This window comes from Schistocerca cancellata, chromosome 5 (genome assembly GCF_023864275.1).
Source record: "Schistocerca cancellata isolate TAMUIC-IGC-003103 chromosome 5, iqSchCanc2.1, whole genome shotgun sequence".
Lineage (NCBI taxonomy): Eukaryota > Metazoa > Arthropoda > Insecta > Orthoptera > Acrididae > Schistocerca > Schistocerca cancellata.
Genome location: NC_064630.1, coordinates 424,101,864 through 425,255,296, shown reverse-complemented (window position 1 = coordinate 425,255,296; position 1,153,433 = coordinate 424,101,864). Strand labels below are relative to the sequence as shown.

General features: G+C 43.1%; 1 protein-coding gene, 1 long non-coding RNA gene, 2 other non-coding genes and 1 pseudogene across 4 annotated transcripts; 4 read left to right on the top strand and 1 right to left on the bottom strand.

The window, feature by feature from the left end:
- Window positions 1-85,641: 85,641 nt before the first annotated feature.
- LOC126189421 (5S ribosomal RNA) lies at window positions 85,642-85,760 on the top strand (annotated as a pseudogene).
- A 381,261-nt stretch (window positions 85,761-467,021) lies between these two features.
- LOC126188579 (fork head domain-containing protein crocodile-like) lies at window positions 467,022-467,891 on the top strand (the record flags this gene model as incomplete). Its single annotated transcript, XM_049930181.1, has 1 exon — window positions 467,022-467,891. A coding segment is annotated over one exon (870 nt), but the record flags the coding sequence as incomplete, so codon positions are not given.
- Window positions 467,892-467,941: 50 nt separating this feature from the next.
- Window positions 467,942-1,083,552, top strand: LOC126188239 (uncharacterized). Its single transcript, XR_007537836.1, has 3 exons — window positions 467,942-468,080; window positions 938,979-939,027; window positions 1,082,731-1,083,552. It is a non-coding gene; the product is annotated as an uncharacterized LOC126188239 (long non-coding RNA).
- On the bottom strand, window positions 807,925-807,999 carry Trnat-ugu (transfer RNA threonine (anticodon UGU)). Its single transcript has one exon. It is a non-coding gene; the product is annotated as a tRNA-Thr (tRNA).
- Trnat-ugu (transfer RNA threonine (anticodon UGU)) lies at window positions 808,233-808,307 on the top strand. The gene has a single exon. It is a non-coding gene; the product is annotated as a tRNA-Thr (tRNA).
- Window positions 1,083,553-1,153,433: the final 69,881 nt, after the last annotated feature.

Here is a 1,153,433-nt window from a genome sequence, read left to right as displayed (position 1 = left end):
ACAGTTATGTGCACTGGTCCCACTCCACATGCTACCCATGATGGACATGTTGCAGTGGGCACAGTACATTAATGTCTACTTAGCTCCAAAATTAAACAATTTCGCGCAAGTGCTGCTGATGCCTATTGCAAATGCTACAATGCTACAAGCTGCATTTGGACATTTTGTGCATGCTGACCTTGTTCTCAAAATTCGTTAAGGCGCTTGGATATTGCCCTCACATGAAGGTGGTGCAGGTTTGACCAATATCAGGAACAGAGTGTAGGCACTGTTTCTTGGAACAAAGCACTGATTGTGTCATTCTGAGCATATCAGCCTGACAAACATCATGATCGAGAAGGTGGCACCTCAGTTATTGAACCCTCCAGTTCTTGTCGATCATATTACACTGCCACTCAGTCATACTCAAAAGTTCCTCTCTGACTATAGTTATCTACTGGATAATTATCGCCAATTACAGAGGCACCACCACACCAACATGGTTGAACGATGCCCCCCTGCTGTAAGATGGGAGAAAGGTAGAAGTGCAGGCTATGTGTTACTTGGTAGTGAATGACAAATTTCCTAATCACCAATGACTGTATTCCATCCATTTGGCTGACATGCCTTTGTTTCTAGATTGCATAATAATTGATTCTGATGCAAACTGATTGACATGTGGCATGGTGGGTGCATGGTGGGTATCCATACAACGATTGTTGGCCCTACTCTTATGACAGCTGCCCATGTCGATCGTTTTTGACGCCCTATCCCACAGCGATGGCGTCTACTTCCAAGCTCCCAGGACAAATGCAGTCATTTGCATTAAAGGAACGGAGCTGTACTATTTCTTACACGATGGTGTCAAAGAAGTGATAAATTACTGGTCCTTCCTGCTGGACAAACATATGGACTTACTATTCTGAGTGAAATACTGGTCCTGTTTCGCCAACTGTCTGGGTTCACTGTTCATGGAACCTCCACCTAACTGGGATGTTCCGTCTCCAGTCTGTGTAGACTGGGGACAGTACTCCCCATCATATGAGAAGATGACGTGGACAATCTGCATGCTCAGCTGTTGTAGTAGGGTTTTCTTTACCTAGTTAGTATGGTCTCTACTTTGTATATGTATATATAAAGACCACTTATGTTTTTCCCCCTTCGATGCCTGTTCCAGACATGTGAGCAGAGTGACACAAGGGCTAGGCCTCAGGTGGTGACCCCTGGCGAGAAGTGGTGCCATGATCGCATGGGCAGAAGTGATATAAAATCGACAAAATTACGAAAATGATGGAAAATACGTATAAATTGAGGAAAAAATACGCCGAAATGCGGGAAAATTGAGGGAGTACTTGCATGTCTTCTTCTTGGGGTACGACAATTCTTGTAGATGGGAATGACTACTAGGCAGAAACAAGAATACGAGAAAAAATTGACATGCAAGCATCGGGAACCATGGGTATAGTCATTTTTCGTCGACAGTGACATGACGGCTAAAACAGATGTTTAAAGTGGATGACCACCACATGTAGAGTAATAAATTTGTATATACAGGGTGAGTCACCTAACATTACCGCTGGATATATTTCTTAAACCACATCAAATACTGACGAATCTATTCCACAGACCGAACGTGAGGAGAGGGGCTAGTGTAATTGGTTAATACAAACCATAAAAAAATGCACGGAAGTATGTTTTTTAACACAAACCTACGTTTTTTTAAATGGAACCCAGTTAGTTTTGTTATCACATCTGAACATATAAACAAACACGTAATCAGTGCCATTTGTTGCATTGTAAAATGTTAATTACATCCGGAGATATTGTAACCTAAAGTTGACGCTTGAGTATCACTCCTCCGCTGTTCGATCATGTGTATCGGAGAGCACCGAATTACGTAGGGATCCAAAGGGAACAGTGATGGACCTTAGGTACAGAAGAGACTGGAACAGCACATTACGTCCACATGCTAACACCTTTTGATTGGTCTTTTTCACTGACGCACATGTACATTACCACGAGGGGTGAGGTACACGTTCGACGGGCGTTTTATAGGACGTGGAGGACGCATAAATTGGCCAGCCCGTTCTCCTGATCTTACACCTCTGGACTTCTTTCTGTGGGGTACGTTAAAGGAGAATGTGTACCGTGATGTGCCTACAACCCCAGAGGATATGAAACAACGTATTGTGGCAGCCTGCGGCGACATTACACCAGATGTACTGTGGCGTGTACGACATTCATTACGCCAGAGATTGCAATTGTGTGCAGCAAATGATGGCCACCACATTGAACATCTATTGGCCTGACATGTCGGGACACACTCTATTACACTCCGTAATTGAAAACGGAAACCACGTGTGTACGTGTACCTCACCCCTCGTGGTAATGTACATGTGCGTCAGTGAAAAAGACCAATAAAAAGGTGTTAGCATGTGGACGTAATGTGCTGTTCCAGTCTCTTCTGTACCTAAGGTCCATCACCATTCCCTTTGGATCCCTACGTAATTCAGTGCTCTCCGATACACACGATCGAACAGCGGAAGAGTGGTACTCAAGCGTCAACTTTAGGTTACAATATCTCCGGATGTAATTAACATTTTACAATGCAACAAACGGCATTGATTACGTATTTGTTTATATGTTCAGGTGTGCTAACAAAACTAACGGGGTTCCATTTAAAAAAACGTAGGTTTGTGTTAAAAAACATACTTCCGTGCATTTTTTTATGGTTTGTATTAACCAATTACACTAGCCCCTCTCCTCACGTTCGGTCTGTGGAATCGATTCGCCAGTATTTGATGTGGTTTATGAAATATATCCAGCGGTAACGTTAGGTGACTCACCCTGTATATATGTTAGATCACAAGCCCAGATGTGACCCCAAAGTTATTGGCAACCACCTTATAGATTTTTATAAAGTGTCCTTAGCTTAAGAGCGTTATATTACCAGCTGAGGGACTGCAATTTACAACTACAGAAAGGATCGCGTTTTTCACCTGTGCAAGACTGATTAAATGGTTTAAACCCTAATAAAAACTATTTACCATGTGTTTCTCTACACTCTCCACCAACCACAAGCTTTCGGCGTCAGCTAACAAATACCTCACAAAGCAGTTGCTGTATGGCTTTTTTAATAACATTCTACTGTGTGTCTATTGAGGTAATAGTAGTACATGAAAGTTGACTGCTGTCTTTGATGCTTTTTCCTGAAAAAGAGACTAACCTGCATCTAAATTGACTTTCATCAGCCTTAAGGGATGATAGAAAGTGGATGAACTGATCAGATGAGATGGGGTTGTAACGAGATATGGTTTAATGGTAGACTGATGATGCATTATAGAGAGAGATGGAGATGTTGCTGCAGATCATTTGTCCATATTTTTTCCATTGTTCTGTCAGGGTGCATTAGTTGTGTGACATAACCTGCTTTTGACTCGTACACAACTGCGTGTTCTGTGTGTGATTTAGAGCACTGTCTACATGCAATCATTAACAGCAAACCTCTCCATACCACAGTCATCAGAGGACTTCCAACTCATGTGTGATGATGAAACATGTCAATCGGTGGAAATCCTGTTTTAGCACCCTCCTCTAGGTGCATGAAGATTTGTGCGACTTACTCCATTCCCCTGCCACATCTTGGGCATAAATCGAGTCTACAGTTTCATAACTACGATGATTCTAAGTTAGTAGCAGGTTTTTGTGAGTTTTTGCAGTGTCCTGTGTATATGTCTACTTGACAGGTGTTCTGTTTACAGAATTAGTGACAGCAAGGCGTGTAATTTCACATCTCAAACAGTGCTGCTAGGTGTTTGTGTGTTTCCTTGTAAGAGGCACTCTGCATTGCAAACGGTTATGTAATAGGACTGATACTGATGGGACCATAGTATAATTTTCTAACCATGATCAGTTGCAAACAGTGGACGCTGTACACCTTTGGAAAGCTGCATTGTGCATGTACACAAAGACTTAACATTTTTGTCTTTGATGTACAAGGAAGTAATTTTATCTTCTTAAAGTTTGTCACCGCAGTCAGTGAGATAGAGAACTTGAGGGTAGATATACATCAGCTGTTGGACATTTATGTCCTGCATTAGAGTACATGTGTTTATGTTCCATGATCATTTCTCTCTTATGAATACCTTCTAGGTACTGACCCCAGACACTAGAAGTATACTTCAGAATTATTAGCGCAGTTGATTTACGTAAAATGCTCCAAACTCCGTTCGTTTGGATCTCCATCATGCATAAAACCACAGTTTTCTTCTAAACCATCTGTTATACAATGAAGCGCCAGAGAAACTGGTATAGGCATGCGCATTCAAATACAGAGATATGTAAAAAGGCAGAAAGCGGCGCTGCAGTCGGCAACGCCTATATAAGACAACAAGTGTCTGGCACAGAACTCTGGTAAAACATCAAATCTCTGACATCACTGCGGCCAGGAAAAGATCCAGCAAGAACGGGACCAACGACAACTGAAGAGAATCTTTCAGTGTAACCCTTCCACCAAATTGCTGCAGATTTGAAGGCTGGGCCATCAACAAGTGTCAACGTGCTAACCATTCAATGAAGCATTACTGATATGGGCTTTAGGAGTTGAAGGCTCACTCATGTACCCTTAATGGCTGCAATACACAAAGCTTTACATCTCTCCAGGGTCATTCAACACCGACATTGGACTGTTGATGACTGGAAACATGTTGCCTGGTTGGACGAGTCTCGTTTCAAATTGTATCAAGTGGATGGACGTGCATGGGTGTGGAGACAACCTCATGAATCCATGGACCCTGCATGTCAGCAGGGGACTGTTCAAGCTGGTGGAGGCCCTGGAATGGTGTGGGATGCATGTAGTTGGACTGATATGGGACTCCTGATATGTCTAGATATAGCTCTGACAGGTGACATGTAAGTAAGCATCCTGTCTGATCACCTACATCCATTCACGTCCACTGTGCATTCCGATAGACTTGGGATATTCCAGCAGGACAATGCGACATCCGCCGGCCTCGGTGGCCGTGCGGTTCTAGGCACTTCAGTCCGGAACCGCGAGACTGCTACGGTCGCAACTTCGAATCCTGCCTCGGGCATGGATGTGTGTGATGTCGTTAGGTTAGTTAGGTTTAAGTAGTTCTAAGTTTTAGGGGACTGATGACCTCAGATGTTAAATCCCATAGTGCTCAGAGCCATTTGAGCCAATGCGACATCCCACACGTCCAGAATTGCTACCGAGTGACTCCAGGAACACTCTTCTGATTTTAAACACTTTCGCTGGCCACCAAACTCCCCAGACATGGACATTATTGAGCATATCTGGGATATCTTGCAACATGCTGTTCAGAAGAGATCTCCACCCCATCATACTCTTACAGATTTACGGACAGCCCTGCAGGATTCATGGTGTCAATTCCCTCCAGCACTATTTGAGACATTATTTGAGTCTATGTCACACTGTGTGGTTGCACTTCTGCATTCTTGCAGGGGACTACACGATTTTAGGGAAGTACACCAGTTTCTTTGGCTCTTCAGTGTATATCATCACAACACTCTCATATCTTCTATACACCGCAAACCTCTCGAAAAGCGCACATCTGGAGAGATCTTGTGCATTTCGATGGGTGCTGTGAGTAAGATAGGCGTGAAACAGTCTTTTCTGAGCACCAGTTATGGACGCGGTCTTCACTAAACAGCAGTTATGGACTCGGCTCACTCTGTTCCTTTCTGACACATGGAGTGTAGCACATATAGTAGCCTCCTACTTCAATTCGGGTGCAAATTAACTTGGTGACAGTGTTGCAGGGAGGATGGTCAAAGTAATAGGAAGAGACCTTTCAGTATCCAACTTTATCCTAAGAGTGCAAGAATGCTCTGCGACCCCTATCAGTATAGGGAAAGATGAGGAGTTGTAATCCTACTACAATCTAAGTTCTAGAAATATGTAGATAAACTAACTACATTGGTATAGGATGCTGTATGGTATATTTCGGTATATCTATGTTTAACAATCAACAATGAATGAATGTACTGTACAGACATCTATCTACATTCGCAATCTAGTATATAGTACTCGCAAAGTAGTGGAGGGTGGTTTAGCGATGATACAGACACTGGGAAGCATGCTGCCATGTCATTGACTGGTGTTGCAATTACGGAAAAAATGCTAAAATTGATTGCACTCTCAATTGTGATGCATATTACACTACATTGTCTCGTATCAACCATGTCTTTTCCATCCCATCTGTCCGCTGGTACACTGTTGATTACCACATGATGAATGACTGACTTAAAAAAAAATGGTTCAAATGGCTCTGAGCACTATGGGACTCAACTGCTGTGGTCGTAAGTCCCCTAGAACTTAGAACTACTTAAACCTAACTAACCTAAGAACATCACACACATCCATGCCCGAGGCAGGATTCGAACCTGCGACCGTAGCGGTCGTGCGGTTCCAGACTGTAGCGCCTTTAACCGCTCGGCCACTCCGGCCGGCTGACTGACTTCACTTGTTTGAAATGGCGAGAGGGTTGTGGTAGGAGCAACACCTTCCAGGGATGGCCAACACCAAAACAGTGGTCACATACATGATACGATATGAGAAATGAATCGAAATGGAACACCAAGACATCTGTTAGCCTGTCACTGTGAGAGATGAGTTTAAATGTAGAAGCCATCAACACCTTCAGACAGCTGTTTGGAAATCCTCCAAAGCGCCGCAAAACTCTTCCATATATTGTGATGTCTTTTGCATTTTGGTAAATAAGAAACTCTGCCTTTGTCTTTTATTTCAGCATAATTTACACTGCGTGATGTCCAGTTTTCTGTGAGAGCCAATCGATCGAAACATGTTAATGTCAGTTTATAACCAGACACAAACCTCGAAGTGGTGGTGGAAAAAACAAAATGTATGGCAGTGTACAAAGCTGAAGTCAATCACTGGTTGGATGTGTTACAGTAGAAAAAGGAGCAGTATATCAAACAACAACACAGGGACCACTCTCTTGTGACTGATAGTCTGTGGGATATGGTCCCTCTACGGTACAGGTCATGAAACTTTACACTGATCTATTCAAGCGACTTCAATCACTGGCCACCTTCTGCAATGGATCAATACCTGTATGCTTAATAGGATCCCCACAAATGCTCAATGCCAGCATACACGCAGTATTTGTTTCTGATATATCAGGAGAGAGAGATGCAGTAAAATCTTATAGAATTCTCTATTGGACGATGTGAGTAGAGATTTATAGTTTGTAGTTTTTCTCGGTTGGATGGTACAAATTAGCAAGGATACAATATTTGGGTGTCAGATGCGAATGCACGCTGAGGGACACAGTTCTTCTTCAGACTGTAATACCTGTATGTAATTTGGAGATGCACCACAAAGCGATAGCAAAATCCTCGTCCTTCTTCCAGTTCCTGTAACTGCTGGTTCAAAAATGGTTCAAATGACTCCGAGCACTATGGAACTTAACTTCTGCGGTCATCAGTCCACTAGAACTTAGAACTACTTAAACCTAACTAACCTTATGACATCACACACATCCATACCCGAGGCAGGATTCGAACCTGCGACCGTAGTGGTTGCGCGGTTCCAGACTGCAGCATCTAGAACAGTTCGGCCACCACTGTCGATTAACTGCTGGTGTTGTCTTCTCTACTGCCTAGTGTTGCAGGAGAAAGATTCATTTACTGCTGACGTCACACAATGGACACATTTGACAGAGCTATGACAACATATTCCCATTTCCACCGAGTGGTCAGAACATGGTCCTGTCGCATTAACTCAGCTCACCCTGTTTCTCAACAGGTTGCAGAAGGTGGTAGATGTAGCACTCGCTGACTTCTTCTCAGTTCTGACTTAAATTGGGTCAATCACATGGGCAAAGATGTAGGGAGGCCAGGGCAGAGACTGAGGAGTAGTTACTAGATGTAGAGGGACTATCTAAAATTACATTGAAGTTTTGCTGTAAAGGGTCCTTAGCAGACAGGTTCGAAAAATTTTACTTCTTCAAGATATGAGAGTGCCACAAATATGATTCTGTAGTGGACTGACAAGACAGCCAGTCCACAGTGACGGGTAACCGAAAAGCACGCGTTTACACACGCCGGCTGGCGTTAGGTCTGAAACAGGATACGTAATGAATGCTATAAAGAAAAGTACGTAGCTGCTGGAATACTTAACTTTAATCCATCATTTGTATACAGCATTCTTGATAATACAAGTGAGACTCTCTCTAGAAATGGTTAATGGCGCCTTGCTATGTCGTAGCCATGGACTTAGCTGAAGGCTATTCTAACTATCTCTCGGCTAATGAGAGAAAGGCTTCGTCAGTGTAGTCGCTAGCAAAGTCGTCCGTACAACTGGGACGAGTCCTAGTACGTCTCTCTAGATCTGCCGTGTGGTGGCGCTCGGTCTGCAATTACTGACAGTGGCGACACGCGGGTCCGACATGTACTAATGGACCGCGGCCGATTTAAAGCTACCACCTAGCAAGTGTGGTGTCTGGCGGTGACACCACAGATTCACTAGTGGCTATGATCATTAAAAAGACATCGCCACAGGATCCAACCCAATTATGTGATTAAATGGAGAGGCTTGATTCCAAATCACGGACATCATATCTATCAGAAATGATATGCTATAGATCTGAAAAGCTAGTGTTTTGGTCGTAGGGTTTTGTACATTCTTGTGACCTCAATCTAGCGTTGGATTTTTTAAAGTGTATCGTCAGATACCACACCATCTACTCCTGTATGTGATCATTCTCAATCAACTATCATCCTCACTCGACTATGGCCTAGTGGATATATCGCAGAACCTTTGACATTGCGTTGAGATAGAATGCATTGCAAATACTGTTTGTTAGTGCAAGAAATATCTAACCCGCCAGGGTAGCTGAGAGTGCTAACGCGCTGCTTCCTGGACTCGGGTAGGCGCACTGGCCCCAGATCGAATCCGCCTGGCGGATTAACGACGACGGCCGGTGTGCCAGCCAGCCTCGATGTGGTTTTTAGGCTGTTTTCCTCATCCTCCTAGGTGAATACCGGGCTAGTCCCCACGTCCCGCCTCAGTTACACGACTCGCAGAAATCTGAAACACATTCGCACTGTTTTACGACTTACCCTAGACACAGACAGCTGGGGTACACTAATTCCGTCCCGGGGTGTATGGGGTGGCGGCAGGAAGGGCAACCGGCCACCCCTGAAAATTAACCATGCCAAAATCCGTACTTAACTCTGCCGACCCTACGCACCTTGCGGGATAAAGGCAGTAGCGAAAGAACGAAAGAAAGAAAGAGAAATATCTAGTGGCGCCATGACGGTGTGGCAAATATCGGCTCAATAGCACGTTCCTTTGCCCCATCACATTCTAAATTCGGTGGGAATCATGATTTTATTACGAGCGTAGACTGTTGACGACGTTCACACGTGCTTACAGTCTGATAATACACACCCCTTTGATCACCGTCTGTATTCAATGTTATGGTAATTGTGTGGAAGACCACTTCTTTTGGAAGCAACACCATATCTCTATTTATAAAGCTAGTATGGGTATCGTTTGCGATACTTGTGTGCAGGCCCGGATCTTTGGGGAGCAAACTGGAGCATTTGCCCAGTGCGGCAATTTCAGGGGGCGCTAAATTGATATTAAAAAAAAAAAAGATTAGTGTACATTGGTCTATCTAGTATTCATATGATTTTGAAAAGCATCCTAACTGGTTTAATAACATTTTTGAACACATTCTAAGTTGATTACTGAACGAATCATAAGTTGTTTTCTGAATGTGTGCATAGTGTAAATGATGTCTCTGTCAGGGTAATCCGCATCGTATCTAGAAATAAAAAGCTTTCCCGCAGACAAAAGAGGATGGGGCTGTGTGAGCTGAGCCGAATAAATCCGAATGGGTGAATACAAATCACTGCTTGTTGATGTATGTGACTGGGTGTATGAATGATTACCATTGTTATAATTATTAGTGAAATCCATAGATTCAGATTACCAGAGTGGAAATAAACGACTATCATGAATAGCAAATAAGAAATATTATATATTATCGAAAGATTAATATTATCTTCCCAGTCTCTAAGAAAGACGAAAGACAGAAAATTTTTTGCCAGATCGCTACACTACCAATAGTACAGTCCCCTGTTGGCAGCCGCTTGAGGTTCTATTCACGGAATAGACGGAAAACTTAATAACGTCTGACCAGAGAATAAACATACCTGTGATCCTGTCAGGGTTAGTGAAGTTAACTGGAGGATACATTCTGAAAATGGCAGAAACAGTTACAGAATTAGTGATGACAAGACTGTTTGTTAGAACGAGGAAGAAACAAGGACATAACACAAATTATATGGAAGTATATGACGATTCCAAATTTATATAAAAAAATCATATGACTACTTTTCTTTTTCATGCTTGGGAAACTGGAGCGTCTGAATGAAATGTGAAATTATTTCCTAACATAAAACTTTCTACTTATAGTAGGACTAAAAAGCATTTGATATTCGTATGTGGTGAAGTATGTTCTGTCGTGTTACCCATGTAAATGAGGTACATAAAAATGACCATTTGTACCAAAGAAATCTCGCATATTTGACGTGTGATGCAACTGCTGCAGTATTAGAAAGGCCTATTTCGTTTTATGTAGCGAACAGTGACAAAATAGACGTAATTAAATCGAGAAATTACGTAACTCTTGGGTACTGTCCGTATGAACAGCTTTTTCAGTATTAGACAACGACATTTTGATTTTTCATGTAACACAACGTTCGATGAATTTTGACGAGGTAAGAAATTCTTTCACAGATAGGAAAGCATGCCGTGTAAAGCTGTAGCAAGAGTAGAGAAACAAATGCTGAGACCCAAGGACTGAATAAGTGTGTACTGTGGCGTCTTCTGTCACCGTCCAGCGCCGTGGCATGCTCGGGTGTTTGAAAGTACAGTGCTGGGAAACTTTCCCGCTGGACGCCAGAGACGCTATACACAAGCAACATTTGTTCTGTGTTTTATTCTTTGATTGTTGATTTCTGTTCCACGTTCTACTCCGTGGCGAAAGCGTGAATCCAAGTGTGTTAGATACAGAATAATTTACCGTACTGAACTTTTCTTACGCCTTCGCACGACCTATCGGTTGCAGTGTATTATTGTCTATTCCGACCGCAGGGTTTCGTTAATAAATTATTTCATCAAGCTGCGACAAGCCTACTTCTCTTATTCAGCCCACAAGCACACGCAGGTGTTAAACCGTCGATCGCGGTGATTCAAACCGGTACCGACAAGCTGGTGACCCCGACGTGATCTCCTGCGTGCACGCTGAATTTACGAGAAGTCTTTGCAAGAAATTGAGATGGCGAATCCACCAGAGCCGACAAATACTTCTGTGGCGCGTCTAGAGGTGCGACTACCACCCTTCTGGCCGCACGATCCATGCCTGTGGTTTGCGCAAGTCGAAGCAAATTTTTCCTACACGGGTATCACGGTCGACGCCACGAAATTCGCGGTGGTGGTCAGCCAACTAGATCACCAGTACGCCGCTGAAGTTCAAGACATCATAATTAGCCCGCCGGGAACGAACAGCTACGACCGATTGAAAGCAGAACTAATTCGGCGCGTGTCCGCTTCACAAGAAGAATGAATACGGCAGGTGCTTACCCAAGAGGACATCGGCGATAAGAAACCTTCACAGTACCTACGTCATCTGCGGAGTAAAGCAGACACAGGTACAGTCCCGGACAGCTTACTGCGCTCGTGGTCTCGCGGTAGCGTTCTCGCTTCCCGAGCACGGGGTCCCGGGTTCGATTCCCGGCGGGGTCAGGGATTTTCACCTGCCTCGAGATGACTGGGTGTTTGTGTTGTCCTCATCATTTCATCATCATCCAGGAAAGTGGCGAAATTGGACTGAGCAACGGTTGGGAAATTGTACGGGCGCTGATAACCACGCAGTTGAGCGCCCCACAAACCAAACATCATCATCATCATCATCTTACTGCGCACGATCTGGAGCAGCCGGTTACCACCACCAGTGAAGGCAATCGTGGTGTCACAGACTGACGCGTCTTTAGATGCAGTGGCCGAATTAAGATCCAAGAGGCAATGACGCCATCAGTAGTTAGCTCCGCCACCGTGGCGTGCGCCTGCGCGGCGACAACTGTCTCGCACGCGGATTATGATGTTCTCGCCAACAAAGTGGACTTACTGCAAATCAGCGAGCTGTTACACTGCCGCGACACGGAGAACAGGAGCCGACATCGATTCCGGTGTCCCTCACGCAACCGATCATCGACAGCCTCGACTACGACAGGAACAGAACAAACAGTCTGTTGGTTCCATCGCAAGTTTGGAGAGCAAGCACGTAAGTGTACGACGCCCTGCGCCTACCCAAACGACAGCGGCGATCGGAAGTGAGCGCCTCCTCCGGTTGCTGTCCAACATCCAGGCGCCTGTTTGTAAGTGACCGGCGTTCCACCTGGAAGTACTTAGTAGACACTGGTTCCGATTTGTCACTCTTTCCTCGAACCACGCTACATCAGAAGCGACCATCTACGCCCATATGCCTCACAGCTGCTAATAACTCCAGGATTACTACGTATGGCACGATGCGCTTGAAACTCGACCTCGGGTTGCGGCGCGCTTTCGCGTGGGACTTTACCGTCGCGGACGTCGCCGAACCAATCATCGGAGCCGACTTCGTCGCCCACCACAACCTGCTGCCTGACATAAGGAACTCTCGCCTGGTCGACAACGCCACCAGCCTAACAACATCCGGATTCCATCGAGATGCCGCTGTCCATACTGCCAAGGTAATTCAGGTAGTGGATGGCGAGTACGCGGAGCTGTTGCGAGGATTTCCAGCCCTGATGCGACCACCCGGAGCACCTAAGGAGGTAAGACATGATACTGTCCATTATATTGACACTACTGACGGACTCCCTACCTGTTGTAGGCCGCGACGTTTAGCCCCAGATCGCCTCAAAATAGCAAAGGTAGAATTTGACTGTCTTGCTTGTCTCTTTTCTTTACTGGTTTTATGTTTTCTATATTTAATTTTATGTCACAGAAAAGAGAAAGTTATTAGCTAATAGGCAATAAAGAGTGCAAATTTTCTGAAGAGTTCTTAATATCCTAGTCACAAATAATCCCATCCAGTATTAATTGCGAGTTTCTTTTTTTAAGGTGATAGGATTTCAAACTGGCTAACTGGGAGCAGGAGAGGCACCATAGGACATTTTAATTTCCTCTGTCCTAAATTCTGGTTTGATGGCTTCCACTACAAAACATAAACGTGTGAATTCCACAGAGCGAAGTACTAAGACGAATAACATGTCTTACATTTCTTCGGACATATATGTTTAATGTATCGTACTCTTCAGAATGACGTGCGCTTTAAAATGAACATATTTTTAAAAAATCGATTTTTAAAAATTTTTCACGTTCTACCTCGGGGAACGGGGGAAGCGTGGTGAGGGCGCCACCATGAACTTCTTGCCTCGGTTCGGAAATGTCGATTAGGCTGCTTGTGTGCGCCTGCAGAACCAAGACCGCTTTTTTTTGCAGGGTGATAGTAGTATAGTCTTCGCGATTATGTTTTTTTGTTTTTGTTTTTTAATTGATCGTTGCTTATGAGACGATTACATCTCTCTTCTGAATAAAGTGCCGATGTGATAAGGAATGCCACCCAATCCATGATAAGAAGATTGTAGCACTGCATTGATAGCAATGGTCATCACTTTGAACACCTTCTGTAAATGGACGTTCATGCCACCTTTGTGACCTTCGTTGACCTTCCAAGACCTTACTGTTAAACATCATTGTATTCGTCTCGATTGCCGCTATCAGAAAATAAGTACCAAACTATAGCAGTCCATAAAAAAAGTTGACCTTCATATCTCTGAAGCGACCCCACCTAGCAACAAAAAGCCGTCTTATTATGGTTCCCGTTGTGCCATGCAACTTTTGTCCCACAAACTTTTCAACTCCTATCATACTTTCGGAGTTACTCTTGGTGGCAATAGTTAGTGACTCACCCTGTATAATTTCCACTCTTTACATTCGGAGTTATACTGTGCAAGCGATCGGTAGCATACTGCTATGCGTTTGATATCGAGAACTATCGCATAAATGGTATGGTATTATGACAAACCATGTGAAAATATATATGTTCTTGTAATCCCAGAGTGTGGAGATGATCGCAGCTCGTTGCAGCAACCACTGCAGCAAGCACACCAGATCGGAAGGAGAACCATCAACGGAATCTGTGCCGTGGGAACCAGTCCAGTCTTTGTACACCAGTTCGGGGAATGGCCACGGTCTGCCGAGGGGGCTCTGACCTCACTTCAGGCCAGTGCGGTGGACAGTTGACTCATAACTGTTGGCCGTGGTGTATGACCGACCGACCTCGAATGTTGCGACTATATACGGTACTTGTGCTCATGTTTTTTGGGATCTGTCTGTTTTCGCGGTATATGTATGGTCGATAGCTATGTGCAGTGTGTAGAAGTGATGATTTTTTTATTGTGCAGGAAACAAACTGTGTTTACTACTCGATATGGTATGGTGGTACAATCGTTTACGATGGTATAGCCTGATTGGAGATCCGTTTCACGTTGAAAACTTTAAGCTTTCTTCGACAGTGGCAGAACAGGGTAATTGAGGAAGTGTCTGTGGCAGTAATTCACGTATTTTGTAATATGTACACCACTTTTGCAGGGTTTAACTATCAGTGAAATACGACTGCTGCATGTTTTTCTGTTAAATTCACTAAGAATAAATCAAAATGTAACATTTACAGGAAGTTCTATGACGTCAGTGAGCCACAAGACATCCTTTGTGCAGGGCATAGGAACCTCTACAGAATGGTTCGAACAAGACAGAGGCAAAGTATCTACAGAAAGTTTTGTGACGTCTGTGCGTCATGTGATGTCTTCTTTGTTCGAGTATTCAGAGACAAGTCCAAGCAAACCAGTCTCCTGTGGTTTAGGAAGACGAGATGCTATCTCCCACCTGCTGTTGTGGCTTTATAGAATATACTCAGACCAACAGTTGTAGGACATCGAAAATTCACCGAAATTCCAGCCATTTTTCACGTCTACAGGACAATAGGTACTTGAATTCTGTTTGTGTGTTTTTTCACGATCTGCTGTGGGATTAGGAATATGTCATGAACTTTTAGATACGTAATTATTCCGATTTCCCCATCTGTGTTTACACACTAGAGTGCTTCGAAAAATGAGGAAAATAAAAAATAAGAGCATTAACGTCCCTGACTCCAGCAGCAAATATAAACTAAGTCCACTCGGCGTTTCAGAAAAGTGATGAACACCACAGCAGATGTAGGACTCAGAAATCTTTTCTGTCTCTGGGAGTGCCTTCATAGAAGCAGCTAAAACTCGAAAAGTGTTGAGCGTCCTGTTTAGAGCTACAGAGATATTTATTCCGACTTCCAGATATCGTCGTTGAGCGTGTAAAATCGGACAATGCAGCTGATATCGGTTTCGGGATCTATTTCTCACTTGTGTGCGCGAAGTGTCTCAGGGAGGAATGCTGGGAGGTTTCACAAGTGTGCCGTGATCCTTTTAGAGGCTGTGTTCGAGTGTGACGGTATACACCGCAAAATTGGACCAGACTACTGTGCAGCGATCTTTCTGAAAGTGTATTTAAGGACATATTCAATTGGATTTAATAACTTCTGAAGTATCTCATTCTCTGGAGAAGGGAAGGATACGGTATTTTCCACAAAAGCATGCAAAGTGTCCCAGGGAGGAAGTATGGGATGTTTCACATCTGTCTGTGCCACGATTTTTTTAGTCTCTATTCAAGTGTGGCAGTATACACCGCAAAATTGAAGCTAACGACTGTACAGCAACCTTTTTGAAAGTGTATTTAGAGACATACCCAATTGGATTTAATAGCTCCTGAAGCAGCTCGTGCTCAAGGACAAGGGAGGGATGTGGTGTTTCCCACAAAAGCAGGCAAGGTGTCTCAGGGAGGTTTCGCAGGTATGCCGCCATTTTTTAGAGTCCGCGTTCAAGTGTGGTGGTGGCATTCCTCTGAATAAAATGTGTAATCAGGTCGCAATTTTTTAAATATTCTTATGTCATCTGCAAACCTCTTTCTCTCTTTGTCTTCTGTCACATCTTCAAGATGTGTATGTGACAATATTCTGCACATTCATCTCTGCTCATCACCAGTATTTCCTCAGTTGTGAACATGCGTGCTTGCGCCGGAGAGGGTGAACGTCTTGCTTCTTGCGCTTCAGAAGACTGACTGGACTTTTACCAAATGACCTACAGTTTACAGCACATGCATTTATCAGCATGAGTTGCGAAGTGTAACTTAACCCCATCCTGCTGCATCTTCATTATTTGATGAAATGTGTTCGTCTTCTCAATACATTCACCAAATATCATCGCTTTCCAAGCATCATGCAAACGACTGTGGACACAGTCCTTAGCTGCACGATTACAGTTAATATACCTGTTAAACTCGTTCTTCTCCAACACAGACATCTGAGCTATTGAACACATAGTACACAGTAAACAATTATGTCTGTCTCCCAGTCCAGTAGCCAGACACAGACCGAATTTCCCGCCATTTTTCCCCAGTCCGCCATCTTGGATTACGTCATCGGAGGGAATGGGGGAGGGCGAACAGCGTCTTTTGGCAGTGGTGTTGTGAACTAGGTCAGCTGGACTCCGGACCCCAAGGTGAACATATTGGATGGAGCTACTGTCTAATGCTCAATGAATGATGACTCAAATTGTTTAAATAAACGATATACCACATTGCATACAAAATTCTTAACATTTGTCCTATCCAGTGACCCAGCACAGATAGTCTTTTTCCTGGCAATTTCAAGATGGGGGTGGGGAGGGGGAGGGAAAGGCGAGGAGAGGGGGTCAAGTTAGGTTAGTGGGGGTAGCCTAATTGACCTATTTTCCGCCAAAATCTGAATTTTCTGCCTTGATGGCTGTGTGACGTTGCCACATCTATGGCCATCATGTTGGATCCGCCATGTTGAATAAATATGGCAATAATGCAGCGTGCGGCGACGCCACCATTGCCCCACTACTCTCGTTTTCATTTGACTATCCATTATATATGATCTGTACTGAAGATAATAATGATTAATAGTGTGAAGTTGGTGAATAATGAAGATGAATTCCTGTGCATACTGTTTAGAAAGAATCTTGTTTCATTCACTCATGGCACTTGCTTTTTACAACAGTAATGCCTAGTTTACTCTCCCTCCTCAAACTTTTTTTCTGTGCTGCTCGATATCTTGCACCCTTTAAAAAGACACAAAATTCGACTCGTCGGACTGAACAATACCACGATTCAGCTCCTGTCCAGATTCTGTGTTGTTTGGCCCATTGGAGACGACCAGCTCTGTTTGTCACTGTGACTAATGGATTTCTGTGAGGTGTACAATTCCAAATGTTCACTGCATGCAGTTCCGTTAGCAATGTCCGCTCTGAAACTGGTTGAGATGGAAGTGCTCTCACCGACATGAGAGATTCTTGTTGTGTTTGAAAGCAACAGTCATTGACAAGCGCGACACTTGCCTCTAGTTGCTGTCGGTCAGGATCTCTATACGATCACTAGTCTTAGATCATATTACATGACAGAGTGGTACACTATTCTTTGCAGACAAGCTTGGCAGTTCACGTTCATCAACAAATCAGTGGTCTTCATTCACGACGTAGTCAAGGGCCCGTCCTAACATGATATCTATACTCTGCCACTGTGTCCTGTCTCCACTTTGACCCATCTTGCTCTGATGATTCCATACAGCCGAGTGGCGCACACCACTTCAGTGCCATGACTTTCGTCAGCGACGGAGGGTCACACGTCCACCTGGTACCAATTCTACGCCATCTATACCTGTTCAGAGCTACTAATTTGGTTTCTGAGATGGGTGAGGGAGGGGGGAGTGAGCTTACCTCTCGAGCTAAACGCTGTAGACACTGTGCTGTGGCATGTGACCACAGCAGGTAACACGAGAGAATAAATGCTAGAGTGTTCATAAATGTCACGGCGATTTAGTTGACGATGCCATGTCACATATGGTAACAAATTTAAGCCACTTGTCCTACATACATTTTCCGCAAGTCACCGTTTGGTACGTGGTGGAGGGTACCATGTACTACTACTACTCGTTTGATTCCCTGTTCTTCTCGCAAGAAGAACGAGGGAAAAACAATTTCTATATGCTTCCGTACGAGCCCTAATTTCTCTTATCTTTGTTGTCCTTGCGCGAAATGTCTGTTGGCGGTAGTAGATCGTTCTCCATTCATCTTCAAGTACCGCTTCGCCAAGTTTTCTCAACAGAGTTCCGCGAAAAGAACGTCGTCTCTCTCTCCAGGAATTGTCATTTGAGTTCATGAAGCATCTCCGTAATACTCACGTTTGATGGAACCCGCAGGCAACACATCTAGCAGCGCACCTCTGAATTGCTTCGATCCATTCCTTTAATCCGACTTGGTGCTGGTCTCAAATACCCGAACGGTACTCAACAATGGGTCGCACTTGTGTTCTATACGTGGTCTACTTTACAGATGAACCACACTTTCCTAAAAATTCTCTCAATAAATCGAAGTCGACCACACACCTTCTTCATTGCCACCCCTACGGGCTCGTTCCATTTCACATCGTTTTGCAGCGCTACACCTAGATATTTAATAGACGAGTCTGTGTCAAGCAGCCCACCACTACTGCTGAATTCTAAGAATACTTCCCATCTGCATTAACCTACATTCTAATACATTCGGAGCAAACTGCCATGTGCCACACCAACTTGAAGTTTTGTCTAAGCCATCTTGTGCTGTACTGTCACTCAGCGATGACACCTTCCCATACACCACAGCGTCATCAGCAAAACAGCCGCAAGTTGTTGCACACCCTATCCGTCAGATCATTTGTGCATATAGGGTACATAGAGCGGTTCTATTACACTTCCATCAGGCACTCCTGACGATATACTCGTCTCTGACGCACACTAGCCGTCGAGGACAAAGTTCTGCGTTCTATTACGAGTTCTGCAGAAGTCTTCGAGCCACTCACGTATCTGGGAACCTATTCCATACTGGTTTCCAGAAATCCTAAATATGAACTCTCCCTACTGCCCTTCGTCCATGGTTCGCAGGATATCATGTGAGAAAAGGGTTCAAAAATGGTTCAAATGGCTCTGAGCACTATGGGACTTAGCTTCTGAGGTCATCAGTCCCCTAGAACTTAGAACTGATTAAACCTAACTAACCTAAGAACATCACACACATCCATGCCCGAGGCAGGATTCGAACCTGCGACTGTAGCGGTCACTCGGTTCCATTGCGGCCGGCTGAGAAAAGGGCAAGCTGAGTTTCCTATGAGCAATACTGTCTTAATCCGTGCTGACTTGAGGATCTAAGCTTTTCCGTCTCAGGGAAATTTTATGTATTCGAACTGACTATATGTTCAAGAATTCTGCAGCAAACTGATGTTACGGTTATCGATCTGTAATTTTGCAGGTCCAATCTTTTGTACGCGCCGCGTTGTGCCTTATTTAGTACGTAGAACTTTCGAGTCTTTCATGTGGACGATCTTCTTCATTCTACTCTACAAGAATGGAATGTTATTTCATCCGGTGGTCCTCATCATGGGAAACGAGGACACTTCTTGAGCTCGCGGTGCCACGGGAAGGGCAGCTTTACGTGGCGAGGGTGCTCTTCTGAGCTATGCAGGCAGCGTGTGTGCAGGATGATGGAGGCGGAGCTGTGCTCAGGGGTGTCGTGACGTCGCCCCACTCCCTTTGTCGGTAGCCACTATTAATGGAGCACAGGTGGGCCAACACGCCTCCTTGGCTTTCAAATTGGCCGCCGCGAGTACCTGGCGGTGTGGAAGACTGCCATCCATCCGCAGGGATTAAGTCCGCGCCCAGCAGGGAAGATCTCTCCAGTAGTTCTTAACATACCAGTGGAGGATGACTACATACTTCAGCCTGTCGACATACCAGTACTTAGAGGCTTGAGAACAAGAGATTGCCGACAGCCATCTGTATCGAGGAGGAAAAATTGGATCGGTAACATACACCAGTCCTCGGATGGCAACTGTATTTTGGTTCACACACACACACACACACACACACACACACATGTGTATATATATATATATATATATATATATATATATATATATATATATATATGTCACTGCTTTAATAAGATGTAAATTTGTTGAAAATAAAATATTAATTACGGTGTGACACTAGTTTGACAGTTCCACTTTTAGGCTCTGAGCACTATGGTCATCAGTCCCCTAGAACTTAGAACTACTTAAACCTAACTAACCTAATGACATCACACAACACCCAGCCATCACGAGGCAGAGAAAATCCCTGACCCCGCCGGGAATCGAACCCGGGAACCCGGGCGTGGGAAGCGAGAACGCTACCGCACGACCACGAGCTGCGGGCTCCACTTTTAGGGCGCTATATGTTTACATATGTGAAAATATAGCGTCGTAACAGTGGAACTGTCAAACTACTGTCACACCTCAATTTTATTTTCAACCTAAATACATTACTTACTGTCTTATTAAAACAGTGACAGTTATAATACAGTTCACTAACAACGTAAAATGGATGTCACATCAATCGAGACATACTTGTCATTGGCGATAAAAGCGAAACAGTCTGTCCCGCATAAAGATTACTTATTATAAGCAGCTGCTTGGTGCTTCTAATAACCATGTCATTATCAGATATTTGCTGCTGGTCTTAAAGAAGAAAAATTGTTGACTGTAATATTGATCACGAAAGTTACTAATAACTACTGTTTTCTCAAATACTAGCATTAACCCATGACACAATGTGGTGTGGGTTACAGTTTGTGAAACAAATATGCGAACAACGTCTTTCTCACATAGCCCACCCCGTACACACTCATTTTATACTACACTATGTGATCGAAAGTATCCGGACACTTGGCTGAAAATGACATACAAGTTCGTGGTGCCCTCTATTGGTAATGTTGGAATGAAATATGGTGTTCGCCCACCCTTAGCCTTGATGACAGCTTCCACTCTCGCAGGCATACGATCAATCAGGGGCTGGAAGGTTTCTTGGGGAATGGCAGCCCATTCTTCACGGAGTGCTGCACTGAGGAGAGATATCGGTGTCGGTCGGCGAGACCTGGCACGAAGTCGGCGTTCCAAGACATCCCAAAGGTGTTCTATAGGATTCAGACCAGGACTCTGTGCAGGCCAGTCAATTCATTAAAGGATGATATTGTCGTGTAACCACTCCTCCGCAGGCCATGCATTATGAACAGGTGCTCGATCGTGTTGAAAGATGCAATCGCCATCCCCGAATTGCTCTTCAACAGTGGGAAGCAAGAAGGTGCTTAAAACATCAATGTAGGTCTGTGCTGTGATAGTGCCACGCAAAACAACAAGGGGAGGAAGCCCCCCCCTCCTCCCATGAAAAACACGATCACACCGTAACACCACCGCCTCCGAATTTTACTGTTGGCACTACACACGCTGGCAGATGACGTTCACCGGGCATTCGCCATACCCACACCCCGCCATCGGATCGCCACACTGTGCACTGTGATTCATCACTCCACAAAATGTTTTTCCACTGTTCAATCGTCTAGTGTTTGCGCGCCTTACACCAAGCGAAGTGTCGTTTGGCATTTACCCGCGTGATGCATAACTTAACACTTCTGGAGATTAAAACTGCTACACCACGAAGATGACGTCCTACAGACGCGAAATTTAACCGACGGGAAGAAGATGCTGTGATTTGCAAATGATTAGCTTTTCAGAGCATTCACATAAGGTTGGCGCCGGTGGCGACACCTACAACGTGCTGACATGAGGAAAGTTCCCAACCGATTTCTCATACACAAACAGCAGTTGACCGGCGTTGCCTGGTGAAGCGTTGTTGTGATACCTCGTGTAAGGAGGAGAAATGCGTATCATCACGTTTCCAACTTTGATAAAGGTCGGATTGTAGCCTATCGCGATTGCACTTTATCGTATCGCGGCATTGCTGCTCGCAGACTGTTAGCAGAATATGGAATCGGTGGTTCAGGAGGGTAGTACGGAACGCTATGCTGGATCCCAACGGCCTCGTATCACTAGCAGTCGAGATGACAGGCATCTTATCCGCATGGCTGTAACGGATCGTGCAGCCACGTCTCGATCCCTGAGTCAACAGATGGGGACGTTTGCAAGACAACCATGACGTTTGCAGCAGCATGGACTATCAGCTCGGAGAACATGGCTGCGGTTATCCCTGACGCTGCATCACAGACAGGAGCACCTGCGATGGTGTACTCAACGACGAACCTGGGTGCACGAATGGCAAAACATCATTTTTTCGGATGAATCCAGGTTCTGCTTATAGCGTCATGGTGGTCGCATCCGTGTTTGGCGACATCGCGGTGAACGCACATTGGAAGCGTGTATTCGTCATCGCCATATTGGCGTATCACCCGGCGTGATGGTATGGGGTGCCATTGGTTACACGTCTCGGTCACCTCTTGTTCGCACTGACGGCACTTTGAACAGTGGACGTTACATTTCAGATGTGTTACGACCCGTGGCTCTACCCTTCATTCGAGCCCTGCGAAACCCTACATTTCAGTAGGATAATGCACGACCGCATGTTGCAGATTCTGTACGGGCCTTTCTAGATACAGAAAATGCTCGACTGCTGCCCTGGCACAGCACATTCTCCAGATCTCTTACCAATTGAAAACGTCTGGTCAATGGTGGCCGAGCAACTGGCTCATCACAATACGCCAGTCACTACTCTTGATGAACTGTGGTATCGTGTTGAAGCTGAATGGGCAGCTGTCCCTGTACACGCAATCCAAGCTCTGTTTTACTCAATGCCCAGGCGTCCGTTATTACGGCCATAGGTGGTTGTTGTGGGTACTGATTTCGCAGGATCTATGCACCTAAATTGCGTGAAAATGTAATCACATGTCAGTTCTAGTATAATTTATTTGTCCTATGAATATCCGTTTATCATCTGCATTTCTTCTTGGTGTAGCAATTTTAATAGCCAGTAGTGTATGAGCAGCCGCTTGACCATGAAATCCAAGTTTTGTCACCTCCTGCTTATCTGTCATTGTACTTGCAGTGGATCCTGATGCAATTTGCAATTTCTGTGTGATAGTCTGAATAGATGTGTGCCTATTACGCATTACGACCCTCTTCAACTGTCGGCGGTCTCTGTCAGTGAACAGACGAGGTCGGCCTGCACGCTTTTGTGCTGTACGTGTCGCTTCACGTTTCCACTTCACTATCACATCGGAAACAGTGGACCTAGGGATGTTTAGGAGTGTGAAATCTCACGTACAGACGAATGACACAAGTGACACCCAAATAATGGTTCAAATGGCTCTGAGCACAATGGGACTTAACATCGAAGACCTTCAGTGCCCTAGAACTAAGAACTACTTAAACCTTACTAATTAATCTAAGGACATCCCACACATCCATGTCCGAGGCAGTATTTGAACCTTTGATCGTATTAGTCCCGCGGTTCCAGACTGAAGCGCCTAGAACCGCTCGGCCACAACGGCCGGCGACACCCAAAAACCTGACCACGTTCGAAGTTCGTGAGTTTCGCGGAGCGCCCCATTCTGCTCTCTCACGATGTCTCATGATTACTGAGGTCGCTGATATGGAGTACCTGATAGATGCACGCACAATGCACCTAATATGAAAAACGTATGTTTTTGGTGGTATCCGGATACTTTTGATCACGTAGTGTGCTCCCTGCCGCCGTTGGATAAGCAGCTGCAGCAGCAAGTCGTATACTCCTAGCTCACTCATTTGTTACATAGTTTAATTCTTAATTTCTTTGCGTGTTTTTGGTACTTGCATTGTTTAATTCATAAATTTCGGGCGTATTATAGTATTTGAGAGTTGTAGCATCGCGCTTTAGTACCAGTGTCGGTTGGTCACAGTCAGTGTGCTCCCTGCCGCCGTTGGATAAGCAGCTGCAGCAGCAAGTCGTATACTCCTAGCTCACTCATTTGTTACATAGTTTAATTCTTAATTTCTTTGCGTGTTTTTGGTACTTGCATTGTTTAATTCATAAATTTCGGGCGTATTATAGTATTTGAGAGTTGTAGCATCGCGTTTTAGTACCTGAATAGTGTAAATTCGCGTAGTCGTCTGTCATCCGTTTTTGTTTTGAATGGCCAGTGTCGGTTGGTCACAGTCAGTGTGCTCCCTGCCGCCGTTGGATAAGCAGCTGCAGCAGCAAGTCGTATACTCCTAGCTCACTCATTTGTTACATAGTTTAATTCTTAATTTCTTTGCGTGTTTTTGGTACTTGCATTGTTTAATTCATAAATTTCGGGCGTATTATAGTATTTGAGAGTTGTAGCATCACGTTTTAGTACTCGAATAGTGTTAAATCGCGTAGTCTCCTTCCGCCGCCGAGCAGTGTGTCAGCAGTGCACAAGTGGCAGCATTACTGCATTTACTAGGCAATCTTGTATTTTAATAACCGCTTCAATTTTGTGTCGTTTTGTTTGCGCTCTCTGTAGATTAGTTCAGACGTTCTTTGCACAAGTTTTTAGCATGGATAGGGACTGCAACTGCTGTGTTCGGATGCAGGCTGAGTTGGCATCCCTTCGCTCCCAGCTTCAGGCAGTGTTGGCTTCGGTCACACAGCTTGAGGCTGTTGCCAATGGGCATCACTGTGGGGGTCCGGATGGGGGTTTGTCGGGGACGGCCAGCTCGTCCCACGCATCCCCCGATCGGACTACGACTGTGGTTGCCCGGGATACTGCCCGCATTGAGGCTGATCCCTCACCTGTGGTAGAGTGGGAGGTCGTCTCAAGGTGTGGCAGGGGGCGAAAGACATTCCGGAGGGCTGAACGGAAGGCCTCTCCAGTTTGTCTGACGAACCGGTTTCAGGCTCTGTCTCAGGCTGATACTGATCTTCAGCCTGACATGGCTGCTTGTCCTGTTCCAGAGGTTGCCCCTCAGTCTGCAAGATCCGGGCAGTCGCAGAGGGTGGGCTTACTGGTAGTTGGGAGCTCCAACGTCAGGCGTGTAATGGGGCCCCTTAGGGATATGGCAGCAAGGGAGGGGAAGAAAACCAAAGTGCACTCCGTGTGCATACCGGGGGGAGTCATTCCAGATGTGGAAAGGGTCCTTCCGGATGCCATGAAGGGTACAGGGTGCACCCATCTGCAGGTGGTCGCTCATGTCGGCACCAATGATGTGTGTCGCTATGGATCGGAGGAAATCCTCTCTGGCTTCCGGCGGCTATCTGATTTGGTGAAGACTGCCAGTCTCGCTAGCGGGATGAAAGCAGAGCTCACCATCTGCAGCATCGTCGACAGGACTGACTGCGGACCTTTGGTACAGAGCCGAGTGGAGGGTCTGAATCAGAGGCTGAGACGGCTCTGCGACCATGTGGGCTGCAGATTCCTCGACTTGCGCCATAGGGTGGTGGGGTTTCGGGTTCCGCTGGATAGGTCAGGAGTCCACTACACGCAACAAGCGGCTACACGGGTAGCAGGGGTTGTGTGGCGTGGGCTGGGCGGTTTTTTAGGTTAGATGGCCTCGGGCAAGTGCAGAAAGGGCAACAGCCTCAACGGGTGCGGGGCAAAGTCAGGACATGCGGGGACCAAGCAGCAATCGGTATTGTAATTGTAAACTGTCGAAGCTGCGTTGGTAAAGTACCGGAACTTCAAGCGCTGATAGAAAGCACCGAAGCTGAAATCGTTATAGGTACAGAAAGCTGGCTGAAGCCAGAGATAAATTCTGCCGAAATTTTTACAAAGGCACAGACGGTGTTTAGAAAGGATAGATTGCATGCAACCGGTGGTGGAGTGTTCGTCGCTGTTAGTAGTAGTTTATCCTGTAGTGAAGTAGAAGTGGATAGTTCCTGTGAATTATTATGGGTGGAGGTTACACTCAACAACCGAGCTAGGTTAATAATTGGCTCCTTTTACCGACCCCCCGACTCAGCAGCATTAGTGGCAGAACAACTGAGAGAAGATTTGGAATACATTTCACATAAATTTTCTCAGCATGTTATGGTCTTAGGTGGAGATTTCAATTTACCAGATATAGACTGGGACACTCAGATGTTTAGGACGGGTGGTAGGGACAGAGCATCGAGTGACATTATACTGAGTGCACTATCCGAAAATTACCTCGAGCAATTAAACAGAGAACCGACTCGTGGAGATAACATCTTGGACCTACTGATAACAAACAGACCCGAACTTTTCGACTCTGTAAGTGCAGAACAGGGAATCAGTGATCATAAGGCCGTTGCAGCATCCCTGAATATGGAAGTTAATAGGAATATAAAAAAAGGGAGGAAGGTTTATCTGTTTAGCAAGAGTAATAGAAGGCAGATTTCAGACTACCTAACAGATCAAAACGAAAATTTCTGTTCCGACACTGACAATGTTGAGTGTTTATGGAAAAAGTTCAAGGCAATCGTAAAATGCGTTTTAGACAGGTACGTGCCGAGCAAAACTGTGAGGGACGGGAAAAACCCACCGTGGTACAACAACAAAGTTAGGAAACTACTGCGAAAGCAAAGAGAGCTTCACTCCAAGTTTAAACGCAGCCAAAACCTCTCAGACAAACAGAAGCTAAACGATGTCAAAGTTAGCGTAAGGAGGGCTATGCGTGAAGCGTTCAGTGAATTCGAAAGTAAAATACTAGGTACCGACTTGACAGAAAATCCTAGGAAGTTCTGGTCTTACGTTAAATCAGTAAGTGGCTCGAAACATCATGTCCAGACACTCCGGGATGATGATGGCATTGAAACAGAGGATGACAAGCGTAAAGCTGAAATACTAAACACCTTTTTCCAAAGCTGTTTCACAGAGGAAGACCGCACTGCAGTTCCTTCTCTAAATCCTCGCACCAACGAAAAAATGGCTGATATTGAAATAAGTGTCCAAGGAATAGAAAAGCAACTGGAATCACTCAACAGAGGAAAGTCCACTGGACCTGACGGGATACCAATTCGATTCTACACAGAGTACGCGAAAGAACTTGCCCCCCTTCTAACAGCCGTGTACCGCAAGTCTCTAGAGGAACAGAAGGTTCCAAATGATTGGAAAAGAGCACAGGTAGTCCCAGTCTTCAAGAAGGGTCGTCGAGCAGATGCGCAAAACTATAGACCTATCTCTCTGACGTCGATCTGTTGTAGAATTTTAGAACATGTCTTTTGCTCGAGTATCATGTCGTTTTTGGAAACTCAGAATCTACTATGTAGGAATCAACATGGATTCCGGAAACAGCGATCGTGTGAAACCCAACTCGCTTTATTTGTTCATGAGACCCAGAAAATATTAGATACAGGCTCCCAGGTAGATGCCATTTTCCTTGACTTCCGGAAGGCGTTCGATACAGTTCCGCACTGTCGCCTGATAAACAAAGTAAGAGCCTACGGAATATCAGACCAGCTGTGTGGCTGGATTGAAGAGTTTTTAGCAAACAGAACACAGCATGTTGTTCTCAATAGAGAGACATCTACAGACGTTAAAGTAACCTCTGGCGTGCCACAGGGGAGTGTTATGGGACCATTGCTTTTCACAATATATATAAATGACCTAGTAGATAGTGTCGGAAGTTCCATGCGGCTTTTCGCGGATGATGCTGTAGTATACAGAGAAGTTGCAGCATTAGAAAATTGTAGCGAAATGCAGGAAGATCTGCAGCGGATAGGCACTTGGTGCAGGGAGTGGCAACTGACCCTTAACATAGACAAATGTAATGTATTGCGAATACATAGAAAGAAGGATCCTTTATTGTATGATTATATGATAGCGGAACAAACACTGGTAGCAGTTACTTCTGTAAAATATCTGGGAGTATGCGTGCGGAACGATTTGAAGTGGAATGATCATATAAAATTAATTGTTGGTAAGGCGGGTACCAGGTTGAGATTCATTGGGAGAGTCCTTAGAAAATGTAGTCCATCAACAAAGGAGGTGGCTTACAAAACACTCGTTCGACCTATACTTGAGTATTGCTCATCAGTGTGGGATCCGTACCAGATCGGGTTGACGGAGGAGATAGAGAAGATCCAAAGAAGAGAGGCGCGTTTCGTCACAGGGTTATTTGGTAACCGTGATAGCGTTACGGAGATGTTTAACAAACTCAAGTGGCAGACTCTGCAAGAGAGGCGCTCTGCATCGCGATGTAGCTTGCTCGCCAGGTTTCGAGAGGGTGCGTTTCTGGATGAGGTATCGAATATATTGCTTCCCCCTACTTATACCTCCCGAGGAGATCACGAATGTAAAATTAGAGAGATTAGAGCGCGCACAGAGGCTTTCAGACAGTCGTTCTTCCCGCGAACCATACGCGACTGGAACAGGAAAGGGAGATAATGACAGTGGCACGTAAAGTGCCCTCCGCCACACACCGTTGGGTGGCTTGCGGAGTATAAATGTAGATGTAGATGAATGTAGTGTATATACCATGCATTTTATGACATTGAGTTTGAGACATACATATCACAAATGTTTAAATATCTCTTGAAAATGCCTCCTCCAAATTGTATGTAGTTCCTTAATAGACCAGAAGTTGCTTCACAATAATAAACGAACTAACTGATAGCACAACACATCAGTAACTACATAACGGCTGCTACACGTCTGTAGGGCGTACACTGTATCATTATTGTTTTTGTTGTTGCTGCTTCTGGTGTCGTTGTTATTAGTGGCAGTGGTAAGACACAAAGCACTTGTAGCCTGAAGTCTTCGAATTTCTGAAAGTTCATAAGTAAGGCGTCCATCAATAAAGTGAATTACAAACGGTAGACTTAAGTATTGTGCAAACATTTTAATTTCGTTGATTTTAAATAGAGGCGCAGGGTGTAGGTGAAGCAAGTGTCGTTAGGGAGAGGAATGGCGCAGAGGAAGCGTGTTAGCTTTGTTTTGTGAGAAATAGTAGGTAGCAATCGTGAAGCACTGAGAATTGCTTCATCATACTACGGTAAAAGGTTGTTAAAAATAAGCAATAGCAATTTTCTCGTTGATTTTCTAGTTCGTGGTTTAATAAAATCTACAAAAACTATACGTCATTTATCTTCCTACATTTTAAAAATGAAAGTATTCAAAGAAAATTAACAGCAATAGCAGCCCTCGGTCGAATAAAGATTCTTTTGACGCAGGTTTCGGCACTGCTATTGAAACGTCCCCTTAGAAAACTTTATTAAATGACAGTGCCGGAAAACCTTTACGTTATTTGATTTTCAAACAGCTGAGCAAAACTGAACGTACTCAGACATTTCTAGTGCAACACAATCTGACTTTCAATAATCCCTACAAAAGAATGGCCCTGACTAACAATAACCTATACCTTTCATGAATCACTTACCTCACAAAAATCTTCGTTACTCGAACTAATGCAATACAGCGAGCGCCAATACTGCCAGCTAAATGAAAGATTCTAACTACGAAGGCACTAACTACTGATAGGCATAGTTGGCAAATGAAAGATTTTGATAGAGAACAAACTATATATATATATCAGTTCATGATATCCAGTATTACAATTTCCTCTTTCTGACGGACACACGTCCATATCGTCCGCTCTCAAAACTCCGCCATCTCTCTCCCCACATCCACCACTGTTGGCGGTTCACCTCAACTGCGCAACGCTACGCGCTGTTCACATCCAACTGCCCAACACTACAATAGCGAATATTCCTATAATGCAAACTAGCAACAGACTGTACACAGCACAGTCAGTGATTTTCATACAGAGCGCTACGTGGCGTTACCAACAAAAAAACCTAAACAGCCTAGTTACACTATGTGTGCCTTCATCAGAAATAAAGCTCTCTAATTGGCCTATAACATATTTACAAAACTACAGGAAGGAAAATTTTTTTAAAGTGTATGTACTGGCTAGTAGTACCTGTCACATATTAAACTAAAAATCAAGCGATAAAGCTTCAGTCACAACATTTGTAAAACAGAATACATAAAAAGCAAGCCACTATGGGCTGCTCACACGAGTCGAGCACGGTAGCATCAGACTGGGCACTCTTGGAGTAATGTTCACTTGCCCGCAGTTACTAATGCGGGCGCCTCAGTCTGATGCTACCGTAGCTCGACTCATGTGAGCAGCCCATAGTGGCTTGCGTTTTATGTATTCTGTTTTACAAATGTTGTGACTGAAGCTTTATCGCTTGATTTTTAGTTGAATACGTGACATGTAAGAACTGTTTCTTTTTTGTACTACTGGCCAGTACTTACAATTAAAAAAAAATTTCTTTTCTATAATTTTGTTATTATGTTATAGGCCAATTTGAGAGCTTTATTTCTGATGAACGCACTCATAGCAAGAGTCCTTTTTTGCGACCGATGGCTGCTATTGCTGTTAATTTTACTTTGTAAACGGTCGCTGACCACGCAGCCACGTTAAACAAAAAAAAAATCTTTTATTGTAAAGTTTAGTTAGGTGCTAATGATGATGTTGGGAGACCAAAGGTGGGGGGGGGGGGGGGGGTACTAGCTAACATCTGATTACGTTCAGGGATAACGATCGCAGAAAGGTTGGGAGCAACTATGCTTAGGAAACATCGCAGGCTGTTCCGAGATTGAAGACGGGCAAGCCCTTCCTGGTAGGCTACGACTCGGGTCAACGCAGCTTGCGATGACCGTTCATCTACACCAGTACCCCGCAGCCGCCTGGCTGTGTGACGGAGAGTACTTCTGGTATCACTACTGTTCCATTCGTGAATGGCGCGTGCGAAGAATGATTGTTAGTAAACGTCTGTCTTAACTGTAATATCTCGAAATTTCTCGCTGTCGGCATTTCGCGAGAAGTATGTGGGACGACACAATATGTCGTCCGATTCTTCCTGAGACGTCCTCTCTCAGAATTCCAGTAACACACCACTCCGTAATGCACGATGCCTCTCTTGCACCGTCTGCCACTGGATACTGTCCAGCAACTCTGTAACGCCCTCGCGCTGACTAAACGACGCTGCGACGAAACGCACTGCTCTTCGTTGGATCTTCTCTATCTGTGCTACTAGTTCCGTCTGGTAAGGATAACAGAGTGATGAACAGTACTCAACATTCGGTCGAACAAGCGTTTTGTAAGCCACTTTCTTCGTGGATGAGTTACTTTTCTTGAACATCCTTCTTATGAATCTTAGTCTAGGAACTGTTTTTCCTACTATTTGTTTTAAGAGGTCATTCCACTTACGGTCGCTCCCGATGGGTACTCCTTGATATTTCACGGTACTTAGCTGTTTCGAGCAATTTGTCATCAATACTGTAATTGTACAGGAGTGCATGTCTTCTCCCATGCACGCACAGCATGTTACATTTACGTTCAGTGTCAGTTGCCAGTCCCTGCACCATTCATCAATCCGCTGCAACTATGGAGGCGAATAGGTTCCACAAATTAGAAGAAAAATTACAAAAATGTCATTAACTGGGGAAACTACAGGCTGTTCCAAAATGATACAACTACGATCACGCATATTTCAGAAACAGGGACAAGCAGGAAGGTGCGGGATACGTTCACGCACACCTAAAGTTCTAGTAGCCGTTTAACAAGACTTCAATGTGTGCGACATCTGTAGCAAGCAGGATATCTCAGCGATTTTCTAGTTTCTCCAATACCCGGCCCAGATCTCCACACCCTGTCGGTTTACCTTCCAGGACACATCAAAGCAAGCTTCGTTCTTGAACACCATACTTTTTAGATAGTCTGGGTCATCCTCGATGTGACTCAGAACCTCAGTTAATAATACGTTAATAATACCTACTGTGATTTGCATGGTCACTTATTGATCGTGTGCTTTTAGTACAGAGTTCCAGATGGTAGCGACTGACTATTCAATGGCACAGTTCATAGCCACACATTGCGTTTGGTTCATGATACGTGCTGTTGCAAATAAGGTGGTGGAAACATGGACTGCCGTCCTGGTGGTCACATGTCTCTTCTCAAAGTCTTCCTTTGTCCATGTTCGTTCAATCGTGGCACCTGTGCTGTAAAATTCTGGAGGTATGTCTTCTCTTTTTTCCTTCAATGTTTTTAGTGGACATTCCGAAGTAATGGTGCGGGGTAACACCAGGTTTGTCCGTAGATCTTCAATGAAGACGGATTCCCTCTACAGCAGATATACGAGTCTGGATCGTGCTGTTCTGGACATTCCGATCGCTTTCTTTACATAGGTCGCTCTCACTCTTTTTAGTGTCATTAGATTCTTCATTATGAGATGTGGTCTATTCGGGGTATTCTTACAATTTCTTCCGCTGCAAGTATAAATAACAGAGGACGTAGTGGGTCTCCGTCTCCGTTTTGAGTATCAGCTGTGGCAAGGAGAAGCTATCTGAGATCCTTATTTCGTTCCGTTGCAGTACTGCAGTTATGATTCGTGTTCATATGTGACAAAATAAAACACCTACAGCTGTCCTAATGATTTTATTTTATTTTGTTGAGGCAATATTATCATGTGGTAATTTTGTGCAGCATTACTGTAAAAGCAACATAATCAGTTTTAATACAAGTTATTTTATACAGGATGTTCCAAAATAATCTTTAACAAATTTTATCGTGTACATTTCAGAAATGGAATAGGTAGAAACGTGAAGTTTGCGGCACAATTTTCAACACACCTAAAGCTTTCTTTTTTTTCTGACGAAAATCGCCACGCCTCGGCGAGTAGCACAGCGTATGGAACGGTTCATAAAGACCATATCTGCATCCAGGTCGAGTGTAACATCCGGGCACGTTACAGAAGCACACCACCATCACGTCTGACCACCAGACAGTGCTAGAAGAGGTTCTACGAATCCAGAAGTGTCATAAAGAGGACGAGTTCTGGGCGCCCGAGAACGGATGATGCAGATGTGGAAAGGGTGCAACAGGCATTTATCCCAATCCCAGCCAAATCAGTACGTTAAGCGTCTCGATAGTTACAGCTACCACCAACAACGGTGTGCAGGGAGTTGCACAAGAGACTGAAGCTTCATGTTTATAAGGTGCAACTGTTGCGTACAGTTCAACCGTATGACAGGCCAAGGCGCATAGCATTTGCAATTGACTTTGCTAAAGGGATATGACATAGCAATCGTAACAGTAACATTTTAATCCGAAAACTGGCACTCATCTACAAGCAAATCAAGGCGACAGAGAAACACCCGTGGCAGGAATATCTATTCTGATAAAACCTGAACTGACACCAATAACTGCAACTATCAAACAGGAACATACACTCCTTATAGAAACGAAACACATTAAATAATATCAGCGTACTTCCAACCGAAGAAAACAATCACTGACATAACAGATGAAATATGTCAGCTGATCACTCAGAGTATACATGATAAACGACTAATTATTGCCAGAGACTTAAACTTCAGAATGGATATACACAACTACAAAGCATAAATAATAATGAAAAAGTTGCCGGAAGAAGTCTTTATCCTATCAAACAATCCCAACAGATCTACATACACTCCTGGAAATTGAAATAAGAATACCGTGAATTCATTGTCCCAGGAAGGGGAAACTTTATTGACACATTCCTGGGGTCAGATACATCACATGATCACACTGACAGAACCACAGGCACATAGACACAGGCAACAGAGCATGCACAATGTCGGCACTAGTATAGTGTATATCTACCTTCCGCAGCAATGCAGGCTCCTATTCTCCCATGGAGACGATCGTAGAGATGCTGGATGTAGTCCTGTGGAACGGCTTGCCATGCCATTTCCACCTGGCGCCTCAGTTGGACCAGCGTTCGTGCTGGACGTGCAGACCGCGTGAGACGACGCTTCATCCAGTCCCAAACATGCTCAATGGGGGACAGATCCGGAGATCTTGCTGGCCAGGGTAGTTGACTTACACCTTCTAGAGCACGTTGGGTGGCACGGGATACATGCGGACGTGCATTGTCCTGTTGGAACAGCAAGTTCCCTTGCCGGTCTAGGAATGGTAGAACGATGGGTTCGATGACGGTTTGGATGTACCGTGCACTATTCAGTGTCCCCTCGACGATCACCAGTGGTGTACGGCCAGTGTAGGAGATCGCTCCCCACACCATGATGCCGGGTGTTGGCCCTGTGTGCCTCGGTCGTATGCAGTCCTGATTGTGGCGCTCACCTGCACGGCGCCAAACACGCATACGACCATCATTGGCACCAAGGCAGAAGCGACTCTCATCGCTGAAGACGACACGTCTCCATTCGTCCCTCCATTCACGCCTGTCGCGACACCACTGGAGGCGGGCTGCACGATGTTGGGGCGTGAGCGGAAGACGGCCTAACGGTGTGCTGGACCGTAGCCCAGCTTCATGGAGACGGTTGCGAATGGTCCTCGCCGATACCCCAGGAGCAACAGTGTCCCTAATTTGCTGGGAAGTGGCGGTGCGGTCCCCTACGGCACTGCGTAGGATCCTACGGTCTTGGCGTGCATCCGTGCGTCGCTGCGGTCCGGTCCCAGGTCGACGGGCACGTGCACCTTCCGCCGACCACTGGCGACAACATCGATGTACTGTGGAGACCTCACGCCCCACGTGTTGAGCAATTCGGCGGTACGTCCACCCGGCCTCCCGCATGCCCACTATACGCCCTCACTCAAAGTCCGTCAACTGCACATACGGTTCACGTCCACGCTGTCGCGGCATGCTACCAGTGTTAAAGACTGCGATGGAGCTCCGTATGCCACGGCAAACTGGCTGACACTGACGGCGGCGGTGCACAAATGCTGCGCAGCTAGCGCCATTCGACGGCCAACACCGCGGTTCCTGGTGTGTCCGCTGTGCCGTGCGTGTGATCATTGCTTGTACAGCCCTCTCGCAGTGTCCGGAGCAAGTATGGTGGGTCTGACACACCGGTGTCAATGTGTTCTTTTTTCCATTTCCAGGAGTGTATATTTCTCACAACGGCAGAGGCACACTAGATACCGCATTCGTAAGAGGGCCAACCAGGGGCAATATAACCCCTCTCTGGACTGCTAACCACACACCACATCGGAAACGTATCTTTCTGGAAATACATACACAAGGAAAGTGGCGAAAAACATAAGAAAGAGAGGAACAAGCACCTCCGAGAACAACAAACTGTAAGCAAAATCAGACGATATGAAACATAATGAAATGCTAATAGACAACACGAGGCTAGAGAAAGCAACAGAAGCATTAGGACAAGACCTACGACAAGTCGCCAATCCCAGGAACAAAAGAAGAGCAAGAAATGGTTCGACACGGATTGCTGTAGGCCAAGAAATGATGTACTAGAAGGCCTACACCAAATAAAACGGTGAGCAGAGAACCCTGCACTCCTCAGAACATATAACGAATAACGATATATCTATAAGAAAACTCTAAAAGAAAAGAAGAGAATATTCTGGGAAAGATAAAGAAAGAAACAAATGGAGCAAGACACAAGAAACCCGTATTCTACGCTACGTCCCAGAAAACGAGCGGAAATACATTACAACAGTATGAACCATACTGAACAAGAAGGGATTAAGAGGCAGACGAGAGGGCAAACACTGCCACAAGCAGTTACGGAATGAGTCCCGTTGGCTACAGAAGAGTTCAAAGGTGTTATTAACAGCACCGAGAACAAAAAAGCTGCAGGCGCTGACAGACTGTATAGCGAATATTTAAAAGACACAGCCAAATACTAACGCCAACGAGGACAAAACAGTGCGTAGCAGCAGCCTCCATTCCAGAAAAGTGGAGACTATCAATAATAAAAGTGCTATATAAAAGGAAAGGAGACCCCAACGACCCTAGTTAATACAGAGACGCAGCACTAGAAAACTTACGTTTCAAAATAGTCACAAAACAATAACCGAAAGAATAAAGTAAACAATAGATGAACACCTACCCATACGCTAAATGGGATCCGGAAACTCATATCAATATCAACTCTGACCGAAACAGAACTCCTACTAAAGAGCATATTGGAAGTACTTAAAGAGAGAGAAAAGTTTTATGTCGTACTTATAGAATTCAAAAAAGCCTTTGACTTTATAAACAGAAAACTAAAGACAAAAACAAAATTAAGGAAAGCTTAAGTGGAAACAACATATGAACAACAAGTTTGTGTATGTCCATCGTTTTGGTAGAAGGTCTCTGGGACGACGGCCGTTTACTATTGTGACAAGATAAAACACCTACAGCCGTCCTTATGATTTTATTTTATTTCGTTGCCACCGTTGTTGGTGGTAGCTGTAACTATCGAGATGCTTAAAGTTTTGATTTGGCTGGGATTGGGATAAATGCCTGTTGCACCCTTTCCACATCTGCATCATCCGTTCTCGGCCGCCCGGAACTCATCGTCTTTATGACAGCCGGCCGTAGTGGCCGTGCGGTTCTAGGCGCTACAGTCTGGAACTGCGCGACCGCTACGGTCGCAGGTTCGAATCCTGCCTCGGGCATGGATATGTGTGATGTCCTTGGGTTAGTTAAGTTTAAGTAGTTCTAAGTTATAGGGCACTGATGACCACAGAAGTTAAGTCCCATAGTGCTCAGAGCCATTTGAACCATTTTTGTCTTTATGACACTTCCTGATTCGTGGAACCTCTTGTAGCACTGTCTGATGGTCGGACGTGATGGTGGTGTGCTTCTGTAAAGTGTCTGGATGTTACACTCGAGCTGGTTGCAGATATGGTCTTTATGAACCGTTCCATACTCTGTGCTATCCACCGAGGCGTGGCGATTTTCGTCAGTAACTAATCTGAAAAAAAAAAAGAAAGCTTTAGGTGCGTGTGAAAATTATGACGCAAACTGCACGTTTCTACCTATTTCCTTTTCTGAAATGTATATGATCAAATTTGTAAAGATCATTTTGGAACATCGTGTATAAAATAATTGGCATTAAAATTGATTATGTTGCTTTTACAGTAATGCTGCACAAAATTACCACATAATAATATGGGACCAGCAGTCTGTTTGCATCATCTGTACACACTTTCAGCAGACAACTGTGTGTTCGACAGTAGTGTCTGAGGTATCATTTTCCGGAGCAATGGCCAAAATTTGCTACTGTGTGTTCAGATAATAAGACTACGAACCAGTGTCAACTGTAGGGTACACTGGCTGTAAAAAGTGAGTGGGAGATACTCTCAAGCATTGCGCACAGTACCTTCCCAGAGGAGCATCTTCGCTGCCTCTCCAGCGTGCGGCCGAGAATTGTCATGAAGAAGGAACTGCACGACAGTTGTGTTATGTGGGCTGTATGAAGTCAGGCAAAATCTGTCACCAGGCCCTCATACTATATTCTAGGCATCTATATGTGCTCACTGTGCACTCAGGACTGAAAACAGCGACGTGATGCGATCAAAGGACATACTAGAGACACTGCCCAACACATCTGTGCATAGCTGCATCAGATTTTCACAGCGGTTTCCATTTCGCAACCAATCGGAACTTACTTTCTGAATAGTCCACGTATTTTGTCAATTATTTTTATATTAAAATAAATTAATTATTCTGCATTATAAAGCACTTTCACAAAATGGAACATTATTTGAAACAGTTTTGTATGTGGGCAACAGTACAGTCTTCTCTTCATGTTGTCAATGTTACAAGTTAGAGATAAAAGCTGCATAAGTTTGAAGAGTACGCAGTTACGGGCAAACAATCTTGTTTCTCCTGTTCACTCAAAGGAAATGGTCTCGAATATGCTTCAAGTAAAGGGACAAGCTCTCTTTTATTTCTAGTTGTGATCTGAATTTTAGATAAATCAGACTGATCATAAGAGTACTTACAACTGAATCAAGAAGATTTTGATTTATTAAGTCTTAAAATTTTGATTCTGGAAATCTTCGTTATCTTTCAGAATCTTAGCACAATCCTTTTCTCCACTGAGTCGTTTTCTTTGCATTTTAAATTGTTTTTCTAGTACCGAATGATCGGCATCACCTTTCTTCTGCGTGTGTCTACAGATCGAGTTACTCTGTTTATTTTTAGTGTCTTCATGGCATGTATGAATAATAAAATAATGTATTTATTTTCATTTTATCCACTGCAGTTATTCACAGGCAAGTTCCCATCTCATTTGAACCGCACTGACCCTCATATTGCCGCGTGGGATTAGCCGAGCGGTCTAGGGCGCTGCAGTCATGGACTGTGCGGCTGGTCCCGGCGGAGGTTCGAGTCCTCCATCGAGCATGGGAGTGTGTGTTTGTCCTTAGCGTAATTTAGGTTAAGTAGTGTGTAAGCTTAGGGACTGATGACCTTAGCAGTTGAGTCCCATAAGATTTCACACACATTTTGACATTTGACCCTCATATTCACTACAAACGTAGCATATATCACTACCTAGCTGACAAATAGTAAAGTTATAATAATTAATCTTTTATTTGTAGTGAAATAGAGAGGTTACACCTGTAGGACACAGCATTACGGCCTGAAGATCGATGGTAATCACGATGAAACTGTTATTAATTTGATGTTCATCATGATCTTTGGCTTGATGACTTAAAACCTTCTCTCTTGCGTGTTCATGGAACTTCACTGTCAGTGCTGCATTGTCTGGTGCATTTTTGTATACCCTTCTTTCGGTGCGAAGAATGAAATGTTGAACTCATTATTAAAAATTGGTGGCTGGTTGATTCTTATTTTCATGCAGTTTTATGTGGTCTCGATGGAGATCTGCCAAACTTTTATCCACCGAAATATAGTCACCATCAGTCTTAGCTCATGTATAATGGCTCTCCACTCTCGCTACTGCATCTGTGTGTTGTCTTAAGGAGTATTTAATTAATGGGTCGACTTATCTGTGATGCCCATGTTTTCCCCTCTTGTCATTGCCTGCGAAGCCGTTTACTTTTTTGCTGGGAACCTTACGAATAGGACTATCATTAATACCCAAAGTGTCGGCCAGTGTGGCCGAGCGGTTGTAGGCGCTTCAATCTGGAACCGCGCGACCGCTACGGTCGCAGGTTCGGATCCTGACTCGGGTATGGATGTGTGTGATGTCCTTAGATTAGTTAGGATTAAGTAGTTCTAAGTTCTAGGGGACTGATGACCTCAGAAGTTAAGCCCCATAGTGCTCAGAGCCAGCCAATACCCAAAGTGTTTAAAAAAAACTGTTTGCAGACACGTAGCTTGGTATGTTTATTACAAAGATAAAATGCGTGGTTCACTTGATGATACTTACTTGGATTACCGTATCTATACTTGGGAAGCACTGGCTCAACTTTTCCAGCTGTGAAAGAAAGTTGTTTCTCCGAATCACCTATCCCGAATAAGTATGGAAAATTACTTTTCGCTCTTTCTCGGTGAACTTAGTACCACAGTGGAACCTACACTTTGACATACAAATTGGAATACTTTTCTTTCGGAAAACATTTTTCAGTCTTTGAGGAAGAGCTTTACTTGAGTTTCGCTGGAGTTCTGAAATTTGTTTAATCCAAACGGATTTTTTTCGATATCTTTTTTTTCTGCGCTTTTTGGGGACGAAATATTTTTCCCCAATGTGTTTTCTTGATCACTCTATTGAGAAGATGGAGCTAGTGAAGAAAAACTAGATCGCCCCCCCCCTCCCCTCCTCAGCATCTGGAGACATGGGTTTGGCATCAGAGATTCGTGATGTGAGAACCATAGCTGAGGGGCTATCGTAAAACTGGGAAGCATTTTTATCCTCAGCTTGAGACAGAAAGTATTCTGTATCTGAAGATTCACTCTCTGAGGAAACTTCCTACTCTGGATCACAGTCTGAGTCATGCACAGGTGCTGATGAACTTGGAAACCAGCCGTGTGTTTGCTATCGTGGAACCCTTAATTGATGTGCAAGATAGGGTGCAGATTCACGACCTACATCTACGTAATTACTCTGCTATTCACAATAAAGTACCTGGCAGAGGGTTCAATGAACCACCTTCAAGCCGTTTTTCTGCCGTTCCACTCTCGAGCGGCGCGCGGGAAAAACGAGCCCTTAAATTTTTCTGTGCGAGCCCTGATTTCTCTTATTTTATCGTGATGATCATTTCTCCCTATGTAGGTGGGTGCCAACAGAATGTTTTTGCAATCGCAGGAGAAAACTGGTGACTAAAATTTCGTAAGAAGATCCCGTCGCAATGAAAAACGCTTTTGTTTTATTGATTGCCACTCCAATTCACGCATCGTGTCTGTGGCACTATCTCCCCTATTTCGCGACAGTACAAAACGAGCCGCCCTTCTTTGAACTTTTTCGATGTCATCCGTCAGTCCCATCTGATTCGGATCCCACACCGCACAGCAACACTCCAGAATAGGGCGCACAAGCGTGGAGTAAGCAGTCTCTTTAGTAGACTTGTTGCACCTTCTAAGTGTTCTGTCAATGAATCGCAGTCTTTGGTTTGCTCTACCCACAACATTATGTATGTGATCGTTCCAGTTTAGGTTATTTGTATTTGTAATCACTAAGTATTTAGCTGAATTTACAGCCTTAAGATCTGTGTGACTTGTCGCATAACCGGAATTTAGCGAATTTCTTTATTCAGGGTCAATTGCCACTTTTCGCACCAATCAGATATCTTATCTAAATCATTTTGCAATTCGTTTTTGTCATCTGATGACTTTACACGGTGGTAAATGAGAGCATCATCTGCAAAGAATGTAATAGGACTACTCAGATTGTCTCCTATGTCGTTAATATAGATAAGCAACAATAGAGAGCCTATAACACTTCCTTGGGGAACGCCGGATATTACTTCTGTTTTACTCGATGACTTTCCGTCCATTACTACGAACTGTGACCTTTCTAACAGGAAATCACGAATCCAGTCGCACAACTGAGGCGATATTCCATAGGTACGCAGTTTGGTTAGAAGATGCTTGTGAGGAACGGTGTCGAAATCCTTCGGGAAATCTAAAAATATGGAATCAATTTGACATCCCCTGTCGATAGCTCCCATTACTTCATGAGTATAAGAAGCTAGTTGTGTTTCGTAAGAACGATATTTTCTGAATCCGTGATGACTATGTGTCAATAAATCGTTTTCTTCGAGGTAATTCATAATGTTCGAACACAGTATATGTTCCAAAACCCTAATGCAAATCGACGTTAGTGATGTTGTTGTTGTTGTGGTCTTCAGTCCTGAGACTGGTTTGATGCAGCTCTCCATGCTACTCTATCCTGTGCCCAACTTCTTCATCTCCCAGTATCTACTGCAACCTACATCCTTCTGAATCTGCTTGGTGTATTCATCTCTTGGTCTCCCTCTACGATTTTTACACTCCATGCTGCCCTCCAATACTAAACTGGTGATCCCTTGATGCCTCAGAACATGTCCTACCAACCGATCCCTTCTTCTAGTCAAGTTGTGCCACAAACTTCTCTTCTCCCCAATCCTATTCAATACTTCCTCATTAGTTACGTGATCTACCCATCTTATCTTCAGCATTCCTCTGTCATTTCGAAAGCTTCTATCCTCTTCCTGTCCAGACTATTTATCGTCCATGTTTCACTTCCATACATGGCTACGCTCCATACAAATACTTTCAGAAACGACTTCCTGACACTTAAACCTATACTCGATGTTAACAAATTTCTCTTCTTCAGAAATGCTTTCCTTGCCATTGCCAGTCTACATTCTATATCCTCTCTACTTCGACCATCATCAGTTATTTTGCTCCCCAAATAGCAGAACTCCTTTACTACTTTAAGTGTCTCATTTCCTAATCTAATTCCCTCAGCATCACCCGACTTAGTTCGACTACATTCCATTATCCTTGTTTTACTTTTGTTGATGTTCATCTTATATCCTCCTTTCAAGACACTATCCATTCCGTTCAACAGCTCTTCCAAGTCCTTTGCTGTCTCTGACAGAATTAAAATGTCATCGGAGAACCTTAAAGTTTTTATTTCTTCTCCATGGATTTTAATACCTACTCCGAATTTTTCTTTTGTTTCCTTTTGCTGCTTGCTCAATATACAGATTGAATAACATTGGGGAGAGGCTACAACCCTGTCTCACTCCCTTCCCAACCACTGCTTCCCTTTCATGTCCCTCGACTCTTATAACTGCTATCTGGTTTCTGTACAAATTGTAAATAGCCTTTCGCTCCCAGTATTTTACCCCTGCCACCTTTAGAATTTGAAAGAGAGTATTCCAGTCAACATTGTCAAAAGCTTTCTCTAAGTCTACAAATACTAGAAACGTAGGTTTGCCTATCCTTAATCTATTTTCTAAGATAAGTCGTAGGGTCAGTATTGCCTCACGTGTTCCAATATTTCTACGGAATCCAAACTGATCTACCCCGAGGTAGGCTTCTACTAGTTTTTCCATTCGTCTGTAAAGAATTCATGTTAGTATTTTGCAGCCGTGACTTATTAAACTGATAGTTCAGTAATTTTCATATCTCTCAACACCTGCTTTCTTTGGGATTGGAATTATTATATTCTTCTTGAAGTCTGAGGGTATTTCGCCTGTCTCATACATCTTGCTCACCAGATGATAGAGTTTTGTCAAGACTGGCTCTCCCAAGGCTGTCAGTACTTCTAATGGAATGTTGTCTACTCCGGGGACCTTGTTTCGACTCAGGTCGTTGAGTGCTCTGTCAAACTCTTCACGCAGTATCATATCTCCCATTTCATCTTCATCTACATGCTCTTCCATTTCCATAATATTGTCCTCAAGAACATCGCCCTTGTATAGACCCTCTATATACTCCTTCCACCTTTCTGCTTTCCCTTCTTTGCTTAGAACTGGGTTTCCATCTGAGCTCTTGATATTCATACAAGCGGCTCTCTTTTTTCCAAAGGTCTCTTTAATTTTCCGGTAGGCAGTATCTACCTTACCCCTAGTGAGATAAGCCTCTACATCCTTACATTTGTCCTCTAGCCATCCCTGCTTAGCCATTTTGCACTTCCTGTCGATCTCGTTTTTGAGACGTTTGTATTCCTTTTTGCCTGCTTCATTTACTGCATTTTTATATTTTCTCCTTTCATCGATTAAATTCAATATTTCTTCTGTTACCCAAGGATTTCTACTAGCCCTGGTCTTTTTACCTACTTGATCCTCTGCTGTCTTCACTACTTCATCCCTGAAAGCTACCCATTCTTCTTCTACTGTATTTCTTTCTCCCATTCTTGTGAATTGTTCCCTTATGCTCTCCCTGAAACTCTGTACAACCTCTGGTTTAGTCAGTTTATCCAGGTCCCATCTCCTTAAATTCCCACCTTTTTGCAGTTTCTTCAGTTTTAATTTACATTTCATAACCAATAGATAGTGGTCAGAGTCCACATCTGCCCCCGGAAATGTCTTACAATTTAAAACCTGGTTCCTAAATCTCTGTCTTACCATTATATAATCTATCTGAAACCTGTCAGTATCTCCAGGCTTCTTCCATGTATACACTCTTCTTTTATGATTCTTGAACCAAGTGTTAGCTATGATTAGGCTATGCTCTGTGCAAAATTCTACGAGGCGGCTTCCTCTTTCGTTTCTTACCCCCAATCCATATTCACCTACTACGTTTCCTTCTCTCCCTTTTCCTACTGACGAATTCCAGTCACCCATGACTATTAAATTTTCATCTTCCTTCACTATCTGAATAATTTCTTTTATTTCATCATACATTTCTTCAATTTCTTCGTCATCTGCAGAGCTAGTTGGCATATAAACTTGTACTACTCTGGTAGGCGTGGGCTTCGTGTCTATCTTGGCCACAATAATGCGTTCACTATGCTGTTTGTAGTAGCTTACCCGCATTCCTATTTTACTATTCATTATTAAACCTACTCCTGCATTACCCCTATTTGATTTTGTGTTTATAACCCTGTAGTCACCTGACCAGAAGTCTTGTTCCTCCTGCCAGCGAACTTCACTAATTCTCACTATATCTAACTTTAACCTATCCATTTCCCTTTTTAAATTTTCTAACCTACCTGCCCGATTAAGGGATCTGACATTCCACGCTCCGATCCGTAGAACGCCAGTTTTCTTTCTCCTGATAATGACATCCTCTCGAGTAGTCCCCGCCCGGAGATCCGAATGGGGGACTATTTTACCTCCGGAATGTTTTACCCAAGGGGACGCCATCATCATTTAACCATACAGTAAAGCTGCATGCCCTCGGGAAAAATTACGGCCGTAGTTTCCCCTTGCTTTCAGCCGTTCGCAGTACCAGCACAGCAAGGCCGTTTTGGTTAGTGTTACAAGGCCAGATCAGTCAATCATCCAGACTGTTGCCCCTGCAACTACTGAAAAGGCTGCTGCCCCTCTTCAGGAACCACACGTTTGTCTGGCCTCTCAACAGATACCCCTCCGTTGTGGTTGCACCTAAGGTACGGCTATCTGTATCGCTGAGGCACGCAAGCCTCCCCACCAACGGCAAGGTCCATGGTTCATGGGGGTGGGGGGTGGGGGGACGTTAGTGATACGGGCCTGTAAATCAACGGATACTCCTATTTCCCTTTTTGGGTATTAGTGACTTGAGCAATTTTCCAGTCGTTAGATACGGAACTTCCTGTGTTGTATATAATTATTAAATATGGAGCTATTGTATCAGCATACTCTGAAAGAAACCTGACTGGTATACAATTTTGGCCGGAGGCCTTGCCTTTATTAAGTGATTTAAACTGCTTTGCTACACCAAGGGTATTTACTTCTATGTTTCTCGTCTTGGTAGTTGTTCTTGATTGGAATTCAGGAATGTTTACTTAGTCTTCTTTGGTGAAGGAGTTCCGGAAAACCGTATTTAATAACTCTGCTTTAGTGGCACTGTCATCAGTGACTTCACCGTTGTTATCGCGCAGTGAAGGTATTGATTGCGTCTTGCCACTGGTGTGCTTTATGTATGACCGGAATCTATTTGGGTTTTCTGCCAGACTGCGAGACAGTGTTTCGTTGTGGAAATTATTAAATGCATCTCGCACTGATGTACGCGTTATATTTCGAACTTCTGAAAAACTTTGCCAATCTTGGGGATTTTGCGTTCTTTTAAATTTGGCATGCTTTTTTGGTTGCAAATCACATCCAAGTGGGTTTATATTGAATCTGCACAAGGTGTGTAACCCAATCTTTTAAATCCTGCGTGGGGTGGCTAGCCTCTCACATAATTTTTCATTAAATTAATTGATAGAAGTTTCCCTCCAAAAATGATGATGGGAAAGGATTCTGGTGAGTGTGACTGTTTAACAGGTAAATGCCGTCCTACAAATTTACAGTTTAATTTATTTTCTTTAAATGAAACACAGAATTGATCAAGAATTTGTACGAGGAACAATCATGTAAGTTAATTAAACCAAACATGTAAATGATCCTCATTTGATAAATGTGTTGGCAAGAACGTAGTACAAAAGACACTGCATATAATCTAGCGTGCTTCTCTATTACGAGAAGGGGGAGCAAAGAGAACAGGTGAAATGTACGAGATCGATGCCGTCGCTGATAAACCTCAATTCGGATTTTCGGCAGCTGTAAAAACAACTGAAATCCTAGAGGCCGAGGCTGCGTATGTTATCGACACTACGGCGCAATCGGCGTGCTGAAGACAGCTGCTACTCGTGGTCATCCACTGGATGGAGATGGGCTGTACCTTGGAGACCAATCGAAACGCGAATGTCGAAGAGACCAAGTGTTTGTCCGCGTGGTCGGACAAGTCAAACTGCTAATGAAATTACTCTGCACCAAGGGCGGTAAAGTAAGAGACGGACTCCTATGGTGCCAGGAACTAATTCCCTCATTCTTTTTCGCCCCGCGCCCAGAGAGCGACCGCTACGCTGTGCCAGAACTCGGCCAATCGTCGACGACAAACAGAGCTTTCGCCAATTATGGCCTTACAACAGAATTTGTTTAGACTACCTTACCTTACAAGAAATTCGTCTAGCCTCCCACTTCCGTATTCCACCGACCTAGGCACCAATACCGTTGCTTCCCGCCAATTCCCGACGGGACTGCACACGTGAGCTGGCGTAACAGTTGAGGAGCGTATCATAGTCTCTGGACCCTGAAATCCAACATCAAAAGGGAAAGCTGCCAGCTAGGGATCGGGAGTCTGTCCGCAATTCGCAGAGACCGGATGTCTCCCCACCTTCTGCTATTGTGAGCGGTTGGCCTTCTCACAGCCCATAAGTTCCCGCTCGTCACCTACGTGAAATGAACAGAATTACGATATGCACGCATCCTACTCCCGATCATGTACATGCCGGTAAAAAGCATCCGATTACCTGCTTTTGGTTTGGTTTTATTTTGCTTCAGGGCGCGATAACAACTGGGGTCATACGTGCCCAAGTCAAAACTATAGAACACGAAGACAGAGAGGAGTTAAAAAACGACTATACGTCAGTCCCAATTGACATAATAGAAGACAGCTAACAACAGGCACGTGGAACAAGGGATAAAAAAAGACACCATACAGAATCGGAAGTCCAAAACTAAAAATTGAATGGCCTTCGTCATATTGCTTTGGCGGATACAAAAGCAAAACGCGGTCGACAGCCCGCCCGTCATTTGTTAAAACGGCGACAAATCAGAGGGCAAACCCAAGCAGGAACGTAAACGGTTAAAAAATTTACATTCCATCAGGAGGTGGCGGACAGTTAAAACTTGAGCACAATGTGTACAAAGTGGTGGGGTAGCGCCACTTAGCAAATGACGATGGCTACCTACTTTGCATGACAGTGTAATACAGTAGCGAGATGACATTAATGTGCATGTATGCAAATTCAGATTTTAGAAATACAAGACAGGCGTATGAGTAAGCCAAGAAATAGAGGTAAATACCTAATAATAATATTAAAATTATAGTACTCACCTCTATGGCAATAATAATAGCTGCAGATTTCAAAGTTACATTCTTCAAAGATACTCGAAATGTGACTTTCTCTATTTAAAATGGCGCAATGAAATGCTTACCTCATAAACGGGAAAAGTGTCTTAATTCACGAACTGACACACGGACCTCGAAAACTGCTACAATGAAAATAGGAATACCGCTACAACTAAAAATGTGACTCTATTCTTGATTCACGCAACACATTACGCCTGTGAACGTCCCAACACAACTAAGACGTGCTGTTGTTCTTGTTCCAACAACTGACGTTTTCTGTGGTGGCAAATTGACACATAGCGCAATCTAGTGGATTTGCAAATAACTACAGTAATGAAACTTTTCCCGTACCAAGATGCAACTAAGTCAGACTTATCAGTGGAATAAAATGCAAAACTATTTTTTAAAATTATGTCCCTTTTGTTGCTGCCCCGTTGCGCATGCGTTATCTGCTATAGCTACGGCAGTGATATACATTTCTCCAGCCACCTGGCCGAAACTGTCAAATTTCAATATTTTTTAAAAATTACTAGCTTTGTGTGTCTCGGCAGCTAAAATTTTGAAATTGTGTTTGTTTCGGTGAGTTCTTTCTCTAAAAAAAAAAAAAATTAGGTTGGGTCCGACATGACGGATTGGACAGTTCCCTTGTCAGGTGGCTCAACGGGCATGCGAAATGGGAGGTGTTTTTCCCTTAAAAAAAGTGTACCTAACAGGTACATGGTTCTGAAATAACGTCATGTTATTTTCAACGTACCTCGTGCTCTCCATTCACTGAAATTTAAGTGGTACTACATCTGTAATTGTCTGCACTACGCAGGTCGGAATGCACTCGAAATGGTAGTAATTTATTTATTTTTGTAAGATTTTTGGTATATTATGACAACGTACACTGCACTTTACACACTCTAAAATGTTTACTTGCTATCAGTTCAGTACTCGTAGTTTACTTTCAATTACAGTAGATTCACTGACTATCGTCACGATAGCTACACGTTCAAGTCGTAATGAGATGCACTGGAGCAGGCAAGATGCCGTCGCATTGGTACCATAATGATAATCATTACTATTCTTGTTCATTTCCGGTAAAACACGATTAGTTTTAGTGGTAAGAGTGTTGCAGAAGTTTAAAAAAATGAAATGGCTCGAAAGCAGTATGGGCACTCTGCCGCAGTCTGCCACCTTAGCCGGTTGCGCTAAAGTCACTGCTGGACGTCTGAGGCTCTCGTGTGATATATACCGGACTCGTAAATCTTCGAACCTCAAGTCTTAGAAAATGCTTGAAAAGGGCATCGTAGCAGCCCAACATTTCTTACATCTATATGTATACTGCAATCGAACGAAAGATGGCCGGTCTGGTAACCGGTTGTTTGTGTGCTTCCGTTGTTAGCGCCTCAGGAGCTGGACAGCAGACCGGAGAAACTGAAAAGTGTGGGGGCAATGAAGGGCGCCACGCACTGGTTCCCGAAGAGGTCGTTGGACGTTGTGGGCGCCCGCCTAGGATCAATATGAGCCCAGCCCTCAGACCTCAGCCCTCAGCAGCTGACAGCACGCGCCGCTGCAGACGCACCCGAGAGAACCCGCTTCCCGCCCGGGCCTAATGGCCGAGACTTAAGTCTGGCGCCGCGCCTCCGCAGTTATTGGATGTCACAGGAGCAAAAAAACCCATGCAGGGCATTTCAACCCTAATAAACCTGCATAAGTAGACAGTTGATGATGTTACGGCAAGAAAAAAGGAATAAAAGTGAGATAGTGTTAATACTTTCATCCTTCTTTACCTCTACATCTACATCTACATGATTACTCTGCAATTCACATTTAAGTGCTTGGCAGAGGGTTCATCGAACCACAATCATACTAAAAACGAACATCTAAACCTTTCTGTTCGAGCTCTCATTTCTCTTATTTTATTTTGATGATCATTCCTACCTATGTAGGTTGGGCTCAACAAAATATTTTCGCATTCGGAAGAGAAAGTTGGTGACTGAAATTTCGTAAATAGATCTCTCCGCGACGAAAAAGTCTTTGCTTTAATGACTTCCATCCCAACTCGCGTATCATCTCTGCCACACTCTCTCCCCTATTACGTGATAATACAAAACGAGCTGCCCTTTTTTGCACCCTTTCGATGTCCTCCGTCAATCCCACCTGGTAAGGATCCCACACCGCGCAGCAATATTCTAACAGAGGACGAACGAGTGTAGTGTAAGCTGTCTCTTTAGTGGACTTGTTGCATCTTCTAAGTGTCCTGCCAATGAAACGCAACCTTTGGCTCGCCTTCCCCACAATATTATCTATGTGGTCTTTCCAACTGAAGTTTTTCGTAATTTTAACACCCAGGTACTTAGTTGAATTGACAGCCTTGAGAATTGTACTATTTATCGAGTAATCGAATTCCAACAGATTTCTTTTGCAACTCATGTGGATCACCTCACACTTTTCGTTATTTAGCGTTAACTGCCACCTGCCACACCATACAGCAATCTTTTCTAAATCGCTTTACAACTGATACTGGTCTTCGGATGACCTTACTAGACGGTAAATTACAGCATCATCTGCGAACAACCTAAGAGAACTGCTCAGATTGTCACCCAGGTCATTTATATAGATCAGGAACAGCAGAGGTCCCAGGACGCTTCCCTGGGGAACACCTGATATCACTTCAGTTTTACTCGATGATTTGCCGTCTATTACTACGAACTGCGACCTTCCTGACAGGAAATCACGAATCTAGTCGCACAACTGAGACGATATCCCATAGGCCCGCAGCTTGATTAGAAGTCGCGTGTGAGGAACGGTGTCAAAAGCTTTCCGGAAATCTAGAAATACGGAATCAACTTGAGATCCCCTGTCGATAGCGGCCATTACTTCGTGCGTTGCACAAGAACGATGTTTTCTGAAACCATGCTGATTGCGTATCAATAGATCGTTCCCTTCGAGTTGATTCATAATGTTTAAATACAGTATATGCGCCAAAACCCTACTGCAAACCGACGTCAATGATATAGGTCTGTAGTTCGATGGATTACTCCTACTACCCTTCTTAAACACTGGTGCGACCTGCGCAATTTTTCACTCTGTAGGTACAGATCTATCGGTGAGCGAGCGGTTGTATATGATTGCTAAGTAGGGGGCATTACTACAGATGACGTGTCACTGAGCACATTTGTACTGTGCATGCAGTACACGTGAGGTGCCTAGTTGTTTCCACTGCCCTCTGTGGAATACATAAGTTGTTGTACACTTCACTAACCTGCTGTCTTCATGATGATGATGTCCCCAGCGCAGAAAGCAGCACGCAGGTCGTGGATCCTTTTTCTTGAGGCTGAAATTAACTTCGCAAGGAACTGCTGCTACGAATAAACTATAAGTCATTTGGGATGCCACTCGCGTTTTTATTGATATAGACACGAGAAACTATTCTTGATCACAACGTATTGAACATATCTTTCAACAGTCATTATATCTGGCTAAAATAACATGAAATACATCCTGCCACAGACAACATGTCTGTCTACTGGAACCGTCAGAACTGGAGAATAAAATTACATGAATCAAATACTACTATTACAGACAACATGTCTGTACCTAGCGACGGTCGGAACTGTAGTAAACAAAATTGCATGAGACAAATACTGATGTAACAGACAACATGTCTGTCTACTGGAACGGTCAGAACTGGAGAGCCGGACTGCCCGAGGCACTTCACGCGCCAAGCCAGCAAGGCGTGACCCGAACGCCACCGAAGTGCATCGGCAGTAATATCGTCAGTCTTATGTTTTAGTAGTACTTTGATTTTAATAATTTTTAAATGACTGATTGATAGCTGGGTGTTGAGAGATGTTTATTTAAAAATTGAAGTAATGTGGATGAAATGTTTAATTAATAATAGCAACTAAAGTTTAACGTTTTGGCGCCCTACCGCCGAACACAGCAGCCAATCACAGACAGCAGCATCATGCAGGCGGTCTTTCTCACGGGAATGGTACCGAATCTAACATCTGTCACCGGTAGATGCTTCTTGCATCTACACTGCCCTGGGAATAGCTTCATGGAGCCTAATATGGTGGCTGAATAAGCCAGAAATATTACTATGTGAATGTGTACTCTGTGAAATCAAGTGAAATACTTAAAGAAGTATTCTGAATTCATTGCACTCATTTGTACGGCTTCTAGTCAGTACCGGAAAGAAGTACACTTCTCCTGACACAATCGAAACGCTGTATATATATGGAAGGGGGATCGCTGCTGTCAGCTGCAGCGGGACATTAAGCGGAGTCAGTGGCGACGAGCGAAAATGTGTACCGGACCAGACAGCTGATAGGTGGCGCTCAGTGGGAATGTGGATCGCCCTTGAGGCTACCGAGATAGTCCGTGCCGTTACAATAACACAGTGTCACGGATGGTGCAGTGGTCACCGCACCTGCCTAGTAAGCGGGAGATTCCGTGTTCGAATCCCGATCCGGTAAACATTTTCGCTCGTCGCCGCTGATTCCGCTTAATGTTCCGCTGCAGCTGACAGCACTGGTTCCCCTTCCATTTACATATAGTGATTAATGCTGCGGGATCTGCATGGTGTCCGTTGTTTTAAAGAGACACCTCGCATTCATGCAATTAAAACAGCAGGGCGGTCAGAATGCGAAGACCACATAAGCAGCCCTGTCGAAATACAGTATCGTGTACGTAGACTGCAGTGAATACGCTATTGACTGGTGTCTTTAATGTCCACGTTCTTGATGTGCCACGAGACGCTCCCGCAGTTAATGACTGCTTGTTGTGCAGAGGAAAGGACACACTTATAAATCACTCGCACGATTGTACCAGCGTTTCGTGCGTCTACTGCGACCAGAAAATATAGGCAAACGATTGCGCTGTTTCTACTTTTATTTTGTGACTGTCGATAGATACAGTTTTCCAGTGAATAAGTACTTTTCATTCCGAGATGTACAATCCACAATGGTCTTGTGGCACAAAGCTCCGGTTCACGGGTGGCGGGGGGTGTCAATGGCGCGCAGTATCGCCGCGACGCGGATGAATGTAGAATGTAGTAGACTCTACGACACTATGAGGAGGCGACATGCAGTACCTGATCAGAAGTGTCCGGACATCCCTTTGCAATGCGGAACTGACCACCTGAAGCCACGAGAGACGAACCCGCCAGTACAAAAGAAGGCGGAAAGTATTGTGTTGTCAGTGGAACAGCAGCAACAGCAGAGTGGGTCGGCAGGGAGAGCTGAGTGATTTCGAACGTGGTCTTGTTACGGGATGTCACCTGGGTAACGGATCCATCACGAACATTTCAACCCGTATAAAGCTGCCTAAGAAAACTGTTGGTGATGTGACTGTGAAGTGTAAACGAGAAGGAACAGCCACAGCTAAACCAAGACCTCAAGTACTGACGGACAGGGATCGTCGGGCATCGTGGAGGCTGGTTGTAAGAAATCGCAGGAATCACGTGTGACAATAGAGTGTTACCAGGAGCAGCTAGCACAGTGACTGTATGCAGGAAGATGAGAAGAATGGGGTGAAGTGCTCGAGAGGCTTCTGAAAATGCAGTCATGGACTGTGTGGCTGATCCCGGCGGAGGTTCGAGTCCTCCCTTGGGCATGGGTGTGTGTGTTTGTCCTTAGTGTGGTGTCACCGCCAGACACCACACTTGCTAGGTGGTAGCCTTTAAATCGGCCGCGGTCCATTAGTATACGTCGGACCCGCGTGTCGCCACTATCAGTGATTGCAGACCGAGCGCCGCCACACGGCAGGTCTAGAGAGACTTCCTAGCATTCGCCCCAGTTGTACAACCGACTTTGCTAGCGATGGTTCACTGACAAAATACGCTCTCATTTGCCGAGACAATAGTTAGCATAGCCCTCAGCTACGTCATTTGCTACGACCTAGCAAGGCGCCAGTACCAGTTACTATTGATACTGTAATCATGTACCGTCAACAGCGACGCTCATGAATTATGGATTAAAGTTAAGTATTCCACCAGCAACGTCCGTTTTTCCTAAGTCTAATTTCCTTGACCTGTTCCAGACCTCACGCCAGCGTGCGTGAGCTAAAACGCGTGCCTTTCGGCTTCCGCTAGTCACACGGTGTTGGCTCTCCTGCCAACCCACAACACTTAGGATAATTTTAGGTTAAGTAGTGGTTAAGCTTAGGGACTTCTGACGTTAGCAGTGAAGTCCCATAAGATTTCACACACATTTTTGAGCATCTGACAAGCAACACTTTCCTATGTTTAATACTTAGCGACGCTACTTGACAGAGGACGACTGGAAACGAGTGTTTTGAGTGATGAATCACGCTATATCCTATGGCAATCCGTTGGACGGTTTGGTTTTGGCGAATGCGTGGAGAACATTACCAACAACTTTTTGGGGATTGCAAACACAGCTCATTATTATTGTTATTCACTGGAGAACGTTACCTGTCATCATGTGCAGTGACAACTATAACGTACAGAGGAGTTGGTGTAATGGTATAACGTGTTTAGGATGTGATCCCCTTTGAGTCGTGCGCGGCTCGTGTTCATGCCTTTTCTAGCTTGACAGTTTCTCTTTACGGAACTGTTGCCTCGTTTCTTAATCGATTTACTGGCGTCACTAAGTTACTGGCTTGCCTGCCCGTGAATGGCAGCAGCAGCGCGTATCGATAAGAGCACTGTCGTATTATCTTTGAAGCGACCGCTAGTATTTCCGGGTCGTCGAGTCTCGTGGGTTCAGTCGGGACGGAGCGCCAGTGGGGTGCGGACAGCCAGTACTCGCCGATCGCTGGCGACACACATGCACTGTCCGACGGGAGACTGGGAGCGGGAACGACCGTCGGTTGGTCGTTCGGTCTGCCGTCTCATTAGGCGACGTATATTTGGTCTTTTGACCGTTTCTGGGCCTCGTCAGTCGGTCATCTTGCCGGACGTGGGTCGGTTCCTTCCTTGTGCAGAGATGTCGGGTGGCCAATAGGCAAGTGTTACCTCTGCTTGACTGGGTCCGAGCCAGTGTGCCCGGGTCGCCGTGTCTCCGAGTTCCGAAAGGACATGGAGTTGAGTCGGGATGCAGCTGCAGTGAGGTCCGGATAGCCAAGATTCGCCCGACCGTTGCTGACACACATGACTTGAGTCGGGACGACCTCCGTTGGTTGTTCGGTCGGTCGTCTCATCGGACGACGTCTATTTGGTCGCCGACTGCTACGGGTTGTCTGTGTGTGTCGATTTCTGATTCATCCTTGTTGTTCCACAGTGATTGCTTTTAGCATTGTTCGAGTTCTTGTGGAAGTGTTTTCGTGAAACTATGTCTAGCTTGTGTGATTTCGACTGAGCAGTTAATTTTGTACTAGAGTAGGCAGTCGGTCGGTTGGGTCACAGGAGCGAGGAAGTCTCCGCGGTGAGGTCACTAGCGTAGTGTTCGGCAGTGTGTTTTTCCTCGCCGTATGATGCTGTCCGGCACGGCGTGTAGTTCGACAGCCTTTGGTGTTTGTTCATATTTTTGAGTGGTTATTGTGCCTTGTCTGTATTTAGACGCCAATATTGGAAGACGTAGCACTGCTGGTATCTTCGTTCTCGCTGACATTTTACGTTGTCGTGCCGTTGCTCGGCTGGAAAGGAATTGATTAGGTTGTTAGTTGGTCCTTCAGCCATCCCTAGGTCGTGTTGCCATCCGATTATTTAGTTTTACTCTTGGCTGCCTGTCCCACCTAAACTTATGTTAGAGTTACCTCTTCAGATCGATCCTTGGAAAACTTCTGAACACCATTGTTCTGTTGTTTTTAGATAGTGATTTTTGTCTCAAATACGATTCGAGGCCTTCAGCCGCCTGTCAGTTTAGTTTGTTTTAATTTTAAAATAAGGCCTTCTGCCGTCTTAAGTTAAAAGTTTGACGGTTCTTGAACTAATTTTTTTTAAAGAAAAAAAGGGGGAATTTTGCTCTGTCGCAAATCTTTGTTATCCAGGCCTTAAGGCGTGAGTTGTTCTATGTTCAGTGTGTAGCCTTCAGCCGAGTTTTTATGTAGAATTTTGTAACTAAGGCCTTCAGCCCTGTGTATTCCTTAAAGCAATTGTAATAACTTGTGTTCGGGCTTTCAGCCGTATTGTTTTGAATCCTTTTAAGGGCATGTGTGATTAAGTGTTTTTAGAAAAATAAAGTGTTTTGTGTAACTGATAGTAACTGATTTTGGCCCCTTTCCACAACCACAACCTGATCCGCTCTGTCCTGCGAAACCAGGTTACACCCTTATTGCATTAAAAACGCGAAATGTGGGAAGATATGAATAGATTTTACATAATGATGCCCGGCATACAGTACAGGAACATATAGAACGGAATGATTGTCTTCTGATGCAATGGTTTGTGGACTATAGCATTCCTGAAATGGACTGGCCCGACCTGGAACACTTTTGAGATGAGCTATGAGATCGACTTCGCTCCAGACCCCACAGTTCAATGTCACTACCTTGTCTCATTTCGGCTTTTGTGGAAGACGGGCCACCATTCCTCCACAGTTGTTTCGACACCTAATTGAAAGTGTCCCAGCTGAGTTGAAGCCGTCATGAAGGCGAAGGGTGGATACGCCCCGTATTAGTCAATATTATTCATCTAACTGTTCATACAATTATTGGGTACTGAACATGTAGTTTTCGTATCTCAATATTACGTCCTTTGGCATGATTACGATGGTTTGAAAGCGATTTTATTGTACATGACGCATTGACTTTTAATATGTCCTATCGCGGACACAGATCAACATCTTCTCCTTACTAACGACGACTGCTGCTTTCAACAATCACTTCGCGCTACCAGAGGGAGCATGGTACTCATGTGGGCAGCCGACAGTGATACGACTATATGCTCACATCTACTCTATGGTGATAATGGGTACCCGATACGGTCCAGTGAACAGATTAATGATCTGCAATGTCTCAATATCTTTTCTTTTTCTTCATATCCAGCATTAACGCAAGTGGTCTAGGCAATTGTCATTGTGATCTTCCTACATTTATTCTACCTTTGGGCTATTATTTGAGGATTCTTTTAGCAGCAAAGAAAGTCTGCCCGCTCTTCATCTGTAGTGTATGGTCTCTCCAAGATGTTCTGTAGTTCTATACTGTGTTAAAATTGATTTTACTTTGAGATAATACAAGGTGAGTCACCTAACATTACCGCTGGATATATTTCGTAAACCACATCAAATACTGACGAATCGATTCCAGAGACCGAACGTGAGGAGCGGGGCTAGTGTAATTGGTTAATACAAACCATATAAAATGCACGGAAGTATGTTTTTTAACACAAACCTACGTTTTTTAAATGGAACCCCGTTAGTTTTGTTAGCACATCTGAACATATAAACAAATACGTAATCAGTGCCGTTTGTTGCATTGTAAAATGTTAATTACATCCGGAGATATTGTAACCTAAAGTTGACGCTTGAGTACCACTCCTCCGCTGTTCGATCGTGTGTATCGGAGAGCACCGAATTACGTAGGGATCCAAAGGGAACGGTGATGGACCTTAGGTACAGAAGAGACTGGAACAGCACATTACGTCCACATGCTAACACCTTTTTATTGGTCTTTTTTACTGACGCACATGTACATTACCATGAGGGGTGAGGTACACGTACACACGTGGTTTCCGTTTTCAATTACGGAGTGGAATAGAGTATGTCCCGACATGTCACGCCAATAGATGTTCAATGTGGCGGCCATCTTTTGCTGCACACAATTGCAATCTCTGGCGTAATGAATGTCGTACACGCCGCAGTACATCTTGTGTAATGTCGCCGCAGGCTGCCACAATACGTTGTTTAATATCCTCTGGGGTTGTAGGCACTTCACGGTACACATTCTCCTTTAACGTACCCCACAGAAAGAAGTCCAGAAGTGTAAGACCAGGAGAACGGGCTGGCCAATTTATGCGTCCTCCACGTCCTATGAAACGCCCGTCGAACATCCTGTCAAGGGTCAGCCTAGTGTTAATTGCGGAATGTGTAGGTGCACCATCATGCTGATACCACATACGTCGACGCGTTTCCAGTGGGACATTTTCGAGCAACGTTGGCAGATCATTCTGTAGAAACGCGATGTATGTTGCAGCTGTTTGGGCCCCTGCAATGAAGTGAGGACCAATGAGGTGGTCGCCAATGATTCCGCACCATACATTTACAGTCGACGGTCGCTGTCGTTCTATCTGTCTGAGCCAGCGAGGATTGTCCACGGACCAGTAATGCATGTTCCGTAGATTCACTGCCCCGTGGTTTGTGAAACCCGCTTCATCGGTAAACAGGTAGAACTGCAACGCATTCTCTGTTAATGCCCATTGACAGAATTGCACTCGATGATTAAAGTCATCGCCATGTAATTGCTGATGTAGCGACACATGAAACGGGTGAAAGCGGTGACGATGCAGTATGCTCATGACACTACTTTGACTCAGTCCACCGGCTCTCGCAATATCCCGTGTACTCATGTGTGGGTTCATGGCAACAGCAGCTAACACACCAACTGTACCCGCTTCTCCTGCGATGCCCCTGTTATGGACCCGTTTGCGTGCTACGACCATACCTGTTGCATACAGTTGGCGGTAGATGTTTTGCAATGTGCGGCACGTTGGATGCTCTCTGTCCGGGTACCGTTCTTCATACACCCTGCAGGCTTCAGCTGCATTTCGTCGACACTCGCCATCGATGAGTATCATCTCCGCCTTTTCAGAGTTCGAATACACTATGGTCACAGTTCCTACAACACTACACTATCACAGACGTCTGGTAACACGGTGTACTACAGTTGGTCTGCGTGCGGAGACGAATGCAGAATAACAATAGCAGCAAGCGCTACATGCGGACACTGCGACAGCTAGACCAAACCACAACAGTGCACTACAGCCTCACTCGTAAACACGGGCGTCATCGTAAACATGTCCATGCAGATGCTGCTCGCCGACCGTGGCCCGTGTTTGTTACAACAAGCAACTGAACGTCGGAGGTTTCAAGCGTCAACTTTAGGTTACAATATCTCCGGATGTAATTAACATTTTACAATGCAACAAACGGCACTGATTACGTATTTGTTTATATGTTCAGATGTGCTAACAAAACTAACTTGGTTCCATTTAAAAAAACGTAGGTTTGTGTTAAAAAACATACTTCCGTGCATTTTTGTATGGTTTGTATTAAACAATTACACTAGCCCCTCTCCTCACGTTCGGTCTGTGGAATCGGTTCGTCAGTATTTGATGTGGTTTACGAAATATATCCAGCGGTAACGTTAGGTGACTCACCCTGTATAGGACGTCATCAGATCTTTTCCTGTATAGCTCGCTGTTCTCGTAAACAGCAACTCGCCATTTATTAGTCTCCTTTCCTCATCTCTACTAAGTGTCCAGGCTTCGCTGCCATGCCTGGTACCTTTGCTCGCAACCAATTAGAAGCACTAAATACACTGGAGCGCCAAAGAAACTGGTATAGGTATGCGTATTCAAATACAGAGATATGTAAGCAGGAAGAAGGCGGGCTGCGCTTTGCAACACCTATATAAGACAACAAGTGTCTGGCGCAGTTGTTAGATAGATTACTGCTGCAACAATGGCGGGTTATCAAGATTTAAGTGACTTTGAACGTAGTGTTACAGTCGGTGCACGAGCGATGGGACACAGCATCTCCGAGGTAGCGATGAAGTGGGGACTTCCCTGTACGACCATTTCACGACTGTACCGTGAATATCAGGAATCCGGCAAAACATCAGCTCTCCGTCATCGCTGCGGTCGGAAAAAGATCCTGCAAGAAAGGGACCAACGACGACTGAAGAGAATCGTTCAACGTGACAAAAGTGCAACCCTTCCGCAAACTGCTGCAGGTTTCAATGCTGGGCCATCAATAAGTGTCACCGCGCGAACAGTTCAACGAAACATCATCGATATGGACTTTCGGAGCTGAAGGCCCACTCGTGTACCCTTGATGACTGCACAACATAAAGCTTTACACCTCGCCTGGGGCCGTCAACACCGACATTGGACTGTTGATGAATGGAACCATGTTGCCTGGTCAGACGAGTCTCATTTCTAATTGTATCAAGCGGATGGACATGTACGGGTATGGAGACAAGTTCATGAATCCATGGGCCCTGCATGTCAACAGGGGACTGTTCAAACTGATGGAGGCTCTGTAATGGTGTGGGGTGTGTGCTATTAGAGTGATATGCGACCTCTGATATGTCTAGATATGACTCCGACAGGTGACACGTATGTAAGCATCCTATCTAATCACCTGCATCCATTCATGTCCATCGTGTATTCCGACGGATTTGGGCAATTCCAGAAGGACAATGCGACACCTCAAACGTCCAGAATTGCTACAGAGTTGCTCCAGGAACACTTCTTTGAGTTTAAACACTTTCACTGGCCACCGAACTCCCGAGATGCTTATCTTCCCGTGGACGTCGAGGTATCACAGTAAGTTTGATCTCTGGTAGAACTGCTACCGTTGGGCCTTCCAGGCTTGCTCAGACGGTGTTTCTTTGTTTTTGAACTGCTATCACATAATGACATTCTGGACGAGAAGCATTTTTTATATGAAGGAGTATAACACAAATAAAGAACATAAGTGGACAGGCTATGGAGCCAATAAGTCTGGGCAATTTTGGGATGTGCAAAGTGAGTCTCCCAAAGGAATTAGCAATAGCTGTACTAGAAATACTCATTGAAGAAGACATCGATAGGACCGTGGAAAAACACAATGTCAAGCAAACTGTCAGCATATCTGCATTGTATAGTAAAAGCACTCATTTAAACAGTAACAATCGGTCAGTAATGGAGTCATTTATAGGACAGTATGGAGATCTATATGGTCCAAGACGACCATTGCCACCCACGCCCATAACACAGCATCGGTTTCTAATGTGCAATCATGCGCTGGTACTCCGATAGCCATATGGATTATCAAAGCACCTCCTGCTGCTGATAGAACAGTTCGCAGATCAGCAACTGGCAGAAGGTATAACAGAATACAGTGTACGTACCTAAAAAGTCACCTGACAGGACGATAAAATATCGTTTCTGTTGTAATTACAGATAGTAAAAGAACATACAGAACCGACGTACATCCAGTTAAAAAAAAAGTTCAAATGTGTGTGAAATCTTATGGGACTTAACTGCTAAGGTCATCAGTCCCCAAGCTTACACACTACTTAACCTAAATTATCCTAAGGACAAACACACACACACCCGTGCCCGAGGGAGGACTCGAACCTCCGCCGGGACCAGCCGTACAGTGCATGACTGCAGCGCCCAGACCGCTCGGCTAATCCCGCGCGGCACATCCAGTTCGAAACTGGGACAATGTAAATTGTTTCCCACAATGAATATAAGGAGTAATTATCACCATATTGAAGTGTTCCCAGAAGATAAGTCAAAAAAATCGTTTACAGCACCGTCCGCTCACTAACAGTACCACAGTATGCCTTTTAATATAAAGAATTCACCTGCAACATTCCAGCACTTATTAGACGGAGTTCTTGAGACTGTGAAACCAAAAAAATGCATAATCTATCTGGAGGACTTTTAAGTTTTTGCTAAACATTTAGATGAACACGTAAAACACCTAAAAGAAATAATCGATAGCTCAAGGATGGCTCGTCTTATGTTTAGCATTGACGAATGGTATTTGAACACTCACTGGTCAATTACCTTGGGTATATTATCAGCCAGAGGGAGTGAGGACAGATCCACATCTCGTTCCAGCTGTGTGTGATGTGGTAAGTCTGCAAATAACAAATCAATTGCAGTCACTTCTTAGGTTAGCGAATTATTACCGAAAATTCGTCAAAGGGTTTACAGAAACTGCACATCCATTGACTAGATTACTAAAGATGTTTCATTTCAATGGATATCAGAATGTCAAATAGAATTTCCAAATTTAAAGGAAATACTGGTGTTAGGTTCTGTATTGATTTTTCCAGATTTTACGAAAGAATTTATACTGTTGTGCAACACAATCAATACTGCCTCGGGTTTTGAGCCAAAACGTAGATGGAAAGGAGCATCCAGTAATATATGTATCTTGTCAGCTGAATAGGACTGAATGCAGATATTGTACAGTGGAAAAAGAGACACTAACTTTAATGAACAGTATTTCGTATTTCTGCTATTACCTATATGGTCGTAAATCTAAAGTTGTTAAGATCGCACATCCTTAAAGAGGTTTCTGGTAGTGAAAGACCTTTCAAATCAACTCACAGGATGAGTACCGAAGTTAATTGAGTTTCAGAGCGAAGTAGTTCAGAAGCCTGGAATTAAGCATACAAATGTAGACACACTTAGTGTGTTACAGGTATCGCTGTGTTACAAATAACTGGGTGGAGTCTGACAGACCAGAGGGATGTGCAAGCAGCTGACAAAGAACGCCAGCTGTACAGCAAACAGCACAGTATTTAATGCACATAGATTTTCTGTGCAGGTGAACAAAATGTGGACTACACGTCACAGTTCCTGCAATACCCCAAACCAAAAGTGTTACAACAATCAGAAGACCATGTACTGTCGGGACATGGAGGTAAAACAGCGACTGACGAATTGCAAAATGATTTTGGTGGAAAACACGATATGGTGATGCGGAACATATGTCAGAAACTACATCCCAATGTCCTCAATGAACAGATTTGAGTCACTCGAGAATACAACTCCAAAGGTTATCGGTAACAGAAAAGCCATTTCAAATGGTAGGAACTGATGCATTAGAATTATTTAATAGAAGTTTGGCGGGGAATAAATATTTAGTAACTAAGAGTGTCCATTTTTCCAAATAACTAATAATGGTAGCAATATCAGATCAAAAAGCGAGAACTGTAGTTCAAACCGTGGTTAGCAAGTAGATGCTTGAATTTGGTGTATCGTAACCATACTCACAGACCAAGGAACTAATTTTATGTCTGATCTGATGAGAAAATTATGTCGCCTATTAAAAGTTAAAAAATTGTGTACCAGCCCTTTTCACCAACAAGCAAATGGTCATACAGAGCGACTCTACAGTACCATAGCAAAAATGTTAAGTCACTACGCAAACAACCAACACTCAGAGAAGAATATGTACTTAAGTTATGTGGTGAGCACGTACTGCTCTAAAGTCTGCACAGGAATGAGCCTTTAACCATACAAGGAAGTGTATGGGTGAAAAATACCGTCACCTTTTGACATGATCCAACCAAAGCTAGGAATTCAGGGTAAACACGTGAAACAATTTGCAAAAACATTGAAGGAGGAATGGCAACTAGTAAAACGTGCTCATACGAAAGCTTTGGAGCATCAAGAATGCAATGGATAAGGTACAAACAAGTTGCCTCAAAACGGAATACGACAATGGGTCTAACTAGAGACTCCTTCTGCTACAAAGGGTAAAAGCTAAGAAATTCTTGACAAAGTTCCAATCACCATATTGGGTAGTGAAGATGACTTCACTGTTAAACGTCAAGCTACACTTACCAACCAAAACTTTTGTAGTCCATGTTAGTCGGATAAGACCTTTTAAGATTAGCGTTGACGCATTACCTTCAAGTATCTTTACCATTACAACAGAAAGAGAATGTACTTTATGTGTCAGAACGAACACATGATGCATCATGTTAGTCGGATAAAACCCGGTATCGTTGATGCATTACCACAAGTAATTACTGCAGAAAGAGGACGTACTGCATTGGACGAAATGAATAAACAACGTACCTTATGAACTTAGGTCTAGGGGTAAGTAGCAGAGTATTAGGTTATACGTGTATAACTTTCTGTTAGAGTGTATAGGATAACATTACTTTGATTAATTTGCTATGGTGTATATCATTTTCTTTCGAGATACACCATGCTCCGAAGAAGGGAGGGAATCCATGATAGTTCCTTTCCTCTAGGTAGTGTCGACGATGATGGTCAAGTCTTGGAAACTGAAATCTTATTCTCACGACAACCAGATGTACTTTTCATAAACCAAAGTAGTCACTAAAGCTCCCACTTAGCCTCTCGGAGGTTAGAAATGAAGTACGATGACTAGAAGATATGTTTATGGACTTACCTGGTGGGCAACCGAAAGTGAAATGCTAGTGGCCATACGAAACGGATATCAAAAATTGAAATTTTCCTACAAGAAACTAACAGCTCTGTCACAGTTGAAACGTCCCCTTAGAAAAATTTATTAATGATTGAGCTGATAAACCTCTAACATTATTTGATTTTCAAACAGCTGAGCAAAACTGAACGTACTCAGACATTTCTCTCTTTACTTATTCTGATCAACATTAAACTGACAAACAATATTTTTAGCTCAACGCAATCTGACTTTCAACAATCCCTACAAAAAAGAATAACCTATAACTTTCATGAATCACTTACCTCACAAAAATCTTCGTTACTCGAATTACTGCAATACAGCGAGCGCCAATACTGCCAGCTAAATAAAAGATTCTAACTACTTAAGGCACTGACTACTGATAGGCATAGTTAGCAATAGGCATAGTTAGCAAATGAAAGATTTTGATAGAGAACAAACAATGTATTTACCTAAATAGTGTTCAAAAGTCATTATATATATATATATATATATATATATATACACTCCTGGAAATGGAAAAAAGAACACATTGACACCGGTGTGTCAGACCCACCATACTTGCTCCGGACACTGCGAGAGGGCTGTACAAGCAATGATCACACGCACGGCACAGCGGACACACCAGGAACCGCGGTGTTGGCCGTCGAATGGCGCTAGCTGCGCAGCATTTGTGCACCGCCGCCGTCAGTGTCAGCCAGTTTGCCGTGGCATACGGAGCTCCATCGCAGTCTTTAACACTGGTAGCATGCCGCGACAGCGTGGACGTGAACCGTATGTGCAGTTGACGGACTTTGAGCGAGGGCGTATAGTGGGCATGCGGGAGGCCGGGTGGACGTACCGCCGAGTTGCTCAACACGTGGGGCGTGAGGTCTCCACAGTACATCGATGTTGTCGCCAGTGGTCGGCGGAAGGTGCACGTGCCCGTCGACCTGTGACCGGACCGCAGCGACGCACGGATGCACGCCAAGACCGTAGGATCCTACGCAGTGCCGTAGGGGACCGCACCGCCACTTCCCAGCAAATTAGGGACACTGTTGCTCCTGGGGTATCGGCGAGGACCATTCGCAACCGTCTCCATGAAGCTGGGCTACAGTCCCGCACACCGTTAGGCCGTCTTCCGCTCACGCCCCAACATCGTGCAGCCCGCCTCCAGTGGTGTCGCGACAGGCGTGAATGGAGGGACGAATGGAGACGTGTCGTCTTCAGCGATGAGAGTCGCTTCTGCCTTGGTGCCAATGATGGTCGTATGCGTGTTTGGCGCCGTGCAGGTGAGCGCCACAATCAGGACTGCATACGACCGAGGCACACAGGGCCAACACCCGGCATCATGGTGTGGGGAGCGATCTCCTACACTGGCCGTACACCACTGGTGATCGTCGAGGGGACACTGAATAGTGCACGGTACATCCAAACCGTCATCGAACCCATCGTTCTACCATTCCTAGACCGGCAAGGGAACTTGCTGTTCCAACAGGACAATGCACGTCCGCATGTATCCCGTGCCACCCAACGTGCTCTAGAAGGTGTAAGTCAACTACCCAGGCCAGCAAGATCTCCGGATCTGTCCCCCATTGAGCATGTTTGGGACTGGATGAAGCGTCGTCTCACGCAGTCTGCACGTCCAGCACGAACGCTGGTCCAATTGAGGCGCCAGGTGGAAATGGCATGGCAAGCCGTTCCACAGGACTACATCCAGCATCTCTACGATCGTCTCCATGGGAGAATAGCAGCCTGCATTGCTGCGAAAGGTGGATATACACTGTACTAGTGCCGACATTGTGCATGCTCTGTTGCCTGTGTCTATGTGCCTGTGGTTCTGTCAGTGTGATCATGTGATGTATCTGACCCCAGGAATGTGTCAATAAAGTTTCCCCTTCCTGGGACAATGAATTCACGGTGTTCTTATTTCAATTTCCAGGAGTGTATATATATATATATATATATATATATATATATATATATATATATATATATATCAGTTCATGACATCCAATCTTACAAATTTACTCTCTCTGATGGACACACGTCCAGATCATCCGCTCTCAAAACGCCGCCATCTGACTCCCCACATCCACCACTGCTGGCGGCTCACCTCCAACGGCGCAACGCTACGCGCTGTTCACATCTAACTGCCCAACACTACAATAACGAATATTCCAACAATGCAAACCAGCCACAGCACAGTCAGTGATTTTCATACAGAGCGCTACGTTGCGTTACCAATATAAACACCTAAACAGCCTACGTGCACAGTAACTGGCAGGACTAGTTCCGGAGTCAATAGTGCAAAAGAAGAGAGGTTGGTTAGACGCTGGCGTGAAACCTCTGAAAACAGTATTTGGGCTGGTGGGTAGTGAGGACATCACGAACTTACATAATCGATGGACTTTGTGCATTAAATAGACACGAACAGAGAAACAACTGCGAAGGGCGTTCAATAAGTAATGTGGGACGTGTGAAAGACGCTCAAGGATACTTCAACTCAATAAACACAATTCAATAATTACCAATCAAACACAAACTCTGACTTGTAATTTCCAACAGATTTTATTTAACAATGCTCCAGGATAATATACATAACTGCCCTAGAATTTGAAACATTACTGGCCAGACAAAACGTCTAAGGGCGTCAAAGCCCACCCCAAACAATAAATAGTTTTAAAATCCTCTTTACATAAATCTTAAGAACCATACAAACAATAAATGGTTTACCGAGAAAACTCCCACAGAAGCAGGACACCTTTTAAGACATAATAGCAAAAACAACTCACAATTTCTTTTCAGAATCAGATATTAAAAGCCCAGTACAATGAAAGACATCTTTCTGGTATTACAAAATTTCAGTGACAAGTAATGGCACATCAGAGGTGCGCGGAAACAACAACTCGGATCGAGCCTGAATGAAAGCCGAAAGGAACGGTGAAGAAGAAAAGACGGACTTCTCGGCATCACCAGGAGCAAATAATAAACTACTCAACTTAAATTCGCCCAAGAACTGGAGTCTACTGATAAACACAGCGACCCTGCTATCGATTACAATTCAAACAGGCCGCCGCCAGGGCGTCGTCTCCCAGTTAAATGACCAGCTACAATGGACGACGCGCACCTCTGATTATACCACTGGAACAACAACATAAAACCACACAGAAACTGGGCAGTATCCAGAATAACACAATCCTTAAAACATTAGAAAAATTTCAAAACACGTACCACAAGGGACCCATCAGCCATTCACGTTCAACACTTCCTACTGACATGAAATACTGATATACATAAATAACTCGTACAAAATTTTTCGATCACACTCACACATATGGGACAGAACTAAGTTATGTGCACTTCTACTCGATGCCCGGGTCTGCAGCATACTATACATAACAGCACTTCAGACAACATTGGCTACATTGCTACAAGGCTGTCGCTATTCGCTTGGTAAATTAATAATTAAAATCTTCAAAATATAATCACGTTGCAAATTGCAAAGCTTATAACTATGCCACTGGTTCTGTCCTTCCTCTACTTACAACTACATAACTGACGAACCAGAACTTAATCAGGAAAAAGAGTTGCTAATTGAAAGAATGAAAATCCACGATTATCTTCCTCTGGTGACAGTAACACATTAATAATAAACTTCTCACATTCTCTCACGTCGTTTAGCACCACAGACGAGACAACCGCCCTCTCACGAGATGCCGTACGCACTCGCCGAGTGCATGCACGTCTCCGTTCGCAGCCACGCTGCCCACGTGGCAGAAGAAGGCAGAGCATGCGCAAAGAGCGGCCGCCGACAACCAGACTGCACTCCGGAGGGCCAACCATTCGGCCAAAACCAGCCCTCTCCCCACAGCGTCGTGCGCTTAAATAGCCGAAAAGTGACCAAAGAGGAAAACCGCGGCCACTCGATACAGACTCGATCACAGGGAACTTAAATGAATAGAGAGAAGCGACTGGCGTCAACGGCGCCACGTATCATAATGCAACACACTTCTTTTCTTGAAGCAGGTGGTATTCATGATTCAAATACACCGTAGTATTCCCCACTCGTTACTCCATCCGCATTCGGGGGGCGACGGTTCAATCCCGCGTCCGGCCATCCTGATTTAGATTTTCCGTGATTTCTCTAAATCGCTTCCAGGCAAATGCCGGGATGGTTCCTTTGAAAGGGCACGGCCGACTTCCTTCCCCGTCCTTCCCTAATCCGATGAGACCGATGACCTCGCTGTTTGGTCTCTTCCCCCAAACACCCCAACCCAACCCAACCTCCCCACTCTTTCGGCTACCCAACCCTATTTTTCCACTTCATCTCCATCCAATGCTACAGTCTTACGCCACATGATTGGGACGGTATGTAGGCCGCCGTGGTATCATTCTGCTGGTCGATGCGGGAGCCAACGTCTTGCTTCATCAGTAACCTTCCTATCATCCACGTATTGTTTCCGACGGAGCGTGTCCTTCATTGGGCCAAACAGATGGAAGTTCTAATTGGTATTCTGTTGGACAGCGAGGAATCCATCGAGCACAGTCCTTTGAGTATCCCAACTCGTGTCAGCACTACCAACAGAGAGTCCGGCTGAGCAGCGACACGTTTGATTGTGATGCGTCCGTTACCTCGAATGAGAGTGTCCGCACGTTCCAACACTGCAGGAGTCACAGCTGAGCGCGGCAATCCGGCACGCGGGAGATCGGACAGGTTTGCGCGACCTATTTGCGATCATGAAAGACGCCTACTTTTGTTCACTGCCTGGTTTCCGTAGACATTCTGCAAAAGTCTATAAATGTCTGCGATGCTCTGGTTTTCCGCCGAAAGAAACTCAGTGACAGCACTCAGCTTGGAACGTGCCTCCGTTACAGAAGCCATTTTGGAGGCTACGAACAGCGCCACCATCTATCGAAATATCGTGAAACTGAAGGGGCTGAAGCGTGAATATTCGACGATGTCCAACTACAAATTCCGCATTTGAAATTAGCCGAGAAAAAAAATGTGTTGCATTACTTTTTCAACGCCCGTCGTAAGTTGGCATACGACACAGAATGATAATATGGGACAGGAAATATTGAACATGACTAAAACAATACATAAAATAATAACCAAACAGCAGTATATAAAGAAACTACGGTACACCAAACGAAGATCTGAAGGGGATACAAAATCACTTTAGTACACTAAACGAGAGACTAGTAATAACTAGATTGCTATGAGTACTAGCTAATAGCTTGGGAGATGCCTGAATAGAAATCGAGAGGATATAGGAAGCAGTTCACCTTGCCACAGGGGTAGATAAGTACAATATTTTTAACACTACAACAATTTCTGTAAGGATTATAGAAAGCAGAAAAAATTTTTTCAACGGGGTTACAACACGTCTACCTCTAACAAACAGTAAAATAGCATTTTTCTACCAAATTTCCACGATTTGCGTCTATACGCATCAGGCTAGGATACGCATTAAGATATAATTCCAGTAGCAGACTTAAACGCGCGATACCAGTGGTTTACGATCCATTCATATCGAGTGAAATGGAAACTTATTAATGAATGGATACAGGTACAAACTCTCGAGATATTACTAGTTTCGGAACAAAGGGATACTCACGTTGTTAAATCAATAGGAGATCTCAGCAACTGTAACAAGGAGTTCGTCACCATTTATCCAGCTCAAGTAATGCGAACTGACAAACGATAGTGTGAAGTCCAGCTATTCCTGTGGAAAATGGAAGCACCAGAATGCAGGAGGGTAATATCAATGCCACATCTACATTTTCAACGAATTGACAGTCACTGAATGTAATCCCTATTCTCGCCAGAAACGGAAGTAGTTAATTGCAACGATAATAAAACTTTTACACGTATGACGAAATTACGACAGAGTGCATTCCTGATTAATGGAACCAAGTGTGACATAGCCGGAACGTAACTTCACCTTCACGGTACGATTACAGGAGCCGTTATAATTACAAGCACTCGACCAGCGTTGTATTGTCCGGAGAAATCTCTAAGTGTATTACTCACGCAAAACCTAACCTTTCTAAACAGCACCTTGAAACTCACTTTTCTTCAAACAATTGATAAATTAATTCCAGAATGAGATTTTCACTCTGCAGCGGAGTGTGCGCTGATATGAAACTTCCTGGCAGATTAAAACTGTGTGCCCGACCGAGACTCGAACTCGGGACCTTTGCCTTTCGCGGGCAAAGGTCCCGAGTTCGAGTCTCGGTCGGGCACACAGTTTTAATCTGCCAGGAAGTTTCATATCAGCGCACACTCCGCTGCAGAGTGAAAATCTCATTATGGAAACATCCCCCAGGCTGTGGCTAAGCCATGTCTCCGCTATATCCTTTCTTTCAGGAGTGCTAGTTCTGCAAGGTTCGCAGGAGAGCTTCTGTAAAGTTTGGAAGGTAGGAGACGAGATACTGGCAGAAGTAAAGCTGTGAGTACCGGGCGTGAGTCGTGCTTCGGTAGCTCAGATAGTAGAGCACTTGCCCGCGAAAGGCAAAGGTCCCGAGTTCGAGTCTCTGTCGGGCACACAGTTTTAATCTGCCAGGAAGTTTGATAAATTAATTGTTTGAAAAAGGGCAAATTTCAGTAGATCAAATGCTACAGCATGTACGGCAGTGTCAAGAAAAACGTAGACAGAATATCATTATGATCTGTGTATCAACTACTAATGTTATCCTGATACTAGCACTGATTTGTGGAGTTTACGAAAATCACTTATGGGAACGAAGCAACCGTTCATATATTCACGGCTGTAAGTAAGAAAGTCTAGAAAAAATATATTAAGATACAGACTAGGAAGATAATGTTACACTAGTTTAAGGCCTTTATTGTTGGTTTAACGAATCAAAAATTCAGAGTGAAAGAAATTGTAAACATGTAAGATAGCAACTAATAGACGGGAAAAATTAAAATTCGGAACGAATTTTTTTCAAGAGGTGAAAATTACACACTGAGACAGTGTGAGAATGGGAGTTCCCACTCCCCAGCAGTGCTTGAACGCAGGGATGTGTCAACACAAGCAGCTGCAAGGCGTAAACATTTCGACACAGCCAGTCACCAAGAGTGCGACATCGACACTTCTGTGTAAGTGTGCGAGTGAGCTCAGTGCAAACGTGTAATAAGACAAGCACACTCCAAACTGCCTACACTGGTCTTAACCTCAAGTAAGATGCACTAGATAGGGCACAAAATCGCCTATTGGGGACCTGATGGAGAAGTTACAGTACTGAAACAAACCTTTTAAGCAAATATAGCAGAAGCGGAGACCACTGACAACTTCTGATAAACTGTATTCAGTCGTTACGAATGATTTCTCAAAGCAAAGCCTCTCCTCACTTCGGTATAAATACGTACTCTAGTCAGCTAGCTTGGAGGGGTCGACCAATGGTATCGAATCACCCATGTCGTTCACCCTAGATTCCTCTGATTATTGTATTGCAACATCTTGTGTAAGATTGTTCCAGTAATGTAACACTGTGCTGGTCATACTCTCGCTGCCTGTTGTAACAGAAATGGTGCCGTAACTATGGATAACTGACGCCAGACTCTAGGACTGAAGCTGCCACTGATGGGTAGTCCATGGGTCTCCAAACAGTGTTCCAGATCAGGGCCAAAGCTGCTCAGATACTTCGACATCAGATGGACCAGACGGCCTACCATATCAGTGGGGTAGGATCAGCATATATCATGACATCAGACATCATGGCACCCAACACCGCGGTCCATCTGATGGGAGAATGGGGGCAGAGAGGGACAGAGCACTCTCAGGGAGGGGTGTGATTCACACACACACACATGCTGTGGCCACACCTTCGTAGCGGATCAGCCACATGGGAAGCGCCTACAGATCGGCATGTGGGCAACCCTCCAGACCGCTAGTTGCCTGCCTATGTTACTGTCTGATACAGCGATCTCCGGTCAGCCTTGAGTCTGCCACTGATGAGAGCAGAATCCACTACAGCCTATGCCATCACTGAGGCCACAACTACAAGATGTGTACTGAACAATAAATTGAATAATAACTACAGGTCCACAGGTCACATATCGAGTAGGAGTTTCCAGCCTGGGAGTGAATGATGCCTACAAATCAGTGCAGATACGAGGTTACGCTAATGAAATACACATAATCACGAGGAATAGGAAGGTAATGGAGGACACATTCTTCACAGTTCAGAAGGGCAGTAGGAATGTGGGACTGAATATCAACCAACAGAAAACAAACTGTATGGCTGCTGAGAAAGCAAGCAAGTACAACGTGTCATCCTCAATAACATTGGGCGTTAATACTTTCAAGAGAGTTGAGCAAGTAACTTAACGCACTCGAATGATACTTCTTATGAATTCAAAAAGAGATTAATAGCAGCCAGTATAGCCTATTTCATTTTAAATACTATTTCTTCAAGGTTCTTAAATCGTTTCACCAAATCAATAACGTATAAAACACTTGTGAAACCAGAGCGTATATATGATTTGGAAATATGACCATTAACGTCGAAAGATGTTGGAATACTGAGTGCCATTGAGAGGAAGGTACGAAGAATTTTTGGTCCAACCTGTGAAATGGGAAGATGGAAGAGGAAGTTCAATCATGAGGTGCACAGTCTATATAACGATCCACCTATCAGAAAAATATTTAACAAGGGAAATCGTCAGACAGTCATTCAATTTGAGAAGTTATTTTATTTTATTTTCACAAGCAGTTTCTGCAATTCAGTATGCCATCTTCAGGCCCCATATGCATCTCATGTATAGACAGTCAAAGTATCGATAATGGCTTATTGGATGCATCAGTTTCTGGATGTCACGAATTCTTATTTCAACTGCTTCCTTCGAAGACTTGTCAAGAGCGCCTTCGAAGAAAGAACGTGCAACACGAAGCGTTCTCAGAAGGCGACCCGTCGGCCCAAAACAAAGTTCCTTTGAAACATGTTTTGGCCGGATGGCATCGCCTGTAAAAACTGATTCTGCGGGAGTGCAGGTTTTTGTCGTGCTACGTTATACGACTTCTGTGAATGTATGCCTAGACCGCTTATTGTGTTGGTCGCAGTATGCGAAGAACTGCCGGAATACGGCGTCCAGACGTCCGGCCAAAACAACGCTTCGTCGCATCCCACTCTCTTCCTTCTTTGCAACCAAAGCCAAAACTCCCAGGGCTGTCCGACCGGACACCAAGTCATTGTCCTGGCCCTCTCTACCAATCGTGGCTCATCAGTGACCCAGCAAAAGAACAGGAAATATATCAGTAAAACAGCCACTAGTAAAGAGAGAGAATCAATACAGAGACGTTAGGAATTTAATAATATCTGCCACTTTGCTTAAACCAGTCGTGGTGATGCAGTGTTATCTTAATTATGATCAAGAACGGTCAAAGAACTCATTCGCCCTTAATCTCTTGTCCGAAAGATATTTCAAAATTTATTTACTTTTAAAATAAGGTGAGTTGACCAGTGATCTGAAGGACGGTAGAGTGTGTTTTTCTCTGAGAGGAGTTGTGCTTCATCGTATTCAAAACGAAGAGCCAGTGAACTCGCTATGTTGAAGTCATTTATTGACTAGTGTAGTATATCATGTTGTGTTACGAGTTTTCTGTTCAGCAGGGTTCCTATTGACTGCGAGGCAGTGATATTTCTCTCCCTATGCTATCGTCTGTCAGTCTTTTGTTCGTTATCTAATGTACGAGTATTATGAGGGAACGAAATTAGGGCTGAAACACGACTAGAACTGTTCGAACAGTTTGTCACAGTTCGGGAAACCTCGGGTTCTATTCGATCTTTCATTTGGCCCGAGATCTAATGACCGTTGTTGGTACTAAGTCCACGATCTTACTCATAGTAATAAAAGCAACTATGGAACATGGGCTAAAATGTCGTTTGTGTGCAGGGCATATTTAACAACAACAAATAATAAGTAAAAATGAGGTTGCAATCTTGATTTTGTCCATTTCTCGAGATTTCGTTCGTTCTGCGGTCTAGTGAAGACTGATAGTGCTGCGACCTCCAAGACTGGTCTTGTTGTAATTCATTCCCGCAATAGCAATTACAGTCAGTTTACCACGATATATTTCAATGTTTGACATTTAATTCTTGTTCAATTTTCTTCCTTGTTTCATCTGAATTTTTTTATCTTGTTTTCAAACTGGTTAAAACCTGGTAATGTTTTTATCTGTTATTATAATTCGTAAACAGGGACTGAAACGCTATTTCGCCATCCACTTGGTAAATCATTATTCTGTCACAACCAAATAAAACTTTGTACTTGGTTCAGTAAAGCAATGTCTTTGGAGGACTACATTTTCGCCTTGGTCCGTTAATTTTAATTAAAAATCAGAATAAATGTTTATGCTGTACTTCTATAAATAACGGTACTTTATGAGAACTCTTACTGCAAATTTGTTGAAATACAACAGTAGTTTGTACAGTGGTAAGATTTAACGCTATTTCCTTTTGAGTTTTACGACACTGTCAAATTTTAAGTAGAGCCTTAGCTTGTGTTTTGGCTAGGTCAAAATCTCTTACATTTCTCTTGCACTCGCACCGCGTGAGTCAAATGTCACGTAGTTGTTCGAACAGGCTCGATATTTTAACGAGCGCTGTGACGTATCGCGAAATCTCGAGCCCGCTCGAACGCGAACACCGTTTGCCCAACCCTAAGTGAAACATTAGAACTCTGTATCGATTCATTATGGAAGTTGGATGTGTGTAAACTCGGTCAAGGAGATTGTCGTATTTATTATTCACACATTATATCGAGATTTTTGGACTATAACTGAAGATAACAATTCAAATGTTCAAATGTGTGTGAAATCTTATGGGACTTAACTGCTAAGGTCATCAGTCCCTAAGCTTACACACTACTTAACCTAAATTATCCTAAGGACAAACACACACACCCATGCCCGAGGGAGGACTCGAACCTCCGCCGGGACCAACCGCACAGTCCATGACTGAAGCGCCCAGACCGCTCGGCTAATACGCGCGGCGAAGATAACAATTAATGTCTACACTGGTTTATGGTAAGACTGATCCCTGCAGTGCAGTGTCCGTGTAGTTATTCTCATATTGGAAGATTAACTGTTTTTAAATTTCATGATTGAAATTTTACGTCATGATCCATATTGGCCGTTAATGGTTCGGCGAAAGGGAAAACCTGCACACGCTGACGAGTTCAATCGTATTATTCATACTAACTATTTCGAAATTTTATCCTGCTGAGTCGAGCGAGTTTTGCACTACGCTCCGCTATATGCCAGCCACTCCAAGGGTTGTTCATTTAACCTAAAGAAAAAAGTAATATTCTTTAATGGAAGTATATAGATTAAGTCTGTAATCATGCCAACAGTAACAAATCAACTTGAGCCGCGGTCCATCAACGGTTCTTTGCACTTATAAACTGTGATCTGTTTCAGAACCAACTTTACACCGTTGTTTTCAGTTGTGTTGTGGTAGAAACTGTAGCATCGACGATGACCATGTAATGTACAAGTAATTCCTCGAAAAAATAATTTTGTTTACAAAATTTGCTGATCTTACACGAATGTCCTTCCTGTTGGCCATCCACACCAGTCTTCGAGTATCTAAAGGTTGAAAGTACTTGATTTAGATCATTTCTATAGGAGGACTAAATGCAGAGGAACAGGATAAACACCTAAATCCTTTGTTCAGGGTGCAGCGGTGCGTTGTTTCTGAATGAGGACAAGAGTATATGTAACATACGAGAAACACATGTGGGAAAACTGTGGTGAACTAAGGCAATTTGACGTCACCATCCCGGCCTCGGCTTTCGGTGAGATCAATGGCGGTGAGGAATTTGTCGAGAGGGGATGCTAGGACGGAAAGGAAAGAGGTGAACATACTACACTATGTGATCAAAAGTATCCGGGAACCAGGCTGAAAATGACTTACAAGTTCGTGGCGCCCTTCATCGGTAATGCTGGAATTCAGTATTGTGTTGGCCCACCCTTAGCTTGATGACAGCTTCCACTCTCGCAGGCATACGTTCAATTAGGTGCTGGAAGGTTTCTTGGGGAATGGCAGCCTATTCTTCACGGAGTGCTCTATTGAGGAGAGGTATCGATGTAGGTCGGTGAGGCCTGCCAGAAGCCGGCGTTCCAAAATATCCCAAAGGCGTACTATAGGATTCAGCTCAGGATTCTGTGCACGCCAGTCCATTACAGTGATGTTATTGTCGTGTAACCACTCTGCCACAGGCCGTGCATTATGAACAAGTGCTTGATCATGTTGAAAGATGCAATCACCATCCCCGAATTGCTTTTCAACAGTGGGTAACAAGGTGCTTAAAATATCAATGTAGTCCTGTGTTGTGGTAAAGCCACGCAAAACAACAAGGGGTGCAAGCCCCCTCCATGAAAAACATGACCACACCATAACACCACCGCCTCCGAATTTTACTGTTGGCACTACACACGCTGGCTGATGACGTTCGCCAGGCATTCGCCATACCCACACCCTGCCATCGGATCGCCACATTGTGTACTGTGATTCGTCACTCCACACAACGTTTTTCCACTGTTCAGTCGTCCAATGTTTACGCTCCTTACACCAAGAGAGGCGTCGTTTGGCATTTACCGGCGTGATGTGTGGCTTATGAGCAGCCGTTCGACCATGAAATCCAAGTTTTATCACCTCCCGCCTAACTGTCATAGTACTTGCAGTGGATCCTGATGCTGTTTGGAATTCCTGTGTGATGGCCTGGATAGATGTCTGACTATTACACATTAAGAGCCTTTTCATCTGTCTGCGGTTTCTGTCAGTCAATAGACGAGGTTGGCCTGTACGCTTTTGTGCTGTACGAGTCCCTTCACGTTCCACTTCACTATCACATCGGAAACAGTGGACCTAGGGATGTTTAGGAGTGTGGAAATCTCGCGTACAGACTTATGACACAAGTGGCCACGTTCGAAGCTCGTGAGTTCTGCGGAGCGCCCTATTCTGCTCTCTCACATTGTCCAACGACTACTCAGGTTGCTGATGAGGAGTACCTGCCAGAAGGTGGAAGCACAATGCACCTAATGTGAAAAACATATGTTTTGGGGGGTGTCCGGATACTTTTCATCACATAGTGTAGCTGTTTCTCGACTGTTGGAAGCAGTGGGCTCTTCTTCAAAGACTTCCAAAACAGGAAAGGTCCCAGAAATCTCCAAAATATCTAGGCGGTAGCTATCACCTTACCGTTTGACGATTCCAGTAAATTTTAACTTAATTTTCTTCATCTTCTCCACCTACTGTTATTTCATAGCCATATCGGTGGAATCTAATATATAACCTATTATGACAGAATTTCTCGGAATATCGAAGAATCTCGAATTTAACTGGCTCGAATTAATAAAAATATAAAACATGATGCAAAAGAAAAGTAACGTAAGCATTTATGAGTGGTAGACGTAACTTTACTGTAAATTAGCGTTACATCTAAATCTATCTCTGCAAACGATTTCGACAAGCATGGCAAAGGGTACTTGCCATTGAACCAGTTGTTATGTCTCCTTCCCGTTCCTTTCACGATTGGAGCCCAGGAAAAATTGTTAAAATGCCTCGGTAAGCGATGTAATTAATGTTATCTTGTCCTCACGATCCCTACGGGAGCGATACATAGGGGATTTGAAGTTTATTCCTAGATTCACCATTAAAAGCCGGTTCTTAAAACACTGTAAGTAGGCTCTCTCGCGATTGTTTGCGTCTGTCACTCAGTTTCAGCATCTCCGTGACACTCTCCGAGGGTTGTATCAGCGCTGTTCTAACCGTGACTCGTTGATACCGTAACTATAGGATGCTACGTTTCTTCGTTCTGTAAAGTGCACAGTTTTACATTCAAGAGCATTTAAAGCTACTTGCCAGTCTTTCCTCCATTTTGAATTCTTATCTGGATTTCAAGATTTATAGCGCCCATCATACAATAGATACAATTCTCAAATTACTTAAAACTGGGCGAATACCTCTTCAGTGAATTCATATCACACCTGTTACTCTCCAATGGGTCAGACAAACCTGTGACCATTCGCGCTTTGTTTTCTGTACATGTTCCCTGTTAACTGATACGATTAGTTGAGCAATATTCTAGGACTGGTCTCACGTGTATTTTGTAAGCAATCTGCTTTGTAATTCGATTGCATTTGCCTAATATTCTATCAAAGAATCGAAGTTTTCCACTGCTAAATCTGCGAATGACCCTACGTGATTGTTTCACTTCGTATCCATACAAAGTGATACATTCAGATATCTGTATGAGTTGACCGATTTCAGCTGTGATTCATTGATATTGCATCACCTCGGTTCCGAGAGTTCCAGAACTGTCCAGAAAATTGCAACAGAGATCAAAATAGTATCATTTCCGCCTTTTTTATTGCTCATGGAAACCACACATTGCATGTTGTACCATCATACACTGAGACCTTCAGAGGTGGTGGTCCAGATTGCTGTACACACCGGTACCTCTAATACCCAGTAGCATGTCCTCTTGCATTGATGCATGCCTGTATTCGTCGTGGCATACTATCCACAAGTTCATAAAGGCACTGTTGGTCCAGATTGTCCCACTCCTCAACGGTAATTCGGCGTAGATGTTGTTGGGCCCATCTGTACCGCGCTGCATGGTGTCGTGGTTGCAAAGATGGACCCCGCCATGGACGTCGGGAATGAAGTTGCGCATCATGCAGCCTATTGCGCACAGTTTGAGTCGTAACACGACGTCCTGTGGCTGCACGAAAAGCATGGTGGCGTTGCTGTCAGGGTTTCTCCGAGCCATAATCCGTAGGTAGCGGTCATCCACTGCAGTAGTAGTCCTTGGACGGCCTGAGCGAGACATGTCATCGACAGTTCCTATCTCTCTGTATCTCCTCCATGTCCGAACAATATCGATTTGGTTCATTCCGAGACACCTGGACACTTTCCTTGTTGAGAGCCCTTCCTGGCCCAGAGTAACAAGGCGAACGCGATTGAACCGGGATATTGACTGTCTAGGCATGGTTGAGCTACAGACAACATCAGCCGTATATCTCCTTCCCGGTGGAATGACTGGAACTGATACCCGTCGGACCCCTCCGTCTAATAGGAGCTGCTCATTCATGGTTGTTTTCATCTATTGCCGGTTTTAGTGACATCTCTGAGCAGTCAAAGGGACTTTGTCTGTGATACAATATCCACAGTCAACGTCTATCTTCAGGAGTTCTGGGAACCGGGGTGTTGTAAGATTTTTTTTGATGTGTGTAGAATACTACGTTTTCTTTTGTTTTATGATGTGCAGAGTTTTACATTGCTGAACATTTAAAGCAACTTTCCAATCGTCTCCCCACTTCGAAATCTTATCAAGACCAGACTGAATATTTGTGAAACGTTTCTCAGACAATATTTATTGATAGGCGACTGATGACCTCAGATGTTAAGTCCCATAGTGCTCAGAGCCATTTATTGATAGATAACTGTAATTCTGTCAGAGACAGCACAGGACTTAGAAGAGCAGTTGAACGGAATGGATAGTGTCTTGAAAGGAGGATATAAGATGAACATCAACAAAAGCAAAACGAGGGTAATGGAATGTAGTCGAATTAAATCGGGTGATGCTGAGGGAATTAGATTAGGAAATGAGACACTTAAAGTAGTAAAGGAGTTTTGCTATTTGGGGAGCAAAATAACTCATGATGGTCGAAGTAAAGAGGATATGAAATGTAGACTGGCAATGGCAAGGAAAGCGTTTCTGAAGAAGAGAAATTCGTTAACATCGAGTATAGATTTAAGTGTCAGGAAGTCGTTTCTGAAAATATTTGTATGGAGTGTAGCCATGTATGGAAGTGAATCATGGACGATAACTAGTTTGGACAAGAATAGAATTGAAGCTTTCGAAATGTGGTGCTACAGAAGAATGCTGATGATTAGATGGGTAGATCACATAACTAATGAGGAGGTATTGAATAGGATTGGGGAGAAGGGAAGTTTATGGCACAACTTGACTAGAAGAAGGGATCGGTTGGTAGGACATGTTCTGAGCCATCAAGGGATCACCAGTTTAGTATTGGAGAGCAGCGTGGAGGGTAAAACTCGTAGAGGGAAACCAAGAGATGAATACACTAAGCAGATTCAGAAGGATGTAGGTTGTAGTAGGTACTGGGAAATGAAGAAGCTTGCACATGATAGAGTAGCATGGAGAGCTGCATCAAACCAGTCTCAGGACTGAAGACCACAACAACAACAACTGTATCATCTGCGAAAAGTCTGACGTTACTATTGATAAAGTCTGCAGTAATGAATTTTTACTCTGCAGGGAACTGTGAGTTGATCTGAAACTTACTGGCGGACTGAAACCGAGCGTCCGACCGGGACTCGAAACCGAGATCTTTGTCCATTTTTCCATATCCCCCTCTGCTGAACCCGCGGATGGGAAGAGCACAGAGAGCACAGAGGTTGACGAGTTGCTGGAGGAGGCGACCGGGCAGGGCGACGGCCGGGTCGGCGCACGTGCCCGCGGGCGCTGCCAATTAGGTTGCGTGGCTGCGGCGCTCGCTAATCGGCGGCCATTGCGCGCAGGACCGGCCGCTGTTATTGCAGCGCCGCTGTCACAACACGCGCCGCTCCATTTGGCCGCGTAATTAGCCCCAGCGCAAACACCGCCGCTAATTAGATTATTTCACACATTTCCGGCGCGCTCCTTTGCGCGCGGCCAGACGCAAATCGCACGCGGCCAAACACGGCGCTTGTTTGCGCACTACCTGCGCTGTTTACCCTGGCGCGTACACAATTAGCGCGTTTCTAAGTTAGCCGCCGGAATCCGCGGCCGAAATCAGTTTAGGAAGTTGCGCCGCGGCGGCACCTGGTCGCGTTTCTGCCACGCAGTGCGTCGCCACTGCCGCTGCCGCCCACGCAGCGCCTGTTTATGTTGCGAGACTATAACGCCGATTCAGACATTTCTAGTTGGTGCGCTTCCCTCTGGCGCGCCACGAGTTCGCGTCGCCCTGTCTCCCTTTGTTGTCTTTGAGTATCAGCAGCGATGTTTCTCTTTGTGGTGACACCGTGTGACGTTTCCCGCTTGTTTCCCCTTCCACCTGACAATAAAAATTACAGCTCGACTGAGAGGAGTGAGTGCCTTGAGCTACAACGGTGCGGTTTCGAACTGTCTGTTGCCTCTCCGTACAGTCAGTTGTGCTGAACATCTAGAACCGCCCGTAACAGACGAAGACGTGATGCAACATAAATAAATCGATTGCTTTTAGTTTTATCGTACATACATGTTGTCACATTTGGTGAATAACTATTGGTATTCACTACTGATCAACAGCAGTATAAGATTGTTCGCTAGCGACGCTGTTGTGTACAGGGAAGTATTGCAGAAAGGTTTGGAGACACTTTCCACTTGGTGTAGTTAATGGCAGCTCTCTTTAACCCATTCACCCAACCGCTGTCTCCCGATTGGTCAGGCAGTAATAAGTATGCTCGGACGCACTGGGGCGGTACGCCACACCATGTGAAAAAATAATATTGAAGAACTTCGCAAATATAACAAAACTGACGTCGTAACGAAATAAATACTGTCGCAGAAAAATCACAAAGACTCTATAAGCAAATAATATATTCTGCGAATGTAATTGCAATCTCTTTCCCTTTTGAAAAAGGATCGCCAACAGCTGTGGCCGAGCGGTCTAGGTGCTTCAGTCTCGAACCGCGGGACCACTACGGTCACAGGTTCGAATCCTGCCTCGGGCATGGATGAGTGTGATGTTCTTAGGTTAGTTAGGTTTAAGTAGTTCTAAGTTCTAGGGGACTGATGACCTCAGATGTTAAGTCTCATTGTGCTCAGAGCCATTTGAACCATTTTTTGAAAAAGGATCGCTCTCACCCTTTTGTTTCTTGGTACTGTAAGAAGCCATTTTCTGACGAGGCACGAAAACGTGCTTCATGCAACATGTAGCCTAAATATAAGCAAATTTTTACTTAAGGTTTCGCTAATGTTTTACTGTTGTTGTTGTTGTGGTCTTCAGTCCTGAGACTGGTTTGATGCAGCTCTCCATGCTACTCTATCCTGTGCAAGCTTCTTCATCTCCCAGTACCTACTGCAGCCTACATCCTTTTGAACGTGCTTACTGTATTCATCTCTTGGTCTCCCTCTACGATTTTCACCCTTTACGCTACCCTCCAGTACTAAATTGGTGATCCCTTGATGCCTCAGAACATGTCCTACCAACCGATCCCTTCTTCTAGTCAAGTTGTGTCACAAACTTCTCTTCTCCCCAATTCTATTCAATACTTCCTCATTAGTTATGTGATCTACCCATCTAATCTTCAGCACTCTTCTGTAGCACCACATTTCGAAAGCTTCTATTGTCTTCTTGTCCAAACTATTTATCGTCAATGTTTCACTTCCATACAATGCTACACTCCATACAAATACTTTCAGAAACGACTTCCTGACACTTAAATCAATACTCGATGTTAACAAATTTCTCTTCTTCAGAAACGCTTTCCTTGCCATTGCCAGTCTACATATTATATCCTCTCTACTTCGACCATCATCAGTTATTTTGCTCCCCAAAGAGCAAATCTCCTTACTACTTTAAGTGTCTCATTTCCTAATCTAATTCCCTCAGCATCACGCGACTTAATTCGACTACATTCCATTATCCTCGTTTTACTCTAACGGATCCTATATTCATGAAGTGAATGACTTAAATGTTTGATGCCAATTTTATAGGGGAACGTTGGTGCAGAGGTCAACGCCATCGTTCGAAATGATATTGGCCCAGAGTCGGTATCTGAAGTGAGTGAGCGTTCCACACGAAAATTAGTCTACTTTGATTATTTTCATTCACTTATGTCGTATGGTGTTATATTTTGGGGTAGCTCTTCCCTTTCTAAAAGAATATTTTTGCCTCAGAAACGGGCGGTTCGGGCAATAAGTGGTGAAGTTCACGAACGTCTTGCCGACCCTTGTTCACGAGTCTTGGTATTTTTATATTTGCCTCTCAATATTTATATATATTCCTTACTGTCATTTCTTGTTAACAATATTAGCTTATTCCCAAGAATAAGCAGCTTTCACTCGGTTAATACTCGGCAGAAATCAAACTTGCATTTGGATCGGACTTGCTTAACTCTTGTACAGAAAGGTGTGCAGTATACTGCTGCATCCATTTTCAATAACTACCACTCGAATTAAAAAATCTTAGCAGTAATCCGCGTGCTTTGAAATCGAAACTGAAATCTTTTCTCATGGGTCACTCCTATTCTGTCGAGGAGTTCCTTGAAAAATTTAGCTGATTCTTGTTGTATTGTTGATTGCGTTTACTTAAACTTATGGACCGACTTTTTTCGGGTTTATAAACATTTATTTTTATCTGTTATTACTTATATGTTGTAATTTCATGTACTGACACGTTCCATGACCTTGGAGATTTGCTCCCATGGAACTTGACGTGTAAATAAATTTAAAAAAATCTTAATATTTGCTAATTTTGACATATAAAAAGAAATGTAAATGTAGGTGGATTCTCTTGATTAGCCGTTCTTCCTTTGAAACAGTGAAAGAAATCAGTTTTCCGATAGTGAAACATATTTGAGTAAAGTGACTTTTTAAAATTTATTTTGTCCCCACTTCACTGAAATGGCGAGAATCTCCTTATCATTACATTTTCTCATGAGTAAAAATTAGTTTACAAACACCAACGTATACTATAAATATAGTCATATATCTAGTACAGTACGTGTTCGTCGTGCGTGCCAATGTACGGAACAGGGGAGTGTGTTCCACTTCATTTGGTTGTAGGTTCTAATAGCCTTTCGGTAAGTTTTCCTACTTGGTGGTGCCTCATTGTATAAAAACATCGTGTCGGGCAAACTGCGAGAAATATCACAACAGTCACTGACGTAAATAATTTTTCAGTTGTGAAGCAGCCAGAATAACTCCAACTACTGATAACATATAAATACCAATACATAAAGAAGAACCACCACAGCACGTCGATCCATTGAGCTGTTTAGCTGTGTTCTCGAACCTGGACAATGTGTATGGGTCGTATGACTTGTATATTTCGGCGCAACGAAAGGAAATTATTGCGAAATACACTCCTGGAAATTGAAATGAGAACACCGTGAATTCATTGTCCCAGGAAGGGGAAACTTTATTGACACATTCCTGGGGTCAGATACATCACATGATCACACTGACAGAACCACAGGCACATAGACACAGGCAACAGAGCATGCACAATGTCGGCACTAGTACAGTGTATATCCACCTTTCGCAGCAATGCAGGCTGCTATTCTCCCATGGAGACGATCGTAGAGATGCTGGATGTAGTCCTGTGGAACAGCTTGCCATGCCATTTCCACCTGGCGCCTCAGTTGGACCAGCGTTCGTGCTGGACGTGCAGACCGCGTGAGGCGACGCTTCATCCAGTCCCAAACATGCTCAATGGGGGACAGATCCGGAGATCTTGCTGGCCAGGGTAGTTGACTTACACCTTCTAGAGCACGTTGGGTGGCACGGGATACATGCGGACGTGCATTGTCCTGTTGGAACAACAAGTTCCCTTGCCGGTCTAGGAATGGTAGAACGATGGGTTCGATGACGGTTTGGATGTACCGTGCACTATTCAGTGTCCCCTCGACGATCACTAGTGGTGTACGGCCAGTGTAGGAGATCGCTCCCCACACCATGATGCCGGGTGTTGGCCCTGTGTGCCTCGGTCGTATGCAGTCCTGATTGTGGCGCTCACCTGCACGGCGCCAAACACGCATACGACCATCATTGGCACCAAGGAAGAAGCGACTCTCATCGCTGAAGACGACACATCTTCATTCGTCCCTCCATTCACGCCTGTCGCGACACCATTGGAGGCGGGCTGCACGATGTTGGGGCGTGAGCGGAAGACGGCCTAACGGTGTGCGGGACCGTAGCCCAGCTTCATGGAGACGGTTGCGAATGGTCCTCGCCGATACCCCAGGAGCAACAGTGTCCCTAATTTGCTGGGAAGTGGCGGTGCGGTCCCCTACGGCACTGCGTAGGATCCTACGGTCTTGGCGTGCATCCGTGCGTCGCTGCGGTCCGGTCCCAGGTCGACGGGCACGTGCACCTTCCGCCGACCACTGGTGACAAGATCGATGTACTGTGGAGACCTCACGCCCCACGTGTTGAGCAATTCGGCGGTACGTCCACCCGGCCTCCCGCATGCCCACTATACGCCCTCGCTCAAAGTTCGTCAACTGCACATACGGTTCACGTCCACGCTGTCGCGGCATGCTACCAGTGTTAAAGACTGCGATGGAGCTCCGTATGCCACGGCAAACTGGCTGACAGTGACGGTGGCGGTGCACAAATGCTGCGCAGCTAGCGCCATTCGACGGCCAACACCGCGGTTCCTGGTGTGTCCGCTGTGCCGTGCGTGTGATCATTGCTTGTACAGCCCTCTCGCAGTGTCCGGAGCAAGTATGGTGGGTCTGACACACCGGTGTCAATGTGTTCTTTTTTCCATTTCCAGGAGTGTATAAGGTCCAGTCACACTGACGCGACCACCGCCTACGTTCGACGTCAACGTCCAATAACCACCAGCAGACGTCAGGTGGCAACAGTAGCAGTGGAGGGCATAAAAACGTGGTGGAGGGAACGCGGACTAGAATGGAGTCGTTGTCGGATTGCGGAACTGGAGCGATTTACATGACGTCCAAAATGGCATGATGATCGACCGTAGGGCCAAGGGGCGGAACCATTTCCGAAACTGCTAAGCTTGTAAACTGTTCGCGTGCCGCCATGGTTAAAGTATACTGTGCACGGCAAAATGGCGCTATCCAAAACCGGCGCCGACGCAGCTTTGGTGCATGATGCATCGTAGACGACAGGGGCGAACGACGGCTGCCGAAATATGTACTGGCGAATACACCTGCAACTGGTGAGCAACTGACCGAGGGCTACCAACAGTGTCCCCTCACCGACCGTTCAGCGAACGCTGCTGCTGTTCATCGGCGGCAAAGGCTGGAATTTGCTCATCAGTACCGGAACTGGACCTCCACAGAGTGGCGACATGTGGCCTTTCCAGATGAGTCACGTTTAATGCTCCATCGGACGAATGATTCTTGAAGGCGTGAAACGTCTGAAAGCAAAGACCCTGCAACAATCGTCGGAAGGGTAGAGACTGGAGGAATGTTTTTGTGTCATGAGATGGTTCAGATGGCCGTGAGCATTGTGGGACTTAAGATCTGAAGTCATCAGTCCCCTAGACTTAGAACTACTTAAACCTAACTAACCTAAGGACATCACACACATCCATGCCCGAGGCAGGATTTCATCCTGCGACCGTAGCAGCGCTGCGGTTCTGGACTGAAGTGCTTAGAACCGCTAGGCCACAGCGGCCGGCTTTTGTGTCATCCCCCGGATGATCTCGTCATTCTGGAAGGCATAATGGATCAACACAAATATGAATTAATGCTTGGGGACCGTGTCCACCCTCACATGCAGTGTTTATTCGTCTGCACCATAGCATCTACCAGCAGTATAATACCACCTGTCACACGGTCCGCAGTATATGTGCTTCGTCACCTGGCCTCTAAACTCCCCCGGATCAAAACCAATTGAGAGGATCTGTCGGACCACCTCCATCATGCTCTTCATACATTGGATTCTCAACCGTGGAACGTAGCGCTGCTGACAACGGCACTGGAGTCGGCATGACGACTCCACATCCCCCTCGGCACCTTCCAGAAACTCACTGATTCTCTTCCTGTATGTCGCACAGCGTTCGGCGATGCAAAACATGGTTTTTCAGGCTTTTGACAGGTGGTCCCGTTAAAGTGACTTTGCAGTGTAATAATCAACGGTTGACACAATCAATAATTTTACGATGTCTGGAAAGTAAATAGGCAACGGCCTTGCCGCAGTGGAATACACCGGTTCCCGTGAGATCACCGAAGTTAAGCGCTGTCGGGCGTGGTCGGTACTTGGCTGGGTGACCATCCAGGCCGCCATGCACTGTTGCCATTTTTCGGGGTGCACTCAGCCTCGTGATGCCAATTGAGGAGCTACTTGACCGAATAGTAGCGGCTTCGTTCAAGAATACCATCATAACGACCGGGAGAGGGGTGTGCTGACCCCACGCCCCTCCTATCCGCATCCTCCACTGAGGATGAAACGGCGGTCGGATGGTCCCGGTAGGCCACTCGTGGCCTGAAGACCAAGTGCTGGAAAGTAAATATGATCCATTCATCAGTGAGCAACAATGATTTATTACTTGCAAGTGGATAATGTATCAGTAACAATTTCTAAATTAATACCTATTTTAAATTAATTATATTTTGAGAACACTCGTAGATAACTTGTAATCTTCAACTGTGTGATATTTTTAGGGACAGTGAGGTACATCTACCGCAACTCGACAGTTCTCACGTTCCCACGTCATTCCACTTCGTCTCTCTCTCTCTCTCTCTTTTTTTTTAAATATACATGCTTTGCATGCTCTTTTTGAATGGGTTTGGATCAATATGTTTTGGAAGGTGACCCCAGTGTCTCATTCGATAACATGTTTTTACTAATGCTTCTGTTATTTGAAGTCTATAGTCGGCCTAATTCTGTTTCTTTTCATATTGTTTTTATTGTGTAGAATATATGAACTACAAAGTGCTGTATCAAATATATAAAAATGGATGTTTCAGTATCCTTTCAAGCACGTTCCTCATACACAGGGAACTCCTTTAATATCTGATCTTGGCGGTCAATACCAATCATTCTCCTACTGTAATCAACAATACATTTTTATTTGAAAGGTTTTGTTGACTTCCGTTGCTTTCAGTCATATCTGCACTTTCGTGCTTCGTAGAATGGCCTTCCCTTTTATCCTGCCACTTCAACGCTAGTATGCTAGTGCAGCTTCTCATCATGCATTCCCCTTTTCTGAATTTTGCTTTAACATAACCTTCCGGCATATTTTTTCTGTTAAAACGTACTGTCTCAACAACTTTCGTTTCAACTACAGTTACAAACACTTTCGTTGAACAATGCCAATTATCCATATAAAACGTGTGTCCTTTGATAACTCCATCACAACAGTTTCACATGCACTGTAATGAAGATTGTTTTTTTCGTTTCCTGGCTGTATTTTACAACTAGCTGGTAGCCACTCCTTCGCTCGCATATCAGTAGTTTTGGTATAGCGAGTGATGGTAAGTAAGCTAGTAATTTTACGAGATGTTTGTGTCTGTAGTGATGTAGACGTATGCATAAAAAGTGTATGCAGTGCCGATATGTAGATGCATAATCAATATGTTTCTATTATTTTACAATATCTAGAATCTTAAACTATGCATTATGTTTACTAATATTATTTAAAACGCCTTGATCATTGCATTCGCACAGAAGTAGAGTTTTAGGGGATTCTCTGGCTCGCCTAGTAGAAGAAGTGAGATTCCTTCTTTCCATTTTCATGCGCTATAGTGCCTACATTTTTTATCTGCCCCCCTAAGGTGACTAATGTATGATTTATATTTTCATATTGAAATATAGTCTCACCAAAAGCCTCCCACACACCACATATAAAGGTACGACTCTGTTTGTCGTACAGGCTTTAAGTGACGTCGCCGCTGAGAGTGCTCAAGCGTCTTGGGAGCTGTAAAAGACGCGCGAAGCTCAGCGTCTAAAATGCGACGGGCTTGTGTTTGTTCTAATGTCTCTGTAACTCTTGGGGCCGCCTACATTCAAGTTACGGTGGACTTGAGATTGCTCTGGGATTTGTTGGATTCGAGTAACTTTTCGTAGCTCGAGCTTTCTTAGAACTATGCACTAAACTAGACTTACGTTTGCGAGGCTTATAGTAATAATTTTAACATGGTTCTCGGGCTTATCGTCCGATTTTATTTTTGTATCCCCACAAAAGCTCTCCAGTTATGCCAGGTGATGTGGGAACTCAATATAATAAATCATGCACACAATGACGGATATGCACGGGTAGCATTCATCTCACGCTAGGTGAGGAGAGCCCTAGGTTCATAGTGCCGTAGGCACGCGTCATCATGAGTTTCACGAGTTGTCCTATCGACTGTTCTGTGCATTCTGTATATATCGTCTGTTGTGTGCGTCTTGAATCTGCATTGTTATTTGTTTATATGCTTTCATTGTCCTATTGTCTGGTGTTGCTAGCGTGTACGTCGTTTTGAACATGGACTCTAACGGAGATGAGAAAGCTTTCGAGCAGATCCATGAAGGTAGTCTGAAAGATTTCGCTATCTTTGTTAGTTGATTTACAACACGAAGGCAAAATTAAGTGGAACTAGATGGTTTAATATTTCCAGCAACATTCGAAATTATCTTCAGAACCACTTCAATTTCTCAGTTTAACGTTTCTGCCCACATGAATTATGTACAATTCATTGGATTTTATAAAAAATCGAACCACTTCAATTTCTCCCTATTTCACGTTTTTATCCACATGATTTATTCAATATTAATCGGATTGAAAAACTGACTAGACACTTTTTTTAACTTTCGCTATGTTTATGATTCCTTCAATCAGATATTCGTTACGTTCACGAAACATACAATAACATCCCACATTCTTTGGATTGCAGCTTAATAATTAATTACTTCACTTTTCTGTCCACACGATTTATACACGATTCATCGGATTTAAAAAGAATGACAAGCTTTTTTTTTTGCTTTCGTTATGGCTCCTTCGCTCAGACATTAATTATGTTCATGAATTACACAATAACATCGCAAATTGTTGGGATTAAATTTAACAATTCATTCAGCTGGGATGAGCATGTCACACAACTCCTGCCACTTCCTTTCTACACATGTATTTACGTTTAGCTTTGCGTTATCGGTACAACTGCAAAGATCGATATAAGTACTCATTTAGTCGATTTAGGTTATTTACGTCACGATGTCGTAGCATTACGTCATTATGACGTAGGGTTCTCACCTAGCGTGAGATGAATGCTACCCGATTTGAACTTCGCCGGAATAATCTACAGACACTAAGAGTCGACGACCATCGTGCCAGCGTCGTCTGTATGCCACTTACGTATACCATATTTAAAAATGTTATTAATAGCCGGCCGCGGTGGTCTAGCGGTTCTGGCGCTGCAGTCCGGAACCGCGGGACTGCTACGGTCGCAGGTTCGAATCCTGCCTCGGACATGGGTGTGTGTGATGTCCGTAGGTTAGTTAGGTTTAAGTAGTTCTAAGTTCTAGGGGACTTATGACCTAAGATGCTGAGTCCCATACTGCTCAGAGCCATTTGTTATTAATACCCAAAACGATACAGCTTTCTAATGCAACGAGTGGCCTTCCTCACGGTTCAAGCTATCTGCTTATCAAAACCATCGGAAAATGTAACAGAGTGAGTTACTTTCGCAACTAATAATATTGATATTAATATGGAAGTGTGGATTAAAGACGTTGAGAATTGAATAAACATTGTATTGATTACATTGAATCATATTACGTAGAACATGAAAGCAGTTTTACAAATATGGTAAAATTGAAAAGTGAAAGAGTATGTAACACCGAAAATGCAGATAAAATATCTTCTGAACCATCCAAAATTTTTGCCGTTTAATATTCATTGGTAATTTGTACTGTACTTCCAATTCTGAATATCTAAGCTTTATTTCAGAAACTGTATTTAATACGTAATAGATGTAATAACGTATTTACTTGTGAAGATATATAATTGGTTGTAGTTGTAATGCAAATATTGTAAATTTCTGGGTAACAGCCAAGGGGCTTTATTTATATGCATCTATAGCAACGACGAAATGGCAGAAGCTTTGCCGTTATGTATCTTTGCGTATGGAGGGTCTCTTGCGCTGCGAGCAGAGAGGAAGCACACCAGCTTGAGTCATGGATGAGTGCGGAAGTGATTCTTGGGCGCTCCCGCAGGCTCAATGTGCATCTACTATCGCGCCAGTGTAGGCGCACCTACTTCGTTAACCCGCGAGTACTAAGAGCACGGTAGGACTGAACAGGCAGAGGAAGCTGCAGTTCCAACTGTTGCCTGTCCCATAATTATCCGTGGCTCTGGAGAAGACTCGTGATGCACAACCACCAGCAGCAACACATGCAGTTCAGAATTGTCCTCGACTACATTCTTCGTCGTCCGCACAGCTACAGCATCGTAAGACTGTTAACTGACAGTGTATAACCAATATTGTTCAGGCATTACCCAGCGGGATTTCTTTCACAAACTTTAATGACTAACCTGAATAGTAACCTGCAACAGTTAAAACTTGTAGGGCACCTGTGTTGTCATTCAAATCAAATGTGTGTGAAATCTTATGGGACTTAACTGCTAAGGTCATCAGTCCCTAAGCTTACACACCACTTAACCTAAATTATCCTAAGGACAAGCACACGCACCCGTGCCCGAGGGAGGACTCGAACCTCCGCCGGGACCAGCCGCACAGTCCACGACTGCAGCACCATAGACCGCTCGGCTAATCCCGCGCGGCTGTGTTGTCATTGTCCTCAGACATAATTACCAAGCAGGATCGCCTTTCCTTTCCATGCAGTCACCGAGTGTCATAAAATATGAAAATCACTTAACTATTTATTGCTAGTTTTGTTTGTTTCCTCATGACCAGTTTCGGTCTAAATTTTACTGCCTCAGTAACTGTTCATTCTTCTATTGCACATCAGATGCTTTACTAATTTGAAATTTTAAATATTAACTTCACTCACTTAAAGTAACGTAAAATTTCACTAACAAAACCAATACCTAAAGATACAACTTAAATTAAGAGTGCGTAATTTCACTTATTCTATATTTAGCTTAGCGAGTGACTTCTTCTTGCTTGGTAACTACCCTGTTGTCAGTAAATTCACTTGCTCATTTGCTTATAGTAAATTCAGTTCAATCTTTCATTAATCAAAAGTAAATTATTTGCCATTTTCTAAATTTTGCATTGCGTTACGCTGAGGTTACTGAGTCATTTTTTATGTAACAGAGCTTCAGTTACGGCCAGTCATTTATTTAGTCAACAACTTCATTTAATTTTGCTATCAAAATTTAGCATTTCAGATAAAGCAACTGCAATCTTAGTGCTTTCTGATTCATTTATTTTCTCGTGAACAGTTGCGTAGTGGAAGAGCATGACAGCCTTCTGTTACCACACCAGAGATCATTTGTTTAATTCCCTTTGCCATTACCTTTCTTAAGATTCTGGATATCCGTTGTCCTAGTGGACTTCCTTTTTCTGGTAGTCAGTATTTTTTGCATTATCAGTATTTTTTGTTTTTCCCTGTGTGGTTTGTGAGCGATTGCACTAAATTCGACCCATTTCAAAATTATTATCAGTATTTAGATTAGATTAGATTTTTCAGAGGGGTCTATTGTTCACTTTCCTCCTACTAAAAGGTATTATTTTCCTTCGGTAATGACAGCCTTAAAAATGGTTCAAATGGCTCTGAGCGCTATGGAACATCACGTCTGTGGTCATCAGTCCCCTAGAACTTAGAACTACTTAAACCTAACTAACCTAAGGACATCACACACATCCATGCCCGAGGCAGGATTCGAACATGCGACCGTAGAGGTCACGCGGTTCCAGACTGAAGCGCCTAGAACGACAGCCTTAGTCACTGTAAAAGTTCATTAGGCATAATCGATCACGGTCAATTATATCGCAATCCAGTAGGCCGATTAGGATGGGGGAGGTTACAAGTAAATAGATTTTTCAAAGAATGAGTATTTTTCCTTAACTTGCGTAATATTTTTCAAATCAGTAAATATGTTGTAATGCACACGTTGTAAAATAGCCTGCCTTCTTCATCATGGAGGTTGGTTCAGCGGTTTAGTCGTGAAAACATAGTTACTTTCGTGATTATGATATTAGTATGGAAGTATGGGTTTGCATGGATTAAACACGCTATGAAATGATATGTGCGTTTGGCTTTATTGGCCAGGAGACCCCGGTTGGGATGTTCGGGAGTTTGAAGCAAACGTTTTTACTTAAAGCCACTTCTATAACTTGCACGTCGATGGTGTTAAAATGGTGAAGACAATGTACACATCCAGAAGCGAGCAGAAAAAATAACCAAATAGGGTGAGAACTATGCCCGGTGAACCCTTGGTCGTAAAACAGCAACGCTAATCGCATGATCACGAGCTGTTCACGTAAATTTGAATGCAACAGAGAAGTTACACGAGACGCACGACGCTCAGCGGCCGAAATGAGGCGGGTTTGTGACTGAAATTAGCATGGCAGTACGTATTAAACACATAAAAGTTTGGATAAACATTGTATTCATTATGCTGAATCGTATTATGTAGAACATATCAAACAATAAAAGCATTTTCACAAATATGATAAAAAGTTCAGAAGTCAAAGAGTAAATAGCTTTCTCAAAGAATAATTATTGCAGGCAATGAATATGTTGTACTACACACTTTCTAAAGTAGCCTATGTTCTTCCTTAGCGTCCAGGCTCTATCCATACAAGTTTCATGAAGCTCAATTCAGCGGTTTAGTCGTGAAAGCGTAACAGAGAGAGTTACTTTTGCATTTATAATATTAGTGTGGATTACAGTAATAGTTTAATGCTGACCCACACAGTTTATAATATTTTATCAAAAATCTCGCCCTCTACGAAGGACTAAATTGTTTATAAGACAAGGGTCCCTTCAATTTCATTAACGATTCATCTATGGCAATTTTGTCTTCCATTACATATTCTTCTTTGAATTCTTATGAAAATAGTTTGTAGTGACCTATTTCTGACAATCGATCCCTACTAGTGTACAGTGATTCATAAACATTCCGTGAAGTGTTAATTTAGGTGCAGTGATATAGTTATTCTTTAACTTAGCTTTTGTTAGTTATTCCGTACTGTTCATGTCTACACAATTCATTCATGTGTGTAGTGTTCAGTTAGTGCTAAATGTATGTGGGAATAAAGGAATTGTTTTCTCCAACACCCACATTTGGTGACCCCGACGAACTACGTTAACATCCGCGTCGGCTTCAGCGTTTAACGAAGTTCCGCAACGTTCACGTTTGTAACTTCCGCGCCAGCCGCGTCGCGCTCGTTTCAGGACGATAATGACCGATTCGCCAGTCTCAATTCAACCTGAAGCCAGCAGTGCAATTAACAGGGTGACAATAAAACCTCCACCAATCTGGTTAAATAATCCTCTATTGTGGTTTGCCCAGTTAGAAAACCAGTTCGTCCTCGCACAAATATCGGCGGACGAAACTAAGTACAGCTATGTGGTTGCAGCACTTACAGAAGATCTAGCAGCAGAAGTACAAGATATCCTAGCCGCACCACCGGATATCGATCGTTATGCATCCAATAAAAACGCATTAAAAACGCGTTTGTCACAATCAGAGGCAAAACGGCTAGACAAGCTACTGCGCACTGAAGAACTCGGAGATCGCACTCCATCACAACTCTTACGACGTTTGCGCACACTGGCAAGTAACACTGTAACTGATGTTGTGCTACGAAATATATGGTTGTCTCGGTTGCCGCCAGATACTCAAAAAATTCTCACGGTATGTGCAGGCGATTTAAACGCTCTGGCACAAACGGCCGACAGGTTAATTGAAATGTATCCCACATCAAGAGTCTCAACATTAACGCCACAACAAGAAAATTAGCCCACAGTGACGCTAGTCTCCCTACAATCATAACTGGCAGAGTTGACCGCACAGGTAGCTGCATTACAAACAACGCACAACCGCCAACGGCCACGCCGCCGACGGTCACGAAGTCGCAATCGATCACCATCACTACAGAACTTATGCTGGTACCACAATACATTTGGTAATGATGCACGAAAGTGTACGCCACCTTGCAAGTGGAAACATGAAGTAGACACCGTAGCAGCGATAACTTCCAGTGAAAACACTCGCCGACTTTTTGTGACAGACCGTGAAACAAAACTACAGTTTCTCGTCGATACAGGCGCAGAAGTGTCCGTATATCCAGCAAATCGCCTATGACGCCGGAGCTGCGACGACTGTTATCTATACGCCGCCAATGACTCCAAAATTAGAACATACGGTCGAGTAACATTATTCCTTAATTTGGGGCTACGCCGTGTGTTTTAATGGCAATTTACAGTGGCAGATATATCACAGCCTATTATCGGAGCAGATTTTTTGTCCTTCTACGACTTACTGCCAGATTTGCGACGCCAGCGACTAATAGATTTGACTACTAGTCTGCATACAACAGGAAAAGTCCGTTGTATCACACCACTAGAGGTACGCACAGTCACAGGCGACACACCATATATACCATTACTGAAAGGATACCCCGAGATCACACAGCAATCGCCTACTCTCCCACCAGTCAAGCATACAACCGTCCACCACATTTTGACCACTCACGCTCGGCCTAGACGTTTAACGGCCGAAAAGCTAAAAGTGGTAAAGCAGGAATTTCGCAGCATGCTGTCACACGGTATCTGCAGAGTTTCTAGTAGCAGTTGGGCATCCCCAATTCACATCGTGCCTAAAAAGAAGAATGGATGGCGCCCCTGCGGTGACTATCGCCAACTCAATGCAAGGACCATTCCAGACCGGTACCCAGTTCCACATATAGAAGACGTTTCTGCAAATGTTCACAGTAAGACTATATTTTCTACCATTGATCTAGTTCGAGCTTACTATCAGATCCCTATAGCTGCAGAAGACATTCCTAAAGCAGCGGTGACAACACCATTCGGTATATTTGAATTCACCCGAATGCCATTCGGACTATGTAATGCCGCCCAGACCTTCCAACGTTTTATGGATGAGGTTACAAGAGATTTAGATTTTTGCTATGTGTATATAGGTGATTTATTGGTGATGTCTGCATCGGAAGAGGAGCACTTACAGCATTTGGCACAAGTGTTTGACCGCCTACGCACACATGGACTAGTAATTAATCCTGCCAAGTGTGTTTTTGGTGAGAAAGAGGTCCACTTTCTAGGATATTTGGTGAATGCACAGGGCATTCGACCGCCACACAGTAAAGTAGAGGCCATAAACAAATACCCCCGCCCTGTCACAGTCAGAGAATTACGACGATTCATTGGAGTAGTGAATTTCTACCAACGCTTCATTCGGAATCATGCACTGATAACTGCACCATTGAATGAACTACTTAAAGGCGCACCTAAACCTAACCACAGTGTGCATTGGACTATCGAGGCGGACACCGCGTTTCACGCTATAAAAAAGCTATAGCAGAGGCCGCGCAATTAGCATACCCGGTCGCGCATGCTCCACTCGCTCTCATGGTTGATGCTTCGTCCACTGCCATTAGTGCCGTACTTCAGCAACAAATTGATCAGTTATGGCAGCCCATTGCATTTTATAGTCATAAGTTGTCACCATCTCAGCAACGTTGGGCAACATACGACCGTGAGCTGTACGCCGCTTATGCGCCAGTAAAAAAATTCAGACACGCATTAGAAGGGCAACAGTTCACGATTTACACAGATCATAAACCGCTTACCTATGCCTTTAAGGTAAAGCCAGAGAAAGCATCGCCCAGGCAGCTGCGACACTTAGATTATATCAGCCAGATCACGACCAACATTGTGTATGTGGAAGGGAAGCTAAATGTTCCAGCTTATGCACTTTCTCGCATAGAAGCAGTGTCCACAGTAGCAGATGACATCGCACAGGTGGAAGCAGTGACAAAGGCCATCGATTACGACGCCCTCGCGCATGCGCAACAATGTGATAGTGAGTTGCGTGATCTATTGCAACAAGAGAAAGGATTGAAGCTACAGCTCGTGACATTTCCTGAAGCAAGCATTGAGTTGTACTGTGACGTAGCAAGAGGAAAGATACGTCCATTTGTGCCACAGCAATTCAGAACACAGGCAATTGCATCAATGCACAATCTGTCACACCCAGGAGTAAGAGCCACACTCAGATTGGTCAAACAAAAATTTGTATGCCCATGTATGCATACAGACTGTAAAGCATTTGTGAAGCAATGCTTGGCGCGCCAGAGGAATAAAATCACACAGCACGTCAGTGCACCATTAGGCACATTTCTTCCACCAAATCAGCGTTTTGACCATGCGCATGTTGACATCATCGGCCCACTCTCGACATCGGAAGGCTACAGTCATTGCCTCACGGTGATTGACAGATTTACTAGGTGGTCTAAGGCATTTCCAATGAAGGACATCACTGCAGAAACTATTGCTCAAACATTTTTTCGTGGTTGGATTGCCCGGTTTGGAGTTCCACTGAGAATTACAACTGATCAAGGACGGCAATTTGAAGCCTACGTTTTCAAAGCATTGGCTACGTTATTAGGTACGAAATGCATACGCACCACGGCATACCATCCCGCATCAAATGGCATGGTTGAGCGTCTTCATCGACAGTTAAAGGCAGCACTGAGATGTCACTCAACACCGAATTGGACAAAGACACTACCTATCGTACTTTTGGGTCTACGAACGTCATTCAAAAGTGATCTGAAAGCAACAGTAGCAGAACTGGTGTATGGACAAACGTTACGCCTACCTGGAGAATTTCTGCACAGCATGGCAGATGATACGATCACAGCCTCAGAATTCGCCACAAGATTAAGAGAGCATATACGCCAATTGAGACCAGCAATGCCCAGAAACCAGCTTGGAAGACACTCGTTCGTTTTTGCGGAGCTAGACAACTGCACGCATGTATTCTTACGCAATGATACTGTGCGTAAACCACTGCAGCCACCATATGACGGACCATATCTGGTAGTCAGTAGGGATACCAATACTTTCCGCATACTGATTAACGGTACACCCACCACAGTTGCAGTGGATCGTATCAGACCTGCATTTCTGGACGCAACAGACACCACAGCTACCACTGAACACAAACCAGAGAAGATAGGAGAAGCTACAAGATGTGTTCCTGTACTCCATGAACACCACAACGCTCAGCGAACACCAGTCACTGCAACACCAAGACCGACGTCGAGGACTACTACACCACTCCCTGACACAACCACTGACACACGTGATGCACCGCCCGGTTTCAAGAAAGAAGTAGTTACAAGAGCTGGACGGCGTGTGAAATTTAATCTGCGGTATCGTTAGCATTAAAGGGGGGAGTCATGTAGTGACCTATTTCTAACAATCGATCCCTACAATTGTACAGTGCTTCATAAACATTCCGTGAGGTGACCTAGATTCCGTGAAGTGTTAATTTAGGTGCAGTGATATAGTTATTCTTTGACTTAGCTTTTGTTAGTTATTCCGTGCTGTTCATGTCTACACAATTCATTCGTGTGTGTAGTGTTCAGTTATTGCTAAATGTATGTGGGAATAAAGGAATTGTTTTCTCCAACACCCACAAGTTCATTACAAGTGTGACTTCACGGGTATTCCATCTTTTCAGCCGTATCGTTATTTGCAAAATGTTAAAACTTAGTATTTTGCAAAAACCTTTTCAGAAGGATAGTTTTCCTGCACACCGGTGTTTGTATGATGAATCTTTTTGATCAGTGTATCGGAATATACGGTTTTTTTGTGATCCAGTATTATGCATAATGCAAAGTATATTTTAAATTCATTGCAACTGACAGGGATTCATTTCATTTCAATTTTCTTTCTTGTATTTTCGTTCTTCATCGTCGTTCTGCGTACCGATTCATTTCTGTGACGATATTATCCCAAAACGTATTGTCCAGTACTATATAAAAATGTCAAACTCTCCTGTACTTCCATCTAACCGCATTAAAACTGGTGCTTATATGCCAGTGGGCTGCTTATATTGTCCGATTTTTGTTTTGTTATTTTCTTCTTTCCAAGTCCATTGCTTCGATGATTGATGAGTGATATTGTCTTCATCATCGGTGTCATCTTCAGTGATTAATCTTCTTGGACTTTTTTTAACAGAACGCATAATACTGCTACCAGCATTATGATTATCCCCAGGATCTACCGAATCACTGTCCGCAATGGTGATATACTTACCACTATTATATGTTGTTTTTACTGATATTATTGGTATATGGTTTTTTTTATTCTTTTAGGGAATTATAACTGACGCGTTTGAAGGCAACGAAGGAGTACACGTAACTTTAGTAAGAGAATGTCGAGGTCTGTTGAAACACGAGTCCAACTCTTGTTTTCGTTCGTCCCGAATGACATTCCACGAGTCAGGCTCGTCTTGTTTGCGTGTGGTCGGCACGAAGTACCACGAGGTAAGCTCGTGCTTATTGTTTGTCGCTGAACATTCTTACCACGAGTCCACTCTAGGTTGTAGCCCAATGGGTTAAATGCAGATAAATGTAAGATAATGCTAATAACAGAGTCACAATATCCAATATCATGTGATTACAAGTTAGTGGTGACCATGTTCCAATGGTATAATGTAGTGAGCTGTCCTACGACTACCATCCTGATTCCGGAGTACAGGTGACTGTCACCAGTGTTGCTGGAGAGCCACATATGTCTCCAGAGTGTCGGGCCTGGGGAGCTGTGGATTGGGGCTCCAGTACTGCGACTAGTGCAGAGTCAAGAATGCTTATTCAACAGCAATATCATTCCGTACAAGGTAGGGCACGTTACCAATATGTTCCAAAAAGCAGCACGCATGAATGTGATTTTTCAGGGTGTCGTATCTCGGATTCTATTGATCACAAGTGTTTTGGAAAGCCCATGGATTACCTACCATTTGTAAACCTATCGGAAGAACGGGAATATTGCAACTATCCTATAGTACTTTATGTGCTGAAAGAGAGCAGCAGAGAAACTGAAGGTGGAAGAGAGAGGAAGAGAGAGGAGTCGCTGCAAGTGGGAGAGAAAGAGAGAGAAGGCAGTGATGGCGGGAGAGAGAGAGTGGCGGTGAAAAGAAAGAGAGATGAATGAAGATAGTAGCAGCTGGGGTCGAGGAAAGAGGAAGTAGCAATGGTCAGTGAGAGGCAGTGGCAGCAAAAGAAAAAAAGATGAATGGAGATAGCAGCAGTGGGAGCGAAAGGTAGAGGAGACAGTAGAAATGAAAAAAAAAGAAAGGGTGAGGGGGCGTCTGGACCCCGTCAGACTGTCAGACTGGCGAACTTTAACGCATAGGTATAGGGGAGGGCGCATTTTGGACAGAAATTTTAAACACATGGGTATAGGGGATGTTGTATCCACGGACCCAACCAACTCGCGCACGCGCGCCCTGACCGTGACATCGCTGGCCACAGTTCCTGTCGCGGCCGTCGGCGTCTCAGGGCGTTACCGCCGACGGAAGAGGTCGCGCCATGGATGAGCTCGGGTCCGCAGCACCCTGTGCCTTTTGCATATAGGAGGAGCGCTGGCCCCGAGACGGACAGTCTATTGTCGATTGTCTATTGCTAGCCTTTCGTGGAGTTTATAGCGGAGACATTGCAGTGTGATATTTGCTATTGTATTCGACTAGGCTCAGTACACGGATTACTCTTGGATATTACTTGCACTTGTATTGCTGGCGCACGTTTCGTCAGAAATAAAGATAAGTTATCTCTTCATTATAGCTGGCGCAATTCTTGTCAGCTACATCCTGGTCACTCTATACAATTTGTGGTGGCTGCCCCAAAAGTACCCCCGAGGACCTTGGGTTTGGGAGCCGTCACAAAAAGGGAAAATGTAAGTTGGGCCCATAGAGTTTTTGAGCTGCTGGGGTATGATGGAGACAGTGGCAGTGGGAAACAAAAAAGGAGACAGTGTAAGTGGCAGTGACACATATTGTAAATACAGGAAACAGTGTATATGAGAAATAGGAGGCAGTGGCACTGGGAGGGAAAGGCAGAAGAAGCCATTTCAAGTGGGGGATGAGACAGCGGCAATGGGAGAGAGGCAACAAGTGGTACATTGGCAGAGAAAGAGAGGAGCCAACATATCCGTCAGTCGCCAGTTTGGAAGCTTCACTTTTCTCAATTTTCCCCCCATCGCCCTATACACATATTGTAAGTAGGCTGTTTAGGTTTTTTTAATTGGTAACGCCATGTAGCGCTCTGTATGAAAATCACTGGCTGTGCTGGGTGCAGTCTGTGGCTGGTTTGCATTGTTGTTGGCTATTGTAGTGTTGGGCAGCTGGATGTTAACAGCGCGTAGCGTTGCGCAGTTGGAGGTGAGCCGCCAGCAGTGGTGGATGTGGGGAGAGAGATGGCGGAGTTTTGAGAGCGGATGATCTGGACGTGTGTCCATCAGAGACAGTAAATTTGTAAGACTGGATGTCATGAACTGCTATATATTATGACCTTTGAACACTATTAAGGTAAATACTTTGTTTGTTCTCTATCAAAATCTTTCATTTGATAATTATGCCTATCAGTAGTTAGTGCCTTCAGTAGTTTGAATCTTTTATTTAGCTGGCAGTAGTGGCGCTCGCTGTATTGCAGTAGTTCGAGTGACGAAGATTTTTGTGAGGTAAGTGATTTGTGAAAGGTATAGTTTAATGTTAGTCAGAGCCATTCTTTTGTAGGGATTATTGAAAGTCAGATTGCGTTGCGCTAAAAAATATTGTGTCAGTTTAAACACAGTCATGTATGATTTTTCTAAGGGGAAGTATCAATATGTTGAAACATTCGCCCAATTTATACTATACCCCATACTAAAGTGTTAAAGTTTCTCGGTCTAGGGGTCAAAACCCTGAACAACTCCACCCCAAGGACATGTGTGGAGAGGTAACAGTGGTGGTTGAAGAGAAAGACTGCAGACTGTGAGCAGGAAAGAAAGAGTGGCAATGGGGGAGGAAAAATGGGACAAAGACGGTAGCAGTGGGACAGTGAGATAGTGGTAGAGAATGAGACAGTGGTAAGGAAGAGCGAGAGAAAGAGATGACAGTGACAGTGGGAGTGACAGATAGGAGAAAGTGCTAATGGGAGGAAAAGGAGACAATGGGAGAGGCATGTACAGACACTATAGTGAGAGGCAGGTGTTGAGTGTGAAGTCTTAACTACAAAGAGAGTCTGGGTACAAGGATTTAGAATGTTCTGTATTAAAAGAGCGCAAGTATGTTCATATGCCAAGGTTTTTTGTGAGGAAGGCGGGATGGGGATTGAGGGCAGCTGGTTCACCGCTTTTCTGTCAGCGGCTTTTAAAGAGGAACAGTTTCACCTTCTTTATACTGTGACAGTAGCATTTTCCCGCTGCTTCTTTGTTAGTCAATGCAGCCATACGGGAGGTGGATTACTGCAGCCGACAGTGGCTAGTGGGCTGGGCAGCAGAATGCTACGGCAAATTAACAGCGGCCGGCGACATGGCGGCCTTGCTGCCGCAGCACAGGTCTCCACAGGACAGCGGGCTGACGGCTGGACTGGCATACACTGCACGGGACGCGAGGGAAATGGCAGCGGCGTAAGTTCAACCCAGCACTGACGGAGGCTGGCGGGAGTATCACGAGATGGCACCCAGTGTGAGGCCTCGCCTTGGCGGATCCTGTTTCAATCCCAGAACCATCAGGTCTAGTTGACGGCTCGTAGGCTAATGGCTTCCTCCTAGTTGAAGACGATGCTCGATGAAGATGTAGGTGCTAGGCAACAAATCCACCGGTTACTAGCGTAGAGAATACGACAATCGCATGGATGTCGCCAACGGAATACCACTACCGGCTCAAACGGATGTATACAGGATCATTCAGCTGTCCTACCGATGCCATTTTATGCAACATGCTATGTTATATCCTCCCTTCAATATCACTCGCGAGATTTACTTATTCTCTCGCTCGCTACGCACAAACTATTAGTGCTGCAGAGAAAAAAAATGAACAGGACATTTTTGTAGGAAGTTTAATTTAGTTAAATCTTTAGCGGGACACGTTTTCGCTAGAGGTCGTAGTTCTCGAACTGTTCGAGAAAACTTACAAAAGTGACCTTCAAACGCACCCCCACTCCGATAATGAGCGCTGCGCCGGTCAGGATTTTTATTGTGTTGTTCATGGAACTCCTTCCAACTACCATTGTACGAAAATTTACGACTGCACGAATTATTTCCCATATTCACTGACAGGCCTTACTTCGCCACCGGCTTAGTCGAGCAATTACAAATTGTAAAATATATTTTTCTGTAAATTGTAGTCTAGCGGTTCTAGGCGCTCAGTCCGGAACCGCGCGACTGCTACGGTCGCAGGTTCGAATCCTGCCTCGGGCACGGATGTGTGTGATGTCCTTAGGTTAGTTAGGTTTAAGTAGTTCTAAGTTCTAGGGGACAGATGACCTCAGCAGTTAAGTCCTATAGTGCTCAGAGCCGTTTTGTAAAGTGTACCCACAATTTTGCAAATTTTAACAGCATAAAATGAACAATTATGTCGTTGTAGTCGTCAGGCGTTCTGACTACAACACTACTGTGCTTGTAGGGAGTAAGTCTGGATAGAATTGTCAATGTAATTAGTTTTAGCGTAATGTTTACAAAAGTCATTTTTCTTTCATTACATTCACTAGCACGTTTAAATTAATAACGTTAAGGAAATACCTGACTATGCTGGTGCCGTCGTAGCCCAGTCAATACAGACCAAAAAAGATAGAATACTGGGAGTAGTTCATGTAGTCGGAAATTGTTGTTCAGTGGTAGTAGAAAGTGGCACGAACAGCGTACGAGGAATCTCGACAGGTGAGGGTTGGTTGTGTTGGGGAAGGAGACCAGACAGCGTGGTCATCGGTCTCATCGGATTAGGGAAGGATGGGGAAGGAAGTCGGCCGTGCCCTTTCAGAGGAACCATCCCGGCATTTGCCTGGAGTGATTTAGGGAAATCACGGAAAACCTAAATCAGGATGGCCGGACGCGGGATTGAACCGTCGTCCTTCCGAATGCGAGTCCAGTGTCTAACCACTGCGCCATCTCGCTCGGTGACAGGTGAGGGATGAGTGTGAGGGTGGAGGTGCGTTTGAAGGTCACTTCTGTACGATTTTCTTAAATAAGTCGAAAGCTGTGACTTCCATGGAAAATGTATCAAAAAATGTTCAAATGTGTGTGAAATCTTATGTGGACTTAACTACTAAGGTCATCAGTCCCTAAGCTTACACACTACTTAACCTAAATTATCCTAAGGACAATCACACACACCCATGCCCGAGGGAGGACTCGAACCTCCGGCGGGACCAGCCGCACGAAAATGTATCCCAATTCAAAATTTTATTACATTAAATTTCCTAGAAACTGGTCCTTTTAATTTTTCTGTAGGATTAATTGTTTGAATGTAGCGTGCTAGAGAATATTAAAATCTGGCAAGTGGTTTTTGGAGGCCAGCTCGATCATTATGGAATGTATAAAACGAAATCGGTAGGAGCAGCTGAATCATAATGTGTGTGCTCGTTCCAGCTGTGGATGTTATGACAGAAGTACTGTTCCCACCTCATAGTCAGCTGTTGAGTTGCCGCTTGGTGCCACAACATGTAGTAACCCCTTCAGCCGCTTACGGTAGAACGCCGCGTTACAGAGCTCTACGCCAGAGTTATTGCAGGAGTCACCTGCAGAATTACGTTGTGGCTTGGCCTGCATACGTTTTGCGACTATCTGTCTGAGGTCGGTTCTGCAGCTGTGCTTAAAGTATTTTGGGGTAATATTAAGAAGCGATGACATAAAATCAGTATAAAGGAAGGCGAGTAGAAGACTTACATTTGTAGCGAGGGTTCCGGAAACGGCATCTGCGACAGAAATCGCGTTCAAGACGCTGTTGCGACAAATTATTGACCATTGTTCCAGTGTTTGGAGTCTTTGTCAAGTAGGAGCGACAGAAGACATCAAACTATTGTAACAAATACACTACTGGCCATTAAAATTGCTACACCAAGAAGAAATGCAAATGATAAACGGGTATTCATTGGACAAATATTTTATACTAGGACTGACATGTGATTACATTTACAGGCAATTTGGGTGCATAGATCCTGAGAAATCAGTACCCAGAACAACCAACTCTGGCCGTAATAACGGCCTTGATACGCCTGGGCAATGAGTCAAACAGAGCTTGGATGGCGTGTACAGGTACAGCTGCCCATGCAGCTTCAACACGATACCACAGTTCATCAAGAGTAGTGACTGGTGTATTGTGACGAGCCAGTTGCTCGGCCACCATTGACCAGACTTTTTCAAGTGGTGAGAGATCTGTAGAATGTGCTGGCCAGGGCAGCAGTCGAACAAAGCCCGTACAGGGCCTGCAACATGCGGTCGTGCATAATCCTACTGAAATGTAGGGTTACGCAGGGATCGAACGAAGAGTAGAGCCACGGGTCGTAACACATCTGAAATGTAACGTTCACTGTTCAAAGTGCCGTCAATGCGAACCACAGGTGACCGAGACGTGTAACCAATGGCACCCCATACCATCACGCCGGGTGATACGCCAGTATGGCGACGACGAATACACGCTTCCAATGCGCGTTCACGGCGATGTTTCCAAACACGGATGCGACCATCATGATACTGTAAAAAGAACCTGGATTCATCCGAAAAAATGACGTTTTGCCATTTGTGCACCCAGGTTCGTCGTTGAGTACACCATCGCAGAAGCTCCTGTCTGTGATGCAGCGTCAAGGGTAACCGCAGCCATTGTCTCCGAGTTGATAGTCCATGCTGCTGCAAACGTCATCGAACTGTTCGTGCAGATGGTTATTGCGTTGCAAACGTCCCCATCTGTTGACTCAGCGATCGAGACGTGGCTGCACGAGCCGTTACAGCCATGTGGATAAGATGCCTGTCATCTCGACTGCTAGTGATACGAGGCCGTTGGGATCCAACACGGCGTTCCGTATTACCTCCCTGAATCCACCGAATCCGTTTTCTACTAACGGTTATTGGATCTCGACCAACGCGAGCAGCAATTTCGCGATACGATAAACCGCAATCGCGATAGGCTACAATCCGACCTTTATCGAAGTCGGAAACGTGATGGTACGCATTTCTCCTCCTTACACGAGGCATCATAACAACGTTTCACCAAGCAACGCCGGTCAACTGCTGTTTGTGTATGAGAAATCGGTTGGAACCTTTCCTCATGTCAGCACGTAGTAGGTGTCGCCACCGGTGCCAACCTTGTGTGAGTGCTCTGAAAAGCTAATCATTTGCATATCACAGCATCTTCTTCCTGTCTGTTAAATTTAGCGTCTGTAGCACGTCATCTTCGTGGTGTGGCAATTTTAATGGCCAGTAGTGTAGAAACCACCGATACAGAAGTGAAAGAGGAATGCTTGGTGAAATTAATTGGAATCCTTGGAGGGGAGACGAGGTAGATCTTGCGAAACCGTTAAAGAAAATGTATTCGAGGATGACAGTACCGCAGTTGTAATGCCATCATCCTTTCTCTCATGTAGGGACCATGAAAATGACATAAGAGAGATTTGGACGCGGACAGGGGTATACAGACGGTCATTTTTCCCTCCTTCCAATGCGCGAACTGAATCGGAAAGAAAATGCTGGGCAGCTGTAAATGATTGATTCGTTTTCAAAGCTCCATATACACGTACGAATAATCTGTCTTGTCACATTAATGTAATCACCAGTCAAAAGTCTGAGTGACAACGTTTTCACTATGGGGCGCTGTGAGAGATGCAGGAAGAATGTCAGTGAGGTTCTGGAAGGTACCCAATGTGAGGCCGTGCCGACCCCAGTGTAGCGGCCAGCTGCGCCAGATCTCTCGGTCGTGGATCCAGACTGATCGAGGTGGTACCACAGATTCTCGGCTGGGTTTGAATACGGGGAGTTTGGTGACCGGGGGATACGGTAGAATCTTCCTTATGCTCTTCAAACGACGCGCGTACACTGCGTTCCATTGTGACCACAACGCTCCCGCCTCCGGCCTGACCTTCCCGACGATTTTTGCAGGGTGTTTGCTTCCAGATGCTTCACACCGCACGCGCCAGGGCCACCTGTTCGATGGAGCATAAAACGTGTTTCATCTGGAAAGGCCATCTGTCGGTACTCAGAGGACGTTCACTTGCGATATTGGCGTGAAAATTCCAGCCTTCGTGGCCGAAGTCAGAAGGGCTGGATGAACCAAGCGCCTGCTGCGTAGGCCAATACACAGCAACATTCACTGAATGGCCCTTGAGGAGACACGGTTGATAGCCCCTTGGTTCATTTGGATGGTCAGTTGCTTCGATATGTAGATATATTACAGTGATATGGTTCTTGTGTGTATTCATTTCTGTGAGACTGTCATAATCTTTGACTTACTTGTAACCGTTTTGGCGCGAATACGCACAGAACAGTCTTTGTTTCACTTTGCAGAAGCTAAGTTGTTATTTCGCTTTGTAAAAGAACAGTCGAGTCTTGTGTTTGGTTAAAGTGTGTGGCGAAATAAATAAAAAAACATTTGATTTAATTGTGTTTTTAACTTTATAATTTTTGAAAGGCTTTTCTACGGATTGTATTGACCGGCTTGAATGCGGGCAAATACAGTGCTGCGTGAAATATGCCTGTAATATAATTTACCATTTCGATTAATTACATTTTGCATTCTACGTCATTGTTGATTTAATCAGAGTTCTCACCTTAGACGTAGAATTAGTCCTTCTGCCACAATATTAATTCATCAGTCGCCATCGAAGTTCTTCTCTTTGTTGACCGTGTGTATCTTCCTAAGTCGGCATCGGTTCACTTCACGAAGACGGTGGAAACCAGAGAATACAATGCTACGTTGCTTTAAATAATTTTCGTAACACTTCGATACTTCTCACTATTTTTTATTCACAAGACAATAAGACTTGCTCTGCTCGTCGCACAAACCATAATTACTAACTACATGGCTGCCTTTTTCACAGTCCAAAAATCACGTCCATCCTCCACGAGGCAACAATCGAAAGTGTCCCTTAGCTCCTTCTTGGAGTATGAAACAAAAGAGAATCCAATGTGAACATTACAAAGATTATAATCTACATGCCTCTCAATTTATCTTTGGCGCAGCTTTTAAGATATTGAATGTCTCTGCATAGGAATGTGTCATTACAACTGCCCCCCTACTGTATACTGTCACTAGAAAATTTTATTTGATTGACAGGATACAGTAGTCGACCTTGCAATTGATAGGTTTGGGGGTCTTTTATTTACAACCTTCATTTTTATTGTCTCATTTTCATGGCACTGTGAATTCTTTGGTATTACTGAGTGTGTGTCAGTTTTTGGTATACTTATGCTAATATTTACAAACCTTAATCCTAATATACAAAGTTTTGGTTAACATTGAGAAAACATCATGTGGTAAAGTTTGTACAATAAAATATACAATGAATACAACGTTATTTACAAATGTTTCCTTCCTCATCAGAGGTGAAAATTAAGTCCTTGTATTGCTTTCTGTATTTATTCTGGGGCGACGAGCTTTGTTCGCTAGCCCGTGTTGAATATGGGCGGGTGATACGCGCGCCTGATTGTTTGGTCGTCCGTTAGCGGGCGACGTTGGTTGAATGCGCGCGCCCGTGCACTGAATATACACCGACGTGCGGGTACCGTCGAGACTTCCGAACCTCAGTATGCGTGTGCCTTTTGTAGTTCCTTCCAGTACTTAGACTGGATACGACGAGGTACATTGGAATATGTGCCCCGAAGAACACACCACACTATGTGCGAGGTGGAGGACGATCCCGTCGATGCCGCTCCAGGTAAGAAGCGTACCATGTCAAACTTGTTTGGCATTGTCCTTTCCTATTGTGACGCCATGGGTCGTTTGACGATACTAGCTTCAATTTTTCGATGTCCCTTGTTTAGGCTCGCTGACACTTGCAACGTAGCACTACTTTGCACAATTTCAATTTCTACACACACCACTTTAACCGCGAGTATTGCGATCGAAACTTCCTTTTCACTACTTTTTTCTTCGCATTAACCCCTTTTACCTATTGTACCGAGATTCATTCCCCTCAATACTTCTGGTCAATGTACATAAATATTCACAAATTTGTAAGTCACGGGACTTGGCATGAAATACAAAGTACATCACATACAATGGAATAACACATACAATAACACATACAATACATTGGTTACATTAATTACAGGAAAAAACTATCGACGAAAATTGAAAAAAAATTTTTGACCACTCATAGTGGCTTCTTCGTCTTGGATTTTACTGACACACACACACCTTTTTCCATTAATCAGTTAGAAGGAACAAGTCCTTTGTTTTCCTTCTTGAACTCGAGTGTAAGTTAAAGTTTACCTTCATTACGTATTCTTCATACGCAACGACATGCATCAGCATGCAGAGAATACACCTGTAGCCGCTCCACTGCACCTTGGGAAGGGAATTTTCTACCTTCTACTTAGGGTAATGGCAACGACTACGTGTATGCTACGGTTTTTACCTATAAAATATGAAAATGCACGAAATAATCATTTATATGTAGCATAACCCTAATATGTACAGTGTTTTGTGCTTAAGCACGTTCTGGTGTGCTTGTAAATCATTACCTCTAATAAAATTTCCTACATTAACATAGACATATTAACATAAAATTTTGAAGTTCAGGGTGTAGCTACTATTAATATGTACAGTGTTTAATAATAGCGGCACGCCCTTGCGTGCGTGTATCATTTTCACTTAAAGTGCGCTTATAGGCGTCTTGTGTTATCATGGGAGAAAAAATACAGACATTTTAATGCATCGGTTGTCATGAAAATCTATGTACACGAATAATCAGACTTGCATAGCTTCAGTGCAGCATGAAATTCTGTATGACGTTCTTTTTTTTTTTTCACAGTTTATTTTATAGACGATTCCTTTGCTTACAGGTCGTCGATCACACTACTTACCTGTTTCTCGTACAGCGGCGATATCATTTTCATTCTTTGTGACTGTAAATCGTGATATGTATGTAAGATATAATTTTGACATGATTTATCATTTCATGTTTCAAGTGTGTAAAGTAATTCATATCTTCCTTCTGCATACATGAGTGAAGAATCGCTAATGTTCCACTGGGTATCAGGTATTTCGTATTTTCTCGTAAACTCGTAGAGTCTTACGGTTTTAATTGTTTCTTGACGTTAGGTATACCTGTTTATACGAAGTTGTCTTAGAGTTTAATTTTCCTTATCCACTTCTAAGTTGTTTAAGTTCCGTACATGTACAGAGCTTCTTTCGCCTTTCACACATTCATACATACATTTATACACACAAAAAATATCTACCACTTAATATACACATTGCTGGTGGGGCCCTTTTTCGGTACCCTGCACCATTCCCTCAATATTCCAAAATAATTCAGGGTGTGCTGAGCATTGTCCCTTCATACTAATAATACTTACAACTAAATATTTCTTCCTACATACATAACTGCCTTACGGTCCATTGATGCGCAATCATTCCATATTTTCCTCCTTTACACTTTAGCCTTCGTACATATAACCTCGTGTATAGCTTATATATTCTACAAAGTTGTTTGCTGAGTGTTTTAGGTGTTTCCTAACGTTAATGTGTGTCTCTCTCTCTATAAACCCTAGGTATTTGTTTTGAGGGCGATTCAGTTCGTTACTCACGCTGCATAGATCTGTTTATTATTATCCTATTTTAAAGCTTGTGTCATTCTTTTCCTTAGTCACAAAAATTCACACGTTTACCTTGTTGTTCATTCTGAAAATCGCTAGCTACTGTGTAATCTAAATGTATGCGTTATCTCTTTGCTTTCCTCTTTGCTGCTTTCTCCCTATATGTAATGGTGTGTTTTTCTCGTGTACATAGCCTTTCTTCCGGTTATCTATCTGCATTATTTTTTTTTTTTTCTATTTTCTTTCTCCTTCCGTACAAGCTAAGATTTTACTCAATATAATATAATATTACAATACCGTCCATGACCAGTATGTCCTTGTATGTTCACTTTTATTTACGTAATACCAGCTTATAATTAAATTTTCTAAGCTACTATTTACAAGACTTGAGTATCCTTTTCTTTCTTGTTTTTGAATGGCTCTCGTCACTGTGTCTCATAGTAAACGTGGTCTCAAAACTTTTAAACGTTCCGCGCATGCACGCTTGTGTACCATGACTGGACTGCAGGCGCGGAGAAAACTCTGCATTGTTGGTGAACATTATTCGTGATAGCCGCCATCGTGTAATATGAGTCACGTGTCGTCTGGACTCGACCGCGCATGCGCCTTCGCGCTTTGTATACACTCAGCTGATCGGACAGGGAAGGGGGAAGATTTCTCCCCGGCTCGCTGCCTACAGCGCGGCCAATGACCTTGTCTTGACATGCAGCTATCGCGTGCACATCAGCTGAGCGTTGAATTGCAACTTCGACGCGTGGCTTGTTGCTCGTCTCAAGCGAACAAACCCTAGCCTTCGCGTTAATTTGTCTTCGTTCCTCTCTCTTAAATAACTGAGTTAGACTACAAAAGTACCGTATGGTTTATTTTATAGCGTTAAGACTCACTGTAACACATGTTTCATTAGGTGTGGTTAACTATGCGTTTTTTTAGCTGGCATATGCCCCCAGTTGGTTACTAGTTTCGATGTTTACTTTATGCTGCCGGAAAACTTCCATACCTAAAATACAATTGACGATTAATTCGTCAACGATTAAGAATGTACAGTTTATCGTGACATCGCTAATGGTAACAGGTATTTGCGTCTGCCACTTAATACTTTTTGACTTGTTACCTACAGCTGTCAAGATTTTACAATTTTCCGTTGGCAACACTGGTACTTGTAATGCTGTCGAAACTTCTTTAAATAAACTGTTAGAAATAATATTCGTAGATGCGCCTGTATCTAAAATTACGTTGGTAATTATAGTTCCTATCTTTGCTGTTATTACAGCCTGCACGAGGTCACTTACCTTGTCCGGTGCTTTCTTCTCTTCTTCACATAGATCATCTTCTACGGTCGCATCCTGATCATATCTTAAAAATAATTGTCTAAGATGTAATGTGTGCTTGTTTGTGCCCCTTGTTGTCAAATCGGTCGGCCGGTGGGGGCTCATTACGACCGATTGTTGTTTACCGGGGGAGACAACGGCGTTGCTTCAGTACTGTCCGTTACATCTACAAAGTGTACTGAGTGGTTATTCTGTCGCCAATTAGGTTCCAGACCGCTGCGTGCAACATTTTCTTGCGACCAGCCGTCGCTATTCCTCCTTGGTCTGTCATTCCTATTACTGTAACTATTGTAATTTTCATTTGTGTGCCGCCTTTCATCACGCGGGCCTGACCAATCATTCACGTGATTTCTATCATTTCCATACCGGCGTGGACCGTGATCTGTACGATACCTTCGGTCTTCACGTCTCTGTGGCCCCGAATTCCTCCGATTCCCGTAATTCCAGGTTCCATTATTTGGCCTTGTCGCATACGGATGCCAACTGTGTTGGTTTTGTCCATTGCCATTAAAATGATTCCCGTTACCGTTGTTTTGATTGGTTCCGGAATATTCATTCCGATTACTTGTGCTCGGCTCTTCTTCGTATATTAGATCAATTGAGTCAAGCACGGAAAGAAAGTATTCAAGGTCGTTCTCCGGTATGGTTACCAATTTTTCGCGTAAATTCGCGGGTAGTCTGTTTTTCAGAATTTTGAGAACATCTACATGCGGTATTGGATTGTTCCAATAGCGCGTCTTATTCAAGTACTTTTCGAAATACTTTCTCAACCCGCCGTTTTTTAGGTTGAACGGTTGTGGGTTGAATACCTCACGTCGCAGTCTTTCTTGGACCCCAGCAGACCAATATTTCTCCAAGAAAGCCCGTTCAAATTGTTCGTAGGTGACGCACTGTTCAGCCATGTCTGTGGCCCACAAAAGTGCGTCGCCTTGTGTGAAGCCTACTACATATCTAATCTTCTGTGCCTCAGTCCAGTTTCTTGGTAAGACATTTTTAAATGCTCTTACAAATACGACTGGATGAGTTTTTCTGGATTCTGTGGAGAAAACTGGAAACTGTCTATGTTTCAACAGGCTCTCATCGACTAGAATCGTCGAGATGCAAGGCGACACGCCTACTGCCTGTTGCAGCACCGCGTTTGGCGAATAGCCATTGTTTGCCTGCGCCGGTGCGTGCACATACGCCGGACTGGGCGCGTGATGTTCTGCGTTATTGACATCGTAATCTGGCACGGGTGAATAAGTGTCAGGCTGCCTGTTGCTTGACGTAGGCAAATCATTTGAAACATTTAGTCTACCAGCAATTTCCTTGCGTATTCTATCCTCGGCTACTTTGATTTCATTACCTAATTTTTCAAAAAGTTTTGTTTCCCGGTCAGTTATTGATTCATTTACATTACCGTTTTCTAAAGTTTCATTTATTTTGATAATGTCCGCCTTGATACGTCGAGTCTCCTGTTTCAGAAAACCGACTTCTTCGTTAACTTTATTAACTTGGTCAGGTATTTCTTCACATGCGGACTGTACTCTTGTTAAATTTAATTGAATAGCCTGTACGTTATCATGTATTTCTTTTTGTACGGTTTGTGTTTGATTGTGTGTTTCTACTATTTCTGACAGTTCCTGTTCCTGTTTGTTTGTAAGATCTGACAATTTCTTTTCTAAGTCATTTGCCAATACATTGTATACACTATTGACGGTTTTGATGACTTTGTCTTCGATCTTTTGATCGATTTCATTGGTGAGTTTATTTAAGCGTTGATCGAAATGTCTGTGCATGTTTTCAAATTGCGTGTTTACACTTGAAAACTGCTGTTGGAACCCAATTTCCATGTTTGACAATTTTGTGTTTGTCATGTTGTGGCTGATTTCTAGATTCGCCAGTTTTGTGTTCGTTGTGTTGTGGCTGATTTCTAGATTCGACAGTTTTGTGTTCGTTGTGTTGTGGCTGATTTCTAGATTCGACAGTTTTGTGTTCGTTGTGTTGTGACTGATCTTTAAATCAGATAATTGCTCGCTCACGTTTGACATCAGACTATACAATGCCTCAAGCGTAACTGACGAAGCTTGTGTGTTTGTATTTGTGCCATTATTTGTAGCCATTGTTTCTCTACCACGATCTGATTGAATCGAAACCGGGCTAGGTTCACTGATTTCACACGAAATATTTTCATCTGATCTGGTAATCGATGCTTCATCGACTGTGCACAAGGTTTCATTTGCAAGTGGTTCATTATTGTTAATCCCTGTCGAGTGCAATTGAATTGTATTTACTTCTACATTATGTTGTGCTGAAAAACTAATTGCGTCATCATTTACTTCACTATTGTCAGAATCGGTGACGTGTCCATGAACATTTGTCAAATTAAAGTTCTCCGATTCCATTGTGGAGATATTATTTTTATCTGTACTTTACTGTTAATCTATATCTTTAAATTCTCTCGCAGTTGAATTAATAGAAATATCTCGCGATTGTTATTTGTTGCGCGTCGGAAATTTACAAGATGGCGCACTACGTCTTCTAATTCTGCGATTGTTGAACATAAAAAAGTAATTATCAAAGTGTAATTGTGTGTTGCCACAAACACTACCAGGATTTTAATATGGAAAGGAAAAGGTTCTGCTTTAAGTGGAGCTAAGCCAAGGTGCAGCCACTGCATGCGTTTGCGCTTTCCTACCTTAATTACGGCTGAACTGCGTCACTCTCGATTACGTTAGTTTTGTAAATCCTTGTCCTTGTTCCTTCTGGTTATTGTGCCATCCGTTTATACAGTTAATATTGTTTCACTTTATTCGTCATTTTCCATGTGCGTCATGTAACAGAGAAACAGTAATTAGTACAAGTACATTTGTAGCACAACAATCAAGTACTTACTCTTTGTTCCACCAGCACTGTCCCTGTCAGCGGTCGCCAGTGTGGCGAAATAAATAAAAAAACATTTGATTTAATTGTGTTTTTAACTTTATAATTTTTGAAAGGCTTTTCTACGGATTGTATTGACCGGCTTGAATGCGGGCAAATACAGTGCTGCGTGAAATATGCCTGTAATATAATTTACCATTTCGATTAATTACATTTTGCATTCTACGTCATTGTTGATTTAATCAGAGTTCTCACCTTAGACGTAGAATTAGTCCTTCTGCCACAATATTAATTCATCAGTCGCCATCGAAGTTCTTCTCTTTGTTGACCGTGTGTATCTTCCTAAGTCGGCATCGGTTCACTTCACGAAGACGGTGGAAACCAGAGAATACAATGCTACGTTGCTTTAAATAATTTTCGTAACACTTCGATACTTCTCACTATTTTTTATTCACAAGACAATAAGACTTGCTCTGCTCGTCGCACAAACCATAATTACTAACTACATGGCTGCCTTTTTCACAGTCCAAAAATCACGTCCATCCTCCACGAGGCAACAATCGAAAGTGTCCCTTAGCTCCTTCTTGGAGTATGAAACAAAAGAGAATCCAATGTGAACATTACAAAGATTATAATCTACATGCCTCTCAATTTATCTTTGGCGCAGCTTTTAAGATATTGAATGTCTCTGCATAGGAATGTGTCATTACAAGTGGAAATTAAATATATGAAGATTGATACAAAACTGTTTTCTTGATGATGTGAGAATTAGAAGAACTATATGTGAATTTACAAGAAGTTTAATTAAAATGTGGATCTTGAACACCAAGTCAAAAATTATTTATACCATACCATTGTTCTGCTCTGTGATTGTTTGATCATTAAGAATTTCCTGAAAAACGCATTTGTTAGGTCTTCAAATATTGCTAAAATACAGATCTGGACCTTCTAGCAGTCAAAGTGGAATCACCGTAGAATCAACAAGATGAGCCATAACTACTTCGACGGAATCTACGTGGGAATCCATTCAAGATAAGTGCCAAAATTAATGACTTTTTTATAGTGACTTCATTATTTCCATTCTGACGATACCATCCAGAGTCAATAACTTTGTTGTTGCCCGATAAAGTGAACATATGCTGCGTGAGCAACATTATTAATATAATTTCTAACCTACTTTGCAAATGGTGGTATTATTAGAACGTCTATTCTCCCGTAAACATCTCCGCAGCCCTCGTTCGTCCCGGCCCGTGCTGTACCACAGTTGGCACCGGTTCTGGATGGTGCCATTCTGCCATGCTCAACATTCTTTAACCACAGCGGCACGTGAACATTTTACAGTTCTCGGCAGTGCTTTCACCCTCGACCTGAAAGATAACGTCATGCCCTACTGGACGCCAGGTCAATTGCTTTGTTTCTGTTTGCGGGTATATAAGCACCGACATGTTGGCATTCGTCTCTTTCCAACTTGCGTCTGGTAAATGTGAAAACATGAACTATGGCAACGTTATTACAAAATGCGACCAAACAGGACCAACGTGCTGTTATTCTTTTCTTCGAAGCCGGAAGACAAACACCGTTAGACATACATCGGAGAATGAAGGATGTGTGTAAGGCAGTGTTGTGGAATGGGGCGCGGCAAGGGATGCTAATGTTTCATGATAACACACACATTTTGCAAATGTCGTAATGCAGAAGTTACGCCAGCTCAAGTGAGAAACACTCCGTGTAAGAGGTAGCTGTCACAGTCTTTTCATAGAAGAAAAACAGCCCATACAGCTTTGTCTGTAATACTGCACAGGACACGTTAAAATTTGGCGAATTTCGTTCATGCACCACAATTTCATAAGGATTTTGCGTCCCACACTCTCACACTGCGGCGATTAAGCTTTCCAAATAAATGGAACGTTGGTGCGTCGCTGATTATCAGCTTGAAGGCAAAATGTTCATCCTTAAGTACTTCCTGTACTGTGATACAAAATTGAAGGCATCGGCCATAATCTTCCGGTTGTAATCACCACACGAGCTGCAGATGGTACAGTTTGAGATGTAACCACCGTATTAATATCCTCCAGACCTTTTGCTGCGAAATCCAAGTGGCTTGCGCGTATCTTTGATTTTTTTGGACTACGCCATAAGCTTCCATCACAGTCTCCACTGTTGTATCTGGTATACATGGTCGACCGGTACTTTTCTGTTTACAGAGACAACCAGTGTCGCTAAATTGTCGATACCAAAGCACAGTGCTCTGTTTACATGGCGGTTCTTCCTTCCGAACGCGCGCTGCGCTGTTATAACAGATAAACTTCTAGCATATCCTAACACACAAAAATCTTTTACTGTTTTTTCGCCATTTTGTCAAGGCACTGCACTCGTAACACCATAAAGTGGTCCAACTAAAACATTCATATTTATTTACGTACTACACGAATATGTAATAAGAAATGGGGGTTCATAATAAAAAAACAGCTGATATGAGTTTGACCTATGGCAGCGCCATCTAGCGGGCCAACCATAGCGCCATCTGGCTTCCCCCTTCAAGCTAGACGAGTTTCGTTCTTGCTAATCCCGCGTGGCAGATATCGGTATCAACTTCGCTTTTTCAAATACAAATACGGTAATTTCCGCTACTGTAAGGAGCGATCAAAAGTTTCGGAGGACGTACAATCAAGAATCGGTTATCCAATCATGCGAAATCACCATGAGCAATGAGGCAACCATCCCACCGACGCAGCAAGTTGAAGATAACCGTTTGGTAAAACACCGTGTCCTGTTGCGTGAAGAAGTCCATAACTGCCTGGTGACATCCTCGTCCGACGGGAATCATCGGCCATTGAAGGTCTTTTTTTTGAGAGACAAAGGCGTGATGAGGGTAGGGGTAGAGGTCAGCAGCAACGAGCAGGTGCTCGAACGGCTCCCACGTCTCCTAATGGGTGACGCTGGACTCCCAGATCAGCCGGCGTCTTGTTTCTAAACCCGACCAGTACGGAACTTGCCGCACCATTCCACAACGGTGGTTTTCGACAGACAAGCTGTCCCACACACATTCCTCATTCTGCAATGGATGTCTACCTGTGTTTGCCCTTCAGGCACCAAGAAAGAAATAACAATACATTGGTCCTGTTTGGACGCATTTGGTAATAACATCGCCATAGTTCATGTTTCCGTATTTTCCACATGCACGTCGGAAAGTCACGAATGCCTCACTAATCCCTTGCCTACATGTCGGTGTTCGTTTACCCGCACTGGTGTAGCGCTACGTTGCGTATAAGCTCAGCGGCGCCCTCAAACGGCAACTTTTTGATCGCCTTATGGTATTGTAGTTCTAAACGAGACGAATTCTATGGCGTTTCGCTCTTCAAAATCCGATTAGTGGCTTTTCAGTAATTGAAATATTTAGCAGTTAGGATTCATCTGTTATGAACATGAAAATGATTGCCGTCTTATGCGCACGCGCGCGGTTTCATATCCAAATAACGCAATATCTCATGGCGGATAATGAGGAAACAGTGCTTTGCACTGGCACGATACTGGTATAAAACGGGCACAGAGGAAATTTATTTATCGTTCACATTTGTCGAGTGACGTTTAATTCGCAAAAATAAATGAGAATTTGTGTGTTCTACTTCGTTACTGGAAACGTAGAAGGAACGCGAAGAGAAGCAGTTCACTTGTACGCACAAAGGTATCCTGACGGACGGTGTCTAACAAGGATGACAATTCATGGTACTTGAAGAATATGAAAACTGTTATTACAGGTGCACTGGAGTCCTACTCAGACGGAAGGAGAAGACTTTCAACGAGCAGAACAAACTAAACAGACCATCTGTAACCGTTGCTTGTAATTCACATGTTAGCTCCAGAGAAATTGCGAATGCCTCTGAAATAAGTCAGTCCAGTGTTGTTACACTGTGCGCGCAAACAGATATCATCCGTATGGTGCGTCACCTCACCGATAAATTCACGAGCAGGGCGGGAGAAGACGGAATTCTGTCTCTCATTATGATTCACATTAAGACCGCAGGTTGTTTCTTCAGAGAATTCTCTTTACCAATGAAAGTACCTATACAAATCATGGAAATCTGAAAATAAGAAATGTCAGTTACTGAGCTGCTAGAAATCCGCAGTGGCTAAAGATTTTGTACGTAGGACACTTGCAACTGAGAGGCATAATGATAAATTTAGAGAGGTCCGCTCGAGTTGTACTAATATTTATTTGAACCATGACCTGATTAGAGATTTTAAAATCCCATTTTCAGGTGAATCAAGTTATAGTTTTTGATAATGCGTAACATGCGGTCGAGTCAATCAGTTGGAGAACTCCAGGCATTGCGTGTTGGCGGAAACTGTCCGCCGCTGGGCAGTAGCACGTTAGGAACGCCAACTGCACAATCATTTTCGTAACACTGCCAATGGTGTTGTCCATTAACTGGATGTGTGGCTATGTCTCGTTGTGATGTAATCAATTCTCTGACACCAATTGGTATCGATATTTTCATTCTAGACAGTACCTGCACGCAATTCTAGTTGTACGTAAATGCCATATTTTGTGAATTACTGCTTATATTTAATATGAATAGAAACATAATTGAAAATTTTATAAAGGTATTTACAACATTTTCAATATATTTTGTTAATCCTTATGTAAGGAAAATTACCGAACTATCAGTTTAATAAGTCATGGCTACAAAATACTAACACGAATTCTTTACAGAAGAATGGAAAAACTGGGGAAGATCAGTTTGGATTCCGTAGAAATGTTGGAACGCGCGAGGCAATTCTGACCCTACGACTTATCTCGGAAGATAGATTAAGTAAAGACAAACCTACGTTTCTAGCATATGTAGACTTAGAGAAAGCTTTTGAGAATGTTGACTGGAACATTCTCTTTCGAATTCTGAAGGTGGGGGGGGGGGGGGGGATAAAATAACAGGGAGCGAAAGGCTATTTACAATATGTACAGAAACCAGATGGCAGTTATAAGAGTCGATGGGCATGAAAGGGAAGCACTGGTTGGGAAGGGAGTTAGACAGCTTTGTAGCCTATCCCCGATGTTATTCAATCTATACATTGATCAAAAAGTAAAGGAAACAAAAGGAAAATTGTGAATAGGAATTGTAACGCCCCCTTAGAAACATTATGAATGGCTGTGCTAGTAAACTTCAACGTTGTTTGGTACAGAGACAGCTGAGTAAAACTGAACGGACTCAGACAGCTCTCTCTTTACTTATTCTGATCATCACTAAACTGACACACAATATTTTTAGCACAACGCAATCTGACTTTCAATAATCCCTACAAAAGAATGGCCCTGACTAACAATAACCTATACCTTTCATGAATCACTTACCTCGCAAAAATCTTCGTTATTCGAACTACTGCAATACAGCGAGCGCCAATACTGCCAGCTAAATAAAAGACTCTATCTACTGAAGGCACTAACTACTGATAGGCATAGTTAGCAAATGAAAGATTTTGATAGAGAACAAACAATGTATTAGATTTAATAGTCTTCAAATGTCATAATGTATGTATAACTTCATGACATCCAGTCTTACAAATTTCCTTTTTCTGACGGACACACGTCCAGATCATCCGCTCTCAAAACTCTGACATCTCCCTCTGAACATCCACCACTGATGGCGGCTCACCCCCAACTGCTCAACGATACACGCTGTTCACATCCAACTGCCCAACACTACACAAGCGAATATTCCAACAATGAGTCCAACCAGCCACAGACTGCACACAGCGCACTCAGTGATTTTCATACAGAGCGCTACGTGGCATTACCAACATAAAAACTTAAACAGCCTACTTACAGAATTAAAATCCATAGGGAAGAAATAAAAACTCTGAAGTTTGCCGACGACATTGTAATTCTGTCAGACAGCAAAGGACCTGGAAAAGCAGTTGAATGGGATGCACAGTGTCTTGAAAATAGGATATAAGATCAGCATCAACAAAAGTAAAACGAGGATAATGGAATGTAGTTGAATTAAATCAGGTGATGCTGAGGGAATAAGATTACGAAATGGGACGCTTAAAGTAGTAGATGAGTTTTGCTATCTGGCGAGGAAAAGAACTGATGGTGGTCGAAGTAGAGAGGATATAAAATGTACACTGGAAATGGCAAGGAACGCGTTTCTGAAGAAGAGAAATTTATTAACATCAAGTATAGATTTAAGTGTCAGGAAGCCTTTTCTGGACGTATTTGTATGGAGTGTAGCCGTGTATGTAAGTAAAACATGGACGCTAAATAGTTTGAGAATAGAAGCTTTCGAAATGCAGTGCTACAGAAGAATGTTGCAGATTAGATGGGTAGATCACGTAACTAATGAGGAGGTACTGAATAGAATTGGGGAGAAGAGGAATTTGTGGCACAACCTGACTAAAAGAAGGGATCAGTTGGTACAACACGTTCTGGGGCATCACGGGATCACCAATTTAGTACTGGAGGGAAGCGTGGAGGGTAAAAGTCGTAGAGGGAAACCAAGAGATGAATACACTAAGCAGATTCAGAGGGATGTAGGATGCAGTAGTTATTCGGAAATGAAGAATAGAGTAGGATGGAGAGCTGCATCAAACCAGTCTCTGGACTGGAGACCACAACAACAACACAAGGAATATATACAGGGTGTTCGGAAATTTCCGTTACAAACTTCTAGAACTTGTAGGGGAGAGTGAGTACATCATATTTTGATTAGGAACCGATATCCGGATTCAAGGACGGTTTCGATTCGTATGTGTAAAGCGTACACGTCTGCTGAGAGAAAGAGAAAAGTCTCAGAGTTGCGTCTCCTAATATGCAACAATATAGACAGGATGACGTGTACTACGTCAGACGGTCGCTTGAGGTCACTTAACGGTTACCTTGCAAAGTTTGATTTACGCGACGGAGGATTGTTTGCTGAGACGAGTTCTGGCCGCTGCACAGGAAATTGAAGAGGCAGCAGGTGGGATGGAGAGTGCGTACCACAACATGCTTCGTAGGTACAACGTTGGTGGTCGTTACATCGAGCCGCTGTTGTAAAACATCAGTACTACACTGTACGTACAGAACGTTCGGTTCTTTTTTGTTTTGGAATAATGTAAACAAGTAACGTTGAAGTGTTAATACAAACAAATGCGTTTAAGTGATAAATGGATGTTTCATTGTGTTTCTTCTCGAATTGTTAACTAATAATTGTACTGCGTCACGTCTAATTCAGCTTCTCATGTAGAAGTAGACGAGCTAAACATCTGAAGTGAAGCAGTCGCAGAACAGAAACGGTACGTTTACGAACATGGGTTCTTATTCAAAAGATTATGTACTCACTCCCCTCTGCAAGTCCTAGAAGTGTGTAACTGAAATTTCCGAACACCCTGTATAAGTTAAATTAAAAAAAAAAAAAAAAATGGTTCAGATGGCTCTGAGCACTATGGGACTTAACTTCTGAGGTCATCAGTCCCCTAGAACTTAGAACTACTTAAACCTAACTAACCTAAGGATTTCACACACATCCATGCCCGAGGCAGGATTCGAACCTGCGACCGTAGCGGTAGCGCAGTTCCAAACTGTAGCGCCTAGAATCGCTAGGCCACCCCGGCCAGCTAAATTAAATTAGCTGCCAGTTCTAATAGCAAAGTGGATATTTAATTAGCTGATTTAGTGCCTGAAGGAATTAAATACAGACTATGCAAAATGTTAAAACGTGGGACTCGGGCCGTGCGATGTAGCCGCGCGGTCTAGGGCGTCTTGTCACGGTCCGCGCGGCTCCCCCCGTCGGAGGTTCGAGTCCTCCCTCGTGCATGGAAATTTCGTGGGACTCGTAACACGATTGACACGAATAGTGACACCTGTAACAGACCTGTAAGAGATCGAAATGAGGCACAATATGTTGTGACCCAGTACTCTTGCTATAAAAACCTCGTTAACGGCTCTGCATATCTTATATCTTTCAAAATAGTGTCTGGCCAATGCAAACAACTGGAACTCGTCACAATGAAGCAAACATCGTAGAAGCGCCCTTGGTTATATTTATTATTTAAGGGTCACCTAAGTTCAGGGCGTTGGTATCTCAAAATTTAAGTCAGATGGCGAATGCAAAATTTTAATTTAATCTAATCAAGTGAACAAAAAAATGGTTCAAATGGCTCTGAGCGCTATGGGACTTAACTTCTGAGGTCATCAGTCCCCTAGACTTAGAACTACTTAAACCTAAGGACCTAAGGACATCACCCACATCCATGTCCGAGGCAGAATTCGAACCTGCGACCGTAGCGGTCACGCTGTTCCAGACTGAAGCGCTTAGAACCGCACGGCCACCCCGGCCGGCTAATCAAGTGAACAACTGACAATGAATAAAAGAGAGCAATGTTGAGAAAATTGTTGCAATCTAAAATAAAATTATTCTCATTCATCGAAAGACTGCAGAAAGCAAAAATGAATAATAATCGAACATCTGGGAAGCTCGCAAAAGCAAGATAAATGAGACAAATATTCTACATAGATAATCCTGCCCAGCAGATCGATTGCATTAATGCCTGAGCGAAACTTATATTCTTCGAGTACAGTGAGAGAAAGGCAGTCACCACCAGACTAGAGATGGGAAGTGAACCCTCTCCAATACAAGTTCTCTCCAGAATCGTAACAATTCCCAAGCTCCACTTGGAGAGGGCGCTGAATGTTGCTGTCTGTCTGACGAACGAGTATGTTTCCTTTTCAACGTAAAGACAAGGAAAGTAACTGCAACTTCCCGCTCAAACCTTGCAAAAGTTATCATTGTCATTCATGAGGTTGGTACTGATTTCCAACAGCCTCTCCCCATAGGTCAGCACTGCCCCAATCGTGTTGGGCGGGGTGGGGGAGGGGGGGGGACGGTGGGGGGTAGAGCGGGAGTATTAGTTGGTTTGGACAGTTGTAATTATGGAGGGAAGCGCCGATAGGCGGTTCCTCTTTGATGTGCGGACAGAAAGGCAAATTTCACACTCAAGGAAAAGCTGTGGCGACCGGTGGTATCAGTGTCTATAGCAAGCGGATAAGTGGCAGGAACTGTCCAGAGTAAGAAAATACAGGAAACAGGACTATTTCCGCAAAAACTGTCTGCCACCCATCAGCTGCTCCCTCCCTGTTATTGAAACACTGTGAAAAGCCTTCTGCCAACCTTAAGGGACTTCCAGGCCCTCCGAATACAGTCCCTTCTGGCGAGAAATAGAGTACTTGCCACTCCTAGCAAAACGTACGAAGCTCACGCAATTAATTATCGCGTAATCGGGACAGAGCTGAAACAAAATCGCAAAGCGATATGTGACGGTCATTTCACAAACTAATTAGCTTCTTTGCCTACATATATAATCGCTGTTTCTCCTTTCTTGTTTGGCGGGAAGAGTAGTTGTAGGAGGGTCATATGAAGTTGTTTATAAAAGGTAGGCACGTTTTGTTTTTAGCTGGAGTTTTAGGCTCGTGCTAGTAGATGGACTTTTTTTAACAAGCGGTTGTTTGAGGTGTTTAAGAAAACAGAAGTTAAAAGTATGAAAATTTATCATTTCGTAGTTAGGGATCCATGGAACTTTCACAATCCTGGGAAGTTTCAGATTTTATCGCACAGGAAAATGCGGAGACAAGTCGTATTCCAAAGACAATAAAGACAGCATATAGGGTGTCCCAGAAATGTTGCGACCAACGAGGTGGGGCACATCGTCAGCGGTAAGTGGTAGCAGAAGTCGAAGATCGGAAAGAAGACGAGAGAGAGTGATTCAATTGAAACATTTATTGGACATAATGAGTACATATGGTGTACCACAGAAATACATTTCTAATGTTACAAAAGACGCTCGAAGTTTGCACCATGAGAGGACACGCATGAATGATACCGATGGAGCGTGGACTGTCGAATACGCTCTAACACACCGCGAGTGTCTTTGAATGTAGCGGATGCCCAAACGATCCTTACAACTAAATATTTTTCGGTCCCCACATGATCGCGACACATGACAGATTTTATGGCTCTCCATAGAAGGAAATCAAAGCTTGATAAATCCAGTGAGCGTTGGAGCCTGGGAGCGTGTCCACCACATGCAGTCCTGTAGGGACGACCTGTTCAAATACCTACAAACGACCAGTCCAAAATGAATAAATCTTTCATTTTTCAAAATCCTGTGGATTATGAAATGGATCTCGTTGCATGAATCGCCTGCGCAGCTGTTACAATGAAAGAAACTCCTGGTGTGTTCGAGCGTGTCGAGCAGTCATTGCTCAGTTCGTGTCAGGTATGTGTCACCTCTGATGCTGCAAACTTCGAGCATCTATTGTAACATTAGAGATATATTAATGTCGTACGTCATGGGTACTCATTATGTCCGATGAAAGTTGAAAATGAATAATTCTCTTGTTTCTTTTCCGATCTTCGACATCTACTGCCGCTTACGTTTGCGATCATGTGTTGTTATGAAATTGTCAGTCCTTATAATGTGCACCACCTCCACTAAAAGTTTGTCGTAACATTTTTGGAACACCCTGAATAAAATCAGCTAAGTACCAGATAATAATAATGCTGGGAGCCTCATCTGCGGGAAGCCTGGCCAATGGCCAGCTGGTGCGAGTGTTTCTAGTCGATGCCACTTCACCGACTTGTGTGTCGATGAGGATGAAATGATGGTGAAGACAACACAACATCCATTTCCCAGGCGGAGAAAATCTCTGATCGGACCGGGAATCGAAGCCGGGTCCCTTTCATCACATTCCACCTCGCTGACCACACTGCTTTGGAGGTGGACAAGTACCAGATTAAAAAAAAAATGTTTGACATGAGCGTCTCAGCAAGATAGTAGTGAGAGCTCTGGTCCGAAAATCGCTGACGTCAGTACTTTTTGCTGTTAGCGTTTCAGGAATTTCAGTGATGTCAGCACTTTTTGGTGTCAGCGTTCCAGGAGTTGTCGCTGTCAGCACATTCTATCGTCAGTGTTTTCGATGCTGAGGCAACTGTTCTTATGACATTCAAGGTCACTGACCTCCCCTCCCTAGTTTTGCTCTCAGGCTATTGCGCAACATCAACGTCATTGCGCTCCCAGTAAATCGCCTGGGGCTACACTGCCTTCGCGCAGTTTGTTCTCGATTCAAGGTCTGTGCTCGGTAGTGAGAGAACCGTAATTAATTAGGCATACAGATTGCAAAAATTGTCAGGACAAGCCAAACTGCATATGTACCTGTCTGATGGGTAAATGCATTCATGCACGTAGAAAATGCTGATGTAACTTCCCTTCTTCTTCTTCTTCTTGCGGATCGTCTACGGCTGGTGCCACTTCTCTGCCCCCAGTCGCCGTCTTCTTCTATCTTGACTTTTCTGAACGTTCATATTCCTTGCCTGCGATGTCTCCTCCACATCATTTTGTCAGTTGCGTCGTGGGTGACCCGTTTTCTTCCGCTGAATTGGAGCCACCATGTTATTCTGTTTGGTATCCTATCTTCATTCACCCTAGTCACATGGCCACACCACATCATCCGCTTTTGTTGGATGTCGTCACAGATATCCCTAAGCATTTTCATGCTTTGTCAGATTATGTCATTTCTTATCCTATCCACCCTAGTCAAGCTTGAGGTTAAATAAACCATCTCTGTGGCAACAGTTTTTTCTTATTTCATTTTTGCTAACGTCCCAGGTTTCCGCTCCATACAAAACTACACTCTGGACAATAGTGTTCTACATTCTTCGTTTTTCTTCTTATCTTTTTGTTCCAACGAACAGCTCATTCTTTATTAATCCTGCTAGTGATTTCATTATTTACTAGATCTTATAGACCTTATAATTAAAATTTCCTCAAGATATTTGAGTCTCATCTTCACTGCAATAATGATGAAGCTGAAGAAATGAATTCAAATTTTTGCCCAGGCTGGAACCTGAACACAGGTTACTAGGAAGCAATGCTAGCCATTACACCACCACTACACTACAGCTAATACTGTTACACAGACTACCTTAGTCTAATGCCCCCCATACCACAAACTTCAATTCACATCTTCATCTTATTTTCCCGTTTTTGATCGTCACTATTGCCGAGGTTCTTCAGCATTGGAATAGCACCCCAGCATTGGATATAATGGGGAAATCCTACTGTACCACAGTCATAGGTGATCTATAGATCCTGTAATTAAATATTCTCAAGACACTTGAGTCTCATCTTTATCTACAATAATGATGGAAGCTGAAGAAATGAATTAAACTTCTTGTCATAGTCAGGAATTGAACCCATGTCTATTGGCTTACTTGGCAGAAATGCTAGCACTATAGCTAACATTGCTGTACGGACTATCCTAATGTGTTGAACTGAATTCAGTTGAAGTTTGTGCCATGGAGGTCATCGGACGAGTGTAGTGCATGCAGCAATGTTAGCTGTAGTTCTGTGGTCGTGTAATGGATAACATTCCTGCCTAGTACGCAAGGAGACCTATGATCAAGTCCTGGCCATGACACAAATTGTAATTCATTTCTTCAGCTCCCATTATTACTGTAGATTTCATCATTGCTTGTGCCCTGTTTGTAAAATAATACACCAAGACAATTTGCATTTTCCACACCTACGGTTACATCTCCATCTACCTCCAAATTATTTACTTTTTCTATTCCAACAGCCAAGTTCTCACACTTCTTCATGTTCATTTTCAGGCCAGTCTTATTCTATCCCTCCTTAACCTTTCTTATCATAAAGCTCAGATCATCTTCATCTTCTGCAAGTACTATGTGGTAAACTGCAAAATACGGGCCACATATCTTGCTGTCCTCTATTGTCGCTCCCATAACCAGGGCTGCAAGATTGCTCCTCAATAAAGCTGAAAGAGGTCAGTGGCAGCCTACATCCCTGTCGTAGACCGTTATTCCCCTCTAAATCTCCTGTCCAGCTACTCCCAGTCCTTACTCTCTCTGGATTATTTTCGTATATCTTCGTAACAGCCTTTAGCAATCTTTGTTCCTACCCTATCTCTTTCAACTTTTCCTACAGTTTGTTGATCGGTGCATTATTGTATGCTTTGTCTAAGTCAATCAATGCAACGTGCGTCTCCAGTCCAACCATTGTTTGTTTTTCACATATTAGTTTCATTGTGAAGATTTCCGTTACAGGTCTTGCAGCTTGGAATCCTGTTTGCTCTTCTTGCTGTTTGTGACTTGCTTTTTTCTCTACCAGATCTTTCAGTACCTAGGAGTACAGTCCTGCAACGAAAGGGACCACTGCCAATACCCTATGACTATTTTTATCATTATATGACCCTTCGTACATCACCAGGAATATACCCAGAGATACGACACCGGAAAATCCGTTTTTATGCGCGACGTTTTGGAACATGCAATTATTGAAATATATTTTTAAGAAACGTAAATTAGTTACAAACTACAGCTTGCGCACAATTTATTCAACATGTAAACGTCACTACAGATATTCAGATTTAAGTTATGACGTGTTCAATATGCCGGCCATCATTGGCGGTGATGTGGCGCAGACGAATAGAGAAATTCTGCATGACCTGCTGAAGTGCTGTCTATGATCTGAATGGCTGTTTTCAGCTCAGCAGTTGTTTTGGGGTTATTACTGTGCACCGTGTCTTTAATGCAGCTCCACAAAAAGGAGTCGCATGTTTTCAGATCAGGAGAATATGGCGGCCAATCGAGGTCCATGCCAGTGGTCTCTAGGTACTCCAGAGACAGAATAAGGTCCCCAAAGTGCTCCTGCAGGACGTCAAACACTCTCCTGCTTCGATGGGGTCGAGCTCTGTCTTGCATTAACCACATTTTGTCGAAATCAGGATCACTTTGGATAATGGGAGTAAAATCATCTTCCAACACCTTCACGTACCGTTCGGTGGTCACCGTGCCATAAAGGAATATCGCAGCGATTATTCTGAATATCGCAGCGATTATTCTGTGACTGGACACTGCACACGACACAATCAGCTGTTGAGGGTGAAGAGACTTCTCGATCGCGAAATGCAGATTCTTAGTCCCCCAAATCTGTCAATTTTGCTTGTTGACGGACCCATCCAAATGAAAGTGGGCTTCGTCACTAAAGCAAACCAACACGAGCATACTAATTCCCATCACGCCCCACGGCCAATATTTCAGTTTGAACATCCTAAGGCAAACCTCTGAGAAGTTATGACTATTTTATTTCATATAGTTCAATAATTGTCAGCCTTGTAAGGTGTCAGGCAAATCCAACATCTTCCATGAAAACCGTGACATGATAGCAAATCCGGCAGTGTATGACATAGCTCCGAATAAATCCTGACGTTAAATTAACCAAAGTAATACGATGAACGAGTGAGCAAATGAAATATCACAGACTAACACAAGAACGCCTAAATGCATGTCATACCTTTCCACCATGAAACAGACACAGTTCCGAGGGGAGAAACGAGAACAGAAGCCGAGAGCAGATTCGTGTAAGCTAGAAGGCCCTACGATAAGGGACAGACACCCACATCGCTGGCCGACCGCCAAGACCACCCCCCAGCCCATGTTCAAAGATAGAGCCCTCCAGAAGAACAGTATAGATCTTACGATAACACTAAAAGGGCCACACCAGCTGCAAGTTTTAGCGTGACACTATACGCGTCTCTGTTACATTGCAAACATTAAAAACATTGCCCCACCACGAAAAGTATAACGTTTCTCATTGGATAGACAGAATTTTGTAGGCGGAGCTTAAGGTTAACATTGAGACCCTGATTGGTCAGTTGAAAACACAGCCAGATACCTTTTTCTTAAACCAACTTCGGGAAATTGTAGTAAGGAGAAGTTAGAGAGTTGCTTCCGAGACAGCGAGGTGTGTGGAGCTGCGCAGCCCGCCACCCCGTGACGCTGCCTAACCACCGACAAGGTAATGAACGCACACGATGCCGCATAAGAGCGCATAAGGCTTCACTCAGAACTGCGGAAGTCTCATCTGTTACATCCCTTTTTACGTAATACTAGTGTCGATCGTCAATTAAACCTCATGGTGTTCACATTTGCCACTTGAAGTAAAAATCTGAAACACGATGATTTTTCTGTTATATAGTTATTGAGAAGCCACATCAGCCACTGTAATTTACGACAAGTTAGATAAGTAATTAAAGATAATTGAGGGTCACTGTAGACCATTTTTGATAGTTTTCTCTTTTATGAAACTTAATTTAAACCTAGATTATAGATGTGATATGGCATAGGTCATCCTTCGATCCATTGTAGAACTTGGAAACCCATTCAGGGAATATTCGTTCACATTTTTCTTGAACGTAGTTGGTTTTTATCATCCTGTATTAAAATATTTCCTTTCATCAATAGTGCAATTTATAAACAATGTTTTGTGAGTAGAATAAAAATTCCAAAGGTAAACTTAACTGCTTTTTCGACGTTATTTTACCAGATAACTAAAAATAGGAAAGCCTTGAACCCCTTCCACTAAATTTAGTTAGTATTAAGATTATTTTACAGGGAGTGCAGTGGAGCTGACGCTGAAATCATTAAGTATTTGATTATATCATCGCTAGTCTCACTGAACTCTTCTGAACTCTACATGTCATGTATGGTCTGGAGTCTCCTTATCAGCAACAGATCCCAGGTTCAAACTAGTCAATTCCCTAAAAAACACGCTCAGACCGTCGTTGCGCGAAAGTGGTAGGGAGACACGACTTAGAACAGACACCACGCAGAATGTTAGAGCCTGTATATAGTAAAATGGAATGAACCTTTTTAGTAGAGAAGAATCACTAGTAGTGTTAATCGTGCCCAAGAAACCAGTTGCTTGATGTTAAGGTAACCTCCGCCGCTAATAAACCGTGGTGTATGACGAACAGAGTGTCACTCGCACACACTGCAGGGGCGGCAGAGACCTACTGGCGACACCGGCTGTGGTGATTAGCGCGTTAAAGGAGAGCCGGCCAAACAGCTGGCGGCGCAAAGAAGCGCGGCGATCACCTGCAGCGGCGGCCATCAGCAGCGATAACAGCGTTATTTTCACAATAAACAGATTTGTTTGCCCCCCGCGAGTCAGCCACAGCGCCGGACTCCCGATGAAAATGCACCGGCCGCGGCCGGCCGCTCGCGCCGCTGTTAACGTAAACTGCTCGTTGCCGGTGTAGAGAGGTGACGTCGTTTCGTTACAAAATGTCATATGTCAGTGACCAGAGAAGAACTGCGAAAAATGCCACTGGGTACGAATCACAGAAGCACCGGAAACGTATCGCAGTTTGGTTCTGAAAAAAGGAAAGAAGGAAGATTGAGATTTAACGTACCATCGACGACGATGTTCTCGTGGGGAATTTCGGATTGGACAAGGGTAGTCAAGAAATATTTATTTTTCATGAAACTATCACGAAATGTAACTGAATCTATTTATGATAGCCACAGAAAATCTAAATCATGATATATTGTTTGCTTTACCATCTTCCACAGCAGCTATTATACGTAAATTATTATTGGATTTTCTGGAAGATTTCCATGCAAACAAACTTATTCTGGATGCCAAGGTGTGTAAAAAAAAAAAAAAAAAAAAGGCGGTAGGCCATTCCGGCCCCAGGCAAGCAAGAAATTCCCAGACGCTCTTGCGCTAGATGACTTCACGTAGAGGAGAGTCCAGGGTGTGTATTCAACAGAAAACACTTCTTTTTATAGTAGGAGAAGGAAGCTTGTAAAGTAGATAAGATCGTCTAATATGATTCATAATTTATACACTTCCGCAAAAAATTGCAACATTGAAAAATAATTGACGTAAAGTAACGAAATTTCGGGAGTACATTTGTCTACGTAACATATTTAAGTGATTGACATTGCAAGAACGCAGGTTAATATAAGAGAAAGATAAACCATTGGAAGTTTGAAATGCTGGTACATTAATAACGCCGGCCGTTGTGGCCGAGCGGTTCTAGGCGCTTCAGTCTGGAACCGCGCGACAGCTACGGTCGAAGGTTCGAATGCTGCCTCGGGTATGGATGTGTGTGGTGTCCTTAGGTTAGTTAGGCTTAAGTAGTTCTGAGTTCTAAGGGACTGATGACCTCAGATGTTAAGTCCCATAAAGCTCAGAACCATTTTTGAACATTAATAACCGTTGTATCCGCCAGAATGTTGACTACAAGCATGCAGACATGCATGTGTTGTGTTGTACAGGTGCCGGATGTCAGCTTGTGGGATGGGGTTCCGTGCCCGTTGTACTGGGTCAGTCAATAGTGGGTCGGTTCATACTATTAGTGGACGACGCTGGAGTTGTTCCATATGTGCTCCATTGGAGACAGATCCGGTGATCGAGCAGGCCTAGGCAACAAATCGACACTTTGTAGAGCATATTTGGTTATCCTGTTGGAAAGTACGCTGTGGAATGCTGTTCATGAATGGCAACACAACAAGTTGAATCGCCACATTTATATACCAGTTTGTAGTCACGGTTCGTGAGGTAACCACGAGAGTGTTCCTGCAGTGATACGAAATCGCACCCCAGACCATAGCTCCAGTCGTAGGTAGAGAGTGTGCCTTACGCACAGACACGTTGGTTGCTGGCCCTCAACTGGCATCCTTCTAACCAACACACGGCAATCACTGGCACCAAGGCGAAACCAGCTTTCGTTAGAAAACACAAAAGACCTTGACTCTGCCCTCCGCTGAGCTCTCGCTTGACACCACTTAAGTCGCAAATGGCGATGTTTTGGGGTCAGTGGAATGCACGCTACAGGGCGTCTGGCTCGTAGCTGTCCTTGAAGTAAACAGTTCGTTGTGTCACTGTGGAGAGAAACATTAGGAATGAAATATCAGCAGCCAAGTAGAGGGATGGTGCATTTTCTTACGGCACATGACCATATCCCGTGTATCCTCACAGGGTAGGAAGACCGGAATCAGAACGCTGTGATTGTGGGTCTGATCCAGGCGCCCCAAAGCATATAAAGTTTGAATGCCCTGTTCTCACAGATACTGTCAGAACAGAAAGAGAAAGCTTAAATATAACAAATTGAAAGACTTGATCTATAACCAGGAAATATACTGCATACTGCATACGTTGACAAACAAAATCTCTAACCACGTGGAGATGATGTGCAGTGAAAATGGAAGTAACAGCTCACTAATTAAATAGTAAAGAGGATGGATGAGGAGGCAGGCAAGCGAGATGGATGCTCCCCTCACAACGTCGACGAGCTGTTGTTGTTGTGGTCTTCAGTCCTGCCGGCCGGAGTGGCCATGCGGTTCTAGGCGCTACAGTCTGGAACCGAGCGACCACAACGGTCGCAGGTTCGAATCCTGCCTCGGGCATGGATGTGTGTGATGTCCTTACGTTAGTTAGGTTCAATTAGTTCTAAGTTCTAGGCGACTGATGAACTCAGAAGTTAAGTCGCATAGTGCTCAGAGCCATTTGAACCATCTTCAGTCCTGAGACTGGTTTGATGCAGCTCTCCATGCTAATCTATCCTGTGCAAGTTTCTTCATCTCCCAGTACTTACTGGAACCTACATCCTTCTGAATATGCTTAGTGTATTCATCTGTTGGTCTCCCTCTACGATTTTTACCCTCCACGCTGCCCTCCAATGCTAAATTAGTGATCCCTTGATGACTCAGAATATGTCCTACCAACGGGTTCCTTCTTGTCATGTTGTGCCACAAACTCCTTTTCTCCCCAATTCTGTTCAATACCTCCTCATTAGTTATGTGATCTACCCATCTAATCTTCAGAATTCTTCTGTAGCACCACATTTCGAAAGCTTCTATTCTCTTCTTGTCCAAACTATTTATCGTCCATATTTCAGTTCCATACATGGCTACACTCCATAGAAATACTTTCAGAAACGACTTCCTGACATTTAAATCTATACTCGATGTTAACAAATTTCTCTTCTTCAGAAACACTTTCCTTCCCATTGCCACTCTACATTTTATATCCTCTCTACTTCGACCATCATCAGTTATTTTGCTCCCCAAATAGCAAAACTCGTTCACTACTTTAAGCATCTCATTTCCTTATCTAATTCCCGCAGCATCACCCGACTTAATTCGACTACATTCCATTATCCTCGTTTTGCTTTTGTTGATGTTCATCTTATATCCTCCTTTCAAGACACTGTCCATTCCGTTCATCTGCTCTTCCAGGTCATTTGCTGTCTCTGACAGAATTACAATGTCATCGGCGAACCTCAAAGTTTTTATTTCTTCTCCATGGATTCCAATACCCACTCCGAATTTTCCGTTTGTTTCCTTTACTGCTTGCTCAATATACAGATTGAATAACATCGGGGACAGGCTATAACCCTGTCTCACTCCCTTCTCAACCGCTGCTTCCCTTTCATGCCCCTCGACTCTTATAACTGCCGTCTGGTTTCTGTACAAATTGTAAATAGCCTTTCGCTCCCTGTATTTTACCCCTACCACCTTTAGAATTTGAAAGAGAGTATTCCAGTCAACATTGTCAAAAGCTTTTGTCTAAGTCTACAAATGCTAGAAATGTAGGTTTGCCTTTCCTTAATCTATTTTCTAAGATAAGTCGTAGGGTCAGTATTGCCTCACGTGTTCCAACATTTCTGCGGAATCCAAACTGATCTTCGCCGACGTCGGCTTCTACCAGTTTTTCCATTCGTCTGTAAAGAATTCGCGTTAGTATTTCGTTGCTGTGACTTATTAAACAGATAGTTCGGTAATTTTCACATCTGTCAACACCTGCTTTCCTTGGGATTGGAATTATTATATTCTTCTTGAAGTCTGAGGGTATTTCGCCTGTCTCATACATCTTGCTCACCAGATGGTAGAGTTTTGTCACGACTGGCTCTCCCAAGGCCGTCAGTAGTTCTAATGGAATGTTTTCTACTCCCGGAGCTTTGTTTCGACTCAGGTCTTTCAGTGCTCTGTCTAACCCTTCACGCAGTATCGTATCTCCCATTTCATCTTCATCTACATCCTCTTCCATTTCCATAATATTGTCCTCAAGTACATCGCCCTTGTATAGACCCTCTATATACTCCTTCCACCTTTCTGCTTTCCCTTCTTTGCTTAGAACTGGGTTTCCATCTGAGCTCTTGATATTCATGCAAGTGGCTCTCTTTTCTCCAAAGATCTCTTTAATTTTCCTGTAGGCAGTATATATCTTACCCCCAGTGAGATAAGCCTCTACATCCTTACATTTGTCTTCTAGCCATCCCTGCTTAGCCATTTTGCACTTCCTGTCGATCTCATTTTTGAGACGTTTGTATTCCTTTTTGCCTGCTTCATTTACTGCGTTTTTATATTTTCTCCTTTCATCAATTAAATTCAACATTTCTTCGGTTACCCGAGGATTTCTACTAGCCCTCGTCTTTTTACCTACTTGACCCTCTGCTGCCTTCACTACTTCATCCCTCAGAGCTACCCATTCTTCTTCTACTGCACTTCTTTCCCCCATTTCTGTCAATTGTTCCCTTATGCTCTCACTGAAACTCTGTACAGCCTCTGGTTTAGTCAGTTTATCCAGCCCCATCTCCTTAAATTCCCACCTTTTTGCAGTTTCTTCAGTTTTAATCTACAGTTCATAACCAATAGATTGTGGTCCCATCCGATGGGACCGATGATCTCGCTGTCTGGTCCCCTTCACCACATCAACAAACAAACCAACCATATTTTACGTCAGTCGCTTAAGAGTGGCGCTAGTAGCGCTAGTATAAGGATGCAAAGCGGATTTGCTTTAAATACACTCTGTAACGATCGTGAGCGTTAGTTACCTTTGCGACTGGACGTCGTGAATTGACGTTGGTCAAGAATGCCTTTAAGGCGACAAAGACGCCATTATCAACACCTCACTGAATTTGAACGAGGCAGTGTAATAGGTGAATCATATGCCACAAGTTCTTCTGCAATACTGCAAAAAGACTTGCCAGGAATGTAGCCACTGGACATGACTGCTGGCAGCGGTGGGCACGAGAATATATGGTCCCAATAAGACCGGGCTCCAGACGGCCACGTAGCACTACCGACAGGGAAGACCATTGTGTTGGGCGTATGGCCCTGCCGCATCGTACTGCATCTGCAGTGGCAGCCTGAGCAATAGTTGGATGGGGGATCTTAGAAGTGTAGTTAGTTAGCGCTCAAGTAGCATTAGAATAGAGGTAGTAGAAGTATTGTAGTGGTTAGAGAAGGTGATGGGTTAAATAAACAAAACAAAAAAAAAAAAACCTAAACTCAAGGCAATCGTTAACCTAGTAGTAGACGGTGCGAGTCCTCGCCTCTAGGGACAGTAACCTGTTTAATTAGTAACCAGGGCTTAGTTGGCCGGAAATAGTATGTAGTAAAATTGTAAACAAGTAAAAATGCAATGTAACATGAAAATATATACTAGTAACTGTTGCAAAGAATCAAATAATAAATTAGAAGTAGCACAGTCCATATATGTCTTCGAAATGGAGCTTAAGAAAAAGAAAAAAAAGACAGAATTTACGGTTCCATCTGAACATTATCAGTATTGGCGCATGCTATTTGGGTTTAAAATTATAATTTTCAATTATACGAACTACATTTTAGCGCTTCTCAGACGGAGTATTGTGGACATTAAAGCCAATGCATTTACACACTGTAAATGTCTTTGTGAAGAACATAGAAGAGCATGTCTTACGGCATCTAATACTCAATCTGAAAAAGTGTCACTTTGCACTGGAAGAAGTACAATCTTTAAGATACATATTAGTTACGACGGAGTCCGAATGGACCTCAGGCTAATGAAACCTATAAATGATCTTTTGGCGTGCATACATGGAAACAGATGCAACGCTATTTGGGCCTGTAGAATTATTATGAGAAGTTTGTACCCAAAATTTGCATAAATAGTGCAACCACTCATTCGTCTCTTTAAGGAAGGAGTGAAGTTTCAAATGGTTAACGTAGCGCCTAGATGTATTCAACTGGTTAAAGGAATTGTTACCAACTGGGCCATTATTAGTTTTTTCAGTCACACAGTGGGAGCCACCATTTTCTATCTGGGCAGTAAGTCAAGAGATAAACGGAGCATCTAGTAGTCTATGCCTTGTGAAAATTTAATGGTGCGGAAAAAAAATTACTCTGTAACTGTGAAAGAGATGATGAGTATCATAAATGGAATAACATACAGTGCTCGAAAGAGATTAGTACACTCTTTTAGAGGTTTCCAATTCACTCAAGATTTATTACTAGCCGGCCGCTCTGGCCGGACGGTTCTAGGCGCTTCAGTCCGGAACCACGCGGCTGGTACGGTCTCATGTTCGAATCCTGCCTCGGGCGTGGATTTGTGTGATGTCCTTAGGTTAGTTCGGTTTTCTTACACTACTGGCCATCAAAATTACTACACCAAGAAGAAATGCAGATGATAAACGGATATTCATTGGACAAATATCTTATACTAGAACTGACATGTGATTACATTTTCACGCAATTTGGGTGCGCAGATACTGAGAAATCAGAACCCAGAACAACCACCTCCGGCCGTAATAACGGCCTTGATACGCTTGGGCATTGAGTCAAACAGAGCTTGGATGGCGTGTACAAGTACAGATGCCCATGCAGCTTCAACACGATACCACAGTTCATCAAGAGTAGTGACTGGCGTATTGTGACGAGCCAGTTGCTAGGCCACCATTGACCAGACGTTTTCAGTTGGTGAGAGATCTGGAGAATGTGCTGGCCAGGGCAGCAGTCGAACATTTTCTGTATCCAGAAAGGCCCGTACAGGACCTGCAACGTGCGGTCGTGCATTATCCTGCTGAAATGTAGGATTTCGCAGGTATCGAATGAAGGGCACAGTTACGGGTCTTAACACATCTGAAATGTAACGTCCACTGTTCAAAGTGCCGTCAATGCGAACAAGAGGTGACCGAGACGTGTAACCAATGGCACCCCATATCATCACGCCGGGTGATACGCCAGTATGGCGGTGACGAATACACGCTCCCAATGTGCGTTCACCACGATGTCGCCAAACACGGATGCGACCATCGTGATGCTGTAAACAGAACCTGGATTCATCCGAAAAAATGACGTTTTGCCATTCGTGCACCCAGGTTCGTCGTTGAGTACACCATCGCAGAAGCTCCTGTCTGTGATGAAGCGTCAAGGGTAACCCAGCCATGGTCTCCGAACTGATAGTCCATGCTGCTGCAAACATCGTCGAACTGTTCGTGCAGATGGTTGTTGTCTTGCAAACGTCCCCATCTGTTGACACGGAGATCGAGACGTGGCTGCACGATCCGTTACAGCCATGCGGATAAGATGCGTGTCATCTCGACTACTAGTGATACGAGGCCGTTAGGATCCAGCACGGCGTTCCGTATTACCCTCCTGAACTCACCGATTCCGTATTCTGCTAACAGTCATTGGATCTCGACCAACAAGAGCAGCAATATCGCGATACGATAAACCGCAATCGCGATAGGCTACAATCCGACCTTTATAAAAGTCGGAAACGTGATGGCACGCATTTCTCCTCCTCACACGAGGCATCACAACAACGTTTCACCAGGCAATGCCGGTCAACTGCTGTTTGTGTATGAGAAATCGTTTGGAAACTTTCCTCATGTCAGCACGTTGTAGGTGTCGCCACCGGCGCCAACCTTGTGTGAATGCTCTGAAAAGCTAATCATTTGCATATCACAGCATCCTCTTCCTGTCGGTTAAATTTCGCGTCTGTAGCACGTCATCCTCGTGGTGTAGCAATTTTTATGGCCGGTAGTGTAGTTCTAAGTCTAGGTGACTGATGACCTCAGATATTAAGTCCCATAGTGGTTAACTCGATTTCAACCATTTATTGTTACCGTAGTGCATCTGGAGCACAGGAAATGACTGCATTTACATATCAATAGCACAAGCGGTTCTGAGACACCAGGTATCGACCCACGCTGAAACGTCCATGTTAGAACGCGGTGGAGCCTCCACAGGCGGCAATGCAGTCGCTGACTCTGGCATTCAGTTGACCGTACAGATGACGAATACTGTCGTCGGACCAGGAATACGTTACGTCACGCCTGCTCTATCTGTTTATGTAGTTCTGTAAGAGTTGTTGGTTGACGAGTCGCAAGAGTCACTTCTCGACCCATCATATCCCACAGGTGCTCGATTGGAGACAAGACGAGATTGTGCTGGCCAGCGAAGTTGCCACACGTCTTGCACAGCACGTTGAGGTTCACGGGCAGTGCGTGGGCCGGCATTAATCTGTTGGAAAAACACACCACTTTGTTGCAAGAGCGGCACAGAACGGGTCTAACAACATTCTGCATGTACCGAGAGATGGTTAGCATCCCCTCCAGAAACACTATACGTGAGCGAGAGTTGTAGTTTATCGCACTCCAGACCATAAGGCCTGGGTTGGGACCAGTGTCTCTACGAGACAGCGCTCACCGGGTCTATATTGTATGCGCAAACGACCATCACTTCAGGCAGAATGTGCTTTCATCGCTGAAGACCATGGCGTGCGGTTCCGTATTTCAAGCGATCCACTGACGGCGGCATTCGAGCTGTGCACGACGATGCCGTGGTGTGAGTGGGAGACGGGCTAGAGCTGTGCGTGCCCGTAGTCCCACTGCCAATAACTGGTTCGTGACACTTCGTGTCGACACGTCTGCGCTGTGGTAGCTTTGCGATCCGGCGTTGCTGCACTTACAATACGACAATCCTTGTGTGTGTGTGTGTGTTTGTGTGTGTGTGTGTGTGTGTGTGTGTGTGTGTGCTGCAAGAACCATCCCGCCCCACAGGAGAACATAATCTGACCCCTTTCAAACTCGCTCTGTTGGCTGTAGGAAGTACGAATGCGTCTCCGTGGCATGGTTGCCTGCTTGCTTCACACGTTTGCACCACACTGAGCCTTCTGACTATGAGCATTCTCTATTCGAAAGCAGACACACACTACGCTCTGGAATTATGCCGTTATGCTGTCTATTGGCAGTTTACGTTGACACTATTATCAGTACATCCACTATCACCCAAGCGGCACATTGTGTCATCGGATCAAAAGCGACGTCATTGTTTTCAGCAGTGTATTTTTAATGTTATTTACATGGGAGGGAGTTTAAGATCATAGCAGACCATGCAGCTTAGAAACTGGTGTTAGGACTGAAGACCTATCCAGTGAGTTAACACAATCGTCAATAAAACAAAATGAGTTTCATTTCGAAGTGATTCAATGACTTCGAAAGTCACCCATGCATAACGGCAAGAAGTGCAAGTTACTGATGCAGGCTACCAGCTATTTGGCCACAGGTCATTGTGCGTGACAATTAATTAAATAAAGAAACAAAGCTTGGATGTCATATTGTGGTACAATCTACGTTGTGAAATGAAGTGTTAAATGAAGTGCATCATCAGATATTGGCTGAGCGTGGAGGTTGTAGAGTAACAAAGTGACTTGTAGTCGCATAGTTTTCGTATTGGACACATAAACATGTGTTACAATTTACGAGACACCGTACCATGCACACTACGAGCCGAATTAAGTCATCAGCATATCCCGCTGCAGAGATCACCAGAGTCCAGAAAACTGTTTGAGATTAACAGGTTGGATATCTTATGTCCCTCTGGACAAATGCTGGTGAGGAATCGCATTGCATAAACGAAAATCAATCACTTTCCCCCTATTTGGCAGTGGTTGCAATTCCAAATTAACAAACCTAGCTGGTGACACAAGCCATAGTTGATAACTCGTTACTGAAATTCGGTACAAAAGCGACCTTGATTACAGACCAAGGTACTCACTTGATGACGAAACTGATGAAGAATCTTTGTCATTTGCTAAAAATTTATAAAGTAAGGACAAGCGGAATACACCTGCAAAGAAATGGCGGAAAGAATGGTTTTACAGGAGAGAATAGGGAGGATATTGAGTCATCATATCAACAGTCATCAGAATGACTGGCATACTTTGTTACCTTACATACTGGCAGCCTACAGTTCGAAAGTGTATGACAATAGAGCACAGTTGCCGTACGATATAGCGTCTGGTTGGAAGAGGCCATTACCATTCGAGATAGTGAAAACCAGAATGACGAAAACGTGCCTCAGAGCGGGATTTTGCGAAACCCTATCGAACAGCAAAGAGCCAAAACTAACAAGCAAACTCAAAAGCCCTAGAGCGGTAGGAGCGAATGGGACAATTAGTGCCAAGTGACCTAAGAACGGTGTAAGGCAACGGGTACCATTGATGAGCCGTTACATTCCACGGGGGAAACGAAAGAAATTTATGATCATTACCAAGGTCCGTACCTAGTGGTGGATATCACGTATCTGTAAAATGAGTTGATAGAACAGTCACCTCCCCAGATGCTCGATGTGCAGTCGTGCTCAAAAGTATCCGAACGACCTGAATTGCATTTCGCCTGATTCGCATGCAACCGGCATAACGCAGCTGTCTAGTAGGTCCTCTAATCGCTCCTTGGTACAGTCTTTTGACTATTGAAAATGGTTCCAACAAGTCACCACTAGAAAACACTGCTCTGTATCGCAATAACTCAAGATGTAAAGTAATACCACGATACTACAAATATCAGGGAATACCTTATCACAGATAAGACTGTCCTTAATGCTTGTAAGCTCACATTTATTACAATAAATGACATACCTGAAACTTTACCACTCTCATTATTACGTCAGATAGGTAATGCACGTAGTAAGTTCGTCGTATTCATGATTTACTCTTGGAAGTAACATACCGTACTTATTATTTAACACAAAATGACAATGAAAATTTAAGTTATTCACGAGCAGCTAGTTAAGAATATGTATGAACTTCAAATGACACGACGAACCATCTCGTTCTGCATATGCATTCAAACCCAGGTCATGCAGACTAAGCAAAGATATCGTGACTGACGGAAACTAACAGTCATTCCTGATTAGCCATACAGAGAGTGATATACCTCGATTTTAGACAGTATCAGTGAAAGGTCTCTGTTGGATTCCTTTCATGTTAATTTCTTAAATCCGTCGTCATTTACGGCATAAATTCCTCTTCTAAATTTACTGTGGTGTTTCTGACTATCTGGGAGGAGACTGAGCTTTGAAACATGTTACTTTTACACATAAACAAGAACGGTCTGTCACACTACTACACTTTAAAACACAGTTTATATGTAATTCATGTCACAGAGTCTCATACAGAACCTACATCCGCTTTCTTTTATATACTGTATATGATAAGATACTGTCATCCCCCTTCCCTTCTGTGTGAGAGGATGAATGAGCAAATGTATTTCTAGTTGCATGCTTGAGGGTAACAGAGAACAGCAGGACCAACGTCGGAACAGGTAGCTACGCTTTCTAAAAGCAGAGAGGTTTCTATCCTTAGTATGGTCCTGTCCATCCCTTGTCATGTTGGTATAGGAAGCTGCCCCTCTGGCCAATTCCATTTGTATTTGTGAGCCACCCTCAGGAAGGGACCACGGCAGTCAGTCCGCGGCGAGCGTCTGAAGTGGTAAGATCTCTGGCTAAGCGCGTGTCCGCTAAGTCCATAGGACAATGGATTTCTTAAGTTCAGCCTAACTGAAAATTTAATCACCTTTATTTCAGGTTTAGCTCTAAAATATCTAATGTTATCTTAAATTGCAACGCAGTGTAATTCGCGTGTGAAGTTCAGAATATATTCCGGTAGTTGCTTTGTCACTACTTTGTGAGTAAAGTGGAACCACGTGTTGATCAGTAACTCTAACTAAGTTCATCAATCTTAAATGCGAATGTGCGTGAGATTATAACTTCTCGTCTTGACGATATTTTTCATTATAGCAACTTTTCTTTATGTTCAACCCACGTGGGGTGTACTTTGTGAAACCAGTACCACGTGCTTATACAACTGTTTAGCCCATCAGGTTAATACTAAGACGATAGTAACCAGTTTGAGGTTTTTCTTTTGTAAATTGCTTTTCGATCTAATTTATTTTAATTATCAAAATTATTGTGGAGTTACACTCTTTGTGTAAACCAAGTTGACCACGTGAAGCATGTGGTGTAATCATCAAAGTAGTCCTCAGCTATTGTTTTCGGGAAGATTTCACAAAGAGTTAATATGAATTTAGTATACCAGTGTGTGGTAATTAAATGACGGACAGGATTGTGCTACAAACGTAACTTCTCTGGGTGAAAATTGAATCGGTTGGTTGTGGTTAATTTCCTCTTGCATATGTTTCAACGTTCTTTGTGTGTTATTTTATGAATGCAGTGTTGTATGCAGTCTCCCAATCTTGGCTCCATATTTGATGTGTTCCATAAGATTACAATCTCACATTTTCACAATCCTAAATAATGCACCAGGTTAGTTATGAATCAAGTTTAATATGCTGAAATTTCAATGATCAATGTTAAAATAAATTTCCAAATATAAACTGATTATTTTCTTTTTATTTAATTTCTCTTTATATATATATATATATATATATATATATATATATATATATATATATATGTATCTCACCGGTTATTGTATGACTATTAAAAGATTATAATTAATGTTAGTCTGGTTGGGAATTTGGTAAGCTAGACTGGATACCTGGTGAAACAGTTGCACAGTAATGCAAGGTTAACTTCCCCAGACAGCTCACAGCTTTTAACCCGCTTTTATTGTCTATCAGCACCGCTTACACCACAAATTAAAGCAACAACGTTACACATGGCGACCCTGTTCTGTGATTCCGTTAGACTCTGGAATCTCTGAAACGTTAGATTACGAGAGTTGTATAATCTTAATTTTTTTCCCTGCAGCGCTCAAACAACTTCTGCGTTGTTTCTGAGCAGACTTTCAAAAGATTGACGGCGTTGTGTTGTTTGTCTTGTTTTGTTTTCTATATTTGTGTGTTTTATATGTATGTGTTTTTTTTCTCGCTTTTAAATTTCACTGACTTCGATCAAAGATATAAATTTGATGTGCGTGTGAAAAAGTGCGCACTAAGTAGGGTACCTTTCGTGTGACTGTCGTAATTTTTGCGGGATACATTTATTCTGATTAGTGTGTTGCGTACCGGGCATAAATTGAACTAATGCAGACTCGTAACCAAGCTAAAAGTAGGTGGTCCAACAACTTAAGCAACATGGACAATGGGGATAATTTGATTTCGAATATTAACACGCCGGACGGTTCCGAAAATGCAATGGGGAATACTTCAGAGGAAATGCAAAACAGGACGAACGGGCTCACATCAGAGCCAGAAATTAATTTGGCTCCAACTAACCAAATTGATTTGGCAGAACTCATGAAAGCCATATTGCAACAAAATAAAGAAAATGCAGAGAAATCTGAAAAATCGATCCGAGTGCTAGGCGAACAAATGGCGCAGAAATCTGAAAAATCGATCCACGAGCTAGGTGAACAAATGACGCAGAAATCAGAAAAATCGTTCCGAGAACAAAAAGAAGCATCCGAAAAATCGATCCGAGAGCTAGACGAACAAATAGACGAAAAACTAATCCAGCAGACAAATAAAGTCGACAAGTCGATGCAGAGAGTGTCCGATGATATTCACAAAGAATAAACAATCTGACAAGTGAAATAAAAAGTGATATTATGAAAGAATTAGACCGTACATTTGAACAAATCGATGATCGTCTGCAAGCCTTAGAACAGGGCAAGCGGAGTCGCGATGCGGAATCGAAAGAAGACGAAGAACAGCTACTTAGGAATTTCCAAGCGCTGAGAGAAGAATGCCCAGGGGAATGCCAGCAGGTATTCTCAAGGGTTCAGGAGGCAGAAAAGCATTGTCCCACGTCCGTTAGCAACACAGTAGCGGACAACAGTCAAGCGATTCATGCACTCGAACAGCAAGTAGAACAATTGAAGCAAACTGGGGCGGAGGACTACAGACAAATACATGATAAGATTGTGGCATAGCGGACATCGTAGGCACGATAAAGGTGACGGAAAGCGAGAACAATACTACACCAGTTGCGGTCGCAGGGACCGAAGAAGTGCGTTCGCTTCTTAGATTTCAGAAGGGACAGTTCGAAGTGAACAGGCGGCACAAAGCTGTAACAGGCGAATTACAAGAACGCGTGGCGCATCTGGAAAACCGCATGGCGTGTGATTCCGCACTCGCCAATAGCACTAAAAACAGCCGTACGAACAGTGCAGAGAGGGACTCCGGCCACGAGGGAGATTTTGACGAAAGGGAAGAATGTATTTTGAGGGGCAGGCATGAGAAAAATAGAAACATTCAAGGGCCTCACCGGGAGGAAATGCGGGGATTTGATTTCAAACATTTCCTTACAGTGAGAAAGTTTGAGATATTTCGAAATTCGCAAAAAGGAATACATCCACGAGCATGGCTTGAGCAATTTGAGTTTTATCTTCCCCCCGACTGGGCAAGTTGACATAAGATAGAATATATGTGTGGCTCTTTGGAAGGCGAACCGGCGATTCGCATGAGGTCGACAGCGCGTCACTGCAACTCCACTCGGGAGTTTCGACAAGCCTTTCTGTCCGCCTATTGGTTGAAAGCGGCACACGATAGGGTCAAACATGGCATAATTATGCTGCCAAATTTGAACCAGTCTGGTTTCGGCAGCCCAGCACGGCTATTCGACCACATGCTGCAGGCAAATCAATTTTTATACGACCCATACGGGCCTGCGGAACTAATTAGGATATGCACCACCAAACTGCCGATGCACTTGCGCCACGTCATTCTTGCGGGACGATGCAAAGAGGACGTGGAAACGTTTAAGACACTTCTCCAAGAGTTGGAATACAATACAGGAGAATGCCCGCCTAATCAGGCACAAAGTTATTACGGGGCACAGCAGCGCGATCACAGTCTGGCCGTAGTACTAATCAACGGCGTGACTGGTCGTCGCGACGCGAACGGAACAATAATCAGGACCGGCCGTATAGAAACTGGGGTAACAGTCGCGAACACAGGTGGAACAACGGAAATGATCGAGGACGTGGACAAGATCGTGAACGCTACAGGTACGGCAACCAGAATCGATACTACGATGAATACGGTGGGAATAGGACTGTAGGCGCAGCACCTCATGATGTTGAAATTCGGCCGGCTAACACTAGACATAATCCAGCAAATGGAAATGAACGAAGCCGGCAATGACGAATGATCAGCCCAGAAGGCGCCCAATTGGAACAAATGAGCGACATGGCAAATGAGTAGAAAGGACAGTGAGGAGTAAAGAGGACGGTGAAGAGAAACAATTGATTAGTTTACATTTGTGATAAATGCATTTTGAATAATATGTTGGTAAAAATAATGATAAAAATGTTTCTATGTGACTGATTGAAGTGATGTTTTTAGTTTTTTTTCCTTGTGCAATTAGGATTTAGGTTGGTTCAAATGTGAAGATAAAAGGTTTCAGTTTTTTTTTCCTTGTGCAATTAGGATTTAGGTTGGTTCAAATGTGAAGATAAAAGGTTTCTTTGTGAACGAGTGAAATGCTGTTTATGGTTTTTTTGTGTAAATTGAAAAGAGTCGCTCCTGAGAGAAGTAAGATCTGTGTTGAATTAATGCAAAACTCAGGGGAATATCCGATCTGTGGGTATTATGGGTCTGGCAAACCCAGGTCCCCAGCTGTTAGTAGTCTTGTTTCCGATTTTCTGCTTTCAGTGCTACTGTCTATCTATTACTATTCTATATCTGTCAGTATAAATGAGGATCTCTTACTATAGTATGCGTGCTGTATGAATATTTTAAGATAGGAGAACTCTGAGAAAGGAATGAGTAAGTTTGGAATCTTGAAAACAGGATGCGATAATACGATTGTTTAACAAATGGCTTCCCAATATACGCTAATATGTTAATATTGATGATATATGTCTTTTTTGTTCTTTATAGCTGAGTACGTGAAGTGCTGTCTGTGGATTTCGTAAGTAGATTGATTCCCTTGAAGGTGAAAGAAGAGTTGTGGTTTGCGTAATTTACGTGGCCTGAAATAGTATTATGGCAGTCAAATGAAGAGCAGTTTTCCAGCAAATGGAGAATGGAACAGAAATATGGATCCTTTTTGTAGTCTTCATTGATGTTGAACCAAAGCCTGAAAAATTATTCTGAGTTAATACTTGTCCTAGAAAAGCGACGTTTATGTGTTTTGCTGATGCTGTGAGCATTACAGCTTACTGTTTTCGCTGGTGCGGGATGCACTGCAGCCTATATGATTTGTACTGAGGAAATTTCCCTCTTGAAGGTAGAGGAAGATTAAATAATTTTGATTATGGGACCGAAGGAAAGCTTGGTTTAAGGTAATAAGGATGAAGCAAAACATTTGTCATTTAAACTACAGGAGGATTCGGATCTTTTGTGTCTGTTGTAAATTCAATATGTTAAGATGAAACTGTTTTACAGAATAGAGGAGACCACAATTTTGCCATTCATGAGAAATGAATCCAGAATAACCACCACAGGCGAAATAACTGATATGGAAGCGAAAGGTAACTTAAAGAAGGAACGAAATCGCAGCAAAATGGGTAAGAAAATGTAGTATAACCTGTATCATGCAGATATTTTTAAGCGTTCTCAGAGTCATCTGCGTGATTAATTCTTGTGATAACGTAATTTTAGATGAAATTGTCTTACTGTTTTATGCATAAACATATGAGTATGATAGATGTATAATTGCGAGTCTCTTATCAGGTGTGTCAACTGATATAAATGTTTTTGCGTGTAAATAACCATTGTTCTTTTTACTATGTATGTTTAAGGAAAGTTTCTCCATATTTATCATGTGACAAGACATATGCCACGAGCGTCAGGAAGAGGACGAATTAGAACAATGTTGTAGTGGTATAAACACTGTGTTGGAGTAGCATTGAAGTAGCTTGTTGGATTAACTAGTAGTGGATTGAAGTAGAATTTTGAGTAATGCATGTTTCTGGGTAGTTAGTTTGTAGAATAGACAACAGGTGTGCATGTGTGTGTGTGTGTAAATAACACGTGAACCCTATGCTGCCCTGACCTATACTGGCACAAGGGATCATCCTATTCATTTTAGTGAATTAATAAATAGCATTTGATTTATTAAAACGCAAGTGAACCACATTAGTGATGTGGATTTAGGTATTGTATTGTCAGTTCATTTAATTTTTATTTTTGTACTGTCAAGTCATTTCACTTTTATTTTTAATATTGTCAAGTCATTTAACTTTTATTTTTATATTGTCTGTCATATAACTTTTTTATGTAAAAAAAATTAAGTCTCACTTTTGTTCTAAAAATTGTGAAAAACAATACTAAGTGGTATTATGTATGACATTTTGTAATCACATAACTGTGATGAACAATTTCTGTGAATGCAGTTGAGAACGTCAAAGCGAACCGGCTAAACTCTCACGAGACAGCGGGATCAGCGAGGAGGAGGGCTAGTTGTAGGCTGGCGGGTTTCCCAGCAGAACACGCTGTCAACCGGGCCACTTCGGGAGTGCGGTCAGCAACAAAACAAGGGTACGCGGCAAACACTTTCCCTTGCACCCGGAGCTAATGGCCGGCCGCACCAGTGCGACCCTCTGTCGAGGCGATGACCTGAGATGGCCGAGCGGTCCACTGCGCGGAAACCCATCTGCTGGCAACGCACCACACGCACGCGAACGTGACGAGACGGTTGCGGTGAAACGACAGAAGACAGGGGATAAAGGGGCGTGGAGCCTTTTGACAGGTACTGTCCAGAGAAACTTGCAGGCGTCGACGACGACTATCACCATTTCCTGGTGGATGCCCACTGTCAAGCGACAGTAAATCATAGTTCGATGTTCTCTGGTTGCTAAGGGTGGCACAAAGAAGAGCCACTAAGTGTCATTCTTGCCCAGGAATATCAATCGGGCGTGTCAAACGAGGATACCGCACGAATTTGACAACGCAAACATGGAACCAAATCGTGATGTATGTGACAGGGGCCACCAAGAGAAACTTCATGAGAGGGCAGAGACGGCGGGATTGCACGCAACAGATGGACAAAAATCCCTACTGACAGCTGCGGCGACGATCCCCCCCCCCCCCCTTTATTTTGCAGGTGTTCTATTTATTGTTTTTTTTTTGGAATTTGTCTCTTGTATTTTGCAGGTGTTTTATTTATTGGTGTTTTTTTTTAGACATTGACTATTGTACTTTCAGAGCTGTTTTATTGATCAATGTTTTTTCTTGTGTGATGTATTAGATTTGTGATGTTTTGTTTTGTAAATTCATTCGTGTGGCATTGCTTCGTTTATCAGTCAGATAGCTATTCATTCTCATTGGACTGTGGTCGATTAGCCTTTGCATGGGGCATATTTATTGTAAGGAACCCCTTAAGGGTAACAATCACATAATTAATTGTAGTTTCAGTATAATGACACTGTGGTCATTGTTTGCTAACTAACTGAAATATAGTGGAGTGATTAAATTAGTGCCACAAAGTTATTTTAATTCTACAAATTATTAGTTTTATAAGATATAGAATTTTTTTGTGATAACCACTTTGTAAAACATATTTTTTTTCTCCTATAATTTTTTTGTTTTTGCGGATTGTGCATTGTAATGTTCTGCTTTATAATGCTGATGTTATTTTCATGTTCTTTTCTAATTTCTGTGCCACCTTTGCTATTTTCATAAATTGTACTTGTTAATAAACAGTCATAAATTTTCCTGTGATCAGTTGGCTCTTGCAATGAGCAAATACTGGTGAACTCCATAAGGGTAAAAAAAATGGTTCAAATGGCTCTGAGCACTATGGGACTTAACATCTATGGTCATCAATCCCCTAGAACTTAGAACTACTTAAACCTAACTAACCTAAGGACAGCACACAACACCCATCCATCACGAGGCAGAGAAAATCCTTGACCCCGCCGGGAATCGAACCAGGGAACCCGGGCGTGGGAAGCGAGAACGCTACCGCACGACCACGAAATGCGGGCCATAAGGGTAACAACCAGAAATTGTTTTCATATTAATGACACAGGGACCATTGTTTTTACTTGCTGACCGAATTAGGTTTACACTTTACACGATCTTTTAAATAGGTGTCACAGATTGTGTTCTTTTTCTGTTTGAAATTGGTAGATTTTAAAGATTTGTTGAAATTATTGTGTTTTAGCAAGTAGCTGGTGACCTTTTGCCTTTTCTTTACACTTTTGGTTTAAGTAGGGTATGAGAAGCCTGCTTGGGAATGTCCTAGCATGGCTAGAAAATTCCCTGCACAGTCTTTTCCCGGATCGTTGGGGTTATGAAAGGTCTCTGTTGGATTCCTTTCATGTTAATTTCTTAAATCTGTTGTCATTTATGGCATAAATTCCTCTTCTAAATTTGCTGTGGTGTTTCTACTATCTGGGAGGAGACTGAGCAGTGAAACGTGTTACTTTTACACATAAACAAGAACGATCTGTCACACTACTACACTTTAAAACACAGTTTATATGTAATTCATGTCACACAGTCTCATACGGAACCTACATCTGCTTTCTTTTATATACTGTAAATGATAAGATACTGTCATCCTCCTTCCCTTCTGTGTGAGAGGATGAATGAGCAAATGTATTTCTAGTTGCATGCTTGAGGGTAACAGACAAGCCTGTCTGCTAGAGAACAGCAGGACGAACGTCGGAACAGGTAGCTACGCTTTCTAAAAGCAGAGAGGTTTCTATCCTTAGTATGGTCCTGTCCGTCCCTTGTCATGTTGGTATAGGAAGCTGCCCATCTGGCCACTTCCGTTTGTATTTGTGAGCCACCCTCAGGAAGGGACCACGGCAGTCAGTCCGCGGCGAGCGTCTGAAGTGGTAAGATCTCTGGCTAAGCGCGTGTCCGCTAAGTCCATAGGACAATGAATTTCTTAAGTTCAGCCTAACTGAAAATTTAATCAGCTTTATTTCAGGTTTAGCTCTAAAATATCTAATGTTATCTTAAATTGCAACGCAGTGTAATTCGCGTGTGAAGTTCAGAATATATTCCGGTAGTTGCTTTGTCACTACTTTGTGAGTAAAGTGGAACCACGTGTTGATCAGTAACTCTAAGTTCATCAATCTTAAATGCGAATGTGCATGAGATTATAACGCCTCGTCTTGACAATATTTTTCAATATAGCAACTTTTCTTTATGTTCAATCGATGTGGGGTGTACTTTGTGAAACCAGTACCACGTGCTTATACAATTGTTTGACCCATCAGGTTTATAGTAAGACGATAGTAAACAGTTCGAGGTTTTTCTTTTGTAAATTGCTTTTCGATCTAATTTATTTTAATTATCAAAATTATTGTGGAGTTACACTCTTTGTGTAAACCAAGTTGACCACGTGAAGCATGTGGTGTAATCATCAAAGTAGACCTCAGCTATTGTTTGCGGGAAGATTTCACAAAGAGTTAATATGGATTTAGTATACCAGTGTGTGGTAATGTGGTAATTAAATGACGGACAGGATTGTGCTACGAACGTAACTTCTTTGGGTGAATATATATATATATATATATATATATATATATATATATATATATATATATATATATATATATATATATATATATATATATATACACTCCTGGAAATTGAAATAAGAACACCGTGAATTCATTGTCCCAGGAAGGGGAAACTTTATTGACACATTCCTGGGGTCAGATACATCACATGATCACACTGACAGAACCACAGGCACATAGACACAGGCAACAGAGCATGCACAATGTCGGCACTAGTATAGTGTATATCCACCTTTCGCAGCAATGCAGGCTGCTATTCTCCCATGGAGACGATCGTAGAGATGCTGGATGTAGTCCTGTGGAACGGCTTGCCATGCCATTTCCACCTAGCGCCTCAGTTGGACCAGCGTTCGTGCTGGACGTGCAGACCGCGTGAGACGACGCTTCATCCAGTCCCAAACATGCTCAATGGGGGACAGATCCGGAGATCTTGCTGGCCAGGGTAGTTGACTTACACCTTCTAGAGCACGTTGGGTGGCACGGGATACATGCGGACGTGCATTGTCCTGTTGGAACAGCAAGTTCCCTTGCCGGTCTAGGAATGGTAGAACGATGGGTTCGATGACGGTTTGGATGTACCGTGCACTATTCAGTGTCCCCTGGACGATCACCAGTGGTGTACGGCCAGTGTAGGAGATCGCTCCCCACACCATGATGCCGGGTGTTGGCCCTGTGTGCCTCGGTCGTATGCAGTCCTGATTGTGGCGCTCACCTGCACGGCGCCAAACACGCATACGACCATCATTGGCACCAAGGCAGAAGCGACTCTCATCGCTGAAGACGACACGTCTCCATTCGTCCCTCCATTCCCGCCAGTCGCGACACCACTGGAGGCGGGCTACACGATGTTGGGGCGTGAGCGGAAGACGGCCTAACGGTGTGCGGGACCGTAGCCCAGCTTCATGGAGACGGTTGCGAATGGTCCTCGCCGATACCCCAGGAGCAACAGTGTCCCTAATTTGCTGGGAAGTGGCGGTGCGGTCCCCTACGGCACTGCGTAGGATCCTACGGTCTTGGCGTGCATCCGTGCGTCGCTGCGGTCCGGTCCCAGGTCGACGGGCACGTGCACCTTCCGCCGACCACTGGCGACAACATCGATGTACTGTGGAGACCTCACGCCCCACGTGTTGAGCAATTCGGCGGTACGTCCACCCGGCCTCCCGCATGCCCACTATACCCCCTCGCTCAAAGTCCGTCAACTGCACATACGGTTCACGTCCACGCTGTCGCGGCATGCTACCAGTGTTAAAGACTGCGATGGAGCTCCGTATGCCACGGCAAACTGGCTGACACTGACGGCGGCGGTGCACAAATGCTGCGCAGCTAGCGCCATTCGACGGCCAACACCGCGGTTCCTGGTGTGTCCGCTGTGCCGTGCGTGTGCTCATTGCTTGTACAGCCCTCTCGCAGTGTCCGGAGCAAGTATGGTGGGTCTGACACACCGGTGTCAATGTGTTCTTTTTTCCATTTCCATATATCACCGGTTATCGTGTGACTATTAAAATTAATTATAATTAATGTTAGTCTGGTTGGGAATTTGGTAAGCTAGACTGGATACCTGGTGAAACAGTTGCGCAGTATTTTAGATTCAAACACCTAGCAGCTGGTAATAAAAACCTATACGTAACATTTGATTTTACTTAGTTAACAAGCCGATTACGTGTTGGGTTCGTTTCTCCGTCACAGAACTCCACATCATGCACTTCATCTTTAAATGCGTGCACACTTTGTTACTTCAGAATGGAGGTATATCAGACATCTTTCGTGGTTAGTTAACAGGGACGAAGGGTCTTGATAGGAGTCCCGGTTTATTACAAAAATTGGCGTCCTTTACTGTCAAATTTAGATTTGGTTACTGGAATTGGAAAAAGTTTCGGTAATTCATGACTCTTCATTGCTATTTCTCAATATGATATGGTTAGATTAGATTACATTAGACTAATTCTTGTTCCATAGATCATGAATACATTTCGTAATGATGTAGAACGTGTTATATTAATGAAAGAGTTCTTTACATACCATGATTTAATTTCTTTACAACGATTTTTTACTCTCTCTCATTCTTTTTGATTTCTCTCTCTCTCTCACTCACATTATTTTTTTTATTTTTATTTGTTTGTTGTGCTCGACTATCAGCGACGCACGAAAATTTCTGTGAATGAGTTCTTAGTTTTGAGTACACTTACGAAAGAAATATAAAAACAACTATGAGAGTTACCAATTTATGATGCTTAGTTTGCAGTCAGTTCTGAGTATTATTAGTAACTACGCTCCAGTCCCTAAACCTAGTTACAGAAATGCGAATCAGACGCATTACGTATTCCAGGCCGTAGCAGCCACGACTTGGAGACGCCAGCTATGGTCACTTCCCAGCCCGCTGGAGGGTCACATCGGTTCGTCTTCTTCCTGCTGGTACTGTAACTGAGATTTGGCAACAAGGCAGGGTATGTTTGGCAACTCTGTAATCGACGAGTTACTTCCTGATGTGCACGGAAATAAGCCTCAAACTTCACTTGATTTTACCTGTCATTTCCATTGAATAATCTGAGTTATTATCGCTTGAGGTGTAATAAAAGATTGAAAATTTTCGGTTTTCAGCCAAGAAAAGTCGTTGCACGTGGAAATCGCAACTAATCTCATCCTTTAAGTAGCGGTTTACGAGTTCTAGTAACGATTGACCTCGTTAGACGAAGCTAAGACACATACATCTTCGCCATCTCGTTGGTAACGTTCTGACCTGTGAAAAAGCGTCCGTTATGGTTCGCAGTTCCAGTCTCACTAACTGTAACGTTTTTATCCCTTCTGTGGAAGAGCTTCATGCAGTCAGGTCAAACATCGATAAGGAAATCGCAAGAAAATATTTTCGGCTAATAGTGCAATGGTGAAAAATTTAGAATGCTGCACAACAGGTAACGCCTCTTTCCGCTGCTGGCAAGCAAATTTTGGGTTCTAGGAATATGTAACTTTATCTATGAAATGCCACATTTGTATACCCCTTGAGTATGTCACAGCATACCAATTAAACACAGACCCAATCTAAATGAGTAGTATTTTACTAATTCGTGTCCATAGAGGCACGCTTGTGTACAGATACTCAGTTTTATTAAAACAGACTCTCGTCGTAAGGTTATCGTGGGTAGTTTTATTTCATTTCTTATAAAACAGTGCACAATTTTCGTAAGTTTTCCTTTAGTGTTCTTAAAACAATAGTAAACATGAGATAGATATTAATCATCAAGGATATATGCGAATTCTCTGACGTTATATATGACAGTATGACAAGGCACATGCAGTTTATTGATTACATCATGTAGAAAACTTGTTCTGAGTTAAAGCTGTCAAACAAGGTTTGAAGAAGAATAAAATGCCACTACCGCACGACAGCTAATGTAGAAAATACTTTTCTGACGTATTTTGGCACGATGCGCTCTTCCCATGCATAATACAAAAGTTTCGAGATGCATCTGCTGCCTGGCTGTCTATTAAACCTGAAAAGAACAAAATGTCGCAGAAGATAGCTCTTTTTTGACATGTGACTATTTTGGGTTGAGAAGTGAAGGGAATTATGTTCAAAGTTCAATTAGATTGATAACTTTAGCAGACAACTGAATTGCGTTTTAAAAAACGTAGAAGTGAATGTACTCGAACTCGCGACATCTTATCTACAGTGCGCGACACTTACCATGAACCCAACAGTTCCTCCAGAACTTCTGCATTCCACTGCACTGTGAGATAATGCATATGGCCGGGTCTAGACTTCTGAGAGACAAAGAGTTGCAGCTTTTCTTTTGCACTGCACAACGTTTTCAACAAACAGAAAGCGCAATGCAGTAGCTCAAGTGGAAAAGAACACTTCCATTTAAATTTCTGCATCCTACACTGTTGGCTGTTCTGTGAAGGCGGCAGTTACGTCACTTTATTTCGGTGATCACAAAATAGAGTCCAATGTATGCATTGGGTAGCCGAGGCAGCTAGTTCATGGTGATTCGGTCAACCAAGTAAACGAGTTTACTGAACATGCTGCAAATTACTACAGGGAGCCTGTGTGTAAGAATTCTCATCCAGTGTGGCGCAACGGCGTTACGATAGAAAAATGAGCCACAGAGAAGAGGATTTGGTGGTCTGTTGGACTGATGATAGGTTCATATACCTACGGTCTGGGTTCAATTCCAACTCCTGTCAATGATATTATATGGGAAGAGACAGATTCCTTTCTCTTCTGGCTATACCAAGTGAAGAAGATATAATGGCACTGTGGTCTGAAATTCACATTAAAAAGTAATATTCCTTCTCTACCAAGTAGACGTTAGTTTGAACCACAATAAAGTCTGGAGTGGCGACATGTAGAAACTCTATCACCAGTAACCTTTCCTACACTAGTTATTTATTTCTAGTGACGAAACAAACGTTATGTAGGGTCACAGGACACTTATTCCATCTTTTGTTTGAGCTTCTGTATGTCGATAAAATTGGTTCTGAACTGGGAATGCAATTCAGACCACCCTTAACGCGGAATTTGATCCATTCGTGACAATACAGCTCGGCTGCAATTTGTTGTTTGTTCAAAACTGCAGATTCCTCAACATCTCCACATGTTGCGCCTGAATGGGTTCGAATCCTGGTCCGGCACTAAAGATTTCATTATGTATTTTCAAGCTGTAGCATGAGAACACCTATCTGCTGGTAGATAATAATTTTGATGTTTAATGTATTTGCATTCGTTGTCAACACTAACGGTATTTGACGTTTTTGACTCCCAGTGAGACACAGACCTATTTGCGAGATCACTGTAAGTTCATCTACATCTACATCTACATCCATACTCCGCAAGCCACCTGACGGTGTGTGGCGAAGGGTACCTTGAGTACCTCTATCGGCTCTCCCTTCTATTCCAGTCTCGTATTGTTCGTGGAAAGAAGGATTGTCGGTATGCCTCTGTGTGGGCTCTAATCTCTCTGATTTTATCCTCATGGTCTCTTCGCGAGATATACGTAGGAGGGAGCAATATACTGCTTGACTCTTCGGTGAAAGTATGTTCTCGAAACTTTGACAAAAGCCCGTACCGAGCTATTGAGCGTCTCTCCTGCAGAGTCTTCCACTGGAGTTTATCTATCATCTCCGTAACGCTTTCGCGATTACTAAATGATCCTGTAACGAAGCGCGCTGCTCTCCGTTGGATCTTCTCTATATCTTCTATCAACCCTATCTGGTACGGATCCCACACTGCTGAGCAGTATTCAAGCAGTGGGCGAACAAGCGTACTGTAACCTACTTCCTTTGTTTTCGGATTGCATTTCCTTAGGATTCTTCCAATGAATCTCAGTCTGGCATCTGCTTTACCGACGATCAACATTATATGATCATTCCATTTTAAATCACTCCTAATGCGTACTCCCAGATAATTTATGGTATTAACTGCTTCCAGTTGCTCACCTGCTATTTTGTAGCTAAATGATAAAGGATCTATCTTTCTGTGTATTGGCAGCACATTACACTTGTCTACATTGAGATTCAATTGCCATTCCCTGCACCATGCGTCAATTCGCTGCAGATCCTCCTGCATTTCAGTACAATTTTCCATTGTTACAACCTCTCGATACACCACAGCATCATCTGCGAAAAGCCTCAGTGAACTTCCGATGTCATCCACCAGGTCATTTATGTATATTGTGAATAGCAACGGTCCTATGACACTCCCCTGCGGCACACCTGAAATCACTCTTACTTCGGAAGACTTCTCTCCATTGAGAATGACATGCTGCATCCTGTTATCTAGGAACTCCTCAATCCAATCACACAATTGGTCTGATAGTCCATATGCTCTTACTTTGTTAATTAAACGACTGTGGGGAACTGTATCGAACGCCTTGCGGAAGTCAAGAAACACGGCATCTACCTGTGAACCCGTGTCTATGGCCCTCTGAGTCTCGTGGACGAATAGCGCGAGCTGGGTTTCACATGACCGTCTTTTTCGAAACCCATGCTGATTCCTACAGAGTAGATTTCTAGTCTCCAGAAAAGTCATTATACTCGAACACAATAGGTGTTCCAAAATTCTACAACTGATCGACGTTAGAGATATAGGTCTATAGTTCTGCACATCTGTTCGACATCCCTTCTTGAAAACGGGGATGACCTGTGCCCTTTTCCAATCCTTTGGAACGCTACGCTCTTCTGGAGACCTACGGTACACCGCTGCAAGAAGGGGGGCAAGTTCCCTCGCGTACTCTGTGTAAAATCGGACTGGTATCCCATCGGGTCCAGAGGCCTTTCCTCTTTTGAGCGACTTCAATTGTTTCTCTATCCCTCTGTCGTCTATTTCGATATCTACCATTTTGTCATCTGTGTGACAATCTAGAGAAGGAACTACAGTGCAGTCTTCCTCTGTGAAACAACTTTGGAAAAAGACATTTAGTATTTCGGCCTTTAGTCTGTCATCCTCTGTTTCAGTACCATTTTGGTCACAGAGTGTCAGGACATCTTGTTTTGATCCACCTACCGCTTTGACATAAGACCAAAATTTCTTAGGATTTTCTGCCAAGTCAGTACATAGAACTTTACTTTCGAATTCATTGAACGCCTCTCGCATAGCCCTCCTCACACTACATTTCGCTTCGCGTAATTTTTGTTTGTCTGCAAGGCTTTGGCTATGTTTATGTTTGCTGTGAAGTTCCCTTTGCTTCCGCAGCAGTTTTCTAACTCGGTTGTTGTACCACGGTGGCTCTTTTCCATCTCTTACGATCTTGCTTGGCACATACTCATCTAACGCATAATGTACGATGGTTTTGAACTTTGTCCACTGATCCTCAACACTATCTGTACTTGAGACAAAACTTTTGTGTTGAGCCAACAGGTACGCTGAAATCTGCTTTTTGTCACTTTTTCTAAACAGAAAAATCTTCCTACCCTTTTTAATATTTCTATTTACGGCTGAAATCATCGATGCCGTAACCGCTTTATGATCGCTGATTCCCTGTTCTGCGTTAACTTTTTCAAATAGTTCGGGTCTGTTTGTCACCAGAAGGTCTAACATGTTATCGCCACGAGTCGGTTCTCTGTTTAACTGCTCAAGGTAGTTTTCAGATAATGCACTTAAAAAAATTTCACTGGATTCTTTCTCCCTGCCACCCGTTATGAACGTTTGAGTCTCCCAGTCTATATCCGGCAAATTAAAATCTCCACCCAGAACTATAACATGGTGGGGAAATCTACTCGAAATATTTTCCAAATTATCCTTCAGGTGCTCAGCCACAACAGCTGCTGAGTCAGGGGGCCTATAGAGACATCCAGTTATCATGTATGAGCCTGCTTTAACCGTGACCTTCACCCAAATCATTTCACATTTAGGATCTCCGTCAATTTCCTTCGATACTATTGCACTTCTTATCGCTATAAACACGCCTCCCCCTTCACTGTCCAGCCTGTCTCTGCGGTATACATTCCAATCTGAGTTTAGGATTTCATTACTGTTTGCGTCTGGTTTCAGCCAACTTTCTGTCCCTAGTACTATATGGGCGTTGTGACCGTTTATTAATGAGAGCAGTTCTGGGACCTTTCTATATACGCTCCTGCAGTTTACTATTAGCACATTGATATTGTTATTCCCTGTTGCATTTTGCCTACTCCTACCTTGCCGCGTCTTAGGAGGCGTCTTGTCGGGCCTAGGGAGGGAATTCTCTAACCTAAAAAACCCCCATGTGCACTCCACACGTACTCCGCTACACTTGTAGCCGCTTCCGGCGTGTAGTGCACGCCTGACCTATTCAGGGGGACCCTACATTTCTCCACCCGATAACGGAGGTCGAGAAATTTGCACCCCAGATCTCCGCAGAATCGTCTGAGCCACTGGTTTAAGCCTTCCACTCGGCTCCAAACCAGAGGACCGCGATCGGTTCTGGGAACGATACTACAAATAGTTAGCTATGATTCCACCCCGCGAGCGAGGCTTTCCGCCTTCACCAATTCCGCCAACCGCCTGTACTAACTGAGGATGACCTCTGAACCCAGACGGCAGGAGTCATTGGTGCCGAAATGAGCAACAATTTGCAGTCGGGTGCACCCAGTGCTCTCTATCGCCGCCGATAGGGCCTCCTCCACATCTCGGATGAGACCCCCCGGCAAGCAGACAGAGTGAACACTGGCCTTCTTCCCCGACCTTCCGGCTCTTTCCCTAAGGGGCTCCATCACCCGCCTAACGTTGGAGCTCTCAATAACTAATAAACCCCTCCCCCCGTGTGCCTACTCGGACCTTGCTGAAGGAGCAGCCACATGTCCACTCACAGGCAGAGCGGGCGATCAAGATGTTATTCCGATCAAGATGTTATTCCGAGCTGCTGGTGGAGAAAAATTCGGTAGCTGACGTCTCTTTGTGTGTAGTCAACAACGATATGTGTGGGGCTCTATTCCCAGTCAGCACTGAACTCTTCGTCATATTATTTCTAGTTCAAACATGCTCAGATGTCGCTGCTGTTACAACAAACCCATATTTAACGTTCGTTTTCTCTAGAATATTACAGCGATAGGCGCCGGGTTGAAGTCCTGGGGAGGAAAAAAATTAATGTTTCGTCTTATCATTTCAGTTAAAACATCTATCTACTGCCGAGAAAATCCGATATGTCACAGTTAAGTGTGCTTCGATATCAATCCGATTAGGTTATAGGTTCGAATCCCTGTCCAACACAAAGCTTTACCTCACGGCATTTCAAGTAAGTTACTTGTGAAGAAACAATATTTAGCATCTCTCGTAGTTCCTTAACAGGGACAGTAGATGCTGGGTAGGAATTCGAGTCCGTTAAAAATGTCTGCGTTGTGTAATTTAAAGTTGATATTTGTTAACTGATAGTGTCTAAAATCGAAGTATATCACTCTCTGTATGCCTAATCATTAATGACTGTTAGTTTCCGTCATTCACGAAATCTTTGCTTAGTCTGCATGACCTGGGTTTGAATGCATTTGAAGTTCATACATATTCTTAACTAGCTGCTCGTGAATAACTTAAATTTTTAATGTCATTTTGTGTTAAATAATAAGTACGGTATGTTACTTCCAAGAGTAAATCATGAATACGACGAACTTACTACGTGCATTACCTATCTGACGTAATAATGAGAGTGGTAAAGTTTCAGGTATGTCGTTTATTGTAATAAATGTGAGCTTACAAGCATTAAGGACAGTCTTATCTGTGATAAGGTGTTCCCTGATATTTGTAGTATTGTGGTATTACTTTACATCTTGAGTTATTGCGATACAGAGCAGTGTTTTCTAGTGGTGACTTGTTGGAACCATTTTCAATAGTCCAACGACTGTACCAAGGAGCGATTAGAGGACCTGCTAGAAGCTGCGTTATGCCGGTTGCATGCGAATCAGGCGAAATGCAATTCAGGTCCTTCGGATACTTTTGAGCACGACTGTACATGATAGCATCAAAACGGAAGATGATAAAATGAGTGGTGAGGAACTAAAGTGTATCTTCCGAAACTGCCAACGAAGAAAATCACAGTGCGTCTCCTACTCGTAACCACCACACATATACAGAAATGACAGATACATAGAAATAAATGAGAAATAAGTGAAGAATACCTGCTCAAATAGGTGAAAGGGCGCTTGTTAGGTGGAAGAGCTGGATCCACTTATAGCAAGAGTCTATCATCGATGTAACAATGAAATGTACACTTAAGTGGAAAAAATAGCTGGTTCATCCAGCCCATAATAAAAGTCGCAGTATAGGTACAATGAAATATAGACCTGTATTACTGAAATCAATATGTTTTAGAATAATATAATATACTTTGTCCTCCCCGATGACGACTTACATGGAGACAGAACGACGCCTCTGCAGAAATAAACATAGCTTTCGCAAGCACCAATTGTGTGAAACCCAGGTTGACATGTTTGCGATATCCAAGAGACAGTGAACTCAAGTTGCTGTTTTGTTTCTTGAGATCCAGAAAGCCATCAATAGAACATAATTGTATGCAGAACATCCGAACACAAATATTATTTAATAATTTTTTCATAATGCGGGGCCACAGTCATAATATATTTCTTTAAAGTTAGTATCGCCATTAGACTGTTTTTTATTTACAGTGTTACATTTGCACGATCATGATTTCGCCTTCAAAGTGTCATTATCAAGTGTTTTACTTGTTATACAGTGTTATACATTGTACCTGTACACTCCTTGAGTGATAAAACAAACCAGTAGGCTTTACCAGAAATATCGACCCTTAGACAATGTGTCTAATAGTGTAATTTAAATATGACAGTATGCCATCTTAGGCATTGTATAACAATTAAAAGACTTGATAATGGCACTTTTAAGCCGAAATCATGATCGTGCAAATGTAACACTGCAAATAAAAAACAGTCTAATGGCGGTATTAACTTTAAAGGGACAAATATCATTGCCACGACACTTTCCTAGCAAATAGATCTCAGTACGTCGTTCATAATGGGCAGGCAACTTCTGAATAAAAATTAGCGTTCGGTGTACCTCAAGGTACTGTATTGAGACGGCTACTGTTCAGGATATACGAACATGACCGCACAGACAATGTACAGTTAGGGAATTATTGCGAAATGCGGACAGAGTTGCAAGTGGCCGGCACCGGCGCAGACTGGCAGTCAGTGGTCCCTCGACAGATACAAATATGGTGTAAAGGGCAGAAAAAAAATTAAAGAACCCAATATCCTTTGACTACACGATTGGCGATCAACGACGATTAGTGTGTGTGTGTGAAATCTTATGGGCCTTAACTGTTAAGGTCATCAGTCCCTCAGATTACACACTACTGAACCTAAAATATCCTAAGGACAAACACACACACCCGCGGCCGACTGGATTAGTCACAACTGCCAAGTATACACGAGTATCTTTCTGGACTCGGCTAAGGAGTAACTACACTCCTGGAAATGGAAAAAAGAACCCACCATACTTGCTCCGGACACTGCGAGAGGGCTGTACAAGCAATGATCACACGCACGGCACAGCGGACACACCAGGAACCGCGGTGTTGGCCGTCGAATGGCGCTAGCTGCGCAGCATTTGTGCACCGCCGCCGTCAGTGTCAGCCAGTTTGCCGTGGCATACGGAGCTCCATCGCAGTCTTTAACACTGGTAGCATGCCACGACAGCGTGGACGTGAACCGTATGTGCAGTTGACGGACTTTGAGCGAGGGCGTATAGTGGGCATGCGGGAGGCCGGGTGGACGTACCGCCGAATTGCTCAACACGTGGGGCGTGAGGTCTCCACAGTACATCGATGTTGTCGCCAGTGGTCGGCGGAAGGTGCACGTGCCCGTCGACCTGGGACCGGACCGCAGCGACGCACGGATGCACGCCAAGACCGTAGGATCCTACGCAGTGCCGTAGGGGACCGCACCGTCACTTCCCAGCAAATTAGGGACACTGTTGCTCCTGGGGTATCGGCGAGGACCATTCGCAACCGTCTCCATGAAGCTGGGCTACGGTCCCGCACACGGTTAGGCCTTGGGATCGCCCTGTTGCCGTTCGTCGGTTGATGGGCAGCCCTTTGGTTGTCGGTTCACACATACAAACGACCCTCGCCCCGTCACTGCCCCAACGTGATACACACACGTGCCGAAAATGTCTTGCTGTTTGTCTCCACCTCACGTCACACGTAAGCTTCGCTTCGGAGCACGCACACGTCACCTGCGATTTAGTCATACAGTAAGCATGGCGGCACAGTACTCGTTTGAAGAACAACGAGATATGGTTTTTGTTGTAATGCGCATGAAGCTCGACGGTTGTATGAGGAACGGATCCCAGCAAGACGCCATCCACATCCGCAAATGTTTTCAGCAGTTCACCGACGACTTGGCGAAGCAGGCTCGTTAGCCGGATATCATGGTGATACTGGAAGACCTCAAACACGACGGGATGCTTCATTTGAAGATACTGTTCTCAAGCACTTCGCGGAAGCACTTACGACAAATACTAGAGTGGTTGGACACGACATAGGGGGTTACTCATAGGTTAGTCTGGGAGGTTTTGAGGGATGATGGCCAGCACCCATTTAGTTTCCGCCCTGTCCAAGAACTAAATGCTGTGGCGGATATGAATACAGGCCAGGGCTTTTCCGTTTTTATCTGCGAGTGTTCCACGAGATCCCGATTTCCCCGCCATTGTGTTGTTTAGCAACGAATGCACCTTCCATCGGGATGGCCTTTACAACACTCGAAACGTTCATTACAGGGCCAGGGGAAATTCTCACGTCATGTACGTCCACGGACACCAGGGACGATTTTCGCTCAACATTTTGGCAGGCACTGTGGGTGACCATCTGATTAGGCCGGTCCGTTTACCTCCTCTACTTACCGGGGCAAATTACCTTCACTTTTTTGCAAGAAACTCTACCCGGCCTTCTGGGAGATGTTTCCCTGGACATACGGCTACGCATGTGGTTGCAGGATGATGAGGCGCCGCATGTAACAGTCGTGCTGTACGCCGATATTTAAATAAACTCTTAGACTGCCAGGTAATTGGCAGAGGTGCTCTTAGGACAAGGCCAGACCTCACGCCACCGGACTTTTTCCTGTGGCGATTCTTCAAGGTTCTAATTGACCCACCCGGATGCGAACCACCTAGTAAAGAAGAGGAAATAATGGATCGCATTCACATCAGAATGCCAGAAATCTTTGAAAGAGCTCGGCAAAACACCGTTCGACGTTACCAAGCTTGTATCGCGTCAGAGGGTCGCCAGTTCGACACCTGCTAAAGTAAACAAAGTTCTAGCTAGAAAAAAGGCCCTTTTCAGGGCCGACACAATTTGTAAACGACTTTATGTACGCGAATTAACAGCTGCTGACGGGTTTTTTCCCGGTACGTCTTATCACGAAACTACAATGGCTGTGTCGGGACCTGTGCGGATTCGCCCCCAGAGTGGAAGGCTGGCGCGCTACCACCGAGCGTGCGGGCCGCCTTGGATACATCGCGACCTTCGGAAGGCAAAACATTCGCGGTCGTGCGTTTTCCAGAGCATCAGGCAACAGGGCAATCCCGCAGCCAATCGGAGCACGTGGCGCCAAGTTTCCGTAGTTTAAAATTTGTGCTTTGCCGACCTACACAACATTAGTAATTTTTGTTCCCACTGGCAGCAGCTATCCAGGGTTAAAATTTCGTGACACAATTTTTCAAGAAAATGGTTCAAATGGCTCTGAGCACTATGGGACTTAACTTCTAAGGTCATCAGTCCCTTAGAACTTAGAACTACTTAAACCTAACTAACCTAAGGACATCACACACATCCATGCCCGAGGCAGGATTAGAACCTGCGACCGTAGCGGCCGCGATGTTCCAGACTGTAGCTCCTTTAACCGCTTGGCCACCACGGCCGGCGACACAATTTTTCTCCACTCTGTATAGAGAGGCTACAGTTTCTGTTGCCGCATACCATCCGTTGTTGGCACAGGGAGGGTAAAATCTACATCTACATCTACACAGATACTCTACAAGCCACTATAAGGTGCGTGGTGGAGGGTACCCTGTACCACTACTTGTCATTTCCCCTGCTGTTTCACTCGCAAATAGAGCGAGGGAAAAACGACTTCCTGTACGCCTCCGTATGATCCATAATTTGTTGCATCTTATCTTCGTGGTCCTTATGGGCGATGTATGTTGGCGGCAGCAGAATCGTTTCTGCAGTCAGCTTCAATTGCCGGTTCTCTAAATTTTCTCAATAGTGTTTCTCGAAGAGAACGCCGCCTTCCCTCCAGCGATTCCCATTTGAGTTCGCGAAGCATCTGCGTAACACTTATGTTTTGTTCGAACCTATCCGTAACAAGTCTAGCAGCCCTCCTCTGAATAGCTTCGATGTCTTGCTTCAGTCCGACCTGCTATTGATCCCAAACACTCGAGCAGTACTCAAGAATAGGTCGCACCAGCATCCTATATGCGGTCTCTTTTAAAGGTGAACCACTCTTTCCTACAATTCTCCCAATAAACCGCAGTCGAGCATTTGCCTTCCCAAACACAATTTTCACATGCTAGTTCCACCTCATATCGCTTTGCAGCGTTACGCCCAAATATTTAAACGACTTGACTATGTAAAGCTGAACACTAGTAGTATTGTATCCGAACACGCATTTTTCCAGATTTAGAACTAGCTCCCATTCATCACACCAATTGGAAATTTTGTCTAAGTCATGTTGTATCTCCCTACAGTCACTCAACTTCGACATCTTACCGTACACCACAGCATCATCAGCAAGCAACCGCAGATTGCTGTCCACCCTGTCCGCCAAGTCATTCATGTATACAGAGAACAACAGCGGCCCTATCACGCTTCCGTGGGGCACTCCTGACGATACTCTTGTCTCTGATGAACGCTCGCTGTCGAGGACAAAATCCTGGGTTCTATTATTTAAGAAGTCTTCGAGCCACTCACATATCTGTGAAATTATTCCATATGCTCGTGCCCTCGTTAACAGCCTGCAATGGGGCACCGTGTCAAATGCTTTCCGGAAATCTAGAAATATGGAATCTACCTGTTGCCCTTCATCCATAGTTCTCAGTATATCATGCGAGAAAAGGGCAAGCTGAGTTTCGCACGAGCGATGCATTCTACAACCATGCTGATTCGGGGACATAAGCTTCTTAATCTCAAGAAAGGTTATTGTATTCGTACTCAGAATGTGTCCAAGGATTCTGCAGCAAACAGAATTTGGTCTGTAATTTTGCAGGTCCGTTCTTTTACCTTTCTTATATATTGGAGTCATCTGCGCTTTTTTACAATTGCATGGGACTTTTCGCTGGGCGAGAGATTAGCGATAAATGCACGTTAGCTACGGGGTCAATGCCTTAGAGTACTCTTTGCAAAACGAACTGGGATTCCATCCGAACGTGGTGATTCATTTGTTTTAAAATCTTTAAGTCGCTTCTCTACGCCAGGTACGCTTGTTTCTATGTTGTCCATACGGGAGTCTGTCCGACGGTCAAATGACGGTATGTTTGTACGGTTCTCCTGCGTGAACGATTTCTTGAACGTGAAATTTAGAACTTCGGCTTTCGTTTTCCTATCTTCAACTGCCACACCATACTGGTCAACAAGGGACTGAATGGAAGCCTTAGACCTGCTTAGCGATTTCACATACGACCAGAATTTTCTCGGGTTCTCTGCCAGATCTTTTGCTAACGTGTGGCGGTGGTAGTTGTTGCATGCTTCACGCGTAGATCTTTTCTCAGACGCACGAATCTATAATAACCTTCGCTTGTCTTCGTTTGTGCATCCCCTTTTGAACGTAGAGTGCAACAGACTATGCTTCCTTAGTATCTTACGAATTTCTTTACTAAACCAGGGTGGGATTTTCCATCCTTTATCCACTTAGCAGGCACGTAAATCTCCAGGCCACGATTTACAATCTGCTTAAATTTTGCCCATAATTTCTCTACATCCGTCTTACTGGTACTAAGTGCCGCCAATTCACTAAGTAATATGTTAATAACTGCTTATCTGCTCTATGTAGCAGAAACACTCTCCTAGCCTTCTTGATTGATTTATTAACTTCCATAATGGTTCAAATGACTCTGAGCACTATTGGACTTAACTTCTGAGGTCGTCAGTCCCCTAGAACTTAGAACTACTTAAACCTAACTAACCTAAGGACATCACACACATCCATGTCGGAGGCAGGATTCGAACATGCGACCGTAGCGGTCGCGCGGTTCCAGACTGTAGCTTCTAGAACCGCTCGGCCACACCGGCCGGCAACTTCCGTAATCATAGATGCTATAATGACATGATGATCGATAATCCCCGCGCCTGTACTGACATTGTCGATAAAGTTCGGCTTATTTGTAGCTACAAGGTCTAAGACAATTCCATTGTGTGTGGGCTGCCGAGCTAGAGGCTAAAGATAACCTCCGTCGGAGGTTCGAGTCCTCCCTCAGGCATGGTGTGTGTGTTGTCCTTAGCGTAAGTTAGATTAAGTAGTGTGTAAGCCTAGAGACCGATGACGTGAGCAGTTTGGTCCCACAGGAACTTACCACCTAACAGCCAACATCGCGTGGCGTACCGTGGCGGTTACTCATCCAAGTACCACCCAGGCCCGACATTGTTTAACTTCGTTGATCTGACTAACACGGTGTGTTCAACGAGGGAAGGTTCTTGGCGATTAACTCGAAGGAAGAAAGCATTGCGTAGCAATCGTTTCTAGAAATATAACAAGGTGAATTTCGAGGAGTAACGTTTCCTGAAAATCAAAAATGAAGAATTCTATAACCAAAGTTTCCGCCTAGATAGCCGTCACCGCGAAAAATGTGTCATATTGAAGGGTGAATATTTAGACCAGGACTGACACCATCAGCAAGTTTTATAGTCACAGTTTAATTTTCTTTTTTTCGAGATGATAATTAAAACTGTATGATTGCTCCTCGTATAGTTGTAAATGTGGAAAATATGTGGGAGTAAACGGAAAGAAAATAAAAGTAGAAGATGGTGAGACGATACGGAAGGCACGTATTTGCTGCTACAGTCAACTGTGAACTGTTGCTGGCGTGCACAGTACGAGCTGGACACGCAGCGGCACTTCAGAGGGCTGTACGCAAATGCGCGGCGATTAGCGAGTCCTGTGTCCACCAGCGGCCGGCCGGCCGGCACCTAAGTCCGGCCTGTGCTGGCCGGCGGTCAGCGCTGTGGACGCGATACATATGGAGGCCGGCCCTGCCCCTGCCCGTGCCGCCAAATGCCGTGTTTGTGCTGTATCTCATCGCGCCGCGTGGCGCAAAAACACGGCCTGGCCGTGGGGCGCCTGTAGGCCGGCAACCCGCCCCGCGGCTCTGAGCCACTGGCTGCCGCACAGCGCGGGGGCGCCAACGTCGGTGACGTCTTTCCGCCTGCGCCAGCTCCCAACCACGTCATTCTCACACGAGTTGAATATCTCATTCATACTCCAAAGTGTCGACAGATGTTATAGTGAGCTTAAGAGCATCGCCCTTAGCATTTTTATCACGATTGAGAGCGTAAGCAGCCAGGCAGCATTATGTGTAGGTAGACTCGTGTATTCGAGTATTCCACGGGGGCCAGTAAAGACACTTCTGGAAAAAAAAAAATCGCAACACCAACAAGGAATTATCCGATATAACAGAAAGTTGGTAGCCGTGTGTCTACACCTGAAATATGATGTCTATTCCAGTTTCGCGCCAGTCGCATAAATTCGGGAGGACGACGGTTCAATCCCGTCTCCGGCCATCCTGATTTAGGTTTTCCGTGATTTCCCTAAATCGCTTCAGGCAAATGCCGGGATGGTTCCTTTGAAAGGGCGTGGCCGAATTCCTTCCCCATCCTTCCCCCACCCGAGCTTGCGCTCCGTCTCTAATGACCTCGCTGTTGACGGGACGTTAAACACTAATCTCCTCCTCCTCCCTCCTCCCAGTCGCATAAGAGTGGCGCTAACAGCGAAACTACGAGGATACAAATCTGGTTTGCTTTAAACACACACTGTAACGGTATTAAGCGTCAGTTAATTTTGAGATTGAACGTGAATAGTCGATCGTAGGCAAGAATAACTTTGAGGAGAGACAAAGACGCCATTATCAGCACCTCGCAGAGTTTGAACGAGTTCGTGTAAAAATGCTACGAGAAGCTGGATGTTCCCTCTGCGATACTGCAGAAAGACTTGGCAGGAATGTAGCCACTGTACGTGATTGCTGGCAGTGTTACTCACGAGAATGTACGGTAGCAAGAGTACCGGCCTCCGGAGGCGACGTGGCACTACTTAGAGGGAAGACAGTCGTGTTCGGCTTATGGCTCTGGTCCATTGTACTGCATCTGCAGCAACAATTTGAGCAGTAGTTGGTACAACGAACTGTTATAAATCGGTTATTTCAAGTACAGCTCTTCTGTACAATGTGTAATGAAGCGATACAATTTTGCAGGGAGACTCAGTGCTATATGTAGATCCTGTAAGCAATAAATTTTTCTTCGTTTCATAATTGTGTGTGTGTGTGTGTGTGTGTGTGTGTATGTGTGGGAGAGGTGGGAGGTGGAGGGTCAGCAACGAAAACTTTCGTATACGTTTGAAATTGTTTTTAAAGTTCATTGGAAGTTGCTAAGTGCTCTCATTCTCAAATAGTGGATGAATATAAACTGGGTAATTAGCGTGCCGTGAGTTATGCTGGCTCAAGCCTCATACACAGTTTCTTATCGTAGTGGGTGTTGGTGGTGGGGGGGGGGGCGGGTCGGGGGGGGGGAGGGGGACTGCGGTAAATATACGTGTAGGCAAGTTTCCAATTCCTAAAGCAGAAGTTCACAATTCTCCCATCAGGCAGAGCACACATCATCATCGCCTCAGTTCAATTCTGGAACCTCATGGTAGACAGACGCTTACTACTGGAGAAAATGCAGTAAGTCATTTTTACATGTTTTCTATGTAAACTTTGTTTTGTTTTGGTTGGGTGTTAGGTGAACCTAGATCTATTTAAAAATTTGATAAACTCGGTACCGGAACTGGCGGCTATAAGCTTTCAGTATCCTCCTTGATCTCCACGACTTTAGTTGTGTGCCGAAAATGAAAATAACGAAATGGGGTAAAAGTACGAAGGTCTATTGGGGTAGACATTCGCAGGACGTTTTTTAATCCCATCAAGGAACTATTTGTGAACTTGTGCCCCATAACCTGTACTTTGACTTGTGTAGTTCCTTCTAGTTATTCAAGTTTTTTATTGTGTTTATTTACCTTAGATGCCTCATTATTTTCCTTAGAGTACTTCAACTAGATTTTTCTGTAGGTTTTGCTTCGTTGGGTAGTGATTTTCCAAAACGTACCTTCCTCTCAAACAAACTTTGGATATAATAACGTCTTCCGTACTACCGTTTTTTTTTCCAGAGACCGACCGAGAATGTCAACTCGACAGCCATTAACACAGCCACTCTACCATCAAGCTCTTGGCCTTGTTGAAAGCGGGAGCTTGGTACGGCGAGCATCTAAGACTACCGCGTTTTCAAAGACTTTAAGAAAATGTCTTAAAACTGGCAAAGGCACGGAGAACCTCGTCCGATTCACAAAAGAACAAGAAATAGCGCAGCACCGCATTTTCCTCCATAAATGTTTTTTCGGTCTTACTCTCAAGTGATTACGACCTTTACTTTTTGCATTTGCTGAAAAATAATGAGTTCCCAGTTTTTACCCATGTATTAATTTGTAATGTTTTTTGTTTTCAATACTTGGGGTAAAAGTACGCACTGCGTAATCATACGAATGGCCCACGTACTCTCACCCCACAGTATGGGGTAAGACTAGGCAAAACTATTTTTTAGGAAACTGGATGACAATGAAACTTTTACACAATATTACCAAGACCTCAAACTAGGTGTTCCATGCAAAGCTGATATAATACTGCTGCAAGTTTTTTTAAATATTGGGTTGATGCGTAAGTTCGTTCCCCGAGTTCAATAGACACAACAGATGTACATAACAGAGACTTTAGTTATCCATAATGTATGCTTCGCTATTTATATCAGTCTGACAACGCTTGTGTAACTTTTCGATTCCGTGACTGTAGAAATCATGTGGTTTTATGGCGGAGAACTCATGGAGCGCTTTTTCATCCGCAAAGGAAGTTCCTTGAAGGTTGTTCCACAGAGAGTGGGAAAGGTGAAAATGCAAGGTCGCAAGACCACGTGAATAAGCTGGTGTTTTTTGTCAGTGTAGCAGAATGCGAACGGGCGTTATCGTCGAGTAGCACCGCTTCACGCAGTCTTCTGGTCGTTGTTATTGGACTGAGCCTGCAAGGCATCTCAGTTGCTGACAATAAATGTTAGCAATGATGGTTACGTGTAGGTGAAGCAATTCGTAGTACACCACACCATCGTCGTTCCAACAGATGCGGCCGGCCGGTGTGGCCGTGCGGTTCTAGGCGCTTCAGTCTGGAACCGCGTGGCCGCTACTGTCGCAGGTTCGAATCCTCCCTCGGGCATGGGTGTGTGTGATGTCCTTAGGTTAGTTAGGTTTAAGTAGTTCTAAGTTCTACGGGACTGATGAGCAATGAGCACAGATGTTAAGTCCCATAGTGGTCAGAACCAACAGATGCGCAATGTCATCTTTTGTGGGTTCGCTCAGGTCTTTGTACAGGGAGTTGCAGCTTTGTTTGGGCTCAACGACTTATTTTTTTTCCTTACGTTGGAATAAACACACCATTTTTCTTCACCAGTAACGATACAGGATAGGAATGGTCGGTGCTGTTCACGAACTAATTGATACGAGCAAGTAGAGAGGCACCCACTGATTTTTTTAGTTTTGGTTTAGAACGTGCGGTATCCATGCACCCGATTTTTGAACCTTTCCCATTGCATACAAATGTCGCACGATGGTGGAATGATCATAGTTCATCACATTTGTCAGTTCTCGAGTACACTGACGTGCGTCATTGTGAATTAATGCATTTAAACGTTCGTCAAACCCCAAAGGTCTTCCTCAACGTGCAGCGTCACCAGTGTCAATACGATCCTCCTTCAAACGAGAAGACTATTCTCTTGCTGTGGTCTGTCTAATAGTATTACCCAATACTCGGTGCAAATGTTTCTGTCTACCTCCACTGCTATCACCCCTCTACTGAACTCAAACAGAAGAATATGTCGGAAATGCTCCTATTTCTCAGACGGCCGATGTGGCCGAGCGGTTCTAGGCGCTTCAGTCTGGAACCACGCGACCGCTACGGTCGCAGGTTCGAATCCTGCCTCGGGCATGGATGTGTGTAATATCCTTAGGTTAGTTAGTTTCAAGTATTTCTAAGTTCTAGGGGGCTGATGACCTCAGATTTAAGTCTCATAGTGCTCCGAGCCATTTGAACCAAGCTCCTATTTCTCCACTTTGCAGTCCATTTTCTAGCGTCCACAGCCCCAAACGACAGAATGACAATATGCAAACTCAAATAGTAACAGTGGACTACGAATAAAAATCGATAAATAAACCCGTAGCAACCGGATTATCAACATACAAAACAAAACCGGTACGAACTTATGCACTAACTTGGAAATGCCGTGTTGCTAGGGCCTCCCGTCGGGTAGATCGTTCACCTGGTGCAAGTCTTTCGAGTTGACGCCACTTCGGCGACTTGCGTGTCGATGGGGATGAAATGACGATGATAATGACAACATAACACCCAGTCCCTGAGCGGAGAAAATCTCCGAGGCAGCCGGGAATCGAACCCCGGTCGTTAGGTATAACGTCGCGCTGACCACTTTGCTACCAGCGGCGGACTCCACTAACTTAATAATTAGTAAAAGAAAGAAATGCAAACTTTTACTCCAGCCAACCCTAATTGTCTTAACGTTTTAAACTTTTGACATAAATTTGCATTTCTTAATGAGTAGATTATCACAGTATTTTAAGTTTTTAAATTCGGTCAATAATTACATAAAGTATTGAAAATTAAATTCTTGTTACCAGTGGTAATCGTTAGATGGGCTGCCTGCAACTGTATCTGTGCACCATGAACCATGAAAAGGGTTAGACGTTAGTAACGTTAGTTCGAATAAATGTGTAAAAGACAACATAAAAGCGCCAATGAATACCGCTTAGGCAACACTTTATACGGAGTCGCTCACTCGGCGTGCAGCCGCGGCCGTAGCGAGAGGCGGGCGCCTGCGGCAGCGGGCCTTGTTGGCGGGGTCAGCCTTTGTGCCGCGCGGAATACTAAATACGTTTCTGAGGCGGAGGTGGGCCTCAGCTCCCTAGTGGTCACTCTAATCCCGCGGCGGAAAATCCTGTTTACTCAGCAAACACGAGCGTCCTCCCTGCAGCTAGCCTCGCTTCCACTTATATCGGCCAAAGTGGTGCTCGCCGCGCCTTGTCGCGATTAGAAACTTGTTCGGAGCTACCTCTGTCATCGGACCCCGCTATTGCTGCTACCCTAACCTCAGTGTTCAAGACGCAAAAAGGAAGGAAGGAAGTTTATCGTTAGTTGAGGATGCAGGGTTGGTTCCTTCGTGACTGTAATATTTCTGGCTTAGTCAGCCATCATATTAGGTTCCGAGAAGCTGTTCCCAGAGCAGTGGAGATGCAAGAAGTATATAGATGGCGAAATGTGGTGTGAGGTACCGGTGACAGACGTTAGATTCGGTACCAGTCCCGTGAGAAAGACCGCCTGCACAATGCTACTGCTCTGTGATTGGCTGCTGTGTTCGGAGCAAGGGCGTCAAAACATTAAAGTATAGTTGTTATTATTAGTTAAACTACTCATTGGAATGACTTCACTTTTTAATATAAATATCTCTCAACAGCTGACTATCAATCAGTCACTTTAGAATTATTAAAAACAATTTAAATCAAAAACAAAACGACTGACGAAATTGCAGACGAAGCACTTCGGAAGCGTTCGGGTCACGCCTTTTCTGGTATGGCGCGCGAAGTGTTTCGGGCTGTTCGTCACTCTGGATTAGGCAGTCGAGAAGAACAGACGTGTTGTCTGTTGTAGGATGTGTTTCCAATTTTTATTTAAGTTCCTGTTCGTCACTCTGGATTAGGCAGTCGAGATGTACGGTCATGTTGTCTGCCGCAGGATGTGTTTGCCAGTATTCAGTATTAAAAGATTCACTCCGGTTGTCACGAGGCACAGACACGTGCCACAAATAGTGTAAAGATACATTTTCGTAAACATTGTGTTTGATCATGTACTTTCCTGTATCAGAAGGTGTTGTATTAAAGTCATGTAGTCTTCTCGTGTGGCTATATTAAAATACGCGAGTGGCATCCCAAAGAAGTGATACATTATTTCAGAACAGAACCTCGCTAAAAGTCAGTTTCAGCCTCAAGATACAGAACCTACGACCTGCGTGCTGTTTTCTGCGCTGGGGACATCAACTTGAAGACAGCAGGTTAGTGAACTATAACAGAAACTTCGTATTCCACACAGTGTACTGCATGCACAGAACAAATGTGCTCAGTGACACGTCATCTGCAGTAATGCAGAGGAGGTAAAGGAGGATGATCGTTATTAACACCAACAATCAATACATTCTTCCTTTCTTGCCGTACGACCCAACCGGAACTTGGGCTTTTTACTCAGTCTCTAAAGACCTCGTCGTAGGCGGGACTTTAAATATAAAACTTCGATTGTCTTTAAAATAATCTATTCTTATTTAGAATATACCTTTCCCTTCACTTTTATTTTTTTATTTTTATTATCTGGATTGGGTTTATTTAACCATAACGACAACAGCCTGGTACAAATACTCTGCTTGACAACTGCAAAGGAACAACTAACACTTGCTAAAGAACAACTGCCAATAACTACAGAACACTCGACAACTGCTACGGAACACCCGACCAATGGTAGCGATAGAAAATGTAGAGGGCGGAATGAGTTAATGTGTGCAAGACATCGCTTGAGTGCTTACGATCGTGGACGACTAGTTGGACAGCTCAAAGCCAGTCGAAGTATCACCACTGTGGCCACAATAATGGGTATGTCCAAAAGTGCCATTCCGCTATTAGAAATGATCGCTGAAAGCAAAGCATGCAGGTGGTCGTAGATGGACCACAACACTGCACGATAATCGATACGTAGCCCTCGTACCGGAAAGGAAGAGACATCTGACTCCTAGGCAGATCGCTGCAGACCTTGCAACAGCTACTGGTACTCGTGTCTCTGCCAGAACCAATTCGTGACGTTTAAACCAGTGTGGTTTGTATGCTTGGAAGCCCGTTAAATACAACCCACTTCAACCACGCCGTAATCGAGAAAGGGCTCGTTAATGTAGGAAGCATGTTGGTTAGGGTCAGCCACAACTATACAGAGTGATGTTGTCTGACGAATCCCGCTTCACTGTGGCAAGTGATTCTGACCATTAGTTAGTGTGGAGAGAGAGAGATGGGAACATGTTACACGCTACGTAACGCTCATGAATGCCATCAGCATGACTAGGCTCTTTGATGTGGGCAGGCATTATGCACAATGGTCGAACACCGTTGCATATCTTTGAACGATGTACCGTTACAATACAGCGGTATTGCACGCAGATAAATGTAAATGTCGTGTGATTAGGGCCTCCCGTCGGGTAGATCGTTCGCCGGGTGCAAGTCTTTCAATTTGACGCCACTTCGGCGACTTGCGCGTCAATGGGGATGAAAATGACGATGATTAGGTATCCCCTGAAACACAAAAATAGAGTCCCACTATCGTTAGTATCTTAGTTTCTCATTTATGGTGATAAACACTTGTGTGCGATAGATTTGTGACATTCGTCTTTTCACCCTACGTGCGGTTAACCATAAAGATCTCCATACGAGTTGTTTGTGCTTCAGTCTGTCCAGTTTCTGCGGGCCTACTTATTCATTTTCATCTCTAACACTTTGAACAACATAACAGGTATATTCACAAACAGCCTCTATCTCATAATCGTTTTTTGGGTCGGATACCAGACTGTGGAACAAGTTCCCCCAAAGTCTCAGAGAAATTACACACACACAAAACTGCGTGTGGAGTATGTGACAACTTTTACACAGGGGAGACAGCAAGATCTTTTGGGATAAGATTTCAGGATCCCACTCAAGTGAAAAGTAATAAAACCGCTTTTGGTGTACACTTGCAGACAAGTAAATTCTTCATAAGTTTCTATTAAAGAAATATAAAAAAAAATGATGAAGGCCGAAGTAGAGAGGACATAAAAGGTTGTAGCCTTCCCGTATAAAATAAAAAAAATAATTTTTTTGTTATATTCTAACTCATGAAAACTGATAAATTTTGACGTAAGCAGCGTTATGCCATGGCCTTGTGAAATCAATCTGAACCTGTTCGTGAGAAATAAACTGAAAAATTCTTACCTCATGATGGTGTCGCCGGATATCGCTGTCTATATATCTGCTCGTAAATGGCACAGCTTAATGCAATGCTGGCCTGTCTACTAATACTGGACAACATTTGTCTGATATCTGAATTATTAGAAAAACTGACTTTGCTTACTGACATATCTGCACAGCTGATCGTCTGATTACTAAAGAACACATGACTATGATCTCAGAAAATTTCTGAAATATTTAAATTTAAATAAATGTATGGATCGGGACTGGCAAAGACTTATGGCAAAATTATTCCTTCCTTTTTTGTTGATTGGTAAAAATTTTATTCTGAAAATCTTCTACATTATTGATAAAGATCTGCACTCTATTATATGAAAAAATGAATATTACAAATCTGGGTCAACTGATGCTGACGAATCACAAAAAGATTGAAACAAATTCATATTAACATCTCAGAGAAGTGACTTATCTACGCGCATGCCAATAAAAATAATAAAATTTACCTAACAATACATGAATACGTTGATATGAACTGCGCTGTAGCAGCGACAGATTACAACTGCTCTGTAGCAGCGAGCGACTGCAACTGCGGCAGAGACTGCTCTGACCTGCGACTCTATTGCAGCAAAGATATTTTCTGTCGCAGGCAGCGCATGAGCAATACATCGAAATTACATTTGCTCCACAAGGTGGTGAACACATTACAAGGTGGACTAGTAATCGCAAGAAAAGATTTTCTGGAAAAAATGTAATATAAATTTAGGTAAACATATTCTTGAAAGCAGTTTACGCTGCCTCTACATTTCCGTGCATTCTAATTTTTTTCCAGCTTACGCTACAGAACTTGAATTTACTCTTGACTTGGACGCAGCGTCCACTGCAAATATTTTAGAACTTTATTAAATCCTAACAACTACCTTTAGCTTTTCATTGGTAATGCATGCACTTTAAAACTTCCAACATGTCAAAATCTAATTCCCCTTAGTGCTAAAGCATGGCAGTATTTTTTAATGAATGAAAACGTATAGTTTTAATAATCAAAACTCGCCTGTTTTTCCTACCATATTGCTGAGCACAAAAATTTTAAATCTACCCAACTTTTACTTTCGTTATCATCGCAGTACAATGGAAACTATTTTTTTCTTTTTTTCTTCATTGTACTTATCCGTACATGTATAAAGTTTTTGATGTACTTTTATCCAAAATATTTAGCTACTTATTATATCATACAATTTTATCGATAATGTCAGTTTGAGATCAACTACAAAAAGGACAGTGTACGGTACAGAGCAGGAAAGAGTAGAAGCTTTCGAAACATTCGCTGAAGCGACAAAAGTCAAGGGATACCTCCTAATAAATCGGGCCTCCTTTTGCCCGACGTTGTGAAGCCAATCGATGTGGCATGGACTCAACAAGTTCCCTGCAGAAATACTGACCCACGTTGCCTCTACAGCTGTCCATAATTGCGAAAGTGTTGCCGATGTAGGATTTTGTGTACGAACTGACCTCTAGATTCAGTGACATAAATGTTCGATGGGAGTCATTTCGGGTGATTTGGGTGACCAAATCATTCACTCGAAATGTTCAAAATGTTCTTCAAACCTATCGCGAACAATTGCGGACCGGTGACATGGCGCACTGTCAGCCACAAAAATTCCATCTTTGTTTGGGAACAAGATTTCCATGAATTGTTGGAAATTGTCTCCAGGCAGCCGAAAATAACCATTTCCAGTCAACGATCGATTCAGCTTGACCAAAGGACCTATTCCATTTCATGTAAACACTGCCCACACCATTATGAAGCCACCATTAGCTCGCACAGTACCTTGTTGACAGCTTGTGTCCACGGTTTCGTGGGGTCTGCACCACACTCGAACCCTACCAACAGCTATTAGCAACTGACTCATCTGTGTGGGCCACGGTTTTCTAGTCGTGTAGGGTCCATTAGATATGGCCACGAGCCCAGGAGAGGCGCTGCAGGCGATGTCATGGTGTTAGCAGAGGCACTTGCGGCGGTCCTCTGCTGCCATAGTCCATTAACGCCAAATTTCGCCACTCTTTCCTAACAGATACAAAATGTTCAAATGGTTCAAATGGCTCTAAGCACTACGGGACTTAACATCTCGGGTCATCAGTCCCCCAGACTTAGAACTTCTTAAACCTAACTAACCTAAATCCATGCCCGAGGCAGGATTCGAACCTGCGACCGTAGCAGCAGCGCGGTTCCGGATTGAAGCGCCTAGAACCGCTCGGCCACAGCAGCCGGCTCCTAACAGATACGTTTGTCGTACGTCCCACATTGATTTCTGCAGTTATTTCATGCAGTGTTGCTTTTATTGTTAGCACTGACAACTCTACGAAAACCCCGCTGCTCACGGTCGTTAAGTGAAGGCCGTCGGCCATTGCGCTGTCCATGCTAAGAAGGAATGCCTGAAATCTGATATTCGCGGCACCCTCTTGACACTGTGGATCTCTGAACATTGAATTTCCTAATGATTTCAGAAATGGAATATCCCATGCTTCTAGCTCCAACTACCATTCTGTTGTCAAAGTTTGTTAATTCCTGTCTTGCGGCCATAATCACGTCGGACACCTTTTGATATGAATCAGTACAAACGACAGCTCCGCCAATGCCCTGCCCCTGCGCAATCGGTACTATCGTCATCTGTATATGTGCATATTGCTATCCCATGGCTTTTGCCATCTCACTGTACAAGAGATGGCGATACATGTTTCAGAATGCGCATTCAACAGTTTAATTTTGTGTCATCCAATTTCGGCGTGAAAACGTCCATTCGCTCGTCGATTGAACTTCCTTGTGCGCCAGGATACCATCAGTCTTGAATTGGTAATAATGCGTAAAGGGTAGCTGACCCTACAACTGATAGATCATGCCTGTATGCGTTTGTCGCGCTGTACTTGTTTTGCCAGTGACGTCATGGTACCAGTGTAGGCCCAAGTGTGTGACTGTTGCGAATAAACTTTGTGTAAAGTTATAAATTGGTGAAGCATGTGAACTCATTTAGCTGGGACATTTGATTCGGATGTCATTTGACGGGTTTGCGGAGCGTTACTAGGACTCAAAGTAAGACGATAAAAATATTCGCTGGAATATAACTCAAAATCTATTTTAAACTCAAAACTGCAAAATAATCAGATAGTGTCTCCTTCACGTCCAGTGCCGAGCGAATGCGACAGCTTCGGCAGCGTCGAAAAGGAAATAAAAAGTTGTCGCAAAGCGATTATGTAGCTACCCCATCGGGCATACCACCCTCCAGTATTATATCATGTCCTGTATTATATCATATTACATATCATATCTTGTACGCCTGTGATCTGCTTCAGGCGGTCGTTTATTTTATGAAAGATGCACTGCTAATCACGCGGACCTCATCGGCTATGATATGGCACACGCCGGTAAACACCCCACGATAAACGTATTTGACTTCATGAGCTCACAGACTCATGCTATATGAGATAACTTTTGATTTATCTGTTCTGTAGCCATTGTACTACTCTGTGTAACCATCGCATTCGAGAGAATGATAATTAAATAACATATTATTACGAAAACTTGTTACGATTTTATTCCGGCGTTTTTTAATTCCGCTTGAATTTTTAAATTTTAAAACTTTTTAGGGTATTATACATTCCTGACATTGTCAGTCTGCAATGAGTGATAACTGAAGAAAACTTACAAGCCAAGATGGCTAAAAAAAGTATTTCATTGGATGACTGGTTTCGACAGAGCTATGCCGTCATCATAGGATCTTATGCTTTGAAATTTTTGCAAGATATTGTCGATCAGTGTTACAAGTTGCTTCACCTTGCGTATGCACTTCCCACTACCATGAAGATGTGTAGTTATGCGATTCTTGAGTTTCTCCCGGCGTATTTGATAATCAAAATATCCACGGGTGTACTGCCGGTCTAGAGTGTCCAACGGGCACAATATTTCGGCGATCATACATGTCGCTATCATCAGGTGAATTGACGTACTGAGCTCCATATACTCTCGGGGAAAATCGCCCGCATTTTGAAGAAACACCGGGTTGGAACTGTGTTTTGTCCTCCGAATAAAACTCGTGCAGTGGTGGGGAGCGCCAAGGATGACCTCGGTTTGAGGAAGGCCGGCATGTACCAGATTCCGTGTCAATGTAGCAAGTCGTATATTGGTCAGACGATGGGTACCGTCGAGGATCGATGCCGTGAACACCAGAGGCACACTCGACTGATGTATCCGAGCAAGTAGGCGGTCGCTGAACATTGTTTGTCGGAAAATCACGCTATGGAGTATGAACACACGAGGATTCTGGTACAGACCTCGAGATACTGGGACAGCGTTGTTAGAGAGGCCATCGAAATTCGCACCAATGACGACCTCATAAACCGTGACTGTGGCTATAATCTTATCAAGGCTTGGGAACCAGCGGTTGGGTTAATCAAGAGTAAATCGAGCAAACGTATAGTTGTGACGACCACGGCGGACAGAGCCATCACACCGACGTCATCTCAGACGCCGTCGCAATCTGTTCCACCGCGCGACCGTGGCGCGGGGCGCGGACGGCGGAGGGAGCGCGCCGCGGGAGGAGGGTATTTAAATCGGCCGCCGCCGTGACCGAACCCAGTTCCCTCTGAGAAGCCATAGCGTACGGATCCTCATGCCGGCATGTTCACAGGAGCTCAGTCCGTCAGTTCACCTGATGATGGCGACATGTATGATCGCCGAAATATTGTACCCGTTGGACACTCTAGACCGGCAGTACACCCGTGGATATTTTGATTATGTGTAGTTATGTTCATGTTTGTGAATAATACTTTTATATTTGAGATGCCGATGTGTGGTGATCGTCATGGTAGTGAGAAGAGCATATGCAGAGTAAAGCAACTTCCAACACTGATGCACAATATGTTGCGAAAGTTTTAAAGCATAAGATCCGATGCTGTCACCATAGCTCCGATGAATCTAGTCAGCCAATAGCGTGCTTTTTTAGCGATGTTGCTTGTCCAGTTTTCTTCAGCTACCACGTTTTTAGATTTTTTTCCCTAATGGGCGTCTTTACTGTGTACTGTGTAACTCGTTAGTCTTTATGGAAAAATGAGCTTGCGTGTAACACACACTAGCGAAAATTAGCTTCATGTCCCTACTGCCTCCAGTGGCGGAACGATACTTTTGTCTATCCTCGGACCTGCTGTGGCGACGCGTAGAAGGGGAAGCACACACACTTGAGGGTTTCACAGTGTAGATTGCAACGATTGGAAGCACACGTGAGAAGACACCAGGCAAGTGGAAAGAGTACGTCCGGAAAGGATGGCGCACATTTTCGAAATCACATATGTAAAGAAGTGTCGTGGTACTCTTTCACTTAAACCTTTTTTTTTTTTTGTACGGTTGGTCAACGACCGGATCTGCGGAGTGCTGTTGGCTGGCGGGATGCTTTCAGCTCTTGTCAGGCCAATTGAGGAGCTACTTGTTCGGGAAATCATGTACTTTTTTCGATTGGTCATCTAATTGTGTACCAGGATAAGGTCTCGTGTAACGGTTTTTTAATGAAAAAACTTCGTCTCCAACAATCACACGAGGCAGTCAAACTCTCTTGCCTGGTAATTGTTTTGGGCTTGATATAATCAAGGCATTTGTTTTCAGTTTTGTTGCTGAATCTGCTGTGAAAATCGCGCCTCGCCTCTCTGCTGCAATGCAGTGCAGTCTTACCTTCCACGTGTGGTCGGGATAGATTTTGTCGAGATGCCTCCGCATGGAAATGCGGAAGTGAGCTCGAGCACTAGCATGTACCATGTGAGAATTGTAATTGGCACGCAGACACCCGCAGTTATGATCGCTGGCAATTGGCAGTAGTCGGGAGACTATTTGCTGAAGAGGTTACCAAGCCAGCTCTGCAGCGAAGTGTTAGCCGATGTTGACTGCATTGGCATCTGATTTGTCACTGAGCTGTGCTGTATTTTCTTGCGTTATTTTCAATGTGATTTTTTCGAAATGTGGGGTGATGCGGTTGCTGGCCCATCTTGGGGATTACATTTCACAGTTCAGTTCGGAAGAGGAAGACGGTTGTCAGAACCTAGTGGAGGCTCAAAACACAGGTTTATGTTAGCTGCACTATGTCTCCCCATCCCCTTCCCTCACCCCTAACCGCAGCACACCATATTCTCTCTCCCCACAACGCGCAACTCCCACTAACAAGACAGAGATGGGGGAAAACCAACCGGTTAAAACCAATACCTTATTTTAGTTCTGAATAACAGATATTTTTCGTTATTTGTTTGATCTGAGTTATAACAGTTTTTTTTTCATTTTTTGCTAATAACCGGGTAAAAAGTCCGTGCAGGAAGCGCAGATATAAATGGCTTGTCCCACGAGGCAGTTCTCAATAGTCCCCGCCCACGCACTGAGGCTCAGCCGGTGGTGATGGTTCATTGCCACCATACCACTAAAACAATAGTACACACCAAACAATTCCACTTGCCTGGAGTGTTCTCACGTGTGCTTTCAATCATTGAAACCTACACTGTCAAGGATCTTTTATCACCACCTTCATACGTACCTGTCTTGGAACGCGTTTCCGACCTCACGGCCATTTTACCCTTTTTTGCTCCTTATCCTCTCTGTTGTCGTTTCCTGAAGTTCCTCCCCAGTTAGAAAAACTAGCCTGTGCATGATGTATCACATTTAATAGCGAAAAATGAGCCGCCCGAAAGCACACTATAGTAGGAACAAAATAGTTGCAGTAAACACGGATGTGCAAGGCAGCCGTTTGCGAGACAGTGGCGAATGTGCGCTTACTAGCCGCCCGAGTTTGTACGAAAGTAAAAAAAAATGGTTCAAATGGCTCTGAGCACTATGGGACTTAACATCAGTCCCCTAGAACTTAGAACCACTTAAACCTAACTAACCTAAGAACATCACACATATCCATGACCGAGGCAGGATTCGAACCTGCGACCGTAGCAGTCGCGCGGTTCCAGACTGAAGCGCCTAGAACCGCTCGGCCACACCGGCCGGCTGTACGAAAGTATTCGAACTGTAAACTCTTCCGTTAAGCCACCATTTAATTAGGCTTCAAATGAACGTAGCTCAAGATGTTAATGAGTCACCATAGTAGCAACGTATCTCACTGAATGTTTGGTTAAGGGTACTAGGTGAATATCTAAATGGGTAACACAATCTTCCAAGTACACTGAATGGACGACGGTGTCTTCGGTTTCTGTGGCGAGATCTTCCATGATTGCTTGAAGGTGTTTCCCTTGCGCGGGTCGATCAAGATCTTTCTGAAAACTGAATTGTACAACACTCCCATTGAAGTATCAGTGCAATGCAGTGAACTGTACAGTCTTTATAAGCTTTACTAGATGCTCTGAGGGTACCTGAAAAAAGTCGTAACTTGCTGCAGAGACAAGTGCAGTATTGCAGCCAAATGCAAGGACAACATGTGGAACATATCTGCATCTACATCATACCTCGCAAGCCACCTAATGGTGCGTGGCGGAGGGTACTTTTTCTATCACTAACTGAGCCCTCCAACCCCGTTCCACTCGCGAATAGCACATGGGAAAAATGACTGTCGGTAACCCTCTGTATTGGCTCTTATTTCTCGAATTTTCTCCTCATGATCATTACGCGAGACGTATGTAGGGGGAAGTAATATATAGTCCGACTCCTCCCGGAAAGTACTCTCTAGAAATTTCAATAGCAAACTCTCCATGATGTACAACCCATCTCTTGTGATATATCCCAATGGAGTTTGTTGAGCATCTCCGTAACGCTGTCGTGCCGATTACACGATCCCGTGACGAAACGTGCCGCTCTTCTTTAAATTTTCTATCTCTTCTATCATTCCTACTTGATAGGTATTCCAAATAGATGAACAATACTCAAGAATGAGTCTAACAAGAGCCTTATAAGCCACTTCCTTCGTGGATGAGCTAGATTTCCTTAAGATTCTTTCTATGATTCTGGCATCTGCTTTTCCCACTATTTGTTTTATATGGTCATTCCACTGAAGGTCGCTCCGTATATTAATGCTAGATATTTATGGCAGATACTGTTTCCAGCGCTTTGTCATCAATAGTGTAGCTATGCAATAGTGGATTTCTTTTCTTATGTATGTGCAATATGTTACATTTACGAGTAAAAAGTAAGTTCCGTTTCTATATCTATCCACGGCAGCGCTACGATCGCAGTTCCGGGCATGCGCGGCAGTTACTCTGACTCAAGGAGAAGACATGTACGCCGTTTTCAGATCGCTGCTGCCGACGTGTGCTTTGTAGTGCTTCTTTATAATGTCAGCAGCAATTGAAAATGCCTCCACGTGTGAACTGAGATCTGTGATTCGTTTTCTAAATGCAAAGAAAGTTAAACCAAAGGAAATTCATAGGCAAACCTACGAGGTTTACGGACAAAATGCTATGAGTGATTCAATGGTTAGAACATGGGTTAGACTGTTCAACAAAGGACGTGATCAAGTGCACGATAAAGAACGAAGTGGACGCCCGTCTGTGGTTATTGATGAAATGTTTCACACAATTGAAGAGAAGATTAAGCAAAACGGTAAGTTTACACTTAGTACCCTTGATATGGAAGTTCCGCAAATCTCAAGATCACTCATTCATGAAATTGTAACTGAAAAACTGAAATTTCGAGAACTTTGCCCACGTTGGGTACCCAAAATTCTTACTGAATAATACAAAAAACAACGAATGGGGAGTGCACTTCAGTTTTTGACACGCTACAATGAAGAAGGTGATAGTTTTCTTTCTCGGATAGTCACGGGGGATGAAACTTGGGTATCATACGACACCCCTGAAACAAAACGGCAATCAATGGAATGGAGGCACACTTCATCCCCAAAGAAGGTTAAGCCTAAGCAAATCTTGACACCTCGAAAAGTCATGTGCAGCATTTTTTGGGACAGAAAGGGCATTTTGCTGATTGATTTCTTACCACGAGGCCAAACAATCAGTGCACATGATTACTGCGAGACCATTAAGAAATTGCGCTGCGCAATACAGAACAAGCGCCGAGGATTACTGTCAAAATGTGTTGTTTTTTTCCACGATTATGCCCGACATTATACGGCGAATGTGACCAAACAACTCTTACGGGAATTTCCCTGGGACTCGTTTGATCATCCTGCGCGCATCCCGGACCTCGCTCCTAGCGACTTTCACCTCTCCTTACACCTAAAATCTGCCCTTCAACACTTCAACGATGATGACGAGCTGAAAGAACATGTTACCACATGGTTGAATACACAGGCGGCAACCTTCTATGAAGAAGGCATACAATTACTTGTGCCACGCTGTGACAAGTGCCCTCAAAATTTTGGAAGCTATGTAGAAAAGTAGTTTAACAGTTTTAGATTTTTGTAAAATACATATTTTTTCTGTATCTGTACACGTTTGTTTTATATAACCAACCGGAACTTACTTTGTGAACGACTCTCATATTTACGTTCAGCTTCAACTGCCAGAACCTGCACCATTCATCAGTTCTCTGGATGTCATTCTGCAAATCGTTTCTATCTTCTGGCGTTGCTACTTCGTGATAGACAACCGCATCATATGCGAAAAGCTTTAGAGCATCCCACGCTTTCTACTAAACCATTTATATACAGGGCGAGTCAAAAGTCCTTGGACAGCTTCCTAAGTTGGAGATTAAAGGGAAAATTGAAATGTGATGATGAGAACATAGGTTTGATATGGGGCCGCAACCTTTGGAGTGAATGTCATTCATGGCCGCCATCTTGAAATCCGCCATTTTGGATTCAAGTCAGTTTTTTTAAAATGGGAAGGGGGTGTATGACACATCAAATAACACTCACTTGAGCTCTGGAATTTAGTGGTATAATTTGTTTTTGTCTCTCTTGTACAGTTTAGACGTTATTAATGTTCAAAGTTGGGAAATTACCTTCATACCGACTGCTACAACACGTGTTCTACGTGTTGTCCATCCAGTGCAATGCACAACTGTAGTCGCCACAACCACTGTGACTGCACACGGAGGAGAGAGTCTCCTGCAATTTGGTCACAGACGTGTTGTATGCGTTCCTCCAGATGTCTTAAATCATGGATGCTCTCCGCATACACTATCTGCTTAAGATGAGACATGAGTCAGTATCAAGGTAACTTTGAACATTAATAACTTCTAAACTGTACAAGATAGACAAAAACAAATTACACCACTAAATTCCAGAGCTCAAGCGAGTGTTATTTGATATGTCACACACACCCCTTCCCATTTAAAAAAAAATGACTCGAACCCAAAATGGTGGATTTCAAGATGGCGGCCATGAATGACATTCACTCCAAAAGTTGCAGCCCCACGTCAAACCTATGTTCCCATCATCACATTTCAGTTTTCCCTCTAATCTTCCAACTTATGCAGGTGTCCAAGGACTTTTGACTCGCCCTGTATATTGTAAACAGTAACGATCCTACCACACTTCTTTGGAGTACACCGGAAATTACCTTTACATCTGTCTATGTACCTTAATCAGGTACGAATGTGCAGAAATCGTAACGGGCTGAAGTACTATCGCGTGTTATGGGCCCAGTTAGATGGTTCCTCAATCGAAAACTTGACATTTGAAATATATTAGTTCTAGCTACGACAATATTTCATACTGAAGTCGATAGCCACACATTTGCAATCATCTCACAAATGGATCGTTTTCGGATCCATGTTGGTCAAAACATTTTTGATTCTATTATGGTGTGCTTTCAGCAGTGTTAGTTTTTGCTATTAATTAAGTTCAAAAAAATGTGTGTAAAATCTTATGGGACTTAACTGCTAAGGTCATCAGTCCCTAAGCTTACAAACTACTTAACCTAAATTATCCTAAGGACAAACAGACACACCCATGCCCGAGGGAGAACTCGAACCTCCGCCGGGATCAGCCGTACAGCCATGACTGCAGCGCCCTAGGCCGCTCGGCTAATCCCGCACTGCTATTAATTGTGATACAACATGTATACAGCATACAACAGATCTTACAGCAGGAATTCGGGAAGACGACGGTTCAAACCCGCCTCCGGCCATCCAGATTTAGGATTCCCGTAATTTCCGTAAGTCGCTCCAGGCGACTTTGAATGGGCACAGCCGATTTCCTTCCTTGTCACAATCCGAGCTTCTATTGCGTTTCTAATGATCTCGATGTCTACGGGACTTTAAACCCAATCTTCGTTCCTTTTTACGGCAGGACACCTTGACGCTTTTTCTATATACGAGATGTGTGAGAAAAGTAACGAAACTCGCAACAATGCGAGCTATCTGGCAACGCTGTGATCTTCAATTTGTGTAGACCGGTGGGTTCATCCCTTCCAGATGCTCAGTCCGAGTTTCAGTTCTGCACAGCCATCACGTGTTTTTTGAGAGCGCCATTAATGAAGATGTATTTTTGTTGTGTTTATGAAAATGGACCAATGAAATTTAGGGCAGAGTTATGCCATCAAGATTTCTGCTAAACTCGAGAAAGCCACGAGTGTACTCTTTGAAGAGTTGAAACAGGCCTATGGGGAGCATTCCTAATCAAGAGCACAAGTTTTTCGCTGGCACAAATCATTTTTGAAAGGCCGAGAATACGTTAAAGATGAACCTCGCTCAGGCAGGTCTTCAGCTTCAAAAATCGACGAAAATGTCGAACGTGTGCTTGCGCTCGTGAGATCAGACCGACGTTTAACAATGAGAATTGTTGGTGACCTATCAGACTTAAACACTTGAGCAAACTTTTGCACAGGCGATAGGTTTGTTCCTAAATGGTGTCGAAAACCTTCACAATTGAGAGGCTTGCCAATGACCATGAATGGTTCAGTCGTGTGATCACAGTTGATGAATCCTGAGTTTTTGAGTACGATCCTCAGAGAAAGCGGAAAAGTGAGGAGCGGCACACTGAGACATCTCCTCGGCCGAAGACAGCCCGAATGAGCGAATAAAATATCAAAACGATGCTGATTTGCTTTTTTGACGGCAGGGCATCGTGCATAAGGAATTTGTTCCTCCAGTAGAAAGTGTCAATGAACTGATTTACAAAAATGTCCTCGAAACATTCGGGAAAAGGGTGTTCTCGTGAGACCTAGCACTGCAGACAAATGGATTTTGCATCATGACAACGCCCCATGTCACACAGCTAATTCCATCACGGCATTTTTTACCTGAAAAGTCATTCCCGTTTTCAACAGCCCCCTGTTCACACTATCTGAGGCCTTGTGACTTTTTCCTTTTCCCATGACTGAAAAATGCCTTAAAAGGACGTCATTTCTGCACTATGGAGAACATTTAAACGAATGTGACCGACATGTTAAAGACCATACCAGCCTTGGAAGCAGCACCGAAGCGGTGCATAAATGCCGAAGGGAACTGCTTTGAAGGGGCCGATTTGTTGTTTGACAAAAATAAAAACTTTGGTAGGTAACAAATCAGTCTTTTATTGTTCTCACACACCTGTATGGCTAATTTATTATAAATCACTTTCGGAAGAATACTAAAGAGTTGATTTTGTACTGTTACCAACCGGCTCCTCGTCGATAGAGAGAAATGGGATGCACAAATCCGTATCCAGACATTGTGACACTTTAGTGTGACGGTCTTTTACTATTTATTAAAAACAAATTATCTTTTCCCAGTTGGTTGCTTTGTGAAAGTGTGTAATGATCGCTGATATTTTCCATTATTTTCCCCTTTTAATAGTTTTATGGTGTCTTCCACAAATATAATTGTGAGATGAGTATCCACGTTGTCACCTTAGACCGATAATGTACATAAGGAACGGAAGTGGTCCCAATACTGATCCTTAAGGTACACCACATTTAATTTGATTATACTCTGACAAGTGCTCAGAAATAGTTTAGGGTTGACAGCATGCTTGAAGCTGACTGCTGGTTTACGATTACCGGGGAAGGAACTGATTTAACTGTTGGGCAGATTTCGAATGCTATATTTGTCAAACTTCTATAGCAGAAACATTTGATCCACGACGTAAAAAGCTTTCGATGGATCAATAAATTCTCCTACTGATTGCTGCTTCTTGTACGTCAGGCTTATTATACAATTTATGCACTCATAAATGGCAGTTGTCGTTGACTAATTGTGTTTTTCAGTACTCACTCTCCTCCACCCCAGCTAATACAGGGTTACTTCTCTTTGTTATACGCATTAGCTTACATTTTTCCAAATTTAATAAGAGCTATCATTCATTACACCAAGTTGGTCGAAGTCCTTCTGCTATTCGCTAGATCGTCCAACGATGATACTGCGCTGTGTTCAACAGCATCATTAATTAACTATCTTATAGTTTGACCATCGCACAGAGTCCCGTATGGAAGACACAGCAATAAGCATCCGTGGCGTACTGATACACATGGAAGAGCTGAAAACAAATAAGTCACCTGGTCTAGATGGAATCCCGATTCGGTTTTACAAAGAGTATTCTATAGCATTGGCTTCTTACTTAGCCTGCATTTATCGCGAGTCTCTCACCCAGCACAAAGTCCAAAGCAACTGGACAAAATAAAACGCAGGTGACTCCTTCATATAAGAAGGGTAAAAGACCGGACCGCAAAAGTTACAGGCCAATATTCCTAACAGCAGTTTGTTGCAGAATTCTAGAACATATTCTGAATTCGAATATAATAAACTCTCTGCAGACTGAAAAGCTTACGTCCAAGTATCAGCAATGTTTTAGAAGGCATCGCTCGTGTGAAACCCAGTTTTCGTTTCTCACATGATATACCGTAAACTATGGATGAAGGACAGCAGGCAGATTCTATATTTCTAGATTGCCGAAAAGCATTTGACGCGATGCCCCATTGAAGACTGTTAACGAAGGTACGAACACACGGAATAGGTTCCCAGCTATGTGAGTGGCTAGAAGAATTTTTAAATAATAACTCTTAAGTAACAGGACTGAGCATGTTGTTCTAGACGGCAAGTGCTCATCAGAGACAAGGATATCTTGAAGAGCGCCGCAGGGAAATGCGGTAGGACCGCTATTATTTTCTTTATACGTAATTGATATGACGTACAGGGTGGTCACCAGTCTGCAGTTGTTTGCTGATGATGCTGTGCTTCACGGGAGGGATTTGAAGAAAAGTGATTGTGTAGGATGATACAAGAAGATTTTCAAAAAATTTCTAATTGGTATAATGAATGGCTGCTCGTTCTAAACGTAGAAAAATGTAAATGCAGATGAGTAAGAAAAACAAACCCGTAATGTTCCTATACAGCATTAGTAGTGTCGTACTTGACACTGTCACATCGTTTGAATATCTGTACGTAAAGTTGAAAAGCGACACGAAATGGAATGAGCCTGTGAGAACTGCGGTAGGACAGGCGAGTGGTCGACTTCAGTTAAATGAGAAAATTTTAGGAAAGTGTGGTTCATCTGTAAAGGAGACCGCTTACAGGATGCTAGTGTGGCCTATTCTTGACTACTGATCAAGTATTTCGGATCCACACCCGGTCGGATTAAAGGAACACATGGAAGCAATACAGAGGCGGATTGCTACACTACTGGCCACTAAAATTGCTACACCAAGAAGAAATGCAAATGATAAACGCGTATTGATTGGACAAATATATTATACTAGAACTGACATGTGATTACATTTTCACGTAATTTGGATGCAGAACAACCACCTCTGGCAGTAATAACAGCCTTGATACGCCTGGGCATTGAGTCAGACAGAGCTTGGATGGCGTGTACAGGCACAGCTGCCGATGCAGCTTCAATACGATACCACAGTTCATCAGGAGTAGTGACTGGCGCATTGTGACGAGCCAGTTGCTCGGCCACCATTGACCAGACGTTTTCAATTGGTGAGAGATCTTGAGAATGTGCTGGCCAGGGCAGCAGTCGAACATTTTTTGTATCCAGAAAGGCCCGTACAGGACCTGCAACATGCGGTCGTGCATTATCCTGCTGAAATGTAGGATTTCGCAGGGATCGAATTAAGGGTAGAGCCACGGGTCGTAACACATCTGAAATGTAACGTCCACTGTTCAAAGTGCCGTCAATGCGAACAAGAGGTGACCGAGACGTGTAACCAATGGCACCCCATACCATCACGCCGGGTGCTACGCCAGTATGGCGATGACGAATAGAAGCTTCCAATGTGCGATCACCGCGATGTCGCCAAACCTGGATTCATCCGAAAAAATGACGTTTTGCCATTCGTGCACCCAGGTTGGTCGTTGAGTACACCATCGTAGGCGCCCCTGTCTGTGATGCAACGTCAAGGGTAACCGCAGCCATGGTCTCCGAGCTGATAGTCCATGCTGCTGCAAACGTCGTCGAACTGTTCGTGCATATGGTTGTTGTCTTGCAAACGTCCCTATTTGTTGACTCATGGATCGAGACGTGGCTGCACGATCCGTTACAGCCATGTGGATAAGATGCCTGTCATCTCGACTGCTAGTGATACGAGGCCGTTGGGATCCAGCACGGCGTTCCGTATTACCCTCCTGAATCCACCGATTCCATATTCCGCTAACAGTTATTGGATCTCGACCAACGCGAGCAGCAATGTTGCGATACGATAAACTGCAATCGTGATAGGCTATAATCCGACCTTTATCAAAGTCGGAAACGTGATGGTACGCATTTCTCCTCCTTACATGAGGTATCACAACAACGTTTCACCAGGCAACGCCGATCACTGCTGTTTGTACATGAGAAATCGGTTGTAAACTTTCCTCGTGTCAGCACGTTGTAGGTGTCGCCACCGGCGCCAACCTTGTGTGAATGCTCTGAAAAAAAAAAAAAAGGTTCAAATGGCTCTGAGCACTATGGGACTCAATATCTTAGGTCATAAGTCCCCTAGAACTTAGAACTACTTAAACCTAACCAACCTAACGACATCACACACACCCATGCCCGAGGCAGGATTCGAACCTGCGACCGTAGCAGTCCCGCGGTTCCGGACTGCAGCGCCAGAACCGCTAGACCACCACGGCCGGCAATGCTCTGAAAAGCTAATCATTTGCATATCATAGCATCTTCTTCCTGTCGGTTAAATTTGGCGTCTGTAGCTCGTCATCTCCGTGGTGCAGCAATTTTAATGGCCAGCAGTGTGTATTTGTTACTTGTAGATTCGAACAATATGTAAGTGTTACGGAGATGCTTCGGGACTCAAATGGGAATCCCTGCAGGGAAGGCGACGTTCTTCTCGAGGAACACTTTTGAGAAAATTTAGAGAGTGACAGTAGTACTATTGTACTGGGGCCAACAAACATTTTGTGTAAGATACGAGAAATTAGGCCTCATACGGAGGCTATATCTATGAGCGGGACAGGAAAGGAAACTAGTACTGGTAGAGTGTACACTCAGTGAAGCACTGTACGGTGGCTTGCGGAGTATGTATGTAGCTGTAGATGTACAGGGCTGCTGATCGTGTCTAATAAATCGTTTATGTATATTGAGGAAATCAGAGATCCTATTACTCTACTTCGAGGAACACGCTATACTACTACATTCGCTGCCCTATATAACGTGCTGCGTACTGGTAATCTAAGATTCCTCGAGCCAGTCACGTATCTGTGAAGATGCTCCGTATGAGCGTGTCTTGAATCGTAGTCCACGATGAGACACAGCGTCGGATACCTAGGAATATGGAATTGCCTGTTCACAAAACACGAGTTGTTGTGCAGCTACGTATAGTAATGTAGTGGGATGGAGCCGGCACCGAGGGAAGGGCTGGTCGGGTGGAAGGGGGTGGGGAAATACCAGCAACTGCCGCGCTAATCCTCCGCCGATCCGAGAGGAGGAGGAGGAGGAGGAGGAGGAGGAAGCAAAACACGACGTTATGCAAATGGCGCGCTTAGTGGGTGGCTAGCAGCAGCGCGGGAACCGGCGTGAGGCAGCGCGTTGCGGGCAGGTGCGCCGCAGTGCTATTGGCCCGTCGCGACCAATGGCGGCAGGTAGCAGGCAGCAGGTAGAGGCAGCAGCCGGCCATGGCCCGTCACACCTGGCTGACCGCCCCTCCCACGGACACCGACGCGCAAGGAAGTTTTGTCACGGGGCCGGAGTGTGGGCACAGCTACCGCACGTTCCGATTCGGGGTTCGGTTCTGAGGGATGTCGGAGTTTGCTACAGTCTCCCGCCCCCAACCTCATCTATATGTAAGTCTACGTTACTACTCTAAAATTAGCCCTTCAGTCGCAAAGGAATTACAGACTTCCATTGCGAAGTGGGCATTCATTTACGTCACTGGAGAAAGTTGAAGATTTGTGCCGGACGGGGACTCGAACCTGGGTCTCCTGCTTACTATGCAGATGGTCTGATCGCTGGGCCATCCAAACACAGTGGTCATTGCAACTGCTCGGGCTGCCATAGCACGCCTCCCACCACACCCAGATTCTCATCTTATCCACACACTTTTAACGCAGATGTATGAGACAGGCGAAATACCCTCAGACTTCAAGACTAATATGATAATTCCAATCCCAAAGAAAGCAGGTGTGGACAGATGTGAAAATTACCGAACTATCAGTTTAATAAGTCACAGCTGCAAAATACTAACGCGAATTCTTCACAGGCGAATGGAAAAGCTGGTAGAAGTCGACCTCGGGGAAGATCAGTTTGGATTCCGTGGAAATGTTGGAACACTTGAGGCAATACTGACCTTACGCCTTATCTTAGAAGAAAGATTAAGGAAAGGCAAACCTACTTTTCTAGCATTTGTAGACTTAGAGAAAGCTTTTGACAATGTTAACTGGAATACTCTCTTTCAAATTCTGAAGGTGGCAGGGGTAAAATACAGGGAGCGAAAGGCTATTTACAATTTGTACAGGAACCAGATGGTAGTTATAAGAGTCGAGGGGCAGGAAAGGGAAGCAGTGGTTGGGAAGAGAGTGAGACAGTGTTGTAGCCTCTCCCCGATGCTATTCAATCTGTATATTGAGCAACCAGTAAAGGAAACAAAGGAAAAGTTCGGAGTAGGTATTAAAATCCACGGAGAAGAAATAAAAACTTCGAGGTTCGCCGATGACATTGTAATTCTGTCAGAGACAGCAAAGGAGAATGGACACTGTCTTGAAAGGAGGATATGAGATAACATCAACAAAAGCAAAACGAGGATCATGGTATGTAGTCGAATTAAGTAGGGTGATGCTGAGGGAATTAGATTAGGAAATGAGACGCTTACAGTAGTAAATGAGCTTTGCTATTTGGTGAGCAAAAGAACTGATGATGGTCGAAGTAGAGAGGATATAAAATGTAGACTGGCAATGGCAAGTAAAGCGTTTCTGAATAAGAGGAATTTGTTAACATCGAGTATAGATTTAAGTGTCAGGAAGTCGTTTCTGAAAGTATTTGTATGGAGTGTAGCCATGTATGGAAGTGAAACATGGACGATAAATAGTTTGGACAAGAAGAGAATAGAAGCTTTCGAAATGTGGTGCTACAGAAGAATGCTGAAGATTAGATGAGTAGATCACATAACTAATGAGGAGGTATTGAATAGGATTGGGGAGAAGAGAAGTTTGTGGCACAACTTGACCAGAAGAAGGGAGCGGTTGGTAGGACATGTTCTGAGGCATCAAGGGATCACCAATTTAGTATTGGAGGGCAGCATGGAGGGTAAAAATAATAGAGGGAGACCAAGAAATGAATACACTAAGCAGATTCAGAAGGACGTAGACTGCAGTAAGTACTGGGAGATGAAGCTTGCAAAGGAGCATGGAGAGCTGCATCAAACCAGTCTCAGGACTGAAGACCACAACAACAACAACACGTTACTACTCTAAAATTAGCGCTTCAGTCACAAGGGAATTACAGACTTCCATTGCGAAGTGACCATTGATTTACGTCACTGGAGAAAGTTGAAGATTTGTGCCGGACGGGGACTCGAGCCTGGGTCTCCTGCTTACCGTGCAGATGGTCTGATCGCTGGGCCATCCAAACACAGTGGTCATTGCAACTGCTCGGACTACCATAGCACACCTCCCTCCAGACGCATCTTCAAATGGCTCTAAGCACTATGGGACTTAACATCTGAGGTCATCCGCCCCTTGACTTAGAATTACTTAAACCCAACTAACCTAAGGACATCACACACATCCATGACCGAGGCAGGATTCGAACCTGCGACCGTAGCAGCAGCGCGGTTCCGGACTGAAGCGCCTAGAGCCGTCCGTGGTGGCCGAGTGGTTATAGGCGCTACAGTCTGGAACCGCGCGACCGCTACGGTCGCAGGTTCGAATCCTGCCTCGGTCATGGATGTGTGTGATGTCCTTAGGTTAGTTAGGTTTAAGTAGTTGTAAGTTCTAGGGGACTGATAACCTCAGATGTTAAGTCCCATAGTTCTCAGAGCCATTTGAACCATTTTTAAGCGCCTAGAACCGCTCGGCCACAGCGGCCGACGATTCTTATTTTATCCACTCAATACTATCGTAATGGTCCTCACCAGTTATTCTCATTGTTCGCGCGTGTGAAATCTTATGGGACTTAACTGCTAAGGGCATCAGTCCCTAAGCTTACACACTACTTAACCTAAATCATCCTAAGGACAAACACACACACCCATGCCCGAGGGAGAACTCGATCTTCCGCCGGGACCAGCCGCACAGTCCATGACTGCAGCGCCTAAGACCGATCGGCTAATCCCGCGCGGCTCATTGTTCGCGCAATTTCGCCGATTCACCGATTCCCATACGAGATCGAGCGTAGTGTGCATCTGCACTGAAGATATGGTTGGCCGACTCGCCTTAATTACAGGGTGTTACAAAAAGGTACGGCCAAACTTGCAGGAAACATTCCTCACACACAAACAAAGAAAAGATGTTATGTGAGCATGTGTCCGGAAACGCTTAATTTCCATGTTAGAGCTCATTTTAGTTTCGTCAGTATGTACTGTACTTCCTCGATTCACCGCCATGATTTCATACGGGATACTCTACCTGTGCTGTTAGAACATGTGCCTTTACAAGTACGACACAACATGTGGTTCATGCACGATGGAGCTCCTGCACATTTCAGTCGAAGTGTTCGTACGCTTCTGAACAAGAGATTCGGTGACCGATGGATTGGTAGAGGCGGACCTATTCCATGGCCTCCATGCTCTCCTGACCTCAACCCTCTTGACTTTCATTTATGGGGGCATTTGAAAGCTCTTGTCTATGCAACCCCGGTACCAAATGTAGAGACTCTTCGTGCTCGTATTGTGGACGGCTGTGATACAAAATGTCATTCTCCAGGGCTGCATCAGCGCATCAGGGATTCCATGCGACGGAGGGTGGATGCATGTATCCTCGCTAACGGAGGACATTTTGAACATTTCCTGTAACAAAGTGTTTGAATTCACGCTGGTACGTTCTGTTGCTGTGTGTTTCCATTCCATGATTAATGTGATTTGAAGAGAAGTAATAAAATGAGCTCTAACATGGAAAGTAAGCGTTTCCGGACACATGTCCATATAACATATTTTCTTTCTTTGTGTGTGAGGAATGTTTGCTGAAAGTTTGGCCGTACGATTTTGTAACACCCTGTAAAGCTTACGGACACGTCTATAAGAATAAACACCATATACAAAATTCAAGAGAGACGGCCAACCATCTGCTCAGTACAGATACACACTAGACTCGAACTCTTGCGGGAACCGGCGAAATTGCACGAATAATGAGGATAATGGGCGAGGGGCACTACGTTTGTAGTGTGTGGAGAATTTCGCTCTGCTGGGACGCGTGCTAGGGTAGTTGGTATAGTTGCAATGACCACTGCGTCGCGATGGCTCAGCGGACGCCGGCTCGGTAGCTCAGCATTTTCGGTTAGAGGGGAGGCTTAGCTGCCTTCTGTAATAAAAAAGCTGAGTCAGTGAATCAACAGCGAACTTGAACGGGTGTCATGGGACGTTCGCCCCGAGCGAATGCAGCAAACAACAACTTACATACATATAGGATGTTTCCGTAAGAGCGTGCAAAAACTTAACATGTCATAGACGATGTTCCACTGAACATTTTGGGATAGGGATCTGATGTCGGAGAAGCCAACTTGTAATAGGAATAAAATCACATTACAGTGTGCTTTTTTATTTACATTTGTTACAGTAACTGGAAATACCATCACTAACACAATGAACGTGTATTTGTACTGCATCTTACAAAATGTGCTGAAACTGACGGCTATCAACCTCAATGCAAGCGTGAGATCGACGAACAAGATTCTGGCACAGCCTGACAAATATCCCTAGTGTTAATTAACTTTTCATAAGTGGGATTCACGGTCATGTAAATTTTTTTGAAAGACATCATGTTTACGCCAGTGACTGTTGAACTTTTTATTTCCACTATTGCAATTTTGGCCTTAGGCCATTATCATGAAGTGCAGATGCTTCTGGTTTTAAGCCACGTCAACTTGATACATGCTGACACATTTATATGTCGTTGTTATTAGCTCGCACTACTTAGCAGCGTTACGAATGTATATAACAGCAAATGACAACGACATATAAATGTGTCAGCATGTATCAAGTTGACGTGGCTTAAAGCCAAAACATCTGCACTTGATAATGGCCTAAGGCCGAAATTGCAATAGTGGGAATAAAAAGTTTAACAGTCACTGGCGTAAACATGATGTCTTTCAAAAATCCCTGGTGTATTTCGAATCACATCACATGCAGCTGCAATTCTGGCAACTAATTCCATTTCCGACTTTAGATATCCACATAGGGAATAATCAAGTGGATTCAGGTCAGGTAACCGCGCAGGCCATGGAGTAGGACCTCCCCTTGCAATCCAGCGACAGGAAATACAGCACTGAGACGGTTGCGGACATCCCCACTGAACTGAGGCGGTGCACCGTCATGTTGTAACCACATCCTCTCACTAACACCAAAGGGTACGTTCTCCAACAACTCAGGCAGGACTTCTTGCACGAACCTCAAGTACAAGTGGCAGGGTAGAAGATGTGGCCCAGTGAGGTTGTCGGCTACAATGCCGGCCCAGGTATTCACAGCAAAACGTCGTTTAAGGTGTGACTCCACTACAACGTGTGAGAGTCTCTCATCCAACACATACCCTTCCTGCTGTTCGAAATACCGTCACGATCAAATGAGGCCTCGTCAGTAAACAGAGAAATCTGGAAGACAGGTCGATTACACCATTGTTGGACACAATGCGACCGTTGACGCAAAGTCATTCACAAGCATTGCATGGACTCATTGTGGATGATATGGGTGCTATTGTCGTTCGTGCAGTAATCACCACACGCTATTATGGTCAGCACCCATTTCACTGCAATACGACGAGTACTTGTAGTGGGGTCCGCTGCAACACATTCCAGCACCTCCTCCTCAAAATCGGATCTGCGAGTGGGCCTCATGTTGCCTGGTCCCTCATGTCTTCTTTCTAACGAATCTGTCTCCCGCATTCGTCGATCGAGAACAATGAACACTCGATGGGTGATGCCTGTTAAGAAATCGTTCCCTGTACAGCTATTTAGCAGCGAGAGCATTGCAAGGTACTTCCCTATAGGCAACGTGCATGTCAGTGAGTTCTGGGAAACTGTACCGGTCGTTTATTCATAGCATGTTCTGTCATGGGACGATGTAAATACAACAGAGCCATCTTATGGATAAGTAAAGTAAACAAAATCATGGCTTCCTAATAACCAAGCTCGTTTTCTTTGTTTCCTTAAAGGAAATAAAGAATGTACATGTAAAAAAGCAGCACAGCACGTGTAAACTTGTGCGCATGTTACTTGTAAATAAGCTGGAAAACAGCAATACTAGATAAATCGGTAGGCAAGTTTACTTCCATATCTCCTTAATCTTGCTTCTCCGACTTCAGATTCCCTACAAACTGATCAGTGGAGCATTCTCTAAATCCTGTTACATTTTTTGCACACTCTAACGGAAATGCCTTGTGTGTCACATTTAAGTGCTTGGCAGAGGGTTCATAGAAGCAACTTCAGACAAGGGACTGCGGTTATTGCTGAAACAACCGATTTTCGGTTAAATCGCTTTTTTCCCCTACGACATTTTAGACTGACTGTTAAAATCGCTCAAAATAACCGGTTTCTGAAATAACTGATCTTCAGTTTTTTTCTGTTATCTCCTGTTATAAAGGTAGAAATCGAACAAAGACTAAAAAATTTTGACTTAGTTTCATGACACATAGAATCAAAATATTAAATTAAATAGGGAAATAAGAGAAATCTTAGTCCATCCATTGTTCGCTGTTTTTCTCCAAAAAGTGATGTTTGGTTGAATACTACAAAAAAATCACCAGAAATATTCTATTGATTCTATTTTTTTGAAACTCTGTTCAAAATGGTAAAAATGGCTCTAAGCACTATGGGACTTAACATCTGAGATCATGAGTCCCCTAGACTTAGAACTACGTAAACCTAACTAATCTAAGGACATCACACACATCCATGCACGAGGCAGGATTCGAACCTGCGACCGTAGCAGCCGCGTGGTTCCGGACTGAAGCGCCTAGAACTGCTCGACCACCGCGGTCGGCAACTCTGCTCAAAAACCATGTTGCAATCGAGGGTCATACCACTATTTGGGCACTCCGAAGTGTGAAAACTGAGGTCGAAGAATATATTTCGGGTTAATTTGTCCATTTTCAAGGGCTACAAGCAAATAAATGCATATCATGTAGACACAGGCAACAAATCAGCTGTTTTCTTTTTTATGCGAAGGCTATTCTGAAAATGAAGTCCGATCTGTCGCGAAATGAAGACCAAGACCACAGCGAACATCAAAATTTTTTATTCGCAACAGTTAGCCACACCTCCCAGCTACTTCTCTAAATAGACGGTGTAGACATTTGTCGTGGCGTTGAACAAACATTCCAGTACCCTCGTCACAGAAAGCAGCCACCTGTGCTTTCCGCCAATTCTCTACAATGGTCTGTCTTTCGTTGTTTTGTGCCAAAATGTTGTCTTCGTAACCACCATTTCATGTGAGCAGAGATGAACATTGGAGGGAACCTATTAAGGGCTGTATTGTTGGTGATCAATCGCTTCCCACCGTAAACGCTGCAGGAGCGTCTTCATGCCCCTGCACAAAGTGGCTGAGAATTGTCTTGAAGAAAGAAACGCATGAAATTGATGTTATGTGGGCTGCATAGCTTCAGACGAAATCTCTCAGCAGATCCACATACTTGGCGGGAGACACTGTTGTTTTAGGCATCTCTACATGCTCACTATGCGCTCAGAACTGAAAAGAGAGACTTCACGCGATCGATGGGCATACTAGAGACACTGCCCAACACATCTGCACAGAGCGTTATCAGATTTTCACAGTGGTTTCCATTTTACGGCCTAATCGGACATTACTTTCCGATTTCCCTTCGTATTATGAACGAATTGTTGTTAAATCTTTACTTTATCATTGTTACCATAATTTCCTTGCTCTTTTACTATTTCATAGAAACGGTAGACAAACTTTTAATCTTTCAAACCAAATGAAGCATTGTATTTCACTGCTATGGCACTTTGTATGGATTAGTGCCGTTCTGCAACACAACGGATGTGTGCGACGACAGCAAGAAACCAGGTGGGGGCAAATCTTGCACTCTGCACATACACGCCCTACATTAAACCACGACATGTGGCAACAGTGACATTATTGTCTCAGCAACACTGTACCAATTATTATGCCAAGTGCGCTTGTTCCTCGATCCTGCCGGCGTTGTCACTAGAGCAGCACTGATAGCTTTTCCCTTTGTCTACAATAACGCAACATTCCAAAGCAACGTAAATTTCATGAATAGAAATTACTCTTTTTTAAAAAATTTTTAGCGCTGCTGATCTGGCTAATTGATATTTCTGGTTTTTTACTCGGTTGTTAGTCCGTTCCACTGGGTGTGGTAAAAACGAACTTTTAAATCTTGTCGTCCGAGCTCTGGTCTCTCTTCTCTTATTACGATAGTCATATCTCCCTGTGTAGGTGGGTGTCAACAAAATACTTTCGCTTTCGGAGGACAAACCAGCTGGTTGAAATTTCGTGGAAAGATCTCGCCGCAACGAAGAACGTTTTGCTTTAATGCTTGGCACCCCAATTCTCGTGTCATTCCCGTGACTCTCTCTTATTTCGCAAAACGAACTGCCTTTCTTTCAACTTTTTCTGTGATCTCTGTTAATCTTCAATCGTATCTGTTAAGGATCCTATATGTGATACGGAGAAGCAGTACTCCAAAAGAGGGCGGGCAAGAGTCCCTTTCATAGATCTGTTGCATCTTCTAAGTGTTCTGGCCATGGGGATGTAATAAGGAGAGGTGACGCTATATGTTTTCGCTATATATGGCATTGAGGTGTTAGCAGGCCCTGGACATTAACAGCCTGGTGTTAACATCTGCTTCTTGTTCTTAATTTCGGTCGTGTCCACGAAACAGTTATTCTGAATAGTAAACATTACAATGCTTTCGTGACAACACAGCGTCAGGAAGGCATCTTCCAACGATTTTCTGGTCTTATTACCATATTTGATCCAGTAATACGACGCATATGGCTTCGTTAATATAACTTTCTTTTTGTTACGCGTTTCGAATAACCAAGAAACGAAGTACATGATGTGAAAATCTGCTTTTGTAATCCATCATTTTCCTTAATACGGAATGACGAAACTGATGTTCCACCTGTGTCCTCTTCCCGAAAACTCTGAGTATATATACCGACGAGCCAAAGAAACTGGTACACCTGCCTAATATCGTATAGCGGCCCCACGAGCACGCAGAAGTGCCGCAACACGAGGTAGCATGGACTCGACTAATGTCTGAAGCAATGCTGGAGGGAACTGACACCATGAATCCTGCAGGCCGGTCCATAAATCCGTAAGACTACGAGAGGGTGGAGATCTCTCCTGAACAACACGTTGCAAGGCATTCCAGATATGCTCAATAATGTTCATGTCTGGGGGGTTTGGTGGCCAGTGGAAGTGTTTAAACTCAGAAAAGTGTTCCGAGAACCACTCTGTAGCAAATTCTGAACGTGTGGGGTGCCACATTGTCCTGCTGGAATTGCCCATCGGAATGCACAATTGACATGCAGGTGACCAGACAGGATGCTTAAGTACGTGTCACCTGTCAGAATCGTATCTAGACGTATCAAGGGTCCCGTATCACTTCATCTACACACGCCCCACACCATTACAGACCCTCCGCCAGTTTGAACGGTTCCCTGCTGAGATGCAGGATCCACGGATTCATGAAGTTGTCTCCATACTCACACACATCCAACCGCTCGATACAATTAGGAACGAGACTCGTCCGACGAAGCAACATGTATCCAGTCATCAACAGTCCAATGTCCGTGTTGACGGCCCCAGCGAGGCGTAAAGCTTAGTGTCGTGCAGTCATCAAGGATACACGAGTGGTTCGCACGCTGACACTCCTTGGTGGCCCAGCATTGAAATCAGCAGTTATTTGCGGAAGGGATGCATTTGTGTCACGTTGAACGAGTCTGTTCAGTCGCTGTGGGTCTCGTTCTTGCAGGATCATTTCTCAACCGCAGCTATGTCGGAGATTTGATGTTTTACCAGATTCGTGACATTCACGGTACTCCCGTGAAGAGGTAGAATAATAAATGACATCATCCAAGAAAACAGACTACACGTACTCAACAAGGAAGGACATCACCCGACTCACATCGGACACAACGGTCATTCATCAAACATAGACATCACCCTCGTTAATAATGTCGCCATCAACCACGTACGAGACTGGACCGTACATGACCAGATCACTGCTAGCGACCACAACATCATCACACTAACCTTAAGTGGTACACCAAATGTCAACACGGAAACACTACCAAAAAGACTATTATTTGACAAAACAGACTGGGACAGGGTCAGACAAAAAATACATGAGCACATACCGCAAGACATCACCGGCAGTGTTGATTACAGAGCACACATGCTGACAGATGTCATCACACACACAGAACACCTGCATACCCACACAAAGAATGACAAAACACCAAAATATTCCCTGGACTACACAATTAACACGACTCAAACAAGACTCAAAACGTAAACGTAAGCTTTACCAACGAGCAATTTCAGATAGAGAAAGACAATTACGACTACACGACACCGTCTTGCCAAGGACAAATATAAACTTGAGCTGAATAAGACCAGGTAAGACCACTGGAATAGCCATGTAGCAGCACAAACACAACTAAACATTTGGGGGGAACCATACAAAATCGTGACAACATGCAGCACTGAGACGCGAAGTAGACACAGTATACATCGCACCGACCGTCCCAACCGTCACCTGTCCATTTGCGCAGGAAGAAGTGGCGACAGAGATCTCAGAACTCAAAAACAAAAAGGCGCCTGGACCGGATGGTATCCACTCTGAGGTACTGAAACAAATTGCACCGCAGATCACCCCGTTTCTCACAACGTTGTTAAACGATGCATTAAGGCTGGGCCATGTGCCTGCAGTATGGAAGACCTCGAAGGCGGTTATCATCAAAAAGGCTCCAGACAAAGACCCATCAGACCCCAAGTCATAGAGACCAATTTGCCTTATCAATACACTCGGTAAAGTACAAGAAAAACTACTCTGCAAAAGACTACAAGCACACCGAACACTACGGGGACTGACACCACACCAATACGGCTTCAGGGAAGGGAAATATATAGACGACGCAATTAACAGAGCACTCCAAATAGTACACGACACACCCTCCAAATACACACTTGCAATTATGATAGACATCTCAGGTGCCTTCGACAACCTCTGGTGACCGGCCTTGTTCAAGAGGCTCAGACACCTGCAGGTACCGGAGTCTCTGTATACTAGTTTCATGGACTACTGCAGAGACAGAACGATCGTTTGGCAAATGGACAACCAGAAAGTGATTAAACGAATTACAAAAGGCTGTCCACAAGGGTCGATCTGCGGCCCCATCTTCTGGGACATAGTTATAGAACCGCTCCTACAGTTACTAGAGGAGCACGTCCTGACAGATGGAGTTGTTGCTTATGCTGATGACCTACTCGTCGTAGTTTCAGCAAACAACCGTGCCCAGCTAGAAGAAAGAGCCAATGGAACACTTAGGACAATAACCCAATGGTGCACATATAATAAATTAAAGATAGCAGGAAACAAAACAACTTATACATTGCTAAAGGGTATCCTGCGCAGGAACCCAATAGTCAAAATCGGGGACACAAACATAAAAAGACTAGCAGTCACACTCTATCTAGGAGTATACATTGATGAACGATTGAACTTCCACGAACACATGCGAATATGCACAAACAAAGCAGAAAAGATACTACACAAACTGGCTAGGCTAAATTCGGAACAATTCAGACTACCCCTGTCAGTGACACGAACATACCATTGCGCTCTCGTCGAGTCAGTACTATGCTTTGCTGCCAGTACGTGGGCCCACAGGTTAAATCTCTCAACCAACGTCGAGGCCAAAGAAGTGTTCTACTTCGACTAACAGGGGCATTCAACACAACATCAAATGACGCACTATGTGTCGTCATGGGAATCTTCCCCATAGATATCACCATCAGTACCGCGCAGCAATTTACTGGCTTAGAATGGGGAGAATAGACCAGGTTCGGCTGATCACTGGTGTACCGATTGAGACAACACGCCAACTCAGAGCATGGCGAGTGGATACCTAGCAGAGCGAGTGGGCCAACAGCGATAAGGGCCGCCGTGTATACAACTTCTTCCCTGACATCCGGGAAAGACTAAAACTAAAACATATTGAACCCAGGAGCGGTATGGTACATTTCATCACAGGACATGGCCCTTATCCCACGCACCTGTACCGCGGGAGTCTGCAGCAGACTAATAGATGCACATGCGGGGAAGAAGGTTCCCCTGAACATACTGTCTTCTTCTGCGGACAACGCACGAACATAAGACACACAGTACACATAAATCGCCTGAACACACAGAACGAACTATATGCCATAATACGCGACCCGGAAAGGTGGACTGAACTCAACAAACTAACGGACGAAATCTCGAAGATCCAACAAATAGAATACTTGCGCAACAGACCCTACCGAAGGCAAGTCGGTCCAAACAGACGTCACGATGCCCAGGAGGACACAGATATGATTAGCACCACGAGTGATGAAGAAGAAACAGATACAGACCAGGGCACCAACACAGATATTGAAGCGTCCAGCGCGGATCATCCATAGCGTCAACCACGCCAAATTCAAAGAACAGAGTGGAACAACCGACAAGAGGTGCTCAAGTCACACACACTCCTAAAAACAGATTGTACCTTATATGTAAATAGTTAACAGCATCTCCATGTCTAATAAGAGCTTAAAGCTGGGTACCTCTTCAAGGGACCTACGCCTTCCGTTAAGAGGCAGCGCACAGTCTGGATGGAAGGATCTTAATTGTGGTCCCTCTCTTTTGAGCCCAACCCGACGGATACCTATGGTAGATCAGGGAAAACCACCGTTCAGGCTGTGTAGCTGGCAGGGCCGGAAGGTGCTAACTGCCACACCACGTATCATTGTGAGTCTCATTGGCTCAGCGTGAACTGTTTGTACAACCAGCCTACACAGCCTATACCTCAACGTCCACTACACTAATAACTTCTGATCTGAAGCTTAGGCACCTCTTCAAGGGACCTACGCCCCCTGGTAAGAGGCGGCGCACGTCCTGGATGGAAGGATCTTAATTGTGGTTCCTCTCTTTTGAGCCCAACCCGACGGATACCTATGGTAGATCCGGGAAAACCACCGTTCAGGTCGTGTTGTCGGCTGGGCCGGGAGGTGCTTGCGCCTGATGTACTCTACTAGGAGCCTTGTAGGCTCAACACAAACCGTTAGCGTCAGTACCTTATTACTCTTACCACAAGTACCCTTTCATTAGCAACTTTGAGCCAAGCACAAAATCAGTTACATCTCTATTGTATATCGTAAATAGTTTAGCATGCTGGACATGGAGGTCTTAGTCTTAGTTCCTAGCTTTAACGTACTCTAATCTCTTCTAGTTGAGTTAGTTTTTAGGATGGTAGATGTTAAAGGCATGGTGAGCGACGGCCAGCGTCTTGAGGGTCATTCCAAGACCCGGGCCGCCACCCACAACCAGGTGACGGGCAATATTATACCTATCCCTTCTCTTTTCAGTTCTCTCCCTTCCTTCTTTCTAAATATTTTGTTTATTAATATCTTACTAGATTTTGTATTAGTTATAAGTTTTTCTAATGCTGCACAAAAAAAAGATATCAAATGGATCTAAACAAATAGAGCCCGCCTCCACGCGGCGGGACACGGGAAACGGTGTGAGTGGGGACGGGAGCCGGGGTGGTGTTACTTTCAGTCACTCCGGATCCCGGACCCAGTCACAGCGGCTAAGAGGCAACATACGACCCACCATAAGAAATTAGACGGTGGGTCATAAAATAAAAGCAGCTAGTGAAAAAAAAAAACTCCCGTGAAATGGTACGACGGAAAAATCCCCACTTCATCGCTACCTCGGAGATGCTGGGCCCATCGCCAGTGCGCCGCCTGTAACACACGATCAGACTCACTTAAATCTTGATAATTTGCCATTGTTGCAACAGAAACTGTTCTAACAACTGCCCCAGACATTTGTTGTCTTGCATAGACGGAGCCGAACGCAGCGCCATATTCTCCCTGTTTAAATATCTCTGTATTTGAATACGAATACCTATACCAGTTTCTTTGGCGCTTCAATGTATTTGCAATATTTCCTTCACACAGTGTTCAACCTACGCGCTTTGAGTTGTACTGATACGACATCTAAAATCAAATAACAGATATAAAATCAGTATAGCAACAGTAACAAGCGCAACTAAAATTCATGTACATAACAGGAAATGTCGCTTGAATGAGTCAACTTACTAATGAAATGTGATTCCTTTACACTTTAGGGTATAATCAGAACGACTAGTAAACCTGTAAATGATGTGAGCTCGCATTTACTATCAAAATACTTTCACCAGAAACTAATGTATGGGCATAGTAACATGGTGGGCGTCGCCTTCAAGCTTGTGACATCATAACAACTCCCCTTATTATAACTCCATGTTTCTGGCAAAAATTTCTACATGGTCGTTCCAATTTAAACTTTTCGTAATGGCAATCCGTACGTACTTAGTTAAATCGACAGCCATTAGAGTAGGATGATTTATCGTGTAACTGAAATTTAATGTATTCCTTTTAGTACTCATGTAGGTGGTCGCACACTTTTTATTGTTTAGTGTCAATTACCACTTTTCGCACCATACAGATATCTCGTCAAACATAACGTTTCCTTACACCATGCAAATAAAATGAAGGAAATTTCGTGACATAATATACACGACAGAGAACACAATATAAAACAAAACTGAGCAGGATTTCAAATCGTCGTAGGTGACTCTCTAAATATCCTGATTTGTATCATGCATATTTCAGTATATTGATAAGCCTTGGCGAAGAAAATTACGTATTTCATTATTTTGTCCCCTCTACGCACCGCCAAGTTTCATCAAGATGGTTTATTGAGATTTGGGAGTGTTCCCTTGCAAAGAGCAAATAAAAAAATTGAAAAGTATACCACATATTAGTATATGAAGAACCGCAGGCTATGATTCTATAAGCATACTGAAAAAATGGAACCAATCACAGGTTGAGGAATTTTACGAAACAAAACATCTAAAATTGAAACAGTTGTCTTGATCGATGCAATAAAAGAAGAACTGAAGGAAGAAGTAATAATGCGACTTCATGTATCAGAGAGGAAAAATTTTTAGACAGAATATTCACGTCTAGACATTTAGCTTGGCACAAAAACCCAAGAACACCGGAACAATATGGTCTGACGAGAGGGAAAGAGCGTACCGTGTTCACAGAGTTGTCGATCAGTACGTCCAGGCGGCATTACGCCTACCCACAACACAACACCTGGACCACGAAAACGAACATGTTCATCTTCATATCGCGAGAGGTGGGAGCACGTCATGCACACAGCAACATTATCGAACATCATAGACAAGATAGAGAAGATACAACGAAGACCGACACCTTTCTTCTCAGGATCGCTCATTACTGACATCGTTACGTAGAAGCTCAACTCTAGTAGCAGAAAGTGTAACAAACGAGGGCCATTCAGTAAGTCATGCAATACTTTTTTTGGATAAAAAGCCCTATTTTTCAACATACGCTCCGTTCAATGCGACGGCCTTACGCCACCATAATGGGAGAGCCTGTATGCCCGCAACGTCGGAGCCAACGTCTTGCTGCATCAATAACCTCCGCATCATCCACGTACTGCTTCCCGCGAAGTACATCCTCCTTCGCACCGACCGGATGGAAGTCGAAAGGTGCGTGGTCCGGGCTGTATGGCGGGCAAGGAAAAGCAGTCCAACGAACTTTTGTGAGCTCCTCTGGGGAGCGCAGAGGCCTTTCGTTATCATGGAGAAGGAGACGTTTGTTTGCATTTTTGTGGCGGCGAACACGCTGAAGTCGTTTCCTGACATCAAACAGAATAACTTCTTCAGAATCCCAGAAGACCGTCGTCATGACTTTACCGGCTGAGAGTGCAGCTATGAACATTTACTTCGGAGGAGAGGTGGCGTGGCGCCGCTCCGTGGATTGCCGTTTCGTTTGCGCTTCGAAGTGATGAACCCATGTTTCATCGCTTGTGACTGTGTTCCACAAAAATTGTCACGAGCATCCGCATAACGTGCTCTTTATAGTCTTCTGATAGACGGCAAGGAACTCAGCGGGTTGAGAGCCCCAACTGTTGGATGAGCGTGTCAGCACTATCAATAGAGACGTCCAGCTGAGCAGGGAGGTGTTTGATTGTGATCCGTCGATGATCTAGAATGAGAGTGTCCTCACGAGTGCTGGAATGACAGCTGTGTGCGGCCGACCGGCACGCTGGAGATCGGACAAATTTCCGTCCCCGTCTTGCGATGATGACAGACACCTCGTCTAACGACTCACCGTGGTTTTGTTTACTGGCAGGTCTCCGTAGACATTCTGCAAGCGCCTATGAATATCTGCCGAAAGAAACAATGACGGCTCTTTGCCTCCGTTATAGACGCCACTTTGAAGGCTACTTATAGCACCACCACATGTTGGAACATTGTGAAACTACAGGGGCTGAAGCGGGAGTATCCCACGATGTGGCACAACAAATTTCACATTTTTTGCAACCGAAATTGGCTGAGAAAAAAAGTTTTGCAATACTCATCGCACACCCCTCGTAGATAATGTGTATCATGGAGAGATTTACTGTTGACATTCTGAGACACTGCAAAAGGATCGGACAACTTATTACTTACTCCACATGTCTCCCAAAATGACTCGATCTAGAGTTTAACGTGGATTCTTGACCATAATGAATTTTAGCATTTTCACAATAACAAATGATTGTTAGAAGTGAAAGGTGATACGAGTAAGAAAAAAAGTTCTTGGATTGATTAGGAATCGAACACCAGACTTCTAGATTTGTAGTCTGACATTGACCCAACGAGCAGCTGATATACACAGGACGACAACATTATTAATAAAGTAAGACTCTGTAAATAATTCAACACGTCAACGTAACGTTGTCTAAAAAGGACGTGTATAATTCTATATGGCTGTCTAGTAACTTGTTCGTCTATAGAGATACTGCAGTAACCTCGTTGGATTGTTTTCTTCCTTTTTTTAAAAAAACAAAACTAATACTTTCTTTATCTAAATGATAGATTATGAAAAGATTAATACATCGATACGATGCTTGACAATGTTTACAATGAATGCTTACCCCAAAATAAGTGTGCAGTGTGACATATTTTCGATCAAATACCACAATTCTAGCCACCTTATCTGATGTTAACGTGGCAATAGAGTGAAACGACATTAGGTTTAATGACTTCAGTCTCATAGTACACAGACTTGTGAGTTTTGCGGGGATGTTTCACTGTGATCAATGACATATTTTGTTGCACTGAATTAACACTTACGGTGCTGGTCTTGTACGTAGCTGCCATTACCTTTAGATTGGCTGAAATATGTGGTTTTTTGCAAGTTATAACTTGTGTGCGCGAATGTATTATTGGCACTTCAAAACATTTTTAGGTTTATTGGATTTTATATTTTAAATGTATATGTTCTAGCATTGTTGGCGTTAAATCTAAATCCATAGATGAAGCTTCAATTTAGTAGTTATTAGAAAAAATTGGAAAGGAGTTCTGATACTCAAAAACATTTCCCGGTGAGCAAACAAGTGTTCTTTCTGTTTAAATTTCTTTTACAGCCCATTTACATATAAAGAGACATGCAAAACACATTAACAAACCAAAATTAGCTTTCATTGTGTACAGCGTGATAGATATTGAAACATGCAGCGATACACAGTCCAACATCACACTCACTTGAACTATAATTGAACGGATTGATTTCCTGGTTTACTTGCAGGCAAATCCTTCATAACAATACAATCTGTGAAAATAATACGATAAACGTGTAATCTGACTCATCAAAAATTTTTGTCATTATTCCAGACTTGTCAAGTATTTTGTAAATCATTTTCTCCAGAAGTTTCTCCATTTCAATTAATATTTTGAACACAAAATCAATAAAAAAGCAATAAAACGCACGAAACAGAGAGAATTTGAAAGTCAGCTAACGCCTGCGAAAGACGAGACGATAACAAAGATTTCAAAAACGACGAATTCTTACAGTGATACCGCTACTACCATTCAGCAAAAACTACGAAGCCTGCACACCTAGCAGACTTTTACGGGAACGGTACACATACGTTTGACACTGCAGAGAATCGTCGTAATTCGTGTGTCAAAATCGTCATAATTGATGTGTCGTAATATTACGTCCGCGCACATTCCCATTTCCCGAAGTGCAGTGCTACAGTCGCAGATTCGAATCCTACCTCGGGCATGGATTTGTGTGATATCCTTAGGTTAATTAGGTTTCAGCAGTTCTACGTCTAGGGGACTAATGACCTCAGATGTTAAGTCCCATAGTGCTTACAACCATTTGAACCGTTTTGAACCGAAGTGCAGTAACATTACGTCAAGCGCATGTTAAGCGTTACAAACAAATGTCTTTTTTCACCAACTGCGACATGGTCTTTTTGATTTTGCAATGTAAGGAAGACTACGAATATTAATGACACAGCGAAGCTAAGAGCCTATTGCGTAGTGTTACTTGCGAAAACATGTTTCAATATCTTAGGCCATTCCTGAAATATCTGTGATGGCTACATTGCCTGAAAGCTTCTGTGTGAGCAGCACTTACAGGAAAGTATCATCGTTAGCCAACTCTAGATGGGATTCAGAACGAAGTGATTAAAACATACGCTGGGCGAAATCAGTGCCAGTTTCCTTCAAATATGGACAAATACATGAACCTTTTTTTTTGATACATTGTTAACTATACGTTGCTGCATCCTGTCACACTTATTAAGTATCTAGGGGCAGTTCACCAAAATATTATGATTTAGGACGCACACACAAAAACAATTTCGTTGTTGTCATTGTTATGCTCTTCAGTCCATAGACTGCTTTGATGCAGCTCTCTACGCTACGCTATCCTGCGCAAGCCTCTTCACTTCCGAGTAACTACTATAACCCACGGCCGTTGAAGTTGCTTGCTGTGTTCATCGCTTCCTCTCCCTTTAAAATCTTCACCACCAAATTGACGATTTCTTGATGACTTAAGACGCGTCCTATTAACCGGTCCCTTCTATTAGTCAAGTTTGCCATAATATTTTCCCACATGTCGATTGAGTACTTCTTCATTAGTTAATCCATCTACCCGTCTAATCTTCAGCATTGGTCTGTAGCACCACATTTCAAAAAATTAAATTCTTATTTTCCCTAAATTTTAACGTTGGGTCTTGCACATTCTTTGCGTATAGGGTGCCTAAAGGATACTGCGTACTCGGAATGGTATACAACAATTCCAGCAAATAGCATTAGCATTTTTATTTCAATAAAGGAAATTGACAATAGTTAACTTTATTTACAGCGAAAGTCGCAAGCGATTGGCGACATGCAGACAGTAAGATTCTTCATTATAGACGAAGTCCAAACAAGCAATGGATAGGATCACAAGTAACAGTTCTCGTAGCACTCTCTGCTAGCTTGTGCTGATGCTGTCCACTAATGTCCGGCGGAAGCTGGCAGGAGCGCCGCTTATATTCTCCTCTTGTAGAGGCCGCTCCTGTCGTGGTGCAGTCCTAATCAGCGCACCATTGGCCGACGTCGTTTCACCGCCTTCTCTGGTCTTGCGTTCGTCTTCGTTCCGGCGCTTGTGGTTACGCAGAACATTCCAAGTCCTTTACGTTCTCTAACAGAATTTCAATGTCATCGGTAAAACTAAAAGTTTTTATTTATTTTCGCTGAATTTACATTCTAGTTCGTAAGTTCTCCCTTGATTTCCTTTACTGGTTGCTCAGTGTAAGCCAAAATACCACCTGGGAAGGGCTACAGCATTTTCTCATTCCCATTTAATTACAGTTTCCCTTTAATATCAGGTCTTATAGCATCCGTCTCTGTTTAGGCAGGAACCATTTTAACAGAACATAGACTCCTCTTACATTCTACAAAGACGCATTAGATACGTGGTCTCCATGGAAATGGCATACTTCTTACAAGGGAAACTCCCCATCGCAGTTACCTCAGATTTAGTGGTGAAATTATCCAGTGGATACCCATTAAAAACTGAACACAGATCAAGCATGAAAACAGGAAAAAGATGTACTGAACTGAGAAAAAAGAAGCAAAATAGAAGTAGTGAACGATCCAAGCTCAAGTTGTGAAACATCGAGCGAACTACAAGAATTACATCTTCGTGGTTGTGTGGTGATGGTGTTGGACTGCAAAGTGTTCAAATCACCTTCGTATTCCATTTTCTTCGCAATATTATGAACTTTCTTTCTGGTCATTGATGTGTTTGTTCTCCTCTTGTAGTCCTTGCAACTGTAATACTATACATTAGCTATAGAAATTGAGTCGTGATAAGAATACGTTACAGTCGCAAGTAAATGAGATGAATAGTGAGATAAGGCGAGATGCCGCATAGACCTCTCACAGAAATGAAAACAGCAAACAAATGGGTGTGAACTGTATTGCAACAAAAGAATTCAAGAATCGAAACTTCCAAAACAGAACTCAAGAGTCATAACATGTGGTATTTGTTTAGAACCAATAGGAGGTATGTAACCTCGCTGTTGCAAACGGACTTACACCACGACATAGAGACGAATTTGAGTACAGCGAACAGACACACCAGTGACCGGATGGACAATTCACAAATATGTGAAAAAAATGGGGAATGTGGGAGATTTGAACTCTGACATCGTGACCACATGAACACAACGACATAGCTGTTCAAATTCTCTCGTTGTTGCACAGCTTGAGCTAGGAACATTCGCTCTTTTGATTTCAGTTCTTTTTTCACAGCTCAGTACAGTAGTAGGGTAAGGGCGATGCTATGACACTTTTGATATCAAATTGATATGCAAATTAATGGTATTGATCACATCGCCATGTCCTAGTTGGAGCACAGCTGCGTCGGGCAACCACACGCAGTAGGCCCACCCACAATGCCTGCCATTCTGCTAGGAAAACACTTCACTGTAACATTTGTATTTAACGTCAACGCATCTCTTACAAGCGAGCACCTATTAAAAAACAAGAAAACACAATCGCGACTATAATAAATGTTCTGTTTCCACGAAAATAGGCGCAGTACATTTTCTTTTTGTTTTATGAACAAAATCGCTAAAGTTTGAGAACATTCATTATGTTAAAATTATAAACTGTTGTGCATGAGGGCATTACATTCTTGTAAGATGGCTGACTTATCAATATAGAAAGGCATTTATACAGTCATTCTTTTACGTTCGATTGCAGGATACAATTCGCATATCTCCTCCCCCCACCTTCCGTTATTATGCGACATCGAATAAAGTGAAAAAAAACTGCAAATTGTCGCCTACTACAGATGACCAAACTGCAGAGGTCGGGGTACACACCCCCTACACATGTACACTCAGCGCAATATCGGTAAAGAAACTTCCACTGTTTTACTGCAAAAACTACCGATCACTGCAGAATTTCCTCATTATTTTGAAACAGTAATTGGAGTAAAGAAAAAGTGAGAATTGAATCTCTGAAGAATAAAAACTATCTTAAGCGATTTATTTCAGCTTGATGGACAAATTACATGGTTTCAGGCAGTCCCTCACGCTCAGAACAGTGTCCATAAAGAACTTGTCACTCATGTGTATATTACAAACATTTCAGAGACGTGAAATAGCATTACAGAATACAATCATTCACACCATTTGCTCACATGTCGGAAGAAACATAATCATTTTCTGTTCGGCAACAGGAAGCTATCATTTCAGAGGACATTGCTGTTTTGTGCTCTATGGCATGTCCCGTTTTACCAATGTGATGCTATATCACACTGGCGTTTATGAAACAAACTGTGAGTGCCGTCTGGTAATCAAACCCCCTATAAGACTTTACCGCACCTGTCTCTCTTCCGATACACCGACAACAAATACCGTCTGCATGCTTAAATTTGATGTTTTTGCTCCATAATTTTCCTCAACCGACGTGCCTATAAAGTTTCTGTCATCCAGCAGAGAATCATTTTCAATAGTAGCAGATTCTTGTGTTCTAGTTTTGTAAGCAGTTTGATCATCACAGTCTCTTTGACGCAATCTTCTCGCATGTCGGGAAAAACAATATCATTTCTAGGTTCCACAACGAACTATAATTCAAGTGATGTCTACTTTATAATTGGAGCTTATGAAGTATGAAATAACGCACGACTTTTAGGAACACCTATTTTTAAACATATTAAAACGATAATAATAAAAACAGTTATTTTTCCACGAGAACAGATATAGCCGATTTCTACAGTTTTATGAGCAAAATTGGTGTAGTTTTGAGAGAACTATCTGCATCCAAACTTTAACCAGTTACACCACTCATTGTAATGGAACCTCCTACAAGATTTTACTGCATCTCTATCTAATATATCGAAAATCAAATATCGTCTGCGCCTTGACATTGAGCATATTACATATACACTCATCACTCTACTGGAGTAGGTGGCCAGTGTTCGAAATCGCTTGCACAGACCTGTGTAAAGTTTTGTCGACTGTACTGTAGGAAGACCATTTCCAAAAGACTATCAATCACAAGAGATTGTTCCTGTATTGTTCATTTATAAGCAGTTTAATACATTGTTTTTCAGTTCTAACACATCTAAGCAGCGTATGACTACAGCTTCGTACACTGCCATACACTTCGTTTCTCTACCATGACTTCGAGGTTTGTGTCAGGTGATAAACCGACATTAACACGTTTCGATCCATTGGCTCTCACAGAAACATCGCATGGTGTAAACTGTGCTGCTCCCACAACATACAGCATGGCAGAAATGAAACACAGAGGCGACGTTTCTCACTGACAAAAATGTGAAAGGCGTCGAAAAATATGGAAACTAGATGAGTTTGCGGCATTATAGAGCGTTTCCAAACAGCTATCCGAAGCTGATGACGTATACAGTTAATCTCATCTTCCACAGTGATGAGAAGATGACGTTCTATTTCGAAGAACACTGTTTCCTCATTTTGCAGTCATGCAAATGATTACTGTTCTGGTGTTGACCAACTCCGGAAGGTGTTGCTCACAACAGGGACGAGGTAGTAGAAATAAAAAGGAGTAATGTTATCTTACTAGTGAAAAAATTATGGAGAGCATTGCAGCATATGGCAATAGGACGAGTCTGCAGCGTTGAGGAATGATTTCAAACAACCGTCTGAAGGTGATGACCTGAACATTTAATCCCATGCTCCACAGTGACAAGTAGCACGGAGGGAATGGGGAAGACACCATTGATACGAGACGATGCACTGTAATACACACCGCCGTTGATAGCGTGATTCGGTTTAGGAATTTTACCAGTTGTTCCGTAAGTCCATTGCCAAACAGTTACACAGCAGAATGCTTCCCAATTTCTGTATCATTGTTAAATAACCCCCCCCCCCCCTCCCCCCAGTACTTTGCAACTACCATATACTAGATTGCGAATGCACATAGATGACTGTGCAGTACATTCATTCGGTTATGTACACCAAGGTGTACCAGTTGTTTCGTAATATCAACGTCGGCCAATGATACGGCAGAATGTTTCCTAGTTTCTGAATCACTGCTAAGTCAACTATCCACAATCTTGCAAGTACCATATTCTAGACTGAGAATGCAGGTAGATGTTTGTGCAGTACGCCCATTTGGTCATATACACCAAAATATACCAGTTGTTCTGTAATTTTAACGCCAGAAATTTACACAGCAGAATGCTGGATAGCTTTCTGAATACTGAAGGAAACACTGCGCGAAATACTAACCCCATAACCTCCTACTTCGTCACTGTAATAGTGTTTAGGAGAAGGTCCACCGATAGCATGAGCTTTCCAGCTACACTTAAGACATTTATTAGCACGGCTGGTTTCTTTTAAGCGGAAACAAAAGATATCAGAAGAAGAACGATTTTCGGTAACCACGGAAATGGATGATGGTTCGATAACCACGCCTTCATTACTGTTTTGGTTTCTTCCATTATGGACTGCCATCTCATCTATGCCTTCTGCAGGGAGTTGTGCGTCTTGCATTGATTCATTTCGTATTTCTTTCTTTGTGTTGTCTGATACGCTCTCTGTTATTTTTTCCAGCACTTTCTCAGTCTCTGCGTCTCGAAAAACTTCCTTAGGAAGGGACGACGTCGACAGATCTACTCAGCTTTGCAGCCAAACAGAGCTTCGTACGGTGGTGGTGGTAAATTCCTACGGGACCAAACTGCTGCGACCATCGGTCCCTAGGCTTACACATTACTTAATTTGACTTAAACTAACTTGCGCTAAGGACAACACACACACCCATGCCCGAGGGAGGACTCGAACCTCCGTCAAGGTGAGCCGCGCGAACCGTGCAGGCGCCCGAGACCGCGCGGCTACCCCGCGCGGCGAGCTTCGTGTGGTGACCTGTTAATCCCAGAATGAAAACCTCTGTTTTTCATAAATTGGTCGAACCGCAGTCCATCACTCGAGCAGCTATTTTTTTCATCTTGCATCCAACTGTACAGAATATTTTCAATGTACCGCCTGATTTGCTCTTTCGACGCTTCCCTGACTTTGTGAGTGGCCAATACTCCTTTAGGCTGTTTACAACAGTTTGCAAATTCTCAACCGTTATCGGACTGTAGAATCGTTGGAGCACCAAGCAACATAAATATGTCTATGAGGTTGAGGCTGTAGGCTACTTCTTCCGCTCTCTTTGATTTCAGAGCCCTGAGAACTATAAAGTTAATAAGAGGATCTTGGTAGAACATTATAAGCTTGTACTCTACATCAGGTAGGACCAAAAGTCGATGAGATTGACCTGATGACGGGAACTGAATTCCAAGAAAACCATTGGCTTGACCACAACACCTTTTTTAACACCTTTTCTTCTTCTTCTGGCAAGACTCACAAAGGTGAATGTACAACTCAGCATCATGACAGGTAATGTTCTTATACCGTACTTGGGTGAAAGTTCTTTCAATATCCTGTCCTATCTTCCATGACCAATAGCCAAATGGATCTTGAGAGGTGTGTCAAATAACATGGAACCTGCGACGTAAAATTGAATAGCATTCGTACCTTCTTCAACACGATAATTCAACTTAGTTTATTTCTTGACAATCACTACACTATAGTGTTTCAGAAGGCAATAGTCCTGTGGTTCCTTCTTCATAATCGTCTTAGCCTATTTCACATCTTTGACTAACTTTTGGTAATTATTTGAGATAATGCATCGCAGAACCGTCGTTGAATGTCAGCATGGCGTGATAGTGATTACTGTCCTGACACTAGACTCTCTTCCGACATGGTGATACAACAACAACGGGAAAGGATGACGGGAGAGCGTCTGTGAAACTTCAGCCGGATTCTATACACTGGAGAACTACTGTAGCTATGTACGTGGGGTGATATAGTTGAACATGATACAACAATACGCTGTCTTCCCAACCATTAAACAAAGACCTGAACGTTTGCCAGCAGACAATCCGGTAAAGTAAACAGTGCCTTTACGGTGTATAAAATATCACTCTTTTCATACTTTGACGTTCGATTTTAGGCATTCTATACATTACCTGAGCATTATATAGAATGCCGGATTTCTCACAATCCCGGTAACATATAAATGATATACTGGCTTTCGAAACGTGCCCATATAGCCCTCTCTGTAATGGAATATCAGTTAAGACACTACGAACGTGAGGACAACACAACACAACACCCAGCCACCGAGCGGAAAAAATCTCCCCAGCAATCGAAAGATGACCCCTTCAATTAGTAATTCGTACTTGACCGCGCAGCTACCGAGGCAGACTAAGTATATCTTGAGTCTTCGCAGTTCTTTCTTATATATGGAAGGATACCTAGAAAGCTCGTAAACAGAGTGGAAACTGTGTGTGGATAATCATTAGAATTAATTCAGTTGGGAAAGTTTTCACATTTGCGGTAAACAATCTCATTTAAGCTTATTCAAAACTTAAATATTATATCTCTTCAGATCAACACTTTCTAAAAAGGTGCGGTGACAACTTCTGCGGTTCCACTGACACTGATGTTTTATATTACCTCTATATCGAGTTAGTGACAAATGTAGTTCAGACAACTGTGAGCAAAAGACGGTTAGAAGCCGTATTCCAAGTACGAACTCGTGCTGTACTATATGGAAATTTATGTTATAATTCTCAACATCACCCTGTAAGTATTTTCACACTTGTTTCATTAGTACTAAATAAAAAGCCAAGGGAAGAACAAATGCAATAGTTACTACAGACAGTTTTGTTGGGATGAAATTTTGTCTGTCTCTTTCTCATGATTTTTTTTTTTTTGATCATATAAGAACTGAGGAAGAATAGTTGCAGATAGTAACAGTTTCATTTTACGTAACTTCTTGTCAGCTTACCTCAGGCTCTAACAAAGTAATACCCATTGCAGACGAGAACATATCTCTTATGTTGTGTGTCAGGTTCAGTCGGTCGGATATAGCATTTGGCAAGTATACTTAACAGTGCCTGTTAGTTTTTGCTTTGGCTAATAAAACTGTAACAACTACGGTGATAAATAACAGCAGGAACATATTAATGATGATGGAGTGCAGAGTGATACAGGATGTGAATTCCTAAAACGTGATTTAGAATTGTAACAAATCCAAACAAAATAAATTCTAGGGAAAAAAGGACGCACCAAGAAGAAATTGCCCGAATGGTACGAAACTGGTGGATGTGATGTACATGTACAGACAAACAAGTAATTGGAGTTTCAGAAAAATTTGATGATTTATTCAAGAGAGATAGCTTCACAAATTGAGCAAGTTTGGAACGCGTTGGTCCACCTCTGGTTCTTAAGCATGCAGTTATTCGGCTTTTCATTGATTGAAAGATTTGTTGGATGTCCTCCTGAGGGATACCGTGCCAAATTCTGTCTAACTGGTGCCGAGCTGGTTGGTGAGTGCTGCCCATAATGCTACGAACGTACTCAACTGGGGAGAGATCCGGCTGTCTTGCTGGGCAAGGTAGGGTTTGGCAAGCACGAAGACAAGCAGTAGAAACACTTGTCTTGTGCGGGCTGAAACAGAATCCCAGAATGCTTTGCCACGAAGGAACATGGAATATCGTCGATGTACCGCTTTGCTGTAAGCGTGCCGCGGACGATACCCGAAAGGTGCTGCATCGGAATGAAAAGGCGACCCAGACATGCCGGGATAGTTCCTTTGAAAAGGCACGGCCTACTTCCTTCTCCATTCTTCCCTGACCCAATGGGACAGATGACCTTGCTCTTTCGTCCCCTCCCACAAATCAACCATCCAGCCAACAACCCAGGCCGTCACTTCTGGTTACCGAGCAGTATGCTGGGCGACAGTTAGGTCTGTACCCCGGTGGCACTAGTCGTAAAAGGCGCCGTTCTATGAACCACCTACTAATGATCGTTGTGGTAACTGAAGCACCAGTTGCACGTAGGATCGAGGATAATGCTGAATCTGGGACACGGAGTGCCTCTGTGACGACAGCTCGGTTCTCTCGTTCTGTCGTCTCTCTCGGTCGACCACTTCCTTCTTGACGATGTGTTCGGCCATTCACCCATTGCTGCCAACACCTTAGAATAGTGGCACCGCTCCTATTCAAATGTCGAGCGATTCTCCTATTACTCCAACCGGTTGCTTTGAGCCCAACTACACGTCCTCTCTCAACTGCTGACGTCTGCGTGAATTCTTCACTAGCCTGTGTGCGAGACATCGTTCCGGTACAACAGAGTACACGCAATTAAATTCGCCAAGACTTTATTCTCTGGTTTCGATATATCCCTCGTTTACTGTCCTTGCCAGTTACGTGGTGAAACTGCGCTGCAGCATCACACATTAACCCATCGGCTGTCGAAGTTAACAGTTTCGCATTTTCTGTTGACATCTTTGTGAATATCAATTTATGGCCAATTTGCATACCTCCTTCGTCGTGCGTCGGTTTTTTTGTCTTAGAGTGTATACCAATTATTTAAAAGTAAAATTAACAGATATCACAGTTATTGAAAAATAGCTCACAAAGTGTTCTACCAGTGTTTCCTGCAACAGAATTTGTTGTCCCATTCATTGACCAACATCACCGAAAAATGGAAGTTAAATTCTTTCAGTGTTTCCTGTAACGTAATTTGATGTGACATTCACTGACCAACTTCATCGAAAAATCTACGTTAAGCCTATCTCACGCGGGACGAGTTAACTAACACTGATTTGGTGCTGTACGAGTTTTGTGACGTCACTTCCTGGTATTACCTCGCGTGAAACACAAAATAATGTCTGCGATTTTTCCGCATCATGCTACGAAAGGCTGAACCAATAAGACTCAAGGAGGCTCTGTACGTCACAAGCAGAACTTTCGAGACGCTGGATTGTAGTTGTCGTTTCCAGTTGAAGCCCATATTTTGGAAGATTTCATATTGTGATTTACACCCTACGAATATATGCTGTTTCTAGCACCAGCGAATTGAAGATCTCTCGAAAATGCGTCGTTATTACTACGACTTATTGTAATAAAATGACAGGAAACGTCATACTGGTGATTAAAGTATTATCGTATTTAGTTATTCTCGTGTTATAATAGGAAACGTCAAGTTGAGTTGTTGTTGTTGTTGTTATGATCTCCAGTCCAAAGACTGGTTTGATGCAGCTCTTCATGCTAATCTATCCTACGCTAGCCTCTTCCTCTCCGAATAATTGCTGAAACTTGCATCGATATGAATGTGCTTATTGTGTTGATCTTCCCCTCTGCAGTTTTACCCACCAAACTTCTCTCCAGTACTAAACCTGTGATTCCTTGATGTCTCAGAATGTGTTGTATCAACAGTCCCTTCTTCTACTCGGTTGCGCCACAAATTTCTTTTCTCCCCAATTCTATTCAGCACCTCCTCATTAGTTACGTGATCTACCCATATAGTCTTCAGCATTCTTCTGAAGCACCACATTTGAAAAGATTCTATTCTCTTCTTGTCTAAATTGTTTATCGTCCACATTTCCTTCCATTCATAGCTACACTCCACACAAATACTTTCAGAAAAGAGTTCCGAACACTAATCAATATTCGATGTTAACAAATTTAGGTTCTTCTGAAACGATTTCCTTGCCATTACCATTCTAAATTTTATATCCTCTCCCCTTGGCCATATTTGTTAAAATTGTCGTATTTAGTTATTTTCGGGTTATAACTATCGTGTTATGAAAGTAAGTCCCTATGCCGTTTTAAAGTGACGGCACAATGAAGATTCATGAAAAACGCGTCGTTCTTGGTAGGATTTGTTATTACTAAATGTCAGGTAATAACTTATTGGCGATTAAAGCCTATAGAATACCGTAACATAAAACAGAAGGCCATTGTTTTGTACAAGTTCAGGTTAGTGTGGTTGGTAGAGGTTGCAATACAATGTGAAACAGGTTCACGCCTTGCTGTATCGAATATAAACATATTTTTTATCTTTGCGTTTTCTGAAAAGTTTTGCGACTTATTACATTACTAGAAATATTTTCTGCAATATTCTATGTTACGTAAATGTAAAGGCACTCTCTCTCAGGAGTGTGTCCGTCTAGTTTTGTGAAGTCTTATGAAGTGATCTCCTCACCGACGAGACATGGAACTTCTCTTTTTGTCTAATAAAATGTTCATAGAAATAAAAGTTTTCGTTTAATTATTCTACATACAGATCAACACGACTAACAAAAAAAAATGTGTGTGAAATCTTATGTGACTTAACTGCTAAGGTCATCAGTCCCTAAGCTTACACACTACTGTCCGCCGGGACCAGCCGCACAGTCCATGACTGCTGCGCCTTAGACCGCTCGGCTAATCCTGCGCGGCAACACGACTAACATACAGACAAGGAAGGAAATGAGTGTTTTGGGCACGTCTACTTTTATAAACAAACTGTGCAAATCTCGTTAATTAGCAAGTTCCATGTGACGTGGGCGCCGTGCCTAAGGATAGCGGTTATCGCTGAAATAACGGGCTTTCGGGGATATCGTTCTTTTTTTCTTCACGTCAAATTAACCTGACTGTCAAAACCACTCAAAATAACCGGTTTCTGAAACAACCGATTTTAGGTGTTTATTCCTTTTATTTCCTGTAATGATCGTGTAAATCGAAGAAGGATTGAAAAATTATGACTCTCTGTTTCAAGAAACATAGAATCAAAATATTAAATTAAATAGGCAAAGAAAAGAAAAGTTACTCCATCAACCGTCCGCTGTTTTACTCGAAAAGTGAAAAGTGGCTGAAAGCTACTAAAAAAATACAAGTATTCTCATACTGATTCTAATTTTTTGAAACTCTACTCAATAATCATGTTTTAATCGGGGATCATATCACTATTTAGGCATTACGAATAGTCAGTGATAAATATTGAAAACTGAGACTGAAGAACTCTATTTTTCGTGTTAATTTGTCCGTTTTCAAAGTCAACAATAGATAAAGGCATATTATGTAGACACATGCAGCAGATCAGCTACTTTCTATTTTTGTTCTATGCTATGTTTGAATTGTTGTTCAGTTTTTAATTTGTTACTGGTACCACAATTCCCATTCTCTTTTATTACTTCAGAGAAATGGCAGACAAATCTTTAATCTTTTGAGTCAAATGAAGCTCTTTACTTCCTTGAGACGTCACTTCGTAAACATATTTCCAGACTCGGATTTGTACGAATCTGCATTACAATTGATGTCCGGCAACGGCAGTGAGAAATTACGGTACAGACCAGATGAGGGCAAGTAGACTACATGCGTACCTCAAGCCACAACAAACGGCTAAAAGGATATTACAGTCCCAGCAATGTTGTACCAAAACTTACGCCACGCGTTTGTTGCTCGTTTCTGTCGGCATTGTTATTAAAATACTACTGATCGTTTTTTCCATTTTCTGTAGTAACGAAATATTTGAAACCAACGCACATTCTACGAATAAAAATTACTCCTCTTTTAAAAAAGCTGTACTTAAAAACTTTTTAACACTGTTGCCGTGGCTAACTGATATTTCTATTTTTTACTCTGTTCGCAGTAAAATTTTTTAAAAAAATCTGTTGTAACCGAGATGAAGCAAATACTGAAAAATACGAGTTATTTAGAACTAAAATACTGGTATCGGTTTTGGCCGGTAGGTTATTACAATCCCTAACTGTGCCTCGTGAGGTTCGATTTTCCGTCGGCGTCAACGTTAGATGCCTCGTCCTTTGTATATCAACGCTCGTGTGTCTGTTGTCCAAAGACCATCCAGCTTCAGGTAGATCGGTTGTTTCAAGGTATCTTTGCTTCAAAAATATTTCGTCAGCTGAAGGCTGATGTAGCACTAGTATCGTGACGAAAGTTAATGTGACCAATGTTTATTCCCTTTTATACAGGCAACTCAGCTAACTTTCAGTGTAAATAGCGTATTAAATATGTGTAGCTCATTTATGAATGAAAGGTTTTTTATCGGAAGGGAACTTCGCACTCCATCGCCAGTAAATATCGAAAGCCGCGTTTCCTGGTAGTGGCCTCAGGAATTCCTCGGGGGCGCCGGTGAGGGTGCTAGGCGGTGCGCCGTTGACGAAGGCTTAGGGGGCCAGATATAGCCGGGGTTAGGGCAGGCTAGGGTAGGGGACAATTTGCAGCTTCATAACTCGCACAGCAACGAGGCCGGCGCCGGCTCGAATCCCCGCCGCAAATAGCGGCCAAAGTAAATAGCCGCGTGTTGACTCAAGCTTTATGGCCGCCGCCGTGTCCCGCCTCCATTTTATTCATTTAACTGCTCCTAAATTAATCCGACGCGCCTCGGCGCCGCAGCAGCCCGCCACATCGAAGGAGGTACTTCCAGCTTAATCCCCTGCGACGCGAGGTGAGGCGAGAACGCCGGAGGCAGCTGAAAACAAGGTTCTAAACTGTCGAAATGGATAGCAGCACATTCAATCTGTGTTTCTAATGCGCTGGATTAGCGTCTCGATGTCGGAATAGTTCGCTTGATTACTCGCTTTCGAATGATGGTCGCACTAAGCGTTTGGCTGTACCTGTTTGTCCGGTATCGGGGCGTGAAATTTTTTCTGCCACTTTGCAACGGAACGAGCAGGACTGAAAGATGGCTGTGCTTGCTTTCCAGTTGTTATATAGCCTTGAGCGCACGACAATGGAGGTACACTCTTCCGGAACAGCAAACCATCGGCAGCTGTCACTATTCCATGTATAAACATAAGGTCGTCGTAGAGCATCCATTGGCTGAGAAGTAACAGTAGGGGCGTTCTGTAAGTAAAGCAACACCTTTTTTCCGAAAACAAGTTAGTTTTATTCATGATTCCAGTACACCATATTATTCCCCATTCCTTTCGCTACAAAACCCTATTTTTGAACATAACCTCCTTTCAATGCGACGGCTTTGCGACATATTTCTAGGAGGACCTGTATGCTCGCATGTTACCACTCCACTGGTCGACATCGATGCCAACGTCTTGCTGCATCAATAAAGTACCCATCATCCACGTACTACTTCCCCCGGAGTGCATACTTCTTTGGGCTAAACACATGGAAATCGGGAGGTGCGAGATCCGGGCTGTAGGGTAGATGTGGCAGAAAGGTCCAATGAAGTTTTGTGAGCTCCTCTCAGTTGCGCAGACTTGTGTGAGGCCTTGCATTGTCATGGTGAAGGAGAAGTTTCTTTGCATTTTTGTGGCGACAAACACGGCGAAGTGCTGGTAGTACAACATATCTCCGAGTTGATCGTCACACCATAAGGGAAGATATCGAACAGAATAACCCCTTCAGAGTCCTAATTGTCTGTCGCCATGATTTTAGCGGCTGAGGGTGCGACTTTGAACCTTTGTTCGGAGGAGTGGTGTCGTGGCGTCACTTTATGGATTGCCATTTTGATTGCGGTCTTAGAACTGCAAACAAAATGCCAATGGTGATGAACCCATTTTTTCACCTGTGACGATGTTCGACAAACAATTGTCGCTATCAGTCTTGAAACGTGCAAGCAATTCCGGACAGATGGTTCTGCGTTGCTCTTTACGATCTGCTGTTGGGCAGCGAGGAATGCAACTGATGGACGAGTGTGTCAGTACTACCAACGGAGACGTCCAGTTGTGCAGCTGGGTGTCCGATTGTGATCCCTCGATCAGTTCCAATAAGACTGTCTTCACGTTCCAACATTGCAGGAGTCACTGCTGTTTGCGGCCAGGCGGCATGCAGAAGATCGGATAGGTTTGTGTGCCCGTGTTGAGTTGATGACAGACGCCTTGCCCAACGACTCACCGTGCTTTTGTCCACTGCCAGGTCTCCCTAGGCATTCTGCAAGCGCCTGAGAATATCTGCGATGCTCTAGTTTTTCCGCCAGAAGAAACTCAATGACAGATCTCTGCTTGGAAGGCACTCTCGTTACAGACAACATTTTGAATGATACTTATAGCGTGGTCACCTATCGAAACTTCATGAAACTATAGGATGCTGAAGCGGGTATAATCCACGATATCCCATAACAAATTTCGCATTGAAATTGGTGGAGAAAAAATGAGTAGCGTTACTTATTGAAGGCCCCTCGTACTTAATTCACAATCAACAAATTTATTGAAATACTTGTAAGGAAACTATTAGCCCATGCCAAATTCTCTGGTATCCGAACGGAAAACAGCTGCGTATTACAGTTTCGACAATGTAGGCTTTTCGTTCGAGCACGCACGCGGCTTTTACTGGAGTAAGGTAGTTTTGAATCGTTGTGCCACATGGGCTAGAGTCATGCAAGTGGCGTTGTGTGGGAGTCCACATTGAGCAGTAACTGATATGAAATATGAGAACAACGCAAATGGGGGATGAAAGTAAAACAATTAGTGATATATGTGCAAATTTTGTGATAGGAAATTGTTAAAGAACCATCATTTTAATTAAAATTGAATCAAATAATTAAAGTAAACAGTAATGTGTGCATAATGAGAAACGGCTACATGATTTTCTCCGTTACTTTTGTGGCGTAGAAGACAGTGGGAGTGGAAAATGCGTGTGGATTTTGTGGGCGTAAACCCTTAACAATATTTAAATACGTTTATTAACCAATTTCAACTACTCCGAATACATACACAAGACAACACAAATAAGGAATTCAATGCCTAATTTACCGAAATGCAGATCTTAATGTCTGTCACAAAAGAACACTTGATACAAGAATCTGCTCCTTTGAATTTTACCTACTCTATAGAAGGGGGTTAGAAACGGTATACAAAACACAATAACAGTGAAAGCAGAACGAGAAAACAAACAAAAATCAGTCATATCACACAATATCAAAGCCTATAATATACTCAATCAAAGCCAACAGACTAACTGACACTAAACAAGCAACTAACGAGAGAGCAGAAATCAGCAATAAAATACACCAGCCCGACGTATTTCTCTTCTGGGCGCAATAAATGAGAACAAAAAAAACGGCGAATACCACCATCAAGGAAACATTAAAACTTGACTGAGCTCACTAACAATAAAATAAAGTTTTCCAGTTTTATTACACAAGGCCTTCAGTAGCCTCACCACAATTGAATATTGTGGTCTCTTGGTAACTTAATTTGGCTAACCAAGACCCAATTGTTTCCATTACAAGACTGCACTGATCGCAAGCAGCAAACTTTCTTTAAAGATTGGAGCCAAAAACGCACCGCAGCTGACAACACTAGTCTCCTTGCGTGTTGTGTTCTCTGTATCCACGAAGCCCAGCACAGACCGCTGCCTCAGACTGGGTCGATGCTCGTATTGACAGCACACCAGAGCCACCCCTGACTGTGTCCACCAGACTGCATCCCTGCTTTGCTCCACGTCTCCCTGCATTGCCTCTTCCAGTGGGCTGATCTCTCTGGAGGTTGCTAGATGCGTTGCCATACTGGCTGGCCGTTTCGATGCTGTCTCCATTCCACGGATGCCGCTAAGAGCGGCAGCAGCCACTCCGTCCCGCACACAGGGGACTGCTGTCGTGGACAGTGTCCTGGGCCATCCACACCAGGGGATAAACAAGGTGAGCCCACGTGCCAGGTATGGCCCGGGGCACAGGGCGGACCTCACTATGGTCGCGCAACGCTCCACGCCTCCTCGTGGCGCTAAGAGCGGAGATTTTGCTGTTCCAGGTGCATCCTCTCATGGCGGAACGCAACGGCAGCCGTGGCGTGAACACCCAAGCGAGTTCAGAATACTTCTGTGCTGTGAAACGCTGATTCACGAAATACTTTTGAAGGAGAATTTTATTAGAAGTTAGTGGGTGGTTATACACTGAAGCACCAAAGAAACTGGTATAGGCATGCGTATTCAAATACAGAGATATGTAAACAGGCAGAATACGTCGCTGCGGTCGGCAAAGCAGTGTATGGTGCAGTTGTTAGATCGGTTACTGCTGCTACAATGGAAGGTTATCAAGTTTTAAGTGAGTTGGAACGTGGTTTAATAGTCAGCGCACGAGCGATGGGACACAGCATCTCCGAGGTAGTGATGAAGTGGGGATTTTCCCGTACGGCCATTTTACAAGTGCACCGTGAATATCGGGGATCCGGTAAAACATCAAATCCCCGACATCGCTGAGGCCGGGAAAAGATCCTGTAAGAACGGGACCAGCGACGACTGAAGAGAAACGCTCAACGTGACAGAAGTGCAACCATTCCGCTAACTGTTGCAGATTTCAACGCTGGGCCATCAACAAGTGTCAGCGTGCGAACCATTCAACGAAACATCATCGATATGGGTTTTCGGAGCCGAAGGTCCGCTCGTGTATCCTCGATGACTGCACGACACTAAGCTTTACGCCTCGCCTGGGCCCGTCAACACCGACGTAGGACCGTTGATGACTGGAAACATGTTGCCTCGTCGGACGAATCTCGTTCAAAATGTATCTAGCGGATGGACATGTACGAGTATGAAGACAACCTCATGAATCGATGGACCCTGCGTGTCAGCAGAGGACTGATCAAGCTGGTGGAGGCTCTGTAATGCGGGGCTTGTGCAGTTGGAGTGATAAGGGACCCAGATACGTCTAGATACGACTCTGACAGGTGACACGTACGTAAGTATCCTGTCTGATCACCTGCATCCATTGTGCATTCAGACGGACTTGGGCATTCAGGCAGACAATGCAACATCCCACACGTCCAGAATTGCTACAGAGTGGGTCCACGTACACTCTTCTCAGTTTAAACACTTCCGCTGGCCACCGAACTCACCAGACATGAAGATTATTGGTCACATATGGGATGGTTTGCAACGTGCAGTTCAGAACAGATCTCCACCCCTCGTACTCCCACAGATTTGTGGACAGCGCTGCAGGATTCGTAGACAGGTGTACCAGTTTCTTTGACTCTTCAGTATAATTAACGTGCAGCTACCCACAGAGTTCCAGTGTGGACAGTAATACTTATCGTATGGCAGCGAAACTTGGTAGGTATGCTAATGCGTTAATGCGGAACCGATTGAAGTTTAAAAAGAAAATAGTTCCAGTTTTGGCCGCTAGGTGCAAATGTGGTGCCATAAATGCAAGAAAGACGTAAAGAAATGTTTCCGTATGTAATGGATTACGAATGGACATGGGTGGAATAGGTCAAACAAGTGAGAAGGCATAACATTGATTTTATTAATAAATGTTGTGTTTGTCAAATGACAGTACGGATGTCATATCGTCATAAAAATAAACCTCTGAATAAAGAAAGTAGCGACAAGGTTTTGTGTTGGGAGTGCCGACAACTGAGCACTGTCACTGGTCATTGCACGTCACATGATATAATGCACCCATTTTGGACGTAAGTAGTACATGAGAGTAAACGAGATAATTGATCTAATTACCGGTTATCTCAGTATATAGGAGTGTGTGAAACATACAGACTGATTTTATATTAGCTTAAGAGCCTAACAGCCGGCCGGAGTGGCCGAGCGGTTCTAGGCGCTTCAGTCCGGAACAGCGCGACTGCTACGGTCGCAAGTTCGAATCCTGCCTCGGGCATGGATGTGTGTGATGTCATTAGGTTAGTTAGGGGACTGATGACCTCAGAAGTTAAGTCCCATAGTGCTCACAAGGGAACATCCCCATCGCACCCCCCTCAGATTTAGTTATAAGTTGGCACAATGGATAGGCCTTGAAAAAGTGAACACAGATCAATCGAGAAAACAGGAAGAAGTTGTGTGGAACTATGAAAAAATAAGCAAAATATACGAACTGGGTCGTCCATGCGTAAGATAGGCAATATTAAGGGGACTGTGAGGCAAGGAGCGCCGTGGTCCCATGGTTAGTGTGGACAGTTGCGGAACGAGAGGTCCTTGGTTCAAATCTGCCTTCCACTGAAAATTTTGCTTTCTTTATTTTTGCAAAGTTATGATCTGTCCGTTTGTGTGTGTGTGTGTTGGGGTTTATGGGCGCTCAACATCGAGGTCATCAGCGCCTGTCCGTTCGTTCATTGACGTCTCTGTTCACTGTAATAAGTTTAGTGTCTGTGTTTTGCGACCGCACCGCAAAACCGTGTGATTAGTTGACGAAAGGACGTGCCTCTCCAATGGGAACCGAAAACATTTGATCGCAAGGTCATAGGTCAACCGATTCCTCCACAGGAAAACACGTCTGATATTTTGTATACGACACTGGTGACAGCATGTGCGTCACATGACAGGAATATGTTGTCGACCCACCTAACTAGTACACTTGGCGAATTCTACCTTGCCCGATTTAGGTTTTCTTGTGGACGTAATAATCACTCCAAAAAAAGTGATGAAAACATAAGAGTTTTTCTCATAAACTGAAAATAGAAAGTTGAAATTTTCGGTCGAGGGAAGATTTGAACCAAGGACCTCTCGTTCCACAGCTGTTCACGCTAACCACGGGACCACAGAGCTCCTCACCTCACATTGCCCTTAATATTGCCTATCTTACTCATGGACGACCCAGTTTGTATATTTTGCTTATTTTTTCATAGTTCCACACAACTTCTTCCTGTTTTCTCGATCGATCTGTGTTCAGTTTTTCAAGGCCTATCCACTGTGCCAACTTATAACTAAATCTGAGGGGGGTGCGATGGGGATGTTCCCTTGTCAGAGCAATCTGAATATTTAAAGAGCCGAACAATACGTGTCAACTTTTCTGTAAGGAACAATGCCGCAGACCTGCACAATAAACTGCTATTCGAGGGCAGAGGGTGTAGCAGGTTTTTCCGAATTCTTCAGGGAGAAAGGACTGCAGAAAGATGCAAAACATGGCTGTATCGAGTTGAAAGAAAGATACATTTCCATACGAGTCGGCTAGACTATGTGAAATAAATAAACATTTCTCATTGTGGACTACTTGACAAGGTGATGTATGTTCTGCTACAGCGCATCTACAACGTGTAAACTCTTGTAACATGTTGAACTACAAATGCAACGTGCGCAAGATCGATCGTAATTCAAACTTTTTCTCCTTTCTGTTCTCTTCGCTTAATACTGCTGTCTTCTTAAGTTTACCTAAGAAATTTAAATTACATATCATATTACATTCTAATATCTATTTTCATTTATTGGCTTAATTTATTCCCGAAAAATTTGAGATGAATCACAAGGATTGTGTTAAGGAGTTATATTTCATGCCTGATGTAGGTTTTACTCTGAAGAATCTGAGAAACTGTCTAATAATTTCCGACCACGTTATTCTTCCCAAACACGTCGCTCAAGATAGTAATTTTCCACCTACAATTGCCTCCATTGAGCCTGTTGTAAAGCTGTATCACTTTGACAAGAGAAGAAAACTGAACATTGCTTAGAACCTACGAGAAAATGCTACAAGTCCAGGGCATTACGATTAAATGAAACAGAGTGCTGCTTAAACCTTATTCTTCCAGCAGCAGTTAAGTATGCAGTCGATCAACAAGTACTTCAGTGTTCTGGCATGTCAACTATGTAATTTTCCGGTGGTTTAAACTAATAACCTACAGGAACAGAAAAATTAAAACGTAGAAAACTGTTAAAGGCAAACACGATAATGCTCTGCAGTTCCTGAAGAGGGCTATTACGCTGTCTGAGAATATTAAAAAATTGGAAAAGCGGTATCTGGAAAAACAGTATTATTTCTAGCAACAACCACCCCAACTAACAATCAGAATTTGCTTTTGTACGAAAAAGGTTTCCACTGTATTTTATTATGCTGGATTTCACAAGAGTCACTGGAAAAACTTTTCGGCCTGTTTCGAGCATATAATCCACTATCAGATTTCTTCAGTTTTAAGATAAATTCTGCGGCTTATTGCTGTGTGACACTGTTTTAGTTTCAGTCTCATGAAGCTGACGATTAAGGAAGAAAGATTTGGCTTTTGCTGATCATCTTTTAGCGAAAGACCATCCATATGCTGTAGAACTGTAGAATGTGAGGTTTTACGTTCTGTTAATAATAATAATAATTAAAAAGCAGATTCCAGCTTATCAGACTGGCTGATGGCAGGAGTGATTGCTTGGAAATGGACTTGCGAACCAAAACTAGTCAAAATGAGAGAAAGATAGATAATAAAATAAAATAAACTCAGAGTAAGCTAAAGATGCTTTATTCTATGGTAACCCTAATACCATGATAATTGGTACGACAGCCTGTTTAAGTGTTATGCTCCATGACTGAACCTTTCTGTAGTGCAGAATTGGAAATCAGGTGACTTGGGGTATCTGTTGGATACTTTGAATGTTTTAACTCACAGAGCCTAACATCATGGCGCGCTGTTGTACCAATTATCACGGTAATAGGAGATACCACAGAATTTGCTGCAGAACATCCATTTCCAAAACAAAGTTATTATTATATGTTGTAATCATGTTCAAACAAAATCTCGTTTACTGAATCGTATGTTATTAAATAAAGATGAATAATTATCTAACTCCTGTAAAAAATTATGTGGAATAATCCAGAACGACACTGCCAGTAGTAATAGGTGTATTATGCGAAGAACGCAAGTGAAAACTTGAAATGTTATAGGTTTAGTTTTCATGATTTACAAATAAACAACAACGTCATTACGTGCTCGATTCACTCCGAACTGTAAACAGCCCAGGTAGCTGTGCATGTTAACGTGCAGCTTCTGGGACGGGGAGGCGTGTTGGCCCTGCACGGAACCTGCTCGGCAGATCAGTGATTAGGGTTGGTGTGGTGGGCAACCTGGATGTAGTTATTAGGCGGTTTTCCACATACCACTAGGTGAATACTGGGCTGGTGTCCACGTCTTGCTTCAGTTACACGACTCGCAAAGATTTAAAAACTTTCGTTCACTTTCACATGAGTAGCACTACACGAAGACAGTTGGGGTACACACATTCCACCCTGGCAGGTAATAAAGGTGCTAGGAACAAGTAACTTTTAAGCTTTTGCATGCACATCTATACTCCACAGGTCAACTTACAGAATGTGGCGGACGGTACTGCGTGTACCACTCCCATTTCCTGTTCAGGCACGAATGGTGCACAAAGCGAACGACTGTTGGTAAGACTCCATGTGACCTCGAATCTCTCTAAATTTACCTTCATTGTCTATTAGCGAGATATACAAAGGAGACAGAAATAGATTAGTTGCCTTCTAAGAAAGTACGCTCACAGAATTTCGATAGTGAACCACACCGTGGCTCACTTGTAATGTCTGCTTTTGCACTTACTAAATGAACCTGTGACAGCACTCGCTATTCTTCTTTGAATGTTCTCTATTTCCTCTGTAAGTCCCTTCTGCTACGCGTCCCAAACTTACGAGTAATATTCAAATATCTGTCGGACGAAGATTCTGTGATTAATATCTTGTGGTCGCTCCACTTTAAATTGCTCCGTACGCTTACTCCCAGATAATTAACTCATGTGGCTACTTCCAGTGGTTGTCCGACAACGGCAAATGGGTCTTCCGCCTACAAATGCGCAATTACATTTGTTTATGTTAAGTGTCAGTTGCCAATCCTTGCACCAAATGTCGATCCTCTACAGATCTTTCTGATTTCGCTACAGTTTTCTGGCGTTCGGGCTCCTCTGTATCTACAACAAACTATCCACGAACAGCCTCAAGGAGCTTCCAATGTGATCCACTAGATTATTTATACATAGTGTTTTAGGGGTATAAGTGAAGATGTTTTTCTTGGTGACTGGACTAACAATATTGCATCACTACTTACTTCATCTTCAGACTAATAATTGTAGCTATTAGGAGTAATACGTTTTCGTATTGGTTAGTAGTTCTAGCACATATGGTAAGAGCAATCCTCTGGGCTCTAGGTCAGGTGTTGAAGTGTGGACGCATGGAAGCAAAACGGTTAGTTAGTCTGTATTGACAGCCGAAGTCCACTTAATGATGCAGTTACGACTGTGCAGAAAACATCAGGTAGTGCATTATGTGACGTGTTTGCGGGAAGACAGTTAGACGCAGAAAAAAACAGCTAACACACTCATGTGGGTACATATTAAAGTACCAGTGATCACAATATTTGCACTTATACTCCTAACACCTTGTATAGTGCGTAGTAACAGTCCCACAACACTCCTTTCCCACATTGATTTGTGTGTTAGCTTTATCTCCAAAATAAATAAATTATGACTGCTTTTACGAAACTTGCGACCGATAATGTTATTGAAATATATAATGAAATGGGGTGGTGAGGGGCGGGTGACAGATTACAACTAATTTTCTGCACAGAAGCTAACATCTACTGATGACTCAGTGAATGTCTCCTGGTGGCCTCGTGGCACGTGGCGTGGTTAGAAATTATTCAGGGTGTCCCAGTAGGAATGTTCAATGTTCAACGATACGAGAGGAATGCTAATTTGGAGCAAAAAACTTCATATGAACGCCTACTCTCTTCCGAATGGTTCCCGAGGTTGCTGTTGTTGTGCTCTTCAGTCCAGAGACTGGTTTGATGCAGCTTTCCATGCTACTATATCCTGTGCAAACTTCTTCATCTGCCAGTAACTACTGCAATCTACATCCATCTGAATCTGTTTAGTGTATTCATCTCTTAGTCTCCCTCTACGATTTTTACCCTCCACGCTACCCTCTAATACTTAATTGGTGATCCCTTGATGCCTCAGAATGTGTCCTAATAACCGATCCCTTCTTCTAGTCAAGTTGTGCCACAAATTTCTCTTCTCCCCACTTCTATTCAATAGCTCCACATTAGTTATGTGATCTGCCCATCTAATCTTCAGCATTCTTCTTTAGCATCACATTTCGAAAGCTTCTATTCTCTTCTTGTCTAAACTATTTATCGTCCACGTTTCACTTCCATACATGGCTACACTCCATACAAATACTTTCAGAAACGACTTTCTGACACTCAAATCTATACTCGATGTTAACAAATTTCTCTTCTTCAGGAACACTTTCCTTGCCATTGTCAGTCTTCATTTTATATCCTCTCTACTTTGACCATCATCAGTTATTTTGCTCCCCAAATAGCAAAACTCATTTACTACTTTAAGCGTCTCATTTCCTAATCTAATTCCCCCAGCATCACCCGATTTAATTCGACTACATTCCATTATTCTCGTTTTGGTTTTGTTGGTGTTCATCTTATATCCTCCTTTCAAGACACTGTCCATTCCTCTCAACTGCTCTTCCAAGTCCTTTGCTGTTTCTGACAGAATTGCAATGTCATCGGCGAACCTCAATGTTTTTATTTCTTCTCCATGGATTTTAATTCTAACTCCGAATTTTTCTTTGGTTTCCTTTACTGTTTGATCGATATACAGATTGAATAACATCGGGGATAGGCTACAACTCTGTCTCACTCCCTTCCCAACCACTGCTTCCCTTTCATGCCCTAGACTCTTATAACTGCCACCTGGTTCCTGTACAAATAGTAAATACCCCTTTGCTCCCTGAATTTTACTCCTGCCACCTGCAGAATTTGAAAGAGAGTATTCCAGTCAACATTGCCAAAAGTTTTCTCTAAGTCTACAGATGCTAGAAACGTAAGTTTGCCTTTCCTTAATCTATTTTCTAAGATAAGTCGTAGGGTCAATATTGCCTCACGTGTTCCATCATTTCTACGGAATCCAAACTGATCTTCCCCGAGGTCGGCTTCTACCAGTTTTTCCATTCGTCTGTAAAGAATTCGTGTTAGTATTTTGCAGCCGTGGCTTATTAAACCGATAGTTCGGTAATTTTCACATCTGTCAACACCTGTTTTCTTTGGGATTGGACTTATTACATTCTTCTTGAAGTCTGAGGATATTTCGCCTGTCTCATACATCTTGCTCACCAGATGGTAGAGTTTTGTCAGGACTGGCTCTCCCAAGGCTGTCAGTAGTTCTAATGGGAAGTTGTCTTCTCCTGGGGCCTTGTTTTGACTTAGGTCTTTCAGTGCTCTGTCAAACTCTTCACGCAGCATCGTCTCTCCCATTTCATCTTCATCTACATCCTCTTCCATTTCCATAATATTGCCCTCAGGTACATCGCCCTTGTATAGACCCTCTATATACTCCTTCCACTTTTCTGCTTTCCCTTCTTTGCTTAGAAATGGGTTTCCATCTGAGCTCTTGATATTCGTGCAAGCGGCTCTCTTTTTTCCAATGGTCTCTTTAATTTTCCTGTAGACAGTATCTATCTTACCCCTAGCGAAATAAGCCTCTACATCCTTACATTTGTCCTCTAGCCATCCCTGCTTAGCCATTATGCACTTCCTGTCCATCTCATTTTTGAGACGTTTGTATTCCTTTTTGCCTGCTTCATTTGCGGCATTTTTATATTTTTTCCCTTCATCAATTAAATTCAATATTTCTTCTGTTACCCAAGGATTTCTACTAGCCCTCGTCTTTTTACCTACTTGATCCTCTGCTGCCTTCACTACTTCGTCCCTCAAAGCTACCCATTCTTCTTCTACTGTATTTCTTTCCCCCATTCCTGTCAGTTGTTCCCTTGTGCTCTCCCTGAAACTCTGTACAACCTCTGGTTTAGTCAGTTTATCCAGGTCCCATCTCCTTAAATTCCCACCTTTTTGCAGTTTCTTCAGTTTTAATCTACAGTTTATAACCAATAGATTGTGGTCAGAGTCCACATCTGCACGTGGAAATGTATTACAATTTAAAACCTGGTTCCTAAATCTCTGTCGTACCATTATATAAACCATCTGAAACCTTTCAGTATCTCCAGGCTTCTTCCATGTATACAGCCTTCTTTCATGATTCTTGAACCGAGTGTTAGTTACGATTAAGTTATGCTCTGTGCAAAATTCTACCAGGTGGCTTCCTCTATCATTTCTTAGCCCCAATCCATATTCACCTACTACGTTTCCTTCTCTCCCTTTTCCTACACTCGAATTCCAGTCACCCATGACTATTAAATTTTCGTCTCCCTTCACTATCTGAATAATTTCTTTTCCCTCATCATACATTTCATCAATCGCTTCGTCATCTGCGGAGCTGGTTGGCATATAAACTTGTACTACGAGCTTCGTATCGATCTTGGTCACAACAATGCGAGGTAGAATACATATAATGCACGTTTGAGTTTGGGCTACTGGTGTGTGAATATACTTGTCTTAGCCAACCAACCTCTTTGACATCTTATCCTAGCCCAGCCCACTTTGTTGGTTTCCATCTCTCTGCTCGGGCGTCTTTCTCCGTAGGAATAGGAGCAGACCCGAAATTGAAACCTGTGGGTATCTCTGTGTGATTTCTCCCGTCGCTAAAATGTTCTTCGATTCCAACAGTGTTTGAATTATTCAGCGCAACTTCCTGCATTTTGTTTGTTAAGTACGATTAAAACTAGTTGTGCCTAAAGTTATCAGTTCCAGAGATACCATTTTTTTCGACTAATTTCGTTTTAAAAAATCCGAATGTTGCTGTGGAGCCATTGCGGAATATTCCCGCTTCAGCCCATATAGTTCATGAAGAAGGCGGCTCTATACGTAGCCGTTCTACACAGAGATCTGTCACTGAGTTCCTTTTCGGGAAAACCATAGCAGCGCAGATATTCATAGGCGCTTGCGGAGACCTGCAATGAGCAAAGGCACGGCTATTCTTCGGAACAAGCGTCTGCCATAATCGTAAACAAGGTCGCGCAAATCTGTCCGATCTCCCACTTGCTGGCCGGCTGCAAACAGCTGTGATACCTGCAGTGTTAGAACGCGCAGACACTCTCATTCGAGCTAATCGACGAGAAACGAACTTCTCTTTCTTCGTGACAACGCAAGGCCTCACACTAGTCTCCGCACCCAGGAGGAGCCTACGAGACTTCCGTGGACCGTTCTTCCTTATCTACCCTATAGCCCGAATCTCCTATCTTCCAACTTTCATCCGTTTGGCCCAATGAAGGATGCACTTCACAGGCAGCAGTATGTGGATGACTGTGAGGTTATTGATCCACCAAGACGTTGGCTCCCAAGTCGACTTTTAGTGTGGTACCATGCGAGCATAAAGACCCTCCCAGCAAGGTGGCGTAAGGCCGTCGTATTCAACGTAGATTATGTTGAAAAATAAGGTTTTATCTAAGAATAGTGGGAAACAATATGGTGATTTGGAATCCTGAATAAAACCAACCTGCTTACAGGAGAAAATGTGTTGCATTACTCATTGAACGCCTCTCGTACACTGGATGTGTTTTATCTTGGAAATCATTCGGAATAGAGCCTATAACCATACGAAATTTTTTGCTTCAAACGAGTGTTCCTGTGATATCCCTGAATTTTGACCATTCCTTCTGGGACACTCTGTATAAGCGGAACAGAGACGAATGGCGAATCATTTTAGCTACGATACGAGCAGCAAATGAGCAAAACCACTGACATAAGCGACTTTGACAAGGGACAGATTGTTGTGGCTTGGCGCTTGGGAACCAGCATCTCGAAAACGTTGAAGCTGGAAGGACCTTTCGCATGCTACTATGGTGAGCAACGATGGAAAATAGTTGTAGTACGTTGAAACCACGAGTAACAAACAACGTGTCGGACATGCATGCCTTAGCACAGAATGTAGAGTTCGGAAGCTTGCGCGCTCTGAAAAGCAGGATAGATGACGATCTGTGGCGGATGTGACGCCATTGTACAGAGCTGCTGTAGGTACAAATGTTTTGAAGCACAACGTTCAGCGTACATTGTTGAGTATGGGGCTACATAGCACACGAATCCCATGTTTGCACATGTTGAGCCAACGACGTCATCAATTAGAAGTTTTCCTTGTTTTCAGCATTTGCAAAGTGCTGTTCTCCGCTCTACCGGAACGAGCACATTATTGTGGTATTCTATACAGGGTGGTCCATTGATAGCGATCAGGCCAAATATCTCACGAAATAAGCATCAAAAGAAAAAACTAACAAGAACGGAACTCGTCTTACTTGAAGGGGGAAACCAGGTGGCGCTGTGGTTGGCCCGCTAGATGGCGCTGCCATAGGTCAAACCGATATCAACTCCGTTTTTTAAACAGCAACCTCCATTTTTATTACATATTCGTGTAGTCCGTATAGAAATATGAATGTTTTAGTTGGACTACTTTTTTCGCTTTATGATAGATGGCGCTGTAATAGTCACTAAGGTATAAGAACGTGGTATCACGTAACATTCCTCCAGTGCGGACGGTATTTGCTTCGTGATACATTACCCGTGTTAAAATGGACCGTTTACCAATTGCGGAAAAGGTCGATATCGTGTTGATGTTGCGTGTGCTATGTATGCTGCTCGGTATCCTGGACTACATCATCCAAGTGTCCGGACCGTTCGCCGGAAAGTTACGTTATTTAAGGAAACAGGAAGTGTTCAGCCACATGTGAAACGTCAACCACGACCTGCAACAAATGATGATGCCCAAATAGGTGTTTTACCTGCTTTCACGGCTAATCCGCACATCAGTAACAGAAAAATTGCGCATGAATCGGGAATCTCAAAAACCTCGCTGTTGAGAATGCTACATCAACATCGATTGTACCCGTACCATATTTCTATACACCAGGAATTGCATGGCGATGACTTTGAACGTCGTGTACAGTTCTGCCACTGGGCACAAGAGAAATTACAGGACGATGACAGATTTTTGGTACGCGTTCTATATAGCGACGGAGCGTCATTCACCAACAGCGGTAACGTAAACCGGCATAATATGCACTATTGGGCAACGGAAAATCCACAGTGGCTGCGACAAGTGGAACATAAGCGACCTTGGCGGGTTAATGTTTGGTGCGGCATTGTGGGAGGAAGAATAATTGGCCCCTATTTTATCGTGGGCAATCTAAATGGTGTAATGTATGCTGATTTCCTACGTAATGTTCTACCGATGTTACTACAAGATCACTGCATGACAGAAAGGCGATGTACTTCCAACATGATTGATGTCCGGCACATAGCTCGCGTGCGGTTGATGCGGTATTGAACAGCATATTTCATGACAGGTGGATTTGTCGTCGAAGCACAATACCATGGTCCGCACATTAACCGGATCTGATGTCCCCGGATTTCTTTCTGTGGGGAAAGATGAAGGATATTTGCTGTCGTGATCCACCGACAACGCCTGACTACACGCGTCAGCGCATTGTCAATGCATGTGTGAACATTACGGAGGGCGAACTACTCGCTGTTGAGAGGAATGTCGTTACACGTATTGCCAAATGCATTGAGGTTGACGGACATCATTTCGAGCATTTATTGCATTAATGTGGTATTTACAGGTAATCACGCTGTAACAGCATGCGTTCTCAAAATGATAAGTTCACAAAGGTACATGTATCACACTGGAACAACCGAAACAAAATGTTCAAACGTACTTACGTTCTGTATTATGATTTAAAAACCTACCTGTTACCAGCTGTTCGTCTGAAATTGTGAGCCATATGTTTGTGACTATTACAGCGCTATCTATCACAAAGCGAAAAAAGTGTTCAAACTAAAGCATTCATATTTCTTTACGTACTACACGAATATGTAATAAAAATGGGTGTTCGTATTTAAATAACCGCAGTATACGAGTATATACGTTTAACCTATGGTAGCGCCATATAGCGGGCCAACCATAGCGCCATCTGGTTTCTCGTTTCAAGCTAGACAAGTTTCGTTCCTTGTAGTTTTTTCGTTTGACGCTTATTTCGTGAGATATTTGGCCCGGTCTCGTTCAATGGACCACCCTGTATACTGACTGGGTGTCGATATTATCCGATGACAAAGAGTCTTCATGAGAAATGTTAGTCAACGTTCTGTTGAATTTGAGATTATTAGTGAACGATCACTAGCTTTGGTAGATAAGGCTTGAGAAGAAGTAGGCCAGCATTTGCCTGGTGTGATTTCGAAAACCAAATAATTGTCTTGAGTCTTTGGTGAGATTATGATGGTAGCTAGTACATTCTTGACACTAATACGGTCAGAATGGATGTGTAGGCTAGTAGAAGGATCTTTATCAAAGTTTAGACGTATACACAAGGTAACCAGTGAGGGAGTCGAGAGCTCTGGTGGCTCATTACCTAGTAGTTGCATTTTGTTTGATTTCTTACAGCATCTCTGTTGCACTTAAAATATCTGCTCAACAGTGCACAGTATAAGCTCTGCCTTTTGTTAGGGAACAGAATTGTTGTCTTTACTGACGGTACTTGCTGTTGACAACAGTAACTTCCCCTTTGCTCTTCAGTCTCAGGCCTGCATTCTACACTACTGCGTTCTTTCTCCTGGCTGATTTTTCGGTAGTGTTAGCTTACATTAATATTAACAAGCGAGAGTACATACTTAGGTTTACTATGAGGAATTGGCCGAATTGGAGAATGGGTACACTAAATTCAATGGAAGAACGGTATAACGATTCTGTTACGGTAGCGACGGCAACTATGTCACAATACTTTTACATCTCAGTGTAGACGTATGACTCTGTGCTGTAAATTTGGTAACGAAGTATTACAGGATTTTATTTATTGTTATGGAAATGAATGAATCATAATTACATTACTACTCTGTAACGACCCTCTGGAAACTATTGGTCCCTTACACCAAAATACTCAGAAAATATCAGTAAACAAGCTCCAAAATTATGTCATTCAATTTAGAAAAATACAAGACGAACTTAAAGAATTTGAAAATAAAATTGTATCTACCGACCTGACACGAAACTCTAAGAAGACTTGATCTTATGTTATCTCAGTAAACAGGTCGCAGCCATCTGTGACGGTAATGGCATTGCAACGGAGGATGGCAGAAAGAAGGCAGAAATACTGAACGTATTTTTCCACAAGCCCTTCCCCGAGGAAGAGCGTAAATCATTCCGCCTTTAAATCGTCGCACGAATTTCAAATTGATAGATATAACAATAAGAGCTCCCGGGACAGAAAAAGAGCTGAAATCACTCACCAGAGCAAAGACAGATGGACCTGACGAGGTACCAACACGATTCTACGTAGAGTAATAGAAAGAACTTGCTCATCTTCCAGCAGAAGTCTTCCGTAGGTCACTGGGGGTGCGAAGCGTTCCTAATGACTGGAATAAAGTTCAGGTCATTTTCAATTTCAAGAAGGGTCGTCCAGAAGACGCACAGAACTATCGACCTGTATGCTGACGTCGGCCTGTTGAAGAATTTTTGATGTTTTATGTTAACATATTATAAGGTTTCTGGAGACTGCAAATCTCCTCTGTAGGAATCAACACTCGTAGATTGGAGAAATAACAATCATATTAAACTCAGTTAACTCTCTTGACCCAGGGGATATAGAAAGCAGGATCATGTTGTTAACATTTGCGAAAATTCATTCCAAGGCCACAGTAGCACTCTCTGGTGGTGTCAATATGAACTAGGCTTCATGGTGAACACAATGTATGCCGCCATCTTAAATAACGGTAGTCGCATCATCAGATGGCTTTAAGGGCGACAGCGCCCTCTGGTGCCGGTACTGTGTACGAAGTCAGTTGGAGTCTGGAGCTCTTGGTGAACACACTGTCTGCTGCCATCTTGGATAGCGATACTTGCGTCATCACCTGATGTCACGGTAGCACCCTCTGGCAGTGGCGATGTGTTCTAAGTCAGTTGGGCTCTGGACCTTGTGCTGAACACACTGAGTGTCGCCATCTTGGATTGGGTCACAGATGAGAGCGCCCTCTGGTGGTTGCGCTGTGTACTAAGTCAGTTGGAGTGCGGACCTCATGGTGAACACACTGGATGACCATACTGCATGGAATTGTTTAAATAAAGACTTATGTCCAAGTCCTTTTCCCATGAATCCTTAGGAGGAGGTGGCGGTCGGGTGACTGAGGTTAGTCCAAGTGTCTTTTCTTTCGCGCCATTTTCTTAGCTTAGTAGAGATATGCGAATTGTGTTTTGTTTACTGCCCAAATTCAAACTTAGCGCCAGTTCATAGGAAGAAGTGACAGTCTGTTGACTTAGGTTAGTGGAGGTAGGCTAAGTCAGCTATTTTCCCGCAATTTTCTTTGCTTTGTGGAGATAACAGTGGTGTGATGCATTATCCTGTTGGAATTTAAACTTCCCGCCATTTTTTCTGGAGGGGGGGGGGGGCGTGGCACTTTCCTGCCAAAAGCCGCGATCTTGGATAATGGTACTTGCGTCATCAGCTGACGTCATGACTGCCATCTTGGATGATGGTATCTACTGTTGCCAAGTCTACACGACACCATCTTGGATGACATCATCGCCACCATCTTGGCTATATTTGGCAACAATGCAGAGTGGCTCAGAATTCGCCTTGTCCCAATACTGGCGGTTGGTTGGCTTTTGAGTAGTTACTTTTCAATAGCCAGAGTTCTAAATGGACAGCCCAGTAAATTACAATGAAGTGTACTAAGGGCTGGCTGAACATGGCCTGCGAGTCTCATATGTTGCAACCATTGCATTCGAAAATCCGTACTTCAACAACACGCATTGTTTTAACCTTGTAGAAAATAGGACTTACCGTGTTCGGAGGTGACCTTGGAGTGAGAAAATAACCTTGAGCAGGGATATTGGCTTGCTTGATGGTGTGTCTCAGTCTGAGACAATTTTTCATTGCTTCTTTACTTAGTATTCTTTTTATTTAATTAACTTTATTTCTGTTGTTTGAAACATGTATATTTTATATATGTGTAAATGACGCACATGTAGATTTTTTTTTTTGAGTCATCAGTCTTCTGACTGGTCTGCTGCGGCTCGCCACGAATTTCTCTCCTGTGCCGACGTCTTCATTTCAGAGTAGCACTTGCGACCTACGTCCTCAATTATTCATTGTATGTATTTCAATCTCTGTCTCCCTCTACAGTTTTTATCCTGTAGTAACATGGAGGTTAATCTTTGATGCCTCAATGCATGACCTCTCATCCTTTCTCTTCTTCTTGTCAGTGTTTTCTGTATGTTCCATTTGTCGCTGATTCTCCAGAGAAACTCCTCCTCGTTCCTTACCGTATCACTATACCCGATTTTCAACATTCTTCTGTAGCACCACGACCCAAACGCTTCGGTTTTTTCCACTTTCTCTTGGCCAAGAATGTCCTCTTTGCCTGTGCTAGTCAGCTTTTTATGTCCTCCTTGCTTCCAGCGTGGGTTATTTTACTTCCCAGGCCATAGAATTCCTTAACTTCGCTTACTTCGTGACCACGAATTTTGATACTAAGTTTCTTGTTGTTCTCATTTCTGCTACTTATCATTACTTTTATATTTTTCCAATTTACTCTCAGTCCATATTCTGTACTCAGCAGACTGTTCATTCCGTTCAACAGATCCTGTAATTCTTCTTGACTTTCACTGAAGATAGCAATGTCACCAGTGAATCTTGTCATTGATATCCTTTTACCCTGTATTTTAGCCCCAAAAATGTTCAAATGTGTGTCATTTCTTAAGGGACCTAACTGCTGAGGTCATCAGTGGTGGTGGTTGTTGGGATGTTTAAGGGGGACTAAACAGCTAAGGTCATCAGTCCCCCAACTGAGGTCATCGGTCGCTAAGCCTACACACTACTTAACCTAACTTACGCTAAGGACAACAACACGCACACCCATGCCCGAGGGAGGACTCGAACCTCCGAGGGGGGAGGCGCCTGGACTGTGACAAGACGCCTGAGACCATGCGGCTACCCCACGCGGCCATATTTTAATCCCTCTCTTGAAATTTTATTTTGGGTCGTTGTTTTTTCGACATATAGATTGAACAGTAAGGGTGAAAGACTACATCCCTCTCTTCCACTCTTTTTAATCAAAGCACTTTGTTCTTGAACTTCGAATCTTATCGTTCCCTCTTGGTTTCTGTACATATTGCATACACCTGTCATCCCATTTAGGTTACTCTTTTTTTCAGAATTTCGAACAACTTGCACCATTTCACATAATCGAACGCTTGTTAAACATCGACAGATCCTTTGAGTGTTCCTTGGATTTTCTTTAGTCTTGCTTCCATTATCAAGCTCAAGTCAGAACTGCCTGTCTGGTGCCTTTACATTTCCTAAAGTCAAACTCATCATCATCTAACAGATACTCAGTTTTCTTTTCCATTCTTCTGCATATTATTCTTGTCGGCAGCTTGGAGTGCGATAGTTTTCTCACTTGTTTGCTCCTGCACATGTACATGTTACGTAAAGTAAGTACGACGCCCCTGCCTCCGTAGTTGCTTGGTCGGCACACAGTTGTAATCTGCCAGGAAGTTTCAATATTGCGCCGGCACAGAAGGTCAGCGTGTTCGGTCAGAGAGCTGGCTGGCCTCTGGAAAAAAAAAAAAAAAAAAAAAAAACCCTGAGTTAAGGGATCAACAACGAACGTCAACGGATGTCACGTGACGTGCGCTACGACCAAAAGCAACGAGCAGTAACTAATAAAATGTTAAAGAAAAGGTCACCGTGGCTGGCTGCCATCCGGCGGACATGGCTAGCGATTTTTTTCTCGGTGGAAGGTCTGGAACAGGGTGCACTCAGCCTCGTAGGCCCGCTGAGGAGCCACTCGACTGATTAGTAGAGATTCCAAGTTCAATAAACCCGACAACGACCGGGACAGCTAAGTTCTAACCACATGCCCCTCAATACTGCACCAAATGATGCTGTTGACAGAGGATGAAACGGCGGTCGATAGGGCCCGAATGGCTCACCTAGGGCCAGAACGTGAAACTTTATTTTTCAGTACGATGCTCCGGAAAATTAATATCGACGTAAAAATCAGAGCAACAGGGAAACTGTGAGCCTTGATGTGCAGTGGAGTCGAGAGAGTATTAATGGCGTTCGTGAGACTGGTTGCGGACATGTTGCACTGGAACCAGTTACAGTTGCAACAGAGGACGTTAAAAATTCCTCATGTGTGTGCGGCGTCGTTTAAAACGAGCGTAGACTGTCCGAGTTCGAAGGGAAACTTTTAAGAGGAACAGCTACAGAGCGTGTGGACCTAGTGTGCTAAGCATAAACAAGAAGTATCTTTACAAATAGGATAAAAATTGGCCTGGTCCGAGTGGAGCTCGCGCACTGAGGATTTCATACAAACATAATTATCTATATAGACAGTTAATCCATTCCGGGAGCCGAGAACCTCGACCATTTTTGCCTGATGTCGACATTGATACTTGCGAGATATCGGTTCCAGGAATTCCAAGGTTTTCGATAACGTTTTAATTTCAATAATGTATGTAATAAGTAGTATAAATAACATAATCGAAGAGTTTGAAATGTGGTGCTAGAGAAAAATGTTGAACATTAGGTGAACTGATAAGGTAAAGGACGAGGAGGTACTCCGCAGAATAAGCGACGAAACGAACATATAGGAAACACTGAAAAGAAGAAGAAACAGGATGGGAGGATAGCTGTTAAAACATCAGGGATTGACTTCTATGGTAATAGACAGAGCTGTAGAGGGTAAAAACTGTAGATGAAGAGAGACATTGGGATACATGCAGCAACTAACTGAGCACGCAAGTTGCAAGTGCTATTCTGAGAAGAAGAGGTTGACACAGAGAGGACTTCGTGGCGGGCCACAGCGACCGTTATTACAATAATCAGTAGTTCGGCATTCGAGCTGACTGGATTGCAACGGCAAAGAATGTCTTTATTACTCACATGACGCGTTTCGGAATACGTTCATCAACAGATTTCCAGGTGCGATTGCTGCACATAGATATGGCGTTCCGAGTTGTATGTGGAACAAACATTTGTATACGGTTCATAGGGACAATGCCATATGTGGGTGAGCAGAGTCCTGTTGAAAAATGTCACCACGATACTATCGATCAGAGGATGCAGGATGTCTGTGACGTATCATTGTGCCGTCAGAGCTCTGTCTACCGGCCACAATCTGTAGCAATACCGCTACGCTTCTCCAAAGCATTAGAAGAATGAGACTCCTGCCCTTGGTAACAACCACATTCGACGACGATGAACATCGGGATAGATGAGGAACCACAACTCATCGCTGAACACAAGGCGATGTTATTCATCAGCTGTTCTTTTGACGGTCACAGCATGACTCCAAACGCAGCCGTTTGTGTTGTAGTTTCAACAACAACCTTTGTATGTGACGGTAATTCCCTAGTACGGCTGCTGCTAGCCTCCGGTCAACAATGTGGAACGACACAGAAAGTTGCAGGGAGTCCATTAATTGTTCTCGGATGCCAGCACAGATTTGAAGGATCTGCGATATGCTTTGGTGCGCAATAGGGCGATGATCCCTTGCAGTGGTCAGACGTGGTCGACTGGAACCTTGACATCGAGTACGCCTGCCCTCATATTCCGGTGTACTCCAACTTCGCGATCCGGTCACATCTGAATGCCTCACAGATATACAGTGTGGTCCATTAACAGTGACCGGGCCAAATATCTCACGAAATAAGCATCAAACGAAAAAACTACAAAGAACGAAACTTGTCTAGCTTGAAAGGGGAAACCAGATGGCGCTATGGTTGGCCCGCTAGATGGCACTGCCATAGGTTAAACGGATACCAACTGCGTCTTTTTAAATAGGAACCCCCATTTTTTGTTACATATTCGTGGAGTACGTAAAGAAATATGAATGTTTTAGTTGGACCACTTTTTTCGCTTTGTGCTGTCATTCATTCCAGGCGGTATTTTCCAACAAGATGACGCTCATACACACACCGCTGTTGTAACCCAACATGCTCTGCTGAGCGCTGACATGTTGCCTTGGCCTGCTCGATCACCAGACCTATCGCCAGTGGAGCATATATGGGACATCATCGGACGAATCCAGCGTCATTCCCAACCAGCACTAATCGTCCCTGTACTGACTGTCCAAGTGCCAGAGGCGCCTGTATAACACAATGCATGCACGTTAGCATGCTTGTATTCAACGTTCTGGCAGCTACACCTGCGTTTCACATCTGCAACGGCTCATCTCGCGCTTAGATTAGCCTGTGACCTTGCAACGTTGATCACTTAAGTATGTTACCAATAAAAAATCATTCCTGAAATTTCAATACTCTACAATAATTCTTTTTTGGTGTTGCGATTTTTTCCGTCAGTTTATACATACCAGTGGTGTGTACTTGTATGAAGTTATACAGACATCCGATTACGTCTTCTGGGTTCATCTACATCTACCTTTATACTCCGCAGGCCACCCAACGGTGTGTGGCGGAGGGCACTTTACGTGCCACTGTCATTACCTCCGTTTCCTGTTCCAGTCGCGTATGGTTCGCGGGAAGAACGACTGCCGGAAAGCCTCCGTGAGCGCTCGAATCTCTCTAATTTTACATTCGTGATCTCCTCGGGAGGTATAAGTAGGGGGAAGCAATATATTCTATACCTCATCCAGAAACGCAGCCTCTCGAAACCTGGACAGCAAGCTACACCGCGATGCAGATCGCCTCTCTTGCAGAATCTGCCACTTGAGTTTGCTAAACACCTCTGTAACGCTATCACGCTTACCAAATAACCCTGTGACGAAACGCGCCGCTCTTCTTTGGATCTTCTCTATCTCCTCCGTCAACCTGATCTGGTACGGATCCCACACTGATGAACAATACTCAAGTATAGGTCGAACGAGTGTTTTGTAAGCCATCTCTTTTGTTTATGGACTACATTTTCTAAGGACTCTCCCAATGAATCTCAACTTGGTACCCGCCTTACCAACAATTAATTTTATATGATCATTCCGCTTCAAATCGTTCTGTACGCATAGTCCCAGAAGTAACTGATATCAGTGTTTGTTCCGCCATCATATAATCATACAATCTTCCCTTAATTTGTCAGGCAGTATATTTACTACCTCAAACATGACATCAGGTATACTTTTATTTAATTGTAATCGATCTCATCAGCATGCAGTCGGGAACAGCGTGTTTGGGGGCCATGGGCACAGTGGGGGACGCGTCGCGAGCGCAGTACAGTGCGTGTGCCGGCAGCGGCAGCGGCAGCCAGCAGGCGGCGGCGTCTGTGGGCGCTGGCTGAGCGCGTGCTGGTATTTCCGCCAGCCGGTGACGCGTCGCAGCCTGCCGCCAGACCACATCAACGGGATCCCGGCCACACGGGGAGCAGGCGGGCATTTCTGTCCTCTCACGCACCACTCCGCGCCCGGCGGTACGTTTCAACACACGACTCTAGCTAGTCGCCTTTATGTGGGACAAAACAAGCGACGGTAGGGTTCCAGCTGTCGCAAACATGATGCACTGCAAGAACCCGGTAAGGTAACTAGACTACTGGCCATTATAGTTCCAGCGGTAACCCTCGACCAGATGTTATCAGTGGCTCAGTGATCTCGAGATCGGGCCACCCATGACAACAGTCGAACACCCTTCGTATCGTACTATTGGGTTCGTGCAAAAATTCGCAGCGTTTTTTCATAAGTTTAATAAACACAACCGACACACAGACAGTGACTTTTGTCATCAATAATATATTTTCCTTCATTATTACCATCAGTCTGCCAACGCTAGGGTAACTTTTCGATACTCCAACTGAAACCTTCCCGTCTGCTCTATACGTCTTTTGTTACTCAACCTTCCCTTCTACAATAACCTCTGAAACCTTTCCTTAGGATTTCTAACTCTTGCTTAATAAAAACAAATGAAATCTCCTCTTTGAAATTTATTCTCTTTCTCAATCTTCACATACAAATTTAATTGCTGCTTATTAAAAGTGATTTTCTGATTATTTCGACGAAACATAGAATATGTCATCTTCGTGGCCCTCAGTCGTTATCTGCAATAACCCAAAACTGTTCCTTACCTTTTTTACTGTTACTGGGTCGCCATCTGACTGCTACATCGAACTGCGACATGAATGTACTTACTCTGGTTTACTATACTCTATTAACTGCTAGTGGGCTGTCATAATAAGTGGCTGTATTTATTACCAAAGCTGACGTTATTCTTTAATAGCAAAGCTGACGTTATTCTTTACTTAAATTGACTGAAGTTAAGTAATTCATAGTTACACTTTTTCTTGACAACAATAAAATTTTTGCAAAGTTTTACGGTGATGGTTTTTGGGATGGATTATAATCATTAATGCAACATTACTGGCAAAAATTAATTATATTCTGAAAACGCTTCAAATATTTACTGTTGGTAATGAAATGATTTTACAAACGTTCAAATGGGGCTTACTTTTTACAATAATCTTACATCTAGCATTGCGCAAACATACCTTCACTAGTCTTGAGTTTCGCAAAGAAAATATTTCAATAATATTAGTTCCTCTTATGATAATAGTTAGTTGATGTCTCTGTACATCCATTTATAATCTCCTGTAAATCATAGCTGGTGGCTGGCAGGCACACTACTCCTCTCAACCTCTCGCTTCATAATATATATTTCTATTGTCTATTGTTAAACCACAATTTATGAAAGATATTTATATTTTATTAATAGGATTAAGTAGGAATAATTAATATTTGTAATGTTGGAAATAATTGTGGTAGCAGGGAATGTCTGCACCGAAGTATTGTTGGAAAGAGAGAAAGCAAATTGATCTTTTCTTAAAATTAAACCTACTCCTGCATTACCCCTATTTGATTTTGTGTTTATAACCCTGTAGTCACCTGACTTTTAAAAGTAGATCAATTTGCGTTCTCTCTTTCCAACAATTGTTTACAATAAATGTCAGCAGTGATGGTTACACCTCAAGAAAGCAATTCGTAGTACACCACACTGTCGCTGTTCCACCAGATGCATAACATTATTTTTTGTGGATGCATGCATGTGTTTGTACAGGGAGTTGCTGCTTTGTTTGGGCTTAACCATTCCCTTCTTTTCCTTATGTTAACATAAAGACACCAGTTTTCGTTCAAAATGTTCAAATGTGTGTGAAATCTTATGGGACTTAACTGCTAAGGTCATCAGTCCCTAAGCTTACACACTATTTAATCGAAATTATCCTAAGGACAAACACACACACCCATGCCCGAGGGAGGACTCGAACCTCCGCCAGTTTTCGTCACCAGTGACTATACATGATAGGAATGATCGATGATGGTCTCGAGCCAATTGATGACGAGCGAGCAAAGATGAACGTATGGCCACCCGCAAATTTTTTGTGATTTTGGCTTAGAGCATGCGGCACCCGTACACCAGATTTTTGAACCCTCCCCATTGCATGCAAATGTCGCACGACTGTGGAATGATCAAAGTTCATTACATTTGCCAGTTCTTGAGTACACTGGCGTAAATCATTGTGGATTAATGGATGTAAGCGATCGTCGTCAAATCCCAAAGGTCTTCCTGAACGTGGAGAGTCACTAGTGTCAAAACGATCCTCCTTAAAACGAGAAAGTCATTTTCTTCCCGTGCTCTGTCCAGTGGCACTATCCGCATACACGGCACAAATGTTTCTGGCTACCTCTGCTGCTGCACAGTGGAACATGTCGGGAGTGTTCCGGTTTCTCCACTTAGACTCAATTTTCTGGCGTCCACAGCTCCACTCATAATCTCCAACTGAAAAAATGTAAACTCAAATAGTAAACAGTTAACTACAAATAAGAAGTGATAATCAACAAACATACCCATAGCAACCGGAATACCGACATGCAAAACAAAAACGCTACGAGCTTACGCACCAACCTAATAGGTTACAATAACGTAGACAGCATACTTTCCTGAGTTATCTTACTGAAAGAAGACCTCGAATGTAGCCCACAGCCAGCGGTCTGAATACGTCAGAACTGTAGCGTCCGCTGTCCAAATTACCGTCTACGCGAACGTGTGGTGATCATGTTGCGTCTACAGTGGCACCGCATACCATCGCACCAGGTGCTTGGCGCATACTCGGATGACGTTCACGAATTGCATCCATCTGACAGACGTTCGTCCTTCTCGATGAGTCCACATATGGATCAAGAGCGAACAAAACTGATGGAAACACAAGCACATTACAATTCCTAATGTTGCGTAGGAAACCCTTTGCCAGTCAAAACAGGTTACAGCTTATAATCACTCTTGTTCTCTGTACAACGTTTTTAAAATATTGGTTGTAAAGTATAAGCAAAAGTGAGGAAGGGTGATAATAATGTTGACGGGAGCACTCAAATTCGGCGAAGCCTGTATTTGTAGCCTATCTTTAACACAATGATGTGTGACCATGAAAAGATAATCAAAAGTTTTGTATGGTATTGAGCTTGTAATAAAGTAATACTCTAAAAAGGAATCGGATTTCGTAGTGGAGCTCATTTTAGATAGGTTCTAAAAATGATCGTGTAATAAGCACTTAACCGACGTAGAAAAATTGCTTCGAATAATTTGCTGAAAAGTATTTTTTAAAATCAGATCAGGACAAGGAATGAATCAAATGATAAATGATTAAACATTCTCAACATTTTAATTTAAATCAAATATTACATCATAAAATGACACAATCTTTTATAATTCATCCGATCAGAAGGAACAGTACCAAGAAAGAGAGTACAAGACGATGCTGAAGCATCAAGTAACTAATGAAACACAGTCAGAAGACATACTCACATAAAATTAACACGATCTTTGAGATCGAGAAGCTGTGGGTATGGTGACAAAATGTGGAACTTCAAGCCGTCTGGGAATGGATGAACACAGGTCTCATACTGTTTTCAAGAGGATCTCATACCTTTCCTCCTGCAAAATAGTGGCAAGTTCAAATAACGACGATGAAGGTCGATAGCGATCACCAACCCTTCTCTCCAAAGCAGACCACAAGTGCTCAATAAAACTGAAATATGGCGACTGCGGTGGCCAGGGTAGATGTGCTCACAAAACCAGTCCTGGACGATGCGAGTGGTGAGAACAGAGGTCATGCCGTCTTGGAAAACTGCATCACCATTCGGGAACAAACATTTTACCATGGGACATACTTAGTCACGCAAAATGTTGTTGAATATCGATGTCTGTTTGTTGTCATAGTTACGTGAATAAATGCTCTGTGAAAGTGATTGGCTTGCGCTTCCTTACTTTGGGAACTCGACGGCGACAACGACTATCATGAAGCTGTACGCAGAACGAGAACTCGTCTAGAAAGTGGGCACTCTTGTGTCCATTGTTGTTAGTTAGACGACTAAGTGCCACGCTAATCTCTTCTGCCACGTCAAGGGAAGTCACAAACATAGGCGACTAGCTGACAGTCCGTGGCGCTCCGATTTCGTAGTACTTTCAATGTGCTTACTCATCTCGCTGCAAACAATCCCATTCTCAGACTGAAGAATCGTGATGTGGCTGTTCGATTCTGCACAGGGCAGCAAACAATTTGCCTTCCTCTGCTGACTCATGGTACGTGACATAACTGTACGTTTCTGCACTGCCAAGCTAACAGTTTGTCTGTCATATCAGGCCACATTCCCGCTGTCCCTGGCAGTGACAACATCACTGCTTGTGTGCTCTCCACATGTGATCGTGTTTTAGTGGTTTTTTGTTGATGTTTTCTTCTTGAAACTGTTGTGGGTGAACCTAAACTGAAGGAACTGTATTCTGAGATGAAAATCCTGCAAAAATCTGTGCTTTGTTGCTCCTAGAAGAGTGATTTATGTCTCGTATTGAGTGACGTCTCAGAGCTATGTTTCGTGTTAAACCTAATAAATACAGACTTCCTGGTGATTTTTGCTGTAAGTTAGGTGAAATATTTTCATTAAAATTTTGTCATGTTTTTACAATACCAGTGCATTAATTTAAATACTCTGAAGTAGATTTTTTAGCAAGTATCTATAAATTCTAGTTTTTTAGCGGGAAAATAGTGTTCTGATTGGCTGTATTCAGTGTGTCGTTACAGTGCCGGGAAATGGTGCGATTGGTTGACGGGTTGTTGAGAGGCGATTCGCTGCTTGTGCAGTGACGTCATCCTGGAGGGAATAACATTCATTGGCTGAATACTTGAAGGAATGTGATTTGTCGAAGGGATTCGGACGTAATCAAGGCGGGAAAAATTTACATTGACAAAACGCAGGACTCGGGTGATTCGCTGTATGCAAAAAGATGTGTCTTGGTAGGAGTCCACTATTGGCTGGACGAAAGCTGCTTAGGAAGGAAACACTCCAACTGGCTGCTTGGCTGCTCTCGGGTGATTCGCTGTATTTACAGCTACGTAATTCTGGCGGTAGACATTGCTACTGGCTGAAAGGGATATTCAGAAACAGCGCACTTAGAGTGAGCTAAAGCAAACATCACGGAAAAAGCCGCAGCAGAAACCGTAAGGCATCGGCGGAGTAGTTCTCTGCCGAAGCTGCAAGACCAGGAGGATGACAATCGAAATACATCGCCAGACTTGGGCAAAAAAGGGGAAAAAACCTTAGGGCAGAGTATGGCAACCGGTGATACCTTGAGATGCAAGACAAAAGCAGAAAAAATTGCCGCAATAGAGGAAGTACTAAATGAATTCTCTCTCGAACTTAAAAGTAAAAGAGTCTCAGGTACAGTCTCCCCTAATGTGAGTGACAAAGTATGGTCGCTAGTATTAACTCAGTCGAATCTCGAGGGACAAAAAAAATGGTACAAATGGCTGTGAGCACTATGGGACTTAACATCTGACGTCATCAGACACCTAGGACTTAGAACTACTTAAACCTAACTAACCTAAGGACATCACACACATCCATGCCCGAGGCAGTATTCGAACCTGCGACCGTAGCCACTTCCGCCGGCTCTCGAGGGACAAATAGAGATATTGAACACAGAAAATATAAGACTGAAGCAACAGGTAGAGGTATTGACTTCAACACATGCAATATAGGATTCACAGTCTTTGGAAGCCCTCCGTCAGTCAAACTAGAAGGTCAAATTGATGTATTGAGAAAAGAAAACGAAAGATCACGTCAACAAGTTGAAGAGCTCTTAAATAAAAGCGTACTTAATGCAAAAGAGGAAATCAAAGCCTTAGAAGGCGAACTGAGAAACCTCCAAGAGGAAAACAGCAAGCTGCACAACACTGAAAAGGCTAACCTTCCGCAGTCTTTCGCGACTGTAGCGCAATTGGAAGCTGGAAACAACGCAAAATTGCTGCGGAAATAGAAGAAGCAAAAGAGACACAGGCAACGACACTTTTTATCAGGCCAGCGAACAATCAGACGACACTACAAGTCAGAGGCATACTTAGAAGGAAATCGATGCGAAACAAGAAAAATTGAAAATAAAAGGAATAAGGACAACGCCAACCTTTCTGATAGTTGAAACAGCACACAACAAGACCGCAAAAAGTTTTTGGAGTAAGCAGAAACCATTCAGAGTATAAAATGTGAGGAAACGAAAAAGCGGAGACCTTTAGTAGTAATTCACAGAGTTCCAACAACCGTAACTGACGACGAACTGGTATCCCAGCTCTACAAATTAAACTTGGAACGCCTCTTATCTGCAGAGGACTTTGCGGAACAGGTGAAAATTAAATTCAGAACAGGACCCAAAGGAAGAAGTACGACAAACTTGGTTTTAGAAGTGACACCGAAGGTGCGCATACTCTTCCTGAAACAAAAGAGAATATTCGTAAATTATCTAGTATTGAGTGTGGAACACTTCGATACAGTCACCAAGCGCTTCAAATGTTGCAGTGTAGCCCACTCAACAAAATCCTGCAAGGAGATACAAATAACGCGTGAAAAAAGTGGAGAGAAAGGCCACAAACAAGCAGAGTGCAGATCAAGAGATTGTCCAGTAGGGTGCATCCCGTGTAAACAACGGAACAAAATTTGCAATAAACGAGGAGGACCAGAGTGCTCTACATACCGACAGCTCCGTGACAGATTTTTAGCTGAGACTGAGTAGGAGTAGTTACAACATCAAGAACGGCAAGATGAGGATATTACAATTGAACATGAGCCCCATGGAGCTTGTGAGCTACGAGCTTCCTAAAATTATGGCAGAAGAAAAAATAGATATTGCGCGTGTACAAGAACCATACTCACTCAGTAATAAGCTGATCTGCATTCCCGAAGGTAGTATGACTATAACTGGTAGGCCAGAACCTATGGCAGCCATAATTGTCACAATGAATGTAACAGTCACTAAAATAACCCAGCTGTGTACTAGGCACACGGTAGCAGTCGAGATAAGGACAGGAAACAATACCTGGATAATAGCCTCACTCTATGCCCAGTACTCTGATGATGTAAACCCATATGCAGAATGGATTAAAACAGCAGCCGAAGGTGCGAGAGGCATCAAGCTGCAGATTGCCGCTGATATAAATGCGCGCTCGCATTTGTGGCATTGTGACACCACAGACGATAAAGGTAACATTATAAATGAAACACTCGTTGAGCTCAACCTTTATGTCCTTAAAAAAGCAGGGGAGCCACCTACATTTGATAACGATAGGGCGCAGAGCAACATCGACATTACAGTGGTAAATGATAAAGCACTACCGCACTGCAACACATGGGGAGTTCGGCCAAGTGTACCGCGTAGCCATCACAACGAAATTATAATGCAATTACAGCCAACATACAAATGCGAGACAAACAGCGAGAAGCGACAAAATTTGCAAAGAGCCGACAGGAGGAAGGTCAGACAGTTAATAGGAATACCTGACCTACGGTCGATATATGGCAGCATAGAATATAAAAGTCATGTTCTCACCGAATTGCTGAAAAAGGCGCAGGACGAAGCAATTCCGAAGGTTAAAAACGGATTTAAATCAAGAACACCTTGGATGCAGGAACTAACAGCACTCCGAAGAGAGTCAAGGAAAATGCGAAAATTCTATCAAAGGGCAACATCCGCTCTAGACAGAGAAATAAGACTGCAACAATACCTGCAAGCAAAACTAAAATACAAAGAGCAACTTGTGTCAACAAGGCAGTTGCAATGGGATAACTACGTAAGGACACAACTGGCAGACAAACTACTAACTGAGGAAGTAAAATCTTCAATGGTTTCATCCACGTTGAGAAGAGAGAACGGAGCCACGACAAAAGGATGGCGGTGTACAGCAGAATACCTGCTATTTCAACTCCTTCCGGACGATGACCGAACAACAGACGATCCAAGACACGCAGAAACACGAAGAAATCTCGACGCTGGGTATACAACTGTGACGGAGACTAGTCCATTCACTAACGAAGAAGTATTACATGCAATTCTACAACAGAAGAAGAAAAAGGCCCTGGGTCCTGACGGAATACATTCAGAGACGCTATATGGCGTTGCTCCATTTATAATGCCATTTCTGATAAATACATTAAATGAAGCATTGAATTTAGGAAGAGTACCTCTAGTTTGGAATACAGCTAATAATGTGATTATTAAAACGTCTATAGATGAAGACCCCGTCAGAGCCAAGGTCCTACAGGCCGATATGTCTTTTGAATACTCTAGCCAAAGTTCAGGAGCGGCTGCTATGTGATCGTCTACAATCACACAGAGAAATTATGGGCCTAAGTCAACTCCATTTGGATTCAGGAAGAAAAAGTCCATAGACGACACAATAAATCGAGTGCTTCAAATAGGTCAGAGCATAGAAAAGAAGTATGTCATTGCCATGTTCATAGACATTCAAGGGGCATTTGATAATATGTGGTGGCCTGCACTTTGTGCAATTCTTAGAGAGCTTCAAGTTCCAGCGTCACTATACCACAGCATGAGAGATTACTGCCAGGTTAGAGTAGCACAATAGCGTGCAGGAAACCGACAGGTAATGAAGAAGATAACAAAAAGGTGGCCACAAGGCTCGATCTTGGGACCAGTGTTCTGGGACTTGACCATTGAACCTTTACTTAACATCATGGAGGAAGACCGTGATACAGATGGCATAGTGGCAGACACAGACGGTATTTCAGAAGTAGTATCAGCCAACTCCAGAGCTGAAATAGAGAACAGGGCCGGTAGCACCCTGTTAAAATGCATCAGTGGTGCGAAACCAATAAACTTACCATAGAACCAAGCGAAACACAGTATATGCTGGTAGTAAAAGGGAGTTTGAAACGAGACCCTATAATACGTCTCATGAACAACAACATCGCCAGAAAGAAGATTACTAGATATCTCGGAGTGCACCTGGATGATCGACTTACATTCAACAACCACATAAGGATAATAGCTCAGAAAGCAGTCATAGTGCTACATAAATTAGCAACGATAAATACTGCTCAATACAGAACGCCTTTAAAAACGATAAAAACGTACTATTATGCAGTTATGAGTCAATAGTGAGTTTCTCGGCGAGCACATGGGCACATCGACTCAGCTTATCGACTAATGTCACAACTGCACGCAGAGGCCAAAGAAACATTCTTTTACGACTGTCAGGAGCTTTTAGTACTACCATCAATAGAAGCCCTGTGTTTAGTACTTAACGATTAGGTACAGATAATCAGCGTATTGGCTAAGACTAAGCCAGCATGACAAGGTGTTCCAAATAACAAATGAAAATATACGAAATAAGAAAGAATTAAAGTCTTGGAGGATAAATGTCTGGCAACGCGAGTGGTACAACATTGAAAAGGGCAGGCGAGCATACTTCTTCCCCAACATAAGAAAACGTTTAAACATGGATCATGCCTACCCAAACCGAGGAATGATTCACTTCCTCACCGGCCATGCTCCTTATCCAGTGTACATAAATCGCAAGGACTTGAGGATGGCGGACATCTGCGAATGTGGACAACATGGCACGCCAGATCATATCGTGTTAAATTGTATAAAACATGCACAAGCAAGGCATACCCAGCCGACACACGACTACATCAATCAGTCACTAAAGGATCCAGAAAGATGGAAGGAACTAAATGAGACAGGCGACGCCATCTCGAGGCTACTACACGCGGATTTCAGAGGATCAGGGCAACATAGGGGAGCCGTGCAGAGGCCACAACACGAGGAGAGCGGAGACAGCAGTAATGGCGTAGAATGACCAGAAGAAAGTGAAACAGACAGTAATTCAGAAGACAAGATATATGCCTAACAGAAGTAAACTCTTTGTCGCCTACATTAGCAAATACTATATCGCCATTTGTATTAATACAAATAAGTGGTGTTACTTTAACCTGTTTACTATCTTTTGTATTTTAGAATTGGTTGATGAAACTGACCATTTTAATAATTTTATATTATTTTGTCTTGCACATTTTAAAAACATCAGAGAATTAAATCTCTTAAGTCATAACAATTATTAATTAGCTCACTATATTTTAGTATGGATAATGTGTTAACTACATTAATATTCTTTTAATTTTAAAATTCAGACTGTTTTACATTTGACAACAGATTTATTGTACGCAACAGGAACATTTAAATAATACTGAATTATGAACTTTATAATCAATGTTACTATAATGCCGTTTATGCTATGGTGACATAAAACAGCTGCCAACATATAGACACAATCACTGTAACTAAAAGTTTAGACAACGTTGAAAGGAATATCAATAAATATCCTTTTCCTCTCCGTATATTCAAATTGAACTTAATCAATTTTATTATAACGTTATTTATGCTAACAGTGAGGCGAGAGCCACAACATATGGAAACACTCAATGTAATTATGTCTTAAACCATTGTCTAAAGTAAAATCAATTAGTTAATTATTCCATTCCATTTAAGTATATTGTTAATGCAAAATTTATTTTTTTCCTTTTTGTATATCAGTAGTATTGAACCACTATATTTATTTCAAATAAGTATCAAAAGCTGCAAACAATCCCCATAGATGCGGATGCGCTGGTCCGCCCGCATCTCGTGGTCGTGTGGTAACGTTCTCGCTTCCCCCGCCCGGGTTCCCGGGTTCGATTCCCGGCGGGGTCAGGGATTTTCTCTGCCTCGTGATGGCTGGGTGTTGTGTGCTGTCCTTAGGTTAGCTAGGTTTAAGTATTTCTAAGTTCTAGGGGACTTATGACCACAGCAGTTGAGTCCCATAGTGCTCAGAGCCATTTGAACCATTTGATGCGCTGGTCCACCTCAAGGTGGGGGGGACACGGGCAACGGCATACAGAGCAGGCATGTTCTGTGTGGCGGCTAAGACACCGGTTCATGAGGACTGAAGACCCGTGTTATGCATAAAGACGGCGAAAAAAAAAAAAGGACAAGCATTGAAACAAAGTGTCCTCTCAGGCGCTACTTGCGTAGACCGTTGAGACCAAGTATGGTGTTATTATGGATGTCCCGAATCCATTGCTTTCTTATTCGCACGACAGTCGTAAGACCCTGAACCGGTGTGAGCAGCAACAATGAGGACCGATAAACTCCAGTATCAACAGAACAAGTTACCGCCACTGGAAAACTCTGTCACATGTGCTGGTAGACGTTCCTCCTCCTTGCACGAGGCATAACACGATCTTCTCACAAACATACAACACTCACATACGATGACTGAAAAAAAAAATCTGCTGCGTAATCTTTCCTTGTACACTGAATGCAGGCCAACATGCGTTATTCCTAACCAAGGAATCCGTGGGGAAAGGGGGGGGAGGGTGGCACCATCCTAGCTCTCATGGAAAGGAAAAAAAAACGTAGTGTTGTCAAGTGCTTTTGTTTCAAGAAAGTGATTTAAAAGTCGGGATTACGGAAGTTTCTAACAGGGTCGGAACAGGAACTGTTGTATGGATACTTACGAATCGCCATTCGTCTTCCAAAATATTAAAAACACACTCTCAGGTCTACCCCCCCCCCCCCCTTCCCACGCACCCTTTACAAACTGTTGTATGGGCGCCCTTACTCCTACATATGGTTCAAATGGCTCTGAGCACTATGGGACTTAAAAACGAAGGTCATCAGTCCCCTAGAACTTAGAACTACTTAAACCTAACTAACCTAAGGACATCACACACATCCATGCCCGAGGTAGCGGTCGCGCGGTTCCAGACTGACGCGCCTAGAACCGCTCGGCCACACTGGCCGGCTACTCCTACATACTTTGTACTGTTGCACTGAAGTGCATTTCCAAGCATGCAGTAAACTTAATGCCAGTTTCACATTTGTTATATGCTATCTTCATAAAGTAGCTATTATAATGGTCTGCTGTGCGTTTGAAGTCTTGGAAACTGACTCTGCATAGAACAACCACAATGCTGCTGACACGTACAGCATCTGCCAAAAACATCCGCCACACCTGTGTAACGCGGAATTGACCACTAGATTTCACGAGAGGCGAACCTGCCGGTGTAAAAGCTGGCGGGGAGTATTGTGTTGTTATGACAGAAGTAGTAACAGCAGAGTGGGTCTGTCAGGAGACCTAAATATTATTTTTTTCAATTTACTAGCTTTCCGCACTTGCCCATTCGACCAGCTCAATAAGGGAATGTCAATTATGACGATACAAACATAAGGACAACCCAGCGCCTAGTCTGCGAGCGCAGAAAATCTCCGACCAGGTCGGGAATCGAACTCGGCCCTTTCGCTTGGCAGTCCGCCATGCTGACCGTACAGGTACCGAGGTGGGCTCCTCAGTGACTTCGAACGTAGACAAGTATCGGACATCACTTGACGAACAAATTCATCAGAAATATTTCAATACTTCTAAACCCACCCAGGTCGAGTGTTGGTGACGTAACTCTGACGTCGTCAAGCGAAGGAACAACCAGAGCTAAACCAAGACCAGGCAAACCTCATGTATTGGCGGACAGAGATTACGGATCACTGTGCAGCGTGGCTGTAAATAGTTGCACTAAATTCAGCGGAAGGAATTACTCATGAGCAGAAGGGATACAACGGTTGAAAGGTGGCTACACTGAGTCACGGCGCCAGAGATTGCGCCAAACAGTATTATTCAGCCGCCTCCACTGGCAGTGTTTGTTGAGAAGTGGTAGTGGAGAGTGTTTGTCGAGAAGTTGTCGTGGGGAGTGCTTTTTGAGAAGTGGGCAGTAGGAGTTCTGATGTAGCCGTGACTAGTTGTGGGCATGTTGTATGCAGTTGTTCTGATGGGCTAGACAGCCGATGCTGTTCGATTGCGGATGTTGTAATGATCAGAGTGTATGTTTGGTCAATATATATGAAGGTAAAGAAAATTTTTTTATTTCAAATGTCCTAACTAACAATGTCTCTTGGTCACAGGTTCATTCAACAAAGCATCTGGCTTGTGTTCATGTATTAGAGTGTAATTCTGGTTTCTATGTGCAATTATAGTATTTCTGTTTTTTTTTAATTACTTCAGTGTAAATGGGGCTTAAAATACCTTGTCTTATTGAGGAAGAACCGTGCCAGATGTGTACGTTGAATCACACTTCCACACACAGAACAGTTACACTTGTGTTTTGTTGTTTCGTAGGTTTTATAGTTGCTGGGGACTTAATTAATTGTGTTAACGGAAGTTTTCTTTCATTCTTTGTTGTTATTCTATGCAGTCAGATTGCGTACTAATACTAGTCAGGGCCAACCGGTTACGAGACTGCGTAACCGGACAAACAGCTACTAAAATGAAAATTATTTGCATTTTTTATATTTAATTAAGCCCCCATGCACGGTTGACAGGCTCCTCATAAGCCACAGATTCCTGTATTCAAAGCTAAGCGGCGCTTGAGATGGTGTAAAGACCGACGCCAGTGGAGGAGGATGACAGAAAAAGAGTGATTTGGAGTGGTGAAGCACGCCATACCCTGTGGCAATCCGATGGAAGAATATGGGTGTAAGTAGGCTGTTTAGGTTCTTATGTTGGTAGCGCCACCACCACGTAGCGCTCTGTATGAAAATCACTGGCTGTGCTGTGTGCAGTCTGTGGCTGGGTGGCATTCTTGGAATTTGCTATTGTAGTGTTGGGCAATTGGCTGATAACAGCGTGTAGCGTTGCGCAGTTGGAGGTGAGCCGCCAGCAGTGGTGGATGTAGGGAGTGAGATGGCGGAGTTTTGAGAGCGGATGATCTGGACAGAGACAGTAAATTTGTAAGACTGGATGTCATGAACTGATATATATATATTATGGCTTTTGAACATTATTAAGGTAAATACATTGTTTGTTCTCTATCAAAATGTTTCATTTGCTAACTATGCCTATCAGTAGTTAGTGCCTTAAGTAATTAGAATCTTTTATTTAGCTGGCAGTATTGGCGCTCGGTGTATTGCAGTAGTTCGAGTAACGAAGATTTTTGTGAGGTAAGAATTCATGAAAGGTATAGGTTATTGTTAGTCAGGGCCATTCTTTTGTAAGGATTACTGAAAGTCAGATTGCGTTGCGCTAAAAATATTGTGTGTCAGTTTAGCGTTGATCAGAATAAGTAAAGAGAGAAATGTCTGAGTACGTTCAGTTTTGCTCAGCTGTTTGAAAATCAAATAATGTAAGAGGTTTATCAGCACAGTAATTCAATAATTTTTCAAAGGGGACGTTTCATGGGTTTGGCGGATGCCTTTGGAACGTTATCAGCCGTCATGTGTAGTGCTAATAGTGACGGACGAAGGTGGTATGGGGGTGTTTTTTTGTGGTTAGGTGGTAGTCTCTTTATCGTGCTCAACACTAAATGATGAAGGATATGAATACATTTTACAGCACTGTGAATTGCGTACAGCGTGGGAACGGTCTGGAGACGGTGGTTGTTTGTATCAGCATAACAACGTCCCGTGTCATATAGCAGCACTATGAGATAACGGTTTGTGGATGGAGCGTGCTGACCTGCCCAGAGTCCCAGCCTGAAGCCAATGGCACCACTGGGTCGATCGACTCCGACATCAAACATCACTACATTATACAGGGTGATTCAAAAAGAATACCACAACTTTAGGAATTTAAAACTCTGCAACGACAAAAGGCAGAGCTAAACACTATCTGTCGGCGAATTAAGGGAGCTATAAAGTTTCATTCAGTTGTACATTTGTTCGCTTGAGGCGCTGTTACTAGGCGTCAGCGTCAGTTGATGCTAAGATGGCGACCGCTCAACAGAAAGCTTTTTGTGTTATCGAGTACGGCAGAAGTGAATCGACGACAGTTGTTCAGCGTGCATTTCGAACGAAGTATGGTGTTAAACCTCCAGATAGGTCGTGTATTAAACGTTGGTATAAAGAGTTTACAGAGAATGGGTGTTTGTGCAAAGGGAAAAGTTCTGGACGGCAGAGCACTTCATCACTAGCTTCCAAGAAGCCCTGATCGTACCCCCTGCGATTTTTTCTTATGGGGGTATGTTAAGGATATGGTGTTTCGGCCACCTCTCCCAGCCACCATTGATGATTTGAAACGAGAAATAACAGCAGCTATCCAAACTGTTACGCCTGATATGCTACAGAGAGTGTGGAACGAGTTGGAGTATCGGGTTGATATTGCTCGAGTGTCTGGAGGGGGCCATATTGAACATCTCTGAACTTGTTTTTGAGTGAAAAAAAACCTTTTTAAATACTCTTTGTAATGATGTATAACGTTTCTTTCATTAAATACACATTTTTAAAGTTGTGGTATTCTTTTTCAATCACCCTGTATAGTTTCGGCTCTCGAGGAACAATGAACTGCCATTCCTCCATTGATATTCGCAAGCTTCGTTTGCCCAACAGAGTTCAAGCCGTCATAAAGGTGAAGGGTGAACGTACCTTATATTGATGGTGACCAATAGATGTCCGGTTACCTAAGATCAGATAGTGTAGGTCTACGACGAATGGTTGACACCTCATTTTGGTACAAAGCACGCAACTCAGAAATACTGAAAGGGCCAAGATAGATAACATTATCCATTTACAAGATGTCTCTTTTCGGCAAGTGAATCGTTCCATTGTCCACAAGCGTGAAGTGCTCTGCTCGAGTACTATACCGCAAGAAGGAAGGGGTACAAATACTGAGGCGAAGAACGGCTGCGTGGGGCGCTTGTTTTGACAGAAGTAGGTGCTGTGACGCGAGCTGTATGAAACGGTAACGAACGGCCGGGGAGAGTGACACCCTGCCCTTCCCTTCCCACCTCCGTGGCCGCCGCTGCTTTTATTTTAGCACTCGACGCTGGCTGCCAGACAGCGCGGCCGCGTCGTGACGTGACGTCACCAGGTGCATTAAGGCGCGCCGGCGCACAATGCGGCCAAGACAGGAAGCCGCTGACAGCTGAATGCGCGCAAATGAGGCGGCTGGCCGCCCGCGGACAGCCCACGTGTGTCCGCCATCGCCGGCTCGTCCGTGGGAACGCCTGCGCCTTCCCAACCTGCTATCTGCTATTGTGACCAGACAGATCTGTTTCATTTTGTAATGCAGGATGAATAAAAAGTCTCTATACATTTCTGTGGAAACGTACATTTATTAATCACCTGCAACTTGTAGCACAATAGAACCGCAGTTCAGTACATCTCGTTTTGATTGCCCTCCAAGTCTTAGCATAGCTTTCACAGATCGAAACACTCTGTTCGTGGTTTCAGTTCTACTATGCAGTTAATCTTCGGCTGGTAGACATTAGTCTTGATGACCCCCTACGCAAAGAAATCTGTTAAATACCTACACAAGGAAATCTGTAGGGCTAAGGTCTGGAGAGAGAGGGCCTCAAAGCCTATGAGAACCAAGTAACTTACAAACTCTCTACCGAAATAAATTGCGGTCAGGTAATTACAAACATGAAAGGAAAAATGGGGTGGTGCCCAATCAGGCTGGAAAATAACTGAGTCGTTAATCCCATCTTATACCAACCGTGGCTTCAGAAAGATTTCTGATATATAGAAGTGTATGTCTTTCGTTAATTGCATAACAAAAGGTCCATAGAAGGCAATTCTTTTGTCATCCTTCTGCAGTTGTGTCTATTCACATACCCACATGTCTGGTACGTTGCTACTTTACTGAACAACAAATGTGTCAACATGCCGCGAGATTCACATTTTCCACAGACACAAAACATCACCTGTCCAGCTGCACAGGCCTCAGTTACGACCTTATTCAGAATCTACGGTTGGTAGGTACGTTTCTTCAGTACGTACCGTAGGGTTTTCCGAACTGTGGATTGTGACTACCTACCTCACTTCTCAGTCTCTTCGTAGATGCAGAGGGGATTCGTACGATAGCATTCTGTGCATACAGAACCGCTTCTTGAGTTATGCATGACTACTCAAAACGTTCCTTATCACCAACATTGCCTCTGCGTTCTGGTTTGGTAACAAAGTACTTTTTTCCAACCTAGAGGGTCCTGGCTTTCTAAATTTATGGATGAAATCCTCCCGCACCTTTCGTATGTCAACCCTCGCAGGTGGGTACAAACAACAACGTTGTGTTCTTTTGTGCGAGCAATTTTCCAGATCACCTGCAGCTAAAATGGGTTTAACTAAATCACAGAAATATATACAGACCTTTTACGCTGTACGTGTTAAGCTGGCCTCAGTCAGTGTTTTTATCTGAAAGTCAGTTCTTGGCTTTATAACAGGAAAATCCATTACAGGTTGTATTTCAGGTACATCAATCTCAATTCAAAAACATAAAGAAGTTGCAAAAACTTCGCTCACCTAGCCTATAACATTGCTAATTAAAAACAAACACTTAGCATATAGCCAGTGGTCTTCGTAATTTACAGATACACTGGCCAAAATGCCAAAACCATTAGACTGAGGCAGGCAATGTGTAATTGATCCTTGAATTTACATCTTGAGAAAGCATTTAGACATTCTCCCAACCAGGCCTGTGTTTAAATGATGTCCCTCGTAGTAACTACTGCTGTAAACCAATAAAGCATGGGTTCTCGCAAAATTGGTGTAATTACCGTTAGTAAATGAAAAAAGGGGCTGCTATCACGTTGAGTTTATTGTAAAAAAGTGAAATGATGGTGTGGCATTGTTGGCCGGAGATGCTATCCGGGGAAGTTCGGCCGCCGAGTGCAAGTCTTATTTCAGTCGACGCCACAATGGGCGACTTGCGTGCCGGTGATGAGGATAAAATGAGGATGAGGACAATACAACACCCAGTCCACGAGTGGAGAAAATCTCCAATCCGGCTTGGAACCGAACCCGGGCCCGCTGCATGGGGGGCAAGCACGTTACCACTTTTTTAAAATCTCATTTTGTTCTATATAGTTCGTTGAATTTGTTCGGGACGGACGTCCGATGACATCCGTTCAGGTTCTTTGTTGATCCGTTCACTCAGTTTTTTGTTACAGAGGGTAGCTAACCCTCTGACCCAGCACGCTGAGCTACCGTGCCGGCTTCCACTCAGCTAAGCAGGCGGACGGTTTAATATAAATAGCCGCTATAAAATTTTTGGAAGTATCCTTGTGATATTAACGAATGTAATTAACTCGGTAATGGATTATGTTAAGATCATAGCTAAGACGGAGATCTCAGATGATCCGTATCTAATTGCCGAATCACAGTGTTGATGAGCTACAGCAACGTACTTTTTCGTACTTCTTCGTATATTTCGTGTGATTCTGACCCCGTCATTGATTTGCGAAACTCGAAATTTCCTACGATGTATAGTGGCACAATTATGGCCAATGATAGGCTTTCCATAACATCTTGCGTATCAGACATGAGTGATTTTCCTTAATATTTTTGTTTAATATTTATAATTGAAATCATGTCCGCTCCCGGTAGCTCAGTGAAAAAAAAAAAAAATGTGGCCAGCGCGACAGAATGTCAATCCTAAGGGCCCAGGTTCGATTCCCGGCTGGGTCGGAGATTTTTTGCGCTCAGGGACTGGGTGTTGTTTTGTTCTAATCATCATCATTTCATCCCCATCGACGCGCAAGCCGCTGAAGTGGCGTCAAATCGAAAGACCCGGCGAACGGTCTACCCGACGGGAGGCCCTAGCCACACACACTTACATTTTTATTAAAATCATGACTGTCAGACACCATTTTCCGGGTCATTCCCGCTCTACATTGCATCGCAGAAAAAGTGAAACACCCGGAGCACATAGTCAGATGCCAAAGTAGCTTCTTACACGTACACGCTATCGGTGGGTATGTACTTTTAAATGATTAGAGTTCCAATTCGTCGTAACAGGCAGAAAAGCCGCAAGAGTGCATTAATGTTAATACTGTTTAGCGTTCTTACCAGGCCTAGTAGGGTATACAACGGGTGTGAATAGGGCCAGATATTGAGTGATCACTGTGAAGGACACTGGAATGCCTCGTACTCTTGTCAGGCAGTGTTATCAGCACCGGACGGAGTTTGAAGTGGGCCTCATTGTGGTTCTCCATTTGGCCGACTGGTCGAATCATACAATAGATTTGTTGGATATTCGTATGTGACAGTGACCCGATGTTAGACTGCGTGGGAACGTCAGGGCGTCAAAGTTCCAGTCGACCGTGCCTGGCCACCACAAGGGAAAACAGCCGTACTGTGTGCCAAGCACATCATATCTGCACATGCCGTCCGAGAACAAATAATGGATTCCTTGCAACATTCTGTATCATTCTGCACCATCGTTCGGAGACTAGCAACAGCCGGACTATGGAGTTGCTGTCTGTAACACCACAACACAAATAGCTGTGTTGATGTGGTAGCATAATTTCATAGCATGGGCTGCTAACGAAGAGTGTCGCATTGTGTTCAGTGATGAATCACGATTCTGCTTTATCCCAGATGACCATAGTCGGCTGGTATAGTGGCGACCTGAGAAGGCGTTCCATTCTTACAGTGTTTTGGAGAGGCCCAGCGGTGTTAATCTTGACGTAATGGTGTACGAAGCCATCGGGTATGGCTTCAAGTCATGAATGGTAGTGGCTGAGGGTGCTCTGACGGCATAACGATACGTCAGACACATCTTACGTCCTAATGTTTTACTTCACAAGTGATAGTATTGTGATGCTATTTTTCAACAGGATAGTGGTAGTCCACCCAAGACACTGTCTCTATGAACTCTACGCCTAATGCTGGATACTCCTGTAGCCAGTAAGATCCTCAGGTCTGTCCCTGATAGAATATGTGTGGAACCAGCTAATGTAGTAGTTTCGTCATAGTATTAGCATCTAGGACATAAAGGACCAGTTACAACAGCTCTGGCCTCTGGGCTAACTTGCCTCAGGAGAGGATACAACAGGTTTATGACACCTTTCACAACCCAATCATGAACCCATCCAGACTAGGAGCGGTGCAACGTCATACTGGCAAGTGTGCTCATGCTACCAAGTTTTCTGTAAATTTGACTCGGTTTTTTAGTCACTGATAAAACATCAAGCACTCTCTCAACTTAGGAAGTTTCATTTCGCTTCCAACTCCCCTTCTGAAAGCTTCACTTTTTCTTTTTCAAGCCGCATGTATGTCACCTTACTCCTACTATGGTTCTATAGCTCTTTAAGCTACTGCTTGATAAACTGCTTCTCTGTATAAATCGCCATAACATGTATAAAACCTAATTAAATAAAATATAAAGTGTTCAGTTATGACAAGGCTTGTCACAAAGTCAGTATCCGAAATTTATTACCCTCGTAGACTACGCTAAAATTTTTGACAGAGTGGTTGAGAGTAAAGTATGGGAAATTAAGAAAGAGAAAGGAGTGTTAACCCGCCTGCTAAATTCTGATAAAAGCTTTTATCGAAAATCAAACACTGAAGTGGTGATAACTGAGCAAACAAGCAAGAAAATAGCCATAAACCAATGTGTCAGATAAGAGCAGCAGAATTATTTACGTTTTATATGGGTTACGTCAGCCATAACTAGAAAAAAATACTTACTTCTGAATATAATATAGAGCTACCAAAGATGAACGTATTCTTTACAGATGACCAAGAAACTATAACACCGAAATTTCAAAGAACAGAACACCAAGGTTTCAAGATAAACCTTGAAAAACTTAAAAAATGTAAGTTTCTATTCACCGAAAGAGAAATTTACAGAATGTCCACAATGAACCCAACAGGCCTTAGATTAAGAGACCAAACAAAAAAATATGAAGAGGGTGCACCGACTAGGCCGATAGTGAACTCCATAGGTACCTCAGCACATAAGATATTGAAAACATTACAGACACTATTGACAACAGCATATACCTACAAAATATCTCACACAGTGAATAACAGCTGCGAAGTTGCTTGAAGAAAATAGTAAAATACAGTTACCTCCAAAAGTCAAGCTTGACTCCTAAGGCATAGTCACACTTTAACATAAATTATTGAACTTATCGAAATTTTACAAACTGTACTATTCTACAATTGTTTCACACTCAATAATAAACTATACAAACAAGAAGAAGGACTAGGAAATGGGAGTCACCTAAGAGGCTTCCGTCCAAATATTTTCAGTAATCCCATTTGAACTATTGATTAATAACAAATGCTATGCTGCCAAAACAATTCCTCACTCAAGCTATGTAGAGGACACATTATTTAAAGACTACGTGGAAGAACTCAATACGTTACTTTCTAAATATATCAGTCTGCATAACAACACTAATTCCATAATGGAACATCAAGAAAATCGAGCTAGTAATGATCTGGACCGACAATATCATCACACATTACATCTTCCTTCAGAGTTTTAATAAGAAAGCCAACAACCACAGCCATAATCATAGCCGCGAACTTCGCACATCCAAACTTACATAAAGAAGCGACATTCAAAGACTTTACCCAAAGATACGATAAATTCCTTTTAAATCCAGGAAAATTTTAGCCAAAAAATGAAGGCAATTATACAACTTACAAATAATGGATGCAGCTAAACTAAGTTCAGATGTGTCTACAAGAAAGTAAACCAAAATTCAGGTCAAAAACAAAATAGCACTTAGTTACACAACGAAAATAGTATAAATAAATATACAAGCACACCATACTTGGAAATAATTTCCGGTAAAACTGGAAAACTTTAAATAAACTTTGACAACACAATACTCTTCAGTACTAGCATTAACTTTAGCAGCACAATGGTGCAAAACATCAAGCAAACATAAGATAAACCTGATCAGCCTAGAATGCACAAAATTACTTGTTCCCAATGGCAGTTCCTTTACGTAGGACAAACCGAGAAGAAATTCAAAAAGCTAATTCAAAAATATGTTGGTTGCTTCAGGCATGATAAAGCTCACATATGCGCAGTAGCTACCTACATCCAAAACAAAAGCCACCAAGTTTCGACAAATGGTCTCTTTTTTACACAGTAATTCACAAAACAAGAATAGAATAAATGAATAAATGAAACAGTTTATTTCTGTAAGGACCATATAAAGAAAATATAAATCCGCACCCGTCTTAATGGGCTGGACAGAATCATAGTTTGATATATTGTTAAATGCAATTCTGTTTGTACGGGGTGTTCAAAAAGTCTCTCCGCAGAGCTGTATGATTGTTAGCCACGCGTGCCGTATGATTGTTCGCCTGCCTGGGTTACTTCCCTTCAACATTCCTCTGTTTCGTTTATCTCAGCCAGCGTCAGTAGTATCGTTGGTGTGTGTCGTTACGTGTTGACGTGAACGTTTAAGTTTTTGTCACTAAAAAAATGATAACCGTTGAGGAACGCGTGTTTTTAGTTGAACAAGTGCTCCAAGCTGGCGGTAAATACACTGTTTCAGTTCGTCAAACATTAAATTCAGTTTTCCCGGAGACAACACTCCCACATCGCGATACTGTGCGAGATTTGATTAACAAATTTCGAAGTACGGTTTCAGTGACAGATGCACCGAGAAGTGGTCGTCCTAGCGTTTTGTCTGAGGATAAACTACTCGATATTTCCGATAAAAGGTCCATGAGTTCGAACACGTCAGTAAGAAAACTCGCCCAGAAAATCGATGTTAGTGTCGGAAGGCCCACACAGCTGTAAGGAAAAAATTAGAACTTTTCCTATACAAAGTGACAGTCTTGCAAGAACTGAAAAAATACTGATCATGCAAGAGACTGCATTATTGTCAATTGTTCAAAAATTTCGTCAACAAAATGGAAGGGATATTCTTAATGAAACTTTTTTCACTGATGAGGCGTAGTTTCATTTATCCGGGTAGATGAACTAGCAAAATTATCGTATGTGGAGTACTGCAAATCCATTGTGTATTCATGAGGAACCACTTCATAGGAGTTTGGATTGCAATTTCTAGACGTCGGATTGTGGGTCCCACATTTTTCAACTAAACAATAAACGCACAACGATACTGCAATGATATTCTGTAGCCATTCATAGGAGAACTTGTGTTAAGTGAAATACTTAACAGTTATTTTCAACAAGATGGTGCGGCCGCGCATCCAGCTCGCGTTTCAATGCCATTGCTTGCTGATGGTTTTGGTGATCGCATGATTTCACAGGGACTTTGGCCTCCACGATCGCCTGACCTAACATCACCTGACTTTTCCTTCTGGGGTGCATCGAAAGCAACTGTTTTTAAAAACCGTCCAAAATCCATCGATGAATTGAAAACTGCAATATCCACTTTCACTGCTTCTGTTACGGAAGAAATGTTACAGCTTGTGTTTGGAAACATGATTAGACGAATTGAATTGTGTATTCAACTACAGGGGGGACACTTTCAACATTTAATGTGAAAATTTGTAAGTAAAAATGAATATTCAATAAATTAATAACTTGTATTTCACTGAGTTTCATTTCGGTATATTCACTGCGGCATACGGAACGCGCGGCTCATAATCATACGGCACTGCGGAGAGACTTTTTGAACACCGTAAATTCTTCTGTTCCTCATAAAAGCTAGTTTTTAAGAGAACATCAAAGAAGGACTAGTAAAGTCACGCTGTCAAACGTCACATCTTTGATAAACTTAGGTTAGGAGAGTAGCAACCCTTGGACCAAAGCATAATGTCGTCTGAAAAGCTTAGACGTACAAACACAAGAAGTGTGAGCTGCACTATCTACGCCTAAGCAACTACTGAAAGTCATTCTACAAAGTGTGTCTAGTGCTACGAGGTCGCACTACAAGATGAGTAACTATTCATGCATTACAAACTCCAGGTGTTGCTGCCCCCATGACCTTTTTGGTGAGCGCACTTTTTCTGACGACATTCACAAACATTGCTGTAAAATGTGACTTCAGTGTCATTATACTGAATATGCAGCATCAGCTGAAACTACACATCTGCTGCTGCAGAAGAACAGACATCAGCGACAGCAAACAGACAGCATCAATGAGTTAAATTAGGATAAGCTTTACTTCATTTTATATCATATGCTTTCATTTGTGTTAGCCTTAAGTAAATGAGCCGCCCGATGTCCAAAACGTGTAGTTCAATGCGCATGCAAGCTATAAAACTATTTTAATTAATGTTGTTATATTACTGGTCGCAGTCATAAAAAAACTGATGTATTTTCGTCACAGTCACAGGCAAACAAGAGCCAAAACGGTAACAGTGTTATAGACCTATCTGTCTCCATTACGTGACGCAAAAGATACTTACTAAAATTATAAGGATCCGTATAAAAGAAACATTGGATTTTAATCAGGCAAAGAAAGAAGCCGCCGTTAAGAAGGGTGTATCATAGTGGGCCATATGTGTTACTATATGATTAATTTATTACTGATGTAATCCATTATATTGGTTACCAATAACATTCAAATAACACTTTTCAGTAATAAAACTACAGTAGTTATATCTAAAATAATTTAGAAGGATAGTAAAATGTCTAACAGCATTCTTCGAGATGATGGGCAACAGCCTAGCAGGAAAGACCACTGATATTTTCATTGATGACACCACGAACAAATGCTCCCTAGAAAATATCAATGTATTGGAGTACACAATATGTACAAAAGGTATGTCGATTATATTTTTTATTTTATAAAGGAAATGAATGGTAAATCAATCAGGTAGCACAAAAATTTAAGTAGCATAAACCCAAAAACTGAGATCAGATTTGGGCATGAAGAAGAAGAAGCATTAATTTTTTTGGATCTATGTGACAAAAGGCAAGCATGAATCCAGAATATTTAAGAGGCCAACATATACAGATGCAAAAATTATTGGCAATTTATGTCACCTATAGCAACGAAAAGATTCCTAAATTGTTGTTGTTGTTGTGGTCTTCAGTCCTGAGACTGGTTTGATGCAGCTCTCCATGCTACTCTATCCTGTGCAAGCTTCTTCATCTACCAGTACTTACTGCAACCTACATCCTTCTGAATCTGCTTAATGTATTCATCTCTTGGTCTCCCTCTATGATTTTTACCCTCCATGCTGCCCTCCAATGCTAAATTTGTGATCCCTTGATGCCTCAGAACATGCCCTACCAACCGGTCCCTTCTTCTTGTCAAGTTGTGCCACAAACTCCTCTACTCCCCGATTCTATTCAATACCTCTTCATTAGTTACGTGATCTACCCATCTAATCTTCAGCATTCTTCTGTAGCACCACATTTCGAAAGCTTCTATTCTCTTCCTGTCCAAATTATTTATCGTCCATGTTTCACTTCCATACACACTCCATACAAATACTTTCAGAAACGACTTCCCGACACTTAAATCTATATTAGATGTTAACAAATTCCTCTTCTTCAGAAATGCTTTCGTTGCCATTGCCAGTCTACATTTTATATCCTCTCTACTTCGACCATCATCAGTTATTTTGCTCCCCAAATAGCAAAACTCAGAAACGCTTTCCTTGCCATTGCCAGTCTACATTTTATATCCTCTCTACTTCGACCATCATCAGTTATTTTGCTCCCCAAATAGCAAAACTCATTTACTACTTTAAGCGTCTCATTTCCTAATCGAATTCCCTCAGCATCACAGGACTTAATTCGACTACATTCCATGATCCTCGTTTTGCTTTTGTTGATGTTCATCTTATATCCTCCTTTCAAGACACTGTCCATTCCGTTCAACTGCTCTTCCAAGTATTTTGCTGTCTCTGACAGAATTACAATGTCATCGGCGAACCTCAAAGTTTTTATTTCTTCTCCATGGATTTTAATTCCTACTCCGAATTTATCTTTTGTTTCCTTTACTGCTCGCTCGATATACAGATTAAATAACATCGGGGATAGGCTACAACCCTGTCTCACTCCATTCCAAACCACTGCTTCCCTTTCCTGCCCCTCGACTCTTATAACTGCCATTTGGTTCCTGTACAAATTGTAAATAGCCTTTCGCTCCCTGTATTTTACCCCTGCCACCTTTAGAATTTGAAAGAGAGTATTCCAGTCAACATTGTCAAAAGCTTTCTCTAAGTCTACAAATGCTACAAAAGTAGGTTTGCCTTTCCTTAATCTTTCTTCTAAGATAAGGCGTAAGGTCAGTATTGCCTCACGTGTTCCAACATTTCTACTGAATCCAAACTGATCTTCCCCGAGGTCGGCTTCTACCAGTTTTTCAATTCGTCTGTAAAGAATTCGCGTTAGTATTTTGCTGCTGTGACTTATTAAACTAATAGTTCGGTAATTTTCACATCTGTCAACACCTGCTTTCTTTGGGATTGGAATTATTATATTCTTCTTGAAGTCTGAGGGTATTTCGACTGTCTCATACATCTTGATCACCAGATGGTAGAGTTTTGTCATGACTGGCTCTCCCAAGGTCGTCAGTATTGCCAATGGAATGTTGTCTACTCCCGGGGCCTTGTTTCAACTTAGGTCTTTCAGTGCTCTGTCAAACTCTTCAGGCAGTATCGTATCACCCATTTAAAGTTAGAAGGAAGGAAATGGACGTGTTCAGTCATGTTATAACAGTAAATAATCTCAAAATAGGACAGACTGAGAAACCTTAGAAAATGATTAAAACGGATCTGAAGAGAGGGAGAAAATTTTGCTATCATAATTTATACAGGCACATTTTCCAATAAGAACGTCTAACCTTAACTGATTTAAAAATGCAGATGTGAAGGTAGCTCTTTGCACTTTGGTAGAATAAAAAGTAAATTAAAGAAAAACATAGAAAGGAAATATAACTGGAAGTTTAAGAAATCCTGCAGATAAAACTTTTTTTCAGTTTAAGAGAAACAATGCATCGGACAAAGGCGAAGAAGTTTCGCCACCAGCAATAAAGAGTGACATAAGGGGCGAGCGTCGCCAAGTCTGCTTTTCGTGTGTTCTTGAAAACACTATGACAAGCATTGATGGTAACCATAATAGTTTGGTTTTACAAAGGATTAAATATTGGTATTTAATGTAGTAGCTGGAAGGTATAGAAATTAGATTGGATTCTTTTGGAGACCACGTGCTCAGCCACTGCAATAAACAGGAAAAACGGCACCTTCTGCCGTAAGGGATTTGAAATCATATATTACCAAGAATCGATTTCAGTCACTGTGTGACCATATTCAACGTTAAAAAACTGTAAGACATAAAATCAGACTTGAAGACCATACAACACAGGCATAAGTCACATCGAGTACATTACAGCTATGAAGTCTGGTACACACCAAATGTTAATGTGTTGAAGACTAATGCAGTAAAAACATATACAGCTTCTTCATGGCGTCAACACAGAACATAGCAGTCAGCGAACAAATTCTGAACTGATCTTGCAGATTACAGTCACATGTAGCCAGGCTCGGTACGTGACATAGGCATCACAGTGCCCTTTTTATTCAAACAACAGAGGATATATTTTATCAAAAAAGGGGACAAATATTTTATGCAAAGGAACAGTAAAAACTAATAAAAAATAAAAACCTGAATTTTTTACTCGAAAAATCAATAAATGTAAATGATATGAAAATACAATAATAAGGTAAATTACTCCGTCTGACGTACCATTCACAGGTATTAACAAAGTTTACACGACTGTAGTTTAATAAGTGGACACAGCCTACAAGCAATAACAATTTGCACAGCACCATTTTATATTAAGATTTTTTATGTTTTTGCGTTACCTGTAAATGACGACTTTTAAACCAAATGAGTGCAGTGAGATGAGAAGCTCAACACATTGATTATGTGTACTAGTATCATGAGAAATCGTATCGTTTTAATAAAATATATCCTGTGTTGTGGGTTATTTGGATAGAGGGGGCGGTGTGGTGCCTACGTCATGTACCGAGCTTTGCTGCATGTGACGGTAAGCTGCAAGCTCAGTTCAAAATTTTTCCGTTAGCCGCTATATTCTTCTGCACTGACACCATATTGAAGTTGTAGTATGTCCTATTACACGAGCTTTCAAGACTTTAATACCATGCTTCATAGCTGTAATGTACTCAATGTGGCTTACGACTGTGTTATATACAGGGTGAATCACCTAACGTTGCCGCTGGATATATTTCGTAAACCACATCAAATACTGACGAACCGATTCCACAGGCCGAACGCGAGGAGAGGGGCTAGTGTAATTGTTTAATACAAACCATACGAAAATGCACGGAAGTATGTTTTTTAAGACATTCCTACGTTTTTTTAAATGGAACCACGTTAGTTTTGTTAGCACATCTGAACATATAAACAAATACGTAATCAGTGCCGTCTGGCTCTATTATCTATATATTTAATAATTGTATTGCCCATCTGTTTATTACATTACTTATGAGTCCCTTTATCATATTCGGAGTGCAGATTAACGTACAAAGTAAACAGCCTTAACAGCGTACTATTCGTTTTCTTATGCTGGTTTTTTTCTTCTGTTCAGAGAATACATCGATTATTTACTATTGTTTTTTTTCTACTGTTCAGAGAATACATCGATCCTTTACTAGAGTGTAAGCTGTTGAAATACACAGCGCGAGAAATATTGCTCGTGGTTTATTCACACGGATAGGTTATTTACTCAAATTTCAAGAACTTCTGTCGACCGAGGACGAGGGAGCCGATGGAGAAACAAAATGACGGGAATGGTAGATACAAATAGCGTCGAATCGACGTAGTGCTTCTTGTCGCGATGGTATACGCACTAAACGTTTTGCATGACGATTTAATGAGTGGAGGGCTGTTTTATCCGCTTGCGAGCCAGTAGTTTGTTCGCATGTGCCCGGAGCGAAAGCACAGCAATGCCATCACGCACTGCGTGTGGGTCGCGTGAAATGCAAAACAGGCCAGGCCATATGTGCTAATTGTCGCGTTAATGAGTACGTTCTCTCAAACAGTAAATACAACTTCTGCTGTGTCACTAGGGATTCACCTGTTAAAGGGCGGTGAATAACCTAAGTGAAATCATGGTGCGGTATAGATAATTTGCCGTATATACGCGAACGATAAATAAGTACTCAACAAATAAAGCACAGTACGTGCGTGTAATAGGTTGCAAATAAATATAGAAGACGTTTTTCTAACTGCAGAAATGAGAGTTCTTGCAGTCATAAAAGTATGTAAAACATCAGATTTAGAAACAGTGGTGTTAGAAAAATAGTAACTTAAAACTAAAACCAATGACAGGAGAAGAAATTAATATAAATATATTATAATAACGTGAAGCTGTAGACTACTTCTGCTACTTCTGAAAAATTGTAGACAAAAAAGGCACAAGGGTCTGTGCAAGACGGTAAATGATGGGAAAATATCTCTAACATGAAATGTAAAAGAAGCGTTTTTTTTAACACCATCTGTTGTTACTGTTGTGGTCTTCAGTCCTGAGACTGGTTTCATGCAGCTCTCCATGCTATTCTATCCCGTGCAAGCTTCTTCATCTCCCAGTACCTGCTGCAATCTACATCCTTCTGAATCTGCTTAGTGTATTCATCTCTTGGTCTCCTTGTACGATTTTTACCCTCCACGCTGCCCTCCAATACTAAACTGGTGATCCCTTGATGCCTCAGAACATGTCCTACCAACCGATCCCTACTTCTAGTCAAGTTGTGCTACAAACTTCTCTTCTCCCCAATCCTATTCAATACTTCCTCATTAGTTATGTGATCTACCCATCTAATCTTCAGCATTCTTCTGTAGCACCACATTTCGAAAGGTTCTGTTCTCTTCTTGTCCAAACTATTTATCGTCCATGTTTCACTTCCATACATGGCTACACTCCATACAAATACTTTCAGAAACGACTTCCTGACACTTAAACCTATACTCGATGTTAACAAATTTCTCTTCTTCAGAAATGCTTTCCTTGCCATTGCCAGTCTACATTTTATATCCTCTCTACTTCGACCATCATCAGTTATTTTGCTCCCCAAATAGCAAAACTCCTTTACTACTTTAAGTGTCTCATTTCCTAATATAATTCCCTCAGCATCACCCGACTTAATTCGACTACATTCCATTATCCTTGTTTTGCTTTTGTTGATGTTCATCTTATATCCTCCATCCCGTTAGACCGGTCTTCCAAGTCCTTTGCTGTGTCTGACAGAATTACAATGTCATCGGCGAACCTCAAAGTTTTTATTTCTTCTCCATGGATTTTAATACCTACTCCGAATTTTTCTTTTGTTTCCTTCACTGCTTGCTCAATATAGAGATTGAGTAACATCGGGGAGAGGCTACAACCCTGCCTCACTCCCTTCCCAACCACTGCTTCCCTTTCATATCCCTCTACTCTTATAACTGCCATCTGGTTTCTGTACAAATTGTGAATTGCTTTTCGCTCCCTGTATTTTACCCCTGCACCTTCAGAATTTGAAAGAGAGTATTCCAGTCAACATTGTCAAAAGCTTTCTCTAATTCTAAAAATGCTACAAAAGTAGGTTTGCCTTTCCTTAATCTACCTTCTAAGATAAGTCGTAGGGTCAGTATTGCCTCACGTGTTCCGATATTTCTACGGAATCCAAACTGATCCTCCCCGAGGTCGGCTTCTACCAGTTTTTCAATTCGTCTGTAAAGAATTCGTGTTAGTATTTTGCAGCCGTGACTTATTAAACTGATAGTTCGGTAATTTTCACATCTGTCAACCCCTGCGTTCTTTGGGATTGGGATTATTATATTCTTCTTGAAGTCTGAGGGTATTTCACCTGTCTCATGCATCTTGCTCACCAGATGGTAGAGTTTTGTCAGGACTGGCTCTCCCAAGGCTGTCAGTAGTTCTAATGGAATGTTGTCTACTCCCAGAGCCTTGTTGCGACTCAGGTCTTTCAGTGCTCTGTCAAACTCTTCACACAGTATCATATCTCCCATTTCACCTTCATCTACATCGTCTTACATTTTCATAATATTGTCCTCAAGTACATCGCCCTTGTATAGACCCTCTATATACTCCTTCCACCTTCCCTTCTTTGCTTAGAACTGGGCTTCCATCTGAGCTCTTGATATTCATACAAATGGCTCTCTTTTCTCCAAAGGTCTCTTTAATTTTCCTGTAGGCAGTATCTATCTTACTCCTAGTGAGATAAGCCTCTACATCCTTACATTTGTCCTCTAACCATCCCTGCTTAGCCCTTTTGGGCTTCCTGTCGATCTCATTTTTGAGACGTTTGTATTCCTTTTTGCCTGCTTCATTTGCTGCATTTTTATATTTTCTCCTTTCATCAATTAAATTCAATATTTCTTCTGTTACCCAAGGATTTCTACTAGCCCTTGTGTTTTTACCTACTTGATCCTCTGCTGCCTTTACCACTTCATCCCTCAAAGCTACCCATTCTTCTTATACTGTATTTCTTTCCCCCATTCTTGTCAATTGTTCCCTTATGCTCTCCCTGAAACTCTGTACAACCTCTGGTTTAGTCAGTTTATCCAGGTCCCATCTCCTTAAATTCCCACCTTTTTGCAGTTTCTTCAGTTATAATCTACAGTTCATAACCAATAGATTGTGGTCAGAGTCCACGTCTGCCCCTGGAAATGTCTTACAATTTAAAACCTGGTTCCTAACTCTCTGTATTACGATTATATAATCTATCTGAAACCTATCAGTATCTCCAGGCTTCTTCCATGTATACAATCTTCTTTTATGATTCTTGAACCAAGTGTTAGCTATGATTAGGTTGTGCTCTGTGCAAAATTCCACCAGGCGGCTTCCTCTTTCGTTTCTTACCCCCAATCCATATTCACCTATTATGTGTCCTTCTCTCCCTTTTCCTACTGACGAATTCCAGTCACCTATGACTATTAAATTTTCATCTCCCTTCACTATCTGAATAATTTATTTTATTTCATCGTACATTTCTTCAATTTCTTCGTCATCAGCAGAGCTAGTAGGCATATAAACTTGTACTACTGTGGTAGGCGTGGGCTTCGTATCTATCTTGGCCACAATAATGCGTTCACTATGCTGTTTGTAGTAGCTTACCCGCATTCCTATTTTGCTATTCATTATTAAACCTACTCCTGCATAACCCCTATTTGATTTTGTGTTTATAACCCTGTAGTCACTTGACCAGAAGTCTTGTTCCTCCTGCCACCGAACTTCACTAATTCCCACTATATCTAACTTTAACCTATCCATTTCCCTTTTTAAATTTTCTAACCTGTCTGCCCGATTAAGGGATCTGACATTCCACGCTCCGATCCGTAGAACGCCAGTTTTCTTTCTCCTGATAACGGCATCCTCTATAGTAGTCCCCGCCCGGAGATCCGAATGGGGGACTATTTTACCTCCGGAATGTTTTACCCAAGGGGACGCCATCATCATTTAACCATACAGTAAAGCTGCATGCCCTCGGGAAAAGTTACAGCTGTAGTTTCCCCTTGCTTTCAGCCGTTTGCAGTACCAGCACAGCAAGGCTGTTTTGATTAGTGTTACAAGGCCAGATCAGTTAATCATCCAGACTGTTGCCCCTGCAACTACTGAAAAGGCTGCTGCCCCTCTTCAGGAACCACACGTTTGTCTGGCCTCTCAACAGATACCCCTCCGTTGTGGTTGCACCTACGGTACGGCCATCTGTATCGCTGAGGCACGCAAGCCTCCCCACCAACGGCAAGGTCCATGGTTCATGGGGGGGGGGGGGACATCTATGCTAACAAAATATGTTTTGTTTGCATGACCACATTCCGTAGCAGCCATTCTGAGGTATGAAATGTCGACATCAAACAAGATACTATTAAAATATGCTGCTGTTAGTTTGCATTTTAAACTTGTTTTGGGGGCACTTCTGTAGTACGTTGATCGTGATGACAATGGATGTAGTTAACAGCCGCGTCGTCAGCACCCTTACACGATGTCGACATACACATCTCAAGGTTTGGAAGATGTCTGTCCTCACAAGCGAAATTGCTGGGACGATTCCCCAGGAAGCATATTAGCAGTTTTTTCAGAATGTGGATCTAGACATTAGACACAAATACGTGGATCGTCACTGATAAAATCAATTTATCAGTTAAGTGTTCAGTGAGAACAATTTACGTGTGCATTTACATCTGTTGGATGAATGTTATGGAAACAAACACTACAAACCGACGTTTCACGTAAGTCACATACAACGAAAATCTGTAGCGCAACCATCTGTGTGTGGCGTGTTTATAATTATGTATTATTTATATTTTAGGGCAATTAATCTGTAAAAAACACACCACATGTCATAAAGAAAGTGTGTAAACCGTCTGAGGATGAATCACAACGATTCGAAACCGGTAACGGTATCCTTCGAATAAAGGCACTGAAAGTAAATTTGTGGCTGGTTGTTGTCCCAACACCATCAACATTTGTCTTCGAACAACAGCCACGGCCTCCATCATGTCATAATATGACAAAATTGAATTTATCAGTTATTTTGGCATGTGCTAAAATCCACCAATCGTTTGCAACAACGGCCTTATGACACACTAATTGTTTCCAAGATAGTTGGTTAGTTGGTGGTGAGTTTAGTGTATCTAAAAGCTACATTACCAGTGTCTAGCATACTTTCTTGAAAATATAGATAAAAGATTGCTAATCGTTCAGTTAAAATGGAGGGTGTCGCAAAAACTTAATGAGAGGCTTGGTATCTCCACTCGCTGCGTCAGGTTCGTAGATGAATAAAAGTGAACTGGTCCTGACGTGAGGTTCTACTTAATTGAACGAGAAGCAACTGCGTAAAAAATTCTGAAAGTGCCTCTTAGATTGTACACACTTGACATTAATCTACTCTGGGGTGGCCTAGACTGATATGAAGATAGAAACAACAAACTTCAAAATACAGTGGTCGTTTTAGTAAATCATTTACAGAGATTACCGACTTCGGCAAATTATGTTACCATCTTCTGATTTTATGGACCACACTTCAGAGAATCTTGTTCATATGTACAATAATTTGTCACATAATAAACATACATTCCAAGAACATGCATGGTACAGTATATCGGCATGTCAAAAGTAAAACAAACATTATATACGAGTAAAACATCATACACAGTACACCAAATATACATGCTCATTCTCGCTTAAAAGCCGTATGTAAACTTTGTATACAGTGATATGTGGTGTCTTGTGTATGATATTTTAAATAATAATTGTTGTACTTTCGACATGCCGACATATTATGCCATGCATGTTCTTGAAATATCTATTTATTATGTGGCACAAATTATTGTACACAAGAACGACATCCTTTGAAGTGTAGTGCGTGAGATGTGAAGATGGCAACACAGTTTTCCAATGTCGGTAAATTGAATAAATGCTCTAATAAAGCGATCGTGATATTTTGAAGTTCATTACCTCTATATTCATGCTGGTTGCACACACTTTAGACACAAGGGTCTGTGTTGGTCAGGATGACGGTCAGGTTTCCAGCCAAGCCGCGTGGTGCGCTTATGACAGCATGCGAAACAACATGTAGTCGAAATAATGTGGTACTCTACAAGCTTCATATATTGGTGCATCAGCCCGACAGGGCACTACTATTACACATCATAGGGATTCCACTGCACATATATCTAAATTATATATTATGAAATGGAGTGGTAGAGTATAAAGCACGTGATAACTTTACTCTGATTATTCTGCTGGGGCAGCGGAAAAGGAGACTTTAGTTCAACCAGCTTGTTCATTTTCGAACTATATCGTTTCATCTGTCGGGGATGTATCCGTTTGACCATCATTACTACGAACAGATAAGGGGCCTCAAACTTAAGGTAAACTTTATACAGACGGTATACGTGCTCAAAGCGAGTATTTTTAGACAATGAACCAATTATCATAAATGAAAATTTCAAGCTGTACGACATCCTTACGCCTAACACAAGTACTATCACGTACATGTCAAATTAACAAAAGTAGAAAAATTTTCAGAAAAATTTTCTTTACAGGTCGTTGATTATATGTGATTTCATAGCAAAACTAGTAACCCAGGGACTGTTTTCACTTTTTGTGTTACCCAACATAATATTTCTATTATTGTAAAATGTAGATTTTCAAGGTCAGATGTGTCACACATTAAAAAATTCCACTCTATTGTACCGCGATCAGATGAATTTCTCATTAAAACCCGATATGTCGTCACCGTCTGTTGAGGATACCTTCAAGACGGGTGGTACCTTTTACGAAGGTTCGATGCACATCCCGTCTTCACTGACTGAAGTAAAATTCTGTTTCCGCGTACTCCCGTCCAGACGCATTACGTCACCTTACTTCTGTATCGGCTTGTGGCTGCGTGTCCGAGTCTTAAAAAATCGTTTCCGACGACGTTGAAACGTCCCCTCTGAAAAATTAATGATGACTGTGCTGGTAAACCCCTTACGTTATTTCATTTTCAAACAGCTGAGCGAAACTGAACGTACTCAGACATTTCTCTCTTTACTCATTCTGCTCATCAATAAAATGACACACAATATTTTCAATGCAACGCAATCTGACTTTCAACGATCCCTACAAAAGAATGCCCGTGACTAACAATAACCTATATCTTTCATGAATCACTTACCTCACAAAAATCTTCGTTACTCGAACTACTCCAATACAGCGAGCGCCAATACTGCCAGCTAAATAAAAGATTCTAACTACTGAAGGCACTAACTATTGATAAGCATAGTTAGCAAATGAAAGATTTTGATAGAGAACAAACAATGTATTTAGCTTAATAGTGTTCAAAAGTCATTATATATATATATATATATATATATATATATATATATATATATATATATATATATATATCAGCTCATGACATCCAGTCTTACAAATTTCGTTTTTCTGACGGACACAGGTCCAGATCGTCCGCTCTCAAAACCCTGCCATCTCTCTTCCCACATCCACCACTGCTGGCGGCTCAACTGCAACTGCGCAACGCTACGCGCTGTTCACATCCAGCTGCCCAACACTACAATAGCGAATATTCCACCAATGCCAACCAGCCACAGACTGCACACAGCACAGTCAGTGATTTTTCACATAGAGCGCTACGTGGCGTTACCAACATAAAAACATAAACAGTCTACTTACAAAGTCCTTATTGCGGAGCATATTCCCCAACAGCTGTGTTTCTTTCCTTTTAAATGGTTCAAATGGCTCTGAGCACTATGGGACTTAACATCTGAGGTCATCAGTCCCCTCGAACTTAGAACTACTTAAACCTACCTAACCTAAGGACATCACACACATCCATGCCCAAGGCAGGATTCGAATCTGTGACCGTAGCGGTCTCTTTCCTTTTACAATGGCCATTCTTTTGGTTGTTGTTTCCTGTTTTCTAATAACACCCACGTTCACTTCTCCACAAGTACGAGCGTTCTGTGGTTCCCTCTTTAGGTTCCTGTATTTTCTGGGTGGGTTGTAGATTACAAAGATAGTCTCTTTCGTCTAGATATTTCCTATGGAAACAGTAACGTATTTAATGAAAGGCATAAAAACCTCAGAATTTTTAGACGCCTATACATCAGTATCATCTTTTCGTGGTTGTCTTAACGCTCTGTACATCTCAGAGGTCGAATGTCCACTTTTCAACAACGCATTGGTGAGGTATTCCAATTCCACGTCGATCAGTTCCGGTACACAGATGTTCCTCGCTCCATTCGCTAAAGTATTTTTTCTCTCCTTGGTACCTTGCTTTTTGTCCTTGTGGGCCGGCCGCGGTGGTCTAGCGGTTCTGGCGCTGCAGTCCGGAACCGCGGGACTGCTACGGTCGCAGGTTCGAATCCTGCCTCGGGCATGGGTGTGAGCGATGTCCTTAGGTTAGTTAGGTTTAAGTAGTTCTAAGTTCTAGGGGACTTATGACCTAGGATGTTGAGTCCCATAGTGCTCAGAGCCATTTTTTTGAACCTTGTGGTTATCTGAATCATGAAGTTTGTCCGTGCGCGTGGGTTTTCGGTATTCCTTGTGGCCCAAGCTACCGTCTTCTTCACTGGAAACTAGCACGCCAAGGAATTATAATGTGTCGTGTAGTGGACTGACAAGACAGCCAGTCCACAGTGACGGGTAACCGAAAGGCACGCGTTTAATTCACGCAGGCTTGCTTAGGTCTGAAACAGGATACGTAATGAATGCTATAAAGAAAAGTACGTAGCTGCCGGAATACTTAACTTTAATCCATCATTTGTATACAGCATTCTTGATGATACAAGTGAGAGTCTCTCTAGAAACGGTAAATGGCGCCTTGCTAGGTCGTAGCCATGGACTTAGCTGAAGGCTATTCTAACTGTCTCTCGGCAAACGAGAGAAAGGCTTCGTCAGTGTAGTCGCTAGCAAAGTCGCCCGTACAACTGGGACGAGTCCTAGTACGTCTCTCTAGGCCTGCCGTGTGGTGGCGCTCGGTCTGCGATCACTGACAGTGGCGACACGCGGGTCCGACATGTACTAATGGACCGCGGCCGATTTAAAGCTACCACCTAGCAAGTGTGGTGTCTGGCGGTGACACCACATGTCGTCTACCTCCTCCTCCATACCGAGATGAATCTTCCTATTAATTTGACTGAGGGGGTCATGAAAACGACTTCGTCCCTCTCTTCCATGTCTGCACAAAAGTATCATCCAGGAAAGGGAACAACACAGCCTAATCATTTTTTTTTGTTCCTAATGTCTGTTCTTCAAAGCTTCTCGTAAAGAGATTGACTATCACTGGACTTAAGGGGTACCCCTTAGCTATGACAGGCGGTTGTTCGTAAGACTGATTGTTCCTTTCAAAGTATGTGGTAGTGAGACAATATTAATCAAATATTATTAATTTCTCTGTCTTAAGGTTATTGCTGCTAGAGTATATCTTTCAGCAGACGCGATCCACTTTTATTTATAATGGATCTTCCGTGGTCATTCAGGAATTATGCACCATGTACGTAGTATGTCTCTAGTTATTTAAAGGTTAAGAACAGGACTTGTTTATAAATTTTGCGAACAGTTTACTTACGGTGTTTTTGTCATTTATTGCAGGTATTGAAAACATCTGCTTTTTCTTTAGTTTTTAACGTAGGCTGACATCGAAAAAAACTGCTTGCCTCTTTTGAACCCGCTCTTACTTACGCTGCATTTGTGTTGGAGTTTGAGAGGGTCTGAAACTGTGAAGATGTGTTAGACTTTCAGCAGATTTATAAGTGAAAAGGGGAGGATGGCGAGAGTCGTGGTTAGATTTCGGGGTCCCTGGCACTCTCATAACGAGATTATCTTTAACAAGTCGCAACATTTCCCTATTATTTCTAGGTCTGCGAACCAACGATCTGATTCGTTGTTTTCTTATGAGACTACCTATCTTAATAGTTGTTGCACGGCAGAATAGCAGCCTCGGTATGTGTCGGTCCTCCTGGCTTTATTGAACAGAATCGCGTCTTAGTTTTCTCGACAGCGTTGACTTAACACCACTGGCTGAATATATTTCAGAATGTCAAATCAAATACCTTTCAGCCGTCTAATTTCCAAACTGTTACTTTATTGGGCTACCAGTTTCGGCGATTTATTGCGGCATCTTCAGGCCCCGTGACTGACATGTAGGATCATTGCACCCTCGGTTCCAGTCAAAATAAGGGCCAGCATTGAAAGAGTGTCATATGTAGCTTTCTGCTTGATACAACGATCACTGTGTCATGCAGAAATCTACAGGTATCATTTTTGAATGCTGGCCCCTAATTTGACCGGAACCGAGGTTACAATGTTCTTACACGTCGGTCAGGGGGCCTGAAGATGACGTAATATGTCGCCGAAACTGGTAGCCCAATAAAATAACACTCTGGAAATTAGACAGCTGAAAGGTGTTTGATTTGACGTTCTGTACTGAACAGCCGAGTCCCGCAACCGTCTCTGTAAAGATGGACGTACAGAGAATACCTTTTCCATCTCAGCACGCCGTCAGGTAATTAATTTCCGAGTCGAGGTGTTACGTGTTCGAAATAGACCTGGCTCTGTGAATGTAGTGTTCAGCATAGCTTTCCTCTGAGCCACATGGTGAAAGCTGTGCCCTTTAAGATACAGGTCTGTATGCGTCGGTTTTCTATTTACATAATGGTCGAGTCGTCCATCTGCAATACGTTCCAAGGACACGTCTAAGGAAGGAAAGTTTCCGCCCTTCTCCATCTCAGTCTTAAATTTTATGTTTGGATGCATACTACACATACAGCCAATGAACTGCTGCGGCTCCTCACATATCGGCAATCTGAAAAATCAGGGTAGACGGATGGGGGCGTTGTTCAACGCTCTTTCTTTTAACTCTTCCAAGAAAAACATTCCCAACTAAAATGTACTACATGTGATCCAGATTTACGGAACAAACCAGGAGTACCAGAGACACAGATAAGAAAGTCTTAACGATAATCAACAAGAAAAGCCGTCTCACTCTACAAGTAAACTACCACACTCATAAAAGCATCACGGAAAAGAAATCTCATACTTAGCAAGTTGCTAACTTTAAATGATTACGTATGAACCTACCTCTGCCTATGTCACATACTCAGCACCACCCTGACCATCCTGCTTTCAGCCCACTCATTTCCTTTTGCCCCCTACCACCTCTTCGCAGTTGCTCTTCCTATAATCAGTGTTTCGCCCCACCCACTTCCCCTTTTTCACTTACAAATCTGCTAAACGTCTAACACGTCTTCTCTGATTCACAACCACTCCAAACCCAAACACAAGTGCATCATAGAGCGGCTTCATAAAAGTCAAAACATTACAAAACGTCAACGTGTAACCTCTTTCTTTTCGATTTCAGCCGACGGTAAAAACGAAGGAAATAGCAAATGTTTTCAAAACATGTAACAATTGGCGAAAACCCCGTAAGTAAACTGTTTGCCACATTTATAAATAAATCCTGATTTTAACCTACAAAAACCAAAATGTAAAGACGTACTATGTACATGGTTCCATATTTCCTGCATGACCACAGAAGATCTTTCATAAATAAAAGCGAAATGCGTCTGCTGATAGATATTCTTTAATTGCAGTAAGCTTAAGGCAGAGAAACTAATAGTATTTTCTTTAGTATTGTCTCACGACCACATAACTTGAAAGAAGCAATGAGTTTTACGAACAAATTGATGGCTTAGCTATGGGAAACTCCTTAAGCTCGGTGATAACAAATTTCTTTGCGAAAAGCTTCGAAGAACAGGCATAGGTAACACACAACAAAAAATCCGATTAGGCTGCATGCTTCCGTTATGTGGCTGATTGTACAGACATGAAAGAGAGAGATTAATGCGAAGATTCAGCATCCTGTGGAGGAGGAGGTAGACGACACATTATATTTCCTTACTGTGCTAGTCTTCAAGAAAAATATAGTTCAAATGGCTCTGAGTACTATGGGACTTATCTTCTGAGGTCACCAGTCCCCTATAACTTAGAACTACTTAAACCTAACTAACCTAAGGACATCACACAGATCCATGCCCGAGGCAGGATTCGAACCTTCGACCGTAGCGGTCGCGCGGTTCCAGAATGTAGCGCCTAGAACCGCTCGGCCACTCCGACCGGCTCTTCAAGAAAGCAGATAGTAGTTTCACCATACCGAAAATTCATGCCCATGTATAACCCGACTCAAATCACCACCCACGACAAAAACCGAGGTATTATGAAAAAACAGTTTGCGGATCCAGCGAGGAACATTTGTAAACCGGAGCTGCTCGACGTGGAACTGGAATATCTTACCAATGCATTGCTGAAGAACAGATATTCGTACGCTGAGACAGACGGGGTGAATAAAAAATGCTGCACTTGGTGGTCGGCATGCGATTCTTCATGCCATTTCAAGATAAAGGTGAGTCTAGTAAAACTTAGTCCCGTCAGCAGGTTTAATAGAAATGCAATTTAAAAAACGAATCCCTGGAAACGTAACTGCGTGCAGCGTGGCCTGGAATGAGTAGCATGTACCCTACACCGCGCCGGTGCTGTCCCAATTGTTGTGAGATGATATTCGTGTTGTGTTCCAGCAAATATTTTTCTTCGGTTAAAATATCAAAATGTATCCAATTTACACATCCACAATGCAGTACCTTGCGTATTTCTTTCTGTTACTATTACCTTAATTTAAATATTGAGAAATAGCATCAATTTCTTATAGTCGTAAAAGACCAGTTTGTTTCGTCCAAGACACAAATAAAGCCAATAGAATTTAATAGTAGCTGTAATAACATCGTCTGTATCCAGTGAGGTACAAGGAAACACAATAGGTAGGTTACACTAGGTTGCACATTATGCTACGCACAATAATGCCACTCTGTAGTTTGACATCCAGGCTTACCTTCACAGATCCGGTACGTACTCGTGTGAGAGACGTTCACATTAGAGAAGATGTTCAACTCTACCACCTTGCATTTGCAGCCATGTTGCCTCGCTGCATCATACTTTGATGGACCTCACGCTACACACCTAAATCCATCATTAACGAAGCGCCATGCACACGAGTTATTGGGTCGTGTATATCCATGGCTGAAGTACTAAAACTTGTTCCTTTAAGTGTCGCCAAAAATAAAAATCTAGTGGATTAAGGACCGGGGAACGTGGAGACCAAAACACTGGACCTCCACGACCAATCTATTTCCCTGGAAACTTTTCGTTTAAACAGTTACGCACGTTCATTCCAAAGTGTGCCGATGCATTATCATGTTGAAACTACAGTTGCCGCCGAGCCGCAGGTGGAACCTTTTCTAATGCGCTAGGAAAATTATTGCAAAGAAACGTATGACATAGAGGCGCGTTCAACTTTTCCAGCAGTAGGTAAAGAGCACAAAATCATTCCTCCCACGAATCCAGCCCACAGCGTTATGCCAAAGCGTGTCTGAAAGCTACGTTCACGGGTGAATTATGGATTGTGTTCTGAGTAATAAAGGATGTTGTGGAGGTTGAATACACCTTCACGAGTGAAGCTAGATACGTCAGTCCATATCACGTTATTTATAAAATATGCGTTGGCTTCAACTTGGTGAAAAAAAACATTCCAAAAACTGTACTCGTCGAATGCGGTTTTCTGGTTTCTGGTGTTGAGTTATCGTGTAATGATATGGATGGAGTTCTTCATTGTGCGACTCTTCAACAAACAGTCTTTGAGACTTTTGGAACTGTCTTGCAATATCACAGGTAATTCATGGAGTTGACTAGAGAACCGTTTCTATTTGTGGAGCCTGGTCCTTGAACGACCTCTGTCCATTACTTGTGGACGAGGATTAGCGGTTTTCCGAGGGCGTTTTGCAGGCAACGAAAAACACTGTTATCCTGATGGCGCCTTTGAGGGTACCATGCAGCATACGCACGAGCAGCAGCAGCAGCTTGGTTATCGGACTCCATTGGGGATCCGCCTTAAAGGAACATGACAGGACCGGGTGTGGTTTTGAACTGCGCGGTTAGTAGATACATGCATGCAGATTAATGGATCCCACTATCAAGTGACGGGCTGTTTTCATGTGACAAAAAATGCCCTGCTTATGAACGACGAGAACTAGGGAATGGATGTCTAAAAAGTAAAACGAAACGGACTGTCACTGTCAGCTATAAACCCACCCGGAAAATACAAGAACACATACGGCTGGCCACGGATGTCGCAAACCGCTGGAGAAAGAGAGAATTTGCGGGATATCGTGTGACTGTGGAGACGTGCACATGGGTACTAATAAAAGAATGGTTGAAAATCGACTGGAAGAACACAATGCCAACTGCAGGAAGTCAGAAGCAGACAGATCAGCTGGTCGGAAAATGCTTTACAGCAAGAGGAACACCGGATTGTATTTAGTAAGATTGGTTCAAATGGTTCAAATGGCTCTGAGCACTATGGGACTTAGCATCTATGGTCATCAGTCCCCTAGAACTTAGAACTACTTAAACCTAACTAACCTAAGGACATCACACAACACCCAGTCATCACGAGGCAGAGAAAATCCCTGACCCCGCCGGGAATCGAACCCTGGAACCCGGGCGCGGGAAGCGAGAACGCTACCGCACGACCACGAGCTCCGGACGTATTTAGTAAGACTCCGTAATGGCAGCCACAAGCGAATACTACAAAAGGCCGTAGAGATTGCTACGCATGCCAGTAATTTCAATCGAAAAGAGAATGGGTGGAACTAAATGGTATCTGGATTACGGGAGTGCAGAAGGCGGGTACCAGACTTCCACCATGGGATGTTAGCAATAGCAGTCGACAGCAAACGACAACGATCAGTTCATCTTCTTCTTTTTTCTTTTGATTCATCAGTCTTCTGACTGGTTTGATGTGGCCCGCCACGAATTCCTCTCTTGTGCAAACCTTGTGCAACCTATGTCCTCAATTATTTACTGGATGTATTTCAGTCCTTTTTTTCCTCTACAGTTTTTGCCCTCTACAGCTCCCTCTAGCACCATGGAAGTCATTCCCTGATGTCTCAGCTGATGTTATATCATCCTTTCCCTTCTCCTAGTCAGCGTTTTCTATATATTCCTTCCCTCTTCGATTCTGCACAGAACCTCCTCATTCCTTACCTTATCATTCTACCTAATTTTCAACATTCGTCTGTAGCACCCCATCTCAAAAGCTTCGATTCTCTTGTGTTCCGGTGTCCCCACAGTCCATATTTCACTGCCATACAATGCTGTGCTCCAAACGCACATTCTCCGAAATTTCTTTCTCAAATTAAGGTCTACGTTTAACACTAGTAGACTTCTCTTGGCTAGGAATGCCCTTTTTGTCAGAGCTACTCTGCTTTTGATGTCCTCCTTGCTAAGTCCGTCATTGGTTATTTTACTGCCTAGGTAGTAGAAATCCTTAACTTCATCTACTTCGTGACCATCAATTCTGATGTTAAGTTTCTTGTTATTCTCATTTCTCCTTTTTCTCATTACTTTCGTCTTTCTTCGATTTACTGTCAACCCATATTCGGTACTCATTCGACCATTACATTCAGGAGAATCTGTAATTCTTCTTCACTTTCACTCAGGATAGCAATGTCATCAGCGATTCGTATCATTGATATTCTTTCACTTTGAATTTTAATTCTACACCTGAAACTTTCTTTTATTTCCGTCATAGCTCCTTCGGTTTACAGATTGAACAGTAGGGGTGAAAGACTACATCCCTGTTTTTCACCCTTTTTTAATTCCGGCACTCCATCTTGGTCATCCACCCTTATCATTTCCTCTTGGATCTTGTACATATTGTATATTACCCCTCTCTCCCTGTAGCTTACCCCTATTTTTCTCAGAATTTCAAACATCTTGCACCATTTTACATTGTCGAACGCTTTTTCCAGGTCGACAAATCCTATGAACGTGTTTTGGTTTTTCTTTAGCCTTGCTTCCATTATCACCTTCAGAGGACGTCATGTTTCTAAGTAGAGAAGGAATTAGCATATTTCATGAAAATATAAGAGGTGTTAGAGATAGAGTTAGTGAACTGCTTATGTCAAAGTTTCGAGAACATACCTTCACCGAAGAGTCAACCAGTATATTGCTCCCTCCTGCATATATCTCGCGAAGAGACCATGAGGATAAAATCAGAGAGATTAGAGCCCACACAGAGGCATACCGACAATCCTTCTTTCCACGAATAATACGAGACTGGAATAGAAGGGAGAACAGATAGAGGTACTCAAGGTACCCTCCGCCACACACCGTCAGGTGGCTTGCGGAGTATGTAGATGTAGATGTAGATGTAAACGTCAGAATTGCCTCTCTGGTGCCTTTACCTTTCCTAAAGCCAAACTGCTTGTCATCTAACACATCCTCAATGCGAGCCAAGGTGTCTATCGGACCTTCGGAAAAGCTACAGCCCCTCTTAAGATGTCCTTCGTAGAAGGGAAGAACAATTGAGTTTCAACGAAAAATTCATTTCGACCACGGCATAATAGTCACGAATATTTTAATAAGAGTTATTATTATCACTCACGCAGTATTCAACACTACAAGTCTGACTAATCCGTTTTGTACAATGCGGGTGGCTAATTGTGCCGCCCAGTACACATCTCCAAGATGTTCCCTTTGCAGGCATAAGTGATGCTTCGTTTACCTGTTTATCACGTCAAAAGTAAGGACTATAACTAATGTGTTTCCTTTTCGCAAGTACATTGATGGCCCACAAAATTCTGTAAAGACAGTAAATCTAAACTACTTCTTGCTCACTGTATATTCAGCATTCATTTCGAGGAATATTATGCTGGCCGGATTGTAAACTGCCACTATTTCACTTTCATTGTTACTATTCGGTAATTCATCCGATACCTGATCTCGCGTGCCACAGGTTGCGTTAGCAGTTAGCAGATTCCACGGTTCCATCACTGTATGGAGGAGATGGCACCTCACCTCAACCTCTCGAAACCAGCAATATTCTACTGTGTTTCTGTAAAATAGTTAACATATTTCTGTGACAACATTCAGATTTGATTTCATTAATGTGGAGGTACTTCGATGCATCGATATGTATATATTGCAGTGATATTATTCTTATGTGTATTCTTTCTTTTGTCACTATGATCACTGACGTACTTGTAACCCTGATTTTTGGGCGAGTAAGCGGTTATTAGAGAGTCAAGCTTTGGTCGTCATGTTAGAAAGACGCAAATTGTAGTTAGTTTATGAAATGTGAACTTTAACAGTGAGGAAGATATTTGCAAGTATGTTTTATATTGTGAAGTGATGTTTTGGAACGAGTTACGTGATATTGCAACAAAAGTAATAAAAAAGAAGTGTAACTTAAATTCGGAGTGCAGATTACTTTTTTACATCACCATTGTCCTAACTTGCAAAAGTTTAATCTTCAAGAATGGTTTATGAAACACATCTATAAAACTTTTGAATATCGCAGAATATCACCTAGGCCTCTTTGCATCCGAGCTTGGAATCATCACTACCTAGATTTGCGACGATTGAGCCATGAGTTCACAACGAGACCAGCGTGGGAAACACGAAAACATGATTGCCTAGTTTATCCATTATTTCAAGAAATGACTTTATTAACTGTGCTCTAATGACAGCTGCCACATACTATAACTATGTTGTTGCCCGAAAATGCAATATTTAGCAGCCTGAGCAACGCTACAATCATAATTAATTTTTGACCTTTGTTGTGGTAGGGTTGCTGAGTACTGACAGAAACCGCACCTGATAACCTTGTTTAGTACGAAAGGTGAACGTAGCAATAAACTGTTGCATACAAAACGTAATTTTAAGGGCACATGAACACTTAGCATCAACAAAAGCTTAAATGCATACTCATCAAACAAGAAGAAACTTACGGACGGCGGAGCACATGTGAACCATGTGCTACTGTGATAATCTCAAAGCTTTGAAAAAAGAAACATCTAGTATTCAACGCTAAGTACAGAAGGTGGTTTCCAAAAGTCAACAGCTACCAATGTATATCATCATGTTGCTATCACACTGCTGGTACGTTAAGTACTTGATGTTGTTGTTGTGGTCTTCAGTCGAGAGACTGGTTTGATGCAGCCCTCCATGGTACTCTATCCTGCGCAAACTTTGTACCGTCCCCTTAGAAAAATTAATGAATGACTGTGCTGATAAACCTCTTACATTATTTGCTTTTCAAACAGCTGAGCAAAACTGAACGTACTCAGACATTACTCTCTTTACTTATTCTGATCAACACTAAACTGACACACAATATTTTTAGCGCAACGCAATTTGACTTTTAATAATCCCTACAAAAGAATGGCCCTGACTAACAATAACCTATACCTTTCATGAACCACTTACCTCACAAAAATCTTCGTTACTCAAACTACTGCAATACAGCGAGCGCCAATACTGCCAACTAAATGAAAGAGTCTAACTACTGAAGGCACTAACTACTGATAGGCATAGTTAGCAAATGAAAGATTTTGATAAAGAAGAAACGATGTATTTATCTTAATAGTGTTCAAAAGTCATAATATATATATCAGTTCATGACATCCAGTCTTACAAATTTACTGACTCTGATGGACACACGTCCAGATCATCTGCTCTCAAAACTCCGCCATCTCTGTCCCCACATCCACCACTGCTGGCGGCTCACCTCGAACAGCGCAACGCTACGCACTGTTAACAGCCAACTGCCCAACGCTACAATAGCGACTATTGCAACAACGCCGACCAGCCTCAGACTGCACACACCACAGCCAGTGATTTTCATACAGAGCGCTACGTGGCGTTACCAATATAAAAACCTAAACAGCCTACTTACAACTTCTTCATCTCCAAGTAATTATTGCAACCTACATCCTTCTGAATCTGGTGTATTCATCTCTTCGTCTCCCTCTACGATTTTTACCCTACACGCTGCTCTCCAATACTAAATTGGTGATCCCCTGATGCCTCAGAACATGTCCTACCAACCGATCCCTTCTTCTAGTCAAGTTGTGCCACAAATTCCTCTTTTCCCCGATTCTATTCAGTACCTCCTCATGTGATCTACCCACCTAATCTTCAGCACTCTTCTGTAGCACCACATTTCGAAAACTTATATTCTCTTCCTGTCTAAACTAGTTAATGTCCATGTTTCACTTCCATACATGGATACATTCCTTACAAATACTTTCAGAAATGGCTTTCTGACACTTAAAACTATATTCGATGTTAACAAATTTTTCTTCTTCATAAACGCCTTCCTTGTCATTGCCAGCCTATATTTTATAGCCTCTCTACTTCAAACATCATTAGTTAATTTGCTCCCCAAATTCCAAAATTCATTTACTACTTTGAGTGTCTCTCTAATCTAATTCCCTCGGCATCACCTAATTTAATTCGACTATATTCCATTATCCTCGTTTTGCTTTTGTTGATGTTCATCTCATATCCGCCATTCAAGGCACTGTCCATTCCGTTCAACGAATTACAACGTCATCGGCAAACCTCAAAGTTTTTATTCCTTTTCCATGGATTTTAATTCCTACTCCAAATTTTTCTTTTGTTTGATTTACTGCTTCCTCAATATATACAGGCTGAATAACGTCGGGGCAGGCTGCAACCCTGTCTCACTCCCAACTTGATAGGTGCTTAAAAAAAAGTTGGTTTCACATTGGTAAACAAAGGGTTAAATGAACAGTGCGACACACGTCTGTTCACCGCTTCTGTTTCGTAACAAATAGTAGCCTGTGGCATAGATTGTAGTGCTGCTACATTAAAAATAATACACAATCATCTACGACGTGTCTACGGTGTTTATCCTGTTTACAGTTAATGAGTGGTACCAGTAAGCATGCTTAAAGTATGGTGCAGCACAATTTAGTGTCGGGAAAGCCGAACAAATGCACACATAAAAGTTTCACAGCAGAGATCATCCTACTTAGAAGGAATTTATCCTTGTGGATGCAAACTTACGAGGGAGTAGGACGTTCAAGCTACAGAGGGATGGTAAATTTTCTCGAGATAGAACTTCTCCGCAATAGAACTTGAAGTATGGGAGAAGATTCGACAACAAGCACCCGTCAATTTCCCTGTGAAACGCACTCGTTGAACAATATGATGTGGAGAGTACTTTTGATGCAGCGGTTTCGCGCCTGGCAAAGACAGTTAAGCACCCCGAAGACATGGTAAAATGCCAATATAGCTTAGTACACGTGCACTCCATCTGTGGTATGTAATTGATTAGATTTGCAATTCTCTGTGACAGGTACAAGCGCCACCAGACTGCATTAGTGTTGTTCATGTTTAGCGTTGTTACCAGGCCTGCTAGGGAACATATTGCGTGGAACAGCTTCGGTAGTTGAGTGATAACTGTGGAGAACACGAAGGTGCCGCGTACTCATGAGAGAGAGTCTGTTAACAGCTGATAGAGTGTGAAAAGGGCATCATTGTGGGTCTCCATTTGGCAGGCTGGTCCAGTAGTGTAGCATGCAGATTTGTGGAGTCCGATGTGGCAGAATTGGACTGCATGGGAAGATGAGGGCAAGCATCCTTGTCATCAAGGTTTCAGTCGACCACGTCTAACTATGACAAGGGACGTTTGGCTTCCTGTGCTCCAAATATATCGTTACACCGTCACATATGCGTTTTCCATACGCGGACAGGTAATGGACTTCCTGCATCATTCTGTGTCGCCCGCACCGTTGCACAGAGACCAGCAGCAGGTGGACTAGGGACTTACTGTCCAATGCGTAGGCTGCCATTAACATCACAGCACAAACGGCTGCGCAGCGCGGGATTAGCCGAGCGGTCTCAGGCGCTGCAGTCATGGACTGTGCGTCTGGTCCCGGCGGAGATTCGAGTCCTCCCTCGGGCATGGGTGTGTGTGTTTGTCCTTAGGATAATATAGGTTAAGTAGTGTTTAAACTTAGGGACACATGACTTTAGCAGTTAAGTTCCATAAGATTTCACGCACGCACAAACGGCTGCGTTTTTGAGTGGTACCATGACCGGGAAACACTAACTGCTGGTGAATGGCGTTGTATTCCTTTCAGCGGATGAACATCGTGTGCGAGTGTGACCTGGGGAGGGGTTCCATTTTTCATGTTTTGCAGAGGCACAACTGTGTTACTCTTGGTGTCATGGTGTGGGGAGCCATAGGGTATGTCTTCGGTCACGGGATGTCACGGCCGGTGGTGCTTGAAGGAACTCTGATGGCACTATGGTACGTCACGGTGCGTCCTAATGTCTGACCTCCCATGCAACAGTAACGTGGTGCCATTTTTCAACATAACAATGCTCATACATGGCATGTGTTGCCATGAAGTGTCTACCTGACGTTGGGGTACTTCCGCGGCCAACAAGATCTCCAGATCTGTCCCCAATACAAGGTGTGTGCAAGCATCTCGGACGACAATTCTGTCCATATGCATGACATCAAAGACCAGTTTTAACAATTATGGGCCAGTTTGCCTCTGGAGTGCATGCAACGGTTTTGTGACTCCTTCTCAACCGATTAGTGCATGCATCCAGACCGGAGGAGGCGCAATGTCATAACGCTAAATTCTTTGAAAATCTGATTGGCTTTAGTAGTCATTGAAATAACGTAACATATCTTCTCAAACCGTGATGTGTCATTTCGTCTCCTCATCCCCCTCTGGCTGCTTCAGTATTTTTGTCATGCAGTGTATATACACCATATGTAGCAAGCAAGGGGCTAAAGGATCCTGAACCCAGAGTTATGGTTTGGCAATAGCTTATGTTCTAATATATCCGTTTATACTTTGTTCGTTCATTTGAGCAATTGCCTCAGGATACGATTGTCCATGTCACTTGAAAACAATTTCCTACCATTAACGCCTTTTCTCAGAGTAGGCCTACTTAGTTTATGATCTTCTGCGTTTCACCAGAAGGAGAATAAATGAAATAAACTCTAAGGAAAAGTGAGGCTGTCTCAATCCGAAGACTGGTTTGAACGCCACAGTGCTTAACTATGCTCTTATACACGTGACTGACGAACGGAAACAAGCTAAGGCCAAACAAGAGGCCATTATAATGTTCTTTTTGGATTTCAGCAGAGCTTTCGACACTGTCCATTTTTTAATTATACTTGCTAAACTCAAAAGTTAATATTTTTCTTCAAGTGCTGTGCAATGGTTCCACTCATACCTTACATACCGCCAACAGTATGTAATGATCGGAACAAAGGTGTCACAAAGGGAGAACGTAGAATCACTGGTCCCACATGGATCAGTACTGGGCCCATTACCTTTCTCATTGTATGTTGATGATGTGTCGACTATTATCTCTCATTGCAAACATCATTTATACGCTGATGACCTTCAGTTATACCTAGGTGCAGACCCAATAAATCTGCGCCCAGCAATCCAGAACGTAAACCCTGATTTATTTGCTTTATTGGAATGGGCATAGAACATTGGTTTGAAACATGATCCATTTAAAACGCAAGCAACCTTAGTCGTTCAGAAAACACTTATTACTCATCAATTCAGAGAATCTCTTCCGCCCTTAATCCTAAACAGCACAGAAATAATGTTTTCTTTTTCTGCAAAGAATTTGAGGATTCTTCTGGACCATCACCTAGACTGGACTGAACACACAACCGCAGCCTGTAAGAAGGTGTCAGCACCACTTCATTCATTACAGAGATATCGCACAACGTTTCCTCTCGAGTATGAGAAGAAATTCGTAGAGTAACTGATACGCCCTATTTTTGGTTATTGTGATCCTAATCTCCAAGAAATTTCGTATGGGAGCTCATGTCGGCTGAAAATGGCGATGAATATTTGTGTGCGATACATTTGGGATGTATGCTACTTCGACCACTGCCTGCAAGCAGTTATCATGGTTAGGTGCCTATAAGCCTAGAAATTATCACACTCAGTTTGCTCTATCGTCTTCTCATTCATTGGACTCCTTCCTATTTATCTTCACTCCTTACACTACTTTCTGAAAAAAACAACACAAATACTCGCTCCCAACAAATTCTTTCTGCGCCACTACACGACACTACCATGTTCTCTAAATCATTTTCTGTACCAGGAACCTGACTTTGCAACAATCTTCATGAAAATATTAGAGAAATTTAAAACTTCAAAAGACAGCTCATGGCTCAGCTTCTATCACGACAGCTATCTCTTCTTGTACCCCACTCTCGCCAACCGTCCCTCCCCCGACCTCTTTTTACTCCCCTTGTTTATAAAGTTCTCTACTGAAATTCTCTTCTTTTCTAGCAACCATTGTCACTTCCATTTCAATCCTCTCCTCTTTCATTATCCGATCCACTTCTTCTAATAACAAACAAGGCTTCAAAAGTGTTAAACTAATCAATATCATTCTTAATGTCTCCATTGTTTTATTATTATTATTATTGCCACTATTGTTATTGTAAATTATTGTTTCTATTAACAACGCAAATTGTTATTATTGAATCTGTCACGTAATAACTAATTAATATCATTCTTAATTCTTTTGACGTCGTTATTAGTGTCACTATTATTATTGCTGCCAATTATAATTTTTGTTAATAAAGCACATTATTAGTATTGTGATTGTAATTAAATAATTATAGTACATGTTGTTCCTCGTCTGACTTAAGAGGGGGCCTTAAGGCCCCAATCTGGTAGGGCTAAGTAGGCAATAAATAAATAAATGTACACTGAAAAAAATAGAAATACTTGAAATACGATTTATTTCGAAAATAATGGGTGCAACATAATCCAAAGATATTTGGAAAATGAGAATCAGTATCAGAAGTAATGGCAAAGCAAAGAGAATTTAATATTTCTTAGACACTTCTACTTAATGAACAAGAACAGGCTAACAAAACAAATAATCCTTTATTTCTGCCAAAAGAACGACTCCATGAATTACAGAAAAAAGAAAAAAACTAGAAAACAACATCGGATAATCGAAAATAATAAAAGAAACCTTTTCAAGAAAGTAATACAAAATTTAGAAGGTTTTCAGTGCAGAAGAAATAAGAAATCGCGAACAACGTGGACAGAAGAATGATGTAGTCCCATTGGAAACAATAAAGAAAGGAGAAGTGGTTACGTGATACTAGTTGGTCAATACGAAGATAAAAAAAGTACAACTTTGGAGAGAAATCGCCGTCGAAAAACGACGATTGCATCATAATAGTATGTTGGTGGATCAGTTCGTACTGTTTTTGTTTAGCATGTTGGTATTCCGGTTGCAATTGGTTTATTTATAGATCGTCGTTTTTTATTTGTAGTTCATTGTAACTATTTGAGTTTACATATCGTCGTTTTGCGTTTGCAGATAGCGAGAGGAACTGTGGACGCTAGGATATGGAGCACCAAGTGGAGAATTCGGAGTATTTCTGACATATTCTTATGTTTGAGTTCAATAGAGGGGTGACAGTAGCTTAGGTAGCCAGAAACATTTATGGAATGTGTTGGGATAGAGCTAGCGGACAAAACACAGCAAGAGAAGTGTTTTCTCGTTTTAAGGCGAATCGTTTTGATGTTAGTGATTCTCTACATTCAGGAAGATTTTCGCTTTTTGATGAAGAACATTTAAAATCTTTAATCACAATAATACACGTCAGTGTACTTGAGAACTGGCATATGTGATGCACTGTGATCGTTACATCATCGTTCGACATTTGCGTGCATTAGGGAAGGTTCAGAAAACGAGTGTGTGGGAACTGCATGATCTAAGCCAAAACCACAAAAATTAGCAGGTGCCTCCATGTACATATAGCCTGTATCGTTACTGGTGACGAGAAATGGTGTCTTTATGGTAACATAAGGCAAATAAAGAAATGGTTGAGCCCAAAACAAAGTAGCAACTCCCCTGCAAAGATTTGCGCATATTCAGAAAATATAATGTTTCGTATATGGTGTAAGAGCGACAGTGTGGTGTACTACGAACTGCTTACGTCGTGTGTAACTATCACTGAGATTTATTGTAAACAACTGAGACGTCTAGCAAACGCAGTTCAAGAACAACGACCAGGTAGACCGCGTAAAATGATGCTACTCCACGATAACGGCCGTCCGAATTCTGCTAGAGTGACAAAAAACACTGCACAGGAGCTGGGTTGAGGAAGTCATTCCACACTCACCTTATTCAGCTGACCTTGCGCCTTCAGATTTTCACTTTTTCCCCTCTCTAACAAACAACCTTCAAGGAAATTTCCTGGCAGATTAAAATTGTGTGCCGGATCGAGACTCGAACTCGGAACCTTTGTCTTGCGCGGGCAAGTGCTCTACCAACTCTCTCTCTCTTTTTTAATCTCATTTTGTTCACTTTCGTTCGTTGTATCTGCTCGGGGCGGACGTTGTAAGACACCCGTTTTGGTTCGTTGTTGATCGGTGAACTCAGTTTTTTATTACAGAGGGCAGCTAACCCTCTGACCGAACACGCTGAGCTACCGTGCCGGCAAAACTGAGCTACCGAAGCGCGACTCACGCCCCGTCCTCACAGCTCTACTTCTACCAGTACCTCGTCTCCTACTTTCCAAACTTTACAGAAGCTCTCCTGCAAAGTTTGGAAGGTAGGAGACGAGGTACTGGCGGAAGTACAGCTGTGAGGAGGTGGCCTGAGCCGTGCTTTGGTAGCTCAGTTGGTAGAGCACTTGCGCGCGAAATGCAAAGGTCCCGAGTTCGAATCTCGCTCCGGCACACAGTTTTAATCTGCCAGGAAGTTTCATACCAACGCACACTTCGCTGGAGGGAGAAAATCTCATTCTGGAACCTTCAAGGAACTTCCTTTGCGGATGAAAATGAGCTCCGAACATGACTTGACGAGTTCTTCGCGTCAAAAACATGTGATATCTATAATCGGTAAATCGAAAAGTTACTACGGCGTTGGCAGACTGCTGTAAATAGTGAAGTGGACTATATTACAGATGACTGAAGTCTCTTTTATATGTATTAGTTGTGTTTACTAAACTTGAGTAAAAATACTACGAACTTATCCACCAGTTCAATATGTCCACTATAACACTGTTATTTCTATTATTGGAGACACATTTACTGTATATTTGGATTTAGTTTGTCTCTCGTAATCGTTCAGAGAGCCAGAGAGACGTGAGCGTGTTTGTACGAGCATTTCCTTTGCTGGGGCGACCACCATTTTATTCAGTGCCTGGGCAGAGCAGATGCCGCGACTGTACCTCGTGTGTGTGTGTGTGTGTGTGTGTGTGAGTGTGTGTGTTTGTGTGTGGGCACTCAGGGGGCGCACTCCGCGCACGTTAGCGGTCGCCGGCGGCGTCGCGGCGGCGGAGGCGGAGGTGGCGGCGCGTGGCGGCCGGCGGCGCCATTTTGGCGGCGTCAGTGCGGGGGTGGTCGGGGGGGCGGGGGCGGCGGGGGCGGAGACGCGCGCATCGATCCCGCGGCCCGGCCCGGGTAATCTGCGGCCGGCTGCCCGCGCCGCCTGCCGTTATTAAACCGCCTGTGTCAACACGCGCCTCTGGACAAACACACCGGCGTGACGCCACGGCACGCCGCGAGGCCGCGCTGGCGACGAGAGCCGAACCGCGAACAGGCGCCACTCTTTCTGTATACTCGTTTCCTACGTCTGGGATGCTCACAAAATAGGGCCACAAAGGAAATTTCAACCTTTGTACGTGTGCTCAGGACGCATGTAACTGACTTACAGTCGGGCGATAGTAAACACTATCTCTTACTCTACACCTTGCAAACAGCTCTTGCAACTACGTTCTTTTTTTTGAGTATTTAAAAAATTCATTGCTTTCAATATCGTTTTTTTTCGTTTAATTTATCAGGCACATGACGTATGTGGACACCTTGCTCCATTCGAAATGGGTTTGGTTTGCATTATGAAATCTTAAATGTAGTGTTTGTTTTTTTATGAGCTACAACACCGCTTTGGTAGCTGTACTGCAACACAAACAAACATGCGTTAATTTGTCAGTTACGAACTTTCTTTTTTTGATAAATAAAAATTCTTAAAAAGTATTGCATCTACACAGGGTGTAAACGATAGCTGTTTACAACGTACCACGGTGGTGTAGACGAAGTTGCGTCGAACAATTTGATATAGGGAGCTTGTGATCTATCAAGCCTACAAAAGCCACGTAAACTTAAGCTCATGCACGTCGAGCAAGAGTTTACAACAAAACGAATCATTCACAAGAACAGGTTAGCTTTATCGTTTTTGTCACACACACACCTTACACTTCTTGGTACGCCTAATAATGTAACTGCCACTGGAATCACCTCAGAACGATAAAAATATTCATTCGCACAGTCATCCGGATGCTCATTCACGTTAGGAACATCTGTAATCGTCGTCTAAAACGTCAAAAAGTATTTCATATTCGTTCATTTCCTTCCTTTTTCTGAACAGGGTTACCTCTAAAGGCAGGCAGAACCTCTAGACGATAACAGTAACTATTTGCAATATTAAAATACAATAAAAATGCTAAATAAGCAAACAGCACGTGAAGGCAATGAAGTCTGTTACACTGACTACTGGCGTAAACATGCAAATAGATGAAGTGGTTAAAATATATCAAAACAGATGCCATGTACAGACAACGTGCAGAAAACACGAATTTTCTCGAGATTCGTCCGTAATGTGTTAATATCGTCTTACGTCACTGGCTTATTCGGTCGTAACCCTTTGAAGCTCATTTCTTTTTCTCGCTCAAATTTTAACAGCGTAAAATTAAGAACAAATAGATTTGCTTCTCTGGCCTTCTTACTACGAGGCTGCTGTGCTTCTAATAGTTTAGTACAGGCCGAATAGTAAAAGTAATTAGTTTTGCATAATCTTTACTCATGCCTTTTTTCTTTCATTACCCTCGTGGGAAACTTTAAATTAGTAACACAAACGACATAAGAAATTTCAAAAATCTGACCCTCTAAGCCTATGGAGTAAGAGGGCGAGAGAATATTAAAAATCTCGCGTAGAGCCCATGCGCCATACCATGGTGGCTTTTGTATGCCTATTTGAGGCTGTTTCTCGGATTAACGGACCACAAATATAAAGAATCAAATTGCTCGTTTCGACTTCCCTTACACCATGACGGTATCTGTAAACAGTTATCATTTACAACCTGCATAACTTTGAGTGATTGTAACTTACAGACAGTAACAATCATCTAGTTATTTATTTATTTTTATTAATTTATGTGCTATCATATCTCTGGTTTGCTACCTAGATAAAAATGCAAACCGTACAACTGCTGCTACATTCGTGGGTAAAGGAGAATAATAATACAGGGCCAGTCAGCAGCCCCTACTAATTATGCAAGCCACAACGCCTTCAATAACCAGACACGACATTTCCAAAATCTATCGCTCATCACGCATGAACTGTTGGTCCTACAGAAACAAACATTAATACAGTTATGTTTGTACTGGAATACGGTTTCGCTGGAGGCCACGGTTTTCGAGATATTAAAGAAAAACGAGTTTGATGATCACTTTTGTTAATTCTGCTTCAGTAATTCGAAAGCTATGGACTCTAGCGAAGACATATCCCAGTACCAAATTTAACTACATTAAATTTCAAACGCAGAGGTTACACTCGTCTGGTGTGAGACGTTCCATGGAGGGGTGGGGGGAGGGGGGGGGTCCACCGGGGGCCGAACCGCACATAACCCCCGCACAATAACCCTAAAAGAATGGTTCAGTGTGGGGCGACGGAGGGGTGAAGTGGACTGCGGTAGTCGTCGTGGAGCTGTGGACCACTGTGGCTGCGGCGGGGACGGAGCCTCTCCGTCGTTTCTAGGTCCCCGGTTAACATACAATACAATACATTAAATTTCCTACAAAAGTATCCCGTTAATTTTTCTGTGGGACTAATAGTTTGTGTGTAGCGAACAAGAGGACATGAAAATCCTGAACGTGGTATTTAAAGGTGTTGCAGTTTGCATAAAACCCATCAGTAGAGGCAGATGAATCAGGCTGTGTAATGCAATAAATCCTAGCAATAAAAACTTATGGTCTTAAAAAAATTTCAAATTAATCTATTTCTAAACGAACACTAACATTCATCTCCATCTGTGTATCAGCCTGCAGTTTAGTCGTTTTGTCATTGCATAGTCTCATGCTGTGGTTCTCTGTGCCGCTCTCATGCCGCTGGTTCCCAGATGTGCTACCTGTCTTTGAATACCATGTAAGGTGGCTATAATTTCGCACCTTACAAGCACTCATCTACATACTTTGCCATAATTATAACCGGAATTAGGTATCATTTGATAGGTTGTACATGGTATATATAAATATTTAAAGAAGACTGGCTTTGTCATGTAAACATTGTAAATAGTTGCTAACGCTTACTGCATGAAAGGTGATGTATTGTTTTTATTATCAAAACGGCGTAATGCCTATACTAGCAGAGGTTGGGATGCCAGAGGAACTGAAACAGGCGTAACTCAGGCCCAGGGTGGAAAAGCCCGCACAGGTGTTTTGGTTTGTTTAACGCAGGAAGTATCCAAAGTCGGACGGTCGGGGCACCTGAGCGCTGGAGCACAATACAGCGGCGGCCGGCCAAAATTGTAGCGGGGTCGGAAGTATAACTGGATAATACTTCGGAAACTCTGAAAATCTTGGACGTCACAGAGAGGAACGAGGAAGCGTTACCTCAGAAATCACGCAGGCTGGGTTATTTCCGAGGATTTTTACTCTGACAAGCGTACCATTGTACGAATTTCCTCGTAAACTTTCCGCGCTGGACGACAAAAGTCTAAAAGTTGGTTGGTCGGCGTTTGGAAGAATCTGTAGAGAGGGAGAATATTCCGTGGTTTCGAGAATATGATCCGCCTTTTGCGTTTACGAGGGAGGGGAGCCGCCGAGCTTTGCTGGGAAGCCAGCGGTGGAGAGAAAGAGGTCGTCCGTTTTGAGTACCCGTGTCTGACGGTCGCTCAGTAGCAGCTTTGTTGCTACAGACGGACTTGCTGTCTTTGCCCTCAGGAAATTTTATAGTTAGAACGGCTAGGCACTGTACTGTTGCGAACTTGCACGATTCTGGACTTCACCTCCGGGTAAGGAGTCGTCATTAAGAATGCAGCGTTCAGTGATTGAGAGCACTTCTGCCTATACGAGGTGCATTCAAGTTCTAAGGCCTCCGATTTTTTTTCTGATTAACTACTCACCCGAAATCGATGAAACTGGCGTTACTTCTCGACGTAATCGCCCTGCAGACGTACACATTTTTCACAACGCTGACGCCATGATTCCATGGCAGCGGCGAAGGCTTCTTTAGGAGTCTGTTTTGACCACTGGAAAATCGCTGAGGCAATAGCAGCACGGCTGGTGAATGTGCGGCCACGGAGAGTGTCTTTCATTGTTGGAAAAAGCCAAAAGTCACTAGGAGCCAGGTCAGGTGAGTAGGGAGCATGAGGAATCACTTCAAAGTTGTTATCACGAAGAAACTGTTGCGTAACGTTAGCTCGATGTGCGGGTGCGTTGTCTTGGTGAAACAGCACACGCGCAGCCCTTCCCGGAGGTTTTTGTTGCAGTGCAGGAAGGAATTTGTTCTTCAAAACATTTTCGTAGGATGCACCTGTTACCGTAGTGCCCTTTGGAACGCAATATGTAAGGATTACGCCCTCGCTGTCCCAGAACATGGACACCATCATTTTTTCAGCACTGGCGGTTACCCGAAATTTTTTTGGTGGCGGTGAATTCTGTGCTTCCATTGAGCTGACTGGCGCTTTGTTTCTGGATTGAAAAATGGCATCCACGTCTCATCCATTGTCACAACCGACGAAAAGAAAGTCCCATTCATGCTGTCGTTGCGCGTCAACTTTGCTTGGCAACATGCCACACGGGCAGCCATGTGGTCGTCCGTCAGCATTCGTGGCACCCACCTGGATGACACTTTTCGCATTTTCAGGTCGTCATGCAGGATTGTGTGCACAGAACCCACAGAAATGCCAACTCTGGAGGCGATCTGTTCAACAGTCATTCGGCGATCCCCCAAAACAATTCTCTCCACTTTCTCGATCATGTCATCAGACCGGCTTGTGCGAGCCCGAGGTTGTTTCGGTTTGTTGTCACACAATGTTCTGCCTTCATTAAACTGTCGTACCCACGAACGCACTTTCGACACATCCATAACTCCATCACCACATGTCTCCTTCAACTGTCGATGAATTTCAGTTGGTTTCACACCACGCAAATTCAGAAAACGAAAGACTGCACGCTGTTCAAGTAAGGAAAACGTCGCCATTTTAAGTATTTAAAACAGTTCTCATTCTCGCCGCTGGCGGTAAAATTCCATCTGCCGTACGGTGCTGCCATCTCTGGGACGTATTGACAATGAACGCGGCCTCATTTTAAAACGATGCGCATGTTTCTATCTCTTTCCAGTCCGGAGGAAAAAAACGGAGGCCTTAGAACTTGAATGCACCTTGTACTCACGTTGAGACGTTATCTGAACTCTGTACTTGTGGTTGGGAGTTCGTGTTTCTCATCTATAGAACACAGAGAGGAGAAGATAGTATTAGATTATACTAGTCAGAGGACTGTCCTCTGCCGTCCCAGTATTTGAATGAGATATTTTATATTTTGTGGTTAGAGTTCCTCCGTCGTCGCAGACGTGTACGAGAACAATCACTCCGACGCACCGGTTGCAGTGTACATATTGCTAACTGATTCGGCTTATTAGGGCTATAAAGCTAAACAGCTCTGATCACGTAAATTTTATTTCCACTGAGGTTGCACACCATCATCTTTGAAAGTAGTGTCATCTAGTGTTTGGTACGTAGATGATGTTAGTCATCTCGCGTTATTTGTATTAGATCGCGTAGCCATAAAAAGGGGCAGATCTGGGCAGTTGATCAATCATATTAGTTAGAAAATTTATTTGTATCTCTTTATGTCCGTTGAACATTGATATATAAACATTTGTAATATATAAAGAGGTTTTAATATACAATAAATCTGTGAGCAGAAACAGCATTTATAATTTTGTAGTTACTAGTTCCCTTAATCATTCATTTATGCTTATGTTGTACTATATGTGTTAAAGAGCAGGAAGGAATAGATAATATCACCATTAAGAGATCCTAAGATCTGCTTCCGGGGGTAGTCAGACAGGGCCAAATCTTCATTTTCGCGTTCAATATTTTCCGTTGCACACATGCATTTTACATCCACCTGGAGTAGCATCTTGGAACCATATATCTTTCTTTCGTATAAAAATAACTTTCTTGAATGGTTAAAATGGCTCTGAGCACTATGGGATTTAACTTCTTAGGTCATCAGTCCCCTAGAACTTAGAACTACTTAAACCTAACTAACCTAAGGAATCACACACATTCATGACCGAGGTAGGATTCGAACCTGCGACCGTAGCAGTCGCACGGTTCCAGACTGTAGCGCCTAGAACCGCTCGGCCACAACGGCCGGCACTTTCTTGAACTTATGCAGTGGAATAAGACACGTCATGGTGGTTGCCTTGTACATTATGTGGGCTATCGAATTATTTTATCCGCCCCCCTCTGCGTCAACGGGGGGCTCTGTTTTCATAAAACCGGCCGGAGTGGCCTTGCGGTTCTAGGTGCTACAGTCTGGAGCCGAGCGACCGCTACGGTCGCAGGTTCGAATCCTGCCTCGGGCATGGATGTGTGTGATGTCCCTAGGTTAGTTAGGTTTAAGTAGTTCTAAGTTCTAGGGGACTGATGACCTCAGATGTTAAATCCCATAGTGCTCAGAGCCATTTTTGTTTTCATAACACTCGCGGCCTGCTTCCATAACGTGTCATAGCTCTCATGTTTCCCACTTATAACAGAAGTACGCATGGAGCGATGACTGTTAACTATGCAGATTTCCTCGTCTTTTTTTTCCAACAACATAAACAGAAGCACAAACAAAACAGTTGGAGGCACAAGTTGTTAATCGCTAACAGACAATGAAGGATGATCCCGAATTCTACCGACAAAACTACAGAGTTTGTTCAGCTACGTTCTTTGAGTATGATATTGTAAAGGACTCGTGGTTTCCAGGGATCGTTGCACAGTAATTGCATTTCATGTGCTTTCTTGCCCTCATTTATCTTCTATATCGGCTAGGCCCATGAATCCCGGGCCTTGCCAACGGTGGGGCGGCTTGCGTACCTTAGCGACAGAGATAGTCGTGCCGTAGGTGCTCCCACAATGGAACGGTACCTCTTGAGAGACAGACTTATGGATCCTGGAGAGGGGCAGCAGCCTTTTCAGCAGTTGCAGGGGCAGTATTCTGGATGATTGACTAATCTGGCCTTGTAACATCAGCCAAAACGGCCTGGCTGCACTGGTACTGCAAACGGCTGAAAGCAAAGGGAAATTGCAGCCGTAATTTTTTCCGAGGTCATGCATGGTTAAATGATGATGGCATCCTCTTCCGGAGGTAAAATAGTTCCCCATTCGGATCTCTGTGCGAGGACTACTCAGGAGGATATCGCCATTAGGGGAAACAAAACTGGCGTTCTACAGATCGAAGTGTGGAACGTTAGATCCCTTAATCGGGCAGGTAGGTTAGAAAATTTAAAAACTGAAATGGATACGTTGAAGTCTGATGTAGTGGGAATTAGTGAAGTTCGGTGACAGGAGGAACAGGACTTTTAGTCAGGTGAAAACAGCGTTATAAATATAAACTGAAATAGGTGTAATGCAGGAGTATGTTTAATAATGTATAAGACCATAGAAATGCGGGTTAGCTACTATGAAAAGCATAGTGAACGCATTACTGTACCCAAGATAGACATGAAACCCTCCTCTACCACAGTAGGGCAAATGATGAAGAGATTGAAGAAGTGTATGATGAAATAAAATAAATTATTCAGATAGTTCAAGAAGACGAAAATTTAATTGTGATGGGGGATTGGATTTCGATTGTAGGAAAAGAAAAAGAAGGAAAAATAATAGGTGAATGTAGACTGGGGGAAAGGTATGAGAGTAGAAGCCACTAACGCTTGGTTTAAGAATTACAAAAGAAGGCTGCATACGTGGAAGAGACGTGGAGTCACCGGAAGGCTTCAAATTAAATTTATAATGGTTAGACAGATATTTAGGAACCAGATTTTAAACTGTAACCGCGGGGAGATGTTGACTCTGACCACAATTTATTGGTTACGAACTCTTGATTAAAACTGAAGAAATTGCAAAAAGGTGGGAAACTAAGGAGATGGGAGCTGGATGAGCAGGAAGAACCAGAGGTTGTTGAGAGTTTGAGAGGGAGCATTAGGCAACAGTTAAGTAGAACAGGGAAAAGAAATACAGTCGAAACAAATGAAATAGTGAAGGCAGCAAAGGATGAAATAGGTAAAAAGACAAGGCCTAGTAGAAATCCTTGGCTAACGATAGATATATTGAATTTAATAGGTGAGATGAGAAAATTTAAAAATGCAACGAATGAAGGGGGAGAAAGAGAATACAAACGTTTAAAAAATGAGACTGACAGGAAAAGCAAAATGGCTAAGCAGGAATAGCTAGAGGACAAATGTAAGGATTTAGAAGCATATTTCACTAGGGGGGAGATAGGTATCGCATACAGAAAAGCTAAAGAGGCTTTTAGGGAAAACAGAAGCAGCTGTATGAATATAAAGAGCTCAGATGGAAAACCAGTCCTAAGCAAAGACGGGAAAGCTGAACGGAGGAAGGAGTATATGGAGAGTCTGTACAAGGGAGATGAACTTGAAGGCAATATTATAGAAAGGGAACTGGACGTAGATGAAGATGAGAGGGAAGATATGACACTGCAAGAAGAATTTGACGGATCTCTGAAAGGTCTGTCGAACCTTGGCCCCGTGGGTGGACGATATTCCGTTAGAACTACTGATAGCCTTGGGAGAGGTATTCATGACAAAACTCTTCCATCTAGTGTGCAAGATGTATGAGACAGCAAAATATAGTAATTCCAGTTCCAAAGAATACAGTTGCTGACAGGTATGAAAATTATCGAAATATTAGTTTAATAGGTCACGGTTGCAAAATACTAGCACGAATTCTTTGCAGAAGAATGGAAAAACTGGCAGTAACCAACTTCGGGGAAGATCAGTTTGGATTCCGGAGAAATGTGAGGAACACACGATGCAATATTGACCCTACGACTTATGTTAGAAGATAGATTAAGAAAAGACAGACTTACGTTTAAAGCAGTTGTAGAGTTAGAGAAAAATCTTGACAATGTTGACTGGAATACTCTCTTCAAAATTCTACGGGTAGTATGGGTAAAGTACATGGAACGAAAGGCTATTTACAGTTTGTACAGGAACCAGACAGCATTTATAAGAGTCGAGGGCATGAATGGGAAGCAGTGGTTGGGAAGGGAGTGATACAGGGTTGTAACCTATCTCTGATGTTATTCAATCTGTACATTGATACATTGAGCAAGCACTAAAGGAAACCAAAGAAAAGCTTGTTGTAGGAAGTCAGTGACAAGAAATATAAATTTTAAGGTTTGCCGATGACATTGTAAAATTATAATGTTATCGGCAGAGACAGCAAAGGACTTTTTCTTATCCATTATTTCATATGTCCCCTTCTTCGCCTATTCTGTGGAGAACCTCCTCATTCGTTACCTTACCAGTCCACCTAATTTTCAATATTCTTCTATAGCACTAGATCTCAAACGCTTCGATTATCTTCTGTTCCGATTTTCCCACAGTCCTTGATTCACTGCCCTACAATGCCGTGCTCCAGACGCACATTCTCAGAAATTTCTTCCTCAGATTAAAGCCCAGGTTTGATACTAGTAGTCTTCTCTTGGACAGGACAGTCCTTTTTGCCTGTGCTAGTCTCTTTGCGTATGTCGTCCTTGCTTTGTCCGTCATGGGTATATTTTGCTTACTATTTACTGAAGACCAATTTTGATTTAAGTTTTTCGACATTGTAATTTTTGCTATCCATATGATGTAATAATTAGATTCTTCACTCCATTCAACAGATCCTGTAATTCTATTTCGTCTTCACTGTGGGTAGCAGTACCTCAGCGAATCTTATCACCGATATCCTTCCACTACCTTTTAACTTCACTCTAGAACCTTTCTTCTATACCCATTATTGAAACCACGATTAGGTTCTAATTTTAGCCTGTTTGTATTCATCGGCAGTGGAGTGTGTTTAGTGTAGGAGAGGAGGGATACGTAAACTGATACTACAAGCGGCCTTTACAGGGAAGGTGACGATTGTGTCCTGTTCTCAGTAATCGACAACGCTCGATGAGTCTGTACCCTCAGCAAAGTATACGGAGATTATGGACGTTATCATTGATTATACCAGTAATGATAACGTCTCCACATCTGACAGCGTGGTTAACGGTCGCGAAAAGGAACTTGACGCTTGAGTGAGATGAAGAGAAGAGGGACGATCACGCAGCAGTCGCAATGGAACGAAACAATGCAGTCGTGGAGATAGGCAGACCCGCCCAGTTGTGCTGAACACTATCCCTCCAATCAGCATACATTATCTGGCCAAAAGTTGCCGGTCTCCCCGATGTAATGCGGAAATGACCAATAGATTACCCGCCGGTGTAAAGGGAAGCGGAAGGTATTGTGTTGTCAATAGAGTAACAGTAACAGCAGACTGACAATGAGTCAATCAGGAGAGGTCAGTGACTTCGAACGCGGACTGGTCACTGGATGCCACCCGAGTAACGAATTAATCACGGACATTTCAATCCTTCTAAAGTGGCCAAAGTCGGCAGTTGGTGGTATGACCGTGAAATGGAACGCAAAAGAACAACCACAGATAACCAACAGACAACGTGGCCGAGGGTGGCTGTAAAAAATTGCGTGAAATCAGCAGAGGGATCCATTCGTGAGATCCAAAATATTACCAACAGTCCAGCTAGCTTAATGACTATTCACAGGGATTTAAAAACAGTTGGGTAGGGTAGTCGAGCAGCTCGTCATAAGCCACACATTTCTGCAGGTCAGAGCTAAGCGACACCTGAGGTCGTGTAAAGAGCGAGGCCACGGGACGGTGGATAACTGGAAACTAGAAACTTGGAGTGACGAATCACGCTATCCTCTGTGACAGTCCGATCGAAGGATTTGGGTTTGGCAGATGTCTGGAAAACGTTATCTGCCATCATGTGCAGTGCCAACAGTGAAGTACGGAGAATGTGGTGTTACGATCTGGATGTGTTTCCGTGGTGAGGTTGTGGTCCAATTTTTGTCTTTAAGTGTGTTGCTTTAGTATAGTTCTTCTATGTATTTCTTTCACCTTTCATCCCTCTCTTCTCTGGCTGTTCTAACATACTATTTGAGCTCTTGATGTTCATACAGCTGGTGCTTTTTTCTCCAAGGTTATCTTTAGTTTGCCGGCCGGGGTGGCCGACCGGTTCTAGGCGCTACGGTCGCAGGTTCGAATCCTGCCTCGGGCATGGCTGTATGTGATGTCCTTAGGTTAGATAGGTTTAAGTAGTTCTAAGTTCTAGGGGACTGATGACCTCAGAAGTTAAGTCCCATGGTGCTCAGAGCCATTTGAACCATTTTTATCTTTAGTTTTCCGGGACTCGCAACCAGGAAGTGGACGGTTCAGATTCCCGTCCGGGCTGTTGATTTAGATGTTTCGTGATGTCATAAAGTCACTTATAGGGTATCCAACGATGGTTCCTTGGAAAAGAATATTGCGGTTCCTTTCTTCATCCTTGCGCAATCCGAGCTTGAGATCCGTTTGAAATGATCTCATCATAAATGGGACGTTAAACCCTCGTGTTCCATCCTGATCAAATTTCAAATCACTAGCGCTGGAAAAATGTGTTCGTCTGCATTTTTCCATTTCATATATTGCACATTTAAAGACCTGTTATCCAATGTTTTAAAACATGTAGTACATTTTACAATTTTGCGTGTAATTACGTAGCTTGTTCCACATTACAGACGAATATTGTTTTCAGAAATAAAAAAGTGAAGGAAATGACAATGAGTAACAAAGAAAATTAATTTATTTAAACGAAACCGAGGTCGTTATAAAAAAAGTATGTAATTTAGAAGAAAATATTAGAAAGATAGGAAAGTTAAGTTTTGAGCTTTTTCTTTCACTACTAGAACAAAGCATAAAAAATAAATTATATCTACTGAAAATTTGGAACTTTCAGTTTGCATTTAAAGACGATCGGAAAGACTAGAAGGTTAGAGGTGAGTTGTAGATTGTTTTTAATTTTAATAATCAACAGCCTCAGTTGCACCGTTTACCTAGAATTACCTAGATTTCAGTCGGGCTAACCCAACCTTCTTCAGAATAAGAGTAACTACCGTTTGTCCATAGTGGACATCGTTGCAGTTCCAGTACAGCACTCGTGGCTGTCGCATCGCGGTCGCGAAGTGGGGCCGAGGCAGTTCCAGATAAGTTTTACAGTCTGATGATAATTTATGGATTTGTAGTTTCAGCTTGACGATGTCCACTATGGACAAACGGTAGTTACCCTTATTCTGAGGAAGGGTGGGTTATCCCGACTGAAACCTAGGTTAATTCTAGGTAAACGGTGCAACTGAGGCTGTTGATTATTGAAATTAAAAATAGTATCTATACAGTTTCTGACAGTGCGGCGAAATGTTGAAGATATTTAAGTTGTAGATTGCCTCCCACCACAAAAGTCCAGAAGGGGGGTGGAGGATGGGGGTGGGGTGGGGAAGGGAGATATCTCGGCAGGTCGGAAAGAAAACGAGCCATGTTCCTACCGCTGGTTCGTGTTGTTACTATGCTATATGCTGACTTGTTCTTTACACGTTTTACGTGACTCTAGGTGCAATAATCTGCCACGGCTTATCTACCATGTGATTTCGTAAAGTAAATTGTCGTTATCACCGTCTATATTGTTGTCTGAGTCAGTGTCGCCATCTTTCTCTGAGATGTCTGTTATATCGATTGATTTTGTGTCCTGTGTCTCGTGTCATGTCTGTTTTATCATTCTTTTGTGAACTAAAGATGAACGGCCCTTGCGATCGAGTTCGCGGTATTAGCAACTGATTTACAAGAATTTTCGTCTATAATCTCGTAAGTCCTCCTATGTGTACTCTATTCGTTCGACCTGTGTGAGAGATGTGCAGTGTGTTACACAGTGCTCTGAGGTGCCTCTCTCCCCACAAATACATTCTTCCCTTTCAGTGAGATGCATCCGGTGTAATTTCACTGGGCAAGGGCCATGTACAGTCGGGAAGTGTACGAGAGTTGTACAAAAAAACAGCCGACATCATTTTTTATTGTTGAAACCTACAATGGTACCGGGGCACGCGTGCTCTGTTTGTAGGCACACGTAGTGCGCATGCCTGATTTTCTTCACGACTGTGGAACAACCAGTCGCTGGGTAGCCGTGGTAAGTGAACACATGTATGTGATAGTTGTCGGATTTTGTGTTGTGGGCAAACTAAAGAGTGGAACAACGTTATCGCATCAAATTTTGTAATAAGCTCAGCTATTGTCAAGTTGCAACAATCCGCATGGTTCTACAAGTGTTTGGGGACGAAGCAATGGGTACGACACAGATGAAGGAGTGCTACAACGGCTTCAAAGATGGCCGTCCATCACCGAAGAGTGAAGCATGTTCAGGTAGCCCCTCAACAATTTCAAGCCGGCTGGAGTTGCCGTGCGATTCTAGGTGCTACAGTCTGGAACCGAGCGACCGCTCCGGTCGCAGGTTCGAATCCTGCCTCGGGCATGGATATGTGTGATGTCGTTGGGTTGGTTAAGTTTAATTAGTTCTAAGTTCTAGGCGACTGATGACCTCAGAAGTTAAGTCGCATAGTGCTCAGAGCCATTTTTGAACATTTTCAAACTAGATTGTTATTGATTACATAAGGACCTTGGTGATGCAGAATAGACGAATCACGAGCAGAGAACTTGCAGGTGATGTTAAAATTAGTATTTGGTCCATTCATTCGATTTTAACGAAACATTTGAACCTTAGGAGGATTTCGGAGAAATTTGTGCCAGTGTTACTGACAACTTAGCAAAACCAGTTTCTTTCGGAGATCGCATAAAAAAATGGTTCAAATGGCTCTGAGGATTATGGGACTTAACATCTGAGGTCATCAGTCCCCTAGAGCTTAGAACTACTTAAACCTAACTAACCTAAGGACATCACACACATCCATGCCCGAGGCAAGATTCGAACCTGCGACCGTAGCGGTCGCGCTGTTCCAGACTTAAGCGCCTAGAACCGCTCGGCCACAGAGGGCTGGCTCGGAAATCGCATAGGACATATTGGATAAGGTGAACAATAATCCCAACTTCCCTAACACACTGATCACTGGTGGGTCCTGTGTTTATGGGTACGACACAGAAATAAAGTTCCAGTCGTCGCAATGCAAGCATCCATCATCCATGAGACCCAAAAAAGTAAGGCAGGTCGGCAGCAAAGTGAAAGTCATTCTGACCGTCTTTTTTGTCTGTAATATTGATATTGCACTTGCTCATCGTTATCAATTAACTGTGAGTTTTTTGGGCAACCACAACACGGCTATGGTTTGTCTGACTCTCTGTTCTCCTGACCTAGCACTGGGTGATTACTGGATTTTCTATACTGAAAGACACTCTGAAGGGAGCCAGATTTAAGAACAGGAAAGGCATTACGCAGAATTCTTCGGAGCAGCTACGCAGCATCCTAATGAGGCTTTCCAGTCATGCTCCCATTAGTGGCAGCAGCGTTGGGAAATCTGTGGAGAAGCTGATGGTGATTATTTTGAAGGTGACTAGAACAATTGTATCTGAATAAAGATTGATGTGATGCTTTTTGAACAGTCCCTGTACCATGCTTCTATTGAGATTGTAACACCCCACCTGTGACTTATCTGGTTTTGGTGTGTGTTCACCCCAGGTAATTGACTCACAGATCAACAGAGAGTGCAAAACTGCCGCAATGTAGGATAACGCAAAGAAAGTAATAAAGCCCTGTGACTCCTGATTGAACTGCGGTGGCAGTATTGACATTAATTGATTCAGAATTGATCCCTTTTAATTAAAAAGGGGTGCACATTGATGTTATATTCAGCTATTGAACACCAGATGCAAATGCTGAACATAAAATTAATTAAGAAAGTGACTTGGGATTTCAACTACTTGATTGAAAACAGATGCAGTCGATTATCACAGATTTATTTTAACTCCCGACCTTCAATCATCACATTACATGACTCTCCTAACGGGCAGTGGTAATAAATTGCGTTTGCGTGAAGTAAAGCGCGATAAATCAAAAGTAATTCCTATCGACTGACCTAGGCGTAATGCGAAGTGCGAGAAGAATTCTACAATACACGGCCCATGAAACCCTCGTGGCAACTTTTCCGACGTGATCCAACAAATTAGTGGCCGGAGCGGGCGCAATATCACCGAATTCAGCGTGGCGGGGCGGCGTCGTTATGCGGACGTCAGCCGACCTCGTGGTGCTGCAAGGCTGCACTCGTCTATTCACTTCTAGCTATCTTGATCAGTAGATAGCTGAACGAAAACTTTCTATCTCCAAGCTAAATCGTTCCGTTTGCTAAGTTCTAAACTGCAGAGATGCTCACTCTCTCTCAGGCAAGCTGAGTAGAGAACGCCACGTCCACACTCTAGGCAAGCTCGGAACGGAAGACCCTTACGGAGACTTCTCCCAGTCCGCTCTTCACCTCGGTTTCCCCTCCAGCAAAATCACTTACGCCAATTGCAGCGCAAGTCGCGTTAATTATGCATCGCTTCCCAGCGCCGACCAATGCCTGCTCTGGGAAGTGAACAAATTCCCACAAAATTTCTCTTCCTCTCAACTTCTGCTATTTAGCTCCTCCCAGGCCGTCCATCAAGGTTAGCCTCTGCACAAAACGCCAATTTTTCCGGAATTCTGACTCCCAGGAGAGTACTTCAGATTCCTCGGTCCTACGTTCCCATCGGAGGCCGGCGTATTTCATTCTGTCGCTCTTCACCTGATTTACTTCAGACTCTGCGGACCGTGAATTCAGCGTGAAGTTGCTATAGTCACAAAAACGCATATTTTGGCCTCTGTTGATTGCTCCGCCACAGCTTTGCGCGGCTTTCTTGCATGTTTCACTGAAAACGGGACGACGGACATTTATCAACAGGCGTACAAGTTCTCCGTCTGCTTCCCAGTACACCAGCATGGGGTCAACCACCCACTCACTGTCACTCATCTTACGGCGGCTGGAGGCCGTGCCCCGTTACCGCTTTCTCAGAGCTTTGGCCGCCCTAAGCTGCCTATTGTCACTTCCCTTCGCCACTCCCCAGCTGGCCACGGTCAATTCTGAATACTTCCCTGGGATAAACTAGCCTCCAGTAAATCGACGTGTTTCCACAAAGTTTTCATGTCATGTGAATTACTTTAAAACCATCACCTGACATTAATTATTCCAATACGTCCATACTATACCCTCTACAAGATGCATTGTGCCTTGTCAGTCATTTTTGTTCAGCCCTACTGTTCGCTGAACGTGAGTTAGGTGATCTTCAATGACTTCATGTAAGGGGCATAGTTCTTGGCATCTTACAAGATAAATTTATCTCATCCCTAATTGTTCTCTGATATTGGTATAGGATCCCAGGCCCTTACGCTGCGATTCTGTTCCCGTTGCCTGCTGTTTCACTGCCATCTCTTTAAGTGGTGTTGTCTCTTGTTTCCTCTCCGGTTATTTTGTCCAGTCTTCCCATCTCGAGCCAGTACGCTGCGGCCCGATAACTGGTGTCGACGTCTACTGTGCATATCCGCTTCTCCACGTACAGGTTTCCAGTGGCAGGATACCGTGGCAGCGAGTGGCGGCTTGGTGTGCCCGCTGCTACGGTGTAGCCGGCGGGTCGGCTTAGCCTGGCCGTGTGGCGCAGTATTGATTGCGTGGGCCACGCCGCCGCCGCCGCCACCGTCAGCGCCGCTAATTACTGAAACACAAGTGAGCTTTAATGAGATTGCTGTCTGGCAATCCGCTTTCAGTCGTCCGCCAGCTGCGTGCCCCCCCCCCCCCCACCCCCACTCTGGCACGCCGCTTCGCTTCCCGATCGAACGGCCGCTTCTCCGGCAAGCGGCCAGCCAACCAGGCCGCGAGCACTCCCGGGGGAAAGCCGTGTCCAAAAGCTGGAAACATATTGGCCTACCAGCAACCGACTTTTTGTCTTTGCGCTACGTTGCCGGTTCAGAAAATTTCGTCCACGTTCGTTAAGTGATCCTCAAACCACGCGGTCGAATTATTTTATATTTCTTACTTTTTATTTTTATTTGGCGAGGGCATATTATTAATAACTTTCGACAAACGATGTTGATCATCTGCGTCACCACTTTCGGTGTTTGGAATTTGTCTGATGAAGTGCTGTTTCATGTAATCAGGATGACAGCTTCCGGTGTTAAGGTTGAATAACAGGTGCACCGTTTTCTTTTACTGATTTTTGTTTATTTCGAACTAGTATTCACCTTATTGGGCCATCTGCAGGAAACAACTCGCTCTCGTCTGAAAGGGACACTAGTTCTTAGTTTACAATCATATAAACGAAGATGCAATCCACTTGGATAAAGTGTCGTGCATCAAACTTGTTTCTTAACTTTGAAATTGTACGTTACACAGTGGACAATATAAACACAATAAATAATTAAACTATACAATATGACAGGTTAAATGGTTGTAATGCAAAATTTTCGGTATCTTGAAATTGCCTGAGAAGTTGTTAAAATGAGCACTCTTAATTTACGTTGTGCAACAGTCACGTTTCCAACACAGAAAATTAAACTTTAAGCAATGGACAATGTTATATACAATAATTAAAATACACAATTTTTCTGCATTACAGTTCATATGGGTATGTTGCCATTGTCTGTGAGATCGTAACATTGATAGAGAACTGTCTAACTGAGCGCTAGAAACTCAAGTTGTGCAACAACAATGATTTACATTGTAAATTGCATTTTATACAATGGGCAATGTTAAATACAATGCATGGTAAAAATATACCTTCCGATTTATTTACAGGTTATTTTATTTATACGGAACTTTCAAGCAGTAAAACAAAGATGTTAAAACGAGTAAAACTGATGAAAATACAGGTGAATGAAAGCTCACTAATCCACTATAGCTGTCTTTGTTGAAGTCCTTGTAGACTCTCACCACCAGTTCCGCAACGTTTTTAGTTGCGTCATCTGATGCAACTCTGTATGAAAATTACCAATATTATTATTACAGTGAATAAGTAATTACTTAGTCGGAATACATTATTCATGGATTGAATAATTTTAAAAAAATATGAAATTGGAATTAGATTAACCTGGGAACCAAACAGCTTAATGTTAAACGTGAACTAGTACCCTTTTTTAGTTTCTGACAGGGGGCTAGGCTTGCATTACGATTTTGAACATATACTGGCGTGTTCCGGTCTTCATTACATCGCTGTTCCACGGCCGACGCCGACTTGCGATGTCCTCAGCAATTGCAAAAACTAAAACTTACGTGAGCATTTTGGTGTGTGTCGTACAGGGAGGAATCCCTACAAAAGTGATAAAATTAACTTTGGGGTTGAGGTATAAATATACATGCTTTATTCATCCGAAAATTAATTAAACCAATCCTGTTGAATATCGAATGTGCATACCCTCTATGCAACCAAGAGGATTACTGTTGTAACTTGTAAAAGTTTTATCCAGATAATGTGGGTAGCCCTATAACAAAATTTCTATAATAATATGGTAACTATACAGTCAATTTACAAAAATGTAATAATTTAATCAAAAATGCATCGAAATAAAAAGTTCTTTTTTATTTTCGTCTACATACACTCCCACTTAAGTGCGGAAAATTACCTCCACTGTCTCTGCAGGCAGTTACATTGACCTATAAAGTTCGTGATGATAGTGATGACGCTTTCGCAGACATCTCTGTTGATGTCGTTTATAACACGTTGCTTTTTTTCTTTAACTGGACAGCTGTTTGTAGTTCGTTCTCCTAGACCTTAGACTTCACGTAACCCCATAAAAAGAAGTCACATGGTGTAAGGTCATAAGGTCTGGGAAGCCATTCCAAGGCGTCAGGAAGTGAGGTCACAGACAGAGGGAGTTTTTCATGGATTAGGGTTATTGTCTCGCGGAATGTGTGACACGTAGTCCCGTCCAGCTGAAACCACATATTGTTTGTATCCACTTCATCCACAGCTGCCCAGAAGCTGTTTCTGACCATCTCAGCCGGCTGGAGTGGCCGAACGGTTCTAGGCGCTTCAGTCTGGAACCGCGCGACCGCTACGGTCACAGGTTCGAATCCTGCCTCGGGCATGGATGTGTGTGATGTCCTTAGGTTAGTTAGGTTTAAGTACATCTAAGTTCTAGGGGACTGATGACCTCAGAAGTTAAGTCCCATAGTGCTCAGAGCCATCTGAACCATTTGGCCATCTCACGATAAGGCTCACGGTTAACTGTTAGTGCATTACCGTCGAAATCTTCATAAAAGAAGCGGCCTATCGCACCACCTGCTCCGAAGCCACACCAGACTGTGCATCGCAGTGGATGCATGTGGCTCTCTTGGATCATCTTACACTTTTCTTGATACCAAATGTGGCAGTTCTGTAGGTTAACGAACCCACACTGATGAAAATGTGCCTCGTCGCTAATGAAAATTAGTTCTGCAAAATTGTTTTCCTCTTTTTGTTTTGTGAGAATCCACTCGGCGAAATTTCTCTATTTTAGTTGCTCTGTGAATATAAGATATTGCGTCAAATGAATCTTGTATGGGTGCATATGAAGATCCTTTATCAAAATTCTGTGGAAACAGGCTGTCGAAATTCCCAGTTGTTGAGAATGACGTTTAAGCGGCTTATGAGGGCTCACAGCCACACTACTCTGCACCAACGTAATTTTTTGTTCAGTAAGAACCGTACGGTTTCGTCTGGGCGCTTTTATGGTTGCAACGGACCTGGGTTCCTCGAATTTCTTTATCGATAGCAGAACTGTTGATGCTGTAGGAGCAGTATTACGTCCGAAGATCGCACGTAGCCTACGTACAGTCTCTATGTAGCACTCGACGGTTCTGTAATGGCTTTTCACAATGAGAATAAGCTATAAGGAAAGGCGGGTAATGTACAAGAACCAAGAGGGAACCATACGGGTTGAATACCACCCGCTGTGGTCATGTGGGTAACTCTTCAACGGGTTAGGCATTTCAATCGAAGGGTCAGAACACATATATTCGCTAGTTAAATTCTTCATGTATAATCCATCACAATTCGAGAAGAATAGTGACTCCCATAACTACAACACAAGGGAAAAAATGACTATTATTACCCATTTAAAGGAGTCGGTATCTCATAATGGCGTTCAATATGTAATAACAAAAATTTTTGATCATTTGCCCAATAACATGAAACGTTTGACAATTAGCAGAGCAAGTTTTAGCTCTAAGCTAGAAGAATTTCTCCATTTCTTCTTGACAATTACTGTTCCACGACGAATTTCTATTTAAAGACTAGTAGTCTTTATATACACGTATAAAAAATACCCTAATATTTAAATGTAGTTACATGAATAGGACTAATCAAACACAAAGCCTGACACATTATTTCGATAAAACAGTCGTTCAAATGACGTGTGGAACATGTAACTTGAAGCAATGATATATTGAATACTAACCACTTAGCTGCTCTTGTAAATATTTTATTTAGCGCCCGGTCTCGTAGCCTTGAAGCCACATCATCAGGTTAGGCATGGTAAATCACGACATTAAAGTTTCAACACGGACGGGACCGAACATACATAAGCGGATCGTCAGTTAAGCGGAAAGTACGGGTCGAACATAGCCGGTTAACACTTGAGGAACAACAAACCTGTCGATGCTGAAAGTTTAATCACATGATTTACCATATCTAACGTGATGATGTGGGTTATGGACAACGAAACCGGTCGTTAAATGTTAGGTTGGTAAATAAGTTCGTAGCGCTTTTATTTTGCATGTTGGTATTCCGCTTGTTCTCTGTATATTTATCGATTGTCAGTTTTTATTTTTTAGTTCACTGTTGCTATTTGAGTTTTCATTTTGTCATTCGGAGCTGTGGACACTAGAAATTGGAGTGCCAAGTGGAGAAATCGGAACATTTTCGGTATATTCTTCTGATTGAGTTCACTAGATGGGTGACAGCAGCGGATGCAGTCAGAAACATTTTCGCCTTGAATGGGGATAATGTCATTGGATAGAGCAGGGCAAAAAATGATTTTCTCGTTTTAAGCAGGATCGTTTGGACATTAGTGAATCCACACTTTCAGGAAGACATTTGGGGCTTGATGAAGATAGTTTAAACACACGAATCTACAATTATCCGCGTCAGTGGACTCGACAACTGGCAAATGTGATGAAGTGTGATCAATTCGCCTTTTTCCGACGCTTGCATGCAATGGGGAAGTTTCCAAAAATGGGTGTATGGATACCGCATGCTCTAAGCCAAAAATCAATAAAAGCATCTCTGCTTGCTCGCCATCAGTTGGCTAGTGAACAACATCGGCTGTTCCTACACAAGGAGAAGAAAGGAATATTTGAGCCCAAACAAAGCAGTAACTTCCTGTAAAAAGTCCTGCGCTCATCCACAAAATATAATATTATGCATCTGGTGAAACAACGACGGTGTAGTGTACAACAAATTGCTTTCGCGAGATGTAACCATCACTGTTGACATTTACTGTCAACAACTGAGACGTCTTGCAGACGCAATCCAAGAACAACGACCAGGAAAACTGTGTGAAGTTATACTACTCCACGATAACACCCGCCCGCATTCTGTAAGGCTTACAAAGAACACTCTACAGGACTTGAGTCAGGAAGTCATTCCGCACCTACCTTATTTACATGATCTTGCATCCTCAGATTTTCACCTTTTCCGTGGCCGAGCGGTTCTAGGCGCTTCAGTCTGGAACCGCGCGACCGCTACGGTCGCAGGTTCGAATCCTGCCTCGGGCATGGATGTGTGTCATGTCTTTAGGTTAGTTAGGTTTAAGTAGTTCTGAGTTCTAGGTGACTGATGACCTGAGATGTTAAGTCCCATAGTGCTCAGAGCCATTTGAACCATTTGAACCACATTTTCCGCTCTCTATCGAGAAACCTTTCAGGAACTTCCTTTCCGGATGAAAATGCTTTCCGAACATGACTCGACGAGTTCTTCGACTCAAACTCACGTGTTTTCTGCAGTCGGGGCATCGAAAAGTTATCGCAGCGTTGGCAGTCTGTTGTAAATAGTTGAGGTGTCTATGTTATAGATGACTAAATTCTTTGTTAGGTGTATCTGTTATGTTTATTAAGGGAAGTTGGAACGCCCTATCTCGACAATATTAAATTTAGTGGCTTGGCTTCCTTGTATTTCAGGAACTACTGTAGCGATTGACATGATTTTTTACAGGACATTAAACTGTATGTTCTGAGTCTACTGAACTACAACAGTTGCATTTCAGCTACTGCTTTCGGAAACACAATTTTTTAATTACTCGGTTAAAATTTTGTCTACTTTTTTTGTACGTTATCCTAAATAATTTTAACTATACATAACATTACGTTCTTCTTTTAGTTCAGTAGACTTAGGATATGTATGTTATTACTCTCTGAAAATTTGAATACTCTACTCGAAGTGGTTTCTGAGATTTAGGGAAAAATGCAACAGAAAATGTAAATTTTCAAGGGGCGGCTTCTAAAGTTTCAAAAGACTGTAACTCACTTAATATATGCTTCATTTTTTTTTAGTCACTCACAGGCACCCTGTACCGTACTGTATATCATCCTCTTTATCTTTTTCCATGTTTTATCTTCTTTTCTTATTTCTGGACTCCTCAGTGGCCAACTGTGATGCATAATCTGTTTTATCAATGCGAACCTTGTCCATCAGTTCAAGTTCTCTGATGCAGTTTGTTCCAGGATTAATTCCCATATGCTGTAACACTTTCACCCTACCAATGTTGCCATTATTAAAAGCAATAACAGCATCATTGACCACCGCCCCCCCCCCCCAAATTTAGTGTCTTCGTGTCTTCATTCCAACAAAAGCATTTTTTGGTAAGCGAGTCCATATAAGATTATTGAACGACTCATTGGGATTTTGAGTCTGACCATGCAGACACTTCTTCAGTAATTCAGGATTTGACAGGGCTCTGTAAATAGGTTTTGTGATATCCATGACTGCTGCTGGGATGGAATGTTTATGGCTGTATGAACTGTTTGAGTACTGAGCATTGCGGTAATTGCACCATGAATCAGGTCCAGGAGGGCAAAGGTGGTGTACTTGTTTTTCTTTAGTTGACAGTCTGTGGAAGAAGGTAGCCCATACTGCCTGCTTCATTTTCAACAAATCTCAGTATTATTTCTACTGGCCATCCCATAATACTGCTGTAGTTCATCAACCATTTTGTCTGTCAGCCTGTGTCTTATGGTATTACCATCAGAAAGTTTATTGTTTCTCAAACTTTGTTTCAACTTCCTCGACCTGGTGCCCGTCCTCTTCTGGACATGACCAACACATTCCAGTTTTGTGACAATCTTCTCACCATAAGGCTGAGCGGCTAGTACACTGTTATATGCTTTTGAGTCTCCATCACCTAAGAACTTAGTGTAACGCACTCCCCTTTCGTTCAAAGATCGAGTAGAAATTTCAATAGCTGCAGAGGCCTCCATACTACCACTTGTCCCTTCATACTTTCTGTCACAGATATGAACTTCTTCATTCCCTGATTTACACTTATGACAATGTTTGGTTAAAGTCTGGAAATCTATTACCTTTCCAGTATCCACACTGGTCACCGTAGCAACAGAATTATTAGAACTGTAGCTGCGCTTCTACCAAGTGCCATCAAAAGCTATTGGCATGTCAGTCATACCATCATTTATTTCAACAGCTTAGTTTGCAGCACCCTTCATTGAGTCACATTCAACAAATTCCAGAGCAGCTCCAATAAATGCTGCATACTTGTCGACTTTACAAGGTGGGAGTAGCATGTTCATCACAGCACACATTGTTTCTGCTGCAGTGTGGCCGCGCCGGATTAGCCGAGCGGTCTTGGGTGCTGCAGTCATGGACGGTGCGGCTGGTCCCGGCGGAGGATCGAGTCCTCTCTTGGGCTTGGGTGTGTGTGTTTGTCCTTAGGATAATTTAGGTTAAGTAGTGTGTAAGCTTAGGGACTGATGACCTTAGCAGTTAAGTCAGAAGATTTCACACATATTTGAACATTTTTTGCTGCAGTGTGTACTTTGCCAATAGCTCTCAATCCATAAAACCACCTAGCATTTACTTCAAAATAATTGTTGTTACACTTATCAGAATTCCAAAATGAATGAGTATATTTACAACTGGCACAATTAATGATAAGTTTCCTGGCTAGTCCTTTTGATACCTCATTGTCTTCATCTAAAGTAACTGGCCCTCCACACATTTTACAACACACACATTCACCTAACATCCTTGTTAGGATGTGTAAATCTATCAGAATATGACCTAACCTACCATTTACATCACTTTCGTTTGGAGAAAACTGTGTATCACAACGTTTTATTTTAATCTTCTAAGCACTAATGGGTGTTTCTCTAGATACGGACGAGTTTGCCTGTATTCACTGCCTGTAACTGCACACAGCATATGTTGAACACAGTGTTTCCCTTTATTCGAAACTCTATTACCATGAAACCCACGTTTCTTAAAAACACTTCGTCTTGACGTCATACTTTACTTTTTGAGAGATTTACCAATCTATTTGCCACTTCTCCTCTGAAAAATGTTAGCACTTCGACATACACCGCGTGTTTACACCATGCAACGATACGGTACTGTTTCTGACAGTGCTACATATACAAATATGTAGTTTAACCTTTATAACACAGCAATCCACAGCCTTCTATATAAAAAGAAATTGCCGATTTTATTAGATCTTTAAGTAATGAACGTAAATATTTTAACATTTTCAACTGGCATAGATTATGTGGTGTCACCGCCAGACACCACACTTGCTAGGTGGTAGCCTTTAAATCGGCCGCGGTCCGCTAGTATATGGCGGACCCGCGTGTCGCCACTGTCAGTGATTGCAGACCGAGCGCCGCCACACGGCAGGTCTAGTGAGACGTCCTAGCACTCGCCCCAGTTGTACAGCCGACTTTGCTAGCGAAGCTACACTGATAAATACGCTCTCATTTGCCGAGACGATAGTTAGCATAGCCTTCAGCTACGTCATTTGCTACGACCTAACAAGGCGCCATTTATCCTTTGCTGTCTATCTAATGAAGCATGAACCATCAGACCGATGTACACCAATTATGGATTAAAGTTAAGTATTACATCAACTACGTACTTTATTTATTAGACTCAACTCCTTTAATTGTTCCAGACCTCACGCCAGTCTGCGTGAGCTTAAACGCGTGCTATTCGGCTACAAGTCATAGTGGATTGGCTGTCGGGTCAGTCCACTACAGATTATATTAAAAAAAATAAAATAAAATACTTCCCATGTGAGTTTATAAGTGATATATATAACATTGTATTCGGAAAATGGTAAATTTTATAATGAGATAAAAATCCGAAAACGTGAAATTTTTTTTTCCGTTCTAACTATCCTTAAACTTGTGGAAAAACGCTACGATCTTGTGCACCAACCCAATAAATTATTTACGAGAGGAACCAAATGGTTATTATTCAAGATGTCTACTTATGGCTGTGGTTTTCCCTCATACAAAATAGTCTGTTTACGCAAGGAGTTCACACAGAGCTGAAGTTTGTTGCGTGACAACTTCAGGCGTTACAGTGTTAATTTCGACCAGCATATGTTCGCTACTTCTTTTCCGATCTAGACGTCGCCGGAACCCAAAACTGCAACCTTTGTCCGACCGCAACGCGCAGAATGTGGAAACGTGTGAGATACCGCCCCGGAGCAACGGCCACTGGGCCCCACAGGCTGGCCAGTACAACCGCGCGCTGCAGACAGATACAAGTGCGCCAGGGGTGACGGTCGTGACAGCTGGGTTGACGTGTATGGGGCTCGTGAGCGGTGACACGCGGATCAGCGCCGACGTGGAGAGGCGCGCGGAATTTCGGGTCGGAGCAGAGCGGCCGCGCTGAATAGGAGGCCCATACCGCAGAATGTGGCGACGAGGGTCCACCGACCCACCAGCACCGGGCGTCGCTCGATTAACTGGCGCGCATTTCCATTCCCATTGAGGCGAGGCGAGGCGATGCATTCCTGCGCAGGTGCACACTAGGGCCCTGGGCTGGGGAGACGGGCTGCGGCTGTGGCTGTGGGCGTGGGCGTGGGTGTGCGAGGCGACACTCGAGGCGAGGCGACGAGCCTTTGTGGTGGCCACGAGTGTCGGCCGTGGGCGCAGCTGCCGGCGCGCCGGGGCCCCCCGCGCCACACAGATTGGCGCTGTTTGCCCCCTCCGGAATTAATGACGGGCCGAGCGTGCCGGCGCAGCAACGGCCGCGTCCACCTGTGGGTGGCCACTGTATTCACACAACCTACCAGCACCGCCAAAATGAAGCGTCCCCTTTGTGATTTCAACATCTAAACTGGATAGTCCCGACTTTCAGGCACAGTGAAAATTCCTTTGCGTGACACTGACAAAGGGACCATACCGACTTGATTCATATTGACAGACTGTGTGGTGCATGACTAAGACTTCTTCAACAAATGTAAACAGGAAAGAAAATGAAGCTACAAAATTTTACTCCTGCATGTACACTATGGCCATTAAAATTGCTACACCAAGAAGAAATGCAGATGATAAACGGGTATTCATTGGACAAATGTGTTATACTAGAACTGACATGTGATGACATTTTCACGCAATTCGGGTGCATAGATCCTGAGAAATCAGTACCCAGAACAACACATTCTGGCCGCAATAACGGCCTTGATACGTCTGGGCATTGAGTCAAACACAGCTTTGATGGCGTGTACAGGTACAGCTGCCCATGCAGCTTCAACACGATACCACAATTCATCAAGAGTAGTGCCCGGCTTATTGTGACGAGCCAGTTGCTCGGCTACCATTGACCAGACGTTTTCAATTGGTGAGAGATCTGGAGAATGTGCTGGCCAGGGCAGCAGTCGAACATTTTCTGTATCCAGAAAGGCCCGTACAGGACCTGCAACATGCGGTCGTGAATTATCCTGCTAAAATGTAGGGTTTCATAGGAATCGAATGAAGGGAAGAGCCACGGGTCGTAACACATCTGAAATGTAGCGTCCACTGTTCACAGTGCCGTAAATGCAAAAAAGAGGTGACCGAGACGTGTAACCAATAGCACCCCATACCATCACGCCGGGTGATACGCCAGTATGGCGATGACGAATACACGCTTCCAATGTGCGTTCACTGCGATGTCGCCAAACACGGATGCGACCATCGTGATGCTGTAAACAGAACCTGGATTCATCTGAAAAAATGACGTTTTGCCACTCGTGCCCCTAGGTTCGTCGTTGAGTACACCATCGCAGGCGCTCCTGTCTATGATGTAGCGTCAAGGGTAACCGCAGCCGTGGTCTCCAAGCTGACAGTCCATGCTGCTGCAAACGTCGTCGGACTGTTCGTGCGGATGGGTGTTGTCTTGCAAACGTCCCCATCTGTTGACTCAGGGTTCGAGACGTGGCTGCACGATCCGTTACAGCCATGCGGATAAGATGCCTGTCATCTCGACTGCTAGTGATACGAGGCCGTTGGGATCCAGTACGGCGTTCCTTATTACCCTCCTGAACCCACCGATTCCATATTCTGCTAACAGTCATTGGTACTCGACCAACGCGAGCAGCAATGTCGCGATACGATAAACCGCAATCGCGATAGGCTACAATCCGACCTTTATCAAAGTCGGAAACGTGATGGTACGCATTTCTTCTCCTTACACGAGGCATCACAACAACGTTTCACCAGGCAACGCCGATCAACTGCTGTTTGTGTATGAGAAATAGGTTGGAAACTTTCCTCATGTCAGCACGTTGTAGGTGTCACCACCGGCGCCAACCTTGTGTGAATGCTCTGAAAAGCTAATCATTTGCATATCACAGCATCCTCTTCCTGTCGGTTAAATTTCGCGTCTGTTGCACGTCATCTTCGTGATGTAGCAATTTCGATGGCCAGTAGTGTATATATTTTGTATGGCCGCTGGTATTGAAGAACTCCACAGCTGAGCGTGTTAAGAGGTTAGTTTCAGGACCGCGCAGTCCATGGATCGACTATCACTGGCTAGACTTCCTTTTTTCTTCCCACGTAATTATTATAACTGGCAAATGGTCATTAGTGAATGTTTCATCTCTTATTTTCGTAATAAGTATTCTGAAAAGAAAAACAGAAACAAAATTTCGTAATTAAACTGGAAAAAAAACGGATACAAAAGAACTTTCAATCAAATCTATATAGTCATTTCATTTATATTATTTTATCTACATGTGGGGCAAGTATGATGTGTAACCTATGGAGCACTGCAGGAATCAGGATGATACTGATCATAGAAACATGGGAAGGATTAATTATTGCGACATAGATCACTTGTAATGAGGGCTGAAACTTCGCATTGCGTGGTTTTTTCAGTGTATCTACATCAAAACATATTTGGGTTACATTCGTAAGCGGTGTTTGGTCATCACACACAATTTCGCGGCGTACCATACATATGTATTGTTAGAATTACGTGGGGATTAAATTTTAAAAAAGAGCACCAGAAACGAGATACGATCCACAGACCTCACGCTTATGGAATTAAGCGCTTACTCACTTATCTGCGGAATCCTTGATTACCAGCGACAATGCGAAGTATGTAAGTACACGTAAAATGTTCGAACTCAATTATCTCGAAAACGCTTGAGAGTTGCGTCTTGCTATTTATATATGTTCATATCCTATTAGAGCCCTACACAGCCTGTCAATACGAACAAATCGGTGACGGGAAGTTCGTGCGGTGCCCAGTCCCCTTTTGGCATTGTGTATCAAGGGAATTTGGTTTTACTCTGTTAGTACAAGTCACCAGAAATTCATGTATCTATGAAAAGGTCGTTGTACGAAGCATACAACATCCTCCACCGTCATATCTTAACAAAAGGTCTTTCCAAGAACCTGAGAAAATTATGGTCCTACGTAAAATCGCTAAGTGGGTCGAAAGCTTCTATTCCATCACACGCCGACCAATCCAGTGTGAAAATAGAAGACGGCAAAAGGATAGCTTAAGTTTTAAATTTAGCATTTACAAATTCATTAACGAAGGAGTATCCGACAGACATACCATCGTTTCACCATCGCACAGACTCTCGTGTGGAGGACAAAGAAATAGGCATCCTTGGCGTTGCAAATGTCTCTAGATCCGGAAGGAATCCATTTAGGTTTTGTGGGCAGTGCTCTTGAGCACTGGCCTCTTTCTTAGCTTGTATTTATTGCGAATCTCTCGCCGAGAGCAAAATTCCAAGCGGCTGGGGAAAAGCGGAGGTTAAAAGAATGGGCCCGTAAAATTGCAGGACAATATACTGAAACTTGGTTTCCTGCAGAATTCAAATGGTTCAAATGGCTCTGAGCACTATGGGACTTAACTTCTGAGGTCATCAGTCCCCTAGAACAGAACTACTTAAACCTAACTAACCTAAGGACATCACACACATCCATGCCCGAGACAGGATTCGAACCTACGACCGTAGCGGTCACGCAGTTCCAGACTGTAGCGCCTAGAACCGCTCGGCCACCCCGGCCGGCCATGCAGAATTCTTGAGCATGATATAATATATAAATTTCTTTTTGACAGAAAAGCTTCCGTCCTCGAATGAGCACGGATTTTGAAAGCATCGCTCGTCCGAAATTCGGCTTGCTCTTTTCTCGCAAAAGATCGTGCAAATCACAGATGAAGGACAACAAGCAGATTCCAAATTCTTAGGTTTCCGGAAAGCGTTTGACACAGTGTGTAACCTCCCCCTCACTTATCGACCTTAATGACAGTGAAAAATGAAACCGCGTGTACCTAATGGGAATTTTGGAAAAGCAATCGTCACCGAAGTTAACCTGTCGGTAAAGAGGGAGGAAAGGGTTACGTCTGAATGAAAGGAAAAATGCAAATGAAACTGGTGGAAATTAATTTTGGAAAAGGGGTAAAGTTAATAAAGAAAGTAAATGTGCGGCCGTTACGTTAACAATCAACTAGCGGTAATTAAATATTTGAGATTTGGTGGAAATTACGGTCGCCAGTCCTAAGGACAATTACTATAGTAACTGAAAAAAAAGGTTATTACACATATAATTAGCACTAGAAGCGTGGCAACTGAAGGTTGACACGTGCAGTGTGAAAACTGAAAGTTTGTCAGAAGTAATAAATTTCGCTACACTCCGACTTAATTTAGCAAAAGAATTAATAAAACAGGAAAATCGAAAGTTAATTTAGTGACTGAAGTTAATAGTGAGCTTTCTTTCTGAAGCACATCGAAATTCAGTAGAATACGGTTAGTCTTGGACTACCTCAACAATCATTTCAAAAGCTACTTGAATCTACGCAATTTAGAAATAAGAGATTTAACTTTGAACTTGAATTAAATGATTCTGAACAGTTAACAATAGTAAAATTTAGTACATACCAAGCTGAGCTGCAGTCACAGGTAAGCTAAAATACGGTAACAAAACTCGCACTCTTAATTTGTGCTTGGTTAATCTAAATATTGTAGCCAGCTATGAATGCCTTAACTGAACTTTGAAATTAAAGCAGTGAAAACGAATTAGCTATATTACTTTAATGCTGGCGTTTGAATTTCAACGACACTCGGGTTCATTTCGGAAAAGGAAGGGACTCTGCTTGGTAATGCAATTTGGACAATGAGCAACAAACGTTCATGCTAAGTTGCTGTAATTATAGTGACGAAAATGGAACAGTTTGAAAAGCTGAGGTCTGCCATACAGTTCTAAAACTTTACGTGCTTCCAGTCTTCCTTGTGGTTGGTTGAAGGTTTGAAGCCGTCGATCGAGGAGGTGGCGACAGTCACTCATTGTCGGCCGTCGCTGTTGCAGAAGCTGGATGTTGGCGCGCCTTCTTCTCGACACGGTCACCAGGCGAAACGGGCTCTTGACGTGCGCCAGCTAATGCTTCCCGTCCGCGACACCATGTCAGAAACTATCATCGCGAGTCGAGCGCAATTACATGCTGCCAAACCCCGAAAGCGCGGCAACTCGCGGGAGCGTCACACAACACACCTGCTCCACTGCACTACCCCAGCCAGACTCTCTCTGCTCAGCCCGCGCTCCACGCGGCAGAGTTAACACTACCAAAGATCCTACACACTTTGATTCTTCACACGACCTATCGATGTAATCGTTCGATAGCAGTTTTCCCTAGGCAAGACCCAGCTTAAAAATACAAATAATATTTACGAAACAAACCAATTATACATCGACATAAATGCATAAATATATATATACAAACAGTAAAACAATTACAATATACGAAGACACAGAAATGTTATATATTCAGGTAACAAAAATAAGGAAAACAAATTTTTAGTACAATAAATGGAAATAGGAGGATATACATTTCCGGCGTTACAAGTGCCACACTGCAGACTGTTAACGAAGGTCCGAGAATATGTGAATGGTTCGAAGACTTCTTAAGTGATAGAACCCTTGCGCTGCTTTAGCCAGCCAATGTTAATTAGAGACAGCGGTATCGACGGAGTGCTCCAGGAATCTGTTTTACATATACGTAAACGATTAATCGCAGCGTTTCCCAAGCTGTGTTCTGCGGATAACTGGTGTTCTGCGGGATATGAATGACTGCTCCGCGAAAAACTAGTCATAACGTAGCGTTTTCTCGAGACTATGACGACACTTATTATTTTTTTAAATTTATTGATGATTTCTGAGTTATTAATTTGATTTAAAATGGAAGTAATCACTGAATCAAAAAGTTTTTCTCATTTTTAATAATTTCTTTAACCTTCAAAATAAACAAGGTGTTCCAGCTAGGTACCAGAATTCTCAAAGTATTGGGTCAGAGAAAAAGTTTGAGAATCCCTGATCTAAGGGATGTGGTGAGCAGCAGTCTACGATTGTTTAATGATGATACTGTACTGTGTAGAAAAGTGTCGGTGTTGACTGACTAGGAGGATGTAGGTAGACTCAAAATTTCTGTCTGGTGTAGAAAAATTTTAGTTAATGCAGCTGAGTAGTAAAAATAATCTTGTGATGTTCGAATACAGTGTTAGGGGGGGGGGGGTGTCGCTCGATACAGTCACGTAGATTAAACATGTAGACGTAACGGTGCAAAGCGATATGAAATGGGGAACCACTTAAGGTCGGCAGCATGGGAGGTGACTTCTGTTTATGGGGAGAATTCTTGGAAAATGTACCTAATCTATAAAAGAGATCGCATGTAGGACAACAGTGCGACCCATTCTTAAATACTGTTCGGGTGTTTCGGATCCCCACCAGGTCTAATTCAAGAAAGACATCGAAGAAGTTCGTAGGTTCGATCAACACCAGAGTATTGCGAACTTAAATGGGAATCGCGGGAGAGAAGATGACGCCCTTTTCGCGAAACATTTAGAGAACCGGCATTTTCGGCTGACTATAGAAAGAATATACTGTCGCCAACGTATACCTCGAGTAAGGATAGTCAAGACAAGATAAGCTCGTACGGAAGCGTATAAACAATCTCCTTTTCCCTCGCTCCATTTGCGACTAGGACGTGACAGGGAGGGGCTAGTAATGGTACAAAGTACTGCAACATCCCTTCACTTTACTAAATCTCCCGAAATGTCTACTAGATAGTGAGCCCCAAGAAGTAGGTATAAGTGGAATATAGCATGACTGGCCTGCTTTTCCATCCGAGATTTGCAGAGATTAAGACAACCCGTCCTTGAATTATACTAATGAGTCGTCACGTAGGATTTCCTCCCACCTGTTTTACCGCGAAACTCTCGTGGCTGATGTCCCTCGCAGAAGCGGTAGGAGCATCATCGAATTCTCTGAAAGTGCTCTTCTACACCCTGTAATTCTAACGGAAGCTGCGGGTAGCTATATTACTCGAAATACTTCTATGGACGCCATTATGGTGTGTTTATTTACGAAAACAATTTAAACTGATAATAATGAAAGAACATAACACTTACTAACTAAAAAACGAGCACTTTTCAGGAGCATGGTCTTACGACAGAGCTCGCTCGAAATGCACCCTATTGGTGACTGGCGAATTTGGCGCGCAGTCGAGATCTCCTACTTTCAAGCGTGAAACATCGTAGCTTTGTTAGCTTAGACATTATTCTTTTGTTTATTGAAACGACCGATTTATTGGGTTGTGATATTGTTTAAAGGAAGTGTTTATGACCAGAATGCGTCTCCTAATATCTGTAGTGGGAAAAAGTGGCTTTTATTAGTAAGTATTTATGAGACAAATACACTTGCTTCGCACCAGAATGGGCGTGTTTTCCAAATGTGGCGTGCGGTGTTGTTACTGTCTTTCTTATGGCTAGCCACTGCGCCACACTCCATCATCCACTGACAGCACCATGGTTCGCAGTAACGAATGTATCAATTTGATTTTTTAGAGTAACTTTACACAGGTTTTCGCAGTTCTGTTTTTCTTAATGTGTGTCTAGCATATTCCACTTTTCTGTCTTTATTTATGATGTTCAGGTTTACATTATTTCATATATTTCAGAATTATATAACTCTATTCTCCGGTGTCTACATGGATTTGAAATTATTCGACCGTGGTGCATCAAGTGATTCAAGCACTGCATGTGTACAGGATCCACTACACACCCAACTCTATAAGAAAAATATTTAAGAGGGCACGTGAGTCATCTCCCTCGACAAAATATTCGCTCTTGAACCTGCACAAAGGTTGCTTTGGAGTGTTGTTGTATGGAATGAGATGAATCGACTTGAAGACATGACAGAATGGAATGGCAGAAAGAAGCTACCGTGTTTAAACTTATCCCTGACGACACGGTGAATGAAGACGCCCGATTTGTTAGTGTATCAACGCGGAGTGCCTAACGTCCAACATGTCTGGCTGGTGCACTACTCGCAGCCGTATGACTCAGCATAAACGGTCATCGAAAAATTCCGGATGCGAGTGTCACGTCTTTTCACTGATAGTCAGCCTCTAAAGCGACGAGACTGTTGCTGGAAGCGAATGCAATAAGTCGCCATACGAACATTGCGAAGGGAACTGCATGAAATGGACATAACAAGTCGGGCACCTTGAAAACAGACCATCGCTCACATCACGTCTTCAACGCACCAAACAACATAAGAACTGTAAAGTAACAGACTAGAGGCATGTAGTGTGGAAGGACGAGTCGCAGTTTTACCTCCCATCAAATAATGCAAAGCGTCGAGGGCAACGAACGCACAATCAAGAGTTAAGCTCGCAGCATGTGAGCTATTTGATTCGAGAGGATACCCTCGACGTCTGCAGCCGACGACCTGTACATGTGCCAATGTTACCACCGCGACATCGGCAATTACGACTGCAATGGGCACGTGACCATCGGCACTGGACGTTGGCGCAGTGGCAGGGTGTTGCACGGTCTGACGAAACTCGATTCCTTCTTGAAGATGCCGATGGGAGTACGAGAAACCGTCTTTTTCCAGGGGAACAGTTCCTTAACATATGTGTTGCGGGGCGAAGACAAGCTGGCGGCGGCTCCATTGTGCCCCGGGGAACATTCAGGTGGCCATCCATGGGTCCAGCGGAGCTCGTGAAAGGCACCACGACGGCCAAAGAGTATCGTACACCGGTTGCGACCAAGTAGGCTACATCCCTTCATGACGATCATTTTTCCCGATGCCAGTGGCATTTTCCAACAGACAATGCACCATGTCCAAGGCCAAGAGTGTGATAGAGTGGTTCGAGGAACATAGTGACGAGTTCCAATGGATGTGCTTCCCCCCCTCCCCCCCCTCCCCCCCCTCCCCCCCCCCAGCTCGTCAGATCTGAACCCGATGGAACACATTTGGAATGCGATTAAATGTGGCGTCAGAGCTCATTGCCCCCCTTCCTAGAATGTATGGTAGGTGACCTATATGTGTAGGTGTGGTGCCAACGCCCTCCAGCGACCTACCAATGCCTCTTTGGTTCCATACCACAACGCGTCGCCGCTATTATCCGTGCCAAGGGTGAACATAACGGTTCTTACGTAGATGGTCATAATGTTCTGGCTGATCAGTGTATACAATGTTTGCACTACAAAAAGCTCGCATACCACTAAGTAATTACCCCAAGAGGACGAAAATCAGTAGATGGGATGTACGTGTACAGTCAAACATATGATTAAAATTTCAGAAATATTGCGTGATTTATTCCAGACAAAGAGCTTCACAAACTGAGCAAGTCACTAAAGCCTTTGTCCACTTCTGGCCCTTACGCAAGCCATTATGCGATTTGGCATTGAGTGACAGAGTTGTTGGATGTGACAAATTCCGTCCAATTGGCGCGTTAGCTCGTGAAAATCTCGCGCTGGTTGGAGAGCCCTGTCAGTAACGTTCCAAACGTTCTCAGTTGGACAGAGATCCGGCGAACTTGCTGGCCACGGTAGAGTTTGGCAAGCACGAAGACAAGCAGTAGAAACTCTCACAGTGTGCAGGCGGGCATTATCTTGCCGAAATGTAAGCCCAGGATGTCTGATCATGAAAGGGAACAGAAGGGGACATAGAATATCGTCGACGTACCGCCGTGCTGTAAGTGTGCCGCGGATGACAACCAAAGGGATGCTGCTATGAAATAAAATGGAACCCCAGATGACACTCTTGGTTGTTTGGTCTTTGGATGGACGACAGTTACATTGGTATCCCACCACAGTCCGGGACGTCTCCTGACACGTCTTCGCTGGTGTCGGGGCTCATTTCAAATTCGAATGGTTGAAATGGCTCTGAGCACTATGGGACTTAACATCTGAGGTCATCAGTCCTCTAGGACTTAGAACTGCTTAAACCTAACTAACCTAAGAACATCACACACATCCATGCCCGAGGCAGGATTCGAACCTGCGGCCGTAGCGGTCGCGCGGTTCCAGATTGTAGCGCCTAGAACCGCTCGGCCACTTCGGCCGGCGATTCGCAGTTTACCTTGCTCTTCTGACCGACTGCAATGTAGACTGTAACTAAAGGAACAGAATACACTGCTAGAAAAAAAAAGTACACCTCGAAGGACGACATCGATTTCATCCGATAAGAGCTCATGCCACCTGGACGTTAGTAGATGTACTGATAACGGCTTCAACGTCGTCTGCCAGGAGATAGCGTAGTGTCATAGCTACCAGAGCGTGTGTACACTTTAACAGGGAATGCTAATAGCCGGAAGGCTCAGTTTGGTTCAGACGTGTGAAGCAAGCAGGCAACCATGCTACGGAGACGAACCGTGGTTCCTACAGCCAACTGAGCGTCAGAATGTTGCCCTCCGATGGTCCTTTCGGAGAACTCCCACACAAGTTGGACGAGCCGCATCAGTTGTGCATCTATGCTGCCCGCCAGGATCATATTGTAAGGGCAGCAGTGTCAGATCGTACAGCTACCACAGCACAGATAAGAGTCCCTGTGAGCTCAGATGTGTCAGTACGGATTGTTGCGAACCAGTTATTAGCTGTGGGACTACGGGCACGCACCTCTATAGCCCATCTTCCACTCACGCCACAGCATCAACGGTCACGGCTTGACTAGTGCCGTCAGAGGATCACTTGGAAGATGGAATGGCACAGCCTTGTCTTCAGCGATGAAAGCAGATTCTGCGCACACGCAAGTGATGATCGTTTTCCACGTACGACCTTGTCAGCGCTGCTTCATAGAGTGCATTTGATCAAGACACACTGGCCGCAACCCGGGACTTATGGTCTGGGGTGCAGTAAGCTGTAACTCTCGTTCACCATCGGTGTTTCTGGAAGGAATGCTAACAAGCGCTCTGTACGTCTAGAAAGTTGTTAGACCCGTTCTTTTGCCATCATTCAAACAGGAAGGTGATTTGTTGTTCCAACAGGATACTGTTTGCCTACACTGCCACTGCAAGTCAATATTCCCTGCAAGACGTGCAGCAACTTTCCTGGCCAGCAACTCTGGACTTGTCTCCAATGAAACACGGGAGGAATGTGATGGGACGAGAAACGACTCGTGTGGCTCTCAACCAACAACACAACTACGTGAACAGGTCGAGAAGACGTGGAATAACGTATCCTGGTACAACATTGCCATCTGTATGATTGACTGGATGCCAGAGTCAGCGCCTGGCTACACTGCGTACTAATAGGCATGTTTCAGCATGGGTCCGTACCTGATATCTCTGAACCGTTTATGCTATTGATCTCTAAATGTAATCATTTCATGTGCACTCAAGGTAATGTTTCAACAATAAATCTTTAGTTAGTTGGAAACCTCTAAAAGGATGCACTATTTTTTTTCCTGCAGTGTACACAGAAAACAAACGTAACGAAGAGCATTGTAAAGGAGGACGGTGACCTCCTAAACATCATAATTATCGAAGACACAAAGAAAGAGGAAGTGAAAGAATTACGTTACCTAGCCGGCCGCGGTGGTCTAGCGGTTCTGGCGCTGCAGTCCGGAACCGCGGGACTGCTACGGTCGCAGGTTCGAATCCTGCCTCGGGCATGGGTGTGTGTGATGTCCTTAGGTTAGTTAGGTTTAAGTAGTTCTAAGTTCTAGGGGACTTATGACCTAAGATGTTGAGTCCCATAGTGCTCAGAGCCATACGTTACCTAGAAAAGACACAAGAAGATAGTAGCAAGAAAGAGATCAGAAACTGATTGATGGAAATCTTTGATGCAGTTCTCCAAGCTAGTCTACCCTGTGCAAGCCTCTTCATCTCCTAGTAACTACTGCAAACTACCTCGATTTGAATATGTTTGCTCTATTTTTCCCTCTACAATTCCCCCGCCCCCCTCTTCCAGCGTCCCTCCATTACCATAGTGAGAATCCCTTGACGTCTTAGAACATGCCCTACCAAACAGTCACTTCTTTTAGTGAAGTTTTTCCAGTTTTATTTAGTACCTCGTTATTAGTCGCGCCATCTACCAATCTAAACTTAAGCTTCCTTTTGTAGACTCAAATTTAAAAAAGGTTTGATTCTCTTCTTGAGTGAAGTGCATCTCGTCCACGTTTCACTTCTGTGCAAGGCGGCGCTCCTGACAAATACCTTCATAAAAAACTTCCTAACACTTAAATTTGTACTCGATGTTAACAAATTTTTCTTATTCAAAAATGGTTTTCTTGCTATTGTAAGTTTGCATTTTACATCCTTTATACTACGGCCATCATCAGTTATTTTGCCGCCAAAATAACAAAACTCATCCTAAAACTTTTAGTGTCTCATTTCCTAATCTAATCGCGCAGCTTCGCACGATTTATGTTCCATTACCCGTTTTAGTTTTGTTGGTGCTCATCTTATAATCTCTTTTCAAGACGCTATCCATCCCGTCCAACTGCTCTTCAAAGTCCTTTACTGTCCCTCACAGAATTACAGTGTCGTCAATAAATCTCTAAATTTTTATTTCTTTTACCTGACTTCCAATTCCTATTCCAAATTTCTGTTTGGGTTAGTCTACTGCTTGCTCTAAGTATAGTCTGAATAACATGGGGGTTCAAAAGTAACCATACACCTATCAGTGGCCGTTAAAATAGGTTACGTCAAGCCGACGTCTTAAAGACGGCTTGAAATTTGCCGGCGAGAGTTTCAGTGAGACATCTGAATGTATTTGGAGGAACGACAGCCCATTCTGCCTCAAGAGCCGGGACCAGAGAAGGTAGTATGCCTGACGCTGGGGTCTGGAGCAAAATCGACGTTCTAACTCATCCCAAAGATGTTACATTGACTCCAGGTCGGGACTCTGGGCAGGCCAGTCCATATCATGGATGTTATTGCCCACAAACCATTGCGTCACAGAGTCTGCTTTATGACATGGTGAATTGTCATACTGATACAACCATCGCATATCCTCTGTACTTTACTGTGGGTATTGCACATGATGGCAGCAATGTTCTCCAGTCTTTCGCCAAAACCAAACCCGTCCACCGGATTGCCGCAGGCCACAGCGTGATTCATCACACCAAATTTCGATTTCCTGTCATCCACTGTCCAGTGGTGTCATTCTTTACACCACGTGAAGCGTCGTTTAACATTGACTACAGAAGAGTTTCCTCATGGGTTCAAAAATGGTTCAAATGGCACTAAACACTATGGGACTTAACATCTGAGGTCATCAGTCCCCTATACTTAGAACTACTTAAACCTAACTAACTTAAGGACATCACACACATCCATGCCAGAGGCGGGATTCGAACCTCATACCGTAGCAGCAGCACGGTTCCGGACTGAAGCGCCTAGAACTGCTCGGTCATAAGGCCGGCTCCTCATGGGTCACTCCTATTCTGTCAAAGAGTTCCTTGAAAAATTAAGCTGATTTTGTTGCACTGTTGTTTGCGTTTACTTAAACTTATGGCTTGACTTTTTTCGGGTTAACATTTTATTTTTTATCTGTTATTGCTTTTAGTTGTAATTTCATGTTCTGACATGTTCCATGACCTTGGAGATTTACTGCTCAATTTGGTCCAATGGAACTTGGCGTGTAAAAAAAAAAAAAAAAAGTGTGCCGTGGTGCTGCTTGACCATTGAAGCCATTCTTTTTAAGTCCCTATGACAGCAATTAGCTGTACTGTTGGCAGTACTTTGGAACTTACGAGTGATTCGTTCGCTGACTTCATGCGACTTTTACAACCACCTTTCACAATGCTCGTCGAAGTGTGTCCGTCGCGTTACGAGGTCTGCCTGATCTTAGTTTAGGTGTGCTTGTTGCTTCTCGTTTCCACTTCGCAGTCGCATTATCAACAGTCATCTAGGGCTGCTTTAGAGGGGTTGAAACGTCCCTGATGGATTTGTTATTCAGGTGACATCCAGTGACTGGACCACGTTCGAAGTTCCTGAGCTCTCCTGACCGATCTATTCAGATATTACTGCTGACTGGCGACACAAAACTCCCTGCCTACTTTCATACTGGAGAGTCCGCTTCTCGTGATATCTAATCGTCAGTTTCGCATCACTTTGGGGTTTGCGAATTCTTCCGATCAGATAATATGTATGTCGGGCATGGGAGAGTTGTCAGTTTTACTGACTTGCAAGTAGAATGTCCAGCGGTACAGAAATTCTGAAGTTGTCCTCGTACACGCCTGCTACAGCAACGCTCTGGAATCCAGAGGAGTGCGGGGGAGAGTACGAGCGCCAGCAGGGTGACGTCACGCGCCGCATTCTTTGCGTGGCCCTGAGGCGGGATCGGTTTGCGTTGGCCGCCGTGGCGCGGACCCAGACCCGGCCAGGAATGTTAAAAGCCGTGGGAAGCTCTACTTTTGCCGCTAATTTGTGTGTAAGGCAGCGACGCGGCTTAGGCGCGGCTTATGACGGAGTTGGCCAAACAAGTTAGAGCGCGTGACACGCATAATGAGCGGCCGTTCAGCGGCGGAGGCGGGGGCGGCAGCCGGGGGCGGCGCGAACTGGCCGCCGCCTAGGCCCGGGCATTTAGAGGTGAGCGCGTCCTACCGGCTGAGCAAGAGTGGCCGTGTCCTTCACAGTTGTGGACAGCTGCTACGTCCTAAGGAAACTTTTATGCAACGCGCGCGACAGAGATTATACACTGTCTGGAAAAAAGTGAAGGACCCAGAAGTCACTGCTGGAAGGCAATGTAACTTTGTAAACGTAATAGAGAGTCGGGTAAGTTGACGATATTAAGGTAGACTATGATTTTCCTGGCCTTTAGTCTGAAGTCAAATCGTTTGTTTTTGGAAAAAAAAAATTGCTTCATGTGTGTCCTTCAGCTACAAGCTCTTAATCATTTCATAAAACTTTTTTTTTTCAATAGACCTATTTTTGTTGGTGATGGTACCATTCGTCCACTTCCCTTGCAGGGAGTGTAAGATGACTTTGGGGTTGGGTAACATGAGGAAATGAACATTTCATTTAGAAGACAAAGACATACTATTGGTGGTCGTCTATTTAACGAAAAAGTCGCAAATATAACATTTCTCCTTTACTTCCCTGCAATTTAAAACCCGTACACAGAGCATGAGTCCACTCTTGTCGCCGGCCGTAGTGGTCGAGCGGTTCTAGGCGCTACAGTCTGGGACCGCGCGACCGCTACGGTCGCAGGTTCGAATCCTGCCTCGGGCATGGATGTGTGTGATGTCCTTAGGTTAGTTAGGTTTAAGTAGTTATAAATTCTAGGGGACTGATGACCTCAGAAGTTACGTCCTGTAGTGCTCAGAGCCATTTGAACCATTTGAACCACTCTTGGCGTCGATAACATCGATACCATATTTCCGTCTTTCCAACCTCACCACAGAAGATGCAGTCTCTTTTATCGATATAATCGGAAGCACTGCCGGCCTACTCAATTTCGATGGATGAGTATGAGCATGAGTCGCAGAAGGCTCTTCTAGGATCCTTTCTTTGTTTCATTCCAAAACCTCTCTCTTCATTTGTCTTTCTTGTTTCTTCTTCTCATCGGCCTATTTTCAAGGATGCGCTGGCTTCTTTCCTCGTTTCCTTGGATCTTCTTTAAGTGCAGTCTGAGGTAACGGGACTAAAACAGGGGTAGATGTGAGGTAAGAGATAGGTGAGGGCACTAATAATGCACCAAGTTCTACGTGGGATAATGGAGATAAAATAGATGAAGGACTGTTACAGTTTCTGCTTGGGGTAGCGGAGGTAAAATAAAGGGAGTTGTAGAGTTAGATGAAGGCCCTGGTAGTGCATCAAGTTCTGAAACAGGGTTTGTTGACATCCCAAATGGAGCATCTATTTCTGGCAAAATTTTATTGACGGCATTGTCCGTTGGTAGTGATGGTACGAAGTTTTCATCACTAATATCTATGAATTTAATGCTTAAATTCCTGTGTCAATAAACCCCTTGCTAGCATTATTTAAAGATGCAGCTTTGCTAAAGTCAATATTAACAATCTTGCAATTAATTCTACTGTTATAACTTGACCTGGATTGCTAACAATGCAATCAGTACAAGCATTGCTATAGGCAGTCTTCAGAGGTCCGTAAAATCACCCATCCAGTGGCTTGTGTGAGGTGGGAAACCTAGAACAGTTACGAAATGAGATGTCAAGTATGATTACCCGTAAACAAAAGGATTGGATTTCTTTCTGATGGTCTTACTTGTTTACTGAACTGCTCCAGTCATTTTACAAAATCTCAGCATTCATTCGGATAGACAAAAAGTAGAAGTATGAACTGACCTGTGACACTAACCCAGAAAGCAACGTTAACATTTGTTCCCCTCACTGTATAGAAAACCTGTATTTCCTTTCTTTTGCCAATAGGGATCAGTACAGGTGGTGCCTTTGAGGGGAAAAGTTGAACGCCCTGACTCATCAACATTAAAAATCTAGTGCGGCTCAAATTCACATTTAACCTAGCTGCCGACGTAGGTTCTGGATTATGAAAAGAAAAATTGAACTGTGACATGAAATTTTGAATAAAATATTTCCCTCTCATCTTTTTAGATTGACTGAATTCGTGGTCTGTATTCTATATTTAGCGTAATCGTAGGTAATTGGAACGAAGTCAGGCCTTGTAAGTCCAGAAGCTCTTCTGTCCAAATCGATGACATGTTGTTCCAATTCTTGTAACTGGTTATCATTAATGTGTTTTTAAACCTGCTCGCATTTTGTGGCAAATCTTGAAATAAAGTAAGCAGTGTGAGTTATTAGGTCCACAGTGAGATTATCGAAAGATTAAATGACAAAGATTTTATTTTAATTTTACTTTTAATGAAAATTAAATAGATGAAATATTAATTTAAAATGAGATTTTGAAATATATTTAAATATGAATAAAAGCAGATCATGAACCATGGAGGAGAGAACTCGATCCCGTCTTGGAGAATATATTTGGTTTTGGACTGGAAGCCAGGGTGGGAAGGTGGATCAGAACGAGGGGAGGAGACAAGGGTCCACAGATCCGATGCCAAGGCGCACTGGATACCACATCTCGACACTTCTACATGCACATAGCAAGCATTCCACAGCATCGGCACGAGGAATCTCCACAGTGAATTTCTTTTGCTTCATCACGTGCACACAGCAGCAGCACTCGCTGTCCGATATAACAACATTGTGGTAGTTTGTATCAGGGTAGAGTTCACAATCACGGTCACTTGTGTTACCCAATTTCAGACCGCGTTATCGATTTTTAAAGTTAGAATTAGAGTGAAGTCAACACTCTTTGTTCGATTTTATTGTATCAGAACAGTTTGCTTTATGGACATGAAGAAGAGTATAAAAGAAGTGTTACGTTGACCTATGTCCCATTTAATTCATGTATCTTAGAAATAATCTGTCGTGGTATTTGATTCTATCTGATATTTAAGTAGACAAGATCTCTTGATCATGTTTATTAACCCGGCCGCTGTGGCCGAGAGGTTCTAGTCTCTTCAGTCCGGAAACGCGCTGTTGCTACGGTCGCTGGTTCGAATCCTACCTCGGGCATGGATGTGTGTGAAGTTCTTAGGTTAGTTAGGTTTAAGTAGTTCTGAGTCTAGGGGACTGATGACCTCAGATGTTAAGTCCTCATAGTGCTTAGAGGCATTTGAACCATTGAACCACGTTTATTAATTTTAATTTTCTGTGTGAGAGATAATAGGAGTGGTCTTGGAATATAAATACAATTTGTCATCTTCAGATTCACTCCACGCGGCCGCATTACTTGTCATTATCATTTAAAATCCATTGCTATAATTTTCGCCGTAATGTCAATGAAGAGGTGGTTCTGTGTCTTAAGATATTGAGAGGCAGAATGTCATTAGAAGTACACACACATGTGTCCACCAGAGAGACACTTTGTTTTTTAGGTAATTCTTCAACTTTTTTTAAACGTGATTTTCAAACGTTCTTCGTCGATAGTTTTAGGAGAGGAATCAACAAACGTGGTACCATTTTGAACACATCTTCTGCAGGTGCAGAGCTTTATGCAGGATATTATCTACCCTAATGTTATCCATTCGAGATTTATATCGTTCGTTTCGATTACTCTTAAAATGTCACCTCTTTGGGTGTTAAGAGTGTCCTGCATCAGCAGAATTTTTATCTGGATAGTAATCATGTATGGCTGAAATTACTCCAGGTGTTCCACAGTGTTGCTTCCATATCACCATTTGCCCAGCCGCAGCCTCATAAGTAGGTTTGCTAAGGGTCTATAACCCCACAGTATTTTTCCTACATAGTAAGCCCTAAGTGTACAAGTTTCGTTGAAAATTCTCGACGTGTTCCAGATTCATGTTGTACACGGCGACTTCTTCCTTCCACCAACCACACACCTAATGTGGAATATCGTCACGACCGACATCAAATGGCGCAGGAAACGCAAAAACTATGCGTTCGCCACTATTATCGTTCTTTTTTATTTTATTTTATTTGTTTGTTTGTGCCACCTTCACGTTCCCACAACATCCGTAAGTCTTCTAGGGATGTCATATTGCAACAGCAAACATTATAGACAGTAAGCCATTTGTTTTCCAAGTTTGGTTGAAATTGCTTCAAGCATTCCATCCAGGCTGATCCTGTGAACACATACATACACACACACACACACACACACACACACACACACACACACACACACATGTGGTTCGTTTGTGGATAGTTAAGATACGCCCTTGAGAGATCCTAAGTGAGCAGACAATGATTCATGTAACAGTACAAGATACGAGAAACATAGACACCACCTACAGGAAAATTAGAGATCTTTGGAGAAAGGAGAAGCAGCTGGATGAATATTAAGAGCGCAAATGATAAGCCAGTACTAAGTAAACAAGGAAAAGCTGGCAGGTTGAAAGAATATATAGAAGGGCGGTACAAGGGAAATTAAACATAATACAATACTATAGAACGGGAAGAGGAAGTAAATTAAGATGAGATGTGTAGACGCCATCTTCGAGAAGAATTTGAAAGCACTAAAATACCTAAGTTGTAACAAAGGTCTGGAGTGAATTACATTTATTCATAATTATTCATATCCTTGGAAGAATGCACCACTACAAAACTATTCCATTTGGCAAGTAAGATTTGTGAGACAGGTGAAAATATCTCAGACCTGAAGAAGTATCTAATAACTTCAGTTAAAAAAAGATAGCTGCTGACACATGTGAATATTACCGAACCAACAGTTAAATAAGTCCAAGTTACAAAATATCGCCACGAATAACTTACAAAAGAATGGAAAAACGGTAAAGGCCGAACACTGGGAAGATCAGTTTCGGTTCCGGAGAAATGCAGGAACATGGGAGGCAGTACAGACCCTACGACTTAGAAGGTGCATTGAAGAAAAGTAAACCAACATTTGTACCATTTTTATATTTAGAGGAATCTCTAGGCAATATTGACTGGAATACACGCTTTGAAACTCTGGTATCATGGATAAAATACAGGGAGTGAAAGGTTATACGGCTCATATAGAAACGGGATTACAGGAACAACAGTCGAAGCTCAGGAAAGAGACTCAGTAGTTGAGAAGAGAGTGAGAGAGGGTTGTAGCCTATCCTAGATGTTATTCAGTCTGGGAGTCTGGGCAAGCTGTGAAGGAAAGAAAGGAGAGATAAAAGGTCCGGGAAAAGAAATAAAAACTTTGAGGTTTGTCGATGGTATTGTAATTCCCTCAGAGACGCCCAAGGACTTGGAATAGCAATGGACATTGTCTTGAGAAGAAATTATAAGATGAACATCAACAAACGTAAAACAATTGACTGTAAGAGAATTAGTAATAGAAGGGCGATATCAATGACATTGAAAGTTTGGGTCAGTCTTCGAGGCATGCTCGAATAATGCGAATAAAAAGAAGACTGATTACATAAACAGGATATCTGGAATTAATTACGGCCTGTCAATAATTTTCATTTGTAAAGACACAGTAAAAAGATTTTACTTCCAAAAATAGCACTTATCAATAGTCATTTTTTTAAGAAAGTACCTAACTATTTTATAGAATCTGTTACTTCTTATTTGCCCACTGAGGCATGGACTACTATAATAACTAATTACACTAAAACAGTACGATTAATTCAGTAATTTGGGCTCAATGTCATTAGTACGCGCCAAATAAACCATCTGCAGTGTGTACAAAACCTTACAAGATTAAATGTCAGGAAAGTTGTATGGAAATACAGGATTATCAGGCGATGAAACAAGAGCATTTATAAGGTTATTTATTGAACCATTTCGAAAAAGCGTAAATAGCATCTCAAAACCTTTACAACGAATGACTGACAGAAGAAAAACAAATATAGACTTGAATGAGACAACAAGTTTACTGTTACCAGTCACCGTTTATTTATATCTACAACGCAAGCCTCTATCATGGCATGGATTTATGAGTGCTAGCGACGTGTGTGCGTTCTGTTACGACTTCGAAGTAACCTGTGGCACTGTACATACAAGACGACTTAGACAAGATTTCTAGTTGGTGTGATAAATGGAAACTAGCCATAAATTTGGAAAAATGTAAGTTAATGCTGATGAGTAGAAGGTTCAAACTTGTAATGCTCGGATACAGTATTACTAGTGTCCTACTTGACATAGTCAAGTCTTTAAATACTTGGGCGTGACGCTGCCAAGCGATATGAAGTGGAATGAGAATGTGTGGACTGTGATAGGGAAGACGAATGATGGACTTCGGTTTATTGGGGGAATTTTAGGAAATACTGGTTCACTCGTAAAGGAGACCGCATTTAGGACGCTGGTGCGTCCTATTCTTGAGTATTGCTCGGGTGTTTGGGATCCGTACCAGGTCGGATGGAAGGTAGACATCGACGCTATTCAGAGGCGGGCTGCTACATTTGTTACCGGTAGGCTCAGGAACTCAAATGGGAATCCCTGCAGGGAAGGCGACATTCTTCTCGAGGAACAGTATTGACAATATTTAGAAAACCGGCATTTTAAGCTGACTGGCGAACGATTCTACTCTCACCAACCCTACATTGCGTATAAGGACCGCGAAGATACGAGAAATTTGTTCTCTTACGGAAGCATATAGATAATCGTTTTTCCCCCGCTCTATTTGTGAGTGGAATAGGAAAGGAAATGACTAGTTGTGATACAGAGTGCCCTCCGCTAAGCACCGTACGGTGGCTTGCGGAGTATCTATGTAGATGTAGACATTATGTATTACCATGCAGTTATTCTGGGTTATGCCGTAAGGGAAAGTTAGAAAAAGCAGTATCATTGGCAAGGAGCAAAAACTTAAGTATGAGCACTGTCTCAGAACGAGTGTGTGACGTCAGAGCAGAGCGCGCAGAAGACTTACTCAGTTGTGAGACGTGAATGTGAACACACGCAAGAGGCGTGTACTGTAGAAAGTCGGGTCTGTGTGAGCCGGGACTGTTACTAGCGAGGTACAAAGAGCATGACAAGTGAGGGGAGATGTAAGCAGTTCCAATAACGTCAAGATTCTGCCCCATAATTGGCCATTGCTGATCAACGTGTGGCCACAATATTATATGGAGCAACGGGGGCATTAACAACGACAACGAAGATGACGGCTTATCATCTGCAGCAAAGTGTGAGACCGTCTGATTTGCGTTCATGTTGGAAACTGTCTGAGGCATTACCCAGTGGTATAATTTGAGCGATTTTAATTGAATAATGAGTAACGTACGTAAAATCTGTAGGTATTTAACTTATCACTATCCTGAGTCTTAGTCATCAACTTAAGGCCCAATTCCTTTCCATTTAATTGAATACCCGAGTGTCGTTGTTTAAAGCTAAAAGAAGACAAGACTATCATTGCCAGATCTGTTTGCTTGCTGGGAAGATAACTGAAAATTATTGATGACGAAGCTTCAATATGTTAATTATGTTGTTCAATAATACTCAGAGGCAAAGTTATTCTTGTCAATTATATGAAGACAACGTTAAGTAAAGTAACTTAAATGAAAGTAATTCTGGCAGTCTTAAATCTAAAGAAAGAATAATTTAAGTTTATATATTTAATTTCTGAGTCTGTCATAATAATGCTGCTATGGAGTGGCTTAGTTCGTGTTTCGGCATTGTCAGTCTGTTGAAAGCCAATACGAAGCTGCATATTCAAACCAGTAAATTTTCATAGTAATTACAGTTCACTCAAAGTAAGTAGCCTTCAATATGCAGGAATCTAGTGAATGTAAGTGAACATTAATCTGAGATTACGCAAATTGTAGTCACAACAAAAGAGCTATCGCCGGTCAATCATTTGCTTTTCAATAGCGAGTTTAAATCTCTTTTTCCAAAATAAAATATCAGAGTATTAATGATACAAGACAATTTCTTTCTTTGCTCATTATTATTTCTTTCATGTCGTGTTATCAGAAACCTGTGTATTAATTGTTGTCTGCATTATCGCTTAGATGTTGAAAGGGTTGGTGAACATATTAATTAATTTCTGTATTGTTTCAGTTATACACTGGGGTGACAAGTCATGGGATACCGCCTAAAATCGTATCAGGCCTCCTTTTGCACGGAGTAGTGAAACAACTCGACGTGGTAAGGACTCAACAAGTTGTTGGTAGTCTCCAGAAATACTGAGCCATGTTGCCCCTGTAGTCTTCCGTAATTTCGTAAGTGTTTGTAGCTCAAAATTTTGTGTACGAACTGACGGCTAGAATGTTCCATGTCGGGCGATCTGGGTGGCCAAATCATTCGCTCGAATTGTCCAGAATATTCTAAACCGGTCGCAAACAATTGTGACCCGATGACTATGGCGCATTGTCATCCATAACCATTCAATCGATGTTTGGGAACATGACGCCCATAAATTGGTCTTCAAGTAGCCGAAAGTAACCATTTCAAGTCAATGATCGATTCACGAGGAGAGGAGGACCCAGTCCATTCCATGTAGACACAGCCCACCCATTATGAAGCCTCCACAAACTTGCGCAGTGCCTATTTGACTACTTGGGTCCATGTCTTCGAGGAATTTTCGTCACACTCGAACTCTGCTATCAGCTCTTATCAAATGAAATCTGGACACACTGTCTAGGCCACGATTTTCCAGTCGTGTAGGGTCCAAAGGATATGCTCAGAAGCCGAGGAGAGACGCTGTAATCGACGTTTCGTGCTGTTACCAAAGGCACTCGCATTGGTCGTCTACTACAGTGTAGCCGTCGGCCACTGCGTTGATTGTGGCGAGAGGAAATGCCTGAAATCTGGTATTCTCGCCACACTCTAGGCACTGTGAATGTCGGAATATTGAATTCCCTAACGATTTCCGAAATGGAATGACCCATGTGTCTAGCTCGAACTACCATACCCCGTTCAAAATCTGTTAATTCCAGTTGTGCAGCCATAAACACGTCGGAAACGATTTACGTAATCACCTGAGTGCAAATGACAGCTCCGCCAATGTACGTGCATATCGCTGCCCCATGACTTTTGTCACCTCACTGTAGTGTCCACTAATAAGTTTTCGGATAATTTAGAGGGTGCATTCATCTTATAAAAACGAAAACAAAAACAAAAATAGTTATGTAACTAGATTTATCGAAGCGATCATCATTAGCTTATGACTACTTCTGGTACGTTCACAACATTATCTGGGCCATGTTACAGTGTCAGACGGAGGTGACGATTTTACGTGACTTGGCGGCTTTGCGTACGCACTGGGGCGCGCCATCGCGTCCCTGGAGCGGGCCCCGCCTGCGCATAGGGCAGGCTCTCTAATAGGCCAGCAGGTGGGCGGCATTCCAGGCCGTCGGCGCAAACAGCGGCAGAGCCAGAGGCCAGGAATGCATCTGGCCCGGTATTTGCCGCAGCCGTATCCATTACGAGAGCGCAAACAGGCGCGGGGTGGGGAGCGGCGGTTATCCGCCTCATCTGGCCGTGTTTGCTGCGCACACAGCGCGCGCAGCCGCAGGTGGGAAAACGGCTGTCCGCGGCCAAACCGTGGGAGCCGCGCTATTACAGCAGCACTCGCCACTCGCTACTTCGGCATGCGCCTCCTCGCCTGTGTACAGACTCTCGGCACTCCCGTGCGCACACCTCGCTCTGTTCCTTTCTCCAGCCTCCGAGTCCTAGGCTTCAACTCTGGTTCGGCAGCGTCTGGTGAGTCCGAGAGGAAGCCAGAGCTACGTTATGAGGGGAAGACGACTGCAGACGCCAACGCCGCCATTTATCGGCGTGGGCAGAAGCTTACAAGGGAAGGATCTGGCATGTGGTTCACTGATCTTGATCTAGTTTCGCAGGAACGTTCTACATTTAAAAGAAACAGACATTTCTTTTGGCTTTTAGCTAGACTACTCCCCATTTATTGACAAAAGTCGGAGTTGATGACACAATAGCGTATTTTCAAAGCTAACGTCGAAAGATCGTCTAAAAACAAACATTTTTTATTAATATAATACGGAGTCCAAAGACGAATGGAAAAACTGGTAGAAGCCGATCTCGGGGAAGATCAGTTTGGATTCCATAGAAATGTTGGAACACGTGAGGCAATACTGACCCTACGACTTATCTTAGAAGCTAGAGTAAGATAAGGCAAAACCTACGTTTATAGCATTTTTACACTCAGAGAAAGCTTTTGACAATGTTGACTGGAATACTCTCTATCAAATTCTGAAGGTGGCACGGGTAAAATACAGGGAGCGAAAGACTGTTTACAATTTGTACAGAAACCAGATGGCAGTTATAAGAGTCGAGGGGCATGAAAGAGAAGCAGTGGGACAGGGTTGTAGCCTATCCCCGATGTTATTCAATCTGTATATCGAGCAAGCAGTAAAGGAAACAAAAGAAAAATTCGGAGTAGGAATTAAAATCCATGTAGAAGAAATAAAAACTTTAAGGTTCGCCGATGACATTGTAATTCTGTCAGAGACAGAAAAGGATTTGGAAGAGCAGCTGAACGGAATGGACAGTGTCTTGAAAGGAGGGTATAAGATGAATATAAATAAAAGCAAAACGAGGATAATGGAACGTAGACGAATTAAATCGGGTGATGCTGAGGATATTAGATTAGGAAGCGAGACGCTTAAAGTAGTGAATGAATTTTGCTATTTGGGGAGCAAAATAACTGATAATGGTCGAAGTAGAGAGAATATAAAATGTAGACTGGCAATGGCAAGGAATGCGTTTCTGAAGAAGAGAAATTTGTTAACATCGAGTATAGATTTAAGTGTCAGGAAGTCGTTTCTGAAAGTGTTTGTATGGAGTGTAGCCATGTATGGAAGTGAAACATGGACGATAAATAGCTTAGACAAGAAGAGAATAGAAGCTTTTGAAATGTGGTGCTACAGAAGAATGCTGAAGATTAGATGGGTAGATCACATAACTAATGATGAGGTATTGAATAGGATTGGGGAGAAGAGACGTTTGTGGCACAACTTGACTAGAAGAAGGGATCGGTTGGTAGAACATGTTCTGAGGCATCAAGGGATCACAAATTTAGTACTAGAGGGCAGCGTCGAGGGTAAAAATCGTAGAGGGAGACCAAGAGATGAACACTCTAAGCAGATTCAGAAGGATGTAGGCTGCAGTACGTATTGGGAGATGAAGCAGCTTGCACAGGATAGAGTAGCATGGAGAGCTGCATCAAACCAGTCTCAGAACTGAAGACCACAACAACATGGAGTCCAAAGTTATAATGTTGGACTCATTAATATTTTAATGCCGTATCTAGGGTACCGGTCATTCAGTGCGTCTAGTAGAGCAAGATCAGTGCTGGAGCGATCCAGACGTAAGACTATCAAACCGCTGGTCCGTGTTTGGTTCTTGGTTGCGGCTTTTCTTTTCAATCCATATTTCTTTCAATGGATCTGGTAAAATTCTGGTAATGAGAACACCTCTGTTTACCTTTTTTCTTTTCGACGTACAACATCAGGAAATGTGATTAAAAATCAGACAAGTATGTATAATGTATTGACAGTTATTTTCATCGTGATAATTTCCCCCGACGTACTACGACAGGACTTCCACAGATAACGCTCAACCAACCTTCAACCTGAAAGTGATACTGTCGAAAGGTAACTCTGTTTGCCAACCGTGTGACGTTTACTTTTCCCATCAGGAAAAGAGTTTTACTGTTACGGCGTAAAGTCAAGCGCCGGCACGCCAGTCGGGTACGATAGAGACGAGATGGCTGTGAGAAGACGTCAGACAATCGCACGCTGACCGATCCTTCTCCAGGACGACAACGTGACAGCAGCAGCCCCTATGTCAGGGGCGGGCAAGAATCCTGCTCGTGTGCGGTGCACTTGCACGTGTGCAGTCAACATGTGTTCTGCTGCACACAGGGGCAAGCTGGCCACCCGCTTCTCTCCACTCCCCACCATACCGTCTCTCCGCTCCTTCCTGTGTAAAGAGTTTTGTTTCCTAGCTTGCTTTATTGAATGAAGGAATAAGGTTAGTAGGAGTGCTTGAAAGAAATCATGGTTTGAAAGAGTACCTATTACCTACGATACGTTTTATTAAATTATCACAGGTGAAGTTTACAATACGTTTAATGTCTGGAACAAAATTTCTACATACAGACAAACGCAAACACTTACGTAAATCATTGATTTTTGCTCTTAGGCGAGACTTATTAATTTTCATAATATAAAAAAATCTCTCAGAAACGTATGTCGAGCCAAACATTGACATTATCTTCGAGGCTTCACGATGGAGACGAGGAAACTCCTGCTGTGGGAAGTCGTAATAAAAGACAATTACACGGCTTGCCAAAAGGAATTTGTCTCTCAGAGGAGAATTACACTGTAGATATATTAATTCCATTTGCAAATTCGGATGAATATCATCTACAGAAACAGCAAATGGTCTCGAGAACCATTCAAAAGCTTGGTATAAATATGATATATCCCCAAATCCCTTGAGAAATTCCTCTTTTATCGCACTAAGTACGGAAACATATTCTTTGCAATTCTGTTTTCGTACAGTAGACAGAGTAGGGAAATGCACTGCGTTCCCTGACGAGAGCTGTCGTCCCCACAGCTCAAGCTTGCTAGTGAAAGCTGGCACCTTTTCAGCCATTCCACAAGTTAGCTGATTTTATCCTTGCAAACTTGTGCTCAATGCGTTCATGTCCTCAGTAATGCCCACTAAAAATGCAAGGTCGGCAACCCACTCTGGATCTTCTAACTTGGGGTCGTACCTTCCTTTGTCCTTTAAAAACTGATTTATTGGTATTCTCAGCTTTGGTACGGTATGTCACCGTACTCTTCCCCAGTTTCAGCTGAACATGTGTGAAACTGTCTATGTGTAACCCCGTGGGATCTCAAATAATTAACTGCCAGAATAACCACTTGCATGACGTCCCCCAGTTTTGCTGCTTTTGCACAGAGTACTTCTTGGTGCAAAATGCAGTGAATATTGTACAATGATTATTCTGTACGCTGTAGCTTTTTTCTTAGTAATCCAAAAAATCCCATTTAGGATGTCCGCGCCGGTGGTCGTGCTTTTTAAAGATATCATATCCAAAAAAAATCTTTGTTATGTACAGAGCAGTGTCCACGCCGCGGACACAGATCACTAATTGCACGGTGTCTGAAATATCTGTGGACTCAGCAAGTGCGATGGAAAATGCAATAAACTCCTGCACTGTACTCCTTAACTGACGGTAAGCGTCACCTGCCATGGCACTTATACGACGACTTACAGTTCGCCGAGAAAGAGTGATAGCTCGAAACTGATTTGCATTCAGTGGGCAAACTAAATCAGCAGCGTCACTGATGCACTCCTTTATAAACTCACTTTCAACAAATGGTTTTCCAGCTCCCATTATATTAAGCGCAATCTTATAAATTGCACGTACCGCTGGGCTATCATTGTGGTCGTCCTGAAAAACTGAAAACATTGCTCCATAAAATGTTAAATCAGTTAGATGAGAGACATGACGAAAGAAAGTCGCAGATCTCTCGTGACAACAGGAACTTACGTCAGATTCATCTAGTATCGTCAGACCGCTCTTCTTAAGCTCAGTCAATTTCCCCATCCATTCAGAATCAGACAGTAAATTGTACTCGTCCTTGTGAAATTTATTATAATGGTGTTCAATACTAAACTTCCGCTGACCAGAGAGAATACTGCCACATATTAAACATTTCGAATTTTCACGTTTTTGCACAAAGAAAAAATGATTCTCCCATTCCTTTTCAAAGGATAGCAAATCTCCACTTCTCCGTTTCCTTGATTCACTCTGCAATTTCCGGTTCTTGAAATACAACGTTCACTACGAAGCGGTCGCTTCGCATCAACGTCCGCAACTTAGCCTGGTACTACACTGCCACTACGTGCCTGCTGTCGCCACTGCCCCGATGGACGATTGCACGCGAGCAGCACACGTGCAGCGCTGTGCTCTCATGAGCCGCGTGCAACGTTTGCCCGCCCCTGCCCTATGTGAAGAGCACAAAAGCGCCGTGACCGACTGGCGACGGCCCAGTTGAATAGCAGTTTCAAGACTAGCGACTTGGGTAGAAGTGTGAAAGCTCGTTACTTCGCTTGTACACTCTGTGTAGCACAGACTTGGAATTGCTTAAACTGAAGAAGATTTAATATTTCGTATGTTACACTTTGCTTGCGACACATCTGTGTAATTGCAAAGTTAAATATTGTATCTTCCGTTTTTGTAACAAAACTCATTAATACGATCTGTTTGAATGTTGTCTAGCGATTCGAGTAAGCATGCTTCCTAGACATCCCATATTTGACGACGAGCATGGAGACATAATATTTATTGCACGACTTCAAAATCACGTGACATCACAGCAGAGTAGAGAATTACAAAGTAGGGTGGATGCTATCAAAATTCATCCGTTTAGCTGTCTTCCAAGATAGTCTTTTGTACGCTTGGTAAGCATCCATGTCGATATTTGATAGATCTTCTTTTAGCAATATGTTTTCCGAGAAAAAGTTCGGGAAAACATGTCAATGCGGAGTGATTTCGTTCATGTGCATAGTGCGAGAAACACATTGAAGTGCCAAAGAAACCGGTTTAGGCATGCGTTTTCAAATACAGAGATATGTAAACAGACAGAATATGGCGCTGCGGTCGGCAACGCCTATACAAGAAAACAAGTGCGCTGCGTGTTGTCATATCGGTCACTGCTGCAACAATGGCAGGTTAAGATTGAAGTGAGTTTGAGCGTGGTTTACAGTCGGCGCACAAGTGATTTGATACAGCATATCCAAGGTACCGATGAAGTGGGGATTTTCCCGTACGACCATTTCACGAGTGTACCGTGAATATCAGGAATCCGAGTAAACATCAAATCTCCGACATCGCTGCGGCCTTAAAAAGATTCTGCAAGAACGGGACCAACCACGACTGAAGAGAATCGTTCAACGTGACATAAGTGCAACCCTTCCGCAAATCGCTGCAGATTTCAATGCTGGGCCATCAACAAGTGTAGTGTGCGAACCGTTCACCGAAACATCATCGATATGGGCTTTCTGAACCGAACGCCCACTCGTCTACCCTAGATGACTGCACGACACAAAGCTTTACGCTTCTCGTGATCCCGTCAACACCGACATTGGACTGTTGATGACGGAAAACATGTTGCCTGGTCGGACGAGTCTAGTTTCAAATTGTATCGAGTGGATGGGCGTGTACGGGTATTGAGACAATCTCATGAATCCATAGATCCTTCATGTCAGCAGGGGACTGTTCAAGCTGTTGGAGGCTCTTTAATGGTATGAGGCGTGTGCAGTTGGAGTGATATGTGATCCCTGATACGTCTAGATACGACTCTGACGGGTGACACATACTCGTACGCAAGCATCCTGTCTGATCCCGTGCATCCGTTCATGTCCTTTGTGCATTCTGACAAACTTGGGAATTCCAGCAGGACAATGCGACACTCCACACGTCCAGATTTGCTTCAGAGTGGCTCCAGGAACACTCTTCTCAGTTTAAACACTTCCGCTAGTCACAAAAATCCCCAGACATGAACATTATTCAGCATCTCTGGAATGCCTTGCGACGTGCTGTTTAGAAGAGATCTCTAACCCCCCTCCCCCTCTTACTCTAACGGATTATGAACGGCCCTGCAGGATTCATGGTGTCAGTGGCCTCCAGCACTACTTCAGACATTAGTCTAGTCCATGTCACGTCGTGTTGCGGCACTTCTGCGTGCTCGCGGGGACCCTACATGATATTAGGTAGGTGTACCAGTTTCTTTGGCTCTTCATTGGATTTATTTTTTGCCTGTTTCTATGATAAGTTTGATCCCTTTCATTACGAGAACGCTCTCGAATAGACGATCAATTAGGATTAGGTAATAATATACTTGAGGTTGTAACCTCCCAACAATAATATCATAAATAATAAATAATATGAATATGATTCTAATTTAGTGTAACCTCCCCACAAAATTCTTTTCTCATTTGTAACCTCCCTACAAAATTCTTTTCATATTAACCTCCACACAAAATTCATTTACATTTAATCTACCCACAAAATTCTTTCTGATTTAATCTAAGCTCAAAATTCATTCACATTTAGCGTAACCTCAAAACATAAAAATTCCTAAACCTCTCAACAGTAATAATTATAATTATGTCGTTCACTTATGATTTTTCAATAATTCACTATGAATGTAACCTGGTAAATTTTGGACGACAGCAGTGCTGCGTCAGGGCCCTGAAAGATCATTCTGAATAAAAAAAGGAAAAATTGTTACCTCAATGAAGTCGCCGGATATATCTGCTCTTACAATAAATTTTTCCGGCACAGCTCTGTGCAATGCTGGCCGACCTATCCGTCATTTATGAAAGGGAGCAACTGATTTTTCTATTGCAATAATCGGGATGATCATGGATGGGAGAAATTAGTAAATTCTTTAAATTGAAATGAATGGTTGTTAAAAGTTACTTTTTATGAGGAAGATTATTATTACGAGAGTTTTAAAACATTTACATGTGACTTGAGATAACATTACTACATATGCGCGAGGCTGCTTTTTTACCTTATACAATAATACTCAGGTTCCAGCATCGCTGCACCGCAACCAGACCAGCCAAAACGATACACCAGACCACACCAGAGCAGACTCCAGACCAGACTAGCAACAACTTACTGCTACAGCTACACAGTTCCTACTGCAGTCAACACTGCTCTCTGGTCAGAGACTCTCTTATACCTTGCCTATTGCAGGCAGCGCGTGAGCAATACATCGAAATTACATCTGCTCGGACCTCTTACATAACCCTCCACTGGGGGGGGGGGGGGGGGGGGGCAAAAATTTGGCAACGATCGTGAGTCAGTTGGACTTGCCATGAGCAACAAATTTTTCTAAAATATACTTCATTAACTAAGTTTACAGGCACAAGAGTATATACATATATACAAGTGCAGAACATGAAATGAAACAGAGTGCACATGCACTGAGTACAGAACATATCAAGAAATGACAAAATGTATACGCAATGAGTACAAAACAGATTAACAAATGACATAAAGTGCACACGCACTGTATATATAAGAAATAACAAAATGTATACGCAATGAGTATAAAACATATTAACGAATGACATAAAGTGCACACGCACTGTATATGTCTCTATCATTTTACAAGAACTAGGATACGCAATGAGTATAAAACATATTAATAAATGACATAAAGTGCACATGCACTGAGTATAATTTTTTTTTACCATTTTATAAGAACTAGGAAAGGAAAGGGAAGGATTGCATCATGGTTGTAGCACAGTAGGTTGCACGTAGCTGCACTGAAAGTCCATATCTTTCTACAGAGGCACAACACCAAGTGAGACAATCTGAAGTTCTTTTCCCTGAAGCATTAATCAGTGTAGCCAAGACACTGAAATGTCGTATTAATATTCAATGTTATCATTTTGGTAGTACATTAGGTACACCAAACAGTGGGGCCATAATAACATCTCCATCGTTCAAAGTGGTGGACAGCATGATGTGTCAACACCACACCCTTGCAGAATCCATACTCTTTCACCAACGTAGAATTAGTGCAAAAACCAAATATAGTGCTCCATGATCATGAGGATGGACAGGACAAACAGATATTGCAGTAATTTCTGGTAATTAGGTCAGAAGGTGAAGGACATTAAGTCCTATGCTTGTCATCATTGAGAATTACACTAGTCTATCAACCGATTTGAGTAATTGTTGGCACTCATTGCCTAGTTACTAAATATTTCTGTACTATGTATGGAGTATTACAGAACATTATTCATAGGTCATCTAATTACAGTAAAGATTGGCACTCATTGGCCAGTTACAAACCATTTTTTTTGCATTGTTCAGAAATCATTATTCAAAACAAGAGTTAATTAATGGCATATCATTTACATAATTCATCTAATTATAGTAATCATTGGCACTCATTGGCCCATTACAAATAATTTTTATGCATTATTCAGAAATCATCATTCAAAACAGGAACTAATGAGTGTAGCATCAAGCTACTGGTATTCATATATGATATCATGTGAGTGACATAAGACAAATTTAAAATATAAGAAATAGTGGCATTCATTGGCCAGTTACTAAACATATAGCAAGTATTGAATATTACAAAACAATTTTCATCATTCAAGGGACATATAACATATTGAAAATAATTATTGGCATTCATTGGCCAGTTACAAAATATTCATATCGTTTTATAAAACATTATTCAATATTATTCAGAAGTCATCATTCAAGTGACATAACAAAAATATTATTTACAGAAATTATTGGCATAGCATTTATGCATAGTGGTAGCAATGCATTGCGTTGGGATCGATAATTAATTGCTGGGGCATGAAAATATTTGCTTTTGACTTATTGCTGGAAATAAGGATTAGTAACGTCATTCGTCATGAGTCAGCTGTAGCAAGGTTATGAAACAAGTAGAGTATATGTGATCACATTCATGAATGACACACACAAATGGGTAAAAACAATGCAAGTACTAGAACAGGTTTAATGTCTAACTGCTTATAGCACATTAATTTCATGAATAGCTTCTCCTAGAAAAAATACAAAATGGATTATTGAGCTGAAAGAAGAAACGCATATTATGCTGAAAAGTAGTGAACTTTGAATTAACAGGTAATGAAACGTGTACTCAATATGTATGTACTCTAGCTGTCCTTTCCAAACCATTCAGTCATTATACCATGCGACATAAGACATACTGTCAAAACGAACTGCAACAAATACTTAAATAACTACATAGCATCTCTTAACTAATAGTAAATATATAAACTTCATCATTATTCTCATCTGTAAAAAAAGCTTCATTATTCATATTACCATTTACTTCATTACTATCATCACCTGCAAAGAAAAACTTCATTATTCATATTAGCATATTCTTCATATAACTATTCATCATCATTCATTATCATCTGCAAAAAAGACACTTCATTATTCATATTACCATTTACTTCATACAACTATTCATAGTATAGAGTTTCTTATTTCTAGCATATTTCATCACTAAAACTAAGATGTGTAGTTCTGTCTGACAGCCTGCATCAATCGCCTCGTATTCTGAAAGAAAAATAATTAGTTAAGACTGCTATCATACGATGTGTATAGTGTATTCTTGTTAATTCTGATCCATTTACTCTTCATGACTTTGTATTACAACTTCTTTCGTTCATTCCGAAGGTGAAATTCCCATTTCATAGTAATTCACTGTGGTTTGTTTAAGTTATTTCCTTTACACGTTATTGCTTTCTGAAAATGATGAATAGGGATTAATATCTTGCATTTAAATCATATACTCATTAAATAAAAACTTGTTTCTAGTGATATAATTAAGCATACAACATAGCATGACAGAAAACGTATTATGTCAAAAACATAGAGAGTGTTCAGGTGCAAAAATGTACAAACAGTCTCATAATGCAGTAGCAAAAAGTGTAGAATAGTCAAGATATTGATATATCATAAGGAAAAATGTCAAAGTCAACTGATGTTTGTTACATCTTAAACATTTCATAGTGCATACAGGAAAACAGAAAAACAATCATACATACACGAAAAATGGAAAATGTGCATGGTCTGATATATAACGACAAGAAAAGCAACCTGCTAACCTTACCTTGCCGGGCACTTACCAAGAAAAAATACGGTAATCATCAGTAAGTGTTCATATAAATATAATTGCATAAGTGGTCATATAAAAATCAGGAAATGGCATTACAGTGTGATAAATCGTAAAGTATGTTCATTCAATAAAGGGTTTAATATTGGAGACATAGTGATTGCCTTTGCTTTTACTGGTTCTCAAAGTTTCGACGTGTACTACATTGGGGTGAGGAATGCTGCGAATTCGATATGGACCTGCGTATAGAAGCTCAAATTTACTACATCTACTCTTTCCTCTGTTGGATAAATAATGTGTGCGTACTAATATCTTCTGTCCAATGTGAAAGTCACGGCGTGTACAAACCTGTTTTTGCTGTCTTCTCCGGCGCTCTGCGGCACGTTTGATGTTGTTGAGTGCAATGTCAATTATTTCATGGTGTCGTAGTCGACGATATGTAGGAAAGGATACTAATTCTTTAATTTTGTTAGGTGATTCAACATTTTTCAATACAACAGTCGGAGATAGCATAGTGGATTCATTTTGTATGGAGTTAACTACATCCTGGAATGAGAGTATGTGTGTGTCCCAATCAATATGTTTTTTATGGCAGTATATTCTACATAGTTTACCAATTACTTTCATTAGTCGTTCACAAGGGTTCGAAGAAGCGTGATACTTGGATATATAGATCGGAGAAATGTTTCTTGTTCGTAACATATGTGTCCATATAGCAGATCGAAACTGTGGTCCATTGTCGGAAATTACTTTCAATACATGTCCTACATGAAATAGAAAATGTTTTACAAATGCTTTCGAGACAGATTTAGCAGTAGCTTTGCGTAACGGAGCGAAGGTTACAAATTTTGAAGTGAGTTCAACAGCGACGAAGATGTAGCAAAAACCTTTATTAGTTCTGGGAATCGGACCAAAAAATGTCTACAGCGGCCATTTGTCTCAATTTAACAGGTACAATGGGATGTAACGGAGGAATATGTGAAGTCGTGTCTGACTTAGCTTTCTGGCAGATTTTACATGGCGCTAAAACTCGTCGAATACGTTTCTCCATGTTGGCAAAATAACAGTTCTGTCTCAGTATAAGAAAACATTTTCTGGCTCCGTAATGTGCGTAACTTAAATGAGTATACCAAATTAATTTGTTAACAAGCTCATCAGGAATACATAATAACCAGTTGTTGCTGTCAGAGTGAGAGCGGCGAAACAGAATGTTATTGCGTACAGTGCAATAGTTTCTGATGCTAACATTATTCCTATCTTGCCAAAGGTGTTTAATTTCTTTCCATACGTTGTCTTTGCTCTGCTCCTGTGCTATGTCTCGTAATGACGCCGAAATAAAATTTTCGAATGCAACTTGTTGAATAAACATGACGCTGAAATTTGCTTTGCAGAAGTTGGTTGCGATGTCTTGCTGATTGTTGCTGAGAGAACGGGATAGTGCGTCTGCTACAATATTTTGCGTACCGGGAATATGAACAATTGTAAAATTAAATTTTTGTAAATAAAGTTTCCATCTGCTTAACCTGTCATGTGTAAATTTTGCTGAAAGTAGAAACTGGATAGCTCTATGATCTGTGTAAACGGTCGTATGTCTTCCATAAAGAAAATGCCGATATCTCGTAAATGCCCATACAACACATAATGTTTCAAGTTCTGTGACAGAATAATTGCGTTCAGCAGGTGACAGAATGCGACTCGCAAAGGCGATGTTTTTAAATACTGTAGAACCATCTTCTTCAATTTCCTGAAAAATGTGTAGGCCTAAAGCGGTGTTAGAACTGTCGGTGGCAATGGAAAAATTTCTAGTAAGATCTGGATGTGATAAAAGTGGTGCATTCAACAAAGCTTGTTTTAGATTGACAAATTTAGAATGTGCTTGGCTATCCCAGGACCAAATAATGTTTTTACCCGTCAATTGACATAATCTAGGGGTGTCTAAAGCAGAGTAATGAATAAATTTACGAAAAAAGTTAATTAAACCCAAAAAGCTGCGTAGTTGTTTCTTCGTCGTAGGAACAGTAATGTCACGTAAAGCTTGAAGTTTTTCCGTGTCAGGTGCAATGCCTTCTGCTGAAATTATATGTCCAAGAAATTTTATAGAAGTTTTGCCAAAGTGCGATTTACTGAGATTAACTGTGAGACCTTGTGCACGAAAAGTTCGTAACAGTTGTTCAAGAATCAAATTGTGTTCAGGCCAGTTAGCTTCTGCAATAAGAATGTTGTTTACATACATTGTGATTCTGTCTTTTAATTCTGTCGGAAGTATAGTATTCAAACCGCGAATAAATGCTGCTGAAGAAATAGTTAAACCGAACGGTAATTTACAAAATTGATAACAGTCACCAAAACAGAGAAAAGCCGTGTACTTTCTACAGTTCGGATGGAGCTGAATTTGCCAAAATCCCGATTTCAAATCTAATGTGGAATAAATAGCAGTACCATGAAATTTCTGTAGAAGTTTTTCTAGTGTCTGTGGGCGATCTGTTTCATTAATAATAATGTCGTTGATGTGACGCGAATCAAGTACGAGGCGAAGTGAACCATCCTTTTTCTTAACAATATGGAGCGGGTTTATGTACGGACTAACTGCCGGTTCAATAATTCCTAGATCAAGCATAGCTTGCAATTCTTTCTTAACTTGATCTCTGTGAATGTATCGAATAGGATAATGTTTGACTTTAAATGTATCGTGTTGTTTAGCTTGAAATTCATACATAAATCCGGACATAGTACCAGGGACGTTGTCAAAAACTGGAGCTTTCTGTAAAGGAATTTTGCGTAGTTGCATGCGTTCGTCGTCTGTATTTGCACTGCTCTGTTTAACGTTATCAGAAATAATTTGCATAACGTCATAGTCGGCTTCGTCTGGAGTATTATAGTTGTGTACGTACGTATCTGTGAACAATGTGGAATGACAGTCTATGTTACGTGATGCAGAAATGACCTCTGTACGATTAATTGTTTGCTCTTCTGCATATAAAGAGTGCTGAAATTCTAATGCCAGTTGTACATTTTCATCCTTTAACATTAAATACGAATTTTGAAAGTCAATAATTGCGTCGTGTTGTACCAGAAAATTCGTACCTAAAATAACGTCTGTTGTCAATAAGGGAACAATCCAAAAAATTGAGTAAAACGTATGACCTGCAATACAAAATAATAAGTGTGTCTGTAATTTTACATCTACTCCTTTACCAGATACTGCTCCTTTTACTTTAATTTTGCCTAATGGCAGCGTAGGATAGGTATTCTCTTTGTTACACTCGTTGACAGTTTTCTTATTTATAACTGACATAGGTGATCCAGAATCGATTACTGCTGAAAATTTGGATGATCCAATCTTTACTTCAATGACAGGGTGTGAAATGGTTTTTTGAATAACTGGTTTTTCCTGAAAAAGGGTGTCTCGGATATCGTCAAAAGTAATAACATTTTCGTGAACAAGGTTCTGTGTGTCAAAAGTATTGCTTGCGTTGCTGGAAGATGCAACCTGTACTGTATCTAGTCAAATTCTTTCTGACGTGCTATTATTTGCCGGAGGATGCTGTGGCATTCCAACTATTTGTACTGTTCTGTTATTTCTTCCTGACGTATTACGTTCGGGATGATATCTACAGTCTGGTTCATTCATGATAATCTGTTGTTGCGGATGATTCTACTGCTGGTAAGACCGACTTTATTAAACGTACGCTGAAAATTATGCTCATTACTTTTACGTCTGTCATGATAGTCATTACTATACGGTGCATTGCGATATGAATTGAAATGGTGTGTTTTCTGCACGTACTTATTTCCTTGCTGCTGTGCGTTACTATTTAGTGGAGCCGACGCTATACGTGTAGGCGGCGCGAAACATTAAAGCTTGGTTGACCTTGCAAACTACATTGTTGGTTAGGTATGCTAACCGGCTGGTTTTGTTGCTGTTGTTGGGAAAAACCTCTATTGTTACCAAAATGTGTTTGCTGTTGCAAATAATTATGACGATATTGATGATTAAAATTTTGTTTGTTATTAAAATTACTCTGATAATTCTGGAGTGTCTAATGAAAATTCACTTTCGATAAAATTTGTCATATCAGGTTTTCATTATTCATTTCTAATTCTAGATAGATCGATAGTTGAAGAGCTGTTTTGATAGATATAAAGGATAGTAAAAGAGAAGGCAGCAGTGCAGAAAACTAAAGATGAAATAGCACTACTACGGCTCGGGGCCCTGTGCACGCTACGGCACTTATTCATCGAAGTGTAATGAATCCCCTGAGGTCAATTACGCGCTACAAATAAATTTTAGTTTCTGCGTTACAGGCAATGCCGGTGAAAATTCAAAAGTAAATTGTTGTATCCAGTCCAATTCTAGTTTCTGCATTACAAGCCAAGCTGATGAAAATACAAAACCAAATTGTCGTATCCAGTCCAAAGCGTGACTGTGTTCTGTCATTTTTAAATACCTTAGATTTTTTTACGGATAAAAATTGCTTATAATCAACGTTATCGTCTTTGAATGTGTGAACAGGTTCAGGTTTATGTAACAATCTGTTTGTCTGTGACTGTTCGGAGTCTAAGTCACGTACTCTCTGTAAATTACTTAAGTTATACTGGCTGTGTGGGTGTGACAAATGTTCGGAACGTGGCGTATGCTGTGACGTGTTAGTGACTGAAACAATTTTCATTTCTGTCACTTTAAAACATTCGTCAATTTGGCTGTTCTGTTGTTCAAATTTCTTATCGACTTCCGCATCCAGCGTGTGTGAAAGTTCTGCTGACATTAATTTAAACTCGTCGCGTAACTGTGTTGCATTTTCAGAACATTGTTCAGCGACTGCACTAATTTCATCTATAAGTGATTCTGTTGTGGTTGCATGTGTATTACTTAATTTTTGTGCAACAGATCTAATTTCTTCACTACTGTTCCTAGCATAAGCCTTACTTTCCTCACATAATTGTTCTTTAGTGTCATAACGTTGCACGGAAACGGCTGTAATCTGTTCACTAAGTTGTTTGTTCTGTTCATTAAGGTTGTCGTGTTTTTCGTTCGACTGTTTGAAACTTTCATTAAGTTGTTTATAATTATTGTCTAGTTTTTCATTAAGTTGTTTGCAATGGTTGTCGAATTTTTCATTCCGCTGTTTGAAACTTTCATTAAGTAGTTGTTTAACATTTTAATTAAATTGTAGCAATAATGCCATAACTTGATCCATGTCAAAATTAGCTGCTGTATTCTCTGTGCTGTGCGATGGTGTATGTGCATTTGTCACGTTTTGTATAACCATTAGGTCATTCTCTGATTCACAAAAAGGTTTGCCAATCGGATGTGCACTGTTGGTCACTACACCGGAATCAAATAAATCTGACGTGTTTTGTGAATATTGTTCACCTTCGTTAGAAACAATTATCTGTTCACTACGTAAATTTTGCAAATTAGGCGTGTCAAACTGGGCAGCGTTCATCGTAACGGAAAGTGACACGTCATCAATTGTCGTTAAGTGGACACAATTGAATTTGCTTGCTGATTATTAGGATTAAAATCATTACTAGTGATCGGCACGCACTGATTGTCTGTAAATAGGGGAATATCATTATTACACTGAGTGTCGCAAGTATTATCGGTCAAATTATTCGAGTCGGCTATTTCACTCATTGTACATCGCGATGTACTGTTAACAGTTTTTCGCGGCATTTTTCACAAATCAAAATTAAGCACAAAATGAAACAAAGACAAAGCGAAATGGAACAAACACAATTACAACAAAGAGCAATAAATTGCCGATGATCTGTGAAAGAAAGAGTGACAAATTAGTAAATGTGTTGCGCCAGATGCAAACTACATTTAGGTAAATAAGAGCAGATATATGACTACTTCTCAGAGATTCACAAAGAAATACGATCCTGGCCGGTTGTCGCTAAGTGTAACCTCCCCACAATATTCTTTTCTCATTTGTAACCTCCCTACAAAATTCTCTTCACATTAACCTCCACACAAAATTCATTTACATTTAATGTACCCACAAAATTCTTTCTGATTTTATCTAAGCTCAAAATACATTCACATTTAGCGTAACCTCAAAACAGAAAAATTCCTAAACCTCTCAACAGTAAAAATTATAATTATGTCGTTCACTTATGGTTTTTCAATAATTCACTGTGAATTTAACCTGGTAAATTTTGGACGACAGCAGTGCTGCGTCATGGCCCTGAAAGATCATTCTGAATAAAAAAAGGAAAAATTCTTACCTCAATGAAGTCGCCGGATATATCTGCTCTTACAATAAATTTTTCCGGCGCAGCTCTGTGCAATGCTGGCCGACCTATCTGTCATTTATGAAAGGGAGCAACTGATTTTTCTATTGCAATAATCGGGATGATCATGGATGGGAGAAATTAGTAAATTCTTTAAATTGAAATGAATGGTTGTTAAAAGTTACTTTTTATGAGGAAGATTATTATTACGAGAGTTTTAAAACATTTACATGCGACTTGAGATAACATTACTTACTACATATGCTTGAGGCTGCTTTTTTATCTTATACAATAATACTCAGGTTCCAGCATCGCTGCACCGCAACCGGACCAGCCAAAACGATACACCAGACCACACCAGAGCAGACTCCAGACCAGACTAGCAACAACTTACTGCTACAGCTACACAGTTCCTACTGCAGTCAACACTGCTCTCTGGTCAGAGATTCTCTTATACCTTGCCTATTGCAGGCAGCGCATGAGCAATACATCGAAATTACATCTGCTCGGACCTCTTACAAGTTGTATTTTTGCAATCACTTCTCCTTATGTTTTACTTTAAGAAAGGGCAAAGAAACTGATTTCCATTACCAGATACATCGAAAAAAATATCGAATGAAAAACATAACAGGGGATCAGATACGGTGCTAAGGTTGGCAGTATAATACCTTGACCGCTCGACCGTTGACCTCCCTCTTCCAGACACCTCCTATGAAGGGTTCCCAAGTCACACCATGAAAATTCATAAACATTAATAACTCGAAGAGTGTTAACTCTGGACGCGATATTATATTAATAGAAATGTTTGTTTCTAGTCAGTCTTGCGATGTATAACATTGAAAATACGCCATTGTCTCATGAATTTTGACCTTGACTTTTTTCAAAAACTAGGGAGTGGCTAACAATCCGGTATACACCGGGGTTGCTGCACACTTTAGAAACGATATGGAGCATCTCACGAAACGTGTCACTCATCATGATTTGCGACCGTAGCGCTCTCAAGATGCAATTGACGTCCCTATCTGGACGTAAATCGCACAGTTTGTTTATGAAAAAGAACGCATCCGAAATCGCTTAGTTTGCTCCATTAAAATGCACATTTCCTCCCTTGTTCATAACCTACCCATGTTCTTGTGTTTATAATATACGTAGATAAAATATTCAGTACCCTAAGTCAAAAAGGAAAGTACTATGGCCTGTCAGTAAGATCATCAGCTTTTAAAAGTTTCATTACCATGTTATACAAGAAAGATAAAAATTAGATCATCATTCTCACTTCTTAGCAAAAACTCTTAGAGTCATTCTTACTATATCGCTGCTTCTATTCAGTAGCATAATTTTTAGTACATGCGAAATGCAAGGGTACAAAAAAGAATGGGCAAAGTGTTCTACTGCAAGTAGTACAGTATCTGATATATATAAAGCCTAAAAAGTGATTTATTACTGTAATATTACTGTTAAATTTTCTGTATTTCATATATATGTGTGTGTGGGGGGGGGGGGGGGGCAGGGTAGTACACATTCACGCATATACATTATTGCATGTTTATGCACCCAACCACACACAATTTTTAGAAAGAAATTATGTCTCCTACAATCTGGAAAATATTTTGAATGAATAAATGAAACGGCAGAAGAAACTGTGAACAAGCAGATCTTTAGGAAAAAGGTTGCGGAGGTGAAGGATTTCTTCGAGGAGAAAACGAGAAAGAACAGAGTATTCTCGGCAGAAGAACGTGCACGAGTGAGCCAACGGATGAAGGAGTACTGGCGAAAGAGGAAGGAAGAGAACTTTAGAAAGTGAGGGAAGTTGTGTAAACGTAGCCCACAGATGGCTGTAACAAAAATAAAAAAAAAATAAAAAAATGAATACTGATAGCGATCTTGCAATTTATTGGTCCATATTTCTTGGCATACTCCAAAAATAGAACAAACGCACGCTTGAGAATGAGCTCGAATATGTAAATAACATCGAATATTAAAGAAACTGATTCTCTTAAATTAATAAAAAAGTCAAAGGATCTTATAGTAATGTGAAGGCGAATAACAAATACTTGAATATTGTACGCAAACCCCAGCCCCTTATCTTTCATCTGGATGACCCTACACCTCTGTCCACCCTCCTACCATGAACGTGTGTAGCTTGTAACCATACTTTCACCTTAGGTTTCCTAAACGCTTTGACTGACGATATGTTATTAACCTGCAATTAATTATAACAAATCGTAGCATGAACGACGTGTTTTTGATACTTGCACAACGCGCAGGTTGTAACACGAAAAACATCACACACAAAAATACGTTAATCACCATGATGTCATTTCACATCATTTTATTATAAGACATCGTACCATTAGAGACATATTATCGAGAGGTATTTACTGAACTGGCGTTTTGAAACAGCATATGTTCATAGGGTTATACTATAATATAAAAGCCACCAAATATGAGCTTCAAGTGAAAACTATGAAATCCAATATGGCACCTTCTGGTTTCTGATGGTTACGTAGAACGCGATCTCGCATCTCATCGACCACTTTCCTCTCCACGAAGCAAAAGCTGACTTGTCTTATTCAGTCTTTCACGCAATGGACTGCTGTGAAACGCGGAATTCCATGTTGTGAAGTCACGAAAATCGACTAACTTCGTGCGCACGAATGTTTTCTCGTCCTGAACGGCTTTAGTGCCGGGCTGCCTGTAGCTGGAGACGATCGTAACAGTGTTGAATATAGTGCCGAGAAAGTAACTTACCGAAAAGTGCCGTTATGCGTGTAGGACAGTGAGAGTGAATACGGAAAATTGTGTACAAGTAATGTGCATGGTGAACAGGGTTCCATATGCTCGAAAAAGAACGACTTCATTGCCGAATTTTTTATGATACCCGCATGGGATATCAAATTCATAATCCATTTTCAGTACAACTGATAAACGCAATATCGTCAACAAATGAAATTATAAAAGCAAGGAAACAGAGAGTGAAAAAAGAATGTGGTTTTATTACTGCTTCTCTCTAACTTATTTGAAACACGAAGAAGTAGCAGATGCGTTTTGTCATCGAAAGAGCATCGTGCCTGAAGATCCAATACTAACACAATCCAGTGTCTACTTCATAGAAAATTATGTTGATGACAGAAATGTATCTTTCTCTTCTGTTTGTACAGAAGAATCCCCTGCGCTTTGGATAAATACAAATGCGTACAAGAGTTATTGATATCTAGAGCGACTCACCGCATAATTGACAGTTCTATGTGTAAGTTGAGAAAAGTACATACAGGCACTTAAAGTCTGGTAAATAACGACAGCTCTGATTCCATACCAAAAACTGACAAGAAAACGATAGAGAAACAGGGTGGTTATAGTTAAAGCGCAGCTACTCGGGGGGCTGTAGTGTGGGCTGTAATTATCGATGGTAGCGAAACTTGATAGATACGCAAGTTCGTTAATGCGGAACCGATTTACGCTGGAAAAAAGTAGTTACAACTGTGCCCACTAGATGCAAATCTAGCGCTGTACACTGTATGACGGATGACATCCTCGGCGTCTTTTGACAAGTCATAACGTCAGCGAACAGTATGGCTATCGAAAAGAGAGACCGTACGTTGTTACTGAAACAGTTTCACGTGAGTGGCAGCAATTACAATGCAGCATTCAGACACTATCGCCGACTGAAAGGCCTGAGGAGACGCCCAAGGAAGTTAATGGTTTAAAGAAAACTTTCATGGAATTCGAAAACAGGAGTGATCTTGGTGTGGCACCTGAAAGAGGTAGGTGTTCTATCCCGGTGGATGTTACTGACGGGCTTGCTGTTACCGTAACTGACCATGCAGCACGTGACCCGGGTAATGATAGTGCTCTTGCAATGTCACGAGAATTTTCCATCCCATGGTCAAAAGTACGGAAAGTTTCGTGGTGGCACCCGTGCAAGAATTAGACGGTGCAGCAACTGAAACCTCACGATCCGCAGGAACATTCTAAATTTGCTCATCGATTTCTGGCACGGATCGAAGTTGATGACATGTGGCCGGGTGACATTCTATGGAGTGACGAGGCACATTTTACATAGAACTACCGAATTTGGGATACCGTTAAACAGCGTGCTGTACACGAAGAGCCATTGCATTTTCTGTAAGAGTCTGCGTGGTGTGGATCCACAAGCACATTTAGTCTCGATCCGGTCTTCTTTGAAGAGAAACACACATTGTGACGTCTGCACGTTATCAAGACTTCCTTGTACAGCACGTGATTCCTGATTTGGAAGAGCGTAACTGTGTGGAAACAACTGTTTCCGTCCAAGATGGCGCAACAACGCATGTCGGTCGCCCAGCGAAAGTTCTGTTTGATGCAACCTTCTACGAACAGACGCATGGCCTACAAGATCACCTGATCTGAATTCCTGTGACTTTTGGCTCTGGTGATATCAACCGTAAAAGAACCCGTCTACCATGGGCACGATGGGTCTCCACCTGTTCTGAAAGCCAGTATACAAAAACACATTGGTCAGATTCCATCGGAACTGCTGCGGGCAACTTGTTGATCGTGTCGTTTCATGGATGCAGAGCTCATCGGCGTCTCCGGTGCTCACACTGTACAAACTATGGAAATGGTAGTTGATAATAAAATCAACATTGGCATTTGTCCCTTGCTAAACCTTTTCTGCACACGCCCCGTTCCTATTCCATTACATATGGAAACATTTCTAAACGTCTTTCTTGCATTTGCAGCGGCATATTTGCATCTGGTGGTCAAATTTGGAATTAATTTTTTCCAGCGTAAATCGGTTCCGCATTGACGCATTAGAATATCTACCAAGTTTTGCTGCCGTACGATAATTACAGCCACACTGGACTTCTGTGAATAGCTGCACATCAGTTACAACCAACCGGTACAAGTATTCTTCCAGAACAGAATAGTCCAATGGCAAAACGGACAGACTGCACTTTTTAAGAATTTTTCGTACAAAGCATGAATGTATCATTAGCTCAAAAAAACTAATTAAAAGTATTTTAAACTGAAGCTCGTTTTTATATAATTTTTCCTCTAAAGACGTTTTCGTTATCCTTCTGTCAAAGCATTTACGATAACAGTTAACCTTTTTGTATTAAAAATGTAATAGGACTCATTAGGTTACCCTTGCTACACTCCTACAATAGGAAGAATCATAGGTCTGCTGCTAGTTGCTGAATTAGGTGCACTGACGGTTAAGACAGTTTTGGGCAAGTTGCAGAGTTTGTATGAACCAACCAGCACATACATAAACTGCCTCTGGATTACTAACACAGGTGTCGGGCACGTTAGAAGCAGTCGTCTCAGATTGTTTGCATTTGAAGCCGTCGTTTACCGTCTACAAGTCATCAGACGATCAAAACTAACTACAAAATAATTTAGAATCTACATGCTGCTAAAAGTGAGCATTAACCCTGAACAATTGAAAATGTGAGGTCTTCTATGCAAATAATAAAAATTTTCTTTGTATTTTGGTTACACAATAAATCAACAGATTTAAAGGGTGTCGGTTTCACTAAGTACATAGGGATTACAATTACAGACAACTTGCACTGGAGACATTACACAAAAAATGTTGTGGTGAAGCTAAGCCAAAGACTGCGTTTTATTGGCAGAACATTTAGATGCAACGAATCTACTAAAGAGACTTCCTATACTACATTTGTCTGTCGTCTTCTGGAGTATTGATGCGCGATATGGGATCCCTACTAGATACCGTTGACAGATGACGCTGAGAAAGTTCAAAGAAGGGCAGGGTGGGGAGTATCAAGCATACGATAAGTCAGTTGGGACGGTGATCATTAAAACAGACCCATTTTTCGTTGCGACGAAATCTTTTCACGAAACTACAGTCACCAACTTTTTCTCCGGATACCAACATATTTTGTTGAATCCCGCCCATATTGGGAAAAATGATCAACGTGGTAAAACAAGAGAAAGAGTTAGATGTTAGTTTTTCCCACGTAATATTACAGGGTGGACTGGTGTAAAAATTTGAAACAGATTTCTTTTCCATATCTCACACGGTAATTACACGCAGAAGACAAAAACTGGTATTCAAGGTAATGAGACACATGAACCAGTCAAAAAAAGTCACATTAAAAGTAGATATAATGAAAGAAAGTCAACGAATTAGATATTATCAGGAGTTACGGTGCGGACAGGATGATGTCGGGCAAGATGCGTGTGTTTTGACAAGGAAATGTAATGTGCAAACAATGACAATATAATAGTTGTTGAACCACTAAGCATACTCAAAGACACAAAACAAAGGTGGGAATGCTCCAGGAATTTATGGGATAAATGCAGTGTTAATCAAATCCGTGGGAACTTTCAACTCACATTCCTATATCTTATCAATACCGCTACGGTCGCAGTTTCAAATCCTGCCTCGGGCATGGATGTGTGTGATGTCCTTAGATTAGTTAGGTTTAATTAGTTCTAAGTTCTAGGCGACTGATGACCTCAGAAGTTAATCGCATAGTGCTCAGAGCCATTTGAGCCATTTTATCAATATGTGCTGGCAAAGACGTGGAATGCGAAGTTTGTAGAATGCATCAGTTCTTATCTCTCTACCAAAAAAGTCAATAGATGTGAATGTGGGAACTACAAGAGTACTAGCTTGTTGTACGGTGAGTACCAGATAGATGCAAAAATCTTGAAAAACAAAATAACAGTTCTAAATGAGACACTTTTTTTAGAAGCTCACAAGCGTTTTAAGAAAAGTATGGAGTGACAGTATTTTTACAATACAAAAACGTATGGAGAATGTATTCACAAAGGCCAAATTGATTTTAACATTCCTAAAAGCTTTCGTCCTAGCTGATGGAAGTAAATTTTGGGGATTAATGAGTGACAATGGCTACCCATCATACTTGATAAGGGCAATCGAAAGCATATATTATGAAACAAAATCTCCAAGAAGTGAGACAAGGGTATTCTCATTCACTCACTTCTTTCAGCTTTTAGTTTCACATTGGGCTTAAAATTGTTAGTCAGGTAATAATACAGGAAATAAAATTAGGTACATTAACCTATGTGCATTAGTGTTTTCAGACAAAGTAATAACACAAAAAGTAGATTATCTCCAGTTATGTACACAAAACATAATTTTCAAATTTCATTAAGTAAGACTAAAGTTATGGCCTTTCAAGGTAACTACATCAATAGGGACGTAATAGTAATTAATAACAAAATAATTTTACGCGCATCACATTTTAAATATCTGGTTGAGGTTGAAAATACCCCTTCAGTTGTAAATTACTTTATTTTCACACGACCGGTTTCGGACTGTGTCGTACTGGAAATAGCAAAATACGGGAGATAATTTTCACTCCCCGCAACACACATAAAAAACAAAAAACAAATTTTCCAAAAAGTTTTTAAAAACTTTTAAAAACATTTCGAAACCGCCGGTCGGGCTAGGTGCTATGAAACTTACGTCAACGCGTAAAACTTTTTGGAAAATTTTGTTTTTTGTTTTTCATGTGTGTTGCGGCGTGTGAAAATTATCTCCCGTCATTTGCTATTTCCAGTACGACTCCTGAGGATAGGCTTATAACAGTCCGAAACCGGTCGTGTGAAAATAAAGTAATTTACAACTGAAGCGGTAATTTCAGCCTCTGCTATAATGCTTAGTTGTGGATGTTCCTGCCAACAGGATTGTTTGTAGTTAAATATCTGGGTTGCGACACGTGTTATGATCATCATAATTATATAAATAGAGTGCTGCACAAATTTCAACCAACACGTGGAACAATGAACAGAAAGGTGAATTATAAGCCCTAAAATATACAAAAATTGAGTTTTGTAAAACAATGGCGAAAACAATCTTGTTGCTTGGAAGCGAGAGTTGGATAAACAGGAAGAAAGATGAAGGTAAAATACAAGCACCAACGTGGAGGTATTTCACCAGAGTGAAGCACTGTACAAGAAGAAGTTTAGTAAAAATAAAACATTCGAAATTACTTTAATGTAATCGTACTTGCTATTAATAAAAAATAACTGAATACAGAATATAGAGACAGTTGGAAACAACACATGAACAGAATGAGAGACTATCCAACAAAATCCTGAACTAAAATCTGAGAGGCAGGAGGGGCTCGTATAGGTCCACCAAGGACTCAATGGACATAAACTTTGTGAGACGGATGTGGCAGATGCCTAATCCCCGTATGTGAGGAGAGGACGACGAATCCAAATCATACCTTAGTTTTTGCTTTCGCGTGCAGTTGTACTACAGCATGAATTGACAATGTTAACAGAAACTTTTACTTAATTATAAACGTGGAAACACTTCATTATTACATAGGAATTAAAATACCTGACAAAAAACAGTGAACACACAGAGGACATCGTCGGACATCGATATGACTTCAATTCTATCAAGAACCGACGGAAGATTCTGTTAACATGACTTCAAATCTCCGTGAGAGGTAGAGTGGCCACCAGGCTGCCTTAGTGTTGCTCGAGTTTAGTGTCGTTACTTGACCTGGTAAGGTATATAAGAAGCTAGAACAGCGTCGGATGTTGAGCGATCATTGTGAAGGTCATGGAGATGCTGCATACTCGTATGAGACAGCGTTATCAGCACCTGAAAGACATTGAAAGGTGCCTCATTAAGGGTCTCCATTTGACCGGCTAGTCGAATTGTGCAAAATCCAGATCCGTGAGGCATTCGTATACGACAGCGGTCCGACGTTGGACGACTACAAGGCAACGTGAGAGCAGACATATTCATCGTCAAGGTTCCGGTCGACCAGTTGTGATCACCACATCGCAAACCCCTCATATTTGCACGTGTCATATGAGAACAAGAGGTATACTCCCTGCAACATTCTGTGTCATCTCGCATCATTGATCGGAAACCTTCGGCGCCCAGAAAGGGAAACCGCTGTCCCACGAGTAGGTTGTCGTTAACACCACAACACAGCCAGCTGCTTTTGGATTGGCACCGAGACTGGGAATCATGGACTACTGATGAGTGGCGTCGCATTGTGTTCAGTGCAAAATCGCGATTCTGCCCTATTCTGGTTGACCAGAGTCAACCAGTGTAGCCGCGCCATGCAGAGAGGTCTCGTTTTCCCAATGTTTTGGAAAGGCACAGCGGTGTCACTCCTGCCACTATTGTGTGGGGAGCCACATATGGCACGTGTGTCCCTAAACTATCTGCGTGATGCCGAGGTACTCCCGTGGCCAGTAAGATCCCCATTTATGTCCTCGATAAAATATGTGTGGTACCAGCTCGGACGTCAACTCAGTCATACGAGGTGCATTCAAGTTCTAAGGCCTCCGATTTTTTTTCTCCGGACTGGAAAGAGATAGAAAGATGCGCATTGTTTTAAAACGAGGCAGCGTTCATTGTCAATACGTCCCAGAGATGGCAGCATCGTACGGCAGATGGAATTTTACCGCCAGCGGCGAGAATGAGAACTGTTTTAAATACTTAAAATGGCGACGTTTTCCTTACTTGAACAGTGTGCAATCATTCGTTTTCTGAATTTGCGTGGTATGAAACCAATTGAAATTCATCGACAGTTGAAGGAGACATGTGGTGATGGAGTTATGGATGTGTCGAAAGTTCGTTCATGGGTGCGACAGTATAATGAAGGCAGAATATCGTGTGACAACAAACCGAAACAACCTCGGGCTCGCACAAGCCGGTCTGACGACATGATCGAGAAAGTGGAGAGAATTGTTTTGGGGGATCGCCGAATGACTGTTGAACAGATCGCCTCCAGAGTTGGCATTTCTGTGGGTTCTGTGCACACAATCCTGCATGACGACCTGAAAATGCGAAAAGTGTCATCCAGGTGGGTGCCACGAATGCTGACGGACGACTACATGGCTGCCCGTGTGGCATGTTGCCAAGCAATGTTGACGCGCAACGACAGCATGAATGGGACTTTCTTTTCGTCGGTTGTGACAATGGATGAGACGTGGATGCCATTTTTCAATCCAGAAACAAAGCGCCAGTCAGCTCAATGGAAGCACACAGATGCACTGCCACCAAAAAAATTTCGGGTAACCGCCAGTGCTGAAAAAATGATGGTGTCCATGTTCTGGGACAGCGAGGGCGTAATCCTTACCCATTGCGTTCCAAAGGGCACTACGGTAACAGGTGCATCCTACGAAAATGTTTTGAAGAACAAATTCCTTCCTGCACTGCAACAAAAACGTCCGGGAAGTGCTGCGCATGTGCTGTTTCACCAAGACAACGCACCCGCACATCGAGCTAACGTTACGCAACAGTTTCTTCGTGATAACAACTTTGAAGTGATTCCTTATGCTCCCTACTCACCTGACCTGGCTCCTAGTGACTTTTGGCTTTTTCCAACAATGAAAGACACTCTCCGTGGCCGCACATTCACCAGCCGTGCTGCTATTGCCTCAGCGATTTTCCAGTGGTCAAAACAGACTCCTAAAGAAGCCCTCGCCGCTGCCATGGAATCATGGCGTCGGCGTTGTGAAAAATGTGTACGTCTGCAGGGCGATTACGTCGAGAAGTAACGCCAGTTTCATCGATTTCGGGTGAATAGTTAATTAGAAAAAAAATCGGAGGCCTTAGAACTTGAATGCACCTCGTAGAGCTAGTATCCGGGATAACAACGTCCTGTTACAACGGTTGTGGGCCAGCTTGCCTCAAGAGAGGATACAGCGACAGGAGACAAGCCAATCAGTGCATGCATCCAGGCCAGGGGGGGAGGGGGGAGGAGGCGCTAGAAAATCATAATGATAAGTGGGCTCATTCTGCCAAGTTCTTTGTAATTTGACTGCATTTTGTGATCGCTGAAATAATATCATATACCCTCTCAAGCCGTGTAGTTTTCCCTCCCCCCTGTTTCTAGGTGCTTCCCTTTTTTTGTGAGGCAGTGTATATGTTCAATGGCGTATACTGTGAGGTCAAAAAAGTCATGAGATAGCGATATACACATACGCAGATGGCGGTAGCAACGCGTACACGAGGTTTAAGAGGGCACTGCACTGGCAGAGCTGTCATTTGTACTCAGGTGAGTCACGTGGAAAGATTTACGACGTGATTATGGCCTCACACCGGGAATAAATACACTTTAAACCCGGAATGGTGGCTGGAGCTAGACGCATGGAACATTCCGTTTCGGAAATCGTTACGGAACTCAATATTCCGAAATCCGTCCCGAGAACATCAAATTTCAGGCATTAACTCTCACCACCGACAACGCAGTGACCGACAGTCTTCATTTAGCGACTGAGAGCAGCGGTGTTTGCGTAGAGTTGTCAGTGCTAACAGGCAAGCAACACCGCGAGAAATAACTGCAGAAGTCAATGTGGGACGTACGACGAAGGTATTCGTCAAGTCAGTGCGGCGAAATGTAACGTTAATGGGCTTTGACAGCAGACGACCGACACGAGCTCCTTTGCTAATAGCATGACATCGCCTGCTGCGTCTCTCTTGGGCTCGTGACCATATCGGTTGGACCTTAGACGACTGGAAAACTGCAACCTGGTTACATGAGTCCAGATTTCGGTTGCTAACAGCTGATGGTAGGGTTCGAGTATGTTCCAGATCCCACGAAGCCATGGATCCAAGTCGTGGACAAAACTATGTGCAGGCTGATCGTGCTCTATAATGGTGTGGGCTGTGTTTTTAGATGGAATGGATCGGGTCCTCTGCTCCAGCTGAGCTGATCATTGAGTGTTAAATGTTATGTTCGGCTACTTGGAGATCATCTGCAGCCATTCGTGGACTTCATGTTCCCAAAGTACGATGTCATGTCACTGGGCCGCAATTGTTCGCGATTGGTTTTAAGACCATTCTAGACAAACTGAACGAATAATTGGTCAGCCAGATCGCCAGAAAGGAATCCCATAGAACATTTATAAGACATAATCGTGTCTGCTCGTGCACAACAACCTGAACCGGATACACTTTTGCAAATATGAACCCCTTAAGAGGCAGCATGGCTCAATATTTCTTCCCACGACTTGATGAATCCATGCCACGTCGAGATGCTGCACTACGCCTACGTGGTATTAGGAGATATCGCGTGACTTATGTCACCTCAGTGTATTTCCCTTGTCTCTTCTTCTTACAGCATCTAATGTATTTTCTCTTACGTTGATTTACCTCTTGCATATCTCAATGAAGTTACCAGCAGTGGTCTCCTATCATACAGGTATTCCACTGTCTTTCTGTCTTGATCCAAACGATCATTTTGTTCCTGATATAGGACAAATTATTAAAAAGCAAATCACTCTGACTGTTCATCGTTTGAATCTTGCACCTCAACAAGCAACATAACTTCTTGACTTTTTCCGAAATGTTGTGGACAACAGAAATACAATATGTCCTTTCGGTTGTCTAAGAACTTAATAACAATTCCAACGAATTATTGACAATCCACCCTCTCATTCACAATAATTTTTGATTCAAATTTTCTAACAAACATCATGTTTCGAATGTCAGGTCCAAGAAACATTTCTCCTCAATTTCGCTTCTAATAGATGAGGAAACTTCTCACTGAGACATATGAAGCATTCTATATATTTCAATACGATTTTCGTAAACTGTTTCATTAGGACCAACTTAATGTGTAGTGACGTGGTAGAAAATCAATTATTTGTTTCAGATCCAAGACATTCTTGAAGAAAAGGTTCTTCTCTTCAAGTCACAGAGTTTTCTTGCAGGCCAGTTTACTCTGGATCGGTATTGATCACTTTCCCCGCTATACTATTCGCGTATGATTGAAAAAAAAAAGAGTGATGCAGCTTTTTCATCATATTAAAATTTAGCACATTTATTAAAATAAACATTTATTAAAATATTTTCACTCTCCTCCTTGGTCATTAGATTGTACAGCTGATGATTGGTTGATCCTGGCCGCTCGAGAGTGCCCCCACACCTTCTCCCACCCCCGCTCCAAACCCTTGCGATTATCAGCTTCCGCCTCTCTCCCTCCGTTCCTCCTGCGGTATCCTGAAGGATGGTAAAGGTTCGGTTGGAGGATTACAGCAGTTTGATTGAGAGTTGGCAATGCCAACGAACACGACAACTACAGTAAATAATGATTGTAGTGACACAATGATCTGCAGCATAGCGTGAGGTCTATGTATATCGGTGCAACATTCGCTCCATATTTAATACGCTTCACTATGGCTGCAAGTGCGCCCTGCTTTGTAGTTGGTTGACTCATTCCTAACGTCAGACAGCGTCCGACACGTCCGCATCATCCAACGCATTTTTCTACAACTGCATCTATACTCCACAAGTCAGCTTCCGGTGTATGGCGGAGGGTATTTTGTGTGCCATTGTCTCTTCCTCCATTTCCTGTTACAGATCGATTGCCCGTAGGCCTCCGTGTAAGTTCGAATATCTTTAATTTTGTCTTCAAGGTCTTTTCGTGAGGTATACATAAGGTTTGATAAATCTTGTAGGAACGAACGCTCTCGGAACGCTTTTCTTTGCATATAAATAAACTCGCAGGATAAGTACAGAAACGTTGAGCTATTAATGTAGAATTCTCCAACGAGTATTTCGGTGCATTTTACGTCAATATATCTTACGTTAAATACGTATAATACAAGGTGGCCCACCGCGTAAATCGTACCAATATTGCTTGCAGTGTAATATTCCTTCGATAGATTAATCGAAGCGACATTTTGAACTGATTTTCTGGAAGAAATAAAACTTTTAGTAGAACATTTTGCTACAATTGGAGCTCTTCAATTTTCACAACAATGATTATTAAACGTTACGTATTTAGTTAAACACTGCGCCATTTGTGATCCGAAAAGCATTTGACATTCAGATCGATGTTTGTTGAGCAATAAGCCACATATTCAATAAAAAACCTGGTTGCAGCAGTAAAATTATGCTTCTAATAATTACGTAATTAATTCTAAAGTTAATCTGTTCGGCAATTCCTACAGTCTATTATGAACAGTCACGACACTTAGTGCCGTGAAATCTGTTATCGTCTGACAGTTGGAAAGACACTAGCGTCCCTGGCGAGGAAAAGGCAAGCATAAGATTAATGTTTCTTTTTAATTATATTTCTCCTTTGTTAAAGATATAGTTATTATATTTTTGCGTTCAAAGCATCAGTAAATAATCAAGATTCATGAATGACCGTGAAAGAAATGTAAAAAGACCAGAATCTCACTGATATCGTGACAGAAGCTACAACTTATTCATGAAGAAATACTTTCGAATGTGTGACTAAATGCATCTTACTCTGCTGAAAACAATAGAATTTACACAGAGTATTTCATGCATGAGAAGCATACATCATGCTTATCATAACAGCTACTTTTTTTGGCCCGTAACAAAGTCTAATAATGTGCGCTTTGCTACACTTCTCTCGACTTTCTAATCGCGAATATTTTCCTAAATCTATTTACTTTTTCTTCAAAAGACAACTGTTTAGAGGGATCCTGTTGTTTATGACTCAGGCATAGCAACAATTTCAGAATTGATTTCTTTTGTGAAGGGAAAGATTCTATTATCAGGTTTGTTTGTTTTTTTGTTCAGCTACAGTTTTGGTGCCTTAGTTGGTAGGTTAATAAAGGAATTGCATTCCACCCAAGTTTCCTAAGTTCCACACTCAGCGATATGGCTGGAAGTATATCAAACAAAACTTCACGTTGTTAGGTTGATACACGATGTCTTTCTGCAAAAGGTCAGGGCTTGTGCTGTTTACTAGCCTGAATTGTTTTTTTTTTTTAGAGGAAAACGATATTCCTTAATAAATAACTGTACATTACAAGAGATTCGTAAATTGGCTGTCCTGCAATATACCGTTTTATATCTCCCAGGGTACTTAGGAAACTAATGAAGAACAAATTTGGTGTAATATTTTGGTTATTGCTGATTTTTATTGTTCCCTTTCGTTAAAACCATGTTACAAATCAATATAAACAACACTGTTCGCACTCAACCGATATCTTATTCAGAAGTGCAGAAGTGTAGCCTATGCCCGCTTGGAGCGCTGCTGTCGCAGTGTATAACACAAATGAGCAGAAGTGTCCTTATTTTAAGTGTTACACTGTGATATCACCATTACAGAGAATGGATAAGTTGAGTTTATACGTTAGAGACAGACTGAGAGAAAAAAAAATTTTGTCGATACAATCGATTGTTCAGTTCCCCAAGAAACGTACACGTACTGTGGTCTACAGCCACTGACCTCTAAACGAGTATTAAGGTAAACATCATTTTACTCTCAGCACCTGAACACCTGTGCCGCAAAAATAGGAAAAAACCTGACTCTCTCTACCATCACACATTTACTTCTGGCAGTTATTAACACTGCCATAGAGTAAAATATCTTTGGAGTGATCATTTAAATGCACAAAACAGAAGTTTTCTGACCAACATAAAATGACTCCAAAAGTCACATGATTATGATGCGACCAATGTTTATTCGCAACACCTCTGCAGATTGCGAATGCCATTACAACGCCAACATAGACAGATTACATTCGAGAAAGTATCTTCGCTTTTGTACTCACTTATAACATGCGTCTTAATAATTTGCGTTCGATACCTGGAACGTATTTCGCTTAAAGCTTTGAAGAGGTTAAAAACGGCGTTTTTTAATGTTGTACTGCTCTTTATCATATTGCCAAGTCTCTGTTTTAATAAAATATGCTGCATCGGCATTATTAAATTGCATGATAGTATGCGAAGGGGCAAGTATCTCGAAAAACAACGAATGTGGAGCTGTGAAGCGAACGTATTAGCGATTTATGTTTGTCAATTATTTCTTTCGATGTTTCTTGTTCATTTTCGCTGTTTATAATAGGTACATTTGCTCCATTAATATGGTGTATTTTTAGTATACAGATGTCCAGTACATTGCAGAATAAATATCTCCCTCTAAAACATTCGTCTGTAAAGAATTTTTAGCACACTTTCAAATACTTTTACTGACGAAATGCGGATGTATTCAATAAAACCGATGGCAGTACACCATCGAATTCATCTAGCATCTCTCTCGTAAATGTGTAAGCGTAAAACGACATAAATTACCCCGCAATGTTAACTATTTATTACAATGTGTCAATATTTTTAACACATAAAACCTCTCTTACTAGTGCAATAATTTGATCTTTGTGATACTTGCCTGTAAACAGTAACTCTTCCTCCGCTGACGAATTTCGATTTGCATCCGTAGCAACAAGAAGTTTGCACAATTACTGTTACTGTGTGGAAACAGGGCGTTGGGTATTAACATAAAAGTTTCTGTCTTAGCGCAATACGTAATCGACAACGTCATACCAACGCCAAGCGATATTTCGGATTGATGCTGCGCTGTACTCTATGCTCATTCCAAAGATATTCTTACTGCATGCTACTAACAAAAGAAGAAAGGATTATCAAATTACTAGTGAATCTGAAATACTACGGTCAACACAATAGATCCGTGTAAGCTATTCGGTGATTTAACGTGCAGTTTTCATAGTACTAAAGAGAAAACAAAAGTGTTAAAATAGTGCAAAATTCTGTTACACACAACAACAGCAATTTAAAATCTTTGAGTATTTCAGAATCAACCTTAAACAAAACGGTAACAGTGAATGTTTTATTTTCCATAGATGCAGCATGGGGCCAGAAAAGTTTATCATGTCGTTCGGAGCCGCCTGCATCCCGGAGTTATGCTGATTCAGGTAAGACATTTATTTCACAGTGTGATCTGATTATGTGTCAATAAGTCCAAGCTGCAGCTTCTCAGGTGCCGTGTTAATACTGGTATCAGCAGTGTTGGGATAAGAGAGCAAATTGAACTGAGTCTCAGTTTCCTTAAAGTCCTGAAATATTCTAGTGAGCGCATCCTCCAAACTCTGCAGATTATCCCCAGTCACGGCACAAACACTTTCAATCGCTTTCTGTTTCCCTAATAAAGGGAAATGACAAAAACTGCCTCACCTGCTTGCGTTTGAAATAGACTTAGTTTTTCTTTGAGCTATTTTACATGCGTCCACAGTTCATGTACAAACAAGAGCTTACCTGCAACGTTACATTCATTTCATTCAGTTCCTCAAAAAATACAAAAATAGGATGTGTGAAATGGAGATATGAGACGATGCTTATCGTCTCATATCTCCATTTCACACATCCTATTTTTGTAACAAAAGCATGAGATATCTCATTGTGTCCTGAAATACGAGTTTTTCATTTTGCAATGCCCAGACTCTTTTTAACACTTTGTCCCAGCTCAACCACCTCACGATGTTGTGGTAAATCACGTCTTCGTACTCTGGCCCGCATTCATAAGAATATATTCGAACTGTTGATAGAGGAATGCTATTGCTCTGATTGTGTTCACAAAACCAACAACAGGATCTGCTATATGCTCTAAGCCCAGCTTTACAAAGACTCTCCCATGCAAAAAGGAACGAAAGGACAAAATTTTATTCTCTGTGTCTAGTCCTTGTAACACGTTTTTAAAAAGCTTTAACATAACTACATTTTTCCCCACTGAAAACTCTAAGCCCGTCGTCTGCTGTAATGTTTACCATCTTTTCCAGGACAAGCCACTTTTCACCGTACAATCCACAGCACACTCAAGCAAGTCGACACCAGTGGTTTCATCCTCAATTGATTCTAGGCCAAGTAATTCCTCTGTGATGACGAAATTTTCATTAATATCACGGATCAAGATGGTTAATTGCGTAGTGAGTTCGTTATCTGTGCTCTCGACCATTGCCAAGGAAAACCAAACAAAACTTTGTTCGCTGTCTTCAGCTCTACGTGAGTTCGTCACTAATTAGGCTACCACGCCGCACTACAGTTCTTCTTGGCAATGAAATTCTTTCAAATTTACTTCCAACATCAGGACACAGTATGCTTACACACTCTAACAAACGCTGCTTAATAGACTCGCCATCCGAAAGAGACTTGGTGCGCTTAACAAGGTTATAGGCAACCATGAAACTTTCTTCTATTGCTATTTTGTAGTGCTATTTTGAAATGTTGATTGCTTTGTAAATAATGTTACTTGCTTCTTCATCCTTTTCACATGGTCTGCAGCTTTTTATTTTGCGTTTTTCCTGTAATCGTTCAACATGGCCGTTGTTTCAGGACACAGTGTTTTCTTCCCTTTATCAACAAATAAATATGTGTTTGTCCATTCTTCATTAAACACGTCATTCATCACTGTTTTTACTTTTTTTCAGGGTGTTCATGGCTCCACTCAAGGTGTAAATTTATATATTTACTGTTGCACTGGCAAAAATGGAAATAAACCAGACCAACCGGAAAATCAGTGCGCGCCGTACTGTTCGCCCAAATCAAGTAAAGCGTACGTCGTAGAAGAGTCTAGTAATATTTTGCTTCTTCCAGTGTATCTCTCACAAAATGACCACCAAGGTAAAGTTAGAAAAAATCGAAATGGTACGAAGTCTCATCAACAGTCGTCGTTACCGCGCACCGTTCGTAACTGGAACAGGAAAGGGGAAAAATGCCGGCAGAACATGAATTACCCTTCGCCACTTACCGTAAGATGGCCGGTGGAGTATAGATGTAGAATGGGTATAATTCTGTATGAATGGAAATGAAGGTGACGCCGATATCACTCTCGTTAAAACTTCTATTACAAGAAACTGTACCATTGTTAGTGAGGACTCTCCTATAATGTTCAAACAGAGAGATCTGTGGCATCAACTACAGGTTAGAAACCGTGCACTTTCTCACGATGAACGAAGGTCATTATCAGTTTCAATACAGTGTTCAAAGTGATCTGGCCGGTCACAAGAGTAGCCACATCGATACCAAGCTACTGGAAGATTCGCCAATATACTGGTGCACATAACTGCCTGCAAAGAAAAGACTGAATTTTAAGGATGTTATTGCGCTGTACTAAGTTTACATGAGCGCCCAGAAGTCAGACAAAATACTTGAATATGCCGAAGCCAAATACACTGACGAGAAAAAATCGCAACACCAAAAATTAAATAATGTAGAGTAATGAAATTTCGGGAATAAATTTGTGTAGGTAACGTTTTTAAGTGATTAACAATTCAAGAACACAGATTATGTAAGCGCGAGATAAGACACTGCAAATATGAAATGCTGGTACATTAAGAACCGATGTAACCGCCAGAATGTTGGATGGAAGCATGCAGACCTGCATACATTGTGTTGTGTAGGTGCCGGCTGTCAGTTTGTGGGATGGAGTTCCATATCTGTTGCACTTGGTCGGTCAATACAGGGAGGGTTACTGCAGTTTGCGGGTGATGTTGGAGTTGTCCGATGATGTTATCATATTGCTCGATTGGAGACAGATCTGGTGATCGAGCAGGCCAAGGCAACATGTCGACACTCTGTAGAGCATTTTGTGTTACAACACTGGTATGTGGGAAAGCGTTATACTGGTGGAAAACTCCTCCTGGAATGCTGTTCATGAATGGCAGCACAATAGATCGAATCACCAGAATGACGTACAACTCTGCAGTCAGGGTGCATGAGAGTGCTCCTGCTGTGATACGAAATCACATACCAGACCATTACTCCAGGCGTATGTCCAGTGTCTCCAGCACGCAGACAGGTTGGTTGCTGGTCCTCAATTGATCTCATTCTGACCAACACGGGGACATAACTGTCACAGAGGCGGAACCAGCTTTCATCAGAAAACACAACAGACCTCCACCCTTCCCTCCAATGTGCTCTCGATTCACACCACTGAAGCCGCAAATGGTGGTGGTTCGGGTTCTACATCTACATCTACATCCATACTCCGCAAGCCACCTGACGGTGTGTGGCGGAGGGTACCTTGAGTACCTCTATCGGTTCTCCCTTCTATTCCAGCCTCGTATTGTTCATGGAATGCACGCTACAGGGCGTCTGGCTCGGAGTCGTCGTTGAAGTAACCGATTTGTAATAATTCATTGCGTCACTGTGCTGCCGATTGCTGTTCAAATTGCTGCTGCAGATTCAGTACCAAGCGCCAGAGCCAAACGCCGAACACGATGGTCTTCCCTCGTGGTAGTGCTATGGTCTTCTTGCGACCCTACTTTCCCGTGACCACGGCTACCAGCAATCATGTACAGTGACTACATTCTTGCCAAGTTTTACTGCAATATCGCCGAAGGAACATCCAGCTTCTCGTAGCCATATTACACGACCTCTTTGAAACTCAGTGAGGTGCTGATAATGGCGTCTTTGTTACTTCAAAAGAATTCGACTAACTTCAACTCACCACGTCCAATCTGAAAAGTAACTAAGGTTCGTGACCGTGGTAGAGCGTGTATTTAAAGCAGACCTAATTTATATCCTCATAACGGCGCTACGAGCGCCTCTCTTTTGTGACTGGCGTGAAATTGGAACAGAAATTGTCTTTCAGATTTAGAAACACCCCTACCAACGTTCGTTTATGTCATACACTTTTTCTTGGTGTTGCAATTCTTTTCCGTCAGTTTACGTACAGGGAGTTACAAAAAGGTACGGCCCAACTTCCAGGAAACATTCCTCACACACAAAGAAAGAAAATATGCTATGTGGACATGTGTCCGGAAACGCTTACTTTCCATGTTAGAGCTCATTTTATTACTTCTCTTCAAATCACATTAATCATGGAATGGAAACACACAGCAACAGAACGTACCAGCGTGACCTCAAACACTTTGTTACAGGAAATGTTCAAAATGTCTTCCGTTAGCGACGATACATGCATCCACCCTCCGTCGCATGGAATCCCTGATGCGCTGATGGCGTATTGTATGACAGCCGTCCACAAAACGAGCACGAAGAGTCTCTACATTTGGAACCGGGGTTGCGTAGACAAGAGCTTTCAAATGCCCCCATAAATGAAAGTCAAGAGGGTTGAGGTCAGGAGAGCGTGGAGGCCATGGAATTTGTCCGCCTCTACCAATCCATCGGTCACCGAATCTGTTGTTGAGAAGCGTACGAACACTTCGACTGAAATGTGCAGCAGCTCCATCGTGCATGAACCACATTTTGTGTCGTACTTGTAAAGGCACATGTTCTAGCAGCACAGGTAGAGTATCCCGTATGAAATCATGGCGGTGAATCGAGGTAGTACAGTACATACTGACGAAACTAAAATGAGCTCTAACATGGAAATTAAGCGTTTCCGAACACATGTCCACATAACATCTTTTCTTTATCTGTGCGTGAAGAATGTTTCCTGAAAGTTTGGCCGTACCTTTTTGTAGCACCCTGTATAACGGTTAACAGTATCTTGTTCCGTCTGGTGGTATCGTCGATACAGAAACGGCAGTGTCTTCTCCTCCGTGTTCTTCATCCACTGACAAGCTCTTGCGGTCTGGAACGTGTCCACAACTAAAACTGTTCTGTTGTCGTGTGTCTGACGGACTGCACGACTGTGTCCCCGCCTTTCGTCCCTTTCTTGGCAAGAGATCTACCGGACTTTATTTCTAAGTTAAACCCGCTCTGATCTATATTGCACACATTCTGCCTACCGACCCTTTCCATAATAGCTCTGGTGTTAGTGAAAATCTCTTCAATGCAGTAAGAATGGCTGTGTCGTTACCCAACTTGTTAGTTAAGTAACATGGTTTTTTTTGTCTCAAAATACCATATTCCTTCTTGAAAGCGTACACCCACCAATCAAATGGTTTAAACTGTTTTACAATCAGTCTTAGTGGGGCTCGAATGCTCCACTGCTGTATCTTAACGGTGTGGATCGTCATCTTTTCCCTATATGCATTATTTAATTTATCTAACCAGATTGTGCTCACCTAGGAAAACTTCTGTTGTGCGTACTTTCGTTTTCAACGTATTTACTCCAAATGTACAGACCACTTTTTTGCTTTAATAATTCAATGTTCTTCTTTATGGTTCTGAAAGATAGATTTCAGTTCTTTCCGTCATCACTACTTCTTCGTTTTTACAACCCGATCCCGTTGTACCAATGATGCTCTCACTGTGGTGAAAGGGCAGCCTCATTATCGACATTATCGTCTTATCATTTCCCAAAGAGATGGTAGTCACATGGAGCCAGGTCAGGGCTGTAAGGCGGGTGTTTCAGTGTTGTCCATCCGAGTTTTGTGATCGCTTCCATGGTTTTTTGACTGACATATGGCCGTCCATTGTCGTGCAACAGCAAAACATCCTGCTTTTGCCGATGAGGTCGAATAAGACACAGTCGAGCTTGAAGTTTCTTTAGTGTCGTCACATATGCATTAGAATTTATGGTGGTTCCACTTGGCTTGATGTCCACAAGCAAGAGTCCTTCGGAATCAAAAAACACCGTAGCCATAACTTTTCCAGCAGAAGGTGTGGTTTTGATTTTTTTTTCTTGGGTAAATTTGCATGATGCCACTCCATTGATTGCCTCTTCGCCTCTGGTGAAAAATGATGGAGCCATGTTTCATCACCTATCACAACTCTTCCAAGAAATTCATCTCCACCATTCTCCTACAGTTCCAAAAGTTCGCTGCATACCATTTTTCTTGTTTCTTTGTGAGCCTCTGTCAACATCCTGGGAACCCACATGGCACAAACCTTTTTTAACGCCAACACTTTCAGTATTCTGTAAACACTTCCTTCCCCCATCCCAACGTTGCGTGACAATTCGTTCACTGTGTTGCATCTGTGAGCAGTCACCAATTCGTTAACTCTCTGCACATTGTCTGGAGTGTGTTCAGTACGAGGCCTGTCGCTGCGAGGACAATCCTCAATATTGCCGTGCCCGCTTTCATCACGTAACCCTCTTGTCCACCGACTAACTGTACTGCGTTCGACAGCAGCATCTCCATACTCCTTTTCCAATCTCTTGTGGACGTTTCCCACTGTCTCGTTTTCATAGCACAGGAATTCTATGACAGCACGTTGCTTCTGACGAACATCAAGTGTAGCAGCCATCTTGAAGACATGCTGTGACGGCGCCACTCACGGGAACAGGTTGAACTAAGTTTGAAAACAAGCGGGAAGGATGTATCCACACACTGTAAAACTTTCACACATGCAGAATGAAAACTGTATTTTTACAAAGATAGTGTGCATTTCTTTTGGAGTGACCCTCGTATTTGGTCGTCATGCAGTACCGTCCGTGGGGATGCTGCACTATCGCCTTTCGGTTCACCTACATTATGAACACGAACTTCTTATTCACTCCACCATACAGTACTTCGCACTCGGGCATAAAGCGGATGGAAAGGAGCGGAACGAGCGGCAAACCACCGGTGCGTGCGCAGCTTTAAGGGGGGACGTTCATGAAAAACACAGCTATTTCAAAGATGCCTCAGATTCACAATTTTGAAGATACGGCAAGGAGATTTTGTACTATGCTTTAAATGAAATTAACACTATTAGTGATAAGTTCTTGGATTATATGGATTTAACTTTTTACACAATTTAAAAACTTAATTTAAAAAAAAACAATATATGTACCTTTTTCTCAGAAAGCATTCAAGAGATTTCTACAAAATTATCTCTGTTTAATCTCTCATGATGTTTTCTGAATATATAGAATAGGAAAATTTTAATATATTTTAATAATATTTCTGTAAGTATTACATAAAATTCATGCGTAATTCCAAGCACTTTGCCCCTTACCTCAGCTGATACTCATAATTCCAAAACTCACCCCTGAGACAACATCCATTTGGGTTACAGAAATGACTGTACAAAATTTCATAATTATAGCCTTCACAGATTCTGAGAAAACGGTACATAAACTTAAAAAAACATAATTTTCAGGAAATGCAATTTGAAGTTCACCCTAACGTCTTTTCTCGCACCATTTCTTCAGAATGAAATTACAATGAAATCTTGACCATTAGCTGCTTACAAGCGTTGATAAATATCAACGGGGACAGTTGAAAACGGGACTCGAACTCGGGACCTCCTGCTTACATGGCAGACGCCCTGTCCGACTGAGAGATCGAGGACACAGAGGATAGTGCGACTGCACGAACTTATCTCTGACACGCATTTCCAACTTACTATCCACACACTACTGCCCCTGCCCACTATACTCATTACTCGTGGCGGTCAATCTACCGATTCCCGTAAGAGTTTGAGCAATGTGAGTGCGTCCGCACTGAAGAAGATCATTGGCCATATATATCTCTTCTGAAGACCTCAGATTTGTACTCAGGGTTCCCTGCACCTTTAAGGCTTCTCCTCTGGCTTCTCGTTTTCTGGCTTCTTTTCCTTACCAGGTCTTCAACTGACTTTTCAGCTGCAGAAAGCTGCTGTTAATCTATTTTTCTTAATATGTCTTGGTGGAATTTCCTATCTTAAAGCCCATTCTCTCGAGTATCTTCACCCTCCGTAAGTTTTCATCATTAAATACAAGAAATGCATCATAAGTTGCAATTCTGAAACCTGTAGGAGATGAAGATGTGGTTTTAGGGCATCGTTACCATATGAGTGAATTTAGAAACTCGTCTGAATTCTCTATTCTGCCGTGAACACACTTTTTTAGAAGTTCAGGATCGGCCAGAAATCTGTAAATGGGATGACAACATCCAGGATACAATTTGGAAGCCTCTCCTTGTGAACGTAGGGGTTGTTATATCTCTGAGCCTGTAGCTGCTGCGAAAAATGGCCATCGAAACAAAGTTACACCAGCTAACGTGACCAGATGATGAATGAGACGTTCATCTGTTGTCCCACCATGTGAAAATATGTATCCCGTACTGCACTTTTCGTGTCACTAGCACTAGATATGTTCTGTCTATATCTACGTCTACGTGATTACTCTGAAATTCACAATAAAGTGCCTGGCAGAGGGTTCAGGGAACCACCTTCAAGCTCTCTCTCCATCGTTCCACTCTCGGAACGGCGCGCTGGAAAAACGATCACTTAAATTTTTCCGTGCGAGCCCTGATTTCTCTTATTTTATCGTGATGATCGTTTCTCCCAATGTAGGTGGATGCCAACAGAATGTTTTCGCAATCGGAGGAGAAAACTTCTGGTTGAAATTTCATGAGAAGGTCCCTTCGAAAGAAAAACGCCTTTGTTTTAATGATTGCCACTCCAATTCACGTATCATGTCTGTGGCAGTATCTCCCGTATTTCACTAAATATAAAACGAGCCACGCTTCTTTGAACTTTTTCGATGTATCCGTCAGTCCCACCTGATGCGGATCCCACACTGCACAGCAATACTCCCGAATAGGGCGGAGAAGCGTGGTGTAAGCAGTCTCTTTAGTAGACCTGTTGCACCTTCTGAGTGTTCTGCCAATGAATCGCAATCTTTGGTTTGCTCTACCCACAACATTATCTATGTGATCGTTCCAATTTAGATTATTTGTTATTGTAATCCCTAAGTATTTAGTTGAATTTACAGCCTTCAGATTTGTGTGACTGATTGCGTAATCGAAATTTAGCGGATTTCTTTTAGCACTCATGTGAATAACTTCACACTTTTCTTTATTCAGGGTCAATTGCCACTTTTCACACCATACACATATATAAATTGTTTTGAAATTCGTTTTTGTCATCTGATGACGTTACAAGATGGTAAATGACAGCATCATCTACAAACAATCTAAGACAACTACTCAAATTTTCTCCTATGTCGTTAATATAGATCACGAATATTAGAGGACCTATAACACTTCCTTGGGGGACGCCGTTTATTACTTCTGTTTTACTCGACGTCTTCCCATCTGTTACTACGAACTGTGACCTTTCTGAGAGGAAATCACGAATCCAGTAGCACAACTGAGGCGATATTCCACAGGCACGCACTTTGGTTAGAAGACGCTTGTGAGGAACGCTGTCGAAAGCCTTCTGAAAATCTAAAAATATGGAATCAATTTGACATATTCTGTCGATGGCACTCTTTACTTCATGAGTGTAAAGAGTTAGTTGTGTTTTACAAAAACGATATTTTCTGAACCCGTTCTCACTATGCATCAATAAATCGTTGGCTTTGAAGTACATTAAGTTCTAACACAGTATATGTTCCAAAATCCTCTTGCAAATCGACGTTAACGACAGGGACCTGTAATTCAGCGGATTACTCCGACTTCCCTTTTTGGGTATTGGTGTGACTTGAGCAATTTTTCAGTCTTTAGGTACGAATCTTTCTGTGAGCAAGCGATTGTATATAAATGCGAAACATGGAGCTTTTGTATCAGCAACCTGACTGGTATACAATCTGGACCGAAGGCCTTGCCTTTTACAAGTGATTTAAGCTGCTTTGTTACGCCGAGGATATCTACTATGTTTCTCATTTTGGCAGCTGTTCTTGATTGGAATTCAGGAATATTTACTTCGTCTTCTTTGGTGAAGGAGTTTCGAAAAACCGTTTTTAATTACTCTGCTTTAGTGGCACTGTCATCAGTGATTTCACCTTTTTTATCACGCAGTGAAGGCATTGATTGCGTGTTGCCACTGGTGTGCTTTATGTATGACCAGAACGTCTTTGGGTTTTTTTGCCAGATTCCGCTATGTTTGCAAAAGATTACCAGTCTTTGGGATTTTGCGTTCTTTTAAATTTGGGATGCTTTTGTCGTTGCTTCTGCAACAGCGATCTGACCCGTTTTGTGTACCATGAGGGATCAGTATCATCACTTATTAATTTATGTGGCAAACATCTCTCCTTGAAATCATTCCACATCTTTTCTACATTTACATGATCAGATCTGAAGGAGTGAAGATTGTCTCTTAAGAAGACGTTAAGAGCATTTTTATCGGCTTTTTTAAAAAAATAAATAAATAAGTAGACATGCTTTGCGTTTCTTTTTGATGGTTGTAGGTGTTACGGTATTCAGCCTAGCAGCTGATCCTTGTATTCTTCACGATATTGCCTATTTGTCCAGGATTATTTGTTGCTAAGAGGTCAAGTATACTTCCGAACCATTTGCGCTTCGAGTGGGCTCACGAACAACTTGTTCAAGATAATTTTCTGAGAAAGCAGTCTGTTTAATTTCGGATGACGTTTTATGCCTGCCGCCGGCTTGACACGTATAATTTTCCCAGCATATCGAGGGTAGATTGAAGTCACCAACGACTATAATTGTATGAGTAGGATATCTATTTGAAACGAGACTCAAGTTTTCTTTAAACTGTTCAGCAACTATATCTTCTGAGTCGGAGGGTCGGTAAAACGATCCAAATAATAGTTTAGTCCGACTGTCAGGTATAACCTCAACCCATACTATTTCGAAGGAACTATCTACTTCAATTTCAGTACAAGATAAACTTCTTGTGATCGCAATAAATACTCCACCACCAACTGCATTTACTCTTTCCTTTCTGAAGACTATTAGACCGTTTGAAAAAAATTTCGACTGAACTTATTTCCGGCTTTAGCTAGCTTTCTGTACCTATGAGGTTCAGTGCTTTCTATTAGGGGTTGGAGTTCTGGTTCTTTCTCAACACAGCTACGACAATTTGCAACTACAATGCCGATAGTTTCTACAACTACCTTACTGTGTTTTAACTGCCCCATTTTAGACAGACGCCCTTTCTGTCGTTTCCTGAGACCTTCTAACATAAAAAAGTACCCAATCCCTTCCACACAGTCCCCGCTACCCGTGTAGCCTCTTCCTGTGAGTAGTGGCCTCCAGTCCTATTAAGCGGAAATCGAAAATCCACCATCCGATGGCGTAACTCAAGGAATTTGCGATGTATACGGTTACACAAGCGCCTGAGCCACTGATTCAGACCCTCCAATCGGCTCTCCACCAAAGGACCGCAGTCGGTTCTATCGACGATGCTACAGATGGTGAGCTCCGCCTTAATCTCGCTAGCAATACTGGCAGTCTTTACCATTTCCGCCAGGCGCCCGAAACCAGAGAGAATCTCTTCCGATCCAAAGCGACACACGTCATTGGTACCGACTTGATTCACTACCTGAAGATGGCTGCACCCTGTACTCTTCATGGCATCCGGAAGCACCCTTTCAACATCCGAAATGACTCCCCCCAGGTATGCACACGGAGTGCACACTGGCTTCTTTCCTCTCCTTGGCAGCCATGTTTCTAAGTGACCCCATTACGCACCTAACGCTGGAGCTCCCAACGACCAGAAAACCCACCTTCTGTGAATACCCAGATCTTGCGGGCCGAGAAACTTCCTCTGGAACAGGGTGGACGACTTCATCTGGCTTAGAGACTTCGTCAGCCACAGATAATGCCCGAAACCTGTTAGTCAAATGAACTGGGGAGGCCCTACAATCGGCTCCTTGGAAAGTCTTTCGCTGCCTGCCAGACTTTGGAATGATCTCCCATTCGACCACAGGTGAGGGGTCAACTTCAGTACAGGCAGTACCCATGGCAGCCACAGCAGTGGACCGATCGGAGGTCACAAGGAACGTGCTCGACGTCCTTGGCATCCCCACGTCCGATCCCCCACAGTGATGCCCCTTGGCAGCAGGCTCAAGCTGTGTGACAGAAGCCAACACAGCCTGGAGTTATGAGTGAAGGGTCACCATCTCATCTCGCATTTGTACACAGCAATCACAGTTCCTATCCATTACTGAATCGTTCCTGTTTGAATCTCATAAAAATATATAACAAACGAACAGTGTACACGGCTTATTAGCAGCAGGAATTCTAAGTGCTCTCTCACTGATGGTCTCACTGACACTGAGCTACAGTAACCAAAACAAAGAAAAGTCTTTACGATACGAGGATCGATAACAACGGCGGTACTGTACGCTACAATGTTATTAAAATAAAACGTTGTGCCTAGTAAGCACTCGAACACGCAAGAAATTACAAAAATATGCTAGTAATTACTCTGGTATCTATAAATAAGTCGCTCCTGTTGGAAGCTCGTAAAATATATAACAAACGAACGGGGACTCGCCTTATTAGCAACAGCAACATGATTTGCTCTCTCACTGACAGTCTAACCGACACTGAGCTACACTAACAGAAACAAACAAACTGTCTGATAGCCTTGCCACAGTACACTTGAACAGTATCTATTAATTGGCTCAAATCGCTCTGAGCATTATGGGACTTAACATCTGAAGTCATCAGTCCCCTAGAACTTAGAACTACTTAAACCTAACTAATCTAAGGACATCACACACATCCATGCCCGAGGCAGGATTCGAACCCGCGACGTAGCGGTCGCGCGGTTCCACACTGAAGCACCTAGAACCGCTCGGCCACACTGGCCGGCAAGGGTATCTATCATCTTCTTTATGAGTCTGTTTTGTTCACCAATGCACTTTCCATCTTTCATGGAACAGTCACAGATAGTCTGTCAAACCAAACAGTATATATCACAGCCTTGTAGGTGTATCCAGTACAAGTTTGCCTGAAAGTAATCCACGGAATCTTTGTTCACCGAGATTTAATTCTTTTTCAGGCACTTTGGATGCGATTTCATTTTTGGGAACTTATTGTCCATGAGTTCTAGTAATAAATAAAAAATGAATTTAAAATTTACATTTTGGTCAATTTCATGAACCTCCCCCCTTAAAACCTGTACTTTCAGATCAGAAATGTGGCCCAAATTTTCGCTGAGATGAAAGCTCGCTGGTGTGCTTTTTTGTCCTTAAAATATGAGGTCACGTTGGTGTGATGGCTAATAGTAGCATAAAAAACAGAAATTGTGTTTTATTTTGAATATTACAGATCTGTTGTGGTTTGGTGCAGATTTCCGCACTAGTCTAACCTGTGCTAGTCCCTTCATCTCTGCGTAATTACTGCAACCTGTATCCACTTGAACCTCTTCGCTGCAGTGATGTCTTGGACACCTTTTACAATTTTTATCCTCCGTGCTTCTCTCCGTTACCAAATAAAGTATTCATTGGTGCCTCAGGGTGTGTACTGTGAACCGTTTCCTTATTTTAATCAAGTTTTTATTCCCGATTATGTTCGGTACCTCTTCATTAGTTATTTCACTTGCCCATCTCCAGCACTCGTCTAAGGCACCATATTACAAAGGCTGTTGTCTGTACTGCTTATAGTCCACGTTCCGTGTCTGTATGAGGCTATACCTTAGAAAAGACTTCCTGACACTTAAATATACCTTAGATGTTAACATATTTACTTTCTTCAGAAAAACTTTTCTTGCAACTGCCAGTCTATATTTTATGTCCCCTTTACCTCTGCCATCGTCATTATTTTTCTGTTCATTGAAAAACTCACCTACTACTTATAGATCTCACTTCCTAATCTATTTAGCCGGCCGCGGTGGTCTAGCGGTTCTAGGCGCTCAGTCCGGAACCGCGGGACTGCTACGGTCGCAGGTTCGAATCCTGCCTCGGGCATGGATGTGTGTGATGTCCTTAGGTTAGTTAGGTTTAAGTAGTTCCAAGTTCTAGGGGACTGATGACCACAGATGTTAAGTCCCATAGTGCTCAGAGCCATTTGAACCATTTGAACCTAATCTATTTCCTCCAGTGTCATTTCGTTTGATAGGTACACGTCATTTTCCATAGTTTACTTTTATTGTTGTTACAGGAGTATTGCTCAGGTCAATGATTTTTGTTTCTTTGATATTGTATACGGCTGTTGTTGAAACTTCAAGAATCATAACATCGCAATTCGCCACGAGATGGCATTGCAGTTTGGAATTTCACACTGGCAGTCCTAACGGAACTGAGACACACTGTGTATTTTAACCTGCCTAGAGGGTTTTATCCAAAAAAATATTCGCAATGCTCGTGGACCCTTACAGGAAATTTATTTCGTCTGCTAATATGCTGTGTTTTTCTCAACATGTTAGATGTTTGTGCTCGGTGTTAATCTGACCACGTTTGTCGACAAGAGATGGTTGTGTCACATTCGATGTAATCACAGAAGCTACGTAGATGGCAGCTCTTGAATACACATCTCGAGAAAAACGTTGGATAGCTCAACGCACTTGTTTGCTACCGACTGAAGAGAGAGTGTGCTGATATTCAGGAGTTAGAGCGCAGCAATACGAAATTGTGAATGACCTCGCGGCGCTAAGAGGCGTGTTTGCGGCAATGGTCGGAATTCCGTCGGCCGGGCGGGCAGCCAGGCAGTGTAACGGAATAGGAAGGTATCGTGAGAGGGCATGCATGTATTTACCAAACACGTCAGGCGGCGTTTATTTTTGTGTGGCGACACGGCGCGCATGGCGTGGAGACCTACCCGTCCCGTCCCGTCCTTTGTCCCGTCGTCACCACAGCGGAGCTCCCGCGTAGCCAGCACGGGAGGTCTCCGGCACGGGCCCGTCCTAGCGCTGCGCCAGACCCAGCTTCACACTAGCCCAGACATCGTTAACTCTTACTGTTAAGTAAAAGAGCTGATGGAGCATCTTTCGTGACGAATATAAGGGGGTTGGGCAAGGGTATATCATTGCGCTCACGCATTTTAATATACCCGGTGATCAAAAACTCAGTATAAATTTGAAAACTTAATAAACCACGGAATAATGTAGATAGAGAGGTAAAAATTGACACACATGCTTGGAATGACATGGGGTTTTATTATAGCTAAAAACAAACAAAGTTCACAAAATGTCAGACAGATGGCGCGTGAAAGATCACTTGCGCGCGTCGTTTGGTGATGATCGTGGGCTCAGCCGCCACTTTCGTCATGCTTGGCCTCCCAGGTCCCCAGACCTTAGTCCGTGCGATTATTGGCTTCGGGGTTACCTGAAGTCGCAAGTGTATCGTGATCGACCGACATGTCCAGGGATGCTGAAAGACAACATCCGACGTCAATGCCTCTCCATAACTCCGGACATGGTTTACAGTGCTGTTCACAACATTATTCCTCGACTACAGCTATTGTTGAGGAATGATGGTGGACATATTGAGCATTTCCTGTAAAGAACATCATCTTTGCTTTGCCTTACTTTGTTATGCTAATTATTGCTATTCTGATCAGATGAAGCGCCATCTGTAGCACTTTTTTGAACTTTTGTATTTTTTTGGTTCTAATAAAACCCCATGTCATTCCAAGCATGTGTGTTAATTTGTACCTCTCTATCTACATTATTCCGTGATTTATTCAGTTTTCAAATTTATACTGACTTTTTGATCACCCGGTATATACACGTTGCAAAAGAACTGCATATGCATCATCTCACAATGTTCAAAGGACGTGAAAAGAAACACTTTTTTATGCGATAAAAATGTCACGGTGGCGCCGCTTCCCCGCCAGGGGTCGTTGAAGGATTTGGCGCTGGTCCTCCCTTAGGCGAACGTTGTTGTTTTCACTGATTCGTATGCAATATGTTGAAATAGAGTATAATTTCGAAAACAATTTCGTCTTACTACCATGAAAGATAAGTCTTCATTACTGCTAGTAGTGTCCATCTCATTTTGTGCGTTGTCTTGTGCCTAACACTCTAGGTGAAGAAAATTACAGTATCTCTCTTCGTGAAGTACTATAGCTAGCAGTCAGGCAACGAATCCATTTATTGTCCAGCATGACGGGGTTCCACCTCACTGTACCGCTGATATTAGAGAACATTCACACAATATACTGTGTTTCCCAATTATTAGATTGGGACAGCACCTTTCATCACTATGAGAGGGGGTGAGAAGGGGGAGTTCAGACACAAATGTATCATTTTGCCCACGATTTTAACATATGTATGGGGTATAAAGAACTATGTGAACATAATTTCAGAGTGTTTAAAGGAGATAAAGAGAACTACTATTTCACATAACAAGATGTCGCAGTGGCACCGTTTCCCCGCTAAGGCTCTATGAAGGTTTTAACACTAGTACTGTTCAGAGGTGGTGTTCACTCTGCCATTTTGAATATTGTTTTAGTGAGGCGGCTGAAAATGCCTTCCGTTTACTTTAATGCACAGCTGGTACCTGCGTGCTAATGATTGTCTAACATGCTCAAAACAACCAGGTATTTCACGAGTAATGGCAGCAGCTTCATTCAAATGGCAAACCAGGTCTTCTGGAGAGTGTGCCGGTGTCTCGTACACTGATACTCCAGAGAAAGTCATAGGACACAGATTTGAAGAACGTGCTGGTCACCGTACAGACCCCCCCCCCCCCCCGCCTCAATCCCACAGCTGGGCAGAGTATTGTCTAAATATTATCTAAGAATAATTGCAAAGTGTGTTCGGTCTCCGTTATGCTTACCATAATCGTTGCTTGACTGCTGGTGGAACATTTTCCAATAATTCCGATAGTGTTTCTTAGTGAAAGGTACAATAGTTTGGGCAGAAGAAACAGCCCAATCAGATTCTCGTAAGCGATACAATTAATAGAACACAAATGTCAGTTGCGCACTCATGTACGCGTACGACATTTTCACCTACATGTCTAAAATAGTCATCACATGGCAGTTTGTAAACCGCATGCAGATATCACTAAGCTCAAAACGTTCACGGACGTCTAAGAGAGAAAGGGTGCAGCTATGAATTTTTGTCACAAAAAAGGAGTATTTCTTTTTATCTTCTCTAAAAAGTAAAAAAAAATTGTACACGTAGGTATTTACACTCTTTATTGAAGATCTACTGCGTGAGCGGACAAAGTTCCAGGCAGGTATTGTAACAGACAATGAGAGTACTCTGAATTGTGTTTAATATGCAGGCGACGTCACAATTTTTACAGAGAAAGAAATTCAAAATGGAATTTAACGTCTAAGCAAAATAATCGAAGTGTACAATCTTAGTATACCCACAAATAAAACTAAAACAACGGCTTTTATGGAATGAGACCCCACAAGAACTAAAATACTAATGAATAATACAGTAGTACATAGAATTCGTCGGGCATTTTAATCATCTGGCACGTGATATCACATACGAATATGACAAAAGTATTAAGTAGAAAGTATGAAAACTTGGAAACATATGTGAAACAATAAACATCACTTTAGAAACAGAAACGTTTGACACAAAAAATAGCACGAATTAAGGTTTAGAAGGTAATGGCCTTCCACACACTACTCTACGAAAGTGAGTCGTCAGTCATTTAGAGACGTGAAAGTAAGACCCAGGCAGCTGAAAAGAAATTTCTTATGGCTGTGGAAAACTGAACCAGAGTAGACAGATTAAGAAACAGCGACATGAAGAAAGAATTAAACAATATTGAAGACAACAGAAGAAAATGGAGTGAACACCTCGTCGTAAGGAACAGTGGTTGACTATCATGCAATGTGAGAAACTATAATCCGGCAGGCCAAAGCAACACCTGGTGAGCTCAGATTTGACAATAACATTTTGTTACACATTTAAAAAATTTAGATATTAGGTAGATCACTTCAAGCACAGAAGAAGAAGTAAAAAGTTTTTGATGAGTATTAAATAAAAGATTTATTTTGTCACAGTTAACTTTCTTTTTATACAGGACGAACCACAATGCCCCACGACAAAATTTCGGAGGTTGAACAGGAATATTTAGTGAGAACTTTGGCATAAAGGAACTTTTGTCTCTCCGGTTGGTCGTTACACAGTAATTGTATTTCGCGTGACAAAAATGAATTGGACGCGGTGACCCAGTTCACTGGCCTGCTCGGTCACCAGACCTACATCAATGTACTTTTTCTTCTAGGGCATATGAAGAGACCTAGTCCACGAGATTCCGGTCAATACTGAAATGTACCTCGTTGTTAGGCTTTGCACAGCTGTGGAAATAATACACCAAACGCTTAGAATTCTTGAGCGTGTAAGGCAGTCGACATTACATCTCTGCACACAGTGCCACCATCATGGTGGTCAACATTTTGAACAAAACCTGTAAGGCAACAGTTCAGCGTATGGTACTATCCGCACTATACACTGACAGAACAGAAAGGACACATTCTGACGGAAGTTGCGTGTTTCGTCCGAGGGTTGGTTCATTACTTCTCGGGCTACCAAGTGTTCTGCGTTGTACAATTTGGTGATTGCATACTATAGACTTTTTCGCTGTTGTTAAGGTATTTCATACTACAAAGGTAATTCAGGTAAATGGCTCTGAGCACTATGGGACTTAACTTCTGAGGTCATCAGTCCCCTAGAACTTAGAACTACTTAAACCTAACTAACCTAAGGACATCACACACATCCATGCCCGAGGCAGGATTCGAACCTGCGACCGTAGCGGTCACGTGGTTCCAAACTGAAGCGCTTAGAACCGCACGGCCACACCGGCCGGCAATTCAGGTAACAAACCGAATAAATCATACTTATATTATTACTCTACAACTAGCCGCAAGAGATCATGTGTCCATTATACCAAACTACTCAGATAATATCGTTGAAGAATCTCCGATATTTTGAGGCGGAATTCCGGTTCAGCCAGTGTACTATGTTTGTAGTGTCTTCCCGGAGATACAAGCTCTGGTGACGGCACGTGTAATGGTGGTAATCTGACTTTGCACTCATACTGCACGTACCTGGCGACTCACCCTTTACTTTCTGCCACAGTAGCCAAATGCACACATCAAAAAAAAAAGCTTTTCATCACCTCGGTTCCCAGAACTCCTGAAGATAGACGTTGACTGTGGATATTGTACCACAGACACAGTCCCTTTGACTGTTCAGAAATGTCACTAAACCTGCCCAAAGATGTAAACAACCAAGCTTGAGCAGCGCCTGTTAGACGGAGGGGGTCCGACAGCCGATCAGTTCCAGTCATTCCACCAGGAAAGAGGTACATGGCTCGTGTTGTCTGTAGTTCAACCATGCCTACACGGTCAATACAGCGGTTCGATCGTGTACGCATTGTTACTTTGTGCCAGGAATGGCTCTCAACAAGGAAGTGCCCAGGCGTCTCGGAATGAACCAGAGCGATGTTGTTCGGACATGGAGATACAGAGAGACAGGAACTGTCGATGACATGCCTCACTCAGGCCGACCAAGGGCTACTACTGCAGTGGATGACCGCTACCTATGGATTATGGCTCGGAGGAACCCTGACAGCAACGCCACCATGTTGAATAATGTATTTCGTGCAGCCACAGGACGTCGTGTTACAACTCAAACTGTGCGTAATAGGCTGCATGATGCGCAACTTCACTCCCGATGTCCATGGCGAGGTCCATCTTCGCAAACATGACACCATGAAGCGCGGTACAGATGGGCCCAAAAACATGCCGAATGGTCCGCTCAGGACTGGCGTCACGTTCTCTTCACCGATGAGTGTCGCATATGCCTTCATGCAGACAATCGTTGAAGTATTTGGAGGCAACCCAGTCAGGCTGAACTCCTTAGACACACTGTCCAGCGAGTGCAACAAGGTGGAAGTTCCCTGCTGTTTTGGGGTGGCATTATGTGGGGCCGACGTACGACTATGGAGGACATGGAAGACGCCGTAACGGCTGTACGAAACGTAAATGCCATCCTCCGACCGATAGTGCAACCATATCGGCAGCATATTGGCAAGGCATTCGTCTTCATGGACATCTTGTGGAAGACTTCCTTCAGGATAAGGACATCGCTCGAGTAGGGTGGCCAGCATGTTCTACAGACATGAACCCTATCGATCATGCCTGGAATAGATCTAAAACGGCTGTTTATGGACGATGTGACCCACCAAACACTCTAAGGGATCTACGCCGAATCGTCGTTGAGGAGTGGGACAATCTGGACCAACAGTGCGTTGATGAACGTGCCACTACGAATGCAGGCATGCATCAATGCAAGAGGACGTGCTACTGGGTATTAGAGATCTCTGAAGGTCTCGCTGTATGGTGATACAACGTGCAATGTATCGTTTTTATGAGCGATAAAAAGGGCGGAAATGATGTTTATGTTGATCTCTATTCCAATTTTCTGTACAGGTTCCGAAACTCTCGGAACCGAGGTAATGCAAAACTTTTTTTGGTGTGCGTATCTTATCCTCCTACCTCGATAAGCAGCTCGTGTTAACGCAACCGCTTACGGGATGGGGAGTTACGCCGGCTCCGCATCGAATCTGCCTTGCGGATTAACGAACAGGAGTCGGTGTGCCGGCCAGCCTGGCTGTACTTTTTAGCCTGTTTCCTATACCTCACTAGCTGAATACCAGGCCGGTTCCCATGTTCCGTCTCAGATACAGGCTACACAAACATTTAGAACACGCTCTCATACTTGCAGCCAGATTTTACTGTACAGGGTAGTTTTTTTCCACCGTGTACAAGCTCAGGGGATTCATCGACGAGAGGATGCGGAACAAAAAAAGGTCTAATGAACTTGCGTCAGAAAATGGATGGTTTCCATGCTAGAGACCATTACATTGTTACGGAGACTGCGGTCTAATACGAGCTGTTCCACGCAGCGACACAGTATGGGTTTCCACGTGCCTCAAAGCATACGTGTACGCGTCGTAGCATGTTCTGTCTCACGCGTTTACATCGGCCAGACTGCATCCGAACAGCATGAAAGGCAGCACGAATATGCTGCTCCAGTGTCTCCACATCTGCAATGGGTTCTGCATTCACGACACTTTCGAGATGGCCCCGTAACCAAAAACCGCACGGACTCAGATCTGATGAACGAGCAAGCCATGCAACTGGACCCCCTCGTCCGATCCATCGACCAGGGAAGACTCGACTGAGGTGCATCCGGAAGTTAACGGCGAAGTCGGCTGGCGCACCATCATGTAGCAGCCACATAAACCTTCGAATCATCAATGGCACTTCTTCCAGCAGGGGAGGAAAAGTCACCGGCAAGAAACACCGATAGTTCCGGCCTGTTAATGAATATGCAGTCGGCAGTTATCTCGGCCCACACATTCCGGCTGCACCGATGCTGATGATTCGCTGTCACCATACCATGGTACTTCTCCGTACTATCCCTCAGATGACTGTTACGAAAGTTAAAGATACCACTCCCCGTAAAGGTGGTCTCATCTGTGAATAGGCTGGATGACTGCCTGTTGAAGAAACCAGCGACAAATCTGCTCCCGGTGTGTAAAGTCTGTCGCTAGTAAGTCCTTCACATGCTATAAGTGATAAGGGTAGTAACAATTGTCGTGGAGAACGTTCCACACGGTAGTCTGGCTTACCCTGTACTGGCGGGGCAACCACCTGGTACTGACACGGCAGTCACCTTCCGCAGTGTTAACCACATTTTCCAACAAGTCTGGTGTCCGAACATTTCGGGTACGTCCATCATGATTTCCTGCTCCCTGAAACGACCCTGTCTCAGACAAATGGCAAAACACTGTTGCAAACATGGAATGCTGTGGCTGTTATCGGCGGGGATAGGTCTCCTGATAAAAACTTGCTGCCCGTCGCCCGATGCCATTTGCCTTTCCGTAAGTAAACACCATGTCGGCAAGCTCTCGATTCGAATACGGAACCTTTGTGTACAGCGCTGTATCACATCCACAACTAGGTGAGTCAGCAGGAGAAAAGAATCGGACACAACGTTACCAATTACTATGGCAGGAGAGGGCGCTGGGTCATGACGTATGAGGAACGGTACCACTCTCTTCGAGGAAACCATGCATACTGTAACTATGGCTGCATGGTATAGAGCGCATTAAACTGCAGTCTCTGTAACGAAGCATGATTGAATAAATCGTCTCTAGCATGGAAACCATAAGTTCCGGACATAAGTTCATTCGACCTTTTTTGTTCCGCATCCTCTTCTCGATCAATACCTAGAGTTTGTACAAGGTGGAAAAAATGACCCTGTGTATGCAGACAATACACTGCTTCTATCCTGTGGGGTGAAAAGGAGACCGATGACCTTAGCTGTTTGATCTCCTTAAGCACTTACTCAGCATCTTGTCCATTCTTCGATGATGATCGTCAAGTATTAACCGTGTCCCTTTGTGGGATTACAGTGAAACGTTACAAGACCAAAATTACATTTTCTGCGTGCTTCGACTGTTCGATTTTGGGGAAGAGTGTTCATTCTTTCCCTATTTCTTTCTCTTCCTTAACTGTTGTTGTATATCTGGTTCTCTGTTTCTATTGAAAATATTCTAATGCTCGTGTCTTCTTAATATCTTCATCTTCTTTTTCCCTTCGATCTTCTCTTTTTAGTTACAAAAAAAAAAAAAAGATTCAAATGGCTCTAAGCACTTTGGAACTTAACATCTTAGGTCATCAGTCCCCTAGACTTAGAACTACTTAAACCCAACTAACCTAAGGACATCAGACACATCCATGCCCGATGCAGGATTCGAACATGCGACCGTAGCAGCAGCGCGATTCCGGACTGAAGCGCCTAGAACCGCTCGGTCAAAGCAGCCGGCTGTTCGTTGCACTCCTTCTCGCATTATAGTAAGCAAACTTTCTCTTTGTTCTTCTGTTTCGTTCCCTTGCGCCAGCTTAACGCTTTCCAATTTTGCCTTAGCATGTATAAACACACTCCTACCTATTGCCATTATAGCGACAAAAATGATACTGACGCAATTGCGCCGAATTTCACAGTACCTTCGAGAATCAAATTTCTCAGAAAATTGCATCTACAGTTTCATGTTCCATGACATTAGTAGAGCATTCTGTACCTTTCTAGAATATTTTTAATCTTACGCGGATCTTTCCCTTATGTTTTCGACGATCGAAATTATAGTACATGGAGTCTACAGTTTACGGTTCACTGTCATTTCTAAAAAGTTCTAGAATTTTGTAGCGCGTTCTGTCCTACTTGAACGCCAGCCAGAGTGGCCGAGCGGTTCTAGGCGCTGCAGTCCGGAACCGCGGGACTGCTACGGTCGCAGGTTCGAATCCTGCCTCGGGCATGGGTGTGTGTGATGTCCTTAGGTTAGTTAGGTTTAAGTAGTTCTAAGTTCTAGGGGACTTATGACCTAAGATGTTGAGTCCCATAGTGCTCAGAGCCATTTGAACCATTTTTTTAATAAACAAAAATCATTAATTATGGGTAGTGGTAGTGATATAAATATTCAAGGAAACAGTTTAAACAGTGTTGCGTTGAAGAACTAAAATTTTGTAATAACGAAGAAAGGAAAATTGGGGTTTAACGCACTGACGACGGAAGCCATTAGAGCACAATCTCAGATTGGAGAAGGCTGGGGAAGGAACTAGTCCATGCCCTTTCCAAGGGAACCTTCCTGACATTCTCCTCAGGCGGATATTGTAAATCTAGGTGATCGGATAAGGATTTTAACCTCTGTTTCTGAAATATGAGGCCAGTACGTTAACACTGCGCCAGGGCGGTCAACAGAAGGTTAGAAATTCACGCTTAGACGACATCGAAGTTAGACAAGCTGAATTGGGCAAAAATTATGATGGAATTGCCAGTGGTTTAGTCGGAAGTACGATACTGATATCCAGAAAAACCACAGAGAAAGTAAATTAGATTCGGCCCACAGAAATGTATACCTGCTCCACCAAAAAATAGTCATCGCACCAACATCACTCATTGATAGAGTAAAAAATGGTTCAAATGGCTCTGAGCACTATGGGACTTAACATCTGTGGTCATCAGTCCCCTAGAACTTAGAACTGCTTAAACCTAACTAACCTAACGACGTCACACACATCCATGCCCGAGGCAGGATTCGAACCTGCGACCGTAGCAGTCTCGCGGTTCTGGACTGAACGCCTAGAACCGCTAGACCACCGCGGCCGGCTTAATAGAGTAAAACTAATAATAATAACAGTAATAAATATATAAATTTATCTAGAAAAATATTATGACTTGTTTAAAAACAGCACTCAGTGGGTTCAAAATTGACAATAACAAAGCATTCCGCGTTAAAAGAATTCAATTATGTAGTCCTTCGACTGAATACTGTAAAGATAAGATGGCCATAGAATCCGACTTCAGAAAATAGAAACAGCGTTGCAACTGCGAAAAAATATTTATGACAAAAATGCCTTTCCTGGAATTGAATCCCATATCAGTCATCGGTGATCAAACTATCCGTATCAGAGATTTGCTCTCTAACACAAAACTTTAAAAGAGCAATAATTATTAGAAGCAAAAGAACGTAAAATTACAATGCCTATGCGAAGAAAGCAACCCGTAGGACACACAAAAAAAAAGGAATATGACCAAGCAGGTCAAGCTACGGGATTCATACACCCTTGAAAAACAAGATTACGAGGCACAGCTGGGACAAACAAACAGAAGACCCTAAGGAGGTTGCGTCGTTAAATTTACAGGACTGAGATACAGTCAGGGAAGTCACACAAACATTTTTCGGAGAAGAAGAGAGAAGACCAATACAGACGTCGAGAGAGCAACGAAATCATATTCACTCGGTTCATAAAAAATAATAGTGCACTAAAAGGAAGGGAAACAAATGTTGATTTCGCAAGGTCCTAAATGACCCATTCGTGAAAGAAGGAGGAGATAAAAGAAGAATTGTCAAATGGGGTCGTGACGAAAGAAAGACATGGAAAACGGACAGGAACAGGAGAGAAGAAGGAGGTTTTGAAACATGAAATTTGCAAGAGTTAAGAAAAGTAGTTAGTGGGGTAACTGAATAGAAGAAAAAAGGGAAAACATTAAGGGAAAGGAGAGAAATCTTCCTGTTGTTCAGACTGAAGCTACTGTTAGTATGGCAAAAAGTGGTTCGGCCGCTTAATCAGTACTGTGAGAACTGGGTTACACGTGTATTCTCCTGAGAGCGATATTATAGTAATCGAGAACTAATTCGGAAATATTATAATATTAATCTAGAGATACGCTCAGAACTAAAGCCAGACCTTATATTGTGTGACGATAATGATACGTATTTTAAATATGAAGCTATACACCAGAAAGAATTCGGACAGAGCAAATGGTGTACGTAGGCAGCAGTTCTTATCACATTGCCTGTCTGTTCGCATTTACCGATCTCTAAGACCAGTGAATAGCCAAATAGGCATATTCAGCAAACATACAAATATCCACGAGTAGCCTGAGTCGATGTAGTCTTACAGCACAGCTGAAATTCTTCAAAATGTCGCCTTCCACATCAGAAACGCCCCAGAAGTTTCTTGAAGCGATTTAGGTCAGTGTAGCACGCGGCGTGGCACAGGATGTCTGCGTTGTATCGTGACAACAGCTGAGCAAGCGCCGGATGCGGCCACATTTGTAAACACTGTGCACGCCGAGGAAACGACTATAGTCATGTCACGGACACTGCATGCTTTCTAAGCTAGCTTGCTTATGTTTTAGAACAATTTCACGCCCTTACTAAAAGTTTACTGTATAGAAATGGACATGCAGAAGTATAATTGGTTGAGGCTAGGTTCCAACACGCTTAACTGACGATCAAATGAGTTCGGTTTGAAGCATAGAGGAGATACTAGTATCAAGCAGTACCATTTACATTCGTCCAAAACCAAAAATATTAGAATCTTTACTTGCTGTGATAAGTTATTTATTTTAAAAAGTAATTTACATTGAATCTTATCAAATGGAAAGCACTTCGAAATAGTTGTGTAATGGGAATAGAGTACAATATAAATAAACTACACTTGCCAAAAAAGAATTGAATAGACTGACATACATTATGTGTAATACAATTAACAATTAAGTTTTACAGTTTGATAAGCTAATTTTATTTGGAGAAATCACAAACACAATCTTCTTTCTCAGAGGCAGCACCATCAAGGCAGACCCACACAGAGCAAGCCAAACATTGCGCTCACATCTCTCTTCGGAAAAGTTTTCGTCGCAGAAGAAAGAGTCAGCGTCGTTGTCTTCTGCCACATGTTGTATAAAGATCATTTAGACGATACATCGGAAAGGAATGATTCGTCATCGTCGTTTGATTCACCTTGCGAACTGAATTGTGATTTCTTGAAGAATTTCTGATTCTCCTTTTCTTATATGGTTTTCGGTTTCTTGCATTTTAGGTTTTCGGCCTTAGAACGTCTTGTTGCCTTTGGGTTTTCCCTGCCTGTTAGTTCCACATCTAACTAACTTTTATGTGAAGAATAGGTTAGTGCAAATGATGTACCAGCTTTTATAGTTTTATTGGATGTCCTCTTTTTTGGTGATATTTCCAAGGGCACAACAAAAGTTCTTGACGAACAGGGAGCGGATGCATAAGAACTCTTAGAACGAGGAACGGTTGCCTCAGAACTCGTACATATATCCTGAGTTGCCAGTTTCGAAAAAACATGTTTCCTGCCGCTAAAGAAAAAGTCGCCCGCTCAACAACGGCACGTGTATAAAAAACTAATTTTCTTTGAATGTGCATTATACTTAATCTCAATGCCTAAATGTACATATAATGGTTGATAAAAATTTTGAAAACTTACTTGTAGAAATTTCAGAAAACTAAACAGACCTTCTTGAATAAAAAAGAAGGAAATACTGGCAAGTGTTCGATACTCACCACAGAAAGACAATTCCATTTTCCAGCTTGACAGTTATGTAGTCACTGTCATTTATACCACGATCAGCTGATTTTAGCTGTTCTCCATCTGAGAGCACGTACTCCTGTACTCGTAAATTTACAGTGACACACTTTGTGGGTGTATACAACTGTACTTCTGTTATTTTAATACGTAACCGCCGTCGTAGTAAACACGAGGGAGAACAACGTTCCATATTCGTAGCGCTTTATAATAACATAGCTGCCGTAGTAGCGTACGTATCTAAACATGTACGCACCGCACAGCGCTTTCACTGGAGCAATGTAATCTAATAAACAGACACGCTAATTTTCTTTCAGTTGTAGGTATGATGTGAATCGAGAAATGTAACACCGAAGATTCGAGAGGAGCGAGAAAAACAGTGTGCATGGTGTGGCGAGTAGTGTAAGCTATCGTCCGACATATGGACACAGCAGCCAGAGCAGACAACTACGTATATTTCCATCAATCAAGATAATCACTAAAATAAGTGTAACATAGAACGTTTTGTGCCGAATGTAACAAAACTTGGTTAAAATATTCAGCACATGACGTGACATAAATTAAACATTATCGTAAATTTCCAAATAAATTTTTTGTTGTTGGAACTTGTGATGGGTTTGAAATGTACCAGATGGGTATATCGGTTGCGCATCACAAAAGTAACGTTGATGTATACCGTAATTACCTCGAGCAGCACTGTAACACTATACAGGGACACTAAAAATTCCTATTACAGGAATTTAGGGGTTGTGGGGGGGACTTAGTCGGTGAAGTTTTGATAAAGAACCCACGTCCGGAAATGTAGCATACGCATATAAAATAAGTCTGAAGATCGGATCACTTTCAAATCTCCTGTCTCACGGTATACACACAAGATGAGAGGAGGGCGCCGTTGCCAGTTCCTGTTATAATTATGACATCGCGTAACACCTTCGAACGACTGCTCTCTCGACTTCGAGAAGGAGGTCATTCACCTCGTAGAAAAGTACCTGAGGACACGCACTCGAAATAGTTTGCATGCCAGGTACTCCTCCAGCGGACAGGTCAGAACTGAGTGTTTTCGTCGTGTGCTTGATGTGAAGTGGGAGATTTGGAAGTAATGCGATCCTCAAACCGATTTTACAACCAAACTGTACGTTTCCGGACATGGGTTTCTTATCAGAACTTCATCTACTACTCGTAAGTCCTCTCTACAATTCCTAGAAGCCTGTAGCAGAAATTTTGAAACGCCCTGTGGTTGAGTTGATGCTACTGATAAGGGAAACTCCCCATCGGAACTCACTCAGATTTAGTCGTAAAATGGCCCAGTGCATAGCCTCTCAAAAACTGAACACAGATCAAGCATGAAAACAGGAAGATGATGTATTGAACTGTGAAAAAAGAAGCAAATGGAAACAATAACGGAGCAAACTCAAGATGTGCAACCTCGTGGTTGTCCGGTCACGGTGTTGGACTGCAAAACGAGATATCCGTGATCAAATCTTCCTCGGTGATAATATTCTTTGTCACAAAATTATGAAGTTTTCATCGGTCTCTGTTCTCCTTATGTGGTCTTTTCAGTTGTCATACTATACACTGATTACAGAGTATGAGTCATGTAGTAAGAATATACTACCGTCGCAAGTAAATGTGAAGAATAGTGGGAGCAGGTGTAATGTAATATAGACCTCTCACAGAAATGAGGACAGCAAATAAACTAATGTGAATTAAGTTACAACAAAGGAATTCAAGACTCAAAACTTCCCAAACGGAACGCAAGAGTCATAACATATGATACTGGCTTTGAACGAATGGGAGGTACGTACATCTGGAGGTCTCTTCCAAACCGACGTTACACCACGACACAGACACAAATTTGAATACAGTGAACAGACACGTCGACGATCGGACCGATAGTACATAATTTTGTGAAAAAAACTATGGGGACACGAGGGAGATTTGAACATGTATCTCCCCTTCCGCAGTCCAAATCCATGGCCACATAACCACGACGCCGTGTCTATTCAAATGCGCTCATTGTAGCAGATCTTAAGCTTGAACCGTTCGCTGTTTCTATTTCGCTTCTTTTTTTATAGTTCAGTACACCTTTTTCCTGTTTTCATGCTTGATCTGCGTTCGATTTTTGACGGACTGGGCCATCGTACCACTAAATCTGAGGGAGGGAGGAGGGGGGGGGGGCGATGGTGAGTTTCCCTTGTGAGAAAGTGGATGTCATTCTTTTCGCAGAGCTGCTCTTAGAGCGGGAAGGGTCTACGCATGCAAACTGCGAGAAAAAATTCGCCGCCACAACCTGTTTCGAACAGGCTGTATCGGACTCATTCCAGGAGTTGAAGATGGCTACTCTATTGCGATGTATTGGTTGCTTCTAAGGTTTCTGGCTTTTCGTCATTTCAGAAATGGTCTTGGTTAACTTTTATAGAACTACTGCTAAAGTGCGCGTCATTTATGACGGCGGCCGAGTTTATGATCGTTCTGCGCATCTGACGTCACAAAACACAGTCAGCCAATGAACAAAGAACTTCGTTACCAGATCGCGACTGCAGTACACAGCACGGACGAGTGACTTCAGTTTTAGAAACGTTCAGTCATAAATAAAGTAACTGAACGAAAGCAATGTCTTGATAGCAGAATTTCTTTTACAGAAAGTTTGGAATAAGCATTCTTTATACCAGTTGCTTCATATTCTATTAATCAATTAAACCAAACAAGCAATAAGCCTCCTAATTCAGGCGATAGCAAGGAAAGGTTTTTGTATCATTCTCACTATCCGCTTTTTCGCAATAAAGAACAGTGGTAATTGTTTATTTCCGCCGGCCGCGGTGGTCTAGCGGTTCTGGCGCTGCAGTCCGGAACCGCGGGACTGCTACGGTCGCAGGTTCGAATCCTGCCTCGGGCATGGGTGGGTGTGATGTCCTTAGGTTAGTTAGGTTTAAGTAGTTCTAAGTTCTAGGGGACTTATGACCTAAGATGTTGAGTTCCATAGTGCTCAGAGCCATTTGAACCATTTTTTTTTGTTTATTTCCTATTATACTTCGACGAAACGTGAGTAATTCACAGTCATACCAACAGTGTTTGTCGGTATTTTGCGTCCTACGTTAAACTCCTTCAGGAAGTCAAACAAATAATGAGCCATATTAGCGTAATGGTTATAGTAGTTGGCTGCTACGTGAAAGGTTCCGATTTCTAGCCTTGTTTGGTGCATAATATTTTTTAAATTTAAAAACAATATCGAAGTGTCTTACTTCATGAATATTATTCGTTTGAATGTAATGTTTTGAAATTTCTAGTGGCAACTGAAATCAACCATACGGAAAGTATACGCTATGGACTTTTACCTCTGCAAACTCTTCAAAATTTCGTGCAGTGGTTTACTACATTTAATGCTGCACAATATCTGCATTGAACATCGAAACAAAATTAAGTCATTTATGGGGGGAAGTTATCAGTTAAGAAGATATGTAAAAATCAAATTTTTGGGCCAAATAGTTTTTGTGAAATCGAATGATAAGTGTGTCAAAGCAGTCGGAACACCATGTGTCTACACAAGCGAGCAGAGGAGTGATGACAAAATCGCGCACAGCGCTGAATGCGGGGAGTACGTCTCTGTAGCAGCGAAAGGGTTAATGCAGTCGTGGTGGCTTTACTTCATAACCTGCGCGCTCCAGCCTAAACGTAAGTTTGCTTGGCGTATGCAACTGGCAACGCAGCAATCTCCTGCGTCTGGGCGGGCATGCGCGAACCGCCAAGATAAAAGAATTGAACTATAGTAGCTCTGCAAAAATTGGTTCTGCACTGATATACAGTTCAATATAAATGCCAATATGAGAACAGCAGTTCAACATCTCTGTAACACATCGCGTTTACCGATTCTGCTGCGCCCGTTACTGGATTATATTGTTTTTGTGGATGCTGTAGCAAGGACAGACCGTGTGTGGGATGAAACTGTGGATCTGTTGTTTCCTTCATATGACAATTAATATTGGTTATTTGGTGTGCTCTTGAGTTTGCTTGGGTGAATGTTCTGTGTGCCGAATCTGTGGTTATACGTTGGTGCCATGGCCTATGAAGTACAGCAGGACGAAAATCAAAGCGACCATCAGGCATGTTAACCACGGATTTTGATGAATCTTAGATATATTGCAGAGGGGCCTGTTCTGATCACCTGCCAAGCAGATTTTCATGCAACGGTCCCTAATTTCCAACAAAATCGAAGTTGAAGTTTTATGCGTATCTCCTACATATGTGATGTTAAATCCGTCTCGACCTAGTGAGCGTAGTACAGGTGATAAGGTTTACGACTACCACACTGGCGGTACGGGTTCAAACCGGACTCGTGAACTTTTTCTTTGTTTTTCCTTTTTTTAAATTTCATCGAACGGAATGTATTTAAGTAGTATATGTCAGCAATTTTATTCAAAAGTATTCATTTTCCAGTTAGTAATTTCATTAATAGATAAATCATTACAGCAAGCATCTTTCAGATTCCGTTTGTTACAGAATAGATAAGAGAATCGTCTTACTACATATCGCTTTCTTCACTTATTGTGTCAGAACAGAATTCCATACGGTACTTGTCGCAGAAGCAACCAAAATACAAATTCATGGAGCATCACGCAAATTTAATGAAACCTGCTGCCCTGGAGACACACGGATGTTTCAGAAGCGAAAGAAGCGACACCGAAAAACACAGTTCATTTAAATTAAAATATGTTCTTTCTTTGATCAACTTCGATGCGAACCATGTGCATTTAATAATGAAAAAAACTACATTTTGTCTATGGAGTGCGTGACTGATTATTTTGTAAAATAAGCGTGGTTAAATATTGCACTTATTTTTAGGTTTTAATGTAAATTTTCTTTTTTATTGTTTTAGAATCTGAAGATGGTCATTGTACGGCCGAAATCGGTTATGACTGCCTCATAAACATATGACTGCGTCTTAAATAAACAAAAAATTTACGTATTTGATCATTCCTGTGGCAGCAGGTGTACTAAATTGATGCAGAGTTAAAGAATGTATTTTTAAAGAATCTTCCACTTGAAACGATTCCTCTATTAGTCTTTAGCAAGTCGACAGCATTTTCAATTCTTTTTGTGAGATTTTTAATCTGTCTGTAAAGGTAAACATCACAAGTTTAGCAAAGTGGAGTAGTGGAGTGCATCTGGGTGGGATAATTTACACGATGCAGGTGGATGCTTGTCTTTCATCTGCAAAGATTTGATCGTAAAGTGGCTGATGAGTCTACTCTTCCCAAGAGTCAATACTTTAAAGATCTTTTCCCACGCACGGAAGAAAGACAGATTTTAAAAAACCGTTCGATTAGCTCTTCCGAGAACTTCCTTGATTTCGTGCAAATCACAATTACATATTTTAATTTATGACTCAACTCTTGAACTCTGTTTTGAACATTGCCACCAAATTGGTCCTTGCATACTTAAGAAAACGTAATTGAATATCTTCCCTGACCCAGTTATTGTGCACTGCGCAGTGAAGGAATGACAAATCTGTTTCAAATCAGTTTTCGCTTCTTGCTTCGCAAGGGATCTATTGCACGTCGATTTTCATTGGCAGCCAGTTTTATTTGCACTAATTACGTAATCGAGGACAAAATTAGGGATGAGAACTTTCGTTTGCTTAAGAAATCCTTCCCCAGCTGCTAATATCTTCATCCAACGTTGAGAGCTCTATGGAGGTAACTAAATACTTTGAATTTTAACTACAAACCACAAACGAGATACACGTTTGAAGAAAGTGTGCTGTAATGACTCATTTGTTAATGAAGTTACTGCTGAGAAAATGATTATTTTTTAATAATTTTGCTTAATATGTACTGTTTAATGACATTCTGTATGACGAAATTTAAAGAAAAAACAAAAAACGAAAAAGTGCACTTACTGGTAGGTTTTGAACAAGTACCGCTGGCCTGAGTGGCCGAGTGGTTCTAGGTGCTACAGTCTGGAGACGCGCGACCGCTATGGTCGCAGGTTCAAATCCTGCCTCGGGAATGGATGTGTGTGATGTCCTTAGGTTAGGTAGGTTTAAGTAGTTCTAAATTCTAGGGGACTAATGACCTCAGAAGTTAAGTCCCATAGTGCTCAGTTCCATTCTGAACAAGTACCGCTAGCGTGGTTCAAATGGTTCAAATGACTCTGAGCACTATGGGACTTAACTTCTAAGGTCCCCTAGAACTTAGAACTATTTAAACCTAACTAACCTAAGGACATCACACACATCCATGCCCGAGGCAGGATTCGAACCTGCGACCGTAGCGGTCGCGCGGTTCCAGACTGTAGCGCCTAGAATCGCTCGGCCACCCAGGCCGGCTGCTAGTGTGGTAGCCGGGAACCTTACTCCCTGCAGTTTCTCGGCAGGCACCCATACTTGGCAGAAGACATTACTTTCTTGTCATCTTCAGGCGTTCATTGTGCGCTCAGAACTGAGCAGATCGACGTGACGCTATCTACGGGCATACTAGAGACACTGCCCACCACATCTGTGCAAAGCTTCATCGGATTTTCAATGTGGTTTCCATTTCGCCACTGATCGTTCCTAGCTTTCCGAATAGCCACCGTATTTCTTTTTGTTCTGTCATTTTTTATCTTTGTTCCTATTACTGTTAACTCATTTAGAGAGCCACCTATACGCCGATAGGTGAATGTCGAAATAGTTCCACAAAACAATGTCATGGCTAATTTCGCTCCCTATATTTATCGAAACTGATATTTTGCTTCACCGTTACATGCAGTTTTCCTACGGCATATTTTTCTACCCTCAGTCCGGTTTCTTCTTACTGTGACAGAAGAAAACCCATAGACTTGACCTATTTAAACCATTTTGCCAAATTTTACAGGCATCGTCATCATCTACTGCTATTAGTACTGTTACAACAGCTTCTAGTACTACCAGAATAACAAACAACTGTGGACTCATACTGGCAGAGACGCAGGCATCAAAGACGACAGTAACTCGCGTATACGCATCGTACGTTGGGTGCGTAGCGCTCTTGGTTTCCAGAGGGGCGATGCAACGGGACAACTCCGGAAGGTGCTTTGATGTCGGAGAGCGGCTGCAGCGGGTGGGCCACCTGCGATGAAGGAAGCCTCCGGCTCAAAGTCCGCCTTCTGGGAAGGCAGGGGGCAGTCCGCGGCGTTTGCTCCATCTGCCAACAGTCAAATAAACACTCGTTTCCCGAATAAGAGCCGCGCTTGCGCCAAAATTAACTGCTCCATAACAAATCATTAGAGGCAGCGAAAACCTCTTCCTGTGTCACTTGTCCGGTCTTCCTAGAACCCGATTCAAACACTTACCGTCGCACCACTGTGGCAAATATTGTTCTCGGCGTGCGAGCAAAGTGGTTCCACCCCTTGCGAAGATCAAACGATTGCGTGAACAAATGAATGAAAACTTCAGTATTGGTCTTCGTCTTAAACTCGTACGAAACATCATACTTAAAAAAACAGAAAATATAAGGACCACCATTCCTATTTTCGATAAGCATGAGCGTATCACGAATAGATGTCAGTATCGTTTTTGGGTTACTGGGATATTAGAGATGTGTTTATCGCTGAAGAGAATGATGCACAAGTACCGACTGGGCCTGGAGACAAATTTTCTGTCGCAAGTAAATAAGAAAAAAATTACAAGCTAGGCGACTAGTGGTTGTGCCAGAAACTAACAAATTAAGTGTCGCACATAAAACTTTTGCAAGGTTCTTGAATATGGGGCTACATTCAACCACAGAACAAAACCGGGAGACTATCAATTTGGATTTAGACTGGGAAGATCGGGTACGAATGTCATCTTGTAAGGTACGTGGAACGTTTCCTGAACAGCCAAGATCGTCGCCAAACTATTCATCATTGGAAAAATGTATCGCATTTAAGGCTGAATATGCAGAGAAGGGCGAGCACTACCAGCGAGTTTCAAGGGCGCAGACTGATTCTGGCAAGGTGATAAATAAAACTTCGTGACTAAACCTCATAATCATATTCACGAAGTCCTTTCTGGTGAAGAAGGAGGCGTTAAGGAGAAACAACTTTAATCTACATTTGTCCGTCAGACATACTGATTTCATAGCCAGATCATCAAAGAGTGTTATAGGTATGAGTTTCTCTCGTTTAAGTGATACTTACGTTCACTAAATGAAAATGCAGGTAATTATTCCTTGTAGTTTTGTATTTACGAAAATTACCACTTCTGTCAAACTGCAATGAACTGAGGACAACAAATTCTGTTCAAATGGTTCAAATGGCTCTGAACACTATGGGACTTAACATCTGAGGGCATCAGTCCCCTAGAACTTAGAACTACTTAAATCTAACTAACCTAAGGACATTGCACACATCCATGCCCGAGGCAAGATTCGAACCTGCGACCGTGGCAGTCGCTCGGTTACGGACTGAAGTGCCTAGAACCGTTCGGCCACCGCGTCCGGCAACAAATTCTGTTAATGGGTAAATGTATGGTAAGGCTATGTTTAATATTCCCAGTTACTTAAACGGACCCTTACGAGATGTATGTGTGTGAATGCCACACATAATTACTTTCTTTTCTACAAAGGATACTTCTTGTCTATGTAGGGATTAACACCGGAAATTGTCCTGTAGAGCATCAGTAAATGGAAATACCAGACGGTTATAATTAAACAGCTGCGCAGAGTGGCCGCGCGGTTAGAGGCGCCATGTCACGGATCGCGCGGCTCCTCCTGCCGGGGTTCGAGTCCTCCCCCGGGCCTGGGTGTGTCTGTTGTTCTTACCGTAGGTTAGTTTAAGAAAACTGGGGGCCCTGACAAAATTGTCAGTTTGATTCGGCAGTTTCATGAAAACATGATGGCAAAAATCCACCATGAGGACAAGCTCTCAGAACAGTTTCCCGTGACATATGGTGTAAAACAAGGCTGTGTTCTGGCTCCCACACTCTTCTCACTTTACTTCGCAGTTGTTATGAGAGACGCGACCAAAGCTTGTAGTAATCAAATTAGTCTCGACACAAGGACAGACAAAAGTGTCTTCAACATCTCTCGCCTCAGAACAAAAAGTCGTGTAACCAAACTATCCATCTTAGAGATTCTCTACGCGGATGATGTATGCATGATGGCTAATTCTTGCGAAACTCTTCAGACTTACATAAATCTGCTAAATGCCTCCTGCAGAAGATTTGGCTTAGCCATTAGCATCACTAAGACGCAAGTTCTCAAACAGCCACTTAGAGGTCTTAATGCAGATGACTCCAGTATTGAGATAAATAACAAACCCTTGCAAAATGTGTCAAATTTCAAATACCTGGGAAGCCAAATTAGAAGTGACAACAGCCTGACAACGGAAATCGCAGCGCGTATAGCCAGCGCAGCCTCAGCCTTCGGTAAGCTTAATGTATGTATGTATGGAACGTACTGATATGTATGGAAATCACATGATCTCAAACTACAAACAAAAATTGCAGTCTACAAAGCAGTAGTATTATCCACCTTACTCTATGCCTCGGAAACCTGGTGCTGTTACAAAGCTGACATTAAGAAGCTAGATAAATTTCATCTTCGATGTCTGAGATCAATTCTGCGCATCAAATGGGAAGACCGTGTCCCAAACACGGAGGTTTTGCGCCGCGTGAAACTGGCTGGTATTGAAGCTTTAATAATGAAACATCAACTGAGATGGAGTGGTCACATAGTACGCATGGATGACAGTAGGCTACCTAAAGCGGTGTTCTACTCGCAGCTCTCGTGCGGGAAGAGGAGGAAAGGTGGTCAACACCTGCGGTATAAAGACACCATTAAACGCCACCTTGCAGCCTGTGGCATTCCAAGCAACCGTTGGGAGGAGCTAGCATTGCGCCGATCGGAGTGGCGATCAACTGTACATAAGAGCATCGAACAATTCGAGCAAAAGCGTCTAATGAACCTGGATGCTAAAAGAGAGCTCCGAAAATCTCAGCTCAAGCCTGTCTACACGTATACTTACAACTCTGCTGGTCAACTTCACTGTGCTTCATGCAACAGGATATTCAAAGCGAAATTCGGATTCGCGAGCCACATCCGAGCCTACCACAACAAGGACAGAGAAGACTGACGGAGTCGCTGTCGCCGGACACGGCGAGGAGGACATCATCATCATCATTAAGCAGTGTGTAAGTCTAGGGGCCGATGACGTCAGCAGTTTGGCCCCTTAGGAATTCACACCCATCGGAACACTTACAGTGAAAGTCATGTTGTTCCGAATTTTGCAGTGTGGGCTGTATGCATCACAGGACGCTGAAATGTCATAGACACATTCTTAATCGGTGTACTCGTGAAGTTTGCTGAAAGTAATAATAGTTCCACTTTCTACCACTAAGTGAAAATATGGCAGTGTAACCAGTCAGAATGTGGCGTGGATCCAGGAAAAGGGGAGGAACGTCAGACACATGATAACGGTTGTTCTCGAACGTTCCTTAGGGTATGGTCGCAAGTTACAACATGTGGTATGGTATCCCGACTCAGTAATATGCTGCATCTGTAACACGGTATGTTCGACAGTTGCTCGCAGCATATCCCGTGTAACGAGAGCGATATGTCATTGTATGCTATCTTTCAGACCAGGAAGCGTCCAGGTACATCCTTGACAGGCACGACCTTTCAGATATCCCCACAAGCAGAAGTCACAACGTTTTAGGTCATGGGATCTGGAAGGCTACACATCTTGAAATTGCCTAGAGATGACGCGGTTTCTCGAATCAGATCATTCACCAGGCAAGCGACATGTGGTGTCTCCCCATCTTGCATGAAAATAGTGGTGTGGACACGGTTTCGTTCTTGCAAAGCTAGAATCTCGCTCGCACAAGGGGGCCCTTATAAGTGTTATAACGTGCAGATGTTAATGTACACCCAACAGGCCCGTGAAGTGTCATCTCCTCGAGAGTGAAGAAGCTTGTGAAACAACACCACACAGTCACATAATCTGAATGCAGTGGATGCCACTGCAGAACAAGTGGCCGGACAGAACCCTATGTGCTACAGTTCTGTGCATTCACGACACGAAGCAGAATCAAAGCTCTTCTAATATCTACGTAATAATCTCAAATCGTTCTCCACGCCTTCATCACGTGATATGCCAGTATTTGTTGAAAATACCGGTGCTTTCCAGTGCGGCCTGTTTTCTATTTTGCAAAAAACAAATATGGGGACAATGTTTTCCGTGCTTTCCAAAGACCTCCCGTTGTGATTCTGGAAGCATTCGTTTCCTAGAAGCTTTCCCAGGCATCAGGTGTGGTCTTTCTACGCATGTTATGTCTCGTCGTCTCTGCCCCTCTGTTAACTTTATTTTGTGCGACTTACCATTTTTCGTAAGTGCGAATTCCGTGTATTGATCCTCTAAGAGCGGCCACGCGGACCCCGCTATGTTAAGATGTTTCTTTCCATTCTATGCAGGTGTGAGTCACAGAAACTCGCTTAATGGCTTATCGTTAGGTAATGGAGCCTGCCTCCGCACTGCCAAGGGTTGAAGGTTTACAGCCCCTCTCGAAATACATTCCATGTTATATTTCTCTCGACGGCTTGGACTTCCCTGAGTCCACTTCAGTTCAAAGTGATTGCGATACTTGTGACTATTAACATGCAAAGTAGGAAATACTAGTTAGTATCGAGTTCATGTCGGCCACGTATGAAAGATTACTCTGCATACTATGCAAATTAGTATTACTTTACTTGAAGTAGGGTATGCGTGGTATCAAACTCCTCGGCTTGCTGAGTAGATTACGTTTCTATATTTAAAAGAGTGTGTTAAGGAGCAAATTTATACCGCCACCTTACAATGTGTCATCTCCTCGAAAATGAAGGAGCTTGTTAAACCACACCACACAGTCACATAATCTGAGTGCAGTTGAAGCCCCTGCACAACAAGTGGCGGAATAGAACACCATATGCTACAGTTATGTGCATTCACAACATGAAGCAGAGTAAAATGTGCCTCGCCTGTGTAAAGATTATTCTCCAGCCACATATCATTTCCATGCTTGCCAAAAAAAACGAAGGCAATGTCATGACGTTCTAGCTTGTCGTGGAGCTTAACTTGATGAAGTTTGTGGGGATACCAGTGTAAAAAGCACTGTAAAATCTTTTGAACTGTTTACCAGGTGAAAGGCTGCAGAATTTGTGACAAGTGCTGTATGGTCAGCTATAGCAACAAGAAATTCATCAAAAACTGTCATTCTGAATACTTACAGCGCCATAGTTTTACCTGGTGGCAGAAAGTGGAACTATTATTTTTTCAACGTCCTACGATGTATACAGCTTGCACTGAATTATTGTAGCAGCAACAACTACTATGATAACTTGTATTACTGCTTTCTATTTCTGTTATTAAATATTGAAATCAACCAAAAGATCTAAATCAATCGTAATTTCTGTGTGGGTACACGTACGAGTATAATGTGCCATCGCATCCAACCTGTAGATACGTATAACGCGTTGGAACGTCGCTATTATACGTCGTAGTCGCAACACATCGGATCTTCTGAACGATGTTTAAATCCTGTTGAGATGGATCCGTCAGCTCCTCTTTGGAATTACTTCTATCTGTCCGTAAAGTCAACATGCCTCTCAGAAGGAGGTAAGTCGTTTTTATTCTCAGTGTATACATTAATGTTTGGGCACCTGTATCCTTCCTATATCCTTTTCCTATTGCTTAATCCAATATGTGTGAGTGATATGGGTCAGCAAGAGCATGAGTCTCATTTGCGCATCGTTGATAGAGGTATTCAGATGTACTTATTGTGTAATATTTAACAGTCTTTATTTCAGTCTTTTGGATATTAGTGGGAAATCATGTTAGTTATGGTAGGAGTAATTTCAGATGTGGACTTACCAGTATTTTTGTAGGGAATATTTTGTGTGTGTGTGTGTGTGTGTGTGTGTGTGTGTGTGTGTGTGTGTGTGCGTGTGTGTGTGTGTGTGTGTGTGTGGGTGGGCGGGTGGGTGCATGGGTGGGTGTATGTGTGAGTTGGTTACTACGTGAGGTGGAGTGCGAAGAAATTACTCCAATATAGTTAGTAAAGTGAAATTATTCTCATCGTGTAAAGTAGCTGGACGGAATGTAATTGTGTGAAGCTTGAGGTTTAAATACGCGTTTTTCATACGTCTTCGGGACTTGAAAGTAGATGGGTTTGTTCAGCTGCTATGTCATGTATGCAGTGGTAGGATTTGAACCTTTTCCTTATTTAGATTTCAGTAAACGTTGTGCCTCAGTGCTTATGTGATGTATGTGGAGGTTTCTTTAGTATTTAAACCGATTTTTATGTTGAAAATAAGACAGTCATGGTTGCAAAGTTATTTTTCTTTCAAAATGACGCTTTTTGCCTTGGTTCGGCATCATAAGATTATTAAAACTGTCAAATGAAGTTAATTTTGGCGACTACCAAAGCTCTCTGTCAACCACATACACACAAAACCGTCTGGATGAAAATCCGGTCGTCAGAATAATTAAAAGGAACTGTGGGACCCTGGATGCCAAACGGCTGGGCTGTCTAGCCGGTGGCGGCACTCGTATGAACCATGGTGTACTCACTCAAAATCTATCGAAATTCAGTTCTTTGTTAATTATTGTGTAGATTTAAGTGAGTAGAGTGAATACCTACATGGGGGAATTGGTTTTGTCATTTTGGAGTTATGTAATTTAATGAGTTTTTCTTGGATTGGGGGCTTGTTCACATTACGTATATTCCTTCACTACTTCGGTAACATGCATACAACTTCAGTGCCCTGAAAATGCCTGTGAATTTTCCCGATTTCAGTTGAATTTTTTTGTGGAAGAGCTAGGGTTTCTTTGTATGCAAAGCAGTGTGTCCAATTACGTGTCACACAGAATACTTCGAAATTCAGTTCTTTGCTAATATTCGGACAGTTCTAAATTCGTGGATAGGATGGATATCTGCATGTGGGAATAGTTTTCTAGAATTTGCGTCGTGGAATTTAATAGACTTTTCACGGTTTAACGCTTGTTCAGGGTTGAGTTAAGACCGTTCTGCCGAGTCTGCAGCAGTCTTCGTAGTGGCTATCAGTAGTAGAAAACTACTTTCTTGATGCATGAACAAGTGTGTAATTAAGGGATGTTTATTGTAAATGAAATGTCGTATAGTAAACATGTCCCAGCTATCCCCTGTCACTATTAGGTATTTATATACTGATGAATTTAATTTGAATTTTGTATGTAGTAGGAGACCATGCCAATGTAGTACGTTGATGAGTGTGTTTTTATTTTCTACGTTCGGTCCATATTTATCCTGGTTGATCCGTAAATCATTTGAAATGAATGTTTAAAAGACAACCATGGCTTATGTATTAAAATATAATCTTGTCCTTAATCTATTCATGAAGTAATAGGATAAAATTTCTTACGAGTAAAATTAGGTGTGGTATTCTGATCTTTTGATTGAATGATTTACCACTTTCAATGCCACGCCCCACAACATTTTAGTGAGCAGTGCCGTGTCCATAATAGCGTGGCAGTCCTCATTAAGATGATGTGCCAGTAATGTTAAGACGTTCTTTCCAACACTGAAGACAAACTAATAGTGCGGATATTGCACTCTACGTGTTTATGAAATACGGTTACCCACTGCACTTTATATTTGTCCTATAGCGAGAGTGTAGAGAAAATACACTATGTGATCAAAAGTATCCCGACACCTGGCTGAAAATGACTTACAAGTTCGTGGAGCCCTCCATCGGTAATGCTGGAATTAAGTATGATGTTGGACCACTCTTAGCCTGGATTACTTATTTTCCACAAATAATAAATTACAACAATAAGTAATCCATGATGTAAATACCTCCAAGAGAGCCCACCGTAGATCAGGAATATACAAACTCAAATGTGATACATGCCCAAAATTCTACATTGGACAGACATGCAGAAGCATTGAAATTAGATACAAAGAACACATTGATGCTTTAAGTCTTGGAAACTTGAACAAATCTCCATTTGCAGCCCACATTGCTGGAGAAAACCATTCAGTGGGGAGAACAACTTAAAAATTTTACATCTAGCAGAAAAAGGAGCCACTATGAATACATTAGAAGAAATAGAAATACACACAGCACCCCAGACTATATCCTTAATGAACAAACACCACTTTCTTGAAAAATTTCCAAAACTTATTTTCCAACCTTCAAAGCAAATAATTTTCCTACGCCTATCTGCAGATCAAGTAGCACATTTATATGTTACTATAATCCTCATGATATTAAATGTAATTAAATAATGTACTATTTTACCTATACAGTATTAAAAAAGAGAGAGAGGAACAACTTTATAATTAATGTAATATTATCAATGTCTCTGTACTAGTGTAAAAAGCATTTCAGTTGCATAAGTGAATATATAATCCTTCTACAAACATAGGACATCTTCAAATGTTACGATATATCATAGCATCTTTGATACTCATATGTTTGTAAGCTCTTTTTATGTATCAAAACATGTGGTGCGTAGTAGAAATCTTTTCAGTGACAAATCTGAAGTGTTCAGTGAGAAAAATTTACGTGTGCAACAATAAGAATGCAGTGGGAATGTATCCACATCTGTTGGATGACTGTTATGAAAACAAGCGCTCCAAACCGACATTTCACGCAAGTCCAACAAAAATCTGTAACGTAACCGTCTGTGTGTGGCGTGCTTATAATTGTGAATTATTTATATTTTAGGACAATTAATGTGTAAAAAACGCATCACACGTTATAAGGGAAGCGTGTAAACCGTGTGAAGATGAATCATAACGATTCGAAACCGGTAACGGTACCCTTTAAATAAACGAACTGAATGTAAATTAGTGGCTGGTTGCTGTCCTAACACTATCAACCTTTATCGACAGCAGTCTATTTCTGTGTTGGCTGATACCTGCTGAATGCTGCAGAAAGATACTCGACACCATCAGCAAGAGAAAGACAAAGAAACGGCGCAAATAAACTTGTCGACTAATGTATATACCCTGTTAACATTAACTGAATTTTCCGACGTTTCTTGGAAGAACACGGTAATAATATTAAAAGGAAAAACACTACTAATGTTCGGTAAAATTATATTTATTTGGTCACGAACCAGGCTTTCGGTTTCTCAAGTCACCTTCAGGTGGCAACTGAATGTCGTAAACAGAGATAAATGTGATGTGCAACTTACAGAGGTATTATATGTACAGAAGATAAAAATGACAAAGTGTTTACATAGGAAAATATTACAATAATTACATTAACTAAAAAGGGCAAATCAAGTTTTTATATGGAGATACATATAACAAGTGATGAAAAATAAAATGGATTTACAGTCTGAATCTACTATTTGTAACGGAAACGTAATTCAACATGGAGAACAGTGGAAATTGAGTCTGATCATTTAATACTAGGCTGGGATTGTGTATCATATGTATCATATGTTTGTTGATTTCCATTATTTACGGCAGGGTCATCTTTCTGCTTTTTTTGACGGAATGTACAACTTCAGATTCTCCACCATAAGGATGGTTTTTTGCTAAAAGATAATCAGCAAAAGTCGAATCTTTCTCCCTTAATCGCCAGCTTCTCTCGTGTTCTCGTAGCCTAATTGCCACAGCTCTGCATGACTGACCGATATACACTTTTTCACTCTGCTTGCAAGTGATTTTATATAAACTACTCTGTGTCAAGAGTTGCATTTTGTATTTACTATTGAATAAAAATTTTGATATGTTATTTTTATTATAAAATGTAGGTCAGTAGTTGCTAGACTTTAACTTTTTTTTGAAAAATTGCCTGAAATGTTGCCAATATACGGAATTTTGCGCCAGTCTTTGAGACTATCGAGTGATTGCTGTTGGCTAGCGTAGACAAGTGTTGTAATTTTATTAATTTTCTTTTTTCATAGAATATTATCAATTAGTTCGGAGGTATAGCCATTGCTGGAAACAATTTGCTTCATGATTTGCAGTTCTGTTTGAAAGGCTGATTTAGATAATGGAACAGATATGAGGCGATGCACCACTGAATGGAAAGCTGCATGTTTGTGGCTGTGTGGATGCTGGGTGCTTGCTAGTATTAGTGTCTCTGTAGCTATGTTTTGTGTAAATGATAAACACGTGTTTTCTTGTACTAATATAAGGTCCAATAAACTTACAAGCTCCATTGTAAACTGAATTTTCTTAAGTTGTGAATTTAAGTGCCGTAGTAATGCATCTACCTGTCCAGTAGTACCGGTCCACAAACACTACACATCAACGACATATCTGAACTAGTACTTAATTTTACAATTCAATTGCTCTTTCTGTAAGAAATTTTGTTCGAAATTGTCCATGAAAATTATGGATAATATGGGACTAAGAGGTGAACCCATAGCTAGACTATCAGACTGGCTGTATTAGTTGTTTTGAAACTGGAAGTAATTCTGCTTTACTCGCATTTGAGTAGTATCAGTTATGTCATGTATTTCAACAGCATTTACTTTGGATTTATGCAAAACATCTGTTAATGTGTTTATAGATTCATCAGTAGGAACATTTGTAAATAAGCTAGTGACATCAAACTGGGTGGGATTTTCATATTTTTACTTTTGTCAACAAGAGTCATAAAATTTTTGATACCAAGCTTATGTCTGAACTGGGTTTCTTTTTAATGATATAATCAAGCTCTTTAGCTCGTAAGTAACATACAGCAGAAAAGGATGACACTACTGGGCGGTTGTAACCCTATCTTTATGTAATTTGGGTAAACCATATAACCTGGGAGCCATGGGATTCATATTAATTAGCGTAAGATTGTAGCTTTCAGATATGGTACTTTTACGTGATTTGATAGTAGTTTTTTGTTAATTGAAAACTGCAGACGGATATTTTTATAGATGTTGGAAATTGGAAGTTTCAAGGAACTGGTTCAATTTTGTAACGTATTCACTTTTGTTCGAAAGAACATGAAGTTTGATTTATCAGTTTTAGTTGCGATGACATTGTTGGAGATTATTTTCTTCGTAAACTTGCTTAACGTACTGATTACATTGCGTGAGAGTTCGTCACTGACAGCAGCAGCAGTTTTTAATTCATGGGCTACCAAACGTTTCGTAGAAACATCACCTAACGCGGGCTCTAGATCTACTTTTAGCACATCTATCTGTTTTTCAAAAACTGTGCATCGTGGAGCATATTTAATAGCTTTATTCAACATTTTGAGCTCATACACAGTAATTATTATGCCTAATAAGTTCGTTATTCGATCAGCAATATGCTGACTGTGAACAGTTTTTCTTTTTGGCGTAGATACATTTGGTGGACAATTGCATTTACGTCTTCGCGGACTGTGCGATCAAAACTGTCGAACTCGCACGGACGTGAGACGGTCGTAATAAGCATGTGGCGAACTTTTAAATGTGAACTTACGTTATCATGGATTCTGTACCAGTTTCTCATTTCTTCTCTTATGCATATTCTCTCGCCGATCTTGACAGCTTTCATTGCAGCTGACGAAGTGCACTTTGATTTAATGTTGATGTATGTCAGAGTAACGTTCCGATGTAAATACTCCCTGTTGAACCAAATATGTTGCGTGACCTTAGCCTCTGCTTCGATTATCTCCAGTAAGTGACGGTTAACTGCAATATGTTAGCACACTTTATAATATTAACAGAATTTTCCGTTGGTGCTTAGGAGAACGTGATAATAATATTTAAAGGAAAACCTTCCTAATGTTCTGAAAAATAGTAAGAAAATAGGGAAGAATATTCCACATTTTTAGGTGGGCACTCAGATTAAAACTTGAAATGGAAGTAACATATTATATCTTACGAAATAATTTTCTGTATTAAATAATCACTAAATTATTGATTTCACAAAAGCGAGCAGTAAGAATAACACGAGTATTAGGTTTTACCGGCAGTCATCTTGTAGGTATCTCTTCAAGGAAATAGACATTTTAACTGCTAATCCAACACAATTTGAGAAGCTTCGTCCAGCATCGTGGCTGTACTTTCGCATAATATTAATCTTTCCGCATCTACCTCTCCATTTCAGAGATACAACTGTGGAACAAATTACCTATGTAACCCGCATCTTATCCAAAACCACTCTGCATTCAAGAGGAAATTAAACCGTCATCTTTTGTCATCGTCGTATCACGTCGAACAGGGGACCAGTGATTATGTCACATTGAAATTACTGTATCTGAGTTTTTCTAGTATCTTCTTTTTTGTTTTCTCTTTTCCATCTCATCTTCTAATCATACACTATTGTTTGTCGTGCTTCAAAAATGGTCCAAATGGCTCTGAGCACTATGGGACTTAACTTCTGAGGTCATCAGTCCCCTAGAACTTAGAACTACTTAAACCTAACTAACCTAAGGACATCACACACATCCATGCCCGAGGTAGAATTCGAACGTGCGACAGGAGCGGTCGAGCGGTTCCAGACTGTAGCGCTTAGAACCGCTCGTCCACTCGGGCCGGCGAGGGGTCGTGTTTCCTCTGCGCAGTCAACTTCTTCTCCAAGTTGATTTCTTTGTAATGTAGTTATTGATTTCCGTTAGATGCCACTACTCACATTCCACAAGAACGAAATGAAAAGAGTTTTTATTTTCTCTCATGCGTCCGTGCCGTTCCTACACTCGGCATCGGCTTTCCCTAGAAATCTTTCCGGGTTCATACACTACTAGCCATTAAAATTCTTACACCACGAAGATGACGTGCTACAGACGCGAAATTTTACTGAAAGGAAGAAGATGCTGTGATATGCAAATGATTAGCTTTTCAGAGCATTCACACAAGGTTGGCGCCGGTGGCGACACCTACAACGTGCTGACATGAGGAAAGTGTCCAACCGTTTTCTCATACACGAATAGCAGTTGATCGGCGTTGCCTGGTGAAACGTTATTGTGATGCCTCGTGTAAGGAGGAGAAATGCGTACCATCACGTTTTCGACTTTGATAAAGGTGAGATTGTAACATATCGCGACTGCGGCTTATCGTATCGCGACACTGCTGCTCGCGTTGGTCGAGATCCAATGACTGTTAGCAGAATATGGAATCGGTGGGTTCAGGAGGGTAATACGGAACACAGTGCTGGATCCCAACGGCCTCGTATGACTAGCAGTCGAGATGACAGGCATCTTATCCACATGGCTGTAACGGATCGTGCAGCCACGTCTCGATCCCTGAGTCAACACATGGGGTCGTTTGCAAGACATCAACCATCTGCACGAACAGTTCGACGACGTTAGCAGCATGGACTATCAGCTCGGGGACCATAGCTGTGGTTACCCTTGACGCTGCATCACAGACAGGAGCGCCAGCGGTGGTGTACTCAACGACGATCCTGGGTGCAGGAATGGCAAAAAGTCATTTTTTTCGGATGAATCCTGTTTCTGTTTACAATATCATGATGGTCGCATCCGTGTTTGGTGACATCGCGGTGAACGCACATTGGAAGCGTGTATTCGTCATCGCCATAATGGCGTATCACCCGGCGTGATGGTATGGGGTGCCATTGGTTAACACGTCGCGGTCACCTCTTGTTCACATTGCGGCACTTTGAACAGTGGACGTTACATTTCACATGTGTTACTACCCGTGGCTCTACCCTTCATTCGATTCCTGCGAAACCATACATTTCAGCAGGATAATGCACGACCGCATGTTGCAGGTCCTGTACGGGCCTTTCTGGCTACAGAAAATGTTCGACTGCTGCCCTGTACAGACATTCTCCAAATCTCTCACCAACTGAAAACGTCTGGTCAATGGTGGCCGAGCAACTGTCTCGTCACAATACGCCAGTCACTACTCTTGATGAACTGTGGTATCGTGTTGGAGCTGCATGGGCAGCTGTACCTGTACACGCCATCCAAGCTCAGTTTGACTCAATGCCCAGGCGTATCAAGGCCGTTATGACGGCCAGAGGTGGTTGTTCTGGGTACTGATTTCCCAGGATCTATGCACGCAAATTGCGTGAAAATGTAAAAACATGTCAGATCTAGTATAAAATATTTGTCCAATGAATACCCGTTTATCATCTGCATTTCTTCTTGGTGTAGCAATTTTAATGCCCAATAGTGTAGTTTTTCCTTAACACGATGACTCTCTTTTATCCAAGAGATTTCTTTAGAAGAAATTTCCGGTTCTCGTAGGTCATTTTTCAGCTTCTATTCCCCTTGGGTTTTCGTATCTCGAATGTAGGTTAATATCGTTAATATTCTTCCTGGGCTGATTCGTGTCCCGTGTCCATAAATGGCAATCCTTCTTTTCCAAGTGGTGTCACTTTTCTTCTCCAAGTGCTTATACTGTATACACTGACGGAAAAAATCGCAACATCAGATACATGTTTCTACATCTGAAAAATGACGTCTATTCAGATTTCGTTCCAGTTGCATAACAGTGGCGCTAGTAGCACCACTGTGGGGACGCAAATCAGGTTTGCTTCAAATACATGCTGCAACAGTTGTGAGCATTAGTCACCGTTGTGACTGGACGTGGTAAGTTGATGTTGGTCAAGAATGCCTTTGAGGTGACAAAGACACCATTACCAACATCTCACAGAGTTTGACCGTGATCGTGTAAAAGGGCTACAAGAAGCTGGGTATCGCAACTGCGACACTGCAGAATGACTTGTCAGGAATGTAGCCACTGTAGCGGTAGTCACGAGAATGTACGGTCCCAAGAAGGCCGGGCTCCGGAGAGCACTACCGAGAGGGAAGACTACCATGTTCGGCTTATAGCTCTGATGCATAGAACTCCATCTGCTGCAGCAGTTCTAACAGCCGTTGGCACCGTAGTGACACAACAAACTGCTAAAAATCGGCTACTTCAAGGACATCTCCGAGTCAGACGCCCTGTAGTGTGCATTCGACTGACGCCAAAGCGCTGCCGTTTGCGGCTTGAGTGGCGTCAAGCGAGAGCTCACTGGAGAGCAGGGTGGAGGTCTGTTGTGTTTTCTGATGAAATGAAAGCTGGTTCTGCTCTGTGCCAGTGTTGGTTAGAATGAGGCCAATTGAGGGCCTGCAACCAACCTGGTCTGTGTGGTAGACGCACTGGTGTATGGTTTCATATCCCACGCACCTTGACTGCAATTTCGTGTGTCATTCTGGGGCTTCGACCTTTTGTGCTGCCATTCATGAATAGCATTCCAGGTAGTGTTTCACAAGAAGATAACTCTCGCCTACATACTGCTGTTGTAACCAAAATGCTCTACAGAGTGTCGACATGTTGCCTTGACCTGCTCGATCACCAGATCTGTCTCCAAACGAGCACACGTGGGACATAATCGGACGGCAACTCCAACGTCATCCACAAAACCAGCATTGACGGTACTGAACGACCAAGTACGGCAGGCATGGAACTCTATCCCACAAACTGACATGTGGCATGTTTGCAAGGACGTTCAACATTCTGGCCGTTACCCGGTTATCAGTGTATCAGCATTTCACATTTCCCATGACTTATCTCGCGCTTACGTTAACCTACGATTTTGCAATGTTAATCACTTAAATATGTTACTTACACAAACGTAGTACTGAAATCTCAGTACTCTACATTAATTATTTCTTGATGTTGCGACTTTTTGTCCGTTAGTGTATTTCCTGATTGTGATGCCTTCCGTACTCAACGTCTGATGAGCCTCAGAATTTCTCTCATATTAATTATTAATTATTTCTTGGTGTTGAGATTTTTTTTTGCCTTCCGTACTCAATGTCTGATGTGGCTCAGAATTGGTCTCAAAATATTTCTTTTTTTGAACTCTAGTTCCTATTAGACCATTCTTGTTCACTGTATAAGTTTTTGCGGTGTATAGTGCCTCTGAATGAATAACGTGCAGTAGTGTACAATAATTATTATTATTGTTATTATAAGTTTTGTAACTTTTGTTCTATTACTGTTGTTTGTTTTTGATGTGTATTTAAACTATTTTCGTATCCTCAACTTTCGTGTGTGCCTGTGTTGTAACGTGAACGTGAACAATATAAGTGATGTGCGTACGTAAACCCTATCCGAAAAACATTCGCCAAATCTATCTGAAACTGTTTGGAGTTAACTTGCCAAAACTAATTATAAAACATAAAACTGTATACTAAATAAGCTATCCTATGAAATTCTGTATTGCGTGGTGCAGGGAACAGTTCCACAATGCGTGACGTCACAGTGCTTATCTTACAGTTCCAACACGCAAAATAAATAGAATAAAAATTACACAAAAAATTACAGCCAATTTAAAAGAACAAATGCCCAAAATGCTTCTGTGAAAATTCCCTGGATATTTGTCTGGTAAGACTCAGAATTTGTCTCAAAATCTTTCTTTTTTTGAACTCTAGTTAGACCACTCTTGTTCACTGTACAAGTTTTTGTGGTATAGTCTTGCGCTTTACTCACATGAAGTGCTGAGTGCAATTGACAAGGGATTTCAAATTGATTCCGTATTTCTCGATTTCCGGAAGGGTTTTGACATCGTACACACAAGCCGCTTGTAGTGAAATTGTTTGGTTAGGGAATATTGTCTCAGTTATGTGACTGGATTCGTGATGTCCTGTCAGAGTGGTCACAGTTCGTAGAAACTGACAGAAAGTCATCGAATAAAAAAAAAGTGATTTCTGACGTTCCCCAAGGTACTGATATAGCCCTTTGCTGTTCCTTTTCTACATAAACGGTTTAGGAGGCAATCTGAGCAGCCGTCATAAGTTGTTTGCAGATTATGCAGTCGTTTATTGACTAGTAAAGTCATCAGAAGATCAAAACAAATTGCAAAACGATTTAGAAAATATATCTGTATGGTCCAAAAATAACGAAAAGTGTGAGGTCATCCACATGAGTGCTAAAAGGAATCTGTTAAACTTCGCTTACACGATAAATCAATCAAATCTAAAGGCCGCAAATTCAATTAAATACCTAGGAATTACAATCACGAACAACTTAAATTAGAACGAAAACATAGAAAATATTATGGGGAAGGCGAAACAAAGATTGCTATTTCTTGCTAGGCACTTAGATGGGGCAGGACAGGGAACTAACCAGAGGCTGAATAATACTGCATTAAATATTTATTTATTTTGTTGTATGACGTAGTAAATAAGATGTGCAATAAGGATTCGCAAATATTAGACGTGTGTGTAAAACAGGCAGCAAAAATTTCTGTTTTGCGAGAATAAGCCAGCTTCCTTTCTGACATTGTGTATGAAAACATTTACGTCACGCAGTGTACTCTTTGTATAGGTTGTCAATCTGATGATGGACATTTGTAATAGTTCCCGAAACGTCTGAATATCTACCTTTTAACGAAGTCACGCATAAGAAGAAAAAAAAAAGTTGACACTAGCTTCAGTCTTGAAATCAGAAGATGCAACAGATTAACTAAAGAGACTGCCTACACTACGCTTGTCCTTCCTCTTTAGTACTACTGTGCGCGGTGTGGGATCCTTTCCACATAGGATTGACGGGGTACATCGAGAAAGTTCAAAAAAGGGCAACATGTTTTGTATTATCGCGAAATAGGAGAGAGAGAGTCACTGAAATGATACAGGCTTTGCGGTGGACATAATTAAAACACAGGCGTTTTTCGTTGCGGGAAATTTTCTCACGAAATTTTAATCACCAACTTTCTCCTCCGAGTGCGGGAACGATCACCATAATAAAATAAGGGAAATAAGACCTCTCACGGAAAGATGTATGTATTCGTTTTTTCCGCGCGGTGTACAACATTGGAATAATAGAGAATTATTGTGAAGGTGGTTCGATGAATTCTCTGCTAGGCACTTAGATGTGATTTGCAGAGTATCGATGTAGGTGCAGATGTAGATGTTAAGCGAAAGTAACACTGCACTGTAAGATTAAGCACGTCTGCATAAGAAATGAGATCTGAACTGACCCTGAAGATAATTATGAAACGCAAAGCTTAAATGTGAATGACCTTACTGTGTGCTAACTGTGACATTAAACCGGCCCTGAAAAATTGTCATGACTTACCTTGCGGCAGTGAAACTTGGTATTGGTCGAAATTGTTTAATATTAAAATATAGTGCTGCAGCAAACTAGCTAAAGAATAATCTTGCCAAGTGCAATACGAGGAATCACAGGTACGCTAAGCAAATCATGCTTTACTCTGTATGTTTCGCTCAGTGCAATGTGGCGACGCACAAATACAAAACAAAATTTTCATGAATAATTGAAAAGAAGATTAGCATTTAAGATTGTATTATGAAAGGCATTCCTTAATAATTATAATATCTTTAGAGAAATCACTTCTTCTAAAAAATATGACTCTGCCATGAAATTAGAAAAAAAATGGTTAAGGATTGGTGTTTCCATAAGAATGAGTCCAACCTATCTGAGCAGATAAGTCTGATTAATCACGTCTCGACAGTCAAACTAACTAGCCCGAATCAACGAAGAAAAAATCATGCTAAATATTTGCCATTTTCTAACTCATAATAAATTACGCATCAGCAAGCAGTGCAGTGGCAACATTAACCGAAATGACTTCACACTTTTTCAATCGATCTTTTCAAAATCATATTTCCCAAAAGAAACGTCATCTGCATTTGTATCTCTGTGTTCTGCTAGTTATTTCAAGAGCGACTCTCTCTCACTGACCTCTCAGTGAATGTTACACTGGCAACGACAATGCTACTGACTGCCAAAGATCACATTACTTGTTCTCATGACATCTGAGGCGTAACACGAAGACTATTGAAGACTTCTGTTTGAAAAATATCCAGCGTACAAATATGAACTCTTACACATCGGATAAAAAGAGAGTTCACATCAATTTTATTGAATACCAGAAATGAGTTAGAAACCTTACAGGTTCTCATGTGACATACAAATGGCAAAGTTTACTTACTGATTAGTTATATGTGACATAGGGCCTGAAAGCGTTAATACTGACTGGTGAAATAAATTCATAAACACATGGCGTAGTCAGAATAACTGTCGTAATTGGTGTCATAACGCTGAGTTTGCGCCCGTGTTTTATGTGAACGGGCCTGTTTCTTAGTATTTTTCATGTGATGTAGTCTACAATTTCTCGGCAAGTGCGATGAGATCAGTCCATTTGTTTTTGTCTTTGCCTCTGGGCACTTTTAAAGAGGCGAATAATATTGTGGGTTTCCAAAGATTTGCGAACACAGAAGATTTGCGGACATCGGAGAGTTGGAGACACTCACCTCTCAGCCGGTATTTTGCCTCTCTTTTCCACCCCTCTAAAACTGTGTGAACATCAAAAACACAAATCCATGGGAACCAAATCCTATTACTTACTTTGTTCCTGAAGCAAGGGCAAGACAAGCTGCTGTTCAAAAGCAAGAAGATAACATTTCCATATAATATTTCATGTTTTCTAGTCTATAAACAAGCAGAAAAATTGTTTGGCCTCAGAATATACCCGAAGTCGCAGTATATGCATCCACGAAATAAAAGTGTAGCTCCTCGGATGACATTTTTTGAATAGTATTTTAATACAGAATTTTTAGCCAACGTATTTTTATACGATTAAAATTGTATTCAGCACTTCGTAATGTGGTTTATAAATGATTCTCTGAGACGTGGCTTTTGCTTTCAATATCCAAACACAGTTTTAGCTCGTTGAATGAAATCACAGCTGTGTTCCACATTACTGATACGGAAAACATCTTCAGAAAACTGTGGCAATAGAAGACAAGACAAAAAAATACCACTCTATTTCACGAACTATGAACTTCTATGTCACTGCTTGCACTTTACGGTATCTGTATGCCATAATAACCTTTTATTTATGACATATGTTATACTATTTGTAAAAACTGATGTAACTTGAAAAGGATTTTTAAGATTATGTTTCACAAACTGTGAACCTTATTGTGTCGATATGCCATGTTTTCGGCCTTTGATATCAACGCCATCTAGCACCTTCTTGAGTTTACTACGTTAGTAAAGTTGCTGCTAACGGGCGTTTGGCATGCGAAGTCTCATGGGTAACAGATTTTGAAATTACATTTAACGTGTGCAACTCAAATGAAGTCTGTATTTTACTTGTACTGCTTGCTAGCGTGAGCACTTTTGACCACTCAGTAAGTACTTTCTGTTTAGGTCGAGTTTCGTTCTTGCTGTTACTTGGTTTGTCTTTGACATGTATCCCACCATGTTCTGTTTATTGTTTTTGAATTGTCTTATATTGCCACAGTTTTCTGAAGACGATTAATTGAAACGCGTCACAATTAATAAGACTGTCTGCGACCAAGGTGCCACCAAGAATTTATTACATGCCGAGTCTGAAAGGTCGCGTATCTTAAACACGGAGCCGGCCGCTCTGATCGAGCGGTTCTAGGCGCTTCAGTCCTGAACCACGCACCTGCTACGGTCGCAGGTTCGAATCCTGCCTCGTGCATGGATGTGTGTGATGTCCTTAGGTTAGTTAGGTTTAAGTAGTTCTAAGTCTAGGGGACTGATGACCTCAGATGTTAAGTCCCATAGCGCTTAGAGCCATTTGGACCATTTTGGACTTAAACATGGATGAATTCGTCAGTCAAATGGAGAAAAGAGCTTCCATTTCGAACCCTTATCCAGAAACTAGTAGTCTCTAAAATATACGTCAGTCTCACGAAACTGTCACAAATGTTTAAGAAACCCTGACCTTCAGCTGTAGCAATACTTAGTTACTTGTTAACAAAAATCTAAATCTGTATGTGTTTTAAGACTTTTGTCCCTATTTGTTTGTGTCTGCTATTGCTCTACGGTAGCACTGCTCTTCATGGTATACGAAATAATAACCACAAAATAATTTCTTCACTTTCCCTCAAAAACTTAACTAATGCTGTGCAGCTTTTCGTATCAGTCACACTTCTGATGTTAGCTGATATACCACACTAAACATCACACGAACGACATTCCCGTCGTCAGAAATTTCAGTTACTACTAACCTTTTATTATCTTCAATTTCTCTCTAATTACCATGTTTTCTTTCTCTATTCTGTCCAGTGACATCATTAATAGTTTTTCGTAAGCCAAAAGAGACATCGGATTTCAGTAAGCAAATTAAAATGAGATATGTTGCTCTTTTTTTCTTAAGCATCCATCTATCTGGTTTTTCTATTGTTATTAATTTTTGGTACAGATTATTAATTAAATAGCAACCAACGCTTACCCGTTCTTCGACATCTTGGCTTCTTGAAATAGCAGTTCTAAATAAAAATAGCAACTAAAAATACATAACTATTGATGATGTGATGTGGCTCCAGTTTATTGAAGAGCAATAGATTTCCTTGCTAATGGAAAGTCCCCAGTGAAGGTTGTATCCCTGTAGACGTTATTTAGTATAAAAAGTCTGTCCTCCTGAAACACCTACACTCACTTCTCACAACCAGGAGGGAAGAAGGTTACGTTACACTAAGTATGCGGAATTCGTAGATTGTTACTCTGTATAAACAGAAAGGGGACACAAGTGACTGCAGTAATGACAGAGGCATCTCATTTGCAAGTGTAGCCACGAAGGTATATGCGGCTACAAATCCTAGCTTTCAGAATCCACCCTGAATTTCAGTGCCACTTCAGACCTGGCAGAACAGCCGTGGGTATGATCTCTCTATGACAGCTGCCGTGAGTAGCATATGCCATTTCATACTCCTCTTATTGTCCTTGTTAAAGCGTTTGATTCAGTGAGCAGAAATGGGATCTTGAAGCTACTAAAGAAGATTGGATGTCTACTACTAATAAATATCTCTTTCCATGAGAAAACCCAAGCAACAATCTGCTTCAACGGCAAAAGCATTGGTAGTATTCCCTGTTAATAGAGGTGTAAAGCTCGGGTGTGTGTTAGCTCCTACTCTACTTGGGATCTTCTTTTCCCTTCTGCTGAGATCTACTTTTGAAGACTGTGAGGAGGGACTGCATTTACATACTAGGTCTGATGGAATCTTTTCAGCGTTGCCGCCTCAAAGCGAAGATCAAAAGGTCAAAGTAAGTACAGTTGTTAGTCGTGAGTAGTTATATACAGACGATACACCTCTAGTAGCAAATACAGAAGATGAGCTTCAGTATCTCATCACACGCATGTGAAAAATTTGATCTTACCGTCAGCCTCCAAAAGGTTAAGATCGTGGTGCAGAGCACCAGCGACCTTCCATCCATCAGCACTGGCGGCAGTTCTCTCCTGCAGTTGATGACTTCATCTACTTGGGATCTACAATATGTAGCAACCTGTCCGTGGACGCTGAGATTGCTAACAGAATCACAAAACATCATCTGTCATGGCTAGATTGGAAAACAGAGTATGGAACAATGGACTGCTCACAATAAAAAATAAATTACAAGTATACAACGCCTATGTTATCAGCACCCTTCTATTTAGCTGTGAGACGTGGACATTTGTTTCTAAGCAAGAATCTCGACTGAACAGCTGTCAGATCTGCTGTCACCGGAGGCTCCTTCAGATGTCTCGGGAAGATAGTGTATCCGACACCGAAGTCTTACATCTCGCATGCACCACCAACATTCTTGCACTCCTGAGCGTCCGACGTCTAAGGTGGCTGGGATGTTAGGCGCATGGATCCTGAGCGAATACCGAAAAAACTGTTGTAAGGAGAGCTTGAGGAGGGTGTGTGGCCAGTGGGAAGGCCGCAAGGATGTCTCCAAGCAGGGACTGCCACTCGCGAATGGGACTTTCCAGCCACACCAGACGTTGTAGTTTCTGAACCAAGTACGCTACACCATCTTCCTTCGAAGGGCGACGGGTGCCACCGTACTGAAAAACTGACAGTATATTATTATAGTCTGTCGGTAAACTGAAGAGCGAGCAGGCGAGTCCCCACTCTGCCTACCCTGCTGTGCCACAGGGCGCTTCTACAGGCTCTTTCAAAACATAGTACCGTCCCTGCCCTGGCGCGCGCTTTAAACCTGTGGCGACGCCGTGTACACCATACATCTCGGCTGCGTTTATTTTTAGACAAATGCATTAACACCATAAGGAAAACAAAAAACGATAGCTTCCTCCGAAACAACATTACAGATTAAATAATACTAATATAGAACGGAAGTCAGGATTCTACTACAAACATAGAACCAAATGTCTGTTCATGTGAATGTATGTTCTTCTATTGTCCATATAATGCAATCAGTCTGTAAAATTTAAGGCTTCTTCTTATTTTGTGTTTCTATTAAAAGGTAGAAGTTTTCTTTGAAAGACTGCATTGAAACTTAACAATTCTTCCAACACGAAGAGTGTTTAAAAAGTAAGCAGAAATTTATAATTTTGTGTGTTGTATTAGTCCCATTTGCACTACTTTTTTGTCACTGTCTTCGTAAACATGTCTCAAAAGTATGTGTAAAATGTTATGCATATTGGATATTTACTCTGTTGTCCGCTGTCAGAAAGGTTACATGTGATTTGGCAGCATACAAATAAATTAGAGAATCCGTATTAAATTTTGTTATAAGAATGGAATAAAGTGTATGAAATTTTTAGAAATGGTAAATACTGCTTTTGGTGAGCCTGTTATGAGTGAACCAAGGGCAGACAAGTGGTATAAGCATTTCAAAGCAGGCCTTAAAGGACAGCAGTTTAACAAGCATGGATAAGATTGGAATGCACAGTTAAGAGACCTATAAACTATCCCGAAGAAACAGTTCCTAAAGTGTTCCGGGAATTGGTAAAAGCACTAGCATAATTGTATATTATGAAATGGGGAATATTTTGAAGAGGATAACATTGCTGTAGATTATCAAATAAAGTTCTTACCAACAAATAAAAATTAATATGTGAACGCACCTCTAATGTCAAGCTTTTTGCTTAGAAGTCCAGAATCTGTGTACATGTTTCGAAGGAAATTTTAGCAGTGTTTAGAATAGCTATTGCACACATGTTTTAAGCAATATGTCTTCGAATCAGGTGAATAGTGACCGAGATAGAGATTTAGTGTTCCATAAGCATCAAAGGTTTTACGTGATTTTGAAACTGTCTATAACGAAGGGTTTCCTCCCAAAATTGTTACTTTTCCTTCGTGGCGACTCCAGTAAACCGCGCGGCTTTTTTCCGTTCCTTACTTATGCGTCCTATTGGGTGAGGCAGACGTTTCCATAAGTTGCAGGCCTTTGATTGGGACTGGTAACATTAGCCAACAGTTCCTTTTAGGTCGCCTCTTTAATACACGCTGTAATAACATTAAAGACGATTGAACGCTCGTTACTCCGCAAATATCTCCACTTCTTCGTATACTGCACAACTTCTTGCAATGCTAGACGATTATCCATCACTTCCGGATATCTGAGTATGTCAGTAAGTATACAAAGTTAACTCACCGACACTGGCAACTAAGATCCCACGAACAGAAACGACGTATATCACTGCACGCCGATCTACACCGCTAGACAGATAATGGGCAACAGATTTTGGGTGCCCCTGTAGGCCGGTGGCAGCCTTCTTCTTGGAAAGGCCAGTTCCCCCACCAAAAGCGCTGCTCGCTCTTGAGTTTACAGACAGACTATACTAATAAGTATCGAACATCTGGAGACCCCTTACATACTGGCGGTGTTGAGACGAAGGGATGTGTACCCAGACTACCTAACAGAAATGGTTGTCCGCAAATTTCCGGCATACACTGGAGGCCGTGTATATCCGTGTCCGCATTTATCTGTCGTTCTGTATTTTATCCGGTGATTTTAGACAGAGTTACGGTTAGGAAGACAGGAACGCGGGAGCACGAGCGAAGAGTCGCCGGCGGTGAAAGAGAAGCGCGAACTGGCTACAGTTTTGTGAGAGTTGCAGGGAGGGGGCGGTTGGCCGGATGTCGCGGGGCAGCGTGTGACGGGCCGCAGCTGGCCGCAGCCACGGGGGGTCCTCCTTGCGTTACAGGAAGGCAGCGGGCCCGACCGGCCGCACCCCGGCACGTCCCCGCCCAGCCCTGTTTACGACAGCCGGGGGTGCGGGGGGCGCCCCGGGTAGTTAGCGTCGGCGTCCCTCCTTCCTCCTGACAGCGCGCCCCCATCCAGGGCTCCCGCGGTTCGCCTCACTCGTCGAATGAAGCGTATAATTAAAATACAGTTCCATTTTCACTTTGAGTGGGTTGCGATCGCTATCATTTACCTCACACGATCAGCTAATTTCGGCGATTTACTATTTTCAAGTGTTTACTTATAGCTTTAAGTCAGACATACGATGGGCGTTTGAAAAGTCTGTGCAAAGTCCGAGAGATGGTACCATCGGCACATATCGAGGTCATGTTTAGTTAGTAGCATCTTTGGAAAGAACGCACTCCAAGTTTCAGCCATATTGGTCTACTTGTTTGTGTTTGACATTTGTGCGAATCAAGGAAGTCGAGTGATTGTCAAAAAATGGACGAAGAAGAATTTCGTGTGGTGATTAACATCACTTTATGAAAAGCAAAATGCCTCAGTAGACTAAAGAGAAGCTTGATAAACATTACGGTGACTCTGAACCTTAGTTTAGAACAGTTTATAAGTGCTTTCAAAATTTTCAGAGTGGCCATACGGGCACAAGTGGTGCTGAAAATTCTGGACATCCTGTGGAGGTTACTACTCCAGAAATCATTGATTAAATCCATGATATGGTGATGGATGGCAGAAGAGTTAAGGCCGGCCGTGCTGGCCGAGCGGTTCTAGGCGCTACAGTTTGGAACCGCGTGACCGCTACGATCACAGGTTCGAACCATTTTTAGAAGAGTTAAGGTGCATGAGATTGCTAGTGCTGTGGGCGTCTCGAATGAACGGGTATTTAATATTTTGCATAAAAATTTGGACAAAAAATGGTTCAAATGGCTCTGAGCACTATGGGACTCAACTGCTGTGGTCATAAGTCCCCTAGAACTTAGAACTACTTAAACCTAACTAACCTAAGGACAGCACACAACACCCAGCCATCACGAGGCAGAGAAAATCCCTGACCCCGCCGGGAATCGAACCCGGGAACCCGGGCGTGGGAAGCGAGAACGCTACCGCACGACCACGAGATGCGGGCAAAAAATTTGGACATGAGAAAGCTATCCGCAAGATGGGTTCCGCGATTGCTCACGCTTGACCAAAACGGAATCGTGTGAAGTGTTGCAAGGATGGTTTTGCAGTTGTTCAGGAAGAATCCGCAGGACTTTAAGCGTCGTTTCGTGTCTGTGGATGAAACATGGATACATTACTATATTCCTGAGACCAATCTAAACAATGGGTTACCAAGGGAGAATCTGCACTGTCCGGTTCAGCTAAACAGGTGGCTGTCCGACCTTTGCTTAACGTGATTCAGAAGAATAAAGACCTTCAGTTCAGTAACAATAACTTTACTGCGAGCGCGTGTCTAACGACGCCCGGCATGCATGGACTGATCGGAGTTACAAAATTTGCTTCCGGCCTCTAAAGAAGGATCCTTAATCCTGGGAAAACTTCCGTTGTTATTGGAGAGAAAACATTACTCCTCCACACAAGCCAGGAGGCACGGAACTACCAATAACTCAAAAAACAAGGAATAATAATAATAAACAAAACTTCTACAAAACTAGAAAGCACAGCGCCTCTAGAGGTTGGGCGCGGAACTACACAGACGTCGTGTGCACTAATTACGACCACACAGCACTGCATTGACACACGCGCACACACCACACACACACACACACACACACACACACACACACACACACACACCGGCGAGCATGAATTAGCTCGCGGCAGCGTCGCTACAGCACCAAACAAGGCGAGCTGGCCAATGTGGCCGAGCGGTTCTAGGCGCTACAGTCTGGAACCGCGCGACCGCTACGGTCGCAAGTTCGAATCCTGCCTCGGGCATGGATGTGCGTGACGTCCTTAGGTTAGTTAGGTTTAAGTAGTTCTAAGTTCTAAGGGACTGATGACCTTAGAAGACCTCAGAGACACAAAAAAGGCGAAGACCATTCCTTCGGCCGGAAAGATTATGGCGACTGTCTTTTGGGATTCGCAAGGGATAATCCTCATCGACTATCTGGAAAATGGTAAAACTATTACAGGTGCATATTATTAATCGTTATTGGACCGTTTGAAAACCGAGCTGCAAGAAAAACGCCGGCGATTGGACCGCAAAAAAGTTCTTTTCCATCACGACAATGCACTAGCACACACCTCAGCAGTTGTGGTCGCAAAATTAATGGAAATAGGATTCCAACTCGTTTCACATCCCCTCCCCCACCCCTCTTCTCCTCCAGACTTGGCTCCCTCGGACTACTACTTGTTCACCAATTTGAAGAAATGGTTGGCGGGACAAAGATTTTATTCAAACGAAGAGGTGACTGCAGCAACTAATAGCTATTTTGCAGACATGGACAATTAATATTATTCGAAAGGGATCAACAAATTAGATCAGCGTTGGACGAAGTGTATAAGTCTAAAAGGAGGCTATGTCGAAAAATAAAAAGGTTCACCCCAAACACGTAAGTAGTTTTTATTTTTTCACGGACTTTTCAAACGCCCCTCGTATATACACTGCCAGAAAAAAAAAATTAGCACACCTGGAAAGACGATGGCGATTTTGATCCGATGACAACAGATGCCACCTGGGGGATAGTAGATGTCTGCCCTTTTTCCCTAATATACGAGAACGCATAAGACTAAAATACATTGACCCACAAGGAGAATGGCCCATCTCCTGACGGGACATGTGGCCCAGACGCTGTCCTTCTCCATCGTGTGTGTCTAAAGAAACTGACACCTGTGAATGTGGTGAATATGTCACTGCTGAACATGTTCTCCACTGAAACACATTAACACAGCTAAGACCGAATGTAGAATTACGAGACTTAGGAAACGCAATAAGGGATCAGAACAAATGGCACATCATGAACAGACTAGCAGATGACGTATCTCAAACCCTTGGTGGAGCTTACAGACAAAATACACCATACATAAGAACACTACAAAACGCAACACATGCACGGAAATAAAACACATGGCACGAAACAGACAGAGACACTGACACTGAATCGGATGAAACAACAGATAGAGAGAGTGAACGTGACGCAGACACTCATACTGACACTGAATCAGATGAACAACAGATATATAAAGTGAACGTAACATTCAAATATTAATGTAATGATCCATAAAAGGTTAAAAGACCAATGTGATATAACATAACTTAACAAAAGAACAAATACAATATTATAAACAACTGTGTAATTGACATTAGATTAGGATTAATTCATAGCACAATTAATGAAGCAAAGCTATTATGTGAAGCAAAAGATATCAGTCGTAAAGGCAAATACTTGCAACACTGTTTCAGTGACGACAGGCTCGAAGTTTAGCCGAGCCCTCCTCACTGAAAAGCCTACGATTTTAGGGACAAATTTTCTCTTCCGCTAACTTCCTTCACACCTTTCTTTGTTATTTGTATTCCCATTAACTATTATTTATTTGTTTTCAAATCTTTGTATTTTATTTTATGACCTCCGTTTATATTAACAAAGAAGTAAAAAGAAATTCTAATTATTGTTAACACATTGTCACAGAATTAATTGTATTAGTAGAGTTGTATTAGTAATCATATTGCTCACAAATTGTTAGGCCTATATAGATAGTGGGCTAATTGTTTTAAATAAATTAATATCCGGGTGGATGGTGGGGGGAGGGGGTAGCGTACGCAATGAAGAGTGATGTGGGGGTTGATCTGTAAACTGACAGTGTTAAGGGCATTATGGGGTTTGCGACTCCGGGTCATGAAAACTGGCAACGGCCGATCCCACGCCCTTCCATATTGCATCCAATGACGCCATTGGCAGAGGATACCACGACGGTCGTTTGGTACCGATGCCCCCGCCAGGACCAGTGGATGGAGTTTTACGTTTAGTAGTATGGGCTTGATGTGGGAGCCTTAAGACTTAGGTTGTGGGTGAAAGAGAAGAGAGGACAGGAGCCCTGACGAAGGGAGTAGGGGCAGGTTGCGCTACATCTGGTACAACGTGTAAACATCTGAGCGGATTTCACGGTCTGGTAAGGAGAGGTGATTAGAATTTCGTTGGGATAGGATGTAGAGAACGTGTAGTATAGTATTATAGTATTGAGGGAATGTGCTGGTATAGGGGCGCCGTGAAGGCAGCAGTGGGGGAAACTATAGGGTGATTAGTATCAACTTTCCGGGTAATGTAAGATATTCGTATGTCTACAAGATGGAAGAGAAGGATGGGTAATTTTAGGAGTTGATAGAAGATTCGTGAGTTACTGATGTTAAGCAAAAATGTTTACAACAGACCAGATACTGTGTATTTGTTGATGCTGAGAGCGAAAAGCGTCATAAGAAGTAAAAGCTAAGAAGAAATTTTAGCGATCAAGAAAAGAGTAATTTATTAGTAACAAAAATAAATCGCTCAAATTAGATGATGAATAATAATTTTAAAATTCAAACACACTGCCAACAGAATAAAATAACAAACGATGAAATACAAATGAAGATAAACTTTTTGTCAGTATTTGTTGCATAAATGTATTAAATACAGAAGACCAACAGGAAAAGGCCATCCATCACCCAACAAGCGCACACGGCAAGCACTTGTCAGCACGCCCCCGCTGCTCGGGTTCGGCGAGCACTCGCATCGCGCTCTCACGTCTGGCTTCTTCTTAATAAGCGATAATGCCCGACTTTTTCACTTCAAGTGGCTTCATAATCGTTAGAGATATTTGTAATCTATTTTCAGCTGCATTAATAGCGATCAAGGGTTCATCTAACACTCTCGTCTTGCACGATGATAAGTGTCGTATTCATAGGACTGCACACATACTTTCATAGTTTGACAAAACCTCACTTAGCGTATCGCACTTCGTCTGGCAAGTCAAAACACCCGATCTTAATCCTGCAGCCTACATCTGCGACTATTTTGAACAGCAGGTGAAACGTAGCAGTAGCATCTCCGCCATTTAGTGGTTCTTTGGGATCTAATCATCAATGATTGTCCGCAGCTCGGCGCGATAGCTGAGCGCATTCGGTTAGCGTCGCTGTCTGTGGATCCTACGGTCCTGCGTCCGATTCCCGACCTGGTAGAAAAATTTTTTCCATCGCGGACTGTGTATTTGTGTTGTCCTCATCATTTCGTCTCATCTTCATCGACAACCAAGTCACCAAAGTGGCTTCAAATAGAAAGCCTTCCACCAGACAGCCGAACCACCCTAGATGGCGTCCTCCCAGCCAATAAAGCCGTACGATCATTTCATTTCCTCAACGAATGACTTCATCTGGATATGGCACACCAGAAGAAACTTGTGGGCCCTCTTCCTCGTCGAACTGAGGCCATTATCGAAGTGTTACGGGGAATTAGAGCGATGTCTCCTGGCAGTGACTTTTGTTTTGTGTGATGAAAGTACCATTATTTTAAACAACAGACTAACAAAATCCACTCGCTTAGAGAGCGGATTGGACGCTAAATACTCGAACGTTTTGCGAGGAGCATCTCGTACCTTCCATGTAGTGCTGGGACGTAAAAACCAGTTGAGACATTCGCATCGGCACTGTAGTGGGTCCTAGCAATCCTGAATTTACCTCTGGAGGAGGTCGTGCAGAGACTACAACATAAACAAATTATTGAAATATTTTATTAAAGCCTTAAAAATTTGATATACGTAACTTGAAAGCAATCCACGTGCACAGGAACGAAAAATTTATATGTTACTGACTCTGCACACTAAAACATATCATTTGATGCAATACAGAATGATAGCCATCTCTTAATGTACAGTTGACTTAAAAGTTTGTGTCGGTTATGACTTCTAATAAAACTCGTGCTACTGTATCTGACTACGGTGATGCTGTCATCATAAGCGATGACTGTACACAGAGTTGAGCGGCGCTGTGCTCTGACGTAAGTAGTCTTCCAGAAGCAGCGGCGTATGGAACCTCTTAATGGCGTATCTACGCCGACATTTCTCATACGTTACTGCGTGAAGCAGCGACTGTCGTTCTACTTGTGGTTCCGTCGTGAGGTTCCAGCGTTTACATGTCGGACGACACAACATATCGAAACATAGATTCAGTTTAGACGTAGGAGTGAAGTCCCAGTAGGTGTTTCCCATAAGGAATCATTGCTGTTCGAAGGAACGTTAAACTCGATAAAAATTGCTCCTATAGCGCAAACAGCCAAGTGTCCTAAATCCTGAGAAAATGAGCCTCCTCCCTCATTCGTCCACACGATGAAACATGCAATAATCAGCTAGCTACACATATGTATCGGAACCCTACTAATAAACGGAGTGGTAGTATTTGTTTTCTTCAGAAATAAGAGAAAAAGTGGGTAATTAGGATTTATCGTACCGTCGATGGCGAGGTCATTAGAGACGGACCACAAATTCAGGTTACGAAAGGGCGGTGTAGGAAATCGGGTATTCCCTTCTCAAACGGATCATTCTGTTGTTTGTCTTAAGCGATTCAGTGAAAACAATAAAAAACTAACTCTGGATTCTCAGATGTGGTTAGTTAAACATCTGGCTAACCTGAAGCAGATTTGAAGAAGGACACAACATGCATTTCTTATATATTTACATTTACACTTCACTTTTCATATTCTTGTACACATACTCATGTACTCTATATCCTCATAATATTGGGCTAAAATCAATTGGCCAATTACGATTTGTAGTGAGGCACTATTATCACGTTTTACTATCCGAATATTTTTAAATTTTTTTCTTTCAATGCTTTACAGATCCTCCTGCGTATATTGCACATAATATTTGTGGAATGCAACATCCCTGATTTAATCATTTTACATTTACGACACCAGGTGATAAACATTTGCTAATTTTGATTTTTGATAGAGAGTTTTTGTATAATTTGGAACTGCGTTTACTATTTTTGAATTTATTGCAGCTGATTTCAAAACCTTCCTCAGATTGACCTCTAGAATAATAATAATTACTTTTTTTAAGTTACTTCAACAAAGAAAATCGGTTGCGTCCTGAGCTCCCCTGCGTCGCTGCCACGCTGCCTGAGGCTCTGTGCGCCTCACACCCCACAACTAAGCAACCTACGGAATCCTGAGTGAACTTGGGAGCAGATTTATTGTGGATGCGTGTTTATTCCCGCAGCTCCGCGCAGTATAAATCGGGGTTACTGCCGACAGGCGGCAGAGAAATCGCTGCCAGCCATCTCTCTCTGGCGGCCCGGGCGTAAATTGTGGAAAACAAACAAGCGTCGCGTCGCGCTCTTCGCTCTTCGATACGGATGTGCGCTGGCGTCGGTTAAACTGTTTCGCAGTAAATGAAAGCCGGCATTAGCTGTTCAGTCCACTGCACAGTTCCATTTTTACTGATATTCGTACTGTGTTGTTGTGATCTTCAGTCCAAAGACTACTAGCGCTAGCTATACTGTTCATAACTACTGCAACCCAGTACCCCACTGTACGCGATCTTTATAGACTGATCAAAAACATTCGACAGGTTCAACAGGAAGATCCTCATGCACAAGCTAGAGAGTATACAATGAGGTGACTAAAGTCCAGCGATACCTCGTAATATCGTGTTGGACCTTCTTTTGCCCGGCATTGTGTAGCAACTCGACGTAGCGTGGGCTCAACAACTCGTTGGTAGTCTCCTGCAGCAATATTGAGCCATGCTGCCTCTGTAGCCGTCAATAACAGCGAAAGTCTCGTCGGTGCAGAATTATGTGCACGAGCTGATCTCTCGATTATGCTCCACAAATGTTCGTTGGGAATCATGTCGGGCGATGTGGGTGACCATACCATTCGCTCGGATTGGGGCGCGGTGACATGGTGTAATGTCATCCATAAAATGCCATCGCTGAATGGCTACAAATGGTCTCCAAGTAGTCAATGATTGATTGATTAAACACAGCCTACACCATTATGGAGCCATCACCAGTTTGCGCAGTATCTTGTTGACGATTTGGGTCCATGACTTCTTAGGGTCTACGCCACACTCGAACCCTACCATCACCTCTTACCAACTGAAATCAGGACACATCCGATCAGCCCACAGTTTTCCAGTCGTCTGGGGTCTATGTGTGCAGCTTAGGTACCTTTATTTTAGGACATCTGATTTCTCCGTGGAGCATATCAAACTTTTACCGAGATAAACTGATTTAGTAGTTTTAAGGCCATAGTCTCTAAAATCAAATCACAGGTGTCTTTGAAAAAGAGAGCCTAATCTTTTTTCCGATACTGTCGCCGCATCAAGGAAAATCAATCGTTAAGCAGTACAGAAGATTACAGGTTCCTGAGCATTATGATGTGATTTCAGCTTCCTAGAATGATCTTGCAATGTTTCCTAAGAGACACCACCATAGCCTGTAGCAGGTTCCCGTAGCTATGTTCTGAAATAGTGCAGCTTTCCACAACATCTTGTTGTTAAAAAATGTTCAAATGTGTGTGAAATCTGATGGGACTTAAGTGCTAAGGGCATCAGTCCCTAAGCTTACACACTACTTAACCTAAATTATCCTAAGGACAAACACACACACCCATGCCCGAGGGAGGACTCGAGCCTTCGCCGAACCAGCCGCACAGTCCATGACTGCAGCCCCCTAGACCGCTCGGCTAATCCCGCGCGGCTCTTGTTGTTCCTTTTGGCGTAAGAGTGATCAAAATGTTAGTTTGAATAGTGCACGTTTTTTCTAGGCATGATCCCTCAGGTAATACAACTACAGACCCTGTAGTTGCCAGCACGCCACTTCAGAGACGTACGTGTGAATTTGGCTGCCCTATTCTTCAGCTTATTTCTCATTTTGCCACACGACGTTGAGTAGATCTTTTGTATTTATGTTTCCATAGAACGGCAGCCGCAGACTCAGTGGCGGTTATTTGCACAAGGTAACGTTTTTGGTTGAGTTATGGACGTCACAGACAGAGAATAAGATTGTTTGTACTGTTCTCGGGTTTTCAGCCGGGTGCAGTCGTTTTCAAACCACGGTATTTCGACAGCGTTCCTTGCCGTCATCTTCAGGTGATACCTGCAGAATGAGCGTCTCCGCTGAATCTCCTCCCCCGCTGCTGCTGCTCTCATCTGTTGCTTTCCCCTCTTTGGGGAAGTGTGAGGGGGAGTCTGTAGCCTTTCGGCTTTTACTCCCCTGTGAACGTGTGTGTGTGATTTTTCTATAGTTTTTGGTGTCTGTGATTTGTGATGATTGTTGTGAGTGTGTCTGGTTCTTGCCTGAGGTAGGCGAGAAGTTTGTTGTTATATGGGAAGGAACAGGATGATGGATTGGGTGTTGGGATTTTCTCTTCGACTTAGTCGTCGAAGATCGTCATAGGGCGCTTGTGCTTATCGCGGGACATGTCATACCGATCTAGGGAGTGGACGAGTGCGTTTCTGGATCTGGAAGAACCCTCATAGAAGGCCCTTGCCAGATCCTGGAAACGCTCTCTCAGGAGTGGGATTTCGGATGCGACGTGCAAGTCGTCTGTAGGGAATCCAAGAGGTAAGTGCAGTGCCCTTCCGAGGGCGCGGTTCTGCAGCCTCTGGAGTTTGTCCAGGTGCTGCTTTCCGCGTATCCCCAGACAGGGCACGCATACTCCATTACTGGCCGAATCAGGGCCTGGTACACATTTACTGCTACTGGGCAGGGAAGGGAGCTGGTTGTGTTCAGGATAGGATATAGGATGGACATTCTGGCGCAGGCCTTCCTGTGGACCTCGTCTATGTGGGGTTTCCACGTAAGACGAGAGTCCAAGGTTACGCCAAAGTACTTGGCGGTTCTGCGCCAGGGGAGTTGGGTTCCATTTAGGTGAAGGTGGAGGGGGGGACGTTGAGGAGGATCGCGCCTTCCGAGCCTGCGGGTAATCAGCATTGCCTGCGTCTTCTCAGAGTTGATGGTGATGCGCCAGCGACGGGCCCAAGTTTATGTGTCATCTAAAACCTTTTGTAGCCTATGGATGACCAGGTCCTTGTTCGCGTTTCTCGTGTAGAAGGCTGTATCGTCAGCGTACTGTGCGGTGTGCACCAGGGGGGCCGTTGGAGTGTCCGCAGTGTACAAACTGTACAATACGGGCCCCAGGACCGATCCCTGTGGCACCCCAGCACGAATACGCCTTCTGGTGGAGGTGGCAGTTTCTACTTTGACGGAGAAAGTCCTATTCGTGAGATAGTTCTTGATCAGCTGAACTATGCTCCCTGGAAACCCTTGTGTGTACAACTTGTAGAGTAGCCCTCTATGCCATACTGAATCAAAGGCTTTGGCTACGTCTAGTAGCACTATCCCGCAGTAGCCTCTGTGGTTGAAGCCCTGAATCTCCTCCCCTTTATACTCTGATCGCTCCCCACCCATTTCCCCGCGACAAGTCGCACGTGGCGCTGAGTGGAGGGGCGGTGGGGAGCGGCCGGCTGCTGGCTGCTGGATGCGAACTTTGGACCATCAGATGTCCTGTGGCCTCCATTGGGCGTGGAAGTCGCTTTGGATCGGCGCTGTGCTTTTAGTTGGGTGAGTGCTGGGTCCCAGGCTTTGCTGAGGTTGAACCCGGCGTCTCTGTTGATCAGCTACACGTATTTCAATCGCCTCCTTCAGAACACAGTCCCAAAAAGACGAGGTCTGCCATAAAACTTCCGTTTTCGCGTACTCCATAGTATCTCCAGTATCCATGTAATGTTCCGCAACCGCAGATTTTGTAGGCTGCTTCAGTTCAGTGTGCCTTTGTGTTCCTGGCATCCTTCTTCGATTGTCCGTACAGTTTGCCCGATATATGCCTTACCGCATTTACGCGGAATACGGTAAACACCCGGTTTGCGGAGCCCCAGGTCATCTTTTACTGTACCTAGCAGGGCACGCGTTTTCTGAGGTGGGCGGAAGACACATTTGATGTTACACCGAGCCAGAATTCTGCTGATTTTGTTGGATACTTTGCCGGCGTAAGACAGGTACCCCACTGTCTTCTCTTCCTCTTCGTTCTCTCTCTGCTGGGCTTGTGCATTCTGCCTGAAAGAACTTCGAATTTGACTCTCGTTATATCCGTTCTTCTTGAAAACGTCCTTAAGGTGGTTAAATTCTCCTTGTAGGCTTGCCTCATCCAATATTGCGCGGGCCACGTGCACCAGTGTTCGCAGTACAACCTCACGCTGTGAAGGATGATGGCAGCTGGTAGCGTGGAGATACAGATCAGTGTGGGTTTCTTTCCTGTATACACTGTGTCATCCGCTTTTCGCTTGACTAGGACGTCCAGAAACGGGAGTTCACCATTCTCTTCCATCTCTATGGTGAATTTGATGTTAGGATGCAGACAATTCAGATGTTCGAGAAACTCTTGAAGTTTTTATCTTCCATGTGGCCATATCACAAATGTGTCATCAACAATAGGGTCGACGGTCGCGTCCGGAAACGCCCACATCCAGGCGAATGGTTGCTCGAAACATTCACTGCACCACTGGTGCCTGGTGGATAAATCATACGTGGCTATTACTGAGAATAATTCCCTGTTCATTGTGTGGTTACTGCTTCTAACCAAGAGATTCATTCTCAAACGGCTGCGGAAGTTTCACTTCAAGGGTGACCAAGAGATGTCGCCAGTTTCTTGCTGATGTCCAAGTCTCTTAGAGTCGTGGGAACGGATCGATGTTAGACAATTCATCAATTTTCGCAAGACGCGTACGATCTATAACTACTGCGCTTTAATCACGTTCCTAGCTACACCAGGTCGACGGTCGCGTCCGGAAACGCCCTCATCCAGGCAAATGGTTGCTCGAAACATTCACTGCACCACGGAAGCAAGCCGGTGGGGACAGTGGTATGGTATGGGACCTGTGATGGTAATCGAAGGCACCGTGACAGCTATGGACTACGTGAGCATTACTGCGGACCACCTGCATCCCTTCATGCTTGATTTCTTACCTGACTTGGCATCTTCCAGCGGAATAACTGTTCGTGTCACACGGCCAGAACCCCACTACAGTGGTTTGAAGAGCATGATAGTGAACTTAAGTTTATTTCTGGCCACCAAATGCCACGATATTAACCCCGTGGAACACATTTGGGACGCTATCTGGCGCTAGCAGCTTTCTGAAATTTTTGTTAAGCGATCTCTATTACAGCAAGTGAAAGTGGAATGATTTAGAAATACAACAGGTGCCGGTTTGTCGGAAACAGGATGCGTTTTTAGTTATGCGGGAAACTACGAAAAATATCGTGTTGCAATCTTTAGCCCCTGCATTTATCAACAAATCATCACTCACTATCTTCCGGATAAGAGTGCGCTGAAGGCAGTGAAGTGGAACTTCATCCAAATCACTAATAACAGTGACTTAGAGCATTTTAGTATTGGGCCTACCCCGTTTATTTCCATGCCTATCTTCTGCAGTAGCTGTTATATGCTGTTTTTATTGTTTTCTTAATGCAGGACAACATTTATCCCCAGATACAGAGAACATGTCAGAGCAAGGAAGTACAGAATAAATCACTTTATTTTTCCCGAGCACTTACACCAACATCAGCATAAAACTACTACTAGAGACACTGACAAAGAAATAACAAGAATAAAAGAGGGTGAAATCTGTGGCTAGGAGCGCGAGGGTGGTGGACCCATTGTCCCGGCCGCCTTTTAATCCCAGTACACTTCTGATATGCTGAATTGACCTGTGGATGTGTTTGAGCGACTGGAACGAGGGAAATTCCCCGCCCCTGTCGAGTGCTAAAATCGTAAGAACCAACAACAAAACACACCTTGTCACTCTACTAGAAAACAACAGTCATAAAACCATAACAGGAAAAAGAAGTTGGTAAACGATCGGGCCAACCTAGCAAACCGCATACTTTGTAAGGTAAAAGACTACGTACTGTAATATTAAATACGCTCGCGCTTCTGCCTGTGTCATCTAATCACTACCATCTACCCATCCCTCACCAAACCACACAATTCCCATTCTCCACTACCACCTCCTCCCAGTTGTTTTCCCCATGCTCATTGTCCTTCTCTCCCCTCCAACTGTAACCCCCAATGACGCTTCCTTCCCTCCAAGCTCCACTCACATCCCTGCTGAAAATCTAACACAACTTCTCAATTCACTATCTCTCTCTGCCTGCACTCAAACAATTTCTCCTCTCCCTGTTTGTCTCTCTTTCTGTCTTTCTCCTTCACACACATACACACACACACACACGCACACACATATATATATATATATATATATATATCTTTATATTCACACACCTGAATACAAAAAAGAAATACATTCACAAGATTGGTTGTAGTCACAACGTACACACGAAAAGAAATGAAGATACAGAAACGCTGTGCTGAGTGATGATGATGTTTGGGTTGTGGGGCGCTCAACTGCGAAGTCATCAGTGCCCGTACGAAGTCCCAATGTTGACACAGTCCAATTTTTACGCAGTCCTGTTAGCCACTGTCACGAATGATGATGATGATGACGATGAAACGTAGAGGACAACACAAACACCCAGTCCCTGGGCAGAGAAAATCCCCAAAACGGCCGGGAATCAGAGCCGGGACCCTGTGATCCGGAGGCAGCAACGCTAGCGACTAGGCCACGAGCTTCGGACGTACTGAGTGAGGAAAAGAGGAAACTACAGTAACATTTCTATGAAGACAACATTTATGAAGTTTTACAAAATTGAAGCGAAGTGTAGGAAACACCAATAAAGCAACTGATAAAAGGCGAAAAGTCACGAAAGGTCAAAGTCAAGATGCAACCAAGCTTTCTTCGACTTTAATTGCCATTAACAACGAGGGAAGAAGGTATCGGCTACAGGGACGTAATAAAGAGAAATACACGGCGTAAGAATATTGTATACCAAATTTATGGTCTATAAAGAGCAGAATGTAGAAACGTATTATCTATACCATCTATACTTTATTTACAGAATGACAACTGAAGATGCTTTGTAAATAATAAATTGGAAATTGTGGTAAGGACTTACAGGACCAAACTGCTGAGGTCATCGCTCCCTAAGCTTACACATTATTTAATCTAACTTAAACTAACTTACGCTAAGGACGACACACACACACACACACACACATGCCCGAGGGAGGACTCGGACGTCCGATGGGGAGAGCCACGCGAACCGTGACAAGACGCCCGAGACCGCGCGGCAACCCCAAATTTGAGTAAGTTTAATACGGAAAAACAATAATAATTGATTGTTATTATCAAATATCGCACGTAAAGCAAAAAGACAAAACTCGTAATACTGAGGTTGTCCTTAGACTTGTAACCGCAAAGTAATTACTATTGGTGATACATCCGCGGATGTCCGCATCGGCGAGAAACAACATACAAACAGCTAGAGCGCACAGGACTTGTACACGATTCGTTTACTGATGACGAAGGCGACCTTCCATCCCGTGAAGATGTGGCGACTCTGAAGTTACGAGTCGCGGAAATGACATTAAAACCAGATCCGTAATGGGTGGCTGCCATCGGAAATCAAATTTGCTTCAGTAAAGAGAGATTTACATGCGAAATAAAGGATACCGCTTTAATACTTGTCCACTGGAAATACAGCACGGAAGTTCCCCACTTGCAGGAAGATTGCGTAATGAAATTTCCCCCTTAGAGCAACCTACAGGGGCTGGAGAAAAATAAGGAAACACCTTGAACGTAAAAGCAGATGTTAGCCCAGCCTGCTTGCGCCGTTGTATTTCAGTATGAACGGCGCCCGTACGCCTTTGCAGGTGTCAGTCGTCGTCAGAACAGCCGAGTCCATTACGTCGGAACTGACACCCAAACCTCCAGATGTCAGACACTCAGATCCGTACCAAACATTGTATCTCGATAGAGTATCAACCAAAACTACGACTTGGTTCGTACTATGTGCTGTCGTCCAGTAGAAAAGGCGTAAACGTTAATCAAAAGCAACGCCAGATTTACGGAGCACAAGAAAAGCCGATGAGTCTCGAATACGAATAGCATGTGTGGAGAAGTCGGTAGAACGTTGGACCATCACCCTAATGATGCCTACCCGGTTGGCCGTGCGGTCTAACGCACGGCTTTCCGGGCGGGAAGGAGCGCCTGGTCACCTGCACGAATCCTCCAGGCGGATTTGTGTCGAGGTCCGGTGAGCCGGCCAGTCTGTGGATGGTTTTTAGGCGGTTTTCCATCTGCCTCAGCGAATGCGGGCTAGTTCCACTTATTCCGCCTCAGCTACACTATGTCGGCGATTGCTGCGCAAACAAGTTCTCCACGTACGCGTACACCACCATTACTCTACCACGCAAACATAGGGGTTACACTCGTCTAGTGTGAGACGTTCCACCGGGGACCGAACAGCACAATAACCCTGGGTTCGGTGTGGGGTGGACTGCGGTAGACGTCGTGGGGTTGCGGACCACTGCGGCTGCGGCGGGGACGGAGCCTCTCCGTCGTTTCTAGGTCCCCGGTTAACATAACATAAGATCACACTAATGATGATTTATTTTATTTAGTGTAATAGGCGTGAAAATGTTATACGCGACAACATGTTTATGGTATGTAAAAGGGCTGTTTAGTGTTTTCCGCAATTTTTTCTTGGCAGTCTGCTTTTGCTTCGTTTCTTTGAAAGCAGTAAACGTATAGAGCACATTTGTAGTTACAGAGAATGTACAATCAGAAGAGAAAAATAAAGAAGCAACTGCATCATACGTACGGAAGTAATAGTAATAGCAATAATAATAATAATAAAACTAGTGATAGTAATAATAAACAAAATAATAAAATTAACAATAAGTACATAAAGTTCAACTAATGATGCAAAAACAGACTGCTAAAATAACATTGTTACAAACTTCGAAGAGTCCTTTTACATCTCAGGAAAATGTTTTCCCATACAACTGTTCCACACGTAAACGGATTAAAAAGTTGCCATCAGCGGAGTTTGAACGTGGGACCATACATACGACAACTGCACGTTCTACCAACTCGCCCACAAGTGTTCTACGATACTGTTATTGACAGCTACGGTTTTTCTGTGCTCCGTAGTTCTGGTGCTATTTTTGATAACCATTTATGCGTGTTCTACTGGACGAGAGCACATAGCGGGAACTAAATTGGCGTTTTCATTGACACTCTATCGACTTACAACGTTTGGTGCCGATCTGAGTGTCTGCCATCTGGAGGCTTGGGTGTAAGTACACTACTGGCCATTAAAACTACTACACCAAGGAAGAAATGCTGATGATAAACGGGTATTAATTGGACAAATTTACTATACTAGAACTGACATGTGATTACATTTTCACCCAGTTTGGGTGCATAAATCCTGAGAAATCAGTACCCAGAACAACCACCTCTGACCGTAATAACGGTCTTGATACGCCTGGAAATTGAGTCAAACGGAGCTCGGATGGCGTGTACAGGTACAGCTGCCCATGCAGCTTCAACACGATACCACAGTTCATCAAGAGTAGTGACTGGCGTATTGTGACGAGCCAGTTGCTCGGCCACCATAGACCAGACGTTTTCAATTGGTGAAAATGTGCTGGTCAGTGCACCAGTCGGACATTTTCTGTATCCAGAAAGGCCCGTACAGGACCTGCAACATGCGGTCGTGCATTATCCTGCTGAAATGTAGGGTTTCGCAGGGACCGAATGAAGGGTAGAGCCACGGGTGGTAACACATCTGAAATATAACGTCCACTGTTCAAAGTGCCGTCAATGCGAACAAGAGGTGACCGAGACGTGTAACCAATGGCACCCCATACCATCACGCCGGGTGATACGCCAGTATGGCGATGACGAATACAAGCTTCCAATGTGCGTTCACCACGATGTTGCCAAACACGGATGCGACCATCATGATATGTAAACAGAACCGGAATTAATCCGAAAAAAATGACGTTTTGACATTCGTGCAACCAGGTTCGTCGTTGAGTACACCATCATAGGTGCTCCTGTCTGTGATGCAGCGTCAAGGGTAAGCGCAGCCATGGTCTCCGAGCTGATAGTCCATGCTGCTGCAAACATCGTCGAACTGTTCGTGCAGATGGTTGTTGTCTTGCAAACGTCCCCATCTGTTGACTCAGGGATCGTGACGTGGCTGCACGATCCGTTACAGCCATGTGGATAAGATGCCTGTCATCTCGACTGCTAGTCATACGAGGCCGTTGGGATCCAGCACGGCGTTCCGTATTACCCTCCTGAACCCACCGATTCCATATTCTGCTAACAGTCATTGGATCTCGACCAACGTGACTCAGCAATGTCGCGATACGATAGACGCGATCCGACGTTTATCAAAGTCGGAAACGTGATGGTACGCATTTCTCCTCCTTACACGAGGTATCACAACAACGTTTCACCAGGCAACGCCGGTCAACTGCTGTTTGTGTATGAGAAATCGGTTGGAAACTTTCCTCATGTCGGCCCGTTGTAGGTGTCGCCACCGGCGCCAACCTTGTGTGAATGCTCTGAAAAGCTAATCATTTGCATATCACAGCATCTTCTTCCTGTCGGTTAAATTTCGCGTGTAGCACGTCATCTTCGTGGTGTAGCAATTTTAATGGCCAGTAGTGTAAATTAGAACGTGGGCGAATTGATGGTGACCGTATGGTGGATGCTCCCTAACCAAGCTCAAGGAAGGAAGGGAGGAAGACGGGGTTTGACGTCCCGTAGGCCTCGAGGTCCTTAGAGAGGGAGCACAAACTCGGATTGTGTCATGGGTTGGGAAGGAAATCGGCCGTGCCCTTTCAAAGGAATAATTCCTGCATTTGCCTGGAATTCCGCTGTTATTACAGAAACGTTGGGCCGGCCGCGATGGTCTAGCGGTTCAGGCGCTCAGTCCGGAACCGCGCGACTACTACGGTCGCAGGTTCGAATCCTGCCTCGGGCGCGGATGTGTGTGATGTCCTTAGGTTAGTTAGGTTTAAGTAGTTCTAAGTTCTAGGGGACTGATGACCACAGATGTTAAGTCCCATAGTGCTCAGAGCCATTTGAACCAATTTTTTTTTCTTTTTTAGGTTTTTATAATGTGCTGTGCTTTTGGTGTTTCCATATTTCTGTCCAGCACCAGTATATCCTGCAGACGACAGCGCTTTAGTCGAGATAACATTGCAGTAGCTCCTGTCCTCTCAACTCATCAGAAAGCAACCAGACGGTAGCAAGCGACAGCAGGCTGCGGTATGCGGCGTGCGATGTGCGCACAGCTGCGTGTAGGCAACAGACAATTGAAATCGCGTGCCTGCTGCCGAGGCGGAGCGGCGGAACACGTTTTCCCTACCAGCTGCCGGCAAGGCTGAATCGTCGTAGACGAGGAAAATTTCGTAGCAGATGGTAAAAGTCATTTTATAGGACGGAGAAAGTCACAATTATTTTTACACGTCACGTTCTGCAATCTAAACATTTATGCAGTGAACATAAATACAGATGACTGCGACCAGTACTAATGAGATTTTATTTTTATTTCCAGAAACAATGTTACGAGTCTTCTCATGTTCGTCTTCAGATGGAGCATGCAGAAGTTAAATAATAATTGTGCAGATACTCACAGAGATCCAGTGTGGACTGTAATTATCGTATGGCAGCGAAATTTGGTAGACGCGTTAATGCGGAGACGATTTACGCTGGAAAAAAATTGGTTCCAGTTTTGGCTACCAGGTGCAAATCTGGCGCTGTACAGCATCGCGTCGATGTCTCCAGTCCTTATATTGAACAAATTGTGTATAATAATACTAACGTAACACCTTCCTCATCTGTTTGACAGTTTCTGCCCATGTCCCATGTCTAATCCGTTAGGTATGGAAACATTTGTATATATCTTCCTTACATTCACAGCGTCAAATTTGCACCTGTTGGCCAAAATTTGAACAATTTTTTTTTTCAGCGCAAATCGGTTCCGCATTAAGACATAGGAACATCTACCAAGTTTCGTTGCCATACGATTATTACAGCCTGTACCAGACCTCTGTGGGCAGCTGCATTTTAACCACCCGATACTAATCTCCATAGTGTAGTGCTGGGCGGCCTACTGGGCAGCAACAAGATGGTAGGTACTGTTGTTAATACTCATCTGGTAGCTTCCATTTTCATTAGATATTGCCCAATGAAGTAAATTCTGTGCTACTGAACACATAAGAATCGTTTACTTCACAGTGTGAATAACAAGAATTGAAAATTTTGCATGAGTTTTCGGAAGCAAACCCTTATATTAATCAGCGATTTCACACCATTTTGAACGCAAAGTGTAACGAAATGCCTTGCAGCTTGTCAGAAAGCCACACATATATTAATGAAAACAAAATTAAGGATATCTGATTTTTACTGGGCAGCAAAACTGGAATTTGGTGATAAAGATTTTTATTTGCATCGCAGAGCACTTATTTTTAATGAATAATTCTTATTAACCCTTTAGACAAATAAGTCCTTCCAGTGATTAAAATATTACTTAATTTATGTCAAAACCAATGTGAAGCGTTCATGCTTATTGCACTGATTCACTGTTCCGTTGGTTCTTGGTAGAATATTTTACACGTTATGAATGAAGTAGACACAACACTGGTGTAATATTCTACAATATCTATTATTTGTTACACGAACCGGTTTTTGACTGCTAAATCATCGTCAGGTACAAAGACAAATATGTGGTGCAGCGAAATTTTGTTGAATCAAAGATTTTAAACTAGTGCATGTACAAAGTATCTCAATTTCCAGAGAGGCAAAACGTTAATCTTAGAATTACGAACAAGAAACGGGATTATTTCAGCGTGCCCGCTTCAAGAAGCACCACAGAAGTTGGAAACTTAGAAAAGGAAACTATACTTTTGCAGACCTCCTTCTTAAAGAAGGCCATAGTTACAGGTGAAACATGAAGTACTGCATCACATCCATAAAGGAAGGAAGATGAACTATCTTGAAATAAAGTAAATTAACACACACACGTCCATCAACCCAAACTTAATACCAAATGACCAGACACTACTCGCCAGTTCTAACTGCAGATACTACTCATAATCCCGCCCAGGCCATGCTGCAAATTACCCCTCTTATTCACATGGCCCATTTCCTTTATTTCAGTTACAAATTTTACTTTGTACAATCGCAGCTATTTCATTCGCCTGCTTAATGTTACTAATATATATCATCTGTTTGTAATTTAGTATCTATTAACGAGAAGACTATTTTGTTCAGCACATCTTTGGAAGATATCAAAACTTTATTGTTCAATTATGCTCTTCTATGTACAACAGTTGTAATTTTCTATAGTTCATCAGTTAATGAGTCACGTATTTTATTTTAGTGAAAAAAGCTTACATCTCATTTGCACTGAAATAATCCTGCTTGTTTTATTCCTAATTCTAACATTAACATTTTTCTTCTCTGGAAATGAAGGTACTCGGTACATGCACTGGTTTAAAACCGTCGATCCAACAAAATTTCACCGTACCACATGCCTATCTTTGTATCTGACGGTTGTGTAGCATCCTAAAACCGGTTCTTGTAACAAATAATAAATACTGTAGAATATTACACCAGTGTTGAGTGTTTCATTCATGATGTTCATGAAAATGTTTCATAAAAGTGTAGTAATACCTGTAATGCCTGCATGACAGTCTCCCCTCATACACGATCAAACTAAAAAATTATAATAATAAACAAATAAAATAAAGAAACAAGAATTGTCTCGTACCATCCGGACGCTGACAGTTTTCGTGCAACCCACCTTTTACGGGGTATGTGCCTTCTGGTGATACGTGCTTTCTGGTGACTACATGCCGCTGTGGAAAGAAAAGGCGCCCCCCCCCCCCCCCCTTAGTGTGAGTGACTTAAGCCCCCTTTTACACGATCGACTTTCTTGTCTCAATTAACTACTCGAGACAAGTGAGTCTACTGCAGCGCCTCTGGCTTTTCATTCTTGTACTGAGTTCCATCCGTCTCTAGTGATCATTTCCGTTTATAAATCAGCGCCAAATACGTATGTGTTGTGAGAGCTGGTTTCTGAACCGTGAAAGAGAGTTTATGAGGGACCGTCCTTTTTACGAAAAAATCGAAATATAATATTAAAATGTAAGAACAAGTAATGATAATAGAATTTATTAGTAACCAAAGCAAAATCCACAGTTAAAGTTCTTGTCAAAGGTCGTGTGGTAAATGCTCTACACTCCTGAGAACTGAATGAATAGGAGAAGTCTCATCCAAATATTTCAAAACATACGCATTTATTTGCTCGAGAAAATATATATTTGCAAACATATCGAACAACATCTAGAAAGCAGTAAACAGCATCGCTTTTCTTTAGCATTTGTATCTGGTTTTCTTGCTGGCCAAATAATATCGAAAACAAGTTTCCTCGTCGTATAATTAGACTTTTTCACTGCTGAAATAATTTTCATTAAACCACGTTTACCTATATAATTTCTTTGTCTATGCAGAGTGTAGGCTTTTTTCTGTAAAACGAAGATACCTTTTTTCTTTCAGATATTTCGTCTCTCTTGTAGGAGATCACTAGTCGGGAAATATCAAGACCTCCTCCAACCTTTTCAGTGTGTCACGAAAACAGAGAAAACAACGCAGTAATGATTAAATAAAAACGAAAGCACATCTGTAGGCCCGAACAGAAGAGGTTAACTTCTGATGTTAGCAGAAGGTGCCACATTCTCCTGTTCTGGGCATGCGTAGAGTGCAGCATACTCGGATATTTAAAATTCTACACGGCACAATCTATAGATCATTGATGTCAGAGACGCAATCGCGACGTGGTGTGCTGTTGATTTACACGTAGTCACGGCGGACACACACACATCGAGTAGTTGATTTTGACCAGAAAGTCACTCATGAAACGGCATTAGGGAATGATCGATAGAAACACTGTCTGTTAAAATATGTCATGATTATCAGTATTCGTACAATGATCATTGGAAATCTGTCTTACTTGAGACTAACGTTGTCAATGAAAGACTTAAATGCTTTCATTTTGCGTTCTGTCTCTAAATAGTTTACATCTTTTTAAGAAAACCGTAATGATAAAAATGAACGTGCTCGATAAAATATATTCTTAATTTTTAAACTATTAGGACGTCCGTGCGAGGAAGCGACTGTCGAACTGGAACTGTCGTCTCAACTTCTAATCCTACCGCACGCATTTATCAGAATGCACGGACCGTTTGTACAGTGACATCAGTGCTGGTCGGTTACGCCATCCACTTAATGGCTATTAAGAAGTAATTATTGACTAAAAGAAAAACAGACAAATAAAGAAAATAAAACATTCGAAATCTTTTCGATGTATCGGAGAAGCGCTGCTGTAAGAGAGATCATCTGAGATCTGCTAACATATCTAAAATGGCTACAATTATCAATCACAAAGTGTTCAATTTATAGATCACAATGAGGTCTGGCGCCTTCAATTCCATCTCATGAGGCACTTTTCTGACAGAACCTGAGAAAGCAGTTGCTTTTGCTAATCTCCGTAACATCTTACGGACGATCTGAAAAACCAAGAATGTCACGTAAAGAGTGATTATGAAATACGTGGTGAATCCGAACTAATTTCGGACGCTGTTCCATGAAATTTTCTAAGAAATCTGGTACAAGCGACCCATGGACTCTGGTGATTCGCTACAGAGTAAAAACTGTGCTAAGATTTATTTGGTTTGTTACCCTATTTACCTTCGTAGTGCTATTGAATGGTGGGGGAAGGCTATTGCCGTCACTAAGTACAACCGCCTTCAACGTTTTTAGTGACAGGCTAGAAAGTGGCGCCACTGTAGTGATGCCCTCAAAAACCAGGTGTTCGCACAGCACACATGCAAATTTTTCAAATATTGGAGTTCTATTGATGTATGTCGTACAACTGTGACGTATTTGTGTGATATGTGGAGAACATGGTGCTTTTTGACGTCAGTTGCCTCGACACAGAAAACTGTTAACTAGGGTACGACGTTTTACTTGTTGGCCTGTAGAACCAAGATATTTTAGTAAAATGTCGATTTGAAAATGGTACTTCCTGCCCAAACTAGTTATCAATAGTCCGTTCACCAAAAGTAGCTCATGGTGGTAACATACGGTCATCAGATAACTGAAAGGACTGAATAAATACTTCAGGGAGTTGTTGCCACGTCAGCTTTATCAGTCTCGAGCTTTATACGACTTCCTCCGTCCTCATCGTCAGAAGATATTTAAGTAAGGCGTTATGTAGGTACTTGTGTCAGCCGAATTATGCATGGAGACGTCACGGATCATGGAATTCCCGTATGACACCAGAGTTTACGTCGATAGCGATGTTGATTTCATCAGATGGTGATGACTCACTTATTTATCTGTTGCCTTTCAGCATCAGGCGCCCGTTTCCAAGCAGCGAATAGAGTGCAGCTGCAGTCCCGGTTAAATTTCTTGTTACACATTCTGATTTCAACAGCTCCAGTGTTGGCAGAAACGGAGTAGGTGGAAGCATGGATAATATTTCCTTTTCATCAAGTATAACATTATGTTTTTCATGAATCTGTGTGTGGTGACAGTAGATTTGTCGATAATTGCAGAAAATCGTGAAGCATTTATTCAAGAATACAACAAATGGATAAACATCAGCTGTATACTCGAATGACGACGATGAAAATTTGTGCTGCGCCCGGAGTCGAGTCCCGATTTCCCCCTTTCCGCGAGCGGGTCGTCTTACCATTAGATTACACGAGCACAAGAGCTTGACTCACAGCCGGACCCAAACTTTCATAGGACTCGTGCATTCATTTTGTATGTTCCCGTACAGAGGAGACTGTTTAATTGAAAGTCGCTTGCCCGGTGTCGGCGGATAAATACGATATTGCGGTGCCTGTATTGTTCTTAAGTACGACACAATGCTCATTGGCGCATGCATGCATGTCCGAAGAAACAATGCAGCGTATTTCTGAACAACACAGACACTGCAATATCTTATTTATTCAAGAATGTCGCCACGAAGATTACGTTCGGAAACTGGAAGGATATGTCGCAACTGTCGTCGATGATGTGACGCAATAACTGAAGACGTGAACTGGAAACAGTAGACGTAGAACAGCAGTCGAAGCGAAAAGATGCGGTGCTAGGACGGAGTGTGCAGCTCGTGGCGACGGAAGACGCGGGGCGGTACTGCAGCGGCCGTAAAGACGCGGCCCGCATTGTCTCCCGGCGCGCGAACCTGCCCCCTCTCCCGTCGCCCGCAGCCACGCCGCCGGTAATCGGGTTACGATAAAATTCAATTTAGATTTGGACGCGGCGCGCTCCCCCTCCTCGAGCGGTGTGGCCCGCCGGGGGGAGTGGCCTGCGCCGCGATTGGCGCGCAGCGGCGGCCCGGGGCGTGGCCCGCGCCGGCGCGGCCAACGGCGTGGCGCGGCGGGGCGCGGGCGCGGGAGCGGCCGGGCCGGGCGCGCTCAGTCGGTCGCCGCCGCCGCCGCCGCTCCACGGCTCGCGCTCGTGTTGTTGTTGTGTGACACAACAGGGCGAGAGCGGCGCACAGGCGAGGCCCAGCCAGCAGACGGCGACGCTATGCACGCGCTGTTCGGGGACCAGGGCGCCTACTACCGGCACCCGGGCGCCGCCTACCACCACCAGGCGGGCGCCGCGCCGCCCCCGCCGCCCACCTACCAGTACTCGGCGGCCGCCGCCGCAGCGGCCGCCGCGGGCGACCAGTACCCGCGCTACGGGTACGCCGCCGCCGGGTACCCGCTGGCGGCGGCGCAGCACCACCACCACGGGCCCGCCAAGGATATGGTCAAGCCGCCCTACTCGTACATCGCGCTCATCGCCATGGCCATCCAGAACGCGCCCGAGAAGCGCATCACGCTCAACGGCATCTACCAGTTCATCATGGAGCGCTTCCCGTACTACCGCGAGAACAAGCAGGGCTGGCAGAACTCGATCCGGCACAACCTCAGCCTCAACGAGTGCTTCGTCAAGGTGCCGCGCGACGACAAGAAGCCTGGCAAGGGCAGCTACTGGACTCTCGACCCGGATTCGTACAATATGTTCGACAACGGATCGTACCTGCGCCGGAGGCGGCGCTTCAAGAAGAAGGACGCCCTCAAGGAGAAGGAGGAGGCGCTGAAGCGACAGCAGGAGCAGCAGCAGCAGCAGCAAGGGGCGGCAGCGGCGGCGCAGCAGAAGGCGGCCCTGGCCGAGCCGCACAAGCTCAAGACGGAGTGCGTGGTCGCCAAGGCGCCAAAGCGCGAGCCGCTCGAGCTGAGCACGTGCAAGTACCCCGACGTGAAGCCCGCCGTGCTCGAGCAGCAGCAGCAGCAGCAGCAGCAGCACGAGGCGGCCGCCTTCAGCGTGGACAGCCTGATGACGGCCGGCAGCGTGGCGGGCAGCGCCGCCATGTACCCGTACCACCACCACCACCACCATCACCACCACCAGTACCACGCGCAGCCGCCGCCGCCCGTCACGGTGGCGGCGGCCGACCACCACGACCAGTTCCGCACGCCGTGGTACGGCTCCCCGGACGCGGAGGCGGTTGCCGTGGCGGCGGCGTCGCTGTTCGACGGCGGCGGTGGCGGCGGGGGCGGCGGCGGGGGCGGCGTGGTGTCTGCGGCGCCCAGCTGCCAGCTGCAGCCGGCCGTGGCGGGCGCGGGGGCGGCCTTCCGCGCCACCTACTACCACCAGCCCGCGCCCGACTGCCCGGCCGCCGCCAAGTACTGAGCGGCGCCTCTCCTTGCGGTAGGTCGCCGCGGCAGCCACAGCTCTCGCTTTTTGCTTCACGCCGCTAACAGCGCAGAGGCTCGACAGTTCTCACAAATACCGTGTACGTACACGTCGAAGATGAAACAAAAACTCTACCGCCGGTACCTCACTTAGAACCATCACACGAGACTGATTAACCTAAAAAGTGAAATGGTGAATTGGTGTGACATCACATTCTCCAAGCACTTCGAAATAGCAACACTATGTGCAAAATCGAAACAAACTGAAGAGGTCGATGGAATAAAGTGTTAACCCGAGAGAACGTCATTTTGATTTATTGTCTGTTGTACCTTGGGTAAATTCAGAGACAACATCGTAAATACGATAACACAATTTAACTAGTAGGCAGATCTTTCTAGCGATAAAAATCGACTACTTGTTACTAGCATGTGATGTATTCTAAAACCGAAGGATAATGTGGTCAGACTAAAACGATATTGAGAGTTAGCAATTTTTACTGCCAACCCCTTTCAGTTCCTGTAACGGGTCGTCAATAAATACAGTGCCCCCCCCCCCCCCTCCCAAAAAAAAAGAAAAACAATCGACAGGTTCCATATACAGAAACGTCTAGTAAACATGCTCTCTAAAATTCATACCTTAAGAGATGTAAGCACTTGTTCATCTTCGATACTATGAAACAAATCTCCTCTATTGCAAGATCTTTCCTTTCCATATTTTGGGAGGAGGAAGTATTGACCAAAACAAGAGAAAAAGTCTAGTAAACATGGGATCTGAAATGCATACTTCAAGAGCTATGAACACTTGTTCATTTTCGTTGGTGTGAAACACATCTCTTCTAGCGAAGAGATTCACGTAGCTCTTAAGGACGCATTTCAGACCAAATGTTTACTAGACCTTTTTTCTTTTCTAGGTCAATACTTCCTCCTCCCTAAAAACAGAAAGCAAAGATCCTGCAGTAGAAGATAGTTGTTTCATACTATCGAAGATGAACAAGTGCTTATATAAATTAAGGTATGTATTTTATAGACCATGTTTATTAGACTTTTTTTGTAATGACAGTCGCACTGACATGGACTGCGTGAAATATAGACTGAAACGCTGAAACATTCTGAGTCAGGTCAGACGACAGAGTGAAGCTTTTTTATTGAAAATGAACCGATCCATTGCAGATAAAATAGCTTGTTAATTAATATTTCCGTTAAAATGTAATCAACTTAATCGCAGTACGCTCCAGCACAAACTAGATAATCAGCGGTTTCGATTGGCCAAGTGCGATCTAAAGATGGCTGTTGATCAAAGAATACTGGTTATCTAGCTACTAGGCTCCACTGGATAGTATTGCTATCAAGACTATTAAAATTCTTAATGGTAGCCTAGTAATAAAAAAGTTATTTTACATCCAGTGGGTTTTCTGTGCGTTTCTAACCGACTAGTCTTATAGAATGGTGGAGCGTTTTCACTGTCTGTTTCTCAGCGAGACGATATATGTATAACGGGTTTCTCTTAAGAGGCGTCAGGCGCATTTCCTCGGGTATTTTGGCAGATATTTGTGATCTCTTTTTTGCTGTATGTAGCTGGCGTTGGCGCAAACAATTCCTACGTCATTCATGCGGCGCACTGTGTCAACAAAAAGATTCGGTTTATTTCCGATTACAAATAATATGATTTTTAAATAGGGATTTTACGTGCTCATTCGAGAGAGCGTTCCCAGGTTAGTCCAGTCTGATATTCGTTGCATCGACATGTGTTAACAGGGTCAGTAAAACACGAAAAATTTAAACGGCAATCCAGCAGTGACTCAGTAGTAGCGCTGCCTGCATGGCCCGGGCCAGGGCAGAGCTATCCCTGCTAGGGTACCGGTCATTATTCTGGTTTTACTGTCACTATTTACACATCTCGATAAAACAAATATTGTACTAACTAATGTGGGAGCGATCTGTCGAATGAGAATCTAAATTCCGCTTTAAAAGTAATTCTGTTTAAAAAGGCAGACAAACCGACACTTTTCACCGACACTGGACGTCGCAGGAAAGAGGTGACGAGCAGGAATTGTTTGTGCCGACTACAGCCACAAAATGCAAAAATAAATTCCAGATATCTGCCAAAACAACAGAGGAAATGCATGTGATGTCCCTAAAGAGAGAAACACCCGTCTTATATATATCGACAAACTGCAACAGTGCGCAAAAGATTTCAATATTTTACGATGTGGAACAGGGAAACGGTGTAACACGACATTCATAAAACTATCCAGGATAGTAGTAATAATGAAAAAAGTTATTTTATCTGCAATGAAGTGGTTGAATTTCATTGAAACTGCTCTGTGTGTGTCCTGACCGAAAGGGTTTCGCGTCCTCCACAACATGCAGTAAAGATCAGAATATTTCAATATTTTTACCACATGATACGTTCACAACCCCACAAAACTTATGCCGATTGTTAACGTCCTGTGCTCATATGGGTTAACAGAACGCCCGTAACAATCTATAGTAAGCGATGAAATAGTTATAAAAAAGATGCCTATTGATAGTTTCATTCACTCAAGTAGATTTTTGATATGATGCCCATACTTAGTTAATTATAGTGCTTCATTTGCATTTCTAGGTAGCTGAAAGCGCAGCAAATATTTTCAGATGTACGCCTGTCAGCTGTCATTACTGCACCGTGCAATAAAAAAAAGTGGTGTCCTTAAGAATTAACAGTTCCTTATATACACAGTTCAAAATGCAGAAAAGTATACATACATAGGCCTAAGGTGAGCAGTTCTGACTTTCATAGAGCATTAATTTTGAGCTGTAATTCCAATGCCACCCCTAGGACTCCCTGCCACCGAGTGTGCTTCATCTCTTTGCTGTGAGACTTATACACGAATCGTAGTTGCTAATGTACTCATAAGCCAACATGTGTTGGTAGACAAAATGCTATGCGTATTGGAATACCAGCTCACAATAAATGTCAAAAAATGACTCCTTGAAAGCGAACTGATGGCAACCTATAGTCTATCGCTTTTTGCCTGGTGTTGTACCTTCGGAATTATATTCTGATTTAGTTCTGTGCATTAACAAAGGATATTCTTAGCTCTAAAAATGATCGACGCGATGATATGTGCTGTTAGTTTCTAAGATTAGTGTAGGCCGCTGTTCAAGTGTTTCACTTTGTAACTCTGCTATCCAAATACATACAACACATAGTTGGATCCGTGGTTAATAAATGGACTGTTTCGAAAGGAACGACACTATTCACTTACTGGAAACTAGTCATAAAAATTGTTTGCTTCTCTGAGTGTCATTTTTTTAACATTTGTAAAAAAGAAGTGTTCCATCAGTATATAGGTTTTACTGTCAACAGGCCTCCAGCACTAAGAGAAAAATGTGAATGACAAGCCTTTAATTTTCAAATTTAAATTGGAAGTTTTGCTTGAGGTACACGCCTTTTGTAGTGTACAGACGTTCCTCGAAGTTGTGTAGAGACATTCACAGTGTTGTGTTACTCGTATGTATATATAATATATTGTTTATCGTTGTCTTTTTAATCAGTATTGTGTGAAATATGTATGTATTAACTCGCTCTGTGAGTGAGTATCTCTATCTCATGTGGTTCCATGGAACCTGAGAAAATAAATAAAGAATAAGTAAATGTATCTTTCTGTGTTTTTGACTGTATATATAATGAACTGTTATTTCAACAAAAGATTAAGGAATGTACTCAATTTGACGTGTCTTAAGTTACGATGATCTTACACGCATAGGGAACTGTTTATCTTCTCAGTTCTTGTTTCGTCGCTATTTCTTGTTCCATGTCACTTAAAATTAGTACTCACTTATTGCCAATTATATTTTGTACCTGCCGCCATATGCTTCTAGTATTATTTCATTACAAAGTGTTTACAGCAACACACATATGGTCACCTTATACAACTGTTGTGGAAAGCACTCTATTACATGCAAAATATATTACACGGTTCTCCGAATAGACACTGTTGCCACTAGCCAATTTTAGATTATCTTTACTGTACTCGGCATAACACGTTCGTGTATTGATTATCATTTTAAGGAGCTTAGCGTTTAATGTAAAATCCAAAATGCAAACACTTCTAAGAGACAGATCTCGGAACACATCATGTAGAGCATAATAAGCAAAAGCTGAAAAGTGATTAGTGAATATTTATTGTGGTCAAAAACTTAATAACACATGCACAAGTACTTACTCAGCACACCTAGGAATTTATACACATTAACATTTTACGTTATAGAGTAACTCAGACGACTGACGTGTCATTCAATACCATTTCGCAACCTCAAGAATGTTAAATTGATTATTGAATGTCATTTGGTAAACTTAAGAATATTAGATTGATTCAAGACCACTGATGATTTTTTTAAACGAATCTAACGAGGCGCATATGATAGAATATATTAATTTTTCAGTAGTTCCAAACACGACTTTTAAGTAATTATTATGTAATAAGTAAAAAATAATATTATTACGTGGTCGACCTCTTGCATGACGTCTCGTATCAAAGCTGTGCTGGGAGAGACAGCAAATAAGTTTCAGTTATATTACATAAGCACGATTTCTTTGGTGAAATCTACAGTTTTAGCCCTAATCAAGGTGTCTTACGGGAAGTCTTAAGCGTTACGGGCGCAAGAAGACAGAGTACGGAAATCTTCAGTTAAATTTTTGCTCACCTTATGGGCTATTTTACTTTTGGAGTGATACTGAAGCTTAAGACACGTAGTTTCAGTGAGTAAGTGTTGATAATACTTTTTTTTTCAAGCATGAACCTAATACCATTTAGCATAAAATTTTTTATTTTTCCCTCTCGTCGCTTCTCTCTCTTATCTGTGGATTCTTATAAAATTTTCCAGCTTTTATTTAAAATAGTGTAAAAGTGAAAATCTGAACTGTCATAAACACTGCTCGAGTGTTTCTGTCCATTTGTATACATTTAATTCTCACGGAATTTTCAAAAGAAATGTTTTTTTTTTTCGTTGTCTGCAGCAGACACAGCAACCACACCACAACTGGTTATTTTCCCTGCAGCGAACGCTTATCTCAGTTTTGGTCAAATCAATGAAATACAGAAATACACTTTCCTGAGGACGGCCTAGAAAGTCAAAAGCCGCTTCACACCTAACTTTAAAATGAATATTATTGTGAAACATAAACACTGTGTATTTTAGTTTGTAATATTTCTAGGTTTCTCCAAGTATCAACAGAATATTGTGTACATGTTCAATCGCATCAGCACAACAGAAAACTTATTGAAAAGTAACATAATCTTTATAACAAGAAAATTCGTTCTTAGAAGTATGCGGGAAGCAAAGGCAATGATCCGTACCGTTGGGAAATGATTTCCATACGAATAGTTCATGGTATGTGAATAAAGGTTATGTTTTGTCAACACAAAGAATTAATTGAGGAATGGGATTTAGTGATTGCAGCCGTCGTTCCTCGCAGGCGCTGATGTTTAAAGAACCTCTGTACGGCCTGAAAAAATTCTACATAAATATTCAGTCAGATTTTGATAAGATTTCAAAGGGGTAGCAATTCGATTCAGATTTTCAGGAACGTAAAATTATGCGCTTCACAAAACGCAGTAAAGCAATGTCCGGTGACTACAAAATCACTATTGGATTCAATCAACTCGTACTGTGACCTGGATGCAACAATTTGCAGGGATATGAAATGGAACGTTCACATATAAAGTAGGTAACAGTCTTCGGTTTATTGACAAGATACTGGTGAAATGCAGTTTACCAAGGAAATTTCTTACCTGACACCCGTCCGATCCATCCTACAATATTGCTGAAGTGTGTAGGACCCGAACCAAATGCGATTACCAGGGAATATTAAACATATACAAATAAGGGCTGAACATATTGTCCCGGGTTCTTTGGTCTACTGGAGAGCTTCTCGGAGATGCCGAAAAATCTGAATTGACTTTCGAATATAGTACGCTATCAATCTCACTAAAGGCAAAATTTTGAGGACCAGATGTAAGTGAGGAATCTAGTGATATACTGCAATCTACTACGTATCGATCCCGCAGGGCTACGGAGATAGGATTAAACTTATTTAGCGCGCACAAAAATATTTGAGTAATGAATCCTTCCGCGCTTCACACGCGAATGGAGCGGAAATAACCTCTAATGAACGCTGAATCGAAAGTATCCTCTGCCATGCACTTCGCAGTGGCTTGCAGAGTACAAATGTAGCTCTCCCAGCGTCAGTTGCGCTCCGACACCCCCAGCACTTGAGGCCGCCTCGTGTTTGAAGAGAATGTGTGACACGCGGTAACAAATCGGTTAAGAAGGCTTACACGCACGTTGCGTCTTGTAAACGAGAGCATCAGGCCCCTAACTCCGTCGCGAGTTTCCTCTTTTTCTGTTTGTTTTCCAGTGGCGCCCGTCACGTCCCGACATTAGGCGTTAATTTATAACTGACGCCGTACTTGCCTTATTTTAGAAGGGTGCGATCCTTCATTTCAAGACACAGATCGTAAAACAACGAAGCCTCTGTTTCCATAAAAGGATATGTAATTGAAAAAGGAGGAAAGCCACGTACGCACGGCTTGCATCACTAACATATTAGCACCAGTTCATCTTCTAGTGCAAAAATGTACTCTTGTGCCTCATATTAATTTAATAGAAATTCTTAAACTTGTACTTTTTTCAAAATCTTTCTTTCTAAATGGTTGCAAACAGACTTATCGGGACGGTTGAAGGCGACAATAAAAGCATTACGAAAGGTACTCATACATTGAAACAAATTTCTTATACGAATATTTGCGGGACAGAGGGATTTCAGGCCGTTTTTAATCTATTACAATCTTTGTATCCAGGTCAGTGATCAGATTTCTACTTTATTTACGTTAAAAGTACGGAATTTGTAAGTGTGATAAATGAATGCTGCTGGTCTGTTTGTAGCGAAGTATGTTCCTCGTTTACATGTTGAGAAGGACTAGGGCAGTGTGTATTTTGTCGAAAAAATTTGCTTGTTATTTGCAAAAACGCGCTGCTTAATTGAAACGGCGACACTCAAACTACATGGATGTACGTTGGTTAATGCCTACATTATTTACATGCAAGTAGAAAAAAGGAGGGCGTACGTAATTTCCCCTTTAGAATATTTTTGTCTGTTCGTCTCTCACTTGCATCATTTCCTTCACGCTATATAGCAAAGCTCACTGCAAGCTTAAAGAACGTGGAGTATCTATCGTCTTATGCCTCTTAGTGGCAATGCTGGATTAACTATGACAAGTTTTACTGTCAACGTTATTAGTTTATATTAGTTGTTACTTGGTGACAATATGTCAAAGAATAAATTTGTAAGTAATATATGGCGCACTCAGATACGAACCCAGAAGGAGAAACATACTAGACCAGAATAAAATGAATAATCCAATACAGGTCTGACTTCCTTTTTCAATTCAATATGTGTTAAATTTCGCTAATTTCGCCTTTATCAAAATACAGTTTCTTGTACTTCAGTACTTACCCATATATGTTACTCACGGTACAGCATAAGCAGCAGTTTTCATTTTATTCTGCGACTCGTAATAACACGTTTAGTCATCCACGTTGCTGTCTGTATATCTAATACAAAGATTATTTTCGTAGATTTTACGATTGTTGCGGTTGTCGGTTTTCAACTTGTCACAAGTTTCTGAACGAAGAAACTATCACCAACAATAGAAAAATTGAATCAAAACCTTGTGCACAGAACAAGACAGATACCAACATGAACAACCGAATGTGCTATTAAGTAGAATAAAGAGAAACACACTGACGATGAAAATACCGGAAACGTATAGGCGATGGGAAAATAGCGAACAACAAGAAATTGTGTTTACCTCAAGCAGAATTTTCAAATTAAAATTATTGATCAAGCAAACACTGAGGAAGGTAGGAGCTTCCTGAAGAGAATTACCTCATCATGAATGTACTGCAGTAGAAACTTACCAGTTGTAATTCTCGGCGTTAAATTTGAGCGTACTTTCTAAGACACGAGAGAAGATTGTTATTAATAAAGAAGCTCTTGTAACAATTTACTCACTTTAACCCTGAAACGATTTTATTTTGTGAATTTTCTGAGATATGATGAAATATTCCGACAACAACTGGCGAGACAGCCACAACGCCTCACAAAGACTCTTTATTATTTTTTTTTTCAAATTTCATTACTTCCAAGTTCTCATATTGGCGAAAGGGTAAGTGTTTACACAAGCCATTAACAGAACGTTAAATACATGAATTTTGACGGCGTTAGTTTCTTACTTGCAGCAACTACAAGGATATGTAAAATGTCTGTGGTGGTACGTCAACTATCCAAAAATCACTGGTACTGAAAAACTGTTCCTGTCTTCCGACAGAGATCTCGCTCCAATTTAAAGTGCGAATGGAGAACGGGAAACACATATTCACGTTTCATTCCAAAACGTAACTCGTCCGACGCGCATTATGTTGCGGGATTGCAGAACGGAGCCGCGCTTGAAAACTGAAAACTGCTTTCATTTCAAGACATATATTTCTACAAGGAAACATTTAAATTTGAAAGTAATACTACGTCGTGTGCGTTGTGTGTCTACAAATACTTTTACTACACATAATGCTGGTTTTTCTCATAGTACTCATTTATACGCGAATAGTGACTCCTAGAAGATGTGCTAAATGTCAAATTAACGCGGTTACTGCAATAAAAATAGTGATTAGCTCGAAAACTTTCAAAATCAAACTGGAATTAAATGCGATAAAGTTGTTCAGCAAATGTGCCGTTTTAGAACACCACAATAGATCGCGAAACTTCATCGCGAGTTCATTGCAGGAAAAAAAAATACTGGTATATTTTCTCCGAGACGTATTCAGTTTTGTCCACAAGTAATACCGGAGACTTACTAGTTAGTGTACCGAGCTGCCTGCAGATCTGCTGCATCAGGTATGTGATCATGGCGCGGAACATCATCTCTGTCAGGGTAAAACTTTAGTTTTGAAGTTGGGGGGGACAGCTTTAAAATCCCATTTCCGTCATGGTCATATAAATGATACAGTTTTCTTTAAAACCACTGTAGACTTATATCCATAAAATGCCTTTATCAATATCACCAGAGACCGACAGCTAGCCGTCAATATAAACAAATATAATTCACTGTTCCTGAGTACATGGGAAGTACCGATACTGTTTTATTACATTACAAACGATCAATCTGGGCTTAGAATTTTCAAAAATTTCGTGGTATCTACATGGAGCCTTTTAAGGTTAAATGACTATCCACACAAAGTCTTCTAAGATTAAAAGAGCACACAAATGTAGTTACAGTACGGGTAATTTGTATATCACACTGAGATTCATGGGAAAATCCTTGAAGAATGTAGAGATGTGAAAGATCAGTTACGAAACATTCTTATGGTCGATTCTTGAGAACTGTTGGTCAATAAAAGGGTAGGGAATGAAGACGGAACGAGTTAACGAGAAAAATAGCCTAGTAAAGAACGTAATGAAACGAAGTGTTAAAATGGTTGGCCATACGTTACGACATGGGTCGTGGTTGAATTTCCGGTTGGGAGACAGAGCTAGATTCGAGTACGTAATTTAGATCTCGATGTCGTGGGTATAGGAATGGAGAATTACATCAAACCATCCTATCCTTAGGGTGGATAACCAAAACACATATGGATCTTCACGAGGTTAAACTACTAGAAAAGACAGCACAATCGGTAGCCAAAACTGATACGGGTGAAAATACACGACATTAAATACAAAAACGTCTGAGTAAACATGGGTCCAAGAAACAGCCATTTGCGTGATTATTGCGGATGTGTGATTATGAGCCGCCCCTGACTTATAAATGGCATTTAAGTTATACTATTAGGTCGCAAAAATTAACTTGAAATGTAAACTATCTAGCTGCACTCCATTTTCATCCACGGCTTACCTTACCAAGAAATGTAATGCAGCTTCAGCACATTACATACTGAAGTTTACTGTACTCTCCCATGTTTTAAAGCAGTAGTCATCAAACTAATCAAGTGTTCGTGCGGCCCGCGGTTCTTAGCCGTATTTTCATAGCAATGTGCGTCTAGCAACTAATTGCCGAAACCAAAAAGTCAACTAGCTTTAAGAGCTTCTTAATTGTGTAGTTCTCCTGCTCAGTAACAAACAAACATATTCACAGAGACAGCAGTGTTTTAAGATGTTATTAATTTTACGGTGAATTCGGCCCTGAACTAATTGAAGTTGGTCGCTTGTATCAGGAGAAGAGGAGCAAGTAGCACGGCCACTGCAGGGTTAGTGGGTTTGAGAGGGGGAATGTTTCATTGTTTGTCTTGCTGTAATGACAACTCACGGGAGTAAGCGAATGGTACCGACGACTCGGAAGTAACATGTATTCATAAATGCGCATCACACAAACTGTCATGGTTCAAATGGCTCTGAGCACTATGGGACTCAACTGCTGTGGTCATAAGTCCCCTAGAACTTAGAACTACTTAAACCTAACTAACCTAAGGACAGCACACAACACCCAGCCATCACGAGGCAGAGAAAATCCCTGACCCCGCCGGGAATCGAACCTGGGAACCCGGGCGTGGGAAGCGAGAACGCTACCGCACGACCACGAGATGCGGGCCAAACTGTCATCTTCAAATTCGACTCATATTTGTAGCAAAGAACTTTGATTAAGGCTGTTGCAATGCAGTACAGTGAGTAGAAGAAAATTAATATTTACATCATTTATGAAAGTCTTCTGATGGCGTCTTATATTCAAAAATGCATTTAAATATATTTACAAATATTAGTATCAATCAGAGTCATTTGCACACATAGTAAAACCAACAATACTCCAGCACGCAACTGCAGTATCGCACGTGTTACATCGCTGAGGTTGGAAGCAGTCTGAAACAGAGAACAACCGACACGAAATGTTCCGAATGATGCCAACTTCTAACGGTCAGTACTCGAGGGCCTGCGGCCGACTTGCGCGCCCTCACATAGTTTTTTGGAACTGATAATATTCTAATTTATGTAGGTTACCCATTAATAATAAGATACACGTGCAAACCGAGGTGCCGCCCCACAATGCCAGTACTGGTTACTGAGCAATAAAAGTTTGACAAGCAGCGCGTTAAAGGAATTGTTCCACTGTCTTCTTCTCATTTGGATGCAATACAGCACAGGTCTCTCAAGTGCGATAAGACATTTTTTTTTCAAACATCTTCGGACCATCTCGTGATCCTTGACAAGACCGTGCAATTTGCGCCTCCAGTTCGTGAACTGTATGAACGGTAGTGCGGCGAGCTCCACTTTTGAATGGAACTCAGAGAGGAAAATCCTGGGGATTGAGATCATGTGGCCTTGGAAGTCAAAGGACAAGTTTTGCTCAATCTATCCGTCCGATATTGACGCGTTCGATATCGTCTCAGATCAATAGCAAAATGTGTCGGTGTCTCATCATACATCTGTCACATTCCCAAATCATGGGAAATAGTTTAAATTTGAACGCATTTAAATGGAGGCTTAATCTAAAAGTGTAGATTTCAAAAACAATTTTACAGCCTAGGACGGTATTTCATACTGAAGTCGGTGAAGACTCTTACGCAGAAATTCGCTACTGTTGTGGAGACGACATGTTTGTGGACGTCTACTGGAAAGTTTTTGCCACGAGATAGGGAAACTTCAGAATGTAAGTTCCACATGCCGTTTCACACTAACAGCGAGACCAATGCGCTGTCAGCAGGGAGTAGACCTACATGTTCCTGACTTCCTGCTGACAGCTTTGCAGTGGTGTGGGTAATAGACGCATCACAGTGGTCGAGTGAAATGACGCGAAAACTGGAAGGCACTCCAAAGCTGAAGTACAGAATCTGATTACTAATTTTGGACTGTTTAGAACCTAGGATTTATCTGCTTTGGACATGAAACTGATTGCTGTCTTATCCGGAAATTCATATTGTTATACGAAACTGTCACATCAGGCTGTTGGGGGTTCTAGACTGGCGCAGCTAAGAGGGTCAACTTATAAAAGCGGAATACTGGAGGCCAAGGTCAATTTAAAATTGCTACTACTCACACCTGGCTGTATGTCGTTGGACAATTATTGTGTGAAAACTTCTCAGTTGCGTACAGAGTCGCCGTAGAATTCTGACAGTATGTGGACCAAATGCAATGTCACAGCAGCAGTGCAATATTGTCAACAGTTTGATGCAGGTCGCACAGACGTGGCTGATCTGGGGAGAAATAAATTTTCCAATGAGGAAGCAGTTCACACAGTGGTTCTCGAGTGGCTCGGATTTCTATAGTCGAGGAACTGAACGACTGTTACATCTACATCTACATCTACATCCATACTCCGTAAGCCACCTGACGGTGTGTGGCGGAGGGTACCTTGAGTACCTCTATTGGTTCTCCCTTCTATTCCAGTCTCGTATTGTTCGTGGAAAGAAGGATTGTCGGTATACTTCTGTGTGGGCTCTAACCTCTCTGATTTTATCTTCATGGTCTCAAAAATTCAAATGGTTCAAATGGTTCTGAGCACTATGGAACTTAACATCGGTGGTCATCAGTCCCCTAGAACTTAGAACTACTTAAACCTAACTAACCTAAGGACATCACACACATCCATGCCCGAGGCAGGATTCGAACCTGCGACCGTAGCAGTCGCGCGGTTCCGGACTGCGCGCCTAGAACCGCTAGACCACCGCGGCCGGCTCCTCATGGTCTCTTCGCGAGATATACGTAGGAGGGAGCAATATACTGCTTGACTCTTCGGTGAAGGTATGTTCTCGAAACTTTGACAAAAGCCCGTACCGAGCTACTGAGCGTCTCTCCTGCAGAGTCTTCCACTGGAGTTCATCTATCATCTCCGTAACGCTTTCGCGATTACTAAATGATCCTGTAACGAAGCGCGCTGCTCTCCGTTGGATCTTCTCTATCTCTTCTATCAACCCTATCTGGTACGGATCCCACACTGCTGAGCAGTATTCAAGCAGTGGGCGAACAAGCGTACTGTAACCTACTTCCTTTGTTTTCGAATTGCATTCCCTTAGGATTCTTCCAATGAATCTCAGTCTGGCATCTGCTTTACCAACGATCAACTTTATATGATCGTTCCATTTTAAATCACTCCTAATGCGTACTCCCAGATAATTTATGGAATTAACTGCTTCCAATTGTTGACCAGCTATTTTGTAGCTAAATGATAAGGGATCTATCTTTCTATGTATTCGTAGCACATTACACTGTTAAAACGCTCCGACCGTTGTTTACAGAGACGGTGTCTACGTCTATTGTCTTGTATTTATGTCACTTTGACGTGTACTGCAGCATTAGTAAAAGTTACCTGTTTCACTCAGAGCCTTGAAAGAAACCTACAGGTCAAATATAACTTACCTTTTGTAATCCCCTCGTATTGTCGTATACTTTCACCCGTGTCTGCTTTCGATATCAATTATAACACAGCCCGCATGTGGTTCTTCCCGTACTGCATGTGAAAAGATCGTACAGTGAACTGTGAATCACGGATCTATATGAGTGGTTAAGGAGCAGTCCTGAACGTTCTCGGCGTATAGCATCTGTCCTGGGTTCGCCTTTGAATGGGGCCAGCATAGGCAGTTGCATCAGGGGCAGATGCAATGGCGGGGCGCTCTAGTAGGGGCCGTTACAATTTGGCTGGTAAAGGCTGGCACAGACCCTACGGCTACAGCTGGGATGCCCTGCGGGCGCATTCTGTGGCTTCGGGCGCTGTCAGCCGCCGTTCGAAGCTGACGATAGGGGGACGCGCTAATCGGAACGCCTTGTTCTCGTCCGCCGCGGTGTGGATCTTGGCGGAGCCGATGTTGTGCCGCGCCTCACTCCTGTTGTCAAGGCTCGGGACTCACCCACACGCCTGTTGTCCATTCTGTTACAGTGTGAAGAACAGGCGCAGCTCGCCCAAGACAAGTGTGTTTCTAAAACGACAGTAGCACATTTCGGAACTAATTTAAAAAAATTCCAGTATACAAGTGATATACCTGTTCCATATTATTTTGTGATAAAATTTTTGCTCATGTTGCCGACGTAATTTTGCATAATATCTTGACACTAAACTGCTAACGTGAAGTTGATATTTAACAATGATTACCCCTCAATTCACTGTTGTATATTTGACATACAAGTTTCTTTAAAGGCTGTGACAGAAACAAGAATAGAACGGTTGCCACAGATAATTGGTAAAAGACTCGATGCACACGAGTGCGTAACAACCACACAAGCTCGCAAGGCCAGAAGTAGTGTGATACACACAGGGCGATAATCGCGCAGCAGAGCTAGATTAGAAGACAACGTGTATGGAGATAGGCAGAAGAAAGCAGTGTGGTTGCTATGTAATAAAACAGTGATTGAACTCATCTGAGTGAAATAAAAGAGTATGCACTGTGGTCAGAAGCAGTCTGAAAAGCTTGTATGTCTCTTGCAGGTCAGGCTGTGGTTAGAAGTAAGTGTTAAGAAAAAAATCGATGCGTTAGGCCTTTTACGAGTTAATTAGCACTGAAGTTAGCCGATCAGGCCGTTCCGATGCAAGCGCAAATTCAAGCGGCCCGTCAGGTGCAATTAGTCTCAGCTTTTCTCATAGAGTAGATTACAGCGCACATGACTGCTCAGCCTGTGGTTCGGGTTCGATGCTTACTGCCGTCCCACTTTTGTGTCGCTCTCGTTTGTTTTTAGGAGGCCAGGGCAGCAAGCATTTGCTAATTAGGGCTATTTGAAATTTTGTACGACAAGACTCGAGCAAAAACATCAAACACGGACAAACATACATAATGCAACAGTCATGCTTGCGTATTTCATTCCTTTCTTGATCCGATATTGCAGAAAAGCCCTCACAAAACTATGACACGCGTGAAACAATGCTGCTCTTTGCTTGATATTGTCGTTGTACTCCTTGTGAAATATGTCTCGTATTTCAGGGTATTTATTCACCTCCTGATTAAACAGTTCCACATCCGTACCGGCTGCGTCCACGGCAGGCTGACGGCAGCTTATCCTAGGGTTCCGAAACGTCTGTACCGTCCAGTTCTCCTAATCAACGAGACTGCTCCAAAGCAGCAGTGTACTTGGCGAAACAATTCACATACAGCCCCCTCGCGACGTGTTCGCGGCTTCCTGCCATAGTTGTGTGGCTCTATTAATTCACACCTAACGCTTAAACGAGCGAGGAAATGACGTGGTCAGTTCGCTATGATAAATCACTTGTGTAGTTCAAATGGTTCAAATGGCTCTGATCACTATGGGACTTAACTTGTGAAGTCAACAGTCCCCTAGAACTTAAAACTACTCGTACTTAAACCTAACTAATCTAAGGACATCACACATATCCATGCCCGAGGCAGGACTCGAACCTGCGACCGTAGCGGTCACGCGGTTCCTGACTGTAGCGCCTAGAACCGCTCGGCCACTGCGGCCGGCTCGCTTGTGTGCATTGAGCCTTATATGACATGTCCTTCGCCTACTAGTAGGTGCTACGGTCCAGCGACATGTAGCCAGATGTGATTAGTACCACTTCTAATTATCCTTTTCTCTAGTATGCCGCTTTTATAAGTAGAATCTCTTAGCTGCGTCGATTTAGAGCACCCCAACAGCCTGATGTGACAGTTTCGTATAATAGCATGAATTTACGGGTAATACAGCAATCGGTTTCATGTTGAGAGCAGATAAATCCTAGGTTCCAAATACTCCAGAACTAGTAATCGGATTCAAATTACTACAGCTCCATTTGAAAAAGAGTTTTTGATATAGTTATCTCTCTAACTGATGTAGGTATGAAAACTATAGGTCATTTAATCAGAACTTTTTTCACAATTCATCTAGGTGGAACGAAGTTACGATATCTTAACCGGCACCAGGCATGTTTGAGGTAAACAGTTTCGCGGCATCACGCCTAGCCTAAAAAGGGACAATGACACCGAAGTTTAAAGATTAAAGTTAGCGGGAAGAGATCGGTTCGAATGTTATAAGAGGAATGATATCCTCATCTGCAAGTCCCTTAGTCTCACTTAAAAGTCTTGTATCCTCATCCTTGGTCACTAAAATGTTGTAAACCATTTTAACTCGTTCAGTACGCTGGAGCTGTAACGGTATGATTTCCCCTGGTTTAAATTTTCGTCTGCTGAAATCAGTCTTGGTAATATACGTTCCATTGGCTTATAATGTACAGGCCGATGATCACATTTTAATACGCCATAGGCTGTCATATTTTATTATTCCAGCTCTGCAGCGGAGTGTGCGATGATATGAACCTTCCTGGCAGATTAAAACTGTCTGCCGGACCGAGATTCGAACTCGGGACACTTGCTCGCGAAAGGCAATGGTCTCGAGTTCGAGTCTCGGTCCGGCACATAGTTTTATTCGTCAGGAAGTTTCATATTTTATTATTCTTAGGTGCGATTAGACCCTATCGGATCACGCAAAACTATTACGTTTCAATCTTCGAAGTTTCCACACAGCTCTCATTATTTCTCCCTGAATTCTTTTTCTGTCTTCAGTCCACTTCGTCCCTGGTTTGGCGGTGACTTCTTTCCCTGGCGATACTACTCATCTGCTAATTTCTTAGCTATATAAGTTTCTGTTGAAAATGTCAAGTGGGCCTATACGAGCCTGAAGGTTTTCAATTATTCTACGTTCGTCGCAATTTTGTGAGTGAGTCTTGTTCTTAAGAGTGAATATGCACATAAGGTTTCAGTCTTCTTCTTCCTATCTCTGCCGCGACATTTGATAGTTTTTCAGTTGTTTTTCAGGTTTTTAGTCTGTATCCCTCTTTTGTCGTTTCGTTGCCGAGCATCTTTCTTAGAATTTTGGTTTTTTTTTTAGGATGTATTCCAGAACACCTTTTCGCTAGCGTACAAAACGCCAGGCTTGATAACTATGTTATAGTGTCTGATTTTTACCCAACTGCAGTGTCTGTGTTGTTAAGAAAAACGTCGCCGTGTTCCTTCGGACATGCATGCATGTCGTGCATGGACAGCCAAAGCGGGTACTGCGACCGCTCGTGTGAAGCCCGATATCCGGGTTTGAGACCCGGTCCAGCGCAAATTTTCACTGTCGTCATTCTCTTGAGTAGCTGGTGGTTGTTCGTATTTGCAATTCCGAATATATTTCATAATGGCTGTACCTATTCCTTCGGACATGCATACGTGTCTAAAAGAAATCTGCATTGTTCTTCTTAACAACAAAGACACTGTAGTATTGTATTTATCTGCCGAAAACGGGCAGCAATTTTTAATTCAAATATCATCACTTATACGGGAATTACACAATGTGTGTGGGAGCACAAGGTGTGGCGCAGGAACGGCGACACATCGAAGTTTGGGTTGGCGGTGAGTGGTGTACGGTTAGCCAAAGCGGTTAAAACGACCGCTTTCGTAAAGCGAGAAATCCGAGTTCGAGTTCCGATCCGGTACAAATTTTCATTATCGTTATTATCTTATACAGCTGATGGCTGTTCGTATTCGCAACTGCGAATACATTTCATGACTCATTTTTGTGTGTGTTTTTTTTTTTTTATTGTTGCTGCAGATGTTGTAGGTTTTGTTGTAAGCTCTCGTAAGTTTTTGCATTCGAATTTTCTGTGCAAATTCTCCCTATAGGTTGACGCATTTCGCCTAATCACTAGAAGTATGAAACTTTCTCCATTTGTCCATATTTTATAAGCGGTTTTTGAGTGGAATGTTTTGAGCAGATGTTCTTAACTCTTTGGAAGGAGATTTGGAGACCAACTCTTTCCGCACATTCCTTGCTATATCTGTTTAATTGTTGCTTTCCCGCTGTCTGCTACTATTGCCAGATCATCTACGAAATCTAGACAAGAAATCTGGATGTCCGTTTCAGGTCTTCCTAACCGTACGTGTTTCCGACGGTTTTCGTTTTTAAGTTCTTTTTCCTACTATCATGTTTCTGATGAGATACATTCCACGAATTACAACTTTCTGTCGTACTTACTGAAACGGGTTCGTTCTGCATAACATTTCCGCAACATGGGGAAGTCAGATGAAGTGTTGAACGTTGTCACAAATTACATCGTGTTTAGATAGTCATGTACTTTATTTAACAAATCTATGCTAACAGAACATAACGTTACATCATGTTACGTTGCTACATCTCTTAATGTAATAAGTTTTGCATTGTGTATTTGTGAATTTATTGGTGGATTCACTCATTTTATAGCGAAAATTACTTGTGATGTTTGTGAATGTATGTGATCCGCAAATAGGAGTCAGACAATGAAGCGAAGTTCCAATGGATAGAGTATCATAGAAGAGCTTTGAGTTGGCCTTGTGGCAGCTTTCGGCAACTGTTTAAGCTAACTTAGGTACTGCAAACGAAACAAGAATGACTCAGACGTAAGGCAGACGTTGTTAGGGTAGAAACATGAAGGACGCGTAATTGTGCGAAAACAGGAGAGTATATCTCCATTTTAGCCTTCGCAAGTGTCAGTACCACATCTTTCCTCTACAGAACGCTGCAGGTTGAGGCCAGTATATTAGCACTCGGTCTCGAATGGGAAAAAATTGTAATACAAAGCAATAATAATTATTGCTGCATGTAATGCAAATAGATAAAAACTGTAGTACTGACACAGTCCTCTCACTTTTAAACAAAAAGTAATAATTATTACGGTTATCCGAATATATGTCGGCGTATATCCGAATCGGCGCAGTCTATTATCCGCAAAGCAGTAATTACTGCGGAAAGCCGTGCGACATACGCATCTGCGCAGCCTCTGTTGATGGGGTTATTCACGCAGTATTAAGTGCGCGAACAGTTTGACTCCCTTTCGTACGAAGCACAACACGGAAGGAGTGCTGCAATGATTGCCATCACACGCTTTTCTTTATCGGACAAAACATTATCGTCCAGTTGTATTCTAAAAGTGGTTACCTGTACGCGACGCCATACCGTGTATGTGAAACCCCTTACCTCCTTTTGTATTCTGAAGATGAGTTTACTCGAAACGCGTAAACAACGTTGGTTTGTTTAACATCAAGTGACTAAATTTTTCTCCAGCGATCATAACGGCAATGTATAAATAAAAAAAATTACATTTATAAAATGGTTGCATGCCTCTTACGAGGCTTTATGTCACACCTCGAAAGCTACATTAAGAACATACTACAAGAAGGAATTGGTTTGTGGGACGTCTCCCTCTGCGGCCAAGTTATCATTGCACTGGAAGCAGAAAACTAGTATCAGAACCCATAAAATAGAGTTTTGAGGATTTCACATTTAGTGGATGAAATGAACTGAAAATATTAGGTTAAACAGGAAATCATGAAGAAACGTATACGTTCGGTAGTGACGCTCCTACACGATAGCTTCCCGTACGTAATCCAGTGTATACCACTTCCTGAGACCAGAAATGCTGTTTACACTTCTTACTCCTACGCTACTCTTTAACTTGAACATTTGAGACACAGCGTATCAAATGATTATTAATCGCTCGAGGAAAATACCTGTATATAATACTTTCATTTGGTAAATATTAATTGCCGCGAAGAACAAATCAAGAATTTGATATCACCTTTGTTGGAAGAAATTCAAGATAGAAGCTGAATTTTAGGCCCAGACCACGCTAATATTCTAGATGTCGCGATATATGCGCAGTTTGGTCAATGTGTTCTTCATATACAACACCGCCAAAATAACGTTGCCTCGAGAACTGAAAGAAGATTCATAGGAAGCATCTTTGACATGCTTTACTCTACATTTTTGGACAAAACTTAATACTACTGTCCATCGTCTGATCATTGTGAAACTGAACACGAGAGCAAGCAAATAATTTTGAAACTCGTAGTAGGAAGGAAGAAGAAAGTCTTATCAGAACTGTTATTTTCAGTGGACCAAAACGGATTTTATTAATTTTTCTAGAAAGTTTCCGTATGTGCTAGGTGCTCATTAAGTAGTCACAAAAACTACCAGGCTAACAAACGATTTTGATAAATTTATGTTTTGTTGTGGAGATAAAGTGTTCCTATTTCATGGAAGAACCCTGCTTTCGTGAATAATGCCTTAGCGGAAAATGCTATTGCTACATTATTTGAAGCATGAGCTTCTAGATTTTCAGTCTTTTTTGTCCGTTCGAGCCTGAAATACTACCATGCACTGCCTTTTTTTAATTCGGAAGATATTGTCCATATTTCTGCTGTCGGTAATACCGCAGCATAGACATAGAATACTTTGAGATCGGCGGAATTTGAGGTAAAACCAGGTCTTCCGAAACGCTAATCCAATCATCAGTTAGGCCACTCGGTACTTATGTTACAAGTGAAGCGTCAAAACTGTTTTCCACCAAAACCGTCATGTCGTTCATTTCCAAGTGAGAAAGTTAGTCTTTGAGGTACAAAACTGTATTTCACTTGCAAGTGTATCCGTCGCAAATAAATTCAAACCCACTACATAGTGGTAATTAGAACACAAGCTGTGAGTTATGACAAATGATAACAACAGTGCGTATGCTTATGGATTGAGGCGTTTTTGTCAATATGACGCCAAGAAGGTTGTTTTCTTTCTGCTTAAAAATATTTGTGCGTAGAACATTCATTTAGAGCATTGGAAATGTTTGGACATTAAAATATATTTTTTAAAATTACGAGTATTTCTGACAATCATGTTCGTAAAGACCATAATTAAAGCAGTCATATGAATATCGTTGAAAAACAGTGTACAGCAGGACATAAAATTTTGTGGCAAATTTCTAATGAATATGGGACGCAATTTTACCACCAAACACAAATGTCAGGGTGTTAGTATTGAAATGCACGCCCGATTTCTTTCCTCATCCTTCCCGACATCCGAACTTGTACCGCATCTCTAATGACCTAGTTATACACGGAACGTTAAACTCTAATCGTTCTTCAAGCAATTCGTATATTAATTTCTACTACGTCCTTCCCCCATCACACTAACTCAATTTTTTTCAAGAATAGTGGTCGAAAGTCTGTTGTGTCTAAATATATGCCAAAAAGTGTCACTTTGTAGCAGGTGAATGTAAATGAAAAAAATACGAGTTGTGATGCAAATGTAATTATATTATTCCAAATAGAGGTTAAATTGCAGTATCAATCTCTTAAAGTCACTGTCCACAGTGTATTTTATTTGGTTTAATATTAGTGTATGTGTGTTATATTAGGGGCAGTTTTTTATTTTATTTCGATTTATTTCTCTACATTGTGGTCATTGATGGCGATCACCGTACAGTGGCACTGTAAGCAGGGATCAAGGCTGGAAAGTAAAGGAAAAAGACCATAAGCCATATAGAGTTTTAGGATTCGCAGGTTATTTTACGCCGATAAAAAAGGGGTGTTTTATGCGTTTATTTGACGTTCATAATCGGTTTTGAGCTGACATATCTCTTCCTCTTCAGGTGGACATTCGGATTACAAAAATAAAAGTGAGATTTTGTGCAAAGTAAATATCATTTGGCGATGAAATCATTTGGCTTCGCCTAATAATATTATGCCTAAAATTGTAAACACAGCTGTGCCACCACTCTTTGTTTATTAACTCTTATAATTATGAACCAATGTTTAAAAATGGGTGTGATTATTGAAGTGACACAATCTCGTATGCACAATTCCCTGTGAAAATGAGTATATGGTATTTGATTGTGCCGTTACATTTTATGCAGCCTAATGTCATGTGGAATACGAAGGTCACCAACACCACACTTCGGTGCGCATTAATAGTGGAAGTGTACCACAACTGATTTCTCTTACAGCTCTAGTGCATTAAGTTTTTCACCGGTGAAAAATCGTTACTCAAAAGCAGAGTATTTCAATGCTAAATGACGCGTGGCCCATACGATAACCATCTTCGCTACTCGTAGCTAACGCTCCATTTGATGAAGACCCATTTCGGTTTGAAATCGCTACAAGGAAATTAAAATAAAACGAATAACATGTAGTATTGGTTTAATTCCGAGAATACCAACGAGTGCATTCATGAAATGAAAATAAATGAGATGCAGACAGTCCACAACGGCAGTAGCGTGGTTCATTTTGTCCCCTACGATGGAATAACGCAGCAATTGAGACTAAGTGGAAAGCAGGCCGACAGCATAAATAAACATTTTATTTTCCTATGCTCGTATTTGGAACTTTATTAGTGCAGAACAGCAATGAGCGCATTTCTTTAAACAATACAGTTTAGGGGGCCAAGGCGGCCGAGCGGTTCTAGGCGCTTCAGTCTGGAACCGCGCGACCGCTACGGTCGCAGGTTCGAATCCTGCCTCGGGCATGGATGTCTGTGATGTCCTTAGGTTGGTTAGGTTTAAGTCGTTCTAAGTTCTAGGGGACTGATGACCTGAGATGTTAAGTCGCATAGTGCTCAGAGCGATTTGAACCATTTTGAACAATACAGTTTATTGGAGTCAAATGCACGCACAAAATTTTAACAGTAGCTAAATCAGTTTCAACAGATCGTTTTCTATTGCCCATGGAATTATACAATCTAACAGTAGCAGTTATGCACATGTGGTGCCACTCAATACATTTCGAAGCAGCGTTAGGCCAAGAATAATTCCGTGCCCTATTGTGAATGACTGATAACTCAAAATTGTTTCAGCCACTGTAATACTTTATGGAAGTATCTGATCGTATTAAAGTTTATTATTAAAATTTATTTTATTTGTTATTTGATAAACGCATTACAATATTGGCAAGCGAACGTTACAGTGGGATTTCCACGGTTTTGTCTTCCTCTTTCTTAAACGGGAATTTATTGTACAAAAGCGAAATGGAAGAATGCACAAGAAACATAATTTGATAAATCTAAAGTTTTGTGAAATAATACTTTGGTACTGCTTCCAGCTATCTATAAAGGAAAGAGCAGAAATTAGCAAAATGGCATTAAAAATCCACCACAATATTATGTGGTGATAAGCTTTTTGTAAAATAATTCTTCACAAACAGATCAAGATGTCAAAATATGTTTTTCGGCAAGTAAGGTTAAGCTAGAGAGTAGTAGTTTTCTTCGTCTTTACCACTGGTTACTTTCTCATCTGCTGAAATAATAAAACAAAAACTTTTCATAAACGTTACATGTTATTTAACAGCTTGCGATAGCCGTAGAAAATGAAGAGGACTGTGATACAACTCACTACCACAACCGCATCTGTTTCTTCAGAATAAACGGTTAATATTTCCATGCGAGGGCGAATTTTGCTGACACAGTGTAGATGCAAATTAATCTACGATGTTTTTATGGAACTGTAGGTGAAACAACTCTATGCCGATACTTGTCTGCCTCAGAACGTGTTTGAGTGACACTGTTTTATCACTACACACTCTTATACAACTTAACATCTACCGTCCCAGCCAGAAAAGAAAGTGAGCTAGATACGAGTGAACTTAACGTGACTATTTGTTTGGTAATAAAGCCTGACTAAACATGGATTTCAGGAATTTGTTTTAGCTTAATAACGTAGGCATGTGAACGCTTACTTTTCATCTCCGTTTCGGAGACTTCGCAACAAAATCTTTACCATCACCGTAGAAGACGTTAACGTATTTCCCTTCCAAATTTTTGAATTACCTCGAAGACAACGGTCTATTGACACACAACACGGATTTAGAAAACATCGTTCTTGTAGAACAGAACTAGCTTTTTACACACAAGAAGCACTGAGCGATACAGACAAGGGATTTCAAATTGATTCCCTATTTCTAGATCTTCAGAAGGCTTCTATCATTGTACGACACAAGCGGCTTCTGGTGAAATTTCTTATGGAAAACCATTTCAGTTATGTGACTCGCTTCATGATTTCCTGTCAGAGAGGTCACAGTTCGTAGTAACTGACGGAAAGTCATTGAACAGAACAGAAGTGATTTTTAGCGTTCCCCAGGATGATGTTATAGGCCCTCTGCTGCTCCTTATCTATATAAATGATTTAGGAGACAATCTGAGCAGCTGTCTTAGGTTGTTTGCAAATAATGGTGCCGTTTATCGTCTAGTAAAGTCACCAGAATATCGAAACAAATTGCAAAAGATTTAGAAAAGAACTTGGCAATTGGCAATTGACACTATATAATGATTTAGAAAAGATCTTGGCAATTGGCAATTGACACCAAAGTGTGAGTTCATCCACATGAGTGCTAAAAGGAATCCTTTAAACTTCAGTTACACGATAAACCAGTCAAATCTAAAGACCGTAAATTCAACTAAATACCTGGGAATTGCAATTACGAGCAACTTAAATTGCAAAGAAAACATAGAAACTGTTGTGGGGAAAGCAAACAAAAGACTGCGTTTCATTGGGAGAACACTTAGAAAATGTAACAGATCTACTAAAGAGACTGCCTACGCTACGATTGTCCGTCCTCTTTTGGAGTACTGCTACACGGTCTGGGACCCTTACCAGGTAAGATTCAACGAAGTACGTTTTGTATTATGGCGAAATAGGAGAGAGAGTATCACTGAAATGCTACAGGATTTCAATCACTATCTTTCTCCCCCGAAAGAGAAAATATTTTGTTGACGCCGATCTGCATAGGGAAAAAGAATCATCAGAATAAAATAAGGGAAATCAGAGCTCGCACGGGAAGATACAGGTGTTCGTTTTTTCCGCGAGCTGTTCGAGGCTGAAATAATAGAGAATTATTCTGAAGCTGATTCGATGAACCCAGGCACTTAGGTATGATTTGCGGAGTAGCCATGTAGATGTAGCTGCAGAAATTTAGTACTCGTGACGGTGTAGTGATACGAGTGATCGTGTTATTAGAATCTAATAATGAATAAAAAATTGAGGATAGGCGAATGCTCAGCGTTTTGAGACTCCCAAAATGGGAATACTGCCGGGAAAGGGAAAACTATTTATTGTTTAAATAAAAATGAAAAAGAAGAATTGCATAGGTATATGATTACACGGCCAGGAAAAAAGTTATAAGCTTGGAACAAAATATTTGCCCTTTTACAAACTATTTCTTGCCGAAAATCTTTTTCAACATATCGAGACGTTTAAGAAATAGTAGTTAGTGCGCGGGATCTGGTGCGGAACTAGAATCTGAGAAGGCAGCTTACTTTCTCACTTTATTTGCTGCATGTGAGTGTTATCCGCCCGTTTTATGACACTAGAGGATCATATGTTTGCACTGTGAGAAATCTATGAAAAAAAGAAAAAAGAAAACATTGAGCAAAGAAGCACAATTTATAAACAGGGTTTCCAGAGACCGCTACCAGTCATAACTATTTGTTAATTTGTTTCAATTATTTAATATTGCAACATGTTCTTAGACCAAAACTGACAAAACATTTAACATGACACACAAATATCTCAAACTAAAAGTTTTCTCTCTCAATATGTGCTGGTGCCAGCCTCTGACGAGACAAAGAGCGTTTACTTCGTTTGTCGGTACATTGCTAAAAAAGAAAGTAAACAATCATTCACTCTCTTCGTATGAAATGGACAACAGAATCCAGGTAGCTACAGCAATGGATGAAAGTGGGTACGACACAATTAGATAGACATTTGAGATGAACAGAGCGAGTGATTATTTAGTGTTTTTTGTGTTAGCAGTAGACATACGAATTACATTTCTCTGTCCTTAGAACATATATTAAGACAGAATCTACTAAATTTAAATCTTTGTTTATTTCATTTTTAAATGCTTTGTATTGCCATTTGTTGCCTGATGTTGAGGTTACGCTTCGAAACATGTGGATTTTACTACAGAATAGTGTAAGTTAACAAACAATTGTGACTGCTAGGTGTCATTGGAAAAACTTTTTACAAATTTTAACTCTGAATCACAGTCGAATAACAACCAGGACGTCTTTGAAAAGCTATTCGGACCTGAACAAAGTGAAGAAGAACTTTTACAATTCATGGCAGGACGATACTGCGATCAGTAATAAATATTTTGAGGAGATAAACATTCTTGGCTGCAAAACGTGCTTTATCATTTTATGTTTTGCCAATATCGAGCTTCGCTTTGTTGAAGACATCTTCAGTTTGGCCTACTTAGAAAATACAAACTTTTCTTAGAAACTGCATAACCCCGATTTAATACAACTTTGGGCTGCCAAGAAAAATATTAAAACCAACTTATTGGCACAACAGGTGTTAAGTACATAGGCTGCCGTCCGTGCAAATATCTTAGCAGGCAAAGACCGTTGTCAATATATTAAGAACATTACATGATGCCCTTTTAAAATAAAAATAAATCGGATATAATAGCCGACAGTATTCAGAGGCCAGTAACTGATGTTGTCCATCAAATACACCAATACACACAACAATAAAAATGATAGTTAAGGGAAATGGGAGAAGACCGTAAACATATAACACATATCGTAAGAAAACTGTCTAAAATAATTGGTATTATCTAGTATCTATTGTGTAAATGGAACTGATCAAAAATTAGTGTAAGCTGTATAGTGGGAGGCTGATGTACCGTTGATTAAGTACTTCATTCACGATGGATCTTAATTTTACTCGGAAGCAGCCACGCGCGCCTCAGCATAATATATGCGGGCTAATTACGAGGCGGTGAGCCGGGCGACCGTTTAGCCGGCAAGCGGAGCGTGTTTGTATTAGCGACTATTTCCTAGGTGGCGTCCGTTTCAGCACCGCACTAAAACAGCTCGGGACAAATTGAGGGGGGCTCGCAGTTGATAGACGACCTTCCAAAATATTATCATTGGCAAGAGCGGGGCGTCGGCCGCGAGCGGCGCGTCACGGCACGGGCGCTGCTCCGTGGCGGCGCGACGCCTGGCGACGCCGGTGGCCGGACGCCTCCGCCGCCCACACCTGTCCGCCGCCGCCGATCCATTAGGCCGCCCGTAAACGTCGCCCCCGCCGAATAAATGCCTCGTAATTCTGCCGCAACCACAGCCGCCGCGGACAATTCAACACAACGCGGCTATGGTCGCTCAGGAACGTCCGCGCCGCTTAGTTAATACGTTGCTGCGTAAGTTCGTAGAGTTTTTATTTTGAATGTTGGCATTCCGGTTACTATGGGTTCATTTATAGACTTCGCTTAGTATGAAACGTCTCCTTAGAAAAATTATACATGACTGTGCTTAAACTGACACACAATATTTTTTTAGAGCAACGCAATCTGACTTTCAGTAATCCCTACAAGAGAATGGCCCCGACGAAATTAACCTATACGTTTCACAAATCACTTACCTCACAAAAATCTTCATTATTCGAACTACGGCAATACAGCGAGCGCCACTACTGCCAGCTAAATAAAAGATTCAAACTACTGAAGGCACTAACTACTGATAGGCATAGTTAGCTAATGAAAGATTTTGATAGAGAACAAACAATGTATTTACCTTAGTAGTGTTCAAAAGTCATAATATATATATATCAGTTCATGACATCCAGTCTTACAAATTTACTCTCTCTGATGGACACACGTCCAGATCATCTGCTCTCAAAACTCTGCCATCTCTCTCCCCACATCCACCACTGCTGGCGGCTCACCTCCAATTGCGCAACGCTACACGCTGTTAACAGCCAACTGCCCAACACTACAATAGCAAATTCCAACAATGCAAAACAGCCACAGACTGTACACAGCACAGTCAATGATTTTCATACAGAGCGCTACGTTGCGTTACCAACATAAAAACCTAAACAGCCTACTTACAGGTATCGTGCTGTCATTTGGAGACTGTGAGTGGAGCTGTGGACGCTAGAAAATGGAGTGCCAAGTGGAGAAATCGGAACATTACCGACATATTCTTCTGTTTGAGTTCAGTAGACGGGTGCCAGCAGCGGAGGTAGCCAGAACATTTGCGCCGTGTACGGGAATAAATCCACTGGACACAGCAAGGCAGGAAAATTGTTTTCTCGTGTTAAGGAGGATCGCTTTGATATTAGTGACTCCGCACGTTTAGGAAAATGTCGAATTTTAATGAAGTTCGTTTAAACGCATTAATTCACAATGACTCATGTCAGTCTACTCGAGACCTGAAAATTTGATCAAAGGCGATCATTCCACCATCGAGCGACGTTTGCATGAAATGGGGAAGATTAAAAAATCGAGTGTATGGATATTGCATACTCTAATAATAATAATAAAAGAAATATGCAGGTGGCCATACGTGCATCTCTGCTGGCTCCTCATTATTTGGTTCATAAACAACACCGACCATTCCTATCTTCTATCATTTCTAGTGACTAGAAATGGTGTGTTTATGCTAACATAAGAAAGGAATGGTTGCGCTTAAATAAATCAGCAACTCCCTATACAAAGACCTACGTCCATGCACAAAGATAATGATATGCACCTGGTGGAACACCGACGGTGTACTGTACCACGAATTGATTCACCAAGGAGTAACCATCACTGCTAACAACTGAGACGTCTTGCAGGCGCAATCCAAAAACAACGACCAGGAAAACTGCATGAAGTGATGCTACTCCACAATAAGGATGGCAGCTATCGCTGAAACAACCGGTTTTCTGTTACGTCGGTTTTTTCCACGTCAGTTTAACGTGCCTGTTAAAACCGCCCAAAACAACCGGTTTCTGAAATAACCGAGTTTAGGTTTTTTATTCCTATTATTTCCTGTAATAAACGTAGAAATCGATCAAAGATTGAAAAACGCTGATTCCTTCAGTTACAAGATACACACAGAATCGATATATTAAATTAAATAGGCAAATAGAAGAAAACATAGTCAGTCTACCATTCACTGCTTTTGTCTAAAAGTGATAACTGGTTGACTACTACAAAAAGTTACAAGTATTCTGCTATTGACGCAAATTTTTTGAAACTCGGCTCAAAAATCATGTACTAGTCCGGGATCATTCCACTATTTTGGCATTACAAATAGTCAGTGCTAAGGTGTGAAAACTGTGAATGACGGTTATCGCTGAAAATAACATTTTTCGATTATATTAGATTTTTTTCAACGCCAGTTTGACATGACTGTTAAAACCGCTCAAAATAACCAGTTTCTGAAATAATCGATTTTCGGTTTTTTTATTCGTGTTATTTTCTGTAATAAACTTAGATATCGGACAAAGATAATATTTTGACTCCAACAGTTTCAAGATTCATAGAAACAAAATATTACAGAGAAAAATGAGAGAAAATTTGACTCTATCCACCGTTTGCTGGTTTTATCGAAAAATAAGTGGTTACCTATTACAATATAGACCAGATGGGACAAGTCTTGCACTTTACCTGTACAGTTGTAGCATCTAATAGGCGGTGCCGCGTTGTAACAGGTACATTATTGTCTCACCAACGCTGTACCAATTTTTATGCCATGTATTTTTAGCTCGCTTCTGTCAGCATTGTTATTGAAATAGCACTGATTGCTTTTCCCATTTTCTATAATAACGCAATATTTCAAACCAATGCAAATTTTACGAATAAAAATTACCCATTATCTTTTAAAACAACGTTCATTTAAAAACAAAAACTGAGCACTGCTACTATGGCCAACTGATATTTCGTTTTTTTTACTCGGTTATTAGGAAAAAAATCTGTTATAACCGAGACTAAACAAACACTGAAAAATACCGGTTGTTAACAACTAAAATACAGGCACCGTTTTTAACCTGTCGGTTTCTCCCATCCCAGGCAGCTCAGGAATGACTGCGCTGCTTTGTTATTCATGCAGCGATCACATATCTGAGCGAAAATCTCGGTAGGGAAAAAGTTTGCTCACGTCACCCTAAGATGTTTTTAATTTTACCCAGGGTGATTCAGTTGCCCCTACAGAAATTGTCTGATGTAGCCCAACAAACGTGTGAAGTCGTCATTAAGGTCGATATTCCCCTACCGGCTTACTGCGTGTTTCTAACGCCCAGTTACCTCATCTTGCAAACGATTCTGAACACACCTGATAGGCGGTATAGTGCGTTCGAAAAACATCAGTCTTTTATATCGTTTATCTGCGACTATCTACTGCTAATATGTTGTGCCTAGTGACCAGGTTTAACAAAGAGCGAAATTGCAGCTTAAAACACGGTAATAGTGACGTAAATAATGTATTAAATATCGAACTGAGCAAGTATGTGCTTTAATCTGTTCGTAATACAAGCATGTTCCCTGCAGTGTAGCGTGGCGCTTGTGGTTAGGCGTTCGCCAAGCAATCAACGAAACACTGTCAGGGCAGTTTTTTTCCCTTTACTTCTGTTACACATTTGTCTGGGCTACTGACAAGTTGGTCATTCTTTGGCACGCAAACACTTTCACTCACACACAATTTGCATATAAAGAGGATATTTCACGTGCATTATGTGCATTAAAAACTGAACAAACACAAAAATAAAGGGAAACGTCGACCCAGATTCGTACCTCGCACCTCAGACACAAGACCTCTTCGTAATGATCAGTCTATCTTTAAGAACTACACTACAGTTGAGTACAGCAAAAATGATGCTAATTATACCATGTATTAGTTGTAAAGTGGTCACAACATCACCTCAGTGTTTCGGTGTGATATTCTTTAGAAAGCACACTCATGACATACACTGTTTAATATTATAAAAATGGTTCTAATGGCTCTGAGCACTATGGGACTCAACTGCTGTGGTCATAAGTCCCCTAGAACTTAGAACTACTTAAACCTAACTAACCTAAGGACATCACACACATCCATGCCCGAGGCAGGATTCGAACCTGCGACCGTAGCGGTCGTGCGGTTCCAGACTGTAGCGCCTTTAACCGCGCGGCCACTCCGGCCGGCTTAATATTATAACATTGTGGCTTCCTGTTAAGGTGAAGCGGTAAATATCAAGAAGTACGTTTGTGCTTGCTGAGCCTATCAGAAAAATGGGTCGAGAATGAAATTTTCACTCTGCGACGGAGTGTGTGCTGATATGAAACTTCCTGGCAGACTAAAACTGTGTGCCGGATCGAGACTCGAACTCTGGACCTTTGCCTTTCGCGGGCAAGTGCTCTACCATCCGAGCTACCCCAGCACGACTCAAGACGCTCCACACAGCTTTAATTCCGCCAGTACCTCGTCTCCTACCTTCCAAACCTCACCAGACCTTGAAGGACTAGCACACCTGGAAGAAAGTATATTGCGAAGTCATAGCTTAGCCACAGCGTGAGGGATGTTTTCAGAATGAAATTTTAACTCTGGAGCTGAGTGTACGCTGACATGAAACTGTATATAAAGCTGTGACGAGGGGTCATAAGTCGCGCTCTTTCGGCTGGTAGAGATCTTGCTCCCAAAGGGCAAAGGTCCCGAGTTCGAGTCTCGGTCCGGCACATCGTTTTAATCTGCCAGGAAATTTCAGACAGATAGATGTTTTCGGGACAGATGTAATATTGCGGGTTGCATAAAGCGATATCGGGGCAGCTGAATCATCTCATATATTGGCATTTCCGCTACATACCATGCAACCAGTGCCTTATCGCACAGGCGGTACATCTGACGCTAAACAATTGAGTAAATGCGTTCGGAGCACATAGTAGTTGTTGTTGTGGTTGAGCTCCTCAGGTCGAAGACTAGTCTCATGCAGTTCTCCACGCTAGAGTATCCTAAGCAAGCCACTTCATCTCCAAATAACTGCTATAGGATAAATCCATTTGAACCTGGTTACTCTGCTGATACCACGCGTTTATAATTTAAGTGCAGCTACACAGAGAGGTCCGGTATGACAGCTAAACTGTGTAGGTATTCCAATGCGTTAGTGCGGAACCGATCTGCGCTAGGAAAGGAAATTATTTCCAGTTTTGGCCAGAAGGTGTAAACCTGGCTCTGTGAAAGCAAGACCGATGTATAGAAATGTTCCGATACATAATGGCTTAGAAACTGGATGAAGTCAGAAAAGGTCAAACAAGTAAGAAAAGTATTATGTTGATGTTATTTTTAACCACCTCTTACACGCAGTTCGCTCAATATGAGCACCAGGGACGTCGACGAGATGCTGTATACCACCGAATTATCATCTGGTGGTCAAAATTGGAACTAATTTTTTTCCAACGTAAATTGGGTCCACATTAACACATAAGAATATCTACCATGTTTCGCTGCCATACGATAATTACAGCCCACACTGGACCTCCGTGAATAGTTGCGCTTTAGTTATAACCTCTCGCTACATTGGTCCCCATCTAAAATGTCTATGCTTCCTCCTTGATGCCTCAGAACGAGTCCTATCAAACGACTCATTTCTTTAGTAAATTGTACCATAAATTTCTTTTCTCCGCCAGTCGAGTCAGTACTTCATCAATTATCTGTTCCATTCATTTTATTTTAGGCATTCTTCCATAGCATCACATTTCGAAATCTGGATGGTGTCCAATTACGACAAATCGTGGAAATTCTTCTGCCTGACGGAAAGACTGTGTAGCGACGAATTTTTTTTTTGCTGTGGTACCTGGTGCGCAACAACAAAAGCAGCAACGTGACCATGTGATAGTTTTATTTATACAGGTTTCTCACAAGTGACATGTGATGAGGACTTGTTAATAATGCATGTTTAGAAATTTTGACTCAGCCTACTTTATTTGTGACGTTTATATTTGCTTCACGTTATTGATATTGGAGTTATGCAGCTCCGGTCTTAGAATTCTTGTTGTGTTTTTGCTGACGTGGCCTTTAGTAAGAATAGGTGTTTGGTCCACTTCTCCACGCTAGCCTATTCTGTGCAAGCAACTTTGCTTACATTCTGCAGCCCACATGCGTCTGAACCTGTTTGCTGTAGTCCAGCCCCCTCCCCCTCCCCCCCCCCCCCTTCTCCACAAGTCCCCGCCCCCGCCAACACACGCTTATACACTTACATCCATTACCAAATTGACGATTTCTTGATGCCTCGTCATGTGAAGTTCAGCATTCGTTAGCTAATAATAACAACTCTGTGTGGCTCAATTTGAGGGAGTAAGATTCTCAGTCGGACGTCATTTCGGCGACTTGCGTGTCCTTGCTCTACCCCAGTTATCCAGCCGGGAATATGGGACCTACAGTTCACCGTGGAACCGAACGTGTCGTTTCTGGCACCTACTCACGTCTTTGAGAGCTGGAGGCTGGATTGCGGCAGACTGAAAATTTCCGTGGTCCGACTGGGATTCGACTCAGCGACCTCTCGGTTTCCATGTAGAGCTCTACTACTGGACCAACTGGCCCGACATTTATTAGCTGACGAAAGGTAATAACACACGTGGTAACTTAACACTACTCTTTTCAATTACAGAGCAGAAACAGATAAAGACACAAGTTTTTAATTTAGCTTATACTGAACGCAAGATGTCGACTGTTCTTGCTCGTGGATAATGTGTCTTGCGGTCATGGCGGCACCGAAAATCCTGCATAATTTTATGATACAGTTAACTGTTTTCGAAGAAGTTTATATTCCATGTAATAATAAGGAAGATTCAACACTTTTCTGAATTTTGGAGAGACAGACAGTGTAGAGCACCACACACACACACACACACACACACACACACACACACACACACACACAGCCCTCAGTATTTCATGGGCGTTTGTATACAATGATGACGATTTGCAAAGACAAAACAGCCCCAAAGAACGTATCCGTCACAGATGTAACAATATTGACATGCATGTTACAGCATTATGGCTTACCAAGTTTCAGATGTGACATTTATGAATATACTGTAACATATCTGACAAACACATTCTTTGCCACTGATATGTTTCTGTAGGTCGCCATATTTGCATACATACGGCCTTGTTGCAGATATACTGAGATGTATATATATATATATATATATATATATATATATATATATATATATATGTGTGTGTGTGTGTGTGTGTGTGTGTGTGTATCTGTGTGGTGCTCTACACTGTCTGTGTCTCTAAAGATGAGTTATTTGAACTTATTTGGAAACTGTTAACAGTGCCGTAAAAAGACGTGTCAGCTTCTTCGAAAACATAGTCATAAAATGACGCAGGGTTTCGATGTCACCATAGCTCCTAGACAATTTCGAAACAACAAAAAACAGCCAACATATCGTGTTCAGCACAACCTAAATGAGATTTTAAATACGAACACACGTATGATAGTGAACAATTCTAAACCGGAAACTGCACCATTTTTCATAAATAACATGATTAATAATGACTATTTCCCGTTTTTTACTCTTTGGAGGAATTAACCTGTATCGATACACAGCAACTGCCTCCCCATGAGCCGAACGTTGTGGCCGAGAGGGTCTAGGCCCTTCAGTCCGGAACCGCACTGCTGCTACAGTCGCAGGTTCGAATCCTGCCTCGGGCTTGGATGTGTATGATGTCCTTAGGTTAGTCAGGTTTAAGTAGTTCTAAGTCTAGGGAACTGATGGCCTCAGATATAAAGTCCCATAGTGCTTAGAGCCATTTTTTTTGCCTCCCCATGGCAGTTTCCGACAAAATAGTAAAACGATAAAGCGTTGTACAAATGCACAATTATGAAATATACTCTTCCGGTTTACCATATGACAAAGAAACAAAAGGTGGATGTGGTACCATACGCTTTCAGACAGTATATGGTGTAGTACAGAACCTCCCCGTGGGAACATTCAGATGTATGTGTAGGTGGACGTGAATTAGTTCTTCGGGTATCTATTCTGACGGATGTTGTATATTCTATGTGTTCAGGTTACTCGTTTCTGTTCTACAAAGCGAACTAAAGTTCCCGCTAAGGTGGAGACTGACGTGTCGGCGTGGCACCCACAAGAAGATAATAGTTCTCGGTAAAAGTCTGACGGAGATGTAAGATATTTGTAACTTTTGTTATTTAATTTAATGACAGGTATAAAGAAAAATAAACTGTAACGCCAACAGTGAAAGAAACGGAATCTCCATACGAAGTATTAAAACTATTTAGATGCCGAGGGGAGTCGGATGCGAGCACCTGCCACAAAGAAGGACAAATTAACATTGCACTGCACATTGTTACAAGTTACTTGTTATTTTTCTCTTAGGAAAGTTCTTATCTCCTTGAATAATTTCGTTGCAAATTTATTTGCCACACCACCCGTCCCTATACAAGAGAACTTTAAAAAAGCTATAGGAGCTTTTTTATTTAGCATTACACAGGGTGATTCAGCTGCCTCTAACGATGGGTTTTATGCAACCCGCAACGCTTTCAGAAACCGGATCTTTACACTCTCGCTACACGCAAATTGTTAGTCCTACGGAAGGAACTGCATAAGACTTTTTGGTAGGAAATTTAATGAGTTAAATTTTGTGCTGGACACGTTTTCGCTGGTAGCCACAGTTTTCGAGTTATTGAAGAAAAACACGTTTGAAGGTCAATTTTGTCCTTTTTCTTGAATTATTCGGAAATCCCCCCCAAAAAATCCAGCTTATATAAATATAAACTAATTATCTGAAATAATGAGGCTAAAATGTACATTTCAGCTCATTACCTCACACAAATGTATCTGTATCTTTACATAACTTGGTCTTGCGTTTACCTTTGGTTTCATATTTAATGTAATGGATATTGTATAATAGATATTGTATAATTGTACGTAGCCGGCCTTGTGGCCGAGCGGTTCTAGGCGCTTCAGTCTGGGACCGCGCGACCGCTACGGTCGCAAGTTCGAATCCTGCGTCGGGCATGGATATGTGTGATGTCCTTAGGTTACTTAGGTTTAAGTAGTTCTAAGTTCTAGGGGACTGATGACCTCAGATATTAAGTCCCATAGTGCTCAGAGCCATTTGAGTTGTACGTCTTTCTTTGTATTAAATGGTTTTACGTTATACATTGTGCTTTATAGTTTGTTACTGACGTCCGACAAATGTCTTGATTAAAGCCTCTTTGCGTATCAAATGGGCGTTATTTAAAACGTGTATAAATGTGATGCCAGGCAACAATTTCAGCGTACTATGAATAACATAACTAGATACTGATTTGAGAAAACGTGACAGATGTTGACGAATAGAACTAGGCTTCAAAGGCAGTGAAATTGGACGTCCGTCCGGCAAGACAGAGGTTCAGGTGTCCTCTGTTAATCCAGATTTAGGTTTTCAAGAGTTTCTATAAGCCATGTAAGACAAATGCGGAGGACGCGGCCGTTTTCCTTTCTGAATCTGAACTTACGCAACATCTCTAAAGGAAAAACTTCGTCTATCCAGGACGTAAGGCTCACGTCTTTCTTGTTTTTAAAAGTTCAAATTCTCAGAAAAATTATTCTGTCAAGAAGATTTGGCTTCAAATGAAACCAAGTGGTCATGACTGAACGACAAAACAGTCGTAAACCTTTAATTTCCAAGGAAAAGTTTGACGAGGTGTGTAATCACAGAATAAATGCCGGAAAAGTGATAGTGTGGCAGGTTTGGTCAAAAAGAATAGCCAGTCAACGTTTGACAGTTGCTAGACGTTTAGCAAACAAACTACATCTCATTTGAAACAAGTCTCGTATCGAAGCTTTCCCTGTTTCAACCGCCATCGCTTTCTCTCTCGTGCGTACGATTGACAATGCTGGGAACTGAAATACTGACTGACTGAATCTGTTACATTTCTGGTTCCCATTCGATAATATCGACATACAATTAAAAGTTGACTGGTCACTTTTTTCGGGAGAGCTTGAATAATCTATCCAGTTTCAACTGCCAGTATCTACAGCTGCTGAAAAGTCTTCTGATTCCATGGAATGTTCGAGATGTGAAATATCCGTCGTGAAGTGCAGTACGGTCCTTTCTGCGTTATCAGTCCTTTCATTGGTTCGATGCAACCCGTTACGACTTCTATTCCTGTGCCAACCTCTTCATCCCAAAGTCGTACTTGCTAGAAAAAACATATGAGGAAAGGTATATACGTAAAAAAGTTACTAGAAGAAAAGAGAGATTCTAATACTGTTCATCTTAAGGACAGAAGGTAGCTGTTATGGAGATAATCATTGTAATTAATTTAGCGTATAACTACCAGTGTTAGGAACATAATCCTCAGCAATGCATTGCGGCTGTCAAGCTCCCACCATATGGCTGTTTGTGTTAACTTTACATAAACATGCACTTAAAAAGCACACAAAGTGAAAAAATAAAAAAATGGAGTTATTTAAATATAAAGTCCTTGTCGCTCCGGTGCACGGAGAGGCAGCTGACAGGACTTATTGGAATGATCGGTGCTCCGCTATACTTCCGTGGATGAGCTGTAACATGGATAAGCGGTGCAGAGAATCTGGTGCTGCCGTTTTTAAAGTAAGACGAGGATTTCTTTCCCGAATAACTTTATATACGCACAGCGAGCTGTATATTGCGGAACGGAGCAAGTATTCGTCAGCCTTCAATGGCTCCGATGAAAATGACTGGCAGTTGCTTGGTGAAATGTCGTGGAATGTATTAAACAACGACCCGCTGCAACCCAAAATTTGTTTGTACATTCAGTTCGTCGGGAAAATTTTAAAATTCACAACTTTGTTTTTATTTTTTGACTTTGTGTAAGTTTTAAGCGCACTTTGTGTACATTTTAAGCGCATGTTTATGTGAGGTTGACACAGACAGCCAGGTGATGGGGGCTTGACTCCCGGAACTTTTTGCTGAGGATTATATTCCTAGCATTACTGGTTGTATACTAAAGTAATTATAACAAGAAAAGACAGTTCTGCGGTACAAAACATCATTAAAAAACAGAGACTGGATTAATAAAAAATAGAGAAAAGTCACACAGTCTCGCCCCACTTGAGTACAACGCACAGAACGGTCATACAACCATATGAAACTGTAAGAAAAGTCCGTATTTAGGATGTTATTCAACCCGTACGTCGTATTGGCTTGAATATCGGTTATGTCGTAAAAGCGTTGACCACTCAAGTGAATTTCTGTACATCATTTTGTGGGCTGTTCGTTATGATAACACCAAATCCCGCCACCAGTGATCATATTTTTCATAAAACAGATGTCCGCGTCCTGTATTTCGGCTATGTAGCGGGAAGCGTCCGCGCGTCTTTTTGTTCGTAAGTCAAGATGTGAGGGGCAGGCTTTGCACTTTTCCATTACTCAAAACGTACTGGAGAATATCTTGAACACTTAATTTAGAGATGTTACTCCATTACGATTTGTGACAAAACAACATTGACACAATACGGCCATCCGTCCGCTACTTAACACTGCCTGCTTACAACTGACAGGTCAAATGCACGCTTGTTTTTACATTTGTTAGTTCAAGCTTCCAACGTAGTTACTGTGCTGACGTCACTTATACACCAAAAATAAAATCAGTCTCGGAACTTTTTGATGGAATGTGCATATTACGACGTTTAGGAATAGTTGACTGGGCATCTGGAGAAGAAGTAGCGAAGACAAATTGTAAATGTGGACGAAGATTATATTATGTAAGCCTGGGAAGTACCTGATATGTCCATCTAGCTACAGGGAGAAATGATCAGGCTATTAGTGGTATTAGATGGGAAATTTGGGAAAAGAGGTGTCAACCTTTTCAAAATTCAACTGAGCAACCAAGTGACTATGCCGTTTGTGGAAGTATTCAGATAATCTTCCACGGTGGCATGGAAAAGAAAGAAAAAGACAAAGAGAAAGAGGCAGAATATACCTGAGCAAAATACCGTCCACCATGCCTCGTATAATTCCGTGTCGCGTGTGAATGTAGGTGCAAGGTAATATATATACATAATCAGAGCGATGCTGTGATACTACCGTTATTGAAATTAGTGCATCCTTTTAGCGGTATACCGTTTGCTCGAAAATAAGGGCGTTCTTACTGATAGGAGCAATATTTTCTCAGTGCATTTCGTTATTGCTCCGATAGGATGTCTTCATACGCACGCGTATGGCATATTAGACGTTAGTGCGGAACTTACCAACTGCTTTCACAGTCTAAAGTATACGACTGCATTTTATTCTATTTAATATGAGAATGTTAAAACATGGCACTAATAGGTTTTCACTGTTTCACTGATTACGGTTTACATGGTCGTTGCATATTTTTTGATGAAAGACATCAGAGCGGAACGTAATGGAATAACATCAACATTGTTGTTTGTGAATATGTTTGGTTTAAAAAATAATAATACCCCGGATTATTGTAATTTCTTGAGATGAAAATCCTCAAGCCTTTGCTTTGATTGTCTCTTACAGTTTCCCTTTAGGCCATTTCAGTTAATTATTTATTTTACAAAATTAGATTTACCATCTCGTCTTACTTCACGGCTAGAAAATTTTAAGATGATTGAGGTGCATGAGGTTCATGATGAACTGATGATAATAAATTGTGAAAGCGTTAAATAAAGCGAGAAAATCACAATAATACTTTTCCCATTGTCAGATTTTCCTGACTTTCAGTTCTGCAGCCTGTTCTCCATTTATATGAAACGATAAAGGAGCTTTCCATGAACACTCAAAGCTTTTTCTGGTCTGCTGTTTTAAAATATGATTGGCTGTAGCAGCTTGTTCCACATGTTACGTAACTTACAAAAAGAAAGCAATATCATTGGTGTCTGCACTAAAGTGAAAGATGCGAAATCGTTGTAATGTTTAGTAACGTGAAACATTAGGCTACCAAAGTGAATAGGAAGGCATAATTAACGCTTGCATTCTCTTCCACGATTTTCTTCTTCACTAAGTGAATAGATTATCTTGCAGCTAAGGAGTTCGTTAATGAAATCTTTTCTGTAAATTACTTAAAAATAACATATAAAACCACAGTGTCTTATTCAAAACCCTGAACTAAAGAAATTAAGTCAGATTCCAGGGACGTTTTTCAATGTACAAAGATATCCTCTGTTTACCCACCACATAAGTGAGACACTTCATTGCCAGTAAACGGGGGCTGTTGTAGTAAATTCCATTAAGCACTCGCACGTAATTAACTTATATGCACCTAATGTCTATATGTATGGTTTTTCTGTCACCGGTTCTCTGATTGTTACCATGTAGAGACCAAAACATAAATTAGTATCATCGGATTACTTGGCTATAGTCAATTCGGCTGTCTTATATTTACAAATGCCTAAGAATTTGACAGACTGTTGGTGTTAATTAAGTAATTGTAGTTAAATACAAAAGTAAACATGTGTTTCACAGTTATTTGCAGCAGTGGAACAATTTTAGACCTTTTGAGGCACTACGTTCCACAACAAAATAAAAAGAAATTTATTATTTCAGTTAATTAATTACTTCGCTATGGTATTTTCACCAAGCGGAAAGATGTTCTGTTACAAACATACAAGTGACTGCCGAGATTGTGCAAAAAACTAATTTTGTCTGATAGTGTTGATGTTATGTTCGAGAAAGCATGGGTGTCACAATAGCTAAATCATTCGGGGGAGGAGGACGACTCAGTAGATAGGGTACAGATCACAATGGGATCTAAAAAGGAGGAAAAATAACATGTAAGAACGTAATGGGCCATATGCTATATTTAGATCAGCTTAAAAATTAGTTGATAAGTTCCTATAAACAAGGTATTCTACTACATTGTAGTGGTAAAACTGAGTGAACTGGAATGCATTTCGTAATAAATATTTACTTACCATCATCCCTTTGTCTTTTTTAAAAAAAGCAATATTGATGAACTGCCTTAAACTACTTTGTACTATATAACTATATTATTACATCAACCCCAGACAGTAAGTGATTGTCGCATGGCGTTAGATTGTTAGCCGTCTGTCTCCTGGCGAATCCTCCTAGAAACCTGCAGCAAAACCAAGCAGATTACTTAACTACCCCCTCTTTCAAAACTCGTAGCCGTACCAACACTTGGATTATTGTCCTCTTAGTGAATAACATAAGTAGATTTGATTTACTAGCACCTCAGTAAACCCAGCAAAGCATTAATTCTTACTGCAAAGGAGCTTTTAGTATGTGCAATTGGTCAAGCTTGGATATATTCGTTCAACGGAATAATTTTTCGTCAACTAAGACTAAAAAAATTGAACCTGCTTTTCAAAAAATATTGGGGGTGATACGCCTCCCACCCTCGCCTTCCACCCCCTCATCAACCAGCGGTGACGCAATGCTGGAAAGTGTTACTGTTGAATATCTGTACATAAATTCCGAAGGTCTGAGACAAAACTTCTTCTCATTATAGGGAATGACGGCTACCAAGTCATTCACTTTATAGTGTACGTAGATTTGCGTCTTACTATGCCAGTCAATAAAGGGAGAAACACTGCCGGAAAAATTCAGAAAATTGTACCCGAAACAGGATGTAAAACAATGTTTCTGTATCTTTCGGGTGGAACGAAGGCGACAGGACGCATACGGGAGCACACACATTGCCTCACCTTCACCTGAATGAGTAGCGAGACGGGAATGATAAACCACAGTACCTTCCGCTATATACAGAATATTTATATAGATTATTAGACTTATGTCTATCTGTGACGTTAATGAATTTTTCTTATGTTTCTGTCCATGAGGGCTTTAGTCTAAATGCAAATCCTGTGGCTTGATTTTGGTTATTGGAGGAAATATAGCAATGGTAGCTATGAGATATTTCCATTTTTAAATACTTGTTACACCAGACAGAAAACTGTAGGCATAAAACAAATGCGAATTCAGCGATTACTAATTAAAGTAGTCTATATGTGCTGCATAAGTGTTACTTTATTCTGTGTCCGTGGTCGTCTGCCAACTACCTTGTAGCACCTTTGATGTTCATGCCGATTTGACATCACCGCTTTCAATTTCACTTCCGTTCTTGTAGTTCACACACTCTACAGAAGCCGGCAGAGTGAGTTTCTTGTAAAAAGACTTTTGGTATTCTCTTAAGAAGTTGGAGATTCTACCTGCAGCGTTATTAACTCCAGTTGAGATTGGTGGATCTCTTTACCGAAGCAGGTAGATAGCTGTAATTTATTTTCTTTTGTAGCTTCCTGCTGTACACGTAACCATCCAGGACTACATACTCAAAATTTCGTTCTTTTCTGTAGGGGTAACGACCTTTGTGAATGGTCTTCTTACAGTCTGTATACGTATACGGATATAGGGACGACATTTAAGGAAGAGAACCGTGCCACGACTGGATCATCTACAAACTATTTTTAAGTGGTCACTAATAATCAAAATCAACATTTATTTTATTAAAACAATATTATGGTGAGTAGCGAGGGCAAGTCATGTACTACTATCATCTCCTCCTCAACACTATTCACCTACTTTTCCAGCAGCATTCGCGAATGGTACACAAAAGCCAATGACTGTTGGTAAATCTCTGCTTTTGCTAAAATATAACTGATCTGGCTGTTATTGTCGTTTGATGAAATGTATGAAGGAGGAAATGATTTATTGCTTGACTATTCTCGGAACTTGCTCATTTGGCATTTTGGAACTTCTCTCCGAAACACAGTGCCTATCTGGTCAGTAGTGACCAGCCGAGGTTGAACAATTGTTAAGTTTGTGGACTCAAATTCGCAGAAGGAAAACAGATTTGAGTTTTCTCTCTTTTCCCTAAAACAAGGTGATTGTCCCGATGTTTCCTTTTCAATGAATACCGCCACTTCCTTACCCGTCTTTGTAATATCCAAACTTGTGCTCCATTTCCAGTCAGCTACTTGCCATCCGAACGTCAAACTCAAATCTTCCTTTTAAATGTGTGTCACAGTGACCCCCTTGCTTTGACGGAACGAAGCTGTCCCGTAAAGCGAAATTCTTCATTTAGTCCTATCTATCTTCTCTTGTTACACTACGTGATCAAAAGTATCCGGACACATGGCTGAAAATGACTTGCAAGTTCGTGGCGTCCTCCATTAGTAGCGCTGGAATTCAATATGAGCCCACCCTTAGCCTTGATGACAGCTTCCACTCTCGCAGGCATACGTTCAATCAGGTGCTGGAAGGTTTCTTGGGGAATGGCAGCCCATTCTTCATGGAGTGCTGCAATGAGGAGAGGTATCGCTGTCGGTCGATGCGGCCTGGCACGAAGTCGGCGTTCCAAAACATCCCAAAGGTATTCTACAGGATTCAGGTCAGGACTCTGTGCAGGCCAGTTCATTACAGGTCTGTTATTGTCGTGCAACCACTCTGCCATAGGCCGTGCATTACGAACAGTTCCTCTGTCGTGTTGAAAAATGCAGTCGTCCGCAGCTCGTGGTCGTGCGGTAGCGTTCTCGCTCCCTGCGCCCGGGTTCCCGGGTTCGATTCCCGGCGGGGTCAGGGATTTTCTCTGCCTCGTGATGATTCAAATGGCTCTGAGCACTATGGGACTTAACTACAGAGGTCATTAGTCCCCTAGAACTTAGAACTACTTAAGCCTAACTAACCTAACGACATCACACACATCCATGCCCGAGGCAGGATTCGAACCTGCGACCGTAGCGGTCACGCGGTTCCAAACTGACGCGCTTAGAACCGCACGGCCACACCGGCTGGCTGCCTCGTGATGACTGGGTGTTGTGTGATGTCCTTAGGTTAGTTAGGTTTAAGTAGTTCTAAGTTCTAGGGGACTGATGACCATAGATGTTAAGTCCCATAGTGCTCAGAGCCATTTGAACCATTTGAAACAAAAATGCAGTCGCCATCCCCGAATTGCTCTTCAACAGTGGGAAGCAAGAAGGTGCTTAAAACATTAATGTAGGCCTGTGCTGTGATGCTGTCGCGCAAAACAACAAGGGGTGCAAGCTCCCTAAAAGAAAAACAACCACACCACAACACCACCGCCTCCAAATTTTACTGTTGGCACTACACACGCTGGCAGATGACGTTGACCAGGAATTAGCCATATCCACACCCTGCCATCGGATCGCCACATTGTGTACCGTGATTCGTCACTCCACACAACTTTTTTCCACTGTTCAATCGTCCAATGTTTACGCTCCTTACACCAAGCGAGGCGTCATTTGACATTTACCGGCGTGATGTGTGGCTTATGAGCAGCCGCTCGACCATGAAATCTACGTTTTGTCACCTCCCTCCTTACTGTCATAGTACTTGCAGTGGCTCCTGATGCAGTTTGGAATTTCTGTGTGATGGTCTGGACGCCTATTACACATTACGAGCCGCTTCGGCTCTGCCAGTCAACAGACGAGGTCGGCCTGTACACTTTTGTGCTGTACGTGCCCCTTCACGTTTCCACTTTACTATCATATCGGAAACAGTGGACCTAGGGATATTTAGGAGTGTGCAAATCTCGCGTACAAACGTATGACACAAGTGACACCCTATCATTTGACCACGTTTGAAGTCCGTGAGTTCCGCGGAGCGCCCCATTCTGCTCTCTCACCATGTCTAGTAACTAACCGGGTCGCTGATATGAAGTACTTGGCAGCGGGTGGCAGCACAATGCACCTAATACGAAAAACATATAATTTTGGGGGTGTCCGGATTCTTTTGATCACGTAGTGTATATTTTCAACTCGTTAAGGATCTCAGGTGAAATGCTAAAAAACTCTATAATACCAAGCAAAACTGAACTAAAGAACAACGCTGCGTCCCCAATCGAAAATCATGCTTCGTATAAGGCCAAGCAAAGTTTTATGGCATACATCCACGAAGTTTTCACCTAATCTGTTAACTTCTTCTTCTATATCTATAATCGTCAAACTACTTCATGCTTTGTGGTGGAGAGTATTGCTTGTGCCACAATACTATCCTCTTACATGTTTCATTCACGAATGGTATGTGGGAGGAAAAACTTTGGGATCAACTGCTAGTCCCTGTGACAACCACCGATCCTCCGCCTGTCTACCTACACTTCACAGTAGTGTTCTGGCGTAGTGACGTACCTACATATGACAACATCGACCGCGAAGAGCCTCACGGAGTTTCCGATATTAGTCACTAGATCCACATCTACATCTACGTAGTTACTGCGCAAGCCACTGTACAATGCGTGGAGGAGGGTACACTGTACAAATACTAGTAATTTCCCCTCGTGTTCCACTCGCAAATAGAGTGAGGGAAAACGACGTATGAGCCCTAATTTCTCGTATCTTATCTTCGTGGTCCGTACGCGCGATGTATGTAGAATGGTTCCTCAGTCAGCTTCAAATACCGGTTCTCTAAATTTTCTCTATAGTATTTCTCGAAAAGAACGTCACCTTCCCTTCAGTGATTCCCATTTCAGTTCCCGAAGCATCTCCGCAACAATTACATATTGTTCGGATCTACCGGTAACAAATCTAACAGCCCGCCTCTGAATTGCTTCGATGTCTTCCTTCAATCAGACCTGGTATGGGTCCCAAACACTCCAGCAGTACTCAAGAATAGGTCGCACCAGCGTCCTATATTCGGTCTCCTTTACAGGTGAACCACTCTTTCTAAAAGTCTTCCAATAAAGCGAAGTCGACCATTTGCCTTCCCTATCACAGTTTTCACGTGTTCGTTCCACCTCATATCGCTTTGCAACGTTACACCCAGATATTTAAACGTCTTGACTGTGTCGAGCAACACCAATAATACAGTATCCGAACATTGACATGTTCTTGTTGCTGTTTTTTGTGGTCTTCAGTCCGATGACTGATGCATCTCTGCATGTGAGTCTGTTCTGTGCAAGCCTCATAATCTCTGCATGACTACTGCAACCTACAGCCATCGGAACCTCCTTGCTGTATTCATCCCTCCCCTCCCCCTCAAGCTCCCCTCCAATATTAAACTGGTGGTCCCTTGACGGCTCAGGATGTGTCTTGTCAACCGATCCCTTCTTTTAGTCAACTTATGACGTACATTTCTTTTTTCTCCAATTTGATACAGAACCTCCTCATTAGTTACTCGACCTACCCAGCGAATCTTCAGCATTCTTCTGCAGATCCTCATTTCAAAAGCTTCTATTGTTCTTTTCTCTGAACTGTTTATCGTCCATATTTCACTTCCGTACAAGTTTACTCTCCATACAAACACCTTCAACAGAGACTTCCTTGTTATCAATATTAAACAAATTTCTCTCTTCCAGAAACACTTTTCTTGTTATTATCGAGCTTCACTTTATATCCGCTCTACTTCGGCCATCATCAGTTTACTGCCCAAATAGCAAGACTCATCTACTATTTTCAGTATATCGTTTCGTAATCTAATTCCCTAAATGTCGCCTGATTTAATTCGGCTACATTTCATTATCCTTGTCATCTTATATCCTGCTTTCAAGACAATTTATTCCGTTCAGCTGCTTTTACAAGTCCTTTGGTGTCTCTGACAGAATTTGTATATCATCACCAAACATCAAAGTTTTTACTCCTTCACCCTGAGATTTAATATTATCCACATATTTCTTCTGCGCACCTTTACTGATTGCTCAATGTTCAGGTTGAATAACATCGAGAATAGTGTACAAGCCTGTCTTAATTACTTCTCACCTACTGCTCTCCTTTCCTGTCTTCGACCATTATAGCTGCGGTCTGATTTCTGTAGAAGTTTTAAATAACCATTTCCTTCCTTCGTTTCATCCATGTTACCTTCAGAATTTGATAGAGTTGTTCTAGGATCGGAAAGTAACGTATAATATTTTTTTCTTCCCTAGTATTACAGCTGGAATGTTGAAATTTCGTGACTGCATAGTTGGAAGTGCGCGGTACAGAAGATATTTTGTTTTCATGTGCAGCCCTAGCGAGAGAAGCCTGAACTACGAAACAAACATGGCGCGCATTTTACTGTCGTCAGCCTATGAAGAGCGGTGATGTGCAGTTCGATAATTGTGGGCCAAAGGGCATAAACCGAGTGGAATTCACAGGAACATGCGTGCCGTGTATGTACTGTAGCAATGGCACCTAGTGGTGTGCATTCTCGCAAGAGGGCCGGTGATTCGTCAGACTCTGGACGGGCAGTAACAGCTGCAACTCGGTAGAATGTCGGTTATAAAGGCATAATTTTAAACGTCCGGCGTGTGGAACTGCGAACTTTATTGCAGCAGTTCAACATTTTCTACGGTGCAGTGTCCGATATTCTTCATGACAGGTAGGAATTTCATAAAGCTAGTACTTGCCGGGAGCTTAAGAACCTGACGGACAACCACAAAGGGCCAGCAAATGATGACAGGCGTGGATCGCTTAACACACAGAAGGGCATTACTTTCTGAAAGGAATTGTCACTGGTGATGAGTCGTGCGATAACGCTCGTGCGTGGGCCCGCATAGCTGAGTCGGTAGAGCGTTAGGTTTTCAACCAAAGGGTCCTGTGGGCTTACGCTGGAAAACAAGCAGGCCTCTATGGAGTGGAAACACGTTGGCCCTCAGTATGGAAGAAATTCAAAGTGACCCACTCTGCTAGGAAAGTGCTTGTTGCAGTGTTCTGAAATAGGCACGGTGCGTTATTGGCGGTCTTTGCTGAACACGGGATCACTGTGAATGCTGCAGCCTAAATTAAAACTTTAATTAAGTTGCGTCGTGCCCTTCGTGAAAAACTCCACAACATCAATGGTAACGCTGTCAAACTTCTTCATGCTCGCCCCCGTGTTACTGCTCCTGTTCGTGAAAAAATCGACAAATTTGGATGGGAGATGCTCCAGCATCCACCTTACAGTCCGGACCTCGCACTGTCGAACTTTCACCAGTTTGGTCCCACGAACAAACTCCTGGCCCGTCAACGATTTGCGACAGATGCAGAAGTGAAATCAGCAGTCTGCAGATGGCTGTTCTCCAACCAAACGGACTTTTACCAACAGGGCATATTAAAACTGATAACACGATGGAAGAAATGTGTTGAGAACGTTGGTTACTATGTAGAAAAGTAGGTAGAAGATGTAAGTTTATTTGTGATTTTTGTTACCTATTACACTTTTTGGTAGTGCAATCATTGTGCGTTAATTTCCGATCCTCTCTCGTATTTTTAAATCTACAAAATGCTGTGAATGTAGGGTTGCCTGCCTTAAACCTATTTTCTAAGATAAATTTAGGGCCTGTATTGCCAAGCTTGTTCCTACATTTCTTCCAAACCCAAACTGCTCTCTCCCAAGGCCGGCTACTGCCAATTTTGTAGTCAGTATTTTGCAACCATGATTTATTAAACTGATGCTTCCATAGTATTCACCATGTAGACACTCCCCTTTTTTGGAATTGAAATTATTACGATTTTGTTTTAAAATCTGAGGGGTATTTCGCCTTTCTCATATATCTTGTTTACCAGGTGGATTAGTTTTGCCATGGCTGGCTCTCTCAAGGAGCTCGGTAATTCTGAGAGAATTTTTTCTCTCTCTGGGACCTTGTTTCGACTTAGGTCTTTCTGTACACTATCAAATTCTTCTCACATCATCATGCCTCCCATCTCAGTTTCACCTACATCCTGTTCTCTTTCTCGTATAGTACTACCTTCAGGCTTAGTTTCCTTGCACAGCCCGTCTACGTATTCCCTCTATCTTTCTGGTTTCCATTCCTTGCTTAATACTGGCTTGCCATCTGACAAGCTTTAATTGTCTTATTTGACCACAAAGACTGGTACATTGAGCAAGTCACGACGGAAGGGAGTTTTGGCTGGGACGAGTGTGTCGTGTTGGCGCAAAGTGACTAATAGCGGGGCGGGCCGCTATTTCTGTGGAGCGTGACACGTATAAATAGGCCCGCCAGCCTGGGCTGTCACGCCAGCCGCCGCCGCCGCCGCCGCCACTGCGCTATTGTCCCGTGCCGGGCGCACACGCCTATACCGGCCTTTGCAAGTCGCCGCTCGCTTATCTCTTCATGGAAGCTCTTTACAAGGGCAAGGCCAAAAGTCAGCCGTCTGCCAGGCAAAAGACTACTTTTTACAGATTTTTTCTCTCGTATGTCAGTTTTCACTCACACGTCTGCTTTGTGTTTCGTTGGCTCAGTGAAAAAAATGCCCTACTTCTCCGGTTCTTTCTTCAGCCACTACTACTATTTTATCTGCTATCACTTATTTCACTTCCGAGGATGTCTGTTAATGTGAAAATCTGGTTCTGGACTCAGCATTTCCCCTTTTAACGCGGGGATGAGAAAAAATGGGATGTTTAAAAAAACAGTGAGTAAAACTGGATTTTTATGTTTTTTTTGGGTATTTGGGAATTTTTTTCGTATTGACGATTAAATAGTTCAATTAAAATTCCTCTGATTAACTTGTTTAAAACATTATCCCATTCTTACAACTATTTTATTAGAGCCTCACTTATGGCCCTGCCAGTGCTGCATCCATTGATAGAATCTTCTCCATCTATAGTTTTGTTTGGCCAAAATTAAGAAATAATTTAGGAGAGAAAAAACCCTGAGCAATTAATAAATTTATAAATTTTTTCATTTAGAATAAATTCCACTATTCCGACCACTGCTGTTCTACGTAAAATCAAAGTTTTTCTTTTGGAAGTGTTAATGTTATTTAACTGTTTCTTATATTGCGAGAAAAGTGAAAATAGACATTAATAAAATAAATTCTTGTGACTATAAATAGTAGTCTTCAATAAATATGGTGGCTCTTTTTAATCTGTGTAAAGCTAACTATGTAGCGTTTTGTATGTTAATTAAACTTTCATAATGAAATATAGGTGTTATTCGTTTTAATGCTTCTTTTTATAAAAAAATATCAGGCTTTTCTTGGGGTCGGGTTGAATTAAAACTATCGTACCCGTCCGTAACTGTGATTTTTCTGGTTGGCTTGATGCCGTTCGCCACGAATTCGTCTCTTGTGCCGACCTCTTCACCTCACAGTAGCACTAGCAACCAACATCCTTAATTATTTGTCGGGTATATTCCAATCCCTGTCTTCCCGTACAGTTTCCGTCATTGATCGAAGGGTTTAAACAAATATTTACTCGAACATACTCGAACAATGGCTGTTGCCACAGCTTGATACGGATTACATTTTTCTACAAGACAGAGCGCCCGCACGCTGGTGTATGGAGGTTCGCATTTTTTAAATCAACACTTCCGACCATTTTGTATTACTCACCATGTAACTGAAGTTTTTTTTCTAACTTTTTAAGACATTGCATGTTTCGACTGAAAAAATCGCAGTACCTGAAGAAGACGGTTGGGTCAGTCATCTGGAAGCAAGTCGGCAGAACACTTGGTAGCACTCTATTACATTAGACGTGTTCTCTATGACTCCACTTGCTCACACCGACAACATCTAAGCGATAATCCATTTCACGTCACACATCCTGAACCATAACTCAAATCACCGAGGTGACCGCAGTAGATACGTGCATTTTGAATTCTGGAATTGTTTTCGACAAAGGAGGCACATGCACAATATCTTTCGCAGGGGCCAAAAACGGAACAAAGTATCCGCATGCCTCGTAAGACTAGTCCAACAGTTTAGACGTGTGTGTGTGTGTGTGTGTGTGTGTGAGAGAGAGAGAGAGAGAGAGAGAGAGAGAGACCAAGTCGAGTCATAAAGAACACCTCTAATTTCATAGTTTGTTCTCGCGCTGCTATTTGTAGCTGAGCTCGATTCCTACGCTTCCTACATCCTTTGTCGCTCTTTTTTCTTTCAGAGCTCGCGCTGACATTCCCTGAAGCGCAAATTTTCTCAGAGGATTCCGGCTCTGGTGGATATGATAGCCGGTGACGTTTTAAAAACTGCGCGCTAAGGCCCAAGCGTAATTTAATCTGAAACTTGGGCCCCAATTTATTGTGTTTCCTGACGTCATTATTTCCATAGACCAATAATGGTGCCTCAGAAACTTGGCGTTTGCACCATGATAATGATCTCGTCGATTTCATTTCATGATTATAATCGAGGCAATGAGTTTCAGGTATTTTGGCAGCTGGTATGTAGGTGCGCCAAAATTACTAACTCCGTCCTTGCAGTGGCACCACGACTACTTGGCCTTCCTAAGGCACACAAGGAAGGAATTCCGCTAAGACCCATAGTTAGTAATATTGGCGCACCTAAGTACCAGATGGCAAAATACCTGAAACGCGTTCTCAGCGAATATATGGGAAGTACGAACACCCCATTTGCAACTATGCTGATTTTGGACACCGCCTCAGTCAATTGCTGATCCACGTCACGGATCGTATAATCAGTTTCGATGTAGTCTCCCTCTTTACGAGAGTTGGACTTCTGATACTTTTAAACCGATAGCGGAAAACTTTGACGAATGCTTCACAGAACTTTTTAGATACGTTCTGACATTAACATATTTACTGTTCGACAGAAAATATTATGAACAAACTGATGGTGTGGTGATGTGCAGTCCATTATCGGCAGTCGTGGCGAACCTGTACGTGGAACTCTGTGGTGCAAGGCCTCTAGGATCCGTCGAATTGTAACCAAGGTGTTTCTAGCGCTACGTGGCCGACACTTTTGTGGTATGGCCTCATGAAGTGGAAAAACTTCAAGAGTTCTTGGAATATTTACACTTTATCCACCGTTAAATAAAATTCACGATGGAACTTGGAAGACAGGGCTAACCACCTTTGCTCGACATGTTAGTTAAGAGAAGAACAGACAGATACCTGGGTCACAGTGTATATAGAAAGCCTGCGCATCCTCACCTCTTTCTCCTCTCCTAGAGCCTTCACCATCCGTCACAAAGCAATTCGGTGCTAAAGCCTCTGGTCCATAGAGATCGAACACGTATGAAGGATAGCCCCGCCGAAGAAGTGGAGCACCTACGAATAATGTCCGGATACTCAGATCATCAAATTTAAAGGGTGATGCAGTCAAAATCAAGAACGCCAGAGAGAGAGGTTAAGACTGCAGCCGAGGAAGAGAAGTCAAAAATCGCTTATCTACCTTATGCTGGCTCTATATTCGGAAAGATCAATAGACACCTACGGAAACACGGCATCTTTCGTATTTCGTTCCACGTAACTAAGATAAAAGGCATTCTTCGTAATGTTAAAGACGATCTGAAAACCGGATGTGTATCGCTTTCCATGCGAATGCGGCATGTCTTACTTGGCACAGACTATCAGAACAGTCGAGGAGAGATGCGAAGAACGTCAGCAACACCAGTCAAGCAAATCAGCTGACGCCCAGCACTGCCTCGAATACAATCATGAAATGAAATACGATGAGTCCAGTATCGTGGTGCAAACACCAAGTTTCTGCACAGAATAATTAAGGAATCTGTCGAAATAAAGAAGTCAGGAAGCGTAATAAAGAGGGACGGACGTTTCAATGTAAACAACGTTTGGTGTCTGGTACTCAAGCGATTAACATCTTGCCGGCCATCATATCCACCAGAGCATGAAAATGCTGAGAGAATTTGGGTTTCACAGAATATCAATGCAATCTGTGAGGAACAAAAGAGATCAAACGACATAGGGAGGGTCGGGAATTTAACTCTGCTATAAATAGCGGCGCAAGACCAACGATAGTTCACCGTCTGGTTGGAGACAAGGAGGCGAATACACATAACAGCAAAACTCTCTGCACCTGAAGAGGACAGTTGGCTCGGTAGTCGAAATATTTCACATAAACTGGAAACAAATACGCCGAAGTACATGGTTAAACACGCCGAGAAAACCTGAGAGATCACCTATAAGCCAAGTAAAGGAGTTTTTTTTTTTTTTGTTTTTTTTTGTGGACATTCAGTTGCATTCTTTGCAGCTCGTATCGATGTAACTCTGTGCATCATAAAGTTACAGCCACAGACAGCAGCTATATTCATTGTAAAATGCCCTGTATTTCCACGGCATACGTCCACAAGATAACGGTTATGTACTACAGAACTGGGTGAGGAATTCTTTGAACACAATTTTTTGACACTAAGGCAATTATGAAATGATAGGGGCATCGTGTTTTTGCTATACAGGTTTGGTTTTGTTGATATGAGGAACACAGAATGTAAATATTGCTGCAAATCAAATCTTTACAAATGCCTTGTCTTCTGTTTCATCAGACATTTATACGTAATAAATTTCCCAGCTCACGAGCAACTGCGATCAAACTCTTACACGAACGCAGCTCTAATCCTAGGAGAATTCTTATGCATTTTTCCATTATCAGGGAAAGAATACTTTCTTTATGTCGAGAAATTTCGGTTGTCGTAGATATATTCTTTATGAAACTGCTAACTTGTGTACAATGCATACTGACAGTAACTTGTAAGAATATTCAGACAATGCTATTGTGATTCTCATTTTCAGATTCTTAATGCTTTATTTATTCATTTCAGTTAGATCGCCGACGCGTATTTCCTCAAGATTGAGGCTCTGAATTTGCTGCTTCATCCTACTTTCACAGCACTCATTAAGTCATACTTCTAATAAAATAACTTTTTATTTACTATTCGTTTCGAGATTTTGATCATTTTTATGTATAATAAAATTATTCACATCAACCAATATGGAAACGTTCTTATTGTAACTGTAGGCTGTTGTATGTAATTTAATGTTAGCTCAAAATTGTCAGATGATCAGAACTACTCTTGGCGGTTTTTCAATTTTTTTTTCAAGTACTGACGAGCTACGTTACGAAAAATATATTGCTACTAATAAAGTTGTTAAAAACGAAATCAAATTTCATAAGAAGCGTTGTAATTGGCATAAAAAACGATAAAATAATTTTTGTTGCCAATTGGAAGTAACTATAGGCCTATATCAGCCTATTCTTCCAGAAGTTCTTCGCTTCATTCCGGTAACGCAGCACGGAAGATCCTGCAATAGATTTCTGTCCAGCAATAAAGCTATCGGTTTCAACAAATAAGAATGCATTTATTTTCGGCTTACGAGGCTATCATAAGACTTTAACTGTCTGTCGTTGCCAAAGAAATTACAATGTTTGTGAACAACATTGGCAAATATGTTACGCATCTAGACTGAGGCATAAACACATGATAAATGTCATCTTAGAAAGTGCGGTGGTAATGCAATTTAAAAAGTAAAAAGTTGAACAATAAATGGATATAAGGGGAGCAAACCAGTAAAAGTGTTACACTAAACGCGAGAAACAGTTCCTGCATATCAATTTCCATTAAGTAAACAAGGCCAATAAAATAAAATAAAATTGTTGACAAGACTGCTTAAAGAGATACTACACATGGAAATTGTACACAAACCGAGTTAAAGGAAGAATTAACAATTGTAACAACATAATATGTGGAGTATATAGACATCTTACAATCAAATAAAAAGAAATGAATAAATACAGTATAATGGTGGAACAAGAAGACAGACAATGTGAGAAGCAATGGAAAACTGAGAGGATTTTGTGAAGTTTGAAAGAGAGGAAGGTTTTAAGCTGTATTGAGTCATTTAAGGTTAAATAATGACTTTGTGCTAGATGTTTTCGTCTTACAAAGCCGCCATTAGACTTTTCATTTATTATTATGTTTTTACACCTAGAAGCGAAGTAAGAATCAGTTAACATGATACATATATTCTTGATAAAGCATTCAAATAAAAGCGAATTCTTGACTATATTGTGCTAGCGACACACAGCGAGTTGCATATGTCGACTTTAAAAATCGAAGACGAGATTTCTCCTTGAAGTAACTCTGCAACTCTAATTGGGTTCCTTTCCAATTTGCTCCTATTTTCACGCTAAGGAAATTTCCGCGTTCGAATCCAAACCTCTAAAAGACAGATATATTTATAGGCAGCCACAGTAACGGTCATCATAATACCTTACTTGTACGAAACGTAGTTCACAACTTTTTTTCAGAGTAGGACTGAACAACTGTCAGTTGGCTGACGACTCCCTGTCAGCTCTTCGCAGTGCGCGGAAGACAAGTCGATGCGTGCTCGTGCAGCATTCTCCTTTCTGAAAGAACATATCTGCCTGCCAGTGGAGCTTGGAGCGTAAATACGCGCACTAGATTTAGATCGGCAAACAAACGGCTGTCACGGATTAATCTTCCCCATTGTTGACCGCGTTCGCTGACAGAGGGGCGCGAGCCGATAGCATAGATATCTGCTCGCCGCAGTGGCGCCGCCACGGGCGAACCGCCACCCAGCGGAACTACACGCCCGTTCTACTGCGTGCACGGCTTGAATTCCCATAGGGCAGAAAGAAAAGCAGAACATCCATTTGCTGCGCAACGTTAATGACATTTGTCTCTTGTTGAATTTAATTTCGCATAAAATATTCAATACATCCCAAGATAGCCGACCTGAGCTCACTGCAAAAACGTTTAGTTTACATCTGGATCGTAGGCTGTTTGACTTTATAGAAGAATAGTTACTTTTAATATGCAGAATGTAAAACTAACAACTGTTCGATGAAACTGTTTACGGGATGGAGATTCTGACAGGAGAGTAATAGACACTGTACAGTCTGCACATTGTCTACTGCAGACTAGAAGTGGCATGTTTCGGATGCCAATTTATACTGTAGGTCTCCCTATAAATACCTGATAAGTCAGTTCGAAAATCGAAGGAAGGCTTCGGCGTACACCGTCCATGCCTAGTAAAGCATTGTGGGGTTCAAACCAACTTTCGCGTTGTTTACTGCTTTTACCTTAAATGCAACGCAGTACTAACTGTTGGCTGTAGAATCAATACATATGAGTTCTAATATACATATCGACTCCGCCGAAGACAGGGACTGTGGTGTTTCACTACAGTGTTTGATCAAAAGTTCCTTGCCAAATAATCAGTCGAATGGAAGTAAAAATGTAAACGTTTTTCTCGTTGGGAGGTCACGAATACGGGATTGATTCCACAAGTACAACTCTCCAAAGTCTATACACTAGCTACACTCATGATTTATTAACTTACATTAGAGGCCTCGTAATAAGTTATAATATAATATACGCCAATAAATTTTGACTAGATTTCAACAAAATGTATAGTGAGAGATTTCGAGAAACGAAGACATACAGAACAGGTCCAAATGGCGAAAAAGAAACAAGGTGAACCCGAACTCTGTCTATAAAAATTATGACGTCGTTCAGTGAAATTTTCGTAATATTTTTTTGTAAGAGGCCTGTGTTATCTTGTGGCTCGTTACAAACTATTAGTGTAACTTGTTCAGTTTATTGCCCCAGCTACCTTCGTTTCTGTGAAAACATCACGATAACAATGTAAAAGCTTGTCATGTGTGATCGCCAAAACGTACAATACAAAACAGATGTACAAAAGTACTATGTATGATGTGGTTACCTTTTCTGCAGGAACATCTCAGTATAGCATTGTAGTATTGATCTTCCTCTACATTCAGTAAATCTTACGTGAAGAACATATCGACCAACTTATTAACAGTAAACTTGAAGAAACTGATACCTAGAATCTTTTTTTTTGTTCCTTTGATGTACAATTCAGAAAAAACAGATGCCTTGTTCTTATAACTCTATGAGGTACAATATATAGTATTTCAATGGAACAGCTACAATTCCGCAGCGTACTCAAAGCGTAAGAGCAAATGTAACTGCTAACTTAAAGGCGCATTCCTTCTTGAAAGCAATCTGTGTTATAGTTCTGCTACTTTGCATTAGACGGTCAGTATAAGGCTAGCATTAATCGTGATGAAACTTCTTAAACAATTGTTCATTGAGTTAGAAATTGCATTTTCGTTTTCTCGTATGTTTCCAATTTCTCTTCTCATTCCATATTGGCTAAATCTGTATGATCTTTGTTGATAGTTATTACAATTAGCCTTTGTGTTTCTCACCTTTAATATGATATCAATTTTTTTTGAAAAGTTTAACATGTCTGTAACTTCATGGCAATATTACATTCTGTATTATATTTCATAAACGATAGAAACAATACAGCTCTGTAATGCCAATCTAGTGTCAGTTCTGTGTTTATACCTCATAAATTTTTTATATTTACGATAACGGAATATGTGAATGACTATGTTCTTCGAAAATAAACAAAGAATAATCTAATTGTGTATCTTAGTAGCACTCATGCATTGTAACGTGTGCTTCTGAATATATGGTAAATATATGTCACCCCCTCTGTAGACTGATACAAATAATTAACGGTACGTGGACGAAATACAAGCAAAAGCCATAGTTTAAACAATGGGTTATGAACATCGATAACATCTCAGGTAAATTCATATGAAACATGTACAGAAAGGTACATATGCAAAAGAGAAGGAAACCTATCAAAGATATGGCCAATTAGAAGTTTAGAATTTCTCAACTTATCTGAGAATGTTACACTGATTGATATAACTAAAGTTATACAGTAAATAACTGGGGATCAAGAATCAATGACAGATGGCGCTATTATCCCTGCTATTTCTTTATAAGAAAAGTATGGGTGAAATCGGAAGTCTGTTAGTGGACAGTTTTTTCATTTCATGTGTAAGGAAATCAGCGCTTTACACTGTAAAAAGGTGGTGACTGTTTTCAAGATGAAGGTCCTGGCGCACTCTCTGATGCTGCGACGTTTTTTTACGTTGCTGTGCTCCATTTGAAACTTTTGCCAGTGTGCTACCTGCGGTAAATACGTCTCTGCTATGACACGACAATAAATATAGCACTGGGTAAATAATGCTTTGCGCGGGGCTATTATTTAAGCTACTCAATACTGGGTTTATGCTGCACAACGCTGGGTACCACCGACACCTAAACAGCTAATAGACTGCACGTATCATAACAATTTTCGACTTTCATTTGTTCAACGACGAAACTTGCACAGAATTGTTAAAGGTGAACCTATTTCGGGTTTTCGCTTTTCAAAGTAAATTTCATATGTGTTGAAACATTTTTCAAATTGGACACTCTTTCTTTTTGGAGAATGTATTGTCTGATTTAATGCACAGAAAAGTAGTGACTTTTGGGTTAGTTTATAACTTTGGAGTGTACATTCTGTCCATCACATATGAATATTTTCTTTTGATGCGAGGAGGCGTCGAACTGAATACTGAAACAGTTTTGCTCATCATGGGAATCTGTAATTATTATTCGTCAGTGGTAAAAAACAACAATCAGATTAACAATAGCAGTGATGAGTTGTAAGAAAATGTTAGTAAGTTTATCAGTGCAATGCGAAAGAGGGTGTTAATCTTCTGCGGACATTAGAAGAAAGTAAAATAGGAAATATTGGCATATACTCGATTCAGTCTTGGGAAAAGCGGACACCCACCGATCGCAGGCTGAAGGAGGTACATGATGAAGCTATTGAATGCAAGCAACATAAATGGGCAGATAAAGATAAAAATTACAATTTCTCATGCCTTCATTTGTTCGTGATTCAAGACAGGCACGTTGGGAGTCGTTAATATGATCACAAAATCAGTCAAACTGACGGAAAACGTCTCAATAAATTAAAACTATTTCTGGTATTTAGGCTTCCTTTAATGGAAATTTCTGCTAGCAGGAATAATGAGTATTACTTTGAAGTTTAGCTGTAGTTTGACATTATTTTCTCTTCGTCACATTCATCTCTGAGCCACACACACACACACACACACACACACACAATTTAAACTCGAGAAATCTAGAAAACTATCAACATAAACAAGTGGCTTAATTAACCAATCTAGACTGTCTGTTTACTGCAGTCTCCTTAGCTGAATGCTTTGGTCGCATGTGAGCGGTCAGTGACCTCGAATCCAGGTAGAGAAAGGGCAGAGGAAGCCACCTTCCAATTTAATTATCCATCCTGGGTCACCCCAGTCGCCTATTACATCCCACGGAAGGTTTCATATGTAGCCAGCACAATATCTTTGTCTTCAACTGGTTTAAAGTCGAAAAGTTATTTGCTCGGATATTAGTCGCATGAAATAACTGGAAGCCGAGCCAGAATAGCTCTGCTATTATTGGTGATTCATCACTTTCTGGACTGTCTTTTGTTCCTCCAGCGGCTACCCATCATGCATGGTGGATGGCGAAAGCTACTTATTGCTTCAAAATGTTTATTTTCCTCCATAAACACGAATTATTTCCACAGCAAGAGAGTCTAATTAGAGGGATTGTGTCCCTTCAGTAGCTGAAGCACAATATTTGGATTTCGAATTTCTTTTAAATCTTTATAAATATCTGGTTGTCGGTTGTGGTATCTCTTGTGTGGGTTTATGGAAAGTGAAAAATCATTTGTGGTACTTGCACATTGAATCCGCCGCCTTGGCGTTCTGTTATCCTAATTTATCTGCTGACTGAAAACTGAGAATGACCAGCGCATCGAATAGTGAGGGAGAAACATCAAATGAAATGATAAAACAGTTCCTGCAGGACATGAACAAATTACATAAATTATCATTAATGTGATTGAATACACTAGAGTGAAGAACGACTTACTGCTGATCCTTCACAATGGCCTGAAAGCGATGATTACACAGACGCTCCATGTGTAGCTGATGAAATGAAAGCCATCAAACTTATAGAAAACAACAATAAACTATTGACCAAAAATGGAAATTTGGAACACTATGCGCTTATCCGAGTATCACCTTTAGTTTCAAGTGCATAAAAAGGAGTCTTTATCAAAGACTTTTTTAAAAGTCATTGTGATGTTTTAACACATTTACCTCACAAACGGTGTACGTAGTAATTTTGTAGATTTTATTAAAGATAGTACACTAGCCCTAACAATTAGGTTGGACGTAATTTTCAACACTTTTACCTCACAAACGAAGTACGTAGTATTTTCATAGACATTATTAAAGCTAGTATACCAGTGCAAATAATTAAGTTGGATGTAGCCAAGTTATAGGTTAATCAGCTACTTCTGTATAATATTATTGAGAAAATAGTTGATGAGGGATCTCTGTGGCTTATTAATGCGAGTGCCAAGGAGCATTAGTTATTGAGCCCACATGTAATATAACTCATTTACTCGAACACAGAGGCAAAATGGAGGTAGAACAAAGAAATACATACATATTTCTTTGTGATACCCCGACCTTGCTAGTACGTACGAAAAAACGAATTACATCATTCTCATCGATCTCTTCATTAAAAATCTTAGCGCGTGCGAGCGTGTGTGTGTGTGTGTTTTTGTATGCGGAGATAGAATGTAGGAGAGAGAAATAGTGAAGTACACTTGGAAGGGGAGAAGAAAGAGACAAAAGGACGCATGCTAATATGACTATTTACTTTTAATACAATACGTCCTTAATTGTCTAATGATGTCCCAAGCATTAAGCTACTTGATATAATGTGAATTTTGACGTCAAAGTTGATACAACTCTCCATGCAAAAACAAACAGATCACTGTCGACTCGCTGGCCACGTATCAACTGAGCTTTTCGGTTCGGCGGCCGGACAGTATAAAAGCAATAAAAAAATGCCAAGAACAAACGGTTTGTCAACCATTCCGTGTTTCCGTTAGGCGAAGAACAATTAAATCAACACTATGCGACGCACGATGCTGTTTTTGTTCGACTTAGCAAAAACAGTTGCCCTGCTAACAGTATTTATTCATTGATTGATGCAGTGCCCAGGAAGCGGTATTTGGTCACACGTCGCGTTCATATTTTCTTTGACTTCCCTTGCTGAGCCGACAATAGGTCGTGTTATCTTTAAAAATATTCGTCTTGTTTATATCCTTTGTTTGTTTTGCAAACGCCTTTTAAAATATTCATAGTGGGAAGCAGGAGGAGTAACCTGGTACAACATTAACGACAGAATGCAAGCTCATAAAAGCGTCGCCGAATTTTGTTTTTTCTTGACAACGCACAGTTCTTTGAACGTACTAGCAGCGTCAGATGTACAACCTTGCAACACGACACGGTCTGAATACATTTTACGGCCAAACAAGATACTGCTTCGTAAATAACATTCGCTTTGCCATCTGTGTTTTTTCTGTGAACAATCTGTATAGGACACTTTTCATTAAACGTCTTTCTCCTTTGTTATGAATAAGTTACTTTGCTGTGGGGTATACGACGAGCGCTTACCGGAATCTCTCCGTGTTCTCGTATAAAAGTGGCAGTGCTGTTATAATGCCCTATCACCCCATAATATCGTCGGCGGAGAGGTCATTTGGAAATATGCTACTTGCTCAGGTTCGAAGAACAGCCGGTAGGAAAATGACAGTGTCTACGCTTCATGAAACATTGTTGACTTCTCGATCAGCGTTTCGGCAAGAAATCACAATCATAGGACTCCTATTTGTTTTGTGGCCATCTGTATGCGAGGTAAGCTTCAAACCATTGTGTCAAATAAATGAAGGGGTCGGTGGTTGTAAGTGATAATCCACAAAAGCTTTAAATGTTCGGTTAAATTCAAAGACAAAAACATAAATACAGTAAAACGCAGAGTGTGTAGAGTAGCAGTACAAATGGAACTACGTTTCCAGTGTGTTCTAAAACACAACAAATAGCGCGATCAGACTAATCCTTGCTGAATTCAGGGTTAGTACTTCTTTCCGCTGATCCCATAAATTGCCAACGGTGACCTTTGGCTGTAGCTCCTGCTATGCCGTCAAACAGCGCCTACGACAGACTTGCGTATGCAACCCGTGAAACGAGAGGACGCTTTGCGAAACAACTGCAGGATATCCCCCAGTGCCAGAAGCGTATATTTTCGGAAGCTTCAGTTGTCGAAAGTGGAGCTTTACAGACGGTATTCGCTCCACTCAATAACTGCAGCTAGAAAAAGATTTACAAATCTTCGTATTTTTTAAAACTATGTGTGCTACAGGTACACTCAAAAAAGATTTACGTTCAAGATCTACTGAAAATCATTTATCGACACAATAGATAGTTTATCGTTAGAAGAGTAAACAAAGAACAGATGAATAACGAGAAGCATTTGTAATTTGTACACTCAGACCTGTAATACTTTAACAGGCTTATATAGACGCCATCCATAAATAATAAATAACTCGATATTTTTCTACGATCAAAACCCTTCTTTAAATTATTTTATGCATACTAATTTGTAATTTGTACACTCAGACCTGTAATACTTTAACAGGCCGACCCTACCGAGACTTATATAGACGCCATCCATAAATAATAAATAACTCGATATTTTTCTACGATCAAACCCCTTCTTTAAATTATTTTATGCATACTAATTTGTAAATATGTGGAATTGATAATTCAACTTTTAGCTTCATTTACCATTCACATTCGGTGCCCGAAATAAAGCCTTTCTTTTCTACCGCAGTAATTACACTCATTTTCTTGGGTGGCTCTCATGTGATATGTATGGACGCGGGGATGACAGATCGTTAGAGCTCTTTATAAGGCTCAGTTCCCAGAATCTTAGCTGTCCTCGTGATAAATGTAGCTTTTGTTATACCATTACTCATTACAGATTATTGAAGAGTGCTGTCATAAATTGCGCACTACAATTTGTAATGCTCTTCAGCGCGTCTACATCGCCCATATTATTCCAATAAAATATTCAACAACAGCAAGAGAATTGTTTTTAATTTTTGTATGTATTCGTAACTGTTGTTTTTAAAATACTTTAACACTCAGGGGGGGGGGGGGGGTTCAAAAATGGTTCAAATGGCTCTGAGCACTACGGGACTTAACTTCTGAGGTCATCAGTCCCCTAGAACTTAGAACTACTTAAACCTAACTAACCTAAGGACATCAAACACATCCATGCCCGAGACAGGATTCGAACCTGCGACCGTAGCGGTCGCGCGGTTCCAGACTGTAGCGCCTAGAACCACTCGGCCACCTCGGCCGGCACACGGGGGGGAGGGGGGATGTTTACGCGATCCAAAGACAGGTAAACGCTGCACACGCCTTTCCTGTCTGAGGTTAACTTGCCGACTCTGGCGTCAGGAAGGGCGTCCGACTACGAAGTTAAATACTGATGAATAATTTTCCAAAGAAAAAGCGGACCCTGTATTAGATGGGACAGACGCCAACAGAAAGAAAATCTGTTAATTGTTGTGTACCATAAGATTACAAACCGTTTTTATTGGATTTAAATTTGTAGCGTGACATCACTATTAACAAATTTCGTCTGTCTTATAAAAGTAGTTCCAGAGTAATTATTTTTACAAATAGCGGTATCTCAACTCCACAACGCCATATGTACTATCCTACGATAGGAAATGAAAATTAAAAAAAAATATATTTTATTTGGAGCAGAATAAATAATAACATAGCGGTGGGCTTGAAAAAGATAATCCGTTGTTGTAAAAACGATTATAAATGAGTCCTCTATGCATGGACACTGTACGAAAATTTGTCGTCGTTGTTACAACGTTATGTAAATTATCTGCTGACACTACAGGAAATGAATCGGTGTTATAAATCTCCATTAAACTTCAGAGTTGTCATGGCAGTGCGAATGTCAACAGAGCTAACTGCTGTCAGTTACATAATCGTGGCGCAACTCCTTACTCAAGGACAATAAAAAATAATTGTGGTATGGAGACGTATATGAGTGATATGTAAAGGTGACAAATAAACACATTCTACTGTTCAGAGTGTGAGCTGTTACCAGAGTTAATAGTGACGCGTACGCTTAACGTCTGTTACTTTGCAGCAAATTATATGTGACTGAACCTTAGCGGTGAGCTAGCTGAATATTTTGGAGTGAGATGAGGAGACTTCACAGCACCTCTCACGCCCTTCAGCTGCAGGGCCTTCACATTTAGGATACGCCTATAACTGTCAGAAAGACTTTATGAAGTGTAGTTTCTAGTCGAATATAGCCTAAACGAAAAATATGAGAACAGAATCACGACATACTAACACACTCTTTCAGCTACTGTTTATGACATTAAAAACCGTACAATGTACTGTCGAAGAATCTGCTTATTTTGGGAAGCGACGCCAGCCACTCTCGTAGATAGATTCCAAACGTGTAGCTGCATCTCCTTTCACTGACTACTTGCTGCTTTCAATACGATTTTCTGGCGGCCACATGGGGCATTACGAAGTGGAATTGTCTTACGTCCAGCACAAATATCAACAATATGTGTCCTGACTTGTGTGTTGCAGATGAATCAGTTCCTAAAGTTTGACATGAAACATACTTGGTGTCACGGAGGTCGTAGGAAACAATTTAGCCAACCTTCTACACACATTAACAAAAGCTTTGTATCATCTCCATACGTCGTTCAGGTGTGTTACTACTGTGACTGTTCCAGTACCGATCGTAAGATCATAACTGTCGTACTTTCTAAATATACACAAAGTCACTATGAGCGCTAAAAAGGCTGCAATGCCGCGCTCAAATGGATTGCAACATATTAGCTGAAAGTAAAACAACAGTAAGGATGCGTTAGAGACGTCTGTGGAGCAGTAGAGCAAACATTCGTCAGACCATGGAGGACAGTCGCGACCAGTGATCGGGTACGCACCGTCACGTTACGCATAGAGGGCTTGTCAAACAGGGAAGTTGTTCAACGTGTGCACCGCAATCAAAGTAGGTGGTCGGACACGGAAACGATTGTAATTGACAGGTACTGCTGAGGACGTACAGCGCACAGGCCATCCACGTTCGACAGGCACACAGGATGATCGACATCTACGACTTCTGAGTCGAATGAAATCTGAGCTGAGTGCACCACAACTGAAGTCATCAAACTGTTAGGAAGTGATTGCATGGTGCGAATCTCCATTCCCGACGACCATGGCGAGCATCACGTCATACACTACAACACCATGGACTCCGTTACAGATGAGCAAGAAATGCGGAATGGACGCCTGGATTGGCGTCGGGTGAGTAGAATATTTTTGTGTTCCGGCGTACCATCAAGTGCCGGCACGTCGGCCAAAACGTAACAGCAGAGAAGGCCGTGAGACGACGTCAGCCAATAGCACGGTGACTAGGACGACACCACGACAGGAGCGGCCGCTGGACGAGGAGGATAGAGACGCCGCTCCGCATAGCCTCTGGCGCACTAGAATACGGGCACTAGAAGACGAGCCGTCATTCTAACTCTTTAGTCGTGACTTACGTATTGCTTGCATGGAAATGGTATAAGGGTGTCCCATTTATCTTGACCACTATAAATAAATGTTTGTCCAGACGCAAATTACAAAATGTTTCAAGCAAATGTTCTTTAGCCAGCAGGGGGACATCAGTCAGCATGATTGCCTTCATTGGAGCTTTGTTTTTTACAAAGATATGAACAGTGGTGTGACCTTTTTACATGGCACCCTGTATTTTTTACTCGGTAATTCATTTCCTTGCCTAAAGACTTATTCAAAAATGTATAACAGTGTATCATTCACTGTGACACAACGTTATTAACTACACAGTTCAACACTGACGTTGACGCTCCCAGCGCTTAGTGTAGGTACTCGGGGTAATGGAACACATACAAGTGTTGACGTTGACTGAGGACAAATGTAGACATACGTAGAATGCACACCTGTCATTCCGTCAACCATCGTCGGTTGAAGTGTTGTGTGAATAGAATGTACACCAACGAAGAGAAGGTGGACATGCTACTCATCTATGGGGAATGTAAGTTAGCAGAACAGTAATTGCAATACTGTTTTCTTATTTACGGGTACTTTTAGTAAAGTAGTTTTGTCCTTTTAAATACTGTTGTGTAGAGTAGGCTGTCCTTCCTACAAACTGCATCGACATAACGTTTCTTTTATTGCTGTTGATGTTGAAAGTAGGCGAAATGCTACGCAGGCAGCGGAACTGTACAGAGAGCGATATCCTGACAAGAACCCACCTTACCGACGGATGTTTTCTCGTCTTGTTGCGACGCTTCAGAAAACGGGAAGTTTGAGCCCACGACAACGCGATCGTCGTAGCACTCACACAGACGAAGCTGACGAAGTTACTGTTCTCGCTTCCTTTGCTGTGAATCCACATGTGAGCACACTATAGCTTGAACACGAGATTGTCATGCCTAAAACCATTTTACATCGTATTTTTACTCGTCACTCGTTCCATCCTTACCATGTACACCTAAATCAAGAATTGCATGGGAATAATTTCCAGAATCGTGTACAGTTCTGTCAGTGGGCACAGCAGCAAATCCTCGCCAACTCGAACTTCTTCTCCAATGTTCTATTTACTGATGAATGTTCCTTCTCAAACAAAGGACAGGTAAATACAAGGAACACGGATTATTGATCCATCGGCAACCCACGATGTCTTAGACAGGTGGAACATCAGCGTCAATGGAGAGTTAAAGTCTGGTGTGGGATGCTTGGTACTACAATTATTGGCCCTTATTTCATCAATGGTAGTCTAAACGGCACAGTGTATGCCAACTTCCTCAGACGAATTCTTCCTCCTGTTCTGGATGAAGTGCCGCTAAGAACCAGAATGCTTATGTGGTATCAACACGATCGATGTCCAGCGCATAATGCCTTGCGTGCACGCCGTGTTCTGAACAGAAGGTATCCTGCCAGTTAGATTGGTCGAGGAGGAACAGTTACTTGACCTGCTAGGTCTCCTGATTTAAATCCTCTGAACCTTTTTCTTTGGGGATGCATCAAAGACGTTTTCTATCACGGTATTCCAACAACCCCAGAGAACATGCAGGAACGTATCGTGCTTGCTTGTAATTCTCTTCAGCAGGCAACACTGGAAGCAGTAAATAATTCTTTCACTCAACGAGTGCACCAGTGTATCGGTGGCCAGGGTCACCACTTTCAGCACCTTTGAATGCTCTACTCCTGGGCAATGCTACAGGAGAGTCAAAGTCAATTTTGTGTTATGTTTTTACTTGGTTCTCATTTGCTTTCTGGCAACTCCAGGAAGTGGACGAGTTTGTGATCCCGGGCTCAAAGTCAGTGTTGTGTTATGTAATTAATAACGTTGTGTTTCAGTGAATGGTACACTGTCACACATTTTTGAATAGGTCTTTAGGAGAGGATGTGAATTGAAATGAATTACCAAATAAAAAATACAAGGTGCCATTTAAAAAAGTCATGCCGCTGTTCATATCTTTGTAAAAAAACAAATCTACAACGAAGGCAATCCTGCTGATTGATGATCCCCTGGCGGCTAAAGAACATTTGCTTGAAACATTTTGTAATTTGCATCTGGACAAACAGTTATTTAGGGTGGTCAAGATAAATGGAACACCCTGTATATCGAAGAACATTGATTATTTGCATGTCACCAATTGCTTGCGACACCTGTTTGTGAAGAAGCACAGTTGAAATTGTCAATTCAGTTTACTGTAATAAACTACATTAGTAAGATTTACTTGAATGTTGTCTAGCTATCCGAGAAAACAGCTTCCTAGGCACCCTATATTAGACGAGTGGGCACGATCCCACAGTTTGTACTTGCTATGTGTTTGGAAACAATATCGTGATATCGAGCGCCTCCAACACTGTGTCTCACACATTCAACAGGGTGGTGATGGAGCGAATTATTGGGGTGCCATTACATGGGGCCACCTCTGGTGGTTTTAAGGACAGTCTCGTTGCTCTTCGGTACAGGGATTCTGCAGCCAATGGTGGGACCGTATCGCCGACATTTTAGTGACAATTTCATCTTGATGGGTGACAACTCGCGTGCTCACTGTCCTGTTCTCGTGAACATGTTCATTCTGCTTGCTAGGATCACCATTATACACTGACTTACCTGTTCCCCGGACACGAACCTAACTAAAAATGTGTGGAATCGATTGAAACAACATTTTTTGAGACGTCGACAATAATCACGAACCCTGCGTGACTTACGCAGACTCCCCATCGAAGAGTGGAACAATTTGGACCACAGCTGGCTTGATGATCTCATCGATGGTATGCCACGATGGATTCAAGACTGCATCCGAGCAAGGGGGCGTTCCACCACATACTGACGTTGGTCAGGTGTGCTGTGAGATACCCCCATGGGAGCAGATGATTTTGTCTCTACATAAATCTTTTCTTTAACTGGGTGCATTGCAAAAGAGTATATATATGCATGCCTCAGAATCAGTTTTTGTTTTCTGTGCCATAAATTTCGACATAAAGGGATGATGCAAAACTTATGTTACTGTGGGTAGTTTTTACTTGGGGAAAAAAAAAAGAAAACTTAATGATAATGTCGGAGAGAGATTCCTCCAGTACAAAATCCTCGAAGTATAAGGTATTTCACAAAAAGTAATCCGATTTCGCAAGACTATATCTTCTATATAGTCCTAAATGAAAGTAGGAACTTGGGAAAATCCTACCTTACACAACGTACTACAAAATTTGCATTTTCATACTAACCATCTGGTCTTACGAGGAGTGAGCATGCTGTAATATCGCAGCCTACACCACTGCAGTGTCCAAAGTCGGCTTTGTCGAGAACGCAGAACGTAATTGTTAGGTAATCGCGCGTTTGATTTCTTGGTAGACGTAATAACCAGTGCCCGAGTCGTGGCAAAATCGAAAAATGCGTAATTTGATTAAAATAGTTGCAGTCTTCATCACGAAAGTTGTGTGTCTTGCAACATTTACAACAGTTCAGTACAAGTGAGATGTTATGAAGAGCGAAATTTTCGCATTGTGTGTCGTATCGCGTGGTGAACCAACAGCCGTGTCGAGACTGTTACGGGACCGACAAACGAGAACTTAATCGTAATTCAGTGATCATTCTATTTACGAGAGACATATAATATGTGTGACTGAAATTCACGAGTGTAAATACCTCGGTTTGCAGATCGTGTCGCATGATGATCAGTCATCTGCATCGCGAACGGTCACGCATGCACACGTGAAAATAATTGGTAGCACCGTTAGTATGAATTAATGTCAATCTCGAGAACAGTGCCACGTATAAAAACTAGAGCAGACAACCCGAAAGTGATTTTGCGTGACTGTGGACCAAGTAATCGAACTTAGTGACTAAACGCCACGACGATTGACTTCATTCTGCTCCAGACAGACACAGGGCTGAAGCACCAATTATTGTTACCCTGTTGTGTGATCGTATCAGTTGGAACAGTGCAGTCTACATGATGTTAATGGTAGAATATATTTGGCTCTTTGTCAGATATGTGTGGTCATTGTGTGAATGTTCCCCAAACCTGCAACTAATTACAGAACTTTACGGGATTAATTTTAGTTGTCGGTGGCAGTAGCAAGAGAACAAGCGACGAGGGCAACGACACGAGGGATATAGGAGCACCGTCATAAATATCCGATCCATGTGCCAGTGTATTACGTAACATTTTGTGCAGCAGTAGCGAGTTCTTGTTCGTTTAAACCCCAGAGACTGCTTACAATGACATATCTTTTACATGTCTGCAAACTTGAGGCAACTTTTACAATTACATTAAGGTAGGACCGTTACCTAAACCTTGCGAAAATGTCTGGCATTACTGCGTTTCCTGCTGTTGCTATGCGCTGTCGCAGCTGGCTCAAAGTGTTTGCGTGGAGAGCCACTTAGATGAAGTCCTTCACCAAGAAAGTAGCCCGAGATCAGGCGATCTTGGAGGTCAATGGCAAAATATGAGATCGGTACGTCCTTTAAGTCCGATGCATCGTTGAGGCAGCCCAATGTTAAGATATGCTCTTACATACTGGTGTCAGTGTGGTGATGCTCCATGTTGCTGAAGAGTGAAATTTGCAACAAGTTTTCAATGTTGTGGAAATAAAAAACCAGATCAACATGTACTGGTACGTGTTTACTGTGAGCGAGCGAGCGGGATAGCTGCACCAGACAGAACGCTAGTGAAATCTATATAAACTGGCAACCTACAACTGGCACCAAGATAAACTTTTAGTTACGATGTCTATGTTAAATTAACCTCAAGTTTATTTTAATTCATTTAAAGATGCAGTTTTGCGAAAGCTGAGTAGTCTTTCTTATACATTCTGCATGTTGTTGCGGTGTAAATAACAATGCATGTTTATTACTCGTCAAACGCTTCTGCCCAAGTAACACCGCCCCAATACATGCTACTCAACACTTGCACCGCGGCACAAGAATCAACGCGTCGGCACACAGTCACGCCAAACGTGGTAAGCATTGTGCAGTTCCCGTTTATGTTGTCACGGTACTGTTGTTGTTTACAACGGCAGCTAACTGTTGGCCTCGCAGCGGCATAAAACACTCTTATTGCAGCAAGTCACTGCAGTGAAATAATAACTATCCCACAGCAAGGACGGTGTCTGCTTACAGTAACCTTACAACCGTTTCAGGGCTCGTACAAATCGCTTCTTACAAACAGGGCCGGCATTTTCACTCTCCTATGGTTTCAGTTTTCTCTATAGAAGACTATAGAACACGCAGTGAATAAATATTTTATACCATCTTCAGTTATCTGAACCATCACCAAAACTCTCAGAATACAAGACCATGACATGTAGGATTATTTCGGATGTAGCAGGAGTGGAACGCTTATATCCCGATAGAAAAATGCCCACATCGTGAAAAGCGTCGCGTATTTCTTTTCGATTTTTTACGTGCACATACCGTCTAACAGTTAAAACTATCTTTATCACTACATTCGAATCCACATTTGCATTAAATAATGATATGATACAGGAAGGTGGAACTTCCTTAGAATGTTGTGGGTAAAACACAATCTAGGGCCGGCCGGAGTGGCCGTGCGCTTCTAGGCGCTACAGTCTGGAACCGAGCGACCGCTCCGGTCGCAGGTTCGAGTCCTGCCTCGGGCATAGATGTGTGTGATGTCCTTAGGTTAGTTAGGTTTAATTAGTTCTAAGTTCTAGGCGACTGATGACCTCAGAAGTTAAGTCGCATAGTGCTCAGAGCCATTTGAACCACAATCTAGGTTGTGCATTTTTATCTGTTCTGAGCACTTGACGACGTTCACCAGCTGATACCGGTGATAGCGTCCACTGCACAACTTATATTTGACGAAGAAACTGAACAATAAAATAAAAGCATGAGACCATGACACCTAGCCTGCGTTTTTCTCATAAAACAGTACAAAATTTAAATTTAATGCAAAAAGAGATAAACGGCAGCATTTACGAGGTGTTTTCAAAAAGTATCGAACATTTTTACTTTTTGGAAATAATTTCATTTATTCGTTTACATTATCGTCTTCTCCTTCAAAATACATACCATACACTTACGCCAGCTCTTATTCCAACCACGGAACACTTTTGGATTCTATCTTTGGAATAGCTCTTTCAGCGATACGCTTTTAATCTCATCTAATCTAGTAAAACAGAAAAATGTCACACGGGGCTACATCTGACAAATGAGGAGGCTAGTGCATTATTATAGAGTCGTTTTTCACAAAACATTTACGAACAAGCAATGGGGTGCATGCAGGTGCATGATCGTGGTGCAAAAATAGTGCATTGTTTTATCACAAATCCGAGTACCTTTCTGATTGTTTCACACAAACGGCGTGGAACTTGTAGATAGTACTCCTTATCGATGGTCTGACCTTTTGGCAAGAACTCATGATGGACTATCCGTTAAAATCAAAGAAAACAGTGAACAGAACCATCACATTCGATTGCTCCTGCCGAACTGTTTTCGGTCTTGGTGTTCCAGAATGTCTCCACTGAGTCAAATGAGCCATAGTTTCGAAGTCACACCTGTACAGTCATATTTCTTTATTTGTTATGACACATTACGGTAGTTCTGAATCATTGCTGACTTCATTTAGTTACACTTGTGCAACTTGTATTCGCGGTTGTTTTTGCACGAAATTCAACGCCTTGGCACATGTTTCACTGTCACACTCTAATGCCCCAACCACAAGTAAAGAGTTCATGGAATGAGCCAACTGACATGTCAACATCATTAGCAGATTTTCTGGTCGTGATTCGGCAATCGTTCATAATCATATGTTCCATTTTTTTCCCACATTTTGATCGGTTTTTGTTGTGCTGCGGTGTCCAGAACGTTCGTCATCAACAAATTCTTCACATCCATTTTGGAAACGTTTATACCAATCGTAAACCCTTGTTTTACTCATAGCGGACTCACCGAAAGCAGTATTCAACATTTTTCAAACATTGTTACATTTTATTCCATTTTTAAAGCAAAATTTAATGCAAATTCTCTTATCCGTTTTCAAAACAAATCAGTAACAGCCACTCGTAATCAAACTTGTGTAACCTTCTTGAGAACTGACGACAGGCTAAACATCCAATATGACTATCGTGTATAGATATGTTTCTGACGTGTTTACTAACACAACAACGAAAAATCGCGTGAATCGAACTAACACAGCCCGCGAAATTACAAAATTCCACATACTTTCTGAACACGCCATGTTTTAAACAGAACCATTATGGACTGCTCGGACATGTTTAAATGTGTAACAAAGGGCTGAAAGTTAATATGACGGTCTATATTGCAGGGAGACTAAGACACTGTACTGATATAAACAACAACTGAAGTTCATATATCTTTTGGACCATCCAGATTTAGGTTTCCTCTAGTAGTTTCCGACGGCAAAGGCGGTTCCTTCGAGCAGGACACAGCCGATTTCGTCGCCCCACCGTTGTGTATTCCAGGCTTGAGCTACGTAATCCGACGCTAATGGGCCTCCTTTCGGCGCAGCGGCAAACCCTAACGCTTGTTAACTGTTAAAAAATCAAGAATAAAAATGAACTAGCGCTATAATTAAAAATGTAGTATGCACAGGATGAACAAGGAAAATAAGTGCAAAATAAAGATGTCTGTTACGTTAGTTTCATACCTCGTCTGGTCCTTGTCCTGTGTATACAGCTTACTGCCGCTAGGGTGTGTTCTGCTGTCTCACAACGCAGCTGCCTATCTTATGACGACGGTTGCTATCCGGTTGCTATCTCGCTTATGTTGGCATCAGCTGTCGGATTACCCACCATCCTCTGTTCTGTGACGCTGAAGATATCCAACATCCATTAATTCCTTTAAAGTTCTCCATTGCGCTTCGTTTCTTGTTATTTTGCTTGCTGCTAGTACCTTCTGGTGGGGTGTGACCCTGCACACCTCTCGATGTGGTTGAATCCATCTATCACCTCTTGTAAATCTTTTTATTTACCTTCTCAACTGCACTGTTTTCCAGTTTACTTGCTGTCAATTGAAAAGTCAAATGACTCCATCTTCAAGAATAAGAAGACAGGAATCGATATACACCCGTAACACATGCTGTATCATCTGACAGAAAGCACCACAGATGTGCTTATTGTTACACGGATGGATCATCAGTTTTCTCACGCTTTCTATGAGGCGACATATATCATGGATGTACATTTCTTACAGCTAGGGTATTCCGAAGATGGATCCATTTGGATTTGAAATCCATAGCATGTAAACTGGGAAATAGTAAATACAGTGAATAAAGGAAAGGAAATCAAAAGTGGAGATCAAAACGTATCAAATTTTCTCCATAAACGTCCCAGCAGCTGACATCCCCACAATCTTCCATGACTATGGCATGTGGCAAAGAAATTAAGAAGTTTGCATCTGAGAAATGCTGAAACAAATTCATGTTCCATGTTTCATGGTAACATTCTGTTTCCGATTCGTATAACTTCCTGTTTCCTTTACCGATCGAGGTGGCACAGTGTTTAACACACTGGACTCGCATTCTGGAGGACGACGTTTCAAATCCCCGTCCGGCCAGCGGGCTTTAGGTTTTCTGTAATTTCCCTAAATCACTGCCGGCAACTTCTGGGATGTTTTCTTTGAAAGGGCACGGCCAACTGCGTTCCCCCATTCTTCCATAGTCCGAGCTTGTGCTCCGTCTCAAATGGCCTCGCTGTCGACGCGTCGTTGAATTCTAAGCTAACCCCCGCCCCCTCCCCTCACCATCCTACTTCTCTTAATTTTTACAATGTTTGCAAAGTCATGTCGAGAGAACTTGGCACTATTAGGATACCATTCAACACACAAACGCACCGCTGCTCTATCAGTTTGCCGATATTCGCCATATATGTAGTGTCGTATACGCTGTGAAAGTGTGAACAACTTCATGAATAAGTTGTCTGATGGCTGCAACAGCGGAACACGGACTAATGGGCTTCAAGTACACAGGCAAACACACCGAACCGTACCTGCATTCCATGTTTGCTTACGTTTGGAACAGTAGAGCAGCCATTTGCGGACCCTCTCCTCCTGACAACGGTACAGTGGTTTGCGACGCTATTATCTGGCTTCTCTTCGCTCAGTTACAACGCATGTTATATCGCTGAAGTCTCCTTCGATGGCTCTTTCGAATTTCACAGAAAAATGATATAGTTCCATTCAGAAAAGTAGATCATTGTCTTATTTCGGCAGCTATAAACCTTACAAATACCTCCCATACGTCACAACATTCACCACGTTGTCCGTTATAACGAAGCCATAATTTCACCTAGATAGAGTCTATATCTACTCGTTCCGGATGCATTTAGGGTGACCCCTCATAGCTGATTTACCCTATATTTGGTATTATATCTAAGATTTCATACTGGTATTTAGAGGGGACACAATAAATGTCAGTATTATTCTTTATTTTCTATTTTTGGTTATTTCATTAACTACTGAACAATATATTATGTTTAACTATCCTATTTGTTTAAACTGTAATGGTGTTGTTGGTTTAAGAAAGAAAAACAAGACGAAACAAGTGAGTAAGGTGCGGATACAAACCGCAGCAACGCAGAACTGAGAGATATAATTATTCTCTCCATGTTTTGATATGATTTCGTACCTTAAAAATCATACGACAGCACCACAGTAAAACAAGATCTTCGCTTTAAACATAATCATTTCTTTTTTTCGTACGGAGAAATCTTTGGTGGGTCCACGTTTACGAGTAATCGACGAACAAAAATTTAGTAATTATGTGTGAGAGTTCTAGAATTTTAAAATTAATGACAATAAGCAGGTGGGAATTCTGATGTAGTGGTTAGCATACACGCCTTATGTGTAAGGGGTCGTGTGGTCGAATCTGGTCACGTGCACCACTTTTTTATTTTTAAATCTTTATGGAAACGACTTCGACAGTTGTTTTTATTCAATTAATTGGTTTAAATGTATTTTTATTTCTAATCCTTCATCATATCATTTTAATCATCGTATTAACTTTTTCCTTTGGCCTCATTTCTTTCTTCCTATCTTTTGTTTTCCGTTGGAATCTTTACGCATATGATTATAATTATTTTTTTGTTTTTGCTTCGATTTAATTTCTGCCATTTGATCATCTCATATTTTCATCCGTATTTCTGTTCCTGAGTTTGCATGAATACCGTTTCATTTATAATCCTTTTTTTCGTTTGCATGTTCATCTACGTTATTTTGTCCATAGTCCAACAAGAATTTAATTATTTGTATGACGATTATCATCCAAAAAAATGTTTGTTTGTAACAAAAAATACACTTTTGGCACCACTGCACAACCAGTACAAATAGATTATATAATATTTTGCTTCTTAACAGATAGATTGTGCACTCTCAAACGTTCAAATATTGTGACAGATAGATAAAAATAATGAAAAATCACACGCACAAAGATTCCAAATGAAAAAAAGGCAAAAAGGAATAAGTAGAAGCAAAGGGAAATGTTACTATGACGTTTAAACTGACCTGACAAAGGATTAGAAATTTAAAAAAATACATTTAAAAAAATTATCTGAATAAAAACTACAAAGTTCTATAAACATTCAAAAATTAAAAAAAAAACATTTGAAGCACCTGACACATCGGGCTAAGCATTACACCACAGCACCCATACCGTTATTGCCATCAGTTTTAATGTTCCAGAACACTCAGGCAAAATTACAAAATATTGAAAAACTAAAAACCCGCCTCGATTGCGAAAAAAGCACCTAGTGTTAACCCAGGTTTCGGCGTAGATAACTACACCTTCTTCAGAACAACAATAAAACCCACAAGTGTCTAATAAGACATTTGTCAATGATTAAAAGAACACGATAGCTATACATTTATAAACGAGTTTTATGGCGGGTCATGGCCCATCGAACATAGGCCGGTGTGAGGTGGAGCGTACACTATTAAGTTAAGTAGTGGTTTTGACTTTGTAGATATGTACTGTTTGCGTTTTCCTTTTCGTTTTCGTTTATAAATGTATAGCTATCGTGTTCTTTTAACCATTGCATCTTCTTAGGCACTTGTGGGTTTTATTGTTGTTCTGAAGAAGGTGTAGTTACCTACGCCGAAACCTGTGTTAACACTAGGTGCTTTTTTCGCAATCGAGGTGGGCTTTTAGATTTTTAATATATTAACCAACGATTGCTGACGCGCTGCGATGTTGAAGGTTCTTAAAATTACAAAAATTGTTTCATCGCTTACTCGCAAGCGAGAGCCCACCAGAGTGAATGGCTGGAGGGTAAGATACCAGGGAATCCTAACCTACATCACTGTATGGATGCTTTCAACAAGTCGATCCCACCCCTGTGGACCTCCCCTTGTCAGCAAAGATTGGTGTAGCGTTGTTCTCCTTAAATGCAGATAACGAATTACCGCACGATACTCCACTTTCTTAATGCGCTGCGCCATTTTGTTTCAATGTCTACCAGAAATATAACCATATGATTGCAGACAAACAAGCAATTAATCACACGATTGTAATTTTTGGATGTGATAATTAAGACTTAAGATGGGGATTACTAAAGAGCGACTCAAAAGTCCGCATGGTGACGCCTCCTTTTCGGCAAGAAGTGTGTTCCGTGGAAGCAAAATATCAAGGCCGCAGGGACGCAACATCCTGCGCGCCGCTGCGGGCAGGAAATTACGCAAAAGCTAAAGGTTAGCACAACAGGCGCGCGCGCACATGCGGCGGCGGCGAGGCCGGGGTGAGGCCGGCACTTCCTGCGCCAGACTGCGGGGCGCGCTGCAGCGCCCGCCTCGCTGCTCGCCTTGCAACGACAGCCACGGCCGCAAAAAACACGCGGCGGCGCGTCTGTAGGGCGACGAGGCGCGGGCGGTCGATCACTGATGCGCATAATCGAGAACTTTTACGAAAGCTACTGGCTATTGTTCCCATTATGGTCTCGACACGAGCCGATACGAAGCGTGAAACTGGAAGTAATACACTACTGGCCATTAAAATTGCTACACCACGAAGATGACGTGCTACAGACGCGAAATTTAACCGACAGGAAGAAGTTGCTGTGATATGCAAATGATTACCTTTTCAGAGCATTCACACAACGTTGGCGCCGGTGGCGACACCTACAACGTGCTGACATGAGAAAAGTTTCCAACCGATTTCTCATACACAAACAGCAGTTGACCGGCGTTGTCTGGTGAAACGTTGTTCAAAAAATGGCTCTGAGCTCTTTAGGACTTAACTTCTGAGGTCATCAGTCCCCTAGAACTTAGAACTTCTTAAACCTAACTAACCTAAGGACATCACAAACATCCATGCCGAGGTAAGATTCGACCCTGCGACCGTAGCGGTCGCGCGGTTCCAGACTGCACCGCCTAGAACCGCTCTGCCACCTCGGCCGGGGAAACGTTGTTGTGATGCCTCATGTAAGGAGCAGAAATGCGTACCATTGCGGTTTATCGTACCGCGACATTGCTCCTCGCGTTGGTCGAATCCAATGATTGTTAGCAGAATGCGGGATCGGTGGGTTCAGGAAGGTAATACGGAACGCCGTGCTGGATCCCAACGGCCTCGTATCACTAGCAATCGAGATGACAGGCATCTTATCCGCATGGCTGTAACGGATCGTGTAGCCACGTCTCGATCCCTGAGTCAACAGATGGGGACGTTTGCAAGACAACAGCCATCTGCACGAACAGTTCGACGACGTTTGCGGCAGCATGCACCATCAGATCGGAGACCACGGCTGAGGTTACCCTTGACGCTGCATCACAGACAGGAGCGCCTGCGATGGTGTACTCAACGACGAACCTGGGTGCACGAATGGCAAAACGACATTTTTTCGTATGAATCCAGGTTCTGTTTACAGCATCATGATGGTCGCATCCGTGTTTGGCGACATCGCGGTGAACGCACACTAGAAGCGTGTATTCGTGATCGCCATACTGGCGTATCACCCGGCGTGATGGTATTGGGCCCCATTGGCTACACGTCTCGGTCACCTCTTGTTCGCATTGACGGCACTTGGAACAGTGGACGTTACATTTCAGATGTGTTACGATCCGTGGCTCTACCCTTCATTCGATCCCTGCGAAACCCTACATTGCAGCAGGATAATGCACGACCGCATGTTGCAGGGTCTGTACGGGCCTTTCTGGCTACAGAAAATTTTCGACTGCTGCCCTGTACAGACATTCTCCAAATCTCTCACCAATTGAAAACGTCTGTTCAATGGAGGCCGAGCAACTGGCTCGTCACAATACGCCAGTCACTACTCTTGATGCTCCTGTGGTATCGTGTTGAAGCTGCATGGGCAGCTGTACCTGTACACGCCATCCAAGCTCAGTTTGACTCAATGCCCAGGCGTATCAAGGCCGTTATGACGGCCATAGGTGGTTGTTCTGGGTACTGATTTCCCAGGATCTATGCACGCAAATTGCGTGAAAATGTGTACGCCAGTCACTACTCTTGATGAACTGTGGTATCGTGTTGAAGCTGCATGGGCAGCTGTAGCTGTACACGCCATCCAAGCTCTGTTTCTACATCTACATCTACAACCATACTCCGCAAGCCACCTGACGGTGTGTGGCGGAGGGTACCTTGAGTACCTCTATCGGTTCTCCCTTCTATTCCAGTCTCGTATTGTTCGTGGAAAGAAGGATTGTCGGTATGCCTCTGTGTGGGCTCTAATCTCTCTGATTTTATCCTCATGGTCTCTTCGCGAGATATACGTAGGAGGGAGCAATATACTGCTTGACTCTTCGGTGAAGGTATGTTCTCGAAACTTTGACAAAAGCCCGTACCGAGCTACTGAGCGTCTCTCCTGCAGAGTCTTCCACTGGAGTTTATCTATCATCTCCGTAACGCTTTCGCGATTACTGAATGATCCTGTAACGAAGCGCGCTGCTCTCCGTTGGATCTTCTCTATATCTTCTATCAACCCTATCTGGTACGGATCCCACACTGCTGAGCAGTATTCAAGCAGTGGGCGAACAAGCGTACTGTAACCTAATTCCTTTGTTTTCGGATTGCATTTCCTTAGGATTCTTCCAATGAATCTCAGTCTGGCATTTGCTTTACCGACGATCAACATTATATGATCATTCCATTTTAAATCACTCCTAATGCGTACTCCCAGATAATTTATGGTATTAACTGCTTCCAGTTGCTGACCTGCTATTTTGTAGCTAAATGATAAAGGATCTATCTTTCTGTGTATTCGCAGCACATTACACTTGTCTACATTGAGATTCAATTGCCATTCCCTGCACCATGCGTCAATTCGCTGCAGATCCTCCTGCATTTCAGTACAATTTTCCATTGTTACAACCTCTCGATACACCACAGCATCATCTGCAAAAAGCCTCAGTGAACTTCCGATGTCATCCACCAGGTCATTTATGTATATTGTGAATAGCAACGGTCCTATGACACTCCCCTGCGGCACACCTGAAATCACTCTTACTTCGGAGGACTTCTCTCCATTGAGAATGACATGCTGCGTCCTGTTATCTAGGAACTCCTCAATCCAATCACACAATTGGTCTGATAGTCCATATGCTCTTACTTTGTTCATTAAACGACTGTGGGGAACTGTATCGAACGCCTCAATGCCTCATGCCTCATGTTTGACTCAATGCTCAGGCGTATCAAGGCCGTTATTGTGGCCAGAGGTGGTTGTTCTGGATACTGATTTCTCTGGATCTATGCACCCAAATTGCGTGAAAATGTAATCACATGTCAGTACTAATATAATATATTTGTCCGATGAATAGCCGTTAATCATCTGCATTTCTTCTTGGTGTAGCAATTTTAATGACCAGTAGCGTATTTTAATTTTTTTAAATTTAGTATCTGAGCAGGACTCATCGACAACCATTATACTCACTGACATAGCATATATCGTGGGATAGGCACCTAAAATCGCATAGGGCCTCCTCTGGCCCTGCAGACTCCAGTGAGACGCCGTGAAAGGAAGTCTACAGGTGCCTGGTACTCCTCTGAAAGCAGTTGACACCAAATCGTTTGCAGAGGAGCAGCCAAGTCTGGTCTGTTCGTTGGTGCAGGATCCATGGCACGGAGCCTGCGTTCCGTGACAACCCAGATATGCTCGACAGGATTCGAATGTAAGCTCTGGGGAGGTCGTCTCATCCTGTGGACCTCACCTGTGTCTTCCTGGAACCCCGGGCGACGTGTGGGCAATGTGGCAGCGCGTTATCATCTGTATATAAGAAGGGTAGAAGGACGGATCCTCAAAATTACAGACCAATATCCTTAACATCGGTTTGTTGCAGGATTCTCGGACATATTCTCAGTTCGAATATAATGAATCTCCTTGAGACAGAGAAGTTGCTGTCCATGCATCAGCACGGCTTTAGAAAGCATTGCTCCTGCGAAACGCAACTCGCACTTCTTTCACATGATATCTTGCGAACCATGGATGAAGGGTATCAGACGGATGCCATATTCCTTGACTTCCGGAAAGCGTTTGACTCGGTGCCCCACTGCAGACTCCTAACTAAGATACGAGCAAATGGGATTGGTTCCCAAATATGTAAGTGGCTCGAAGACTTCTTAAGTAATAGAACCCAGTACCTTGTCCTCGATGGTGAGTGTTCATCGGAGGTGAGGGTATCATCTGGAGCGCCCCAGGGAAGTGTGGTAGGTTCGCTGTTGTTTTCTATCAACATAAATGATCTTTTGTATAGGGTGGATAGCAATGTGCGGCTGTTTGCTGATGATGCTGTGGTGTACGGGAAGATGTCGTCGTTGAGTGACTGTAGGAGGATACAAGATGACTTGGACAGGATTTGTGATTGGTGTAAAGAATAGCAGCTAACTCTAAATATAGATAAATGTAAATTAATGCAGATGAATAGGAAAAAGAATCCCGTAATGTCTGAATACTCCATTAGTAGTGTAGCGCTTGACACAGTCATGTCGATCAAATATTTGGGCGTAACATTGCAGAGCGGTATGAAGTGGGACAAGCATGTAATGGCAGTTGTGGGGAAGGCGCATAGTCGTCTTCCGTTCATTGGTAGAATTTTGGGAAGATGTGGTTCATCTGTAAAGGAGACCGCTTATAAAACACTAATACGACCTATTCTTGAGTAGTGCTCGAGCGTTTGGGATCCCTATCAGGTCGGATTGAGGTAGGACACAGAAACAATTCAGAGGCGGGCTGCTAGTTTTGTTACTGGTAGGTTTGATCATCACGCGAGTGTTACGGAAATGCTTCAGGAACTCGGGTGGGAGACTCTGGAGGAAAGGAGGCGTTCTTTTCGTGAATCGCTACTGAGGAAATTCAGAGAACCAGCATTTGAGGCCGACTGCAGTACAATTTTACTGCCGCCAACTTATATTTCGCGGAAAGACCACAAAGATAAGATAAGAGAGATTAGGGCTCGTACAAAGGCATATAGGAAGTCATTTTCCCTCGTTCTGTTTGGGAGTGGAACAGGGAGAGAAGATGCTAGTTGTGGTACGAGGTACCCTCCGCCACGCACCGTATGGTGGATTGCGGAGTATGTTTGTAGATGTAGATGTAGATGAAACACCACAGAACCGTCAGGGTGTTGTAAGGCTAAAAATGTGTGGAGATGGTGCCCGAGCAGCTCAAAGTACCGCAGACCATTCAAAATTCCTTCAGAGCAGCTAGGGGGCATATTCCACACCAGGAAAATGCAGCCCAGACCATAAGAAAGACACCACCTCTTAGGATCACACGTTTTAGACAGTCGGAACCCATCGATTCGTGTGGTCTGCGCCACTCACAGTGCCTCCTATATGGTTGGTGCAGTTGAAATCGTGATTCGACCGACTATATCACATTGCGCCATTGTTCCCGTGTCCATCCCAGGTGACTGGCGACAAATGCAAGCCGTTCTGCCCGATGACGTTGGGTTAACAGTGGTTCCATTGCGCGGCGTTGGCTCCCACATCCCATAGAACCTGTGTTTCTACGGATTGTCCACTGGGAGACGTGTCTGGCACGCCCTGTGTTGAATTCAGTCGTGATTTGTTGCACTGTTGCCCTTCTTTCATTACCGACGATCCGTCTTAGATGTCGCTGCTCACGTTTATCGAGTGTGTCTGGACTGTGCGGCTGGTCCCGGCGGAGGTTCGAGTCCTCCCTCGGGCATGGATGTGTGTGTTTGTCCTTAGGATAATTTAGGCTAAGTAGTGTGTAGGCTTAGGGACTGATAACCTTAGCAGTTAAGTCCCATAAGATTTCACATACATTTGAACATTTTTTTGAAGGTGTCTGGACGGCTGAACTGCGACACTCTCATTCAACCATTCACGATACACCCTGGACACAGTTGGATGGGTGATGACGAATTCCCGCACAGCTGCCGAAATCGAAATTCCCATACGTCGGGCACCGACCGCTATACCCCTTTCGCACGGCGGCACCTCACGACGACTTTGCATGTTACACAAATCACTTTCACAGCCACTTCTCAGAAGGTCTCTTATATGACCGCAACTGGCACAGGGGAAGTGTGCGTATACGACATACCTGCGCCATCTGTGCACCATTATCCCACGACATTTGCTAAGTCTGTGTTTATACAGGTTGTACCAAAAGTAACGAATCATTTTCATGAAACAACAAGAGCACATACAGGGCATTATAAACCATTAAAATTCAACGTGGCCGCCTTGCCTCTCAACAAAAAGAGCTCGCCTTTCCGCCAAAGAACGGAAAACGTTCCGTAGCTCATCAGGTGTGATACTGTTAACTGCCTCCCCAGTCCCATCACGCAATCTATGCAGGACATTGATTTTAATCCTGTGATCCCTGGCGAAAAATTCTAAGGAGCACACATATGCGGTGAACTTCCGTCGATCCGCCGTCCAATGAGCACGTGGTTCACGTAGTCTCGAACAGTGGTAGCGAAATGAGTAGGAACGCCGTCCTGATTGTACACAACGGAATTCAGAACTCGAGCAGACTCCAGTTTCGGTTTCTGTAAAAGCTCAAGCGCGTCAGATAAGCGGTACCTGTTATCGTTTGATCTGCAGAAAAGAATGGTCCTTAAATCTAGGTATTGGTCATCCCTAGCCATATTTTCACTGCGGAATATTATTCTCCCTACCTGCACTTCATTACACTGCTGTCGGCACACATCTGGTAGTTGTGACGGTTCGAAAAACTACAGAAGTGAAATGAGGGCTCCTGTGGGATGGTTGTCTGACAGGTTTTCATTTCCCACTTCCAAACCGTCAGCCTACGTTTCCATAAGGATATATAATCTTCCTCCTCCAGTTTGCGCTATGCCTCCTTCATCAGCGTTAAACGTAGAGATTGCCAGACAGTGGATCGTGAAATGTTCAACTCACGGCTCAAGCGACACACGGAAGCGTGTGGGCTCCTTTCAGTGGCCTCCTTAGTGCTCCGGACTCCACCGTCAGATGTTTATGGTTGTCCAAGACGTTACACACACTTCCTCTTCGTCTGAATTTGCTCACAAGAAGCTTGATAGTGGTCCTTGTGGTGGCTCTATTCCTTGTCTTAGACGTTCTAGCTCGCGCACCTCCTGAAATGTTGTACCACTAAGTTTCCAGGAAACAATGGCTACGCTTTCTACTACAAATGACAGACATGTGTAAGAAGAACTGATTACACTAAAGTTTTCATGAAAATGGATCTTTACTGTTGGGACACACTTAAAAGGCTTAACACACTGTATACCAACGCACATACAGGATTTAATACGTTGTACATACTCACAAATTACCGTAGATTTATATTACAAGTTAACTTGCTCTCCTAACAAAAAGATGTATTTCCAGTCACTCGTTGTACATTCTGTTGTGGCAGAAGGAGAGCTGAAGTTTTAAATTTCAAGTTGAATAAGAAATCATTCACGCAGGACAATCGTACAAACAGAACGTCGTTTGGCGATGGCAGAGACTGCCTTGTGGAGAACATAATAATAGTCATCCCTGCTGCAGAGACGCAACAGAAGCAGTTAAAATCAGATAAGTCGCCGGGTCCGGATTGAATCACAATTCGAATTCTCAGAAAGTTCTTCGTGGCACTCACCACTTACCTATCGCGAATCATCCGCCCAGCGCAAATTCTCAAGCGACTGGAAAAAAGCGCAGGTGATTCATGAATAAAAGAGAGGTCAAAAGATAGACCGGCAAAATTGCAGACCAGTATCTTTAACATCAGTTTGCTGCAGAATTATTGAATACGTTCTAAGTTTGAATATAATAAATTTCCTTGCGACGGAAAAGCTTATGTCCATAAATCGCTATGACTTTAGAAAGCATCGTTCGGGCGAAGCTCATCGTGCGCTCTTGTCGCACGATATCCTGCAAATCATGAATGAACCAACAGGCAGATTCCGCATTCCCAGTTTCCCGGAAAGTGTTTGACGCGGTGCGCCACTGCAGCTTGTTTATGAACGTACGAGCATACGGAGTAGGTTCCCGGATATGTGAGTGGCTCGAGTACTTTTTGAGTAACAGAACCCAGTACGTTTTTCTCGACTACGAGCGTTGATCAGAGATAAGGATATCGTCACGAGTGCCGGGGAAGGAATTGTCGTTGAGTGACTGTAGGAGGACGCAAGACGACTTCGACAAAATTTCTAGTTTGTGTAATGAACGGCAGCTTGATCTAAATGTCGAAAAATGTAAGTTAACGCAAATGAGTAGGAAAAACAACCCCTTAATGTTGGAATGCAGCGTTAATAGTGTGCTCCTTGACACACTCACATCAAGTAAATAGGCGACGGCCACGTCAGGACGGCAGTAAGGAAGGAGAATGAGCGTCTTAGGTTTATTGCAAGAATCAAAACTCGGATTAAAGAAAGGCATCGAAGCAATTCAGAGGCCGATTGCTAAAGGTGTTACACGTAGGTTCCATCAACATGCAAGGTTTACGGAGATACTTCTTAAACTCAAATGGCAATTCCTAAAGAGAAAAAGACATTCTTTTTGTGAAACACTATTGCGAAAATTTGAAAGAACTGGCATTTGAAGTTGACTGCAGAAAGATTTACTGCTGCCAACATACATTTCGCATACGGTCTACGAAGGTAAGATAAGAGTAATTAGGGCTCGTACAGAGGCATATAGACTATCGTTTTTCCCTCGCTCTGTCTGGGAGTGGCACAGGAAAGGAAGTGCCTAATAGAGTTACAAGATACCTTCAGCCATGCACCATGCAGAGATCTTCAAACTTAGCAGTACGGTCACAACTATCGACAAATGCGAACCGATGGTGACCAGACGCTGTAGAATGAATAACCAAAGAAACTGGGACACCTGCCTAATATCGTGTAAGGCCCCCGCAAGCACGCAAAAGTGCCGCAACACGACGTGGCATGGACGTGACTAATGTCTGAAGTAGCGCTGGAGGGAACTGACACCGTGAGTCTGCAGGGCTGTCCATAAATCCGTAAGAGGGGGTGGAGATCTCTTCTGAACAGCACGTTACAAGGCATCCCAGATATGCTCAATAACGTTCATGCCTCTCGAGTTTGGTGGCCAGCGGAAATGTCTAAACTCTGAACAGTGTTCCTGGAGCCAGTCTTTAGCACTTCTGGACGTGTGAGTGTCACACTGTCCTACTGGAATTGTCCTAGTCCGTCGGAATGCACAATGGAAATGAACGAATGCAGGTGATCAGACAGGATGTTTACATACGTATCACCTATCAGAGTCGTATCTACAGTATCAGGGGTCCCATAGCAATCCAACTGCACACGGCCACACGGTTACACAGCCTCCAACAGCTTGAACAGTCCCCTGCAGACATGCAGGGTCCATGGATTCATCAGGTTGCCTCCATACCCATACACGTCTACCCGCTCGATACAATTTCAAATGAGACTCGTCCGACCAGGCAACATGTTTCCAGTCATCAACAGTCCAATGTCGGTATTGACAGGTCCAGGTGAGGCGTAAAGCTTTGTGTCGTGCAGTCATTAAGGGTACACGAGTGGGTCTTCGGCTCCGAAAGCCCGTATCGATGATGTTTCGTTGAATGGTTCGCACGCTGACACTTGTCGATGTCCCAGCATTGAAATCGATCCCGTTCTTGCAGGATATTTTTCAGGTCGCAGTGATTTCGGAGATCTGATCTTTTACCCGATTCCTGATATTCACGATACACTCACGAAATGGTCGTACGGGAAAATCCCCGATTCATCGCTGCCTCGGAAATGCGGTGCCCAATTGCTCGTGCACTGACTATAACATCACGTTCAAACTCATTTAAATCTTGATAACCTGCCATTGTAGCAGCAAAAACCAATCTAACAACTGCACCAGACACTTGTTGTCTTATTTAGGCGTTGCCGACCGAAGCGCCGTGTTCTGCCTGTTTATATATTTCTGTATTTGAATACCCATGCCTATACCAGTTTCTTTGGCGCTTCAGTGAAGTAGACAACTTGTAGCGCAGTATGTTGTGGATGACATACTGTTCCGTACGGTAGTCACACAACTGGGATGCGACAGCTATGTTTCAAGAAGAGGCTATCTATAGTGTTCTGAAGTCTTCTGGAGTATCGATGTTAACCCGTGCCAGAAGATAGTAATCTTTGACATAATCTTTGACTTTGTGTTTGAAATTTTCTTGCCATTCTGTGTTCTTCTTCTTCTTTCTGATTACTGATTTCATAAGTTTTGAAAAATTCCTAGTGGTAATTCTCTCTGTCATAGACGGCTGATTTGGCTAGCCTGTCTACTGTTTCATTGCCAGAAATCCGACAGTGTGCGTTTGCTCACCACATGATAACATCCTGATTCCTGGTTATTTCCTGTGATACCAGGTTCGTGTTGTTATATGCTTCTGGATAGGTGAGTCGTCCACTGCGCAGACGTTTCAGCACCTCTAGTGCTGATATGGAATCAAAAGGGATTACGAACTTAGAGCCCGCGTTCTTCTTGGCTCGTTGTATAGAAAAAGTCTTGGCTGTCATAATCTTTAGGTCGTTAGACACCTTGAATTTAATTCCAATATAACAGCTGCTATCACAGTACGCGCGAAGTCATTCACCTTCATTTTTCGAAGCTTCAGTGTAGATGAAACTTGCGTTTCTGTGTTTGGACAGATACGCCTTCAAAATACAATCATTTGAATAATCGGAGTACAGGTGTTACAAAAGTGTGGTTTCAATAAATTCGTGCGGCGATCTACTTCAAGACAGAGTAATCTTTGTACAGAAAGGCTTCTGTTGAGAAATGGACTATATGCGGCAACAAAAAAGGGAAGATTTTTCTTGAGCTAGTATAAGGACGTGTAGCATACTCCAGTTACTGTATAGTGTCTTGTAATGCCCGATAGTGTGCGAACTGCGACCGTTTTAGTACTCGCGAGTCGTCTGTCTACCGAGCCAGCAGTGCGACAATTCTGTTAGACAGATCTCTGCATAAGAGTTTATAGCCAATTGTATTCTGTGGGAAGAGACTAGCTCTGAATCAAGTGATACGTTAATGTTCAGTGACAATAATAAATAGTCATGACAGTCCTGTAGACATGGCTTGTAACGAAGTTAAGTATTTGATCTTTTTCAATCTGTAATATAGTTATCTAATATTTCATATGTAATAGTATCATCTCGGCTACCTCCTGCAGTAAAGCTAAGAAGCCACCACTGTACCGTGTTATTTCGTCCCGTACAACAAAATGAGTGTTAGCCGATATAGACTACATTGCCTCCAGGAATACTATAAATGCTTTGCACCGACATTTGTCAAGTCGTCTTAGACATACATAAGGAGCCGACTCAAGCAAAGAAACGTATAATACATGTATGGACGTAGGTAGTAAGGGACAATACAATATTAATCCAAGTCTACGGCCGCTCCACAAACTGGAAATCTTGTACATCGCATGTCGACTTCGAACGTCCCAGTTCTCGGTTGTCGATGGCTTCCATTATACTCTAAACAAAAACTGGAACAATTAACGCAAATTTATTGGAAAAATCCTCACTTACACCTCTACACGAGCTCGTGCGGAAAGATAATGTCTCCGAATTTTTTATGTGAGGAGTCTGAAAGCTTTTGAAATAGAACAAACGTTATTAACATTCTATATCTTTGTTCTTCATGTATACATAGTTCTATTTATTTCCCAACGTAGTCACCCTGGAGACGAACAGACTTTTCCCAACGAGAGACCACTTTGTTGGTACCGTCACTGCAGAACGTTTGACATGTTGACGGACCCACAATCTTTGCTTGCAACCCCTGCCTGCCCCGCTTCATGGCTATCAAAGTGGAGTTATCGAAGGTGTCCTTGAAGTTTTGGAAACAGATGAAAATCGGATGCGCCCAGGTCGATGACGATGAACCCAAGGCGTCGGTTTTTTGCACCCGGACACGGTGTTTATCTCAGATGCGCCGACTATCTCGGCACGATATCCGGCGGACTCCCACTCCCAACCAGCACCACCTATCGACAGTCCCTGTCCAAGCCCTCCATGCTCCCTAATTTGCAGATTCCCGCTGAAAGTCGAACGTAAATAACATGTTCCAAAGAGCAGACACCACATATTGCCTCGATGGTCAGTGAAGACACCACCACCACCACCACCACCACCACCAGTGCGGATGAACATTTACGTTCGAATTCCAGCGGGAATCTACAGATTAGCGAGCATGGAGGACATGGACGATTGCGGACAGTTGGCGCAGGGTGGAGAGCGTGTTGGCCAAGGCGCATGCAGAGACGGCCTGCTCATTTGCGATAAACACTGTGTCCGGGTGGCGCAATGGTTAGTCCAACTGCCTAGTAAGCAGCAGATCCTCGGTTCGAGTCCCAGTATGGCACGCATTTTCACTGATTCTGCACAAAGTCTCTATGCAGCCGATATCATTAACGTCTTCCCTTTCCTTTCTCGCCGGCCGCGGTGGCCGTGCGGTTCTAGGCACTTCAGTCCAGAACCGTGTGACTGCTACGGTCGCAGGTTCGAATCCTGCCTCGGGCATGGGTGTGTGTGATGTCCTTAGGTTAGTTAGGTTTAAGTAGTTCTAAGTTCTAGGGGACCGATGACCTCACATGTTGAGTCCCATAGTGCTCAGAGCCATTTGAACCATTTCCCTTTCTTCCCCCTCTATCTTCAGTTTACATAGTATGTTTACACCTGCGATCCTGCGTGATGTCTGTTCTTTCAGACAAGTCCGAAAGAACAGACCCCGAATTCATGTAATTTCTCACTATCACTGCTCTAAGTGAACTAACTTATTGCATGTCAATATAGTGACTGTTCCGCTCGGCTCAATACTTCCCTTCGTAAAAATACATCGAAATTGTGATTACTACCTGGGTAAGCGTCGTGTTACAGCTATGTATGTCAAAACAGTTCAGTATTTAGTCGCATTAAAAAGGAATCTGTTTTCGTCATTACTTTTTAATGCTTCAGTATCAGGTTCTTTTCTGGATACTAGTAATTTCTGTATCCACAATACTGGTTGCATTCATTTTTGTACAAGATGTGAAAAGAAAGCGGACTGACAGCACTCATTACCGAGACAGTTACTTCTGTGATCTTTCAAATCTACACTTTTGTTCACTGTTTACATAATTCATTCCTTGGTCTACCCTTACAGTTTTTACCCCCGTACACTTCCCTCCAATACTAAATCTGATCTCTTGATGTCTTGGAATATGTCCTATCAACCGACCTCTTCTGTTAGTCAAGCCCTGCACACAAATTTCTTTTCTCTGCAAATATATTCAGTACCTCCTCACTTGTTACGTGATCTACTCATCTAATCTTCAGCATTCTTCTGTAGCGCCTCACTTCAAAAGCCTATATTCCCTTCATTTTACAATGGTTATCACACACGTTTCACTTCCATACACCGCCACACTATAGACATATACCTTCAGACAAGGCTTCTTAAGAATTAAATCTATTATCGATGACAACAAATTTCTCTTTTTCAGAAATGTTTTCCTTGCTATATCCAGTGGGCGTCTCCTCTCTACTTTGGTCATTATCAGTTATTTTGCTGCCCAAATAGCAAAACTCATCTACTACTTTCAGTGTCTCGTCTCCCAATCCACTTCTCTCAACATCCCCTGACTTAATTCGACCTCATTCAATTTTCCTCGTTTTGCTTTTGTTGATGTTCATTTTATATTCTCCTTTCAAGTCACGTCACTGTCCATTCCAATTAACAGATCCTCCAAGTCCTCTGTTGTCTCTGACAGAATTACAAAGTCACTGGCAAACCTTAAGTTTTTTTTTTTTATTTTTCTTCCTGAACCTTAATTTCTACTCCAAATGTTTCTTTGTTTTCCTTTACTGCTTGCTAAATGTACATATTGAATAACGTCGGAGATACAATTCTCCCTCATTTCCTTCTCAACCATTGCTTCTCGATCATTCCCCTCGACCATTATAACTGCCGTTTCGTTTCTGTACTAGTGTAAACAGTCTTTCAGTACATGTATTTTACCCCTACTACCTTCAGGATTTCAAAGAATACGTTCTAGCCAACATTTTCAAAAAACATTTCTCAGTTCACAAATGCTATGCATGGAGGTTTGTCTTTACTTAACCTATCTTCTAAGACCAGTCGTAGGGTATTGTCTCGAGTGTTCCTACGTTTCTCCAGAAACCAAAATGTTCTTCGCCGAGTTCGGCTTCTAACAGCTTTTCCGTTCTTCTAAATGAATTCGTGTCAGTATTTTGCAGCCATGGCTTATTAAACTGAGAGTTCCGTAATTTTCACACCTGACACCAACTGATTCCTTCGGAATAGGAATTATTATTTTCTTTTTGAAGTCTGAGGGTATTTAGCCTTTGTCCTACATCTTGCACACCAAGTGGAATAGTTTTGTCATGGTTGGCTCTCTCAGAGATATAAGTAGTTCTGAAGGAATGTCGTCTACTCCATGTGCCTTGTTTCGACTTAGGATTTTCACTGCTCTGTCAAATCCTTCTCGCAGTATCATGTGAGTGTCACTGTTGCAAAACCTGCTGGTTGTAAAAAATACGAAATATGAGATAGTGGTAAACATATCTTCAGTTCGCCAATAGCCAGGAAAACAACAACACTTCCGTTTCGGGGACCAACTATAACACGTATGAAATTGGAAGAGAAATTTGTTGACTGTTGCAAAAAGTGATAAATGTGAGATGGGCTAAGTGCACGATGCGATGTTTAATTTTACAATACCATCTAAAGCTAAAGCCACTGAGACAATGTGTCCGTCCTTACAGTTACAGATGCAAAAATTGTTGCTTAAAGCTTCTTAAGGATTACATTGGGCAAACAAAAATACCATGTGTGTTATTGCACATTGATTATAAAGCTAGTACACTATGTGATCAAAAGAATCTGGACACCTGGCTGAAAATGACTTACAAATTCGTGGCGGCCTCCATCGGTAACACTGCAATTAAATAAGGTGTTGGCCCACCCTTAGCCTTGATGACAGCTTCCGCTTTCGCAGGCATACGTTCGATCACGTGCTAGAAGGTTTCTTGGAGAATGGCAGCACATTCTTCACTGCACTGAGGAGAGGTATCGATGTCGGCCGGTGAGGCCTGGCACGAAGCCGGCGTTCCAAACATCCCAAAGGTGTTCTACAGGATTCAGGACAGGACCCTGTGGAGGCCAGTCCATTACAGGGTTGTTATTGTCGTGTAACCACTCCACAACAGGCGGTGTATTATGAACAGGTGCTCGAACGTGTTGAAAGATGCAATTGCCATCCCCGAATTGATCTTCAACAGTGGGAAGCAAGAAGGTGCTTAAATGGCCGGCCGAAGTGGCCGCGCGGTTCTGGCGCTGCAGTCTGGAACCGCGAGACCGCTGCGGTCGCAGGTTCGAATCCTGCCTCGGGCATGGATGTGTGTGATGTCCTTAGGTTAGTTAGGTTTAATTAGTTCTAAGTTCTAGGGGACTAATGACCTCAGCAGTTGAGTCCCATAGTGCTCAGAGCCATTTGAACCATTTTGAAGGTGCTTAAAACATCAATGTAACTCTGTACTGTGATAGTGCCACGCAAAACAACAAGGGGTGCAAGCCCTCTCTATGAAAATCACGACCACACCATAACACCACCGCCTCCGAGTTTTACTATTGGCATTACACACGCTGCCAGATGAAGTTCACCGGACATTCGCCATACCCACACCCTCCCTTCGGATCGCCATATTGTGTACCGTGATTCGTCATTCCACACAACGTTTTTCCACAGTTCAATCATCCAATGATTACGCTCCTTACAACAAGCGAGGCGTCGTTTGGCATTTACCGGCGTGATGTGTAGCTAATGAGCAGCCGCTCGACAATGAATTCCAAGTTTCTCAACTCCCGCATAACTGTCATAGTACTTGCAATGGATCCTGATGCAGTTTGGAATAACTGTGTGATGGTCTGGATAGATGGCTGCCTATTACACATTACGACCCTCTTCAACTGCCTGCGGTCTCTGTTAGTCAACAGACGGTGGACGGCCTGTATGCTTTTGTGGTGTACGTCTCCCTTCACGTTTCCACTTCACTATCACATTGGAAACAGTGGAAGTAGGGATGTTTAGGAGTGTGGAAATCTCGCGTACAGACGTATGGCACAAGTGACATCCAATCATCTGACCACGTGAGAAGTCCGTGAGTTCCACGGGGTGCCCCATTCTGATCTCTCACTATGTCGCTAATATGGTGTACCTGGCAGCACAATGCACCTAATATGAAAAACATAGGTTTTTGGGGGTGTCCGAATACTTTTGATCACATAGTGTGTTTACTCTTGAAGATAACTTGACCACACTGCTTCCGTTCATAAATGAGCGGAGCGGATTTTTCTAGCTAATTATCGAGGAATTCTAACCTTTTAAGTTAGGTGTGTTTATGTATAGACGTGGACAATTAGTTTATGCTTGAGTTTCTGTGAATTTTATCGAAGTGTATGAGTATGGGTATCGTGACTCCAGTTCGCATCGCTACAGTGTTGAGGGAGAAGATACAATTAATGAAGAGAATGATGTAGGTGAAAAAGAAATTATGATTGATGAAGCCGAACCCATGAGATCCAGAAAGAGAAAGAGATTTGCAGGACGATGGAAAAGGTTAGAAAATAAGAAAACAGGGTAAGTTTAAGAATGTAAAGGAACCTATAAACAAACTGATAATAACCTAATGATTATTTCATTTTGAGATAATGGTGTGTCGGTGCAGCATTGATTCGTTATCATACATTTTACGTCTACTCCCCTGAAAGAGGAGGGTATGAGGTCCAAAAATTGGTCATTTACTTGGTCGTGTTTTGTTACAGATTGGCTATCAACCGAAAGAAGTATAATATCTCCCTCCTCATTTGCATCTACGTCCTCTCTCTTTCCATAATACTGTCTTCAAGTTCATTTCCCTTGTATAGTCCATCTATGTATTCCTTCCACCTTTCAGCTTCCCCTTCTTTGTTTAGAGCTGGTTGTCTGTCTGTACTCTTGATGTTCATACAGCTGTTCTCTTTTCTCCAAGAGCTTCTTTAATTTTCCTATAGGCGATGTCTGCCTCCAATCATTCCTGCTAACTAATTTTGCAGTTCCTTTCATCTCCTTTCTTAGACGATTGTATTCCATTTCGTTTACTTTGTTGTATACTAGACGCTTGAACAAATTTGTGATTATCGCAGTGAAGACATATATTTACATTCACAACTTAGCTGCCTTTAGCCAGCTAAGAGCAAAGCTACAGACATTTATTTTTCTGACAAAAAAAAAAGAGACTGCATTTTCACTTAAGAACATTGCTTGATGTTAGATGCAGTAAATCTAAAAGAAAGTGTATTTGAAACTGTATTTATTTAAAGAAAAAGACATAAAATAAGTGGAAATAACAGCAGTCCACGGTTGTAGTTTTCGATCAACTAATACTACTGGAAGAACTGTAGAATCTCGCCCGTGGACAGGATCCCCCGCTGCGATGTGAAACACGCCCTGCACACTGAAACAACTCGTTCCGTAGTTCCTGCAGAGACGGGTATGCCGACAGCGCCTAAGGCATTCCTGCTGCAACTTCTGCTTGAAAGGTGACGTAACCGTTGTGATGAGGCAAATTAGAGCACATTTAACCGTTAGCGAACGAAATGCTTCCTCAGAGAAACATGGACTTCTAGAAACTACCTTACTATGCTAACTCCGTGGACATTACTGGAACAAACCGAAAGGCACTAATCAAGAGAAAACATAGTACAAATGTTGTCTATCGTTTTAGTATATTCCGAAAAGTACACAATGTAGTCAACATTACATGAAGATATGTTCTTTATGGTAGCAACAAACGCATCTGAAACATTTACATCGGGTCATATGCCGCAGTGTTAGATTATTTTTTTTTTTTTTTATTTCCTTGTTTCAGTAACATCCATTCTCCTCCGCAGGACATTCTATATCGAGTTATACATCAACAATGATAACAGACTCCTTAAAGTAATTATGGGAACTGTTAAATCGAAAAAGCACCATACTCAATATGATTTTTCTTTCTTTCTTATTTAGTCTCAGACATTAGCTTGTATGCTTCCTCCAGTGTTAGTGTGTTTGCTGAAATCACGCATAAGTTCTAACATTTTAAGACGTAATCCACACAGCATCTCAAAAAATTTGGAATGTTACAGCCTTGCAACCGTTTAATTTCTTACCATTTTGCATTGGCTCAAACATTATGTCACTGTGCCTGCGAACATCATGAGCAGTACCCAGAATTGCTGTAACTTTGGTGAGCAATGCCGGGAAATATGGTATTGCCTGAGTAACAAAGAAAATTCAGGCACGTAAATGTGACGAAAGCAAAGAGTATTAGGCAAACGCTATACTAGTTTCAGTGAATAGACTATTCGTTCCTAAGAATGGAGTAGAAAAGATTAAAATTACTCATTTCACACTTAGAGAAAATCCAAAATGGCGCTGGAACTGTCGCTAGAAACTATAACAGACATAAATAAGAAGTAAGCCTTTCTTCCTCTATGTACTGTTATCGCCATCCTTAAAGAAGTATAATTTTATGAAGTGCGGTGAATAATAGACGTAGTTGTATTTCACATTTAATTTTATCTCCGGCTGTTCATAAAAGTAGGTGAAATATTCATTCTTCTGTATTCTGCTTACGTAGTACTGTTGAGTTAAAAACATAAACACTAACCGCCAGACTCATTTTGCCTAAATTTATTACGGTTTCATCAGTGGATGTGTACGCTGATTTTTCTTCTTCTTCTTCTACTTCTTCTTCTTCTTATCTTCAGGTATTAGACGAAATTATCTGTTGCGATACACATCGTTACGCGAGGTCTTCCTCTGTCTGTTCTTCCTTGGCACTTATAATTTCTAGTCTTTAAGGGGAGTCTGTCACTCTCCATTCTTTCTAGGTGTTCTTCCAGATTCCTTCTGTACTCTAGAGTTTTAACATTTGAACTAAAAAAATCTATTTCTTCCCTGATATCTTGATTCCTTCGTCTGTGTTCTATTGTGCAACCTTTAACTCGGCTCAGGAACTTACATTTCTTGTTGCTGAATACAGCTTTCTTGCTTTTTGCTAACCATTCCCGTCTCGCTTCCGTAGATAAGTGTGGGGACTGCAAATATTTAGACAAATTTAATTTGGGTATATTTCCTAGTTTCGTTTTTAAAAGTTTTTTTAACTGTTTCACATAGGCCACTAAATTTACTAAGCTTAATTTCTATATCTTTGCTGTAGCCGTACGTCTCCTGACAACCTAGGTAGATGAAGTGGTTCACTTGCTCTAAAATCTATTCATCTACCCCTATTTTCGTCGTAATCTGTTCTTTCGCCGCAAAGGCCATTGTCTAAGGTTTTTTTCTATAAAAATCTCCATGTGAAATTTTGCACTTATTGTTTCAGTAAGTAAATTCCTTTCCGAAATCCCTCTTCTTTATCTGCTAGGATCACTGCGTCGTCAGCAAGTTATTTAAAAGAGTCTTATTATCTAGATATATACCGTACCTTTTGAAATTCTGTCGTCATACCTGCATCTTTTCAAGTATGTAAATGTTAAACAAAGCCTGGGAGGTACAGCAGCCTTGTCGTAATCTTTTGTTAGTTGTGATCTCATTAGTCATTTTTCCGCTGAGATGTAGACTGACAGTCGTGTTCCGATAGAAACTTTTTATCGCACATATTAGATGTTTCGGGTATCTTGTTTTTTTTATTATTTTAAAATTTGTGACTTTTGGCCTGAGTTCTTGCTGAGATGCTGGTGTTCTTGTTGGTCTTCAGTGTATATCGCCCTAACAAACTGAGGGGAAACGCGACTGGCAAAACAAATATTACCTTTATTCAGTCGCAAACACAGGCTCCTAGACCAAGACTCATTACTATAATTTGAACTGTTACTTTAAAAAAATCAGAATCTGTACATGGTTAATGTTTGAAATGATCATCGAATGGTATTATTGTAATGACATTTCACGAGATAAATCTTTGATGTAATTCACCTTCAGTAGAGAACATTATTGTTTTGTGTCCCTGACTGTTTTGACAAGTTCCGTGTCTCAGCTTTGAAGGTGAATGTGATCTATGGAACACGCTGCCTGCAAAACTAATATTTAATAAGGTACAAATATTAAAAGATCGTATCGACTAACCAGTCATTATAAGCAGTTCTAAATGTAGGCATTTTCTTATTTTCCTTCTCACTGAAAAGCCATTTTGTGGTTGTCTCAATCTTTTTTTATGTAATTTGGCTCCAGAGCGGACGTGGAATGTAAAAAAGCTGTCGTGCCCTTATGCTGAAGGTTATTCTTTTGTTCTGAAGAATATTCGTAGTATCATTTACTAGTTTGTGTGCAGCTTCTTATGACCATCTAAACATTTGTTAATTTGCGGACTGGTTTAATTGAGAAAACGGATACTGACACCAGAAATGACTCATGACACGATTATCTCCCTGCTAGAACGCTCTCGCCACAAACATAATAAATTTTTATGGATAATGTATGCAATTGTTCTTTTTCAGTTTTTATTTTTCTCAGAGATAACTAATTTCTTTATTCACTCCACAGAAAGCAGAATTTGTGATTGCGGTGGGTATTGCAAACCTCTGGACCACAAGCCACCACGTCGGAACGATCTCCCTCCTCGCAATACCGGATGAATCTAGAAGCAGCTGTACGGTCGGGGTATAGGGGTTGGCCAAAAATATCGAAACACAACAACAGATCCACGCCTGAACATAAATCAGATGCTAGCGAAGCCTAAAGGTCGCGCTGTTGTGTCTGACCACGAACGGCACCGGTGAAATATCCTCAATAGCTTGCAACCGTTGTCTGAACAGTGTTCTGTGTAGCTGTGTGTGCATTATGTCGGACCTAAGTGACTTCGAACGTGTACCAATTGTTGTTCCTCGTCTGGTGGGTGCCCTCGTAAAGGAATCGGACGTCTTAGGTGTTTCAAAAGGCACCTTATCAAAAATTTATACCACATACAGCGAGGGTAGGATAATATCATCCGCTAAGTCACACCGCGGAGTGATCGTGACAGATGGTCATTGAAGAGGATTGTGCTGTAAAATACACCGACGTGCCAAAGAAACTGGTATAGTCGGCCAGTGTGGCCGAGCGGTTCTAGGCGCTTTAGTCTGGAACCGCGCGACAGCTACGGTCGAAGGTTCGAATCCTGCCTCGGGCATGGATGTGTGTGATGTCCTTAGTTTAGTTAGGTTTAAGTAGTTCTAAGTTCTAGGGGACTGATGACTTCAGATGTTAAGTCCCATAGTGCTCAGAGCCATTTGAACCATTTGAGCCAACTTACAGTCAGCAAACATCACATAAAGTTTAAAATTTTTAAAAGTATTCGTATTGTTTTCGTTTTACATTTTTAATTTTCTGTTTTAAATTAAAAACGAAGAAAGTAAAATTTCTTATATTCAGGGTGATTCAGGTGAAATGTCACATACTTTGCGAGGTGGTTCTACGTGTGAAAAAAAAATCGAAAAGTCCTATGAACATGGGTTCGATTTTAGGTCATTACTGAACTGGAGCAGGTTGAAAACTACACATATCCATGAATGACTATGAGGACAATTGTGAATATCAGCTACCGAAATGCTGTGTGGGCAATATGGTGGACAGAATGATGATAGGACTGATGCCATCGAACAAGAGCTGTTCAGAAAGTCCCCCACCCATCTCAATGCACTTTTCAATGCATTGGAGGGTGCGTTGTGTTTCACATCGAACGTCATCTTGGCGGGCTTAATCTAATGGGGTAAGATCGGGTGATCTGGCAGGCCATTTAATGGGTCCGCCACGGCCAGTCCACCATACTGAGATACTTGTCTGGTGTAGTGAATAGGTGGTCCATCACGCTTCAGGTACAACTGCAGTCATTGCTTTAATGTCACATCTTCCAAAAGTGCAGGTAGGTCTTGTGTCAGGAAATGTGCGTATGCTGCGGCTGTCATGCGATTTGGTAGGGACAGACGCCCTGTAACAAGGTCATCGGTAATGCCACACCAGACGTTCACGGGAACCAAACTTAGAATCTCGTTCTCCTGGTATCGTGGGAGTTCTTTATCGCCAATATACGAGAATTGAGAATGTTCATGATACCACTGCGTGCAAATGTAGCTCTGCTTTAAATAAAGTGTATTGCATGACATCTCTGAGTACAGTCAACCATTCACAAAATTGTTGTCTGCTTGCAGAGTCATCTGGATGCAAGTGTTGCACGGGCTGCATATGAACTGGGTACAAACCCTCGGATGTAACGTACTCCACACTCGCGCTTGTAGAATATCGAGCTGATGGCTAAAGCGCGATGAATTGTTTGTGGGCCTTCATTGATCCATTCCAATAATGTCTTCCCTTTCCTCAACTGACTGACAGTGGGTAGTGTTCCGGATTCACGTAATGTTTGAAAAACTCTGGGGAATACTCTGGCACAGTGGGTTCGTCGCTCAGGGAAACGCCTCCGGCATTCTTCGCAGCCGCATGAGCACTGCCATTACAGTACCCATTCACAAACAACATGTCTGCGTATTCTGCACGAGTGAACGTATACGGCATGCTGCTATTCACGGGCACAATAGACTTGCTCAAATAAACAACTCCCAACCACGACATCCACGCGGTCTTATGATTGCTTACTTACCCAACCCACGATTGCACACTGTATACACTTGCACTTGTTGCTCGGTGCGGTGTTACAGTTCTGCCATCTGAGAATCGCCACATCTCTTGTAGGATGGATTAGTTATCTGCGCCACCATTATCTACATCTACATGGTTACTCTGCAATTCACACTTAAGTGCATGGCAGAGAGTTCATCGAATCATTTTCATACTACTACTCTATAATTCCACTCTCGAACGGCGCGTGGGAAAAAGGAATACCTAAATCTTTCCGATCGAGCTCTGCTTCTCTTATTTTATTATGATAATCATTTCTCGCTACGTAGGTGGGTGTCAACAAAATATTTTCGCAATCGGAAGAGAAAGTTGATGATTGAAATTTCGTAAATAGATCTCGCCGCAAAGAAAACCGCCTCTGTTTCAGTGACTGCCACCATAGCTCGCGTATCATATCAGTGACACTCTCGCCCCTATTGTGCGACAACACGAAACGAGCTGCCATTCTTTACACCTTTTCGATGTCCTCCGTCAATTCTACCTGGTAAGGATCCCACACCGCGCAGCAATATTCCAGCAGAGGACGGACAAGCGTAATGTAGGCTGTTTCTTTAGTGGGTTTCTCGCATCTTCTAAGTGATCTGCCAATAAAGCGCAGTCTTTGTTTCGCCTTCCCCACAATATTATCTATGTGGTCTTTCCAATCTAAGTTGCTCGTAATTGTAATTCCTGGGTATTTAGTCGAATTGGCAGCCCTTAGATTTGTGCGATTTATGGTATACCCAAAATTTATCGGATTTCTTTTAGTACTCATGTGGATGACCTCGCACTTTTCTTTGTTTAGTGCCAATCGCCACTTTTCATACCATACAGAAATTCTCTCTAGATCATTTTGTAATTGGTATTGATCATATGATGATTTTACTAGACGATAAATTACAGCGTCATCTTCAGACAGTCTAAGGGGGCTGCTCAGATTTCACCTAGATCATTTATGTAAATTAGGAACAGCAGAAGGCCTATGACACTACCTTGCGGAACGCAAGATATCACTTCTGTTCTAATCGATGATTTACCGTCTCTCACTACGAACTGTGACCTCTCTGAGAGGAAATCACGAATCGAGTCACACAACTGAAACGATACTCCATATACACGCAATTTGATTAATAGTCGCTTGTGAGGAACGGTATCAAAAGCCTTCTGGAAATCTAAGATATGGAATCGATCTGAGATCCCATATTATGTGCACCACACCGCATTTCGGTAAGTAATATTCACACTTGTCTTCATATTCATTCATGGATGTGTGTAGCCTTCAACCTGCTCCGGTTTCATAACGATCGAAAATCAAACACATGTTCATAGGACTTTTTCGGTTTATTTTCACATGTACAATCTTCTCACAAATTATGTGACGATGCTCCTGAATTAATCTGTATAAAACATCCCATTAATATTACCTTCAAAAATTTTTAATTTACTTTTAAATATCTCACATTTTAAGGTAGGTTTTTTTTGTATTAGTTTTTGTTACTTTTCCCTTGAGTGAAGAGCAAGTTGAATGTACTGCTGGCAGTCCACTCTCCGCCAATATGGGCGAGAGGGATGAAATAACAATGAAGAAAAGAAAAAAGAGGGGTTTCCTGCGCCTTAACTTAGGCAACATATCTGGCCTGCTCCAGGTATGAATTATGTAAGTTGGGTTGCCTACTTTAAGTTGCATAAAGTATTTTCTGCACCGGTTATGTTTTGGCTGCTCTGTAGATGCAGATAATGTCCATCGCCGCCGACACCCAACAACATGGGACTACTGCCGCGCGTCTACTGAACCAGTGACAAACGACGAGCGGCACGGAAGCTGGTAGCAGCGGCCTTTCTGCTGTGTTTCTATTAGCGCGGGCATTGCATGGTCACATTTGTGAGCGTGGTGGCGGTGGCGGGTGTAAAAAGCCGCGCGCTGTCTGCGTGCCGCGTAGCGCCGCGTGGTGCGGCGTGTAGCGCGGGCAGGTGCGAAATCGCCGCGGGCTGCGTGTGGCTGACCGCTCCTCGCTTTGCATCCCAAACGCCAGCTCGCCTGCCGTTTGCATTTCAAATGTCAGCCGCTGCAGGGGTGGGCCTGTCTGGACACTTTGTGGGGGACTGCGAGGCCGTGACAAGGGACCGGGGAATGGCCGGCTCGTTCCATACGGTACACCGCGGAGGCAGCGGCGCGTCCAGTGCTTTTTGTGTTGCTTGTTTCATCTTCCCCAGTGCTGGGCACTCTAACCGCGGCTACTCTCCGCTCTTCGGGCGCACAATTATCATAAAATGTAGAGGCTGCTACGAGCTGAAGGCCTCGGGCTGCCCACCCTCTGCTGCGTCAACGCTGCCTGGATATTCCCCCACCAAAGTTGTATCACTCACTCCAAATCCCTGAACGCCACAGACTTTGCCTTGCTTTCCGCATCAGTTTCCCTCCCCTTGCTCCTTCCCTCTCACGCGTAGCCCCTAATATTGCTATTTAGAAGCACCGACCGCCAGGAGATATTTTGTTATAGAACGTATTCACTGGGCAAATCCATTTCACTTGGAGAGTTAAGGTGAGGTTAAAGTCGGACATGAGTTAATCTCGTGAGCAAGCTATTACATAGCCTCCTACCTGCTCTGTGTTCTTCTGGTGATGTCCCTCGCATTTGGTGGTGCTATTCGTGTATTTATTTATCTATCTTTCGTATGTCTTGTATGACATCACGTAAGTAAAACATTTTTACCAATACATATACGCGTATTTAATACACAGAAAAATTCATTATAAAACATTAGTTAAATTTTCAGTTCACCTAAATATATATACTCAGCTAGCCTCGAAGCGGTGTGTCGCGGAGAGCACTATTTGCGCCGAAGTAATATATATTCCCTCCCCCCACCCCCCACCCCCCACATACACACATTCTTTCGTGTTCCACTCGCGGATCGCGCGAGAGAAAAACGACTGTCCGAACGCCTCAGTACGAGTTCTAATTTCCCTTATCTTTAAATGGTGATCATTGCACTACATCAAAGTTGGTGGTAAAAATATTTGCTCTACATCGTCGGAGAAGATGGGATTTTAGAATTTAGTGAGTGGCCCCTTCTGTTTAGCGCGTCGTCTATCTGCAAGTGTGTCCCACTTCAAACTTTCTATGAGATTTGTTACGCTCTCGCGATGGCTAAATGTACCAGTCACGAAGCTTGCCGTTCTTCTTTGGATATTCTCAATCTCTTGAATCAGACCCAACTGGTAAAGGTCCCATACAGACGAACAGGAAGACTGGACGAACTAAACTATTGTAAGCAATTTCCTTTGTTGAAGGACTGCATCGCTTCAAGATTCTACTAATAAACAAATTACAAAGCACACTCTCGTCGAAGGAGAAGAGGATGTATCCTACATATTAAGAAAGCTTAAAGAAGACTATAAGCATTGGAACATGAAACCTAACTTTGCCAAGATTGAGTACTTGGTCGTCGGAGGTATAGTAAGGGATCTTGTTATGGATGATGAATCTACTGTAAAGTGTAGTCCATCATATAAAAACTTAGGGTTAATAATTTCTGATAAAAGTTGAAACAACGAGTAAATAAAGCACATGACTGGAAACAAAAAAATTGAAAATGGGGATGTATGAAAGCATAGTTGAGAGCATTGCTCTGTACGGTGTTGAACCGTGGGAAGTTTCCATGGTCAATGAGGAGAAATTAAAGGCAATGGAAATGGAGTTTTGGAGACGAAGTTGTGAAATAACAAGAAGGCACAAAATAAGAAGTGTCACGAGAGCAGATGGGAGTCTGTGGGGAAACTGTAGACAAAACTGAAAATAAACGGCTGACATGGTACGGACATCTGAGAAGAATACCAGAGGAAAGGTGGCCTTCAAAAATATGACGCTGGAAACGTCCACGACACAGAAAAAGAGGAAGACCCTGAATATACTGGAACGATGGAGTGAGCCGAGTAATCCAGGACAGAGCCATGCAAGAAAGGACTGGCAAGATCGGAGGACATGGAAACTTGGATGCGAGAGACGCCGCAGAAAAGAGAAAGGACAAAACACACAAGGTCACAGACATACACTCAACAGCTGAGTGCTTTTAACTGATGTCTTTGTTGCTACGAGAAGCACCTACGGATCATCAGGAAATGATCGTTTTGGGCACGTGGGTATGATACTCTGAAAAGTTTGTCGTTCTGCACCACAATCACAGCTGGGTGCCGGCCGCGGTGGTCTAGCAGTTCTGGCGCTGCAGTCCGGAACCGCGGGACTGCTACGGTCGCAGGTTCGCATCCTGCCTCGGGCATGGGTGTGTGTGATGTCCTTAGGTTAGTTAGGTTTAAGTATTTCTAAGTTCTAGGGGACTTATGACATAAGATGTTGAGTCCCATAGTGCTCAGAGCCACAGCTGGGCCATATTGCTTAACATTTGTACATTAAGTCAGCATATCTTCCACTATTTCTCCTAATTTTGTTGATCGCGGACCAGATTCTACAAAACCTGCTCGCCTGCACGAGATGCAGGGCATCTTCCACTCACCAAACGCCGCAGAATTTCAACGTAGCCACCCGAATGAAAGCTCGAGGTAGATTACGTCGCACGAGTAATTTTAATCGGAAGAAAGAAGGTGTAAAACTAAATGATATCTGGATTCTGCTGCTGAAGAATATGTGTACAAGTCTTTCACCTAGTAGCGATAGCAACAGAGGACCACAGCAACCGACACAAACAACTGAGGGAGGGTTTTAAATACATGTGACGTCACGTCTGCGCGAGAGCACGTGGAAACGAACTGCCCTTGAAGATGTCCACTTCAGACGGCGACGAAACTTCCGATTTCTCCAAGAAATTCATTCGATCGCGGAATAATAATCCAGAATATTTCCGGCCGCGAAAATTTACGTTTTGCAAATAAAAACATTGGCACATACAAAATTTGTTAATGGTGCTGCTGTAAGTGTCAAAGATTTCTTTAGGACAGTAATATATACTTGATTTTAGCGTGATAATGATGAGGTAAAGACGTAGCACTGGGATTAAAGTTCTGAACACTGGTCTAAACCACAGTGGACGATGAGTAACAGCTCCAGTATAGTTCAGACGTCAATGACAAGTTATGCCCTCTTAATAATGCACACGGCGACCTCAGTAGTAATTGTTGTATGGCGCGGTGACTACTGAAATTGATGGCAACTGCTACTATCTGATAACTTTTCAGAGAACTGACCGAATGGAGCTGTTGGTTTGCTTAAATCCACGGTCTTCGAATGAATGTTCATTTGTGAACTATTTGGCGGTAGGCAGAAGCAAGATGTAGTCCGTATTACCAAACCCCACTAATGTGGCGCACAACGATAACTATGTGGCTCCACGCTGGAGACTGGCTCTGCCTTGCATACAGCTGTGTAGCGTACCTGACGGCAGACATAGGAGAACTCATGTTCAGAAACGCTATCCGGTGACACTTTACTGCGTCGCGCTTATAAGGACCAGCGCCCAGCGCTTGGGGACTCTTTCGGTAGTTTGTACGGTGACGAAGTTCTCGCAAAGGACCTTACCACAACTTGTACGTTAGATGATTTCGAACGCGTCTACGTCTGTTGTTAACAACACTGTAGAGCGCACAAATTCACGTCAGATGCCGAAGGGTTGCCCTAGCAGCAGACATTATCCGCTATAAATTCGCCGCTAAGAAGCGTCGTTGGCTGACGTGTCCGGGAGTGAGTTCCTGTCCTCAACTTGTTCCTTAGAACGCACTCTGCAGACTTTGGAAGTTTTTCAGTATCGTTTCGTTACACCCTGCAGATACTGTATTGAAATACATATATCAACTAAAGTTTTGCCAAACCTCTATAGGTCGTGTAGGTGTACTGCTATTGCGACTGTTCCTATACCAATCGGAAGATCACTCGTGACGTTGCTGGCGAACGTACATACAATTAACACGAGCGCTTCCTACAGGTAGAACGCCACACTCGAACGGACTGTAGATTTTCAAAAAAATGTTCAAATATGTGTGAAATCTTATGGGACTTAACTGCTAAGGTCATCAGGCCCTAAGCTTACACACTACTTAACCTAAATCATCCTAAGGACAAACACACACACCCATAACCGAGGGAGGACTCGAACCTCCGCCGGGATCAGCAGCACAGTCCATGACTGCAGCGCCTTAGACCACTCGGCTAATCCTGCGCGACTGTAGCTTTTCAGTAGAGAGTAAAGCACTAGTACTGACGCACTGGATACGTCTATGAAACAGTAGAGTGCTCATCAATCATTCCACGAGGGAGAGTTACGACCAGTGATCGGGTCCGCACCACCACGTTCTACCCAGGAGGCTTTTCAAGCTGGGAAGTTGCTCGACATGTGCACCGTAGTCAAAGAAATATTGTGTAATGTGGAATCGGTTTTAACAGACAGGTAGTATTGAGGACGTTCACCGCACAGGCCGTCTATATTCGACAATTGCTCAGGATTATCGATATCTACGACTTCCGAGCCAAAGGAACCGTGGGCTGAGTACTCCTGAACAGAAGTTGGCGTTTGATGAGGCTACAGGACATAAGTTATCGCATCGATCTGTTAGGAGACGATTGCATGATGTGAATCTCCATCCCCGACCACGATTGGAGAGCACCGCGACGTACACTACAACACAATGTACTCTGTTGCAGATGGGCATGAAATCAAGCAGATTGGACGCCCCATGGTATTAGGTGTCGTTTACGGACTAAACTCGGATCTATTTTTCCCTTGACAGTTAGAGACAACGTGTTTGGAGACAACCCTGCAACATCGATCGCCTCCAACACTGTACTCCACATGTCCATCAAGTTGGCCGTCGAGTGATCTGGGGTGACTTTACTTGGGACGACCATAGACCTCTCGTAATTGTTGAGGGCAATCTCACTGCCCTGCGGAACAGAGACGAGATTCTGCAAACAACGCTGGACCGTATAGCTAATATTTGGATGACAATTTCATTTTAATGGGTGGTAACTCACGTACTTATCGTGCTACTCTCGTCAACACGTTCCTTCAGCACGCTAGGATCACCAGAATGAGGTGATATGTCTGTTTCCCGGACATGAATCCAATCGACTGAAACGAGCTGTATTTGGACATCGACAACGACCGCGTGCTCTGCACGACTTACATTGAAAAATGGCGATATCTGGACAAGGCTGGTTTAATTATCTCATCGATAGTATGCCACGATTGATTCAAGCCTGCATCAGAGGAACGGGGCGTTCCACTAGGTATTGACGTTGCTCAGGAAAGCTGTGAAAAAAACCTCCTTGAAAAACAGACGATTTTGTCGTTACACATATGTTTGTTTCGTAATTTGGAGCTTTGGTCACTTTGCAGATAAATAGCTGGTCCACTGATAGTGAGCGGGCCAAATATCTCACGAAATAAGTGTCAAACGAAAAAACTACAAAGATCGAAACTTATCTAGCTTGAAGGGGGAAACCAGATGGCGCTATGGTTGGCCCGCGAGATGGCGCTACCGTAGGTCAAACGGATATCAACTGCGTTTTTTTTTATTTTTTAAATAGGAACCCCCATTTTTATTACATATTCGTGTAGTACGTAAAGAAATATGAATGTTTTAGTTGGACCACTTTTTTCGCTTTGTGATAGATGGCACTGTAATAGTCACAAACATATGGCTAACAATTTTAGACGAACAGTTGGTAATAGGTAGGTTTTTAAATTAAAATACAGAACGTAGGTACGTTTGAACACTTTATTTCGGTTGTTCAAATGTGATATATGTACCTTCGTGAACTTATCATTTCTGAGAACGCATGCTGTTACAGCGTGATTACCTGTAAATACCACATTAATGCAATAAATGCTCAAAATGATGTCCGTCAACCTCAATGCATTTGGCAATACGTGTAACGGCATTCCTCTCAACAGCGGGTAGTTCGCCTTCCGTAATGTTCGCACATGCATTGACAATGCGCTGACGCATGTTGTCAGGCGTTGTCGGTGGATCACGATAGCGAATAACCTTCAACTTTCCCCACAGAAAGAAATCCGGGGACGTCAGATCCGGTGAACGTGCGAGCCACGGTACGCTGCTTCGACGACCAATCCATCTGTCATGAGATATGCTATTCAATACCGCTTCAACCGCACGCGAGCTATGTGCCGGACATCTATCATGTTGGAAGTACATCGCCATTCTGTCATGCAGTGAAACATCTTGTAGTAACATCGGTAGAACATTACGTAGGAAATTAGCATACATTGCAACATTTAGATTGCCATCCATAAAATGGGAGCGAATTATCCTTCCTCCCATAATGCCGCACCATACATTAACCCGCCAAGGCCGCTGATGTTCCACTTGTCGCAGCCATCGTGGATTTTCCGTTGCCCAATAGTGCATAATATGCCGGTTTACGTTACTGCTGTCGCTAAAAAGAGCACATGCAAAAAATCTGTCATCGTCGCGTAATTTCTCTTGTGCCTAGTGGCAGAACTGTACACGACGTTCAATGTTGTCGCTATGCAATTCCTGGTGCATAGAAATATCGTACGGGTGCAATCGATGTTGATGTAGCATTCTCAACACCGACATTCTGAGATTCCCGATTCTCGCGCAATTTGCCTGCTACTGAGGTGCGGATTAGCCGCGACAGCAGCTAAAACACCTACTTGGGCATCATCATTTGTTGCAGGTCGTGGTTGATGTTTCACACGTGGCTGAACACTTCCTCTTTCCTTAAATAACGTAACTATCTGGCGAACGGTCTGGACATTTGGATGATGTCGTCCAGGATATCGAGCAGCATACATAGCACACGCCCGTTGGTCATTTTGCTCATAATAGCCGTACATCAACACGATATCGACCTTTTCCGCAATTGGTAAACGGTCCATTTTAACACGGGTAATGTATCACGAAGCAAATACCGCCCGTACTGGCGGAATGTTACGTGATACCACGTACTTATACGTCTGTGACTATTACAGCGCCATCTATCACAAAGCGAAAAAAGTGGTCCAACTAAAACATCCGTACTTCTTTACGTACTACACGAATATGTAATAAAATATGGGGGTTCCTATTTAAAAAAATGCAGTTGATATCCGTTTGACCTATGGCATCGCCATCTAGCGGGCCAACCATAGCGACATCTGGTTTCCCCCTTCCATCTAGACGAGTTCCGTTCTTTGTAGTTTTTTCGTTAGACGCTTATTTCGTGAGATATTTGGCCCGATCACTATCAATGGACCACCCTGTATAGGCATGCCTCAAAGAACAGTTTGGTTTCCTGTGCTGTGAATTTCGAAATCACGAGGCGATACAAAATTTTTGTTGATTCGTATAGGTAACAGGCACATTTTTTGACCTTATCATCGTCGCTATCTGCGATAGCCTGGTGGCGGTCCCAAAGGTTACTGAACTGGATTCCCCGTCCTCGTCTCCCCGGACCACATGCCGGAGCTGAAGCGTGCCGCCGCCCCGCCGGTGGCTGTTTGACATCCACTGCCGGCGACCAGCGCTGGGGGACTGTTCAGACGGCGGCAACGCGTAAGGCTCTTCCATTTGTCAAGCGGGCGGTTCAACAAATGGGAAACAAAGCCGCGCCATAAATCTCCGGCGGCGAGGCCTGTGATACGTCTGCCGCCTCGGGCTCGCGTCAGCTGATGAACGGCGCCACCGCCACCAGCCGCCCCTCACACGTGCTGCGTGTGGCTACTGCAGCCAGTCCTGCCCGGTGCCCACCAGTCAAGCCGATTAGTGCCCTTCTTTCGGAAGGGCCGACGAATATTCAGTACGTGTAAACGTTTCGCCAGCGTTGGTAAAGTAATTGCAGCTGAGTTCCCACAGGTGCTTAGGAATAAGAGATTGAGTTTCAACCAGAAATGTTAAACCTTCTAGTAGAATATATGTTTGCGTGGCGAAGAGTATAACTGTCAGTCCACAAATCAAAGGATTCGTGGATCAGTCCTCACCACGATTCAGACTCCACATTACTGTAGACTCTCCTCGCCCCTCCCACCCAGCCTATAACTGACTTAGTCAGCTCAAAAGTACGAGCATGGCAAGGACATACCCCCTCCAACCGGACCACGCTAGAGGAAATGCCTGACAGTCAAAGTGGGCTTGGTGCGCGTCCTCCACGACCAATCCGTAACAACTTTTGTGTGCAGTTCTATGGACACATCTCAGTGTTGCGTGGTATAAGGAAGCTACGGCTTTCGATCCGTGTTGCGGCAGCTCACTGCACTTGGCGGTTCAAAGCTAGTTACAACGCTGCTAACTCTCAGGGGACGTCTTTCGCCGTACAGAGTTTAGTAAAGGACTGTTGCGTTCACCCCAAACTTCAGGTTGAGCAGAACTGACTTTTCAAATATCACAGGAACAAATCAATGTTCTAAGTACCAAATCTCGCATTTGTCAGGAGAAACAAAAAATGAAATATTTCTTTTTTACACAACTTTTTGTATCCAGAAATAGGTAAAGGTAACCCAATACCGCAGGATTCCACTACCCGCCTCATCACTGCAAAAAATAATCAAACTAATGAGAAATTAATAATTTATTTAGAACGTTCTAGGTGAAATTCCAGGGAACTGATTGGTTCTGAGTGCCGATAAGGAACTTTTTGCTCCAAATTTCGTTAAAACTGAGTCGCTACGTGTTATTTGTCATAATACAAGTACAGAAATAAAGCAGTAATGTTTTAATTAGTGGAGCTGTTGTCAACAAAAACCATTTCTCATACCTTTTAAATTTCTTATGAGATTAACCTGAACCAAACTAAACTCCGTCCGAACAGACCTCGGAAGGCCCATCGGTAGAGACCGACCGCCGTGTCATCCTCAGTCGAAGGCGTCACTGGATGCTAATATGGAGGTCCATGTCGTCAGCACACCGCCTTCCCGACCGTTGTCAGCTCTCGTGACCGGAGCCGCTTCTCAGTCAAGTAGCCCCTTAGTTGGCCTCACAAGGATTGAGTACCAACAACGTTCGCAGACCTGAACGGTCACTCATTCACCAGGCCGACAGCGCACAACTTCGATGATCTGACGGGAACGTGTGTTACCACTGTTGCAAGGCCGTTGCTAAATTTTTTGCTAAGAGAATAACAAAATTAAATTCAAGAAAAAAATTTTCAGCATTCACTTCTGCTTCTAGACAACTCCATTCTTCCGATCAGATGTTGCCAAGTTTATTCCCGTGTTGTTGAGAAAGAAACGGTTTTTCGTAACATTTTCCAGAGACGCTTTGTTTTGTGTGTTCGCTTCAACTTTTACGATTTTTGAAACTCAAATTGTCTCTTTCCTTTGCAAAGACGCTTAAACAAAAGCTTTCATGCACTCTGCTTACAACACAAACTATGCATCGACTAAACGGTAGTGACCTTGACGCACGGCACTTGGAACTCCATATGGAAGCACTGCTTGGCACAAATACCATCCACCATCCAGTAACGAATGTTTTAAACATTTTGTCCATGATGTGGCACTTGGAACAAGTCTAGGGGCATGCAACAGATTATTGAGGACACAACAGCTCTGAAAACGCATTTTATGCAAAATTAGCACCTAGAACGTTTGATATTTCCCCTTTCAAACGTTATTGCAGACAATCCACAGTAAATTTGACTACATAGAGCTCGATAGAATTTAAATTCCCGTCGGCAAGGTAGTTAGGCAGAAAGTACCAGTTTAGCTGGAAGATAATAAAGAAGGCCGTTAGTTGTGCCTTAAATGAACATTTCTACGTTTTTCGCATGCAGTTTAGAAAATTTAGTAAACCTACAATGAGAGGTTAAAAGATGAAACCGCTGACTGATACGCTGTTCAGATATTCAAATCAAACATTTTGCTATCAGGTCTGTTGCCACTGAATGAGATAGCAGTGTGTCAACAAAAGATTTCATACTTCAGCTAATAATAATGTAATGCTACAATTTCATACGATATCTTCGCTGCTTTTTACTTCATCATCAGATACACTTTCGAGATGTTTATAATTTAATTGGCGAGAGTACGAGTGGTGTTCTTTTGATATTTTGTCAAGATACCTCGGCGCCTACTTCTCCGCAGTCTACTTACTGTTCAGCACCGTAGTGTATCTAACAAGCTAATAGACTCCCTACTAGAGTTTCGCTCCACCAAAACTACGGTTCGGTGGTTTTGGCACACTACTTAAATGACATACTGTAGTTACGGGTAGGACTACCTGTAGTATTGGTAGCACTGGTAGGGAAAGAAACGTAAATGAATGTATGAATGTGTAAGAGAGAAACTGGAAACCGACAACTTCTCTTGATTTTTTGTTTGTTTGTTTTGCACATAATTAGAACCGCACATTATTCAATGTTAGTCCATCATGTATTTTAGATTGCTATAGAATATAAATTGCATTTTTTAAGTAATAAAAATCAGCTGATCGCGTACTTCTGCGATTTTGTGTAACAAAAATAGTTACTTTTGATGCAAGAGCAGTTTGCATCCACAAACATTATACACACACACATAATTATTGTTGTTCTTCACGAAGACCAAAGGCAAGGGTTTACTGTTATTATTAATGAATGCCCAATTTTTTTTGAGTAACAGAAGCATGTTTTATGTAAATGCGATAAAGTATTAAATCGATGTTCGACATATTTTTGCTTTGTACTTTTTTAATTTTACCTTTTTTGAGAAAATTACGTTTTCTAGCGCTGTATGATACATCTGTGTACCTTCTTTTATTCTTACTACAACATCCATCTGTTTCACATTAAAAATCAGTTTTCGAATGAAACATTGACAATTTCAATTTTCCTATAACTGCTGCTTATTCTTAAGTAACAGACTTCTGAATAAGTATGGGGAACAAAAATGTTCTGTAGGTTGCTCAGCCGTTTATACTGTATATCCTCACTCAGTTTCTAGAGGGTCACCGGCTTCCTGTCTTTAGGGGAATCTAGTAAGACACTGATCGTATACATAAAGAAAGAGATCTTTATGAGGTAATACCCGACAGGTATGCAACACACCCAATGTAAAGGTAATGCGGGTACGACCTAAATTGGCTAAAGCTACTAGGAAAACTACGGCAGCCTACGTTTACTTATGATAGTCTTGGGTAGCCTATAGTAGTTTCACAACTCTACTTTCTACAATTATCACACAGCGTCTAAACAATGACAAAGAGGGTCTTTACCACAGTCCAATAGCGACGAAATATTAGTTCCTTCTTACACAACTTTTCTCATTTCCTTCTCTTCCTCATCACTTTTTCAGTTGTGTAATAATGTATCCTATTTCACCAACTTTCTTTCTCCCTTCAGTTGTTGTACTCCTGTATCGCCTGTTTCTTGTGCATTCCTCATGTTGAATGCCATCGCAGTACGCACTCAAAATCTGCTCTTCTTGGACAGTTATTAATATTGTTACTTTAACGTTGTCTTAACGTTAGTCTTAAGACTGTACTTTAGTCTCATCGTCAATTTTATTATCTGCGTTTACCTATATTTACTACGAACTGTAATTTAATATAATATTTGTTTCCTATTCGTAGGCAAGATGTAACTTCATAACAGAAATTTATTCTTATACGTCATTCAGAAAAATGATCTCACCGTTGAGATAACTTTTTATTCAGTAAAGTCTGCAATGATGTTGCTATTTGGATATCACTGCCCACCAATGGAATGAAGATCTCCCCTTGCTAGTGTTATTCCCGTTTTAGGAATACGCAGACACTAAACGACCACCCATCCTGCATTTAACATTGTTATAACCGCAGTTAATGGCTTTTAAAGAAAAACACCAAGTACGTCCTAAAATAATGCTAAGTGGAAAATCAGATGGAGAAGTATCTTACTTTCAACTGTAAGAACATAGTATGATGTGATATAAGATATGAATAGAATATGGATAATAATTAATATGATATAAGTTATGAATATGACACCATAATTAAGTCTTCAGTTAAACAAGTTTCAAATGATACGTGGCGCTATACATGGAATATTAGTCGATAAAGCCAGGAAAAACACAACGACTAAATTCTACAAAGTAATGGCAACGCTCATTTTCATATTTCGAAAGTGAGACTAAAGAAGAATACAGTCAGCTGAAACGAAATTTTTGAGGAAAGTCGAAGGATGTACTCTGAGGGATGAAATAAAGAATTCTGTAATAAGGACAGAATGAAATATATCTTGCATGAATAAAAGAACAGAGTACAGGATAAAAAAATGGAACAGTCATGATGAAATAATGGGGGCAGAAAGAATAGTCAGAATTATAACAGACTATAGACCTTTATCTGTAAAGGAAAACCAAGAAAAATCGCTTTTGTGAAGACAGTACACGCTATAAGCCTGATTAATAGCGGTGGTCCAGTGCTATTCCTTTCATTTCATCACAACATCATTTGCTGTGAGATGTAAGAGACTGTCCTATACGAAATTTTAAAATATTCTTGGTTGTTATTTGCCTACTTCCATTTACAAACGTTAATACCGTTCGCTAAAAGCAATAAGGCTTCTTATTTGAACGTCAGACTAGAGGTACTTGCCTTCGAAACGTGTTATATACACACACTACATTAAATTGCAATTGTTACATCGTACAAGCTGTGCAATTCAGTATGGACATTTGGTGTAGGAGGTCTGTAGAGTAGATGCTACCGAATGACCATATAAAGTAAGTGGAAAAGTGATGAGAAAGAACAAGAAACGTGTTTAGTGGTGAACATCCGACGTTCTAGGTACTAGTGTTCCCTGAGCACAACCTGGAAGTATGTAATATCGCTCTAGTTTTCTGCCTTGCCCTTGCCCTCTGCTACTGTAAGTAGACAATACAAATGCCGCCGTATTCTGACTGAGTGTGGTTGGCGTTGGGATTCTCGTAGCTCTATGTACGGGAACGGGCTTCCGCTGGACGTGGTGCTACCACCTTATCGCTTCTTATGCAGGGAGAGGCTTGCCCCATCAAGCGATGTGCGTTGGACAGAAAAATACGAACGTTTTTATTGAATTACAGCACTAGTTGCCCCAGGTTCACGTAGTTTACAGGATTTATTTGTACGCGACTGCTGTTTAGTCCAACTTCCTCGCCTTCTGTTGCTCCGTGAACTTTCCCGGCGTAGTAATACATGATATTCATGTCGGGTTTCCAGTCGGATCATAACGTCATCTTGACACGATATTTCGGTGTTCCACCTGACCACCATCTTCAGGTGAGTAAGCCGTCGCACTAACTCGCCGGAACTGGAATGAAACCGCAAGGCGGCTTGTTTACACACCGCCTGTAGATCCACCGCCCCTGCGCGAACGTAATTGCCCTCTCGCGCAAAGTACGACTGCGCTCCGGTGGTGAAAACTCGCAGAAACGATAAATTGATATCAAACGCTGTTGACATCGCTTGATGACCCAAACAAAGAACCTTGTTTTTGAACGTCAGACAAAACAGGGTTGCAACTCTTGCTTAAAGGACACTTCTTATCTCTGTTTATAATATATTCAGGTAGCCGGATTTCAATGGCTTCTTTCATTACACAGTCCCAATAACGCGAAGCAGGGGCAGTCACCTGTATCTCATTATATAACTTTTATGTCCTTCAGTAAGGCAATGTTCCGCAACCGCAGATTTTTCTGACTGAAATAAACGCGTGTGGCGATGGTGGTCCACGCACCGATCCTGGACAGTACGAAACATTTGTCCAATATAGGCTTTCCCACAATGGTAGGGAATTTTGCAGACACCGTCCTTCCTCAAAGCTAAATCGTCCTTCACTGAGCCAAGCAACCCGCTAGTCTTAGCTGGTGGATGGTATACACTTTTAATATCAAATCTCTTTAAAATTCTGCCTATTTTTGAAGATGTGCTCCCCGCGAAAGGTAGGAACGCCACCGATTTGCTTGTATCTTCTGCCGGTTTCCAAGAAGGTCCAATATGTAGAGCATGGCGGATCTGAGTGTCGGTATAATCATTCTGCTTGAACACTAATTTTAGATGATCCGGTTCTTTTATCAAAGTATCTGCATCTGAGATGGCATAAGCTCTTTTTACCAATGTACGTAGGACCCCTGAGCGTTGGTACGATGTATGACAAATTGATGCATGAAGATATCGGTCCGTATGCGTGGGCTTACAATAAACACTGTGTCCTAAAATCCCATCATCCCTCCTGTAGAGCAAGACACCTAAAAACGGAAGTTTTCCATCCTTTTCTTCCGTTGTGAGCTTAATATTGGGGCGCAGACAAGTAAAATGATCTAAGAAATGATCCAGAGCATCCCTTCCGTGTGGCCGTACCATAAGCGCATCGTCGATGTATCTCCAAAAACAAGTTGGTTTTCTGATTCCTTAATGTCGGGTACGGCCTTTCTGCCATACATTCCCAGAGTGACGGACAGAATCGGCCGTATATTGCGCAAACATGGCGTAAAGACGATTTTCAAACCGACAAGGAAGATCAAAGAGTGTCTTAGATCGGCGAAAGAGAAAAGAGACCCACTTGCAATGTCGGGAATATACCGTATACCATGCACATGCGGAAAAGTTTATGTCGGAATGACTGGATGATCAATTAACACAAGGATCAAAGAGCATAAGCGACATTGCAGGTTGGGGCAGGTGGAGAAATCGGCCGTGGCAGAGCACGCACTGAATGAGACCGACCACGTAATAAAATTCGCCGACACGGAAGTTCTGGTTGTAGAGAAGCACTATCACACGCGCTTGTTCAGAGAAGCTGTAGAAATACAAAAACACGCGAACAGTTTCAACAAGAAAGAGGAAAGCCTTAAGGTAAACGGGTCCTGGCATCCCGTACTGCAGCGAACGACCGTCGCAGGTAGCAAGAGGAGAACCGCACCGGAAATGACCGCGGAGAAGCCCTCTGACGTTGGCGCGCCAGGTACATATACACTCCTGGAAATGGAAAAAAGAACACATTGACACCGGTGTGTCAGACCCACCATACTTGCTCCGGACACTGCGAGAGGGCTGTACAAGTAATGATCACACGCACGGCACAGCGGACACCTCAGGAACCGCGGTGTTGGCCGTCGAATGGCGCTAGCTGCGCAGCATTTGTGCACCGCCGCCGTCAGTGTCAGCCAGTTTGCCGTGGCATACGGAGCTCCCTCGCAGTCTTTAACACTGGTGGCACGCCGCGACAGCGTGGACGTGAACCGTATGTGCAGTTGACGGACTTTGAGCGAGGGTGTATAGTGGGCATGCGGGAGGCCGGGTGGACGTACCGCCGAATTGCTCAACACGTGGGGCGTGAGGCCTCCACAGTACATCGATGTTGTCGCCAGTGGTCGGCGGAAGGTGCACGTGCCCGTCGACCTGGGACCGGACCGCAGCGACGCACGGATGCACGCCAAGACCGTAGGATCCTACGCAGTGCCGTAGGGGACCGCACCGCCACTTCCCAGCAAATTAGGGACACTGTTGCTCCTGGGGTATCGGCGAGGACCATTCGCAACCGTCTCCATGTAGCTGGGCTACGGTCCCGCACACCGTTAGGCCGTCTTCCGCTCACGCCCCAACATCGTGCAGCCCGCCTCCAGTGGTGTCGCGACAGGCGTGAATGGAGGGACGAATGGAGACGTGTCGTCTTCAGCGATGAGAGTCGCTTCTGCCTTGGTGCCAATGATGGTCGTATGCGTGTTTGGCGCCGTGCAGGTGAGCGCCACAATGAGGACTGCATACGACCGAGGCACACAGGGCCAACACCCGGCATCATGGTGTGGGGAGCGGTCTCCTACACTGGCCATACACCACTGGTGATCGTCGAGGGGACACTGAATAGTGCACGGTACATCCAAACCGTCATCGAACCCATCGTTCTACCAGTCCTAGACCGGCAAGGGAACTTGCTGTTCCAACAGGACAATGCACGTCCGAATGTATCCCGTGCCACCCAACGTGCTCTAGAAGGTGTAAGTCAACTACCCTGGCCAGCAAGATCTCCGGATCTGTCCCCCATTGAGCATGTTTGGGACTGGATGAAGCGTCGTCTCACGCGGTCTGCACGTCCAGCACGAACGCTGGTCCAACTGAGGCGCCAGGTGGAAATGGCATGGCAAGCCGTTCCACAGGACTACATCCAGCATCTCTACGATCGTCTCCATGGGAGAATAGCAGCCTGCATTGCTGCGAAAGGTGGATATACACTGTACTAGTGCCGACATTGTGCATGCTCTGTTGCCTGTGCCTATGTGCCTGTGGTTCTGTCAGTGTGATCATGTGATGTATCTGACCCCAGGAATGTGTCAATAAAGTTTCCCTTCCTGGGACAATGAATTCACGGTGTTCTTATTTCAATTTCCAGGAGTGTAGTCTGCGGCCGCGAGTTCGGCTCCAGTTCACCACCGGCAATGGAGGGTGAAGCTTTGACAATGCCAGCCACTCGTGCTGGCGAAACGTCAGAAAAATCATTAGATGAACGTCGGCCGAAGAACCCGAGACAGAAGCCAATAGGCAGTTTGTCAACAAGTGGCCACGAAAGCCTTAACAATTTTGTGTCCTTAGGTTAGTTAGGTTTAAGTAGTTCTAAGTTTTAGGGGACTGATTACCTCAGAAGTTAAGTCTCATAGTGGTCAGAGCCATTCAGTCAGTGTATTTTAATTATGATGTGCTTGGTGTCGCTCCCATGAGCCGCCAGGCGCATTTTCGCTGGTGTTTCGGAAGATAAATTGAATTTCATTTTTGCAATGTGTAGCGTGCTCTGGATCCGGTGGGCTATACCGGCGGTCGCGTAGCTACCTGCAGGGTCACCCATGCTGGACAGGCCGAAGGGGTGGAGCCGGACCAAGTGTGTCTCTCAACGACCTATCGGAAACCTGTCTCCATTTTCCATCCCTAGCCCATCCTTTTTCTTTTCCTCCCGATTGCCCCCACATAACCGAAGCTGGCGGTTATACCATGTATAGGGGTGCGGAGGAAATGCCAAGCCCATATGCCGAACATCTGGCAAATCGTCAGTGCCTGGGTGATAAGGTGGTAGCCCACCAAGGCAATTGGAATCGGTGGGCCAATCACCCGCCCTTCTTAAGTAACCTGATTACTGAAACCGAGACGAGAGAGCTGGAGATAACCCAAACAAATTATGCTAATCATGTCTTTCATGCGTCGCCCACGACGGGAAACATCTGTTTTTTTCCGTTACGAACAAAATTAATCTTACAGCGAAATTTTACGTTCCCCTTCGACTGAGCGGTTTGTTTTATCGTTATTTATTAACAGGCACAGTAATGCAATGTCCCAGGTCGGGTTGACAGAGTAGATAGGGAAGATCCAAAGAAGACTGGCTCTGAGCACTATGGGACTTAACAGCTATGGTCATCAGTACACTAGAACTTAGAACTACTTAAACCTAACTAACCTAAGGACATCACACAACACCCAGTGATCCAAAGAAGAGCGGCGCGTTTCGTCACAGGGTTATTTGGTAACCGTGATAGCGTTACGGAGATGTTTAGCAAACTCAAGTGACAGACTCTGCAAGAGAGGCGCTCTGCATCGCGGTGTAGCTTCCTGTCCAGATTTCGAGAGGGTGCGTTTCTGGATGAGGTATCGAATATATTGCTTCCCCCTACTTATACCTCCCGAGGAGATCACGAATGTAAAATTAGAGAGATTCGAGCGCGCACAGAGGCTTTCCGGCAGTCGTTCTTCCCGCGAACCATACGCGACTGGAACAGGAAAGGGAGGTAACGACAGTGGTACATAAAGTGCCCTTCGCCACACACCGTTGGGTGGTTTGCAGAGTATAAATGTAGATGTAGATGTAGAATTAGGAAGAATAAATGGCACTCCAGCAGCGACTGAGCAGCGCCCTGGCGTGCATTGACTACTACTGCCATGTAGCAACGCTTGCGATAAAAGTTTGACACAGTAAGTCAAATATTTCTGATCTGTGACCCTTTCTTTGCATGTGTCGATATCTTGCTGTTTGAAGCGTCGCAGAGCCCAGGGCTGACGTCGCAGGACGCCACGCTTTTGTACCATTGCAGAGGAGGTTTGAGCCAATTTTCACACTTAAGCGCCGCAGTGGGAAACAGATATGGGGTTTCGAAAAAGTGGTCATTTAATTTTGTTGCGGACTGTGTGATAAAGGATCAAGTAAAACAAATAGTTGCGATGGGAAACTGAAGCGTGAGAAACGAACAGCCCTCACTCGAAGTGCTGTGAGGGCTCTCGGACCTAGAATAGCGCGCCGCGGCGCTACCATCAGGGCAACCTCGCGGCGGCGTCAGTTCCGTTCTCCGTTTGAAGTAAGACGAGAAGGATGTGCGCGAGATGGCGCAACGACCGGAGAAGTCGCACGATGTGGCGGCGTAAATATAGCGGGGGCGCCGGCGGCGACGAGGGCGGCGGCGATGGTGTCATTAGCGACGCATTAGTCTGGCAAGCAGGTGTTCCGGCTCTGTCGTGGACCGGGCAGATGTAAGAGGCGCGTGCATCTTCCGCCTCGTTCTGTTGTGACACGTTGGAATCAGATATCGCGTAACTGCTCTCCCTCGCCGGCCGGTGTGGCCGTGCGGTTCTAGGCGCTTCAGTCTGGAACCGCGCGACCGCTACGTTCGCAGGTTCGAATCCCGCCTCGGGCATGGATGTCTGTGATGTCCTTAGGTTAGTTAGGTTTAAGTAGTTTTAAGTTCTAGGGGACTGATGACCTCAGCTGTTAAGTCCCATAGTGCTCAGAGCCAATTTTTTGCTCTCCCTCGCCGCTCAATAATTTTGAAATATCGCCAGTGGCCGAGCATAGCCTGTCACACAAACATAGGATAATTCTGCTCCGTGCTTCGAACTATTGGGACTCTGCGATTTTAGAAACAATGGAAATTAGACTACTTGATAAAAACTTCAGAGAGGTGCCGGCTATGGACTTACAAAGGAACATTTCCAAGTGTCGGTAATCCATCATGTTTAAACTAGACCGTCCTGGAGAGGGCGCAAAATAGTGCAATACGTATTTTGTTGTTCGTGCCCAGTTTTACTTCTAAGGAGTAAAAAGCACCCGGAAAGGTAATTTGGCATTTTAGATTTAGAGGGAATACCGTCGCAAGGATGGTATATAAAAATATTACGATGGTTGGAACTTTTAATAGTGGCAACTATTTATTTACAGCTCGTACTAAATAGATGCGAATTTCAAAGTTTTACTGACCTTCGAAGTAGTCCCCAGCACTGTGTATAACTCGTTGCTGGCGATGTGGTAGCCGTAGGATACTCTTAGCGGTGCCAGTTGTGTTGACAGTTCAAGCGGCGCTGTCTATTGCCCGACGAATTTGTAGCAGTTCTGAAGCGAATGCCGTGAAGTGTTTCCCTCATTTTAGAAATCGAGTTGAACTTACGAGGGCTTAAGTCAGGGGAGTGCAGTAGGTACTATAGCGTTTAGCAGCCCCATCAGTCAAACAAATCAATAACAGCTTGCACAGTACGTGCTTGAGCATTGTCCTGCAAAATGATGGATAGGTCCTGCAGAAATTGTCAACACTTCTGTCTTTAAGCTGACCGTAGGTTGTGTTCTAAAAATGAACAGCATTAACAGTATGAGCCATGGTTAACAGTGTCTTCATTCTACAGCTGCATAGACATTGCTGTCTAAACGCGGTTATATTTCTGCAAAATGGGACTGCAGCCCATACGGTCCATAACTCAATGACTAGACTGAGGCCCTCGTTTAACACCTATTACTTTTACGATTCAGTGATATCTCACGCCCGGAGAGATCATCTGATCTTTCAGCCCCTGATATTTTTCTGTAGAGTAAGCGCAGATACACGGCAACTCCAAAATATACGCTAAACATAATAATCAAACGAAAGTGTACTACTTCTTGTGGTCCACATTATGTAACGTATACAGGGTGTTACAAAAAGATACGGCCAAACTTTCAGGAAACATTCCTCACACACAAAGAAAGAAAAGATGTTATGTGGACATGTGTCCGGAAACGCTTAATTTCTATGTTAGAGCTCATTTTAGTTTCGTCAATATGTACTGTACTTCCTCGATTCACCGCCAGTTGGCCCAATTGAAGGAAGGTAATGTTGACTTCGGTGCTTGTGTTGACATGCGACTCATTGCTCTACAGTACTAGCATCAAGCACATCAGTACGTAGCATCAACAGGGTAGTGTTGGTTTTGCAGTCAGTGCAATGTTTACAAATGCGGAGTTGGCAGATGCCCATTTGATGTATGGATTAGCACGGGGCAATAGCCGTGGCACGGTACGTTTGTATCGAGACAGATTTCCAGAACGAAGGTGTCCCGACAGGAAGACGTTCGAAGCAATTGATCGGCGTCTTAGGGAGCACGGAACATTCCAGCATATGACTCGCGAATGGGGGAGACCTAGAACGACGAGGACACCTGCAATGGAGGCAATTCTTCGTGCAGTTGACGATAACCCTAATGTCAGCGTCAGAGAAGTTGCTGCTCTACAAGGTAACGTTGACCACGTCACTGTATGGAGAGTGCTACGGGAGAACCAGTTGTTTCCGTATCATGTACAGCGTGTGCAGGCACTATCAGCAGCTGATTGGCCTCCACGGGTACACTTCTGCGAATGGTTCATCCAACAATGTGTCAATCCTCATTTCAGTGCAAATGTTCTCTTTACGGATGAGGCTTCATTCCAACGTGATCAAATTATAATTTTCACAATCAACATGTGTGGGCTGACGAGAATCCGCACGTAATTGTGCAATCACGTCATCAACAGAGATTTTCTGTGAACGTTTGGGCAGGCATTGTTGGTGATGTCTTGATTGGGCTCCATGTTCTTCCACCTACGCTCAATGGAGCACGTTATCATGATTTCATACGGGATACCCTACCTGTACTGCTAGAACATGTGCCTTTACAAGTACGACACAACATGTGGTTCATGCGCGATGGAGCTCCTGCACATTTCAGTCGAAGTGTTCGTACGCTTCTCAACAACAGATTCGGTGACCGATAGATTGGTAGAGGCGGACCAATTCCATGGCCTCCACGCTCTCCTGACCTCAACCCTCTTGACTTTCATTTATGAGGGCATTTGAAAGCTCTTGTCTACGCAACCCCGGTACCAAATGTAGAGACTCTTCGTGCTCGTGTTGTGGTCGGCTGTGATACAAAACGCCATTCTCCAGGGCTGCATCAGCACATCAGGGATTCCATGCGACGGAGGGTGGATGCATGCATCCTCGCTAACGGAGGACATTTTGAACATTTCCTGTAACAAAGTGTTTGAAGTCACGCTGGTACGTTCCGTAGCTGTGTGTTTCCATTCCATGATTAATGTGATTTGAAGAGAAGTAATAAAATGAGTTCTAACATGGAAAGTAAGCGTCTCCGGACACATATCCACATAACATATTTTCTGTAATTGTGTGTGAGGAATGTTTCTTGAAAGTTTGGCCGTACCTTTTTGTAACACCTTGTATATGTAGTATATGTAGAAGCGCATCAGATTGCATGTTTACATTCAGCTCCATTACGAATGTGGGTTATACGTAGGCAGTATTATCCTGTCGTCGGAATAGTACTCAGAAACGATGTTTACACGAACTGTGCAAGTCATGACGATGGCAACGAACCGGTTTTTGAACGTGTTTGACGAGTCAGGAAACAGACTCTGTGGACGAAGCGTTTATACCGATAGATTTACATTATTTTGTTCGAACCTCGTACGCTAGACCGTCTCAATGGAGCGGGCCTGCGGAGCCAGTGGAAGCCGGTCGCAGAGGGAATGCTTTTCCACGAAGCGTGGATCGCGGCGGTGCCGGCGGGCGGATATTTGCAGGCGTAGGCGGCTGGGTCCCGGCCGGCGTGCTTTGCTTTTATTGGCCCCGCGCTTTCCGCACTCCTCGCGTCGCGGCTCGTCTCCTCCCTCACATCCAATTATTTGCCGCAGACGGCCCCGCATAGGCGTGTGCTACGCTGCGCCACACTTAATTAATATTTTGCTCGTCACTGCTGCCGCTGCTGCGCGCTGAAAAACAAAATGCTTTGTTAAAGGCGAGCTCTCACGGGGCGTGTCACACATGGCGACATGCTGGGTAACGTATTATTACTAGGCACCAGCGGACGGCACTGTAAACCCGGCGACAGTGCTAATAGCAGCCACCGACCACTATAACGCTCAGTCGATATACTGAGTCACAAAGAGAACTAGTAAACAGACAATGACTCTCAACATATCTGCACAACATACAGGGCGATTCAGCTGCCCCTACCGATACGTATTATGCAACCCACACAACGTTTGTATCAGGAACGGTATCCAGACAAGCTACAGCCATGTAATCGATATAAGTTCCCTCTCACAACTTTGGGCGACTGTTAGCAAACGGAATCATACTGTAAAAAATACAAGTTAGAATTGGCCATGAGGTTCGCAGTATTTCTAGACCAAGATACACCTTATTTCTGCCATACTTATCCAAGTTTCGTCCCATCTTCCTTTGTATAATTAGCGGTATAACCATACAGATTTTGGATGTCTCTGAACTTTATTCCGTTAATAATGTTCAATCTTTCGCAATTGGATCAGAAAAGTTGCCTTTTAAAGTGAGTTTCACCATCCGAAACAACGAAATAATGGGAGATATTTGAATGGCAAATGTAGAAGTGATAACTTTGCAGTATATAACCCAAAGAAAAGATTAATGTACAGGGTGATTGACCTGACCCTACTGACGTAATTTTATGCAACTCTACATGACAGAGCGATGCTGTTGGTCATTTCACTCTGGAGATGCGAAGCATATTATCAAATTGTCGCAGAATGACTGGTAAAGTGTACCAAGACATCTCACACCTATTGTACAAATTTTGTTTATGAAACTACTTTTGCATACTAACGCAGTGAGTCATTACATTAATCTTCTCATTGGGTTGTACACCCGAAAACTGCTACTTCCACGCTTCCCATTTTGGTATCTCCTGTTAATTTCGTTGTTTCTGATGGTGAAAGACACGTTATAAGGCAACGTTCCTAAACATTTTATGAAATTTAAGTTATATAGACGGAATAAGCTTACAGAGACATCCAAGACCGGCGTGATTACAACGCTAATTACACAGAGAGAGGTTGACGACACTCGGATAACTATACCAGAAGTAAGATATATCTTGGTAAAAAAAGTGTAGTTCATGGCCAACACTCATTTGAAGTTTTTATGGTATGATTCCGTTTGCTAAAATTACGCAAAGTTCTGACAGAGAACTTATTTATAAGGCTGTCGCCTATCTGGACACTTTTCCCGAAACAGAAGTAGTGCGGGTTGCGTAAAACGCCTCGGTAGGGGCAGCTGAGCCACCCTGCATAGAAATACACACTGCCCCGCAAAGCTTAAGGACAAGATATTTAAAATAACATAACGTATTAAGAACTCGGTGGAAATGAATGAAAGTACAAGAGAATGTTGCTAGAGATCTCCCAGTCACGCACAAAAAGCATGGCATCATGTGGTGTGAAGTCACCGTGACTATAGCGCAAAAAGGGGCTGGCACTACAACACAAGGCTGTTGAAGGAACCGGAAAAGACAGCGTGTGTCGAACAGGGAGCAGTTACAGTGCAGTTTAGTGTTGTTCTTTTTTATAACATGACTTTTAGACAATATCTGGATGACTTTACACGGGGAAGAATCATCGGGAAACTGGAAGAAGGACGAAATGTAATGGATGTAGTCAAGGAGTTTGATATTGTCCACCGCATTGTTTCACGAGCGTGGGAAATGTTCCGAACAACAATCACTGTTGCCCAAAGAAGAAGAGGAGGTCGACCGCAGTCAGATACAGCAGAAGATGATCGCTACATTCTGCGACATTCATTCAAATAGCGGGGGTAGCTGCACCACAAGTAACACGACTGCGACGCAGTCTCAGTATCGACAGTGGCACGGCGACATCATAGCAGTAGTCGCTTTGCCCGACGACCAGTACGTTGTGTTCCGTTGATATCCGCACATCGCCCGCACCATTTGCGATGGTGTCAAGAGCATAGAGATTGCACGAGTGAGGTTTGGGATAGCGTGCTAATAGAGTAAATTTAGTCGGAGTAATCATTCTGGACGTACCCTCATACGACGAGAAATGGAAACACCGCCGAGCGGTTCTAGGCGCTACAGTCTGGAGCCGCATGACCGCTACGGTCGCAGGTTCGAATCCTGCCTCGGGCATGGATGTGTATGATGTCCTTAGGTTAGTTAGGTTTAAGTAGTTCTAAGTTCTAGGGGACTGATGACCTCAGTAGTTAAGTCCCATAGTGCTCAGAGCCATTTGAACCATTTGAACGTAGTGTATCCAGAAACATTGTCGAACAGATCGTTTCGGTGATCCAGATGTTATGGTGTCCGGACGAAAAATTTTGCATGGGCGTACCGACATCCATATGTCTGAACAGCATACACGCTCTAGTCAGCGTTACTGTGACACCGTGCTCCTGCCCCATGTTCGTCCTTTCAGGAGTGCATTCCACCTTGAAAAGCCATGGTGCCACGGTGAAGAACAGCTTGCTGACTTCCTAAGACACTGGAACAGTCTCCATACGAACATAAAATTTACCACGGAAGTAGAAAAGGACTAAAACTGCCATATCTAGATGTGCTGGTGACAAGGGATGACGAATACCTGGGACACAGCGTCTATAGGAAACCGACATACACGGACCGATACCTGCACAAACTATCAAACCACCACCAGAGCCAGAAAAGAGGCATGATTAATACGCTCGTAACGTGAGCAGGACGAATATGTGAGCCGCAATGCTTCAGACGTGAAATGCAACACCTGGAAAGTGTTCTGAGGAGCAATGGGTACTCCAAAAATTATATTAGAAGTGTAACAGAACCAAACACTCGGCGAAGTAAGGAATCAGAAAAAGAAATGTCGGGTACCGCCTTTCTGCTTCTGCCATAGATTCCCAGAGTGACGGACAGAATCGGCCTTATATTGCGCAAACATGGCGAAAAGACGATTTTCAAACAGACAAGAAAGATCAAAGAGTGTCTTAGATCGGCAAAGGAGAAAAGGGACCCACTTGCAATGTCGGGAATATACCGCATACCATGCACATGCGGAAAAGTTTATGTCGGAATGACTGGACGATCAATCAACACCAGGATCAAAGAACATAAGCGACATTGCAGGCTGGGGCAGATGGAGAAATCGGCCGTGGCAGAGCACGCACTGAGACCGACCACGTAATAAAATTCGCCGACACGGAAGTTCTGGAAGCACTATCACACGCGCTTGTTCAGAGAAGCTGTAGAAATACAAAAACACGCGGACAGCTTCAACAAGAAAGAGGAAAGCATTAAGGTAAACGGATCCTGGCTTCCCGTACTGTAGCGAACGACCGCCGCAAGTAGCAAGAGGAGAACCGCACCGGCAATGACCGCGGTGAAGCCCTCGCACGTTGGCACGCCAGGTACATACAGTCTGCGGCCGCGAGCTCGGCTCCAGTTCACCACCGGCAATGGAGGGTGAAGCTTTGACAATGCCAGCCACTCGTGCTGACGAAACGTCAGTAAAATCATTAGATGAACGCCGGCCGAAGAACCCGAGACAGAAGCCAATAGGCAGTTTGATTCCACCTTGACTTAATTTTTCTGTATGACAGTGCGTGACCACGTCCAACAGCACAGATGCGGGCAGTGATAAATGAACATGATCAAAAATATACATCCGCTGGAAGTGACAGTAAATTATATTTAAATGATAACAAGTAGTAATAAATTCACAAGTTGGGATAAGTCAGAGGGTAAAAATGATCGTGGTTAATGTAGTTGCTTTCGAAAACTGTATCCGCTTTCTTCATCGTTATTAAATTCATTGCATTGTCAAACACTCTGTCAAGCTAATCAGACAGGGTCAACGACGACGTGAGGATTACCTCCCTCCTCCCCTCTGTGCTAACATTTAGGGGACATAGAGCTTGCCTCTCCTCATTCACAGGCCGCTTCGACGCTGCTCCTAGTAAGAACTTCCAGTCTCTGTGAAAGTAGTCGGAGTTCATGATCGATTGGTTCGATGCTCTTTTTTCTGCCCAATAGTTCCGACGGATGACAAAATTACAAAGCCATCTCTGTAGAATTTTAGAAATTTCTCGTACTCTATATGTAAGAAACGCCGTCATATATAGACTGTCAGTTTTTATCCCTCATGGTTATGATAGCGAAACTCATTGAAAACTCTCGATAAACAACAGATCTGACAGGATTTTCAAGCTGAGAAAGCGACGGAGTCACACAACAGTTACGGATGCTTGAGGCGGAAATTAAGAAAGACTTGGGAACAGTCTAAAGTGAAGGCTGAGTGCAGAAAAGTTCTAGACAACGATTAACGAAGTAAATAGAAAGGTAATTAGAAATATGCAAATCAGACTAAATTTGTAAAACACGAGAAACGGGAAAGTAAAACGATGAGAGATTTAAAAAAAATGTGGTATTGTTCAGCGTCATGTTGATAATGTGGTTATAAGAAACATAGAACCAGTTCTGTTGGGCAAGGATGGTGAAAATCGAATTGCTATTAGAAACGTACATAACGACCTTTTATTTGCATTTATATTAGTCACATGACTATTGTATGTGGCATGGTGCAGTAATATTGACCATATTAAGCATATATATTTTATGTGCATGTTTATATTATTTTTCACGCAATTCTGAAGGAAGAAAAATTAGGAATTAACCTTTCGTCCACTTAGAAGTCATTAGAGATGAAGAACAAGCTAGGAAAGCAGCAGGAATTGAGATCTGAGATTGTATTTGGGGGAACCATTCCGCTGTTCGTGTGGAGTGGTCCAAGAAAAGCACAGATAACTTTATTTCTAATACAGTACCACCATTCCCTGAACACAACTTTATGGATACATGGCACGGAGTTTCACTTGTAGCATTTGTTAGCTACAATCAGTTTATTTTGCTTTTCAGTAGTTGAAGTCTTTGGTGCTCACAGTGAGGTTCTGCTTTCACACGGCTGTGAGAGCTAAAAATCAGGTTGTAATAACATTATGTAGTATCAATTGCAAGTTATTGTATTTTAGTTTTAACGAAGAAAATATGAGTACTTTCCCTGGGAGCAAAAAAAAGATTCCATAAACGTCTCATCTTTATCTGCAGTGTCTATCTATTCGCCATTAACAGAGAATTGCTGGAGGTACAACGTTTCCTGTGACAAGTTTGCTGAACAAGACTCTACAAAAGGTAAAAAACAGTGATCTGTGAATCATGAATCAACGATTCGTTGTCAGTTAAGAAATTTCTTTCGAGTTAAAAATATAATTTTCTCCTAGCCGGAAGAAGTATATCTAATTCAAAATTAACATTTTTGCAGGAAAATTCTAAACCTTAGTTTTAGTCGTAACTCTCTTTCCGTAATATAGCCGGTGGAAAAAAAATCACAATCAAGAAACGACATGCGTACAAAAGCATGTTTCGGTCAAAGATTAAATTGAATAACGTAATTTAATTCGCTGTGAATGGGCGAAAATAACATAATTTACACAAATACGCAGCGTTTGTAAATTAATACCTATCTGACAAAAGATAAACAGATAAATGAAATATGAAAACACTGATAGAAATAAATAAACAAAGAGGTTGTTACATGCCAATAAATTATCCACTAATATTTAAACACACACTGGTGTTGAGGTAATTAAGTAGATTTTTGTTTTAATTTTCGGTAAACAAGTGCGCTGAACGAAGCGAGGCGTGATGAAATTCGTCCCGTGCTGGGATCCTCGCAGCTCGCCGAAGCGCACATAGCCAACAGATAGCGATAAGTTGTTTAATGCGTAAAGCAAGCAAACTGACGGAGATGAAATGTATTCTAGTACATCATCATGCTCTAAAATTCCTGCTTCAGTTTCTTTAACTGACTGAAGTTAAGTTCTTAGGTCTTGCTGCAGACAATTCGTCGTGTGAAGTGTCTACATAGATTAGGAAAAGGATAACACCCTTCAAAGACCGAAGTTGATGAACTGGACTATAGAACAGGCACTGTTAGCAAAACTCACAGAAGAGACGTGTTGGTGAAGAAATTGGCCACTTGCGACTAGGACTCGCGCAGTGTTCCGTACAGACTTAATTTATGTAGACAGATCATCCTTCCCGGGAATCGAGAATCGACGATTTTCGATTGTTATCGATATCGATGGAAACTAGATATCGATCCCGGGAATTTCAAGACCGTACCAAAATCCCTGCAGTAGTTCCTGAGGTTTAGTCCTGATATACAGAACGAAGGGAGCACAATACTTCAGTTTATATTTGTCGAGGAAGAAGATTTTATAAAATATTTTTTATTTACTTACTAAAGAAAATAGATTAAGGAAAGGCAAACTGGAATACTCTCATAAAAATTCTGAAGGTGGCAGGAATAAAATACAGGGAACGAAAGGCTATTTACAATTTGTACAGAAACCAGATGGCAGTTATAAGAGTCGAGGAACATGAAAGGGAAGCAGTGGTTGAGAAGGGAGTGAGACAGTGTTGTAGCCTCTCTCCGATCTTATTCGATCTGTATATTGAGCAAGCAGTAAAGGAAACAAAAGAAAAAAATCGGAGTAGGTGCTAAAATCCATGGAGAAGAAATAGAAACTTTGAGGTTCGCCGATGACATTGTAATTCTGTCAGAGACAGCAAAGGACTTGCAAGGGCAGTTGAACGGAACGGGCAGTGTCTTGAAAGGAGTATGTAAGAAGAACATCAAGAAAAGCAAAATTAGAATAATGGAATGTAGTCGAATTAAATCGGGTGATGCTGCGGAAATTAGATTAGGAAATGAGACGCTTAAAGTAGTAAATGAGTTTTGCTATTTGGGGAGCAAAATAATTGATGATGGTCAGAGTAGTGAGAATATAAAATGTAAACTGGCAATGGCAAGGAAAGCGTTTCTGCAGAAGAGAAACTTGTTAACATCGAGTATCGATTTAAGTGACAGGCAGACGTTTCTGAAAGTGTTTGTATGGAGTGTAGCCATATATGGAAGTGAAACATGGACGATAAATAGTTTGGACAAGAAGAGAATAGGAGCTTTCGAAATGTTGTGCTACAGAAGAATGCTGAAGATTAGATGGGTAGATCACATAACTAATGAGGAAGTATTGAATAGGATTGGGGAGAAGAGAAGTTTGTGGTACAACTTGACTAGAAGAAGGGATCGGTTGGTTGGACATGTTCTGACTCATCAAGGGATCACAAATTTAGTATTGGAGGGCAGTGTGGAGGATAAAAATCGTAGAGGGAGACCAAGAGATGAATACACTAACCAGATTCAGAAGGATGTAGGTGGCAGTAGGTACTGGGAGATGAAGAATCTTGCACAGGATATACGAGGTGCATTCAAGTTCTAAGGCCTCCGATTTTTTTTTCTAATTAACTTCTCACCCGAAATCGATGAAACTGGCGTTACTTCTCGACGTAATCGCCCTGCAGACGTACACATTATTCACAACGCTGACGCCATGATTCCATGGCAGCGGCGAAGGCTTCTTTAGGAGTCTGTTCTGACCACTGGAAAATCGCTGAGGCAATAGCAGCACGGCTGGTGAATGTGCGGCCACGGAGAGTGTCTTTCATTGTTGGAAAAAGCCAAAAGTCACTAGGAGCCAGGTCAGGTAAGTAGGGAGCATGAGGAATCACTTCAAAGTTGTTATCACGAAGAAACTGTCGCCTAACGTTAGCTCGATGTGCGGGTGCGTTGTCTTGGTGAAACAGCACACGCGCAGCCCTTCCAGGACGTTTTTGTTGCAGTGCAGGAAGGAATTTGTTCTTCAAAACATTTTCGTAGGATGCATCTGTTACCGTAGTGCCCTTTGGAATGTAATGGGTAAGGATTACGCCCTCGCTGTCCCAGAACATGGACACCATCATTTTTTCAGCACTGGCTGTTACCCGAAATTGTTTCGGTGGCGGTGAATCTGTGTGCTTCCATTGAGCTGACTGGCACTTTGTTTCTGGATTGAAAAACGGCATCCACGTCTCATCCATTGTCACAACCGACGAAAAGAAAGTCCCATTCGTCCTTTCGTTGCGTGTCAACATTGCTTGGCAACATGCCACACGGGCAGCCATGTGGTCGTCCGTCAGCATTCGTGGCATCCACCTGGATGACACTTTTCGCATTTTCAGGTCGTCATGCAGGATTGTGTGCACAGAACCCACAGAAATGCCAACTCTGGAGGCGATCTGTTCAACAGTCATTCGGCGCTCCCCCAAAACAATTCTCTCCACTTTCTCGATCACGTCGTCAGTCCGGTTTGTGCGAGCCCGAGGTTGTTTCGGTTTGTTGTCACACGATGTTCTGCCTTCATTAAACTGTCGCACCCACGAACGCACTTTCGACACATCCATAACTCCATCACCACATGTCTCCTTCAACTGTCGATGAATTTCAATTGGTTTCACACCACGCAAATTCAGAAAACGAATGATTGCACGCAGTTCAAGTAATGAAAACGTCGCCATTGTAAGTATTTAAAACAGTTCTCATTCTCGCCGCTGTCGGTAAAATTCCATCTGCCGTACGGTGCTGCCATCTCTGGGACGTATTGACAATGAACGCGGCCTCATTTTAAAACAATGCGTATGTTTCTATCTCTTTCCAGTCCTGAGAAAAAAAAATCGGAGGCCTTAGAACTTGAATGCACCTCGTAGTAGCATGGAGAGCTGCATCGAACTAGTCTCAGGACTGAAGACCACAACAACAACAACAACAACAACATCAATAACTAAAGGACGACTGTAACTTACATTTTATGTTTGTGTACAACAATACTTTCTGTTATGCTTAATGCTGCTTCTGATGGCAAAAATATTTTTTTTCAGTGACGCAATTAAACTCTAACCATTTTCAGATAAAACCTTTACTTGTACTGTGAAACCTTGCTCCATGAGTCTAGGGAAGTGCAGTACAGATTTTCACGAGTGAGTTTGTGAGTACCAAAACAGGATGCACAACTGGCCGTATCTTTTAACTGCATTGACTCAAAGCCTTATTTTTCTTATACCGCCAAGGGACCATAGATCTCAGTATGACATAAATTTCTAGTTGATACGTCTATCTGTTCCTCAGAAAAAGGGTTCTTAACAATCAGAATGATGGAAAGATGAGCAACAAAGCGATCGCATTAGGTTACCGTTTTTACAGACTGAGGTACGGGGCCCTAAAGACGAGGTTCTATTATAACAGTAATCTTGGGAAAGGAAAAAAAACATCATACCGTACCTCTTTTACAAAAAATAAGACGGCACTTCAGACAACATGAGACCATCAAAGAGAAACCTTGACTGTCTGGTAGGCAGACACTATTTCACTGGCAGAAAGAAAGAAACGTTTTACTGGAGGACAAAACAACAAAATAGGTTACAAAATGACCACAATGAAATCAAGTAATTCCAAGATAAAAGCAGCACATCACAATCTCACGAACAGAATAAAGTCCACCCAGAAAGAAAGGATAAAAAGGAAACACAAAAATTAATGCTGCTTAAAGCGATCGAAACAAAGAACTAAACTTGTTGCTTGCAGACCGACGGTGAATTCAGTAATCGTGATACGCTACACGCCAATCTGTAGTAATCGTTTGAAATATTAATATCTTCATGTAGCGCTGCACTTCCCTGTGGATCAAGAATTACAGAATCTTACCACAAGTATTAATTATGCTATGTGGAACTGATACTTTGCTTTTCTATCCAACTTGCGATTATCTAGGAGGATATAACCTAAAATCATTTTCTCGATTATACTAATCAGAGACATGGCTGTACTTTTTATTTTACAGTTTTCTTAATCTTAATTTTTTTATTATTCTCTGCATTTGTGTATGTTTTCATAACAACACTCTTCTTTTCTGTTCTCACATTCCTAAAAATTGGTTTGCCTCTTGTTTATTGTGCTACAAAAGTAAAAGTTTGGTGAAAGAATCATATAAAAAGCAGGAATTTGATAATTAATTTTACTTTTTTTGTGAGTGAACGTTTAAAAAGTTCTACCTTTCAGTAGGGACTTATGAATGTCGATGTGTATAGTAAATAATAGTGCTTTCAAACGATGTAATACATTCTCTTATGCCTCTTCAATCGCCGTAAGCCATTAAGTTAAACGATGATGTGCTTACTGCTAGAAACGTGTTCTGTATCTGCGTGTGTACGTTTCTGTGTATGTGTGTGTGTGTGTGTGTGTGTGTGTGTGTGTATGGGCGCTCGCATTCAGCCGACGCAGATCGCTGCCTTCGATTTTTAAACTGCCAGATAACCAAAGTCCCCCGGCTTCATGTTAACACCAGCTCTGTTGTTTTTCGTCTCGTGTTGTCGAGGTAGCTGAATTATTTATCCTTCCAAGCTATTTTTGTGTCTGTAAACAAAATACGAATGAATATGCCGTTAAAAAATATTTCACACCTCGTGAATATACACATTTAATTCTTCAATTTCAGTCACACTTAAAAAAAGCTGTCGATTAAGTATTCGTTAAAAAAGCAGTCGATTAAGTGTACGTTATTACTATTTGCACATGATATTCTGTTGCGTTAGACTATACTAAAATTGATACGGTTTGATTTTATTGTTACCAAAAATTACGGCACAGCAGAAAAATTTGAGCTCTTTTACTATGGTATATGCTTGGTAAAAATGCTTTTGTTTCTTTCATAAATTTCAGTAGTTCAGAATACACTCAGCAGAGGTGAAAGCCTTTCTTAGAGAAAGAGCACACGTAAAAAAAGGCTACTGTCTTTTCCTGCTGCAGCGTTAGTGTCACTGATCTCTACAAGACTTTTGAAAACGCAAATTTCCATCTTTGAAATTTCAATTGTAATTCTTTTGGACAGCCAACAACCAACTGAGATTAGCAGTAATAAAATGTTCAATCTTTGTCACTGAGCTGATTTGTACTTCACACTAAACGATTCGGAAGGTATCTCCCATGCGACAGCTAAACACACATGAAGATCAAAGATAATTTTGGAATCATGTAGTGAGAAATAAATTAACTCCGTGCAAAGCTCGAACATTTTAATAATACTTACCTAGTTTGCCATTGTCGTCACGATTTCCTTCACGGTGATGGAGAAATGTACAACAGGTTTTAAATGAAAAACCTTTAAACGCCTTAGAAACAGTGAAATGAGGTGCAATTTAAAGACGTAGAAATATAAGGAGCTGCTTTTCAAAACGCATTATGTCCCAAAAAGTAATTTTTTCAGGAGAAGCGAAAAACGTATACCGCAAGAAATATTCCATTAATTTTTATGAATTTTACACCACACACCCAGGTAGGGCTGTTGGTCAAAATGTGTTTAATACAAGGAAATTGCTTTTTACACTTTCAAGCTATGAGCACTTTAGTGATGCAAAAAATGCATTTAGTTGATTTTTGTTGGGTAATTTGCCTTTCGATGTAAGTAGTTTTCCGTGACATAGAACTGGTAAAAATACTTTTTATTGTTTGAAAATACGTGTTTTAGCATTCAGTAAAACATTTTAACACCAGAAGTAGGACCAAAACGAAAATGTGTTTCATTTACAGTAACAAAGTTCACAATATTGTTCCCAAAACAGGCTCCTCTTATAACCAATCACAAATAGTATCTTGGGCAATAAGTTCGTTACATGGAAGGCTGGGAGACTGTGTCAAAAATTCAAGTATTTCATTTTCTCTCCAGTTGTTTCCATATCTGAGGCTTAGTAGTTTTTCCACATCGTCTTCCTTTTTTTGTTTCAAACTCATCACTGATGACACTTTGGAGGCATTTCATACTTTGTTCAAGCTGTAGCTACGTCTAACTAATGTCAAAAAGCGTTTTGAAGACTCATGCGTTTTGATTTTCACATCAGTTACTCTTTCACCTACTATATATTTCTTCAAATGGATCCTTTTCAGACCACTGGTCCCATCTCCAGGTCTCAAAATTCTACTTAGTTCCTTGTAATCAAATATTTCCCAGTTTTCCCCTAAAATCCTTGTTTAGCCCACTTCTGCATAAACGTCCTGATACGTGTTTTGGATTCAATAATTCTGAAATTTTATGAAGTTTCTGCTCTACTCGTCAAAATGCTCTGCCAGGAGGTAAAATGAAATACATCAGTTACATGCACTGGAGATTCTCTGAATAACTAGAAAGCAACTGCATGAATAACGTGCTGATTTTTGTTTTGTCCAGCACATCCATCAGCAAACAATCTGAGAAATGTGACAGATGTGTGAAAATCGGTGATGGCCGAGGAAATTTCTTGTGACCCTCTACCTGCGTGCGTTTCATTCCAAATGTAAAATATTGGTTCTGTACCTGACACGTTTGTTACACGAAAGGAGTACACAGATATCTGTCTTGCATAGTATGCCTCACCAGTAGATAATTTGCGGAGAGGTTGTACCTGCTGTAAATCAAAGGCAAATGTCAGGCTACAACTATACGTTTGTGTCATTAATTTGTGAAAAGCTCTAGCTCTTAATTTATATGACCCAAGTTCGATCATTAGCTTATTATTTGTGTTGATGTCCGTAGCAGTTTTCATTTGGTGATATTTTCTATGGCAAAAGTTACAGGTATAAATTGATGGAGTTCCAAAACGTAGATAAAATTCTGTATTAAATATTTTCGTATAAGGTGTTTTCTTTACTATCAGATCAGATGTGACTGAACTGTTATACAATAGGAAAAGTTTGTTTATACTCAGGTCACTTGGCAGATAAAGGCACTGGCATTTACGTCAGGAGTAGTGACTCTCCCTTGCTTGCAGATGTGAAATGAATTCAATTACCTTTTTCCTTTTTGCACTTCACTTTCCAGCTTTATGGTCTCCTCTATTGTCAAGCACTCTTTCACCTGTTTTAAGGCCATAAGCGATGGTATGCACTCTTCTTTGACCAATGCCAAAAAGCTTTCTGAAGAAAGCAGCACACACAGGAACCCTACCACCTTTTGAATAAACCTGAAAAGCATTAAAGGTAGCAATTACAATATTATTCCTCTAACACGTCTGACCACAGTAATAAATCATAAATCTGACGATTTTTTACTTACATGATACTGCACTGTTAGAGCAGTTGGTTTATTTTTCGGATCATTCCGTACTCTCCTGCTTTTATGACTGCCCACATTGAGAAGGAAGGAAAGCCTTTTATTTTGTTCCTTTTTGTCTGTTTTAGCAAACACTACCCTTTTAGTTTTGTGTAGACTTTTAACAGGAATTGAACAACAGCAAAACCGTCCTACCTTATGCTGGCAAGGTGGTTCGAAGCTCATGAGATGAGTATCCTTATCCCGATATCTGACAATAAAAGATTACAAGAGAAATAATTATACTGGTAAGTACAAATAGATTAATTTGTATAGCTTTGCAATAACAGTAATTTTACCTGTTTTCATACTCTAATTCCCTTTTCCATTTGCTCCTCATTCGTTTTCTCGTTCCACGTCTCATTTCCTCTCCAACAGTCACACAACCACTCGCTATAATACTCTCCATCTTAGCACAACAACGTTTTTACGTCTGACTCCTATATGTCTAACAGACAGAATGATAAACGTTTATACACAACAATGCTGTAATACTGAAAACGAATATTAATTGGTCATTGTTGGTCAGTTAAAGGGTTTCGCTTTAGTTCACCAGTCTTACATTGTAGCCAGTATAGCTCAATAAAACAAAATAAATGCAACTGTTGGACTTAATGCAGTTTGATTCAATCATACTAGAGGACAAAATGCTATTTGTTCCATCTGCTACTTTTCAGCTCTCTTGTCGAAGGTGTTAAAATGCGTTTGGTCACAATGTGATTGCAGGAGTGTGTAGAGCGGGTAATAAAATACCGTATTTCATATCAAACTCAATTTTGTCAGACAGTGGACATAATGCGTTTTGAAACGTTGCTCCTCATATCCCGTATTCTGGATAGAAAGAACTATGGTGACGCAATGCCTTAGAGGCGGTTTCACAGAAATCTAGTGAGACAAATTTGCTAACTTTTTTTCGTACTTCATTTACCGAGGAATAAAACTTAATGAGACGTTCATACTAGGTTCAAAATGGTTCAAATGGCTCTGAGCACTATGGGACTTAACCTTCTGAGGTCATCAGTCCCCTAGAACTTAGAACTACTTAAGCCTAACTAACCTAAGGACATCACACACATCCATGCCCGAGGCAGGATTCGAACCTGCGACCGTAGCGGTCGCGCGTTCCAGACTGTAGCGCCTAGAACCGCTCGGCCACCCCGGCCGGCAATCATTCTAGCGGCGGTACGGGCCATAGATGGGGAGATCTACAGACACAAGCGACTTCGACAAGGGGCCGATTATTACAGCCCAGCACCTGGGAAGGAGTATCTCAGAAATGGTGAAGCTGGTCGGTTGTTCGTGAGTTACTGTAGTGAGCGTTTATGGTAAGTGGCTGATGGACGGTAAGCCACAATTAGGCGAGAAGGCTCTGGTAATCCACACCTCATCACAGAACGTGTTTATCAGAAGTTCGCCCGTTCTGTAATTCAAGGTAGAAGGCGATCTGTCGCAGATCTGAAGGCAGTTATAAGTAAACTTCCGCTACTTTAGACGGCGCCCTTGAAAAACAATGAAACTTAGTGGAACATCTGCAAGACATGCGGACGATAAATGAAGAATAAACCATTGAAAGAAGCACATTTTAATTTCCACCTGAAAGACTGATACTTGTTAATTACGTAGCATGTTTATGTTGCGGGTTACAAACATTGCTCAAAGGGACGAACATTAGCATTCACATCAACCTGTTACCGCACTAGAGGTACCAATTCGCATCTGTTCGAAGCACTTTTTGAACGGTGGATCATGGAATGTTCAGCTGCCGTGACACAGCTCGTGCTCTGCTCAAAAATCGCACGTTACACCCAGCGTTCTCGGCCATGGTCATCAGTCCCCTAGAACTTAGAACTACTTAAACCACGGCTGAGAACGCTGGGCGTAACGTCTACAACAGTTTGTGCCACAGTTGACCGTCGGCCTCTCCCAAGAGGAATTCCCAAATCGCAAGTTAATTCTAAACTTCCGGATCATGTTCAACTCCGGCGCGGAAAGAAGGCCTCTCCATATTCCTTTGATCCTTCTATACTTAGTTATAACATCTCTGTACAGTGCTGATCTAGGATCAAGTGTTTCTGTGGACACCTTTGAATGTACATTCTTGATCATGGGGCTCTGCAGCAGACGACCCCTAACGTTTCCATATCGACCCAGTGACACCGTAAATTACGGTTGCATTGGGTACAGAATCGTAGATATTGGACCGTCGATCAATGGAACCGTGTCGCCTGGTCGTATGAGTCACGTTTCTTGTTACACCAGGTCAACAGTCGCGTCCAGAAACGCCGTCATCCATACGAACGGCTTTCGGAAAATGCACGGCGCAGGCCGCTGGGGGCATAATCACGCAACTGGTGACATTCACGTTGCTCACGAAGGCAGCATGACGGTTGTGTACAGCGTGAACAATATTTCAGACCACCTGCATCCCTTCATGCTTAATATCTTCCTCGATAGCGACGGTATATTCCAGCAGGATATCGCTCTGCCACACAAGGTCAGAGTTGTGGCACAGTTGTTCGAGGAGTATGATAGTGAACTCACGTTGATATTTTGGCCACCAAATTCACCTGAACTTGATGGAACACATTTGGGACACATCAGGCTTCACCTCCACACTCACAAACACCGGTCATGAATCGTGTGACCTGTTCGTAGAGATCTTGAGCCACACACCACTGTAAACCTACCAAGGACTTGTCAGGTCTCTACCTAGCATAAGGGCTGCTCTAACGCGTTCAAAAGCTGGAAGCGTTAAGCAAGTGATCGTAATGTTTTGACAGCTCAGTGTGCATCGTATTAGTAGCTAATGAACCAATACGAAATTCAGATGTGTCTGAGAACAGCATCTACCCTCTCACCATCGCCTTAATTCGACTTTTACCGGTGGCTCGTTCGTTAATACATCTAACAGGCGGGCTTACGAACTTCCCACGACCGATTTGACTCACACTGACGAGCTGTCTAGCGCACGACAACGACTCCAACATACGAGTCGTGGTTTTTAAGTAAGGTCCATTTGATCATAAGTACATAACGAAAGGTTATTTCAAAAAAAAGTAAATTTATTTTCAGAGAGGACATACTTCACTCTATTTTTGGACATAGTTGCGAAGTTTGTTCAACTAATTTTAAAATACCCTCTTCATAAAAATTTGCCGCCTGCTCCGATAACCAAAAGTTCACTGCCGTTTTCACGTCGTCGTCATCATTGTAACGGTTGCCACTGAGGTGTTGTTTGAGGTGGTAATCGCTCGGCGCAAGATCAGGACTGTATGGTGGGTAGTCTAAAACTTCCCAGCCAAAATTGTCCAATAAATCGCGGGTCTGACCAGCAGTGTGAGGTCTTGCATCGTCATGGAGAAGGACAATTCCCTGCCGCATCTTTTTCTTTTGAATCGCTCTGCGTAGCTTTCTCAGGGTTTGGCAGTATGCTTCTGCATTGATGGTGGTTCCTCGTTGCATGAAGTCGACCAAGGAAACACCGTGCCTATCCAAAAACACCGACGCCATGATTTTGCACTGGGACAGAGTCTGTTTGGCCTTCAGCTTTACGGGCGAGTGTGTGTGTTTCCATTCCATGCTCTGTTGCTTCGATTCTGGCGTGATATGCGAAACCCATGTTTCGTCTCCAGTTACGATCTGACTTAAGAAGCCGTTACCTTCTTCGTGATAACGAGTCAAGAACTTCATCGCACACTCAAATCTTTGGCTTTTGTGGTCCTCTGTAGGAGATTCGGGACCCAACGGGAGCACAGTTTCGTAAACTTTAGGTGTTCAGAAATAATGTTGTAAAGCACTGATCTCGACACGTCAGGAAATTCGTTAGAGATCTGTTATTGTGAAGTGCCTGTTCTCACGAATCCTCGCTTCAACTGAAGCCACCAAAACGTCTGTAATCAAAGAAGGGCGACTGGAGCGGTCTTCATCATGAACGTTGTCCCCGCCATCTTTAAATTCTCGTACCCACTTACGCATCACTTTGGTTTCACTCATAACAGTATCACCGTACACTTCGCAAATCTGTCGATGAATTTCTGCAGCAGACAGGTTTCTTGCTGACAAAAACCGTATCACTGAGCGAACCTCACGCGCGGCGGGCGAATTGATAGTTTTAAACATTTTGAAAGCACAGAACAGAACCGTACATGTTAGCTACAGAGCTGAAATTGAGCACAGTTGTTCCCGAGGCATGCCGGTACACGACGCACGTGCTTGTTGCGGTGTGCACGCGAACTACTAATGTCTACAACAAAACGGACCTTACTTAAAAACACGCGTCATATGTAAATAACAAGACGCAACTCTCAATCGTCTTCGAGAAATTCGACTTTGAAAGTTATACGCCTGCTTACGTACTTCGTATTATTTGATGTTGAAGGCCGTCCCGGGCGTGAGTTGTCATCATCTTCTTGGCCATCTTGGAAAGTACTGAACCGCCCCAAAAACTCACGTACATGATAAACAGTCTTCCCCATACATTCCTTTTAGTAACAGATAGGTTTCAGTAGCACTGTTTCCAAGTTTCATGTGAAACTTCACAGCAATTCGTTCTTCTATTATTACACATATCATTTTTCTGGCAAAAGAAAATTACAGCTCTTACACAAACGAAGGTCACGACCACACTGATCTGTCTGTAGATACCAGAGATACTGCATTCGGCTGAGAAGCTTTCACACGTAACAGCTATTGGTCTTTCATGTTTGGCGCATGAGTACTTATTCTGTGACTGCCTCAGTCCCGTTATTTTATGGCCACACCTCGCATGTGTAGATGTAGACAACAGTACTCACATCCGTGCGGCTAAAATTGAAAGTACGTACAATGTGGCACGTTCGTACATAGTTCAACTAGTTACATATTCTGGTCAGCTCACAAAGGTTGTCAACTTGAGTCATTCTGAATATCTCTGGTATCGGCTGGAACGACAGAGGCGGCATTCTTGCGATTTTCTTGTAGCTGGTTAGAAAACTCTTAGCAGTTTGAATGGCCAAATAAGGATGACAGTTACAATGTTACCTAACAAATGGATTTTATCTGCCTATTGAAGACCGAATACTCTGTATATGTTCACCTAGTTCACAGAAGTCTCTAGAAAACCTACAGCAGATGGTACCATGACGAGGGACTCTTATCAGCATTCATCTTGCTTTATTTCCATGCGTGAGTATTTTGTTTTGTGATAAATAGCTAACAATCAGTTAATGATAACTGCCTAAACAATGTATAACTAATTTGACGTGTGTATCTGTAGATTTTCGCGCTCGGAATCAGAATCCACAAGAGGCTTCTGGATCGTAGCCCATGTCATACAGTAAAAAGATGAACCAACTTTTCTGGTACTATTGCAAGTAATCTTAGTGAGAGTATGCAATGCCCTGATTAAGTGTATTGCTGGAGTGGTCGAGATGTGTGGTTCATCATTTAGCAATATGAGGCGGTTCTCACCCCAGAGGACTTATATAGAAATTAATATCATTCTTGGGTCCATCTTCAAGAACAGGACCCTACAACAAGTATAATTTACTTTTCAGCCTAATGAGAAGAACATTGCAAATTTAGATAAACTGAGCATGTAGTCCATATATCTGTGCATAAGTATTAGTTTACCCAAAAGTAGCGGCTACAGCATTTTGCTAACTGTAAATTGTACATCGTGTACAAAATTGAAAGTGAATATAGCCACAAGTCTGAAGTTACTAGTAAAGCATTAAACTAGTTAAGTAGGCCATAGTGGCCGAGCGGTTCTACGCGCTTCAGTCTGGTACGGTCGCTACGGTCGCAGGTTCGAATCCTGCCTCGGGCATGGCTGTGTGTGATGTCCTTAGGTTAGTTAGGTTTAAGTAGTTCTAAGTTCTAGGGGACTGATGACCTCAGCTGTTAAGTCCCATAGTGCTCAGAGTCAAACTAGTTAGCATCATGCGATTAGCAACGTATCTATGTAAATACAAATCAGTGGCTGCGTGTATGAAAGACTATCACTTGAGAACGGCTCTGTGGGTTTGGCCGTTTTTTTGTTGTTTTGTTCGTAAATATCAGGAAATAGTTTGCACGAAAGAAAATTTTTGTAAAATCCACTGATAATTCGGAAACTTGGATGGTGGTTTTGTATGAAAATCTCAATCAAAGTAATGTGACAATCTGTTTGATAGTTCTGCTGTTACATGTTTTCATGAAAAAAAAAAACACACATTTTGATGTTCGTATTGACTGTTTCGTTGCAGCATGTTCTCATAACAACAACAAATTCAGCCTTGAGTACTGATATTTTGCGAAAAAGAATACTATTGAAAGTGATATTTCCGTGTGTTGTGGCGATGATCATATCTTTGGTGTGTTGCTAAGATTGAATTGATTTCAAATCGCGGTAATTTGGTCTGTTGCAAACAGTCAATCGATTTCAGTTCGTGGTTTATTTGTCTGAAAAAATGCAATCAGTGGGGAGTCAAAATATCGGTCGGTGTACGTAGACAAGGTACATGATTGTCGAGTCAATAAGACTGACGAAGAGCGTAGGCACCGTTTGGAGGCAAAACGAATAAGAATTTCTCCAGCGCAATCCATTATGACTCGGAGCAACGAATGGCTCTGAGCACTATGGGACTCAACTGCTGAGGTCATAAGTCCCCTAGAACTTAGAACTACTTAAACCTAACTAACCTAAGGACAGAACACACATCCATGCCCGAGGCAGGATTCGAACCTGCGACCGTAGCGGTCGCGCGGTTCCAGACTGTAGCGCCTAGAACCGCTCGGCCACACGGGCCGGCTCGGAGCACTGAATTCCGAATTATTTCATTTCAATAAATTAATGATCTTACTCAAATTATTTTGTTTTAATTCTCGTGAATTCAAGGAGAGATTCGGTTGGATTAATGCCTCCTCGACTGGCTGACTGACTGACTGACGCAATCTATTACGACTCCGGTACAGTGGATTCTGATTTGTTTCAAATGTTCAGATGTATGTGAATTCCTAAGGGACCAAACTGCTGAGGTCATCGGTCCCTACGCTTACACAGTACTTAAGCTAACTTAAACTAACTTATGCTAGGAACAACACACACATCCATGACCGAGGGAGGGCTTGAGACTCCGGCGGGGGGGACCGCACAATCCGTGACATGGCGGCTCGAACGCGTGCCCAGACCGCGCGGTCGTATTTGTTTCATTTCAATAAATCCATGATCTTACTGAAATTGTTGTATATAGAGACCATCAAGTCAGTCCGGGAGAATGTACGGTCCAAGTAAACAATCTCCACACGTGACCGTAGCGCCCTCTCATGGGCTTTGCGATCCCCGGTTCCTATGTGATTCTTGATACTTGTTATATGCGCCATGTGCCACGTCAGTTTGTGAACGTTTTTTTTTTTAATCACCCTGTACACAGACTGGTCAGGAACAATTTGAAGAGCTTGTAAGAGTGTTGCAGGGTATGATGTGCTCACAAATAATTGTTAACAAAAGAATTCGATACGTTGAGCCATTGCCGAATTCATTGGCATTGAAGTTAGCCAAACAAACGGTTGCGCGCGCAGATTCAAGCGGCCCGCAAGATGCAATAAGTGTCAGTTATTTTCACAGCGTAGACCAGGGGTTCCCAACAAAATTTTCTCGAGGACCCCCTCATCGAACATGATTGGCACCTTGTCATATCACAGTATCAAGTACCTAAAAAGCCATATTAAGTCTTTTTATACGTTTTCTATTTTTGGTACTTAGAAAAAAATATTGACATATTCACTATTGAAAAAATATTGAGCGGCCAAAACAAAAAATCTGTTATCATACGAAATATATATAATATGTTTTTTATTTTATAGCATCTTGCGGACCCCTCTGGCATAGCTCGCGGACCCCTGGGAGTCCGCGGACCACCTGTTGGGAACCACTGGCGTAGACGATAGCACACGAGACGGCTCAGCCTTTAGCTCGGTCGGTTCTATCGTTACTATCGTCCCAAATCCAATTTTCGTATCCCTCTCTTGTTCAGTTTCAGAAAACCAAACGAACACGTTTGGTGTCACCGTCTCTGGCGGGCCGCATGAGTTTGCGCATGCCGCGCGGGATTCGCCGAGCGGTCTGGGGCGCTGCAGTCATGGACTGTGCGGCTGGTCCCGGCGGAGGTTCGAGTCCTCCCTCGGGCATGGGTGTGTGTGTTTGTCTTTAGGATAATTTAGGCTAAGTAGTGTGTAAGCTTAGGGACTGATAACCTTAACAGTTAAGTCTCATAAGATTTCACACACATTTGAACAGTTTGCGCACGCAACGACCTGATTGGCTAACTGAACTGCCATTGAATTCTGGAACGGCGTAAAGTATGGAATTCTTTATTAACAATTATTTCTCAGCACAACGTACCTTGGAGCACCCTTACTAGATTTTCAGATTGTTTCTGACCACGCTGAATACCGTTGTAAAATGGAATGGTTTTCTCGAAAATACGAACTTCATAGTCGTACGCGTAAGTTTAAATCCATCCTAAGCTTCGGTCTTCATTGTCGAACAAGTTATTGTAAAGTGAAAGCGGATGAACAACCTGTACTGCATATCGGGTACCTTCGATACGACATGCACTCGCACCGTCTAGAAACACAAGTGACACGCAATTTAAAACCGTACGTACAACTTTGGTGTTCGGGTCTTCTGTATTAATACATTCTCGTACGCAAAGTATTGGCAGTGTCATACAGTGGTGGTCCAGGGGGGCTTTTCGCAGCGTACCGGCCTGCCTGGGTACGAGGTGCACCGGCTGCAGTTTGCAGGGTTTAGAGGACGCGGCCGCTCGGCTGGGCTGCGTCCCGTTTAGGTGTCTGATGGTCGCCCAGCAGCAGAGCCAGCGTTAGCGGTGGGTTTATTTTTCTGGAAGAATTTAGGGCAGGCGGGCGCGCTGTATACACGCTGCGGCCGTCCCGTGCAGGGGTGGGGGGAGGGGGGCTATTATCATTTTATAGCGCACCGCGGCTGCCACACCGCACTGCGCTCAAATGCTAATCGCCGGCTGCGCCATCACGGAACTAACTAAATCCTGCAAATGAGGGAACATTTTTTAACACAGGGACAATGTAGAATTTTTACTGCTCGGGGAACTTCCTGCCATCCGTATTCTCGCTGGTAGCGCTTACATATAATTACTCGTCGTATGTCTTTCTTTCCCTTCCTTTCTCCCCTTTCCCAAACCTACTCCCCCAGCTGTCTCCCCTCCGCCCTATTTCTCTCGCCTCCCACGTCTCCTGGCGCACTTTCACACTGTACTTCATTTTGGATAACTTACAGTTTTATTCAGATTTATAAACGAACAACAAACCCGACAATGCTTCTCTCTCTCTCTCTCTCTCTCTCTCTCTATATATATATATATATATATATATATATATATATATATATATATATATATATTTCTGAGACAGGTTCTGCTGGACGCGCTGAATGATATCCCCACGCCTTTTCGTTGCAGCATTCGCTTTCAGCACGAAGAAGCCGCTGCGCATTTCAGCAGACAAGTGAGGGCACGTCTATAGGCAATCTTTCCCGGCCGCAGGATTGGTGAGCCAGTCGCATGGCCAGCACGATCACCCGATCTGTCACCAACCGATTTCTTCCTGTAGTGATAACAGGAGGACCTCGTGTAGGAAACACCAGTTACATCGCAGAAGGACCTAGTGCCGCGCGGGATTAGCCGAGCGGTCTCAGGCGCTGCAGTCATGGACTGTGCGGCTGGTCCCGGCGGAGGTTCGAGTCCTCCCTCGGGCATGGATGTGTGTGTTTGTCGCCGGCCGCGGTGGTCTAGCGGTTCTGGCGCTGCAGTCCGGAACCGCGGGACTGCTACGCTCGCAGGTTCGAATCCTGCCCCGGGCATGGATGTGTGTGATGTCCTTAGGTTAGTTAGGTTTAAGTAGTTCTAAGTTCTAGGGGACTTATGACCTAAGATGTTGAGTCCCATAGTGCTCAGAGCCATTTTTGTGTGTTTGTCCTTAGGATAATTTAGGTTAAGTAGTGTGTAAGCTTAGGGACTGATGACCTTAGCAGTTAACTCCCATAAGGTTTCACACACATTTTGAACAGGAGGACCTAGTGAGCAGGATTGTTGCGCCTGGTGTATCTAAAAGACATACCAGGCGCGACGTTCTAATGCAGCGACGACATCAGGCGTTTCTCGATACATCTGGACAGAGCTTTGAGCATCTCCTGTAGTGAGCGTCCTTTTTTTGCAAGTGAGTAAATAACTGCAACGCCATTTAATAGCCCCGGATGGCCTTTGCGACACCCTGTTCCTATGTGATTATTGATCCTTGATGTATGCCCGACGCGCCATGTCAGTTCATAAACTTTTTTTTAATAACCCTGTATTTTACATTCACGCAAATACAACCGCGGGATACTTTTTGTAATTACGCTTAGGATAAAAAATTTTATTTACCTTTCACAAGTGTCTAATGTGTCCTCGACTGGACCAACGACGGTCGTCAAAACGATAGACACGCTCGCCCCCATACTATTGCGAGCAGTTACTACTCTTGCTACGCTTGGTGAAAGATCACGCGGATCTCACGTAAAAAAAGCACATGCCGTGAGATCAGGAGGTGTTGCCATGTGGCCGAGCGGTTCTAGGCGCTTCAGTCCGGAACCGCGCTGCTGCTACGGTCGCAGGTTCGAATCCTGCTTCGGGCATGGATGTGTGTGATGTCCTAGTGTGATGACTTCAAATGTTAAGTCCCATAGTGCTTAGATCCATTTGAACCATTTGTTGGAAGCTAATAGTGCAATGCGAGATTCGTACGCCCCTTATGACCGATCCATCGTTGCACTGCCGTAAATAAATAAATAAACAATAAAGAAATAAAAATAAAATGAAATGAAATACGCTACAGTGAATTTCTATCATTGAAACAGAGAACACAGACAACCTTTTGTTGCTCTCTCTCATTCCCATCTCGACACGACGTACGTTGAGTAACGAGTGAGCAAGCGGCTCAGTTTGCTCAGCACGGAGCATCCTACCGGCAGCCACATGAACCATTAACAACTGACGACAAAGTAAACTTCAGTTTCCAAGTGTAAATTAGAATCCACTAACAGTTTCTGTTACGATGACTACGAACGAGTCGTCGCCAATGTTGACTGCTGGTCAATGCTGAAACATATAAATCACAGCAGGTTTGTCAGTAACGTCGATAAGGTGCTGGCTGCATGGTCTGGATCTGCAGAGACTTAAATAATTATAAGTCGTTGGTAAAAAATAACATATATTGTACTTAACTGGTTGCACAGGATTCTTCTTGGTTGCATACATATAATTATAAAGAGATAGCTATTGAGGCCTCACTTAGGCCGTACGTTACGAAGCGCCTTGTTAGAGGCTGCTTCCTATCAGCTGAAGGCTATGCTACTTTTCTACTTGACATCCCGAGCAAGAGTGGACGAGAGCTCGCTAGAAACTTGAGGCAAGCCGCGCACCGGTGGTAGCGGGTCCAATGATATTAATACGGACCGCAGTCGATAACTGCAACCCCTAACAAGTTTGGTATCGAACGTTGATACCACAGTTTCTATCTTCATTTAGCTAAATATAGGGTATTTAAAATCGGATGAATCTTTGAAACAACATATACTCCACTGTCCACTGTCTACGATTTCTGAACTGCTGCCGGTGCAATATGACAGGTGTGCTACTCGAGGGTATTGGGACAAGAACAACACGTAATTGTGGGACTTACAACTGAAAGAAAAACAGCCCTCGGTCACTATTTTTAACGAATTAACCGTGTTTCAACACTGCTAGGAGTGTCTTCCTCATAATTTAAATCAAAGAATAGTCTATATTCTATAACATGGTCACAGAATTATGACTAAAAACGTATGATAGAGTATAAGTACGGAATCATCGTGAAAGACTGGCAGTACTTATATGCCATTTATAAAATAATTAATATACCAAAAAGGGTATTAGTCACAAAGATATATAAGATAAAGAAAACTGTGATGTCTTTATCTTAATTATCTTTGTGACTAATGCCCTTTTTGGCATATTTATTATTTTATAAATGACATATAAGTTCTGCCAGTCTTTCACGATTATTCCGTACTTATACTCTACCATACGTTTTTAGTCATAATTCTGTGACCATGTTATAGAATATAGACCATTCTTTGATTTAAATTATGAGGAAGACACTCCTAGCCAGCCAGTGTGGCCGTGCGGTTCTAGGCGCTACAGTCTGGAACCGCGTGACCGCTACGGTCGCAGGTTCGAATCCTGCCTCGGGCATGGATGTGTGTGATGTCCTTAGGTTAGTTAGGTTTAAGTAGTTCTAAGTTCTAGGGGACTGATGACCACAGATGTTAAGTCCCTTAGTGCTCAGAGTCATTTGAACCATTTGAGCCAAGACACTCCTAGCAGTGTTGAAACCCGGTTAATTCGTTAAAAATAGTGACCGAGGGCTGTTTTTCTTTCAGTTGTAACTATTCACGGTCTCTGAACGTGCATCCATGTACAGAATATTGTGCGACTTTTTTGACCCTACACATTGTCCACAGAGCGTGTTCATCATGAAATGCTACTCGTCCGCGGAGAAAACTGGACTTCAAGGAAAACTGTTGAACTGGCTTCAGATACTCAACAAGAACGAGAAAGAACCGCATATAAGGAGCATCCTAGACTTCCTGCGGAGTTTTCCCGTGACGCCACACTACAACGTGTGGAAGAAATTATTCGTGAAGATATACACGAGACAGTAGATACGCAGTTCTCACGAAACCACGTACACGATTGCATTCTCGTGAAGTTCGTCCCAGCACATTATCTTCTTAAATTGTGCGAATAGTAGGTACAGTTTTTAATGTACAAAGAGAGATGCTGCAAAAAACGTGAAAACCCGTATTCTAACAAGAATATAGCTCTATATTATTCATATACACGTGCCTATCTGATCAAAAGTATCCGGACACCTGTTAGTGAACATTAATATAGGGTGTGTCCACCCTTCGCCTTTAGCATGGCTTGAACTCTGCTGGGGACGCTTTCAATGAGGTGTCTGAATGTCTGTGAAAGAATGGCAGTCCATTCTTCCTCAAGAACCGGAAACAGATATGGTAGTGATGTTGGACGCTGGCGTCGAGCGACATCGACGTTCTAAATCATCCCAAAGGTGTCCCTCTGGGTTCAGATCGAGACTCTGGGCAGTTAGACCATTTCAGAAACGTTTTCTTCGCCTCACAGTGCTGCCTCATGAGAGGGTGCATTGTCATGCCGATACAAACGATTATGGTTCCTGAAACGTTCCTCTACTATACACACAACATGATGCCACAATTATGCATTTACCATTTTGTTAAGAACAGTAAGGGAAGCGCACACTAAACACGAAAAACACTCGCATACCGTAACACGCCCTGCTCCGTAATTCCCTACTGCCATTACACATGATAGCAAGTAACGTTCTCCAGGCATTCGCAGGACCTATATCCTTCCGTCGGATTGTCACTGGATATACCGTGGTTCAGTACCTCAAGTCACACGTATTCAGTCATCCACTGTCCAATGGAGTCGCTTAGCAATGACTACAGAAATGTGTGGTTATGAGGAACTGTTCGACCACTGTACCCCGCTCTTTCTAACTCACTACGCACAGTCATTATGCTACCTGAACTGTTGGCAGTATTTTGGAAGTAACGCGTGATTTTTTTCGCTAATTTCATGCGATTTCTGACAACCACCTTCCGCAATGCTTTGCGGGTTCTGTCTCTCAGTACATGAGGCCTGCCTGGCTTTGGTTTAGATGTTGTTATTCCACCGCTTTTCCACTTCACAGTCACATTACCAACAGTTACTAGGGCAGCTGTAGAATGGTATAAATCTCCTTGATGGATTAGTTACTCAGGTAATATCCTATAATTTATTCTGCTGTCACTGCTGCTCTACTGACAACACAATACTTCCTGCCTTCTTTTACACTGCCTGGTGCACCCCCTGTGGCATCTCTTTGTTAATTCCGCATTACTTAGTGAGTCCTGACACTTGATGGCTCTAAGCTCTATCGGACTTAACATCTGAGATCATCAGTCTCCGAGACTTAGAACTACTTAAATCTAGCTAACCTAAGGACATCACACACATCCATGCCCGAAGCAGTATTGGAAGCTGCGACGTAGCAGCAGCGTGGTTCCGGACTGAAGTGCCTAGAACCGCTCGGCCCAGCGGCCGGCTCCTGACACTTGATAAGACAATGTAACTTGTCACTAGCGAACATCAATTCGATATCATTTAAATACGCCAATACGTAGCTGAGATTTCATTCTTTTGGTATTCAACCATTTACATGTATAACCTGCAAGTTACCTTCTGGTGTGTAGCAAAAGGCACTTCGTGTACCACTCTCATTTCTCCTCTTTCCTGTTATAGTACGAATGATCGAATGATGCGAGGGAATTACCATTGTGGTAAGCCTCCGTGTAAGCTCGAATCTCTCAAATTGGTGGTCTTTTCGGCAGATATAAGTAGAAAAAAAAGCATATAAAAGTCGATTCTTCTAAGAACGCACGCTCTAGGAATTGTAATATTAAACCAATCTGTGATGCACAACGTGCCTCTCGTAGCATCTGTCACTGCAGTTGGGTGAGCATCTACGAGACACTTTCGCGCTTTGTAAATGAACCTGTAAAGAAATGTGCTGCTCTTCTTTTAATTCTCTCTGTTTCCTCCATCAATCGTATCTCGTACGGATATCGCATGGAAGAGCAATATTCAGGTACTGGCTGAACAAGGGTTTTGTAAACTACCTCCTTTGTCGGTCAACTACACGTCCTCAGAATTCTTCCAGTTAATCTCAGTCTGCAATATCCCTTACATGTGGTCGTTCAACTTTAAATCGCTCTATACGCATACTCCTAGATATTTTCTGGTTGTAACTCTTACAATGGTTGATCTGTTGTTGTTGTTGTGGTGGTGCTGATGGTCTTCAGTCCACAGACTGGTTGATGCAGCTCACCATGCTACTCTATTCTGTGCAAGATTCTTCATTTCCAAATAACTACTGCACCCTATATCCTTCTGAATCTGCTTAGCTTATTCATCTCTTGGTCTCTCTCTACGATTTTTACCCTCCACGCTGCCCTCTAATACTAAATTGGCGATCCCTTGATGCCTCAGAAAGTGTCCTACCAACCGATCCCTTATTCTAGGCAAATTGTGCCACAAATTCCCCTTCTGCCTAATTCTGTTCAGTACCTCCTCATAGTTACGTTATCTACCCATCTAATCTTCAGCATTCTTCTGCAGCACCACATTTCCAAAGCTTCTATTCCCTTCTTGTCTAAGTTATTTATCGTCCACATTTCACATTCATACACGGATACATCACATACAATTACTTTGAGAAAAGACTTCCTAACACTTAAATCTATAATCAATGTTAACAAATTTCTCTTCTTCATAAACGCTTTTCTTGCTTTTGCCAATCTATATTTTATATCCTCCCTACTCTGACCAGCATCAGTTATCTTGCTCCCCAGATAGCAAAACTCATCTACTACGTTAAGTGTCTCATTTCCTAATCTAATTCCTTCAGAATCACCTGATTTAATTCGACTAAATTCCATTATCCTCGTTTTGTTTTTGTTTATGTTCATTTTATAGCCTCCTTTCAAGATACTGTCCATTCCGTTCAACTGCTCTTCCAGGTCCTTTGCTATCTCTGGAAGAACTACAATGTCATCGGCAAACCTAAAAGTTTTTATTTCTTCTCCGTGGATTTTAATTCCTACTCCAATTTTTTTTTGTTTCCTTTACTGCTTGCTCAGTGTATAGATCGAATATCATCGATAGGTTACAACCCTGTCTCACTCCCTTCCCAGTCACTGCTTCCCTTTCATGCCCCTCTTATAACTGCCGTCTGGTTTCTGCATAAATTGTAAATAGCCTTTCGGTCCCTGCATTTGACCCCTGGCACCTTCAGAATTTGAAAAGGAGTATTCAACATCGTCAAATGCTTTCTCTAAGTCTACAAATGCTAGAAACGTAGGTTTGCCTTTCCTTAATCTATCTTCTAAGATACGTAGTAGGGTCAGTATTGCCACATTTCTATGGAATCCAAATTGTTCTTCTCCAAAGCCGGCTTCTAACAGCTTTTCCATTCCGCTGTAAAGAATTCACGTTAGTATTTTACAGCTGTGACTTGTTAAACTGAAAGTTCGGTAATTTTTGCACCTATCAGCACCTGCTTTCTTTGAGATCGGAATTATTATATTCTTCTTGAAGTCTGAAGGTATTTCGCCTGTCTCATACATCTTGCTCACCAGATGGTAGAATTTTGTCAGGGCTGGCCCTCCCAAGACTATCAGTCGTTCTAGTGGAATGTTGTCCACTCCCTGGGCCTTGTTTCGACTTAGGTCTCTCAATGCTCTGTCAAATTCTTCACGCAGTATCATATCTCCCATTTCATCTTCAGCTACATCCTCTTCCATTTCCATAATATTGCCCTCAAGTACATAGCCCTTGTATCTTCCACCTTTCTGCCTTCCCTTCTTTGGTCAGAGCTGGTTTTCCATCTGAACTCTTGATATTCATACAAGAGTGTCTCTTTTCTCCAAATGTCTAATTTTACTGAAGGCAGTATCTATCTTACCCCTAGTGATATATGCCTCTACATCCTTACATTTGTTCTCTAGCTATCCCTGCTTAGCAATTTTGCACTTCCTGTCGAAATCATTTTTGAAACGTTTGCATTCCTTTTTGCCTGGTTCATTTGCTGCATTTTTATATTTTCTCCTTTCATCAATTATCAATGTTTGGTGTACAATCGTGTAATTATACAATAATGTGTCTTTCTACTGTTTATGCGCTATAGGTAGCATTGATTATGTTGATGGTCAGCTGCCAATCCCTACACAAAGCCTGTCCGCAACTCGTGCCCTCGCGTCGCGTTCTCTCTTCCCGAGCATGGGATCATGGGTTCGATTCCCGGCGGGGTCAGGGATTTTCACCTGCCTCGAGATGACTGGGTGTTTGTGTTGTTCTCATCGTTTTATCATCATACATGAAAGTGGCGAGATTGGACTGAGTAAAGTTTGGGAATTACTACGGGCGCTGATAACCACGCAGTTGAGTGCCCCACAATCCGAAACATCATCATCATGATCTGCACTAAGACGCGATCTTCTGCAATTATTCCTGAAATTCACTACAACTTGCTAGCGTTACGACAGCATCATCCGCGAAAAACGTCATGGAACTTACGACTTTATCAACAAGATTATTTATACAGGATGATTTTTTCCTCCGTGTTCAAACTCGATGAGAGCACACGAACAAAAAATGGCTATTGAACTTTTGAACAAATGTCCGGAAATGGATGGTTTCCATGCTAGAGACAATTTATTGAGTCATGCACTGTTACAGAGACTGCGGTCTAATACGAGCTGTACCATGCAGCCACAGTTACGGTATATGTTGAAAATGGTTTCCATGTGCCTCAACGCATGCGTGTACGCGCCGTAATATTTTCTGTCTCACAAATCCACATCGGCCAAGATGCATCCGAACAGTGTCAAAGGCAACATGAATGCGCTGCTCCAGTGTCTGCACATCTGGAATGGGCTCGGGCTACACGATACTTCTGAGATGACTCTATAACCAGAAATCACACGGATTGAGGTCCGTCGGCCAGGCACGATTGAAATGCGTCCGGACGTTAACGGCCAAGTGGGCTGCAGCACCATCATGTAGCAGCCATAAAACCCATAGAATCATATATGGTACTTTTTTCAGCAGAGGAGGCAAAGTCACCCGCAAGAAACGCCGATATTTCTGGCCTGTTAGGCGAAGTGGAACCGAACACTGGTCCCAAAATACGGTCGCCAATTATCCCGGCGCACACATTCTGGCTGCAACGATGCTGATTATTCGCTGTCACCATGCAGTGGAGGTTCTGCATACCATCCCACAGATAACTGTTACGAAATTTGGAAGATACCACACCGCGTAAAGGTGGCCTCATCTGTGAATAGGGTGGATGACACAAATCCCGGAATGGTGGTTGCCTGGCGATGAAACCAGTGACAAAACTGCTCCCGATGTGGAAAGTCTGTCGCTAGTAAGTCCTACACACGGTGTAAGTGACAGGGTAGTGACAATTGTCATGAAGAATGTACCACACGGTCATCTTGCTTACTATGTACTGGCGGGCCAACTGCCTGGTCCTGACACGGCGGTCTCCTTCCAAAGTGTTAACCACATTTTCCTGCAAGTCTTTTGTGTCCGAACATTACCGGTACGTCCTTCACGATTTTCTACTTCCTGAAACGACCCTGTCTCAGACAAACGGCGAAACATTGTTGCAAACTTTGAATGCTGTGGCTGTTGTTGTCGGCGGGGATAGGTTTTCTGTTACAACCTTGCTGCTCGCCGCACTTTGTCATTTGCTTTTCCGTAAGTAAACACCATGTTGACAAGCTCTCGACTCGAATACGGACCCATTGTCTGCAACTACAAGAGGAGTCAGCAAGAGAAGTGAATCGGACAGAACATTACCAATTACTATGACAGGAGAGCGCGCTAGGGCATGACGTATGAAGAACAGTGCCACCCTCTAGGAGGAAACCATGAGTAATGTAACTGTGGCTGCATGGTCCAGCGCTTAGTAGACTGCAGTCTCTGTAACAAAGTATGATTGATAAGTGGTCTCTAGCACGAAAACCATGCATTTCCGTACATACATCCATTAAACCTTTTCGGTTTCGTATCCTCTCGTCCAGCAATCCCAAGAGTTTGTCCACGGCGGGGAAAATCACCCTTATATGTTGTGAACCTTAATGGCCCTATAAGACTATTTCGCAACGCACCCAAGTTACATTTACGCCTGAAAATTTCTCTCCGTTATGAATGACATGCCGTGCTCTTCATGCTGACAGCTCTTCAGTCCAGTCAGAAAGCTGGTGTGATACTACATACGTTCGCATTTTGTTCATAAGCGAGAACGTCCAACAAATATTAGGAACAACTCTCTGGGGTGATGATTCAAGGCTCTGAGACATTGGAAACAACAATAAAAAACACTCAACACGCCCTAAACATTCACATTATCATAAAATTATACGAATTAAAAAGTTCAAGAATAATGAAGTGTTTCCAAAAGCCGCGTAACTGCATAAAGGTGCTTTATCTGCAATTACCGGTTTCACATCAGTATAGACGCATCTACAAGTCCTGGTTAACGTAATTGCATAAAGTAGATAGACAATTAACGAGTCTCAGCATTCGGAAAGTTATCCTCTGTAAGAGTCAAACTACATTGGTGGGCTGTCATAATAATATTGAGTAGATGAACCATGGACCTTGACGTTGGTGGGGAGGCTTGCGTGCCTCAGCGATACAGATGGCCGTACGGTAGGTGCAACCACAACGGAGGGGTATCTGTTGAGAGGCCAGACAAACGTGTGATTCCTGAAGAGGAGCAGCAGCCTTTCAGTAGTTGCAGGGGCAACAGTCTGGATGATTGACTGATCTGGCCTTGTAACGCTAACCAAAACGGCCTTTCTGTGCAGGTACTGCGAACGGCTGAAAGCAAGGGAAAACTACAGCAGTAATTTTTCCCGAGGGCATGCAGCTTTAAGAGAAATTTGTTAACATCGGGTATAGATTTAAGATTCAGGAAGTCGTTTCTGAAAGTATTTGTATGGAGTGCAGCCATGTATGGAAGTGAAACGTGGACGATAAATAGTTTAGACAAGAAGACCATAGAAGCTTTCGAAATGTGGTGCTACAGAAGAATGCGGAAGATTAGATGGGTAGATCACATAACTAATGACGAGGTATTGAATAGAACTGGGGAGAAGAGGAGTTTGTGGCACAACTTGACAAGAAGAAGGGACCGGTTGGTAGGACGTGTTCTGATGCACCAAGGGATCACAAATTTAGTACTGGAGGGCAGCGTGTAGGGTAAAAATCGTAGAGGGAGACCAAGCAGATTCAGAAGGATGTAGCTTGCAGTAAGTACTGGGAGATGAAGAAGCTTGCACAGAATAGGGTAGCATGGAGAGCTGCATCAAACAAGTCTCAGGACTGAAGACCACAACAACAACAGATCCAAAAGATGCTTTTCAGAATGTACAAAGCATTACTTCTGAATGAGCCAACCCAGATAATATCTCGTAGGATATATTATAAGATTCAGTAGACACCAGCTGTATAAAACCGATGTAAGTGAAATTTAAAATCCCGTGTGGTGTGAGTACTTCCACGGCAGTGCTAAAACGCCGACATGGTGTAAGCAGCCGTGAGCCTCCCAGTTAATACAATGGTCGGCGAGCTGGTCGCCGTCTGTAGGTGACGAGCAGGGCAGTCTGGTGCGGGGCGGGGGCGGGGGCGGGGGCGGGGGCGGTAAGGCAATGCTGAAGGCGACGCCTCAGCCGGAAGTGTGGGGTGGGCGCGGTGTCAGCGGCTGCCAGTCAGCCGCGGAGGCCCACCGCTGCCACCTGCCGCCCGCCACACCCAGCCGGCTTTTTGTCCGGCCGGGCCAGAAACGCGAGCTGCGCTAGCTGCCTCGACAGTCCGCTAAAACGGATACCAGAAATATGACACTCGAGCTGACGTGCCGAGTAGCCCGCGTGTTTCTTCGCTGCAACGAAAACAAAGAACAATTTTCGACAGACACTAGCGTCTGATGCGGAGAAGAACCAGACGTGGGAGATTTCTTAGTAGCTTGCTTGTCTACTTCACGAGTTCTCCACAACTGGAGAGTTAAAGTCTGTCTGGTACTTAACTCTAAATCGGTCTTTGACTGCAAATGGTATTCGGGTTGATTCATTTGCAAGTTCTGCGCTGTGAGGCCGTGTTCGGCGCATAAAACTTCTAATTGCCGACGTTTTGTCCCCGTTCTCGAGACACATCTTCAGAGATAAATCGGCAATCTCACCAAAACCAAGAGTTCCCTAATTTATACACCAAGAAGAAATGCAGATGATAAACGGGTATTCATAGAACAAAGATATTATACTAGAACTGACATGTGGTTACATTTTCACGCAATTTGGGTGCATAGATCCTGAGAAATCAGAGCAACCACCTCTGGCCGTAATAACGGTCTTGATACGCCTGGGCATTGAGTCAAACAGAGCTCGGATGGCGTGTGCGTGTACAGGTACAGCTGCCCATGCAGCTTCAACACGATACCACAGTTCATCAAGGGTAGTGACTGGCTTATTGTGACAAGCCAGTTGCTCGGCCACCACTGACCAGACGTTTTAAATTGGTGAGTGATCTGGAGAATCTGCTGGTCAAGGCAGCAGTCGAACATTTTCTGAATCCACAAAGGCCCGTACAGGACCTGCAACATGCGGTCGTGCATTATCCTGCTGCAATGTAGGGCTTCGCAGGGATCGAATGAAGGGTAGAGCCACGGATCGTAACACATCTGAAATGTAATGTCCACTGCTAAAAGTGCCGTCAGTGCGAACAACAGGTGACCGAGACGTGTAACCAATGGCATCCCATACCATCACGCCGGGTGATACGCCAGTATGGGCGATGACGAATACACGCTTCCAATGTGCAGTTCACCGCGATGTCGCCAAACACGGATGCGACCGGGATTCATCCGAAAAAATAACGTTTTGCCATTTATGCACCCAGGTTCGTCGTTGAGTACACCATCGCAGGCGCTCCTGTCTGTGATGCAGCGTCAAGGGTAACCGCAGCCATGGTCTCCGAGATGATAGTCCATGCTGCTGCAAACGTCGTCGAACTGTTCGTGCAGATGGCTGTTGTCTTGCAAACGTCCCCATATGTTGACTCAGGGATCGAGACGTGGCTGCACGATCCGTTACAGCCATGCGGATAAGACGCCTGTCATCTCGACTGCTAGTGATACGAGGTCGTTGGGATCCAGCACGGCGTTCCGTATAACCCACCTGAACCCACCGATTCCATGTTCTTCTGACAGTCATTGGATGTCGACCAACGCGAGTATCAATGTCGCGATACGATAAACCGGAATCGCGATAGGCTACAATCCGACCTTTATCAGAGTCGGAAACGTGATGGTACGCATTTCTCCTCCTTACACGAGGCATCACAACAGCCTTTCACCAGGCAACGCCGGTCAACTGCTGTTTGTGTACAAGAAATCGGTTGGAAACTTTCCTCCTGTCAGCACGTTGTAGGTGTCGCCACCGGCGCCAACCTTGTGTGAATGCTCTGAAAAGCTAATCATTTGCATATCACAGCATCTTCTTCCTGTCGGTTAAATTTCGCGTCTGTAGCACGTCATCTTCGTGGTGTAGCAATTTTAATGGCCAGTGGTGTAGGTCATTATGAGTTCTATAGAGGCCACCATCATTTGTCATGCAATGCTGAAAACCTGATAATGCGTGGTTGGCAACATTGTTCTCAGTCAAAAGTAATCGATCGTTACTCACCTATCGCGAAGTCTGCAGTTATATTTTATTTTATTTTATTGGAGTTCCTTTACTTTTCTTTTAAAGTTGTCATCCTACCCATAGATTTCTATTGGTGTCACATATTCCAGCAGGCAGTAATATTCAAAACGAGGAAAATTTCTATAATGATTTGTCCGCAAAACTAATACCTGTTGAGATTTGGCCAAACTGTCCTCTCATTCCCATCTCTGTTACACCGTAATAGGCATTATAGGCAGTGCTGCGCGTGGTTACCTTCTTTCCAGCCCCGTAGACGGGTCAATATTCTCCTCACTCGTCTTCGGATAGGCCACAGTCCCTGCTCCGGGGAGGGGACCCTCCAATGTGTGATACTTGTGGCGTCCAGGTCAGTGTGCGCCACGTTTTATTGGATTGCGTTTTATTTTCTGACCAGCGGGCCGCGGCTGACTTGCAGGCGGATATGCCATCTCTTTTAGGAAATACTCAAATGAATGTGTTTAAAGTTTTAAAGTTCTGTGATTTTTCCAATGTTTTTACCAAGACTTTAGGGAGAGAGTCTTTATTTGCTCACAGGATGACTCGCTCGCCCATATTTTACGTAAGTGGCCAGCCAGTGACAATTTACTGTGGCATCCTTGACGGTCCTTTCTCGTTTTCCTTACGTTTTATTTTCTGCATCTTTTCCCGCTTTCTTTGCATGTATGCTTCCATTTTACTAAATTTATCCACATTCGTTTCTTTTTATGTGTGTCAGGGCGCCGCTGACGTCGACGTTGAGCGCCCGTAAGCCCCAACACACACACACACACACACACACACACACACACACACACACACACACACATCTTGACACGATCTTCAGCTTGTCTTCGTAAAGATTCACGGACTCTTTCAGACACATCTGGTCGCTTTAGAACTGTGTCACATGCATAAATCACACGTTCTGTAACGTCTGCACACTGTCGATGGCCATACATCAATGCCTTTAAATATCCCTATAGCCATAAATCCAAGTGATTCTGGCTCGGTGAACAGGGAACCATGTAACCGGACCTCCTTGACCAATACATCGTCCTCAATATGTGACCGTTGAAAACAGGCGATGTTCATTGTGCATAAACCACAGTCGTCGTCCTTCTGCAAGGCTAACGTTCTCTAATAGCATTCGTAAGTCATTGGGTAGAAATTGGTGACACAGGACACCTGTTAATCTGTACGGTGAAGTGCATGGCCTCGCCAATCTATAACCGACAGTTTCTGCCCATAAAATAGTACTGAATCGATACTGTTGCCTCAACTCCGCGATTTCTCGAGTATTTGCATCCGTTCGCACGTGTGTGTAGTGGTAATTATTATTGTGACGGCCTACACCACCGAATGCTATACATTATTCGTCTCGAGTAAAATTGTCGATATATCAACAGTTATTGGTTTCCACTTACATAATTATTTGAAATTTTCTCCTAGTTTTGACCGATTCTAACTCCTTTTTAGATCCACTATATAGAAGTGAAAATGATAACACGTAGTCTTGGGTGAAATCTTGGCTAAAATCTCACAAAATGTTATTCCATGGAATCCATTCTGAAAAGCACTATCTGTTACGGGGGATTTATCAGTTCGCCAAATGCGACAGTTCTTTTTATGTTCGCCTAACTGAGTGTCAATATATCTTTTCGTCGTTCAAAACATGCACGGCGTGCCATTTATATCGCTATCAGTGTGACATTAACAAGCATGACTGTCTTTGGTGAAAACGGAACCCTTGCAAGATCACTTTGTCATCCGTCTGTCTGTCTATCCGATTACTGAAAAACATTCTTCTCACGAATGTGTTGATGTATCAAGTTGAAATTTATGTCACTTACTAAGGTCTACGGTACCTAGACGGTATAGAATACTGAAGCACCTAACTCACTACAATCTAAAGATACGGCCATGTATGTCACCTATTATAAGACTCGCACATTCACTCATCAAAACTTATAGGGTATTTCCTGCTGGCCTAGAATCATGAAATTTGCTAAGAATCAATGTTTCGAAGTACAACTATAGGGAAACATCAGAAAATTGTTAATGTGTGATTATACTACAGGAAAAAAAAAATTGGGTTTTGTTTTCCGAGTGTCTGTCTCTCCGTCCGTCTGTTAAGACCCATTTGACACGGAACAGGAAGACTTATCAATCTGAAATTTATGTTACATAGTGCCTTGGCGATATAATAAACGTAAGCTTTTAAGTCACTGCAATCAAAAGATACTGTCATTTGTGTCACATATTTAGATACTCGGAAACTCACTCATCAAAACCTATAGGGTGCTTGCCGTTGGCGTACAATCATTAAGTTTTGCAGTATGAGTAACGAAGAAAAAATCAGAAATCAGAAAGTTTTTGACTTGTAATTATAACACACGAAAAACACTTTTTTATTTTGTATTCTCGAAAGTCTTGTAATTCCCAAGACCGATATCTTGTCAGTATCGATGTCGATACCAGGTAAGAATCGTAGAGATTCTCGACTCCTGGTGTGGATGATTGTCTGTAAACACAGTTATGTTTGTACGGAACTCTCAGTGCGCGAGTCCTGCTCGCACTCATCCGGGTTTTTTAAACATCACCCTACAGTCTTAATTCGGCAGTCCACTTCCTCTCAGTTGTGTTTACGTGAATGGTACACTGTGATACGTTTCTGAACAAATCTTGAAAAGAGGAAGTGGATTATTGAACAAAAAAACACAGGTGCTATTTAAAAAAGATCTATTGCCGTTCATATCTTCGTAACGAACGATGTTATAAGAAAGGTAATGTTCCCCTGGTAGCTAAATCACATTTGCTTGATATATTTATTATTCTGATTCAGGCATAAAGTTATTTTGAGTGGTCAAGATAAACAAGACATAATGTATACCAGCCTCAGATCTTTAAGTGACTAGAGGTTGGAATATACATGGTGTATCATAAATAGTAGCAAAAACTTAACAGGTGAAAGTATACGATAATACAGGCAAAAATGTTCCACCAAATACTGACTCGTTAATGAGCCTTTAATGAGAATGTATGCTGCCACAGAACAAAATGTGGAATATTGCCCTAGCTGGAGTAGCGTAACGTATTTCAATTACGTCCTCAACTAATTAGGTTCATATTTCCATCATTTACTAAGATATAGACAACTACTACTTCTGCTCGTTGTATGATACAATTTAGTGTACACTCTTACTTGTTTATGAAGGTGTTTCACGTGTCGTCATCGCATTTGAATGCAGTATTGTACTCGTCTCTACAGTTAGATACTAATTCATTCGAATACCCCATACCGACTCGTTAACATTGACAAGACTGTACAATTCACTGCTCCAGTTCTTCAACCTTAACAACTGGAGTACTGTACACTTCAATTTTTTAATGACTCCAGGCAGAAAAATCCAGAGGATTGCATTCAGGTTGTGGTATCGTCCCAATATGGCAGTGCCGTCACAAAGTCGGCATCACACAGCGGCACCACAGAAGATAACAAAGTCTCGCTGCATAGCGCGGCGACGAATGGGAGGTACTGGCGAAGCCGCACCCTCTCTTCCGGCTCCGCAGCGTCACTGAACAGAGACCGGTACACGGCCGAGTGGAGAAAGACTCTGCCCAGGTCGTGATCTTCGATCAAACAGCCAACATATGAGTTACTCATGTCTTAGATTGAACAGTCATTCTGATCGTTGTGAAATTTGTATTTCGAGACAAGAGGTTAGGAAATGTGTGCGTGAACTAAGGAGTTAATATTAAAAGACAGTTGTGAATATTCGGCGTATTACTGTGGCAATGGATTGTATAAAGTTAAGTAAATATTTTTATCATTCTTGTAATAAAGTAACTATACAGGGTGAGTCACCTAACGTTACTGCTAGATATATTTCGCAAACCACATCAAATACTGACGAATCGATTCCACAGACGGAACGTGAGGAGAGGGGCTAGTGTAATTGGTTAATACAAACCATAAAAAAATGCACGGAAGTATGTTTTTTAACACAAACCTACGTTTTTTTAAATGGAACCCCGTTAGTTTTGTTAGCACATCTGAACATATAAACAAATACGTAATCAGTGCCGTTTGTTGCATTGTAAAATGTTAATTACATCCGGAGATATTGTAACCTAAAGTTGACGCTTGAGTACCACTCCTCCGCTGTTCGATGGTGTGTATCGGAGAGCACCGAATTACGTAGGCATCCAAAGGGAACGGTGATGGACCTTAGGTACAGAAGAGACTGGAACAGCACATTACGTCCACATGCTAACACCTTTTTATTGGTCTTTTTCACTGACGCACATGTACGTCACCATGAGGGGTGAGGTGAACGTACACACGTGGTTTCCGTTTTCAATTACGAAGTGGAATAGAGTGTGTCCCACTGGAAACGCGTCGACGTATGTGGTATCAGCATGATGGTGCACCTGCACATTCCGCAATTAACTCTAGGCTGACCCTTGACAGGATGTTCGACGGGAGTTTCATAGGACGTGGAGGACGCATAAATTGGGCAGCCCGTTCTCCTGATCTTACACCTCTGGACTTCTTTCTGTGGGGTACGTTAAAGGAAAATGTGTACCGTGATGTGCCTACAACCCCAGAGGATATGAAACAACGTATTGTGGCAGCCTGCGGCGACATTACACCAGATGTACTGCGGCGTGTACGACATTCATTACGCCAGAGATTGCAATTGTGTGCAGCAAATGATGGTCACCACATTGAACATCTATTGGCCTGACATGTCGGGACACACTCTATTCAACTCCTTAATTGAAACCGGAAACCACGTGTGTACTTGTACCTCACCCCTCATGGTAATGTACATGTGCGTCAGTGAAAAAGACCAATCAAAAGGCGTTAGCATGTGGACGTAGTGTGCTGTTCCAGTCTCTTCTGTGCCAAAGGTCCATCACCATTCCCTTTGGATCCCTACGTAATTCGGTGCTCTCCGATACGCACGATCGAACTTCAGGTTACAATATCTCCGGTTGTAATTAACATTTTACAATGCAACAAACGGCACTGATTACGTATTTGTTTATATGTTCAGATGTGCTAACAAAACTAACGGGGTTACGTTTAAAAAAACATAGGTTTGTGTTAAAAAAACATACTTCCGTGCATTTTTTAATGGTTTGTATTAACCAATTACACTAGCCCCTCTCCTCACGTTCGGTCTGTGGAATCGATACGTCAGTATTTGATGTGGTTTACGAAATATATCCAGCGGTAACGTTAGGTGACTAACCCTGTATTTCATATGTTGTAGTTCCACTCCGCCATCATCTGGAGCATTCAAAGAATCCACAACTTACCTGAAGATTGTAATTTCGTCAGGTCATAACACAGACGAACTTTGAGGCCAAGGAACAGAGCCTACTGGACGTTATTGGGACGTTAGATGTCATCTGACATTAGCAGCAATAGCTGCAGGTGCCCCACCATTCATACTCAATTTCAGAGCCATGAGCCTTGGGTGAAATTTGATGGTGACTTAATCGAAAAGTTTCCACTAAAATTATATTTGAACTAACGAGGAAAATATATCGGAATGAAGTCAGTGGCACAGTGGCAGCTAGTGACCATAGATTCGCAGTTATCTCGATAACAGCTGATTTGCCGACCTATGTTTAGTGGAACGTTTTGCTTCTTTTATCGCATATTTTCACCAGTATCAGTTTTGTTGCTAATTGTGCCTCATGTCACTTAATCACCGAAAGCTGGTATGGAAGGCGTCGCAGCAAGAATGGCCAATATTCAACATATGACACCAAACGATCATTCAGGGCAAAAATGTCTAATAAATACGGGCTCTAAAACGCATACTTTAAGGCGCGCTTGTTCATCTTTGATACTGTGAAAGAAATCTCTTCTAATGCAAGCTCTTTGCTTCCTATATTGTGGCAGAAGATAGTATGGATCAGTACAAGAAAAACTTACTTTGTAAACATGGGCATACCTTCAGAAATATGAGCATTTATTCATCTTTACTACTGCGAAACACGTATCTTTTACTGAAAAACCTATCGTAGCTCTTAAGGTACGTAGTTTAGACCCCATGTTTACTGGACTTTCTTTCTTGTTTTGATCCGTACTATCTCCTACCAAAATACAAAAAGCAAAGAGCCTGCAGTAGAAGAGGTTTGTTTCACAGTATCAAAGGTAAAGAAGAGCATGTAGGTATCAAAATACGCGTTTAAGCGCCTATGATTACTAGACTCTTTTACTTGGAATGATCAGTCCTGTTGTATCCCTGAATGTTGACCGTTCCTCAGGGGACATTCTGCATATGACTGTGTTTACCAATTACATTAGACGTCTAACATAATTATGTGTCAGGAAGAGAACCCTCTACAACCGAAAGTAATCGCCGTTATAGAATGGCTTGCCTGACTGAGCAACTATACAGGCTCGTCACAGGACCAAATAGATTTAGGCAAGATGTATGGAAAAATAGCGGCAACACAAATTAGCAACAGTTTACAATAATTCTTTAACAGAAATATTACATTACATAGCTTTAGTTTAAAGATGGTGCGTGGCAATAGTTTAAAGTTCAGTTGCAGTAACCTATCCGTCAAACTATGGTCCAGCTGTGAACATATCGTATGATAACTACGAACGCTTCTAGATTGTCCAGTGTGTCTCTTCTTAGTGGGGACTATAGACGCGGTCCTGATGCTGTGCTGAGGTATTGATGATACTGAAGTTGATACTGATACTGTCTGAGATGACCTCTGCGTCCACTTATCTCTTTCAGTCCCACCAATGGCAATAAAATAGAATATTAAAATTTATCGCATAATTATTTTTTATTTTTACAGTAACCAACGAATACAAGAAGAAATTGCCAAAAAGTAGGTTCTCCATTGTTTTAAATATATTCTTTCACTTTAGAATATAATTTCAAAAGCGTTCACAAAATTAACCTTTATTATCATAGTAAGCAACGACTATAAGAAGAAATTAGCGAAAAGTAAACAATCAACTGTCCTGACGAAGTGATTTTACTTTGGAACCACAAGAATACACAGTTTTCAACTACCCATCGTTTCGTGCAACATATTTGACACCAAATTTCCTAGTCACTGTCCCACATCTCGAAACCAACATGAACTCATATGAAAGAAAACTCCTCCCGGACAGGCCATGAAGATACAACGGTACCGACCGGCCGCCGTGTCATCCTCATCCCACAGGCGTCTCTGGATGCTGATATAGAGGGGCATGTGCTCAGCACACCGCTCTCCCGGCCGTATGTCAGTTTACGAGACCGAAGCCGCTACTTCTTTCAGTAGCTCCTCAATTTGCCTCACATGGGCAGAGTGCATCCCGCTTGCCAACAGAGCTCGGCAGACCGGATGGTCACCCATCCAAGTGCTAGCCCAGCCCAACAGCGCTTAGCTTCAGTGCCCAGACGGAAACCGGTGTTACCACTGCGGCAAATGTTACATTGTCATTAAACGACCGTGAAGTTGCTACTCCATATTTTATTCAAAGGAAGTCATAATTTACAGTTTATGCGCTAGTTAATTACAATTATAAGGTGGTCAATGGTACGTCACACGTAAAATAAGTACAAAATGTCCTGTTTTACAACCTATAGTGGCAATACCAGATTGGCGGAAACCACGAATTGCTACCAACTGCAATCGTAAAGTTTATGAGAATTTAGTAACCTGTGGTTAATGACCCGACTACTTGCGTGACACTGTATACATTCTGCATTCTACACTTAGCTTCTCTTGGTTATTCTTTGCCTGCTGTTCAGGTTAGAAGGGGTGTGATGGTGTGAAGATTCAAAGACTGCTAACTGGTAGCTTTTTATTCTCGACATGGTTGCTTTGCACCTCTATCTTTCATAGTCTTGTACAGAAATGTGTTAGGTTATCAGACGGGGCTACGTATGCTCATTGCATATGCTTCACCTAGAAGTTACGAGACTGCCAGAAGTAGCTATGATATTACTATTCACTGAAATATTCATTTGTGCTAAGAATTCTTTCCATTGCCCAAAGTAAGCTCTAACGACTCTTGAATGCGCTTTTAAAGTTTGGTCGGACTGCATTATAATTCATTGCTTGGATAAAAATTTGATTTAAATGTTGTTGTTGTTATGCTCATCAGTCCGAAGACTGGTTTGAAGCAGCTCTCCATGGTATGAACGAATAATGCCTAAAACAAATTATACCACTAATCAACAAGCAAAAATTGGCCTAAATTTAATAAATCTCTTATCCAAACTATGTACTGCCCCACCTATTCTCTTCTTACATAACTGTTCATTATCCGTGTTTCACTTTGACACATGACTACACTCCAGACAAATACCTTCAGAAAATACTTCCTAACACAAATATATATATTCGATGGGAGAAATTTCTCTCCTTCAGAAACGCTTTTCTTGCCATTACCAGTCTACATTTTATATCGACCATCATCAATTGTTTTGCTACCCAAATAGCAAAACTCACCTACTACTGTTAATGTTTCGTTTCCTAATCTGACTCCCCCAGTATCACATGTTTTAATTCAACTACATGCATTATCTTTGTTTCGATTTTGTTGATGGTTATCTTGTACCCTCCTTTCAAGACACTGTCCATTCCTTTTAGCTGCTCTTCCAGGTCCTCTGTTGTCTCTGACAGAATTAAAATATCATCGGCACACCTCCAAGTTTTTATTTCTTCTCTTGTACTTAAATGCCTACTCCTAATTTTTCTTTGGTTTCACTTATTGCTTGCCCAATGTACAGCTCAAATAACGTCGTGGGCAGGCTACAACACTGTCTTGATCCCGTCTCGACCACTGCCTCTTTTTCATGCCCCTCGACTCTTACAACTGCTGTCTGGTTTCTGTACAAATCGTAAATAGTCTTTCGCTCCTTGTAAAAACCCCTGCTACCTTCAGAATCTCAAAGAGAGTATTCCAGTCAACATTCTCAAAAGCTCTCTCTAAGTCTTCATGTAAAAAGGAAAACTTATTCAGGACATTTTTCCGAAGGCATACTTTCATTTAACCAGAACAACAGAGTAGTTGGTTTACAAAGTTAATTAGTGGTCAGACGAAGAAAAGCAATTTAGTTACAGAAAAGGCGGTCGCAGATTGTATTATGTAATAATACGTCAATGTGTCGCCTGCAAAGGCAAACCTACGTTTCTAGCATCTGTAGACTTAGAGAAAGCTTTTGACAATGTTGACTGGAATACTCTCTTTCAAATTCTGAAGGTGGCAGGCGTAAAATACGGGGAGCGAAAGGCTATTTACAAATTGTACAGAAACCAGATGGCAGTTATGAGTCGAGGGACACGAATGGAAAGCAGAGGTTGGGAAGGGAGTGAGACAGGGTTGTAGCCTATCCCCGATGTTATTCAACCTGTATATTGAGCAAGCAGTAAAGGAAACAAAAGAAAAATTCGGAGTTGGAATTAAAATCCATGAAGAAGAAATAAAAACTTAGAGGTTCGCCGATGACATTGTAATTCTGTCAGAGACAGCAAAGGACTTGGAAGAGCAGCTTGAAAGGAAGATATAAGAATAACATCAACAAAAGCAAAACAAGGATAATGGAATGTAGTCGAATTAAATCAAGTGATGCTGCGGGAATTAGATTAGGAAATGAGACGCTTAAAGTAGTAACGAGTTTTGCTATTTGGGGAGCAAAATAACTGATGATGGTCGAAGTAGAGAGGATATAAAATGTAGACTGGCAATGGCAAGAAAAGCGTTTCTGAAGAAGAGAAATTTGTTAACATTGAGTATAGATTTAAGTGTCACGAAGTATTCTGAGAGTATTATTTGTATGGAGTGTAGCCATGTATGGAAGTGAAACATGGACGATAAATAGTTTGGACAAGAAGAGAATAGAAGCTTTTGAAATGTGGTGCTACATAAGAATGCTGAAGATTAGATGGGTAGATCACATAACTAATGAGGAGGTAATGAATAGGATTGCGGAGAAGAGGAGTTTGTGGCACAACTTGACTAGAAGAAGGGATCGGTTGGTACGACATGTTCTGAGGCGTCAAGGGATCACCAATTTAGTACTGGAGGGCAGCTTGGAGGATAAAAATCGTAGAGGGAGACCAAGAGATGAATACACTAAGCAGATTCAGAAGGATGTAGGCTGCAGTAGGTACTGGGAGATGAAGAACCTTGCACAGGATAGAGTAGCATTGAGAGCTGCATCAAACCAGTCTCTGGACTGAAGACCACAACAACAACAGTGTCGCCTGCAGCGCCGGCTAGAACGCCGAGAGAAGTGTACAGCAGGTTGGGCTAGGCTAGACTAGGGCAGGCTAGTGTGGTCTGAACTACCTGGTGCGCCGCGCCGGCGCACGGCCGCTGCCGCGCGGCGAGTATAAATATCTGTGCTGGTGACGGCGAGCGCTCGCGCGCCTGACGCTAAGCAGGCCCCCCGCGTAAACCGGACGGGCGCGTCTCTTGACGGGCCCGGCCACCGCCTCGGCCTCGCACAGCCCGCCAGTCTTCCTGGCCATCCAACCCAACTCAGCGTCATCATTTTTGCCAGTATTTTTTCTCCGCCCCATTCCGATCACATGGCACATCGTTTTCTCACGAGATGGGGAAGCTGGATACGTCTTAATAAATAACCTTTCCGTACGAGCTTCAGCTTAGTTTACACATCGGGGAAACACCGTGACCGTCTTTAATTTTTTTTTTAAGTAGTTGCTGCGCCGTCTGGAATATACGGCATACAGCCATACGTAGAAGAGCGCCGGTCTGCCTATTACACAGGTGCAAGTGAGTTAATGCTTGCGTCCAGAGAGGACGCTACGTGGCAAGGCCTCTTTTATGCTTCTTCATACATCGCTCAGGCAGTTCCCAAATGGACAGTAATCAGCCAGAAGAGGAGGTAACCATTTGAGTACCAGTGGTTTCTGCCTGAAACCACCTTTCTTTAATTCTTTTTCTAAGTATCAATGTCTTCAGCATCAAACCTGTTGGAAGACAGGTACTTCTACAAATGTAGTGCGTTGTAACAGTCCCTTATAGCGTTCGGAGCGGATATTGTGCTACGTGATTGTAGGAGATATGATGTATAGCGGACATACTGAGATCCTTAACAGTGAAGGAAAGTACACTCCTGGAAATGGAAAAAAGAACACATTGACACCGGTGTGTCAGACCCACCATACTTGCTCCGGACACTGCGAGAGGGCTGTACAAGCAATGATCACACGCACGGCACAGCGGACACACCAGGAACCGCGGTGTTGGCCGTCGAATGGCGCTAGCTGCGCAGCATTTGTGCACCGCCGCCGTCAGTGTCAGCCAGTTTGCCGTGGCATACGAAGCTCCATCGCAGTCTTTAACACTGGTAGCATGCCGCGACAGCGTGGACGTGAACCGTATGTGCAGTTGACGGACTTTGAGCGAGGGCGTATGGTGGGCATGCGGGAGGCCGGGTGGACGTACCGCCGAATTGCTCAACACATGGGGCGTGAGGTCTCCACAGTACATCGATGTTGTCGCCAGTGGTCGGCGGAAGGTGCACGTGCCCGTCGACCTGGGACCGGACCGCAGCGACGCACGGATGCACGCCAAGACCGTAGGATCCTACGCAGTGCCGTAGGGGACCGCACCGCCACTTCCCAGCAAATTAGGGACACTGTTGCTCCTGGGGTATCGGCGAGGACCATTCGCAACCGTCTCCATGAAGCTGGGCTACGGTCCCGCACACCGTTAGGCCGTCTTCCGCTCACGCCCCAACATCGTGCAGCCCGCCTCCAGTGGTGTCGCGACAGGCGTGAATGGAGGGACGAATGGAGACGTGTCGTCTTCAGCGATGAGAGTCGCTTCTGCCTTGGTGCCAATGATGGTCGTATGCGTGTTTGGCGCCGTGCAGGTGAGCGCCACAATCAGGACTGCATACGACCGAGGCACACAGGGCCAACACCCGGCATCATGGTGTGGGGAGCGATCTCCTACACTGGCCGTACACCACTGGTGATCGTCGAGGGGACACTGAATAGTGCACGGTACATCCAAACCGTCATCGAACCCTTCGTTCTACCATTCCTAGACCGGCAAGGGAACTTGCTATTCCAACAGGACAATGCACGTCCGCATGTATCCCGTGCCACCCAACGTGCTCTAGAAGGTGTAAGTCAACTACCCTGGCCAGCAAGATCTCCGGATCTGTCCCCCATTGAGCATGTTTGGGACTGGATGAAGCGTCGTCTCACGCGGTCTGCACGTCCAGCACGAACACTGGTCCAACTGAGGCGCCAGGTGGAAATGGCATGGCAAGCCGTTCCACAGAACTACATCCAGCATCTCTACGATCGTCTCCATGGGAGAATAGCAGCCTGCATTGCTGCGAAAGGTGGATATACACTGTACTAGTGCCGACATTGTGCATGCTCTGTTGCCTGTGTCTATGTGCCTGTGGTTCTGTCAGTGTGATCATGTGATGTATCTGACCCCAGGAATGTGTCAATAAAGTTTCCCCTTCCTGGGACAATGAATTCACGGTGTTCTTATTTCAATTTCCAGGAGTGTATATTGTTCCGTAAATTTGAGTTTGTACTAACGCTTATGAGTGGCTTCGAAACAGATCGGTGGGGCAGTATATAGTTTGGATAAGAGATGTATTAAATTTAGGCCAATTTTTGCTTGTTAATTAGTGGTATAATTTGTTTTAAGCATTATTCGTTCATACCATGGAGAGCTGCTTCAAACCAGTCTTCGGACTGATGAGCATAACAACAACAACATTTAAATCAAATTTTTATCCAAGCAATGAATTATAATGCAGTCCGACCAAACTTTAAAAGCGCATTCAAGAGTCGTTAGAGCTTACTTTGGGCAATGGAAAGAATTCTTAGCACAAATGAATATTTCAGTGAATAGTAATATCATAGCTACTTCTGGCAGTCTCGTAACTTCTAGGTGAAGCATATGCAATGAGCATACGTAGCCCCGTCTGATAACCTAACACATTTCTGTACAAGACTATGAAAGATAGAGGTGCAAAGCAACCACGTCGAGAATAAAAAGCTACCAGTTAGCAGTCTTTGAATCTTCACACCATCACACCCCTTCTAACCTGAACAGCAGGCAAAGAATAACCAAGAGAAGCTAAGTGTAGAATGCAGAATGTATACAGTGTCACGCAAGTAGTCGGGTCATCAACCACAGGTTACTAAATTCTCATAAACTTTACGATTGCAGTTGGTACCAATTCGTCGTTTCCGCCAATCTGGTATTGCCACTATAGGTTGTAAAACAGGACATTTTGTACTTATTTTACGTGTGACGTACCATTGGCCACCTGATAATTGTAATTAACTAGCGCATAAACTATAAATTATGACTTCCTTTGAATAAAATATGGAGTAGCAATTTCACGGTAGCTTAATAAGAATGGAACTTTTCCCACCTTTAGTGTTCCAGGGTTAAACATGCATTCATGAGTGACTTGAGAATGTAAATAAATTATAGTAGTCGCAGTTTAATGCATAATGGTTTCAAATGAAACCACGATCATGGATACGGAAAAGAATACAATTGTCCGTACATGGCCTGCTTTGCATACAAGGTCACCACAAAAAAACAATTCTCGACACATTAGAAAATTCTGGAGCCATGTTAATAAATAGTGTAATGTATTCAACATCCCCATTATTTGATTCTGAACCAGGTGCATCAACAACTGACTATCACACTGAACATCGAGTGTTAAATATGAACATAAATAGTCCATAAAAATCTGAGAATGCTGCAAGAAAATATTATGTAGAGCTACCAAAATGGTAGTCACAATCTCATCATACTTTTATAAGTCGTTGCATCAGAATTACAATCAGAAAGCAACTTCAACGTAACTTACTACAGCTGTCACCCCTAGCAAAAAAGTGGAAGCAACAGTCAGCACCGATAACAGAAGACGCAGATAGGAACAGACTAGAATGCTTTGTGTCGTTCGAACAGGGGACAACGCTGGGACCTTGCAGCTGCGCTGGCGTCCCTTTAGCTAGCATTTCTACTCGGCAAAGCAGCTCTTGTCAAACATGCCTTCTCAACTCGTCAGTGTGTACTTTCAGTGAGCGGTCACTTGGGGCAGAACATTTTTGCAATACGCTTGGATTTAGAATACTTGGTTCAAAATCGTTCAAATGGCTCTAAGCACTGTGAGACTTAACATCTGAGGTCGTCAGTACCCTTGAGTTAGAACTACTTAAACCTATCTAACCTAAGGACATCACACACATCCATGCCCGAGGCACGATTCGAACCTGCGACCGTAGCAGCAGCGCGGTTCCGGACTGACGCACCTAGAATACTTGGAGGAAAGGATAAATCTGGAAATTGAAATTGTGACAAACATCGCTAAGAATATCGTCATGTTTAACATTTCTGGCTCTTGAGCAGCGGTTACTCCATTACTGATCGAAGTTTCCTACAGGCAATTGACGAGCTATTGATCAGTGTATGTGATCATGAAGGGCAGCTGTCGTTTGCACACGGCACCATAGTTTGTTAGGCACATTATCTTATCTACATCTACATGATTACTCTGCAGTTCACATTTAAGTGCTTGGCAGAGGGTTCATCGAACCACAATCATACTATCTCTCTACCATTCCACTCCCGAACAGCGCGCAGGAAAAACGAACATCTAAACCTTTCTGTTAGACCTCTGATTTCTCTTATTTTATTTTGATGACCATTCCTACCTATGTAGGTTGGGCTCAACAAAATATTTTCGCATTCGGAAGAGAAAGTTGGTGACTGAAATTTCGTAAATAGATCTCACCACGACGAAAAACGTCTTTGCTTTAATGACTTCCATCCGAAGTCGCGTATCATATCTGTCACACTCTCTCCCCTATTACGTGATAATACAAAACGAGTTGCCCTTTTTTGCACCCTTTCGATGTCCTCCGTCTATCCCACCTGGTAAGGATCCCACACCGCGCAGTAATATTCTAACAGAGGACGAACGAGTGTAGTGTAAGCTGTCTCTTTAGTGGACTTGTTGCATCTTCTAAGTGTCCTGCCAATGAAACGCAACCTTTGGCTAGCCTTCCCCACAATATTATCTATGTGGTCTTTCCAACTGAAGTTGTTCGAAATTTTAACACCCAGGTACTTAGTTGAATTGACAGCCTTGAGAATTGTACTATTTATCGAGTAATCAAATTCCAACGGATTTCTTTTGGAACTCATGATGATCATTTCACACTTTTCGTTATTTAGCGTCATCTGCCTCCTGCCACACCATACAGCAATCTTTTCTAAATCGCTTTGCAACTGATACTGGACTTCGGATGACTTTACTATACGGTAAATTACAGCATCATCTGCGAACAACCTAAGATAACTGCTCAGATTGTCACCCAGGTCATTTATATACCTAGATCAGGAACAGCAGAGGTCCCAGGACGCTTCCTAGTGGCGCCACCGTATACTTTGACTGCCTGCTGGGGTGCTGCATTCACACGAAATGTTCAAACGTCAGTACTTATTATAAGGTAAATAAAACGCCCAACTGAAAGTAACGCTTGAAACATAAGAAGAGGTATTATCAGTCCAATTGCGAAACATGTCCCGAAGCAATCAACAACAATGTCGAAGAGTAAAGAAGTGCATGACGGCCAATGAAGTTGGATACTGGCGAGCCAGCCAGTTGTACACTGCCCAGCACAAAATATGTTCGTCTGCCAAAAGCCTCGATAATCAGTTTTTGCAGCGCGGATCGCTGCTAGAAGTGCAGAAAGGGAGTTAATTATTGAGTTTCTGGAAGGTACCCGCAAGGATGTGGAGCCATACCGACTCGAGTGCCTTAGACAACTGTGCTAGGTTTCTCGGTTGAGGATCTATGGCGCGAAAACCCCGATCGAGGTGGTCCCATAAATTCTCGATTGGATTTAAATTCGGAGAGTTTGGTGGCCGGGGGAGTACGGAAAACTCATCCTGGTGCTCTTCGAACAACGCACATACTCTGCCGGCTGTGTGACAGGTTGCATTGTCCTGCTGGTGGATGGCCTCGTGCCAAGGAGAAACAGACTGCATGTGGAGGGGGGGGGGGATATAACGCTCAGACGATTGTTGCAGGTTGTTTACTTTCAGACCTTTCACGCTGTGCACGCTATTGACCGTCTGTCCGATGGAGCATAAAACGTGATTTACTGAGAAGGCCTGTTGTCGCAACTCAGTGGACATCCAGTTGCCGTACTGGCACGCAAATTCCAGCCTTCGTCGCCGATAAAAAGCAGGCAGCATGAGTGAACCAGACGCCCTCTGCGGAGGCCCATACGCAGCAACGATTCCCGAACGGTCGTCGAGGAGACACTGGTGGTAGTTGCCAGGTTCATGTGGGAGGTCAGTTGCTCAACAGTTGCACATTTATTCGCCTTGACACATCTCCGCAGCCGACGTTCACCTGTGTCATCTATGGTTTGTGGTGCACCACGGTTGCCTTGTCGCTGGTTCTGGATAGCGCCGTTTTGCCATGCACAGTGTACTGTAACTACGGCGGTTCGTGGACAGTTTACAAACTTGGCCGTTTCGGAAATGCTTCAATCCTTAGCCTAAATTCCAGTGATCATGGAATCCTCTCCACTGCTACTGTTGTCACTCCAACTACTGTCTGCGAGTGGTTATTGGACGTTGACATCAAACATAGGGAGTGGTCATATTAACGTGACTGTACCGTGTAATTTAATCTTTTTGAGCTCTCCTCTACGTCCAGCTTCAAGTAATTCAGCTTGTACATCATAAATGTTTTAAACAATGGAATCTCCTTCTGCACATATCCTAACCTACAAGTACAGACTGAACCCAAACTCCACCGTTAGTGATACTTCCTGAGTATTGTGGTATGAGGGACAATTTCTCTCCTGGGACAAAGAGTATTCACGTTTCGTTGACTTCGTGCCACCATTCATATTTATATCCATAGCGCTGAAAGTATCCGCACTATAAATGTCAGCGATATGCTCTGTGTCTCATGTTTGGAATCAAAGTTGCTCCATTCACGAGCGCGATTTATTGTTGACAACGTTAATACCCACATTACTGAACGCCCTCAAGTTTGCTACGTCTCTCGTCACATCTAGTGATCAATTCTGCATTGCCATGGACCGCTAATAGACTAGCAGGCTATGGTATTACATAGGGATGCTCGTATACTTCTGATCAAACAGTGTATTTTACATATGTGAGAGGCAGTTATCGAATAAATGAGCTATTCATTTAAATAATTCTAGGCTTGTTTCTAGCAGAAAATTGGCTTAAATCCCACCAAGTTTTCTACATTAATTCGGACGAAAGGTAGTGTATTTACTTGACTCGCCAGTGTCAGACTCCTTCATGTTCATTATCCGAACGGTTTCTCATTAATCTCACTGCCAAAAACTAAAAGGAATTGTATATCAGATTTTAATAGCAACTCACTTTTCAAAGGCTTTTCTCCCGGATGAGTTCTAGAGTGACGTAAATGATTCCAGTGCTCGCCGCTATGAGGGATGCTAGAATAATGGCGCCGCCAGCGTGGGAACTGAATGTGATTTGTTTGCTCGTTAACATGAAAATGTATGACAAAACGAGAACGCTGTGCGTATTGCTCTTTCGGCATTGTGTATTCTAATTACACTTTAATATATTCGCGTAGTAGGAGGATTTTAAACTTACGCGGAATTTTGAAACGCAGACCAAACATTTAAATACTAATTAGTAATTACAATGTAGCGAAAGATTGTTCGCGCGCGGCGCGCGGGCAATCACATCCGAGGCATAAACAGCGCGAACGGTGAAGGTCCGGCAGGCCCGCAGTTGTGCGCTGAGGAGTGTCGCTCAGCGGCCCGGATGATTAAAAATGCAAGCCGCGCCGAAACAAAAAATAAAGCGCCGACAGGCGGGCGAGATAAGCCGGCAGTGCGGCCGAGCGCTCGCGGATTTGGCAGGAACCGATTTTTGTCGTGAATGGGCTTAAAAGTTTAAAACCGAAAAGAACGCCTGTGCAATGAAGCCGTTCATTTAACTACCTAAACATCCGCATCGCAGCTCGCCATCTGCCGATACTGGTGATACGACGTCCTTTACTCTTCAAAGTGTCCTTGTTGAAGGATGGCTATGTTCTTTGAGAAGTCAAGTTCGATAACCTGCTGGCAAGGGAGTAAAGAGTCGTCTCGCTGATATCTATGTCCCGGTTTCGTCTAAGCTTCTCATTACGGCCAGCACTTTGTCCGTATTCTATACTCGGTCTTGTAGGAACTTCCGCGGAAGATTCTCAACTGTCGAGAGTTAAAAAGATCTACTGTCGACAACTGTGCGAATGTGTTAGTCACAGATATCTACTTCTGTCTTATGAGGGAAGTATACCCCTATCGATTTTTCGCATAATTGTGGGACATCACTAGCTGTAACAAATGCTACTCTAGTACGATGCGCTTCTCAAGTGTCTCCAAGAAAATGACGTTCGAAGCTTGACGACCCTGTTGCGTACCATACTACAACACCTGACGTCGAGGAGCGACGTCAGTCTAGTACTCTACCAGCAGTGGGTAGGGGTCTCGTCATTTTCTTCATTTTTCATTAAACACTCTTATGATGTAATTAATATACAAATTCCGTCTGGATCACAAGTTTTAACATCGACTAGTGGTTTCAGTCTGGGATCCACATCATACTGAGGTCTGTCGCTGCAAAAAGCAGTAGTGTAAAATACAACGGCGACAGAATTGAAGGTGATCTGCAGCGCAAACTGAAACCGGTAGTTGGTAGCAAAAGTTGTGATCCAGACGGTGTTTGTGTTGTGCCGCCGGTGTAGCGATGGGCTCTTTAGTTTGCTACGGGAGGAGATCGAGTGGATAATATAACGCATAAAATATTAGTTCACATTATTAAAACACAAATAAGAATTATTTAACTCTGTACAATCCACTTCCAGAGGAATGTCATGAGTATTTACAACTGTCCCTGAACATTAGCATATTATTTGATACGCTCATTTTACAAGCCTCTTCTCTTGATGTACAGCTGACATAATTTCATTTATATTTCTAGTGTAGCCTTGAATTGATGTGGAACATGGGCGATAAATACTTAAGGGAAGAAGAGAATTTTGAAATGCGGTGCTACAGAAGAACGTTGAAGATTAGGCAGGTAGTTGGTTGGGTTGTTGGGGGAAGGAGACCAGACACCGAGGTCATCGGTCTCATCGGATTAGGGAAGGATGGGGAAGGAAGTCGGCCGCGCCCTTTCAGAGGAACCATCCCGGCAATTGCCTGGAGTAATTTAGGGAAATCACGGAAAACCTAAATCAGGATGGCCGGACGCGGGATTGAACCGTCGTCCTCCCGAATGCGAGTCCAGTGTCTAACCACTGCGCCACCTTGCTCGGTCGTAGGCGGGTACTCACGTAACTAATGAGGAGGTACTGCACAGAATTGGGGAGAAGAGAAATTTGTGGTACAATATGACTAGAAGAAGAAATCAGTTAATAGGACACATTCTGAGATATCCAGTCATCAGCAATTCATTGCTGGAGGGAAGTGTTGGAAGTAAAAATCGTAGAGGGAAACCGAGAGATGAATACAGTAAGCAGATTCAGAAGAAAGTAGGTTCCAGTAATTGTCTGGAGATGAAGAGGCTTGCACAGGGTAGAGTAGCCGCGCGGCTGCTACGGTCGCAGGTTCGAATCGTGCCTCGGGCATGGATGTGTGTGATGTCCTTAGGTTAGTTAGGTTTAAGTAGTTCTAAGTTCTAGGGGACTGATGACCACAGATGTTAAGTCCCATAGTGCTCAGAGCCATTTGAACATTTTTGAGGGTAGAGTAGTATGGAGAGCTGCAACGACCAGTCTTCGGACTGAAGGCCAAAACAACAATATAGTTCTGCCTAAGAAATTCATTACACTGCTGGTCTATTAGAAGCCGATGCTGACTGTCGTCTTATTCGAGAATCGCGGGCTGGGGCTGAGCAGTCTGCGCTCGGTCGTTAATAGATGAGCCATTGCGGTGGCGTAGCGAAACGTTTATTGGTGTGGCTCATTCGTTTATGCCTCTTGCATTGTCTATCATTTCTTGCCGCTACGTTGTGAGGTACCAACCTTGCTTTGGCACCTCCATCTTCGGACGGCACCACACTTTGTTTGTTTATTTTAACAGAAGAGCTCACAAATCATAGATATGGCGTCAGTTCTACCTCGTCGTTGTTGTAATGTGGAAACGGAGAGATTTATCTGACGTCCGAAAGGGCACGATCATTAGCTTTCGGACCAAGAGTGGAAGAACTTCTGAAACGGCTAAGTTTGTTAACTGTTTACGTGCTGCCGGCGTGAAAGTACACTGTGGAAGGCAAAATGGCGCTGTCCAAAACCGGCGCCGGGGCAACTTTGGTGCACCATAGGTCATAGACGACACGGGAGGGCGACGGCTGCGGAGACGTGTTCGAGCGAATAGACGTTGAACTATTGAGGAAAGGACTACCCAGATGAACCAAGGAACTACCAGTAGTGTCTCCTCAACGACCGATCCTCGGAACATTGTCGAGTATGATCCTCTTCCGCGGACGCCTCGGTCATGCACCCATGCTGTTGTTTACGGTGATGAAGGCTGGAATTTGCAAGCCAGTATCGCAACTGGACAGCTACTGAATGGTGACATGTGGGCTTTTCAGATGAATCACGTTTTATACTCCATCGGACAGATGGCCTTAGGCGTTTAGGACTCTGCAACGATCGTCGGAACGGTCCAGGCCGGAGGGGGGAGCGTTATGGCACAGTTAATCAACACCCCTGCATGCAGATATTTTTTTCCTCGGCACGATGCCATCCATACAGTAGCGCCTTCGGTCAGGAATACCATCTTACGACCGGGAGAGCGGTGTGCTGACCCCACGCCCCTCCTATCCGCATCCTTCATCGAGGATGACACGGCCGTCGGATGGTCCCGGTAGGCAGCTCGTGGCCTGAAGATGGAGTGTGTAGGATGCCATCCATGAAGTGGGAAATGCAACGTGTCACGCAGCTCTCAGTGTACGGGCGTGGCTCGAAGAACACCAGGATGAGTTTATTGTAATCTCCTGGCCAACAAACCTCACGGATTTGAACCAAACGGAGAATGTATAGGATCACCTCGATCGGGTTGTTCGCGCCATGGATCCTCAAGCGTGAAACCCAGTGCTGCTGCCCACGGCACTTTAGTCAACAAAGCTCTACAGTTTTCTCAGTACCTTCCTGAACTTCACGTCCGCGCTGCAAAAGGTGGCTATTCCGACTTTTGATAGGTGGCCACATTAATGTGAGTGAGTTAGGCCATCAAGAAATAGCTTCCACGGTACTAATGGTAAAAACTGCAGGGGAAGACCGACATTGCAGTACATCCAACAAATAATTCTGAACGCTGGGATTCATTTCGGAAGAAAAACGATAAATTGTAGCGATAGAAGAGCTCGATGGGAGATTATATATATATATATATATATATATATATATAAAAGAAAATGACGCTGTATGCGCAGGATTCTTGTATTCCGTTTTAGGCGGCTGCACTAAGGCCTTTGCTCCACATCCAGCGCCCTCATATGGTATGCAACACGCTTGTAAAATCTTGAAACGTGATTTCTCGAAAATGCTTGACAAGCGTATCGAAACAGAGCAGCATTTCTTACATCCAAGCATCTACTGTAATCGTACGAAAAATTTGCGAAATCGGTGACCTGTTGGCTGTCTGCTACCCTTCCAGTACTTGTCTTGTTAGCTTCACCAAGTTCACACCTCTCCATTGGAATTATCCCGAAATGAGTTAGTCGTTATAGTCCACCTTCGTGAAGTGTCTGGTTGAGTGAGGCGGAGCTCACGGAAAATACGGGCCCAGCAATGAACTTGTGACGTCACAGTTGTTGCCTTTCCCGACGTATACGAATGCTCGGCTCCGTCCGGGACCTATTGGAAATCAGTATGCCAATGAAAAGATATTCACCAAAGGTCTTAACTTTGCCTGAGTTATCGAAAGTTTTCGTGTATTTAAACGTGCAATTGCGAATTATTAAGCTAGTCTGAAATAGTAACCCGCTTCACGCCGGGGGCGGTCGCTGGGACTATGAAGACCTGAAGTGTCACGTGCTGTGCCACATGCCACAGGGTCCGTATATCTCGTTGGTCCAGAGTGAAGGCACATGACGCAGTTGACAGTAACACGTCCATTCGTGAGGATATCAGGTTCGGACGGTCACTTGCTTTTGGAGAGCAGCAAGCTTGTTGTCGCACCGAGTGTCATTATTTTCTTCCCCTTTCTCACTGTCAGCAATGACACAAACGCCACATCTCGCTCGTCACCCAATCATGTACTGTACATGGAAGCCACGACGTCCACAGTTCGCAGTGCAAAAACAGGAACAAATACGACAAATATTTGCGGACAGAAGTTTGGGGCGGTGTGGTACCTGGAGCAATAATTTATTGCGATTAAAAGGTAAAATACAGTATTACTCTTTTTCGATTACTTTTGCATTACAAGCGATCGATAATAATAATTATTATAAATTAAGTCATTATCACTGTCTATGCGGGACAGTTTGATGCTGGATGTGCAATATTGTGGAAATGCGTTGTTGACTTCTGCAACTGTTAAAGGTGGTGACAGAGCTGTCTTCTTGGTCTCTGCCGTACTTTTGGGTCATTCCTGTTTCTTTTACAGTAACTGAGGACGCTTCTGTAACTGCCAAGAGCTACCGTGGTGTGATAATTAAAGTGAAGCTACCTCCCTGATGTCCAGTGGGGGCTGTAATTATCGTATGGCAGCGAAACTTGGTAGATTTGCTAATGCGTTAATGCGGAACCGAAAAATGGTTCAAATGGCTCTGAGCACTATGGGACGTAACATCTGTGGTCATCAGTCCCCTAGAACTTAGAACTACTTAAACCTAACTAACCTAAGGACATCACACACATCCATGCCCGAGACAGGATTAGAACCTGCGACCGTGGCATGCGGAACCGATTTAGGCTGGAAAAAAAATTAGTTCAAATTTTGGCCACCAGTGCAAATTTGGCGCTGTAAAGCATCTTATCGACGTCTCCAGTGTCCAGACCGAACAAACTGTCTAAACGGTGGTTAATAATAACATAAATAGTATGCTTTTCTCATTTGTTTGATCTTTGCTGCCTTCTTCCCGTTCCTAATTAAATACAAATGAAAATATTTCTTTTCGCCTTTCTTGCTTTCACAGCGCCAGATTTGCCCCTGGTGGCCATAACTGAAGCTAATTTTTTCCAGCGTAAATCGCTTCGGCATTAACGCATTAGAAAATCTAGGAAGTTTCGCTGCTATACTACAATTACGGCCCATACTGAACCTCTGTGAGTAGCTTCATTTAATTACAACCACCTGGTATTACATAGCAATGTGAAGACGGTTCTATGCCATTCTGTCTGTTAGAATCATAGCTTCATGGTCTGGCACCTGTTTGTGTATCGTATAAGGCATAAATAACGTTCGGTATAAAATAAGCTCAATCTAGCGAAGTTCTCTGAAATATACATACAAGTACAAAATGCAACGCTTAACACACTAAGACGTGTAGCAAGTTATCATGAAGTAAGGTGATGGTAAATTAACGTATGTTTGATAAAAGAGCAAATTTACTATCATTACAGTATCACTTAGCAATGCTAAGGAAATATTCTTGAGGAAATATCATTAAATCATTTACAGTAATTACTCATATGGACCACGTAAATAACTATTAATGATGCAATTCTGGTTTTTCCAATAACTTTTGATTCGACCAGTGTGCCCTTGTACCCTAACTTCTGACCAGCTTTCTGAAGATGAAAATCTAAAACCTGCAGTGGCAACGTACCTCTGTTCAGAATTTCATGCTCATCAATCTTCATCACTTTCAGATCATTTTCGATTTGTTGGAGCTGCTCCCGTGGGAGAATATTTTCCAGCTGATGTGTTCAAAAATTCTCTTGAATATCCTGTTTTCATTCATCTGAATCAGATAGCCATAAAATATTATTATACGTTTTCTCATACTTACATTTAGTTGTTCAGTTTCCTCGTACAGATCTTCATTCCTTCTAGTCGTGTATTCACCGTTATTTTCTATTTTTCTTAGAATTTTCTCTTTCTTTCCCATGTTTTCTATTCTTCTTATCTTAGTCAAATCCAGACTTTACGCTGCGTGTATTCTGGTTTCGTTACTGTAACATAATACTGTCACTTTGCTTAAGAGGAGATTGTACACACCTTCCTTGCCCTGAATAATTAGCCTCCCTTTCAGGGCCATTCTTATGTGTTATCCCATCACAAAACTTAAATTTATTGACTCTGTGAAAGTTTTCGTAACCTATTTGTTGAAATTAGCGTTATATTTGTCATGTATTCTGTTTGTACGTAATATATTTTAAGACACACGTTTTCTGCAGTTGTCTTCAAAATTTTAATTTTGTTTTGTTGGCACTGTGTTGCAGGGTCGTTGGCAAACTCTAAACATCGAATTATAAGGTTATTGTTCTTATGGTTCAATTGCACCTGGTCATTTACTCTACACTTTTTGAGTTTTTCTTCCCATTTTCGGAACACTTTTTCAAGGACCCAATTGAACAAACTTGGGATATAGCACTTCCTTGTCTAACAGCCGTTCACACTTCGAAAGCTTCAGATATATCTACTAAATTTTAATATAATAATAGTAATAATTTAGTTACATCAGTACTCTCCTAATACAACAGTAACATATTTACGCCAATACTCTTCTAAAATGAGCAACGCAGTGACTTCGTCCAGCACAAATCACACGTGGCAAGGCCACATCACCTGTCCAGACCAGTCCTCACCACAAAGGAAGAAAGCGTTATAAAATTAATTTCTTAAGTCTCATCACAGATTCGAACTCCAAATAAAATTCTGATTAAACTAATACCTAACTCAGACTAGTCGTTAATTAATTAACAATTCATCAAAGTTAATTATTGAATTGATACTACTAAATTAATATTCCCAGGTCCAAAGACGCTACTGAGATATCGTCTACATAGACGAGCATCGGTTGAAGGGGGTAGGACAAATTAACAGTCACCGTTTAGTTAATATAGAAAACGCCGAGATCAACTTGATTTTCTGGCCATTATTTCGAATTTTTGTTGAAGCCACTTGGTGGCCGTGGCACACAGTTTTCCCGCGTTCTGAGAATTCGTGCCAGTTCAGGTCACCGAACCTGAGGGCTGCAAGCAGGCCACTTCCTGCGGCCAGGACAGCGGGAACGGTTCCACCTCTCACCCCTGTTACGTTGGTTACAAAGACCTCTTCGTGTACCGCGGTGGTGCACCGTGGCTCATCGACCGAGTCTTCAAATAACCTGAGGAGCATATAGTGTCAATTTCTAGAGGTGTCAAAATAGCGAGGTTCAATGAACGGCAGTTTGTTAACACAAAAAAATGTAATGTAGTGCACACAGAGCAATTACTGTATGATTACATGATTGCAGACTAATCATTCGAAGCAATGACACCCGTATCTCTGATTATGCGTATAGAATGATTTTAAGTGGAACGATCACATAAAAATAAGCACAGGTGAGGCAGATGCTAGACTGAGATTTATTGGAAGAATTCACAGGAAATGGAGGCCAACCACGAGGGTGTTTCGGTCAATACCTGAATATTATTCTTCAGTTTGGAATCCGTACAAGATAAGATTGACAGAGAAAGTGAAGATCCAAAGAAGAGAAGCATGTTTTGGTATAGTTTCTTTTAATAGGCGCGAAAGCCTTTTGGAGATGCTCATCCGCCTCCAGCAGTAAGTGCTACAATAGAGGCGTTTTGCATCACGAGGTCGTTTGTTGTTAAAATTCCGAGAGCGTAAGTTTCGTAGATGTGTCAGACAATATGTCGCTTCCTCCTACATACATCTCGCGAAAAGACTATGAAGGTAAAATTAGACGGTCGAGCTAACCAAACATCGTTCTTCTCAAGGACCTTTCTCGTCTGGAACTGGAAAAGGGGAAAGCGATAATGGTACAAGAAGTACCCTCCACCACACACCATGAGGTTGCTTAGATATACCGAGTATCCCTCCTAAGAGTCATCAGGCGCATTTTCTCTAATGTTTCGTCAGATACTTCTATCTACATCTACATTTATACTTCGCAAGCCACCCAACGGTGTGTGGCGGAGGGCACTTTACGTACCACTGTCATTACCTCCCTTTCCTGTTCCAGTCGCGTACGGTTCGCGGGAAGAACGACTGCCGGAAAGCCTCCGTGCGCGCTCGAATCTCTCTAAATTTACATTCGTGATCTCCTCGGGAGGTACAAGCAGGGGGAAGCAATATATTCGATACCTTATCCAGAAACGCATTCTCTCGAAACCTGGACAGCAAGCTACACCGTGATGCAGAGCGCCTCTCTTGCAGAATCTGCCACTTGAGTTTGCTAAACATCTCCGTAACACTATCACGCTTACCAGATAACCCTGTGACGAAACGCGCTGCTCTTCTTTGGATCATCTCTATCTCCTCTGTCAACCCGACCTGGTACGGATCCCACACTGATGAGCAATACTCGAGTACAGGTCGAACGAGTGTTTTGTAAGCCACCTCCTTTGTTGATGGACTACATTTTCTAAGGACTCTCCTAATGAATCTCAACCTGGCATCCCCATTACCAACAGTTAATTTTATATGATCATTCTGCTTCAAACCGTTCCGTACGCATACTCCCAGATATTTTACAGAAGTAACTGCTACCAGTGTTTGTTCCGCTATCATATAATCATATAATAAAGGATCCTTCTTTCTATGTATTCGCAATACATTACATTTGTCTATGTTAAGGGTCAGTTGCCACTCCCTGTACCAAGTGCCTATCCGCTGCAGATCTTCCTGCATTTCGCTGCAATTTTCTAATGCTGCAACTTCTCTGTATACTACAGCATCATCCGCGAAAAGCCGCATGGAATTTCCGACACTATCTACTAGGTCATTTATATATATTGTGAAAAGCAATGGTCCCATAACACTCCCCTGTGGCACGCCAGAGGTTACTTTAACGTCTGCAGACGTCTCTCCATTGAGAACAACGTGTTGTGTTCTGTTTGCTAAAAACTCTTCAATCCGGCCACACAGCTTGTCTGATATTCCGTAGGCTCTTCCTTCGTTTATCAGGCGACAGTGCAGAACTGTGTAGAACTGTATCGAACGCCTTCCAGTTTAGTCTTTGCAATGTGTAGCTGGAATCAGCCATGACAAATAGCTACTGCACATCACATCTTTAATACGACGCTAAGGGTCGACGGAAAGTGACAGTTTGTTTCCCGTTAAAAATTAACTGAGTTTTAGTGTAGAATTTCGAGTGCCGATTCGATAGAACGGTCCCAAATTAGATTAGAGCGATATTTGTTTCATAGATATGTGGTGACAGGGATAGGAAAACAAGAGGAATAACCAGTACTGCAGCAGCGAGTGAGCAGCGTTGCTACATGGCGGTAGCAGTCAGTGGGGGCCACTGCAGTGCTGTCGCAGGTGGAGTACTGGTCACTCTTCGCGTTTTACGATCTGTATTAATACATATCGATGAATGAAATATCGTACTAGATTCATTTCGGGCCAATCTATCGAATGGACACATAACATTCCACTTCAAAAATAGTTTCGTTTGTAACGGGAAACAAGTTGACGCTTCCCGTCCATCCTAGTCACGTGTGAGACACGTGATGAGCAGTATTTGTTTGGGCTGACACCAGCTAACTAATTTATAAATATCTGCCAAAATATCAGAGAAAAGGCGCCTGTCGAGTCTTAGGGGGGACACACTATACTGGAATGTTCAGTGAGGACATTACAAACTTCCAAGGATGATGGAGCAGGCTAAGTATATCAGTCTGAGGTGAGAAGTCCTGGTCGAGAAGCTATCGAGTCGCAAGTTATAAGCCTAAAACGTTCTGATATCTCTGACAGTGGACCTCTTTCTCTGCAAGCTCTTTGCTTTCCGCATTTTGTCACCAGAAGAAGAAAAGTTCAATAAACGTGGACTCTAAAGTGCACACCTTAAGGGGTATATACCGGGTGATCAAAAAGTCAGTGTAAATTTGAAAACTTAATAAACCACGGAATAATGTAGATAGAGAGGTAAAAATTGACAGACATGCTTGGAATGACATGGGGTTTTATTAGAACAAAAAAAGTTCACAAAATATCCGACAGATGGCGCTGGACAGCAAAACGTCAGTGACTGCGCATGACAATCGTGTATAAAAGGAGCTGTAATGAGAGAGAGAATCAGATGCGCCAGCAGTCGCAGCATGTTGACGTTACCTGAAAAGGCGCTTTTAGTGAAGTTGTATTATCAGAATGCGGAATGTGCTAGTTCAGCGTTACAATCCTATCGCCATAGGGAGGGGATTCGAACGGGTAAAGGTCCGTTGACAAATGCAGCTGTGACGAGAATGATTTCGAAGTTCGAAGCTACGGGTTGTTTAGACGATAGGCCCCGTAGTGGCCGACCGAGCACAAGGCGTAATGCTGCTGAGACAGTTCAGGAAGACATAGAGACTGTAGCGGGTTCGTCTATGCACGGGGATGTCAGCGCTCGTGCAGTCGCACGTCGCACCGGCATTCCATTCAATACTATTTGGTTGGCACTGAGGCGTACCCTCCGATGCTATCCGTACAAAATCGATAGGCATTATGAACTGTTACCTGGAGATTTAGTGAAGCGGAGGGCATTTGCGGTGTGGACGTTTCAAAAGATGGCGGATATGATGACGATTAGTTGAGTAACGTGTTGTGGACCGGCGAAGCTCATTTCACGCTCCGAGGGTCTGTCAACGCCCACAACTGTTGAATTTGGGCTATCTAAAATCCTAGAACTGTCGTGGAAACTCCTTTGCACGACGAGAAAGACACGGTATGGGTTGTATTTACCACATCTACCGTTATCGGGCCTTTCTTCTTCGAGGAAATGCGTGATTCTGGTTTTGTAACTTCTACCGTGACGGGTGAGAGATTCGCCGATATGTTACAGAATCACATCATCCCCAGCCTGGCTGATAAACACCTGCTGGAACGTACTATGTTTATGCAGGATGGTGCTCCACTCCATATTGCTAGACGCGTCAAAGATCTCTTGCGCGCGTCGTTTGGTGATGATCGTGTGCTCAGCAGCCACTTTCGTCATGCTTGGCCTCCCAGGTCCCAAGACCTCAATCCGTGCGATTATTGGCTTTGGGGTTACCTGAAGTCGCAAGTTTATCGTGATCGACCGACATCTCTAGGGATGCTGAAAGACAACATCCGACGCCAATGCCTCACCATAACTCCGGACTGCTTTACAGTGCTGTTCACAACTTTATTCCTCGACTACAGCTATTGTTGAGGAATGATGGTGGATATATTGAGCATTTCCTGTAAAGAACATCATCTTTGCTTTGTCTTACATTGTTATGCTAATTATTGCTATTCTGATCAGATGAAGCGCCATCTGTCGGACATTTTTTGACCTTTTGTATTTTTTGGTTCTAATGAAGCCCCATGTCATTCCAAGCATGTGTGTCAATTTTTACCTCTCTATCTACATTTTTCCGTGATTTATTCAGTTTTCAAATTTATCTGACTTTTTGATCACCCGGTACATTCCACCGTAGGTTGCTACAGATGGCCTAGAAAAAATTTCTAGTTGGTGTGATGAATGGCCGCTGGCTCTTAATGTAGAAAAATGCAGATGAGTAGGTAAACTAAACCCGTAATGTTCGGATTCAGCATTAGTAGTGTCCTGCTTGACACAGGCACGCCGTTTAAATGTCTGGGCGTAATGTTGCGAAGCGGTATGAAATGGAACGAGCATGTGAGGATTGTGGTGGAAAAGACGAATGGTCGATTTCGGTTTATTGGGAGAATTTTAAGAAAGTGTGGTTCATCTGTAAAGGAGAGCGCATATACCTGTTTTGGGTACTGCTCGAGAGGTTGAGACCCGTACCAGGTCGGCCTGAAGGAAGACATCGAAGCAATTCCGAGCCGAGCTGCTAGATTGGTTACCGGTAGATTCGATCAGCATGCAAGTGTTACGAATAATCTTCGGAAGCTCATGGGAATCCCTGGAGGGAAGAAGACATTCACTACGAAGAAAACTACTGAGAAAATTTGAAGCTGACTGCAGAACGACCCTTCTGCCGCCAAGATACATCTTGCGTAGGGACCACGAAGATAAGATGCGAGAAGTTAGGGCTCATACAGAGTCACATAGACAGTTGTTTTCGCCTCGCTCTATCTGCGAGTGGAACAGGAAAGGAACGACTAGTTGTGGTACAGAGTACCCTACGCCACGCACCGTTCGGTGCTTGTGGAGTTTGTATGTAAATGTAGAAGTGTCCGAAGCTCTTAAAGTATGCAGTTTCTTGGTTTGGTGCATACTATCTTCTCCCAAAATATGGAAAGCAAAGAGCTTGTAGTACAAAAAGTCCACTGTCAGAGGTATGAGAACGACTTTCAGTTATAACTTTCGACTCGTTCGTTTCCAGACCAGTATGCCTTGCCTCAGATTGATACATTTACCCTTCTCCACCGTCCCCGAAAGCTTGTAACGTCTTCTCCCTGTATATGTAGAGCTCCATGTCAATGCCCACAGAACGTTAAACTCCATAACCTCCCCTGCTCCCGTTTTTCCTCGTATTCCGTGCGCCTGTTGCCCGCAGGAAGACAGAATCGCGGTGTTTATACTCGGCTGGGAGCGGCGAGCTGCAGGTGGTGAGCGCGCACGCGAGGCCGCCGGCGGGCTGCCACCTGCGCCAGAAAGAGCGGCCGGCCGCCGTAAACCATAACAGAAACTCGCCGTAGCGCCGCCGGCGCCGCCGCCGCCACCGCCGTGTTGCAATTTCCGCTCGTCCTCCCACGCCGACACGGCTGTCGAGCTGCAAAACGGAGCCCACGAAACAAATTAATTTGCGGGCTAGTCCCAGCTCTTGCTCTCACAGCTCGACTTCATTGCATGAACGCAGAGGCGAATTTCTACGACTCAATAATCTTCGACTATTGTTGCGTCACATGCTCGACAAATGGCCCGGTTAGTTGACAGCGCCGAACATCTTCCAGTTTCGGGTTGTAGAGTAATAGTTTATCGCGCCTCGCAGGACAAAAAAATGGTTCAAATGGCTCTGAGCACTATGGGACTTAACTTCTCAGGTCATCAGTCCCCTAGAACTTAGAACTACTTAAACCTAACTAACCTATGGACATCACACACATCCATTCCCGAGGCAGGATTGGAACCTGCGACCGTAGCGGGGAGCGGTTCCAGACTGTAGCGCCTAGAACCGCTCGGCCACTCCGGCCGGCCTCGCAGGACACTGATCATATACAAATAAGGAACATGTACTCGTTTGGATATAGGCTAGATTAATCACTGAACTATCGCTGTCAGTGCTGTACGAATTGCACTACAACTGTAAATGAACTTTAAACAATACTCAGTTGCAGAATACGACAGTACCTTTCTAACTACCACGATCATATTGCTTCTTAGAGCTTTCAGGCAGGGTAACTTGAACAATTATTTCTAAAATACATTTTGTACACCATTATATATCGGGCTCGAAGTACTCATTATTAAAGCAAATAAATTCCTTAGATGAGTGTGACGTCCTTAGGTTGGTTAGGTTTAAGTAATTCTAAGTTCTAGGGGACTGATGACCACAGATGTTAAGTCCCATAGTGCTCGGAGCCATTTGAACCATTTTTGAACCTTAGACGAGTCTGTGTACATTATGGACTAATACCATCTAGATCGCTTAATGTGTTCTTATTTCTCCAATGTCCGCCCCAGTAGCTGAGTGGTCAGCGTGACGGATTGCCGTCCTCCGGGCCCGGGTTCGATTCCCGGCTGGGTCGGAGATTTTCTCCGCTCAGGGACTGGGTGTTGTGTTGTGTTCATCATCATTTCATCACCCATCCGGCGTGCAGGTCGCCCAATGTGGCGCCGAATGTAATGAGACCTGCGCCAAGGCGGCCGGACCTGCCCCGCGAGGGGCCTCCCGGCCAATGACGCCAAACGCTCATTTCATTTCATTTCTCCAATACAGATGATTCAGCTTCCCCTACCTATGGCTTCTATGCAATCCGCAACACCTTCAACTACGACATGTGATATTTTCATATTCTCTCGCTCACTACTTGCCAACTATTAGTCCTACAGGAAAAATGAACTGGAACTTTATTATAGTAAATTTAATGTAGTTAAATTTTGTACTGGGATACGTTTTCGTTAGAGGCCGTAGTTTTCGAATTATTCAAGAAAAATGCACAAAAGTGACCTTCCAACGGGTTTTTCTCAACCAACTCGAAAATCGTGGCCTGCAGCGAAAACGTATGCATGCATGAAACGTAGCTACATAAAATTTCTTACAAAAAGGTCCTGTTCCTTTTTCCTGTAGGACTAATAGTTTGTGCGGAGCCAGCGTAAGAAAATGGAAATCTCGTGCTTGTTTTTTTGAAGGCATTGCAGGTTGCACAAAAGCAACAGGTTAGGTCAGCTGAATCATCCTGTGTAGGATGAAGTCCACTTTCTCAGGATTTCACTATTTTTTTGTTTTAATATTTAACTTTGTGGTCGATGCCTTTCCTGAGACCACAGTTGCCAGGGTAAGCTAAGCTGGTTGGTTTTCGGGGAGGGGACCAAACAGTGAGGTCATCGGTCCAATAAGATTAGGGAGGGATGGGGAAGGAAGCCGGCCGTGCCGTTTGAAAGAAACTATCCCGGCATTTGCCTGAAGCTACTTAGGGAAATCACGGAAACCTAACGCGGGATGACAGAATGCGGGTTTTAACCGCCGTCCTCCCGAATGCGAGTCCAGAGTGCTAACCACTGCGCCACCTCGCTCGGTGGTAAGCTAAGTGTGGGAAGCTGTGTGCACACTCAGTCGTTGCTTTGTTCCTTGTGTTATCATATTTAACTGTTTGTGTGCCATACTCTCTGGGGTGGAGTGTAGGAACCAGCCCAGTATTTGCCTAAACCAGCTTGGGAAAGCACCTGCTAAACACATTCAGGCTAGCCGTAGTACCGGCACCCGGCCGATAATCAACCATGTGAATTCGATCCGGATCTGACTCACCTCCCGGTCTCGCAATCCAGTGCAATGAGCGTTATGCTATATGAGCAGGTCGTCTACACAGCTTATGTATTTTTATTTTGTGACATGATAGTCACATAACGTTGATCGATATTTCATTATTTTCCTGCTAATTTGTCGGGTATTTTTCAGAAGAGTACAAGGCTTGCTAGCACAGGAAGAAGGCTTCAAATTATATTGTTAAGAAACACGCGGGAGCAGGTGTTCAATCCTCGGTCTGGCTTGATGGCAGGAGGTCACTCACAGAGGTTCTAGAGCAGTGTTTCCAAAATCGTGCTACAGTCTGGAACCGCGCGACCGCTACGGGCGCAGGTTCGAATCGTGTCTCGGGCATGGGTGTGTGTGATGTCCTTATGTTAGTTAGGTTTAAGTAGTTCTAAGTTGTAGGGGACTGATGACCTCAGAAGTTAAGTCCCATAGCGCTCAGAGCCATTTGAACCATCAATCCAAATTGTGTTCCACGGAATACTGGTGTTCTGTGGGAAGTACCCCACGAAAAACTATAGATAACATGGCGGTTTTTGCGACATTTTGACGTCACTAGTTTTTTTAATTTTATTTTGATTTCTGTGTTATCAGTTATGATTTGAAATTATCATAATCACCGAATAAAACAAATTTTTCTCATTTCTATAAAATTTTATTAACTTTCAAAATAAACAAAGTATAACATCAAAGTACCAGGATTCTCAAAATGTTCCGTCATAGGAATAGTTTGGGAACTCGTACTCTAGAGAAGTGAAGCAGGTCCCCAGAGTACTGTAGTCCACGGAAGCGGTTGCGTAAGCTCCTACTCCACGCTCTGGCGGCGAATGCGGGTTTCTCTTTTGAAGACAGCTCAAACTATACCGCTGCAGGTCCCTAGATTATAATTATGTGCGATGATTTCACCTTACTGTACACAGCGCTAAAAACGGGCAGCCACAGCGCAGCTCGGCCACTGCGAGAAAATTCGTTCCCTTTTCCTCCGGATCCTGTTATCCAATCAAATGAGTCTCGTCTATCACCGTAGTTAGCTGTGAAGTGCTCGATCAATGAATGGAACAGTGCTAGCAGCCGACACCAACCTCTTGCATTTTAATATGCTTTGTGTAAGCCAACAATGAGAAATTTCTGCAGGGTTCCCCTTGTAATGGTCGCCTAGTCGTAGATATTCCTAATTGTCATAATCGCACTATTTCACTCCCATTTACGGAGCTTGTTAGCACTTGATGTTAGGTTGGCACCATTAAAATGCATTGTGGTAATCGCTGCTGCTTGCTGGATCGCTGCTGTGTCTCGATACTGATACTGGCTGTAAATCTGGTTGTCTAGGGTTAAAAACATGAGGTCTCGTGTTTTTTATGTGCTTTTGATGATAAAGAACGAGCGAAACCAACAAATATGTAAACTTCAAATATTTTTTTACTTTGGTGGCCATCTTAATTCCACTGTCCACCAAAGACTACGACACAACACAAAGTAGTACTTCCTTTACATGTTCTTTGCATTGTTTATCCACCTCAAACAATAACACACAAACACACTTTACCAAAGTGACATTCCGACTGCGGCCCCGACCCTTCTTGCTGCTGGTATTTATAACATTGTCAAAGAACTACTAAAAAGAGATATAGTTTATAAGTCACATGTACATCTGTTATCATAATTTGTGTAGAAAAGTTATTAATTTGCACCGAGTGACATAATTTAACATGTTATTAAAATGACAGACAGATTTGTTGACTTGACAGAATAATTCTTTGTTACAAAAAGGCCGTTTTTTAGAAGTTTGTCAATTGACTTCTCTAATTTGCATAAATAAGTAAATAACAAGAATTATTAAGAATTACGTTGGTTTTCGTCTAAAATAGGATTAATTACATGAATACTGAGTGAAAACGCTCTTAGTGAACAAATAGGTTTCACTGGGTGATTTTTATTTAAGGAGATCCAAAATACCTAAGTTGGCCACTATTTTTCGTACTTCATGTTAATTATTTAAGATGAACTTAGTGTTTTTACATGATGACATTTGCTGTATCAGTGATCAAGTGATATTAACTTTTGTGTGGTTCAGTTATTCAGTATAATTTAATGGGTTGACTGTTTATGGAGACATGTTATGCAATCATTGTTAACATACACAATAACTTTTCTATAAAAATAAATACTCGTTAAACTGGTTGAATTTGGAGGGTATCACATACTTCGGTAAAGTAAAGTCTTTAATATGTTCCGTTACAATACCACCCTCGGGTAATATCATTTACAGAATGTCAATGATATTAGCCGAATAGGACACATGTGTCAAATGGTTAAAATTTGGAAAAGTACTACTTTAATAATTTTTTTTGTTTTACTATGCATAATGTGTATGTTTACAATGACCGTTACACCGTTTCAAAATGACTTTTTCCTGCAAATATTTTAGTTGTGTTGTTTCAAATGCACTTTGTGTTATGGCTCTCAGTATGACAGCATAATAAAAATATTTAGTAATATATGAAAGTAAAAAAAAAAAATTGTTAATCTTTGCTCCCAGTGAGCCACATGGAAAATGATCAAAACCAGACACAAATATATCACATGCGATCTTAAGATATATAAAAAATATATGTAAATTATTTCAAAGTCAGCTCTCATTAGGGTAAAATGCCCGTGAAGTGATAGTGATAGGCGAGTCTGCCATGGATACCCATCCAAGTCAAACACCTCAATGCTGAGAGGCAAGGGAATCCGCCGAAATTAAGCACCCCAATGGTGAGAGCAGGCATCCCGATGGGATGAGAAAACTATAACATCCAGTTCGTTGTTGCTGGATCACGATAAACGTAGTTTCTAACCAGACACTGAAACAGCCAACCATACTGCGCTGTAGAATCAAATTTGCAACGCTAAAGTAAATTTCGAACATAAATATCAACCATTAGAACAAGAAGGTTTACACCTACATCGTAAATGAAATGTAGTGTCAAATCCGTCAGTTCCTAATTGCAAAAATAGACACACTTGATATCTGTCGCTTACCGCGCCATCTTCCAAGAACGGAAAACAATGGTGTGAGTAAACGTATGCACCTGGATATGCAATAACGATGAGCGAGTTCCACACGAAGTTGACCCCGCCAACGCAGGACGGGTTGTACGGATGTGGCCAGTTGTAGCACACAGAGATGTCCCTTTGCTAATTATAATGTTTCACCCAGAACATCTTTTTCGTACGGTGCATCGTTTTCGAGATAATTAGGTGTCTCAAGTTAAAACAAACACACTGTATATAAACCGACTTTTGTGATCCGTTCATTTTAAGTACAGGAGCTCATTATGGCAGTGATCGACACATATCCCTAACTGAATAAAAATACAATTACAATTAGCCATCTAGACGGTATTATTTGCAAAAGGCTCAGATTGGGTTAGAGTGTCCGTCTCCATAGCTGAGCATTCAGCGTGTCTCGCTGGCATGCCGTGAACCCAAGCTCAGTTCCCGGTCTTCCCTTAGTAAGAGAGCTGGAGCAGGGTACAGAAAGCCTCGTGGGGCCAACTGAGGAGCTACTTGAACGAAAAGCAGCAATTCCAGTGCCTCCCCGTACGGCAACCAATGGTAATGAAACTGTGCCCGGTCAGTATCACGCAGTCTACATACTGGACCTGATCGCGTAGTTTAATTTTTCCGAGTACATACATCTGTGAGTGTCGCTTATTGACAACTGACACAAACGCCGAGTGACCAGGTAAATTGGTAGTATCATCGTTGCTGAATAAAAGAAAGCACTACGAAATAAAGGTATAGTGTGCCAGCGAATAGAACCAAAAATGAGATGTTACAAAACTTACTTATAAATACTTTCATTCTCTAAATAAGTATGAGAACCACACTCACAACGACAGCTTCATAAACATCACAATACAGCTGTCTAAAACATGACAGCGAAGTTCACAAAACAATAGGAAGAGTATGTCTGCTCTGCCCGTGAGTTGCGCGTGACGTGATTCAAATTGTGAATGCAAACGCCGAACCTAAATGCCCAGTTCGAAAGCAATATTCCGTCAACCACGACATGGATATTACAGCCACCATTTTGATCGCAGTAACTTGGTTATGTTTTTTCGAGGGTCTGTATACCGTGGTTAAGGCCAGAGACAAAATGTTGAGCCTTGCGTATTTCTTCAGCAATAAATAATTCAACTTACCGCTCCCTGGCATACCAGTCACACAACTCAAAAATGCAGTACTTGAGAAAAATTGACTTCGAGAACAGAACTAGATGTTCATGTTAGTATTGTATAGAATATAACGTAATTTACTGCCCAAAATACTTACTTGAAATTAAAAGGAAGATTATCGAATTCTTAAGTCGATTTCTCTCAGACACTGGATTTTTGAGTTGTCACTGTTCTTGCCCAGATGAGATATGGCAAAATATTCTGAAAAACATATCGACGCTAGACTGCAGCCTGAACGCTTCGTGACTGACAACGCGAACTGTTGCTTCGTTTAAAACTTTGCATCCTAGGGGCGTGCAGAAGGGTCAACCAACATTCAGAGGCTACTTTCCATTAAACACCAACCAGTTGGGCTACTGGAAGTGGACCTATGCCAACTCCAAATATGGGCAAACTTCCATGCGAAATGTCACAGCATTAATTTTAACGCCATTTGTACTTGACGAGATACTGTTAGACGTCATGGTAAGTTGGAATATTACCTTGCTTGAGTCGCTAAGCTTGGCGAGTCAGTTTTTATTCTGTACTACAATTTATTTCACGATCTCCCTTGCTTTTACTGCACATACGAGGGCTATTCGGACACTAACGTCCGATCGGTCGCGAAATGGAAAACACTGTGAAAATCAAAACTGTTTTATTTGAAACAGTTAGTTACACCTTCTAGCTACTATCTACATAGTCGCTGCTCCGTCTTAGACATCTGTCGTAGCGTTATACCAACAATCCAATACTCTCGCCATAGAAGGCAGCCACCCATGATTTCCCCCAATCTACGCCGGTCTGCAGTTCGTTGGTTCCACAATGTTGCCTTCATAGCCAGCGTTTCATGTGAGCAGAGATGAAATTCAGGGTGAGCCAATTACGGGCTGTATTGAGGCTGATCAAACACTTCCCATCGAAATTGCTGCAAGTGGATCTTTATCGCCCCTGCAGAGTTAAGCCGAGTATTGTCACGAAGAAGGAAACGCATGATAGTTTTGTAACTGGCCTTCAGGGCATTGCCAAATCTCTAACCAGGCCCTTATACTTGGCGGGAGACACTATTTTCTCGGCGTATTTACGTGCTCACTGTGCGCTCAGAACTGAAAAGAGCGACGTGATGCGCTCGTCGGGCATACTGGAGGCACTGTCCAACACGTCTGTGCAAAGCTTCATCAGATTTTCACTGCGTTGCTTCAAGAAACATGTTATGCGTCACGGAAAAGATCGCTCTTGAAATTCGGACGCTCGCCCTGAAATTGTCAAACAGTACATCACTACCTCCCAAGTACAAATACATAGATACACAACTAACGGTCCGCTATTTGTGGTTATGATAGTGTGAATACACGAGGGCTATTCAGAAAGTAAAGTCCGATCGGGCGCAAAATGGAAACTAAGCATTTATGAATCTGCCCTTAGTTTTCACAAATTACAAGAGGAGGATAGCAATAGTCTTATTTCTTTTACACTGATAAATCTGTAATCGATTTGCTAAGTCAATAAACACTGGAAATGGACAGTAGTCCCTACCTCTAAGAGTACTATGTCATTAATGATTTTAGTCTAGAGACTTTTCTAGTTCTTGATAGTGTTCGAGTTCAGCTTAGTAGGACATGGATACTGTCATCAAGCTTTGAAAAATTCATAATCGAGTCCTCTCAATAGAAAATGCCATCATAATTTTTGTAGACTTCAAGAAATAAACCACCGAATCGTTCCCAGCGTTAATTTTTAACGAGATACTGCGCTTTAACGACATTGATTTGTTCCGAAACAAGGGAAGCTCTTTTATATATGTCACTATATTGAGACAGACATTACAAAGTAAGTTCATAGCACTTACACTGTATTTTCTTTTCCTTTGCAGGGCTCCAAAAATTATCTGTAGGCGGCAGATTAGGTTATATAAAGGAGAATATGTCTGTGATCACTGAACTTAATTAAAATTGTGATTAAGAAGAATTTAGCTTGTCTTAAATCAGTGTTTAATATCACTTTATATTTTAATAAGCTTTACCTCGAGTTGATGGAAAATCGTACAAACTGTCGCACTTCGATGTCCCTCTGGGCTGCGAGATTTAAGCTGATGGTAAACGTTATACAATAGGAGCTCTACGGCAGAATGTCCTTATCGGATTATAGTCAATGTTTGTTTTTCTGTGACACAACAGATTAGCAACTCTCTTTCTTTAAAAGATTTCTCTGAGATTTCGATGTTCATCCCAGGTAAAAATTTCAACTTCCTCTCAAACAGTTTTTGTTGTACGTGAAAACAAGTATTACCTCTCCAGTTTTATATGGCCACAAATTCTTTTGAGTTTCCACTTCACTTATTATCAACTATTCCGAGTTCAGCTGGATTCACAGTGTTCTCACCAATCTGTAAATTATAAGACGCTGGAAGTTCGTTCGTAACCGACGTCATCATCATTCCGTGGCACGCCGTGTTATTGTGCAGAGACCTCAACTATATGAGGAAACCTCGCAGCATCAGGTTTCTAACTGCGATGCAATATCAATAGACTTTTATAAAAAGGATGCATAGTGTTTCAAACCAGACACTCTTCACATAATGGTCCCTGATAAGATGAGGTACAAATGGTTCAAATGGCTCTAAGCACTATGGGACTTAACATCTGAGGTGATCATTTCCCTAGACTTAGCACTACTTAAACCTAACTAACCTAAGGACATCACACACATCTATGCCCGAGGCAGAATTCGAACCTGCGACCGTAGCAGCAGCGCGGTTGCGGACTGAAGCGCCTACAATCGCTCGGCCACAGCGGCCGGCGATCAGATGAGCCAAGAGACTGTCAGATAGTCGACGAACCTACTAATTTCAACTAAAATATGTAAAAAAAGCCTCAACATTCAATGCTAATCTGCGAATCAAGTGTGTTCAAATATGGATCCATATTTATGTTTGTTTTAAATTAAAAAAGTCTTCGTTTTTGAATACGTGAATTCACAGCTATAGCGGGCACTTGCTACACACCATCGTAATGGCAGTCTTTCAATGGGAAACGGACCTGCAGCCTGATAACCCAAGGGCATTACTGATGAGCGGCGATGTCGTAGAGTGCTCCGAAGGCAGCTGCAATCGAGCAAGCACTAGAACAATTCAGTGCTATTCTTCACTTTTCTTTCCTTCACTACTGCTTTTACTTCCGAAGCAGAATCTCAGCGTAGCTCGCAACAAAATGACTAGGAACACTTCTTTCAGTCAATGAATAGGCCGCGCGGGATTAGCCGAGCGGTCTCAGGCGCTGCAGTCATGGACTGTGAAGCTGGCCCCGGCGGAGGTTCGAGCCCTCCCTCGGGCATGGGTGTGTGTGTTTGTCCTTAGGATAATTTAGGTTAAGTAGTGAGTCAGCTTAGGGACTGATGACCTTCGCAGTTAAGTCCCATAAGATTTCACACACATTTGAAAATTTTTTTGAACAATTAATAGTGAAATTCTCCCGAGAGTCTCTCAGAATTCTTCGAGTCATTCGGAAATTCCATGAAGTTCCTGTGACTTCTCTAGTAAATTCCAGTTCATGAAAATTGTCGATTTTTCCATGTTTTACACTGAAGTTGTCACCCTGCAGAACACTGCAAGAATGAAATTTCCCCTCTCGTTCAATTTTTTATTTGATTAACCCTTGAAAATATGAATAGACATCAACGGAAACTCGAGAAGAGCACGAAATGAAAAAAAGGAAATTAAAGGAAATGCGATGATGTAGTCCGGTCGAGACAATGATTGGGTGAGTGAGTGAGTGAGTGAGTGAGCGAGTGGTGCGCTGCCCACGAAGTGTGCGCGCATCTGTTCCGACCGGTGTTAACCGACCGACAAACTCCATTTTCCGACCGGCCGTCGGTGATCACACGCTTCCCGCCCTTTTATATCGTTCTCTGCCTTTTTTTTAACCTCTCTCTCTTTTTTTATTAACCGCTGCTTGCCCTGCCCCTCTACTAGGCTTCGTGTTTTTCAATTACGTAGTTCAATTATATCTGCAATTGAGGAGAGCCATTACAAAGCCCGCGTACTTCTAATTAAATCGATAATTATGTTTGGACGTTATAAAAAGTCCGCGGGAGAGCGGAGCTGCTGCTGCTGATGCCGCCGCTGCGGCAGCGGCCCGCGAATACAAATGGAAAATTTGCGATGGACGACGCTGGCGGGGAGCGAGCGATCGATGGGCAGGCGATGCGATGCGGTGCGGTGCGTCGGGCAGTCCAGAGTGGGGACTGGACGCCGACCCAGGGACATGTACCAGTGTGCGGCTGCTTGCGAGGAAAGGAAGGGAACGAAGGTTTGTTGCTCACTTACGTGTTCTTTATTTGGAATGGGGAAGGGGATTGGATGAGGTAACGAATAGGTAATCAGCAAGACGATCCTCTAATACTAATTTTTATTTTTCATTCACGAGACTCAGCGGGGTCTAGACTGTGGATCTGATATTACGAGGTGCGTTCTATAAGTAATGCAATACATTTTTCTTATTGAAAGCTGGTGGTTTTATTCAGTATTCCAATACACCATATTATTCCCCACTCTTTTGGCTACAAAACCCTATTTTTCAACATAACTTCTGTTCAATGTGACGCCCTTGCGCCACCTTACTGTGAGAGCCTGGTCGACGTCGGAGCCTGTAAGGTGCCTCTTACGTGAGCAAGACATTTTACCAGTTTTAATAAATTACTGTCTCTTATTCATGTATTCACGAGGTTAGGAAGTGCTGTAGTCCGTAGCCGGCAATGAATCGGAGAGCATTTTCCACGCTGGCTGGCTAGGTGACGAAGCGACCATATGTCGCGCGTAGTGGGGTGGGGCTCGGCGATGGACAGTAGCAACAAACGTTAGCCTGGGAAATATACATGACGGGAAGTACCGCCATTTTGGCGCCAAATTCACCGATTTTGTTCATTTATATTTAATAATTAAAGTCATTTATGACAACATGAATACTTGGAGGAGCCTCTGGGTGTTTAAAACTATTTATCATAATTTTGCCTCGTTAAAATTCACACCCGTTCATTAACAAATGCATATCTTAGTAAGTACGAACTTGGTCGGAAATCCACGAACTATGACGAAACTAGTAAGAGATACGGACTGCGCGCCAAAGTCGGCAGTCGACGTTAAGAGCTCTTCCTGTCTTGTTCGATGGTAGCTATGCTCTCGGTTACGAGTAGTGTGTGACATGAGTGTTTCATTATTGATCTAATAGGAATAAAAGTGATGTTACGGCATTCTGAATGTTAATTTCGAGTAAATAGATACCCCAAAGTTGACCGACAGCAATTTAAGATAATTAGCTTCCCCCGATAGAGACATCCAATGCGCCTATGAAGAATCTGCACGGGACGCCCCATTTAAGAGAGCTGCACCGCGCACAGCTAGGAGGAAATCCGACGACACGACCCACCAAGGCGGATCAAGGAAGGTCCGACTTACACTCGCAAATTCCGGGTGGAAATGCTAACCAGTCATACTGTACGTCATATATACCACCCTCTACGGACTCGCGGCTAAGCTGAGTAATAACAGCATCAGTTTAGAAGCGAGGGGATCTTGCAAGCCAACGGCTTACTGCATCAGTAACCTCCCCGTCATCCACCTACTGCTTTCAGCGTACTGAATCCTTCGCTGGGCAAAACAGGTGGAAGTGAGACGTTGTGAGACCCGTGCTGCAAGGTGGATGAGGAAGAACAGTCCAACGCAGTTTTGTGAGCTCCTCTCTCGTGCGCACAGACTTGTATGAGGCCTTGGATTGTCGTGGAGAAGTTCGTTGGCATTTGTTGCGACGAACTCGTTCTTTAATTTCTTGATGGTGGCACAATACACTTCAGACTTGATCGTTGCACCATGAGGGAGGAAATCAAAAGAGAATAACCTCTTCGGAGTGCCAGCAGGCCGTCGTCATGGCTTTACCGCCTGAGGGTACGGCTTTGAACTTTTCCTCCGTAGGGTACGTGGTGTGGCAAGTTTCCATGGATTGCCATTTTGTTTCCGGTTCTAAGTGATGAACCTATGTTTCATCGCCTGTGACGATGTTCGACAAAAAATTGTCACGATCAGCCTTGTAACGCGCAAACAGTTCCGCACTGATGGTCCTCCGTTGCGCAAGGACGGCGAGGAACTCAGCGGAGCCGGCTGCTGTGGCCGAGCGGTTGTAGGCACTTCAGTCCGGAACCGCGCTGCTACTACGGTCACAGGTTCGAATCCCGCCTCGGGCATGGATGTTTGTGATGTCCTTAGGTTAGTTTGGTTTAAGTAGTTCTAAGTCTAGGGGACTGATGACCTCAAATGTTAAGTCCCGTAGCGCTTAGAGCAATTTGAACCATTTTTGAACTCAGCGGGCACACATACACTACTGGTAATTAAAATTGCTACACCACGAAGATGGCGTGCTACAGACGCGAAATTTAACCGACCGGAAGAAGATGCTGTGATATGCAAATGATTAGCTTTTCAGAACATCCACACAAGGTTGGCGCCGGTGGCGACACCCACAACGTGCTGATATGAGGAAAGTTTCCAACCGATTTCTCATACACAAACAGAAGTTGACCGGTGTTGCCTGGTGAAACGTTGTTGTGATGCCTCGTGTAAGGAGGAGAAATGCCTACCATCACATTTCCGACTTTGATAAAGGTCGGATTGTAGCCTATCGCGATTGCGGTTTATCGTATCGTGACATTGCTGCTCGCGTTGGTCGAGATCCAATGACTGTTAGCAGAATATGGAATCGGTGGGTTCAGGCGGGTAGTACGGAACGCCGTCCTGGATCCCAACGGCCTCGTATCACTAGCAGTCGAGATGACAGGCATCTTATCCGCATGGCTGTAACGGATCGTGCAGCCACGTCTCGATCCCTGAGGCAGCAGATGGGGACGTTTGCAAGACAACAACCATCTGCACGAACAGTTCGACGACGTCTGCAGCAGCATGGACTATCAGCTTGGAGACCATGGCTGCGGTTACCCTTGATGCCGCATCACAGACAGGACCGCCTGCGATGGTGTACTCAACGAGGAACCTGGGTGCAAGAATGGCAAAACGTCATTTTTTCGGATGAATCCCGGTTCTGTTTACAGCATCATGATGGTCGCATCCGTGTTTGGCGACATCGCGGTGAACGCACATTGGAAGCGTGTATTCAGCGTCGCCATACTGGCTTATCACCCGGCGTTATGGTATGGGGTGCCATTGGTTACACGTCTCGGTCACCTCTTGTTCGCAATGACGGCACTTTGAACAGTGGACGTTACATTTCAGATGTGTTACGACCCGTGGCTCTACCCTTCATTCGATCCCTGCGAAATCCAACATTTCAGCAGGATAATGCACGACCGCATGTTGCAGGTCCTGTACGGGCCTTTCTGGATACAGAAAATGTTCGACTGCTGTCCTGGCCAGCACATTCTCCAGATCTCTCACCAATTGAAAACGTCTGGTTAATGGTGCCCGAACAACTGGGTCGTCACAATACGCTAGTCACTACTCTTGATGAACTGTGGTATTGTGTTGAAGCTGCATGGGCAGCTGTACCTGTATACTCCATTCAAGCTCTGACTCAATGCACAAGTGTATCAAGGCCGTTATTACGGCCAGAGGTGGTTGTTCTGGGTACTGATTTCTCAGGGTCTATGCACCCAAATTGCGTGAAAATGTTATCACATGTCAGTTCTAGTATAATATATTTGTCCAATGAATACCCGATTATCAGCACTGCCAAGAGAGCCAGGTCTCTGTAGACATTCTGCAAGCGCCTATGACTATTGGATGGTCTGGTTTTCCTCCAAAACAAACTCAATGACATCTCGCATCTTGGAACGCACCTCCGTTACACATACAGTTTCGAAAGACATACGTAACGCCGCCACCTATCGGAACTGCATGAGACTATAGGAGCTGATGCAGGAATATTCCACGATATCCCAAAAAAAGGATGTTACATTACTTATTCGATGCCTCTCATAGAGTCCCTGAATCCCGTGACGCTACCAGTATCACGCTTTGGCTACTACTAACGAATACATGAATATCACGACACTAACGAGACGCCAATGAAGGACGCTTCAGTAGGTGACGCGTTCTATACCTGCATCTATACTCCACAAGCCACCTTACGGTGTATGGCGGAGGGTACTTTGCGTAGCAGTATGTCTTCCCCCTTTTCCTTTTCCAGCCTCCAATTGTCCACTGAAATTACGTTTGTTGGTAAGCCTCCGTCTGATTTCATGGTCTTTTCGCGAGGTATACGTAGGATGAAGTAATATATTGGTTGAATTTTCTAAGAAGATATGCTCTTGGAACGTTAGCAGTAAGCCACAACGCGATGCAGAACGCCTCTTTTGCAATGTATGCCACTGCAGGTGTCTGACTCTCTCCCTGTCGCTCTTTCGCCCTTACTAAGTGAACCTGTAATGGAACGCGCTGCTCTTCTTTCGATATTCTCTGTTTCCGTTATCAATCCTGTCTAGCACGGATCCCAAACTAAGGACCAATATTCAAGTATTGATCCTTCCGTTGCGTCTTGCACAGTCTCATTCGAGGCCGCTACTGGATTCCATACACTCTTAGCGACGTGCAGCGCGTGAGACAAATTGCGTGTCGTACGCTCCGCACATTTACATGGAAACGTTGTCTGGGTCATTCAGACTGACGTTCTATTATTTACACTAATAAATCAATGTAAAAAAGGATATTCTGGCTCGCTTTGACCAGTGCGGCAGGTTTAAGTTCGTCGCATGTCCTACAGCACTAAAAACTGCCCTGTTGTAATTTCAGCACCATTGTCATTTCTGACCATCAGACTAGAAAACGTGTTCTTTAAGTAACTATACCGCATCCAGCTGGTTTACCGAACGAGATGACGCATTGGTTAGCACAATGAACTCGCATTCGGGAGGACGACTGTTAAAATCTGCCTCCGGCCAAGCACGTTTAGGTTCTCATGATTTACCTAAACCATTCCAGGCAAATGCTGGGATGATTCCAAATGTTTCCGGCACTTACGCACACAAGTAAACAGCCCAGGTATAGTGAACAAACACTAGTTTACGGAACACCATTTCCACTAAAATATTCTCCACTATGAAACGAAAGAAAGGATTATTCTTCAATAACTGAAACAAAATGTATGTTAGTCATTTAGTAAATGAAATAAAATAAATGGTGGTTGGCAAATAACGGAGCTACTCAGACTTCCCGAATCACATAGTAAATAAGTAAGTTCAGTGGTAATCGAAAGAGTTATAATCGAAAGAGTTACATACGCTTTACGTTAAAAACAGCTAATTAAGTTTCTGTAGTAACCAACTTCTTAATGGACAGAATCTTGAAGTCCTAATAACTTAGGGTTAAAACAGAAAAATAGTTTCTCACCTCAGGTTAAAACCAAAGCCTAAATCCAAGCTTCAGTCAACAAGAATAAACACTTAACGCCTCTTATGGTGTGCTTCGCAGAAGAAGTATTGAGAGATAACAGTAATGAAATATCTACGTCCTACGAGGAAAGAACTTCCAGTCTATCTTGTCTGCTATTAGACAATACGAGCTTCTGCTCTATACCTAATGACCTCGTTCTCGACGGGAAAGTAGCCCTTCCTTATAGCTGGTTTTCTAGGAAATCCCGCCCATACTCTTCCAAAAAAAAAAAAAAAAAAAAAAAAAAAAAAAAAAAAAAAAAAAAAAAAAACAAGGGAACAATTCAAAACCAAAAGGTAAGCATGACATGCAAAGTACACCAAATTTCGAGTTTCTGCTGAAACTGTATTGATTGAATTAGACCTCATCAAGACCGCCACTTTAATAAACACACCTCCCGCTAGCCTGTGGCTCCAGGCCCTGATATGAGCCCTCTCCCTAGCGAGTAGGTGTTCGCTCCCTAAATCGCAACACTCGTCCAGATTATCGGAAAATGTCTAATTCGAATTCCACATCTGCGCACAGGGACACACTATAATATCACTACAGGCTCCTGTATCGGCAGAATAACTTTATCGCTCATTGTTTAGTAACACCTCCATCCCTCCATCCTACACAACCTCCGAATTGGTGCTCGCACCCCTGTGAGCTGCAGACTGACTCCACGATTTCATGAGCACAAACAACTCAACGAAAATTGTTTTTGAGACACAGGCCAGATTCAGATCAAGAATGGAGGCAATTTCGTTGCCCGTTCCCACTCACGCTAATAGCTTTCGCTTGCCAAGTGCTGCTTCCTGCCGGAACTTCTCAAAAGTTTATTTCCAGTAAAAATGGTAAAAAACTTGCCATCATGGGAAATTCTCTATCACAGTTGGCCTTGATCACACGCCAGTTAGGACTGCGGAAAGACTTGCGCATCACACCCAGATCGAACGAAGTCCATTTGCCCCAGATACCCGGAACCAGCTCAGGAATTCATCATACGCTAGTGGATGAGCCCCGGACGCGGCAAGGAATGATACGTTACATAGGGTTTGAAATCCCAGTAACTACTTACGTGCCATAAGCGCAAAGCCACGTTGCCTGGTAAAACAAAGCGACATCTGCTATTTACTGCATCTAAAATTGGGATTGTGTCATTGTTCCACTTCATTCCACCACGCAGCACTCAGCAAGCTGTTACACAGGAACCGATTTCGAATGAAACCAATCACTGCCATAAAACTGGACGAACTGAAAACAAGCACAGAAACAGCTATGACAGAAGTGTCCAATGACTTCGATTGCAAGATCTTATCAGCTGGATTAATAAAAAGCCATAAAACTGTTTTTATCTTAAGTGAAAGCAGTGGAGTAAAGTCTTCCGTCAACACACACCAATCGCTGATGGCACCGATCTGGGGGTGTTAAATGAAGACTGAAATACTGAATTCTGTTTTCTGACATTGCTTCATCGCTGAAATCACCGTATATTTCCTGCCTCCGATCGTCGCATGGACTCAAAACTTACATACTGTACACTCAAATGCGTAAACTATAATTAAAAACAAACGCAGCCTAACGACAGAAGTAATTATTAACATAGGTCTCTGGAAAACATACAAAAAGGAGTATAAGGTTTCAGCACCCACCAACGGCGAGATCTGGGCGAGGACTCATCTCGGTATTTGCATGAAGTGAATGGTCCGACGGGTACTTGACAGCCTTCCGAATACTAATTCATTGCCTTTCCACTGCGCCATCTTGTTCCGTAAGAGAAATATAGGGATCTAAATATGAACTGTCAAACGTCTGTTCTGTCTATGTCGAAAGAAGAGTCATTCGCAGAGAGTCATATGTCACAAACCAAAATGACAATATTTCCATAAATCATACAGAACAAAGCTGATATACCCTGCAGGACATACTTTTTTGAGAATTTAAATACATTTACTCTACGGGAAGCGAGATTCAAAGTCAAAAGAAAAGGCTCGAGAATCTGTTGTATACGTCATTTGTTTTGAAGCCAGCGGGTAATTTATAATATATGCACTGGAGAACATCGTGATCGTAGTTCGAGCGTTAGTCTTGGGGATTCGATTGATTGTCAAGGGTTGCGTATTTGGAATGATGTATCAGTGGATATTATGTTCTGTCAAATATCAGAAGATGCAAACATCGTGACGAAGGAGTAATATTGTTTTCATGTTTTCTTAGGACATAGACACACAGATGCTCAATGGTCTTTGAATCGACAGCTGTATCGTAGATGTACTGACGTATGCATAATAAGATATTACAATCTTTGGTAAATGATTGGCAACTGGCTGTCGTTAGACCGTAAATAGAGCTCTGAGAGAATTTTAAGCTTCACCAGTACAAACATTTCGCTACTATATGTGTAATGGTGAGTCCTATATGTCTGACAATGCATGTTGATGCTCATTCACTTTTGACTGTGCCCTATGATACTATAATGGTTTTAAGTTACGTAATATAACAGGGACAATAGAGACATATTTCTAGTACAAGTATGTTAGCATGTGAAGTAATATGAAATAATGATTTTTATGTTTCTTGTTTATAGATCTTTATAACTGGAGAATGTCTGTTCGAAACATGTTGTGTTTTAAAAGTAAATAATCAGACATTTAGACAATCGGTCAGGCGTCATCTCCGTACTGTCACTGGATACCTGTTCGACTATATTGAGAATCTCGAACGATTAGTCCTTCTTCTGGCAACATCTAGGTCACTAGAACAACAATGTATGCGACGTGGTGAGGAAAATACTACGAGCTACAGTATTTAGTGCACTATGGTGACTTACAGATGCGCCGAACTACGGACTCAGCTCAGTTATGTAAACTTGTGGAATTAGGGTACATGTGGGCTGTGTGTCTTACTGCTCGACAAACGCCTCTATTAGAAATATCGTACATTTCAACGAGTCAGTATCAAGCGAGGTGGGCTACAACATTTGAAGGATACGCGTTCAAATCAAAGTCGTGCCATCCCGAATTAATGTAGGGACTGGTTTGTAGATGATCGATCAACGATATGAATAAAAGTGGAGAAATCACTGCCTATGACCTATTCCCTATCAGACAGGTAGTAGCAGTCAACTACTAATCTGATGTCCTTGGACCATGGAGACTTTTTCACTTGGCTGGTGCTTCATAGCCTAACTGATTAATTTAAAGAAAAGGGGACAGAGAGAAGGCTACAAGACAATAATCGTTACCGAAATGCTGTAGGACAAGGAATGAGACTTAAAAAACGCATCAAACACAATGAAAATGCAAACCAGAATAGTCCATTCCCTAGAGAGAGAACTAGAAACGTTTAAATGAATCATATCAAGAGACTGAGAGCTGCTAGCCATGAATTGCGTATTACGAGCACAGAGGCAGAGGCCGAAAGGAAGGACTTACCACACTGCAGTCAGTGTCGTCGCGATGCCGGGTTCTCGCTATGAAAAACGCTATACGCGAATGAAGCCGGTCACCGTTAATTGCCGCGCGTTTCCTAGCGAGGAACATGTTGACCAAAGCGGACGGTCATAACACAAGCCAACTCAAGGGTAGGTGGAAGGCAACGCTTGCATATCAATATGGCGGGAACTCCTACTCTCTCCGTGCAATTTGTAACCTCGGACGCTGCACAGTCGTGGGTGTCCGCAGCTAACAAGTAGTTTCACCCAGCCAGCATTAATAGGAGGTGAAGGCGGAACTGTTTCCGCAGCCTCGGCCTAGCGGCCTCTCTGAATCTCAGACTGCGACCCCTGTCTAGACGCGAATTCCGCAAATGAGGGAGAAACTGGTATGCTCGCGTCACCGAGTGGCTTTAACTTAAATTCAAATGTAACGACCAGGAACTGGTACAGTATTTCACTGACTTGAGCTTTCTACATTAAACAAATGGAAAGCGTGGAAATTAGTTCGCTCCCTCCATTCAATAGTCCTCCTTGTAGAAAATCCATTGTTAGTACTCGTTGGTTAGAGGAAGTTAATCTAAATTGCTTAAAGTGATCGATAATGTTTTACTGCCTTTCAATCAATCATCTGTCCCATTTGAGATTGTTAGCAATACACTCGAAATATCCTAAGCAACCTGAATCTGCGGTTGGAATTTTTAAATTAATTACATTTGGCTCTGGTTCTTTGTGACAGGAACTGGCCTTGATAGCCGTTATGGCCATGTCGCGTACTTTATTTGCCTTCGAGAAGTCTTCTGTTTTGCTACTTCAGAAAGTCTCCGCATTGTATTAGGTTCTCCATGGTTTCCCTGAATCACTTAAAGCCGGAAGTCGAAATAGTCCCTTGGAAACAGACATGGCCGATTTCCATCTACACATTTCTCTGCGATATTATATTCCGTCACTGACGTTAAAACCCTTATCTTCCTTCAAAGCACCGATAATTTGAAACGTTAGATCACGTATCCAGATCATGAGATACAAATAGTGAAGCCGAATTTGATAACGCGGTTATTAACTGACGAAAAGCCTTCGATTGAGTTCAGTGATGAAGTAAACACAATCCTTGTCGAGACAGTATCTGGCTAATCCCTGAAAAGGTAAACTGAATTTCTGTATAGGGTGGCATCACAGTCGCGTTTACATAAAAGAATATGGCTTTCGCAAAAGTCTCATCCCACATGGGATCTGTTTCCTACATGCAAACAACAAGTTGTAGCAGTACTTGGTCTCTCCAATCACGATCTTCATACCGCAGGCCTTTTTGGACCCGTATGTACTTAATTTATGTCAGGCTGATCTTCGCGCAATTCCAGAAACAGGTAAACTGTACTAGCCGACCATTTGTTTGATGTTTTCTTCGGAAACAAAGTAAAAATACACTCTAATCTTCAGGATTATTCCACAAGAACTCAGGCCGTATGCTGGTATTTCGAAGTACTTCAGCGACCAGACCAATATCATTTGTCAGCGATAGGGTGAGGCTACTGCTGCCACTACGTACAACAGACTTGAACTTTTATTTGCATGGCAGAAAGTGGCACGCTACAGTGACGTCACCGAAGACTAGTTGTTTAAACATCCAACTGCGGTGCCACGGCAGTATGCCACGACCAGAAGTGTCACTTTATTTGCGTGTATGAACATGGCTTTACCCAGGAGACGTGGAATACTTTCGGCTATGTCGCGCTTCCCTGAGGTTTCTAGATACTACTTTCGATCTCTTTTTGACACATTCTTCAATCTTCAATTCCGTCACATGGTCGACCAGGCAAACTGTGAACGCAGTCATAGCGGGAACTGAACCTGTCTGGGTACAGTCACATCCCAATTTAAAGGAGCACATGCTGTCACCTAGCAGTGCGAGCAGGAAAATGATTGCAAAGAAACTTTCGATGATGGGCTCAGCGAAAATCTAACTCTCCATTGTTCCTACAAAGTGAGCAGTGTCACAGTGTAAACGACCACCAACAAACGTTATCGTCACTTTTGCTTGACAAGATTTTAGAACCAAATCTCTAAGGCAAAACAGTATTTCTAAGATTATTTTTTGTCACCTAATTCTACATGACAGAAGATGTTAGGTTTTTACAGTATCGTCTTAGTACCGCAGAAATTACTGCATGCCAGCACTTTTATTCACTTGATCGACAAAATACATTTGCTGAGTTCGTGGCTTCTTCTTGTCTGGACTAGAAACTCGAATCCTATTCACCTCGTCATCGAGTTCGCTTCCGCAACTTGCACGCCATCGCCTGAATGTTATTTCTTCACAGTCTTTCTTTCCTCTTGTCACCCTCAATAAATTTAGTGACGGCAGTACAAGTCGGTGAGGCCATCATCGAAAGTTTCTTTGCAATCACTTTCCTGCTCGTACTGCTAGGTGACAGCATGCGCTCCTTTGAATTGGGATGTGTCTGTACGCAGACAGGTTCAGTTCCCACTACGACTGCGTCCACAGTTTGCCTTGTCGATCATGTGACGGAATTGAAAAATGCTTCAAAAAGAGATCTAAAGTAGTATCTAGAAACCGCAGGGAAGCGCGACATAGCCGAAAGTATTCCACGTTTCCTGGGTAAAACCATGTTCATATACGCAACTAAAGTGACACTTCTGGCCGTGGCATACTGCCGTGGCACCGCAGTTGGATGTTCAAACAACTAGCGTCGATAACGTCACTCTGGCGTGCCACTTTCTGCCATGCTTATAAAAGTTCAAGTTGCATGTAGTCGCAGCACTAGCCTCGCCCTATCACTGACGAGTGATACTGGACTGCCTGAGCAGTTCTAGGCGCTACAGTCTGGAACCGCGCGACCGCTACGGTCGCAGTTTCGAATCCTGCCTCGGGCATGGGTGTGTGTGATGTCCTTAGGTTAGTTAGGTTTAAGTAGTTCTAAGTTCTAGGGGACTGATGACCTCAGAAGTTAAGTCCCATAGTGCTCAGAGCCATTTGAACCATTTGATACTGGACTGGTCCCTGAAGTACTTAGAAATACCAGCAGATGGCCTGAGTTCATGTGGAATAATTCGGTAGGTTACAGTGTGTTTTTACTTTGTTTCCGAAGAAAACATCAAACAAATGGTCGGCTAGTACAGTTTACCTGTTTCTGGAACTGCACGAAGATCAACCTGGTGTAAATTAAGTACATTAGGGCCAAAAAGGCGTGTAGTATAAAGATCGTGATTGAAGAGACCAAGTACCGCTACAAATTGTGGTTTGCATGGAGGACACAGCTTCGATGTGTGATGAGATTGTTGCGAAATCGAAAATTATACGCCTACGAAATGGTTACATTAACATATACAATATAATTTTAAAATCTCCAAAAGAGTGGTATGTCTGTGGATAATATTTACACGCCAAATATTAGTTAGTTTCCTACGCAGACAGCATTTTCATCTTCGAGAATTAGTTCTTTTATAAGTGTGTATGATAATCTCATTTTATTCCACGGCAAAATTCATGTGGGATCCACATTTGCGTTTTCTTCTCCCCGGATTTAAGTCTTGCCACAACCTACATGATAAAATTTACACCCACCCGCTGCTGATTTCATACTGAAAACTGCGCCACTGCTTAGAATTTGTGACGTCCTCTGTGAAGAGTAGTTCACGAATGCATTGCAAACAGGCCTATGCCGCGAGCATTGGCGTCACTTTACTTGGGAGAGCTCACGACACATAAAACAGTCCACCGTAACAAAAAGGCCACTTTAAGTGATAGACAAAAATGTTTCACTGAATTATGAAGGGAATGGAATAAGGGATTTTTCTGTTCCTGATGCAAGCTTTTGTTCTCAGGTATTACCGCTGCCTTTCGAGCTACTTTCTGCAGTAAGAGAAACACGTCCACGCGAAGGGGAACGGTCACGTATTGTGTGCTGAGGCACTCAGAATTGTATGGAGGCATGAATGAGCCGTCAGTGGCCCACGATGACAGCGATAACAGGGGGGCTCCCGGTGGGTCCCCCGGCGGAGGGCCAGGACGGCAGAGGAGCGGCTGGCGGCTGCTATTGGCTGTGAAACGGAGCGTGCGCCGGCCAATGGGGCGGCAGCGGGCCGCGTGAATCACACGCCAATGCATATGATAATTGGCCACGTCGCGCCACGCCGCATGTCGCCTGTTATTCCGGATTACACGTGCGGCCTGCGGTCTGCTCGAGTGCCCGCCGCCCCACCCCACGCCGCGCCGGTGCCACAGCTGCCGCCCGCACTCGGCCCTCAGTCCGCGCCGCACACAATTACGTATTTGCCACGCTTACCGGGCTCCCGATACCCAGGGAGGTAGTCGAGTCCGAAAGAAAACTATCGGAATACTCTGCCGGCCATAATCATGACGGCAGCATGCACCAAAGGTCAAATTGGCAGAATCTCTACTACATGTTTGGAAACACAAATGATTAGCATATCTCCATAAAACTACACAGCAGGTTGAAATAATCCCATCTACATCCCACATATAAGGACTCATTACGAAGCGGATAGCCTATTATGAAACTGCCTTTACATATCGGTTGCGTGTAAGAAAACCATGTTATGCCTCGTGTAAGAAAGAGAAATCGCTTCCATCACATGCCGGAATTCGACAGTGGCCTATCGAGACTGCCATTTATTGGCCTGTCATATTGCAGCTGACGTAGCACGCAATCCCACGACTGTCAATCCAATATGGAACCGATTAGTTCAGGAGAACCGTGCATGATGTAAGTGGTCCCACGCAACTAGCGCCAGAGAGGACAAATGTATGTTATTCGAACGTTTATAAATGTATAGCTATTGTATTCCTTTAATGATTGACAAAGGTCTTCTTAGGCTCATGTGGGTTTTATTGTTCTGAAAAAAGTGTAGTTATCTACGCCGAAACTTAGGTTAACACTAGGTGCTTTTTACGCAGTCGAGGCGGATTTCTAGTTTTTTAATATATTAACTAACGACTGCTGACGCGCTGCGATGTTGAAGGTTCTTAAAGTATGTTATTCGCTTGGCTCTGCAGAATCGTACACTCATATCATGTCCAATGAGTAAGGAAATGGGCAGATTGGCAGCAAGATAATTATCCACATGGACAGTGCGACGGAGTTTGGAGCACTACTGAATGTGAGATTGCGAGCAAAGAGAGGTGGACGCAGAACTGGTATCACATCATCTTTTAATACGAATCGTGATTATGCCTTCAGCATCACTATGGACGTATCCCTTTGTCGAGGCTCGGGTGAGAACAAACGCTGTCAGATTGCATACGTGATCGTCATAAGGGCCCAGCAACTGACGTGATGCTAAGGTGTACCATTGAGTACAGAACACGACCACATCAACTTCACATGGTCGATAATTTGGACAGTAGGCCTTACGTTTCTGACGTCTTCAGGCCAGTGGTGTACCGCATCTTCGGGACTTCTTTAACGTTCTCTTTGAACAGAAAGGTGCAAGAACACAAGTTAGCTGCTCTGTAGCTGACATACTTCTACGCACAGGTTCGGCCAGCGCTTTCTCCAGATCTCCCATCCGTAAGAAACATGTGGTCACAGATTGCCGAATGATTAGCATACCACCACTTACTGGCCACTATAGCTGATGAACTCTGGCACAGAGGCGAAGCAACATGGACCTATGTACCCGTTAGGGATCAGAAATGAGCGCAATATTCACACTTTAAACTCGCCAACGAGTCCTGATACGTCATCTGCGAACTCGACGTCCCCGTGTGCTCATAGACTCGACTCGTGGGTCTTCGTCACTCTAAACTCGTCTCTCCGGTCTGTAGTCTGATATAAGCGGACTCAACTCATTCAGAAAGGAGAGTGAATATACCTGCGGTTCGCGGTGTTGCTGCTAATTACACAACTTTCCAAAGGAATTTCAGCCATTAGACTATAAATTACTAATCAGTTATTTCACACACTCATGACTTCAATTTTGTAGCCATTTTCAATTGCAAGCTGAAATATTATAAAATGTCCGACCTGTCTAAATGACATACACTGACAGGCCAGGTCATTACAACCACCGATCTCCTATCGATGTAAACCCGTCCAGGCGATAGCAGCGTCACCTACGAGGAATGGCTGCTAGTCAGATTCACGCACGGTGTCTGGACTACTGGTGAGCGTGCTGTCCGTATGTAGACTGGGGGAGGCGCGCGATCTATCTGAGTTTGATCGAGGGCAGGTTGTGATGGTCGCGAGGCTGGGCACGAGAACTTCGGGAATTGCACGACTTGTCGGGAGTTCTAGGAGTGCTATGGTGAGTGTCTTCAACACGTGACGAAACAAAAGTGAAATCACATCCAGACATCGTGGTGCTGGACTGCCACCTCTCATTACCGATGTCGGACGTCGTAGGCTGGGCAGACGTTAAAACAGGACAGGAAGCAAACTGTGACGGCACTAAAATCAGACTTTAATGCTGGACAGCGTACAAGAGTGTCTGAACATATAGAGTACCGAACACCCCTAACGATGGGCCTCCACACTCCTAATGAAGGGCGCCCTCAGCCGACGATCCATGCCGGTGTCAGTGTTAACACTACGACTCTGGCAACTACGACCGGAATGGGCAAGTGACCACTGGCACTGAACGTTGGCGCGATGGCAGACCGTCGCATGGTGTGATGAATCCCGATATCTGCGTCGTCATGCCGATGGGAATGCGCGAATCCGTCGTCTTCTAGGAGAACAGGTCCTTCACACCAGTACCACGGGACGGAGACAAGCTGGCGGTGGCTCCATTATGCTCTGGGGAACATTCACAGGGCATTCATGGGTCCACTGGAGCTCGTACAAGGCACCAGGACGGCCGAGGACTATCATACACTGGTCGCAGACCATGTTCACCCCTTCATGACCATCATGTTTCTCAACAGCAGCGGCATTTTTCAGTAAGATAATGCGCAATGTCGCAAGGCCAGAAGTATGGTGGGTTAGTGCGAAGAACACAGTGTAGAGTTCCAATTGACGTGCTGGCCCCTGAAAACGCCAGGTCTGAACCCGATCGAACCTATCTGGGATGTGATTGAACGTGGCGTCATAGCTCATCGCCCGCCCTCCCTCCCTCTTTTGTAATTTACGGGAATTAGGTGACTTGTGTGTGAAAATGTAGTGCCAGCTCTCTTCAACGGCCTACCAAGGCCTCATTGCTTCCATGCCACGACGCGTCGCCTCTGCTGTTCGTGCCGAAGATGGACATACCGGCAATTAGGTAGGTAATCATAAAGTTCTAACTGGTCAGTGTATATACGTATTCAGGGTGTTCGGAAATTCTCGTCACAAACTTCTAGGACCTATAGAGGGGAATGAGTATATAAAATTTTGAATGGAAAGTCATGATCATTGGATCTGACTCCTATGGACTACTCCTTGTGGCGTCGTATGTAAAGTTTAATTTACAAGGCTCCTGTAGAGACAGAGGAAGATCTGCTGGCACAAGTTCTGACCGCTGCGCTGGAAACTGAAGAGTCGCCAAATGGGATGGAGAGTGTGTACCAGAACATGCTTCGTAGATGCAATGTCTGTAACAACATTGGTGGTCGCCACAATAAGCCGCTACTGTAGTGCGTCAGTACTGTTCTGTACGTACAGTATGGTGGTTTCCTATTTGTTTTGCAATAATATAAACACATAACGTTTAACCGTTAATAAAAACAAATCTTCTTACAAGATAAAAGGATGTTTCGTTCCGTTTCGTCTCAAATTGATACCTATTGTACTGCGTCACATCTAAAGACGGCCGCTGTGGCCGAGCGGTTGTAGGTGCTTGAGTCCGGAACCGCGCTGCTGCCACGGTCACAGGTTCGAATCATACCTCGGGCATGGATGTGTGCGATGTCCTTAGGTTAGTTAGCTTTAAGTAGTTCTAAGTCTAGGGGATTGATAACCTCAGCTGTTAAGTCCCATAGTGAACAGAGCCATTAGAACCATGACATCTAATGCGGTTCCCCAAGCAGAAGTGGATGAGTTAAACATCTGAATTGGAACCGTCGTAGAACGGAAACGGTACGTTTCTGGGCATGGGTTCCTGTCAAAATAGTTTATACTCACTCCCCTCTACAAGTCCTAGAAGTCTGTAATCGGCGTTTCCGAACACCCTGTGTACATTCTTTCTTTGAAGCCTGCTGTAAACTTATTTTAACATTCAATATCTGTTCAGGAAATGTCTAACAATTACATTGACAAACACACACTTTTGAGCCGTTACCGAGTCTATAACATCAGTGCCAAAAAAAAAGAAAAATGCATGAGGATGAAGTTCAATCTCTAAATGGTGGTTAATTATTAAAATAAATTTAAAACGTTCTTCAAAAATTTTCGGAAACGCCCATGAACGCAAGTCAAATACCATGGTCAAAAGAATACAGATATAGTGCTGTTTTTGGCCGCAGTGATATAATAGTGACGTTGCTCCGTGCTCAGTTTTCGTTTGACGCAGCACATACGTGTTCTTAAGGCGATCGTGGAATAAACGAGAATAAAACCATTTTGTTTGCATTGGACAAAATTTGTATGTTTTTCGTCTGAAGCGTGGACTATAGTTTGAAAATTATTGCAGACAGCACTCCTCCTGTAATGGAGCTCATATGCAATTATGTACACTGCATCAATTAATTTCCGTCTTACACCTTCCGCAGTCACACAAAAAGCAGCTTCGTTAATGGCCATTTGATCCCGAGAATCGATCATTTAACTTTGTCAGTGCTACTTCACAGAAGCAAGATCGTATACGCATCTTCTATACTCACAGTAAGTCACGACTAAGCCTTACACTCCTGCATGCTTCAGTAAGAGAGAACGAGATGACAAGTATGAAGCGACCGCAGCGCCACAGTTCTCACAAGGGGAGACCACAACGTTGGGTTTACAGATTTACTTCAAACTTTGTACGCCTTTAGTAGGTCATTAAAACAACTTAATGTACAAATAGTAAGGTGCACTACTCTGGCAATTTCGAGAAAATCACATGAGAAGTCTCACGCGTCTATTATGTAACTGATGTATCTGTGGATAGCTGCCGGACGTTAGAGCTCCTGGTAGCCAAGTGATTAACTTTCGAGCTTTGTAAGACGAATGTGTTATGATCTAAGGATGTAAGAAGGTCATTGCAAGATTGTGCGGAACTCAAAATATGGACAACGTTTTTCTAACTACTTAGGGAGTGCCCTGCGCGACCCTCCAAATAGCTGGATCATCAACAGTTAGCAGAAGATACCCATTGAGTGAGCTGATGAGAACTTGTCCCATAATCGGTGGAGTAACATACGACATGCGAGAAGATGTACCTGGATGATGGAGCAGAAGGAGAGTAGCGACACACCCTTCTGCATCGTGTACCAAGCACATTTTTCGTTTCCAGTGTACAGGGTGATTCACGAAGATATGCAAATATTTTAATATGTTTTTCAACAAGTAAAATTAAACAAAAAAGTTCATATAAACATAGGTACGCAAATGTTTAGTTACGTAGTTACGGCTAATAGAAGATTTTGCCTGAAATTTAGCAACTTCGCTAATTTGAAGCCATCGCAAAACTGTATGAGGTTAAAGTAACGCACGATTTCCATTTATTTTGTTGTTACTGATTTTCTGAATCTAATATTAAAATATCTGCATATCTTCGTGAATCACCCTGTATAATACCTCGGTGTTAGAAAGTACCGAGATTTTTGAACTGTGTACTTAGTGCACGATGCGGTGTTAGGTACATTTATTTTCGGTGTGATAATATAAAATAACAAATATATTTTAAAAAATAAAAATTAAAAAATTAAAAATATACAATAAATGAAAAATAAAGAAATTCCCACTACTGATTTCCTCTCAACATCCCTGATACCTTGACGGGCGAGGGGGACACTGCGGCCAGGCCGCGGGTTACGACACGACGCCTGCACACACTGTCCTCCCTGCCCTTCTTTCCATGCCTCCCCTCGTAAAAAGAAAAAAAACGGCTGTCTAGTAAGCAGACGACCGCGGGTTCGAGACCTGGTTCGCAAGAAAAGAAAAAAAAGTGTACAAAGGGACCGTTCGACTCCCACTCAAACTTATTTACTCATCTATTTTTTTCCATCACTGGTAGTATTATTTAATTTATATGACATCTAAGAGACAATATAATGAAAATAAAACCGAGTGTGTTTCCATGAAGTATTTGCATAAAGTTTTTATTTATGTTTTCCATGTCTGTATGACAAATAGCACCTTGCAACGTATGATATGGAGAGCACATCCGACGAGTAATTATATTTACTTTTGTGGTCTGGTACATTGTGACTTAATGTATTATTGATAGTGTATAACGCCATTCACATCATTATTTATAGAGGTTTGATTTGGGCTTTCGAAGACTGTCCTTAGTCAATGTAAATTTAGTTACAAATACTAAATAGTCAAATAACATATGCAGTTCACCGCAGCGTTATGATAATGCACATGGTTTTTTTTCATTATATATCCTCTCAAATGTCATATAAATTCAATAATGTGACTAGTGATGAAAAAAATATTGTTTGAAAGGTAAATGGATTCGTACTGCCGCCTCGTTCACGTCCCGCTTGCAGCGCGCGAACACTCTTTTTTTAAATTTCATTTTGTTCGTTATTCGTCGTTGTATTTGCTCGGGGCAGACGTCCCATGACGCTTGTTCAAGTTCATCTTTGAGCCATTCACTCAGTTCTTTTATTACAGAGTGCAGCTATCCCTCTGACCGAACAAGCTGAGCTACGGTCCTGGCGAGCTCTCGACCACAGTGACTTCTTACGATTAGCACATTCGCACAGATACATCAGTTACATAATAGACTCCTAAAAATTCTCTTACGATTTTCTCGGAATTGCTGGGGTAGTGCACCTTGTATTGTATTGTATTGTATGTTAACCGGGGGCCTGGAAACTCCGGAGAGGCTACGTCCCCGCCGCAGCCGCAGTGGTCCACAACCCCACGACGACTACCGCAGTCCACTTCACCCCTCCGCCGCCCCACACCGAAACCAGGGTTACTGTGCGGTTCGGACCCCGTTGCCCCCCCCCCCCCCCCCCCAGGGAACGTCTAACGTCTCGCATCAGACGAGTGTAATCTCTACGTTTGCGTGGTAGAGTAATGGTGGTGTACGCGTACGTGGAGAACTTGTTTGCGCAGCAATCGCTGACATAGTGCAGATGAGGCAGATGGAAAACCGCCCAAAAACCATCCACAGATTGGCCGGACCTCGATACAAGTCCGCCGGGCGGATTCGTGGCGGGGACCAGGCGCCCCTTACTACTTGCACATTATGTTGTTTTAATTGCACACTAAAGGTGTACAAAGTTTGAAGTAAACCCGTGGTCCCAACGTCGTTGCCTCCCATTGTCAGACTCGTCCTACTCGAGGGACTACAAAGGGAATGACGGATGCCCGTTAGCACTGACGTAACAACGGCACCCTGATTTGTAACTATGCAACCAGCAACATTCGCCTCGTACTCGCTCCGTTTATGATGTCTTGTGCTCCTGTTTGTCATCCGAGCTCAGTTCGACCCGAAGCCCAGCCGGATTAGAGCAGTTGCTGCTGTCAGAGTTGGCAGTCCTGTGTACTAAATGTCGTACTCCGTATACTCCAAATCATCTAAAAATTTAATCATAGATTCTCCCTGCTACACTGTATAGACATAAGTAAACGTTTGTTATTTGCTATCCTTTGCAACTTCATGAGCAGACATGTATTGCCTAAACTCAATCGACAACGCAGTTAGAACTAATTAAAACTCATCCTCGTTTGTAGTACATATGTGCTCACCTACAAAAGGTTATAATGGATGAGCAATATCCGTCGTGGTACAACAGCGTAAGTGGAAAGCTGAAACGAAAGAATAGGGAACATGATAACCAGGTTTAAACAAAGTGAAGACCATGTTTACAAACCTTTCTATACGAATTGCAAATGTCAGGAGAGCAGGGAGAGAAGCGTTCAATTGCCGGCCGGAGTGGCCGAGCGGTTCTAGGCGCTACAGTTTGGAACCACGTGACCGCTACGGTCGCAGGTTCGAATCCTGCCTCGGGCATGGATGTGTGTGATGCCCTTAAGTTAGTTAGGTTTAAGTAGTTCTAAGTTCTAGGGGACTGATGACCTCAGCAGTTAAGTCCCATAGTGCTCAGAGCCATTTGAACCATTTTTTTGAAGCGTTCAATTAATTTGAAAACAATGTATTATCTGTTGAGCTAGTGATAAACCCTACGACTTTTTTTGTCTTTCAGAAGTTACTCAACGAATTAAGGTCATGTGTTCAGTTTCTCCAATATTATACAGGTTTCTAAAATGAGGATAACACTGAATAGCCGAAATACTGAATCCTGTCTTTCGAAATTGTTTCATTGAAGCGAATCATATAACATTCCTTTCTTTTGTTCCTATTGCTAGAACTGAAATAATAGAGCTTAGTGTCTATCTGTTGGGAAAAGAACTAAAATTCCCCATTGGAGGAGAGGCATTCGCAGTTGATAGGATACCAGAACGATTCCACACAGATTTTTCGAGAAACTCGCTGTCTTCCGACAGCTGAAGGAAAAAAGCGTTTTAAGTGATGGGATAAAGCCGCTCGTGATTCTTGTTTCCAAGAACAGAGTCGGAAACACATGCATAACTGTATTCCATATACAGCATTGGAACATATTTTATGCTCTCGTTTTATGACGACTCGAGAAAACTTAAATGTCCTTTGTAGACAGGGATAAAGATCACGTAGAGTAGCGATCGTCTGAAACGCAGCTCAGTTTGTTCGTCCATCAGATGCAGAGGGCAGGAAACAGTGGTATCGAAGTTGATGTTGTGTTCATTGAGATTACGAAACAGTCCTGCGTTCGATACTGTTTTGCACTATCGCCCCATAAGGGCTGCTGTGTTATCAGTTTGAGAGTTTTCTATAAAACAGAATTCAGGAAGTCATTCTCATCAGAGAATGTAACTGACGGAAGTTTTATAAGACCGTTAATTTCCATGATTTATATAAATGGCCAGAGGATAAGGGAGACACCTGCATTACGGTTTCCATCGATAATTCTGTTTTATGATTACATAGTAAGGATGACTCCTTTAGATGTATTTATTCAATTACAGTCGATTTCGCTATTTTATTACACCATCTTTGGGCCCCTCTGTGATTCCACGTGATCATGTGGATTCCGGTTAATCATCATTATGCATCTCAGAAAGGGTACAAAAAGATCCTTGTCCGCTATGCTGACCCTTCTTCCCTGCTGTGTACGGCGTTTAGCACATCAACCCATAAATACAGCTGAAGAGGACATCCGTATTATAGAAAGATATAGCGACAGGTATCGTCCCACGATGTGCCGGAAGATGGACGTACGACAAATTCTGTTGTTTGTAGGGAGGTCACAACTCCAAAAAAAATCACATAAATCGAGGAGACACCAGTGAGTATCGACGTTTCGTAAAGTTACGGCAGATGATCATCAACAATAATAATACGTATTAAGCATAGATGGGTGGCTAAAGCCGTCTTTTGCTACACGGCTATCGATGATTTGCTGGAAATAGTCCTATCCATTAATAACAATTACTATGCGAAAATAGCGGCTTATACTGAAACGACCACAAAAAGGTTGTTGGAAAGTTAGATGACAACCTGAGATGATTTTGAAAAATCCAAAGAAACTAATTCTTCAGAGAAACAAGTTGTTCTCGAAACAATTTCCCTAGACTGACAGTGTATGGTAACGAAAGTTATCCATTGTAACAGGGGTCCAGCGCAGGTTTTCAGATTAGAGAAGAAAGGTTGTGGATGTTTGTTTCACTGAACGGTCTCTGCGGCGGAATGGTGGATGTTGTGGCTAGACCCTTAGTACCGCATACAGTCATAACTGACGTCCGATGCAACTGCACTCTTTGCAGGAAGTAGAAAATGTTAATCAATTAATGAAATAGTCGGTTATAGGTGAGGCGAGTGGTCGACTTCTGTTTATCGAGAGAATTCTAGCAAAGTATTGCTATTAGAGAGGAAGCGTAGAGAACCGCCATTTGCGAGGGCAGAGAGATTCTTCTACCGCTAATGTACATTTCGCGTGAGGACCACAAAGATATGAGAAACCGGCTCACGAATGGGAACACATAGAGTAGGCAGTCGTTCTTCACTCTCTTCACTTGCGAGTCATTGAGGACAGGGACTGATTAGCAGTGGAAGAAGGCACCGTCCGCCAGGCAGCGTATGGTGCCGAGTATTTATGTAGATGCACGTATAGTATGTTGCTGATAAGCTCGTAACATTGTGTCCTGCCAGTGCTTTGGTCTGTTAACAGTGCAAGAAAACTGGCCCTTTACAATTGTGAGTGCGTCTGCAAGAACGTATAGCAGCTCTCAGAAGACGTTAGAAGCAGCGAGAACAAAAGTGAGGGCTTAGGGGTCTAAGGAGGAGAAATGGGAGGTTCTGGGAGTGGCAGAGAGATGGCGCGCTGGAAGCAGGCGGTGAAGGCCCAGACGGACGTCCCCGGGGGCCACGCGAGCGTCAAGAGTCAATATTGACTTTCGCGGCAAAAGCACAGCGAAAAACCCGGCCTTGAATCCGCTAGCCGCAAAGGCGCCGCAATTTCTAATTAAAATTCCAAACAGAATTAATTTGCGGCCTGCGCAGAATGGCTGATCCCACTAATGAGCTTGTCAGAGATGTTCCTTCGACGCAGAGTACCGCTTGCAGACGCTGACGTCACGGGAAGTTGAATCTGCCTCCCACGTAAGGTGCTCCGCCGTAGAAATGAGCTGCAAATCTCGGTCCTCAGTTTATTTACATCGGGCGATAAACCATAGATACATTGTTATGCATTACAGTGGCACGAATATAAGACGCGCCCTTAAACTTAATTTGCGGGGGTAGAACGTGGAACGGGGAGGGCGAGAGACAATTTCAGTGAAAAAATATTTATGTCACAATGCATATTTAAATAAAACAAATAAAAAACACAACGTTCAAAAATGGTTCAAATGGCTCTGAGCACTATGGGACTCAACATCTGAGGTCAACAGTCCCCTAGAACTTAGAACTACTTAAACCTAACTAACCTAAGGACATCACACACATCCATGCCCGAGGCAGGATTCGAACCTGCGAGCGTAGCAGTCACGCGGTTCCGGACTGAAGTGCCTAGAACCGCACGGCCACAACGTTCGCATTATGCTCATACACTATCATATGTTATTAAGTTGCAATGTAAATAAATTCACAGAAATATCAGATTTTGAATCCCACTCTCTGCTGACTGCCCTATTAACTTCACGACATGTATTTGCTTCACCACTGTCAACAGTTTCGTAACTCTCCTCCCAGACTACGTAGTTCTTGCCACCATCCACGGCACTGGACACGCAGCACTTACTACGTGCTTTTCTAATAGAATCTGGTGAAATTGTGGGCCACAAAAAAGGGAACCCCATCACCCATTAGCCTGACTGATGGCTTTTTAATCTTGTCAGATGAAACTAGAGTAAGATCCTCTTCTCAGAGCAAATCGGAATAGAGTTTTCGAAAACAGTCTTTAAACTTAATAAACGTAAACAGGGTCCGTAGTAGGCTGTAATGCGATGTTTATTTAATCATGCGTTAGATAATTTCGTTCAAGCGGCATTTCAAACACATTTGTAACATCTGTATTTCATGTCATTTTCAAATCACTCTTAATTACAAATAAAAAGTAGCCATATGCCGTCATTTTACGAAAGGATCCACACTCCATTGATACCTTTTACTGTAGATCTTTTCGTGAAATGACAGAATATGGCTACCTTTTACCTCTAATTAAGAGTGATTTCAAAACGCCATGAAATGCCGGCCGCTGTGAACGTGCGCTGCTGCTACGCTCGAAGGTTCGAATCCTGCCTCGGGCATGGATGTGTGTGATGCCCTTAGGTTAGTTATGTTTAAGTAGTTCTAAGCCTAGGGAACTGATGACCTTAGATGTTAAGTCCCATAGTGCTTAGAGCCATCTGAACTTTTTTTCTTTTTTGGCGTGAAATACAGATGTTGAAAATGTGTTCGATAATGACGCTTAGTCGAAATTAGCTAACCTCACGATTAAATAAACATCGCATTACCGCCTACTGTAGACCATGTTTACGTTTATTCATAATGGTTCAAATGGCTCTGAGCACTATGGGACTTAACTTCTGAGGTCATCAGTCCCCTAGAACTTACAACTACTTAAACCTAACTAACCTAAGGACATCACATACACCCATGCCCGAGACAGGATTCGAACCTGCGACCGCAGCGGTCGCGCGGCTCCAGACTGTAGCGCCTAGAACCGCTCAGTCACCCAAGCATCCCCACAAATAGAAAATTTCAAGTATTTAAAGTGCTTGTTTACGATATCACGTACCGACAGTATTGAAGTAATACCACCAAGTATAACGAGGTGATACATTTCATCGGATAGAAAGGTCAATTCTGCGAATAGGGAATTTCGCCTGTGGTAAGTTTAAGGTATTCTTAACTTTCGAGGCCTTTAACTGAACTGTTTGTCGAGTGATAAAAGTACCACATACCGTTTCGTCCGGTAATAAGAAAAGAAATGTAACTTCCAATCCAAGACATTTCTTAGGTTTCGATCCTCTGCAAGATTTTACTGATGATTGCTAGTTACCCTACAGAGCTACTTACTGCTGAACCGAATTCCGAAATTTCCTGATAGTTTAAAGGATTTCGCTCATGGAAGAAGAAACTTAATTTTATCTTTAGTTATACAAAACTGTCTCTATTGTCCCGAATAAAATAATGGAACTGCGAGCCGACGGTTAGCTGTTAGAACACGTAAAACGTGCAACTTCCAGACACTAGCAATTTTGTTGATAGTGGTCTCTCAGTGTACCATTATATCGATCTTTGAAAAAATATTTGTTCATTATTTATATCTGCAGCTGTAGTCTCGATCCTTTCCCGGCGCATATAAACTATATGATTAAAGCATCCGGACACCTATTAGTGGAGATTAATACGGATTGTGTACATCCTTCCCTTTACGACGGCTTGATCTCACCTGGGGTCACTTTCAAGAGATGTCTGAATGTCTGTGGACGAATACCAGCCTGTTCTTCCTTAAGAGCCGAAACTGAGAAGTCGGGGATGTTGGACGCTGGTGGCTGGAGCGAAGTCGGGATTGCAACGCAGCCCAAAGATGTTCCATTGGGTTCAGGTCGGGGCTCTAGGCAGACCAGTCCATCTCAGGAATGTTATTGTCCACAAACCACTGACTCACAGATGCTGCTTGTCCGCAGCTCGTGGTCTAGTAGCTAGCGTTGCTGCCTCTGGATCACAGGGTCCCGGGTTCGAGTCCCGACCGGGTTGGGGATTTTCTCTGTAAGGGGACTGGTTGTTTGTGTTGTCCTTATCACTTCCATCATCATCATCATCATCATTAGTGACAGTGGCTCGATTGGATTGTGTACAAACTGGACTGTGTAAAAACTGGGACTCTGTACAGGCGCTGATGATCACGCAGTTGAGAGCCCCACAACCCAAACATCATCATCATCACAGATGCTACTTTATGACAGGGTGTAATGTCATGCTAATAATCAGCTCTACTGTACACAGTACACTGTGCGGTAAAATGTATTCACTTCTTTCCACATTATACCTTTCCCTTAGTTCAATAAGAGGACCACACCTTAACCATGAAAAACACCCCCATACCGTAACACAGTTACCTCTGTAGCTTACTAATAGCGCTCTGCACGCGATGAAGGTTGTCTGGAGGGGCCTACATCCTGGAGGTATATAGCATTTTTAATATTTTGGAAGACGATTGGCGACTAGAAAATGTTCCACGTACGACCCTGTTAAACACCTGCGTAATGCTGACTTTTAAATCATTTTCTTGAAAGGAAAATAGCTGACTACTCCGTTTTTTTTTTCCTTTCCCTGAGAACTTGAGAGGGGGGAGGGGGAGGGAGTTGGAGGCGCAGGCTTTAGCCTGATTCATCACACCAACCCAGCCCTTTCCAGTTATTCGTTGTTCAGTAGCGCTGCTCTTTACACCAGCTCAGCGTTGCTGAGCATTGACTACAGAAATATGTGGTTTATGAGGAGCTACTCGACATTTGCAGCTCATTCCTTTTAACTTCCCACCCGCGGTCGTTGTGCTAGCTGGACTGCTGGTAGCGAATTGGAACTCACGACTTCCCGCTGATTCGATTGGATTTTGTAGAACGACCTCCTGTAATGCTGGACTGACCCTGTCCGTCATTACATTCACCAACAGTGGACTTGGCGTGAAATGTCCCTAATGGATATGTTACTCCATTTGCATGGCATGTCTTCTCGTAGTGTCGCGCAGGTACCGATATCTGTTCATCTCCTTGTATGAATGTATCAAATATAGGAGATGCGCTTTAGCTCAGGTGCCTTTTGTAGGACAATTTTAAGCTGTTTCTGGCTTATTAGACCACAAGTGTCCTATATCAAATCGTTCTCTCGACTTGTCCTACACCACTGTGGTATGTCGTAACCAATTGTTTCCAACACCAAGCTGATACTTCTTGCACTGATCACAGAATCACGAACTAACACTTGTCTTCAACCTTTTTGGTTCTCTCCTTTTTTACCGCCGTTGTGAAGTCCGACAGTGGGCTACGACAGGGATCTTCCAAACCCTATTTGTAAATAGTGAGGCGAAACAACTTTCATCCATTAGGCAATGGACATAGGTGGATAAAAACTTCTGAATATTTAGATTTTGCGCTAGAAGAGTTACTTCGATATACAACAGAACTTGCATTTTCGTTGGAAAGAGCAAGGAATGTAGATGCTACACTTACCAGAAGAAGATGCATAGTTTGAGACGAGTGTGGATACGTGTGCAGCTGTTCCTCCCAGCGGCTGGGGCAGGGCACCCGAGGCGCGGAGCTCCTTGGCGGGCTCATGCATATGCAGCACTGGGCGCGGTCGATGCCTAATGATTGACTGCCTTAAGGGCCGTGAGAGCGCCAGGTGCGCGCCTGCAAACACACCCACCCGCGCCGCAAACGCGTCCCACGCCTGCCCGCCTGTCTTGCGCCTTCTGCAAACCCAGCCGTGTGCAACGTAGCGCCACCTGCCCAACTTCCTCCGCTTCATTCACTGCGTACTCTTCTAAGAAGCCAGAAAAATGGTCGGGACTCAAAGTAGCTATCTACAAGTGCACAACATTGGCAGATGTGTAAATTAGAGCTGTAATTCTTTGTGACAGGTGGATGGGTCACCAGAGTGCATTAGTATTGTTCCTATTCAGTGTCGTTACCAGAGCCGGAAGGACATATGTGTGAAAAAAGTCAGATGCTAAGTGGTCACTGTGAAGGACATGGATATCCTACTTACTCTTGTGGGACAGCGTTACCAGCACCCATTTGACTGGATGGCAGAATCGTGGAATATCCAGATTTGTGGGGCATTTGTATGCGACAGCAGCGCTCTGCTGAACTGCATGGAAACTTGAGGGTAGTCGCACTCGTGGTCAAGGCTCTGGTGAGAAACGTCTGATCACCACAAAAGAGGTCTGCCATATTGTGCATCAGGTTCATCGTAACCCCTTCACATCTGCACCTGCCATCCGAGAACAAGTAATGGACTCCCTGCGACATTCTGTGATATCCTAGACCACAGTATTAGGGAACTACCGTTCCGTGAATAGGCTGCCGTCAACACTACAACACAAACGGCTGCGATTGGAGTGGTGCCAAGTCTAGGAATTATGGACACCTGAATTGATTCGCATTCTGTCCAGCGTTGAATGAGGGTTCTGCACTACCCCGAATGATCACTGTTTGCGAGTGTGGTGACGACCTTGGGAGAGATTCTATTCCCTCGATGTTCTGGAGGAGCACAGCGATGTTACTCATGGCGTCATGGTGTGGCTAGAAATTGAAGTCAGGTCGTGGCTGGCAGTGACTGAGCGAACTCTGACAGCACAATAGAAGGACATGGTCATCCGGCATCCTCATGTGTTCTCTCTCAATCGACTGTATCATAGTACCATTTTTCAACAAGATAATGCTCATCCCCACAGGGCATGAGTCTCTATGTACTGTCTATGTAAGGGTGAAGAACTACCATGGACAGTTAGATCCCCAGATGTTTCCCCAGTACCAGCTCGGAAATCAGCTCTATCTTAGTGCCAGTTTGCAGGATACACACCGTCAAAACAGGCCTTGACGGTCCAACGGTACCGACCGGCTGCCATGTCATCCTCAGACCCTAGACCTCACCAGATGAAGATGCAGATGGACATGTGGCCAGCACGCCGCTCTCCCAGCCGTTGTTAGTTTTCGTGACTGGTACCGCTACTTCTCAATTAAATAGCTCCTCAGTTGACCTCACAAGGCCTGAGTGTATCCCGCTTGCCAGAAGCACTCAGTAGAGCTAGACGGTGACCCATCCAAGTTGTAGCCAGCAGTTAACTCTGGTGATCTGATGAGAACCGAGTGTCACCACTGCGGCAAGCTCGTTGGCCAGTATGCAGGATATCATGGACAAATTACGATAGCTGCGAGTCAGTTTGCCTCAGGAGAGGATTCAACGGCTTTATGACACCGTTCCCAGCCGAATCAGTGCATTCATCCCGGCCAGATTGGCGCAACATATACTGATAAGTTATCTCATAGTGCCATTTATTGCGAAAATCTGACTCGATTTTGTAATCACTTAAATAACATCGCACACCCGCTCACACTGTGGCGTTCGTCTTACCATTCTGTACGTTCCGCTTTTTTTGTCATGTAGTGTATTTCTCAGCCCAGTGCTTCCAATAATACGTCCAGAGTGCAGTAATAGGCACGCGGCACAAAAAAAAGGTATTCACCCCCAGGAAACATCACGGTAATATCGTGTCACACCGTCTGTAGTCTCGAGAATGGCCTCAGTCCGGGGCAGAATAGAACTCACACGTTTCTTTACGTATGGCATATCCAGTTAAAGTCACTCGTTTTTAATTATATGCAGCAGAACTAACACACTGTGGGAATGTTGATTAATACGTTTCACCCGCTGTTCGAAACAGTCTCACACATTTGCTATTGGTAACTCACCGGCTTAGTTGAGAGGTCAAACGAGTTTGAGCACGGCTCTAGTCATCTCGCAAGATGAGAGTGTTCACAGCGTATTCATCACGAACATGTAGGAAAAAGAGCAGGATGCTGGTTCATGTTGACTGTAACATTAATGAGAGGACCCATAAAACTTACAAAACGACGATCTGTCAGAACTACATCCTTAATACAGAAGGGCTGGCCGCCTTGAATCATTTGAAAAGAGGAAAGATGGAGACTCGGTGGACCACACTAAACGCCCCCAGGCAGTTACTGCCCAGCTTCTGTGTTGTTTGGCACACTGAAGACGTGCATTTACATGTGCCTCTGCAAACGCCTTTTACGATGTACGCGACTAGATGTCCTCTGCTTGCAGTTGCCTTCCCTCGCAAAGTAGTTGAGATGGATCTGCTTCTGTGACCGAGCGGTTCTAGGCGCTTCAGTCAGGAACCAAGCTGATGCTACGATCGCGGGTTCTAATCCTGCCTCGGGCATGAATGAGTGTGATGTCCTTAGATTAGTTAGGTTTAAGTAGTTCTAAGTCTAGGAGACTGATGACCTCAGATGTTGAGTCCCATAGTGCTTAGAGCCATTTGAAAAAAAAATTTTGATCTGCTTTCACTCATAGCGGCAATTCTTATAATGTTTAAAATCGACTGTTTTTTACTAGATGCAACACTCGACTCTGGTCCCTGCCGGATAGATTCTTTTTACGGCCATTGTCGTATAGATCTTACTGACACACGAACAAACCGGACAACTTGATTCACAGTGTAGTCATGCGTACAGCCAAGCGCGATAGCTCATTCCTGCGTATCTGTTAGTCAACCCATTTCACTGCGCTGATCCTATACAACCGGTTGCCAAGTGATCACCGCCATCGCCGTGGCGTACGTCAGTAGTGACGGGTCACGTAGTCTCCTGTTACCAGTTAAATAGTCTGCAGCACTCGTTTAAGGGGGTGAAAAATATTCTGTGCGGTGTCCTTGTATCAAAGGATGTCAGAAATACATTAGCGCCGACGAAGAAAGCTTTCTTGGATAAAAGTACTTTACTGGTATCAGGAATTGATGTGGAATTTAGGGAGAAGTTCTTGAAAGTGTGCGTCTGTAGCACAACATAGTATGGAAGTTGTTGTGTAAGAAGCAAGAGGTATGCAACAAATACCGTGAAAAGCCATCTTCACACAGTTACAACCACTCGTCTGGCGTCTTTGTTCCGTGCAGCAGCCTCCAGATGGCAAGGACCTCTTCCTGCCTCGGCAGCACTTCTTCCGGAACCTCGTGTACATCCACCGATAGTGTATATAGTCAATCATGGAGTACTTCGCTTGCACCTTGTACGAGCGGGCACGGATATTCTTCCACCGACAGCCTCAAAACATAACACACCGCCGACTCTCACAAAGTTCCGCACGACCGTTAACTTCTGTGCCTACAGTTAGCCAGTCAGTACTCTGAAAACTACTTTCCAACGTTCAGTCACTATTTACAGAGAACTAAGAGAGCCGTTCAATAAGTAATTGACCACTTTTTTTGTCGGCCAGCTTAGGTTGAAAAAATGCGGAATTTGTTGTGGGACATCTTGGAATATTCCAGCTTCAGCTCCTATAGCTTCATAAAGATGTGACAGGTGGTGACGTTATAGGCAGCCTTCAGAATGGCACCTGTAACGGAGGTGCATTTCAAGCAGAGAACTGTCAATGAGTTTCTTTTGGCAGAAAATCAGAGCATCGCCGATAGTCACAGACGCTTGCAGAATGTCTACGGAGACCTGGCACGGAACAAAGGCGTGATGAGTCGTTGGGCGAGGCGTCTGTCATCACCGCCACAAGGCCACGCAAACCTGTCCTATCTCCCGCGTGTTGGCTGGCCGAACACGTCTATGACTCCTGCAATGTTGAAACGTGCGGACACTCTCATTCGAGGTGATCGATGGATCACAATCAAATACCTCGCTGCTCAACTGTATATCTCCGTTGGTAGTGCCGACACACACGTCCAAGAGTTTTGATATCCAAAGGAGTGTGGCGGTCTGAGGCGCCTTGTCACGGTCCGTGCGTCTCCCCCGTCGGAGGTTCGAATCCTCCCTCAGGCATGAGTGTGTGAGTTGTCCATAGCGTAAGTTAGTTTAAGTTAGATTAAGTAGTGTGTAGGCTTAGGGACCAATGACCTCAGCAGTTTGGTCCCATAAGACCTTAACACAAATTTCAATTTTTTCAAAGGAGTGTGCCCACTGGGTTCCTCGCCTTCCGACTTCCATCTGCTTGATCAAATGAAGGAAGCACTCTGCGGGAAGCAGTACGTGGGTGCGGGGAAGGTTACTGATGCAGCAAGACGTTGGATCCGACGTCGACCAGTAGAGTGGCACTATGTGGGTATATGGGTCCTCCCAGTAAGGTGGCCGAAGGCCGTCGCGTTGAACGGAGTAGAAAAATAGGGTTTTGTAGCCAAAAGAGTAGGGAATAATATGGTGCATTAGAATCCTAAATAAAAGCAACCTGCTTTCAGAAAAAAATGTATTCCGTTACTTGTAGAACCCCCCTCGTATAGCCAGTAACAGGCGTCTGCGAACGTTACCATTACTGATACTTAAAATGCCCTAGACTAGCAGCAAAGTTATATATATATATATATATATATATATATATATATATATATATATATATATATATATATATACACTCCTGGAAATTGAAATAAGAACACCGTGAATTCACTGTCCCAGGAAGGGGAAACTTTATTGACACATTCCTGGGGTCAGATACATCACATGATCACACTGACAGAACCACAGACACATAGACACAGGCAACAGAGCATGCACAATGTCGGCACTAGTACAGTGTATATCCACCTTTCGCAGCAATGCAGGCTGCTATTCTCCCATGGAGACGATCGTAGAGATGCTGGATGTAGTCCTGTGGAACGGCTTGCCATGCCATTTCCACCTGGCGCCTCAGTTGGACCAGCGTTCGTGCTGGACGTGCAGACCGCGTGAGACGACGCTTCATCCAGTCCCAAACATGCTCAATGGGGGACAGATCCGGAAATCTTGCTGGCCAGGGTAGTTGACTTACACCTTCTAGAGCACGTTGGGTGGCACAGGATACATGCGGACGTGCATTGTCCTGTTGGAACAGCAAGTTCCCTTGCCGGTCTAGGATTGGTAGAACGATGGGTTCGATGACGGTTTGGATGTACCGTGCACTATTCAGTGTCCCCTCGACGATCACCAGTGGTGTACGGCCAGTGTAGGAGATCGCTTCCCACACCATGATGCCGGGTGTTGGCCCTGTGTGCCTCGGTCGTATGCAGTCCTGATTGTGGCGCTCACCTGCACGGCGCCAAACACGCATACGACCATCATTGGCACCAAGGCAGAAGCGACTCTCATCGCTGAAGACGACACGTCTCCATTCGTCCCTCCATTCACGCCTGTCGCGACACCACTGGAGGCGGGCTGCACGATGTTGGGGCGTGAGCGGAAGACGGCCTAACGGTGTGCAGGACCGTAGCCCAGCTTCATGGAGACGGTTGCGAATGGTCCTCGCCGATACCCCAGGAGCAACAGTCTCCCTAATTTGCTGGGAAGTGGCGGTGCGGTCCCCTACGGCACTGCGTAGGATCCTACGGTCTTGGCGTGCATCCGTGCGTCGCTGCGGTCCGGTCCCAGGTCGACGGGCACGTGCACCTTCCGCCGACCACTGGCGACAACATCGATGTACTGTGGAGACCTCACGCCCCACGTGTTGAGCAATTCGGCGGTACGTCCACCCGGCCTCCCGCATGCCCACTATACGCCCTCGCTCAAAGTCCGTCAACTGCACATACGGTTCACGTCCAAGCTGTCGCGGCATGCAACCAGTGTTAAAGACTGCGATGGAGCTCCGTATGCCACGGCAAACTGGCTGACACTGACGGCGGCGGTGCACAAATGCTGCGCAGCTAGCGCCATTCGACGGCCAACACCGCGGTTCCTGGTGTATCCGCTGTGCCGTGCGTGTGATCATTGCTTGTACAGCCCTCTCGCAGTGTCCGGAGAAAGTATGGTGGGTCTGACACACCGGTGTCAATGTGTTCTTTTTTCCATTTCCAGGAGTGTATATATATATCACTGTATTAGGTTTACGACACCAAGTGCTACTAATCAAATTGTACCATAGTTAAATGCCATTTCATAATATACTCTTAATAAATGTTATTTGTTATTTCTTATTGTGTTGCCACATCTTTGTGGCAGTGCACCCCTGTCAGACAAATGTTTAATAATCATAGTGTGTAAAGACCACCGCTAAGGAACGTTAGTATGGAAACTTTTTCTGCTACCGGGATGTTTGGGCTGAATTAAGAGCAACATTCCGTTACTGCATTCACAAGAGAAGTGAAATTGTGAACTTCGGAAATCAAGAAAACGAAACTGGAAGCATTTGAAATGTGGTGCACTGTTAAAAGTGAAAAACTAAGTATAGAGGTGAAAATGAGTACATAGGCGAGGATACACGTCGACAGAAACCACTTACCAGAAGAAGGCACACGTTAACAAGACGTCTGCTTCAGCATTCAGGAATAGTTAACCTGCTGCTGGAAAGGAGCAGGCGGACGGAGAAATAACAGAGGCAGACCAGGGTATGAGTTTCATAAAAAAAAAGATTATCACGAGATAGGTACAGCGAGGCGCAGCACGAAATCAATCGAAAGATTAATGACTAAAAAAGTGGAATAACTGTGTAAAGCTGTACGTCATATACAGATTGTACACTGTGAAATTCAGAACTTTCCCGGTGTGTAGATTGTTGCGTGAAATTTCCGGCAATCTCCCCAATGTCTACAACTTGCCGCCACGAAATTTCTGCGCGGTCATCTCCAGATGAGTATTGGCGAAAACACACTGAGCTCCCCTAACGCCACCAGCGAAAAAAACTTATGACCCATGTGTCAAACTTCTGGTCCTCCGGCATAAAAGAATCAGCGGAAATATGATTGACTGAAACCGTTATCAATGGTACGGCAGCTTACAGCTAGATTCTGCATAGAATCCTGTCATAGAGATAGTTCGTGCTCAGTCGACGCCGTTCTACGATTTTGCTGCGTGAAGACGATCGGTTCGATGTCAATGAGGCGAGCTTTCAGTACGGAGGGCGAGCACTGCAACTCTGTCTTGCAGGGGAAGCGCATGCGCTTGTGCAGAGCATGTGCAGTGACAACTGGGTAGATACCCATGTACCAGTGGTAACAGAGTATCAAAGTGTATTTTCGCTAGTATTCACCTGAAGACCGGCAGAAGGCACTGTGCCGAAGTATCGTGGCAGCAACTTAAAGACATCCTAACGTTCGTCCGAAATTTCACGGAACAGATTCTGTTGTGCATGAATCTGGTGTTAACACAGTTTCCTGCAGCCATTTGGTTTATGATTTCTTACACTTTTGGCCGTGTCACCTGAGAGCTCTCGCATCACTGCAGCCTCAGTCATATATTCGACAATTCCTGCAAATTTATACTGCCTACTATGTGCAGTTAACCGCTGGGATTGTTTTGCTGATGGAAAAAGCTAGATTTAGGTATGTACAAAAGTAAAAGATAGAGCTGTTTTTTGGTTTCTTACATGTCAAATAATGTAGGTAGGCAGGAAACAGGACTTTAACAGCATTCATTACGTACCAGCATGGAATGAAAACAGTGACTTTCTAAACTCTCCCTCTATGCCACAGATATTTTATGATATAACATTCATCAATAATAAACTGAAAACATTAAATAATGACTTAACAATTGATCGCTGATACGTAAAAGGTCCTTTTAAATTATCATGCTGACAGCCTTCTTGATTTTGTGACGATAAGAAGAACAGAGCCAACCGACACGTATTTAGCACAACTACAAAAATTGGCTCTGACCACTATGGGACTTAACATCTGAGGTCATCAGTCCCCTAGAACTTAGAACTACTTCAACCTAACTAACCTAAGGACATCACACACATCCATGCCCGGGGCAGGATTCGAAAATGCGACCGTAGCGGTCGCGCGGTTCCAGACTGAAGCAAAACTACAACTATCCCTAGAATTTTTATCGCAAGAATCGTTTGACTACTTTTTGCACGTGATACAGTTTCCAATCAGAGCTTGTCAGAGTATCAGTCTAGTGAAAAGAGTGGGAAGTACACTGCGCCACAGAAAAAAGAATCACCTTCGAAACCCCGTGATTTTCTCCCACTGCCACGTTTAAGTTTGAAATTTGGCTCAAAAGTGAGTACATCCTTCCTCTGTGATTGTACGAAAGCGTGGCGCCCTGTGACGTCATCCTCGGCCTCGATGACGCTTCAAACAGCAAGGTGTCCACACGTGCGGAAAAAAGGCCACAGCACGGAAGTTCATGCAACGCGTATGGTCGACATTGGCACCACATTTCACCACAATTCTGCCCACCGCCACCGTGGGCGTGTCACAGGTTGGGACATTCCATCCTACCCACATTTCACCCTTCTTTTGACGCCTCTGTGATGGATGTTAGAGCAGCTACGCTCGTCATTGCAATCACGCCCTCTTGTTATGACTGACCGAGAAAAAACATTCCAGACACATCGCCGCTCAGAATCGGGGTGGCGTGGGGTGGCGTAAAGGGTTTCAAAGAAACCACCCTTTTCCCTAGGGCATTGATTCTTCACAATTCGCGGTCTAAAACGACAGTTTACAGTGAGTGACAGGAAGACGTTCTTGACAATCTTTGACACTGCTGACATCCTCAGGTTTTTCAACTCTTATTTAAGGACATTATGGAGCTGCATGCACATCGAACATTATCGCAGCCTTTTGCAGCACAGCGCGACCACAATTTTTGATCTCGTGTTGAAACCTCCGCTTAGAAAAATTTATGAATGATTGTGCTGATAAACCCCTTACGTTATTTGATTTTCAAACAGCTGAGCAAAACTGAACGTACTCAGACATTTTCTCTTTACTTATTCTGATCATCACTACACTGACACACAATATTTTTAGCGCAACGCAATCTGACTTTCAATAATCCCCACAAAAGAATGGCCCTGGCTAACAATAAACCTATACCTTGACTTACCTCACAAAAATCTTCGTTACTCGAACTACTGAAAAACAGCGAGCGACAATACTGCCAGCTAAATAAAAGATTCTAACTACTGAAGGCACTAACTACTGATAGGCATAGTTAGCAAATGAAAGATTTTGTTAGAGAACAAACAATGTATTTACCTTAATAGTGTTCAAAAGTCATTATATATATATATATATATATATATATATATATATATATATATATATATATATATCAGTTCATGACATCCAGTCTTACAAATTTACTCTCTCTGATGGACACACGTCCAGATCATCCTCTCTCAAAACTCCGCCATCTCACTCCCCACATCCACCACCGCTGGCGGCTCACCTCCAACTGTGCAATGCTATACGCTGTTCACATCCAACTGCCCAACACTACAATAGCGAATATTACAGCAATGCCAACCAGCCACAGACTGCACACAGCACAGCCAGTGATTTTCATACGGAACGCTACGTGCCGTTACCAATATAAAAACCTAAACAGCCTACTTGGAGTGTACACGTTGGAACCACTAGGCACCGTGGAAAACCATTCGACGAAATTTGAACGTGATCCGAAGCAGAAAAGGAGGCCTATACTTTTTCTGCGTTACTATATGGCAGGAGGATGCGCCATTGGCATAGGCTTGAGTAAGACACCAAGACCACCCAGTTATGCAAAATCCTCTGCGATCACCGCTCACATTTAATAAGAATCTTAATGATATACCTGTACAGAAATAACCCGTGATGATGTCCTAAGCGCTTGCAGACCGGCGACACCTTCGGCACCCTCCGATTCCAGATGGCTTACTATCAGGCGCAAGAGCAACTGTCCAGAAGCTAAAGAGCAGCAACGTACCCCGCCCGTAGACGCCTGGGGTTCTAGTCTTCGATTCTGTCTATATAGGCACACTTTTAAGGTGCTCAACAAAGGCGGATGGGTGGCACCGAGAATTTTGCCGAACTGGAAGGTCTGAGGAAGCGCGTTTTCCGTTTTTTTCACGCTTGTGTCGATGTCCCCACCCACCTCTCGCCCCCCGCCCCCCTCACCGTGATCATGCCCCTGGAGGACGCGAGATACAGAGATTAAAAAAATACGCACCCTTTACTGCAGCAGATCACTTCAAATTTCATCGAATGTTTCTGAACGGTCTCGAGTGGCTGCAACTTGTACACGAGAGCAAAAATTACGGAGGCGCTGTGCTCCAGAGCGGTCAGATCACATTTAAAGTGATGCAGCCTGAGAATGTCCTTAGAGAAACTCTGAAACGTCTGAGCGTGTCAAAAGTATCAAAAGTTGTCAAGAACGTCTCCCTATTGCTCGTCGCACCGCGAAATGTCTTTTTCGACCGTAAAATCTGTAGGATCAAGGCCTCATGGAAAGCGTTGGTTTCATTGATGAACTTTATGCCACCCTCAGAGGCCTTTCCGTATTGATTCTCAGTGGCGGTGTGTGTGTGGAATGGTTTCCTCGGCCACTCATAAGAAAACCCCGTGATTCAAAGCTGTCCCTGCAGTTCTAACCTCCATCGCAGAGGCGTCAAAAGAAGGGGGTTACAGGAGTGTGACGACCTTTCTATTGTGTGACACGACCACGGTGGTGGTGGACAGACTTGTGGTGCAATTTGGTGCCAATGTGGCATCATTAGTCGACCTTGCATGTCACATGAACTTCAGAGTTAAGGCTTTTATTTTCGCACGTGTGGACACCTTGCTGCTTAAAGCGTCGTCGAGCCTGAGGGTGATGTCTCTGGGGGCAATGCTTTTGCACCTTTACAGAGGAAGCGTATACCCAAGTTTGAGCCAAATTTCAAACTTAAAGTCATCCTCTAATTCTGTTGCATAGTGTAGTTCGAAATTTGGAAAAATGTAAATTGTTCATTACATTGACAGTGAAAATATTGTAGCATCTGGCTGTAGGGCTACTGAATTGCATTCAGAATCAAACAACTTGTATAAATTACAGAGCGTAATAACGTCTAGAGCGATGAACTGTTTTGACCTAATTATCCGAGATATAGGTAAAGCAGATGCCAGCCATAGATTTTTTTGCTAGGAAGCTGATAATTACAGTATACTGCTGAACTTTCTGGGATCGCATGACATTCGGCTTATAGGAAAGAAAATCAGGATTACACAAAGAACGGCAGTGTAAAAGATAAGAGGCTACTTTGTGAGACAGCAACAGAAATGCCGCATCGAACTTAATTGGCAGGTACTAGAAGAAGAAACAGTAAGAAAATGCAAGGACTGACTTTTAGGCTGTAAAATACGAATACACTCTGCTCTCTCATGCATCGAGTTCATCATTACTATTAATTTTTTTCAGCGAAAATTTTAAAATTTGTGGTGAATCACATTGTGTTTACATCGCAACAGCCGATTCCCACCACTTAGTCTTTCCTTTTAGTTCATTTCAAGAACAGCTTTTTTTTAAGTTTCTACACCAACATTAATAAGAGTCATATCAATGTACTCGTGCTTTTAAGAGCTTCCGAATGCCATTAAAATTACATTGTTGCATTGAAAAATAAAATGTATCTGTTTCAGTACCTCAGTTGTACGAGTTCTCTGCCCTCCATACTGGGGCGAGATACCTCGGACGCCAATTTCGTTTGTAGTCTCTTTTATTTCACTAACACATTAAACAATGAAGTATTACTAAGAAAAACATACTTCTGAAAAGATAAGGACAATTTTAGTGTCTTTTTAATTTCACTACGCGAGGCTTGGCAGACGCGAACTGTATTTTTCCGGCACTCGGGACGTGGTGTGGGCACCGGGCGTACGTCTAGGGTGGCTCAGCTATGTCTGAAATCTGAATTTATATACGTATACATATAGTTGTATTTTATTTTATTTATTGCTTTTGTATGGGAGGAGGTGGATTTATTCGAAATATGTTCAAGATTACAAATAACAACGTACTTTTATTCAATAAGTGAGCATGAACACAAAATACACGTTGGTATTTTCCAACAAAATGAATGCCAAGATTTGCTACTGCTATAACTAAACTAATGCTAGGCTTTGATTTATTAAATTTTTACTGAATATGTGATCGTGTAAATATTTATGACTAAGTAGATTATTATACATATAGTGTATCTACACGCTGATGATTCTGTGTAGCACGGACACATAACTCCGTGTTAGGCCGCCGGAGGTATGTTGCACCACATCTCTATGCACAGGTTTGCAATTTGCATAAGTTACCGGTCGGTAGTTTGATGGTGCGGAGTTGGAGCCCTGTAGGGTCCCAATGTGTTTCACCGGGTTCAGGTAAGGCGAATTTGGAGCTCAGGTACGTGAGTTCACTAACATGCTCCTCAAACCACTATAGTTCGATACTGTCCTGTTGGAAGATGCCAGCGCTGTCGGGGAAGACATCACGCATGAAGAGATACAGGTGGTCTGCAGTAATGCTCACACAGTCCACAGCTGTCACGGTGCCTTCGACAACTACCAAAGGTCCTATGGAAGACCGGGTGAATCTCCCGCTTAGCACAATACAGCCCGCACAGGCCTTCATGTGTGGCGCTCTGCATGCTGCAAATGATGACTGTCTGACGGATAGGTCCTATCCGGTCACGACCATCGATCTGATGTGACAAGAAACGTGACACATCTGACCAGACTACACGTTTCCATTGATCCATTGTCTAATCTAGAAGATCCCGTGCCCACTGCAATCATACGACGGGCATTCGATAGACAATAAGTAATGCAACACCTTTTTTTCTCTACCAGTTTCAGTTGGAAAAAAAATGTAGAATTCGCTTGAAAAAATTCGGAATGCCAAATTACCTAACTGCATTGAATCAAATATTGAGATCAGGAATACGTTTGCCTCTGACTGCTACGATGATTTTCGATTTCCTTTTATTGTGTCATGATCAATTTTGTGGTTATCAGGCCCATCCTCGGATGTACCTGGTATATATGCATCCAGTTGATATGAAGTATATTTTTCCTAGGTCATAGCTGTTATTGGGGGACGGTGATGAAAAGTTGTCATGCTACGAAAACCATGCCATTAGAAGTACCTATACCGGGTGCATCTGAGGATGGGGTTGGTAGACTCCGAGAATAGGGCTGGTAGTCCTGAAATCGATGATGAGCCACTAAAAAGTAACTGAAGATCATTTTTTCAGTTGAGAGAAATTTATTCGTAATGTCAACGTATCATATGATTCCGTTCCCGCATACCATCACGATGCAAGTTTTAAATATATTCTCTTAATATTCTTCATTCGTGGGGCCATATTGTCCATAATTGCTTTAAAATTATTGAGGGTATTTTAATGCCTTCTTTACAAGTAGAATAAAACGCGTGTTTTGTCACCAAACGCATTTCGTTTTAGTGAAGTAAAACATCATCCATGGTGGTATTTTATGCCTGGTTTTTCGGTCACATCTGGAGACTCCGTCTGCTTGAACGTTTTCGGATTACTTTTTCGTTTGGCACTGTTGAGTCGGGCCTAATACCACACTGCTTCGCAGAACTACGCATTTTTTTATGTTAAGCACTATGACTGGTAATACTACCGCTGGCGTTTGCTAACAAAACAAGCACTTTTTGTAGTTGCAAAGACGGTATTAAAATGCTCTCTCTAAAAATATTTTGAAGACGTTGCCTTCAGCGAAAACTAATTCCTTCTATTATTTTGTTGTATTTTATTTTTGTGCTCACGCTTGTTTCGATGAAGTTAAGGAATCATGAGTTGCTTTGTTCTTTTTTAACTCCGCTGTGTGTCTGCTGCAGTACAGCTGATGTTTCAGTACACAGGGTGAACATGAATAAAAACGACAAACTGCAGGGACGGATTTCTGGGTGAAAATGAAGGAAGAAAGGTCCTCTGAACATGTGTCCGGAAATGCATCCGGTAGATGGCTTTGACGAATGGCAGTTCCTCTGACCATGTGTCGTGTATTCCTTGTGTGTTGCAGGCTGTGTGATTGAGGCAGAGTGCTGTAAGCAGTAGAATGGTCCGATATTCATGTCGGGAATAAGCTGAGATTGTGTCTGTGTACGGCCAAGGAGATGTAAATGGCCGAGAGGCTATACCAAAACAAGTACATTCCCAAACATAAAACACATCACAGAATATTTCAATCCCTTTCTGGGTGTTTGTATGACCATGGGTCCTGTCAGACAGACGAACGTGCAGGGAGGTGGCGGTCTGTGTGTACACCAGATTTTGGGAACCGGGTTTTACCTCTCGACCGTTTCCATCTGCTAGGTCGTACACAAGCACCATCTCGACTTGTTCTCTACATGAATACCGACGCACCATGCTGCTGCTTATAGTACGCTGCGTCAGTCACACAGCCTGCAACACACAAGGACCTAGAATGAGATTTTCACTCTGCAGCGGAGTGTGCGCTGATATGAAACTTCCTGGCAGATTAAAACTGTATGCCGGACCGAGACTCGAACTCGGGACCTTCGCCTTCCGCGGGCAAGTGCTCTACCAACTGAGCTACCCAAGCACGACTCACGCCCCCTTCTCACAGCTTCACTTCTGCCAGTACCTCGTCTCCTACGTTCCAAACTTTACAGAACCTCTCCTGCGAACCTCGCAGAACTAGCACTCCCGAAAGAAAGGATATTGCCGAGACATGGCTTAGCCACAGCCTTGGGAATGTTTCCAGAATGAGATATTTACTCTGCAGCGGAGTGTCCGCTGATATGAAACTTTCTGGCAGAGAAACTTTCGTCAGAGCCATCTACCGTGGCAACGACCCATTTCCGGACACGCGTTCATAGGAACTTTTTTCCTCCATTGCCAGTCAGGGATCCATCGCTCCAGTTTGTCGGTTTTATTAATATTCACCCTGTAGTTGGGTAAACGAGTTGTTGCGTAGAGTTTCTAAGAGATCTGTTTTACCAATATGAATTGTTTCACTGTGGTGGTGTAACGTCATCGAAATTCGTAATGGTGAAGAGAAGAGAGATAAAGTCTTGTGTTTCACTCAAGACACAATCTTCAAATCACATTTATTTTCCAAGCTACCACGGACACGAGTAGCGCTTTTTCGAAGAGAGAAATGACTTCAGTATGAAGAGTAGTGCGCTCGTTCTTGGTCTGGAGAACAGGCAGGCGACAGGAGAACGCGGGGCCCGCTAGCTGGCGCGGCCCGGGAGGCGCCGGAGTTGGCTGGTCGCGCGCCCAAGTTGGCGTGGGCGGATTGGCCAACATGGCGGCAGCAGTTGCTCGCGTTCCCAGGGCGCGCCCGGCCGGAACAGATTCCCTCCGCCCCCGCGCCCGCGCCCGCCCCCACGCCTCCCCACGTCTTGCAGATTCCGCTGCCCCCAGCCTCCACAGAGCGCTGCTGTTGCTGCGAGGCGAGGCGACGTCACCGCCGCTGCACTCCCCTAAGGAAGGCGGAAATCTTTCCCTCCGCGTATGCAAACGTGCACAGACTGGCGGGCAGAGCGGAAAAGTGCTGCCGGGGGAACTGCGACTAGTACTGAGAAAGCAGACTCTCAGAGGCTCCTCGCGTGTGGACCTCCCGGTCTCCAAAGCCGCTGCACTCGCGCGACAAACAGGTTCGATACAAACTACTTCATCATTCTTAAACCAAGTATGGACAATGATGAAATTCTTACTCTACGCAAATTGCAACACAACGTTGACTGGAATACACTCCGAATTTCTGAACCTACCTAGGATAAAATACAGGGTGTGAAAATTAATCTGTAACTTGGGAAACCAGATTGTAGTTACAAGATCAGGCGCACGTTGTGACGCTGTCACCGAAGCGCAGGGCGGGCGAGAGCAGTAAAAGTTTTTGTGACACGCGGCAGTAAATAACTGCGCAAATTGAGGCACAGCGCAGGGGAGGTCAGAGCAGGGCAGTACAGTGCCTGCTTCCACCATCGCCGTACAGTGTCCGTGGCGCGCGCGCCACACGTGCTACCCTCGGGGTGCTGTCTGTCGACGACTAAGGTGAAGGTACTGGTAATACTGATAGTTACGAGGAAGTTGTGGTGTCATCGCCAGACACCACACTTGCTAGGTGGTAGCCTTTAAATCGGCCGCGGTCCGTTAGTATACGTCGGACCCGCGTGTCGCCACTATCAGTGATTGCAGACCGAGCGCCGCCACACGGCAGGTCTAGTCGAGAGAGACTCCCTAGCTCTCGCCCCAGTTGTACAGCCGACTTTGCTAGCAATGGTTCACTGACTACATACGCTCTCATTTGCGGAGACGACAGTTTAGCGTAGCTTTCAGCTACGTCGTTTGCTACGACCTAGCAAGGCGCCATATTCAGTTACTATAAGTACTATCTTCAAGAATGAATTCTGAACAGATAATATTGTGAATCATGTACCGTCAAGAGCATCGTTCATCATTAACGGATTAAAGTTAGGTATCAAACTAATTACGTCCGCTTTCTCAATTCTCATTCCTTGTCAATTTCCAGACCTCACGTCAGTATAGTTCTTCCCTCCTCACGCCAGCCTGCGTGAGCTAAAACGCGTGCATTTCGGCCTCCACTCGTAACACGGTGCTCTTCTGCTAACACAAAGGAAGTTACATTTAAAACTGAGGGTCCTAAGGAATTGGGTATTCCCTCAATAATCAAGCATCGTTGTTGTAAAGAAGAACCAAAGGAAATGAAGAAACTTGATGTTCCCAGGGTTATACAACATTTCATTGTGTTGCGTGAACGAAGGGCAAAGGAAAGAGCGATTGAACGTAAAAAGATTGAAGACTCAAAATCTGCCAGTGACCCACTGTACCATTTCTTCATATCGATGTACCAACCAACTACAAATATGTGAACAAAAAGTCATAATTGCATCCGAAGTAAAATATTTGAAGTGATTTTACAAACTGAAGCATAGCTCGTAGGAATTCACAGCCCTCGAGCTCAAGAACTAGTACCTAGCTTGCGTTTGTACGTGATGGAGGCACTTAACATTTATAATGTCATCTCTCTTCGACGCCTATGTTCTACTTACCACAAATTTGTAAGGAATGCGTGTTATGGGCAACTATTGATATCACCATTGTTTGCCTTGATGTTGTAACCTGTATGTGTCCTAAGATCCAATGATGGCGGCTTTAGTTTCGCCGAAACCGGTAATCATGGAATAAAAAGAATTCCTTTGATCTTGGCTACCAGTTTATTGTTTTACAACACAGGAAATAGCCATCGATGAGATCATGAGATATGGCGGTGCACACTCGATGTCTGAGAACGAATAGAAGGGCATGCGCCTGACTGTGTTCTGAGTGTCGACTGCTGTGAGCCAATAGAAAATATTACCTTACCAGCATAACACCGATTGTGTATTACACGTGTGCAACCAGCAGTCGCGACGGTAACTCACATAACAGACCGAACGTATTGCTCCCTAGTCAGCTATCAGAGATCAAGGATTATTCTTTACGTCAACTCATTAAACAACCCTGATTATCTCTTTAGCCGGCCGCAGTGGCCGTGCGGTTCTAGGCGCTACAGTCTGAAGCCGAGCGACCGCTACGGTCGCAGGTTCGAACCCTGCCTCGGGCATGGATGTGTGTGATGTCCTTAGGTTAGTTAGGTTTAATTAGTTCTAAGTTCTCGGCTACTGATGACCTCAGAAGTTAAGTCGCATAGTGCTCAGAGCCATTTGAACCATTTTTTATCTCTAGGGTAATTGATAGAAATTGCAATTGCCCTGTATAGCAGGCGTAGATCCAAGGGTGGGGAAGTGGGTAATGTCATGGCACTCCTCCACCCCCACGCACTTGTAATATTTTACTAACAGTGTTTATATTTTTACACATCTAAACTTCCAATTTTTACAGCTTACTTTGGGGAATAAAAAATTGTGAAAACAAAGATTCTCGAAAATGGCAAGAAAACTGTAAAAACTTACAAGCTTCGTTTAATACAGGATACTTCCCAATTATCCCACCGTGGATTGGTTTGCGGCCCAACTAGCTGAAGAAAACTATCCAGTCAGGAAAACATGACCATTCGAAGGCTCGCCGCACCTATTGCCGACTTCAAATCCGGCACGAATAAATTTACCCTCTGCAGCTGAGTGCTCGCTGATTTGAAACTTCCTGCAGGACTAAAACTGTGTTACGGACCCGGACACGCACCCGGGACCCAGGTTCGAGTCATGGCCCGGTACACAGTTTTAATCTGCCAGGAAGTTATAGATTTTATACTGTTTGCGAATCCACAGCTGGAACCGGAAAATCACAAGAGGATAGGAGAAGGCCAGACAGAAAGGGAAATATGCTCCACTAGAAAAAGAGGCAGAAAGGTTGACTTTACCGAACGCCGGTGAGAACGACAGAAAGATACAGCATCCTGCCATTTATATGCTCGCACAGCCGTAGTTACAGCCTTGACGTAGTCTACAGCCTTGCCTGCGATCACAGTCTTACAGCTAAGTGGAACACTGATTATGGCGAGGGCACATACGTTTATATAACGTGTAAATTATGAAGTTCTAGAAGTTTGTTGCTACTATAGTTCTACAAACAGTTGCATGACGCATGTGCTTCACACATTTTTAAACAAATGCTTTTCAGATGACTGGTCTGATTTGCCATTCCTTCAGACTGAAACTGAAGCAATGTACTAAGTACTGGTATAAAGAAACTGTATAAAATATTTTAATATGATGATATATTACTGTTATAAAAATCTTAGGCACCTACGGCAAGTTAAAAGTGATGGTGATGGTAAGATACATTTGGACAGGGTGCCTACTATGTGGACGAATGTCACTGAAGGAAGCAGAATTGAGACAAGAGGGCCGGCCGCGGCGGCCGAGCGGTTCTAGGAGCTTCAGTCCGGAACCGCGTGACTGCTACGGTCGCAGGTTCGAATCCTGCCTCGGGTACGGATATGTGTGCTGTCCTTAGGTTAGTTAGGTTTAAGTAGACCTAAGTTCTAGGGGACTGATGACCTCAGATGTTAAGTCCCATAGTGCCCAGAGCCATTTGCACCTTTTTCTTTTTTTTTAATGTAACTTAAACTAACTTACGCTAAGGACAACACACACGCCCTTGCTCGAGGGAGGACTTGAACCTCCGACGGGGGAAGCCGCGCGAACCGTTTCAAGGCGCCCCGACCATGCGGCAACGTATCTAGGATTCCCCAGGAAAGTCTTCAAGGCTCTTCGCTGTTACTAATCTTTATGAACAAGTTAAGAGACCAGCTTATCATCCCTCTTAGGTTATTTGCTGTTCTTTTCCGTCTAATACAGATATTAGATGATCCAAACCAACTGAAAAATGATTTAAACAGTGTATATGGTGTGAAAAGCATCAATTCAACTGACTCTGAACAATAAATGTGTTAGATCATATACATGAATACCAAAAGAAATCTATTAAATTTCGGTTACGCTACATCTCACTCAAATTCAACTAAATACTTAAGCACCGCAGTTACGAACGACTAAAATTGGAACGATCACACAGAAAGTGCTGTGGGTAAGACAAACTAAAGACTGCGTTTTGTTGGCACAACACTTAGATGATGCCCCAAAACTACTAAAGAGACTACATACATTACGCTTGTTCTTCCTCTTCTTCTGGAGTCTGGTTGCGCATTATGTGATTATTATCAGATGGGATTGACGGAGGACACTGAAAAATTTCAAAGATTGGCAGTCCGTTCGCATCATCACGAAAAAGCGAAGAGAGTGTCATGAATATGACACCCAAGCTGGGGTAGCAATCATTGAAACGATTGTCTTTCTTGTTGGGGCGATATCTGTCCACGAAATCACCAACTTTCTCTTCCGAATCCGGAGATATTTTGTTAACTTCCACCTACATAGCTAGAAACGACCATCGCAATAAACGTTAATGAACACGTTATAAAATTATGCTTACAAATAAGTTGTTTATTTTCTTTTTTTTTTTTTTTTTGTTCGTCAAATGAAAAGAGGTAGATTTTCAGGACAAATGATTTAAGTCAGATTTAAAATTTGCTTAGCTACTTATCAGTCATTTACTTTCCTAACTATCAGACATGTTATGTTATTGGTCAAATGATACAATTTTTTTTTTGTCGCTGCATACAAAACTGCTTTCTGAGCGACAGACAGCTTTAATAATGGGTAATAAAGGTCATTTTCCCTCTAGTGTTGTAGGTATGGGCATCACTGTTCTTCTCAACTTGTGATGGACTATTTATGACGAATTTCATTAGTGAATATATGTATTGTGACGCCGCAGTTAAAATGCCGAGCTCCTTGAAGAGCTACTTGCATGACATCCGTGAGTGAACACCACATATTATTCTTACTGTTCACTTTTGTGCAATCAATATTTTCTTTCTAAGTCATGAGTAACCCCTCAAAATTATTCCACAGTCTTGCTGAGTGAATATATTCAAAATGTTTCAAGAGGTTGATTCGTTTGTTTCGAAGTTAAGCAATTTTACGAAGAGCAAAAGTAGCTGAACTTTATTGTTTGAGAAGCTGAATAATATGCTTCTTCCAGTTCAAGTGTTCCTCAATATTGTACATCCAAAAATTTGGAACATTCTACCGTATTTACTGACACCTGATCATGTGCTACATCGGTTGTTGGTATGACTCTATTTGTTGTGCAGAATTGAGTATAGTCTGTGTGTGTGTTTTTTTATATTTAGAGAGCGTCCATTTTCTGAGGACCACTGTATAATTCTTTGGAAAATATCTTTTGCCATCCCTTCAACTGTTTTTTCTCTAATGGGTTTTATTAGAACATTAGCATCGTCTGCAAAAAGTACCAAATCTCTTTGTTGGATGTTAAGTGGAAGGTCATTCACATGTATGAGGAATAGGATTGGAACCAAGATTGAACCCTTTGGGACTGTCTTTGAGACTTTTCGCTAGACATTAAAATTTTTTACCCTTCCGACGTTGTTTGGATTATTCAGCACTACCTCTTGCACTCTGTTAAGTATGATTCAAACCATCTGTGCTAAAGGCATCAATTCCATGAAACTTAAGTTTTTCTTAGGGGGTAACATGATTTACACAGTCAAACGCCTTGGAAAAATCAGAAAAAACACCAACTGGCGATATTTCATTAACACTAACTGGCGATATGTCATTACTTAATGCTTGAACTGGTTGATGAGTGAATGCTATTAAGCGTTCTCAGTCAAGCAACCCTTCCGCAATCCGGACTGTGATATGCTAAAAAAATTGTTTCCATTAAGTGTGAGACTACTCTCGAATACATGACTTTTTCGAATATTTTGGAAAAAGTTGTAAGCGACGGAACTAGATGCTAATTGACATGTGGAATAATCGGGTCTACCGCCGGGGAAGAGACACACCTTACAAGCAGCGCCAGGCGGGAGCGGACGGCAAACAGAGCGCCCAGCGCCCTCTGGGCATAAATACTGGACAAGATGCTCCAATACGGCAGTCTCAGGTAGCACCTGAAGAAGGCAACGAGTTACGTGGCCGGAATATTGTGCCAGAGCGACATAAACATCCGGCAGTAGACCCGATTATTCCACATGTCAAGATTTCTCCAGGAAAAGAGTTACATTAGATGCTAATTGTTGAACTCAGTCATGTCACCTTTCATATGATGAGATTTAACAATTGTATGTTTCAACCTGTCTCGAAAAAATTCCCTGTGCAAGTAATCCATTCTTATATCACTGAGGACATAACTTATTAAGTTTGAACAACTTTTCGGAATTCTGTTTGGATTTCCATCAACGCAAAATGAGCTTTGTCTTTTAGAATTCACGTAATTTCTAGTTGCTTAAAGTTTTGTGAAATGAAATATTTAATAAATTCTCTTGCTTCTTCAACTGAAACATTTAATCCTACTTTTGCTGCTAGATTTACGAAGTGATTGTTAGAAGTACTTGCAACTTGTGAATCATCAGTCACAAGATTATAGCGTAGTAACACTACACGCAGATTTTTTCTATCACTTGCAAATATACAACTACATCATAAAAAGCATTCATGAGGAGTTCCAGATGAGGTGGACACCGACAGTATTTCGTGAACGGTTCTGCACCTTGAAGTAAGGTTTGTAGCATGTGATGTTATGCAAAGGGGCGAGTAAAATGCTGTGAAGTCAATGTATGTAGTTTTTGTTTTTTGAGCTGCCAAGTTATTTAAGCAACTTTGAAATGGATAGCTCTTGAAAAATAAAGCATTTTGAAATGGCTTAGCCACTATTTACAACGAATGTGTTCGAAAAAGGCTAAAACAGCTTTTACATCTGTCAAGCACAGTAAACATCGCTTGACGTGGTTAGGAGTACACAAACCCGGTAGACTTTTAACTAAGTTCCACACTTTTCTCAGAATTTTTGGCAAAAAAATGGAACTACCAACTTTAGAATACTGCTGTACTCATCGCGAACTATCGAATTCTCTTAAAAACACCGTAGTATCTTTGCAATCTCTGTATCTACAACTATTAACCGTCAACGAAGAATTCGCTACTTAGCCTACAATGATTTGTCTGAAGCGATATTCTGTTTTGTTGGACACACTTCGCTGAGATTAAGATGTCCTAAAATAAAATACAAAATAACATAGCGTAAAAGAAATGCTGCTCTTGTGCTAAGTAAAATATAGATTCGCTTTCAGGCGATTTAGAAAGCAGTTCCAGACAGTGGTGAAAATATGTTCATCTGTAAGGAGTAATGCGTCAAAGCATTATTTGAGAATTGCGTGGGTGATCGCTGAGATATGTAACTGTTTGTTGATATAAATGGTAAATGATGCTTACATTTAACATTATTTCGGAGTACGTAATTTCCTTCTATGTTAGAAGTGTAAACTAAAACAAATTCTCAGAAGACATTATCTCATAAAAGGTGTGCTGCTATCAACGTGAGGGCCTTAATTATCTGAAACAAGCAAAACAGAACTCGTTCGATGCCCCCATAAACACCATAACACACTTTAAAAACTTATTGCTTTAATTATGTATGGTTTTCAGTACAGGAAACATCAGTGAGTGACGTATCCCACAAACGTTTTTTCGAAACAATCACGTTTATTGTCTACGTGCTTATAGCCTATAGCCTGATTTTCCGTGTCGTGATTACAGGATCCTGGAACACGTTCTAATGTGCAAGTACAACGCACCTTAAACTTTTCCGCCCGTCCTTCATACATTTGGCGACTCATGAGCTTCTCAGTCGCCGACAGTTCTGCGGCGGAGAGTAAGCTTTCATCCGTTTCCAAAAGTTCCGATAAAGACTCCTGAGAACGGAAACTTATTAGTATCTTGCATTTCCTTTATCTGCACTCTTTTCCTCGCCCTCCGCCGCTCTTAACTTTCGCTGACAATAATTCTGAACAAACAGTGGATTTGCACATTTTATCACCTCGCGCGGGCGGGGTATCTTTGAGCTTAAGTTGGTGAAAAAAGCCGTCTCCATTTCGGTCGGTCCTCCGTTTTCTCTAATAACAAGCTGCGCGCAGAGCTGCCGCCGGGCGGAAGGGCTGTGGAGGGCGGGTAGAAGGGCTGAAGAGAAAGGGAATGGGAAGCGAAGGGCTCGGCTTGCGCTTCGCAGGACAGGGCGCGGGCAAGTCGGTGGCCGCCCCTGCCACCTGACACGCTCCGACAACTAAGCAGCTCCTCCTCCTCTTACTATCTTCCACGTTTCTTTTATTCGCTTCGTTTTGTATTCCACTCAGATCTGCCCTGTGTAATTTGCTTCTCTTAATTATTCTTTAGGCTATTCCTCGTTTAGCGGTTTCTCACACGGAACCTTTTTTATGTGTAGTGTGCACTGTCACACATGAAGCCTATGACCGTGTCTTCATTCCGACCTCACGCACTTCCAATTAACTATATCCCCCTTAATCATCTCGAGGTTGAAGCTCTTCTGACCACGTTTGCTTACAGACATTTGTTTTCGGAGAGGATCACCTTGACCAAAACACAGTTTTTATCTTTTATTTCCCAGACATGTTCCGCTGAAGTTCCAGGATCGTCAGTGCACTTTTTGTTGTTTTTCTATAAAACAGGAAAAATGTTCTTTACTACGTGTATACATATAAATATGAGTTTTTAAGGCAGTATTTACATATTTGAAAAACAGATAAAGTTCTGTATACATACCTTGTTACCACATGTTGCGCTTTTCTCGGATTTTTATAGTTTTTATTGTAGTTGTTTCCTTCCGCAATTTGTCATCGAAAGTCATATGGAACTTAATGTAGAACAGTTATTTACTTCGAAATTGTACGGGTGGGAATATTATAATTGTCCCTAACATTAATTAATTCTATGTAGAAGATTGTGTGTGTGTGTGTGTGCATATGTTTTACTTACTTCTTCTGGTTTCCCCTATTATCTTCACTGTGAAGACCTGCATTAAGTAACTTTCACTGTCACTGTTTACAAACAACAAAAACAAGATAGCGGATTATTTTCCTTCAACTATGGCTTTTTGTATTTGATAGTTTTCCTCGATTATTAGCTTTTGTCGGAAGCTGGCTGCATCTGAGAATTTTCAAGTCAGTGTTTCATGTCTATATGGTGTTCAGCACATGCAGGATGACAGCTATTGCTTTTTAATGCTGTTCTGAGTTCCTTGTATCTGGTGTTAAAGTTTCTGCTTGTCTGTTATATATAAACTTATTTGCAGTCCTGTCATGCCAGTTGGTAAACACCAGATGTGTTGTGTTTGTCTGTGCCTGTACTGGTTACCCTTAGTTTTTGTTGTTTCAAGTGAGAGTGTACTATTTGCTTGTTGTTACGGATGTTCCTTGTACGTGTGTGTTTGTTTGTTTGTTCTGTGTTTGTGTGTTTGTCTTCTACGTGTGCTAGTTGTGGGTGTTTCTTGTTCATGTGCTTGTGTGTGTGTGTGTTCTGTGTGTTTGTATTCTCTGTGTTTGTGTTCTGTGTACTTACGTTCAAAAAATGGGTCAAATGGCTCTGAGCACTATGGGACTTAACTGCTGAGGTCATCACTCCCCTAGAACTTAGAACTACTTAAACCTAACGAACCTAAGGACATCACACACATCCATGCTCGAGGGAGGATTCGAATCTGCGACCGTAGCGGTCGCGCGGTTTCAGACTGTAGCGCCTAGAACCGCTCGGCCAGCGGCCGGCTGTGCTTATGTTCTGTGTGTCTGTATTTGCAAGTTGGTGATAGATTGTTTGTTTTTGTGTGGTATATGTCCACTTTATTTCTATTTTAATTTCGTAATCAGTTTCTGTGCAATGTTTGTCTCATACCCATTCTCTATAGCTGTTCATCTGATTGTCTCTAATTCATTTTTGTAGTTGTCTTCACTTAGTGGAGTTTAGTTCAATCTGTGCAGCATATACTGGAAACTGGCTAGTTTGTGTGCAATCGGATGATTAGAGTATTTGTGTGTGGCTGTGCTGGTGGTGGTGACTTTCCTGAATATGGTTTCTGTAGTTTCTAAACGGTACAGTGAAAGTTACTTCACACACACAGTTCTTCAAAGTGAAGATAATGGGAAATCAGAAAAAGCAAGTGAAACATATTGCGAACACACACACTATATATATATATATATATATATATATATATATACAGGGCTATTACAAATGATTGAAGCGATTTCATAAATTCGCTGTAGCTCCATTCATTGACATATGGTCACGAGACACTACAGATACGTAGAAAAACTCATAAAGTTTTGTTCGACTGAAGCCGCACTTCAGGTTTCTGCCGCCAGAGCGCTCGAGAGCACAGTGAGACAAAATGGCGACAGTAGCCGAGAAAGCGTATGTCGTGCTTGAAATGCACTCACATCAGTCAGTCATAACAGTGCAACGACACTTCAGGACGAAGTTCAACAAAGATCCACCAACTGCTAACTCCATTCGGCGATGGTATGCGCAGTTTAAAGCTTCTGGATGCCTCTGTAAGGGGAAGTCAACGGGTCGGCCTGCAGTGAGCGAAGAAACGGTTGAACGCGTGCGGGCAAGTTTCACGCATAGTGATGTGAAAGATTCAGTGTTTAAACCTCCTCTACCAAGAAACGTGCCAGAACTGCGAGCTCGCATCAACAATGCTTTCGAACTCATTGATGGGGACATGCTGCGCCGAGTGTGAGAGGAACTTGATTATTGGCTTGATGTCTGCCAAATCACTAAAGGGGCACATATCGAACATTTGTGAATGCCTAAAAAAACTTTTTGAGTTTTTGTATGTGTGTGCAAAGCATTGTAAAAATTTCTCAAATAATAAAGTTATTGTAGAGCTGTGAAATCGCTTCAATCATTTGTAATAACCCTGTATATATATATATATATATATATATATATATATATATATATATATATATATATATATAGTCGTAAAATTTCAAAGTAAATAACTGCTCTACACTAAGTTTTGTATGGTTACAGATGACAATCGTGAAAGAAACAACTGCAATAAAAAACAGAAAAATCCAGGAAAAGTGCAGCATGTAGTAACAAGATGTATATATAAGACAGTGTCTGTTTTTGAAATTTGTAAATACTCTCTTAAAAACTCAAATTCATATGTGTACAAGTAGGAAAGACCACTTCTTCTGTGTTACAGAAAGATAATAAAAAGTCCAGTTATGCTGCTGAAATTTCAGCTAAAGATGTGTAGGAAATAAAATAAAAGATAAAAATTGCGTGTTGCTCAAGGTTCGCCTTCTCCAAAAACAAACCTATATCGGCCTCATCGCACTCCTACTATATAATCGGCCATCTTTTGTCACTACATAACTTACGGCCCACTGCAAGTGTGCCCCAAGGCTCCGGCATCTCTCCTCTCTTTCCTTTCTTTACACTGCCGATATGCCCAAAACATCTGCGCCAGTCCACCTCCTTCAGTACGCAGATGACACCGCTTTCCTCGCTCTATACCGTACATTCCAGAAATCCCAACGATCCCGTCAAATCGACCTCAAATTAGCTTACCTCCTTGCATAACCAATGGCTGCTCAAGGTCAGTACTTCCAGATGTCATGCAATAACTACAGGATGAACCACCAGCAGCTTCCACCTCCATGACTTCTTCCTCGCGATCTACAACCATCCGATGCAAATAACTAACTCGCTAAAATACCTCGGACTAAAAATCGATTGTCAGCTGACAGGGAAACCTCACCTGCTAAAGATTCAACAGAAATCCACAGTAAAATAAAACTGCTAACTGGCAGAAGTTCTAGATTACACTCCCTCCCCCATTATCCTGCACACCTTCAAAACTTTATCTGAACCCATCCTCCGCTATGCAAATGTTGCATGGATACCTGCCCCTCTTAAGTTTTAGCAATCTCTCCAAATCTTAAATGTCATGCATTTTGCTTTGCTTTCCGCATCCGTCCCCCCCCCCCCCCCCCCCAAGTGGAACCTCTGCCATCTCATCAGATTCCCACCCATCTTCATCCACATCGAACACCTGCACGTATTCTGCGCTATCCGCAAACTTGATTACCAATCACTGTATGCCTCCGCGCCTTTACAAACACATTGCACCATTCATACACCTATACACACGCCATATCATATCCTAAAGCAGCTTTACCGACTCCCTCTCCTAGAAAAACCCGCTTGATGTTCATCCACCCTATCAACTTCAACTCTTCCCCATCTATTCCACTGCACATTACAGCTCCTCACCCCCTCTCCTCTCTCCATTTCTCCCCATCCCTTCCCCTTCCTCCCATCCGTCGAACCCATCCCTCCTTTGTCTTCCCACTATCCATCCTAACGCCTATCCTCGCTCCTGATACATCCTTCTGCCTTACAGAACACCCAGCGTTTAAGCTCTTCAAGATCTTTTTACTCAGTGCAGGTCCTTCAACTTTGTAATGAAAGCGCTGTGCTCCTTTCTAACGAACACAAGCGTCCTTTTAATGTCTTTTAAATGTCTATTATGTCTTTTTATCTTTATCTACTCGACTGTTTCTGTCTTCCCTCATTTTTAAACGAAGAAAAAACATTGTATTTTTGTAAATAGCATCAAACAATCTTTTATAGATTTATAGATTTAAAAACTTTTTTTAATTTAGCATGCATGAATCTTGTTGTAATGTTCTCCTTTATACTGTATACAAAGTTTTGGCTGAAGAGCAGGATATTGTAGAGGTGACAGCCCGTCACCAGCCCAGAAGAGGTGAAGGGGATGAAATAACAATATAGAAAAAAAAAACGTTTACACACGGTACACATCAATGCCAACAAAAGGCTCCAACATTCAGACTTTCTGCAGAGTGGCGCCACATAGACTGACCTGTCGCCACATACGCGGCGCCACATAACAGGAACCAAATTACTAAAGACATTGAAATTGTCCTGTCTATCCGCCGACAGCTATGTCTGCCATCACAGAGAGCGCTCACACCAGGGATATTTCCTACATCCGCCAAACAGAGCGCATATGACGAGTCGTCGGTGGATCTCAGATAAAAGCGATGGCACAACTTCAGTCGGCCAGTCACCGAGTTGTCACCGTTACCAACCAGAGTTACCGGCCAGTTGCTGAGTATTTATCTACATCTGCGGCAGCTATAGCCTACGGCTATCGACGTATGATTTTTTTTATCGTGCTGTCTGTCTTATTTGTTGCAGTAGTATTCGTTTTGTGACGAGTCTAGCTGCAAGTATGCAAGCACGCCATTTAAATAGAGCGATAACTTTTCTGTCGTTAGGGATTCACTTCCAGTTATCTTTCATGTTGGGCGCCAGACTTTTTGGTGAATACAAAACTATATAATTTCAAGCAAGGAAAACTGACCTGGTGGAAATATACAGAATGAGACAAACAAAAGTGGCCCTAGAACGGAGTTCCAGGGTACAAAGAAACGCAGCAGACGAAAGGAAATACAGTACTAATCTGACTACAGCATATGTTGGAAGTGACCGTTATTCATCTCTTGACACTTTTGGGCCCTGGTCAGCAAGTTGCTGAAGGTGGATCGAAGCTGCATAGCTGGAATTTCTGCATTCTCATCCGAAATATTCTGCTGCAGTTATTGAAGACTATGAGTGTCGTTGCGATACACCTTTGACTTGAGGGCTCCCCGCACAAAGTAATCGCACACTGACAGAGCAGATGACCTGGGCGGCCCTCTAGAGCCGCAAACAGACTGACCTCTACTAACAACTCTGTCAGGCATGAAGATTGTGTAAATGTGCTCCAAGTTTCGGCCGGCTGTATGGGCAGTTGCTCCATCCTGTTGGAAGTAACTGTAGGTCTTTTCCTCCTCCGTTAATGCTGCCATAAATGGTTTCTAAATGTTGGCAATGTAAAACGGCGAAATCGGTGTCTGATGAAAGAAGATGGGACCAATAACGCGACGTGCAGACACCCCACGGCAAACACCAACCTTCTGATCATGCAGTGGTGTTTCGTGGATGTTATGCGTATTCTTCGCTGCCCAGAACATGTGATTCCGTGAGTTGATTTAACCACTCAGGTGAAATTTGGCTTCATTAGACATAAAGAACAGACCCATGTCCTAGCCATTCATTGTTATCTCAATGAGCACCCACTCACAAAACTAGAAGCGCTGAGGAGCAACTGTTGGTTTTAGGCCGGCCGGCCGAGCGCTTCTGCATCGTCAAAACACATAAATATAATCAGCACAGACATTATGGCCTTATCACTTAAGGACATGGTGTAGAAAAGATCTGAGGATGGTCGTTACGGACTGAGAACGGTCATCGTCTAAAGAATTGATATTTTGATCAGAGACTGGAATAAAAAACATTTGACAGTATTTGATCACTGTTTGTGTACGCGATTATGTCGCAGTTATTGAAAGAGATTCTTTAGTTTTTTCCGAAGATTACTTTTTAGTTTCTTTCCGAAGAAGACTTTTACTTCCCACAAACGGAGAAGTGTTACAAAGTTACCATAAAAATAATGGTTATTTATTGTTCGAAAATAGCAAAATAGATTACGCAAAACATATTACACGTAACAGTGTACTATATGCCACGAATACTGTCCGAATTTTCACACTGAACCTTTGTATTTAATTACGTTATACAAACGCATTGCTTCCCATTATGTCTGCGTCGTTAAGATTTTACACACTTCTGTCTCCAACGTGAGCTCAGAAAGCTGTGACTTGCGCTATCTAGGAATACTACGGTATACGTAACACATCCATGTTCTGCGCCTGCTAACTACGACCTTCACAAACCAATTGCTAAACTGCTCGCAGCTTAAAAACTGCAACGACGCATCTGCAGGGTGTCCCAGGGGAGTGTTCAGTATTCATGGATATGACAAGAACGTTAACTGTAAGCAAAACAAAAAATAACGACCCTAGAATGCATACCTTAAGAGCTATGGGCAGTTCGTTTTCTTTGATAGTGTGAAATAGATCTCTTCCTCTGCAGGCTCTATGTTTTCGGCATTTTGGGAGGATATAGTATGGATTAAAACAGGACAAAAACGTCCAGTAAACATAAGCTCTTAAGTGCATACCTTAAGGCTTATGGGGGCTTCCTCATTTCCCTATAGCGAAACACATGTGCTGAACAATTGCTAACAGCTCTTTAGGTGGGCACTTTAGGGGTCATGTTTACTAGAATTTTTTTTCTTGTTTTGGTCTATATTACCTCCTCCCAAAACATGGAACTTAAAGAGCTTGCAGCAGAAGAGAGTTGTTTCACAGTATCGAAGATGATGAAGTGCTCATAGCTTTTAAGGTATGCGCCTTAGATCCCATGTTTACTAACCTTTTTAGTTAGAATGGCCGTTTCTGTCATATCCCTGAATTCTGGCCATTCCTCCCTGGACACCCAATATACTCAACATTGATAGGACTCATGTACATGAGACTTTTCGCATGTCAAGGACAACTCTTATTACGTCCAACGCGTTCCCGAGATACGCCCACTCTCTCTGTCATACACCGGTCTGGCACGGTGATATCCTGGACTGCAGAGTCGCTTTCCTCTGTACTGGCTGTTACCAGTCTTCCACTACGAGGTGTATCTTGGACAAGAGGTGTTGTCCCGCTTGAATTCCGCCAATCAACTTTTCACAGTGGGTTAGGAAGAGGAATCCTCCCCTAATTTTTCCACCATGTCTTTGTGGTTCTCCTGTGCACTGAGGCCCCTTTTCAGCAGGTACTGGATGACCACACCCTTGCTGTCTTTATCAAAATGGTTCAAATGGCTCCGAGCACTATGGGACTTAACATCTTAGGTCATCAGTCCCCTAGAACTTAGAACTACATAAACCTAACTAACCTAAGGACTTCACACACAACCATTCCCGAGGCAGAATTCGAACCTGCGACCGTAGCAGCCCCACGGTTCCGGACTGCAGCGCCTAGAACCGCACGGCCACCGCGGCCGGCCTGTCTTTATCCATTTTTCAAAATGTGTACACCTTGGTTACTTCAAACTCCATTATCTGAAACAAAAAACAATATTAATAAAAATATAGAATGTAACCTAGCAAAGGAATATACTATTAGTGGCGAAAATGACATTTGGCAAGGACAAGTATTACATGTGTGGCCCGAGAGCTTTTCAGGCAACCCTGGTAACAATCTACCCTTTATCAAAGTGGCTTATGTCAGCGGATTTTCCCATTTTCGGCACGTATTGTCGCTAGAATGATTCCACGTGCATCTCTGCACCGCTCGTACACTTTTCCTACGCATCTCGCACCCGCAACACCATGCGGGGAAATTCAGTTTCGAGGAGGGCAGTGATCATAACAGCGCCTGATGAATCTTCCAGATTGTGTGGATGAGGTCCAAGAAACAGTTTGTTCCCGGCCAGAGACGTGGACGTAACGTCAGAAACGATAACGTTCAATGGACCACGATCACAGAACCCAGAAGATTCACCAGCATCCAGTAGTGAAAGCCTTTATTGAGCGTTCATAACATTTTTTCTCGCCCGTGTACTGGTTACTCATTGTTGTATGTAGAGAGCAGTAGGTGCTTTGCACTTAAGACAGTAGAACGTCACTGAAATGGAACCGAAACAGATATGGAAAGCGAGAGAGAAGGAACTGGAGAGGGAGTGGAAGGCGCAATTGTAGAGGCGTTGCGGCCGGCTGGCGGGGCGGGTGGAGGCCCAGCGAGGGGAATTCCGGCCGGAAGCCTCTCCCACGGGCGCGTGTTTATTTGGTTAGCGTTTTTCCGCAGATGGCAGCGGCGGCCGCAGCCGTGCCAGACTGGGCGGCGACAGAAGCCAGCCGAGCCGCGACGCCTGGCGGGCAGAGGACCGGCAGCGCGCTGACTCACGGCCAGCCGGCCGCTGCTGCTGGGGTCGGCGCGCAGCTGACACTACTAGCTAGCTACGCTGTCCGATCAAAACTATCCGGACACTCTCATGTAAAGCGGAATTGACCATTAGATCTCACGAGAGACGGGCCCGCCAGTGTAAAAGTAGGGTGGAGTATTGCGTTCTCAGTACAGTTATCATCGGTTTGTTGCAGGATTCTCGAACATATTCTCAGTTCGAATATAATGCATTTCCTTGAGACAGAGAAGTTGCTGTCCATGCATCAGCACGGCTTTAGAAAGCATCGCTCCTGCGAAACGCAACTCGCCCTTTTTTCACATGATATCTTGCGAACCATGGATGAAGGGTATCAGATGGATGCCATATTCCTTGACTTCCGGAAAGCGTTTGACTCGGTGCCTCACTGCAGACTCCTAACTAGTATGTGAGTGGCTCGAAGACTTCTTAAGTAATAGAACCCAGTTCGTTGTCCTCGATGGTGAGTGTTCATCGGGGGTGAGGATATCATCTGGAGTGCCCCAGGGAAGTGTGGTAGGTCCGCTGTTGTTTTCTATCTACATAAATGACCTTTTGGGTAGGGTGGATAGCAATGTGCGGCTGTTTGCTGATGATGCTGTGGTGTACGTGAAGGTGTCGTCGTTGAGTGACTGTAGGAGGATACAAAATGACTTGGACAGGATTTGTGATTGGTATAAAGAATGGCAGCTAACTCTAAATACAGATAAATGTAAATTAATGCAGATGAATAGGAAAAAGAATCCCGTAATGTTTGAATACTCCATTAGTAGTGTAGCGCTTGACACAGTCACGTCGATTAAATACTTGGGCGTAACATTGCAGAGCGATATGAAGTGGGACTAGCATGTAATGGCAGTTGTGGGGAAGGCGGATTGTCGTCTTCAGTTCATTGGTAGAATTTTGGGAAGATGTGGTTCATCTGTAAAGGAGACCGCTTATAAAACACTACTACGACCTATTCTTGAGTACTGCTCGAGCGTTTGGGATCCCTATCAGGTCGGATTGAGGGAGGACATAGAAGCAATTCAGAGGCGGGCTGCTAGATTTGTTACTGGTAGGTTTGATCATCACGCGAGTGTTACGGAAATGCTTCAGGAACTCGGGTGGGAGTCTCTGGAGGAAAGGAGGCGTTCTTTTCGTGAATCGCTACTGAGGAAATTTAGAGAACCAGCATTTGAGGCCGACTGCAGTACAATTTTACTGCCGCCAACTTATATTTCGCGGAAAGACCACAAAGATACGATAAGAGAGATTAGGGGTCGTGAAGAGGCATATAGGCAGTCATTTTTCGCTCATTCTGTTTTGGAGTGAAACAGGGAGAGAAGATGCTAGTTGTGGTACGAGGTACCCTCCGCCACGCACCGTATGGTGGATTGCGGAGAATGTATGTAGATGTAGATGTATTGACAGCCAGATACTGTCCACCATTTCCGAGGATGGCTGTAGAAAACTAGCATGAAATCAGTGCAAGGAATCGCTCGTGAGCACCAAAGTGCTCCCAACAGTCTAACTATCTCAATGACTGCCCTTAGGGAATTCAAAAAAATGGGATGCAATGGTCGAGGAACCCCCTAATCATCCATGTATTTTTGTAGTTAATGCTAAGCGATGCTTGAGGCGGTCAAAGAGCGCCGGCACTGGACAGTGGACGACTGCAAACGATTGATTCAGTGGTGAATCGTGCTATACACTGTGGCGAGCTGATGTAGTCTTGGGTTTGGCGAAAGCCTGGACAACATAACCTGCCGTCACGTGTATGCGGAAATCTATGAGCACATTTTACAGCATTATGTAACACGTGCTGTAGAGGGATAGTTCGTAGACGATACTGACTGCATCGTAAAGCAGTACCTGTGTGGCAATGGTTTGCCGTCAATAACATTCCTGAAATGGAGTGGTCTGTCAAGGTCCCGACCTCAACCCAATGGAACATCTATGGGATGAGTTAGAACGTCGACTTCGCTCCAGAAACAGCGTCGTAAATCACTACCTTTGATGCCAGAATGAGATTTTCACTCTGCAGCGGAGTGTGCGCTGCACAAACTTTACAGAAGCTCTCATTCTGGCAACATCCCCCAGGCTGTGGCTGACCCATGTCTCCGCAATATCCTTTCTTTCAGGAGTGTTAGTCCTGTAAGTTTCGCAGGAGAGCTTTTGTAAAGTTCGGAGGTAGGAGACGAGGTACTGGCGGAAGTAAAGCTGTGAGGACGTGGCGTGAGTTGTGCTTGGGTAGCTCAGTTGATAGAGCACATGCCCGCGAAAGGCAAAGGTCCCGAGTTCGAGTCTCGGTCCGGCAAACAGTTTTAATCTGCCAGGAAGTTTCACACTACCTTTGATATTTTAGGCTCTTGAGGAAGAATGAGCTGCAGTTCCTTCAAATGGTTCAAATGGATCTAAACGCAATGAGACTTAACATCTGAGGTCATCAGTCCCCTTGACTTAGAACTACTTAAACCTAACTAACGTAAGGACATCATACACATCCATGCCCGAGGCAGGATTCGAGCCTGCGACCGTAGCAGCAGCGCGGTCCCGGACTGAAGGGCCTGGAACCGTTCGGCCACAGCGGCCGGCTTGCTATTCCTTCACAGATATTCAAACACTTAATGAAAGTGTCTCCAGCAGACTTCAAGCTGTCGTAAAGGCGAAAGGAAGGCAAACTCGTAATTAATGTACATTAATAGCTCTCTAGATGCTTTGGATTAGACATTGTATACACCAAATGGTTGTCAACGTCGAGCTCGTTAGAGACGGAGCACAAATTCAGATTGAGGTAAGGAAAAGGTTTTCTTCTCAAAGGAATCCTCTCCACATTTGCCGTAACTGATGTAGGGTAACCAGGGAAAACATACATTGAGGTGATGTAAGTCATGGAATAGTGATAGGCATATACACTGATCAGCCAGAACGCTATGACCACCTAACTAATGGTAGGTATATCCACGTTTTTCACGGATGACAGCGGCGAAGCGTTGTGGCATGGAAGCAATGAAATCTTGGTAGGTCGCTGGAGGGAGCTGGCACCACATCTACACACACAAGTCACCTAATACCCCTAAATTCCGGGGAGGGAAGCGATGAGCTCTGACGCCACATTCAATCACATCCCAGATGTGTTCGATCGGGTTCAGATATCACGAGCTGGGAGCGTACACATCAACTGGAAGTCGCCACTGTGTTCCTCGAAACACCCCATCACACTCCTGGCCTTGTGACATGGCGCATTATTTTGTTGCAAAATAGCACTGCTGTCAGAAAACATGATCATCATGAAGGGATGGATGTACGTGGTCTGCGACCAGTGTACGAGCTCCACTGGACCCATGGATGCCCATGCGAATGTTCCCCAGAGCATAATGGACCCGCCCACATCTTGTCTCCGTCCCACTGTACAGGTGTCAAGGATCTGTTTCCCAGGAAGACGACGGATTCACGCCCTCCTATCGGCATGATGAAGGAGGTATCGGGATTCATCAGACCATGCAACGATCTGCCACTGCGCCAACGTCCAATGCCGATGGTCAGGTGCCCATTTCAGTCGAAGTTGCCAATGTCGTGGTGTTAACATTGGCACATGTGTGAGTCGTCAGCTGCGGAGGCCATCTTTAGGAGTCTGTTCAAACACACTTGTACGCTGCCTACCATTAAAGTCTGATGTTAGTTCCGCCATAGTTCGCCGCTTTTCCGGTTTTACTAGTCTATCCAGCCTACAACATCCGACATCTGTAATGAGGGGTGGCCGCCCAACCCCACGACTTGCGAACGTAATTTCACCTTGATTTCGCCACATGATGAAGACACTCCTTTAACACCCGACAAGTCGTGCAGTTTCCGAAATTCTTGTGCTGAGCGTCCGGGCCATCATAATCTGCTCTCGGTCAAACTCAGATATATCGCGCCCCTCCCCCATCGTACACACAGACAGTACGCTCACTGATACTACATGCACTGTCCTTGTGTCTGAGTAGCAGTCATTTCCCGCCAGGTGACACTGGCATTAACTCTCACCACGGATCAAGCAGTGGCCGACAGCCTTCGCTTAACGATCGAGAGCAGCGGCGCTTGTATGAAAATGTCAGTGCTAACAGACAAGCAACACTACGTGGAATAACCACAGACATCCATGTGGGACGTATGACAAACGTATCCATTAGGACATTGCGGTGAAATGTGGTATTAATGAGCTCTGGCAGCGGCAACTTGCACCACCACTAGTCATTTCCTTTCCTATTCCGTTTGCAAATGGACCGCGGGAAAAACGACTGTCTATATGCCTATGTACGAGTCCTAATATTTCTTATCATGTTCGCAGTCCTTAAGCGAAATGTACATTGGAGGCACTAGGATCGTTCTGTGGTTTGCTGCAAATGACTGTTCTCTAAGTTTTTGCAACAGTGTATCTTCTTCCCTTCCGGGGTTCCCATCTGTGTTCATGAAGCATTTCCGTAATACTCGTGTATTGATGGGACATGCTGGTAACAAATGTAGGAGTACGCCTCTGAAATGCTTCGATATCTTCCTTTAATCCGACCTGGTAAGGACCCCATTACTCGAGCAGTATTCAAGAACGGGTCGCACAAATATTATGAACCCGATCTCCTTTATAGCTGAACTTCTCCTTCTTAGAATTCTCCCAATAAACCGAAGTCGACATTCTTCTTCCCTACAACCGACCCTACATGTTCATTCCATTTCATATCGTTTTGCAACCCAAATACACTCCTGGAAATGGAAAAAAGAACACATTGACACCGGTGTGTCAGACCCACCATACTTGCTCCGGACACTGCGAGAGGGCTGTACAAGCAATGATCACACGCACGGCACAGCGGACACACCAGGAACCGCGGTGTTGGCCGTCGAATGGCGCTAGCTGCGCAGCATTTGTGCACCGCCGCCGTCAGTGTCAGCCAGTTTGCCGTGGCATACGGTGCTCCATCGCAGTCTTTAACACTGGTAGCATGCCGCGACAGCGTGGACGTGAACCGTATGTGCAGTTGACGGACTTTGAGCGAGGGCGTATAGTGGGCATGCGGGAGGCCGGGTGGACGTACCGCCGAATTGCTCATCAACACGTGGGGCGTGAGGTCTCCACAGTACATCGATGTTGTCGCCAGTGGTCGGCGGAAGGTGCACGTGCCCGTCGACCTGGGACCGGACCGCAGCGACGCACGGATGCACGCCAAGACCGTAGGATCCTACGCAGTGCCGTAGGGGACCGCACCGCCACTTCCCAGCAAATTAGGGACACTGTTGCTCCTGGGGTAATGGCGAGGACCATTCGCAACCGTCTCCATGAAGCTGGGCTACGGTCCCCCACACCGTTAGGCCGTCTTCCGCTCACGCCCCAACATCGTGCAGCCCGCCTCCAGCGGTGTCGCGACAGGCGTGAATGGAGGGACGAATGGAGACGTGTCGTCTACAGCGATGAGAGTCGCTTCTGCCTTGGTGCCAATGATGGTCGTATGCGTGTTTGGCGCCGTGCAGGTGAGCGCCACAATCAGGACTGCATACGACCGAGGCACACAGGGCCAACACCCGGCATCATGGTGTGGGGAGCGATCTCCTACACTGGCCGTACACCACTGGTGATCGTCGAGGGGACACTGAATAGTGCACGGTACATCCAAACCGTCATCGAACCCATCGTTCTACCATTCCTAGACCGGCAAGGGAACTTGCTGTTCCAACAGGACAATGCACGTCCGCATGTATCCCGTGCCACCCAACGTGCTCTAGAAGGTGTAAGTCAACTACCCTGGCCAGCAAGATCTCCGGATCTGTCCCCCATTGAGCATGTTTGGGACTGGATGAAGCGTCGTCTCACGCGGTCTGCACGTCCAGCACGAATGCTGGTCCAACTGAGGCGCCAGGTGGAAATGGCATGGCAAGCCGTTCCACAGGACTACATCCAGCATCTCTACGATCGTCTCCATGGGAGAATAGCAGCCTGCATTGCTGCGAAAGGTGGATATACACTGTACTAGTGCCGACATTGTGCATGCTCTGTTGCCTGTGTCTATGTGCCTGTGGTTCTGTCAGTGTGATCATGTGATGTATCTGACCCCAGGAATGTGTCAATAAAGTTTCCCCTTCCTGGGACAATGAATTCACGGTGTTCTTATTTCAATTTCCAGGAGTGTATTTTACACCCAGATATTTTGTCGACGTGGGTCCATTAGAACACCACTAACACTGTATTCGAATATTCAAATATTAGATGATTTTTTTTCCTTCGTTAACTTACATTTTTTCACATTTAGAGCAAGGTGACATTCATCACAGCAAATCGTTGTCCACCGGAATGTGGGCTCTTTGTTGTCCAGAAATGGCTGTTTTAAAGTTACTGTGTTTCCGATAGATGGCTAAGTAAAAATTGTAACAGTTTTGTATTCAGTAATTCTCTGCGCCGTTTCTCGTTTCAAATGTGACACGCGACCACTGGCAACCATCTTATTGATTCATTTATTGTAAACAACCGTCTCACCAACGCACGTCATCTACAATTTCTTTTCTTGACAACAAATGCTAAGCGACGCTTGAGTGAGTGAAACAGCTACTGGAAACGAGTGAAATGGCATTGATGAATCACTACCCTGTGGCAATCCGAAGGAAGGATCATGGTTGAGCGACTGGCTGGTGGACGTTACTCGCAATCATGTGTAGTGCCGACAGTGAAGTAAGGAGGCATGTGGATGTTTTTCCTGGTTTGGATGTGATGCCCTTATCGCTCTTATGAAAACACTAAATGCGGAAGGATAGGAACGCACTTCACTGCCTACAGTAGATGAACAGTTCGAAAACGATGATTGTATGTATCAGCATGACTGTGCACTCTGTCAAAATGGTACAAATGACTCTGAGCACTGTGGGACTTAACATCTGAGGTCATCAGTCCCCTAGAACTTAAAACTACTTAAACCTAACTAACCTAAGGACATCACACACATCCTTGCTCGAGGCAGGATTCGAACCTGCGACCGTAGCTGTCGCGCGGTTCCAGACTGAAGCGCCTACAACCGCTCGGCCACACAGGCAGTCGCACTCTGTTGTATAGCAGCATCTGTGCAGCAATATTTAGTGGACAGTAACATTACTAAAATGGCCTGGTATGACCAGAGACCCAGCCTAAACCCCATGTAAAACTTTTGGGATGACTTAGAACGTCGAATTCGGTCCAGGCCCGTCTGTGCAACGTCACTCTTTCTGTTCCGGTTTCGAATTTTGAGGAAGCATTGGCTGCCATTCATGCACTGACATTGACACCTTATTGAAAGTGTCTCAGCAGAGTTCAGCCTCTTAGAAAGGCGAAGGGTGGACACAGCCTATATTAATGGTCACTGGATACTTTTGAGCAGAGAGCATCCGTCGGGCATTTCTCGGGAGATCCTCCGACGTATTTTCCAGCCCTACAGTCGACCATTTTGACCATTAGTTCGTCTTTGTAGAGAATAATTCAGGTCCACATCACGCCAATCATGCGAACAGGATCAAACGAATGGAATGGGATTCGGTATCTGCTGACAGGAATCCAATTCACACACTTGTAATCAGAATGAAACGTACAGTTTGTCGCCTCTTCACACACTGCATAACCTCAAGAGCGTCGCCGTCGAAGAACGAGACAGGTTCGATCACCTAAGTATAAGGGACATTGGAGCTATTCCTCTCATTTCAGCAGTAAGCCCTATGCAGGGTGTTACAGAAAGGTACGGCCAAACTTTCAGGAAACATTCCTCACACACAAATAAAGAAAAGATGTTATGTGGACACGTGTTCGGAAACGCTTAATTTCCATGTTAGAGCTTATTTTAGTTTCGTTCTTCCACCTACGCTCAATGAAGCACATTATCATGATTTCATACGGGATACTCTACCTGTGCTGCTAGAACATGTGCCTTTACAAGTGCGACACAACATGTGGTTCATGCACGATGGAGCTCCTGCACATTTCAGTCGAAGTGTTCCTACGCTTCTCAACAACAGATTCGGTGACCGATGGATTGGAAGAGGCGGACCAATTCCATGGCCTCCACGCTCTCCTGACCTCAACCCTCTTGACTTTCAGTTATGGGGGCATTTGAAAGCTCTTGTCTACGCAACCCCGGTACCAAATGTAGAGACTCTTCGTGCTCGTATTGTGGACGGCTGTGATACAATACGCCATTCTCCAGGGCTGCATCAGCGCACCAGGGATTCCATGCGACGGAGGGTGGATGCATGTATCCTCGCTAACGGAGAACATTTTGAACATTTCCTGTAACAAAGTGTTTGAAGTCACTCTGGTACGTTCTGTTGCTGTGTGTTTCCATGATTAATGTGATTTGAAGAGAAGTAATAAAATGAGTTCTAAGATGGAAAGTAAGCGTTTCCGGACAAATGTCCACATAACATATTTTCTTTCTTTGTGTGTGAGGAATGTTTCCTGAAAGTTTGGCCGTGCCTTGTTGTAACACCCTGTACAATATGACATGAAACTTGTTTTAAAAAATGTGTCACTATGATAAAATTGTGGCATTTTAACTGTCGGAATTCCTTTACACGAACAAAGTGTGCCGGCAGCTGTGGCCGAGCTGTTGTAGGCGCTCCAGTCCAGAACCGCAGTGCTGCTACTGTCGCAGGTTCGAATCCTACCTCGGGCATGGAGGTGTGTTAAGTCCTTAGGTTAGTTAGGTCTAGGGGACTGATGACCTCAGATGTTAAGTCCCATAGTCCTTAGAGCCATTTTTGAACAAAGTATTGAGCAAATATCCGAAGAGGGCAAAGATCATAATATATAAAATGGTGGGTCTGTTCCACCCAGTTAAGAGGCTATTACGCACAGTGTATTTCTGAGCCAAAATCTCATGAATTTACTGCGAGTAAACATTGCCATTGCCGGCACTTCATCCAGAGGAGCTGCCTATAACTATCGTTACTGTTTATTATATATCTTCCTCAGACCATGAAGCACTTTTCTTTCGTACCTGTGGACCATCTGAAAAGATACCAGGAAAACGTGTTCTCGAGGATTTCGCAGTAAAATATAGTTTAAAGTAATAATATGACTGGGCGGAAATAGTCCCACGCGTACGGGGTGAAACAGGCCCTTGCGCCAGCATTTCGAAAGAAGAGGCAGATCAGATCTTTGCTGAAAAAGCCAGTAATATTTGTTCGTATACACACTCCATAACCTCTGTGCTAATACAAATAACAATAAGAGTTTAAAATTTTACGTTATTGTGCATGGTAAATCTTAATTCGTTAGGTTGTATTCTTACACTGTGGCAATAATCCATCACAATTCGCTTACCTCTAGAGTATGTTGTTCTGTGCTCTTAGTAATATAATAGAAAACACCCTTACTACAATCACATGCAGTGACGCAGAGATACTGGCGCACACTGAAAGCAAAACGATCTTGACTGTGGGAGGAATAGAGCACTCTTGTTACATTTGTAATTTTAGGCTGATTAGCCCCGTCAGCGGAAAAGCCCGGCTGTACCGTAGACTATCTTGTAGGCAGCATGACAGTAATTCAAGATAGTTACAATATTGAATGTAGATGTAGCTTTTGATGTAGATGCACCCAACAGAAGATTTTGATTCCACACGTGTGGCAAGTGGCACGCTTGAGACGGAAGGCGTTTATTTTGATTGTTGTTTTGTTTTTATTTCACGGTAATCGTTTTTAGTTTCGATCCTGGTTCCCCTTGGATCCCACGCACGTTCAGAGACGTGGAGATGGTACAAAATGTCTCTGGAGCAGTTTATATTTCCCTCGCTAGGACTGTTACAGAATACAAGCAATACTGTGATGTTATGCTGGTCTGCATTTGTTGCAAGACTCGAATACAGCTGAAAATGTCGTAGAGGAATACGGACATTATAATTGTGTCTAATGGAACTCTGTGCGAAGAGAGCAACCGCGAGCAGAATGAGACTGCATTTGAGCCGAGCGCCCGGTTTCCCAGCCTGTGAGAACAGAAGTGGTGGCGTGGCAGCCAAGCGGAGAGCTCCGTGAACTGTCAGCCGGCGGTGAAGGAGGGAGCCGGCTGTAGAGGGAGAGAGCCGCTGCCGCTGCCGCAGCCGCCGACGCCGCCTGGCCCCGGGATATTTTCGCAGGATGGCAAAGCCCGAGATGCGGCCTCTTAATTAATGGGTTTCTTTGTTTGCTTTGAAAATAGCGGCTGTATTGGGAGCCCCGCGGCGGAGCGCTAGCGCGCACAAGCGTATCAGGGTGCGCGTGCGCAGAGACTGGCCCCACTAGAGTCCGCAGTCCGGCGTCGCGTCGGAGGGATTATACTGCGGCTCGGCTTCCTGCCTGTCACCGCAGGCGTGGCCGCGTGCTGCGCTGCCCGCCGCCCCGCAGCTGCCGCCACTCCAAGCTCTCGCAGTGGTGTGCCACTTACAGGAGAGGCCGCCGAGCACAACGTGTCTCCAGGCTGCATCGAAGACTGGGTGTGTGGAACACTGTACGAGCGTGCTCTGAAAAGATTTTAGCTTTGCCCCTGGATCGCACCGCTAAGTGCGTAATTTATTCCCTAGAGGTTGGTACAGCATTTGACATGCCCCGTGTGAAATTACAAGTTATTTCATCCAGTAATTGACAGTAGGCAGCTGTTTGAACTAAGATCTGTGCTTGAATTCTCGGAAATGGCGAAAGTCGACTATAGCGCAGCGATAAAGTTTCTTTCTAAAAGACGTTTCGACCCCGACAGATATTCATTTAAAGTGTGTAGTGATTCTTCTCTTTCGGTTTACACAGCGAAGAAATGGGTTGTCAAATTTGAACAAGGTCAGGAAGTGTCGAAGATGATCCACGTAAAAGACGTCCGAAAAGCACTACCAAACGAGAACTCTTCGAGAAATTGCACAATATGTTTCTGGAAGATCCGCTTGCGAAGGTGCGTGAAATTGACAAGATTGTACGACGGCGTTCTAAAAAGTAGTGTCTCCGATTTTCTAATGTGAAAACTTTTAAAGTTTTTTTATATAAATAAAACAAAAGTTGTTAACATTCTACATGTTTATTCTTCATGTCGTCCGCCCCAGGTAGCTGAATGGCTTGCCGGCACGGTAGCTCAGCGTGTTCGGTCAGAGAGCTGGTTGGAAGGATCAACAAAAGAACATGAACGGATGTCATGTGACGTCCGCAACGAAAAAAAAAAAATTGTCAACGCGACACACTGTCAATCCTAGGGCACTGGGTGTTGTGTTGTTCGAATCATCATTATTTCACTCCCATTGACGCGCAAGTCGCCGAAGTGGCGTCAAATCGAAAGACTTGTACCCGGCGAACGGTCTACCAGTCGGGAGGCCCTCGTCACACGACATTTATTTATTTCTTCATGTCTACACATTTATTTCCCAACACGGTCACCCTGACGCAACGAGGGACCAGTTTGTTCATACCGTCGCTGTAGAATGTTTGACTTTGTTGGTGGAGTCACAATCTCACCTCTGCTTGTACCACCTCATCACTATTAAAGTGAAGTCCTCGAAGGTGTTCCTTAAGTTAGGGAAACAGATGGAAATTGGATGAGGCAAAGTCGATGCTGTACGTAGGATGATCGATGACAGTTACCCCAAGGGGTCGAATTGTTGCAGATATCGCAGCGCTCGTGTATGGTCTGACATAATTATGGTGGAGGAGAAGGCGCTCCATGTGTGGATGAACTCTTGGAATTCGAAACTCGATTACAGTATGGTGTTTACATGCAAGTTACACACCGCCATTTTACACGCTACAGTTCAGACTCCTCTAGCAGCGCCGGCCGTTGTGGCCGTGCGGTTCTAGGCGCTTCAGTCCGGAACCGCGCTGCTGCTACGGTCGCAGGTTCGAATCCTGCCTAGGGCATGGATGTGTGTGATGTCCTTAGGTTAGTTAGGTTTAAGTAGTTCTAAGTCTAGGATACTGACGACCTCAGAAGTTAAGCTTGGAGACATTTGAACCTCTAGCGGCAGAGGTCTGCAAATACGTAGGCACGAAGAACAAAACCGTAGAATGTTAAAAACGTTAGCTATATTTTAAAATCCTTAAGAGTTTTCACGTAAAAAATTGGGAAACATTACCTTTCAGCATCCCTTGTATATTTCGAAAGAGCTTGTCGGCTACATTTTACGTGAAGATTTTCACATTAGAAACCTTTGTGCAAGATGGGTGTCATGCCTGTTCAGGGTGAATCACAAACGGTTTCGCACGATAATATCTGAATAGTGTTTGACGAATTTTCGTGTGTATAAAAGTGATTTTATGCGTCGGTACGTGACAATGAATGGAATTTGGATTAAGAAACACACACTAGAATCCAAACAACAATCGAAACACACTGTAGAAGCCGGTTCTTCAGCACCTAAGAAGGCGAAGACGACGTCATCAGTGTGAAAAAAAGAGCTAAAAAACAATGTTTACCGGAAATGGATCCAAAATCTGTAGAAGAAAAAAATACATATTTCACCAAAACGATGCACCTGACACAAAAGCGTCTTGACAAAGCGAAAATAGATGGATCTGCGCTATGCACTGGCGGAACAGTTGCTCTATTCCCCACAACGCGCTCCGTCAGATATTCCTGTCTTCCCATAACTCAAAGTCCTCCTTCCTAGTCAGCGTTTTTCGTAGAACCAAGAAGCGCCTGCAGTAGTAGACTAATGTTTTTCTGCATTTCCACGGGAAATAATAAAGTCACTGTAAAATCGGTGGATGAAGATGATTAACATTAAGGGAGATTATGTTGACACATATAAGACCTCTTTAAAAATTAACTCTGATTTTGGGCACTGTCAGACCGAGAACTTTTGAGACCACCACACAAACTATGGGTGTTTACAACAATGTACCAGCAGAAAGCGCTAAAAATTGCAAAGAGATGGCGTACGTACAGGTCCAGTGGCGGACCCTCTTATGTGACTATTAAGCACTGTTGTAGCAAGCTCAGCAAGAGAAGCGCAGTCATAAGATGCAGATGGATGGAAGCAAATGTCATTAGCCCCGCTGAAGTCAAAATGTACATAATCAACACTTGACTGAAGTCGAACGAAGCAGAATGAGCGGTCTCTCGGAAATGAATTTGCAGATCGTACATCTACATCTGCATCTAAATCTACATCATACTCCGCAAGCCACCTAATGGTGTGTGGCGGAGGGTACTTTTTGTACCCCTAACTGAACTATCCAACCCTGTTCCACTCGCGAATAGCGCGTGGGAAGAATGATTGTCGGGAAGCCTCTGTATTGGCTTTAATTTATCGAATCTTCTCTTCATGGTCATTACGCGAGAAGTATGTGGAGGATAGTAATATGTTGTCCGACGCTTCCTGGAAAGTGCTCTCTCGAAATTTCAAAAATAAACCTCTCCGTAATGCACAACGCCTCTCTTGTAACGTCTGTCAATGGAGTTTGTTCACATCCATGACGCTCCCGTACCGACTAAACGATCCCTTGACGAAACGTGCCCTCTTCGTTGGATCCTCTGTATCTCTTCTATCACTCCTTTCTGGTAGGGATCTCAGATGGATGAACAGTACTCAAGCATCGGTCGAAGAAACGCCTTATAAGCCACTTTCTTCGTGGATGAGTTACATTTCCTTAAGATTCTTCCTATGAATTGAGTCTGGCATCTACTTTTTCCACTGTTTGTTTTATGTGGTAATTTCCTTTAAGGTCGCTCTGGATAGTTAATCCTAGATTTTTACAGCATATACTGTTTCCAGCAGTACAGTAGGTGTTATCACTGCAAGTGGGGAACCAGTGGGTGGAGCGACAAGTGGGAACAGGTCTACGCAGCGTGATCACGACACTAGATGACAAGCTCACCGAACAAAATGTTGTTAACCTGTTGAAACAGCGCACTGGTCGCTTTGAAGAGCCGTAGGTGGTTTTCATGGTGTGACCATTGACTGCTGATGTAGGTCATCGCAGTCAAGTGGCGTTTATGTGCCAGTTTGGTGTATGAAATCAACGCTTTAAGATGGGTAGACAAGAAGACATGACAGAATGATAAATGGAAGCTATAGTGTTTGGACATGACTATGGCGACGCAGAGAATGAGGCCACCTGACTTGTTGGTGTATCGACGTGGGCTGTCCAACGTGTCTAAAAAGAATGACAGCCGTGGGAAATGGAGTAATAATAGTAGTGGTAAAAGGATCCTAACCGACAGGGACTGGAACGAGTGTCGCCTTGACGATGACAATCTGCTTCAAGCACGACAGGAATTTCTGCTGTCAGTGAATAGAGGTCCATTTCGAACAGTTTCCGAGCGAACAATTTGAAGGGGACGGCATGCAATGGAGTCGGGTACCTCGCAGCAGGCCACTGCTCACTGCAGTATATAAGGCTGCATTTCCAGAAACTGGAAAGTAGCTGTGTAGTGTCGTCCATCAAGTCGCCAAAAGAGGCGTGTTACTCACAAAGTGTGAAAGGTGTAGTTCAGATACAGGGTGTTTCAGATAAAATGTATGCCTCCGCAACTCACAAAATAATAGGTGACTTAAATACCTTTTAAGTTAGGTCCACATTAGAAACGTTACACTTTATGCAGAATTATGAACATAATTTATTGAGCTAGTTTACAGAGAGTTACAGCAACGAGACACATTTTTTTTAACTAGAACATAAGGCATTTTTTTTCTTTTTCCGTCGTTCCTTGTTGTTGTTGTTGTTGTGGTCTTCAGTCCTGAGACTGGTTTGATGCAGCTCTCCATGCTACTCTATCCTGTGCAAGCTTCTTCATCTCCCAGTACTTACTGCAACCTACATCCTTCTGAATCTGCTTAATGTATTCATTAATGTATTCATTAATGTATTTCCCTTTTTAAATTTTCTAGCCTACCTGCCCGGTTAAGGGATCTGACATTCCACGCTCCGATCCGTAGAACGCCAGTTTTCTTTCTCCTGATAACGACGTCCTCTTGAGTAGTCCCCGCCAGGAGATCCGAATGGGGGACTATTTTACCTCCGGAATATTTTACCTGAGAGGACCTCATCATCATTTAACCATACAGTAAAGCTGCATACCCTCGGGAAAAATTACGGCTGTAGTTTCCCCTTGCTTTCAGCCTTTCGCAGTATCAGCACAGTAAGGCCGTTTTGGTTAGTGTTACAAGACCAGATCAGTCAATCATCCAGACTGTTGCCCCTGTAACTACTGAAAAGGCTGCTTAAGTTGTTTCAAAATAATAGTCGTCCAACTATGTACCTGAATGAAAGGCAGTTTGTTTCCTGCCAAACGCGTTTCTCTTTTTTTTTATTTATCAAGCATCTTCAGTGGCCTGTAATACAAGTTTCTTATAATACCTTTAATAAATGTATTACATAGGAGTTACAACATGTTACTATGTTACATTTTGTCACACTTTTCTCTTGTTTTTTAGATTAGAAACAACTTTTGTAGCACAAATTTCGTGATGTCCAATTATCGTTTAATGTTCGTTACGATTTCCAGTGTTGTTAGTCCCTATGCGTAGTCCTGGAGATGTGCTCATTCGGTCCCCATGCTCCAGTTGGCTGGTTTCCGGCATTTTAAGCTACATTTATTACAACGCATCATTTGCACTTTTTATTTTGTGATCAACATTTGTGTGTTTACAGTGTGTAGTGTTGCCAGCTGTCGCTGTGTGTTTATCTTTCGTCTTCTGTTTGTGTTATGTGTGTGATTTTATACTTTTCGTTTGTTTTGTGTGTATTTTGTTATGTGTGAATGTGTCGTTCCTCTGAGAGCGTTGTGTCTGTGTGTGTGTGTGTGTGTGTGTGTAAGAGAGAGAGAGAGAGAGAGAGAGAAGACAGCTTCTCTCTCACACACACACAAACACAAATATCCACTTTTTAAAAAAAGAAAAAGGAAACGCTCTCACAAGTAACGACTCATTCACACATAACAAAATACACACTTACACAAAATGCATGAAAGACAATCACACAGCAACAGTTGGCAACACTACACGTTGTAAACACTCACATGTTTATCACAAAATGAAAAGTGCAAGAAATGTATTGTAACAAATGTCGGTTGAAAAACGCCGGAAAATAGCCAGCTGGAGCATGGGGGCCGAATTAAGCACCTCCAGGACCACACGTACGGACTAACAACACTGCAAACCATAAGTAACGCCAACGACAATTTAACAGCAAGAAATTTTTGCTACGAAAGTTGTTTCTAATCTGGAAAAAAACAGAAAAACATGACAAAATGTAACGTAATGACAAAATGTAACTATTACATTATACTTTTATTATATGTATAAAAATAAACATGTATTACAGGCACTGAAGATGCTTCATAAATAAAGAAGCGAAACGCGTATGGCAAAAAACAAACTGCCTTTCATTTAGCTACATAGACGGTTCATACCTCCATGAACATTAGCTTTTTTGTATCATGTATTTAAACTGGCTGTGTACAAATCAGTTCAAATCACATTTCTATCACGTGTAGTTCGGGGGTTAGAAACCTTTGAAGTGTTGAGGATTGATGCAACATGCTGTACATAATACTCTGTGTGTCAAAATATTGATGTAAGTGAGGCGCTCAAAAGTGTGCCCAAGTTTCTCAATGCACAACGCAGTGACCTGCGCCCGTGATGTAACGTGTCATGTAGCTACAAACTTCCTCGAGTTTTCGGCAACCATTTTGTCCTTACGTGTTGAACAACGACTCCGAGAGCCAAGTAGTTTCAGAAGGCGCGTCAGTACCAGACTAAAACCAGAAAGAAGTGAGAAGTTTAGGTGTTTGTTTTAGCTGCAATCCTCATGTCGCCTTACGAGTTGCTGCTGTAGTCATTGGAATCAGCCTTACATCGGTGTGGCGTATATTACAGGGTCACAGAATTCGCCCGTACCACCTACCACTGGCACAGGAGGTGCATGGGAAAGATTTTGACCGGAGGTTGGTCCATTAACGTGTGGTGTGGAAGCTTGGAGATGAAATCAGTAGTTCACACTACTTCGCAGATATGGTCTCGGCGGAGGTTCGAGCCCTCCCTCGGTCATGGGTGTGTGTGTGTGTTTGTCCTTAGGATACTTTAACTTTAGGTTAAGTAGTGTGTAAGCTTAGGGACTGATGACCTTAGCAGTTAAGTCCCATAAGATTTCACACACAACTGAACATTTGACTTCTTAAGCAATAGAGCCCAGTACGTTGTCCTCGATGGTGAGTGTTCATCGGAGGTGAGGATATCATCTGGAGTGCCCCAGGGAAGTGTGATAGGTCCGCTGTTGTTTTCTATCTACATAAATGACCTTTTGGATAGGGTGGACAGCAATGTGCGGCTGTTTGCTGATGATGCTGTGGTGTACGGGAAGGTGTCGTCGTTGAGTGACTGTAGGAGGATACAAGATGACTTGGACAGGATTTGTGATTGGTGTAAAGAATGGCAGCTAACTCTAAATACAGATAAATGTAAATTAATGCAGATGAATAGGAAAAAGAATCCCGTAATGTTTGAATACTCCATTAGTAGTGTAGCGCTTGACACAGTCACGTCGATTAAATATTTGGGCGTAACATTGCAGAGCGATATGAAGTGGGACAAGCATGTAATAGCAGTTGTGGGGAAGGCGGATAGTCGTCTTCGGTTCATTGGTAGAATTTTGGGAAGATGTGGTTCATCTGTAAAGGAGACCGCTTATAAAACACTAATACTACCTATTCTTGAGTACTGCTCGAGCGTTTGGGATCCCTATCAGGTCGGATTGAGGGAGGACATAGAAACAATTCAGAGGCGGGCTGCTAGTTTTGTTACTGGTAGGTTTGATCATCACGCGAGTGTTACGGAAGTGCTTCAGGAACTCGGGTGGGAGTCTCTAGAGGAAAGGAGGCGTTCTTTTCGTGAATCGCTACTGAGGAAATTTAGAGAACCAGCATTTCAGGCCGACTGCAGTACAATTTTACTGCCGCCAACTTATATTTCGCGGAAAGACCACAAAGATAAGATAAGAGAGATTAGGGCTCGTACAGAGGCATATAGGCAGTCATTTTTCCCTCGTTCTGTTTGGGAGTAGAACAGGGAGAGTAGATGCTAGTTGCGGTACGAGGTACCCTCCGCCACGCACCGTATGGTGGATTGCGGAGTATGTATGTAGACGTATATGTAGACGTAGATTTGAACTTCGAAGATATACTGAAATGTGAAATGTACCGAGCTTTCAGGCACTGAAGATGCTTCATAAATAAAAGAAGCGATAGTTTAGGTTCTCTCCTTCAAAATGTCTATGTAGATATTAGAGGCTGTATGTGGATGCAGCACGATGATCACCCAATCCGTGCCTTGCTTGATGTTGTGCAAGAGTTGAACAAAACATTGCCTGGAAGAAGGTTGGGGCGCCATGGTCCTTATCAACGGCCCTTACGGCCCCCCGATTTAACATGGTGGATTTCTTTTGTGGGGATATCCAAAGAATCGTGATTTATGTCCTTGAACCCACAGCACTAGCTGCCTTCAAACGATTCATGGAGGAATCTTGTCGCTCCATGACACCATCGATATTATATCTCGTCTGTCATTTAGAATGAATATTGCGTTGTGCTTTCAAGAACATGGACACGTATTTGAACGCATAACTTACATCAATAACTGCGCCACCAGAACATCCATCTGTACACAGCCAGCTATTGTGTTCGATATGTTGTACCAATCCCTAACATTCGAAGGTTTGTAGCTACCAAATTAAACGTGATAAAAATGTGATTTAAACTAATTTCTACGCACCAGGTTTAAATACACTCCTGGAAATTGAAATAAGAACACCATGAATTCATTGTCCCAGGAAGGGGAAACTTTATTGACACATTCCTGGGGTCAGATACATCACATGATCACACTGACAGAACCACAGGCACATAGACACAGGCAACAGAGCATGCACAATGTCGGCACTAGTACAGTGTATATCCACCTTTCGCAGCAATGCAGGCTGCTATTCTCCCATGGAGACGATCGTAGAGATGCTGGATGTAGTCCTGTGGAACGGCTTGCCATGCCATTTCCACCTGGCGCCTCAGTTGGACCAGCGTTCGTGCTGGACGTGCAGACCGCGTGAGACGACGCTTCATCCAGTCCCAAACATGCTCAATGGGGGACAGATCCGGAGATCTTGCTGGCCAGGGTAGTTGACTTACACCTTCTAGAGCACGTTGGGTGGCACGGGATACATGCGGACGTGCATTGTCCTGTTGGAACAGCAAGTTCCCTTGCCGGTCTAGGAATGGTAGAACGATGGGTTCGATGACGGTTTGGATGTACCGTGCACTATTCAGTGTCCCCTCGACGATCACCAGTGGTGTACGGCCAGTGTAGGAGATCGCTCCCCACACCATGATGCCGGGTGTTGGCCCTGTGTGCCTCGGTCGTATGCAGTCCTGATTGTGGCGCTCACCTGCACGGCGCCAAACACGCATACGACCATCATTGGCACCAAGGCAGAAGCGACTCTCATCGCTGAAGACGACACGTCTCCATTCGTCCCTCCATTCACGCCTGTCGCGACACCACTGGAGGCAGGCTGCACGATGTTGGGGCGTGAGCGGAAGACGGCCTAATGGTGTGCGGGACCGTAGCCCAGCTTCATGGAGACGGTTGCAAATGGTCCTCGCCGATACCCCAGGAGCAACAGTGTCCCTAATTTGCTGGGAAGTGGCGGTGCGGTCCCCTACGGCACTGCGTAGGATCCTACGGTCTTGGCGTGCATCCGTGCGTCGCTGCGGTCCGGTCCCAGGTCGACGGGCACGTGCACCTTCCGCCGACCTCTGGCGACAACATCGATGTACTGTGGAGACCTCACGCCCCACGTGTTGAGCAATTCGGCGGTACGTCAACCCGGCCTCCCGCATGCCCACTAAACGCCCTCGTTCAAAGTCCGTCAACTGCACATACGGTTCACGTCCACGCTGTCGCGGCATGCTACCAGTGTTAAAGACTGTAATGGAGCTCCGTATGCCACGGCAAACTGGCTGACACTGACGGCGGCGGTGCACAAATGCTGCGCAGCTAGCGCCATTCGACGGCCAACACCGCGGTTCCTGGTGTGTCCGCTGTGCCGTGCGTGTGATCATTGCTTGTACAGCCCTCTCGCAGTGTCCGGAGCAAGTATGGTGGGTCTGACACACCGGTGTCAATGTGTTCTTTTTTCCATTTCCAGGAGTGTACATCAGCTACACGATAAAAAAACGAATGTTCTGTTTAAAAAAGTATTTGTATTGATATAACTTTCTGGAAAATATCTTAAAAAACTGTGTTCATTATCTCACAGAAATGATGACGTTTCTTATCTTGATCTACCTCCATAAATATTGCTGTCACTTAATTTGTAAGTTACAAAGTCGCAACATCTATCTGAAACAACTTGTGTATATTAGTACCATGACTTTGCCTAAGTCGTTCAGGTTACGTTGAACATGAATCACGGTGTTCATTTCAAAATTCTCGATGGCCAAATGTTGCTCTTTGTTCGACGTCATTTTTTTTTATGAATGCTGGGGACACTCCCGCCTTCCAAGATGACAACAGCCGTCCTCACAGAAATGAATTCATACGTTCCTGGTTTGGCGTGCGCTTTGACACCCTGTCGCACATGGATTGGTCCGCTAAATCATTCGATCTTAAACCCATAGAAAATGATGGAACTGTTTGGAACAACGAGTGAAACTTAGTTGTCATCCGTCCCGTAATCTGGTAGCTCTAAGGTGTCTAATAATCAATCTGTGGTTTCAGCTGGATATGGCATAAGTGAAGAAATGTGTGATATCTCTTCCTCGCGGAACTGAGGACATTATCAAGGCTAGAGGTGGTGTTACAGGGTATCAGCAAGATCACCAAGGGATCACAAATTTTTTGAGCAGTGTGCGTAGCAATTTATCCACATAGCCGTAATGAACCATGAAGTTACTTTTCCCACAGTCGAAGCACTGAGTGTGACTCTGTCTGCGTCGACGGTCTGACGTCTTTTCCTGAGATCTGAACTCTTGACAGGAGTATCTTAGTACCAGCTTCCATTTTACAGAAACAATTGCACGTGAAGGTCGTCGCTGGTGTTCTGACCATCAAACGGAAGCTTTATCATCTGTTCCAGTAATGACGACATACGACTTAACATTATTGTCGTCACCGAACTCTGGCAAAGTTCAGACATCATGGGCATGTTGCGACATGTTGCCACTGACAATCGACTCTGGCGGCAGTGGGTTTTCCTAAGTTGAAGACCTCACGTTACACCCTTGTCACGGTAACGCTTGAAAAGCCTAGTGTCTGCACAATTCTAAGCACGCGTCTCATGCGTGTACTTCCACGATCGTACTATCTCGAAATGTGCTGATGTTATGATTATTGCCATTCCTGTACTCGACTGTCATGCTGAGGCCAGATGTAGGTCTAACATCAAATTCACGTGGCGAACTATTATTCCATCCACAGTGGCGATGAGGGTGTTCTCTCTGCAATATATAACTTACTTGTATCTCAATTGATCACTAGCGTTTATTATTATTATTATTATTATTGTTATATTCAATTTCAAATTTTGCGAAAGAGAGTTCATCTACAAGTTAACTAAAGCTATTTCTACAGTAACAGTGCGGGTAACAACAGATGGTTACTGGGTGAGTAAATAAACTGACCATTCATTCGATTACTGTTCTTTTGTTCACACGGTTATTAACCGATACAAGAATCCACTGGAGTACAGTGATATTAGATTTTCTTAATAGTCTGAGCTAGTGGGATGTAAAATACGTGCCGTCCAGGGTGGCCGAGCGGTTCTATGCGCTACAGTCTGGAACCGCACGACCGCTACGATCGCAGGTTCGAATCCTGCCTCGGGCATGGATGTGTGTGATGTCCTTCGGTTGGTTAGGTTTAAGTAGTTCTAAGGACTAGGGGACTGATGACCTTAGAACTTAAGTCCCATAGTGCTCAGAGCCTTTTTTTTTTTTGTTAAATACGTGATGTCTGGATTGCCCAGTACCAACGAGTTGGCTTTGACCGTACACGAGGTGATAAAGGACGCATAACAGAATTTGGACGCTTCTACAGTGTAAGCAATCTAGGCACACACGTAGACCACGGAAATTTTATTTAAACAATACAGAGTTTTCATTAAGAGCGTTATTCAAAGAACTGTTATTGCTTTTTGTATCTAAGCGTTTACTTTAGAATTTATCTTAAAACCTGTCCCGTTACTGTAATTAGTTACAAGATCCTGGTAGCTTAATCAGTAACTGTCGTAATTAATGTTATTATTATTGTTGCTTATACTGGCTGGATAAGTAGTTAGTGTATTCGCCTATAGACCCCTTCCTAATTGGTTAAAACCTACCAGATTTTTGGTAGAATTTTCTCGGATTCAAATCTCCTCCATTTGCTATCCCATGTAAGAGTACAAGTTCTGAACTATTTTTGCGATACCTGTAATATATTCCCAGAAAAATTTAAGTATGAGATTTTGAGTCCGAAATGTTAATGGTAGCTTAGATAGGGGACAAAAATTTTAAAAGTACACCACACCGTAACGCACACGCTTCTCGTGTAGCGTTTGCCACTAGGGTTGGATGAGCATTTCCTAATAGCTCTCTCACTTACTAAACGTACTTATGACGAACGGAGGTACTCTTCATTGTATCTTTTCCACTTTCCTCTTCAGTCCTCCTTGTCAGAGGTCCCAGACTGAAGAAAATACTCAAGTATTGGCCGAACCAGAGTTCTGCATGCTACCTCGTTGGTGAGTGGACTACATTTCCTAAGAGTTCTTCCACTGAATCTCAGTCCGCCATCCGGCATCTACTTATCCTTCGATCAAATTGTCGTTGCACGTTAAATCACTCCGTATGCATATGCCCTTTAACGGCAGTGACGGCTTCCAGTATTTATTCGTCGACCGTGTGACCATACAGCAACGGGGATTTTCACCTATTTACGAGCGAAACGTCACATTTGTTTATGATGAGGGTCATTGCGAGCACAGCCAGTTGTGTGGTAGAACTTCTTTGTCTCGAACGTTTCATTACCTTTTGAGCCTCTCTCGCCAGACAACGATGTCCTCTTCCGCGGTGTCAGACGCGATGGACATTTATGTACAAAACTTTTAAAAGGAAGGACTACATTATTAGAGAGGAAGTACAAACTCAGATCTGACAAGGATGCGAAACTAAATCAGCTGTTCCTTCCCCAAAGAAACCATTCGAATTATTTGATTTATTTGTGCTCCTGAATCTGAGTCTACAGCCTGAAGCACTGCGCACTCTGCTCCAATTTTGATATCTTAAAACCTTTGGTCTCCCTACAATATGGATAATATTTTAATAAATGTTACTGTTCGAGAAAAAAAATCACAAGTAATAATAAAACCATAAAGGTGTACTCCTTCTATCAGTCGCGTACAAAATACCTTCAAAAATACTTTACTAAAATAGAGATAACCCTAGATGAACAGTTTGGGAAGTATGAAGGAGGGTTCCAGAAAGGCCGTTCCTGCGCCGAGTACATTCTAAATTTGAAGTCAATCATTCTTCACAGAATGGTGAGTTCCAAGAAACTGGTGTGTCTTTCACAGGCTTTTGACTCGTTGGACAGAGAGACTCTGGATGGGGTCATCAGGGAATTCGGAGTCAAACCCAAATTGAACATATTCCAAAAAATCCTAGTAGGCACAACTTCCGACGTGAAGTTTGTGGGAGAACTTCCCGGCCCTTTGAAATCAAGACAAGGGTGTGATAAGGAGACGGACTGTCGCCCTTACTGTCCGATTGTGTTCTAGGAAAGACTGTGAGAATCTGGAAATCAGAAGTTGAAAATAAAGGAATAAGCCTGATGTGCTTAGAAATCGGAAAGACTTAAAGCAACTTCGTGGCCTTTACGGATGACTTCTCGATACCCTCGGAAAGTCCGGAGGAAGCGACTATCCGCAGCAGGATCCTAGGAAGGGTCGCAGTAGAACGGGGTTGAGGATGTCGCTAGCAAAGATTAAATTCATGATGAGTGACAAATAGGGACTGGAATTCATTCAAACAGAAGTTGACCAGATTAGGCCAGATTAGGAGGGAAAAGATATTCAAGGACCTCGAGGAAACCATAAAAGAAAGTGGACCACAAAAAGCGGCGACAGACGATTGGATCTCGAAAGTGGAGAGAGCATTTGGGGTAACCAAAATCTTAAACAAGAATTGCTCCACGTGGAAAGCCAAACTAAGACAACAGAACAAAGTAGTTAAAACAGAACGGTTCTCTGCCTGTGAATTAGAGTAGCAGGAGATCCTGGAAAGAAGAATCATGTGTGCAATCCAGACTGGAAACTTCAGAGTAACAAAGAAGCTTACCAGAATGTGGAGAAGGTCTCAGAGACGATGAGGAAAAGGAGGTTGATATTTCTTGGAGGTCTGTACAGAATGGACAAAAACAGGTTATCCAAATAAATATTCGTTTACCTGTGGAACGAGAAGACCACCATGACGTATGCTAAATAAGCTCGGAAAGACCCTGAGAAGGCCAAAACCCCAGAACCTCTCATGTTAGAAAGGGTCTTATTTCGGAACAGAACAGACTTAGAAGGGTTTCAAGTCGAAACACTAACTACAAAGCGCAGAAGACCTGGACGGAAATGCCACAACAATAGAATAGCGACGGTGTGAGGGAGCGTTGGAAACAGAGGAAACCCCAGACAGAGAGAAGAAATAAAGTTACACGAGAGGCGTTCAGTAAGTAACGCAACACATTTTTTTCTAAAAGTAGGTTGATTTTTTCAGGGTTTCAGTACACCAAATTATTACCCACTGTTCTGGCTACAAAACGCTATTTTTCAACATAATCTCCGTTCAATGCGACGGCCTTACGCCGCCTTACTGGGAAGGCCTGTACGCCCGCATGGTACCACTCTGCTGGTCGAAGTCAGAGCCAACGTCTTGCTACATCAGTAACCTCCCTATCAGCCACGTACTGCATCCCGAGAAGCGGATCCCTTATTGGGCCAAACAGATGGAAGACGAGAGGTGCGAGATCCGGGCTGTAGGGTGGATGAGGAAGAACAGCCCAATGAAGTTTTGTGAACTCCTCTCGGGTGCGCAGACTTGTATGAGACCTCGCGTTGCCATTGAGAAGGAGAAGTTCGTTTGTATATTTGTGGTGACGAACGTGCTGACGTCGTTTCTTCCATTTCCTGCGGATATCACGACACTGTCCAGAATTGATCGTTGCGCCGTGAGGGAGGACATCGAACAGAATAACTCCTTCAGAGTCGCAGAAGCCGTCGTCACGGCCTTAACGACTGACGGTGCAGCTTTGAACTTTTTCAGCGTTGGAGAGGTGGTGTGGCGTCTCTCCATGGATTGGCGTTTTGTTTTCGGTTCTAGGTGATGGACCCGTGTTTCACCACCTGTGATGATGTTCGAGAAAAATTTGTCACAGTCAGCCTCGTAACGCGCAAGCAATTCTTTGCCCTTTATGGTCTCCTGTTAGTCGACGAGGAACCCTGCGAGCACAAACCTTTGACAACCCTAAGTAGGGTACGAGTGTGCCAGTACTACCAACACAGACGTGCAGCTGAGCAGTGAGGTCCTTGACAGTAACCTGTTGATCACACTGAATGAGAGTGTCCGCACGTTCCAACATTGAGGCCGGCGGGACAGGTTTGCGCGACCTTATTACAATGATGACAGGCGTCTCGCCCAACTAATCACCGAGTTTTTGTTTACTACCACACCTCCGCAGACATTCTGCAGCGCTTGTGAATATCTGCGACGCTCTGGTTTTCCTCCAAAAGAAACTCAGTGACAGCTCTGTGCTTGGAAAGCGCCTCAGCGCCTGTGACGACGCCATTTTGAAGGCTACATATAGCGCCGCCACCTATCGGAACTTCATGAAACTCTGTAGGCTGAAGCGGGAATATTTCACGATATCCCACAGCAAATTCCACATTTTGTCAACAGAAACCGGTCGAGAAAAAGAAAGTGTTTCGTTACTTACTGAACGCCCCTCATATCATGATCATAATTTGGCAATTCACCATTAAAAACAATAAAACATAATTTCTCATGCAAGTAATAAAACATGTATTCTGGAGTAATGCGGTGGTGTTACAATTTCGGAGCAATAAACAGAGATGCCGGTGTCGAGTAAAATGGTCGCGGTGAGGTGGAGGTTGGGGAGGCCAGTGCGGCCTGTGCCACCCGCGACCGCGGCGCGGCTAACTAACGCCAGTGTTGATAGCTGCTGCATTTCTGGCGAGACACCGGAATGCCAACCTCCCCACAAATCACTCCGGCTGGCCGGGCGGCGCCAGCGACCGCGCCGGTTCGTATAGTTCGCCCGCTTTGCTGCAGCGCAGGTTTCCAAAAGCAGAGCTTAAATGTTCAACTGCCATACCATCTATAGGTTTCAAACAGTATTATTACTAGCGAATTCCCCCAATAAATGGAAGACGTTAAGCAAATAACTCAATCCTCAATCTATTTTTCCTTATGTTCTTCTTGTTATTCCAACAAGGTTCCATTCTTTCCGAGAGGGCTTGTTTAAGCTCTTCCGACTGCTTTGGTCAGTACTGTTTTCTGCGGTTGCTCTGATGTAACTTCCCTTTGAATACTTTCTCTATGAAGGTGTCTCCTTCTAAAATATCGATTGGTCTAAGTTTACGTTTTTGAGATCTTTTCGAATTTCGCTCAGCCAAAGTGTTGAGATGTTACATAGTCTATTATCCTTTTTGTCAGTCGGTTTTCTGGTAGTCTCTTGCGATGACCAAAGAATTTCATTCACCTATTCTCAAAGTCAATTTTGATGTTTGAAAACTTTTCTGTTGTTTTGATTGTTGTAGCCCGTAACCATCTTGGGTACGTCGTGCTCCTAAAATTTTCCTATTTATCTTTCTCTCTTCTTATTTGATTTCTTTAAGTTCGTGTTTTCTGTTAAGTGCCAACGTTTCGCTTGCGCAGAGGGCTCTTGGTTTTATGACTGTGTTTTAGTGGCGAATTTTTGTCTGTCTTGGTATGGTTTTTTGTTGTACAGGTTTTCGACTAACCCCAATCCCTTTTGTGACTTTTTGGAGGCAATTTTTCTGTGATATTTGTTCAAGGCCTGTGGTTAGATGATTTCTCCAAGGTATTAAAGGTATGAGACCCTGTTGATTTTACCGTATTTTGTTTCCAGGCTCGCGATTTCTGTCCCGACTGACATTTGTAACCCTATTTTTTCTGCACACAACGTAAGTGTCTCCAGCTGTTTGAGATACTCTCTTCGTCCACTGTAAGTATCGCCAAGTCGTCCACACATGCGTGGTATGGTGTTAAAAGTTATTTTTGGAAAAAACCAGTAGGACTGGCTTCCAAAAGCCACGTTTCATCAGTTCTTTCTCCCATTATTATTATTAGTAGTAGTAGTAGTAGTAGTAGTGTGATCTCAAGTTCTTCACAAGAGACATTTCACTCCAGGAGTGCCAGTCTCGAAAGATGTGCAGAACTTCTGTGAAGTGTGCAGTGTAGGAGATGAGGTATTGAAGGAAGTACAGCTGTGAGGGCGACTCGTGAGTCTTGTCGGTACAGCACATGTTCGCGAATGGCAAAGGTCCCCGTTTCGAGTCCCGATTCGGCGCGCAGTTTTAATCTGCCACGAATTTTCAGATATTTCATTGTTACTTCAGGTTACTTTCAGCTTTCTCAGGAGTAGGCTTGCTGATTTTGCTACATTTTACTCAAGACAAGCGTGGTTCCAAGCAGTACTTCGTACTGTATTTCACTACCTTCACTACATCCTGTGATTCTAGACAGAGCGCTCTTCAGGATGTGTGGTACTGATCCCAGGGCACCAGTGATGACGGGGGTGGCATTAGTTTTAACGTTTCACATTCGACTGGCACCTGTGCTGGGATCAGTCTGAGCCGCCTTTTCATTGATGTCCCCATTACAAGAGACAGAAACATCGATAATGAGAATTAATGAAAGAGCGGCTCATAAGATACTGGATTTATGTGTGTATTATATGTACCCAATGGTTCTTTGATTTTCAAAGTAAGTACCCTAAAGCATAATGATATTTTAGTTTTGAAAAAATTTCGCTAATATATACCTAATTTTCCGTTTTTTTCGGCAGCACAACGACCCTAGCGTCTAACTGCAAACTTTCAAGAAAACAGTGTTCCTGTAACACGTCCGTCCAATAATGAGCCTGCAGTGGCTCGAAAACTAGTTAACGGCAAAATAGATCGTACCAAAATACAAAAACAAATGACTGGTTGTTTATCACACCTGCATAAACTGTCAATTTAAATCACAGTTGCAGATCGTCATCAACGATGAATATAATGGAAGTTTCATCCAAAATTTTTAACATTGTTTAAATAAACATACAACATTACTGTTTAATGGAAACGAAACGAACACCTCTAATAAAATTACCTTAAGCAATAGCGTATCAGTGTCACTGTTATTTACAGGCTGCAAATATGAAGTGTCATAGAACCCTTGAAGAATTTTTTTCCATCAGTTATTCACAGAATAGCCAATCTATAGCGAAGTCATAAATTACATTCCAACTTCTGTCCAAACAGCTATTCCCGTCAGCCACTGTGCAGAGTATCTTCTTAGAGTGAACGACTAACAGCAGGCAGAATATGCGATTAACGAATTTCAACTGGAGCGACTTATGTCAAGCAAATATCTGGGAACGCCTAGGAATGGGATGTGGAACGATTAAATAGATTGAATTGTACGTAAATCTCATATTAAGATGTAATCTGTAGATAGTATATTGGAAAACAAATGGTTTATAAAATACTTGTATTGTTTCTACTTGAGTTATGCTCTGATGTGCAGGGTTCATAGCAGTGTGGTCTAATAGCGATGCAGAGAATATGAGAAGTTGAGTAATATTACATACCGCAGGAGTGTGTTAACAGAAGTAACGGAAGTACAAAGCTAAACTGTTAAGCATCGTAACACAGTTTTCTATTCTTGCAAGAGCCTTTTTTTTTTTTTTTTTTTTTTTTTAAGCGAAATGTATGAGCATACTTCGGCCCCCCAAATGTTAGACTGCTTACAATTCGCACACTCATCGGCAAAAGGATTAAGAAGAAAGCCTTAACAGGAGTACATAGAACAATTAAGACTAGCCTGTGCGACGAAAATCACTTATTTATAGAGAATTTATGTAAATGTGGTTGGCTCTGAAAGCACACGGACCACATACATTGTTGACTATAAAGTTCACCAGTCGACGCCTATGTAAATTTTGTAATGACTACGCCGATTCCGGCCCGATAACATAATTTATAAGAGAAAAACTTTTTGGTTAAATATAATGTGCTCACAGCTGTTCTCCGCTAATAACAAGGCAAATATGGACAAATTTATCAGTGAACTCATCACTTTTTTATGCATACACGCAGACTGAAGCGACGAAAATGGCTCCCCTGCTCACTAAGCAGATGTGCTGGTTCACTGCGCCACCCTGGCACAATGCCTTAGCTCAACTGCACGGACTATCCTGACACGCCTCCCTCCTCAATCTGAATTCCCATGCACGTGTCAGCCCACTTGATATTGCCCCTAAACTCGAACTGGATTGACGCTTTTTATAAGGCTTTTGTATGTTTTTTCCTGTTATTAGTTCATTCCTAAAACAAAAGGAGAGTTTGATTGTTAACATTGAGAATTCAAATCATCAGACATCACCGGTCTTAAATACACTTACACTTGCATGTTATTAAACTCAGATGTATCTAAGTATTATTGGCACAATGTGTTACCCAATAACAAAATAAAACTGAGCTATATGCAATAGAAATGTTGCCATCTATCTTCTCTTACCTGAAAATGCACAATCTGTCATCATACTTAATCGGTCTTGTAACAAACACATAATGTAGTTTCACTCCGTTGTGATTTTTCACTTTCTCTGTTCCATGGGACGCTAAAAATGTTAAACCAGGATAGAAACCCACAGTATAACTGAACTTTAAAACAAACTCCAAAAAAAGGTGTGGAAACAGAGAAAATATTCCATTCTGTATATGAATGAAACAAGGGTCTTCTCGTCATAAGAAACTTGTGGAGCGCGGGTGGAATTAGTGGACGGCAGACATGAATCGAAACTTTGCAAAGGAATAATGCTTGTAATAAGATCTGTGTAGGGAAGACACAGGTTTTCCTAAATAGCGGACAATAAAGCGACATAATTCCTGTAATGAAACCTTTGGTCGTTGTCGAGCTTTTCGCGGCTATCGATTCACGAAACATATTAATCCTGTCTGAAAGAGCGAGACTCCACTCAGGATTTCTGCCCTCACAGCAAGTTATGCCATCTGAACAATAAAATCTCGAATCAAAACTTCAATCTACGAGCATTGATACAACACTGGGGATGAATGACGAAACGGGCGGAATTCGAATCTTGTTCTGATGTAGAGCTCTAACCTCTCTTATGAGTCTTGCTGCTTAGCGACAGCGGAAAAAGTAGTCGTTTTATAAAACATTATATGGTAGATCCGTACGATGTTATAGTTGTCCACACCCTGGACTCGCATTCGGGAGGACAATGGTTTACATTCCTATCCGCCCATCCAGATCTAGGTTTTGCTTGATTTCCCTAAATCACTCCAGGAAAATGCCGAGATGGTTCCTTTGAACAAGGCACGCCTGATTTCCTTCCACATCCTTTCGTAATCTGAGCTTGTGCTCTGACTCTAATGATCCTTCTTCTTTTACAGTTGTTCACATTCCGCATTTTTAATTTTTTTTTTTTTTTGTGACAGACAAATGAGCATTCCAAGATGAGATAAATTCTGGAAAGAAAATTAATATCATTCGGAACGCAGTCTTTCTTCTGATATCTTGTTCAAAGCGAAAAAAAGCTTCGTCAATGGCATTCAGCTGTCGTTTGCGACTGTACTAGTAATATTAAACAAAATCGTTGGTGGAATGCAAACAAGGGAATGCATATAAAGAAAAACTTGCTATATAGTGGAAACGTTGAGCAGGGGATTCGTACATACACTAGAAGGTGAACACTGTAGGTCAACATTGTTACTTAGGCAGACACGCACACACACGCACACACACACACACACACACACACACACACACACATACAGGCGAAGTCAAATATAAGGGACTGTCAAATATAAACGAGACCGAAGTAAGTAAACTGTTCATTATTTCACAAGTAATCACCGTAACTGTTAATACATTAATGCAATTGGCAGAAAAGTCGGTCAGTGCCTTCATGGAAAAATTTTGCGGTTCCCTACGGAACCATATTGTGCCAGGGGTGGCCGTCTTCATCCGAAGCAAATCGCTTGCAATGAATGTCTATCTTCAGGATTCCAAAAATATGGAAATCGCGTGGGAAGAGATCGGGACTGTATGGAGGCTGAGTAAGGGCTTCCCAGCGGAACTTCTGCAGCGTAGTCGAAACAGTCTTGCGAAAATTGGCAACATGTGGGCGGGTGGGCCCACATATTGTGTCCCGATTGCGGTGTAGAAGTTTTGCCGGGAAGCCCTTACACATCCTCCAGATACAGTCCAGATCTTCCCCCCCATGCGATTTCCATGTTTTTGGAACCTTGAAGAAAGACATTCATTGCGGCCGATTTGCTTTGGACGGAGGGGTGCACACTTGGGTACAATCATGATTCCCTGAAGGCAATAGCTGTCTTCTCTGACAGTGGGACAAATTTATTAACAGCTATGGCGACTACTTTTGAAATAATGAACAGTTTACTTACTTTTTTTCATCTGTCTCGCTTTCATTTGACTGCCGCTTATTGTGTTGGAAAAGATGTTGCGGGCTCCGTTACGTTGGTAGCAACTGTAGAGCTGCTGTTTGCCTGTGAAAGGGGTTACACGGGCAACGCTTTGCTACCCATGTGAAATAGTAGTGCGTACATATTGGACTGGAACAAAAAATGGGCATCGAAAATATAGAAAGAAGTGCAGGGCGAATTGGTTAAATTTCCAATTTTGATTCACAAGACGGCGTCATAAAGACTCTGAAAAGCCTGTACCACATTTACCGCTTCAATAGGTACCAAGGAATTAATGCAAAAAGTAACTGTTTCTCCACAGATATATAAGAAATCCTTTTAACCCTTTATTAGCGAATGGAGAAAACAAATGTCTTGCCACAAAATTTCTCTGTTGCGTATTCCAGTCTAATGACCACTTCGTCGACGGGACTTTAAATCCTAATCTTACTTCTTTCTTTCTAAGTTCTAGGCGACTGATGACCTCAGAAGTTAAGTCGCATAGTGCTCAGTGCCATTTGAACCATAATGAAAAGGCTTAACTTTACACTTCGCCAAAATCACAAAAGAATGACCGTGGTTGCCTACGTCGAGTTATTTAAACGAACGAATTTGTTGTTTTGTGCCATATACCACATGATACTTGCGGCGTTGCTTCGAACAGTAAAAAGCCAACATGCGTCCGCTGCCGGTTTGTTGCACACTGAGGGGACCGTCACAGGCACAGCAAAACAGCGGTGCAGCCGGGAACAGGGGGGAGCAGCTGGCTGCGGGGTTTGTTTGCCTTTCCTCCGCCCGGGCGCAACCACTACATTTGCGGTTTGACTTCCTGCGCCAGTTTCTGTCCGGACGTCGCGGGCAACAGGAGCCACTGCACGCCGCTCTGAGCGCCTGTCGGCATCTAGCCTTGACAGTTCCGTGTCTCAACTAAATGATGCAAAACTTACAAAGTATTCAGAAAGCCTAAAAAGAACAATACCTGTGTCACAGCCGGCAGTATCGATGGAAAACTGCTACACAGACTAGAAGAAAGATCACGTGATCATTAAAACTGCAACATCAGAAATGAAAGGAAATAAGAAAAATTTAATTATTTTGCATATACAGCACAGTAAGAAGAAAATATTATTTAATTTGTAGATGTTTTGGAAGTGTACTGTGAGATAAACTTAATACACAGAGCTGACATTTCAGGCAGCAGCAATGGTTCTAACACTGGTGTAAAGAGGCTGTTTAGGTTTTTATGTTGGTAACGCCACGTAGCACTCTGTATGAAAATCACTGACTGTGCTGTGTGCAGTCTGTGGCTGGTTTGCATTGCTGGAATTTTTGCTATTGTAGTGTTGGGCAGTTGGTTGTGAACAGCACGTAGCTTTGCGCAGTTGGAGGTGAGCCGCCAGCAGTGGTGGGTGTGGGGAGAGAGATGGCAGAATTTTGAGAGCGGACGATCTGGACGTGTGTCCATCAGAAAGAGTAAATCTGTAATACTGTATATCATCAATTGTTATATATATGATGACTTTTGAATATCATTAAGGTAAATACATTGTTTGTTCTCTATCAAAATCTTTCATTTCGTAACTATGCCTATCCATAGTTAGTGCCTTCTGTAGTTAGAATCTTTAATTTAGCTGGCAGTATTAGCGCTCGGTGTATTGCAGTAGTTCGAGTAACGAAGATTTTTGTGAGGTAAGTGATTCATGAAAGGTATAGGTTATTGTAAGTCAGCGCCACTGTTTTGTAGGGATTATTGAAAGTCAGACTGCGTTGCGCTAAAAACCATTCTGTTAGTTTAGTGTTGATCAGAATAAGTAAAGAGAGAAATGTCTGAGTACGTTCAGTTTTGCTCAGCTGTTTGAAAATCAAATAATGTAGAGGTTTATCAGCACAGTCAGTTATAATTTTCCAGAGGGGACGTTTCACTGGTGGTTATCGAGTCGAAGTGAGCAAGGATAACACGTAGGAGAACATGTGCTTTTAGTCTTTGCCAGAGTTCGTCCATCGTAGTGCCTGGAAACTGGTGTTGCGACAGACACCTCGCAATCCACGACCGAAGGTTTGTTTCTATTGTTGTTGTTGTTGTTGTTGTTGTTGTTGCTGTTATTGTCTTGATCCCGAAGACTGGTTTGATACAGCTCTCCATGCTACTCTATCCTGTGCAAGTCTCTTCATCTCCGAATAACTAGTGCAATTCAAATCCTTCTGAATTTGGTTTCTGTATTCATCTCTTGGCCTCCCAATACAATACAATACAATACAATACAATACAATAACCCCCCCCCCCCCCTCCACGCTTCCCTCCAATTTTAAGCTGGTTACCTCTTGATGTCTCAGAATGTGTCCTACCAACCGATACCGTCCTTTAGTCAAGTTGTGAGACAAATTTACTTTCTTCCCGATTTTGTTCACAACCTCTTCATTAGTTACGCGATATACCCATCTAATGTTCAGCATTCTTCTTCAGTACTTCATTTCAAAAGCCTCTGTTCTTGTCTTAACTGTACATTGGCCATGTTTCACTTCCGTACACCCCAGACAAATACCTTCAGCAAAGCTTCCTACCACTTAAATCTATATTCGATGTTAACAAATTTCTCTTCATCAGAAATTCTTTTCATGCCATTGCCAACCTACATTTTATATACTGTCTACTTCGGCCATCATCAGTTATTTTGCTGCCCAAATCGCAAAACTGATCTACTATTTTAAGCTTATCGCTTCCTCATCTAAGTCCCCCGCTTCCTAATTCAAATCCCTAATGTTCCATTAACCTCGTTTTGTTGATGTTCTTCTTATATCACACTTCCAAGACACTGTGCATTCCGTTCAACTGCTCTTCCATGTCATTTTGCTGCCTCTGAGAGACTTACATTGTCAACGGCAGTCCTCATACTTTTTATTTCTTCTCACTAAACTTTAGTTTCTAGTCGAATTTCTTCTTTGGTTTTCTTTACTGCTGCACATTGTATACATTGAATAACAGCCGGGTAGGCTACAAACCTTTGTCACTTCCTTCTCCATCACCGTTTCCCTTCCACGCCCATCGACTCTTATAACTGCCGTCTGGTTCCTGTATGAGTTATAAATTGCATTTGTCTCCTGCTCACACACATCCATGCCCGAGGCAGGATTCGAACCTGCGACCGCAGCGATCGCACGGTTCTTTACTGTAGCGCCTAGAACCGCTCGGCCACTCCGGCCGACAGATCTCTAAATGTACAAATGCTATAAAATTGGGTTTTTCCTTTCCTTAACCTGTCTCCTAAGAGAAGGGGTAGGATCAGTACTGCCTAGTGTGTTCCTACATTTTCTGCGGGTGAGAGATCTGGAGAACGTGCTGGGAAGAGTAACAGCCGGAAAACCTCTGTATCCAGTAGGGTCTGACGGCAGAGGCAGTCTGCGGTCTTGCCTCATCTTGTTGAAAAACACGGACACCTCGAAGATACGGCACATCCACCGGCCTTAACAAGTCGAAATGTAACGCTTACGGCCTAAATTACCAGCTATGCGACCTACGGGGCTTGTACTGCGCACTCAGTGGACCCCGTGCCATCACGCCACGTGCTGGGACCGTTTGGCAATGCTGAATGCAATCTGGCAACTTCCGTTCTCAGCGGAGGCTCCGCACGTGGGTATAATCATTGTGGTGCTAAACGTAGTGCCGGGACCCCTCTGGAAATGCGACATAGTGCCACTCTTGCATCCAGTGTCTTCGCTGGGCGCACAGGAATGAAGGAAGTCACAACAATGGTCGCGATATTGACGGTCCTTGGTGCTCCAGACATCGTCGCATCGTCCGTGTGGATACTTACTTATCCTGTGGCAATCAAACTCATGTCCAGACGCAAGGTACGTGGCGTGTCTGTGCGACCCTGTACTGCAAAGCGAACAATACGACTATCCTCTCTGGCGCTTGTTGTGTGAGACCACTGAGATCTTGCAAGGTGCTGAGTGAGGTGTTCTGGAACCTATCGATTCCCCATTTGCAAGACCGTCGTGGGACCCTGAGTAACGTGAGCAGCAATATCGCGAACGAGGAACTGCAGTCTCTAGAGGTCGTGACCCTGGCGCTGTGGAAATCCCACGTATACTGGTAGATCTTTCTCCTTCTATACTGGCATAAGGATCATCTGACAATCAACTAACACTGAAACGAAATTTTAAAGACAAAATCTGCTGTTTTACTTCCATCTACTTTGTGCAGTTGCGCTGAAATACTAATGATGCGCACATAGCACACTTCACGTCAGTTTGACGTTTGTCGCATTGCACCTTCAATGGTTGCATATTTATGGCCAGAAACACAGAAAGTCTGGATACAGTCAATATCGCCAAAAAAAAGCTAGAAAAACCAAAATACAGATATTATCTCCTTACCTAATCAAGATTGTATACAAATTTAATTCTACAAGTATTAAAGCATGCGCGCAGACAATTTATATTATATATTCGGTGTTGAATAAATCTGCAATAGCCAGAATAATTTATTCCTCGAGTCTACCACGTAACCTCTTAAAACTAAAGATCAGTATTATGCTATTTTTAGAACACGTGTCATTTTATATAGGACTTTTGATCTGGTATTTCCGAAGCAACCAGTGCTCTAGCACTCGGAATCTATAATATATACCTAGCCATTCAAGAAAAACTAAACGTGACTACTACCTGAGCGCGAGATGACCATCGTGACATGAGGAAAGATATTCCTGGTATCTCGTCGGCGACTCTACACCTTCTTAGTGGTGATGTACCAGGATCCGACATAGCGTCCCCATCGGGCTCATCAGGAGCCGTTTCTACTGGAATGTCCGTGGAGAACAGGGCACTGGGGGCTCGGGCTCACCCCTTCATTATACTGCTAAATTTGCCTTATAGTGACAGTCCTTTCGTCACTGACCTTCCGGATCTTCCGTATATCCTTAACCATTCGCTTCTTTGGAAAGGCCACGTCTTTATCTAGATCGCATCGTAATTCCTAATTATGTTTCCCAGTCTACAGTAGTCCTTAGAATTTGCCCATCTGCTATTCCCAATTCGACTCTTACCGACTACACTTTTTTACTCTTCTTGTATTTTCATACTCACGTTGTTTAACTTTGCCTATATTATTCGCTGGACTATCAAGCAATTGCCACTTTTCCTCATTACGGACATACTCAGACACTATCAGATTTTATGTCTACTCTCTGCCTAAATTCAATATATCGATCATTTTAAAAAAATATATATGTTCAGATGTATCTAGCAGTCCACAGTTGCACATCTGTGTCCTAATCTTGTTAATTCCACATAAATTCAATGGACGTGAGCCTTGCCCTGTCAAGAAAATATATCGTTCCTCTGGAGGAACTTATACAATTTTGTTGAAGTCTTTCACGGATGCGTAAGAAAAACCTATGAATTCACCGTGCCGTATTTCCCAGGTCCAGTTACGTTGCCATTCGGCAATCATCCATTCTTTTGTTTCTAGCCAGTGACATACTGGCCTGTAAAGTCTTGTATTTCCAGTAGATTACCTATGCGTAACCAATGACGATCTCCTGATATCAGGCATTTATGTCTATAGAGCGAGTTCCTATTAAGACCAGGAGTACTTCGACAGGCGACATACTCATTCTGTAATTTCGAGTCCCATACACTTGCGGCGAAGCTGACCATTTCTTCAAAATGGCATCGTGATATACAGGGTAACCATAAAAGCTAACCATAATTACAAAAAATTATTGCTAAGGAGCTATGGGGTTTGTTGCAAATGGTAGCTTATTTCAAAATTATTCATATAATTGGTTCCACATATCTATGTCTCGTTTTTTGCAAAGGGTGGCTTAACTCATGAAGTTTTTATGGATAAACTTCTGTATGTGCTCTGAGAGCATCTGATTTCTCAGTTACGTGAATGTCAACCATGGATATTGTTTTAACAAGGCGGTGCATCGTCACACTGAGGGGTATACGTTCGTCAGTAATCGGATGAAAACTTACAGGACAGATGGATCGTTAGGTACTGTCCAACATCACGGCCACCACGTTCACCAGGCATAAACCCTCTCGACCTTTTTCATGGGGTTGCGTTAAAGATAAAGCTTCAGTTCATGTCTGGAAAAATTCCTTATACATATAGTATGTAACTTTACTGATTGTCTGCTTCTCACCCGACATCTAAAATAAATGTGCAGCTGAACTTACAGAAGAATTCCTGGCCCTGAACTGTATTTTCGCTTATCTCGTATCTTGAAGTACATTTTGCAGATATCTCGAAAGCAGAACACAACATAAAGCAGGAAAGCAACATTAAAAAGTACTACTGAAAATTCGGTACCACAAAGTGCAATGAGCGCACGTATATAATAACCTGATTGAAGAGTGGAAGTTTTAACTGGTAATAAATGACTTCTGACAAAAATCAAATGAAACTCTCTGTTCAAAAGCAACGCTTTAAAAATCAGTTGAATGGTCACTGTAGTATTTGCACAAATGACTTTAAGAAATAACTTTAAGGAAGGGGAATTTCATCTTCTTATCAGACCTACTGATGTGAGGATCCTACTATCTGAGCTTCGTCACTACAATCTCAATGATACGAAACGACGCTACATGCTTGCGTGCTCACCTCAATCTCTCAACATTGCAGAAAACTCACAAATAATCTCCTTAGCTACTCTCTCCATAACTGCATGAAAAATATTCATTCTCCAATTCCATCATTCTCATTTCTCACTTTTAATGAAAATTTTCTGACCATTCTTCACAATACGTCTGCTACTCAACACTGCTGAACTTTCAATACGAGTAACTTTGCTAGCGCTCTCAGAAAGAGGTGGTGTGGTAACACAAAGATATTGTTGCGCAAGTCAAAGATCATGCAGCTACACGGTTTTGCTCTGTGTGAGCTATGCATATCGATATTTACGTATGAAACAGAATTTACAGTGACCAAAATAATATGCATACATCAAAAGTAGGGTAGTCCTATGAGTAACACATGTAATAGTAGCTAAGAAATTTCGTTTTTCGTCAGGATATATGACACCGAGCTTCAATGCACGGGCAGGTTGCGCCTTGCACGTGTCTGGCCAGGGGCAGACAAGTGTCGGGGCAGGAGGTGGGCGGCGCCGCGACGCCGCAAGATGGCGGCGGCGCTGAGTAAACAGCCGGCCAGCGTCCGGCGCACCCCTCCCCCCTCTCCACTCCCCCTCTCCTGTCCGCCCCCACCCTGTTTACACACAGCGCGCCGCTCCGCAGGAATCCGACGCCGGCGCCGGCGCCGTAAACACGGCTTCGCGCCTCCGCCGCCAACCCTCGAGCTGTCACCCCTGCAGGGGGAGGGCCAACTTTCATTTCTGCCAGGCGAGAAATGTCTGCTCGCTACTCCGCCACTACGTGTTTTGCTGCCACGTCGTCAAGCCGACGGTAGCGTCGATCGATTCAGTCAGTCTACAAGCCTCTCGCACTTGTGGTGTAACTTCTCTAGTTACTGTACGTTTATGATTCGCCGTTTCCCACTCCGTGTTTTGTTAACATTTAGAACACATTTGCATCTACATCTATTCTCTTTATCCGTAGAGTACTTGGGGCGCAGGGCTCTTCTTTTGCCACTATGTCTCCCCCTTCCTTGTTCTATTCAGAGATGGCGAGCGGGAAGAATGGTTGTCAATAAATCACTGTATGAGCTCTAATTTATCTTATTTTCTTGTCGGGTGTTATTTCATCGGAAACAGTAACATGTCATTCGGTGTTTCTTGGGACATAGGCTCTCAGAATTTCAACAGGAAACCTCTTAGTGAAGCATAACGCCTCTCCTGTAACGTCTAACGATCTGGTGCCGACTACATAATCTCATGACAACACTCCCCCCCGTGGGTTTCTCTTTCTCTCTCTCTCTCTCTCTCTCTCTCTCTCTCTCTGAACCGTTCTTTCGCGGATGAATTATTAAGAGTCTCCCAATGCATCTCTGCCTCCGCATGGTTATTCGGAGTCACTTTACGACTGTCATTGCTGACATAATCGTACGGCAGTGACTCTCTTCGACTATTAATTCTCGTCACGTCACATCTGTTTACGTTCAGGTCAACGGCCAGTCATTGCACCAATCTTCGATCCGCTCCAGGTCTTCCAGGTTTTCGCTCCAGTCTTCTGGAGCTGTAACTTTTCTGCAGAAAATACCACTGGCCTCTTACGCCTCCAGTATCGTCCAATGATAATTAACATAAATTTTAAACAATTACGGCCCATGAACACTCCTTTCTGGTACTTTCATTGGTTACGAACAATGTGTTGATTTCTATCTCGGGGACCGATGACCTCAGCAGTTTGGTCCCATAGAATCTTACCACAAATTTCTAAAAAAATTCTATGTTTTAGAAAGTCCTGAATCCAATCACATACCTGTCCTGACACTCGGTTAGCTCGTATTTTATCCACTACAGTGCGGAACTGTATCTAATGCCTTCCGGAAGTTGAACACGGCATCACCGTGGACGCCATTGCCTATGACGCTCGTGATCTCAAGGACGAACAGAGAGAGAGCTGAGGTTCACAAATCCGTTTTAATTTTTATAGAGAAGATTTTATTTCTCCACAAACTGGCGGTAATAAACGTAAGAAATTTTTCTCCTCGTTTCAGAGGGCCAACACCCGGCATCATGGTGTGGGGAGCGATCTCCTACACTGGCCGTACACCACTGGTGATCGTCGAGGGGACACTGAATAGTGCACGGTACATCCAAACCGTCATCGAACCCATCGTTCTACCATTCCTAGAGCGGCAAGGGAACTTGCTGTTCCAACAGGACAATGCACGTCCGCATGTATCCCGTGCCACCCAACGTGCTCTAGAAGGTGTAAGTCAACTTCCCTGGCCAGCAAGATCTCCGGATCTGTCCCCCATTGAGCATGTTTGGGACTGGATGAAGCGTCGTCTCACGCGGTCTGCACGTCCAGCACGAACGCTGGTCCAACTGAGGCGCCAGGTGGAAATGGCATGGCAAGCCGTTCCACAGGACTACATCCAGCATCTCTACGATCGTCTCCATGGGAGAATAGCAGCCTGCATTGCTGCGAAAGGTGGATATACACTGTACTAGTGCCGACATTGTGCATGCTCTGTTGCCTGTGTCTATGTGCCTGTGGTTCTGTCAGTGTGATCATGTGATGTATCTGACCCCAGGAATGTTTCATGCGTGTACGTGTCGTAGCATGTACTGTCTCACGTTCACGTCGGCCAGGCTGCGTCCGAACAGTGTCAAAGGCAGTATGAATATGCTGCTCCAATGTCTCCACATTTGGAATGGGCTCTGCATACATGATACTTCAGAAATCACACGAGTTGAGTTCCGGTGAACGAGGAGGCCTTGCAACTGGACTCCCTCGCCCGATCCATATAGCAGGGAAGACACGATTGAAATGCGTTCGGATGTTAATGGTGAAGTGGCCTGGAGCGTCATCATGTAGCAGCCACTTAACCCTTTGAATCATCAATCGCACTTCTTCAGCAGAGGAGGCAAAATCACAAGCAAGAAACGCCGATTGTTCGACCTGTTAGGCGACGTGGAAGGAAAACTGGTCGCCAATTATCCCGGCCCACACATTCCCGCTGAACCGATGCTGATGATTCGCTGTCACCATACCATGAAGGTTCTGCATACTATCCCACAGATGAGTGTTATGAAAGTTGAATATACCACTCCGCACAAAGATGGGCTCATCTGTGAACGGGATGGATGACACAAATCCCAGAATCGTGGTTGCCTGGTGAAGAAGCCAGTAACAAGACTGCTCGTGATGTGAAAAGTCTGTCGCTAGTAAGACCTGCATGCGCTGTAAGTTATAAGGGTTGTAACAATTGTCATGGAGAATGTTCCACACGGTCGTCTGGCTTACCCTGTACTGGCGGGCCAGTTGTCTGGTACTGACATGGTGGTCGCCTACGATAGTGTTAATCACAGTTTCCTCCAAACTGGTGTCAGAACATTTCGGGTACGTCCTTCATAATTCCCTGCTTCCGGAAACGATCCTGTCCCAGTCAAACGGCAAAACTGTGTTGCAAACATTGAATGCTGTCCTTGTTGCCCGTCGCCCACTGCCATTTGCCTTTCCATAAGTAAACACCATGTCTTCAAGATCTCAATTCGAATATGGAACCATTGTGTACAACGTTGTATCATACCCACTAAAAGGCGAATCAGCAACAGAAGTGAATCGGACAAAACATTACCAATTACTATGGCAGGCGAGGGCGCTAGGGCATGACGTATGAGGAACATTACTACCCTCTAGGAGGAAAGTATGCATACTGTAACTGTGGCTGCATGGTACAGCGCGTATTAGACCGCAATCTCAGTTCATTAGAACTTTATTGTTCCCTATCCTCTCATCCCTAGAGTTTATACATAGTGTACACGGTGGAACAATTTACAATTTTAGTTTGTCACGTTTTTGGAGTGTTTTTGTATTGTTTTCATCTGCAACATTTGACAAAGTGTAGTAATTTTTTTAAAATAACAATAGTTTGAGGTTGAAATATAAATAAAATTTTTTTGTTCCGAGAAGAATGTAAAAATCATAGAGGACAGACTTGTTGGTGCCATCACCGGTTGTGACTGGCGGTGAATACTTCAGAATGGTTTCTTCCAGCTGTTGACGGCCAGTAGCAACAAAATAGTTTATATTTAGTAGTAAAGAAATGAAATTGCTATTTGTATGCTTTAACATGAGGTAGTCATCACTATACAACAATGTGTGCTTTCTCGGCTATGTTGCCAGCACCTTACGCTACATTTACTCTAGTGTTAGCTATCCTTATTTATTATCTGACTGGTTTGTACAATTTGTCAGTGCGTTTTGGCATGTTCTGTCTGACTCATAATTCCAGGTGTCTTATTTACTGTTGCGTGTTCCTCTTTCTCCTACGCCTTTTCGGTGTAATTGTTTTCGTTGTCAATCTAGGTGTCGCTGTTCACTCTCTGGAGATTGTTGCTACGTTACATACAAGTACGTTATGTCGCGTCCGCAGGTAGTCTTCACTGATCAGCCAGAACATTATTACCACCTACCTAATAGCCAGAGTGTAACAGCGGCGACGCGCCGTAGCATGGAAGCAATGGGTCTCTGGTACGTCGCTAGAGGGAGTTGGCACCACATCTGAACATCCAAATCACCCAGTTCCCGGAAATTCCGGTGAGGGAGCGATGAGCTCTAACGCAACGTTCAATCGCATCCCAGATGTGTTCGAATGGGCTCAGATCTGGCGATCTGGTGGGGAGGGAAGAGGGAGGGGGTTGGGGGCAGCACATAAATTGGAACTCGCCACTGTGTTGCCTGAATCAGCCCGTCACACTCCTGGCTTCCTGACATGGCGCATTATCTTATTGAAAAATGCCACTGCTGTCGGCAAGCATGATCACCATGAAGGTGTGTACGTGGTCTGCAACCCGTGTACGACGCTCTTTGGCTGTTACTGTGCCTTGCACGATCTCAATTGGACCCATGGATGCCCGTGTATCTGTTCCCCAAAGCATAGGGAGCCGCCGCCAGCTTGTCTCCGTCCAACAGTTCAGGTGTCAAGGAGCTATTCCCCTGGAAGACAACGGATTTGCGCCTTCCCATCGGCGTGATGAAGAAGGTATCAGGATTCATCAGATCATGCAACGCTCTGCCACTGCGCCAACGTCGAGAGCCGATGGTCACTTGCCCATTTCAGTCGTAGCTGCCGATGTCGTGGTGCATAGATCGTGGAACCTGCATGGATCTTGGGCCGCGGAGGCGCATCGTTAGGAGTGATCCGTGTACTGTGTGTTCACACATGCTTCTGCTCTGTCCAGCATTAAAGTCTGATGTTAGTTGCGTCAAAGTTCGCCGCCTGTCTTGTTTTACCAGTCTTCCCAGCCTACAACGTTAGACATCTGTAATGAGAGGTGACCGCCCAATCCCATGACGCCTGAACGTGGTTTCACCTTGGTTTCGCGATGTATTGAAGACAGCACTCCTCGAACACCCGACAAGTCGTGCAGTATTGTATAAATCGCTGTCCCTCCCCATTATACACGCGGACTGCACGCTCACTGATACCAGACTCACCGTCCGTGTGTCTCACTAACAGCAAGTTCGCACAATGTGCCGCTCTTATCGCCTGGACAGGTTTATATCGATAGTAGGTCGGCGGTCATAATGGTTCAAATGGCTCTGAGCACAATGCGACTTAACGTCTGAGGTCATCAGTCGCCTAGAACTTAGAACTACTTAAACCTAACCAACCTAAGGACATCACACACATCCATGCCCGAGGCAGGATTCGAACCTGCAACCGGAGCGGTCGCTCGGCTCCAGACTGTAGCGCCTACTCCGGCCGGCAATTAAAGGTCATAATGTTCTGACTGATCAGTGTATATCTGTTTGTGTGTAGTCTAGGTGTAGTGTATGTCTGTTGTTCGCGTATTGCCCGCATAAGCCCCATATTACTGTTTGCTAATAGGTTTCCCGATACTATGATAGTGTACACCCTGTGTAGCTCAAAAAGAATTGGAATTTCTGTCGCCGATACCTACGGCTGGGGGAATCGGCCCCAACGTGTATTCATCCTTCCGTTTCGCCTCGCACGATAAAAACTTCACAGCTCCGCGGCGGCTGAAGACGCTTCCCCCGACACGCGCGGTAGCTGAGCTGCCGACCGCCCGCACATCGCCGGCGGCTTAGCGCCGGCGGCGGATTTCCCGTCTTTCAGGTCGCGCCTGGCGATGCGCACATCTCCGGCCCCTGCATTCTGCACGCCGCCCATAAAAAACGTAAACTCTTTGGAGTGAGAGCAGTCGGACACAAAGCGCCCCCTCTCCGGCCGCCGTTTTGTTGCGCGCTGACAGCACGCGAGGGGCCGCGGGCGTGCGGTCACCACAATGAACATCCTAGTTACTCCATTATACAAACTTAAAAGTTCACCGCGGCGCCACGGTATCGAGCCTATTGTGGCAGCAATTTCACAGGCGTCAAACTAAACAGAGGGGCGGCCGGGATCGGCGCTCCCCTGCCGCCGCCCCCTGCGCCTGCGCGGGCCTTTGTTATTGCTGGGAGCTCGGCCGCCGCCGCCGTAATTGTTTGCGTAGCGGCGAGGTTATCACAATTGAATTGGGGCTGCGAGCCGCCGGCCGCCAGCCCAGCCGTGCGCTCTCAAGTATTTGAGTTACTAATCCAGCTCTTAGCTGCGCCGAATATTGCAACGATAACAGAGCGCGCGCCGCAATTGGATTAGAGGCGGGGCTGGATTGGAACAACAACACGGCCCCGCGCCGTGGCCTAATTAACCGGCCCATTAAAATGCCATAAAATATGAAAACACTCTCGGATATCGAGTAGCGGCGGGCGTCTCGTAGCGCCTGGAGGTCAGATAGCCTAGAAAAGTTAACATTGGCAGAGATATCGGCTAACGTTCTGTACGTCATAGGAGGCACAAAGGCGAGGGGCGAAGGTATGGGCTCAATATAGAGGCTACGTTTTGACGTGAAAACGTCTATTCGCGCGTCAGTCGAACTTCCTTGTGCGACAAAATACTGTCATATTTGAATCGCTAACAACTGCGAGACTAACAACGTGTAACAGCCCGTAATTATGGATCATGTCTGTGAGTTTTTGTTGGTGTACTTTGATGTCAAACAGAGAGAGTGCGATACAATACTGCCCGTCGTGACATTCGTATACAACACAGCGAAGCAAGACACTACATCTTTCACACAGTTTTGTTCTGACTTTAATTTTGGTTAAAAAATGGTTCAAATGACTCTGAGCCCTATGGGACTTAACATCTGTGGGCATCAGTCCCCTAGAACTTAGAACTACTTAAACCGAACTAACCTAAGAACATCACACACATCCGTGCCCGAGGCAGGATTCGAACCTGCGACCGTAGCAGTCACGCGGTTCCAGACTGAAGCGCCTAGAACCGCACGGCCACACCGGCCGGCCTTTTCGTGTGATTAGGGCCCCCCGTCGGGTAGACCGTTCGCCAGGTGAGTGTCTTTCGATTTGACGCCACTTCGGTGACTTGTGCGTCGATGGGGTGGAAATGATGATGATTAGGACAACACAACACCCATTCCCTGAGCGGATTTAATTTTGGTGTCAGTAATAAACGTGCTTTCAGTGCCAAGTGCTTTATTTTATCGACGACACTGTGATTTCGACTTCGCGATCCTCACCAAGAGGTCGAACCTAATTTGGATGAATGGCGCTGCTGCTGGCGGGACTGGTACCAGATGACCCTGAGGTAACTGCGGCACGTTCTTTCGTCGTTACATTCCCTACAGTGGTTCACAAAGTGTCTAAGGAATCGTGTGTGATCCACATTTTGGAATGGGTGATTTGGATCCATCATTTGGGATGGGGCAGATGGGGAGGATACCACTTGGTCGGATGTCTACATATCAGAGTTTATTTCATGATCTAATAAAGAGAGTCAGTGGAACTTGCACTGGAAATGGATTTGTGGCGTTTGGTGGCAGAAGGAACATGAGATCTGATGATAAAGACGCAGCAACAAATTAGGGTTCTCAAAGACGGGGGTTCATCAGGATGCTGGAAGTCGGCGGTGCCATTTTCAAAGGAAAAATACCGGCATTTGCCTGGAGCGATTTAGGGAAATCACGGGAAACCTAAATACGGACACTGGATGGAGATGTGATGCTTCGACGGTCGCAGGTTCGAATTCTGCCTCGGGCATGGATGTGTGTGATGTCCTTAGGTTAGTTAGGTTTAAGCAGTTCTAAGTCTAGGGGACTGATGACCTCAGATGTTAAGTCCTGTAGCCATTTGACCAATTTGGGGATTTTAATCGTCGTCGTCCACAATGCGAGTCCAACTAGAGACGCGGAGATATTCTAGATGTTTGAGAAATATTCATTATGTACCATTATCCTTAAGGGATTGTTGAAATTGCTAATGTTAACGAAATAAAAACTTTCAAAAATCTGAACGACTGAACTGGTGGCGGAAGGACGCGAGAGGATATTTAAAATGACAAGCGGCGGCCTAAAATTGCAGCATAGGTGGCTTTTGACGGTAATCTGAGATTTCTCCGCAGCTTCATAGACCACAAGTATTTTATTTGAAATTGTTCGTCTCGGCGTCCAGCCGCGCGGCGTAGCCGCACGGTCTTAGGCGTCTTGTCCCGGTCCGGGCGGCTACCCCCGTCGGAGATTCGAGTCCTCACTCAGGCATGGGTGTGTGTGTTGTCCTTGGCGTAAGTTAGTTTAAGTTAGATTACGTAGTGCGTAACCTTAGGGAGCGATGACCTCAGTAATTTGGTCGCATAAAACCTAACCACAAATTTCCATATTCTCGGCGTCCCATACACCGCTGTGACACGTTGTAAACAGTTATTGTTTACACCCTGTATTCTGATACTGCGCGAGTAGTAACACATGCATATTACAATTAGATAAGAGCGAAGATCGCACTTTCTTTGCGCCATATTTGATTACACTGAACACCCAGAAGTACACAGAGAGGTATACGTGGAAGCGTAGTTCAAAGGAAAAAATATCGCAAAAGGGCCACAGCTCTCAGCGGGATTGAAACCCCAACGCAAACAGTTACTTTATTATCAGTAACGTAGAGTTCAGTTCCTCACTGCTCTGTTTGCAATGCTGCCACGGCCGTCTTCCGGTGCTGACATGAAAATCAATCTTTCAAGTAGGTATGTCCATTAGCGAAATGAGAAAAGAGTTGTTCCCTTCCGTATGACGTAAGAATGTAGCAAGCAAAGGAAAGGACTTAAGAGCGTATTATAGCGTGGCTGTGGCAATCTATTTCCTGAGGTGGAATACCCCGCTTTAAGCGAAGTGGCTAACGGGAGAAAATGTACAGTACCTTTGCCGATACAAAAGTGGACTTGTAACGTTTAATTTCCTCATATATTTACATAGAAGATGTTAAGTATGAACAGTATTCCCAACCACTTATTATAACGCTCGTTTGTGTTCTCTGTCGGACAAACATGGCGAAATTCTCGGGAATTCTTATTAAAGTACGTTCAGAAACCTTCTGCCCTACTCTTACATATATTAAGGTTCCTGGAGTATAGTAGTGTCTTGAAAGCTCTAGAAGTGTGTGACAACGTTAAAATAAACTTAAATGTTATTTTTCTGAGCAAATCTTCCAACTATTTTTTCGGAGCAGCCATCATCGACTGACTTTTGTAGGTAGGTCAATGACCTCAGTGCAAAACATGAAGAACAAAATAACACAAAACGGAAGGGCCGAACACCATACTAGTTTCAAGCTGCCATTATCATAACAAGTTTCCGCATTTCTATTTTCTGTAAATGGAAGAACGGGACTACGGCTGGTCGATGACGTGCAGAAATCAGATATCCAACAGCCGTAAATTTATAGAACAATTTTATTATGCTACCAGTTTCGGTGCCTCATTGGCACCACCTTCAGGCTCCTATATACGAGGTGCATTCAAGTTCTAAGGCCTCCGATTTTTTTCTAATTAACTACTCACCCGAAATCGATGAAACTGGCGTTTCTTCTCGACGTAATTGCCCTGCAGACGTACACATTTTTCACAACGCTGACGCCATGATTCCATGGCAGCGGCGAAGGCTTCTTTAGGAGTCTGTTTTGACCACTGGAAAATCGCTGAGGCAATAGCAGCACGGCTGGTGAATGTGCGGAAAAATGTGAATGTGTTGGAAAAAGCCAAAAGTCACTAGGAGCCAGGTCAGGTGTGTAGGGAGCATGAGGAATCACTTCATAGTTGTTATCACGAAGAAACTGTTGCGTAACGTTAGCTCGATATGCGGGTGCGTTGTCTTGGTGAAACAGCACACGCGCAGCCCTTCCCGGACGTTTTTGTTGCAGTGCAGGAAGGAATTTGTTCTTCAAAACATTTTCGTAGGATTCACCTGTTACCGAAGTGCCCTTTGGAACGCAATGGGTAAGGATTACGCCCTCGCTGTCCCAGAACATGGACACCATCATTTTTTCAGCACTGGCAGTTACCCGAAATTTTTTTGGTGGCGGTGAATCTGTGTGCTTCCATTGAGCTGACTGGCGCTTTGTTTCTGGATTGAAAAATGGCATCCACGTCTCATCCATTGTCACAACTGACGAAAAGAAAGTCCCATTCATGCTGTAGTTGCGCGTCAACATTGCTTGGCAACGTGCCACACGGGCAGCCATGTGGTCGTCTGTCAGCATTCGTGGCACCCACCTGGATGACACTTTTCGCATTTTCAGGTCATCATGCAGGATTGTGTGCACAGAACCCACAGAAATGCCAACTCTGGAGGCGATCTGTTCAACAGTCATTCGGCGATCCCCCAAAACAATTCTCTCCACTTTCTCGATCATGTCGTCAGACCGGCTTGTGTGAGCCCGAGGTTGTTTCGGTTTGTTGTCACACGATGTTCTGCCTTCATTAAACTTTCACACTCACGAACGCACTTTCGACACATCCATAACTCCATCACCACATGTCTCCTTCAACTGTCGATGAATTCCAATTGGTTTCACACCACGCAAATTCAGAAAACGAATGATTGCACGCTGTTCAAGTAAGGAAAACGTCGCCATTTTAAGTATTTAAAACAGTTCTCATTCTCGCCACTGGCGGTAAAATTCCATCTGCCGTACGGTGCTGCCATCTCTGGGACGTATTGACAATGAACGCCGCCTCATTTTAAAACAATGCGCATGTTTCTATCTCTTTCCAGTCCGGAGAAAAAAATCGGAGGCCTTAGAACTTGAATGCACCTCGTACGAAACGATATAAGCCATGCAGCCGTTTGTGCTTTAAAAGAATAATTATATCAAACTGGTTTCCATAGATCGTTAGACGTGTGAAGTGTCCACGTCTGCTGTGATGATATCTACGGAAACCAGTTTGATGTAGTGGTTCCTTTACAAGCACAAACGACTGGATAGGTTATCTCGTTTGGTGAATAGGGGACTGAAGATGGAAAATGATGGCTTATCTCGTTTCGTGTAAAGGGGCCTGAAGATGAAGCTAATGCACCGAAAATCGTAGCATGATAAAATTATTCCATACATTTACGACTGTTGGATATCTGACTTCCGCAAATTAGCATAACATATTTCGAGATCTCCGCAGTCGATGAGTTTTAAGGCGGTGATGCGATCCCAGGTGCTCACAGGATTCAGTAGGTGTGGAAATCCCAATATGCTAGTCGCCTAGTACATGAATGTCAGAGCTCATTTGTCTGGTTTTCCAGTCGAATGTAACTGTCTCTATGTCGACAGATTTTTAAATAAATCCAGACTTCACCTAATCCAGGCTTAACCGACTGTAATGTCTAATTTCTTCTGTTAATTAACTTTCTGACACTAAGAATTATACCATCTTTTTTAAATTAATATTTGTACACTACTAGCCATTAATATTGCTACACCACGAAGATAACGTGCTACAGACGCGAAATTTAACCGACAGGAAGAAGATGCTGTGATATGCAAATGATTAGCTTTTCAGAGCATTGACACAAGGTTGGCGCCGGGGGCGACACCTACAACGTGCTGACGTGAGGAAAGTTTCCAACCGCTTTCTCATACACAAAGAGCAGTTGACCAGCGTTGCCTGGTGGAACGTTGTTGTGATACCTCATGTAAGGAGGAGAAATGCGTACCATCACGTTTGCGACTTTGATGAAGGTGTTGGATCCCAACGGCTTCGTATCACTAGCAGTCGAGATGACAGGCATCTTATCTGCATGGCTGTAACGGATCGTGCAGCCACGTCCCGATCCCTGAGTCAACGGATGGGGGCGTTTGCAATACAACAACCATCTGCACGAACAGTTCGATGACGTTTGCAGCAGCATGGACTATCAGCTCGGAGACCATTGCTGCGGTTACCCTTGGCGCTGCATCACAGACAGGAGCGCCTGCGATGGTGTACTCAACGACGAACCTGGGTGCACGAATGGCAAAACGTCATTTTTTCGGATGAATCCAAGTTCTGTTTATAGCATCATGATGGTCGCATCCGTGTTTGGCGACATCGCGGTGGACGCACATTGGAAGCGTGTATTCGTCATCACCATACTGGCGTATCACCCGGCGTGATGGTATGGGGTGCCATTGGTTACACGTCTCGGTCACCTCTTGTTCGCATTGACGGCACTTTGAACAGTGGACGTTACATTTCAGATGTGTTACGACCTGTGGCTCTACCCTTCATTCGATCCCTGCGAAACCCTACATTTCAGCAGGATAATGCACGACCGCATGTTGCAGGTCCTGTATGGGCCTTTCTGGATACAGAAAATGTTCGACTGCTGCCCTGGCCAGCACATTCTCCAGATCTCTCACCAACTGAAAACGTCTGGTCAATGGTGGCCGAGCAACTGGCTCGACACAATACGCCGATCACTACTCTTGATGAACTGTGGTATCGTGTTGAAGCTGCATGGGCAGCTGTACCCGTACACGCCATCCAAGCTCTATTTGACTCAGTGCCCAGGCATATAAAGGCCGTTATTATGGGCAGAGGTGGTTGTTCTGGGTACTGATTTCGCAGGATCTATGCACCCAAATTGCGAGAAAATGTAATCACATGTCAGTTCTAGTATAATATATTTGTCCAATGAATACCCGTTTATCATCTGCATTTCTTCTTGGTGTAGCAATTTTAATGGCCAGTAGTGTAGTACAATGACTGTGCATAGAGAGCTAAAATGAACAGGGTCTGAGTAGCTCTTCGTAAACCACACATTGTACAGTATAGTCAGTGCTTGGCAACGCTTGAGGTGGGGTAAAGAGCTACGTCACTGGTAAGTGGATGGCTGGAAACGAGTGATTTGCAGTGATAAATAACGCTTCACCCTGTGTCTGTCAGAAGGGTTTGGGTGTGGCGAATGGCTGGAGAGAGTTATCAGTTATCGTATAAAGATCCAAAGGTACTGGTACACCTGCCTAATATCGTGTAGGGCTCCCGCGAGCACGCAGAAGTGCCGCAACACTACGTGGCATGGACTCGACTAATGTCTGAAGTAGTACTGGAGTGAAGTAGTGCTGGAGAGAAATGACACCATGAATCCTGCAGGACTGTCCATAAACGTGTAAGATTACAAGAGGGCTGCGAGGTATACCAGATATGCTCAATAAGGTTCATATCAGCGCACACTCCGCTACAGAGTGAAAATCTCATTCTGTAAATGTGCCCCTAGGCTGTGGATACGCCATGTCTCCGCGTCGTGTTTGGGTATCTCAGTTGGTAGAGCACTTGCCCGCGAAAAACAAAGGTCCCGAGTTCGAGACTCGGTCCGGCACACAGTTTTAATCTGCCAGGAAGTTTCATGCTCAATAATGTTTATGTCTGGGGAGTTTGGTGGCCAGTGGAAGTTTAAACTCAGTAGTGCGTTCCTGGAGCCACTCTCTAGACCTGGACGTGTGGGGTGACGCATTGTCCTGCTGCAATTGCCCATGTCCATCGGAATGCACAATGGACATGAATGGATGCAGGTGATCAGTCCTGTGAGAGCCGTATCATAGGTCCCACATCACTCCAACTGCACACGTCCCATCCAGTTACAGAGCCTCCACCAGCTTTAACAGTCTCCTGATGACATGCAGGGTCCATGGATTCATAATTTTGCCTCCATATCCATACACGTCCATCCTCTCGATACTATTTGAAACGAGACTTGTTCGATCAGGCAACATGTTTTCCGTCATCAACGAGTCCAATGTCTGTGTTGACGGGCCCAGGCGAGGGGTAAAACTTTGTGTCGTGCAGTCATCAAGTGTACACGTGTGGGCCTTCGGCACCGAAAGCCAATATGATGATGTTTCGTTGAATGGTTCGCTCGCTGACACTTTTTTGATGGCCCAGCATTGAAATCTGCAGCAATTTGCGGAAGTATTACACTTTTGTCACGTTGAACGATTGTCTTCAGTCATCGTCGGTGGATGGACGATTTTTTTTTTCCGGCTGCAACGTCGTCGGAGATTTAATGTTTTACTGGATTCCTCATATTCACGGTACACTTGTGAAATGGTCGTATTGGAAAACTCCCACTTCACCGCTGCCTCGGAGATGCTGTGTCCCGACTATAACACCATGTTCAAACTCACTTAAATCTTGATAACCTGCCATTGTAGCACCAGTAACCGATCTAACAACTGCGCCAGACACTTGTTGTCTTATGTAGGAGTTGCCGCCCGCAGCGGCGTATTCTGCCTGTTTACATATCTCTGTATTTGAATAGCTATGCCTACACCAGTTTCTTTGGCGCTTCAGTTTAATTCCAGCAGTGAAGTACGAAGGAGACGGTGTTACCACATGGGAGTGTTTTTCATGGTTTGGCAATGGTCCACTTATTGCACTAAGAAAACGCAAGATGTAGAAGGATATGCATTGTGTACTGCTTACAGCAGAGCCGGCCGCAGTGGCCGAGCAGTTCTACGCGCTACAGTCTGGAACCACGCGACCGCTACGGTCGCAGGTTCGAATCCTGCCTCGGGCATGGATGTGTGTGATGTCCGTAGGTTAGTTAGGTTTGTTCTAGGGGACTGATGACCTCAGAAGTTAAGTCACTTAGTGCTCAGAGCCATTTTTGCTTACAGCAGAGAGGAGGTGACTATTATTTGTATCAGAATCACACTACACCCTGACGTAAAGCAGCGTCTGTGAAGCAATAGTTATAGACAATAACATTCTTGAACTGGCCTGCCTAGAGTCCCGACTTGAGCCCAAGACATTTGGGATGAGTCAGAAAGTCGACTTCGCTCCAGAAGCTAGTGTCCAACATCACTACATTTTCTGATTTCGGCCCTTGGGTTGCCATTCTTCCACAGACTTTAAGACGCCTTATTGAAAGTATCCCCAGCAGAGTTCAGTCCGTCATATAGGCGAAGAGTGAATATGACCAATATTAATGTCCACTAATAGGGATACTGTAGGTGTATTTCGGGCTCGTCCTGTATATCGACAGGGTAGCATTTCCGTACAACAGAATACTGGGTCTTTCCATACCAAGACTTACCGCAACCTCTGTAGCGATAAGTTTAATGTTTCAGGAACTATTCCGCAAGGCCGTGTGGAGTGGCTGCACTGTCTTGGCGCCATGTCACGGATTGCGCGGCCCCTCTTGCCGGAGGTTCGAGTCCTCCCTCGGGAATGGGTGTGTGTGTTGTTCTTAGCATAGTTTTAGTTAGATTTAAGTAATGTGTATGTCTAGGGACCGATGAGCTCGGCAGTTTGGTCCCTTAGGAATTCACACACCCGAGTGAGATTAGCCGAGCGGTCTAGGCCGCTACAGTCATGGACTGTGTGTGTTTGTCCTTAGGATAATTTAGGTTAAGTAGTGTGTAAGCTTAGGGACTGATGACCTTAGCAGTTAAGTCCCATAAGATTTCACACACATTTGAACAATTCACACACATTTGAACACACATTTATTCCGCAAAAGGAGGGGGGTGGGAGAGTTGGATTATATTTCTGCAAGAGAGTATTCACGCTAACGACGACGTATGTTTTGCGACTTTGCATTCCTAGCATACTGGAGCGCGGTAGGCCAGTAACGTCACGCCTCTGAAAGGACCAGTGCGGGTGCAATGAACTGCGCGAAAGCTTGGAACGCGAGCAGCGCAGGAGCCAGGAGCCAGGAGCCAGGAATCCAGTTGGCGGCGTATCAATTGAAACATGGCAGACGGCTTAGCGGTGGCGGCGTGCGTGGGTGGTCCCGGCGGGCCTTTTGTCAGCCGGACGGGGATTAGGCGCACAATGTCGCCGGCGCGCGCTGCGCCACGCTGATACCGCGCCGCGCTACCCAAACACCGGACACCAGCCGCCAGCCGCCAACCGCCGCAGCCGCCAGCCGCCGCGGACCCAGCGCAGACACGGCGCTATCGCCGACCACCGCTCGCTCCTGCTTTACATAAACGCTCTCCGGGGTGACGTCCGCAACTATTCAATGGCGTTACACAGCTGCGCTAGAATGGGTAGCCGTCTCAACCATGTCTTCTCGGTGCGTCATCGTCACTGTCATAATACAGGATGAGTCAAAAAGACTTTACAACTTTGGAATGATATAGATATTTATTGAACTAACTTACAAAATCGGTAGATGTGTCATTTTGTAGCAAACAATTTCAAGTCTCACATAAAAGAGCCAAGTGCCTTTTGGTCCGATTTGACTACCACTTGTGATGCGGCAAACATCCCACCGGTAATCAATTTCTTCCTACACGTGTCGCAGCAAATTGTGCTAACTTGTGCTACGGCAGCGTAGATTCGATTTTTTACGTCGGATAAATTGTTTGGTAGGGGAGGAACACACACACACACACACACACACACACACACACACACACACGAAATGGCTCTGAGCACTATGGGACTCAACATCTTAGGTCATAAGTCCCCTAGAACTTAGAACTACTTAAACCTAACTAACCTAAGGACATCACACACACCCATGCCCGAGGCAGGATTCGAACCTGCGACCGTAGCAGTCCCGCGGTTCCGGACTGCAGCGCCAGAACCGCTAGACCACCGCGGCCGGCCACACACACACACACACACACACACACACACACACGCAAACGTACCTTAACGAAACCCTAAAGAATGTGTCAAGTCTGGAGAGCGAGGTAGCCACGCAATTGGCCCTTCATGGACAATCCACAGACCTGGGAGCGATTATAGAGTAAACCTCGAATTTAAGTGAGTAAATGAGATCGTGGACCGTCTTGCTGGTAGTAAACCATCCCATCTCGGCCATTTCATCGATCTATGAAATTCAAAATTTTTGAATCGTATCAAGATACACAATACCAGTGACAAGTTTTCTCCATAAAGAAGATAGGGCCATACACTTTCGGTTTGCTAAGGGCACAAAACACATTAACTTTGGGGCTATCACGAATGCATTCCAGGGTTGCATGTGGATTTTCTCTGTCCCATATTCTGCAGTTGTGGGTGTTCACCAAGCAATTGATATGAAATGAGGACTCGTCGTTGAAGATTATTAGCCGGCCGCGGTGGCCGTGCGGTTCTAGGCACTTCAGTCCGGAACCGCGGGACTGCTACGGTCGCAGGTTCGAATCCTGCCTCGGGCATGGATGTGTGTGATGTCCATAGGTTAGTTAGGTTTAAGTAGTTCTAAGTTCTAGGGGACTGATGACCACAGCTGTTAAGTCCCATAGCGCTCAGAGCCATTTGAACCTTTTTTTTTTTTTTTTTTTTGAATATTATTGTGTTCAGGAATGTCTCGTCATCCTCTACCCGACACAACATTTGCGCACATAAAGCCCCGCGAGCAACTTTGTCTGCATCACTAATGTGCTGGCCCGTTGTGAATCTGAATGGTTTCAAGTGTAAACGTCTACGCAGTACTCGCCAAACAGTCTTTTGCGTAATGCCAGTCTCGCGAGACGCACGTCGTACTCATTTTTCTGGACTGCGGGCAAAGCTCTGCCTAACCTATATCATACCGGGTGACCTGGTGATTAATCACGTCGCGTTGAACAACCCGTTTCAACAAATGTTTTGCGCCAAGAGCAAATTTTAGGCCTCCTTGGAGGTTCTTTAGTGCATTCGGTGAGAAATTTAGGCCGAACAGTTGTTGCAGAGCTGGTTTCATGAAACCAAACTCGTGGTGGAATGGGGTACTGATGCACTATGTGAATCAAATTTGAGATGACACATCTATCGGTTCTGTAAGTTATCTCACTTAATTTCAAAGCTTTAAGTCGTTTTTCACTCACTCTGTAAAACATACACTGACAGACAATGGACAAAAAAAATAATATTCAGTCATAGGATACATCACACAAGTATCGTGTTACCACGCCTCCAGACTTGATAATGCCTTGAATTCGACGTCCACAAGATTCATCAGGTGTGCCTTATGTCCAATTGAAGCCACTCTTTGATGATCAAGTAGTGTATAGCTACGAAATTTCTACACTTCGAACGGCGTTCCAAATAGTTACAGTCATTTTCTATAGAATTAAGATCGGATTACTCAGCGGTCCAGTCAGGAGCGTTGGATAGTTAATCGTTGTCCAACCTGGAACGTACGCACTCAGCCCTGTGATAACGGCTGTCGTCTTCGAAGACGGGAGTGTCCACAGTCCATTCATAACGAAGATATAGAAGAAATATCAACACCTGGACGACGAAATTGGCTAATTGATCATTCCTGGTCCATGTTTAGATTAACTTGAATGACTGGCCCTAATTCATCATATAAAAACACCCCTGAGGTATCACTGATCTACCTCTGGCTTGAACCCAACCCTCCACAGTCTGCAGGTTACGCACCGAATTGGATCGTCGATGCACTAGATTCCTTGTATCTATTCAAAAGAAGATGATCGTGATTGATCGGACCATATTAACCACCTCCACTAGAATACTGTACAGTTTATGTGTTGTTTGATCCAGTCAAGACATGCGGTTTCATTAGCCGCAGTGAGCAAAGGCCTTGTGCAAATTACCCGACTCCAGATGTCCATAATAGTTTTATTCGCTCGGAAATTGTTCAGAATTACACACATTAACCGGTTTTTGTCGGGTCTTAAACCAATTGTTACCGAGAAGGCGTCACACTGCCTTCGGGTATTGTCAACATCTTTTTACGACCACTGTTAGATGGCTGCAAGGTGTACATCGTTTGTTGTGGACACGTCGGACTGTTCACGATGACACAGCAACAAAAAATAAGGGAACTTCATTCACGATGTGGTCATGGATACGTCTGTTCTGTCACGTGCCGACGTCGACCTGTTTTCTGTGTTGGCTCCATAGTATGCTGAGAGTCTGATAGATTGGCCAAGGATTTATTATTATTACATTCTGCGTCGACCTACTCGACCAGTCTGTGTAGCGCAACGCGGATCGAATGACAAACGTTGGTCTGGTACTTCAGCTTTCTGGCAGATTTTCTCTTATTCTTCCTCAATTTGGAAAGTTTGCCATACCTTTGCAGGCAAATTCTTGATTGGTTTTCCACTTCCACCTCCTCGCTCCCTCCTTTCACCCCTTCCCCATTTTGAAGATATCGCTGCCACAATCGATATGCAACCACTGAAATCCGAGTCGGATCCACGACCAGGAAACCTTCACTGATGCAAAACCGGATACAGCGAGATGAGGGCAGGAACATGAAAAGAACTGGTTTTTCAATATAATCAAGACATTGCAGTTGTGTTTCATTGCATAATAGTCAAGAGCTAGTTAGTAGTCCTACTCATTTTCGATTTTAGCGCCTCACATCTAAGTACGTAGTGTCAAATACACGGACGTATTACCAGAGTCATAGGCTTACTCTCTTCTAACCCCGGATATTCACCTCAACTTCTCCCATGATTCTACGGCTGCACCATAATTTCACAATATGCTGCTATTGACTGTTCTTATGACAAAATTCAGTATCTGGAATACCATAAAAAGCGTATTATTAATCCGTAAGGTTATTACGTGAAAAGAAAACTGTGTGTGCACTAAACAGAGTTGGTTCAAATGGTTCAAATGGCTCTGAGCACTATGGGACTTAACATCTGTGGTCATCAGTCCCCTAGAACGTAGAACTACTTAAACCTAACTAACCTAAGGACATCACACACATCCATGACCGAGGCAGGATTCGAACCTGCGACCGTAGCGGTCACGCGGTTCCAGACTGAAGCGCCTAGAACCGCAAGGCCACACCGGCCGGCAAACAGAGTTGGTTTTATTTCCGTTTGTAGTCCTTGAACGACGTATGACGTCACTTCAGCAATGTCTCATAAGCACCGCAATACTTGCGAAATACGGTGGAAAAACCCAGAGAATCAGTATCTGATGATCGTAAATCAGTACCTAATAATCGTAGTAGTCTTAGTAGTCTACCAAACGGTTATTTATATCTCCCATACTCCTCTTTAGAAGACCCTTCGATTCATTATGAAATTACATTGGTCAGGGGCAAAATTGCTTCAATATTTTGACCTCTAAAGGTCTTGTAAAGGTGTTGCAAGAAATAACGAAACAGAAAAATATTCACGTGCTTCTCCTGCTATTAGTATTATATATTTTAGGCATTTTGAACAGTAATGAAATATTACACGTGTCGACGTTTTGTGGAATGAGGTGTAGGGTAGCGGTAGAGAACGAACTTTCCATTTACAGACACTTTAATTGACCCATGCTGGTTCGTGACGCAGTTATTTATCTTTGGGTGTCGGGTAAATAGGTTTGTAAAACGTTAGTTTTAACATTCCTTCTGATAGTAAATGGCGTCTGGGGTTACCTGTGGTCTGCTAACAATTTTTTGTTCAATTAAGTATTCGTAGATTGAACGAACGTAAGTTGCGGTATTCATATATTATGGATAATACGGTAGCCTTTCCGGAGAAGCAATCCTGATTCTTTTTCAAAAAACAAATTGATCCTCTCTACCGAATATTTGTTTCACACTTTTTTGCAACGTAAGCTGGAAATACAGCATTCGTAGCACCGGTACGGGTACTCGTAGTGCTCGTTAAACGTTATCATTTCATCAGATTAAAATATATCGCAACACTCGCTAAGAAGATATTTTAAATGAAGCGCGGGGGAAACAGTTACGCTGATAATTTCTAGAATTTAACGGGCTAATTAGTGTAATGAAACATAATTAAACGCAGTCTGCGCGCAAATTAACTGCATGACACCAAACGCAAAACAAACCTCTCGACGCGACCAGCCATAATCATCATACTCGTTGCTCAAACGCAAACGTATATTACTACTAACAAGCGACAAACAGCGGCCAACACACAAATGCGACAGTTCAAGTGTGCGGCGCTCTCTACAATTTACAAACCAGGTCTGCGCTGTTGGAGTTCACTCGCTTTAACTATTTTTCTGGCGTCATCTGTAAAACGAAACTCGGGAACATGGTACAAAAGCTTACGCGTGTAACGTAAACCGCTATATTCAAAATTGCGCAGTGCATCCGAAAACCAAGTTTAACAGGAACGTTTTGTGGTGGACGTACACGGAATCAGAACAACTGTTTGAACATTCAACTTTTACTTCTTTTCATTCTGACGTCCCTAATTTCTCCTTAAGGCGCCAAGAAACTACAATACAGTTTCAACCATATTTAGTGCCACAACTTTTGTCTTTCTGGTGCGGAAGCACCTTTTGTGAGATGAAATACAAATCTTTCTGTTTCTAAAAATAGTACAGTATGTGGCAGAAACAATGACTTATTTTAAACACTTTATTTGACCGTGGAGCAATACAGTTATACATTATTAGTGTGTATTGCATGTGAGAACTTTATACCATTTACTTAGACATGTAACTTTTTGTGAAACATGTCCTTTGGGTACCCACCATTGCTGATGATGCAATTTTGGGCACGAACACAACATCTTGAGAAGAGTGCCGCTTGTCATGGCCTCGACTTTGGCGTGAACTTTTTTTCTCAGGTCCACAGTACTTATTGGCCTTTTACGGTACATTTTGGATTGCAAGAATACCCAGAGAAAATGGTCACAAGCCGATAAATCTGGGGAGCGGGGTGGACCGTTGACGTCATTAAGGTAGCCTACGCAGGCAACATTCTGCGTAAGGCTATGATGGACGTTCTGGCTGTGTGAGCGGTTGCACCGTCCTTTGCAACCACGACTTCTTATGGATATTCTAACGACGCATTTTTGCACTAAGAACTATTGCAACCTTACAACGCATCCATCTGACGCTACTGTGATGATGATGATGTTTGGTTTGTGGGGCGCTCAACTGCGTGGTTATCAGCGCCCGTACAATTACCCAGTCTTTGCTCAGTCCAATTTCGCCACTTTCCTGGATGATGATGAAATGATGAGGACAACACAAACACCCAGTCATCTCGAGGCAGGTGAAAATCCCTGACCCCGCCGGGAATCGAACCCGGGACCCCGTGCTCGGGAAGCGAGAACGCTACCGCGAGACCACGAGCCGCGGACAGTCTGACGCTACTGTGGCAGTGCCACCTGCAACATCCTCAAGTAACACTCTGCACAGATAAGCTACATCACAAACAGCAAGTTTTGCGCTGTGAAGTGAACTTCCGTGTCTTTGAAGAGGGTTCATCGGTACCTCGTACTTATAGTTTTGTTTGTTCATGAAGCCTGATAAATGAAAACTGGCCTCGTCAGACATAATGAAATTGTTGAGAAAATAAGGTCAAGTATTGATAATGTTCGGAAGTTATGTACAGGCCTGTGACGTGCTAGCTGTACTCTGAGCAATAATTGTTGCAACAGTTGGACCTTGTAGGAATGGAAAGGAATATCCAGATGCAACATCCATTGCACACATCTGTTCGAGATATTAAGAATTTGCGAATGTCGACGAACTGACCGCGCTGGACTTCGCTGAATAGCAGCTGGACTTGGTGCAATGTTGGCCGGGATGCGAACCGTTTGTGATTTCTCGAGTAGGGACTTATTTGTTGCAGATACCGTTCCTTAGACCTCCTCAATCAAGCCTGTAATCGACATCTTGGACAGAACTTGATAATTACGACCAATATCAAACTTGTCGAAACAAACACTGCATTTGTAGGACATTTCCATTACATTTTAAAAACGTTTCGATTGCGATCGCATTATGTTCGCTTGACTATCGACTCATACTAATGGTTATACTCTGAACCGCCTTATCCGCGTAACTTGGATCAAATGTTACAGTATCAACTTTATTGTTAACCATGTTAAAAAATGGCACGCAGTTTAAACAGGTCATTGTTTTGCTGCACCCCGTAATTATTTACAACCCTCCTTGACTAAGTGTTATCCTTAACTTATCTATCACAGGATGATACGGAAATTGTGCAGAAATCGGAGTAGGCGACGATGAGTCCAGGTATTATTACTTTCGGCTAGATATCTGCAGGCCATTCGGTAATTCCTGTTATAAACGTCTAGGCCTTGTGGAGGGGAGTGAGTAAATGATATTTTGAATAGGAACCCATGTCCAGAAACGTACAGTTTCCATTCTACGACGGCTTCAGTTCAGATGTTTAACATGTCCACTTCCCGGGTTCCCGGGTTCGATTCCCGGCGGGGTCAGGGATTTTCTCAGCCTCGTGATGACTGGGTGTTATGTGATGTCCTTAGGTTAGTTAAGTTTAAGTAGTTCTAAGTTCCAGGGGGCTGATGACCATAGATGTTAAGTTCCATAGCGCTCACAGCCAGCCAACATGTCCACTTCTGCTTGAGGAATTGGATTCGGCGTGACGCAGTGAAAACGTAACGAAACACCAGTTTATTACTTAAGCACATTTGTTTGAATTAACACTTAAACATTATCTGTTTGTATTACTAAAAAAAGAAAAAAACGTAATATTTAACTGTTAGCACAAACAAATATGGTTAAGTGATAAATAGATGTTTCGTTATGTTTCCTTTCTAATTGTTACCAAATAACTATTTTGCATCACCCCTAATTCAATTCGTCAAGCACAAGCGCTTGAGTAAAATATCTGGAATGAAACCGTCGTTGAACGAAAATAGGGATTCGTATTCAAAATATTATGTACTTACTCCTCTTTACAATTAAGAGAAGCTTGTAATGGGAAGTTCCGAACACCCTATATAGTCTAGGGTAAGGAATTTCAGACAGACAAAAATATTATTTTTTATTACGCTATTTTTAAATTTTTATTGCATTTTATAACAAACCTGTTGATTCTTGACCATCTGTGCTTACTTCCAGAGGGGCCGACTTCAACAATGAGATATCTGAATTGAATAATGTACTGAAAATTCGAACGCATTTGTAAACAACAAGTCGTACATCTGACTTCTCTATTTCTAGAAACTAAAATTACGTAAATAGCTCGGAGATTTTCCTTGTTTAGATATGTAGAGCATATACGGCAAGTAAATTGAAATAAGAAAACGAATCATTCAAAAACAACACAATTAATTGATCAAAAATAAATAAGTACTGCCGGCCACTGTGGCCGAGCGGTTCTAGGCGCTTCAGTCCGGAACCACGGTGCTGCGACAGTCGCAGGTTCGAATCCTGCCTGGGGCATGGATGTTTGTGATGTCCTTATGTTAGTTAGGTTTAAGTAGTTTTAAGTCTAGAGGACTGATGACCTCAGAAGTTAAGTCCCATAGGGCTTAGAGCCATTTGAACCAAATAAATACTATCAGTACAATAATATCACGTTGTTGATATTACCCACCGTGCTCTGACAGCGAGGTTTGTCATGCAACATAATAATTTGGTAATTTCAACTGCACTGACTATTATTTTTATTTTGCGAACAGTCTTGAATCACCTTATACGTTTTACAGTGCTTTTCGTGAATTATCAGTGAATTTCGCAATTATAAAGATATAGAAAATTATTTTGGGAAAGGAAGAGAGGAGACATAAAGGCAGTTATCGATATATATTTTTCCTTCCCTTCTGCAAGGATCGCCAATAAGAAGCAGGCTACGACTACTGTACTGATGGGATATACGTGTGCATTAGGTTACCAACAACTGAAAAGCCCAACTAAATGTATTAACTGTGGCCTAGAGCCTGGCCAAGAGACGTAGGTGCTTGGTTATGACTTTAGCTGTGCTTTGGAGAGGCACCTTTAGGGTCGAAACTATACGGACAATAGCGGATCATAAACAGAGTATTTTGGGGTAAGGAACCACTGGTCAGAAGCAAATACTTCAGTGGTACAAAGAACAGCCCGTATTGGGCGCACGTTTGTAAACTGTTTGTACAGGGCAAACAGTAATAAAACCGACAAAATTGCAAGGACGGATTCCTGGCTGGAAATGGAGGAAAAAACATCGTGTAAGCATATGTCCAGAAATGGACGGTGTGCGTGTAGTGACAACAAATTGTCCCGGAACACAGTACAGAGCTGCATCGCATCCACGTCACCTGTTCCAAGTGGCCTCCATGGGGTGTAATGTATGCGTTCACACGTCGCATCATGGATTGTCGCACTTTGGCTTACACCACGTTGCCTGGAGCTTGTACTACGGTGTGTCTCAATATCCTGAAGATCCCGGTCCTCCACATCTACTGTACGCACAGACCACCGCCTCCCAGCACCTTCGTATCTCTGAAAGGACCCATGATCATCTGAGGTCAGCCGTCCCCTAAACTTGAACTAGTTAAACCTAACTAACCTAAGGAGGTCACACACATCCATGCCCGAGGCAGGATTCGAACTTGCGACCGTAGCAGCGGCGCGGTTCCGGACTGAAGCGCCTAGAAGCGCTCGGCCACAGAGGCCGACGACCTATGATCACACAAACGCCAAAAAAAGGGCTTGAAATGATGTACGATGTGGTTGTTGTCTGTGAGGGTACTTATTTCGTTATACCCGTGTAGCCTCTCGACAGTTTTCATCTGTTGGCCGTACAGAAACACCATCTCGGCTTGTTCCGAACATGAATACCAGACCACCTGGTGCTTACAGTACGCTGCGTCAATCACACAGCATGCAAAACACAAGGAACACACGGCCCGTGGTCAGAGGAGGCAACTATGCATTTCCGGACACATGTTCATAGGCATTTTTTTCTCCACTATCAGTAATAAATCCGTCCTTGCATTTTGTCAAAGTTATTAATGTTCACCATGCATTTCAGTACTGACGTCCGTCAGTTTGCGATGTGGCCATGCTCGAACTTGTCATTTGGTATTGCAGGAAAGTGAAAAAGAATTGGTTGGTATAAAGAAGAAGAAGGGAAGATTAGTTTTTAACGTTCCGTCGACGAAGCGAGTTAAGAAAACCATCGAAAATTTAAAACTGGGTTGACCAGACTGTAATCTGAGCCGCGAATGCAAGTCCAGTAGTGAGTAATGCCCATATAATTTTGACTCTTAAAGTTTGGATCACTCTGTATGTGCACGCAGGGCATGTAAAAAAAAGGAACAGTAGGTTTACATACCCCCTTGCAACCCTATATTATTTACCCTTGTCGAGGAGGTACACAATAGACATGCTACCCTCCAGCACTTCCTGAGGGTGCTTTCGTACAAAGCCTCCATTTCCCAGGCAATGCTGTTCCTTCAACAGTTAGTCTTTTTGCGAGAAAAGGGCACACTCCGTAATGTACACCCGAGCTCGTGTTGGCGAGAAATTGCGAGGATTTTTGCCTTTGTCTTACTGTAGAAGGAGACTACTCGTCGCGAATATGATACGCGAGAAGAGGTGGCCTTTTTCATTGTGGCGAGATCTATATACGGAATTTCAATCTCCAATCTTCTCTTCCGAATGAGAAAATATTTTTTTGACACCCACCTACCCTAGGGAGAAATGATAATTGTAATAAGTGTTCATTATCCCAGCGCTCTGGGGGGGGGGGGGGGAGCGAGGGGAACATGAGCGCTAGTGTCAATGTGTTTTCCTATGTGTGTAATGACTTTATTTTTATACTATTAGTCGCAGCCTATATAGTTTATCTGGATTGAAAATAACAAGACTTATCAAACTTGTCGTACGAAATGAGCGCAGTATTTGTAACAATTTGCAATAAAGAAACACGGAAGTGTTAACTACAGTACTCTAGAGGCGTCAGATATTGATGTGGAATTGAAGATTAAGTTCCTGAAAGTGAAGATGTAGAACACGCCATTGTTTGCAATTGAAATGTGGACTATCCGAAAACCAGAAAAAAAGGAACGGAAAGAATCAGAAACGTCTTGCTACAAAAGACTGTCGAAAAATATATATAAAGCAGGACATGAAGAGGTGTTAGAAAGCATAGGCAACCTCTTAGTACGAGAAGGTTCGAGCTAGAAGGTCAACAGCTGAAGCATCCGGGAATAAATAACCTTATTAACTTCTTGTAATATGTATCCCCGGCCTGCATTAATAATTTAAAGGACGTCATTTTACGCTTCTGCCTACAGGGGTTTTAATTCTGTTACTGCAGTTTCGACGTTTCGAATAAATATTCGATGTCATGACGCGGCACTGATCTAGGTCATGGTAACCTTTTTGGAGTTGTGTCCCACTTCTTAACAACGGAGGTAACGGCTACGATCACTGTCGCTAGTAACATAATGCCTAAACATGAATTACAACCTTATTTACAAGTTTTTTTTTTCCTTTTCTTCTTGTTTTCATTGAAGCCCAAATTGTAGAAGTGTCACCTACTGACCTACTGCGGGTGCCTTAGCCTCCCCTGCTGGAAGAAGTGCTATTGACGATTTGAAGGGTTAAGTGACTACTACAAGATGGTGCTCCGGCCCACTTCACCGTGAACGTCTGGACGCATCTCATTCGTGTCTTCCCTGGTCGATGGATCGGACGAAGGAATCCAGTTCCATGGCCTGCTCGTTCACCGGATCTCAACCCTGAGATTTCTGGTTATGGGGCCATTACGAAAGTAACGTGTATGCAGTGCCCATTCCACAGGTGGAGACACTGAAGCAGCATATTCATGCTGCCTTTGATAGAGAGTCAGTGCTGTTGTTGTTGTGGTCTTCAATCCTGAGACTGGTTTGATGCAGCTCTCCATGCTCCTCTATCCTGTGCAAGCTCTTCATCTCCCAGTACTTACTGCAACCTACATCCTTCTTAATTTGATTAGTGTATTCATCTCTTGGTCTCCCTCTACGATTTTTACCCTCCACGCTGTCCTCCAATGCTGTGATCCCTGATGCCCCAGAACATGTCCTACCAAGCGGTCCCTTCTTCTTGTCAAGTAGTGCCACGAACTCCTCTTCCCCCCAATTCTATTCAATACCTCCTCATTAGTTATGTGATCTACCCATCTAATCTTCAGCATTCTTCTGTAGCACCACATTTCGAAAGCTTCTATTCTCTTCTTGGCCAAACTACATATCGTCCATGTTTCACTTCCATACATGGCTACACTCAATACAAATACTTTCAGAAACGACTTCCTGGCATTTAAATCTATACTCGATGTTAACAAATTTCTCTTCTTCAGAAACGCTTTCTGTGCCATTGCCAGTCTACATTTTATACAATCTCTACTTCGAACATCATCAGTTATTTTGCTCCCCAAATAGCAAAACTCCTTTACTACTTTAAGTGTCTCATTTCGTAATCTAATTCCTTCAGCATCACCCGATTTAATTCGACTACATTTCATTATCCTCGTTTTGCTTTTGTTGATGCTCATCTTATATCCTCCTTTCAAGACACTGTCCACTCCGTTCAACTGCTCTTCCAAGTCCTTTGCTGTCTCTGACAGAATTACAATGTCATCGGCGAACCTCAAAGTTTTTATTTCTTTTCCATGGATTTTAATACCTACACCGAAATTTTCTTTTGTTTCCTTTACTGATTGCTCAATATACAGATTGAATAACATTGGGGAGAGGCTACAACCCTGTCTCACTCCCTTCCCAACCACTGCTTACCTTTCATGTCCCTCGACTCTTATAACTGCCATCTGGTTTCTGTACGAATTGTAAATAGCCATTCGCTTCCTGTATTTTACCCATGCCATCTTCAGAATTTGAAAGAGAGTATTTCAGTCATCACTGTCAAAACTTTCTCTAAGTCTACAAATGCTAGAAACGTAGGTTTGCCTTTCCTTAACCTATTTTCTAAGATAAGTCGTAGGGTCAGTATTGCCTCACGTGTTCCAATATTTCTACGGAATCCAAACTGATCTTCCCTGAGGTCGGCTTCTACCAGTTTTTCCATTTGTCTGTAAAGAATTCGCGTTAGTATTTTGCAGCTGTGACTTATTAAACTGATAGTTCGGTAATTTTCACATCTGTCGACACCTGCTTTCTTTGGGATTGGAATTATTATATTCTTCTTGAAGTCTGAGGGTATTTCGCCTGTCTCATACATCTTGCTCACCAGATGGTAGAGTTTTGTCAGGACTGGCTCTCCCAAGGCCGTCAGTAGTTCTAATGGAATGCTGTCTACTCACGGGGCCTTGTTTCGACTCAGGTCTTTCAGTGCTCTGTCAGACTCATCACGCAGTATCGTATACTCCTTCCACCTTTCTGCTTTCCCTTCTTTGCTTAGAACTGGGTTTCCATCTGAGCTCTTGATATTCATACAAGTGGCTCTCTTTTCTCCAAAGGTCTCTTTAATTTTTCTGTTGGCATTATCTCTCTTGCCCCTAGTGAGATAAGCCTCTACATCCTTACATTTGTCCTCTAGCCATCCCTGCCTAGCCATTTTGCACTTCCTGTCGATCTCATTTTTGAGACGTTTGTATTCCTTTTTGCCTGCTTCAATTACTGCGTTTTTATATTTTCTCCTTTCATCAATTAAATTCAATATTACTTCTGTTACCCAAGGATTTCTACTAGTCCTCATCTTTTTATCTACTTGATCAGACAAAAATGGATTTTGAGCACAAATATTGATCACTGTCTCTTAGTGTATGGACATTTAGTCTTTTGCCTTTAGTTCTTTCACATACAACCATTCAAATGCAAATACCTGAAACTTAGTTCGAAGGATGTTATATTATTTATCCTACTTCTCTACTACTCTGGTCTACAATAGTTTCAGCAGAGGTGTCAACAAACCCTCATGACTGCTACTATCCTAAAAGCGTTTATGGTTATGAAATTGAGTTTTGAAAATTTTTCAGTACTGTAAAATTCTTAGAAGGAATACTCTGTGATAAAGCTTCTTATTGTAGGCTAAAGTACTATAATACGTGCTGCTATTTAGAATACCTCGTTTCAAGCTGTAATAGTATAACTATACCCAAAAACTCATTATAAAAGCGTATTCGTGCAGAATTCCTTCACAAACTTTCAACAATTTTCTAGTAAAATAGTCACTACAGTGCATTGGTAGAGGCGATGTAGCGGTTATTCTACGTCAAGTTTTCTCGTAGAGTGGAACTGAGAGTTGCTAACACCTGCCTTCTTCGCAGCGGCCACGGAAGCCATCTGCCATAGGCAGGCTTCTATCGAATAGTACCCGTTAAGTTGCTGTCTCCCTGCACGCTTCAGTATGCAGATTAGTCCTCCGCATTGCACACTTAATATCGATATCTATCCGGCTGTGTGATGTTCGTGTTTCTCAGCTCCAGTTATTGTACAAAAGTAAATAAATCATTTGTGACCTACATTATCCAAGCCTATGACTTAAATTCGAGAAAATGATGCTAGTGTTCGAGTGTGGCGCAGACCCGAAGAGTCCATGGAACCAAGTCGTGAATAAGATATTGTGCAAGCTGGTGGTGGTTCCATAATGGTGTGGTTTGTGTCTACATGGAACGGACTGGGTCCTCTGGTCGAACTGAACCGGTCATTGACTGGAAGGGGTCATGTTTTGCTGCTTGGAGACTATTTGCAGCCATTCATGGACTTCATTCAACGATGGAATTTTTTAGGATGACAATGCGCCATATCACTGGGCCACAATTTTTCCCAATTGGTTTGAAAACTTTCTGGATAGTTCGAGCGAATGACTTGGCCATCCAGATCGTCCGTCGTGGTCCCATTGAACATTTATGGGACATAATCGAGAGGTCAGTTAGTACACGAAATCTTCCACCGACAACACTTTCGCAATTATGGGCGGCTATATTTCTGTAGGGGATTTCCAACGACTTTTTGAGTCCATGCCACGTCGAATTACTGCACTACGCCCGGGCAAAATAGAAAAGGTTCAAATGGCTCTAAGCTCTATGGGACTTGACATCTAATGTCATCAGTCCCCTAGACTTAGAACAACTTAAACCTAACTGACCTAAGGACGTCACACACATCCATGCCCGAGGCAGGATTCGAACCTGCGACCGTAGCAGCCGCGTCGTTCCGGACTGAAGCGCCTAGAACCGCTCGACCACAGCGGCCGGCGGGCGAAATAGGTCCGACACGTTGATAGGATGTATCCCCTGACTTTTGTCAATTCAGTGTACACATTTTTATTACGGTGACCTACACCCATCAAATACACATAAGACACAACTCCCCCACATCCGCGAGGACAGAGGGCATCGTACGCGTTGGAAAAAACCCTTTTCTGATTAGGTGGCAGAACTTACCTTTCAACAATTAACCTTTTTTTTCTCTTAAAAACGAGTTGGAGTTTGTATGAAAAGGAATCATGAAACGTTGCTACGTAAGAAAAGGCTTGGTTAATTTTTTGGACGCCTCGTATACAGCAATGATGTAAAGTATATTTAGAATGCAATGAGCCGTGGTTAAAGTGTGCTGTCCCTGCGTGTGGACCAGCAGGGGGGAGCAGGAGGAGGAGCGGCCAGATGGGTGTTGACAGGGAGCGCTTGTCCGTGATGGCCAATTTGCTGCGCCCCACGGCGGGCCCTCGCCGCTTTCGCGCGCCGGTGCACACGCGAGGGCGGGCGCCGACATCTGGCCCGCCGCTGCAAAACAGGGACAGGGACAGGCACCCCTGCCTGCATAACCGCGGCGTCCTAATCCCAAGGGAGACACGAAGCGGCGGTCGGCGCGCTTATTCAACGCTTACTGCACGCACTCGTTTCTGACTTATCCCTTTAAATGTGTCACGGCGCAACAGTAAGAACCCGAGACCAGCAGAAAGGATCTGGTGTAAGCAAACTTATACAGTCACTAGCACAAAATATTGCATACGATATGAACGAGGGGCATTCAATAAGTAGTGAAACAGATTTTTTTTTCCCGAAAGCGGGGTGTTTTTACTCATTATTCCAATATACCATATTATTCTCCACTCTTTTGGCTGCAAAGCCCTATTTTTCAACAAAATCTCCGTTCTGTGGGAGGGCCTTACGCCACCTTACTGGGAATAAATAATGTCTCAGTTAGGCACGTATTGCCTCTTGCGGAGTACATCCTTCACTGGCTCGAACAGATGGAAGTCGAAAGGTGCGAGATCCGGGCTGTAGGGTGGATGAGGAAGAACAGTCCAGTAAAGTTTCGTGTTCTTTTGCGTTTTGTGTGTGTGTGTGTGTGTGTGTGTGTGTGTGTGTGTGTGTGTGTGTGTGTGTGTGTGTGTGTGCGTGTGTGTAGTGAGTGAAGTGATATGAAAAAATGTGTGTGTAGTGTGTGCAGTAACTGATAGGGGGATAAGAGTGAACAGTGTGGCATTACATTATTTAATATGTTATTTGTAAAAAGAGTTCTAGGTGCTTCAGTCCGTAACTGCGCGACTGCTACGGTCGCAGGTTCGAATCTCGCCTCGGGCATTGATGTGTGTGATGTCCTTAGGTTAGTTAGGTTTCAGTAGTTCTAAGTCCAGGGGACTGATGACCTCAGATGTTAAGTCCCATAGTGCTTAGAGCTTTGAACCATTTGTAAAAAAAGTATTGCATACCAGGAGTAAATCTAATGGTTGTCTCTAACTAGAAGTGTATAAATACATGTGTATACGAATTAGCTTATTTTAAATTGGTCTAAACTTTTAAATACTTTGACATGTGCTACAGCCTTGTAAAAAGAGATCTACGGATGAATAAAGCTACGACTACTACTATTATACTACTACTACTTCCCTGTTCGGTCCGCTCCCCCAAATCAACTAACTACAACGATTTGCTAATAATATATCTATTTTAACAAAAATATTTCTTGTAAAAACAGTTTCTTCTTTTAAGAAACTGGTTTAATTATTGACTTATGAAATCTCGCTAAAACACTAACTGTGGTCGCGTGACTTTGGTATGATATTACCAGTCAGTAAGCTACCTGTCAGGCGATAGGTATCTTAAGACAGCTTTTACTCTTCCCAATGTATCTCGTTAACGAACTGCACATCTTTGTTCTCAGCTTCAAGAGCTCCCATAAATGCGTCGGGACAGTCTCTGGATGTAGCCGCACTGCCGGACAACACCTCTGCTGGTGTACAAGAAACCGTAAAGAATTCCACATCGACTCCTACCGGTAATACGAGGAATTTATAAACCAAAAATATCGTGACAGAAAAATAGATTAAAGTACCAGCCCATGAGTGGCGCAAGTATTTTTAGCACCAAAGAAGAACTCAGATGGCAGCAGGGCTTACAGATTCTGTTTTGACTGTAGACGTTTGGATCAGTGTACGATCACAGTTGTGTATCCAGTGTCAAACATAAATCATAAAACATTTGAATAATGTGGATTATACATGTCGCTGACATGTTTATTTTTTCTAAGATATAGAACACTTTTGCCACCTAGTCTGCTACTGCAGTTCCTTAGTGCCACAGATCTGTTGGTTTTCTCTCAGGGACTTACTAGGCATACATAAAATATTTAACTTACGATAATTAGTTTGGTATGTTATGTTTGTTAATGCAAAAATTCCATTCATGCTTCTTATGTTTTATTTATTCAGAATTTAACGTTCTTTTTTCGTTTACGTTTCTTATATCATAAAGCAAGTTAATCAGTAGTTAGTTACCGTGTCTATCCCTGTATCTGCTCATCTATTTGAATACCATTAAGGCTCCTGGTTTTACGTGTGTGAGAAGAGGGCTTTCTATGGAAGTTGAGTCACTTAGAACCGCCAAAATTCCCGTTACCATTTAAGTCTCAAACTCCGTTAACTCCACCTAAAAAATCTTTAATTCCGTTAACCATTCATTTTAAGTCTTAGCGATTGTGCCAGCTGAAGTGCCTCGCTTTTGCCCAAGGGCCACATAATTTGTCACGAGTGAATGCAGGGCTCTAGAAGTCAATGCCGAGTCAATACGCATCAGCTGTCTACTGAAAAATTCAGGCGAATAAGCCCATATAAAATAATTCTGTTTACTGTACCACAACGGTAACACATATTTGTGGTACGCAAAAAATATCCTTACACCTTATCTCGGCTCTTTATTAGAGTCGAATTATGAATATAGAATTTCGTTTTTGAACCTCAGATCATTCACATTATATAATAACAGATTTCGACTTATTACCAATTCATCGTCAAATGACATGGTTTAAAAGCACGGAAATGAGAGGATACTAAAATGCCAGGAAACTAAATTACGGGGTTCATTCAAGTAATAAAATCTCCATTTTTTTTTTTTTGGTCGCAAACTAATCGCACGAAAACTGTGAAACTTGTATCACTTCTCGTCGTAATTTCCCTGCAGTTGTACATGTTTTTCACAATATGGACGCCATAAGTCCACTGTCGCTGCAAACGCTTCTTTAGGAGGTTGTTTTGACCACTGTAAAATCGCATACATGTCTCATTCATTGTAACAATCGAAGAAAAGAAAGCCCCTTTCATGCCGTCATCACGAGAAAATATTGTTTAGCGATATGCCAAGCGCGCAGGGTTGTGGTCGTCTGTCACCATTCGTGGCACCCACGGAACTGAAGTCTGTCATCAACATCATTGTGAGATGTGACCGCCACGGGCTCGAATACACCCTTGTATTCATTGTCAAATGGAAGCTAGCAACTTTCGAATGTGAACTTGCCTGAAAGACATGCTTTGTCACGTCCTCAAAACTGATAATTGGTGACGTCTTCACATAGCATCCCAGACGTGCTCTATGGATGACAAAACAGGGGACATGGTAGGCTAGTCAGAGACCTATACGTTTCTCAAGGCATCCCTGGTGTGAACTACAGTGTGAGGTCTTTCACTATCGTACCGGAGCAGCTGGAATATGCCATTTAGCACGCTGATCGTCAAGAGTAAGATAGTAGAATCTCACATTCTTGCCTCATACTGGCGAGCATTCAAGCCCCCTCCAACAATTACCGAAAGCCTCAGTTGTCTGGGGGCAGGGGGGGGGAGGGGGCTGTGTCAAACGACGCATGGCAAGTCTTGATCTCAACCCAGCTTCCAGTAGTCTGTTCGCGACGGTTTGAGATGACACTCTGCATGTAACTTCTGCCTGGACTGCAGACGTTGTCATTCGTCTGTTCGTCAGAGCCAGTCGAGCAATCCTACGATCTTCCTGTAGTATAGTCCGTCTAGAAGGATCCATGCCTGGTGTCCTAGCCACATTATCGTCCTTTGTCCACCTCGTGACCACTCATCCTGCTGTAATTTTACGACAGCCAACTATGTATGCGATCTGTCAGTATGTGTCTCAACCCAACGTGTCCGACAGATGGTGATAAGCTTTGGGCACGCTCCGTTGCGATCTCCACTTCAAAAGTTGCTCAAACCGTTCGTTAAATATTGAGTCTTTCGATGTTAAGTGGAATACCTTCTTTAATGCTTGGTTTAATACCCCCACACACTTTTTGCGCAATACAATGTTCAGGCACAAAATTTGCATGCATAAAATATGTCTTGCGTGTAATTCACGATGCTAATAATGACTGTAATGTGATTAAATATGCAGCGTGTCCGATTACCAAAGTTAGTTGCTCGTAACAGAAACTTATAATCACGACTGCTTTAGTATGGATGTTACACGTTAACAAGAAACAGTAAGTCAAGACTGCTGACGAAGGCCTGACGATACGGTTTATGTTCCCAGATATAGGAGTAGCTCGAAGAAATGTTTAAGTAATAGATCCTAGTACGTGGTCTTCGACGGCGAGTGTTCATCAGACACAAGGGTATGGTCAGGTGTGTTCCAGGTAAGTGTGATAGGACCGCTTTTATTTTCTATATTTATAAGTGACGTGACTGATAGGGTGAGCAGCAATTTGCTTTTATTTGCTGATGGCGTTGTGGTGCAAGGGATGGTGTCGTCATGGGGTGATGGTAGGAATATACACGATGAAAACATGACAAAATTACTAGCTGGTGTTACGAATGGCAACTTTCTCTAAATGTAGAAAAACGTAAGTTAATGCGGATGAGTATGGTGAAAAGCCCTGTAACGTTCGAATATAGGACTAGTGTGTTGCAATTTGACAGTCACTTCGGTTAAATATCTAGGGGTTACGTGGTAAAGCGAGAGAAATGGAACGACCACGTCAGGTTGGCAGTAGGGAAGACGAATGCTCGTATTCGTTTCATTGGGAGAATTTTGGGAAAGTGTAGATTGTGCGTAAAGGAAGGCGTGTACAACGCTAGTGCGACACTTCCTTGAGTAATGTTAGTGTATATAGGATCCCCACGGGATCGGATTATAGGAAGACTTTGAAGGAATTCAGAGGCAGGCTCCTAGTACCGACAGGTTAGATCAGCAAGCAAGTATTAAAAATGCATTACACTGTGCTGTCTGTAATAATGTTATTTTATTTTGCTAGCGGTTTGGTTTCTTAACCATCATCAACGGAAACTGTACAACATACAGAAGTGGACAATGTAACAATGCTAAACGAAATAAGTAAAACAGAAAAAGTGCAGAATCGATCAAAATACTCCCAAAAATTATCACATATGTGCCGTATCACAAGTCATGTTTAAAATAAGTTATCACAGGAAAGCATACTTGCCACGACAATATAAAATCGAAAATTGTAGCAAGTTAAAAATATGATGTCACGTTGACACAAGGGCAATAAGCGATGTACAACAATACGAGTCAAAGGAGTTCAATGACAAAAGATGACAGTCTTCATCTTGTTTCGTTTGGCATTGTCACATTGACCACTTTTGTTTGTTGTACACCCGCCGTTGGCGATTGTTCAGAACCGAAACTGCTAGCAAAATAGAATAACACTATTACAGACAACACAGTGTTATGCTGGTTGGCCGGCCGTGGTGGCCGAGCGGTTCCAAGCGCTAGTCTGGAACCGCGCAACCGCTACGGTCGCAGGTTCGAATCCTGCCTCGGGCATGGATGTGTGTGATGTCCTTAGGTTAGTTAGGTTTAAGTAGTTCTAAGTTCTACGGGACTGATGACCTCAGCAGTTAAGTCCCATAGTGCTCAGAGCCATTTGAACCATATGACGATTGGCAACTCCATAGAGTGCTATGTGCACAACGACCATGTACGTCAAATTAGAAGGAAGGTCAGCGTTGGCCGTAGTGCTGATGGTTTATTGACATCAAAATCGATTTTCAATCACATAGCGATCATCTTCAGTGTTGTGGTGTACAAATTAAACTCATAGCCACTGGTGTCAAGTTATTATCAGTAACCAAAGTTATGAAACAATCACAGTAACAGCGACTTCACTTATTGTGATCGTTTCATAGCTTAGGTTACTGATAATAACTTGACACCAGTGCCTATGAGTTTAATTTGTACACCACAGCACTGAAGATGATCGCTATGTAACTGAAAATCGATTTTGCTGTCAATAAACCACCAGCATTACGGCCAACGCTGACCTTCCTTCTAATTTAACAGTGTTATGCTTTTTTTACAAAAATTGTACATGCTGTTGACCATCGCCTAAGCAAGATATTACGGAGATACTTCGTAAATTCAAATGGGAATAGGGAATACGATACTGAGTGCCTGTGTTAAGAAGAACGATGCAATATTCCTTCGGACATGCATGCAAGTTCGAAGGTTCACTGCTTTGTTCTTCCTAACAACACAGGGACGACTTTTAATTAAAATGCCCTGCCCTGTTCGGGAGTTAAATAACGTGTCTGCATGTACAGTTTGCGTCTGGCCGTGTTTCGTGCACGGATTGCCAAGTAAATCCGGAAATCCGCGTTAGAATCCCGGTCTGATATAAATTTTCATTGTCGTCCTTCCCTTATACAGCTGATGGCTGCACATATTCGCAACTGCGAATAAATTTCATGTACGAAATGGGAATCCCTGGTGGGAAGGCGACGTTTTTTTTTTTCGAGGAATGCTATTGAGAAAATTTAGTAAACATGCTCTAGAAGGTGACTGCAGAACGATTCTATTGCCGCTAAAATACGTTTCGCGTAAGGGCCATGAAGATAAGACGCGAGAAATTAGGACTCCTACGGACGTTTCTAGACAGTCGTTTCTCTCTCTCTCTCTATTTTGGAACAGAAGAAATGACTAGCAGCGGCACAAGAGACTCTCCTCTATGCACCGAACGTTGGTTTGCGAAGTATGTATGTAGACGCGGATGCAGAAGTTCCGTTTTCGCGGCATTGCCTGAACGACGCAGCCTGCCAGCAATATCTGTAGAGTCACCTGATAGCAGCCCAGGAAGAACGGCTCAGAGGCAGCCCCTCCCTCTCCCCCCATCCTACCCCTTTCCCTGCTTAGGCTAAGCCGCGCTAAGCCAGCGCGCCTCGCCGCGGTGTTTAAAACCAAAAGGTAAACAGCCCGCTCCGTTTGTATAACACTGATAATGGACCCCACTCACTCGCCCAACTGATATACTTCACTTGCCCGCCACCGCCGAGTAATTTCCTTAAGACGGCAAGGAGACAGCTCTTTTTTTATGGCCGCTTGCCGTACTTAGTGGCTGAAAGAGACAAGGACAGTTTCCGGTGTCCGTTGTTTACGGCGAAGGGGAGGGGCCGGTTGCATCGCACAGCAGGCGCACGGAGCTCGCAGCCGTCTAGGCTGTGCTCGTCGTTCCCAACCTCACTTACCGCCAGCAGTGCCGTGTGTAATGGTGCAGCAAAATGTAATCGAACAAGTTATTTAACGGAGCAGGTCATTTCAATGATTTGAAGAGCATTAAATAAGTACCCAAATTACACATATATAATGAAGTAGAAAGTACGAGGTGTGACTATGAACTTACGGGACTGATGATATCGTAGAGTAAGTACGCATGCACCAAAGATGAACGACCTATAGCTTTGAAGCGTGAAGCCATCTCAGTCGAATGCGGCGATCTGATGTCTGTAGACGAATCAGTGTGGCTATGGCCTTAGTTTGTGTAACAGCTTTTATTTTGTTTTGCTGGCAAAATGATAAGTGTAGTAATAGAGCAATGAACTGTCTTGAAGTTTAACGTGAAACTTGGAGAAACTGCTGCTGAAACCTATCTGTTGCTAAGAGATGTGTATGACGTAGATTGTTTATCACGTACGCGGGATTTTTTACCGGTTCAAGCGTTTCCAAGATGTTCGAGAAGATGATTCACACCATCAAAATGGAAGACAATATCGAAAAGTAGTAATCTGATTCGATCTGGTCGTCGGTTGAGTATCCGATCGATTGATGAAACTGTAGGAATTAACAAATAGTAAGGCAAATATTACACAACCAGTTTAACACGAGAAAAGTGTGTGCGAAACTGGCGTCGCAAATTCTCACGATCGAGCAAAAAGAAGCTCATGAAAATGTGAATACTGTCGCTGCGTATCACTGAAAATGACCATAATTTCTTGGAGGGAGTGATAACATGTAACGAATCTTGGTTTTTCACTTTTGATCCAGAATCTATGCGCCCAATTTTTACCTAGAATGAGAGTGAGGAAAACTAGATTCAAAGCGATGATTTTTGTTTTTGTTTTTTCGATATTCATGGAATGATGCAGCTTAACTGGGTAATTGAAGGACAAACTATTTATCAATATTACTACCTTGAGGTTTTTACTCAACTCCATGAGAAAATAATGAAAAAATGACCCGAATTGTGGAAGAACAAGTCATGGGTTCTGCATCAACACAACGCACGGTCTGTTAAGAGGTCTCTAGCCCAGTACAGCATCCAAGTATTAGACCACCCACCTAATTCACCTGACCATGTGCCTTTTATCTAGTCCCCAAGAACAAATCTGCATATCTGCATTAAAAGGAACAAGATTTCGGTCCACTGAAGCAATGGAAGAAACATCGTCACTCAAGGAGATCACAGTGGAAGACTTGCAGTACTGTTCCCAGCAATGGAAAATTCGATGGTTCAAATGGCTCTGAGCACTATGGGACTCAACATCTTAGGTCATAAGTCCCCTAGAACTTAGAACTACTTAAACCTAACTAACCTAAGGACATCACACACACCCATGCCCGAGGCAGGATTCGAACCTGCGACCGTAGCAGTCCCGCGGTTCCGGACTGCAGCGCCAGAACCGCTAGACCACCGCGGCCGGCTGGAAAATTCGAATGGAGAGTTGTATGGGTAGAGGAGGGGAGCATATTGAGAAAATGTTTAAATGTTTGTGAATTCTTAAGGGACCAAACTGCTGAGGTCATCGGTCCCTAGACTTACACCTACTTGAAGTAACTTATTCTAAGAACAACACACACATCCATGCCCGAGAGAGGACTCGAACCTCCGGCGGGAGGGCCGCGCAATGCGTGACATGGCGCCTGAAGATTATATTGAGGGTGACATTACACAAATATTTATATATTCTTTAAACAAAATGTTCTCAGCAAAAGTACCGTTATTTTGTAGCCACGCCTCGTAGATGGTCGTGTGGAATCTACCGAACAAACTCCTGTACGTATAGCGCACCACAGGATAGGTTGGAACATCGTGTGTTCAGTAAATTTAATAAGAAGTTCAGATTCATCAAACTCTGTCCTGTTAGTGAACTTATGTATCGCAAACATGGCTCGTTGGAGTTATGTCACGGCTCTCAAATCTATTAACAGCTTGGGTGGAAACAATTCCTACAATATGAACTTTGTGCAAAAATAAATCAGGCAAACAGTGATTCGGAATAGGCGATAGGAACACAGGGACAGCGGCCGAAGAATAGCAAACGGAAAGTTGAAAATATAGCCGCGCGGGGCAGCCGCGCGGTCTATGGGCGTCCTGCACGATTAGCGCGGCTCCCCCCGTCGGAGGTTCGAGTCCTCCCTCGGGCAGGGGTGAGTGTGTGTGTGTGTGTGTGTGTGTGTGTGTGTGTGTGTGTGTGTGTTGTCTCTAGCGTAAGTTAGTTTAAGTAGTGTGTAAGTCTAGGACGGATGGCCTCAGCAATTTGGTCCCATAGGAACTTATCATAATTAAAAAAAAAAAAAAAAACATATTTCTTATACTTTGTACTGTACCTCTTTTGTCTAGTCAAAAAAGGCGTGTCAGAGTCCTTAAACTGTACCCAGAAGCTAGAAAGTATAACAATGACGCCAGGTTTGGTGTTGCACTTGTTACCTTTCTTACGTTTAATCTTAGCCTGAACTGTTTTTCAAATGGAAAAGTAAAGAAAATTTCCAACTTTCTAAAGGTTAAACATATTCCTTTGCAATTCTAACTGTAAGTTATCTGTGAAACACTTTGGAGCTTCTACGTAATTCCCATCGTCGATTCCCTTTTGCTATCTATATCCTATTAGTTTCGTTTTTAATTTCTTCCTCTATCTCGTTCAAGGTAATCCTTGCTATAATATGTAACTGTTTGCTTCGTCTTCACTTTCTGCTTACTCGTGTAATGAACTCTACGATGCAGTCAATACCTAGCTCTCAAAATAGCGTAGTATTTTAGACATTACTTCTGTGTTTGAAACAAGTAAATGATTAGGGATCAGAATAAAACAATGACATTAACATTACCAAAACAATGACAGTCTGGCTAAACATGATGGAATAGTAAACATCCAAGTTTTAAAAGTTTAGTACAGCCTGTGTAGAGGTACGTGATTACCACTAGACTACGTCGTAGAGTCAGAAATCCATTAGGCTCACTGAAGGGTGACAGCTCATTGCTAGTGCCTCGCAGCCTCTCGTCCGACTCATTCGCGACTCCACGTGTAAAATTTCCTTCTGTGTGAGTTGCGTTTACTGACGTGGACAGAAAAATTGTTGACTGCTTGCTGAGAGAAAAATAATTTAATAATTTTGAAAATCAGATACGCCCTCAACTTGAGGATGATTTTCGATGGAATCATTAGCCGCAGCACACAAAGGAGATTTACAATAGCGAGAGAGGTACAATGGGTTATTTCCCAGTGCGAAATTGGTTATTTTTTCGAACTATATATGACGGTAGTATCTGTTCCCGAAAGAACAGTTACCGTCGATGACCATGCAGCTTTGCTAGAAATGAAATGATAATTAAATTGACACCCTAGCTGCAAGCAGGCGTTGATACACTTCATTGGGGACATGTTGAAAGTGTGTGCCCCGACCGGGACTCGAACCCGGGATCTCCTGCTTACATGGCAGACGCTCTATCCATCTGAGCCACCGTGGGCACAGAGGATAGTGCGTCTGCAGGGACTTATCCCTTGCACGCCCCCCGTGAGATCCACATTCCCAACATGTCCACAATACTACATTCGTAGTGCGCCTAATAAATGTTTGCCCATCGTACTCATTACTCGTGGCAGATTAATCTACCAAGTCCCGTACGAGTTCGGGCATAGCGTGTGCGTTCGCACAAGAAGGTCAAAGGCCGGGAACCCCCTGCAGACGCACTATCCTCTGTGCCCGCGGTGGCTCAGATGGATAGAGCGTCTGCCATGTAAGCAGGAGATCCCGGGTTCGAGTCCCGGTCGGGGCACACATTTTCAACATGTCCCCTATGAAGTGTATCAACGCCTGCTTGCAGCTAGGGTGTCAATTTAATTATCATTTCATTTCTAGCAAAGCTGCATGGTCATCGACGGTAACTGTTCTTTCGGGAACAGATACTACCGTCATATATAGTTAAAAATATGGGTTCCCGGCCTTTGACCTTCTTGTGCGAACGCTGCGCAGCATTTGTGCACCGCCGCCGTCAGTGTCAGCCAGTTTGCCGTGGCATACGGAGCTCCATCGCAGTCTTTAACACTGGTAGCATGCCGCGACAGCGTGGACGTGAACCGTATGTGCAGTTGACGGACTTTGAGCGAGGGCGTATAGTGGGCATGCGGGAGGCCGGGTGGACGTACCGCCGAATTGCTCAACACGTGGGGCGTGAGGTCTCCACAGTACATCGATGTTGTCGCCAGTGGTCGGCGGAAGGTGCACGTGCCCGTCGACCTGGGACCGGACCGCAGCGACGCACGGATGCACGCCAAGACCGTAGGATCCTACGCAGTGCCGTAGGGAACCGCACCGCCACTTCCCAGCAAATTAGGGACACTGTTGCTCCTGGGGTATCGGCGAGGACCATTCGCAACCGTCTCCATGAAGCTGGGCTACGGTCCCGCACACCGTTAGGCCGTCTTCCGCTCATGCCCCAACATCGTGCAGCCCGCCTCCAGTGGTGTCGCGACAGGCGTGAATGGAGGGACGAATGGAGACGTGTCGTCTTCAGCGATGAGAGTCGCTTCTGCCTTGGTGCCAATGATGGTCGTATGCGTGTTTGGCGCCGTGCAGGTGAGCGCCACAATCAGGACTGCATACGACCGAGGCACACAGGGCCAACACCCGGCATCATGGTGAGGGGAGCGATCTCCTACACTGGCCGTACACCACTGGTGATCGTCGAGGGGACACTGAATAGTGCACGGTACATCCAAACCGTCATCGAACCCATCGTTCTACCATTCCTAGACCGGCAAGGGAACTTGCTGGTCCAACAGGACAATGCACGTCCGCATGTATCCCGTGCCACCCAACGTGCTCTAGAAGGTGTAAGTCAACTACCCTGGCCAGCAAGATCTCCGGATCTGTCCCCCATTGAGCATGTTTGGGACTGGATGAAGCGTCGTCTCACGCGGTCTGCACGTCCAGCACGAACGCTGGTCCAACTGAGGCGCCAGGTGGAAATGGCATGGCAAGCCGTTCCACGGGACTACATCCAGCATCTCTACGATCGTCTCCATGGGAGAATAGCAGCCTGCATTGCTGCGAAAGGTGGATATACACTGTACTAGTGCCGACATTGTGCATGCTCTGTTGCATGTGTCTATGTGCCTGTGGTTCTGTCAGTGTGATCATGTGATGTATCTGACCCCAGGAATGTGTCAATAAAGTTTCCCCTTCCTGGGACAATGAATTCACGGTGTTCTTATTTCAATTTCCTGGAGTGTATTTCAGAGTCTCCTGTTTTCCAGATTATTCTGTTCTGGTTTTAATATCTCAGAATATTGGAAAATATTTTCTTATTACTATAGTTTTCTCGGCGTCATGCGCTCAGTTGCATAGGGCATGAAACATAGAAACGTTTATGTAACAATAGTGTTGCTGTTTTGTACATTGTATATAATAAATATGATCAATATGTATGCATTTGCGTCGTGTTAACGGTTGCCCGTGTAAAGTCACCTTCTGTGTGATGCATTTGCTGACTTCGATAGAAAATTGTTGACAGCTTAGTGAGACAGAAATAATTTAGTAATTTTGGAAATCAAATACGCCCACAATTTAAGTATGATTCTCCATTAAATCGTTAGTCACAGCACTCAAAATGGATTTACATTAGCGAGAGAGGTTCGAACAGGTAATTTCCTAGTGACATATTTCATAATTTTGGTTAGGCAAAAGAAAAAAACTGTCTCGCTTTAGATCAGTATGCAGTGGTCAGAGGGTTTCTGTGATGAGCTGACTGGAGAAAACTACTATTCTTTTTATGTTTTGACCGTGAAATTGGAAAATTAAAGACTGCAAGTCCTTGAAAAGAAAGAGAATTACACTCTTAAATTTTTAACAAAGCCCAAGCCAGCCAGGAATTAATCCGTTTTCACGTAACCTCCGTTTACAGCCTCGAAGAACAGGTAAACTCCTTCGCCTTCTTTACAGTAAAAGGTACCATTGCACAGTAATAATTTTGTATACCGATTTCTTCACTTTAATGGTTATTATTAAATAATGAACGTACATGGTCCCATCTGCCTTGGCTCTATTCAACGCTAAAAAATTAAAGATACCAGAATGTGAGAAAACAAGATCAGACTTAAAGTATATGTATTGTTTTTCTACTGATATCAAAATATTCCATCTGTCACCGAAATTACTAATTGTAACGTTTTACGCAAATCACGTAAGGGCACTTTAAAGCACTGCCAGTAGTGTCAGTGAACTTGACACTCTACTGAGACCGCAAGTCTTGTTTGCGATTACTGGCCTCATACCAGTGAATCCTCTATGAATGTGATTCATGGCAACGCCGTCATAATAGGCGGGACAGGTAGACTGCAGGGTACGCTCTGCTGGGTAACAGCGAGAATGTTCGAGTCAGTTCGTTATGCGGCATTATCTTGTTAAAATACGGCTTTCGTTGTGTGCTGTGGGAAGTGGCTGTTGCCAGGATTCGTGTGCCTCACAGCCTAGACAGTAAATGGTCACAGAAGCAGTCTATGTCTTCATGTCTGCTGTTCGTCCACCTCATGGAATAAGTAAAATTACATTGGCCACTATGTACGTGGGCTCTTTTTTATCGCAGACCGTCGAAATATTCCCATAACGTAGCGTGTCAAGTACTAGCAAGCCAATGTCTGCATTCGACAGTTTTTGGAACACTATTCAGATGTGATGTTATCAATCACCGAAGATCACATGTGTCACTAGTCAACTGCAGTCTCAGGACCGATCAGTAGCCGAAGCCTTTATTATGCAGTTGTTGTTGTTGTGGTCTTCAGTCCTGAGACTGGTTTGATGCAGCCCTCCATGCTACTTTATCCTGTGCAAGCTTCTTCATCTCCCAGTACCGACTGCAGCCTACATCCTTCTGAATCTGCTTAGTGTATTCATCTCTTGGTCTCCCTCTACGAGTTTTACCCTCCACGCTGCCCTCCAGTACTAAATTGGTGATCCCTTGATGCCTCAGATCATGTCCTACCAACCGCTCCCTTCTTCTGGTCAAGTTGTACCACCAACTCAGCTTCTCCCCAATTCTATTCAGTACCTCCTCATTTGTTATGTGATCTACCCATCTAATCTTCAGCATTCTTCTGTAGCACCACATTTCGAAAGCTTCTATTCTCTTCTTGTCTAAAGTATTTATCGTCCATGTTTCACTTCCATACATGGCTACACTCCATACAAATACTTTCAGAAACAACTTCCTGACATTTAAATCAATACTCGATGTTAACAAATTTTTCTTCTTCAGAAACGCTTTTCTTGCCATTGCCAGTCTACATTAATATATAGTCTCTACTTCGACCATCATCAGTTATTTTGCTCCCCAAATAGCAAAACTCCTTTACTACTTTAAGTGTCTCATTTCCTAATCTAATTCCCTCAGCATCACCCGACTTAATTCGACTACATTCCACTATCCTTGTTTTGCTTTTGTTGATGTTCATATTATACCCTTCTTTCAAGACACTGTCCATTCCGTTCAACTGCTCTTCCAAGTCCTTTGCTGTCTCAGACAGAATTACAATGTCATCGGCGAACTTCAAAGTTTTTATTTCTTCTCCATGGATTTTAATACCTTGTATTATGCAGTAACTGCCACTAAATTCAAACCAGTGTCGAGCCACAAGAGGCTCAGTAGTTCTTCTCTTTTTCAGTGTGCAGCGTGGTGATCTGTCCATTTCTCAACAAGTCGCCGACGTGCACGTCAGACTTAGGTTCAGTTACTGATTACCCGTCCAGTGTCTCTCTGCATACACGTAACTGGAAGGAAGTAAACAAAACAGGCGTCTGAACTAGTTGGTGCCATTTTCAGAGGAAATATTCCTGCATTCGTCTAAAGTGGTTGAGGAACATAACGGAAAAGGCAAACATATATAGCCTGAAAGGGGGTTTGAAGCACGACATAATGCCTTAATAGTAGCTGCATTGGCATCCGTCCATTTCAGGCACACATTAATGACCATAGCATCTCAAAATCTCCTGTGATTCCTGTTTCCACAGCATTTTTGGTAAACGACAGGAAATCATATCGCCTTTTGTAACAGTAATTTAAATCAGCACGCCATGTATTTGAAATGAATCGAATGGTTACCCTGTATCTTCGCCATTTGTTACAACTGGTAAAGAGTCGCGAACAGCCGTACCAAGCAAGGGCAACATGTAGCACAGTGTACTCTTATTCCATAAAAGGCATGTGATGACAGGTGTGAATACTACAGAAACCTCATTTTAATAAGTCATGTCGGCAAAATATTGACACAAATTATTTATGGAAGAATGGAAAAACTGGTGGCATCCGACCTCATAGAGAGAAATGTAGGAGCTCACGAGGCAAAAGGGATCCTGCTACTTACCTTAGAAGACAGCTGAAGAAAGGCAAACCTACATTTATAGAATTTGGAGATTTCTGGAAAGCTTTTGACAATGTTGACTGGACTAGAGTACTTGAAATGTTGTACGTAGCAGTAATTAAAAAGGGGGAGCGTGAAACGGAAGCCGTAATGTTGATGGGAGTGAGACAGTGTTGTAGCTTATCCCTGATCTGATTTTATTAATTCCTTAAATTAAGTAAGCTGTGAAGGTTACCAAGGAGAAATCTGGGAAAGGAATTAAAGCTCAGGGAGAAGAAATACAATCTTCGTGGTTCGCCGATGATATTATAATTCTGTTCTTCAGAGCAGATGAACGGTGTGGATAGTGTTTTGAAAAGAGATAAGATAAATATCAACAAAAGTAAAACAAGGGCAATGGAATGCAGACGAATTAAATCAGGTGACAGTGAGGAAATTAGATTAGGAAATGAGAAACTTATAGTCATAGATGAGTTGTGATATTTGACCAGCAAAATAATTGATGGTGGCCGACGTAGAGAAGATATAAAATGCAGACTGGCAGCAGCAACTGCTGGTAAGACTTTTCTGGAGGTATTTATCTAGAGTATAGCCTTATAGGGAAGTGAAACGTGAACGATTAGTAGTTCAGATAAGAAGAGAAAAGGAAATCTGGTGCTACAGAAGAATGCTGAAGTTCGTTTGGGTAGATCGATAACAAATGAGGAGGCAATGAATCGAATTGGAGGAAAAATAAATTTATTTCATAATTTAATTAAAACAGCAAATTGGTTCATAGGAGGCATTCTGAGGCATCAACGAATAGTCAATTTCGTAATGGAAGGAAGTATGGAAGGTGAAAATTGTTATGGGAGATACAGGCTTGAAATAGTAGTAGACTCAAATGGATGTATGTTGGGGTAGTTATGGAGAGATAACAAGATTTGTAAAGAGTTGATTAGCAAGGAGAGTTGCAGCAAATCGGTCGTCGGACTAAATACCACAACAATAACAAAGATGTAGTTGTAGTTCTAAATTCAAATCTAAGAAATGACGATTTCTCTTGGCTAAAACTTACATCGGATTTCAAGTTTTTCAAAAATACTAATGCGATTCACAAGACCATTTCTGCCACATGAATGAATACGAAAATTGAGATGGTTTTTAACATATGCATAGGACTGCAAAGTTTTTATTTCCAATAGAACCAAAAGATTTTTCAAGGGTATGTATTTTAAATGCGTACACGTACAGACTCGGCGTACTTTTTATAATTACGTTACTTCTGAGAAAATTTCAGTGTGCTCTCCCCCGGATGCAAGACGAACATCCAGATAATAGTCGGCTTGTCCCCTACTTTTGTGACCTTGTTAGCACATTAACTGTTGTTATTATGAGACGTCACAATGCTTCCCAAGTTGTTGCAAAGACATTCACAAAAAGAAAAAAAACGCTTACCGTAAGATCAGGCGCAGCTGAATTCGAATAGTGCAATGCGAGATCCTATGCCGCTTAAGACGTATCCGTTATGGGGCAGCTCATTGTAAAATCACGCCGCCCAGTTGTAACTGTACCGCATCTGTTGACATTGGCAATGCCAAAGCCTTTTGCTTGTGTGATATCACTATCCAGATACGAGATACATTGGATACCGAGCGAGTGAACTAGATACACTGGGGAGTCCCCCATGGAAGTGATCTCTATATTCATAAACGATCTGACACTTAGCAGCAATCAGCGGCTGTTTGCCGATGACACTAGTGTACGGGAAAACATTATCATGTAGGAATATACAGGGTGACATGGATAAAATTTCTACTTGGTGTAATGAATGGCAGCTTGCTTAAAATGTAGAAAAATTTAGATTAGCGCATATGAGTTAATGCAGATGAGTAGACAAAAAATCCTGTAACGTTCGAATACAGTGTTGGTGATATGATGCTTAACCATCGGTGTTTGCGACCTCCACCAGGTCGGAGTAAAGGAAGAAATCGAAGCGACTAGCGGAAAAATGCTCCTATTTGAACATAAAAAAGGTTGGTATGTTCCTTTTTAAAACAATCTGACTGAAAAATAGCGCACCAACTGCCCCGTTCTACTGCCCTCAGCACTTTTAAAAAATTTCCCTAAACTTTTAGCATGCGGACATATTCGTGCTCTTAATACCCAGCTCGCCTATCACTCCTACAATATCCTCTAACTGTAACTCGCTCACACCAAAGAGTCCATCGCCGTAAGTCGCTCATACTCATCCACTCCTAATTGCCCACTCACACACACTCAACCAGCCCAAAATTTTGTGCCGGCCGCTGTGGCCGAGCGGTTCTAGGCACTGCAGTCCGGAACCACGCGGCTGCTATGGTCGCAGGTTCGAATCCTGCCTCGGGCACGGACATGTGTGATGTTCTTAGGTTAGTTAGGTTTAAGTAGTTCTAAGTCTAGGGGACTGATGACCTCAGATGTTAAGTCCCATAGCGCTTAGAGCCATTTGAACCCAACATTTTGTCATTATCTCTTTGTGCCTCTCTAACTATCACTGTCTCCTGCGTCACAGCCACAGCTCCCTTCGTTCTGTCCTACTGCTATTCTCTCACTGTTTTTGTCACCCTCTTGCTCTTTCTTATTCCTATTATCTCATTCATTCCTTACCACAGCTGCTGTCTCTTTTCACTGTCACCATCACTTTCTTCCTCATCATCACTCTCATAGAGTCTGTCTCACATTGTCAACCAATTCCACTGTCTCCTTCTCTTTATTCCTCTCCCACTGCCACTGTCTCCTTCACATTTTTCCTAGCACTGTTCTGTTACTGCCAGTTGTGTTCCACAGGCACTTTCTCTCACACTGCCATTATCTCCATCACTCTTTTTACGTCACAACCACTGTCTGCTATCTTCCAGTATTTATTACTTTTCCGTCTGTTTCCTACTGCCTCAGTCTCCTTCTCTCTCACAATTCAGAAGCACGAATATGCTCGCATGCCAAAACTTTTTGAGAAAATTCTTATTGGTTTTGAGGAAGATAGAATGAAGCAGCTAGTACCCCAATTTTCAGTCAGTCTTTTAAACAGGAGGAATCAGGCTTTCTTAAGCTCTAATAGGAGCATTTTTCCGCTAGTTCCCTTCTTTCTCTGCTACAGCAGTGCGTGTCGCTCACGTGAAAAGAACGTTATCGGACAGTAAACTTTTGATCATTCGGTAATGTGAAATTGAAATGACGCAAAACAATTTTGCACATCATACTGGATTTTATGTGCACATAAATTTAGCATGTACTACAGCGTGGTGTTCCCATACCCTCTCTGAGGATAACGGATACATTTTACAGCTACGTCACTTTATAAATTACGTTTTCGTCTCACACCAGACTTTTTGTGCGTACTTTACGTCCACAGCTAGAGTAACTTTGAATTTTCAAGGTCTTTCAAGATCGGGATCTTAGGAATAAATCATAAAAAATTCAACTATTTGCTGTCCATAGCCGTCTAGGAATCCGCGGCTCCATTTTGGTACCCAAAAACCATTTTTTTCGACTTTTCTCAGTAACTTCCCATGAATTAAATGGTGCCTTCATAAGCCCGTTTGGGTACACCACAGACCACATATAATGTAAAAAGAACCAACCGATTTGTTTTACTTCCATAAGTTGGAGGAAGTGTGTCATATTGAAATTTTGACTCTGTACTGTAAGATAGTTCAGTAAGGCGATTCACCTATTGAGTATAAAAATGTCACCTAGCCCAACGGTTATCCAAAACACGTGAGCCCACCTTTCTATAACCAATACAACGCGAAGTGTGATCCCCGCAAAAATCTCATTTTTATATGCGGCGTTTTGGATCATACTTGAAAAAAGAGACAGCATTGGTCGTATATTTTTCTATTGCAAAATCGATTTTCTGTCACTGAGTGACCATCTTCAGTGCACTCATGAGTCTATGTGATTGCCGTAAGCTTAGTAACAACAGTGCATCCCAATTTGTTATACAATATAGCACTGAAGATGGTCACTCAGTGACAGAAAATCGATTTTGCAATAGAAAAATATACGACCAATGCTGTCTCTTTTTTCAAGTATACCTGTTACCTGGTCGTAGTGCACAAGACAACATGGAGTCGCCAATCAATAAAGTTTTGGATCATGTTAGATAGTGCATTCTGCCGCATTCGTTCCGATTCAAAGGCTGCTGTTACATTTCTTAGCGGAAGGTTCGATTAAACCCAATTATTACGAAGATCCTCCGTGAACTGAAATGAGAATCCCTGGAGGCAAGACGATGTTCTTTCCGCTAAAAGCTATTGAGAAAATTTAGGGAACAGGCATCAGCAGGTGACTGCAGAACGATTCTGCTGCTGCCAAGAACACAAGATAAAAGAAATTATTGCTCGCTTGGAGACATGTGGACAGTCGTTTCTTCCTGGCTCCGTTTGCGAGAGGAACAGGGAAGAAAATGAGTAGTAGTGGTACCAAGTTCTCTCCGCCATGCACCGTTTGGTGGCTTTGTGAGTATATATGTAGTTGTAATGTAACCTCTACGGCTGCCAAAATCACCGAGAAATTAAAGCTATCGCGAAAGAAAAATTCTAGTTTCGATGCGTGCGTCATAATTTCTCCCACGTTTCTCTCTTCATTGACGTAGAAATATGATCTGAGAAATTCGAAGAATCTTTTTGAAACAGCCTGTACGTTTCGCGCGCTAACGACCTGGGATTCGGGTTGTTAAGCCAGGCATTCCTACAAGGCCGTGCCGCCGCCACTATTTTAGTCGGCGGCGGCCTGACGTCACGGCTATCCCCAAAAGCTCGCGGTGGCCCACAGAGGCGAGACCAGCTGGAAGCGACGGTCCTCCAGAGCCCCCGGAATCCCAGGCGGGCGGGCGAGTGCGTGCGGCGCGGCGCGGCGCGGCGCGGTACGTGTATTTCAGTGCGGCGAGCGGGCGGCGGCGGCCGGCCAAGGTACACAACATTCCTGCCGCCATCCGGCGCGGCAGCGGCCGACTGCCGGCCGATCACCTCGCGGCCGCACCGGGGGAGAGGCACCACCAGCTGTGTACACGATAGGATCATTTACGAGGCGGAGTAAAAATTTTCTAGGCTTTTCGATGTACGATGTATTCACAGAAAAAATGATTCTAACTAAACTGAACGTGTTCTTGAGGTACCGGCTATCGGACCTATTGGAAAACGTTCGCATAGAAAATACATTGTAGCCTTACTGTGAGTGATATGTCCGTATTTAGCTACCACAGTGTTAATCATAAATGGGACTGAGAGTCTTCTTCAAAAAAAGTTGCTGCCTTATTATGTAGGCCGGCCGGAGTGGCCGTGCGGTTCTAGGGGCTTCAGTCTGGAACCGAGCGACCGCTACGGTCGCAGGTTCGAATCCTGCCTCGGGCATGGATGTGTGTGATGTCCTTAGGTTAGTTAGGTTTAATGAGTTCTAAGTTCTAGGCGACTGATGACCTAAGAACTTAAGTCGCATAGTGCTCAGAGCCATTTGAACCATTTATTATGTAGAATGAGATTTTCACTCTGCAGCGGAGTGTGCGCTGATATGAAACTTCCTGGCAGATTAAAACTGTGTGCTCGACCGAGACTCGAACTTGGGACCTTTGCCTTTCGCGGGCAAGTGCTCTACCATCTGAGCTACCGAAGCACGACTCACGCCCGGTACTCGCAACTTTACTTCTGCCAGTACCTCGTCTCCTTCCTTCCAAACTTTACAGAAGCTCTCCTGCGAACCTTGCAGAACTAGCACTCCTGAAAGAAATGATATTGCGGAGACATGGCTTAGCCACAGCCTGGGGGATGTTTCCAGAATGAGATTTTCACTCTGCAGCAGAGTGTGCGCTGATATGAAACTTCCTGGCAGATTAAAACTGTGTGCCCGACCGAGACTCGAACTCGGGACCTTTGCCTTTCGCGGGCAAGTGCTCTACCATCTGAGCTACCGAAGCACGACTCACGCCCGGTACTCACAGCTTTACTTCTGCCAGTACCTCGTCTCCTACCTTCCAAACTTAGTCGTGCTTCCGTAGCTCAGATGGTAGAGCACTTGCCCGCGAAAGGCAAAGGTCCTGAGTTCGAGTCTCGGTCGGGCACACATTTATTATGTAGTTTATTCAGTTTTCAACCACATCTCATTCATGATGAAAGTTCACTAGTCCAAATCTATTCACTCCGAACAGCCACGGACTGCTCAACCTTCCTATATCAATTAATTGTGTCCCTCAGTATAATTATTAATCATATTGCACCCTAAATTCGCGTGTTCTGCCTCCCGACTCTTTCACCAGATCCACACTCTACCGACTCCAACCTACTATTCTCCTCGCGTTGCTCGCCACTGACTAGTGTTGGAGCCATAAACGATTGCGTTCGAGTCGACATAAAAGTTTTCTGGGTATGGCACCGCGTCATAATGTAAAAACTACTGCTGCTGGAGAAAAACCAACGTTTCGGCCACGTCGGGTCTAACCCAGAAGAAGGCCACTGCAACCGTGGCCGAAATGTTGGTTTTTCTCCACAGCAGTAGTTTTTACATTATGACGCAGTACCATACCCAGAAAACTTTTATATCGACTGACTGGCGGCGGAAGTCTACGCAATTATATGATGGCGGTCGAGTTTAGGCTTCTTCTGCGCACCTACGTCACGACTTCTCTTTCAGCCAATGAGCGCTCAGTAGTGTTCTGACCGCTTTGCTGTGAATGCTGTAGTTAATGGGAGCATTAAAAGTAACCGTAGCGAGTTGTTCAGTGATATCGGTTCCATTTGTTGTGAGTTGTCATCGCTGATTGTGGCGGTAAGTGATAAATTCTGCATAAGTAAGCGAGAGACATAATTTGCAGGATATACGCTTTCCTCGAGCGGAAAGTACACGCACACGCGTACCGCAACTGTCGCTGGGAATCGTCAACAACGCAATGCCTGTCTGTGCCTCGACATGCGCGAATCGCCATCGTTCGTGAATTGGGCTATAGCATTATTAGTGGGAGACGACAATGCGCTGTTCGCTGGAAAACGCGCGAAACAACAGACAATTCTAGAAGATGAGGCTCGCCAGGTAGCGTATGGCGCTAGTACTTAGCGGTTAGATAGCTCGCTGGCAAGTTTATCGCCTTTTTTTTTTTTTAGAATATTCTCCTCGCTTTTCGGTTCACACGATCCAACGGTCCTCAACATTGTGAATTCCAGTCAAGAAGAAGCTTGTTTTCCAATAATTCATTGTAAGACTGTGTTGATGGTCGTTTCCTTTGACACATACTCGCCTAGTAGAGGTTCATTTGCGCACTCAAAAATGATTACTATAAACTTTCCCGCTAATGACAGGGTTGAGGTTTTTTTTGTCTTTGGTGATCTGGGGTGTTTCCAGTCCATACTGTGGCATTTCTTCAGGCTTACAGAGGTGAACACACGTTTCATCAGAGGTGACTATCCAATTGAAAAATGAGTTTTTTTCCCGTTGAAATGGTCGAGCAAGCGCTGGTAGACATCAACATGTTTGACCTTGAGTTCTTCAGTAATCCATCGTGGTACCCATCGCGCAGAAACTTTACGGAAGCCTAGTTCATCGTGACTGATTTGATAGGCAGAACCATGAATTATGTCGAAAGAAGATTTTACCATATCGGTTATAATTCGCCTATCTGTTAAAACCATTTCTTAAGCCGGCATATTCTTTTGGACTATGGTGGACAATGACGGATGCCCTGCTCCCCTCACACTCGTCCGACTACTTTCAAATACGTCGGTCCACAAATAAACACTTTTATGCGACCCAGCACGGTCTCCATATCAGTCCCTTTCACTCCTTATGATCAGAGAAATCGAATCATTACTTGTTGTTCCTCCTTGGCACAAACTACTACCGAAGTCTACGCGTTTACACTGTCACTGAAAGAAAGCATCTGAAATCGTCGGAGACGAATGACGCGTAATTGACTTCAGTGGTACCAATTGTGTGCGTGAATGCGCACAAAGCAGTGTAGGAATTATTGTTATCTTATACGCAAATGTAGATACCTTTCGACTCTCCCTCGTAAATTAACTGGGACATAAAGTTTAAAGTCCAAAGGTGCCAGAACACAGCATGTTCTAAACGGAAAGAAACTTTCAAACGTAAAAGTAACTTCGAGCGTACCTCAGAGTACTAGGACCAGTACTTTCACATTGCAGGGTGTTCGGAAAATACCGTTACAAACTTCCAGGATTTGTAGATGGAAATGAGTACATAATACAGGGTGAGAACAAAGTCTTGCCCTGATTATAACAATTTGTTACAGGATAACCGTTTGACATAGTAATTTACATTTGATGTCGTTACATAGGTTAGTTTTCTTTTAAGACCACTTACGTTAATGAACCTCAACATGTGCTCTCTTGATAGCTCGGAGAATGTCGAGGCGGTATTCGAGTTCCCGCGGGGTGTTTCGTAACATGTGTTCTGTAACAGTACCCACAGCAACTTGTATCCTAGCCTTCAGTTCGTCGACATAAGCAACTGGTGTGACAAAGACTCTGTCCTTAATATTGCCCCAGAAAAAAAAGTCAAGGGGCGTAATGTCTGGAGAGCGGATCGATGGTCTGGAAGAAATGGTCCAATACCCTGGCCACCCCGCTGTCCAGAAATTTCACCCCTTGACCAAGGGAGCACACGTTGAGGTTTACTACCGTAAGTTGTCTTAAAAAAAACTAGTAACACTAACCTATGTAACGGCATCAAATGTAACTTTAATATGTCAAACGATTATTCTGTAACAAATTTTTATAATCAAGGCAAGACTTTGTGCTCACCCTGTATTTTGAACTGAAACCCATCTTCCCAAATTATCGTTTCCTTGCTAGAACCACTGAAAACATGTTGGTAACGCGACCACTTTTACTAGTAATTAATTAGAAGTGACTCACTGAATCACTTGTTTTCAGACTACACTCATTAATAGCCAAAGAAATTGCTCGTATACTCGTCGATGTGTTCTCTTCAACGTGATACAGTAGGCCTCTTCGCCTCTTCCAGTTCGGGTGCGCGGCGTCTCCTTAGAGCACCACAGTTATGCGTGCTGACGGTTAAGGTAACACTTTCTCGAAGCCGTTACTCAGTTGTGGCGAAACGGGTACTGGATGGAGTCGGACGTTGTGGAGAACGATCTTGATAAAGGCGACGAGCAACTCTTCCATTAGTATGAGCTTCACCATTCAGAAGGATCATGTCGGTATATTCTGCAAACATGTACTCAACCATGTTGCTCTAAAACTGACAGACTAGTGAATGAGGATCGAACCAAGTCAGAGAAGTACTGGACGGGCGTCAAATTACGTCAGCCGATCGGACATAACCACCCTCCACAACGACTACCTTGTTGCACATCTACCTAGCAGACATTTTTTCAAACGACTGTAGCACGGAAACAACGTTTCTGGACATGGGTTCCTATTCAAAATACTAGAAGTTTGTAACGGGAATTTCGGAGCACCCTTTCTTTCTATAAAGTGTCTCTCCGAACAGTCGCCAAGCACCTTTTCTCTGATGGTTTGGCAGATATTTGTAATTTAGTCTTTCATAATTGTGGATGGAATCATCCCACACAATCAATGCTCACCATGTCTCTCGCACGATTCCTAGTGTTGACAGTAAGTGTCGGTTTGTTCCCCGTTAGAAACAAAATGCTTTTTAAAGCGGAATTTTACGTGACCATTCGATTGAGTGGTCTCATATTAGTCTAGTGAGATACTTGTTTTATCGACACGTATTACCAGGAACAGTAAAACACGAAGAATAACGAGTACTCGAGCAGCGCCAGCACTGCCGTGGCCCATGCTGACTGCTACAGCCATGCACAGCGAGTAAGAAGAGTGCTCGTTTAAGCGCCTTGCAGAGGCGTGTTGCTCAATCGCTGCTGTGGTACTGCTAATTTTTGGTGTCCTACTGTTCCAGTTAACACATGTCGATAAAACAAATATCGCACTAGACTACTCTGGGGCTGCTCTATCGAATGGGCATGTAAAATTCCACTTACACGACTGGCTATTAAAATTGCTACATCACGAAGATGGTGTGCTACAGACGCGAAATTTAACCGACAGGAAGAAGATGCTGTGATATGCAAATGATTAGCTTTTCAGAGCATTCATACAAGGTTCGCACCGGTGACGACACCTACAGTGTGCTGACATAAGGAAAGTTTCCAACCGATTTCTCGTACACAAACAGCAGTTGACCGGCGTCGCCTGGTGAAACGTTGTTGTGATGCCTCGTGTAAGGAGGAGAAATGTTTACCATCACGTTTCCGACTTTGATAAAGGTCGGATTGTAGCCTATAGCGATTGCGGGTTATCGTATCGCGACATTGATGCTCGCGTTCGTCGAGGTCCAATGACTGTTAGCAGAATATGGAATCGGTGGCTTCAGGAGGGTAATACGGAACGCCGTGCCGGATCCCAACGGCCTCGTATCACTACCAGTCGAGATGACAGGCATCGTATCCGCATGGCTGTAACGGATCGTGCACCCACGTCTGGATCCCTGAGTCAACAGATGGGGACGTTTCCAAGACAACAACCGTCTGCATGAGCAGTTCGACGACGTTTGCAGCAGCATGGACTATCAGCTCGGAGACCACGGCTGCGGTTACACTTGACGCTGCATCACAGACAGGAGCGCCTGCGATGATGTACTCAACGACGAACCTGGGTGCACGAATGGGAAAACGTCATTTTTTCGGATGAATCCAGGTTCTGTTTACAGCATCATGATGGTCGCATCCGTGTTTGGCGACATCGCGGTGAACGCACATTGGAAGCGTGTATTCGTCGTCGCCATACTGGCGTATCACCTGGCGTGATGGTATGGGGTGCCATTGGTTACACGTCTCGGTCACCTCTTGTTCGCATTGACGGCACTTTGAACAGTGGACGTTACATTTCAGATGTGTTACGACCCGTGGCTCTACCCTTCTTTCGATCCCTGCGAAACCATATATTTCAGCAGGATAATGCACGACCGCATGTTGCAGGTCCTGTACGGGCCTTTCTGGATGCAGAAAATGTTCGACTGCTGCCCTGCCCAGCACATTCTCCAGATCTCTCACGAATTGAAAACGTCTGGTTAATGGTGGCCGAGCAACTTGCTCGTCACAATACGCCAGTCACTTCTCTCGATGAACTGTGGTATCGTGTTGAAGCTGCATAGGCAGCTGTAGCGGTACACGCCATCCAAGCTCTATTTGACTCAATGCCCAGGCGTATCAAGGCCGTTATTACGGCCAGAGGTGGTTGTTCTGGGTACTGATTTCTCAGGATCTATGCACCCAAATTGCGTGAAAATGTCAGTTATAGTATAATATATTTGTCCAATGAATACCCGTTTATCATCTGCATTTCTTCTTGGTGTAGCAATTTTAATGGCCAGTAGTGTAAAAAATTTTGTTTATAATGAGAAAAAACTTATGTTTCCCGTCGACAATGTGAGTTGCACGAGAGAGTAGGTGAGGGGTATTCGTTTGGGCTGACTCCAGCTACAAAGCGAAAAAAAAAAACAAAAAAAAAGAAATTGCGAATATCTGCCGAGTGACCATAGAAAATGCTGCTGACAATTCTTAGGAGAGACACCCCGTATACAAATGATCTAAAGGCTGTGTCTGTAGTTCCATGAGGTATTTTGTATGCTCAGAGGATCGACACTTGCTGTAACAATTGGCAGCTGATCTTCCACATAAACAAAGGCAACGTTCTGCACACAAATAGGCAGAAAGACCCTTCATTGTATGATTACACGGTTGCAGAAAAATCAGTGGAAGCAGTTACAGCCGATAAATATCTGAGAGTAGGAGCACGGAGATAGGAGATAGGAATAAAAAACTGAAAATCGGTTATTTCAGAAAGGGTTATTTGTAGTGGTCTTACCGGGTTAAATTGGCGTGGAAAAAACGATATAACCGAAGACCAGATCTTTCATAGTTAAACATCATTCCTAGTTCGACCGACTACCACTGTAACGAGCGTGTAGACGTTTTCACGTCAAAATGAAGTTTTCGACCATGGTATGTGGCTGCTGTATATTCCATTACCTTACATTTTGGCAGTCAATTTTCGACTTAGTAAATGGATAGTAGCATCATCACCGACACTAAATTATTATCGTCTGCATCCAAGACAACAATGAATTCGCACAACTCGACTTGAGGTGGTTTATCAATATCACGAAGTCTTGTAGCAACTGAATCCTGTATGGTTTGAAACGTAAATGTTGCCTTTAGCCACACCAGATAGACTCTTGAGGAATGCCTACTCCTGGCTCGCATCTCGGCGACCTTTGGAGTTCTTCTTACATAAACAACCAATGCCTTTAAATTGCCAGTGCCATCGTCGCATACTTTAAACTGTAGCTGTTACAGAGTTTCACTCTTGACGAAAATCACGCTGCAAATTGGAAATTTGTGGTAAGGACTACGGGACCAAACTGCTGATGTCATCGGGACTCGAACCTCCGATGGGGGGGGGGGGGGGGGGAGGAGCCACGCGAACCGTGACAAGACGTCTAAGACAGCACGGCTACCCCGCGCGGGGAACGCCGCAAAACTGTTGTAACAGAGCTCCACCTGTTGAAATGAAACGCGCAAAACGTCTTTTAATGCGGAGTTATCGCTAAGTTGACTCGACGCGAACTGGGTAATAAAGGACCGAATGAGCTTGCTGCATTATTCCTACGACTACCAGATGAACCGACAAATTACAACTGGCGCCAAGGTACACTTCTAGCTTCGATGCGTAAGTTAAAATTCATACTCAGTTTCTATCTTCATCACTTGGAAGATATAGTCCAGTGAAAACGGATCAATCTTTTTGAAACGCCCATACTTTCAATAACCGTAATCGAAATTGTAAGAAGTATCCCAAGTCAGCAAGCACAGTGAGAAGCTGAGAGATTGGGGATCTTACTGTGAATGAAAATGGAATGAAAAATTTGCAACCAAGAATTCAGCGTCGACTTTCTTCCATGGACAGATATTTAGGTAAAGGAGAAAAGGAATGAATAATATATAACAATAAAATATCTAGGAACATGAAAAAATAAAAGAAAAAGCAAGTAAAGGCCAGGAAAGGAAGAAGAGAAGAGAAAAATACATGACTGACAGGGAACATGGGCATATTTAAAAAAAAATAGGGAACTATTAGAGAGTTTACCGTTGCCTGAGATCAGCTAGTGGGCATATGTCTCAGGGCAGAGTCTCGTCCGTTAAGTACTGATGGAGATGTGCCATGGGAAAGAATCCAAATCGACGCGTGCTGGGGAACACTAAAATAGCTGCTACAGTGTTGCAGTATGACCTACTACCGCCTACAAAGGAAGCACAAGGGAGATGGATGGAGGGTACTCCGTCATAATCAAGTGGAGAGTGGAACGAGGCGCATTCAAATTTAACACCTCCAGTCTTGTTTTCCTCACAAAATAATCAGACGAAAAGTGTGAAACTTATGTCCCTTCTCGACGTAATAACCCCGCAGGAGTACATACACTACTGGTCATTAAAATTGCTACACCAAGAAAAAATGCAGATGATAAACGGGTATTCATTGGACAAATATATTATACGAAAACTGACATGTGATTCCGTTTTCACGCAATTCGGGTGCATAGATCCTGAGAAATCAGCACCCAGAACAACCACCTCTGGGCGTAATAACGGCCTTGATACGCCTGGGCATTGAGTCAAACTGAGCTTGGATGGCGTGTACAGGTACAGCTGCCCGTGCAGCTTCAACACGAAACCACAGTTCATCAAGAGTAGTGACTGGCGTATTGTGACGAGCCAGTTGCTTGGCCACCTTTGACCAGACGTTTGCATTTGGTGAGAGATCTGGAGAATGTGCTGGCCAAGGCAGCAGTCGAACATTTTCTGTATCTAGAGAGGCCCTTACAGGACCTGCAACATGCGGTCGTGCATTATCCCGCTGAAATGTAGGGTTTCGCAGGGATCGAAAGAAGGGTAGAGCCACGGGTCGTAACACATCTGAAATGTAACGTCCACTGTTCAAAGTGCCGTCAATGCGAACAAGAGGTGACCGAGAAGTGTAACCAATGGCACCCCATACCATCACGCCAGGTGATACGCCAGTATGGCGACGACGAATACACGCTTCCAATGTGCGTTCACCGCGATGTCGCCAAACACGGATGCGACCATCATGATGCTGTAAACAGAACCTGAATTCATCCGAAGAAATGGCGTTTTGCCATTCGTGCATCCAGGTTCGTCGTTGAGTACACCATCGGAGACGATCCTGTCTGTGATGCAGCGTCAGGTGTAACCGCAGCCATGGTCTCCGAGCTGATAGTCCATGCTGCTGCAAACGTCGTCGAACTGTTCGTGCAGATGGTTGTTGTCTTGCAAACGTTCCCATCTGTTAACTCACGGATGGGGGCATGGCTGCACGATCCGTTCCAGCCATGCGGATAAGATGCCTGTCATCTCGACTGCTAGTGATACGAGGACGTTGGAATCCAGCACGAAGTTCCGTATTACCCTCCTGAAGCCACCGATTCCATATTCTGCTAACAGTCATTGGATCTCGACCAACGTGAGCAGCAATGTCGCGATACGATAAACCGCAATCGCAATAGGCTACAATCCGACCTTTATCAAAGTCGGAAAAGTGATGGTACGCATTTCTCCTCCTTATCACAACAACGTTTCACCAGGCAACGCCGGTCAACTGCTGTTTGTGTGTGAGAAATCGGTTGGAAACTTTCCTCACGTCAGCACATTGTAGGTGTCGCCACCGGCGGCAACCTTGTATGAATGCTCTGAAAAGCTAATCATTTGCATATCACAGCATCTTCTTCCTGTCGGTTAAATTTCGCGTCTTTAGCAGGTCATCTTCGTGGTGTAGCAATTTTAATGGCCAGTAGTGTATTTTTCACAACGTCTACGCAAAGATTCCACGTCCGCTGCTATCGCTTCTTTAGGAGTCTGCTCTGACAACTGGAAAATCGTTGATGGAATAGCGGCATGGCTAGTTGATGAGCGACCACGGGAAGTGTCTTCATCGTTGGAAATAGCGAAAGATCGCCAGAACCCAGGTCAGGTGAGCAGGGGGCACGAGAGACCACTTCAGAGTGGTTGTCATGATGAAAATGCAGCGTCGCGTTCGCCCAATGCGCTGGTGCGGTGTCGTAATGAAACAGTACAGGTGCAGTCTTTTCTGGCCTTTTTTTACGCAATGGTGGAAGGAGCTTGTTCTTCAAGACATCCTGGTAGGACGTATCTGTCACCGTAGTGCCTTTTGGAATGCAATGAGTAAGGAATACACCATCGGTGTTCCAGAACATGGCCACCATTCTTTTTCAGCACTGACAGTTGCCCGACATTTTTTTTGTAGCATTGAGTGTGTGTGCTTCCACTGAGCAGATTGACGCTTCGTTTGAGGAGTGAAAGGCGGCAGCCATGTCTCAATTACTGTCACGATCTACGAATAGAAAGTCCCATACATTCCGTCACCATGCGTCAAATGACCTGGCAACACTCCAGGCGCGCAGCGTTGTGGCCATCGTTGGACATCCGTGAAACACCAGTAGGCTTGTTTCGTATTTCCAGGCCATCGTGCAGAGTTGTGCGCACAGATCCCGCGGAAATGCCAATTTTGGAGGCGATGTGTTCCACACTCATTTGGCGATAGTCCAAAACATCGTTCTCCGCTCGCCGGATCATGTCGTCAGATTGTCTTGGTTTTTTATGGCACGATGTTCTGCATTCTTCGAACTGGCGGTACCTCCAACACTCATAAGACACACCCATAACACCATCAGCACATGTCTCACTCAACTGGCGATGAATTTCACAACGAATGCACGCGTAGTTTAAAACAAACTGTATGTTTCTGTCAGTTCCCCATTCCTCAGAAAAAAAAGAATCCACCTCGCAAGCGACACGTGCATGATTCTTGTAGTTATTCGCTAGGAAATTGGTAGTCGGTCGACGTGGAGAGCCACTTATTGCTGAACTAGATGAGTACCTCACATTGTCCGGGTATGTATTTATTCCAATTCTATTGGTCGACCACCTCCTTCCTCGTACCTCTCTCCATCTCCGCATCTCCTGCTCCCACTCTGAGTCCATTCCTACAGTTCTCCAGCTCCATCCATCTTCTCCTCCCCCTCTCTGACCAGCTCCTCATCCCCTCTCTCTCTGTCCATCTCCGCAAACAGTTCAGAAATTAATTCTTTTCATGTAGTTCAATAACTGTCACCCCGTGTATGGTGTCTGTTCTTTCGGACATATCAAAAAATGGTTCAGATGGCTCTGAGCACTATGGGACTTAACATCTATGGTCATCAGTCCCCTAGAACTTAGAACTACTTAAACGTAACTAACCTAAGGACATCACACAACATCCAGTCATCACGAGGCAGAGAAAATCCCTGACCCCGCCGGGAATCGAACTCGGGAACCCGTGGGACATATCCATTCGGACATTTCTATCTGTGGAGCAAAGTGAAAATTCGCACTAGACTGCAATTCGAACCCGGGTTTCTTGCTTACTGCTAGGCAAATGCGCTGATCACTACACCATCTGGACACAGCGGTCACCACATCTGCATGGGCTACCCCAGCACGCCTCTCGTCAGACCGAAATTTTCAACTTATACCACATAATATTGTTGTAGTACCACTGCTCATTATCCAAACTCGAACTCTTACGAGAATCGACGAGATCCTGTGAGTAAAGAGGCTAAAGAGCAGAGGCACTACATCAGTAGTGTGTGGTATGAGAACTTGCATCTGACAGGACGCTTGCTAGGGTAACCCGTGCGATCGTGATGACCACTGTGCCCGGATGGCACTGTAGTCAGAGCACCTGCCTAGTAAGCAAGAGACTCGGGTTCGAATCTCGGTACAACACAAATTTTCTACTTGCGTCGTCGATATAAATTACTGTCCGCCGGCAGCTAATCTTATTAATTCCTTTGTGTCTCGATTCGATTTTTGTAATACGTACGGATTACACAGCTGTGTGCGGGAACATTATTACGTAAGACACGGAAGTTAATTAGGGACGCGAGTGGAGGGGGTCGGAACTTGCGGCTGGAGCGGCCGCCTCGCCTCCAGCAGTGACAGAAGCGCGCGCAGGCAGTTTGTCAGGCGCGCAGACAGCTTCATCGCCGCAGCGCGGACAGAGGAATGGGGCGTCGACGGCCGCCCGCCACCTGCAGCGCCGAGCCACCAGCGCGGCCGGCCCGCGGCGCGCTCCTATCTAGAAACGCAACACCACTGCTCCCACATTAACACTCATCTGCCTACCGAGCGCGACGGGGGCGAGCATTTGACCGTAATATTTTCCACCAATAGTGAACGTGCATATACTTCTTATACCAGGGGAGCTCATAGAGTTTTAATTATCACCGCAAAAAATTTAGCTGTTAACATTAAACTTTCAAGGGGAGGCCACGACTTTGGGATCACAGATTTACTTCACACTATGCACATCTCTAGTAGGCCTTTAAAACAACATTATCTCAAAGAAGGAAGGTGCGCTACTCTGGCGATTCCGAGAAAATCTCGAGTCCATTCTATACATCATATACCTGTACAAAGGTGTCTGCCGTAAGAGTTCAGTGTGGTTAGCCGGCACGGTAGCTCAGCACTGTAGCTCAGCGTGTTCGTTCAGAGTGGCAGTTGCAAAAAAAAAAAAAAAAAAAAAAAACTGAGTCAGTGGATCAACGATGAAGTTGAATGGGTGTCAGAAGACTTCCGCCCCGAACAAATGCAACGAACGACAACGAAAAAAAGAGCGTGTTCGGTCAGAGCGTTACTTGCCCACTGTAATAAAAAAAAAAAAACTGAGTTAATGGATCAACGATGAACTCGGACAAGCGTCGTGGGACGGCTACCCTGAACGATTAGAACGAGCAAAATGACATCAACAAAAAAAGAAAAAAATGTGGTTATGTGGTTGGCGTTCGCGCACGGTCGTGTACTAGGCGGCGGTTCGAGTCCCGCCAACATTTAATTTTTAATCTGTATTTTTCTTATCACTGATGTCGTTGTTTAGTTTATATGACATTTTAGTGATAACAAAATGAAAATAACTCACATGCATTTTCTTGAAGTTGTAGTGAATTTAATATGTTATTTGGCTATTTACTATCCGTAACTAAATGTTCAAGGACGAGAGACAGGCTTAGAAGGCCCAAGTGAAAAAACGTTGGTAAATAATAAATGGCTTCAAAATGGTTCAAATGGGTCTGAGCACTATGGGACTTAACATCTGAGGTCATCAGTCCCCTAGAACTTAGAACTACTTAAACCTAACTAACCTAAGGACATCACACACATCCATGCCCGAGGCAGGACTCGAACCTGCGACGTAGCAGTCGCGCGGTTCCAGACTGTAGCGCCTAGAACCGTTCGGCCACCCCGGACGGCTATAATAACGGGAATGACGTTATTCAAAATCAGTAATATAGTACGTCACAATGTGCCAGACCAAAAGAGTAATGTAGAATTACTTGTCCGATGTGCTCTCGACATCACACGTAGCAGGATGTTATTTGTCATACAGACATGGAAAAAATAAATTGAAACTTCATGCAAATGCACGTGTTTATTTCATTATGTTACCTTTCAAATGTCATATAGAATAAATAATGAGACTACTGATGAAAAAATTAGATTAAATCAGACGTGTTTGCGCGATTCGAACAGTCGCCTCATTCTCAACCCTCTTGCTAACCGCGATCTCTAACTATATGACCACAATGAATTCTTTCTGCTGGAACATTTACACAGATACATGATTTACTTAACAGACGCAATTTTCTCGGAATTACCAGAGTAATGCGTCTTACTACTTTCGCATTTTGTTGTTTTAATGGCCTACTAAAGGTGTACAAAGTTTGAAGTAAATCCGTGACCCCAGCGTCGTGGCCTCCCCTTGTTAGTCATAGCTGTTAGTCCTTCTTTGCATATTCACGTTTACACCGTTAATGAGAAACATAACGCCAAACATTTTTGGAACAGTGGATTACTTGAAGGAGACCTTTGACATGGAAGAATGTACAGTGCTACTAGAAATGATTCATTCGTTTACAAAGTTGTACATTTTGCAACGTACCAGATGTACAAATACGACTGATCCATGAATAGGACCACAAGGTCACCGATTTTGCATTGCGTCCACCAGTTGGCGTTACAAATGTAGTGCACTGACAAAATGGCAAGAAGCAAAAAACAGTTTTTATGTCTATTAATATAGGAGATGTTTATCTGCTATCAGGGTGCATTCAGAAGGAATTATGGGAAAGAACCGCCATGTAAAAAGAGAATCGTGAGTTGGTACCGAAAATTTAAGGACACTGGTTGTCTTTGTAGGTGGAAATGTTCTCGTTCACCAATTGTGCCAATGGTCCGCGCAAGCTACGAACTTAAAATACCGCAGCTAACTACGTGGAAGATTTTGCGACAGCATTTACATTTTGCGAGCTAACATCCCAAAGATGTTCGGGCTCACATGCGCTTCCTCTGCATCGAAATGTCTTGGCTCAAACTCGTCTAGGGGTTGAACCGCATATGTCGCATTACACGCCCTAAATTAGACACTTGTGACCCTGTGGTTAAACTGGTTGATGGCAAGTTTGCGAAATACAAAGTTAATATAACATATACTAACAGTAATAATAATATCGCGAACTAAATTAACGACCCATAAATGATGTAGGCCACACATCTGCGATTTGGTTAGAATAGTGTTTATTCAGAAAGCAAACTAATGGCGAAAGTGGTCGTATTTAGAGTTACTCGAGCGCATATCGATTTGACTCAGTTCAATCATTCACAATCTCATCGCAAATTACAAGTCTACCTCGTTAACTAAGCGAAATGTGAAGAGTTCACACCAGGCGCGCGGCTGCTCACCGCTCTGAGACAAAGTCCCGCGATACAACACAACGCGAAATTTTCTAAGTCGTTTCACTTCCTAAATACCTAAACACCGACTGTCCGCTTTCGCATCTCATTCCGAACTGTACCCTTCGGTGTCTCCAGCCGAACTGTACTCTTTGGTGTCTAGACCAGAACTGTCCTCTGTCCGTCCCCAGCCGCGTTTTCTCGTGCGCTGAACGTCTTCGCTCAACTGACTAGTGCAGTTCCCTTTCTTGAGGCCCTCCATCTTATTAGCTACAGCTTATTCTGCATTATTTTACATTTTAACATATTTAAATATTCAAAGCTCGAGACTTTCACGTTCTAAATAAAGTAACAATAATATCCATTACATAGTAAACGATAAATTCTTTTGCATAAAACCAGTACGATTTCCTTCTTAACTTTGAATGTCACGGCCAGTAGCCTTGCACCAATGTGCTTTCTGATAAATAAATACAGAACAAAAGTAACTACTATGCACTAAACTTTACAACATATATTCTATTACCTAATGATTACCGAGCGAGGTGGTGCAGTGGTTAGACACTGGACTCGCATTCGGGAGGACGACGGTTCAATCCCGCGTCCGGCCATCCTGATTTAGGTTTTCCGTAATTTCCCTAAATCACTCCAGGCAAATGCCGGGATGGTTCCTCTGAAAGGGCACGGCCGACTTCCTATCCTAATCCGATGAGACCGATGAACTCGCTGTCTGGTCTGCTTTCCCAAACAACCTACCAACCAACCTAATGATTCAATAAGGTGTCATGCTGTCATCGTTCGGTGTGTTTTGTGTGGAGGAAATGATGATCTGATGCTTAACTGTAAACACTGATAATTTAAATTTACTATATATTTTAAACAAATAAAGCTACAGAGTCAATATATACAACGTTTGTCATTTTACCAAAGCGTTCAGATTTTAGTATTCAGGTCTTTGTTACAAAACTTGTTAATTTCGCTTTAACAGTAAACCCTAACTATTATAGATAGATCAATATTCAAGTTTTATTGGGATCACATGAAAATTTAAGGATGACGGCAGATTAAAATTACTGTGGCATGATTCCGTGGCCGGCCGGAGTGGCCTTGCGGTTCTGGGCGCTACAGTCTGGAGCCGGGCAACCGCTACGGTCGCAGGTTCGAATCCTGCCTCGAGCATGGGTGTGTGTGATGTCCTTAGGTTAGTTAGGTTTAATTAGTTCTAAGTTCTAGGCGACTGATGACCTCAGAAGTTAAGTCGCATAGTGCTCAGAGCCATTTGAACCATGATTCCGTGCGTTACTTCAGAATTAAATAGTTTTCATAAATGTTTCCCTTTATGGCCTATCTTAGGTCCACCATATTTAACACTGCTACGTCTCCTTGGCCACAAATGGCTTTTACTGGGTTTCCCTATGACGTAGGTTCTCATCTGTCTCACTCGCACGCTATAGCGCTTAGGCCTCAATAGACAATAGACGCCTGTGAGTTTCACCATATCGTGATGAATCTGCGCCCTTTGTGGCACGCTGTCCTCGACGACAGGGTTCGTTTCGCAATTCCTGTAGATTGACCCTTTCGGCCGTACATTTAAATGAGACCGCAATGCTAGTTAACTCACAATTTCAAACCGTACCGTCTGCAGCTAGTGCAACAATTAAAACCTGAAAATTATGGCCGGCGCTTTAAGTTTTCCATCACGACGCACGAGGCACTTGGGAATGAACATTTCGCCTCCAAATTGATATTCAACGACGAAGCAATCTTCCATTTATTTGAAAAAGTTAATCACCACAATGTGAGAGCGTCGGACACTGAAAATCCTAATGAAATTGTGACGCACGAACGAGATTCACAGAAGGTTAATGCTTTCGTTGCAGTGTGACAGAGAGAGCTGAATGGGCCGTTTTTCTTCTGAGACAAGACTGTGATGGGTGCCTCTTACCTCGATATTTTCCAGCTGTTTCCACGGGTGACTGGTGATTCCGAAAATTGTATCTTCCAACAAGACGGGCCATTCTCTCATTGGAGCATCGATGATCGTTGCTACCTAATTCAGAAAATTTGATGGGGCCAAGTCGAGACCGTATGGAGGATGATCAGTGACGATGAACCCAAGGCGTAGAATTTTTGCAGACGTGGTGGCACTCGTGTGTGGTCTGCTATTGCCACGCAGGAGGAGAGAGTGCTCCATATGTGGACGACGTTTCCTGCAGTCAGAAAGTCGATTACAGTACGCTGTTTCTCACACACTGACATTACGTTTCAAAAATGGTTCAAATGGCTCTGAGCACTATGGGGCTGAGGTCATCAGTCCCCTAGAATCTAGAACTACTTAAACCTAACTAACCTAAGGACATCACACACATCCATGCCCGAGGCAGGATCCGAACCTGCGACCGTAGCGGTCTCGCGGTTCCAGACTGCAGCGCCTAGAACCGCACGGCCACTTCGGTCGGCTCATTACGTTACACATCGACATGTTACACGCTACAGATCGGAGTCCTCTAGCGGCAGACGGTTGCGTCAGCGAAGCTGGAAAGTTGACTGAGTAAGACACATAACGTGTAATACCTCAAACATTATTCAGAAGATAATAAACATTTCGGAGGCATTACTTTTCAGCATGACTTTGTGTAAGTACCGCAGCGTGTCAGAAGATGACCGTGAAAACTACAAGACAGAAAAATCACTCATGTCAGTTGCTTGAGAATCTCAGCAAGTTTTTAATTCGCATTGTAGGCGCTCAATATGGGCACCATTTGTGGCACAGAAAACGTCAATACGTTCTTGCAGATCACTGAAGTCGCAACTGCTGCTGCTGCCCAGGAAGCCGGACTGACACCAGCCCGCTTTAGAAATCTGCTCATTGGTTTGCCTTTCGCAGGCGAGAACTAATTCGATGCAGCAATAAAGAGGGGATGAATTACACGGTCCACCCACGTTAATGCGACCACTGCCTATGTTCGGCGTCAACGTGTAGTAACCACTAAAAGACGGCAGGCGGCAGCACTAGCAGTAGAGGGTACATAACGTATGTGTGTGCGAAGGGGGAGGGAGTGGGACGGACAACAGTGCAGTCGTTGTCGTAATGCGGGAACGGAGCGATTTATCTGACGCCCTAAGGGGCATGATCGTTGGCTTTCGGATCAAGGGTGGAGGCATTTCTGCAACGGTGACCGCCCAGATGAACCAAGGAACTACCGATATTCAGCAAAGGTTGGTGCGTATGGGCCTCCGCAGTAGGCGCCTGGTTCATTCACCTATATTGACTGCTGTTCATCGGCGACAAAACCTGGAATCTGCAAGCCAGTGCCGCAATTGGACGTCCCAGTGAGTGGCCTTTTTAGATGAATCTGTGGGATGACTTCGATCATACTGTTCGTGCCATGGATTCTCAGCCGAAAAAACTTACTGCAGCTGGCCACGGCACGGATCCACATCCATGTCGCTTCTTTCCAGAACCGCACTGACTCAGCCACGTCTCGAAGCAGTCCGCACTGCACATGATAGTTATTCAAACTTGTGACAGGCGGTCACATTAATGTGACTTGACAGTGTATCTATACGCCTGTCACTCTAGTGGTGGTCTCCACAACAGCACGTATTGCGAATCGAAACTTCCGGAAATCCTCCAGCTATTGATTGTTATTTTTCTGTATGTTTTTTAGTTTCAGCTCGTTCATCTTCAAAGATCTTAGAGATACTTATGAATAACCCTGCATGTAATAATTGCTTTGCTAGTAAATATCTGCATAGACGGTCATATCTTCTGGTATGTGCTGGATCTCCAACAGAAATAATTACATGGTAGAACTTATAGTATGGTGTACTACCACGATATGGTTTTTGTTTTCTTGTAGTGCATGCTGTCGACGAACACGATTACACAAAGCGGCAACGCACGTTGGCAGGCAATGTTTAATTCAAATCTCATCCTCATCAGCCTCTCGGTCTTACTTGACGAAGTGTGAATTGTGAGGTTTAACAGCAGAACGATGAAAGAACTTCAGGCCACGCATGCATTGACGTAACGAATTAAAAAGGAAAACAATATTGTATTTGTATTGTATTTAGACCGGGGACCTAGAAACGACGGAGAGGCTCCGTCCCCGCCGCAGCCGCAGTGGTTCACAACCCCACGACGACTACCGCAGTCCACTTCACCCCTCCGCCGCCCCACACCGATCCCAGGGTAATTGTGCGGTTCGGCCCCCGGTGGACCTCTCCCCCAGGGAACGTCTCATACCAGACGAGTGTAACCCCTATGTTTGCGTGGTAGAGTAATGGTGGTGTGACCGCTACGGTCGCAGGTTCGCATCCTCCTCGGGCATGGATGTGTGTAATGTCTTTAGGTTAGTTAGGTTTAAGCAGTTCTAAATTCTGGGGAATGACCTCAGAAGCTAAGTCACATAGTTCTCAGAGCCATTTGAACCATTTTTAATGGTGGTGTACGCGTACGTGGAGAACTTGTTTGCGCAGCAATCGCCGACATAATGTAACTGAGGCGGAATAAGGGTAACCAGCCCGCATTCGCCGAGTCAGACGGAAAACTGCCTAAAAACCATCCACAGACTGGCCGGCTCACCGGACCTCGACACAGATCCGCCTGGAGGATTCGTGCAGGCGACCAGGCGCTCCTTCCCGCCCGGAAAGCCGTGCGTTAGACCGCACGGCCAACCGGGCGGGCAAACAGTATTAGTCGGCTATGCTTTACTTTATATGATGTGGAAACAGAGGAGGATATGTAATCAATTAGATTCGTGCAAGATCGGAACACGTATTCCCGGAACGCGCAGTCATATAATGTGAAGACCATACATATAACTGTGTGGCTCAATGCTAATAATAAAAATGATAATAATAATAATAATAATAATAACGTTTAATAACCGCAGCCCAGTGACGAGTAGAAAGGTTAGCATTAAAACGGTTTAAATGTGCAGCTCTTTAAGACTGTTTGCAGATGATACGGTTGTCTATAAGACAGTAGCAACGGCTAAAGACAGCAACGGTTTGTAGAATGACTACAGACGTTTGATGAATGGTGCAGAGTCTGGCAGTTGACCCTGAACGTAAATAAATGTAACATATTGCACGTACATAGGAAATAAATCCACCACTGTACTACTACACTATTGATGACAGATTGTTGGAAACAGTATCTACCGTAAAATATCTAGGAGTAACTATTTACAGCGACCTTAAAGGGAATGACCATATAAAACAAACTGTACGAAAAGCAGATACCAGACAGAGTCACTGCAAGAATCTTAAGGAAATGTAACCCATCCACGAAGAAACTGGCTTACAAGGCACTTGTTCGACCGATTCTTGAGTACTGTTCACCAGTCTAGGATCTTCACCAGGTAGGAATGACAGAGGAGACAAGAGATATCCCAACGCAGAGCGGAGCGTTTCTTCACGGCATCGTTTAGTCGGTGCGAGAGTTGTTACGGAGATGCTCAACAGACTCCACTGGCAGATACTACAAGAGTATCGTACATCACGGAGAGGTTTACTGTTTCAATTTAAAGAGAGCACTTTTCTGGAAGAGTCGGACAACATATTACTTTCTCCCACATTCATCTCGCGAAATTATCACGACGAGAAAATTCGAAAAATTAGAGCCAATACAGAGGCTTACCGACAATCATTCTTTCCACGCGCCATTCACGAGTGGAATAGGCAAAGGTGATTAGTTAGTGGTACCAGAAGTGCTCTTCGTCACACACTGTCAGGTGTTTTGCGGAGTATGATGTAGATGTAGGTCAACAGTCTTCATGAAAGTAATACTGCAGCCAAGAATTCTCTGCAGACAACCATAAGCAGAACACACACTTAAAAGAAAACGGGCAGTTATTAAATTACTAAACAAGTAATGGGTACAGAGCGGCGAACAACGCACCGTTATTCTAGAAGTTACAATCAACCTGTACACTCAAGATACTGCTGAGAGAAAGCTTTCGAAATAAACCTAGGAAATTAGAGACATCATTCCACCAATGAGAGCTCGGTCGAGGCGGCATAACGAGGTAGTTTCGATGTCTTCTTACCACATAGCTTGTCGATGATTGTCCTTGGCGACAAGTGCATGGAGCCGAATGGGATAACAGCTGGTGGATTACGAATGTGCCATCAAACTGCAACCGCTCATATCCACACAAGCGGAATAAGGCTAGAAGGCAACATTCTGGAGTTTTGTGACCACGGACTAACCGATCCTAAGTAAGCATCCGACGTCAAAAATAGGTCTGCTTTGAACTGCTAAGAACGGTAACGGCCACGTTCTATCCAGCTGAGAGAAAACAAGTAATAGCTTCGTTCCCGAGGTGTATCCCATCCTACATAACCGTCAACCGACTCAAGGTGTCTCTATAAAGAAAACTGAGTTTTTCAGATTTTCAGGGGATTCTAACGAAAACTATGTCGGAGAAATTACTAACTTGTCTTGTGATGCTCGTATCACCTGTATTACTGAATAGCTAATCCAGTTCATGATGCACAGTAACACTTCCAAGTTGTCTGTATAATTGGTCCCAGGGGCAAAAAAATTGATTTTCAATATTCCATTACATTATTGACCGGATTTAAAAAATTAAAATGCTGTCAGAGTCTATTCATCAAGAGGTACATTCTTTTGCTAAAGGTGTAACATACAAAGACAAGTACAGGATGCCCAGGGTAGAGGTATACAAAAAAAGTTGTTCATACACACATCACCTCGGTTCCGAGAGCTCCGGAACCTGTACAGAAAATTGGAGTAGAGATCGACATAAACATAATTTTCGCCCTTTTTATTGTTCATGAAAACCACAAATTGCATGTTGTACAGCCAACAGCGAGACCTTCAGAAGTGGTGGTCAAGATTGCTGTACACAGCGGTAGCTCTAATGCCCAGTAGCACGTCCTCTTGAATTGATGCATGCCTGTATTCGTCGTGGCATTTAATCCACAAGTTCATCAAGGCACTGTTGGTCCAGATTGCCCCACTCCTTAACGGAGATTCGGCGTAGATGCCTCAGAGTGGTTGGTGGGTCACGTCGTCCATAAACAGCCCTTCTCAATCTGTCCCAGTCATGTTCGATAGGGTTCATGTGGGAGAACATGCTGGCCACTCTAGTCGAGCGATGTCATTATTATGAAGTGAATGACTTCCTTTAGAATAACGACATGTGCACGATAGGGGTGCGAATTGGAACCCCTCTTCCGATCGAACTGTCAGGAAACGTCTCATGGAGAAATGTGGTAACATCCCCATGATAACGGAGGGGGCGCCATTCTGCTGAAAAAATGACATCGGGGGGAACTGCATGATCCGCCGGTCGAGACGTCGAGGTAGGTGTGCCTCGTCACCGGTACGCTTACGCTATGCGACTCAGCGCAGCTGATGAAATGGTGAGGATCAAATCTTGGAGACTGTCTCTATTGATTGCATGTTTAGCCAAGAACATGTCGAGTTCTTTCGTCATAAGGATTTGTTTATGTATGCCTCTAGCACCGACACACTGTATTTGAGTTAGAAAATCAGCTTAACGCACGGCGCGCAAATTACTCGGACTCTAGTCATCCATTATATGGGAATGAGGGCACTTAGCAACAAACTTACCACATTAATTTCAAACTTCTACGAAACTATTTCTCGCTGACATCCCCTACAAAATTACCTAAGGAAAACGTTTATCGCTTGCAACATTTGCGCTGTTCATACAATAAAACTTTAGCGTCAGGCATGACTCCATTTGCAACACATTTTGCAAACAGTATCCACATATACCACTGAATTGACCTGCAAAATAATCATTGTACGACACATAATTCAGGAAATATGACGTTATAAAGATTGAGATGCATGGAAAACTAACTTCTGTTTAAAACGGAGCGCAAATTACCTAGATTCTATTCGTCCATTGTTTGGTAATGAGAATACTTAACGACTTTCAACAAAATTTATACATAATTTCAGATATTTTCTAAACTTTTTCTCGCTTACATGCTTAACGACCATAGGAGTTAGATACTTTAGAATCAAGGGTGAAGGGGTTTCTCTTTACTCTCCCACTTGTCATTAAGGGGAGAATTTGCATGTGAAGTTATGAAGACGTGAAATAACATTAATATTAAAGAAATGAATGTTAGTTGTTATGATGGTATTAATGTACAAGAGGAATATGAATCTGGTTTTAATTAATTCTTTGTTATTTGGTCTCGCGCGAGCGATCACGTCAACGGTCTGACACGTGGTGAGGTGGGCGTGTGCTGCACATTCACAAAGTAAGAGACACGAGTGCAGCGACATACGGAGATAGGCCATTGGAGCGTCTTACGGTACAAAAACAATGACTGCGGCAAGGAGAAATTTACGAATGCAGAGCGAACAAGACAAGAGTGTCCAGTTTCGTTTGGTAGAATATGAGTATTGCAGTCAGAAATAGTGAGAGATATCTGGTAATGCCTGTCTGTCTAAATCACTCGCCTCGCTTCGTCATTCGCCAAACAAAACATGTATGCAGGGGCGGCACTGACCTCCAAACGGCTTGGCGCTCCTCCACCACCAACAGCCGTGTGTATCGGCTGATCAGCCGAGGACGTCGGCTGCTCCGTTGTGAATGGGAACATTCCTTGTCAGGGTCGCCTATGTGTACAAATCTTCCATGACCTCTACCCGTAATAACAGGGAAACAAGACTGGGTGCATGACGACAGAAATAGGAGGGCAATTCTTTTGCAATGGCAAGTGCTAAAGAGAGCGTGAAACGGCGAAATTTATTTTGCATTATTTTTTCATTAAACATTTCTGAAAGCATAGATAATTTGACCAATTGGAAATGCTGACGTTAGGTAGCCTAGATATTTCTAATGGCACAAATGTTCCCTGCCTCCTACACCGTTGCATTTATTGCTAGCTTTATCTGGCGTTGTCAGCAAGCCATCCAAAAAACTTCAAAAAACAGCAGCTCGTTTTTTAGTATCGCAAAATAGGGAGAGAGTGTCACAAAATGACTAACCAGTTGGAGTGGTCATCATTATAATAAAGAAGTTATTCATTTCGGTAATATATTTTCACGAGATTTGAATCACCAGTTTTCGTCACCGAATAGGAGTTGACTCCAGTCTGCATAGGAGGAAACGACCGTCGAAATAAAGTAAGAGAAATAAAAGTTCATTCTGAAAGATTTAGATGTTTATTCTTCTCACGTCATGTTCCTGAGTTAAATGATCGAGAGCAGCGTGAAAGTGGTTCTATCAACCCTCTACCAAGCATTGAAGTGTGAACTGCAGAGTAATCTTGTAGATGTAACTAAAGGTCTTACTTGCACAGATTTGGAGAAGCATATGAAACTGAACTGGCTGTGATCTTCATTAAATTGACCTTCGTTCGCCGAGGATGATTTAGAGAGACAAACGGATGGCTTAATCATTCATTACGAAACGTTAGGCTTACACGCGAGCAACATGCGGGAAACTACAGTTTTACACCAGACAAAAAGTATCTTCGCTACTCAAAATCCTCTCTTTGTTTTAAAAATAAGAATTATTGGAGTTTTTCAATGGAAATTTCAAAATTCAGTTTCGTACAGGTGAAACTATTATGGACAGTGTAAAAAATGGTTCAAATGGCTCTGAGCCCTATGGGACTTAACTTCTGAGGTCATCAGTCCCCTAGAACTCAGAACTACTTAAACCTAACTAACCCAAGGACATCACACACATCCATGCCCGAGGCAGGTTTCGAACCTGCGACCTAGCGGTCGCGCGGTTCCAGACTGTAGCGCCTAGACCCGCTTGGCCGGCATGGACAGTGTATTTATGAGCTGGAAGTGTATAGGGTGCTCAGAAACAGCCTGAAAATCTTGTAAGGGTGCTGCTGGATAGGGTGTGCTGAGAAAAATTGTTTAGAAAGAAATCTGTTACGTTGCACGGCTTACGAGTTAATTAAGATTGAAGTTAGTCAACCAGGCCGTTCCGCGAGCAAATTCATGCGGCACAGTGTCAATTGTTCTATGCTCCGTCTTTGACTAGAATCCGATCATTACTACCGTTCCATGTACGATTTTTGTATGGCTCAGACGTTCTGTGAACGCGAACGTTAGGAATGCAAACGTAGGACAAATATCTAATTGGCTAACTTTAATATTAATGAACTTGGAAACGGCGCAGGCCTATCGATTTTTTTCCTTAACAAGTATTTCTCAGCAAAATCTTGTGAAAAGCGCTACAGCAGCGTCTACTCAAGATAAAGGGCGAAACTAACTTTTTAAGTAAATTATTTCAGAACTTTATCTTGACGGCTGAATCGTCTATTTGAGTCTTCCAGCCACTAAAAAGTACTTGCCTGGCGGGAGGGAGGGGGAGAAAGGGGGGGGGAGAAATTCTGTTATCTAGTTAAAAACTGTTTACGGAAGGATGAAAAAGTTTAAACAAACACAGCCTAAGTGGAAGAATGCCGCATTCATTTCGTATAATAATTTATAGACAACATTTGTAGAAGCCTACATCCATCGCGTGTTTGAATGTCTGGGATGCTTAAATGTCACAATGGTAATTATTAGGCCTACTACTGCGTAACACAAACTTTATTACACAGACTATATGGATATACTGTAATCAGTTGGTAGTTTACAATTCCAGTCCAACCTGGGTCTTCGTAAATTCAAAAACACATCAAGACAATAATTCACAGAGTCCACGGTCAAGCAAATCTGTTAAATAATACATAGTACAGCCGTCCGAAACGTAGCCCACTTAACAGCCAAGTCACGAAAGTACGATGTAAGCGAGACAGAGATTTCAGCACGGCACGATACTAGAGGGTTTAGCACACCACGATTCTGAGGCTCCTGAGGCAACCCAGCGGCCGGGTTTTATCTTTGGCTTGACGTCAGCGGTCAGGCCAGTGATTCGGGCTGCTGCAGCCTCTTGCCGGCCACCGAAGAAGTCATTTGATAGCGAACATCGCAGGGTATTGATCTCCCTGCCGAATGACAGAGAAACAGGAGTAATACAGATGTTTGAACTTTTAGTCCTTGTTGACCTAACTACTTACATTTCCCGGGCAGTAGCCGGGCGGAGTGGCCGAGCGGTTAAAGGCGCTACAGTCTGGAACCGCACGACGGCTACGGTCGCAGGTTCGAATCCTGCCTCGGGCATGGATGTGTGTGATGTCCTTAGGTTAGTTAGGTTTAAGTAGTTCTAAGTTCTAGGGGACTTATGACCACAGCAGTTGAGTCCCATAGTGCTCAGAGCCATTTGAACCATTTTTTTTTCCCGGGCAGCAAATACGCCTTCCTCCACAGTATATCCTTGTTTTACTTGCAACACTTCAATTCTACATTTGCGTTATTCGATCAAAAGAGTCCGCACAACTATTAGTGGTCAGTAATGTTCAGTGCGTCCAACCTTCGCCTTTCTGACGGCTTGAACTCTGCTGGGTACACTATCAATGAATCGTCTGAATGTCTGTGGTGGAATGGCAGTTTGTATACTAAATATTTCTTAATCGATACATTCAGGTACCTATATCGGTCGGTCGTACTGTAGCCATATCGTGCTTTACTGAATTTGATTATCTGGGTTCGTAACATGCACATCAATTTCTCGAAAAGCAAATGTTCATTCCGTCATGACACATTATTATTATTATTATTATTATTATTATTATTATTATTATTGTTATTTCTTTCCTTTCTCAGACATTATGTCTGGTTAAAAATGGAAAGTGACGCGGACCTTGATCAAGCGTGACTTCCTTTTAACTGTACGGTATATGTTACATTGCATTTAGGAACTTTCGAGTAATTGAACATGTATCAATAATTACAGATTTCTGTAGTTGTATATATACGTTTGGATGTAGCTGTATTGCGTTGATGTACTGGTGGATATTGTGTGGTATGACTCCTGTAGTTGATAGTGTTGTTTTTGTTGTTGTTGTTGTTGTGGTCTTCAGTCCTGAGACTGGTTTGATACAGATCTCCATGCTACTCTATCCTGCGCAAGCTTCTTCATCTCCCAGTACCTACTGCAGCCTACATCTGCTTAGTGTATTCATCTCTTGGTCTTCCTCTACGATTTTTATCCTCCACGCTGCCCTCCAATACTAAATTGGTGATCCCTCGATGTCTCAGAACATGTCTTACAAACCGATCCCTTCTTCTCGTCAAGTTGTGCCACAAACTCCTCTTCTCCCCAATTCTATTCAATACTTCCTCATTACTTGTGTGATCTACTCATCTAATCTTCAGCATTCTTCTGTAACACCACATTTCGAAAGCTTCTATTCTCTTCTTGTCTAAACTATTTATCGTCCATGTTTCACTTCCATACATGGCTACACTCCATACAAATACTTTCAGAAACGACTTCCTGACATTTAAATCTATACTCGATGTTAACAAATTTCTCTTCTTCAGAAACGCTTTCCTTGTCATTGCCAGTCTACATTTTATATCCTCTCCGACCATCATCAGTTATTTCGTTCCCCAAATAGCAAAATTCCTTTACTACTTTAAGTGTCTCATTTCCTAATCTAATTCCCTCAGAATCACCCGACTTAATTCGACTACATTCCATTATCCTCGTTTTGCTTTTGCTGATGTTCATCTTATACCCTCCTTTCAAGACATTGTCCATTCCGTTAAACTGCTCTACCAGGTCCTTTGCTGTCTCTGACAGAATTACAATGTTATCGGCGAACCTCAAAGTTTTTATTTCTTCTCCATGGATTTTAATTCCTACTCCAAATTTTTCTTTTGTCTCCTTTACTGCTTGCTCAATATACAGATAGAATAACATCGGGGATAGACTCCAACCCTGTCTCACTCCCTTCCCAACCACTGCTTCCCTTTCATGTCCCTCGACCCTTATAACTGCCATCTGGTTTCTGTACTAATTGTAAATAGCTTTTCGCTCCCTGTATTTTACCCCTGCCACCTTCAGAATTTGAAAGAGAGTATTCCAATCAACATTGTCAAAAGCTTTCTCTAAGTCTACAAGTGCTAGAAACGTAGGTTTGCCTTTCCTTAATCTTTCTTCTATGATAAGTTGAGAGCATAATTGGTATAATTAAAACTTTATCCTGATGCCACATGTCTTTGACTTCATCAGTCAGTTGGATGTATTTTTCAATTTTTTCTCCTGTTGTATTGGGTATGGATATTTCGATTAGTTGTGTTAATTTCTTCTTTTTATTGGTGAGTATGATGTCAGGTTTGTTATGTGGTGGTGTTTTATCTGTTATAATGGTTCTGTTCCAGTATAATTTGTATTCATCATTCTCCAGTACATTTTGTGGCGCATACTTGTAGGTGGGAACATGTTGTTTTATTAGTTTATTTTGTATGGCAAGTTGTTGATGTATTATTTTTGCTACATTGCCATGTCTTCTGGTGTATTCTGTATTTGCTAGTATTGTACATCCGCTTTTGATGTGGTCTACTGTTTCTGTTTGTTGTTTGCAAAGTCTGCATTTAACTGTTGTGGTATTGGGATCTTTAATAAGATGCTTGCTGCAATATCTGGTGTTTATTGTTTGATCCTGTACTGCAATCATGAATCCTTCCGTCTCACGGTATATATTGCCTTTTCTTAGCCATGTGTTGGATGCGTCTTGATCGATGTGAGGCTGTGTTAGATGATACGGGTGCTTGCCATGTAGTGTTTTCTTTTTCCAATTTACTTTCTTTGTATCTGTTGATGTTATGTGATCTAAAGGGTTGTAGAAGTGCTTATGAAATTGCAATGGTGTAGCCGATGTATTTATATGAGTGATTGCTTTGTGTATTTTGCTAGTTTCTGCTCGTTCTATAAAGAATTTTCTCAAAATTTATTATTATTATTATTGTTACTATTATTATTTACTAGCCGTTTGCACGTGTAGTAGTGAAGATATGGGCCCAACGACTTCTCTGGCATTGCGGTCATCTATACTACTATATAAAGAAAGTAGTTTAAAGTTGTTACCAATAATCTCAAAAAGTTCTTGGCCGATTTACTTCAGAGTTTTCCACGTTTTTCTAATAAACATTTGGGCCGACTTAGCCTAAACGTTTCTTAATATGTATGGCATACAAATACACACACATCAAAAACAAGTTTTGCATCACCCCGTTCCCAGAATTCCTGAACATGACTGCGGGTATTATATCACAGACACAGTCCCTTTGACTGTTCAGAGATGTCACTAAACCCACCCAAAAATATAAACAACCATGCATGAGCAGCGCCTATTAGACGGAGGGGGACCGACAGCCGATCAGTTCCAGTCATTCCAAAAAAATGGTTCAAATGGCTTGAGCACTATGGGACTTAACTACTGAGGTCATCAATCCCCTAGAACTTAGAACTACTTAAACCTAACTAAGCTAAGGACATCACACACATCCATGCCCGAGGCAGGATTCGAACCTGCGACCGTAGAGGACGCGCGGTTCCAGACTGTAGCGCCTAGAACCGTTCTTTCACTCCGGCCGGATCCAGTCATTCCACCTGGAAGGAGATATACGGCTCGTGTTGTCTGTAGTTCAGCCGTACCTAGACTGTCAATACCGCGGTTCGATCGCTTACGCATTGTTACTTTGTGCCAGAAAGGGCTCTCAACAAGGAAAGTGTCCAGGCGTCTCAGAGTGAACCAAAGTGATGTTGTTCGGACATGGAGGAGAAACAGAGAGACAGGAACTGCCAATGACATGCCTCGCTCAGGACGCCCAAGGTCTACTACTGTCGTGGATGACCGTTACCTACGGATTATGACTCAGACGAACCCTGACAGCAACGCCACCATGATGAATAATGCTTTTTGTGCAGCCACAGGACGTCGTCTTACGACTCAAACTGTGCGCAATAGGCTGCATGATGCGTAACTTCACTCCCGACGTCCACGGCGAGGTCTATCTTTGCAACCACGACGCCATGCAGCGCGGTACAGATGGGCCCAACAACCTGCCTAATGGACCGCTCAGGATTGACGTCACGTTCTCTTCACCGATGAGTGTCGCATATGCCTTCAACCAGACAATCGTCGGAGACGAACGCCTTAGACACACTGACCAGCGAATGCAGCAAGGTGGAGGTTCCCTGATGTTTTGGGGTGGCATTTGTGGGGCCGACGTACGCCGCTGGTGGTTATGGAAGGCGCCGTAACGGCTGTACGGTACGTGAATGCCATCCTCCGACCGATAGTGCAACCTTATCGGCAGCATATTGGCGAGACATTCGTCTTCATGGACGACAATTCGCGCCCCCATCGTGCACATCTTGTGAATGACTTCCTTCAGGATAACGACATAGCTCGATTAGAGTGGCCAACATGTTCTCCAGACATGAAACCAGTGAACACGCCTGGGATAGACTGAGAAGGGCTGTTTATGGACGGCGTGACCCACGTAGCTCTGTGGCATCTACGCCGAATCGCCGTAGAGTTGGACGAAGTGAACAGGAGGAAATGAACATAGAGAGGGTTGGGGAGGCTTGGTTCAAATGGCTCTGAGCACTATGGGACTTAACTTCTGAGGTCAATAGTCCCCTAGAACTTACAACTACTTAAACCTAACTAACCTAAGGACATCACACACATCCATGCCCGAGGCAGGATTCGAACCTGCGACCGTAGCGGTCGCGCGGTTCCAGACTGTAGCGCCCAGAACCGCTCGGTCACCCCGGCCGGCGGTGGGGGAGGTGAGGACGATGTGGACAGAGAGAGGGGGAAGGGGAAAAATGAGAAAAATGAGGGGGACGAAGAGAAGGAAACGATGGACATAGAATGGGGGCAAGAGGAGGAGATGGACATAGGATGGGGGGCAGGAGCAGATGGACATAGAGGCAAGTGAAGACGGAAATTAGGACATACATCCACCTTCCATGCATATTTAGCAATTGTGAAGCATTCTGGGTTCACTAGAGAATTATACACGAAGCCTTCCTCGGGTATCAGTCTATCCACAATGAAAACTATCAAAATCCCTACAATAGTTCATAAGATAAGATTAGCGATGTCGTCCAGAAAGAAAAACGTGACACCGAACTGTAAGTTGTAATATGTATAGATAGCTAAATATGTACAGATGCATGGATTCTGGTTAGACTTCGCTGCTCTCTGGAGATGCGGCGGCTGTTTACTGCTTTCATCACCAGATTCGTCCCGCTGTGTAGCTGCCCAGCTCGTAGTTCCCCTCATTACCAAAATATGGAACTTGAAACGCCAATTAAATGTGGAACAGATAGCGGTACATGTATTACACACTCATCATGTCATTTTGCGAACGTATCGCTAAAGAAATCTTTATGTCATCACATTTCCTTATGCTGCCTAGGTTGTATAGGCACGAACGTGAAGTACATCATATCAAGGTGGCTTGTCTGTGAACGCCTGGAGAAATGCTAACAGTTTTTATAAAGTTTGCAAGGCTCTAAGTAAAAAGGGTGAACTCTTGGTAGGACAGTAGGAGAGTTTTTTGCTGAACATTTTGATAATATTAGTTCTCACGTTGACTAATTGCAACTTTAAAAAAGAAATGTTCAGATGTGTGTAAAATCTTATGGGACTTAACTGCTAAGGTTATCAGTCCCTAAGCTTACACACTACTTAAATTATGCCAAGGACAAACACACACACCCATGCCCGAGGCAGGACTCGAACCTCCGCCGGGATCAGCCGCACAGTCCATGACTGCTGCGTCAAGACCGCTCAGCTAATCCAGCGCGGCCAATTGCAATTTTTTGTGAAGTCACTAAATTACATTTTTGTATGACGGTCCATACTTGAAATCTATGCACTGATTAACTATCTTACTTGTATGCTCGTGACTTCAAATACACGTTTACATCATATCTATCTAAGAAGTGGATTACAAACACGGAATTTCAGAAATGTATACGTCTTATAGCAGTAATTAAGGCCTCTTTTTTTTTAGAAGTAATTTGTATGTATTTTCCCTCCAAATAGTACCCTGAAACTTCCCAAAACATTTCAGATCTCTAGCTCAAATCGAGTTCTTGTGGATAAAATAAACAAGTCACAAAATTTCATTCTGGGGAAGTTCACTTCAAACTTATATTTGGTCTATGACTCATCTCTGTTGTTCCTAGTACGCTCCAGTTGCATGATCTTGGTTTACGTGTTGGTCATCTTCTCCCTTTTCTTTCTTGTTTCTCTTTATTATGCTGGCGTCTTTAGTTACCCCAAGGACCCAGTTTTTAACTTCGGCAACCCTCACTCTCATGGAATCAATTCCTGAGAGTGATTCTCATATTAAACCTAGGGTGTATTCCTAGCAACTCTAGAACATCACCCCTGCTCCACATTAAAACAAATTATAAACATAATAACTTTCGCGAATGACATAATAACATCAGATTAAACTACAGAAAAGTTTATAAGGAAAACAAGGCTCGAAAACCAAAGATATACAAGGGAAACACAAGAGCGTCGTAAAGCGTGTCTTGTAACAGGGCTGTCAACTTGAAAAGCGGTAGTATACCTTCGATCATAGATATTAGTAGACTGGCCTTGCTGTGCAGAAGCTATGGGGCTAGTGTGGCTCCAACATAAACCACGTGACTGTTGGCAAAACATGGCGGGATTTCAAATTAGCGGTCTGCCATCCTGTGTTTGTATCGGATTTTCCCCACATTTCTCAATTGACTGCCAAACGCTTCCAACAAAAACTACTTTTTTATTTGTGAAAAATTATGCCAGAACTACATTTGACCTGGATTTGTTCAAAGTACCATTTATAAAATCTAACAAATACATCGAACGCCACTCTGGTGGGCAGCGGGACGAAATTACTATAAACTATCAATTATAGTAAAATGTCTTTAAAATTCTTTTAAACAGTAAGAGTGGTCTCGGGTCAAAACTTTAAACATTGTATTCGCCACGTTTCGAGCTTTAGTCACTTATAAAAGAAAATGGGCTATGGGAATTATGTCAACTATAGGTGTCAAAATTGTTTACTTTAGGAGCAGGTCCATTTAGAGTATCAATTTTAGGTGCAGTTCAAAGGTTCAGTTCCCACTATTTTTACAAACGTTTAAACTATCAGTTTAAAAAAAATGATATTTTAGATGAAAGGTGAGACTTTGCAGTTTCAGAAAATAATTTTGGAGCCTAGGTTTAAAAATGACAGACACTGTAAATACAAATTATAGATATACATTGTAAATGATAACTAACCTATCAAAACACTTCTCCGCGAAGTGCTTCGAGCAAAGGCGCGTACGTGCAAACGGCTTAAAGTTTTTCCGTTTCAGGGCCTGTATCCAAAGCTGCCTTCGGTTTTCATCCTTGCGGAACCTATGAGTAGGAACGAGAAACGATTATACTTACTTCTGTAACCGAATTATCACAGATACTTTCCAAAATGTAATATGAGTCTGACTTTACAGGCATCACTTTAAAATTTACGTGATACTCTATTTCAAGTGTAAAAACATATAAAAGTCACTTCAGCAGATTTCAATAAACGCATCTGCACTATCTTAGACACACTTATACGTGAAATGTAATGCCATTTCCCCGACAAAACGCTGAGTACAGCCATAAGCGCAACACGAAACAACCTTGTTTTGCCAACATTCACGTGACTTCAGCCCAGAGATGTTGGAGCCACGAAAATAACGTCAGGGCCAGTCTATTATATTTATGGTCGAAGTAGTATACTAAATGTTTCTCGAACAGGAGTCTAATGCCAACATTGAAGTGTGAACGCAGTGGAAACACCGGTGGTGGACGCGCACGTTAGTTCCTTAAGTTGATTTTTAAACAACTTCCTGACATTCAATTCAGTTCTTTTAACTATCATTTCGTTTAAAAACCTCTAAACATCGATTTAAGATGGAAATCAAACAACTGATTTTTTGAAGCGGATTCACAGACAAGTTACCTTAAATCAGAATTTGTTAGAGTGAAGAATATTCTACAACCGTGCGAAACGTGAACAGAGCCACTGATCCCGTTTCCCTTGCAAGCGGAAAGCAAAGACCGCCTCGGCCGAGGCAGCGGGGTGAGGAGCACGCTGGCCGTTGGCCGGCACGAGGCGCAGGCCAAGCCCAACCCAGCCAGCACTGTGTATCGGCCCGGCCAAGTGTTTGTAAATGTTTACGCGGGCAATTGCGGCTGCGCATAATAGCCACATTCATTAGGAGACACAGCGGCGCCTGCCCTGCGCGATATCGCCTGCACATCCTCCTCGATCGTTGACAGCGGCCGTCCCAACACAAGACTATCTCTCTCACTCTCTCTCTCTCTCTCACACACACACACACACACACACACACACACACACACACACACAGCTTGCAGTTTTCATCCGTGATATCCCGCGAACCACTGATGAAAGGCAACAGGCGAATCCCATAGTCCTAAAGTCCCGGAAAACATTTGACACCGTGCGCCATTGCACTCTGTTAACGAAGGTCCCAGCATACGAAATAGCTTCTCAGATATGTGAGTGGCTCGAATACTTCTGAGGTAACAGCAACCAGTACGTCGCCGTCGACAGCGAGTGTTCATCAGATACAAGGGTATCGTCAGGAGGGCCCCAGGAAAGTGTGATTGGACCTCTCTTGTGGTCTCTATATATAAATGTTCTTACGGGTAGGGTGAGAAACAGTGTGTGACTGTTTGCTGATAACGCTGTGTTTCACGGAAAGTCCCGTCGTTGAGTGACTGCGGAAGGATATAGAATGACTCAGACAGAATTTGTATTTGGTGTAATTAATGGCAGGTTGCTCTAAATAAAGAAAAATGTAAGTTATGCAGGTGAGTAGAAAAAACAGTCATGTAATTTTCGAATACAGTATTAGTGATGTGCTGCCTGACAAAGCCAAGTCGATTAAATATCTAGGCGTAATGCTGCTAACAAGGTAAACTCCCCATAGCACCCCCCACCCCTCCCCATAGCCTTATGAAGAGGCCGTCAAAGACTGAACACGTATCAAGCATGAAAACAGGAATAAGGTGTACTGAAATGTGAAAAAAGAAGCGAAATAGAAACAGTGAATAATGCAAGCTGAAGATGAACATCATGGAGCGAATTTGAGTAGCCAGGGCTTCGCGGTTATGTGCTCACGTTGTTGTACTGCGAAGTGGGAGATAAGTGTTTCATACCTCGTTCACCCCCTATTTTTTTTCCAGAAAATTATGAAGTATACGTCGGGTCATTCACGTGTCTATTTACTCAATTCAAATTTCTGTCTGTGTCGTCGTGTAACGTCCCTTTCGCAACAGCGAGGTATAAGGAAGGGACCTTCAGATGTACGTACCTCCTATTTGTTCTACACAAATACCACATCTTATTACTCTTGCGATCCGTTTTGGAAGTTTTGGCTCTTGAATTCCTTTGTTGTAACATAGTTCACACCCATTTGTTTGGTTTTTTTCCCCATTTCTGTGAGAAATCTGTGCACCATCTCGCCTGCTCTCACTTTTCAACTCATTTACTTGTGACGATAATATGTTCTTACCACATGACTTATATTCTGTAACCAATGTGTTATATGCCTATTTCCAAGACCACAGCAGGAGAACAGTCACATCAATGTCCCGACGAACAGTTCATAATTTTGTCGTGAAAAAAAGAAAAACGTAGGAGAAATTTGAACAAGGATCTTCCCCTACGCAGTCCAACGCAATAATCACATAACCAAGACACCGTGGCTATTTTAGCACACACAATGTTTCACATCTTGAGCTTGGAATGTCCACTCTTTCGATTTTGCTTCTCTTTTAACAGTTCACTACACCTTCATCCTGTTTTCATGTTTCGTCCGCGTTCAGTTTTTGACGGTGTATCCACTGGGCCATTTTACCACTATATCTGAGAGGGGTACGTTGGGGAGGTTCTCTTGTAAGCGATATGAAATGGAAGGAACACGCAAGATCGGCAGAAGGCAAGGCGAGTAGTCGACTTCGGTTTATTGGAAGAATTTTAAGAAAATGTAGCTCATTTACAAAGGACACCGCACACAGACCTATTCTTGAGTACTGCTCGAGTCTTTCGGTTCCCAATCAGGTCGGATTAAAGGAAGACATCGAACCAATTCATACGCGTTGTGCTAGATTTGTTACTGGTAGGTTCGATCAACAGGCAAGTATTACAGAGACGTTTCATGAACTCAAATGGGGATCGGGAAGGGGAGACGACGTCCTTTTCACGAAACACTATTGAGAAAGCAGACTGTAGAACGATGCTGCTGTCGCTAAAGGACATTTCCCGTAAGGATAGCGAAGATAAGAGAAATTAGGGCTCTTACGGAAGCATATAGATAGTCATTTTTCTCTCACCTTATTTGGGAGTGGAACAGGAAAGGAAACGACTATTAGTGATACAAGGCACCGTACGTACGTAGACGTATATGAATGCAGAAGTTGTACACCCATGATTTCTTTCCGAAAAAATATTTCAGTCGGTGGTTTCTCTAATGGTATCTTGTTATAGGGGGTGTGCGAGGTAATGTGGACACACAAATGTTATCTGAACGATTGAAATAGGCAGACCAGTTCTTTGACAAATTATTCTGCGCAAATTAACAAGTACGTTTCTCTATAGTTGACGCTTTTCCTACCAAGTGATTATAAGAGAACAATGTCTGTTCTTCAATGGTACTGGAAATCTAACGGAAACGCTTATTAACGTATCCGGTGAAGAATTCCATTAAAATAGCAGTTAAATGTTCTGCAAGGGTTGGCCGAGGCGTTGACTAGATCCTCGTTAACTTCTCTTTGGAATGTAAAAGAAAAGTAAGTTCACGATTTCACCATCCTGACCCCTCACACTCAGCACATCCTCCTGTTACTTTTGCGAAACTTTCTAATAAAAAAATTAATGAAATATATGCAGTTATATTCTTCTTGTCATATACTGTGAAATGTATAAAAGAAATGTCTATCAATAAAAGAAGACTTCGTTTCTTTAATACCCGACCCATAGCTAAATGTTCACTTATCAAAATACCATCGCTTGTCTAAAATATCGTTTCGAAATGTTGGGGCGTTTCACATCCAGTCGCATCGACTGGCAGAGTTAGAGATACTGATGTTAGAAATGTATTGAACGTGTGGAGACAAATAAATGAAATTCAAGGCTTCAGTAGATGTTAAAATGGTCACAGAATATAGACGATTCGTTACAGAATACACAGGAAAATTAAACGAAGAGAGAGCGAAAAGGGATGGGTACTGTGAAAGCCGTATGACTGTATCACGAATTTTGTTAGGTTCGATTATTAAAAGGAAAGTTTTGTGGTTAGGTGTACAAAAGGGTGGGAGGAAGTAAATGGAGTCATTGTTATCAGTTTCATCATTTTTGCATGCAGTGTGTTTTGTGTGTTTTGTTAGCGCAGGATTTAAGAATTTGTTTGATTTGTTTGTGTGCAATATACATGATAAGATTCTTTTGAGCGGTGACCTGGCCCACTGGATAGAGAGAAATATGCACAATATGGTAATAGTAAAAACAGCATCAATTAGTATGTTGTTGATTGCTACTCCCTGTAATTGAACGGTTCTTTTGATGGGCACAACTTTGACGGTATTTATTCCTGTGATAGAGGTTTCCATTCAGTTGGTTTCTCAAGCAAACTGAACTCTTTCCGTATCTCCTTGCTACATAAAGACAGGAAGATAGATAAATGCTCGAATCGAAGACTGATGCTTCTAATTGTTTTGCCTAATCACTACACTGTTACAAACACAACAGAATTACAGCGCTGCACAGCATTGCGTCACAGAACAAACGACACTCCTGGATTGGATAAGAAACTGTTTTACTGCCCTGTATTAACATATCTTATCTTCCCGGCCCTGAAGTGCATCTTTGCGCTGTAATAAGTTTTATCAAAACCAACAACTCCTCGGCTCTGCACGAGTAAGTTACCACAGACATAATTATTTTTGCACTCCGGCGGAAGGCAAAAACGGCAGAACTCCCACACACTCTCACGAAATCGACACACATATTTTCCTACGGAGCGCATAAGTACTTCAGCAGTACAGCGCTCCTCCACAGTCATCGATTAGATCGATTCTTATGAAACTTCTGTCAGCGCATGGACACAGTTCACAGTCAAAAACCAATCGTGCATGAATACATCTCATTAAACACTTCCTTGATGATGCAAGGTGGCTAGTTCCTTTCGGGTCGATATAGTTTAGCACTACACATAACTGAAAGCTTCGAAAGGTTCTTACAAGGAAATTATACATAAAATTATAGCAGTTCTCATATTTCCCTCTGCATTGTAAGCTGCTGACGAAATTTCAGGGGTTACTGAGTGATATTTTCGAAGTACTTTGGGATAAGAGACGCATCGTCACCATGAGGCTTGTTACCCAAGCTCGGTTTACTCGGTTTGTTACCCAAGATACCCTGAGTGATATTTTCGGAGTATTTTGGGATAAGAGACGCGTGATCTCCGTATGGCTTGTAACAAAGTAATACAATTTTGATAGCCGGCCGGAGTGGCCGAGCGGTTAAAGGCACTACAGTCTGGAACCGCACGACCACTACGTCGCAGGTTCGAATCCTGCCTCGGGCATGGAAGTGTGTGATGTCCTTAGGTTAGTTAGGTTTAAGTAGTTCTAAGTTCTAGGGGACTTATGACCACAGCAGTTGAGTCCCATAGTGCTCAGAGCCATTTGAACCAAGGCATACAATTTTGATTCATTTGATTTGTTATCCAAGGTATCTTTGTTTCCTTGAAAGTACCTTCACAACAGTCAAGAAGATATGCAATCATTCTACCACGGAAGCATCGAGTTTCTCTTAGACGTGTTAGGTACAGATGAAAAAGTACTGCGGTGTGGTTGCCGTCGCTGCGGGAATAGTTCAATATACCGTCGTTGTATCACTTTTCTATTGCATTCAGTGAATCCATACACGAGGTGTATATCGGAAAACTCTTCATCCGTAAATCTATCCATACTGCTGTGTGTCTTTGTTAACGTACAGCACAGCCCGAAAAACAAATCCGAGACAAAACCGAATAACACTGAAAACAAGCAAGAGGGGGGAACAGCAATGTCGGTGCTATTGTTGTTTACAACAAGTACCTTGCGTGAATGTAACAAGTTCGTCTCCAAACAAGACACACACACACACACACACACACACACACACACACCACATAGCCTCGAAATTTGTACTGTTGTGTAGAGATTTACGGAACAGTGTAGATACAAAGATAAATGGGGCTAAGAAATCAAACTTAATGCAGTTGAAGGCATTGGTGTGATGACCAGATAAATCACGTTTACATGCTTTCGAGTAAAACACAAAAAACTGTCCAGAAATTGAAAACTTTATTAGTCGATCTTGTCTTTTTCCAACCTTTATTTAGTTCACCAACATACAGTAATAGCGTTTTAAATAATCAAGCAAATATCTGCTATGATATTTATGGAATTCCTAAAACACATTGCACTTGTTTCGCTCTTGCACCAAACAACTTTTTTCTCAAATATGGTGTCAAAAAATAAACAAGTAACTAAAGGTTCAAATGGTTCAAATAGCTCTAAGCACTATGGGACTTAACATCTGAGGTCATCAGTCCCCTCGACTTAGGACTACTTAAACCCAACTAACCTAAGGACATCACACACATCCATGCCCGAGGCAGGATTCGAACCTGCGACTGTAGCAGAAGCGCGGTTCCGAACTGAAGCGCCTAGAACCACTCGGCCACAGTGGGCGGCAAGTTCTGTGCAGATTTGACTCTATTTTGTAATCGCTGCAATAACACCACATACACTTTCAACACGTGAATCTTCAGTTCGTTTCCTCCTTCCCTTCTCAATGCTTCACGTTTTTTGTGAGGCAGTGTATTTCCAAAAAGAATGGTTCAAATGGCTCTAAGCACAATGGGACTTAACAGCTGAGGTCATCAGTCACATAGACTTAGAACTATTTAAATCTAACCAACCTAAGGACAACACACACATCCATGCCCGAGGCAGAATTCGAACCTACGACCGTAGCAGCTGCGTGGTTCTGGACTGAAGCGCCTAGAACCGCTCGGCCACAGCGGTCGGCGCAGTGTATTTCCTTCGAAGCCACATGTTTGCTGATGTGTTTATTATATGCCTAGTGTTGTTAATTCAGTACAGAACTACTCAGTGGAGCTTGTGAGCCATAAAAACTTGTATGAAACTGAAATAATTCACAAGATATTTGATTGATTAAAAAATCTGTGTAAAATTGTAGTGCGGTAGAAGTAGTTTGCCAAATTAAATAGGACTGATCATTGTAGAAAGACATAATTTCCATAAGAAACGATCCGCCATTATAAAGAACCACGATGTCCATATATCAGTTGCCGACTATATAACAAATAGCTCACAGGCTAATGAAGATTTGAAAGGTAATAATGCAAGCTCTTCGGAGCTCTCTTAGTAAAGTTGCCGTAAGAATGAACTATTTATGTTGTAGTAATGAATTTGAAAGAAAGTTATATTGCGATAAAATCTTGAAATTTGGCACTCTTTTGCAACAAATGCAAAGGAAGACATTTGTAGGTTAGTATTCACTATAAGTCGTGTGATAGGCCAGGCAGCTGGTTTGAGAATTACACGCACTACGAGGCAAAGCGAAAATTATACTCCGCGAAAGGACATTTCAAGAAACCTGAACGCTATAAAAATTCCGCTGCAAGATATCGAACAAAATCGAATTTGGGGAATTCTCGTTCCCGGAAGACTGGAGAAAGCAGCACCTTTAACGTAGTTTATTATTTTGTTAGACATCCATTTCCAATTAAAACCTAATTTTCAGTGAAAATATGTCGCTGTGCTTCTGGCCTCTTCCGTCTGTTAATTGTATTTTATTCATTAAAAAAGATAAAGCAGCGTCACAGGAATTCACGTTGCCTGGTGGACAGTGCTGGGGGACCAATTACTGAAGCGTAATTGAAATAGAATCACGGATTATGTGTTGATTTCTTTGAAAATGGTACCCTTTGGAGTAGCTGCAAAGTACGCGCTACACGAAGGGTACAAAATTCTGCGCTCCTCTTACCATCGTCGACGACTGCCGAATACCATCGGGGAGCAAACAACCCTTACTTCGTCCCCTGCTGAGGAGTAACTCGAAGGCAGTATTGGTAGGAAAGACGATCAGCACACCCACATCTTTCTCCCGATCATTAATGTCTGGTTTTAAAATCGGAGTCGCTGCTTCAAATATGTCTTCTGTTATTCTCAAAAGGCATAGTAGAATCGAACAAACACAGCCACATTTATGTATTGATGTAGGTTGGTTACTGACGTCACAGATCATGGCAGTTGTCACTGTTAAGTAACATTCCGCAATTTGCCTATCGTTGAACAGATAATTAAACATCAAACGTACTTAGCGTAATGCAGCAGAATGACCTGTAAACAGACAAAGCGTGGCATGAGATGTTACCAACACTCTATATGAGTTGCAAGTACTTCATCCAAAGCTTCAACGACGTTAGTATGAAAAGAGAGGTTGGAGTCTACCGAAATTAACGTCAACTTTCACAAACTCGGGTCCGAATATGTTGAATACTTCTCGATTCGATATTGACAAGAAACTTCAAATTAAAGCACAAACGCAGTAGAGTTGATCGAAGTCAGTGCATATCCCAAGAATACTCTACACTACATAAGCTTGAATTCCGTAATTGTGTTGTTATTGGTTTCACATTTTGTCTTTGTGGTAATGAGACAAATATTCAGAGATACTTAAGAAGAGTAAGTATGTCAGTTCCAGGTAAGAGACATGGTCCAGAACGGACTGCGTAGAAAGCTAGACGTATTGTGGAGGACCCCTGCTTATGTTAATAATCAGAACTTACGCTCGTCGGGCCTTTGAACAATAATGGTTGTTGCTACGATCATTAAATGGACGCCCACACATACACTAATCTTTAAGCACTTGACATCGTGACCATCCGTAATGAAATTTCAGAAATCTTATACGTAGGTGAAAATTAAATTCTGTTCATTCTTTACGGTTTAGGCATACTTTATATTAAACCGGAATGTAGCAAAGAACCGCAGTTAATAGCCTATTCATAGACGACTTAACGTAAACTACTCAAACTGATGATTCGTTATCAGTTTGTAAATTGGTACTCTATCAAATCTGTACATTGTGTCAGATTTTTAACGCTTATCGTGCGGATCGTTCTGAGAATGCTGTTGTATTTGTGTTGTTATTAGCGACCGACCCGAGTTACAAACTTATGACTGTTTGTTTTGACACGAGGAATGCTTCGTATATAGATGTCTGAAACAGAATAATTTATTCGATTTGTTACTCCAGTTTCCTTCGTGATTTCGTTGATCGTAGAATATCTTCACACCAGGGCAAATAGTACATGTCACTCGTAATGCATGTTGCGTTTGTTCAGGAAACGTTTTCATTGACTCGTGTTACTCGTTGCTAATAACACAGTCATCTATTCCTCTTCCACATCGTCTTCAGTCATGTTTTGCTCACCCTTGTTTTTTTTCTATTGGAAGTTGTAGGTAGACAGCGTCATAATCATTTTCATGCATTTTCTATCGTTTTTGTTGTTGTTAAGACAAGAGGCGGTGTTTTGTACAGCGTTTGTAAATATTCGAGTTCTAAATATTTAAGTGCTGTCCAATATATAAGCTCAGCACCAGTCACTTTATCTTGCAAGCTGGTCCATGGCGTGATGCTGTGCAGTCTGTCGTCATCATGGGGACCTCCATTTCGAACAGCTTCTGTGAGGAAAACGTACTTTTTGTTATGTATTTTGTTTCACTATGACAGGTGTAGTGTCTTGCATTTTGTTTTATACGTAAATCTTGCAGTGTCTTACTGTTGTCAGCGTTGAACCGTGTAAGCTAAAAGGCAAGTGGACAACCAGCTGCGTTGTGAAAAGCGAGTACCATGGGTCGATGGAAACGTTTTTGCAGTAAACCAAACTCATGTTTCCTGTTATACTCATTTGCCCTTCCACGCCAATATTCTGAAGCCAATATGGTTGCAAAGATAATTAAGTAAGGAGCCAAATGAATCACTGTGCAATGAATCACTGTAGACGAATAGTTCTTTGTGTCAAAGCACGCAACAAACAACCTCCACCATAAATTTTCCCGGCGAACTGAATGTTCAAATAACTTACAGGTTTGCTGCCGGGTGACGTCGTCGACCACCGCCGATATTTCGACAGGAGCACACCCTGCCATTCTCAAGGCACAAATGCAACGAGGAAGCAAAGTGCAAGGGAATTTAATACCTCGGTTCACAGAGGAGAAACAAGGAAGATACCACACACAGAACAAGTGTCAACGCAAACAAAGATAACCAATATCAGAAATATCGATAGTGACTTAATCAACAGGTGAGGTAGCACTAATTCTGTCCCTCTGTTTCTTGATGAGAGACAGAGCCGGATTCCAAGCAGCATTTAAACAAAATCCACCATCTCTGTTTATAAGGATGCTTGATAGTTTGAATTCAACAGCTTCCCCAATAACACTATCCCAATAGCTGGACGTGCAAGCCAGAATCTCCGTGTTGTTGTATTGCATAGGATGACCGGTGTCAAGGCAATGTTCTGCAATAGCGGATTTGCTCGGCTGTTGTAAGAGTGTGTGATGCTTATGTTCAGTACACCGCTCTTCCACAGTCCTGACTGTCTGACCAATATATGACATGCCACAACTGCAAAGAATACGATAGACACCAGCCTTACGCAAACCAAGATCATCTTTTACGGACGTCAACAGGGCCTTAATCTTAGAAGGTGGTCGAAAAACACATTTCAAATCATATTTCCGCAAAATACGTCCAATCCTGTTAGAAATGCATCCTGCGCTAGGCAAAAAGGCTGTAGAGTTAGGTGCCACTTCGTTGCACAGAATGCTGATAGTGCAACGCACGTTTGATCTGCCTCTCACTATAACCATTCTGACGAAAGGTGACTTCGAGATGTGATAGCTCAGCTGCCAAACTTTCAGGGTCTGAGATAACGTGGGCCCTGTGAACCAAGGTACGAAGTACTCCTTCACGCTGAGCTGGATGGTGACAACTATCAGCTCGCAGATACAAGTCAGTGTGAGTAGGCTTCCTATAAACAGAATGTCCCTTTACAAAGCTAAAAAGCACTTATTTCCATTTTGCGCGTTTTCTTCATTATGTAACACTTCTCATTCCATTCTGAGGAAACTAATTAGCACACAAAATTGATTTTCTTTTTTTCGTATCTTGCACTTTTATATCAGAGCTTGATGCTGAGGTGTCTATTTTGTCGATATTGGTCAAAGTAAATGTGATACGTAATTTGTAAATAGGTTATTGCATAAAATTTCAAGGGTTTATTGTAAAAATGGGCGCTGGCTATTTTACGTCGGTTCGTCTTAGGTGATACATTGTTGCATATTTATCGGAGCTTACATATCGAAATTGTTTTTAAATCTGAAAGGAAAGCCACATCTCATTACAGTTTATAGAAGTTGAAAAACGTACGTTCAGTTTGGCATTAGATTTAATAATTTATGAGCTATTTTCAGTATCTTATGTGCCCACTGCTTTGTTGTTCGTTCTTTTATTTCTTTGCAAGTAGTGATGCAATGGTTGAGTATTATGCACGCAATTGCCCTGTGACAGTTCGTATTGTAATTCTTCCTTTTATTCTTAACATAATTATGTTGTGATGACGATTTCTTGAAATGCGTCAATAAATTAAATTACGAGCAAGACTTTCCACAATTGATTAAGTGCCAATTTTATTTCTCTTGTTCCACAATACACAATAATCTTCAATAGCTCTGATCAAAATTTTTGACATTGCAAGTTGAACCACAACCCGCAAACAGCGTCCACACCGCGCGAAAACATCAAAACAACTGATCGCGTCCGCTGCTCCGCATGTACGATGCCCCGCGCCTGTGCACTCTCCCGTTGGACAACTCGACTGCTGGCCACTGATACGCAGCATCGCGCTGCAGTCGCAACAGTTGGCACACGTAGGACGACGACTTGACGAGGCAAATCTTTCGACGAATTAGACTTAAACGAAAATGTTTCTTTTCGGGCCTGAATAAATTTTCTTCACTGCTACACAATTAACATCAATCTAAATAACGATCGCTAGCTTCGCTTCAACCCGCGAGACAGAGTTGAAACTTCTCTTTATGCCAGAATCAATAATTAAATTCCTTCTTACGAAGATCCCAAGGTCCGAGCAGTGGATTGTAATGCGTCCACTGCTAACAGGGCAATACAAATGGCTCTGAGCACTATGGGACTTAACATCTTAGGTCATCAGTCCCCTAGAACTTAGAACTACTTAAACCTAACTAGCCTAAAGACATCACACACATCCATGCCCGAAGCAGGATTCGAACCTGCGACCGTAGCAGTCCCGTGGTTCCGGACTGCAGCGTTAGAACCGCACGACCACTACGGCCTGGTCAGGGCAATACACCGCCCCTAACTTGCTGCGAACTACTTCCGCACAGGATCTCCGATACAACAATACAGGACAAAGGTAGAGTTTAAAGTCAACAGAAAGTAAACTGCACAAAAACACCACAATTAAATTTGCGCGGCAACAAGCGAACTTCATTGACTCCAGCGAAAAACTCGCCTAGTCCTCTTCGTTCACTAAACACAACCGTGCGGCTAGCTACTAGGAGCCACATGTCTACCTGCTCAGCAATTTCCGTTAACTGCTACACTCGCCCCAAGAGCCGAAACGACTCGACTAGAAATCCATATCTGCCCAAGAAAACGCACTTTCGGATTCTCTCAATTTACCGTAATACGTGGGATAGTTCGGTTGATTATGAAGGATCACCTTCTCGCTACTTTTGTTATTGAAGGTTTCTTTGCACTTACCTTCCTTGTACATATATCTGTGTCTCCAACGTCTGTGCTAGCCCTTTTTAGAGATGCACCTTTCTCTTCAACCGAAGCGCATGTTGTGGTATACATCGTCACAGTATCTATAGCCTTAGAGAACTTCAAATGTGGTTGATGCTCTAGCCGTCCGCGGTGGTCTCGCGGTTAAGGCGCTCAGTCGGGAACCGCGCGACTGCTACGGTCGCAGGTTCGAATCCTGCCTCGGGCATGGATGTGTGTGATGTCCTTAGGTTAGTTAGGTTTAAGTAGTTCTAAGTTCTAGGGGACTGATGACCACAGATGTTAAGTCCCATAGTGCTCAGAGCCATTTGATGCTCTACAGCAGAAATGTATCAAAACAAATTTGAAGTACATTTAATTCGAATTACTTTCCTATAATATCTCATTACCAAATAAACTTATTTGAAAAAGGTTTTTCTAAGATTCGGTAGTTCGAGAATTCGCGTCTGGTGACAGGAAGTGCAAAGTTTTATGATAAATTTTTGGGAGAAATAACACATGGAAGAAATCGGCTATCCGCAAAGTCGAGTTGACTTAAAACTGCTAAAATTCGGATAAGCATTATTTTAAATATGTTAGGTATTTTTCCAAATGAATTGCAATGCGTTTCAACAGATGCCACAGTGATGTTGACTTGAAGCAGTTCGGGGTTTGAGGGTGAATGCTCACTTAATTCGTGACAGCTCTCCACTGAAAAATTTAGCCAGATAAGCACACACAAAATAATGAGGTCTATGTCCCTTATGATTGTAAGAGGACCTAAAGTGCATTATTAAAACATATACTTTTTAACGGGGTGAATAAAGGCAAGGGCTCGCTGTCGTGCTGTAACCCCTGTTGCAGCATTACGTCACACCACCCTCCAAGGAACCACAGCACGACTGCCCAGTCAATGACCAACGAAGCTGTCGTAAGCTGGGCTGCTTCAGCAGTGTTGTGGCAAGTGGCTTAGGTCACGCCTGCAGCTACCTGCCTTGCCGCATATACTGAGGTGACAGAAGTCATGGGATAGCGATATACACATAGACAGACGGCAATAGTACCGCGTTCGCAAGGTGTAAGAGGGTAATGCATTGGCGTAACTGTCATTTGTAAAAAAAAAAAAAAAAAAAAAATGGCTCTGAGCACTATGGGACTTAAACATCTGAGGTCATCAGTCTCCCAGAACTTAGAACTACTTAAACCTAACTAACCTAAGGACATCATACACATCCATGCCCGAGGTAGGATTCGAACCTGCGACCGTAGCGGTCGCGCGGTTCCACACTGAAGCGCCTAGAACCGCTTGGCCACAGCGGCCGGCTGTCATTTGTACTCAGATGATTCATGTGATAAGGTTTATGACGTGATCGTGGCCACACGCCGGGAATTAACAGTCTTCGGGCGCGGAATAGCATTTGGAACAAGACGCATGGGGATTCCAATTCGGAAATCATAAGGAAATTCAGTATTCCAGATCCGCAGAGTCACGAATGTGCCGAGAATACCAAATTTCAGGCATTACCTCTCACCACGGACAACGCAGTGGCCGACGACCTTCACTTAACGACCGAGAGCAGCGGCGTTTGCGTGAAGTTATCAGTGTTAACAGATAAGTAACTGTGCGCGAAATATCCTCAGAAATCAATTTGGGACGTACGACAAACGTATCTGTTAGGATGGTGAAGTGGAATTTGGCGTTAATGGGCTATGGTAGCAGGCGACATCGCCTGTAGCATCTCTCATCTGCTGTGACCATATCGGTTGGACCCTATACGGCATTGGTCCGATGAGTCCCGATTTCAGTTGGTAAGAGCTGATGGTAGGATTCGCGTGTGGCGCAGACCCCATGAAGCCATGGACCGAAGTTGTCAACAAGGCACTGTGCAAGCTGGTGATGAGTTCATAACAGTGTAGCTGTGTTCATATGGAACGGACTGGGTCATCTGGTTCAAGTGTACCGATCATTGACTGGAAATGATTATGTTCGGCTATTTGGAGACTATTTACAGCCATTCATGGGCTTCATGTTCCCAAACAACAATGTCATGCTACCGGGCCACAATTGTACGCAAGTGGTTTGAAGAACATTATGGACCATTCGAGCGAATGGTTTGACCACTCAGATCGCCCGACATGAACCTCATCGAACATTTATGGGACATAATCGAGAGGTCAGTTAATGCACGAAATCCTGCATTAGTAACGATTTCGCAGTTATGGACAGCTATGGTTCAATACTTCTGCAAGGGGTTTCAACGACTTGTTGAGTCCATGCGACGTCGCATTGCTTCATTATACCGGGCATAAGGAGGTCCGACCCTGTATTTGAAGGTGCCCCATGGCTTCTGTCACCTTGACGTACAAGTACTGACCGCCTGGGCAGGATGGGGATCGAGTCTGCTCCCGCTGTGGTGTTGGCTTCCACAGTGAGGCCGCCATCGCACATCCGTCATTCTCACAGCACGACCTGCCTGGGCATGCAGCTGCAGCATCAATGGGCTGACACTAGAACTGAGGCCCTTCCAGCCACCGAGCCACTTGGCGTCCGCCGGTGCCAAACGCCGCCTCCTAGACATCGAAGATGGTGTTCGCATCCCGGATGTCTACGTTTCCAACACTCACCGCGGCTGGGCAGGTCCCGCAGTCGCCTTAGCAGGAGCACAGCCCAGCCAGATCCCCACGGCAGCACCCGACACAACACACACGTCGCCACCCTGAAATTGATACACACCGCTTCGTGGCTCCTCTCCTGAGCCGCGCAGGGTGCAGACGTGGGTACCGGTCAACTGTAACAAACTTTGGGAAATAAATGAAGATTGCAACTGTCTTCGTGCTGCCTGTCAACCTACTTGCACCAGAGAACGCCCGCACGCCCTGCAGTATTTTCACTTACATTTTTTGTGGTGCAGGTTCATTTGTGATGCGGGACTGTAAGCTGCAGCCTGGATACGCTTAGTGTGAAAGCAGCCCCAGTGCGAATTACACAGTGCATCGGATACTGGCAGAGCAGTGATTACACCCTTATTATAAACTGTGTGCAAACAGCGTACTCAAACGAGCTTTGACTCAGTTCTCTTATGTGATTGTATTGTAGTGCACGGCTTTGAGATTGGCACTCGTCACTTTGAACAATTATCGCCATGAACGTAACGTTGTTGCTATAAGGAGTACGCTATTTATGTCAATAAATGCGGAAATATTCATTTCCGACCATTAGTTGCTTACCTACTGTCCTCTAAGTCGAGTATAATTTCGACGTTAACGTTGTGGGACATCCAGTACGTTGCACACGTACTGACAAAGCAGGTGGATTTTTGACATGAGCTGCACTGGCAGCTAGGACTGTGCCACGCCACGTCACGTCACGCAGTCTGGGGGAGGCAAGCGGGAGGCGGCGGACGCAGCGTTAATTGCGCGTGCAGCCGGGGCCGCCACCTCACGCCCCATCAACGCGCCTCCACACGTCAGCCTCCCTGTCAGCTTCCAGCCCACCCTCAGCCTGCAGTGCTAAAGAAAATATCCACCTGCCGCCCGACAATTTGGACATCGTCCATGTTGAGATTTATCGCATTTTTTTTCTGTAGCCCTATCCTACTATACAGCATCAGATTATACGTTTCTCTGAGCTCACTGTTATTCCAAGAAATATGGAAAGATGGAACGGAAACCGGTAAATGCGATGTACATGTTCAGATAAACAAATGATCACAATTTCAGAAAGATTGGATGATTTATTCGAGAGAAATAGCTTCACAAGCTGAGAAAGTCAATAATGCGTTGGTGCACCTCTCGCCCTTATCCAAGAAGTTATTCGGCTTGTGGACTGGCAGTTATTGGGTGTCCTCCTCAGGGATATAGTGCCAAATTCTATACAATTAGCGTGTTACATGGTAAAAATCCAGAGCTTGTTGGAGGGCCCTGCCCACAATGCTCCAAATGTTCACAGTTGGGGAGAGACCCAGCGACTTTGCTGGCCAAGGTAGGGTTTGGCAGACAGGTTGGTTGGTTGGTTGGTTGGTTGGTTGGTTGATTTGCGGAAAGGGACGAAACAGCGAAGTCATCGGTTCCATCGGTTTAGGGAAGGAAGTCCGCCGTGCTCTTTCAAAGGAACCATCCCGGCACTTGCCTGAAGCAAGATGGCCGGACGCGGGTTTGGACCGTCGTCCTCCCGAATGCGAGTCCAGTGTGCCAACCACTGCACCACCCCGCTCGGTTGGGAAACAGGAAGATAAGTAGAAACTCTCGCTGTTTTTGCGGACGGGTATTACCTTAGTGAAATGTAAGCTCAGGATGACTTGCCGCGAAGGGCAACAAAACAAGAGGTTGAATATCGTCGACACTGTCTTGATCGGATGCCACGGACCAAAGAGGTCCTGCTATGAAAAGAAACGACATCTCAGACCATCACTCTTGGTTGTCGGGCTGCATGGCGGGCGACATTCAGGTTAGTATCCCACCTCTGTCTGGGGCGTCTCCAGACACGCCTTTTGCCTGGAACCTCTATTACTGAAGTAAAACTGTCTTCAGTGATGAGTCTCACTTCGAAATGAGCCCGACGACCTGCGAGGACATGTCTCGAGACGCCCTGGACAGCGGTGGAATACCAACCTGGGTGTTTACCGCCGTACCGCCTGACAGCCAGGAGTGATTGTTTGGAGTGCCATTTCTTTTCATAGCAGGAACCCTTTGGTTGTCATTCACGGCGCCCTTATAGCACAGTGGTACGTCGACGATATTTTGCGCCCGTACATCGTATCTACAGATTTCCGTCCCATTGCGATGATTCATTCGAGGTGCGTCGTTTTTATTGTCTTAGAGTCCATATCTCCCTGAGTTTCATTCGTGTTCCATTCCCACAATGCTGGCTTAAGTCTGCATTAATTAGTGTACAATAAATTGTTCATTGGCACGTGGATGTAAAGTAGAAATTTAAAACATCGTTATCTCAGATGCCGTAAATTTGCAATCGGTTGGTGAGAGAGTGCTCGTCTATTGATATGAGGGCCAGTCAGAAAGTAATGCCTCCTTTTCTTTGTCTCACTCATTAAGTTGGTAATGTAGTATACATGAATTTGGCCTACGATCGCAAACCTCAATAGCCCACTCCTGTAATAGCGTCCTACGTCAAACAGATGGCAGCACTAAATAGACTTCAAGAAAGGCTGGGGAAAGTGTGTCGAGATGTTACAGTGGGTATCAGCACCGTTAAACAATGGATTCGTCGTTGTAGAGAAACTCTGGGGCGGGGCGGCGGGCAGTGACGTCACACAGCATCCAGCATTTCGATCAGATCATCCATGACGACAACCGGATAACATGCGAATTGCGTTGTCAGTTACCCATCGGTAAAGGCGGTTTTATAGTCGTTATTGAAAAAAAAAATTAAAATTCAGTTGGGATATTCAGCCGCCAAATAATTGTTAAAATTCATGGTGCAACCTTAAGCTGTCCTTTGTTCCTGTCAATGACCATTATCAAGCTTAGCTGGCATAAACGGCAAGAAAGTTATATCATAATTTGAACAAAAGAGAAAAAATCAGCTACTCAAGGATTTCTGCACGCATGTTACCGAAAACGTTGATCTACCAGAATAAAGAGACGTTGCCCCTTCAAACTATCATCTATTCGGCCCACTCAAAGAAGCTCGTCGGGGGGAATCAGTCTGAAGATGTGGAAATCTTGTACGAGTATAATTAGTCTGTGTGCCAGTGCTTGAGAAAATAAGACCGTGGTTTTTACCGCGCAAGTATACATGCATTAGTTTCAAGGTGGAAAAAGAAAACATTGGACAAAGATGGTGACTATACAGAAAAATAATAAATTTGTGTTCTAGCCGTTATCCCATATATATATGACAGTTTTCTTGTAAAGTAAAAAAAGGAGCCATTACTCTATGACCCCCTCGCTCATTAATTTTCAGTTTTACCGATGACTGATATGATTGTGCTTTATCAACAACGATTTTACATTTCACGGAAATCACACAAAGTCAAATATCTGTACCTTGTCACTTCTTGATAATAATCTGCACAGGACATCAAAACAACAGAAGTGCAACGGAAACGGAAACTAAGAACGACAGCAGCCCTCCAAGTGGCGTGGTGGTGAACTTTGGAAATGAGAAATATAGCTCAGAAATCCGTATTATTGCTTTTCGAAATACTAATATTCGGTGATAATACTTTTCATTTATACTTTAAGGTGTATTTATTTGTAAAACCAATATTGCAATTTCGGCCAAGTGACTTATCAAGAGGAAATGATGTTCCAGATTACCACCTTTTCGTGCGTATTGCACCCTTTGAGTTGCATTGTAAATATGTTGTTCGTGCTTTGCCTGATTTTTGCTCTCATTTATAATATTGGATTGGGTAAATGATTCCATACTTGTTTTTGTTTTGTATGAAATAGAAACTGGTTTCGTAACATGGTATTCTGCGGTTTCATGTCTACTTCTTACTCGCTACCGAGCGGGGGTAGCGCAGTGGTTAACTTATTGGACTCGTATTCGGGAGGATGACGGTTCAAACCATCGTCCTGCCAACCTGATATAGGGTTTCCCTGTTTTCCCTAAATCGCTTAAGGCAAATGCCGATATGGCTCCTTCGAAAGGGCACGGCCGCTTTGCTTCTCCATCCTTCCCTTGTCCGAGCTTGTGTTCCGTCACTAATGAGCTAGGTGTCGACGGGACGTCAAACACTAATCTCCTCCTTGTTAATGGTTACGAATGCGAGTGTGAACAGCTAGACTTAAATGCACTGTAAGCACACTGAATCTCCAAAGAAACTGGCATAGGCATGCGTATTCAAATACAGGCATATGTAAACAGGCAGAACACGGCGATGAGGTCGGCAACACCTGTATAAGACGAAAAATGTCTGGCGCAGATGTTAGATCGGTTACTGCTGCTACAATGGCAGGTTAGCAAATTTTTGAGCGAGTTTCAACGTGGTGTTATAGTCGGCGTACTAGCGATGGGACACAGCATCTCCGAGGTAACGTGGAAGTGGGGATTTTTCCGTACGACCATTTCACGAGTGTACCGTGAATATCAGGAATCCGGTAAAACATAAAATCTCCGACATGCTGCGGCCGGAAAAAGATCCTGCAAGAACGGGACCAACGACGACTGAAGAGAATCGCTCAACGTGACAGAAGCGCAACACTTCCACAAGTTGCTGCAGATGTCAGTGCTGAGCCATCAACAAGTGTCAGCGTGTGAACCATTCAACGAAACATCATCTATATGGGCTTTCGGAGCCGTAGGATCATTCGTGTACCCTTGATGACTGCACGACACAAAGCTTTACGCCTCGCCTGTGCCCGTCAACACCGACATTGGTCTCTTGATAACTGGAAACATATTGCCTGGTCGGACGAGTCGGTTAAAAAAAATGTTTAATTGTGTGTGAAATCTTATGGAGGACTCGAACCTACGCCGCGACCAGCCACACAGTCCATGACTGCAGCGCCTGAGACCGTTCGGCTAATCCCGCGCGGCAGGTCAGTGTCAAATTGTATCGAGCGGATGGATGTGTACGGGTATGTAGACAACCGCATGAATCCATGGAGTCTGCATGTCAGCAGGGGACTGTTGAAGCTGGTGGAGGCTCTGTAATGGTGTGGAGTGTGTGCAGTTGGAGTGATATGGGACCCTTGATACTTCTAGATACGACTCTGACAGGTGAAATATACGTAAGCATGCTGTATGTTCACATGCATCCATTCATGTCCATTGAGCATTCCGAAAAACTTGAGCAATTCCAGCAGGACAATGCGACATCCCACATGTCCAGAATTGCTACAGAGTGGCTCCAGGTGAACTCTTCTGAGTTTAAACGCCTCCGCTGGCCGCCAAAATCCCCAGACATGAACATTATTGAGCACATCTGGGATGGCTTGCAACGTGATGTTCAGAAGATATTTTCATCCCCTCGTACTCTTGTAGATTTATGGACAGCCCTGCAGGAATCATGGTGTCAGTTCCCTCCAGCACTGCTTCAGACATTAGTCGAGTCCATGTCACTTCGTGTTGCGGCACTTCTGCGTGCTCGTGGTTGCCCTGCACGATGTTAGGCAGGTGTACCAGTTCCTTTGGCTCTTCAGTGTGTATTGCTCACATACCACGTTATTTTTTTACCATTGTTTTTCTACTCTCGCATTTATTGGAGGCCATCGAAATTTTCATTGACTATTGCTAAAATGTACTGTTTGTGGTAACTGTTAATTACTGCCGCAATTTTAGCATTTTCAAGGAAGAATGCTATTTTCATCAGAAGTGCAAAACGTAAGGCCTGCTTCTCTACGCCCACATCTATACTCTGCAAGACACTATGAAATGCATGACACTCAGTGGCAAGAAGCAACACCATTCGTAGAAGTATTACATTCTAATTTCTTGGCAAGATATAATAAAGGTGAATACAAATACTGTCAAAACAAGCTAACTTGAAGTTTTGCATTAAATGTGAGGAGGTACAGAAAATGTATGCAAACAAAAATAACGTAGAATACGAGACATATACGTAACAATGCATTTCAATCGCGCTGTTCACAATCAGATACGCAAGCAGTAACAGATAGAAGCAAGTCCACAGATCACAATACAACGAAAGGAGCTTCTGTTTTATATGAAACAAATGAAAATTGAGAATCGCTTATCCCACTAATATTACGGATGCGAGAAGAACGCAAGGAGAATAATTACAAGGCATTTCAAAAAGTGCGATAGTGTAATGTCGTAATCGGAAGCACACAGTGATGAAACCAACTTCTGTTAACTACGGAATGAAAACAAACATGGACGATTAAAAATCAGCCAAAAAGAGAGATGATGGGATGATAAACTAGTAGCTCTCGAACTGGCGTCGCAGCAAATCAAGGGCGCTTTACCAATAGTCCATTTATGAATTTCATCCCAGTGGTACTCAAGTCTCCAGATACAGTCAACAGAACACAAGAACAAACGCGGAAAAACCTTCACATCACAACCAACATATAGTTTACATTATGTAACAATCATAGATATTCCCTAACCAGCTCATATCTCTAGCAGAGAGCTAGTTTGTACCAAATTACTAACAATTATGTTACGCAGACTACAACAAATTACTGTTCCCGAATTATTGTTAGTAAAATGAAGAAACATGACATAAATACGCTGCAGAAAGCGATACTGTACTATTGACTAGTTAATCTGTGCGGTGAACGCATACGTTTTTGTTATCTTTGCCCCCATGTAATTTACTTTGTACGATCACATTTGTATTTCAGTCTATTTGTGAATAGCTAGAGTTCAGGCTTTACGTTATAGTTGTTGCCTCCTTCATTGATCACACTACTGTTTTCGCTCTATTATTTTTTCCAACCCGTCATTTTGCATGTAGATGCTTGGTAACGGCATGACGTCGAAATAGCAACAGCGGGACAAGAATTTTACAGCCATAAGTGGAATATGACGTAATTTAAATAAGTGTTGTAATATTTCGTCAATTACAAACATACCGGTATGTTGTGTACATAGTTCCGCGTAGTCAGCGCGTACACAACTTTCCGAATAGAGCGCGCCCCGCTCAGCACAAGCTTGCAGGCGCAGCGCTCGTTCGTCTCCGCACTACGAGATGGCGCTGTCTTAGAGACAGACCAAATTCTGCTTCCGCCGATCCGCCTGTTAATATGTAACGCAGCCAATGAGATTGCTGCTAACGTAGAACCTTTTCTCCTAGCGGATTACAATCGCACACTGATACCTGAACGCTCGAGATATTATAACGAGTGTACAGACCTCCGATTAGTCAGTCCACATTAGTCTGTACCAGTTTGCATTAGTCTGCATTAGTCTATAGTCAAGTTTCAGTCTGTGCCTAATAAGATTATCATACTTCTGTACATAGCCATGAAGATAAATGTATAGACACTTTTTCAAGTATCAGAGATATGTGAGTATAATATTAACATACCAAGACCAAAGGAACTTCAGATTGTCAATTGTAAATAGCATCCAGAAGCAAGTTAAATAAGGTTTATGATTATCATTTTAATAAATGTGTGTGAAAATTAATCAAGTTCTGTTTAAAGTTGGTCACCGTCAATCTGCTACTCTAAGCGTGCAAGTGGCATTTCTATCGTCTGACCTAACGGCAGAAGATAAACACGCCACGATAAGACTACGAGACATATTGCTGACACTCGCCTACTTCGCTAGAGCGACAAGTCAAATAATCTGATGGTGTGTACCGAAGGTCTTACGGTACGCACAACACAGGGTATCAACCAGGAACGACGTATTCGCCACCGTGCGAGCTATTGTTTGGTGAAAACGCCGTATCGATATCTCGTACCGTTAATAAAATGTAAGGGTTTTCATGTTATATGTGGACACGCGGTATGTAGGGCAACTACTTGCGTCACCTTTTTTTCACTGCTTGTTGCTGGGTGCCGCGGTTTCCTTTCCGGCTGTCAGAGGGCGCGGGCCGGCTTCCTCCGCGTGGATTATTTCACTTTGATATTTCTGGGGCAGGAAGCATAGTTCACACTGGGAGCCCCAAACAACGCGGATCTGATTTGTCAAAGCCGGGCGGCTGCAAGGTTCCGAGAAGCGCATCCGCCGGCTCAGAGGGCCGCTGACGGACTGACGCCGTCTGCTCCAAACACACGCCATTGTTCCCGCCTGACACGGCGTACACACGGCCGCTCGCTCATCGCGCGCAAACAACCTCCGCAGCGCTCGGATCCGCTCGCCGGCGCTCGGCCACGTCCGCCAGCCGATGAAAGCCGCCGTCACGCGACTGCCCCGATCGCTGGCGGGAGCTTGTGCTGCCGAGGAACAGCAAACTCAGCTCTCGAGTAGCTCCACCAGTTATTGCTATCCGAGTCGGCGACTGCTCGGCGTTGGGGTGCGTTACCCACCTGGAACAACTTCGAGGCTACTGGTATGGATATTGAAAGCACTGATCGTGCGGAATCTAAGTCACGGTTTACAAGTGCAGCCATAGCTACAATAAATACAGCACAGGAGTCAGTATCGGGGTACAATGTCCCCAATTTCTCGGTGTGCCTACTGTTGGTAACTTAAAACAAAAGTTCAGTTACTTACGCTCTTCGTATAACTGCTAATCATCCTCCTGACGTATTTTGTATGCTTCCACTCAATAATGTCCTAGGTATTAATTTTCTGGATTAACTCATCACTTAGCAAGAAAGTCACAACAGCGAGCAATATGAATAATATGCGGTGTTCACCTGCCGTCATCTCGTATGTACATTTTTATGAAGTGATGTGTGTGAGGGGCCTATGGAAAAAGGCTCTGAGTCACGCAATTTGACTTTTAGTATGATCACGAGGTGTGGCCATTCATTGCATGCGTTGATCAAATGGTTCAAATGGCTCTGAGCACTATGGGACTTAACTTCTAAGGTCATCAGTCCCCTAGAACTTAGAACTACTTAAACCTAACTAACCTAAAGACATTACACACATGCATGCCCGAGGCAGGCACGCGTTGATCACGTAGGCTGACGTGAGGATCAATGAACTATACTTGACGGGTTGTATCTGGAACATCTTAGGTTATTAGAAGTTAGTAGACAGGAATACATTAAGTACTTAGCTTTAGTTCAGCATCAGGGGTGAACGTCGAACTTGACTTTGTACAATAATATTTACAAGTGCAGTTATAGACTGAACTGCGAATACTTGATTGCTTCACACATGTAGATCAATTGTCAATGCATAAACTGTATGTGGCGCCTGGCCAGGTCGTAGCTACTGAATTAGCTGAAGCCTCTGCTAACTAGCGTCTCAGGAATTGAGATCTCTGAAGCTATAACGAGTGAAGCATTCCTATTAAAGTCGACTGTAGAACTGGGCCGTACGCTAGCTTGTCTCGTAAGACCAGCCGAGTGGCGGCGCTCGGTCTGCTAGCGTCGACAGTGGCGACTCGCGGGTCCGATGTGTACTCACGGACCGCGGTCGATTTGAAGCCTGCAACCTAGCCAGTGTGGTGTCTTGCGGTGTCACCACAAAGAGATCGTATCTTCAACATTATATAATCGATAATTAAACTCGTCATAAATAACTCATCACAATTTTAGTAGAATAGCGGTGATATGGACCTAAAAAAGAAAAAAAGGGCAACTGAGAGTAGGACTTGCGCTCTGAGGATTCCGTATAAACTTAATTATGTTCATACACAGTTCACCTGTAGGTTCTGATGAGCGCGTTTCTGAGAATCAAAGTATATGACCTAAATGACCATATCAAACAGTGGAAAGTCCGGCTGGAATAGCAACAATTATGAAAAGGATAGATTGCTACTCGCCGTAAAGATGACTCACTGAGTTGCAGACAGGCACAACGGAAAGACTGTCACACACTTAGCGTCAGCGCATTGCAAGGCGATCCGAAAAAATACAGGAAATAAGAGAAAGAACAGATCATGCTGTGGTGTATCGAGAGGTTGTAACAATGGAAAATTGTACTGAAATGCAGGAGGATCTGCAGCGAATTGACACATGGTGCAGGGAATGGCAATTGAATCTCAATGTAGACAAGTGTAATGTGGTGCGAATACATATACATAGAAAGATAGATCCCTTATCATTTACCTACAAAATAGCAGGTCAGCAACTGGAAGCAGTTAATTCCATAAATTATCTGGGAGTACGCATTAGGAGTGATTTAAAATGGAATGATCATATAAAGTTGATCGTCGGTAAAGCAGATGCCAGACTGAGATTCATTGGAAGAATCCTAAGGAAATGCAATCCGAAAACAAAGCAAGTAGGTTACAGTACGCTTGTCCGCCCACTGCTTGAATACTGCTCAGCAGTGTGGGATCCGTATCCAGATAGGGTTGATAGAAGAGATAGAGAAGATCCAACGGAGAGCAGCGCGCTCCGTTACAGGATCATACAGGATCATTTAGTAATCGCGAAAGCGTTACGGAGATGATAGATAAACTCCAGTGGAAGGCTCTGCACGAGAGACGCTCAGTAGCTCGGTACGGGCTTTTGTTAAAGTTTCGAGAACATACCTTCACCGAAGAGTCAAGCAGTATATTACTCCCTCCTACGTATATCTCGCGAAGAGACCATGAGGATAAAATCAGAGAGATTAGAGCCCACACAGAAGCATACCGACAATCCTTCTTTCCACGAACAATACGAGACTGGAATAGAAGAGAGAACCGATAGAGGTACTCAGGGTACACTCTGCCACACACCGTCAGGTGGCTTGCGGAGTATGGATGTAGATGTAGATGTAGAACAGACAGTAAGAACGGTAATGCTTCAGAGATAGTAACGAAGGAAAACATCATCACAGGGTTGTGTGGCGTAAGACAAGCCGTGAGGCGAAATCAAACAGTGGAAAGAGTCCTAGTTGAAAAATGGCTGTACCTTTTGATTGCACTGACTTAGAAGCTTAAACTTTTTATACCGTCAAGGGATCCTAGAGTATTTGGCATAAATTTCAATTCTATACCTCTACCAGGTCCTGAGAAAATGGAGGGAACGATGGCCTTTGTAGTCTGGTCCCTTCAACCCCCACAAACCAACCAACATGAGAAAATGGGGTCTTAGCAGACGAAAGCACGAGTAAAGAAATATTTTTTGTGTGATTTAATTACAAATTAGCAATTTTCGGATTTTTACCTTTACTTGTATTATGAAACGTTACTTCTTGCCAAATTTCATAATTCTAGTTCAACAGGAAGTACCGCATAGCTTTTGATGAGAGACTTCGCGAATTTCAAAATATGTGACATAAATGGCCGTATCTTTTCAGAGGATTAAATTTTTTTACACCGCCAAGGGACCGTATAGCTTGGTTTTTGACATCAATTTCAAGTTGATACCTCCACCCCTACCTAAGAAAATGGATCTTAATAGACCCACAGACACAGGGACAACAAAGTAATCCTATAAGAATTCCTTTTCAACCGGTTGAGGTACGGAACGCTAAAAATGACATTTATTACTCATTATGAAAGCTGTCACTGTCTCAGGAAGGAGTTTAGTTTGGACCAACAAAACTTTTTGACCAGTCTTCGAGTAACAAAAAATGTCTGGGAGATAGTAAAATTAATCATTTGTATATATTCTTTAAACTCTCTGGTTCCACATCAGTTCGGTAAAAAGTCATTCGCGTGATATAGGGAACATATAACCAACTGTGTTCTGGGCATTTCACTGTGCAATTACAACATTCTTCGGTAGAAACTTAAAGCTTATGAGTAACTGATCCACTACATATTTTAATGATAGTAATTAATAACGCAACTCACGCGGGTCTCGTGGTAGATTTCTTCCGAAAGAGGACAAATGACTACTGGCGTGCCACGGGGCTCAGTTCTGGCTCCACTCCTGTTCTTGCCATCTTACACTTTACACCGACAAAGCAGAAGTTGTACTCTTTGCTACTGATGCAAGCGTTATAATCAAGTCCAACAGAGCTGCAACAGCAGAACTAGCAAGTTGTGTAATATTTAAAAACGTTATTGATCGATTCGCGGCAAATGGTCAATCCTGTAACTTAGGAGATAGAGGCAGAAAAGATGTTAATTCAGTTCTGTATAAGGCAAGATATATCATCATCAGTAAAAATAGAGCATACAGGAAAGGAAACGTTTAAAACTAATTGTCTACTATTCGTAGGAACATACTGGCCAGTACTCAATCACATTTTGCACGCCATCTCAAACGCTTGAATTCAGTACCGTTTGCTCTTCGTGTAATTGCCGATTTTGAAGATGAGAGGATCAAACAATTAGCATCGCTAAAATACTTCTATTCTTTCATGTCATGTGGAATACTTTCCTGGAGCAATTTCACTTAGACACGAAGTATTCGCCGTACAGAAATGTGATCAGTGGTTAATATCTTGTGCCCATCCTCGAATTTCATGTAGGCAACTGCCTAAAAAACCAAACATACTAATAACAGTGACACAATATATTTGTTCCCTTACGAAGTTTGTTGCGAACAATCCAGTACCATTGGAAAATAAGAGTAGCATTCATAAATATAGCAATAGCAACAAAAATAGTCTCGAATGCCCATAAATTAATTCTTGCACGGAAAAAAGCAAAAGATCCATCCTTAAAATATATTTGACCACCTCCATTGTGAATTAAACACGCTGACAGGTATCGAAAATTTTAAAAACAAATTGGAATCATATTGTCTTAACAAGTTCTCCGAGATGAATAACTGTATAGGTACTAAATACGTGGTTGCGTTACATCTATGAAATTTTGTTGCATATTACGACTAAAATTAAAAAATGCTCTGTAAGTACTTGCCCGGAATCGCTTGACAGCTCATATCAACGCAGAACGTCAATATTTTGAGCGCTTCATATGAGAGTCGTAATAATAACTACACGAACCAAGCCTGAGTTCTGTTTGCTTACATCTGGTACTGTAGGGTCGACGTTTGTGGGACCTCTTTGGTTTGTTCCGCTATTATTCCGTTAATATTTGACTGGATTTCGCTTTTGTTATGTCGTTGAAGTCCTCTTAGAATACTCTTTCCAATGTTACAGAAAAATAGTAAATAATTCTACTTAAACATTACCAGGTGTACCGGTATGAAATGAGCGCTTTTTTGTGAAAATGAAACACTAATTTTGAATTGAAATGTGAAAACATTTTATTCAAAGTACTGACCATTGCTTTCTATACATTTTGACCACCTTTCTGGCAATTTGTGGACACCACGCCAATAGAAATGTTCGTCTTTTGAAGCAAACCAACCAGACACCCAATTTTCGACTTCTTCGTAGGAATCGAAGTGTGCCTCAGCCAATGCGTGTCCCATTGATGAAAACAAATGGTAGTCGGAAGGGGCCAAGTCTGGTGAATACGGCAGAGGGGGTAGCAGCTCCCAGCCAAGTGTTTTGATTGTATCCTGAACCAGTTTTGCTTTGTGGGTAGGTGCAATGTCGTGTAAAAAAATTACTTTGCCATGTCTTCTGGTCCATTCTGGTCTTTTTTCGATCAATGCATAGTTCAAATTGATCATTTGTTGTCTGTAGCGATTAGTATTCACAGTTTCACCGGGTTTTAGAAGCTCATGAAACACCACACTTTTCTGATCCCATCAAACACAGAGCATTGTCTTCTTGCCGAATAGATCTGGTTTTGCAGTCGATGTTGATGATTGTCCCGGATTAACCAATGATTTTTCCTGTTTAGGATTCTTAAAATATATCCATTTTTCATCGCCAGTAACAATTCGATGCATAACTGATTTCATTTAATGTCTTTGAAGCAAAATTTGACAAATGGTTTTTTGGTTTTCCATCTGTCTTTCATTCAATTCATGTGGCACCGATTTTCCACACTTTTGGATCTTTCCCATAGCTTTCAAACGGTCAGAAATTGTCTGTTGGGCAACATTTGGCATTGCTGCGATTTGCTTCTGACTCAAAGTATCATCTTCATCCAATATTGCTTGCAATTCGGCGTCTTCGAACTTTTTTGGCGGTCTTCCACGTCGTTCATTTCTTATATCAAAATCATTATTTCTGACCGGTTGAAACCACCTTTTGCATGTTGCTTCTGATAGAGCATGATCACCATATGCCTCGACAAGCATTCGATGCGACTCTGCAGCACTGTTTTTCAAATGAAAACTAAAAATTAATGCTTTCCGCAAATCATCACTTTCTGATACAAAATTCGACATTGTTAACACTGTTATCAGCTTGAAGGTTGATTCACTATCTAACAACCCCATCTCGCATATAGATAACCGTACTGGCGTGTCTTAGCTGCCTCACCCTATACGTCCACGGGGGGATCACTTATAATATTTCCCATGACATGTCACCAGTGTGAAACAGCTCACCAGTGATGGTGGTGGAAGCGTGTACTTGTAAAGCTACGTACACAGGTATGAGTTTGCACTCTCAGAGAGCTATCGCGAGTAATTGTGTCGTGTAAACAGCGGGAGAGTCAGCTCGCCGGCAGTGTTCGAGAATGGGGCAGGATCTCAGAGTGTTGCGCTCTGAGAGTTTCGATCTCTAGTGTACTCGTAGAAGGCAACCTCCACGCTACCACAACTTGATAACATATTTCGCCGTACTTATGTACAAATTAAATACGAATACCTACCTATTTTGACCCAAAATATGTGGCCGTGGCATGTTTCTGAGGGAAGAAATCTCCTGTTTTACCTCCCAAACGAACAGCACAACCAATTAGCCTATTGCGTAATCTACGCAGCAAGTAAGATATAAAAACACCATAGACATATTACAAAGTATTAACAAACCAATATAAAAACGTTACTGTTCAGTCTTGATTCCACATTAATATGAAAATATGGTTGCAAAACTAGCGTGCTATCTATTGCATCACATCAACACTGCAATCAGACGCTCTGTAAACATGTAATGGCATTGCTCGGACAACTGAGACTATTGTCGCAATTGATATGCATTAAGAGTGAATGTCAGCGATGTGTCGGCAAAAAGAGTAATGGGAAACGCTACCAGGAAGTGGGCTCGGGACGAAGTTCTGCATTTAATTACTTTATACGAGGAAAGGCCAGCGGTATGGAATGTACTGTTACTGGATTACAAGTACTGAGATGAGAAACAAAGTTTGTTGGGTGACACGGCTGCAGGTTTAATACTTCCACAGAAGAAATTTACCAGAATATCCACAGTTCAAGGAATAAAGCAATGTAGTTCTATAGCATAGATTAATTAACATGGAGAAAAAAGTAAAGTTCTGTTTGAAAGTGATGTTTTTGGAATTCGGAAAATTGCAATTTAACTCCATGTAATTCAGTTGTAGCTATAATTTTACATGGCGTGGTATCTATTGATTATATTATTATATATTGGACGTTGAATAATAGAACAGACCTTCAGGAACGTACGAGTGGTCAATAAAACTAAAAACTTCAAATAAATGTATGACCAGAAATGCTTCATTTATTAGACATCAGACCTATTTGGCTTTTGAATGTCAATGAGTATCAAGATGACATTGGTGTAACGTTGTTTCACCGTTACTGTTGTTTTTTGAAATATTAAAGAGCATAAACATAGATAATGCTAGAAATTTTAGTATCACTAGCGGCATGTCTTTAATGCTAGTAGATTTACGCCTAATAGAATCTACATTGGCAATTTTGGGTCCAATTATACAGAGTATTTCTTCCATCTCTATCGCTGTCATTCTCGTAAAATTTCAATGTTGTTGTGGATTTTTCATCACAAGCTCTACATTGAGGTTTTTGAATGCTCCAAAACCATCCCGTCGCCTAATCCGTTCCCTTACCAACATGAACGCGTCCGTTTAAGTTTTTTTGTCTTTTCCACTGAAAGTATTAGATGTGCAGCTGCCGCACGACGCTCTTCCATCGCAGCCTCTTCCTTCACGCACGGAACTGTGACAGAAAAATCTAGTGGAGAGTTTTCTCTCAACTCTCAGAGACATTCTCAATCTGCAGTATGTAAACACTTCCGACGTCTGCTCTCACAGGACTTTCAGACAATCACAGAAAGTACTCGCAAGAAACTACCAGACAATAGCTATCAGCGAAAATTCGCTCTTACTGTAAACAATTCTGCTGCTATCCCAGTCGCAAATGTGTTCGAGTAACTCCGTAGTTCAAATGTTCAAATGTCTGTAAAATCTTATGGGATTTAACTGCTAAGGTCATCAGTCCCTAAGCTTACACACTACTTAACCTAAATTATCCTAAGGACAAACACACACACCCATGTCCGTGCAGCGCCTTAGACAGCTCGGAACTCCGTAGTTATGTAGTTCTGAATGCACCTAGCGTTCACTTCTTTCCTTCTTTTTGCAAGGGGAGTTCGTGCAGATATGTCCTTGAGACACCGTGTGTATTAGCAAAACTACTAATTTTGGCTCTCTAAGAAGACTTTGGGCGCAATTGCTCACAGTCCCGAATAAAGACATTCGTGCCTTCAGTTTGCTTCGGACGAAAAGGTGCACGCCTGAATGAAATCACTGGTCTGTAGGCAACCGCCAACATTTTCCCTTGAAGCGCTGACCGCCATGTCTCATAGTGGGATAAATGCGTTAACAGTTATGGCGACTACTTTTGAAAAAATAAACAGTTTCCTTCCTTTCCATCTGTCTCGTTTTCATTTGACTGCGCCTGTTACGAGACGATTCAGAGATCTACTACATGGTCATAGATTTTGTAGAGGGGCTCAGGGCAGCAATGTCTGGCAATGAACCCATGTCCGGAAATTCACCATTTGGAAGATGAACGACTTCGAAAGGACGTGCGTGTGCATCACCCAATTCCCACCTGCGTGAACTACATCATATGATACAAGTGGCGACCACGAGTGTTGTTGCAAAGAGTGTTCCCCGAACAATTTTCACATATACACATGGCCCAGAAGCCCTGAAGTGTCCTGAATGACCTCTGGTACAGCCATTACACGGGCAAGGGGATCGCCCTGTTACTCCACAGAAGTCTCGTAAACAATACTATTTATGTAGTCTCACAAGTAAAAGTCCGAGCTGTTAAATCGGGCGACTTTGGTGACCAACGAATCGTCCCAGCGCGACCTACCCACCAATCCTTGAATGGCTGTCGAAGGTACCGACTGACGGACGGACGTCGTGTAAAACGTGGACTGGCGCCATCGTGCCGGAACCACATCGTCCGACTGATACGCAGTGGCACAGCCTGCAAATGTTGCGCCAGTACGCGTTGCAGGAGAGCCAAGTAGTGATCCGTTAGACGGTCCAATCTGGCGACCATGGGTAATGCCAGCCCACACGTTAATACCGAAACGATGTTGAAATCCATGGGAATATGTGGCATGTGGGTCTGCTTCATCCCAAACGTGGCTGTTACGGCGGCGGAGCAGACTTTCATTTGTGAAATGGGGTTCGTCTATGAAAAGAATGATCCGACGCAATGGTGTAGGAACCATGCGCAGTAATTGACACGTGGTGCAAAATCAGCTGGACCCAATGGCTGCACCCTCCGGAGGTGGCATGGGCGAAGTTGCTGTTCATAAAGAACTCTGAAAGCACTACCATGGAACTTATGATGTTGCGGGTACTCGTCGACGGTTCTATTCACCAGTTGGAGAATTCCTCCTCCGTGTCAATAGCGCGGGACTTAAGTTCACGACCACAGTCAGTCCACTCTATTAGCCTTGAAGATGCCACTTTCCCGAAACCGTTGTTCCAATTTTGAAAAAATGGCGTATGATGGATGGGCGCTACCCGGAAATCGTTCGTCATACGGGCATTGTGCTTACCGAATATTTCATCTACTTTCACCATACATGAGCAATATGTCCATGGACTTGTAAAACGTGTGTGGGAGACAGGTGCACACTGAACACAGGTGCACGATGACCAATTTGTATTATTTCGTTAAACTGGCGTCAGGATGCGCAACCGATCAAGGAGAGTGGGAGTAACAGTACCGTCGTATTTGTACAAAAATGTCAATTCAGTTAAACTGTCAAGCGATGATGGGCACTCATTTGATGTTTTCTTGTTATTGAAACTAAATTTTGCTTTCTCAAGATATTCTGCTGTGTTCTTGAAGACAAAGCTCTTACTAAACAAGTATATATAACGATAAAATTGTTTCAGGTTTCTTTTGACATTGTTTACAGCAGTAAATATTTAAAGTGTTTTTGCAAACGAACTGAAATCATGCCAATATGGCGATGACGCACAACGGCCTACTGAAAGAGAGGCACTCCGGTCCAAAAGGCCAGCCTACCGCGCTGTCTTTATGTACCTGTACTAAGTACTCTTATTTAATAGGTACATTCGTAATTAAAGTCTGAATCATATCTAATGCAATTTTTACTTAAGCAAGTTGTATCTTGTATTGATTTTAAACCTGCAACATGTATGCGATTTTGATTTTTTTTTTATTTTCGGCGATGTCTTCGTACATAACAGGTAGACCGGATCCTACTGCTGTTGCTTGTGGTGTCATTGCTGAAGCTGGGCATTCAGTTGCTCAAGAACTTTATTTAAGGTCTATATTGTCAAAATGACTAAGTCAGGCCATTTGAGAAACGGCAACCAAGAAAAAAGACAGAGGAAGCTAACGATAAAGAACTTCAGCAATTCTCACAGACACACCACTGAAATATGCCTTGCAATGTGAACAACAAACCTCCACGGACAGAAGAGAAATTTCTTTATAGGCAAATAGGAATGTTCTGTGAAAAAATCTATTTTCTAAAAAGGTGCCCATGATCTAGTTAATTCACATGATAAAACTTCTCAAATAAAACGCAGTAAGGAAGTTATCATTCCTAAGAAGGGTTTTCACTATGAAGAAGATGAGGATGCACTATGTCTTAGATATTTTCTCGCAGCAATCTGGGTGGTGAAAGGATTCAGTGGACAAGTTGTAAGCGGTGAGCACATCCGCCATGTGTTAAAAACGACGCGAAAGACCTCTTTTTAAAGAATGTTTGAACTGTGAATATCCTGTAGGGCATTCAGACGAAGTCTGGTGAAAGCTCTGGACATACTTTTCTATGAAGCTGTGATTATAAAAATGATAACACAACTCATGATTGTTGTTTTTGTAACAAAATTGTTGGAATTTTATATTAATCTGAGTTTGAAGTCGACATATTTTCAGTTAAATAACCTTTGTCGTAACTAATTAAGTGAAAAATCATATGGACCAAATTGCCCAACTGCTGGGCCAACTTACCCCAAGGGTGGGGAAGGTTGGCCCAGGTGGTATTACTATGTTAAGTATTTCTTTATGAATAGACAATCAGTGAATCGTCATAATTCTTAGTTGTAAAGGTACTGAAACAATGTACCAATATATCCACATTAAAAGATGAATGGAAATATTTAAAACAGAAGATGGAAAAAATCAAGAAAGAAAAGGACCAACCTGTCCCGGTCTCCCCTACTCTGCCGTTCTGTAATGCACCATTTTTTCGATCACTCAGTGGCTCCTGATGTACAAGCGCTTTAATTCATTGGGTCGTTATCTTACGACAACTGAGCTGACGTCACACGTGACACGAGACACCGACCTCTGTCAATGTGTATTGCCTTCTATCGCTAAGAGCCGTTTATTTTCCAAACGGCGCATTTCAAGACATGAGTTTATTGCCTAATATAGCTGTTCCGAGTCCCCTCTATAACGCTTATAACTGTGTAATATAACTGTGTAATAGGTATTCTGATTCGCCCTCTTTCGTGCATTTTGCAGGTATAGTGTGGCCTGTGTAAGCTTTTCTGGCCCGTCGCTATAAACATTACTGGGGAAACAGTCACCGGTAATGTTTCCGAACATGAAGGTGCAGTTCGTCTTGCCGGCAACGTTGACGGGTAACATTGCCGGACTTTATTGTCAACAATATGCAATATATAAACGTACCTTTTGAGCAGTGCATGAGCAATACCACTACTGTCATGGATGCCCGAGAGACTGTCCTCGAGGTGTGAGAGTGGACATCCCGGAGACGGCTTCTCGCAGCAATGACGAGCCAACCATGCGGCCATCCGCCAGGCCATTTCTCGCCGGAGTTGCGGGGCGCGGGGCGGGACGGTTCCGGTCTGGCCTGCCAGCCGCAGCCGCAGCCGCAGCGGTCCAGTAAACAGTGGCACGCACACACGCGGACACGCACGCAGTTCCCGGAAGGGCCGCCTTCCCAGAACTGGGGCTTCCTGTCGCACCGCGCGCATCATATACTCCCTACGCGTGGGTGGGCTCGCCGAAGATCCTTCTGGCCTCATCCTAACTGCAGGGTCACCGGAAACAGAATGTCGTGGGGCTATAGGCGTAGGAAAGAAAGAAAAACTAATCAGCTAATATGCTGTAGCCTTCATCATGGTCGCCTGTGACCGAGCAGACGCTCAAAACAAGACATCTGTGGGGGTAGAGATACGTTATCTGCACAAGAATGCATCAAAAAATAACGAGAGTTTTTGTGTTTTGGAATGAATTTTAGGCATTCGTATGCGTCAGTATTATCTTTTTCAAACAGTCCGCATTAGATATTATACACTTACGGCAGCCTTTTTTCCAATCCTCGGAAAACATCAGCAACTCGCTGTTTGGGATGGCTTGTAACTATTTTAGCAATGCGTTTTAATCTGGTGTTTGCCTGTAAAATGACAGTTGGGGTTTGCTTTATTCTTGGGGAAAGAAAAAAGTTATGTATGTTTGACATCGCGTCACGTGTTCGGGGCGATCTTAAAGTTACATTATTCTTGAAGAATCAATTTTACCAGGGTCGCTAGTAATTCGTTTTATTACTATTACCGGTTTCGACAAAAACTTGATTCTTCAAGAATAATATAAAGAAACAAGTGACACTGCGCGTATGCGGCGAAAGTGGAGGCTGGGTCGTCATTACACTATTGTTTTTGGCAAAAAATTGACACAAGCAAGTGTGAGCAGATGCTTTATCCCGGTGCAAAAGCCATGAATTGTTTCACCACAGATGCGGCGGTCTTTTCGGGTTACTTCATGCAAACTGAGTAAATTTTAGATAGTGCTATTTACTGATCGTTCGATCCTGTAGCAAGAATTGATGGTGCACTACACCTTTAAAATCGAAGAACACAGCGGACATAATCTTCACGTTCGACCGCACTTGTCAGGCCTTTCTCAGTTTTGGCAACCCAGAATACTTCCACTGGGTTGACTGAGTCTTAGTTTCGAGGTAAACCCACGTGTATTCATCTGTTTTCATACGTTTCGGTACTTCTAAAAAATGGTTCAATTGGCTCTGAGCACTATGGGACTTAACTGCTACGGTCATCAGTCCCCTAGAACTTAGAACTACTTAAACCTAACTAACCTAAGGACAGCACACAACACCCAGCCATCACGAGGCAGAGAAAATCCCTGACCCCGCCGGGAATCGAACCCGGGAACCCGGGCGTGGGAAGCGAGAACGCTACCGCACGACCACGAGATGCGGGCTTTCGGTACTTCTACATCGATGTAGGGTTCATCTAACGACTCCTGAGCAAATTAGATTCGCCAATGTTTTTGTTCGAAATACAATAATACTGGAACAAACTTTGCTGTCACACGTTTCCCATCCAAACATAGGAAAAAATTTCATGGCATGAGCCAGCTGCTATGCCAAATTCACCACCGACTTCACTGGCTGTGATTCATCGATCGTTTCTTTCACTTTTTCCACGATATCGGTTGATGGTATGGAACGTTTATACTACTTAAAATGGTTCAAATGGCTCTGAGCACTATGGGACTTAAACAGCGGAGGTCATCAGTGCCCTAGAACTTAGAACTACTTAAACCTAACTAACCTAAGGACATCACACACATTCATGCCCGAGGCAGGATTCGAACCTGCGACCGTAGCGGTCGCGCGGCTCCAGACTGTAGCGCCTAGAACCGCTCGGCCACTCAGGCTGGCTATACTACTTATTATTCCTCTTTGCACACATTGAAGACTCATTAAAAGCAAAATTAACATTTCTAAATCTTTTCTGCACTTTATTCCGTTCTAATAGCAAATTTTAATACTCCGTCTCTGATTCAATTTTACACAATATAAATAATCATCGATACTACCAATACAAATGTAATCTTTTTAACAGCAGACAGTAGACTAAATATTCGATACGGCTAACACTGTGCATATACCCTTCAAAAATGACTGCCAACACAACAGAGAAATAATCGCACAAATCGGACTAAGCAGTGCACGAAATTACAAAACCCCCTTTACTTTTTGAATGCACCTCGCGTGTACTCCACATACTAGTTCTTTTTATTAAAAATGAAACTCCTCCAGCTGTGCTTAAGATTTCATATTTATTTGGCTACTAGTTTCGACGTTGTGTCAACGCCATCTTCAGGCCCGTACACTTTGATGATATCAATTGTGTATGGCTGAGTACTAGAAGTCTGCGGTGAGACCAATACGTGCTCCACATGTGAGATTGTTTGGGCAATAGTCAGAATCAAGAGTGGGCATAAAATTGTAACAAGATCCTTCTACTGATTACCTGACTCATCTCCTGATGTAACCGAAAACCTTACAGAAAACCAGTTCTTTTGTACGTTAATCCCCTAATCATACTGTAATTGTTGGAGGTGACTTTAATCATTCAACTATCAATTGGGATATTTATGGTTTTGCCTATATATACAATGGCAGAACGAGTGCGTCAGTATCCTGTTCGAGAACAATTAAAGTGAATATAGTAAAAGTACAAGTGAATTCCTTAATGTAGTGAACAGAGCATGAACATTTAACATGGTATCACTGCCATAAAAACAAATAAATTTACATTAAATGTGATCTATCTTGGATACCACTCGGAATAGGCGATATGTTCATATGAAGTTTTTTGCTTCAATAAACGTTCCTGTCGTATCCCTGAATACTGGCCATTTCTGCAGGGACACACTGTGGCTGTAGATATAAAAAAAAGAGGCTGCGAGTTACAGAATAAAAGGCGGCTGTTGCGTTCAAAATGAAGTCGATAAAAACACAGTGTTGACGATTATGTAGCCTGAATGTATTACGCCAACTGAAGAGGTGTGACGAACCTAAAAATAAAGCTTTATAAAAAGTGATGGTTATTGCAGTTCTATAAGTAATTTTCTCTACCTGTTTCGGAAGGTTACATTTCAATCATGAGGTCGATTTACATCATTAATAAGGTGCCTTTTGGATAGCCTGTGGCACTGTCTGGTAACAGGAGGCAAAAAACTATTTTAGGAAGAAACTCAGCGTTACGTAGATGTTTGGATGGTATCGATGAACAGTAATATAAATGTGACAACTTGTCAGTGGTCATAGGTTGCATTTCCAGTCGTATTTACATGCCATATCCCTTTTTTTAAACTGAACTACACAAAGGAGACTTATTAGGAACTAACAAATGCAAAGAACATACAAAAATATTAAAGCTATCAAAATAGCATTTTAAATAATTGTTATCTGAATCGAGTTGGTATTGTCTGACAACGTACAAAGGCACAACTCTCCATAATGAAACTGCTCTCTCTCCCTCTCTGTCTCTCTCTCTCTCTCTCTCTCTCTCTCTCTCTCTCTCTCTCTCTCTCTCTCTCTCACACACACACACACACACACACACACACACAATATGTCATTTATAATTGATGACAGGTTTCTATAAAATAACGATCTTCGGGTGAGAAATGTGAGTGATGTCAGTGTGGGCAGCAATGATGAAGTAATACCTTATACGACGCATCAGTAATTGTGTGCAGTAAACAAACTGTGATAACTGTTTGTTATTAAGCAAAGGAATCGTGGTACTGTCTTCTCACCAAAGATTAAATGACGGTCTCGATACAGAGGTACTACTTACGTAGGCCAATATATTCGTGTGGTGTGTTCAGAGAAATAACGTTGGCACAATCTTTTATTTTAGATCGGAGAATTTTAGGGAAGCTGCATTGCCCTGAGGCTATGAATTTAAGTACAGACTGAAGGAATAACAAGATTTGTGGGTCCTTAAAAGTCAAGAGACTGACGCTTCCCCTAGCGAATAATTCACCGCCCAATAACCGCGATGCAGATTTGCATAATATTGCTTCGAAGATTAAACGACTAGCTAATCGTGACGCGGATCCTGGGTCAGAGTGAAACGAGACTTTGGCGAAAATCTGTTGATACTGATATCAGACATAGCTGTCAGCGTTTTTTTCTTTCCCGCAACAACGAGGTAAAACTGAATTTCGTACCTTATTGATTTTCATGAATACTGTATTGTATTGAACTGGGGACCCAGAAACGACGGGGAGGTTTCGTCCCCGCCTCAGCCCTCATTGGTTCACAACCTCACAACAGGCTACAGCATTCCACTAACCCCACCGCCGCCCCACACCGAGCCCATGGTTATTGTGCAGTTCGGTCTCCAGTGAACCCCCCTCCCGGGGGAACGTCTTACATTAGACGAGTGTAACCCCAAATGTTTGCGTGGTAGAGTAATTATGGTGTACGCGTACGTGGAGACAGTGTTTGCGCAGCAATCGCCGACATAGTGTAACTAAGGTGGAATACGGGGAACCAGCCCGCACTCACCTAGGCAGACGGAAAACCGCCTTAAAAGCCATCCACAGACTGGTCGGCACACCAGACCTCGACACTAAACCGCCGGGAGGATTCGTGCCGGGGACCGGCACGCCTTCCCGCCCGGAAAGCAGTGCGTTAGACCGAAAGGCTAACAGGGTGGCTTTCAGGAATAACTCCAATTCCTGAGCAACTCTAAGATAAAAGACAGCGTAAGATAATTATATAAAAACTCACATCACTTTCGAACTTCCAAACAAGCCATTGGTACTTGCACATACATTTATGTATGTGTATACTTTTACAAACCGCTGCACGGTGTCGCGCGGGCTAGCCGCACCGTCGAAGGTCCGTGCGACTCCCCCCGTCGGATGTTCGAGTCCTCCCTCGGGCATGGGTGTGTGTGTCGTCCTTAGCATAAGTTAGTTTCAGATAGATTAAATAGTGTGTAAGCTTAGGGACCGATGACCTCAGCAGTTTGGTCTCATGAGACCTTACCACAAATTTTCCAAGCTGCACGGTGTGTGGTGGAGAGTGTACAAGGTGGTCAGAAACAGTCTGAAAAGCTTATAAGCGTGTTGCAGGGTAGGTTGTGGTGAGAAATAATTTTTCAGGGAAAAATTCGATACGTGCCACAGTTTCCGAGTTAATTAGCATTGAAGTTAGCCAATCAGGCCGTTGCGCGCGCAAATTTAAGCGGCCCACTATAGAAGGTGTAGCCAAACGCGTTCTTCGTTTGGTTTCCTAGAACCAAACAAGTGAATGACACAGAAATTGAACACAATACAGTAGTAAGGATCGAATCCGAGGCAAAGGCTGAGCAGTCTCGTGCAGTGTCTTCTGCACTATGAAAACGTCTGACTCTAATTGCATCTGGCGGGCTGCTTGAATTTGCGTGCGCAACGACCTGATTGGCTAACTTCAGTACAAATTAACTCAGAATCAGCGTAACGTATCGAACTTCTTTCTTAACAATTATTGTCCGCAGCTCATGGTCTATTGGCTAGCGTTGCTGCCTCTGGGTCCCGGGCGCCAGTCCCGGGGACTGGGTATTTTTGCTGGCCTCATCATTTCATCATCATTCAGGAAAGAGGCGAGATTATACTGAGTAAAGATTGGGCATCTGTTCGGGCGCTGATAGCCGCGCAGATGAGCGCCCCACAAAACCGAACATCATTAACAGTTATTTCTCAGCACAACCTGTCCTGCAACATTCTTACAAGCTTTTCAGACTGTTTGTGACCACCCTGCATAATGAGCCTTCCTATTCCATTAGCTTATGGTACACCAGACAGAAGACTATGGGTACCCCTCTATTGTCGTGGTCTTCAAATTGAAGACTGGTTTGATGCAGCTCTCCACGCTAGTCTGTCCTGTGCAGGTCTCTTCATCTCCTAATAACTACTACAAACTACATCCATTTGAACCTTTCTTGGCTCAAATGGTTCAAATGGCTCTGAGCACTATGGGACTTAACATCTGAGGTCATCAGTCCCCTAGAACGTAGAACTATTTAAACCTAACTAACCTAAGGACATCACACACATCCATGCCCGAGGCAGGATCCGAACCTGCGACCGTAGCGGTCGCGTGGTTCCAGACTGAAGCGCCTAGAACCGCTCAGCCACACCGGCCGGCGAACCTTTCTTGTTCGGTTTCCTGGCCTTATCCCGTATAGTCACCGGGTCACCATGTCAATCTGGATTTGGCAATGTTAGAGGTAGAGGATGGCTGGATGCCCTTCCCCAACAGGCTGCAACTCTGCCTTAAGCCACAATTTCTTTAATTGTAAAGTCGTGCTCACTGCGCAAGATATGTGTTGGAGGGAGTAGTGCGACTCTTGACTCGTTTCGAAACATACGTTCTCGATGTTTTGGGGGTAGTGGTCTCGGCGATGCTTAACAACTTTGACGTAACGTCTCCCATTGCCACTCGCTCAACATCTCCGCGACACTGTTAGGGTGACTAAAGAAACCTGCGACGACTTGTGCAGCTCTGCTTCTAATCTTTTCTGTCTCATCTGTTAGGACAGTTTAGTAAGGGACTCAGACTGACGAGCTGTACTTAGTAACTGGAAGTGCATGGGCTTTTTAAGCTATCTGAATCGTACGCGAATTACACTTTCTTAGGATTCTTCCAATAAAATCCGAGTCTGGCATCATCCTTTCCCGTGCGTTTGTTCCACCTCAAAGTTGTGAAGATTGTGACCGATCATCGAACAGGTATTCACGATATTCCGTCTATTTGCCTGCAACGCATGACATTTATTTATTTATGTTTTAAGTCACCTACCAGTTATTTCACAGCACGATGATCATGTGCGTACCTCTCTGCAATCCTTAATACGGTTTTAACGATATGAGTCCTTGAACTGAACTGCATCTTTTGCGAACAGCCTCAAAGGGCTACATATGCTAACGCCAGGTCACGTGTGATGCTACAGCAGTGAATACAAAAAAACTTCAGTATGACGTTGCATCCTCTCTCTCCTTGATGCATGCACTGATTCGGTTGGGATGGGTGGTGCCATAAAGCCATATATTGTCTCCTAAGGTAAGATGACCCACGACTGTGGCAACTGGTTTCAGCATCGTAGATAATGGCCCTGGAACGGAGTAAAGGCCCGAGCTGATCTAGCACATGTTATATCTGGAGATCTAGCTGTTCATAGCAACATGTGCCATGTGTCATTGTCATTCTGAAAAATAGCACCACGCAACTGTCGCGTGAGAGGTAACACATGAGGAAGTACGATGTCCGTGATGCACCTTTGTGCAGTCAGATTATCCTACCAGCCTTGATCAGAAGTCACATCATAACGCCTGGAGTGATATAGTTGTGCCTCTTCAAAACGTTGCAAGAATGGGATCGCTCCCTATGTCGCCGCCATACTAGCTGACGATCGTCATCCAGGGCAGTGTTGAACCGCGATTAATCGCTGAACAGCAGTTCATCGGGAGTCCATGTTTCCCAGTTACAGCACCATGCCGAAAAAACGCAGCCGTTTGTGTGCAGCGTTAACAGCAGCCTACGAATTGGACAGTAATTCCCTAGTTGTGGTGCTGCTAGCCTCCAAACAATAGTGCTGGGTGACACAGAATGTTACGGGAATACCGTGTTCTCGGGTGGCAGGTGCAAATGTGAAGCTGTTACTATGTGCTTAGAGCACAATACGGCGATACTTCCTTGTGGCTGTCAGACGTGGTCTACCGGGCCTCTGACGACGGATCATGCCTGCCCTCAGGTTCCCATTCAGTCCAAAGTGGGGCCACTGTCACATCCGAATGTTCCACAAATATGGATAATGCAAGATTCGACCGGCGGGTCAAATGGAAACCTGCAAATATTGTCACGTGCTGATAACGCTGTCTCACACGAGTACGCGGCTTCTGTGTATCCTTCAGTGATTGCTCAACATCTGACCCTTTTCACGCCCCTTGTAGTGAAAGTAGTAAAGAGGAACACCACTAATGCCCTGTGGTTGCCGCACTACCCGTCACCGGTGGCGCGTACGTGTACAAAGTTATACTGACATCCTGCCACTTCATATGTGTGCTTCACTTTTTTTGTCAGGCGGTATACACCATGAATAGTAAAGCAACGTTAAACATAACAAAAAATTGAAAAAACTTCTGTCCTAGACGACATTAACGCTGAATTAATCAAATACGGAGGAACCATTTTAGAATTTTGCTTCCTCCATTTTTAAATATGTGCTGGAAGAACTGTTATGTATGTGAAGAATGGAGTACAGTTAAAGTAATTTCGGTGCTTAAAAAAGGTGATACGAAAGACACAGGAAATTATAGAGAAATAATTTTACTAAATGCAGGATATAAAATTTATGGGAAATTTCGTAAACAAAGCCTAGAAACTATCCCTGTATAATAATTCCAGAAGAACAATCAGCCTCAGAAAGGACGATAATATATTTATTATAAGACAAAGTATTGGAAGACGTCTGCAGTCTGGCTTAGAAACTCATTTAGCATTTATTGATTTTGAGAAAGCCTTTGGCAAGGTTAAAAGACATCTTTTGTGGAAAATATTGGAAATGAAAGGTTTTCATAAACATCTTATTAATAAAATAAAGAGTCTGTATGTAAATACAAAAATCATTATGTTCGAAAATGTCAGATGAAATTTTAAAAAATGAAGGTATTCAACAATGGTGCGGTCTATCACCCATTTTACTTAATTTATATACTGACGACCCAGTTATGAAGTGGAAAGATGAAATACACTTTGGAATAAAAACTGGATCTAGCGTGCCATTAAATACTGCTAATGACCTGATAATTGTACAGGAAACAGAAGATAATTTACAAAGAGCAGTACACAGATTAAGCCAAAATGCAAGATATGTCAACTTAATTGTATCTGCAAATAAGACAAAGATAATGGCTTTCAAAGAAAGAATCCAGTCAGATCGAAAATAATAATAAATGAGAAAATTTTAGAAATGGTTCAAATGGCTCCAAGCACTATGGGACTTAACATCTGAGGTCATCAGTCCCCTAGACTAATAACTACGTAAACTTAACTAACCTGAGGACATTACACACATCCATGCCCGAGGCAGGACTCGCACCTGCGACCGTAGCAGCCGCATGGTTCCGGACTGAAGCGCCTAGAACCGCTCGACCACAGCGGCAGGCAGAAAATTTTAAAACAAATATCCCACTTCAATTATCTAGGATTAGTTTCTACTACGAGAAAGAAATTGAGGAAAAAGTTAATAAATATCAAGCAGCCTACGGAATAATTTAAAGAACTTTGGGAAGAAAAACACGGAAATAAACACAAATGAAATTCTATAAAGTTATGACTGTAGCTACTCATATGATTCCGAATCATGGACAGTAACAAAAGAAAGAAAAATCTCGTCTACAAGCAGCAGAGATGAAGTTCGTGAGATCCGTAAGAGGCTGTAATAACATGGATAAAATAAGAAATGAAACAATAATATCAGATTTTAAAACCTCTTTAGATAATGACAAGACAGATGAGAACAGAATGACATGGAAAGATCATGTTGACAGATTTACATAAAACAGATTGCCGAAAAAGATATACCGGCCGACCGGAAAGGGAGGAGTAGGTAGACCTCGTAAGAGATGAATGGATGGATGACAGAGACCGGAACAGGTTATTACAACACCTAATCCTTCGAAGGAGATGATTGAGATGACGATGATGATTATGATGATGATGATGATGATGATCAGTAACCCTTCTATCACACTATCTTCAGGAACGCCTGCTATCACTCTTCTATAAGAACAACACACAGAGTTCAGTTTGCTAAAATGTCTTGATTCGTGCCGTTTAAATGTTTCGATATTTCGTATTCACGTATTCTGTTTACTGCGAACGGAGTAAAACTGTATCGAAGGCTTTCTGGAGTCAAAATTCCGCAAACGATACGCTCTTCTCGGAGGATGGGGAATGAGAGAACAGAGCGAAACTGCTTCCTGCGTTTCCGTGGTCGCCGCTTTAAATATTAGCCAGCTGCATCCATATGTATTGGTAACTTTTACCCTTCAACGAGGAAATTCTTTCTCCAGCAGAAAAGCGATTTCAATATTCATAAGGTCCGTTCGCCTATTGTTTTAAACACATGCATAAAACACACACGTGCGCACATACACAGATGGACAAAAACGGAGGGGGTCCGACGCAAGCACAAAGAGAAAGGACCAACAAAACGGCATCTATTGCTCGATTACTTCATGAAAAATGTAGGAATAAACAGAATTCCAACTCAGTCATCTGGAGCCTAACTCCGTACAAACAGAAGAATGTCAAAACCATGGACATACATTTGCTTGATATGAATAATTAAAACTGAAAAGGCTACATGTTAAAACTGAATTCTCAGTCGCAACGTAAACAAATTTCTTCAACCAATAACATTCACACATCTTTTGAAATAACGTGGCCTAAGGAAAAGCGATTAAATAAACAATGATTACTCAGAATCAATAACAAGTATGCCCCAAAATTTCTGCAATGTCGTATTCAGTTGACTCATGTAAATTGGACATCTTCCATATCTCGCAAACTATCAAAGTTATCTGTAGCAAATTCCATCTAGCGACATTACAAAAACGTTAAATATAAAGTCCCGTTACACTGGTAAAGAGTGATTTTCGCCTTGTTAAGCAATATTTCCGAGGAAACAGAGGCGAAGTTCCATTTCACTTGAAACCATGCTTGCTTCAAAAGATGCACAGATAAAAAAATTTGCGAATGTAACTGTGTGTGTTGTGGTCTTTAGTCTGAAGGCTGTTTTTATGCACCCCCTCCACACTAGTCCATGCAGAGAAAGCCTCATTACCTCAGAATGCTGCTGTAGCCTACAGCTATCTGAACCGGTTTGCTGTACTTGTCCTTGATCTCTCACTACAACTTTTCCCCCCATTATCAAACTGACGATTGATGCCTTCATACGTGTCCTATCAAATGAGCCCTTCTTCTAAAGAAGTTGTACCATTAATTTCTTTCTTCCCAGCTCGATGTAGTACCTCTTCATTAGTTACCCGATCTACACTTCGGTATTTTTCAAAAGTTCTTATTCTCTTTTTGTCTGAAATGCTTAGCATCCATGTTCCATTTATGCAAAGGCTATGCTCCACACATACCTTGAGAAATGACGTCTTAACACTTAAATTTATTTTTAATGCAACAAATTCTTTTTTTCAGAAATGCTTTTCTTTCTATAGCCGGCCTGCATTTTATATCCTTTCTGTTTCGGCCATTATCACGTTATTTTGCTGCCCAAATAGCTAATCTCATCTGCTACTTTTCGTGTCTCATTTCTTAATCCAATTCGCTCGCCATCGCTTGATTTAATTCGACGATATTCCATTACTGTTTTTTGCTTTTGTTGATGCTCATCTTATAACCTCTTTTCAAGACGCTATCCATTCAGTTCAAGAATTCTTCCAAGTCCTTTGCGTCTATGGCAGAATTGCAATGTCATCGGCTGGGAGCAGAGTTTTTATTCCCCGAGATCGGCTTCTACCAGTTTTTCCGATATTTTATTTTTAGACCATGTGCATTCGACCCGGATCGAGGAAAATACCGGCCTTATCCGTATAGCTACATTTACTGGTCGAGCGTTTCGGTCATTTAACCTCATCAACCAAACACTATGGTAGGCACTGAAACAACATAATTTCTTCGCTCTAAGAAGTGAAAGAAGATGCTTCCCTTCTAGCAACAATTTATCGTAGGTCGCTGAAGCAACGGAGGGTACAAAACGATTGGAAAGAAACCACAGAAGCAACGTCGGATAGATGCACCGCTTTAGAAAAGGGTGCTGAGGTTGACGCAGCGTTCCTTGACTTCCAAAAGGCATTCGATAAAACTCCGTACTGTCGTTTGGTGAATAAAATACGACCTTATGGAGAATCGGGACAGATTTGCAACTGGATTCAGAGCTTTCTAGCACATACAGTTAAACGTTGCTTTTAGCCGGAAGAAATCGCCCTCCGCAGCTCGTGGTCGTGCGGTAGCGTTCTCGCTTCCCACGCCCGGGTTCCCGGGTTCGATTCCCGGAGGGGTCAGGGATTTTCTCTGCCTCGTGATGACTGGGTGTTGTGTGATGTCCTTAGGTTGGTTAGGTTTCAGTAGTTCTAAGTTCTAGGGGACTGATGACCATAGATGTTAAATCCCATAGTGCTCAGAGCCGTTTGAACCATTTTAAGAAATCGCCAGTTACGAAAATATTTTGGGAGTACCCAAAGAGAGTTTTATAGAGCTGTCACTTCTTAAAGACATAAAAAATGGTAACGTGGATGGCGCCAAAAGTCCCAGGGAGCTGTTATGACATTGTCTGTAGGAAGCTTGCTATGCGAAAAGAATGTAGCTAATTGCAGGAAGACCTGCGGAGCATTGATGATTGGCGCAGGGACTGGCCTTTTCAAGCTGAACGTAAATGTACGTAACATATTGAATATAAATAGGCGAAGAGCCCCATTACTACTCGATAATACCAAATCACTGAAAACGGCAACCACCGTAAAATGTCTAGGTGTAGGCGTCTGGAACGACCTCAACTGTAATGAGCACACAAAACTAAAGGGGGGGGGGGTGGAGCAGACCTGAGGCTGAGCTCCATAAGAAGAATATCAAGGAAATGTAATTATCCACGAAAGAGATAGCGTCAGAAACATAATTAAAACAGGTACTTGAATACTGTTGACCAGTCTGGGACCCTTACCAGGCTGGATAACTGAAAGAGTTACAGAACATCCAATTAAGGTCGGCATGTTGCATCACAGGGTAGTCTGATAAGCATGAAAGTATTACGAAGATGCTCAACAAACTCCAGTGGTAGACGCTTTGCAAGAGATACGTCATGTAACACAGAGACGTTTACTGTTGAAATTCCGGGAGCACACATTCCAAGAAAAGTCGGGTCGTATGTTACTTGCTCTCAAATACATCTCGCCAAATGACCACGGCGGGAAATCAGATAAATGAGCGCTCATCCCCGAATGGAACAGGAACAGCGGAAAATGAGAGTGGTACAAGGAGAACCCTCCGGCACACACAGTAAGGTGGTTTACGGAGTATATTCTTAGATATTGTTCTAATACAACTTCACCAAGTCTCACACACACATGAATCATAAGCAAGTTTCTTCCAATGGCCCTTCCACAAAAGCCGCTCGCTAAAAGAATTGCAATAGCAAATTCACGGACCCTTCATACACTTGTGTCCCCAGTCCGCCAGCGTCTCTGGGGCACGCCTACAAAAACCACAGAATTGCAGGGACACTGACGTCCCTGCTTCGCGTCCTGAGTGTCGACCAAGAAAACTCACCATTGGACTCTGCGGAAACTCCATTCGAAATCCGGACCACAGCGAGTACAAGCAGATGTTAAACAATTCAACAAGGTAGCCACGGTTTAACTGGCTTTTGCCTTACCCATTACTTCTGCCCATGTTTCACCAATTCCAGCCCTCTGTAGGGTATGGTCTTTTGCCAGGGCTTCTAGTACTTTTGGTGTCTTAAATACTTCTCTTCTCTAATGGGAAACGCACAGACAAACGGAAGAACAAATAATTCCTACAACAGTACTTCATTAACATTGAGAATCTACCTGAAGCAAATTGTGAGGAGAAGAAGAAGAAAACGACGACGAAGAAGAAGAAGAAGAAAAAGAAGCAGCTCATCGAATAAGAAAACTTTCTGACAAGAGCATTCCAGATGCATGTGGTCCGCTTAGCCCCTCTGGAAATCTAGCTCATGCCCTAGCTTGTCTTAAAAAGATCAAAAGGATACCCAAAAATATGATGGTGGCCCTTAATGTTCACTCATTTCCACAAGTCCTTATATACGAATTGTTACACTGTATCTCATCGACACAGGGGTCGTTAACCCTTACAAGACTTTACACTTAAACAAACAGTTAATTTCAGACTTTCCACATTGCAAATAACTCCCACGTTTAAAATAACTGAAATCAAGTGAAATATACTGGTGTCTTATTTTTAAGTTGTGCTCACCGTGTTGTTTGCACCTTTCTTCGGTAACATCTACATCTACGTGATTGCTATTCACAATAAAGTGCCTGGCAGAGGGTTCAATGAACCACCTTCAAGCTGTCTCTCTACCGTTTCACTCTCGAACGGCACGCGGGAAAAATGAGCACTTAAATTTTTCTGTTCCAGCCCTAATTTATCTTATTTTATCGTAATGATCATTTCTCCCAATGTAAGTGGGTGCCAGTAGAATGTTTTCGCAATCGGAGGAGAAAACTGGAGATTGAAATTTCATGAGAAGATCCCGTCGCAACGAAAAACGCCTTTGTTTTAATGATTGTCACTCCAATTTACGTATCATGTCTGTGACACTATCTCCCCTATTTCGCGATAATACAAAACGAACTTCCCTTCTTTGTACTTTTTCGATGTTATCCGTCAGTCCCACCTGATGCGGGTTCCACACCGCACAGCAATACTCAAGAATAGGGCAGACAAGCGTGGTGTAAGCAATCTCTTTAATAGACCTGTTGCACCTTCTAAGTGTTCTGCCAATGAATCGCAGTCTTTGGTTTGCTCTATCCACAATATTATCTATGTGATCGTTCCAATTTAGGTCATTTGTAATTGTAATCCCTAAGTATTTAGTTGAATTTACGGCCTTCAGATTTGAGTGACTTTTCGCGTAATCGAAATTTAGCTGATTTCTTTTAGTACTCATATGAATAACTTCACACTTTTCCTTATTCATGGTCAATTTCCACTTTTCTCACCATACAGATATCTTATCTAAATCATTTTGCAAGTCGTTTTGATCATTTGATGACTTTACAAGACGGTAAATGACAGCATCATCTGCAAACAATCTAAGACGGCTACTCAGATTGTCTCCTATGTCGTTAATATACACTCCTGGAAATTGAAATAAGAACACCGTGAATTCATTGTCCCAGGAAGGGGAAACTTTATTGACACATTCCTGGGGTCAGATACATCACATGATCACACTGACAGAACCACAGGCACATAGACACAGGCAACAGAGCATGCACAATGTCGGCACTAGTACAGTGTATATCCACCTTTCGCAGCAATGCAGGCTGCTATTCTCCCATGGAGACGATCGTAGAGATGCTGGATGTAGTCCTGTGGAACGGCTTGCCATGCCATTTCCACCTGGCGCCTCAGTTGGACCAGCGTTCGTGCTGGACGTGCAGACCGCGTTAGACGACGCTTCATCCAGTCCCAAACATGCTCAATGGGGGACAGATCCGGAGATCTTGCTGGCCAGGGTAGTTGACTTACACCTTCTAGAGCACGTTGGGTGGCACGGGATACATGCGGACGTGCATTGTCCTGTTGTAACAGCAAGTTCCCTTGCCGGTCTAGGAATGGTAGAACGATGGGTTCGATGGCGGTTTGGATGTACCGTGCACTATTCAGTGTCCCCTCGACGATCACCAGTGGTGTACGGCCAGTGTAGGAGATCGCTCCCCACACCATGATGCCGGGTGTTGGCCCTGTGTGCCTCGGTCGTATGCAGTCCTGATTGTGGCGCTCACCTGCACGGCGCCAAACACGCATACGACCATCATTGGCACCAAGGCACAAGCGACTCTCATCGCTGAAGACGACACGTCTCCATTCGTCCCTCCATTCACGCCTGTCGCGACACCACTGGAGGCGGGCTGCACGATGTTGGGGCGTGAGCGAAAGACGGCCTAACGGTGTGCGGGACCGTAGCCCAGCTTCATGGAGACGGTTGCGAATGGTCCTCGCCGATACCCCAGGAGCAACAGTGTCCCTAATTTGCTCGGAAGTGGCGGTGCGGTCCCCTACGGCACTGCGTAGGATCCTACGGTCTTGGCGTGCATCCGTGCGTCGCTGCGGTCCGGTCCCAGGTCGACGGGCACGTGCACCTTCCGCCGACCACTGGCGACAACGTCGATGTACTGTGGAGACCTCACGCCCCACGTGTTGAGCAATTCGGCGGTACGTCCACCCGGCCTCCCGCATGCCCACTATACGCCCTCGCTCAAAGTCCGTCAACTGCACATACGGTTCACGTCCACGCTGTCGCGGCATGCTACCAGTGTTAAAGACTGCGATGGAGCTCCGTATGCCACGGCAAACTGGCTGACACTGACGGCGGCGGTGCACAAATGCTGCGCAGCTAGCGCCATTCGACGGCCAACACCGCGGTTCCTGGTGTGTCCGCTGTGCCGTGCGTGTGATCATTGCTTGTACAGCCCTCTCGCAGTGTCCGGAGCAAGTATGGTGGGTCTGACACACCGGTGTCAATGTGTTCTTTTTTCCATTTCCAGGAGTGTAGATCAGGAATAATACAGAGCCTATAACACTTCCTTGGGGAACGCCGGATATTACTTCTGTTTTACTCGATGACTTTCCGTCTATTACTACGAACTTGACCTTTCTGACAGGAAATCACTCATCCAGCCGGACAACTGAGGCGATACTCCGTAGGCGCGCAGTTTGGTTAGAAGAGGCTTGTGAGGAACTGTGTCGAAAGCCTTCTGGAAATCTAAAAATATGGAATCAATTTGACATCCCTGTCGATAGCACTATTCTAAATACAAAAATATGTAATTATATTCAAACAGCGAACAGTGAGCAACAGAATCTGACCTGGGTCAATTGGCGTTAACTGCACACCAGTACTGTTACCCGCATGATTCACTGTCTCAGTCTCTACTGCTACCTACATTAGCGATGTCTGCTGCAGTTGACGTAAAATATGCTTTATAGTGCCGTTATGTATTAAAAATATATGAGGGTTGTCCAGAAAGTAAGTTCTAATCGCTCGCGAAATGGAAACCACAGTGAAAACCAGAAACATTTTATTTGCAACAGTTAGGTACGCCTTCCACTTACTTCTGTACACAGTCGCCACTCCACCTTCGAGTGTTGTCGTAGTGTTGTATCAACTTTCCACTATCCTCGCCATAGAAAGCAGCCGCCTTTGCTTTCGGCCAGTTATCTGCACTGGTCTGCAGCTCTTTGGCTGTGGAAAATTTTTTTCTTCATAGCCAGCGGTTCTTGTGAGCAGAGATGAGATTCAGGGAGAGCCAGTTACGGACTGTATTGCAGGTGATTAAACACTTCTCATCGGAAACGCTTCAGGAGCGTCTTCATCGCCGCTGCAGTGTGCGGCCGAGAATTAGCATGAAGAAGGAACTACTCGACAGTTGTGTTATGTGGGCTGCATGACACAGGCGAAATCTCTAACCAGTCCCTCATACTTGGCGGGAGGCGCTATTCCCTACGCATCTTTACGTGCTCACTCTTCACTCAGAACTGAAAAGAGCTACGCGACTTGATCGACGGGCATACTAGAGACACTGCCCAACACATCTGTGCAGACCTTTACCGGATTTTCCCAGTGGTTTTCATTTCACGACCGATCGGAACTTACTTTCTGGACAATCCTCGTACATGACGTGCACAATGAGATAGAGGACGAAACTAATCCAAATACAGTAGCTAGAAGTCGAGCGGTCGACTAGTACTTGGACGTCCACGCAGTCTGTACGTTAGGCAACTAACTGGAGTGCAGTCACTTGTACACTATTTGATCAAAAGTGTCCGGACATCCTTACGTAACGTGGAAATAACCATTAGATGTCACGAAAGGTGGAGTCGCGAGTATAAAAGGAGGCCAAGAGTACTGAGTTGTCTGTAGAGAAAGAGTGACAGCAAAGTGAGTCGGTTAGGAGAACTCGGTGATTTCGTTCCAACTTGGTTTACTCGTAAAAATCCATCAGGGACAATTCAGCCTTCTAAATCTGCCCAGGCTGACTATTGGTCATCTGATTGTGAAGTGGAAACGCGAAGGAAGAACCACAGCTAAACCAGTATTAGGTAAACTTCATGTACTGACGGACAGCGACCGTCGAGTATTGCGGGAAGATGTAGTAAAAAATTGCTTGAAAAGCAAAAAGAACAACTCGTGAGTTCCATAGTGTAACTAACCTGTTTCTTCGTGTTATTACGTTAAGAGTGGGAATGGAAATGCTTATTGATTGTGAAATTAACGTGAGAAGATTAGGGTCGCCACCGACTCTAACCATACAACTAATCAAAGGTTTGGCCGAGTCGGAAAAATAAATTAATTTGATCACAGACCAAAAACTCATAAAATACGTACGTCGTGATAACGCTCATAGGGGATGCGGTGTAATTAATAGTATTTCCCGTGCACTGTCCACGAGAATCAACCATTTAAAATAAAATAGTACATGCATGAACACTGTGCAGAAGATCAGCTCCCAGCAACACACCTGAAAATAAGACTTAATCAAAAGCATTTGTTTTAAAATAAAAGGGGAAACTAATCACTGGACCTGTGCGTAAGGAAACGCGTTGGATGTGCTAACAGGAAAGCTACGAGGTGAGTGGCTTAGCTACAAAAACGTCACCTCGGAATGCAAGAGAAAATTGCGTATAAAATTATTTATTTCCTAAAATTTGGATGTGAGGCATGTACATAATTCCTGATAACATTAATTCCTAAAACATTAAAGAAAACTATCGATACATACACCGTTATAATCTACGCCTAAAATCATTGGTGTGAATCATTCATACAACTGCTGTTGCCTGATAACTGATGGCAATAACTCGTGAAACGGTACACGTTTCGCAGTACACCCGCGTGCCCACGTGGTTTGTGGAGACGCAATTTCTAGGTATCGTGGCCAAGTTGCAACAACATCACATCACACAATCATGAACAGTTAACATTCTTTAAAACAAACATGAGACCGGACAGTTAGTGATAACGGTAGCCCAACAAACTCAAATGTTCAACCACGTGGTCGGCTCCCCACGGACGAAATATACATAAAGCAAGGAAAATTTGCGAGAAAGCAAAGCTATTAATATTTAGAAAAATGAAAGCTTATACAGGCACAGCTGAAGGCAAACAGACATTCATGCAGAAGCGAGTGCTCACTTCTTATCAACATCTTTGTGTGGCGCTCTTCCGGTGGATCCAAGTCTGCTATAGAAATTTAATAAAAGAAAAATCTGCCGAAGTTTTGCATTCCTTGCTGTGACAAGGCAAAGCATTCTTTCAGAGTTGAAAAGCGAGACCAAAAGCTAACAGCTCTCCCCTCGCCAAGTAACAACGCGCCACGCGGTCAGTCTAACTCACCCTTCTTCGACTGGAGCACAGCTGTGGACGCTTCCCGTACCGGCGGCAGACTGCCTCCCTTTTTCATCTCCAGCCTCCTCCACGCCCCGCGTGGCCCGGAAAATCCAAAGATGCCATTTCCGACACCAACCTAACGCAGGTGGATTTCTCACAAGTAGCGCAAACCTCTTTGCCTACTTGACCACTACGAGAGTTGGCTATTCTGTACAATTGCTGCTGAATCTGTATCACTATCGCAGACTTTCTGCAGCAGACTACGCCACCGTATAGCAGCGTGACACACAACCACATTCATTCAATCTCACCCCTATGAGAGTTATGAGAAAAGATAAACAAGGAAAAGAAAGAGAAATGCTAGTGAAAATGGGCTACCGGACTAATGAAAGGTGGCTACAGGACCCTTTCAATAGTGCTATCACAAGTCCAGGTAGCACGATGACAGTGCGTAGGGAGTTAAAAAAGATGGAGTACAACGGTTGAACTGCTCCTCTTAAGTCACAAAATTTGTACTCAGTGGTTGAGTGGTGCAAAGAGTAACGCCACTGGTCAGTGGATACCTGGAAACCAGTGATTTGGAGCGATGCTTCACGCTGTACCCCATGGCAATTCGATGGATGGGTAGGAAAGAGGAGAACGTTATTTGTCATCATGTGTACTGCTAATAATGAACTGCAGAGGAGGTGCTGCTAAGGTGTGGGCAGGTTTTTCGTGGTTAGGATGAAGTCCCCTTACTGCACATAAGAATACACTAAATGCGGAAGGATGCGAACACATGTTACAGTACTGTGTGCTGTGTAGACCTGAGGTAGAGAAACAGCTCGGAGGTGGTGATTGTTTCTATCAGCATGACAATACAGCCAGTCATGAAGCAGAATCTTTGAGGCAATAGTTTGTGGATAATAGCATTCCTAAAATGGACTGGCGTGTTCCCTGTACTGACGCGAAGGAACTGCTTTGGGATGAATTATAACGTCAGCTTCGCCCCAGACACCAGCACCCATCCTTCCGGCCCTTGGGGAAGAATGGGCTACCATTCCTCCACAGACATTGAAACACCTCGTTGAAAGTGCCTTCAGTAGAGTTGAAGCTGTCATAAAGGCGAAGGGTGGACACACTCCATATAATGTCCAATAATAGGTGTCTGGATGCTTTTGGTCAGATGGTGCATGTCGGAGGTAAGTAAACTCGGTGGGCACAAGAACCACTCCGTACGTCATGATTCGTGAGGTCTGTTCTTAAGGGCCGAGACATCCAGACACACTATACGTGTAGCAAAAAAACTTATAAACGCAACAGACAAAAAAATTAGTCACATTGTTAATATCATGACATAGGCTGTAGCCTCGATAATGCCCTCAAATGGTGGTTAGACGCCTTACAGTTACCAAATCACCAGGATGTTAGGTGCTACGTTTCAGCTGCTGTTCCAAGCGGACTCGACAATTTCTGTGGGACTAAGATGGTCAGGTGGGGCAAGAGCTTGTACCTAGGGTTTCAAGATTGCTTGATGTCAGTCGTCTGGATTCTTGTGTCTGGAAGTATACAATGGAAAAATGAGAGTGAACAAAATAGAGGTGTATGGCACTGCTGTTGTTACGGTTGAAGAACTAAAGTAGAAAATTGCACAATCTTATCGAGTTTTATGGAATAATCAGTGGTTGATATAAATCATAATTAACTGCAGCGGTGTGTTAGGTATTTGCATCCAAACGCGAGGACGACATGTAGAACACGTCCTTTGAGAGGCGCGAGTACACAGTAACTTGTAACGTAAAACATGCTCAAATAGTATATTACACTGAGGTGACAGAAGTCACGGTATAGTGCTAATACTGTGTGGGACCCATTTTCCCCGGCGTATTGCAGCAGCTCGACGTGGTATGGACTCAAAAAGTCGGAAGTCCCCTGCAGAAACTTCGAGTCATGCTGCATCTGTAGCCCGCCATAGCAGAGAAGGTGTTGCCGATGCACGATTTTCTGCACAAACTGACCTCCCTATTACGCCATAAGTTTTCAATGGGATTCGTGTCACGCGTTCTGTAACGCCAAATGATTCGGTCTAACCGTCCAGAATGTTCTTAAAACTCCTTCCTAGCAATTGTGGCCCAGTGAGATGATATCGCTGTTTGAAAACATGTCCATAAATGGCTGCAAAAGGTCTGCAAGTAGCGAAACATAACCATTTCTGGTCAATGACCAGTTCAGTTGGCCAGAGCACCTAGTCCGTTCCACGTAAACGCAACCCACACCATAATGGGGTCAACACCTGCTCGCAAAGTGCATTGTTGACAACTTGGGTCCATGGCTTCGTGGGGTCTGTGCCACACTCGAACCCCATCACGGTCTCTTACCAACTGAAATCGGTTTTCCAGTCGTGTAGGGTTCAACCGATATGGTCACGAGCCCAGGAGAGGCGTTTCAGGCGAAATCGTGCTATTAACAAAGGCACTCGCGACGTTTATCTGCTGCCAGTGCCCATTAATGTCAGATTTCGCCGCACTGATCCGCCTGCTTACCTGGGTGGTTACGTGCTTGCCTTCCGTGCAGCGGGCCCGGGGTCGATTCCCGGCCGGGTTGGAAACTTTCCCCGCCCTTGGACTAGACGTTGTGTTGTCCTCATCATCATTTCATCCACATCACCGGCTCGCAGGTCGCCCAATATGGAGTCGACTGAAATAAGACTTGCACTTGGTGGCCAAACTTCCTCGGACGGGGCCTCCCGGCCAACGATGCCATATGGTCATTTCATTTCGCCGCACTATCCTAACGGATACGTTCGTCGAAAGGCCCCCATTGATTTCTGTTGTTATTTCACGCAGTTTCGCTTGTCTGTTAGCACTGACAACTATACGCAAACGCCGCTGCTTTTGGTCAAGTGAAGGCCATCGGCGACCCCGTTGTCCGCGGTGAGAGATAGTACCTGAAATTTGGTATTCTCTGCACACTGTTGGCACTGCGGATGTCGGAAAATTGACTTCCTTAACGATTTCCGAAATAGAATGTCCCATGCGTCTAATTCCAACTCCCGCCGGCCCCCTCAGTGTATTTCTTATTAAAGTATGCCATGGGCGACATTTCAGGCACATTAGAGTGGCATTAATCAAAAAGCATAAATTTAAAATATTTTTGTACCAATATTTCATACTGATGAAATCAGTGGCGATTTGTCACCACACATTGGGAATTATCTCGCGAACGGCTCGTGTGCGGTCCAATGTTTACTGGAACATCTTTGGTTCTGTTATTCAGCCGTGCCAGTTCTTGCTTTTAATTACGATACATCCTGAAACTTCCTGGCAGATTCAAACTGTGTGCCAGACCGAGACTCGAACTCGGGACCTTTGCCTTTTGCGGACAAGTTCTCTACCGACTGAGCTACCAAAGCACGACTCAGGCCCCCTCCTCACAGCTTTAATTCCGCCAATACCTCGTCTCCTACCTTCCAGACTTCACAGAAGCTCTCTTGCGAACATTCTAGAAACATCCCCCAGGCTGCGGCTAAGGCATGTCTCCGCAATATCCTTTCTTCCAGGGGTGCTAGTTCTGCAAGGGTCGCAGGAGAGCTTCTGTGAAGTTTGGAAGGTAGGAGACGAGGTACTGGCGGAATTAAAGCTGTGAGGACGGGGCGTGAGTTGTGCTTGGGTAGCTCAGTTGGTAGAGCACTTGCCCGCGAAAGACAAATGTCCCAAGTTCGAGTCTCGGTCCGGCACACAGTTTTAATCTGACAGGAAGTTTCATATCAGCGCACACTCCGCTGTAGAGTGAAAATTTCATTTCTTGTCATAGATATATAAAAATTTGAACGTATACGTTATTAACTATAAGGTCTCTTGTCCGATATAAGGTAGGGCCTGAAGACTTTAATATGGCAAAACTAAACAATCGAAGAAACAGACACTTATATACTAAAATCCTGTGGGAAGCTGGTAGTGACTTATTGCCAATCACTTAATACAAATTTTCGGATGTTTCTAGTTTGACTCGCCAATTTCCATTAGTTTATTGAGTGGCTAACGAGCTATCTCCTTTATTTGGAGTTTACTTAGCATAACCGTGCATGTTGAGTGCAGTACTGATTCGCGCTGCCGAATCGCTCGGCATCGCCTCGCAGCCTCTATTCCCTTTTGTTGACGTAGTGGTGGCCTTTTATCTCCTTACGTTATAGGTATGTAAATAGGCGGCCGTATTTAATTTGTAGCGGGTTGACCGTTGTGTGATGGAGTCCTTTGTAGCTGGCGGCTGTGGCGGCGCTATGCAAATGAAAGCCGTCGCCCGCCAGATAAGCGCTCGGCGGCTGCGCGCGCAGATAGCATGCAAATCGGGATAGGTGGCGCGACCTCTTAGGCAAATCCGGCCGCCGCATTAGCATGCAAATGCCGCCGATCACCTCCACTTACCCGCCGCCGATATATTATATTGGCTCTGATACCGCGCCGTATCCGCAACGCCACCTCTGGTTCATCCTTCTTACCACTCATCCGCCAGCTCTGGAGCCTCCCTCTAGGACCCGCAACACTGCGGCCGCTTAAAACGCCATCCTGCCTGCTCGTCGATACTGTGAAAGGCACAGCTATAAAACTGAACTGTAGCTTCACTACAGTTTTGGCTTATAGATTACGTAGAATATTAAAGTTTCATTTGCATCACGCTAGGTTGTTATACAACTGACTTTGACTCACCATAATTGAGTTTTCGAAGTTCGACGATGTTGGATTTTGGGCGCTCAATAGTACGGTCTGCAGTGGGTTTTCTGTATATCGACGTATACCTATAGAGATTTCAACGACGCCTTTTCGGACAAACTAAATTGCGGCAACAATTCCACGGGAATACACATCAGCAGATTTCTTTGGTATGTCCGGCTATCTGACACTTACGAGGACTGCCCAGAAAGTAACGCACCGCATTTTTTTTCTTCAACAGTTCTTTATTGAACATAATGAGAATTACACACACGAAAGAATGGTGTTATATCTACACACCCTATTTTTCCACGTAATCTCCACCCCTTTCTATGGCCTTCCTCCAGCGCGAAGCAAGAGCGTGTAAGCCCTGAGGGTACCCATCCTTGTTCTTGTGGCGGAGCCAGTGCTTCACTCTGTGAATCACCAACTCATCGTCCTCAAAATGTCTTCCACGAATGGTGTCCTTTAATGGCGAAGGACAACATCAGGTTCCTACCAATAAGCCGTTATCTAGAGTTCGCCTTGCCCGTTACTTGTGTAATCTGATCATTTCATTTGAGATCATTTCGAATAGTCACACCCGGATACTTGACGGATGTTACAGCTTCCAAAGACTGGGCATTTATTTTGTACTAGTACATTAATGGCGATTTTCGCCTTGTTATACGTAGTAGGTTACACTTACTAATATTGAGAGATAACTGCCAGTCGTTACACCATGTATTTATTTTTTTCAAATCCTCATTGATTTGTACACAACTTTCGTGTAATACTACTTTCCTGTAGACTACAGCATCATCGGCAAACAATCTAATGCCGCTGTCAATACCAACAAGAAGATCGTTTATGTAAATCGTAAAATCTGCCCTGGGACACACCTGAAGTTACGCTTGTTTCCGTTGAAGTCACCCCATTGAGGACGACATACTGCTCTCTGCCTGTTAGAAAACTTTCTATCCAACAGGATATGTCATCGGATAGACCGTAAGCGCGCACTTTTTGGAGCAAGCGACAGTGCGGAACTAAGTCGAACGTCTTTCGAAGGTCGAGAAATATGGCATCAAACTGGGAGCCGGTAACTAGAGCCTGTTGTATATCATTCACAAAGAGGGCCAGCTGTGTTTCGCATGGCCGCAGTTTCCTAAAACCGTGCTGGTTTCTGAAGATGAGCTTCTCAGAGACTAGAAATGTCATTATGCCTCAACACAAAATATCTTCCATGATTCTACAACAAATCGATGTCAGTAAATTGGCCCGTAATTATGTACATCCGATTTTCTAGACTTTTTCTAGATTGCTATGACCTGGGCCTTCTTCCAGTTCCGTGGAACTTTTTGCTGGTCCAATGATCGCGCATAGATGATGGATAAGAATGGTGTTATATCTGTAGCATAGTCAATATATAATCTTACGGAGATACCCTCTGGCGTCTAAGGATCTTAATTGTTTTACAGACCCAGATACACTAAACACTACTTCAGCCATCCTTGCGTTTGTTCGATAATTGAAAGGGGGAATGGTGCTGCAGACCTCTACCGTAAACGAGTTTTTGAAAGTTAGGCTTAGAATTTCGGCCTTCTGTTTATCATCATCCGTTACATTACCCGTACTGTCAGCAAGAGAAGGTTTTGGATTATTTGTAGTGTTCATAAATTTTACGTACGACCAAAATTTGCGGTTTTTTTTAGAATACGCAGATAAAATATTGCTTTCAAATTCGTTAAAAGAATCTCTCATTGACCTTTTGACAGCTGCTTTCATTTCGCATCATTTCTTTGTGTCAGCGGGACAGTGACTACGCTTAAAACGACTGTGCAAAATTCTCTGCTTTCTCAGCAACTTCTTAATATGTTTGTTGTACTAAGGTGGATCCTTTCCCTCCCCTGTATTTTTGCTAGGCACATACTTCTCTAGCACGTGGTGGACAATACCTTTAAATTCCGACCAAAGATGCTCAATATATTTGTGTCCCGCGGTGAATGCTTGGAGCTGACTATGAAGATATTTGCTTTCCCAAATAAGAAAACTCTACGCTGTTTCTCTTGTTTTTTTGCAACTTCCACTCACATAGAAGCCACAACAACATTATGGTCGCTAATACCGTCTTCTGGATTAACTTCCTCAAAAATATCAGGTCTGTTTGTCGCCAAGATATCTCATATGTCCACATTTCGAGTTGGTTTTATAACCAATTGCTCAAGGTTGTACGTTGAGAGCGCTCCTACAACAACTTCACACGAGTCTTTGCTTCTGCCCCCTGTGAGAAACGTGTAATTTTTCCAGTCAATGGATGCCAGATTAAAGTCTCCACCTATAACTAATGGATAATTTGGATATTTATTTCCTATGTACTCAAGACTTTTCCTAATACGTTCTGCGACGTTTGTTGCGAATGCTGGTGGTCTATAAAAACATCCTAATACAAGGGTCAATCCTTGTATAATTGACAACTTTATCCAGATTATTTCACAGTCCGACCCAGTATCGATCTCAACTGCGTTTAAACAGCTTTTAATTGCAATGAACACGCCACCTCCCATAGCATCAGTTCTATCCTTCTTAAACATTGTTCAATCCGAGTTCAAAATTTCACTGCTATTTATGAATGCTTTCAACCAGCTTTCGGTACCTAATACTCTTTATTTCGGAGAGTAACTCGAGGATCTTGCTACAGATACTTCGAAAATTTACTAACATGAGATTTAGCACATTTAAATCCTTTGGGATACCTTTTTAGGCGAACTAACAATTTTTACAGTTGGCACACCCACATCAGTGTCATGAACCGGTAATTTTTCAGGCCAACTGATTGTTTCCCGCGGGCAGGAACGTAATCTAAAAAAAAACCCATGTGCACGCCACAAGTACTGTGCTTCCCACGTAGCTGCCTCCTGTGTGTAGTGCAGTATGGACCGCCGCGAGGCGTGCAGGAAGAGACTCAGTGAGGTTCTGGAAGGTGCCGACATGATGTGGAGTCACTCTGCTGCGCAAGGCTTCAGGGCTGCGGATCCATGGCGCGAACAGCTCAATCGGGGTGGTTCACAGAGTCTAGACTGAGTTTAAATCTGGGAGTTTGGTGGCCAGGGGAGCACGGTTACCTCATGCTCTCCGAACGACGCACCTACACTGCAAGCTGTGTGACACTTTGCTTTGTCCTGCTAGTATATGCCATCGTGCTGAGTAAAGCCAAACTGCAAGCAGAGATGAGCATGGTGTCCAAGGATAGATGCACACTTGTTTTGATCCATCGAGCCTTCCAGATTGACGAGATAATCCTGGTAATGTCGCCAAAACATTCCTCACACCACAACAGTTCCTTCGCCGGCCTGGACGCTTCCGACGAATGTTGAAGGGCCATACGCATCCAAGGTCATCTGTCCAATGGAGCAAAAAATATGACTCATCTAGTTCAAATGGATCAAATGACTCTAAGAACTGTGGAACTCAACATCTGAGGTCATCAGTCCCGTAGACTTAGAACTACGTAAACCTAACTAATCGAAGGACTCACACACATCCATGCCCGAGGCAGGATTCGAACCTGCGACCGTAGAAGCCGCGTGGCTCCGGACTGAAGCACCTAGAACCGCTCGGCCACAACGGCCGGCTGATTCATCTGAGAAGACCACCTGTCGCCAGTCAGTGTGATTCCAGTTGCGGTACTGGCGTCCAAATTCCAGTCTTAATCGCCGATGAACAGCAGTCAGCGTGGTGCATGAACCAGGCGCCTGCTGCAGATGCCTATACGTAGCAATTTTCGCTAAACGCTCGTTGAGGAGACACTATTTGTAGGCTCTTGGTCCGTCTGGGCTGTCAGCAACGGCGCGTCTGTTCGCCTGTACACATCTCCGTAGTCGTCGTTCAGCCCTGTTATATGCGGTTCACGGTGCTTCAGAGTTGCCCTGGCGCCAGTTTTGGATAGTGGAATTTAGCAACGAACGGTATACTTTAACACCGGTGGCATGCCAATAGTTTACAAACTTAGCCGTTTCGGAAAAGCTTCCTGGTTCAAATGGTTCAAATGGCTCTTAGCACTATGCGACTTAACTTCTGAGGTCATCAGTCCCCTAGAACTTAGAACTAATTAAACCGAACTAACCTAAGGACATCGCACTTATCCGAGCCCGAAGCAGGATTCGAACCAGCGACCGTAGGAAAAGCTTCCTGCCGTGGCTCGTTTTGGACGTCAGGACGTCAGATTAATCGCTCTGTCTCCGCATTACGACAACGACTGCGTCCCCCAGAGACAACTGAAACATAATCCACTGGTAGTGCTGCCAGCTGCCGCCTGTGAATGGTTATTGCACGTGGACGTCGTACATAGGAGGTGGTCAAATTGATGTGTCTGGACCTAATATCTGGTCGGAGAAAACTGATCCCTATGTGTCAGTTGGCCTATTCCATCGAATTTTTAGTTAACTGATTTACAGGCCAGTGACTAGTACGACTGAACTCGTGAGTTCCTAAGCAAAACGAATCAGGGACTGGACACGTGATTTTCATTTAATTCAATTCTCTTTCTTTGTGTGGGGACTGGACAGTACAGGTGCCGGCCGGTGCGGCCGAGCGGTTCTAGGCGCTACAGTCTGGAACCGCGTGACTGCTACTGTTGCAGGTTCTAATCCTGCCCCGGGCATGGATGTGTGTGATGTCAAATGTTCAAATGTGTGTGAAATCTTATGGGACTTAACTGCTAAGGTCATCAGTCCCTAAGCTTACACACTACTCAGCCTAAATTATCCTAAGGATAAACACACACTCCCATGCCCGAGGGAGGACTCGAACCTCCGCCGGGACCAACCGCACAGTCCATGACTGCAGCGCCCTAGACCACTCGGCTAATCCCGCGCGGCTGCGTGTGATGTCCTTAGTTTAGTTAGGTTAAAGTAGTTCTACGTTCTAGGGGACTGATGGTTCAAATGGCTCTGATCACCATGGGACTTAACTTCTGAGGTCATTAGTCCCCTAGAACTTAGAACTATTTAAACCTAACTAACCTAAGGATCCAGAATGAGATTTTGACTCTGCAGCGGAGTGTGCACTGATATGAAACTTTGTGGCAGATTAAAACTGTGTGCCCGACCGAGACTCGAACTCGGGACCTTTGCCTTTCGCGGGCAAGTGCTCTACCATCTGAGCTACCGAAGCACGACTCACGCCCGGTCTCACAGCTTTACTTCTGCCAGTATCTCGTTTCCTACCTTCCAAACTTTACAGAAGTCTCCGCAATATCCTTTCTTTCAGGAGTGCTAGTTCTGCAGGTTCGCAGGAGAGCTTCTGTAAAGTTTGGAAGGTAGGAGACGAGATACTGGCAGAAGTAAGGCAGTGAGACCGGGCGTGAGTCGTGCTTCGGTAACTCAGATGGTAGAGCACTTGCCCGCGAAAGGCAAAGGTCCCGAGTTCGAGTCTCGGTCGGATACACAGTTTTAATCTGCCAGGAAGTAACCTAAGGATATCAACACATACATGCCCGAGGCAGGATTCGAACCTGCGACCGTAGCGGTCGCGCGGTTCCAGACTGTAGCGCATAGAATCGCTCGGTCACCCTGGTCGGCAGGGGACTGATGACCTCAGCATTTGTCCCATAATGCTCAGAACCATTTGAACAGTACAGCTGATGAGGGTTCTCGCACGTTTTATAATTTCAGAAAAGTCTCTGAGTTACAAATACCTTACAGGCGAGATATAAATGACGAGAGAATGACTGAATAAAATAGTGGCAAGCAGTGCTCACATCGTTGTCTGATCGAATATTGATTGGTTTATTCTGGGACTGGTTATGCTCGTTCGGCACAAGTACGCTAGTAGTAGCTACCTACTGTAGACAATGTAACAGAATGCAGCGAAAACATCTGCAGACCGCTTCTCCTACGTCTGCGTGACACAACCCGCGCAAGAGACACTCCCACAGCAGGACAACGGGGACGACGCGAACCTCCGCCGCTACGGAGCGACCCCGTGCGACTGCCTTGCTCGCCGGCACACGTGTACCTTCCGACTGACGAGAGAAAACAAACGGGCACGCCGGCCCGAGGCTCGGTGAAAGCGCTGCCCGCAGCCGGGAAAAATCATTTTACCTCAGCGGAACAAGTTCTGCAAATCTAAATACACATTCAGCGCGGGGAAGAGCGCGGTGAGCTGTATCAATACGCGTATATTCCTTGTATGGTTTTTTTCGCGACCGCCCCTTCCCCGGCCGGCGTCCAGGTGTTTTTTCTTGCACGCGCTGCGCGGCGACGATCCGGCCGGCCCGGCGTCCTCGGCCGCCGCTGGTCGGTGCTCGTGTCGGTTTGCCTGCGTGCTGATATTGGTTTGCGCGGGATTTATTATTCTTGGTGGTGGTGTATTTTTAACGCTCAGTCAGTCCTGCTCGCAGCAGGACGGGCGGGGAGGGGAGGGCAGTGGGTGGTTGTCGCACTGTTTTCTCAGACAACGGCCCGCGAGCGGACACCCGCGACCCGCAGCTGCCACTAATTACCTAATCTCACCGACACGCAGATTTCTTCTGACTTACTGCTGCCTCGGCACACGCCTCATCAGTGCCAGATTCAATCGAGAGTTGACTGAAGCGATGTCATACCTAATACCTTCCTTTTGGGAGTTAAATATAAAATAAATCGTGATCAGAAATTGTTGTACGAGTGTATGAAGCTGCGGGTCAATTGAACATACCGAAAACTGACTTCGGTTTTGAGCTGTGATGTAATAATGTTGGGATGTGTGACGTTGTATTAAATCAAAACTATCTGATCAAAAGTAACCCGACACTTCCAGGTAATGCCGAACTGGTCACTAGATGTCATGGGAGGGAAATCTACCAGTATAAAAAAAGGCAGGGGGTATTTTTTTGCCGCGCGTGATTAGCCGAGCGGTCTAAGGCGCTGCAGTCATGGACTGTGCGGTTGGTTCCGGCGGAGGTTCGAGTCCTCCCTCGGGTATGGATGTGTGTGTTTGTCCTTAGGATAATTTAGGTTAAGTAGTGTGTAAGCTTAGGGACTGATGACCTTAGCAGTTAAGTCCCATAACATTTCACACACATTCGAACATTCGGTACTGTTTTGTCAGCAGAGATGCACGAACAGCAGAGTGGGTCGGTCAGGAGAGCTCAACGACTTCGAAGTTTGACTAGTCGTTGGATGTCACCTGTGTAATAAATCCATCACGGACATTTCTACCGCTCTTAAGGGGCCCAAGCCGACTGTTGGTGATGTGATATACGAAAAGAAAAGTCGGTACCTGAAATATATGATCCTGTTCTGTCGGTGTAGTTGGGTAGGTGACTTTGTTCTTGAGACTAAACACATTATGTACGATGTTCACTTATCCACTGTTAATGAACACCATTTTTGTAAAATTCGAGTACTGGAATGTGTAATTACAAATAATTCAATTTCCGTCACTTGTTTCGTGAATAAGGAATAAATCGATGTGATAAAGTACGCACGTACAAATACTCAGAAATGAGAAATTTTAGTATCTAATTCGAGAATTAACAGCTGTAATGCGATTTGCAGTTTGTCTGTATTTACGTCAAAAGATTTGTGGTGTATTAGTAGTACAAAACCTAGTGCATCAGTAGTCATGGTGTCACCTTGTGTACATGTTAGTTGTAAGTACTCTGCAATCTGAAATGAATAGTTTCTTACAGGAGGTAGAAGTCGTGAAGGGCCAAATCAAACCACTTGGAAAAAGAATACATTGTTATGCGAAAACTATGATTTCCGTCACTTCAGTTAAATGTTGAAAAGTTTTCATTTCTTTTTTTAATCGAATGCTTTTACGTAACACATAATTAAATTTTGAGTTTAATTATTGCTACTTGTCACTGTGTTACTTGTCTCTGTAATGTTTTATTATATTTACAACATCTTCCTTCACATAGCTCTTTTCTTGTGATGGCATCAGCTATCTAAGTACAATCTTGATACTCTATTGGAGTATATACAGGGTCTCCTCTTTATATTGGCGACACCAATTAACTTTTTTCCACAAACAAAATAAAAAATATATCAAGCAAATGCACTTTACCTACCAGAGGCAAATTAATGAGTGTGGTTACTACGGTTACTACTATTATACAGGGTTATTCTAAATGATGGACCTATTTTCAAAACTTCGTATTTATTCAAGTACAAATCCAAAACGGACCAGCTTTATACCAATGATTAGAGGAAGTTTGAAAGCTTTTTTAAAATAGTATTTGATATCGATGTAATAAATTTAATAATCTGTAGTACTTTATAATTAATTAGTTTTTAATAATTATTTACTAATTAGAAATGTTATAAATATTACAAATGTTCAATGTGGCCACCGTTGGCTGCACGGAAATCATCGACGCGGTAGCCAAACTCGTCCCACGCACGAGAAAGCGTATCTGCTGTTACTGAGAGCACGGCAGCAGCGATCCGGTTCCGCAGATCGTTCAGAGTAGTTGGTAGAGGCGGGACGTAAACAGCTCCCGTCACATAACCCCATAAGAAATAGTCGCAGGGCGTGAGATCAGGAGATCTCGGTGGCCAGAAGTGCAAAGCCAGATCCTGGAGTCCCCTGCGACCGATCCAGCGCTGAGGAAGGGAGTCATTCAAAACGCCTCGTACATCACGGTGCCAATGAGGCGGAGCTCCATCCTGTTGGGAAATGAAGGTCTGGGAATCATCCATAACTTGAGGAAACAGCCATTGTTCCAACATGTCCAGGTACATGATGCCCGCTACAGTTCTTTCCGCAAAGAAAATGGTCCATAAACCTTTGTATGGCATACGGCACAGAACACGTTGATCCTCGGCGTGTACAATTCGTGATGCAATGGTGAATGTGGATTTTCCAAAACCCATATGAGAACACTGTGTCTGTTGACTTTTCCACTGAAGTGGAACGTCGCTTCATCGCTAAAAATTACACGCTGTAGAAATGCGTCATCCTCCGTCTTTGCTAGCACATAACCACAAAATGCGACATGCTTCTTTTTGTCATTGAGGTTGAGAGCCTGCACAAGCTGTAATCGGTAGGGATTGTGCAGCAAACGTCGTCTCATAACTTTCCATACAGTTGGTTGGGGTATTCCAAGTTCTCGACTTGGTAGACTTACTGGAACAGCGCACAAAACTTTCTTGAATCCGTAGGACATCATCCTCGGACACACGCGGTCAGCCTGTGCTTTTTTCCTTTGAGCACACTCCCAGTCTTTTTAAATTGCCTAAACCAACGGCTAACGCTTTGCGAGTTGGTGTTTGAATAACGAATTTGGTGCGAAATTCTCGCTGCACTGCAATTTGCGACTCACTTTTCGCGAACTCAAGGACGCAGGAAACTTTGTGCGTCACAGTCGCCATGTCACTTACAACTGACAGTGAAAAGGAATGACGGCCCTATTGCCGCGCGAACTCTACCGCCCGCTTCTGAACCATCACTGCCCGCCCCCCACCGCCCGCCAAAAATTTTGAAACTTCCTCTTTTCATTGGTATAAAGCTTACTCATTTTGGATTTGTACTTGGATATACACGAATTTTTCATAATGGGTCCATCATTTGGAATATCCCTGTATGTTTTTTTGATATGCAGTGCGTATTTTTTAAACACCATGCAATACATTTCTTTTCTGATAATCTACGTTCCTCTCCGAAACCCGTTCAAAGACGTATCACAGTGTAAATTCACTTAAATATGACGTCAATGAAAACGTAACAAAACTGACTTTCACTCTCCTGTACTGGCACACAGTGCAGATACTGTTGTAACAAAACTCGTCCACTTGCTGAAGTTGATAGTAAACGAATGCAAACACAAGGAAATTGCACACCAGTCTTTCAGTCAACCGTCTTTGGTTGGTTTGTATGAGTACATTGTACACCAATGAAGAGAAGGTAGAAATATATGTCTATTTAAATCAGTATTTATGTACATACGTCTGTTGTCTCCTCCCAAGCCCCTCACTGTGGCTGCAATAGGATCCAGGAGGTTTCTTTCATATAGGCTGACCTGCATGAAAGGCATGTTGTGTGGGATATCAGTCTGTCTCGTCACCCTGCTTTGCAAGGCAGCCTCCACATCAGGGGTAAGAAACTGTTTTCCAGCCCCTGAAGTGCCCTCCATGATGTGTTGTGTTGGGGTAGTATCAGCCTGCTTTATCGACCTGCTTTACCTGATAGCCTACAGGTCACAGGCAGAAAACGGTTTTTAGGCCCCTGACGTGTAGGTTACCCTGCATGACGTGCATGTTGTGTCGTAATAGTATCTGTCGGCCTTATCGACATATGGATAGAGGAGGGGATGGACAGAGAGAGGTGGGCAGGAGTGGATAGACAGATGGAGAGTGGGAAGAGAGGAGAGACAGAAAGAGATGGGACAGGAAGAGATGGATAGAGAGCAGTGGTAGGAGAAACTGGACAGAGAGGGGAGCAGTAGGAGAAGGACAGGGAGAGGGGGAGGAGGATGAAATGGGTAGAGAAAGGGGAGGAGGAGATGGGGTGGGAGAGGGGTGAAGATGGGCAGTGAAAGTACAAAAGGTGAAGTGGGAAGATGAGTTGGACAGATATAGAGGTAGGAAGTGAGGATAAACAGAAAGAGGATTGCAGGAGGGAGGGAGGGAGGGAGAGAGAGAGAGTGAGGGGATTTAGTGGGAGGGTGCCAGAGAGGATGGACTGAGAGAGGGGTCAGAGCCAATGGATAGAGAGAGGGGGAAGGAGAAGGAGGCAGAGATGGACAGAGGTGGAGGAAGGAGGAGATAGATAAAGAGAGAGGGGGAATAAGGAGATAGATAGGGAGAAGGGCAAGATGGATAGGAAGAGGGGGCAAGAGAAGTTGAATATGGAGAGGTGGTGGAAATGAGGAGATGGACAGAGAGAGGGGAGAGGAGAAGGAGATTGACAGGGAGAAGTGGGAGGAGGAGATGAGTAGATAGGCAGAAAGATGGGCAGAGATGGGATGATTAGGAGATTTAGGAGATGAGTGTAATGGGGGAAGGGAGGCATGACAAGGAGGAGGTGGGCAGACAGTGAGAGTGGGGAAGTGAAGGTGAACAATGAGAGGGGCAAGGAGGAGTTGGACAGTGAGAGGGGAGGAAGTTGGCTCTGAGCACTATGTGACTTAACTTCTGAGGTCATCAGTCGCCTAGAACTTAGAACTAATTAAACCTAACTAACCTAAGGACATCACACACATCCATGCCTGAGGCATGATTCGAACCTGTGACCGTAGCGGTCGCTCGGTTCCAGACTGGAGCGCCTAGAACCGCATGGCCAGGGGGGAGGAAGTGATTGTACACAGAGAGGGGGAGGAAAAGATCAGAGAGAGAGGGAAAAGGAGATGGACAGAGTGGGGTACCTGGAAGGTGGAGGGTGGAAGGTGTAGAGAGGTAATGGACAACTGGAAAAGGAAAAGTGGGAGGAGGAGATGTACACAGAGATGGGGAGGGGGGGAATGAAGATATGGACAGAGAGAGAGGGGAGAAATGGGCAAAGGGGGGGAGGGGACATGAAGAGACAGAGAGTGTGAAGAGAAGAAAATAGATAAACACAGGAGAATGAGGAGAACAGAGTGACAGGGGGAGAAAGGGGTGGAGACTGAGAGGGATGAGGAGGAGATGAGTGCAATGTACGTGTCGTACAGGTACGTGAGTGATACTGTGGGAAAGGGTAGTAGGGTGATATCTGAAGAAGATGTACAGCTGTTGGTATATTCGTCAAAGCAGTGATGCTGGTTAATATCCCCATGGTAGCTAAATAACAATCTCAGTACATTTTATATTTTACTAAGCTTCAGTGTATTTGCGCCGAACGAGATTTTCAATATAATCTCGCTCTCTTACTGCCGGCTTAGTCAGCTATTTCTGACTATTGTAACCGTTATGGAAAACCTAATTACGTTTAAAATTCGGTCTAAACTAACAAGAACAGTAGTTTCGTAGTAAAATGGACAGACAAACAAAAAGATTTATTGTTAATGTTACGTTTTTATAACTCACAATATTTTTAGGTAAAATTTACACGAAAAGCAACATTTACGTTCTGTTAAGTGCAAGACCAAGGGTCTTTCTTATTCAGGAACGGTTTTACCGAAAATCTCCCTCGGCGCATGTGCGCTGTAGCTTACCCAGCTTTGGTAGACCAAGTTGACGCTATTTGCCGGAATGATTGACCACAAGTGTCCTGTAACAATTTCTTCGTCTCGTCTCGTCTCGTCTCGACAACAATTTAGTATGTACTAAATATTCATAATTTATTAGATAAATATGACGATTATTACCTAAATCGGTAACTGTACCTAAATGTTTTTGCGATCAAGTTATAAGAGCATAAAAAATCTATTAATCCCAGTTCGGTTTTATAGACGATACTCTGCGACAATGGCGTCTTCCTTAGCTCGCATTTGTAGCAAATCTCTCGTCCAGCGTGAAGTCCCAAACGACTGAAAAAAGCGCAGGTGACTCCTCTGTGTAAGAAGGGTAAAATAACGGACCCGCAAAATTACAGAGTAATATCCTTGACATCGGTTTGCTGTAGAATTCTTGAACATGCTCTCAATTTGAATATAACAAAATTCCTTGAGATTGAAAAGCTCCTGACCACAAATGAGCACGGAAAATAGAAAGCAGCGTTCGTGCAAACCTGTGCCTGCCCTTTTCACGTATTATATCTTGCGAACCTTGCATGAAAAACATGTACTATATTCCTAGATTTCCGGAAAAGGCTTGACTCGGTGCTCCACTGCAAACTGTTAAGGAAGGTAGGAGCATACGGAATAAGTTGCCATACATATATGAGTGGCTGAAAGACTTCTTAACTAACGGAACCCAATTAGTTGTCTTTGACGGCGAGTGTTTATGGTTCAAATGGCTGTGAGCACTATGGGACTTAACTGCTGTGGTCATCAGTCCCCTAGAACTTAGAACTACTTAAACCTAACTAACCTAAGGACATCACACACATCCATGCCCGAGGCAGGATTCGAACCTGCGACCGTAGCAGTCGTGCGGTTCCGGACTGAGCGCCTAGAACCGCGAGACCACCGCGGCCGACGGCGAGTGTTTATCGGAGACAAGGATATTGTCAGGTGTGCCCCATGGAAGTGTGATAGGACCGCTCTTATTCTCTGTATATATAAATGATCTGAAAAACAGGATGAGCAGCAATCTATGGCTGTTTGCTGATGACGCTGTGATGTATAGGAAGGTGTCGTCGTTGAGTGACTGTAACGGGATACAAGATGACTTACACAAAGTTTGAATTTGTCGTGATGAACGACATCTTTCTCTAAATGTAAAAAAAAAAAATGCAACTTAATGTAGATGGCAGGAAAAACAACGCTGTGTTGTCCGAATACAGCATTAGTAGCGTACTGCTTGACACAGTTATATCGATTAAATATCCAAGCGTATGACGATATGGGATGGAAGGAGCACGTGAGGACGGTAGTGGGGAAGACGAGTGGTCGAGTTCGGTTTATTGGAGAATTTTAGGGATGCGTAGCTCATCCAGAAAGGAAACAGCGTCTATATAACACTTGTGCGATCCATTGCAGGGTATTGATCGAGTGTTTGGGATCGTTACCAGATCGGATTCGAGAAGACATCGAATAAATTCAGAGTCGTGCTGCTAGGTTTGTTACCGACAGGTTCGATCAACACGCCAATGTTACTGAGATGCTTCGTGGGGCATCCCTGGAGGAAGATGACGTTCTCTTTCCGAAATACTATTGAAAAAATTAGAGAACCGGCATTTGAAGCTGACTACAGAACGATTGTACTGCCGCCAACGTACACTTTGCATAAGGGCTACGAAGATAAAACAAGAGAAATTAGGGCTTGTACGATGGTATGCAGACAATTGTTTGGCCCACGCTACAAAGCACTGTCCTCCATGTAGCATACGGTGGCTTGTATGTATGAAGATGGAAATCTAGATATATTACGGCTATTCGGAAAGTAAGTTCTGATCGGTCTCGAAATGAAAACCACTGGAATATAAAAAATGTTTTATTTGCAATAGTTAGCTTCAACTTACAGCTACTTCTGTGCATAGTCCCAGCTCCGGCTTAGACATCTGTCGCAGCGTTCTACTCTCGTCATAGAAGGCAGCTGCCTGAACTTTCCGCTCATCTAAAGCTCGCTGCCTCTGTTGTATTCATAGCCAGCGGTTCATGTGGGCTGAGATGAAACTCAGGACGAGCCAATTACTTGCTGTGTCGTGAGTGATCAAACACTTCCCATCGAAAACGCTGCAGGAGTATCTGCATTGCTCCCGCAGAGTCCGCCGAGAATTGTCATGAGGACACTATTTTCTAGGCATCTTTACGTGCTCACTATGCGCTCAGAATTGAGAAGAGCGGCGTGCCGCGATCGACGGGAATACTAGCGACACTACCCAACACGTCTGCGCAAAACCGACTTTCGCTGTGGTTTCCATTTCGCGACCGGTAGAACGCAAATTTCTCTGTTGGTCAAGTCGTTATTCGCAAACTGGAAGTGTGTCTGGAGATGATGGTGAGAACTACACATACTGTAAGTATGTAGACAGGCCGTGGCGCGCACATAAAAGCACGTGACACTGTAGTTTTTACAAAGTGCCAGCAGCCATTTTTAGCGAGGAGCGAGTAACTACACTCCTGGAAATGGAAAAAAGAACACATTGACACCGGTGTGTCAGACCCACCATACTTGCTCCGGACACTGCGAGAGGGCTGTACAAGCAATGATCACACGCACGGCACAGCGGACACACCAGGAACCGCGGTGTTGGCCGTCGAATGGCGCTAGCTGCGCAGCATTTGTGCACCGCCGCCGTCAGTGTCAGCCAGTTTGCCGTGGCATACGGAGCTCCATCGCAGTCTTTAACACTGGTAGCATGCCGCGACAGCGTCGACGTGAACCGTATGTGCAGTTGACGGACTTTGAGCGAGGGCGTATAGTGGGCATGCGGGAGGCCGGGTGGACGTACCGCCGAATTGCTCAACACGTGGGGCGTGAGGTCTCCACAGTACATCGATGTTGTCGCCAGTGGTCGGCGGAAGGTGCACGTGCCCGTCGACCTGGGACCGGACCGCAGCGACGCACGGATACACGCCAAGACCGTAGGATCCTACGCAGTGCCGTAGGGGACCGCACCGCCACTTCCCAGCAAATTAGGGACACTGTTGCTCCTGGGGTATCGGCGAGGACCATTCGCAACCGTCTCCATGAAGCTGGGCTACGGTCCCGCACACCGTTAGGCCGTCTTCCGCTCACGCCCCAACATCGTGCAGCCCGCCTCCAGTGGTGTCGCGACAGGCGTGAATAGAGGGACGAATGGAGACGTGTCGTCTTCAGCGATGAGAGTCGCTTCTGCCTTGGTGCCAATGATGGTCGTATGCGTGTTTGGCGCCGTGCAGGTGAGCGCCACAATCAGGACTGCATACGACCGAGGCACACAGGGCCAACACCCGGCATCATGGTGTGGGGAGCGATCTCCTACACTGGCCGTACACCACTGGTGATCGTCGAGGGGACACTGAATAGTGCACGGTACATCCAAACCGTCATCGAACCCATCGTTCTACCATTCCTAGACCGGCAAGGGAACTTGCTGTTCCAACAGGACAATGCACGTCCGCATGTATCCCGTGCCACCCAACGTGCTCTAGAAGGTGTAAGTCAACTACCCTGGCCAGCAAGATCTCCGGATCTGTCCCCCATTGAGCATGTTTGGGACTGGATGAAGCGTCGTCTCACGCGGTCTGCACGTCCAGCACGAACGCTGGTCCAACTGAGGCGCCAGGTGGAAATGGCATGGCAAGCCGTTCCACAGGACTACATCCAGCATCTCTACGATCGTCTCCATGGGAGAATAGCAGCCTGCATTGCTGCGAAAGGTGGATATACACTGTACTAGTGCCGACATTGTGCATGCTCTGTTGCCTGTGTCTATGTGCCTGTGGTTCTGTCAGTGTGATCATGTGATGTATCTGACCCCAGGAATGTGTCAATAAAGTTTCCCCTTCCTGGGACAATGAATTCACGGTGTTCTTACTTCAATTTCCAGGAGTGTATTTCAGACGAGTTTAATAATTCTTGACTGCACGTTTAATTGCTCTCGATACCATATGACATAGTTGAGTCCTGTGGTCGGTACCTTTTCATTGACATATTGATTTCCCGTGGGCCTCACACGGAGTCGTGAGTTCGTAAAGTATGGCGGACAAAGCGTTAGTGTGACGTCATAAGTACGTTGCCGGGGCCCGCATTTCTCGCGGGCCCCTGCCGCATATGGAGCCGTGCCGCATACGGCGGCGTCGGCGTATCTGTGACAGCTTTACATGCATCCCTACTATGCGGAGAGTGAACAGCTCGGCTGCGTTCCACGATGTCAAAACACGGCGATGTCCGCGAGATAATGTCTGTCAGGAAAGCGATACCGCATGTGTGCAGCAGGGCGGCAGTGTAGATCAGACGAGATGTGCCGGCACTGACAGGCGGGACACGGCAGGCGAGTTGCTGCTCGCCGGGGAGCGGCGTCTCCTACCGGCGGCGACACGATCCTGCGTGGGACGGGGCGAGCCCTATAAATCGGCGTGCTGTGCCGGGTTAATTATTTTACGAGCGCGACGGCGGCGGCGCGCTAATCCCCCGGGGCCGTGCCTCAGTGTCGGTGTCGGCGTCAGCGCCAGCACGTTTCATTAAGCGCGGCCCGCCGCCCAGATGGATGTCTTGTTTGTGTTGGCGCGCCCGGCCGCCCAGCCGTGACGCGGGCACGTGAGCCGCTCCGCTCAAATACCTGCCACACGCGGGACGCAGCCGCAGCCGCAGGGCTCTATTCCTGGCCCGCTCCGGCGGCGAGCCGGCGCGCCGTCAATTGTCCGTCCCTCGGCAGTTACACCGCCATATTGCTGGGCAAGAGCCCCGTAAATTGTATCGTCTGTAAGCAAATTATGCTTTCACTGAAAGTCATGAGGATGAAAATGTAGCAAATAACAGCTGCTGTAACACCTCCTGCCCCCTTTCCCGTTCCTCTACTCCCATCTACTATCGTTCGATTGTGTACCACAAAGATCGATTTTAGGTTCTCTGTTGTTTCGGATATACATGAACTAACTGTGCCCCCGGTGGTAGCCACGGTAAAACAGTTAAAACAAAAAGTCCACGTTTGTATTTATTCTCATCTTCTGTTACTCCCCCCTCTGTCCATCCACCTCTTCTCTGTCCACCTCCTGCTCCCCTCACTCTTTTTGATCTCTCTCTTCCCTCTGTCCATCTCCTTCTCCCACACCTCCCTGTCTACCTCCACCTCTCCCTCTCGCTGTTCACCTTCCTCCTCTCTTTGTCCATATCCTCATCTTCCATTCTGAATCTCCTCCTCTCATCCCTCCCTGTCAGATTCCTACTCTCTCCACCCATTTCGTCTTCCGCCTCTCCCTGTCCATCTCCTCCTCCCCCTCTTTCTGTCTATTTCTTCCTCCCCCTGTCTGTATCCATTTCTTCCTTCGCCCTCTCTGTCTGTACACCTCCTCCTTCCCCTCTTTTCTCCACTTTATCACCCCCACCCCAGCAGAACGCTGGTCGTTCTTACGCCCGCAGTATTTCTTTCCAAATCTTAATTAATATGTGTACCAAATTTGGTTAAAATCGTTCCACAGGTTTAGGATCAACTTCTTACCTGCGGCTTTACCCTTGTACGCACATCTCTAACATATCTCATATGTACAAGAGGCGTTCAGTAAGTTATGCAACACTTTTTCCTATAAAGCAGGCTGGTTTAATTGAGGAGTTCAATACTCCATATTGTTCCCCATGCTTTTGAGTACAGAATCCTATCTTTCAATATAATCTCCACTCAACGCAACGGACTTACACCACCTTACTGGGAAAGCCTGTATGCCCTAAGATGTGACTCCCTAGTCGACGTCCGAGGCAACGTTTTCCTGCACTAGTAACCTCCCCATCATCCATCTACTTCTACCAGCGGAGTGCGTCCTTCATTGGACCAAACAGATGGAAGTAGGAAGGTGTGACAACTTGGCTCTAGGATGGATGAGAAAGAACAGTCCAGAGATGTTCTGTGAGCGCTACCGATAGAAGCGTTCAGTTGTGCAGCGAGGCCTTTAATCGTGATTCGTGGATCATCTCCAATGAGAATGTTCGCACGTTCCATCCCTGCCAGTTTCACAGCTCTGCGCAGCTAGTCGACACGCGAGAGATCGAACTGGTCTGCGCGGTCTTGTTGCGATGATGACAGACGCCTAGCTCAACGACTCAACATGCTTCTGTTCACTGTCAGATCTCCGTACACATTCTGCAAGCGCCCATCAGTATCTGCGACGGTCTGGTTGTCCTCCAAAAGAAACTCAATGACAGCTCTCTGCTTGGAACACATCTTCGTTAGAGACGCTATTTGGAAAGCTAGATATAGCGCTGTCGCCTGTCAGATATTCATGAAACTATAGGGGCTGAAGCGTGAATAATCGATGATGTCTCACAACAAATTCCGCATTGTTTGAGCCGAAATTGTCCGAGGAAAAAGCCTGTGTTACATTACATATTGAACGCCCCTCATATTTAACATGTATTCGTACACATATTTCACCTCTGTCTCTAGCGAATCTTACCCTGTAGTTTCATTGTCACGTAGCTCAACGTTTATGACGTCGCATCTCCTGAAATATGTGTCATACAGTGACATAATTTTGCAGGCACATCCAGTGGTACACGTGGTTACTCTCCCCCAAATGTGTTGTGAATAGAGTTAGTAGTAAAGAAGTAATAAATTAAAATGTCATGCGTGATGCGGCACTTTCTCACGCATCTCAGTATTTGATGTCGTATCTCCTAAACTACGTGTCGTACAACGATAGATTTTTGTGGGTATATTCTGCAACATATGTGTTTACTGTCTATGAAATGTATTGCGAACAGAATTAGTAGCAAAGAGGTAAGAAATTTAAACGTCGTGCATGATGCGGCAGTTTTTCAGTATAATTTTGCTGGTAGATTCAGTGGCGTATGTGAATCCTGTCTGTAAAATGTATCATTAATACAGTTAACAGTAAAGATGTAATAAATTAGAACTTTATGCTTCATGTGGCAGTTTTACTGCACGAACAGTGAAAATGTAGTGAGCGATAAACTTTTTTCCTTTCATCATTTTATGGGGATTACGAGCGAGAACAAATTTCGTAAAGGTTCGAGATTACGTGTGAAGTTTGTTTCAAGTCAGTAAGTGCTCTCATTCTAAAATACGGGATGAATAAAATATGAGTATTCGCGCGAGTCCTAATTTCTTCCATATCCGTCCAACGGTTTCAGTGTGAAATGAGATTTAGAAGATGCAAAGTTTGATCTTTTTTCAGATGATGCAACTATTGGAATAAAAGCTGTAGGAATGCAGTGGCAATTTTGGGATAAAATCTGTAACAGCGTATGCTTCTTTTCTTTGCATACGTTCTAAATCCTGGATTACATACATTCAGGAGCAAGTCTACGATAACGACGGCAGCGGCGGTGGACGCAGGATTTGATCAATAACAGACGGTATTTTTTATTATTTATTTATATACTAGTAAATTGTTTACGGACATAACAAATAAATGGCAGAAGTTGCTTCGAATATATGTTAGGTGACAAAAGGTGCTCCTGTTATAGTATACGCTCCGAACGTTTTTGAAGGAAAAAAAAAAAAACAATAATCATTTCTTGGCCTTTTTGTGTTGCCTGCATTCAGGAGCACACGCATGGACCAATCAATGGCGGAGGGTCCTCGTTAACAAAGTTTCGTGGCGGAGGCTGCTTCTTATCACTGTTGTGTGATGGAGACTGCCTCATACCAATGTTGCATGGTAGGGGGCGCTACATAGTGCATACCTATCAATGGTGGTCGCGGTATACATTGCCAAGTTTGGTGAAGAAATTCTCTAATGATTCTTGGCCTTTGAGTAGCCTACGTGCAGGAGCAAACGCATGACGTCAACAATGGTGGAGGTGTTTCTTACATGGTGGCGGCTGCTTCATACCAATGTTGTGAGATGGAGGATGCTTCATACCAATGAGTGTAGTCCAGCTAAAATATAGCAGACTCCTATGGCCAAGGCACAGCTTACGTAACGATCCGAAGCCTGCTTCTTTGCCAGATTTGCTCTCATCATTATAGCTACTGTGAGCAGTATGTACCTAAACATATAGATGTTAACCTTGCAGCATCACTATCAGAAGATAGCTTTCTCTCGCATTTTAACGTTTTGTGAGGAAAAATTATCTTACAACCGTTCCCACAGCAAAAATCAGCAACTAATTTATGTTTTGTCTTATTTGAAAGTATAAGCAGTGGGAATCTAGATAAGCGGGATACGATCTACAATATGATAAGCACTTGACAACATTCTTCGAGTCTCAGCTACAGACAATGAATAGGTGACTCATATCATAGAATACCTCTCAAGTCTTAGTGACATGCACTGTTGTTGCGTGACAGGTTAAGATAAAATATACTCTTTGCGGGAAACCCACAACCGTTACCATAATTTTTCATGATGAATAAATCCGCTCCAGTGTGCTAGACCTTTTACATGACCGGTACGACTTTCTCGTAAGAAATCAAGATATAACCTGATGTTCACGTTACTCCCTTTAATTTTATTTAATTTTATGAAAAATCCCTCTTAGTTTTCCTTGTTTTTTTGTAGCGTCTGAAGATAGGATTTACATCCTGAAACCCCCGGTCGTATGTTCAATTTTATCAAAATAACGGATTTGTCAAATACAACTGGAGCGGATTTATTCACCATGAAAAAGGTTAAGGTATGCTTGACGCCTGAAACGCAATTGTGTTCTCATGTTATTTCCAAGTCTACAAAATGTCTGTACACCAAAAATACTTGAAAATATTAACTCTAACAGTGTAACTTACAGCTTAAGAGGTATCAAAATTATGACTCATGACTCTCAAATTACGTGGTTCAATGTCGTTTCCACGTCTGAATTGTCTATGGAATTGTTCTGTAACAGTACAAAACACATGTGGCTAAAATAATACGCTGTGCAGGCAAGGCGGTAACAGTTGACAGATCGTCTTATGCCTAAATAAGGTTATGTTTGTGGTGGTACGCAAACGAACTTTCGTCACCTGATCAAGCACCATTTTAAGTGGGAAGTAGATAATGCGCATCATTTTCAATACAACTGACGTCACTGAAAGGCTAATACAACTTCTTTATTATTTTTGAATTTAGGTTATGTTCCACTGATATACAAACGAACTTTCGAGGAAGGCTTTGACATTTACCGATCGGAACTACGGTGTCAAGGCTCTCTAAAAAACGATTACAGACTTTATCTCCTTTCTTTACCAAAATCAACTACTAGAATGTTTATCTACCAACGTCATATTTCCCGACATTTTAACACAACGAAGCATACTAAAAATGGCGCCTTTTGCTAGATATATAATGAGTTGTGTCAGTTCTACTGCATAATTTTGTAATACGCAAGCCTAGATGCGAAAAGCACCAAATACGATGTATTAGCTTTGTAAAATTATCATGGTGGGTGTTCGGTTTGCTAACGTCGGTGACAACGATGGACACGGTTCCACACAGAGCAAAGTTTAATCTCTGATCCCGAACGAACATTTTGTCTTTGCACCAAAATAAAAAAGCACTTAAAATTTTCTATATTATTTATCAAAATGCGTAAAGATTTATTAAACTACAGCAGAAAACAGACTGCGTCACTTGTAAGCTGATTTAATTTACAATGTACATTCACGTGGCGATGACAGTAACTTATGCCGTCTCACAGTGGAAACTATATAACATTTCAGTTCATACCTGTGTGTAAGAAATGAGGGCTCCACCGATTTCAACTACGCATTCTTCCTTGTTGGAAGTTATTCATGAGAAACAATCCTGATCCGGGACTATCTACATTTTACAAACAATGTGTTGCAGGAATTGACTTGCACGTGCATTTATGTTGACGGTGAAACATTACACGTTTGCAGATTGTGTGAGAATTTATGTAAAGACGTCAGCACGTTAACACCAGAAGCTGACAGCGTGTCTGCCATAACGTGATAGAAGGTGTCAGCTACTGGTCAGTAAATTAAACTATTTGTCAAGTAGCTGACATGTTGCAGAACTCAAATAGTATTAACAATCCTGCTGGAGGAACATCCGCAACTGAGAACTGTAGTAGAGGTTGAAGATTCTGCTTCAGTTGTAAGATTCTTTTTCGTTTTCAATACTTAAAGGACGATCGGTTTCGGCATATAGTTATTACACCTGATGATATGCATGTAAGAGCCCGAAACCGGTTGTGGTTTAAGTACTGAAAACTAAAAAGAACCAACTGAAACAGTATCTTCAACCTCTACTCAAATAGTATTCTAACACCACACGTAGATATCTCCGCACAGCCCTCCTGACGTCACACGATGCCCCCCCCCCCCCCCCCCTCACCCTTTCCACCGCTTGCTCTACCATTTTCCTTTTCCATGTTCACCTGATGGGAGAAACGAAACACTGCCAGTAAGCCTCCGTATGATCTCTAGTTTCACTGATTTGGTCGTCGCGGTCACACCTTGAGATGTATGTGAGTGGACGTTACATGCAGCATGATTCCTATTGAAATGTACACCTCCCTCTAATGAACAATGTCTCTCTTTTAGTGTTTACCATTGGATTTCGGTTATTATCTCCGTAACGCTGTCGTACTTACTAAACGAAAGCGTCACGAAACGTGTTGGTCTTCTTAGAACATTCTTCATCTCTCCCTGGTAAGGGCTTGAAGCTAACGAGAAATACTTTTTGCCGAGCAACTCATATGTAAGTTACTTATTTCTTCGATGAATTACATACTTCAGGGTTCTTCCTTTGAATCTCAGACTGACATATGCTTTCCTACATCTAGTTTTACTTGGCCGTTCCATTTTATCTCACTTCGGATGAATTTTTCTAGATATTAACGGTTGATACTATGTCGAGTGATTTATCACCAGTAATATAATCAAAGACTAATGTTTGGTTCCATATGAAGGGCACTACTTTACAGTTATTTCTGTTGAAGGTCTAGTGCCAGATCCTGAACCAGACATAATTTCTCTGCAGATCTTCTCGATTTCCGCCGCTGTTTTCTGGCGATTCATCTTTCAAGATTACATCTGCGGCTTCCACGAATAGCCTCACGAAATGTCCATTGTTATACACCAAATCATTTCAATGACTAATGGTCAAATGGCACATTTCCAGTTCTGATGCGTGTAACCAACATAGGAGCTATTACGTGGGCATCTAATAAGATGATTATCGTTAAGCCCTCGTTTCTTTTTCAATTATTAGTATCTCTGCGGAAGTTCTTGTGAGCTGAAACACCAACCTGCAGCATTATTAGGATGATCCTCAAACATTTACTTTCTCTTTCTATCTGGTTGTATGAAATGGTTTTCACGTCTGAGGATGGCAACGTCGTACCATTCCTTGTAAGATCGATCCCAGCAAAATACTGTCGTGCCTAAGCAATCTCCAACCTTAGGATTGTGTAATTTTAGAAGCGTTATCAAGCTGTCGTTCGAGTGAAATTTCAGTTGCTAATTGTGAGATAGCACAGAGAGCAAAAATATGGTATTGTAGCAGTTTCTAAATCCGAAAATTGTTTTCCGCACAGTAGTATATTCCAAGACAAAAAAAGAAAAACACGAAGAAGACGACGCCCCACGAACGAGTCCCCACAAACGAGTTATTGGAAGATACGATGTACATTTACAGACAAACAAATGATTACGATTTCAAAAAAAATTCGATGATTAATTCAAAATAAAGAACTTCACAAATTGAGCAAGTCAATAACTCGTTGGCCCACCACTGGTCCTTATGCAAACACTTATTCAGCTTGGCATTGATTGACAAAGTTGATGGATGTCCTCATGAGGGATATAGTGCCATATTCTGTCCAATTGTCGCGTTAGATCATCAAAATCCCGATCTGGTTGGAGGGCACTTCCCATAACGCTGCAAACGTTCTCAATTGGAGGGGGGGTGGGGAGATCCGAGGACATTCCTGGCCAAGATAGGGTTTGGCAAACTCGAATACAAGCAGTAGGAACTCTAGCCGAGTGCGGGCGGGCATTATCTTTCCGCCTTACGGCCCGATAACCAGGAGTGATGGTCTGGAAAGCCATTTCTTCTAATAGCAGGGCGCACCTTTACAGCACAGCGGTCATTGACGATATTTTACGCTCCGTTTTGTTGCTCTTCATAGCAAACCATCTTGGGATTACGTTTCAGCAAGATACTACCTGCCCGCACACAGCGAGAGTTTGTACTACTTGTCTTCGTCCTTGCCAAATCCTACCTCGACCAGCAAGGTCGCCGTATCTGTTCCCAGTTGAGAACGTTTGGAGCATTATGGGCAGAGTCCTCCAACTACGTCGAGACTTTGACAATCCAATGTGCCTGTTGCAGACAATTTGGCACGATATCTCTCAGGGCGACATTCAGCAATTCTATCAATTAATGACAAGCCGAATAACTGCTTGCGTAAGGACCAGCTGTGAACCACTGCTTTATTGACTTGCTCAATTTGTGAAACTCCCTCAGAATACATTTTAGAGAAGCAACACAAAAGGCAATATATCAGGAAAGAAAGAAGTCTGCAAATGGTAGGAAATGGAACTAGGAAGAAAAGGAACGACGCTCAGAATGAAAAAGGAAGTATCGAAGCACCGAAAATTAAACACAAAGAACCAAAACAAAATCTGAATGATAGTGCAACGGGTTGCCTTTACGCAACTATTTCTCCAGAATAAATTTGTTATTTCTACGAAAATATTGCATTATTCGACATCGCCTGCAAATTTTTACAACATCACTGCATCTGTAAATCATTGTTACTTTATTTCAATGAGCAACGGAGCGATTCATTAGGATACCTGAAAAGCGGTGACGGTAAATTGTTATAAAAAATATGCCACTTACATTGTCTTATCTCCTTTAATTTATAACACATCATAATGTACGAATTTAATCCAGTATGTATAATGATTTGTAATGTACGAAAAATAATATTTTCAGCAGCTGTAGCAGAGGATTTAGGTGTGTCAGACGGAGTATATACAACAAAGAGTGGTGGAGAGGAGAGGCAGTGATTGACCAAATTTGCCTAGTGATACAGCTCGATAGTGAGAAAAATTATGTGTCCGACTCGCAGGAAAAAGTTTAAAAGGTGTCCAAAATAAAGTTAAACATCAGAGAAGAGAATTACATTTCCGACCAATGGGATGAAGAATATTTCAGTCGAAATTCTTAAGAAGTGGTGTATGACAATCTGCACCAGGCTCATGTAATTATAATGGTCTACGCTGATAAATCTGAAGCGGAAAAACTCTTTAAGCTGTTCTTGGAAACATTAAAACCGTGCGGATGGGTTTTCACCGAGTAATTAGCGATCCGTTTTATTTTAGGAAATAAATTAGATGTGCTGTCTCTTAGTGAAGGCGGACGAACTTTCCAGAAAATATTTTTGATAAGTTTACCTAAATTACAATTCCATCACTAAGAGCGAGTACTTTAACACCACCAATGAGCTGACGTAATTTATTACTAAATTTGAAATAGCATAAATGAGGACTACCAGCAGCTATGAGAGAAGTTATAGTTGCTACTTAAACAAATAACACTGAAATAGGAGAACATCTTTGGCCATTTAAAACTCGGTACACAGATTTTTATTTCCCCAGGAAGCAACTTTCATGCACTGGAGAGAGTTTTGAACGACTTAATTTTCAACTGCCATTAATGAAAATCCAAGTGCTTCGGGTGCAAAGGCAGCGCTTTAAAAATTATCTTGCGCGGTTACTTGATCATTAGTGAACTAGCGATACTGTAGATTTACTTGACTTCTTCTAGGTGAGCTGCGTAGCGTACAAGACTGTTAGTTTAAAACAATACTTCATTAAGCACTGCTAGGTAAATTCAGCCTTCGCTCACTGCCACCTGCTCATTGCCACCTGCATTTACAAACATGACAACACATCAGAAATAAATGGAAGTCAAAATACAAAACGTTCTACAACTGTACTGGATATAACGTTTTCTCAAAAACAGTGTGGTTACTTACAACAGATGTGGATACATCATTCTCGTAAGTGGTAAAACACGGAAGTCGCATACCATGCATAATTTTGCATATCATCGTTATCAATGTGCACGACCTAAAATACAAAATGCAGGGAGTAAAAGTAGGGGCAAGAGCGACAGTAATAATAGAGAGTGGAAAAACACACATAACTACGAACAACAGAGAGACAAATCTAGCCACAGGAACCCACAAATCACGTACACACAGCTGTTTGCAGTTTGCCACATGTGTAGTTTTTTTTTTAACCGGTTATGTATGTGAACCTGATTTATTTGTTTGGCTGTGACCATAAAAGTTCAAATTCGAAAGAAGGGTCGTAAATGAAACACAGCACTTAGTTGAAAGCATGCTTTTTATGAACACAAACGTCAACAGCCGAAACAGAAGTGAACTACTGGTCAGAGAGTGCAGTTATTTATACAGACATCGAAAATTCCAGAATTTACAAACGTTGCATACATGAGAAATACCTAAACCCTTTCAGGAATGATAAATACAAAATAACAACTGCGTGTGGTCGAGTTTGAACCAGGGCTACGCACTCTGCATTGCCCACAATTCGTGGCAATATTAATGAGATACGCTACTATATCTTACGTATACTTATAAATGTACGACGAAATATGTACTATGGAATTGTATGCGACAATAACCCAAAATCTCTGACTGTACACACTTTGAAAGGCAATTCCAAATTTTCCCGCGCGCACTTGCACACAAATGTTGCAACTACAATCTGTTGTCTGTGTGAATAATTTGTGGATAGCTATTCAGAGGTTTTTATTCCGATGTCCATGGCGATTTTTTTAAAGTTTAATATTACTGTTTTTTTTCGCACATACTATTACCCGATGCATATTACTCGTATATATTAAGTCACGTACACTGACAATAATCCTATTGACAACTGTGCATGGCATCCGCATGTGTTTTATTTAATTACGAGGAATTTTCTTTTAAGGAAAACTACATCTTTTGTAATTGTAAAACGTTTTACATTTTAACTTGCATTTAATTCTGCTGTGCTATTACGTTTGTAAATGTCCTTGAGAATGAGAATCTCTCGAAACTAGCTAGAAGTGATTCACACAGGTATACTTTAAAATAACATTCTGGTGGAAACATTCTTCAAATACATTTATTCGTTATCAACGTGATGCTCGGCAGCAAAAACACAATAACCACAAGTAAACATATGTAATTGGCTTAATTACATCTAAATAATATAATTCTATGGTAGCGATGTACGAATTGTAATGACGGTAGATAATAGGTGTATGTTGATGGTCACAAATGAAAGTAAACAAAAGTACAACTTCAACTGTAAGTTTTGAACTCTTTATTAGGCTACTGGTTTCGACATTACATTACAGTGCACAAACAACAAAATAATCATGTGTAAGACGGCTAATATGTGATGACGGCCGGCTGTGTGGCCGAGCGGTTCTAGGCGCTTCAGTCCGGAAACGCGCGACCGCTACGGTCGCAGGTTAGAATCCTGCTCGGGCATGGATGTGTGTGATTTCCTTAGGTTAGTTAGGTTTAAGTAATTCTAAATTCTAGGGGACTGATGACCTCAGATGTCAAGTCCCATAGTGATCAGAGCCATTTGAATCATTTTGAATTATGTGATGAACAAACAATAATTTGGGACAAGTAAATATTGCCAACGGTCACATAATAGGTATATAAGAATCATATACTATAACGGGGAGGTTAAAGAAATAATTGCCAAAATTCAATCGAGCAGTACTCAAGAATGGGCTGCACTAGTGTCTCATATGCAGTCTCCTTTACAAATGGACCACACCTTCCAGAAATTCTCCCGATGAACCGTAGTCGACCATGCGTCTTACCCACTTCAAATCTTACATGCTTGTTCCATTTCATTTCGCTTTGCTGTATTACGCCTGGATATTTATGCGACCTGACTGTGTCAAGTACTACACTGCTAATGCCGTATTTGATCATTGTGGACTATCTTTCCTGTTCACTTATATTTTTCTACATTTAGAGCTAGCTGCCATTCATCACTCCAACTAGAAATTTTATCCAAACGATGTTGTATCCTCTTGAAGTCAACTCCAGGGACCACGTCTTTCCGTTCGCCACAGCATTACTAACAAACACTCACAGATTACTGTTGCCTTGTCCGTTCAGATCGTTTATGAGTCAGAAAATAAGAACGGTCCTATCACACTTACCTGGGGCATATCTGACGATACCCCTGTCTCGAGGTATCAGTATGTTGTAGGTAACACGTGACGGTCAGTAACGGTTCGGTTCAAAGACGAATAATTTGAGGCCAGGACTCAGTCCCCTCAGTTTACGAACACAGAGGTATAGATCTGGCGTCAGTTCGCAGATTGCCTCGCCACCAGACAACAGCCATTGGTTTATTCAACTTGCAGCACAGTTATCTTTCTCTCTAGCAAGTCGCAGAACTGCAGAGGTTGCAGCAGGGACATACGCCACTGAAAGTGCTATATCCTAAGTGTGTAAACATTCATAGCAGCGCTGTCAACCTGAACATACTTGCACCTGATAATCATTACTGTTTCATTTGTCAGTTGAGATCAGATATGTAAGAAGAGCAGTACTAAATTCTATCACATCTAATGGATATAATTATTTGAGAGATTTGCAGTGATGGTTATGAGCAGCTATTTTAGTACTAACGATAGTGTCACCCTTCGAAGTGGGTAATTATTAATATAAGTGTTTTAATTTTATTTTTGCCGACTTAAGACTTTCTACAAAAGTCCTGGTGCCAGCAAAGACCGCGTATATTCTATATTAGTTTTTAACGTGGAAGTATTTACAAATTAATTCCTGTACATCATGCTTTTTTTAACTAGAGGTCTTTGTTGTTTGTTACAGAATGAAACGTCATCGTCCTCATCACCATCGCTGTGGCCTGAACCCGCAGGTTAGTTGGCAGTGCCTTCTTGTTCATCTTATTTAGCCATAACATCATCTTTCTGAACAGATACACTTCCGTAGAGTACTCTGTGTTTGGCCCTCCCAGTTTCTTGATAGGCGTTCTTTTACTTATCTATTTGCTCGTGTTACCAATTTCATTCCGTATTGCGTTGCGCTCTTAACTGTGATACTTTTCGCTACCTTAAAAAATCCATTAAATCTTTTGCATTCTACTTGTATTCAAGCTCATACGTACTTCTTTTTTACTTTTAATTGCTTAACTTTTGGCACATTTATGCATGGCTCCATGATCGCTATTTTTTCTATTTTTGCCTACAACAGTTTTAATCTTTTTCCTTCTTAATCTTTCTCATTGAAATCGACCCATTCGGCTCTTTGTTTAGACCAATGACTTTAAATTACCATACCTTCTTAATCTAGCTTTAGCACAAATCAGTACGAGACTGCTTCATTTGAAGCTGGTATTATATCTCCTTTCACTACACGTTCCTTAAGCGCAATATTCACTTTCCTTATAGAACAATTATCTCCTTGTCGATCATACGCGTAGTAATGTATTTGATACACGGAACAAAAACAGTGTTCTAGAGCATGCATTTCAAAGGAATGCGTTTATCCTAAAGGCATTTGCTTATGTTACCATGAATCTGTGTTCTGCTAATAATTTCTGCTGGTGAACGTCTGTCTGTCGCTATCACACAGCCAGTATTTCGTATTTGGTACCACTGTTTCCACTTTATTTCATCTAAAGTATCTCTTTTACTGATGCTCTGATGACTAAACTGCTTACACTCCACTTATCCTGAGATAAATATGTTTGGATATAGGCCTCATGTTATTCAGTTTCTACTATACATATGTTTTACTATCACTATCTATCAGAACATCGTCTGCAGAGAAAAGAGCTATAAATTCGATATTTCTATCGTTCAACAGTGACGTATGAATGGGATACAGTGAGCTGCTTTGTTTTGTATTGAATCATCGTGAGAATAATGCGTCATGGCCAGTCTCTGACAAGGCTTTTCATTTCATTGTCTTGAAGTCGCTCTGTATTATATGACTTTAGTTACTGAAAAGGGAAAAAATGGCGCAAAACTAGTATTAGACAGTCCATCGACGATCACTTCAAAATCTCTGAGTGGATATGGAAAGGTAACAAAATAACCAGCGTCGTTTCCAAGGAACTACCCTGCCGTAAGCCGTAATCAATACAGAGAAACCACTGAGGTCCGATATCTGAGTGTCTGGACGGAAAACCGAGCACCGCTATCACAGAATGCGAGACCAGTGCCTTAACCACTGGGCCAACTCACTGGGTGTTTGTCACTAAGGGACCATAGTAACTCGGTCTGTGCACGTGCATAGGATTATTTTACGGATACTGACAAAAGAATATGTGTAAACGATGAGATACAAAAATGACATATTTTTCTTTCTCTAATTGAGTGCCAGCCATATACGAAAATCTGCTTATCCCATTGCCGCCCCAATTCCTCAGACTCCTTCATTCAGTACCGGCCACTTTTACAGTAATTCGTCCGTTTGGTGCAGATTCAAGAATAATCATAAATATATTTTTCTTAGACACGAATACCGCTTGTTATTTCCTCTTCAAATACATGTCACATACGGTGACCTGCTTTGTAACACTTCATCGACACAATCAAAACTAAAGAAGCTGCTTTCTGGTAGGGAAAAAACTGTTTTTGCGGGTTATAGAATATTTATTTATACAAATGGCAGAGTTTATGTTATACAAGGTTTGGGACTTAGTGGCAACTAATTATTCACAACCGATACAAAAGAGTTACATGTTTGCACCTGTTACTGTCCTTCAAAGTAGTCACCAGCGTTGTGTAGAACCCGTTGCCAGGGATGTGAAAGGCGTAGTATACCATTAGCAGAGCCTGTTCTGTTGATGGTGCGAATGGAATGGTCTACTGCCTGTGGAATTTCAGGAACAGTTCTGAAGCGAATGCCACGAAGTGGTTTCTTCATCTTCGGAATCAAATCAAAGTCACAGGGACTTAAGTCCGGGGAGTATGGTGGATGGTACAGTACTTTCCAGTCCCATCGAGCGAACAGAGCAGCCACAACTTGCGCTGTATGCGCCCGCGCATTGTCGTGCAAAATGATGGATGGGTTGCGCAGAAAATGTCGCCACTTCTTTCGCAAAGCTGGACACTGGTGATGCTCCAGAAACGAACAGTAATACTGTGCATTGACGGTCTGCCGTGGAGGAACGTAATGCGTTAGAATAACACCATCACAGTCGTACACGAGAATCACCATAACTTTAACCGCTCCATTCGCACCATCAACAGGACAGGCTCTGCTAACGGTATACTACGCCTTCCACATCGCTGGCAACGGGTTCTACACAACGCTGGTGACTACTTTGAAGGATAGTAACAGGTGAAAACATGTAACCCTTTTGTATCGGTTATGAGCCACTACGTTCCAACCCTCGTATACAGAGATCGTGACCGTCTTGCACGTTTTCTCCCACTTCCACTTGACGGCTGCGAACGGCCCTACAGCAGCAACTGGCATCGTGCTTTAACTGTCTTTGCTCGATTCTGAAATAATATGTATATGTTGAACGAATATGAACGAATTTAGCGGAAGTGTGAAGAAATAAGAAAAAGAAATATCACAATAAATTATTTGATCTGAGAACTTGTGTAGGAAATATACAGGATGTTTCCGTAACAGCGTGAAAAAATGTAACAGAACGTAGAGGATTCTCCACTGAAGAATTTGAGGTAGACAACCTGGGGTCGGAGAAGCCAGTTTAAGGAGATAATGGGAATCAAATCGCATTACTGTGTACTTTTTTATTTATATTCGTTACAGTTAACTGCAAATACCATCACTGACGCAACGAACGTATATTTGTGCTGTGTCTTACAAAATGTGCTGAAACTGATGGCCGTCAACCTCAGTGCAAGCATGCTATCGGCGAGCAAGATTCTGACGCACCCTGGTGTGTTTTGAATCACGTCTGAGGCAGCTGCAATTCTGGCAACTAATTCCTTCTCCGTATCCACTGAAAGTCTCATACAAAAGTGACGTTTAGATATCCCCATAAGAAAAATCAAAGGGATTCAGGTCAGGCGACATCGCAGGCCATGGAATAGGATCTCCCCCTCCAATACAGCGACCAGGAAATACAGCATTGAGATGGTTGCGGACATTCACAGGGGAGGCGGTGCACCGTCATGTAGTATCCACATCGTCTCACGAACAGCCAAGGGTACGTTCTCCAGAAACTTAGGCAGAACTCTTTGCATGAACCTCAAGTAGACGTGGCCATTCAGACGACCAGGTAGAAGATATGGCCCAACGTGACTGTCGCCTACAATTTCGGCCCAGATATTCATAGCAAAATGTACTTACGGGTGTGACTCTACTGCAGCTTTAGGGTTTTCCTTATACCACATACGGCTATTCCTACTGTTGGAATACCATCACGATCAAATGAGGCCTTGTCAGTAAACAGCACGATTTGGAGGAAATCTGATCGATCAATCCATTGCTGGAGCAACCACTTACACAATGCGACCCTTGGTGCAAAGTCGGTCACAACCATTGCAGAGAATTGTTGTGTGTGATATGGATGTAATTGTTGTTCGTGGAGTACTCGCCACACGCTAGTATGTGCAGCGCCCATTCCACGTGTAATACGACGAGTACCTGTAGTGGAGTCCGCTGCAACACGTCCCAGCGCCTCCTCTTCAAAATCGGTTGTGCGAGTGGTCTTCATGTTGCCATGTCCCTTGTTTCTGCCTGCCGATGAACCAGTCTCTCGCATACGTCGACAGAGAGAAATGAACACTCGTCGTGCCGGATGATGCCTGTTAGGAAATCGTTCCCTGTACAGTCTCTCAACAGGGAAAGCATTGCAACGTACTTCCCAATACACAAGGTGCATGTCAATGAGTTCTGCGAAACTGTACCGGTACTGCTCCATCGTATCGTACTGTACGTCTCAGAATAGCGCTGAGTAATGAGTGGATCTGTCATTGATTCATAGAACATTCGATCATGCGGACAATGCAAATACGATACAACAGATGGACAAGTAAAGTAAACAAAACTTCAATCATGACTACCTAGTAAGCAGACTCGTCCTCTTTGCTTACTTGCAGGAAATAAAAAAGGTATATGTAAATAAACAGCACAGTACACGTAAACTTGTACGCATGTTAGTTCTAAATAAACTGGAAAACAGTAATTCTAAACAAAGCAGTAGACAAAATTACTTTCATTTCTCCCTAAGATGGCTTCTATGACCACAAGTTCCCTACCTCAAACTGTTCAGTGAAGCATTCTTTATGCCCTGTTACATTTTTGCACGCTCTTACGGAAACACCCTGCATGAGAAAAACATAAAAAATTACAGCAATTATCTTATCTGATCCTGATTCTGCGTAAGTTGGATCTTCATTCGCGTCCTCGCCGTCAGAAATATCAATCATCTTCCGATTCTCCACGAATGCGGAAAATTTCAGCGTCACTCAAAGGGCTGCTGCTAGATAGTTACTTCGAATAAGAATACGCTCGCGCTGATGTCTCACAGTCGACTGCCTCTAGCGTTGTCAACCTTTCACCTTACTGGATCGCATCACTGGATCGAAATTATCGTGCATTTCGTTGAGGGATCATACGTATGTACAATCTACAATATAAAATACGTTTTAGGGGGTCTGTCCTTGACTTTTTGTTGCAGGTGGCCAGTGTAACGGCTTCCAGGGGCAACAAAAAGTTCATTTTCAATATTTCGCGTAATTATAGACCGAATTTGGGAAACATGCTATCATAATCTTCTCATTTAAAGTAATTCAAGTTTAACACGGCAAGACAAGTATTACAATTAAAGACAAGTGTTTGCCTTGAATCTGATGGCACTCAAATATTCCAGCTTTGTTCATCCATTACTCGAAAATAATTAGACTTAGCGACTTCCACCGAACTTCACATATAAGTTCAAACCTTTACGAAACTTTTTCTCGCTGCAGCCTACACAAGATGATGGAAGGAAAAAAGTTTATCGCTAAGTACATCTTCGCTCTTCATGTGGTCAAACTTCAGCATCTGCCATGACGTTTTAATTTTTTACTTCTTTACTGCTGCTGCTGTTCGCAACACACTGTGCAAACAGTATCTACATACACTCTGTGATCAAAAGCATCCGTACGCCTGGCTGCAAATGACTTAAAAGTTCGTGGCACCTTCCATAGGTACTGCTGAAATTCACTATGGTGTTGGCCCACCCTTAGCCTTGATGACAGCTTCCACTCTCGCAGCCATACGTTCAATCAGATGCTGGAAGGTTTCTGGCAGTCCATTCTTCACTGAGCACTGCACTGAGGAGAGGTACTGACGTCGGTCAGTGAGGCCTGGCACGAAATCGACGTTCCAAAACATTCCACAGGTGTTCTATAGGATTCAGGTCAGGTCTCTGTGCAGGCCAGTTCATTAGAGGGATGTTATTGTCGTGTAATGACTCCGCCACAGGCCGTGCATTATGAACAGGTGCTCGATGACGTTGAAAGATGCAATCGCCATCCCCGAATTGCTCTTCAACAGTGGGAAGCAAGAAGGTGCTTAAAACATCAATGTCAGCCTCTGCTGTGATAGTGCCACGCAAAACAACAGGGGGTGGGAGCCCCCTTCGTGAAAAACACGACCACACCACAACACCACCGTCTCCGAATTTTACAGTTGATATTACACACGCTAGCAAATGACGTTCACCGGGCAATCGCCATACCTACACCCTGTCATCGGATCGCCACATTGTGTACCGTGATTCGTCACTCCACACAACTTTTTCCACTGTTCAACCGTTCAATGTTCACGTTCCTTAAACCAAGCGAGCGTCGTTTGGCATTTGCCGGCGTGATGTGTGGCTTATGAGCAGCCGCTCGACCACGAAATTCAAGTTTTCTCACCTCCCGCCTAACTGTGTTAGTACTTGCAGTGGAACCAGATGAAGTTTGGAATTCCTGTGTGATGGATGTCTGCCTATTACACATTACGACCCTCTTCTACTGTCGGCGGTCTCTGTCAGTCAACAGACGAGGTCGGCCTGTACGCTTTTGTACCGTACGTGTCCCTTCACTTTTCCACTTCACTATCACATCGGAAACAGAGGACCTAGGGATGTTTAGGAGAGTGGAAATCTCGCGTACAGACGTATGACACAAGTGACACCCAATTACCTGATCACTTTCGAAGTCCGTGAGTTCCGCGGAGCGCCCCATTCTGCTCTTTCACGATGTCTAAAAATGGTCCAAATGGCTCTGAGCACTATGGGACTCAACTGCTGTGGTCATAAGTCCCCTAGAACTTAGAACTACTTAAACCTAACTAACCTAAGGACATCACACACATCCATGCCCGAGGCAGGATTCGAACCTGCGACCGTAGCGGTCGTGCGGTTCCAGACTGTAGCGCTTTTAACCGCTCGGCCACTCCGGCCGGCGCCACGATGTCTAATGACTACTGAGGTCGCTAATATGGAGTACAAGGCAGTAGGTGGCGCACAATGCACCTAATATGAACAAGGTATGTTTTTCGGGGTGTTCGGATACTTTTGATCACTGAATGTATCTGCAAAATTATATCACTGTACGGCACACAGTGATAGACACTTAAACGTGTCAAAACCTCTTTTCTGCTTACATTAGCGTGCAGTAAAACTTCAACATAAGGCGTGACGTATACCACTGAATGCAGGTGCAACATAATACCGCCGTACAGCAAACAGCTCAGGAGATATGACGTCAGAAATAATGAGATGCGTCAAAGACGCGGTTCTGCTTAAAATGAAGCGCATATTACCTAACCTGAAATTTCCCAGTATTTCGTAATGAGATCACTTAGAGACTTCGAACAGACTTTAAGTATAATTTCAATTCTTTTTTAACCTTTTTCTTACTTACATGGCCATCTTCAAGAGTAACTGAATTAGAGCGCTGTTATGATTGTTGCAGTGCATTGGGAAGAAATCGTTGCCGGCCTCTATCGGGGCTTTATACTGGTACCACGTAAAAAGGGGAGGGTCCGATTATTTCACGTCAACGTCTCCACGTCTTAATGTTACTTATTTTAAATTTTTTAATTAGGAAACAATGTCTAAATATTAAGTAAATTTCATAAAAGTATGCAAAAAATTACTTTGTTATTTCTTTACCCTGGAAGAAGATTTAAAAATGGAATGCATCGTCATCATCATCATCATCATCATTATCATCATCATTATCATATTCCTTCTCTGGAGGGTCAGGAACAGAGGAACTGAAAGTGGATGGCTGCGAATGTAATTGCGTTTTCTTCATGCTACTGAGCCTATTTTCAGAAGGAACAAAATTTTTGCATGAGCTGTTGCTCCTCAAACACTGGCTGTCAAGCAATCAAGCAAACGTTCATTCATTGTGGAAGTAACGACCCTAACGAACCTATTCCTCTTTTTTATTTTTGTGAGATTCATCTTACCAAAAACTCACTCTTTCGCTGTCAGTATTTGAATGTGGAAGGGATCTACATAAGAGCACAAACTCCGTTAGGGTTGGGAATTCTCTCTCGCCAAATAACAGTTTTTATGTTGACTGTTCCCCAAAATACGTCCACTTCTGAGGAGTTCTTAATATTTTCGTCTATTTTAACGGTACGAAGTTTCCCCCAGTCATTGGTTTTAGATGCTTATCGTCTTCTATAGAGACTATCCGTGGCAATTTTGACGTAAGATGTATAAGAGAGGGTGTTGTTTCTCTTTCTTTGTTTGAACGAGTTCTTTTAGTCTTGAAAACTGCAAGCAGCCTCTCGTAAGGTAGCTAGAATCAAAATACAGGCGCAGAGCATTCCACTGTTTTAAAATTCTCACTACAAAAATAACCATCTGTTCTGTGATGGATGCAACAATTTATGAATTTTGAGAGCTTCATTGGCACATAAGCGATCGAATGACTTATACATTTGAGAATAATTAGTCCAGAACATTTTTCGGTTAACCGAGTAGCAATAGAGTATTCTGACTCCATCATAGAATTACAATCCTCTTAAGCAAATCGTAATATTGTTTTCTGGAGCACTGTACTCAGAAAAGCATTAGATTAGAATAAAGATTTTTACCTGTTGCGCCTTCTTTTGCTTTATTACATCATTCATCCTACTTTAAAATTTCACAAAGATTCCAAAATTTACTTTCAGTTTTATTAGTGTCTTTATCAACATATCTCTCCCCCCCCCCTTCCCCCCAATGAACCATAGACCTTGCCGTTGGTGGGGAGGCTTGCGTGCCTCAGCGATACAGATAGCAACCACAACGGAGAGGTATCAGTTAAGAGGCCAGGCAAACGTGTGGTTCCTGAAGAGGGGAAGCAGCCTTTTCAGTAGTTGCAGGGGCAACAGTCTGGATGATTGACTGATCTGGCCTTGTAACACTAACCAAAACGGCCTTGCTGTGCTGGTGCTGCGAACGGCTGAAAGCAAGGGGAAACTATAGCCATAATTTTTCCCGAGGGCATGCAGCTTTACTGTATGGTTAAATGATGATGGCATCCTCTTGGGTAAAATATTCCGGAGGTAAAATAGTCCCCCATTCGGATCTCCTGGCGGGGACTACTCAAGAGGACGTCGTTATCAGGAGAAAGAAAACTGGCGTTCTACGGATCGGAGCGTGGAATGTCAGATCCCTTAATCGGGCAGGTAGGTTAGGAAATTTGAAAAGGAAAATGGATAGGTTAAAGTTAGATATAGTGGGACTTAGCGAAGTTCGGTGGCAAGAGGAACAAGACTTTTGGTCAGGTGAATACAGGGTTATAAATACAAAATCAAATAGGGGTAATGCAGGAGTAGGTTTAATAATGAATGAAAAAAATAGTGCGGGTAAGCTACTACAAACAGCATAGTAAACGCATTATTGTGGCCAAGATAGACACGAAGCCCACGCCTACTACAGTAGTACAAGTTTATATGCCAACTAGCTCTGCAGATGACGATGAAATTGAAGAAATGTATGATGAAATAAAAGAAATTCTTCGGATAGTGAAGGGAGATGAAAACTTAATAGTCATGGAAGACTGAAATTAAATAGTAGGAAAAGGAAGAGAAGGAAACGTAGTAGGTGAATATGGATTGGGGGGAAGAAATGAAAGAGAAAGCCGTCTGGTAGAATTTTGCACAGAGCATAACATAATCATAGCTAACACTCGGTTCAAGAATCATAAAAGAAGACTGTATACATGGAAGAAGCCTGGAGATACTGACAGGTTTCAGATAGATTGTATAATGGTAAGACAGAGATTTAGGAACCAAGTTATAAATTGTAAGACATTTCCAGGGGCAGGTGTGGATTCTGATCACAATCTGTTGGTTATGAACTGTAGATTAAAACTGAAGAAACTGCAAAAAGGTGGGAATTTAAGGAGGTGGGACCTGGATAAACTGATTAAACCAGAGGTTGTATAGAGTTTCAGGGAGAGCATAAGGGAACAATTGACAAGAATAGGGGAAAGAAATACAGTAGAAGAAGAATGGGTAGCTTTGAGGGATGAAATAGTGAAGGCAGCAGAGGATCAAGTAGGTAAAAAGACGAGGGCTAGTAGAAATCCTTGGGTGACAGAAGAAATATCGAATTTAATTGATGAAAGAAGAAAATATAAAAATGCAGTAAATGAAGCAGGCAAAAAGGAATACAAACGTCTGAAAAATGAGATCGACAGGAAGTGCAAAATGGCTAAGCAGGCAGGGCAAGAGGACAAATGTAAGGATGTAGAGGCTTATCTCACTAGGGGTAAGATAGACTGCCTACAGGAAAATTAAAGAGACCTTTGGAGAAAAGAGAACCACTTGCATGAATATCAACAGCTCAGATGGAAACCCAGTTCTAAGCAAAGAAGGGAAAGCAGAAAGGTGGAAGGAGTAATAGAGGGTCTATACAAGGGCGATGTACTTCAGGGCAATATTATGGAAATGGAAGAGGATGAAGATGAAATGGGAGATATGATATTGCATGAAGAGTGTGACAGAGCACTGAAAGATCTAAGTCGAAAGAAGGCCCGGGGAGTAGACAACATTCCATTCGAACTACTGACAGCCTTGGGAGAGCCAGTCCTGACAAAACTCTACCATCTGTTAAGCAAAATGTATGAGACAGGCGAAATACCCTCAGACTTCAAGAATAATATAATAATTCCAATCCCAAAGAAAGCAGGTGTTGGCAGATGTGAAAATTACCGAACTATCAGTTTAATAAGCCACGGCTGCAAAATACTAACACAAATTCTTTACAGACGAATGGAAAAACTGGTAGAAGCCGACCTCGGGGAAGATCAGTTTGGATTCCGTAGAAATGTTGGAACACGTGAGGCAATACTGACCCTACGACTTATCTTAGAAAATAGATTAAGGAAAGGTAAACCTACGTTTCTAGCATTTGTAGACTTAGAGAAAGCTTTTCACAATGTTGACTGGAATACTCTCTTTCACATTCTGAAGGTGGCAGGGGTAAAATTCAAGGAGCGAAAGGCTATTTACAATTTGTACAGAAACAAGATGGCAGTTATAAGAGTCGAGGGACATGAAAGGTAAGCAGTGGTTGGGAAGGGAGTGAGACAGGGTTGTAGCCTCTCCCCAATGTTATTCAATCTGTATATTTAGCAAGCAGTAAAGGAAACAAAAGAAAAATTCGGAGTAGGAACTAAAATCCATGGAGAAGAAACAAAAACTTTGAGGTTCATCGATGACGTTGTAATTCTGTCAGAGACAGCAAAGGACTTGAAAGAGCAGTTGAACGGAATGGACAGTGTCTTGAAAGGTGGGTATAAGATGAACATCAACAAAAGCAAAACGAGGATAATGGAATGTAGTCGAATTAAATCGGGTGAAGCTGAGAGAATTAGATTAGGAAATGACAGACTTAAAGTAGTAGAGGAGTGTTGCTATTTGGGAAGAAAAATAACTGATGATGGTCGAAGTAGAGAGGATATAAAATGTAGACCTGCAATGGAAAGGAAAGCGTTTCTGAAGAAGAGAAATTTGTTAACATCGAGTATAGATTTAAGTGTCAGGAAGACGTTTCTGAAAGTATTTGTGTAGAGTGTAGCCATGTATGGATAAATAGTTTGGACAAGAAGAGACTGGAAGCTTTCGAAATGTGGTGCTACAGAAGAATGCTGAAGATTAGATGGGTGGATCACATAACTAATGATGAGGTATTGAATAGAATTGGGGCGAAGAGGAGTTTGTGGCACAACTTGACTAGAAGAAGGGATCGGTTGTTAGGACATGTTCTGAGGCATCAAGGGATCACCAATTTAGTATTGGAGGGCAGCGTGGAGGGGAAAAATCGTGGAGGGAGACCTAGAGATGAATACACTAAGCAGATTCAGAAGGATGTAGGCTGCAATAGGTACTGGGAGATGAAGAAGGTTGCACAGGATAGAGTAGCATGGAGAACTGCATCAAACCAGTCTCAGGACTGAAGACCACAACAACAACAACATCATAGTATCGTTATTATGTCTGAGTGCTACCTCGTTTTTTACGTTCTGGGAACATTTAGTGCGACGCATACATATAGCGTCGATGATTTCAGAATTAGAAAAGCTACACGTAACTGCGCTATCCAGGTGATCTGCAACGTTGAAAGGGAGATTGTGCTCTGCACGAATCCTGTCATTTTAATTTCTGCAATGTTAGCCTGATTATTTGAAGAACGTACTCAAAATTGTCTGGCTTTTGGATGACACCACCTTCACTTTTCTGATATGATTTTCACTTTTAGGATATTTTTAGAATTTTTCAGATTCTACATCTAGACCTGTCAAAGGTTGATTCATTAGCGCCCAACCAACCTTTAAATTCAGGGTTAATTTTCCAGACTTTTCTATAATTTTTTTTGCCTCATACGTTTAAACACGCCAGCTGTAGATATCTTGGTAGTACTGGGACTACAATCAATGTTTTCTGTTTCCATTGACACAATTTTGCTCTATTTAACACCTTATAAATCGGTCACTGTCCTCACGTGAGCCAACAAATTAACCGTAATCGTTTTCACTTATGTATGAGCACCGCGCAGAAAGCAAAGCTGTCAATACGGTGAAATTCCCAGGGGATTCTTATGGAGGAATAACTTACGTTGACTTATGCAACTACAGCGTAATGCAGTTGGGAATCCCACCGCTGAACAGCCTGGCATATAGGCTGGTCAGAATCGTATTTGTGATATAAACTGTCAAAAAGTAAATAAAAGAAACTGAACTCCGTCCGAATAGGCCATGAAGGCCCAACGGTACCGACCGGCCGCCGAGTCATCCTCAGCCCACAGGCTTCACTCGATGCGACATGAAGGGGCGTGTGGTCAGCACACCGCGCTCCCGGCCGTTTTCTCAGTTTACGAGGCCGGATTCGCTACCTCTCAATCAAGCAGCTCCTCAGTTTGCCTCACAAGGGCTGAGTGCAGCCCGCTTGCCTGCAGCGCTCGGCAGATCGGAAGGTCACCCATCCAAGACAGCGTTTAACTTCGGTGATCTGACGTGAACTGCAGTTACCACTGCGAAAAGGCCGTTAAACTAATAAAAACTGAAATCTTAACAAGGGTAAGCATTTCAAAAGATCGTACAATAGATGATCGATCCGAAGGGTGAGTCTTATTTATGTGCACCATCTTAAACCACCAGACATGTACGATCCAGATCGTACGGTTAGCAACGTTGACTGATGCATACGCTCGTTTCGCAAAGCCAAAAGCTGCGCGAAATGGCAGAGATGCGAACTACAAGATCTTGTCTCCCTTCTGACAAGGCAAAATTGCCAGCGCACCCCCCCTCAGATTTAGTGGTAAAATGGCACTGTGGATAGCCCCGTCATAAACTGAACTCACATCAAGCATAAAAACAGGAACAAGGTGTACTGAACAGTGAAAAAAGAAGCGAAATAGAAACAGCGAACATTCGAAGCTCAAGATGTACAACACTGAGCGAATTGCAAGCGCCACGGGATCGTGGTTGTGTGGTCACGATGTTAGACACCTCTTGCTTTTATTTCCTTTTTTTACAAAATTACGAAGTTTCCGTACGCTCATTGACGTGTCTGTCCTCCTCCTGTAGTCTTGGCAATTGTCACACTATACGTTGGTTATAGAATATGGATCATGTGGTAAGAATATATTACCGTCGCAAGTAAACGTGATGAATAGTGAGGGCAGGCGAGATGCTGCACAGATCTCTCACAGAAGTGAAAACAACAAGTTAACGGATGTGAACTATGTTACAACAATGGAATTCAAGAGTCGAAACTTCCAAAACGGGCAGGCTGCCGTGGTCTAGCGGTTCTAGGCGCTCAGTCCGGAACCGCGCGACTGCTACGGTCGCAAGTTCGAATCCTGCCTCGGGCATGGATGTGTGTGATGTCCTTGGATTAGTTAGGTTTAAGTAGTTCTAAGTTCTAGGGGACTGATGACCACAGATGTTAAGTCCCATAGTGCTCAGAGCCATTTTTTTCCAAAACGGAATGCAAGAGAGATAACATGTGGAACTAGTGTCGAACAAATAGGAGGTGTGTACAGTCTGGAGGCCCCTTCCTTACACCTCACTGTTGCAAACCGACGTTGCACTACGACACATACAAAAATTTGAAAACAGCGAACAGACACGTCAATGACTGGACGGACAGTTCATAATTTTTGGAAAAAGAAGTGGGGCACACCGTGACCACACAACCCTCAACCTTGGCTATTCTTATTCGCTCAATTTTACACATCTTGAGCTCGGACCGTACACAGTTTCTATTCTGCTTCTTTTTTCACAGTTCAGTACAACTTATTCCTGTTTTCATCCTTAATCTGTGTCCAGTTTTTCACTGTCTGTTATTCGGCAAACGACTCTTTAATATTCTAAAAATGTCGACATGTGATAAGAATTGCTTCAGTACCTCTTCATGTTCAAGTATCTTTCGAAATAACCGCTTTTACGTTAAATGGCTTCGGGTCAAAAACTTCCATTCGTAGTCTTTCCTTAATTCCCTACGACCTCTATTCCCCTAGGAAGGCCTGCTCAGATTCTTCATACGTTCGACAATGATCAGCCTCTTCGGCTGCCCACCACCGCGGATCACCTCGTATGAAACAAATAAGGAATTGAATCTTTTGGACTTCGGACCAATGCCGAGGTAAACCATTTCTAAAAGCTCTCACAAAGGCAATGGGGTGTGTTTTCTTCGACTCTTGTGAGAAGTCTGGGAAATGTGTTTTTTTAGACCATCGTCTTATAGGCTACGCATTGCGTCATCGGACTGCGACACCGTCCTACGTCTTTTCGGAGGGGGCGATGCTGCGTGTGGTGACACTGGCACAAACGCTTCATTTTTTGCAAACAGTTCTCCTTCGCTTTTGTAATAATCTGACTTAAGCGAAACAGCGTTTGCGTGACTTACTGTCTAGTACTGCTTTCCTGTTTTGGTTGGCCGCGGAAGGCGATTCGTTCGAGATATCTCTTTCACTGATAAGTTCGGAATGAATCTTATATTCTATTGCTTTCATATCACTATCCATTTTAGCGAGAATTTGATCTCTTCAACAGCCTCAACGTAAGTTTTTCGTTCCTAGACGCACTTTTCTGCTAGGGCAGAATCGCTGTCAAAGACGCCGGCCTCAGCTCTCTTATTTAAACTTTTTACATCCTTATTGATGTGGTCGTACCCAGTTTTAAAAAAGGTTTGTCCTAAAGTCAGAAATCCTTCGTCTTGCGCGAGTTTTTGTACATCATCCGGTAACTTACCGCACGCAGACTTCATTTCAGATACGTGTATTTGAATTGTTGTTACCACTTGAGCTAAGCTTTCGTGTGCGCCTTGCAAAGTACCTTGAACCGTTGCAAGTTCTTCCACATTATGTGTACTTTGACCTTGATCTTCACCCCCACTAGAAAATTTTTTGTCTAGCTGATTGTACACATTAGTAAATTTTGAGTCTTAATATATTGATTGTCCCTGTCCCTATCAATTGTGTGTTCAAGTTAGTACGCACATTTTCGAAGTCGTTTGAAAGTGTCGTGACTTTCAGCCGAGATCACGTTTGTGATTTTTGTACTCAAGTCTGTAAGTAACTCAGTATTCATTTGTTCTAATTTCTGTAACTACTGTTCTACGGCTGATTCCTGCAAATGATGATTATCTAATGTGCGTATGGCCTGAATATGTGTGTGTCCGTTCCTTTCACTCAATATCGAGTTCGTAAAATTTCCTATGTGTGTTGCATTGTTTCTATCCAAATTGCTTTGAAAAAGTGACACTTCCTATTGAGGACTGTGAATTAACCCCTTCACCTGTTAGCCACGTGACATCATTTGGTCTAACATTCTGTCCACGCATTGCTGTTGTATATCGTTTTCGATTGTGACATTGCCATCTTGTTCGATGGATTGTCATTTTCATTATCTGATGCATTAGATTCTGATTCAGTATTTTCGTGATCACTATTAATTTTCTCATAGACGCTTCATTCCATTTTTAATAACAATAAAAAGTACACACTGTAATTCATTTATTGAAATACAACGAACTCAATAGTTGTGGAAAATTTCACTCACGATGTACCTTCGCGACAAGATGGCTTCTCACTATCACTGTTAGGTATATGAAAATCGCCTGTTATTGCAGTGAAAATTTAGCTCTACGATAAATATTGTTGCTCGCAAAAAAGGTTTCCAGCAGGCTAAGGATCGGGATATCGTGGTGAAATTGCTTTTGGCTGCTATTATCAGTGGCATCTTCTTGAGCCTACCTTTGGTTGACGTCCCTCTGTTCACGTTCCGCTAAGTTCAGTTACTTGCCTCTGAAGAAAATTTGCATCAGTTTCCATAATTTTATTCCGTTTTATTGGTAACATTCCCCTTTTCTCAATGTATCTTCACCGTCGAATACATGGAACAAAGACAGAATACAATTAGTATTTCAACAGTCACTGTTACAATTACATAACTTTTTACTTACGATCCGAAGATTGCAGAATCCGCTCTTTGTGCCGCTGCCAGTGTATTCTATTCTATTTTTACTACTTGCTGGCTAGATAATGAATTAGAGTTTTTGAATTGGAAGTATTTTTTTACTTTTAACTGCGAAGTCATAAATGGAAGTTAACGAATTGCTTTTGCGGCCGGCTGACGAACAGACATCATCAAACATAACTGAAATAAATTGTCGAAGAAATTTAATAATTAGTGTTCGCAGTTGTATTTTTTTCTCAGTGGGAAACTGTACCTCTTGTTTCTGTGGTGATAGTCGTCTCGAATACAGCCGCCACAAAAGTCGCTTAACCGTGTCGCCTAACGAAAGAAAATTATATTTTGATACAATAAGATGAACTGTCTGTCGAACAAATAGACAGGCACTGTGTTTCACTTCACTTTTATATTAACCCGAAATACAATCATATTAAGAAAACTTCGCGCCGTTCTTCATCAAAATACACCACAGCCTTTTTGTCGACGTAAAAAAAGTGACAGTCCCACCTGCCTCATCTAGCAACATCTCTGCTGCAGCGCATAGATTCCTGTTCTTATCTTAATATACCTCCTTGGAAATATTTAACAAGTGCCATAACACGCTAAAACAGACAACAGATGGAGGAGAAATCCAAGCCGGCTCCTCTGTAACGTCACTACATTCTTTCGAATATGTACCACATCGCACTGGAGAAGTACAAATAAAACTAAATGTAAAATCTTGTCTGTAAGAATCAATAGGGGTATGAAAACAACGATCGTGTGAAACCCAGATCGCTCTGTTCATCTGCGAGACCTAGAAAGCAGTAAGCACAGGTGCCCAGTTTGACTCCGTGTTCCTGGACTCCTATAAGCCATTTGATACAGTTCCGCACTGCCGCCTAATGAACAAAATAGAGCTTACGGAAAACCAGACCAATCGTGTGATTGTCAGTCTTCAGACATAAAAGTGTCTTCGCGCGTACCCCAAGGCAATGTTATAGGTTCATTATTTTTCACAAGGTGCACTCATGTTCAGAAAAAAAACAGAATGCCTTGCACGACTAGGTATAGGACCCTCATATTCACAGGACATGTACAGCCGTGCTCAAAAGTATACGAACGGCCTGAATTGCATTTCACCTGATTCGCATGCAACCGGCATAACGCAGCTGTCTAGCAGGTCCTCTAATCACTCCTTGGTACAGTCGTTTGACTATTGAAAATGGTTCCAACAAGTCACCACTACAAAACACTGCTCTGTATCGCAATAACTCAAGATGTAAAGTAATACCACGATGCTACAAATATCAGGGAACACCTTATCACAGATAAGACTGTCCTTAAGGCTTGTAAGCTCACATTTATTACAATAAATGACATACCTAAAACTTGACCACTCTCATTATTACGTCAGATAGGCAATGCACGTAGTAAGTTCGTCGTATGCATGATTTACTCTTGGAAGTAACATACCGTACATATTATTTAACATAAAATGACATTAAAAATTTAAGTTATTCACGAGCAGCTAGTTGAGAATATGCATGAACTTCAAATGACACGACGAACCGTCTCGTTCTGCATATGGATTCAAACCCAGGTCATGCAGACTAAGCAAAGATTTCGTGACTGACGGAAACTAACAGTCATTCCTGATTAGGCATACAGAGAGTGATGTACCTCGGTTTTAGACAGTATCAGTTAACAAATATCAACTTTAAATTCCACAACGCAGACATTTTTAACGGACGCGAATTCCTACCCAGCTTCTACTGTCCCTGTTAACGAACTACGAGAGATGTTAAATATTGCTTCTTCACAAGTAACTTACTTGAAATTCCGCGAGGTAAAGCTTTGTGTTGGACAGGGATTCGAACCCATAACCTAATCGGATTGATATCGAAGCACAATCAACTGTGACATATCGGATTTTCTCGGCAGTAGCTAGGTGTTTTAACTGAAATGACGAGACGAAACATTAATTTTTTCCTTCCCAGCACTCGAACCTGGCACCTATCGCTATAGTATTCTAGGGAAAACGAACGTTAAATATGGGTTTGTTGCAACAGCAGCGACATGTGAGCGTGTTTGAACTAGAAATAATATGACGAAGAGTTCAGTGCTGACTGGGAATAGAGCCCCACACATATCGTTGTTGACTACACACAAAGAGACGTCAGCTACCGAATTTTTCTCCACCAGCAGCTCGGAATAACATCTTCAACTTACAGTGATCTCGCAAATAGTTTTATGTCTCACTGGGAGTCAAAAACGTCAAATATCGTTAGTGTTGACAACGAATGAAAATACATTAAACATCAAAATTATTATCCACCAGCAGATAGGTGTTCTCATGCTAGAGCTTGATAATACATAATGAAATCTTTAGTGCCGGACCAGGATTCGAACCCATTCAGGCGCAACATGTGGAGATGTTGAGGAATCTGCAGTTTTGAACAAACACCAAACTGGAGCCGAGCTGTATTGTCACGAATGGATCAAATTCCGCGTTAAGGGCGGTCTGAATTGCATTCCCAGTTCAGAACCAATTTTATCGACATACAGAAGCTCAAATAAAAGATGGAATAAGTGTCCTGTGACCCTACATAACGTTTGTTTCGTCACTAGAAATACTTAACTAGTATAAGAAAGGTTACTGGTGATAGAGTTTCTACATGTCGCCACTCCAGACTTTATTGTGGTTCAAACTAACGTCTACTTGGTAGAGAAGGAATATCATTTTTAATGTGAATTTCAGACCACAGTGCCATTATATCTTCTTCACTTGGTGTAGCCAGAAGAGAAAGGAATCTGTCTCTTCCTATATAAAATCATTAACAGGAGTTGGAATCGAACCCAGACCGTGGGTATATGGACCTATAATCAGTCCAACAGACCACCAAATCCTCTTCTCTGTGGCTCATTTTTCTATCGTAACGCCGTTGCGCCACACTGGATGAGAATTCTTACACACAGGCTCCCTGTAGTAATTTGCAGCATGTTCAGTAAATTCATTTACTTGGTTGACCGAATCACCATGAACTAGCTGCCTCGGCTACCCAGTGCACATATTGGACTCTATTTTGTAATCATCGAAATAAAGTCACGTAACTGCCACCTTCACAGAACAGCCAACAGTGTAGGATGCAGAAATTTAAATAGAAGTGTTCCTTTCCACTTGAGCTACTGTACTGCGCTTTCTGTTTGTTGAAAACGTCGTGCAGTGCAAAAGAAAAGCTGCAACTCTTTGTCTCTCAGAAGTCTAGACCCGGCCATATGCATTATCTCACAGTGCAGTGGAATGCAGAAGTTCTGGATGAATTGTTGAGTTCATGGTAAGTCACTGTAGATAAGATGTCGCGAGTTCGAGTACATTCACTTCTACGTTTTTTAAAACGCAATTCAGCTGTCTGCTAAAGTTATCAATCTAATGGAACTTGGAACATAATTCCCTTCACTTCTCAACCCAAAATAGTCACATGTCAAAAAAGAGCTAACTTCTGCGACATTTTGTTCTTTTCAGGTTTAATAGACAGCCAGGCAGCAGATGCATCTCGAAACTTTGGTATTATGCATGGGGAGAGCGCATCGTGCCAAAATAGTCAGAAAAGTATTTTCTACATTAGCTGTCGTGTGGTAGTGGCATTTTATTCTTCTTCAAACCTTGTTGGACAGCTTTAACTCAGAACAAGTTTTCTACATGATGTAATCAATAAACTGCATGTGCATTGTCAGACTGTTATAGATAACATCAGAGAATTCGCATATATCCTTGATGATTAATGTCTCTCTCATGTTTACTATTGTTTTAACAACACTGAAGGAAAACTTACGAAAATTGTGCACTGTGTTATAAGAAATGAAATAAAACTACCCACGATAACCTTACGACGAAAGTCTGTTTTAATAAAACTGAGTATCTGTACACAAGCGTGCCTCTATGGACACGAATTAGTAAAATACTACTCATTTAGATTGGGTCTGTGTTTAATTGGTATGCTGTGACATACTCAAGGGGTATACAAATGTGGCATTTCATAGATAAAGTAACATATTCCTAGAGGCCAAAATTTGCTTGCCAGCAGCGGAAAGAGGCGTTACCTGTTGTGCAGCATTCCAAGTTTTTCCCCATTGCACATTTAGCCGAAAGTATTTTCTTGCGATTTCCTTATCGATGTTTGACCTGACTGCTTGAAGCTCTTCCACAGAAGGAATAAAAACGTTACAGTTAGTGAGACTGGAACTGCGAACCATAACGGACGCTTTTTCATAGGTCAGCACGTTACCAAAGAGCTGGCGAAGAGGTACGTGTCTGAGCTTCGTCTCACGAGGTCAGTGGTTACTAGATCTCGTAAACCGCTACTTAAAGGACGAGATTAGTTGCGATTTCCAAGTGCAACGACTTTTCTGGGCTGAAAACCGTAAATTTTCAATCTTTTATTACACCTCAAGCGATAATAACTCAGATTATTCAATGGAAATGACAGGTAAAATCAAGTGAAGTTTGAGGCTTATTTCCGTGCATATCAGGAAGTAACTCGTCGATTACAGAGTTGCCAAACATACCCTGCCTTGTTGCCAAATCTCAGTTACAGTACCAGCAGGAAGAAGACGAACCGATGTGATCCTACAGCGGGCTGGGAAGTGACCATAGCTGGCGTCTCTAAGTCGTGGCTGCTACGGCCTGGAATACGTAATGCGTCTGATTCGCATTTCTGTAACTAGGTTTAGGGACTGGAGCGTAGTTACTAATAATACTCAGAACTGACTGCAAACTGAGCATCATAAATCAGTAACTCTGATAGTTGATTTTGTATTTCTTTCGTAAGTGTACTCAAAACTAAGAACTCATTCACAGAAATTTTCGTGCCTCGCTGGTAGTCGAGCACAACAAACAAACAAAAATAAATAATGTGTGTGTGTGTGTGTGTGTGTGTGTGTGTGTGTGTGTGTGACCGAGAGAGAGAGAGAGAGAGAGAGAGAAAGAGACAGAGAGAAATCAAAAAGTATGAGACAAAGAGAGTAAAAAATTGTTGTAAAGAAATTAAATCATGGTATGTAAAGAACTCTTTCATTAAAATAACACGTTCCACTTCATTACGAAATGTATTCATGATCTATGGAACAAGAATTAGTCTAATGTAATGTAATCTAATCATATCATATTGCGAAATAGCAATGAAGAGTCATGAATTACCGAAACTTTTTCCGATTCCAGTAACCAAATCTAAACATGACAATAAAAGACGACGATTTTTGTAATAAACCGGGACTCCTATCAAGACCCTTCGTCCATGTTAACTAACCACGAAAGATGTCTGATATACCTCCATTCTGAAGTAACTAAGTGTGCATGCATTTAAAGATGAAGTGCATGATGTGGAGTTCTGTGACGGAAATACGAACCCAACACATAATCGGATTGTTAACTAAGTAAAATCAAATGTTACGTATAGGTTTTTCTTACCAGCTGCTAGGTGTTTGAATCTAACATAAGGATACAGACTTTCGTGCCTAAGCGACACTCTAACTGCACACCTACCGTGCATCCACGAATATAGCTTAAGTCTCAGCTGCTTACTCACCAACAGTAAGATGTGTGCGTGTTTGACCATTAATAACGGCACCTAATGCGATTGTTGGCAACACATAAACAGACATTAAAAATGCACGTTAATTTTCATTGGAAGGCCGGTAAGGCACGTGATAGGGCTTGAAATGATATTATGAATATTTTTGTATTGGATCAGTATTCGGACCCACATACTTACCTTTGGAAGAGACCTAGAGAAGATTGCAGTCTTGGGAAAAGGAACGAAATGATAGAACTATACTATTCCGAGAGATTCAGATCCTTGAAAGAGGAGATACTAATTCGAATCACAGTCCAGCACCAAATTTTCAACGTCTCTAATTCAATCAAATATCAGTAAAATAAGAGCCCTGTTCCTTTAAATGGCTATCGGTTCATAAAATAAAATAAAATTTTCTAATGTAAGTAAGCTTACTGGCGACTGTATTTCTGTTTACCATGACTTCCGCTATGTCATTTCCCAACGTAAACCGGCTCTGCCCAGTTGGTAATGAAGGAACGTGATGTTTAATTCGGATTCTGGATTATTACGTCATTCTCTTGAGGTTACCAGTGGTAAAGCAAATCGGTTTGCACCTCTTAAAAGTAAATGCCTGTACCCACACATTGCACCTGTGACAGTTCGTTCCACCAGACCATTGTGGCCACATTTCCCAGCCCCAGGAGTGTGCTGTAACGGATGATGTGCTTAGCTTACAAAATTAGTCACGGTGGAAAAAATGCGAGTCTATTCAATGGTTAAGTAGAAGCAAGCTTCTGACGCGGAGATTATGCTGTTCTCATGTCAGCAGGATGTAAAAACTCTTCTAGGCATCATAGGCTAGCCATTTCGAAATTTTCACAAATTCAGCAAATTTCTTAGTTCGAGAAAATCCACTGTGAAATGTGAAGTTACCGAATAACTCGATTATTACCGTCATTATTACTATCATTTTCTTCATACCGCTGCTGGAACACATGTGCTTGAAGATCATTTAATGCCTTTTGGTCTTTATAGAAGTAGTTTCCCAGGTTCTTTCCCTGTCTGCGGAATCCTGTTCATGTTAATATCAAACATCAGAAATTACTCGAAGATTACATTTAAACTAAAGTAATTGATGAAGACGTTACTTGATAACAAACGCCCGCATCTCGTGGTCGTGCGGTAGCGGTCTCGCTTCCCACGCCCGGGTTCGATTCCCGGCGGGGTCAGGGATTTTCTCTGCCTCGTGATGGCTGGGTGTTGTGTGCTGTCCTTAGGTTAGTTAGGTTTAAGTAGTTCTAAGTTATAGGGGACTGATGACCATAGATGTTAAGTCCCATAGTGCTCAGAGCCATTTGAACCATTTTGATAACAAACACGCGCTCCCTTTCTTCATTTACTTGCGCCTAGAAATGGCTATCGAGTACTGCCAAACCAAAAGGCAAGAGATCTCACTGCCTTCAGATATTCGTCGCTGTCAGCTCTTCCACATGATTTGGTCGACATGACCTGCTTCAAGTTTTGTATCACAGACAATGCTTTAGAAAATCAATTGTTTTCTTTTGCAATAAACAGAAAGATTTTCATTCTAAGCTATCCAAGTACAAAATTTTCGCAATATTAGTTCAAATTTAATACTCGCTTCTATAATGTAGGAAAGTATTTCACAGTTGCAAAACTCGCATCCAACTCATTGACCTTACACTTAGACGCTGACCATAAATTCTAGTTCACATTGACACCAGTTTAAGTAACCTAATGTAGCGAAAACTGTTTTCCAGTGCTCTCTCTTACTGGAAAATACGCAATTCACTCATTTGTCTCCATAAGTACACTGTAACAGTAATTTCTGTGTTAATACAATGCATACAAGATGTAGATTTTAGTAGTTCTCTCTCTTCCACTTTTATATACAATATGCCTGACCTAAACGGGCCCTTTATCATTACAGGCCTTGGGCAGTGCAACATCATACTGACAATTATAATGTGCTTATACTGACAACCTCACTGTTTGTTTTACCTGATTTTGTAATCATTTAAATAAAACAACATGACCTTCCAGTGGGAGACATTTCGTCCCCCTTTTCCTTCTGCGAAATTTGTCACTAAGCTTTTTGCCTTCCAACCAGCGAAATGCGGCAGAGTACGGCCGGTAAACGATTCACAAACCACGATTTAGTGCCGTTAAGACGATTTCCTTAAACATTGTCGTAGCTGAAGGAATTTAGTTTCTCCTTAAACCGTCTTAAGCAGCAACGTTCACAGATATCTCAAATAGGAAAAAGCTCATTATCCAGGTACGAAGGTTGTAAAACAAACTTCCCACAGTTTGTGTCAGGTTGATGTTTTCGTCTGATAGCACTGCGTAAGTATTTTGTCTAAGAGCTATTACAAGTATGTGTTCCTGTAGCTGTGGGAATCATTGGTTGAATACGAGTTTAACACCAATGGGTACAGTACTGCTAAATATTCAAAATGATGATCGACTTAAGTCTGAGTTCGTCCTCAAACTGAGGCGTATTTATAATATTGAAGCTAGACTGTGTATCCTTGTCTTCCTTGATTGGACACTGGAAGGCGTTTACACATACGTAAACAATACTTTGAATACTTAGAACGCTATAGTTGACGTTCCTCTCATAAACAACTTCTGTTTTTTTTAATTCTTCTGGGTCTTCAGCGTGCAATATGCGTTACAGATACAGTCTTAGTCCAAAAAATTGACCACTGAGTCGTTCACGTGAGGTGGACAATACAGTCGTGCTCCTCTCAGAATCCTATGTCTGGCAATATGCTCGATGCGTAACATTTGATTTTACTTAGTTAAAAATCCTATTATGTGTTGGGTTCGTGTCTCCGTCACAGAACTCCACATCATGCACTTCATCTTTAAATGCATGCACACTTTGTTACTTGAGAATGGAGGTATATCAGACATCTTTCGTGGTTAGTTAACAGGGACGAAGGGTCTTGATAGGAGTCCCGGTATATTACAAAAATTGTCGTCTTTTATTGTCAAGTTTAGATTTGGTTACTGGAAACGGAAAAAGTTTCGGTAATTCATGACTCTTCATTGCTATTTCGCAATATGATATGATTAGATTACATTACATTAGACTAATTCTTGTTCCATAGATCATGAATACATTTCGTAATGAAGAGGAACGTGTTATTTTAATGAAAGAGTTCTTTATATACCATGATTTAATTTCTTTACAACAATTTTTTTTCGAGATTCATCTGCTGCCTGGCTGTCTATTAAACCTGAAAAGAACAAAATGTCGCAGAAGTTACCTCTTTTTTGACATGTGGCTATTTTGGGTTGAGAAGTGAAAGGAATTATGTTCAAAGTTCCATTAGATTGATAACTTTAGCAGACAGCTGAATTGCGTTTTAAAAAACGTAGAAGTGAATGTACTCGAACTCGCGACATCTTATCTACAGTGCGCGACACTTACCATGAACTCAACAATTCATCCAGAACTTCTGCATTCCACTGCACTGTGAGATAATGCATATGGCCGGGTCTAGACTTCTGAGAGACAAAGAGTTGCAGCTTTTCTTTTGCACTGCACGACGTTTTCAACAAACAGAAAGCGCAGTACAGTAGCTCAAGTGGAAAGGAACACTTCTATTTAAATTTCTGCATCCTACACTGTTGGCTGTTCTGTGAAGGTGGCAGTTACGTGACTTTATTTCGGTGATTACAAAATAGAGTCCAATATGTGCACTGGGTAGCCGAGGCAGCTAGTTCATGGTGATTCGGTCAACCAAGTAAATGAATTTACTGAACATGCTGCAAATCACTGCAGGGAGCCTGTGTGTAAGAATTCTCATCCAGTGTGGCGCAACGGCGTTACGATAGAAAAATGAGCCACAGAGAAGAGGATTTGGTGGTCTGTTGGACTGATTATAGGTCCATATACCCACGGTCTGGGTTCGATTCCAACTCCTGTTAATGATTTTATATAGGAAGAGACAGATTCCTTTCTCTTCTGGCTACACCAAGTGAAGAAGATATAATGGCACTGTGGTCTGAAATTCACATTAAAAATGATATTCCTTCTCTACCAAGTAGACGTTAGTTTGAACCACAATAAAGTCTGGAGTGGCGACATGTAGAAACTCTATCACCAGTAACCTTTCTTATACTAGTTAAGTATTTCTAGTGACGAAACAAACGTTATGTAGGGTCACAGGACACTTATTCCATCTTTTATTTGAGCTTCTGTATGTCGATAAAATTGGTTCTGAACTGGGAATGCAATTCAGACCGCCCTTAACGCGGAATTTGATCCATTCGTGACAATACAGCTCGGCTCCAATTTGGTGTTTGTTCAAAACTGCAGATTCCTCAACATCTCCACATGTTGCGCCTGAATGGGTTCGAATCCTGGTCCGGCACTAAAGATTTCATTATGTATTATCAAGCTCTAGCATGAGAACACCTATCTGCTGGTGGATAATAATTTTGATGTTTAATGTATTTTCATTCGTTGTCAACACTAACGATATTTGACGTTTTTGACTCCCAGTGAGACATAAAACTATTTGCGAGATCACTGTAAGTTGAAGATGTTATTCCGAGCTGCTGGTGGAGAAAAATTCGGTAGCTGACGTCCCTTTGTGTGTAGTCAACAACGATATGTGTGGGGCTCTATTCCCAGTCAGCACTGAACTCTTCGTCATATTATTTCTAGTTCAAACACGCTCACATGTCGCTGCTGTTGCAACAAACCCATATTTAACGTTCGTTTTCCCTAGAATACTATAGCGATAGGTGCCAGGTTCGAGTGCTGGGAAGGAAAAAATTAATGTTTCGTCTCGTCATTTCAGTTAAAACACCTAGCTACTGCCGAGAAAATCCGATATGTCACAGTTGATTGTGCTTCGATATCAATCCGATTAGGTTATGGGTTCGAATCCCTGTCCAACACAAAGCTTTACCTCGCGGAATTTCAAGTAAGTTACTTGTGAAGAAGCAATATTTAACATCTCTCGTAGTTCGTTAACAGGGACAGTAGAAGCTGGGTAGGAATTCGCGTCCGTTAAAAATGTCTGCGTTGTGGAATTTAAAGTTGATATTTGTTAACTGATACTGTCTAAAACCGAGGTACATCACTCTCTGTATGCCTAATCAGGAATGACTGTTAGTTTCCGTCAGTCACGAAATCTTTGCTTAGTCTGCATGACCTGGGTTTGAATCCATATGCAGAACGAGACGGTTCGTCGTGTCATTTGAAGTTCATGCATATTCTCAACTAGCTGCTCGTGAATAACTTAAATTTTTAATGTCATTTTATGTTAAATAATATGTACGGTATGTTACTTCCAAGAGTAAATCATGCATACGACGAACTTACTACGTGCATTGCCTATCTGACGTAATAATGAGAGTGGTCAAGTTTTAGGTATGTCATTTATTGTAATAAATGTGAGCTTACAAGCCTTAAGGACAGTCTTATCTGTGATAAGGTGTTCCCTGATATTTGTAGCATCGTGGTATTACTTTACATCTTGAGTTATTGCGATACAGAGCAGTGTTTTGTAGTGGTGACTTGTTGGAACCATTTTCAATAGTCAAACGACTGTACCAAGGAGCGATTAGAGGACCTGCTAGACAGCTGCGTTATGCCGGTTGCATGCAAATCAGGCGAAATGCAATTCAGATCGTTCGTATACTTTTGAGCAGGACTGTACATTAGTGTGTTCTGCAGAAATGGCTAGCATTTGCACCACGTCCGCCAGAAGTTAAGGTCAACATTGAGATCGCGGCGCAACGCTACCAACCGGTAAAACACGCCTGCTGCTCTCACTGTCGCTGTAAACGGAAGGTAACAGATCAGTGTGACTTGAGCGGCCATGCAAGATGCCCCGCAGACGTAAGCGCGTACCGTACCGTCTAATCAGTGCGTTTGAAGGTGGGCGCATTATTGGCGCAGGAGAAGGCGATGCATTCATCTCGGAAACTGCTGCTCGTGTGGGACCAGGTGTTTCGACAGAGCAACAGGTGTGAGAAGAATGGTTCACGAAAGGGCGTAGACACAACGAGATGCGTCAGGTAGCACCACCCAGACCATCCCCTGAGAAGATGAACACCTCATCCGAATGGCACTGCGCGACAGATATGCGTCCTCCTCGGCTCTGGCGCAACAATGGAACGGTGTGACAGTCCGTCGCTGTTTATTACGGCATGGTTTACGAGCGCATCGTCCATTCTTTCGCCTACTTTTGACGAATGTGCAGAAGCATTCTAGAAGGCAAAGGTGTATGGAAAGACCTCATTCGGAACAGGAATGGTATCATATAGCGTTTGCGGATGAATTCAGGTTCTGTATGCTTGAAAATGATGGCTGAATTTTGGTTCGCCGCAGACAGGAGGAGCTGTATCACAGCGACTGAATTCGCACAAGACACACAGCCTTATGGTGTGGGGTGCTATTAGGTACAACCAAAAATCACAGTTGGTGAGTGTTCAGGGCACTGTGACCAGTGTGACCTACGTGAATGACATCCTGCGACCGTCTTTCTGCACAAAACCCCAGACACCATTTTCCAGCAAGACAGCGCACGATTACATGTTGCGGCACGAACATGTACCTTCTTGATGCCACAGTACGTCAGCCTTTTGCCCTGGCCTACTAGATCACCAGTCGCCAATCGAAAATGTGTGGGATATGGTGAAACGATGGGTGCAGCACTGTCACTCAATGTCAACAACCACAGATGAACTCCGGAACCAGATGACTGCAGCATGGATGGCTCTACTACAGGACGTTATTCTCGCCTAATACGCATCTATGCAATCTCGCATGGAACAGGTTGTCAGGGCCCATGGCGGACATTGTGTCTACTAGGCAACAGGACACTTGTTGAATCGAGGTAACTGAAATGCTAATCATCTCTGCAGAACATACTAATGTATATGTTATGTGAACATGAACGTCGTATCACTAGTAGTTGAAGGTGTTCTGTTTTTTCTGAACGTGAGTGTGTATCACTGACATAGTAGATAAAATCGGAAGTCCCATGGGCTTTCCGCGAATGATGCTTTTTGTATACAGAGAAGTTGCAGCGCTAGAGAATTGTAGCAAAATGTAGGAAGACCTGCCGAGGATCGACGCTTGGTGCAGGGAGTGGCAGCTGACGCTCAACATAAACAGATGCAACATATTGGCTATACACAGACAAAAAGACCCACACGAGGGCCTACCGATTATTGTTCTTCCCGCTAACTATTCACGACTGCAACAGGAATAGGGGAAAGTGACAGTGGTACACAAAACATTCTCCACTACACACTGCAAGGTGACTTGCGGAGTGTAATGCGTATGTAGATGTAATAGGTGTATAAATGTATATGTAGATGTAATAAGCTGTGGTTGATATGTAAACGATATTATCTCCCATCAGCTATATTTTTGCAAATTACTAATTGGAATAATTTTCTTTGCTTCGAACGGACATGGATAAGGAATGATTGACAACGAACGAAACCTGTGTTACATAAACTAAAACGCGTCTCATTTCGTCACTAATATAAGTGATCTGTTTTAAGTGAAAAGCCTGCTTTGAAAGAAGAACAGTAAGCATTAGTTTTGTATCGTAAGTTGATAATTGTTACTTTGGACCGTCTAATCACAACTGAATAAACTACACTTTTTGTGCCTTACGCGCTTCACCTTTTTTTGTTTGCAAGGCCTCTCCAGTGGCCTGGATTATGTACATATTTTTGTTAAAACTATTTAGTTTACATTTATGAAGTTGTATATATAGCTTATAAACAGTTAATGCACTTTTATCACATTCAGGTACTATTTTTCCGGATATAGCATCTCAGTACCTTCGGGCATATCATTTCGACTTTCGTGCCACAGCAGAACTGTTTTTAATCTTTACATTAATGTAACTTGGAATTAAGGTGTTCGTCTTGCAAGTCTGGTTGAATTTTATGGACTCCCAGATGCATTTGTTTGAACTTGAACATATTGTCAGGGAATGCTTGACATACGTAACTGACGACGACCGGACTATAAAATTGAAGATGTTACCACAGCTACGCCGAGCGTTCCCTGTCAGTACGTACAAGAAGATCAAGAAACCACATCTGAGGCTCCATGAGGCGATACAGCACACAAAATTCAACCAAATCTATAAGAGGAACAACTTAATTCAAAATAAAAACAATTCTACAGTCGCACAAAAGTCGAAATTATGTGCAGAAAGGTATTGGTTACGAAATGAAATTAAGGTGCTGTATTCAAAAAAACAGTACCTGAATATGATAAAAGTGCCAGAAATGTTTATAGCTTATACATGTAACGTCCTAAACAGAAACTAAATAGTGTAAACAAAAATATATTACAGGCCTCTGAAGGTGCCGTGAAAACAATAAAGGCGAAACGCGTGTTGTAAAAAAATTTGTTTTATTCATCTGACGGTCCGAATGTAATAATTATTACGATACCGTAATGTTATACGCAACTGAGGACGACCATTTTTGTATTTCATTGAGTTCGTAAGCAGCACTCTTTGTAACAATGGCTAAGTTCAACCATGCTCATGCTAACTGTTAATCCACTTTTACTTTCACCCTGAAGTTCGTCACTGCTGTATTGCTTTCCCAAATTAATCTATCACTTTGCGTAAGGTAAAGGTCGACTTAATAATTGTTAAAGGAAATATATTGCCCGCGAACGGATTCTGCCGACTATAAATGACAATACTGATTCGTTCTCTAATTTCTGGTCTAATGACTACTTCCACCCTCATATTTCATCAATATCTGCAGCTTGTTTATATTTTTCGGTGCGACTTGACTGCATACGATTGTTCCATGTGGAACACGGACGACTGCCGTCGCCTCGCATAAAGGTGCATGAACGTCAGCGCTCGGGAACTGTTGCAGAAATCTCCAGATATTACTTCCTGCCGGAAAAAGTCGTGCTCGTTTCCGAATCATGTACATAAACAGCAGTGCTAAAGCGGTACGGTAGTACGACTGACTACGTCATACCACTATTGCTGGCTGTACCCCTTGCTGCTTAAGCGACCGTTCTTTCCTATCTCTCACTGGATGAATTAATTCGTATCTTCTCTTGGTGGGATTTTGTGGAAGCAAAGTCAGTTCTTGTTTTGTTTCTCCTCGTTTAAAGAAGCGACAGCCAGAATCTGTCGGCATACGAGGATAGCAGATTTTATCGATGTCTCGGCCTCTCTGAACCGTGTTTTGGCTTTCTTCACATTAGTCATACTAGAAGATATACAGCTTCTCAACTTCTGCGTTTGACGCTTTAGTCAAAACACGTAAAAAGGAATTTATAGCTTAGTACTGTTCAAAGCAGTCTTCGTAATCTACGACGTTAGATACGGTTCCCGTATTCTGACATCTGTTTCAACTTTTTTTACAAACCGCGTTAAAAGCTGCCATTTTTTCGACTCTGAATTGACGAACTTCAATTATTCAACATCATCTCCTCAGCAACTTTCATGCTGAGGTGTCATGACGCCATTACTGAAAGCTGCTCAGTGGCACTCTGCCAATTAACGGCGCAACAATTTGAGGGAGCAATCTGTACCAGTCTTTATTTTCAGCACAATTTCTTTCAAGTATAAGAATCACTCCTCTGTAACATTACCAGTGAGATTTTCCCAGACGAGCAGTTACCAACATTTGTGAGGGCGCGTAGGGGTGGGGGTGGGGGGTTGGGAGGGAGATTGAACGTATCTACCGGCTTAACCACTGCTGTTCATTGCGTCTAAATTAATAGATCCTACTTTACAGACTAGTTTGATGTACAGAAGAATGAATATTTTGAGTTCAATTTTCCAACACACCTGCTTTCGAAATAAACAAAGCTGTCAACGTGGTCTTCACAAAATTTATTTACCATTAAGCAGAAAATGGTATGTCCCGTAAAAGGCTTTCTAGGACCTCGGGATCCTGGAATTGTTAAAAATGTGTAGTATTCGCGAGCACAACTTGCTGAATCATTCTGTAGAAAGACTGAAGGAAATCTCTGTTCACGCTGTAATCTGCACGAAAGGCCAGTGTAAGACTTGACTACAGCAAATTCTGTGGGTATTTTGAGACGGTGTAGTAGTAGTCCATTTGCATAGACGGCCGGAAATACCGACTTCTTGTTGTGGTCTTCTGTGCGCATACTTGTTTGATCCAGGTCTCATTCTACTATATCCTGTGCAAGGCTATTCATCTCTGAATAACCCTTTTAAATCTGTGTACATCTCTTTGATCCCATTGTGCCTCAGAATGTGTCCTATCAACTGATCTACATCTACATCTATACTCCGCGAGCCACCTTACGGTGTGTGGCGGAGGGTACTTATTGTACCACTATCTGATCCCCCCTTCCCTGTTCCATTCACGAATTGTGCGTGGGAAGAACGACTGCTTGTAAGTCTCCGTATTTGCTCTAATTTCTCGGATCTTTTCGTTGTGATCATTACACGAGATATATGTGGGCGGTAGTAATATGTTGCCCATCTCTTCCCGGAATGTGCTCTCTCGTAATTTCGATAATAAACCTCTCCGTATTGCGTAACGCCTTTCTTGAAGTGTCCGCCACCGGAGCTTGTTCAGCATCTCCGTAACGCTCTCGCGCTGACTAAATGTCCCCATGACGAATCGCGCTGCTTTTCGCTGGATCATGTCTATCTCTTCTATTAATCCAACCTGGTAAGGGTCCCATACTGATGAGCAATACTCAAGAATCGGACGAACAAGCGTTTTGTAAGCTACTTCTTTCGTCGATGAGTCACATTTTCTTAGAATTCTTCCTATGAATCTCAACCTGGCGCCTGCTTTTCCCACTATTTGTTTTATGTGATCATTCCACTTCAGATCGCTCCGGATAGTAACTCCTAAGTATTTTACGGTCGTTACCGCTTCCAATGATTTACCACCTATGGCATAATCGTACTGGAATGGATTTCTGCCCCTATGTATGCGCATTATATTACATTTATCAACGTTTAGGGAAAGCTGCCAGCTGTCGCACCATGCATTAATCCTCTGCAGGTCTTCCTGGAGTACGTACGAGTCTTCTGATGTTGCTACTTTCTTGTAGACAACCGTGTCATCTGCAAATAGCCTCACGGAGCTACCGATGTTGTCAACTAAGTCATTTATGTATATTGTAAACAATAAAGGTCCTATCACGCTTCCTTGCGGTACTCCCGAAATTACCTCTACATCTGCAGATTTTGAACCGTTAAGAATGACATGTTGTGTTCTTTCTTCTAGGAAATCCTGAATCCAATCACAAACCTGGTCCGATATTCCGTAAGCTCGTATTTTTTTCACTAAACGTAAGTGCGGAACCGTATCAAATGCCTTCCTGAAGTCCAGGAATACGGCATCAATCTGCTCGCCAGTGTCTACGGCACTGTGAATTTCTTGGGCAAATAGGGCGAGCTGAGTTTCACATGGTCTCTGTTTGCGGAATCCATGTTGGTTATGATGAAGGAGATTTGTATTATCTAAGAACGTCATAATACGAGAACACAAAACATGTTCCATTATTCTACAACAGATTGACGTAAGCGAAATAGGCCTATAATTATTCGCATCTGATTTATGACCCTTCTTGAAAATGGGAACGACCTGCGCTTTCTTCCAGTCGCTAGGTACTTTACGTTCTTCCAGCGATCTACGATAAATTGCTGATAGAAAGGGGGCAAGTTCTTTAGCATAATCACTGTAGAATCTTAAGGGTATCTCGTCTGGTCCGGATGCTTTTCCGCTACTAAGTGATAGCAGTTGTTTTTCAATTCCGATATCGTTTATTTCAATATTTTCCATTTTGGCGTCCGTGCGACGGCTGAAGTCAGGGACCGTGTTACGATTTTCCGCAGTGAAACAGTTTCGGAACACTGAATTCGGTATTTCTGCCTTTCTTCGGTCGTCCTCTGTTTCGGTGCCATCGTGGTCAACGAGTGACTGAATAGGGGATTTAGATCCGCTTACCGATTTTACATATGACCAAAACTTTTTAGGGTTCTTGTTTAGATTGTTTGCCAATGTTTTATGTTCGAATTCGTTGAATGCTTCTCTCATTGCTCTCTTTACGCTCTTTTTCGCTTCGTTCAGCTTTTCCTTATCAGCTATGATTCGACTACTCTTAAACCTATGATGAAGCTTTCTTTGTTTCTGTAGTACCTTTCGTACATGATTGTTATACCACGGTGGATCTTTCCCCTCGCTTTGGACCTTAGTCGGTACGAACTTATCTAAGGCGTACTGGACGATGTTTCTGAATTTTTTCCATTTTTGTTCCACATCCTCTTCCTCAGAAATGAACGTTTGATGGTGGTCACTCAGATATTCTGCGATTTGTGCCCTATCACTCTTGTTAAGCAAATATATTTTCCTTCCTTTCTTGGCATTTCTTATTACACTTGTAGTCATTGATGCAACCACTGACTTATGATCACTGATACCCTCTTCTACATTCACGGAGTCGAAAAGTTCCGGTCTATTTGTTGCTATGAGGTCTAAAACGTTAGCTTCACGAGTTGGTTCTCTAACTATCTGCTCGAAGTAATTCTCGGACAAGGCAGTCAGGATAATGTCACAAGAGTCTCTGTCCCTGGCTCCAGTTCTGATTGTGTGACTGTCCCATTCTATACCTGGTAGATTGAAGTCTCCCCCTATTACAATAGTATGATCACGAAACTTCTTCACGACGTTCTGCAGGTTCTCTCTGAGGCGCTCAACTACTACGGTTGCTGATGCAGGTGGTCTATAGAAGCATCCGACTATCATATCTGACCCACCTTTGATACTTAGCTTAACCCAGATTATTTCACATTCGCATTCGCTAATAACTTCACTGGATATTATTGAATTCTTTACTGCTATAAATACTCCTCCACTATTGGCGTTTATCCTATCCTTGCGGTATATATTCCATTCTGTGTCTAGGATTTCGTTACTGTTCACTTCCGGTTTTAACCAACTTTCCGTTCCTAATACTATATGCGCACTATTTCCTTCAATAAGAGATACTAATTCAGGAACCTTGCCCTGGATACTCCTGCAGTTTACCAATATTACGTTAACTTTTCCTGTTTTTGGTCTCTGAGGACGGACGTTCTTTATCAACGATGATAATGTCCTCTCTGGTAAGCCGTCAGGTATTTTATCGTTTCGCCCAAGGGGGGGTCCCTCTAACCTAAAAAACCCCCGTGTGCACGCCACACATACCCTGCTACCCTAGTAGCTGCTTCCGGTGTGTAGTGCACGCCTGACCTGTCTAGGGGGGGCCCTACAGTTCTCCACCCAATAACGGAGGTCGATGAATTTGCAACCATTATAGTCGCAGAGTCGTCTGAGCCTCTGGTTTAGACCCTCCACACGGCTCCAAACCAGAGGACCGCGATCGACTCTGGGCACTATGCTGCAGATATTAAGCTCAGCTTGCACTCCGCGTGCGATGCTGGTTGTCTTCACCAAATCAGCCAGCCGCCGGAAGGAACCAAGGATGGCCTCAGAACCCAAGCGGCAGGCGTCATTCGTTCCGACATGTGCTACTATCTGCAGCCGGTCACACCCAGTGCGTTCAATAGCTGCCGGAAGGGCCTCCTCCACATTACGGACGAGACCCCCCGGCAGGCACACCGAGTGCACACTGGCATTCTTCCCCGACCTACCCGCTATTTTCCTGAGGGGCTCCATAACCCGCCTAACGTTGGAGCTCCCTATAACTAATAGGCCCGCCATCTGTGACTGTCGGGACCTTGCCGGAGAATCGGCCACTGGCCCAACAGGCGAGGCATCCTGTGGTGGCTCGGAAACGATGTCATCACCACTAGGAAGCACCCCGTACCTGTTGGAAAGGGGTAAGGCAGCTGCCACGCGGCCAGATCCCACCTTCGCCTTTCGGCCAGGCACGCGCGAGCCCACCACTGTCCGCCATTCACCCTGGAGTGATGGCTGACCGGTAAGATGCTCACTGCCGGAAGACGCAGCGACATCAGGGGTTCCATGTGATTCCAAGGCCACCGAAGTAGGCATAGGTCTCACCACAGTTGCCCCAACGCCACTACGAGCCGACGCCTGCGCCTCGAGCTCGATGAGCCTAACAGACAAAGCCTCCACCTGCCCCCGAAGAGTGGCCAATTCTCCTTGCGTCCGCTCACAACAATCACAGTCCCTACACATGACTATGTGTACCCTACCCTATACGGTGACAAATTCCCAAGATAATCTTCTGATGAGCTACTCTGATAATCAAGAAACACTCACTGAAATACGAGACGCGAAAACTACGCTAGGTTTTCCCAGAAAAGCTATTTAAAAGCTAAGCGCAGCAAATAAGTACAAAAACGCTTTATACAAACAGTACTCGCTGCTGCTGGTGCTCTCGCTCTGGCTGTCACAAGACAACTGCTGATTCAAGTGACTAGTGGCTAACGGCCGCGAAACAAACAAAGACGGTTTTAGGGCGCTTTCTGTTCTAAACGATCAAGAAAACACTAAGAAATCTAACACGAAAACTACGTAAAGTTTTATCAAGAACTGTTAGTTACTATGCAGAGCAGATAAACACAAATAGAATCCCTTCCTTAGTGGAAGGTCGTAAACAAAATGCAAAATAAACGCTTTATACAAACTGATCCCTTCTTTTGGTCAAGTTGTGTCATAAATTTCCTGCCTTCCCAGTTCTATACAGTACCTACTCATTACTTACGTGACCTACTCATCAGCATTCTTTGTAGCAATATATTTCAAAAGCTTCTATTCTCTTCTTGTCTAAACTATATATTGTCCATGTTTCACTGTCCCACATGGCTACACTCCAGGCAAATATCTTCAGGAAGAACTTCCTAACATTTAAGTCTATATTCGATGTGAACAAATTTCTATTCTTTAGAAATGCTTTTTTTGCCATTGCTAGCGTACATTTTATATCCTCTCTACTTTGACTATCATCAGGTGTTTGCTGCCCAAATAGGAAAACCCATAAACTGCTTCAAATGTCTCGTTTTCTAATTTAATTCCCTCAATTTCGCCTGCCTCAATTCGACTACATTCAATTATCCTTGTTTTTCTTTTGTTACGTTCATCTCTTATTCTCGTTTTAAGACAATGTTCATTCCGCTGAACTGATCTTTCAAGTCTTCTACTGTCACTGATAGAATTACAATGTTACTGGCAAACTTCAAAACTTATCTCCCCGAGAGATTCCTAAAAACCAAAAATTAAGGAGGGTGAGACAACTGAATCGCCTTATAGTAGAGGTCGAGAAATTTGCATCCGAAATCGTTGCAGAATCGTCTGAGCATCTGGCTTAGACCTTCCATTCTACTCCAAAACTGAGGACCGCGATCGAGTCTGGACACGATGTTACAAATAGTGGGGTAAGTGTGCACGACACGTACTATGCACACCGTCGAAAGTACACGTGCATGTCCGAAGCGGCTGGAGTCGTTGGTGGCGACATAAGCGACCATTGCACCCAGTGCGTTCAATGGACGCCAGCAGAACCAACTCCACATCTCAGACGAGACCTCCCAACAGCACACTGGCATTCTTTCCCGACCTGCCTGCTATTTCCCTGAAAACCTTCATTACCCGCCAGAGGTTGGAGGTCTCAGTGACCAACAAATCCATCCTCTGCTATAGTCAGGAAAATTGACTTCTGGCCCAACAGGCAAGATATCCTGTGCTAACTCTGAAATGTTATCAACTCTGGTCCTCACCCTGCACCTGTTGCTAAGGTGCAAGAGGGTATTTTTGTGGCCAGTTTCTACTTTCGCCTTCCGTTCAGAGGTGTACCCACCACAGTCCGACGCTCACCCTCGAAAGGACAAACTGTTCAGATGATGCACAAGGAAGACACAATAATATCGGGGATGACAGAGCTACCGGATGTGTTGCAGCTTTCATCGCTGGTGCCCCATCAACGCCGCAGCTTAGGGCAGCAGACTGAAGCCTGTCAACCATGGTCAACGCAACTTCCATCTGTGGCCAGCTCGTCCTGTGTCCACGCACAACAAACACCATTTACTACTAGGTGCATCCAAAGTTAACACTGGACACATGAGTGGTACCAAATGATCCCTTTTAGGTGAGCCTCGGTTCTACATAAGGCATTCGGAAGTAATTTGTGGAGGCTCCGAAGACACGAATGTCTCCAGATTGCATTTGTCAACGTCACGATGCCCAGCAACTGGTGTAATGGCATGGAGTGCCATTGAGTGCACCACATGGTTAACTCTGGTTCGCCTAGCCAGTAATCTGAATTAAAGACGTTACATTTCTGACGTGTTAAGGCCTGTGACTGTGTCCAATCTAAAAGGTCACCGTGATTTTATCTTTCAACAAAATGCAAAATGATTGGCGTACTTTCCTAAATTACCTCAAATTAGAGGGTTTTCAACTGTCGCCCTGGCGGGCACGATCTCCAGACCTTCCTCGAACAGAAAAAAAAAATTGTGCAGAAGATGCAGAAAGACGCGCGCTACCATTTGCTAGCCAGTACGATTGATGTTCTCTGTCATGGAGTTGAACTAGCATGAACTGATGTGCCCATGTATTATCCAAGCTAGTTCGACTCGATGCTCGGCCGGGCTAGAGCCGTTGTTGCTCCAGTGGTGGCAGGCGTGGGCACTGAATTTCTAACTGTTTATACCTCCAAATCACATACAAATGTAATCACTTATTCTTCGTACTACATTGTACACGCCCAGTGAGTAAAATTTAGGTTTTTGCTAACCTTCCTGCTGTTGTAATTTTAATGCTCAGCGGTATAGAAGTGTGTAGTAGTATCTGTTACTAGTAACGCCGTAGGTCCATTTGAAAATTGTTCAGTGAGCCGCCTCTAGGAATATTTGGGTACAGGGTGGTCAGAAACAGTCTGAAAAGATTGTAAGGATGTTGGAGCTGAGAAATTTTCCCAGTTAGTTAGCCCTGAAGGTAGCCAATCAGATCGCTGCGTGCGATTTCAAGCAGCCCGCCAATAGCATCAGTTATTCTCATAGCGTAGATGATAGGGCACAAGGCTGTTCATGCGTTGGCTCGTTTTCGATCCTTACTGCCGTCCCATGTCCAATTTCTGTATTCGGTTTTAGGAAACCCAACCAAGAACATGTTTGGTGACGTCTTTTCTGGGGGGCCATTTCAATTTCCGCGTACAACGGCCTGGTTGGCTACCTTCAATGCTAACTAACTCGGAAACGGCACAACGTATCGATTTTTTTCTTAACAATTATTTCTTAGCACAGCGAGACTGTTTCTGACCACCCTGTATACACGAAACCATAAGCATCTGTGTGTAAATTACACAGAATGTATCACAATTCATAGCGAAAACTACCACGGTCGAAAGAATACCATAATATAAGCAAACGCGTTCCAGAAAACACGTACCCGCAAACGAACCGTATGCAAGATAATTTAGATTGTGCAGGTAGCAGGCGGCACTGACTTCAGTATGAATATTAACCTAGTTAGTACAAATATGTTTGCCCGCATCTCGTGGTCGTGCGGTAGCGTTCTCGCTTCCCACGCCCGGGTTCCCGGGTTCCATTCCCGGCGGGGTCAGGGATTTTCTCTGCCTCTTGATGGCTGGGTGTTGTGTGCTGTCCTTAGGTTAGTTAGGTTTAAGTAGTTCTAAGTTCTAGGGGACTGATGACCATAGATGTTAAGTCCCATAGTGCTCAGAGCCATTTGAACCATTTAATTACAAATATGTTTGAAAGATAAATTTTTCCATTAAGTCTGCATCGATTTGCGCTCAAGTTGCATCCATGCCTAGAGCGTACTGTTTGGGTACGTGTTTCATACGTGATGGGCACCTACAAATTTTGCTGCTGGTTTCAGGCTTGAAACGCGGCAATAAAATCCAAAAAAGGATAGCTCGTGTAGGGCCTGTACCTACGGTTCCAAGATCACCTGACTTTTATCCTCGGAATATTTCTGTCTAGGCTCATTAGAACAGTAAAGCGTGCACGCTTCGTTGATGCAGTAAACTGGAACAGCGAATTCTACAGTTTTTGACAATCTCTGCGAGAAAACCTGGGTTATTAGAAAGAAATGGTTACTCACTGCAGAGAAGAGTACAGCATTTCATCCAATGCGAGGACAACACGTAACGCCACGTTAACAGGTTCCGACGTACAGTAAATTGTAACGTCCTCCGGCAATATTGCATTTATTGTTAAGGTAGGCCATGAGTGAATGAAATCTTTGGTCCATTTAGATGGGAACTCAAGCGACAATTTTGCATTTAAAATACACTCTAAGGGACAAAAAGACAGACCACGAAAGAATTATCCGAATGAGACGAAAATCAGTAGATATGATGTATATGCACAGACAAGCAAATAATTATAATTTTAGAAAAATTAGTGGATTTATTCAGAAGCAAGAGTTTCACATATTGCTCAAGTCAGTAACACGTTGGTCCATATCTGACCCTTCTGGAAGCAGCTATTCTGCTTGGTCATGATGGCCTCCTCAGAGACATCGCGTCAAATTCTGTCCAACTGGCGCTTTAGATCATCAAAGCCCCGAAATGGTTAGAGTGCCCGCCCATAATGCTCCAAACGTTCTCGATTGGGGAGAGGGGCGGCTAAGAAAGGGCTCGGTAAGCACGGAGCCAAGCAGTAGAAACTCTCGCTGTGTGAGGGTGGGCATTATGTTGCTGAAATGTAAGCCCAGGATAGCTTGCCATGTAGCGCAAGACTGGTCGTAAAATATCGTCGACGTACGCCTGGGGTGTAAGGGTGCCGCGGATGACAACTAAAGGGGTCCTGCTATGAAAAGAAATGGCACCTCACACCATCACTCCCGATTCTCTAGCCGTATGACGGGCAACAGACAGGTTGGTATCCTACCGCTGTACGGGGCGTATCCAGACACGTCTTCGGCCTGGAATCTCATTGACTGGAGTAAAATTAACTTCTGTCACGAGTCCCGCCTCGAAATAAGCCCCGATGGCCAGCGAAGACGTGTCTGAAGATGTTCCAGACAGCGGCGGGATACCAATCTGACTGTCGCCCGCCGTACGGCCCCACAAATACGAGTGATGATCCGGGGGCCAGTTCTTTTCATAGCAGGACCCTTTGGTTGCCATCCGGTACGTCGACGACGGCTTTGTTGCCCTCCTTGGCAAGTCATCCTGGGCTTATACTTCAGCAAGATAAAGCCTCCCTGCACAAGGCGAGATTTTCTACTGCTTGTCTTCGTGCTTGCCAAACCCTACCTTAGCCAGCAATGTAGCCGGATGTCTTCCCGATTGAGGGAAGGTTGGACCATTATGGGTAGGGCTCTCCGACAAGCTCGGAATTTTGAGTATCTAAAGAGCCAGTTGGACAGAATTTGGGACGATATTTCTCAGGAGCACGTCCAATAACTCTGGTAAACAATGCCAAGCACAATAGCTGCTTGCATAAAGGCCAGAGATGAACCAAAGCGTTACTGACTTCCTCAATTTGCGACGCTGTTTCGCTTGAATAAATCATCAAATTTTTCTGGAACTGTAATCATTTGTTTGTCTGTATATGCACATCACATCTACCGTTTTCCGTCTGATTCGGGCAATTCCTTCGTGGTGCGTAGTTTCTTTCTCTTAGAGTTTACATTTGTACTAACTGGAAGAATACAGGATAAATATGAAATCTATAAAACATTTTTGAAATCGATTTATGCAAATGACTGAATATAACCTAACAAATGATACTATACGTGAAAGACACACTTCCAAAGTTATTTTTTTTCCTAATGTGGTGACCGCAATTTGGTTAGTTTGGAAAACGCTGACAGGGTGCCACCAGCTGTAGTTGGTAAAATTGGGCGCGAAGTAGACAGAGAAAGCATTTAATGTATTAGACTTTGCCGTTTGTAAATCGGTAGTAAGTGTTCAAAGAACTTTCCATGACAAGATTCACAAGACACCACCAGTTTACAAAAGCAAGATGAACTGGTACAAGAAACTCAAGGAGGATCGTTGCTTGTGCGATGCAAAACGTTCGGGCCGTCCAGGCAGACAATGGATCGCGTGAGGGACGTGATGTTACGAAGTCCCACGACGTCCACCTAACGAGCTGATGAAAAACTGAACTTCCCTCAAACAACAACATAGACAATCGTTCACCAGCAGTTAAGAGTGAAGCCATACATGGTGCACCTCCTGACGTAACATCGCGCTGTCTGCAGTCCTGCACTGAAATGCAGAGGCGTCTTGAAAATGACATCTTTGCCAGCAGATTAATTTTCACTGACGAAGGGAAAGCTCAACAGGCACAACACACGAATAAGAGGGAGATAGTAGTCATATGTAACTGTCACACATGGCCCGGGTTCTTCAAAGGATGTTAACATATTCTACGCCATGTCCAACAAGACAGTCTATGGACCCTTTTTCTTTTCAAGAGAACTTACAATGATAATACTTATCTGAACATGTTGCAATTGTGGCTCCCGTCACAACTTGAAACTCATGGCAGGGATTTCATCTTTCAACAAGATAGTGCCCTTCACATTTGCACCACTGTGTACGAGATTCCTTATCGAGAATGTTGCCACTTCGCTGGACAGGCCGTGTTGTGGCTGCTGACATGGCGCTACTCGAGTGGCTAGCACGGCCGCCGGGCTCAACACCTTGCGATGTTTTGTTCTGTGGTTACATTAGAGCGTTAGCGTTCCACCTGTACAACAGAAACTCGAAGACGTATGACATCGCTTTGGAGCAGCGGTTTTGCTGTCACTCCTAATATGCTGTGTCAGGTACGGACAGAATTGCACTACCAATTAGGTGTGTGACGTGTGACAACTGGTAGACACACAGAATATTTATAAACATTGTAAAAAGCATTGAAATTTAGCCTTTCACATACTGTATCATTTGTCAAGTTGTTCTTGGTCATTTATCTATTGCAATTTCTTGAAATCTTTCACCGACTTTGTAATTAACCTGTATTTCATACTGAAGTGTGACATGACACAGAACCACACATTTGCAGTTATCTCACAAACGTGTTAACACTGAATTTAGAGTAAGTGAAGTAAAATTTTTTAACCAGTTGGTTAAACCACTGACCACTTCTATACTCCGAGTATCAAATTAATCACTTGTTTCTTGTAAGCACGCGAAAACCTTAGGCAACAACTTTGCGCGTGTACGAATGCATTATTTTATGCATACTATTAGCTGCGACAAGGATTAGTTTTTCTTCCTTATGCGATAACGTGCGTTGGATGCTCGTTTTCGTAACAATGTTACTCGGAACTATTTTCAAGCAACGAAGCTAATAATTTTAATTCTTTACTAATCCAAATCGTTTGAGAAATTTATTTGCCTACTTTATTATAATTCCTTATTGAGCTACTTACGTTGTGAACCTTCCTGTTCCAACCAGTTTCGAAACAGAAAAAATACAAATTAAAAAAAACTGTAGAATGCAACTGGAAATCGAACACAGCTTCCCAGCCAGATGCAGCAGGTACACCCTACCATTCATAAAAGTACTGACTGCCGATCTCGGATTCTGTTGAGCTTATGGTGACGCAGCGCTGTATAGTCGATATTCCTTTGATGAATACGTACTTTTCTCGGATGATGTGTGTTTCACTAGCGGCGGGATGTTAAATGGTCGCAGTCGTGATACGGGGGCCTCAGAGAAGCCGACACTGTTGTGAAGAGCCATCGACACAGATTTGCAGTGTGTTTTATCCGTTAATATGCCCGGATATACTTCCTCATCACTTAACCTGAAACGAAAGCAAACTTAGTTGCCCACGAAAGACTTATTACTGCTCAGTTCAGAGAATCTCTCCCACCCTTAATGGCTAACTGCACGGAAATAAGTTTTTCTCCTTCTGAAAAGATCTTGGGAATAATTCTCGACCATCTCTTACTGAACAAACAGCCGAAGTCTGTGCGAAGGTATCAGTATTTCATTCACTATAGAAATATAAAAAAGTTTTCTCTCTCAAGCTTAAAAAGAAACTCGTAGAATCACTAATACTGCCGATACTTGATTCTGTGTCTTCAAGGACTTTCGTATGATAACTCACGCCGGCAGGAACTAGTGCTGAATGCGTGTGTGTGATAAATTTGTCACGTTCGCTATTTCACCATATATTCCCACCTACAATCAAGTATCAAAAGTACATGCTGATAAACGCAGAGATTGTAATACCCCGTTTTTGATCTATCGGCTTCTCAATCATCGCACTCTCTCTTAAATATGTTCAACTCTTACGCTGCTATATGAACAGCACAGCAGAAATACTCGTTCTCAACAAAGTAAAACCCTCTCTTTAGCACTGCATAATGTAGCTATGTCCACAAAATCATTTTCTGCATCAGGAACAAGACTTGGGGATGAATTTCCTAAAAATATCAGACAAATTAAATTTCTTTCAACCTTCTAAGGATAGCTAATGGACCACCCTCTTTGAGAATAGCTATCCCATCCCATATAGTGGATGTTCACACATCATTCTTGCCAACCCTCCCCCCCCCCCCCCCCCCGCCCTCTCGCTGCACTTCCCCCTCTCCCGCTCCACGTACCATACAATACTCTATTGAAAGACTGTTCTTTTTCAACAGTTACTGTCACAGCCATTTTCAATCTTCTCGTCTCATTATTCCTTCTGTTTCTTATACTACTAAACACGGCTTCAGACGTACTAAACTGTATAGTCTATACTCCCTTTACTGAATACGTACTTTTGTCGGATGATGTGTGTTTCACTAGAGGCAGAATTTTCAATAGTCGCGTTCGTGATGTAGGGGACTCTGAGAATCCCGACACTGCTGTGAAGAGCCATCGACACAGATTTGCAGTGAATCCATTTTATCCGTTAATATGCCCATATATACTTCCTCATGTCTTAATCTGGAACGCAAGCAAACTTAGTTGCTCACGAAAGACTTATTGCCGTCAGTTATTTTATATTATTGTTACTTTAATTTCCTTTATTACTATTAATGGCAATTATTTCAATTATTATATAGGTAAGTGCATTGTTGTATGTGTAGGTATATATCTTGGTAATTGTTTTTCCTGGTGCGATGGAACAGAGAGCCTTGAGGCCCTAATCTGATCAAGCTAAATAAACCATAAAAGAAATAGGTAAATAATAATTTCATCAGTGAACGCTGTGTTCTAAGAAATATACTCCCCATGATGTAGGAAGATAGATCACGTGATCTATGCGTACGTATTTGGTTCCACCACATCCCCCCTCACACTGTACATCTTGCTCGTAAACGACCGCGTCAGACTCTTCCTGAATGATAAAATGTGCCGTGACACTTGGAACAACGCCGGCCGGTGTGGCCGAGTGGTTCTAGGCGCTTCAGTCTGGAACCGCGTGACCGCTACGGTCGAAGGTTCGAGTCCTGCTTCGGGCATGGGTGTGTGTAATGTCCTTAGGTTAGTTAGGTTTAAGTAGTTCTAAGTTCTAGGGGACTGATGACCTCAGATGTTAAGTCACATAGTGCTCAGAGCCATTTTTGAACCTGGGACAACACCGCAAATCAACAGATCAGCGGTAAAGATTTTTTCCGTTCACGGTTTCAAATTTCAACTCATTTGTGTCAGAATAAGGTTCCATGTCTCAAACAGATGTAGCTGCGCTCCTGAATGCTTGTTTTATCATCACGGAGCCGCCCTTAATACAGGCTGATTCAGTTGCACCCATTCCACGTCTTATCAAAAACGGTATCCATACAGGCGACAGCCATGTAATTGGTATAAGTTCACTCTCAGAGGTCTGGGTGACTGTTAGCAAACGGAATCATACTGCAAAAAATACAAGTGAGGATTGGCCATGAGTTACGCAGCATTTTTCGACCAAGATATATCTTACGTCTGCCATACTTATCCAAGTGTCTCTAGTCTTTTTTTTTGGGTAATTAGCGGTGTAGTCATACAGGTTTTGAACGTCTCTGTAAGTCTGTTCTGTTTATAGCACTTAATTTTTCGTAAATGCTTCAGAGGGTCTATACCGGAAAACTGTGACTTCAGTGCTTTCCGTTTTGATATCTCCTGTTGAATGTGTTGTTTACAATGGTGAAACACACTTTATATGTCAATGTTTCTTAACCATTTACGAAATATTACGTATTATAAACAGAATAAATTTACAGAAACATCCAACAAACTGTATGACTACACTGCTAATTACAAAAACAAAGATTGGGGACCTTTGGATAAGTATGGACAGAAGTAATATACATCTTGGTCCAAAAATCCCCTGTAACTCATGGCCACTTCTCGCTTGTATATTTTAATGATTCCGTTAGCTAAGAGTCGCCCAAAAGCATTGAGAGGGAACTTACATCGATTACTTTGCTGCGACTGTATGGATACCGTTCCTGATACAGGTGTAATGGGGCTTGCATAAAACGAATAGGTGGGGACAACTGAATCACACTATATAGACGGTTCTGAAAAGACTCATACGACTTCACTAGACTGTATCATCTGCACGAATGAAGATAGAAACTAGGGGTGAATTTTAATTTACACCATGAAACTAAATATTTAGCATGTTGCCAGTCGTAAGTTGGCAGTTTGTGGTATCCGGGACAGGTGTACCTTGTGTAGCTAGTTCGCTCGCTCGCTAAACTGTGCATTTCGCATTGTGTATCGAGTTGAGATAGCGATAACAAAGCAACAAAATAATTGTTGCTTCTCTGTTTCAAATGCTACAATACAGGTACAACTGTGAGACGTGGTTTAACAAAGAGCTCGATTGAGTCACGTATCTCCCATTGCACCATTGGTCTTCAAGTTCTGAAAGACTTGATCTATGTACCTCCCCTTCCAACAACTCTGTGTGAATTGTGAGGACGCAGAGGAGCAAAAATGCCCCTCTGCAGATTGTTAATCAAGATTCTAGCGTAAGAACCATCGGAAAAATGCTCCTATCGCAGCACAAAAAAGGTGAATATGCTCCTTTCTAAGAGATTCTGACTGAAAAGTGGGGTAGCAGCTGCATTATTCTACCTTTTTCAGCATCTTTAAAAATCTTCCCAAAAATTTTTCCATGCGCACGTATTCACGCTGTTAACACGCAGTTCACCTCTCACATCCACAAGCTCCCATAACTGTAACTCGCTCACACCCACTAGTTAACCGCCGTATGTCGCTCATACCCATCCAATCCTTCTCGCCCATTCTCACTCAATCATTCAGCCCAGCTCATTGTCTTTATAACTTTGTGTCTCTAAATGTCAGAGCCTCCTGTCTCACAGGCACGGTCTCTTTCGTTCTGTTCCGCTACTACTGTATCCTCTCATAGTCACTTCTTCCTCTTGGTCTCTCTTACTGCTGTTATCTTTCGCACCTTCCCACTGCTGCTGTCTCTTCTGTCACGATCTCTATCTTCCTCCTTGTCACTGTCATAGATTTTGTCTCTCATTATCACTAACTCTCAACAACGTCTACTTTCTTCTTCTCTTTGTTCCTCTCCCACTGACACCGTCTACTTCACTCTTATCCTTGCACTGTTCTGGTACAGTCATCAATGTTCCACTGCCACTGTGTTCCTCCCTTTCTTTCATAGTATCAATGTCTCCTTCGCTCTTCCTATACCACAACCACTGTCTACTGTCTTCCAGTACTTATTACTTTTCCGTCTTTTTTCCAGTGACACTATATCCTTCTCTCTTAGCACAGAAAAGCGCAAATACGTTCACATGCCAAAATTATTGGGAAATTTTTTTAAGGTGCTGAGGAAGGCAGAATGTGCCATCTGGTACCCACGAGTTAGCCAGAATCTTTCAAACAGGAGAATATTCGCCTTTTTCTGCTCCAATAAGAGCATTTTCCGATGGTTCCGTTTTTTTCCCTGCCACAGCAGGGCATGTCACCCTTATGCATAGCACTTTATTGGTCATCGAAATTTTGATAGTTTACTTACGTGAAACTGAGATAAAGCAAAACTAATTTTCACCTCAGGCTGTGCTTCGGTGCTACAAAATGGAGTTCCCAGAACCCTTCTGATGATAATGGAGACGCTTTACAGCATATTTTTCCATGATATCATTCTATAAACTACATTTGCGTCTCACACCGGATTTTACGTGCGTATTTTACGTGCACAACTAGGGTAAATTTGAACCTCTGAACCTCGGGAACGGATAAAAATACCAAGAACATTTTGAAGTTTGTTCGAGATCTGGATCTTAGAAATAGATCGTGGAAATTTTAGCCATTTGATGTACATAGTTGTTTTGGAATCCAAGCCTCGATATTGGTACCCAAAAACCGTGTTTTTGGCGTATTTATCGATAACGGATAAAGATTATTGAAAAGGGGAAGATTGCAACTCCTAGATACATGAATGGAGAACATACGGTTAAAATTTGAGCAATTTGCTGTTTCTTTTTTTTTTCTTTATATATTCGCTGCTGACGGCAAAAATCTTGAAAAACGCCTGTTTCGGGTTTTCTCAGAAACGGTCCTTATAATAACTGGTGCCTCCGCAAGCCCTTTAAGGCGCACCGTGGACTACATCTAATGCAAAAAGAGCCAACAGATTTGCTCCATTTACCTGAGTTGGAGGAAGTTTGTAATATTCAAACTTTGACATTGTGCTGTTGGATGACTGCAATAAGACGATTCTTCTGTGTGGTTTACAAATGATCCCTAGTCCAACGGTTACCCAAAACACTTAAATCTATCTTCCTTTCACCAACAGACGGCGAGATATGAGTCGTGGAAAAATCTCGTTCTTATGAACGACGTTTTGGAACATATTGGTAGCGCATGCTGCTGCATGCCTACCAACAGTTTCTCACACATGTGAGTGGTCCGAGCACCTCGCAACTAATGGGACCCAGTACGTTGTCCTGGACGGCGAGTGCTCACAAGAGATGAGGATGTCGTGAGGAGCTGCCCAGGGAGATGTGATAGGACTATATATGTACACTAACTGACGGATAGCGTGAGCAACAATCTGAGACTGTATGCTGATGACGGTCGCTCTAGTGTACGAGAAAGGTCGGCGTTGAATAAATTTAGGACGATGGACGATGACTTAGGCAGTAAAACTAATTGGCGTGAAGAGTGGCAACTTTGCTGTAATTGTAGAAACTGGAAGACAATGCAGATGAATAGGAAAAACAATCCTGTAGAATTCGAATACACTTTTACTGGGGGGTTGATTGAAACAGTCATGTCGATTAAACATCTGGGCACAACGTTGCAAAGCGATGTGAGAAGTTACGAACACTGAAGTCGGTATTAGGGAAGACGAATGTCGACTTCGGTTTATTGCGAGAATTCTAGGAAAGTGTAAATACTCTATAAAGGAGATCACGTATAGAACAGCTGTGTGACCCGACGTTATGTACTGGTCGACTGTTTGGGATCCCCAACAGATCGTATTAAAGGAAGACATCGAAGCAAGTCTGAGGCTTACGGCAACGCTCCGTGGATTCAAATGAAAATCCCTAGCGGGAAGACGACGCTATATTCGCGAAACATTAATGATAAATCTTAGAACTTCGACATTTGTGCTTGGTTGTTGAACGATGTTCTTGCTAACATACGATTCGAGCGAAGATCGCGAAAACAAGATAGAGAGATTAGGGCTCTTACGGAGGCTGTACGAGAGTAATACCAAAAGTAAGATCTCCTATTTTTTATAAGTTCATAGACCTGTTTATTTCTACAATGGCTTACATCAGTTTACAGCTTGAACATTTAACTATTTTTCGACATAATCATCATTTCTGTCGATGCATTTTTGTAGACGCTGTGGCAATTTTTGCATGCCATGTCATACCAGCTCGCCACCATGCTGTTCAGAAAGTTATGAACCTCTTCTTTCACCTCGTCGTCGGAGGTGAATCGCTTTCCGGCCAAATGTTCTTTTAACCTAGGGAACAGGTGATAGCCACTGGACGGCAAGTCGGGACTATAGGGTGGGTGGGTGATTATGTTCCGCTGAAACTGTTGCGGGAGAGCAACGGTTTGCCGAGCGATGTGTGGGCGAGCGTTGTCATGGAGAATGTGTACGGCTTGCTCAATATTCATTTTCTCCGGTTCTGAATTGCCCGCTTGAGTTTTTTCAGAGTCTCACAGTATCTGTCAGCGTTAATTGTGGTTCCAGCGATTCAGCTCCGACGACGAGGTGGAAGAAGATTTTCACAACTTTCTGAACAGCATGGCGGTGAGCTGGTATGACATGGGCATACAGAAACTGCCACAGCGTCTACAAAAATGCACCGACAGAAATGGTGATTATGTCGTAAAATAGCTAAATGTTCAAGCTGTAAACTGATGTAAACCATTTTAGAAATAAACAGGTCTATGTACTTATAAAAAAATAGAAGACCTTACTTTTGGGATTACCCTCGTAGATAGTACTTTTTCCCCAGCTCCTTATGTCCTGTATCTATTGGGGTATGTTTGTAGGATGTAGAACAATAAATACATTGACGCCAGATGTACTCGCAAAAGTATGATACACTTCTGATTATCGTCTGGATCAAATGAAAGTATATGGTTCCAGAGACCTATTCAAGTTTCAAACATCTATGATGTATATATGTAGACTCCAGCGACGAATGAAAATCTGTACCAAGACCAGTAGTCGAATGTGGGTCCCCTGCTCACTAAACAGATGCACTCACAACTACGCCACCCTGGCACAGTGGCTTTGCATAGCTACACTAACTCCCCTGGTGCGCCTTTCTCCTCATTCCAAATTCCCATTCACACCTTAGTCCACTTGGTATCCCCCTTAAACTGGAACAGAACTGCAGAGCTCAACAGCTGTATTGGAATAGCACCTCAGCATCAGGCGAAATGGGTGACACTGCCTGAAACTATGCTATTCGAGAGACCTCTACGGTGAGACATCTACGGTGTACATGCGCAGACTGAAGCGAAGAATGCATCGCTGTTCACATTTAGGGGGAATACGAAGGGGGCTGAGGCGTGAATGGGAATTTGGATTTTGGTGGGAGGCAAGTGAGGGTAGTCCGTGGAATTTTGCAAAAGCCACTGGGCCGGGGTTGTTAGCACATCTGCCTAGTGAGCAGGCGACCCTGGTTCGAATCCCAGCCTTGGTACAAATTTTTATTCATTGCTTCAGTCTGCATATACTTACGGTATGGATGTTTGCTGCGTGTTCAGTGAAGATCGCAATGAACATTAACTGCGAAACGTACAAGAAACTTTTATCCTAAAAATTGTAGAAAATACTGAACGTCGAATGTCCATACATTCATTTCAAAATAAGTACACTACTGGCCATTAAAACTGCTACACCACGAAGATGACGTGCTACAGGCGCGAAATTTAACCGAAACAAAGAAGATGCTGTGATATGCTAATGATTAGCTTTTCAGAACATTCACACAAGGTTGGCGCCAGTGGCGACATCTACAACGTGCTGACATGAGGAAAGTTTCCAACCGATTTCTCATACACAAAAAGCAGTTGACCGGCGTTTCCTGGTGAAACGTTATTGTGATGCCTCGTGTAAGGAGAAGAAAAGCGTACCAGCACGTTTCCGACTTTGATAAAGGTCGGATTGTAGCCTATCGCGATTGCAGTTTATCGTATCACGACATTGCTGCTCGCGTTGGTCGAGATCCAATGACTGTTAGCAGAATATGGAATCGGTGGGTTCAGGAGTGTAACACGGAACGCCGTGCTGGATCCCAACGGCCTTGTATCACTAGCAGTCGGGATGACAGGCATCTTATCCGCATGGCTGTAACGGATGGTGCAGCCACGTCTCGATCGCTGAGTCAACAGATGGGGATGTTTGCAAGACAACAACCATCTGCACCAACAGTTCGACGACGTTTGCAGCAGCACGGACTATCAGCTCGGAGACCATGGCTGCGGTTACCCTTGACGCTGCATCACAGACAGGAGCGCCTGCGATGGTGTACTCAACGACGAACCTGGGTGCACGAATGGAAAAACGTCATTTTTTCGGATGAATCCAGGTTCTGTTTACAGCATCACGTTGGTCGCGTCGGTGTTTGGCGACATCGCGGTGAACGCACATTGGAAGCGTGTATTCGTCATCGCCATACTGGCGTATCACCTGGCGTGATGGTATGGGGTGCCATTGGTTACACGTCTCGGTCACCTCTTGTTCGCATTGACGGCACTTTGAACAATGGACGTTACATTTCAGATGCGTTATGACCCGTGGCTCTACCCTTCATTCGATCCCTGCGAAACCCTACATTTCAGCAGGATAATGCAGGACCGCATGTTGCAGGTCCTGTACGGGCCTTTCTGGATACAGAAAATGTTCGACTGCTGCCCTGTCCAGCACATTCTCGAGATCTGTCACCAACTGAAAACGTCTAGTCAATGGTGGCAGAGCAACTGGCTCGTCACAATACACCAGTCACTACTCTTGATGAACTGTGGTATCGTGTTGACGCTGCATGGGCAGCTGTACCTGTACACGTCATCCAAGCTCTGTTTGACTCAATGCCCAGGCGTATCAAGGCCGTTATTACGGCCAGAGGTGGTTGTTCTGGGTAATGATTTCTCAGGATCTATGCACCCAAATTACGTGAAAATGCAATCACATATCAGTTCTAATATATTTGTCCAATGAATACCCGTTTATCATCTGCATTTTCTTCTTGGTGTAGCAATTTTAATCGTCAGTAGTGTAGTTTATGGACCTATGTCCAAATTAAAATTATCCCCAAATACTAATTTCATTCTTGTAGAAGATATAGTCTTGTGAAATCGAGTGAACCTTTCCGAAACATCCTTGGCATGTGACGTAGGTCGCGTATCTCTTACGGCGTTCCGGTAGGAATGCGCGGAGGGTGGCCGCGTGTGGTGGGTGGTGGCGGTGCGTGAGAACCCGGTGCGGCGCCGCGTCCCGTAATTCAGGCTGATTACCGCAAACAGCCGTAAATACTCGCGCCGGCTGCCTGCCGGCCACCAGCCGTTGACGCAGCTGCGCCGCGCGCTTCTTATGGCAGGGATTACCTCCGCCGCTTCTTAATGGCTACCACCGCCGCATGCCAGCAATTTGACTCACACCGCCTGGCGTCCCGTACATCACGGGCAGATACTGGGTTTCCTTGTTTCATCCACATGCCATTATCACACTATCACGGTCGCCTTCTACTCTCTGTTCAGAATCACTTTAGAATTGACAGCTACGACGGAGATAGTTCGGCGAGACCCATTCGAGAGGCATGGTTCTCATTCGGCCAATTTCCCGAAACCTGTAGGTTTCGAACCCAGCTGCAGTTTCGCACCCGTCCGAGATATATATCCCGGACGACCCCAAAAAATGTTTTCGCAATCGGAGGAGAAACTAGTGATCGCAATTTCGTGAAAAGATCCCTTCGCCAGGAAAAACGCCTTTGTTTTAATGATTGCCACTCCAATTCACGTATCATGGCTGTGGCACTATCTCCCCTATTTTGCGACAGTACAAAACGAGCCGCCCTTCTTTGAACTTTTTCGATGTCATCCGTCAGTACCACCTGATGCGGATCCCTCACCGCACAGCAGTATTCCAGAATAGTGCGGACAAGCAATCTCTTTAGTAGGCCTCTTGCACGTTTTAAGTGTTCTGCCATTGGATCGAAGTCTTTGGGCCGGCCGGGGTGGCCAAGTGGTTCTAGGCGCTACAGTCTGGAACCGTGCGACCGCTACAGTCGCAGGTTCGAATCCTGCCTCGGGCATGGGTATGTGTGATGTCTTTAGGTTAGTTAGAACCATTTGAAGTCTTTGGTTTGCTCTACCCACAACACTATCTATGTGACCGTTCCAATTTAGGTTATTTGTAATTGTAATCCCTAAGTATGTAGTTGAATGTACAACCTTCAGGTTTGCGTGATCGAAATTTAGCGGATATCTTTTAGTACTCATGTGAATATCTCCACATTTTTCTTTATTCAGGATCAATTGCCACTTTTCGCTCCATACAGATATCGTATCTACATCATTTTGCAACTCGTTTTGAACATCTGATAACTTTACAAGACCGTAAAGACAGCATCATGTGCAAACAATCTAAGAGGGCTATTCGGTTTCTCTCCTACGTCGTTAATATAGATCAGGAACAATAGAGGGCCTATAACACTTCCTTGGGGAACGCCGGATATGACTTCCGTTTTTCTCAATGACTTTCCATCTACTACTACGAACTGTGACCTTTCTGACAGGAAATTACGAGTCCAGTCGCACAACTGAGGTGATATTCCATAGGCACGCAGATTGGTTAGAAGACGCTTGTGAGGAACGGTGTGTAAAGCCTTCTGGAAATCTAAAAACGTGGAATCAATTTGACATCCCCTGTCATGACTTCATGAATATAAAGAGCTATTTGTGTTTCACAAGAACGATATTTTCTGAATCCGTGCTACGCGTCAATAAATCGTTTTCTTTGAGGTACTGCATAATGTTCGAACGTAGTATATGTTCCAAAATCCTATGCAAATCGACGTTAGTGACATGGGCCTGTAATGCAGCGGATTACTCCTATTTCCTTTTTTGGGTATTGATGTGACTTGAGCAATTTTCCAGTGAAAACCTACGTAGGGAGAAATGATCATCACGGTAAAATAAGAGAAATCAGGGCTCGCACAGAAAAATTTAAGTGGCCTTTCTTCCCGCGCGCCGTTCGAGAGTGTAAGGGTAGAGAGACTGCTTGAAGGTGGCTCATTGAACTCTCTGCCAGGCACATTATTGTCAATAGCAGAGTAATCACGTAGGTGTAGATGAACACTAGAAACCACACTCTTTCCTATTACAATAATGATGATAAACTTTTGTTGGAATACGCGAGTGAAAAATGTTCCTATTCACTACGCATTCTTATAACAAGTGCAACGCTATTTCAATGTATTTAAAGCTTCTGTGAAAGTGAAACAGATTTCATCAGCGGTTATTGACATAATTATTATTAATCTTTATGCAGATCATGGTAAGACGGCTCTCGTTATCTTCCGCGGTATGACGAGCGGGTCCTTATTTGCAGGACATATTTATCTTTCGATTTATTTCCTTCATGTGTCATTTAGTTGAAAATAGTATATCTCATAACTCATCACATCACACTAAAAAAGACATCATTCGACGATACGTTTCCTACAACACTGACGTCCTTGTAAAAGGAAATCACATTCCTGCGCAATTATTGCGAACCAGAGATCTACAAAATACTTTCTGAGATGTATTACTAGAACTGTCTCTTAAAATAAACCATGAAGCATTTCTGTTAGGACGTATTAAGTGGTACATGTGATTTAGGCGCGCGCGCAAGTATATTCCGGAAACCTCCATGACAAATAAAGTATTAAGTAACCACCGGGTTTTATTAACAGTGAAAGCTGAATATTTTTATTATTAAAAAAAAATCGGTGAATCAAAATAGCTCTAAAAGAAATTTTAAACAATCCTGAATTAGAAATCGAAACTTACAAAACTTGTACGTGGAAAAGTTTGTTTACGTCTGGAAACATTGTGTTTGTGTGTCAAAAGTAACTGTTTCTATTGAAGTTAACTGTACGTTCGTAATAGCACTATGGCTAGTTATCTAATGAATAATAAATTACAGCTTGGTAGAAAAAATTAAATTTGGAGACTTGGTGACAACTTCTGGCATTCGTTATTAACTGTATGACTGAAATGAAAATGAATAACATTTTTAGAATGAAATTTTCACTCTACAGCGGAGTGTGCGCTGATATGAAACTTCCTGGCAGATTAAAACTGTGTGCCGGACCGACACTCGAACTCGGGACCTTTGCCTTTCGCTGGCAAGTGCTCTACCGACTGAGTTACCCAAGCACGACTCACGCCCCGTCCTCACAGCTTTAATTCCGCCAGTACCTCGTCTCCTACCTTCCAAACTTCACAGAAGCTCTCCTGCGAAATTTGCAGAACTAGCACTCCTGGAAGAAAGGATATTGCGGAGACATGGCTTAGCCACAACCTGGGGGATGTTCCTAGAATGTTGGAAGGTAGGAGACGAGGTACTGGCGGAATTAAAGCTGCGAGGACGGGGCGTGAATCGTGCTTGGGTAACTCAGTCGGTAGAGCACTTGCCCGCGAAAGGCAAAGGTCCCGAGTTCGAGTCTCGGTCCGGCACACAGTTTTAATCTGCCACGAAGTTTCATAAATAATATTGTTTACAGATACGAATTCTCCTCAAAATTAAGTTCCCATTCACTCTAGAAGTGAAATAAATGGGATGGCTGTCTTTCCTACATTCTGTGGTCATATAGTCTAACACACAAAAATTGTTCTTGTAAATTATAAACAGATACGACAAATGTAAGGCCCGAAATTACTCCTGGATAGCGCGAACGTTCATAATAATTGCGTATCGCATTTTGACGACTGAGATGGCGTCAAAAACGTTGTAGGTGGAAGGGGTATCAAAGGATTAGTTGGTAATTAACACTTAATCTTGGTACGTTACAAGCTGCCAAAACCTTCGCTCCCACCACTGCAGTACTTCCCGCGTGCCCTATGACTATGCTTCAGGTTCAGACAGCTTGTTGTCCTGTCCCCGTTCGTACTCGCTGCAGATTTTTCGTTCCGTACATTAGAACTGAATATCGAAGTCCTTAGCTACCTCCTGTTGCAGCACGGAGAGCAACTAGACGTGCTCGAAGTTGGTCACTGATAGTACAGTCATCTGCACCAGGGGCCACTCCTCCCCACCCCTCCCCCCAAAATCAGTGGTACACTTTTTATTAACTTCAAACTGTCGTGTATTTTTAGAAGAGATTGTGTCTCATTCTTCTCAGCCGCATGCAAGGGATAACACAGTGGATTTAGTGAACAGTAAATTTTCTGTCTGACTTTACAGAAGTTTGCCGAAATAGAGTACCCGATCGTTTACCTGTCTCTTTTTCGTACAGCCCTTAATGAGCTGCAGAAAAGTGCAGTTGCAACACGTAGCGCAGAAGTAACATGGGAGCATTCATTATACATGCCCGACACCCATCCCAAATTTCCTCGACTACAGGCTCTTTGCTTGCATACATCCTAACCTCAATAGTAAGTCTGCATTTGATCCGTCACGGCTTGCCTGTACTTTAGTTTTACAAGGTAGAGCGATTCTAGTAGAATATGAAGAATACAATACAAGGGCGTGGGGGTCTCTTCTGAACATCACGTTGCAAGGCATTCCAGACGTGTTCAGTGATGTTCATTATGGGGAATTAGGTGGCCAGCGCAAGTTTTTAAATTCAGAAGAGTGTTCCTGGAGCCACTCTGTATCAATTCTGGACGTGTGGGTTGTCGCATTGCCATGCTGGAATTTCCGAAGTCCGTCAGAACGCGCAATGGACATGAGTGGATGCAGGGGATCAGATAGGATGCTTACATACGTGCCGCCTGTCACAGTCACATATCACTCCAACTGCATACGCCCCACACAGTTACACCGTCTCCAACAGCTTGAAAAGTCCCCTGCTGACATGCAGGGTCAATGGATTCATGAGGTTGTCTCCATATCCGTAGACTCCATCCGCTCGATACAATTTGAAACGAGACTCGTGCTACGAGGCAACATGTTTGTCGTCATCAACAGTCCAATGTCGGTGTTGCCGAGCCCAGGCGAGGCGTAAAGCTTTGTGTCGTGCAGTCATCAAGGGTACATGAGTGGGTCAAAAGCTCATATCGATAATGTTTCTTCGAATGGTTCACACGCTGACACCCGTTGACGGCCAAGCATTCAAATCTGCAGCAACTTGCGGAAGGGTTGCACTTCTGCCACGTTGAATTCTTCAGTCGTCGTTGGTCCCATTCTTGCAGGATCTTTTTCCGGCCGCAGCGATGTCGGAGATTTCATGTTTTACAGGATTCCTGATATTCACGGTACACTCGTGAAATGGTCGTAAGGGAAAATCCGCACATCATCACTACCTCGGAGATGCTGTGTCCCATCGCTCGTACGCCGACTGTAACACCATGTTCAGACTCACTTAAATCTTGATAAGCTGTCATTGTAGCAGCAGTAACTCATAACAACTGCACCAGACACTTGTTGTCGTATATAGGCGTCGCAAACCGCAGATCGGTATTCTGCCTGTTTATAGATCTTTGTATCTGAATACGCATGCCTATCCAAGTTTCTTTGGCCGTTCAGTGTATATGGGGTGCAACCCTGCGCGACATCTAGCCATAGAATTATGAGTTCTCTGGTCCAGTTGCCACATATACACAATAACGTGCCAAACCATGGAGATGAAGGCCGTTTTGAATCAGTCTTGGTTCTACCGACCAATCTGATAGCTCTTAGCTGTTTTCGAAGGTTTTGGATAAATTTTTGCGGACGCTCATGACTGCTACAAGCGACGCTGTTTGCGGTGTTTCTCACTGACGTAGGGTGCGTGGAAGACAGGTCAGATAGCAGATTTGGAGATTGTTATAAATACTCTGATACTCAGTTGGGTTAAAATTCTGCAGTACTCTATAAAGTCTTGATCTTATTTTCCTAGCAATGATTTGCTACTCTTGGCTGAACGATAAGTGATATTACCTTAAAATTCTCATACCATTCAGTTACGACTCTACCACATATGTGTAAACCTCGTGTTCGGGTAACTGATTTGTAATCAAATGAGCGAAAAGTGAGTTTTACCTCGATCAATGTTCCTAGAGAATGACAAGTAATCATTGTCTAGATCCCAAACATGACCCCAAAGCCTCGTATTCTTCGTGGGTAGGTTTGGATACTGGATTCCACTGAATTTTGTCACAAGCGTACCTCAGAGCTGTTCATTTTATTTTACAGCCTATGACTGTGTTCCTTTTAAAGATATTTGACTTCTCACAACTCGTGACTAATAGTAGCTGAAGATGGTCATAAGTGATCGAAACTAGTTATCATGTATGACTAATTGTAACTGAGATTGTTGAAATAAATTATTTTTAAATAAATACGTGTGTCTATCACAATTACTTCTATTTTATAAAGAGACGGCTGAATAGAAGTAAGTACTCAATTACAAACCTGTAAACCACCAAAAAGGTGTCACATAAATATTACTTTTCGTTTAGAAATGTGAACCGTTCACGATGAGACGTATTCGCAGTAGCTTCCGGACGCAACAACCAGGTAGAGCTCTGCTCATTTTTCCCATGTTCGTCGCGCACACGGCAGCCCGCGAGCCGAACAGGCGTTCGGTGCTGCGTGGGTGGAGCCTTCACGTCTGTCAATGGCGGCGAACCTCTTCTGAAAGACGCGGAGCTGGCGGTGAAGGTGACTTGTTTGACTTAACACCGGGCAGAGACCGCTAAAATGCATAAACTGGGGAATCTAAATCCGTGTTAAGGGCCTCACCGCCCAGGCCAGTCCAGCGCAGGCGGGCGCCGATGGCGTGTGATTGTGGTTCTTATGCAGCCGTCTGAATATACCGGCCACAAGCGAGAGGAGCAGCAAAATAAACACTCCGACAGCCGGCCTGTCTGGAAGCTGTCCGGCTGCTCCGTGATTAACGACTATTATGTTTCTTTCGGTCATGTGCCTGCTCCGGCGCACCCTCTTCCCGGCTCTTAGTCGCTAGTTCATCTCGCTACTGATCTGTGATAACAGCCTACATTCTTTGTAGATTATGATTATATAAAAACAGAGCCTTTCGTATCGAAGTGTATCTTTTCATATTTTCTATTGTTGTTCGTGGTTAATTTTTGAAACTACGTCAGGTTGGATTCCAGACACCTAACGTGATCGCTTGCAGAACCTTATGAAGATTAGTGAGCCAGTGCTGTAAGTATTTTGCAAAACCGAAACCCTTAGTCCGACTGAATCCTCCAAAAGAATATTTCTTAATTATCGGATTGTGATAACTTTTTCGGAAATACATTGAGGTGGCGAAAGTCATGGGATACCTCCTAATATTGCGTCGGACCCCCTTTTGCGCGGCGTAGTGCAGCAACGCGGCGTGGTGTGGGCCCGACAAGTCGTCCAAAGTCCCGTGCATAAATATTAAGCTATGTTGCCTTACAGCTGTTAGCATGAGTGACATAAAAGTAGATATCTTAGGTGTTGCGAAACAACTCAAATCACTTAAGAAAGGCAAGTCTTTCGGTACAGATGGTATACCAATCAGATTCCTCTCAGAATATGCAGACACAATAGCGCCTTTCTTAGGAATCACATACAACCGTTCATTTGACGAAAGCTCTGTTCCTAAAGACTGGAAAGTAGCACAGGTCACACCAATATTCAAGTATAGTAACCCATTGAATTACAGACCCATATCACTGACCTCAATTTGCAGTAGGATTTTGGAGCATATACTGTACTCGAAGAAAATGACTTATTGATACATAACCAACACAAATTCAGAAAATATCGTTCTTGTGCAACACAGCTAGCTCTTTATTCCCATGAAGTAATGAATGCTGTCGACAAGGGATCTCAGATCGATTCCAATTTCCTAAATTTCCAGAAGGCTTTTGATACCGTTCCTCACAAGCGACTATTAATCAAATTGCGTGCATATGGAGTGTCGTCTCAGTTGTGTGACCTCTCTCTCAGAGAGGTCACAGTTCGTAGTGATAGACGGTAAATCATCGAGTAGAACAGAAGTGATTTCTGGCGTTCCGCAAGGTAGTGTCATAGGCTCTCTGGTGTTCCTGATTTATATAAATGATCTAGGTGATAATCTGAGTAGCCCCCTTAGATTGTTTGTAGATGACGCTGTAATTTACCATCTAGTAAAAGCATCAGACAATCAATTCTAATTACAAAATGATCAAGAGAGAATTTCTGTATGGTGCGAAAAGTGGCAATAGGCACTAAACAAAGAAAAGTGGGAGGTCATCCACATGGGTACTAAAAGAAACCCGATAAATTTTGGGTATATGATAAATCGCACAAATCTAAGGTCTGTCATTTCTACTAAATACCTAAGAATTACAATTACGAGCAACATGAATTGGAAAGACCACATAGATAATATTGTGAGGAACGCGAAACAAAGACTGCGCTTTGTTCGCAGAACACTTAGAAGATGCGACAAAGTCACTAAAGACACAGCCTACATTACACTTGTTCGTCCTCTGATGGAATATTGCTGCGCGATATGGGATCCTTACCAGGTAGGATTGACGGAGGACATAGAAAAAGTGCAAAGAAGGGCAGCTTGTTTCGTGTTATCGCTCAATTGGGGTGAGAGTGTCACTGATATGATACGCGAGTTGGAGTGGCAGTCACTGAAACATAGGCGGTTTCCTTTGCGGCGAGATCTATTTACGAAATTACAATCACCAATTTTCTCTTCCGAATGCGTAAATATTTTGTTGACATCCACCGACGTAGGGAGAAATGATTATCATAATAAAATAAGAGAAATCAGAGCTCGAACGGAATGATTTAGGTGTTCCTCTTTCCAACGCGCCATTCGAGAGTGGAATGGTAGAGAAGTAGTATGAAGATGGTTCGATGAACCCTCTGCTAGGCACTTAAATGTGAATTGCAGAGTAACCATGTAGATATAGATGTAGACCGCAGTTCATAATTGCAGAAATGTGGGCGCTGCAGGATTTTATACACAAACTGACCTCTCGATTATGTTCCATATATGTTCGACGCGGTTGGTGTCGGGCGATCTGGGTGCCCATATCATTCATCAATCCAACAGCGAATAATTGTGACCCAATGACATGACGCATCTTTGTCTGGAAACATGAAGTCCATGAATGACTGCAAGTAGTCTACATGTAGCCGAAAAAAGCCATTTCCAGTCTATGAGCGGTTCAGTTGAAGGAGAGGTCTCAGTCCACTCCATATAAACACAGCGCACACCACTGTGGAGCCACCACCAGCTTGCATAGTGCCTTGTTGACAGCTTGGGTCCATGGCCGCGTAGGGTCTGCGCCTTACTCGAACCCCACCATCATCTCCTGCCAACTGAAATTGGCACTCATCTGACCACGCCACGGTTCTCCAGTCGTCTAGGGCTCAACCGATATGGTCACGAGCCCAGGAGAGGTGTTGCAGGCGAAGTCGTGCTATTAACAAAGGCACTCGCGTCGGTCATCTACTGCCAATGCCCATTAATACCAGATTTTACCGCACTGTCCTAACGGATAAGTTCGTAGAACTTCCCACATTGATTTCTGTGGTTATTTCACGCAGTGTTGCTTGTCTGTTAGCACTGGCAAGTCTACGCGAACGCTGCTGCTCTTGGTCGTTAAGCGAAGGTCGTCGGCCACTGCGTTGACCGTGGTGAGAGGTAATGCCTGAAATCTGATACTCTCGACACACACTCGACATAGTGGGCCTAGGAATATTGAATTCCTTAACGATTTTCGAGATGGAATGTGGTATGCGTGTAGCTTTAACTGCCAATCCGCATTCAGAGTCTGTTAATTCCCATCGTGCGGCCATAATCACATTGGAAACCTTTTCACATAAATCATCTGAGAACAAATGGCAGCTCCGCCAACGCACTGCCCTTTTAAACTTTGTGTACGCGATGCTATCGCCATCTGTATAAGTGAATATAGCTACCAATGACTTCTGTCACTTCAGTGTACACAGAACCATGTTTCTCTCTGAACTCCAAATACAGGTGCGATGTAAAAGTGTGCATAGTCTGCAACTCTAATTAGATGGTCATTACACCTAGAATTGTTTTTGTAGTTGTACGAGTATTCCAGCATTAGCAAATACTCAGCATGACCGAAATGTTGAGATACCTACATGAAGCTCTAATGCAAGATTATTCACGGATTATTCCAGTGTAGGGTCCTCTGGTGTCAATTGGATCCCAAGACACAGGTGAGAGGAACTTCGTGGATGAAGCCACACCGCATCTACATCTACATCTACATCCATACTCCGCAAGCCACCTGACGGTGTGTGGCGGAGGGTACCTTGAGTACCTCTATCGGTTCTCCCTTCTATTCCAGTCTCGTATTGTTCGTGGAAAGAAGGATTGTCGGTATGCCTCTGTGTGGGCACTAATCTCTCTGATTTTATCCTCATGGTCTCTTCGCGAGATATACGTAGGAGGCAGCAATATACTGCTTGACTCTTCGGTGAAGGTATGTTCTCGAAACTTTGACAAAAGCCCGTACCGAGCTACTGAGCGTCTCTCCTGCAGAGTCTTCCACTGGAGTTTATCTATCATCTCTGTAACGCTTTCGCGATTACTAAATGATCCTGTAACGAAGCGCGCTGCTCTCCGTTGGATCTTCTCTATCTCTTCTATCAACCCTATCAGGTACGGATCCCACACTGCTGAGCAGTATTCAAGCAGTGGGCGAACAAGCGTACTGTAACCTACTTCCTTTGTTTTCGGATTGCATTTCCTTAGGATTCTTCCAGTGAATCTCAGTCTGGCATCTGCTTTACCGAAGATCAACATTATATGATCATTCCATTTTAAATCACTCCTAATGCGTACTCCCAGATAATTTATGGTATTAACTGCTTCCAGTTGCTGACCTGCTATTTTGTAGCTAAATGATAAAGAATCTATCTTTCTCTGTATTCGCAGCACATTGCACTTGTCTATATTGAGATTCAATTGCCATTCCCTGCACCATGCGTCAATTCGCTGCAGATCCTCCTGCAATTCAGTACAATTTTCCATTGTTACAACCTCTCGATACACCACAGCATCATCTGCAAAAAGCCTCAGTGAACTTCCGATGTCATCCACCACGTCATTTATGTATATTGTGAATAGCAACGGTCCTATGACACTCCCCTGCGGCACACCTGAAATCACTCTTACTTCGGAAGACTTCTCTCCATTGAGAATGACATGCTGCGTCCTGTTATTTGGGAACTCCTCAATCCAGTCACACAATTGGTCTGATAGTCCATATGCTCTTACTTTGTTCATTAAACGACTGTGGGGAACTGTATCGAACGCCTTGCGGAAGTCAAGAAACACGGCATCTACCTGTGAACCCGTGTCTATGGCCCACTGAGTCTCGTGGACGAATAGCGCGAGCTGGGTTTCACATGACCGTCTTTTTCGAAACCATGCTGATTCCTACAGAGTAGATTTCTAGTCTCCAGAAAAGTCATTATACTCGAACACAATACGTGTTCCAAAATTCTGCAACTGATCGACGTTAGAGATATAGGTCTATAGTTCTGCACATCTGTTCGACGTCCCTTCTTAAAAACGGGGATGACCTGTGCCCTTTTCCAGTCCTTTGGAACGCTACGCTCTTCTAGAGACCTACGGTACACCGCTGCAAGAAGGGGGGAAAGTTCCTTCGCATACTCTGTGTAAATTCGAACTGGTATCCCATCAGGTCCAGAGGACTTTCCTCTTTTGAGCGATTTTAATTGTTTCTCTATCCCTCTGTCGTCTATTTCGATATCTACCATTTTGTTATCTGTGCGACAATCTAGAGAAGGAACTACAGTGCAGTCTTCCTCTGTGGAACAACTTTGGAAAAAGACATTTAGTATTTCGGCCTTTAGTCTGTCATCCTCTGTTTCAGTACCATTTTGGTCACAGAGTGTCTGAACATTTTGTTTTGATCCACCTACCGCTTTGACATAAGACCCAAATTTCTTAGGATTTTCTGCCAAGTATGGAATACAATAAGATGTAAACAAACGCCAGTCAACATCCATCTGCCAGATTTAAAGTTTTCGCATGACAAAATGTCCAGTAAAACCCACGAACTCTTTCCTTATTGGTCGGAGCCAACTTGCTTAACCTATAGAGGGCAAAACTTTCTTTTCAAAAGAGAACATTAAAATGCAATTTGTTAAGATTACTTATCATACCAGATACACAAGATTATATAAAATTTGAAACATTTTGTACTACTAATTTTAACAAATGTTTATGCTCGGCAAAATATCGACCACTACTCATTTCTGGAAAAGTTATTTCTGTGGTCGATGTAAAAATGAGGTGCCGACCGGGGTGGCCGAGCTGTTCTAGGCGCTACAGTCTGGAACAGCACGACCGCTACGGTCGCAGGTTCGAATCCTGTCTAAGGCATGGATGTGTATGATGTCCTTAGGTTAGTTAGGTTTAAGTAGCTCTAAGTCTAGGGGACTGATGACCTCAGATGTTAAGTCCCATAGTGATTAGAGCCATTTGAACCATTTGCTGCCAAAATGTACGAAGGTGCTGTCGAATAGTGACGATCAACGTGGAACTGTTCTCGTTAAAAGTGCGAATTGACTGCTGTTGAGCGCTGTAGGTGGTGTTGGACTGGTAGCAGGTGGTTACGCAATCCTCCACCACTGACATAAGTCACGCCATGAAATAGTGTGTGTGTGTGTGTGTGTGTGTGTGTGTGTGTGCACGAGAGTTAGTCGGTTGTATGGAACCAGTGCAGTAAGACAGCTTGACGTCACAGAACGTCATAAATGATTTGTCTTGTTGGGACGTGCCCATGACCACACCGTGAGTGAAGTTTCCTGATTTCTTCGAGTCTCAGAACGGACTGTCCTATTTGGTTACAAGCAACGGTGCAACATTCACAGCCATCAACAAGGCGCATGAAAAGTGATCGTGAAAGATCATAACCGAGAAAGACCGGAGATGAGTGTCACGGCATGTCAATGACAATCGGTTTTAAACCGGACAGGAAATACTGCTATCAGTGAATGATGGTCTATTTCAACCACTATCCGAGGAAACATTACGAAGAGAACTGCAGCAATGGACATCTGGAGTCGGGAACCTCGCAGAAGGTCATTACTCACAGCGAAAAACACAGAAACTCGTCGATAGCTGACTGAAAGTGCGCAGTGTGGTCGGAAGAGCAACGATTTTTCAAATGACGTAAGGCCTCCAGAACACCGACGGCACAAGCGATAAACCCACAGTGCGTGGAGGATGTAGTTCAGGCCAGATGTGGTTCTGTGATGTTTGCGGGGATACCGTAAACATGAACCAGGATGTAAGTCTGCAGGCTATCAATGCCATTAGTACCTTCTAGCTTGTTAGACCGCTTCATGTCAGACTTAAATTGCAAACGGCGAAAAGGGGGTGTAAACTAATGTTTGTCCAAATGAGACTAATGCAAATGCAAATGAAACGGTCTGATAGTAAATTAATACGCATATGATCCTTATAAATGTATAAATGCGATGGAAATTTAATATGATATTTAAATATAAATGTGCACGTAAATATTTTGTGACTGTTGCAGACAGTGTTACTATCCGCGCTGTTATGCTCACTTCAGTCACATACCGGATGTTTTAATATTCGCGACAGGTGATGAACAAGAGCGCCATCAAATCGTTATAGTTTAGCAAACATGCATAATAGTAATCCACAAGTTAAATGGCAGAAGTTTCATTCTCAAAAGAACGAAGATGGTTCTTGCTGGAGTGGAACAATCAGGAGTGAAAAAATGACGAACCAAAGTTAACGAAACCTAAGCTCATATTTAGGTTATGTATTCAAAAAAACCGGACACATAATTCACAGATAATGCAGAAAACAGTAGGATATAATGTCCTACATTCATTTGCAGCGGAGGCGATGATTTTGTAGAATTACAATGAAAATGCAGACTTTTCAAAATTAAACCACGCTGGCCGGTAAAGCAATAGTCATATCTCGGGAAAATTGAATAAATCGTACTGTCTTTACTCAGATCAAACAAAACACTTCTTAGGTCTCTAGCTACCATGAAAGTAGAAATATTTTGTCTTACGGGAAGTTAAACTTTGACAGAGGTTTAATCAGTGATAAACTATCAACTTTAATTTCCAAGATTGATAGCGGTGATGAAAAATAAGAAGGGATATGAAAACCACGTATGGAGTAAATTCTCTCTCCTGCGCTCGCAAGTAGAATATAGACTGTGCATTGCAGCCCCAGCAGAGACGCAGTCTGTGACAGGCACCAACCCAGCCATACCTCCGAGGGCACCGCTAGCTGTCTTTACCAGTCCCCAGACATTACGTGATTACGGACAAGTGAGGACGCGATTTAAAATGGAGTAAACGAACTTTTCACCCCTAGTCGGACCCTTTCACAATTTCTTCTACTCGAGGTTTCGACCCTTCTACTAATATCTTCTTCACGGTTGTCTGAAGACTGTCAACGACCAGTGGTTCGTCACTTATAAAAGGACATTACCCTGCACTGGGGTTATTGGGTAAAATTCCTCCGGTGGGGCATCGTCATTGGATAGAAGGTGAAACGGGTTTAAGGTGAAGGAGTGGAGCTACTGAGTAATATGAAACTTAGCTAATATACTGAACTTTTCTTTAGACTTGGGTGGAGTTCTCTATCTGTTACCAAGATCGAGAAAACTGATATGACGTAGCGCACGCATTTGCAATCGTACCCCAACAGCGATAAAGCCAGAATGAAAAATCCACAACATTCCTCATATTTCATAAACGGTTTGATACATCTAAATGAGATTTTGGCAAATAATACTACAAAAAGAGAAGAGTACTTTGCTATGTGGTTATTATGCAAAACTTCATTATCTACCGTGTTATTCCACTAACTACAGACTTTTCCAATGAAAGAATGTAATTCGTAAGGGTCATCGATAGCTGGTGATACGAGAAATGTTATGGAGTAAGTGAAGTTATTATATGTTTGTTTTGTACCGAGGATATGCTTTTTCATAAGATGCTGACCTTACTTTTCCTCACTTCCTCACTTAACAAACTACTGTTTCAGAATTCTCTCGCAACTGGATCTACAAAACATGTTAGTGAGGTGAGTTTTGGCAAGAGAAACAAATTTTAACATAGCAACAAGAGTAATGTGTAGCTTTTACTCGAAATTCCCCACTCATGACACTTCTCTGAAAGTTGCAAATGGTTAACAAACCAGGCGAAAATAAATCGCTGCATTTTCGGCGTAATCATTTTTAGGTACTAACCAAAGAAGAGGTGACAGGTCTTTTTGATCACCATATAAGCGTGGGTTTGAAAGGACCCAGTTTAATATTTAGCAAAAAAGTGTTAAATTAAATGTTCCCTGAGACATTTACATCTCTAATTTATCCAGGATAACGTTGGAAGCTGAAAAAGTGAATTAAAATTTGTGTTGCGACCGGGACTCGAACCCGGATCTTCTTGCGTACTATTTTTTTCTTTCTTTTTTCTTTTTTACAAATCGCATTTTGTTCGTTTTCGTTCGTTGTATCTGGTCGTACTTTTTTTTCTTTTTTCTTTTTTTTACAAATCGCATTTTGTTCGTTTTCGTTCGTTGTATCTGGTCGGGGTGGACGTCTCAAGACAGCCGTTTCACTTCGTCGTTGTTCCATTAACTCCGTTTTTTTATTGCAGAGAGCAGCTAACCCTCTGACCGAACACGCTGAGTTATCGTGCCGGCGTGTACCAGGCAGGTATGCTGACCATTACGCCACCGCAGCATTGTAGTCAACAGGGTCTAATCATCAATGTCTTCAGCTAGGTATGCCGTACCTGAGGAAATTTGTGGAGTCTCTACCTCTCTGAACTGAGTCTCTCATGGAGGACAGAGGCGGTGTTATACGGTAATACCGTGATGTCTTCTGGAAGGGGAAACTTTTTTATCCTCTGTGCTTATTAGATGTGGCTGCTGTAGGCCAGACAGAAGTAGGGAGACGGGTAGCTAGCATTTGCTCTCACGAGGCCCAAAGGGATCACACCTTGCGGGAGAGCGTGCCGCCTGCGGTATCCCCGTCGAATATTCGGCGGCCGTTCTTAGCAGTGGATCCGCAGCATCCGGCCGGACGGAGGGAGGGTGGGAATTGTAATTAAGTCCGCCGCACCCTGGCGCGCTGTCCCCCACGTGTCGTCAAAGCGAGCCGGCGCAGCCCTTAGCACCTGCGCACGGCTCGGCGCTCCTCAAAGGGCCCGCATTGTGGGCTGAGTGATGGCGCGCCAGCTGCCGCTAATGGCGTGTGGAGTCTACCTGTCGCCGCCTCGCCGCCGCCCGGTGACGTCTCAATGCGCGCGGCTTCCGCAGTTATTTTAATGCGCGCGTCCAGCCGCGCGAATTAATATCGCCTCTCACTCCTACCGTCAACGCCGTATTCCGCAGTGACTGTAACTACATCCGCGATAACACACGACCGACAGTCTAGCAGCTGTAGCTTTCGCTGTTCTACTACTCTGCTGGCAGTTAAACTGTAACACCATGAAGGTAGCAGGCTGCAAACATCAGACTGGAATGCAGTTTACTGGCTCGAGTATTCAAATCGTTAGCACTTCGATGCACTCTCACAAAATAGATACGAGTAATATCATCTACATCACCTTTTTCTATCCTCTGTCTATCTCCTATGCTTATAGAAGTGCCCCGCCACACTTTCTGTCTGTATGATCTGGCTTATCTCAGGAGCTATAGTAGGGATTTTGATAAGGTTTTCACTAACAGACTGATTCTCTGGGAAGTTTGTGTACATAATTTATAAATGTTTCATGCGAACTGGATGAACTATGATTGTAAGTCCACCTTCACTGTGAAAACGATGTCCATACAACCTAGTAGTGAATGACATTAGGGCGTCTAACCACAGCGCTAGACCGGCACGAACTATCGCAGACTTTTGAGGGAAAATGGAATGACGAGCATTTCACTAACGGCTGTTGGTAGTTATGTAAATGAAGTGTCAGTAAGTTCATCGCTTCAAGCTCTAGTTATTCTGGACACAACAAGATACATTGGTGTGATATTTAACAATCAAAATAGTGTCCTTCGAATCAAGTACTGCCGGCCTTTGTGGCCGAGCGGTTCTAGGCGCTGCAGTCTGGAACCGCGCGACCGCTACGGTCACAGGTTCGAATCCTGCCTCGGGCATGGATGCGTGTGATGTCCTTAGGTTACTTAGGTTTAAGTAGTTCTAAGTCCTAGGGGACTCATGACCTGAGATGTTAAGTCCCATAGTGCTCAGAGCCACTTGAGGCAATCAAGTACTAAATTCAGAACATATTGAGAATAGAAAACAGTAAGAATGCGAATGAGATGTCGATAAGATCATGCTTTCTGAAAAAAAATCTTGGAAAAAAAAACAATTTTGGAAAAAAATCGACCAAATGGTTTTCAATTGGTTTGTCTAAAAGCAAGAAATAAAACATATTAGAGAAACATTTGACGTGCCCTTCAGCAATGCTCGAAGCGAATTAGGCGCGTGAAATGTTTTCGGATCTATTTTGTTTCTTACTTTTAGAGAGATTGTTTCACAAAACATTTGACAGACATTTTTGCAAACGTTGTGATATCAGAAGTGATCGAAACCGTAGTGGAAACTGTTGCAGTGTTCTAGCGCGAATACATCATAATTGGTCGTTATAACGCTTTACTATCGTTGGCCGCTCTGTTAGAATCAAGAGAGCAAGATTGCTGTGGCTACCACAGTTGCGTATGTTCAGGTGAGTCATCATGATGCCTGCTAGCTGAAATACGCTCTTCTAGTGTAACATGAAAACATCGCTGCACCCATTTCAGCAACAGAAACATTTCCGTAAGATGCTCGAATTCTGTGTCCCATATCATCTGACGTACTTAGAATGCACACGAAAACAACATCCCTTAACTCTCTGCACATGAAAAAAAAAATCGAGTGTGATCAGGTCGACGAATCGTGTTGTGCAGCCACCATGCATGCTTTCCATCTTCAAGACAGGCTGTAGAGCGTCCTATGCTATAAACTGGCAGCTGTCGCGCCAGTACCACACGATCCTTCATCTGCTTCACGCTAAGAGCATAACACTGTTAGAAGACGCAGTCTTAGGAACTTAACTAAGTTTGTAGCATTTAGTGGCCCGACAGTGAAAAAGTGACTTCAAGAGATGATCACTCGCTGTTTTACACTACATACAAGCTACAGACCTCGCTGACGCATTGAGGATTGTTTACTGTTTGGAACAATCACAGTGCTGGTGGTGGTTCTATTGGACTGGAAAATGCTCATAGAGTGTAGTGATGATGGTGCTGGTGCTTCCTGCCGCCGTTGGATAAGCAGCTGCCAGCAGCAAGTCGTATACTTCTAGCTCACTTATTTGTTACATAGTTTAATTCTTAATTTCTTTGCGTGTTTTTGGGTACTTGCATTGTTTACTTCATAAATTTCGGGCGTATTATAGTATTTGAGAGTTGTAGCATCGCGCTTTAGTACCTGGATAGTGTAAATTCGCGTAGTCGTTTGTCTTCTGTTTTTGTTTTGAACGGTGGGGTCAGGGATTTTCTCTGCCTCGTGATGACTGGGTGTTGTGTGATGTCCTTAGGTTAGTTAGGTTTAAGTAGTTCTAAGTTCTAGGGGACTGATGACCATAGATGTTAAGTCCCATAGTGCTCAGAGCCATTTGAACCATTTTGAACGGCCAGTGTTGGTTGGTGACAGCCAGTGTGCTCCCTGCCGCCGTTGGATAAGCAGCTGCCAGTAGCAAGTCGTATACTCCCAGCTCACTTATTTGTTACATAGTTTCGTATAGGAGGTGTAATTTCGAGTTTTAGTTACTGTAATCGTAAATTCAGGCAGATTGTAGCACAGTCGTTAGGCATTTGTACAGGTCAGTTCATACATTCTTTGCGTGTTTCCCTTGCGTTATCTAGGCACGGACTCGTGTTTCAGTAACTGTTGTTCAACATCGATTAGAATGGACAGGTACTGTGATTGCTGTGTTCGGATGAGGGCTGAGTTGGCATCCCTTCTCTCACAGTTGCAGGCGGCGCTGACTTCGGTCGCGCAGCTTGAGGCTGTTGCCAATGGGCAACACTGTGGGGAGCCGGACCGGGTATCACGGGGATGTCAACCTCGTCCCTTCTGTCCCCAGATCGGTCTGCCGCTGTGGTTGCCCCGGTTGCTGTCCGCAGTGGGGCTGAGCCCTCGCCTGTGGTTGATTGGGAGTCGTTCCAAGGCGTGGCAGGCAGCGAAAGACGTCCCCGGAGGCTGATCAGAAAGCCTCCCCGGTGCGTCTGACAAACAGGTTTCAGGTACTGTCTCTGGCTGAGCCACATGCAGCTGCCTGCCCTGTTTCAGAGGATGATTCTCAGCCTTCGAGGTCTGGGCAATCACAGAGGGTGGGCTTATTGGTAGTTGGGAGCTCCAATGTTAGGCGCGTAATGGGGCTCCTTAGGGATATGGCGGCTAAGGAGGGGAAGAAATCCAGTGTGCACTCCGTGTGCATTCCGGGTGGAGTCATTCCTGATGTGGAAAGGGTCCTTCCGGATGCCAGGAAGAGCACAGGGTGCAGCCAGCTGCAGGTGGTGGCACATGTCGGCACTAATGACGTGTGTCGCTTTGGATCTGAGGAAATTCTCTCTGGATTCCAGCGGCTATCTGATTTGGTGAAGGCTGCTGGTCTTGCTTACGAGATGAAGGCAGAGCTCACCATTTGCAGCATCGTTGACAGAAGCGACTGCGGACCTTTGGTGCAGAGCCGGGTGGAGGGTCTGAATCAGAGGCTCAGACGGTTTTGCGACCGTGTTGGCTGCAGATTCCTTGACTTGCGCCATAGGGTGGTGGGGTTTCGGGTTCCGCTGAATAGGTCAGGAGTTCACTACACTCAGCTGGCGGCTACACGGGTAGCGGAGGCTGTGTGGCGTGGACTGGGCGGTTTTTTAGGTTAGAAGGCCTCGGGAAAGTACGGGGTGGGCTGCAATCTCAAAGAGTGCATGGCAAATACAGGACGTGCTTGGATGAAGGAACAGTCGGAATTGTAGTTGTAAATTGTTGTAGTTGTGTTGGGAAAGTCCCTGAGCTTCAAGCGCTAATAGAAAGCACAGAAGCTGAAATCGTTATAGGTACAGAAAGCTGGCTATGGCCTGAAATAAGTTCTGCAGAAATTTTAACGAAGTCTCAGACGGTGTTCAGGAAAGATAGATTAGGCAGAATTGGTGGTGGAGTGTTTGTGTCTGCCAGTAGTGGTTTATCTTGTAGTGAAGTCGAAGTAGATACTCCGTGCAAATTGGTATGGGTGGAGGTTATACGTAACAGCCGAACTAAGTTAGTAATTGGCTCCTTCTACCGACCCCCAGACTCCGATGATATAGTTGCTGAACAGCTCAGAGAAAATTTGAGTCTCGTAAGAAATAAATACGCCAGCCGGAGTGGCCGAGCGGTTAAAGGCGCTACAGTCTGGAACCGCACGACCGCTACGGTCGCAGGTTCGAATCCTGCCTCGGGCATGGATGTGTGTGATGTCCTTAGGTTAGTTAGGTTTAAGTAGTTCTAAGTTCTAGGGGACTTATGACCACAGCAGTTGAGTCCCATAGTGCTCAGAGCCATTTTTTTGAAATAAATACCCCACTCATACGGTTACAGTTGGTGGGGACTTCAACCTTCCCTCGATATGTTGGCAAAAATACTTGTTCAAAACCAGTGGTAGGCAGAAAACATCTTCCGAGATTGTACTAAATGCTTTTTCCCAAAATTATTTCGAGCAGTTAGTCCACAAACCCACGCGAATTGTAAATGGTTGCGAAAACACACTTGATCTCTTAGCCACAAACAATCCAGAGCTAATAGAGAGCATCATGACTGATACAGGGATTAGTGATCACAAGGTCGTTGTAGCTAGGCTCAATACCGTTTCTTCCAAATCCACCAGAAACAAACGCAAAATAATTTTATTTAAAAAAGCGGATAAAGTGTCACTAGAAGCTTTCCTAAGAGAGAATCTCAATTCCTTCCGAACTGACTATGCAAATGTACACGAGATGTGGCTCAAATTCAAAGATATAGTAGCAACAGCAATTGAGAGATTTATACCTCATAAATTGGTAAGAGATGGAACTGATCCCCCGTGGTACACAAAACAGGTCCGAACGCTGTTGCAGAGGCAACGGAAAAAGCATGCGTAGTTCAGAAGAACGCGAAATCCCGAAGATTGGCTAAAATTTACAGACGCGCGAAATTTGGCACGGACTTCAATGCGAGATGCCTTTAACAGGTTCCACAACGAAACATTGTCTCTAAATTTGGTAGCAAATCCGAAGAAATTCTGGTCGTATGTAAAGTACACAAGCGGCAAGACGCAGTCAATACCTTCGCTGCGCAGTGCCGATGATACTGTTACCGACGATTGTGCCGCTAAAGCGGAGTTGTTGAACGCAGTTTTCCGAAATTCCTTCACCAGGGAAAACGAATGGAATATTCCAGAATTTGAAACACTAACAGCTGCTAGCATGAGTTTCTTTGAAGTAGATACCTTAGGGGTTGCGAAGCAACTCAAATCGCTTGATACGGGCAAGTCTTCAGATCCAGATTGTATACCGATTAGGTTCCTTTCAGATTACGCTGATACAATAGCTCCCTACTTAGCAATCATATACAACCGCTCGCTCACCGATAGATCTGTACCTACAGACTGGAAAATTGCGCAGGTCGCACCAGTGTTTAAGAAGGGTAGTAGGAGTAATCCATCGAACTACAGACCTATATCATTGACGTCTGTTTGCAGTAGGGTTTTGGAGCATATACTGTATTCAAACATAATGAATCACCTCGAGGGGAACGATCTATTGATACGTAATCAGCATGGTTTCAGGAAATATCGTTCTTGTGCAACGCAGCTAGCTCTTTATTCGCACGAAGTAATGGCCGCTATCGATAGGGGATCTTAAGTTGATCCCGTATTTCTAGATTTCCGGAAAGCTTTTGACACCGTTCCTCACAAGCAACTTCTAATCAAGCTGCGGGCCTATGGGGTATCGTCTCAGTTGTGCGACTGGATTCGTGATCTCCTGTCAGGAAGGTCGCAGTTCGTAGTAATAGACGGCAAATCATCGAGTAAAACTGAAGTGATATCAGGTGTTCCCCAGGGAAGCGTCCTGGGACCTCTGCTGTTCCTGATCTATATAAATCACCTGGGTGACAATCTGAGCACTTCTCTTAGGTTGTTCGCAGATGATGCTGTAATTTACCGTCTAGTAAGGTCATCCGAAGACCAGTATCAGTTGCAAAGCGATTCAGAAAAGATTGCTGTGTGGTGTGGCAGGTGACAGTTGACGCTAAATAACGATAAGTGTGAGGTGATCCACATGAGTTCCAAAAGAAATCCGTGGGAATTCGATTATTCGATAAATAGTACAATTCTCAAGGCTGTCAATTCAACTAAGTACCTGGGTGTAAAAATTACGAACAACTTCAGTTGGAAAGACCACAAATATTGTGGGGAAGGCGAGCCAAAGGTTGCGTTTCATTGGCAGGACACTTAGAAGACGCAACAAGTCCACTAAAGAGACGGCTTACACTACACTCGTTCGTCGTCTGTTAGAATATTGCTGCGCGGTGTGGGATCCTTACCAGGTGGGATTGACCGAGGACATCGAAAGGGTGCAAAAAAGGGCAGCTCGTTTTGTATTATCGCGTAATAGGGGAGAGAGTGTGGCAGATATGATACGCGAGTTGGAATGGAAGTCATTAAAGCAAAGACGTTTTTCGTCGCGGCGAGATCTATTTACGAAATTTCAGTCACCAACTTTCTCTTCCGAATGCGAAAATATTTTGTTGAGCCCAACCTACATAGGTAGGAATGATCATCAAAATAAAATAAGAGAATTCAGAGCTCGAACAGAAAGGTTTAGGTGTTCGTTTTTCCCACGCGCTGTTCGGGAGTGGAATGGTAGGGAGATAGTATGATTGTGGTTCGATGAACCCTCTGCCAAGCACTTAAATGTGAATTGCAGAGTAATCATGTAGATGAAGATGTAGATGTAGATGTAGATGTCGCATTTTTCGGTGGTCTCACTGTTGTTAGACATAAGGGCGTGGTTCTACTGAGAAAACCAATGAGTTTTGTATTAAACAACTTTTCTGCCTTTGTTTGTATCAATTTAGAAGTTAACATTTTGGGCAAGTGTGTGTACTTTTATTCTATCGAAACAACATTCGGTTGATATGATACATATTCGCGATGGCAGTTATAGGTGATTCATCCTGATACTAAGGATTTTTCTCTGTGCTATCCTAGAATGGGGCGTGGAAAGGAAGTTTACATAAATGCCCCCACGTGGTCTGTTATTAAACTAACTTATCTACTGGATTTCTGCGAGACTGATACGCAGGGCACTGCAAAATAATCTTAGGTTTTGGCCTCAGAATCATGTGTTGGAATTTTAAGTATGTTTTCTGGTCATATAAAAATAAACGTTCTTCTCACTAGCACTATTCTCTCAGCCGGTACTCTTAACTAAGTAAACTATGGAGCGAAATTATCAGTTGACATCTGGAATCGGTATGCATGGGACAGCATACACTACCAATGTATTCCAAAACGCTTCGCATGGAAATAAAATTTTCCAGGGCTTATACCTCGGGTTCTGTTGGTGATAGAATGGCAGGGTCAAGCGTTTTGGGTAGCACTTTGGCTAGGGATCATTTGTATACCCAACAGAAGGATCGTCTTACTGTAACTATCCTACAGTACGGGGTAAAAGTCAATATTACACGCTTCCTCCAGCTTAGGTAAATGGAGCAAATCGGTTGGCTCTTTCTGCATTAGATATGGTCTATGGTGGGCCTTAAGCGGCTTGTGTACGCACCATTTATTCCCAGAACCGTTCCTGAGAAAACTCGAAACAGACGTTTTTCACCATTTTTACAGTCAACAACGGACATCTAAAAGCCTAAAGACAGTAAATTGCTCAAATTTTAACGGTATCTTCTCTAGGCATTTACCTACAAGTTCTATCTTCCCGTTTTCAAAAAATTTTTATCCGTTATCGAGAAACACCCAAAAAATGGTTTTTGGGTACCAAAACCAAGCCACGGACTTCTCTTGGCCAGGAACGCCCTTTTTACCAGTGATAGTCTGCTTTATGTCTTCCTTGCTTCGTTCGTTTTGGGTTTTTTTGCTGCCTAGGCAGCAGAATTCCTTAACTTCATCTACCCCGTGATCCCCGATTCTGATGTTAAGTTTCTCGCTGTTCTCATGTCTGCTACTTCTCATTGCTTTCGTCTTTCTTCAGATTACTCTAAATCCATATTCTGTAGTCATTAGACTCTTCATACCATTCAACACGTTCTGTAATTCTTCTTCACTTTCACTGAGGATACAAATGTCATCAGCGAATCTTATCATGGATATTCTTTCATCTTAATTTGAAATCCACTCTCGGCTCCTGTACGTATTGTATATTACCCGTCTTCCCGATAGCTTACCCCTATTTTTCTTAGAATTTCGAACATCTTGCAACACTTTACATTGTCTAACGCTTTTTCCAGGTCGACAAATCCTATGAGCGTGTCTTGATTTTTCTTTAGTCTTCCTTCCATTATCAACCGCAACGCGTCAGAACTGCCTCTCTGGTGCCTTTACCTTTCCTAAAGCCAAACTAATCGACAACTAAAAAGCCTCAGTTTTCTTTTCTGTTTTTCTGTATATTATTCTTGTTAAGTTGTTAAAGTAAGATATAGTGGGAATTAGTGAAGTTCGGTGGCAGGAGGAACAAGACTTTTGGTCAGGTGAATACAGGGTTATAAATACAAAATCAAATAGGGGTAATGCAGGAGTAGGTTTAATAATGAATAAAAAAAATAGTAGTGCGGGTAAGCTACTACAAACAGCATAGCGAACGCATTATTGTGGCCAAGATAGACACGAAGCCCACGCCTACTACAGTCGTACAAGTTTATATGCCAACTAGCTCTGCACATGGTGAAGAAATTGAAGAAATGTATGATGAGATAAAAGAAATTATTCAGGTAGTGAAGGGAGACGAAAATTTAATAGTCATGAGTGACTGGAATTCGAGAGTAGGAGAAGGGAGAGAAGGAAACATAGTGGGTGAATATGGATTAGGGCTAAGAAATGAAAGAGGCAGCCGCCTGGTAGAGTTCTGCACAGAGCATAACTTAATCATAGCTAACACTTGGTTCAAGAATCATGAAAGAAGGTTGTATACATGGAAGAATCCTGGAGATACTAGAAGGTATCAGATAGATTATATCATGGTAAGACAGAGATTTTGGAACCAGGTTTTAAATTGTAAGACATTTCCAGGGGCAGATGTGGACTCTGACCAGAATCTATTGGTTATGAACTGTAGATTAAAACTGAAGAAACTGCAAAAAGGTGGGAATTTAAGGAGATGGGACCTGGATAAACTGAAAGAACCAGAGGTTGTAAAGAGTTTCAGGGAGAGCATAAGGGAACAATTGACAGGAATGGGGGAAAGAAATACAGTAGAAGAAGAATGGGTAGCTCTGAGGGATGAAGTAGTGAGGGCAGCAGAGGATCAAGTAGGTAAAAAGACGAGGGCTAGTAGAACTCCTTGGGTAACAGAAGAAATATTGAACTTAATTGACGAAAGGAAAAATATAAAAATGCAGTAAATGAAGCAGGCAAAAAGGAATACAGACGTCTCAAAAATGAGATCGACAGGAAGTGCAAAATGGCTAAGTAGGGATGGCTAGAGGACAAATGTAAGGATGTAAAGGCTTATCTCACTAGGGATATTGCCTACAGGAAAATTAAAGAGACCTTTGGAGAAAAGAGAACCACTTGTATGAATCTCAAGAGCTCAGATGGAAACCAGTCCTGACAAAACTCCACCATCTGGTGAGCAAGATGTATGAGACAGGCGAAACACCCTCACACTTCAAGAAGAATATAATAATTCCAATCCCAAAGAAAGCAGGTGTGACAGATGTGAAAATTACCGAACAATCAGTTTAATAAGCCACAGCTGCAAAATACTAACACGAATTCTTTACAGACGAATGGAAAAACTGATAGAAGCCGACCTTGGGGAAGATCAGTTTGTTGGAACACGTGAGACAATACTGACCATACGACTTATCTTAGAGGAAAGATTAAGGAAAGGCAAACCTACGTTTCTAGCATTTGTAGACTTAGAGAAAGCTTTTGACAATGTTGACTGGAATACTCTCTTTCAAATTCTAAAGGTGGCAGGGATAAAATACAGGGAGCGAAAGGGTATTTACAATTTGTACAGAAACCAGATGGCTGTTATAAGAGGCGAGGGGCATGAAAGGGAAGCTGTGGTTGGGAAGGGAGTGAGACAGGGTTGTAGCCTCTCCTCGAAGTTATTCAATCTGTATATTGAGCAAGCAGTAAAGGAAACAAGAGAAAAATTCGGAGTAGGTGTTAAAATCCATGGAGAAGAAATAAAAACTTTGAGGTTCGCCGATGACATTGTAATTCTATCAAAGACAGCAAAGGACTTGGAAGAGCAGTTGAACGGAATGGACAGTGTCTTGAAGGGAGGACATAAGATGAACATCAACAAAAGCAAAACGAGGATAATGGAATGTAGTCGAATTAAGTCGGGTGATGCTGAGGGAATTAGATTAGGAAATGAGACACTTAAAGTAGTAAAGGAGTTTTGCTATTTGGGGAGCAAAATAACCGATGATGGTCGAAGTAGAGAGGATATAAAATTTAGACTGGCAATGGCAAGGAAAGTGTTTCTGAAGAAGAGAAATTTGTTAACATCGAGTATAGATTTAAGTGTCAGGAAGTCGTTTCTGAAAGTATTTGTATGGAGAGTAGCCATGTATGGATGTGAAACGTGGACGATAAATAGTTTGAACAAGAAGTGAATAGAAGCTTTCGAAATGTGGTGCTACAGAAGAATGCTGAAGATTAGATGGGTAGATCACATAACTAATGATGAAGTATTGACTAGAATTGGGGAGAAGAGGAGTATGTGCCACTACTTGACAAAAAGAAGGGACCGGTTAGTAGGACATATTCTGAGGCATCAAGGGATCACAAATTTAGCATTGGAGGGCAGTGTGGAGGGTAAAAATCGTAGAGGGAGACCAAGAGATGAATACACTAAGAAGATTCAGAAGGATGTGGGTTGCAGTAAGTACTGGGAGATGAAGAAGCTTGCACAGGATAGATTAGCATGGAGAGCTGCATCAAACCAGTCTCAGGACTGAAGACCACAACAACAACAAGCTGATTGTGCGATAATTCTCGCACTTGCCGGCTGTTGAAATCTTCGGAATTGTATGAATGATGTTATTCCGATAGTCAGGTGGTACATCACCAGACTCATACATTCTACACATCAACGTGAATAATTGTTTTGTTGCCACTTCCGTCAACGATTTTAGAAATTCTGACGGAATGTTATCTGTCCCTGATGCCTTATTTGATTTTAAGTCTTCCAGAGCTCTTTCAAATCCTGATTCTAGCAATGGATACACTATGTCTTCTACATCGACTACTATTTCTTCTTCTGTCACTTAATCGGACAAATCTTGCCACTCATAGAGGCCCTCAATGTACTCTTTCCACCTATCGACTCTTTCCCCTGCATTTGACAGTGGAATTCCCATTTCACTCCTAATGTTACCACTCTTGTTTTTAATTTCACCGAAGATTGTTTTGACTTTTCTGTGTGCTGAATCAGTCCCTCTGACTATCATTTCTTTTTCGGTTTCTTCACGTTTTTCGTTCAGCCATTTCGCCTTAGCTTCCCTGCACTTCCGATCTATTTCATTCCTAAGTGTCCTGTATTTTTATTTCTGTATTCCTGAAATTCCCTGAACATTTTTGTACTTCCTTCTTTCATCTATCAATTGAATTATTTCACCTGTCACCCATGGCTTCTTCGCATTTACCTTCTTTGTACATATGCTTTTCTACCGTATTTCTGTGATTGTCCTCTTTAGAGTTGTCCATTCCTCTTCAGTTGAACCGTCTGCCGAGCTGGTCATTATAGCAGCATCTATCGGATTAGAGAACGTCAAACGTATCTCTTCATTCCGTAGTACTTCCGTACTCCACTTCTTTGCTCGTTCCTTCGTCCTGACCAATCTCTTTAAACTTTAGCCTATTCTTCATCACTACTAAATTGTGATCTGGGTCTATATCTGTTGGTGGGTACGCCTTACAGTCCAGTATCTGATTTTTGAATCTCTGCCTGACCATGATATGATGTAACTGAAATCTTCCTATATCTCCTGGCCTCTTCCAAGTGTACTTCCTCCTCTTGTGATTCTTGAACTGAATATTCGTTATTACTTGCTGAAATTTATTGCAGTAGTCAATGAGTCTTTCTCCTATCTCATTTCTAGTACCAAGTCCAAGAATTACACGATCTGCTGAATGGAATGAGCAGTCTAATGAGTAAAGAATATGGATTGAGATTAAATCGAAGAATGACGAAAGTAATGAGAAGTAGCAGAAATGAGAACAGCGAGAAACTTAACGTTAGGATTGATGGTCACGAAGTAGATGAAGTTAAGGAATTCTACTACATGGGAAGAAAAATAACCGATGATGGGCTGAGAAGGAGAACATCAAAAGCAGACTATCACTGGCAAAAAGCGGATTCCTAGCCCAGAGAAGTTTTCTAGTATGTAACATAGGCCTCAATTTGAGGAAGAAATTTCTGAGAATGTACATCTGGAGGACAGCATTGAAGAGGGGTGAAACATGGACTGTGGGAAAACCGGAACAGAAGAGAATCGAAGCATTTTACATGTGGTGTTACAGACGAATGTTCAATATTAGGTGGACTGATAAGTTAAGGAATTAGGAGGCTCTGCGCAGAATTGGAGAGGAAAGGAACATGTGGAAAAAACTGACAACGAGAAGGGACAGGATGATAGGACATCTGTTAAGACATCAGGGAATGACTTCCATGGTACTAGAGCGAGCTGTAGAGGGCAAAAACTGTAGAGGAAGAAACAGATTGGACTACATGCAGCAAATAACTCAGGACGAGAGTTGCAGGCGCTACTCTGAGATGAAGAGGTTGGCACAGGAGAGGAATTCGTGGCGGGCCGCATCAAACCAGTCAGAAGACTGATGACTCGAAAGGGAAAAAAAAAAAAAAAAGAGGAGTGCGACCTCCGGTCAACGTATGGCCCCCTCCCTCCTACCCAGACTTCTCCTACTCTCTCTCTCTCTCTTTCACACACACACACACACACACACACACACACACAGCCTCGCACGATGTCGGAAAACAGTGGCGCCCCAGGCGGCGATCAACGCCGCGGCCGCGTCGTTAGGTGAGAGTCGTGGGTATTAATGAGGGGCGCCCCCGCCTGCCGGTTCGACGCAAACGCACACACGCAGACGCGGGCGCTCTCAATCCCGCGCCATCCATCACTGCGGCTAACGACGCGAGGCCCGGCGCTTCTCTGCCTCAGACTCGCGCAGTCGTTAGGCCCGGCGCTAATTGCAGCGCCGTGTCGCCAGAACGCGAATAACCGGGGGCCCCAGAGATGCTGGAAGCGATACACGAGAAGAAATCCTCTCCGGCGAACTATTCTGTTGTCACTGTCGGCACACGATCTAACCTCGAACTTCAGAGGTTGTGTCCTTCCAGAAGTCTACCTTTCTTCTCTCAGTAGCTTCCGTGACTCATATCGTCGACGTACGGGAGTGCGGTATCACTTCACTCGGATGTAAAATAGTTGCTTCGAATGCTTGGAGGGGGCCAAACTCCTCTGCAATGTCTTGCAGTCAGTACATCTCATTGTGTCTGACATAACTGACACACGGAATCTAAAATGAAAAGTGTCTCTTGACACCATCAAGTTGAACACGCACAGTTCTGAATCTTCAGCTAAATATTAAGAACAACGCAAAAAAATGCTTTTTGAAGTGTCTTTCAAAACTAATCAATTAACACCATAGAAATTTTCTGAAGTAGTAACACTTCAGAAACTTTACTGTGACAACGAGAGCTGCAGTAAACGGTCTTATTAAACGTCAGTAACTGGAAAAGAAATAATCAAGCCTCGATCGATATAACCGGTAGAACAAAAGCTAAAGTTCCGATAAGCCACGGAGCAGCACACTCATCGTGTAAGCTAAGTCGTGCCGAGCACTAATAATGAAAAAGCGAATGGTCCTAGCTTTTATATCGTCTCGTTGTCTCTGGAGAGCTGTGCTATAGGAGCAAGGAGAGGATGTTGTTTGGTGGTCGGTATTCTCTTTCTATAACACAAACTGCACGCAATTATCAACTGGGTTCTTTATTAACATAAACAAAGAGCTACTTAACTTAAGCTTCCATGTGCTGTGGTACAAGCTGTCTACTGTAGTCCACTTTAGCCCCGCAGCAGGTGAAGCACAAAGTCAGCTACATACACTATTCTGATTGCTGTGTGCTGCCTCATTCTGAGCCAGAGGCTGAGACTGCGGTTCCGACTTGGTGACACACTGGAACTCTCTCGGTGCGACTGATTCGAATGGAACTAACTGAGGGTCCGGTCCTAGGCGCCTCTCACAATACTGGTGGCCGAGAGGGCGTTGGCGGCGCGTTTCCAGCGAGTCTGTCGTTTGCCTTGATCTGTCTTCTTGTGACCACTATGCTTTATGCTACGCTGGCGCCAGCTTATGCCAGCACACTAGCTACAGTCACTGAAACGAGGACAAAGTCCAGACGCGCCGAGCTAGCAGAGTCCTGTCCCCGGTGGCGCGACCTCTTGGTTGAAGAGCGGCAGTTGTTGTGTCGGTGGCGGTGGCAGCTCAGATGAAATGCATTGGTGGGCTGGCGATGTCACTCCCTTCTGCTGCCTCAGCCTGAGGGTAAAAACACGGCGCGCGGAGTACGCATCTTTCTGATTGGCTGCTTGGCTGGTTCTCGCTAGCAGAACATACTCTATATCGGTGCACAACGATGCAAACTGCGTGCGACGACTGAGATTTTGGAGCGACCGCCGGCTTCGTCATCTGGTGGTCTACTCACTGACTTCTTTGCCCTGCTGTGGTTCAAGTGGAGCCGAGGAAGTTTGCATTGTGCGGCCGGCAGACATTCGACCTCTGGCGCTCCGCGGTAAGCGCGCTACAGCACATCTTACTTTGTTCTCATGAAATCCTGACTTCGTAAGCGCAATCAAGTCGAACTGTGAAAGCAGTATCGTGAATGAAGTACAACACTATGCACTGATAGCACATTTATTATGAACATCAGCCTAAAGATGGAACAGGACCATGCACCAAAAGTGCTCCAAACATTGAATATTCCAGGCAGATTAAAACTGTGCGCCGGACCGAGACTCGGACTCGAGACCTTCGCCTTTCGCGGGCAAGTCCTCTACCAACTGAGCTACCCAAGCACGACTCACGACCCGTCATCTCAGCTTTACTTCTGCCAGTATCTCGTCTCCTTGCCCGCGAAAGGTAAAGGTCCCGAGTTCGAGTCTCGGTCCGGCACACAGTTTTAATCTGCCAGGAAGTTTCATATCAGCGCACACTCCGCTGCAGAGTGAAAATCTCATTATCGAATATTCCAGACTGCGCAAACGCTATAAATGTAAGAAATTTCGAGAACCTTCTAGAAGTGATAAGTAATAAATAACAACTGTTTCCCGGTGATCGGATTTGAACTGGAGACCTGCAGAACAACAGACAGCGCCGCTAATTGCCACCGCTCAATGCTTGCAGCACCGCTCGCCGAAATAATCCGTTAAGCACGACTGCCCCACTGATGTTATTCAGGGGAGTAGGCTGTGTTTCTGTCCCGAGTTTCATTCTTTCCAATTTCCATATTTGTGCATGGCTACTGAAATACAACATTGCACCACACAAGCTCTCATCGACGTTATTCACACGAGACGTGCACACTACTACAAGTTCTCTACATGTACTTATAGGGTGTTAAGGATATAGGTACAGATATTGCGATGACTGGTACCCACTCTCTGCATCAGTCTTCTCGCAAATATATAACATACGAGGGGCATTCAGAAAGCAGGCCGATTGCATTGAAGATTCCAATACATCACATTATTCCCCACTCTTTTGGTTACAAAACACTGTTTTTCATCATAATCTCCATTCAGTGCAACGGCCATACGCCAGCTTACTGGGAGGGCCTGTATACCCGCATGGTGTCACTCCAGCGGTCGATGTAGGAGCCAACTTATTGGTGCATCGATAACTTTCCCATCATCTATGTACTGCTTCCCACGGAGTGGGTCAAACTCGTTGCTCTTTATGGTCTTCTGCTAGGCGGCGAGGAACCCACTGGTCAAACACCTTCCAGTACCCTAACTGGTGGACGAGTGTGTCAGCACCACGAACAGAGACGTCCAGTTGTGCAGTAAGTTGGGTGATTGTGATCCGCCGATCATCTCTGAGAGTGTCCGCACGTTTCAGCATTGCAGGATACACAGCTATGTGCAAGTAACCAGCACACTGGAGATCGGACAGATGTCTGTGACCTCGTTGCGATGGTGACACATGCCTCGCTCAGCGTCTCGCCATGCTTTTGTTCCCGACCCTGTGAATACCTGCGATGCTCTGGTTTTCCGTCAAAAGAAACTCAATGACAGCTCTTTGCTTGGAATGTCTGTTACAGATGCCATTGTGAAGGCTACTTACAGCGCCGGAACCTGCTGGAACTTCGTGAAACTATTGGGGCTGAACTGGGAATATTCCACGATGTCCCACAACAAATTCTGCATTTTTTCAACAGAAACTGGCCGAAGAAAAGCGTTGCATTACTTACTGAACGTCCATCGTAATTTACACCTAATACCTCCTGCACGGTCGACACTGTGACGTGAAGTGGACGTTTGTCAGTGTAGATTATCTGTTTTGTAACCCCGAGTCCCCACTTCAATACCTGACTTACTGCCCAGAGGAATATATCATTGATGAATTGATTGTGCAACGCATACTTTGAAGTGCTGATCAACCCAAAAATATACCACTCGTAATAGCAATAATTATTAGTCCACAAAGGAAGTAAATTCTGATGCAGTGTTGCTGAGTAATGGTTCAAATGGCTCTGAACACTATGGGACTTAATATCTGAGGTCATCAGTTCCCTAGACCTTAGAACTACTTAAACCTAACTAACCTACGAACAGTACTCACATCCATGCCCGAGACAGGATTCGAACCTGCGACCGCAGCGGTGACCCCGTTCTAGCCTGAGGCGCCCAGAACCGCTCGGTCAGAACAGCTGGCTTTGTCTCGGTCTCGTTAGATTTTCGTCCACTATAATTATCAACATAACAACGAGAGCTGTCATTTTGACCAATTTTTTCTGCAAATCTTTACAATCGTCCAACAACGATACTTTCCTGTACACAGTAGCGTCGTCAGCAAACAATCCTATAGCGCTGCTGATCATATCAGATAAGTCATTTATGTATACTGAAAAGAATAGAGGTCTTACTGCGCTGTCTTGCAGCACTTCCTATCTTATTTTCCTTACTGCGTCCACTGCAAAGGACTGGCTTCGGTTAGTGAGGTACTCCTCAAGTCAGGATTGCCTTACGTCTCACTAACACCCTTATAAATGTGAAACAACGTGCGTCGCGGAACTGAGGACTAGGCACTGTGGTAGTGTAGGGCGTAGGGCACTAGCTCGGTTACAGTTGTAGGCGAGGAGCTGCCCGTGGCACCACGGTAGTTCAACATTAAGAGCTTGAATCTCTACTGGATGAAGTAAAACTGCAATCCACTACACCACACTCAATTTGGTTGTTTTTCATTTGTTTTTCTTGATGTTCGAGAAATTACGTGTATAGGCTCCCTATCAGACCGACATCTTCTATCGCTCCCATCACACAAAACACGATTTCTGGATCTGGCTACAAGAGCTGAGCATTTGCATTAGGGTAATAGATGTTTGTAACAGGACTTTTTGATAATAAGAATAAACATTCATCTTCGAGAAATAGCCTAGGGGCTTGAGGTTACTAAATTAAAGTGCCAACGTGGCAGATAACGGAGAGATAGTCGACTCGAATCACGTTTACAGCAGAAATTTTGGTCTCTGGAATTAGATGGGAAATGAAAGAGTACGGGCCGCGTTATTCGAGGTGGTAGTGGTGAAGATGATGATGATGATACTAATAATAATGCATATTATAATAATGAATGTGATGATGGTGCTGATGTTAGTTCAGAGTGCAAGGTAGTCGACGTTTCGGTTCTCAAATAAAATTTGTTGGATGAGTATGTACAACATTTATAGTAACATATCAATGGAGGGCCTTTGGAATTCATTAATTATAAAAATGCAAAGCATTCGCGGTTATAAGACTGTAAGCAGTTGCTCCGAGATTAATTTTGTAGAGTGGTTTAGTGAGTGACAGCATAATGCACTGTCGGTGTTAATTAGCCCTTCCGATGGGCAAGTTAAGCTTGTGGGCCATTTGTGCTGTTAGAGAGATTGGTGTCTATGCGCAAGTGTTGGAATGACGTGAAATTTTAAAGATAAAAATCCATGATCTTCCCCAAAAATCATGAAACTGCTTTTACGTTTACCTGCAATGCGTTAATATGTCAGGTGTTCTGTGCTTCAACTGTAATCACGGTCCTTCGTTGTCCAGAAGCTTTGCACTGACAAACTACTTTCTTTCGTCTCATTCTTCCACTACTGCTATTGTTTTCAATCGCACAATTCCATCTGCTTAGAGTTTCTAACTTGCGTAACCGTGGGCTGTCGGGTGCTTCCAACGCTATGGATCCTGTGAAGAATAGAAGATCCATGGTGTCACCGATTCCCGGTTGTTAGTGATGTGTACAAAGTCATTCGAGGTTTTTTTATTTTTTTTTTAGCAAAATGTGTCAGGATAAATTTCAGAAATTCGGATTATTTGTCGATCGTGCTGCCGAGATTTTAATCAATGTTTTGAGATTTTCTCCATTCTGATCTTGTCTCTATTGCGCTGGTACGAAATATGTATGATTTATTCTGTTGACTGAAATGTTATTAGTTTGTTTAGTAACTGCGTGGTTCATTGTTAGCTTCCTAAACCACTAGAACAGGATTCGAACCCATTTTGTCCAACGAATTTTCCTCGGCAGTTAACATGAGATTTGACTCTGACTTTTCTGTGAACAAGAAAAAGTAAAGTTGCAAAATGGTTTTGAATGCACGTTAAACAATTGGTTGCTCATAACTGACACACACACACACACACACACATATATATATATATATATATATATATATATATAATTTTCGACATAGAGGAAGGTGAATAAATTCTACCCCCCACTGAGCCAGGTCTTGTGAAAGACTGACGTTCAAAGTCTCCTTCGGGTTGAGGATGTTCTTACTAGTTATTAGGGTTCCGTGCCTCAGTTTGTAAGAGCGGGCCCGTTATAGGATCACTTTTTGTTCGTCTGTCTGTCTGTCTGTCTGTCCGACAGCTAAGAACCCTTTTTCTGAGCAACAGGGAGATGTATCAAGTTCAAATTTGTCGCATAGTAAGGCCTGTGGTTCCTTGGCGGCGTAAAAATTTTAAGCTTCTACGTTAATGCAATCAAAAGATACCACCATTTATGTCACATATTTTGATACAAAGCTCACTCATCAAAACCTGTAAGGTATTTCGCCGGCCGTTGTGGCTGAGCGATTCTAGGTGCTTCAGTCCGAAACCGCGCTGCTGCTACGGTCGCAAATTCGAATCCTGCCAAGGGCATGGGTGTGTGTGATGTACTTATGTTAGTTAGGTTTACCTAGTTCTAAGTCTAGGGGACTGATGACCTCAGATGTTAAGTTCCATAGTGCTCAGAGCCATTTGAACCATTTGTAAGGTATTTCCCGTTGAGCTGGAACCATGAAATTCGGCAAAAGCAAAGTTTAACAGCGCAAGTTAAGAAAAAGAATTGAAACTTGTTAAATTGTAATTATATCGCATAAAAATATCCTTTTCCCATTAGAAAGCACCTTGCATTCATCGTCCGTCAAAAAGTATAACAGACGAACATTACTGCACGCAAAAATAAACTATAAGTTTCAGTTATGTTTTAGTAAGTAAATAAAAAATGTTTTATTAAACCGTCTCTGTGTTGATACATAATTCCTTTTTTTAATGACAAGCTGAAGTTTCACCGTAACAGCTATTGCCTGCTTCTATAAATGTTGGACTAGCGGTTAGGACCAGCTCATCACGTTTCGCAGGTAGCCCGTTCTTTTCCTGTCTTATTTTTGGATTGCGGTTCCGAGCGCTTCTGCTTTGGTGACGTAACGCTTCTTTCGTGAAGACGGCCTTGAGGTGCTTCAGAAGAAAAGTCCTTTCACTGTGGCGGAAGGGGCGGCAATGGCCGGCAGCTTCCAAGCCGTGTTGCTCGTCGCCCTGGTCCGTCTGTCAGCCGCATTGGTTTTTCCGCTGCTGAGGGCAAGCCTCTGTTCACATTTCTCCTCGGAGCCGTTTTTGTGCTCACCCTACATCTGTCACCGGTGTCGGTCTCACTTTATAAAACTTCTGCTCCCTCTTTTTACGGTCGTATTTAATATTTTAGTCGTGAAGAGAGTGGCTTCGCCCAAACTGCAAATGACTCTTATTTACATCACGCTATTCAGTACCGAATGAAAGTTGCACAAACCACCACTGTTTATTTCTAGTAAATAATCCGAGAAAACATCCATCGACAGTGGACGTTTAAGTCAGCGACTTTCTTTATCAAAAACCCAACTTCAATCACAATATAGTTTGCTTTTAATTCAACGAAAGTCCGCAGCTCGTGGTCGTGCGGTAGCGTTCTCGCTTCCCGCGCCCGGGTTTTCGGGTTCGACTCCCGGCGGGGTCAGGGATTTTCTCTGCCTCGTGATGACTGGGTGTTGTGTGATGTCCTTAGGTTAGTTAGGTTTAAGTAGTTCTAAGTTCTACGGGACTGATGACCGTAGATGTTAAGTCCCATAGTGCTCAGAGCCATTTGAGCCAATTCAACGAAAACTGTTCAACAGCTCTTTAGCTTACCTGAACCTACTAAAAATATTCAATTTCTTGGGGCTTGCAGAACAGTTTTTTGCCGTAATTAACTCAACATGAATTTCCTATCATGCAGGAGAGTAAGTGAAAAATTTTGACTATGTTATATGAGCGAGCGTACTGTGGAATGATCCTTTCCCATTCCCTCACAAAATTCCGTGACAAATATGTGCAATGGTTTGTGACCCCAACCTCTCAAACCTGACTCCACTTCATCGTCTTCCGAGGCAATTTCGCTTCTTTACCCACATAGTTTCTGATTGCTCTTACGAGGGTGAGTGGATCCTGATCAAGACGTCCTCAACACAGAAATAATCGATATGTCCACCAGGAACCGAATTCGGAATTTCTGTGCGAGTACTCAGCTACGCTGACCCTGGAAGACATTATGAATGATGATTATAGCTGTGCTCAATTTCAGATTGTGACTGGCAGCGGTTCTTAAGTTGCAAATCATTTATCTGACTCGTTGTTCTCTGTCGGCTACAACGAATAGCATGACAGCTATAAATAAACGAAACACATCAAACACATCAAAAATAATCATCCGATTTTAAAAAATCAAACTTATTATGCTATTTTAGATATGTGCGTGAAAAACATACTATTGGGAAGAGCAAACTCTCGTGTTTTACATGGTTCCCGCAGTGTAGGAGCAGTGTGCTCCCACTTAAATTGCAGTAAAATTGGTTTCGGACAACAGAAAGCGTTTTGTGTTCTACGTTTTGCGCAGTGCGGGTCAGTAATAACTGTTCAGTGTGACTTTCGTGATATGTATCGTGTGGATCCTCCTACATCACAGGGCATTAGACGGTGGAATGAACAATTCCGAGAAACAGGTTGTCTCTTTAAAGACAAGTCGCCGAGCCGACCCCGAGTGCCTGACACAGACGTCGAATGCACCCGCCATAGTTGCACAAGGAATCCTCAGAAATCCGTTCGCCGTGCAGCTCGACAGCTCAACATGTCTCTGATGTCCGTTTGGCTTGTGTTGCGTCGACGTTTACACATGAAACCCTACCAAGTTCAGCTGCTGCAAGATCTCCGTGAAGGTGACAAACAACAACGTACGGAGTTCTATAATTTCGTTCTTGGCAAGATGGAGGATAACAGTTTCCTTCGACGCTTAGTGTTTGGTGACGAGACAACATTCCATTTAAATGGAAAGGTAAACCGTCATAATGAGACAATATGGGGTACGGAACAACCACATGAAGTTGTGCAACATGAGAGGGAGTCTCCAAAATGTAATGCGTTTTGTGCAGTTTCACGAGAAAAGATGTGTGGTCCAATTTTCTTTGCCGAGAACACTGTTAAAGGAAACACATATCTCGATATGCTTGAGAACTTTCTTTTCCCACAGTTGGAGACTGATTCGAAGGACTTCATTTACCAACAGCATGGGGCATAGCCACACTGACTTCTGGAACCTTCGGAATTTTTAAACCAAAAGATTGCTGAACGATGGATCGCTCACACTGGACGAAATAGTTCAATCTTATTTCGCTGGCCTCCAACCTGACTGTGTATGATTATTTCTTGTGTGGGTTTATAAAAGACTCTTGTTTATGTCCCTCCGTTACCAACAACAACGAATGCATCGAGACATCGCGTAACAGCAGCTCTCGCTGCAGTGTGTGTGTGTGTGTGTGTGTGTGTGTGTGTGTGAGTGAGTGTGAGAGTGTGAGTGTGAGAGTGGGGGGGGGGGGGGGCTCTAGAGGGAGGAGACACGAGTCTTGAATATATTAAGCAGGTTCAAATGGCTCTAAGCACTATGGGACTTAACGTCTGAGGTCATCAGTCCCCTAAACTTAAAGAACTACTTAAACCTATCTAACCTAAGGACATCACACACATCCATGCCCGAGGCAGGATTCGAACCTGCAACCGTAGCAGCTGTGCGGTTCCGGACTGAAGCGCCTAGAACAGCTCGACCACAGCGGCCGGCTTAAGCAGGTTCAAATGGATGTAGGAGCTATGCAGAGATGAGGCTTGCGGCTTCCACTGGATGAAAACCAGACCACAACAACAGATCTTATTATGGTACTTACTTCTTAGCATCAACTGAAAATCAAGTTAATGACTGCCGAGACTGATCCAGAACTTCCACAGTGCTTTGCAGCTCGAAGAACTCTGGACCGTATATTTCTGCAGGTATTAACCATACATAAACACGTCGTGAGCTAGGGAAGAGTGAGAAAGTAACCGTCGTGGAACAAGTCATGTGTTGCATTGGTCGGCAGTGCTTCTTTTGGTCGGCAGTGCTCCTTGATATACTGAGCCACATAATTTAGAAGAGGTTTGCCAGTAGCACTTCTACCATGAATCTGTTAGTTAATCAGTTCTCATTTGAATGATTTATGCGGAACTGTGTTCTCTAGGCCTATATTAACCTCTGTCCCAACTTTTGTGCCAATAAAGAAAATAAAGGTCATTAAGATTGCTTTTTTTTTTTTTTTTTTTTTTTTTTTTTTTTTTTTTTTTTTTTGTAGCCTGTCATACACTGACGAAAATCTAAAGCGTTATGCCATGAACATATTGAGCGAACGCTTCCAAAAAGATTCTGAAATATACAGGGGGGTCAGAAACAATCTGAAAAGCTTGTAGCGGTGCTGTAGGGTAGGCTGCGCTGAGAAAGAATTCTTAAGGAAAAAATTCGATACGTTGCACTGTTTCCGATTTAATTGGCACTCAAATTGGCCAATCAGTTCGTTGCACGCCCAAATTCAAGCAGCCTGACAGACAGTTTTGCAAAATGTGTTCTTCGTTTGGTTTCCTCAAATAAAAAAAAAAATTTGGACGTTGGAAGGTAGCAATGATCGGAATCGCTACCGTCCGATGGTATATTTTTTCTTTTTTTTTCAGCCAACCAAATGACAAATTCATTAGGCAACATTAACTCTGGCAGGCTCCTTGGACTTGCGCACGCAACGACCTGATTGGATAATTTCAGTGCTAATTAAATTGGAAATGGCGCATTGTTTCTAATATTTTTCTTAAATGTTATTTCTCAGCCCAACCTACCATTCAACTCCCTTAAAAGCCTTTCAGACTGTTTCTGACCGCCCTGTGTACGTACTGATAAATATTTTGGTTAAAATTTCGTCCTTATATGAGCCTAGCTTTAGTATTTTCAGAACCGAAAAATTCCATTCCTTCAGTTGATGAACGATGTGAGGACACGACAGCTATTAGGATTCGTCCAATGTTACCAGAACTTTTTAATCGGAGATCGCAACACACAGGATATGCAAGTGCAGCTTACAGTTATCTTTCGAACTTTGAGAGTGTTCCAATCACTGGAATGTGGACCATTGGAGCATCACACTGCCAGATGGCTCAGACTGTAGTGCGACGGGCTGGACTCAGGAGAATGGTGTGGGAAGAAGAGTAGACACAGTTTCTACAGCACAAGGAGACTGTTGGACTGGCTCTGACAAATGGATGATAACAGCCGAATTCAGGTCAGAAGCTACAGGCAGTGTGTCACTTCAAATCGTCGATACCTGTTTACTGGAAGCTGCGTTCAGGTGTCGAGTTGCCGTGGGTCGTTTACATCATGGCACAGACGACAGAGACTTGCATGATATAGACTCAGTCATCTAGGATATTAAGTGGCGTTCTTTTATGTTCAGCGATGAGTCGTGCTTCTCTCTGTGGCTGTCAGATCGACACTAACGTTAATTACCAGGTGAAAGGTCGCAGGAAGCAGCGACTCACTGGACCCACACTTCGCCAACCACTAGACTAACGATGTGGAGAGCTATTGTGTATGACCACAGGACTGATTTGGTAACTGACTGAGGGAAACTGATCGCTCGCTCCAGCAGGATAAAACGAAACCTCACAGACACATTTAGAAATTTCAACGGTTTTGACGCTGTGGTAATACCGGCCTTCATCGTATCACCGAAATTAAGCACTGTCGGGCTTGGCTAGCCCTTGGATGGGGATCATCCGAGTCAGCCCATCGCTGTTGGGAAGTGGGGTGCACTCAGCCGTTGTAAGACCTTCGGTTTCAGAGATCAGATCGTTGCCCTGGACACCTTAGCATTAGCTCGATATGGTGTAAAATGGCGCCCTTAAGTGCGGATCTCAACCCGTGTGATTATTTATAATGGGGTTATCTGAAGCACGAAGGTTTCAAAGATGCATCTGCAACACACCATGATGTCGGTACTGGAATTTCCAGAGAGATTCATGCAGTCTCAAATAATTTTCTCCATAGCATCATCAAAGAATTCAGTTCAAGGCCTTACACATTCAATGCTATAGAAGGAAAGCACTTTGGAAACCTTCTGTAATAAATTTATGGTTGTCTGGTTTCTGGTTGAGTAAGATAACAAGGTTCTATAACACCATATTACGTTGTTATAGAGCAAAACATTCTAACACCTATTTTGCATCACCCTCTATCTGACACGAATTTCAACTTGAGACCTCTATCCGTTTCTGAGAAAAGTGGTCTTAACTGGCGGATGGACAGACAGTCTAATAACAAATGACAGAATTTTTTGTGTCATATAATTACAGATTACCAATTTTCGGATTTTTAACTTTGTTTATAGCATGAAACCTTGCTTCTTGCCAAAGTCAATTAATCCAATGGGAAGTACCCTATAGGTTTTGATGAGTGAGTTTGCGAGTTTCAAAATAAGCGATAAATATTTGATTGCACTGACTTAGAAGCTAACGTTTATTATGCGGCCAAGGAACCGTAGACCTTAGTGAGCACCGCAAATTTCAACTTGATACGCCTGACCATTCCTGAGAAAAAGGGCAGACAGACAATGTAATAACCGATGAAAAAAATAGTGTGGTATTCTTACAAATTAAAAATTTTCGGTTTTATTTCCTTTGGTTGTAGTGTAAAACCTTGAGGAGCTACTTGATTGAGAAGTAGCGGCTCCGGTCGAAAATGCTGACAACGGCTGACTGGGCCTTCGGACACCTTTCCGGATGAAGTTTAGTTAGTACATCCATCGTGGCTGGCGAACTGGAACTGTGATTTAAATTGGCTATTTATTTGGAAATAAATATGGAACCTGTCGTTCTTTTGGGTTTTAGGTACCATGTGTTGTACCGTAAACATGCTTTCGAGCCACTGCAGGCTCATCACCAGATGGAGATATTACAGGAACGTTATATCGTGGATCATTTGTAGCTAGACGCTGTGGTGATGGTGCTGGCAAAAATTATGGAAATTTAGCTGTCAGCAACGTTATTATGTTTTGGGTACTTACAGGGCACTGCATCATGGTATCCATTGCAAATCTGCTCCCATAATGTAAATTATCAGATAATGCACGCAAATATACACAGTATTTATCTGCAGTTGGTTTCACACCTATTCACAGAATGTAAACATTGGATGTTATTACAAAGAAAGTGAATGTCATAGATATCACACTTTATTACATTACAATCTTCGATCTGAGATGCATTGTATTACAGTACAAATATTACAAGTACAGACCGTATATTTAAATGAATCTTGCTAGCTTCAGGAGTGTTTTTATTTTGACAATATAGGCCCTACATATAACATGGATAGAAAGTTATAGAAAAGGTAAACAAATAGAGTGAAATATTAACTACGTAATTATTTACTGAAGTAAAATCACACTTTCGAAATCAGCTTTTCAGTTAACAGCAGTTCTGAGCTAATCAGCAGCATTAAGGATCCAATAGTGCCACACACATCAACATTTGTTTCCTTTAACATTGTAAACCTTTACACACATTTTTCATGAAAAGACACTCTCCCAATATTACAAAAGAATTTAATCAAATACAGAAAGCTAAGCAATGCAGAAATATATGAACTTATGATGCTGCTTGAATTAATTCCCTCACATAACTGTTTTGTACTCAGTGGCGCGTTTTACATGAAAAACAATCGTCTGGCAGTAGGTAGCAGCCTTTCAGACTTGATTGCCGACATATTTATACATAACCTAGAACAAGAATTATACTTGACTCATCCACAACTTACCGAAAAATTAAATAATAGAAAATATATGTGGATGACTTAATAATACGTTTCAGCAGTCCAATAGAAGAAATAAATAAGCTAGCAGATGAAATGAATAAAATGTATCCAAATACCAGATTCACAGTTGAACATCAGACCACTGAAAAGATTAACGTCCTTGTTATAGACATTTCCAGTCACCATAACAAGCATACCTTCAAAACATACAGAAAAGCCACTACCATTGATGCTGCCATTAACAATTCCTCATGCCACCCGAGCCAGCACAAAATTGCTGTCTTCAGGTCGTCTATAAGCCGTATGCCCACGACCCCATCAGTAAAGCACATGCATATAAAAAAACGAATATAATTCAATCTATAGCCCAAATAATGAATATAAAACTTCCCTCGTAAACACCATAGTAGACAAAATCCAAAGTAAACATTAGCAAACACCATCACAATTACAACCTAACAAAGAAATGTCAAAATTTACCAGCCTCCCATTCCTTGGCAAAGAGTTATATATTGCTGCAAATCTTTTCAGATCACATATCGTAAAAACAATTTTCTCCACTGACAGTAAACTACAAAATAATATTCTTCACAATAATAAATCCACCGGAGAACGGAATGAAAATTCCGACATATACAAACTCACATGTTCCTGTTCTTGCTTCTATAAAGAACAAGCAGGGAGAAAGTTGCAACTCACTACAAAGAACGTATGGATGATGACTCAAAAACATAAATAAGTGCAGTTTTGCGTCACATATTGCTCATCAAGAACGCTGTATTGGCGATATCACTGGCAATCTTTCTGTTCTACACGTTGCTGAGAAAGGTTTACATATGGGCTGCCTTTAACAATTAGAGATTTACATTCAAACACGAACAAACTAAATCAATGTAGAACTTTTTCTTACAGGGTTTCTTTCTGGCACCAAAACACCAAAACTGATGACAGTAAGACATATTCATCCATATGCATAAGACCTGGACATGTAACAACTATGGCTTTCTGTAACTCATTCAGTCGTAAATACTTGTTGTATATAACATGTAATCCATATAGCTTGTAATACAGGGTGTCCCAAAAAGAATGACCCGATTTCAAATAGAATTATTTATTAGGAAGAAGGACTTATCATCAACAAATTGCATACTAAATTTCTCCAAAAAGACAGAAGTTTATACAAATCCATCATAAATGTTCAATATGTCCTCCATTGGCTGTACGGACGAGATCTAGCCGATAGCCGAATTCATCCCAAAGAGAGCGTGAGGTGTCTTCTGTCACTGAAACTACAGCAGCTGATATTCCGGTTTTTAGTTCATCAATGTCACGAGGAAAGGGAGGAACATAAACGCATTGTTTAACACATCCCCACAGGAAGAAATCACGTGATGTTAAGTCAGGCGACCTAGGAGGCCAAGAGTGTAAAGTCTGGTCTCGCGGTCCTGTACACCCTATCCAACGTTGAGGCACGTTGGCATTGAGGAAACTGCACACGTTGTTGTCCCTGTGCGGTGGCGTTCCATCTTGCTAACAGATGAAATTGTCAAAGTTGTGGGAATAACCAGTTCCGTAGCATTGCAAGACATGATTGTCCTGTTACGCTTCATTCCTCAAATTTGTTCCACTGTTTATCCAGGAACATGTGGCCGGCGAGGACTTTTGCCTTTACAGAGGCGCCCTGTTTCTTCAAACTGTTTATACCACCATCGAATGTTCTTTGGTGATGGTGGTTTAGCACGAAATCGAATATGAAACGCCCGCTGAACTGCGATCACTGATTGAGTGCGACTAAATTATTTAACACAATACGCCTTCTGTTGCGCGGACGCCATATTGCGCGAGGCTGGCTGCACGCTCCAGGTCAGCGCTCGTAGCGGTATCTACCGAATTTTTGCGAAGCTCTAGACCATGCCGATTACATCTAGCGCTGTTTAAGTTACCTAGTGACATTTTTCTCAACATTATTACAAGTTAAAATCGTGGCATTCTTTTTGGGACACCCTGTATTTATACTGTAATACAGCGCATCTCAGGCAAAAGATCATAATGTAGCCAAGTGTGATATCTATGATATTCACATTCTTTGTGATAACACCCCGTGTTTACCTTCCGTGAATAAGTTAAAAGCATGTGCAGATACAGGCTGACTGTTATCGAACTACATGAAATAAAATCGTCGTAACTTCTGAACAGTTTGCGTTAGGACTTTCAAACTGCACGGTTGGTCGCAGGACATGATGGGAATTGTATGCGTAAGCGCAATGCGGTTTAGCGACGAAGTCCAATTTCATTTAGATGGGTTCGTCAATAAGCAAAATTGGCGCATTTGGGGGACTGAGAATCCGCATTTCTCACCCTAAACGGGTGATTGTGTGGTGTGCAATGTCCAGTCACGGAATAATTGGTGCTATATTCCTTGATGACACGGTGACTACCGAAATGTACGTGAAGGTTTTGGAAGATGATTTCATCCCCATTATCCAGAGTGACCCTGATTTCGACAAGATGTAGTTTATGCAAGCCGGAGCTGGACCCCTTCCAAGCAGGAGAGTTTTTGATGTCCTGGAGGAGTCTTTTGGGGACTGCATTCTGGCTCTGGGTTACTCAGAGGCCACTGGCATGTGCCTCGATTGGCCACCGTATTCTTCAGATCTGAACATACACGGCTTCTTTTTGTGGAGCTATGTTAACGACAAGGTGTACAGCAATAACCCCAAAACCATTGCTGAGTTGAAAAGAGCCATTCAGGAGGTCATCAACAGCATGGATGCCCAACACTTTAACGTATCATGCAGAATTTCGCTATTCGTCTGCGCCACATCATCGCTAATGATGGCAGGCATATCGAACATGTCATAAGCTAAAGCCGAATATCTGTAGTGACGTTAACATGTTGAATAAAGTGTTGTGCACGCTGTAGTTTGTAACTAATTTACGTTTTTTTCATACAATGCTGTTAATGCCACCCTGTAAATACTGCGCATATTTGTGTGTATTACCTGATAATGTACATTACGTGAACGGATTTGCAATGGATATCATGATTAGTTCACCCACAATATAACAATCTTTCATTTCAGAAACGTTTCGTAGCGACAGCTAAATTTTCGTCATTTTCGCCAGCACCAACACCACAGCTCTCGCTACACATGTACTGTTTCTGTAACACCTCCACATGATGCTGAGCCGCCGGTGGCTGGAAAGCATGTTAACCGTATCAGAAATAAAAAAGAGCGACTGACTGCGTATTTATTTCCAAATAAATCGCATTTAGGAGTGAACAGCTCCTTCAGTGGATTAACTGCTTCCCTCATGACGTCTGCAGACGAGATCCGCCGATAGCGAGCTATTATCTGGGAGGCAAGTCTATGATATATCTGATCAATCAGTAGACTATTAGACAAGTCGAAGTCAGCAGAATAAGGAAAAAGAGACGACAGCCGACATAACAGATCACGAGATACTTCAAAAACACCTTTGTTGCCGAAATCGTATTGTTCATTTAACAACTGTTGTAGCCATTTTCATTTATCCTGCTTCTAGTGCACGTCTAGCTAATTTACACGAGTAGTTAGGTAGTTTTCTTTTTACTAGTTTTCACGTTGAGAAGGCGCTCTCTCTCTCTCTCTCTCTCTCTCTCTCTCTCTCTCTCTCTCTCTCTCTCTCTCAGCAATACAGGGTGAATATTTTGATCTCATATTTGCAATTTGAGAGTCACCAACTTTACACTGTTTTGTAGTTAACTGTAGTCTACAGTTTTAACAATCAGAGCGCACATATGTTTACACTATAAACCACTCTGTGGGCGTCTTCAGTTGGTGAGTACTTTGTATCACATTCAAGTACGTGTAGTTGTGTATAGAAGTTAGTCTGATCCGTAATCTAATTTCCTAGTATTTTACTGTCTCCTATTTTCTTCCTTTTTTAAAAAAAATCGCGTACTGTTGATTTGGTAATAATCCGAAATCAATAGTGATACCATCTGTGGGATCTGAGGCTGAAATATGTATTTAAAAAAATTTGACGCTCGCTAAGTTAACCTAAGGCACTTTGAGTCGTATGTGTATATTTTTCTTCGTCTCTCTTCATTTCAGATGTTAAGCAAGTAGCCTGTCCCAGAACTACATTTCTTGTATCGCCTTCCTACGTTTTTTATTCCAGTGCATATGTAATTGAAAGCCTTCACCAGTAGTCTTTCTCCACCCGTACTGCATACATTTCCCTTCCATTTTTTCTATTTTCTTTTTGTTTTTGGGCTACATAGAGTGACTCAGGGGGAAAGGTACATGCTCTGAGGGGTGATTCTGACCAAAAAGGGTCAAATAAACGTGTACCCTTTTTAACCGTATCTGACATACGGCTGTTTGAAAATCACAGGCGTCAGTCACAATTCCTCATTCGCCAGTACTCACGTGAGAATACTACCAAAGCGACATCAGCTCTACGTAGTGTTGTCTTTACTCACTGTTTCAATGCGCACTCCACTGAAACGCTCCCCTCTAAAACGTATTCTGGATAGTTTACCGTGAAATAATTTCTTGGTCACCAAAGTCACCCGATTTTACTCCATTAGATTACTGTTTGTGAGGTTGGCATACGAAAGAAAGCTACAAGAGCAGAGTGGACACAAATGAGGATTTTCTCGCTCGTATTTTACACGTGCGTGCTCAAATGAAGGACATCAGATCCTAATGTTTGCTAGTAAATTTGTCCTGTTCCATACTGTTTTCATTAGTTTCCTCGGGAACTGTTAAGAACAAGACATATGTTTATATGACATTTTTTCTTCACTAACACTATCACACCTGAAAGCATTTACCTTAGCTCCTGACTCATACTGTATGTTTCTAAATCTTTCCTTGTATCTTCATTATTTTTTTAAAATCTTCTCTTGTACGTCTTACGACTCTTGTTAGAAACCTTATTAAGCCTGTGATCTAATGTTGGGGTCTTGTTGTCATCCATGCTTCACATCCACACGTAAAGGTCGACACTGCTATGGTTGTGTAAAACTTCAGTTCGGCTTCTTTCCTGGCGATATTATGCAAATATCTGCACAAGTCATGGAAGCAAATTTATGAGAGCAGTTCGGAAAGGAAGGAATGACTTGTCGCGAAATGGAAATCATAGTGAAAGTAAAGCAAATGTTTTGTTTGCAACAGTTAGCTACAGCTTTCATGTACTTCTCTACACATTCGCCGCTCCGACTTACAGACTTCCAATAACATCATAAAAGGCAGCTCCATGTGCTTTTCGACAATTTTCTAAGCTGGACTGCAGTTCTTTGTCTGTGCCAGAATGTGTCTTCGTAGCCATCGATTCATTTGAGCAGAGATGAAAGTAAGAGGGAGCAAATTCCGGACTGTAAGGAGAGTGATCAAACACTTCCCATCGAAAATCTATCAGGAGTGTCCTCATTGCCTCTACAGTGTGCAGCCGAGAACTGTCATGAAGATGGAAATGTGTGACAGCTATGTTATATGAGGTTGAATAAAATCAGGCGACATCTCTCGGCAGGCTCCTATAGTTGGCGGGAGGCACTATCTCTAGGCATCATTAAGGGCTCACTCTGCGCATAGAAGTGAGAAGAGGGACGTGAGGCGATAGACGGGCATACTAGAGACATTGCTCAATATATTCGTACAAAGCGTCATCGGATTGTCACTGTGGTTTCCATTTCGCGAGCGATCGTTCCTTACTTTCCGAATAGCCCTTGTATTTAATTTTTGCTCCACGTCATGGTTCTATTCACATGTGATGTCTTGTTCCGAGATTATACACTACAGGCCATTAAAATTGCTACACCACGAAGATGACGTGCTACAGACGCGAAATTTAACCGACAGGAAAAAGATTCTGTGATAAGTAAGTGAGTAGCTTTTCAGAGCATTCACACAAGGTTGGCGCCGGTGGCTACACCTACAACGTGCAGACATGAGGAAAGTTTCCAACCGACTTCTCATACACAAACAGCAGTTGACCGACGTTGCCTGGTGCAACGTTGTTGTCATGCCTCGTGTAAGCAGGAGAAATGCGTACCATCACGTTTCCGACTTTGATAAAGGTCCGATTGTAGCCTATCGCGATTGCGGTTTATCGTATAGCGACATTGCTGCTCGCGTTGATCGAGATCCAATGAATGTTAGCAGAATATGGAATCGGTGGGTTCAGGAGTGTAATACGGAACGCCGTGCTGGATCCCAACGGCCTTTTATCACTAGCAGTCGGGATGACAGGCATCTTATCCGCATGGCTGTAACAGATGGTGCAGTCACGTCTCGATCCCTGAGTCAACAGATGGGGACGTTTGCAAGACAACAACAATCTGCACCAACAGTTCGACGACGTTTGCAGCAGCACGGACTATCAGCTCGGAGACCATGGCTGCGGTTACCCTTGACGCTGCATCACAGACAGGAGCGCCTGCGGTGGTGTACTCAACGACGAACCTGGGTGCACGAATGGAAAAACGTCATTTTTTCGGATGAATCCAGGTTCTGTTTACAGCATCATGTTGGTCGCGTCGGTGTTTGGCGACATCGCGGTGAACGCACATTGGAAGCGTGTATTCGTCATCGCCATACTGGCGTATCACCCGGCGTGATGGTATGGGGTGCCATTGGTTACACGTCTCGGTCACCTCTTGTTCGCATTGACGGCACTTTGAACAGTGGACGTTACATTTCAGATGTGTTACGACCCGTGGCTCTACCCTTCATTCGATCCCTGCGAAACCCTACATTTCAGCAGGATAATGCACGACCGCATGTTGCAGGTCCTGTACGGGCCTTTCTGGATGCAGAAAATGTTCGACTGCTGCCCTGGCCAGCACATTCTCCAGATCTCTCACCAATTGAAAACGTCTGATCAATGGTGGCCGAGCAACTGGCTCGTCACAATACGCCAACCACTACTCTTGATGAACTGTGGTATCGTGTTGAAGCTGCTTGGGCAGCTGTACCTGTACCCGCCATCCAAGCTCTTTTTGACTCAGTGCCCACGCGTATCAAGGCCGTTATTACTGCCAGAGATGGTTGTTCTGGGTACTGATTTCTCAGGATCTATGCACCCAAATTGCGTGAAAATGTAATCACATGTCAGTTCTAGTATAATATATTTGTCCAATGAATACCCGTTTATCGTCTGCATTTCTTCTTGGTGTAGCAATTTTAATGGCCAGTAGTGTATTACTAAGGACTACTTTTATAGAGGTTGTATGCCCCGAAACGTGCGTTTTAATATCTGTATTAGAAAAATAAAGCAGATGTATTATCGTAATCTTCGCTGTACGAAAGGAAAACGAAACGCACGCCAATGCGTTACAGGCAAGTCGCAGAACCAGAGCCAGCATCGACGCGTTCATAGCTGGCTGTTGACATAATCTGCCGTACTGCTGCCGCTGCGGCCAGGGATGTGCAAATGCACGTGGGATCGCGTGGCCAGGACGCTGATGACGAGCGCGTGGCACGGAGCGCGGAGCCGTCGTCCGCGCCTGAGCTGCGCCCGCCGGCGGTGGCGGCCACCCCCGCGGCGCCAGATATATCCGGGCAGTATTTTTACGCGGCGTGGCGCGGCGCGCCGGGTGATGGATGTGCCTAATGACTTACCTGGCTGGCAGCGCACCAGCAAGGCGCCGACGTTTGAAATCTGCCGCGCGGGAGCGACGGGCGCTGCTCCGCGAACGAACGCCACAGTCCCTCCTTCTCTGGGTCATTGTGATCCGGCCTCGGGAGAAAAGTGCACGCATCTAATAACCTTACAGCCGCCCTGGTTTGGATTCTAGTTGCCACCCTGAATGATTCTACGTCATTGGTCCGCAGTCAGAAGGTAAACATCCCCTTGAGAAGTACAGGGTGTCCGTAAAGTCTTTCCCTGATTACATACACTGATAACTCAGGCTAGAAGTAAGATACAAATATGAAACTGGTGTCTAATTGTTTACGAACTATTAAAGTTCTTTTCACACATCAGTAAACTTCCACATGAGCACCCTTGGTAGCATGTAGCACATCTAGGCGATATTCAATTTCCGTCCACACATTAGCCAACATCACTGGGGGGATCGATTCAACGACTGTAGTTATCCGTTGCCACAGGGTTTCAAGATCTGGTACACGTGTTCGGTAGACCTCGTCCTTGACATAACCCCATAAAAAGAAGTCTGATGGGGTACTGTCAGGAGAGCGTGGAGGCCAAACCGTTGGCCCATCACGACCAATCCATCGCCCAGGAAATGTCATATCGAGATAGGCACGGACGTCCAAACCCCAATGAGGCGGTGCACAGTCTTGCTTAAAGAAAACACCGGGGTGATACTGAAGAAGCTGAGAAACAGCATACGGTTTGCAACATGTCCAGATACACTGCAGATGTGATGGTACCCTCAGCGAAGTTGAATGGCCCGATAATTCGATCGTGCAATAGCGCGCACTAAACATTCACCTTTGGACTCCCTCTGGTGCACTCCATGACCTCGCCAGGGGGTTGTGAACCCCAAATGCGCACATTATGGCGATTCACTACTCCACTGACAAAAAAGGTCGCTTCGTCGGAAAAGGCAATGCGTATGAGATAATCATCATCGTCCTCAATACGTGATAGCATTTCGATCACAAAGTCATATCGACGTCATTGGACAACAAGGCCTGAACGATTTGCACTTTGTATGCACGAAACAATAAACGTTTGTGTAAAATGTCACGGAGAGAGCTTTTTGGCATCTGTAAGTCACGTGAAGCCCTGCGCACCGATTTCTTCGGACTTCGCAGAAAAGATTGCCTTACAGCTTCCACCCTGTCTGCTGAGGTTCTTGGTAAACCAGACCTCGGAAGAACAGCAAACCGATCCTGTGTTCTTGAACTTCTCATATCAGGCTTTAATGCTCTTGACACCAGTTGGATTCCTTCCAAATGTTGTCTGGAAGTGTCTCTGCACTGTGGTTGGTGATCGTGCGTCATGGAACCACAGGACACACTGTGCCTTCTCCTGACTGATTAACATGGCTTCTTGGGCACTGCACCTCATCCACTACTTACGTACTGCGAACCTAAAACAGAAAAAAATCTTTGATAGTTGTAAACAATTCGACACGAGTTTCATATTTGGATCTTACTTCTAGCCTGAGTTATCAATTTATGTAATCAGGGAAAGTCTTTTCGGACACCCTGTAGATGAGGGGAAAAACGGAATACGAGGGTCACTCCTAAGGAAACGCACAATTTTTCTAAACATCCAATTTATTTTCCATACTTTTGATATTCTGATGTGAAAACGCCTGCTCACTCGTCGGCTGAACTTTCTTGTGTACCATAATACCGTCAGATTGGAATCGCTAATAACTGCGAGGTTAGTAACGAATAGACGTGCACGTCGCGCATTATTTATTTTGCTTGTGACGTCATCGTAGCAGTGTAAGCGCATGCGCGTGATAATTACCAGTTAGCTTGGCAGAAGAGTTTTCTGTTTCTCTGTCTCAAGTCCAACGTGCTGCACGTTCGCACGCACCCCAGAAACAAATATAATCCATTACAAACCATCAGAGAGTTAATAAAGAGGGACATCAAAATTTCACCGGGCACTCTACTGCCAGTCACCATGGTTTATAATATTGATAACATTTTCATACCGGCTCTTCCTATTGTCAGACTCAGTATGAAAAAGTATATTCTAAATTTTAATGAAACCGAGATGCAAAATGCTTGCCGCGTTTCAACCTGATGTGTCGCAACAGATTTGAATATTACTAAGCAGTTGTGATTGATATTGGAAACACTCCTTGAGCAACGTTCATGAAATTGTAGCAATTTCTTCGTTAGGTATGGCATGAAACACCATTGCTCATGATTCGGGATTCATTTGCATCGACTCCCTGGAGATTGCAAGCTATCTTCTATAACAAAGTTGGTACAGTGTGTCTAGATTCTTTCAAGCCACAATATGTTACGTGGAGGCCGGTATTTCGTATACCACTGTCACTTTGTCCCTCTCCCTCCCCACCCGACCCATTTTTCCTATTCCAGTCGCGAATGCTGAATGCTCCGAGAGAAGAATGATAGCTCGTAATCTTCCGTATAAGCTCAATCTATAATTTTACCTTCATGGTCTTTTGGGGGGGGGGGGGGGGATGTACGTCGCTGGAAGCAATATGTGGCTTGTTTCTTTTAGAAACTTACGCTCCTGTTATTATAAAGGTAAACCACATTATGACATACAGTGCCTCTTTTGAAGCATATGTTACTGGAGATGGATAGTGATCTCCGTGACACTGTCGTAAATATTAATGGAGTCAGTGACGAAACGGAACACACTTTTTTGGTTTTTCTTTGATTCCTCTGTCAACCTTTCATTGTAACTTTTTCAGAGTAAGGAGCAATAATCAAGCACTGATGGAACGAAGTTTTTGTTAAGCCAGCCCCTACGTAGCTGGCGCAGAATTCCAGAAGGTTCTTCCAATGACTCAGTCTGGCATCTGTCTTCCCTGTGATTAGTTTCATGTCGTTGCCCCACTTTAAATCACTCCTTTAGTGTACTCTCAAATGTTTAATGACACTGGTTCTTTCAAGCCTGTCCAACCATGCTGTCAGACTACAAATGTGACTTCAGCATACTGATACAAACACTTTGCCTTATGTTCCATAAAATTTCGGGCGTGCGGCCGCATAAATTTCACTTCTTCTGCTACTGCCGTAATTTTATGGAACAATCATTGCATCGCGAAAATATCAAGATGCACATATTGGCTTATGTTTGTCAGTTTCAAGCACTCAGCCTTGAACTGCTGCACGTTTAAGTCGGCGACCAATTGCGATAGTGTGGCCTTGATTAGCTCCGCCAGGATAAGAAACATCTTACACTCATACTTAAAATGCTTCAGTTTTCCCATCGTTAAGTCACCTTTCTGTGCAAGTATATTTTATTTCCGCTACTTTTTTGTTAAAATTTACGTCTCACCCAACCGTACTTTTCATTCTGATCGATACTGCCTCTGAGCCAAGCCGGGAAATTGTTTTCTTGGCGCAGCGCTGAAACAAAGCAAGATGCCTTCTGTTGATAAGATCCTGTAGCTCGATATGGCGCTATTTTCCAACTTTTAACACAAACCTTCAATTGAAGTACGTGTCAACGATTCAAGTTTTATTTTCAGTAACTGCTTGCACGTGCACAAGGCACTGTCATTCACGCACAGTGACTTCAAGCCGCGGAGCTGCCTCGTCACGCTAAATAACTACGTACAGCATAATAACAGGCTCTCTCTGGGCTTACATAATTAATTATGCAACATTATTGCACAACCAAGCACTTTAGTGTTATGAAACGAGAATGTAGAGGTGTTGACGTACACTTGAACTTTGTCTCATAATAGATGCAGAAAATAAGTGGCAGCTGAATCGTTACGGTGTGCTCTGTCGGCCGTTCCTCACCACTCGGTCGCCGAGCCGCTCGCGGGCGGACGCCAACTGTGACTTGGCAGTCTCTCTTCTCTGCCGCTGCTGAATTATTAAATAGTCGAGGGGAAGCACGGGGGACACGGATTGGCTGGCAACTTATATATCGGTTCCGCCACGCTTCGGCAGAAGTCAAAGTAACTTTCACCGTCTTAGTAGAAGCTACGGGCAGCTTAAGAAAGAAAAAAAAAAGTGTGTGTGTATGTGTGTGTGTCATTGTGTGTGTGAGAGAGAGAGAGAGAGAGAGAGAGAGAGAGAGAGAGAAGTTCCCAGGATCGGCTCTCTCCCTCGCACTGGCCGAAATGGTTAAAGAGGTTCCACTTCTGAAATCAGTTCTGCTAACACTGCAAGATGTGCTACTTCAAGCGAGGTCTTTATTCCCAGAGCGCTAGACGCACAATGGCCTTAGTTCCCCACGTACCATACTTCTATAACTGCTACCTTCAAAAAAAGGCTCTGAGCACTATGGAACTTAACATCTGAGGTCATCAGTCCCCTAGAACTTAGAACTACTTAAACCTAACTAACCTAAGGACATCACACACATCCATGCCCGAGGCAGGATTCGAACCTGCGACCGTAGCGGCCACGCGGTTCCACACTGAAGCGCGTAGAACCGCACGGCCACACCGGCCGGCAACTGCTACGTGCCGATAAGCGTAGAGATTATCATACCATGTGTTTGCTGCATTGTCTTCTCAATTACTGCACTCCTTCCTACTTATCTTCAACCCTTACACTACCATCTGAACAACACAGCTGAAGTACTCATTCCCAACAAGGGTTAATTCTCTCTGAACCACTACATAACACTACCATGTCTTATAGATCATTTTCTGTATCACCACCGAACCCGCCTTTGAACGATCTTCCTCAGAACGATAGAGAAATTAAAATCATTTGAAACTTCAAAAGACAGCTAACGGCCCGCATTCTATCTCAATAGCTAGACATATTTTCTTGAAGGTCACCCTCGTCAGCCCTCCCTCCCTCACCACTTTCTCCTGCCTTTGTCTACAGGGTTCACTATTGAAATTTTCTTTTTTCCTAGCAACTACTGCCACTTTCATTTAAATCCTCTCCTCTTTCATTTTCCCTTCCACTTCTAATACGAAACAAGGCTTCTAAAGTGCTAAACAAATGAGCAACATTCTTAATGCCTTCGCGTTTCATAATAATAATAATAATTATTATTATTATTATTCAAAAATTTCAAAATGTTCTAATGTGTGTGAAATCTTATGGGACTTAACTGCTAAGGTCATCAGTCCCTAAGCTTACACACTACTTAACCTAAATTATCCGAAGGACAAATACACACACCCATGCCCGAGGGAGGACTCGAACCTCCGCCGGAACCAGTCGCACAGTCCATGACTGCAGCACCTTAGACCGCTCGCCTAATCCCGCGCAGCATTATTATTTTTATTATTATTTCTATTTTCCTCAGACCTTAGGTCTGGTTAAACATGGAAAGTGACGCGGACCTTCATCAAGCGTGACTTCCTTTTAACTGTACGGTGTATGTTACATTGTATTTAGGAACTTTCGGGTTATTGAACACGTATCAATAATTACGGATTTCTGTAGTTGTATATATACGTTTGGATGTAGCTGTATTGCATTGATGTACTGGTGGATATTGTGTGGTATGACTCCTGTAGTTGATAGTATAATCGGTATAATGTCAACTTTATCCTGATGCCACATGTCCTTGACTTCCTCAGCCAGTTGGATGTATGTTTCAATTTTTTCTCCTGTTTTCTTCTGTATATTTGTTGTATTGGGTATGGATATTTCGATTAGTTGTGTTAATTTCTTCTTTTTATTGGTGAGTATGATGTCAGGTTTGTTATGTGGAGTTGTTTTATCTGTTATAATGGTTCTGTTCCAGTATAATTTGTATTAATCATTCTCCAGTACATTTTGTGGTGCATACTTGTATGTGGGAATGTGTTGTTTTATTAGTTTATGTTTTATGGCAAGTTGTTGATGTATTATTTTTGCTACACTGTCATGTCTTCTGGGGTATTCTGTATTTGCTAGTATTGTACATCCACTTGTGATGTGATCTACTGTTTCTATTTGTTGTTTGCAAAGTCTGCATTTATCTGTTGTGGTATTGGGATCTTTAATAATATGCTTCCTGTAATATCTGGTGTTTATTGTTTGATCCTGTATTGCAATCATGAATCCTTCCGTCTCACTGTATATATTGCCCTTTCTTAGCCATGTGTGGGATGCGTCTTGATCGATGTGTGGCTGTGTTAGATGATACGGGTGCTTACCATGTAGTGTTTTCTTTTTCCAATTTACTTTCTTCATATCTGTTGATGTTACGTGATCTAAAGGGTTGTAGAAGTGGTTATGCAATTGCAGTGGTGTAGCCGAAGTATTTATATGAGTGATTGCTTTGTGTATTTTGCTAGTTTCTGCTCGTTCTAGAAAGAATTTTCTTAAATTGTCTACCTGTCCATAATGTAGGTTTTTTATGTCGATGAATCCCCTTCCTCCTTCCTTTCTGCTTAATGTGAATCTTTCTGTTGCTGACTGTATGTGATGTATTCTATAGTTGTGGCATTGTGAACGTGTAAGTGTATTGAGTGCTTCTAGGTCTGTGTTACTCCATTTCACTACTCCAAACGAGTAGGTCAATATTGGTATAGCATAAGTATTTATAGCTTTTGTCTTGTTTCTTGCTGTCAATTCTGTTTTCAGTATTTTTGTTAGTCTTTGTATATATTTTTCTTTTAGTTCTTCTTTAATATTTGTATTATCTATTCCTATTTTTTGTCTGTATCCTAGATATTTATAGGCATCTGTTTTTTCCATCGTTTCTGTGCAGTCGCTGTAGTTATCCAATATGTAATCTTCTTGTTTAGTGTGTTTTCCCTTGACTATGCTATTTTTCTTACATTTGTCTGTTCCAAAAGCCATATTTATATCATTGCTGAATACTTATGTTATCTTTAGTAATTGGTTGAGTTGTTGATTTGTTGCTGCCAGTAGTTTTAGATCATCCATGCATAGCAAATGTGTGATTTTGTGTGGTTATGTTCCAGTAATATTGTATCCATAATTTGTATTATTTAGCATGTTAGATAGTGGGTTCAGAGCAAAGCAGAACCAGTAAGGACTTAATGAGTCTTCTTGGTATATTCCACGCTTAATCTGTATTGGCTGTGATGTGATATTATTTGAATTTGTTTGGATATTAAGTGTGGTTTTCCAATTTTTCATTACTATGTTTAGGAACTGTATCAATTTAGGATCTACTTTGTATATTTCCAATATTTGTAGTAACCATGAGTGCGGTACACTATCAAAAGCTTTTTGGTAATCAATGTATGCGTAGTGTAGCGACCTTTGTTTAGTTTTAGCTTGATATATCACCTCTGCATCTATTATCAGTTGCTCTTTACATCCTCGTGCTCCTTTGCAACAGACTTTTTGTTTTTCATTTATAGTTTTGTTCTGTGCTGTATGTGTCATTAATTTCTGTACAATGACTGAAGTTAATATTTTGTATATTGTTGGTAGGCATGTTATGGGGCGATATTTAGCTGGGTTTGCTGTGTCTGCTTGATCTTTAGGTTTCAGATAAGTTATTCCATGTGTAAGTGTAGCAGGGAATGTGTATGGGTCTGCAATGTGACTGTTAAATTCATTATTATTATTATTATTATTATTATTATTATTATTGTTGTTATTATTATTATCATCATTGTCACTATTACTTTTGCTATTATAATGCAAATTATTATTATTATTATTGAGTTTGTTATGTAATAACTAATTAATATCATTCTTAATTCCTCCATTACTTTATCATCCTCATTAGTATTACTATTGTTATTACTACCAATCATTATTTTTATTATAATGCAAATTATTATTATTGTGATTGTTATGTAGTATATTTTGTTGGTTGGTGGTTGTTTGATTTGGGGGAGGGGACTAAACACCAAACAGCGAGGTCATTGGTCCCATCGGATTAGGGAAGGATGGGGAAGGAAGTTGGCTGTGTCCTTTCGAACGAACCATTCCGGCATTTGTCTGAATCGATTTAGGGAAATCAAGCAAAACTTAAATCAGGATGGTCGGACGTGGGTTTGTACCGCCGCCCTCCCGAATGCGAGTCCAGTGTGCTAACCACTGCGGCAGCTCGCTCGGTAGTATTTTTCTTTTTTTTTGTATGCGTTGTTCTTGGTCAGGTGTAAGAGGAGGCCTTAAGGCCCTAATCTAGTGAGGATAAATAAGCAACAAATAAATTACAGAAGAGGCACCTACAGGAAACGTCTGATATCGAAGTAAGGAAGGAAGCGAGGGTAGAGAGCAGCGCTTCCACAATATCGAGTACAACGTGAATAATGAGATAGGAAATTTGTCCTGGACTATAGACCCAGTTTTGTATTCCGCGAAAGTTATTAATTAAAATTGCTAATCTGCATCCGCGCAGCTAGAGACGGGGATAAAACTTAATATGCAGTCTTAACCACTGTGAAAGCTCTTTGGGTGCCATCAACGACGACTTGTATGTAGAATCTTTTGGAATAGGTTTCAGATGTTGCATATGGAAAGAAATGCAAGAAAAGTGTATCCTACAAGTTGTGCCCATATATGGACAGCATTAACCCTGTCACGTTTACAATAACAAGATCCCATTCGATGTACTGCAAGCGTCCACGTGTTGCTTCATGGGTATCTCACCCATTCGAATCTTCCTGCTTGTATCAGAACAGTGCCACATATCAGAACAGTGCCACAGACAGTATGTCTATGTTGCTTAAGTATCGTCAGATCGTCAGACAAGCCACATTAAGTTAATATAATATGCCGTCTTTATTGCTTTTAGGGATCCTTGCCCCAGTCTGTAAGAAAGGAGCCCTTATATGATCGGTTCGTTGTCCGTCTGTCTGTCTACCCGACAGTTAAGAACCCTTTTTCTTAACAACAGATTCACGTATCGAGGTCAAATTTATGTTACGTATGAAGGTCTACGATTCCTTGCCAGCGTCAAAAATTTTATGCTTTTAAGTCATTTCGATCAAATGTCACACATTTCGCAATTCGAAAACTCACTTATCAAAACCCATAAGGTACTTCTCGTTGTCCTAGAACAGTGGTCGTCAAACTGCGGGTCGCGGGCCGCATGGGGGCCACCATAAACATGGCTGATCATTGCAAGCAACTGCACAACAATTTTATTCGACGAAGGTGTCAGGTATAGCCAACAGTTGCAAAGTTAAGCATTTCTTCTTTACCATTGTCGAATATAAATTTATATTTGTAATAGGTGCTAATATTTAATAGCTTCTGAAAAGGGATAATTTATAAACAAGTGAAGAAAAAGTACATTTGAAGCTGTTCGCTGTACTTGACTCCTTCGTCGAAACCAAAAATAACTTACTTCTTCTTCTTCCTGTTTATGCAGGTCGTTCTCGAATCAAAAATATACTGAAGGAATTATAGTAGGCGTGCCAAAAACTGGCCGATAACCTCAGAGGTGCAGAGCAGATAGGTTTGTCGTTGCTGGGAGCGGGGACGTGATAGGGGGAATGGTTTCTTCTTTGTCGTCCAGTGATGAGAACTCATGGGCTTCCGTGGTTCGTACCGATGAGTTGCTATGGTATAAGTGCCAACCATAAGTAACATGAATAACTGAATGCACATTATAGAGACGCTCATCTCTATACGCGGCACATACTTGTAGCGAGGAATACAATGTTAAATTAAGACTGTCATAATAAAATACAATGAGTACAACATAAATGACATTCAAAATACTTAGTAAATGTTTGTAATCGTTTCTCATAATGCATCTGAATATAAGTTCAGTTACCTCTGTTAATCAATTAATCATCTGCTCACACAGACAACACAACACTTCGTCAGGCAATTACAGTGTTACAACTCTGCGTCGCCAAGGACGGCAGCAGTTCGAAATAGAGAACAGTCGACACGAAGTGTTCCGAATGATACCGTCTTTTAACGATCAGTAATTTTGGGCCCGCGGCCAACTTACCGCGCACTTAGGTACAGCTAGTCTATTGAGGGCTCATAAAATACTAATTTATATAGGCTGGCAATTAATAATGAGATCGGCACATATGCGATGTGCCGCCACACAATGTCAGTATTGGCTCTTGAGCAACAACATTTGACGGCCACTGTCCTAGAACCACGAAATTCGACAAGAAGTAGGATTCCACAGTACAGGTAAAGTAAAAAATCTGAAACTTATTTAACTGTAATTGTATCACACAAAATATCTTTCTGCCATTTGATCGTACATTGTCTGTTACGCTTTTGATGGATGATGAATGCAAACATTACTGCCTGCAAACATAAAATGTAAGTTGCTGTCATGTTTTAGTGACTGTATAAAACATGTTTCATTAAAACTTCTCTCTCTAAATATGTAAAATGAAGTTCCCTGCGTGCTTCTTTTTGTATGTCCGGGCTGATCTGAGGCACTACTGTAGAGACCTTCAAACGGTCTTGGAATTCCCGGGACCAGTATTTTGCCATTATCGATATCGACAATAAGCATAAATAGATTCTTGATTCCCATGATGGATGAACTATCTATATATATAATTAAGTTTGCACGAAACCTTCAGCGTGCGAATTCTGTTCGCACTTGGGTAGTGTTTACTTATTTTCATAAATCGTGCAACTTAACATCTTTTAGTTATAGCCCTAATCAGAATCACATTTAAAAGGAGATCGAGGTACAGTATCTTGTCACATTCCTATGTACCCAGAGCACGATCGCTTGCGGTACGTTTCGTACATATTAATTTAGCACCTCTGATGTTCCCAGCTTCCATAAACGATTTCTTAGGTAAGATCGGCAGCACCGTGAGACTGTTTGTTGATGACGCTGCGTTATACTGGATAATTACGTTGCTGTACAACCATAAAGCACTGCTGAAACATTTGACCCCAAATTCTACTTCGTGTAATGAATGACAGCTCCTTTTAAATCTGGATAAATGCAGGATAAAGCCTACGACAAAGAGAAAAAAGTATCCAGTTACAAGATTAGTGGTGAACATTTTGAGCACATTACTTCGGATAAGTAATATTAGGAATCGATGTGAAATGGTACGATCACATAACATTAATACAGCGAAAAATGAACTGAAAATTTAGATTTGTCGTGTATGCTCTGGGAAAGTGCAATCCATTTGTAAGGGAAGTCGCATAGAAGACATTAGCGGTACCAGTTCTATGGTATGCACATGCAATGTTTGAACTCCTTATCGCGTTGGCATGAGAGAAATCATCGAACGAGTTCAGAGGTGCGTTTCTAGGATCGTAACAGACCGGAAAAGCCCGTAAGAAAGTGTTCCAGGTATTATTTTGCCTTAGTTGGAGATCACAGTCACTTAGAACCTTCTGAAAGAACTTTCAGCTATTTAACGGTGTAGTATTCATTTGTTCCACACTATCGCGATTCCTGCTTTATAGCCATAATAAAGTGCAAAGATGAATTGAAAATCAGTAAAATGCGCAGACAGGACATAATGCAAAGAACGTAAAAATCATTACATTTTTTAAGAAATATTACTTAAATGCTACAAAATGTCGAACATGCCTGGCTGACATGTCATCGACGAAATATGCAAGATATGTCTGGTCTTACAAACCAGTCATCGCATCACATGATACGAGTACAGATCAAAAATACATAATACGGCTGACATCGTGTACAACAGACAAACTTAAACACGCACACAAATGTGTGTATGACGGACGATAATTGCTATGACAAGCATGCATCGCGTACATTCATCAACTGACTTTAACATTTGTCAAAATCGCTTCGGAGGTCGTTACAAAGTAGCACTGCTGTGTGTGCCACACAATCTCTAGATTATCAAAGCCATTACCAGGACAAGTGAAGCACGATTAATTATTTAGTTTAGTGTTTTACTAAGCTGCTAGCTATAAAAGACAAATCCAGTGCACTCTTCTCAGAGTGTTTAAATACAATCATTTAAAGACATACAACAAACCGTGTCCTCAAAAATAACATATGCAATAATATAAAAAAATCGTAATCCACTCGTTCCTGGGGTCTTTCATAAAAGAAAGTATATACTATGTGGCAAATTCAAAATTCATGTGAATTGCCAGGCAACCCAACAAAACGCAGAAACTAACAGCACACATACAGGACCTCGCGCCCAGAGCATCCATAATGATAATCCATTCTTAAAACATGACAATACTTACAGTACATTATTTAAAATTTGACTGTTCAGTAATCGGGGGAATGGAGGGGTCGGGGGAGAGATAAAGGGGGGCTGGAAGTGAAAATAGAGGATATGAAAAGGGAATTGGACGGAAGATGATATAATAATATACTATAAATGATGGTCGAAGTAGAGAGGATATAAAATGTAGACTGGCAATGGCAAGGAAAGCTTTTCTGAAGAAGAGAAATTTGTTAACATCGAGTATAGATTTAAGTGTCAGTAAGTCGTTTCTGAAAGTATTCGTATGGAGTGTAGCCATGTATGGAAGTGAAACATGGGCGATAAACATTTTGGATAAAAAGAGAATAGAAGCTATCGAAATGTGGTGCTACAGAAGAATGCTGAAGATTAGATGGGTAGATCACATAACTAATGAGGAGGTATTGAATAGGATAAGGGAGAAGAGGAGTTTGTGGTACAACTTGACAAGAAGAAGGGATCGGTTGGTAGGACACGTTATGAGGTATTAAGGGATCACCACTTTAGTATTGGAGGGCAGCGTGCCGGGTAAAAATCGTAGAGGGAGACCAAGAGACGAATACACTAAGCAGATTCAGAAGGATGTAGGCTGCTGTACGTACTGAGAGATGAAGAAGCTTGCACAGGATACAATAGCATGGAGAGCTGCATCAAACCAGTCTCAGGACTGAAGACCACAACAACAACAACTACTATGCACATAACCATATACTCCTGTATTACATAAATATCCGTTAAGTTTCATAGTATTGTCGTCTTAATACGAGGAGTGTTCAATAAGTAATGCAATACATTTTTTCTCGGCCAGTTTCGTTTGAAAAAAATGTGGAATATGTTGTGGGGCAACCTGGAATATTTCCACTCCAGCCCCCATGGTTTCATGATGTTTCGATAGGTGGCGGCGCTATACGGATCGTTTGTAACGGAGGGGCATACCACGAAGTGAGCTGTCATGGAGTGTCTTTTGGCGGAAAACCAGAGCATCGCAGATCTTCATAGGCGCTTGCCGAATATCCACAGAGAGCTGGAAGTGAACAAACAGCCCGGATGTCGCACCTTCCGTCTTTCATCTTTTTGGCCTAATGAAGGATTCACTTCACGAGAAGCAGTATGTAGATGATGAAGACGTTATTAATACAGCCAGACGCTGGCTCTGACTTCGACCAATAGAGTGGTACCATGCGGGCATACTGGCCTTCACCGTCAGGGAGCGTAAGGCTGTCGCATCGAACGTAGATTATGTTGAGGAACAGGGTTTTATAGTGAAAAGAGTGAGGAAGAATATGGTGTATTGGAATGCTGAACAAAACCAACCTGCTTTCAGGAAAAAAAAATGTTGCATTGCTTACTGAACTCCCCTCGTAATTACATCAGGTGAAGATCTTAAGCATATATAATAGGTTCTACATCATTTTACACACAAATTAAGAGAAATTACAAAATTATTAGAAAATTAAAAATTGATAAAAACTATTAAAAAGGTCCTATAATACATATGCTTGTATTATATGAATAGTACATTAACAATAACTCAACCAATAGGACCCTGCTAAATTCAACTATACAGCCACAGGGTAAGCGGTGTCATTAGTTAAACAATATCGACCCAGAATTAGAACATAATAATGGTTTTATAACAATAATTAAAAGAAAATTGGCAGGGAGTATTATGTAGTCAACCTTACACAGTGGCATCTTAGACAGAAATCGGACACACACCCATTGAATTCCATATTACTGTGGTCCTATCACAGATATGTAGAGCAGGAAGCTGTAGCATAAGGAAAAAGCTTTATATACATTCGTAAAACATCCTAAAATGGCCACTTTAAATTCTGAAGGTTAATGAAAAACCATTATAACGTTCTAAAGATAGGTGGTTGAAGTAGGAAGGATGGGTACCTTAATAATGACCTGACGTATGTGGCTCTGCTACACGTAAGAAGAACAGTCATTTATTTAATAACAATACTACTACTTGAACAATACGTACCTGAAATTATCTAAGAACCTTTTATTGCACAGTTCCCTCTGATCATTCAGATCATTCGGAGAGTTGATCACACTATTATATACACTGACGGAAGAAAAAATTGCAGCTCAAAGAAAGAGTTATGCGAGATCAAGGAGGGTTGGGAGGCGTTTTTCTACATTTGAAAGATGATGTCTATTCCAACTTCACGGCAGTCGCATAAGTGTGGCACTAGTAGCGCCACTATGAGGATGCAAAACAGGTTTGCTTTAATTACACGCTGTAACGGCCGTGAGCGTTAGTTATCTTTGAGATTGGATATGGTGAGTTGATGTTAGCGACAAAGACGCCATTATCAGCACCTTACTGAGTTTGAACGAGATCGTGTAACAGGGCTCCGAAAAGCTGGATGTTCCTTCTGTGATAGTGCAAAATACTTGGTAGGAATGTACCCATTGTACAGGACTGCTGGAGCGGTGGTCAGGAGAATGTACGGTCGCTAGAATGTCGGGCTTCGTACGGCCACGTGGCACTGTCGACAGGGAAGACCACTGTGTTCGGCGTGTGGCTCTGGCGCATCCTACTGCATCTGCAGCAGCAGTCTGAGCACCAGTTGACACCACAGTGACAAAACGAACTGTCATAAATCGGCTACTTCAAGAAGAGCTCAGAGCTAGGTACCCTGTACCGTGCGTTCAGTGAAATGACCCCAAACCACCGCCATTTGCGGCTTCAGTGGTGTCAAGGGACAGCCCATTGAAGGCAGGGTTGAGGCCTATTATATTTTCAGATGAAACCTGGTTCTGCCTCGGTGCCAGTGATGGCTGTTTGTTGGTTAGGCGGAGGCCAGTTGATGGCCTGCTACAAACCTGTATGCGTGCTGCGCACACTGGACCTATAGTCTGGGTGATGTTTCGTAGTGTCTGCAGGAGCACTCTCGTGGTTATCCCACGCGTCCTGACTGCAAATTTGTACGTCAGTCTGGTTATTCGCCCCGTTGTGATACCATTCATGAACGGCATACCAGAGGGCGTTTCCCACCAGGATAACGCTCGCCCACATACCACTGTTGTAGCCCAATATGCTCTACAGAGTGTCGACATGTTGCCTTGGCGTTCCCCTATCACCAGATCTCTCTCCAATAGTGCACGTATGAGGCATCACCGTCGTCCACAAACAGCATTAACCGTCCCTGTATTGACCGACCAAGTGCAACGGCCATGGAACTCCACCCTGCAAAATGCAATGCGTGCCCGTTTCTACCCTTACATCCAACACTATGTAGGTTACATCTGACAGTAATGTAGCGGGATTTCACATTTGCAATGGCTTATCTCGCGCTTAAGCTAACCTGTGATCTTGCAATGTTAATCACTTAAATATGTTACCTAGACTAACGTATACCCGAAATTTTATTATTATACATTAATTGGTTTTTGGTGCTGCAATTCTTTTTCGTCAGTGATATTTCCATTTCCTCTAATATATCCACTTACTTCCTTTTAGTTAGCACATACATGATCCGTGAGGCCCCATCAATCTTTCGCTTGGTGATCATTCTCTCTTCTGTATCTGCATCTACATAACTATTCTGCAATTCTAAATTAAGCGCCTGGCAGAGAGTTTATCGAACCATCTTCAAGCGATTTCTCTACCGTTCCACTCTCGAGCAATACGGGGAAAAACGAACTCTTAAGTCTTTTCGTGCAGGCTGTAATTGATCTTATTTTATTACACTGATCATTTCTCCCTATGTAATTCGCGCCAACCAAATATTTTCATATTCGGAGGAGAAAGTCTGTGATTGAAATTTCCTGCAAATATCTTGCCTCGACGAAAATCGTCTTAGTTTTAATGACTGCCACCCCAATTCGTTTATCATAGCAATGACACTGGTTCAAATGGCTCTGTGCATGGGACTTAGCTTCTGAGGTCATCAGTTCCCGAGAACTTAGAACTACTTAAACCTAACTAACCTAAGGACATCACACACATCCATGCCCGAGGCAGGATTCGAGCCTGCGACCGTAGCGGTAGCAGTGACACTGTCTCCCCTATTTCGCAATACTACAAACCGAGCTGCCTTTTCTTGAACTGTTTCAATGTTCTCCGTTCGGATCCACAAAGCGCGCCATTATACCAGAACAGGACGGACAAGCGTAGTTTAGGTACCACTTTTAGTAGACCTGTTGCATCTTATTAGTAACCTGCCAGTACATCGCAGTCTTTGGTTCGCTTTTCCCACAACATAGCGTTATCTAAGTGATCTTACCAATTTCAGTTACTCGTAACTGTAATCCGTAAGTATTTAGTTGACTGACAGCCTTTAGATGTCTTTGATTTATCGTGTAACCGAAATTTAACGTATTCCTTTTAGTGCTCGTGTGTTTGACTTCAAAGTTTTTATCATTTATACTCTACTGCAACGTTTTGCACCATATGGATATCTTATCTAAATAATTTCGCAGTTGGTTTTGGTCGTCTGATGACGTTACGAGACTGTAAATGACGGCACCACCCACACACGATCTAAGAGGGCTGCCGAGATTATTTCCTGAATCGTTTGTACAAATTAGGAACAACAGAGGGCCTATAACACTTCCTGGGGTCTCTATGACTTTCCGTCAGTTACTACGTAATGCGACATTTCTGACAGGAAATCACGAATCCAGTCGCGCGACTGAGACGATACTCCGCTTGTGAGGAAAGGTGTCAAAGGCGTTCTGAAAATCTAGAAATGTGCAATCAGTTTCAAATCCCGTCTCGATACCAGTCATTACACTTCGTGAGAGTAAAGAGCAATTTCACAAGAACGATATTTTCCGAATCCGTGCTATATGTCAAAAAATCGTTTTCTTCGAGGTAATTTCTAGAGGCAGATCACAGAATATGATCCAAAATCCTACTGCAAATCGACGGTAGTGATACGCGTCTGTAGTGTAAGGGGAGTAAGATGAAACAGAGACAAATGGAAAAAAAGCAAGTAAACTCTTTATTCCAGAATGAGATTTTCACTCTGCAGCGGAGTGTGCGCTGATATGAAACTTCCTGGCAGATTAAAGCTGTGTGCCGGACCGAGACTCGAGCTCGGAATCTTTGCCTTTAGCGGGCAAGTGCTCTACTAATTTTTTTTTTTTTTTTCATTTTGCTCGTTGTATTTGGTCGTAGCAGACGTCACCTGACACTCGTTGAAGTTCGTTGTTGATCTTTTCACTCAGGTTCTTATTAAAGAGGCCAGCCAGCTCTGACCGAACACGCTGAGCTACCGTGCCGGCATTCATCTGAGCTCCCCAAGCACGACCTATGCCCCATCCTCACAGCTTCAATTCTGCCAGTACTTCGACTCCTACCTTCCACTCCTACATTCCAAGCTTTATAGAAGCTCTTCTGCGAACCTTGCAGAACTAGCACTCCTGGAAGTAAGTATATGGCGGAGACATGGCTCAGCCACAGCCTGGGGGATTGAGCACTTGCCCGTGAAAGGCAAAGGTCTCGAGTTCGAGTGTCGGTCCGGCATACAGTTTTAATCTGCCAGGAAGTTTCAAACCTTTATTATTTCAAAAGTAATTGCCCTAATTATTAACAGAGGTATCTCATTGTGGGACAAGACTAACAGAGCTTTCATAAAAAAAATGTTTGCCTTTGCCTACGGAAACATAATTCTAATCACTTCTTCGTCTGAACAAATCGACGGATACGAATGTCTCTCTTCAGGGCTCCAAAGATAAGGGAATCACATGGAGAGAGATCAGAATCGTATGGGGGATGTGTAAAGGCTTCCCAGCGAAACTTCTGCAGCGTAGTCGAAACCATCAGCCAATAAAATGCCCGCCCACCTGTTTCCACGGTTGGTTCAAGTACGCAACAGAAGTTCCGGTGGGTGACCCTTACACAACTTCCATACAGTCCTGACCTCTCCCAATGCAATTAACCTATTTACGGGGCTCTTAAGGAAGGGATTCATCGATTTGCTTCGGACAAAGAAGTTCACACATGGATACAATCATGGTTCCGTAGGCAACTGCAAAAATTCTATGTAGGCATTGACCCTCTTGTCTCTCACTGAGATACGTGTATTAACGGATACGATGATTGCTTTTGAGGTAAACAACAATTTACTTACTTTCAGCCATATATCTCGTTTTCATTTGACTGCACTTTGTAATCGCTGAGTATGGAGCTATTGTATCAGCATACTTTAAAAGGAACCTAACTGGTATAGAATTTGGACCGGTGGCATTGATTTTAATAAGTGATTTAAGCTGCTTCGCTGCACCGAAGATATCAGCTTGTAACTTACTCACGTAGGCAGCAGTTCTTCATCCGTATTCTGGAACATTTACTGTTTCGTCTTTGATGAAGTAATTTCGGAAAACAGTGCTTAGTATCTCCGCTTCAGTGGCACTGTCATCGGTGACATTACCATTACCATCGCGCAGTAAAGCTATTGACTTTGTCTTGCCACCTGTGTACTTTACATGAGTGACCAGAATCTATTTACATTTTTTGATAGATTTCGGGACTATTAAATGCATCTTGCAATTAAGTCCGCGCTAAATTTTGAGCTTCAATAAAACATTGACAAGATTTACGTTGTTTTAAATTTGGCGTGCTTTTTTCGTTCTTTGCGCAACAGCGTTTTGATTTCTTTTGTGAATCATGAAGTATCAGTACCAACAATTCTTAGTTTGTTTGGTAAATATCTCCCACTTGCCGTCGATCCTATTTCTTTGAACTTATGCCGCATCTGATCTAAGCGTGCATCGCTAGTTAGGAAGGCATGCAGACTGTCCCTTAAGAAGGTAGCAAGAGAATTTTTATCTACTTTTTTTAAATAGATGCATTTTGCGATTATTTTTGGTGTATTTGTATGTTACGGTATTCAGTCTTGCTACAAAGACCTCATGGTCATTAATCCCTTTATCCGCCACGATGCTCCTTAATTTACTCACGATAATTTGTTGCTAACAGTTGGTCAAAATAATTTTCGAAGAAAGCATTCAGGGTGATTTCGGACGACGTTGTACGCCTACGATCAACTTTAAACATGTACTGTCGCCTACATATCGAGGGTAGATTGAAGTCACCACCAAATATAATTCTATGACTATATACCTATTTGAGATGAAACTCAAGTTTTCTTTGAACTGTTTCAGCAACTTTACCATCTGAGTCGGGGTTCGGTAGAAAGAATCAGTTATTAACTAATTCAGTCTCTATCCACACTGATACGAGCTATCTATCTCAATTTCACTACAAGGTAAAAAACTAGACAGTTATTAAAACGCGGAACTGTGTGTGTTAAATACAGAAACACGAAAAATTCAAACTAAAAAGCACTCAGGAAAACCAAAATAAGTCACTTCTTTTTAGAAGCTACGTCAGCTCAAAATAAATAAATAAATAAAATGGCATACTCTCATGCGCTGCTGCAGGGGCAAAAGCTACCACCTAGCTCTTAAGTGCTTATAGAATTTTGAAGTCAATTCTCTGTTTTCCTATTTTTTTTTTTTTTGTCATCAGTCTACTGACTGGTTTGATGCGGCCCGCCACAAATTCCTTTCCTGTGCTAACCTCTTCATCTCAGAGTAGCACTTGCAACCTACGTCCTCAATTATTTGCTTGACGTATTCCAATCTCTGTCTTCTTCTATAGTTTTTGCCCTCTACAGCTCCCTCTTGTACCATGGAAGTCATTCCCTCATGTCTTAGCAGATGTCCTATCATCCTGTCCCTTCTCCTTATCAGTGTTTTCCACATATTCCTTTCCTCTCAGAGTCTGCGTAGAACCTCCCCATTCCTTACCTGATCAGTCCACCTAATTTTCAACATTCGTCTATAGCACCACATCTCAAATGTTTCGATTCTCTTCTGTTCCGGTTTTCCCACAGTCCATGTTTCACTACCATACAATGCTGTACTCCAGGCGTACATCCTCAGAAATTTCTTCCTCAAATTAAGGCCGGTATTTGATATTAGTAGACTTCTCTTGGCCAGAAATGCCTTTTTTGCCATAGCGAATCTGCTTTTGATGTCCTCCTTGCTCCGTCCGTCATTGGTTATTTTACTGCCTAGGTAGCAAAATTTCTTAACTTCATTGACTTCGTGACCATCAATCCTGATGTTAAGTTTCTCGCTGTTCTCATTTCTACTACTTCTCATTACCTTCGTCTTTCTCCGATTTACTCTCAAACCATAGTGTGTACTCATTAGACTGTTCATTCCGTTCAGCAGATCATTTAATTCTTCTTCACTTTCACTCAGGATAGTAATGTCATCAGCGAATCGTATCATTGATATCCTTTCATCTTGTATTTTAATTCCACTCCTGAACCTTTCTTTTATTTCCATCATTGCTTCCTCGATGTACAGATTGAAGAGTAGGGGCGAAAGGCTACAGCCTTGTCTTACACCCTTCTTAATACGAGCACTTCGTTCTTGATCGTCCACTCTTATTATTCCCTCTTGGTTGTTGTACATATTGTATATGACCCGTCTCTCCCTATAGCTTACCTCTACTTTTTTCAGAATCTCGAACAGCTTGCACCATTTTATATTGACGAACGCTTTTTCCAGGTCGACAAATCCTATGAAAGTGTCTTGATTTTTCTTTAGCCTTGCTTCCATTATTAGCCGTGAGGTCAGAATTGCCTCTCTCGTCCCTTTACTTTTCCTAAAGCCGAACTGATCGTCACCTAGCGCATTCTCAATTTTCTTTTCTATTGTTCTGTATATTATTCTTGTAAGCAGCTTCGATGCATGAGCTGTTAAGTTGATTGTGCGATAATTCTCGCACTTGTCAGCTCTTGCCGTCTTCGGAATTGTGTGGATGATGCTTTTCCGAAAGTCGGATGGTATATCGCCAGACTCATATATTCTACACACCAACGTGAATAGTCGTTTTGTTGCCACTTCCCCCAATGATTTTAGAAATTCTGATGGAATGTTATCTATCCCTTCTGCCTTATTTGACCGTAAGTCCTCCAAAGCTCTTTTAAATTCCGATTCTAATACTGGATCCCCTATCTCTTCTAAATCGACTCCTGTTTCTTCTTCTATCACATCAGACAAATCTTCACCCTCATAGAGGCTTTCAATGTATTCTTTCCACCTATCTGCTCTCCCCTCTGCATTTAACAGTGGAATTCCCGTTGCACTCTTTAATGTTACCACCGTTGCTTTTAATGTCACCAAAGGTTGTTTTGACTTTCCTGTATGCTGAGTCTGTCCTTCCGACAATCATATCTTTTTCGATGTCTTCACCATTTTTCCTGCAGTCATTTCGTCTTAGCTTCCCTGCACTTCCTATTTATTTCATTCCTCAGCGACTTGTATTTCTGTATCCCTGATTTTCCCGGAACATGTTTGTGCTTCCTCCTTTCATCAATCAACTGAAGTATTTCTTCTTTTACCCATGGTTTCTTCGCAGCTACCTTCTTTGTACCTATATTTTCCTTCCCAACTTCTGTGATGGCCCTTTTTAGAGATGTCCATTCCTCTTCAACTGTACTGCCTACTGCGCTATTCCTTATTGCTGTATCTATAGCGTTAGAGAACTTCAAACGTATCTCGTCATTCCTTAGTACTTCCGTATCCCACTTCTTTGCGTATTGATTCTTCCTGACTAATGTCTTGAACTTCAGCCAACTCTTCATCACTACTATATTGTGATCTGAGTCTATATCTGCTCCTGGGTACGCCTTACAATCCAGTATCTGATTTCGGAATCTCTGTCTGACCATGATGTAATCTAATTGCAATCTTCACGTATCTCCCGGCCTTTTCCACGTATACCTCCTCCTCTTGTGATTCTTGAACAGGGTATTCGCTATTACTAGCTGAAACTTGTTACAGGACTCAATTAGTATTTCTCCTCTTTCATTCCTTGTCCCAAGCCCATATTCTCCTGTAACCTTTTCTTCTACTCCTTCCCCTACAACTGCATTCCAGTCGCCCATGACTATTAGATTTTCGTCCCCCTTTACATACTGCATTACCCTTTCAATATCCTCATACACTTTCTCTATCTGTTCATCTCCAGCTTGCGACGTCAGCATGTATACCTGAACTATCTTTGTCGGTGTTGTCTGCTGTCGATTCTGATTAGAACAACCCGGTCACTGAACTGTTCACAGTAACACACCCTCTGCCCTACCTTCCTATTCATAACGAATCCTACACCTGTTATACCATTTTCTGCTGCTGTTGATATTCCTTCCACTTCACTTCACTGACCCCTACTATATCTAGATTGAGCCTTTGCATTTCCCTTTTCAGATTTTCTAGTTTCCCTACCACGTTCAAGCTTCTGACATTCCACACCTCGACTCGTAGAACGTTATCCTTTCGTAGATTATTCAATCTTTTTCTCATGGTAACCTCCCCCTTGGCAGTCCCCTCCCGGAGATCCGAATGGGGGACTATTCTGGAATCTTTTGCCAATGGAGAGATCATCATGACACTTCTTCAAATACAGGCCACATGTCCTGTGGATACACGTTACGTGTCTTTAATGCAGTGGTTTCCATTGCCTTCTGCATCCTCATGTCGTTGATCATTGCTGATTCTTCCGCCTTTAGGGGCAATTTCCCACCCCTAGGACAATAGAGTGCCCTGAACCTCTATCCGCTCCTCCGCCCTCTTTGACAAGGCCGTTGGCAGAATGAGGTTGACTTCTTATGCCGGAAGTCTTCGGCCGCCAATGCTGATTATTTATCAAAATTTAGGCAGTGGCGGGGATCGAACCCGGGACCGAAGCCGTTTCGATTATGAATCAAAGACGCTACCCCTAGACCTAATCCGTTCTTTAAACTTACTGTGAAAAAAGTGCACCATTTGTTAAATTTAACACTTGTCACTTGTTTTTTAAACCTACTGTGAAAAGATCTCACCGTTTGTACAATGTACTGCTTGCAGCACGTGCCACATGTAGTCTTATAGATAGCGGATCTAGTCGTAGGGCTGCTTTTACTCACACTATGTTTAAGGATGTTGCCTAAGTTACCGCTGGTGTGGAATCCTATCCAGGTATTTGCTTCATGGAATCCTTTAGCAATTTTGCCAGGGACAGTGCGAAGTATGGCATGGTAGCAAAGTTGTTGCTTTTCGTTTTCGCTTCTTCCCTATCACTGTAATTTCCAGAATACCAAGATCCCAGTTACTCCTGATTTACTTTACATGTAATTTTATGACTATAGCTGTACCCATTGTTGACAGCAATAACCTATAAAATTTCTAGTTATTTCTCAGTTTCTTAACTGTTCAGTGGAAGATTTATGAGTCGGGTTACCGTAGAATTGAAGTAAGTGCTTTTGTGTTTAGTTGGATTACAAGATTGGGTATTAATTATGCAGACGGTAGCTGTTGGTTTTTAGAATATTCTGAACGTGCATTTGTTGCTAGTATTAACAACTTGTAAGTCAAGGGAATTAATGGTTTGTTTTCTTCAGTTTCTTTGGTAAACTGAATTTCGTGATGGAGGCTATTCAGATCATTATGCATTAACTCTAGTTAATTCAGGAAGTCATCAAACAGGTCTATCAAGTCATCGACATATAATCTATTGTGGCTAACAGACTTTGCTGGTGTAAAGTTCAAATCCTTTGAAATATCCTATTTCTAGACTATTTATAAAAAGTCAGCCAATGAATATGCCAGACAGATACTAGTAGCCAAACCATCCTGATGCATATAAATTTATCCTTGAAAAGTGAAACAGTTATGGGCTGTAGTCAACTGTGAGACCTTAATGATTTCGATAATTTCAACCAGTGACCGTTTTTTGAATGAGGTTCTTCCATATCAACTCTATGGTCTGTATACATATTAGATATAACAAATGAGCCTGGTAAAAGTTTGTCCACTATTCTCATATCTTTCATTTCTTGTGAAATATTCCCGAGAGATACAAACAGTAGTTAGTTTTTCGAGCGCGTAGTATTATTTAAGCAGTCGTTCTAGTTATTTACGTATTTTATATGCAGGGCTTCTTATGCAATTAACATTATGCCTAATCAGAACGTCCTCTTTATCAATTTTTGATTGGGATCTAAGGTTTGTAGTACTAGGTTTCATATTCATACATAGTGTATTCTAACTATCAGTAACGATGAAGTTACAGTTCTTTGACCTTTTTCTTAAAATGTAATTGTATTTAGCAGTGGTGTCAGTTTAGTAATTTACCAAAAACTTCTGGTATATCAACTTTATAATCGGCCGTGTTCATAATTACAATGGTAATGCCATTAACTGCATTTAAACTGATGACCTGATTTATTCTCAGATTTTCATTAAAGATTTTGAAGGTTCCATAGTCTTCATTACTTTTATGCGCTTATTTATTTTCTGTTTTATAAATCTAGCAGCTGAACTTCTTATTAGATTCTGTTCTGCCAGCAATAACCAGACACATCCAAAGCAACTCAAGTATTTGCAATTAAGTTTTTACTTGTACCGCCTTGTAACTTCTCTCACGAAATCCTGTTTGGAGATGCATTATATTAAGCTTTAAAATCTCTTGCATGAAGTGGGTGCTGTTTGGGTTCCTCTCGAAACATGGGAGTGACGACAGTTCCGTTTTCCAACTTGGCTTTACACAAAAGATGTCATTTATTTCGAATGAGCAGTAGATTTCGGCTGTTTACCATATTCAAGTGTGAATTCATCCCCTCCTAATTTTACACCATCACCCTTTGGGGGCGTGTACAAATGTGCGTCTGTCATTTAAATACGTAACTGCTGTTGTAGTAGACACAAGCAAGAATAACGTTCCCTAGTCGTCAACAATTTCAAATATTGAATGTTGCTCTCGTTCATGTCTACTACAACAGCAGAAATATATTTAAATGACAGAGGCTAGTTTGTATACACTCACATAGGATAGACGTTTGGAATGAAGAGAGGAGGAGTTCGCACTTGAATATAGCAAACAGCCGAAATCAGCTGATCATGTGAAATAAATGACTGCGATTGTATAACATCGAAGACGGAAACTGTCTTGTAATAAATCTGTGGCTGAGGCACCAAACACTATAGAAGTTTTAGACGTCAAGGTCACACGTAGCATCCAAGGACAGCGCAAAACATCAAGCTTGGTGTTTTGTCAGTTACGCTGCTTAACAATGGAAACTACCAGGTTGCAGTCACGACGGTAGATTTGAAACGCACTTACTTTTACTACTTTTTAGGGCTTCTCTACTCTTCAGCAGCTACCCTATACTCCCATTCGCCCGCATTCATGATCACAGCAGTCCTTTTTCAGACCTCTCTTTCGCATCATTACAATTATTCCTGGTCTCCTTGTTATTCTCTGTCATTAGCGTTTCCTGGAGGCGACCTTTGTAGGGTTGCTTTTTGACATCGTTCTTGCTCCATCCGCTGTACACGCCAATACCACTGAAGCAGCTTTTCTTTATTTTTTACATGATAATTTTTTCTTTACTGATTATCTCCCTAATTTCCTCATTTCTTCTTCTTTCTTTTCTGGACATCCCGGCTAGACTCCTCATTCGATCCGTCTTTACTTCCTGTACCCCAGGATCCATCACTCTGTTCCATACGTCAGCATACTTTCGACTTCTATTTGAAAAATCTTCTACTTCGTTTCTTTCAAAATTGCCCTGCTTCACAGAAGTCCAATTCGTATCTTAATTTCTCCTCTTGCCGGTTGTACCCTGCCTTCCACATCAGCTCACTACTTCCTAGAGTGTAGGTAACCGAATTTTAGTATATAACTACTTTACTTTTTTTAATGATTCCTTGCCATAATACCATATCCCTTCCATCTCTTCTCTCACAGAAACGCTACATTTCTCCATTTAGTCGTGCCAGGGGCTCATGTACCCATTGTAGTATGAGACGGCTGGAAAACTGAAGCAACCAATCGAGAAAGCAGCAGATGGTGTTGAAACGCCGTTGCACACATCTCAGCATTCGTTGCCATTGTATAGCGTCGAGCTTGTTATGTGGTCGATTGATTGATAGATTAGTGTTATTAACAGGGACGAAACAGCAAGGTTATCGGTCCCATCCTCATTTAAAGATTGAAGCCTGAAGTATTCCCTGAAGACAAAAGGAGTGACAGCCAATTTCTTTTCTTTTTTGTGGTATCATCTGTTGCATTGGACCTAGTAAGAAACAGAGCAAATAAGAATCAAGCAAAGAAACTAGTAAACTGCAGTGAGACTGTAATACCACCGGTCTGTATTGCTTTGATCTGAATTTAAAACGGAAACGTTCAAGAACAGTAAAATAGCTAAGCCTTCAATAATACTCAATCACTTTGAAAAACCAATGCAATAAGAGTTATTAACCCATCTTAAACCTAGATTCTTAGGCATGTTACAGTGGCTCGATGAGGTAGTACTTTGTTCTGTATTGGTTTGGAGTTAAATACAGTTTACGACAAACATCAGTAATTTTAATCAAAGCTAGCGAGTGGCATTAGCAAAAGTCAGTATTTTTACAACACAGTAAGTAGTTGTGCTAGTGTAAAAAATCAAAAACTAGTAAAACGTTTTCCAAACCACATATTCCGCAGGTCCACGCAGTTATTACCAAGTACATGATGTGAAAGCATATACATGTAAGCTAACTAAAGTTCATGCAAATAAAATAAGACATTAGGAAAACAACGTTTGTGTCTGAAAAGAAAATATTGTGTGGTAACAGATGTATACGCTTTAAAACAGTACTACAATCGGCATTTCTCTCAGCAAACCAAGCCAACGTGCTAAGTTGTTGGTAAGGGAGTATCTGAAGTGTAACCATATTCCAACAGCACTAACGTGATCGTGCACTCCAGAGTCACGTTTACGGAGCCCTATTACTTCTTCTAAACTCTCTGGTATCTTGCAACATCAGTCACTGCAGAAACAGCTGCACTGTAATTACACGTAGGTTGCCCAGCACCTGTTTATGCTGGGCGCATGTATCTTACTCTGTCTCTTGTTTGTATTGTCTCCTACACTTTCAAACTGAATGATTAATGAGCTTTGATATTATTACATATTATACGTCTTACTTAGCAGGTAAGCTGGAAACAGTGTAAATTAATTAGTGGCAGTAAAAGGATAGGAAGTCTGAATTCAAGGACAGTTAGTTACAGTTATTCAACTTCCAGACATAGTTTTAGGATGAGACTGCAATGGATAAAACGTCCTTTTGATCAGTAAACACGCAACTGGCGGATATTTGGTCCATTAATAATTTCACCAAGTGTACCGCTAGCTCTGTGGTGTTGTAAGTGATTTTGTTTACCCAGAGGTTCATTTGCTAGGACATGTCCTCTTGATAGCACTTTTGTGGTAATATTATCATCTAAATCATTTCAGGTTCACCTTTTCCTCCTCTATTCAATGCAGTGAACAGGTAGAATAAACTTTCTTCGTTCATCAAACACCTCTCGTACGTGCCAAAACTTACTAGATATCTATTTCGAAATGCATGGTGCCAGTCTCCACCAGCGAAAAGTACTGCAAAAAAGTTTGTTTCAGTACGTTATACAATCCAAAAAAAAAAGCACCCACCACAAAGGAATTATCCGAATGAGACAAAAACCGGTAGATGTGATATACATGTAGAAACAAAAAATGATGATAATTTCATACAAACTGGATGATTTAATGAAAAGAAAGAGCTTCCAAGTCCATAAAGCGTTTCTCCAGCTGGTCCTTACGCAAGTAGTTATTTTGACTTGGCAATGATGGACAGAATTGTTGGATGTCCTCCTGAGGGATAGGGTGACAAATTCTGTCCAACAGATCGTCAAAATCCCTAGCTGGTTGAAGGGCCTTGCCCGTAACGCTCGAGATGTTCTCTATTGTGGGGAGATCTGGCGACCTTGCTGGACAAGATATGGTTTGGCAATTAAGAACAACAAAATAGTACTGTGTGCTGTAAGGGTACTGCGGGTAACAACCAAAGGGTCCGGCTATGAAATGAAATGGGAATCACTCCAGGCTGTCGGGCAGTATGGCGAGCGACAGTCAGGTCGGTATCCCACGGCTATCTTGGACGTCTCTAGATACGTCTTCGCTGGTCGTCGTGGCTCGGTTCGAAGTGAGACTCAGTTCCCAGCCGAATGTACTGGACATCACTGCAAACGCGCTTGTTGGTGTACAGAGGTCAATGGTAGACGGCACAAGAGGCTCCTTGAGCTCAGGTCCCTGTCTGTGAACCATCTGTTAACGGTCCTTATGGTCACTGAAGCACTAGTTGCACGTCGGATCGATGCTAATGATGAATGCGGGGCTCTGAGTGGCTTTAAGACGATTGCTCGGTCCTTACGTTCTGTCGTCTCTCTCGCTCGACCGCTTTCTTCTTGATGCTGATGTTCGGCCATGGCTAACCCATTACTGCCAACATAATCGAACAGTGCCATTGCCCCTATTGAAATGTCGATCGATTCGCCAGTTACTCCAACTGCTCGTTTGAAAACAACAGCTCGCCTCTGGGTGTATTGTTCGCGCTCCTGTTTGCGAGGCACAGTTACTGTTCACCTGAGTAAAGGGAATGCAATTCACAGAGGCTCTGTGGAATTGCGCAGTAACGTCGAAAATTCATCCATCGGCCACCAAAGTTTACAATTTTGCTTTGTCCGTCGATACCTATGTAAATATCAATTTGTGAACAAATTGCATAGCTTCTTCGTGATGCATCTTTTTTCTTTTTTTTCTTTTTTTAGTGTATCAACCCAAAAACATTTCAATCTCTCTCTCTCTCTCTCTCTCTCTCTCTCTCTCTCTCTCTCTCTCTAGGCCATCTGTCCTAAGAGAAGTAAGACTCATTTTCTCTGGTGTTTCAGTATTTAGCAGATATCTGCAGTTCCATTTTTGCATTGTGTAGCTGAAGTCAACCCATGTGTTGATCATGTCTTCCATGGGACGCCCATTGTCAACGGAAAACGTCTGTTAGTTTCCCGTTAAAAACAAAATGATCTGTAAAGCGGCGTTATACGTGGCCATTCGTTAGAGAGGCACCATATTAGTCCAGTGCGATATTTGTTTCAATGATATGCCTTACAGGGACAGTAAAACATGAAGTATGAACAGCATTGCAGCAGCCACTCAGTAGCACTGCATGGTTGGCCGTAACAGCCACGCAGGCCAGGGCAGTGCTGTAGCAGCTGGAGTACCGTTTATTCCTAAGAGTTTTACTGTCCCTGTTAATACATATCATTGACACGAATATCGCACTAGACTAACAAGAAACAGCGCTATCGAATGGGCATGTAAAATTCTGCTTTGAAAAGCATTTTGTTTGTAACGGGAAACCGTCGCTTTCCGTCGATACTGGGGTGTAATGAAAGACATGAAGAGCAGTATTTGGGCCTACTCCAGCTACTCAGTGCAAAAACGTAACTGCGAACGTCTGGTGAAACATCACAGAATATGAGCCTGAAGACTCTTTGGAGAGACACCGTGTGTTTCTCTTTCTCTTTGCTTTTCGTACTTTTTTTTACGGAGAAGTTTACAATTCATAATCACAAAGTCAACATTTATGCAGTAACAATTACGATGGATTCTTACAAAATTATGTAAAGAAAATCTCTGAGCCCCACTGATCATTTAGCGTTATAAAATAACAGTAGTTCCATTTTGTGGACATCTACATCTACATCTACATCTACATTTATACTCCGCAAGCCACCCAACGGTGTGTGGTGGAGGGCACTTTACGTGCCACTGTCATTACCTCCCTTTCCTGTTCCAGTCGCGTATGGTTCGCGAGAAGAACGACTGTCTGAAAGCCTCCGTGCGCGCTCTAATCTCTCTAATTTTACATTCGTGATCTCCTCGGGAGGTATAAGTAGGGGGAAGCAATATATTCGATACCTCATCCAGAAACGCACCCTCTCGAAACCTGGCGAGCAAGCTACACCGCGATGCAGAGCGCCTCTCTTGCAGAGTCTGCCACTTGAGTTTGTTAAACATCTCCGTAACGCTATCACGGTTACCAAATAACCCTGTGACGAAACGCGCCGCTCTTCTTTGGATCTTCTCTATCTCCTCCGTCAACCCGATCTGGACTTTCGCAACAGCTATATATTACTCTAAACTATAAAGGTGGCTAAAAAAAGGTGGCTCCACAGTATAAACAGAGAGATTAGAGGTGTCTCCCCCACGCACTTCCAGCCATTGCAATTCTCATTTAGGCGTCTGATACGCCGTTACTTCACAAAGTGAGCCCCCAGAAGCAGCCGAACATGGTTTGGGGTAAGTCCTGAGGTTGGAGGTCAACTTCCGCACCCGAGTAGCAGTTCCTCCAGTCACTGTAGACCAGGCGTTCCCGAACGTTTCCTCTCACAGAACACACTGATAAAGCTGGTACTCTGATGGAGCACCTAGTCTATTTCTAAGTTCAATACATTTTTTTAAACTGACAAAAACTCGTTCTAATTAGTGATTACTTTAATTTTAAATTATAACCAATAAAACAGAAACATAATAAAATTTTTAAAATTAATTAGTACGTCAGAATGTCGAAAAAAGAAAATGCCATTTTATTAATAGTTTTTCACGGAGCACTTACTCATTTCCTGCGGAACATCAACTTTGTACAGTACACTTCTGGGAAACCCTGTTGTAGAACACGGGCAGAGGGCTCAAGTCACAGAATGTTAAAAACGTGAAACAACAGTAATTAAAGCTGTGGACTGTGCTGCACAGTTCGTTAAAGCTATGCGATGGCATTGCGTGCTTCACTTTTCTGGTGGGCCTGCGTGCACGCCATTTCTCTGGAACCCCAATCACTGTTTCCTGCTACACTATTGTACACGTCCTCCAAGTTTGGATTGCTGTTGGGCAATATTCTCAGGCGATGGAGCATTGCAACTGTGTCGAGTCGTACGGCAGGGCGAAATTTATTATCAGAAGCATATTTATGAAGAAAGTGGTTTGCGTGTAGCGCCCTGTAGGTTTCTGTGCTGACGCTACTGGCTCGCTGGGCAAGAGGGCAAGAGTAGGCTCGTGGTGCGGGTGTGACGTTGGAGGGGGTGGGGGGAGGGGCTGGGGTCTCGGAGGACGGATCAGCCGCGAACACGGCCCGGCTCTCAGCGGCGAGTGCTGCCAGCACCCTAGCGGCCGCGAAGCGCCGGTACAGATACGGCAGTCTCCAGCACAGCACACCCACTCGGTGCGGATAACTGGAAATCAAATCTCCGACAGAGGTCGGAGTACTTGCTTCCACGTTCACGTGCACGATATTTAGCTAGAGCTCGCCCGAAAGAACGTGGCATCCGTGCATAAAAGCATTCTCGTTGTGAGCGTAGGACTATTCTCTCCCGTTGTTCCTAATGCCGTCGGTATACGGACCATGCTTCCGAGCGTTGACCGTTTCTGACGTCATAGGGTGGGAAACGCCGTTGGGAGTCTTTTCAAGCGTGGAGAGCAATACTAGCACGTTCGATATTCTGAATGTGCGTTCGAATGTAGACCAATGAGGTGGAAGAATGCCATCTACGTGACATGACGCCATCTCTTTTCAATACAGGGCCATGAGATACCATACTGGCTTTCAGTTGAAACCCATATGTACATACGTTATACACAGAAGCGTCAAAGGAACTGGTATAGGCATGCGTATTCAAATAGAGAAATATGCGAACAGGCAGAATACGGCGCTGCCGTCGGCAGCTCCTATATAAGACAACAAATTCCGGGCGCAGTTGTTAGATCGGTTGCTGCAGCTGCAATGGCAGATTTAAGCGAGTTTGAATGTAGTGTTATAAGTGGCGCACGAGCAATGGGTTGCTCCGAGGTAGCGATGAAGTGAGGATTTTCCCGCACGTCCATTTTATAAATGTACCGTGAATATCAGGAATCCGGTAAAACATCAAATCTCCAACATCGCGGCGGCCGGAAAAAGAGCCCGCAAGAACGAGACCAACAACGATGAAGAGAATCGTTCAACGTGACAGAAGAGATTTCAATGCTGGGCCATCAACAAGTGTCAGCATGTGAACCATTCACCGAAACATCATCGATATGGGCTTTCGGAACGGAAAGGCCACTCGTGTACCCTTGATGACTGCACGACACAAAGCTTTACGCCTCGCCTGGGCCCGTCAACACGACATTGGACTGTTGATGACTGGAAACATGTTGCTGCTCGGACGAGTCCCGTTTCAAATTGTATCGAGCGAATGAACTTGTACGAGTATGTAGACAACCTCGCGCGTCCATGGAACCTGCATATGAGGGACTGTTCGAGCTGGTGGAGGCTCTGTAATGGTGTGGGGCGTGCGCAGTTGGAGTGATATACGACCTCTGATGTGTCTAGATGCGGCTCTGACAGGTGACACGTACGCAAGAATCCTGGCTGATCACTTGCATCCATGCACGTCCATTGTGCATTCCGACGGACTTGGGCAATTGTAGCAGGATAAAGCGACACCACACATGTCCAGAATTGCTACAGAGTGGCTCCAGGAACACTCTTATGAGTTTAAAAACTTCCGCTGACCACCAAACGCCCCAGACAGAACATTATTGAGCATATCTGGGATGCCTTGCAACGTGCTGTTCAGAACAGATCTCCACCCCCTTGTGCTCTTACGAAATCATGGGCAGCCCTGCTGGATTCATGAATTCTCTCCAGTGCTACTTTAGACATTAGTCAAGTCCACGTCACGTCGTGCTGCGGCATTTGTGCGGAGTCGCGGGGGCTCTACCCTACACGATAATAGGCAGGTGTAACAGTTTCTTTGGCTCTTCAATGTATGCCGTTTCTAAGCCCAACCAAATTTGAGGATCTCTCGAAAAACCGTCGTTAATTGTACAATCTGTTGTAATAAAATTGGTGTTTAAAGGGTTATTGTAACTTGTGTATTATGGAAGTATGCCATTTCAAGGCAATGGCTCTCTGAGGATCCCTAGAAAACGCATTGTTCTTGCTACAATATATTGTAATGAAATGTCAGTTAATAACATATCTTCTATTAAAGTTTTCAAGGGCCGGTAAGACGCAAAGTATGGTACGACGTCATGCATGGCCGGTATAGTGCAATGAAAACGGATGCAAAGCTATAAAGTGAGACACTTTATACGTCACTGGGCAAATAGTTTTTTTACTAACCTTCACATTTTCTCACAGGTCTTGATACTTTCGTATTAGGTTTATAGAAGTATGATCTATAATATTCGATGTTATGTGAGTAAGTGCTTTCTCTCGGAGGCGTGAGTCTGTTCGATTGCCTTTATCTGCAAGACAGCTTGCACTAATTTGTAGTAACATATTTTGCACTTTGTTTAAAATTTTGTGTTTCACGTCATGATAAGAGTATAGTATTGAATAGTAACAGTGTTCAAGTAAGAATGACCTTAAAGTTTTGCTAAAAAGTGAGAGACGCGTCTTATCTGTGGTCACTCGTACTTTAGGTACTTGGGCTGTGCACGGCTCTGTTTAAAAAGAATAGCTAGATGTAGTCATAGGTTCAGGCCGAGCACGTGTGCTTTCACGCCCCGCAGCTAATTCGCTGAAAATAATAAACCTGTAGCTGTGATCCTGTAGTCAAATAGTCTATATATCGGCTAGAATTGCGGGTTAATGAAGGACACAGAAATACAAAATAAAAGATGACATGAATAATTTAATAACAAGTGTTCTAACATCTGTAATTAATTATGTTGAATATTATTTATTCAAGAAAAGACATCTCAAATAAACGGGAAGTGGTCCTATGATATTCAGTTAAAATACAGACAGAAAATACCCTTGTCAAATGCACTAAAGTTGTATTGAGAGTGTTACGAGAATGGTAGCAAATTCTGCAAACTAAATAGACATCTTACAAACGCGAAAACTAAGTCTATTTCACACAAAATATTCATCAGCTCAAAACAATTCAGAGTTCAACTTGATGATTCGCAAACTAACACATGCAATACAAAAGGGCAGTAACTCACTCTGTCTATCCCAAGTTCCTCAACACAAGCAGAATAAATCTGAGTCCTACTCTCGAACATATTGAGTCCTATGTAAAGTCCCTTCAAATATTAGAGTATTTTAGCGGTCATTCACCATCCAGAAACAATCACCTGTAAGGCTGAATCGTGCTTGTTTCTCTAGACAGGTCTGCCACAAAGCGTCGCGAATCGTTCCCTTGAGCTCTTCACTCAAGAACTCCCAGTCTCCATTTGGCTCACATACTGTTCCGCTTCTGTCTGCTTATCCATTGACTGAAGGCCATCCCTACCAAAATCGCATTGTCCTTTCGTGCTACAGACATGATTTGATTCATCTTGACCACTTCCTGGACTAAACTAATGAATTACAAGAATATTTAATGAAAGAAATGTCATCGACGTTCTGTCACACTCAATTAACAACAATTACAAATGAAAGTTTATCCATAAATAAATAAGCCAATATTGTTGTACAAGTGCTCTCATGATAAATGACAACAGTTTGTCTGCACTGTTTAAACAATTATTTAGGTATGTTTGACAGAAGCGTATTTTGGTTCTCTGTACAGTTGTGGTGACTGCTATGGAATATTAACTTCTGTATTTTTAAATATACTGAAAATTGAATGCACATCATTTACCTGAGATCGTTAATGTATTCAGACTTCTACATCTTCATCTACATATATACTCCGCTAGACACCAAACTGTGTGTGGCGGAGGGCACAATTCGCGCCAGTCAAATTTCTCCCTCCCCCCTCCCCCTCTTTTCCACGCGTGGATCGCGCGAGGGAGAAACGACTATCTGGACGCCTCAGTACGAGCTCTAATTTCCCTATCTTTGAGTGGCGATCATTGTGCGATTTGAAAGTTGGTAGCAATAATATTATGCTCTACATCTTCGGCGAAGGTCGAATTTAGGAATTTAGTGACCAGCCCCTTCCCTTTAGAGCGTCGTCTATCTGCAAGTGTGTCCCACTTAAAACTTTCTATGAGATTTGTAACGCTCTAGCGATGGCTAAATGTACCAGTCACGAATCTTGCCGCTCTTCTTTGGAGCTTCTCAATCTCTTGAATCAGACCCAACTGGTAAGGGTCCCATACAGACGAACTATAGGACTGGACGAACTAACGTATTGTAAGCAATTTCCTTTGTTGAAGGACTGCATCGCTTCAGGATTCTACCAATAAACTGCAATCTAGAGTTCGCCTCACCCGTTACTTGTGTAATCTGATCATTCCATCTGAGATCATTTCGAATAGTCACACCCAGGTACTTCACGGATGTTACCGCTTCCAAAGACTGGACATTTATTTTGTACTCTTACATTAATGAGGATTTCCGCCTTGTTATACGCAGTAGGTTACAGTTACAAATATTGAGGGATAACTGCTAGTCATTACACCACGCATTTATTTTCTGCAAATCCTCACTGATTTGTTCACAACTTTCGTGTGATACTACTTTCCTGTAGACTACAGCATCATCGGCGAACAGTCTAATGCCGCTGTCAATACCATCAACCAGATCGTTTATGTAAATCGTAAAAAGCAGCGGACCTATTACGCTGCCCTGGAGCACACCTGAAGTTGCGCTTGTTTCTGTTGAAGTCACCCCTTTCAGGACGACATACTGCTCTCTGTCTGTTAGAAAATTTTCTATCCAACCGCATATGTCATCGGATAGACCGTAAGCGCGTACTTTTTGGAGCAATAGTCAGTACGGAACTGAGTCAAACGCCTTTCGAAAGTCGAGAAATATGGCATCAACCTGGGAGCCGGTATCTAGAGCCCGTTGTATATCATGCACAAGAGGGCCAGCTATGTCTCGCATGGCCGCTGTTTCCTAAAACCGTGCTGGTTTCTACAGATGAGCTTCTCAGAGTCTAGAGAGGTCATTATGTCTGAACACAACATATGTTCCATGATTCTACAACAAATCGATGTCAGTGAAATTGGCCGGTAATTATGTGCATCCGATCTTCTCCCCTTTTTATAGATTGCTATGACCTGGGCCTTCTTCCAGTCCCGTGGAACTTTCCGCTGTTCCAATGATCTCTGATAGATGATGGATAAGAATGGTGCTAAGATCGGTCTGCTGTCTTCTGGCGCGGGCGTCATGAAATATCCGCAGCCTTTCTCGACAATAGCGTTTGGGTACTTGATTGAATTATTACAGACTCTTGAAGAGCTGTAAGAACCCATGTTTCAGTTTGTAATACTGCATTTTATGATTTTATTATTCAAAAATTGGAACAGAATACTATAATTTCAAATGTTCCTACCAATTATCCAAGTTCTGTAGGTTTAGTGGATTGGTGTTTCAAGATCATATACATAACATAGTATTTACAAGGTAGTGATTACTATTACAAACATTGTACTTACATTACAGATGTAATGTTAAGTTGACCGAGCGAGGTGGCGCAGTGGTTAGACACTGGACTCGCATTCGGGAGGACGACGGTTCAATCCCGGGTCCGGCCATCCTGATTTAGGTTTTCCGTGATTTCCCTAAATCGCTCCAGGCACATGCCGGGATGGTTCCTTTCAAAGGGCACGGCCGACTTCATTCCCCGTCCTTCCCTAATCCGATGAGACCGATGACCTCGCTGTCTGGTCTCCATCCCCAAACAACCCAACCCATAAGGTTAACTTTAATCTGGGTGATAACATCTAAATGAACTAAGAATTTTGGTGTCGATCTGTGCAGTAAGCCACTTAAACTGGTATGCTACGTATTGGCTAAGTTTCTTACTCGTCCTTTGTTTAACGAGAATTCTTCTGGAAATGCGCGGTCGGCCTTGTGTTGATTTTTCGGCACTTTAGTGTAAAGCTGTTGTCTTTGAGTGTTCATAATTGTCGAATGATTGGTCTTACTGACACAACCTGTTGATGTGATTGTTTGCACACTTATTAGCTGTAGCTTGCAATTACCTGAGTTATAGATTGGTGCGTAGGCTTCGGCCCTGGAACTGTACGGCTCCTACCGCGTGGTTGTTCACAACAGAGCCCCTGCCACTGTCGCCCTCATCTCCCGTACCGCGCTGTCTGCGCAGACACGGGTCAACTTATTCTGTGCGCATTCTAGCTGCGTACATTGACAGTTATGTACGTATGAAATATGGCGTCAGCACTCTACATAATGCTGTACATTTAATCATCCCCTTTTGCTGCGTGTGACACATCAGCAGAGATTATTTTGTGACTATCTACTTCCATCCTGTAAATAAGTGAAGCAGCTGAAGATGGTATTTCAGTTATCTGATAACAATTTATACTCCTCCTGTAGCCCGAATACCGATCACGACATGGAATAAGAGATAATGGGACTATACAAGCAGCAAGTTGTCCCAGTGCATCCCAGATGAACTAATCGACATGTGAGATGGGCGCGGCTGCTGGCAAGATACCGCAAATAAATACCACGACCGGCAAAATCACATTCCCATCATTCGCATTCACTGAGATGTGATCGAGAGTGACAGTTACAGTGTAAATGTTGAGCAAGTCATCGACTTTACTGAATATACTCATAAACAAGCACACATTCACGTACACTAGGCTTTCATTTTTTGTGTGGGTTATATTGTCCCAGAATTAAGATAAAAACAGTTACCGTCCTCCATTTCTGGACGAAGATGTAGGGACTTTTTCCCTTTGTTGTAAGACGAATGTCAAGAATTTAAACGCTCTCCGAAATCTGTCTAATTGGGGACCCCAATGTTCCAACTTCCCAGTGTCTGGTATATGGCTGAAAAGTCCCTGGCTCTATCTAGAGAATGAAAAGTTTGTGAAGAAAAAAGAAAACACTTCGGTAAACCCACAGTTATCGAGCCAAACAGGCAGAACGCGACCATTCCCGTTTGAAAGTTTCCAATTAGCTTACTCACTGGACAGATTTATCACATCTTACGACAGGCTTCGCTGCATTCTTGACTCCGCTTCTGGTCATCCGTTCACTAAGTAAACTCTGTCGTTACAGACCACACGAAATCACCTGTTTGTTGTACCGGTCTCTCTATCACCATTACTTCTGTGATCGCTTACTTTGTTGCTACCTACTCCCGTGTAGGATAGAAAACACCTCATTTACTTAGATGGAAGAGGAATGCTTTCGGCACAGGCCATTTCGGTAATCCAGTTTTCAGATTAGCTTTCCTGCTGACGATCTTCGTGTCATTACATCTCCTTTGCACCGCAGAGTTTCGGCTCTTATGTAGCGCCTAGTGACACTTGTCGCCGTCAGTTCATAAACCGCTTGTTTCATATTAGTCCTAGTCAGACAGGGTCTGTTGAACACTCCGTCATTCGGCCGTTCACCTGGGAGAGCAGTACTTCTCCTTGGGATCGCTGCTGAGACCTTCCAACTAGTGTAAAGGCTAGTTGGTGACTGGCTACTGAATGTGAAGTCAGAACCACTTGACTCGAAGCAGTACCGTAAAGTTCTGTGCGCATGAGTCACTGATAACATAGGCGGCACTACGGTGCCAGAAGAAGATGGAACGTATGTGTCAGAGATAAAATGTTACAAGCGCCGAGTATAAAGAATCACAGAGCTTCTTGAGAAATCGCAGACCCAGAATAATAGCGATTCAGTTGCTTCATCGTTCAAATTTGTGGCAGGTCACAGAATGCTAGGCAGCAGAGATTCAGAACATAAACTGCTTTGACGGTGAAAACGTATAGTTTTCATAACTGGTATATATGGAAATTCTCATCCTGGTTCATCAGATTGTTTGCCAGTTACATCAGATTGTTTGCCAATTACATTTCCACTGCTTCTTTGACCACAACCAGTTTCCTACTGTAGTTGCATTTCGTGGAGAAAAACCATCGAGATACAGTTCTCAGTTACTTCAGATTTGGTCGCCCGAAGGAGAGACGTGCACTGTTAGTGCCCGATTCACCGTTCCTTTACTGTGAGTTATGGTGTACACCTTCTACCACAATGACAATTTTTATAGACAGCCATATTTAGTGAAAGGAGGTCGTCCTTCATAGTAGCCAGAGGAAGTACCGTTTAGCCATGAGCTAGAATTATTGTCAATGTTTCTTCACAATTTTGTCCGCCCCCGGTAGCTGAGTGGTCAGCGCGACAAAATGTCAATTCTAAGCGCCCGGGTTCGATTCCCGGCTGGGTCGGAGATTTTCTCCGCTCAGGGACTGGGTGTTGTGTTGTCCTAATCATCATCATCATCATCATTTCATCCCCATCGACGTGCAAGTCACCGAAGTGGCGTCACATCGAAAGATTTGCACCCGGCGAACGGTCTACCCGACGAGAGGCCCTAGTCACACGACATTATTTATTTATTTCACAATTTTAAGAAATATTCTCCCATAATGAAGGATAGTTATTGATATTGCAAAATCTCTTTCCTCTTTCTGAGGTTGGTCTGACATTTCACTTGAAATAACCTAATTTGAAGTTTTGTAGATTTTTTTTTTAGAATATAAATTCTAGTTATAAGACTTCGTTCTAAAGGCTGTCAGCTTCAAGCACTACAGTAACATTGTGAACCAAAGCCCTAAGATACTAACAGTCTGTGAAGGATGGTTGCAGCTGGTCGCCTTCTGCCATACATTGATAAATTTAGCATTCCCATTGAATGCATGTGCGAGAGTCCAAGAACTCTACGAATTCACCCTCAGCATGGGACCACACTATAAATGTATCTCCAGATCACTGCCGGTTTTAGAACATCGTTATTAACTGCTCTCTTTTCAAAAATCTCCACAAATAAATTAAGCGCTAGGGGTGGAATTGGTTTACTTACGGCGACGTCGTTAGTCTTTTCAAAATTCTGGTTGTTAAATAAAAGGTAAGTGCAGATTAGCGCATGTTTAAATGACGATGTCATTTCCCACTCAAACTAGCTGGTGGCATGTAACGGACGATAGGTACCTTACCAAACAAGGAAAAGCCATCAAAGCTAACTATTAAATCAGAGCTGTTAAATTTATGTGCTTCGTCCACAAAAGGATTCAACAACGCTCGTAAATTTTTGGTGCCTACCTTGCTCCTTACAGGTCTAAAAGGCAATACTTTGAGGAAGTGTTTCAAGTGAACTTCCTAATTTTCCATTTCTCCTTTATCAGATTTTTGTTTACCACTTAATGATAGCTTTAGTTCACTTACTTTGACTTCCATTCCCCGTGTTCTTTCATTCTTATGTTTTTCTGTTTGCCTCGATCCAGTATCAGCTTTTGTATAACTTCGTAAATGTTGGGAAGGCCACATAACCTGGGAGGCACAGAACGACGTGAGTTCAACGTACTGGGTAGCGAGAAGTTCAGGAGCGAACTTTTATTTGAACAGAAGCAGTATGATCCATATTTCTCCAACAATTCATTGATTCATTAAGCAGGGTGTTCATCTTTTCTGTGTCGACGTTTCTCGGTAGTAGAATACGTGTGATTCACCCGTAATTTCTTCATCAGGTTCACTAGACAGCTTTCTGACGATCTGTTGTAGCTCCGGTAGCAGATATTAAAGAGATCTTTGGAATGAGTGTTGCAATTGTGTTTGAGTCAGCTAATGCATGTGATCCTTTGCAAACTATATAGAAAGCAGTTTTTGTAGAAAACAGCAAAAGGAAAGTTGCTGTTTTGTCAAATTTAGACCGAAGAGACATACAGAAATATAAACAACTTCTGGGTTTACTCTATTATAGCATACATAAAGTGTTTTTAATGACGCCAGGGTCGATAGCCAAATATATCGCTTCATGGTGTACTGAAAAGTCTCAGAGATCTAACAGCTACAGCTGATATAAGAAATACACTATACATATAATTTCCACGTTCGTTGATGAGTTCAGTTTCATACAGCGAGTACATAAATGGTGTTTCCAAATGTAAAGAGAATATATATGAATCACAGTAAATATTTAATTCAGGAGATTTTACATATTTATGAAATACCTGAGATTGTGTTTTATGATGCTTATTATGTGTTTCTTTCAGTACATTTAATTACTTGAAATGAATGTAAACGATGTGAGTTTACATCTGGACTAACTTGACCTTTTTCTTTTCTTTCAGGCTACTTCGGACCGATCTCCTACACGAAAATCGTGTTGCTGTCTACAAAAGTGTATATTATACATAAACAAACAATATGGAGTCAGTTGGTGATTACTTTTTGTGGTCCACTGTTTATGTGTAAATGTATTTCAAAGAATACTCTATTATATTCCAAACTTAGTGGTGTTTTCGTGTAAACGTTTACGTACATATGTTGGGCAAGTGTAATGATGGATAGATGTATAAGTTTTATATATACATAGTCGTATGCCGCATGTTACTATGCATTAATTAAAATGGCAGCAATGAAGGATTTAAAGTAAAAGAAGACGGAGAAGTGTGTGAATGTTGTTTAGCTTATAAATGCGCTGGACGGTGGATGGAAGTCTGAGTAATATCCTGTGTTATCGACAACATATCTGTTGCAATATGATGTGTGCCACTGTCTCACAGGTCTTGTTGGATTGTAACTTACTACTGTGATTGTATGTATAATTAGGATAATTTAAACAAAATGTATTTGTTTTTTTTGTAAATTTATAATTCGAATGATTTAACTCACTGGAACAAATTTTCACGTGAAAATAAAGTTGCAAGTGGGGAAAATTATCTTAATGACATTGGAAGGTGTGCTGCTGTGCAGAACAGTGTTAAGGTTCGCTCTACAATGCAGCTAACGGACCTCCATTCTTAAAGCAAGGGTAATTTCTGTCTGCTTTAGAAGCAATAAAACATGAATTAATTGTACTACATAAATAAATATATCTCAGTTCTACTGTTGCTTAATTCGAAATTTGAGATGCAATGGCAAAAATCGAGAATAAATGATTTGTGTATTCAGTCTGTGTAAGCATTCATAGCATATTTTGAAAGAACCTGTAACATACATAGGAAAATAAATATTCATTTAAATCGTTGATAAATAAACCCAGATTTACATGTAATTTAACTGTGTCGTTACGATGACTAGACAATCATGTATACAAAATATTTTTATGTTGGGGAAGAAATTTCAGGACAATGTAAAACCAGCAGACAATTTGACAAAGTTTAAATATTGAAAGATGAGAAGTGTTTCTTCATTTTATCTTCTGTTGGCACTGTGCTGGACTCCTAAAGCTACATGTCTGTATTTCAATACATGATAACTTTAAAAACGTAGAAATTCAAAATTTAGGAGTATGGAAATTGCAGAAATTTAAAGTAAACCACGCCAACTGTGGCCATCCATTATTTCCTTGTGGTTTGGACCCCATATCATGAAGTTATTAACTGTGACACAAGGAAGCTGTATTTCTGAAAATGACAGAACAAAATGTAAGTAAAACTTGTATGGTTGATGTGTAATCACAAACTATAGCTTACTCCGATACATAGTCATGCATAATCTCTCACACTGAAATGCTATTGAGAGTAGAATTACGTAATGCCCAAGAGAACCAAGTTAGTAACACTATTTGACTTGAAAATATATGGAAAATCGTCATACAACACACTTACAAGAATTCAGCACAACGGAAAGAATGGTCTTGCGAGTCGAAATAACGGATGTATTACAGGAATAATTACGTAGTTTCATGCGAGCAGCAGATTACTTTGAATATGTGTGTTAGCTTTCCACTTATAGCATCCAGCTGTGCTTGGGTCAGTCTCCTTGGTTGTTTAAGTATAAATTCAGAATGCTAAGATATAGTAACTGAAATATCATTTAATAAATGGATAACTTCCTATTAGACATTATCAGAGTAAATCAGTGAAGCAGGAGAACGGTAAGTCTCATATGAGCGTTCAGCAACACATGATGTGTAGTCTTATGTCCTTTCCTGAAATATAATCAGCGCGCATGGAGTTTTAACTGATTATTGTTTATAGCTCTCAGTGCCTACTCTGCAGTTGTGTGGCAAGTTATGTAAGTTATTTTGAATGGCATATTTCGTCTCAATAGCAAAACAAGATAGCACTCTACTGGCGTGGCATATTTAAATAAAGCCGGTATACACGATAAAATGTTCCTGGTAAATAAGATTACAACACTTAGTTTCAGTGGTTGATATAATGACCTATAAACACAAATGAAAAAGTTAACAACCTCGTAGTGATAATTCAACACACACTTATTTGTACCAACTAAGACGACCTCATCAGAAATGTAATCCAGGATCATCAGAAGAAAAGTAGTCTTACCCTCAATGAGCATTTAACAATGAACAAATAAGTTAGCACAGAATAAAATGAAATGCTAAATGATGCAGTAAGCAGCTTCCAAGTGATAATGAATTTGCAACCTTTTCGGACCCATTCCACTGTGTGAAAACGTGACAATACTAATATGTGGAGCGATGCTAATATTAAACAACAGCTAACTTCACACCGAACTCTGTACCTTAGCACTGAAAATAAACCGGATTGGTCTTACCAGACATCCTGCATGTAGTAATGACTACCGACAACACGACTCTCCATCACACAAAGTTTATTTCATGATAATAGAATGCAACCTCGAAAGTAGCTCTCCAGCTTACGACCCAAGTCTGTGTAGATGTAGCACTCCAACGTACTTTATGTATTTGTGAACTTCCTATGAACAAGGGAGCCATGTGGCTTCAAAACGGCAATGAATACAATTTGCAAAACTGTCTATATAGATACATACTGGAAGTGGTTAGTGTAATGTTTTATGCATTGGCGCCCACCTCAGGACATTCCAAATAGTATCATGGCATTGAAACAGAGCTAAAATGACCAAACAGTTAAATAATACGAAATTAAAGTGTAAATTCTAAAAATCATGAAATAAAAAATAAGCCTTGGTAACTGCTTATGGCTGATTCAGTTATAATCAATGATGGTCAATTGGATGCTTAGAAAAGGATTATAAAATCAAACATGAGAAGTCTGTTAAGTTAACCATTAGCAAGTTATAGTGGAATAACACAACCCATGTCTGTGTTCCAATAAGGAAAAAAGGCGTGATCCTTTGAACTAAAGAACGGATTAATAATAATAATAATAATAATAATAATAATAATCATAACACGCATCACTTAAACAATCAGAGGAAAACGAAATCTTAAGACAGCCACCAGAACAAGCACAAATAGAACATGAAGAGACACACGTGTTAGATATAGAACAGAAATTTCAGCTGACATATATAGAATACAAAGACACAAATACAGACATTAGACCATTCTTGCATAGACCGCCAAATAACCCACAAGTCGAAACAACAATAAAAACTATCAACACAATCACACACAACAAAATAAATGAAAATACAACTATGGAAGAGTTACAACTACTGGTTTATATAGGAGCACTCACTACACTAAGTATACACACTAGGCAGAGATCAGAACAAACCAACACGGCAACACAGGCTACAGATCAGAATAGAAAAACTGAGAAAAGACATTGGACAGCTAACACAATTTATAAGAAATGAAATATCAGACAAAAACGAAAAAGGTTAGGTAAAATCTCACAACAAGAAGCAATAGAGCAATTAGATGAAAAGAAGCAGAAATTACAAGCATTGGCCAAACGACTTAGAAGATACAAAAAAAGGAAACAAAACCAAACATTCAGCACAAACCAAAAGAGATTTTACCAAACAATAGATAACACACACATTAAAATAGACAATCCACCAAACATAACAGACATGGAACACTTCTGGAGCAACATATGGTCAAACACGGTACAACATAACAGGCATGCACAGTGGATACAAGCAGAAACAGACTCATACAAGATGATACCACAAATAAATGCCTGAAGTGATAATTTTGCAACATGAAGTCACCTGAGCAATTAATTCTACACACAATTGGAAAGCCCCTGGAAATGATAAAATAGCAAATTACTGGCTAAAGAAGTTCACCTGAACACATTCACATCTAACTAAATTATTTAACAGTTACATTGCAGACCCATACACACTCCCTGATACACTTACACATGGAATAACTTATCTGAAACCTAAAGATCAAGCAGGCACAGCAAACCCAGCTAAATACCGCCCCATAACATGCCTACCAACAATATACAAAATATTAACTTCAGTCATTACACAGAAATTAATAACACATACAACACAGAACAAAATTACAAATGAAGAACAAAAAGGTTGTTGCAAAGGAGCACGAGGATGTAAAGAGCAACTGATAATAGATGCAGAGGTGACACATCAAGCTAAAACTAAACAAAGGTCGCTACACTACGCATACATTGATTACCAAAAAGCTTTTGATAGTGTACCCCACTCATGGTTACTACAAATATTGGAAATATACAAAGTAGATCCTAACTTGATACAGTTCCTAAACATAGTAATGAAAAATTGGAAAACCACACTTAATATACAAACAAATTCAAATAATATCACATCACAGCCAATACAGATTAAGCGTGGAATATACCAAGGAGATTTATTAAGTCCTTACTGGTTCTGCCTTGCTCTGAACCCACTATCCAACATGCTAAATAATACAAATTATGGATACAGTATTACTGGAACATACCCACACAAAATCACACATCTGCTATACATGGATGATCTAAAACTACTGGCATCAACAAATCAACAACTCAACCAATTATTAAAGATAACAGAAGTATTCAGCAATGATATAAATATGGCTTTTGGAACAGGCAAATGTAAGAAAAATAGCATAATCAAGGGAAAACACACTAAACAAGAAGATTACATATTGGATAACTACAGCGACTGCACAGAAGCGATGGAAAAAACAGATGCCTACAAATATCTAGGATACAGACAAAACATAGGAATAAATAATACAAATATTAAAGAAGAACTAAAAGAAAAATATAGACAAAGACTAACAAAAATACTGAAAACAGAATTTACAGCAAGAAACAAGACAAAAGCTATAAATACTTATGCTATACCAATACTGACCTACTCCTTTGGAGTAGTGAAATGGAGTAACACAGACCTAGAAGCACTCAATACACTTACATGATCACAATGCCACAAATATAGAATAAATCACATACATTCAGCAACAGAAAGATTCACATTAACCAGAAAGGAAGGAGGAAGCGGATTTATCGACATAAAAAAACCTACATTATGGACAGGTAGACAATGTAAGAAAATTCTTTATAGAGTGAGCAGAAACTAGCAAAATACACAAAGCAATCACTCATATAAATACATCGGCTACACCATTGCAATTTCATAACCACTTCTACAACCCTTTAGATCACATAACATCAACAGATATGAAGAAAGTAAATTGGAAAAAGAAAAAACTACATGGCAAGCACCCATATCATCTAACACAGCCACACATCGATCAAGACACTTTCAACACATGGCTAAGAAAAGGCAATATATACAGTGAGATGGAAGGATTTATGATTGCAATACAGGATCAAACAATAAGCACAAGATATCACAGCAAGCATATTATTAAAGATCCCAATACCACAACAGATAAATGCAGATTTTGCAAACAACAAATAGAAACAGTATATCACATCACAAGTCGATGTACAATACTAGCAAATACAGAATACACCAGAAGACATGACAATGTAGCAAGAGTAATACATCGACAACTTGCCTTACAACATAAACTAATAAAACAACATGTTCCCACATACAAGTATGCACCACAAAATGTACTGGAGAATGATGAATATAAATTATACTGAAACAGAACGATTATAACAGATAAAACAACACCACATAACAAACCTGACATCATACTCACTAAAAAGAAGAAATTAACACAACTAATCGAAATATCCATACCCAATAAAGCAAATATACAGAAGAAAACAGGTGAAAAAATTAAAAAATACATACAACTGGCTGAAGAAGTCAAGGACATGTGGCATCAGGATAAAGTTGACATTATACCAATTATACTATCAACCACAGGAGTCATACCACACAATATCCACCAGTACATCAACGCAATACAGCTACATCCAAACGTATATATACAACTACAGAAATCTGTAATTATTGATACATGTTCAATTACCTGAAAGTTCCTAAATGCAATGGAACATATACCGTACAGTTAAAAGGAAGTCACGCTTGATCTAGGTCCACGTCACTTTCCATTTTTAACCAGACATAACGTCTGAGAAAAGAAATAAATAATAATAATAATTTTCTGAATTGACTGTTCTGTAACTACAATATTAACACCAACTGTTCATCATATAATCTTGGCATTGAGTATTGTACTAACAAAAGTAGAGAGAATTCTCAAATAATAATTCTAATACAAATATGTTAAAGCACTAGTCACAACTAATTTAATTATGAATTCCTTTGGAAATGAGAGTAAGTAGAATGAGCAGAACTTAAAGTTAACGGTGCACCAGATAAGGCAAGGCAAAATTTGTTTTGAAGACTCAGATACTATTTACAATTTAAAAAGGATTTGCTGAGGTTGTTAAATATTTCATTTTCTTCTGTCACAATGAATAAACTGTAGAACGCATGGGGGATTGACGAACAGCTTTTTTCCAGATTTAGTACCCATGTGAACACTTCTCCACTACTATATGGTCGCAGCTTGCTGTAAGTAATGTCCAGGCAAAAATGAAGTTCCTCGTGGTCTGGCTATATGTCATATTCCTAAGTGCTAAACACATTCTTGTTAACAGACAAAAATGTGTTTCCCATGTAGATATTTGTAACTTGTCCTGTAGATCATAGCTTTCCTGTAATCTCTGCAGATGGTTGATTGTTGATACTGTCAGATCCCTCAGTCTGTTTCCCTTAGCGGTTCTTAATCTTGATCGTTGTGGTCCCAACGGAACGTCCATGAGCCTCAGTATTTATAGGTCTGCCATCACTGTGCTTCTTGGAGAGCTCTCGCCTTCCTCTAGCCTCTTTCTATCCATAACCGTACAAAAGTAGATACAATACGAATGATTATCTTTACTAATATATAACAAACTGTCAGCCTCGACTGCGGTAGTGAAACCAACCTTTACCTAGGTTTCAGCTCAAATAATTGAGCCTTCTACGGAAGATATACATGAATATATAATTTGTGTAAGAGGGCATGGTCTATAAATAACACTACAACAGCCTAAATAGGCATAGTCACATTTTAAAAATGCGATACGTGAGTACTAAGTCAACAACAAGACTTAAGCTCTGGTGTGCGACTCGTCTCCATGGACATCGTGCGATGGGCCGAGGGAGCTCATGTGAAACTAAGGGGCACTAGATGATGCGCTGCAAATCAGCATGGCGGGAAGATTACGCATCAGCTACTGCAACCATCAGATGTCTGCAATTAAGATTCAAGGAAACTGAAGAGATATACAACAACAAGCTAGCAATAGATAAAATAAAAAGTTAAAAACAATTTTTAAAGGTACACTTACCAAAGAACTTAGAAATTACAAAAGAAGTTTGTGTATCAGTACTAAAACCTAAACTTAATCAAGGCATGAACTAACAACTTGGTTCAAAATTTTTCACAAAGACATAAGTTTCACTTGACAAGGGACACTTGTGTCATGGACATTGACATCAAATTTTATTTTATTTTATATTTTTTTGTCTCTTCATACTTGTTAAAAACATAAACATTCAAATTATAAAATGTGGTTTAAATGAGTACAATTCCAGACTTTTCTAATTACAATCCAGTTTGTGCCAATTAGTCCACGTGGTGTTCTCCAAACTAACATCAAGTATTCCTTAAATCTGCTATACAGTAGTGTCTATGTAACAGCAGCATGGATTTTAATATTAAATATATTTTTTCTATAAACATGATGTATGAATTATAAAAGTAATAATTACACACATCTGAGAAATGAACAGCTGTGCCCAGTGAACTAGAAGATACTCAAACAAAGCATTCAAATCTATAAACTTACGAAACATAGCATAAAGAATGATACTAGCTAACTGTTAAATTAAAATGTTTTGGATGGCAGCGCCATCTTGCGGAAGTAGCAGCAACTTGCTCCTTGATGTACGTCATTTGGTATGTAACAGTGCGGGCTCCACTAGCCCAGCAGACACAACACAAGGTGTGGCCCCAGTCACCAGCAGGTGAGCATGCCACAGTCACCAATGTCAAACTACCAATTAAAATGTCAAGAAATCAGTTACAGCTAAAGTCACTGTGCTTATTCAAATTGTTTGTGGAGATCTGTTTTTCTGGATAGTAATTTTAGGTCTTCCAGTATGTTGAAGGCATTTCCCTTTACTGCTCTTTCAATACTTCCATGCTTTCACTTATCTGGCCAAACTTATGCTTCTGAGTTTAAAGAGAACCTGTGATTCGTGATAACCTCTTTAACATCAATTAAGGCCTGAAGATGGCGCGCCGAAGTGCCGAATCTGGTAGCTACATAATAAATAAGACCATAAGGACGGCTTTTCTTACAATAATGAACGTCTGTGGTCCCCAAGGCCTCCAGCTGAAAGGATGGACATACAAAAACTTGAGTGATATAGTTTCAATGCCCACCTGGCTAAACGACCATGAGCCAATCTTGCATTTGTAAAAGATTCCAGTGCTTGATTATCTATATGAAACTTAGTCATCTGACCAAACAAGTAGCAACCGAATGCAATAAAAGTTCACAAAACAGCTAGAGTATCAAGCTGAATAGTTGCATTTACATTTAGTGAGCAAATAGCTCACAAAAGCAGTAGTATGGCGCTGCATGACTCCATCAATCTCAAATTCTTAAAGGTGCTCAGCACGAAGAGCCACCTTAGAAGTGTCTGAGCTGAGGCTAAAAACTTTAAATTTGGATCAGTTGTTCCCAAAAGGGATAGTTTCACACACCCACAGTCATGCTAATGCCAAGCTGTTTTCCTCCCTGTTGGTGGACAGCTGTGGCCTCGCCAGAATATCCACATTTATAAACGTTTTGCTGTTGTTGTATTCTTCGGTCTGAAGACTGGTCTTATGCAACTCTCCATGCTATTCTATCCTGGGCAAGCCTCTTCATCTCGAAATAACAACTGCACCCTTTATCCTTCTGAATCTGGTTACTGTATTCACATCTTTGTCTCCCCCTAAGATTTTTATCCCCCACACTCGTTAACTACATGATCTACCAATCTAATCTTCACTATCCTTCTGCAGCACCACGTTCCAAAAACGTCTATTCTCTTCTTGTCTAAACTGTTTCTTGTCTGTGTTTCATTTCCATGCATAGCTGCACTCCATACAAATACTTTCACGAAAAGGCTACCTATCAAATCTATATTTGATGCTAACGAATTTGTCTTCTTCGGAAACGCTTTTCTCACCATTGCTAGTCTACATCTGATAACCTCTTTACTTCAGCCATCACCTGTTGCCCAAATAGCAAAATTCAGCTACTACTTCAAGTGTCGCATTTCCTGATTTAACTTGATTGCATTCCATTAATTTTCCTTTTGCTTTTGTTGATGTTCATTTTACGTCCTCCCTTCAAGACGCTGTCCATTCCGTTCAGCTGCTCTTCCAAGTCCTTTGCTGTCTCTGATAGAATCACAATGTCATCGATAAAGCCCAAAGTTTGTGTTTCTCTCCCTGAACTTTAGTTCCTTCTCCAAATTTTTCTTTTGTTTCCTTTAGTGCTTGCTCAATATACAGTTTGAATAAAATCGGGTATAGACTACAACGGTGTCTCACTCCCTTCTAAACTACTGATTTCCTTTCGTACCCCTCGACTCATAACTATCGTCTGGTTTTTGTACACGTTTTAAATATCCTTTCACTCTCTGTATTTTACCCCTACTATCTTCAGAATTTCAAAGAGATTGTTCCAGTCAACATTGTCAAAAGCTTTCTCTAACATAATTCACTGAGTCAATATTGCCTCATGCGTTCCTACATTTGTCCAGTATCCAAACTGATCTTCTTCGGGGTCGGCTTCTACCAGTGTTTCTATTCTTCTGTAAAGAATTTTTGTTTTTATTTGCAGTCGTGACTTTTAAATTGTTAGTTCGGTAATATTCACATTTGTCAGCACCTGCTTCCAATGGAATTGGAATTATTATATTCTTTTTCAAGTCTGAGGGTATTTCGCCTCTGTCACACATCTTGCTCACCAATGGAAGAGTTTTGTCATGGCTGGCTTTCCCAAAACTATCGGTGGTTTTGACAATGTTATCTACTCCTGGGGTTTTGTTTCAAATTAGTTCTTTAGTTGCTCTGTCTAATTCTTCTCACAGTCTCACTTCTCCCAATTCACCTCACATCTACGTCGTCTTCCATTTCTATAACATTGCTCTTAGATATATCTCCCTTGTATAGACCATCTGTATACTCATTCCATCTTTCAGCTTTCCCTTCTTTGCTGAGGAATGGTTTTCCATCTGAGCTCTTTATCTTCATGCAGCTGGTTCTTTCTCCAAAGGCCTCTTCAATTTTCCCATAGACAGTATCTATCTCTCCGCTAGTGATATATGCTTCTAAATCCTTAAATTTATCCTCTAGCTCTGATGCTCACCAGACAAAAATGAACGTTGTTCAGAACTGATTATTTATAATCAGCAGTCAGGATGCACACACGTCTGGTCCTGCATACATATGTACTGAGAGAAATTATTTCTGCTGAAATTATCACAAGAGCTGCCACTTCCAGCAAATGATAAATTTCCACCTAATGGATTTTACCACACAGGTGCAGTGAATTTCTGCGTAAATTGTTGTTTCCAGCTGAACTTCCAAGAGGCAGAAATCATAACGTGTGCTGTCACTGTGGCATATGTTGCATTCCCTTGGAAATTATTCTACCACATTTTTGCAATGCATTTCTGTGGAAATCGCTACACAATGCTTCTGACAGATGTTGCGTCTAATTTTCACTGCAGATGTGGAAATGTGTAACAAACAGTGACACAACTGTCAGTGTGTGCATCTGTCGCCGCTTCTGGTGAGACTGAAAGCTTGTCATGCATTCCCAAACTCACACGTACATGTATGGATAGCAATTTAGTACAACGACGATAACAGAGCATGCAGTGGTCTAATATACTCACAATTCATGTGACTTCTGTTAGCGTCTGTTGAAGGTGCATCACGGGTTTGTGAGTATTACATTATTTTTTATTGAACCCTGTCAATAGTTGGAGGAGGTGGCAGAGGGGAGGGGTGTTCAGAGGAATCATTTTATAATTTTTTTCGACGATTTCTTCAAATCGTAAGATAGATCTACTGGGAACAGTTCTGTATGTCACCATCAGAAGCATTATGTATAATATGCGAGACAATGTATGTTGCTGCTGGGAGCGAGTCAGTATCCATGGCATATTCTCAAATCAGAGTGCACTGTGTCATCAGACGGTTGCAGGTGCAGCTGATTGAGCTGGCTGTTACAAGACATGGAGGCTAGAGAGAGGTTTCACTTTCCACATATGTGTACATCAGTTCACGTATTGGACGACTGACGTTTTATCTCTGAGATCACCGAGGCCAGCAAGGGCCCACAGATGCAAGCAGCTGTTGACTGCTTGCACTTCGAGTGTTTCTAGAGGATATGTCCAAAATTATATAACGAATTCTCCATGAGGAGCAGCGATGACATGCATTAAATACCTGTAAGTGAGGAGGCGTTTATATGAAACAAGTTTAAAAAAATTATTTATTAGTAAAGCAATTCAACAATAGCTGCACATTTTCTGAAGAGTTCATGCAGTCACATTGTCCATATTTCCCCTTCAGCTAGCTGATGCCGGCACATCCATCTGTTTCAGGATTCTGAGTAGCAGCATTTTTGTAAATTTCTTGAAACCAAGACATCCGCTCACAAGCTTCAATATTAACTATGCTGTCTCAATGGTCATGATGACAACATATTTTCAAATACCACTCGATCATCATCCCAGTATTTTGCATCGTAAAATCGTGTTAACCACATCGCTATTTTTCCAGTTTTAGCACACTGTACTGACCTAAACAGTTTGGGTGAGATGACAATTGTGGAATACCTCAATACTTTTTGTGATAAATGTTGACTAAGCTCACTGTAAGACCAGTGTGTGTCTGCGATGAAGTTTTTACTTTGAGCCATCATTGTGAACGACTCTACATATTGTGTAATGTGTTTACACTGCATGTTGTACAATTCCCATTAGTGATGAGCGTCTGTTGAAGGTGCATCACGGATTTGTGAGTATTACATTATTTTTTATTGAACCCTGTCAATCGTCTAGCAATAATACGAATGTTGCGGCCCCTAGAGGTAAGTTTTCCAATGTTTCGCTTTAAATATGTATATCCACAGTCCAGTCTTCGCTGCCTCCCATTGCTTTGAGCAACCTGTCGACACTATGGATGATAAATCCTTAAACTTGTGTGTGTTGCGTGTGCATCTCAAGCCATCATCAGTCTTCTTGTAAGATGTGTAAAACCTACATGTCATACACTAGTCCCTGAACTTTTTTGTCCTTGTCAAGTAGTGAGTAGTGTGTTTACATTTTGCGGTGTGCACTGCAGCTGTAGCGGTTATAAGCTAAGTACTGACAAACTTATTTGTGCTCTGTAATACAGTTATTAAATTTAATAGATTTCAGCGGTGTTGCGTGCCGTTTGTGGCGAAATAACGACTTAATAAACTTTTGTAATCGTTCGCTCGCTGTATTTTAGAGAGTTTTCAGTGTGTCGAAGTCGTTAGTAATTTTCGTGCTTTAGTTTTCAACTGACGTTTATTATTCTTTAAATATTTCTTTAAAATTTTCATATAGTGTTTTAACTTCGCTTAGTGTTACAGTGGTAGTTTTAATTTGTTGGTTGTAGCCAATAATTTTGCGAAGTTTTGCTGGTATTGGTATCGGCTGTGTTGTAGTAGTATTAATACAAGTAGCTGCTTTCTTAGTAGACAGAGAATTTCGAGACCATTATTGTTAGTTCTCAAATAGTTCTACTGGTGTAACTGAACTTTGGTAACGTAGACGTATAGTTCTTTTTCAGTAACTGTAAAATTTACCATGAGTGAAAAGTGTGGGCTCTGTCGTAGGTTTGTGAGTAGTGGAATACGGTGTGGGATTTGTTCAAAGTATTTTCATCGGGGGGAATGCAGTGGGGAAGCCAGTGGTCATTTTAGGGAGATCCTCTCCTGGGAATGTAGAATCTGTAGTAGAAACAAGTTAATAGAGGAGCAGGAGTGTAAGATCTGTGCCCTTCAGGTGCAGTTACAATGCGCAAAGGAGAAACTAGATAGGTTGAGGAGGGTGAAGGGTGGTGGGGAATGGGAACTGGCAGTTGGCAAGAAGGTAGCTAGGAAGAGGAGGTACTCTGACAGTTTTACTTTGCATACATGCAATAGATACGACCAACTGTCAGAGTTGAGTGGAGAGGAGCCTCGTGTAGCCGTAGATGTAGATAACTTGCAGCAGTCCTCAGCAATTAGAAGGCCTAGGTTAGTTGCAAAGTCTAGCAGAAAGAAGGTTCTGCTGCTAGGTAGTTCCCACGGTAGAGGTGTGGGCCAGCAGTTGCAGGAAGTGTTGGGGAGTGAGTACCAGGTCACCAGCATTGTGAAGCCTAGTGCAGGGTTGGCTCAGGTGACTGAAAGCATAGGGGAGTTATGTAAGAATTTTACGAAAGAGGATCAGGTAGTGATAGTGGGTGGAGCAGGGAACAGTCTCGATAGGGACGGGGAATATGATGTCAGTGGTGACTTAGTTAAGATAGCTACTCAAACTGGTGGTACTAATGTGCATTTCGTGCAACTGTTTCAGCGTCATGATCGGCCTCACCTTAATGCGGCTGTTAGCCGCGTTAATGTGGGGCTGGGAAGGGCACTGATGGCGGAGGGCATGGATCACATCTCAGTGGTGCCAGTTGGGTCTATCAGTAGATGGGGTTTCACTAGGCATGGCCTGCACCTCAATAGGTATGGGAAGGGGAGGCTGGCTAAGCTTACAGGTGACAGTGTAGTGGGTGGTGGTGGTAGTGGTATTACTCATGCAAAAATTCCTATAGTAGTTAGTGTTAGAGCTGCACCTTTTTTAGATTGAAGTCAGCTGATAGGTATACCTGCTTAAAGGGAGTGCCTCTAACTAAGGGCTCACCTCCAGAGGATGTAATGTTTCAAAGTAGAGAAGGAATTAGCATATTTCATCAAAATATAAGAGGTATTAGAGATAAAGTTAGTGAACTGCTAATAGATGCTAACTCTGAAATTATTGGTATATCTGAGCACCACTTAAATAATTTGATAATTCAGAGGCTTCCTTTACCAGACTACAGATTAGCTGGCTGTTTCTCAAGGAGTTCCTTGCGGGGTGGGGGAGTGGCGCTATACGTAAAAAACAGTATTTCATTTGAGACCATAGACGTATCACGACACTGCACTGAACAGATATTGGAAGTTGTGCAGCATTAGTTGAATTTAGTGAAACTAAACTTCTAATTGCTGTTGTTTATAGGTCCCCTAACTCCGACTTCAGAGCATTTTTGCTTAAGCTAGAGAGGGTTCTTTAATCACTTTGTAGGAAGTACCAGAAAGTAGTTCTATGTGGTGACTTCAATATTAATTTTGTACATGATTTTGCAAGAAAAAGGATGTTGGTAGATCTCCTAAATTCATATGATCTGATGCAAACTGTGTTTTTTCCAACTAGGGTGCAGGGGAACAGTAGCACAGTCATAGACAATATTTTTATTCATTCTTCATTACTAGATGGGCATTCTGTGAGTAAAAGGGTGAATGGCCTTTCAGACAATGATGCACAAATTTTAACACTAAAAGGTTTTTATACTCTAACCAATGTCGTATTTAATTACAAACTACGTAGGAAAGTTAATCCAACAGCAATATAGAGTTTTTCAAAACTTGTCAAGGAACAAGAATGGCAAGATGTTTATGGTGCCGATAATATAGATGATAAATACAATGCTTCCCATAACACATTTCTCATGCTCTTTGAGAGTTGCTTTCCATTAGAACATTCTAAACGGGGTACTAGCAGTAATGGACAGCCCGGTTGGCTGACTAGTGGGATAAGGATATCATGTAGAACAAAGCGGGAATTATATCAAAATGTTAGAAGTAGTCACAATCAAGCTACAGTAGCCCATTACAAACAGTATTGTAAGGTGCTTAAAAATTTTATTAGCAAGGCAAAAAGTATGTGGTATGCAAATAGAATAGCTAATCCACAGGATAAAATTAAAGCCATATGGTTAGTTGAGAAGGAAGTGTCTGGTCAGCAGCACAAGGTTGACGATATAAAGTCAGTTTGCAGTAATAATATTTCTGTTACTGATAAATCAGATATATGTGCAGTATTTAACAAACATTTTCTGAGCATTGCTGGTGAATTAAATAAAAATTTAGTATCTACAGGAAATCATATAAATTTCTTAGCAAATGCCTTTCAGAGATTGACGTCCGAAATACTCCTCTGTGATACAGACAAGAGGGAGATTGAGACAATAATCAAATAACTGAAGACTAAGGACTCTCATGGTTATGATGGAGTGTCTATTAGAATATTAAAGTACTGTGCTGCACATGTTAGCCCTGTGTTTAGCCATATTTGTAATTTCTCCTTTAGGAATGGTCAGTTTCCTGAGCGATTAAAGTACTCAGTAGTAAAGCCGCTTTATAAAAAGGGAGAAAGGGATAATGTAGATAATTTTAGACCTATTTCTATGCCATCAGTGTTTGCAAAAGTTATCGAAAAGGCTGTGTATGTAAGGTTAATTGATCATTTTACATCACACGATTTGCTATCAAATGCACAGTTCGGCTTTAGAAGTCGTTTGACAACTGAAAATGCTATATTCTCTTTTCTCTGTGAGGTACTGGATGGGCTAAACAAAAAGTTTCGAACGCTTGGCGTATTTTTTGATTTAACAAAGGCATTTGGCTGTTGATCACCAATATTGCTCCAGAAGTTGGACCATTACGGAATAAGGGGGGTAGCTCACAACTGGTTCACCTCTTACTTTAGCAACAGGCAGCAAAAGGTCATTATTCACAATGTTGATAACGGCTGTGATGTGGGATCTGAGTGGGGTACTACTTTGCTTATTTTCATTCACTTATGTCGTATGGTATTATGTTTTGGGGTAACTCTTCCCATTCTAGAAGGATATTTTTGGCTCAGAAACGGGCGGTTCGGGCAATAAGTGGTGTGAGTTCACGAACCTCTTGTCGACCTCTTTTCACGAGTCTGGGTATCTTGACATTGGCCTCTCAATATGTGTATTCCTTATTTTCGTTTCTTGTTACCAATATTAGTTTATTTCCAAGAATAAGCAGCTTTCACTCGGTTAATACTCGGCAGAAATCAAACCTCCATTTGGATCGGACTTCTTTAACTCTTGTGCAAAAAGGTGTGCAGTATACTGCTGCATCCATTTTCAATAAGCTGCCACTCGAATTCAAAAATCTTAGCAGTAATCCACGCGCTTTCAAATCGAAACTGAAGTGTTTGCTCATGGGTCACTCCTATTCTGTCGAGGAGTTCCTTGAAAAATTAAGATGATTCTCGCTGTATTGCTGATAGCGTTTGCTTAAACTTATGGACTGATTTTATTTCAGTTCATGAACATTTATTTTTATCTGTTATTACTTTTTATTTTGTAAGTTCATGTACTGATACGTTCCATGACCTTGGAGATTTGCTCCTCAATTTGGTCCTACGGAACTTGACATTTAAATAAATAAAATAAATAATAAATAAGCTTTTAGTCATTTGTACTGGAAAGAATTGGGAATGTACCTAAACACTAGCATGGGTTAGTTTACAGCTGCCAAGTACACTCAAACCGTTTTTCAGATTTCTCTTCCTGCCTGTTAGCAGCACTAGAATAATACATCATGCGTCTATTGCTGAACAGACGTCTTAATCATCCACACTTTGCGAGATGATTGTGGAACGATTGGACATTCAAACAGCTCCCATGAACAGGAAGTTAATGGCAGTTGAACTCTGGAATTCACTACATGTTAAAGTTTCATATATATTATCAGCAGCACTTCAACTAATATCAGTTCCTGCTTAGCCTTCACAATGGTGCACTTATTATCCTCAAAGCACCCGTTAACATGGCCACTGGGCTAGCCGCACAGTCAAATGCGCTGCTTCCCGAGCGTGAAGGCGCGCCGGTTCCTGGCACGAATCCGCCTGGCGGATTAGTGTCGAGGTCCGCTGTGCCGGCCAGCCTGTGGATAGTTTTTAAGGCGGTTTTCCATCTACCTCCTAACTAGTTCCCCTTATTCTTCCTCATTTATCCTCTGTCGGCGACTGGTGTGCAAACACCGTTTCCGCGTGTACACACACACACACACACACACACACACACACACACACACACACCACCCCACCCTTTCTCTACAACGCAAACACGTTTGGGGCTACACTCATCTGGTATGAGACGTTCCTGGAGGGGGGGGAGGGGGGGGGGGAGGTTTCACTGGGGGCCAAACCGCACAATAACGCTGAGTTCGGAGTGGGGCGGCGGTGGGGTGAGTGGACTGCTGTGATGTTGTGAACCACTGAGGGCTACGGCGGGACGAAGCCTCTCCGTCGTTTTTAGGTCCCCAGTTAAATAAAATACAATACCCATTAACATTTTGTGTGGGATACACATACTAAAGGAGCTAGCTATCGATCCATCTGTGAACAATCTAGCGTTTTGTAAGGCATTCAGATCGAATGTTCGTGCAGAGACATAGGTTTTGCGAGTCAATGTGATTTCAGTGTTTCTTGAATGAGAAAGATGAATGCATTACATATAAGGTGCAATGTCACCACTACTGCTCTAGTGCGCCCATCCATCTTCTTCTTCTTCTTAGGTATAAATGTTTCTTCCAGATAGTGTATAGATAACCCTTGCTTGCAATTGTCAATCCATCTTGATGTTAAGGTTTCTTATCTCATAGTGATTATTAAACATTTTTGACGGAAAAGGTTTGTGGGATAAATATTGCTGACCAACGATATACTACTCATTTAAGTAGAGTTGTTATACTGAGCGACGTCATTGTGAGTATTCAGTCTTATCGATTTAAGGAACTCGAAATTCTTGTATGTTAATATGTCTGCCTTCACTGTGTCATGGTGATGGGAGAGTGTTTGCATTGGTTTTATACCCAAAACCTATGCTGCTTCAGATAAAGACATACTATAATTTACTCTCTGTGAAAAGTGGTCAGATTCCCTTTCTGATCTACGATACTCAATTTGAGATGGTCTAAAGTCTGAACAATGGCTGGGAGGTGTATTGGATTCCTATGTACCTCAACAATTTTATAACCTGGACTCTCTACAGGTAAGAATCTTTATTTCATGGATTAATCTCTCATTAAGACCCCAATTTGCCATGATAATACACTCCATGTGTACTGATTGGCATTGTATCTACTTGCCGATTACACTCGTATATTTTATGAGTAGTATTCTTCATCACCTGCACACTCCTCCCTGTAAAACCTTCTTAGCTACAGTCTACTGTCTTTTCTGTTGATGTTATTTCAGTTTTCAACGTATCAACGTTGGCACTTAACTCAAACCCTTTTACACATCGTTTTATGTGCGCATTTAAATCGTCAGTACCTTACGAGACAATAGCTATTACCAGAACTTTTCCACCTCCTAGATGTAATTTATTATTTGCTTTCGTGACATGAGCTACTATTGCATGTTTCCATACCGGTCAATGCAATACTCCATTCCCCCTTGTTTAGATATATTGGAGGAAAGTAGTGTGGTCTTAATGTAAACGAACGTTCTTTTACAGATTTAGTGTACATCACCACTTTTCAACCACAACTCATGCAGTGAAGTATATATTGCTTGTTTGCATGCATTCTCCACGAGAAAAATTAGACATAGATAACCGCAGGGATATGAACTGAAGTCTTGGTAGCAACTAAAATTGTAATACACCTATTCTTGTCAATAAAGTAATGAGACAGGTCTTCTGCTGGTCTTAAATCGCTGAATGAATCAAATCAGTAGATAGTATTCAGTTTTCTTTTAACACACGCAACCCAGTGACTCCCATATCCTCCGACAAAAAATACAATTTTACAGTCCCACATTCTTAAAAAATGGTTCAAATGGCTCTGAGCACTATGGGACTCAACATCTTAGGTCATAAGTCCCCTAGAACTTAAAACTACTTAAACCTAACCAACCGAAGGACATCACACACACACCCATGCCCGAGGCAGGATTCGAACCTGCGACCGTAGCAGTCCCGCGGTTCCGGACTGCAGCGCCAGAACAGCTAGACCACCGCGGCCGGCCCACATTCTTACATTTTCACATAATCTTTGGGAATGTACTCATATTTTGCATAAGTGGGTTTTTGAGTTTTCTGATGAGTTTAAGCAGATCTGTGTCTGTAAGCAGTCTGTCCGGTAGTATCGCTATGAGATTTTTTAATCAACAGTCCAAACCCTTTACTTTGCGGTTTTATACATGGCCCTTTACCGAAAGTGGTGACATTCAATTGTCATATTACGTCTTTTAGCCTCCTGTAGTTGCCTCCAAGCGTTTTGTGCATTCTTTACTACTTGAGTAACGGCGGCAGCTCCTCCTACTAATGAACCAATGGCTGACAGCCCAATAAATGCAGCAATTGGAAATTGCATTATTTCACCAAATGTCTTAGGTATTGCAAGAACCATGGTCATTTTAACACGTCTTTTTCTTCCTCCTTTCTGCCTGAAGGTACTTTTCACCACTGCCACCGCTGAATGGTTGCAATTTTTTAAACTTCACGTACATTTTTCTTCTTCTTTAGTGTACAATGAGCTGCATTCGTAATTTGCCTGAAATTTAGTACAACACCTAATTTAAGTTTGCTCTAGTGGCCGCAAATGAAGCATTATGTTATCCTATATCAATGCCCTTTCTTCAACACATTTGCTTAGTTTTATCAGCTACTATTCGACCCACAATGTGACGTTCTGCCAAGCCTCGAGTTGCAGTGTGTGCGATATCATGAATCTTGCATTCATTGTCTAGTATATTAATTCGCTTATCGCCATGAGCTAGATGTTTTTTTAGCTACATTCCAGGTCCAGGATATGAACTTCGAGTGGCAGTTCTGGTACTTTATCGAGAATACCAACTCCACCCCTGCTGCTGCATTTCGTAGCATTCAAGTCGTGCTACTGTATGGTTTCAAGTTTGCATGTTGTATTACACAGCAAATCGCAAGCGTCCACCGCACTGTTGTGCTTTGATGGGAAACTGAGGCATTTCACTAGGCCTTGCTCCCTCTGTGAAGAACACGTCCAGATCAGAGTTTGTCTTTAATAACGCTGTGTAAGAGTTCCCCGCAATTTCTTCGTGATATAAGTTCTCAGATTTGTGGGCTGCATTTTGGAAGCTGCGAAAACCTCTGTTGACTAATTTGGCGGGTAAGACTTTTCAAACACAAATTTGTAATTCGAAACATGCACCAAATCACCTACACCAAACTTTTACTTGCATGAATCCACCATCTTAATACAATTGTGTACTGTATTTAGTACCCCAATAATTTGTGGCAGAATACCTAGTCATTTGTGTGAGCCTCGAAGATTAAATTTATTCATATCTGGTTTTTGATCGTTCTCTTCAACTATTCAGCAATTCTAGCTTTCATATGGGAGGATACTAAAGGTTTAACAAGGATTTGAGAGAGCATACACCTTTTATATACTTTGAGACTACTGGTGGTAGTTGGATACAAAATTTCATAGCTAGTGTCTGGATAAAGCTGAGCATTTCCGACAGTTTCATGTTGACTTCTTCAGTTTATTCACTGACATACTGCTCACATTGCTGGATTCAACTGCTCCAGTATCTCATCATATCAAGCTGCTGTCTTAATAAGACCATCGAGTTCCATTAATTTTGTGTTCATTGCCTGCACGTTTGACCAGTGCTTCACACCCTCAGAAAGCTTGCACTGAATTCACGTGAGCTGGTCCGTAGTCTACTGTATACTGATACAGTTAGCTATTGCACTTGCTGCACTATTCAGCAGGAACTTCTGGATGTTTCATTTATATCTACCACCATTCAGTTTCCTCGTTTTATCTATAGCCACGAAGTCATACTGAGCGTGATTCCAACAATCCCCACATGCGTTACCACATTCACTGAATGTCATGTCAGGTCTTACATGCGCTTGGTAAACGTGTTTGAAATTCTTATTATCTTGATTGATAGTGATTATAATGTTTGCATTACCTCTTAACAACTGCTTCGGAATCTATGAATATATCTGGGTCAATCGAAAGACATAACATACGCAAGACGACTGAAACTAATATATTCGTATATCTGATCCTGGCTTTCCATTATATACCAATGTACTGTACTGTTTTACCTTCTTATGATGTAAAAATATCGCCTCTTTTACTAAATGTTTGGTAGGTTACTCTATGTGATTTAAAATTCCTGTAATAGTTGATATTTTAGTTGAAATAGAGTTTCAGAAAATATACATACATGTTCAAAGTGATGTATTAACAGTGACAGAACATGAAAAGCCTTCCCACAGTCTGATGCCCCAACAATCAAAGCAGGTAAATTATGAGCGAATAGTGAACCTTCCCTCTTCCGCTGGTTTCCAGTATCATTGCAGGAGCAGTCGGTTACAATAAGAGCCTTGTGGTGAGAATGCTTTGTCCACTGTGCCATGTTGGCAACTGTTTGGTCACATTAGTATATAGGAGATTTTATTGAGAAAAATTAATAACACATATATTAATCTTATACATTTTTATTTATAAATATATATGAAATCACATATTTAAGAATGTAGTTCTGTGCCTATATCCAGCTCTTGTATCGATGTGCAGCATAAATTATAGAGCAGTGTGCTTGTTCCTTCTGATGGCCGAGAAGTTTTGCGTGCCATATCCAACCGTTTAGTCCATAATTTCTCGTAGAATCGGTAGACATATGGCTGCCAACTTAGTCGAAAGTTTAGGGCATACTGGATTGAATGAGTGGAACGCATTAGATTCTTGTAGGTGTACTCCTGCACTCCCTGTCGTGAAATATTTTAATTGTTCACGGGAAGTCTCTTAGTGTTATGGTATGCGGTGTGTTTATCTACTATCGCTGAGAGTAAGCGTATGTTTAAATGGAACAAAGAAATAATCTTCTGTGAATCACCACACAGATGAACCAACTCATCCAGTGACAGTGTTACTTTATAATCATTAAATTGTGATAATCAGTAGCTCAAAAGTCAAACACCAGGCAAAGAATAACACTATTGCTCACACGACTACCTAGTCCGTAAATGTTTGTTTCACATACAACTTGCAACACGAGATCTATCGATCCTGGATATATGATCAGAGATAAAGTCCAAAACGGATCGTATGAACAATGAAGTCATTCCGTGCCTGATGTTTGACTTTTACCATTGTGACTCAATCAGCCTGAATCTAGAACTACAGATTACTATAATAATGGTGGACCTGCCTCCTGCATGACTTTACATCACATTTATATTACTAAACTGAGAGGTTTTTAATATCACATGCTGGTAGGATTCACGATCCAACTTCATATCGAAATTTACATGTGTGTTTCATAATGAATAAGAAAACAAGAATAAAGGTAAGCTACTATGAATAGCATAGTGAACATATCGTAGGCAAGACAGACGCGAAGCCCGCAACAGTAGTACAACTTTATATGCCAACTATCTCCGCATACGATGAACAGATTCAAGAAATGGATTATGAGGTAAAATTAATTATTCAGATAGTTAAGGGAGACGAAGGCTTAATAGTGCTGGGAATTCGATAGTAGCAAAAAGGAAGAGAAGGAAAGTTAGAAGGTGAATATAGACATGGGGGAATAGAACGAAAGAGGACGCCACGTGGTAGAATTTTACACAGAGCATAATTTCATCATCGCTAACAGCTGGCTTAAGAACCACAAAAGAAGGTTGTGTACCTGGAAGAAACTTGGAGACACTGGAAGGTTTAGGACTGATTATATGATGGTAAGACAGCTTTTAAATTGTAAGACATTCCCAAGGGCAAATGTTGACTGCTGACCTCAATTTGTTGGTTATGAACTGTACGCTGAACCTGAAGAGACTGCAAAAAGTGAGGAAATTAAGGAGATGAGATCTGGATAATTTGAAAGAACCAGAGGTTGTTTAGAGTTTCAAAATGGTTCAAATGGCTCCTATGGGACTCAACATCTGAGGTCATCAGTCCCCTAGACTTAGAACTACTTGAACCTGACTAACCTAAGGACATCACACACATCCATGCCTGAGGTAAGATTCGAACCTGCGACCGTAGCAGCAGCGCGGTTCTGGACTGAAGCATCTAGAACCGCTCGGCCACAGCGGCCGGATGTTTAGAGTTTCAGAGATAGCATTAGGCAATGGTTGACTAGAGGAAAGGAGAGGAATATAGTAGAAGACGAATAGGTAACTTTACGAGATGACATAGTGAAGGTAGCAGGGCTTAGTAGAAATCCTTGGATAACACAGGATATGCTGAATTTAACTGATGAAAGGAGGAAATATAAAAAAGGACAAATGAAGCAGTCGAAAGGGAATATAAACGTCTAAAAATGCTTGACATGACGTGCAAAATGGCTAAACAGGGATGGCTAGAAGATAAATTTAAGGATTTTGGGGAAAAATGGATACTACCTACAGGTATTAAAGAGGCCTTTGGGGAAATGAGAAGCAGCTGTATGAATATCAAGAGTTCAGACGCAAAATCAGTCCTTAGCAGAGAAAGGGAAGCTGAAAGGTAGGAAGAGTATACAGAGGATCTGTACAATGGAAATGAACTTTGAAGAAAATATTATAGAAATGGAAGAGAACGTAGATGTACATGAGATGGGAGATACGACACTGTGAGAGAAAATTTAAGGGATCACTGAAAGACGTAAGTTCAAACAAGGCCCCAGGAAAAGACATCATTCCGTCAGAGCTACTGATAGCCTTGAGAGAATTAGTCAATGAAAAAACTCTTCGATCTGGCGTGAAATCAGAATGAGACAGGCGAAATAGCCTCAGACTTCAAGAAGAGTATAAGAATTCTAATTCCACAGAAGGCAGCTGCTGACAGGTGTAAAAATTATCGAACTATCAGTCATGGTTGCAAAACAAACTTTTTTTACAGAGGAATGGAAAAATTGGTAGAATCTGATCTCATAGAAATGTAGGAACACACGAGACAATGCACGAGAGAAGAACAGTTTACAAGCTTATCCGTTTTGAAAATTCTTCCACCCTTGGTCCAAAAGCCAATGATCATGCCCTTTTGTAAGTCTAAAAAAGGGCTCCATTTTCACCTTACAAAAACGACTGCAGTCTTTTCTGCATGCACCCGACATGCTTTCTGCACCTCCCACTGCTAGTGCTGCTACCTGCCGTTGTGAGTGGTTATTGCACGCTGACGTCTAACATAATGCGACGCAATGTGAGAGGACCTTATATATCCCACAGCAAATCATCAGTGATCTCGCTGCACCATTGCCTCCACAAAGTGAAGCACGGGCCATGCACAGTAAACACTCATTGTACTATGGGACAAACTGAATAATGCGTTCTCTTGCTTTTTAGTTACTACATACATCGAACAGCTGTCTTTGATTTGTATATAATACAACTATATAGCATTGTATTATTGTATTTTGGTATCCAATTACTGTATTCCGCGACGATAGAAATCCGCTCCTAGGTCACGGAGCCATTCGAAAACCACTGCGTGAACATCCTGTATGCTCAAATGTTATCTGAGTTAAGCTGAACCAGCGAGACCAGCGCCTCGCTGCTGTTGCGCGCTATGGTAGTAATGCTGACGGAACGCTGTGACAGCATGATTGTGTGTGCTTGTGCTGTGGTGAGTACGAGAAGCAAATTGACGTGTGTCGTTCTTACGATGCGGGGCAAATCGTCGTGTTTCACGCCACTGAATGGGCGAGGGCAAGCGAGCAGGGCAGGCGAAAAGCACCACAATAAAGGGTCCATCAGTGGTACAACTTGCTCAACTCACTCATCTACCACACAAGTAGCAAGACGATGATCGTACGCCGGCACTCCTTTGTACATTAATTGCAAAGGTATAGCATGAGCAGAACTGTACGACAAGATGTCTGATTGCTACCAACTCGAACTCTGTGTCTAATCCGTTGACTCAGATGCTTTGATCGAGCTGCACGCAGCAAACATGGCCAACTACAGGGCGCTCAATAGCGCTGTAGCCACCCACATCATAGAAGCACAATTAGATAATGTGAAGCTGCCAAAACAGCGCAAGATAACGATGACTGAGGTGCTCCTCCACGGGCTGCCTTGGATATGCAACAAAGTAGCAGTCCAAGAACGACTGCTACATGCCGGTTTTGGTGATGCAGCAATCGAAATGCACAACCGGACGAATAAGAAGTGGTCGCTGCTGTAAATAACCGCCGTGGAAACAGCAGGAGACTCGAGGGACATCTTCAACTTGCGGAAGCTCCTAGCAGGCAGTTGATGCTCTGCCACGTGATCTGGACTCAGAGCCTCAATGCTACAGGTGGCAGTGAGAGTGACGTGAGGAAGTTTTGCCGCAACACTCAAAGATGTGTCAAGTGCTCAGGACTGTACGACAGTCCCGCCTGTGACATGACGATGCGGTGGGGCACCTGCCGCAAGCTGGCAAGGTTGCCCGACCTTCTCTGGCCAGAGCCAAGGCATTAAAGAGAAATCCGCCACCAAGAAGAAACGCCTTCGAAATGGCAGGCGCCGACAAACGGAGGCAGATCAATACAGAGGCAGATCAATACAGAGGCAGATCAATACAGAGGCAGATCAATACAGAGGCAGATCAATACAGAGGCAGATCAATACAGAGGCAGATCAATACAGAGGCAGATCAATACAGAGGCAGATCAATACAGAGGCAGATCAATACAGAGGCAGATCAATACAGAGGCAGATCAATACAGAGGCAGATCAATACAGAGGCAGATCAATACAGAGGCAGATCAATACAGAGGCAGATCAATACAGAGGCAGATCAATACAGAGGCAGATCAATACAGAGGCAGATCAATACAGAGGCAGATCAATACAGAGGCAGATCAATACAGAGGCAGATCAATACAGAGGCAGATCAATACAGAGGCAGATCAATACAGAGGCAGATCAATACAGAGGCAGATCAATACAGAGGCAGATCAATACAGAGGCAGATCAATACAGAGGCAGATCAATACAGAGGCAGATCAATACAGAGGCAGATCAATACAGAGGCAGATCAATACAGAGGCAGATCAATACAGAGGCAGATCAATACAGAGGCAGATCAATACAGAGGCAGATCAATACAGAGGCAGATCAATACAGAGGCAGATCAATACAGAGGCAGATCAATACAGAGGCAGATCAATACAGAGGCGGGCAGAAGACTGCCAACCATGGTCGGCCGGGTTACCTCATCAGGGACAGACATTTCCGCCTTGCTGCCTGCTGCGGTCAAAGGAGCAACTGTGGCCTTCGAGCCCGCCACTGCGCCACAGAGGACTGCTTTCACGGCCCCCCTGGCCCAGAGATGGAGGAGAAATTCAGAAGGAAACGTGGCAAGCCGATACAATCGAAGAGCAACTGTTTGATAAAGCTGATGATGTGCTAACCACGCTCGCTGCAAAGACTCAAATGGAGCATGAAGCAGCGAGTGCCCGTCACCAATCGTTGTATCACAAGAACTATTCCACATGGAACTAAGACCAGCTTGGGCCGAGCAGGCTGTCCCACACATACTCGATGCCGCACACATTCCGCAGTTAGGAAGAAAGTTCACTATTGCCTTACTTCTCATTCAGATTGTCACAGAGGTTTGTTGCCATGGCGCATGGAATGACACTTTTCTCTTCTTCCCCAACCCCACTATTTCTTGATACGCATCTCCCATTGAGCCATTTTTGATGAGTAATCGTACCAAATGAACAGACGACATCAAACTCCCACATAAAATGATCTCCTCGATGGAAATAACTACCAATTCCAGAGGTGACAGTAAAATTTTTACACGAGGTCACCATGTTAGTGTGGACATGGAGGGGCTCCACTTCTATATAAAAATAATATATGTCTCTATGGGCTGTCTGCATGATTCTGACGTACTCCCATGGTCAGAGAGATACCCAGACCTCTTCCTAACAGGAAACGTATGGAACCAACTCTGTCCTAGTGATAGCACACAGTATATCAAGGATAAGTAGGAGGGGATTGAAGGGAGAGTAAACTGTTGCCAAATTTATTCAAGATAGTGGCTGTCCCTTGGTGGTCCACCCATCTACTCTCCCCAACCCCACTCCACCCCCTCCCCCCACATCCCACCGTCCCATCCACCACATCTCCCTCCTTTGTTAATTGGTGGTAAAAAGACTCAGTGAGCGCTGAGCTCCTGGAGAGAAATGATGTAATTGTCTTCATTTATTAAGTTTAGTTATTTTTGAGGGCGGTATCCTGCTGCTGGATTCTCCTACAGCTGATTCCACACTCCACTGTCCCCTGCCACCTGTTTCAGCCGCCACCCGCCCCCATATTTTTCGCTCATGTTCGCTTCTAAGTCTGAAGACCGACTGACTGTTCTACTCCACAATATTGCCACCAGAGGGCTACAGGCACCAGGCACCCACGCCCACTTCCCACTGTTGCCCATCGAGTATGTATGTTCGCCTTTCCGTGTGCCCTAGTCCACAATATCACTCGAAATTGGGGGAAAATTGTCCTACAGCCGCTGCAAGAAGAATTGCCTCCTATAGATCTACACGTGTGTAGCTGCTAAAAATGTTTTACACCGATGCATGGTAAGAAAGGATAGGATTGCAAACTGAAATGTAAGAAGGCCAATATGCACTACCATAATTACGGAAAAAGCTTCACTGTTGTAATTACCTATCGAAATTATTGTAAAAAAACGATCACAATGACACACACACACACACACACACACACACACACACACACACAGACACACACACACAGAGAGAGAGAGAGAGAGAGAGAGAGAGAGAGAGAGAGAGAGAGAGAAATCATTGTAATAACCCAACTAAAACAAAAAACGACCCTAAAAAATCTCATCAGTAGAGTGTGGCAGCAGCTACACATTTATTCACCTCAATGTGTGGATACAAACTATGGAGCTTAAAACCAGTTGTACTTCTCCTTATTCCTCCCCTCTCCTTTCCCACTCCTCCCACAATAGGTAGGCACACTGGTTTTTCAGGCCTGTTCTAACCTCTCGCTGTAGGTACACAAAGAGATCTATCTGCTGCCCTGGTTCTGCTTTGGTCAGTGTTGGATGGACAATGATACACTGTTTCGGGCCTGCAGAAATCAAACTTCTAGAAAATGCCGTCCCCTAAAATAATAGCGAAATACTTGGCTATTCGTCATGGATAGGACAATGACAACTCTTAGAGGGGGGGAGGGGGGGGGGGGAGAATGGCCAACAGCATGCTACCGCTCTTGGCTTCGTCTTGCGATGGGAAGAGGCAGCTCCAGAGGCTGCGCTCACCAGACTGGCAGGCACCGTGATCAGTGGTCATTGAGGCCGCTGCAGGCGGTCGCTATTCAATACGCCAGCACTATACCCCCGCTTCCGCCAGCCGCTCCCAGTAGCCTCAGATAGTCCAGGCGCTCTCCTAGCCTCTGAGCACTCAAAATTAGTGTCTGTGGATGTCTTGTAAATAAACTATCATACATGTGGATATTACATACATTTCAGCAACCTCAAATCGCATCCTCTGACTCCTCGTTATTTCGTAAAATCCAGCTGAGTAAAATTATTAACTCAGTCGATGACAGATGACCAAACTGTTGAGGTCGGAGCTCTATAACAATCACTTTCACCGTATTTTCCTTACTTTTACGTATTTTTCATCAATTTTCTCCATTTTCCAGTTTTTTCGTAATTTCAACAAATTTTATCCAGCTACTCGAGCTCCAAACCACTGCTCTCAATGACTTTTCACGTAAACAAAACTTATCACATCGATCTCGTGGTGCTATCAGCCAGTGGGATTGCAATAAGGTTCTCAATTTCATATCATTGCTAAACCACCCTTTCTATTACTTTGCGAGTGCTATGTATATGTGGACATATCGTGAACTCTGTTACACTCCCTGCATCATATGACACAAATATTGAATTGTAGTGCGCCAGCAGCAGAGAGGAGTTGCAAAGCCTACGTTCCTTTATAAATTCGGTGAAATATTACAACTGGCCATCTCTCGCTATGTGGATGGGAACCATAAAATATTCTCGGATTCGTTGGAGGTTCAAAGATCTCACCAACACCTTTGAATTTGGCACCCCGACAAACTTATATCCATAGCAGCACTCTGCCCTCTTATTTCGAAACGAGCTGCCCCTTTGTTGAACCTGTCGGCTAAGAATCCTGAGCAGAACTCTACACAGTCTCTCTCTATGCATCTTTCGTCGTCAGTACACTTTGATATTTTACTTTTAGAAAGAGCATAACACGTGTGCCAAAGTTGCACAACCGACCAACGCGTGTGATATAGAATGGTAGTCTTATTGCTATACCGTAACTGCTGTTCTGCAAGGACGGTTCCGTACCAATCTTACATCACCCGTACCTGTACACACTATCTCACTATAAGCAGGCATGCTGAGGTGGTTAGCACTACTTGTTGGTGTGTAGTAGATACGAGCCTGATACATTTAAGTGTTGCACGGATAGTTAAGAAGAAAACGAAACGTATAGTTTATGCAAGATGGTTCAAATGGCTCTGAGCACCATGGGACTTATCTCATGTCATCAGTCCCCTAGAACTTAGAACTACTTAAAGCTAAATAACCTAAGGACATCACACACATCCATGCCCGAGGCAGGATTCGAACCTGTGACTGTAGCGGTCGCGCAGCTCCAGACTGTAGCGCCTAGAACCGCTCGGCCACTCCTGCTGGCAATGCAAGATGGAGATCCAGATGTAAGGAGTTTGTAACATTGACTTACGTCGCTTGTGTTATCAAGTCTGGATTATTTTTCCAATGTTTGGAGTCCATACCAAGAAGGTATTGGAAACAGAGAAATGATCATTGAACATAAACACACAGTCCCAACGCTACACGGTTCTATATCTACATCGATACTCTCCAAGCCACCGTAAGGTGAGTGGTGGAGGATACCCTGTACTATTAGTTGTCATTAGCAACCCTATTCCATTCGCAAATAGAGCGAGGGAAAAACGACTGTCTGTACGCCTACTTCTGAGCCCTAAATTCTCGTATCTTCATGGTCCTTACGCGCGATATACGTTGGCGGGAGCAGAATCGTTAGGCAGTCTGCTTCAAACGCCTATTCCCTAAATTTTCTTAATAGTGTTACCCGGAAAAAAAAAAAACGCCGCCTTCCCTTCAGGGATTCCCATTCGAGTTCCCGAAGCATCTCCGTAACACGTTCTGTTCGAACTCACCGGTAACAAATCTAGCAGCCCTCCGCTGAATTGCTTCTATGTCTTCCTTCAATCCGACGTGGTACAGATCCCAAACACTCTAACAGTACTCAAGAACAGGTTGCACCGGCGTCCTATATGCGGTCGCCCTAACAAGTGAACTACTCTTTCCTAAAATTCACGCAATAAACCGTTCGCTTTGCCTACCACAGTTTTAACATTCTCGTTCCATCTCATATCGCTCTGCAACATTACGCCAGGACATTTAAACAACTTGACTGTGCAAGATGGACACTAATAATACTGTATCCGAACATTACAGGTTTGTTCTTCCTATCATCCGTATTGACTTACATTTTTCCACATTTAGGGCTAGCTGACAATCGTCACACCAACTGGAAATTTTGTCTAACTCGTCTTGTATCTTCCAACAGTCACTCAACTTCGACACCTTACCGTACACCACTGCATCATTAGCGAACAACCACAGACTGCTGTCCACCTTGTCCACCAAATTATTTTCCTATCACACTTCCGTGGGGCACTCCTGACCATACCCTTGCCTCTGATGAACACTCGCCGTTGAGGACAACATACTGGGTTCCATTACTTAAGAAGTCTTTGAGCCACTCACGTATCTGTGAAGTTATTCCCTATGCTCGTACCCTCATTAACAGCCTGCAAAGGGGGCATCGCGTCGATGCTTTCCGGAAATCTAAAAATACGGAACCTTCCTGTCGCCCTTCATCCGTAGTTCTCAGTATATCATGTAAGAAAAGAGCAAGCTGAGTTTCGCACAAGCGACGCTTTCTAAAACCATGCTGATTCGTGAACATAAGCTGCTTAGCCTCAAGGAAGTTTGTTATATTCGAACTGAGAATGTGTTCAAGGATTCTGCAGCAATTAAAAGTTAAGGATATTGGTCTGTAATTTTGCGGGTCCGTTCTTTTACCCTTTTCATGTACTGAAGTCACCTGCGCTTTTTTCCAGTCGCTTGGGACTTTGTTCTGGGCGAGAGATTCCTGATAAATGCAAGCTAGGTAAGGGGCCAATGCCGTAGAGTGCTCTTTGTAAAATCGAACTGGGATTCCGTCCGGACCTGGTGATTTATTTGTTTTCAAATCTTCATGTTGCTTCTCTACGCCAGGTATGCTTATTTCTATGCCATCCATACGGGAGTCTCTCCGATAGTCAATTAACGGTATGTTTGTACGGTTCTCCTGCGTGAACTATTTCTTGAATGTGAACTCTAAAACTTCGGCTTTCTTTTTGCTATCCTCAACTGCCACTCCAGACTGGTCAACACCGGACCCGCTTCGCGATTTTACATACGACCAGAATTTTCTAGGGTTCTCTGCCAATCTTTTGCTAAGGTGTGACAGTGGTAGTAGTTGCATGCTTTGCGCATAGATCTTTTCACAGACTCACGAATCTTTACAAACCATTGTTTGTCGTCGTTTGTGTGTCCTCTTTTGAACCTAGAGTGCAACAGCCTCTGCTTCCTCAGCATCTTACGAATTTTGTTATGAAGCCATGGTGGGTTTTTTCTGTCCTTGTCCACTTACTAGGCACATAACTCTCCAGACCACTATTTACAATCTACTTAAACTTTGCCCATAATTCCTCTACATCCATCCTACACGTGCTAAGTGACGCCAATTCACTGTCTAAGTAAGATGTTAATAACTTGTAACGTAGCGTGTTATTAAGAAATGGCATTCGTTGCAGTAAGGCACCCAGCCGACTAGTACGGTGGCTTCAGGATGGCTATGTTTTTCTTTTCGCTTTGTTCACAGCACAGCTTAACATTCAGTCAATACGAAGATTCATACCCTCCAAGAATCTAAATGATCAAAATTAGTTATCAACCGATTTTGTTCAAATTTGGTTGTTAATGGAACGATGCTGTCAAAATTTCAGATTTTATAGTTTCGGAAATAAAGAGCATTACCTAAAGCTTCTAAAACCTACGCTTGTTTTTTAAAACCAAGTTAGGAACCATAGCACATTGACTTTCATTATCATCTGAAGCCATTCCAAAGTTAAGAGTGCATAAAAATAAATCAATTAGAATTTTATTTTTAAACTTTCGTCACTGTAATTTATGTAATACAAAAATCGCTTAAAATCATTGTTTGATTATATTTTGCCGTGTGAGTGCGTGAGAATGATTGAGAGAGTGTATGTGAGACATACGTTAAAACTTAATATTTCATTTTTCGTAAAACCTTGTACAAACGAACCGTGGAGAAGTTATGTTGCAACCACGATTCTGGTGACGTACGTCAGTGTGCGCTTGCTTTTGTATAAAAGCAGCCAGTATGTAAGTTAGAGACGGAATAAGTTTATCAATTTGAAGAATATTTCGCACTTCGTATATTTTGACTAAATAAAAGGCAAGATTTGCTGCGAGAATGATCTGGAAGGAACGTTCTGATTGGTCGTTTAGATCAACAGCCAATCAGAATTAAGCTGTTCCCGCGCGAAAAGAGGAGAGTATCTCGAGAGGAGTGGCTTGCTAACTCGTCTATGGAAAACACGATGCCAGATCGCTGTTTAAAAACACTCTGTGAGATGAGGAAATAGTGAGCTAATTTCGGTTCGAACATATCGTGACTGAAGCGACGAGTTACGGACATTTTAAGGAAAGTTTGGTGCATCTCAGTTAAATAATTTGAGAGGTATGAGCGTGTGAACTTTCTGGTCATAGTAACTACTCCGCGTGACGTGTTTCGTGCTCTGTTCGGATATTTTGGCGAGCACCTCTTACGAAGACGACCACTGAAACGAATAGTTGTGGGTCTGTGACCGGTAGAACGTGAAAATTTAGTCGGGCTGGACTTACTAAAATTCCGATTGCTTTTAGAGTGAAAATTTGTTGAACAGACCGTGAACGTCCATGGATAATGTTTCACCATATTGAATACTGACTAGGAAGCCGTTTCATGTGTTTCAATATGAATAAAAAGCAGAGTTAATATAATTTTAAATTCTTTTCTGCAAATAGATTGAAGATCCCAAACGCCCGACTTTGTAATCATGAACTTTGAGGAACTGACTTTCAACTAGAGTTATGTGGCTTCTGTGTGGTAAGTATTAGATGATGGTTTCATCAACGCTGCTTTACACTGCCTAGCACATATCTGCTACCACAGAGTGAAGGGACATCGGCAAGAAGCCTATCGAGGTAGGTGGACTGAACGACAGAGTTAACAAAAATGCAGATGACCGAACTCGCCCCGCCGCAAACTGCCTATCTGCTCTATCTAGCAGAAACATCTCCTAACCTTCTTGAGTGATGTATTAACTTTCGTAAGCATATTTGCTATTATGACATCATGACGCTAATCCCCGTTTCTATACTGATATAGTCGGTAAGATCCGGGCTATTTGTAGCTGCACTTAAACACACTACAATGTTAAAGCAGTGTGGTTTGTGATATGTTAGTCACGGAATGGAACGTTGTTAATACTCCAATGCACGAAATATATTTCCAACACCTGACATACATTCGTCATGGAAGTTTTCCATCCCATTCATTATGGTGACAATCTTTTTGTGCCATGTGCTTGGAGGGAGTGGTTTAGCAATGATACGAAATTGAGAACCATACTGCAATATCACTGGCTGGATAGCATCACGAGATCGATGTGATGAGAAATTTTGTTTACTTGAAAAGTCATCGAGTGCAGTGATTTGGAACTCGAGTAACAGGGTAAAATGCGTTGAAATTACGGAAACCCCGGTAAAATCGCAAAAAAAAATTGATGAAAAATATGTAAAAGTAAGGAAAATACGATAAAAATGATTGTTATAGAGTTCCGACCTCACTAGTTTCATCATGTGTCATCGACAGTACTATTGTAGACAGAGTTTGTAGTTTTACTCAGGTGGATTTTACGAAATAATGAGGAAGGGGATGCCAAACTTGCTGTTGGGTATAAAAATGACTTTTTCTCTGACATATGAATACATAGCCTGAAAGCCGCTGTTCTGTACTAATGTTCATGCATCTAAAATGTATGTAATACCTACCCGCATGACTATTTACAGGACTTCCACATACACTAATTCTGAGTGCTCAGAAGCTTGGTGAACGTGTGTACTATGGGAGCCTGTGGTAGTGACCTGAACAGCCGCTGGTCACAGACGCCACCCCTCTGGTGAGCGCAGCCCATGGAGCTGCCTCTTCCCACCACAAGACAACGGAGAACAGGTGCATGCTGTTGGCCGTTCTTCTCCCAGAGTTGTCTTTGCCCCATCCACGAGGAATACTCAGCTACATCGCTATTATTACGGGAGCAGGCAATTTCTAAATATAGGTTTGATTTTGCAGCTCTGAAACAGTATATCATTGTAAACCTAACATAGACGAAAGCAGAGCATCTGCAGTGCATGGACCTCTCGATGTATCGTCAGTGACAGGCTAGAATGGGCCTGAAAAACCAGTATCCCTACCTGCAGAGGGAGGTAGGGGAAGTAAGATTGGTTCTAAGCTTTTCAGTCTGACACGTGCACTGTTGTTGGGGAAGGCTTTTTTCCGATAGCTGTGCGATGTGATTACAGTGTAATTAAAGTGTTATAATGTAACATAGTCGTGTACTGTGTACTTTTTGAATAGTTATTCGCTTATGAGATATTACATCTCCCTTCTCCTATGACAACGGCACCACTCACAAGAAAAACACATCTATCCATCCTGGAATGTTCACTTGATATTGGTTAGCGTGTTATTGTTTGGTCTTACCAGCATTACGTTATTGGTGAAGTCTTCTACTCACCTTAGCGTTTGGAACTTGCTAGCTGAATGTGTGTTTACGACAGCTGGAAGGTGTTAAGTGCATTATACCCGCTATTAGCACTGTTGCTGTCATAGTATTCTCTTTAGAAGCTTAAGACTACATGCTCTACACTATGAGAGGTGAGGTCTGTCAGCACAATATTCTTAGTAGCAACAATAGGAATAACACCTGGGTAATACTTCATGCAGCAGAAGCCCGTGTTTATTCAGACACTTTTCTTCAAATAAATGAGCTGACATGACAGCAGTTGAGCTGTTACGAACTGCAACACTTTAGGCAGACATGCACTGTGTTACCCCATGATGAATAAGTGACCTGTGTAAAATTCCTCCACCACCTGTACAGCAGGAATCTCATCCTTCCACAGTATACGAGAAAATTGAAACACGCTCACGCACGCACGCAAAGCTCTTATTCAGTACAGTTGAGCGTCAGAACTCTCTACCAGACATCCTTTGGACAGTTTACCTGACGAAGTGGAATAAACGTAGCCACACCCGGTTGTAACAGCATACAACAGCAGAGGCTAGCCACTTCGGGCACTGCTCTCCACGTGTCAGGGGTAGAGCAGCTGGATCGATGCACAGTGAGACGGCTAGTATAAAGATCAGTGTGTATCTCATTTGCGCGGGATATTTTATTTAATTTTTTTTATTTTTTTTGTACTTGGCCGAGGAGCACTTTCAGACAGTGCCTACACATCCAGAACGTTTGAAAGCATGCCGCTGTTCACCGTTCAGTTCTTCATATGTGGCAGATACTGAGGTATTTCGCTATTGTTCCACTATGGCCACTCTTTCCAATAAATACGTTGCAGGAAAGATCCTTTCCTCCAATCTTTTGTCGATCTGTGACTGATTTCTACAGGCCAGAAATAGTATAACACTGCCAGCAGATCGATCTCTAAGAGTACCATCAACGACAGGTTAGAACAGGGCTGGAAAACTGGTATCCCACCTCTATGTAGGGGGAGGAGGACAGGGAGGGAGGAGGGGGGATAGTAGAGTAAGGTGGGGGGTAAGAATGGTTCTAAGCTGCTCAGCCTGTATCCACACATCAAAGTCAACACACGTGTAGCTGCCACCACTCTCCTGGAGAGATATTTTGGGGTCAGTTTTTGTGATAGTTATGTTATTCCTATGACTTTTCTCAATTCCCAGTGTGTGTGTGTGTGTGTGTGTGTGTGTGTGTGTGTGTGTGTGTGTGTTGCATTATGATTCATTGCATTTTCTGCCAGTTGTGGCACTGTCAATTGGCTTCCTACACTTCACTGATAAGTTTGCTGCCCTATCCTTTCATATTATGTATCTGCTTCCTCACCAGCTACACACTTGTAGGTCCGTAGGAGGCAATTATTTCGGCCGCGGTTGTTGGATAATTTCTCACCAATTTCGAGTAGTGATGTGGACTAGGGCGCACAGAAATGTGAACACACACACACACACACACACACACACACACACACACACACACACACACACGAACGGCGAAAGTGGGGCCCTGGATAATAGGGCGCATGTAGGGTACCTATAGGACAATTTCGAGCACGCTCTGGTGGCAGAACAGAGCAGTCAGCCTTCAAACTTCGAGGTGAAGACACACGCACACACACAAAACCGTACGCACGCGCGATCGGAGAAATGGGGTCGCGGGCGGCTGACAGTGGTGGCAGGGGGCGGCGGAGTGTGGAGGCACCTGTAGCAGGATAACACCTCAAAAATAAAGCAAATTAAAGTACCTTACGTCCTTCCTCTACAGCAACTCGGCACAGTCTGTTTCTTGTCAGTCCACCAGGGGAGGGGAAGTGGGAGAGGGGAGGAGGGAAGGTGGGGGACCACCCAGCGACAGCCGCCAACTTGAGTAACTTTGTCAGCAATGCAAAATAGCGTCATTCTCCCTCTATTCCCATACTACCAGTTAAAACAGTTGTAGGCTAGCTTACTCAGGTAAGGTTACAATGAGAGGCACCCACATGCCTTGCTCATACTGTGGCATCAAGCAGTCAGGCCTGCAAGATGAGTGGTCTGCCAAGCGAGTGGATTCATTCTTATTTATCGAGTAACATGAACTCTCGTACTCACAATTAAGTTACAAATTATCCTCCTGTATGAATAATACGCAACGGAAACGCACATCTGACTATCAGTGATATACAGAACTCAGACTGTTCACTACGCACTGGCAATACCACATTTTTTTTATGTCTTTTATTTAACGGCTTTTATCAACACGTGGCCACCGCACTGAATATGAATGGCGCACACATTATAAATTCGGGACATCATGACAACAAACAATTCGAAGGAAAAGTCCACCAATCTTTTTCTTTTCACTATCTTATTTACTAGGATAAATTCTATAACCTAAACACACAAATTCTATGACCTACAACAATAACACATGAGAAATCCGTCCAGTGGGCATGGCTTTACATTGGTGATTCTCTACCTTATGGTCTCGTAATTATTTAACGCTACAGTGCACTTTCTGGATAGGATGGTGGATCTTTTATTATTTCTCACACTTCGACTCTCACAATCATCATCACGAAACTTTCCTCCAGACCGAGCGGTACAGAAGGAACAAGCATAACCCACTAATCTTTTGAAACTACCTCGCTACTCTCCCATGCAAACCACACATACCCAAATTACATGACATACACCACACTACAATATGAAATACTACACAGGTAATAGTCACAACATTATCACTTTCAGCTTTCCCACTTCAATTAATATTCATCCCAGCTTCACAAGACACTGCCCCACTTCGTAATTCTACTTTCCTACTATGAACTCTGGAGATATATGCACGTCTTCCTGTGCAATGCAAGCCAAGTGGCGTTGCTGGATAGACGGCCGACTTACCTTGCTTCTCTCTCAGAGTTTGAATCTAGCGTCACACGCAAAGTAATATTAAGAACGTATTCATCACACACGCGAGTCCTCAACTGATACCATTGACGAGTACTTCTCTTTATCCTTTGTCTCATACACAGTTTGAGACTCACACAGTACTCACCATGTGGAAGTACTCTTCTCTAATTTCAAGTCCTGCACACGCCATTTCTTAAATATTTCAACTTATGGTACACATGCTATTTCTTAAATATTTCAACTTATTGTACACACGCTAGTAATTCAGCTTAACTTAAGCATACGGAAGTATTTCAACTTATTGCTACACGTGGTTTCATTGTGACCGTTGGTCACTTCCGAAGATTACTACAATCCCATTAATATTACCTGCCTGACATTTAATTCTCCCCACAAAAGTTCCTGAAATAGAGAAATTATTATTTCAAACTACTCTTAAATATTCCACATGCATACCATGTCTCCACTCTTTCGTCATTACGGAGCACAACTAAAACAGGTCATAACAGCACAAGATCCAGCGGCAGAGTGCCGAAACATGGCCGTTCTCGAGGTCCTCTCGCACCTCTGATGAAGTGGGGGAGCACCTTGCTACCGTATTGGTCAGCCACATTTCAGGCGCTCAAAGCTCAGGTAAGTTTCATCTCTTTGGTCCCACCAAAGGATCGTCTCAAAGATGATCATATATTCACATTCACTATCTGTGGTTAGCAGACGACCATACATCCATTCATTTCACAGATCTCACCAAACTGGATGTAGGGATTTACTTTGTGGGAGTGCACATGTGATCAATTAAATAAATAAATTGTCATTCTTTCCCACACTGGTATCCGGCTTCGCTGTATTAATTGAAATTGAGTTATTTTACAAAAAAAAGTGTTGTTCTGACAAAAATAATGAAGTATGGTTCAAATGGCTCTGAGCACTATGGGACTCAACTGCTGAGGTCATTAGTCCCCTAGAACTTAGAACTAGTTAAACCTAACTAACCTAAGGACATCACAAACATCCATGCCCGAGGCAGGATTCGAACCTGCGACCGTAGCGGCCTTGTGGTTCCAGACTGCAGCGCCTTTAACCGCACGGCCACTTCGGCCGGCTAATGAAGTATGTTGTACCTATTTTCAATGTCAGGCGGTACTGTACCCTTTCAACGAGGCTTTACGACACCCTTCCTAGTCGAATGAATGCATGAATTCTGATCAGAGAGGGTATGAAGTTTAATCTCTTTCTCTCTCTCTCTCTCTCTCTCTCTCTCTCTCTCTCTGTCTCTCGAAATGAAACTTCACACTGCCTCTGTCTGGAATGCCTACACTGATTTGGCTAGGAAGAGCCGTGTTTTTCTAGATATGAAAGACGACGTATATTCAGGTTTCGTGTCAGTCGCATTAGAGTATCGCTAGTGACGCCACTTTGAGCATGCAAATCAAGTTTCCTTTAAATACACGCTGTGACGGTCGTGGGCGTTAGTCACCGTTGAGACTGGATGTCATGACTTGATGTTAGTCAAGAATGTCTTTAATGCAACAAAGACTGAGTTTGAAAGAGGTCGTGTAATAGGGCTACGAGAAGCTGGTTTTTCGTTATGCAATATTGCAGAAGGACTTGAAAGGAATGTAGGCACTGCACGCGATTGCTGGCAACGATGGTCACGAGAACGTAAAGTCTCAAGAAGACCAGCCTCCAGACCGCCACGTGGGACTACCGAAAGCGAAAACCATCATGTTTGGCGATTGGTTCCGGGGAATCTTAATGCATCTGCAGTAGTAATTTGAGCAGCAGTTGGAACAACAGTGACACAACAGAATGTCACAGGTTAGTTAAAGAACAGGTCTGAGCCAGACGCCCTGTACTGTGCATTTCACTGACCCCCCCAGACCATCGCCATATGCGACTTCAGTGGTGTCAAGCAGGCCAGTTGATGCCCTACAACAAACCTGTCCGCGCGCTAGACATATTGGACCTACACCTGGAGTTATGGTCTGGGGTACGATTCCGTATGACAGCAGAAGCACTTTCGTGATTATCCCAAGAACCCTGACTGCAAATCTGAACATCAATCTTGTGATTCGACCTGTTTTGCTGCCATTCACGAACAGTATCCAGGGGCTGCTTTCCAACAGTATAACGCTCACTCAAATACCGCTGTTGTAACACAATATGTTCTACAGAGCGCTGAATGTTGCCTTGGCGTGCTCGATCAGCAGATCTGCCTATAATCGAGCACATACGAGACATCATCGGACACGGCGTTAACCGTACTTGTACTGACCGACCTAGCGCAACAGGCATGGAACACCATCCCACAAACGGACATGCGGCACCAGAACAATACAATACTTGTATTCAACATCCTGCGGCTACACTGGTTATTAATGAACCAGCATTTCATATCTGCAATGGCTTATCTTGCGCTGTGATCTTGAAATGTTGCTTTGACAATTTTATTTCCGAAATTTGATTACTCTGCATTAATTATCTTTTGCTGTTGCGCTTTTTTCATTTGTGTGTGAGACAGAGGGGTCCAGAAAAATGTACACACACATTGACAGGCAATATTAATGGAACAAAATGTCATACCGTTACACTTCATACACACGGTGAAGCTAATTTTATGTGTTTAAAGTGTCCCACATTAGCAGCCGAACGACGTTAATGCCGCTGAACTGTTGACCGAACTATGGCTGTCAGTGTTCTCAGTGTGATAGCCACACAGGTAGCCTCGATGGTTTCTCGCAGCTTCTCCAGTGTAACTGGCTTCTGTTGATAAACATTTAACAAGGTCTGATATAGGTATAAGTCACGAGCTGTAAGATCTGGAGATCGTGGTGGGTACTCAAAAGCTTCTCTTCAACCTAATCATCGTCTGGCCAGGACGTCTCTGTGGTAATGCATGTGAGTGCCACCTCGTTGTAGGTAAAATCTTTCATTTCCAAATACCTCTCGGATGGCAGATAAAATCGATGTTTTCAGCACATGAAGATACACCTCACCAGTTACAGTACCTCGAAAAATGAATGGGACAACAAACCACGCGATGACATTAATACCTGCTGGATTCATATGTCTGTCCAGGGACTCTAGGATTTTCAGGAGCCCAGTACACGCAGCTGTGGTGGTTTACAGTACCGTTCAGTTTGAACTGTGCCTTGTCAGACCAAATAATCGTCCCTGCATCCTCGCAAAGCATTCCTTCAAACCACTTGCAGCACTCCATCTTTCGACCCGGGTCGTCGTCATTCACAGCGTGCAGCGATCTTGGAACGTACATTTCCCACTTTGCAGCCTGTACATTTCTTCGTACGCTTGATCGGTTTATTTAGCTTTCACGTGCAATCTGCGTCACAAGTTTTCGAGGTGACCTAATAAAATGACGCAACACAGCAGCGCTGGGAGATTTCGTGATGTTTTCGGTCGGCCTATGCACGTCCTGAACAGTACCGTCGGCATCAAATTTATCCAGAGTACAAAAAATTGTTGTGCTTATTGGTGGCCGAGTTCCGTACACATTACGCCATTGCCGTTGACTTCCATTATGTTTTCGTACATCCAGTACCACTTCAATACGGCCTTGCGTTGCTTAAAGACAATCTTACTTTATTTATTGCACTATCATGCGCTGCAAAACGCGCGTGATAAGCCGAAACATAATCACCACTGCCCATGGCGAAGTTGGATGACGCCGGCGGCGTTGCAGGCATGTGACAGTACAAAAGTTCGTAAGCGGAGTAGACACGGAAGGGGAATCACCATATTAAAGATAAGCGCTAATGCATTGAGATAAGCGACTCTGAAAAAGGGGAGATTATTATTACGCAGAGCCTGTGAACCAGTATCTCGAAAACGGCGAAACTGGTCGAATGTTTACGTACTACTGTAGTGAGAATCTACAGAACAGAACTACAGGACAGAACAGAACGTGGGGTTCGGAGGCTTGCTATTCTCTGCCGAACGAGCGCAATGCTGGGTCGCGGTGTTTTGGAGCACAACATTCTTCGTATACTGTTGAATGTGGTGCTCGGCAGCAGACCACACATAGATGTTCACGTGTTGACACGACGACATCGTCAGTTACGATTGCAGTGGGCACGGTACCATCGGGATTCGATCGTCGATCAATGGAAATGTGTCAGCTCTTTGCTGAATCACATATTTGCTACACTATGTCCATGGTCGTCTCCACAAACATCGCCATCGAGGCGAACGGCGGCTCGAAATGTGCAGTGTGCCACGGACGCGGGCTGGAGGGAGCAGTATGCTATGGGAAACATTCTCCTGCGCTTATATGGGACCTGTGACAGTAATCGAAGACACACTGACACCTGCGAACCACCTGCATCTCTTCATGCTTGATGTCTTCCTTGAAGGTGATGTCATCTTTCAGCAGTATAATTGTCCGTGTCTCCGAGGCAGAACGGTGCTGTAATTATCTGAGAAATATTATAGTGAAATCACGTTGATGTCTTGGCTACCAAATTCGCGTGATGTAAATCCTACGAAACCCACCTGGGTCGCCATCGGGCGCCATCAAATTGTAAGCAAATCAAGTGCGAGGTGCCGGGCTAGCAGTGTATTTAACACTAAATTCTTCTAGAATCTACATATGTAAATGATACTCTAAACCCCCCCTATTCTAACTCCGACTTTTGCTGTTGCAAAAGGATTAAAAAAAAAAAAACGCGAACTGGCTCTTATCAACCCTGCCAGTGGAGTAGAAGAGAGTTTGGCACCTGCAATAATTTAATTTGATAAATAAGTTAAATAAACGAAGGTTTCATTAACATAGTGAGGAATGATAGGGTTGCTCTACCGATTAACAGAATGAAAGTTCTGTCCAAAATAACAATATGATTTATTAAGACTAAACACAAAATAATAAACAAAAACACATGAAACATTTACAATACATCAAATTGGCTCAAATTGAATACTCAAACAAACGCTGTGAATGTGAATTTTTTTTTTTTTTGTGGTTTTAGGGCGCACAACTTCAATGGTCATTAGCGCCCTGACGACGTTAAGAATGCACCGCGAGGCACAAGTTTAAAACAACAACTAAAAGGGAAAACACGATGAAAGACAGACTGACAGGCATAGGATTAAAAACAGCATCATCAAATGTCCTTAGTGAGGTTTCTCAAATTGATAAAACGAAGAACACGAGCAGCTGCTCGTGGGTCATCCGCTAAAACGGCATCTAAAGTACATGGCAGGTTAAGATCGAGACGCAGTGCGTTAAAATCCGGACACGACATTAAAATGTGGCGGACCGTCAGCAATTGCCCACATGGGCAGAACGGCGCCGGCGCAGCCGTCAGCAGATGGCGATGGCTGAACCGGCAGTGTCCAATTCTTAACCGGGCCAAAACTACCTCCTCCCGCCGAGAAGGGCGTGAGGACGACGTCCAAGCCACGGGAAGAGGTTTCAAGGCCCGAATCTTGTTGGCTGTAAGGGCAGCCCAATCGGCATGCCACAGCGATAAAATGCGCCGACAAATAACCCTGCTAAAATCTGACGAAGGGACACAACAAGAAGCTGTCCGAGGCTGGAGGACCGCAGCCTTGGCCGCGGCATCTGCAGCTTCGTTCCCAGGGATACAGACATGGCCAGGGACCCACATAAAGCTAACCGGAGAACCGACGTCCACCAGCTGCCGAAGAGAGCGTTGGATCCGGTGCACGAAAGGGTGAACCGGATACGGATCACTGAGGCTCTGGACGGCGCTCAGGGAGTCGGAGCAGATGACATAAGCAGAATGTCGGTGGCGGCAGATGTAAAGAACAGCCTGGTAGAGGGCAAAGAGCTCAGCTGTGAAGACCGAACAATGGCCATGGAGCCGGTATTTGAAACTTTGTGCCCCGACAATAAAGGAACACCCGACCCCGTCATTGCTCTTAGAGCCATCTGTATAAATGAAAGTCATATTGATGAACTTCGAACGAAGTTCCACAAAACGGGAGTGGTAGACCGAACCGGGAGTAACCTCTTTTGGGAGCGAGCTGAGGTCAAGGTGAACGCGGACCTGAGCCTGGAGCCAAGGTGGCGTGTGGCTCTCGCCCACTCGAAAGGTTGCAGGGAGTGAAAAATTAAGGTGTTGAAGGAGGCGACGAAAGCGAACTCCAGGGGGTAGCAGGGCAGAGACATACAACCCGTATTGACGGTCGAGAGAGTCGTCAAAAAAGGAACGATAAGACGGATGGTCGGGCATCGACAGTAGCCGACAGGCATACCGACAAAGCAGTATATCGCGCCGGTAGGTGAGTGACAATTCGCCAGCGTCAGCATGAAGACTCTCTACGGGACTAGTATAAAATGCTCCGATCGCAAGTCGTAAACCCCGATGTTGTATGGAGTTGAGGCGGCGTAAGATGGATGGCCGTGCAGAGGAGTATACGAAGCTCCCATAATCCAGCTTGGAGCGGACGATCGACCGATATAGACGAAGTAGGACGGTTCGATCCGCTCCCCACGACATACCACTGAGAACACGGAGGACATTTAAAGAACGGGTACAACGGGCGGCCAAATATGACATGTGGAGACCAGCTAAGTTTCCTGTCAAATGTAAGGCCTAAAAATTTGGTTGTCTCCACGATTGGGAGAGCAACGGGACCGAGTCGTAAGGACGGTGGGAGAAACTCTTTGTAGCGCCAGAAGTTAATACAGACCGTCTTCTCGGCAGAAAAACGGAAGCCATTGGCGACACTCCAGGAGTAAAGACGGTCAAGAGAACGCTGAAGACAGCGCTCCAGGACACGTGTACACTGCGCGCTGCAATAGATGGTAAAATCGTCCACGAAAAGGGAGCCTGATACATCAGCTGGGAGGCAATCCATTATTAGATTGATCGCGATGGCGAAGAGAGCGACGCTCAAAACTGAGCCCTGTGGCACCCCATTCTCTTGGCGAAAGTAGTCTGACAGGACAGAACCCACACGTACCCTGAACTGTCGATCCATTAAAAAGGAACGAATAAAAAGAGGGAGGCGACCGCGAAGGCCCCATGTATGCATGGTGCGGAGAATGCCCGCCCTCCAACAGGTGTCGTAAGCCTTCTCCAAATCAAAGAACACAGCCGCGGTCGGGCGCTTCCGCAAGAAGTTATTCATAATGAAGGTCGACAAGATAACCAAATGGTCAACAGCAGAACGGCGCCTACGAAATCCACATTGTACATTGGTAAGTAGGCGTCGAGACTCGAGCAGCCAAACCAATCGAGAGTTAACCATTCGCTCTATCACTTTACAGACACAGCTGGTAAGCGAGATAGGTCGATAACTGGAAGGCAAGTGCTTGTCCTTCCCCGGCTTAGGAATCGGGACAACAATAGACTCGCGCCAGCATGCGGGAACATGTCCCTCAATCCAGATGCGATTGTATGTACGAAGAAGAAAACCTTTACCCGCAGGACAAAGGTTCTTCAGCATCTGAATATGAATAGAATCAGGCCCTGGAGCGGAGGACCGTGATCGGCCAAGTGCGTTTTCGACTTCCTGCATGGTGAATGGGGCATTATAACTTTCACAATTCGAGGAGCGGAAGTTAGGTGGCCTAGCCTCCTCTGCCTGTTTGCGGGGGACGAAGGCAGGGTGGTAATGAGCGGAGCTCGAAACCTCTGCGAAAAAGCGGCCGAAGGCATTGGAGACAGCCTCAGGGGCCACAAGGACGTCATTCGCGACCTTCAAGCCAGAAACTGGTGAGTGGACCTTAGTGCCAGATAGCCGGTGCAGGCTACCCCAGACAACAGAAGGAGTAAAACTGTTGAAGGTGCTTGTGAAAGCAGCCCAGCTGGCTATCTTGCTTTCTTTAATAATACAACGACACTGAGCACGTAATCGTTTATAATTGATACAATTCGCCACTGTAGGGTGGCGTTTAAGGTGCGCAAAGCACGTCGACGAGCACGTAAAGCGTATCTACATGCTGCGGACCACCGGGGGACCGGTACGCGACGTGGAGAAGAAGTAGGGTGAGGGATGGAATATTCAGCAGCAGCGAAAATGACTTCCGTGAAGTGTGCGACCTGACGATCGCAGCTTGGGAAGGTTTGATCCTGAAAGGTCGCCCTGGACGAGAAGAGCCCCCAGTCTGCCTTGGAGATGGTCCAACTAGAGGAGCACGGAGAGGGGGTATGCTGCAGGAGATGGATAACACACGGGAAGTGGTCGCTCGTATATATATCAGAAAGTGCATACCACTCAAACCGGCGTGCAAGTTGGGGAGTACATATAGAGAGGTCTAAATGGGAATAGGTGTGAGATGTGTCCGAAAGAAAAGTAGGGGCGCCAGTATTGAGGCAGACAAGATTGAGCTGGTTGAAAAGGTCTGCTAACAAGGAACCCCTCGGGCAGGATGCTGGAGAGCCCCAAAGGGGATGGTGGGCATTGAAGTCTCCAGTTAACAAAAATGGTGCAGGTAGCTGTGCAATAAGTTGCATCTTGTCTGCCCTGGTAACGGCAGATGACGGAGTGTAAACGGTACAAATGGAGAATGTAAAAGTGGGGAGAGTAATGCGGATGGCAACTGCCTGCAGGCCGGTGTGCAATGTGATGGGATCGTAGTAAATATCATCCCGGACCAGCAACATAACCCCTCCATGAGCTGGGATACCTACCACAGGGGGTAGGTCAAAACGTACAGAGGTGTAGTGTGCCAAAGGCAATTCGATCGCATGGGCGTAGCTTCGTTTCCTGGAGGGCTACGACGAGCGGACGGTGCAAGCGGAGCAGCAACTTCAAGTCCTCTCGGTTGGAGCGAATGCTGCGAATATTCCAGTGAATAAGTGCCATCGTAAGAAAAGGAAGATGAAAGAAGGGGTCACCTCGAAGGCCGCTGAGGGCCTGGCTTCGAGCGAGCACTGCCGCCGCTATCAGTAGGCGGACAGTCATCGTCCATTGGGTCTATAGGTTCATCGGCCATCTTGGGAGGATGGCCGGGAGGGGGAGCTTCCTCCGCCGGTGAATGGCCAGATGTTCGGCTACCAGCGGTGCGGCCAGGCGAAACGGATGACGGCCTGGGGCGGCAACCGCTGGGTGGCGCAGGAGAAGAAATGCGCCGTGGCGGAGAAGGAGAACTGTGCTTCCTATGAGCCTTCTTGGAAGGACGTTTGGTGGAAGTACCGGTCGAAGGCTGGGAGGTCGAGGTACGTAGGAAGGCTGCACGGGATGATTCCTTCTTGAAGGCCCGTGCATCTGACTTCGGGGTCTTCGTCTTAGCAGAAGCTGATGAAGGGGCTGGTGTCTGTGGGGTGATGGGAGGAAGAGGAGACGTCGACCGCGCGATCTTAGCACTGGCCAAACGGACGACCGTGGTGCTGAAGGTCAGATCGCATGTCTGGGTTGCCACCTCCCTGGTAGTCCGAGGAGAGGCGAGGACAGTACTGTATTTCCCCGCTGGGAGCAGCGCGGGCTTCCTACTAGCCAATAGCTTGCGAGCAGCCGAGGTGGACACTCTCTCTTTGACCCGAATTTCTTGGATACAGCGTTCTTCCTTATAGACAGGACAGTCACGGGAGGATGCGGCATGGTCACCCTGACAGTTCACACAACGAGGAGACGGAGGTGGACAGTCACCCTCATGGGCATCCCTGCCCAAGTGACACATTTAGCCGCATTGGAACAAGACTGTCGAGTGTGATTGAAACGCTGACACTGGTAGCAGCGCGTAGGTGTCGGGACATAGGGGCGAACAGAAATAACCTCGTAGCCCGCCTTGATGCGCGATGGCAGCTTAACACTATCGAAGGTCAAGAAAAGTGTCCGGGTCGGTACAAGGTCATTGTTGACCTTTTTCATGACCCTATGGACAGCCATCACGCCCTGCTCAGCGAGGAAAGATTGAATCTCCTCGTCAGTCAATCCGTCGAGGGAGCTAGTATAGACTACACCAAGAGACGAATTCAAAGTTCGGTGGGCCTCCACCCGGACAGGGAACGTGTACAGGAGTGTGGCCCGAAGCAGCTTTTGTGCCTGAAAGGCACTCTCAGTTTCTAGTAATAAGGTACCGTTACGCAACCTGGTACAAGATTTGACAGATCCGGCCATGCCATCTACGCCCTTCTGGATAACGAAAGGGTTGACAGAGGAAAAATCCTTTCCGTCCTCAGATCGAGAAACGACGAGGAACTGTGGGGCAGGCGGTAGTACTTTTGTCACTGGTGGCTGGTCACGTTTCCGTTTTTGGGCAGAAGTCGAGAGAGATGGAGTGAAATCCATTGCGGAGGAATCCCCCATGATTGCCAGCGTCTCCGATGGCGCGCTCCTTCCTTGTGGGGACCCTCTCAGAGGGCACTCGCACCTTAGGTGAATGTTTACACCTCAGGTCACACCTCCCGAGAAACAGACGGAGGGACCAATCGGCATGGTCAGAAGGTATCAGCTCAGGCAATCACCCCTCCCCGGGCCTGGCCTTCACCAGGGGGTACGCGCGTGCCTTACATGTCTACCCAGGGCGGGGAATTACGCGTTACCCCATCACCGGCTATGCGTGCGAACGCGTGGGTCGGCCTTCAGGCACGCACAGGGAGGAAGGAAGAAGAGGAAAAAGAAGAGAGAGAGGGAGAAAGAGGAAAGACTGTCTCAAACGCCGAGGCGGAGACCAGAGAAGGCAATGAGAAGAAGGCAATGAGAAGGCAAAGAGAAGAAGGCAATGAGGAGGCAAGGAGAAGAAGTCAAGGGAAAGAGTAAGGAAGACAGTGAGGTGGAGAAGAGCAAAGAAAGGAACCAACAAAATGAAGGAAGAAACGAGAAGTGAAAAACCAAAAAGACCACAATTATAGGTTGTGGAACCGTCCGTCTCCGGACGCAGGCGCTAACTACCCCTGTGAGGGGGATGGACTCCTTGTAGTCGCCTCTTACGACAGGCAGGAATACCTCGGGCCTATTCTAATCCCCGGACCCACAGGGGGGGTTGTGAATGTGAGATTGTCCCTAAACTAGATTGTGAGGATTATGACGAAGTGGTATGTGGAGCCAATTCCTTGCAACTCAAATCTTAAGAGAAAATACATAGCCAACCCAACATTAATTGCTGTACCCAAGACAGAACAAAGTTAGAAAAAGACGAACAGGCGCACTCTGCTGAGCTCTGCTGATCACCTAGGAATATCCCTGTCTGCCGGTGCTGTGGACATACCTTACCAATCTGTCTTCTTAACTGCAAGAACACGATTTGGCGTACCGGAGGCGATGGCTGGTTGCTTCGACGTCCTCGACCAAAAGGCGAGAGCCGACTACCCCGAGCACCCGTACCGGGCCGAACACACAACATTCCCGGCCCCACGACAGTGGCCGTGGTTAAACGTTCCAATCAGCAACTCGAAGACCGACGGAAAATTCCACTATTGCCGGAGCACTACCATTCCACCAATGGAGATTCTTGGCGCCAATTTCTGCACTGATTTTGCTACGTCTCGGAGCTATGCCCTGAGCAAGCCAATCACAGTTACTATTTTGCAGAAAGCGCGGGAATTTTCCCGCCACAACTGCCTGGGTACATAAGTCCTTCCCACGCCTCGCTGGTAGCCCGCCAGAAAGTGTTTTCTCTAAGTTTCTGCGAAGTAACGGAACCTCTAGCCCAGCCGCTACTCCCTCCGAGCGTGTCTTTTGACAATGTCGGCGTCTGCAAAGCATTCACTCGACTTCCTCACACCCGTCGGCTTAACCCTTTCCAGATCAGCAGAGCCCGCCTGTCACCGGACCACCCGGGTGACGAGAGACGCTGCGTGGGAAGTCCACGTGTGAAGGAATAGCGACTTTTCACTGCATGCAATTAGAGAGGAAAATCATAAGATAGAAAATGAGAGGGGGCTCATGCCTCCTCTCATAGCCCCTACGCCATTTTAGATTGTAATTGGTGAGCGGTTGGCTCACTTAGGAGCAAGGTTGTGAGTCAATCGCCCAAGAACACTCTCGGAAACTGGCTGCACATGCCGCACTCTAGAAAGAAAATCACTGTAACTGAAAAATCCAGCTCATAAGGGAGGATTATTTATGATGTAGCCAACTTCACCTTCTTAATATGGAACACTAACACTCACATCACACATCCATACCCAGGGAGCCCCTTCCGAACACCGATTCACACAGACATTCACTCTCTAAATATGGCCCGGGCTTGTGAGCCAAATATGGAGCAATTTATTCTTTACAATCAGAGTTGGAGTGCTCCATAATTAAATGCGCAAGATGTTGCAACAATTTTAATCATTAAACTAACCTGAACTCACTCACACATGATACTATTTAAGTTAACAATCTCTTTGTGAACTTTCAGAATCTAATTACTACCTCCGATTCATTCTGTCTCCCTGCAGCAAGAATAACCTTTACAAAATGTTCCCTGAACTGATGGTCCAATGACAGTGGTGGTATCTGCTTCAGTTTATGAGGACTTCATGCACACTGTTCGCATACACACAACAATAAATTCAAAATACAAAAAAAAAAAACATGGTGTGGAGAACAATACAGTAATTTGTAATAAGAATTACAGTGTAAAACACAAACACATACAAGGTATAACATACATTACAAAAACAACACTAGAGAAAGAAATTTAAGAAAAAAAAAACAAGGTTCATGGGGCAACAAGTTGTGCGTGCACATTGCACAATGTTCACGACTGTGCTGAGAATGAGGCACTAAATCACTTTGTTAGAAATATTTGAAGCACTTCACAAATTCCACAGTACTGACATCACATAGGGCTAAACGTCGGGTGTTGTTGCTACGTTGTTGCAACAGCAAAAGGGTGTGCTGGAGCATCTGCAGTACTCTGTTGAGATTGCACTAAGACCCACGCATATGATCACGGCAGTACGGTAGGAAGACACAGTGATAGGCTCTCCTCACGTCGATTAATTGTCTCTGAGGTCTACTTGTTGGGATACATCACTAGTCTAGGTCTCTTCTCTCGCTGGACAGTACTTTACGTTCCCAATATTGCAGTTCGACGAGGGATGATGGCATGTGGAGTGACTCTACAAGTGTGTGAGGTCATCCATACAGGATCGAACTAGGAGTGACGATTGCTAAAACTGCTCTCTAATAGAGAGGAGAAGTTAGAAATGAGACCATACATTTGTTAGTGTGGCACGATACTGCTTTGTGTATGCAGATCGGCCAATGCTAGTGAGTTGTAAAAACCCAAACAGGTGAGTATATAGCGTCCCTTTCTGTCCTGAGGCACATGAGGCGCAGGTTCTGACACGTTATGTGATCTTCTTTGTGTACTCACGACAACGTGGTCTGCCGGAGGGTATCCCTCCAAACGGCTGCCGCATCCGGAGAGCTAGCACGCTGTCGCGTGTGGGTCGCGTGTCAGTGTCAACGGCCAGCCTCACTTTCGCTTGTGGCCCGGCGAGGATCCCGCCTAATCCCTCAGGTATACGGCCCAGTGACTGTCAGCTTGCAGGACCGGACGCTCGCCTTCTTGCAGGTAGCCGAAGACCTCTTGTTTTTGCGCTGGCTGGCCTCTGCATTGCCACGATACCCGTCATCTGCACAGTTCTGACAAAAATCTTATGCCTAACTTTCTCCCATGACCTATGTTATAATAAATTTACATAATGATACATTGATGGTCTGTCATTTCAGACACACTTATTTCACTTTTAAAGTTATTAATCTATGGCTATCATTATAACAAAATCTTGGTGTATCAAATTTAGACATGGAAATAATTTATCTTGATATTTGTGTAGAGACCGGTCTCACTACTGTACATGGTGTGTGACGCTATACTGGATGAACAGCTAAATGTGCGGGCCCGCACTAATATTACTATTAATTATATAGATCGACAGTAGACATGCTCAAGAATTAACTACCATTTGCCAACGATCTACATTCTATGTCTTTTGAATAAATTATGTTATTATGCAGGTCGAAGTTTTACTGAGCTTATAAAGAACAAGCAACTATTCTACATTCGCTCGCCGGTCGTCCCTCCATCTTGGGTCTGTGATTTGATGACCTGAAAAATAACATCCCAACAGGCGCGCGCCAAACACTTGTGGTAGAAAACCCCCATAATATTAATCTAGTTATTGTTAAATCCTACAGTTTAACTTATCCTAGTATATCGTACCTTTTTTTTGTTTGTTTACCTTATACAATACTCTTACATAATTCCTGTTACGTTGAGATGTCTCGCTGCTCGCCGCTATTGCCGATAGTGATGTGCGCGCCGTACGACATGACCTCCGAGTTTTCATTACGCCTCACTGAAACTCCAGAGACTGGGTTAGCCATGGCTATACACGAAAATAAATTTATAGTTGCAACTTCCTTCTCTATGTGATGCGGTTTTCGCGATCAAAGCACACCTTTCCAGAAGCAATGTAATATGACCAAGCCAGGACTGGTGCCTGTTGAGGATTCAGTCGCCCAACACACGCCAGCTACACAGTATGTCACGAATATCCAAGTATAAGTCCCTGGTTATTCATCTGTGACAGTCACGAGCAGCACGCTAAATCCCCAACCAGCACATTGGCATGGTAGGCTTTATGCCCGCATTTCTCTCGTCTAGGGCACCATTGGAGTCAAACGCTCACAGGTTCACCCCGACTTGCAAGACAACGATGCTGGCGCAGCTCTGCAAAAAACTATACTGCCCATATTCATCCTCGAAATCACGCAATATACCACAATCTTGCAGTGCACTGACGCGTGCCTGCAAGCATTGGTATGAACGTCTCACGAACTGGTTGTGGCCGCTATGGAGCGTATCACGACTTCTCAGAACGCTTCTAAGAGCACGTTCTTTTATGCGCCCGTTTGTGCGACATCTCGTCACTCATCTTTATCCCTTAACATGGACACCAGATAGGAAAGGACAAAAACATTGCTCATGGAAAGGTAGTGCCTCTTATCGCATCGACAGTGGAGATTGCGAACATAAACAGAAAAAAGTTAGCAGCAGTAAATTCTTATGCGAGAAAACGCAGCGTGTTAATACTTTAACAATCTTAATCTATTAATGCAACGATTATTGTTCCCCGAAGAAAGGTTCATAACTTTGCCTATTCTACTATGTACACCACTTACACTACTACTATTCCACGAACTCCTTTATGTGAGAGATGTGGTGGAGTCCTATGGACTTCTTTCCTTTCAGCGTCTCCAATTCATAAGCATTGTGGTGAGCTGCTCTCCTTATACGGTACGGGCTGTTGTAAACAGAATAGAATTTTTGGCATTTCATTTTTTGTTTGTTCGAAAGTCGGAAAGACTTAACGAGCACCTTTCGTCCAATTTGGAAGTGTCGTAGACGAGCTCCCCTGTCGGCACGTCTCTTCCTGACCTCTGCTGCAGCCCGTGTCCTCTTGAGAGCCAAATCCACTATGGCTTGATGCTGCGTTCGCGCCCTTGGTGGAAAGTTTACGACCTCGGTTATCACGTCCTTAGAAATCCGGTTTTTCAGTACTGTAATGGGTGCCAATTGTGTTATCCCATGGGGTGCCTCATTGATCACCTCCTGGAAGTCTTTAAGGAAAACGTCCCATGTCGTGTGCTGTTTGTTACAGTACAACCGGCACAAGTTTCCGAGTTCTTTAATAACCCGTTCTGCAGCATTCGAGCTCGGATGGTGTGAAGATATAAAAATGGGATCAATTTTACATCGACGCAACGTCTCCTTCCATGTTTTTGACAAACTGTGGCCCGTTATCAGAAATAATTCTACTCACATGACCAACCTGTGGTAGGAAATCCCGGATTAGGGCTCATGATACAGTTCGTCCTGTCGCCCTCTTCAGTGGCGTAAAGGTAACGTATTTGGACGTTAGTTCAACAAACACTAATACGTAAGTATATCCTCTTCTTGTTCTTGGCAAAGGTCCCATCAAATCTGTTGCTGCTAATTGTCTTAATTTGGTCGGTACGATTGGGTATGATGGTGCCTGCATGCTCACAGTGGTGTGCTTAGCCTTTTGACAGTCTTTACACACACAGACAGTACCCTCCGAATTTGACGCTCCATGTTTCGAAAGTAACACATGGTCCTTAGCTTGAGATTGCACTTGCGTGGTCCCAAGTGTCCATAGCTGAGGTGAGTATGCCACAAAACCTTTTTTATTAGGTGTTCAGGGATGCATACCCCCATTCAGTGTCATTTGCATAATTTCGGTGGAAAATTATGCCTTTCCGCAAGAGGTAGAACTGCCTGATGGTGGCGTGTCTTCTGTCTATCCATTTCTGTTTCAATAACACTAGGGCAGGGTCGTTGTCTTGCTCCTTCTTGATGTCCTGCATACTACAGGTAATAAAATTTTCAAAGGCTACTTTCTGCATATAGAAAAGGCAGTAGTGATTTTCCTCCAGATCTTCTTCAATGTTGTGCTCAAATCCGATCGGTGACCGTGATAAGGCGTCTGCAATAATGTTCTGACTGCCGGGGATATATTCTATCGAAAAGTTGTACGGCTGCAGATATGATGCCCACCTAATGAGTCGACTGTGATTAAGCTTTGCAGTCAACAAGAACTCGAGTGCCTTGTGGTCTGTGTAGACCCTCGTCTTGCGACCAAACAGAAGGTATCTGAATTTTTCAAACGCCCATACAATAGCCAGCGCCTCTAACTCGGTTATTGAGTAATTCCTCTCACTCTTGGCTAGTACTTTGCTACCAAACGCAATTGTCTTCCACACCCTGTTTCCTTCATGTACATAGTCTTGGAACACCATGACAACCAGACCTGAGTATGAACTGTCCGTTACTATGCAAAGCTCTTCTGCTAAATTAGGGTGTGATAGGATGGGTGCTTGTAATAATGCGAATTTTAATGCTTTCCATTCGGATTCGGCCGCCTCATCCCATTCCCAAGGAATCTTCTTTCCTGTAAGTTGATGCAACCTAGGACTGCTCTGAGTTTTGACATGTATAAAGCGGTTGTAAAAATTTATGATCCCCAAGAACCCCCTTAACTGCTTCTTTGTCGTAGGAATGGGAAACTTTTCAATCGCTTCGATCTTTTCGGGATTTGGCGCAATGCCCTCACCCGTGGTGATATGTCCTAGAAATTTGACAGAGGACGTCCCAAAATTCGATTTTTCGATATTGATAGTCACTCCGTATTCCTTGAATGTCGCAAGGAGTTCACCGAGGACCGCATTGTGCTCTCCCCAAGATTTCTCCGCGATCAGCAAATCGTCCACATAGCTGGTGACATGACGTTTCAAATTATCTCTTAGTATGCCGTCCAGCCCCCGAATGAATGCGGCAGACGAAATGTTCAAACCAAATGGGAGACGACGAAACCGGTAACATCTTCCAAATGCTAAAAAGGCTGTGTACTGTCTGCAATTTGGTTGGAGCTCGTTCTGCCAGAAACTCGATTTTAGATCAACTGATGAGAAGATTGATATTCCATGGAAGTTTTGTAAGAGTTCCTCTAATCGTTCCGGTCTGTCTGTTTCGGGTTCTATTATGGTATTAATTTGTCGCGAGTCCAAGACTAAACGAATACTACCATCTGCCTTCTCGACTACTCTTAACGGGTTATTATAGGCTGAAGCCGTAGGTTCTATTATTCCTTCACTCAGCATTCGCGTAATTTCAGCTGCTACTTTCTGTCGATATGCCAAGGGGATTGGATAGGGTGGCACACGAAACTGGTTGTGCGGACGTACACGAAATTCATATTGGAAGTTCTTTATTGATCCTGTCTTGGGAAGGAAGACCTCCGCATGTTCTACTAGTAATTTATGAAGTTCTTTGCGGTGGTCGCACCTTATATTCTTTATTGCTTCCACTTTTTCTCCTATTTTCTCCTTTATTTCTCCCATTATTCCGACTTCATTCTCATCCGTGTCCTCTCCCCTACCCGCAACGTCGACCTGTTCTTCCTTTCTGTCTTTCAGACACGCATAGTTTATCCGTACACAGTTAGACGGTAGTTGAGCTGGGATCAGCTGGTCGTCGAACTTAATGTGGACGGGATTCCCTTTCCTCAAAAGCACTTCACCTCGTCCTAGATCAACTATCGCTTCATGTTCATTTAGGAAGTCCGTTCCTATTATCATGTCGATCGCCAGATTTGGCACGATCCAGAAGTTAGACTCTATTTTGTGTCCTTGGCAGGAGAATTCCAGTCTTGTTTGTTGGGTGACCTCCGTACATTTACCCGCTAATGCCCCTTTTATTTTGGTTTTCTTAACCGATAGGACAGGCCAGTCCATCTCCTGAGAGCACCTCTTGTATGCTGCCTCCGATATTGCTGTTATGTAGCTTCCACTATCTATCACCGCATTCATACTCTTTTCAGCTATTGCTACTGTGATAAGAGGCTGCCGATCTTGTCGAAGAGTTGCTTTATGTTCCTCGAGCAGATTTCTGATAAATCTTCGTAATGTATCATCCGTAGTTGGCCAGGTCCGAGATTACGTGCGAAATTCCGGCGGCCTGTGTTCGCACTAGTCTGGCGTCAATCCCTTGTTAAGCTCCCCCTCCTCTGACGTGCATTAGGATTTGCGGGTCTAGTTTCAATCTCCTGGTTCCACTGTTGTCCTTGGTTTCGCTCTCTCCAATTACGGTCGCTTTGCCGTTCGTTAGTCCTCCTATCCCAGACTCCTTGTCTAGATTGTCCCTGCTCCCTGACGTTCTGGTTTCCGTGTCTTTGGTTTCCATAACCTTGAATAGCGTAACCTTGACTTCCGTAACCCTGGAAAAGCAAAATGTAATGATTTCTCCGTTGCTATATGGACTATCTAAAAATTGATTCTTCTTGAGTAAATCATCAAGAAATTTGGTTGCGCTCCTATGCCCGGACACTTCCAGTTCATGACAAAATATTATTTCCTCTTTAATCCTGTCTTGCGTTTCCTTTGACCAGTAGGTCCGCAGGAATGCACCAACAAATTCCTTGTAAGTCCGACACGTCACTGCCACACCCCGCATCTTTTCCGCGGCTTGGCCTTCGATGTGTCCACACATGAATTCTAATTTTGCCTGGGTTGGCCATGATGCCGGTAATGAATTTGTAAACTGCATCACCAGCTCTTCGGATGCATCGACCCTCCATTTTCTTTGAACTTCTGGAATTTTAGTATCGACAGGAAGTGATTGTGATCAAAATCCTGTCTGATACTCGCACTGGTGTTGTCACTCGTTTCCGATACTTGCACGTCTGCTGAGTGTCCTGTTCTATCTTGCTGATAACTGTGATGTGCTACCTCTGTATCACAGTGGAAGTGGCACTCAGAATTTACTCTCCTAAGTGGGCTATAATTATTGGAGCTATTACTCGCTGTTTCTGCGTGTGCATTGTTAGTTCCGCACTCGGTCATTGGGTTAGAGCACGGCGGGCTTTTCCTCGGAGACACAATTCTGTGTATTCCATCATTGGTATCCGAACGCGCAGTGCTCGTGTGCCCGTTTTGCTCTAGTTTTGCTATCCGACTCTACTTCTTCCATTCGTTTCGTGTTGTTCGCAACCGCGATATTACCTTGAGTTTTTAAGAATGCTAGGGATTTTGAGTGGGATTGTGTTGTACGTCGCAAGCGCCCTGCGAGTTTAGAAGTTGCTTCCGCGACTTTCATTGCCCCTATCGCTGCCGTTTTGGCCAGGCCTGCAACTTTTTGTGCAACCATTGACATTTGTTTTACTTCTCCACATTCTTTCTTTATTGTTAGTAATTCCCCTCGAATTTCTCCTATATGCGAAATTATTTCCTGAGTGTCCTCCTTACGCTGTTCGTCAGCTTCTTCCTTCTCCTTCTTACGTTGTTTCTCATCTTCTTCCTTCTCCTTCTTACGTTGTTCATCAGCTTCTTCTTTCATTGATCGTAGGAAGCTCAGTATTGGGTTTACGTCATCTTTTTGATCCTCTTCAAACGTGGGAGATGTAACTCTGGACATCTGGGCGCTAGAGCTCTGACGTGGCCGAGCTAGCCCCTGTCTGCTCTCGTTCGTTTGATTATAAACTTCTGCTACCGTCTCGACCTGTGTGCCTGTCTCTGTTTCATCCTCTACTTCACTATCATAATCACGGCCGCAACGCTGCTCTGAGATCGCGTCCAAATCACCTTCCTCATCAATGACCCTGGCGTCCCATCCTGCTAAAAATGTGCCCATCTCATCTCCGAACCTATTCCCGTCAGTAAACTGCCCCTTATCCATTATGTTATCCTCTTTTGTTTTACCTTCGCTCGATAATAGTCGTGCCTTACTTCTCGTTATCATTCATGAAAAACAAATTTATCTAAAATGCTCAATAAAATTAATCTACTCCATATATTTTTACACACAGACATAAAATTTCAACAACGCCTCTCCAACGCTGTAATTATACGCACGATTTGTTGTGGTACAGAAACCGCACACAAACCCGTCAAAGCATGATGTGATACAGACACACCATCAAAGGAACACAAAAACAATTAACAAAAGAATATATACACTGAAAACAAAAACTGTAATCATGCGCCGCTACTTAAAACTAAATGCGGAACTACCAGAAAAAACTTTGATATTAATCAATAAAAAATTAAGCAAAAAAATTCTGAGTGTCCCTACTACTAATAATACTTGCTTAGCAGCGATTCACAGGAAAGATCCTGGCAGGGTCGCCATTTTATGCGAGGTGCCGGGGCTAGCAGTGTATTTAACACTAAATTCTTATAGAATCTACATACGTAAATGATGCTCTAAGCCCCCCCCCCCCCCCCATTCTAACTCCGACTTTTGCTGTTGCACAAGGATTAAAAAAAAATTACGCAAACTGACTCTAATCAACCCTGCCAGTGGAGTAGAAGAGAGTTTGGCACCTGCAATAATTTAATTTGATAAATAAGTTAAATAAACGAAGGTTTCATTAACATAGTGAGGAATGATAGGGTTGCTCTACCGATTAACAGGATGAAAGTTCTGTCCAAAATAACAATATAATTTATTAAGACTAAACACAAAATAATAAACAAAAACACATGAAACATTTACAATACATCAAATTGGCTCAAATTGGATACTCAAACGCTGTGAATGTGAAGTTGTCCCTAAACTAGATTTTTTGTTTTTTTGTTTTAGGGCGCAAAACTTCTATGGTCATTAGCGCCCAGCCCGTGACTTAAGACAGTAAAAAACCGAAATTGAAAACCAACAGCAATGGGAACAAAGTCATAAAATTGGAGAAACTAAAAATAGAAGAAATGCTTAAAAATCCACTACAGAAAGGGGGTGGTTGTCCCCAAAAAAAGCTTCAAATGACTGACGTCATTTCACTGTCACTAATAAACTGGAGAACGCGGTCGGCTGAGCGCGTGTCATCTGCTAAAATCGACGATAGATCAGGCGATAGCTGTAGACGGGAGCGTAACGGATTAAAATAGGGGCATTCAATTAAAAGGTGTCTTACCGTCCACAGCTGAAAGCAGTGGGGACAGAGTGGGGGAGGATCGCCGCTTAAAAGATGTCGATGGCTAAAAAGACAGTGCCCTATCCGGAGTATAGCTAAAATTACCTCCTCCCGACGACGCATTCGGGAGGAAGAGGTCCAAGCGCAAGGAAGGGCTTTCACTTCCCGCAATTTATTACGGGAAAGTGTTGACCAATGCGCATGCCATAAATGAGCAACTTTGCGACATAAACCGCTCCGTAGATCGGTGAAGGGAAGCGACTGAATAGCTGGCCGAGGAAGAGAGACTGCAGCCTTGGCCGCTAAATCGGCTGCCTCATTCCCACAGATACCAGCGTGTCCCAGGAGCCAGAGGAACGCCACCGAGACGCCCCCCAGGTGGAGCAAGCGCAGACAGTCCTGAATCCGGTGGACCAGAGGGTGCACAGGGTAAAGAGCTTGGAGACTGAGGAGAGAGCTGAGAGAATCGGAGCAGATAACGTACTGTATCCGCTGATGGCGGCGGATGTAGTGGACAGCCTGGAGAACAGCGTAAAGCTCCGCAGTATAAACCGAACACTGGTCGGGAAGCCGAAAGCGATTTGGGGTGTCGCCAACAACATAGGCACTCCCTACACCTAACGATGTTTTCGAGCCGTCGGTGTAAATAAATGTGGCGTCCGTCATTTGTGCACATAGAGCAGCAAATGCCCGACGATAAACAAGTGTAGGGGTACCATCCTTGGGAAATTGACAAAGGTCACGGAGCAGGCAGATCCGGGGACGGAGCCAAGGCGGTGCTGTACCCCAAGTTGTCAAGAAGGTTTTAGGAAAGCGGAAGGAAAGAGAATGGAGCAGTTGACAGAAGCGGACTCCCGGGGGTAGTAGGGAGGAGGAGCGGCCTGCATACCCTACATCAAAGGAGGCGTCGAAAAATATGTCATGGGCTGGATTAGCAGGCATGGAAGACAGATGGCTGGCATAACGACTCAGAAGGACTGCTCGCCGATTGGACAGCGGAGGTTCAGCAGTCTCAGCATAAAGGCTTTCCACAGGGCTAGTGTAAAAAGCTCCAGACACTAAACGTAATCCACGGTGGTGGATAGAGTCGAGACGCCGAAGAATAGACGGCCGAGCAGAGGAGTAGACTATGCTTCCATAATCCAATTTCGAGCGCACTAAGGCGCGATAGAGGCGGAGAAGGACCACTCGGTCTGCTCCTCAGGAGGTACCATTCAGGACACGGAGGATGTTAAGCGATCGCAGACAGCGAGCCGAAAGATACGAAATGTGGGAGGACCAGCACAGTTTTCTTTCAAACATAAGATCCAAGAATTTAGCGACGTCTGAAAACGGAAGGTTGACAGGACCTAGAAGTAAGGAGGGCGGAAGAAACTCCTTACGTCGCCAAAAATTGACACAAACGGTCTTACTGGGTGAGAAACGGAAGCCGGTTTCGATGCTCCACGAGTGGAGGCGATCGAGACATCTTTGAAGACGTCGTTCAAGAAGGCTGGTCCGTTGAGAGCTGCTGTAGATCGCAAAATCGTCCACAAAGAGGGAGCCCGAGACATCAGGAAGGAGACAATCCATAATTGGATTTATGGCGATGGCAAACAGTACAACACTCAGCACGGATCCCTGGGGTACCCCGTTTTCTTGGGAGAAAGTACGGGAGAGAGTAGTGTTCACCCGCACCCTAAAAGTGCGCTCTGCCATAAATTCGCGAAGAAAAAGGGGCAGCCGGCCTCGAAAGCCCCAAGAGAACAGTGTGCGGAGGATGCCTGTCCTCCAACAGGTATCGTATGCTCTCTCCAGATCGAAAAATATTGCTACCGTTTGGCGTTTTCGGAGAAAATTGTTCATGATATAAGTGGAGAGAACAACAAGATGGTCAACTACAGAACGATGCTTTCGGAATCCGCATTGGGCAGGTGTTAAAAGACTGCGGGATTCCAGCCACCAAGCTAAACGGTAATTCACCATACGCTCCAAAACCTTACAGACACTACTCGTGAGAGAAATGGGGCGATAGCTAGAGGGGAGATGGTTGTCCTTTCCAGGTTTCGGAACGGGAACGACAACGGTTTCCCGCCACCGTCTGGGAAAGGTACTGTCGGTCCAAATTCGATTATAAAGGCGAAGGAGGTAACGCAGACTATGGGTTGATAAATGCAGCAACATTTGGACATGGATACCATCTGGTCCTGGGGCGGAGGAGCGAGAAGAAGAGGGCATGTTGGAGTTCCCGCATGGAGAAAACAGTATTGTAGCTTTCGTGATTTTGAGAGGAGAAAGCAAGATGTCGCACTTCCGCTGCACGTTTCTTCGGGAGAAACGCTGGCGGGTAATTGGAAGAGCTCGAAATCTCAGCAAAGTGCTGACCCAACGAGTTAGAAATTGCGACGGGGTCCACTATGGTATCATGCGCGACAGTGAGCCCAGAGACCGGGGAGAAACTAGGCGCGCCTGAGAACCGTCGAAGCCGACTCCAAACTTCCGAGGAGGGAGTGAAGGTGTTGAATGAGCTAATAAAGAATTTCCAGCTTGCCTTCTTGCTATCGCGGATGACGCGACGGCATCGCGCACGGAGCTGCTTATAGCGGATACAGTTGGCCAAAGTAGGATGGTGACGGAAAATGCGAAGAGCACGTCGCCGCTCACGTATTGCGTCACGGCATGCCTCGTTCCACCAAGGAACTGGGGGGCGCCGGGGCAATTCGGAGGTGCGTGGTATTGAACGTTCCGCAGCTGTAAGAATAACGTCGGTAGTACGTGTGACCTCATCGTCGACGCTGGGAAAGCGACTGTCATCGAATGTCGCTAGAGACGAAAAAAGTGTCCAATCGGCTTGGGCAAATTTCCAGCGTCGCGTGCGCATATATGGCAGTGGAGGCTGCAGTCTAAGGACACATGGAAAGTGGTCACTCGAGTGTGTATCATCAAGGGCGAACCATTCGAAGCGCCGAGCTAGCGGAACAGTACCGACCGCAAGGTCCAAATGAGATAAATTTGTCGTGGAGGCAGACAAAAATGTGGGGACCCCAGTGTTGAGGCAAACTAGATCCGCTTGGTGGAAGACGTCTAGCAATAGAGAGCCACGTGGACAAGGATGTGGAGATCCCCAAAGCGGGTGGTGGGCATTGAAGTCCCCAACCAGCAAATAGGGGGGTGGAAGCTGACCACGAAGATGAAGGAGATCAGCTCGTGCCATTGGTGTGGATGATGGAATGTATACAGTACAAAGAGAGAACGTGTATCCAGAAAGGGAAAGACGGACGGCGACAGCTTGGAAGGAACTGTTTAAGGGGATTGGGTGATAATGGAGAGTATCATGGAGAAGAATCATGAGTCCTCCATGGGCTGGAGTGCCTTCAACAGAGGGGAGGTCATATCGGATGGACTGAAAATGAGGGAGAACAAAGCGGTCATGGGGACGCAGCTTTGTTTCCTGAAGACAGAAGATGACCGGCGAGTAGGATCGTAAGAGGACCGACAATTCATCCCGATTGGCTCGAATGCCGCGGATATTCCAGTGGATAATGGACATAGGGTGAACAGAAAATGGAGGAATGTGACCAAGGGTGCTGTCAACTCAACGACTGCTCAGAGCTTGCGACCGACAGCATGGAATGGCATTCAGCCGAAGGCAGAAGATCCTGATCCATAGGTTGGTCAGGAGCAGCCCCTGCCACCAGCGATCGGCCGGTTGACCGGCCACCAGCAGTGCGCCTCGGCGACACAGAAGACGGCCGAGGGCGATTTCCGCCAGGTGGTGCTGTAGATGGGACACGCCTTGGCGGAGAAGGAGAGGAACTGGGTTTCTTTGTAGCCTTCTTGGAAGTATGATGTTTAGATGAAGGAGGAACCGATGGTTGTGAAGTTGCGGTACGTAAAAACTCTTCACGAGTATGCTCTTTTTTCGAAGACTTGGCGTCTGACTTTTGGGCTCGAGATTTAGCAGAACCCGACGAAGGGTGAGCCATAGAGTGGGCAGGCGAAAGCGGTGAGGTTGAACGGGCGATCTTTGCGCTGGCCGATCTGACGACCGTGGTACTAAAGGTGAGGTCGCAAGTCTGCGTGGCCGCCTGCTTTGTTGGCCGAGGAGAAGCAAGGACAGTGCTGTATTTTCCTGTCTGAGGCACGGTGGGCTGTCGACTGGCGAATAATTTTCGAGCAGCAAAGGTCGACACCTTTTCCTTCACTCTTATTTCCTGGATGAGCTTTTCGTCCTTAAAAACGGGGCGATCTCCAGAGGAAGCAGGGTGGTCACCCATACAGTTGATGCAGCGAGGGGATGGAGGTGGACAAGCACCCTCATGGGCATCCTTGCCACACGTAACACATTTGGCCGGATTGGAACAGGACTGGCTGGTGTGATTGAACCGCTGACATCGATAGCAACGCGTAGGGTTTGGGACGTAAGGGCGAACGGAAATTATCTCATAGCCAGCTTTGATTTTCGATGGGAGTTGAACTTTGTCAAATGTCAAGAAGACAGTGCGGGTTGGAATGATGTTCGTGTCAACCCATTTCATAACTCTATGAACAGCTGTTACGCCCTGGTCAGACAGATAGTGCTGAATTTCTTCGTCAGACAATCCATCGAGGGAGCGTGTATAAACGACTCCACGAGAGGAATTTAAGGTACGGTGCGGTTCCACCCGGACAGGGAAGGTGTGGAGCAGAGAAATACGCAGCAATTTCTGTGCCTGGAGGGCACTGTGTGTTTCTAACAACAGGGTGCCATTCTGTAATCTGAAACAAGACTTTACAGGACCTGCAATTGCGTCGACACCTTTCTGAATAATGAAAGGGTTGACCGTGGAGAAGTCGTGACCTTCATCAGACCGAGAAACAAGGAACTGTGGCAACGATGGAAGAATCGTCTGTGGCTGCGACTCGGTATACTTACGTTTGTGAGCAGACATAGTGGAAGGTGAGGAAACCATTGCGGAAGAATCCCCCATGATTACCGGCGTCTCCAATGGCGCGCTCCTTCCTTGTGGGGGCCCTCACTGAGGGCACTCCCGCCTTAGGTGATTGTTCACACCTCAGGTCACACCTCCCGACAAACTGAAGGAGGGACCAATCGGCACTTTCGGAAGGTATCAGCTCTGGTAATCACCTCTCCCTGGGCCTGGCCGTTACCAGGGGGTACGTACGTGTCCTACCTGTCTACCCGGGGCGGGGAATTACGCGTTACCCCGTCACCGGCTACGCACAAAAGGCGTGGGTCGGCCTTCAGACATGTACAGGGAGGAAGAAAGAGAAAGGGAAAGGAAAGAAGAGAGGTCTCAAACGCCGCAGCGGAGAAAAGGGGAAGAGAAGAGGTAAGGAAAAGAGAAGGACAAAGGAAGGAAGAAGACATAAAAGCAAGGAAGGCGAAGAATTCAGTACATTTACGAGCGTCCGTCTCCGGACGTAGGCACAAACCATACTCCCAGATGGGGAGAAAGGAAGGAAAGAGCCAGAGGTGAGGGGAGGAGGGGCGAAGATAGGGATGGGGAAGGATGCGGAAAGGGAAGGTATGCAGCCCGGAAAGGAAGGAAGGCCACATTAGCTCGGGGTCCCGTGCTCGCTACGCATGTATCCACAAAAGAGTTGTGGACCCCCTGGGGGGTAAACTAGATTGTGAGTATTATGACGAAGTGGTATGTGGAGCCAATTCCTTGCAACTCAAATCTTAAGAGAAAACACATAGCCAACCCAACATTAATTGCTGTACCCAAGACAGAACAAAGTTAGAAAAAGACGAACAGGCGCGCTCTGCTGAGCTCTGCTGATCACCTAGGAATATCCCTGTCTGCCGGTGCTGTGGACATACCTTACCAATCTGTCTTCTTAACTGCAAGAACACGACTTGGCGTACCGGAGGCAATGGCTGGTTGCTTCGACGTCCTCGACCGAAAGGCGAGAGCCGACTACCCCGAGCACCCGTACCGGGCCGAACACACAACATTCCCGGCCCCACAACAGTGGCCGTGGTGAAACGTTCCAATCAGCAACTCGAAGACCGGCTGAAAATTCCACTCTATTTCCGGAGCACTACCATTCCACCAATGGAGATTCTTGGCGCCAATTTCTGCACTGATTTTGCTACGTCACGGAGCTATGCCCTGAGCAAGCCAATCACAGTTACTATTTTGCAGAAAGCGCGGGAATTTTCCCGCCACAACTGCCTGGGTACACAAGTCCTTTCCACGCCTCGCTGGTAGCCCGCCAGAAAGTGTTTTCGCTAAGTTTCTGCGAAGTAACGGAACCTCTAGCCCAGCCGCTACTTCAGACCCCTCCGGGCGTGTCTTTTGACAATGTCGGCGTCTGCAAAGCATTCACTCGACTTCCTCACACCCGTCGGCTTAACCCTTTCGAGATCAGCAAAGCCCTTCTGTCACCGGACCACCCGGGACGCTGCGTGGGAAGTCCGCATGTGAAGGAATAGCGACTTTTCACTGCATGCAATTAGAGAGGAAAATCGTAAGATAGAAAATTAGGGGGGGCTCATGCCACCTCTCACAAGTACCCGTTATTTACAGGAAGCACAAGACCTTTGCGTAGACATCTAATGGCACACACCTCCACTGACCTACCAACATACGGTCAGATCCCTGATACGCAGATTCAGTTATGTATTTCGTTCCAAAGACGGAAAAACAAGCTATTATGAGGGTTCAGGAGTATGAGAGGGCTGGTAGAGTGGGACTGAACAAGCATATTTTACTTAGTAACCCATGTCCGCATCCCTTCGGGTATGGCACTAGGTATCATTGAACATCATCGCGCGCTGCCTAGAGGGTAGGCACGCACCATACCATTCGAGCCGTCATGATGGCAGGTTTGCAGGACAACTTTTTCAATGTATTTGTGGCATCAAGGTAAATGAGAGGTCGAGGTGAAGTTTTATGAACTTTATTTGAAAACAATTACAAAAAGTGGTTGAAATTACGCGCTCCTACTTGAATACACGCCGTAACTGTCGCACTCTTTCAAACACTCCTAGCAAAGTGGAATTGCATCGAAGGTTGCCATAATGCCTGCTATCAGCTCTTCTTCAGTCTCAATGGTTGTTTCATAGACGACAGAGTTCAGGTGGTCCCAGAAGAAAGAAATCAATGGGGGTCAAGTCGGGGCAACGTGCAGGTCATGCCACTGGCCCACCACGCCCATCCAGTTCTCACCAAAGGATTCAACGAAATGCATCCACACTGCTGTGGACCGACTAGATCATCGCCTACCAGGCCAGCCCAAATGTTGACAGCGAAGCAATCTTGGTGACGATGAACAACGGCACCGTGTGGATTTTCCCGTGCCCATGCATGCTGACTGTGGCTGTTGAACGTACAATCTCATGTCAAAGATGCCTCATCCGTAAAATGTGCACGTTTCGGAAAGTCAAGTTGAATGGCACACCTTTGGAAAACCCATTGTCAGCATTCAATCAGATGTGGAAACTCGAATGGGTTAAGGGCGTGTACTTTCTAATGGTGGTAGGGGCGCTAATCATCATCTTGTCACACACGCCAAATTGTAGAATGCCTTACACCCATTTCCCCTGTAGGCCCACCCCCGCCACCCAGAAGTCTTTTGAAGGTGTGTTTTCCTCTTCAATTCAAGCCCTGGTGTACGCACGTTGCGTTGACGACAGCGTCCGCACCTGTAATACAAAATGAATACACCAGGTTTCAAGAAGGCCTTAAATGCTTAAGTGCCATTACCATAACGCGCCAGTGAAAACATACCTCAAGTGAACTTTTCTCTCGATGGACCTGATGATGATGTTTGGTTTGTGGGGCGCTCAACTGCGTGGTTATCAGCGCCCATACAATTACCCAATCTTTGCTCAGTCCAATTTCGCCACTTTCCTGGATGATGATGATGAAATGATGAGGACAACACAAACACCCAGTCATCTCGAGGCAGGTGAAAATCCCTGACCCCGCCAGGTATCGAACCCGGGACCCCGTGCTCGGGAAGCGAGAACGCTACCGCGAGACCACGAGCGGCGGACTCTCGAGGGACCTGTGGGTGGCAGTAAATGTGCATGGATCCAGCACTTGACAATTCGGAAACCGCCAAACGTACAAAAATTGGGCAGCATGAGCATTTCCACCCGCCGCCCCGTAAGCAAAGTGCACGTCTGCCATTTCCTCGCAGAAGTAACGCTCCATTTCCTGAGTGCTTCACACAATAACAAACAAAAAGAGTCACCCCGTTTGATGACAAACTGACACGGGACAAATCACACCCATCAGACAGGCAAACAGCCATTTGCGCAGCCAAACGCAACGCGTTCACGTCCCAATGACAGGCGGAAAGCCCATAGTGTTTTCCCGCCTGGAATATCCGCAACTATGTCGACAATAACGTTCGCAAATAAAGGTCATAAAACTTCAACCCGACGTCTATTTTACTTCGATGCCACAAATACGCTGGAATTGTTGCCCTGCAGACCTGCTACCATGACGGCTCGGATGGCATGCTGTGTGCCTACCCTCTTGGTGGCGCGCGACGCTGTTCAACAACGCCCAGCGTCGTACGCTGAAGGATGCGGACATGGGTTGCTATGTAACGTATGCTTGTTATGACCCACTCTACCAGCCCTCTCATTTTATACACTCGTTTCACACCTTGGTTATAAACAGTGGTGATGGAGTAGCTGGTTTTTCTAAGAAGCTACTGCTCAGTAAAGTTTCGATAAAATATTGATTCCCCAAGCGATTTTTTTTTCAGATAAGCCATTGTTTCCAAATATTTTTAGACTAACGACATAGTTTTCAAATCATAAATTTTACCAAAATTCCATTCTTAAAAACACGTCAATGAGTGCTAACATTGTTTACATGCAAAATGTATGCACTTAAGAGTAACCATTCACATAACACTGTTTACTTGCTGGGAGAATTAACGAAACCTTTCTGTGAAATCTCTCAAAAACATAAATTTTGAAAGTCCGAATTATTTCAGCTTTCGATACTAATATATTCACTACCGACTTTTAAAACAAGTGGAGTGTAACAACTTCAAAAATTAATCTATGATTCAACACAACATAAAATTAATTTTGTTGTCACCTTACTAAGCACGTAAACACTATAAAGGGTGGCCCTATTAAATTTCAGCCAACACTGTCACGTATACTCATGTAGACAATTGTAAGGCACGCAACATTATTTATCTGCTTAAAAAATTAATGTGATAAGTAAAAATTTTTGAACCCATTTGGATTCCGAAATATATTCAGAATCTTTACCCGAGTCTTAGCCCTCAGTCATCCTCGGACTTGAAAATTGCAATTTCCTGGCGCTAACACGGCACACACTACCTGCAGGAATGTTTTTCGCACTTACCACTGTTTATATGCACAATCTTCACAAAGTTACCAATAGTGAGAATCTGAAATTAGAAGTACAGTTGCCATTTCTCGGTTTATACTGGACCTTTTAACTAACATGAATAAAGCACATGACGTACCTCGTTTTACATGCAATAACTATTTCTCATCGACCTTCCCCAACCATTGTTTCAAGGTTAGGTCTTCATATTAGACTTTTCTAAGTCAGATATGACAATGAATGGAAATTAGTCCTTACACAATATCAGTTGATCGACAAATGGTTTTGATCAATGTACACACAGCCTAATTCGAAGGAAGAAAAACACTGTAATCTGAACACAATGCGTAATGCTTCCTACAATTTCAATGTCTTTTGCAAAGGTTTAAAATAGAAAGAATAAATATTGGGTTTACAGCTCGGTAGTCAGATCGCTGACAGATTCTGTCACGCAATACACTTAGAACTACGAAAACAATCACCTACCGTGGTTCGATGAGCAGCCGCAATCACAGAAAATCCCGGAGGCACAGAGGCGGCCAATGGCGCTTTTGTGACCAGGTTCGTCCGAGGGAAAAATCCATAGCCTGGTGGAAACGTATAATTTACATGCAAACAGTCTCGTTTTTGCATCTGTTGCCACCGTTCGAACTCTATCATACGAGTTGCAATTGTGGAGTCATTCCTACAACAAATGATTACTCTTTTGATGTGGAAAAGCCCTTAACAGAACAGTTTTTCTAAAGTTCTATTTAAGCCTGAAGCATCGGCGCATCTAATGTAAAACCGCTGATACTCTGACATTTTGCCAGAGCTATGTCGGTTCAGAGAACCAGCGCCCAAAATACGTCAAAGTTTACATAAAACACTAATATAATAGCAATTTTGCATGGGAGTATTGATAGACTGTATTCGATCAAGGCTGGCAAACAAGCAGTATCTGTTACGAATATTCTTACAGCTGTATCAGGAGGTCTTCCCGCTTTTCCGGTAAAAAAGAGGTTAAGCATTGTTGTGGCTTTCATGATAAGGCTGAATATAGCTAGCGTCTGAAACTTCTACCGAATCCATCGAGAGCAATAATCATAATGTAGTAACGGTCTTTAATTAAATGAAAAAATAAACTTCACGATTTCGCTGAATGAAGTCTTAACTGTGGAATGGCTACAGAACTTTAAGAGTCATGTGGCGTGTTGTAAGAGCACGTGGTGCGCTTACTGTGTCTTATTGTTAGACAAACTTTACACGAATCGATTGGGCAATGCAATTCCCAATACCAATAAAGGAATACAGTCACTGCAAAACACATTCAGCCCCTTAGGCACTTAATCATGTGGCCCTGTTCAAAACTGATAACTTTGGTCCCTATGCACATATCAAATAAATTAAATTGTCTTACCTCTAAAGCAGCAACAGAGTAAAGCGATATATTCTGGTCTCTAATAAAGAATATGAATATGCTAACTACAGGCTCAGCAGTGTGCAATGCTGGCCGCAATACCTGAAATGCACATGACATTCATTTGGCTGATAAAGGAGACCATTTAGGAAAAGTCAACTTCTTTAAAAAATATATGACCTGGACTGGGAGGCGGTACTGATTATGGGGATTTACCAACACTCAGTTTTCTTAGCAAAATTATATTGGCAGTTAAGTTTGGCTTTTCAAAAACATCTGACAATTGAAGCTACATTACTCACAATTGATGCACAGACAATGAGATTTAAACGGGAAATATTATCTAACTTCATTAATCCAACAAAAATATGAATCATCAAATTACATACAGCTCTGTTAACAAATATTAAAAGCATTACAAAAAATGAAATATCTTTACCAAAGCGCTGATAAAAACAGAAATGATAATTATTAAACATCTTTACCTTATTTGCCTAAAGACTTCTGCTTCCATGCTCAACACTATTGACATAACTCCATTTAACTCTTGGTGGCTTCACACAGCAAAGAACCGCCTACTCCATCGTCTTTCCCTCACA